This window comes from Grampus griseus, assembly GCF_964374135.1.
Source record: "Grampus griseus genome assembly, chromosome: 9".
Taxonomy (NCBI): Eukaryota; Metazoa; Chordata; class Mammalia; order Artiodactyla; family Delphinidae; genus Grampus; species Grampus griseus.
Genome location: NC_139003.1, coordinates 80,246,442 through 81,399,874, shown reverse-complemented (window position 1 = coordinate 81,399,874; position 1,153,433 = coordinate 80,246,442). Strand labels below are relative to the sequence as shown.

At 35.9% G+C, this 1,153,433-nt stretch overlaps 4 protein-coding genes and 1 long non-coding RNA gene across 13 annotated transcripts; all 5 read right to left on the bottom strand.

Annotated features, from left to right (window-relative positions):
* Positions 1 to 97,417: 97,417 nt before the first annotated feature.
* On the bottom strand, positions 97,418 to 213,514 carry LOC309827169 (cadherin-23-like; the record flags this gene model as incomplete). Its single annotated transcript, XM_082661711.1, is given in 28 exon segments — positions 97,418 to 97,529; positions 97,531 to 97,550; positions 116,468 to 116,690; positions 116,916 to 117,055; positions 144,271 to 144,321; positions 144,324 to 144,403; positions 144,719 to 144,798; positions 144,862 to 145,081; positions 145,819 to 145,955; positions 151,097 to 151,167; positions 151,402 to 151,558; positions 153,788 to 153,903; positions 153,907 to 153,923; positions 153,926 to 153,967; positions 159,342 to 159,487; positions 160,951 to 161,054; positions 167,911 to 168,024; positions 170,690 to 170,709; positions 179,639 to 179,821; positions 181,606 to 181,751; positions 183,605 to 183,708; positions 185,562 to 185,684; positions 187,451 to 187,545; positions 194,339 to 194,468; positions 194,472 to 194,493; positions 194,495 to 194,507; positions 200,207 to 200,375; positions 213,455 to 213,514. Coding segments are annotated over 28 exon segments (2,895 nt in total).
* A 92,958-nt stretch (positions 213,515 to 306,472) lies between these two features.
* HGF (hepatocyte growth factor) lies at positions 306,473 to 386,075 on the bottom strand (the record flags this gene model as incomplete). 2 transcript variants are annotated; one of them, XM_082662258.1, is made up of 18 exons in its annotated part: positions 385,954 to 386,075; positions 378,046 to 378,211; positions 366,218 to 366,330; positions 364,608 to 364,722; positions 359,099 to 359,241; positions 353,007 to 353,127; positions 351,493 to 351,611; positions 336,828 to 337,002; positions 332,983 to 333,110; positions 324,365 to 324,467; positions 320,158 to 320,291; positions 315,103 to 315,141; positions 313,788 to 313,884; positions 311,191 to 311,265; positions 310,196 to 310,342; positions 309,557 to 309,663; positions 309,290 to 309,435; positions 306,473 to 306,649 (listed from the first exon to the last, which is right to left on the bottom strand). In XM_082662258.1, exons 1-18 carry the CDS (start codon positions 386,036 to 386,038, stop codon positions 306,473 to 306,475), a joined length of 2,190 nt encoding a protein of 729 aa, XP_082518384.1. In that variant the 5' UTR covers positions 386,039 to 386,075. The 2 variants fall into 2 exon arrangements, with proteins under 2 accessions (XP_082518384.1, XP_082518385.1); XM_082662259.1 differs by having other exon boundaries at positions 359,099 to 359,226.
* Positions 386,076 to 485,665: 99,590 nt separating this feature from the next.
* On the bottom strand, positions 485,666 to 498,505 carry LOC309827221. Of its 3 annotated transcripts, none has more exons than XR_014297188.1 (4): positions 498,423 to 498,505; positions 497,710 to 497,773; positions 494,348 to 494,469; positions 485,666 to 486,445 (listed from the first exon to the last, which is right to left on the bottom strand). It is a non-coding gene; the product is annotated as an uncharacterized lncRNA (long non-coding RNA). The 3 variants fall into 3 exon arrangements; XR_014297189.1 differs by having other exon boundaries at positions 485,666 to 486,133; XR_014297190.1 differs by lacking the exon at positions 497,710 to 497,773 and having other exon boundaries at positions 498,423 to 498,468.
* A 56,202-nt stretch (positions 498,506 to 554,707) lies between these two features.
* On the bottom strand, positions 554,708 to 1,066,775 carry CACNA2D1 (calcium voltage-gated channel auxiliary subunit alpha2delta 1). 6 transcript variants are annotated; one of them, XM_082661685.1, is made up of 40 exons: positions 1,066,657 to 1,066,775; positions 1,066,273 to 1,066,422; positions 979,413 to 979,494; positions 953,821 to 953,937; positions 799,500 to 799,559; positions 758,844 to 758,885; positions 740,734 to 740,863; positions 701,331 to 701,462; positions 682,219 to 682,288; positions 679,592 to 679,642; positions 677,315 to 677,414; positions 651,174 to 651,332; positions 646,233 to 646,337; positions 634,756 to 634,834; positions 633,817 to 633,866; positions 632,575 to 632,664; positions 628,620 to 628,697; positions 626,649 to 626,723; positions 626,302 to 626,376; positions 623,031 to 623,087; positions 619,181 to 619,252; positions 617,863 to 617,934; positions 615,247 to 615,308; positions 608,374 to 608,450; positions 606,357 to 606,417; positions 598,536 to 598,633; positions 588,659 to 588,746; positions 587,502 to 587,564; positions 586,733 to 586,836; positions 585,736 to 585,822; positions 582,845 to 582,912; positions 582,424 to 582,462; positions 580,591 to 580,662; positions 579,581 to 579,733; positions 579,442 to 579,494; positions 577,762 to 577,817; positions 577,229 to 577,358; positions 574,894 to 575,003; positions 573,681 to 573,763; positions 554,708 to 558,762 (listed from the first exon to the last, which is right to left on the bottom strand). In XM_082661685.1, the coding sequence occupies exons 2-40, from the start codon at positions 1,066,365 to 1,066,367 to the stop codon at positions 558,646 to 558,648; spliced, it is 3,312 nt and encodes a 1,103-aa protein (XP_082517811.1). In that variant the 5' UTR covers positions 1,066,368 to 1,066,422; positions 1,066,657 to 1,066,775; the 3' UTR covers positions 554,708 to 558,645. The 6 variants fall into 6 exon arrangements, with proteins under 6 accessions (XP_082517811.1, XP_082517813.1, XP_082517816.1 ...); XM_082661687.1 differs by having other exon boundaries at positions 619,181 to 619,237; XM_082661690.1 differs by lacking the exons at positions 1,066,273 to 1,066,422; positions 1,066,657 to 1,066,775 and adding exons at positions 998,876 to 998,946; positions 1,038,056 to 1,038,172.
* A 71,615-nt stretch (positions 1,066,776 to 1,138,390) lies between these two features.
* Positions 1,138,391 to 1,139,942, bottom strand: LOC309827328 (ras GTPase-activating protein-binding protein 2-like). The gene is given in 2 exon segments (XM_082661930.1): positions 1,138,391 to 1,139,100; positions 1,139,104 to 1,139,942. Coding segments are annotated over 2 exon segments (1,347 nt in total). The 5' UTR covers positions 1,139,899 to 1,139,942; the 3' UTR covers positions 1,138,391 to 1,138,548.
* Between the last annotated feature and the right edge of the window lie 13,491 nt (positions 1,139,943 to 1,153,433).

Below are 1,153,433 nucleotides of genomic sequence, written 5' to 3'. Positions count from 1 at the left end.
AGGGAGAGAAAATAATAAATGCTCTGGGCCTCAGGAGTAAACAGACTTTTTTCCCAGGCAAACTGCTTTGCATGGCCATCCTAATTATGTAAATTCAACGAAGGTCAAAAGCATAGAACATATTTGAAACATTTAAGTTGGAAAAAGGAAACACATACAAAAGGTGAAAAAAATTGTAGAGTAGTGTCTTTTATTGAGGACTAAATAAGTGTTACAGTCTATATGTGTTCTCACAGGTAATAGATATAAGCATTTGTGTTTTCAAATTTTCAATGTGAAAAACGAACTGTAGTATAGAGTACTACAGTTTTTTGTAGTACTCTTTTTAGGTATTTATTATGAAAAACTTGGCTACTTTCTCCTTAAATCTCACATTATACCATGGTTAGGTGTGGTTCTAAGAAATCATTTACTCTGTAGCCAGTTTTTTAATTTTTATAATAAAATCCCATGTGAACCATTATTCTTGAGATGAGAGAAAAGCCATATGGTTATAATATATGCTGTCAGATTCCTTTAGTGAAGTAAGAGGATGCTGATAAAACTTAACCCAGCATTTAAAACAACCTAAGACATGTGTTTCGATGAATACATTTTTCATAATCTACAGCAAAATTATAGGGATCACTATTATACATAGATAACTGTTAAGCTTCACTTTCCTAGTGGTTTGTCAATAAAATTTAGGACAAATTTATGGGATATTTATAAGAAATATGTCTTCTTCTCTAGTTGTATTTTGTAATGTTTAAATAAAATTATTAGAAATGCATGAAAAAACTGAAGCATTGTGTGTCGATTCCATTTTGAACTGAACTCTATCCAAACAGTTGATCCATGCTTCTTTGCAGCACATGGATACCTTACATACTTCTGTTTTTGCACTGATATATCTAAATTTCAATTCTCCTCTGTATTTAACTGCATACTCTTTGAGGACGAACAATGACAGTATACACTTTTCTTTATCTCAGCATTGTGCCTACTACATAGAAACATTCGATAAATGTTTGTTGACCTAAATTTAAATCTTTGTTTAATCATGGAAAATTGTTTGTACTGACAGCAAAATATGTCTTCCTTTTATTTTTTGCAGTAGTGGGTTTTGTTTTTTTTTCCCGCAGAAAGAAATTCACATCAGTAGTCTAGAGTGAGTGTCTATAACTGGGCATATTATTAGAGTCTTGAAAAATCAGTAAAAGATCCAGAGTAGAATCAAGTCAATAGCACAGCACAGCACAGCAAAAATGTGTAAACTGAAAACAAATCATGAGCATGGAAGATGGTCCTGGCTGGTGATGGATAATATTCAGAAATATGTGGGAGGTAAATTAACATGAAGTATAGTTTTTAATTGACAATTAATACTAATTTTTTTCCTGAGCTCTAGATTTCTAATTTTGTGCCAGGTATCTCCACCTAAAATATGTTGTAGTTTCTTCAACCTTTCTTGTTTGAGAAACACCACAACCACCTAGGATCTCCATTCTCCCCCAGAACTCTGGGAGTCGTCTTTAGCCAACTCGGCTCACTCGACCTACTTAATATCTCTTTAAGCTATCTCTCTGTTTTGCATATTTCTTTAATTTCCCTTAATTCATATCTTTATAATTTCTTGCTTAGCTTGCCACAAAATCCTTCTAAATTGTCCTCTTGCTTCAGGTATGGTAACTCCCTAATCCATTCTTATAGTCAAAGTAACAGTAATATTTCTGAAGTTTAAAGGTAAATCTCTACTTAAAACTTCCCTACCACAATCAGTAAAATCTCAAATTCTATAAAAATATATTCATTCCATCACGTTCACTAAAATCTCAAATTCAGTAAAATTCCCAATTTTGCACACAAAAACCTTTCATTACATGACCTTTCAGCCATCTCTACCCTTATGCTATTTTCAAACAGGTACTCTATACTACAGTTTCTCTTCACATACTACATACAGAATATGGCTTTTCTCTCATCTCAAGAATAATGGTTCACATGGGATTTTATTATAAAAATTAAAAAATTGGCTACAGAGTAAATGATTTCTTAGAACCACACCTAACCATGGTATAATATGAGATTTAAGGAGAAAGTAGCCAAGTTTTTCATAATAAATACCTAAAAAGAAAAAGAAACTTTTCATTCCAAAGAAGAATTCTATTTCATTTTTTACATATAAACATTCTCTCCTATTAGAAACTAAAGTAACTTAGAAAGTTGGCATAATTCTTAGTATTTGATTAAAAAATAGTTTTTTGTGGAAACATATGTAAATGGATTAAAAATACTCTTATTGGTTCTGTAAAATCCAATAAGCTACCCTGTGTCTCAGGTCTATAAGAGAACCATCAAATACTGAGATTGGAGACACTGTACCTCAAATTTAATTCTCAGTACAATCATTTATTATAGTTATAAGAAGTATTTTTGTACTATGAATTTTATATAAGGTAAAACCAAAACACAATGCTACTTTTTATGATATACACCAGAGGTGTCATAGTTCAAGTATGATTCTAAATATAGTTCTCTTGAAAAAGTCAATTATAAAAATTATTTATTACATTTACATTTATTTAAACTATTTGATTTTATATTTGTACTTAAAATAATGTTTAATAAAGATTTTGTTTTAATGCTTCTTACAAAGCCCTATCTTTCCTTAAAATCCCCAATCTCATGCATTTATTCTACTTATATTTAGAAAAAATTTAAATATAATGGTACACACTCAGAATCAATTTCTAAAAAATATAATGAATGCTGTGATTGATGGGTCATTTTGCTGGAAACAAGCAAAGAAGTTATTTTTGCCTTCAAATTGGTAGTAGAATTGTTATAACTTTCATACCACTAAATTGGCTCCAATAATTCTATTCAGGATTACAATTGGAGACAGATGGTTCTGTGTCTCTGGCAATTGATCATATGATTTTGTAAACAGATAAGATAATATCAACCTGGCAGAAATGATAGACACAACCTTTCATTAGCCTTTCAGAAACTTAGCCCCTAATCCAGTTTAGGTGGATTTAATTTAATGTGGGAAAGGACCCTTTCACCTTGCAAAAGAACACAGGCAAGAGGAAAGAGCTGCTGCTAGAACAGATTTGCATGTGAATGCTTATATGAATTGTATCTTGCCTGTTTTTTTCATGTCATGAAGTCCCTGTTAGACAGGGATATTTTTATTTATTTATTTATTTTTGGCTGTGTTGGGTCTTCCTTGCTGCGTGCGGGCTTTCTTTAGTTGCAGCGAGCAGGGGCTACTCTTCGTTGTGGTGTGCGGACTTACTGTGGTGGTTTCTTTTGTTGCGGAGCACAGCCTCTAGGCGTGCGGACTTCAGTAGTTGTGTCATGTGGGCTCAGTAGTTGTGGCTCCTGAGCTCTAGAGCACAGGCTAAGTCTTTGTGGCCCACCGGCTTAGTTGCTCCGCGGTATGTGGGATCAGGGATTGAACCCATGTCCCCTTCATTGGCAGGCGGATTCTTAACCACTGTGCCACCAGGAAAGTCCAAAACAGGGATATTAATAGCACCTATTTCACAGGGTTGCTGTGAACAGTGCCTGTTTTATAGGTAACTGCTATGTAAGTATTAATTAATGACCCTATTTCTCCATTTTTTTTTCTCTGATAGTTCCTAGGAGCTCCAAATTCTTCTCACTCTATTATGCTAAGCAGTTAAACTCCCCAGACTCTTACATCCAGGTTTTGTACATCTCTTAAATGCTCCTGAAATATTCTGAATATCTTCTGATATAATACTTACACTCTGATGAAACTGCCTAACTAATTACTACACTGTAAGACCCACTAAGACATGAACTGTGACTGTCTTGCTTATAGTTGTATGTCAAGTAGCTAACATTGATCTACTACTTAGTAAATATTTAAGTAGAGAAGAGAGTGAGGAAGGCAGGCCAGCAGACTACTCCAGCTATTAATTCATCTGTTAAGTGGAACTACCCAAGCCCTCATTTACTTAATTTTGATCTTCTATAATCTATTTCACTATAGGTCCAAAAACCTTTAGACCCTTTCTCTTCACCCTTGGTGACAGATGTGTTTCAAAATTTAAAAATATTTTAGAGAGTTATATATGCTATGTATTATGGAATACCCCTTTATGAGAGTGTAAGCAGAGCTATAATCAAAATATTAAAATAATGACATAAGAATATTTACACTAAGCTGTATAACAAGTAAAATATTGTAAATAGCCTCATATCAGTCCAAATCAGATCCACTTTCTTTTTTTTGTCTTCCTTCCTTCCATCTTTGCCCTCCCTCTCTGTCTGTGTCTCTCTCGCTCTCAACAAGTGAGAGGTTTCCTCAGTCTTTGCTACTGATGGCATACATTAAAAGTAGGTTTCAGAACTTTCTGGATTTGGGAATTGCAAGTAAAGTATTGTAAACTTGTCATGTAAGAGGAGTTAAGAAATCACGAACTGAAAATTTCACTTGGATTGGAGGACAAATATAAGTTATCAAAGGAAAGTTTTGATAAAGATTAGATTTTTTTAAAGTTCTCCTTGAGTAAAAAAGCTCTTTATATGCTTAATTATAAATATAGCTACTCAAGCATGTAAGCCTAATTTATTCGTCATGTGGAATGAAACACAGACTGAACACTTCGTTTAGTATAACCCAAAAAGTCAATTGTTAACTGAAAAACCTCCATGCCTTCCCTGCTTGGGGATAACAATGATGTTACCTTATCAGTTATATGCAAAAGCCTCTGATTTAATAGCTTATGCCAGATCTCCTAATCTTCTCTTAGGGATTACCTTAGCATTATTTCATATCTTCTCTTATACCAGTCTGAATCACTACTGGAATTCCTCTCACTTTTCTTCAAGTTTTCAGCCTTATCTCCTAAATAGCCCCAATACAGCAAGCCACTGAAAGTATTTTCTCCCCTAGATCTTGTCATGGACAGTCCATCAGACAGGATTTCTTCTTTTACCATGGAGATTTTCCAAAGGGATTTCATTATTGATCCATATCCCTCACCCCACCATGGCTCTATCTTAAATTTTGCTTTTCAGTGCCTCCTACCCCTAGATATTGTGGACACACTTGTACCTGCCTGAAACCATCCATATAAATTACTGTATTTGGTTCAACTTCTCAGATATATCACAGCCCCAATTTTGATATGATAGAGGCCCTCACTGTTAACACAATCATACTCAATAGAGGAAGGGAAGGGGAAGAGTGAATAGGTGGAGAGCTTAGAATTAGTTGGATAGTTGTTTTAATTTCATGCTTTGCTCAGGAGAGCTGGCTACAGTTCCACATAAGACAACTTGTCTCTCTTCTATCCTGTGAAGAATCATTGTCTTGAAGAGTAATGGCTATTGATGGAAGTATGGTTTACCGGTGCTGCTTTTTTTTTTTTTTTTTGCCGTACGCGGGCCTCTCACTTTTGTGGCCTCTCCCGCTGCGGAGCACAGGCTCCGGACGCGCAGGCTCAGCGGCCATGGCTCACGGGCCCAGCCGCTCCGCGGCATGTGGGATCCTCCCGGACCAGGGCACGAACCCGCACCCCGCGCATCGGCAGGTGGACCCCCAACCACTGCGCCACCAGGGAAGTCCTATCGGTGCTTTGAAAAGACTGAAAATCACTTAATCAGCTGTTGAGTGATAACTATAAACTGTTTTACTTTGTCTAAAATTATGAGCTCTTAGCTAGCTACTTAAATAATCCACTTTTTTTTTTTACCTATTATCTGTATTGTTCTACCAAAATATACTGTGCATTTGTAACCTTCATTTTGACATGAAGAATCAATACTCACAGCTACAAAAAATATATATTTTGAGAGTCTAGCTAGGGTCAAATTCTAGACATAAGTAAACTATTTTTTCTTGTGTCATAAAATGTGTTTTTGATTTTGCCTATTATTAAAGGAAACATATCAAAATCACTGTTTCTTAAGCTAGTAAAACAAATGTATGACGAAGTGTGTTTGTTTACATTATATTAATCCTATACTCATTAATTACCTCTGAAGTTTAATGTAGAATTTTTAAAAATTATATAACTGGTATAATTAATTGCATAGAAGTATATTTCTGTACAAAAAGCAGATATTTATATATGGCTAGTACAACATAATTCTTCAGATGAATAGGTTAATAATACGTATATTTATCTCCAGTTTACAAAGAGTATTGTATTTCAGAGATTAATAGGATTATGGCTCTTGGGCAACACCTGCCCTTATTTACTTATAATTATTAAGTTTAAGATACTAAAACATTTGTATTTCTTAAAGACGAATATTTCATTTTAAATCTAAAGAAAAAATTATCTAGAATAATTGTCCATAATGCTTTGAGCCTCAACCAAATGACCCTTAAGAACAAATAAAACCAGATTCGGGTGTTCCCAAAATCATAAGCAATACCTAAATACAAAATTTGAATTGACCTTTTCTCATACACAATGGGTATTAAGATATTTAAGATAGCGGATTAAATTCAAATTGCTTCATTTCAAGAAATCTGACTGTAAATACGTCATTTGGTGCTACACTTTTGGAGAAGCGAAACCTGCTTTTTAAGGCACAATATAAACTTTAATGTTTTAAAAATCAAAGTGAATTTATTTGAAAGGTTAAAATTCAGAATGAGACTCAGCAAAGCAATGAGTAAAATTAACGAATAAGAAACAGTCAAGAGAACAGCTGGTACCCAAGTGTATACTGAGAGACCAGAGCTCAATAAAGAGTAACAGATAAAATCCAAGTAAATTGTTAAGATTCAGAATTTTTTAAATGCAATGACCAATCTTCTTTCATTAACGTTTCCTGCTGTCATTAATGTCCAAGCTTCGCCACTGAGTACACTCTGATTCCCATATGTTTTATTCCAGTCCTAGACGTTAAATAACATTACTTCTAGCCAAGGGTTTTAAGGAGTCATCAGCCCAATGGTGTGACAACATGTCAGATTCCTCTGCTTCTCTAATAACTCAAAGCTAAGTTTGAGTACACACTTTCTCACTGTTTTTCTTGACAACACAAGACATTTTGAGACTTGCTTCAAGAAACTTGACCTCAGTCTTAAACTTTTGATGAGTACCTCAGTTTTTACAGAATTGCAGCCCTTTTTTACAGAATTGCAGCCCTGCTTTGTTTTCTTTAGAGGTGGGAAGATTGCATCTGTACCTGGTCCTTATGACTTCTGGTTACTGTTATCAGTTGCAAGGTAGAGTTGCCAGATAGCACACAGTACACCCAGTTAAATTTGGATTCGGATAAACTATGGAATTTATTTTTTTAGTATAAGTATGTCCCAAATGTTGTTTATACTAAAAATTATTTGTCGTTTATCTGAAAGTCAAATCTAACTGGGTATTTTTTACTTGATGAACCTACTATCAGGCCTTCCTGGCACTAACAACCAGTTTAATCCTCAGTTTATTACCAGAACTCAATCACTGGGCCAGGAGCCAGCTGATATCCTCTGAATATTGTGATCAGTGTTGTACTGTATCTCTAGAAGCTTCTCCTGGCACCTTCTCTGTTTACCTATCGTACTATAGTCCTGGCCTGACAGAACTTTATGTCAAAAGTACTTTAGATTGCTGAAGTAAATAACTGTGATGGTCCTTCCAACATGGGCAATTGATAAAGCTCTCAAATTAATAATAAAATTGTTTGAAGAATTTCTTAACGATAGATTATGATCAAGGTAGGGTTATATGAGTCATAATAAGCTATTATATGGAGACATGACTTTGGTCTAATTTTGCCTCTGTGCCTTGCCCTTCCCAGCTTAAAGCTCAGGGGCAAGAGGCAGTTTAATAAAAATAATAATATTATTATTATATATATATATAATATAGATATATAATTATATATACATAATATATATAATATATATATATTATAATATATATTATATATTATTATAGTATACAGTTTAATAAAGTTGTATACTGTAACCAAAACAGGAATACTGCATTAATTGTATTATATAATATATTAATATATATAATATATATATAATTTATATATTATTATTATTATAATATTACAGTTTAATAAAGTTGTATTCTGTAACCAAGACAGGAATACTGCATTAATTTGTGGTTTCAGTAACTCAGAAAACATGATAAAAGTAACAGAAATTTTAGAGAAAGGAAACCAAAACCTTACTTCCCTGTTTAGGACATCTGAGAACAGATTTAAATACATACACACAGATTTAAATACATACATACAGATTTAAATACACACACATGTGTATGTATGAAAACTAGGTCATATGTGGAAAGATAGTTATCACACATTTAATTTCAGCATATAATATCCATGCTAGCTAGTTCAAGCAGGAAATTTATTAGAGATAATTAAATAATAAATTATAGAATCATTGGGAAGACTGAACAAGTATACTCTGTTTACCTTCTAGGAATGAGTACCAAAGACACACCATTCAATTCTGCCACCAAAGTGGCCAGTGCCACTTCTACTATTAGGAAGCGACCACATACAGAATCACACCCTCACTGCCAGAATCAGGAACCTGACATAGTCAAGCATGTTCCATAATCAGGAAGCCCTAGCTGCTACTGCTGCCATTTACATAACTACACCTCACTTATTATAAACCACACTTGTAAAATGGGTGTCCCAAACCTTGCCTCTCAACACTCCCAAAACTTAAGACTGGATACTGAAACCACTGTTTATTTGCTTCAGAAAACTAAATACTTTCATCTCTGCACTTGCCCCCAGAAATAGTGGTTGCATCAAAAGGTTGGTCTCTGCTCACATCCATTTTCCAATATCATGCAAGGCCAATCTCATTGCCTGAATTTAAATCCCATTTGGAACCGCAGTTCTAAAGAGGTCTAGGAAGTGCAGTCTATAATTTTCCATCTAAATGCAAGAGGTACTAGAAGGAGAGTAGAATAGTTACTGAATGCCAGTCTACCCTATCCATACAGGATGCCATAATATTTTTTTAAAAACCTGAAAGCATATGTTTATATCATATCCAGCAGCCACCAGACTACAAAACAATGACATTAAATAAAATAATTTTAATTAATAGTATATTAAATTTGTTAATTGGTTGTGACAAATGCTGAAAATAAATGCAGATTGGGAATCTAAAGCTTCAAGAACTGCTTAGGTGCATTCATGGATAAGTGATAGGTTTATTACTAGAAACTGTGGATGTTTTAGGTTTCGTGTTTACAATCTTTTGAGATTAATATCCGGGACAGCATCTCTCAATTCTGGCTCCTAGTATAATCACTTAAAGAACTTTAAACAAAATGCCGGTGTCCAGACTACTTCTTTGATTTATGCAATCAGAATCTCTGGGTGCTTACAGATTCGTGGGTGAATCTGATATGCATCCAGCTTGATCATCATTTGCTTAGCATGAATATCAGTCCTTCTGGAAACACATCTCTGTTAAAAACTTAAAGGCTGTTGAACCCGTGGGTCTCATCTAGAATTGTATTTATTATGATTATTAAAAAGGGAGTGTATATAGAGACTTAGGTTTTATTTTTAGGTACATTATCACTAGATTATAAATGGGAGACTGTATAGAGTATTGTATGATCACAAATTAGACTTGGTTTGGAATTAATTTCAGAGACGGAAATTCTTATTTTGCATGGACTAATGTATGCACTTCTTTAGAGAAAATGCATTACATTTTGGGAAAAAAAACTTTCCTTAAAATAATTTCTGTGACTTAAGAAAAAGTTATCTTACATCATTAATAAAATATGATCTATAAAAATAGGCTGTGTATTTTTATTAAAGCTGTATAGTCTCCCAGTTGTTTTTTGATTATTGCATATTAAATATAAATACATATTTTAGAATTAATTATGATCCAACACTTAAGGAAATTGTTAACATTTTATGAAAATTAATTATGAATTCTAAAATTCAACATCTAGCATGGTGTATGGCATACTATAAATATCTAATAAATTGGGTTTTTAGTAGATTCATATTGGAATTATGCAACAAGGGAAAAGAAAATCACTTCCAAGAGAGAAAAAGCACATTACTCATCTTCTTGAAATTCTCTTTACATAAACCAAAGTGTATTTCTACACAGTATTAAGCAGTTTTCTAGGGTGGAGTTGCATTCCTTGTATTTTTCTGCATTCCTTCATCATTTATCAAATGCCCCAACTTGGATTTTGTAGATATTGATCATACATTTTGCTTAATAAACCTTTCAAACTTTGATTAAAAAGTCAAAAAGGGAAAGATTATAAACTGTAAAATTAAGGGAGTGGTACAATGATGAAAGATAAAGGAAATATTAATTAATGGATCTTAATAATCTCTTCAATGATTTATAATTTTAAAGAAAACAATCCAAACTTTTCATGTTTTTCTTTAAGATTTAGCTTATTCTTGTTTTCAGACATTTTTTTAATGTATTAACCTGAAATTTTTATTAGCCTAATTTAAAAAATACTTCTACCTAGCTTCATCTAGTCAACAGGATTCCTCACTCCAAAAACAATTTTTAAACTTTAATATTCACAAGTAAGTCTATTTGAGCTTTGATGATTAATCATTTTTTGTTGCTATGTTCTTATTCCCACTGAAAAATATTTACAATATTTAGGTATTTGGATCATTTTGATTACATTCTCCCCGCCTTACACTATCTATGTAAGCAGAATAGCTGACATGGACCTAAATTTCTCCAGAAGATAGTGTGGGTTGGATTGCTCAATATCCACTCAACTCCCTTCTAGCATGCCATTCTAAATATGGGCAATGTTTGAAAAACAAAAAAGTAAACTTAAGAGACTCCATTGCAACCACTGTTTTAAAATCTTCCAGGCAGAAACTCTAGTAGAGAATTAGGAGGAGAGAAGGAACAACTTGAGCTACAGGAGGAGCTAGGTATGTTGTGTAAATACATAAGAGGAGGCATTTTGTTCTGTGGCTGTTCAAGTAGAGATTCTAGCATCTGGTTCCTGTTGTCATAGGTGCCAACTGGCATGAGACAGTGTCCATACGGTTTCCACCAGAACGGTCTTGCAGTTGAGTATTTATCTTGGCTGCCTTTGTTCTAGGCTGTGTCTAGCCACCCTGCCACCTCTAACTCCGTTAAGGATTCTATCAGCCACTCAATATGCTCTAATAAATCTCTTTGTGCTTAAAATAGTTATACTGGGTTTTGTTGTCTTCATCTCAAAATGCTAACCACAGAGTCCACTAAAGATGTTTGGGTAACCAGTCCTACTTAAATACTTTTGGAAATTGGGAAGATGCCTCAGCAAAAAAAGCCAGTAAGATTGCTCTGAAACATAGTCTAGAAGGAGTTGCACTGTGACTGGAGATATCTCAACAGAAACTTCTCCCCTCAACTCCAGAGTCTTACAGGATTTTCTGTCTTTGAGTGACCTCACCCACAAAAGCTTCCTTGGCTGTGTGTACAGCCTTAGCTAAATATAGGCATGTGGGTTTTTTCAGCAGTGTTTTACTTGACAACAGACAAGATTTGAAGTCACCCTCTCTCAAGTCTGTTCAGTCAGTGGGTGGAATCACCCACAGAATTATTCATTTATTAATTTTAGTGCCAATAACAGACCAAGCTTCTGATTATAATTTGGTTTAACTCCATTTGTCAGCCTAGGTGCCAAGAGAAATCCCATTGCTTTAGGATCTGGTTTCTCTAAGAGAGTGCGTTCTCATAATGATATTATTTTCTCTCTGGGCCACTGAGGCTCTTTACTACAAAAGTTGAATCCCATATATCTTTTTTTTTTTTTTTTTTTTTTTTTTTTTTTTTTTTTTTTGCGGTACGCGGGTCTCTCACTGCTGTGGCCTCTCCCGTTGCGGGCCACAGGCTCCGGACGCGCAGGCTCAGCGGCCATGGCTCACAGGCCCAGCTGCTCCGCGGCATCCGGGATCTTCCCGGACCGGGGCACAAACCCGTGTCCCCTGCATCGGCAGGCGGACTCTCAACCACTGCGCCACCAGGGAAGCCCAATCCTTTATATCTTATGTTATAAACAGGATGAGATACAACATTTTTATAGAGCAAAAATTTTTAAATAGAAATAACTGTTACTTCAATTGAAACTATGTGTTTAGCTGTTAATTGCCAACGTAGTCTAAAAAATTTGGCAAATTATTTGCGTACAAGTATGATTTCCATGAACGCCTGGCAACTCTTGATGAGAGGCATGATCATACTCACTTAGCCCTATATAATCAGTGATGCTCTCTATTTCTCTCCCTAGGCCAGATTTCCACAAATAGAAACAATCCTGGTATTTAGTGGACAATTAATCTATCAAATCAACCTGATCCTATTATGGCTATGATAAGGTTATACTTGCTAGTAGCAGTTAATACAAAATAAGACAAGATAGTTTATCACTGTAAAATTACAGAGAGGAAGGGCTAAAACTATCCTAAAAGTAATACAGTGTACATCGATACGGAGTTTAAAAGATATAGAAACCAGTGGGACCCCACAATTTCCCTCTGCCAGCCTTGCCTCACCACCATCCCAGTACATACAATCTTCTCCACACCTTTAGCTAATATACATTAGTAAGGCAGTTCCCCTTTTCAAAGTTTTAGCTTTATTATTCTAGCTGTAGCAAACAAACTGAAGAGGACAGAATATTGAAATATTACATGGTGACTCTGTTGACTCCTTAGCATGTAGTATCCCAAATTTGGTGTCTTATAACACTGAAGATATATGTCTTCTAATAGTATTGGGGTTGGAAAACCACCCCTGGAATAATAAGGTTAAGTATGATCAGCACGATGGTGACATTCTGGCCCAGCTTCACTGAAGGTCTTATATGACACAGACTCTGCAACCTCAGTTAAAATTGAAAGCCATGGCTTAATGAATTTGTATCTTAATACTTAAAAGAATATGATCCACAGAGTAGTATTATCTTTACACTCACAAGGAAATCATTAAAGTTACTTTTTGATGTGAAGTTTAGAACAATTAGGAATGTTATTATTTTGGAAGAATGTACTCCTAATCTAATTACAAGACATGTTGCTAAAATCATGGCTGGGTGCCAGGTTATTTCCACATGTCATTATCTATTCTGATAACTGCTAGACAACAGAGTGAATCAAAGAGACCAGCAGATATTTTCACTTCACTACCAAATCTTGTGAGAACACATCTAATTTTAATCTATGTCTCCAGAATCCTAACGTTAAGAGATTATAAGAGGTGAAATTTTCAGTTTGGCAGTATCTGGAACTGGCAGGCACTCTCAAGGAGGATAGAACTGAGATTGATCAAATTAATACGCAGTTTTCACACAAGTAGTATTTAATATCTATTGACCAAGACTACCTGCTAAACTACAATGTGCATGATGAGTTATACATAATGGTCATTGTTATCATCAGTGGAGATTCAGAAGTTGGAAACTAAACAGTTTGCATTCCAAAAGCACCCACCTAGTGCCAGGTCCACACCAAGGAACACCCAAGCAATGATGATATAGCTCAGGAATTCACTACTTTTTGTAGAAGAAAAATATGGGATGTCTGAAATGTTGCATTAGAATTAAGTATACCTGTGAGACCAGGTGAATAGCAATAGTATTAAGTTAGAGGCCTGAAAATGTAATTTTCAGTGTTCTAATTTAACATTTCCCTTCTTTTGTATCAAAGAGTATTTTATGCAACAATGTTAGAAAAACTTAAGAGTTCATACTCTGTTGAGTCTATAATCAGAGCCTATAATTCAAGACTCTCAAATTTAATTTATTTAACAGTTGAACAGAAGCCTCTTAGCATATGAATGTTGAAAAGTAATCAGACTTCAAACTCTTCAATATGCTTCTAAGTATTTATATTAATCAGAGAGCCTATTTATGTTTCAGAGTAAAATATATTTCAGTAGCTTACCAGAAGTAATTTACAGTGAAGTATACAGAATTCTTTCATATTCTTTAACAGGAATACACTCTCAGTATCAAGTACTTATTGGCTAGCAGCAATAAATTGGCAAGTAATAAGCAGGCCATCAACACGATTATATTTTATAGCTGTAAATTCACTCAGGGATGTTCTCACCATGAAAGAAAGAAAGAAAAAAAAAATCAGTAGAATACCATGAGCAACTGAATCCAAACAAGATATAGAACAAATAGAAATACTAACATTGAACCACAGTGCCCCTGGCACATAGAACAGACTGTAAATGGATTTTAACAATAAAAATCTAAAATATTCTTGATTTAAAGAAAAGAGTTACTTCAGTGATTGAAGGGATATTTCAGGGATAACTGGATAAAGGTACACCTCTCTGTTACTAGGACACTCAAATGTGTTAAGACTGGCTATTTTAAATATGCCTATTTTGCCTGTTTGGGTATTAAGGTGAAATATCAAGGTAGTATATATAAAGGTTATCACAGAAAAGTGCTAAATAAAAATAACATACTAGTATTCTACATCTGTAGTGCAGTGGGTCAAATAAATTCATTTTTTCTGTTAATATTTTATCATATACATACATGTTTTAAAATATTAAATTAGACATTAATCTGATGATATTTAATCACAAGGTAAATGCTGTTCATCTCAACATGGTTTGATAGTATTCAGATATAAAAAAAAAAAGCACACATATTTGCATCTCCAAGACTCTTTTGAAGTAAAGTATAACATGAAACACTCAAAATGAGGAAGGCTTGACAGAAGAAATATGCTGATAAGCCAGATGACTTTGCTGAGGGGTCACAAAACTCATGGGATAGAGGAAACTCCAGTGAGTGGATTCTTCTGCAGGATACTTAAAGGAGATATAATTAGTGGTATGAAAAGCCAGGATACAATTTACCAAGAGCATGGCTCTGAGAAAATAGGACTTTTATAATGAGGCAGGAAGCTACTAATAATTACTATGACCAATATGTATGCCATGAGTTATAAATACCTGCCCCTGTTGAAATTTTATCCTATAGGTGGCATCAACCTTACCAATTCATAAAGGATCCCTTTCAGCAAGAATGGGAAAAAACTTTGAGACCCTATACCCTGGTCCTCAGTTGCTTCAGTTCACATGGTGATTGTTTTAACAAATTAAATAATTGTCTTGGATAATCTAACATCTCTTATTTACAGATCAGGGACACCTAGAAATATTATAATACTCGCTTAAATACAGTTAGGGTTAAGTGTTAAGGTTAGATACTAGTCCTTCTGCCTCCTAATTTAGAGATCGTTTTATTACACCATGCTTGAGAGCAGACCTGCAGAGCTTAGAAAATTTATATTAAAAAAAAAAAGTTCTCTGCTTACAGTCCATTTACAATATATGTTGATATACCTACCTGAAACAATTGACTATCAATTCACTAATGTAAATTCATTTGGGTTACAATGAATTCTATATCTTGCTTCTCATTTTTGTTTAGCTAACTATTGAATAGAATCAAATGAATCTTCATAAAATATGTGAAAAGTATAAATCATTATTACTTAATAAAAAGCTGTAGGTTCACCATCTATTTTAAGAAAACCCCTAAAATAAAACCATTACCTGGGAATTTTTATATTTCTGTTCTTTGGATTTTCTTTAATATTATGCTACAGAAATAAATATTACAAAATAAGATCTTATTGGTACTGCACCCTTGGGGCATAATTTAGCAGTTTATTATAAATGTTCAAATTGCTTAATCTAAAATTGAAATTGTTCCAAAAGCTGGCAAAAGTATTGTTTAGAGAGGCATTTTAATATTTCTATATAACTTATCTATGAAATTAAGTTGGGTCCTAGGTGAAATGAAGCTTGGGAAGAACAGAAAAAACACAGATAGTGTAGTATTTCAATCACTGAGCGAAGGTAAGCCCATGAGTGAAGCCACATCATTCCCCTTGCCCTCCCCAGGGACTCACTTTCCAGAGTACAACATCAGGAGAGGGTAGCCAAACAGTGCACAGTGTTCTTGCTGAGCTGGGGAGACAGATCACCGCTACTGAGCTGGCTAGAATTTGCTTGGCAAGGTAACAAAGAGAAGGGAGCTGTGCATAAATGCTCCAAAATTTCACATAAAGGTCCCCTTGAGTACATTGCTGAATAGTAGACTGTATATGTACAGGGAGAAACTTCACAGGTTTAGGCAAAGAACAACTACTAGGGAAAAATGTATCAACCCCCCCCCCAAAAAAAAACCCCACAAAAAACAACACTATATGGATCTGTAAGCTGAACAAACATCTGAGCTCACATAAAGCTTGGATATATTTAATACTGAACTACCAGAGTGGAGAGACCTCACCAAAAACTCTGATCACTAAGTAGTGATCTCAGACAGTCCACGCCTAAGAGTAGGGCTAATCTCTTTTCAAGTAAAAGATATTAAGACCCACAATACTCAAACTTAAAAACAAACATCAAAGGGTTCAACTGATTCACAAGTAAAGTAACTGCTTTCCAGAAAAAAACTCAGCATTCTATGAAGGAAGATAATAAAATCCAAATACGTAATGGTGTAGCATACATAGCTATAACCAACCGTATATAATCAAAGTAGTAGTAGTAAAGAAGTAGTAAAATGTGATATAACCCGGAGGAAAATCTCAATTAATGATAATAGGACTAAAAATAACAGATATGATGGACTATCTAATGGAAAAATAGAGATTTCACAGATATAAATAAATGTTTATGGGTAAATGTATAAGCTATTATAAATATATTCAAGAACTTGAAGCAAAGCAAGAACATAACAAGCAAACAAATAGGGAAATATCAGGAGAGTAATGGAAACTGTATATTTACAAAAATTAAAATTCCAGAACTAAAATACATCACATCTGAATGAAGCATTCACTGAATGAGCTGAACAACAGATTAGACACTTCAATAGAAACAATCAGTGATCTTGAAGAAGACAAATAGGAATCATATAAACTAAAGTATAGAGGAAAAACACCTGAAGGAAAAAAAAAAAAGGAAGAGATTGGTAGGAAAACACGAAGAGAATGAGTACATGTATAATTGAAATGCCAGAAGAGGTCGGGAAAGAAAACAATTTCGGAGGACTATCAATTGAATGCTTTCTAAATATGATAAAAATATATAACCCAAAGACTAAAGAAGATTAGCAAATTAAAGGAAAAATAAACAAAAATAAAACCACAGCAATGCATATTATAATGAAATTGAGAAAGCCAAAATCCAAAGAGAAAGTAAAAATCTTAAAGCAGCTGGAGAAAAAAAAAAAGATGTATTATATCAAAAATAAGCATCCTCTGATTTCTCCAGAGACATAATACAAGCCAGAAGAAAATGCAATCACATCATTAAAGCATTGGGAAGTAATAATATATATCTTTCAACTTATAAGATAAATAAAGACATTTTTAGACAAATAAATATATTGTCCAAAGACCTACACTATAAGAAATGATAAAGTTTTTGAGAGTAAAGGAGAATGATATCGGATACAAAACTCAGATCTACACAAGCAAATGAAGAGTATCAGAGTAGTAAACATATGAATAAGTGTAAATACTTTATCTTTTCTCATATCTTAATTTAAAAAATTCTTGTTTTCTTGTTTCTTAAATCTTCCAAATGATTTTTTTAAGAAATTGATAATAATGTATTTTAGAGTTATATGTATAATTAAAACCTGTGACATGAAGGACAAGAATGAGAGAAATGTAAACAAACTAAATAGTTAAAGATCATCCAGAGTACAGTCCAAGTTCCAAAATCAGAAAAAGTCATTACAAGAAACCTATGAAAAACACTGTATTCCCCACTAAGACACAAAAATTCCTAAAATACTACAAAACCAATTCCAGCAATTAAAAAAGGGGGGGGGGAGGATGTGACATTACCAAATAGGGTTTATCTCAAGAATGAAAGTTTGGTTTAACATTCAAAACTTAATAAATGCAATTCAATACCTTAAAACAATCAAAGATAAATTATATGGTCATCTTAATAATTACAGATAAGGTGTTTAAAAATTCACACCCACTCATGTTAAAAACTCCCCAAGCTGGGAATAGAAGGAAATTTCCTCAACACGATAAAGAACATCTAAAGCAAATCTACACATAACATCATATGTGAAAGTGAAAGACTAAAAGAATTCCCGAAAAGGTTGAAACAGAAAAATATCGTATTTTTGTTTAGCAATTTACTGGAGGTTCCAGCTAGTGCAAAAATTCAAGAAATATAACAGTACAAAATCCTAAGGAATCTGTCAGAAAACTACAACTAATAATTAAATTTAGAATGGTTACAGGATACAAGGTTAATATACAATATTTTATTTTTATATCCTAACAATGAACAACTGAAAAACGAATTAAAATATATATTATTTTTGATAGCAAGACTTCCATCCCCCTGCCCTGGTCCATAGAAAACTTGTCCTCCACGAAACTGTTCCCTGGTGCCAAAAAGTTTGGGGACTGCTGACTTGAACACACGCACTATGATACCTACCTATACTGTCAGTCTGATAAATGAGAAGGCTACTAAGTGACTAACGGGTGGGATAAGCTGGACAAAGGGATGATTCATTTCCCAGGCAGGACAGAGCTAGACAGCGTGGGATTTCGTCACGTCCCTTAGAATCCTCACAATTTAAAACTTATGAATTGTTTATTTCTGGAATTTTCCATTTAGTATTTTCAAACCACAGTTGACCATGATGGGTACCTGAAACTACAAAAAGTGAAACCGTTGATAAGGGGGAGATGGCTGTACTTTCTTACTGCTGTGGTAACAAACTACTACAAACTTAGTGGCTTAAAAAATCTACCATGGACAGTCCAATGTATTTCTTCAGCAAAAACAGACTGATAATTAGCATGGTCATTGGCAGACTATCAAAGAGGTCCACACAGAGTTTTGGTTAAAAGCATCCAGATACAATTCATAATTCTGAAATCTGTGCTTTATATGAAACAATTTTGGTAAAATATATGTTATTATTAGTGTATGCTCTCCCTCCGAAATGTTTTTCTGTGATGTTAGCCCCAGTGATGAATTTTACCAGGCCTTTTAATACATCACCTATACTTTATTTTTCTTAAGAAATGAGCTTCATAACCTCCTAATAATAGTTTAAATGGCAAAATGTGATTTTGTATATATTAAATTTAAAGTTAAAAAGCCAAAATATTTATAATAGTGATAGTCCATCTTTATGGGAACAGAGTTGAGAGAATTACATTTTAGGGGAACTAAATAGAAAGCAATTGGCACATGATTCTTTGTATTATTAATATCTTCTTCGTAAAAATCAATTTGTTTTTGAATACAGTAAAACTTGAAAAGGAATCACAGCATAGTTATGGATATATTATCTACTTTTTAATTAAAGTTAGTAAGACTTGAAAAGATATTAAGAGTATTTATGGCATGTTATTACTATTAGTGATCAAATTTTTTAAAAGACATTGGACATGGTACAATATATACTAAAAGCATGATAAACTAAACATTTAATGTTTTCAAAAACTTTATGTATTCAGATCATAGAATTTTCAACCTAATGAAAACAAGATTAAACAAGAAGATAATACTTTTGTATCTTGTTTGATTTGGAAAAAATAAGTTGATTTGAATGGTAAATTACCGGATTTCCATTTTTCACCTTTACTTTCACTATGGTAGTAACTTTGTCTATGACATTTGAAAGGAAGACTTTTGAGGTGGGTTATTAATTTAAACACTGAATTCTCTTTTGTCTCTTTCCTCTCCTCCTTTTTCTCCACTTCCCCCCTTTTTCTCCTTTTTCCTTCTTTCTTTTCTTCCCCATTTCTTTCCTTCCTTTCTTTCACTAATCTTTTATATATTTCTGTGTCATGTGCTTACTATAAGTAAATCACTATGTTCTGACTTCAGTGTGCTCTATCTGAGAGAAATTACGTGTAAACATAATAATCTATATCTATAACATAATTATCTGCTATAATCTGAGTGTGAACAAAGTATACTTGTGGTCATTCTAGGAAGGAGGTTGAGGGTGGTGATAGAGACTTCACAGAGAAGGAAATCCTGCTTCATATGGTTTAAAAGAAGAAATAACAATTCAACAAGCAAAGAACAAGAGGTAGATACCAGTAAATTTCTAGTAAATACCACATGTGAGAAGTGCTTAGTTGCATAGGTAAGAATGAACTTTGCTAAGACAACATTTTGTAAGAGGGATTTTCACTTCCTTGTTCGTGACTCAGAGTACTAGAAAAATGCATGGAAAAATATCTGGAGTAGACTTAGAGTGAATTCTTTAGCTAAGAATTTTTAAAGACTAACAATAAAGAAAAACTAATGGGAAAACAATATCCCTAGTCTCAAGAATAAAAAATATAATTATAAGACAGTTTACTAACATAATATACTGTGTTAGTAATGTATACATATACATTCAACAACTTATAGCTGTTGTATAGTATAGAATGGTCTTCAAATTTTTTCTCTAATAAGGAATAATGAAAATGGATTGCAAAGTCCAACTACAGGAATTTCCCTTTTCTCATCTTCTCATTTCTCATTCTGCATCATTTCCATATTGCCATCCTATTTCCCTGATATCCACTCCTCTCTCAGTCCATTCTTTTCTCTCTGGAATAGTCAATCTGTCTTATCAGAACCGTTATTCCTAATTTTAGAAAACTCTTGTTCTTTTTGTGGAACATTATTAAATATTTGGATTTTAGATATGGAAACATTACCTAATGAATTTAAAATACGCTGTTTTCTTCAAATACATTCCATTAAATGCTTTCAGTCGTTATTCATTTCCTGGAAATTGTTTGTCTTTTTACATGGACCTGTAGCTTTAAGTTTCCTTTGAACAGTGTCTGTTAACTGATTCCCTTTTTTGTGTGCTTTATGCTTTGCTAAAGGTGGGGGAGGGCTGTTATTACTGGCTTTTTGAGATAAAACAGTAAGTTCTAGATACTGAGCTGAAAACAGATCTCTGACTGTAAAGAAATATGGATGCCACTGTGTTGCCTATTAATAGTCTCTCTTTCTGCAGAAGCTTGAAATTTTGTTGTTCAACCTTCTGCATCCACTGAGTGGGCTAACTTCACCACAGATTTGAAAACATAAAACAGCATGATCCATTCAGGAAATAGAGGGGACATTTTTACGGCTAGACCATCTGAGTGGCGAAACAGTAGGAGACAAAGCTAGAAAGGAAAATACGGGCTTTGTGATGGTCTACTCTGACATATCTGCTAAGCATTTCTGCTTTGTCCACAGTAGACAGTGCAGACCTACTGAAAGATTTTCAACAGAAGAGCAGCGTTTTCAATTTTTACTTTTAGCTGTATTACTCTGGTAGAGGAGTAATTAGTTTAAAAAAGGTGAAATTTGCAGAAATAGAGGTAAGTTAGAAACTACTCTGAGTACCTGCTTGAGAATATATATGTGAGATATTGGTGAGGCCTTCTTGACACAGTATATTTAATGCTGGGGCTTTTGGATTCAGCCGATGATTGATTGAATAATGGATTGATTGATCTTTCTACATATATATAGATATACACACATATACATATATGGATGGCTAGATAGATAGAAAGCCTTAACTTACACTCCTCATTTCTTGTTCTATCTCATTGTTTAGGAATGGTTTTTATGACCACATCTGACAACCCTCAAACTCACCGCCTTCATTTAATATCTATGTTTCTATATTAAAATATAAGAAAACAAAACCTGTTTTTTACAACCAGATAACTTGCATGTTTTAGGTCTTAATCAAAATAATTATGAGCAACTGAAACACATTTAAGTACATTTGGCTCAAACAAATGATTGAGATCCTAAGATCACAGCCAGAGCCCTTTATTTCCATCTTATATTTAGGAGATTATGAAAGAACAGTTATTTACATTGACAAAAAAATAAATAAACCATGATTTAGTTATTCATTGATAAAAATCAAATTCTGAATTCTGACTATTGGGATACTTGAAAATTTAATGATTGGGCTCTATGAGTTTATTCTGGAAGATAAGGAAAATGTGAACCTATAAACAAATGGAACAGCCACCTCAGAAGTTTTCAAATATGTGAGAAAAAAATCTTGGTTTAAAAGAGAATGATGGATTTTCACAGATATGGTTAGTGCTGATTTAGTTTTATACAATTTGCTTTTTCTTTAATGAGTGATTAGAGAAAGGCACCAAGGAAGGGGAGAGGGGAGTAGGGAAAGCTTAGGCTTGTAGAAGAGGTAGGGTCAGGGAGATCTTTTGTACAGCCTATTTGATGATTTTAAAACAACAACAAACCAATACCCTCATATTTTAATATCGCTATGTTGACTGCAGCAAATTAGTAGAAAAAATTGTGTTGCTTCAGATGGAGATTTAGAATCAAGGTAGTGAAAGTAAGGATAGAGAGGAACTCAAAGATAGGGAGGCATTGTTCAGCTGAGAAAATAAAAGGTGATATATTTGATATGGAAAGTGAGGAAGGAGAAGTCGAGAAGTCCAAATAACTCTCAAGTGTCTGATTTTGGAATTAAAAGGATTGGTGCCTTTTATTTTACTGAGCATCTACTGTGTGCCAAGACTGTTCCAGATGTTGGTGATAGTGCAGTAGACAAGCCAAGTCTCTATCTTCTTAGAAATTTTATTCTAGTGATGGAGACCAATTATAATCAAATAAGCAAAACACTGGTTTTATAAACAAAGATAAAGTTTGATGAGACAGAAGTGAATGAAAGGGATATAAGAAAGAGTTATTTTCAGAAGAGAAGGAAGATAGCTCACTGAAAACATGACATCTGAGCCAAGACTTGAGAGAAGTGAGGATATGAATGAATCGTATTTCTGTTACTTTTGGCCTAATTGTATTCATATCCTGGACTTTGGGACTGATTCCAATTTGCATGACAGTCTTAATGTTCCTTTTTTTTCTTCTTTTTTAAAATGCAACTGGGGAGCTACTTTTCATCACTCGTTAAGCCAAGTTTTGAAACCTGTGCAGCTGGCAGGCTGCTTTATGCTTTCTGTTAACAGTATTACTGGTAACTTCCTTTTCCAAACTTTGCATGCTGTTCTAGACACATTTTACCTAAATCATGATCTCCAGAGATGGGTAATCATTTTTTGTATTCCAAGAATGTTGAATCTCTAAAATAAGGAATCAGGGTATTAGTCATTTCTCATCTCTCCCAATCACCACCATACAGGTATGAGCTTAACTTAGTCTTACATTAAGACCACAGGCACGCTGCTAGTTTCTTCCTCTAGAGGTTTGTTCAGATTTTCAAAAATATCTTGTCCAAGCTCTGAAATTTGCAAATGGATTTGGCTATGAATGAAAAAAACAAACCTTTGTTGTAATATTTTTGTCCCTGCTACACATTTGGTGATTTAAGGAGAGTAAAGAACAATTACAGCTAAATTTAAGTTTGTGTTCATGTTGTTATTGATGGGGTTAGTAAACATGTATAGTAAACATACGTGTGTATATATAAACATGCATATGTATATATGCTATATTATCTATATATTTATATATATATTTATAGATGGAATCAGATGGATAGATGAATTCAAATTTTTCATATTCACCAAGTAAATTTCATGAAAATTCCTTTATTTCCTGTTTGTTGAAGTTTATCAGTGAGTTACTTAAAGTGTTAGAAGTTATGCTTATTTGGATCTGAATTCCTACTAAAACTAAAGACATAAAATTATCTAATATGACTGGTCTCTGATGGTGACAAAGCAAAATTAAAAATCATATTGATAGTACATGCATAATATTACTTTTCCTCTATTATTCTGTTATTTCTTCTGTCCCTTTCTCTTTTCTGTGATCTGACATTCATCAGGTCTGAGGTTAATATCAATAATACTCTCAAGACAAGTATTTAGTATATACTAGAAAAGAAATATTTGCATTCCAGGGAGGAAAGCCAGTTTACAAATAATTTAATTAATATGATGCACTGCTGTGCGAGGAACAAGTCTATTGCCGGGCTCTGTATAGCTCATTTATCTGCGTTTTATGAATTTCAAATAATAAATGTTTATTTTGCTAAACAACTTTATTTCAGTTAGTGTGCAAAACAGAAGAAAAAATTTACCAAGGAAAGCTTTTAACCATTTTTTTATATTATTACACACCATGAACACCATATCTTCTGCAAAGCCTAAAGTTTATACTATCTGGCCATTTACAGAAAAAGGTTTGCTGACTCCTATCTTAAAATGATGATCATTTATAATTTCTCATGGTTTCTGTTAGTAAGGATTCAAAGCAGCCAATTCAGTGGTTCAGCCTTAGGGTTTCTCATGAGGCTTATAGTCAGATGTTGGGTGAGGATGCAGTTATCAAAAGGTTTGACTGGAGCTAGACTACATCCCCAGACAACCTCTGACCATGAAGCTGACTACCACGGTCCACCCTCTTTCCTTCAAATATTCATGTGCCTTTCTAGAAAAAGATAGACCCACCCCCATCCAAAGGCCTTGAAGTCTCCACCCTACAAATCATCAACTCAAATTCAAGGATCTTATCTTCTAAAAGAGTGACAGATGTCCCCTTGGTCCTTGGATCCATTTCCTCCTGATCTGAAGGCCTGTGAACAAAAATGGCCTAGTTATCTGGTCCCCATATACTCAACATAGAATGGTGGGGCAGGCATAGCAAAACAATACAAGACAGTCCTGATCAAAAAGAAGGAGGGAGGCATGTCAGGAGTCAGTTGGTCAATAGCACTTCTGAAATCCAGCTGGCACAGTTGCTACAACCACGCAGGTCTCATTACATAGCCAACTAGGACCTGGGCAGCCAGTTTTTATAGTAAGGGAGGGGGGATACCTGTAGTCTCCAAGAGCATCGAGTGTGCAAGCTAGTTTGAGAAATTCCAGGAAACTGAACTTCTTCAGGAGCCTGGAGGGATTTGAGGAGTCTGAGATTTTGCAGATTTGGCCAATGGAGGCTTAGAGATATTTTGTCTTCTTAGGGATGGTATGCCTTGTTGTGCTACTCAACTTGAAATACAAATTCAGATGTTGCAAAAATCAGACTTTCCACTAAATAGAATGTTGCATTTTTTATCTTACGGAGGAAAAGATTAGTAGTAAATAATTGTTTTAACACCCCTCGTGTGTAGCCTAAACATTTCCAAGAGCTCTCTGACCTTCACAGTCCTCTAGATTTCTCCAATATCTTTAGATTTTCTAGACTTAGGAATGATAAATTAATGGTGAACTTACTGAATAAAGTTGAGAAAGGTTAAATTGAACAAAGGTAAGAAGATATCTAGGTCATTACTCACATTTAAAAAAAAAACTATCTCAGAACCATAAGAGAGAAATGAGATACCATACTTTCATAAACCACCTAGTAAACAGACCCACAAATAACCCAAAGATCTGATATTTTTTCAAATTGAACATAGATTTTTACCTTCAAGTAATGTATTTTAAATCAAAACATAAATACATAAAATGTTATTTTAAACCATTTGAAATAGTTATTTTAAAAAATAAACAATATAAAGGTATATAATATAAAAAGTGAAGCTCTTCCCTCATGCTTCCTAATGCAGAAGTAGCCACTTCTCACTCCCTTGTGTGGTTCAGTGTGACTGGATTTTGTGCCACATAAGACCTCATCCTTAAATAGATGGTATTCCTAAATATATATTGTTCTGCAACTTGCATTTCTCATTTTGAAAGCATCGAGATCCTATAGGTTACATGCATGCATATACTTTTGTCCATATTCCTTAATGACTCAAATCTTTTAAAAGTTCAGTCTGCTTTATCCACACCACATCCACCACACCAAATGATGTGAAGGGATTTTAACATTTCTCTGATATCCTATACATTATGGTCTAGATAATAATTATTTTAGAATTATTTTCATATTTATCCCCCTTGTAACTTTCTTTATGACTTCTCATAATTTGTTGGACATATGGAAAGTACTCCATAAATATTTATTGTTTTATGCTGTGTGTCGTTTAAGCTGAGTTAGAGCCAATTCACTGTAAAATTTAGAGCACTGGCTTTGGTCAGAATCATCTAAGTTCAGACCCTGGTTCCGCCGTTTTCTAGCTATATGATCTTGGGCAAGTTACTTAACTTTTTATGGATGCCACTGTGTCCTCATCCTCATAAAATGGTACCTATTCTGATTAGAACAGTTTTCCTCATCTCTATTTTGATTTGTCCCTTACTGTTTGAGAATCATCTCATCTCTTAACACTGCTGACTGTCTCTTCTTCCCCTGGGTAACCACAGGAACTACAGAACAGCCTCCCTTATTCGAGTTGTATTTGAATAGCTTACCCAACACTAAGAGTTATCCATGACAGAGCAGTGGAAAAGGTTCCAGCTTCTCCCACCACTTTCAGACTCAGATTAAGAGCTTCAATATGAGCCTCATATTGAAGAGCTGGAGCTTAATACCCTATGGAGAGAAATTTGACCAGTGACAGATAAGACGCAGGAGGAGTCCACAGATCAATTTGTTTCCATTACTCAGAGTTAATGTGAGAACCTAGTACCTAGAAAAATGTCTGTACTTAAAAAAATTATTGCCTTATAAAAGAAGGCAAATTATATTTTTAATATAAATAAGTGGTAAACATATGGTATGGGATAGTAAATATACTTTATTTAGGTATAAGATTTCATTGGAAATCCATATATAATAATTTACAAATTATTCTTAGTCTATTCATAAAGAGAATATATTCATATCCAGTGTATTTATTTTTAGGTCCAATAATTCAACATCTTTTAGTTGCTGTCATAATTGATCCTTCCTATTTTAATGAATCTTTACTTTTATCTCTAAGTATTTTTTAATTTCCCCCCAAATTTCTATTATAATATATCAAGATGTAGACATAATATGAAAAGACCAGGATTTTACATTCCCCAATACTTACTGTTATAACCCCCAGGGAAACGTCATTGTCTAGTTGAAAAAAATAACTAAACTAGAAGCCAAAATTCTGAACTCAACTCACCATCCCAGCACTCATTACCTGTTAGATGTGTGCTGCGGCCAGGTACGTTCCTCCTTGAGTCTCAGATCCATGACATGAACTCTACAAGATGGCTTCAAAAAGGTCTTCCAGCCCTAATACATTATGAGGGTTTTTTTTTTTTTTTAATGATTGTATTCATACCTCCACCCACACGCACATTCCAACACATAGCCCAATATATTTATCTTGACCTCCACTTTAGCTCATTCAACTTGATGTTTATCCTATCACAGATTTTTTTTCTTTCACTAGGAAATTCATTTACTATTCATCAAATAAATATCAAGTAACTACAATTGTACCCTTCATTAAGAGTTGTTGGGAATACAATGGCAAGTAAAACATGGTCCCTGCCTTCCCAGCTAGGCCTCCTTACATTGTTCCTTGGGCCAGTAATCTTCAGTTTGCTTATGGCTTCTTGCTGGTAATACTCAGGTGCGTCCCTCACAGCAAATCTCTGGGACTGCTGACCTGTGAGCAATCCCTCTTCTTAGACTGGGATGCATCTAGTCTCTCCTCGTTACAGGTGCTAAAATAGAGACGTGATGTCCTTGGCTGGGATCCAAACAGTTGAGGCAGCTCAGAGAAATGTGGTTTGTAATCACTGTTGTTGTTCCTTGCTGTCCAGAGTGTCCAACTCATCACCTCCAGGTAGCGCTTATTTTCCAAGTCTTGGTGGCTTGTTACAATATGACTGAGGTGATTTTTTAAACGTAACTTTCATTAAGCTTTATCATACAGCAGAAAATTTCCTTTATCCCCAAAATTATAGTTTCAGTAATCTACCTTTCAATATTCACAAAACCATTTTTCCCAAGGTGTGTCAGGGACAGACAGGTGGCTTGATCAGGAGAATTGTCTCTAATTAGCACTTGCTGACTCCTGACACAGTTTGTTCTTCTGACAAGTAGAGTGTGATAATTTGTATAATCAGAGATGCCCAGAGAATTGGTATCTAAATCAGACAGAAGGGCAAGAAAAAGCTTAGCACTTTAAGAAACCTGAAAATAATTCAATAGAGCTGAACATCTGGAATCAACTTGAACTGAACTTTACTATTCTAGACTTCAAGCAAATGGCATGCAGGGCATTGTTCAGAAAATTCCTAAATGTAACTAAAATATTACTTTTTCTCATGGGAGTCATTTGTTTAAGTTTCCAATTTCAGTTATTTTACAACACAGAAGCAGTGATATTCTAAGATGATAGTAGTACTAATATATTATTTCACAAGTGTCAGCATATATTTATGTGTATATATGTATACAAAAGCACATTGTAGTATTTAGTGCTCTGTTGTAAACCTCTATTTCAGTGCTTATCAACATACTTTGAAATTGTTGTTTACTTTTCTGTTTCCTCCGTGGATTCTAGACAAGAATATACGGGAACTGTACTTGTTCAAAATTTTGTTTGGTAAAATTGTTTGACAGAAGCTACTAAAGCTAAATATACATATGCTCTGACTCAGAAATTTTATTTCCAGATATATACCCAGCAGAATTGCATACATATATGCATCAGTAGATTTGCACATGAATGTTCCAAACTAGAGAATGTTTAATAAATACTTTTTGTGTGACCTAATGAACTGATGTGTTTTATGTTTGACAATGTACTAACAAAAATGTTGAAGTATAGAATTTGAATACTGTTTCAAAATCTTATATCTCACCAAAATATTCTTGTCTGTTTCTAAAGATCATCATAGTTAAGTTTCTTTTTTCAGTTCATTTAATATAAAAAAAAAGATGAATTAGGCTTTTATTTAAAATGCTTAGTTTTAATCTGACAATTACGTATGATTGATTATTTCAGAGAAGATATCCAGTCTGAATTCACTTTTCAAAACAAAAATATGGAAATTATTTGTCATTTATCCTTTACTTACTGAAAACGTGTTTGTTAGATTTTTAAAAGAAGACTAGAAAAGCACTGAATGCTTATGAAAGCATTCTTTGTGTCTTGGTTATCAATATGATATAAAACTTCTGACAACATTCAAACAATATAAAATGAGACCAAAAAAACCGCCAAACAAAAAACTCTTACGTTCAGTAAGAGCCAACTAATTTCTTTTTTTTAATTGATTTTTATTGGAGTATAGTTGATTTACAATGTTATGTTAGTTTCTGCTGTACAGCAAAGTGAGTCAGTTATACATATACATATATCCACTCTTTTTTAGAGTCTTTTCCCATGTAGGTCATTCTGGAGTACTGAGTAGAGTTCCCTGTGCTATACAGTAGGTCACCATTAATTATCTGTTTTATATGTAGTAGTGTGTATGTGCCAATCCCAATCTCCCAATTTATCCCTCACCCCGCCTCTCCCCCCTGGTAACCATAAGTTTGTTTTCTACATCTGTGACTCTATTTCTGTTTTGTAAATAAGTTCATTTGTATCATTTTTTAGATTCCACATATAAGCAATATCATACGATATTTGTCTTTCTCTGTGGACTTACTTCACTCGGTATGACAATATCTAGGTCCATCCATGTCACTGCAAATGGCGTTATTTCATTCTTTTTATGGCTGAGTAATATTCCATTGTATATGTGTACCACATCTTTATCCATTCATCTGTCGATGGACATTTAGGTTGCTTCCATGTCCTGGCTATTGTAAATAGTGCTGCAGTGAAGGTTGGAGTGCATGTGTCTTTTCAAATTATGGTTTTCTCCAGATATATGCCCAGGAGTGGGATTGCTGGATCATATGGTAGCTCTATTTTTAGTTTTTTAAGGAATCTCCATACTGTTCTCCATAGTGGCTGTATCAATTTACATTCCCACCAACAGTGCAAGAGGGTTCCCTTTTCTCCACACCCTCTCAAGCATTTATTGTTTGTAGATTTTTTGACGATGGATATTCTGACTAGTGTGAGGTGATACCTCATTGTAGTTTTGATTTGCATTTCTCTAATAATTAGTGATGTTGAGAAGCTTTTCATGTGCTTTCTGGCTATCTATATGTCTTCTTTGGAGAAATGTCTATTTAGATCTTCAGCACAATTTTTATTGGGTGGTTTGGGGTTTTTTTTGATATTGAGCTGCATGAGCTCTCTGTATAATTTGGAGATTAATCCTTTGTCAGTTGCTTCATTTGCACATATTTTCTCCCATTCTGTGCGTTGTCTTTTCATTTTGTTTATGGTTTCCTTTGCTGTGCAAAAGCTTTTAAGTTTAATTAGGTCCCATTTGTTTATTTTTGGTTTTGTTTTCGGAGGTGGATCAAAAAGATTTTGCTGCGATTTATGTCAGAGAGTGTTCTGCCTATGTTTTCCTCTAAGAATTTTATAGTATCCAGTCTTACATTTAGGTCTTTAATCCACTTTGAGTTTATTTTTGTGTATGGTATTAGAGAATGTTCTAAACTCATTCTTTTACATGGAGCTGCCCAGTTTTGCCAGCACCACTTATTGAAGAGACTGTCTTTTCTCCGTTGTATAGTCTTGCCTCCTTTGTCATAGATTAGGTGTCCCTAGGTGTGTGGGTTTATCTCTGGACTGTCTATCCTGTTCCATTATTCTGTGTGTCCATTCTTGTGCCAGTACCATACTGTTTTGATGACTGTAGCTTTGTAGTATAGCTGAAGTCAGGGAGCCTGATTCCTCCAGCTCCACTTTTCTTTCTCAATATTGCTTTGGTCTTTTAGGGGCTTTTGTATTTCCATACAAATTGTAAATTTTTTTTGTTCTACTTCTGAAAAATGCTATTGGTAATTTGATAGGGAGTTCATTGAATCTGTAGATTACTTTTAGTAGTATAGTCATTTTAACAGTATTGCTTCTTCCCATCCTAGATCATAGTATATCTCTCCATCTGTTTGTGTCATCTTTGATTTCTAAGAGCCAACTAATTTCTTAAAAACAAATTTCTTGATATTTCTAGTTTATTTTCCTAACTTTATTTGTATTCCTACCTGCACACCATAATAGAGTTAACCATTGAGTTTCTTGATCACATTGCATAGTGGGTTTCAAATCAGTATTTTCAATGCAAGACAACTTGTGACAGCAAATACTAAGTAAAGCATTTCACTGAGTTATGAACACCAGATCTAAACACTTTCTGTGTATAAGGATATTGTTGACTACCATTTCTTACCCTTCCTATTTTTTCTTAGCTTTCATTTAGTATAGAATCTGGCACATAAGAAACATTTAGAAAAGTTGCTAGTTGCTATTATCATTGCTCTTGTTATTGTTGAATAAGATATTTTGTGTTTATTATTTTAAATTAAACTTTTCATTGAATATAGTACACACATTAAAGTTAGCAGGTCATAAGTGATAAACTTTCAAAAGCAAAATAAATTAAAACCCTTGTAACTTTCACCCAAATAGAGAAATAGAACATAACAGTAGCCCAAGAATCTTAGTCATACTCCTATTTAGTAAACAACCCCACAGTTAATGATTATCCTGATTTTTAATCACTATAGACTATATTTCTTGTTTTGAACTTGAGATAAGTGGACTTATGCAGTATACTCTCCTTTGTGTCTGGTTTATAGTGTTCAACATTCTGAGATTCATTCATGTTACCTTGTGTATCAGTGATTCACGTGTTTTAATTTCTTTATAACATTCAGACACTTCATCAAAGGAGAAATATGAATGGCAAATAAGCACATTAAAGATGTGAAAATCCTTAGTCATTAGGCAAATGGAAGTTAAAAGCATAAGATACAACTACACATCTATTAGAAAGTTAAAATTTTAAAGACTTACCATACCAAGTGTTGGCATAGATGTGAAACAATTAGGATTCTCATATATTGCTAGAATTTAAAGTAGTACAAATACCTTGGAAAACATTTTGACATTTTCTTAAAAAATTAAACACTGACTTACCATATGATTCAACCATTCAAATCTTAGAAATTTACCCAAGAACAATGAAAGCACATACCCTTAAAAAGGCATATCACAAGAGTAGTGATAGATTTATTCTTGAGAGTCCCAAACTGGAAACAACTCAAATGTCCATCAACAAGTGAACAGATTTAAAAATTGTGGTATGCCCCTACTATGGAATTTTATATTCCATTCAGAATTCAAAAGGAATAAGCTCTTGTTATGTAAACTAACAAAAAGTATTTCAACATAATTCTACTGAATGAAAGAAGTCAGATCAAAGAAGAGTGCATACTGTTTTATTTCATTTTTGTTATATTCTGAAAAATGCAAACTAATATATGGTGAGAGAAAATAAAGCAGTGGTTGCCTGGGAGACTGGGAGCAAGTAGTTAAAGGAGGGAGAGATTACATAAAGGCTTGAGGAAACTTGAGGGTGATAGATTTATTCAATATCTTGATGTAGTGATAGTTCTACAAATGCATAATATGTCAAAGCTTATCAAATGAATAGTTTGTGTGCATTTTGTTGTATAGCAATTATACTTCAACAATGTTGTTAAAATATTTTCGTCAATAGTTTAAAAAATAATTTGATGCTTATTAGTAATTATGATCATTGAAAGAATAAATGAACTGAAATATTCATCTCTACTGTTCTAAAATTTTGGTTAGCTTCCAATATACTTGGAAATAAATAACATTTTATAAGCTGAGTGAGGAATCGGTATGGGTCTGAGAAGTCCGAATGATGATAAGTAAACATAGATTTATCCATTTGTTCCACAGATACTTCTTTTTTATTTAATATCTGCTATGAGTTAGGAGTTCCACATGCACAAATGAACAAGTAACTCCTCTCCTCAAGTTGAATTCTACTGAGGAACAACTAAGCCTGAATTTCTGCTCTGGTTTGTGTAAAGTTATGGTGTAAATACTGTGTTACAAGTGTGCTTTTTGAGGGAGAGGTCCTGCCCAGAGGTGAGCAAACATTGAATTTCTCTAGGTAATTGAGAAGGAGAGAAATTCTTCTGGACCAAGAGAAAGTAGTGGGAGAAGTGGATTTAAGGAAGAACCCCAGTTAAAAATTATTATAGTGCTTGAAGAAGATACAGAGAGACCTTGGAGCTTATGAGATCTCCAGTTTATGCTGGAAGTTGGGATCAGGAACTTTAGAACCTGTAGGTAGTAGAGAGAACCAAGTGTGTGGACAACGTGGTCTAGGAAAAGTGTGTAGAGGAAAAAAGCAAGGTAAGAAAGGTTAAGGCCAGCTCTTCATTATAGGCACAAGAAAGAGAGCAAGCAAAGGGTCTAAGGAAGATCAGTCAAAGAAATGAGTAATCAATAGGCAGAAAGAAAATGGAGAGGAGAAATACACATCACAATAAGAACATAGTGAAATTCACTAAATCCCCGCTATTTGAAGTTTGGCTATGCAAAGCATACTCTAATGGTTCTACTAAAGGGAAAATGGCATGCAAAGACCTTTTTTGTGATCAAAACTTGAGCCAATCTATATATTCCAATTTTAAAAAAAAAAGTTTTTTCCGTGGAGCCCAAAAATTAGCACTTAAAGCTAAATTGAATAGTAATGCAATATAAAAACTTGATTTTTCTATGCATTCATCAGATTTTCTTTCTCATCATCTGACTCAAATATTAGCAACTCTTTGTTTATGAGCAAATATCTAAAACCTGTAGCATTAGAAACATTTTCCTACTAATTTTATTTTTGTGCCTAAACATTTCCAAGTGCTAATGAGTGACTGAGATAAATGTGACTAAAAAAGTTTCCAGGATTTTACTAGTTCCTTATCAAGTGGAAAAGCCAGCTGACACTTATAAAAGAATTAGAGGGAGGGGCTTACCTGGTGGCGCAGTGGTTGAGAGTCCTCCTGCCGATGCAGGGGATGCAGGTTCGTGCCCCGGCCCGGGAAGATCCCACATGCCGCGGAGCGGCTGGGCCCGTGAGCCGTGGCCGCTGAGCCTGCGCGTCCGGAGCCTGTGCTCTGCAACGGGAGAGGCCACAACAGTGAGAGGCCCGCGTACCGCAAAAAAAAAAAAAAAGAATTAGAGGGCAATGGAAAAGTCAAATGCCAAAACAGTTTGAGTGAATCTAAAAAGCATTTTCTAAGAAAGTTGCACAAAGGAAAGTGACAATATTAAAACAAGAGCTAATTGTTTTAGTAGTTTCAAAATCTTGAGCTTAGAAAAGGATAGAGAACTTAGACTTTAAATCAAAATAATTAAAGTTGAGATAATTTGTATCTTTATTATTGAAGTACAGAATATTTATTATCCCCTTCCCCCCCAAAAATAACAAAGGAAACTTTGAAGTTTCAAATTCATTTATATCTTCTGAATGGGATTTCTGAACTTCTTCAAAATACTCAATATATTTTTATTTTATAAATATAGGGAAAAATGGGGGAAAATTACAAAATTTGTTTTTCACAGCAGAGAAAGAAGTAACTTTGGTATGTTTGCTATTGCTGAATAATATATATATTTTTTACTACATTAATAGTTACTAGGTGATATTTATATGTTCTTGTTTACATATGCCATGACTTTCACAAGATATGTTGAATAGAATGTCTAGGATAAACATTTTAACTATATGTTTCAGAAATATTTGCTTGGTTTCAGAAAACCAAATGTCAGGAATTCTTGCAAAAATTTGTTTAAAGAAATCATTTTGCCATTCACAAAAACAAATCAGTATTATGAAAATGAAATGTTTGACATTTTAGACATAAAAATTTTGCTATAAAGTGATATTTGGATTAGACTGGGATAAACAATTCTGTATGGCATGGATAAAACTCTCTTTGCCACAAATATGGCTTTAAAATCAAGGTTCAGTTATTCGAAAAAAATAAAAAGAGAATTTCAGGTTCTGTCAAGCAGATTTGCTGCTTAGCTTTTCCATATCTCAGAGCCTTATAAATACCTGTCTGTGTCTCCAACTGGAAACAAGCCAGGCAAGAGGTGAAATACTGTTGATGACTGTAGTCCCAATTGTTTCAGGAAGCACAAAACACTGGTCTCCTGATGAGGGAGTTTCACATTACTTGCAATAATTTGAAAGCATTTGTAAATGAAAATAACCATTCAAACTATTGTCCTTATGAAATCCATCTCTCTCTCTCTCTCTCATGACTTCTGAGACTGCAAAAGATGCTATCTTTTCCATTTACCTCAGACATTTCAGTATTATGTTTGATGTTCAATGTGTCTGAGTCTTTGGGACTATAAATTCTATCCATCCATTCAACATCAGGGGCAGCCTCAAGTTTAAACCTGTTTTTACCTGACTTTTAATATTGCACTTTTTAATGTGAAGCCAACAAAATTGAAAAGCAGATCTATGTCTACTTCCAAGGAACAATAGCACATATGTAAATATTTCAGAATGAACATTGGGAAGGCTTACTTAATTCACTGTGATACTCACAATGTGGATTTATAGGCCTTTGGAAATGCTGCCTATTGTAATCTTTCAGTACCCTTTGAAATAAGTTCTATCATGGCAGTTCCAATGCAGCACGAAGAAGGATGAGACATTGTTTTATAATACAATCCTGGCATCACACTTTTCAGTTTTCTTCCATGGGAAATATGGAGGGTGGTGCAAGGCAGAGAGTGAGGCATGGGGAAAGGGATAGGAGCAAGAGCTTCTCTAAAGGGAGTCATCTGTTTTCCTAGATAGTTTGAAACGTCTCATTTTGTTGGTCTAAACAGTCAGTTATGTTTTCAGGACATGTTGGATCAGTGTGTGTTTGTATTACATGGTTTATATGTGTGTGTGTGTGTGTATATATATATATATATATGCATATACATGACATAGATATATGCATATATGCTATATATACTTCATAGTATATATAAGGTACAAAGGAAAAGCTCTATACTACTTCTCCCAGGGGGACACACAAATGTTGAGTTTACGTTTTCTCTATTTGGTCAAGTTTAAACTTATTTTTAGCCTGTTTTATATTGTTATTCACAGTGGTCCATGCAATTACCCTCATATCTCTGTTCCTATAATGTGTATCTATCTTTTCCATGAAGCTTACTCTGTTTCTAGCAAATACAGATATCTCTTTCACTGAACTCTGATGTCCCATGAAATCAGTGCCACAAAATTTGATATTAGGTTTTTGTTTTTAATTTCTATTAGTTTTGTTTTTCTTTTTCTTGGCCATAGTTCATGAGACCAATAGAGTAATGGGGATATGTTGGGTACTTACTAAACATGTGTTTATTAACCAGTTGAGCCCTTTTAATGATAATAAAAGATGTAAGGATAGGAAAAAAGTAACATCATGGTTATTATTTTAGACAAAAAATACAAGCAAAGGAACACTTGCACTCTAAAGGCACAGAGTTATCACAATCTCAACCTGAAATGTAAGAAACTAGAACTTTGATGTCAAAATATTAAGCATATGATGGAGCTTATATTGAGTAATAAGATTTTGGGCCTTTAAAATATACAGTATTTTATATTTTATCATGTGAGAAAAATAAGATTTATTGGCCTTAGTAGAAACTGTATAACTTACTGGAAATGGAGGTATTTGCTCCTTTTGTTCAATTATTAAATTCCAATAATGTGGTTATTCATTTCCGCTCAGGATCCACTCCCTTTTCTTTCTTTTCTTTGCCCATATGTTGAACTGTTTTTTGCTTCATACCTCCCATATCATGAGCATGTTTGGGCAACAGCTGTCTCTTACTGTGATCCACTTGTTCTTACTGTGTCCAGGTTCTCTATCTGAGTCTATGGAACATATCAGAAGTGATTTAGTCTATGAACTTAGTCATTTTAGGTTAATTGGAAAGGGCATAATAAGTCACACTTTATCCTTCCATGTTACGTCATGATTATGTTAATTTGTTTTAGCTCTGTATCCAGTACTAGTTGTGATATGGCCCTTTATTAGAAAAATGAGATATTATTAATATTATACCTCATCTAACTTCTCCCTCAGTAGAAACCATGGAGAAGAGAAAAGCTTACAGTTAGGATTTCCAAAATTCCATTCGCTTCATTTAATACTATATACAGAATTACTTTCATTTCCATGATTGTTTTGCACTCTTTTAGTATAGGTCTAGATTTTTGTTCAAATTGTTCTCTCTTCCTACAATTTACTTTTCACTGCAAATATCACAGAGAGTTCAGGTCCCAGCTTAGTCAGCATTTCTTTCAGGATAATGTTCCTGTCCTTTTCCTTCCTCATTTATTATATTTTAGTTTATTTCCCTAGTATCATGAATTTCTGCTCTCATGGCCTTTTTCGTATTATATTTTAAATGATTGCCCATCTTTTCCACTGGTCTCAGAGTTTAAAGTCTGGTGGGAAAGAGAGACAATATTTTTCTGCTCCATTGTGCCCAGTTTTTGGCTTGATATAGAGGATCAATAACTATTTGTTGAATAGTGAATGTATGCAGTAATATATAAAAACTTACCAAAATTCATATTCTATACTTTGATTTCATAAATGAAGCACATATGTATGCTTTAATTCCAGACTTTTACCAGCAGGGCTTCATTTCAATAGTTGGAATTTTATTTTGTAAAACAACAGGAAAATATGTGTTCTTGTAAATTTATCAATATGATAACTGAATCATTTTAATGAATATTTTTGGTTTATAAAATGTAAAACTTCAATTTAATTATTTAACAAGGTATTTAAATTTAATACTTTTCATGTTCTAAAAAATAACTTTTAGAAAGGAAGAATTCATTTGGGTAAATTGTGAGAAAATATATCCCAAATAGATTTCAAAATTGTTTTTCCAAGTTTAAATTTTACATAATGCAGTAAACATTTTGTTTTCAATGAATCTTCATTTGGTATAATTCAGCTTTATTGTTACATGGTAATAAATCTTATTTTCAAAAGACATGTGAGTATGCATTATTTATGTAGAAAACCTACTTCGGTGAATAATAAAATTTAGTTTTTATTAAAATCTTTAGAAATAGATGATTGAAAGTCTAACACACATATTAGTCTACAAAATCCACAGAGAATTATGTTTGTTTTTCCTCATATTATCACCAAATGATTAAAAATATTTTTTAGAAAAGTGGCTTTTCAAATTTTTAATAATTTAATAAGGAATTTCTTGATTTTAGTCTTTAAGTAATGTCTAACATTTATTGCTGTATACTCCACAAATTATTTAATCTCTATAAATTTCAAATTTTACATATTGAAAATAGAGATAATTTGTGATACCAGAATACCTCAGAGAGTTCTAAGTAACAAATAAATTATATAAATAAAGCCCTTAATGCAATGCCTGTATCATGATATGATCAAAATATTATTATTATAAAATTTTACTATAATTATTTTGATATTGAAAGTCAGTTTGCTGTCATTAAAAACAATTTATATAGTTTTCAGAAAATATCATGGTTTAACAATTATACTAAACCTTCATCCCATTATTTTTAAATTTTAGCTAGAAACATTAATGAAGAATCACATTCAATTCATATGAGACCTACAAAATTATATAATCAAATCAGGACATGTTAATAATGATAGACTTCAGGGAACAGCATTAAGCAGTAGGTTATATGAGACTAGTTGGCATAGTGTATGGCTTGTTATCTAAACGATAAAAAAATTTTCAAATTTCTTATATTTTAGCCTAAAAGACATAATTCTAAAGCTAGCTACTTCAAATCATAAACTCCCAATTACTTATGAATATTTTCCATTTTTAACCAAAATGTAAAGGACAAAAAAGTGTGAATTGATTCATTGCCAAGTTATTTATGTTTTCAACTTGCATAGCCTATTTGTGGTGTGTTAATAAGATAACCTTCAATATAATGCTACTGTGTAACTGTTAATATTTAGGAGATATTTTTTATTCCATTAGGGAGATATATTATCATTAGGTTAATACAAAGAAGATGAAAATCCTACAAATTTATTTTTCTAAATGAGGTTTGATTAGATGTATTATTTCAGATGATTAAAATAATGTAAACCTTCATACAGTAGACACAAAATAAATTTTGCATATCCCCTGTGTTTTCTTTGGGGAGTTTAATAGTTTCAGCTCTTATGTTTAAGTCTTTAATTCATTTTAAGTTGATTTTTGTTTATAGTGTTAGGAGATAATTTCCAACAAAATATTGGAAGCACTGGTTACGTCTAGGGGTTAGTATTTTGTTCTTTTGAATTTTCTTCATAGTGTTCTGTATGCCTAAGATTTTCTGCATGATTTCCTACTATAATAAGAAAACTTAATAATTTGTAAAGTCAAAAAAAGATATTCAGGGCTTCCCTGGTGGCGCAGTGGTTGAGAGTCCACCTGTGATGCAGGGTACATGGGTTCGTGCCCTGGTCCGGGTAGATCCCACATGCCGCGGAGCGGCTAGGCCCGTGAGCCATGGCCACTTGAGCCTGCGCGTCCGGAGCCTGTGCTCCGCAATGGGAGAGGCCACAACAGTGAGAAGCCTGCATACCGCAAAAAAAAAAACGAAAGATAGTCTCCATAATTTATAGGACTGAAGACTTTCATATCGTGTGTGTGTGCGTGCATGCATGTGCATATAAAATCTTTGTAAAATTTTAATGGAGGAAATTCTGTCAAACAGATAGTCTTATTTCTTTTAAATATGAAAGACAGGAAGGGAACAATCAAGAATATGATTAAGTTTCCTATTATGAAAGGACATGATCATTATTTGCCTGAATATACCCTCTCAAAGACAGTTATAAAAAGTTTCAACAGTGAAAACTATTCGATTGTTTCCTTAATTATAGGTATTTATCTCATAAATATTTTTTTAAATAAAAAATTTTACTTGTCTAATCTTAGCTATGAAAATCCTACTTCCAATGACCAAAATATCCAAAAGAAAATCAAAGACCTTCAAAAAATTAAGGACAAAGTAGTATTTTAAAAATTAGTTTGTCCAATATTTTAATCTGAATTAGTCATTCAAACAAGATACCATAGTGGATATTTTTTTTTTTTAATTAAGCCATTATATCTCAGAAGTGTGAGTTTCTGGTAGAAAACTTTAACGCTATTTTTTATTACATTTCCTAGCAAACAAATTTAAGTTGCTGACATTTTACAGTAACTTTTATGTTTAGACAGTTCTCTAAACATAGGATGAAAAGAGAATGCAGCTTCCAAACCAACCTTCAGGCAGATTGATAAATCCATGCTTACCAACCTCAGCTGGGTCTTTAACATGCCCAGCGATCCTATCATGCTTATATAATTAGCTCTCTTGTTCCCATTCTCCTCAACTACTATTTAAGAATTTTTCCATTCTCCTCAAGTCTAACAGCCTTCCAATAATTTCATCTTTCTTAGCTATTGATATCACCTCCTCCCTTAGAGAGAAATGAGTGTTCAGTGCACCACAAAATCTAAAAATCTACTGGTATCACTAGTGTTATAGTGATAACAAGGTTATAACCTGTTATAACAAGGTTTCTCCTAACAAGGGTCCCTGTCTTCCTTTCTTCTCAGAAACCTTTTTCTACAAAGATGATCTTTCTTTCGTAGATCTTTACTTCTACATGGTACTGTCTTATTAACAGTATTTAATTCTGTTTTTTTCTTTCGTATTAAAATTTACTGACCTACTCCCCTCATCTCAGATCTTCTAGCCTACCATCCTATTACTCCTCTCCACAGTAAGTCAGGCAAACTTCTTGACAGACAACTCTATTCATTTTCTCCATGTCCTTACCTAATTTTCATTTTTCAACCTAAGACTAACTACCTCCATGTCCACCGTTCCACTGAGAACTGTACTTGACAAAATAACCTGTGGCTTCCTTGTACTTAAGTGCCAAGGTCCCTTTCGGTATTTACATAACCTGGCCACTCAGCAGCTTGGGGACTGATTATCCCTGCTTTTCTCTTGAATTGTTTTTACCCTTGCTTCTCTGCCACCACAGTTCTTTGCTTTTCTTCCCAATTAGTGGGATCCTCTTTCTTAATCTCCTCTGCACACTCTGTTTCCTCTATATGCTATATTTAATATTGAATTTCCTCAGTCTTCTATTTTAGGCCCTCTTCTTTCCTCACTTTAAAATTTGTCTCATACTTTCAAATGTCATTTATAGACCCAACTCTTTATATATTTCAAAATACCCTGGACAATTTCCTAAACAACCCCTTTGATCTCTAGACTAGGAATACAGATTATTTACAATACTCTTAGAAGGCAGCCTGTCTAGCACTGAACTCATCTTTCCAACCAAAAAAAATGTGCCTGCCAAATAAATAGAACCAACATTTTAAGTATTTGTCCAGGTTGAATATCTCTACATAAATCTTCTTTCTTTCATTTCCTTCACCACCAAACCAATTCAATAATTTGTGGGTTGTACAATAACAGCAACAACAACAAAAACAACAACAACAAAAGCCCTCCAAAAATCTCTCAGATTCAATCATCAATTTCTCTATATTAGTAATGCCTACCCTATTATCTCTTAGACTCTTTCATGAAACTTCTTAGTAACCTCTTTGCTTCAGTCTTTTTCGTTGCTGTTGTTTGGTGTTTAAACACTTCTAGTCTTGTTTTCCTCCAATCCATTTCCAAAAGTGCAAACAGGTTTAACTTTATGACATACAAATCTGAAGCGTATATGACTTCATGTAAAACTCTTCAAGGTTTCTCATTAGCCTAAGATGAAGAACAAAGTTCATATTAGGATTTATAAGTTAATAATTTCCTAAATCATACTGTAACTCTCTAAAGTTAGTTCTCAATTCTTCAGCCATGTTTTAATTTCTCAATTACACCAATCTCGTTTTAGTTCAGGTTATCACATGTTCCCATTAATTCCTTCTGCCTAGAATTATCTCAACAATCCCCAAGTTGCTCTTCATTTAATTAATTCTCACTTATTATTTAAGTTTTAGCTTCAAAATCATTTTCTCCAGGAAAACTACCCTAATTATCCATGCAAATTGCATTCATCAACTTGATGCTCTTTTTTCACACTGCATTTGGACTTCAAAACAGTCCTCTGAACTCCAGTGTCGTCTCTTCTACTTCCTGTTTGATATGTTCCCTTGGACAATGCATAGGCATCTAATAATTAACAACCCCAAACCTAAACTCTTCCCAGAACCTGCTTCTCACAGTTTACCCCACAAAGTAATTGATAATTTTATGTGCTAAATATCTTAGGATCATTCTTGAATCCTCTTTCCCTTATACTGCGCATCAGTGGTAGTTGTGTCTTTATATTTCCAGGTCTCAGCAGTGTCTCACTGCTTCCACCACTGCTCTCCTAGTCCAAGCCATTGTTGTTCTTACATAGATGATGATAGCTGCTAGACCTGTTGCCCTGCTTCTGCCCTTGCTCCTTTCAGTCTTTTTCCCATACAAGGAGAGGACATGGATAAGGTTTGAGGTTTAGAGGCAGAAACTTGTAGAATTTTCTCTGTGAAGTAAGAGGAGAGGCCAAATGATTGTTCGGTGTAAGATTTAAGGAAAATGGGCAATAGTTGCAACAGTAATTGTGATCAGTGTTAAATGGCCAAGTTGTGAATGATATTGGGAAAATAATAATGAAAATGCTAATACCAGGCCTCCAAGCAGGGTAAGAAGAATTATAAAAACAGAAGTAGTTATATTTGAAATAAGGAGTTTAAGCATTAATAGATGTCCTGCTAAAGTCAGACAACATGCATTTAGTAATGACTGATAGAATAAGACGCGAAGTCTGAGAAGTGTATGAATTTGTCAGACGCGAAGTCTGAGAGGTGTATGATTTCACATGTGGAACAATATCTGTTGATGCTGCCTGGCCATTAGGGAAGGCTATGAAGGGAAAAGACTGATCTTTTTGGAGCCAAGCAGTATTTTAATAAATGGCCACTCAACAATATTTATTTAATCCCTACCATGCTAGGCACTGGGAAATAAATTAAAAAAAAGATACGGTCTTCTCTATAAAATAATTTTATATTTAATAAGTAATAGGGGTAAATACACATAATAAAAATAGAATAAAACACAACCTATAAAAGAGGTAAAGAAGACATTGCTCAGGATATAACCAGTTCCGCAAAAGCTGGGAAAAGGATAGACAGTCTCAGAAACTTCTGATATAGCAAGTCTTCTCAAAGCATATTAACCAACAGCAAAGAATTTTAATAGAATTAATAGGAAGTTAACTTAAAATTAAAAAAATAGAGAGTATTCAATACCTGATAAAGTTACTTAATTATAAACAATAAGAGATATCTTATTTCTTTACTATTCATAATGCAACACATAAATTCTGTGAAATAGATAGGAAGACCATATAGTATTAGTTAAAATCCTCCTCTGAAAGCATTACTCCGAGGTATCTGGATTTTCAACTTAACAAATAGATTTTTGCATGTATATCTGAATAACTAAAATTAGCTAAATTTAATCTAAATATGAATATATTTGAAAATTGAAATCTGTCAGCATTAAGATGTATGTTGCATGGCTGATAGTAATTTTTTTTATTTTAATTGATTTATTTTTTCCAGAAGTTTCAACAGCATGCCTAAAATTGTTTGGTAGTACTTCCTATAAGTATATGTGGTTAGATGGGAGACTGGGTCAAATGGAAGGACCATTTATTCAAATGAGGATATATAAATATTTATAGAAACTTTGCTTTTTTATTTCAAAAATATAGACATTCAAAATACTGTAATAAAGACAGTTGCTAACAAGACGGCTCTAGTAACAATTTTTTCAAGACAAAAAAGTTTACAATGGCAACTAGCAAAGTCTTTTTTTATTCTCTGCGATGTACTCTGCCAGCTTTCTTCTGTACCAGCTGCTATACAACATTGTCAGCCACATGCTCTTAGAGTCTCAATATGTCTTTAGGCCACAGAGTAGTAGAGCTGATACAATATCTGCAAAACTTTAAATTTAGTATATCTGATTTCTTGGCCTGACAGGAAAATAATAAACTTTAAACCCATCAGTGAAAACAAAATTACTGATCAAATTTTTTTATTATATAATGTCTTACTGTGGTAAGACATTAAAAGGGAGGCATGAGGTGAGTCTTCTTTCATTTGTTTTGTCATGAGTTGTTACACATGTGAAGTAAATGTACAGTCTCCTCTCATCCGTGGTGGTGAAAAGGGCAATACAGATAGTGCGCAGATAAGTCAATTGGTTCAACATCATATAAGCTTTAAAAAACAAAACAAAACAAACCTGCTGTTCAGAAGCAGCAAGACTAAAGGAACTAAGCTTCAGATATATGGAATATTGCCTTTTATGAATCTAGGCCTTTTTAAAAAATGCTTTTACCAGCATTTTTAATTCTCCATTCTGTGTTGGTCAAGCAACTATGAGAGTATTCTGTATGATGAGATAAACTTTAAAGAGATTTAGAAAGACAAAAATGTTGAATTATATTCGAGTTAAATCTTTAAAGAACTCAGTATCTAATGTTTATGTAGTTTGGTGTCAACTGAAATTTAAATGCAAAACCTAACATGGACCTCAATGAGTTTTCTTTGACATTATAAACTAGGAAACTACTCTAATGGAGAGTCCAGGTCGCATTTATGGTTATTATTTTCATGTAAATAATGATAATCTTGGGCTAACGTTTGACCCTGGAAAAAAGTATGTATACTTTTACAATGAAACCCGTCATGGAGGAGAAGGAAAGAAAATAATGGCAGTGGGGCTGTTTTAAACTTCTATGCTTTTAATCTCTTTTTCCTATATAAGGGAAAGAAATAATTTGTTTATGTTCCATATCGGCAAGGCTCAAACGAACTGAATGAGGCAACAAAGTAAACTCATTCAGATCTGATCCAGTAAAAATAAGACTGAGTAAAGTATTTCGTGTTAAGTTTGGAAAATATTACCACCAAACTGGATAGGTTCCTGAAACCCCAGGCCATTTTCTCATCTGGCACTGTGCTCAGAAATCTGTTCCAAGTGTAGCACTCAATCCCACCAGCCCACCAACTTTTCAAAAACCACACTTTCTAAATGGTTCTCGTGAATGAGAGAAGAACTAGACATTATGTCAATACGTTTGCCATCAGGACAGCTTCATGTTCTTATTGTATCTTCAACAACAATCTTCAGTGTTGTGTTAAACTTACTTCTGTCTGCCTGCATGTTCTCTCTTTTGCTTTTTCTCTGCAAAATTATTTAAATACTTCATATACAGGAAGCTCAGTTCTAATCTGAATACAAATTAACAATGCATTTTTAAAAATGTGGCCAGACATTGCAATTTAGCTGACTTAGTATATATACACTTCTTTTTAAGAATCTCTTGGCTATTGCATTGGCATTTATTTATAACTATTGTGTTGCTATATATACAACTATCCCTTTTATTTATTCTTTCAATAAAAGAGCACTTAGAATAGATTAATTGAATAAAATGTTAAAAAAAATGTCAGCCACTAAATTTTCACTGGTAGTAGGAAGTCAGTTAGCTATGGAATGGACCTTTATAGTGAAGTGTATTAACTTTGATTTACACAGTGTTTGAAATCAGAAACTTGAGAGCTGGACTGCTGAACTCCATTTTCCTTTGTTCTAAACACTTAAACAGTCCAACATTTCGGGAAGAGATGAGGGCCAATGGTGAAAACATTTTAGAGCTGACAGTTGTGTGCCATATGCCAGGATTCTTTTACAAATGGAACAGTATTTAAATTCAAAATCGGTTTAAACACAATGTTGTTTTTTAAACATAGCCATTTAAATATTAACCTGTGTGTATTGGGGGGGAAAAGAAACTAACAGAATATGTTTGTCTTCTGCAGAATTCAATCAAAACTACTTTTTCTACCACATTTTCTGTCTTACTGGAATATTCTTAGCAATTAAAGACAAAATACCAAAAATCACTTAGACGACTCCTATTATACCTTACCCCAGTATCCAATAGTTCTCCATTTTATTTCTATTTCATCTCCTAACATCTCACAATGCATCCTTAGTATCAGTTTAGGGCCTCAGTGTCTGTCCTCATAAATATTGCCTGCAGGATGCAGCAGTGCCACTGGAGTCTAATGGTGCCCCTAGAGCTGTATAGTGCATGACCTAGGTGGGCATATGGGATGATCATAATTACAACAGTAATTACTGGCACCTCTACCCTATGCAACTGTCCTCTAATCCTCCATTAGAGTTTATTTTTTAAGTGAAAATTGGATTTATAGCCTCCCTAGTATCTGTCTCTTAGTGACTTCTTATACAGGATAATTCTTGTCACCACTTACGGATTAACCAGTTTCATCCATGAATGCATTTTTTGCTGTGGTGTTACCAAACTACTCTGAGTCTTCTTAACATGTTTCTTGCCTCTATTAGGCCATGTAACTTTGTCTGAAATGCCAGTTGCACTCTTGTTCAGCCAAAAAATACAATTCATTCTTCAAAACTTTACTCAGTTTCCATCCTCATTAAAGCTTTGCTTTCCTGATTCCACAATAAATATAATCAATCACTTTTTCCTCTATGCTTAATCTACTGCTTGAGCATACTTTTACTAATAATTCCACTACACTGTATTGAAATCTCTTAAAACTTACCAAGGAGTGAGTTTCTTGAAGGCAAGGTAAATGCATTTCATCTTTGGATGAGTTATTTGAAACTAAAATGACTTCACCTATAGAACATACTCACCAATTTTGATAGAAACAAATCATACATATAATAAAATCTTAATATAGACAGTGGAAATATAGAATCCTCTTCCTTGTTATCTCCAAAGAAGTACAGTACTTTCATATAATTTGACAGCCAACTCAAATTCTTTTGAAAAAAGATGAAACATATACATTTCAATACATTCAAAACACATATCAAAAAAATAAATTCTTGGGCTTCCCTGGTGGCGCAGTGGTTGAGAGTCCGCCCGCCGATGCAGGGGATACGGGTTTGTGCCCCGGTCCGGGAAGATCCCACATGCCGCGGAGCGGCTGGGCCCATGAGCCATGGCCGCTGGGCCTGTGCGTCTGGAGCCTGTGCTCCACGACGGGAGAGGCCACAACAGTGAGAGGCCCGCATACCGCAAAAAAAAAAATTAAAAAATAAAAATAAATTCTTGTCCCTCAAAGTATATCTCTTTTGTTCTGTATTTATTTTGGTATGCTACTTGATGAAAAGAGAGCTTGAGGATTAATGCGGAAAGCCATGTATGTTATCAGCATTCATTTAATCCACCCAGTTTATTAATAAGGATTAATCAAGCAGTCGTTACATGTATAACACTGTGAGGCCACATGGGAAATAAGAGAAGTAGAGGACATGATTCCTGACCTGAAGATCTTAGTGTACACTTGGAGAGACACAACTACTATGTTTAGAATATAAGTGAGGTAGACTCTAATCTACATTTGCAAAATGTGTTTAGTGCCACAATAGAACAATATTAGAATGTTACATTGAAGCTACACTCTTTTATCTTAAATTCTGCATTTTTTCTAAGTTTCAAAGTATAACATAAAAAGCCAAGCCATACTAGAGACTGAGGAAAAGGAGAAAAATCTGTAATACCCTGTTTTTATTTAATTTTTTAGATTTTATTATGGAATTTTGGCATTGTTATTTTAAAAGTATCACACTAGATATTATTTATCTTGATTACTGAAGGTTTTGGCATTCTCTTAAATTTTGCACCCAAGGTGAATACCTTACTACCTTCACCCTAGTCCCAGCCCTGCGTACTTATGTTAAATGCTCTTTTCCCTTGTATTCCTTGCATATCATCAAGGATTCCCTAATTAAAAAAAAAAAAAAAAATTGCATACGTAAACATGGAGTTTGTATTTTTTAAAAATGTTCCTTGCCTTTTATGAACTGCTAAACTCCACCAACCCACAGAGCAAATTAGACTTTTACTGACAAAGTGGACAGTTTAGATTAATGCTAACATCTCAGCTTTCGCTTGATTTTTGTGTTGTCTATTTATTCATGTGAAAGCCTTGAGCAAAGCAACTAAGGCATTTTAATATTTTTGTCAGTTTTGATTGTGAAATGTTTATAAAATGTGTTTTGAAAGCATGACTGGGGTATCTTGGGGGAAAAGGTGGCTTATGAGAAGAAAGTGCATTTGCTTATTGTTAAGTTTTTAGACTGTAAACCTACAACATACAGCCTTTCAATCAGGAAACTTTTTTATTTGATACATGTATGAGAATACATGCAGTAGAAAAATATATTATTAACTTAGATTTCATATATTTCAGGTATGAGTCTGAATTGTTGACTTACCAGCATTCAGTAATATTCAGAGGAGATTTTTTGCTTTGGCTGGAAGTCATCTCGGGCGGAAAAAAAGCTCAAGTGATCATACGCCCCTGTCTGAGAGGATATTCATCCTTACCAAATTGCTGTGTGCTGTTTTCTCTCCTTGACATTCCTGCCAAAGACTGCCCTGGCATTAAAAGCCAATTATTTCTCATTCTTAGAATCCTATAAGATTTCCAGAGCCACCTCACAAAGAGGCATACAAACCCCCTACCATCACTGTGCTATGGGATTATTTCACAGTATAGATTGGACTAGTATTATAGCCTGCAGGACTCCTAGCTTCTTGGTGTGAGGAGATTTTTCTAGTATTTTGCAGAGCAATTAGTGCAAGTAAAAAAAAACCTTATCTCTACTCTTTAAGATCCTTTAAAAAAATTCTCTAAAAATATTGTTGTCTTAAAATGTTTTTTAAAAATACTTGTTGCTGAATTTGTTTTTGTGGAGCTTTAAAGTGAAGTAACTGCATTGATAAAATATTTTACCGACCATTGCATGGTACAGGCTACATTTTTGAATCATATAATCAGAACCATATAAATGAAGAATTTCTTAGAAGTCATCCAGCTAAATATCCTTATTTTTAGAAGAGGAAACTAAAGCATCAAAAAACTAAATGACTTATTCAGTGGCTCATATGTACTTAGTGACAGAACCTGTATTGGAACTGAGATCTTCTGTCTATAACTGCAAAGTGCAGTGATTGCATTTCCTGGAAAATTGAGTGGTAATTTCAATATAACTTCATCAATGGTATAAATGCTTAAGAAAAAGATGTCCTGGGTAAAAAAGTTTCTTTTTTTTTTTCCTGACTATTGTGGAGTCATTAAAAATGGTAGATGCTATGGACTGAATGTTTGTGTCATCCCAAATTTCATATGCTAAACCCCAATGTGTTGGTATTTGGAGGTAGGGCCTTTGAGAGATGATTAGGATTCGTTTAGGTCCTGAGGGTAGAGCCCCCATGAGGGGATTAGTGTCCTTACAAGAAGATGAAGAGGCCAGAACTTTTTCTCTCTGCCATTTAGGATACAGGGAGAAGGTAGTTGCCTGTGAATCAGAAGGTGGGCCCTCACCAAGAACATGACCATGCTGACACCCTGATATCAGACTTCCAGGCTTCAAAACTGTGAGAAATAAATGTTTCTTATCTAAACCACTCAGTCTATCTAAACCAAGAGGAAGTATTTATTGGTAAAATCACAAGGATGTGGGACCTCTTAAGCAAAGAACTTTAGCTCTACTCCATGTAGAATAAAGAGACATGAGGAGTTTCAGTCTAGAAGAGGGATATGGCTCTTTCGTTCAAGGTCATACCAACTACATGGGGTGAAGATGTTTCTCCACCTCTTTCCTGCTGTCTTTACATCTCTGCTTCCTGTCTCCTCTAGGTAACTCTTAACTACAATACACACACTCACAGGCACTTACATGTGCATTCACCCCAACCGCACATGCATACAAACACACATACACAGCCACCCACCCCTCACTTCTTCCATAAATAATACTCTTCAGAGATAATACCATGAACATATATATTTAGAATAATATTTAGAATATTATTTATTTCCATAAATAAAGGTTTATGGAAGATCCCATAAACTCAAAACAATAAATATTTCTTTCACTCTGCAAGGAAGCAGTTCTGCTAAACAAGCACCCCAATGTTCGACTGTAACCACTATTTCAGTAAGTTTTAAGTCATAGTCACTACTTAAGTATGAGATCAATCAAAAATTCACAGTTTTTTCCAAGAACAATAGATGAGAAATTGATTTATATTTATAAATATAAGAATAATTCTAGAGATTTTTCCAAAACAAATTGATTTCTTCCAAAGTTTAATTGCTGTATCCAAAAAATGCTAGAAATTTTTAAATTACACTTTGAAGCTTCAAAAAAATTTATTTAGATTCCAAGTTACCTGGATATGTAATATTCTTAAAGCAAGACTTGATGGTTAATTGGTATAGTGTGGTAGGGGTTTAATGTTTTTGGCTTGGACAACTAAATGGAATGTGATGCCTATAAGACAACCCAGAACTTGTTTCCATGAAATCACTGGGTATATGTGACTCTGGAACTTAGATGAAGGAAATGGGATAGAGAAAATACTATTGGATTCCTCAACATACAGATGGTAACTAAAGCCAAAGGAGTGGACAAGATAATGAGGGGAGAGTGGACAGAGTTAGAAGAGATGGATGCAAAGGACTATGCCCTGAACATCACAAACCTTTAAGGCACGGACGTAAAAAGAGACAAAGGGGCCAATAACATAGGATAGAATGCAGGGAATTGTGATTTCACAAGAGTGAAAAGAAAGCCCTTCACAAAAGAAAATCAGGTCAATAGTATCAAATCTTACTAAGATATCAAATAAGATATCTAAAAATCTTCTACAGAATTAGGAGAAAGGCAATAATGTGACACTTTGTGGAGAGTAGTTTCATTGGAGTTATTAGAGGGCAACATAGATGGCACAGGGCTGTTGGTGAGTGAAATGTGTCCACCTTGGACAGTTAGTGTTTAGACTTTATTTTTATTTTTTATTTTTTGCGGTACGCGGGCCTCTCACTGTTGTGGCCTCTCCCGTTGCGGAGCACAGGCTCCGACGCACAGGCCCAGCGGCCATGGCTCATGGGCCCAGCCGCTCCGCGGTATGTGGGATCCTCCCGGACCGGGGCACGAACCCATGTCCCCTGCATCGGCAGGCGGACTCTCAACCACTGTGCCACCAGGGAAACCCTAGACTTTAAATAAAAGAATCCAACAGACCTGTAGCTGAAAGGGGAGGAGTTTCATGAGGGGGTGGTAGATCAAGATTAGATATTTGGATTGGTTTTATGCTTCTCATCTTAACATGGAAAAAGTTTGTTTCAGTTGAAATACAAATGGGAGGTAGCCCAAGGAAAGGGAGAGATTGAAAATCCCAGAAAAAAAAGAAAATCTATGGAGTAGAGTCTCTGGGGAAATAGAACCCAGCACCTAGGCCTTAGATAAGGTGGGAAGGCTTCTCCAAACAAGGAGAAAAGGAGAGTTACACTTGCATATCAGTTTGTAAGATTGGTTCCAAGCTGTTAAGAAGCTTCCTTTTGTTGATTTTTTAAGTCTGTAAATAAAGAGGTATGGTTATTTTCTAAGAATGAGGTGAGGGATTATTGAGATGAGAAGTTTGAGCTATATATATCTCCTCAGATGTCTTTCCATCATGTAAAATTAAGTTTTTCAGAATTATCCTTTGCTTCAAATAGTCTCTCTTTTTTTTCTTTACTCTTTCTGTAATGTTCAATTCTCCAGATTTTCTAGCTTTTTTAGACTCCTTTCTCTCACTTTGAGTCTACTCCCTGTGTACTTTCAACTCACCTAGGAAGTCAGCAGTCTCATTGTTTCTTTCTTCCCAATGTCTTGCATTGCATTGTTCATTTCTCTTTAACTATATTGATATTACATCTATAATTGATAAATTCCTGTGTCATTGTTATAGCTTTCCTGGTCTTAGCAGCTCCCCTTCTTTCCACATCATCTCCCGCATTGTTGGCAGATTACTTAACACTGCATCAACTTGTCATTCCCTTGCTAAAACTTTCACTGTTTCCCCTGTGCTGACAGGATAAAATCCAATCTGTTTTCATGAAATACAAAGCTCTTTATTATGGGCCTAAACTACCTGTAACAATTTATGTTCAAGTAATGCCAACCAGATTGGCAACTTCGACAACAAGAATATGTTCTTTTGATCCATATCTCATTTCAGAATTCATAACACTGCTTTTGTCATCCTTTTCCTCAGTTTGGAATGCAGTCTAAATATGACCAGTTCTATAAAAAGCTGACCTTTCAAGTACTTTGTATTCTGAGAAATCTACCTAGACTCTCTTCCACCAATCTCCTTCCTCTAACTTAAATAACATTATATATGAAGACGTACAGATGACCAAGAGGCACATGAAAAGATGCTCAGCGTTGCTAATTATTAGAGAAATGTAAATCAAAACTACAATAAGATATCACCTAACGCCAATCAGAATATCCATCATCAAAAAGTCTACAAACAGTAATTGCTGAAGAGGGTGTGGAGAAAAGGGAACCCTCCTACACTGTTGGTGGGAATGTGAGTTGGTGCAGCCCACTCACAATGCCTCTCCCCTGTGGCATCGCACATACTTCTAGCAGCAAGCACACTCCACATCCTACTCCCACCCCATGTAACATCATGTTCACAACAGGAAGAAATAAAAGTGCCTTTGGGGAGTTTTCAAAACATGGTCCAGACAGGGAACAGCTGAGATCACTTGACTGTGCCAATGAGTCTATGTGTCCATGCTTTCCTGAGTGTGCCTGGCCACATGTACAGCATACGATTATATAGTGCAGGGTTCTCCCTCACTGAGTCAGTTGTGAGGACTAGTACTATTCCTGCTTACTCTTAAGCTCTCACACAGGTAGAACATGTTTAGGCTGTGAACATGTCTGATAAAATGACATCCATGGAGTTATGAGGCCCTTATGCAGGGCACAACCCAGACAGACACAGGAAGAGCTTTTATGTTATCCTTCCATTTCTCCCTATCCTACTTCAGGATAAAATCTAAACAATTTGTGGCATTTAAATTACTTGACGGTTTTGTCCCTGCATCCCCTGCTCCTATACACAAAGAAAATTTGAATCCTAAAGAACTGTTTTCAGATCACCAAGAAATGTTATAATATAGTATAGTGAGATGCTAGTATAATGATAAAATCCCCGTTTCATCACATACTAGTTGTGTGATCTTAAACATGTAACATGTTTCATCTTAGTTTAATTTCATAGAATTTCATTTTTATCTTATGTTTAAGTTTATAAGATTTCTTCTGGTTAAAATACACATTGCTTCCTTTTGTTTGTTGAAACTTCCTACATATAATTAAAGTAGGCATTTTGATTGAACATTGATAATACAATCTGAAAAATAATAAGGAGCCATAAAACAATTTTACTTAAAATAGGGTGGTAGGTCAAAGGCATGAGGGTAATCAGAGAGGGCTTCAAGAAGGAGGTGTCACATAGGATGGGCCTGGAAGGACGATAAACACTAAAGAGAAAGGTCACAAGAAAGGAGCATTCTATTTAGACAAAAATATACTGAAATACAAAATATTGAGATTTGTAAAAGGAAAGAGATAACTACTTTTCACAAAATCCTGAGATATGAGAAAAAGAGTAGAGGAAATAAAATAGAAAGATTGTTTAATCCAAAACTGTGGGTTCTAGTTTAATAAGGTTGACCTTTGTCCTATGGGTGATAAAGGGCCGTACATTTTTCTTGAGGAGAAGGTAGACATAACCAGAGTTGTACTTGAGGAAAATTTATCTGGTAGTGGGAAGATGAGTAGAATTGCCCCAAAAGGGGGTATATAACTTTCTCTCTTGCTTGTGCTTGCTCTCACTCTCTTTCTCCTTTTTTTTTTTTTACTTTCAACATATTGCTACTCCAAAATTTCCTTCATGGGTATGCTGTTAATCAGTCAACACCACCACCTCCATCTTCTACTACATACATCCATAAACACAGACCAAATTTGTTACCAATTCTTGGCACTGCTTCTTACGAACAAACTGCCTTAGGTAGTACCTTGCTTATATTATGTATGTTAGGGTTAACCACAACCACTGTGATCTGAGCCATAACCATCTTTCTCCAGGATTACTGTAACATGCTCCTAACTGGTTTCCCTGTTTCCATTACTGACCCTCCTGAGTCGGTCCCCATTAAGGGACCTTCTGCCCTGTGTCTTTCAAGCCAATAAAACAAAACCCAGTTCAGTTCAGAAGCGAAGGAAAGCTTTATTCTTTGATCAAAGAATGGAGAGTTGCGAACCCGTGCTCTAGAGTACATGCAGTCCAGAGAGGCTGGGGGCAGGGCTGCTTTAAAGGGATCTCATCAGCGGGGCAGGGCCGGAGTTCTCTCAAGGCTGGGGCAGGCACAGCTCTGCTATCTGTTCAGGCTCCAGATGGCAGTGCCGGGCACAGTATCTCTGCACACAGCCTGCTGTCACCATCTTGAATTGAGTGTCGTGCACAGCACTTCTTTACCCGGCCTGAAGAGCTGAAGTGTCGTTGGCACAGACATTTCGTACCAGGAACTCTGGTCTGAAGTGCCAGGTTCAAGGTCTCTACATGGGGCACTCTGGGAGCAAGTGAAACTAGACTAAGCACAAAGGAAGAAAGGTTAGACTTTATTACCCAGATTCTATTTTTTTTTCACATCTTTATTGGAGTATAATTGCTTTACAATGGTGTGTTTCTGCTTTACAACAAAATGAATCAGTTATATATATATATATACATATGTTCCCATATCTCTTCCCTCTTGTGTCTCCCTCCCTCCCACCCTCCCTATCCCACCCCTCCAGGCGATCACAAAGCACCGAGCTGATCTCCCTGTGCTATGCAGCTGCTTCCCACTAGCTATCTACCTTACATTTGGTAGTGTATATATGTCCATGCCTCTCTCTCGCTTTGTCACAGATTACCCTTGCCCCTCCCCATATCCTCAAGTCCATTCTCTAGTAGGTCTGTGTCTTTATTCGTCTTACCCCTAGGTTCTTCATGACATTTTTTTTTCTTAAATTCCATATATATGTGTTAGCATACGGTATTTGTCTCTCTCTTTCTGACTTACTTCGCTCTGTATGACAGACTCTGTGTCTATCCACCTCATTATAAATAGCTCAATTTTGTATCTTTTTATGGCTGAGTAATATTCCATTGTATATATGTGCCACATCTTCTTTATCCATTCATCCGATGATGGACACTTAGGTTGTTTCCATCTCCAGGCTCTTGTAAATAGAGCTGCAATGAACATTTTGGTACATGACTCTTTTTGAATTACGGTTTTCTCAGGGTATATGCCCAGTAGTAGGATTGCTGGGTCATATGGTAGTTCTATTTGTAGTTTTTTAAGGAACCTCCATACTGTTCTTCACAGTGGCTGTATCAATTTACATTCCTACCAGCAGTGCAAGAGTGTTCCCTTTTCTCCACACCCTCTCCAGCATTTATTGTTTCTAGATTTTTTGATGATGGCCATTCTGACTGGTGTGAGATGATATCTCATTGTAGTTTTGATTTGCATTTCTCTAATGATTAGTGATGTTGAGCATTCTTTCATGTGTTTGTTGGCACTCTGTATATCTTCTTAGGAGAAATGTCTATCTAGGTCTTCTGCCCATTTTTGGATTGGGTTGTTTGTTTTTTTGTTATTGAGCTGCATGAGCTGCTTATAAATTTTGGAGATTAATCCTGTGTCAGTTGCTTCATTTGCAAATATTTTCTCCCATTCTGAGGGTAGTCTTTTTGTCTTGTTTATGGTTTCCTTTGCTGTGCAAGAGCTTTGAAGTTTCATTAGGTCCCATTTGTTTATTTTTGTTTTTATTTCCATTACTCTAGGAGGTGGGTCAAAAAGGATCTTGCTGTGATTTATGTCATAGAGTGTCCTGCCTATGTTTTCCTCTAAGAGTTTGATAGTTTCTGGCCTTACATTTAGGTCTTTAATCCATTTTGAGCTTATTATTGTGTATGGTGTTAGGGAGTGATCTAATTTCATACTTTTACATGTACCTGTCCAGTTTTCCCAGCACCACTTATTGAAGAGGCTGTCCTTTCTTCACTGTACATTCCTGCCTCCTTTATCAAAGATCAGGAAGAAATAGAAAATATGAACAGACCAATCACAAGCACTGAAACTGAAACTGTGATTAAAAACCTTCCAACAAACAAAAGCCCAGGACCAGATGGCTTCACAGGCGAATTCTATCAAACATTTAGAGAAGAGCTAACACCTATCCTTCTCAAACTCTTCCAAAATATAGCAGAGGGATGAACACTCCCAAACTCATTCTACGAGGCCACCATCACCGTGATACCAAAACCAGACAAGGATGTCACAAAGAAAGAAAACTACAGGCCAATATCACTGATGAACATAGATGCAAAAATCCTCAACAAAATACTAGCAAACAGAAGCCAACAGCACATTAAACGGATCATACACCATGAGCAAGTGGGGTTTATCTCAGGAATGCAAGGATTCTTCAATATACGCAAATCAATCAATGTGATACACCATATTAACGAACTGAAGGAGAAAAACCATATGATCATCTCAATAGATGCGGAGCAAGCTTTCGACAAAATTCAGCACCCATTTATGATAAAAACCCTGCAGAACGTAGGCATAGAGGGAACTTTCCTCAACATAATAAAGGCCATATGTGACAAACCCACAGCCAACATCATCCTCAATGGTGAAAAACTGAAAGCATTTCCACTAAGATCAGGAACAAGACAAGGTTGCCCACTCTCACCTTTCTTATTCAACATAGTTTTGGAAGTTTTAGCCACAGCAATCAGAGAAGAAAAGGAAATAAAAGGAATCCAAATCGGAAAAGAAGAAGTAAAGCTGTCACTGTTTGCAGATGACATGATACTATACATAGAGAATCCTAAAGATGCTACCAGAAAACTGCTAGAGCTAATCAATGAATTTGGTAAAGTAGCAGGATACAAAATGCACAGAAATCTCTGGCATTCCTATACACTAATGATGAAAAATCTGAAAGTGAAATCAAGAAAACACTCCCATTTACCATTGCAACAAAAGAATAAAATATCTAGGAATAAACCTACCTAAGGAGACAAAAGACCTGTATGCAGAAAATTATAAGAAACTGATGAAAGAAATTAAAGATGATACAAATAGATGGAGAGATGTACCATGTTCTTGGATTGGAAGAATCAACATTGTGAAAATGACTCTAGTACCCAAAGCAATCTACAGATTCAATGCAATTCCTATCAAACTACCACTGGCATTTTTCACAGAACTAGAACAAAAAATTTCATAATTTGTATGGAAACACAAAAGACCCCAAATAGCCAAAGCAATCTTGAGAACGAAAAATGGAGCTGGAGGAATCAGGCTCCCTGACTTCAGACTATACTACAAAGCTACAGTAATCAAGACAGTATGGTACGGGCACAAAAAGAGAAAGATAGATCAATGGAACAGGATAGAAAGCCCAGAGATAAACCCACGCACATATGGTCACCAGATTCTATTTTTGTTTCCCAGGAATTGTTAATGGGCTTTGGCGGTGACAAATCCCTCCTGTGCCTTTTGTCCTGCTTTTCATTCTTGAGGGGTGCAGAGGGACACAGTTTTGTCTTCTGTAACTACTTCTTGCCGAGTGTGGACGTCATCATAACCCCAGGTAGAGGAGCAGAATTTTTTCCAGCCGCCTTTAGATGTGTTTGATGGTTACCAGGTGTCAGCCCTACCTGTTTGTATCTCTGAGCGACCATCATTTGTCTAACCTTTTGGAGACAAAATGTCCAAGTATTAGCAAGAATATTAGAATATTAGAATAATGGTCACATGTCAAATTTTTTTCTGAAAATGAAGGTATCTAGGTTTTTTGCCTGTGCCCTGATGTTGAGGTCACTGCCATGGCCTGAATATCCCTGGTTACACTTTGGTTGCTTTTTGCACGAGAAGCTTCAAGTCAGAGAGAGGTTCACATGAGTAGTCAAGGGGGTCCATTGGCCCAAGGTGTCTCTCTGGAGGTTGGGGCTCAGGACCCTCTTCATTACAGTGTGAACTCCCCTACAACTTCAGAGGAGAATGGGTGGTTAGGATCACTAAGTAGGATCTGTTCCACTTAGGAGTGAGCTGACTTTGTGGACTGCCTGTTTTCCAGGTTTTTAGGTGCACCCCATCTCCTGGAAGGGGTGGAGGGCCAGATTGACGGGCGTGGGCAGCATCCGGTCACCATATTCTGTGGGAACTTTCATGGTCACTCCTACCTGGAGGGCACACTTGAGTTGTTCCATTTCAAGGGGTTTAAGGTGTCCCTTCTCTCAGACTTGGGGAATGGTTCTATTGTAACAGGAGTTTAAATGCACTTAACTTTAACTTATCCTTTGGGACTAACTGCATGCGGAGCAGGGCAATCAGAAACAACTTAATCCAGTTTTCTTGAGTGTCCTAACATAGCTTGACTAAGGCCCGTTTCAAGTCTGATTGGATTGCTCTACTTTCCCCAATGATTGGCATCTCCAGCCTGAATGCAAGGTCCATTTTCTGCCCAGGGCACTTGTTATCCCCTTCTTCACTTGAGAAACAAATGCTGGACCATTATCGCTTTGTAGAGATCCTGGGAGTCCAAACCTGGGGATTATTTCTTTTAGTAGTGCCTTAGCCACTTCAGCTGCAGTTTCAGTTCTAGCAGGGAATGCTTCTGTCCACCCAGAAAATGTGTCTACTAGCACCAAGAGATACCTGAAATTGCCCAGTACCCTTTTCATGACAGTGAAATCCATCTGCCAGTCTTCTCCAAAATATGTCCCTCTGGTCTGATAGATCTTATCTGGGGGTTCGTGCTGGGGTTGTTCATTGTGCAGATGGGGCATGTGTCAACTATCTGATTGATTATACTTTTCATGACAGGAGTTATCATGACCTCAATTAACCAATTATATAGCACTTCCCTCCTGCAGTGAGTTCCCTGATGAGCTCCCTGATGGCTTGTGCAGTTGAGGAAAGAAGTATTGCCCATGTTCATTAACTAGCCACCCATGGCCTCCTAGAACTCTATTGAAGCCCCATTTTGGGGCTTTATCTAATTCTCCCTTTGTGCAGATTGGAGAATAATTGGATGGATCTGCCCTTTGCGGTGTGAGGAGGGGTAGTTGCCAAGTTACTGGCTCTAGGGCCACCCTTTAGCAGTTGTGTCTGCCTTGTTGTTTCCCCTTGTCACCTCTGCATCTCCTTTTTGGTGAGCCCTACAGTGAATCACTGCCACTTTTTTGGAAGTGGTACTGCTTCTAAGAGCTTCAATATGCTTTAAGCCATGTTTCACACATTAATTTTCCACAGTAAGCATACCTCTTTCCTTCCAAATAAACCCATGTGCGTGTAGGATGTCATATGCATACCGGGAATCTGTGTAAGCATTTAAGATCTTCCGTGTCCCAAGCTCTAAGTCTCAGGTGATGGCTATCCACTCCACCTTTTGTGCAGAAGTCCCTGAGAATCAGATTCTTGCTTCTATGACTTATGTCTTCTATGACTGTGTATCCCGCCAGGCTTTTTACCTCTCTCATAAAACTGCTCCCATCTGTGAACCATTCCTCTTCAGCGTTTGGGAAAGGCTCACTTCCTAGGTCAGGTCAGGACATCTAGAATAGATCGTGTCTATGGTTTCTATACAATCATGCTTCAGGGCCCCTTTTTCTCTGGGTAGTAGGGTGGCAGGATTTAGTGTGTGACAGGTTTTTATGGTAGCCACTGGGGTGTCTAAAAGCATAGCCTGAACTTGAATAGGCCTTCTGGGGGATAGCAATTCATTTAGAACTTACTAAACCTGAACCTGTTTTGGAGTCCATATAGTGACTGGCTGACCAAACATTAACTTTTCATCTTCCTTTAGCGGGGCTGTTGTAGCTGCTACTGCCTATAGGCAAGGAGGCCATCCCTTAGCAGTTTGATCTAATTGTTTAGAGAAAGAAGGAACCACTGAGTAAGGGGTCCCTGTTTTTGAGCTAATAGTGCTGATTTCCTTTCTCTCATGAATGTAAAGGTCAAAGGGTTTAGCTAAATCTGGGAGGACCAGGGCAGGGACCTGAAGAAATTGCTTTTCTAGTGCTTGAAAGGCCCCTTTGCATTCTGAATTTCATTCAAAAGCGTCATCATCCTTTCCTTTCAACTTTTTTATAGAGGCCTAGCTATTAGATCATACTTAAGATATGCAGATGCGGCAAAAGCCAGCCATCCCCAGGAAACCCCTAAGCTGTCTTCTAATTTTAGGAAGGCAAGGCTGCAAGTGGCTTCTTTCCTTTCCTGGGGTAGGCTTCTCTGACTTGTGTGAGTGTGAGAATGAAGCCTAGACAGGTCACCCTAGCCTTTTTCTTGGACACCTTATATCCTTTATCAGCTAGGTGGCTAAGGGTAGTTACAGTATTTTACAGAGGCCTCCTTAGTAGGGCTGGTGATCAGAATGTTGTCTACATACTGGAGGAAGGTTAGGTCTTTAGCTAAAGTTTCTCCAAATATGGGGGGGAGTGGGATTTTTAAACCCTTGGGACAGGACTGTCCAGCAGTATTGTTTTTGTTGCATGTTTCAGTATTCCCCACTGGGTTTCTTTACAGGGAAAATGAGGTTATTATAGGCTGATTGACATGGTCTAATAAGGCCCTGGTCGGTTAGGCCTAATGGTTCTGTGAATGCCTGTTCTTGGGCCTTCCCTGATACCCCCATAGTTTTACAACTCTTGTGAACAAATTTGCCTGATCTGATGTTCAGAACTGAGTAAGTGGCTTTGGTCTCTACCAGAGATTCAGCAGGCTTTTCCCCTATGTCCAGTGTCATCCGGGACTTCTCAAGGGTCAGTTGGAGTGCCAGCTGAGGGCCAAATGGAGCTGACTAGTCCCATTGGTTTTTCATCTGTTTGGACCATCTGCCTTTGAGCATAGTGGCCAGGATCTACCATTTCCATCCCCCTTCGGGTGTGGCTAGGGCATTCTCTCTTCCAGTGTCCCTCTTGTTTACGTATGGTACACTGATTGGATCTAGTTTCCTTGGCTTGCTGTCCCTTGGTGGTGGCCAGGGGTCACTCACCACAGTCCAGAGCCTCTGTGGGTGTCCAGTCCAGATTCCCATGCTGACTGGTTGACATTGGAGGGCAATAGCCACATACCAACCTTGGGATGCTTTTGCACTCAGGCATCCCCGGTGCCTTTCCCTGAACTTGGATCAAGTGCCCTCATTCCATTTTGTCAGGCAATCCTTATTACCTGGGCCTTTTCCCAGTCTCGCCACTTGTCTTACGTGGCTGGCCACTTTCCTTTACCAAACCAAAAGTGACTATGGAAAATGCTATGTTGACCTCTGGATGTTGTTGAGGAGGGCAGAAAGCCCTGATGCAGCCACTATTGCATTGTACAGGGGTCAAGAGGACAGCACTACTGGTGAGACAGCGGGCAAGACTGCTGTGGCTCCCTCTTGTCCACAGATCCCCATGTCCCCGGGGCATCCAGTATCATGGGAAGGCCAGCCAGAGGCAGTAAGCAGACATGTGATGCCACAGTATGATCCCCTCAAGGGGGCTTAGTTCAGATTACTCTGGGGGCTACACTGTATGCATACCACACCTGGGTTCAAGTTGCTCTAGAGTTTACACTCTCCCTGAGAGGTTGTGAGTGGGGCTGCTTTATAGGGTCCTGGTCAGCAGGGAGGGGAACAGAGTTCTCACAGGTCGGTCGCAGCTGTGCTGCTCGTGGTGCTCCAGGTCACAGTACCAGGTGCAGCATTTCTGCACACGGTACACTGTCGCCACCTTGAATTGTGGTGGCATGTGCACCTCTGCGCGTGGTCCATCAAGCTGAAGTGTCAGGTGCGGTTGTTTCTCAATAGGAACTCTGGTCTGCAGTGCCAGCCCGATGCAAGGCCTCTGCACTTGGGACCCTATGAGCAAGTGAAACTATACTGAGCACAAAGGGAAAAAAAAGGTTGGACTTTATTACCCAGATTGTATTTTTATTTCCTGGGAATTGTTAATGAGATTTGCCAAGGACATTTCAACCTTGATCGCCACAGTACATTCTTAACACAACAGCCAGATCTTTTAAAATCATAAATAACATTGCTACTTTGCATAGTGCAAAGGCATCACATTTTACTCACAGTAAAATCTATAGTTCTTACAATAGCCAACATCTTTTATTACCTAATCTCTCTCTCTCTCTCTCTCTCTCTCTCACCCACACACATACACACACACACACACACACACACACACACCCCTTGCCTCCTACTCATCTCTTCACCTCACTGATACAGCTCTAGTCATACTAACCTTCTTGTTGTTCCTCCACAGGTCCAGGCCTTTTCCCTAGTTTAAGACCTTCATGATGGCGATTCTGTCTGCCTGGAATAACTCCCACATCTCTCTACATATCTCTCTCACCTTTATAAGGCCTGCTTTGAATATCCTCTTTAAAATTTCAACCTGCCCTGACCCTGTAACTATTTATCACAGTCATCTGGTTCTACGTATCACCTTTCTCTTTTCTTTTTTTTTTCTTTCTTGTTTTTCTTTCTCTGACATTTATAAATTTATTATTTTTAATTTATTTATCTCTTCCTTCTAAAATGTCAGGTCCATGAGAAGAAGAAAATTTTATTGCTGTTATCCTGTTCAATGATATATCCCAATCCCTAGAGCTTCCTAGGCATGTAATAGGTGTTAGATAAATATTTGTTGAATTAATAAATTAATTTAGTTTTACTCTGTCAAATAACTTTACAATAATATTGAGAAGACATTCATTAGAAGGCATTGGGTTCCCATAGTAGGAAATTCAACCTAAGCAGTTTGTTCAAATTAGATACTTACTTACTGGTGATGCTAACACTGAAAAGATAAATGCACTCCAGGAAAATAAGTCTTTCCATTTGTAAAATGCCCAATCCTCTCTGCCCAGTCAAGGAGAGTTGATGTTGTTAAGATGCCATAAGCATTAATGGAATTAAATAATTATTAAAATATTTATTCGATAACTTATGTGACATTTGGTCTTCTGGAATTGCGCTACAGAAAGGGAACAAGACAAAAAGATCCCACTGACATAAAGGTTAAATCTAGGGAAAATACAGGCAAAAGACAATTAAATGAGCATGAAAATTTTAGGGAGATGTGTTGCTATTAAAACAGTAAAACAGAGTAAGATGATAGAGAGCAAATCAATATTAATGAAGCTAATTAGAGAATGTAGTCAGGAAATGAAATTTGAGCTAAATCCTGAATGGTGAGTAGATGTCACCAGTGCAGATACCTGAGGAAAGAAAGTCACAGGAGAAAGGGACAGAAGTGCCCAAAGGTCCTGAGAGTAGCTGGCTTATTTGAAGTGCAGAGAGAATGCCTGTGGTTGAGAGTGGAGCACGGTGTGGGGTCAAGGGGTGAGCACAGCTGGGGTTCTGGAGATCACTGTAGACATCTTATTACTTTTGGGTAATCTTTTTTTTGCATTTCTGATAAAGAAAGGCTTAAAGCACTTTATTTGGACTACTATATATGTTTAATAATACACTTGGAGTCATTATGAAACAGGCATAATTAATGTTTTCTTGTTAGACTTTTATTTTTGACATGTTTTTCTTAACTTCTGAAATTAAATAGACTCTCCACTTTATTTTTTCTTAAGCTAAATTTACTTTTCTGTGGCTAAAATGTTCCCTTTGTTTGATATTTTCTTCCCAAATGTAGTAAGAAAGCCAGTCCATTACTGTATATAACTGTTTTTCTGAGGTTTCAAAAGAAGACATTATGCTCTAATACCATGAAGATTTATTTGTAAAACTTCTACAAGGAAAGAAGGGAAACCACAGAAAATTTTGAAGCAGGAGATGAAAAGTAAACACAGTAGCTTGTTGAAATATGGTTAGCAAATGATGAGGTGAACTGTAGAATAAGAACTAAGAATTCTCTTCAGGCCTAGAAAGTTGTTAGAGTTAAGAACCCATGAACTGATAAGTCAGGGAGGGAATGTTTCAGTTAAAGTAAAATAAATAGATTCCAAGAGAAAAGGAAAATTGTGGATCTCTTCAGTCTTTGACTATCAAAAACATACAATTCTTTTCACCTCTTATTCTTTTAAAACATTACTCAAAGTAAATGTTTTTAAACCTAACTTTAAAAATCAGCTTTAGTCCTCAATATTACTAAATTATAGAAGGTGGTTACAGTATTTAAATATATATATGTATTTTGCCGATGGCCCTTGGTTTCCTAAAAACATTATTTTGGGTTATAAAACATGTTGTTATTTTAAGAGGTAGGAGGAATGAGACTATCTTTTAAAAATAATATGTTAATGTCTAGCTATTTCAGATATGTAAATTAGTTATTTAAAAAATAAAGTTGACCCCAGTTAGTTTTTGTTAAGAAAAATCTATTTATGAAAGTTTTCTGATCTTATTTTCTCATTAAGAATTCTTTTAGAACATACCTAGAAAAAATAGAATAAGCAAACTACGTATGTCCAGACAATATATCTAGAAAACTCACAGATTTTCTAGGATATATCTGTGTAAACTAGAATACAACTAGACAAAGTAGATATATCTACACAATATACCTGGATGTCTTATATATTGTTCTTTAATTGAGATAATTAAATGTGGAAAATGCGGAAAATTTATTTTCTGCATTGAAAGAAATTCTTAAGATCTTAGTATCTTTTTCTCATTTGTTCTTGAACTGCCCTGCCACTCTAAAAATATCTTTTCTTATGTTTGGCTCATATATAATACAAATGATAAGAGTAGTTAACTTTAGCGCTGTGGAACTAAGGACAAGGGACAGATGGAGGGTGGAAAGAATCTCATATTTTACCCTTTATACTTAAAGATTGGGGCTTTCCTGGTGGCGCAGTGGTTGAGAGTCCGCCTGCCGATGCAGGGGACACGGGTTCATGCCCCGGTCCGGGAAGATCCCACATGCCGCGGAGCGGCTAGTCCCGTGAGCCATGGCCGCTGAGCCTGCGCGTCCAGAGCCTGTGCTCCACAACGGGAGAGGCCGCCACAACAGTGAGAGGCCCGCGTATGGCAAAAAAAAAAAAAGATTGATTGAATTTATTATAAACATTTATTAATTTGCTGTCTTCTTAAGGATGAGTACAAATATTTCTGTTAAAAAAAGAAAACAGAATCTGCACACAGATGTTTATAGCAACTTTATTCATTAATTGGCAAAACTTGGAAGTAACCTACATATCCTAAATTAGGTGAATGGATAAATAAACTGTGAATGGACTATTATTCAGTGCTAAATAAAAATGAGCTATCAAACCATGGAAAGACATGGAGGAAATTTAAATGCATATTAATAAGTGAAAGAAGCCAATCTGGAAAGGCTACATGCTGTAGGATTCCAACTATATGACATTCTGGAAAAGGCAAAACTATGGAGACAGTAAAAAGATCAGTAGTTGCCAGGCATGGGGGTTGATAGGGGAAAGGGATGAACAGGCAGAGCACAGAGGATTTTTAGGTCAGTGAAACTATTCTGTATGATATTATAATGGTGGATACATGTTACTATACGTTTGTTCAAACTCATAGAATGTTCATCATCAAAAGTTAAGGTAAGCTACGGACTTTGAGTGATTATGATGTATTCATGGAGATTCATCAGTTGTAACAAGTGTACCATTCTTGTGGGGCATATTGATAATGGGGGACTTATGCATGCATGAGGGAAAGGAGTATGTGGGAAATCACTGTATTTTTTTTCTTCATTTTACTGTGAATCTAAAACCACTCTTAAAAGATAAACAAAAATAACTTTAAAAAGAGATTTATGAGATATAAAGAACATATTTAATCTTTGCCTGAGTATAAAATAACTTTTTTAAGATGTTAATTTAAAGACTGAGAAAAGCAATCTAACTTGGGAGGGGGGTAATCATAATTTAGAGTCTCATAGAATGACATGTACAAGGACATGCATTTTTCTCAACTACACAATGATTAAATCCCCAAAGAAAAGAAAGCTCTTTACTGGGGCTAATTCTTGTTGGAATGTGTGGAAGTACATTATGAGGACTTCATGGTGATTTTGTGACAATAATGATGGGAGAATCAAATGAAACTAAAGATTGTTCCAATAAAACAATAAGTCTGACCTCTGTACGGAAAATAAATGTCTCTAACATCTACAACTAGAAAGCTTTTTTTTTAAAACATAGAATTGGGAGCACAACCATAATTGATAAGATAAACCGTACACACAATGGTTTTGCAAATATGGAAAATAATTTTGTATCTCTGAAATCAATATCTTAATTGGAATGCCTCATATATGTTTACATGTTGAATTAAAGGAGATTCTATATTTTTAAATATTCTGTGCTTATATTCTGCTGTAATTCTAACCCTGAAAGACCTTATAAATGTCTTAGCAATTGAAAACTTTCTACTTTATATTATATTTTACTTTTCTCCAGTACAGAATGAAAGACTGAAAATTATTTAAATTGTAATTAGTGTTATGTTCGCACATAATATTTTACATTCTTTAAGTAAATGTGGCTTAGTACGTATGTTCCAAGCCTTGCCCTGTTCCATCCCTGCAGTCATTAGCTTTACTATGTGCTGGTAACGTACCCTAATCCTATTTACTCATGCTTCACCATCCCATAAAACTCCAGAGACAAGAGTTGTCTGAGTATGAATATTGGCCATTCCTCAGAGACTCCCCAATGTGGGATTTTCAATCCTTTCTATTTCTGCTCAGTTTCTGCTCTTTTCATCACTCTCTCTTTAGCCAGTATTAGATCTCCTCAACCTTCTCTGAATCACTGGAGGTATCCTAAGGGACTTCGCATTGATTAGAAAGCCTTAGGTCGATATGTATGCAAATGTTCAAACTCATGGTTTCTGTTTCCCTGAAAGCAGGGTAGGCCTAATGTTAAAAATTTCCCCAGGTAAGGGACATATTTCTTCTAAATTTGTGTGTGCCTCTTTGTGTGTGTGTTTGTGTGTATGTGTACATGGGGGTGGGGGAGGGTGTGTTAAACATTGTTCTAATGAAGAGAATAAAGGAAAAATAAAATAGTTGAATTATGTTGAAAAAGCATATTCTCTGTAAGTGCTACCTAGAACATGAACAACTAAAAATTTATAAATATTCTTAAAAGAGTAGTTTTCTTGGACCAAGTGGGGAGGGGGATAATTTACCAAGCTATTATGATGATATGAAGATATGAAAATATGGAAGCATGTAAGTGTGATAGGAGTAATAAGAGCATGTGGTCACTAGTTTTTAACCAATTAAAGTTAACAGACAGATGTGGTTACTCACCTTGGACAGGGTCTTTGTATTTTATATTTGTGAAGATTTAGTCATTCATTTAACAAAATTTGTCGAATGTCCCTAGCACTGAGAATAAGTAAACAAGACAGTAGTGGTCTTTATGCATAAAGAGTTCAGAGTTTAGGACTGCCATAAAGCTACTGTACAGCTAATTTAATAATATCATTTTGAGCAAGTAACTGCTTACATTTACGTGTTTCATTTCCATGACCCTGTGGTAACCTCTGTTCATTAGTAAAGGAACATTTCTTAGGGAGAAAAATAAATCTTATTTTTAAAATAGGAGAAGCTGTTGTAAAATCCTGAGTGGAAGTCTTCTCTCACCTTCCCTTGGGTTCACTTCCATGGGGGTACTCTGATACTGTCAAAAGGGCAGGAAACCTGACTTACTGAACACCTTTCATAAGACACTTTCTTCAGTTATAAATTGAAAGAGGTAGAAGGAATCTGAGACACTGGCAAGTCTCTCACTCTGTGATTCACTAATAATACGGTGGACTATTTTTATTTAAATAATATATTATCAGATAAGTTAGGGTAGAACTTTTTATATTCTTTAGTGTTCCAAATTATATTAAATTTCTATTCAGAAGTTCACTCCTGAATCACTGTCTGGTGAGTCACAGTATTTGCTCCAAATTCTTGGCTTGGTGGAGGAGATTCAAGAAATGAGCAACTTGTTGCTGATTTTCTGGAAATGTCTTTGGTTCTATTATTTCATGATTTTCTTTTCAAATTGCTAGTGAACAGAAATTTGGGACCTGTGAATGGTCTCTTCATATAGCTTTCCATTAGTCTCTCTGATTCTACTTTCCACTCATAATCTTTTTCCTTGGACTGTATCTTTATAATATCAACTAAATAAGATTGGAAACAAGTAATCAAACTCAACAAGAACTCTAAATTAAATAGACAAGAGTCAACTTTCTCTTACCCATGATGTTTGCCCAACTCAAAGTTGAAGCAGATAAGCAGGGCAAATGTCCAACAACTAACTTTTCAATAGTTATTTGTATTTCAGACCTTTAATCTGATCCTTTCATAAGCAGCTTTCACATTAGCATAGCTGACATTCTTATCTAAAATCCAGAAAGCTCCTGGGAGGGTGAAGGTTAAGGGAAGTAATTTTAAGGAAACCACATCTTTCTCTTGAAAGTAATCAAATCTCTAAAGGCTTTTATACAAGTAACTTAGTCAAAAGATCACTTATTTGAGGATTGTGTTTGTTTGTTTGTTTTAATCCCCAAACCCAAAGGTGAGATTAACTTAATTTGTTTATTTGTTTTTATTTACTAGTTTACCTTAGTATTCTAAGTGTCCCAAATGCCTTCAGCTTTCAAGGCTTTCTGCTTTCTGGACATACGGATGTACAGAGACATAGAATATTAAATACATTTGCACCTAAAAGTAATTGGTTCTTGATTAGCACTTTGCAAATACGCAGCTGGCAGCCACCCCCTACCCCTGCCAAAAGGGAAAGATAAATGTAAACTGTGTCGTGCTCTATATTTCAATGTGTCTTCTAATTAGATGTAATTAGTCAAAAGGCAAAAAAAAAAAAAAAAAAATTCAGACTTGTCTCTTAACTGAATGAATTTTTAGTACATTTATTAATGAATGTGTTGAAGCAAAAGCAGATAGCTGGAACTTATTTTAAAGCTTCCAGTTAGTTATATTTAAAGTGAACTTCAAAATGATAATAGAGTCATTATTCAACACCTTACTTAGTAGATTCTTTAACTCTTTACTTTGAGTTTTTAAAAAAGGTTATAGACAATATAAGCCAAAGGAGATAAGATAAAAGAAGTTAACACCACATGTTTATGCTGAATAACATACCTGGCCCAGAGAAACAAGGAAAGATCTGTTTGAAGTTTTTTTTTTTTTTTTTTTTTTTTGGCTGCGTTGGGTCTTCGTTGCTGTGCGCGGGCTTTCTCTAGTTGCAGGGAGCAGGGGCTACTCTTCGTTGAGGCGCGGGCTTCTCATTGTGGTGGCTTCTCTTGTTGCCGAGCACAGGCTCCAGGCACGTAGGCTCAGTAGTTGTGGCACACAGGCCTAGTTGCTCCGTGGCATGTGGGATCTTCCCGGACCAGGGCTGAAACCCGTGTCCCCTGCATTGACAGGCAGATTCTTAACCACTGCGCCACCAGAGAAGCCCTGTTTGAAGTTCTTTAAGCAGATCAACAGGGCTCATACTTCAGGAGGGTTATGTTTACACTTGTGGTCCTTTACCTTTCTTGAGATACAGAGCTTCCTGAGATTTACAAGGACTATTGTTCCCCCTACTTAAGAAAATAGGACATATGTATATACACATAAAATGCTGACAGACCTCATGAAACTCAGATTATCTGATTTTGAAAAAAAGAAGAAATCAAAATCAGATGCACATAATGCTTTCTGATGCACATGCATAGTTTTTACATCTAAAGAGGATGTGAATTCCAGTGGCTCTCTCAACCATGTTATTTTCTGAATGAGTTATTTACTGTTTTAGTATTGATAAAGAAACTTAACATTTAAAAATAACTTTAAAGGTTATAAACTGGACTATTTTGGAAAGCAGTTTGGAAGTAAAGATCACTGACTTTTGAATGAGCAAATTTACTTCCAGAAATAATCTGAAATGCAGATTCGTGTACAAAAATTATAACAATATTACATTATAATACAAGCTAGCGTGTATCTAATACTTTCTAAAAAAAAAAAAGCTCAGGCTTTTCTATGGGTTTTAAGTCACTTAGTCCTAACAGCAATTGCCATTAGATACTATTTATTATCCGTCATTTTAAGAATGAAAAAGAAAAATACCTGAGGGTTAAAAGTATTAATAACTAACACCACATTTCAAGTAGTAAATGGCATAGTTGAGACATGATCCAAGTCTGCCTGCACTTATGCTTTTACTAGTGCACTTTTCAGGTTATGCATTATATTAATGGAAAATCAGAGGCAGTCTAAATGTCCAATAATAAAGGAAAGTTTAAGCACCACATAATTATAAGATGGAATATAAGAAAGATAAAAATTGAATTTAATCAAATATGGAAATGCTTAGAAAAGGAAATTAAGTGTATGAAAGGAACATAAAAAATACTCATATTGGAAAAATATATGTGCAATATGAAAATAATTTTGTATGCCACTTAACAGAATTTGCCAAGTATTAACAAAAATTGCTTTTGGATTTTGTCTCTTTATCATCTCTACTACATTTTTGTCTATAAAAAGCATGTATTCCTCTTATAGTAAAACAAATGAACCTTTTAGCTATTTTTGTACTTGCTACTGATTTCAAAATTCATCACCTGTTACCAGGGCTGCTTAAACTTGAAAATGAGAGAATTTAGTACAATCTTTCTGATAAGAAAGCAAAACATGCCCCCTAATGGTCACCATGTTTCATAAATTCTTTGTTGCCTTTTTCCTGTGAGGGATTCTAGTTTAGTTTCACCTGCTATTTAATGGCGGTGGGAAAGAAGTGGGCATCAGAATACCAGGATGAATGTCAATGGTGAATTAGGATTTGAGTTGTTTGGAACACTTTACTTGTACCCCACTTTGGAGAAATTTTTAAATCAGATCAATCAATTTAAAAATGGATATTTAGCAATTTAAAAAACTTGTACTCGCTTCTGTCTTTGTCTGCTACCATTTTAAACATATCTTTATTTTTAGGATTTTCTAGAGTGAAACATAGCTTTATTTTTACACAGGCTAACTTCACTGCCATTTAAGTACTTTATTTCTGAAACCAATTTATTCAACGTTTAGGTATGTTTTTATATGTCAAAAAACAGACACACATACACCCACCCACACACACACACACACACACACACACACACACAATGGAATATTACTCAGCCATAAAAAGTAATGAAATCTTGTCATTTGCAACAACATGGATGGACCTAGAATGTATTATGCTAAGTGAAATAAGCCAGACAGAGAAAGATAAACACTGTATGATTTCACTTAAAAGTGGAATTCAAAAAACAAAACAAATGAACAAATAAAACAGAAACAGAGTTATAGATACAAAGAGTAAACAGGTGGTTGCCAGAAAGAAGAGGGGATCAGGGGGAAGAAAGAAAGAGATGAGGAGATTAAGAGGTATAAACTTCCAGTTGAAATATAAATGAGTCTGGGATATGAAGTGTACAGTGTGCGGAATATAGTCAATAACTATATAATATCTTTGTATCGTAACATAACTAGACTTAATTTTGAAATGTATAGAAATATTGAACTACTACTGTGTTATGTAACAGGAGCTAAATTGTATGTCAATTATACCTCAAAATGGGAAGAAAAAAACAATTTACATCAAGAAAAGGATTAAACAATCCATAAAACAGTGTAATATATATTTATATATTTAAGGAGTTACTCATTTACAGAAGAGAATTTGAAAGAATATAAATCTAGTTGTTAATTGTTTTTTGTTTCTGTGGAATAAAATCAGGTAGGAGGAGGGATTTTCTTGACATATCTTTGGATGTTCAAGGAGCATATGTTAATTTTGTAATGAACTAGCATATGCATGTGAAATAAATGGAATAAAGAGAGAAACTGACAATTTCAAAGAGAAAACTTTGCATTCTTTTTTAACATATGGCTTAAAACAAATTTGGGAGTAGGTCAAGACGGAACAAGAAGATAGAAAAAATTGCCATGGCTCAGGCAAACAACTGCATTCAAATATTGTATTATTGTATCTATAAATGTATATTTCTATGTGTGTATGTGTATCACAGTTATTAATTCCTATCCAGTGTGCTTCCCGGTTGTTCCTGGAATCCATCACTGTCTTTCCATCATTGCTACTATTGCCCTAGCTGAGTCAAGGAAAGACAAACTGTCTTTGGGACAGATCAAGTACACAGGCAAAATTTGTTCAAACCAGATATTGTACTTAAAATTTGAAATAAGTTAACAAATCATAAAATTACGTGATTTATTTTTTTGCCTTCTCCTATAGGATTAAAAGATCTCAAATATTTAATCCACATTTCCACATAGCAATTCACTTCTGGAACTGAGTAGATGATATCTCCCTTAGATACAGTTTGTGCTTTCAGTTTTCCATAGTCATGACCAGCTCTGTTTCGTTAATTTAAGTTACCTGCTTGACCTTTGATATTGACTGTCATAAACAGGTCTCTTCAAAGTATTACTGTAGCCTTAAAACAGGTCTGGAGTTGCTCCAAGCTGCCAATCCTATTCTGTTTACCAAAGATAATCATGTCACTCTTGGATTAAGATGAGGCACTGGCAAATCTGCCACCATTCCTTCTCCATCACTTATTTTCCTTGTACATCCCTTGCTTTGTCCAGAATTCCTGTTTTTCTCACTGTTTTCCTCTGTGCTCCAAATGCACATCTCGTATCATTCAGTGACGTAAATATTTGAGTACAAACCACATGCCAGGCTCTGTGCTAGATGTTGTGGATATAACAAGTTCATAGCCTAGCAGGGGGACATGAAGTATGTTATTAATTACAATTAAATTGCTGTAGTTGATGATAATAATAGAGCTCTTAGGAAAATGAGCTAATTTCGCATAAGTCAAAGAAGGCTTAATGAGGATGAGATGAAATTATTCAAGAATTAATTGTTGGAGATAGGTTGGAATATATAAACTGAGAATATGATAGTCATAATATATGGATTGACTTTGTCTTGAGTGATACCTACAAGGTAACTATTAGGTTGTAGCTTAAAAAGGAACATTTAAAGGTAAAACAATCATTACCTGTATTTTCAATGCATATCATTTAAAAAATGTACAGCCATAGTACATTAACATCATAAAAGCATAAATGTTGAAATATAATTACTAACAATCTCTATTACTATATCATTATTTTTAAAAATATTGGATAAATATAACCTATCCATTAATTTTGGAAATTCCAGAATCCAGTAATGAGTACATAATATATTTATAAACATAGAAATCTCAGGGAATAAGAAAAATAAGTGTGTCTACAATCCTCAATTACTTTAGGTTCAGCAATAAAAATGATGAGAGAAGGAAGAGTAGTAAGTACTAGTACATTCTAGAGCTCCATCTGCTGCTTCATCTTATTACTGCACGTTGCTTTTTATAAATTCTATAAATTTAATAAAATTTCAGTCTTTGAAGGAAAATGTCAGAATGTTAGTAAATGCACCCTCATAAGTTTAATAGCATTGTAGTGTTGTGTAATTAAATGAATATTCTCAGTAACATATATAAGCTTAAATCTAGATATTTTAAAAGATTTTTTTAATCCAAAAAATTAAAGGTAAATCAAGAAAGTTGGCACTCTGTTTATCAGAGAATCCTCAAATATAAAATATATTTTAAAAGATATATCAAGATTACATATTTATTATATAAGTTTTACAGATACATGCACACTTTTCTTTCCTAAGTCATTATATATTTTGCTTGTTTTTCATTACATTTTAAGTCATGCTTTCCAAATAAAAGAATAGCTCAAAGAAAGAGTGCGGAGGGATTCTAGTATTAAATGCTCTAAACCTTTTTAGAGAACCAACAATAGCCTCAGAGGCAAAAAATAGGAGAAAATATGCCATGAAAAAAAAAAGAATTGCTTAAGCAAGATATGGACAGATGTTTATACATAATATGATTTCAGCAAGAAATTCAGAACAGCTGAAGCATGGTGTTGGTGTTAGAAAGTAGGGAGAAAAAAAGTAGAAAAGAAGTGACAATGTATATCTGAAGAATCCTATGTATCTAACCAAGGAGTTAGTTCACTTTTATATGAAAAGAAGTACCATCAACGTTTTCAAGGGGGAAAATTGATTATATGTATGTGTAATATTATTGGGAATAGTATTTCTGGAGGCAGAAGAATTAATAGACTTTCACTCTCAGTGTGGTTGTGGGGAAAAATGAAATAATGCATCTTATATACTGTTTATTACATACATGCGAAGCATTACGTCTTCCATGATGGCAGGTGACATGCTGTGGCTGAAGAAGCAAGTTCATTGGAGCTAAGCAGACCTGAATTTGAATCCTAGGTATAACTTGGGTATGTTCCCTGACTTTTCTGAGTCTTAAGTAACTGTTTCTCAGATTTCCTCACATACCTAAACTCCCCATTGATCTTGTCCACAGAAGATTTAACTCTCCGCCATCTCCCTACACCTCCTCCTCTGGTTTAGGGCTTCTAGACCTCCCTGTTGTCACCAACCCCCGTGTCAGAATGGGCTCTGAATTTCCAGTTGAAGGCTAACTCATTCCTCAGAAATGCCCTGCTATACATTCTCTCCCTTCACCTGTGCCACTCATTCCTTCTCTCTTTTGTACTCTTCTTTCTTATACTATCTCTTACATATTTTGTTTCTTACCTAAATATTTCCAAGCTTATGGCAAGGCCAGCACACCATGTTTCCAAAAATATGTATATCTGATTTTTATCATAGCTGACCCAATCATTATCTAATAAGAATTTCAACAGCCATATAAAAATTTGAACTATCAATATTTATTTTTCTCTTTTCCAGTGAGCCTGTTGACCTGAAAGCAGGACTCCCTGCAAACACTTTACTTTGAAAATAAACTTTTCTTATTGTACAGTTTTGATCCAGAGCTTTCCTTTAAATTCTGCGTATTGATGAGTCTTTTCCAAAGTGGTGTATAGACATGTTTAAGTCCCTCCTGTCTTAGTTTTTAGAAATAAATAAATAATCCAAAATCAAACCTAGAATAACTCTTATATGAACCCATTCATGCCTCAAATGCCACTCATATATTTTTTTCTCCCATTTTGAACCCATCTCTATGAAGCAGCTATCTGCTCTCAATTTTTTCACTTCTTTACTTTTTACTTCCACTTCCACTTCTGCTTCTGTCATCAGACTCTACATGAACTTCTTTGGTGTGTCACCAACCATTTCCTTATCCTAATCCAGTACATGGTGTTCGGTCTTTACCGCTCTGGATCTCTGTTCCTTTTGGAGTGGCTGATCCTTCACTCCTTCGAACTCTCAGATTTTTCGATTAGCCTTTCTCATTTCTGTTAATCATCTTACATTTCAAATCTAGATTTATATCTTGCTTCTTTACTCACTTTGCAGTTTTAGGCAAGTAAGCTACTTGATCTTTCTAAAATTCAGAATTTTTCCGTGTGAAAAATGAAGATAATGATACCTATTTCTCATAGCTATTGAGAAAATTAAGTGGCAATGTACATGAAGTATCCAGTGGCATCTAAAAAAGACTCTTCTCATTATTTGTTTTTCTTCTGCTCACATCTGATTTAGAGAATAATTCAGTAAAGTATTCCAAACCAAATATGAATTAGAAAAATGGACTAAGCTTAATTTGAATTTCTTACAAATTACAACCTAGGATAAGAAATGCAACAGATTTTTTTATCTTAGAATATTTATTTGGTTATTATTATTGCCCAAATAGCTTTGAACTCTTTTGAGAACATCTTTATTTAATCAATTATGACATTTTAAGAATTTTGGAATAATGTACAAAAGAAACTAAATATGACTAAGATCTCAAGCATTCGTTTTTTAAAAAATGATCTTACTACAAATGCTTTGTAAGAGAAATCTGCATGTTTCACTTCTATTGGAATCTTTCTGTTGGAGTCCTTTCTTTTGTCAAAATGAGGATGCCCAACTGTGTACACTAGTGAAGTTATAAAATGTAAGCTATTTTTCATTAGCTTCATAGCTTTGAACAAACTTCCTTACATGATCTTATCTTAAACAATCTTCTGCTCTAAAACAGAAAGAAGGCTGTTAATACTGATGATATGACTTTTTAACACAGCACAGCCACATCTGGCCATCATATGTTCTTTCCTCTTTCTACCCTTACCTGTCAAGACCACATGCCTATCTTGTCTCTATCTTTATATTTTTCTAGAAAAGACAATTTCTTTCTACGGCTGTAGCTGTCCTATTAAACACCTTCAATAAAACATTACATAAAGAAAAGGAAGAAAATTAAAATTTAAGTCTGATTAAAATGCTCTGGCATTTTCAAACTATCATGTTATTACATTCTAATAAAATTATGCAGTAGTTTAATGAGATTGAAGGACTGTTCAACTGAACATATTATTTTGTATTGAATTAATCTCAGAAAGGGATGTTCAACTCTCCCTTTTTCTTGCTGTCCTCTCCTTTCTGATTTTCTTTCCTCTGAATTCTAGCCACGTTGACCTTCCCGAATTCTCAACTCTGTCTCATTCCTTTAACTCAGGCAGATCACCAGGCTTTGTTTGGGTTCCACCTCTTGGCACTGTGGACTGAAATTCCAGACAATGAACTGTGACAATCGATTGAAGAGCTGACCTTGTTTGTTTCCCTTCCCTCAGGCATCACTGTTCTGTGCTGCCTATTGCCCAGGCAACAATTGCATCATATTTTGTCTCGTTCTTTTAGTTTTTTTTTTTAAGTCAGGTGGCTAAAACCAGGCCTGCCTACTATATCTTGAACAGAAGTGAGTTGAGAAATGACATATTTTAACTATAGTAATTAGCCTAACACAACTGAGGGTTCCAAAATAGAACAAACTGTAAATATTATAAGCCCTGATTACGTCGAAATGACATAAATAAGAAAAGAAGGAAGGGGAAATAGAAGTATTATAAGAAAGCTGTTTCCCTTATGTTTTATTGCAAGGGGTAAATGCCAATTATATAATATATCAAATAATAGAGGTTATAAAGGTAACCACCAAACAATCAACACAATTAACTAAAACGGGAAGGTACAGATATGGGGAAAGAGAAGGGAAAGTAGAATGTATTAATTTCATCATTGCTTATAGTGGGGAGTTAATCAATAATGTATAAATAAATAGAAATTTAAGTACATTATACCTTATAGCTGTAAATATAACTACTAAAATAAATATACAAACCATTCAGTTGTTAAAATATACGCATAAGGATTATACGAAAAACGAGGGGGAGTAAAAGGAAAAAGCATTATGTAAAATATGACCAACGCTAAATATGTTTACCATATCAGTAAATGTTGATTGGCTAAAATCATAAATTGAAGAAAAAAATAGTCTCTCACTGAATTATAAAGTAAAAAGCTATGCAGTTGAAGGAAAGTTCAGAAAGGTCTTGGGGTAGCCATGAGCCAAGTTGCTGGTCCCTTTTCTATGAGGAGTGGGTTTGTCAGGATCCCTGCTGCCTTCAGTCCTTGGCTGGGAGCACTCCTTGGGAAGTGTGCCCTGGGCACACACGTACTCATTGACAGATTGCAGAGTTACAGACACTGAGCCCTCGGTCAGTTATGCTCCCACAGATGGAGGTCTGTGAGGCCCATTCTCGTGGGCACTATAAAGAAGCATTTTTTTATAGATTGAAATACAAACAAAAGCAAAAACAAAATACTATTCAAGATTATGCAACTGACTCAGATTAACTTCCTGAAACCATAGATCATTTCATGAGGATGTGATGGATCCTCCTCAGAAGCTCAGTAGTGATTTGTAGTTCCCTTTTGGCATGTTTCACACTTATTTTAATGCTTATAATGTGTGTAAATTAATAAACTTACTTGATATTTGTCATTGGTTTATTAAATTATCACAGATAAATAGCCAAAGTAGTCAGACGTACAAAATGGCAGGTTTTGATTTTATTCGGGGGGTGGGGGGGTCAAAATTAATGATTATTCCCTTTTTTTTTGTCATATTACTTGATCCTTCACCAATGTTACATGAAGAAAAATAGAAGTTAAACGAATTAAAAAAAAGAAAAGTTAAAAAAATGGAAAAGTATTAGAAATTGAATACAACAAAAATAATGCTTGTAAAAAATTTTTAGAAAATTGTATGCATTATTGTCTTTCAAACCAGCAAAATATACTACCACATACAATGGAACACTGAACCATTTTTTTTCCTGTAAGGGAGACAAATGCAAATTACATTCCAAATATGTGTATAGATAAATGTTTCTGTAACAGTGTTTCTACTAAGGTATTACAGAATGGGCTAGCAATACACTACAGATTCTGGGAATGAAATGCACTATGATTTTTTTTTTATTTCTATAGCAGATACTTTAACCAAAATAAGTTTTTAAAAAAAACACAGAAATTCAAAACAAAGGATAAAGTCAAATGAGACTTTTCATCCCAGCAACATTAGAAATCAAATTTCAACACCGTCCACCTGGCTTCTAAAACAGCTTAAGTTTAGCTCCCAAACTCTCGATTGCTTGACACAGTCTCCCATGAATGAATACTCAAGAGAGTTCTTCATGGGGCTGATAAATCATCACTGTCTTTGGGAGAAGTAAACCTCTTCTTACACATGCTCCCTGTATGTGTAATGGCACCTCTGTCCTCACATTCAGTCTTTCATAGTGTTTGCTACCTTATCCCCTGTGGTACTAACATTAACAAGTTCTCTATACTTGAACTCTGTAGTCATCAAATGATGCTTCAGATGATGGCTACAGTATCTAGTCTAAGAAGATCACATCACTTTTGTCTCTGCTTTGAATTCAATGTAATTAACTATCCTTTTCATTTGTTTTTTTCATCTTACTATACTGACCAATATCATCCTTAAATAATGAACGTTCACAGGCAGGTATCTAAGTACTAAATAAATGGATATGGCTGTTCAGAACCTTCAAGTCTTTAGCACTACCAAACTTAGAGATCTGCTGCAGGATTGCTTGCCAAGTTATGCCTTTAGTGTATTTAATACATCACTGTTGCATTATAGTGTCCTGGATTAGCAACCTCCTGATTTTCTGTTTTCTCATCTTAGGGCTTAGTAGTAGGAGTGGTTTATGGTGCCACATCTGCAACTTAGATAAACCTGGTCACACCCAGACTTTGATTTTTAATTAAGCTGCTTCTCACTGTTCAGAAAGCTCTTGGGTGGGTAGAAACAATGATTTATGTACTATTTTTTAGAGATGGTTAATGATTCTCCAGAGGCTTTGTGTAAATCAGCTAGGTATACATAAATCAATAGAAAATTGGTCTTGCATTTACATAGGTGACAGAGTAATTTGTAAATAAAATGATCTCATTTGTACCATTGTAATTATATACCACGTGCATGCATAATTTTTTCAAAATTAAATAATCCATTTCAAAATTTTATAAATGTTGAAACATACCTCAGAAGCATTTTTTTAAAAGAACTTTTATTTTATATGGTTTTATATTTATAAAAAAGTTATAAAGATAGATCAGGAATCCAGATACACTCTACTCAATTTTCCCTGTTTTTGACATCTTATATTGTATAGTGTATTTGTCACAACTAATAAACTGACACTGATATATTATTATTAATGCAAGTCCCTACTTCATTCAGATTTTCTTCGTTTCTACCTAATGTTCCCAAAGGCTAGAGTGAATTCTTCCATTCACTGATGTGGAGAGGCAACCCCTATCTCCTCTTGAGTGTGATCTAGCAAAACAATATAGAATCCAGGAGGAAACGGGAAATCATGGGTTTAGTGATAATTTAGATGACAATGGTTACACATGGAGAGGCAAATTCATAGCACAAGGGTACCACCTGCCTGCAGCAAATAAATTCCTGGTGGGGAGTTTTGTCTTGCTCAAGCTGAGTACCTAAAACTTGGCAGTATTGAGTCTCCCGGCCTGACTTGCATCCCCATTTTAGGATAGTCAATATCAGACTCCATGATAAATAAAGAAAGGGCCTAGCAAGCCTTGCTAATCAAATGGAAATGGTAAAGCCAGCCTGGCCATGGTGTCATCTTAGTTTTACAAGAAGTGGTAGCAGCTACTTTTTTAGGCCAAAGTAGTCTTGGATGACATCATATGTGGCAATTAAACACTGGAACTACTCAGTGATTCTGCCTGTGTGACTTAATCACAGCGATTTAATATGATCCAAGTAATGTTTAACATCAAATCCTGAACGGGAATAACCTGAGCCCCTTCAGGTAGTGTTTGTACATGGGGAGGATTAGCAATGGAATGACAATTCCTTTTAGTCCCATCTGTTGCCTGCTGTAATTATTAACAATAACAGTAAAGAATAATAAAGTCCTTCTGGTGAGCCTTCTCAGAGTTTTTAATCAACCATATGTTGATAAGGGGAGAAAAGAGTAGGGAGCTGTGGGCTACAGGGACAGGATAACACTAAAAGCCTAAGTCCCAAGAATTCTTAGGATGCTGAGCTTTGAGCAAGCAGTGGAAATGTGAACTTAGTATACAATCTGTGCAGCATAAAAAAATTAAATTCAGTACAAAAAATGACTTTGAGAAAACTGGTTTACAATATGATGAAAAATAAAATTGTTTCCTTACCTTGTACCTTAAAATTAATTCCTGATTGTTTAAAATCTAAATAAGAGAAATACACTATAATGTAAAATGAATAAAATAAAAGTGTTTCTTGACATATCAGAAACCACAAACCATAAAATGAAAAATTTAGTGGATTTGACTACATCAAAACAAAATTTTCTTTTAAAGATAAATTTTACAGATGTGCAAAGGACTGTGAAAAGATATATTTATATATACTTCATTGAAGAGAAAATAAAAATTGCCAATAAGTATGGTCAATTTACATTCTTTAGAGATATACAACTTCATTAGTAATAAGAGAAATAAAAGAATAATGAAAGATTACTTAATACCCATTTTAGAGGCAACGAATACAATTCTGGGTAATCCAATGTTTCTGAGGGTGTGAAATGAAAGTAGAAACTTGGAAAGCTATTCTAGAGTGTAATCTTGAACTATGAAGTGAAATTAAAGTTGTCTATATCTCAAGCTCCTTTAATATGTCTACTGAAATATATGTCACCTAGAGACACTCTTGCACAGATGCATTAAAGGATAGGTATAAAGACATTTTTTTCAGTTCTTTATGTGGTAATTTCAAGAAATGTAGCTGTCTGTCCCTAAGCAAATAGGTAAATACAATTAGCGACTGCATAAGAAAGAATATTATATAGGTACAATATCAAAAGATCAGTGTGGATATATGTATACATAAAGCAGTAGTCGTGTTTCTTAAGAGAATAATTGAGTTTAAAATAGCAACAGAGGGCTTCCCTGGTGGCGCAGTGGTTGAGAGTCCGCCTGCCGATGCAGGGGATACGGGTTCGTGCCCCGGTCTGGGAGGGTCCCACATGCCGCGGAGTGGCTGGGCCCGTGAGCCATGGCCGCTGAGTCTGCGCGTCCGGAGCCTGTGCTCCGCAACGGGAGAGGCCACAGCAGTGAGAGGCCCGCGTACCGCAAAAAAAAAAAAAAAAAAAAAAAAGCAACAGAATGAGATTCATAGCATAATTTCATTTAGGGAACTTAAAATATACATACAAAATATCATTGTGTATTTTTCAATTTAAATACCTATATTAAACACATTACAGTTGGCCACTATTACAGGAAGTTGAATGAGAGAAGGCATGGGTGATAGGGAGAAATTCAGTGATATAAAATAAGAAAAAGACCTGGTATAGACCAATGACTATAATTTTTCATGAAGCAAAGGGTGTAAACTCACTTCCTCGCTCTAGCAAGACCCAAACATGGGTGGAGGTAGAGCCAATCAGAAACCTCCCCAAAGCCCTAAATTTCCAAGGAGCATACTAACAGAGGCTTTCAGTGTCTTAATTCAAATGATTGACTAATCTGTGGACTTTGAAATAATAAAATAAGTTGAAGGAGGAAGTTTTTAATGTTCCCGAGCATATACCTCTCTTAAAGCTGACAAACGCAATGACCATGAAGTGGCAAGTTCTATTTACACTGAGCTCTAGGGTTTTTTGAAGATGCCTTAAAGACTAAGAAGAGGAAGCTTTGGTACTCTCTTTAAACAAGATAATTTCTTATATATTTCTCTTCTTAATATTTATTCTGACACAAGAACCCATCATAAGAAAAATCATCACAATTTTATTTCATTTAAAACAACCTTGAAACATAATTCATTATGTTCCTTCTTTGAATTATTTATAATGGTTTTGCTGTATATGAAAGCTGCCTTTACGAAACCTTCATATTTTATTTGGTAAGGAAAATAATCGTAGATATAAGCAGTTATTTTTTGAGTGGTGCTGAAAACAATACAATTTAGTATCATCTATTCTTTCAAATAACGTAAATTTAAGTGAGGAAGATTATATTCTAATGTCATAATAATAGTTTTGTTTATTTTTTCGTTTCATATAAAAATATGAACCATCTAATCCAATTAGAAACACAGTTAAAGTAATCAGATTCATGGGTCTTTTTTGAAATTTATTTGTCTACGTAAAACAGCAACTAAGCATATGAAAACATGTTCAACATCATTTGTCATTAGGGAATTGCAAATTAAAATAACAATGAGATACCGCTGCACACCTATTAGAATGGTGTGACAACCATTCTGACAACACCAAAACACTGACAACAGCAAATGCTGGCAAGGATGTGGAGCACTGGGAACTCTCATTCATTGCTGGTGTGAATGCAAGACAGTTCGGCGAAGTTGTACAAAACTAAGCATGTGAATGTTAGCATGTGAATCAGCAATCACGCTCTTTGGTTTTCATCCAAAGAACTTGAAAACTTATATTCACACAAAAGCCTGCGCACAGATGTTTTCAGTAGCTTCATTCATGATTGCAAAAACTTGGAAGCAACCAATATGTCATGATTTTTAATGAAGATAAACTTTGAAAAAATAATCTCGTGTTTACTGAAATCTTAGGACATTTATTTTTTAGCTATGATTTTTAAATATCCAAATCATAAAATAGGGTATTTTCTTCCATTTCTTATGTTCTACGTTTTCAAATTATATTAGCTTTAATATAATACTAATTCATATCATACAAATCAAGGTGTGTTTTTGTTGTTTTGTTATTGTTGTTGTTAACTCTTTTGCACAAGCTCGTTTGAGTTTAGGGTAAAATTCTGTTCTGGTTTTCCCAAAATGCTTTGTTCTCGGACAATGTCATTTACATCTGATTATAGTTAGCAATCATTGTTTGAATATCTGCTACTTCCAAATCACTTTTTCTTATTGTCGTTCCATGTGATATATGCAGGGTAGGAAAAACAACAGAACTCCATTTCCAATTCCAATGTAAAGTGACTACCACAAAATAAGCATACCTATCTTTATCAAATAAAATGTAATTCCCCATTTCTTTAGTACCAGTCTTTAGAAATGTCTGTGGAGATCTTAAAATTTATTTAGAAATAACTTTCCCTCCAGTTTTATTTTGGAGATATAACGTTGTCTTCTACCTTTATTATTTCTCTGCAGAGGTGATTTTCTTGTTACAGAGCTAGTCATTTTCTTAGGTCACCTGGTCACAAGGCAAGAACTAGAATCATCATGTTCTCTGGTGTTAGGTCCTTGTTTCAGAGCACAGGATCAAGTTTCCAAAGGCTTCTATTCTGTCACAAAATTTTCCTATGTCAAATGTGATGCATGAAGAGTGGGGATGATCAATGCTTTAATTCAGAGGTTGATATATGTTAGACAAGACAGCTGGACAGGTTGTAAAGAAAGGCATGGCAAGAAATTCCATGAAAATTAAACTTGAAAGCTTTTAAATTTTGTATTTTTTTAAAAAAAAGATCTATAAATAGTGTGGAAACTGAACTAGTCTAGATTTTTTTCTAACCTTACATTTTCACAATTTATTATTGTATCACCCTAAAAGCATATTCTTATTAGTGTGTCATAGGAGGAAAAGGCTTCTGGTTTGATAATCTTGTAGTTCAATTTCTTGGGTGAAAATTCAGGCTTAAATAGATTACATATGATTTGATGGCATGATAATCAACTTTCTTATAACGTTTTATCCGTCAAACAATGCTTTGTAAGAGCTTTAGGGGAAAAATTCTGTTTTGTTTTTCTTACAGAGTGACATATATAAAGATTCACAAAGATAAACTGAGAAGTGTAGAACACTGAGAAATGGAGACTGTGTGATCAATAATTTATAAGTGAAACTTATTTTAGTGCCACTAGATGGCATATGTTAGCTGTGAATCTGACTTGAATTGATCAAAGATTAGGAGATTCTTGTTTCCCCAGGATGTCCAATACCCTTTCCCAACTGTCTTCTCTTTCATCCTTACTAATTTTGTGACGTTGTTTTAAATTAACAAACTTTTGCACAATTTTTCAAAAATGCTAGAATCTGGTGCAATTATTTAATAATTAATATCACATGATTATTTCTATATCAAGTTAAAATAGAGGTTTTATATAGATATTTTTAATGTATGAATTATGTAGGGAAAAAAGGGTGTTTTTTCTTGATCCTTCCTTGGAAAAAATCCTCAAACATTTTCAATATGAAGCTTTAGACAAGTAGGCTAATTTGGATGAAGTCTTGAAAAATAAATCATAAATCTGAAACGAAGGGAAGGCTTTTCTTTTTTGAAATAATCATATTAAAAGATTGTCATTTGGGTAATAATTAGCAGGAAGTCTTTCTGATGATTTTTTACTTTGAATGAAGTCATTGTCTGTATTTAGGAAATAGCCATAAAAACACAAAATCCTAGAGGGGCTTTCCTTAATAATCAGTATTAACATAAGCAAGCATCAATTGAGATAATTCTCACCTATCGTGAGAGAAGAAAAAAGAAAACAAAAAGAAGGAAATATTACACTCAGAGCTTGGTACTATGTTGAAGGATAGATGGGCACCGTTTGAGGCTTTCATTTGTCATCTTCAGCAACCAGAGGTCAGATAAAGTCAGGCTCACTCCCATGGTATATATATCAAGGTAGTGGAGCTCCAGTGAAAACTTAATTCTCAACCCATGCACGTCTGGTCCACCAAGGTCAGGACCTTGATTGGGAAAAAAAGGAAAACTTGGACTCAAGACATCTGGGATGATACACTTGATGAACTTGAAACAAGGTCTCCTTTGAACCTCTGGGCCTATAGAAGTGGCCCGTTTCTCCCTGTTGAAGATGAGCATTCCCCATTGACTTGAAGACAAGACAACATCTTGCGGTTTAACTTGCAGGTCGTTTAGGATTAGTCTCCACCGCCTCACCTGGCTACCAGACCAATTATTAGGGTCAAGTCAAAATATACTCAACTGGGGAAATGCTGATTCTGTCAGGGAAGGAAAATGGTTATCTACTAGAGAATCTGCAGAACTTAGTATCTTAGTACATTCTGAATTCTATAACAAAATGCCATGTGAATTTTGAGGAAACACAAACATTCAGACTATAGCGCCTAGCTAGCATGTGCTAGCAGAAGCTGCAAGAGTGTATATGACACTAAATCCTGAGAGTGCAGAGGCTGATGGATCTAGAGCTCTAGAACATAAAATTACTAAGGGATAATTTATTGATATGACAGTGGTGATTAATACCCTGGCAAGGACCACAGGAAACAGTGTTAACATGCTCCTGGAAGCTTAGAAAAATAAAAAGCCACACTAAATGAAGTAAAAATTACAGAATTTTCTTGCTTCAGGAAGGGACCAAGTGGCATTCTAGAGGAGATGTACTGTATAAGGGCAGAAAATCCACCTCCCAGCTATAATCCACAGGAGACCCCAGAGAGATCTGCATTTATTAAATCAATAAGGTGTCTGTTGGTGAGATGGCATCCCACTGAGAACCTCAATGGTGCCTGTTTTTTGTAGGCTGGGCTGATAGTAGGAGTTTTTGTTACAGAATTGAGCACTTCTATTGCAGTGGGGGTAGGGTAATGGGATACCAAAGTGAGAAAACCTGTGCACTTAAGAGTCAGAAATAAGAAACATTGTAATGAGCACCATGGTCAGAGTAGCAGCTGGAAATACCTGGCCCACAGAGGGTTACAGAGATGGTTACTAGGACACGTTACTCCATGTGCAAGATAGATGGACAGTCAATTTGGGTATTTCGCAATGTACAACTGAAAGAATTCAAGGACCCATGATCTGGAGATTTAGGACAGCCATCTCAATAAACAGCTATGAGTCCATGCCCAGTACTCAGAGCTGAGGTATTTTGAAGATCCAGAACCCATTAACTGAAGAAGCGGCTGCGTCCTCATGAGGAAGAAAAAAGCCCATTAATACTACAGCATGTATATGTGGCAATAATTCCCCTAGTAGCTCTTTCTCCAAAGAAAACATAGGTCATTTCCTTCTCTACGTGATCAGTGTAAAAAGGGGAACCAGACATTTTGATAACTGCTGAATACAGAATTCAAGTTAAAATTAATTCTTAGGGTCTGAAACATCACCATGGCCCCAGATTTAGGGCTTACAGTTGCCAGGTAAAATAAAGGAAGTCCCCAGCCCAAGTTCCCCTCACTTTTGGTCTACTCAGCTCACTCCCACTTTGTGAGCATTTCCATGGTGCCCAGATCTACTTTCACAATGGATATACTTGGTGGCTGGAAAAACTATAACATTAGTTCCTTGGCCTGCAAAGGCCAAATGTTAGTCTCTGAAACTGCCCTTTCCCTGGCAAAGATAGTAATTAAAAGACAATAGCATAATCTAGGAGAGATAGGACATGACAGGGATTAGCGCTGCCCTTAAAATATATGAAGGATGGTGGTGGTCCCCATACAAGCCCCACTTAATTCGCAAGTCTTTCCTTTATAAAAATTACATGGCTTCTTGTGGATTAGAGGAAACTCTCTAACTCAGACAAGAAGTAGCCTCAGTTTTAGCTGCTGGGCTGGATCTACTTTACTAGCGCAGATCAATATAGTCTCAGTTAAATGATATAAGGACATTTATTTGGTGAATACATTATTTTTATCCATATGAGAAATGAGTTTGCATTCATGGAATAGACAATAATATATATTTATTGTCCTGTTCAGGTTTAGGTTATTCTCTCACTTTCTGTCATAATATCCTCCAAAGGGTCCAAGATTGTCTGGACATAAGATCACACCATCCTCTTGTATCTGTGCCATCATATTAATTATACAGATGAGCAAAAAGTGGGAAGAAAGTTGGAGGCCTTGGTAAGATATATGCACATCAGAAGATGGGAAATGAATCTTACAAAGAATCAGGGGCAGGCTACCGTAGTAATTTTTTTTAGACTTCTCATGGTTTGGGGTAGCTGAGACATTCCCCTAAAGTAAAGGGAAATTGTTTCAGTTTGTACTTCCCACACCAGTCTATTTACTAGGTGACAGTAAGAGCTAACAAATATGAGTGGGGCTCAGAGCAAGAAAGGGCTGTGCAGCAGGTCTTGGCTGTAGGGTAAACAGTCCTGCCTCTTGGGTTATGTGACCTAGCAGGAATCTGTAATACCAAAGGAATCTGTGGTGAGAAAAGCATCATGTAGAATTTGTGGAAAACCCCAATAAAAGAAGGACAATGTAAACCTATAGCATTTAATGGCAAGTCCATGCCATCTGTGGGAGAAAACCCCACACCATTCAGAAAAACTGCTCCTGGTGTGCTAGAAATAATCTCAGCTATCTGGTCATGGAATACTAAGTGACCATGGGGCTACAGCTGCCCATCATGAGCTAAGTTCTATCAGACCAATCAAGTCAAAAGCTGAGCGGAACCAACAATTCAGGGTAAAACTTAAGAACATGTATGATCAGGCATGCACAGAGCCAGAGGGCACAAGTTAGCTGCATGATCGATTTATTGAGTTAGCGGCCCAGACCTCCATGTCTTTCACTACAGTTGCACTGACACTGCTCTCTCAACTTACATCTAAAGCAGAATGGGTTGGAGGAGCAAAAAAACTGAGTTTGCTTCACTGGTGAGCTAGCTCAGTATATGGTTGTAAGCAGAAAAGGGACTTATGCTGCTGCAGTTAGTCTGAAAGCCGCAACTGTTATTTCGTAACTCCCTTCCTTACTACCTATTTTAGATTCCTTTCACTCTAGCCTGGAACCTCTGATGAGTCCTCTGTTGAAGTGTATCACAGTTCTACTTCTTCTCTCACTGCCTTAGGTGTTGTTCCCCAAAGCACTCCTGCAGTAAACCTCCTGCAAACAAATTTCTACTTGAGAATTGTTTTTCAGGGAACCTGACCTAAGAACTCTCTGACTTAGGAAAAACCTAAGCAAGTGTAATCTGGTTCTTTTTTTTTTTTCTTTCAGTATTGCTACTCTCATAAAATAACCCTAGTTTTGTGGTAGAACTCTAAAGCTTTTGAAGTATGTTAGGATACTGGGACTAAGTAAGCACATGGGTTAGTCTGAAAACTTATCAGACAAGTTCATCATCAGAAATGTATGAAATTGCTTGCCACTTAGATATTTGATCTTGTCCTTTGAAAAAGAGAATCAAATCCACTTTCTGAGTAGTCTAATAAATAATTCAGTCTAATTTCATGATATTTTCTTTAATTTATAAATTATTTCATATGAATGATTTCTGTTTTTAAATGCCTTAATTTAATGTTCATTATTGAAATACAGTCGCAATCTGAACACAATTGGAATCCTCAGTTTATTTTCTATTGGTGATTAGTCTATTATTATAAAGTTTTTAGCTAAAATAATCATATATCTATAGCATATAAACTTTAGAAAAATTGCAGCAGTAAATATCAGATCTATGAAAATATGACAGTTATGTTGAAAAATAGGTAATGTTTTACTGTTAAAGCTGTATTTTCAGAAGACCTTTTCAGGTATAGCAGGTGACATGACGATATGGTGACCTTTATTGCTGGTGAAAGTCAAATGTCTTCCACTGGAATCACTTTCTTTTTTAATTGTTCAACATCTTGACTTCACCTGTCTGTCTGTTGAATAGATATTGCATTCCTGCCACTGAAAAGAAGGAAAAAGTACTTTGTTAAAATATTTATAAAACGTTGAGTGACTGCTAAAAATTGGAAATGTAAATTTGACCAGTAAAAGGTAATAGATATATAGATATTTTATAAAGCTAATATTTTGAGGATATAACTTTTGTAGTTAATCATTGTTCCAGCAGCTGTGTATACTTGACACCTGGTTCACCAATAATTAACAATATCACAAGCTCTTTATAACTTATGAATAAGGAGAAGAGGTAGGGATTTGGATTAATATATATACTGAAAACTGCTTATCACTCCACTCGACTAATGAATTTCCCTGACTCTCTTCTAATAAACCTGACAGAGTCACTCTATATTCTTGAATGCTTAGCTTATCTTTTTGAGGAATTCTCTCAACTGCCAGTAACATCTGTTGACTCCATCTCCCAAGACTCTGAAGAAATTTCTCATCGAAAGAAGTGAAATCTTTAAGATGGTGCAAACACATAGTAGGTGTACACATATGCACACCCAAACAATATTGTGAATCATCTAAAGTATTCTAACCCCCATTCACTCATTCATTGAATATCATCTTGGAGAGATTGGGATTGTAGGCTCTGGAACTGACCACTGGGATTTTAATCCTGTTGCCACCATTTACCATGCATATGACGTTATACAAGTTACTTGACCTTATTCTGCCTCATTTCTTTATATGCAGAATGGGACTAGTAAATAAAGCACCTCCCTCCTAGGTTGGAAGTGAACATTAAATGAGTTTAGGAATATCCTGGTACATAAATCAGTAATCTAGAATTTTTTTCAATTGATGGTAGAAGGGAAATTCTCTACTCTTGTGTACGTATTGTCATATGTAGCTACTCACCTGCACAACTTGAAAGGTTTAGCTCACATATACCCTTAATGAAGAAATGAATTAAGCAGCAGAATGGGCAGGGAGGGAAATAAAGAAATAATGAGACTAAGATTGAGAAAGCAGTGAATTTAACATTTAATATTGGAGATGCTGTCCAAGAATTGTGGCATTCATTGAATGAACATTTTATGGGGTTGGGGTGGCTCAGTTTCTTTGTAGAATGTACCCTGGCATTTAACATTGGGAATCACTCTTTTCCCTTCCTCTTGAAATGGTTATAAAATGATACATTTTAATAGCAAACGTGGTATACTTAACATACCCTTTCACGTTCATTAATTTTTTTCCTACATAAAAGTCACAACTGTTCACAAAGACATGGAACAATGAAAGAGAGGCCATGGTGAACAAATCCAAAGATGAATGAACTGTTGTCTAAAGAAAGCACTGTGTGGTGAATCGGGCCCCACTGGATGAGAGCAATCACTCTACCATACTGGCTAGGAAAAAACTATGCAGAAACTGTACTAAAACATTCACAGTACTAAACCATACACACACACACACACACACACACACACACACACACACACACACGTGAAATAACCATTGGTCTTTATTAAGACAGCATTATTCCAGGTCTAATTTACAGTGAAGGAAAGTATCATGATGGAAACAAGAATATTGTAACAATTGTTCCAGATTACACAGGGGGATATTTGGAGAGCTCTGAAAAGGAAATCTGGGAGGAAAAAAGTTGTATTGGGGTTGGATTATATATAACAGGCACAGCTAGAAATAAAATTAATTTGAGCAATTAGTAAAGTATGTTATATTTTTGGTCAGTAAGAAAATAAAAGTCAAGTAGAATCCCTGGAAACCCCAAAAGCTATTTCGTTAAGTCATGTTTCAAATATGAAGCACGCTAAAGCACGCCTTAATTACAGAAATGGATAGAAAGTAGGAAAAAGAATGATTTGACTTTGATGATAACAATGGCCTCCTTCATGTAACACAAGGTCTGTAGAGCAATGGCCTCCAAGACTGGGGACACACATGACAGGGGGTGCACAAGACAATCCAATGACTGCATAAAGTATATTGGGAGTTTCTTTTCTTATTTTAAAAATTATATTTTTCTATGCTTTTGTTGCACATAATAGTACAGTACTTAACACACAGACATCCAGTATAACATATAAAAAACAAAAACATTTATTGAGGTTGTTGCTCAAGATTTATTTTCTTATAGGATTGCATAATGAAAACAGTTTGGAGAATAATAATGTAACAAATAAAATGACACCATTGTATATTATTTGGCTTTTCACTGAGGGTACTGATATAGTCACAATATAGCATGGCTTATAATTTATTAAGTTTTAGAATTGTTATTAGAATCAAATTACGGTTACCACTGGAGACTGATTGGTGGAGGGGGTGCCATGGGATTAGGTAGAAGACGGTTTCTTTTCATTATAAGTTCTTAGGTACTATATTAGTTTTATCATGGTCATAGATTACTTAGGAACTTCGAAGAAAACCGTGTTGTTTACTTTCTTAAACTGAGTTTAAAGTTAGCTTTTGTGCTCTTATGGGGACATCATGTGTTATATTAGTTATTATGTAATTAATGTGGTACATTCATCAAGAAATTAGGCAATAATTCTGATTGGTATTTCCCAACTATTCCATTCATTACAATAATTCAAGATAATTGTTAGAAATATACACTTCCGGGCTTCCCTGGTGGCGCAGTGATTGAGAGTCTGCCTGCCGATGCAGGGGACACGGGTTCGTGCCCCAGTCCGGGAAGATCCCACATGCTGCGGAGTGGCTGGGCCCGTGAGCCATGGCCACTGAGCCTGCACTTCTGGAGCCTGTGCTCTGCAACGGGAGAGGCCACAACAGTGAGAGGCCTGTGTACCGCAAAAAAAAAAAAAAAAGAAGAACAAAAGAAATATACACTTCCAAGTCTCCTCTCCTGAAGATTAGGGTGGGGCCCACAATTCTACTTGTTGATAAGTATTGTAGATAATTCTTACGATTAGGAAAACTTGGAAAAATTGCTCCTGAATACACTTAATGAATTTTTTTTTCTACAATTCTAGAATAAAATATTTTGTAACTAGAATAAAATATTCTAGAATAAATAATATTTTATAAAATAAATAAATAAATAATAAATAAATAAATAATATTTTATAAATAAATAAATTTATATTTATAAATAAATAAATAATATTTTATAAAATAAATAAATAAATAAATATTCTAGAATAAATATTCTAGAATAAAAATATTTTGTAACTATCGCTTGAAGTTATTTATGTTGCTCTACTCTCCCATATCTTTCTTCACTTCTGTTAGAAAATCTCTGGAAGGAACAGTTTACACCTGGTTACTCATTTCCATTAAGTCATTACATGATATTTACCTTCTGAAAGGTTACCAGCACTAAATCTCCTGTTTAGCAAACATGATTTGAGTGCCTAGTATTTGATTGGCACTGGAGATAAACACTGAATTAATATTTCCAGCTGTCTTCCAAGAAGTTTACAGTAAGAAAGACATAGAGAGAGATCAATTGTATTATATATGGTGATAGGCGTTTTAGGAGTAAATGGAGGCAAACCCATTCAAGAAAGGTTATCCAGGGAATGTTATGTCTGATGTATCTTGCGTTGCAACTAGGAGTTAGTTGTTGAAGAAGGGTGAAGGGGGTCAGAAAAGGCATAAAACAGAAAGGTAGTATAAACAGAACATATGCAATCAAGTCCTATGCAAAAGAATAAGGGATGACAGACTTAGTGAGCTACAAGCGGTGTTATAGTCCCAGAATTAATGGTATATATCTGGGATTGTACATCTTTAGGGATAGTGAAGAACATGATTGTTTTCATTAGCTAAGAATTTGGAATTCTGGCAACATGAAATTGGCCCCAAATCTCTGTTCCCTTATAGGTTAACCTTATAGGTTTCCTTATAGGATAATATTGCACACCTGGCCTGACACTTAGTACATGCTCACACAATGTTATCCATAAATATTTTTTGTCATTATATAGTAGCAATGGAGTCAGTATTTGAAGATTTGAAGGAAATGTAAGAGAGAAACAGTGAAGCCAGTTAGGAGACTACTGCCGTGCAAGCAAAACATGATTAATTAAAGCTATTCAGGTAGTAATGAAGATTAATGGGGGATAACAGAAGGCATTTAAATCTACTTTGTATGGGATTTGTGAATTTTTAGAATGCAAGTTTCAAGAAAAAGTATCTCCAGAATTCATGAATCATTGTAATTAAGAAAAATTAATGAACATTTGAATAGTAGAACAATTTATTACTATAATGTACTTGGACTTTTAAGCAAAAATAAGCATTTATAATTCCCTTAATTTAAGCATAGTTTGCATAATTAAAACTTGACAGTACAATAGTTAATCACTCCATAATCCTTCTCCTCAGTATTGTGAAATCTTTTCCATGCGTTAGAACACTTTTTAAACATAGGAACATTGATACTGTATTCTGCTTCCTACCAGGATCAATTGCACATCCATCATAAACTATCGATGGCTGGAAGAAAATAATTTACAATTATTATTCGGTGCTAAATTTGTATTCCTATATATAGATGTTGACATTACCAGTGACCTTACAATTCCTCATAAAATTACTACTTTGTAATTCACAAACTCACTATACTGGGGTCATTTATTCAACAAGAAATCTGATAACTGATTAAAATGATTGTCTTGTTTACTCCTGTTATTCATGTATTAAGTAAATACTTATGCTGAATACTTCCTCATAGTTGCATAGCAATTTGCTTGTTGATATTAAAGCTTTACTCAGGTGTATCCAAGACACTGGCCACTATTACACTGTCTCCAGGGCAGCTAGAAAGAGCCTAGCCTGTCTCCTTCTATTGACTCCTTAACATTAGACTTAGAGAAATCACAGGAGACATTGTAGGAGGTGTTTCAAGTGAATGTTAGAGAACAACTCCCCTTTAGGGTGAGTTGTATTATTTTTAACATGAACATACTGCTGCTTAGGTACAGTTATAGAGCAGATAAAAATTGGATTTAATCAGGGTTGAAGTTTTTTTCCCTAAGTGAGTTTGAAGGAGGCCAGCAAACATTAAGTGTTTACAAATAGAACAATAATACTGGACAATGGATCCAAGCCAGATAAGAAGCAAAGTAACACCTGAGAGTAGTAATAGATAAAGAGAAAGTAGTAGGGCCATCAGCATGAAGGATTTTGGATAAATAGAGAAATACCTAAATATTTTGGATTAAGTTGGGTAAGAATCAGAGTGGGATATTTGTCAGCTAGATTTTCTAAAGTGTTACAGTTATTGATGATGACAAAGTCCTAAAGGTAACCATGAGAGTGGGTATCTGGAATGGAAGGACAAAGAGTAGGGGCAGAGAAGTTAAAAGAACCGAATCAGCCATGACACTGGTGGATCATTTTTGTGGAGGTTTAATATGCCATGAAATATGCCAGGAAAAGTGCTGGAAATAAACCCAATAAAGTCATTGATGAATTTGAGGATAACAATAACAACAGTTAATGCCTGTTAAAATATGGTGATATACACCTCAAAGAGCAGAAATATATGAAGGAGAAAAGAGACATATGCTGGAAAAGAAACAAATGAGGGGGCAAGTCACTTCATCTCTGGGTTCTGAAATATTAGGGTGTGTTTGCAAAAATAACATCCAAGGTGTTCTTCAAGGTAAAAAAAAAAAAAAATCAATTCGTTCAAGAAGGTGAAAGGAATACCATGGTGGAAGAGACTAGCACGCATATATTTTAATACAGTGTCATAAATGCTATGATGAAGTATAAGTAAGTTTCTACAGATGCGTCTTTTACTACATAGTGTGATGAAGAGGCTGGCAGTGAGGATATCTGAGTCTAGTTCCAAAGTATCAGAAAGGCAAAGAAGGGAAAGCTGGTTCAGTTCGAAAGAAAGCTTGTGAAAAGACTTGGAGTTTGTAACACCATACTTAACGTCAAGACTGTGCAACCTCCTCCCCACTGTTCTCCATCTATGAAATGATACCGGTATTAACCCATGTGAATCCCAGGGTTAATTCTTCTACAAAGTTTCCTCTGACTGGTCTAGCTCACAAAGATCTCACTATTCTCTGAATACCTATGAAGCTTATTGTATGCACTGTGCATGTTGGCAGGAATTAATAAACTGCCATACATTATTCCCTACAATATTTTACTTATATTTTTTCCCAGATGGAATAGGTTCTTGGTTAGTGAAGACCATGTTTTATACTTCTTTAAATTCTTCCAAGTAATCTGCAGGTGAACTCCACAGTTAAGCGTTGCATAAAGGCCTGTTGAATAAATCTCATTTATTAAATTAATTTAAGTGGAAATTGCTTTGGTATTAACTGGAAAATATCTTAATTATCCAAAGTCATTGAGCCAAATATAGTGTCACATAAAAATTAGTTCTGTAATTCGGGAAAACCTTTGTTCTTTACTTTCAGTGTTTTACCTCCAATTTGGAATAAAATATATGCTAAATGAATATTGTAATGGAAGAACCACTATAAAACAGTTTGTCCTATGGTATATATTTGTTCGAACACCTGAGTGGCATAAGGTATCATTTGCCATACCTCCCCTAGATTATCTGTGTAACCTGATTTAACCTTTTGGCAGGGAAAGACATCAAAAAAGAAATAAAGAAAGGGCAATAGAAATTTGAATGCCACCTTACCAATACACACAATCAATTTATACTTCCACAGATATATCAACCTTAGAATATTATTTTCCTTATCACTGATATCAAGAATGTCAATTACTTTAAATTGAATGGTAGCTCTTTTCTCCTTCAATTTCCATTTCCATAAATTCTTTCATTTCTCTTTATGGTTTACCATTCACTGTAATTTATTTGCAAGTACTTTTTGTTGTCTGGGCGTTATGAAAAACTGAAAGGGTAACTATTGTAATACCTATGACATGGTGTTTCTCTTTGCCCTTACCTGATGATTTCCAGGCAGCAAGTTTGGCTTTGGGTCATTATTCTATAAGTTTCCATGCCTATAAAAAACATTAAAGATATAATGGAAATATTTGTTTTTATCTTTAATACAAAAATACATATTTTAGCGCTTATATGTATAAGTATAAATGATCCATAGTTTACTTTAATAAATAAGTAGATAATCAACACTAAATAATGTTGTATTTAAATGACTTCAATTGGCCCTTCATAGCCTCCCATGTGTAATAAATCATAATCGCTTATGTTCTTAAATGCAGATTAATAAAAGTTTTATTTTTAATAATAGTTTCAGATAGCATCTCTTATTCTAGAGAGAGATAATGGATCTTGATGCTGTTCTAGGACAAAAATTTATATATTTCATCTTACATTCTTGAAAAAGGTGTATTTGTTCTTATTCCTGTGGCATTTATGCCTCCCCATCATTAAATAAACAAGTTCACTTGAAAATTGTTATAATGTTATACAATTGGCAATAGAATACCGGTAGTAGATCCTAGCGTTCATCTGTAAATCTGATTTTCCTTTCTGCTGTGTCCTCATGCCTGCAATAGTATTAGGTAGTCAACAAATACCATTGAATGAATATACAGCTACTTTAAAAAAAACTTGATAAAGAATGTATAGGTGAAATTAAACCTTTTTAAATGCCAGTCAACAATTTATGGCCTAAACTTGAAATTTAATGGAGCATAGACGACACAAATCTTAAAGCCTAAAATTTCTTTCTTTAAAGCATCAAGTTGGCTTTTACCTTGATACCTGCCTGGGCTCGTTGGTAGTGAGCCTTGATTGGATCTGCTGATGTTTGTGACAGGAAAGAATCTTGAGCAGGCAGAAGTACTATACATAAAGGAACAAAAAACAGAGCGAAATTTTGAAAAGAAACTGAGTGCCTATTTTTTAATCAAAATTATCAGGTTACCAAAATCAATTATCTGCTTTGATATTAATCAAACAGCATTGAGCTTCTCAGTTAACACTGCATGCATGCACACACACACAATGTAATCTAAACAAAATTACAGTATTTCTCTTGTATATGAAAGTGAAAATGATGTCCTTAAACCATTTTAATAAACTTTCCATAAGAAAATATAAGCTCCTTAGATGCTAAAGATATTTCAGATTGCTCTGCCATTTCTGCAGTGAGGAAAAAAAAACTATGAATATAGTAGATGGCATTGGAATACTTGGGAAGATGTTTCTATTTTAAAAAGATGCTATGTTGTAGCAATATAATTTGGTCATGCTCCTCTTGGTGGTAGCACATCTACACGTCCCTTTATATGATACAGGAATTCAGATCAGAAATCTGTTATATAGAGGAAAATGGAAGCAGAACACTTTTAAACCCACTTATTACCTTTCTTAGTTACGGTTTTTAGCTTGAATCATTTGATTGATGGCTTAAGGAAAAGAGCATTATTTTTGGAACCAGAAGATCTTGGTTAGTATGTTGTATCCAAATCTAAAACAGTGATGCTATTATATATCTCTCAGCTTTGTTGTGATTATCAGCAAGGATAACATGTAATGCATAAAAGTAATAGGTGCTCAATATATTTTTCCCAATCTCTTCCTTCCATGACTTTCACCATGACCTCTTTAAGGCATTCTTGATAGACTTTATGAGCAATGAACAGATTCAAATAGAAGCAGTGATCCAAATCTTACTCTTTGAAGAGGCACCATGCAATAGCATAGAGACACGTCACAAAGAGAACTACCGTTAGAGTTGACACTGCGGGTATCCAGTTATCAGGGCTCCAGTAATACGAAATATTTATTGACAGAAGTAGTAATCTGAGAAATATAATAAATATTAAGTATTACTAGCAGTGTAGTACACAAAAATGAAGAACAATATACACTAAATAGAGCATTTTGCACATTTTACTGTTTTTGTATTATTAAAATATGCTGATACTTGAAAAATGAAAAACACAAACACAGCAAATTGCAAGGCATAATAAACTAACATCTATTTCTACCACCAAAAAGCCAAATGTCTTTCTTTAAAACACATGTCTTTGTTCATAATATTGCCACTGGCTAGAATCCTCTTTCCTGTCCTGGAGAACTCCTGGTGAATCCTCCATCATTGCTTTTACAAGGCTGACTTCTGGGTAGTAATTACTCCACCTTGTTCATTTATCTACTGTAATATCTAGAATAATTTACTACATTTATTTCCTTTAATCATGACTCTTCTACTGGGAAATAAATTCCTGTTACACGAGGACCATTACTTGCTATATCTATATCAGTATGGTTTCTACAGAATTCCTGGCACAGAGAAGATATTAATGAATTTTGGCTAAATGACAGATTGAGTGAATCAGCAAGTTATTTACAGGGTAAAGTATTATGTACCTAACAAACTTAAAAAGTAGGTTGTTGCCTTTTCCTGTTCCCTATCATAAAAGCACAAAAAATATTTTTTGTCAGATAAATTCCCATGAAATGTTTCCATTTAACAAGTTAGTAATATAAAGTTTGATATCAATTTAAATTTAATTTCCCTGACTAAGCTCATGATATTCCCAGCAGGTGGCAGCATAGGATAGGATAAATTTTATGAACATAGGCATTAGGCGTGCCATTTTGTAAGGCAACACAAGTCAGGGGGCTGATTTCACAGAAATGAAAAAGGGAGAAAACAAGGATCCATCAACAGATATGGTAACAGAGATAGCACTACTTATATATGTCAGGGAGAGGAATCCTGTTTACTTTGTTGAATGTTGGTAGTTGTTGAGATTAGGTATTATATGACTAAACATTCTATTTTATACTACAACAATCTGGGCATGTCTGGACAAAGAAGTATCAAGAAACTACTTGGTTTTAGTAGTGTCAGTTGAAATACTGTGGCCAGTTTTCCCAATAAATAATATACTGTATTTCCAAGTGATAAACAGACCAAAAAGATAAGTTGGCTATGTCTTAATTACCTACCTCTATTTTCAGCTCATTAAGATAATATATTCCTACCAAACACATTTGGGAAGAATACCACTAATATAAAAAAGAGATCTGAAGCGTAAACCTATTAAGTTAGCTAGTTTGCTTTCTTATTCTTTCTTTCTCCATCCTTCCCACCCTCCCTCTCTCTCTCTTTCCCTTTCTTGCTTGCTTGCTTGCTTGCTTTCTCTTTCTCTCTTTCTTTCTCCCTTTCTCCCTTCCTTCCTTCCTCCCCTCCCTCCTTCCTTCCTTCCATCCTTCCTTCTTTCCTTCCTTCCTTCCTTCCTTCCTTTCTTTCTTTCTCTCTCTCGCTCAAAAATATTTATTGAGCACTTACTATAGCCCAATTAGTGTGCATCAGAATTGCCATACAAAGGAAATAGAAAACCTTAAACCTGAAAAGGGTAGGACTAGCATTTATTTAATAGCCACTCTATGCCATGATTGATGGCCTTTTAGCTATATTATTTCAGTTTCCCCTAATGCCAATCCTGAAGGAAAGGTGTTAGCAGTTTCCAATTTACAAACAAAAATTGAGGCCCTTGAAGGTTTTGTATGGTACCTAAAGTTCCACAGTAACTAAGTGGCAGAACTGGTGTTCTTGTCTAGATTTGCATGTCTCTAAAGACCATGTTCTTTCTAGTAGACAGTGCTACCTCCCAAGAAAATGAAAACATTGTGAGAGTTTTGAGAAAAAATTCAATTCCTGTATCATATAAAAGTAATTACAGGTTTTTTCTCCCCCAGGAAAATTCAGCAGGATAGATCCAATTAAAGATATTTGAAAATTCTTAGAGGTTAGATGGAAGAATCATCTTTACTTCTTGTACTTAGTTTGCATGACTAACAAGGGTGGATTTCCCAATTTCTTTATTCTGTTTTTTTTCCCCTCCCTCTCTCATGCATACACATCAAAGATGAAGCTTTTATAAAAAAATAAAGTGGCATTTAAAAAAATTTAAAGTATAAGATAAGCTGGGTTATTACTCTTTTTCAGGGATTATGTAAAAGTGACAAAATCTTTTTATAGGGATTAAATATAATATTAATTGATTGTATTTATATAACATGTTTACTATGAGATCTTTCATGTCTCTTGTTTCTTTTGATCCTTGCCACATCCTTTATACAATACATATAGCTATTCTAATCCCTTTAGTAATCCTTTTACACACAGTAAATATTTAAATATGTATTATGTGAAGACTTGGCTCTCTCAATTATATATTCTGTTAATTGGTGATTATGTTATATATATTCTGTTATTGGTGATTCAAAACAAACAAACAAACAAAAGGAGTTTGGGGCTTAGCTAGGCTTCCATAGCTTACTACATTATCATGTTCTGTTTTAATTGTTTTTTAACTTTTTGGAGTCTCCAGCACTAATAATCATGAGGACAAGGACATTCACTCCTGCTTTACTTTTTTTGTTTTTTGGGTTTTTTTTTGCGGTACGTGGACCTCTCACTGCTGTGGCTTCTCCCGTTGCGGAGCACAGGCTCCGACGCGCAGACTCAGTGGCCATGGCTCACAGGCCCAGCCACTCCGCGACACGTGGGGTCTTCCCTAACTGGGGCACGAACCCGTGTCCCCTGCATCGGCAGGCGGACTCTCAACCGCTGCGCCACCGGGGAAGCCCCAGCTTTACTTTTGCGATAGCAACTTAACTGGTCTTGCTGTCCCTATCTTCTCCTCTTTCCCATTCTGTCCTTTACTCTACTGGTATAGTTTTAAACCTGAAACTATTCACTTGCACTTCTTAGAAATCTAAATTGGCTTTGTGTTGTCTATAAAACAAAGTCCAAAATCCATAGCATTGTCTCTAGACCTATATCAATCTACTTAACATCTACCTTTCTGAGCTTACTTCTGGCCAACCCTCCTCACATATTCTAGACATACTTGGTACTTCTCCTTTCAGGAGCAGGCTCTATACTCTCACAACCTGTATTCCTCAATTTCTACCAATTCTAAATATCTTTGCTTTTCGTTCTGCCCATAAAGGCCTATATAAATTTCAGATATTTCTCCTTGGAACTCTGCATATTTTCCAAGCCAGAATTTGTGGCATTGTGTGTACTACCATACATTTGTTTACTGTTCCTTTTAAGCACTTGTCATAATGACTTGTTATTTGATTAACTGGAAATAAATCTAAATGCTTACTGTGACTTATAAGTCTTTCCATGATATGACCTCTGCCAGTCTCTTCACTGCATTTCATGCTTTTCTCTAACTCATCACACTGGTCAGAAGATTGCTCAAATCTCAACCATTTCTCTATTTTTCTGCCAGTCTTCCACTTACTAGGTCTTGGATTTTGGGGAAAGTTATTTAAACTCCAGAAATCTCAGTTTTCTCCTTTGTAATATGGACAGAAGTAGCTGAAACTTTGAATTTGATTAAATCATATAATGTTTTTTATTTAACCATGTGAAAATATTACATGTAGATAGACATACATTTCTATAAATTTATAAAAATAAATTTAATGACTAGGTAGGAAGTTTTCTTAATATATTAATGGTACTATTTTCTCATAAGCAAAATTATTAAAATTTGATTTAATTGGGGTATCCTAAAATTTCTGGAAATCATTTTAGATCATGTATAGAGTATTGTACAAAGTATTCTCTTTTTATATTTACATTTTAAATATAGGTTGAAACTTTTTTTATTGCATATGGGCTTCCTTAAGCAGAAACTATGAAGATAGTCTTATAGTTGAACAGTTACTCCTCTCTGTCACAAACATGAGGAGTCAAGAAAAACATAATTAAGGATTGACAGGACACTGGACTATGTATGTCATCAGACATTTATCTCACCATTAGGTATATCACCAGTGAAAACAAAAGAATTTCCCATCTGTTATTTGGTCATATACTAAGCTTCTTACAGCTGTGTGCAGTTAATTTGGTTTGATTCATAACCTTAATAACTTAACTTGTTACATATTACAGAAAAGACAATAACAATATTCTTCCCTGTCATGAAGTCTTTCATCAGTGGGTATTAGAGTCACAGCAGATGTGCAAGGCTGTAACCTAGTAAAGTACAATTTATATATTTCTGCTGACTTTAAAATTATTTCACTTAACTCTCATGGAAGAAGAGTTTTTAAAATTTTGCCATTAAGAAATTCTGATTCAAGTTTATACAATAGTCGCTTCTCATGCTGTGCCTCAATACTTCAAGTCAAATATAGACCAGAATTCAAAAGAAAGTAAGTAATTTTTAGTGGTAAAACACTGATAATTTAAGGAGAAATGCTGTTTTTTCCCATTTACCAAAAAATTACAATAAAAATTAATAAATACTATCAAATATTTTTTTGAAATATTAGTATTATAAAGAAAAACATGAAATTTTTTCTTTTTCCTTAGTGGGAACTGCAAATGAGAAGTACAGAGGAGGAAAACTGATTTTCCCTCTACCCTTCTAGGTTCTTAGCTGAGACACCCCTGTAATGATAGATAGGTTAACAGAAAAACAAACAGAAGTTTAATAACATGTATACCTCCTGTATACATGAGAGATACCCAGGAAGACTGAGTAACTCTCTGAAATGGCCCAAGCCACCACCTTAAATATTATCTTCAGCTAAAGACAAAAGAAGATGTTGGGGGTGGGAAAGCCAGTTATGGGAAGCTCTCCAGAAAGGCACAGTAAACAAGGGTAAGGTTGTTATGCAGAGTTAGGTCCTTGCCTTCTCCATTGACAAGTTTCTAGATATATGGTCATCCTCCTCTTCTCGGTACAGAGAGGGAGACAAATGGAGATTTCTCTTATAGATGTGAAAGTCTCTTACAAAAGCATTCTGTTCTGTTTTCAGAGCTTTCCCTGTGTCTGCTATTTCTTAAAAATAATCAGACTAAAATAATTCTTATGCTAAAGAGGCTTATTTTGGGGTGGCATATTCTAATCCCCTTCAAGAGATTTGATAGCCATATCTCCCATCACTTAGGACTAATGTTTTCAAACATCTTTTAATGTGTTTTCAGCCAATTAATAAATATTTATAAAATAACTAATACAATGCTACTACTTATTAATCAATCAGTGACAATTATCAACCACTACTACTGTGTCATTATTCCTTCATATTAGAAAAAGACAAAGAACAACAAGAGAAATTTAGTTCAGGGATGGGAGACATTGGGTGATTATAAAAATACCACAATGAGCTCCACTTCCTAGACATATAAGGCAGAGTGGCTGTTAAAACACAGCTCACAGCAAGTACCATATTTCCCTAATTTCTGCTGTAATTTTGATATATATGAAAGGCAAAGACTAGACTAAGGTCAGCAGAAAGTACCAGTGGCTTCCATGGATACTCTGACCTATTAAAATATATAGCTATAATGCTATATTATTCTTTAAAATGAGAGGTGAGAAAATAAATGCTTTTTCATTTTTTGGTGGCTAAATTTTTGCTTATGATACATATGTATTTCCTAATCCTTCTAAAATCTTTTCCTACCCACTTTATATTTCTTCTACCTTCCTAAATCGCTAAGGAATAAGATGAACAGATCCAGTATTATACTGGTAAACTAACTCTTATAAAGAAAATAGGAAGGAAGGAAGGGGAGGAAGGAAAGGAAGGAAGGGAGGGAGGGAGAGATAGAGAGACAGAGAGAAAGAAAGAGAGGAAGGAAGGAAGGAAGTTAGAAAGAAAGAAAGAAAGAGGGAAAGAAAGAAGGAGGGAAAGAAAGAGAGAAAGAAAGACAGGAAGAGAGAAACAGAAAGAGAGAAAGGAAGAAAAGATAGATCCTGGAATATAACATTTACCACTTTTCAATGTTAATATTCCCACTCTGACTTATTTCAAGCTGGCTTAAAACCAGAATACAGAATTTCTAAATATTTAACAGTAGGCTGTCATTAGCTTAAATGAGCCAGCTCCAGCACATCACTGTTTCAAATTATCTCTGAAAACAAAGTTTCAGACATATTTGCTAGTCAATTATCTTATGAGGTATATGCTAGTAAAGGATTGGTCTTTGATGAGTCAAAATCAGCCTTGGGAAAGTAATATGCCTTTGCAGTGAGCACAACCATGTAGAAACATGTAAGGTTATAAAGATGTAACCTCATCTCTAAGCATATGTCTCTAAGCAGCCATAATATCCTTAGGTTTAATGTTTAAAATTCAGATTAAGTGAAAGAAACTGAATAATTCTAACTTTCTCACTCCATGCATCTAATGCCTTTTTTCAATTCTTCTTTGGTGGGTTAAAAATCTTTTAATTATACTGATACACATCATGAAACATGGATGGGTTACCAGGATGAATTGATTGATGGAAAGATTGGAGAAGCAAGAAGAACTACAATCCTGCAGCCTGTGGAACGAAAACCAGATTCTCAGAAAGACAGACAAAATGAAAAGGCAGAGGACTATGTACCAGATAAAGGAACAAGATAAAACCCCAGAAAAACAATGAAAAGAAGTGGAGATAGGCAATCCTCCAGAAAAAGAATTCAGAATGATAGTGAAGATGATCCAGGACCTCAGAAAAAGAATGGAGGCAAAGATCGAGAAGATGCAAGAAATGCTTAACAAAGACCTAGAAGAATTAAAGAACAAACACCTAGAAGAGTTAAAGAACAAACAAACAAAGATGAATAATACAATAACTGAAATGAAAACTACTCTAGAAGGAACCAATAGCAGAATAACTAAGGCAGAAGAAAACATAAGTGACCTGGAAGACAGAATGGTGGAATTCACTGCTTTGAACAGAATAAAGTAAAAAGAATGAAAAGAAATGAAGACAGCCTAAGAGACCTATGAGACAACATTAAATGCACCAACATTCAAATTATAGGGGTCCCAGAAGGAGAAGAGAGACAGAAAGGACCCAAGAAAATATTTGAAAAGATTATAGTTGAAAACTTCCCTAACATGAGAAACGACATAGCTGCTTAAGTCCAGGAAGAACAGAGAGTCCTAAGCAGGATAAACCCAAAGAGAAACACACCGAGACACATAGTAATCAAACTAACAAAAATTAAAGACAAAGAAAAATTATTAAAACCAACAAGGGAAAAACAACACATAACATACAAGGGAACTCCCATAAGATTAACAGCTGATTTCTGAGCAGAAACTCTACAAGCCAGAAGGGAGTGGCATGATATATTTAAAGTGATGAAAGGGAAGAACCTACAACCAAGATTAGTCTACCTGGCAAGGATCTCATTAAGATTCGACAGAGAAATCAAAAGCTTTACAGGCAAGCAAAAGCTAAGAGAATTCAGCACCACCAAACCAGCTGTACAACAAATGCTAAAGAAACTTCTGTAAGTGGGAAACACAAGAGAAGAAAAAGACCTACAAAAACAAACCCAAAACAATTAAGAAAATGGTAATAGGGACATACATATCGATAATTACCTTAAATGTGAATGGATTAAATGCACCAACCAAAAGACACAGGCTCGCTGAATGGATACAAAATCAAGACCCATATATATGCTGTCTACAAGAGACCCACTTCAACCTAAGGACACACACAGATGCAAGTGAAAAAGATATTCCATGCAAATGGAAATCAAAAGAAAGCTGGAGTAGCAATATTCATATCAGACAAAATAGACTTTAAAGAATGTTACAAGAGACAAGGAACGACACTACGTAATGATCAAGGAATCAATCCAAGAAGAAGATATAACAATTATAAATGTATATGGACCCAATATAGGAGAACCTCAATACGTAAGGAAAATGCTAACAGCTATACAGAGGAAAATGACAGTAACACAATAATAGTGGGGGACTTTAACCCCTCACTTACACGAATGGACAGATAAACCAGAGAGAAAATTAATAAGGAAACACAGCTTTAAATGACACAATAGACCTGATAGATTTAATTGATATTTATAGGACATTCCATTTGAAAACAGCAGATTACACTTTCTTCTCAAGTGCACTTGGAACATTCTCCAGGATAGATCACATCTTGGGTCACAAAAAAGCCTCGGTAAATTTAAGAAAATTGAAATCATATCAAGCATCTCTTCCGACCACAACACTATGAGATTAGAAATCAATTACATGGAAAAAACCGTAAAAAACACAAACACATGGAGGCTAAACAATATGTTACTAAATAACCAAGAAATCACTGAAGAAATCAAAGAGGAAATCAAAAAATACCTAGAGATAAATGACAATGAAAACATGACAATCCAAAACCTATGGGATGCAGCAAAAGCAGTTGTAAGAGGGAAGTTTATAGCTATACAAGCCTAACTCAAAAAACAAGAAAAATCTCAAATAAACAATTTAACGTTACACCTAAAGGAACTAGAGAAAGAAGAACAAGCAAAACCCAAAGTTAGCAGAAGGAAAGAAATCATAAAGATCAGAGCAGGAATAAATGAAATAGAAACAAAGAAAACAATAGCAAAGATCAATAAAACTAAAAGCTGATTCTTTGAGAAGATAAACAAAATTGATAAACTATTAGCCAGACTCATCAAGAAAAAGAGGGAGAGGACTCAATTCAATAAAATTAGAAATGAAAAAGCAGAAGTTACAACAGACACTGCAGAAATACAAAGCATCCTAAGAGATTACTACAAGCAACTCTATGCCAATAAAATGGACAACCTGGAAGAAATGGACAAATTCTTAGAAAGGTATAACCTTCCAAGACTGAACCAGGAAGAAATAGAAAATATGAACAGACCAATCACAAGGAATGAAATTGAAACTGTGCTTAAAAATCTTCCAACAAACAAACGCTTCCCTGGTGGCACAGTGGTTGAGACTCCGCCTGCCAACGCAGGGCACACGGGTTTGTGCCCCAGTCCAGGAAGATCCCACATGCCGTGGAGCGGCTGGGCCCGTGAGCCATGGCCGCTGAGCCTGCATGTCCAGAGCCTGTGCTCTGCAACAGGAGAGGCCACAACAGTGAGAGGCCCCGCGTACTGCAAAAAAAAAAAAAAAAAAACTTCCAACAAACAAAAGTCCAGGACCAGATGTCTTGACAGGTGAATTCTGTCAAACATTTAGAGGAGAGCTAACACCCATCCTTCTCAGACTCTTCCAAAAAATTGCACAGGAAGGAAAACTCCCAAACTCGTTCTATGGGGCCACCATCACCCAGATACCAAAACCAGACAAAGATACTACAAAAAAAGAAAATTACAGACCAATATGAATGAATATTGATGAATATACTGATGAATATAAATGCAGAAGTCGTCAAAAAAATACTAGCAAACAGAATCAACAGCACATTAAAAGGATCATACACCATGATCAAGTGGGATTTATCCCAGGGATGCAAGGATTCTTCAATATATGCAAATCAATCAATGTGATACACCATATTTACAAATTGAAAAATAAAAACCATATGATCATCTCAGTAGATGCAGACAAAGCTTTTGACAAAATTCAACACCTATTTTTGATAAAACCTCTCCAAAAAGTGGATACAGAGGGAACCTGCCTAAACATAATAAAGACCATATACGGCAAACTCACAGCAAACATCATTCTCAATGGTGAAAAACTGAAAGCATTTCCCCTAAGATCAGGAAAAAGATAAGGATGTCCAGACTTGCCACTATTATTCAACATAATTTTGGAAGTCCCAGCCATGGCAAGCAGAGAGGAAAAAGAAATAAAAGGAATACAAATTGGAAAAGAAGAAGTAAAACTGTCACTGTTTGCAGATGACATGATACTATACATAGAGAATCCTAAAGATGTCACCAGAAAACTACTAGAGCTAATCAATGAATTTGGTAAAGTAGCAGGATACAAAATTAATGCACAGAAATCTCTTGCATTCCTATACACTAACAACAAAAGATCAGAAAGAGAAATTAAGGAAACAGTCCCATTCACCATTGCAACAAAAAGAATAAAATACTTAGGAATAAACCTACCTAAGGAGGTAAAAGACCTGTACTCAGAAAGCTATAAGACACTGATGAAAGAATTCAAAGATGACACAAACAGATGGAGAGATATACCATGTTCTTGGATTGGAAAGAATCAATATTGTGAAAATGACTATACTACCCAAAGCAATCTACAGATTCAATGCAATCCCTATCAAATTACCAATGGCATTTTTTGTAGAACTAGAACAAAAAAATCTTAAAATTTGTATGGAGACACAAAACACCCCAAATCACCAAAGCAATCTTGAGGGGGGAAAAAAAAAAAAAAAAACAGAGCTGGGGGAATCAGACTCCTGGACTTCAGAATATACTACAAAGCTACAGTAATCAAGACAATATGGTACTGGCAGAAAAACAGAAATACAGATCAATGGAACAGGATAGAAAGCCCAGAGATAAACCCACATAGCTATGGTCACCTTATCTTTGATAAAGGAGGCAGGAATGTACAATGGAGAAAAGACAGCCTCTTCAATAAGTGGTGCTGGGAAAACTGGACAGCTACATGTAAAAGAATGAAACTAGAACACTTCTTAACAACATACACAAAAATAAACTCAAAATGGATTAGAGACCTAAATGTAAGACGAGACACTATAAAACTCTTAGAGGAAAACATAAGCAGAACACTCTATGACATCAATCACAGCAAGATCCTTTTTGACCCACCTCCTAGAGAAATGGAAATAAAAACAAAAATAAAGAAATGGGACCTAATGAAACTTAAAAGCAAGACCAAAAGACAACCCTCAGAATGGGAGAAAATATTCACAAACGAATCAATGGACAAAGGATTAATCTCCAAAATATATAAGCAGCTCATGCAGCTCAATATTAAAAAAACAAGCAGCCCAATCCAAAAATGGGCAAAAGACCTAAATAGACATTTCTTCAAAGAAGACATACAGATGGCCAAGAGGTACATGAAAAGCTGCCCAACATCATTAATTATTGAAGAAATGCAAATCAAAACTACAATGAGGTATCATCTCACACCAGTTAGAATGGGGATCATCAGAAAATCTACAAACAACAAAGGCTGGAGAGGGTGTGCAGAAAAGGGAAGCTTCTTGCACTGTTGGTGGGAATGTAAATTGGTACAGCCACTATGGAGAACAGTGTGGAGGTTCCTTAAAAACCTAAAAATAGAATTACCATATGACCCAGCAATCCTGCTGCTGGGCATATACCCAGAGACAACCATAATTCAAAAGGACACATGCACCCCAATGTTCATTGCAGCACCATTTACAATAGTCAGGTCATGGAAGCAACCTAAATGCCCATTGACAGATGAATGAATAAGGAGGATGTGGTACATATATATAATGGAATATTATTCAGCCATAAAAAGGAACAAAATTGGGTCATTTGTATAGATGTGGATGGACCTAGAGCCTGTCATACAGAGTCTGACATAATAATGCCTGTATGTGGAATCTAGAAAAATGGTAGAGATTAACCAGTTTGCATGGCAGAAATAGAGATCCAGATGTAGAGAATAAATGTATGGACACCAAAGGGGGACAGCGGGGGCCGGGGGGTGGTTGTGGCGGGGATGAATTGGAAAATAAAAAACAAAAAAATTTTTTAAAAAGACTGGATAGTTACTTATCGAGACTTCCTCCTTTCTACTCTTTTACTGTGTTCTGTTTATGTTGAAATCAGAGTTAAAAAGCATAGTTATAAATTAGTATGATTTAAGGTTTTTACTATCTTCTGTATTTTGAAAATTGATATTAATTCTGTGCTTTTTATTATGGAGTCAGTTTGCTGCATGCAGATAGTTTCAGGAATTTTGATTTATAATTCTTTGGGGATTATATTTGCAGGAAATGGTGTCTAGCCAGTTACATCATTGTCTCTTTAGCCAATCTAGACTTAAATTGGACAAGTTTAATTCATTTCATGAAGCATGACTTAGTTTCTTTCTTCTCCTCTACCTGCCCTAAGAGGGACCTCTGAACAGGCAGGTATGAGTTCAAAGACGAAGATTAATCAGGGGACATTTTATAGCAGTTCTGTTTATTTTACTTCGTTTAAGGTTAAGCTTTATTTATTATTAGCTTCTTTGACTTCTTTCTACATTTAAGATAAAAAGGTTTCTTCCTATTTTTCCTTCTAAGCTTCAAGATATTATTTTACTTATTTTAATGTCTAAAGGGGTATGCCAAGTATTAACATACTTAAAGAATGTCTTATGTAAAATTTTCTCTATAGTTATTTTAGTGACTTGTGTTTTCTTTGTTTATAATAATGGAAATATATTTTGCTCATGAAACTTTTTTTTTTTTTGTACAAATTGAGAAGAAGTAATAAGCCCTTGTTTTCAGTCAGAATTTCTTAACTGGGTTCCATGGACGAGTTTTACAAGCCTCTAAAGTTGAATATAAAAGTATATGCATGTATAAATGTGTACCTTGTTCTAGAGAGAGAGACCATAACTTTCATCAGACTTGCAACAGGTCATGAGTCACCTCTCCCCCAATTAAGAACTTTCACGTACTTTTTGTATAATGTGTGGCATTGATTCTTTTACTTACCAAGTACCATACTTGGCATCATAAAGATGCAAAGGTCTTTATTGAATGCCTTCACTAGATTACAATGTGTGAGATGCCCTATATTTTTTTCAACAGCCTCAAAGAGTTGTTATTGTTGTTGTTAAAAAATAGTCTGCATTTACAGTGAATTTCATGCTGAAGATACTTCCTGCAATATTTATTGTATGGTTGAATTCATTTTTAATTACTTTGAGCTTTTTATTTTTAGACCTTAATTTTGTTATAACTCAGGCACACATTGTTAGCAGTTTGGCTTTAAGAATGTTCTATTTTTGTAATGAGATTTTGTTGTTTTTATCTCAGAAACAGATAAAATTCTGGCAGTATATTCTATTTAGAAATGTTTTTTAAGTTTTCATATCTCATTCAACATTCTAAATTGAAAGATCTGCCTTATGATTAAAAAAAACTACAATCTAATAATAGTGGCTAAATCCTAAGAGAAATTCTATTTCCCATGATATATTGTAACACAAAAATTTCAACTACAGTAATGGTGAATTCTATTGTTTGTGTATATTTCAGATGTAGCACTTTATCTTCACACATAGTACCACTGCCTTATTTTAGGGCTAAACTCTCTTATCTGGATGAAAGTAGGATCCTAATTGGCTTCATGGTCACTGCTTTCTCCATTCACCAATCTCACCTTTGTGTTTTCTCCACACATATTCTAAAATCACTCACACTTATCAGACATATTGGATCCTATCACCCTTCTCTTGTAATTCCTCTTTAGATCCTCCTTGATTGGAAGATGAAGTTCATATTCCTTAGGATGGTACACATAGATCTTCATACTTTTTCCCTAATAGCCCACTGTTTTTCTGACCCTGAGTCTATATTATTTAAGCCATTTCAAGTTGGATATTCTATTATTTATAGCTAGAAAGTTTTTCTCTGGCTTATTCAACTTTGTTTTCCAACAACTAGCACAAGACTTGGCCATGAAGTTGATAAATAGATATCTGGAGACATAGGTGATCTTTTCTGGGTAATTTTTTAACACACTCAAATATAAGTAATAGCTAGTCAGTAATACATTAAATAAACTTTTAGGAATATTATAAGACCTATCTTAAAATATGCATGCAGGTGCTTTTGTGTGTCTGCTCACTTTCAAGAAAATGGACGTTATAACCTGTGCAGGTATCATTCCTGCACAGTGAATAAATTGAACTATAGAATTTCTGAGGTTACTTCTGGTTTGGAAATACTTTTTTGCAAAGAGAGGCACGTATATCTCCCTGTAGAGATGTGTGTATTATATAAGTACACATATAAACATAAAAGCTGATATGGCTTATGGATAATAGCAAAGACTATTTGCCACAGTCTTTGGGAGTAGATTCATAAGTCACAAGCTGGTAATCATTTCCAGTCAGCATTAATTGTTTTGCCTCTTTTAGCAAGCCTAATATAGTTTACCAAGAGAATTATAAAGGTTACAATACTACTCAACTACAAATCTAAAAAGTCACATCTTGCTGGAGAATGTGTTTATTCTGTCTATTATATTTTATTATAAGCATTCTCCTTTGCTGGATTTTGCATTTTTTTTCTCTCAGTTTTATCGAGGTATGATTGACATACAGCACTGTATAAGGTGTACGACATAATGATTTGACTTACATACATCATGAAGTGATTATCATGGTAAGTTTAGTGAATATTTATCATCTCATGTAGATACAAAATTAAACAAATAGAAAAAATATTTTTCTTGTGACGAGAACTGAGAATTTTCTAACTTCCATATATAACATACAGCAGTGTTAACTGTATTTATCACGTTGTGCATTACATCCCTAGTACTTATTTTTCTTATAAATGGAAGTTTGTACCTTTTGACTACCTTCATCCAACTACCTCCCTCCCCCCACCTCTGTTAACCACAAATCTGATCTTTTTCTGAGTCTGTTTCTTTGTTTTTAAAGTATAATTGACCTATTATAACACTGTTTTAGTTCCTGGTACACAATGTAATGATTCAATATTTCCATACATTTCAAAATGATCACCATGTTAAGTCTAGTTATGATCTGTCACCATACAAAGATATTATATAATTATTGACTATATTCCCCACACTGTACATTTCATACCTGTGACAATTTATTTTGCAACTGGAAGTTTGTACCCCTTAGTCTACCTCATATATTTCTTTCCGTACCCTATCTCCCTCCCCTCTAGCTATGACTTGTTTGTTCTCCATATCTATAACTCTGTTTCTGTTTTGTTGTTCATTTGTTTTGTTTTGTAGGTTTCACATGCAAGTGAAATCATACAGTATTTGTCTTTCTCTGACATTTCACTTAGCATAATACCCTCTAGGCCCATGCATATTGCTGCAAATGGTAAGATGTCATTCTTTTTTATGGCTGAGTAATATTCCATTGTATGTATATATCACATCATCTTTATCCATTCATCTATTGATGGGTCACTTAGGTTGCTTTCATATCTTGGCCATTGCAAATAATGTTGCAGTGAACATAGGCTTGCATATATGTTTTCAAATTAGTGTTTTCATTTTCTTCGTATGAGTATATTTTCTTTATTAATCAAGAATTTGGATGGCAAAAATCCATGTGTTAATATGTTAGATTTTTTTTTTCACCATGGTACAAACTAAAATGATCTCTCTCAAAGGTGCAAGATTTAGCAGAGAAGACTGACTCAGAATAGGTAGGTGAGGTTCATGTTGAGCCAAAAATGAAGAACAATACATTTTAACTGTTTAAAATGCTGATATAACACCTTAAAATTACTGATGTTACAGCTTAGTCTTATGCAATATTTTTCTGATTTATAAAATTATTTGAACATATATTTGTGGAATGTGAAAGATAGTTCTATGGTCACATATCCTGGGGTGGGGGGAGGGGCTAAGAACTAATTTACTGAGTGACCAGGAGCATATTTGTGCTTAAAATAATAAACTATAGGGTTTGACTATAAAATACTTGATTAAAAGCTCCAAAGCAGACAGTTTTAATGAAGCTCCAATATAAGTGAGAATATTTTATTTGTGAGGGTTATTTGTGGAAAAATTTACAGTATTAAATACTAATCACTTGACAAAGTAACATAGGCTTCTCAGATTACTTCCCTTTAAATTTTACAACTACTTTTTGTGATACCTAACATATATACAAATGTATAAAATAATAGTCCCATAACCCCCGGATACCTGTAACACAATCTCAATAATTATCAACTAATGCCCACTTTTGTTTCAACTTACGTACACTTAATCTTCTCCATTAAATTATTCTGAAGCAAAAATCACATAGTCAAATATCCTATCTTTCACTCATAATGTGAAGTTCTTAAGTTAATGTATCCGATTCTCCAAAATTTTTTCTCATGGCTATTTTTTGTCTTATTTGAGGAATATTGCCCTACCCCCAAGATTGTCTCATTTTTCTTCTAAAATTTAGTTATTTTATTTATTTTGCCATTTAATTGGCATACCAGTTGCCCTATATAATTTATTGAAACTATTATCCTTTTACCATGCTCTGTATTGCTACTTTGACATAAGTAATAGATCCATATGTTGTGGATATTAACTTGACTCTTTATTTTGTTCTCTTGTCTATTTGTCTTTCATGCCCCTATACTACACTGTTTTAATTATTGTATTTTATATTAAGTCTTTATTTGGGGAAAAGCAAGTCCTCACACCTTGATTTGCCTTCATCAAATCTATTGACAAGGTTGTTCCTAATACTCCCTTAGGATTCTTTATTTTTGAAGGGTTGCAGGACCTAGTGATGTTCCTTTTTCATTCGTGACATTGGTAAAATGTGCCTTAACTCTTTATCAGCTTACTCAGAGTAATATAGGTTTTATTATTATTTTCAAATAACCAACTTTGGGCCTTACTTTCATATGTTTTCTTTCCATTTCATTAATTTCAGTTTTTATCTTATTTCATTTTTAAAAATCTCTTTTGAGTTTGTTTTGCTGTTTGTTTTCTGTCTTCAGATGAAATGCAGTTTTAAATAACATGCAGGGAAAAGAAGTTTTGAGGAAATAGGTAATATTTTTAAATGAATGGTGACAAAAATACTACATATTGAATTTTGCGAGGTGCAATTAAAATAGTACTTAGGGGAGAATATATAGGCTTCAATTTCATTTTAACTGCATCTCACAGTTGCATTGTTCAAAAATATCCTCTATTCCCTTAACTTCTAAAGATATAGAGAATGCTCCAGATAACTGATTGTTTTGATCTCTAGCATAATTATTGATATTTAAGATCACAGATAATACTCAGCATGATTTCAACCCACTGAAATCTGTTGAGGCTTGTTTTATAGCCCCTAATATACGATCAGATTTTATGAATCTTCATGTGTGCTGGAAAAAAAGGTATATTCATTAATCACTGAGTGTAGTGTTTACGTATTTTGTACATCAATCTGGTCAAGTTTTAGTTTCAGTTATTGTGTTTTTAATTTCTAGATATATTTCATATATTTGCAAATATTCTCTGTTAGTTTTATAGTATCCAGTACTCTAACCAAATTTCAAACTTGGTTTATATCTCTTGAACTTAATAGGCATAATTATTTTACAATTTATAATTCAAAATTTCTGTAGTTACTTTGTTTTTGTTTCCGCTTTTTGTGGTTTTGCTACTTCTTGGTTATGATATATTTTCTCATGTGCTTGGTTATATTTAATCACGTAGTGTTTACTGGATTGAAAAATTGCTAGAAATAATGGGAGATCTAGGATACTATTACCTTCCCAGAGAGAGAATTTTAATTTCCTTCTGCTAGGCACTTGGGAGCATTACCAGTACTACACCACTTTAATCCAATTTGGGTTATTTTTTTTGGATTAAGAATATTCAAATTGTCTTATGATGATTTTATATAGGTAATGTAAAACTTCTTGGCTGTGAAGTTAAGCAATGGGTGGAACTTTCTATAACTTTTTAACAAATGGCTATTTTAATTCAAATATCTTTCATTGTGTTAGCTCAGTTATACAAAGAGCTATCTATAAAGCATCACAATGTTACTGAGGGCGTGGATATCAATACCTACTTGGCTGTTTAAACTCCACTTGTTTGAAATCAAACAGCATAGTCCATACAAATCAATTCTATCACATCATTGATTTTCTCTTTCTTTTTATATTAGCAAAGTTTATGAGGTATTGTAAGTCTGTCTTTCCTGCTTGGAAAATGTTATAACTTCTGTCTTCAGTAATCATACACATTTTTCATCTTCACATTCAAGATATGTCCTATGCTCAAATGTGTTACATGTCTGCCATGAGCTTCATTTTTCCCGACACTAAATCTAGCCTTCAGCTTCACTGCCTTCTCAACATTCCCCAGAATATATTATATTCTTTCCAGGGTAATTTTATACCTTTTCCCTGAAAAGCTTTTCTTATTCTATTTACATTTTTTTAAAAATCTGTTCTTGGGCTTCCCTGGTGGTGCAGTGGTTGAGAGTCTGCCTGCCAATGCAGGGGACACGGGTTCATGCCCCGGTCCGGGAAGATCCCACATGCCGTGGAGCGGCTGGGCCCGTGAGCCATGGCCGCTGAGCCTGCGCGTCCGGAGCCTGTGCTCCGCAATGGGAGAGGCCACAACAGTGAGAGGCCCGCGTACCGCAAAAAAAAAAAAAAAAAAAAAAAAAAAAATCTGTTCTTAAAGAACTACATTATTATTTTCCTCCTCTATTTATAGAGAATTTACTGCCTATCTCAGCCCAAATAAATTTACCTTATTTTCAACCTCAAAGTTAAATAACAGTTACACTATTGTTTGACACTGTGTAGTATTTATTTAAATTGTTCTAAGTGTATACCTTCTCTTCCAGTGAGACTGTATACTTTTAAGGAAACAAGTATGTCAAATATTTTTTAAAACCTTATATGGTGCTATGTACATAAGAAAACCTTCATGAATATTCAGTTAAATAGAGAAAGGTATACTATGATGAGAATCAACAGAATTACTAAGAATCCAAACTAAAAAATAGCAAAAGGGCCTAAAAAATTATTAACATTGATATATTTACCTTGCTTCAAAAGTAATGACTAACAGCTATAATAATTTCTCCTTATTTTGATGATGGAAATTCCAGTGTATTAAGTAACTGTTTTATTGATGCCTTTCATTGGCAAAATATAAGGATAACTCCTGTGAGAGTTCCCAAATACTTCTATGTTTATGACTAGTTCAGACTACCTTAGAATTATATTTCATCTCTTAAGCACTTACTGTAGTTATAGTTGTTTTTGTGGAAGAAGTTGGCTGCATTGTGGTCCAAGGAAACACATGAATTATGACTGTTGTAGTGGCTGACAGCTGACTAGTTTTATTCCCACCTAATTCATCAGTAAGTTCAATAAGTAGCTGGAAAGTTATAGGGTCCTGAATCTCTTGAAAAACATCATACTGGAAATTCTGAGTGATGGCCAGATAAGGAGGATCAACGCCTAGTCTCCAAAGTGTGAATTGATTATTTATGTTTCCTGAAAATGATGAGGTAATAAAACAGAAATAAGACTATATCACATATTATGTTATTTCTATTGTCTTGTTGAAATTCTTATTTAAAAATATGTTCCATGATAATATGTTTTCAACAGTTACAAAATATCTCATATAGGGTATCTTTTAAAATAGCATAAAAGTGAATTATTTGAAATTATGTCTTACCTCCTACAATTGGAATAGCTCAGCTAGCTGTTCCTGTGAAGAATCTTTGTCTGAACAGTTGAGCAGAATAAAAGGAATCTTAATAGTGGAATAAATCCAAGTTTCCAAATGTGGTGGATTACATACAGGAGGCTCATTATTCATATTCTATTATACAAGAATATTATCTATTTTAGATTATGTCTTAAAAATCTTGCCATATCTAATCAATTGCTTGTTGAATTTTTATTATTCTTTATCTTCACAATATTGCTCAAGTATACTTTTACAATTTTTCTTAATTATTTTATATTTGAAGACAATATTTAAGTGTTTCATCATGGAAACTTTGTTATTTGGAGTTACCTATCAATATAGTCCATGTTCTTTTTTTAATTTATGAACAAGGAATCACTTTTTAATAAATGTCCATAACCTACACAGTATTGCTAGGACAAATACTCATGACAGTCATGAGATTATTGAGTTTTACAATCATATTGAAAACTAACTATTATCTACTCTAGTCCCTTCCCTTTAATCCAGAAGATATATGTCATCAAGTCTCCTATTGAGCAATACCTCAAAAGGGGTACTCACTATATAAAAGGAAGCATACTTCACCATTGAAAAGCAATACTTGTTAGAAATATTCATTTTTATTGATCTCAGGGGTTTTTTCTTTTGTCTGCAAATTCAACATGTTATTTCTAGTTTTTGTTCTGAAGAAACTCAAAATCTAGTAGAGCATGTGGCTTAAATTTCAAATATGTGGGAGATTCCAGCAATTAGATTGAAAGAGGAACTATATTATCTCTGGGAATGTTTGAATTCTAAGGTTCTTTGACTAAGTAATCTAGGATAGAAAGTATCTGATAAACTTCTTGCCATTATCACCCCCTCCTTCTTGCTGCTAACAGACATTACCATTTTATCCAGTCTCCTGGAGAATATAAACATAGTCTCAAGAGATGTTATCAAAGTATCCCTCAATGAAGACACTACCAATTTATCAGAATAGAATGTGAAACGAAACCAATTTATGTCCTTGATTTAGGAAAATGAAGTGCCTAATTTCACTTAGGCTCTCCTTCCTTTCCTTAGTAATATTTCTTGAATATCCTTGGGCTCCTTAACTTTGAACAGTCTCTTAGAAGCCACCTGAGAGTGCAGAGCAAATCCACTGTCTTTTTTTTTTTTTTCTCTCCAGTGCAATGCAGTTTGGTTTGTTGGATTGCCCACTGGAGGCCATAAAGGGGTACTTGCTAATATTTAAGCCCTATTTTGCTAATTAAATACTGATTTCTTTAAGATTAAAGCTGCTATAACCATATTTCCCTGAAAATGAATTATCCTTAGTCTCCCTCTCTCCCTCCAAATATAGTCCAAGAAAGGGAAAGATATTATCTGTTCTTTCACAATTTCTCTATAGCTGCTTTTGTAATAATAATAACCACAACTAATATATATTGAATGCATAATACATGCTAGATTCTAATTTACCTACATTAGTATATATTCAACAACCCCATGAAAAATGCAGAAGTATTATTCTAAAACAGAAACTGAAAAGAGATAAAATACCTCAGACAGCTATAAAGTGTGTAGGTACCAGAATTCAAAAACAAGATTTTAACCTGTGTGCTATAGTGTCTATTTAAGACTGCTTTCTACTTAATCATAATCAGTTTACACTATTATGACACTAGCCTACTCTGTTATGTGTTCTTATAAAACATTTCTTCTACTATTTAAAAGATATTTGGAATGATTTTAATGCATTTAAATGGGATATTTCTTTATCTTTTAAATGATGGTTCAGTTTATATGCACTCTTAAAGCATTTCTAGTTCTAAGAAACAGTGGATTGTATGTTTTATAACTTCTTCATATATGAGCTGAAATTTTCATAAAATCCCAAATAGGTTTTCTTTGCTATTCAAATATTATTTTTAATTAGGCAAACACATTTAAACTGAAACATTATTTATAAAACACATTTGAAATACAAATATAAGTGTCTACATATCTTTATGAAAAGAAAAATCATTGCCTAGTACTCTACCTAACTTTTCATTTTTTTGTATTAGTTTATTTTTTCCATTTTTGTGGAAAGGAAAAATAATACGTATACAGATATATTTGGAAAAAATGCCTGTAAAAGACCAGATATAGAAAAGATATTGGAGGCACAAACAGAAAACACTGCAGAAATGGATAATCAATACATATAGTAAGATGTAGGTGGAAATTGTTACATCACAATAAAATTTTTCCTTATTATTTTCTGTTTTATTGTATGTTCTTATATTCTGATTATTCCCTGGAGTATAATAAATGATTTCAGAAAAACTGCTTTCCTTTTGGTAATAGAGGTATCATATTACTACTCAGGTACACTGAACTCCACTCAGTATTAGACTGTCTGTGTGCCTGTTATTCCAATTTCATATTATCCTTAAAATCCATACTACGAAGGTGATATTCCTTCCATGTAATGAGTGCTTACTAACCTAACTTCGGGTAAGTGAAGAGAGTCCTTCAGGGAACGATATTATCTGGACCAAGTGGTCTATGCAGCTCTTTTCCTTTTGAGAGTGAGACTGCTCAGTTATTCTATAGATAACTCTGATGCAAATTACAGAGTTGCATACATATATATATACACACACACATATATAGCAATATATAGTGTATATATGTAGCAATATATAGCTAAACATACACACTCATCCATATCTATATCTAGTGGCTCAGATCCTATGATTGAAGAATAGCTAAGATGGTTTTACTGCTCAAAACTGGCCAAGTTCCTCACCTCTACAACTTTGCGCAATATGTTCTCTTCACAGATAATTCCTGTTAGTTTCCTATTAGACTCATTCATTCATTTACCTTTTTCTTCTGTTCTCACATTACTCATTTGTGTAAACTGTTTTATATTTGTGAAAACAGATATACTTGACTACGAATAATATTGACTTGAATATGCAGTAGCTCTTTCATAAATATTATATAGGAAAATGTATTACTTAACTTTAAAATGTCTTGCTCTAAAGCATAACACTTAGAACCCCCAATGGCTTTATTCTGAATGTTCTAGCATAGTACCGTCACTGCAGGGACAGTGTGAAATTATGTAGAGACAACCAGAACTTAAAAAGAAAAAGCAATCTATGGTTACGAGGGCAAAATCAAATGAAAAGGGCATGAGTTAATTAAATGAGTTAAAATTATTCATTAATTTTACTGTAAAGTTTGTTACCCTTAAAAGTCAATCCATCTCATAACTTTAGTGAGAAATTAACAAACCTGAATAGAGTAAAAGCATTATTGAGAAGGATAGAGGATAAGGACCCACAAACAGTCCTCAGTTAGAAGCTGTTTAAAAGCTTTCAGAAAAATCTGTCGTTTGTGGCTTTGATTTATTGGTGGCTTCCAGGTTCATCACTTGACCTTATTTTCTAGACCTGTAATTTTCAGCAGTCTTGTTGGTATCTCCATTGATGAACATGTTGGAAAGAAGAATTCTTTTTTCTCCAACATTATTATGACAAGCCTTTAAGCTAGTTCTTAACATTGAGCACAGGAGATTCTGACAAGCTTGAATCATCAGCTCCTATTTCTGTGGCGCTGTTTCTGTGGCCTGACGTTTAATCTATAATGCCAGTGTTACTTATCAGAATAATTCTGACCAAAGACCATTATTATCCTGACTAACTGAACCTCCAATTACTGGATAATGTAACACATTTACTGCTCTAAATGTTCTCAATTAAAATATTAGAAATATCACTATCATATTGTGAAAATTTACTCAATATGTAGTCTACAAGAGAGAGGGAAACTAAGTTTTAGCTGTTTGTACATTTCAAAAATTTAGAATTATTAAACTTCTGGAATGGTGATGGATGAACAAGAAATTCTTTTCACTAAGAAGAAAAAGGATAGGTAATGCTTTACCTTTCTTGTCACTTGCAATACAAAAATGTAAATAATAAGGAAAGCTAACATAATTCATAACACTATTACTCATACTATAGAATTTTATTATATAAATTTATTAACCAAATTTCAGTAACTAAAAACAAACATAGTCAGTTTATCTGGGAAGTTCCTTCAAACCTGTTCCCAGTTAAAGACAAATAAATTAAGATTATCTTTAAGTAATGAGTAAAAGTCATTTTCAATTTCTCTCTTGTTAATGAAGAAACCAAAGCTATCTATATTTCTTTATTTGTTAATTAAGAAACTATTATTGTCAATATAGAAATTATAATTCTTGAAAATACTATTATTTTTATTTTACCTTCTAGAGATATACTATTTTTTTTAAGTATAGAAAATGTATCAGTTGTTAAAATACAAATAAACTCATGGATCATTTGGACAGTTATGAGCCCTTTTCTTTTTTTTTTTTTTTTTTTTTTTTGCGGTACGCGGGCCTCACTGTTGTGGCCTCTCCTGTTGTGGAGCACAGGCTCCAGACGCGCAGGCTCAGTGGCCATGGCTCACGGGCCTAGCCGCTCCGCAGCATGTGGAATCTTCCCAGACCGGGGCACGAACCCATGTCCCCTGCATCGGCAGGCGGACTCTCAACCACTGCGCCACCAGGGAAACCCATGAACCCTTTTCTTAATATAAATTGAAGTTAAATTAAAAAATGTCAAGTGGAAACTTAAGCTAAGCAAATTTTCTAATAGTAACATGCTATGCTAATATGGGTACTATACACTGATTCTTATTATACAAAACAGGGTACTACATATAAAATAATAAAACTAATAACTCTGCAAGAGGTAATTATAATCTCCAGTATCTTTAGACAGGACAGTCTCTCACAGAAATGTTTAGAAAAGGTGTGAGGCTTTAATATCTAATTTAAAATTATAGGCAACTATTTGTATGAATGTTCACGGGATCCATGGAGACAAATGAGGTTATATATTATACAAAATGTTTTTAAAATCTTGCTTCTCACAGATTGACAAGATAAATAATGATAATATTCAACGGCAAAGTCCTTTTGGTAATTCCACAAATTATAATTCTACAAATATAACACATGCAAGTGTGCAACAAGTTCTTCAAGTTTTCATTTTGGTCTCTAAACATTTATACCCTCCCCGCCAAAAATAAAAAGTGGAATTCTGAATTTATCAAATGGGGCAAAGCTATTTGCAAGTTTTCCAGTTCACAAAATGATCAATTCTAGTGATGAATCACACTGTTTCATGTTATTTTAATTACATTTTACATAAAACCTGTCAAGAACAAATCCATCTTCAAAAGTGAAGGATAATTATACCTTATAAATATTACAAACACATCATTCTTACATTTATACATTACTTATTTGAGAAGAATGATTCTTTAAATTTTTGGTTGACATAAACTAGTCTGTTTTCATTCTCGTTAAAATTATTCCTTAAACTAGTCAGCTTCTGTTATCTACAGTGATTTAATGTTTTAGTTTTAAATACAACTTTAATAATCAAAATTAGTGCATGAAATAACGCCTAAACTCAAGGAGCTTGATTCTATTTGATAAGATAAACCTGGGACACATGAAGAGAAAAACTGTGCTAAACTATGTGTTATTGTTAAAGTTTAGAAGACATAGTGGTAATAGTTGGAAACACCTTATAGAAGCAGTAGGGAGACAATACAGTTCAGAAATGTAAGCCACAAACTCATAGAAATATTTGTGGCTTGTTGGCATTTTGAATAATCAGGAAAGAAAACCTCTGCAAAATTTGGATTTGATTATACATTATATTAAAATAAATGTATACATTATATTAAAATAAATGCAGTTATTAGTTAATGCAAACCCAAATTATCTCATTGACTTTGAAAGTTAGAAGAAACTTAGAGATTATCTATGTCAGAAGTCATTAACTGGTCTACAAAGAAAAGTCTGAGTTGGACTTCTAGAACGTAGCTACTCAAATCCTTTCTAACCACTCATGTCTTCTCCCTGACTAAATTTGTACTTATAGTACAAAAGCGTTATTATTTCAAAAAATAATTCAAATTAATATGTTAAAAACCCAAAGGGATATATATATGGCTAATAAGTTCTAATTTTAAAAATACTTCCAAAACTCTAATTTTATATTTTAAAGACATGGGATAGCTGAGTAGAGGAGATGTTTCTGTATAAAGGCAGGATAGGGATCTTCTCTTGTTTCTCAAAACAGTAAGAAGACAATGTTACATTTACTATACCTGTAGCGGGGGAAGCTATAATCTCTGGAAAAGAACATAAACCAAGATTTGGAAAGGAAGGAGACCCCAGAAGTCATCTGGGGTATAGTTGTGTACAGTAGCTCAAACTACCTGATTCCCAAGCCCCTAAACTGGACAATAACAGTGTGATTTTTTTGTTTAACGTACCATGCTCTCCATTAAATTAAAAATTTAAATTAACATATAATTGTTATATTGTTTGCATGTAATTATATATATAAAATCAATCATAACATTATCAACTAAAAAATTCACATTTATATACTTTTAAAATATAGTTCTAGTAATTGTGTGAAAACATAATAATATATGGCATTAGTGCCTAATCCCAGGAATCTAGCTATGAGATAAAATGTTTTTATATTAAACCTACAGGAAACAGGTATGCTAAATTCTGAGGGACTGTTACAGACTTTCAGAAGACAGGGAGATGGTAGTTAGAAAAGAATTCTTACAGGAGGTAGGGGAGGAATATAGTTCAGAAATTTATAATAGGCCAGGAAAAAATACAGGCATATTGTTTTATTGTGCTTCACTTTATTGCGCTTCACAGATACCGCGTTTTTTACAAATTGAAGGGTGTGGCAACCTTGCATCTAGCAAGTCTATTGGCACCATTTTTTCAAAAAAACATTTGTTCACTTCTAGTCTCTGTGTCAGTTTTGGTAATTCCCACAATATGTCCAACTGTTTTATTACTATTATATTTGTTACAGAGATTTGTGATCAGTGATTTAGATGTTACTATTGCAAAAAGATTATGACTTGCTGAAAGCTCAGGGGTTGGTTAGCATTTTTTAGCATTAAGTATTTTTTTAATTAAGGATGTACATTGTTTGTTTTTAAACAGTGCTATTGCATGCTTAATAGACTACAGTATAGTGTAAATATAACTTATATACACCGTGCATGAGACCACCGATTCAATGAATTGTTAAATAGATTCTAGAAAATATGGTTGAGGATTTGATGAAAACTTCTGAGTAAATAGAGTTCTAGATTCAAAATATAGTTACAGATTACTAAGATTTTTCACTTTCTCAATTAGATTTTAGGTTTAAGACTTTGTTTATTGTTTACATGCACTTTGTATTTGTCTTTTGTAAAGTGACAAAATTTTCAGTATAAACTATATTTTGTGAATGCTTTATGGCTTTATTTTTTCTAGTGCTATTATAATGGATGACACCTGTTGTACGGATGCAGGTCAAGACTGAATGTGACACATTAAACTAAATCAAGAAGAGCTATATTAGCAGCACTATTATTAATATGAGACCTTTCATTTAGGGTAAATAAAGTTTCCGCAGACTGAATGATTTGTTGTTCCCACAACTTTATGCACTTGAATTTGGCTTCTAATTCTTACTAAATTTAATTCAGAATAAAATATTTCTTTAATCTACCTGGTAAAATAGTTAGGTAGCTATTTAAAATAATCATCTGGAACATGCATTGAAATATCTCTTCAAGCTGAATATCAATATTAAATGAGCTTTAAAAATCTCAAATGGAGGGACTTCCCTGGCAGTCCAGTGGTTAAGACCCCAAGCTCCCAATGCAGGGGGCATGGGTTCGATCCCTGGTCGGGGAACTAAGATCCCGCATGCCACATGGCACGGCCAGAAATAAATAAATAAATAAATAATTTTATTTAAAAAAATTCTCAAATGCAAACCCAGGGGAAAAAAATGATGATCCTCATCCAGCTAAAATTAAGGACAGCTGTGGATAGCTCTTAAAAATTTTTAATCAAAATGCAAAAATTTTACCCTGAAATATTCTTCAGTGCCTTGATTTTGTACACCAGTAATTCTTAGCCTGCAAGTGGTTACAGAATCACCAGCATATATTTATTGAGTTTAAGTAAACAAAATGTTTAGTTGAGAATTTGCTCTGTGTGATAATCAGACCAGTTGCTCTGAAGGTCTGTGCTGCTACAAATAAATAGATACTAGGTAAAATATGATGATTAATGCATTCATGGTCTCTAAAGAATTAATATTTTATGATAAAGTGAGAGAGAGAAAGAGAAACTGGAATTCAACTTTGTAAGTAAATGCTAAATCTGACAGTGACCATTTTGGTACTGAGATCCTGAGACTTGAATTTGAAGCCAAGAGAGCTGAAACAAAGGTATTTGTGTTAAGAAAAGCTGCACGAAGGAGATAATAGTAATTTTTAGTAGGTAGTGAGCCCTTTCTCAAAGCAGGAGCAAAAGGTATATTAACTTTGGGAGAAAGCATCCTCAGTTTCATTTCAGGGTTCCTTCGTGGTGAGATCATTCACATATGAGTCAAAACCAAACATCACATAGAGGAGAAAGGCCTAATGAATGAACATTTGCTGATACAACCAATAAGAGGACATTTCCAAAGGTCACTTACTGTTGTCGGAGATCCTGATCCATTTTCAGTGCTGTTGCACTTCCCTGATATTGTCAGAGTCGTGTTCTACCCTGGGGCAGAGTAAGCCTACCTGAGCTGCCTTCTGTTGTTAGGTTGAATGTCAGGAAATGAGGGATCTTCTGTTGGGTGGTCACTGTGTAGTTCCTAAAATCCTGGGGTTCCAAACAAGTTCATCTTCTTCTTACAACCTTTGAGAACTCTCCTTTGATTGTGCCTCATGTTATTTCCAGGGTTTATAGTTGTGCTTAGGAGAGAGGAGTAGGGAGAAAGGGGACTATACCACCTTGACTGGAAGTTAACCTGCTATTTCTGAAAAAGTACCTAATAATTAGTCTATTCTTCAAAACTCCCAGGCCAGGGAGAAGTCAGAGAGAATATTATGAAAGTTAGAGTAGCTTAATTTGCAGTCAGTTCCAGGGCACTCTTTGTCCGCTTAGCAATCATAAATTTCCTGGACATTCACCTAACATTTGATTATTTTTTTCTCTCTCCAGAAAAAAAAGGTGGGAATAACAATTTTTTCTGTTATTTGTCTTTTCTCTATAAAATCGCATTTTCTTCACCTTTCTCAAAAAGTTTAATTTCACATTATTGCCACAAATGCTGTGCTTACCAAATTTCTATTAGACATCTTTGTTCAAAAATGTCAGTTTACTTTTCTTTAGAACCCTGAAATGTTTGCCCAACCCAGTGAATCTGCTTCAAATGAAGTAATGGAGCTATGAATTGATATCATCATTGCCAGTTATTTCTGTCATAATGAGGCTGTAAAAAGGACCTGAATACCTCCCTACTTTGAAGTAGGCACTTTTGTTTGCAATCCCACAAATGGTAAACATTCTTGAACTGCTTGAGAATACAAATAAATACTGTCACGGTCAGAGGGCGGAACACAGTGTGGTAATATCTGAATTTTATATAATATTATTTTGAGTTGAAAAAAAATCTACATCTAACCATGCAGTGTTCCCTACTCCCACCATCCTATTCTTACTCCTGCTTCAAGATACCATCACCGAAGGCAATCTTCATCCTGAAGTTAGTACTTGATAATATCTTGCTTTGTTTTGTTTTCATAACTTTTGAAAGTGAGCATAATGGTGTTGTAAACTTTTGGAACTTATTAACACTTAATAGCTTATTGTTTAGATACATGCATATGGCTGGGTGTTAGTGTGAATCATTCATTTTTAATCGCTCTGCTGTTGTTTGCCCACTGTTCTAACTTATCATCAAGATCCGGAGTATTATTTAGTGATAATCTTGAAGGTACTAATTATATTATTTTAAATGACAAGTAAAAGCAGGCCGTGGAAGAACAATGATAAGAGTTATGAACCAAGGATTACAAAAAAAGTGTCCAAGTTTGTGTCCCTGATGTCAACTTTATAAAATAAATGAAATGGTCCTTTCAGACTTCCAGGAAAATGACAGGAACATCTTCTACTACAAATTGCCTAAAATGCTGAATTTGAGCTTACTGAATTGAATTTAGAAATAAAGGGAAGTCCATAAATACCACTAATGGAAAGGAAACTGAAAGGCAGGGCAAATAATGGTGCAAACTCATTTTGCCCAAACCCTGGAGGATCATCAGATTTACACAAGACATAAACAGTAAGAAGTTTGAAGTTAATTCCCTGGAATAAATAAAAACCACAACCCTGTGTTTGTTCTGGTATGGAGTTCAAATTTACCCTATTGCATACTGTGGGAAATCTTTGGTAAGATTAATATAAAATTTGATCCAGAACACGTGATATTCAGAGAGTGCAGAGCAGAAATAAAGGCAAATCTGTTCTAGAGGGATAATTTTACAAGGCAGTCAGTGGACTTTTCATTAAAAAAAAAATCCCTGAAAAAGATAAGTGCATGATGAAAAATAGCAAAACACAAATAGAACTAATCCTCCAGGAAATGATAATTAATAATCTGAAAGGAACCATAAAAGTATTCCTAAATTGACTGAAGTAAAATTTTAAACATTATAAACCACAAGCAAAGCATAAGGCCTTATGAAAAATATAAGATTTGATAAAATACCACTATTCTTGCATCATTTCATGTTTCATTTGGAATTCATAGTAAAAATCATGTCAAAAATATTTTATATACAGATGGAGTTTATGCTAGTTATAGTTTATAATCTCACCACTGAACTCTACTCTGACTTACTAATTATAAGCAAATAAAGTAAATAAATAAATGCCCAAATACAGAGACTATGACTTCTATTCTCCCCATGTACTGGGAGACTGCTTACAACTTAAGATAAATTTCTACCATTCTACAGCTTTCCCTGAAAGGAAACATAAACACTAACCCCAAATACCTCACAATGCAGGAAACCAATGAAAGTAATCATATCTCTCCCTCTCAAAAACTGGTTTATTTTTGCAAATAACAAGACCATATATCAGTCTGTACCAGGTTTACTAAGAGAAAAAGAAATGGTAACTGAATTACTAGTCAAATATCCCCTTTAACTCAATCATATATATATTTTTTAATTAGGATAAGAGGCAAGACTATATCCCTTAACTGGCAGAGTGGGATTTAAAAGTCATTCCTTTATTTTGTTTTTCTTCTTAGTCTATGGGACCAATTTTCCGTATGGTATTTGTAGTTCTTACAGACAAGTTTGTATTTTGGCTTTCTCTCTTGTAAAACACATGCTCTTGAGTTCTTGGAATCTGATTGAACATCCTCTGTCTCGGAGGATGCCCGGAAGGCGATTTTTATGTTATCTCTGAGGTTTATACACACACAGCCTCCAGCCAGAGACTGGACTTTAATTACTTTAAAAACTTGGGAGGGTTTCCAGTTGTGGCTGGGCATAGATATAATTTTCCCTTTGCCTTTTTTTTTTTCCACACAGATTCTTTGAGCCAAAATAACAAAAAAACGTAATAGTAATGTTTCCCACTCATACTTTCGTTATGCTGTTAAGATTTGCTGCATTGTAAAAAGAAAAGTAGTTTGAACTAAACAACAATAGCATTGAAAATAGAAGCAAACTCATATTCAGGTTCAAACAAATAACAAAAATAAACCCCCAAACCCCTCAGGCTTTATTTCTGCATTTTCTTATTTCAGCCAAAGAAACAAAAGCAAACTCAGAAAGAAAAACTCTGTGTGGGTATATGTATCCAACATTGTTGTCATCCTAATGTTCAAAATCTCATGAGAAATCTCGGTTTCCATAGTGAGTGCAATTGTATGTCTGACACACTAATAGAAGATGGTATGAATGTTGACAGACTAAATAGAAAGCAAAATGGCACTGAAGCCAACATAAGAGTATCTGCTAAATCATAATCTGGAATTTCCTTTGTTATGGTCTGGCAAATTTCCCATTATCAAACTAGAGTAAAATAGTAGAACTACTGGGGATTATCCAGTATTAACTTGTCCAAATCTTTTTTATGCCCCTTAAGCCTCCAATACTATGTCTCTCCCTTTTTAGTATATGACCCTGTCTACATTAATGAAGTAATCAAGGGCATTCAAGATTAGGTCGCTTAAGTTTTATCCTCTAAACATTCTCATGTCCTTTTTTTATTAAAGATATGCTACATATCTGTCATAATTTGCCTTTCATAAAGTACAATTTCTCAAGTAAACTTCAAAATAGCCCTAGAATTTAGATGGGAAAAAAAACATTGCGCCTGTTTTTGCTGAATAAGGAAACAGAGGACAGAGTAGTAAAAGACTTGGGTAAGTTACCAAACAGGTCTCTAGTTATAGGTTTCTGCCTACCAGCCTACACAATCTGGACTCAGAATTTTGGGTTAAATCCTGTATCCATGGCAGGTTCCTGGGTAAGGAACCTTTCAGTTCCTTGTAAAATAGAATAAAAACTGCTTATCTTTTAGGTTTTTGTGAGAATTAAAAGATATATTACATACAAAGCATTTAGAAAAGCACCTGTATTATCCTTAACAAATGTTAACTATTATTATTTCCTGAAAATGATAATGAAATATTGAATATTTCATAAATGAAATATTATTTCCTGATAACGATTTTTTAAAAATTCTTTTGCAGTACTAATACCCCTACTTGTATTACTTTTCCCATTCCAGTCTATAAATAGCTTCCCCATTTAAGTAAGCAGTCTATCCACCGTCTACCTTGGATCTTTTCCTTTCTGTCTACCAGCGTGGTTAGACCGCTTTCTTATATGTAAGGAAACAATCATTGTTACTCTCTCAGGTATCACCTTTTTTCTCTCTCTCTTTTAATTTTTTCAAAGAGCCACAAATCATTTAACTTTCCAGCTGGAAATGACCTTCTAGTTCATCACTCTTGTTTCACAGATTAGGCACATATAGCCGAGAGAAGCTGGCACTTTGTGCAAGGAGCAAGGCACCTACCTGTAGAAGCAGACCAAAGTCTGAAGGGAACAGGTTCCCCGAAGCGAAGAGTGCTCTTTCCTGCCTCTATTTCTGCACCCCAGTTTACTAATCCATTCCCTACCTTTTGGATTTTTGCCCCAGAACTCTTCTAAAAATGAAGACTTTGGCTCACTCTCTTCAACATGTAAAACTTTTGATTTCCTTTTATATCTCTGCCTTCCAATACAATGAATATATTGTTTCCTATTTTGATTCTCATTTTAAAATGCATTCTTTTTTGTCTTACTATCTGAGAGAGAGATATCTTACCAAATTCATTTCAACCTCATTTCTCACTAAACTTCCACCTTTGGTGACTAAATTCTCTCAGTTGGCTTCAATCATAACATCATTGCAAATCATTTTCAAAATAGCTTCATCGATTCAACCTGTATTTTTTGAACCCCAATAATGAGGCAGGGCCTGTGCCACATACTGGGAATGGAATGACAAGAAAGAAGGTCTGGTCAATCTGAGGCCTCAGAGAATTATTGATGTCCTGCAGTTTAACAACCAACTCTACTTTCCTCCCCAAAGGACAAAAACTGATTCATAGAATTTGCCAAATTCCATGGTGTGAATACTTTGAAAATACTCCCACCGTAACTGGTATTACTGCAAGACGTTACCGAAGGCAAAGTAGGGAAGAGCCACTAACAATGGGCTCTTGTGAGTAAGTATGATCTGTCTCTCTAACATGTCAGTGAGCTTATGAATGTTAAACAAAAAAAGCACAAATAAATAAGTTCTTACAAACTACATAAATGCTGTGTCCAACTTTGACTTCTTTCATAAGGATTTACAAAGAGCCTAGGTTAATTTTTCCATTATAGACCATGAATCCTCACAACAGTCATCATGTTTGTTTTTTCCCCTTATTTCAGGAAAAAACCCAATAATTTTAAAAGATAAAACAATTGTTACTAAAACTATTATTTGGAAGTTAGTCACTCTTTGATCTGTGAGCACCTTTTTTGTTTTAAATTAATAAACTTTATGGTTTAGAGAAGTTTAGGTTTATGGCAAAATAGAGCACGAAGTACAGAGAGTTCCTTTATAATCCCTTTACCCACACATGCAAAACTCCCTCACTATCGACATCGTGCATCACAGTTGTACATTTGTCACAGTCCAGGCACATATAAGGACACATCATTATCCCCTAAGTCCATAGTTTACATTAGGGTTCACTCTTAGTGCTGTACATCTTATGGGTATGGACAAAAGTATAATAAGTATTCCTCATTGTAATATCATACAGAATACTTTTCCTGCCCTAAAAATCCTCTGTACTCTGTCTGTTCATCTATCCTTCCCCCATAAACCTTAGCAACCACTGATAATTTTCCTGTATCTATAGTTTTGCCTTTTCCAGAATGTCATGTAGTTGGAATTATATGGTATGTAGCCTTTTCAGATTGGTTTCTATCACTCAGTAATATGCATTTAAGTTTTTTCCTGTCTTTTGGCTTGATAGCTCATTTCTTTTTAGTGCTGAATAATATTCCATCATTTGGATATACCACAGCTTTTTTATCCATTCACCTGTTGAGGCATATCTTGGTTGCTTCAGGTTTTGACAATTATGAATAAAACTGCTATAAACATCCATTTGCAGGTTTTTGTGTGGAGATACATGTTTTCAGCTCCTTTATGTAAACACCAAGGAGTATGATTGTTAAATTGTATTGTAACAGTATGTTTAAGCTTTGTAAGAATCCACCAAACTGTGTTCCAAAGTGGTTGTACATTTTCCATTCCTACCAGCAGAGAATGAGAGTTCCCATTGCTCCACATGCTTGCCAGTATTTGCTGTGGTCAGAGTTTTGGATTTTGGCCATTCTAGTAGGCGTGTAGCAGTAGCTCGTTGTTTTATCTTGCAATTTCCTAATGACGTATGATGTTGAACATGTTTTCATATGCTTACTTGCAATCTGTATATCTTCTTTGGTGAGGTGTTTGCTCCAGTCTTTGGTCCATTTTTTAATCAGGTTATTTTCTTATTGTTGAGTTTTAAGAGTTCTTTGGACATATTGATAACAGTTCTTTATCAGATATGTCTTTTGCAAAGATTCTCTCCCAGTATGTAACTTGTCTTTTCATTCTCTTACCTTCATCTTTTGCAGAGCAGAAATTTCTTTTTTTTTAAATTAATTAAGTAATTTATTTATTAATTTATTTTTGGCTGTGTTGGGTCTTCGTTTCTGTGCGTGGGCTTTCTCTAGTTGCGGCGAGCGGGGGCCACTCTTCATCGCGGTGCGTGGGCCTCTCTGTTGCGGCCTCTCTTGTTGCGGAGCACAAGCTCCAGACGTGCAGGCTCAGTGGTGTGGCACACGGGCCTCGTTGCTCCGTGGGATGTGGGATCTTCCCAGACCAGGGCTCGAACCCGTGTCCCCTGCATTGGCAGGCAGATTCTCAACCACTGCGCCACCAGGGAAGCTCAAAAATTTCTAATTTTAATTAAGTCCAGCTTATCTATATATCATGTCTCTTGTGATGTATCTAAAAAGTCATTACCATACCCAAGGTCACCTAGCTTTTCTCCTTTATTATATACTGGGAGTTTTAGAGTTTAAGGTTTTATATTTAGATCCATTTTAAGTTACTTTTCATGAAAGGTGTAAGGTCTGTATCTAGATGCATTTCTTTGTGTGTAGATGTCCAGTTGCTTCAGTACCGTTTGTTGAAAGACTATCTTTGCTCCATTGTATTGCCTTCCATCCTTTATCAAAGATCAATTCATCTGTTTATGTAGGTCTATTCCCGAGCTCTCTGTTTTCTTCTATGATCTATTTGTCTGTTCTTTCACCACTATCACCACTGTCTTGTTTACTATAACTTTATTAGAAGGCTTGAAGTCCAGTGGTGTCAGTCCTCAAACATTGTTCTTCTCCTTCAGCATTAGTGTTGGCTATTCTAAGTCTTTTACCTCTGCATATAAACTTTAGGATCACTTTGTTGATATTCATAAAATAACTTGCTGGGATTTTTATTGGGATTGCATTGAATCTATAGATAAAGTTGGGAAGAACTGACATCTTGACAATATTGAATCTTCCAACCAAAGCATTTTGTTCGTAGGTTTTAGTGCAAATAATTTCAGCAGCAAAATTCCTAAAACTAATCTCTAATGCCATACTGAATGCTGTAATAGATAAATTTTTAAAGTATCAGCATTAAAAGTTAATGTCTAAGAGATTAGATTATTCACTAATATCTGTATTACTTAAGCCACAATTATTGTACTTAAATTTCTTCCTTTTATTTTAATCTCAATTATCTATTATCTGTGTACATTATTTCCCAATGCATGCTCTAAGGAACATAGATATGCCATAAAAATTTGGTCTATGGAAAATGAGTTTGGGAACTACTATATAATACAACTTCCAACCCCCTCAGAGATTCAAAATGCATATTAACCTATTAACTACCCCAAGAATCTGAGCAAAGGATAAAAATTTTTTTAATGTGATTGGTTCTGTATTTTCTTATATGTACCTCGATCTATCTATCCATCCATTTTACATTTTGCTTAGTTCTAAATTGATCAGTGTTATTGCATTTTGTCCAAATTTTCCAAATAGCCTTCACCAAAACATATGTTTATTATAGTAACTTGGTAAATGAACATTAAATTACATAAGTTAGAGAGAATTTCAGTCCCTATATGGGACCATTCCATGGAAGTTGTTTAAAACTCAGGTAGTTGTAGTAATAGCAAAACAGAGATAGACACTGAAATTTACTTTGCATTTACTATGTCCCAGGTGCTTTTCTGGATATAATCATTCCCAAAACCTTTTAAGTGAGTACTATTGTTAGCACATGTTCCTTGTGAAGAAAGTGAGACCCACAGAGTTTCTTAAGGTATACAGTCTATAAAGGCAAAATGGTGATTACTACCAGGTGTATCTAATGCCATGTTCTATCTACTATTTTAAACTTCCTTTCCAAAATAGAATTGACCTAGATGATATATGAGACTGTTATGGATTGAATTGTGCAGCTCCCAAAAGATAAGATCAAATCCATTCCCCTGATATCTGTGAATCTGATGTATTTATGGAAATAGACTTTTTCAGATATAATCAAGTTAAGATGAAGTCTCATTGGAGTAGAGTGGGCACATAATACAGTGTGGTATCATTATAAGAAGGGGAGAAGAGACACATAGTATACTAGGATGAAGGTATAGATTGTAGAAATGTACTTACAAGCTAAGAAAGGACAAGGATTGTTAATGACAACAGAAGCTAAGAGAAAGGCATGGAACAGTTTCTCCCCTAGAGCATTCAGGAGAACATGGCTCTGGGGATACCATGATTTCAAACTTCTAGGCTCCAAACTGTGAGAGAATATACTTCTGTTGCTTTAAACCACCTAGTCTGTGGTACTTGGTTGTGGCAGTCCTAGAAAACTAATAGCAGTATTTAAATCTAATAGGATACACTTATTGAATATTTCTTATATTTTCAGAAATGTTTACAGATTATTAGGAAATGGTTGATATAGAATATAAATCTCATCCCCAAGATTGCAATGTAATTTAAAATAATTAAAGCCATTTTCAAGTTAATGTATCTAAAATAATAATAATAATATAAAAATTCTTAAGGCAATAAATATACATGTTTTCATTTAAAAATGTGTCATATATGCTTACTTGTTATCAATTTTGCTAAAATTTAAATTAAATTAAAAACTGCATTTCTCATAAACAATATATTATAAGAAATAAGTCCTGTGATTTATTTCTCCCCCACTTGCCCATGTAATACTTAGAGAAGAATTTTAAGTTGGCAAGACGGGAAATGTCATTTTATGTTCATCTTTATGTCTTTTGTTTAAAGTAATTGTCAAATTCTCTCTCTCTCAAAAAACTGTGTTTTCCCAGATACCATAGTTTCTTGTTATATGTAAAATCTTGCATAACATTGAGTCATTACCCCCAGGACAATTGTATTCCAGTAAAAATATATAAAGGATGAGGAAAAATTAGAGACAGTGTTTATCTCAAGAAGTTGATCACATAAATCACTTAATATTGGAATAAAAATACCAACATAATAATTGCACAAATATTTCACCTCAATTTTTATTATCAAAGCATATTTTTTAATATTGTTGAAGCTGAAATAATTATTGCTGAAATAAATAATTATTAAATTTTATCCAGAAACTTCTGAGTTTCTTTCTATTTTATCATTCACTAACACTGGAAAAATTAGGAAACAATTAGTTAAGCATATAGTTTTACAGAAAATTAACTGGTAAAATTTTATATTGATAATTTTTTCAAGAAAAAGTTCCTTATGTAAATGTTTATGTACTCTTATAACCTAAATAAAACCATAAGCACATCCAAGAAAGCTTGTCTTGATGTTATAAAAAGGTTGTTGGTTACTCTCAAAGTCATAGGGACATAGAGATGGAAAGAAATTTGTGAGAATTCCAACTATTTGGGAAAATCCAGCTGTCATCCAGAAAAATTCTGCATAAGGCACAATAGGCTAGACTATGTTGCAGTAACAGTTAAACCATGAAATCTGATTGACTTAACAATGAACAAGGTTAATTATTGCCTATGTTACAATCGAACATGTTAGGTGGGTCTTCTTGGAGGCTCTTTTTCAAGCAGTGACTTCCATCTTGTAATGTTTTCATCTTAAGAGATGGCCTTTGAAAATCACCTAGCAAAGGGAAAGTGGACAACTGTGCTGGAGTTTCCACGGCCAGACTTGGGAAAGGGCTTCAGCCCACATTCTGGTTACATGGCTGTAGTCTCACTGAAAAGTAGCCAGAAAATGTAGTCTTCCTCTGTCCCCAGAAAATAAAACAGGATCTGGTGAACACAAAGCATCATGTCTGCCATTACCAACTTCAAATCTACACATTTAGGGAACCACTGATAATCACATTGCTTTTCAACTTCAATAAGGCAAGTCTCTTTTGTATAAAATGAGAGAAGAAGAGATATCAGGGTTTTCTTAGGTTTTCTCCAGCCCCCAAATTCTCAAACTCAATGACAGTAAATACTAAGGCTCTAATTTTTTTTCCTATTCAGAATTCCAATTGAATTTATAGTCATATATCTATTCAGCAAGTAATTAAGGAAATCCTATGCTTAATGCATAGAAATAAAAGCTGCATAAGAACGAATTCAGAATCCAAGGACTTAACAACTTAATAGAATTTAAAAAATGATCTTTATAATATAAGCCAGAAAGATTTTATTGACCAAATATAGATATAGAAGACTTTGGAACACTGAGAAAAGAGCAATTAATTTTCAATTCAGAGATCTACTAGAACTGTGTGTGTGAGATGGTTAATTTAAGTGTCAACTTGACTAGGTCATGGGGTGCCCAGATATTTGGTTAAACATTATTTCTGGGTGTGTCTGAGAGCGTGTTCCTGGATGAGATTATCATTTAAACTGGGGGACTGAGTAAAGCAGATTGCCTTGCCCAATGTGGGTGAGCATCATCCACTGCATACAGCTCCTGAGTAGAACAGGAAGGTAGAGGAAGAAGAAACTGCTGTCTTTGCCTGACTGATGAGCTGGGACATTTTTCTTCTCCTTCCCTCACACTGGGACTTACACCATTGGTGCCCCAGGTTCTCAGACCTTCAGACTCAGGCTGGAGCTACACCACCAGCTTTCCTCAGTCTCCAGCTTGCAGGCAACAGCCATGGGACTTGCAGCCTCCATAATCATGTGAGCCAATTCCTTATAATAAATCTCTTTATTTAGGAAATGGGTGGATAGCTAGCTAGCTGGCTAGGTAGGTAGATATAGAGATATATATTTCTCTGGAGAACTCTAATACAGTGCTTTTTTTCTTTTGTTTCCTTCAGCTTGCATTATTTAAAATTTTTTTCTCAAAGTGTGATCTCATCCATGTTATAAATAAAATCTGTATTAAGTTAGTTCTTTATGCTATATTTTAAAGTTCTTTAAACTGTGCCATATTTAGTACATGAAAGAAATTGATTTACAGTTTCAGTTTCATAATAACATAAACAATGCAAGAAGCATTATGCTTTTTAAAAATATGCAAGCTTAGTGAATTTCATGCTGTAGCATTATTCTATAATCTGCAAAAAAATAAAAACATTTGAAGTGCCTAGCCATCATATTTAAATAGTTTCTGGCCTTTGTTTTAATGATTAAATGACGAAAATCCAATCTTAATCAAGTATGTAGACTCAATAGAACAATAATTTCCATCCATTTTTTCCCCCAGTTGTGGAAATGCTTCTAGTTTATTCATTTACCAAACACTCATATGGTACTTACTATGAGCCAGTCAGTGCTTTACAAATACTCACTTTTTAAAATCTCATCTCTGCCTTCTGGGGTAGGAAATATTTATTGTCATTTTGATGAGGAAACGAGGTTTTAGTAACCTGCCCAAGAGATTCAATAACATGCCCAAGGTCACAAACACAGCTTAAACAGCATGCAACGGCATGAAAGATATTTGGCAATGCTGTCATCTCTAAATCCGTATGGATATAGTTGCTGGCTCTTGTGGTTAATAGGCATTTAGGTTAAAAAAATATATAGATCCAATATCTGTTTCTTTGGCATCAAAAACTCTCCAAGAGAAAAATAGCCATGGAGAGGCAATCAACGCTTGGTAATGCTCTGTCATTTCAAATGGTTATTTCTGTGCTTTCTAACACCTTTCTGTTAGAAAGCAAAGTTAGTAAAATTTGCCTACCCAATAGACAGTTTATTATAAAACCAGATAAATTAAGTGTGGCCATTACCATGCTCTTGCATTATAGTTCCTTTGTTTTATTTATTTTTTGGCTGTGCCGCACGGCTTGTGGGATCTTAATTCCCTGACCAGGGATGGAACCAGGACCCTGGCAGTGAAAGCACCGAGAGTCCTAACCTCTGGACCTCCAGGGATTTCCCTCTAGTTCCTTTATAACCGGAATGAGTTCTAAGAGTTTGGCTACTCTTACAACCATGTTCAGGAAGAACAAAGATTAATCTACAAATGATTGACTATTAATATTTTAGACATAAAGAAAATGGCTTATATGTTTACATGTTCTAGAAATGAAGTAAGCATCTGGCCATGGGAGAGCCACCGTACTCTGGTTTGGAAATAAAGGGAATGTGTTTGGTAATAATTTCTTCAAAAGAATCACAAAGAAGAGACAGTGATGATTTAGCATCTATCCTCTGAGGAAATTTATCATGCTCTTTGCAGGAGACAAAACAGCCTTCAGTATTTGTATGCAAATTCTTGTCAGTGAGTACACGATAGTGTAATAGACAATGTATGATCATGCTAGGAAATTGTTTTCACTGCTTTTTTTACATCAGTAAAGAAATTCCTGGTTTGTTGCTCTTCAGGTCCAAGCAGGAGTGTTATTTGTGAATACTGATTTACTTACCTTGAGTGTTACTGGTGCAAAAATTTTGATTCTGACTAGATAAAAGCACATTTCCTTTTAGTTATATTCCTTGTTACTGGACAGGCTTCCTTCTATGCTCACTTTCTAATTGACATAAAGCACAGCACTAACAGCAGACTGAAGCCACTCAGGCAGGTCATATCCACCTTCAAGGACAAGTTTCTCTATCTTTTCAAAAACTTGTTTCAGATACGACGTTCTGGCTCATAAATTGCCATTTGATAAGAAAACCTGTTGAAACTTCTTTGGTGCATCTAGTCTCAGCACCATTCTTCAGTGTTCTAATATTAGTCTACTAATATGTTTTTCTAGCTTTTTAGGTACTACATGAGGCTCCTTGTCACATAAAACTGCAACTTGGTTGGATGCTTGTAATAACTTCTCAATCAGCACATTACTAAATGACCTCCAGCTTCTTTCATTGTAATAAAATAGTGCCCTTCTAAACATCAGGACCACACCTAATTTTCACTACTGTCTACTTTGTTAAAATGTTCACAATGCCTTGGTGATTTGAGACCAGGTGCCATGTAAACATTGTAGTTACTAAATTCTATTTTCATTGTATAAATGATCTATTAATAATATAGTAAAAACAAAACAAAACAAAAAACCAATATAGTTATTTTCCACGTATGTTCCTTCCACAAAAGACATCCCCAAATATGCTAATATTACCTAGACTTGTTATGCAGATTTAGTATGAAGTAAACATTGTACAGTATGTTAATAATTAGTAGCTGGCATAACAGTTAGCAACTAACCAATATAAAACAAAACCATAGCATTGTCATATCATCATCTGTACCTGAGTCAGAAATAGACTCCACAACACAAGGAAGCAAACCATTCCTGGTCCTGGAGTCACCTCACAAGGTGCACTAGCTGTACCTCTCACCCAGGCCCCAGTCATTCCAGTTTACAGCTAGTGAATGGGGCATGAAATACTGTGCACTAGTGAAATTAGTACTCTGCATGTTGTGATCTTTTTTCTAAGAGTTTTAGATTTTAGATTCTGAGCTCATATTCAGCCAGGTTTTAGCTATAAGAATTTGTTGCAGTTCTGGTGGAGGTTAGGCCTCTCCTGAGAAGTTTTGATTCCATTTCTGCCAGGAACTCCTTGAAACAAAACATCCAGGACCACTTTTTTCTAACGTTCTAGTCTTGAGTTTTTCAATATCTTGCAGTGTGTATAATTCAAACCCAGTAAATTTGCTTTGAGTTTCAGGAGACATGTTTTTCCCCTTAGTTCAGAGCCCAGGCCTAGATGGGCAAGCCTTCTTGTTCACTTCATGGGGCAGTATGTTAAAGTGTCCTTTCATTTTTTTATCATTATAAAGGCCCCATTGTTATAAGGGATTCCAACTCCCTGACTTTCTTGTCCCCAAATTTTATTTCCTGTCCAAGTAGCTATGAAAATGCAAGCCTTTTCTTTATAGAGAATAAAAGATGTTCCCAAGACAATTGGCAGCTTTGATTAGCCTCTTTTTTTTTTGCCCCCAGAAATTTCCCTTAATTACTTTGGAGGTCAGTCTTCTACTTTAAAGACTTATTTGTTAAATTTTATCACACATTTCAAGGCGTTTTGTGCCAGGAGATTCTCTGGGGTATTCACTTTAAATTATAGGTGAAAATGGAAATAAATGGTAAATTGTGTAAATTGGAATCCTGCTGATTTGGGAACTCCTGGACTGAGCAGCAGCGGGAAGCAGCATCAATTTGTTATTTTATGGATTAATTTGTATTTTCTGTAATTTACATTCTGAACAAGTCTGTAGATCTCACAAGCCTGGAAGGAACATCTTTCATGCTGGTACCTTAGTGAGCCGTATTCACCCTGTATAAGAATAACTGCTCCAGGCTGCAAGCTTTTACAGAGCAGAGAAATTAGTTCAAGTATGAGTATAGGCCCTGTCATATCGTTTCGCACAATACTTACATTTTATTTAAAAAGTAAGTCTTCATAGAGAAATAATATATTGGAATTTGAAGGACATGTAGAATAGTAATAGATGCAGAAGATAGTAAGGGACACATTAAATTAAGAACAAAATACAGAAGCCTGGGAGCACATTATAGTGCATGGACATCAGTAGATGAATAGATGCCATTAGGTAATGACTGTAGCCATTAGGTAATGACTGTAGCCGAGAGAGACTTTCTAATTTCCTTGGGAGGCATGGTGCTTAGGACTTATCTTTTTGTAAAACAGATAATAATTCTCCAAAGGGTTAAAATGGTTTGAAAGTTTGGTGCCCGATTTTGTCAAAGTGAAAGCATGTCTCTTCAACTTTTTCTGCTATGGAATATGGCATTTTCCAACAAACCAGTTTATCATCATAATGCGGTTTATTATCATAACTTAAGAGTTCTCTTAGAAACATATAACCCAAGAAGATGATTATTCCAGAAAAAAGAACTGCAGATCAACTAGTCAATTGACAATAACAAATTTGAATTTGGCAATAGCTGATAACATCTATAAAATTCATCTCACTAAAACATTTTGACATATATTTTGAAACTAGTTTATCTTAGAGGATATAGCAGGAGATTGTATACAAGATTTTTGAGTGTTGCACTGGGAGTGTTTTTGATTGTCCTTTTGTTACTGCTTTAAAAACAAAGATAGGCTCTCTGTACTATGATTATTTCTATTGAAATTTACAAATGGCATAGATATGATGGCAAGAAGAATATTTAATTACATGGAAATATATCCATGGCATATTTTCAAATAAAAATACAGTTTAGAAAATGACATATTTGCTATGATTTGAGATAATTTTCCATCACAGGAATTGGGGATATAAATAGTCTTTGTATTGATGCTTTTGAAAAAAATACTGGAAGAGTTTCGTGATTAAAGAATTAAGGACTGACTGCTTTTGATAACCATGCTAGGCTGGTTAATTAACCTCTGTGAATATCAACCTCTTCACACATAAAATGTGAATTTATATGCATTGCCAAAATACCCTTCAGAAAACTTGTGCCGGTTTAACTTAAATTCCCAGAGAAATGAGTTGTCCATTCCTTATATCATTTCCAACACAAACTATCATCTGCTTTTTCTTTTTCTGAGCTAATTTAATACACAAAAATAAATTAGGGTTTTTTTTTCATTTTCATTCCTCTGTTTACTAGTAAAGTTGCTAATTTTTTCTTATATAAACTTGTAATTCCTATTGAGATAGTATTTTTCTTATAATGATCTTATTGACTAAAGATATTAATATTTGAAATTCTGTTATAAATGCTGTGAATATATTTTTGTCAACTTTTTGTTTGCCTTCCAGTTTGCTTTATGCTATTTTTGAAATGCAGACAGTTTAAATGTCTTTGTAGCTAGATCTCGCAATCTTGTCCTATATGATGCCTCCTTGTTATGATGCTTAGTAGAAGTCCTTCTTCAAGTTCAAGATTTTGTAAATATTTACTTATGTTTCTTCATATATATACTTAAAGTTTATTATTTTACATTTATTTCTTGAATCTTCCTAAAGTAGGAAACAACATTCATTTTTTGCTAAAATTGTTTATTAGTTATTCTAACACCATTCATTTAAGAATTTATCATTAACCTACTATCTGATATCTTGGATCCTAGATTTCCTAGAATGTTCCATTGATCTAGCTATTATTTCTAGGAATAGCAAATATTATTTACTAGGAATATATCTTTTTATATTATAGTTTATAACATTTTTATGTTTGTTGAAACAAATTATGTTTGTCTTCGTCTGCTTGGGCTGTCATAACAAAATACTATAGACTGGGTTGCTTATAAAGAGTAGAAATTTATTTTCTCAAAGTTCTAGAGGCTAGAAAGTCTAAGATCAAAGACAAGCAGGTTTGAGTTTCTGGTGAGAACTCTTCCTGGCTTGCAGATGGTCACCTCCTTACCATGTCCTTACATGGCAGAGGGAGAAAATAAGCTTTCTGGTATTTCTTCTAATAAGGAAACTAATCTCATCAGGCCAGGGCCTCATCCTCATGACCTCATCTAATCTTATTTACCTCCAAAAGGCCTCATTTCCAAATACCATCACACTGGGGATTAGGGCTATAACATAGGAATTTTGGTAGAACACAAACATTCAGTACATAATAATATTCATCCTTCATTTTATAAAGGATGCAAATTTTTCTTGTTTGCTTTTACAGATGAAATTTAGATTTATTCATCTAATTTTAACTTCAGCATTGTTATATTGTATTTATTTTTTATATGAGCTTCAATCTTTCTTGGAACAAACTGTAGTATAAAAAATAATTATACCGTACAGGGAATTTGGGCCTCAGTTTAGTTTTCTGAATAAAACATTTTTTATACCTTCCACCCAAAGTTTGGTTGGAAGTATCTTTAGAGGAAGGGTATTTGAATTCAGTGTCAACGTCTTAGGCAAAAGTTTACCACACTGTCTGATGGTGGGAAATGTATAGCTTTTTTCCTAGTCCCAAGAAATCAGGTATTCATTCCTAAATAAATCCTTCTAGCTCCATAAGAGAAAGAAATGTGAATGATTTTAAAGCTGAAGAACAAAGATCTTTTGTTCTATACCTCTCTGAATATAGGAGCTCACAAACAAAATGAAAAATGGAAACAATCAGTTATAGAAGTGCAAATGCAAAAGATACCTACTGAATCTTACAATGTAACTTAAAGTGCAGTTGTATTATTGAAAGCTTGCAGAAAGACAGCAGGTTCATTAGCTTATGACATTTCTGAGTCGTGGCTGAAACCACTCAGTCACTTCATTAAATTTTTCTCCACAAAGATTTTTGGCCTGGATTATTGTGCTTTCCAGACATAATGATCCTATAATGGGGATTGTAACACTGAGTCATGGGCTCCACTAAGGCTTTTAGCTCACCAAGAACACATATGAAAGTGTCCAGTATGTAGGGGTATGCATAGGCTCTGAACAGTGTTTGTGGTTTTAAATCATTTTATTAGAAGTCATTGCCTGCTTCATAGAGTCCCCTGCTGGAATTTTTACTGCTCTCAAGCATCAAGAAAGGGCACAAATAAATTCATAAGATAAAGAAAATTTGGCAGTATCTATAAAGGAGAATTTCTCCTTTTGTATAGTTCTGCCAATAAAAGTAGTGTACAGAATTGTATTGATGTAAGTCTTAAGCAAACCAAGTCAAATATGTTTTTGCTTTGAATATTTAGAAAGTATTTATAAGTTAGAAGTTCTTGCCTCTGTGCTTCATGTTTGTGAACCTCTATGCCTGATCTCTCAGAATCTTCACTAGGGAAAATATTAAAATATTTCTTAAGTGAAAACCAGAGGGGGATTAGAACAACTAGATGAGCAGAGAAGCAGTTTTGTGTGGGGAGGGGTGGTTTGTGGTACGCGGGCCTTTCACTGTTGTGGCCTCTCCCATTGCGGAGCACAGGCTCCGGACGCGCAGGCTCAGCGACCATGGCTCACGGGCCTAGCCGCTCCGCAGCATGTGGGATCTTCCCAGACAGGGGCACGAACCCGTGTCCCCTGCATCGGCAGGCAGACTCTCAACCACTGTGCCACCAGGGAAGCCCGAGAAGCAGTTTTTTTTGAAGTATCAAACAGAGTGACCTCCTAAAACTCTAGAACAGATGTTTGTTTGTTTATGGAAGTATGTGTAACAACAGAATGATTCTTGCAAAACTTCTTACATACAACTTTAGGTATCAGGCACTCTACATTGAAGTACAGATGTGTGAGACAATCAAATTCAGAATTCACACAGATTAGTTTGTATACAATGACAATTTTCTCATCATGTGTTACAGTTTTTGAACCCACATGTTACTCTCTGAATTAGGTCCATGTTGAGGGGACTGAATATGTCTCCTAAGGGGATAACAGTATTACAAGCAATGATTTATTCTTACCAGAACATTGACAGTCACCTGAGCGGTACTACTTCTCTGTCTGAGGACTGTCAGGGACAGTCTGTTATTCTCACAGCTATCTTGTACCATGATTCAGATTCCTTGTCCAGTGAACCCAATAGCTTTATCATTCCTGACACAAAAATGAAAAGAGAACTCTTATCCCAGGATCACTAAATGTCTTCAATTTCTGCTAAATTATAAACGATATGAATGAACTAATCACTATAATAACAAATGGAAATGGACTAATACAAACCAATTTTGTTTATATGTTCATACTCCCAACATGTATTCCATCAGCAAAGTCATCGTAGACATTAATTCACACACCATTTATATGGAAGAAATACATGTGCATAGGCTTTCTGAAGATCTATACAGCAAAGATTAAAACTTCAGTGCTTTTCCTGCAGTAACTAAAAATTTATGGATACAGCTAACAAACCAAGGTGAACATTGCATAGTTTAAGAGAAAGCTGTTTTTTAACATTTTCCAATATGCACTGTTTCTCAATAAAATAAATTCTAAATGAGTATATATGAGCTCTTTATTTTTGTTACTAATTGATATCAGCATTTTTACAGTACATGTCTGGCTCAATGTAAAATTTGGGGGGTGATCCTATATTGCCTCCAACAATATCGTATTTTATATTATTAAATGGCCAGTCTCCATCTGTAAACGAACTTTTTCCAACTAGGATATCAACTGGACTGTTTTCAAGTAAGCTGAAGGTAAATGCCAATGTAATTCCACTTGGATTTAATTCATTTATACGACTCACCCTTATCATGACTGTAATAGGTGCTACAGAGAAAAAAGTACATAAAAATGTAATTAAGGTGATCATGTATCTTCTATAATTCTCACTTTTTCTTTTTAATTAACATCTAATATGTTTATATTTTAAGTGTGTAAATTTTACAGATACATCTATATTGTTAAGTTTTGTTATTAAATTATTACCTTTTCGATTATAGAGCATTTGAAAATAAGTTTAGCATTAAAACACCCTATTAACTGATTTTGAATACTTGTCAAAACAATCATATTTTATAATGTGTTTATGCATAATGGCCTATTCTGAATTAAAAATCATAGTTTCCAAAAGCAGACATTGTTTTCTAGTTGAAATACTTCATCATGACAATATAATAAAGAAATATGAAGGAAATGCAATTTACTATGAATATGAACATTAGTATTTTCTCTAATGCAAAATTAATTCCCTGAGAAATTTTTTAAACAACAACTATTTCAGAAAAGTTCAACTTTGACATTGCCTTTAAATAGCTGCAGCATGCTGTAATAGCATTTGGACATCATTCTCTCCAAATGTTCCAATTTTCATTTGGACTTTCTTTTTTTAAATAGCAGTACATATGCACTAAATAAGTTAAAATAAGTAATAATTTTATACTTTATTATAGCAGATCATCAGAATATTTACAAATGTAATAAACTTCTAATAACTAATTTCTTAAATTACTTGTTATTTTATATAACTCAGAACACTTTAATATTTCAAATTAGTAAATTCTTACTTGAGAGTACAGGACTTCCTTCATCAGACACTCTCACAAGTAATGTATATTTGAAGTGCATTCCTGCAAAAATATCATTATCATAATCTAGATGTGTAGGTCCAATTTGCAGATAAAAAATATTACATTGATGGTTACTTTTAATAATTAAGCATTCACTTTATCAGTTACATGACTCTAAAACTAAGATTTGTGAAACCTTTGGTAAAAAAAAATAAGTGAAAATAATATCCTATAGCAATGCTATTGCTATTCAATAGGGATATATTCGGTAGGAATGTGAACCACATATGTAATTTTAAGTTTTCTAGAAGCCACATTACCATCACATCAAGAGGCTAAAAAGGAAAAACCACCTGATCAGACAAAATGCAACACCCATTCAAGATAAAAGCTCTCAGTATACCAGGATTAGAGGAGAACTTCCTCAACTTGATAAAGAATATATACAAAGAACTACACCTAACATCATACCTAGTGGCCAGAAACTCAAAGCTTTCCCACTAAGATCAGGAACAAAGCAAGGATGTCCCGTCCCATCATTCCTTTTCGACATTGTTCTGAAAGTTCTAGTAGCCCACATTTTTAAAAAGTTAGAAGAAACAGGCAAAATTATTTTTAACAAAGTATTTTATTTAATCAAATATGTCCAAAATACTATCATTTCAACTTGTAATCAACACCAAAAAAATATTGATGGGATGTTTACATTCATTTGTTTGTGCTACTTCTCTGAAATCTGTTGCTTATTTCATTCTTGGAGCATATCTCAGTTCTGACAAGCCACATTTCAAGTGCTCAAAAGCACAAGTAGCTGATGGCTTCCATACTGGAGAGCAAAGTTTTATAATATAAAAACTATACATTTATTACAAAAGCTAAGATAATATTACTGTATATTCTGGCACTTTGTAATTATTACCTCATATTGTAAAATTATGCTAATAGCAAAACTAGGGTTCCATGTTTGATATGCATTTGTTCACACTGATTCATTTGCCATAGACTGTATTCTTCCTGTTTCATAATTCTCTTCATAAATAACTGCTCTGATGTATAATTAAGATTTGTAAAAAGTAGTCATAAATTTATTTTCACTTTTAAAAAGTGAGTTAGGTATGAGTTAGTATTAGCAAGAATAATCTCTCAGAAACAAGTTTTAAATCGCAAGCTTTGAAATCATGCAAAAACAGAATTTGAGATCCACTCTGTGTGTGAGGGGTCAAAGCGTCTCATGTTTTTGTTCTTTCACTTTACTCTCCTGAGAGGGATGTGCATGGCAGGCATGATGCATTCAGGATCTTTCATGTTAAATAAAAGGGGTAATGGTAGGAGTCTCCCCTTTCTCAGCTCATGCATAATCACACAGTCCTCAGGGTGGCCATTGCTAGGGTAGGTCTAAGGCCAACCAAGAGGGGTGGAAGGAATGTGATTGTGTGCTGTGTCTTCAGTTCTTCTAAGGTTCTTTTTGTGCCTTAGCCACACTCACATTAACTATTTTCATCAACAAACAACCAGCACCTATTAGGGAGAAAAGTTATGTGGAGCAACTAGGTGATAATTTGGTGCAGAAAAGCATAGGTGAATAGCATTGTTTTCTTAGGATTCTACAACGTTTTAAGAATTATAGAAATCAAGGGCTGTAAATGAATTGTCAAATGGGAAAAAATGTTTCTGCATGAATAAACTATAATATTAGGTGGTCTCTAAACTACTTTTCAATGATAAAATTCTGTAGTCTATATTCTAAGTAGATAAAGGGAGGTGACATGAAGAACACTGATGGCACTGAACCAGATTATCAGTCAAGAAGTTAACAATCCACAGTGGTAGTGCTCCTGTTAATTTACTGTATGCTTTTTCTCATCCTAATTGCATTAAAATAATATGGAAAAATAGAAATAAATTGAGCATTGAAAAGAAATACAACAAAAATAAGAAAATATCCAGATATACAAACATATACAAAAATTCTGTCTGTCAGAGATGGCAGTGTAGTTCGCTGTAGAAACATCACTGCGAGTTGGTATTACAAGTGGTGAAAAAAATCAATGGAATCCCTACTTCACTCCAAACCACAAATTAGTTCCCCTGTGTCTAGAAAACTTAAATATGAAAGACCACTTGTTAAAATATTTATGGGAAAATGAGATATTTTCCAGAATATATCACACGAATCAATAAGGAAAACAAAACAAGAATGGATAAATATATATTTTATGCTTCACACAAAGGAAACCCCAATATTTCATGTTTTTTTCACACAGTTGATGAATATATGAAGAGAAGTACAACCTCATTACTAATCAGGCTAAAGCATGTTAAACTATGTGAGTGTACCAGTTATTATGAGAAGGATATCGATCAAGAAAAATCCTTATACATTGCTGGTGAGAGTATAATGTGATGCAACCACTTTGGAAAACAACTTGGCACCACCTTATGTAACTGACTATTTACATACACTATGGCAATGCAGTTCTGTGCTTAAGTAGACACCCTTCCGAATGTGTTGCATGTAGGCACTGTGCAAAACTTACAGGAATGTTTATTACAACCTTAAGTGAAATCCAGAAGGAAATCCAAATCCCAGTGAGAGAATGGTTATAGTCACACAATGGAATGTTAAAGCATGTAATGGAACATTACAGCAACTAGGTAGGTAGGTAGGTAAAAGATAGCCAGCTAGATAGATGCCATGCATAGATGACTCTTAGAGACATAACATAAATGAAAAAATTAAGTCACAGGAGGCTGAATAGAATATGACACCACTTTTTTAAAGCTGAAGAGCTAAGCAAACCAACAATATTGTCCAGGAATATGTACATAGATGATAAAACTACAAAATCCCCCAAACAATAACAAATACAAAACTATGTTATTGGTTGCCTCTGAAGGCCAAGTAGAGGGATGAGAAAGGGTAGTAGCACATCTGTTAGTAATGCTCTAGTTCTGAAGAAGGGTGATGGGTTCAAGGGTTCATCTTAATGCTATGTGTCATACCTTGCAGATATGTTATCTTGTAAATATCAAATATTACATCATAAAATAGTAATCAAAAATGAATTGACTAATAAAATGTATTGGGGTGATTTTTCATGTCAATACTCATTAAAGAAAAATGACCTAATCAAATATGTGATTAGCAATACTAATATAAACATTCATTTTTTATTTTATTAATAAATTAAATATATTACATATGAAATAGTTCGGATTCATTATATAGTAATTCATTGTTCAACATTAAAATCACATAGCTATCACCAGTACCCCAGTGAATGTCACTCTTCAATGAATTAAGATAAATTTAGAGTTAATGGTATCTACTAGTCTATTAGAGCTTTATTCATTATTTTAACATAAAACTCTTGACGCTTATTATAAATCCCAGTTTTGAGTGAATGCTAAGACTCTTTTCTTTCCTCCCATTAGTATAATACACTGCAAATGTATGGCCATCTTAGAACAAATCAATTTTATCTTTTAAAAGTATCTTAATTACTCCCCTTTGTGAGTTTAAAATTCAGACATTGTTGGAAAGCCAAATTCGAGTTCTGTGTTCTCTTAATAAAGGTTTTACTCACTAAGCATTAAAATTATGTCAGTTTCTTTTCTTCTGCAAACTGGCTTCTCTTGGCTTTGCTGCTCTAGCGAGATAAGAATGTTGCCATTTTAATAACCCTTTCTGAGCTTAATTACCTTTTGAAAAAAATCCTATTGTTCTCATCCCAATAATCTAATAATGTTTTAAAAAAGAAAAAGGAGGTAAACTATATACCAGTGAGTATAACATTCAATAATTTACAGGAAAATGTCGGAAAAGCCATCATGGGTACTCTGATTCAATGATTTTGCTTCTAGGAAATTTATGTGGCAGGTTTTATGGGTTTTGTCAACATTAGAGCAGGTCCAATGCAACAATCTGTTGTTTATTCATATATTTGGTGAGCTTATTTTATTTATTATTTATTCAAGGAAATGTTATACCATGCTATTATCTTAATATTCCTAATTAAGAATATTTTTGATATTGCATTATTTTTCATCATTATCAGGTACATATTAGTATATATAGTTTCTAAGAATCTGTTTTGACATTCTGGTTATATTAACAATAACTTCTAGTTGCAAAGAATTGTGAAAATGTGATACTGATGTATTTGGGAGTAATTTATTACTAAATCCTATCAGTGCCTTACAAACCTATTTCACAGTTTAATTTTATTCATTTATAACTCATTAATTCAGTCATTAATTAACATATATCTACAAAGTACTGAATATATGCCAGGCACTAGTTTCATAACAGATTTTTTTCTTTCTCTGTTTATTTGGGGAGACAGAGATGTGATAAGGGCTTTTGTGGGAGAGATACAAAATGCTGAGAACCCAAAGAGAATCACGTGATCCAGACAAGAGGGAGAAGAAATATTAGGGATGGTTTCTTAAAAGAAATGTCTAGGGCTTCCCTGGTGGCGCAGTGGTTGAGAGTCCGCCTGCCAATGCAGGGGACACGGGTTCATGCCCCGGTCCGGGAAGATCCCACATGCCGCAGAGCGGCTGGGCCCATGAGCCATGGCCGCTGAGCCTGCGCGTCCGGAGCCTGTGCTCTGCAACGGGAGAGGCCACAACAGTGAGAGGCCCGCATCCTGGAAAAAAAAAAAAAGAAATGTCTAAGCAAAGTTATGAAGGCTGTGCAAAAGTTTGTGGGTAATTGGGTAACAAAATGCGGGGGAACATTTTCTAGTGGTATGAACAGTGTGAACAGAAGGACTAAAAGACAGAGCTGACAGACAGTGCAGTGTTTTAAGGTCATGAAAGTGTTTCTGTGTACCTCTATTATACAGTGTGAGGCAGCAAATGGTAAGGGCATTAGAGTTAGTATGAAATGCAGTTTGGGGCTTGGGTAGGAGTCCAACTGCAAGGGCTTGTGTCAAATCCAAGGCCAAAAAACTGCTTATTACTTATGTATGTCTTACTCAGACTGTGTCCGATGTCTTAGCCAATTGGTCAGATGAGCAGTTGCTTATCATAATGATATCCACACATTACCCACAAATCCTGGTTGAACACAATGCCTAACCAAGCCTGTCAATTCTATTTAAAAATATGTGAATATAGCAACTTATAGACTAACTTTGGTTTCAAAAATTTTTAAAAATAAAGTTTAGATTTACTGAATTGGTAAAATATTTAAGCTATTGTATATTCCAAGATGCAGTAATAAAGTATGCATATTCTATTTTATAGAATAGTTATTTAGTGTACTTACTTAATGGCAATTATGGTTACTTTAAAACAGTCCAAAGGAATAGCCAGTACTTTATCACAGAACCATTTGTTCTAGGAAATTTATAACCTTCTTAGTTCAGTTCCCAAGATCAAAATTGCATTCCAGCATTCATTCTAAGCTAAATATTTTGTTGTCAGTTTAAGGTTCAGTTGAAAATACAGGAACAAATTCTGCCATCAGCTATTTGAACTACTGTAGTTCATTAAAGATTTTATAATAATAAAAATAAAATGTTTTTCTAAGGTCAATCACAGCGCCACAGTCAGAGAGAATCTTTAAAATACTTTCTGTTCATTGTTTATGAGGGTAAAGTTTTCATTTGAAAAAGTATCCATAATCAAATGGTAAGTTATATTGCTATCGGGAACAGTTCTGTCTTTATCTGTACCAGTTAGAGAGACTAAAAGAGTTTCAACTGGGATGTTTTCAGGAAGTTCAATTCTATAATAAGAAGATATGAGAAAAATGTGTTGTAGCATGTTAACTTAGATTTATGCAGATGATAATATTTAATTTAAAATATGTTTTAAAATATACTCATATTTTAAATAACTACTTCTGCCAATAATAAAGTTATAATGTTGGTGAAAATTTGTGAAAGATAAGAAAATATTTGGCATTCTTGCTATAAGGCCTAGGAAAAATGAGCTGCTATTATGTTGGATTAATAAGCAGCAAATTTAGTAACACACACGCATATATTATCACTGGAAATATGGCAGTAGTACCTCAACTTCACACATTGTCCCCATTTTAAAAACGAGAGAACTGAGGACTAGAGAAGTTAGATGACAATTAAAAAAACACAGACTGGAAAAAAGAATAAACCTTTGACTTCTTGCCTTATGCGCAGTATAATTTTCTTTGTATTCTTGGTATTTCAAACTGTCTTGTTTTTAGGAGGTTCCTTAAATTATTGAATAGTACTAGACTGGAACTAATGCTTTGATCTGCTGTATGCACAGCTCAAGCTGCAGTAGTCCTGTTACTGTCTATTAAATTTGCTTAAAAGTTAGCAGGGACTGTTAATTTTTACCAATATTCTTATGTTGCTCTCTGTATCCCAGTTTTTCTACAACTTCTACAGTTGGCTGTGGGGCTCGGGAGGAGGGGAGGATGTGCTGGCAAATGAAATATAAGTGAAAAGGCTGTGTATAAGTCTAGGCAAGGTAATTAAATATGTGGTTGGAAGTAAAAGGCAACAGTATGACCAGGACAGAAGATCTAATAAGCCAGGACCCCTGAGTCTCAGCATAGAGAGGGGAGTGCCACTCACTGGAGGCAACCAAGCTTCATTACTCTTTGCCTGAGGGGCAAAGAAATGCTTATTGAGTTTAGTCATTGATTTAAAAAAAATTTTGTTGGTGTTACAGCAACTAGTGTTAAATATCCTGACCAATAAAAACAGTTATATTTGTATTTTTGTTTGTTTTAAAAGAATATTCCTAATTTTAATTACTTAAAATACATTAGGTTTGAGAAAAATAGTGGAATAAAAGGTGAGTTGTCAAATTTGTTAACGGAAAGAATGTTCTAGAAACCAAAAATTCTAATACTGTTCCAGTAAGAATCTGTAAACTACTAGCTAGAATAGGAAGTGAAAGCAAACTACAGTTGGAGTGTCTACAGAATTATTGTTTATTCTTGCCATCTCTTGTTTTTTAGTAAAATATATTTCTGGCAAAAAGTTTACAAACTAAAAGTTGATTTTCGAAGTTCAGTAGTGCAATGGCACTATTTCCATATGTGAATTTTGGACTATGTTTTGTTTCTACAAAGTTATCAAATATATGCCAGCAATAGTATTTCTAAAATATTGTTTTAAGTGGTTTCAATACATTATTTAAGAGTGACCACTAAAGCACTTTTATAGCATTGTATAAAACATTGTTTCTACTATGTAAGTGAAAATTCTGATTAAGCAGGAGATTCTGTTGTTCATCTTGCAGGACTGTCAAAGTTCTACTCCATGTAGTTGATTTTAGTTCTATCTAGATTGTCTTCTGTTACTTGATGATATAAAGCCCACATATCTATGGTTTTCCTCAAGGGTGGATTATTGCATACACTGCTGGAATGAGATATGTAATGAGAATACCAAAAAAGAGTATGTTACCAGAATACTGCCAGACTAGGTTAAGAATTTTCTGAGCAATCAGGTATTCTGAAGGGAAAAATGTACTAGGGATCAGGAAATCTGTGTTTCAGTGAATGAAATCTTATAGATTTTGTACTCTTTTTATATAATGCAAATAAGTTATCATGCCTTCATTTTAAAATCTCTGTGTAATTAAAAAGCTGAAAGTTTGCATGTGGCTTTAGCACTATCTTTAAATTAATTCCAGTAACATTTAAAAAATGAATTATAATTTACTATCCATACATATATATAATTTTTAGTGTGATAGTTGTTTTACCTCCCTGGAAGCACGGGGCTAGACAAATGTCATCTTTTGGGGTCCTTTCTAGCTTTAATTTTTATAATTTTCTGAGACAAAATAAAGCAGGTCCAATTGTACCAGAGAAGCTGCAAATTGGTTAAAAATACAGTAAAGATGGAAGGAAGGGCTTCGTCTTCATTCCAGGAATAGTATGTTGTTTACCCATTTATTTTTCTCTCTTTTCTCTCTATGCCAAAATCTGAAGACCAGATTTGCTATAATAACTTACATGTAAATATCCTGAGTGCATTGAGGTGGATTGTCCTTAACATCTTGTAGAATCACTGTGAATGTTCCAGTTGTGGAATGCAGTCGTTCATTGTCATAAACGCTAAAATGTAATACTCAAGAATGTGGGTGGGTGCGTCCTCATAATCCAAAGGACAGGCGATTGTGACCTCTCCTGAATCTAAAAGGCAGATAATGAAAATTTGTTCAATATTCACAAGGTGAAAACACTATAAATTAAAATAGTGATATGGAGAAAATTGTTCTGGGGATAAATTAAAGGACAAATCACAGTTGCTGACCTGATGAAGCTTATACACCACTCACCGTTGAGGATCTGTGGGGAATCCTTAGTGACCTGGAAGGGAAACCCTCCTGAACTGCATAGGTCAGAAAATATTTCATAGGAGGGTCATGGTGGGTGCGGTGAGGGGTACACAGTGAAGCTTATGCTGAGTGTTGAGAAACGAGCACAGGAAATCCAGGTAAAGAAGACTGGGGTGGAGTGGAGGTTGCGAGGAGGGAGTTATGGCAAAGGGAAGCCAAAGGAGAAGAAGAAGTAGGACAGACACTCCAGATAAATGGAATAGCACATGGAAGGGCAGAAATATGTACAAGAACAGAGTATTTTGAGAAAAGTAAATTGTACTGCTGAGGATTGGGTGAGAGATGTTGAATTACAATAGTGATGGAAAGGAAGGATTTTAATTCATATTTAGCAGATAGAATTGATAAACATATATTCTAGCTGATTAGGCATTTTTGTCTTAGAAGGAGCAACAGAAGTGGAGTGAAGACAGTAAGAGAAATTCTTAATATCTTTACTATATCCCATCCACTTTTCAAATTGTGTTGTTTTAAAAATATAGTTTATTGCAATTGAAAATATAAGGTATTTACTTTTATTATGATGAGGGCATATATTTTCCTGAATAAAAAGTTTTTATTTAAAAATTCACATATGTTAAATCCAAGAGAATTATACAATAAACTCTTACGTACACATCAGTAGCATCAACAATTACAATATATGGCCAATTTTGTTTCATCTATAGCATTGCCTATTTTATCTTCTACTTGGATTATTTTGAAGAAAATCCCAAAGAACATGTTATTTCATTTGTAAATATTTTATTATCTAGTCTTAAAGGCAAAGGACTCTTCTTTTAAAATATAACTGTGATATAATTAGCATACCTTAAAAATCACATTAATTCCTTAGCATCATCATATATTCAGTAATGATAAAAATGTTTGGATTGTCTTATGAAGTTTTGTTGCTTTTCAAATCATCGTCTAAGTAAAGTCCACACTTTTTAATTGGTTGGTATGTCTCTTAACTCTCTTTAATCTATAAAATTCTCCAGGATTTAAAAAATTTGTTATATAATTTTGTGTTCTTTCCATGATAAATTTAACAGTAACACATTATGCACACCATTTTTCACCTTCCCCCCCCAATATAGTATCTCAGAGATCATTACGTAAATAATATAGAGAGAGGCTCCTTATTTCTTTTTCTATGGACATATTATTCCATTGTCTAGATGTATCACAGTTTATATAATCACTACCCTATGGATATTTTTAATCTTGCTGTTAAATAATGATGCAACGAATGGTGTGTGCCTACATCTTTTTATATTTTTGTCAGTGTATTTGAGGTATTTTCTAGAGGTGAGATTGCAGCATCAAAATGTAAATGCATATGCAGTTTTCCTAGATTCTACCATATTCTCTCAGTAAAGGTTGTAGTATTTTTCATCCTCACCAAGAGTTATATGAGGTCTGTTTCACGCAGCCTCACCAACGGAAGATATTTTCAAATATAACTTTTTGGTAATCCTATAGGTTACAAATAGTAATGTATTATTTTAATTTTCAATTTTATTATGAATAAAACAGAGCATATTTTCATACGCTTGAGAGTCATTTGCAACTCCTCTAAACTGTTGATTCTTGTCTTAGTCCATTTTCTTATCTTATTGTTACTTTTATTCTTCTAATATGCAAATATTTTCCCAATTTCTCATTTGTATTTTTACTTTTCTTATGGTGATTTTATTTGTTTGCCATAAAAATGTTGTTGTTGGAGTTGTTGTGATGATGGTGATGAAGTTGATGGTGATCATATGATGATTTATGTCACATTCATCAATTTATTCCCATGTGGTTTCTGGATTTTGAGTTACGGTTGTAAGTTTTTCCTACTCACAGGTTATAAAGAAATTCATGCATATTTTCTTCTATTATGTGTATGATTGCATTTTTGAGAAAATCTAATCAATTTGATAAAATCTGATACACAATACAAAAATGTTTTATTTTCCTCATGCTACGAGTTATTACTTCATTTTAAAAAACGTCAACCTTTTCTGCACTTTTACATTTTCATGATCATTTGGGACTCTTATCAAAATTTTATATTCCGTTCCATACATCTATCTATATAATCATTTGTCACTATCACACTGTTTGCAATTCAGAGGCATTATAACATGTTTTAATATCTACTAGAGTAGTTTCCCCTCATTGTGCCTGTGTTCCAATTTTTTTCCCTACTATAAATGCTTTTAGTTCTTCTGGCCCAGGCAGAGTAGAGTTAGGGTAGGGAGCTGTGTGCAGCGAGAAAAACAAAAACAAAAATCAACAAAAATAAAAACATAATATTTTAATTAGCAGTTGCATTTAATTAATTTATATTTGCAGCTAATGTAGCCTTTATGTGTAGTACAGTCTCTAAACACATTATTTATTTTTAATTTTATAAATAAATATGTATTTATCTCTCACCATCATTTCTTATGCTGATAATTCTTCAGTTATTTTGGTTGTCTGGAGTTCATTCCCTAGCAAATTCCTCGGGAAGAACTCATATGAACAATATTTCCTGATTGCTTCCATGGTCCTGAAATTTTATCTGCTTTCTTTATCTGTGAGGTCATTTTCCTTTGTATAAATTTTTAAAGTCACAATTTGTGTCCTCAGGTTTCCTAAATACGTTACTCTATTAACTGTGGAAATTCTTGTAAAAAAAGTCTATTTACAATTTGATTATCACTCTCTTATACCTGACTTAACCTTTTTGCCTAGGGGCTCAAATATTTTTTCTTTTACATTAATATCTAATGGTTTACTAGAAAATGTCTCATATTCAGCCACTCCGTATTGGTCTTCCAAAAACCTACTTTGCCTTTTGTAACATGTAGCCTCAAATCATCTTTTATTTTAGAAACATTTTCTTGAGTGATAGATACTTTTCAGTATTCTGCTCTATTGCTTTTATGTGCTTCTTCAGGAATTTTTAGAATATGATTTAAAGTATTGCCTCTTTTCTGCCTATCTTCAATATCATCTTTTTTCTTTCTTGATTTCTATTTTTTAGTCTTTATAATTATTAAATGTTTTAAATAATCATGAACATGTGGGAAAAATTTTTTTTCCTGAACCATTTGAGAATAAGTTGCTGATCTTGATGTCTTATCATCTCCATATACTTTAAGGTATATTTCCTAAGAGCATCCTCCAACATTACCACAATAAAAACAACAAAATCCAGATGTTGACATCGATACATCTAATACTGAGTCCTCCTTTCAAGTTTTACCAATTGTCTCAATATTTTTATAGCAAAATATCCAGTTGTCATGTCCTTTTAGTCTCTGTCGATCTGGAAAGTTCTTCAGTCTTCTCTTAATTTTTAACATCATTTTGAAGATTAAAGGCTGGTAATTTTCGAGAATTTTCCTCAAATTGGATTTGCCTGATGTCTGCCCATGATAAGATTTGTGTTATGTAGTTTGGGATTAAATATCACAGAAGTTACAGTATCTTCTTATGGCATGCTATCAGTTTGACTCACTACTGATGATGTTCACTTTAATTTCTTGACAAAGTTGGTGTCTACCAGTTTTCTCCATTCCAAAGTTGCTATTTTATCCTTTGCAATTAATGAATATTTTATGGTGAGGTATTTTGAAAATATGTAAACATTCTCTTCCCCATGAAATTGTCAATTTATTTATGTATTTATATCTCTATGGACTCATGGAGTCCCATTTTTTATAATGGGTTGTAATTTGCAACTGTTATTTTCATTTATGAACTATTATGTTCAAAGCGCCCTTAAATTGGCTAGAGGGAGCCAATTCAAGCTAATTTCTGGGTTTTTTTTGTTTTCTTTTTTAACATACCCTCACCATTCCTTGATCATGTTCTTGCTTATTGTCACAATGCATTATTTCAAGCTCATCTTGCATTTTAACTCCTGTCACTTTCAAAATGAGTCATTGCTTTAGGGAGCTCTTATAGGATAAAATGGTATGTAGAAGTCAGTATCTGGGTACTAGATGTGCTCATTGCTATTGTTGTATCATCCTCCTAAGTTCTTTCACTCTTTTAATAGACGTAACTATAGATATGCATCTGTGTGTGTGTGTGTGTGTATGTGTATGCGCGCCCACATACAGTTACATCAATATCTATTTATATAACTACACACACACACACACACACACACACACACACACACATACACATCTTCCTGTACCTACCCATGTAATGAAAAACATGTTTACTCTAACACTGTTAATTTTAATTTATCCTCATATTGTTCATTATAGTTTTCTCATTTTCTACTTTTGTAACTCACATGTCTGACAGGAGAAACCAGACTTCATGTATGTTTAACACAGTTATTGTATCAATCCTCCTTTATGTAATGAATCTCGTATTTCTGCTGCCATTCCCTTCTTACCACTTCTGACCTGAACATCCTCGCTTTGCTTAAGTTCTGGCATGCCACAGGTCTTCCCTTCCACAGGTCTCCTTACTCACCTCTCAGATTCTACTCCCTATGTGGGACTCTTCACCGATATGACAGGCGGTGTGTGATTAATCCTGCTCTTTTATGCATGCCAAATGTACAATACCTCTTAAGAAATGGAAAAACCTTTCTTTCTCCCGTCCGCTTGCTTTATGCCTAAGTTGTTAGAGGCATGCATGAACTCCTAACTTGTAGTCAAATAGAATGTACTTAGAGCTATAGGTCTCTTTTTCAAGCAGTCTGAATTCAAGTGCAGGTCATGACATGCAAATTAGCTGCATGAGCTTGAGTAAATGAAGATTTCTCTCCAGGCGTCGTATGTTAGATGGGGATTAGGATAGTAAACAAAGAAGTTATTGTATATTCAAAGTGCTTATGAGAATGTATGATATAAAATAAATATTCAATTTATGTGACTAATATTATGGTTTTCATGGGAAAAGCTACTTCTCACAGAAAAATCATACAATAAAATCCCAGGGAACCATGCTGTGGGTCTGAATTGTTTGGGAGTCCCCTGGAGCATACAGATTGTGCAGACTGTTTCCATACTTCTGAGAAGGAAAGAATGATCACTTTTTACCTCATATAAAATATGCTAAATATGCTGCTGAATATTTTAAATATTCTTTTACCCTTATAGAATGGTAATCAAGCTTATTTTTAACTAGTGAAAAGTACATTTTATAATATACCTTATAAAATGATTAGCAACAAAAAATTATTATACTTTGATTTATTGAAAATTCTTTTTGTGTATCTATAAATTCATAATGTACCGAGTCCCCTATGTCTCTATCAGTTGCTGTCAGCTTCACTAGCTTTGTTCCAACAGCCAGATTTTCATAAATATTTATAGGTGCATCTGGTATATATCTGTGGGACAAAAGGGATTTTTTTATCACTTAGTGTAAACAAATGTCTCTTTTCATCTGTCACACAACAAATATTTTAAATTTTATGTGATACATATCTTGTAAGAATTTCAAGCCCCTGGCCTCAAAAAATCTTTTTCTTTATAAATTACCATGTCTATTAGAGAATCTTTAAGTATTATAAAGTGAAGTTAAAAGTTTTCTCCTACCTATACCCTTGCTCTAGTCCTTCTACTAAATGGTTATATACTTTATTATATAAAGTATATATTTTATAAAATCTGGTTATTATATAATCTGGTTATTATACTTTATTCCAGATAACAAAATACTACAAACACTTTTGAAATCACTGTTTCATTTCATATTCAGGCAAACCTCATTTTATTGCACTTCACTTTAATGCACTTTGCAGATACTGCATTTTTTACAAATTGAAGATTTCTGGCAACCCTGCATTGAGCAAGTCTGCTGATGCCACTTTTCCAAAAACATATGCTCACTTGGTGTTTCTATATCACATTTTGGTAATCCTCACAATATTTCAAAATTTTTCATTATTATTATATTTGTTATGGTGATCTATGATCAGTGAGCTTTGATATTACTACTGTAATTGTTTTGGAGCATCACAAACTATGCCAATATGAGACTGTGAACTTAATGGATAATGTTGTATGTGTTCTGACTGCTCCACCAACTGGCCATTCCTCTATCTCTCTTCTCCTCGGCCGTCCTATTCCCTGAGACACAACAATATTGAAATCAGACCCATTAGTAACCCTACAGTGGCCTCTAAATGTGCATGTGAAAGAGATGCATGTCTCTCAGTTTAAATCAAAAGCTAGAATTGATTAAGCTTGGTGAGGAAGACATGTAGAAAGCCAAAATAGGCTAAAAGCTAGGCCTCTTGTGCCAAACAGTTATCCAAGTTCTGAATGCAAAGGAAAACTTTTTGAAGGAAATTAAAAGTGCTACTCCAGTGAATCACAAATGATAAGAAAGTGAAACAGCCTTATTGCTGATATGGAGAAACTTGTAGTGGTCTGGATGGAAGATCAAACCAGCCACAACATTCCTGTAAGCCAAAGCCTAATCCAGAGCAAAACCCTAATTCTCTTCAATATGAATGTATCAATGTGCATTTTCTACAATATTTTACTTATTAAGGAGTATTTACAATATATAACTTAATAGGAAAATAGAAAGCTTTGAATTCTTATTCCATAAAAAAAATTGACTTCTGTGGTTTCAAACATAAAATATGATTGAGGTTGACTTTCACTGTGTGTAAAAAGAGCAATAGTATGGAGCTAATAGAGGTTTGCTTCTAGGTCACTTTGAATGTTTGTAAAAAAAATTGACCATGGACATAACAGCAAAACTCTGATATTTACCCCATTATAAAAGAAGTTTCAGTGGTTAAATCTTAGCATTTAAATATTTAGGTTACTCTTTGCTTACATAAGAACAGGACTCTCATCATTAACATTCCTGCTGTTTAAAGTCATGGTGCCAATGCATAACTCCAGAGACAGGTTCTCTCTATTTCTCGCAGCAACCACTATCTGGAAATGATAAAATAAATAAGAGATGACAGAATATGTTTTTTGAGTGCTTAAAATATGCAAGTTCCCTTTACAAAAATTTTTTTTAAAAATAAAATTGAAAAGCACTTTAAAAATTGCAGCCTAAGAATGTAGATCTATTCCTAAAAAAATCTTAAGGTCATTTGTCAAAAGGAGTATCTTTTGTACCCTCATGTAGATTTCTGTGTTTAATGCTACCTACCAATTGTTATGGAACTTTGACAATGTTTTTAAATATTGGTATTGGTATGCTACATTTAAGGCAATAAAATCAATTTGAATTTGTTGAAATAGCAAACTAAAAGGATAACTTAAGTTTCACTGTTTAGGAAAAAATATGTGAAGGTAAACAGCTATCTTATTTTTGGAAAAAAATTGAAAAATCATGAATATTTTAGCAACGTCACAAGAATTTGTAAAATTTTCATATAAAAAGTTGATATTCCAATGTCATAATAGTCAAAAATGTTGTCTAATAGAGTAATAACTAAAAGCTTGATGAAGTCAAAGAATTATTTTAATTTTTGTTTTATTAAATTTAACTATATAATTAATAAGTAGATTATGTACAAAAACAAAAAGCAAATCAAAGTGCTTTTAATTATATATATTATATTGATACTTTATTGAGCCTTCTATTTCAGAAATGTTTCAAATAAATGAGAAAAAAACTGAAGATTACAAGGAATATTTAACAAAAATGTAGCTTGACCAAAAATATATTACCACTAAAGTAAATTATTATTCAAAAAAATGTATAAACTGCTTAAAAGACAAAGAAAAAGGGTGAATTAAAATGAAAAGTTTATTTTCAAATATGTCAATTTTCCTTTCTTTGACACTGGCTTAAACAAATGGGGTTCCCTACGACAGCACAGCTGTTCTGAATTAACTATTCACTCATTTGTTCATGCATCCTCAGTAGTACATCATTTAAGTACCAAACACAGATATTTAAAATAAGCAGCACACAGTTTCTGCATGTACAGAGATTACAGCAGAGCATGAAAGTATGAGGGAGGATAGTAACAGCTTTTTAGAAGAGATGACAAGCCAACAATGGCAAGGTAGCATAGTGGTGAAATACCCATACAAAGTTAGGCTGCTTGAGGGAGGAACACTCCCAAACTCATTCTATGAGGCCACCATCACCCTGATACCAAAACCAGACAAAGATGTCACAAAAACAGAAAACTACAGGCCAATATCACTGATGAACATAGATGCAAAAGTCCTCAACAAAATACTAGCAAACAGAATCCAACAGCACATTAAAAGGATCATAAACTATGATCAAGTGGGGTTTTTCCCAGGAATGCAAGGATTCTTCAATATATGCAAATCAATCAATGTGATAAACCATATTAACAAACTGAAGGATAAAAACCATATGATCATCTCAATAGATGCAGAAAAAGCTTTCGACAAAATTCAACACTCATTTATGATAAAAAACCCTCCAGAAACTAGGCCTAGAGGGAACTTACCTCAACATAATAAAGGTCATATATGACAAGCCCACAGCCAACATTGTTCTCAATGGTGAAAAACTGAAAGCATTTTCACTAAGATCAGGAACAAGACAAGGTTGCCCACTCTCACCACTATTATTCAACATAGTTTTGGAAGTTTTAGCCACAGCAGTCAGAGAAGAAGAAGAAATTAAAGGAATCCAAATCGGAAAAGAAGAAGTAAAACTATCACTGTTTGCAGATTACATGGTACTATACATAGAGAATCCTAAAGATGCTACCAGAAAACTAGAACTAATCAATGAATATGGTAAAGTAGCAGAATAAAAAAATAATGCACAGAAATCTCTTGCCTTCCTATACACTAATGATGAAAAATCTGAAAGAGAAATTAAAGAAACACTCCCATTTACCTTTGTGACAAAAAGAATAAAATACCTAGGAATAAACCTACCTAGGGAGACAAAAGACCTGTATGCAGAAAACTATAAGACACTGATGAAAGAAATTAAAGATGATACAAACAGATAGATATACCATGTTCTTGGATTGGAAGAATCAACATTGTGAAAATGACTATACTACCCAAAGCAATCTACAGATTCAGTGCAATCCTTATCAAACTACCAATGCATTTTTCACAGAAGTAAAACAAAAAAATTCACAATTTGTATGGAAACAAAAAAAACCCCAAATAGCCAAAACAATCTTGAGAAAGAAAAACGGAGCTGGAAGAATCAGGCTCCCTGACTTCAGACTATACTACAAAGCTACAGTAAGCAAGACAGTATGGTACTGGCACAAAAACAGAAATATAGATCAATGGAACAGGGTAGAAAGCCCAGAGATAAACCCCATGGACCTGTGGTCACCGTATCTTTCATAAAGGAGGCAAAAGTATACAATGGAGAAAAGATAGCCTCTTCAATAAGTGGAGCTGGAAAAACTGGACAGGTACATGTAAAAGAATGAAATTAGAACACTCCCTAACACCGTACACAAAAATAAACTCAAAATGGATTAAAGATCTAAATGTAAGGCCAGACACTATAAAACCCTTAGAGGAAAACATAGGCAGAACACTCTGTGACATACATCACAGCAAGATCCTTTTTGACCCATCTCCTAGAGAAATGGAAATAAAACCAAAAATAAACAAATGGGACCTAATGAAACTTCAAAGCTTCTGCACAGCAAAGGAAACCATAAACAAGACAAAAAGACAACCTTTAGAATGAGAGAAAATATTTGCAAATGAAGCAACTGACAAAGGATTAATCTCCAAAATATACAAGCAGCTCATGCAGCTCAATATCAAAAAAGCAAATAACCCGATTTAAAAGTGGGCAGAAGACCTAAATAGACATTTCTCCAAAGAAGATACACAGATTGCCAACAAACACATGAAAGGATGCTCAATATAACTAATCATTAGAGAAATGCAAATCAAAACCACAATGAGGTATCACCTCACACCAGTCATAATGGCCATCATCAAAAAATCAACAAACAATAAATGCTGGAGAGGGTGTGGAGAAATGGGAACCCTCTTGCACTGTTGGTGGGAATGTAAATTGATACAGCCACTATGGAGAACAGTTTGGAGGTTCCTTAAAAAACTAAAAATAGAACTACAGTATGACCCAGCAGTCCCACTACAGGGCATATACCCTGAGAAAACCATAATTCAAAAAGAGTCATGTACCACAATGTTCATTGCAGCTCTATTTACAATATCCAGGACATGGAAGCAACCTTATTGTCCATCGACAGATGAATGGATAAAGAAGATGTGGCACATATATACAATGGAATATTGCTCAGCCATAAAAAAGAAACAAAACTGAGTTATTTGCAGTGAGGTGGATGGACCTAGAGTCTGTCATACAGAGTGAAGTAAGTCAGACAAAAACAAATACCATATACTAACACATATATGTGGAATCTAAAAAAAAAAAATGGCTCTGAAGAACCTAGGGGCAGGACAGGAATAAAGACGCAGACATAGAGAATGGACTTGAGGACACTGGGAGGGGGAAGGGTAAGCTGGGACAAAGTGAGAGAGTGGCATGGACATATATACACTACCAAATGGAAAATAGATAGTTACTGGGAAGCAGCTGCATAGCACAGGGAGATCAGCTCGGTGTTTTGCGTCCACCTAGAGATGTGGAATAGGGAGGGTGGGAGGGAGATGCAAGAGGGAAGAGATATGGGGATATATGTATATGTATAGCTGATTCAGTTTGTAATAGAGCAGAAACTAACACACCACAGTAAAGCAATTATACTCCAGTGAAGATGTTCAAAAAAATTTTTTTTAAACAATAACGTTAGGCTGCTTGTGTTGGAATCATGATTCATCCATTTACCAGCTGGATGATCTTGGGTAGGCCACTTATTTATTTGGACTTAGTGTCTTCATCTATAAAATGGAGGTTAAAATGGTATCTACCTCACAGGGCTTCCATAAGCATTAAGTAAGCTATTATGTGTAAAACACCTTACTGGTGCCTAACACGTACTCAACATAATGTAACTGGTTTGATGCTTTAGGAAAAAAAAATAAATGTGTGGTTTCTTGAAAATCTGGGTAAGAGTGCCAACACAGTACTTGGCAATTTGAAAATGATATCAAACTAATGAATCTATTGTTTCTCATTGTTTTAAGTCTTAACAAATACATGGACCCTTGAAATTAGTAGAGAGAATTCATGCTTTCCTTCAAGAAATATTCTTGAGCACTGACTATACGATGCACTGTGCAGTACACCAGAGACAAGAAGCCAATTAGAAATAACCTTACCATGGAGGAAATCAATGGAGAAGATTAATATGTAAACCAAAAGAGGATGAAAGTTTATCAAATGAAGTTTTGCTTTTAGATCAGGTTGGTGGACAGAGTAAAATCATTTGCCATAATCCTTCCAGAATACCACTGCCATTAAATTATAGGAGAAAAAGAAAGAGGGAGAGAGAGAGAGAGAGAGAAACTCATAAAAGTTAGGTTGTACTACACATTTGGTCCAAGAATAGCTGGGCCATGAAATTAACATATAAACTTTCCTGAAACCAGTGATGCCTTAGGAATGCCAAGAGGTATACCCCTTTGGAGGGACAATTGCTCAACACTGTTTAAATGTGTAAACATGCAGAAGCTCTTCTAATGATGAGCTCACATGTGGGAAGAAAAAATGAGTGAACAAACCACCTTGAGCTTTAGTCAACAAAGACAAGGGAACATTTAGGATTACAATCCCCAAATTAAAATAGCAGCAAATTGAATATAGTAATCTATATTGAAAACTACCTTATATGGGGTAGGTTATATGCCAGAAAGACAAAGATGTTATAATAACATAAAATGTATTAAAATAACTCATACATTTAATAAATTCACAAAAAGAAACCATATAATTTTCTAAGTAAATGGAGAAAAATATTATAAAATTCAACATCAAATATCCCTTAACAAATTAGGAATAAAAAAAAACTTTTCTGGGCTTCCCTGGTGGCGCAGTGGTTAAAAATCCGCCTGCCAATGCAGGGAACATGGGTTAGATCCCTGGTCCGGGAAGATCCCACATGCCTTGGAGCAGCTAAGCCCGTGTTCCACAACTACTGAGCCTCCTCTCTAGAGCCCATGTGCCACAGCTACTGAAGCCTGCATGCCTAGAGCCCGTGCTCTGCAACAAGAGAAGCCACCGCAATGAGAAGCCTATGCACCGCACCACTAGCTACAACTAGAGAAAGCTCACATGCAGCAACGAAGACCCAACACAGCCAAAAATAAAATAAACAAATTTATTAAAAAAAAAGAAAACTTTTCTTACTTAAAAAAGATGTCTACCATAGCCCTATAAGAAATACCATTGTCATTTGAAACATTAAACAATAACTTTTAAAATCAGGACAAAACAAGGATGCACCCTATAACCACTTCTAGTAAACATTGTTCTGGAAGTCCTCATCAAAGAAATAAGGCATACAATATGAATAAAAAGTTTTAAGAATTGAGAAAAAAACAACTGTCACTCTTGACAGTTATTTTAACTGTGAATGTTAACACAGTTAACATAAAAATGAAAGCTCATCTAGAAATTATTCAAATTAATATAAGGAGTTAGCAAAGTTGCCATTTTAAATATCAAGGTATAAGAATCAACTTTAACCTTGAACAATTAGAAAATGAATATACAGCAGCAAAAGTCAAGTTGTCTAGGAATATCATACATATAATGTGTAAAATTACAAACTTCTGTGGAGAAAAATATGAAATATGGAAAATTAATAAAGTTCTGAATAATTTAATAAATCATCCTGCTTTATGGATGATAATGATGCTAATTCTCTTCAGTCTAATTTATAAATTCAGTGTAATTAAAATCAAAACGTGAATGGGGCTTCTTTCATAAAGTTAATTTTGAACATTATATGAAAGAGTGAAGAAGCAAATAGAACTGAAGTACTTCGTTTAGGAGTGAATGGAAAACAGCAAAGTTGATAATATGAGAGATGATCGTACAATACCAAAGTGAAAATATTATAAACCATTAGCCAGTTGTCCTAGAGCACCAGTTGTTGCTTTTAATTTTTCCTCTAACTCTCACACAGTGAGAAAATCCTGGTCAAAATATTTGTAACTTATAAAGGCTTGTTTTAGGTAAGGCGCTGTTTTTAAAAAAACAATGTTTCTTGATAAGTCTACTACTGTAGGCATTGAAAAATGTTTAAGGACACTGGGAAACATTTGAAATTTAAGTGGTCCCATTTCCCAGAATGACTTTGTAGGAAAAGAGATTTGTTATGTTTTTCCATACGCTTATACCTCTCTGTTCTTTCCAAATATTTGCAAATCTGAAATTTAACCAGGACATTGGGGGAAAAAAAGATTTAGGCCATATCTCTACAGTCAAGTAAAGCCAAGGAGAGAGGCAACACTCCAGATAATTTGTGACTGTAATAAAGGGCAATTTTATTTAATTACCCAGAACGTTGCCTCAGTTTTATGCTTTTGAATATGGAGGCAATCCTTTCTCCAACATTTTTATGCTTTTGAGTATGGAGGTAATCCCTTCTCTAACTTTTATATGCACTTAAAGAAGCAAACACAAAAATTGAAATAATATTTTTTAAAAGTCTAATGGAAAGAGTAAAATGAATCAAATAAAATTCTAAATTTATTTTCTTAAAGTGAATTTTTGCTTGATCTATGTGAATATGAAAATGCAATTACATAAATTTGGTATTTTTATTTCAATTTAGGTAAGTTTTTAAAAGTTATTGAAAATATTGAAAATTACTCTTTTTGAAGGGTATTTAAAGGTATTTATTATTTAATGTTGTTTCATCTTTATTCTTACCTTAGGATTTGTTTCATAATCCAAAAGAGGTCTTGTGGTTTTAGAAATCACGGCATTATGTGAATCCAAAGCAAAGTAGGCAGTGGTATTAACTGAAGAGTTTAATATTAAAACCTTTTAAGAAAGCACACAAAAAAATGGTTAATACGTTATTGAAAAAGCATGGATTCTGAACTTACAGTTTTGATGCAGTTATTAGGCAAGACCTAAGTAAACCAAAATTAATTTTGTGAAGACAGTACCCATAAAAATAAAAGCTAAACTTTCTTTTCCAGACTTCAAGAGTAATCTGAAAATTCATTTACATTTTTAGTTGTATTTTTTCCAAAGGTTTTTATATTTAAGTATTAGAGCATTTTTGGTAAATAACTATTATTGGTTTTATAATTAGTTTATTTTCTAGTGTTGCATTTACAGATTTTTCTAATATATAAAAAAGTCATACCCTCTTGTATACTCAGGAGGCACATACACTGAATTATTTGGACAGTGCCATTAGATCTCATCTCTAAATTGATTTTCTGTATGGCACAATAAAATATTGCTTTAGACAAAGATATTTTTTAGGGACATCAGCATGTTCCTCTCCATTGTTATCACTGTGCTTATAACTGGGCTCAGTTTCAAGATGAATATTAAAGATTTTTAAAGGGATTTAGTAAAGACATCATATTTTGAAAAAATTTACATCCAGTTTCTGGTCCAAAGAGAAACAATAAAACCTGGGAGACATATCCAATGCCATTTCCAAAAAGGCATCCCAGCCATTTTGATGGGCATACTAACTGATTTTTATTTGTCTATGAGTGAACAACCAAAGTTGGCTTATATTCGGCTAAAATCCATTAAATGTTCTTTTGGAAAAATCTCATTTTCTTTGTTTCTCCCCTTATTATTATTGCTTTTTGTTAAAAAAAATTATCATTTTCCAAGTCTTTGTTTTGTTTCTCTTTCCCAGTGACTTCTACAATATAAATCAGATATTATAATATTTAGTTATGAAATGTGTAATATTTAGTTATGTGTAAACACATGAAGTTGTAGTCGGTATTTACATAGTCACCCCATCCTCCTCCCACATACATGTATCCTGGCATAAACCCACATATATATCTACACACCCTAAATGCACATAATCCCCATATCCTGACCCTGTCCTCCCACACACATTTACACACCCACATAAATGGAGCTTCTGAACCTAGTAAACAAGAAACTACACTTTTCCTGTGTCATCTTCTGTCCTCAGTCTAAAATTCACATGAGCAAAAAAATGAAATTGGGAGTACTGATCAGTGCCTCATTGTAATCAGGTCACCAGAAAAATTATATGCAGGCTAAATTTACCAACAATGCCCCCCTAAGCTTTCATTTCAACCTTATTCCCCAAATGATGTTTATAAGCCAGCTACCAGAGTAAGTATGAACAAATGGAAAAAGTTTAGTTTGCTCTAAAGAGAATTAGAGCAGAATATTCCATTGCACTAATATGACTTATAATACATTCTATAATCAAAAACTCAATTTTTTCTTACAAGTACAATTAGAATATAGTTCATATGTACACCATAAAAATTCCTGAGAAAATCTCGAGTGATTAATTATTTTGTATTTCTTCTTCTTTATTCCCTCTTAATCTGTAACTATTTTGTCATGTATTATTTATTAAATCACTATTAATTAATTATTGCTGAAACTAGAACTTATATGAAGATACAACATATCCTTTATTCAAATTATGTGTATAATAAAGAAAATATGCCTGATCTGGGATGAATAAAAGGTAACAAACATTAAAGGATATTCTCTCAGCTGTATAAATGTCATCAGACAAATGGAAAAAAATATAAGCTCTAGTTTTTCTAAATGCCTTTTAGAGCATTTTAGAAGGTCTGTTGCCTTCACTTCCAAGTCATATAATTTTTAGTCTGTTACTATATTCAAAGGTTTAAAGTCCTCCTCTCACTTCAGTGACTACCATAAGATTTAAAGACAACATTAATTCAAAGCCTGATGAAATAATTTTTTGCTCATTGAAAATTTGAGCACTTCTTACAAAATAAAAGTTGGAAAAAATTAATAGATAATAATACAATACTTAACCTCAACTTCTTGTCCTGGATCTGGATCTCTTGCAAGAATCTATATATAAAAGCAAATGCAGGAACCTTTTTAGGAATAGACACTAAAACACCTATACAATTATATAAACCATGAGCAATAATTTAAATTCAAACATTCTTTCACTACTTTTTGCTTCATATTGGCTCCATAAGTTGTTATACTGTAAGAATTTCTCCCTATAACAGTTTTCTTAATGATATTTATTTCAGAGAAATAAAGACCACAAGTAATTTTTCCCACTAACATTCATTTTAAGAAAGCCAACATAAAAATATCAGTTTCATATTTCTACATTTAAATTTTGGGCTAGTGTGTGGAATAGGATATAATTGCTCAGTGTCTGGCACAAAGTCAATGACCATTAAGATATGCTTTCAACTTTGATTCCTTTGTTAGATAATTGAAGTCTTTTATCTCTTTTCACAATAATGTACAAAAAATAGAGCAAAAGCTGTGGAGTCAGGAATTGACTCCATTTGAATTTCTAGTCCATCAATATTCTCATCTGTACAATAGGATAAGATATATTCTCAACCTTAGAGTAGTTCTGAGGATTAAATAAAATATTATACGTAATGCATCTCACAAGTGCTCAATAAATGTTATTTACTTTCCTTTCTTCAACCACTGCTTCTTATCTTTCTTTCAGTGTTACCAACTGTGATTCTTTCTCACCTAAAAACCGAATAACACAAATGCACACACATTAAACCGTAAGTATTTTCTTCACCTGTTGTACAATTCTACAAATGATACTCTTTTAAAATTATTCCTGCTTTCCGTGCACTTGAATATTGAATATCAAGTCTATAACTTAGACTAGGTAGTCCTGTAAAAGCCTCATACAGTTTGACTATTTCAAAGAATGTAATGGAACAATTGTTGTGTGAACAGGTCTTGCTTATTTTGAACCTTTGTTTCAAACTGAATATGTGTAAACAGATTGCCTAATTTAGTGGTCGCTCTAGTTAATTAAGGCCATTGGATAATTTAACATAGTAAGTGAATTTAATATGTATGTATCACATCAGCCACCTGAAAGTTGTGTCAATACCCTGTCTTGGGGCTTCCCTGGTGGCGCAGTGGTTGAGAATCTGCCTGCTAATGCAGGGGACACGGGTTCGAGCCCTGGTCTGGGAGGATCCCACATGCCGCGGAGGAACTAGGCCCGTAAGCCACAACTACTGAGCCTGCACTTCTGGAGCCTGTGCTCCACAACAAGAGAGGCCGCGATAAGTGAGAGGCCCGCGCACAGCGATGAAGAGTGGCCCGCGCTTGCCACAACTAGAGAAAGCCCTCGCACAGAAACAAAGACCCAACACAGCAAAAATAAATAAATTAATTAATACCCTGTCTTGAAAAACCTCACAGAGACCCACAGAGATACCCTATTTTAGATAGAAGGCAGTATTTTTTTTTTTTTCTTCTTTTGCGGTGCGCGTTCCTCTCACTGCTGTGGCCTCTCCCATTGCGGAGCACAGGCTCCGGACGCGCAGGCTCAGCGGCCATGGCTCACGGGCCCAGCCACTCCGCGGCATGTGGGATCTTCCCGGACCGGGGCACGAACCCGTGTCCCCTGCATCGGCAGGCGGACTCTCAACCACTGTGCCACCAGGGAAGACCTAGAAGGCAGTATTTTCTTTTCTGCTACTTCTCTGTCACAAAGACCATAAACCCACATCATGGAAGAGAATAAAATCTTGATCTTGATCCTGCCTAAGCAGCTTATGCTGGTTCAGCCAAGTCTGCAGTAGAAGTCAGGTTAGAATGACCTCCTTGGGATCCACGTGTATCTTTGTAAAGCTTTCTATGATTTGGGGGAGACCAAAAAATAAATTACGAAGAACATCAGTTCAGTTGTCTCAAAGTGATCCAAAAGATAAAGTTTTCATAAGCATCAGGCCTGTAAGGTGATTCATTGCCAAGCCTACTAGGAGGCTTTTCTTTCTTAAGTTTAGCATTTATGACCAAGTCCCTTTAACACAAATTCTTATTTCAGATAGATTTAACACATACTAGAATGTATGTTTTGGGTCAAAGTACGAAATCTCTTTGTGTGTATGCATGTGCACATGCATGTGTGTTTTGGAAATTTTCAGTTTCCAAAAGAGTGATATTTCTAAAAATGGGAGAAGTGATAATACTGGCTGTGCGAAATGAATAGAAAGCAACAATGGACAGGAATCCAAAACAAAAACAAGCTATTTTAATAAAATTTGTGGTGTTCCATTTGCCCTCAACTTTATTATCCTCTCATTGTCTCCCAGTTAACTGGGTAGTTTCTCCTAATAGAAACAGCTAGAGAAAGAAAAGGAGTCAAAACAGAGAAGGCAGAAAGAATAAAGAGGGTTTTACTATGACAGATAAGTAAGCTAGTAAGATTAGAGATAAAGAGTCCTTGCGGGATTTTCTTTTTTATTCAAACAGAAAGTCACAAAAATTATAATCATCCTCATCAGTTCACTCAGTCCCATGAAATTAATTTTTTTTCATCTTGATCTTTTGTTAGCACTTTTATGAATTCATCAGTTTTCCATTAGAGTTCTGAAAATGCTTATTCATTCAGTTCAGCAGTATAGTCAGTTACCAGAAACCTGTACTTGTCAGTCTTTTCCATGAATTCCTTGAAGATGAAACCCTTTTATAGGAACATTTTTGCGAAAGCATCAGAGTACACCCAGAACTGTCTGTAAATGACAAAAGACTTAAAAATAAAGATGGTTAAAGATTTGATGAAAGTTCATAATAATGCAATTGACAAGGAAATTTAGTTATTTCTGAGATATACATTTTAAAGTAATAACTAGAATTATGACTTATAACATTATACCAGAACATATAAGATTTTTAGAAATTTCATGTAATGTCTGAAACATTTATATTAACATATTTCCGTACAAATAACCCAAAGAAAGTTTAGTATTAGTTGTTTTTAGTTTGTTTTTTTATACTGAAGGTTCTTATTAGTCATCAGTTTTATACACATCAGTGTATATATGTCAATCCCAATCGCCCAATTCATCACACCACCAACCCCACCCCACTGACGTTTTCCCCCCTTGGGGGAATACGTTAGTTCTCTACATATGTATCTCAACTTCTGCCCTGCAAACCAGTTCATCTGTACCATTTTTCTAGGTTCCACATACATGCGTTAATATACGATATTTGTTTTTCTCTTTCTGACTTACTTCACTCTGTATGACAGTCTCTGGATCCATCCACGTCTCAACAAATGACTCAATTTCATTCCTTTTTATGGCTGAGTAATATTCCATTGTATATATGTACCACATCTTCTTTATCCATTCATCTGTCAATGGGCGTTTAGGTTGCTTCCATGACCTGCCTATTGTAAATAGTGCTGCAGTGAACATTGGGGTGCATGTGTCTTTTTGAATTACGGTTTTCTCTGGGTATATGCCCAGTAGTGGGATTGCTGTATCATATGGTAATTCTATTTTTACTTTTTAAGAAAACTCCATACTGTTCTCCATAGTGGCTGTATCAATTTACATTCCCACCAACAGGGCAAGAGGGTTCCCTTTTCTGCACACCCTCTCCAGCATTTGTTGTTTGTAGATTTTCTGATGATGCCCATTCTAACTGGTGTGAGGAGGTGATACCTCATTGTAGTTTTGATTTGCATTTGTCTAATAGTGATGTTGAGCAGCTTTTCATGTGATTCTTGGCCATCTGTATGTCTTCTTTGGAGAAATGTCTATTTCGGTCTTCTGCCCATTTTTGGATTGGGTTGTTTGTTTCTTTAATATTGAGCTGCACGAGCTGTTTATATATTTTGGAGATTAATCCTTTGTCCGTTGATTCGTTTGTGAATATTTTCTCACATTCTGAGGGTTGTCTTTTTGTCTTGGTTATGCTTTCCTTTGCTGTGCAAAAGCTTTGAAGTTTCATTAGGTCCCATTTGTTTATTTTTGTTTTTATTTCCATTACTCTAGGAGTTGGATCAAAACAGATCTTGCTGTGATTTATGTCAAAGAGCATTCTTCCTATGTTTTCCTCTAAGAGTTTTATAGTGTCCGGTCTTACATTTAGGTCTCGAATCCATTTTGAGTTTATTTTTGTGTATGGTGTTAGGGAGTGTTCTAATTTCATTCTTTTACATGTAGCTGTCCAGCTTTCCCAGTACCACTTATTGAAGAGACTGTATTTTCTCCCTTGTATATCTTTGCCTCCTTTGTCATAGATTTGTTGACCATAGGTGCATGGGTTTATCTCTGGGCTTTCTATCTTGTTCCATTGATCTATGTTTCTGTTTTTGTGCCAGTACCATATTGTCTTGATTACTCTAGCTTTGTAGTATAGTCTGAGGTCACGGAGTCTGATTCCTCCAGCTCTGTTTTTTGCCTCAAGACTGCTTTGGCTATTCGGGGTCTTTTGTGTCTCCATACAAATTTTGAGATGATTTGTTCTAGTTCTGTAAAAAATGCCATTGGTAATTTGACAGGGATTGCATTGAATCTGTAGATTGCTTTGGGTAGTATAATCATTTTCACAATATTGATTCTTCCAATCCAAGAACATGGTATATCTCTCCATCTGTTGGTATCACCTTTAATTTCCTTCATCAGTGTCTTATAGTTTTCTGCATACAGGTCTTTTTTCTCCCTAGGTAGGTTTATTCCTAGGTATTTTATTCTTTTTGTTGCAGTGGTAAATGGGAGTGTTTCCATAATTTCTCTTTCAGATTTTTCATCATTAGTGTGTAGAAATACAAGAGATTTCTGTGCGTTAATTTTGTATCCTGCAAGTTTACCAAATTCATTGATTAGCTCTAGTAGTTTTCTGGTGGCATCTTTAGGATTCTCTATGTATAGTATCATGTCATCTGCAAACAATGACAGTTTTACTTCTTCTTTTCCAATTTGTATTCCTTTTATTACTTTTTCTTCTCTGATTGCCATGGCTAGGACTTCCAAAACTATGTTGAATAACAGTGGTGAGAGTGAACATCCTTGTCTCATTCCTGATCTCAGAGGAAATACTTTCAGTTTTTCACCATTGAGAATGATGTTTGCTGTGGGTTTGTCATATATGGCCTTTATTATGTTGAGGTAGTTTCCATCTATGTCCACTTTCTGGAGAGTTTTAATCATAAATGGGTGTTGAATTTTGTCATAATATTTTTCTGCATCTATTGAGATGATCATATGGTTTTTATTCTTCAATTTGTTAATATGGTGTATTACATTGATTGATTTGCATATACTGAGGAATCCTTGCATCCCTAGGATAAATCCCACTTGATCATGGTGTATGATCCTTTTAATTTGTTGGATTCTGTTTGCTGGTATTTTGTTGAGGATTTTTGCATCTGTATTCATCAGTGATATTAGTCTGTATTTTTATTTTTTTGTAGTATCTTTGTCTAGTTTTGGTATCAGGGTGATGGTGGCCTCATAGAATGAGTTTAGGAGTGTTCCTTCCTCTACAGTTTTTTGGAAGAGTTTGAGAAAGATGGGTGTTAGCTCTTCTCTAAATGTTTGATAGAATTCAATGTGAAGCCATCTGGTCCTGGACTTTTGTTTCTTGGAAGATTTTTAATCACAGTTTCAATTTCATTACTTGTGATTGGTCTGTTCATATTTTCTGTTTCTTCCTGGTTCAGTCTTGGAAGGTTATACCTTTCTAAGAATTTGTCTATTTCTTCCAGGTTGTCCATTTTATTGGCACAGAGTTGCTTATAGTAGTCTCTTAGGATGCTTTGTATTTCTGTGATGTCTGTTGTAACTTCTCCTTTTTCATTTCTGATTTTATTGATTTGAGTCCTCTCCTTTTCTTGATGAGTCTGGCTAATGGTTTATCAAGTTTGTTTATCTTCTCAAAGAACCAGCTTTTAGTTTTATTTATCTTTGCTATTGTTTTCATTGTTTCTGTTCCATTTATTTCTGTTCTGATCTTTATGATTTCTTTCCTTCTGCTAACTTTGGGTTGTGTTTGTTCTTCTTTGTCTAGTTCCTTTAGGTGTAAGGTTAGATTGTTTAATTGAGATTTTTCTTGTTTCTTGAGGTCGGCTTGTATAGCTATAAACTTCCCTCTTAGAACTGCTTTTGCTCCATCCCATAGGTTTTGGATCATCGTGTTTTCATTGTCATTTGTCTCTAGGTATTTTTTGATTTCCTGTTTGATTTCTTCAGTGATTTCTTCGTTATTTAATAACATATTGTTTACCCTCCATGTGTTTGTCTTTGTGTTTTTTACGTTTTTTTCCCTGTATTTGATTTCTAATCTCATAGCGTTGTGGTCAGAAAAGATGCTTGATATGATTTAAGTTTTCTTAAATTTACCAAGACTTGATTTGTGACTGAGGATGTGATCTATCCTGGAGAATGTTCCATGCTCACTTGAGAAGAAAGTGTAATCTGCTGTTTTTGGATGGAATGTCCTATAAATATCAATGAAATCTATGTGGTCTATTGTGTCATTTAAAACTTCTGTTTCCTTATTTATTTTCATTTTGGATGATCTGTCCCTTGGTGTAAGTGAGGTGTTCAAGTCCCCCACTATTATTGTGTTACTGTCGATTTTCTCTTTTATAGCTGTTAGCAGTTGCCTTATGTATTGAGGTGCTCCTATGTTGGGTGCATATATATTTATAGTTGTTATATCTTCTTCTTGGATTGATCCCCTGATCATTATATAGTGTCCTTCCTTGTCTCTTGTAACATTCTTTATTTTAAAGTCTATTTTATCTGATATGAGTATAGCTACCTCAGCTTTCTTTTGATTTCCATTTGCATGGAATATCTGTTTCCATCCCCTCACTTTCAGTCTGTATGTGTCCTTAGGTCTGAAGTTGGGTCTCTTGTAGACAGCATATATATGGATCTTGTTTTTGTATCCATTCAGCAAGCCTGTGTCTTTTTGTTGAAGCATTTAATCCATTCACATTTAAGGTAATTATCGATATGTATGTTCCTATGGCCATTTTCTTAATTGTTTTGTGTTTGTTTTTGTAGATCCTTTTCTTCTCTTGTGTTTCCCACTTAGAAAATTTCCCTTAGTGTTCTAAAGTTCTTTTCCTTGAACCAGTTCCTTTAGAGCTGGTTTGGTGGTGCTGAATTCTCTTAGCCTTTGCTTGTCTATAAAGCTTTTGACTTCTCCATAGAATCTGAATGAGATCCTTGCTGGGTAGAGTAATCTTGGTTGTAGGTTCTTCCCTTTTATCACTTTATCATGCCACTCCCTTCTGGCTTGTAGAGTTTCTACTGAGAAATCAACTGTTAACCTTATGGGAGTTCCCTTTTATGTTATTTGTCGTTTTTCCCTTGCTGCTTTCAATAATTTTTCTTTGTCTTTAATTTTTGCCAATTTGATTACTATGTGTCTCGGCATGTTTCTCCTTGGGTTTATCCTGTATGGGACTCTGTGCGCTTCCTGGACTTGGGTGGCTATTTCCTTTTCCATGTTAGGGAATTTTTCGACTATAATCTCTTCAAATATTTTCTCTGGTCCTTTGTCTCTCTCTTCTCCTTCTGGGACCCCTATATTGCGAATGTTGGTGTGTTAAATGTTGTCCCAGAGGTCTCTTAGGCTGTCTTCATTTCTTTTCATTCTTTTTTCTTTATTCTGTTCTGCAGCAGTGAATTCCACCATTCTGTCTTCCAGGTCACTTATCCATTCTTCTCACTCAGTTATTCTGCTATTGATTCCTTCTAGTGTATTTTTCATTTCAGTTATTGAATTGTTCATCTCTGTTTGTTCTTTAATTTTTCTAGGTCTTTGTTAAACATTTCTTGCATCTTCTCCATCTTTGCCTCCATTGTTTTTCTGAGGTTCTGGATCATCTTCACTATCATTCTGAATTTTTTTTCTGGAACGTTGCCTATCTCCACTTCATTTAGTTTTTCTGGGGTTTTATCTTGTTCCTTCATATGGTACATAGCCCTCTGTCTTTTCATCTTATCTATATTTCTGTGAATATGGTTTTTGTTCCACAGGCTGCAGGATTTTAGTTCTTCTTGCTTCTGCTGTCTGCCCTCTGGTGGATGAGACTATCTAAGAGGCTTGATGGGAGGGACTGGTGGTGAGTAGAGCTGGCTGTTGCTCTGGTGGGCAGAGCTCTGTAAACTTTAGTCCACTTGACTGTTGATGGGTGGGGCTGCGTTCCCTCCCTGTTGGTTGTTTGGCCTTAGGCAACCCAACACTGGAGCCTACCTGGGCTCTTTGATGGGGATAATGACAGACTCTGGGAGGGCTCACACCAAGGAGTACTTCCCAGAACTTCTGCTGTCAGTGTCCTTGTCCCCACAGTGAGCCACAGCCACCCCCCGCCTCTGCAGGAGACCCTCCAGCACTATCAGGCAGGTCTGGTTCAGTCTTCCCTGGGGTCACTGCCCCTTACCCTGCATCCCAATGTGCACACTACTTTGTGTGTGCCCTCCAAGAGTGGAGTCTCTGTTTCCCCCAAGTCGTGTTGAAGTCCTACTATCAATTCCCACTAGGCTTCAGAGTCTGTTTCTTCCTCCCATTGCCAGACCCCCAGGTTGGGAAGCCTGATGTGGGGCTCAGAACCTTCACTACAGTGGGTGGACTTCTGTGGTATAAGTGTTCTCCAGTCTGTGAGTCACCCACCCAGCAGTTATTGGATTTGATTTTACTGTGATTGCGCCCCTTTTACCGTCTCATTGTGGCTTCTCCTTTGTCTTTGGATGTGGGGTATCTTTTTTGGTGAGTTCCAGTGTCTTCCTGTCGATGATTGTCCAGCAGCTAGTTGTGATTCTGGTGTTCTCGCAAGAGGGAGTGAGAGCATATCCTTCTACTCCGCCATCTTGGTTCCTCTCTGATTCACAATTTTTAAAGGTTATACTCCTTTTATTGTTATTATAAAATATTTTCTATATTCTCCATGTTGTATAATATATCCTTGTAGCTTCTTTTATACCTACTAGTTTGTGCTTCTAAGTCCCTTACCCCTACATTTCCTCCCTTCCGCCTTCCCTCTCCCCACTGCTAACCACTAGTTTGTTCTTTAGATCTGTGAGTCTGCTTCTTTTTTGTTATATTCACTAGTTTGTTGTATTTTTCAGTTCCCCATATAAGTGATATTATACAGTATTTGTCTTTTTCTATATCACTTATTTCACCTAGCATAATGCCCTCCAAGTCCATCTATATTGCTGCAAATGGCAAAATTCTATTCTTTTTTATGGCTGAGTAGTATTCCATTGTAAGTGTTAATTTCTTTATACCTTAGCCAGCACTGACTTTTTTCCTGTTATTTTTAAGTCTTGGTCAATCTAGAAGATAAAAGTTGTATTTTATTGTTTAGATTTTCACACATATGACAACTTGTTAAGCAACCTGTTAATTGATATGTTAGAGATAAACAAAATAATTTTGTAACTATTCCTATACCCAATCTTCCACACAAAGAAATAATTATTTGAAAGTTATTTTAAATCATACCAACTCTGTATTTTTTCTTTGTAAGAGTATATCTCTCACTTTATTGAGTTCTTTTACTTCTCTTTTATTAAAACTAAAAAATAAAACTTTAGTTATTATTAAAAATTTTATTTTAAAATTTTCTTACTCTTTCATTTCATGAATGTTATCAGTAAAATAGAAGGTTGTAATTTACCTGCTCCTATTGAAAAACTCGAGTCACAGACAATAGGATTGTCTGCATCCTCCACAAACACTGTAAACTTATAGGTACTGGTATTATTCCCATTATCTATGGCCTCAATTTCCAAAGAATAGGTTTTAGAATTATTTGGGTTGTCAAGATTCAAAGGCTGAAGAAGAGTGATTATGCCTGTAACTAATGGAAATAAATAAAGAAAAATTACCAAACTCAAATAATTAAGCATATATTAATTTATTCATATTGATGGTAATTTAATTCATTTAATAGTGTACACTTTTAGTGAATAAGGAAAGTGATGTTTAGCAGCTCTACAATCATTGAAAATATTTGTTTAAAAATGCCCACTTGCTTTATACTTATCTTTAAAATATAATTTAATATTATAAATGGTTTCATCATATTTTCCTCCAAATCTCTACATTGTAATTTATGGATTTACCAAGCATAGGTAGCATCTTGACTTTAAAAGTACCAGACCACAGTATTTGATTTTAATTATAATAATAGAGTTATTAGTGTTTTTGAGCCTGAAAAAACTAGCCAAACTATGTTAAAATCCTAATCATGTATTGTTTCTGCCATCCAACTTAACTAATTCTTCTTTTAACTAATTTTTATTGTAGTATAGTTGATTTACAATGTTGTATTAGTTTCAGGTGTACAACAAAGTGAATCTGTTATACATATACATATATCCACTCTTTTTTAGATTATTTTCCCATATAGGCCATTATAGAGTATTGAGTAGTGTTCCCTGTACTTATTAGTTATGTTTTATATATAGTAGTGTGTATATGTCAATCCCAGTCCCAATTTATCCCTCCCACCCTTACCCCCTGGTAATAATAAGTTTGTTTCTACATTTGTAACTCTATTTCTGTTTTGTAGATAAGTTCATTTGTACCCTTTTTTTAGATTCCACATATAAGAGATATATTTTATAGAAAGATGAAAAATGAGCTCAAGGGTCAAACTTAGGAAAATTTGTGAAGACAGAAATGACTGTTCATCCCTGGTGCTTCCAAGGGAGAATCTCGGTTGACTGGGAGAGTTGAAAGTTAGCAGCAGACATTTCATTTCTTACATATGTTTTTGCTGGTCTGCTATCTCATCATTGGTGTAAAGTAGCAGCTGGCTCTGCAGCTGCTCTATCCACCTCTGGATCCTCTTTCAACTTCTCTGGCTCCTAGAACAGGTGTATGTGTTCAGCCTTATAATGAAAGGCCCCAGCTTCTGCAGGATACCCTCACTATCAAGGTCAGCAGCAACAAGACAGACATGGGTTTTAGTGCATTCTCATAGGGTCCACAGCCTGCTTGTGTGTCTGGTCTGCCCTTAATCTCTCCCACTTTATATTCATCTTCCCTCCTGACCTCTGGGCTTGTGGACCTCAAGCTCTGGCATTAGACACAGAGACAACAGCCTTACAGAGTCTGCTTAAGAAGCTCTCATAGTTGTGTTGCTGGTGTTTTTTTTTTTTTTCTCTCTGGTTGAATGCTGGACAGTTAACTCAAGTACTGTGACAAGCCATAGGAAAATAATATTTCAGAATAGTAATTCTGTACCCATAGGCAGGAATATATCCATAATCAAGTGTCCAAAATATAATTATTAAGGAAATGTTCCGATTTTCACAAATGAAATTAAGGAGTTAGATATGACTTATCTGTCCTATAGTTTACAAGGATTTCACAGAAGCATTGTACTGATTGCCTCTGAAAGCCAATAGCCAGTTATAAAAATAAGTTACTGTGACAGACGTTATTTCACAAGAAGTTCATTTTTACAAGTAGGAAAATAGCAACTGTCCAAATGCCACACATTTTTGGTGTTTCCTTCTCCATATTTAATCTAATTTTGAAAGGGTAGCTTTACTCGCCCAAAGTCTAAAGGAAATGCCGAGATTAGATAGTGAATGCTTAAATGAAGACAGCTAGAGCTATGTATTTAAAACTTACAGGGGTCCAAAGCAAACTTTTCCTGCTGTGATCTAAAGGTATAAGTGATGCCGCCATCTTCATCTCGATCTGTTGGTATTACTCTTGCTATAATTTCTCCAACAGGTTTTTCTTCAGTTACATTAATAGAATTCAGACAAAAAGGTCTAAAGAAAAAGAAAATGTTGATGAAAAAATGTTGCAAATGCAGATTTGTATGCACATATCTGCTCAGTTCTGATAACGTGCAAAGAATCTTTTGGATTTGTGATAATATTACCTTCATCTTGTCAAGAATTTAAGAGTTCCAAAAGTATTCAAATGTTGAGAAAATCCATTTCTGGCACAAAGTTATGTAACTTTTTTGCATAAGCATTAATTTTTAATCATTAGTCTCTGGCATCATGCGAGACATGAAAGATAGCATAACATCAAAGAGATGAAAACTGGAAAACATTGAAATAGTGCACCTCTATTATTCTAAATACCAAATGTATGGAATAGTTGGCAATTGAACATAAGGGATTAAATATATTCATTTTCATCTTATCTGGTATGATGAAATGCTGTCCAAAGTCATAACTTTGGACAAGTTTGGACAACCAAGTTATCAGGACATTTATTTTAAATTTATTGTTCATCTCTTTAAAGTATATTTCAAGTCCCTGATCAATTTCCAGAACATTTCTGAAACTTAAATTTCTTTCTTATTCAACCTTCCATTCAAGCATCAGACATTTATCCGTAACCTACAATATGTTATTCCAGTTTATATGCATAAGAATAAGCTGGCTTCTGCTCTTTAGATCTCACTGCTAGAAGTGAACACAGATATAAATAACTGTAGTGCTGTGTGATAGATACCATAACTTTGCTACACATTTTAAAGGGAAGGACAGGCTAAATCTGGGCTTGGGAGAGAGGTTCAAGGAAGTTAAAGGAAAAGGAAGGTGAGTGGGTGAGGCCATTCCTCTGAGCAACCTTCTTGGCCACCACAGTCTAATGTGGTTTCTCCTTTACAGTGTGGTTTCTCCTTTATACCATAATACAATATAACTCACAGTATTTACATTCTGGACCACTTTGAATCATTTCCTTTTCTGTTTCATTAATTGTAATTTAACACACTGTGTCTCTTAAGAAGTGAAAACAATATTTGGGGGCCATACCAATATTTTAGTTATTTTGGTATTGCTTATATTATCTAGCATTGAATTCTACTAAATAAGTAAAGGCAATAAGTTTATGCTTATAGTAGGCATGCAGGTGACAAAAAATTATTTTAAGAAGTTGGCAGCACCTCTGCCACAAATGTAGTAGGACAGGTAGAGTAACTATCCCCAGAAATAGGAGAAAAACTAAGCTCCGTATTTGCTTCTCTTGTTCAGATAATATAAAAATGAATTTGGGGATTCAAACAATGTTACTCTCCTTAGTTATCTGTCAAGATATAACTTAGGGGTGGAAGGAAAATAATTTGAATACTACAATCTTTCTTTTTCTCTTCATCAATCTAAGTAGTATTTAATTTTTCTTAGATTGTAGTAATGTATTTGATTACTACATTTTGAAGTATAGAAAAACATCTAACAGACATTCGTAATCTGAAAATGTTTTTGAATGCTACAATTATATCTCAGAGTATGGAAGTAAAGTAATTTAAATTAAACACCTTAAACTACATTTTAAGGTCTACTTTTCCCATTGTTTAAAATTAATATATTTATTTAAAAGCAACACAACTTTACAAAACCTTTGGGGAAGAAAACAAAAAGACACACAAAAATCTTTTCACCATATCATATTATGATATTGGTCACTTCTATATTTGTTTACCAATATTTTCTGACATATATTTTACTTTCTATCAGCATATGTATCACTTATGTATATAGTAATATATTTTAATATAACAATAAAATATTTTTATGTAGCTATATAATCTTTATTATTATTATTTACAGTATGTGTGAAAAGTTTAGTTAGCCATTCTCTATGGTTACACTTTAAATATGCTTACTCAGATTGAGGCTTCTCATCATTTATGTTTCTAATCATGATAATTAGTGTCCCTTGACAGAATAGACCTGTTGTATCTGTTGCTCTCAGTGTAAGCTGGAAAACCTGGAAAAGAGTTTTTTTAAAAAACTTTACAATATACTATTTAGTAATACATGTGTATCTTTATATGTCTCCTGTTAGGTTTTTTTGTTGTTGTAGTGTTCTCCAATTAAATATAGTGTTTTAATTGTCTTCTAGGCAACTGAAGAAATATAAGTGCTTTCTTAGTTAACTAGATTAGTTGTATATTTCAAAATAGCTTCATGTCATTTGCCATTAAGTCTCAAAGGTCTGTGTAGCTTGGCTGCATGCCTAAATATAGACTAAATTGAACAAAAAAATGAATGAATTACAGATTCAATTATTAACTGAAAGTACAATGCACTGAAACCATTCACAAAGCAGACTGTTTAATGCTAACCCCTGGAAACAGGACCATGATCACTCTTTGCGATCAGAACAGGAGGTAATTTCTGAAAAGAGTTTAGAATGTCATCTGATCTCAAATATTTTCCCCATCATCCTGTCACACATCTCACCCTTTAAATATTATTTATTCAGACATATCAGTAAGTGTCCTTCTGAAAAGAAAAAAACACCCTGAGACAGTAAGGTATCCACTAAAACGTTTTTAAGCAGACGTTTTAAGCAGACGTTAAGAAAGCCCTTACAATGTACAAGAACCTGTGCTGAGTGAGGGGCTGACAATGAGCGTATTTAAATTTCTTTTATAAAATGTCATAAAATTTATAGGTTAGCTATGTAGTAGAAAGATGAAGTAAGTAAGTCTTAAAGGACTTACCAAGTTTGGTTGAATGTGTGAGTCAAGGTAAGCAAGGGAAGTGAGGCAGGGAATGGGCACAAGTATGGAGCTGAACTGCTTAAATACGTAGGTAGCTGATAGGCACAATCTCCATTTTTCCCACCTAATTTTAATTTTAAGCTCATATTGACCTCACATTGTAGTCCTAACACTCAAATTGCTTAAAAGATATGTATCATTGGCTTCTTCCCCATTCTGTGACATTTAACATTTCCAGATTGAAATTGAAATAGAAGTCATTGGCTTTCTTCTACCCTTTAAGTTCTTTTAGGCTAGAAGGCTGAGATCATCTTTAGTTATAAATACTCTTTCTCCTAAATATCTATTCAGCAGCACATCCTCTATTTTTTCTATAAATTCTTGCATTTGCTCTCTAATGACTATTTTCTCAACCACCTTATTGAAATAATACATGTGGAGGATTTCTGAAAGTGGAAATGTTTTACCAATGCCAGTAATAATAATAATTTATCCCTTTATTTCTTAAATTTCACACTCCATTTCTGTGTGTACAGGTTATCTCAATAGCCCTCTAGTTGTTTTCTTTCCAGTCATTGTTCCTACTAACATGTCATTCTCTACTGAGAAAAATCTTCCCAACAATGCTTTCCTTCTTTCTTTCATGGAAATATCAGAAATTGTTCTTTTTCCCTGCCTCATTAGTTTCAAATTCATCTGAAAGGCTTATACCCCATCTTACCTTGGCTACCTATGTGTTTTGTCATTCTAAGTAGGGCAGAGTATAAATTGTTTCAATACCACAACTTGACTGTTTTAAATTTCTTCCCATGTGATGTTCAGAAATTTTTTAAATTTAATGATTTAGTTTTCCCTAATTAGAAAGCTACTTAAAAGTCTTTTTTTTTTCTGAAACTTCTTTAGATAGATCTAAAAAGTTAAGACATGATCTCTATGTTTTGATATCCACCAAGACTGGTTCTAGATATTTGGTTAACTGCACTAATCCTCATTAATGAATCACAAAATATTACTCTTCCTTTAAAATAATAATCTGTTTAATCTTTCAGGCAGAGTTCAGTTATGAAAGATTCTTGTCATTCTTTGCAGAATAATAAATAAATATATTAACTACATGATATCCAGCCTCAAAGCCCAAGGGATCATTGCCTCTCACACTAACAATGCCACTTACAGAATCCACTCCAAAAGAACTGGCTCCTTTCTTTGGTCCAGATAACTGTGTCTCAATGGAGTACTAGAAAAATAAAGCATACATTAATCGCACTAAAATAAATGAAAATGTATTTGGAAGATCATTCAGATACAATAATGGAGCAAATATATAGAAAGTTCTTTATTTTTACATTGATTAATTTCTCTCTTTCTTTATTATCTAAGCCTGTATTAAAACCATTGAAATATACTGATGTAGAATACAGGAAAAGTAAGAGTTGTTTAGCTTATTAACACAACCAAAAGATTTGCTATATTTTTACAGAGCTGCATAACACTATATACATTCCTTTAAGAGAACTTTTTTTAAAAATTAGATTTGGTTCTGCAAATTAATACATCTCTGAAAGAATGTACAAAATAAACTCACTGTTTGAGTTTTTAGAAACAAAATAAGAATTATAATGATATAAACTAATTGCAAATATTAATACAGTTGAATACAGTTTATAATTTATCTTACTTCTTGATTGCACTTTCTATTTATTTTCCACCATGTTTGAGAAGAGGTGAGAGTAGATGAATCATTCTCAAAAGTATCTGAAAAAAATGTAGTTTGAAATGAGGTAAAATTTGATTAAAGTTCAATTATAACTGCATATTTTTTTAATTTGATAAGGATCAAGCTTTAGCAATGTAACTATTTCCCAAAACACTAAATTTTAAAACACACCTGCTGCGCTTTTTTCCTGCAAATGACAGAACTGGTAATAACTATTTTCAGCTGGACCATAGGTTTTTTTTTTTTTTAACATAGGTTATTTTTTAACCTATTGGAAGGACATCGTCTATTAGGAAAAGTCTCATATTTATTAACAATTTCATACAAATTGCATACTGGCTGGTCTACAACAAAGTATTTTCGAGCAGGGATTTTTGAGTACCTTGACTGACAACAGCCCATATATCACTGGAGGTTAACTGGAAATCAAGGGCGAGAGGGATTAAATGACTTCCCCAGGATTACTCCGCTAGTTAGTGTTAATTCCTAACTTGACCCAAGTTACCTGAAGCGCCATTATTTCACCCCCATACAGTGCTCCTTACTTCATACTGTGAATTACCAAATTAGAAGTAAACTCTTTCAATACATGTTTAAAAAGAACAGCTGCAGAGAAAGCATGCTGACTTTTGTAGTCCAATGTACTGCTAAATTCTCCATTTAGAGCTTTATGGGTTCTTTTTATTTTGCCAAATCTCTAAGAGACTTTACAATCATGAATCAATTATGAGAAAAGCAAGTCTCTTATAGTTAGATATCTAGTAATTAGGATACTGAAACATCAAAAAAATATAATCACATTCACATGTGACATTGAAATAGCTAGCCAAGTGGAACAGTTCTGAATAGAATCCAAAAGACAAAGCCCCAGTTTCAGCTCAGCATTGATGTCTTTCTTGCAGTTGCCCACCTCCATTAGAAGTTGTATAATTTTCTTATACTCATTAAGAAAATTTCTTATAAAAATGCTATTTCCAACATTAACACGAATATCGCATTAGAGTGGTTGTCAGCTTCATTATGCTTTCTTTAATTATCAAATTAAATATATTAACCACTCTTGAAAAATATCTCCAAAGCATAGCAATGTACTCAGAAAAATCTTCCCAACAATGCTTTCCTTATTTTTCTCATGGAAATATCAGAAATTGTTCTTCTTTCCTAGCGGATTAGTTTCAAATTCATCTGTAAGACTTATATCCCATGTTACCTTGGCTACGTATGTGTTTGCCATTCTAGTGCATGCCAAAGCGATATATGTGTCTCACACAATGATCACCACCTACCATCAGTACATTACCATTTAAAGAGCCCTCATCTGTGGCTGTCACTCTATAAATTGACTGATATAATGGATAGTCCTCATCAATTTCTAAGGTAGCTGTGAAGTAAAAATCAACATGTATCAAAAATTAACATATATGATGCTTTCATTAGTTCTTTATATAATAAAAACAAAACAAAACTAATTGTAGATTGGATGATAGGCCTGGGATAATATTTTAAGATAGTGATCTATTTTTGTATTTTTCCCTTTGGCTTCCTGCCATTTTTCCTGCTCCTACAGAGTGCTTTTCCTTACTTCCTAGCACTGTCTATGGCAACTATAGCCTAAACAAAAAGAGCATGACATATATGCTGACAGATTGCCCCAGGAGAAGCCAGCCAAGTAACCTCAAAATAGATTCCTGTACTCCAGTTTCTAGGCCTGATGGGGCTATGCGTGGAGGAACTCTTTCTTACAGACACACATTTGTGGACATCTGTGATTGACCTCCATCTTTCACACACCTTCTAAAATCTCCCCATACCCTTGACCATGGGTAAAAAAAACTCAAACTACAATGCAACATGGATGGAGTGACCTAAGGAAAGACTCAGGTTAATTGTTTTATTTGTTCTCTGATGTTTTCTGTGCCTTGTGTGTGTGTGTGTGTGTGTGTGTTTTATTACAATCCATAGGTATGAGTTTGAAATAGAGTAACACAAGCTGTGTAATCAGGCACTTTAAAATCTTCTATTTCTTACACACATACATTTATGGACCAAATTTATACATCTTAATAAATTTAAATTTTAACAGATTACCCAACTAAATTTAATTGATCTTTGTTTTTCTAATGTAATTACATTTAAAGTGAGTGACCAGGAAATGTCAGTGTAGGTGAAGATAGTGAGATAATAAAATAATGGTGGCTGCCTTAAAGCATATCTCCCAATATTTTCTCCAAAAGCAATACAGAAAGCAGGCAGAAATAAAATTACACAAAATCCTGCCCTCAGCATAACTTGAAGATAGAACATGACCAAACTTCATAATAACTTTAAGTAAATTTTTTAAAAACCAAAAGAAACAAATTTAACAAATCCTGGCAAATAATATCTCAAGTTTTCATCCCACCATGAGGCTTCGTGTCTAGCAAAGGATGAAGCAGAAAAGTTTTTGGTAAGAGTAAAAGATAAAGCAAACTACAGGCCTAAGGCTGATGTAAAATAGCTGTCAGAAAGAGTAAGTCAAAATGTAAAAGAAAAACCCTAAAAATTCTCTTATGTTGAAAGTACCATGCTTAGTACTGTAGGGAAATACATAATGAAAAAAAGCAAGTTGCAAATCCCCAATTTTTTTTTTCTTAAGGGCAAGTAAATAATAAAAACAAAACTGATTTTAAGATATAATAAATACTTTTAAACTGAACAATGAATGAAGTAAAATGTGTGCTAGAGATATACTGGCGTCTATATACTTGTCTTTGACTCAAATACTGGCATCTATATACTTGTCTTTGACTCAATCAGAAAACTGAACTTAAAAGGTTTTTTAAATTCTTCAACATTTAGACAAAAGTCAGATTCTGTGATACTTCATATGTATAAACCTGAACTATTTAATTGCAAAGAAAATTAATAGAGGAAAAAGTGTATTTGTCCCTCAATGCTGTTAAGCAAGTCCTGTTCTATTTATTCTTCACCTTTCTACAAAAATTATTTCAAACTTCGGCTTTTTGCCCCAAACCTATTACTCCTTCCCATCTGTCTTACTTCCCATAGAAGATCTCTCTTCTTATAACACAGAGTAAGGAGAAACCACTAGATTAGTAATAGCTCACTTTTTCTTTTAAGATCTATAGTTCCGCTTACATCTGCACCATTTTCCCTCCCTTTATAGTCAAAGGAGCAAACTGCTTGTTATTAATGATAATCCATGTCCACTGGGAGGTGTTTCCCCTTCTACTTTCTCCGGAACTTAACTCTATCTCCCACTTTCAAATACTCCCTCACTACTGTCTACTTTGTATTACCATTTGAACATGCTCAAATCTCATCCATTAAAACAATCTCCCTAACCCTAAGCTCACTTTAGCTATGGCCCTGTCTCTCTACTAGAGTTTTGTATATTTCTTCACCTCCCACTCAGTCTTTAGTCTACTCTACTAGAGGTTCTTCCCCACTACAAACACTAAATTTTTTTCCAAAAAGTCATCAAAAGCCTCCATGCTGACAGACCCAATTAATACTCACTGTCGATCTTATTTGATTTCTCTTTGATGTTTACACAGTTGAGGCTTGCTTTTTCTCTTGCAGAAAAATATCATTGCAAATCAATAGGCCCTGCTCTAAAATTTTCAGTACCTTTGGAAAAACTGCCTGGGAAACTCAAACTTGGCATGGTTCCTGAAGAGCCATTAAGTTCTCATATCAGACAAAATACTTGTTACAGCTTTTCAAATATTAACCAACAACTCCTAAATAACCTGCAGTCTCCTTTAGCTACCACCCTAGTCTGTAATCCTTGAGTGCACACCTTTCACCACCTCACATCCTGGACAGAGCCAGCACTGGGAATGGAAAACAGAAAGGACTCAAGGGCCCTCAGTGTGACACAGAAGAGGGCTGAGAGCGCAGGAGAGCTTGGGAGAGATTATCTAGAGTCTTACCCATTGATCAAGAGAGAAAGGAAGAAAAAAACTATGAAGGGATTCAGGTTACTTATTCACAGCCATAGCCAATATCATTATTGAACATGTGTATTTTTTATTAATTAATTTTTATTGGAGTATAGTTAATTTACAATGTTATGTTAGTTTCTGCTGTACAGCAAAGTGAATCAGTTATACATATACATATATCCACTCTTTTTTAGATTCTTTTCCCATATAAGTCATTACAGAGTATTGAGTAGAGTGCTATACAGTAGGTTCTTATTAGTTATCTATTTTATATATAGTAGTGTGTATATGTCAATCCCAGTTTCCCAACTTATCCCTCCTCCACCCTTTCCCCCTTGGCAACTGTAAGTTTGTTTTCTACATCTGTGACTCTGTTTTGTAAATAGTTTCATTTATACCATTTCTTTTACTATTCCACATATAAGTGATATCATATGATTTTTGTCTTTCTCTGTCTAGCTTACTTCACTCAGTATGACAATCTCTAGGTCCATCCGTGTCACTGCAAATGGCATTATTTCGTTCTTTTTTTTTTTTTTTTTTTGCGGTACGTGGGCCTCCCACTGTTGTGGCCTCTCCCGTTGTGGAGCACAGGCTCCGGACACGCAGGCTCAGCGGCCATGGCTCACAGGCTCAGCTGCTCTGCGGCATGTGGGATCATCCCGGACTGGGGCACAAACCCGTGTCCCCTGCATCAGCAGGCGGACTGTCAACCACTGCGCCACCAGGGAAGCCCTATTTCATTCTTTTCTATGGCTGAGTAATATTCCATTGTATGTGTGTACCACAATTTCTTTATCCATTCCTCTGTTGATGGACACATCCTGGAGAATGTCCCATGTGCATGTGAAAAGAATGTGTATTCTGCTGCTTTTGGATAGAATGTTCTGTATGTATCTATTAAATTTATCTTCACAAATGTGTCATTTAAGGCCAGTGTTTCCTTATTGATTTCCTGTCTGGTAGATCTGTCCATTGATATAAGTGGGGTGTTAAATCAAGGGATGACAGTGTGTTTTCAAAATACTATATTTTAATTGGAATTATAAAGAAAATTTCTGTCAGGTACACAATCAAATAAACTGGGACCTTCAATTCACTACTTGTTTTTCAGAGATTAGAGCTACTAGTCTGAAAGAAAAGTCAAAGCTTCAAGGCATTTTGAATTTGTTAAGTATGAAAATAAATTGAAAATGTAAATATAGACATATAAATTTTTGAGATGAGCAGATTAGATGGATTAATTCTGCCTGGGCTTTGATCCCATCTCTCTTTTACTTTCTCTTTCATGTATCTTCAATCACCAAGTTAATGAATTATCCCCACTTTTTTGTAAAATTACTCAGGTGTCTCCCTTTAAAACCAAATGCACCAGACAAAGCTTTCAATCCAAAATAGTTCTCCCATTGCCTTCTCTCCAGTTTCATATGCAGATTTCTAAAACATGCTTTTTATTTTCACAATCTCCTAATTCTGCTCTGTTCTGGCTTCCTCCCCTTATAATACCAATAAAACAGTTCTCAGTAGGTTCATTAGGTTTCATTATCCCCATATCACTAACTAAATGCAATGGACATTTTAACATCATCTTACTTGATTGTGGAATTCAAGTCTACTAACCACTAGCACTCTCTTTCAACACTCTCTCCCTTTGCCATTCAGGGTACAACTTTCTCTTTTTTCTACCACCACTTGAGCTGCTCCTTGCTGTCCTTGGCAGGCTGAGCTTCTTCCCTACATAATTAAGTGTAGGAGTTCCTCAGGGTTTGGCCCTATGCTCTCCTTTCTTCTAATTCTCTATTCTCTAGCTGAGTAATCTCATCCAAGTTCGCGTTTTCAATTACAAAACATGTATAGACCTAGGCAAGACCTGTGAGTTCCACTGCTTATTTAAATCTCTCCTTTGATATAACAAAAGCATATGAAGCATGAAATGTTCAAAAGTGAACTCATAATTTTTCCCTGCAAATTTGGTCTATTTCTAGATTTTCCTATCCTAACTGAGAATCTCCAAACCAGTTATGCAAATCATAAACCTCAGAGTTCTCCTCTTCCTTTATAGTTAATTCAATACCAGATTCATTTACCATTTAAATATCTCAAGAATGTCTTTTTATTTTTACCTCTGTCACCTTCCTTGGCCAAACTATACCATTTCTAGTCTGAAATATCTTGATAACTGGCCTTCCTCTCTCTACTCCATGGGTCTTCAAACTACTGCCCACGAGTCAAATCTACACTGCTGCCTGTTTTTATATGGTCTTCCGATCAAAGAATGGTTTTTGCACGTTTAAATGGTTTTTAAAAATCAAAAGAAAGAGTAATATTTTGTGACACATGAAATTTAAATTTCAGTGTTTATCAAGTATTAACAGAACACTTACACACCCACTTGTTTCTGCATCGTCTATTGCTGCATTCTTGCTATGCTGGCAGATTTGATAACAGAGATAGAGACCATAGATGATGCTCTCATCACTTCACGTAGTATAAATTGCAGTAATCCAGTCACAATAGCATTCCAAGCACCATGTTATTTTTTGTTACCATGCCTACCCATCATGGCCAAGTAAGAAAAGAAAAGAAATGTGGACTTTGAATGCCACACTTTTAAGGTATGATGGAGTGTGGATTTTTTTAAGGCACGACAGATGTTGCAAAGCATCATGCTTATTATACAGAAGCATTATAGCTGATAAAGGAATATGCTGTATAAAAGAAGACTAAGCATTCATCACTATATTCCGTTTTGACCGGAAAACAATGGTCAGAAAAAATGGTAAATGTATAACAAAATACCCCATGATGACAGATTTTATTCACAAAAATAAATCAGAATGAAGCTGCAACCAAAATAAGATTCTGAGTGGCTCATTTGTTATCCAAGCAAGGAAAACCACTCACTGATGTTGAGTTATTTAGCCCCTCCAACCATTAAAAGGAAATTCTATCCTCCCAAAAAGGAATGTCCATTCTTCTCACTAGTATACTTGTATTAAAAATTATAACCAATTTTTAGTATTATTATATTTTAAAAATTTATATCTCAATAAAATATAGAAATTTGCTTCCTCCATTGTTATATGAGTACTACATAAGTAATATTTTTGATCTTGCCTTTTGGACTTCAAAACCCAACATATTTACTCTGACCCTTCACAGCATCTGTTGACACCTCTTCTACCTTTGTCCCCTTCAAATATTTCTCTCCACTCAACCAGATGTATCTATTTAAAACACCTACTTGCTTATAATATTTCAAAGGATTCCCACTGCCCTTAGGGCAAAGATCAGCACTCTTAAAATACCTGTATTACTTTTCAATATTCATTTTGTGTCATATTGCTTAGTGATCTCTCCATTTCAGTCACTAGATTTTCAATTCTTCTTACCTTGTTCTATATTGTCTCAAGGCATTTGTACATACAATTCCTTTGACATGAAGATACTCTTCCCTCTCTTGTTTATTTACTTATATCAGAGTTTGGATCTAAAGTAAATGGTCAGTTCTTTAGAGAAAGCTTCCCTATGTCTGACTTGGTCAGCCCTTATACACAAACACACACACACATTATTTGCTTTTGTAATATGAAAATACCCTTTGAACCTTAAGGGTTTTAAAAATAAATTATTCTTTGAGGCATTTTCACAAATAAGGGTTTAAATTTAAGTATTACGTTGTCAAGCCCTTTTATTTATTTATTTTTTTCTCTCCTGCCTCATTTTTCTTGTAGTAAATCTTTTTAAGAATCTCTGTTGCTGTTTTTTGGGGTTTTTTTTTTTTGCGGTATGCGGGCCTCTCACTGTTGTGGCCTCTCCCGTTGCGGAGCACAGGCTCCGGACGCGCAGGCTCAGCGGCCATGGCTCACGGGCCTAGCCGCTCCGCAGCATGTGGGATCTTCCCAGACTGGGGCATGAACCCGTGTCCCCTGCATCAGCAGGCAGACTGTCAACCACTGCGCCACCAGGGAAGCCCCTCTGTTGCTGTTTTTAATGTATTTGCTTTCTAACCTCTTAACTGAGAAGTGAGAATTTCTACATGGTAAACATTTTTTCCAGACTATTCCATAGAGAGGTTATATGTTTTCTTATATACATGTATATCTGCACATGTTTTTGTATATTTACATAATAAAAAAATCACTGAACATATCCGACTGGAGAAACATGCCTGGCATCTTTCATTATATATAGCTGTTGAAAGTAAACCATAAGAAATGATCATACCTGTACCTGAAGAAAACTGTGGATCAGCAGCACAGCACAGAGGTTCCGGAACATCAATGATATTAACGGTCAAAACATGTCTTGAGAGACCTTCAGTATCAATTATTAGTAGAAACCTTCTGGGATCAGTTTAATAATTTAAAATTTTGGTAGATGATTACACCAGAACCTAGTTAAGAGATAATCCATAAATTATAATTACCATAAGCATATAGAAACATATCTTTTGAATGATTTTAGAATTTCATATTTTAACTCTTCTATTTTATAAAGAACCTAAGTGGGAAATGATGTCATCTACCCAAAGTCACACAATTAGCAAGCATGGCATGAATCTTTAATTGAAGGAAACGAAAAAAGCAGGAGTGTAAGTGTCCCAATTTTTATTTTTTCACTACCTCACAAAGAAAAGAGTTAAAACATGAAACGAAATAGCAAACACTAGTAGTTGACTTATTTTCTTTTCAAAGTGTTTCACAATTCAGACTTCTATTTTTATTGAACTGCATTTTGCTTTCAAACATTTTCATTGAAAATTATTCCCAAAGATTACAGGGAACATCAGTCCCGGAGATTGTATTGTGATTATAATACGTGTCTATTTTTTGTTAACAGAAAAAAAACTTTTTTGTTTTTTTTATATCCAACCTCATTAGTTATTATGAGTTTACCAAAAATCATAAAATAGGCTTGGTGTAATTTTGATCTGGCACCAAGGTAAACTTTATCAAGAAGATGTTCTTGTTGTCAAAGAAGGCATACTGCCTCTGAAAAGGTATTTTTATATGCTACTAAGTTCAACAGCAACTAATTCCCTTCTGGGCTAGCCTAAGACCTGGGTGTAAAATAATTAGCTGTATTAAGTGAAGACAAGAAAATAAAGTATGGATGAAGGGAAGGAAAACACAGACACTAATAAAAACTATATTTAAAAATATTTTGTTATAGTGGGCAAGATTAGTTCCATTAAATCTGGGCATTTTTAAGAAATTGTCATCATTTTTAACAAAGAATGTCTTTTAAAGTGAATGAAATATTGGGGATATTCTTAGAAAGCCCTGAGTCACTAAGGCTGTTGAATTAGAGGGAGAAATATTATTCTTAATTTGGGGAAAGTCGCTATTATTGATAGGCAACTCTTTTTAAAAGTATGTACTAACAAATATTAGCTAATGGATTTAATACGGGCAAAAGAATCAGTCCATAACAAATTAATTTCCTTCAAGTTTTTGTATTTTCGTTTTCAATTTTATGGAATAATGAGTCAAGCAAAATTAGATCATAAGAAGAAACAAGAATAACCCAATGCAGAACTTCTTTCAAATTGAAGTAGAGGTTACATATCCCTTCCAAATAGGACAATAAGTCTCAAAGTGTGGTGGTGGATCAAACCTAGAGGGAATATTAATAGGTTTAACCATTGAGTGGTTGTTTATTATAATGTCTCCTAAGAAGTCTCTTACAGCCATACTAATGGAACTAAAACTAAAATAATAATTCTGTTATTCTCCGCAATCCCCCTAGCCCAAGAAAGATTTTTTTACCCCTTATTTTGGCATGAAGGATACAAAGGAGAAAGAGTTCCAGTATCAGTACTGATGTGTCAAACAATTTGTGGTTCAATTTAATCAGTTGGATTCATCTAGGGACTGGTTGTTAGACTAGGTTTCAGAGGTTAACATGTTTTTTATTTTGGAATAGACATGAACACACCTTTGGAATTCAGTCATATGAGTGAACCCAGGCAAAATAGCAGATGAGTCATTCAGCCAACCCACAGAATTATGAGAAACAAAACTCAGTGTTGTTTGAAGCAACTGTATTTTTGAGTGATTTATTATGCAGCACCAGAAAATTGGAATAAGAGGCATACAGGCTTAAAGAGTTGGGTGAATAATTAGAAATACAACCAAGAGTCTATTGGTGTAGGAACATTCATAGAGATAAAATCAAGAGGGAAAAAAACGGAATCAGGAATAGGCCTTGTGTTAAGAGATTCAACCAGGGAAATAAAATTGCTGAAGAGTGATGTAAAAATACATAAGAAGGGCATTTTACCAAACGTTGGGATCAGGATGGATACTCAAATTTCTTCTTGGAGGGAATTATTTCTTAACTAATGCCTGAAAGATGGGAAGGGGTTGGTCACATGAAGGGGAATAAAGAAGGAAAAAGACGTGATATGTGCAAAGGCCCACAGGCAGAAGATAGTTTTGCCTTAGGAGATGTATATTTTGACTAAAATACATAGCATGTAATGGAGGGTGTTTCCTTTTGAATCTGGAGAAATAAACAGGAACCACATCTTAAAGAGATTTGTATGTCAGTTTAAAGAGTTTGGATTTTACTGTGAGGGAATTGGAAGCTGTCAGTTGTAAGTCGGATGACATTGATAGATGATAAATGATAGATAGATAGATATCAAATAATTATAGTGTTCTATTTGTACTTTAATAACATTACCAAGTCAGTGAAGGGAAAATTGTGGAAGAGGTCTGGAGACAAGAAGACAAATGAGGAGGTAGATGCACAAGTCTAGAGGAAAGGTAATGGGGAAGTAACTTGAGATAGCGATAATAGGAATGGGATGAATATACCAGAGATTTAAAATCTGTAGATTTTGGTGATTGGTCAGAGGTGGACGTTGTGGCAAAATGAGTCAATAAGTCATGCCTATCACACAGTTTTTTGAAAGATAGTTGGCAACAAATTTATCACACATGAGGGTGTTTTTGATGTCCTGCAAAATACTCGATGGTAATTAGGGGATTGAGGATTCTATACAGCAGTGCTTGGCTCCTTCTGCCCCCTAGGTTACTTTAACACAAAAGTTTAAGTAAAAGTAGATTTGGGGAAAAAATAACCAGTCCAGATTTGAATAACTAAATTTAATATTAATTGTGTTTCTCTTTCTGACTTACTTCACTCTGTATGACAGACTCTAGGTCCATCCACCTCACTACAAATAACTCAATTTCGTTTCTTTTTATGGCTGAGTAATATTCCATTGTATATATGTGCCACATCTTCTTGTGAATATTTCAGTAAAGTAGATGTATTGGTCTGGTGTTTAGTCACAGTGTTTGAGTTTGTGTATATATTTGGCAATCATCAGAACATGTTTTGTAATTGTAGCCAAGAGATAGATAAGATTGCTCGGGTAGAATATGAACAGTATGAAGGAACGGAAACCTAAATAGCCCTGAAAAACACACACATGGACAGAATAAATAGAGGAAGAAGGTATGTCAGAAAAGAAGAACATGAAGGAAGAGGGGGGAGTTGGAGAGGCAGGACGATGACAAGGAGAATCACAGAGATGGGGAAAACCAGTAGAATATAGTGTCATAGGAATCAAAGGATGAGAGTGTTTAAAAAGTATGGAAGGTTACTAAATGTTCTAAATGCTAAAGGGAGATTATATGAGATGAGGGCCAAAATATGGTATTGTATTTAACAATAAATAAGATTCCTATGTATGGTGACATATCTTGGTGCTGTGATTTGTCAGTACTTATACTGAACTTTGTTCAAGAATAAATGGAGTTCAGGAGTGGAAAAAGTGGTGTAAAGAATTCTTTAAAGATGTTTGGCCAGTTAGAGGAGAAGTGAGACATTCTATAAAAGGTCAGAAGGAAGACAAAGGAAAGAGACATCAGTCAGGAGTGAATTTTATTAACATAGGCAAGGCTTAAGAGACTACTGAAAACTTAATAGTTAATGAAAGCAGCAAAAAAAGAAGAAAAAATGTAAGAAAAAAGGTATAAACAGCATAGCAAGATGTCTGAAGAGGGTAAAAAATAGAATTCAGAATAAAGTTGAAGGGAATGGAAGTAGATGAAATAAAGCATACATCTTCCTTTATGACAAGAGAGCAGAAAGAAGGAATAGGTTGCAAAGAACCAACTGTCTACATATAACAACAGAAGGAAATTCCCTCTTCATGGCCTATATTTTTCCTCAAATACATAAGTTGAATTCATCTGATAAGAGGTAGGAGATTTGAGATGAGACTGGAGAAAATTTTAAATAGCCAAGTTGGCAATGAAAGAAACATTTAAGTAGAGAAATTTTGAAGGATTACCAGAAAGTATAATGAGATAAGTAAAATTTAGGGTTAATATGCCAGCTCATGTGATTTTCTCTAACAATACTCATTAGCCCAGATGTAGCAGGAAATATCAACTATTGTATTTATCTCATATTGAGTTTTCCTGAGTAAAAGTTATAGAAGAACAACAAGGCAAGTTATCTGAGGATATTATCACGGAGGGGTTGAAAGGTGCGTCATAATGCTAGATAGGGAAGTAAAGAGAAGAGGTGAATAATTGAGAGAAAATCAACCAGTGGATGTGTAACCCTGGTGATGTTGACAAAACAGTATAGTAGTAGGGATAACTGAGTAAAAGAGGTGAAAAGAATGTAGGAGCTAGATGTCTGGGATTAAGAGTGCAGAAGTGGAATTGTTCTAGATGCTAATGAAGTCCTGGCTGTGGCCACAGGAGTGTGTGGATGGAAGTAAATGTTAAAGTCACAAGAATTTAGGTACCAGGATTTACACTAGATAATGTAGAGGGACTGAGCTCGTGGGGTGCTGGATGGGCCATAATGTGAATATTGAATTAACCTAAGAGATGGTGGCAGGACTTGATATAGGGAGAAACACTGAGTGATATATTCAAGTCCCCAGGGCTTGAGGAAGAGTGATTAGTATATTTGGTAATGAGCCAAATATCCTGAGCTCCAAATGAGCAAGGGAAGTTTCTAAAGAGAACTGGAGTAATGGTCAGGGATTGGCTTGGGGAGTGAGAAGAATGCTGACTTCCCTCTTCCTGACCCAGGGATATGAGATGTGTGGGTGAATGAGTAACATCAGCTTGAGGCATGCTGTGGTTGTCCCACAGGACAATACATTTCAGTTAAAGCAAGAGGTAGAGAAATGTCACAAAAGAAATTTTAAAAGAGATTTATTTGTTTGTTTGTTTGCCACATAATGGGGATTTCACAATCCATAACTGAAAGGTGTGAGGATGCAAGAAGAGTGTGAGGTTAGATTAGGGGAGAGGAAACCTGGAGCAGTATGGAGATGAGAATAGAAAAGGAAAAGAGGATAAACACATATTTGCAGGAGCTTTCATCTTAGGCAATTACCAAGGATAACAGGGATATGAGAAATAGGGAATTTAAGTGGAATTTGTGCTTAACTATAGAAATCATAACCTGAGTCAAGAGCATCCTGGTAAGAAAATAAATGGACCCTATTTCAGAGGAATTCAGAAATATCATTTGTATCTGTGATTGACCCTGGTTCAGTTATGATTTTGAAAACAAAGTTTTTTTTGAATTTGGGTTTTAACTGAGAGACACTGCTCCACTTTTTCTTTGAACTTACTGAGGACCTACTGTGCAAGCCACCTGCTGAGGCACAGGGTGCTATGGGGAACACAGCACAGCACATATTCCCTGCCTTAAGTGAATAATTTATTAATTCTTTTTTTCAGAAACTTTTCTATTCATTTAGCCAGAATTTTTAAAATTATTTTTATTGAAATTAATACAAAAACATGTATTCTGGATCATCTTTCTTATTACTCAAAGAACACTTTTTTCTCTGAAAAGAATGGGGTGACTCTCATGCCAAATTAATAAACAAAAATTTTAATTTTTCAGGAAACATTTGTGGCAACACTGGGATTGTGAGGCAGGGTAGTAATGAGAAGCTTCTCTAGAAATTAAGTGTTTATATAACTATCTGCAGCAGGTTTTAACCAAGAAATCTAATATAACACTTAGGTTTAATTACTTTTCTTTAAACTCTGAGTCTTAAAAGTAATGTCTAAAATAAATAAATAATATAAATTAATTTACTTGTGTCGATGATAAAATCCTTTGTTTTACGCAGAAAGCGACAGACATCTGCTTTTCCAGCTACATCACTGTCATAAGCTCTACTCAGTTGTGTCCTAGGAAGCGTGTTTTCAGGCAAATTCACTGGGTTAATAAAGATCTGAATCTTTTGCTGCGATGTGTGAAAACACTGAAGAGAAAACAGACTTTTAACTAAAACTAAATTAAACTATTAAAACGAACAAATTTATCAATAATTATTTCGTGTGTTTGTCCCTATAAATTACATTCACAAGTAAATTGTAATTTTGAAAAAAAGTTTAAAACTAAGTCCATTTTTTTTCTTTTAACTCATATTTCAGTATTGTTCTGTGTAGTGCTGTGCAGAACAAACTTAAAGAACAAGTTGAGATCCCAGTTTACTACAACTTATTTCAGTTCGTTCATTAACAGCTATAATGTAGAATGGTTATTTCAGTTAAAAGCCAGTTTCATTAATTCTCTTCTTTAGCTTACTGATCATTTCCATCAAATCATTTTGCACATTTGAATAAGCTATATTTTTCATGTAAAAGTTTGCTGTATTGTATTTTTAAATGCTAGTTGAAAAAATCAGTGAAATATCCTTTCTGCATTAATTTATTTAATTATTTTCATTGCTTTACTTTTTATTAGAAAAAAAAGAGGCTCTGTTTTTGGTTAAGTTGTGACTCATTGTAAATTGTGTTATGCTGCACCTCCAGAGCAAAACGCAGAAATAGGCGTATCCTGTAGCTCACTCCCAGAGTATGTAGTGTGACTGAAAGTCAATATAAATAATATTTAAAATAGCCCAATATTAAAACAATAGTCTTAAATTAAGTATTTTATATAACATTTTGTTGTATAATAGAGATTTTTATAAAACAAATTAATAAAAGAGGGCCCTTAAGGTAAAAAATAATACCAAAGTAGAGCCTTGTTTGAAATAATCCAACATTGTCCTGAGTTTTTCTTCTTTATTTAAATACGTGCACACAAGAAGGGACAGAGTGAGAACCAGAGAATAAGAGAAAATAATAGTCAATGATTTAAAAGAATCTCAGCAGGGATTCAAATTCCTTATAACACTTAACCTTAAATATCTTAAAAGCTAAGGAAACATCAAAAGTTAAACAAACCTGTGCATATTAATAAAATCTTGAAGATGTTCATATCTAGACCAGTTTCCCTAAAGCCCATAACAATGCCTACTAATAAATGCATGGCTTTGAGTATTTATACAAATTCAATCTTTACTCGAATTTAAGCCAACAGGTCAATAAATTGTTACTCAATGTTGAAACCAATCATTTTCTTCTGTTTAACTGAGTGATTATGCACATAGGTCATATTTCAGCTTCTGTGTCTGTTTCCTGTGTATATCTGGTGAGAAGATTATCAGCAAAGCCAGGATCCTTGTGTAACATCAATTTAAATTATAAGTATTTGGAGTTGAGGTGGGGTATCCTATGGAGACTTTTTGGCAAGCAATCCAGGTGATTTGCAATTTATTTATTTATTTATTTATTTTTTTACATCTTTATTGGAGTATAATTGCTTTACAATGGTGTATTAGTTTCTGCTTTATAGCAAAGTGAATCAGTTATACATATACATATGTTCCCATATCTCTTCCCTCTTGCGTCCCCCTCCCTCCCACCCTCCCTATCCCGCCCCTCAAGGTGGTCAAAAAGCACGGAGCTGATCTCCCTGTGCTATGCGGCTGCTTCCCACTAGCTATCTGTTTTACGTTTGGTAATGTATATATGCCCATGCCACTCTCTCGCTTTGTCACAACTTACCCTTCCCCCTCCCCATATTCTCAAGTCCATTCTATAGTAAGTCTGTGTCTTTATTCCTGTCTTACCCCTAGGTTCTTCATGACATTTTTTTTCTTACATTCCATATATATGTGTTAGCATACGGTATTTGTCTTTCTCTTTCTGACTTACTTCACGCTGTATGACAGACTCTAGGTCCATCCACCTCACTACAAATAGCTCAATTTCGTTTCTTTTTATGGCTGAGTAATATTCCATCGTATATACGTGCCACATCTACTTTATCCATTCATGCAATGATGGACACTTAGGTTGTTTCCATCTCCTGGCTATGGTAAATAGAGCTGCAGTGAACATTTTGGTACATAACTCTTTTTTCTTTTTTTTTAAAGAAGATGTTGGGGGTAGGAGATTATTAATTAATTTATTTTTGCTGTGTTGGATCTTCATTTCTGTGCGAGGGCTATCTCTAGTTGTGGCAAGCGGGGGCCACTCTTCATTGTGGTGCGCGGGCCTCTCACTGTCACGGCCTCTCTTGTTTCGGACCACAGGCTCCAGACGCGCAGGCTCAGTAGTTGTGGCTCATGGGCCTAGTAGCTCCGCGGCGTGTGGGATCCTCCCAGACCAGGGCTCGAACCTGTGTCACCTGCATTGGCAGGCAGATTCTCAACCACTGCACCACCAGGGAAGCCCATGACTCTTTTTGAATTATGATTTTCTCAGGGTATATGCCCAGTAGTGGGATTGCTGGGTCATATGGTAGTTCTATTTGTAGTTTTTTAAGAAACCTCCATACTGTTCTCGATAGTGGCTGTACCAATTTACATTCCTACCAGCAGTGCAAGAGGGTTCCCTTTTCTCCACACCCTCTCCAGCATTTATTGTTTCTAGATTTTTTGATGATGGCCATTCTGACCAGTGTGAGATGATATCTCATTGTAGTTTTGATTTGCATTTCTCTAATGATCAATGATGTTGCGCATTCTTTCATGTGTTTGTTGGCAGTCTGTATATCTTTGGAGAAATGTCTATTTAGGTCTTCTGCCCATTTTTGGATTGGGTTGTTTTTTTGTTATTGAGCGGCATGAGCTGCTTGTAAATTTTGGAGATTAATCCTTTGTCTGTTGCTTCATTTGCAAATGTTTTCTCCCATTCTGAGGGTTGTCTTTTGGTCTTGTTTATGGTTTCCTTTGCTGTGCAAAAGCTTTGAAGTTTCATTAGGTCCCATTTGTTTATTTTTGTTTTTATTTCCATTTCTCTAGGAGGTGGGTCAAAAAGGATCTTGCTGTGATTTATGTCATAGAGTGTTCTGCCTATGTTTTCCTCTAAGAGTTTGATAGTTTCTGGCCTTACATTTAGGTCTTTAATACATTTTGAGCTTATTTTTGTGTATGGTGTTAGGCAGTGATCTAATCTCATACTTTTACATGTACCTGTCCAGTTTTCCCAGCACCACTTATTGAGGAGGTTCTTCTTTCTCCACTGTACATTCCTGCCTCCTTTATCAAAGAAAAGGTGACCATATGTGTGTGGGTTTATCTCTGGGTTTTCTATCCTGTTCCATTGATCTATATTTCTGTTTTTGTGCCAGTACCATACTGTCTTGATTACTGTAGCTTTGTAGTATAGTCTGAAGTCAGGGAGCCTGATTCCTCCAGCTCCATTTTTTGTTCTCAAGATTGCTTTGGCTATTCGGGGTCCTTTTTGTTTCCATACAAATTGTGAAATTTTTTGTTCTAGTTCTGTGAAAAATGCCAGTGGTAGTTTGACAGGGATTGCATTGAATCTGTAGATTGCTTTGGGTACTAGAGTCATTTTCACAATGTTGATTCTTCCAATCCAAGAACATGGTATATCTCTCCATCTATTTGTATCATCTTTAATTTCTTTCATCAGTGTTTTATAATTTTCTGCATACAGGTCTTTTCTCTCCTTAGATAGGTTTATTCCTAGATATTTTATTCTTTTTGTTGCAATGGTAAATGGGAGTGTTTTCTTGATTTCACTTTCGGATTTTTCATCATTAGTGTATAGGAATGCCAGAGATTTCTGTGCATTAATTTTGTATCCTGCTACTTTAACAAATTCATTGATTAGCTCTAGTAGTTTTCTTGTAGCATCTTTAGGATTCTCTATGTATAGTATCATGTCATCTGCAAACAGTGACAGCTTTACTTTTTCTTTTCTGATTTGGATTCCTTTTATTTCCTTTTCTTCTCTGATTGCTGAGGCTAAAACTTCCAAAACTATGTTGAATAAGAGTGGTGAGGGGCTTCCCTGGTGGCGCAGTGGTTAAGAGTCCGCCTGCCGATGCAGGGGACGTGGGTTCGTGCCCCAGTCCGGGAGGATCCCACATGCTGCAGAGCAGCTGGGCCCATGAGCCATGGCTGCTGGGCCTGTGCGTCCGGAGCCTGTGCTCTGCAACGGGAGAGGCCACAGCAGTGTGAGGCCCGCATACTGCAAAAAATAAAATAAAAGAGTGGTGAGAGTGGGCAACCTTGTCTTGTTCCTGATCTTAGTGGAAATGCTTTCAGTTTTTCACCATTGAGGACGATGTCGCTGTGGGTTTGTCATATATGGCCTTTATTATGTTGAGGAAAGTTCCCTCTATGCCTACTTTCTGCAGGGTTTTTATCATAAATGGGTGCTGAATTTTGTCGAAAGCTTTCTCTGCATCTATTGAGATGATCATATGGTTTTTCTCCTTCAGTTTGTCAATATGGTATATCACGTTGATTGATTTGCGTATATTGAAGAATCTTTGCATTCCTGGGATAAACCCCACTTGATCATGGTGTATGATCCTTTTAATGTGCTGTTGGATTCTCTTTGCCAGTATTTTGTTGAGGATTTTTGCATCTATGTTCATCAGTGATATTGGCCTGTAGTTTCTTTGTCATCCTTGTCTGGTTTTGGTATCAGGGTGATGGTGGCCTCGTAGAATGAGTTTGGAAGTGTTCCTCCCTCTGCTATATTTTGGAAGAGTTTGAGAAGGATAGCTGTTAGCTCTTCTCTAAATGTTTGATAGAATTCACCTGTGAAGCCATCTGGTCCTGGGCTTTTGTTTGTTGGAAGATTTTTAATCACAGTTTCTATTTCAGTGCTTGTGATTGGTCTGTTCATATTTTCTATTTGTTCCTGATTCAGTCTCGGCACGTTGTGCATTTCTAAGAATTTGTCCATTTCTTCCAGGTTGTCCATTTTATTGGCATAGAGTTGCTTGTAGTAATCTCTCATGATCTTTTGTATTTCTGCAGTGTCAGTTGTTACTTCTTCTTTTTCATTTCTATTTCTATTGATTTGAGTCTTCTCCCTTTTTTTCTTGATGAGTCTGGCTAATGGTTTATCAATTTTGTTTATCTTCTCAAAGCACCAGCTTTTAGTTTTATTGATCTTTGCTATCGTTTCCTTCATTTCTTTTTCATTTATTTCTGATCTGATTTTTATGATTTCTTTCCTCTGCTAACTTTGGGGTTTTTTTGTTCTTCTTTCTCTAATTGCTTTAGGTGCAAGGTTATGTTGTTTATTCGAGAAGTTTCATGTTTCTTAAGGTAGGATTGTATTGCTATAAACTTCCCTCTTAGAACTGCTTTTGCTGCATCCCATAGGTTTTGGTTCGTCGTGTCTCCATTGTCATTTGATTCTAGGTATTTTTTGATTTCCTCTTTGATTTCTTCAGTGATCACCTCGTTATTAAGTAGTGTATTGTTTAGCCTCCATGTGTTTGTATTTTTTACAGATCTTTTACTGTAATTGATATCTAGTCTCATAGCACTGTGGTCGGAAAAGATACTTGATACAATTTCAATTTTATTAATTTTACCACGGCTTGATTTGTGACCCAAGATATGATCTATCCTGGAGAATGTTCCATGAGCACTTGAGAAAAATGTGTATTCTGTTGTTTTTGGATGAAATGTCCTATAAATATCAATTAAGCCCCTCTTGTTTAATGTATCATTTAAAGCTTGTGTTTCCTTATTTATGTTCATTTTGGATGATCTGTCCATTGGTGAAAATGGGGTGTTAAAGTCTCCTAGTATGAATGTGTTACTGTCGATTTCCCCCTTTATGGCTGTTAGTATTTGCCTTATGTATTGAGGTGCTCCTATGTTGGGTGCATAAATATTTACAATTGTTATATCTTCTTCTTGGATCGATCCCTTGATCATTATGTAGTGTCCTTCTTTGTCTCTTCTAATAGTCTTCATTTTAAAGTCTATTTTGTCTGATATGAGAATTGCTACTCCAGCTTTCTTTTGGCTTCCATTTGCATGGAATATCTTTTTCTATCCCGTCACTTTCAGTCTGTATGTGTCTCTAGGTCTGATGTGGGTCTCTTGTAGACAGCATATATATGGCTCTTGTTTTTGTATCCATTCAGTCCGTCTGTATCTTTTGGTGGGAGCATTTAGTCCATTTACATTTAAGGAAATAATCGATATGTATGTTCATATTAGCATTTTTTAATTGTTTTGGGTTCGTTATTGTAGGTCTTTTCCTTCTCTTGTGTTTCTTGCCTCGAGAAGTTTCTTTAGAATTTGTTGTAAAGCTGGTTTGGTGGTGCTGAACTCTCTCAGCTTTTGCTTGTCTGTAAAGGTTTTAATTTCTCCATCAAATCTGAATGAGATCCTTGCTGGGTAGAGTAATCTTGGTTGCAGGTTTTTCTCCTTCATCACTTTCAATATGTCCTGCCAGTCCCTTCTGGCTTACAGAGTTTCTGCTGAGAGATCAGCTGTTAACCTTATGGGGATTCCCTTGTGTGTTATTTGTTGTTTTTCCCTTGCTGCTTTTAATATGTTTTCTTTGTATTTAATTTTTGACAGTTTGATTAATATGTGTCTTGGCGTATTTCTCCTTGGATTTATCCTGTATGGGACTCTCTGTGCTTCCTGGACTTGATTAACTATTTCCTTTCCCATATTAGGGAAGTTTTCAACTATAATCTCTTCAAATATTTTCTCAGTCCCTTACTTTTTCTCTTCTACTTCTGGAACCCCTATAGTTCGAATGTTGGTGTGTTTAATGTTGTCCCAGAGGTGAGACTGTCCTTAGTTCTTTTCATTCTTTTTTCTTTATTCTGCTCTGCAATAGTTATCTCCACTATTTTTTCTATCAGGTCACTTATCCGTTCTGCCTCAGTTATTCTGCTATTGATCCCATCTAGAGTACTTTTCATTTCACTTATTGTGTTGTTCGTCATTGCATGTTTCATCTTTAGTTCTTCTACGTCCTTGTTAAATGTTTCTTGCATTTTGTCTCTTCTGTTTCCAAGATTTTGGATCATCTTTACTATCATTATTCTGAATTCTTTTCCAGGTAGACTGCCTATTTCCTCTTCATTTGTTAGGTCTTGTGGGTTTTTATCTTGCTCCTTCATCTGCTGTGTGTTTTTCTGTCTTCTCATTTTGCTTATCTTACTGTGTTTGGGGTCTTTTTGCAGGCTGCAGGTGTGTAGTTCCCGTTGTTTTTGGTGTCTGTCCCCAGTGGCTAAAGTTGGTTCAGTGGGTTGTGTAGGCTTCCTGGTGGAGGGGACTAGTGCCTGTGTTCTGGTGGATGAGGCTGGATCTTGTCTTTCTGGTGGGCAGGTCCATGTCTGTTGGTGTGTTTTGGGGTGTCTGTGGACTTATTATGATTTTAGGCAGCCTCTCTGCTAATGGGTGGGGTTATATTCCTGTCTTTCTAGTTGTTTGGCATAGGGTGTCCAGCACTGTAGCTTTCTGGTCGTTGGGAGGTCGCTGGGAGCTGGGAGGTCTCTTGTGGACCAGTGTCCTGAAGTTGGCTCTCCCACCTCAGAGGAACAGCACTGACTCCTGGCTGCAGCACCAAGAGCCTTTCATCCACATGGCTCAGAATTTTTTTAAGAAAAATAAAACAAAAAAACGGACGGATAGAACCCTAGGACAAATGGTGGAAGCAAAGCTATACAGACAAAATCTCACACAGAAGCATACACATACACACTCACAAAAAGAGGAAAAGGGGAAATAAACATAAATCTTGCTCTCAAAATCCACCTCCTCAATTTGGGATGATTCGTTGTCTATTCACGTATTCCCCAGATGCAGGGTACATCAAGTTGATTGTGGAGCTTCAATCCACTGCTTCTGGGAGAGCAGTGAGGCTGAGGCTGCTGGGAGAGATTTCCCCTTCTCTTCCTTGTTTGCACAGCTCCTGGGGCTCAGCTTTGGATTTGGCCCCGCGTCTGCATGTAGGTCGCCGGAGAGCGTCTGTTCTTCGCTCAGACAGGACGAGGTTAAAGGAGCCGCTGATTCGGGGGCTCTGGCTCACTCAGGCTGGGGGGAGGGAGGGGTACAGAGTGTGGGGCGCGCCTGCGACGGCAGAGGCCGGCGGGACGTTGCACCAACCTGTGGCGTGCCGTGTGTTCTCCCGGGGAAGTTGTCCCTAGATCCTGGCAGTGGCGGACTGTACAGGCTCCCAGGAGGGGAGGTGTGGATAGTGACCTGTGCTCGCACACAGGCTTCTTGGTGGCGGCAGCAGCAGCCTTAGCGTCTCATGCCCGTCTCTGGGGTCCGTGCTTTTAGCCGCGGCTCGTGCCCGTCTCTGGAGCTCCTTTAAGCAGCGCTCTTAATCCCCTCTCCTCGCGCACCAGGAAACAAAGAGGGAAGAAAAAGTCTCTTGCCTCTTCAGCAGGTCCAGACTTTTCCCCGGACTCCCTCCCGGCTATCCATGGTGCACTAACCCCCTGCACGCTGTGTTCACGCCGCCAACCCCAGTCCTCTCCCTGCACTCCGACAGAAACCTGAGCCTCAGCTCCCAGCCCCGCCCACCCCGGCAGGTGAGCAGACAGGCCTCTCGGGCTGGTGAGTGCCGGTCGGCACCGATCCTCTATGTGGGAATCTTTCCACTTTGCCCTCCACACCCCTGTTGCTGTTCTCTCCTCTGCGGCTCCGAAGCTTTCCCCCTCCGCCACCCGTAGCCTCCGCCCACGAAGGGGCTTCCTAGTGTATGGAAACCTTTCCTCCTTCATGCCCTCCCACTGGTGCAGGTTCCGTCCCTATCCTTTTGTCTCTGTTTATTCTTTTTTCTTTTGCCTTACCCAGGTACATGGGGAGTTTCTTGCCTTTGGGGAGGTCTGAGGTCTTCTGCCAGCGTTCAGTAGGTGTTCTGTAGGAGTTTTTCCACGTGTAGATGTATTTCTGGTGTATCTGTGGGTAGGAAGGTATCTCCGCGTCTTACTGTTCCGCCATCTTCCCGATCCCCACTGATTTGCAGTTTAATACTTGTTTACATAATAGAAAGTGCTCTATAATAGGATAAAGAGTTATTTTTAACATTACTCTGTATGTATTTGTATACCCTAAGACAATTCAGTCAACATGTATTTCTGAGTGCCACCACCAATGCACTCAGTACTCACTTGATGTCTGAGGAGCTCCAGAGGTGATCAAGAACCATTCTTAGGTTGTTTGTAACCTAGCAAAGATAATGGAGGGATAAAAATAACTAAAGCATAGCAGAGTGGGTGATAGGTTTCAGTAAAATAGTGTCAAAGTTCAGGAGAGAGAAGAGACACTTCCAAAAAGGGGAAAAGAAAGCTTCAAGGAAGATGTGACTTCTGTAAAATGAAGCTTTTTGGGCTTCCCTGGTGGCGCAGTGGTGGGGAGTCCGCCTGCCGATGCAGGGGACGCGGGTCTGGGAGAATACCGCGTGCCACAGAGCGGCTGGGCCTGTGGGCCGTGGTCACTGGGCCTGCACTTCCGGAGCCGCGGCAGGAGAGGCCACAGCAGTGAGGGGCCCACGTACCGCAAAAAAAAAAAAAAAGAAGCTTTTAAGTACCAAAGTTTTTTGATCTTATCAGTAAAATGGTTTTAGTGGGTGTCTATCAATATATGTACATTTATATATTTATAAACTATTTATATCAAATATGGCATAATATATTCTATAAAATATAAAGAAAAATTAGAGTAAATTTAAAAGAATGATACATGAAAAAGACTGTATCACATTGTTATGCATATTGTATTATATTTATCATAAATATTCTTGAATGCAAAATGACATGAATATACTACAATAAAATGTTTTTCTCTCTTTAAAGTATAAATAACATGGTACATAGTGCTTTCTATCATTAATACTATTTCATAATGAGATGAAGAATCTGCTAGAGATAAATCAAATAATGTTTCTTTAAAAACTTATTAATCATGCAAGAAGCATTTGACATATTAAACTCAATTATATTTTATATAATTAGGTATATAATTTTATATAATTTAAGTATATAAATATAATGTTGATTATATTATTTAATAATACTTATAGTGAAAGCAAATGAATGTGCTTCATTATTATTGATGGTCCAATTTTTGCATTGTGTAATATAATATATTCATAGCCAGGGTCAAATGTCAGTTTGTATTTAACTCGGTGGTTGTTAAAGATGGAAAAGATGCCATAGATCCCTCACAAATATGTGTAGAACTAAATGGAAGAAGTACATCATTTTGTAGTTAATAAATCATGAACTCATCTTTTAGTTTTATCTGCCAGTGCTCAAAAGTATTGAATATTGACAGCCATAAAATGTTCTTAACCTTTGATGTAAATCTAATTTCATTTCAAACTAATAGGAAAGTATTGCATTTTACATTTTTAATCAGTTAGTTTAAAATCTGCTGAGTCTTTTCATGTGGAAGATTTTTAAACTGATTAGAAAATTCTGTTTTCCAGTACAAGTGGGCTGACATCAGAGTTTTTGTAGGTGGCACACTTTCAGTGATTTGAATCATAGAATGGTGGAAACATTTCCAAATGCATCTCTCCATAGCATGAGTTTTTTTCCGAAAGCAGTTGCTTTCTTATTCATCATTAAATGCCACATTGATCTCTAGGGGACTGATAGAGTACTTTCTATTATTATTATCCTCCACAAAGCACTTGAATATTACAGAAATGGTAAACACATTTGGAAGACTTTTCTTTTTGGAAGGAAAGTTACATAACTCATCCTTAAACTTGACAATTCTTTGAACACTGTGACATTTAATAACAAGTAAACATGTATAGGAAGATGTATTCTCATTATTTTCCTCACCTCTTTATAAAACATTATGATTTTTAAAGATCTGTTTCCTCACCTCAATCTCCAAAGTAGCCACTTTGATGATTACTTTTTTCCCTTTCTGTCTTAAACTTCTCCATCTCTGCTGCAGTAACTTGCTGTGAATAATGAAAGTGAACGTATTGATATGTCACGTATGATGCTATTTCTATAAGCTAATTCTTGATTCCTTTGTTTATTTTTAATACAAAGTAGCCATTTTATCAGAGATTATCATTAGATTCCCCCCCTTAATTTTATCTTCTTTAGAGTGGTCATTTGTGTGTGTGTGTGAGAGCCCTTTTTCTTTAGTGAATTTTTCCTTTAGTGGTTCAAAAAAAGTAATTCTTCAAATTTTTTGTTACCAAAATAGAATCTAATAAATACCATAAGCTAAGCATGTTTAAAGCCTGCACTTGTATCCAACTATAGTGCAACAACCTCATACTAAATTGTTAGTTCTAGTAATAGTTTATTTAAAACTTTAACATTTCTCTACATCTACCAAAAAATTAATATCTACCAAAAAATTAATAACAAAGCAATGCATTTTGCCTTGTCTATTATTACACATGAGCTCTTTTAGCCATATTTCTACTGTATAAATATCAATTATTACCTTAATCAAATGTAGACTTTTGACTTTTGCTATTATACATTTATTGCCAAATTGGTAAAATTTTGTCAGGCTCCAAATATACTCCTAATTTGCAACATTGCTAGAAATATCGCATAATATTGACATTTTGCTAACTCTGATGTCTTCAAGCCACCATGAGCTAACATCTCCAAGAAAAATAAGCACTTCAGCTGAAATTCTTTATTAATAATAATACATTCAAATCCACGTTGCAACAACTTTTTCTGAATAATATTGAAGGTTTTTGGCTGCCTTATTGGTAGATCAATTTTTAACTCCTAATACCAGCATCAAGCATGCATGTCCAGTGTCATTTATTGCTCCCCCTATGTTTTTCTTCACTCGTTTCATTGAATTTAAATTTATTTTTTAATTAGCAAAGAGAGATTTAGTTTAAACAAGATGATATAATACATAAATTCACTTCAGTCATATTTACATGATGTGCAAATGATGCAACATGCCCGATGTAAGCAAATATCCCTTGTCTGTACAGTGGGATTCCTACTCTGACCTCCATGTGGCTTGTGAGTGTTTGACGTGAGGAGCCATAATAATGCCACTGCCTAAATGAATATTAAAACTTAGCTTCTCTTTTATATTTCAGATTTTTTAAGTGTAAATAGAAATTCTAATGTTTCCTTCCAATAGTACAGTAGATTATTTTCCACATTTTCTTGTGTGTTAGAATACACTTTGGAGAATGTTACCTTAATTTACTTCATTTATATGAAATATTTCACCACTAATATTTGCTAATTTATTTATTAATTTATGCATTCATGTAATAAAGGGAAGAAGAAAAGGGGAGAATGAGAAACTGGTGGTGAAGGTAGTATGAGCAAAATTAGGATGTTGAAAAAAAAAAAATATATATATATATATATATTTTTTTTTTTTTTTTCTGGGCCTCTCACTATTGTGGCCTCTCCCGTTGCGGAGCACAGGCTCCGGACACGCAGGCTCAGCGGCCATGGCTCACGGGCCCAGCCGCTCCACAGCATGTGGGATCTTCCCGGACCGGGGCACGAACCCTTGTCCCCTGCATCAGCAGGCGGACTCTCAACCACTGCGCCACCAGGGAAGCCCTGGAAAAATATTTTTGTAAAATGAAATACACAGCAGTTTCTCATTATTCACTTTTGAGTTAAGCTATGACATGACTACAAATGCATTTTAGAAAGATTCATATGAAGGGCCACTAAGGGTTGACTAGCAAGGTGAGAAAGTGGAGGGTACAGTGGTAAAAAGACTTTTATAGCTTTCTATGTGAGGAGTACCCAAAATAAGTTGTTGTCAGGAATATGGAAAGATACTTATACTTTATACTTATAGAATAATCTCTGGTATGTGGAATATATATATTATAAACAATCATATATGTACACACATATATGGGTAGGTAATTTAAAAGTAATAAAAGGATATTTATTTGATTCACTGTAATTCAAATGAAAATCAAAATGTTTCATTTTTTTGTAAAAAAAAAAACTTATCCAGATTAGTTTGAACAGTGCTTGCTTTCTTCTCATCATATAATTTGAGATATAGAACAAGGATCATTTCTGTGCCATGGCAAGTTGTCCTATTTCTTTCTAGGCTGGATGAGCTTCCCATATTTTATCATTTACACTTTCAACGTAGTTACATGTCTTTGAGATTTCCTTTAATGAGAAGTTTTTGACGATGTCACTGCCTCTGGGACAGCTTCATCCTTTTTATCACAGCCATTTTCTTCATTTTCATTGATAAGTCACCTTCACTGTGTTCCTCCGGCTGCATATCTGGAGTTTCTCAAATGGTGGCAGCGTCAACATTCCCACAATCCTCTGTTTCTTATATTAACTCCATTTGTGTTTGATTGGAATCCTGCAAAGTTATTTGCACAATGTGGTAAATATTTCTACCATACTGAATGCATATTATTTGCTATTCCTTCTTTCCTGATGCTCTCATGATTTTATGTGCATGCTTTATGTTATATTTCATCCAAAAATCAGCTAAGGAAATTGTGTGATCTTCAGTTTTTGTGTCAATAGCCCGCCTGAAAAATAATCTAAGTTTATAGGCTTTACAAATTGAAATGTTTTCTTGATTTATTGATTGGAACAATAAGTTGTGTTTGGTGGTAAAAAGAAAATTTTCACATTTTCGTTCATGACCCTAAGAGAATCAGGATGATGTGGAGCATTATCTAGATTAGAAATGCTTTAAAATTTAAATTATTTTGCCAGTAGTGTCTCTCTACCACTGAGAAAAACAAGGGTATATAGGATTCAACCAGTCACAGTGCTAGAAAACTCCTTTGAAGCACATCACCCTTTAATGGTGGCATCAAAATCTACCAAGGATTGAGAGTTTTCTATATTGGATTAAAAATGAATTCCACACAGCCTTATTAATCATGAAATGAAATCAACAAGCTTCTATCTAGCTGTGGCAGTGGATTGAACTTGGCTTAGATGACCCAATTAAGTTCTAGGAAATGTTTGCCTCTCAAGGGTGCCATGGGACTCCAGGTATGTAAGTTAGAAATGGTGGTAGGTTAGATTTACTCACATATACTCTAGGCACAGTTTCCTTTTGAGTGAGATGCTAGGAGACAATTCCCCATAGATTTCTTGCATTTCTATTGGTCTTGTGAACACAGAAACTGACCACCTTTGTTCTAGACTATCTTTAAGGATTTCTGTGTAGGGAACAGTCTTGAAAGATAGAAATAATGTAACTAGAATAAGGGATTAGTTTATTTAGTTTCCAATATAATAAAGTCTCCCTCCAATGCAAAATTCAGGCAGACATAATAACACTTATAAAAGATTTGAGTTCCCTAAACTCAAAGATCCTCTCTTATAACTCAACCCACTGCATACGCAGGCATCACATGGCCTCTTTGAATCACTCTTTGAAATTCAGGACTTAAGAACCAGTGTGAATGCTGACACTCTGGCTTCTGCAGTTCCCTTGAGTAATAATGTACTTTGTCTCTGACCCAAGAGACTTATATCTTGCACCATGAGCAACCATGGTTCTCATAGCAGCAACCATGAAGCTATGGGAAGCAAACCTCTCTGCTTACAAATAAAGCAAAATTTCATACCCTTCTCAAGTTCTTGCCATGATAAACCTCAATATATCTTTCTAATCACTCAAACAGATCTCAAAGCATAACTAGAGCAAGTTCAAAACTGTAGAAAGAAAATAATTCCTAGGTGTGCTATGCCTCAATGGCAAACTACTAGAGATTCTTATATAGAGAGGCCAGATTTTCAGGGAAGTAGTATAGCAAAGTATTTGTAATCAAAGGTACCTGATTTCAGTAAAGTTGTTACTTCTATGGATGTTATTTAACCTTCCTACACATCATTTCCCTCATTTATAATAGGTGGGAAGTTACAGTAACTACCTCAGAGCTGTTATGAAGAGTATTTGAGGTAATTCATGAAAGGAACAAGCACAGTACAGGATATATGAGAAACACTCAACAAATATTTTATATTGCTTTAGAGTTACTTAGAATACCTCATTAAATAGTTCAAAATCTAGAACAGAATCTTGTGGATCCTCACATCGTACACCCCGTGGGATTGTGATTTGAATATTTTTGGGAGTAATCTATCCTATTCTGAGTTCTGTTCAACATCAACACTTGCAGTAAGATTCCTCTGTTATGTTATGAACCTCTCCCTAAAGAATTAAAGCATCTTTATACATGTATCTACAGGGATCTCTTATGAACAGATGGTAAATGTAGAAGGTTGCCTGGATGGTACAATTCATCCTCCAACCCACCATCAAATAGGTCTAATTTACAAACCTGATTATGTCAGTTTTCTGCTAAAACATTCTCCTTACAAAAGAGAGGCCAAACAACTTAGCATGCAGTACCTCACATTTTGCTCATTTCTCCTTTCCCCTTCTCATGTACCACACATCCAGTAAAATCAAGGGTTCTTCATAGTCTCTTTAATGCCTCCATTTTTACAGATATGATTCTGTGTCCAAAAAAGCCTCTTTCTGATTTATTCCTTGTAAAATCTTACTCATTCTTCAGGAATGAAATCAAACATCATTTCCTCAGTGAAGACATTCATGATTTCCCCAGGATAGTTAGTCACCCAGCCTACTATCATCTACAAGAGTTCTGTACACACTCTATTATGGCACTTATAACATAGAATGTAAAGCTTTGCTTACATGAGTGTTTCCTTATTGTCTAACTCATGTTTGTGTTTCCATTGCTCAGGACAATGAAAGGCTTGTTATTTATCTTTTTGGTCTTTGAATGAATGAATGAACAAAAGACTCTGTGTCTACCATGATATTATGGCTTAAATTCTACTGTGAGAATTTAATTCCTTTGAATCTTAAGGATGTATATTCTTACAGAATCTTATATTAAAGTCCAAAACTGTCTGGCATGCACATCCTGCCAAACACAGTGCTGCCTCGGTCCCTTTGAAATGACCATTCTTTCTGCCTGGAACATTCTTCCCCTGGATGTTCACATGTCTTGATCCGTCATCTCCTTCAAGTTTTTGCTCAATTGTCACTTTCTTTTTGAAGTTGGTAAACTTTTGATTTAAATAGAAACTCTTCCTTCTTTCCCTGTCTTATTTTCATCTATAGTAATCATCCTTTAAAATACTATGCAGTTGTTTATAATATCTATTGTCAGATTCCACTCACTGCAATGTAAACTATATGAGGTCAGGGATTATTTTTTCTTTTCTTCAAGGAGCCATCTCAATAACTGGAAGAACACTAGGCTTAAGGATTATTTGAAATAATTACTATAAGGGGCAAACTATGGACAAGAGTTTGTCATTGAGTTCTTTCTGGATTCAACATCTTATAAAACTGATTCAGAGAAAAGTTCAAGGATTTGATTTATGATATTGAAATGAACTTTAGAATGCCTCCAGTACAGATTTCATAGTTCCTCCCGGGACCTGGATAGACAGATAGATAGATACATTTATTATTACATTTATATGCTTATATAATGTTTTTTTCCTCTCAATGATTATGTTAGTCAACTCCTTCTAAAATATAGTTTAATGTGTGAAAAAGCTATAGTTTTTTTTAAAGCATCTTTGAAAGTCAAGAACTAAAATAAGCAACAGAAGGGCATGCTGAAAACAATCAATTGATTTGTGTGTTTTGGCTAAGCAGGGAAGAACAGAGGGTAGTGGGGGAGAAAAGAAGAGGGCTGGTCTGTTTGTTACTCATCCTGTTGAGTCACTGGTTGCGTGTCTGAAAAATACAGATCTTTTGTGAGTAACTCAAGGTCTTTTGAACCAAAGGCTTAAGTAACCCTTGGAGGAAATGAGAGTTTATAATTGGTTTCTCATATATTATTTAATCTTATAACTGGAAAAATCCCATTGATACATGAATTCCCTCATATAGGATTTCAAACTAACAGATAAAGATTTTACACAGTAGTAGTATTTTTCTGGTTGATCTGTTTATTTAGTATTATACAATTTATTTCAGTAAGACTAAAAATCATTCAGGTATTTGTCCATTATTTGGTTGGTTGGTGGGTTTTTAATTACCTTCTTTTCTGAAATCTCCCAAAAAACTTCAAAGAGCCTAAATTTTTAAAAATAAATTGCTAATTTACCCCTGATAGAAAAGGTACACAGTTAAAAGGCACTCTGTCTTTTTTGTTTGTTTAAATTTATTTATTTTATTTTTGGCTGCATTGGATCTTCGTTGCTGCTCTCGGGCTTTCTCTAGTGTGGCGAGGGGGATGCTACTCTTCCTTGCAGTGCACGGGCTTCAGTAGTTGTGGCTCGTGGGCTCAGTAGTTATGGCTCATGGGTTCTAGAGCGCAGGCTCAGTAGCTGTGGTGTACGGGCTTAGTTACTCCCTGGCATGTGGGATCTTCCCGGACCAGGGCTCAAACCCCTTTACCCCTTCATTGGTAGGCGATTCTTAACCACTGCAAAAGGCACTCTGTTTTTGGCTTTGTTTTTCCTGAATAGAATGTTTATGATGACAAACGGAGAACGAAGAGAAAAAAATCAAGGACAAATAAATTTCTTTTTCTCTTTTGCTTCCATAAAATATTCCTTTGCAAGTTTCATTGTTCATGTAGTTTGGAGAAGTAGTCAGGCCTTGAAGTCTTAAAATTATCAACCAGTATATGGGTCATGCCTAGTCAATCTGTCACAAAATGAAAGCTGGAAAATATTTTGCTGAGATTTAAATAGTCTTAAAGAGTCAAAGTTAATTACACTAATCCCTCTACTTCCTGAAGTTGTGATAACGAAAGAATTTATTCATACACTTAAATATATGAACTGAACATATGAAAGCAATCTAAATAGTGATGAATCTAATAGAATAACATGAGGCAATCTTTTCTGGAACTAGAGAGAACATAATATTCACTTCCAGTATTCCCTTTTGCACATAAGGGAACCAAGATCACGAATGGATATGTTGACATTTCACTCCATTCTTGGAGAACTCTATTTGTACACATGGTTTGATGGGGAAGAGAGCTGGAAGTCTGCTTACCACTTAATAACTCTCTTATTTATAATTTGTCCAAACCCCTCACTTTTCTTCTCTTTAAAATGAAGACAACGTTTTCCTCACAGGCTTTAAAAATTATTATTATATATATGGCATATGTATGACATCTATGACATTTCTTGGCTCGTAGAGGTATTCATATCCATAACCTTTCTCTTTATCGTCCACTCATCACCCCAAATTTGTTCTCTGGAGCTAAACAAGCTTCATTGCAATTCTTATTGTTTCATGAATTTGAAAAGGAATATTGGTATTTTCCTCAATTATTCAATGGTCCTATTATCTACTTTATACATCACTAGTCCTGTCATTGTATTTTAGGTGATATAATCTCAAGTGTTCTCCAAAATGTAGTTATTTTTTCCAAAGGCATGTCTGTAAATTTATGAAATGCAGTGTTCTGAACTCTATTCAAATACCCGCAAAGGAAGGTTGATTGGTTCCAAGGTGTATGTTATACTTACATAATAATGGTAAGAAGTGATATTTTATTCTCTACTAACTTTTATTTGTATTCTTTTATATTTGAGAACAAAATGAGTGTTAATAATTATATCAAAGATAGTTTGGTTGGAACCCTAACCGCATAGCCACAAAGCCTACAATATATCCCATAATATCTATTACATTATTTTGGGAAATGCTGAGTTTGTTTAAGTCTCCTGGGTCTTTTTCATAAAATAAGTATACTAATACCCAGATTGTATTGATTATGGTGTCTGGCACATGGAACACATATTAATTAATAGTGATATTAGCAGAGAATTATTGTGCCATAATTTTAGTTTTTCATCAACATTATAGAGTGTTTTAATAAGCCACATGTCTTTTAGCTAATTTACCTTTTTCCTGCTTGAAAGGAACTAATCTTGAAATTATAGTTTGGAAATACTCCCTCTCTTCTTTAGCCACAAGAATTTTAAGCTGTAAAGTCTTTTCCTTGAGGTTGAGGAAGCCCATATGTCTAATGTATGGGAAATATCTTTGCTCACACTCAGTGTTTTCTGCCTTGGCCATCACACACACATTTAAATGACATGGTCACTTTTCCCCAGATAGCATTAATGTTACTTAATCCTTGTTCTTTCAGATTTAAATCTAAAATAGCAGCTCTACTAGTCAATCCCTTTACCTTCTTGAGAGAGGAAAAAACCTCTAAGACAGAAAAAAAATATAATAAGTGCTCATCTTTTAGTAAAATAAAATTTATATTTGCTATATGAATTATCAAATTCTCATATCACAAATAGTTCTTTTCTGTGACTCAGTTTTGTAATCAAATAATATGCTAATGAATATAGTTGTGATGATAACGATCAATGTTCGTATTTAGCAATCTTATAAGTGCTGTATCAGGTATTGTTTATTCTCACAAATCTATATTTTTTGGTTTCCAGCACTCCCAATAGCATCTTCTGCTCAAGCCATGTAGAACTTCTGCAGGTTTTCCCAACTGTACTCTGCTGTTTTAAACCACCTAGGCTTTCTATACTGTTTTTTCCATGCCTTTTCTCCCTGGCAAACTCCCAGTTATCATTAAATATCATCCTCAGATAGAGTTAATCACTCCTTCTATCATTAATGCACTTATAAAGAGGCATTTTAGTTGCTTGTTAGTATGTCTCTAACAAGACATACTTGTTATGAGCACCTCGAAGGCAGAGATAATTTATTTTCATCTTAGTATTGTGTGCATTGCACATAGTACAAAATTTGTTGAATAATGGAATACTGAATGAATGTACAAACTGAATGAATGAATGAGTGAACCTCTAAATATGGAATGGTTATTAAATCTGGAATACAACCAACTATGGAGAATGCAGTCTCTTAATTTCCCATCCATAAAAATAACTGAGGGTACAAATGGACCTCATTCAGGCATTGCACATTAGAAACCCATTTTTTTTTAAAGTGAGTAAAATGCCAGTAATTAAAAATCTGGAGATTGCACATTAAAAAATCCAAATTTCTAACTTCCTTGGAAAATCATAAGATTTGGCAACACACTGTATGCATTCCTTTATGACAACTGTTGGCTCAAGTTAGATGGTAGCTGCCCCCTCTAGTCTGGCACATATAGTCCCTGTCTCTATATTCTTATATACAGATTCTCTCATTCACCACTAGTGCATGAATCTGACCCTGAAATTCGGTGAGTTTTATTAGAGTTTTTAAAAACTGGGGATTGTTCTAAATTGAACACCACTGTTCTCAGTAAAAAGGGATAGACATTTTAGAGAGGGGAGAAAGAAGGGAGAAATATATAAAGATGAAGCACATATAATAGATAAAACTCTCATGTGAAAGATTTCCTCCCTATACCAGGAGGAAAGAAAACTTATGACCAGAGATGGGAAGCCAAGAGAAAGCTGTACAAATAGATAATGTTAAAATTACTTTTATCTTCCTTTAGTCTTCCCATATATTTTAGTTATTTTTCCACAATCGCTTTTCTTTTTTCAACCTAGTATATAATATATAAGCACTTGGGTCTATTGGCTTTTTGAGTATTTTCCTTTGGAAGCTTCCATATACGTGTAGAAATGTATATGCTTTTCTCCTGTTGATCTGTTTTATGTCCATTTAATTCCCAGGCCCAGGTGGAGACTCTAAGAAGGTAGAGTAAAATTTTGTCTCCCCTACATATGGGTACACCTCTAACAGCCTTTTCTTCATTTTGCAACAGAACACTGTATAAATTTGACATTGCAAAGGTCTGTCCTGTCTCGTCTTTAAATGTGCAGAGTAGTTTAGATACAGCAGAATCTAGCAGATGATCCACCAGGAGATGGTGGCAGATGTAGCAATAAGTGGTACATGGTGAGTGAAAATAGTGGAACCCAGAAGCTGCTAAGCAGATAAAAGATGGTGTGGCAGTAGTGGGTATATTCATGAGTGCCTGTGACACATATTCAGAAGCATACTTGAGGGTTAATTTATAGGTAGTTGATATCCTTTGTGAAAACGAGAGACAAAGTCCAGTTATGCTTATTTTGAAATAGTTTATATGACCCTGTTCTGACACTTGCGTGATATATAATGAAATATAAAATATTGTGTTTTAATATTTGAAGAACTTCCTAACTCTACTCCTGAGAGCAGCAGAGATAACTTTGCATTTACCAAAACCCATGATCTATATTTCCTGCTACACAGGAAATTTTTGAGCCTTCCTTTCACTAGGTATGGCCAATAAGATGTGGAAAGAAGTGTAGTACACAATACCAGGCCTGGCATGTAAAAATATCCGGCATAATCCTTTAAACTCTGTCCTATGATTAGATAAGAAAAACCTTCAGTAGTCTTTGAGCCTTACGGATTGGGAGAGCCACATGACTAAAAGAACCTGGATCCCTGAAAGACAATATGGAAAGCTGCCCACCAACCAGAAACATCTGCATTAGGCTTGAGTGAAAAAGAAACTTCTACTGTGTTAAGCCATTGTTATCTGGGGGTTACCTATACTAACAAATAAACCTAGTCAACCAAATAGTCTGAAGTTCTCTTTACATCTTTTCAGTTGATTACCTCTCTGAGTCAATGTAAAAAAGAAAAAAAAAAAAACAAATTAACTGAAACCAGAAACCACAAACAGTCTTTGTGCACAAATAAGTAGCTATTTGATCTGTTCCACAACCATCGTTATTTCAGTCTTTGCATTGTCTACCTGAGAACTATCAAAAACACTGTCTGTCATATTCTCTTCCTTGTCTGGAAGAAACTAGACACGTTCAAACTTCCATGGCCATTACAGTAGTACTGTTAAAAAAATCACTGCACACTCACAAATCTGTACTTCCCTTCCTAATATAGGGTGTTGACCTCAAACGAAAACAGTTTTAAGCTACATCTACATGGGTGACCATGTGTGGCATAAAATAGATTTTCCAGCATGTGTTTATTTGGCAATGACTTAAAAGTACAACCAGATGTTTTTATGGAGAACAGCTCTTTTAGCCACAAATGTTTCCAATTTAAATATGTTTGTTTTGACTCTATTTTGCTGCAGATGGAAAACATCCATTTTTTTTTTCTTTCTAGTGGGGATAGACAGTGAACGTTAGCAAATCTCATAGAGAATGATTACCAGTATAGACAAAACTTCAGTGAAAGCTTTCGTTTTCCATAAGGAGAATTTTTAAAAGACAATTTTGCATTTTAAATAGGAAGGCTCTTTTAAGACCATTTTCCCCCTCTAATTTGTACCATAAGTCTTAAACATCTGTATGTGTTTGATCCAAAGGGAACTACGTTACTTCTAAGTGATAAGTCAGATGGATCTATTCAGAATGACAGCATAGCTTCTGGGTGTGCCATCAGTAGCTACTGCATATAGATATTTCAGAATGTCTTATCAAAATGTGTGTTATGCAGAAACTTTTTATCAAATTTATTTGCAATTGGCAGGTTGAAAAGGAATTTTAAATATCATATAAGAATAACAAAAGTTTTTCTTATTTTTGCAAGAACAGACTACTGTGTACGTGACAGAGTATAAAATTATCTTGGCAAGATTATAGTTTTCTGTTTTAAGAACCTCATTTTATTTTAAGTCATAAAATATAATATTTTCTTTAACCAAATTATTCTTAACATTTGCTCTTATAGTTTAACCTATGATATGTGAGGAGCTTGCTGAAAGACAAGAAGATGTTTTAAAATTGTATTCCCTGTCTTAGGTATTTAAATGAGTAAAAAAAAGTCCAAATATTGTTTTAAGTAGCAAAATTATAATTATTATATATCCATTGAAAGAGTGCAATCTCTATCATCCAGAATATACTTCCATAGACGAGCACTGTGATATGCAAATGTTATTTTTAAAAATAAAGCCTTTTAAAAGGAGATTAAAATACTAAAATGAATATTGACTTTTATATTAGTCATTAGATCGATACAAAAACCATTGTTTCTTCCCCCACATCTTTCCACTTTCAAGTGTTTTCATTTAAGGTATCATTCTTTGTGGAAAGTATTCATATCTATGTTATATAGATTTTTCTTCCAGATAGCATTAATCTCTATTTGTTAGATATCTTTTGATTATTCTCTTCTGTCACTGACTCTCCAATGAAATTTCAGTTATTCAAATAAAGGTCATGTTCCTAAAAAAAATACTCTTCATCCTATGTTAATTACTTAAGTTTTTGCCACATGATCAGTTGGCATAATTGTAAAATATTGGTCTCAAGAATGGCTACACGTTGGGGAAAATCTGGGGTTCTTCTAGAATTCAGTTAAGGAAAAGAACGTTGAGATCTTGGCCCTGTTCCAAAACCTCTCCAGTGGCCCTACCAGTTTGATATCACTGGGGAAAAAATTCATTTTTCCAGATCACAAGGCTAGGCAAGGCCCAGAGAGTGTGGAGTAGTCATAGATTGTTTAAATGACCCATTGGAATTGGCTGTTGGTTGGGAAAAGTATGAATAAAAGGCAATTTTTAGCAGCAGAGTAAAATGTATGTTCAAAAATATTTTTGTGTTATCTGGAAAAGGAAAAGCAACACCCGTCCATTTATATTTTTCCTTAATAGCAGTATTCTGTTTTATTTGCAAATTAAGTGATAAATAGAAAATATGACCACTTTACTATTACCTCAATCTGACATAATATATATAATGGGAGTTTTAATGGGAGAATAAAAGAGAATATCTCTTTGTTTCACTCGAACTAAATAGATGATTTTATACTACATTTAATTAAGACATGCTACCTCTGTATTTTTCTGGGAAATTTACTATTTTAATGTTATAAAAACACTCTTGGTTAGGAACATTGTGTATTATTATTCCTTCTTTTTTTTTTTTTTAATACATTTATTTATTTATTTTTGGCTGCTTTGAGTCTTTGTTGCTGCGCGCGGGCCTTCTCTAGTTGCAGTGAGCGGGAGCTACTCTTCATTTCGGTGCACGGGCTTCTCACTGCGGTGGCTTCTCTTGTGGAGCATGGGCTCTAGGTGCACGGGCTTCAGTAGTTGTGGCTCACAGGCTCTAGAGCGCAGGATGAGTAGTTGTGGCGCACGGGCTTAGTTGCTCCACAGCATGTTGGGATCATCCCAGACCAGGGCTCGAACCCACGTCCCGTGCATTGGCAGGCAGATTCTTAACCACTGTACCACCAGGGAGCCCCTTATTCCTTCTTTTTAATCTTTTGATACTGCTGGAATATCTATCTTGGGTTCAAGCATAGTTTGTGTTTGTTTTATGTTAAGATGATTTAATACCTTTGTCTATTTTAAAATATTGTTCAGAATATTCTTTGTCTAAAATTTCATATACATTAGCATATAAATTTTTATAATATCCTGGCTTATCTTTTTTCCAGTTTTATTGACATAACATTGTGTAAGGTATACAATGTGTTGATTTGATACACTGATATATTACAAGATGATTACCACTGGAGTAAGCTAAGACCTCCATCAGCTCACGTAATACTATTTCTTTCGTGTGGTGAGAAACTTAAGATTTACTGTCTTAGCAACTTTCAAGTATATAATACAGTTTAGTTATCTATAATCCACATGGTGTACATTAAATCCCCAGAACTTATTCATTTTATAACTGGAAGTTTGTACTCTTTGACCAAGACCTCCCATTTCCCCCAATCTTCAGCCCCTGGTAACCACCATTCTACTTTCTGTTTCTACACTTTCAACTTGTACAAGTTATAAGTGAGGTCATATCTCTTCTTTCTCTGTCTGACTTATTTCATTTAGCATAATACCCTCCAGGTTCATACGTGTTGTCCAAAATGATACAATTTCCTTTTTTTTTGTGGCTGAATATTCCAGTATATATATATGTATCTTCTTTATCCATTCATTCATTAATGGACACTTAGATTCTTTCCATATGTTGGCTATTGTGAATAATGTGCAATGAACATGGGAGTGCATATATCTTTTCGTGATCTTGATTTCCTTTCTTTGGATATATATCCAGAAGCGGGATAGCTGAACTATATGGTAGTTTTATTTTTGCTTTTTGAGAAACCTCCATGGGGCTTTCTATAGAAGCTGCACTGATTTACGTTCCCAGTAACAGTCCACAGTGTTCCCTTTTCTCCACATTCTTGCCAACACTTAGGCCTTTTCTTTTTGGTGATAGGCATTCTAATGGGTGTGAGGTGATATCTCATTGTGGCTTTAATTTGCATTTTCCTGATGATTATTGGTATTGACCATGTTTTCATCTACTTGTTAACTATTTGGTTGTCTTCTTTAGAAAAACATCTATTCAGTTCTTCTTCCCATTTTTAAATCACATTATTTTATTTTAGTTTTTGAGATTCAGTTGTATGAATTCTTTGGATATTTTGATATAACCCCTTATCAAATACAGGATTTGAAATATTTTTCCCATTCAGTAGGATGCCTTTTCATTTTATTTATTATTTCTTTTGCTGTCAGAGCTTTATAATTTGATGTAGTTCCACCTAATTGATTTTTGCGTGTTGCTTATGCATCGTATCCAAAAAATTATTGCCAAGACTAATGTTAAGGAGCTTTTTCCCTAAGTTTTCTTCAAGGAGTTTATGGTTTAAGTTTTTAGTTTTCAGTCTTTAATTCATTTGGAGTTAATTTTTGTGAGTAGTGTAAGATAGAGGTCTAATTTCATTGTCTTTAACATGGTTATCAATTTTAATTTATTGAAGAGACTATCTTTTCATCATTGAATATTCTTGGTTCCCTTGTCAAATATTAGTTGATCATATATGCATGGATTTATTTCTGGGCTCTCAATTCTGTTCCACTGGTTTATGTCTCTGTTTTTAATTCCAGTATCCTGTTGTTTTGATTACTGTAATTTTGTAATATTGTTTAAAATAAGGAAGTGTGATGCCTCCAGTTTTATTCTTTATATTTCTGTGAAATGTGCCATTAGAATTTGATAGGAATTGCATTGAACCTACAGATGACTTTGGATAGCATGGACCTTTTAACAATATCAGTTCTTCTAATACATGAACACAGGATATGTTACCATTTGTGTCTTCCTCAGTTTCTTTCATCAAAGTATTGTAGTTTTAGGTGTACAGATAATTCACCTACTTGGTTAAATCATCCTAAGTATTTTTTTAAACTACTGTGAATGAGATTTTTTTCATTTTTTTTCAAATAGTTCATCATTAGTGTATAGAAATGCAGATGGTTTCTGTATGTCAATTATTCATCCTATAACTACTGAATTTATTGATTAGTTCTAACAGGGTTTTTTTGTGGCATGTTTAGGATATTCTGTATAAAAGATCAAAAGATTTTTCTAGTTCCTTTAGGTGCAAAGTTAGCTTGTTTATTTGAGATCTTTACTTTGTATTAATGTATATATTTGTTGCTATAAACTTCTAGGGGAACTGCTTTTTCAGCATTCCACAGCTTTTAGCATTTCCATTTTCATTTGTTTAAAGATTTTTTAAATTTCCGTTTGAGTTCTTCTTTGACCCATTGGTTGATCAGGAGTGTGTTGTTTAATGTCTACATATTTGTGAATTTTTCAGCTTTCCTTCTGTTATTGATTTCTAGTTTCATACCACTGTGGTTGGATAAGATACTTGGTGTGATTTCAATCTTCTTAAATGTGCTAAGACTTGTTTTATGACTTCTCATATGATCTATCCTAGAGAATGTTCCATGTGGACTTGAGAAGAATGTGTAGTCTGTTGCTGCTGGATGGACTGTTCTGTTTATATCTGTTAGGTCCATTTGGTCTAAAGTATCATTCAAGTCCAAAGTCTCTTTGTTGATTGATCATCTGTCTGGTTGATCCACCCATTGTTGAAAGTGGAGTACTGAAGTCCCCTATTATTATTGTATTGTCAATATCTCCCTTCAGATCTGTTAGTATTTTCTTAATAAATTTAGGTGCTCTGATGTTGGGTGCATATATACTTATGATTATTATATCTTCTTGATAAATTGATCATTATATAATAACCGTTGTCTCTTGTTACTATTTTTGGTTTAGAGTCTATTTTGTCTAATGTAAGTATAGCTCCCCCTGCACTGTTTTTGTTTCCATTGCATGGAATATCTTTTTCTATTGCCTCACTTTGAGGCTATGTGTGTCTTTAGGCTGAAGTAAGTCTCCTGTAGGTAGAATATAGTTGGGTCTTTTTTTTTTTTTTTAATTCATCCAGGCACTCTATACCTTTGATTGGAGAATTCAATCCATTTACATTTAGAGTAATTATTTATATTTAAAGATTTTCTAATTCTATCTTATTGTTTTCCGATTGTTTTATACTTTTTTCTTTCTTCCTCTTGTGTGCCTTCCTTTGTGAATTGATAATTTTCTGTAATGATATGATTTGATTCCCTTCTCTTTATCTTTTGTGAATTTCCTATAGATTTTAGTTTGGTGATTATCATGAGGCTTACAAAAAGCATTTTATAGATACAACAGTCTATTTTACATGAATAAAAACTTAACTTCGGTCACACAAAAGCTCTACCCCTTTACACCCATCCCCTTTTATGTTTTTTTTGCGGTACGCGGGCCTCTCACTGTTGTGACCTCTCCCGTTGTGGAGCACAGGCTCCGGACGCGCAGGCTCAGCAGCCGTGGCTCACGGGCCCAGCCACTCCGCGGCATGTGGGATCCTCCCGGCCTGGGGCACGAACCTGTGTCCCCTGCATTGGCAGGCAGACTTTCAACCACTGCGCCACCAAGGAAGCCCCCATTTTACGTTTGATGTCACAATTTACCTCTTTTTATATTGTGTATTTATTAACAAATTATTTTAGCTATAATTATTTTAATAGTCTTGGGACTTATAGTCTCCTGTGAATTAAATTTTTCTTAGAATGTTCGCTTTACTGTATTTCATGTGCACTTAAGAATAAATTGGGATAGATTATAGGGTTTCTGAATCTATTTATATAACTCTCACTTACTCTGAAAACTGTATTTGTGCCCTTCTAAATCAGAAATTCAAGAAGATCTAGTTGATACTTTATACTTTAAAATGTAGTCAGAGTGTAGGTAAATGGTACTTTAATGATTATCTGCATTACAATAATCTCCAAAGAACACAGATGTTGAAAGTCAATCTTCCATGCTCCATGAAAATGAAAATAACTTCATTTTAGGAATTTCCAGTAAGAGTAAATTCATGACATCATTTTCCTTTATACTAAGTTTAGAAAGCTGTGTTGAAATATATGGTACCAAAAGATTCCAATGATGAATTTGTAAACAATAGTTTCCTTTCATAAATGACCTCATGTACCTATGGGAAACTGCTAGGTTCTACATCTGGTATATGGTGAGTAAGACTGAGCAAACAATTTAGAAGATCTTGATTCAATAAAATTGAGTAACCTTAAGGAAGTTAAAACTTCCTATAGTAACTCAATGTTAGTCCACAAATAGCATGGTCCTGTAAAGTCAAAGCACTTGTTTTTAAAATTCATTTAATAAATTTTTAACACAGTACATTGAAATCTATGGAAAATGAAAGTCCCTATTACTTTCAGCACAAAGAATTACTTAAAATTCAATGTATCAGGAGCCATGAACCAAAACATATAAAGTGGTTCCTAAAATAAATGAAGTCCAAACAAAAACTCAAAAGGATAATTGAGTAGATAAACAATAGACTCTTACTTTATGACTTATCTATACCTAAATCTGGGCAAATTAAACTTTGGACAAAATAAGGATAAATTAGTAAGACAATCAGCCATTTAGTAGTAATCTTGGCATATTCATCATATATTCTCTTGTATCCTCTACCTCTAAATGGAAACCACAGGAGCTTATATCCTTGAAATTCATATTTGGTCTAGGCTCTTTTTTGCCTTTATCTAACGATTTTCCTTTCTTATCTACCAACACTTTAGCCTCTTACCTACTTCCAGAAACAAGAATAATAGCCATTTAAAAATATATTCTCAAGTTAATGTACATGACATCCTATTTTTGTTTTGTTTTTACATTGGTAAGAATTAGCCAGCCATAAACCTGTATCAACTGATAGGGAATATGATAATTACTAGAATTTTAAGGCAAATAGATAGCTAGATGATAATATATAATTGTATATTGATTTAATATGAAAATCATAAAATCTTGACATTAGGCCTGGAGGTTAATTAGAAGTTAATGCAGGTAGTATTCTCTCTATATGCAAATAATCCAGGTGACTCAGGACTCCAAGAGTGAGTTATCTAGGAAACAAGGTGCCTGATCTTTTATAACAGCCTCAAAAGTCAATAGTATTACTTCTGTCATACTCTGTTGGCTAAAGCAGTCATAGCCCATTCAAGATTCAATTTCTTTATGGAAGAAATGTCAAAGAATTTGCTCTCATCTTTTAAACTTATGCCAGTGTGCCTCTTACCATAAATTATTTATATACCTCCCATAAGCAAATGCACTAATTTCCTTCCAAGATCTTCCAAAAATTTTATCCAATGGCCATATAAGATCAAGACCATGGTCATGAATGCCATCATTTAAATCAGATCCAAATACAGATGAAGTTCCTAAGTTGTAATTCTTTAGTTACAGTTCATCTTGATCAGCCCCTGCCTCCTATCATTACTACCACATCCAATATTCTTTGGTGAGACAGCATAGGTGTATTAGCCAGGGTTCTCCAGAGAAACAGAACCAACAGGAGATCTATGTATATCGACTTTGTAATTGGCTCATACAGTTATGGAAGCTGAGGAGTCCCACAGTCTGCCACCTGTAAACTAGAGAACCAGAAAAGCCAGTGGTGGACAGGCATACCTCTTTTTATTGCACTTCGCTTTACTGTGCTTTGCAAGTATTACGTTTTTTATAAATTAAAGGTTGTGGCAACCCTTCATCAAGCAAGTCTATTGGTGCCATTTTTTCCAACAGCATTATTTTTAAATTAAGGTGTATTCATGATTTTTTAGACATAATGCTTTTGCACACTTAATAGAATACAGTATGGTGGAAAGTAACTTTTATATGTACTGAGAAACCAGAAAATCTCTGTGACTTGCTTTGTTGCCACATTCGCTTTATTGCAGTGGTCTGGAATCAAACCTGCAATATTTCTGAGGTATGCCTGTAATCCAGTACAAGTCTGAATGTCAGAGAATTGTGGCACCAATGGTGGAGAGTCCTGGTCTGAGTCCAAAAGCCCAAGAACCAGGAGTATGGATGTCCAAAGCTAGTGGTAGATGGATATCTCAGCTAAAATCCTTCCTCCATCTTTTTGTGCTATGCAGACCCTCAACAGATTAGATCATCCCCAAGGGCTTTGGTGAAGGCACTTTCTTTACTCAGTCTGCTAATTTGGATGGTAATGTCTTCCAGAGACACCCTCACTGACACACTCAAAAATAATGTTTTACTAGCTATGTGGGCATCCCTAAGCTGACACATAAAATTAACCATAATAAAATCACCTCAACAGACATTATTTTCAAAACTAAATCTTAAAGTAGATCTTAAAAGTTATCATCACAAGAAAAAAAAATGTAACTATGTTTGATGATAAATGTTAACTAGACTTATTGTGTTGATCATTTTGTAATATATACATATCAAATCATTATTTTTTACATTTGAAACTAATATAATGTTATACATAAATTATATCTCAAAAAATAGAGGAAAAGAGAAGGTACACAACAGTTATTTGTCCATAGCAGTTTTATAAACCAGGCACACCCACAAGCCAGTTACTTAATTAGGGCTTAGTCTTCTTTCCTGAAAATAATTTTCTGCAGCATGTGGCTCTACTTTGTTCATGTTCACATTTGAGGTTATTGCTCACAGTAGTGTAAGCATATAAAGAACACTTTTTCTTCTGTATCATATTTATCCCCTTCAGTGCAGACTGGTATAATTCCTTTAAAAACATTATCTCTATAATGCATAATTTGTAATTCAATTCCTTAGACAAGTCATCACTACAAATATCTTCCACTTAAGCCTTTCACTACTTTAGGTTCCACAACTTTGAGACTGCTGTATGAAAAGCCCTAAAGAGTCTTACAACTCTTACTATCTAACAGTATCTGCAAGGCCTCAGCATAAGATCCTTGGAAAGCCTTATGTCTTTCTGAAACATCTATGAGAAAGCACTTTAAATCCCTCTGAGACGTCAACAAAGAATTTTTCTCTCAAACTTTGCCTTCATTTACACCCTGAGGCCATGTTTTTTTGGCAGCATTCTAGATTTGCTCTTTTTCTTGAGGTCTTTCTTACTTTGAGATCCTTTTGCAGGCTAGAAAGACTGTCAAAGAGAAAAATTCATTCTTCTAGAGCTTCCAGTAACATTTTCCTCAGTTTCTTTCAATCGTTCATAGAGAAGCTCTTCAAGGACTGGCAGGCTTTCATATATTTGGTCCCCAAACCAGAATGTCATAGATTTTTTTATGAAACTCCCCAGATTTTTGGTTCCACTCCCAAATTATGTTCTGGTTTTCTACTTTTTAAAATAACAAGTCACCAAATCTTAATAGCAAAACACAATCATTTTATTTTGCTTATGGTATTATGGGTCAAGATTTAAAACAGAGCAGGGTGAGGATAGCTTGCCTCTGAATCACAATATTTCAAATCTCAGCTGAAAAGGCCAGAACAACTGGGAGTAACTCAAATGATGAGATTGGAATGATCTGGAGGCTTCTTCACTCGTATGTCTGGCACCTGGGCTGAAAGGACTCAATGAATAGGCTGAGCTGAAATTATGGAACAAAACAGCTATACAGCCTTCTTCATTTGGTTTGGTTCACTCATTTCATGGAATTTTTAGTGTAGTTAGACTTCTTATATGATGACATGTTTCTAAGAGTGGGTGTTCCAGCAAAAGGTGAAAACCATTTAGTCTTTTATTACCTAACTTGGAAAGTCACATAGAGTTAACTTCTGTTATATTCTTGTGGATGAAGTAGTCACAAGCATAGACAGACACACAAGGAAAAGTTAGAATCTACCTCTCCGTGGGGGAAATATCAAAAAATGTGGGACCATGTTCTAACACTACCATAATAATATATAAATAATAAGCAAATAATAATGACTTTTATGTTTGTGATATGGAATAAATATTTTAAAGGATCTATATATTTATTCTGTATTTATTTGCTTCATATATTTATTTTTTAAAAACTCCAATATAGATTTCTTGTATAAATATCCATTTTAAGATGGGTATTTATTTAGTATATATTTGGTTTGAATGGGTTATGAGATACATTTTCTAGTACTAAATTGATCAAAATGTGAATATCTAGAGTAAAGCAACTGAAATATAATTATATAGGTTATAAGTTGTATAGACTGGCAAATTTATCAGAAAGCAAATTAACTTAAAAATTCAAACGATTGCAAAACATATAGCCTTTTATTTTTATTAATTTTTCTAATTAATTGAAGTATATTTTCTTTCCTCACACTCTCTAACTTATTCAACCATTTCAGTTCTTTTATATTATATTGACAATTGAAAAAATCAGAAATTTAAAATATAAATTTTGGACGAAAGTACCTGGGTGTTTCACACCTATCTTATAATTGAAATATCTTATTGAGTCATTGGAGAACTAGAATTCCAAGGCCAAATACCAAAGAAGAGAAAGTAAGAATAAGTTAAGAATTTTTCCCCTCTCCTTAAGGCAAATTTTTATTCTGAAAGGTAAAAGTGAGAAGCTGAGTAGCTAAGCAGTTCTTTCAGTAGAATTAGGAACATCTAAAGAAGAGGATACTAATAAATCCAACAGGTTTTCAGATAGGACTCTTGAACCACATCACAGGAGTCAGATTTCACAAGGAGTAAAGCCCAGATTTGAACAATTTTGCTAAATAGAAGATATCATCACAAAACAGGAAACATAAAAAATGAACTCACTTTGCAAAATTAAAAATTGAAAAAATGAAATAACTGAATCTAAGAAATTAATAGATGAGATTATATAAGGTGGAAGAGAGACTTAGCAAACTGGAAGATAAAATAGAAGAATATATCCATCCTACAGTTATAATCAGATGTGAGCATGGAAATTACATGCAAAAAACAACATATGGAAGGGAGTTTTTTAAAAGAATAATATATGTGTAATTGGTTTTACAAAGGAGGAGAAAGGATAGAATTGGGAAGAAACAGCATTTGAAGAGATAAATGGCCAAGAATTTTCCAAAGAAGAAAAAAGATAACAAGCCACAGATTGAAACTGTACTACATCAACCCAAGTAAGATAAATAATAAAGAAAAATCACATCTGCTTTCATTACATACAATTCATATGCATTAGCTTAAAATGAAATACATAAATTTGAGGCAATCAGAAAAAAATACATATTAGCATCAAAGAAGGAACAAAAAGTCTAATCAGTAACTTCTCAATAAGAATAATGGACACTACAGTAAAATGGAATTATTGTATTTTCAAAATACACTTCTAAACTAAAAATATATATCCATGAAACTTCTGAAAGGAAATACAGGAGAATAACTTCATGAACTTTTAGGCAGGCAATTTTCTTTTACAGATTAAAAAAATTCAACAATGAAAAAATTTAAATGAACTTCATCAAAATTACAAATTTCTGTTCATCAAAAGATACCATTAAGAAATGAATGGACAAGCTATAGGTCATTAGAAAATGTTCATTATACACACATCTTTCAAAGGACTTTTAAGGATAATACATCAAAAATGCTTCTAATAGTAATAAAAAAAGAAAGACAAGCAACACAACTAGAAATGGATAGAAGTCTTGAACAGACAGTTTGCAAAAGATTTTTGATTGGCCAAAAATTCATAATAGTATGCTAACAAAATTTGGCATCAGGTAAATGCAAATTAAAACCACAGTGAGGGCTTCCTTGGTGGCGCAGTGGTTGAGAGTCCGCCTGCCAATGCAGGGGACGCGGGTTCGTGCCCCGGTCCGGGAGGATCCCACATGCCGCGGAGCGGCTGGGCCCATGAGCCATGGCCGCTGAGCCTGCGCGTCCGGAGCCTGTGCTCCGCAACAGTGAGAGGCCCGCATACCACCCCCCCCAAAAAAAAAAAAAAAAACACACAATGAGATTTCATTTAACACATTTGAAAGCCAAACAAAACAATACAAAACCTGGCATTACCAAATGTTGGAAGATGTAAAGCAGCTGGAGTATGCATACATTGTGTGGGAGTAAAATATGATACAACACCTTTGAAAACCTGATTTGGAGTGTCCTATAAAGTTAAACACACATTTATCAATGACCCAACAATCCTTTCCTAGGTATTTACCCAAAACAATATGTCCACACAAAGACCTTCACAAAAATATACATAATGGTCTTATTCAAAAATAATGGTCTTATTCAAAAATATACATAATGGTCTTTTTCAAAAATATACATAATGGTCTTATTCTGTCCATAAACTGGACAGAATCCAAATGTCCATTAGCAGATAATGGATAAATTGTGATATACTCATATAGTGGAATAAGATTATATGAGAAAAAGGAATAAACTACTCATATATGCAATAACATGGATGCATTTCAATAACATTACATTGAAAGAAAGAAGGCAAATGCAAAAGAATATATTCTATATTATTCCACTTATATGAAGTCCAAGAACAGGTGAAATTAATCTAAGGAGACAGAAATAAGAAATTTGTTGTATCCAGGGGTGGAAGTGGGAGAGTTATAAGGAGTTACTAGGAAAGGACACAAAGGAATATAAAGTTGGGTATATAATGTTATTAAAACTCAAGGAACTTAACACTGAAGATATAGACATTTTGTTATGTATATATTTACCTTAATGAATAAACAAAAAAGATAATAAAGATGTTGAATAAGAAATTAATCCACCCCCCTACCTCCAACAAAATAATTCTAATTTACACACTCTCACACAAAAAATAAAACTAACACTTAATAACTTGGTTTAAGACTACAGTGTGTTGATACCAAAACCAGAGAAAGTAAGAAAGGCAAGTTCCAAGCCAAACTCTCCCACAAATACAGATTTTAAAATTCTAAATGAAACCTTGGCAATTCAAATTCATGGTGTGTGAGTGCATGCATGTGCGCATGTATGCATGTAAAATCACAACCAAGTTGGATTTATCCTAGGAATGCAAATTTCTTTTAAAAGCTTATTAATACAATTTACTATATTACAAGGATACAAAAATAAAACTAGTATTTTAGGTGCAGGAAAGGAATTTGATAATATTCACATTCATTACATAATAATCTTTGTAAAACAGGGAAATAAAGGAACTTTCTTACAAAACTCTACAGCAAACATACACTTAATGATAAAATTAAGTTAATTAATCAATTCCTTGATAATTTATTAACAATGAAACATTTCTCTTTGAGTTTGGGAATGCGGCAGTACTATATAATATCATTACTTCTATTTAACATTTTTCTTGAGGTTATTTCTAGCCAATGCAATACAACAAGTGAAAGAAATAATGGAAAAGAAGAAATTTAATTGTCATTATTTCAGATGACATGAATTTGCATGACATAAACAATCTGTACTTAATTATTAAAATAAATAAGTAAATTTAACAAGTTCACATGATAGAAATATTAATTGTATTTCCATAAACCAGCACAGAGGCTGAAAATTTTTTCAAGTCCTATTAACTATAACATCAAAGAACATAAGATACCTAGGAATGAATCTAACCAATGTTTTGTAAGAGTCCATAGAGAAAACAACAAATCACAGGGATATTTTAGATTCTAAACTTAATGTTGAATTGCAAAAAGCCAAAAATAAAGAAGAAAATATTGAAGGAAAAAATTGGAAGATTTAGTCTACACCATATCTAATATTATTATAAAGCCATAATAAGTAAGATTCTGTTATCTTGTTATAGTATTAGATAGCTAAGGCAACACAGTATTATATTGACTAGAACCCAGAAATAGATGCAAATAAAACAAAAGTAGACAAAAGAACAGTAGGGGAATGGATAATCTTTTCAATAAACAACCTAAATATTTACTAATTAATAGAAAAGATTTAAAAATTATATGTATTCACATAATGAAATATTATACATCATAGTTGTTCTCAAAGGGTGGTTGGGGAAACCCTAATGGTCCCTGAGCCCCTTGCAGGTGGTCTACAAAGGCAAAACTGTTTTCATAATAATGCTAAGATGTTATTTGCCATTTTCACTCCTCTTCTCTCACAAGCATTCAGAGTCTGATTCCACTTATATGAAGTCTCAAAACAGGTAAAATTAATATAAAGTAGCATAAATATTTGTTGTATCTAGGGGTGGAAGTTGGAGAGGTATGAGGGGTGATGGATTAGTACAGTTTCAATTCCACATTCTAACTTACCTTTAAGAAATTACCACTTGTAGAGATTTTCTGTACTGTCAAAGTTAAATATATGCACAATTAACTGAAAAAAGATATTTAAACAGCCTTTCTTTTCCAACTACATATTTGCATGAAATTACATGTCCTTCAAAATATTCAACTGAACAACATGTAGCGAAAAATGCAGAGACTGATATAAAAATCCAACTTTCTTCTGTTAATACACATATTAAAGAGATTTGAAAAATGTAAATAATGACACTTCTTACATCTTGTTTGGGAAAATATAGTTATTTTACATAAAATTCAATATTTATGTTACATTTAATTATTTTATTATTGCTATATTAAATTAATAAATATTTTATATTTTTTACTTTTAACACATTGATGGATATATGTGTTTATTTTGTTATAATCTGCTCTGTACACTTATGACATGTACACTTTTATGTATGTATATTGTATTTTAATAAAGTTTATTGAAGTATAAAAATATTTAATTGGCAGTGATGATTTTATGTGCTAGGGGAGGATTTTCTAGGTCTTTTTCCAGTAAAATATCATCCATTTTAAAATTATCTATTTTTAAATTCTTAATTACCAGTCTCAGGAAATGAAGAGAATCTTTACTTTTTTTTTTTTTTTTTGCGGTACGCGGGCCTGTCACTGTTGTGGCCTCTGCCGTTGCGGATCACAGGCTCCAGACGCGCAGGCTCAGCAGCTCCGCAACATGTGGGATCCTCCCGGACCGGGACACGAACCCGTGTCCCCTGCATCGGCAGGTGGACTCTCAACCACTGCGCCACCAGGGAAGCCCGAGAGTCTTTACTTTTAAGTTTAGAAACATCAACTTTATTTTCTCTTCATTACTCCTCTTTTCCATATTTAATCAGAGGTGGAGATTTAAAAAGTACTACTAAAGTTCTCATGATTTTTAATGAGGTAATTATTTGGCTGTCCTTTAACTATTCTGTTACCTGAGTTAATAAAATAAGGCAAGCAAAAGGTTTTGTTTTGTTTTTTGAAATTCAGTTTCAGACTGGTTGGACAAAACTCACTCAAGATGATTACCAGCAGTGAAGATATTTCAACACAAAGATTACCAAAGGAACAGAAAAATATCTTCCTTGTTTTTCAGGTCCTAGTCCAAAGATGTCAAGGAGAAGGAGCTGAGGTTTTGGAGAAAAAAGAAAGATGAAGGGTTACAGGGAATGGAGAACAAATATTTGTTATCTCCTACTATGTACAGGAACTGTTGATTTTTACACTAATGCTGTCAATAACACTGTGAAATAGGTGATTTTTTTTCCTGTTAGAATTTAACATCAAAGAGGCTTTCATGGGGCTTCCCTGGTGGCGCAGTGGTTGAAAGTCCGCCTGCCAATGCAGGGGACACAGGTTCGTGCCCTGGTCTGGGAAGATCCCACATGCCGCGGAGCGGCTGGGCCCGTGAGCCATGGCCGCTGAGCCTGCCGTCCGGAGCCTGTGCTCCGCAACGGGAGAGGCCACAACAGTGAGAGGCCCGCGTACCGCAAAAAAACAAAGAGGCTTTCATATAACAATCAATGATATAATCAGAGGGCAAATACAAGTCTGTCTGTTGCCAAGGTTGGTGGCCTTCTAATTCATCATAAATGCATCACAGTCACCGGAAGTGATTTAAAGATGGTAAATCTCTAATCATAGCAGAGTTGTTATTCGTAGTCACTAGAATTACAGACTTAGAGAAGTAGAAACCAGCTTGACTCTGCTTAAAGAAAACAATATTCAATAAGTCAGCCCATTCTGGGGATCTTTGGTGTCCCTAAAATGATCCATAGACTAAAACACGTGAAAACTCATATTCAAGAAGACATTTCCTTAGCCAAAATCCTGTCTAATTCCATATAATCACGTTTCAGCAAATTTATCCTTTGGATGAACTAATTCTCTCTGGATGTAAATGACTCTTCACTTGAATCTCCTGATTTAGACACACTTATAAAGGTCATATAACATATTTCATTTTTAATTTGTAGGAACTTAAACAGTCAGATTAAAGAACTAGAGGTAGAAAATAAAAATAGGAAAGCAAGCTTTTCTTTTTTCTTTCTTTTTTTTTCAAACTTTCAACTTTTTCTCTCAGGATCCAGTATTAACTTTCACTTAACAACAATCTCAAAAGTATGCCTCTTAGTTCCCTAGAGAAAATGGTAAACCAGTAAAAACAGAGACAGTACAGTCATTTTTGGCATGAGAGCATAACTTATTTGAACAAATCAGGAAGTGTCAATAAAATGTAGTGACACAATATAAATGGAAATATGATATACTGTAGGGTTATAGATTAAAGAGTGTCTCTTCTCCTAATATACATGTCAATCTAGCAAGATGATGGTCTAGCTCTCTGGTGTCTATCAGGCCATGGGGTCATCATGGGAAGATATAGTCCAGATTATGCAGAGATCCACAAATGGAACACTGCAAAAAGATAGAGGGATTTATGTCTTTATGCATTTCAAGAGATAATGTTTCAACTGGATAATTATAGTGTTTAACTTTGTGGAATGTCACAGAGTCCAGATTTTAAAAACACCGTAGTTGAAGCAGCCATTTATTAAAAATAGTTAATTCATTGATTTAGAAAAATATAAAAATGGAAATCAAAAAGAAAGAAAACACCAGATATTGTACTCCATTTCACAGAATTTCAAGTAAGAGGAGAATAATAAAGTCATCTGAGATAATATCTATGTGGTAGGTAAACCCTCAAACCAATTAATTTCTATCAAAATGATTATTAATAGTTTACATTATGTTAAATTTGCTCCCCATGTCAAATTTTTAAATGTGAAAACATTTATTAATTTTATCTTTAGAAAGTAGTGTATTTAAATATATAGGTTGATAAATTATGTTTAGCAGACTCCAATTTCACTTTATTTTTAATATTACAGTATCACCACCTGTGAGACAAATAATATACTATTATTAAAATATCTGTAATCAGGGCTTCCCTGGTGGCACAGTGGTTGAGAGTCCGCCTGCCGATGCAGGGGACACAGGTTCATGCCCCGGTCCCGGAAGATCCCACATGCCGCGGAGCGGCTAGGTCCGTGAGCCATGGCCGCTGAGCCTGCGCGTCCGGAGCCTGTGCTCTGCAACAGGAGAGGCCACAACAGTGAGAGGCCCGTGTACCGCAAAAAAAAAAAAAAAATCCGTAATCAAAGAAAGAAAAACTAATAAGTATAAAGATTATTCCATTTATCATACGATGTTTTTTAAATCTAAGCCTTAAAACACTTCAATTATGTATTTTTACCAAGGTGATGCATAGTACATATATTTGTTCAATTCAAAATGCCCACCCCTGTTAAGGGCCCACCACCTACCTCACTACTGAACCAAGAACTTAAGGAAAGTAAGATGAATATGATACCATCCCTACCCAAAGGAAATTACAGTTTCATGGGGAAATGAAGAGACAAAAATAATTTAAATCTACTATAGTAATTTAGGTGAGGAAGATGTATTTAATTAAGTCTAAATAAAAATCAGAAAACTCCTCCCTGAGGAAGTAATACACGTCTAAATGCATTATATGTTCTAACCAAACTAGAAATGAAAGGAAGTCCCTTCCAGGGAGAGGAAACAGTATGAACAAAGGAGCAGAAGTATGAAATGATATAGTACCTTCTCTCCTCTATCTCCTCCCTCTGTGTGTGTGTATGTATGTATGTGTGTGTGTGTGTTTATGTGTATAAAAAAGAGAAAATCAGTTCAAACAATGAGTGAAGTGTGAAGGAGTTCATGACAGATGATGAGCCTTGAATAGCAGATCACGATGACCTTGTTAAGTGATGATTTTTTTAAAGGGATGATATAATCAGATTTGTGTTTTAGACTCATTGATTTGAATGTGTTGCAAAGTTTGGGGGGGGTAAAATCCATGCATGAATCACATGGGACTCTGTTGCAGTTACTCAGGTGATAAGTGGTAAGGATCCAAGCTAAATCAATATAAATACAAATGGAACAAAAGGGGACCACTTTTTTTTTTATATCTTTATTGGAGTATAATTGCTTTACAATGGTGTGTTAGTTTCTGCTTTATAACAAAGTGAATCACTTATACATATACATATATCTCCATATCTCCTCCCTCTTGCGTGTCCCTCCCACACTCCCTATCCCACCCCTCTAGGTGGTCACAAAGCACGGAGCTGATCTCCCTGTGCCATGCAGCTGCTTCCCACTAGCTACCTATTTTACATTTGGTAGTGTATATATGTCCATGCCACTCTCTCACTTTGTCCCAGCTTACCCTTCCCCCTCCCCATAACCTCAAGTCCATTCTCTAGTAGGTCTGTCTTTATTCCTGTCTTACCCCTAGGTTCTTCATGACATTTTTTTTCTTAAATTCCATATATATGTGTTAGCATATGGTATTTGTCTTACTCTTTCTGACTTCACTCTGTATGACAGACTCTAGGTCCATCCACCACATTACAAATAGCTCAATTTCGTTTCTTTTTATGGCTGAGTAATATTCCATTGTATATATGTGCCACATCTTTATGCATTCATCTGATGATGGACACTTAGGTTGTTTCCATCTCCTAGCTATTGTAAATAGAGCTGCAATGAACATTTTGGTACATGACTCTTTTTGAATTATGGTTTTCTCAGGGTATATGCCCAGTAGTGGGATTGCTGGGTTGTATTGTTGTTCTATTTGTAGTTTTTTAAGGAACCTCCATACTGTTTTCCATAGTGGCTGTATCAATTTACATTCTCACCAGCAGTGCAAGCGGGTTCCCTTTTCTCCACACCCTCTCCAGCATTTATTGTTTCTAGATTTTTTGATGATGGCCATTCTGACTGGTGTGAGATGATATCTCATTGTAGTTTTGATTTGCATTTCTCTAATGATTAATGATGTTGAGCATTCTTTCATGTGTTTGTTGGCAGTCTGTATATCTTCTTTGGAGAAATGTCTATTTAGGTCTTCTGCCTGTTTTTGGATTGGGTTGTTTGTTTTTTTGTTATTGAGCTGCATGAGCTGCTTGTATATTTTGGAGATTAATCCTTTGTCAGTTGCTTCATTTGCAAATATTTTCTCCCATTCTGAGGGTTGTCTTTTGGTCTTGTTTATGGTTTCCTTTGCTGTGCAAAAGCTTTGAAGTTTCATTAGGTCCCATTTGTTTATTTTTGTTTTTATTTCCATTTCTCTAGGAGGTAGGTCAAAAAGGATCTTGCTGTGATTTATGTCATAGAGTGTTCTGCCTATGTTTTCCTCTAAGAGTTTGATAGTTTCTGGCCTACATTTAGGTCTTTAATACATTTTGAGCTTATTTTTGTGTATGGTGTTAGGGAGTGTTCTAATTTCATTCTTTTACATGTACCTGTCCAGTTTTCCCAGCACCACTTATTGAAGAGGCTGTCCTTTCTCCACTGTACATTCCTGCCTCCTTTTTAAATCATATGTAAGTGATGAAAAGGTAGATATGGCTAGTAGGATTAAGGTGTAGCCTGACTGGCTCCCCAAGTCCCTATCTTGGGTGTTATATCGATGGAGGTGTCATTAAGTAATATGGGAAATGCAGGAAGAATACTGGGACATTGGCTGAGAGGAAGGAGAGAGTGAATGATTATTTGAGTTTGGGTTACACATGAGACATCCAAGTGCTTATTCACTAGGTTTTTATATATATATATATATATATATATATATATATATATATATATATATATATATACATTTATTTATTTATTTATTTATTTATTTATTTATTTATTTATTTTTTCCTAAAGGTTAGAATAGAGATCAAGTCAAGAAGCAAATATCTGCCAGAGAAAATAGCATAAGGTTGTTAGTATCTTAGGTATAAATAAGGTAGGTCAAAGAAGAAAAGAACTTTTTTAAAAAGCCACTATTTAAGAAGAAGTCCTAGTAAGACCACACCACAATGGAGAATGGGAAAATATGATTAAAAAATATATAAGACAAAATCAGTAGAAAGATTGTCAAAATGATGAATGGGAATGATGACTTCTAGATTTCACTCAAAAGAATTCCTCTAAAAAGGGAGAGGGGATGAGAGAAGGGAAGAGAGAGAGAGAGGGAGAGAATGAATGAACAAACAGTACTTAGAACTGAAGAGTAGAGAGAAAGTTATTTAGAACAGGAGGAACTTGAACAATGGATCTGATAGAGAAGAGAGCAGATCAGCATTGGTGTGTGCTTCTTTACAAGAAAGGAGGTGGAACCAAGAGCTCAGAAGCAGGAATTGGCCTCCATGGGGAAGGCCCCTCAAGTACTGAGGATAGAGAGAAAATATTACAATAGGGTAATGTAGATAAATTGGCCTGTAGGATGGGAGTGAAGTTGAGTTGTCTGTGATTGTGCATATCAATTTCTTAAAGAAAAACAGGAGGGGAGCTTGTAGAGATTGAGGAGAATAGGTTTGAGTAGAAGGATTAAAGAAAGCAATGAAAAGTATGACAAGGAAGCTAGCAAAAAATAAGAAAGGTAAAGAAACACAGAGGTCTATTATACATTGTTAGTTAGGACTTGACTGCAATGTTAAATTCAGCATACAAATTCAGCATATTCCATCTATCCAAAGGTTAACTGTATAAGACCAAAATACATATATGAAATGGACTATAATATAATGGTTTTAGAAAACATAAAAGGGAACCCTAAGCAATCTGGAAATCATGAGAAAATGCTTGAAGATGTAAAACAAATGGAATTGAATTACAGGAGAAATGGAAGAAATAGTATTGCAGCTCAAAACCTAAACTAAGAGCAACAGGGCCCTTAAGAAGGGAGTCAAATTGGGAGTCAATAAACTCAAAATTTTGAGTAGGCCTTAGGCTAATCATCAGAGTTTAGAAAGGGAACTTCATTCTGAAGAGCTGAATCAGATGAGCCCAGTGGGTTTTGCCCTCAGTCTGCAAACCAAGAATTTCTCTGGAAGCAAAATGAGTCATCTGCCAAGGGAGTTATACAAATATGGGGGGTTGCAAAGCAACAAATCTGCAAAGTAGACCTTAAAGTAGCTCTGGAGTCTAGACTACCACACATAAGGCTGGATAAAAGCAAAGACAGACTTATCTGAGAGTGAAATACACTGAAGTCCCCAAATGCCAAGTGCAGATCTCTTCCTGTTCTGTTAAGGGTGGAGACTCTGGCTCGCTGCAGACTCACACCCCATTGAATCCTGATTGACAGTAAGTAAGGATGAGAGCCCTCAGCTGTGCTCCATTTAAAAACAGGTTCTTAGGAGAAATTTACCTAAATCAAGGTAGAAGAAAAGCACACCAGCTACTTAGGTAATTAACCTAACCCTTCATTTTCAAACATGAACAAGCTACCACGGATCATCAGATAAAGAGAAGAAAAAGCCTGAATGAAAGGGACCAAGGTAAAGAAATCAACCTGGAAAACAAAAATAATTCAAGGAAGAGAAAACACACTTGTTTCAAGTTTTTGATTAGTATAACCACAGACAAATAATTAAAATAATAGTTAATATTAATTGAGGGCTTACTATGTGCTGGCCACAGTGTTAAGTGATTTGTAAGTATGAATATATGTAACCCTCGTAGATCATAAAGATCTAAAAATCATAGATCTGGGAACTATTTTTATCCTATTTTTCACAAGGTCCGACACATACATTTTTGAGTTTGGAGTTGAACACAGATTATTTGGTAAATTGGGCTCTTAATATTCATGTGACATCCCTTAAACAAAAAAAGGCAACTGAAAAATAGTGCTTCAAATAAACAGAAATATTACTGGAAATTAAAAGTATGAATGAAATTAAAATAAGAAGAAATAATAGCGAATTATATAATAAAATGAATCAAGTTGTGATATACAAGATAAAATCAAGTAATCCTCACAAACTTAAAGACATGCAGTATATCTGAGAAAATTTGGGAGAGGGAAATAGAGGATAAATCAAGAAATTTCACAATTCCAGAAACAATGTAGGGGAGGAAATAGTGAAAGAAGCACACCTGAGTGAAATTGACTAAAAGGATCCACTCAGTTCTCAGTAAAATGAAGGAAAATAACCCATACTAGACAATTAGAAAAGTATCTCTCCCAACCCATACCTCTGACCCCTTACTATTATATAATTCCCCAGAATTATTTATTTTTGTGCTCCCTTCCAAATATACAGATGAAACTATCATTTTAAGTGTGAATAAACATTTTGTCAAAGATATTTAATTTAGCCATTAAAATTAATAAAAGTAAAGTAAATTAAACATATAGGAAAAAAACAAGGAAGCAATTATTTCCTTACCCACAACTTACTCCCAAAATAACAAGTTTACTTTCAAAATCAGGGAACAACCAGTAATGAAAGAGCAGCATGAGTGACCATTTCATTATGCAATATTTTATTTGGAAAGGCTAAATCTCAAAAGATAAAGATTGCATGATTCATAAGATGTTCTCAATAAAAAAGCTTATTTTATACAGGAATCCTTTTGTAGATACAAAGTTGTAAATTTTCCTGTAAGTTCAAAGTGAATTTTTTGATTCAGATTGTATTTAAGTACAGTTAAAACTAAAATAATACCTGATTTGAAAAGGATTAGATGTAGGTAGAGAGAGATAGTTTCTTCTAAAAGAAAACATGGACTTTTATCAGTTTTTAAAAATCATACAGATAGATCAATTTAAATATATCAGAAACACTTATTACAAAAAAATTTTAGATGTGAGCAACATATAATGAGATTAGAAAAATTTAGTTTTACTGCATTATAGATTTGTTGTTCACTTAAAATTTGAATGAAGTTAATGGATAGAAAAGAAAAACTTTCTCATCTTATAATGACCACTGCTTTTAAATAGCATTTTTAGATCTATGGTAGTTAATGAAGCTTACTTCAAGTGGTGGAATATAAAATGGGCAGTGATATTAAAATAGCACATCTTCTTAGATGTCTTCTTTTTGTGTAATGCATAGGTGGCAGCTCTATGTATTTTGGCAATGCTGTGCATTTCCTGTTACATCTCATCAGGAAGCACATAATATCAGGTTGTTCCACTTTTAATGATGTTAAGATTGATCAGAGGAGTTGTGATACTATTTGAGACCCAGGTGCAAGCCATACCAATTAAATCTGAATATCCAGGGCTGAGAGCAAGGCCTCAGTAGTTTTTAAAATTCCCCAGATGATGCTAATATGTGACAAAGTTTGGGAACCAGTGGATTAAAGTGACGCTAACCTAATTCATCTATTTACTTAATTCCGTTTTAGTGTAACGATCATTGCTTAGATCTATTATTTCTTTACAGTATACTAATGATGGCTTTTAAAAATTCTATCATTATTCTTGATCTCATTAGTCTCATTAGCTGGACTTCTATAAAGAAATTTTCCTCATCAGTTATTTGATTACTGTAAAGTACAGTTTCTACAAGAAATCTGGACTAAATTTGTCATATTTACCTTGACTTATATTAGAAGCGGTGTTGGCTAATTATAGCCTATGTACTGTATATGGCCCATGCCTCTTTTTGTATGGCCCATAAGCTAAGATTGTCTTTTACATTTTTCACTGGGTATTAATAAAAATGAAGAAGAATATGCAACAGACACATTTTGTAGACTTGTTGAAGAAGGAGGAGGAAGAGGAGGAGGAGAAGGGGAAGAAGAAACAGAGACTGGGTATGGACCCCATATTCTAAAATATTTATTATGTGGTCTTTTACAGGAAGTTTGCCAACCCCTGGTTTAGAATGAAGAGTTTGTGTCCTAGCAATCACCAAAGGTAAAGATAACAAGTAAGGTTTTTTTCTTTTTAAATATACTCATGGACTTTAAAATAACGTGTGGTTTCAATCATTGCAGTTACTATTTTCTTTGATACTATAGCTCTCCTACATGTTAGGCCAGTGGGAACACTTTCAGTGGTTCCCTAGTTTTGTTTAGTTAGTTTTGTTTGGAATTTTACTGGATTCCAGTGATACTGGATAACTTCCTTTGTTTCTGGCACAAGATGCTCCTGGACCATCTTGTACTTTTCTTGCTCCAGACCTGTAACCAACCATTTCTTCAAGAGTCATGGTTCCTTTTAGTGGGACATCATACATAAAGACCCAAATCTGGATGTTAGTGGTGCTAATTACTGCTGAATTTCATCATTTGTAGACTAGGTTGTTATTTTTCTATGCTTTTTCAATGAATGGAGCTTGAGAATACTTATTTGTTTTAGAAATATAAAAATAAACTATTAAATCTTTCTGATATTCCAAAATCACTTATAAGACTATAGATATTTTTCATAACTCATGTGATTTTATAACTATATCTTTTCTTTTGTGCTGAAATCTTAATTTATAACATTAACATAACTTCTATGTTTAAAAATAACAGTACTATTAACGGATACAAGGTAAAATTATGTAGCCTTGTTTACGTGTATTTTTGTTTAAAGACACATTATTTAATATGTACTGTTGATTCATTAGCACTGAACTCAAAGCCAACAGAGCTATGACTTGTTTTTTGAATGAAACTTGCTCTTGACTTCTGAATTACAGACACATTTTCTCTGTAAGGCACATAATAGCCTACTTGCACTTAGGAATACTAGATAGCACTATGCTTGGGGTCCATTTTAAACAACAAATCACCACCAAATAAAGCACAAAAATGCAGGAAACGTAGCACTAAAGAGATGGTGAAGAGAACACATTTTTACAGTAATAGAGCTGAAACAAGGCAGAACATCACCTTTTTGACCTTCACAGGGAACTTGTACACTGGGGAACTCAGATATACATGAATGACTGTGAAAGATCCGTGAGTATTGATTTTGGGGTTACAAATAAATTATAGCAAGTAGACAGATTCTCAAATATGGAACCTGTGAATATTGAAGATTAGCTGTATGTGAAAGATTCATAGGTAACATATAAACAGGGAAGAGATATGATATGGGAAGAGTGGGAAAGGGTTATATCAGGTTGACTCCAAACTTAGAAATTTGGAAGAATTTGTGCATGAGACAAGAGCATTACAGATTTTAAGCTGAGGAGTGATAAGACTGTATTTTGGTTTTATAATGATCACTTTATTTATGTGGTGGGGGAGAAGGGTATGGTGAGAAAGAAGTTAAAGACTGATCAGAAGCTATAGTACTAATCCTGGTAGGAAATTTTAAGGCCTATCTACAGCAAGGAAGTGGCAGTGGCACAGTGTGAAAGGGCTGGACATGACGACAGATTCAGGGTGAAGGATAAATAAAAAGGGAGGAATCAAAGTTGACTTTATGGGTGATAGAGGTGCCATGTACCAAGATAAGAATTAAAGGATAAAAAGCCAGTTTCAAGAGGGAAAAATGGAGAATTAAGTTTAGTCAGTGTAGGGGAGGAAAGTCTTTTTCTTTACTCTCTTAGTACTTAAGATTAAACTGACATAAGACAGATTAACAGGAGAAAACCATACAAGTATTTTTTTAATTAATTAATTAATTTATTTTATTTTTGGCTGCCTTGGGTCTTTACTGCTGCATGTGGGCTTTCTCTAGTTGTGGCAAGCGGGGGCTGCTCTTCGTTGCGGTATGTGGACTTCTCATTGCAGTGGCTTCTCTTGTTGTGGAGCATGGGCTCTAGGCATGCAGGCTTCAGTAGTTGTGGTTCACAGGCTCTAGAGCTCAGGCTCAGTAGTTGTGGCACACAGGCTTAGTTGCTCTGTGGCATGTGGGATCTTCCTGGACCAGGGCTTGAAACCATGTCCCCTGCATTGGCAGGTGGATTCTTAACCACTGAGCCACCAGGGAAGTCCCCAAACCATACAAGTTTTAATTTTTTTTTTTTATATATACATGGGGACCTTCACCAGAAATATGAAGATCCAAAGAAGCAGAGTTGAATGCTTACATTGAGTTGGACAAAGAGTAGTAATTTGTGAAAACATGACAAAGCAAAGGGTCTTGGCCTGGGGTAGTTAATCAATGGAGAAGGGACTAGGAGGATAAAACTTATTTTAATAAGGTTTGTTTGTACAGATATTTCTTGATCTTGACTTCCCATCCTTGGTGATGAAAATGTTTCTTTCCTTCTGGTATAGGGAAGACATCTTTTACCTGGGAATTTAATCTATTTGTAAGGAAAAGAAGGAAGTTCAGAGTGTCTTTCTTACATCTGCTGCTTTTCAAGTATATTCAACGCAAAATAGTCATTATGCCAAATCAACATATTTTGAGGTAGTGCAATCCAAACTCCTTCACCATGTTGAGTTTTAATTGCCTGTAGGATATCCAAGCATAGGTTTCCAGAAAATACTTAGGCATATGTATTAGCTTTTCAGTGAAATTTAAGTAATGATGATTGGGCTGAAGGCTGAATTAAAAAAACAGAACAAAGCAAAAACAAAATAAAGGTAAGAGGTTAAGTGATATGGAAGAATCTGTGAAAGAAACAATTCTTTAAAAAGTGGCCAGTCATCTGTTGATGGACACTTAGGTTACTTCTATGTCCTGGCTATTGTAAATAGAGCTGCAATGAACATCGTGGTACATGACTCTTTTTGAATTATGGTTTTCTCAGGGTATATGCCCAGTAGTGGGATTGCTGGGTCATATGGTGGTTCTATTTTTAGTTTTTTAAGGAACGTCTATACTGTTCTCCATAGTGGCTGTATCAATTTACATTCCACCAACAGTGTATGAGGGTTCCCTTTTCTCCACACCCGCTCCAGCATGTATTGTTTGTAGATTTTTTGATGATGGCCATTCTGACTGGTGTGAGATGATATCTCATTGTAGTTTTGATTTGCATTACTCTAATGACTAATGATGTTGAGCATAGTTGAGTTATTTGTAGTGAGGTGGATGGACCTAGAGTCTGTCATACAGAGTAAGTCAGAAAGAGAAATACAAATACCGTATGCTAACACATATATATGGAATCTAAAAAAACAAAAAAAAAGTCATGAAGAACCTAAGGGCAAGACGGGAATAGAGATGCAGACCTACTTGAGAATGGACTTGAGGACACGGGGAGGGGGAAGGGTAAGCTGGGACAAAGTGAGAGAGTGGCATGGACATATATACACTACCAAATGTAATATAGATAGCTAGTGGGAAGCAGCCGCATAGCACAGGGAGATCAGCTCAGTGCTTTGTGACCACCTAGAGGGGTAGGATAGGGAGGGTAGGAGGGAGAGAGATGCAAGAGGGAAGAGATATGGGGATATATTTATATGTATAACTGATTCACTTTGTTATAAAGCAGAAACTAACACATCATTGTAAAGCAATTATACTCCAATAAAGATGTTTAAAAAATAAATAAATAAATAAAACAAAACAAAACAAAAGTGGCCAGAATGGTAAGAAGGAAATGGAGAGTGTTTTCATGGAAGCTTAACAAGAGAGAGTTTCAACAAAGAAGAAGTAGATAATGATGTTAATTATGGCAAAGAAGTGAAACAAGTTAAACTCAGAAAGACATCCAAGAGATCTGGCAATTAGGAGGGACTTGGTGACCCTAGCGAAGAGAGTTTCACCGTAATGAAAGCCAGATTGGTTTAGATTGAGAGGGAAACAGATGGTTAAAAATTCTAGGCAGCCTATTTATGATCAAGCACAAGAATTCAGGTTTGTCAAGGTTCAAATCCCAATTCTGCCACTTGAAAACTGTGTAGATGTTGAAAACTGATTTAGCGTCTCATGCTGTTGTTTTGTCATCTGTATAATAGATTTGGTAATAGTACTTAAATCATAGAGCATTATCTGAAAATAAATGAGTTAATGAAATTGTGCTTAGAATACTGGCATAGAGTATGCACTTAATAAACTTATAATTAAAATGCATTCTGACCCTAAATTTTTATACTAGACACTGTTTGAAAACACTACAATCAAAAAGAGCATCTATATAACTTTAAATCTATTTATTGGAAACAAAAAGGAGATATACAACCTCTACAAATATCTTTAAAAATTTGAAAGTCCTTGTTTATTATTAAGCAAAAACTGTAGAAAATTTAATTGCTTTATACTTGAATTTCACATAACCAATGTTTATTTTTAACTTTGAAATCAGGTTCTCTTTAAAGAGTCTTTATAATATTTCTTGTACATACTTAACTTTAGCATTTATATTTAAAAATGCATTTTGTACCATACATTATAATGTTTTACATCTTAGTTTTACATAGGCTTAAAAATGTTTTAAATTTCTGAAATAAAAAAATTAGTAAGAAGAAAAAAAAATTACCTTTATTTTATTTGATTTCCAGTTTAATCAAAATGTTATGTTTTATTTATCCTTTCACATCATGAAGTGTTGAAAATTTTTTTAATGTTGTGGTTTTCTTGGACGTTGCATTACCATGAAACTGCAATGTTTTAAGTGTGAAAGCATTAGAGTTTCAAGTTTGATTTGGCAGCAATACTTTTCTTTGGCAAACCTTCAGCTTCAAATACCTACATGCCTATTTGTGGTTTCTTATGGTTTTAGACCTCTTAGGGGAGAAAGAGATTGGCTTAATATGGTTAAAAATATCTTTGTGGGGTGCTGGCAGGTAAAAGGGAAACAGACAAGAAAAGACTGACTACATAAAAGATTCTCAAAAGATGTCCCAAGAGGAAAAGAAAATTATTCTGTTAACTATGTTAAACAGAATACCCATATTAGGTACAGTTCATACTTGACAAAATTGTGCTTGATATTTATTTTAGCTGGATTTGCCTTGGTATTAATCCCAGCTATTCAGTTTTCTATTTCTGGAACTTACTGTTAAGAGTGGTCTTTACATTAAAAAATGTCTCTTCTCTCCTGATCAATTCACAGTTGTCTCACCAGATCCTCAGGCTCAATTTCCCCAAATACATAATTATCAACTCTCTCCTATCATTCCATTTCTTCCTATACAAATGGATTTTTATGATTTTGGAAGGTTCAGGATCCCTTTTATTGTTTTCCCATAATTCAACAAAAAGTTTTGGGTAGCTAATATGTGCTGTACACTATTTACATGTGCTAGTGACAGAGAAATGAGGAAAAAATGTTCAAAGATCCCAGTATGAGACATTCAACTTAGAGAGCAGTCAAGTCTACAGTACTTATTTAAAATCATTGTAATCAAATCTTTCTAATGAGGCACAATGAGAACAATTCATAAGAAGGCCTAACCTTGTTTGAAATCAGACAATAAAGCCAAACTCTGGAAGTGAAAGCAGAAAACAGCAGGTGTGAAGCCTTCAGGGAATAATGATCTCCAGGTATTCACAGAGCTGTAAAAAGACAAGTAAGGCTGGAGTTAAAGCTTGGTTGGTAGGCAAGGGTTTGTAATAGTATGTGAGCTGAATATGAAGATGAAGTCAGGGGTTATGTCATGTAAAACTTAAAACATGTTAAGATATTTATCGAATGCTTTCTAGGTACTTTTTAAAATCTACTATTATTTAAATTCATTCAATTTTTTTTTTTTTTTTTTTTTTTTTTTTTTTTTTTTGCGGTACGCGGGCCTCCCACTGCTGTGGCCTCTCCCGTCGCAGAGCACAGGCTCTGGACGCGCAGGCCCAGCGGCCATGACCCACGGGCCCAGCCGCTCCGCGGCATGTGGGATCCTCCCGGACCGGGGCACGAACCCGCGTCCCCTGCACCGGCAGGCGGACTCCCAACCACTGCGCCAGCAGGGAAGCCCCATTCAATTTTTACAATACATTTTATCCCCACTGTATAGTACTCAGTCACATTTTAACGATACATGCTGGTAGGGCCTACTAGACACAAATGAGTACATTTTTGGCCTTATCCTTCCAGCTGTGATGGAGCTGCTTTCAAGAGACAAACTCTCCTGCTGAGAATAAGTATAAAAGGTATAAAAAATTTTTTTAAATGGCTGTTAGGAGGCATTAGAATAGTACCTAAGGCAGACAGGACTTGAGGGACTAGGTTGTTAAGACAGAAAAACACATTAAGATAAGTCCTAAATTCTTCACTGATTTTCAACCCAAGGTGTTAGCATATGTGTAACTTATGCAGACTGATCAGTAGCTTAGTGCTTTTGGAAGACAAGAGAGTAGGTAGACAAAAAAATGGATTTGAGGACTACAAATTAGTTCTACAAGTTACAACTGAAGGGCTGAGGTCACAAAGAAAACAAAACTATAAGGAAATGAGCATGTAATTGTGCGCTGCTTTTTCTGGAGGTGTTTCCTAATCCCTCTCTTGCATATGGTAAGTGGCCAAGAAGCCAAGCCTAAAGCAGCAGAATCTAAAAAGCTAAGCAAAGTTTTAACAGTAACATAGTGCTAGAGAGACAAAAACTGGAGCTCAGGACCTAATAAGAAGGAAGGTACCTGGAACATAACCCAGGCCTTCAGCTGAGATTTCTGAAGGGCTCACCATAAGAGGAGAGACAAACAGGATCATTCTTCACAAGTGCTGAAATATAACCCAAGTCTGCATATTAATCTGTACCTATTCTAATAAAATGCCAGATAAACTAAATCTCCCCTGAAATAAGATAAACTAAGAGAATAAGTAATTTTTATGTATAATAGTTATTCAAATCAGCAATTGTAGATATATGAGGAGGATCAATCAATCAAAAAACAAGAAAAAGACCTGAAAATAAGGTTATTGGATTGGTGATCCATATACTCTAATTTTTAGGCATGAATTTTAGAAAAACGGTGTTCAAGAAAACAGATTTTTAAAAAGCCAAAACTTTTCACCAGGGAACTTTAGACTATTAAAAACAATCAAATGGAAATTCCAGAGTTGAAAAATATAACAACTTTAAATAAGAATTCAATAAATGGGGCCAAATAGACACTGCAGAAAGACAGTTGATGAACTACAAGATTGATCAGTTGGAATTGTTCAAACTGAAGAAAGGTGAAGAAAAATAATTGAAAAAACAAAAGAGTTTAAGAGGTATTTGGATCACAGTAAAAATTCTGACGTATAGGTAACTGGGATCCTAGAAAAAGAGGAAAGAAATAGAGGGGCAAAGCCAGTATTTGAGAAGATACTGGCCAAAAATATTTCAAAAGGTAAATTAGACCATCAAACCACAGAGAGAAAAAGCTCTACAAATATACAACAGGATAAATGCAAGGAAAACATACCTAGCCACTAAAATAAAAAAACTAAGAGAAAATTTCAAGAGTAACGATTATTTTTAGTAAGACTGACTGCTGACATTTCAGTAGAAACACTAGAAGACAAAAGAAAATTGACATTTCAAAATGATAAAAGAATAACTGGCAACCTAGGATTTTATCTAGATTGGGTCTCACAGAATGTGAAAAAGAGCTGTGGATAGCTGGAGGCTCTTGGCACCAGCACTGAGGTTCTTCCCATGTGAAGCAAGTAGCAGCAGAGGTTGGACCTGGTAGGAAGAGGCTGCCTTAGCCCTCATAATCTGCGTAGACCCTTACTCCTCCACCTACCCAAATGCACTGGCTACAGAGTTACTCTTAGCACTCCACATCCAGCAGCATATCTCAGCTTCTTAAAGAATTAGATGGAAATTTCCATAATGCTGCTGTACGTGATACGGATATCATTAGCATGTTACTGGGAGGAAGTGTTCCAAACACAATATTTTCAATGAGACATTCTCTTTAGATATTTGTCCTTAAATGCTTCGGATACTTTTGCAATCAACATGGAATGATCAGCGCTAGTGAGTTGTTCTTAGTTTAGACATCAATTAGCACTTAATAAAAAGTTCTCTTCAGAGACTGAAGCTCCATGTTTCTTAAGGAACATAACAGAGGGATAATAACACTTTGAGAATTTCAGAAACATGGTACTTTTGTGTTCCTGTGCTGTGTTACAACCAAGCCAGTCGCCACCAGAAAGCAAGAGCTCCTTCAACACTTTCCCAGGAACCTCAAAGGAATAGAAGCTCTTACAAAGATTGGTTTCTCAGAAGCAATCAAGCAACTGAAGCTGAAGAGAATTCCTAAGGTAATGGTCAGCTTTAGACCATTTTGTAGACCAACTACAAAATGAAGCTACAGATGTCTCTATTATGAAGATGGAAATTCTGTGCCATCCACTATGGTTTGAATACAAGGCCCTACCTAAGATCTGATTTACAAAGAAAAATATACATTAAATCCATTGCTATTTCTATCAGTTACTGAAAAGAGTTTAAAGTCTTTTGTTGACTTTCTCTAGAAACTACAGACTCAGGAGCATTTTGAATGTTTGATTGCTGGTGTAATAAGTGATTTTGTATAAGATCCAGGAGAAAAGATTAGAGTGAGTTGTTTCTCTGTTCTAGTTTTGTTTTGAGGTAAGACCTGATATGTGTGAAATGCCATTTGATCGGATTTTCCTTGGTAGAAGTATTCAGTCTCACACACTTGTTAATAGACTGTGTTAGAAAGAATTTAGGTCAGGAGTCAATTGTGTAACTGAGTCAGAAACCTTTACCTTCAAATCTGAGTTGGATGTTTTGTTTGTGAACACAGATTATAAAGGCTAAGCATACTTAAGAAGAAATGTGTCATACGTGAAGCAAGCTGAAGTTTTCATTTGGGCCTTTTTGAGTAAGCATCATAGTATTATGTAAAAACTAAATTTTTTTTCAGAATCTTTGATCTTGTTCACAACGAAAATATGCATTACTGTACCTAAAGAATATGATACAATGTCGTGTTTTGTTGTTCATCCCTAAATATAAATTTTCTCTTTTGATTTCAGTGGAGGAATGGAATGATACTGTTTTCTTCCAAAGAGGGAATAGTAAATACTTTAGCAATAGGATTTATCTATTCTTTTCAGCACTTAAGTATTTAGGGTTACATGGAAATGTTCTAGGAAAGTATAGTGCTTTGAAAAACAGGTAGATCTACTTTAAAATAAGGTACGGTAGCTTTTTTTAAATTTTTAAAGTTTTTATACAGTTTTAAAGGTTACTTTCTATTTACAGTTACTACAAAACATTGGCTATATTCTCCATGTTGTACAATAAATCCTTGAGTCTATCTTATACTCAGTAGTTTGTACCTCCCACTCGCCCACCCCTATATTGTACCCCCTACACTGATAACCAGTAGTTCGTTCTCTGTATCTGTGAGTCTGCTTCTTTTTTGTTATATTCACTCATTTGTGTGTCTGTATGTTTTAGATTCCACACATAAGTGATATCATACAGTATTTGTCCTTCCCTGTCTGAATTATTTCACTTAGCATAATGCCCTGCAATTCCATCTATGATGCTGCAAATGGCAAAATTTTGTTCTTTTTTATGGCTGAGTAGTACTCCATTTTATATGTAAACCACATCTTCTTCATCCATTTATGCATCGATGGACACTTAGGTTACTTCCATATCTTGGTAATTATAAAAAATGCTGCTATGAACATTGGAGTGCATGTATCTTTTTGAATTAGAAGTAAAACTGTCACTGTTTGCAGATGACATGATACTATACATAAAAAATCCTAAAGACACCACCAGTAAATTATTTGAGCTCATCAATGAATTTGGTAAAATTTCAGGATAAAAAATTAATATACAGAGCTCTGCTGCATTTCTATACACAAATAATAAAGTATCAGAAAGAGAAATTACAGAAAGAATCCCATTTACCATTTCATCAAAAAGAATAAAATGCCTAGGAATAAACCTACCTAAGGAGGCAAAAGACCTATACTCCACTATAAGACACTGATGAAAGAAATTGAAGATAGCACAAACAGATGGAAAGATATACCATGTTCTTGGACTAGAATAATTAATATTGTTAAAATACTACCCAAGGTTGGGCTTCCCTGGTGGCGCAATGGTTGAGAGTCCACCTGCCGATGCAGGGGACATGGGTTCGTGCCCCAGTCTGGGAAGATCCCACATGCCATGGAGCGGCTAGGCCCGTGAGCCATAGCCACTGAGCCTGTGTGTCTGGAGCCTAGCTCCGCAAACGGAAGAGGCCACAACAGTGAGAGGCCTGTGTACCGCAAAAAAAAAAAAAAAAAAAAAAAAAAAAAAACTACCCAAGGCAATCTACAGATTCAATGCTATCCCTATCAAAATACTACTGGCATTTTTCACTGAACTAGAACAAATAATTTTAAAATTTGTATGGAAACAGAATAGACCCTAAATAGCCAAAACAATCTTGAGAAAGAAAAACAGTGCTGGAGGAATCACTCTGCCTGACTTCAGACTATACTACAAAGCTGCTGTAATCAAAACAGCATGATACTGGCACAAAAACAGACACATAGATCAATGGAGCAGAATAGAGAGTCCAGAAATAAATTCACACACTTATGGTCAATTAATCTGTAAGAAAGAGGCAAGAGTATAAAATTGAGAAAAGACAGTTTTTTCAATAAGTGGTGCTGGGAAAACTGGACAGCTACATGTAAAAGAATGAAATCAGAACAATCTCTAACACCATATACACAAATAAACTCAAAATGGATTAAAGACCCAAATATAAGACAGGATATTTTAAAACTCCTAGAGGAAAACATAGGCAGAACACTCCTTGACATAAATCAAGCAATATTTTTTGGATTCATCTCCTCAAGTAAAGGAAATAAAAGCAAAAATAAACAAATGGGGCCTAATTAAACTTAGAAGCTTTTGCACAGTGAAGGAAACCATCAACAAAATGAAAAGACGGGCTACTGAATGAGAGAAAATATGTGCAAATGGTGTCACTGATAGGGATTAATATCCAACATATATAAACAGCTCATACAACTCAACATCAAAAAAACAACCGAATTAAAAAATAAGCAGAAGAACTGAATAGACATATTTTTTTTCTAAAGAGGAAATGCAGTTGGCCAATAGACATATGAAAATATGTTCAACATTGCTGATTATCAGGGAAATGCAAATCAAAACCACAGTGAGATATCACCTCACACCTGTCAGAATGGCTATCATCAAAAAGAACACAAGTAACAAATGTTGGTAAGGATGTGAAGAAAAGGGAACCCTTGTACACTGTTGGTGGGAATGTACATTAGGCAGCTGCTGTGGAAAACAGTATGGAGCGTTCTCAAAAAACTAAAAATAGAGCTATCATATGACCTAGCAATTCTGTTCCTGGGTATATATCCAAAAAAACCAAAAACACTAATTAAAATAAGATTCTGTAACTTAAAGAAAATAACGTGTAAAACTTTATTGCAGATATTTTTCTGTTTGAAATAGTTATCTGTGTCACACCTTGTTTTATTAAAAGAAAATTTACCCCTGTGATTAAAAAAAAAAATTGAAAGCAAAATAAAGATGTTTTCAGGGAAAAAAAACCCTAAACAATTTGGTTTAAGCAGATGTGTTCTAAAGGAGCTCTTCAAGCAGAGGGAAAATTACCTATAATGGAAGCATAAAAATTCACGAAGGAATAAGAAACACCAGAAAGGGTAAATAAATAAGCAAATACAAATTAATGCTGACTGTATAAAACATTATTAATATGAGTCAATATATTAAGAAAAAAAGCACGATAGACTAGAGAGAAGTAAAAGGAGATCTAAGATCTCTGCATTGTCTTAGAAATGATGAAAATACTAATGTACATCACACTGTAGAAAGTCAAGGATGTACATTGCTATCCCCAAGGTAACCATAAAAAAAAAAAAACTTGAGAGAGTATCAGGATAATTAAAAGGAAATCGATGAAGAAAGAAAGGAGGTAAAGGAGATATAGTAAAACGGTAGCTGTAAAACTAATTGCATTACAAGTAAATAGATTAAAAAGTCCTACCAAAAGCAAGATTGCCAGATTGCATTAACAAATCAACAATTGCATTCTGCTTACAAGAGATACATGTTAAATCTAATGACAGAAACATTTTAAAAAATTTTTAAATATTTAAAAATTTGTTGTGTAAACACTACCCACAACTAATGAAATCTTGAATAGCCATACAATATCAGATAAAGATTCTGTGGCAAGAAACATTACTAGAGATGCAGTGGATATTTAACAGTGATAAAAGGGTCAATCCATTGAGCAGATATGAAATTCTAAATGTGTTTGCAGCTAATAACATAGTCACAAACTATATAAAGCAAAAATCAATGTAATTGTAGAAACAAATAGAAAACTCAAAAAGTATTATGGTAATTTTTAATAGACTTTTCAAACAGCTGATACAAAATGTAGAAAAAACAAACCAGTGAAGATATAGATTTGAATAACAACATTAACAAACTAGCTCTAATTGACATGTATAGGGTACCATGTTCAATAATTGTAGCAAAATCATTATTTTCAAGTGCAGATGGAACATTTACCAAAATGCTGAAAGGAAGTCTTAATACATTTCTAAGGATGTAAATAATATAGAGTATATTTGTAGACCAGTTGAATTAAACAAGAAAGCAATAGGAACAAGATGATAAAAATATTACATAAACTCTTTCAAAGAATGTAAAAAAGAAGGAAAAACCATTATGCTTTATGAGACGAGCATAAGCATGATATGAAAACCTGATAAGTACATCACAAGAAAGGGGAATTATGAGTCAGTCTTTCTTATAAGCATCATAACAAAAATTCAAAACAAATATTTACTAATTGAATCCATATATATATATATATATATATATATATGTATATACACATACATATACATGGAATTTCTGAATATACAGAATGGCTTTTCCCCCTAACAGGAACATGCACAATGCCAAATTGGCCACTTGAAAGGGGTCTCCCAATAAAGTCTAACATCTCAAGTTGTACACTCTGGAGAACTAGCACAGAAAAACTGGCATCAGTTGAGGCAAAGACAAATTTTCTCCGTATACTCTCCTTATGTGAAACACCACTACATCTCCATTTTATATTTTGGAGTCATTCTGGAGTCCTATATTTGCCTGAAATAATTGCTTTACTGGCTAGGGCTTGACATTTTTATTGTTGTTGTTGTTTTTTAAATTTGGTGGCTGAGTGTCCAATGCATGATCATCTTATTCATTCTGCTAGTTCAGTACTTAAGTGCAAGAAGTTATTCTAGACACTGAGGATATGGTCATGAAAACACAGAGCAAGTTCTGGAGACTACATTCTAGTGAGAAAGATGTATAGTAATCAGGCAAACATAATAAGTAAGATAATTTTTGATAGTTAATACATTTTAGCCTCAATTTTCTTTTTTTATGAATTAAGAAAAATGCTGCCTACTTCATGGTTATTGCTGAGATTAAATAAGATAATATGTGGAAAGCATTTAGTACAGTAAAAATTACAGCTCTACTACTACTGCTACTATAGGAGTACATGTTTAACTTTTGTTTGAATCTCTCTCCCTGTATATAGTTTTTTTTCCTGCCTATAAAGCAACACATGCATACTTTAACAAGATTTAAACAATATAACTGATTTCTTAAATATTACACAATAAGAATTTCAGTTTAACTTTGAAAATCTAGGCCCTCAGTATGCCCAGGGTTTGCAATACTCTATTGTGTGTTCAAAATCTTTGCCTTCATTAGTAGCTTTAAGGAATTTAAGATAAATATTTGCATAAGAAAGAGTTTTTATTGAAATGATCCCAAATCAACATACGCTTTGTCATTTGCAATATTCCCCCTAGGAAGTAGGGTGAATAATAAATGGACAGCCAGATGTAGAACTTATTTAAGTACTTAACAAAAAGTTTATATTTGAGTCATTTAGCCGTAACCATACTTCAGCTGTGTTTTTGTCTTGAGACACATATTTTTTCCTAACTCTATGCATGTAGAGAGCTTCAGACATCTACCATCTACTTTGACTCTTTCTCTCTCCCTTTTTCTTTTTCTTTTTTTTTTTTTTTGGCTCTAACAAAATGGGGTGGCAAGAATAGTTAAATGTGGTAAAGACAACAATTTTGCCTTCATCTGATAAGTCACGTTGCTCACAGGGAACCACCTATAGGTCAGTGGTTGATTATTTATGAATATGAAAACATTGTAAAATATTCCTAGAGCACTTTGGCCTGGTTAGAATCATATAAAATATTATAAGTTTATACACTATAAATAAGCAGATAATTTTACTGTTCATTTTTAAAAACAAATATACTGAAGGTTTTAATTTAACAGCATTTAGTGGGACTTACTGTGTGCCAGACAATGTTTTAAGCAATTTAAAGATATTAACTAATATTAATACCTGGTAAGAACTAATGAAGAAGTGTCTAATACAGCCTCTATTTTGCAGTTAAGAAAACTGGAGCAAGAGAAGTAAGGTAAATTTCCCAAGGTTGCACAGCTAGTAAGTGACCAAGCCAGATTCAGCACCAGTAGCTGGGTTTCTGAATCAGGGTTCTTAACCATAGGCCTCTGCTGCCTTACTTAAAAAGCATCTAGAAAAGGTCACTTATGGGTAGTGAAAGAAAAGTCAAAGCTAGTTTTGTTTAATATTATAAATCCCTGAACTTTTGCTATCTCTTTTTAAAAATATTGTTTTTTCCAATATTAAGTAATAGTATTCTAAGATAATTCTTATATTTCTCAATAGTTATCACTTGCTCTACATGGTTACTGAACTTGGCATGATTCTGCAAAGGGGAATGGATTGTTATTTTCTAGGGAACAAAAGATATTACCACACTAATAGAATGTTCAGATATGTTTTATCAGACTTTTTTACATTCTTGGTAAAAAGAAGGATGAGAGAGTTTTTAATATGTAACACCAAATACATAATGAATTTTGTGAGAGTTGGCAAATAATATTTCCTGAGAGAATCATATAGTGTGCAGACAACAGTAATTATAAGATAGTTTATTTCACTAATACTATATACAAAAGAAGATTGTATATACTTGGATATTGACCTTTCAAGTCTTTTTTTTTTTTTCTTAATTTGGGGCCTATGCTAGTTTCCTAGCAGACTTTAGCTATGATATGTAACTATTAGCAATAATATAATGAAACCAAATGCTTATACTATTAGACACCCAAGGGTTTGTAGCCCTGGTCCACCCACCAATTAGTTGAAAACTCTGGAAAAGAAGAAAAGAAAAAAATGTCATAGAAAAGAAAGGACATATTTCAGCTAATTAATAGAGAAAGGAAAAACCAAGGATTACTGAATAAATTACATTACACACTAAATCTGGATAATTTTATCATTCTAAATAGGAATGAAATTGTTATTAGCTATTAATACCTTGAAATTTTTAGCATAGTAATGTAGGTAAACCATTAGTCATATGCAACTATTTTCCCACTTCGGGCTATCACGTTCTGCTGTATCATAATTACATAACGTGTGTTTGGCTCTTAATCCAGGTCAACTGCTTACTAAAGCACAAAATCTCCAGACTAGACTGACAACAGTAAATAGCTCTACAAAAATACTTGGAAGTTTAATCTTGAGTTTCTTTCACTTAATCTTTATCAAAGGTTCATCATTATTGAACAGTAGCTGATGAATTTGCATCCCAATCCCTCTTCTAAGTCAGTCCCTGGATTAATCTAGAATCTGGATGACCAGAGAACAGTCTACCTGGATCTTATTGGGTGCATTTTCCTCTTAGAAAAGATTTCTCTGAAATGTTTTATTGGGAAGGAAAAAACTTTCCTCTACCCTTTTAGGTTCTTCTGGCTGGTCTAAGAATTAAATTGACATGAGACAGATTAACAGGAGAAAATCAAATTCAGTTTCAGATGAAAGAGAATTCCACATACATGAGAGGTTCAGAGACAGAAAGTAAATGAGGTATATATACCATCCTGAGGTATATATACCTGAGGTATATATACCATCCTGAGCTAAGGTATATATACCATCCTGAGGTATATATACCATCCTGAGCTAAGGGACCTGGGGCTTCCAAAGACAGGAGGGTCATTCACAGGAATATAAGAAGAAAAGCAGATGTTTGGTAATTAGACGTTTGCCCTGCCATATAGATGGAACCATTTAGATAAAATTTATCTCCAGGAATAACTCTTTGTATGGGAAAAGTCCCTTAGTCTGTTAGTCCTGAGAACAGGTCAGTTCAGTTAAATAGTTGTATCTCATTTCAGTAGGTGGTGATGCAGGTACACTTCCAAAGCTAGGCCTATGGTGCAAGTAATCAGGTATTTAATAAGAGGTATTTCTATGAAAACAGAAGAGAAACAATGGTTAGTGATTAGACTATAATCCCAGTTTCTGAGTTCTGAAAGTAGCCAGTCAATAAGAATTCTAGATATCAGTCTCAAAGCAGTTTTTGCAAATGTTTGAAGGCAAATAGAAAGGGATGTGAGGGGCTTCCCTGGTGGCGCAGTGGTTGAGAGTCCGCCTGCAGATGCAGGGGACACGGGTTCGTGCCCCGGTCCGGGAGGATCCCACATGCCGCGAAGCGGCTGGACCCGTGAGCCATGGCCGCTGAGCCTGCGCGTCCGGAGCCTGTGCTCCGCAATGGGAGAGGCCACAACAGCGAGAGGCCCGCATACTGCAAAAAAAAAAAAGAAAGGGATGTGAGTGGACTTTTATTTTTGTTCTAATGTCTATCCTTCCATCTTACTAAAGGAATTCCAACACCTAGCCATTATACCAATATGAGAGGTCTCAAAAAATTTTTTTTTAATTTAGCCAATTCAAAGAATCCATTATGTGGCCATTGATGAGTAGAATCTGTTAATCTTAATAGCAACTCAAACCAATAAGCCTTTTTATGACTTAACCATGTAGGTAAGAGCTGTCCCATAAGACAGTGTAAATGATTCAGCCCTCACAAGATCCAGGAGGTTCACTCTCAGAGTTAGCCTAAGAAAGTAAAGTCAGTCACTATGAGGGGCTCTGTTTTTAAGCAGCTGTTCCAAAACACAGGGAATCACGTTTTCCCCTCACTGAGTAGAATAGGGCAGCTCACCAACCCACAAGTCACCCATTTCTTTAGTTCCCTAAGCTTAGATCCGCAGCCTACTCAGCTGCTCACCAGGTGCATTTGTATCCCCTGGCTGGCAGAGATCAGAGAGGAAACAATGACCGTCTCTGGGAGGAATGGGATCAACAGAAAACCAGGGTATACTCATCCCAGATATTTTCTAGAGTCCCTTTTGCCCAAAGAACCAGCTCCACATATACTTTCTTTCGGTAATCTGAATTTGGAAAAGAGAGAAATGGGGGGGAAAGACTCTTACCACTCTTACTTCCAATGGACCCTACAGCAGGCAGAGATCTGGGAGACTGACATGGCAAGAAATCTAACCTTCTGCCTGCTGTTGTCAGATGTCCCAGAATGTCTTCATCTGCAGTAGTCTTTGGGAGAAAGCACTTTTTTCCAGCCAGTGAGTGCCCTACATTGGGTACCAAAACTGTCAGAAAGGAAAAAAAAACTTTTCTCTACCCTTCTAGGTTCTTCTGGCTGGTCTAAGAATTAAATTGACATGAGTCAGATTAACAAGAGAGAATTAAACTTAATTTTGTACATATGGGAATCCCACACACATGAGAGGTTCAGAGACAGAAAGATAAAATGAGATATATATGCCATCATTTAAGGAATTGGATAGGAGCCCGGGGCTTCCAAGGACAAGAGGGTCGTTCACAGGATGATAAGATGAGCAGATGTTTGATAATTAGATTTTTACCCTGCCATATAGATGGGACCACTTAGATAAAATTTATTTCTGGTAATAACTCTTTTTCCGGGAAAAATCCCCCATTTAATTTCTTCTAGGTAGTTAAGGGATGGACAGTAGTTTCTCTTGAACCTGCAGGGTCTAGACTGTCTTTAGCTCAAAATGATCCTCTTGCAAAAGCGACACACTTTGGGGAAGGCTTGTTCTGAACCCCTACAGTTTCTTGTTCAATAGTATTTGTTTAGATTTTTAAGTATTATGAAGAATGAAATTCATCACTGAAAGGATTTTGAGGACAATATTCATTACTTTAAACTATGTTTTTTTTGTTAGAACACTTAGAACAAATTCATTTCTGGTTTTGTCATTAGGAAAGCTCTGCCTCTTCTGAGTAAATTTTGTCACTGTATATGGCTACCTATATGTTCCTCTTAGATTTGTTGGTAAGGAAGTTTTAAAAACGAGTTGCCTCCATTTATCATTTATTATAATTTTGTGGCAGTTTTGTATATGTTTTAGCTGGGTCTCAGCTATCAGCTAGTATTTCCTGGGGTACCACATGGGACTGTACTACTTGTGGCAAGTTGCGATAGACATTCTCCAGAGGGAGCCAATGTTGGGACTGGACCAACCCTTCTGATTCTTATTGTGATTACAGGATGTACCTCAGCAACAACTATCAGGGAATTTTGAAAAGCAAGTTTTATTACTCACAGGTCCTGGAGGGTACACAGGACACCTAGGGCCACTCAGCTAAGTCACAGAGAAAGACAGAGACATAGCAATGACCTAGGGTTCTGCCTTTATTGGGGTTGAGGGTGGGGTGCCCAGGATTTTGTGAGTTCACTCTTTATCAGTGAATTTAAAACATAAGAATAGGAATTAAAGCATGGGAAGGGAAAAGAGGGATCACTCAAGGGGTCAGTTATCTAGGTCACTCAGGGCTTTCTAAAAGTAACTTTATGGGTCGGGTGGCCTGAATCTTTATTTAGTTGTATAGCTGGCAATATGTTTATTTGAGATGAATGTCTTTGAAATGAATGCCTCAGCAATCAAAAGCTTGATGTTGGGCACTTACATTACAATAAAAAAAGCTAATTGTCAGGCACTTACACTAAATTACACTACCCTCATCTTTACTCAGTGTTATGTGGATCCGGTTCCTTCCTGTCAGACAGACCTGCAGTGTGTCTAGTTCCTATGAGGAGACTGTAGTACTTACATCCCGTGACGCAGCCTTATTGCCCTGCACTACCAGCTGAGGATGGTAGCTGCTTCCTGCTGTTGCTAATCTCTCTGTCCCCTGTTTGGACTCTCCTCCAGTTTATCCCCTGTGTAAACAATTTTTTCTATTAAACTCACTTTATTAAAACATGATTAGAGCAGTTTCTGTTTTCCTGTTTACACCCTGACAGTTATCTTGCTGAATTTCATATATTTCCATATAAGGTATCTTATCAATAAATCTTTTTGGAACACAGCAGAGTCTGGATAAAGAGGGAGAAAGGAGAGAGAAAGACAGAGAGAGAGAAAAAGAGAGACAGACATAGATTCAGGAACAGAGACTGTATAAATATTCTAAGTTTGTAATGGTTGTAAACAGATTTCTAAGGCACAATTGCTTTCAAAGTTGCATTTCATTATGTAATTCATTCAGGTTTTTAAATTCATTTTTACTTTATGTTCTTTATAAGATTGTCGTAAAAGGATGTTAAGGAATCTAATTTATGAAAAGAAACAATTAACTGTTTTTTGCATGACTGAGAGTAGCTGCAATTTTTTAATACTTTCCATTTCTCATTTGGATTTATTTAAAGCATTCTTCAGTCTTGGCTAAAATAACACATCTTACTTACTCTTACACTTTGAGTCAATTCAAAATTAATGTGCAAAATCTGATTTTTTCAGAGAAAGACACATTTGTTTTCTTTTTAATGTCATGAATAATAATCACTTCTAAAAATTCCTGATATTAATATATGGGGATTATAATGAAGATATTATAAATCTGTTTCACCTTAAAAAAGCAACCTAATTGCTCTCTTATTCCATATGTGCTCCAGATATTTTTCCAGAATCCTTTAATGAGACCTAGTTGTATTATTATGTACCCCTGATTTTAATGTGCTTCATAGGAGTTTATATTTTTTTAATTTTTCATCTTTTTAAGCATTCCTTTCTGACATGCCGTTTGTCAAGAAAAGACACATGATGTGTGAGTCACAGCTCTTCAGTAGCAGATGTATGTTCGTGAGAGACTTCAAGTTTCTTTTTGATAAATATTTATGTGACTTTAACACCACAAACTAAACTCTCAGCAGGCCACACTGATTTTTTTTCCTCCACAAAAATCATTTTTTTTTTTTTTTTTTTGCGGTACACAGGCCTCTCGCTGTTGTGGCCTCTCCCGTTGCAGAGCACAGGCTCCGGACGCGCAGGCTCAGCGGCCATGGCTCACGGGCCTAGCCGCTTCGTGGCATGTGGGATCCTCCCGGACCAGGGCACGAACCCGTGTCCCCTGCATCAGCAGGCGGACTCTCAACCACTGCACCACCAGGGAAGCCCCACAAAAATCTTTATATAATAAATACATTGACAAAGACAGCTACTCTCTTTTTTGACAATTATTATCAACAAAAAATCAGCAATTATTACTAATTATAATTTTTAACTTTTGAGACAAAGACCCTCTTCTCTCTTAAAAGAGAAGCTAACATTTTTCATGTTGATAATTATGATTTCCATTAGTAATTATTGTATATATTACATTGCAGGATTTATTTCTTTTTTCATGGTGTTTTTTTTTTTTTTTTTTTGCCTGTTTAACTTATTCAATGAAAGCCTTTTTTTAATTGAAGTATGGTTGATTTAAAATGTCCTGTTAGTTTCAGGTATACAGCACAGTGATTCAGTTTTATATATATGTGTGTATATATATATATATATATATATATATATATATTCTTTTTCAGATTATTTTCCCTTATAGGTTATTACAAAGGTTGTAATAAAATACTGAGTGTAGTCCCTGATGCTGTACATTAGGTCCTTGTTGGTTGGAAGGTTAATCCCAACCTCCTATTTATCTCTCCCCAACCCTTTCCCCTTTGGTAATCATAAGTTTGTTTTCTGTCTGTGAGTCTTTCTGTTTTGTAAATAAGTTCATTTGTATCTTTTTTTTTTTTCAGATTCTGCATATAAGTGATATCAAATGATATTTGTCTTTCTCTGTCTGGCTTACTTCACTTAGTATGATAATCTCTAGGTACATCCGTGTTACTGCAAATGGCAATATTTCCTTTTTTTAAGGCTGAGTAGTATTCCAGTGTGTGTGTGTGTGTGTGTGTGTGTGTGTGTGTGTGTGTATATCACATCTTCTTTATCCATTCATCTGTCAATGGACATTTAGGTTGCTCCCATGTCTTGGCTATTGTAAATAGTCCTGCTATGAACATTGGGGTGCATGTATCTTTTTTTTTTTTTGCGGTACGCGGGCCTCTCACTGTTGTGGCCTCTCCCGTTGTGCAGCACAGGCTCCGGATGCGCAGGCTCAGTGGCCATGGCTCACGGGCCCAGCCGCTCTGCGGCATGTGAGATCTTCCCGGACCGGGGCACGAACCCGTGTCCCCTGCATCAGCAGGCGGACTCTCAACCACTGCACCACCAGGGAAGCCCTGCATGTATCTTTTTGAATTATAATTTTCTCTGGATATATCCCCAGGAGTGGGATTGCAGGATCATATGGTAACTGTGTTTTTATTTTTTTAAGGAACATCCATATTGTTTTCCAGGAGGGCTGTACCAGTTTGCATTCCCACCAACAGTGTAGGAGGGTTCCTTTCTTCCACATCCTCTCTAGCATTTAATATTTGTAGACTTTCTGATTATGGCCATTCTGACTGGAGTGAGGTAACACCTCATTGTAGTTTTGATTTGCATTTCTCTGATAATTAGCGATGTTGAACATCTTATTGTGGGCCTGTTGGCCATCTGTATGTCTTCTATGGAGAAATGTCAATTTAGACCTTTTGCCCATTTTTTGATTGGGTTTTTGGGGTTTTTAAATTAATTTTTATTGAAATATAGTTGCTTTACAATGTTGTGCTAGTTTCTGCTGTACAGCAAAGTGAATCAGCTATATGTATACATATATCCCCTCTTTTTTGGATTTCCTTCCCAGTTAGGTCACCACAGGGCACTGAGTAGAGTTCCCTGTGCTATACAGTGGGTTCTCATTAGTTATCTATTTTATACATAGTAGTGTATATATGTCAATCTCAATCTCCTAATTCATCCCACCCTCCCTTCCCGCCTTGGTATCCATACGTTTCTTCTCTACATCTGTCTCTCTATTTCTGCTTTGCAAATAAGTTCATCTGTACCATTTTTTCTAGATTCCACATATAAGCGATATTATACGATATTGATTTTTCTCTTTCTGACTTACTTCTGTATGTCAGTCTGTAGATCCATCCATGTCTCTGCAAATGGCATTATTTTGTTCCTTTTCATGGCTGAGTAATATTCCATTGTATATATGTACCACATATTCTTTATCCATTCCTCTGTTATGGACATTTAGGTTGCTTCAATGTCCTGAATATTGTAAATAGTTCTCATAGATAACTAATGAGAACCTACTGTATAGCACAGGGAACTCTACTCAATGCTCTGTGGTGACCTAAATGAACATTGGGGTGCATGTATCTTTTTGAATCATGGTTTTCTCTGGGATATGCCCAGGAGTAGGATTTCTGGGTCATATGGTAGCTCTATTTTTAGTTTTTTAAGTAACCTCCATACTGTTCTCCATAGTGACTGCACCAATTTGCATTCCCACCAACAGTGTAGGGGGGGGCCCTTTCCACCACACCCTCACCATCATTTATTGTTTGTAGATTTCTTTTTTTTTTTTTTTTTTTTTTTTGTGGTACGCGGGCCTCTCACTGTTGTGGCCTCTCCCATTGCGGAGCACAGGCTCCAGACGCGCAGGCCCAGCGGCCATGGCTCACGGGCCTAGCCGCTCCGCGGCATGTGGGATCCTCCCGGACCGGGGCATGAACCCGTGTCCTTTGCATCGGCAGGCGGACTTTCAACCACTGTGCCACCAGGGAAGCCCTGTAGATTTCTTGATGCTGGCCATTCTGACTGGTGTGAGTTGATGTGTCATTGTAGTTTTGATTTGCATTCCTCTAATAATTAGTGATGTTGAGCATCTTTTCATTGGCCATCTCTATATCTTCTCTGGAGAAATGTCTATTTAGGTCTTCAGCCCATTTTTGGGTTAGGTTGTTTGTTTTTTTGATATTAAGCTTCATGAGCTGTTTGTATATTTTGGAGATTAATCCCTTGTCAGTTGCTTCATTTGAAAATATTTTCTCCCATTCTGAGGGTTGTCTTTTTGTCTTTTTTATGGTTTCCTTTGCTGTGCAAAAGCTTTTAAGTTTCATTAGGGCCCATTTGTTTATTTTTGTTTTTATTTTCATTACTCTAGGAGGTGAGTCAAAAAAGGTCTTGCTATGATTTATGTCAGAAAGAGTCTGCCTATGTTTTCCTCTAAAAGTATTATAGTGTCCGGCCTTACATTTAGGTCTTTAATGCATTATGAGTTTATTTTTGTGTATGGTTTTAGGGAGTGTTCTAATTTTATTCTTTTACATGTATCTGTCCAGTTTTGCCAGCACTGCTTATTGAAGAGACCGTCTTTTCTCCATTGTATATTCTTGTCTCCTTTCTCATAGATTAGTTGACCATAGGTGTGTGGGTTTATCTCTGGGCTTTCTATCCTGTTCCATTGATCTATAATTCTGTTTTTGTGGCAGTACCATACTGTCCTGATTACTGTAGCTTTGTAGTATACTCTGAAGTCAGGGAGCCTGATTCCTCCAGCTCCATTTTTCTTTCTCAAGATTGCTTTGGCTTTATGGGGTCTTTTGTGTTTCCATACAAATTGTAAAAATTTTTGGTTCTAATTCTGTGAAAAATGCTATTGGTAATTTGATAGGGATTGCATTGAATCTGTAGATTGCTTTGGGTAGTATAGTCATTTTCACAATATTGATTCTTCCAATCCAAGAACATGGTATATCTCTCCATCTGTTTTTGTTATGTTTGATTTCTTTTATCAGTATCTTATAGTTTTCTGCGTACACTTCTTTTGCCTCCTTGGGTAGGTTTATTCCTAGGTATTTTATTCTTTTTGTTGCAGTGGTTAATGGGATTGTTTCCTTAATTTGTCTTTCTGATCTTTCATTGTTAGTTTGTAGAAATGCAAGCAATTTCTGTATTAATTTTGTATCCTGCAACTTTACCAAATTCATTGTTTAGCTCTATTAGTTTTCTCATGGCATCTTTAGGATTTTCTATGTTTAGTATCATGTCATCTGCAAACAGTTGCAGTTTTGCTTCTTCTTTTCTGATTTGGATTCCTTTTATTTATTTTTATTCTTTAATTGTCGTGGCTAGGACTTCCAAAACTATGTTGAGTAAAAGTGACAAGAGTGGACATCCTTGTCTTGTTCCTCATCTTAGAGGAAAAGCTTTCAGTTTTTCACCATTTAGAATGATGATTGCTATGGGTTTGTAGTATATGGCCTTTTTTATGTTGGCATAGGTTCCCTCTATACCCACTTTCTGGAGAGTTTTTATCATAAATGGGTGTTGAATTTTGTCAAAAGCTTTTTCTACATCTACTGAGATGATCATATAATTTCATTTTTCAGTTTGTTAATATGATGTATCACATTGATTGATTTGCATACATTGAAGAATCCTTGAATCCCTGGGATAAATCCCACTTGATCATGGTGTATCATCTTTTTAATGTTTTTTTGGATTCTGTTCGCTAGTATTCAATATATTGTTGCAGATTTTTACATCTATGTTCATCAGTGATATTGGCCTGTTATTTTCTTTTTTTGTGATATCTTTGTCAGGTTTTGGTATCAGGGTGATTGTGGCCTCACAGAATGAGTTGAGAGTATTCGTCCCTCTGCAATTTTTTGGAAGAGTTTGAGAGGGATAGGTGTTAGCTTTTCTTTGAATGTTTGATAGAATTCGCCTGTGAAGCCATCTGGTACTGGAGTTTTGTTTGTTGGAAGATTTTAATCACCGTTTTAATTTCATTGCTTGTGATTCATCTGTTTGTGTTTTCTATTTCTTCCTGGTTCAGTCATAGAAGGTTGTACATTTCTAAGAATTTGTGCATTTCTTCCAGATTGTCCAATTTATTGGCATAGAGTTGCTTTTAGTAGACTCTTATGATCCTTTGTATTTCTGCGGTGTCAGCTGTAACTTCTTTTTCATTTCTAATTTTATTGATTTGAGTCCTGTCCCTTTCATCCTGGTGAGTCTGGCTAAAGGTTTGCAAATTTTGCTTATCTTCGCAAAGAACCAGCTTTTAGTTTCATTGATCTTTGCTGTTATTTTCTTTGTCTCTCTTTCATTTATTTCTGCTCTGATCTTTATGATTTCTTTCCTTCTACTAACTTTAGGTTTTGTTTGTTCTTCTTTTTCTAGTTACCTTCGGTGTAAAGTTAGATTGTTTATTTGAGATTTTTCTTCTTTCTTGAGGTAGGATTGTATTGCTATAAACTTCCCTCTTAGAATTGCTTTTGCTGCATCCCATAGGTTTTGGGTCATCATGTTTTCATTGTCATTTGTTTCTAGGTATTTTTTTATTTCCTCTTCTATATCTTCAGTGATCCATTGGTTATTTAGTAGCATATTATTTAGCCTCCATGTGTTTGTGGGGTTTTTTTACAGTTTTGTTTTTTTGTAATTGATTTCTATTCTCATAGTGTTGTGGTTGGAAAAGATGCTCGATATGATTTCAATTTTCTTAAATTTATTAAAGCTTGATTTGTGACCCAAGATGTGATCTATCTTGGAGAATGTTCCATGTGCGCTTGAGAAGAAAATGTATTCTGCTGCTTTAGGATGTAATGTCCTATAAATATTAATTAATCTATCTGGTCTAATGTGTCATTTAAGACTTGTGTTTTCTTATTAATTTTCTGTCTGGATGATCTGTTCATTGGTGTAAGTGGGGTGTTAAAGTCCCCCACTATTATTGTGTTACTGTCAGTTTCCCCTTTTATGGCTGTTAGCCCTTGCCTTATATATTGAGGTGCTCCTATGTTGTTCTTGGATTGATCCCTTGATCATTATGTAGTGTCCTTCTTTGTCTCTTGTAACAGTCTTTATTTTAAAGTCTATTTTGTCTGATATGAGTATTGCTGCTCCAACTTTCTTTTCCATTTGCATGGAATATCTTTTTCCATCCCCTCACTTTCAGTCTATATGTGTCCCTGGGTCTGAAGTGGGTCTCTCGTAGACAGCATATACACAGGTCTTGTTTTTGTACCCGCTCAGCCAGTCTGTGTCTTTTGGTTGGAGCATTTAATCCATTTACATTTAAGGTAATTATCAATATGTATGTTCCTATTGCCATTTTCTTAGTTGTTTTGGGAGTTTTTTGTAGGTTTTTTTCTTCTCTTGTGTTTCTATATGGGCTTTTTTTCTTTCTATATTCACAATGTATTTATTTCTCTCATCTCAGTTTACTCATCATGCATACTCCACTCTCTTCCAATAAGATTTTGGGAAGAATAAAATTAAATATACAGGAAAAAGGGAAAAACATTATGAAATTTAAAAATAAATTTAAGCCACAGATACAGGAATCATCAAGCCCTAGATTAAAAAATTACCAATATTGTTATAAATGATTATACATTTTTGAAAATCAAGGCCAAAAAAGGCAAACAGATATTGTACTACTCACAAATTATAGTAATTCACATGTAAATATACATCTTTTCCTCAGAAATCAACTGGGAATTTTACTCCATGACATTTAACAATAGAGTAGAAAATATCTTTAACTATCACAAAGGTGTCTTAATTAATTTTAATTATTCTAGTAATAACTTTTTATAAAATTTTCCAGAAGATGCACAATCACTGTTTTAATGGCTAGGACTTAAAGAATTCTTCTATGACTTACAGGGTATTATATTAAATCAATATAGAAGACTGAAACAGAAGGTCCAGACACTTTTTTTTATGTACTCTTAATACTGGGATAGAACTTGGAAAATATTTTCTGATGGATATTAAAAATGTCTTGTAGGCTGTCCTCAAATGTTAGTGTCTTAAAAGAGTCTTTGGCAGGTATTGAATGGCAGTAGACATGAATGAATCCCCTGATAAGTATATTTCCTTCACATATGTTGCTAAAGTGAAATTCAGTTGCTTTATATAGCAGAAGCAAGGGAGGGAAAGTCATCATACTTTGAATTTTTAAGAATTGGATGTTTAATCTTAAAGAAAATTCAGAATTGTTGCAGGCATTATGCATCATCAGTTAGATGCAAATCTGTACTCAGAAGAGAGCTTTGGCTCTTAAGTGCTATGAGAAAATGTTGGATGTATGAACTTTAAACCACAGGAGATATTACAAAGTGAAAACAAAAATTACGAAAGTGTTAGTAGCTCTGTATAACTCATAGAATGTCTAAATTGTATAAAGGATTAGGACATAATAAACCATGAAGCCAAAGGAAAGTTTTGATGCTATCATTTAAGTCTACTGGTTTAAATGTTGGAGAACACACATGGAACACAAACCATTTTCGATTAAGTGGAAAAGATACTGAGATGCCTTTCCAGTCATGAATCAGTCATGAAGCGTAATCTCAACACAAACCCACTACCAAAATGCAAGAAGTATGAGGGTGTTGCTTTGTCCTTTTTGTATTTTCATAGAGGAAAGGCATTTATTAAATTCACTAAAAGATCTAGTAAGTGATTATAGATTAAATAGTAAAAATATATGAGGAAACAGCCATTTGACAATTTAAGGTTGGGATTAACGTCTGGGTATAAGTGATATGGTAATGTAAGCATAAAAGTAACTAGTAAAAATTAAAAGAATAAATTAACATTTGTACAGAAAAATTAGAATCAATGTTTAAAGAATCATCCTGATAAACTGTCCTCTGTTTACTAACTCTGGGAACTAGTTCAAGAGATCTCTGGGTATTATAAATAGGCAGAAGATAACAAATAGCTTGTAATGTTTCCAAGAGTAATTTTGGTTTAAACACAAGGCTTTACATGGTAACTGCCCCAAAGTACCTTGTTCTACAAATCTTAACTTCTAACTGGTTTGAAAGACTGAAAGAAGGTAGACCAATCCATTAGGTTGGATAAAACTCTTTCTGAAACTATATTTACTTACAATTATAACTCACTAGCGATTTTCCTCTTTGAAGATCTCTTATTTTCTAATGAAGTAGTTGGAATTGGTATATATTTAACACCTACTAAGAGTGTGATTATTCAATGTATGGAAGCAGAGTGTTAAGAAAATTCAAGTCCTTTTGAGGGGAGGGAGAATGCCACAATTTAAAGAGGAAAATTACTTTAACAGCTCAGTTTTGATGACAGTAAGTCTTAAAGACTTCTCTTTAAGGAATTATTCTGGCTTTCTTTTTCCTGAATAAATGTAATTGTCTTATAGTCAGCTCTCAATTACCTCCACCCAATCTGAGTGGAACAGAAATGTCCTACCCCTTCACGGCTATCTGTTGTCACTAATAATCTGAGTTAGAAAATCATAACTATGAAATGCATGTTTGTGCCAAGAAAAAGATTTCATAATTTTAAAGTAGTAGTATTACTTGAATTCATCTATTATGTATTTCTATGCTATGAAAACTGGGACCACAACTAAAATATGATACCAGACACAAACTCTTATTCAAAGATTGTAGCTCTCCCAAAGGATAAAGATAAAGCAAATTGATACCTTTAATCTCAGCATCAGCTATGGAGATTGTTAGTAAGACAGCTGAATTTACCCAAGAAAACCCCTAAAGTAGAAGTTATTTGTTCATATGCACAGTGCAGAATTCTCACATTTCAAATTTCTAACAAAATTTAACACTAATTCTAAAGTGTACTTTAAAGTTAATTAAAGGTAAAATGTCTGTCTTTAAGCCAAAGCTGAAAGAGTTAGAAAGTACTACAGTAACTTGGAAGTCAAACTTGGTGACTTCCATTCTGTGAAAGGGCAGAAAAATGATTCCTTGGCACTTAGATTCACACAAGTGTATATTATAGTTTAAGGCAAGTTAGCTTAATTAACCACTTGATCTTAATGTAAGTTAGTTAAAATATAGATACATATATTTTATAATAATTTATTTATAGGTAAGAATAATTTTTGCTGAACTGTGGTAATGTTCTCTTTTGCTCTGACAAAGAAAAAAGAAAAGAAGGAAGAAAGGGAGGGAAGGAGGGTGGGAGGAAGGAAAGAAATTTGAAAGTTATGTTAATAAGCCAACTTGAAAATACACTATATTTTATTATGTATCAGCCTAGTATTTGTGCAAGAGAAAACGTTGTTACCTAAATATCCCAAAGGATAAGCATTAAAAAAGAAAAAAAGAGCCAATTTGTGTCAGCAGTTCAGTCAGGGAAGTCAGAACAGTGAGCTAATTGGAGCAAGGGAAGGTAACAGATTGGGATGACAATTTTCAAGTTTAAAATGTATTCGTCTATCCCTCATAATGCAGAGATATTTGTTTACTTGGTGCCTTCTTCACTGTTAGGATTTATCTTTTTCTCTTCTTCCGTGAATTTCTTTTTTCCTTCTGTAGTCCCTTCCGAAAGGGAACAGGAACGCTGCTCTTCAATTTCCTTCCTCCATTAAGAGCCAAAGTCTACTCTGAGAACCTTCTGGGGAACTCCCAGTTGCTGAGACATGAGTTAAAATCTAGCAAATGGATTTATTGATTGTTACAAAAATAAAATATAGATGTTTATAAGCTTAATAGCCTTACTACAACATTAACACTACTTCCTTGATCATATTAATGGCACAGACTGGACATTATTTCAATAGCCACCTTAGTTCTAAAGCCAAAAGAACTTAATTTATAAAATGGCCTTTATTTATAACAGATAAATGTGCAGTACAGTTGCATTTGCACTTGATTGAAAGCTACATTGAATTATATGCCATTCTTTGGAGAGAATTCTACTTTAGATTTTTTTTTTTTTGGAAACAAACAGCTGCTTTTAGTTTAAATAGTTTATTCTTGCTAAAAGCGATGGCAGTCCAGAAACATTTTTCTATCAAGGTTTATCTCCACTTGTTAAAGTTTAGATAAGAGACTGCCAGATTTTCTGCTTCAAAAGAGATAAGAACAACTGTAACCACAGACACTGCTCATTTATCACTAGCATGTATGGTTCTGCAGAACAAAGTAAAAATGCATCTATCTCTGCTTAGAAAGAGGATACATTTGTATTAGACCAAGGAAGAAATATCAGATATTTAATTTCAAAAGATAGTGACACAGTTTTTGTGCAAGAGAAGAGAATAGTTCATAACTAATACAATAAAGAAATTTTAAAGATAAAGTTGATAAGTTAGTTTTGAACTTCACTAGATTCAGGTGTTTTTAAGGGTTTTTGGAGAAGAGTGAATGTGTAAAATTGTCACTTATTTTTATGCTAATGATCAGGATTGAAACATAGTGGTTTGTCTATTCACGAAGATTTGCAAATATTTTTAATGACTACATAGTATCCTTTTTCAATTCAGCCTCCAGTATTTATGTGTACTTAAATAAATAAATTATTGAGGATTACTAATTATTACAAACAAAATAATTATTAGCAATTACTGTTTAGGTAGTACAGTCTAGGCATGATGCTAACAGAGAATTAAAAGACAACAAATAAAGAATTCTAGAGGGAGAAGCTCTAAGAAAAATACAAATAATCAGAATATAGTATGAGAGGGATTATGGGAGAGCAATGAATAATTAATTTATGGATAAAGCAAAATTCATGGAAAGGAGGATATTGGACCTGGGACTTGAAGAATAATCAGGATTATACCAAATAGAGAATAAGAAAGGGTAAGGCATACTATTTAAGGGGCATAAGCAAAGGCACTGAATCATAAAATATTAGGAGTTTAGGGACAGAAATACAGTATGACTTGATCATACATTACCAGGTGCTGAAATGGTCTGGCAGGAAACACGTAGGAAATATAGATTTAATGAAGAAAATATAATTGAAGCTCTGGCAGAATTGCATGGTACATTTTTGTCATGGCAAATACATCACTATGGCTAAAATATTTTTGGGTAACCAAGGAAAAAAGAAGCAGATAAAAGCCTGGAGAGATATGTTTGTAGCAAATTGACAAGCACATCACATCATGTTGTTTGTATTTAACTTGAGGCAGTGAAGGATCACTGAATTTAAGCTGAGAAATAACGCCATGAGATGTTAATAGAGAAAACTACTCGTAATGCTGTGTAGTATAAGAATGTGAAGGAAGTGAATTGCATAAGACCAGGGTCATGTCGATTTTGCCTTCCCATCACTCTTCTTCCCCCTTTTAGTAAATGCGCCTTTTCTTTTTTTCTGAATCTGGAAAGAAGGCGCATCCTACCTTACCCTGGCTGGGTTAATTTATCGTTTATCCATGGCTACAGCTAAAGGACCAGAGAAGAGTATGTATGCCAGCTGCCTGACAGTTACAGATTAGAGGTGAAGAGAAGAGAGAAAGAGACTAATTCCTGACAGAATTCTATCCCCATATCTAATCTCTGAAAACAGCTCCATCCCATTTCCAAATTTTGTTTATGTGAGTATAGTATATTGAGTGTGAAAATGGCACCAACTCTTCCTCTCTCTCTTTACCTGTGCCCTTTGCAATGTGAGTTTTCATCTCCTTCCATCAAAAATAGCATCTATTTCCCTACACTTTAAATCTAGGATAGGCTGTGACTTGCTTTGACCAACAGAATGAGGAAGAAGTGACTGTGTTCCAGTTGTGAGCCTTGGCCTCAGAAGGCCTACGTTCCCTTGAAACCCTGCCATTGCCATAAGAACAAACCCAGGGCAACCTGCTGAAGGTTGAGAAACCATATGGAGAAAAGTTGAGTCAGCCTAACTACTAGGCAGCCAACCTGCCAGTCTACCTCAGACACATAAACTAGCCCAGCCAAGGTTATTCAGACCCAGTCCATGTGAACAGAATTGCTCACCCAACTCACAGACTTACAGAGCAAAATAAATTTTAGTGTTATATTCCACTAACATTTTATGTTTTTTTCTGATGCAAAATTATTGTGGCAGTACATAGTTGATACAATAAGCCAACAAATTTCCCCTTTTTTGAGTAAGTTACCTGGATTTGAGGTTCTGACACAACAGGTTAAGAAGGCATTTCGATATCTAGGTGAGAGTTCAAGCCAGAAATACTGTGGAACGCACAAGTCATTAACATTAAAAACCAATCTAATGAGTAATGCACAAAACATTTATGCAATTGTATATGGTTTGGGACAAAGTGGGAATTATTATGAATGATGCTAAAATTTATATCTAGAAAAATTGGATGATTTATAATTAAAATGGAGAATAAAGAAGCAGACCAGGGCTTTCCTGGTGGCGCAGTGGTTGAGAATCCGCCTGCCGATGCAGGGGACACGGGTTCGTGCCCCGGTCCGGGAAGATCCCACATGCTGCGGAGCGGCTGCGCCCGTGAGCCATGGCCGCTGAGCCTGCGCGTCCGGAGCCTGTGGCCCGCAACGGGAGAGGCCGCAGCAGTGAGAGGCCCGCGTACCGCAAACAAAAAAAAAAAAAAAAAAAAAAGAAGCAGACCAGCTAAATGTGCCCTAGGAAAACAGTAGTGTAATAAAGGTATTTTGCATCTGATGTTCTAAGGGAAGTGAGGAGAAGAGTGGAGTTAACATTTAATGTTTCAAATGTTTATGGAGTTCAGATGGAGTCTGAAATGAAGGCATTGTGTTTGATAATTAGCAACGCATGAAAGGTGGAACTTTTCGAGAGGAATTTCAGTGAAAAAAATACAGTTAAAATGTAGTAGAAAGTACAGTCTGTGTAAATCATTAACAGTGATTGTTATATTCTCTATATCTACACATATATATTTTTGAAAGGTAGGAATACATATGTATTTACTCATTAATTTAGCCATTCAACATTTATTTATTGCCTGCTCTGTGCCATGTTTATTGCTAGGGATGGAGATAGAGCCTCTGACCATAGTCTAATGGATGAGATAATTTGTGCATATACACCTGAAAAACACTAAAAATAAGATGATAGAGGAAAATATTATATAATATAAAATGTCAGATTATCATAGAGGTAAAAATAACCAGCTCTACCTTTCATAAGACTTCCTAAAAGATAACAAATTAATTAAGTTTTAAAGTGTGCATGTAAATTCTCCATTTGTGTTTTTGTTTGTTCGTTTGTTTTGTTTTGGGGGATTGTTTTGTTTGTTTTTAAGCTTTTTTATTAAAGTATAATGCATACAGAAAATGCGTATATCATAAGCATATAGCTCAATGAATTCTCACAACCTGAACTTACTCAGTTCAAGAAACAGAACATAACCAGAACCCCAGAAGCACTCCCTGTGCTTGCTTCTAGGCCTTACTGTCCACCTCTCCTACCCCCCAGGTAAACACTACCTTGACGTCTAACAACATGGATTAGTTTTGCCTGCTTGGTATTTTATATAAATTGAGTCAAAGTTATATTTCATATTTTAGTAATATACTTTAGTGTCTGTCTTCTTTCATTCACCTTATAAATGTGAGATTCATCCATATTAAATGTAGTTGTAGATAAATAATTCTCATTGTTACGTTATATTCCATTGTATGAATATTCTACAGTGTATTTACCCATTCGGAATAGTGCTGCTATAAATACTTCAGTACCTATCTAGTGGTGAACATGTTTATGAATTTCTGTTAGGTATATATCTAGGAGTTGAACTGCCAGGTTATAGGGTATCAGGATGCTCAGCTTTATTTTATAAAACTAGTTTTCCAAAGTGGCCACACCAATATACACTCCCCCCAGCACAGATACAAGTTCTAGTTACTCTATATCCTTTGCAGCACTTGATATTTACCATCTTTTTTACTATAACCATTGTGGTGGGTATATAGTGATACCTCAGTACAATTTTAATTTTTATTACCTTGTCCTCCATTCCCACCATAGTGTCTTCCCAAGACAGTTGACTGATATCTGAGACCTGAGACCCAGGTCACCCTTCACATGACTGCACCATTTTACATCCCACTAGCAATAGTAAGCAATTAGTAAATTTAAATCTTCCCACACAAAAAAAAGCCTAAAGTCTGATGGATTAATTGGTTAATTGCATTAAGCATTTACAGGAGATATAACATCAACACTCCACAAAATTTTTCAGAAAATAGAGGAAGAAGGAACACTTTTCCACTCTATGAGGCCAGTACTACCCTGATACTTAAGCCATAAAAATATACCACAAGGAAAGAAAGCTATAGACTAATATGCTTTATAAATATAGATGTAAAAATTTTCAACAAAATATTAGCAAATAGAATCCAGCGACATATAAAAGGTTTATACATCATGACCAAATGGGGTTTATTCTGGTGATGCAAGACTACTTCAACATTCAAAAATCAGTCAATGTAATCTACCATATTAATAGACTAAAGAAGAAAAATCACATGATCTACAGATTCGGTACAACTTTATCAAATTTCCAGCAGGCTTTCTTTCCCAGAAATTGATGAACTAATCCTAAAATTTATATAGAAATAGAAAGGACCAAGAATAGCAAAAAGGAATTTGCCAAAAAGCAAAGTGGGAAAAGAGTCACCTCCCAATTTCAAAATGATTATAAAACTACAGTAATCAAATTACTATGGAGATAGAAAGAAGTAAAGATGAGGCTGGGGTAAAAAAACAGTCCAGATAACATGTTTTTCAACCATCAGTTATTTCCATAAAAATCATCAAGATTTTTTGCATATCAATGTATTACCTATATATGTCTTTACTTATTGCTTTCTTTTGTATCAACTTGCTTTAAAATTCAAACCTATTCATTCAGAGAGAATACTTATATTATCTTAAAATAAAATAAATAACTATTTTTTTATTTATTCTTATATGCAATCTAAAATAATCTTCTATACTACTAGTGGCGTGTGTACAACTTAGAAAACAATACATTATCATTCATTGGTAACAAAAAGGAGAGGATAGAGTTGACAGACAGCAAGAGAAAGATTCACCAAGGCCTGGTAACTGATTGAATGATGGTGGGAATATTAGCTAATTTTATATTAGACACTTAATATGTGCTGAACACAACTGTAAGCACTTCACTGTGAGAATACCATTATTACCTCCATTTTATGGAGGTATCCACATTTTATAGATGAAAAATCAGGCATGGAGTCTAGTAGGATACTTTTCAAATTTCTCATCCTGTTGATTTTCTCTAAAGATTCAGATGGGTAAAATAAAGAAAAATTCAACATTATTGTGAATAAGCAAACATTTATTGGGCACTTGTTTATTATTATTATTAGATATTATAATCAGATTTTGATGGTATATGTTGATAATTACATCCAGACACAAAGAAATAACCATATTCCCCCCTGCTTATGAAAACTAACCACTTGTCTTCTACTACCATGTTAATTTCCCTGTAGAATTATTCTTAAAGAATGGCAGCAAGTTAAAGATTAAAGTCCCCATTGAGACAGTGTCTATAATGCCAAGGGAGAACTCTGGTGAACTTGAATTGAAATGTACAACTTGGGCATACAACCTTCCGCTGATCTTTTTTAATCCCCCGTTCATGTGGTAAATGAATACTGGGTACCTGGTACACTGTGTCAAGTACTAGGATTATAAGATTAAACCTACATCTCTCTACCTTCCTGGAGTTTATGTTCCATTGAGAGAAGAGAGACGATTAACAAGCAAATTACATTTTCAGTATATTGGATGATCATAGCTGGCATGGGGGAATAAATAAAGCAGCGAAAAGCAATAGGGAGAGCCAGAGGGATAGGAATGCAGTTTGTAGTGAGGGTGGATGAGGAAAGGTCTCACTGAGAGCTGTGCTCTTTGACAAAGACCTGAGGAAAGTAAGTCATGATATAACCAAAGTAAAAGTATTCTAGGCAGAGATAGAGAGTGAGGGCTGGAAGGCTTAGCTAGGGTCTTATCCGTTCAACCACCTACAAAGAGGAAGTGGAAGAGAAAGAACCGAACAATGGCAACCACCCTTTAAGTTATTGTTACCCCATTTGCTGGTTATTGCGGTTGATGACATCTTGTACTTGAGCTCTGATCAGAGACCAGCAACTAGCTCTTCCCTGAAGAAAAACTGAGAATGGGTTTAACAGAGGCAAGCATGACATGAGAAAAGGGTAAATGTATTCTTCCCAATGCCAATCTCAGATTATTGATAGATGAATAGAGTGTCTTTGAATAACTTCAGTGTGTGCCAGATTGTGTTCAAAGGATTGCTTTTCCAAATTAACTTCCCTGTGTTATCATCATGTATGCATCTACTTGACTTAATTCATCGCCGAAATAAAGCCAATCCTATGCTTAAATACAATAGCTGTTTTCTAGTATATTATGGAATAATTGAAGGTAAGAAGTTTAAACACTATAATAATGCAATTAATCACTATTTTGGTAGAGTTCTCTCACTTAAATGTAATCTTATTTTTAATAAAGTATTGACTTTCAGTTGATAAAAATCAATACCTCATTGGAAAAGAATTTTATGATAGTATAAATATGTGTTCAACCAGTAAAGTTGCTCATAAGAGGAAAACAACCTTCAAATATAGGATATTATTGAAATGAGTTTCTTATATCTGCACTGGAAAGTCCCTGTTTCTAAAATTGTAAGAAGAGGGTGATTGTAAATATGAATCAAAAGCTGCTGAAATGTCAGCAAATTTCAATAAAAGAGACGCTAGTCTGGTTTTCCAATATGGCTTTACCAGAACTGGAAAATTATAAATGAAGAAGGTATAGCTATCATGAAACGGTTTGGTGCCTTTAAAAGGAGGCCAAAGGGAGTCTTCCCTCAGGTCTTCTTCTTGTGGCCAGCAAAACAATATACATGTTTTGGACCTAATACCATAGTAAACTCTGGCAATATCTATTGGCTTCTTTGAATTGTCCTATAGTGGAAAGACATGTCTGTCCAGCATTCTGACCTTTTTCATATCAGCTCTGGAGTAGAATAAGCCACAAAAGTGATAAGTTTTAGACCATGATCAGTATCATCCACAAGGTACAAAAATACACTCCCCCAAAAGATGCAGATTTACACTAAATCAGTATTCTTTTTGTAGATTTAGTAATTTCTTATTCTGTTGTCAGAGTTGGTATATAACCTTAAAATAAGTATTTCATGAGATTTATTTAGCTCTCATTTCTTAAGCACTGACTATTCTAGCCATTAGGCTAGACTGTTGGGAAGACAAACAGAAGCCTCAAACACAGATCTTACTTTCCAAAAGTCTGTGTTCCAGTGGAAATAAAAACATAATTGTGCTCTATTATGATATGTACTATGGTAAAGGCATGCAAAAATTTTTTTAGTAGCTCCTAGTAGGAAGTGATTTTTTTCTCTGAAGAAGTCTAGGAAGACTTCCCAGAGGTGGTGACAATTCAATGGTATATGAAATATGAATATATGTTCACCATTTGTAGAAGTGAAATGAGATAGCATGTGAGAAAGCATATGCAAAGTTGTAAAACAATATGTCATGTTTGGTGAATGAAAATTAGTTCAGTATGATGATGGTATTGGGAAGCAGGGGACAAATGTTTGAATGGCTTTTAAACATTGTTGATAATTTAAGACTAAATCCTTTAGAGAATTTGAAGACATTGAAGGTTTTTAAGTAGGATTATTACATTTTATTTTAGGAAGATAAAATGTGGAGCAATGTAAAACAAATATTATTTATTACTAACACTTAAATAAGTGACATTAAATGGTTTAATGGAAAGATTAAAGCCTATGTATTTATACAGACATGTTCATATACTATCACAGCCATATTATCACCTTTACTTTTTAACCTTTAGAGCCAGTTTTCCCTCCCTTTTGTAAAATGGTGATTATATATCAACTTGCATGATAGCTGGAAAAAATTCACACAGTATCAGGTACATGGCAGGTGTTCAGTAAATATTTTATCACCAATGGCTTTTATTCACAGGGTTGTTATGGAGATAAAAAATAATTTATACACTTCAAGTTCCTAGTATAAACCCTGGCACATATAAAGCACAATGTTTCATTTCCCTTTCTCTTTCTTTTTAAACTGAAATAAGAAATTTTTGATGGTTATGTTCACAAGACAAAACAAAAAATAATAACTCATTTTGAAGGTGCCATAAGGAAATCTTGGGGATTGAGCAGTGTGATTAAAAAAAGTGACATAATAAAGTTATGTGATATCCATTCAAACAAAAAAACGAATAGTTTTCAAGTGAAATGCTGACATCTATGTATAAAACTAAAATATAGAATGATTTCAGATATAAGAGAGATAATTTATCCATAAATGTGATCATGGAAACATGCACATGATATCGTGTTGAGCATACAAAAGTATATAGTATTATATGCATAAGATACAATTTGAAAGATACATGCCAAACTGTTAATATAATTTCTGTGATGATTGGTCACTTTCAATTATACCTTATATTGTTATATTGTTCTACATCTTTTGCATTTTTTATAGTTGTAGGCATGTTTTACATTTTTATTATAAATACGAAACTCGGTAATACAAACACACACAATTTATTTTACACTAAGATAAGACACAAAATATGGCATTAAAAATCAAAACGCCAATTCCTTTTACAAAGGGATCCAGCTCACAAAAATGTAAAGGGGAAGTAGTGGCTTTACCTCAGTGATAAGGTTGACAGTGAGAAAGTCCAGGGGAGGGTAATTGAAGACACATACGGAGCCATGTTTCCACTCGTTTATGGTTGGTTACTGACTACCAACACTGCTGCCGTGTAAGGACCGCAGAGGCAATCTGTGTGGCTTACAATTAAGTAAGTAAAGATAAATCTCCTCCTTTATTCAACACAGAATTAGAAGCAAAAGGGGTCAGGGACTGAGGTGATAAACAGCATGAAATTAAACTTCAGTATATGGCACCTACAGTGACACAAGAAATATCTTCAGAGACTCCAGCTAGAGTTAATAAAGTTTTCATCATTTTCAAATGATAAATTGATGGTGGAAGATTATGAAATGGGTTAATATGGAGTTACAGAGAGTCTCGTTATGAGTTGCATAAAAGAATGTTGGCAATGTTAAAGGGGAAAATGCTATTTTTCATGTAGATGAGCACTATGATTTTCTCTTTTAAACACTTTATGAACATCTTGCATTTGTAATAGTATGTTTTTCTGATTAGAAAGCCCAAGGCTGAGAGGGAACATCTGGAAAAATACAAACTAAAATTACCTGCTAATCCAGTACATCATGTTTAATTTCTTTTCACCCTCAATTGAATCTTGTCTTTCTAAGATCAACTATAACACTCTACCTGCCAAATCCTATAGCCCCTATTTCTTCCTTTTTCAAATGTGTGTGTTTGCATACACTATAGAGTAATAAAAATTAGTAAAAAGTAGCAAGAATAATTTGAAATCACTCCTTTGTTCATCATCTTATGACTATAGTTGTCACCATTTTGGTTTTTTGCCATCCCACAGTTTTCTTTTTCACTTTTATTTTTACTGTGCTATATATATAGACTTCATAAGCAGAAGCATTTTACATGTAACCTCAGCACATATATTTTAATAGCAGCAAAATATATCTATGAGTTTGTACTATATATTACATCATTCTCAAGCTGGCTATTTAGGGTTTTTTCAGTGTTGAAATATTACAAAATAGTTAAATATGATAAATATATTTGCATGCTTTTTTTCTCTATATATGTAATTGTTTCCTTAGGCTAGATGAGTTAGCCTTCTCGGCCATGCTATCAAGAATCAATAATAATACTTGTAAATAACTCCCTGACACCACTCACCCTGGCCCAAACCAGAGCTGCCTATGAGAGGTAGGTAAGCTCTAAGTCAACACCTCTTTATTTGGAGTATCTGCCTAGCTGAAATTTAATTTTGACTTCATACATGAAACCACCATTTGTTTTCTCATTCCATAGAATCTTTTTTCTTTTTTCAGCTTTATGGAGGTATAATTGACAAAATTGTCATAGAATCTTAATGCTTATTGTGTGCTGTTGCTGACTGACCTTTCAAGTAGGGGTCTTAGTGTATCTTAGTTGCAATCCTCTGACGCGTAATTCTGTCAGTCAAGATAGACTAGGTTATGTCATAGTAATAAACAAAATGAATATCCTAGTGGTTTTCAAAACAAAGCTTTGTTTCTTTTCACCCCACATATCCATTGCTAGTGGAAAGAGCATGGAAAGGGACATCTTCGGAGTGAGAGAGACTTGGTGGGGGTTGGGGGGCATTGAAACTCTAGCTCCTCTTGGAAATCAAAGTTGGAAAAAGTGTTCCTATTGTGCTATATGAAGAAACCAAAACACATGAAGCCAGAAAACAAACTACTCATGATGCTCCAGTGACACTTAAGTTTTCATATGTTATTGATGGACGTTTAAATTCATCCAACCCAGTGTGAAGGCAACTTGATTATATGTGTGAAGAGCTTCAAAAATAATTATCTCAATAATCCAGTGATTCTTTTTCTAGAGCTTTAAATAGAAATGTTGACCTGTTTGTCTGGCAGATATGTCTGTTACTGAAAGAGCTGGAACTTTGGTGGGGATTTTTGCAAAATTGAGAAAATTTATTTAAAATCATGTGATTTAAATTCTGTTATATGTATATTTGAAATTTGTTTGGGTGGCACAGAGGACCCTCAAAGTAACAGCTATTATGGTACATTATGTTATTATTCATAAATGTTCCCTCCCACTCCCTGGGGAAGGACGCTCTCATCAATGAACTGAACAGAGAAGTGAAATGTGTTACCTGTGGGCAGCAGCTTTAAGTCCTTTCTGCAGTGATATCTGGCAGGGGTCCAGACTGAGGCTTTTCCATCAAGCTGACTAGGCAGAGCTTCCTATTACGTTTAGAATAAACCCATACTCCTAACCATGGCCTACAAAGCTATACATGATCTGGCTCCTGTCTACCTCCAAACCTCATTTCACTACTCTCCAAACTCTCCTCCAGACACTCAGGCTTCCTTGCTGCTCTCATTCTCCAAGTACTTGACATTTCATGTCCTTTATTCTGTCTTCCCTCCCCATGGAGCACATCTTTTTCCTCCCTATATTTTCTATCTCTACTCAAATATGATCCTCATGAAGAGAGAGTTCTTCCCTGATTATAGGTCTAATACTACAGGCTTTTCTTCTTGTTTATCTTCCTACTCTTTTATTTCTCAGTTCTAAAACCATTGTTTTTATATTTTTAAAAATCTGTTTACTGGTTTACTGCCTGGATAGCTCACTGCTGGGTTCCCAGTGCTTAGAAAAGTACCTGACACATAACATCTGTTCAATAAATACGTGCAGGTTAAATTAATTAACAAATGTAACTTAGAGCAGGACCAAGGTTCACATTCTTGAATAAATTGTTTGTTGTCTTGCTGCAAGAAATTATCATGAATATCAACAAGCAGAAAATAACTTAACTCCTTGAAACATATACTTAAAACCCAGGAAGACAGACCATATAAATACAGCAACAACACTAGTATATCTGTCAAAATAGATGTTTTAGCTATTTCATCCTGATATTATAAAAGACTGAGAATAAAGCTCATGTCATGGTAGAGCAAGATGAAAAAATCTGTGGTAAAAAGCGCAAATTGGTTGTGAACACTTAATAGCTATCAACCATGCCTACTTTCTAATGTTCCATTAACTTGCAGGTAAAATGAAGATATACAGATTATTTTAAAGATTAAATTAGAAAACTGTATTATTTCTTACTCTAGTGTCTGTCATATAGGAAGCACTCAATAAATATTAGCTGTTTTATATTATCTTTAATAAATATGCTTTAAATTTTTGGGTATATAACACATCACTATTTTGAAGTAGATTACCTAATCATATTTTCCAAATCAAATGTCTATTTAATAATGAAAAAGTAGGCATTACATTAGATATACACTTTAACTTAAGAATTTGACCATTGTAGAATAAAACTTTCTTCCTCATAAGTACATAGACTCCATAAAAGAAATTCCTACAGTGTCAGGCTTTGGTGATATTTTTTTATCTACTACATGTTTTATCACAAGAATATAAATATGTTTGATTTAAATTGCAACAGCTGGGCTTCCCTGGTGGCGCAGTGGTTGAGAGTCCGCCTGCCGAAGCAGGGGACACGGGTTCGTGCCCCGGTCCAGGAAGATCCCACATGTTGCGGAGAGGCTGGGCCCGTGAGCCACGGGCGCTGAGCCTGCGCGTCCGGAGCCTGTGCTCCGCAATGGGAGAGGCCGCAGCAGTGAGAGGCCCGCGTACTGCAAAAATAAATAAATGAATAAATAAAATAAAAATAAAATAAAGGTCATATATGATAAACCCACAGCTAACATCATATTCAATGGTGAAAAGCTGAAAGCATTTCCTCTAATATTAGGAACAAGATAAGGATGCCCACTCTCACCACTTTCATTCAACATAGTTTTGGGGGTGCTAGAGACAGCAATCAGAGAAGAAAAATAATTATAGGAATCCAAATTGGAAAAGAAGAAGTAAAACTGTCACTGTTTGCAGATGACATGATACTACACACAGAAAATCCTAAAGTCGCCACCAGAAAACTACTAGAGCTCATCAAAGAATTTGATAAAGTTGAAGGATACAAAATTAATATACAGAAATCTGTTGCATTTCAGTATACTGGCAATGAAGTATCAGAAAGAGAAATTAAGGAAAGCTTCCCATTTACCATCACATCAAAGAGAATAAACTACCTAGGAATAAACCTACCTAAGGAGGCAAACGACCTGTACTTTGAAAATTATAAGATGCTGAAGAAAGAAATTGAAGACAGCACAAACAGATGGAAAGGTATAATGTGTTCATGGATTGGAAGAATCAATATTGTTAAAATGACCATACTACCCAAGGCAATCTGCAGATTCAATGTAACCCCTATGAAAATACCAGTGACTCTACACTGACTGTACAATACATTTTTCCCCAGAAAGTACACATAATAAGAAGTAAACTGTATTAAAAAGTGAAATTTTAAGACTACGATCAGATGAAAACAATAAAAAAAAAAGAATATAAAAGGAGAATGTGGGGGGCTACGAATTTTCTTTAGCATATATTCCCATTCTCAGTCTGAATAACATGGAATACTTATTTGAACTCCTTACGAATACCTGATTGTCCCTTTCAGAGCCTGATCCTGTCATTTAAAGAAAATGCTATTATTAGTGAGTTAGATAATTATGTCAGTATTCCTCTAAGTGTTAGAATAATGCTAATTTGTTATCTTTCCACCCTTCCCCTCTAAGCCCTACTACACAAGGAAGAGAGAGCTATATGTTAAGCATTCTCCTCAAAAAATTTAATTTTTTCCTTAAAAAAGTAAATCCTCCCTATCACAGAGTTTGCTAGCATTCCCCAAATCTGTTCTCCACTTCTCCCTTAGTAATAGCGTCTGCAGTATTTAGCTTGGCACATGGAGTCTGACCACATTATCCTAGTCACAGTTTCAGCTCAAGTTTGGCCATGTGACGACGTTATGGCCAGGGGACTCCTGGGAAGTGCTCTTACACGCAGGGTGCCTTTCCATCCTTCCTTTCTCTCTTCTGCTGTCTGGGACACAGACTTGATGATAGAACTTTGAGCAGCTATTTTGGACCTGAAACAGAGCTGAGTACTGAGAATAATGCAGCAATAAAATAGAATCCCTAATGATTTCCTTAATTTACCATGCCAACACTGGACTCCTACCTCCAGATTGCTTTTATATGAAACAGAAATAAAGTTATTATTTTGAATTTTTGTCAGTTGTAGCCAAACCTAATTTTAACTGAAAAACCCACACCCATGGGGTTTTCTTTTGTATTAATAAACAAAAATATTACTATCAGAATACTTGCAAACTATAACAACAAAAGTATCAAAAGTATAGACAGTTAATTACTTAACTGAAGAATTAGGGTGATCCAAACTACTACTGATTAACTAAAAATCTAAAACTAAAACAAACCCAAGGTCATAATTATTTTAGAAAGCATTTATGTGTATTGTTTTCTAAATTCCATTTCATGGAAGGGAAAGCAAAAATATCAGAATCTATGGTTCATTGATAAACACCTGTTTCCCCCTGCAGTTGTGAGCATATTAGGTGACATGATGTGGAAACAGAAGCTCCAAGGAAGAGGGATCAACTGTGAGAATAATGTCACAGGAGTTTTACATTTGACTGTTGTTCAAGCTCCAAGGGGCTAGGCCCAGCTAACAACTACAGAAATGAGATTCTGTTGCTTCAGGGAAAATAGGTTCTTTAAGGATATCCATCTGAAAACAGATGGAATTGATCTAGAGCAGTGTTTTGCTCCCAGACAACGGGGCTGGCAGAAACTGAACAACAAAGTTGGACCCAGCCAGTCAGCTGGTTGGGATAAAGGACAAGAGGAGGCTACACCTAGGGTCAACCTCAAAACTTAAGAAGTTAGCAAACCACAGAGATGGTAGGCAGAACTATTTCAAGAAGACAGACCATGACAAAGTTATTGAGGAAAGAAACAAAGGAACAAATAAAAACAAACAAACAGTAAAACAAAACAAATCGCTTCTTTAAAGCAGCTACCATGCTATCTGTTTGCCTGAAGCAGAGTTAACTAGGAGGGAAGAGGGATGGAGTGAGCTCTGAGGTCACTCAGAAGCTTGGGGTCTGCATCCTGGCAGATGGAGAGTCATATGTATGTTCTGCCTTTGTCATATGTGCCTTTTAAATGGATCACTCTATCAGGATGGAAGAGGATGGCTTAAGGGAGAACCAGTTTGGATTTAGCCTTTTAGGATACGGAGGCAGTGGAGGGAAATAATGAGGGCTTCAACCAGGGAAGAAGAGGTGAAAAGGAAGAGGAATGATCCTTTTCAAGGCATAATTAGGTGTTAAAATCAGCACACCTGGAGATCTGAGCGGTGGGGAAGGGGGAGAAGAATGGTATGAACCAGGGCTCTCACTATAAGAAGCCAGGGCTCTAGTTTGGTGGGTTTGCAGATGGTACTGCCACAACTGGAATAGAAAATAGAAAATATTGGAGGAAAATCAGGTTTAGGGGGAAAGAACCTGTTCTAGGTTTGGAAGATACTGTTTGAAGTACCTATTGGACATCCAGGTGGAAAGAGGCACAGGAGTTTTGTCTTTCTGAGTAAACCTCAAGAGAGCATTTTGCACTCTTGATACACTAAACTCAATGTAATGGCCAGTTACCCAGGTTTGGCTGGGGCCTGTGACAATGGCAAAATGATAAGACTACCCTTTCTTGGTCATAGCTATGGCAAGGGTCAGAGCAACGATACAGTGTGAGAGAACAACAGCTATATGCAGTCTATAATGCATTACAACGGATGGGAGACATTATAAAAGGCCTATGTGAGTCATCAAGCAATGCAGAAACCCACTATGCAGGGTCTAGAAGAGCTGTGCACGACATACAGGACCCCCATCGACATTGATAGTGACCAAGGAACCCACCACAAAGTTCAGGAATGGGCCTCTAAAAATGACATATGCTGGCATTTCCACCTGCCCTACAACCCCACTGCTGCTGGGCTAATTGAAAGGATGAAAGGACTACTTAAGCAACAATTGAGACAGGAAATCTATAACCGAACATTCCAGCCGCAATCATCCCAAGGCCTATGCCACGTTAACCCAGAGACAACTAGTGAACACCATCCGAGTTCAACTGTTGACCACCAAAGGACCACTGCCAATTATAGGTCAGGACAATAACTCACTTTTGCCCTTACCACAGAATCTTCCCCCCGAGGAACATATTATAAAATGGCCCTGGGACTGGCAGTATTCGACATCAGCTGTGGGGACTGAGTGTGGACAGGTGGTGTGGTACTGCAGGCCCGGACAAAAACCACAGACCACTATGGATACTGAAATGATTTGAGACGAAAGCACCTGCCAAGACGGTGTGACTCAGAAACATAAAAAGAAACGTGATGACCAAGGAGCCTTCATAGCAGCTTTGTATGAAGACCTTCAGCTCTCTTTCACATAAGAGAGAAACAAAATTTGTAAGTCATTTTATTGATAGTTTCTTTTATTTGCAGAAAAAAAATGTAATGCTATGCATTACAGTGCATAGCACTGTAAGAAAAATCCAAAAAAATTCAGTTGACTAAAATGTGTGGCACATTATTGTGAGGTTAATAAAAACATTTTTCAGTTTGTCATTACTATTGCCAAAAAAACTCCACAAAACTCAAGCTTAACCAACTCGACATCATTGACCATATGCTGAAGTGATAAAACTTGAAATGATCCAGAGGCCACATTTGCCAACCCTACCTCTTCCCCCAACAGGACTATTACATGATGCAGAGACTGCACGTTTCCGAGGCAAGATCACTACACTAAAGTAGGCCTTTGTTATGTTTTTAGACGTGAATGTCCTGAGAATGCTCATGAGGTACATAGAGGCAGAGTTTGAAAATTCAAACTGATGAATTAAGGTAGCTGAGGAATATATAAATCATGTGTATAATATTGGGAATTATAAGTACTATTTTAATAAGCCTTTAATCCCAATGTATAACTTTGTATTTGGGAAGTTTAGAGCTAGAGTTTCAAACTCATCTCCTTAACAGGTTGCACAACCACAGAACAGCCCTGACCCTAGAGGAGGAACTGAAAGCAATTCTAATCTGCAAATAAAGCCAATCTTTTAAAAACTGCTTTAAAAAGTAAAATCTCTGGGTGAGGAACTCTTATCAATTTCTGAATTGGTTAGCCCAGTAGGTTTATTTCCCCAGGGGTTGGAAAGGACAGTCCTGTGCACATCATTTCATTTTATGCTACTGCTTGTTAGCATGTGTTTTTGCTTCTTCTGCATTTCAGTTCCATTTTTGCCAAAAAAATAATCCCCCAGCTTATCCTTAGAAGGCTTCTTCCCAGTCAGAGAACGGGTCAGATCACAAACTGAGCTAGGGAAGGAAGCCAGATGACATCCACCTTGGCTTACTCCTTGTGGTGGAGTTTTCTAGATCTCTACCTGGGATGGCCCTCTCTGCCAGGAATTAGGCCAGATCCCTTTAGGCTGTAAAGTAAATTGGACGTCACTTTTACTTGGGCAGTATTTTAAGTTTTTGTTAACCTTTCTTTTAAAATTCTTTTTAAGTACTGTAATTCTTTTGAGGTATTGACTAAATTTCAGTATTACGTATTTTATGACCTCAGTTCAAAATACGTAAATAATAAAACCAAGGTTTTGAATTTTAAAAACGAGTAGATTTTGTTTCCGGGATAGGCTCTACCTCTAGATGTGTGACCCTAGATAAGTAATTACACTTTTCTCTTTTGTTTCTCTGTAAATTGACAGCCTTTGCAGCTATCAAAGTCTATGGTTTCATGGAGTATAATGCAAAAAATATATATTAAATCAAGTTTTTCCCAGGACCGCAGTGGCCCTTTGTAAAAGATTATAATTTCCTTTGACGGTTTTTCCCTCTTTCATATAACACCCTCTGGTATCTGCAGTAAAGGACAAGCACCATTACTACTTTTCTTTGTTTCAAAATAAATTCTGAGTTCTTTTTCCCCATTGGGGCCCCTTTGAATTCTTACCACTACCTGTTTCTCTATGGTTCCTTCTATTTATATCTCACAAGGCTGTTGTACTTTTTTTGTCAATAGCTATATCCACCTCCCCCATCAAAGATAAAGAAACCTCCCCTGCTGAACTAGCTCCTTACCCCACTGACCTTCAGCTCCATCGTAATTAGCATTACAAGCAACTCATATTTTAGCCATTCATATTTGAAGGTGAGGAGGCCATGCTCCTTTAGCTGATGCCTCACAGAGATTTGGGCAAGGCCTGCTTGAAAAGCAATTTGACCCCTGAATAGCTTTTTGCTCATATAGTTCCCAGATGATGGCAGCGTTTTCTTGTTTAAATAAGAGTTTCCCCCTTTGCCCTCCTTTGCTGGAAAATAATTAAATTAAATACACATTAGACAGGCTAGAGTGAAAGAGTCAAGCAGAATTAATATTGAAAATCTGCCCATAAGTATCTTCTTATTACAGGTTACTTGAACACTTCCTTTTCTCTAAAATGAATATAAAACCTGCCTATATAACTTTGTAATGATGATTAAATGAGATAAAACAGAGTCTGGCAAATAGAAAGCACAGAATAAACATTATTTATTTTTATTAGATCATCTTCAAATATAATTAAACACTTATCATGATAAAACATTTATCAATCTTGCACTAGCAAAAGAAACCTTTATAATTTCATCTCTTAATATTGTTAGTGTTCTCTCCCTTTGAGAACTTACTTTATTTCCTTGATAATAAATGCATAAACCTCTCTGAGTCTACCAAAAGTGTCATAAGAGTAAGGAATGTAAGGAAAAGGGGGCAGAATTTAAAAGATTAGGAACCTGGAAAACTGAATAAAAAGGGGAAAGATGAAAGAAAAGGAACTGTAAATTTAGTTAAATAATTAGTAATGCAAGAGAAGCCACTGCAATGAGAAGCCCACATACAACAACAAAGAGTAGCCCCCGCTCACTGCAACTAGAGAAAGCCCATGCGTAGCAACGAAGACCCAACGCAGCCCCCCCAAAAAAAGTTAGAATAAAATTTGCAATATCACCCCTATGCTCAATGAGTACAATTATAAATCCAATAAAATTCTTCTGAAGTTTTGCATCAAAAAAATAATAATTAGTAATGCAATGATGGAAATGTTCATAAAATAGAAAAAGCTAATATTCAAATTAGCAGGATTTAAAGCTACAACAGTATAGAGGAAGATGAGCAAAAAGCTTACCATATGCCCCAGAAGTTATTCACACTTCTCAGTTAACACTTTCAGGTTCTTGTTTTATGCTTATCTCCCAGACGTGCCTGTATTTAGAATCAAGGTAGAGACCAAGTTTTATTTATTCACTATTGTATTCCCAGCACCTAGCCCTATCGTAGTAGGTGATCAATAAATATGTGCTGACATGAAACAGAAGTGTATGACAGAGGCCAGTAGAAACAACCTCCCCAACACTACAACTGAAGCAATTTGGAGCTGTTACTATTTTAACAGCAAACAAAATTTAGAAATTATAAAGAGATTGTATTTTGGAGTTGAATGAAAAATAAAATATCCTGCAAGCAGATAATTACTGATACATTGACTTAAAAAATGTTTATTATGTAGTACTTAGCTGGTACTGAAGGTAAACGTGTGAAGAATTTAAATCTAGCCCATGTTCTCATGGAGCTTACAATCTAGTAGGAGAGACTATGCAAATAACAATTTAATTAACTGAGATAAGTGTTCTGAAATAGAAGTGCATCATACTTTAAGATGTGTAACTTGGTCAGGAGTGGGGGGGGGGGATAATTTGTGACATTTAAGCTGAAGGATGAAGCTGGCATTAGTCAGGCAAAAACTGGTGGGTGGGGGGTAATCCCAGGCAGAAAGAATAGCAGATGCATAGGCTTTGAGGAAGTAACGAGTTTAGCCTACTCTCATAATGGAAAGAGTCTGATATAGCTGAAATACAGTGGACAAAAGGAAAAGAGGTAATGGATGAGTTAAACAGTCAAGGACAGTTCATATAGACATTTGTAGACCAATAGGTAAAAAGTGTCTTTCTGGACTGTAGTTTGTGCAAACCAGACTGATGTGCCTTTTATTGAAAAGAAGATTGAGGGGAAAAGAGGGAGTAGTGTTTAGTTTTGGATGCATTCAGTTCAGATGGTGAGAGCACATCCAAGTAGTGATGTCAAGGGGACAGTTGAACTTTTGCCTTTGTGCCTCCATTTGATACCTCAGTTCTTTCCTGTTGTGCAGTTTTGCTGAAGGTCCAGCCAAGTTCACTTGTATGTTATGGCAGAGGAGAAGATGCTAAAGCCCTTGAAGGTGAGAAGGGGGTTGTAATATTTTACAGAGTAACATTAATATATTGAGAATTTTGTTTTTCCCTGTTGGGTCACAGGTAAGATACAATCGAGGGAGGCAGCAAGTGAAAAAGGAATAGAGAAGATGAGAGAATAAAAATGGGACATTGACTGTGAATGTAGACAATCTATACTCATACTCTGTGTTTGTTAAGTTTAGGTTGACTCATTATATTTAGTTTTTACAAGTGGATTTAGGAAATACAAATGATTGTGACTAAGAAGGAAAGGGGATAGTAAAGAATAATGCTTTAGATGAAAAACAAATACCGTATGCTAACACATATATGGAATCTAAAAAAAAAAAAAAGGTTCTGAAGAACCTAGGGGCAGGACAGGAATAAAGACGCAGACATAGAGAATGGACTTGAGGACACGGGGAGGGGGAAGGGTAAGCTGGGACAAAGTGAGAGAGTGGCATGGACATATATATACTACCAAATGTAAAATAGATAGCTAGTGGGAAGCGGCCACATAGCACAGGGAGATCAGCTCAGTGCTTTGTGTCCACCTAGAGGGGTGGGATAGGGAAGGTGGTAGGGAGACGCAAGAGGGAGGGGATATGGGGATATATGTATATGTATAGCTGACTCACTTTGTGATACAGCAGAAACTAACATGCCATTGTAAAGCAATTATACTCTACTAAAGATGTTAAAAAAAAAAAAAAACGCATCCCAGCATCTCTAAAACTTGTTCAAGCCCCAAACACTTTGTTCTCAGCACAGCTTTTAGTGTCCTGCAGAGTGGTGGTCCATGACAGACCAGTTTGGGTAAAGTTTACCCAAGTCAATGATGAAATATTCCCTATTTTAAGAAACGTCCATAGTTAAGAGGTTCTCAGTTTTCTTATTCATTTTTGTATTCTATAGTCTTCAGAACTAGGGAGTTCTACCTGATACTTAAACTGTCTGACAGAAATATCAATCTGATTTTTCCCAAATTCTTACTTTCTTAATCAGAAAAATCTAAGCATTTATTTCCTCTCAGAATGACTCTGAACAGCCAAAGAAAGCTGTTAAATCCTATGTGCACCTTCTCTTCTCTACTTTAAAGAGACCTAATTAACTTTTATCCATGGTGTCAAATTTCTACTTTTTAGATATTTTATTATTATTCTTTTATAGAAAATAAAGTTTTAGGGTATAGTCTTATATTCCATACTGTCATTGTATTTGGATTTTAGTCACCTAAAAAACAAGATATCTGAAAAGTAGACAATATCTTATAAAGTGCTAAAAATATACGGAAAAGAAACACAAAAATACTTATCTGCTTTTTCTCCATTTCATTTTATTGTAACATATTACCTGAGTAGATTTGTCTCAATTAAGAAAGCTCATCAAATGAAAATCCTTTGCTAATTAAGTAACAATATTGTGAAACTTCTCAATGCACAGCAGATGGCATATTTGCACGTAAGTATTGAGTGGACTGTTGTTGAATCAGAATTTTTTTGCAGTAATTGACATAATCCTTTTCCCCTAAAAGTTATGACATCAAGGCTTCATAAACGAAAATCAGACAGTAAAATATTCACCAACATAATCAACATTATATTAGGTTGTATGAAGTAAATACCTGTATCCGTTGGCAAACTAAAATCTAGTTTTCCATTTTTATTTTAATAACTACATTTACAAATATAAATGTAAAAACTCTTAAAGTTAATAATTCCTCTCTTTTCCAGCTGTATGTTCTAGTGTGTGAAGTACAATAAACTATTTTTAAATAGTCCCACTTACTAATTCAAATCTAAATAATGCAGTTAAATATAAAACCCCAATTTCTTAACCTTCAGTGAGAGTTGCACAATTTTTACAAACACTACAAAATCTCTGGATAATACTGATAAGCCCTCAAAAAGAGGATGGATTATAGAATATTAATAATTATAAAATATATATTGGGTATTATGTGTAAGCACTGTGCAAAATAACGAATATACAAATATTAATAACAAGACATTGCTGATACCTAAGTGTACATCGACAGATGAATGGATAAAGAAGATGTGGCACATATATACAATGCAATATTACTCAGACATAAAAAGAAATGAAACTGAGTTATTTGTAGTGAGGTTGGTGGACCTACAGTCTGTCATATAGAGTGAAGTAAGTCAGAAAGAGAAAAACACATACTGTATGCTAACACATATATATGGAATCTAAAAACAAACAAAAAAAATTGTTCTGAAGAACCTAGGGGCAGGACAGGAATAAAGACACAGATGTAGAGAATGGACTTGAGGACACAGTGAGAGGGAAGGGTAAGCTGGGACAAAGTGAGAGAGTGACATGGACTTATATATACTACCAAACGTAAAATAGATTGCTAGTGGGAAGCAGCCGCACAGCACAGGGAGATCAGCTCAGTGCTTTGTGACCACCTAGAGGGGTGGGATAGGGAGGGTGGGAGGGAGACGCAAGAGAGAGAAGATGTGGGGATATATGTGTATGTATAGCTGATTCACTTTGTTATAAAGCAGAAACTAACACACCATTGCAAAGCAATTATACTCCAATATAGATGTTTAAAAAAAAAAAAAAAGACATTGCTGATGTCTCCAAGGAGCTTAAACTGAGTGGAGGTGACTGCACATTAAAAGCAAAGCAGAATACGTCAGCTGACTTTATGCAGAAATTTTTCAAGCCAGAAGAGAGCGACAATATACATATAAAATGATGAAAGGAAAAACCTAAAACCAAGAATACTGTACCTGCAAAGCTATCATTCAGATTTGAAGGAGAAATAAAGAGGATTACAGACAATAAAATGCTAAAAGAATTCAGCAGCACTGACTTTACCACAATGTTAAAGGAATTTCCCTAAGGGAAAAAGAAAAGACCAAAACTAGAAAGATGAAAATAATGAATATAGTTTAGCGTCCACAAAAACATGTGGACGCTAAACAATATGCTACTACATAACCAATGGGTCACTAAAGAAATCAAAGAAGAAATTAAAAAATACCTGGAGAAAATGAAAACAAAAATACAACAATCCAAAACCTGTGAGACACAGCAAAAGTAACTCTAAGGGGGAAGTTTATAGTGATACAAGCCTACCTCAGAAAACAAGAAAAATCTCAAATAAGCAACCTAACCTTACACCTAAAGCAACTAGAAAAAGAACAAACAAAACCCAAAGTTAGTAGAAGGAAAGAAATCCTGAAGAATAGAGCAGAAATAAATGAAATAGAGACTTTAAACACAATAGAAAAGATCAATGAAGCTAAGAGCTGGTTCTTTGAAAAGTTAAATAAAACTGATAAACTTTTAGCCACATTCATCAAGAAAAACAGAGAGAGGACACAAAACAATGAAGTCAGAAATGAAAAAAGGAAAGTTACCATCAACATCACAGAAATGCAAAAGATCATAAGAGATTACTACAAACAATTATATGCCAATAAAATGGACAACCTCGAAAAGATGGATAAATTCCTAGAAACAGACAATCTCCTAAAAGTGAATCAGAAGAAATAGAAAATATGAACAGACCAATTACCAGTAATGGCTTTGAATCAGTAATAAGAAACAAATCCCCAACAAAAAAAGTCCAGGACCAGATGGCTTCACAGGTGAAGTCTACCAAACAGTTAAACAATTAATACTTATCCTCCTTAAACTATTCCCAAAAATTGAAGAGGAAGGAACACTTCTGAAATCATTCTATGACCAGCACCACTCTGATACCAAAACCAAAGACACCATGAAGAAAAAAAAAAATACAGGCCAATATCACTGATCAACATAGATGCAAAAATCCTCAACAAAATATTAGCAAATTGAGTTCAACACTATATTAAAAGGATTATATACCATGATCAAGTGAGATTTATCACAGAGATAGAAGGATGATTCAATATCCACAAATTGGTCAACGTGACATACCACATTAACAAACTAAAGAATAAAAATCATATGATCATCTCAATAGATGAAGAAAAAGCTTTGCCAAAATTCAACATTTATTTATGATAAAAACTCTTAACGAAATGGGTAGAGGGAAATACCTCAACATGATAAAGGCCATATATGACAAACCTACAGCCAACATCACACTCAATGGTGAAAAACTGAAAACATTTTTTCTAAGATTAGGAACAAAACAAGGGTGCCCACTTCTGCCACTTTTATTCAACATAGTATTGGAAGTCCTAGCCACAGCAATCAGAGAAGAAAAGAAGTAAAAGGAAACCAAACTGGACAGAAAGAAGTAAAACTGTCACTATTTGCCGATGACATGATACTAGATATCGAAAACCCTTAGACACCAATAAAAAGCTATCTGAACTAATAAATGAATTTAGTACAGTTGCAGGATATAAAATTAACAAATAATTCTAAAATTGTATGGAAATACAAAAGACCCCAAATAGCCAAAACAATCTTGAGAAAGTAAAACAAAGCTGGGGGTACAGTCCTGCATGATTTCAAACTATACTACAAAGTAATGGTAATCAAAAGAGTATGGTACTGGCACAAAAAAAGACACATAGACCAATGGTTCAGAACAGAGACCCCAGAAATGAACCCACGCTTATATGGTCAATTAATCAATGACAAAGGAAGCAAGAACAGCCCCTTCAATAAATGGTGTTGGGTAAACTGGACAGCTATATGCCAAAGAATCAAACTGGACTACTTTCTCACATCATGTACAAAAATAAACTGAAAATGGATTAAAGACTTAAACATAGGCCTGAAACCATAAAACTTCTAGAAGAAAACATAGGCAGTGTGTCTTTCACATGGATCTTAGCAATATTTTTTGATATGTCCTCAAGGGAAACAGAAGCAAAAATAAACAAACGGTACTCCATCAAACTAAAAGGCTTTGGCACAGTGAAGTAAACGATCAACAAAATGAAAAGGCCAACTGAATAGGAGAAGATATTTGGAAATGATGTATCTGATAAGGGGTTAAAATCCAAACTATATAGAGAACTCATTCAACTCAACATCAGAAAAACAAACAACCTGATTAAAAAATGGCAGAGGACCTGAATAGACATTTTTCCAAAGAAGACGTCCAACAGGCACATGAAAAGATGCTCAATATCACTAATCATCAGGAAAATGCAAATCAAAACTACATTGAGATAGCACCTCACACCTGTCAAAATGATTACATATAACAAGACTTGCCAAGAATGTCAATAAAAGGGAACACCCATGCACCGTTGGTGGGAATGTAAGTTTTTACAGCCATCATGGAAAACAGTGTGGAGGTTCCTCAAAATATTAAAAACAGAATTAACATACGATCTAGCAATTCCACTCCTGGGTATATATCCAAATAAAATGAAAACATTAATTCAAAAAAATATGCACCCCTATGTTCATTATAGCATTATTCACAATAGACAAGATATGGAAGCCACCTAAGTGCCCATGGATAGATGAATGGATAAAGAAGAAATCGTAAATATATATATACCATGGAATATTACTCAGCTGTAAAAAAAAGGAATGAAATCTTTCCTTTTGCAACAACATGGATAGACCCTGAGGGTATCCAGGGTATCTATCTGATAGAGAAAGTCAGATAGAGAAAGTCAGATAGAGAAAGACAAATGCTGTATGATTTCACTTATACGTTGACTCTAAAAAAAAAGATAAATGAGCAATCATAATAAAACAGAAACAGTCATAAATACAGAGAAAAATTAATGTTGTTGCTGGGTTAGTGGGGGTGGGTAAGGGATCATGGGGGAAATAGCACAGTATAGGTTTAGGATAGAATGGAGTTTTAGAGAAGAGTGTAAAAAAATCAAAATTTAGAAAAATCGAACAGGATATACATTTGAAATATTCTTACTGACACCAAAAAAGATTGAGTACATATATTCTGCTTGGACCATAATCATCAAGAAGATTAAGTATTTTATAATGGGCTCTAGAATTAGATACATTAATCATCACTTGAGATAAGTATCTATGCCAGAAAAATTAGTAGAGCAACGTTTTGTTTTTTTTTTCTTTTGCGGTATGCGGGCCTCTCACTGTTGTGGCCTCTCCCGTTGCGGGAGCACAGGCTCCGGACGCACAGCCTCACTGGCCATGGCACACGGGCCTAGCCGCTCTGCGGCCTGTGGGATCTTCCCGGACTGGGGCACGAACCCTGTCCCCTGTATCGGCAGGCAGACTTTCAACCACTGCGCCACCAGGGAAGCCCAAGCAACCTTTTGGAGGGAGAGGCAGTATAATATAACTTGAAATAGGCAATGGTGTTACAGAATTCTTTTTGTTTAGATCAGTTTATAATTAGTTCTTCCAATTTTGCTTCCAATTTGAATGAAATGAGTGAATTTGATTCATATTTATTCTGAATTTAATGCATATTTTGAAGATATATTCCAAATTGATTAATTGAATTATAATTCCCTTTGTAATATATAGTGATATGGTAAAGAAATTCAGATGATCATTCATGATGACACTATATATATATATATATATTTATAAGCAAATTATATCATAGCACCACTCTAGCAAATATGAAGAATGAATAATTATATTTTGCAATGGGAGAAACTGAAGTGCATAGAGATTAATAGTTTACTGAAGACCACTGATATTACCATAGATACAAGTTGGAATAGAATAATATTTTTTTGTCTTAGTTCTATAGACAGGTTACATGACATTTCTTGCAACAAAGTATATGTTATTTCTGTCAATGAGATCATTGTTGTTTTCTGCGTTAGGCTCTAGAGCAGATTCAAATATATCCATGTATATAACTAAAATAAGAAAAAGAGCATTTTGATAAAATATTTTATTATTATTAATAATAAAATAATCATGGTTATAAAAATAACAACTTTATTAACTACAGAAAATGTATATACACGTCATAACCACAGTGTTCCCCTTTTGGGTAAGCGTCCAGCTATACCACTCAATAGGCAGATTATCTATTTCCTATTTACACACAAGACAGTCATAACATCCACAGTATTCCATTTTCAGTTTCCTAAAGACAGAAACTTTCTGTGCAAATGGAAATGAACCTACTTAAAATTACACTGTCAAGATTTACAGGGTCCAGAGAATTTTAACATCTTTTTTTGTATTAGTAAATTCTTAGCTGAAAATTCAGTTGAACGTTGAAAGATAAATTCTTATTGGATTTTATTGTGAGAAGTAATTTATTCACATAAAGACTATATCTCATTTAAAATAACTTTATTTCTCAAATGAGTTTGTCTATAAATATGGGATATAATTGATTGAAAGTAGTTCTTTTTTGGACCAAGTCAATTTAAAAGTTTTTTAGTACGAGAGTTTACTAAAATTCTCTACCTCATGATCCCTATATTGCAAAACCATTATTTCTTTTTAAAAAATGTTTAGAAACAACAAGAAAATTCCTGACAGCAATTTCTTATTTCTTGACAGTGTTTTTTTCAAGAGAATATTGTGGCTATAACATTCACTTTGTACAGTACCATTGGTACCAACAAGAAATATTCACAGGAATAAGTGAAATACAATTTTGCTATCACATGTCATTATTGTTATTTTTCTTGCCTTCCAGTGTCTCACATTTCCCATAGTTTGAAACACTTAGATAGCAAGCAAGAGCCTGTTAATACTAGAGATTGACTCAATATAAACCATTGTACTGAGGACCTGCCCACAGCAGATAGGTAAAAGTCATTACACATTTTACAATAAAATTAAAGAAGTATACAAAAGGATTATCATCCCTTCTGCACGGCAGAGGCATTATGACAAATATTTTAATTTTACATTACTATTCCTGGTAGACATAAGAAAATGTCCACAATTATAACAGCATATAACCATTATTCAAACAGCCAAAATAAAAATAACGTTGAAAACTTCTAATTTAAAAGATCTTTTTTCCGTGACTCGAAATGGATTTTTAGATAAATTGGATTATTTATTTTTTTTTTGTAGTTTATTAAGAAAAGAATGCCCAGGAAATAGTATCTTTCACCAGAGAAAAATGACATGATTATTCCCTGTTGTACCACCTAAAATAACATGGGTCTTGTTCATCTTGCTTTTATTATCAATTCCATCAATCTCCTCCTATTAAAAGGAAACTCTCAAAGAAAGAACTGCATTTTACACGTCTGATGGTTTATTGGTGGTCTTGTTTTTACCCTTTAATAAAATGGAAAACACTGAGTTCAAAATGTCTATAAAGTTAGCTTCATTTTGTATCTAGGTCATCCCTATCTCTCTGTGGAAATTTAGAGGAAAAGACATAAAAGAAATATTTTAAAATGTGAGTATTTAAAAGAATTACAATTCAGTAAATGTTTTACAAATATCATTAATATGTGACAATAAAATTTTGCCATTTAGCAAGAAGAAACTGAAAAATACTTTAATATTTAGACAATATGCCTTTGAAATTTCTGTATGTTGATTATAATGGTATAGTACACAAGGGAGAGAGAAATACAATCAGGTAAGCTGGTATGGACTAGCAACTTGTTGGATCTCTCTTTGCTTTCACTGTTTCTTGATACCAGCACGTATCTTATGACAGAGAATAAATAAATAAAATGGCACAATTTGGAAAAACATTTCTGGATTTGCTGCCCTATACTCTGTGGACTAAGCTCTTGAGTAAAGTTAAAACCGTTTTACTCAAGATTGAACATTGTCTTAGGGAGAATTTAGAGCATCATTTGAATCCCTGGCCTTAATTGAGACCATCCAAAAGAAACAAATTAGAGAAATGGAAATACTAGATTCAAAATATTCAAATAATTATTTTTAGAGAACTTTTATACAGGAATATTTTGTGAAAATTCAGACCTATCACTCTTTGTTATTTCATTTCTTGGCAAATACATGATCTTTAGCTAATCATGACTAATACAACAATAAGTATGATTTGGTTGTTATCATACAGAATACAAAATCTGAATATTTCCCATGCATTAGGAAAGATCTATGTAAAATAAAGATAAAATGAAGATATTTTTGATAAAATATCTCATTCAGCAGATTTAACTGTACTTTAAAAAATAACTGAATACAGAGTTTAGACAAGCTAGTTCCTTTCCTTTCCTTTTACATTTTTTTTCCTTTACTTGACTAAAGTTTTATTAGGCTAAAAGACTTCCAGGTAGAGAAAAGTGTTCTGACTTCTTTCTTCAATATATATTTTAATGCATAATTTGATGAAAAGCTGTTTACAAATTTTGGAGACATGGAAATTTTCCTCTTAAATATTGTTTTTAATTTAAAGAAGGTTAGATAGAAGCCAATCACAGCAGCAAGTCTTAGAGTTAAGATATTTACATACATTTTAAAGACCAAAACACTTTTAAACTTCAATTAGTCATCTCAGAATTTTTTAAATACTTTAGGAAAAAAGATCTAAAAACATCTTGCATAAATAATTGTCCCTAAATTTGAAGGAAAGAAATAATACTACTACACATATTAGCCTCTTCTCTTTAAGAATTAGAAACTACATAAAATATCTTGGATAATAAATATATGTAAGAACCTAGGTTAGGTGTTATTTAATTTCGTAGGTCATGACCACACCTCACGTGCCAACCAGTAGAGGTCATCTGCAGATTATGGATGGAGGATGATCTAGTCACTTCTATCTTGCACCTTTCTTTAATATTTCTACTGGTCTTTAGAATTTTTTATATTTTTATTAAGGAAAAACTATAAGTACACAATTTCAGAACATTTAGGGGCTATATTAGATACACTACAATTTGAACTGTAGTGCATGCACATGTGTACCCAGGCATTTGTGTATAGGTATATGCGTTTATAAAGGAGTATATGTACCAGTATTACAGGATACATGGTGAGGAGAAATGAATGAAATATAATGTATGGCATATTAAAGGTAATATAATTTAATATAGAGTTACAATTTAAGGACACAAGATATAAATTGTTTTTGTGAGGTTGAAATAATGTTTAACTTATGGCTTATTTATTATTGAGAAACTAACCTTGGAAAGCAGCCGAGAGAGATTAGTTGATCTTTTCCATTATATCTTTAGCATCCAGCAGTTATACCTTTGCATTTTTTAATCCATTCAAGTATCTTCAGGAGATATGTTACTACACTTGCATGTACCTTAATTCACTTCAACATTTACAAAATAACACTGACAAACGAAACAACAGAAAACACCCATAAATATTAGTGAGTATCTTAACAAACATGACACTCAAGTAGTTGTCTTGGGATTTTTTAAGTTACATTTTAATTCCATGTTCTCTGAAATCTTCATGTAAAGGAGAGTTGTATTATTGGAAGCTTCAGACACAGTTACATCAGCTACGACTGTGGTACCTTATACGTTAATATAATTTTGTGTATCCATTTTGCATAATATGCCACTCGGACAAAAATACCAGGACGATTTGGAATGGCACATCCACGACCAGGAACGATGACACCAAGAACCATTCTCATTTTATGTTGTTCACAAACCAGTGGGCCACCATAATCTCCCTAGGAAGAAGACATGCAACAATAACAACAACAAAGTATTATTTTAGAAATAAAAATTGACAATTCATTAACATTTCCTGTATCGATTTATATCTCAAATATACATATATGCAAAACAAGAGAATAACTTCCATTGAAATATGAAGACATAAAATTGATGTACTAGGCCATTGGTTGTCTTTCTGTTGGACTGAGATAAGTACAAAAGTTCAAAGTGTTCTATCATGTGTAGTTATCATTTAAGTATGACTCACGTTTTAAAGTGTTTTTTGCCTTTGTTGAATGCAGACTAATTAACACGTGACCATTGATAGCTCTTTAAGAAGGTAGATTTCATATTTATTTTGACTTACTTCTGATGGTCAAAGTATGTTCAATATAGAAAATTTGGAAAATGTAGAAAAATACACGTATCAAAAACTCACCTGTAATCATACAGTTTTAAGGATTAACCCACATTGTTTTCTCTTATTTCTAATTTTTTTCCTTTCCCTCAATCCTGCCCCCAGAATGATTTTAACAGTTAAATAAAAACTTGTAGGTGGTAAAATAATTCTGTTTACTATGTGGAAATTGCTTTCCCAGGCAGAAAGAAGGAATGTTTCTCCACTTAGTCTTAGTAGTTAATATAGTTATATTTATATTTTTTTCCCCTTTGTGGAAGGTAGTCTGTGACTTCATGGCATTTCTTGTATGGTAATCCTGTTGTATCATCATATATAGATAGGTGATAGATGAAAGATGAATAGATTGATAAAATGATTCGTGTGTATATTTTTCTATACATATATGTTTATACATATTGTTATATATAATCATTAAAAAATGCTGCATCACTTTTTTGGGCCATGTAGCCTTCCTAGGATTGCAGTGACTAATTTTTGGCATCTTTGTATTCAGAAGAGTGCTTCCGACTATCTTAATTTTCCCCCAGTACTGATGTGATGAGATAAAACTAAACTACTGCAAAATTTAGTTCTGTAATACAGGTGGAAAGAAGAGAGCTATTAACATTCTGTGACAGAGAAAATCAAGGTGGGGGTGAAATAGAAGTTAAAACACTAAGGAAAATAGTTTATTCAAAGAGACTTCATATAAACTCTGCCACAGGTGTTAATCTGGTTTTTTTTTTTTTTTTTTGCGGTACGCGGGCCTCTCACTGTTGTGGCCTCTCCTGTTGCAGAGCACAGGCTCCGGACGCGCAGACTCAGTGGCCATGGCTCACGGGCCCAGCTGCTCCGCAGCATGTGGGATCTTCCCGGACTGGGGCACGAACCCGTGTCCCCTGTATCGGCAGGCGGACTCTCAACCACTGCGCCACCAGGGAAGCCCTGTTAATCTGGTTTTTAAATTAATGCACCAGTGATTACTGATATGAACTCTTCAAATCAATTCATTTTGAGAATTGATTTTGAGGGACTTTCACTAAATGTGATGCTATTGCTATTATACAAATGTTTAGGAGATTTTTTTAGGTGTCTAGATTTCCCTGGTTTGATTATTATATTACCCTGTTTCAAATATCAGTGATGCAAAAAAAAAAAAAATCCTGGAGGATGAGTGCATTTTTGAGAAGTGGCTGAATCAATTTGATTGATTATATAGATAAAAATAACTGTGATAAATTTTTCAGTGCTAAAGTTAGGAATCTAAGAATGTATAGATGACAAACCAGATTATAGGCTATTCCTGAAGAGCAGATGTCAAAGTAGTAATGGCAGTAGGGCTGGGATAAGTGCAAGCTTTCTAAATATCTCAAAGATCTGGTCTAGCTCAAAACTTGGTGTTTACAGAACTCAGTAATAAGTAAACAAACAGATAAATAAATAATTCTTTCTCCTAGTAGATTTTCATTTGTGATGAAAACCTTAGTGATGCTGATTTACTGGAAAAAACACCAGATTTGAAAGTGGTTATAAACACATAATCAGTTTTTAATCGTATTATTTTAATGCAATTTTAAAATTCTTTAACTGAAAAACATCAAAAATAACAGTTTAACAGCTTGTCTATGTGAAACAGCGATAGGAACACTGCCAAGTGGAAAGAACAGTTGCTTAACAAATGAAAATGTCCAAGCTCTTAAAATCATAAACTTTGACCTTTTGGTTTTTTAAATAGAATTTGTTCAAACACACACACACACACACACACACACACACACACACACACACACACACACACACACACACACACACACACACACACACACTGGCTTAACCAAAAACATATTTAAAAGTTTAAAAGCAGGCATGTATCTCTTATTAAAATTAATAGAGTTAAGTTAGAATTTGGGAAGATCAGATACATTTAGAAAAACATTAGAAAAATGCAAGCTATTGTATCAAACTGCATATTGGATACTTCTAATTTGAACAGCTTTCTCTTAGAGTTTTGGCTGTATTCTTTTCTTGTTTCTTGAGAGACAAATGTCATCTTAGTTTGCTGCTAATGAAACATGGATTGCTTCACTATTTAGCTAAAAAATTGTACAAGGATAATAAGGGTTATCTTTTTCAATTCCTCTCTCTTAGAACAGGTTGGTTTATAATGATTCTCATTTGAGAAAAATAGAAAATATAAACACAAGAAACTATGCTATCCATCACATACTCCTTACATAAAAATATCTGTTTTTACCTCGCATGGTCCTGATACAATATTTTCAGCCCCAGCACATATTTCAGACTCATTCAGAGTCACCTTCCCTTGATGATATTGGCTGCATTTCTCATTCCCCATAATATAGAGATGTGCTACTCGTAATAGACCGTCCGAGTTGATCACTAGAATGGCGCAAAATATGTACAGTTAATGAGCGCAGGGTAAGGTGAGAAAAATAAAGAAATACAAAATATTTTTACAAAATACATATGATATTGCCTTATCTTTCTAAAAATAGCTTACATCCAGTGTAGCCCCAGCCATAAACACTGCAAGTGGTTTTTTCAGGAATTGTGCACCCATAATTAGGTAAATCAATTGTACTAACAAAATCATCCAGAACAGCAGGCCTGAAAAGAGAAAATATAATGGTAAGTAACCTTGATTGGATTCAACACAAAATTAACATATTAAAATGTAGTGTGAATGTTTAATATGATTCATTTAGAGAGAATAAACAATTGTGCTTCGGAGTAGGTAGTAGAGAAATGAATATTTACTTACAAATATTTAAGAACAAATGGTCACTGCTATTTTTTTAATCATTATTTTACCTGTTAAAGTTATCATATAATTGCTCACTAACCTTTGGTTTTAGAGCAGGCTGATCATACTGTTGGTCCAATTTCATTTATTCACTTTTGAAAAATTTGAAAATGCCCCTCTCTCTGCCTCTGAACACACACACACACACACACACACACACACACACACACATACACACACACACACACACACACATACACACACACACACACCCCATGTGACATATGCTTTTATAATACATCTACATGAGAGAGAAAGAATAAGAACATAGTTGAAGAAAAAGCTTCAACAATTCCAGTCTATATTAAAAATATGAAACTATCTAAAGGAACTCACCTAGCAAGCTTCAGTAATACCAGATCTGATCCTTCCGGCCCATATACCAGTTGGGTAACATTTAGAACCTGTTTGCGTTTCTCATCTCCTCTTCCATGGACATCATGAATTCCAAGCCAAGCTTCATAATCTTTCAAGTCTTTGTTTCTAAGTAAAAAATTAAAATATAAAAAATAACTTTAAAATATGTAATATTAATCACATATATTGTTATATTAGCTTATAAGGGCAGATAAATAACCTAAATTTAAACTTTAAAATATAATAAAGAGCAACACATTTGTTATGGGAGATTCTAAATACTACAAGAACATATAAGCAGGAAGAACCTTTAAATTGCTGAAATTCTAAATGGCTTTTTTTTTTGAAAACTTGCTTGTTTTTGCTAGAGAGTAGGTCATTTATGAAACATTCTCAGGTAAAGCACATTAAATGAGTTATAATTTATTGCAAATTTTCCTTTTTATCTCAAATGTGTGTGTTTGGTTTGTTAATAGGGATTGAATATTTATACTAACAAAATCAATGTGACCTTAATGGGAATCAAGGAGTAAGCTTACAAATGCTACCTTCTTATTTTTTCCTTAGGCTAATTTCCATTGAAAATTATTCTCAGTATTATTCTGAGGCTTGTTCTACATAAGAAAGAAGTGAGGATTGAGAGAAGTTTGTTGATAATTCAGAAAAAGAATATCTAGAAATATACAGTGCAAGAAGGAGGTTGGGATAAAAATTATTAACATAATTCTAGCAAAATTTTTCCTCAAATGAGAGTAGTGCCAATCGTGGAAAGAGGTGAACAGAAGTAGTACCCATAAGTAAGTATCAATTAAGGTAAATTTTATAAGCTAAATCTAAAAAGAGAAATTAATTTGTTCACCCTATGCTGGTGAATCTCTGTTAAATGAATACACATTCTTAAGCCTAAAAGCTAAATGGAAGCCATACATATTTTTAAATGCTCAAAACAAATATTGGTTTCAGAAATACTTTACCGAGAAGGGAAACACTGTCTTGCAGTAAGAATCCAACTTTCCTTTATCAATGATCCTCCACAGATATGTTTATTTCTAAGAGAAAGAGGAAAGAGAAACAAGTAACCTCTGTGCAGAAAGGGTGCCTGCCAATTAATGCAAAACCTTTGGCTCCATTTGTTAAACACATTGAGAGAAAAATGTAGACATTAACCCAACTAGAATAAAACGAGTAATCCTTTTATCAGAAGGATGATATTTGATGATTATAGCATTAGAACTTTTTTCATAATGTGATTACAATTTTATGAAAGCAACTTTATTTTTGTATGAGGAACCCTGTCACTACACATGAAGATCCATTCCCAACACATATGTTCACGTGTGTGTGTGTCTATTCTTGTGTGAGAAAGTATGTGCTACAAATATAGGATAATTAGACCTATTTTAAATTCAGTGTTTGATTATGAAAACTGCAAATTTGAGTTTTTATTTAAAACCGAAAAACCATCTGGTGGTAACCATATATAATATTTATGTGCTATTCCCTTCTTTCATTACCATTATGTAGTTCTGATATATTAACTTAGAGTATAACTGAGTTTGAGTAATTTGTTTGTTCAGCTTAAGACCAACAATATAACATTTATTTATAAAATCAAAACAATTTTGCAAGAGAGATCTAGGAAATTATAAAATATTTGTAGAGAATAATAAATACTAGAACATTTATTTGATGTATCCAAAATCTGTAAATCCATTATTTTTTGGCAGACACATGGAAAAAAGTACAACTATTCACAATTTACATTTCCAAAGAGTACAGATGTTCAGTGCTTCAGAGGGTAATAGAATAAGATTCCCAGACTAAGACCACAGTTATTTATGGCCTGTACCACACAGGAGGTTAAGAATATATATCGAGTTTGAATTTCTATTCCTCTCTGTGAGTTTTGGAAGAATAGCTAAACAGCTGTTGTTACTAAGAACTTGCATTTAAAAAGAAAAGTACTTTTTAAAAAAAGTTTATACTACTCTGATCTGATGAAAAACAGTTTCACCTGCTTCTCCAAGGATGGTGACTTCCAAAGGAAGTCTCCTTTGAATAAGAATAAATTGAAAAGTATTTGCCTTTTTTTTTTTCTCGAGTAATGAGATTTGCAAAGATCCTCTAATTAGTTCAAAGATGTAGATTCTTGGAACATTTTCTATAATAAAGAAAATAACCCCCCTCCCCCCAGTTTTACAGCCTTCATTAAGTCTTCATATTGCACAGCAGCTTTAATATTCTGGTGAGTTTCATAAATCTATTTCGGTACTACACACCCAGGACAGCTACCCTACAATTATCAACATAAATATTTATAAAAATTGATGAGTTACTCCTTGGAAGAAAGATACACTAAAAGAGAACTTTAGGCCATCTTCTACCTGGTATCTAAAGTCATATATATATCAAAGTATTTAAACTTCATGCTTGTTAAGAATTGACTTATTTAAAAAACACTTCAGTTTCAAGTTGTCTCTATTCTAATTTAATGCCACTGTGATTTGGTTATGGTTAAAAAAAATGGATATTCTTCCTCTATTCTAGGAGGCTAGAGGTAAAGGAACAGGGAGAGTTTCCAAAAAGAGGAGATATTACAGTTGGTATTTAAAGAATAAAAGATTTTCCAGGCATAAAATACAGAGGAAGAAAGCTACAACATACAGTGGGAAACACAGCACAAAGCCTCAGAGAGAGAAACATGGGGTGTCTTGAAAACAAGGGAAAATGTGGCTAAAATTCAGGTGCACCTTGGTGTATGTTGCATGATGAGGCTCCAATACAGATAGATATAGACAAAGATATTTTAACATTCTGATTACCATACAGTACAATATGTGTAGTACATAGAAAGTTGTATGATCAGGTTTTAAGCTAACTCCTGTTTTCAATATTTAATTCTTACAACATAATTACTAATCTTAATTTTGTATAATAGTATATTTTGAAAAATTTTACATAGAACATGGCATTGATCCTTACAACATTGAGAAATAGACATGTCAAGAATTTTTTTATCCACACTGAATATTATAATTTCAAGACTGTTCAACTATCAGTATAATTTGTTAATCTTTTCCTTAATGATGAAATGTCCTAGAATTTTAAATTATTGCTATTTTTCATTAGAATGACAATTAAAAAGTCAGAAATTAAAAACAAATATAAAATTTTTGATATGATTGTACATAGACAAGTTAAAAAATAATCTCATAATATACTAGATTGGGAAATTAACAACATAAGTATAACTATATGGTGATATCAAGGTATAGGTAGGTTCTCTGTGTAGTTGTCGTTTGCTTTACGAGAATTGAAGTGCCATATCAGGGACAATGCAAACACGTATGGGACCTTTGTAAGCATTTAAAATGGCACCATCTCTGGAGGCACAAATTGCAAAATCCATGGCTTTTGGCAAGCAGAATGTGATTAGTCCCCTCTTGTGCCCCCCCTCATACAGGTGCCTTGTGGAGGGCACAACCTGCACGACTACACGTGGCCATACTGCTGGGAATATAACTTTTGCAAATAATCCAGATATGTATGATTTGTGTCTATTAATAATTACCTGTATTTCAAACTAACCATCCATCCTACATTTGTTCGTGTTGGAATCCCATTTACAACTCGCAATTGTTTTGTTTTGGCGCAAGATATTACAGGATCTAAAAAGAGGACCAAACATAACATTTTGATAAAACATTTTGAAATAATCCGTGCCTCTCAGCTTTCTTTAGTGCAATGGTAACTACACAAATGTAACTACTGTAATTGTGTCAGAAGAACATTTTGGACAAAAGAAGGTAAATAGCGTAACTACAGTGCCAAATCAGGCCCAAAATGTTTGCTATCCTCATCTAAGAAGATGGGTAGCACAGAAAAACTAATCAACTCAAGGTCAACAGCATTACCATGATAGTGACAGTGGCTTTGCTCACTAGGTACAAGTTCTTCAGGTCTAACATTAATTGTATTTCCCTTAACAACCTCAACATAAAATGGAACAATGTTATTTACAGTGCTTATTTCTAAATGTCAATGAAAAGCAATAGCCTAAGTGAAAATAAAAAAACTATATTTGGTTTATTACTCATGAATTTGTATAGTAAGAATGTAGAACCATTTTGCAACATGTTACCAAAGTTATATTAATTGAAATTTTAATCCAAATGACATAATTATGTCTAAATCATTATATCCAAAAGATATAATTTAGAATTCTTTGAAGTAAACTTCTTCCTGACCCTCCTTGGTGTTCCTTGCCTTATCCTTTCCACTCTTGTCCATGGCCTAAAATAGATTTCCATTTGCTCTTCAGCCTGGGACACAGCAGGTGGTCTCTTAAATCAAAACATTTGAGTAACTTCCTTCAGCCCAAGAAATGTGTGAAAATCGGATACAAGCAGCTCCCAACAGATTTCCTTAAGCTGAGGATTAACTGAACCTCTCAGATTGTGTCATCTTTTGCCTCGTAGAGCATGCAAAGAGCTTTAAAGATAGAGCAGGATAAAGACACTGCATAACTTTCCAACCTTCTGGTTTCATTCTTTCTGACTGTAGCATCCTGATTTAATTTAAAGGATGGTGAAAGTCCAATGGATACCTTCTGCCCCCAATTAGGTAAAAGCAATATACATGCTTTTTTCAAAGTTAAATATAACATATTTTGTGACAGAGCATTGAATTTTGATATTCAGTATGCAGTTGCCTTTGTAACACCTTTACACATGCACACAGAAAAAAAATGTTCAAATAAAATAAAATAGATTATTTTATTTTTATGATGGAAGTTTATATAATGATAAGTTATTTTTCTATGAAGAAAATAATGACATCACTTCTGACACATAGAGACTCATATATTATTTTGAAAGATTACTTACGGTCTAAATTGACTATTGTAGGTGTGGTATCACCTTCACCTGTAAAAACAAATATATAGGTATATACATAATTTTTACATACATATTTCTGTTATATAGAACCAGAATTGTGTATTGAAATCCAAATATCCATAAATGGATAATTTACTACAATTCTTTACATTTTATTCAAAAATAAAATGCAATAATACTCTTTTGAGTAATTATGTATCACTTTTAGACAAAGTTGAAAGCATGCACCTACTGGTAGTGGGTCATGTGAGGAAAGCCCTGTTTTATGACTGTGAAGGTTATCAGGTATGTGGTTTGATGGATGTTGGCAGTTTGAATTACACTGCTAGCACCAAGGAGCTGCCTCATTCTCCCAAGATGCCAAACATCGTACACAATGAACATTCCACCGAACAGCACTAATGCTTATTATTGTTTATTTGGGCCATTCATATAGATAAACTATGTAGCTTTAATTTGACCCATTTATATTTTTTCTGAAAATTACTTTTTTTACTTATGGTTAAGGATAATTAAAACTTCCTATGTTTCAGAAAACTTTTTTAAGAATTCGAGAAGATAGAAATCAAGGTCACTTATGGAAAAAGAGGGATAGCCAAATATAATTATGCTTTGTTAGTATATTTCAAAGACTGGTTTTTCTAGGTAGTAAGGGGAAAAGTATTTAAAAAAAAGAACACCAGAAACTGCCAATAAATTATAACTAAAATTTCATACTTACTACTTTTTTACAACCTCCCTACTGAGTGGGGTTTAATTGCTGCCAAGAGAAAGGCTTGGAGGATGCTAGGATTTGAAAATACTTAAGTAGCAATGAATGAAGTACATTTCCTGGAATTTAGTGTGTGACTGTCCAAAACTGATGACATAGAGTTTAGTCAGGCATTGTTTAGACCCAGCTGGTTGTTAGTCTCTGGAAGTGCCCTGAGCTCAAATAAACCGGCAACAAAACAAAAATGGCCTATGGATTCCTTTGTAATAGACGCAAATCTGATTTTTATTTATGGGAAATCTTGAGAAAATTAATACATGCTAAAGCGTTTTTATTTATGTCCATTTTCCAGATCTAGATATTTTAAGTGAATAAGCGTAAACATACAAATTTCATCATTTCCCTTTCCCTTTAGTTTATTCTTGGGGATGGTTTTGTCTTAGTCACCTGAGGTCATTGTTTTAGTTCACAGTACAAATTAGGATGGAGGCCGACTGTGGTCATTAAAACATCAAGGATATTGCTTTTTCCACTCAAGTTATTTACATAAAAATTCTAAAATAAAAAACTAGATATCTATTCTTTGTATCGTTTGTGGTGAGAAAGACTACACTATTCATTGTATTCTTAACTGCCTATCAAGTTTCCGATTTCTATGCATCAAGTTAATACGTCAACAAAGTATTTCGTTCATTATTGTACCTTACTAAAATATTTAAATTTTTTAAAATTTGTAGATCTTATCATTTAGGGGCTTTAATAATTAAGAGTATATATATATAGATTTTCCTCTAAGCCAACATTTCTCACAATTTAGAAGAAGCTGCATTACCACTTAAAATCAGATTTCTAGAGATTCTGGGTTGCTGGTTAGATTATGAATTTTTTGAAAGCATTCTAGTTTCTTCTGCTTTCTAGGCCTTTTCCATTTTACCTTAAAATACTATTTTCACTTCTCCTCTTTTACTTTTCCCTTACGTCTCCACCATAGTACTCAAATCTGAACAACTATATATGATACAAATCTTACTTTATATTGATTCACCTTAAATTTGAAGAAGGAAAACATGTCAATGATAAAAGTTTTTCCTATGGAAGTGTAGGAGTGTGTGTGTGTGTGTGTGTTTATATGGCCTCAGAACCAAACATGTGCTCTTACTGAAAACATAAATAAAACTTTCTTTTAATAGATCCTTAAAGTTTCAACTCAAATTTGAAACTTTATGAACAGCACACCTTTTTCCACGCTGACATTTGTATTCCCATTCTTATTATATATTTTAATATTAATATGTATGTATTTAAATGACTTTATTTGCGATTATGTATGTAAAATGTCTCCTCTGTACACTGAAAACGATTTGAGTGTAGGAAACATTGTTTATATTTTCTATACCTAGAATGATATATAGGGCTTTGCACACAATAGGAGCACAATTTAAAATTACTAACAAATTGAATAAATAAATACAAACTGAGGTGGAGGTAATTTACCCAAGGCACTTAAAGTGATAGAACTGAAATCCTTACCCAGGAAATCAGAGTTGAAACTCTAAACCACTATGCTCTCTTAATACTTAAGAATTTTCTAAGATATACTGTGTATATGTGTATAGACAAATATAGACATTTCTACAGTTTTATTTTTGCATCTTGAGAACCTTAAAAATATGTTAAATATTATTTTGTAAGCATTTTTTAAAAAGGAATACAAACCTTTACATGTTTGTAATACAAATGGGCAGTATGAAAATGATATATAGTCTCTGAAGTTAAATAAATAAGAACTCAAATCTTCTAAAGATAAATTTTATTAGCCTTTCACCAGCAAGAAAACTGTAAATAAATCCTGGCTATAAATATTAGTTAGAAAAATGACAGTGTAGAAATATTTGTTGAAATTAATTAATGTTCAGAATACATTGAAATAAATGAGTTATCTGCAGTAGCATTTAATCAAATACTAGCAACACCCTGAAGTCTTTCAATAGCACATTACTTTTAGTTTAAAAATGTTAGTTGAAAATATGCTTTAAAAACTTTAAAGTTATTAGAGTCTTGTCTCAAATTTATAAGCCAAATCACAGTTCTCTATGGGAACATTTTACTCTTAACTATATCTACGTACTAAAATTAGGCTACTGTGATTTTTAGAAATCTGGAATTCTATAGGGAAAGCAATAGAACTTGTTTTAGAAGCCGGGTCATTGACTTTTATCCTTCTTCCTAGGTCATTGAAGAGTCTATTAGCCTCCATTATTCTTAATCATAGAAACTTCACAAAGAGGTACCATGAAATAAAACTAATACTTAGAAAAAATAACAACTTTCACCATTAAAAAATTTTTTTTGTACACCAGAGAGGTTGGAAAGGTTGGTCTGTTTGCTTGTTTATTTTAATGTTAAAACCAGAAAGACATCTTCTATAAAAGAACATTTTCAGGACCTATGCAAACCCTAATCTGGGATAAGTTAGGAACATTAGGAGAACACTAATTAATTTGAAAGGCTATGATTAAAGCTGATGAAATGAAATATAACAATATGAAATACTATTTCTTTGTGAACATATAAGATATTTACTTACTATTATAGAAAATTTCTTAATTAAAAATAGATTGCGAAGTTCCAAGTTTTAACTATAGATATAATTGATTAACATCATATTTTAAAAGTTTGCTTTTATGCTAAAATTTCATGAAACGTGACTAGTGTTACAATTTATGGTGAGAAATTATCTCTTTAATTTAATGTATATTATGGAAAATATAGACTTGTGTTTGTGTTTTATGTTTTAAAGCAAGTATCATTTCTTAATCTAATCTCTTTTAAAGTGAGTATTTTTGCTGCTATTTTCAAGGTACTTGCTACTGCCTTGTCTCACGTGAAAAATATTCTTAAAACAGGACTCTTATTGAACATATAAAACGAGTCTTTTTTAAACAAGAAGGCAGTTTAACATAGTGTTTAAAGATATCTGCTATAGGGCTTCCCTGGTGGCGCAGCAGTTGAGAGTCCGCCTACCGATGCAGGGGACATGGGTTCGTGCCTCGGTCCGGAAAGATCCCACATGCCGCAGAGCGGCTAGGCCCGTGAGCCATGGCCGCTGAGCCTGCGCGTCCAGAGCCTGTGCTCCGCAACGGGAGAGGCCACAACAGTGAGAAGCCCTCGTACCGCAAAAAAAAAAAAAATAGATACCTGCTATAAACAGAGCTGTGAGACATGTACTACAGTAAAATGGTCTCTTGCTACTAAGAGAGCTTTATAAGTCTTTTTCACTCAATCAATAACATATTGAGGATATATTTTCATCACAATATACATTACTCTCCATTAGCAGTTCTCAGTGGAGGTGATACTATTGACATCTAGTGGGTAGAGGCCAGGGACACTACCAAACATCTTATAATGCATAGGACAGCCTCCCATAACAAAGGTTTATCCAGCACAAAATGTCAGTCGTGCAGAGGTTGAAAATCCTGATACGTTTCCCCAAACTGACTTCAATACAGGCTTCCCAGTACACAGAGCAGCACAGTATTGAGAGAGTCTGATTACCCAGGTTCTCACTAATATTAGGCATTAGCAATCACCTTCTTATTTGCCAACCTGATAGGTGGAAATGATTTCTTATGCTTTTATCTTTTCATTATAATTATTATATTTTCTTACTATTAAGTTTTAACATCTTTTCATTTATTAAGTTTATTCTTGAAGATTCATCTTCAGTTTTCTCGAATCATCTCATCTTTTACTTATTGCTATATAGGTGCTCTTTTACATGAAGTGTATCAGACATATATTATACATTTTACGTATATCTTTTACTTTATGTGCTAATACTTTTTAAACAAAATCATCTTGGGCTCAGAGAAGTAGATGGAATGTTTTAGGCTTCTTAGTCTTGGCCTAAACAGCTGAGAAGAAAATGGAAGCACAACTATCTCTGATGTGTTTATGGGCCTGTTAGTGGGCTGGGGACTTTGCTAAGAGCTCTGCTACTTTCAGAGGCTGAACAGTTAGTATTTATTGGTGGGGTGGGGGGCGGAGAGGTCTTTCTAGCCCAGTCAGAACAATGGCCATGTATTACTTCTGAATTCCAAATAGAAATCTTCTGAGGGAGGAAAATCTCTTTTAAAAGGTCAGCAGATTGTCCCCTTGTCTAGAGGAGAGATGAAGTTGTATGTGTGCTGCTGTCTGGAATGCATCCTTATTTTGGGATCAACTCTAGCCCTCCTATACTATTTCCACCTCTGGTTAAGGTATCATTTTAGAGGGCATGCAGTATATTTAAAATGGTTCACCTGAAAAAGATCACAAAATATACTTACAACGAGAAATAGGGCAGTAATCCCAAGGAATGAGAGGATTCCCCGTGTAACACCAGGGACCATGGGCATCATCATCAGGATTGCGGCAGTAATTCTTATTCAGCTTACTAGCATCTGGTTCCCAGAAGATATGCCTGCATAAACAACAAACTCTGAACATCACAAAATGCACATCTTGTCCAAGAGAAACAAAATGTCACGAAGAAGATATAATCCTAGTGCATAACTTTCATTACAGATACAACACAAGCTACCTGCTGTGAATTTGGGGTTTGTTTTTTTTTTGAGACTTATTTTGTTGTTGTTCTTGCAGTTTGGAAGGATGTTCTTTAACTCAGGAATAAGGCTGAATAATCAATATAGATAAAGTGATAAAAGATTTTATGACTTTGCTTCTATTTAATAACTATACTGGCAAGGTAACAATACCCCTGTGACAAAGATCTAAGTTAGAAAATGCGTAGAAAATGCAAGCTATTGCAAAAGTATTTTTTTCATGTTTCAGAAACATGTAAAGAAGCATCACTAGCAACATTACTATGACAACGTACTGGAAGCTACACTGAAAACAATAATAATGTGCTAATAAAATTATTAAATTCTAAAATTTCATTGGTCATATAGTTACAAAATATGATTTTTTGACAGATAATTGAGTAACACTTCAGCCTTTCTCATTTTACATCTTAACTAAATTTATTACAGAAGTAAAGCAAAAATACTGTATGTTATAAGACCATGCCCACTCATATAACATCAATATTTACATTTACCTCAGTAACATTAAAGAAGTCAAATTCCACATGGCCATCCTGACCATGTCATGAAAACTATACATCCTAACTTAATTTGTTTTGGATTACTAATTACTACCATGCTTGAACATAATTAATGTGTCATTTTAAAAAACTGGGAAGAGCTTCAACATAGAAACTTGAGCTATCTTACTAAACTTGGATTTACTTTTTGGACCAATACGACAGTAAAGACATACAATACTTACTGTGTGACATATTCTATTACAGATGACTTACATATATGCCCTTAGACCAACCTGATGAGACAGGCTCGAAGATTATGCAATTTTGTATTTGACAAAATTGAAATCCACAGAGGACAATTAATTTTTCTAGGGTCACATGGTTTTTAAGCTGTAGAACAAGTGTTTGAACACACAGCTCTTTCCAGAGTCAGTGTTCAAAACCACCACACAGTGTTACCTCTTTACTCAGTCATAGTTTGTACTTAAACCAAAATGGTACCATGCAACTTAATCATTCATCAGTATCCTACAAGTTGGTTCCAAATGACTTTTAACTATTTCCAAAGGCAAACCTAAACTCAATGAATTGAGTTATAACCATTGCATCCCTGAATAAATATGCAACGTGTTTCCAGTGGTATGCTGGTAAATGTTTAACAACTAGCACTCTGAAGTGTGTATGGGGGCAGAGGGTCTTTATTTGTTGTTCTTGCATATTTCTGTAGTGTAACTGTAACTACTTCCACCATAAAACTGTCAGACTTCTAATATGGAATCACTGAAGGCAGAGTTGGTTACAGTTGTCTTTCACAAGTCCGTGAAGAGCTAGATCCACCCCACCATATTTCTAAAAATGCTTTTAAAAATATCAGTGTTGAAATCAGCATTAATTTTAATCATGCCAATTCTTGCTTAAAATTCTTGAATGAATTCCTTTAATGCTTAGGATAAAACTCAAATTTCTTTTTTTTTTTTAACATCTTTATTGGAGTATAATTGCTTTACAATGGTGTGTTAGTTTCTGCTTTATAACAAAGTGAATCAGTTATACATATACATATGTTCCCATATCTCTTCCCTCTTGCACCTCCCTCCCTCCCACCCTCCCTATCCCACCCCTCTAGGTGGTCACAAAGCACCGAGCTGATCTCCCTGTGCTATGCGGCTGCTTCCCACTAGCTATATATTTTATGTTTCGTATTGTATATATGTCCATGCCACTTTCTCACTTTGTCACAGCTTACCCTTCCCCCTCCCCATATCCTCAAGTCCATGCTCTAGTAGGTCTGTGTCTTTATTCCCGTCTTACCCCTAGGTTCTTCATGACCTTTTTTTTTTTTCCCCTTAGATTCCATATGTGTGTGTTAGCATATGGTATTTGTTTTTCTCTTTCTGACTTACTTCACGCTGTATGACAGACTCTAGGTCCATCCACCTCAATACAAATAACTCAATTTCGTTTCTTTTTTCTTCAAATTTCTTAACACAGTTTACAGGGTCCTGTATGGTTTTGCCACTGGAGAATTTCTTCTCTGGACATTAACCAAATTATACTGTTTCAAACTTATTAAAGTTATTTCTGATTTTTATACACTTCCATTTGGGGGCTTTTGAACAAGTTATTTCTTCTGCCTGATGGACTTTTCCTCCTACACTTCCTTTGACTAACTCCTTCTTATTACGTATGTCCCAACTAACATCCCTTCCTGTAGGAAAACTTCCTGACCATTTAAGTGTGGGTGTCACTTGTTTGCAGCCCCATAACATAAAATATGCTTTTTTCGTGGATTTTCTAATATGACATTGGCATTTGCTGTTTTCTGCCATTCCATACTAGAGTGAGATCCATGATGGCAGAATTCTGCTTAACTTTGAAGTCCTAGAGCTACAGTGTCCAATACAGTAGCTACTAGCCAGAGTAACCACAGAAAAGCTAGTGTGTGGCTCGTCCAAATTGAAAGGTGCTATAATTATAAATATACAACAAATTTTGTAGCTTTAATATAAAAATGTAAAATAGCTCATTAATAGTTTTTATGTTAAATACATATTGAAATGAGAAGCTTTAGAAATATTGGATTAATAAAAACATTATTTTAAAAATTGCCTGTTTAATTTTACTTCTGTAAGTATGGCTACTGGAAAACTTAAAAAGTACAAGTGCGATTACATATGTCAGTTGCATATTTATGTTAGAGAACACTGCTTTATAACTAGCACTATTTGTTTGTGAAGTAAATTAGTCGAAAAAACATCATCCACTAGTGAGTAAATTTTGAAAGAGAATAAGAACTTTAAAGCTAAAGTGGAACCAGGAGCAAAATGACTCAACTTCTCTGGATCCTTAAATTCTTATTCACACATACAGAAATATCTTCCATATAGGATTATGATGGTCAAATGAGATAACAACTCACAGAAAGCAACCATGTTGTAGATACTTTATTAAATGACACTACCGGGCTTCCCTGGTGGCGCAGTGGTTGAGAGTCCGCCTGCTGATGCAGGGGACACGGGTTCGTGCCCCGGTCCACGAAGATCCCACATGCCGCAGAGCGGCTGGGCCCGTGAGCCATGGCCGCTGAGCCTGCGCGTCCGGAGCCTGTGCTCCGCAACGGGAGAGGCCACAACAGTGAGAGGCCCGCGTACCGCAAAAAAAAAAAAAAAAAAAAATGACACTACCATTTTTCTTTTAATCCTGCTGTATATATTCCAGGATATTTAATAAAACTCTGTTCTATGTTGCAACTATGTCTCATACGTCTTTTGTAATTTCAAACACACTAGCACTACTGCTGGGGTCAAGTGGAAGATAACTGCTTTTGTTGTGAATATGTCCAATTCTCTGAAATATATAGATTTTTTTCAATTACATATCCATTTCTTTAATTATAGAAAAATCATGTGTATCAGAATAAAGCTATACAAGGAAACATGTCTCAATAAGTTTTTAGTAGTTAAGTGGAATTTTAAGGTATGTATATACATGAAGATGGTCACTTATCAATTTTATAAACTAATATTAATAATTAAATAATTATGAGAATATAATCCTATAATATACTATTTGAAACACTAGATTTGGCATTTCATTATACAATGTCTTATCCATTTGTGTAATTGTTTTCTCCGTATGACTATATCATGCTTAAAGGTGGAGCCCAAATGTATGTTAATGTTCTTTTTGTTAATGTTCCCGAGGCACCTGTTACACAGCAGAACACATAGTAAATCCTCAATAAATATGTACTGCTTTGAATTGTTTATTTAAGTTTGCCACGTAGAGAGAAAATGTTAAATTGAGTTGCACAGAACGATCAATCTAATGTTTTTATTAGCTTACTATAATATATAAATGAATAGAAAGAAATACCAATGTACCTCAATATACCTATTTGCTGTTATCACTACATACTATATATTGAAAGAAAGAACTTTACATACCGATGTAAATCTTCCATGTTCTTGTCCCACATCGAACATGTTAGTCCAGATCGTGTTTTGGATAAATTGCCCATATAGTTTTTGCCATTCCCACGATAACAATCTAAACATAAAATATATGGAAAGAAGACTAATGAATACTAGGGAGTATAGGACAAAGACTTCTTTTACAAGCATATGAATTCATGAAAATCAACATAAAAATTAAAACAAAGCAGTGAAATCTGTACAAAGCAAAGACACTTAACTATCTCTCATAAAATATCTTTATTTTTAGTCAGATTTCTTCTTCATTAAAATGAAAGTTTATGTATCAAATTACAAATTCAAAAAAATCAAAGAAAAAATTAAGTGAGTGGCTCTTAGGGACACCAAAGAAATGAGAATTTTGTGAGTGACATATTTTCCAATAGTTTCTACTGAAAAATTTTACTCCACAGGAAAGTCACAAGAATGATATAATGAGCACTCGTATGCCAGTCACATTTGTTGTGTTTTGATTTTTGTCTTTCGTGAGATTGACATTCTGAGTCATCCAAGCCAGCTGTTTCACAAATGCTCTTTAATTTCATTTTGCCTGATTAGTTTCTCATGAATGAAATCAAATTAAATACAGAAATATTGCTTAGGTGATATTTTGTCCTTTTTTCAGGATTATTTCATGTGACACATGATGTCAGTTTGTTCAATTATTGTTGATGAGTTTGATAACTTGCTTAAGTGGTATAAAGGAAAAACTTCTCTTCATATATAAGATAAACAAACAAAAAAATTTTGAGGCCTTTGAGGCTGACTACATCCTATTCCCAAACAAATTTTCACAAAATGGCTTAGGCATACTTTGATTAATTTTGCATGAATCAGTTATTACTCTGCTGCTTTTAAAATGATTTTTTTATTTCCTACTTTTCTTTCTTTCTTGTTATTCTTCTGTAAATGAAAGTTTTTCCTTCTCCTCTACTCCTTCCATTTAAGTAGTAGTACTACTACTAGTAGTAGTAGCAGTGCTAGTAGTAGTCTTCTAGTAGAAGTAGTAATGTAAATATGGACTCATGGATTCTCTTTTTATTCAGCATGATATATTATCTATTCCTGTTGTTCATTTTGATGCTCAAATTGTTCCATCTTTAGCCAATGGAAGCCATGTTAAAATGGCTCCTGTGTCTTTTATCATTTCCCATGTGGTTTTATTTTTTACTTTTTCTCAACTGAGCAGTTTGCGTTCTATTAAACATTTATAGAAGTGTCCGTATTTGGAATTTTAAAAAAATAATAAAAAGAAGTTAAGTTCTTTCAAATATGTACGTTGCAGTTCTACATTTGAAAAGAAACACTATTCCATATTTTGAAATAATCCTGCATATTTTAATAGTAACTATTTAAGAATTCTGATTTTTATATGAATAAAAACTGTAGTTTTAACTATAAAATATATCTACAAACGTACGTTAACATTAAGATTATTCTCTGGTTTAAAGTTGGTAAGCCATAGTATATTATCATTGGTTTTAAATATGCTATGTGATTAGAATAAATAATATGTACAAATTCTAATAAAATTTTTAAATGAATAATAATTTGTCCAGGAGTTAGTTAATTTAGTAAAAAGGAAATATAATAATATATTCAATAGTCATGTTTTGATATCCATAAATTTGAACTTAGAAAAACTCAAATAGGATAGGATTTGATACAGGTAATATATCAGTCATTACCATATACAATAAAATTGTTTTCAGAAAGCATAAATTTGTAAAATCCAATTTTTGTACATATGCAGAATATATCAGTTAAAATATTTTCCTCTGACAGTGCTATTTTTTTCTACATTAGGAAAGATTAAACTTTTGGCTGTTAGGTAGTAAATTCTTCAGATAATTTCTTACTGAAGAAAGCAATTGTGCAATGTGATATATTGGTACTGCTCTTTGATACATTTTTGATTTTACACCTGTGTTTTCTGTATTAGAGAAAGGGATCCTCCTTACCACTACCACCGTTTTATTTGAATATGAGCTAGGTGTTTTTTTTCTTAGCAAACTTTTTTTTAGAATAGTTTTTAATTTACAGAAAAGTTGTAAGTTGGTACAGAAAATTCTAATATACCACAGTTTCCCCTACTTTTACTATCTTATATTAGTATGATAGATTTCTCACAACTATTTACCATACTGATGCATTATTACTAACAGAAACCTATATTTTGTTTAAATTGTTAGTTTTTTCCTAGTGTACTTTTTTGGGTCCTAGGATCCCACATGATACCACCTTACATTTAACTGTCATGATTTTTAAGGCTCTTCTAGATGTAACAGTTTTCTCAGACTTTGTTTTTTGATGATCCTGACAGTGTTAAGGAGAACTAGTATTTTGTAAAATGTCCATCAGTTGGGTTTGTCTGATGTTTTCCTCATGATTAGATCTGGGTTATGGGTTTTTGAGAGGAAGACATTAATTTTGAGTACTTATTAACTTGCTGGCATAAGATATTCCAGCTTTACTTTATGTTTTTCTTGCCCCAGGCCTGGAATCTTCAATTTCACCAAGGAGCCATTGTTTATGTTAGTGATGAAAGGTAAGGAGAAGACGTGGGTGCTATGTGTGCTCATTGCTATTTGGTACCATTGTTTCTAGTCCCTTTCATTTGATAGAGCTGGGAAGTGTGTGCATGTGTGTGTGTGTGTGTGTGTGTGTGTCTTCATGAGTAACTGATCCCTCTGACTCCAGTCTAGCACCAGAGTTCTTCCTTGTCTCCTCTTCATTTGTGTATTTCTTCTCCCATAGTGAGAACCATGATTCTAGGTAACATCAGTATTTTTCCTCATTTTCTGAATTCTCCAATGCACACAAAATAATGTTAAAGCTGCTACATCCTAATACAGCAAAATTACACTTTAAAGTTCAAAAGGTATTTAAAGTTATCTAACTTTAAATGTATTCCAGTGAGGCTATATATAGTCAGAAAACTGTGTTTAAAAATTATTTGGAATTTTTTTCTAAATTCTGTAGTAATGGTATCTATTTGATATACAGATAGGCACATTTCTGTGTTTTTTTCCATCTTTCTTGAGATTACTTTTTGAACATTTAAAACATTATTAAAACATTAATATTGGTTGATAATCAAAACTATATGAAAGTGTGTATTCAGAGTGTTCTCATTTTCCCTCTTGCTTCTGTGTCATATTTCTACCCACTACTACCCACCGTTACAAGTAACCAATTTCATTAGTTTCTTGTTTATGGCTCTTGTATTTCTTTTTTTTTTTTTTTTTTTACTTTTTTGGCAAAGATGTATACACACACACACACATATACATATGTAATATAAATATATAATTATATGTATATATATTCTATATATGTATTATTATATCCCATTCTTTATTACTAGTAGTAAATCCCTTTATTTATTACTAATAGAATACCAAATATATATTTTAGTGCTTTGTTTTTTTTTAAATAATATATCTGAAAATCACTTCATATTAGTTCATGAAAAGTTTTATCATTCTTTCTGCAGATTTGCAGTATTCCATTGTGTGATTTCGCCAGAGTAGATTTGGGTTGTTTTGCTAGTACAGAAAATGCTGCAATAAAAAACTCATGCATATGTTTTTGCATATTATTGGAGCTGTATATTCAAATAGTGCATTATTGGTCCAAAAGGTGAATGTATATGTAATCTAATTATTGTAATATTCTGTTCCATAAGGATTTTTATCATTTTGCACTCCCAAAAGCAAAGCATGAGAGTTAATTTCCCCATACAGCTTTGCCAAGATAGTGTTGTCAAGCTTTTGAATTTTTGTGAATTTATATGTGAGAAATAAAAGTCTCATATTATGAAAAATCTCAACACTTATATTTTAGTTTTTTCTTGTTACATGTGAATTTAAGCATAATTTTCATGTATTTAAGGGAATTTTTATATTTTTCTCTAAAGAAATCTTTCTGTTCATGTATTTTGTCCATTATTTAATTTTTTGGTCCTATACTTTTCACTTTCACAGTTTTTATATATTAAAAATATTTATCTTCATCTGTGATATACATTTTAAGACTTATTTCCAAATTTGTCTTTTGAATTTAAATATGATGGGTTTGTTTATGTTTTTTGCCATGGCAAGTTTTTGATGTAGCTTATTATTTTTTTCTTTTATTGCCTTTAGATTTTTAGTGTTAATTAAAAGCATATCACCACATCTAAGTTATAAAGGCATTTTTTCCAAGTTTACTTCTAGTATATGTATGGTATCCCTTTTTACACTACATCTCTTATCCATTTGGAGTTTATTTTGGGGTATGGTGTAAGGCATGGATTTAATTTTATTGTTTTTCCAAACGGTACTTTATTGATCCATTATTATATTTTAAAAGTTTATTTTTACCCAGTGACATATAGTGCCACATTTTAAATATAATCTCAGTAAGGAGTCTATTTTTGGATTCTGTGTTCTGTCAATTTATTCATGTGCTAGAACTACATTCCTCTAATTATAAACTCTTTATAAAATATTTTAACATCTGATAGGGTTATTTACCTCTCATCACTCTTCTTTCTCAAGGTTTTTCTTAGTATAGTTACATGTTTATTCTCCTAGGAAAAATTTAGAATGAAGTTTTTGATATCAGAAAATATCACATTAAATTTATAAATTAGCTTAGATGGAATTGATGTATTTATGATGTTGAGTTCTCATATCAAGAACAGGGATGTTTTTCTACATGTTAAAGTACAATTTGGGGCTTTCAGTAGTAATTTAAAATTTAATTACATAGATTTCAACAAGTTTCCTAAGTTTATTCCTAAGTTTTTCTCAGTTTTGTTTCCTATTATAGATGTAGTTTTCTCTTTAATTAGATTTTCAAAACCATATATGAATGCTATTAATATTTGTATATTAATTGTGTATCCTACCTTAGTGATTTTTTTATTATTTGAATTCAGATTTCCAAATATATTACTATTATATCATTTTCACAAAAATCTTTTGCCTTTTTACCCAATCAATAAATATGCCTTCTTATCTTATTGTAAAAAATAATATCAATAATGCAATGTTAAAGAGAAATATAATGTTAAATTATATTTACAATATTAAATAGTAAAGGAGATGCTAGACATTCTTGTTTTCTTTTTGACCTTAATAAGAATACCTCTAATGTTTTCGCATCAAGTAAGTGGTGGTTTTATGACTGAGATTACATCTACATCTATATATCTATATGTATATACTATATATATATATATGAGTAGATATATGGGTGTGTGTAAGTATGTGTGTATTCCACAGATTCTTGAGTACTTTTATGAAAAATGCATGAATTTTGTCACAGTAATTTCAAAATCTATTAAGATTTGTTATATGGTTGTTTTTCTTACATCTAAGATGAATTATATTAATGGGTTTCTAAAACTGAACCATTTTTGTTCTCAGCCTAAACTCCACTCAATCATTATGTATTATTTACTTAATTTCTTTATTGAACTGTTCACTCAAATTTCATTTAAGATTTTTCTATTAATATTTACAAATGAGATAAGTCTATAGTTTTTTTCTGTGATACCTTTATCATGTTTAGGTTTCAATATTATAATTCCATCATAAAAATAATTTGGAAATTTTACTGCATTGGTTAAGCTACAGGGCAATTTACGTAGCATTGAGATCACCTGGTCTATGAATTCATCTAGGCATGATGTGTTTGTGGTGGAATACTTTATTAGTAAATTTCCATGTCTCTTCTGTAGGAATGAGTCTAAGTTTTCTTTCTCTATCAGAGTCAATTCAAATAACTTGAATTATCCTAGTATATTACCCATTTAACTTTCATTTTCAGTTTTTACATGAGGTTGTATAAAATAATCTCATGTTTTCCTGTTTCACTGGTTATCTCTGCCTTCATAATTATTATTTCATATATTTTTCCTCTCTTGAGTCAGTTATCTGGTGGTTGTCTATTTTGTTAATTTTTTCAAAGAATCATCATTTGGCTTTAATTCATTAGTTCTACTGTTTTCTTTTCTTTACCTTATTAATGTCTGCTTTTATCTTAGTTGTTTTCTTTCGTGTGTTGCTTTTGTTTTACTTTTTCCTCCACCTCTTTGAGTGGGAAATTTCATTTCCCTGTCTTCATTATGTATATTATTGATATAAATATTTAAAGCTGTGAATTGTGTTTTGTTTCCTGCCTTAAATGTACCTTATATAGTATAATACACTGTGTTTTATCAGTATTTTTAAAGAAATTCTGCAATTTCAGTTTTCTTTTTTTTAACAGAGTTATTTAATATCCAACTGGAAGAGCTTTTATATATATGTTAAATCAGATGTTGCAAGATTTGAGCAAAAGTTTTTAACTCATCAACCTATATGTGGAATTTATATTTCCTTCTATATAGAGAAGGATAAGAGCAACATCCTTTTGTGTGTGTGTGTGTGTGTGTGTGTGTGTGTGTCTGCATGCATACATATCAAACATGTAACAATCCATACTACTATCTTGGCAGTATTATACAATGACATAACTCTCTGTTAAAATTTCACAGCTGTATGTTGAATTGGCTAACAGTGTCTCTTAAGTAGGACTTATTCATTTTCAAATTGCCCCACAGAGCCTAGCACATTGTTGCATAAATCAGGTATAATATATTGTTAAAGAAAAGGAATATAATATATTGTTAAAGTATTAATGAAAAGGAAAAAGCATGGAGTAATGGAAAGGTCATTTTAAGGAGAATTTGAGTGACTCACAGTTGTGCTAATTTGAGAGTTCAGGCAAGTTATTTAAATTCCCTACAGCTAATTTCTTCATCTATTAATGTGCAGCTCTATTATATAAGCAATAACATCAGCTTAACTTTCAAAACCCCAAATCCTCATATTCTATTACCTGATCTTTGATAAGTGATATTTATGTACATAAAAGCATCTTAATACACATCAGAAGCTTATAAAACAATTGTTCTCACTTGCCTCTATCACTCAGAAATTATCAGTAATTGTTTAAATGACTAAGGCAGGGACAAAGAAGATCCAGCTGGTACCAAACCTTCCTTAATCATTGGTTTCAACTTTATTTCCAACTGACCTTTAAAGTCTGCCCAAGAAGAGTGAAATTGATTGAAAAGGGACTCATCTCTTCTTCCCTCTACAACTGTTTTCCGAGTTGTTCACAAAAAATGGCACTGAGGAAAGTCAGGGGATGGAAGAAGTATGTACAGGGCAATAAATCCATGAAATAGAGTTTTAAATTTGGCTTGGACTTTTTAGAATGATTTAGGACTGACCATGGCCATGACCATCATAATTAAATTTATGTGAAAGAATGTGATTATTTAAAAATCATAACTCCTAATTCATTATATACCAATAAATGCCCAGAGCCCATTATTATTAATTTTTGACAAATGATTTTTTAAACCTATTTCAACGTGACTTTTCTCAACCACTGCTCCCTGAAACAATTATTTTCAATGGTGTCTATGTTTCCAAGCACAATGGTGATTTATCCCAAATCCCACTATTACATAGCATCTCTACTACTAACACCCCAGTCCACATCACTCTCGTCTCTTGCCTAAATTACTGAAGCAATCATTCAGTTGATTCCCCTGTTTTGGCCCTTTGTCAGGAGTTCTGGCTATTTTTCATAATGCAGCCAGAGTCATCCAGTTAAAATTTAAGTCAGACAGATCGTGTAGTTCCCATCTTAGAATCCTACAACAGAGTCTCTCCCCTTTCAGAATAGAAGTGTAAATCCTTCCGTTTCTACTAGGCCTATGGAATTTTAGCCCAGTTGCTCTCTAACCTTGCTCATTCTGTACCAGCCACAATGATGCGCTGTTTCTTTCTTTTAACTTTTCAAGCACTCTCCCATCTCATGCCATTTTCATTTGCAGTTTCCTCTACCTAGAATGCTCTTTACAAGTATGTGCACGTGGCACATGCTGCTCCCTGACTTATTTCAGGTTCTCCTTAAACATTACCTTAATATGTAAGATCTTCTCAGACCATTAAAAGATAAAATAGCAACATCCTCCTCCCTCTAACTCTGGGACATTTATCTCTCTAGCACTTACACAAACTAACTTACTATCCCCACCTACTTTTTTTTTTTTGCATTACACGGGCCTCTCACTGTTGTGGCCTCTCCTCTTGCAGAGCACAGGCTCCGGATGCACAGGCTCAGCGGCCATGGCTCACAGGCCTAGCTGCTCCGCGGCATGTGGGATCTTCCCGGCCCGGGGCACGAACCTGTGTCCCCTGCATCGGCAAGCGGACTCTCAACCACTGCGCCATCAGGGAAGCCCCCCACCTATGTTTTAATTTTGCTTGTTTTTGTTCCTGGACATTAGTTCAATGGGGTTAGAGAATTTTGTTTTGTTTACTGGTATATCCACAGTGCCTAAAACTGTCCCTGGCACTAGTATACATTCAAATAAATAAAGGGATATTGAACAAATTAATATATAAAAGAAATCCAACTTCAGGCTTGGTGACTTTGTTTGCTAACAGTGCAACAAGAAATAAGTCTTCTGCTGTAATGTGTACTCCATTTAGGCATTTCCACTGAATTTAATCATGCCCACACTGCAAAATGTCAGCTATTACCTTGTCCACTTGACACATCACATTTTGGAATTTGGGAGCAGTAGCCAACTCGGATGTTTGGATCAGTGGTAAAACACCACGGTGACTCAGCCCCATCTGGATTTCGGCAATAGTTTTCTCTTAGGTCCCTATTGAGAATAAACATGTTAATGTAAATTGCCAGGGTTTCTTACATTGGTGAAGTCAGTGTTATTACATTTCTAGAATCCTAGAATGTATGCATTCTATAAATAGAGCCCTACGTTTTAGATTTAGGATAGTTATAACAGTTTAGAATTCAGTATACACAACTGACACTGCCCACATTACTGAAATAAAATGCTGTCAGATGTCAGAATTCTTTTTCTTCCACAGACCTGGAGTTTCACACAAACACTACTGCTTCGTGAAAGAGAGAAATAGTACCACTTCATTCTTCTCACTCATTTTCAAGACGTGGACTCTCAACTGTTACAATTTTTAAAAACTGGTCTGTTATTACTTTTTCATGGACTGTATATAATGTAGAAACACATTCTCTTTACAGAAGAAAGGCTATTATAATTAGTAGTCTTTAATTTCTCTTGTTTAAAAATGAAGTTCCACCTATTCAAACATTTGCCACAAAACACATGACAGATATTTCTTCTTTAAATTCTGTATTTCTTTGATTTATTTAATTCACTACATAGATTTCTTTTAATTCCAACATAGTTCTTTCTTGATTTAGAGATTACAACATGCAATTTTATATTTCTGTAAAATTAAATCCTAGTTACAATATAGATAACCTAACTATAGAAAAAGTTGTCAATGTAATACATGTACTTCCTTTATTTTACCAATGATATAGTTAGACATTTAGAGTTCACAATAAGGAAAAAGTCTAAACTAATATCTGTATATAAAAGGATTTTACCTTAATGCAAGGTTCATGTTAAATAAAATGTGAAATTTATGATTTGCTCTCCTGATAATGCTCTCTAATTTGAAGAAAGCATGTACTTTCTTTTCGTAAATCCCTGCTAATAATTTAACAAAATTAATATCCAGTCTGTTGGAAGGTACATTATTTATTTCATTTAGGCCCAATTAAAAATACTACACTTTTATTACTATCCAAATTGACCATTAGAAACTGAAAAGTTTTTAAAGAAGAAGCTTGAGTTTGGTTATAAAATCAACAGGTAATAGTTTATCTAGCCAAAATAGGTCCTGACACAACTGTTATTTAAGGTTGTAAGAACAGTGAATGCCAATAGCTAAGGCCATTGTATAGCAAATATTCTTATTTATAACCTATATTCAAGCCTTTACCCTTCTTATAAAATTATTAACTGGAATGATGAAGAAAATCTTTTCTTTCTTCTGACCAATTTATACTCATGTTTAAAAAAACAGTACAAAATACATGCATTGAATTTTACATAAAGTGTACGCAAATTTGCAATTTTTTTTTTTTTTTTTTTTTTTTTTTTTTTTGCGGTACGAGGGCCTTTCACTGCTGCGGCCTCTCCCGTTGCGGAGCACAGGCTCCGGACGCGCAGGTTCAGCGGCCATGGCTCACGGACCCAGCCGCTCCGCGGCATGTGGGATCTTCCCGGACCGGGGCACGAACCCGTGTCCCCTGCATCGGCAGGCAGACTCTCAACCACTGCGCCACCAGGGAAGCCCGCAAATTTGCAAATTTAGATGAATAATTAGTTAAATTATTTCAAGTTGTTAATTTAAGGCAAGATAATTAAACAGAGATCTGAGGCTATCAAAAATCTTAGTTTAGGCCTGCTTTTATAATCTATATCTAGAAGCACCTCATTAATCTAGATTAAGCAAGAATGAGAGTCAAGGTTTGCTCAGATATTTTTTCTAAGTTCTTTCCCTTCACTTGAAGAGAGAAGTGTTTATAATTATTAAAGCGAATTAATGATTATATGATTCATGTACATTCACCACAGGCAGTATTGTTCAGTTATAGTGTTTTTGTTTTGTTTTGATTGGAGTAAAATTGCTTTACAATGTTGTGTTAGTTTCTGCTGTATAATGAAGTGAATTATCTATATGTATACCTGTATCCCCTCCCCCTTGCACCTCCCTCCCTCCCTCCCCGCCCCCCACATCACGTTCATCACAGAGCACCGAGCTGAGCTCCCTGTACTATACAGCAGATTCCCACTAGCTATCTATTTGACACATGATAGTGTATTTATGTCAAACCTAATCTCCCAATTTGTCCCACCCTCCCCTTCCCACCCCGTGTCCACATGTCCGTTCTCTACGTCTACGTCTACGTCTCTATTCCTGCCCTACAAATAGTGTTTTAAAGATCGTCATTTGTAAAGAGTCTCAGTTTTGGGGCATATTGTGTTTAGTACAACCAGAGATACCCGACCAGTATTCCATTCTCTGCTAGCCCACAAACAGTAAAGGCATCAATACTCTGAGTAAAATGTTGAGTCAGATTTTATCAGTTTTATAACACAGCTCACTTTTTGTTTGTTTGACATTTATGTTTGGTTACCTTGACCAAATAACCAATTAAGAAAGAATGGCTTAAATTCCAATAACATGTAAGCTAAACTTTTGATCATTTTTAATTGTGAAATGTGTGGATTCAGTTTCTATAATTATTATCTTTTTTCTTACAGATGAGGTTCATTTGGGTACTTACACATACACAATCTCTAACTTGAGTATTACCAGTCATTAGAAGTTGACAAAAAGTGTGCATGGCACTGACACTGTCTCCTTTGTCTCCCTTAACTATTTGTTTCTCATTTTCTTTTCTCTCTCTACTTTTATGTTTATTTCTGAGGTATGAAACACATGGGTCAAAAATAGAGAGTGAATTGCTGTGAAGAAAATGAAGGAAATAAACCCCAGAGTGGCAACTCTAAATTTGTTATTATAAAATAATTTAAAAAACATAACAGATGAATATTTACTGTCTAAGCAAAGAACTCTGAATTGGCTTTTAAAATCTAAAAATAAAATAAAAAACCATAGACTATATCCCCTCTCCAGTGGATGGGCCAACTAATGTTCATAGTTCTCCATCTTGAAATGTTAAGCTCTCTTATTAAAAGCCAGTTACATAAAGGCAATATATGTTATTTATAGGTGCTATTTCAGCAAAGCCACTATGAATGACACGTGTGTTATAAATTTTAAAAGCAATCATTTTATGTTCCTAATAACAAGGTGGGCAATTTAAAAACACATGGCATTGTGGCTGTCTGTCTAACAAAAGTCAAGTGGTGAAGAAAAGCAGCCGTGGAGAAGAACATAACAGCTATGTAATTGATATTCAAGGGCAGTTTCTTCCGCTTGGTTCATCTAAACAGCTGTTGTATTTCCCCACTTTTTAAAGAAAATTTAGAAACAATAAAAATCACTCATTCAAAATTTTAAAAATAATTTTTTTCAAGGCTGAAAACTCATCAGTTTACAATGTTGGTTGAAATCAAGGTGTGCCTTGTAATCTCCCCTAAAGTTAATGTGAAAATTTAAGAAGGCACTAGTTTGAAACTTGCCTGGTTATCATTACCACTAATAGGTTTATTAAATAGACCTGCAAGAGCAAAGCTGTGATCAGAAACCTAGGGATGTGTTTCCCAAAGCATGGATGGTACATCAACCATCTGATTCAGAATCACCAAGAGTGCTTGTTAAAATGTATTATTTCAAGTTCAAATTTCAGACCTGAGCAATCAAAGTCTCTGGGGGGATGTATCTGCCTTTTCATTGCTGAATTTTCCCTAGGCACACTAAAGTTTAAGGATCACTCACACAGAAATTAGTAAAAAGCAACCACTCTGCCTCATTTCCCCCAGGGCCTACTGAAATTTATATTTCTCTAATTTACTCACTTGCACTTGAAATTTTCAGGAGTTATGTCATGCTGGTGAGGATACTGGGAATCCCAACGCTGACAGGGAATTCCATTCCAAATGGTATTGATGATGCCCCGGTAACCTTCTCCTTGACCTTGAATGCATTCAGTTGTTTCCATAGGGACATCTGTGTCATTCATAGTACTGTGAGCTATTGGTAAAAAGAAATATAAATTTAAATAAAATATTTCAATCTGTCATCTACCTCTTAGAGTTCACTTGCATTTTATTAGCAGGGTTTTCTGTCACATAATTTTTATAATAATTGAATGGAATAAAAAATTCAATTTATCACTACTGTCTCACTCAAACGAAAGGAGGAATTAACATGGTGGACTCAACCATGGAATTTCTCTGCTTATAAAAAGAACATTCTGGCTTGACTTTATCTAGACCTGTTTTAAAAAGCATCATTTAATAATATTTAAATTTCCTGGATCTATCTACTCATTATTAACAATAGGTGTAAAATCTCTCTATTTATTAATCCTTAAGTATTGCGTATATGTTTTTTAAAAATCACTTTTCTTACTTTTGAAATTGGAAAACATCTACAAATAATATAATGACCAAGTGGGGAAATTTTAGCACTGTGCCGTAAGTTTGGCCATTAAAAAAAGTACGAAAAAGAAAATTAATGCTAGTCTAGAGAACAGAGTTATTTTTTAAAAATCAGTTTGTCACTATTACTATCTCCATTCCAATTCTTTTCATTCAAACACTAAATTAGTTTATTCTTGAAAAATTCTTTAAAGGCATTTTACTTCCGTATGTCACTGTAACTTATACATGCCAAATATACAGTATTTCTGAAATGACTATACAGTTACTCCTAAAATTAGTTTATTTAAATAGTTAAAAAGTTGGTAATGGTATTAACCGTGGTTTTCTTCTAAAATAATAAATATATTCTAAGCTGATATGTTACATTTTTTCTTCTTAATCAACTTGTTGGCATTTAAGAAATATTACTTGCTTCTAGGCAGATTTATTTGTTGCCTTTTTCCTAGTCCAACTGCAGTGCTTTACCATACTTCATGAAGATCCTGAAAATCTCAGTAAGAAATTTTTTAAAGTACAAAATTAAATTTACCACAACTTGAACTCTTGTCTTTTGTCTTAAGGTTTACTCACTTGCATGAAATATAACTCAAAACATTCTGGAGCAACTAAAATTCATATACCTTCTCAAAACATTCATGAAAATGTTTGTTTCCATGTAAACTCCCCAATTACCTTTATAATCTAAATGGTTATTCAAGGTGCCTCTGCATAAAACTGAAGTTGACAGCCTCTAGGATAGTTTAAGAAGTGAATAAATAAATGTCTTTGATTCACCCATTCTGGAATTCGGTGCATCATTTCTCCAAAGGAGAGGTTAGAATTAGACATGCCTTCAGAGGCTAGGGATGTCTATAACAGTGTTCCATATTTAATGGTGTAAATTCTTTTAAAGTGGCTCTTTAACTTTATTTTAAATTTCTTTCTTTCTTACAAATAATTACTACCTTATGTGTCTGAATGCTTTATTTCATTGAGTTCCATGCAAACTAAGTAGAGCCTAAGTTTGGAGTTATTCTGTGAAGTTTTGTGGAAAAAAAAGGAGGATTAATTAATGACCATCCCAATCACTAGAATGTTTTGTGTACAGATTTCCAAAAATTGCCCTTTTAATAACTCTTCTTTTTAAAAACAAATCTCTTCTTCAGCTCATCTTAAAATGTGTTTTTATTTCTTATGTATCTACTTTAGGGAATAGAAATGCAGCTCAGAAATATCCTAAATTAAAAGGAAATTCAAATGGACATGAGGAAATGTCCAGAGATTGACCTATAGAATGGTCATTGAGAGTTGATGGCTTAGAAAATTTATATGTATTGATATTTGTAATATATATTGATTTAGGAAGAACAAAAATTTTGGACTGAGAGAAATGACTTCTATAGAAGAAGTTGGTGCTGTTTAACCAAGTTCATTACGACTGTAATATTACCTGAAGCTCTTTGATGAAATAGAAAATAAGATGGATTTCATAGGTTCTGAGGGTTAGAACTATATTTCATTAAAACAAATGCTACTAAGCTATTTTTCTGATGATTTGAGTTGATTGTTACATGATTTGAGGAAAATGAGTATGTGTGGGAAGTCTTTAAAGGGTGACAACTCTAAAACAGGAAAAAGTTCAAGCTTGTACTGACATATATCATTCTAATTGTAAAACTATGATGTGAAAGAAGACAAAACGAATGTCCCCAGGAATCTCTCAATTCATTAGCTTAACATTTTAAGAAGAAAAGTTTTGATTCCCCCACTTCTTGGGTACAAGCTCCTGGGCAGCAAATTTGTGACCTCAGTTAGGACTCAGAATACTGACAATGGGAGGAAGGTCAGAGTTAGGGCAGCCAGAGCAAAGCACTTCCACTAATCACAGATTTCATTGCCTGACTTGGGTACTACAGCTCTCTTACTTTCTTAGTTATTTGCGTGTGTTTTGTTTTATTCGTGTATTACTGATCCATTCTTCTCAGTACTGTTTTAGCACTGTGAACTTGTAACCAAAGGATCCAGTCTTGATGAGTCAACCAGGGCCACCTTTGGCTAGATATGGGCCTATCACATTTCACTAAATATCTAGTTCAAGGCTAAGCCCATCAGAGATTAACACACTGAGCTCCTTGGACTCTAGTATGATTTTCCAGACATCAACCTAAACAATGAAAAAAGAGGAATGATACAATTTAAAAGCTAGTAGAAGATTAAAATTTTTCTAATTTAAGGGTAAAGTTTTCAAATTTTAGGAGTCCCTGTGAAAAGAAATATCTATATTACAAAAACCTTAGGTCAGAGAAAAGAGTACCTATATAAGAATACTGAGGAAAATATTTCACTGCTGATTGATACACTAAAATTTCAGTGTCAAGTTCAGAGATCTGAATTGTTGTACTAACTTTGCACCTCAACTGCAGAGGTTCCCAGCAAGATTTAATTAAAGAATCTTTCACTTTAAAAGTAGCTATCATAAAATCCTCATTTGAACAATTATGTCAAAGATTTTTTTCTAAACTTTCATTATTATATTTTAAAACTTATGATATAAACTTATTTTAAGGGGGTCACTAAATATTCACTAAAAGACAATATAAGTTAAAATGGTTAGATTGAAAACCAAAATTTTGGATTTGGATTAAATAATTTGGATTATTTAACAGATTCTAATTTGGAGGTGGAAACTAGAACCTTTTGAAATTACAAAAATTACAGAATGCAAAGAATTACTGCACATTAATAAAATACAATATTGTACAGAATAAATACAAATTTTCATTAGGCCTTGCTATAAACTGAATGTTTGTGTCTTCCTCAAATTCATATGTTGAAATCCTAATCCCCATGTTATGGTATTAGGAGTTGGACCCTTTGGTAAATGTTTAGGTTGTAAGGGCAAAGCCTTCATAAATGGGATTAGTACTCTTATAAAAGAGACCCTGCAGAGCTTCCTTGCTCCTTCTACCATATGAGGACACAGGGCAAAGTGTGAACCATCTGTGAACCAGGAATCAGGCTCTCTCCAGACACCAAACCTGCTGTCACCTTGATCTTGGACTTCTTAGCCTCCAGATCTGTGTGAAATACATTTCTGTTGTTTAGAATCCACCCTGTCTATGGTATCCTGTTACAGTAGCCTGAGCTGACTAAGTCAGGCCCTATCAAGATGTAAAGAATCTAAATAATATTATTATTTTTGTCTCATTTTAATAAGCATCTGTAACTTTGAAATATATAACTAAAACAACTTGACAATGTTACTTATTGTTGTGTTTTAATTCAGTGGAAATATTTATTTTGATTTTAACTACAAACTAGCAGTATTCACATAGTATTTTTCTTTATTTAAAAAGTACCCTCTGAAGTTAGTGCATCTGTATTTATCCCATTTCACATTCAGCTGCTAAAAGTAACCCCATAAACAAAAGCTACATAATTCTGGTGGTAATGTATAGAATGAATAATATAGGCAAAAAAAGATATATTAGTACAACAAGGTAACTACAGTTTTCATCAATTAGTAAGAGTTATTTTGCGACTTCATGCAGCTGTTTAATAAATATTATCTGATGGGGACCATGATGAATGATTTGTCCATAGACCATTTAACTGTGATATAAATGTCTGATCTTTGTTGCCTGCTTGAATACTTATGATTCGAACAAAAGGAATTATTCCTGAACCGCAATAAAACAGACTCCTTCAGCTGTCCCACTATATAAACATCAAAATTTGGTGCCAAAACAAAACAAATGTTTCATGCCAATTGATTGGGAAAGGGCTATTAAATGTTGGGAAAGCTATTCCTTTGGACTTAATACTTAAACATGAGACCTGAAAAAGGGAAGGCTCTGAAGAGTCTCCAGTGGCCTAGTGAAGAGTTAAAGAAACACAGAAACATCCCCAATATCAGCTGAAGATTATCAAGTTTAGCCAAAGCAACATGTTTTTAAAATACTGCATCCCCGCATCCACAAATGTTTTTGCAAGTATGTCTACCAAGCTCACACTGAAAATACCAGGAACTCTTCTGAGAGTTCCTCACAAAACATTTTGCCAGGGGTGTCAGTGGTGGTCACCCTTTGGAAGCAGATGCAAAGATATTTATATGATCCTCAGTGGCCTGTGAGTGAAGGAATGTTTTTCTTTCATGACTGACATGAAGTTTTCTATTTGGAAATGCTTCAAAGAAAACAACATTTGCTCTTGAAATTTTTCAGTGTCCTGTTAGAACATGATCAAATATAATGGTTGCCTCTTGGAACACTAATTTCACTTTGCTGGTGTGGACCTGCTATGATCTGATTGCTCTACTATTTGGTAGAGAACTTTAAGGTTTGAATACATTTGTTGAGAGAATGAACATTAACTGTTATGTAATTGTTGGGAAGACCCTCTTGCCCCCCAACAGAAAGAGATCAACACAACAAGACAACATAGAATAAATCGAACCTTTTTCTCTGTGAAAGACTAGCCAAATCCTTGTGGAGAGGCCACAAGGCCCTGACAGAGGTCCGTGAATGGCAACTGGAGAATGTGAGTGCAAATGTATATTACAGAAAACCACACCTAGGGATCCATAAGCTTTACATGGACAATAAGTAAATCCTTATGTTTACTGTCCCCTTAACCCTCCAAAAAACCTGGATTTCTTAGTGGTGACAAGCTATTGCTATTCTTTTGCCTGTAGTTAAGAACAAGTTGCTTCTTAGGCCATTGGACAAATACCTGATTATTCTTGGAATAATTCAACCCAACCCACTTCTTATTCCCAGCTACTGAAGAGCAACTGAAATATAGGATTTACTTTATGATGGTCCCTGGATATTTAGAACAGTGTGTAAAGCTACTCTCCCATCAACAGACTTGTGCTCTTTGGGCCACAGAGGGCAGGATCAGGCTCAATGTAAATTTAAAGAGCTTCTTGTTTTAAAATTGACGTGGGAAAATAGTATAAAGACCTCCAAAGCACAAACCTCAAATTGCTTGCACGTTTTCTTTCCATGTGGACCTGGGATTCCTGTCTGAAACTTTTCTCTGGACTTTATCCAAGACGTTTCTGGTATAAAATACTCAAAAGACAAGACTTTCATGAAAGGTCTTCAATCCTATACTCTTACTCCTTAGAAGATGACTTGGAAAAGACCTCCAATACAAGATCTTTCCCTTGAGAAAGGATATTGATAGCATTGTTTTTTCCTGACACAGAATACAATAAGAGGATTATATTTCTATGAATCTCTGTTCTGGCCTTGGATGAATTAATAAAATTTAGAGAAATAATCAGCTTTCTTTAAGAAAGAAAATAATTTGCTAAAATTATTTTCCCAACACACAAAGACACTGAAGTTTAAAACGTTACATATTCCTTTAAAATGATGCCAGCATACACTAGTTACTAGGAGGAAGGATTATTTTTATGTAGTATCAATGGCAACATATCTTCTTAAGCTACTGTAACAAAATAAGACTCGGTGACTTAAACAACAGTAATATATTTTCTCATAATTCTGGGAGCTGTAAAGTCCAAGATTAAGGTGGCAGCCAATGGTTCCTGGTGAGAGTGCTCTTCCTGGCTTGTAGATGTAGGTATAGACATACCTTTTTGCTATGTCCTCATATGGTATGGAGAGAGAGATCACTCTCATCCTCTACTTATAAGACCACAAATCCCATTGGATTAGGATCCCGCCATTATACTTCATTATCCTTTATTATCTACTAAAAGCCCTAGCTCCAAATGCATTCAGGGCTTAGAATTCAATATATGAATTGTGGGTGCTGGGGAGCACAATTCAGTCCACAATGATAATTTTGATAGAAATCTTAACTATCAAAGATCTGCCTCAGCCACACTTCTGCAGTGGAGAGTTGTTCAACAGGTAATAAAGTTTCAGTTATGCAAGATGAATAAGTGTTAGAGATCTACTATGTATAGTAGATCTACTATACTATGTTGTACATAGTACCTATAGTTAGCAATACTGTGTTGTATACTAAACAGTTGTTAAGAGAGTTGTATTCTTACCACACACACACACAAAGGCAAGAGGGGGCAGGAGGAAATATTTGCAGGTGATGGATATGGTTATCATCTTTGATTGTGGAGATGGATTCATGGGTGTATGCATATGTTCAAACCTATCAAACTGTGTACATTAGATATGTGATGTTTTGACATATCAATTATACCTCAGTAAAGCTCTTAAAAATATAAAATGGCTGTGGACACTTACATATCTAGAAGTTTAAAAAATAAGAAGGAAAAGAAAGAGGAAGTGAAAAATAAGGTAAAATATGACAAGATTTGTTTATTTTGTTGAATGAAAAGCCATCAAGACATCAAGCAATGAAGGAACAAAACTAGCTCATGGAAGCATGAAAACTGACAATGAGTTGAGGTGATGGGAAGAAGGTATGAAGCAAATCTTCCTGGTTGGCAATGTTTGGGAAAAGCCAAGTTTTCATATGAAAATCAAGAAGCATAGAAGAAATTCCAGGAGACACTAAAAGAAAATGAAAACTACCACTGAGCAGGAAGGTAACCGTGGTTCATTCAACAAAGACTTATTGAACTCCTGTCACATGCAAGGCAATATGGTAATTCTGTGGAATACAAAAACAACCTGGTCCTTACTCTTTTGGAGCTTACATATTTTGATAGAGACAGCTATTAACCAAATAACTTCAGAAATAAATGTAAAAACCAAATTCTGAGAAGTACATGGAAGGAGAGGTTTATGTTGCTATAAATATACAATAAGGAATTTGACCGAGTCAGGGGAAGTCAAATGAAAAAATGATAACTGACTTGAAATTTGAACAATGGGTAGCTGTCAACTAGGTGAGGAAGGAAGAGAAAATTTTTCAGGGGAGAGGAGATGGCAGGGGTGAAGGAACTATAATGAGAATATGGAAAATATGAGGTATAGGGAGAAAACTATTCTGGCTGGAACAGAGAGCATGGAGAGAAATGTATATGAGGCTAAAGATAGGGGTGGAGGAGTAAAGGATGGTTTTGTTTTGTCTGTGTCCTAAGATCAAAGAAAATGATTAAAGAGTTTTAAACTGTTGTGTATGTGTGTGGTATGCTAGGCATAGGGAATGATATATTCAGATTTTTTTTTAACTGTCATCCTGTTTGCAGTGTGGAGAAGGGATTGGAGGGGAAAGCTGGTGAACGTGGATATAGCTCCACTCAGAAGGCCACCCAAATATTCAAGATGAAAATATTGCTGTCTTGGATAAAGGAGACTGTGATGAAGTGAAATGGAGATTTGATAGATACATAGAAAATAAAATTGACAGGACTTAATGATGGATCAAATGTGAGGAGTGAAGGAAAGAGCATGTTTAGGATTGTTCTAGGCTTTTGGGTTTTAAACTGTGTAAATGGTGGTACCAATCATGCAAAAGAGAGCTTAAAAAAAGCAGATTAGACCATCCTATAGGATAAATGAAGAAAATCAGAGAAAAAGATAATAAACGATAAAAGTCTCCAACCAGGCAAGTTGCTGGTGGTAAAAGGTGGGGAACAATTGGAACAGCCAACAGGTATATCCTAGCAGGTGTACTTTAATGGGACATCAGCCTTACACGTATGACATGTAGCAAGAAAGTTGTTCTCAGAGGGATACCTGGGGTTCCAGAGATCTTTTCAGGGATCTAGGAGGTCAAAACTGTTTTCATAACAATGCTAAGATGTCACTTGTCCTTTTTACAGTGGAATTTCCAGTTGCACTTGATGTATGATGTCCCAAAAGACTGAATGCGGAAGCAAATATGAGACACTCAGCTATCGACTTCTAATTAAGGTAAAGAAATTTACAAAAAATCTAAAGCAACGTCATTGTCCTCCCTATTTTTCTGAAAAAAAAGTTATTTTTCTTTTAAAATGTTATATTTATTAACATCCAATGAGCTTATTATTTTTAATGAATTAAATGTTTTTAATTTATGTTTTAATTTCCAATACAGTAGATATTGATGCATGTAACCCACGCAGACAATTTGGGGTTCTCAATAATGTGTAAAGATATCTTCAGTCCAACTGATTTAAATACTCAATGGGATATCTAAGGGACATCAACCACAAGATAAGGGACATTAACCACAAGTTAGCTTTTCAGTTGCCAAAGAGCTACTAAAGTTCACTTCAGAAAAGCACGATTAGTCCCAACAAATATTATTTCTCTCTGAAAAGCAGTGAACTAATGTATAGAACAAACTCTTATTCAGAATATGAAATTATTATTATAGGGGAAAACCATAAAAATATCAGTACTTCATTTAAGCACTGCATGGGACTTCCAATCTTGCTATATGTTTGCAGTGTCTTAAAATTTCATATTCTTGGACGTCTGTTAAAAGTTACACAGCCAGAATATGTGTGGGCTGCTGCCATTTAGGTAGACATCACCTTCTGAAGAACATGGTGTGAAGGAGGACTGAGAAGGCCTGTCCCAGAATACCCTGCTACACACTTGTCAGGGGATGAGCAATGTTCATCCTTCACTTTCAGTGTTATACTAATTGTAAGATTGAAAGTTGGAAGCAAAGTGACAAGAATAAATTTGTAGTTCATTCAGCTTTTTAACAAATAAAAGGAATTGAGAGCAGTATTCAATTCTGGATCTGGTGTAAACAGCCCAGTGTCAAGGCAGTGTCAGCTTTTACTTTACTAGTTCATGCTAAAATTCTGAAATTTTAATTTTATCATAGATCTTGGTCTGTTTTGTTCACTTCTAGGAAAGTTCCCAGCAACTAGAAAAGCATGTGATGTATAAGAGCTATTCAACAAATATTTATTTAATGAATTCTATAGAAAAGGGGCAAAAACTCATTATGCTCTCTCTATGCTTCCTGGGATTGCTACTATGTCCAAGGCTTCTGCTATCACATTCACTTATGACTCTGCATGACCTTCAGAGAAGACTGAACTTAGATGTACTTTGAGCACAAACATGAAGCACCTGCATCTCAATATAAGCAGAACCAAACTTATTATCTTTCTCCTCAAATTTATACCTCTCTTAAATATGTATCATCTACCCAATAACTTAGGAAGAATATTAGACTTTACCTTTTCCCTCTCATTTCCCACATTATCCAATTCATCATTATATATGGGACATTCTAACTCTTTAATATTGCTCACATCCTCCTCCACATTGTTTTGTCCCTGCTTACTGCCTTAGTTCACATTCTCTTTCTTACTTGCCTGTTAAAATGAACTCTTATCAGATGCACCGGCCTCCATGCTAATTACCCAGAATACATAGTAATTCTTCTGGACCAGTAGTCTTCAAATGTTGTTGGTTTCTTTAATTTGTTTTTGTTTTTGCTCCTGTTACTGAAATAATTTTGAAGAAATATTTATATTCCCTCTCTTGTTTTTAAAGTTGACATCTACATTTTTTGTGCTAAGTTTAAATAGCTGCAAAAGATGTGGTTTCTAGCATGTTTTAACTATCGATAGTTTTAAATTGAAAATTTTTATATCACTCTTCTAAATGGATTTAATGGACTCTAAATACCACAGTGATTTGATACCTATACCTTTTTCTGGATAAAATGTACATTATCAAGTTCTTTTTCTCCTTGAATCATTTTTCCATTCCACTTTACCCACAGAATGTTATTTTAGTGTAATGTATTTTATTTTATGTTGGAGAATCTTTTATTCCTCACCTATCATACTTTCCTGAAAGATTTTTATATACTTAAATTTTTAAAAAATTTCTTGTGACCACAAAATTCTAAGAGATAAATGTACACTATACTAAACACACACACAGCCACAAACACACAATTATATATATATATGTATACATGTTATGGATAGAGTTATACAATTATTAGCAGAACGTAAATGATAAACAGCATTAATATATAGTATTTTCAAAGGTCTCTTTGTTTAGTGTCCCCAGGACAGTGCACCACATTAATATTCAGGAAGGATTAGCAGTTTGGCTTTTTTCAATAAAGTAGCAAAGGGCAGTTGTCAATGGGCAGGGAAGAAGTTGAACTTGACTGACTCCTTGGGAACACATGCATCTCAAGCAGAAGACTTTGGAAAAGAATTCATATAGAAAACTAGGAGCTGGAATTTCAGCCCTTTAACCTATCCATGCCCATAAACCCCTAGGACAGTCTTTGTGTTCCCCGGGGTTTCATCGATACCGATTTGGAAGCTACTGTTCTAGATGACAAATCAGATAAGACCACTCTCCCTGCTTAATTTTTCGGTGTTTCTCATGGCAACTGGATGGGCTACTCTTGGATCTTACTTCATCTGCCTCACGTCAATCTTATTTTTCTTATCTTCTTCCATTTCTCTGTCTTTACCCCATCCCTACCCATATCAACCTAATTACCATGTCTTGAATATTGCCGTTCTGCTTCACCCATCATGTCTTTGCACACCTTTCTCACTGGCCTACCTAATCACATTTTGTACAATTGAAATAAGGATTATTGACAGTAGATGGAAAGCACCTTTCTGTAGATGTTAAATAAATGGTAGCAATTATAACCTTCTTATACAGTTATTATATAATTTTAAAAAAGAGTTTTAAAATTCCCCTTCAGCTTTAGAGGAGACAAGTGACACAATCATAAACTCTATTCTTTTCTTCAAACATATTGAAAACTCAGAATGAATTCAAGCAATTGGGACTGAGAGAAAACCAGAAGGCTCACCGAAGAATCAAATGATACAAATAAAAAGTGGCAATCAATATTCTCTTACAACTAGTGCATGTAAATATGTGTGTGGTATACAGAATTCTAATACACCCCTAAGATTCCTATCCACTGATGTAAACTCTGTAATCCCCTCCCCTTGTGTGCGGGTAGAACTTGTGAATATAATGGGAGAGCCACTCCTGTAATTAGTTTATGTTGTACCACAAAAGTGAAGAGACTTTGTAGACGTAGTTAAAGTTCCCAGTCAGTTGACCTGAAATTAATTAAAGGAAGACTTCCTTGGGTGGGCCTGACCTAATCAGGTGAGCTCTTTAAAAGCAGGTGCAGAGCCTTCTGCATTGAATCACAGTGTGGAGGCAAAAACTGACCAGTTATTTTTCAATCATTTTCCCAAATAAAGATATACTATTTTCCCAGGAAAACAAAACACTGTTATTTTTACCTTTCACAACTCTGTGTTAAGGGGAAAGAAATTATATGGAAGTTCTAAAGGATATGATTTCTGAACAAGTCCTTTTGACCTTCATTCCCAGTGCAGAATCTTGGGTAAAGTTGGCTTATAAAATTTTAATACCTTTGAAAAATATTCTTAATAAATAAATGGAAGAGGGTGCAGAGGTCAGAGGTTGAAAGTAACAGAAAGCTATCCTGTTGGCCTTGAAGAATTAAACTGCCATATTGTGGATAGGGTCATGTGGTAGGAAACATCAGGCAGTATCCAGGAGTTGAGGATCTCAGCACTACAACCACAAGAAACTGAATTAGAATATTGGAATGGGACACCAAGTCTTAGATGAGACAATAGGTCTGGTGGGCACCAGGACTGTGGCCTTGTAAGATCCTAAGCAGAGGACACACCTGACTCATGCCTTGACTCCTGACCCACAGAAACCATGAGATAAGAAATATGTGTTATTTTAAGCTACCAAGTTTTTGATAATTTGTTATGCAGCAATCGAAAATTAATACACAATTGAAACCATCACCAAATTCCTTAGTTTTGCACTGTAGCCTTTACTATATGTATAAGCCAAAATATCTGGAAGACATTCTCTCTTATGCTTTCCAAAATTCCTGAATGTCACTTTATTTCATTAATTTTAATAAAAATATAGTCTCTCTATATAAATTAGAAACTAAAATCTGTCCTGTAATAAAACATTTTTAAAATATTCCCAAAGCTGAAAATATTTTTATCTTAACTACAATTGACCCTTTAACAGCATGGGTTTGAACTGCATGGGCCCACTTATACGCTGTTTTTTTTCTATAGTAAATGCTATAGTACTACATGATCCCAAGGTTGGATGAACTCACGGATACAGAGGAACCCAGGAGGTTCAGCACCCCCTAATCATCATGTTGTATATACTATATACTGTATATAGGTTGTATATATTAATACTATATAGGTTGTATGTACTATATAGGTTGTATATACTATATACTGTATATTGGTTTGGGTCACAAATTCTGCCACCATTTTCTCAGAATTAGCATCCTATAAACATCACCCTCTGTTTAAAAAAGCCATCAGAATTGTTGCACGTTAGTTGTATAAATAGCTAAATGTGGACAGAAAAGAAAAAGAAATTTATCTAATAGTTAGAAGTGTCATATTCATTCTATTTTTTTCCTCTCCCAATGTCTTTTAAAAATAGCCAGTCTTATGCATGCCAGTTGAAAGGTGAACGTGCCAGTGAATATGCATGTGAGTGTGTGTATGTGTGCGTGTGTGTGTGTCTGTTTATACTGGTCTTATTCCAGAGATGATTTTTGAGTGCCTAAAACACACACAAAAAGAAAAATGGAGGGGAAACTATTGGTTTATTGTACCTAGCTGGTCTAGAATTATGGACACATTAACAAGATTTAAAAACTCATTGAGTTGAACTAACCAATCTATACAGAGAAACACTGTCACAAGAGTCATCCCTTATTTTAAAGAACCAAACAGATGGTTCAATTTCCTTGGAACACTGTGTTCACATTGAGAGCCTTCCAGATTCTGCAGTTATTTCACATATGCCAGACACATCTCCTTTCTGTGGGCTTTATTTGAGTCGTCCAAAACATTTCCTTTTATTAGCAGGTCTAAGTGGAGAGATATTTACCTTGGCAGTATCATAGTGTAGATAATACTGAATAAGTCTGTTCAAAGAAAGAGCCTCATCATGCCAATCTAGGGAAATATGCAAATCCCTATCCATAGCCTCATAGTTGTACATTTATCATTCTGGGTGCTGGTACCTGATTGTATGTCTTTACATTTTTCTCTCTAGATATACATATCTTTATATTAGCCAGCCAATTTATAACATGATTCCACCTTACTAAATTTATGCAATTCTGATTTGAAAGCATTTTAGGATCCAGTTGAAAACATAAGACTGTACACATAGAAATAAAAGCATGTTTATGTCTAATTATTATCCAGGATTATTTCAGAGAAGAATAAAAGTGTGTGAGTTAACTGTGGAGGAGAGGACCAAGATTTAAAGGGATATCACAAAGCAAGTAAGAAAAGAAGCTTTTATCATAAACTCAGGAAAGTTGGGTAAAGGCCAGTATGTAGAAGGATAGTAGGACTGCTAAAAAACAGGTTGAGGGCTTCCCTGGTGGTGCAGTGGTTGAGAGTCCACCTGCCGATGCAGGGGACACAGGTTCGTGCCCCGGTCCGGGGAGATCCCACATGCCGCGGAGCGGCTGGGCCCGTGAGCCATGGCCGCTGAGCCTGCGCGTCCGGAGCCTGTGCTCCGCAATGGGAGAGGCCACAGCAGTGAGAGGCCCGCGTACCTCAACAAAAAAAAAAACAGGTTGAAAGAGAATGCAGGCTGTTATAAGGACAGCCAGAGAGGTGAGGATCAGCTACTAGAGATTAAAGATGTCTGTGAGAAGCTTCTGTTAGACTTAGTTTTCTACATTGCAGCCTCTGTCATTCACCAGAAGATGTGCATAGTCAGTTGACAGCTCATGTTATGTCTGGGAGGATAGGTAGGGAAAGGATACAGGATTGGAAGGTAAGAATCCGAGGTCCTAGCTCTTATGGCCCTAATGACATTATGATACTGCACATAATCCCTGATCATTTTCCTCCCTCTGTAGATTTTTTTTCCCTTTTTCTTGGTAACATGAGAATGTTTGTCTTTACCATAAGTATAAATGTTTTGTGTGTACGTGTGCACTTGTGTGTGTATCTCTTTCAAAATAATGGCTCTCTGAAAATGGAAAAGATTGGGTAGGATTATGTAACACATTCTAAAAATGTTAAAACCTATACACGTTAAAGTATCAAGTAAAATAGTTGTTAACCTGTCTCACTAATAATCGCCTGCTTAGATCCAGTCTGTGAGAGGAAAAGGAAGCAATAAATTTGACCCTAACTTACCGCACATTTTAATTGCACAGTACTCCCAGGGGGTGTCAAGGTCAAGAGTATAGCACCATGGCCTCGGCTTGCCATCAGGATTGCGGCAATAATTATCATCAAAGCCCTTGTCAGGATATCTGCAAACCACACCAAGAAAAGTGTCATGTAAATCTGCCTGGAACACCACCCAGCTCTCAGCTCACAAAATAACTTTTGACTTAGCTCGGATACTGTTAGCTGAGGAAAGAAGAGATTTTCTATGTTTTGCCTTACAAGGACTGCTAATCATTAACTGCTGAATCTATTACTGTGCATATTCTACTAAGGCTAGAGTACCATCCCCTTTGCTAATAAGTTAGGTCCACTTGGTACCGGTCCACTGGTTGAGGTCCCAAACTGAATCCCCTTCTTACAAAGCCCAATTAAGGACAGATTACATAAACATGACCTCGTGTAGAATGCTCATTAAGAAAACAGGTCCTCTTCTAGGGCAGACTTAAAGTTCAAACTGAAAGTTAGGTTTCAATAGCTATGTTACTAATGATAGCTCAATTTTAGAGCTAGAGTCTTCCTAGGTCATGCCCTCACCTCCAGCAGAGCTAGAGACACACTCCATCACACCACTTTCTCTATACCCACCTCCCTTTAAATTAACAGGGTCCTAAATTGGTGAGTTGTTTTTAATTGCTACCATATTCCTTCTGCTCTCACTTAAAAGACAAGAGATGCACTAAAAAACAAAGCAGTTTTAATTTCATCTAGAAGAGCAAGACAAAAAGAGAAAGAAGAAAGAAAAAACACCTTTCAGCAATTTCAGAAGAAAGGTGGGGATAGACCTTCTTCTGTAGTTATTTGTATTTTTATTCTTTATAATAAAAAGAAGGAAAAATTTTTTTCAACTAAAATGTTTCCTGTGAAATGAATGGGCGAAAATACACATAATTTTTAAACCATTTAAACTCAAAACCTACTCCTGAGGAGAAAAGTAGACTTGGTTGCCTGACTTTTCCAGATGGGCAACTTCAAAATCCACCACAAGAAAGCAGCCAAAGAATTGTTTGCTCCACCTTTCATTCCCTCTCTATGGGCATGACCTGCATCACGGTGTCACACATTGACCCCACTTTACCTAAGTCACGGAAGGTGTGGCATTAGAAGGAGATTCACATTCACTTTTATTTAACAGTAATGCCGCCCTCCCCAGCTTGGGCCTGTCAAAGTGCTTATTATTGAATGAGCTTTTCTCTTTTTGCTGCTGTGGAAGGGAAAGAGGAAGCTTCTATTACTGTTTTCCTTCTCCAGCCACTGATGCTTCTGTGTTCAGGACCATCCTGATTTCAGGGACTCTTAACCTAGTCAGCCAAGCCCAGTTGGAGGTGAAGCCAGCACTCTCATATACCTCATCATAAATCCCTGTGCCCCAAGACTATCAGGAAAACATTATATCAAGAGAATTTCCATGGTAACTTGCCATGGGGCAAATAACAGTTTGTAAATAGAATCACTGGACGCAGGATTTGGTGGTATTTTACCTTTCTGGCAAGAATTTATGCCGATGTGGCGTCTGATGATCCCAGCGCTGACAAATCTTGCCTGATTCTGTATGATCCATGGGACCTCGATAACTTTCCCCATTGCAGGTCATGCATTCAACTAATAAAATTAAAGCATGGCATGTTAATTGCTTCTGACAGCAAAATCAAGAACACCACTGTTCCATTTAAAGAACAGTAAATCACCTATTTAGCAAGGATATTTTTAGAAAAACTTATATACCCTTTTAACTTTAAATTAGGGCTTAATATCCATTAATAGTGGTATAAAATACTCCCTACTGAACTTTTCATACAGTTTAAATGGGAATTTTGTAGTTAGTGTCATCAGATTTACCATAGGGCCAAGATGCTGCCTTTCTAATTTTTTCATAACTGTCCAAAAGGTACCTAGAAACTGAAAATTCTTGGGGATTTTCCCTTTGTTGTTCTAAAATGCCAGGGCTCTCAATATCTATACTGTCAACACGATAGTGCTCTTCTCTCAACTTACCCTGCAACACATACACAGAAAATACACAATTTAAAATGAGTACACATCATACTTCTACAGTTAATGCCAAGATCAGGACCAGACAGATCTGAGAATGTGAATATTTTACAGGACGAAATCGCGGTTCCTTTCTATCAGTGAGTATCCACATCGAATAACTGAGCAGACTTGCATACTTATCTAGCTTAGGATAGAACATGACCTGCTATTGAACTTCTTGTACTCACTGTTTTTAAAATGTGTAAGTTGATCTAATTATGCTGGATATTGCTGATGACTCTGTGAAGTTAATTAATAGTTCTCTTCTGGCTGGCCTCTTATACCACACTGAAAACTCTGAATCACATCAACTAGCTGAAAATAAGGCTTCTCAAATGGACAGGTTGATTTGTAGCACGGCAGGCATCCTGTGGAATAAATCATTGCTTGGCTTTCCTACAGATCCGGCAAACTTCCCCAAACACATCATTTGTATCTTGTGATTACTGATTGTCTAACATTAGCTGAAGTGGGAAAAGATATCAGTGTTTAGTTTTATCCACCGGGATCTAGCCTAATGAGTATTTGTAGAAGTTCGGGATATATTATTAGAATCGTCACTTTTGAACTTTGATTTTTATAACCTAATAGGCCGTTAATAACTAAATCCCTAAAACATGAAACCATTTGGCCTGATCCATCTGCTTCTTTTCGTGCAGGTTGATCTATGAACTAAGACAAGGGACCAATTCAGCTTCCTCTCATTTGATACTGAGATCCCCCAGACAACAGTCAGTAAGCTCCTGAAATATAAATGACAGGGATCCAAGAGCATACCGATAAAGGTGCTCCGGTTGGCCAAGGTCAATCCCACATAGGTTAAGTAGTATCACGTTTCAGCTTTCCATCTGAATGGGGGTACAAACTTAGTTCCCATTTTAAAAAGAATGCAAGGTTTGATATGTTCACAGAAAATGATACAACATTGATCATTGTTGTTTGCTCCTTTGTATTGAATGAAAGAGTAGAATAGAATCCTGTGATCACAAATAAGGGGATAAAATATCCACGCGTACAATTTCTAATCTTGTATAGTACTCAGGAATCAAAATACACCTATTTTGTCTCAGTCAGAAAATGCAGTTTATAAGAGTATATCCTTTTCTAATTAGAGTGAATAAAAGTATTTTCCGGGAAACTGTGTTGGGGCATTATTTAAAAACACTTCTCCTGAAACTTTAGAATTTTTAATTTTCTTAAGGAAACATAGCTACACAAATGAAACAGGTGATTCTATAAGGTGACTGCTTTCCAGCATGAGCGGTAGATCAGTGCGTCTCCAAACTTTAATGTGCATAAAAGTTACTTTGAGATCTTGTTAAATAAAGGGCAAGTTCTGATTCAGTGAGTCAGGACTGGGGCATTAATAACAAGCTCCCAGAGGATGATGATGATGCTGGTCCTTGGACCTCACATTGAGTAGCAAGTTTGTAGATAATTTATTCAATTCTGAAAGTTCTTAGTGTTTGGCTTTTAGGAGAGAATGGATTTTACTTAGACCTTGAAGGATGGATAAGATGTGGATAAACTACAAAGGGGCAAAATAACATAAACGGTACAGAAACATAAATTAGTATGCTGTTTATAGTGAAGTGAAGAGAGAGTTATGAATGCAGGTGCAGAACTAATGAGATTGAAAAATAATAAAAGTTAACCCAAAGAATGTTAGGTTTTCGAAGGCAATGAAAGTTGCTGTTGTGGTGGGAATTAAGTGAATCCTGTGATAGGACTGAGATGCTAAGTATATTATAGTTACATATTCTTTGATTATTCAGTAATTTTAACATATAAGAAATCATTTGACCCTTGCAATGAGGAAAACAAGGCTCACAAAAGTTTTAAGGGACTTACCTAAAACAGAAAATGCCAGATCTGTGCCTGGAACATAGGTCCTCTGACCCCCAGTCCAGCGCTCTTTCCATTCTCCCTAATTGCCTCTTTGTTCTACATATTTTAACTTGTTTCCTACACATTCTTACTGGTCATACTTTAAGATAGGCTGAAAGCAAAACTTTTAGAAAGTCAGTCTCCCTGCCTTTGCTCAGTATTGTCCTCATTACCCTCTTCGCTCCTGTTTATAGCAGTAGGTTGCCCGCCTGTTGGATTCTCACCTGTTGGGGGCTAGCAGAAACGAGACTGGCCATCTTATTCAAGGATGAAAAATTTGTGGTTTCTCCATTGCATCAAACCATCAGGTTAGTCATAAAAATTACTTCGAGAAAGGCAAATTTTGAACTCATATTTACTTCTCAAACTTCAAGAATTCTAAGACTCTTTTAAGTTTTCCCAGCTCAAAGTCAAGCCGTATAGGTGGAAACCAAGTCCACCTACCTACCAAGGACTCAGGTGAAAGCATTATCTATATAGGAGTGCAAGAGGGTGAGGACTGCACCTCCTGCTGTATTTCCTTTTGACTCTCTCTATTGTTGCCAGTGTATTATTTAACCATTCCATCAAGTTCTTCCCTTAAAAAAAAACAAACAAAAGCAAAATACTGTCCCAGTTCACAAAAACTCAAACTAAATAAATGTTTATATTCATAAGTAAATGAATGAATTAGTATATTTTTCTAATTATAGTTCTGCTCTAATTGTTAATAGAAAACCCCCAAAACTACACATTAATTGTAATATAACTAGGATTAATTTAACACCTTTCTCATATACTAACTAAACTCAAAAATTACTGTGTTCCATTTTTATCAATCATAAAACCACAAGTGATCTGGGTTTACAGACTAAAACAGCTATTTTGAAAATATCTCTCAGACAAATCCACTCTAGTGATTACTTCAGCAAAACTGAATGTTTAAAATATGAATAGTCTCACAAATCCACATTTATAAATAATAGTTTTATTTAAATCTTTGTTTTTAAAAGTCTTTTGCCACACAGAGTATGGAATTACACATTTAAAGTTATGGCAGTATTATTTGGTATTTTAAGTGTAAGGTATTTAAAAATAATGATTATGGCTTAATAAAATGCATTTACTTGAATATTTATCATTTAAAAAATCTGTTTCAGTGATTAGTGATTGCTTTCTTTTAAATCCCAAGCAAATGTTAAAGCAAGAAGTCAAATTTTATATACCTCTGTTTTCCATAATCTTTGAATTAAACATTAATGGTAATATTTTCTTACATAATTATGTAAGGTTCTAAATGTGATAAACGAGTATTCATTTTGGAATGCTTTATATATTTCAAAGGTTTAAATTAAAAGAAAATAATTTTAATCTTTAAATACCAGATATATTTTTATGAACCAAAATTGCAGACAAATTTCAGGTGATTATTTAGCAAATATTTTAATATAGTTAAAAAATTTTCAAAAAATATATACTGTTCTACTTGTCCTTTTCCAAAGAACAGTCCAAAGTTGACCACATACTTTTCTTATTTAATTTTAAAATATACAAAATGATGTGATCATTAATATTTCATCCATAATAATATAACCTTTGGAACTTGACATTTACAATATCCATAGATTAAAATGTCTCACCCATCACACTATTTAAGCATTGTGGATTTTGAGGCTTTTTCCTCATATATGTATTTTAATAGAAATTTACATCATATCAACATTATTTTGTATATTTTGTATTACCCATTTTATAAATAGCTATTTTTCTTCATTAATGTATTGACAATGCTTCTTCTTATTTTAGATCCTCTTCATTAAAATCCTGCTAAAACATTGTTTATGTTAGCATGAATTTAAATATGACAGCTCAATTCACAGTCCCTGAAATATGTTTAGCCTATAGGACAGGTGTTGGTTTACTTCTCTCACAGGAGGGTTATTCTACTCTTTCAGACTTCTAGTTGTTTCCAGAAAAAGCATAGCTGCGACCTTTAATGCCACCGTGACCAATAGCATCATGTGCCATTCATACTAATGATCAATGCCCTTTTCTAAGGGAGGTGCGATGACCTCAAATCATTAAAAAATATTAGGGACGTATACTCTAATGAGCTAAGGAATACCAGAAATTTTTCCAAGCATTTATTTTTTATCACATTTATTCTACATTGCCTGTCATTTTAGATATATGCCAATATAGTTTGATGAAGGTTCTTCTTTTAAATCAGGGGTTGAAAAATCACATTCCCACAGACTAGGCAGGCAAGGTAAATGCTAAACTGTTTAAAGTTTGACCAGTTTACCTTCCCTTGTAAACACTGTCCCAGATCAAACAAAACCAATAAAGAAAACTCCTTGCCAATAACTTTCAACCTCAGAAAACTGTGATAGCGGAGAGTTCCCTAAAAGTAGGGTTTTCTTCCATGTGTAAATTTAAGACAAACATTACAGACTTATTCATACAAAACAGACATTCATAACGTTATCACAGATCAGTTTATTATTTTTAAAAGAAAAGAAAAACAATGAAGAAGTTATAGTGAACAGAATATGATATGGAATGGAAAGTAAGAATTTACAAACAGATGGAACTGGCTCTAGCACATGAATTCAAGAATGTTAAATTAACTAACAACAGAAAACAAATTCACCTTCTCTGTGACAGTTAGCTAACAATGGCCTTTTTATGTGATAAATATCAACCTAATACTTAATGAATATTATGGAAGAAATAGTTCAAAAAATATCTGGTTAATAACAAACAGGTAAAATACCTTACTATAAAAATTGGACAGCATTCCAGCCGTAATCCCCACCCCAGGTACTTCAAAATGCTACTAAATTTTGATCAGAATTCAATCCATGTTTCATTTTGATTTTCAGTATTTTAGTTTCTGACAGAACTAAAAAGCCAGCTATTCAGTAGCCAGATAACCAAGAAAAATGAAACCATATACAATGCTGAAATGGTTACTCTTCCTTCTTGCCCGTCATTCAGTTTCCACTGTAAAAGTAAGGACAGTGCCCTTTCATGCTGTGAGAGGAGGTGAAGACACAGACATGGGTTTAGAGTGCCTGCCTTCCATACAGCCTGTGATCTACTGTTTTGATCTCTTCAGATACCATTCTGAATGGTATTCAGTTCCAGACTATGTATCAAATTTGGTTCACCAAAACACACACAGGGCACTCGGACTTTCAGTGACCCCCTTCCTTTATTCTCTTCTGGGTCCGTATACCCTTGCCACACCACTTCAAAATAGCTTTGACAAAACTTCTGCAGAAGTGGGTTCTGGATGAGTAGAATTAGCGTTACTCATAAAGGGCTAAGTGTCATTCTGCTCCTTTCAGGTGATGTATGGGAGCAGATTTTGAGCTATTATGAGCTCAAAACAGCAGATGAGGAAGCCCAAACTTTTACTCTCCCCGAAGAGATACCTCAGGCTCTTTTGAAATTCAAACTGATAACTTGCTCCATTATTTTGCATTAATCTGATGATAATCAGTTTTTAAAACATCCTATAAAAATGCTCGAATTATGATCTATAGTTGCAATTGAATGAACATCATATTCATTGTGATTTGATTCAATTCTGTTAACCTTTAATGTGAGTTGCAGTTTTACACAAAGGGAGAGCAGAGTGCCCCACATGGCATTCAGGTTCATTTACCTTCTGAACACTGAGGAATGTCACAGACTTCGTAGCGTACCTCTGGATTGCTTGTGAAACACCAAGGTCCCCCTTCTTCCCCTCGAGGATTTCGACAGTAGTTTTCCTGTAGGTCTTTACCCCGATAGCTCGAAGGCAAAAAGCTAGTTTTAAAATGATAATCATTACAGTATAAGAGCATGCAACTTTTGGGGGGGGCTATTAATTTTACTAACTAGTGGGTATGTTTTCCCAAAAGTGGAGAAATCCTTTATTCTATCTCAGACCTCCATAGATATTAACTTGAATTCTGTCATTTCCATCTATGCTTAAGATACTTAAATTTTATAGACATTTACCTAACTGAATTCTCGTATTCAGCAGCCTTAAGAATGATTCATCTCTGGATTCACTAAGAGCCAATCATTCTAGAGCCTAATTGACATTGGTTGAGCCACAATTTCAAAGTTCCACTCAAAGGCAGCAAATGATTGAGGAAAGCCACTTAGGAGAGGACTGCAGAAACACTGCCCTAGACCTTGAAATCTCACTATTACACTGCTTATCTGAGATAATTATTTGTTTGTTTATTGCTTTTCTTATGAATGATAGCCCCCCATTTTTCTGCACAATTGAGAAATAGATTGATAAAGTAACAGGAACAAAGGGTCTAGAAACAAATTGAATCTGGACTCAAATTTCAGCTCTGTCTTACTAACTGGAAACCCCAGCGGGCAATTTAGCCTCTTTCAGCCTACTAGCTTACCTATACACTGAGTATAACCATAACTTATAACATCTTACACCTATGTGGTTGTTTTGAGAAGTTCAAAGAGATGAGAGAGTAATTGACACTTAATAAACTCCATCTGTTATTAAGCACACTCCACTTAGTAGTCTTTAGACTGTCATAGTAAAAAACAGAAATGCTTATTCTCGTTAAAAATTTTAAAAGTTTTCCCTGTGACTGGGGCTTGGTGCTTTCAGGTTTAGTTCATAATAGTTGGCCATTGCATGCAGACTGCAATATATTACCTTCATTTAAAATGTCTAATGCCCTGGTTATAATTTTGTTACCAGCACACAGTACTTCAACATAAGAGCAGAAGAGTTCAAAGCCCTTTTTATTCTTTTGTACTGCTTGTACCTTGGCCTCAATGATGCTGCAAGTGTCTGCTAGACTGCACACAAAAAAAGCATAAGTAAACAATATATATCTATAGGTAACATTAGTAAGCACTTCTTTTTGAAAATCCAGTTACATTTTCAATATTCAGTTCAATTTTTGCTATAAAGCTTAATTTCTACTTTTACTGACCTCTGAGATCTAAATGGTACTTAAATTACAGTGAAGTCCAAAGATCTTAGTCTCTCAGTAAATACCATTCAAATATGTTTCCTACCCACTGAAACCTCTAGTTAAGAAATAATCATTTTTGTTATGCTGTGGCATAAAATAAATATGGACATGCCTTGGGTACCAAGCAACATTTTGCAATGAAATTATTTAATTTGGACAGGAAATACACCAGAGTTAAGTGCTCAGAAAATGTAAATTATTGGTCAAAAATAAAGAGTCCAAGAGACTTACTACTAACCAAACATTTTCAAGATATCTATTAAGTATTATAAACATGAAATGCCAAAATGTCTTTACATAAAGAGTTTATATCCCTACTTCACTAGCATTTTAAATATTGGGGAACAAAAATTAGACATTACGTCTTATGACTGACAAAACTTATAATATAATGAAAACTTATCATGACTTTACAGTTCCTAACAGTAATTTTCAAAGGAAAAATAAGTCATCTTTTGTCTTAATTTTAGCCCCAGAATAATTTAAGATAATCTTTGTGCCATTGTGTGAAAATTATTTCCTTTCACTTTGCCAGTTCTTCAATTTTTCATACTAAATTTATAATGAAATACACATTTTTCTGATGGAATGAAAACTGACTTTTACTTTATATTTTTTTCATAAAGTACCACATTAATCAAATTTACCTAAGAAAATCCCCCTATAACTCTATTTTCTGAAAAAGCTTGGTATAGTATAGTACTGAAAATAAGTTATTGTTGATCACAAAAATCTACATTGTTGCCCCATATGTATCACTCGACTAGTATATGACACTAGCCCTTAGATAATTTACTTACTCTTTGGGTTTTCAACTTCACTTACGAGATGAATGGAATGAATTAGATTATTATAAGCTCCTTCATTTTATATCATTTTATGTATTAAGTTTAAAAAACTAAATAATGATTTAACACATGTTAAATGCACACATATAAAATATCTACAGTTTTAGAGATTTTGTTACACACACATACACACACACACACACACACACATATACATATACACATATATACCTTTCCAGGGGATTTGTAAAGCAAAGAAGAAGCTGTGAAGAAGTAGCGAATGGGACTTCCCTGGTGGTGCAGTGGTTAAGGATCCACCTACCAATGCAGGGTACATAGGTTCGAGCCCCAGTCCAGGAAGATCCCCACATGCTGTGGAGCAACTAAACCCGTGAGCCACAACTACTGAGCCTGCACACCTAAAGCCCGTGCTCCGCAACAAGAGAAGACACTACTATGAGAAGCCCGTGCACCGCAATGAAGAGTAGCCCCCGGTCGTCACAACTAGTGAAAGCCCACGCACAGCAACAAAGACCCAACACAGACAATAATTAATTAATTTAAAAAAAATGAAGTAGTGAATGAATAAGTCAACAGTTTAGTAGGAAAAATGCAAGTAGGAAGGGAAAGAGATAAAGTAGAAATCAAAACTAGCTATGGTTAAAAGATGAATAAAGTTTTCCCACTGGAGTTAATAAAAATGAAAAATGAAGAGAAAAATGTGTGCTGCTTCCCACAATTCTATATCAATGCATATCACATTCCTCTTTAGGACATGCAGGGTAAAGAGCAGTCTGGGTCATCTCTTCTCTTCAGTCTTTGGTGTATATGACTTTTTACCCCGATTAACTGGTTTTCTTTTGTATTCTGAAGTTTTCAGCCTGCTTTTCTTTAGTATCCCATACTTGACCAAGCGATGAAGCCTAGCCCTGATCTTTGCACTCTATGTGTTCATTCAACACATGTTTATGAGAACCTATTACACACACACACACACCCTGTGCCAGTCAATAGGCTCTGTAACAAACTTTTACTCACATATATACTATTTTTGGTTCTCTGTCCTTGTGAGCAAGGCTTTATTTTTAGAGAGATAAGTGAAGGAATATTTAAAATTGAGTTATATCCAAATATACTTTGAAACATAAATTAGATCTTCTGGGTGCTGGCCACCTTTTCTTTTCTTTTAATATGAACTGTGTTCATAGGAAACTTGATCCATTCCATCATCTGCTTCTTTAATGAATGCTGGGTGGCCAGTGAAGGATATAGATGTAGATATCAGGTCACCTGATTTTCTAGTTAAGCTTCTGTACTAATTTCATCATCTATCATCATCTTCCCATTAAGCCATTTGTAAAATATTTCAATTTAGGGAGTTGACAATAAATCACTCCTCTAGACAGATGTATATAGATATATATTTCTCTTTCAATTTTCCATAGAGTTAATCTTTAGTTAACACTTAAAAGTATTAACCTAGCATGTAGATATTCCAATAAGTTGCTAATTGATGAAAATGTGTTTCTCCCATTGAATAAAAAAAATTGATTAATGTACAAGGTCCTCTCAGCCCTAAAGCTTTATATCACAAGGAAATGTTTGTTGGTAAAATAGCTGATTGGACTGGGAAGCCAGTTCCCAGGGAGATCTATTTCACATGTACTCCTGTAGCAGAGAATGACAATCATAGAGAATTTGGGTTGAAATAAGACCTCTAGTAGGTCATCCAGTGCACTCTCCTCAACTAGGGTAGGATTGATTTCAAACGCCATTCCTTTGTTCATGAAAAACTTAGATCCATCTATTTAAGCAAAATGTTTTCCTCACTATGCAGGGAGTGACACCATGCAAATCCTTATGAGAGGACAAAACCAATTACATTGTTTTGTAATGTAAAGATAAAACTACGTTTTGGAGGTACTCATGTAATTCATAAGTAATGAATTTGGAAAAATTAGTTGTCTTCTGTTATTGAAACACTGTAAAGCTGATCTGCTTGGACACTTACTAGCTGTTGTTAACAAGGCCAAAATCACAGGTTTGATCCCAGTGTAGAGCAACCAACTCTTTTTGTTTTTATGTGGGCCAGTGAACTCCGTTTCTGTTTACTGAAGTAAAATCATCTTGCATAGTTTTGCCCCCCACCAAATGAATGAAATGGAATAAAAAGTGAATTCATCAAGCAAGTTACTACCTCTATTGCAAAAACAGGTCACAGCATGTATCCTACTGATTTGCTGGGTGTTTAAGGCCCTGGGGTTGTTAAAACATAGGATACAGCGTGACACTGGCTGGCCTCAGATTCTGGCCATACCACTTGCTAGTTGTGCATGACCTTGAAAAGTTACTAAGGATCTTTGCTCTTCAGTTTCACCATGTAAAAAACAGAACTAATAAAATCACCTACTTTGTGGTTCTTGAGAGGATTAAATGAGATAAACCAGGTATACTGCTCAACAAGGTACTTGGCACATGGTAAACTAAGTCTTCCAATTCATCTAATAACCAGGGAGAGCTGTTTTAAACTACTTTAGTTCCTGTTAAAATTCTTTGTGAAATAAATCTTGAAAAACTCTGGCTATATATGGCTCTCTAGTGAGTAGATATCTATACTTCTCCTCCATGATGATTAAAATTCTCAGACTAATGAGCCTAATGAGCCTAAATAGCATTCATCTGTTATAATGAACACAATTCTTCTCTTCACTGTAGACATTTAATTTCCAAGGAATAAGAAGTTTTCTCTAGTCATTAGGCACTAGGTGAAATGGGAAAGTTGGTCAATCTGAGGCATGAATTTTTAGCAGAGGTTCTCAATTTTGACTGTGATTTAGAATCACCTGGGGAACTTTTAAAAAAATACTGGTGCCAAGTGATTCTGACTTAATTGGTCTGTGTTGACGACCAGGTGGTAGGATTTGTTAAGGGCTTGTAGCAGGTGATTTTAATGTGCAGTCAAGTTTGAGAACCACCATGGTTAAAGAACATTTGGGCCCTGGTTATGTAAGATCAGAATCTGTTCCATCTCCAACTTATCACAGGCAACCTCTCCACTCCAGCTGCAGAGTGCTGTGCCTCTTCGCAGGCAAAGAGAGGGAAAAAATTTTTTAAATTATTTTTTTATTATTTCTTCCCAAACATCAAGATCTATAAATTGAGGTTTTGAGGTGAAAAAATGTTAGGCTACATCTTAATGATAATTTTTTTATTCTTTGGCTAAATAGCAGTTACAAAGTCAGATAAGCTTTGGCCTAATACACTTCTGCAGAGTTGGCTAAATTATTATAGAAGTGTAGGATTATTCTGAAGCACTAACCTGGGATTGGTAACAAACCTATAAAAGAGAGGCTCTATCCTCTTTTCTTCATGCTATTCTTACCTGTGTTCGTGTGGTATCATGGAATTCCAGGGCTGGCATTTGATGCCACTTTTAGTGATAGATACCGTTCCCTTATAGCTACCTCCTTTACCGATGATGCAGTTTCTAATGTAGTCTATCAGAAGAAAGCAGAGAAAAATGCTATCACTATGTGTAACATATCTGCTGTGTATATTAAAAATAAAAATGATAAAATTCCATGCAAATCTTTAAGTAATGCTTATAAACCATCACAAATCATATTGAAATTTCTTGCCTAAAAGTTCTACTAATATTTTCAAAATAATACATTTCAGAGTAATCCAAAACAAAAAAGACCATTGAGGAGTTTTAATTTTGTGAGTATATACCTGGATAACTGTAGAGATTAGTCTACCTACTTAATGTAGATTATTCTATATACTCAACTGGACAGGCAAATTTAATTTAGCATAATGAATTGCTCAAATTCACAGACCATTTTAAGAACATATTAAAAACAAAAATTTGTAAACCTATATTGACTTCAAAAAGTTACTTTAAGATAATGGAAATAACTGATTTGTCTTTATATCAGTAAAATTGTGTGGGTTTTTGTGTATGTGTGTGTATGTGATAATTACATTATGCTGATTATTATTTTCATATTTTTGCTAACAGATCAGCTGCTAAATTATAGGACAATCAAATTGAAACAAGCTGTATATTTCTATCCAATAATAGTATATACAGTTGTTAGCAACCTAGAAGATTAAAGATGGTTTTATACTAGATTATGAATTATGTTTAGGATTTACAGAATTATTGGGGTGTATAGAGATCATCTTATTTTCTAACATGAATTAATTTTAATTTCATTTAAACATTTTCCCTATTAACAAAGAAATGTCTGTGTATATTACTAAATACCTAAGTTTAATAAAAAACACAGTATGATTTAAGAAAACATTAAAATTGAAATAAATAGTATTATCATAAACATAATTCATGATTATTATTTTGTGTAATGAGAGATTTATTCTGTAAAATACACATTTAGTAAACATTCTTCAATTATTTTATTATTATAAATCCACTGTTGAACAAAATAAACACCTTGTGAATATAATATCAAACTACCGAAGTAGACAAATTAATAATATGGTCTCAATTCTTTCAAAGATTTTTTAAAAGTATGTAACTAGGAATAGATCCAACTAATTTTTCAAAACCTCCACGTTTTGTTGTTATCAGCAATCATCACTATGACTTAGATTAATTATCCAAAGTTATTAAAATTTAGAATACTTTAGTAAACTCAAAATTTGCTGTTATATAAAATGTCTTAAACTAATAACTTAAGGTGGCACTTTCTAAAACGACTGTGGAGAATATCAGTTCCGGGAGATGTTACTAGAAATAAACAAAGAGGAGAGGGATAATCTAACTATGGAAAATTTGGGAAAAGCTCTCTTTAAAGTACCATACTGAAAATAGTCAAGGCAGTAGTGTCATCTGTCTTAATAGATGAATTGACTGCATAATAGATCCATGATATAATGAAAAAATCAGTTAGAAAGTGCACTGTGGCAGGCAATTACATATATTTTATACTGGTTTCATTACGAAATATTTAGGGAGAAGGAAGTTACCTTTGTTTTCATAGAGGTCAAATTCATGGCCAAACTCCTTTTTCACTCCACTTGACATGCTATTGAAAGGGAACCAGAGGCATCGCTTTCTTGCTTTGTCAAAAACAAAGGCCCTGAAAAAAATATCTGAATGAAAAGAAGGAATACTACTATTTATACAGTTTTTAAAGAATAGGCACCTGGTTTAAACAAGGAAGGCAATATAAAAACAGACGCATTATTACATATACAGAAACATGAGGGATATTTGAACCTACCATTTTGCTAGCCAAATAAGACAGAACAAAATTAAATTTTTATAGGTGTAGATTTAAATATCAGATAGAATAAAATTTGAAATGTTCTCATGTTATTCTCAATGACACATAGAAGAATGAGGTCTTCAACAAGCAAAATCAATATATAGCACAACTACTTGGAATATTTCTGAAGACTTTATTTTTTTTTGTAAGTACACAGCAAGTTGGAAGATATTTTTGCAGTTATATACAAATTATTATATTTGAAATATCATGATTAACTTCTAAAGGTTGTAATTGTATAAAGCACATTCTAAAGTGACATGTCCTAAAATGCATTAGACAAATCACCACCCCAGGAGATTCTCCAGCAAAGAAGGATCTAAAATCAAATGTTTGGGAAATTTTGCATATAATATCCCTTCTTGGTGAGTTATAAAGCATTTAAGCTTATTAAAGGTGATGAAAATCCTGCTCTTAGGTAACTTTGCATAAGTCAGTGTTTCCTAAATGGACTTGCTTGCATAAGCATTTTTAATTTAAATAAAAACTAATATCAGAGAGAATACAGTTTTGATATATCATCTTGACAAAAATTGCTGAAATGTGTTAACTCCTAAAATTATCATTCCTATAGCTAAGTATTACATTGGTATTTTCTTGCTCACTAAAAAAAGTATTTCTAAAGAAAAATGATAAATACAAAAATCCCTTAACTGAGAATATAAAGTACTTAAAATTTTCAACACATTAAGTGTTACCATTTCTAAAAATACAGGAAATAAAGTTCGAATTCTGAACTATTTTCTTTCCATTAAGAAATAGTATTAAAACTCCTTCTTAACCATGTTCATGCTAATTATAATGTCACCATGTATAAGCATCTACTTAAGAAAAACACATAGATTTTCTAAGAATAAAGATTTTTTGCTTCCAGACTATATATATATATATATATATATTATATATATATAATATATATATACTATTTTAACATCTTTATTGGAGTATAATTGCTTTACAATGGTGTGTTAGTTTCTGCTATATAACAAAGTGAATCAGCTACATGTACACATATATCCCCATATCCCCTCCCTCTTGCGACTCCCTCCCATCCTTCCTATCCCACCCCCCCCAGGTGGTCACAAAGCACAAGCTGATCTCCCTATGCTGTGCGGCTGCTTCCCACTAGCTATCTATTTGACATTTGGTAGCATGTATATGTGCATGCCACTCTCTTACTTCGTCCCAGCTTCCCCTTCTCCCATGTCCTCAAGTCCATTCTCTATGACTAAGCCTTTATTCCTGTCCTACCTCTAGGTCCTTCATAATTTTTTTTTTTAAGATTCCATATATATGTGTTAGCATACAGTATCTGTTTTTCTCTTTCTGACTTACTTCACTCTGTATGATAGACCCTAGGTCCATCCACCTCACTACAAATAACTCAATCTCGTTTCTTTTTATGGCTGAGTAATATTGCATTGTATATATGTGCCACATCTTCTTTATCCATTCATCTGTTGATGGACACTTAGGTTGCTTCCATGTCCTGGCTTTTGTAAATAGAGCTGCAAAGAACATTGTGGAACATGACTCTTTTTGAATTATGGTTTTCTCAAGGTATACGCCCAGTAGTGGGAATGCTGGGTCGTATGGTAGTTCTAGTTTTAGTTTCTTAAGGAACCTCAATACTGTTCTCCATAGTGGCTGTATCAATTTACATTACCACAAACAGTGCAAGAGTGTTCCCTTTCTCCACACCCTCTCTAGCATGTATTGTTTGCAGACTTTTTGATGATGGCCATTCTGACTGGTGTGAGGTGATACTTCATTATAGTTTTGATTTGCATTACTCTAATGGTTAGTGATGTTGAGCATCCTCTCATGTGTTTGTTGGCAATCTGTATATCTTCTTTGGAGAAATGTCTGTTTAGGTCTTCTGCCCATTTTTGGATTGGGTTGTTTGTCTTTTTGATATTGAGCTGCTTGTATATTTTGGAGATTAATCCTTTGTCCATTGCTTCATTTGCAAATATTTTCTCCCAATCTGAGGGTTGTCTTTCCGTCTTGTTTATGGTTTCCTTTGCTGTGCAAAAGCTTTTAAGTTTCATTAGGTCTGAGTTGTTTATTTTTATTTCCCTTTCTCTAGGAGGTGGGTCAAAAAGGATCTTGCTATGATTTATGTCATAGAGTGTTCTGCCTATGTTTTCCTCTAAGAGTTTTGTAGTGTCTAGCCTTTCATTTAGGTCTTTAATCCATTTTGAGTTTATTTTTGTGTATGGTGTTAGGGAGTATTCTAATTTCATTCTTTTCCATGTAGCTGTCCAGTTTTCCCAGCACCACTTATTGAAGAGGCTGTCTTTTCTCCATTGTATATTCTTGCCTCCTTTATCAAAGATTAGGTGACCATATGTGCATGGGTTTATCTCTAGGCTTTCTATCCTGTTCCATTGATCTATATTTCTGTTTTTGTGCCAGTACCATACTGTCTTGATTACTGTACCTTTGTTGTATAGTCTGAAGTCAGGGAGCCTGATTCCTCCAGCTCCGTTTTTCGTTCTCAAGATTGCTTTGGCTATTCGGGGTCTTTTGTGTTTCCATACAAATTGTGAAATTTTTTGTTCTAGTTCTGTGAAAAATGCCAGTGGTAATTTGATAGGGATTGCATTGAATCTGTAGATTGGGTAGTAGAGTCATTTTCACAATGTTGATTCTTCCAATCCAAGAACATGGTATATCTCTCCATCTGTTTGTACATCTTTAATTTCTCTCATCAGTGTCTTATAGTTTTCTGCATACAGGTTTTTGTCACTGTAGGTAGGTTTATTCCTAGGTATTTTATTCTTTTTTGTTGCAATGGTAAGTGGGAGTATTTCCTTAATTTCTCTTTCAGATTTTTCATCATTAGTGTATAGGAATGCAAGAGATTTCTGTGCATTAATTTTGTATCCTGCTACTTAACCAAATTCATTGATTAGCTCTAGTAGTTTTCTGGTAGCATCTTTAGGATTCTGTATGTATAGTATCATGTCATCTGCAAACAGGGACAGATTTACTTCTTCTTTCTGATTTAGATTCCTTTTATTTCCTTTTCTTCTCTGATTGCTGTGGCTAAAACTTCCAAAACTATGCTGAATAAGAGTGGTGAGATTGGGCAACCTTGTCTTTTTCCTGATCTTAGTGGAAATGCTTTCAGTTTTTCACCATTGAGAACAATGTTGGCTGTGGGTTTGTCATATATGGCCTTTATTATGTTGAGCTAAGTTCCCTCTATGCCTACTTTCTGGAGGGTTTTTATCATAAATGGGTGTTGAATTTTGTCAAAAGCTTTCTCTGCATCTATTGAGACGATCATATGGTTTTTCTCCTTCAGTTTGTTAATATGATGTATCACATTGATTGATTTGCGTATATTGAAGAATCCTTGCATTCCTGGGATAAACCCCATTTGACCATGGTGTAGGATTGTGCTGTTGGATTCTGTTTGCTAGTATTTTGTTGAGGATTTTTGCATCTATGTTCATCTGTGTTACTGGCCTGTAGTTTTCTTTTTTTGTGACATCTTTGTCTGGTTTTGGTATCAGGGTGATGGTGGCCTCATAGAATGAGTTTGGGAGTGTTCCTCCCTCTGCTATATTTTGGAAGCATTTGAGAAGGATAGGTGTTAGCTCTTCTCTAAATGTTTGATAGAATTCACCTGTGAAGCCATCTGGTCCTAGGCTATTGTTTGCTGGAAGATTGTAATCACAGTTTCAATTTCAATGCTTGTGACTGGTCTGTTTATGTTTTCTATTTCTTCCTGGTTCAGTCTCGGAGGGTTGTGATTTTCTAAGAATTTTTCCATTTATTCCAGGTTGTCCATTGTATTGGCATACAGTTGCTTGTAGTAATCCCTCATGATCCTTGTATTTCTGCAGTGTCAGTTGTTACTTCTCCTTTTTCATTTCTATTGGTTTGAGTCTTTTCCCTTTTTTTCTTGATAAGTCTGGCTAATGGTTTATCAATTTTGTTTATCTTCTTAAAGAACCAGCTTTTAGTTTTATTGATCTTTGCAATCATTTCCTTCATTTATTTTTCCTTCATTTCTGATCTGATGTTTATGATTTATTTGCTTATACTAACTTTGGGTTGTTTTTGTTCTTCTTTCTCTAATTGCTTTAGGTGTAAGCGCAGGTTATTTATTTGAGATTTTTCTTGTTCCCTCAGGTAGGATTGTATTGCTATAAACTTCCCTCTTAGAACTGCTTTTGCTTCATCCCATAGGTTTTGGGTCATAGTGTTTTCATTGTCATTTGTTTCTAGGTATTTTTTGATTTCCTCTTTGATTTCTTCTGTGATCTCTTGGTTATTTAGTAGTGTATTGTTTAGCCTCCATGTGATTGTATTTTTTAGAGTTTTTTTTTCTGTAATTGATATCTAGTCTCATAGCAGTATGGTCGGAAGAGATACTGGATACGATTTCAATCTTCTTAAATTTACCAAGGCTTGATTTGTGATCTGAGGTGTGATCTATCGATAGAATGTTCCATGAGTACTTGACAAGAAAGTGTATTCTGTTGTTTTTGGATGGAATGTCCTATAAATATCAATTAAGTTCATCATGTTTAATGTGTCATTTAAAGCTTGTGATTCCTTATTTATTTTCATTATGGATGATCTGTCCATTGGTGAAAGTGGGGTGTTAAAGTCCCCTACTATGATTGTATTACTGTCGATTTCCCCTTTTGTGGCTGTTAGCATTTGCTTTATGTATTGAGGTACTCCTATGTTGGGTGCATAAATATTTACAATTGTTATATCTTCCTCTTGGAGTGATCCCTTGATCATGATGTAGTGTCCTTCTTTGTCTCTTGTAATAGTCTTTATTTAAAGTCTATTTTGTCTGATATGAGAATTGCTACTCCGGCTTTATTTTGATTTCCATTTGCATGGAATATCTTTTTCCATCCCCTTACTTTCAGTCTGTATGTGTCCCTAGGACTGAAGTGGGTCTCTTGTAGACAGCATATATACAGGTCTTGTTTTTGTATCCATTCGGCCAGTCTATGTCTTTTGGTTGGAGCATTTAATCCATTTATATTTAAGGTAATTATCGATATGTATGTTCCTATTACAATTTTCTTCATTGTTTTGGGTTTGTTATTGTAGGTCTTCTCCTTCTCTTGTGTTTCCTGCCTAGAGAAGTTCCTTTAGCACGTGTTGTAAAGCCGGTTTGGTGGTGCTGAATTCTCTTAGCTTTTGCTTGTCTGTAAAGGTTTTAATTTCTCCATCAACTATGAACGAGGTCCTTGCTGGGTAGAGTAATCTTGGTTGTAGGTTTTTCCCTTTCATCACTTCAAATATGTCCTGCCACTCCCTGCTGGCCTGCAGAGTTTCTGCTGAAAGATCAGCTGTTAACCTTATGGGGATGCCCTTGTATGTTATTTGTTGCTTTTCCCTTGCTGCTTTTAATATTTTTTCTTTGTATTTAATTTTTGATAGTTTGAATAATATGTGTCTTGGCATGTGTCTCCTTGGATTTATCCTGTATGGATCTCTGCCCTTCCTGGACTTGATTGACTATTTCCTTTCCCATATTAGGGAAGTTTTCAACTATAATCTCTTCAAATATTTTCTCAGACCCTTTCTTTTTTCTCTTCTTTTTCTGGGACCCCTGTAATTCGAATGTTGGTGTATTTAATGTTGTCCCAGAGGTCTCTGCGACTGTCCTCAATTCTTTTCATTCTTCTTTCTTTATTCTGCTCTGTGGTAGTTATTTCCACTATTTCATCTTTCAGGTCCCTTATCTGTTCTTCTGCCTCAGTTATTCTGCTATTGATTCCTTCTAGAGAATTTTTAATTTCATTTATCGTGTTGTTCATCATTGTTTGTTTGCTCTTTAGTTTTTCTAGGTCCTTGTTAAATGTTTCTTGTATCTTCTAAATTCTATTTCCAAGATTTTGGATCATCTTTACTGTCATTACTCTGAATTCTTTTTCAGGTAGACTGCCTACTTCCTCTTCGTTTGTTTGGTCTGGTGGGTTTTTACCTTGCTCCTTCATCTGCTGTGTATTTCTCTGTCTTCTCATTTTGCTTAACTTACTGTGTTTGGGGTTTCCTTTTCACTGGCTTCAGGTTAGTAGTTCCAATTGTTTTTGGTATCTGCCCCCAGTGGGTAAGGTTGGTTCAGTGGGTTGTGTAGGCTTACTGGTGGAGGGGACTGGTGCCTGTGTTCTGATGGATAAGGCTGGATCTTGTCTTTCTGGTGGGCAGGACTGCATCCGGGGGTGTGTTTTGGGGTGTCTGTGGACTTATTATGATTTTAGGCAGTCTCTCTGATAATGGTTGGGGTGGTGTTCCTGTCTTGCTAGTCGTTTGGCATGGGGCGTCCAGCACTGTAGCTTGCTGGTCGTTGAGTGGAGCTGGGTCTGAACATTGAGACAGAGATATCTGGGAGAGCTCTCACCAAATGATATTACAAGTGGCCTGGAGGTCTCTGATGGACCAATGTCCTGAACTTGGCTCTCCCACCTCTAAGGCTCAGCCCTGACACCCGGCTGGAGCACCAAGACCCTGTCAGCCAAACGGCTCAGAAGAAAAGGGAGAAAAAAAAGAAGAAAGAAAGAAAGTAAATAAAATAAGTGAAGTTATTAAAATAAAAAATTAAAAATATTATTAAAATTAAAAAGTAATTTAAAAAAAAGAAGAGAGCAACCAAACCAATAAACAAATCCACCAATGATAACAAGCACTAAAAACTATACTAAAAAAAATGGATAGACAGAACCCTAGGACAAATGGTAAAAGCAAACCTATACAAACAAAATCACACAAAGAAGCATACACATACACACTCACAAAAAGAAGAAAAGGGAAAAAAAAAGAAAAAAAAAATATATATAAAGGAAAAGAGCAACCAAATCAATAAACAAATCTACCAGTGATAATAAACTCTAAATACTAAACTAAGATAAACATAAAACTAGAAACAAATTAGATGCAGAAGACAAACCCCAAGTCTACAGTTGCTCCCAAAGTCCACCGCCTCAGTTTTGGGGTGATTCGTTGTCTATTCAGGTATTCCACAGATGCAGGTACATCAGCTTGACTGTGGAGATTTAGTCCTCTGCTCCTGAGGCTGCACAGAGAAGTTTCCCTTTCTCTTCTTTGTTCACACAGCTCCTGGGGTTCAGCTTTGGATTTGGCCCTGCTGCTGCATGTAGGATGCCCTCTGGCGTCTGTTTGTCGCCCAGAGAGGAGGGGCTTAAAGGAGCAGCTTTAAGATTAGGGGGCTCTGGCTCACTCAGGCTGGGGGGCATGGAGGGGTATGGAATTAGGGGCAAGTCTGCGGTGGCAGAGGCCAGTGTGAAGTTGCAACAGCCTGAAGCGCACTGTGTGTTCTCCCAGGGGGAGTTGTCCCTGGATCTCAGGCCCCTGGCAGTGGCGGGCTGCACAGGCTCCTGGGAGGGGAGGTGTGGATAGTGACCTGTGCTCACACACAGGCTTCTTGGTGGCGGCAGCAGAAGCCTTAGCGTTTCATGCCCATCTCTGGTGTCCATGCTGATAGCCACGGCTCGCGCCCGTCTCTGGAGCTCATTTAGGCGGTGCTCTGAATCCGCTCTCCTTGCACCATGAAACAATGGTCTCTTGCCTCTTCAGCAGGTCCAGACCTTTCCCCGGACTCCCTCCCGGCTAGCTGTGGCGCACTAGCCCCCTTTAGGCTGTGTTCCCGCAGCCAACCCCAGTCCTCTCCCTGTGATCTGACCTCCGAAGCCCAAGCCTCAGCTCCCAGCCCCCACCCATCCTGGCGGGTTAGTAGACAAACCTTTCTGGGCTGGTGAGTGCCGGTCAGCCCTGATCCTCTGTGCAGGAATCTCTCCACTTTGCCCTCCGCACCCCTGTTTCTGTGCTCTCCTCCACGGCTCCGAAGCTTTCCCCCTCCGTCACCCACAGTCTCTGCCCGTGAAGGGGCTTCTAGTGTGTGGAAACCTTTCCTCCTTCACGGCTCCCTCCCCGAGGTGCAGGTCCCGTCCCTATTCTTTTGTCTCTCGTTTTTCTTTTTTCTTTTGCCCTACCCAGGTACGTGGGGAGTGTCCTGCCTTTTGGGAGGTCTGAGATCTTCTGCCAGCATTCAGTAGGTGTTCTGTAGGAGTTGTTCCACATGTAGATGTATTTTTGATGTATCTATGGGGAGGAAGGTGATCTCCGTGTCTTACTCCTCTGCCATCTTGAAGGTCCTCCTCCAGATCATATATATATATATATATATATATATATATATTTTTTTTTTTTTTTTTTTTTTTTTTTTTTTTTTGCGGTACGCGGGCCTCTCACTGTTGTGGCCTCTCCTGCTGCGGAGTACAGGCTCTGGACGCGCAGGCTCAGTGGCCATGGATCACAGGCCCAGCCGCTCCGCGGCATGTGGGATCCTCCCAGACCGGGGCACGAACCCATGTCCCCTGCATTGTCAGGCGGACTCTCAACCACTGTGCCACCAGGGAAGCCCCAGATCATATATTTTTGAACGCACATAATTTTCTTATAATTTTATGTAGTTCAAATTAGTCATTTATTTCTTAACATTGTAACAACTTTTAAGTAATTTTAAATAAGGGGAAATAACTTTTATAAAACAAATATTAAAAAGATGTTATAAAATTAAAGTATTTTAACTCTTATTTTATATTTTTACATAGTGCATTTTATTCTATATCTAACTAACTTCAAAAATTATATGTATAAACTTTGTGCTTTGATTTACACGTAGACATTTTGAAATGTCCACCTACAAGAACATTTTACAGTTGAAATAGTATTAAAGAACAAACATAAAAGTCTGTTTTTTGCAACTGTGGCAGAATAACTTGAAAAGAGAAAAACTGGCTGATAATATATTTGAATTTTGATCTGGTAGATAGTAAACTTATGCAATACATGTAAAATTTCCTATATCCCTATTGTAGGGTGTTGGGGGGAGAGTTAAATCACCTTGAAAGCACGGTAATTAGATAAAGAATACATATGAAGATAACTAAACGAACATCTAAAAAGAAATTTTAAAATTACAGACTCAAATACCTACTAGTTAACATTAAAATAAAAATGTACCACACATATATAAACTACTACTTTTTTTTTCAGTAATATGGCTTTGACATGAGATTGCCTTGCAAGTGACTCATAAGCCCCATCAGGAACATGTGAGATTTGCTTCTGTGAATACAAAGGTGATTCCATCTGGAAAGTGGGTGACAGGGTTTCCAGTTTGCTGATTTCATTCACCCTTTTCTCTCATTCCATTACAATTCCATATACCCTCAGAAAATTGTATTTGCTTGTATCATTTTATACCTCCATATGGACTGGATCCAAGCTGACAAATTCCATGAGTTGCATATCTTCTTTGAAGTTTGACTTTAGGAGTCTTTCTCTTATCCTTATTTTAACTATCATCTTCCTTTCAATAATTTATTTTGTTGAGTTGTTTATGGCAGAAGGGCAATTCCAGTACCAGTTACTCAGTCATGGTTAGAAATTTTCATCTCTTTAGTCAGTTCATGTACAGTAATTTTTTGAAACGCTTAGAATCAGGCATTCTGGTCATCTTTCTCATCCAGCAAAAAACAACTTCAGTCTCTATAAAGTCAATATTGTTGATACCTTCTCAAGAGGAAACAAAATTTGCGACCTCCACCTCATGCCCACTGAATCACAGATGCTTTCACACAGCATTGTTCATATTTTCCAAACATTTTAGTGTGTTTGCCATTGTTTTTCAATGATTCTAGTTCATGTAACAAGTCCTCAAAAAGATCTTTAATTCATTAAGAACCTACTTTCAGCATATCAGAAGTATGTCCATTCAATTCTGAATAAGAAATGTATTTAGTGATTCCAAATAAGTATGTATATATATTTAGGATACACAAGTGTGAAGCATGACACCATTTCTGAGCAGAGAACTTTAGCTGTACATTGGTATTACTACATGTGGTTTTCTGCACAGGTTGCCATAAATTTGGAGACTAAATATAACTCAACCAGAATATGGTTGAAAAGCATGAAACCTCATATATATGGGATATGTAAAGTTTTATTAATCTGGTCACATATGTTCTCCAATGCAGCAAAATCATTTTAGTTTCTCCTAAATAAAACAAAGGGAAAGCTGTTTTGTTTGGGTTTTTTTCTAGGCATAAGGCTGACTAATGTGAAAATCGAGGCTTAGCAATACTTTCCTTACTTGTGGATCCAGAAGAGTGTATTTTCAAACTCAAAGTTAAAAATCAACAATGAGATGTGGTTCTTCCATTCCCTTTGCCCTGCCCTTCTAACCCTGAAAGGGGAAAATACAATAAATCCAACCTCCTCAATTGCCAGAAGAACATCTCCATAAATCTACACAGCTGAGTTGTTGATTGAGAGTAGTTTTCTCTAATTTATTTTTTTTTAATCTCAAGGCTTTTCTAGGAAAGTCAGGGAAAGAAGGAATTATCATAAGAATTACTTGGAAAGTTAATTCCCCACTCCCAGTGCCAGGAAATATCTCCCTGAAAGTGGCAGTTTGGCTATAAAAATACTTCCAGAGGAGATCTAAATGAATAGAAAAGAGATAGTCTTTCCTCCTGCTAAATCTATTGAAGAGCTCCTCTAACCATGTCCCTTCTCCTCGGGCCCATAACACTTACTTCTCTGAGAAAGGCAAGATGAATTTAGGACCCTTGCCATGACATTACTAAAATCTGTGTTCACATTATGTGTTAACTACCTAAATGTAATAGAGTAGAATTCAAAAGTGACAGGATACCATGTGCACTCCTGTTAAAGTGGGATGAAATGGGGAATAAAAAGGTGGAAAGTAAGTGTGGGGAGGGAATATTTATGAAGAACTAGGAAATGCATTTTCTTCTGGCAATTTGGAAAACTATTCAGATGAAATTGTCACCTTCATGGCCCAAAACTCCAAGTTTTATCCTTTGGCATACTGGCAAAGTTGTAAGGAATTTTTCCCTGGGAGGTCACAGAGAAACTTTCAAAAGATAAGAAAACTCTCCATTTGAGTCCCCTCATGCCTCTTTGAATTGCCCCAACACTTTTCACCTAAAACTTCATCATCACTACCCGCTAACTTCTTTTAAACAGTCCCTCTAGTTTTTTTAAACTAATTATCTCAATGTTTTTTATTTACATCCCTAAAGGCAATGATACAAGTTGCAGTAAGTTTTGGTTGTTGGCCAACTTCTATTCTGAAAATTCCTCCACTCCTCTTGTAAGAAAAATAAAAGTTTACTCTGAATATTGTAAAATATTAGAGAGATAAAAAGTTAATCTAATTGAATTTTAGTTCTTAAAGTTCAACTGTTCATAAGATGAGAAAATATAAATTCCATAACTAAAGCCACTGTGGATTCTAAAAGATCTCAGTTTATGTGTTCTCCCTTACTCATATTTCCATCAAATAGAGCTAAGTCTGCTGTTGCAATGAGTTAAAACTAAAATCAAGCTTACAATTTTAAGAGTACATTGCACTGAATACAAAAAAGATGATGATAATGAGTCCATGCTATATTTGGAAAATTATTCTAAGAACGAAATGAAGCAACTTACTTGCAAGTGAATGGAAGTCCTTTATTCCTAATACATCTATTGGCACATTGGTCTGCAGTGTTCATTTTTTTTGTTTTTATCTTCAGTAATGGGTCTTCTTTAATTAGAGTAGTCTTTGCTGACTTTTTGAATTCATGAAGTGTGTTTCTTCTTTTCTTCTGTCCTTCTATTAATAATAATATTTTTTTAAAAACATAGGGGAAAAGCTTTTAAGGCTCATATAGAAAAAAATATCCCTAAGAATCATCTACGAGGTAATGATTTTATCTGACAACATACCAGACCTCCAGGGGTTGGGGGGTGGAGTAATGTGGGTAATGATACTCTCAGATACTTAAGAGCAAGAGAGGAATAGTTAATCAGCGAAGAAAAAATAACTTCACATACAGAGTCATTCATCTACATTCTTTCAAATGAAGGATGCTTTTAAAAATTAGGACAGAGTTCACTCTTAAGAAATAAATAACATGGTGTTCTCCAAACAGTATGAAAGGAAGTGCCAGGACATATCATATCATGCTCTATAATTAAATCTGTCATTTCCTTCTACAATTGGTCCTTATGTAAATTATAGTACTAATTAGATAAGCCAAGTCAATGACAGGTGAGAAACTTCTCACTAAAAATGGTGCACTGGGTAAATTCTTCTGACTTGGTCTTTAAAGTATTTCATACTATTCATATTCTAGCCCTTTCATTTCCTACATAAGTGTTTTCTGTGCTTTTGGGCACTATTTCTCAGTATCACTGAAGTGTTTGTTTTGAAATCAAGCCAAATGTTGTAAATCAAATGTATGTAAAACTTCATCCTTTAATGTAGCAATATCATTTTTCTTCATCAAAGTATTGTACCAGGCCCCTAGATAGCATGAAGCCTCCTATTAAAAAGCTGAAGAGCAAAGCTAAAACATCCCAAGAGACTTAATCTTATGGATAACTTCAGAATATGAAGAACTTGCTTCTTCATTCTTAATTTGCCCAAAGTTACCTGGTTTCTAATGATAATCATCTCTTCACAATGAGGATCAAATTGTCTAAGAGACTGCAGCTGTTGTAGAACAAGGATGGATATAATTGTGCCCCTCCCCTGCCTGTCAATTCATTTGAATACCCTTATAACAAAGGCAGTAATAATACGTACATTTTTAAGATATGAAACCAAGACACGGGAAAGTTGATGACTTAGAAGATCTGATTGAAAATCCAGCTGCCTGGCTTCAGAGCCCCCACTCTTAAACACGTATGATGCCATCTCTCTCTAAGACTTGCTAAGAAAGCATGTGGAAATAACGGCTTGTAAACAGTTTCTGAAGATTTGCTTAAAGCTATCAGTAGAGAAGTGACTTGGATGGCAGAACAGGAAATCAATTCTTGTCTTTAAACGTGGTGAAACGTGCCAAGAAAAGAGGGTGAAAATTTTTCTGCAGAAAATTTGGAAATATGGCTTAACAGAGTGAGGTACCAAGAATGCCATCATACTCTTAGGTCTGCCAGCAACCACTGGCTCCAGTTGTTTTATTAAACATGGAGATGCTACCCATTAATATCTATCCTAACCTGAAGTCCACAGTAAATAAGAGAAAACATGAATTCCTCTAAATTTTGGTTCTCTATAAAACTCCAGAACACAATCCCCAAAAGACTGGTACTAATTTCTGTAATAATGCTTTCATTTTCTTTTCTTTTCTTTTCTTCAACTTTTCTTTGCCCTATAAGATGGAATGGCTATGGTAGAACAGGTATAATTTAAAAGACATCTTAACATAGAAATTCAGTCAACCAAATAATCCTTCAACATGTTATTTATTGAGTGTGGACCAAACGCCTTGCATAACGTTGGCAGACTGATGATAATTCTGGCATTCTTATTGACTTGCCAAGTGGCTTTGTTTAATTACCTTAAATGCTAATATCCCATTACTCAATTTACAAAATGAAAGTTATATGTGAACTAAAAGGAGCTATTTAAACTACAATCATTTGGAAATCAATTTGGGTTAAAAATGTTATGAATATGCAAAGTTTTAGTTTTGTTTTTGAAATTTCATCCTTTAATTTCTGGCATAAGAGAAGAAACCGTTATTCTCCCAAGCAAAGAAGTGGTATTAGTCTTTTCAAATTTTGGTTTCTGCCACAGGACCATGTTAATGGGAGATACGTTTCTCCACTAAGAGTTTCCACTTCTTTTGACATTAGTGCACTCTTTCTTAGGTGCTGTGAAATGTTTCACAGCATAAAAATCATTTGAGTTCCTGTATAAATTGGAATACTTCTCAGAAACAAATAGTGGTTAATGGACGCAGAAAATCTATTCAAAAAACTATCTGCCAAAGTGGAAAAATTGTGGTATATATATATATATATATATATATATATATATATATATATGTATGTATGTATGTATATATATAATATGTATATATATGTGTGTATATATATACATATATATGTGTGTATATATATACATATATATATGTGTGTATATATGCACATATATATAAAATAAATTCAATTAACTAAAAGTATAGGATTAAAATTGGCCTAATGTATTATGTATTTATTACCTATGTTTAAGTGTGAGAGAAGAACATAAAACTAAATTTTAAAAGTCTAAGACAAACATTGAGTCCAGACATGTATTTTACCAATTACCAAATAAAATAGAATACCTGGTCAATGCTCTGGTTTCTTTTCTCAGAACCATACAACATGAAGGAAGGCACTGAGGATGACTAGAGAAAAGTGGTTTCTGTGGGATCGTTGATTATATTTAATTCTGCAGATCCTCAGCTGTCCTATTGAAATGTGTTAATGCCTGGCTGTACGTCATAAAAATAGTCTACTCTTGCTTGCTGATAAACTTTCGATCACTACCTTTCATCTAAAGATCAAAAAGTATCCTGAAAAGCAAATAAATCTATGATTTCCCTTTACTAGATAATAAATAGGAGAGAAAAGCTTGTCTGGGGCTACAAATCTAATCAGGGGCAATCAGAACCAGATACTAAGATTCCCTTCTCACTCTTTATTTCTCATGACTTAGAAGCTTTCCCTTATAATTCAGTCATATCATTAGGTCAGTAACTAATTATTCAAAAATGCGAAGTTCAAGCTAGTTGTACGTCATGTAATCCACACATCAATAAAATTAATTCCTTCTTCAATAAAAGAAAAATTCAAAACAGAAGTCATTCAAAAAACAGCATCTGAAAATAAAATTCCTTTGCTGAAAATACTTTTAACTTTCTCTTCCATATGTATTAACAACTGATGCTTGTTTTAACAACAGTTAAAAAACAAGCTTAATTTGGGAAGAAACTCAAAAATATCTTTGGATCAGATTTTTCCCTACTATTTTTTGTGCATGACTGCTAGTTGAAGTTTATAAACAAAACATTGAAATGAAATCAAAGGGTAAGAGATCACTGCAACTTTGTCATGCTTTCTTATATTTTAAATTGCAACTCCTTTTCCCTCTTCCCTCAGTATGGGAAAACATTCTGTAGCTATATTTCCTGAAGAAACCAAAGTCCCTATTTTAAAGCTGAAATCATTAGGCTCTTAGTGAAAAGCTACATAACAGAAAGTAGGGTCAAATGTATCAAGGTGCTTGAAGAAAGACACATTTCTCCCTCTGGTCCCTGGGCCTCACACTCATTTCTCTCAGTACCTCATATATTTTCTTCTCTGTATGGACTAACCATTGACTTCAAAGAAAAATCATGCAAAGGAAAGGATTTGCAGGGTGTGGAAAGAAGCAGGAATCTGGCTCCACATATTCTGAGAAATCTACCCACATGATTAGTGATTAACAGCTTGAAGTGGCAAGATGTTAAGATGAAAGTACACAAATAATTAATGGAAGGGAATGGTGGTGACTGGAGATTTACTTCCCAAAGGCAAAAATCATAAATACAAGTCCAAATCTTCATTTCTTTTATCTAGGACTTGGGTTTCACAAGTGGACAATTTTCATCCCTTCTTTAGAGAAGGGAACAATATCATAAATAAAGATGTCAGGAAGGGATCAAGTCAGATTTAAATCAAATGTTGGTATTTGAGAAGCAGCATAGGTATCTCTTCCAAAAAGATTTACAAATGAAATGATGTTCAGTGTGAGAATAGGGACCTCCCTAGATATTTCCCTCCTCCTACTTCCATGCCACTTCCTCATTCATCCTCCTCCTGGTCTCTTCCTTCACTGTCTGTTTCTGCCTGCAGCTCTCCTCCACACACCAACTAAAACAACCACACTTCAGTCAGGTATCTTGTCAACTCAGAACCTTCCAGCTGTGACCCATAATGTTTAAAATAGTGTAATTTAGCATGATATTCAAGCGTACGTGCTAGTCTCTCTTACTTTTCCAAACCCAGGCCATACTCCTCCTCAGGTACTCAGTACACCAGCCCTACGTGATTGCCTGTCCTCGCTTCGGTACCTTCAGCCACTTTGTGTTCCCCTGACTTAAGTAATGACCGTACTACTACCTGTATTTTCACACTCAACTTGAGTATTGCATACTCCCTAAACCTGGTTCGATCTTCCGAGCTAGAAATGAACTCTCAACCGTAACATAATAATACTTCTAACACAGAATTGTTCTTACTTAGCAAAATGGATTTTTTAGAGCGAGTTTCAGTTGATTTCATCGCTGCTGTATTCAATATAAATAAAAGGGAAAAATGCACATTGCATATTTCATTCACATAGATTTGGGTAGGAATCTCAGCTCTATCCCAATATGTAAGATAATAAGAAAAAAATTAAGATCTTTAACTTCAGTTTCCTCATGTAAGATGAGTCAATCCAGTAATGCCAATCTTATTAGAATAAATAAGCTTTGTTTTAGAACTTGGTCCATAACAGTCGCTCAACAAATGTAGGTTTCATCATCAAAAAATCTACAAACAATAAATGCTGGAGAGGGTGTGGTGAACAGGGAACCCTTTTGCACTGTTGGTGGGAATGTTAATTGATGCAGCTACTATGGAGAACAGTATGCAGGTTCCTCAAAAAACTAAAAATAGAGCTATCATATGACCCAGAAATCCCACTCCTGGGCATATACCCTGAGAAGACCATAATTCAAAAAGAGTCATGTACCAAAATGATCATTGCAGCACTATTTACCATAGCCAGGACATGGAAGCAAGCTAAGTGTCCATCGACAGATGAATGGATAAAGAAGATGTGGCACATATATACAATGGAATATTACTCAGCCATAAAAAGAAATGAAATTGAGTTATTTGTAGTGAGGTAGATGGACCTAGAGTCTGCCGTACAGAGTGAAGTAAGTCAGAAAGAGAAAAACAAATACCGTATGCTAACACATATATATGGAATCTAAAAAAAAAAAAATGGTCCTGAAGAACCTAGGGGCAGGACAGGAATAAAGACGCAGATGTAGAGAATGGACTTGAGGACACGGGGAGGGGGAAGGGTAAGCTGGGATAAAGTGAGAGAGTGGCATGGACATATGTACACTACCAAATGTAAAATATATAGCTAGTGGGAAGCAGCCGCATAGCACAGGGAGATCAGCTCCATGCTTTGTGTCCACCTAGAAGGGTGGGATAGGGAGGGTAGGAGGGAGACGCAAGAGGGAGGAGATATGGAGATATATGTATATGTATAGCTGATTCACTTTGTTATAAAGCAGAAACTAACACACCATTGTAAAGCAATTATACGCCTACGCCAATAAAATGTTAAAAGAAAAATGAAGGTATTGGGGTGCAGAGTCAGTAAAAGAAACAAAACAAAACAAAAAAACAAATGTAGGTTTCTTTCTCGCTTGTTCATCTGTACATCTCCCACAGCCTCCTTGATAGTAGGTGCTCATTTAATGTTTTGTTGTTGTTGTTAGAGGGGATTGGATATTTGTATCCAGTGTAGGTGGGAGTGGACAGAGGATAATCCTATGTAAACCAATTCCTATAAAGATGGCTTGGGTCTATTATATTGAACATTTCTTTAAGTTTTTTGAAACTTCTCTAAAAATATCTCCATAATATATTCTGCTCATAACTGGTTGTCACCTCATTATAGTATCCACTTCTTTTCAAATATTGTCTTATTTCACAATAGGTAAAAAAGCAGACTCATAAGCTAAATCAAAAAGTATAACCTAAGCAAGTAACAACAAAATTCTAAATGTTCAATGTTAGATGATATAAAAAAGAACAGACTTTCTTTATATGTTCTAAGAGGACTATCCATGTTTTCCACTTTGAGGAATGTAATTTTTTTAAAAAACTATCAAAATAAAGTTGCCACCCAGACAAAGGCAGACCCTATTTTGTTAACAATTTTAGCATTATCCACTTTAGGAATTATTCTATTACTTGTAATTCCCAACTGGCCTCTCCTTGCCTGCGGCATACTCTTGGGCTGCATTCCCCCTATCCTCAGGAAACGCAGTCATTTCAACATTAGCCAAAATGAAATATAATTACAAATGTATATCTCCTGCCAAAACTTCGCAATGCATGCCAAAAACAAATAGACATTGTCTATGGTTGATCTACTGTTTGGGTTTTCCACACTGTGTTCCCCATGCATAAGCACAGATGATTCCAGGTAACCATATTCTACTTCAGCCCATCAACATTTTGATCTTTGAAAATGAAACTCCTCAAAATATTAGCTGTCATTTCAATTTATACTCAGAATCCCACAAAGCAGCAATGTCATATAAGAATCAATTTTAACATGACCCATCTCAAAGGTGATAACCTGCTAGATTGAACTTTTTTTTTTTCCACCTCTTCAGAAATCTAACATAAATGTTCTCGAACTGACACTTCCCACACAGCATTGTTTTCCAAAAGGGACATCACAAAATCGAAGAAAGCCAGGTGGGACTGATTTTCCTCATCATTTTGCAAATTCTTGGTGTTTTCAACCTTTGTATTACATTGGAAACTAGATTGGAGGTCTGATAAATGTCATATTTAACTTATCTCAAAAGATATAACTGAGATATTCCTCTGTCTTATTTAAAAAAACTATGTCTACTGTCTGGGCATTTATTCCATTCTTTTATTCCCCTGTGCCCACCTATGATGCTCACTACCTTCTCCCGTTGGCATCCCAGCCACGACAATGATAACACAACCAAATACAGATGTTTCCTCTTGCCCTGATAACAACAGAAAACTTCCCAAAGCAGCAAATGAAACCTCTAAACTTCCAGGCAATATGAACTCCCAAGCAACTCCTTCCCAACCTGTAAATTCTGGGGAGAAAATGGGAGACTGAAAGGAGCATTTCTACAGCTATAATCAGAGTCACACAATTTTTGCCTCCTTGGCCCTGCAGTTTCAAAAGGGCAGGCATCCATACCCAGAAAGAATGAGACCTTAGGAGAGAGGCTTTCTCTTTCATTTTTATAACATGCATATACTCAGACTTTAATCTGCCTTCTCCAAATGAAAATTATTAAGTCATGATTTGGCCCTGAATGTTGACTGAGTGATGTGGGGTAGTGGATTGTCATGGAAAATTCTCCTCTGGGAAAAAAAAAAAAAACATGTCCCTGCTGTACTGACCATCACTTTCCCCCCCTCTCTTCAGCTTTAAATTTATCCAAACCAGCAAAGCTCAGCCAGTGTTAGCATCTCGCTCCCATCCCACCATCCCTATCAGGCTAAGTGAGAGGGGGCTGGATCAATGGGGAGGGGGATGGAAACAACAGAGGGGATGCTAAGTATCTTTTTAAATGCTTTTCAAACAGAAAGAGAATGTCAAAAGAAAGCTGAATGAGAGATTTTAAAAACCCATACCACATACAGAGTTAAGGAAGGATGCTGGGAATCGGGTAAAGAGAGAGCATTAGGAAAAGGAGATGTTAGCAAGAGAGAGTTATAGAAGAAGAAGAAGAAGGAAGAAAAGAGAAAACTAACCTGCATAGGGGATGGCAATGGGAAACAGGAGGTGGAGGAGGACGTGCTGCAGCAGTAAGACTGGCAGAAGTTTGGTCACCCACATGGTGCTGCTGGATGTGCTGGCGGATCCCACTGGCGATGCCTGCGTGAAAGAATCCTGTTCCGACTCAGTGCCTAGAAGAGCCCGTCGGCTCTGAGCTGCTTTTTATTGCGATGAGCTAAGTTTGTTGTGTGATTAACTGGAAAGATCTAGGTCTGAACTCCCTCTTACGGTAAGAAACTGTTTAACAACAGCCCTTTACTCTCTTCCACCCCCCTCCTTTCCTCACCACCCCCCACCCCCCAACAGCACCAAACAGATCCCAGCTCCCCACGACCCCACCCCCACTCTGCTGAGGAAAGAAACTTACAAAGAGAAGGTCACCTGGCCTGAGGCCAGCTTCAATTTGGAAGTTGGAGCTCCAGATCCCAGTGGCTCCTATCCGAGCAGGGAAAGGAGCTGCAAGGCTCAGCCCAGTAGCTAAATCAAGGCACAGGCAGAGGACCAATTCGCTAAATTTAAAACAGGAAAATACACGTGTTTACATCTCTATTTGGGAAAAGAGGAAGGGGAAGCAGCATAAGAAGAAAGCAAAGCACTGCCTTTCTGTCAAATGTGCGTCAGCTCCTAATCTCTCTCGTTTCACTACTGGAGCAATCCAGGGATTCCAAACACGGACACAGGCTCCCCAGGTGGTCAGAGCCCGGGAAGGAGCGGGGAGGCAGGCTGGCAGGCAGAGCGCAGACAGGTCCAGCCCAGGTAGCAAGAGGTCCGGTGAGAAAAGGGTATGTTATTGTGGGGTAAAAATAAATAAACAAGCAAAACAAAAGCACCCACATTGTCAGGCAGGAAAATTGCCCCTGCCCAATGGGCTCAAAGCAGGTAGCTTTTTTCAGAAGCTGAGCTAAGCTCCCCAGTCACCACAAAGGTACCAAAAGCACATAGAAGAAATGTGTCTGATTTGGGGTCTGTGATAAAATCTGGTCATGTACTCCTCTTAAAACGTCTAAGACATTGGGATCACCCACTGCCTCTCCCTGACAGATAAATGTGGCATGGATTAGATGTCCTTGTGCACACACACACATACACACTCACACATGTGGGTAACTTCTAAGACTGACTTTCACTGGAAATCTCTTAAGGGGGCTGAATTCATAAATAATTCATACCCCTCTCTTCTCTAGCTCCGTCCCACCTGCATGCGCTCAGCAGCCTCCCTAAATCTAAGCGGAGAGAGGAGGCGCTTGCACTGGGGTGGCGGTGGAGATAAGGGACAGACACTTGTTATCTAGAGATTTGTCTTTGCACCTTGAGGTGATACTTTGATTACTTTAGGTAAGAGCTTGCTTTATTTTTAATGGATTTGGGAGGATAGTTGCCCCTGTGTATCTCTGAAATGGGTACAGGTAGGAACAGTGTCTCTGTCCACAGAAGAAAGGAAAGTGGGCATAATGTGGAATGTCTCTGGAGCAGTGTGCAGCTGTACAGAGATGGTAGTGGGCGAAATTAAAACCATCCACAGACAGCCTTCCCTGCACAGTGCTCACTCATCCTCCAGTTCAGTCCACCCCCACCTCCAGAAAGAACCTAAGGTTGGGGAAGAGCTAGAGAAGCTAGTGATTAAGAACTAGTTTTGAGGAATCCACTTCATCTTACCTTTTCCTATTGTTAATCCTTCTCTTTGATCATTTTCTCCTTATAGAAACAAAACCAAGCAAACTTAAAAATCATTTGTCAGCCTATTTTACTTTCCTTTTCACTTTCTATTACAATGCTCAATTTCAGTATATTGCGTGACCATGATTCTGAATTGCCCCATGGTATCTCCTGTGCTTTACTAGGGATTCAGACACCTTTTAAAGAAGCTAGATTTTTCTGTAAGTAAATTCTTATAGGTAAAGAATGAAGACCAGTCTTTCTATTTGTTTTCTCTTTCTCAGAGAAAACAGAATCAGGGCCATAAGCATAATTGCGATTATCATTATAGCTTGGGGCAAAATCTATCCTGGATAAGAGATTCAGGGCACTGAAAAGACATTGAATAAACTTATTTAACAGGTCACATATTTTCACAATTTTTTATTGGCACATTAAATATAATAAATACTTAACCTTATTTAGAATTATTTACTTATATTTCTATTTTGACAGGTTATTTGGTTTATCTATATTGAAATGACAGCTAATATGCATTGAGTTTTTAGTGTATGCTAAGCATTGTACCAAGTACTCTTAAAAAGATTCTTATTTAATCCTTACAATAAACCTACATTAAAAAGAATTATTATAATTCCCACTTTATAGTTGAGGAAACTTAAGTAAATTATTATTATTATTAAATAACTTGTTCAAGATCCCAAAGGAATAAAGACTCAGGTGGGAGAGTTGAACATTGTTGGTCACAACCCATAGGATGGGGTTAACTTCTGTAAACCTCATAAGAAGAACCACATGTCTTTTGTACAAGATTATAATCACTAAAATTAGCCTAAGACCAAACATAGGAGATGCTTAATAATAATTTACAAAACAAACCAAAATATAAACAATTTAAAATTTCCCAAAACTATGATAAATTACACAAATAAAATAATGAATTGTGCTGTTATTTTACTTTGTCTTGATAATACTTTTTCTTTCTAAATTATAATAATGATGTTTTCCCCATGCCCTGCTCTTACCTTTATACTCCTTAGGTGTTAAACTGTGTAAATCCCCAAAACTGTTTCTGAAAAATTTTTGATGAAACAAAATATAAGGAGAATACTTTAAATGCTATAATTTGTGTAATTACTTAAATACAGGATGGATATTCATTGCCCATATAATATCATTTTAAATCTTTCATAAGTTTAAGGTCTCTAGTATTCCATGTAAACTGGATTGATTGAATGGAAAAATGTACGCCCCTGTAGTTTTTTTTAAAGCCTGCACTTGGTTCCCCCCCAAAAAGAAAAGAAAGGTCCTTGTCGTCAAAAGCCTCCTGTTTCTCAAGCACCAGTGATGTTTGCATTTACATCAGAGTGAAACTGATAGGACTTTGTGCTCTGCAGACCACTAATGAGTTCTGCACTCTTGGACTAGTCGTTTCATTTATTAAGTGATTGGTACATACGTGATACCATTCTGTTTGCTACTGCTACTCCTGTAGACTCAGTTTAGTCGTATGCCTGGTTTCAAATCCCAGTTACAATTGAGAAAGTTAATTAATCTCCCTAAAACTCAGTTTCCCTACCACTAAAGTGGGATACTCTGTAGCAGGTATTGATACTTGGCTCAGCATTTCAAATGTGTTATCTCACTTACCCACCCACCCCTGAACAGAAGCTATATAAGTATAAGAGGTAAGTATTATTATTGTCTCTGATTTACAGATTTAAAAAACTGAGATTTAGAGATCATAAGTAACTCGCTTTAGGTTAAATTGCCAATAGCATGCGATTCTAAGCCACAGCTATCCAGGTGTCAAGTCACTGCTATCAAATACTATGCCACACGGACAGATCCAGACTGAACGATTTCCAACCTTCTTCCTAGCTTTAAAATTTCATTATTCTACTTATATGAATTCTTTAGTGGTCACTATACTTTTATGCAATTCTTGCCTTCAATGTAAGAAAAAAAGTACCTGTGTCATCTTTGAGATGGCTTATCTTTCCCATGCAACCATATCTTCTCATTCTTTCCCTACTTATTTGTTCCACCCTCTAAATGGTAATTTTTCATCTGTAGGCCTCACCACTAAACAATTGTGTTGATTACCTTTAATGTAGGAAATATTGCAAAATTCATTATGATTTGTATTGATTTCCTTTAGATAATACAGCTCATTTCAGAGCATGTACATAAAGTGTTAGTCGACACATTAATTTGCCTTGACTTATATCCAAGGTGCTACCGTCTGAATGTTTGTGTCCCCCCAAAAATTCAAATATTGAAATCTTAACTCCCAAAGATGATAGTATTAGGTAGTATTAGGTAGAGTCTTTGGGAGGTGCTTTGGGAAAGGGATTAGTGCCTTTATAAAAGAGACTCCAGAGAGATTCCTTGCCTCTTCCACCATGTGAGGACACAGCAAGAAGGCACCATCTATGAACCAGAAAGTAGGCCTTCACTAGACACCAAATCTGCTGGTGCTGTGATCTTGAAATTCCAGCCTCCAGAACTGTGGGAAATAAATTTCTGCTCTTTATCACCCACCCACTCTGTGGTGTTTTGTTGTAGCTGCTCAAAAAGACTAAGACACAGGTACCTTTAACAGTAGCTCCTAGTGAAGGAGTATATGTTCTAGGGATAGAAAATGTTTATTGGGTAATTGCTGTTCAGAAAACAAAATTTAAAAGTGTCTAATGTCTAACACTGAGTACTAGTTCAACTAAAACTTTGGAGCAGATAGAAAACATTTATAAATAAGTGAAGCAGAATCAGAAAACAATATGATAAAAGTAGGCATGATAGCATGTTTATTTGAAAATTTCTTCAAGACAGGGTACAATGGCCATGTAAAAACCTCACCCTGTGCTGTCAGCATGTTAGCCACAAGCCATATGTGGCTATGTAAAAACTTAAGTAAAATTAAAACTAAACTTTCAAAGTTGCACTATCAATGTTTCAAATACTTAACCGTCAAATGTATGTCGCTCCCATCATGAACAATGCAGATACGGAATATTTCCATCATTGCAGAAAGTTCTATTAGATAATGTTTATCTAGTCTAAGATGTCATTTAAATGTCCTTTTAATGTGATTGTAGGCTCAAGCAGAGGGGTAGAGCAAAACAATGGCTGTTAAAGATGAAAGAAAAAGAATACTAAAAATTAATCTGTACGTTGGTGACATTTACTTTGAAATCCCCCAACTTTCTTTCTATTAGTATTTTACATAGTTTGAACAAGTATAACAGGACTCCAAATTACTTTGTCTTTTGAACAGAAGACAGGTCATTGTTCGGAGGATATGTCAGGCGCACAGGACAGACCAAGCACAGAAAAATTTGTCGTGAGAAAAAGTTTTTAAAATAGGTATTTTTAACAAAACACCTGTCTACTAAGGAATGTGATACAACCCATACATTCAAGTATAGGGTCTCTGGGAAAGTGGTAGGTCTTTGTCTATCACATTTTTTAAAAAAATGACCTAATTGAAAACGGCTGGCAGGACTTTAGGATGCATTATAGATGTAACGTAAGGTTTTTAAAGTTAATTCAACATTGATTTACCACTAAAAAGGTTAATGTTTACTCAATCAAATCATAGGCTCAACCCTTACCCCTGACTTTTGCCACACTCCCAGGAAATCTGCTGCAGAATTTGTGGTAAGACCACAAGGCAACATCCAGGAAAATGACAGTAACATCATCACAAGGTAGGAATGGTCCAGTGTGTGAAAAAGCAGGGTTATTTTTTCTGTAGAAATGTATCATACATACTTAAGCAGAAATCTTCATTTTTCTTCATGCAGTTCCTTAATGTCTATAAAGCAATTGCAGGGTATGTTAGAAAAAATTCCTCTGAAACCAAAAGGACAGTCATGATTAGAGCTATCCCTTGCCTTTGGGGAGTAAAGAGAAGATAGGCATTGAGAACACCAGGAAATCTGAGCTAAAACTAAACTATGATGCTGCATTTTCAGTATTCTTTTTTGAGCCACGAGGGGCCATTCTTTGAATCCAGGGGGCCTAGTTAACCAACACTTATCACCTTGTGTTTAGAGGCCAGCTTTTATGTAGTTCCAGGTGTTGGCTGCTTTGTTAAATGTGGAGTGCCCCCAAACTTATAAAGCCTAAGTATTCCACACCTGGTACATTGGACACTGACGTATTAGTAAAATGTATGAATTTAGGGAATCATGTCTTTTTTCTGAGTTTAGAATCCCACAGTGATAAAATCATTAGTATAAGAAAACAAATATTCACAGTAAGGAATTTTTCAAAGCGACTGTTTGATCCATTTATTTTTTACATCTAAAAAGCCACACAATAAAATTGAGGTTTCCTTTTTATTATATATACATGTTGCATGTTTATTGTGGTCTTGGGGATATCTGAGGGCAACTCCGTTTACCAGATGGCACTCAATACCAGGAATTATATTTCAAACTTGAGAGAAAAAGGCTTCACCTGGTTGAGTACTGCTTTCACATGAATGTGGACGTATGTGTGTTGGGGGGTGCGGGGGGGGGGAGTGTTTTTTCCTTATAATATTCTATACTGTACATAGCTCATCTGGTCTATTGGCCCTACTTATGTGTTACTTAAAGAGCTATTTAACTAATGCTATGATAGCATGGTCCCATATAACATAATAACCTTGGTAATTTTTTTAAATGACTGAATTTCTATCTAGTTTGTTTGTAAGGCAATGGGGTTTAGGTTGTTAAGCAAGCTTACCCTTAAATTCCTAATCTATGAGCCTGGGACTCCTTACTCTAAACGGTAGGGTCCTTGGCTGACTTCTTACCCCTTTCAAGTTTGGGACTATTTGTACTCACTGGACCCCTGGAGACTTTATAGAGCCAAATCCATCAGAAACATCACTTTTTACTGGCAATGCGGCATTGAATATGAGGAGGCAAATTCATGGTTCCTGAAACTTTTTTTTTTTAATTGCTAAATTTATATGCTGTTTCAATTCACAATATTAGGGGAAAATAACAAACTTATGTAAAATGCCAGCCTTAAAGGACAGATGAAGTATGTTGCTGGATGCTTTAATCTAATCCTGAATGACGGGAGAAAAATAACTCTAGAATGAACCAAGTGTTCTCACCCTGAAACTCTAAAACAGAATTCCACCTCATTTATTGAATAGGTGATGACATTTAGCAGGACACCCACAATGGAGAACACTCGATTATAGCTATCTTAAACTTTTATTTTTTATTTTTATGAATAAGAGAGGTTATAACCTCCTTTTAAAAGTAAATAAAATAATTTCTTTAGCTATTCTATCCAACCCCAAAACAATATATTTATCATAACATTTCTTGTGTTTAAAGGTATACTAATATTTTTTCCAGGTTTTAGGTTTTGTTTTGCTTTTTTTCTCCCTAACTTTTTGCTCAGAAACAACTTCCTAACTCTCCAAAGTGCTATTTCATGTTATGGTTATTCTGCATCATCTGACAAGTTAATTATCAGAAAAAAAACAGTGTCTTGCTTAATTTTTAATTCAGGATTTCTATACAATATATAACCTTAAGGCCCTACAATTTAACATTCCTTATTATGGATTTATTTAATTCTTTCTTAATGTATGCAAAGAGTGCAAAGTCAAGACTAGCTAGTTCAAGTCCTAATTATTTCACTTACTGAGCAAACTGGAAAAATTAATTCACTCTATTCATTGGCAAACTGATTAAAATTAGGGTTGTAATAATTTTTTTAAGTGAAAGCAAGTTTATTCAGGGAGATACACACTTCATAGATAGTGGGTGGGCCATCTCAGAAGGCAAGAGTCCCCGAAATATGGGGTGGTTAGTTTTTACAGGCTGGGTAATTTCATAGGCTAATGAGAGAGAGGATTATTCCAGCCATTTTGGGGAAGGGGAGGAAATTTCCAGGAATTGGGTCATTGCTCAGTTTTACAAGACCCTGAGGTGCTTCATAGGCCTTTAACCCATGTTCCTCTCCACCTCCTTTTTTTTTTTTTTTTTTAATTTTTAAAATATTTATTTATGTATTTAGGCTGTGCCAGGTCTCACTTGCAGCATGTGGGATTTTTAGTTGCGACATGTATGTGGGATCTAGTTCCCTGACCGGGGAGGAACCCGGGCCCTCTGCATTGGCAACGAGGAGTCTTACCCACTGGACCACCAGGGAAGTCCCCTCAATTTTTGGCCTTTTATGGTCGGCCTCAGAACTGTCCTGGTGCCTGTTGGTGTGTCATTTAACATGCTAATATATTACAATGAGCATATAATGATGTTCAAGGTCTACTGGAAGTCATATCTTCTGCCATCTTGGGCCTAGTTTGTTCTAACCAGTTTTTGTCTTATCCTCAATGGCTAATAGTTGTGCCCTGCCCCCTTCCCTCCTGTCTCATTCCCAGCTCAGAGATTTTACTCCCATAATCTTATGGGAAGCAGAGGGGCAATGGTCTGTCTTCTGTAGCTGTTTCAGGGCTGAGTAGGAACATGGACTCTGCCTGTCAGAGAGTAAAAATCTCGCGATGCCTGATCTGTGGGTCCAGGGAGAGGACAACTTCTTGTAACAATTATTTATAATTATATTTATTTTATAATTATTAATTATAGTAATTGTTGCTGAATTGGTTGACTGGCCCCCACGCCGGGGCCCTAGCCACAGCCTAGACCTCCTTGTCTCAGCCAGGGAGGTTCTTTTTCCAATTGGATTTGCATAGCCAATAATGAAACTGATGCTGAGACTAAAACAGCACAAGCTTTATTCGATGCCCAAAGAATTGAAAAGCAAGAACTTAGTTCACAAATCAACTTCTCAACCCAATTTGGGCAGAGACACCAAATTTATAGGAGGGTTGAGGTAAAGGGTGGGGAAAAGGAAAAATTGGAAGGAATAGTCATGACTTATTCACATGGGTGTGGTTTGGACCCGGAACTGATGCAACCCTCCTTTTCAGTCCTTGCTTGGGCTTTTCTGGTTGTTGTCATAGCAATTGTCAACTGTCATGGCACTGGCGGATGTGTCATTTAGCATGCTAATGTGTTACAATGAGTGTATGAGGCTCAAGGACTGCTGGAAGTCAAGTCTTCCACCATCTTGGGCCTAGTTGGTTCTAACCAGTTCTTGTTGTTTTCTCTTTGCAGTTTCCTCTTGAAATTTAGGTAAGAGTGATTGGTTTCCATTCAAGGGAGAGGCAGGGGTATGATGCTAGGGCAGTAGCCTTGGTAACATAGTGATTAGCGAATAGTCATACAAAGCACGTGGGAAATATTTAGGAATGCAATACAATTTTAATTATTATTGTCCTTTTAGACGCTCTTGTCATTTAATATCTCAAACAGAAAATACCTAAATTAAAATTCAGTGGGAAGACATGTTCTTGGCATGATGATGTTAGGAAAACCCCTAGTATTTAACAGTTATTTAATCCGAAGTGTCTGTTAATATTTTGTGATAAATTTTAAGTGGCACTAAGTATGAATTTAAGTTTTCCATATGTATCCATGTATTAACTAATCTAGGGAAGTAGAAAGAGCCACAGAATTCCATAGTATAAAGTAATGTGAGTGAAAATTAAATATAAGTAAAATAATTTGGTAATTTAAAATGTAAAAAGTTTTGGGCATGCTCAGCTTTGCATTGGCATCTTGCTTGGATAAATGTCATTAAAATAAATTCCTTGAAGTTACTTAAAGGAAATACAGCATCAAGAAACTAACAGTATTTGTGTTCTGTTCCATTAAATCAGTAAAAAAGGTATTAAATGCCAGCATGTTTTATCCAAAAGATTCTTATCAACTCCCTTTCTCAATGCTAAAATGTTCACTGCTTTTTTCCTATTTCCAAGTAACTCAAGCTACCCACTCATTTTACATTCAAGTCTGCAGAGGAAATGGTTGAATAGATATTGTCCACCTTGCCAGTTAGAGCCTACAGCACTGTCTGGAATATCTTAGTGACTACCAAAAACTATTTAGATTCTGAATAAGCTTTATGAATTTTCACCTAACGTATCCAAAATTTTTGACGTTTGTCTTCAAACAGCATGACAAAATAGTAGTAAATTCACCATTTAATTTTATGCACATAGGCTTACAGATACACACATGAGTGTGTAAATAAAATCTATTGGTCAAAACTACCATAAACTCCTCTAAGGAAAGCCAGTTTACTGTTTAGTAGACCACTACATTTTTAAGTGACCCAAAGTCTGCTCTTTACAAAAAAAAAAATTTAAAGTGAAAGCAAAGTTCTACTTTTATAGAACACTCAAATATCCCCTGTTCTCTGACATACATCTTTAGACATTGATTTAAGGCAAAACCCAAGGTCTATGTCCGTTGATGCTCTATTGAGATTGATTTCAGCTCTAATAAATACTATCTTAACAGTGCATGATTTGTAATAGCAAAACTTAGGAACTATTTACATGCATCAAATTAGATTTATTTTTGATAATTTAACAACATCCAATGACATATCTATAAGCATGTACTTATAATAAATTCTAAATAGATATCTTTGAATCTTTTGACTTAAAATCTTTTCCTTCAAACAACTATATATTTCTGTAGCCATAGCCAGGTCTTGTAAATTTATGTACAAGTGATATCTGTTTCCAAAACCCAAAACACACTTTCCTTGTATCTTTAATATATTGCTTTATAAATCTTTCCATTCATTGATTCAAAACATTTATGGAGCACTCTGCTAGGTGCTAAAGATGCCACAGTGATTACACATGTTGTGGTAGGCAGAAGAATTGCTCCCAAAGATGTCTGTGTCCTAACCCATCAACCCAATGAATATACATAGCAAAAGAGAAAAAGAAACTTTGCATATGTGATTAAGGTTAAGGATCTTTTGATGGGAGATTTTGTTTGGTTATCAAAGTGGGTGCTATCTCATCACAAATGTCCTTTAAATCAGAAAAACTTTCCCAGCTATTTCAGAGAGAGAGCCATGATGACTGATAAAGAGTCAGAGAAGTGCAAATTGCTGACTTTGAAGATGAAGGAAAGGGGACACAAGCTAAGGAATTGGGGTAGCCTCTTGAAGCTGAAAAAGGCAAGGAAACAGATTCTCCCCTAGAACCCCCAGAAAGAACATCGCCCTGTTGTTATCTTGATTTTATCCTAGCGAAACCCATGTCAGACTTCTGACTTACACTAACTAAGGTAATTAATTTTATTGTTTAAGCCACCAGGTTTGTAGTAACTGGTTACAACAACAGTAAAAACTAATACATATGTGTATGTCTAACCTCCCTGAGTAGTTTGTTAAGCCTTGTGTTTCCTTGTATCTTTCCAAATTACCTTTGGAAAGGTAATTTGGAAAGATGCTTTCACTTCATATGTATTTTCACTTAGTAAGTATTCAAGAAGTCCTGATTGAATGATATAATATGGAAGTTTAAAAAAAAAAAAAAAACCATCTGTACTAACCAGTCTGTGATGGCAATCTTAACCTCATAGTGGTTTCTGCCTTGCCCTGCGCAATAATGCACTAACTACTCTCTGAGAGAGACGTTTTGCAATGTGCTGTCTATTCAAGTAATCAGGAGAAAGCCCAAAAAAATCACACTTGACAGTGCAGGAAGATTAGCAAACAATACTGCTGTTTTGAAAGACAGAGATCTGTATGTTTGAAAGGGGAAGTTGCAAAACTATCTTTTCCTTTATCTATTCAGATTCCTAAGGAAGGAGGATTTTACAACTAGTATTTTCCTTGTTGGAGACTCTTTTATATGTCTGGCACTCCTCCAGTCCAAGTTTATCTGATACCCTAAAACTTCCCAGAGCCTCCTCTGGGATGTAAATCCAAAGTTCTTGTGCAAAAGTAACTGAAAAATTGACTTAGCAGTGCAAAGAAAAAGCCAAATAATTTATTAAAAAGGAGCAGAAAAATAGTTATAGGAATTACACAAAGTCTGTCAAACACAGATGGATTTTGCTAAAAAGTCTGGCCACATACTCTAGGACCTATGGGTGTAAAGTGGGTAATTGAAAGTATTTTTATCCCCTCCAACCCATTTACAGTTTCTTGGATGACTGTTGTATTTACACATCTTACTACAAACATAAAATCATATGTCAAAACCTACTCCAATTCTTGCACCTGCTGGGAAATAACGTTAATAATCTTTGACTGCCCAATGTGCTAATAGATATGAGACCATACAAAGGAAAGGAGATATGATCCCCATCCATAGGATGAGTTTTCTTCTACCAATAAGCCTAGCAATGATAACCTTAGAGAGCCACTAGAGATATATTACATTATTTCATGTATTTTTACATTTCATTTTGTGTTTCCATTCTTTGTATTACATTTCCTGTGATTTTTAAACTGTTGAGTAAGCAAGTAGAACTGGGTTTATTCTCTTCCTTTCTTCCTCACTTATCATAGTTTTTGGTCATGATGATGGCTAGTCAGTACTATCCATCCATTTCCAGTTTCTGCAGCCTTAATATTTTCACTGTATTTTCTAATTTAAAACTAACTAGACATGCCATTTTCATTAATTTAAGAAATGTGCATGGGAAATCACCAGGTTATCTCCCTTATTAATTTTGCCGTAAGTTAAACGTATTAACTCCAGATCATAAATAATAATAAACATTTATGGGAGCACTATTCAAAACACAGCTGATTGGCTTTGTTGTACAGCAGAAACTAACACAACATTGTAAAGCAATTATACTCAAATAAAGATGTGGAAAAAATAATATGAGACAAAATAATTTAAAAAATCATCACAACAGGGGCTTCCCTGGTGGCGCAGTGGTTTAGGATCTGCCTGCCAATCCAGGGGACATGGGTTCGAGCCCTGGTCTGAGAAGATCCCACATGCCGCGGAGCAACTAAGCTGGGGCACCACAACTACTGAGCCTGTGCTCTAGAGCCCGCGAGCCACAACTACTGAAGCCCGCGTGCTTAGAGCCCGTGCTCCGCAGCAAGAGAAGCCACCACAATGAGAAGCCTGCGCACTGCAACGAAGAGTAGCCCCCGCTCGCCAAACCTAGAGAACGCCTGCCTGCAGCAACGAAGACCCAAGGCAGCCAAAGTAAATTAATTATTTTTTTTTAAAAAAAGTATAAGGCACAGAGTTATGTGAAATAGTATGTTTGAAAAATATAGAAGATATTTAAAAAAAATCACAACAGACATCTGGATAGGTACTATTATTATCTCCACTTTACAGATGAGGGTCTGAGTTTTACTACGTAAAACTAGTATATGGCAGATATAGGATTTGTACCCAAGCATTCTGCTTCTGAAGGCTACATTACTAGCCTCTATCAAAACAAAGCAAAACAAAACAAAAAGAGTAATATACTGCACGGTTGTCTAAGGACAAGGGATAAAGGGTTTCCTCTAATTTGAACTTGAATTAAATGTGGAAAATGGGGAGAAACCTGTCCATTAATATAACTGATTTCTCCATCTGGTGGATGGCAGTGGGATTAGTCATTTCTCGTAATCATTACTCAGGACTGCCCCATTCCTGTGTACATCTATATAACTTTCCATTTTTTCTGAACCCTATTAGTGGTTACAGGCTTCTTCGATATTGAAATAAAATATCGATTCCAAAATCCCAATTACCCATTGTTGCAAGCGACACCTTCAACTAGTAGTCATTCATCCCCTCTTACTTCTTCAAAGACAAGAACTCCACCATCATTTTAGGTAGCTCTGTCTGTTGTTGAGCATTTGTACCATTAGATAATTCTCTTTCATCTTGATCTGAAGTCTACCATTTATAACTTTCATGTATTTGGTCCTGATTCTGCCTCCCGGAGCCAGAAAAATAAAACTACTCCCATTCAAACACATAAAGATGTGTACTGCTTCTTTAAGCAGTGCACCTTATTCCAATCCTTTCAAACACTCACTTCAGCTTTTTCTTAAGTTCAACTGCCCTCGTAAATCACCAAGTCCAGAGGAGAAGGGAATGCCATAAACATGAACCAATCCACACAGAGTGAAACTCAGCTTAACTCTATTCATGAATTAAAAACTAAAGAGATGTCAATTGGATTCAATTCTTATAATGTAGACTCTGCCATCTATTGACAAACTATTATGTGCCCAGAACTGGGAAAGAATTTTGTATAACAACATACCATTTAACCCTCCTAACAACCCCAGGAGATGGATACTGTGGGGATCAAAGCATACCAATTCTATCCAGATGCAAATTTTCCTTCTCCACGTTTTGTTCACTGTGGTCTCTCAGTGCCCACTCAGTATCACTTCTTCAAGCAGCCTTGTGAATATTCACATACTTCATGGATATTTAGGAACAATAAAATATAAAATGTACATAAATATATTTTATAGGAGTATTAAAACGACGTAGTAAAACTATTCCCACATAATAAATCCTCATAAATGCAGTAATTTTAAACGGTTATTTTCCCATGTAATCCATGCTTTAACTCATGCTTATAAGGTTATATCAGCTCGTATATTTACATATGATTTATGTAATATTTACAGATAAATATTTGGTGTTAGAATTTTTATCTTTTGTTCAAAATTGAAATCCACCATAATTAGGGAAAATGCATATCATTAAGTAAATGCTGTTTGGAACACAAAAATTAAAACAACTATGCAAAAAGTATTCATAAATCACAAAGAAAAACCTTTGAAATATTCACCCACATCTAAAACTAAAGATCCTGTTTTTTAACTGGAATAAAATTTAATTATGATACCGTTAGGATCAGGAATAACTGTCCAATAATGTGTTTTAAATTAACAAAATGACACCTTACACTCTTTCACATCTACTCCAGGAACCCCTGATCTTCATAGTTCACAAAAATATAAACAGACTTGTCAGACCTCACTAAATTTATTAAGGTTTGGCAAAATGCCTGTGGGAGAAAAAATCATATTTCAGAATAAAGTTTAAAATGAGTAAGAAAAATAACCTCTTGAAAGTCGAGCAGCAGAGCAAAGCAGGTTGCAGCTAACTGGTGAAATAATGAGTTCCTTTAGTATTTATCTATCATGTGCTTACCATTCTTTTTTTTTTTTTTTGAAACAAAGTTCTAAAGCAGATTTACTGCAACCTGAGTTCTGTTCATTCTGGCAGATGTAATCAAAATCTTACTGAAGTAAATCTGTGTCATGAAAATGAGGGAGAAAGATGAAGATAAGCATCTTAACTAGATGATTCTGTCACCTACACTGATTCTTAAAATTTGTGTTCACCTAAAACTTGAATCTATATAGAACTTGGTGAATCACGCCTGTATTACTGGACTTTAGGCATGGAACATTAGACTGCAGCTGTTTCAAAATAAACAATAAAACAATGGATAAGAAGTCTTTCATAACATTTATAGAAATAAAATGCATTTAAATCACCATTCTTTATTAATAAATTAAGAAAATATTAATGAAAAATGAATGCACATGTATAAATATTTACTCAAAATGTGTGCAGAGAAATTACTGTGTTGCTTTTATTTACCAAGATTTTGATAACTATTCGTTAAAGATTTCTGGAAGTGTAATATTTTAAAAAGATAAGTCCATTTTAAAATTTAATGACTCAATACATTTAAGAATGAAAAATAATTGTTTTCAATAGAATAAAAATTACCCAAGGCCTTACTAATGTGGTACATTAATTGTGTTCATGATTAACCTAATTTTCTGCTACTATGGTTAAAAATGTGCATAGGATCTAGTCATGTAAAAAAAGGATATGAATTTTCTAGATGGATCTATAATTTAAAGTGATTGTTGTTAATGACAGAAAGGAAAATGACTTCTGAAAGAAATAGAATTGTTTTGTAAGTTCTTTATTTTAATTCTTGAAATAAAAACAGAGAAGTCAGTTTTTTACCTCCCATTGAATATATCATAACAACAAAGACATTCAAGATAAAATAGTCAAAACTCAAACAAATTTGGAGACTAAACTAACTATAAAGTACACAGTGGCCCCATGAGTTACAAACTGAGTATAACTTTCACTAAAATAAAATTTTAGTGGTAGTAATTAAAATGTAATTTTAATTTTCTGCCAAGAGAAATATTGTTTTCATTCTTGCTAATCTTTTCCAGCTATTGAACTACCACTAATGTTACACATATCTCCACATAGGGCCACTGATTTCAGAGGAAAATGATAATATGTAACAGGCCAAATAATGTGTTCTGCTGTAGAGAAGGATAATTCCACTTAACTGTTCAGATGTAGCATAGATTATTATATTTTTGTATTGTTATTATATATTTATTATACTACGTAAATATGATCCAAAAAGCACAGGCAAATTTGTATTTCACACATTACCATTGAAACATTTCAGGAATGTTAGGGGCCAAAAGCAAAATTACTATAAATTTTTAACGTATTACTTATTTTTGAATAAGAAAGACTGAAGATAGAGTTAATAACTTAGCATCTAACTAGACCCTACATATTTTTGTTATCTCTGAAATTAATCAGTGAATGCAATTTAATTTTTTATCCTGTATCACAAATGTTCACCACAATGCAATTTTCTCACTTAGTTTTTATATTATTCTATCATACTTTTCTTTTTCTTTTTCATTGCATCAGTTTTGTCCCACACACCATGTCTTTGGCTGCTCCCCAGAGTTTAGTCTTTCATTTTTTTCTTATACCTAAATACCTTCTCACAGAAAACTGCTTTATAGTCATGCCTTAACTCCTTAACACCAAGTAATAAGCTTCACTAAATTATGAATCCTCAGTATTTAATTCAGAGACGCACATATATTTTGGTTTAATTATTTACATTTATTCCTTCTTTCTTTCACTTATTTTTTCTATAAAAATTTATTGAGTGCCTTTCTTCCAATAATAGTTCTAGGCTCTGAAGATACACTGGTAAACAAGATAAGCAAAGGCCCCTGGTCACCTGGAGATTATATTTTAGTGGGAAAAGACAACATACAAGTAAATAAATAATGATTAAGGTTATTTCAGAAATAGTAAGTGCTATGAGAACATAAAAAGATGGTGATGGGTAGGTAGGAATGGAAAATTTAGATTGGACTAGGGAAGGCTAAGTGGAAGAGCTAACAAGAGAGTTAAGACCAGAATATCAAAAGGAAATAGCAGGTATAATTTCAAAGCTGTATGTCCAGAATAAGCCTGTCACATAACCTACCCTCTCAATTATCTTTAGTTACCTTCTGGTCATCTCAATAAAATATTTGTATATCAACTCAGAGTCAGTTTAACAAATCACCATATTAACTTCCTCTTTAAACTTACTAACCCTTCTACCTTTAAAACGTTTTTGGTGACTTTACCATTTTTCATATCAGGTTCAGAATCTTGAATTAGCTGACACCCACATCCTTTCTTTTCAGGAAGCATCAGCTACTATTCTTTTGCCATGGTCTCCTATCTCTCTTCTAACTTGCCTCGATATGTCAGCCTAGACCAGTTCCATGACTTCCTTAAAACAATTTTTCATCTGTAAAACAGAAGTAATGATTGTATACACTTCTAGAGGAAATAACAAGGGTTTTGGAAAGAGGTAAACAAATTTAAAATGTAGCTCACCACTTATTAGCTATGGCCTCAGAAATGCGATAACTTGTTTTTACTTTTTTTTTTTTTTGGCTTTTTTTTTTGTGCCAACTTATTTTACTTCTTAAAAATTTTTAATTGAAGTATAGGTTTTTTTAAATAAATTTATTTATTTATTTATTTATGGCTGAGTTGGGTCTTTGTTGCAGTGCGCCGGATTTCTCTAATTGCAGTGAGTGGGGGCTACTCTTCATTGGGTGCGCGGACTTCTCATTGCGGTGGCTTCTCTTGTTGCGAAGCATGGGCTCTAGGTGTATGGGCTTCAGTAGTTGTGGCTCAGCGGCTCTAGGGAGCAGTCTCAGTCGTTGTGGCACATGGGCTTAGTTGCTCTGTGGCATGTGGGATCTTCCTGGACCAGGGTTCGAACCTGTGTCCCCTGCATTGACAGGCGGATTCTTAACCACTGTGCCACCAGGGAAGCCCCTACTGAAGTATAGTTGATTTACAATGTTATGTTAGTTTCTGGTGTACAGCAAAGTGATTGAGATATATATAGAATATACATATATTCTTTTTCATATTCTTTTCCATTATGGATTATCATAAGATATTGAATATAGTTCCCTGTGCTATACAGTAGGACCTTGCTATTTATCCGTTCTATATATAATAGTTTGCATCTGCTAATCCCAAACTCCCAATCCATCCCTCTCCCTCCCCCCATCCCCCTTGGCAACTACAAGTCTGTTTTCCTTTTTTTTTTTTTTTTTTAATTGGGGTATAGTTGATTTACAATGTTGTGCTAGTTTCAGGTATACAGAAAAGTGAATCTGTTATACATATACACATATCCACTCTTTTTTAGATTCTTTTCACATATAGGCTATTACAGAGTACTGAGGAGATTTCCTTGTTCTATACAGTAGGTCCTTATTAGTTATATCTTATATATATAGTAGTGTGTATGTGTCAATCACAATCTTTCAATTTATCCCCCACCCCGTAACCATAAGTTTATTTTCTACATCTGTAACTCTATTTCTGTTTTGTAGATAAGTTCATCTGTAGCCTTTTTTTAAAGTTCCACATATAAGCAATATCATATTTGTCTTCTTCCATCTGACTTACTTCACTCGGTAGGACAATCTCTAGGTTCATCCATGTTGCTGCAAATGGCATTATTTTATCCTTTTTTATGGCTGAGTAATATTCCATTGTATGTGTATACCACATCTTCTTCTTTTTTTTTTTTTGCGGTACACGGGCCTCTCACTGTTGTGGCCTCTCCCATTGCGGAGCACAGGCTCAGGCTCCGGACGCGCAGGCTCAGTGGGCATGGCTCACAGGCCCAGCCGCTCTGCGGCATGTGGGATCTTCCCGGACCAGGGCACGAACCCACGTCCCCTGCATCGGCAGGTGGACTCTCAACCACTGCGCCACCAGGGAAGCCCTGTACCACATCTTCTTTATCCATTTCTCTGTTGATGGATATTTAGGTTGCTTCCATGTCCTGGCTCTTGTAAATAGTGCTGCAATGAACATTGGGGTGCGTGTATTTTTTCTAATTATGGTTTTCTCTGAATATATGCCCAGGAGTGGGATTGCTGGATCATATGGTAGCTCTATTTTTAATAGTTTTTTAAGGATCCTCCATACTGTTCTCCATAGTGGCTGTACCAGTTTACATTCCCACCAACAGTGTAGGAAGGTTCCCTTTTCTCCACACCGTCTCTATGTGACAACTTAGTTTAATCTCAGTTTCCTTATCTTATAAAAAGAGAATTCATAAAATAGAAATGGTGTACTTGCTTCACAAGAGTTTTATAAAGAATAAGGGGAAGATATTACACCAAAAAACCTGACAAACAGTTAATGAGTGTTAAGCAACCTTCCTTGTCCTTTTGATTGTGGAACTGAAGGAATTAATATAGAAACTACTTTCCTGTTGATGTAAAATATTTTGTCAGGTTTTTTTGTTTTGTTTTGTTTTGTTTTGCTCTTATCTTCTCAATGTCACCATCTGATTCAAATCCTCATTTCTTCTTACTTGAATTTTTCTCTAATTCTTGGCTGTTAAGTGAAAAATTCAGAATCCTTCTCCCTTTAGCTCTCTTACATCAAGCAAATGGAAATTGGGACACAGGAGCATACAGCCTGGAGATTTTGACTGGAATTGGTTATAGGGGACAGAAACTGTCTTTGAGAAGAGTTGTGGCAGTTCAAGTATCATTTGATTTTGCTCCACCAGAAATAATCCCTTGGGAATGAAGGCCTAAGCCCAGTGCAAGTTAGAAGGAGGATTCCAATCTCCATTAGAAGGAGAAACTTCTCCATTTAACTGTGATCTCCTGAAGGTCAAAGCCAGATCTCATTCACCTCAGTATCACCAGTGCCTAGCGTAGTTCCTAGAACATTGTAGGTGCTTAATAAATGTATTTATTTTCAAGTGATGCTGATACAGTCTTGAGTAAGTTTTCAAATAAGAGGAGGATGTATTACTGAATCTGAAAGTTCATCATACTTCTCATGATTGAGTTTCTAAGGGTGCAGAGGTTCACGTGGGGAAATCTGTGACCCCTGGCACTGTGTGGTTTGAGTGACTGGTTATTCTGAAAGGACTGTAGTCACTGAGCCAATTGGGAAGGGAGTCCTCGCCCAGTCCTGTAAACCCCATACCACCCCCTGTGATCAGGAGCCTGGCAGCTTCCTTTGCAGATTTTGCCAGCAGAGTGACTATAATATCATAGAGCAGGTCATAGCCCTCAAAGATCAAGAGAGAATCTCTTTCTGAAGCTATCATTCCCTGCACTGGGAGGTCCAGCAAAGAGGGTCTTTTGCTGTGGTCGCTTTATTTGTTTTTGGTTTTGTTTTGTTTTGGTTTTGGTTTTGTTTTGTTTTGTTTTTGCTTTTTTTAAAAAAAACCAAATTCAAGGCCAGAGAAGTGTATCGCCCATAAAGTTACCCCAGAACTTCATGCCAGGGAATTTCTGACAAAATGAATGGTTTCAAATGCAACAGCTTGCTACCAAGTTCCCAGCTTGTGATCTCCCTGGAATCTGCAGTTTCAGATTAACCCTCAGCTAAAAGCCCCTCATTCTGATGCCTCTGCCATCCCAATAGTCTGCTCCAATCCTAGGGACCCTCCAGGCTGGGTAAGCTAATTTGGACAACTAGATGTGTGATCATACTTAAAAGCCATCTTGTTGTATTCCTTCCAAATATATTTTTTAAAGAATGTAAGGAAAAGGTAGCAAAGCCTCTTTAAATACCCAAATTCAAAAAACAGCAGAAGGAACACGAGAAGTTTTACTGAGTAACTGAAGTGATTACATGCAAAGCACTTTCCCATAATCAAGGAGTTTCAAAGGAGGGTAGAGGTGATTGACAGTGTTGGCCACCCTTGAAACTACATCCGGATTGGAGGAAATAATTACAAGCAGGGAGAAAGAGACCCAGTACTCTACATTTCTTTATTTTCAGATCTAATCTGGCAGAAGAGAGACAATAGTGGAAAATAAACTTTCGAAAGTTTAAAATCTTGTTCTTGGGGAACAAGAAAGTAGGAGTCCCTGATATATCTATGACATTTCCTTTTCCTTTTTTCTTTTTTAATTCATTTACTGAACACCTACTATGCTCCAGATTGTAAGAAATATTAAAGGATATCATGTCATGAAACCCATTCATGTGAACTGTAAACCTAAAAAAAGACATAAACTGTCATTGTGGATATTAACTCTTCAAGAAAAGTGATTAGGGCAAAGAAACAAGCCATGAGGCTGGATTAAGCTTGCTGTGTGTCTGCCAGAATGTACATCTGTATCCACATATATGCAGATAGATGCAGAGCAATTTCACTTGAAGCAGTCATGGTGTCACTTGACTCCAAGAATTTTAGAGGTCAGGAGAGCCCTTGGAAGCCACTGGGCTTGAGGAGTATTCATGCATCTTTGTCTGCTGTTGGTGCTTTGGCCTTTCAGAAGGAGCCAGGCTGTTTTCTTGATGTCTTTGAAATGCTTCCTCCTTTTTACCCTCTAACTTGTTTTTACACTCCAATGCTCCTACCTTCAATTCTTGATTTTTTCTTTTCTTCTTTTTTTTTTTTTCCTAAAAAAGCAAAAACTTGACCATCTTCCCTGAAGATTCCCAGATTCACATTTATCTTTTGATTTCTCTCGGTTGTCTGTGGTAACTACTAAAAGTACAGTATTTAATTGTATACATTTTTATTACTTACTCAATGTATGAGTTTCTCATAAGTCCCAAGAAGCTCATGAGATAATTATCTACATCTTTTAAAAAACTTATCATGAGTGCCCAGTCTTTGGAGTCAGCTTGTGAAGACTAGACTCCTGGCTCTACCACGTTTTGCCAGGGCCTAGAAGTAAGCTACTTACCATCCCTACACTTCATTTTCTTCATCTATAAAATGGTGATAATACTAGCATTTACTTTTTATGGTTGTTTTAAGTGTTAAATAAAATAATAAATGTACAGTGTTTAGCACCGTCCTGGCATGGATTACATACTCAATACATTTCAGCTATTATTGTTATTGTCAGTACTATAATTATTTTCTCAGGAAAATCATACTAAATGGAATTCTGTTGAATAAAAATTAGAATAGCTCTATGTTCCACATTCTTTCCCAAAGAGAAAAATGGAAACTTTTCAGAATGTCCCCCATTCACAAGAATGCATTGCCACAGCCAAATGGGAAGGAACTAGAAAATCCTGAATGGAACTGGCTAAGCAGAAAGTATATTAGACTAAACAACGAGCCTGGTGATGTAGGGGAATAAGGCATTAATAAAAAGAGCATTGGCTTTGAAAACCCTGGTAACCCATGGTCAAGTTGGATGAACAGAAAGTGATGCAGCCCAGCTGCCTTCCTCACCACGGCTTTGTCCATGTTGCAAGCATTTTCTTATGATAGATATAATATCAACAGTATTTAATCCTACCTCTAGGTCTTCCATTCCATTTAATGATTAATCATTCTCTAAGGTTCTTAGTGGATTTTGTAAATTAATTATAGGTGGCAGAATTTAATTGGTCTAGAAACAAATGTGGAACTTGGATGTTTTTAGAGACACAGATAACCAACTACTCTTGGTATAGGAGCTGGTCCACCAGTTCTACTGTGTGCTTTTTAACTGTAAGAGAGTTGTGAACCATTAATGCTGAGCAAAACTTTAGATTCTACCAAACAGAAAACATTATGACATTTACAAAATGAAATATTCCATAAATAGCATATACAATGAAACACTTTAAAAGGATTTCTCTTTTTAATCATGTTTAAGTAAATTATTTAATCTTGTAAATAATCTTGTAATAATCTTGTAAATCTTGTAAATAATCTTAAGTAAATTATTTAATCTTTTTCAAATTTGGTTGACATTCTCTCAGCAATCTTGTTAAGTAAATATCTTGGCTATTAGTCCAACACCATCTTATGTGTAAAAAGAAGCTGTTTTAGGGCTTCCCTGGTGGCGCAGTGGTTGAGGGTCCGCCTGCCGATGCAGGGGACACGGGTTCGTGCCCCGGTCCGGGAGGATCCCACATGCCGCGGAGCGGCTAGGCCTGTGAGCCATGGCCGCTGAGCCTGCGCGTCCGGAGCCAGAGGCCACGACAGTGAGAGTCCCACGTATCGCAAAAAAAAAAAAAAAAAGCTACTTTATAAATAACTGAAATTTTAACTATTTCATCCCATATGTGACATACAAGATAAAAGCAAAATACTAAACCCCCTTTTTAAGAATATAAACTGTATAAATTGCATAATCTACTAAATACATTTGTGATCACAAAAGTAAGTAAATTTCCCCAGGCTCAATATATCATGGACATTATTGGGGGCAGAATAGAAGAGAGAAAATTTTTTATTTTTAATAATTTCAGTTATTATCCCTATTTTTAGAAGCCGAAGAATCATAGGACAGAATTCAGCCACTCATTTAACATATATTTTTTGAATTCTCTCTATGGCCTTAGCAGTTATAATCCTCTGGTATGCAAAAAATTATTTATGTTTTATTATATATATCTATATAGTAGATGTATGCATATATGATCTATAGGATATGATATTTATATATAATAAATGTATATGATATATAATAAATATATATATCAGCCAGCAACTACAGAAATCTTTTTACGTGCTGGAAATTGCTCAAAGCACTTTACCTATTTAATATTTCCAACAACTGATGAAATATGTATTATCTCCCATTTTGTAGATAAGTAAACTGAGACACAGAGATGTTAAACAAATGTCCTATACTCATACAGCTATTAGTGGTTATAAATCTAGGTCATCTCTCTCCACAGAAGATGGATGAATACAAGAATATTAACCATGAACAGAACTTTTAACCAGGAAAAGAAGAATATTTGTTTTTTCAAAGTTCTTAGCTGTTGATGGCAACAATTTCCTTTCTTCTGAATTTGAACAACAGGAGTTAATGTTCAAGAGAAACATTTTAATCATTACTGATAAAGCTGATTTCTCCCCAGTCCTTAAATCATTCTTGCATTGGTAGTACAGTAGAGAGAGGTCTTGATCATAACACTTGGCATTAATATGTAGTTTATTAAAGATTATTTAATGGTTGTAACATTCCAAAAAAGAAACTTTTGAAACAGATTCTTCAGCTCCAGTTTGAAATTTTACTTTCCTTTTTTTTTTTTAATTACACCAAATTACTTCCCAAGCAGCAAGGCAAATGTTATTTTGCCCATTTAACAGATCAGAAAACTGTAGTATAAAGAGGTCAAGGAACTAACCACTTCCCACTACGTTGGACTGAGATAGTCTAAAGGCCAAATCTCTTCATTCCTACTCCAATTTTCCAGACACTTCATGCTTCCTTCCCACATCAAAGAGTGCCTAATATTCTAAAAACAAATTATAATTAACCACTGTGTTTAGATAGTGGTGGATGCTGTTGTCCTTCCCCCCAGTGTGTGCCTTTCCCATCCACCCATCCACTGTGTGATTTCACTTTCAAAATCCAGCACCTGTACCTCTTCCTCTGAGGGTGACTGCAAGGGCTTAGGAATTTTATCTCTAAATGGTAAGCAGTCCTGAGGGTTTTCAAGCTCCCTTTTGCCTGGGGCAATAACCCTGAGGCACATCCTAAACTTCTGAGTCCCTCTACAGCATCAGACTGAAGCTACACTCTGGAGGATTTTGCCTGAGATGCTCCTTGGTTTGGCTTATTCCCCTACCTTGCCCTGCTTCTCCCCTCCTTTCCCACTTTATCTGGGGTTCCTCCTTAATAAATCACTCATAGCTGTATCCTTGTCTCAGAGGTTGCCTCTCTGGAACTTAATCTAAGACAGATGGTATTTGTTTATTAATATTAATAATATTATTGTTATAATAATTAATTTTTTGCTTTCTGTACAGTCCCATGACTACAATACTATCACATAACTTCTCTACCTCTTCCTGAGATCTAGATTTGAGTTGCTAACTACTGAGCACCATCTATGTGGATATTTTGAAAGTCCTAAAATCCAAAAGTGACTGTATCTTCTCCATACACCCTCACTGCCTTTCCTCCTTATCTCTGTTAGTGGGAATTTCATAAGGAAGAAACAGCAGTCATTTTAACTTTTTCTTCTCTTTTTACCTTTTTATATTTAATCTATCCCCAATATCTACCTGTTCATGGATTTTTTTCAAATAACCTCTATTACTCTTCTTTACTACTTAGTTTACATTCTCATCACTTCTTTCTTGTACTACTCTAATAGTGTTCTACATTTCTCCGTTGTCTCCATTATCTGTCCTCAAATTTATTCTACACCAGAATGATCTCAAAATATGATCATGTTATTTCTTTGCCTGAGGAACTGATGTGAATGTTGATATTTTAGTTTTAGCAGGTACAACTTGGTTTGGTTCAGACCACAAGTTCTGATCAGCCTTCAGTGAGTAAGCCTTCAATGTTTCTTTTTTTCAAAGACTTTACCGGTGATACTTGTATCAGCCCCATGTGTGTATCACCAGGAGCCAGTCTGCAATCTGGGTGGTGGTCTGTCTCTTAATTCAGTTCTCAAAGTCTGGGCCAGTCTGCAATCTTGGTGGTGGTCTGGCTCTTAATTCAGTTCTCAAAGTCTAATCGGCTGTTAGATCCACATGTACACAGCTTGGTGGTGAACCCAACCCAGTTCTAATCAAAATCTCCAGTTTCATCTCATGGCAAATTCCTCCACTCAAGGAAATGCTCATCAGAACTACTGGGAAACTTTATAATGTCCCATGCACTTAACTCAGAAGTGTCCATGGAGTGTCCCGTCTACCTGGAACACACTTTTCCCAGTTATCTACCTTCTGGCTCTTTCTTCATCATTCTATCTTATAATCCAACACCTTCATTGAATTATCTTCTCTGTCTTCACCAGACAAAAGTAGTTCCTCCCTCCTCATTTGTACAATGAACTGGTTACAATATTTGTCATGTGGCTGTCTCTCTCACTTTAGGCTCTTAGCTCCTTGAGGGCAAGGACTTTATTAATGTCATGTATTTTCAGTTTGAGGCACATACTAGAGGAACGAAACATGAATGTTGAAAAAACAAATGCTAAATATTTTGTGACTAAAGAAGAATATATTTTTTAAAAGTTTTCTACTAATTCTGAAGTGTAGATTGATAGAACTGCTAGGTTACTTTTTTGAATTCAGAAGTTTGTTCAACCCCCATCCCAATTCCAGGAAGCCCATTAACCAATGTCCCTAATGTGAATGGTTCATCCACAATCTGCTTGGACACAATATTTTGGGTTTCATTTCCTTGTTTGCAAATGGGGATAATTATATCTATCTCACATATAATATGTAAAACAAACAACAACAACAAAAACTCAGGGCATTAATCAACTTTTACAAATTCTGATGTTACTGTTGGCACTAAAGAGTAACAGCAAGAGACGTAATGACCAGGGACTTCCCTGGTGGCGCAGTGGTTAAGAATCCGCCTGCCAATGCAGGGGACACAGGTTTGATCCCTGGTCCGCGAAGATGCCACATGCCGCGGAGCAACAAAGCCCGTGCGCCACAACTACTGAGCCTGCGCTCTAGAGCCCAAGAGTCAGAACTACTGAAGCCCGCGTGCCTAGAGCCCGTGCTCTGCAACAAGAGAAGCCACCGCAGTGAGAATCCCGCACACCGCAACGAAGAGTAGCCCCCGCTCACCGCAACGAGAGAAAAGCCTGCACGCAGCAATGAAGACCCAACGCAGCCATAAGTTAATTAATTAAATTTTAAAAAAAGGAAGAAGTAATGACCATTGAGATTGCTGAGATTGCTCAATGAAAAAAAACATTAAAAAAAAACTAAATTTAAAAAAAGAAAAGGAAGAAGAAGCAATGACCATTGAGATTGCTGAGATTGCTCAATGACCATTGAGACCATTGGAAAGCCACTCCCAGGAGGAAAGATTTGTCAATTATCTTTGAACAACATTCTTTTTGGGGAAAGCTTTAAGTCCACATTTCAGTACACAGTGTGATCCACTTAAAATGCTAATGGAGATGCCATATGATACTCTTTCAAAGGACAAAAAGGAATACTTATACCTCCAGAATCTTTAGGGGCTAATAATTACATCAGATTAATCATTCAAGATATTCCTTTAGGTGACCAACAGGGTTATTATAGATTTGGCTGGTTCTAGATTTATAGTAAATAATTCTAGATTAAATACCTCATCTTCTAAAATAATATCTTTTCATTAAGAAACAGGTTAAACATTATAGATTATGTGTTCTGAAATGTCTAAGAGAATGATATCATTAGCTTCTAAATATTCTTTGGCTTCGTATAATTCTTTGATCCCATATAAGATAGATATACAAATTGTTCTATAAATATTGATTGCAAGTATATATATGCTTTACTAAATCAAAATGCATGAGAACATGTAAAATTTCCAGATTTAAATGCTGACATATTTAGTCACGCCTGAGAGATTCTTTCTATAACCCCTACTTCTGATTTAAAAGAACTTTAAAATATACGTATTGACAAATACATGGATACTTTAATAGAATTCCCTGATTGATCTTGATCTCTCTAAATAATACCTTAAGGAGTTGTGTTTCTTTGTTAAATAAAATGCAGATATTTTCAGAGGAACTGTATAATGCACATTGTTCAGTGAACTTCATGAGATGGTATAAATGATAAGAACTTTCATTTAAATTACTCCTGATGTAAATGTAGATGTAGGGTAGAAAATAGTCAAGGTTCAATGGGAAATATGCTTACCTTAAAACATAGTGTCTATATTTCTCTATGTTTGGGAAAAGTAAGTGGTCGTTATTTTCTTCACTGTGTTATAACCCTATGTTGAAAATGTTACTAACAGACTATAACTAATTAGATAGTGGCTAAAAATAATATTTGTATAGAATGTTAAATCCATTTAACCAGTGCTGGTTAGAAAATCTCCACCACCAGCACCAAAACATGGAATCAAAATGTAAATAAAGATCAAAGGCTTTGCACAGCTGGCAACGGTGGCCACTCAGTTCACACCAGGCCTCATTGAGCAGTTAACAAAGTCATGTTTAATAGCTATGCTGAGTGTCAGTGTCACCCTGAAAGCAGTGTATGGTTGGAGATCAGGGAAGGAAAATGGAGACGGGGTTATAAGAGAAATATCGGGAAAATTCCCAGGAAAGCCTTGCCCTGAAGAGAAGAAAAATGATTTGGGCTTTAACACTTATTTCACCTTTAATAAGCAGCTTCATTTTGTAGGCTTTTGTTTGAAACAGTTTCTTGAATTAGTAAACATTTTGATTGTCAGACAAAACCACAGGACACTATCAGGTACCCTTAAGATTTGACACACTGTACATCATCAATTCGTCTCTTTAAATCAGGCATGCAAATTCCAAGTCACTTGCTAGGGATCAGTAGTGAATTCTGTCTTGCTTATATGAGGTTGCTTTATGCACAGTCTTCATTCATGGAATCATTTCAAAGAACACGGTGACGAATATGAATTGAATTCTTCTGGAATGAGATTATTACACAGAGCAACAATGGGTGGATCCCACAATTTGAGAAATAGACCATTCCCCCTACCGCCACCCGCTTTTCTTTATAATGCCCTTTAAAGTCTGTCTATAATACATCTGGTGTTTGTTCTTCTAGACTGAAAATAACTAGTAGACCACCAGTAATTTAAATTGTACCCTGTTCCAAGGATATTTGACATGTGGTCCCTTTGGAAGAACTAATGCAAAAAACTGGCTCTAACCCTGGAAATAAGGTTACCATAGACTCACAGAAGGTTGCAATTAACTAATATCAAGAAGGTTAACCTGCAAATTTCTCTCTCAAATACATACTAATCTCATTTGTAGACCATTTTATGCAGTTACAGAGAATGAAATAATAAGGGTTATAATGTTTAATTTTAAATTTGATTTCTTTTCTCTGAAAAGAAAAATAAGAAGGAAATGTCACATTAAGTTAATAGTTGCCAGTCTACCAAAGAACACACACACAGTGAATTTATTCAATGCCTAAAATTTATAGATAGCTCTGAGAGAGAGAGATTTCTTCTGAAGACCATGACATCTGTTTTATTTGTGTTTAAACATGTTTAAAGGAAACAAATAAAACTTTATAAAGTCTTTCTTATCATTCTCCATCATTGTGATTTTCCACTGAGGTGGGGAGAAAGAATAGACTCATTAGAATACTGAAGCATAAAGAGTTAGAAATTATGTAATTTAACCACTGCACTTCAGGGATTAGGAAACTAAAGCCCAGATGACTGAAGTGACTTGCTGCAGTGCGCACAGACAGTTACTCGCAAACACGAGCCAGAGATCTGTTTTCCTGATTCAAAGTCCAGAACACTTTTTTACAGTTCCATAGTGTCTCTCATAAAATATTCTGCATGTATCTCTGTAACTGACAAAATGTGGGCATATTTAACTAGAGGTTTAAATGGAAGCATATAAAACTAGGTGACAAATTTAAATAAATTCCTGTATAAAAAGTTTCCATTTTAGGGCTTCCCTGGTGGCGCAGTGGTTGGTTGAGAGTCTGCCTGTCGATGCAGGGGACTTGGGTTCGTGCCCCGGTCTGGGAAGATCCCACATGCCGCAGAGCGGCTGGGCCCGTGAGCCATGGCCACTGAGCCTGTGCGTCCGGAGCCTGTGCTCCGCAACGGGAGAGGCCACAACAGTGAGAGGCCTGCGTACCGCAAGAAAATAATAATAATAATAAAGTAAAAGTTTCCATTTTAGAGTTTTTTTTTAATAAACTGGTTCAAGAGCATGAATTTTCTAATAAAAGGGAATAAATTATTTATTTGATCCTTTTTAAATAAAAGAATTTGATCATGAAACATTTAAGACTTACCTGTAGTTTAAAGAATTATTTTAGATTCATGCTGACTAATTGGAACAAAGTCCATAAACTGAAGTAGGGAGGAACATATTACTGTGTTTCCTGTGAATTAGGATGCTATCCATCCACATCTTACTTTGTAATAAGATCAGTAGAAATCCCTGTGTTATTTTCTTTTTTACTTCTGTTGCTTAAGAAAGCATGTTACAGAACCACACACCAAGCTAAAAAAAAAGCAAAATAAAATAAAAATTGAAATGGACACAGAATATTAATTTATATGACAAAATAGATTTATCTATAAAACTATAGAAATTATTATGTAGTCATCCTGAGAATAAGTAAGTTATTGATTATTTTAGTCATTTACATTTTCCCTGTAGCCCGGCAGTACCATCTTCCCAGTGACCACCCTCTCATGCCCTCCAGCTCTCTTTTTCCTTGGCTGGTTTATGTGTGGCAAAGTGGATCATTCATTTATTTCCTTCATGTGAATATTAAATACTGAAACATAAGTCATAACACCATTAAATCCTAAAACTTTAAATACCATTGCACTAAAATCATTCTTGTTTTTTATAATCTATTCAAAATATACAAAATTGAACAACAAAATTGACACTAAAAATGTCAACAATTTGGCTGAAGTGCAGATCTTCAACATGGGGAAGGAAATGAGCATTTGAAAGACTTGAAACAATGTCACTGATAATAAGATTAATAATACAAATAAAGTCAGCAATACCTACAGTTGATATTTTTACAGAGTGAAATAAAAAGGAAAAATAAACATTATTTTACAAAGTAAAAATGTTAGAAAATGTTACCTTCTGATCATGAAATTGTGACACACTCTTGACAAATTTTACTCCTGGAGATTTGATCTTGAAAAGTATCAGAAAGTCAGGAAAGATATCAAATATGAATAAAGACAATATTCAGCAACTCCTCTAAGTATGATCGAATTAATTTCCAGAATAGGTCTAGGCTACTTTTATTTCTGGTACAAAGTCACCATTAAGAGAATATATCAAATTTTATCTTGAGTTTCCTTTCAAAGACTGGAAAGAAAGTCTTCCAGAAGGTGAAGTGATAAAGTAGCTATGAAACTGTAGAGATTATTGGTGTGACTCGCTTTAGTTTCCTGAACCACACTTTTCTCATCTGAAAAATATGGAAATATAAATGTCTTGCAGAGTTGTGTTGAGTTTCACAAATAACACATGTAAAATGCCTGGTGCAGAAGAGGAGTTTAATAAATGATAGCCAGTGTTACTGATGTGATTGGAGGACATAGGTTCAGCAAAGCATGGGAGAAACTTCAGACAGAGGAAAGGAATAGAAAACGCCAGTTTTGCTAGGCTTGGCTCTATTAAACATCATCTTGGCAAGAGCAAATAATTTGTACAATGCAGCATTTTTTATGCAGGTGCAAATGCATGATTTATGCACTTATAAGTAAATCTGGCTTTACACATGGTTGACTGTGTAAAATGGGGCTTTTTTCCCAGGGGATTTTTTATCATGTTCGTGCATAGAAGAAAGTGGAATTACTGAGAACCCATAACAATAGGAATTATGGAAATGATGACTTTTCTTTCAGGAAAAGATTGAAATACTAGAAAATAATTCCTTTAAATGCCATTATACCAAAGCCCGTGGTCATGGTTTACTTTGTAGAAAATAATACCGAAAAGAAGTTCAAGATTAAATCATAGGCAGTGTGCTGTCCATAAAGATCTATATGAAGGGGATCACTAAGCAAGAGATAAAATTTCAGTTATTCATTTGCTATCTGTGGGACCATAGTTAAAACACTGGGCACATTGTTTTATTAACAATAAGCTAGGTCAGTGTGTCACTGGCTTTTTATAATTTTATTCTATTTATTTTAAAATTTTTTTGTTTAGTCATGAAATCCTTACTTCAAAAGATAGCTTACTCATATGCCTCCTATTTAAGACAGATAAAACTCCATCTTCTCTGACTGAAGCAGAGATGGTACCCTGGCATTCTTCCAGCTTCCAGAGTGGCCTATATACCCTCGTCCCAACCATCTTACCATCTTGGTGCACCATGCGCAGTTTGAAACAATCTTTTCAGGAGTCTTTTGACAGTTAAAAAAAAAGTTTGGTCCAATGGTTCATTAACAACAATGACTACACATTCCTTAAGAATATATCTCCCTTTTTGATTATTCAAAGAAAAATAATTATCTCTTCCATTTATTTATAAAAATATGTGACATGAGTCATCCACAGTTCTTCTGAAAAGACATATGGTATGAAATAAATAACAGTGGGTTTTGAGCAACAAAATCTGGTTTGGTCTGCTTGCCTCCATTATCAACCTGGGTAATCTTGGCCAAATCTAACTTCTCTGAACCTCCATGTTCTGAAATACCTAATGTACATGATGATCTCTACTTATCTCAAAGAACTGTTTTGAACTTCCAATAAGGTAAATATATAAAAGTGCTTGTAATATTTATAACGTTCGCATTCTGTACTATGACACTAATTTCCACAGATTCAGGTTATGAGTTTTTGTTCAGTATTCAGTTTGATTGCTGATTTATTTCTCAGTTTAACTCTTTGAAAATAACTGCTTTTCTCACAAAAATGCAAATTTATAGAGTCATCATATAAATAATACAGAATTTTACACTTGTAATAATACATACATATTTATACTTCAATTACTAATAGGATTCAACATATGAAACACCCAAGAATCTTTTACTCCAAAGGAAGTAAATATTCAGATATGAAAAATAAATCTGAATAGCGTGGTCTATTTCTTTTACTGGCATTGATAAGGCAATTAGAGTTCATGGGAACCCAGTTACTTTTCATATACAAGCTCAGAAATGCCAGAAATGACGTGGAAGCATTCACCTTTTTGACTTTCCAAAGGCCGAGGTTGAAGCCAAAGCCAATTAGCAGATTCATGCCAAATTTAAAGGCTGAAGGAAATTTAAAGGCTGGTGCGGCTTTAAATGTATTTAAACTTCATGAGTTATTTCTTGTTTTCTATTTGTTTTTTTCTTTATTTTGTCTTATTCTTGGTTTGTGGAAATGATTATCATTTCAAGTCTCTCTGAGGGTAACCCATAAAGATTTATTCAAGTTTGCTCTGTGTTCTAAACGGGGAAGGCGTGCTTCATGGGTGTGCAATCATGCAGTCTCACAAGGCCCTCTGCTTAGAAGGTCTCTCTTGGCTTCATGCTCTGCTGTAGCCGTCTTGGAATATTTAATAATTTTTGAACAAGGGACCCAACTGTTTTTCACTGGGCACCACAAATTATATGGCTGTCCCAGGTCCTAAGTGTGCTCTTTCTTCTTCTCTTTATTCTTCTCATTGTTTGCCTCATTCTGCTTCTTTTCTACAACTCTTTAGCCATCTTTGGTTGCCTATGCATTTTTTAAGGTGAGGTGATTAAAAATGCTCTTGGGATTTCTGTGTATACAGACAGGGCTTTGCCGTAAGTTGCTCAGACAAGGAGCCTTCCCCTTCCTGCAGGGACTTAAAGCTTATTCTTGGGACATTCAATTTCTTCATGGAACAAATTTCTAATTAAATGTAATACTGATACAATCACCTTTCAAGTTAGGGTCACTCCAAGGTACAAATGAAAACAGACCCCTCTTTATCCTCCCCACATGTAGCAGAATACATCTGTATAAATTATATTCCTAGAAAAATCCACCTTCTATGATGATCTCATAATCTTATCATCAAACATCTAACAAATGACTCATTTCAAGAGTTAAGCAATAGAAAATGATAAGGTTGATTTAATGGAAGAAATGCTGTTTGAGTAGCTAAAGGAGCCTCTTTATAAGAAAGTTGGTTTAGGTATAGAAGATACTGAGGGAACTTCACGGTAAGATTCTTTAATGTTTACTGTGGACATGAGAAAATGTTAAACCCTGTGTGTCCCATACACACATATGTCGTGCCTCATCCTGCATATTTTTAATTATAGAAAGAGCTGGTGCATTGAGGAGGGTTAGAAATGTTCAGAAAAGCCTGGGAATGCTGAGAAAAATTAGTAAACTCAAGTTTCATTTTAACCTGTCTTATTCTCACCCATTTCATATTCAAAGTGTTGCTAATTTTAAAATTTGAAAAATACCCCAAAAGTGAAATTTTCTAGTAGTCAATAATATTTCTCAGAATATACTCAAAATAATAGAAGTTCACTGTACCATGTCAATCTATGTGATAGAAACACAATTTAAATTTGTAGCAAAATAATATATAACTTTTATTATTTATATCATATATAACATATATAGTATATATTTATAATCTATATTATAGCATATTATATCATGTATAATATATATGGACATCATTGCATATAAAAGTCATATTTCCTGGTTTAATCTCTTAGTACACATTTCCATAAGTTGATTCTCAAATGAAAGAATACTAAATTAAAATGAGAGGTCTTACCATAAAACTATTGTCACTTGAATGACTTTATTGTGCAGTGAACCCCCTCCAAATCATTTACAGACTTGTGGGAAGTACATATGTCTGTATGGGTGTGTATATATATATACATATATAAACATGTATATATATATATATATATATATTTTTTTTTCCCTAAAAGAAGGAGATGGAGTAGATTCAGTTATCAAATTCTCCCATGGATCTTAACATTGACAAAGTTAAAAAAAATCACTCCTTTTTTTTGAAACTAAGACTACAGAGCAGTGACAGAAGTTGGGATATAGTAGAAGGTATATTTCTTCAATTTCTTACCTTGCCACTCAAATAATTTGATTATCATTTTCTTGGAGAGAAATATGAGACATATAAGATTTGGTGACATAAAATTTCAGTCAATAGCTTTCTCTATTATTTGGCTCTAATTCTGGGATAGAAATATCCCACAGCCATCAAGGAGTCTGCCTGTTTTTTGTGACCAGGGGTGTTTTAAAAAATGACACCTCACACTATTTTCATCTAGGGAATGGGACTGGCAGAGGATATGGGCATCAGTGACAAGGAATTTTCCTTTGAAGTTGGAGAATATCTGAATTTTTATAAAATTATTGGCAACATATTCCTTACTGTTTTTGTTTTTTAAAATATGCAAGTAGAAAAAGAAATTAAAAGACCTTGTCTAGAATAGAGATACGTTTTCAGAGAAAGCAATTTTAAATTCTGTACCATTAGGAAAAAAAAACTTCTTATTTTTTCTAAAATAATATTGACCTTCACCTATGGCCTCATTTATTTAGCCTTATTTTTGGTATGAACTTGATACTAGAGGGGTTTTGTTTTTTTGTTGTTTTTTTAAAAATTAATTATTTGTTTATTTTTTTTAATTTAATTTTTATTTACTTTTGGCTGTGTTGGGTCTTTGTTGCTGCGCGCGGGCTTTCTCTAGTTGCGGCAAGCTAGGGCTACTGTTCACTGCAGTGTGCGGACTTCTCATTGTGGTGGCTTCTCTTGTTGCAGAGCACGGGCTCTAGGCACGCAGGCTTCAGTAGTTGTGGCACATGGGCTCAGTAGTTGTGGCTCGCGGGCTCTAGAGCGCAGGCTCAATAGTTGTGGCGCACGGGCTTAGTTGCTCCGTGGCATGTGGGATCTTCCCGGACCAGGGTTCGAACCCGTGTCCTAGAGGGGTTTTTTAAATAATATATTTGACATACATTTTTCTGAGTATATTTGATTATACACTCAGTGCTTTCAAGGAGCTCTGATTTTGCATTTATTTTTGTTAGAAGAAGCTGTATGAAAGCAGTTTCTGCATCTATTTTAAAACAGCTATTGAAGGTGTCCGTAGGGATTAAGAACATGAGTCCAGAGGTCGGGTGTGAATCCTAGAACCATCCCTGATCATCTGAGTGTCTTTGGCAACTTATTTATTAAAATTACAGTTATAAATTAGTACCCCATCTTCATAGGGGGGTTGTGAAGATGAACAAATGTAAAGTACTTCAAACAGTGCCTGGCAGATAACAGACACTAAGTGTCGGGTGAGGTACTGTTGGTTGCTGTTCTTGCCTCTGCCACCCTAACTGGACCTTGATCCTTTTGGATTGATTGCCCAGCAATCCATTTCCCCTTTTTTAAGATAACACTGATCTCCTGTTGAGGAATTGCCACTCCCCTGCTTTGTGTGGCTTGGGGGTACTGTAAATTCAGAGCCTCCTTTACCACTAGGGAAGCCAGTGAGCTCGCTGGAGCCTCCTCACATCAGATCCTTCCTCACTCTGCTCCATACAGCAGTTGTATGGGCTTGTGTGTCACCAAGCTCAGCCAACCACTCCCTCGCGGGACTTGATCCCGAGTACCTTACCGACATGAAGCCATTTTTTAAAGTATCTGATATACCTTCTGCTTTTCTAGGTGTGGCTCTTTATCTCTCCTTCCCTGAGGGTGATAGGTTTGCTCCCTCCCCCTTCTCTTTCCTCCTGCACTCTGGCCTGAGGGTAAGGGTGCGGAGGAGCGAAGACTAAGATTCCCATTTAAAGTGTTTCATTTTCTCCTGAAAACCTCTGTCTCTGGGTGTAATGATCTGTAGTCTTATCAGATTATTAAATTTCACTCTCAATTTCAGCTCAGTATTCCCTCTCCCCTCAGAATAATTTGCTTAACCATATTTATCTTGACCTGACAAGGGCTACTAGCTACTGGCATAGTGGGAAGGGGTGGAGGTTGATAACGGTGGCAAGAAAAAGAAAGCAGTTCCCGATCTCAAGTGACTTCCACAAGTAAATACTTGTTATAGAAGCAAGAGCAGTGGAAAAATTGGACTAATTCATTAGCGTGATAGTGCCTGGGAGAAACCGTCAAATTCTTTCTACTATTGAGACACGAGTCACTTTGTTATAGTACCAGACACAGGGACAGCAGGAAAGTGGGACTTACTGAAATGCTATTGCCTGGGAGAGGCTGTCAGATTGTTCCAGCTGTTGAGACTCTTAAAAAGCTTGCTTCCTCTTGGGTCCAAGCTTGGGATTTCAACCATCCCTTTGATTCTGGGAGCTCCCTCATATCTTTTCAGTGCGTTTCCTCAAGTTACCCAGAGGTGGTTTCTGCTGTTTGAAACTGAAGACTAACTGAATCAACGCTGTGCAGTGTCACTTATGAGATAAAATCCTGAAAATTAGTGCTAGGGGAAAATTTGTTTTCCTGGCATTCTGTTATGCTTCCCAAGAGATAATTTATTCTATTCCTCTTTTTGCTTAGTTGCTAGAAAATTTAGAGCCAGAAATAGTTCATGACTACAGTAGCTATCTTTAAACTAGGATTTGGGGGGAAAATAATAATGCCTTTTTTTCCTATTAGTACTTCTTTACCTTATTTTGAAGTTTTTTACCTTATTTTAATTTTTAACAAAGATTTGCCTTGTATTCCAGGTTGCTCACTTTATGCTTAAATGGATGAATAAATAAAAAACAGAACTTAAAAAAAATAAATTAAATCAAAAATAGAGATGGTATATTTTTATTTCAGGCTATCAAACCATTGCCCCGTTTTCATCTACTCTGCTGCTCTCCTATACATAGCCCCAAAGAATCCACTGTGAAGACATAAACTTTTATTCAATGTAACAAATTAGTCTTTACATTTATTTTATCAGATTTCTTTTAAACCTGATATTTGCATACACCTATAGGTATGGAACTTCAGTGTCAGTAAGCCAGATTACCATGAAAATTTGCAAGATTCGTTTTTCCTCTGATATTTAATGTCATTGGACCCTTTTCTTTATATTTAAACTCTTCAGTGACACTCACTAGTGATTAATGACCCACTGGCTCGTGCTGCCTTATAACATGAAAGTCACCGAAATACCTTTTCCCCAGAGAGCAATTATTCTATGGAACAATATCCCCTACCTGGTGCATTGAAGTCCCAAAGGCTGGCTGTTAAACTTGCAGTTGTAATTTGTGAAAAAGTCCAGAAAGCCAAGTTTTGAACTGCTGGGGATTTTATGCACAGTTGTTTCATTTTACTAGAGCAACTTGTTTCTTTTCTGCCTTTTCTTGCAAAGATTTTGAATAAGTGGCAAGAATGGCAAAGACTTGATTTAGAGGTTTTTCTATTTAAGTCCAAGGATAGCTACCTGGGAGCTATGTATCTTCTAGTTTTTTGGTTTGTGACACTCTACTGCTGACATGAAAAAATGCAGAAATTCAGCCCATGTGTATGTGTTCAGATGCTCATCCATTTTGATATCTCAATAGGGTAAGACAATTAGAAACAGGATGCAGCTCAGACATCAGAGTTACATTTTGAAATAGTGAAGAATGTCAATATGTAATTCTGCATGTAAATCTCTGGTCCATGAAGTAAAGGATGCATCTTATTCCAATACTTCCCTTGTCATCAGAATATTCAGAATATTTGGCTCAGGATAAGTATATAAATAAAGCCAAAATTATTAGACTTGTAAAATCTAAAGAAGGTCACTAACCTCCTTGAGATATTTGATACTGATGGATACCTTGCCTGCTTTTCCTATCTGCTTATAAAAAATAATAATGCCTGTTTAGTGAATTAGTCAATTAGCAAAATATTACTTTTATGTGACTTTAACTGTTGTGGTGCTATGAAAAGTGCAATTAATATTAGTTCTACACAATAAGTATTTATATTCTCTTTGGTAAAATAAATACACTATATCTGTTAGAGCACAGTGAAGGACCAGAGCATATGATACTGATGAGAACATGTGAATTCAGAAAATGGAGACATCATTACAAACTTCCTTAATCATAGAAGATGGAGGACAATGATTTTGAGGTGGGCCTCCAAGTGTGGTTACAGTTTGAATAAAAGAAGAGAGGGAAGAAGGAAGGAAGAGAAAATTATTCAAGACAAAGTTCTGAAGCAGAAATAAGGAGACTTTGTGTAGGAGGATGGATGGAAAATGGCTTCCCTTGAGCTGAGAGTAAAGGTTAAGACTGTCCTAGAAAACTGACTTAGATTAGAAAGACTCAAAATCCCAGAAGAAGTGTTTGGACTAGCTAGTGGCTGTGAATATTGACAGGCCACTGGTCTGAGGCCAGAGTGGCAGATGATGGAGTATAGGCAAGGGAGTCATCCTGAAGCCTCTTTCAGTAATTTAAGCCTGAGGTGATGAAAGCCCGGAGTAGTGAGGTAGCTGTGGGAACCCAGCAGGGGAGGCAAAGATGAAGGGATGATAACTCTTGGGGACAGATGGTACTTAGATGATGAAGGAGCAGAATGAATAAAAGATGACTCCAAAATTTCTAGTCTCATTCAGATGACTAGAAGAATAATAGTATCTGTGAGAGATATGATGCAGTTAGGACTTGATAAATTAATTGTAGTGGCAGACAGTTCAGTGGTAATGCCCTACCAGTAGTTGTGACTCAGGATAACTGCTGAAAGATCGGATATATATCTCCTGAGATATAAATGTTTATATATCTCTTGAGATATAAGTGTTTCTATGACACTATGATACTTGGATGCATGCCATAGAAATTAGTAAACAGGAAACTGGGAAACCTAAACTAATTTCAATTTTAATATAAGTAAAAACAAACTGCCATATTAAGAAATCTCATTTATTCAAACTTAATATCAATTGACCCTGGATAAGTGCCTCAGCCACTTTGCACATCATTCTCCTAATCTGTAAGCTGGGGATAATAACCTTGGCCTTTCCCAGCTCAAAAGAAAGTATCCAAATTTTTATCCTAATTATGCTTTATATTTATTTTTTAAACTCCCCGGTTAGTCAATTAGCCAATAGGTAAAAATCTTTTTCTTTTTTTGTATTTGTATTTTGTTCTTAACTCTTAGTGATATAAAGATACGTACATAAGATATAAACTATATATGGCAGTTTCTGACTACTATGCACGTCTGTGCTGGTTACTTCCTGATAGCTACCTCAACTAGCCAGCTAAGGGGCTTACACTCGGGGTTATTGTAAAGTATACCACGTCCCTTACCCAACTGATGGGGAACATGATCCAGTTGATGTCTAACAAGTCCACTGCAACCCCCCACAGCTGCCTAACACCGATTCCTTCTGGTTCTCCCATTCTAGACGCCCATGGGGAGCAGTGGGTCATGGCTGCCCTGACAGCTGAGTGAGGAGAGCAGAGGTCTGAAAAGAGTGCCCTGTGTCCCAGACGCCATCAGGTTGTTAGCAACCAGAGTATTCCACAGTTCTCCTGCTGCAACAGAGAGGAAGTAGAAAGGAAAGAGGAGAAGGAAGAAGCAAAGAGTAAAGTTGAGAAGGAGAATAAATCACGGGAAAAGGAGAAAAAGTTAAGTCCTTTTCAATCTTCAGCAAGTGGTCTAGAGCCCCTCTTTATCACTTTAACACTTCACTGCTATTTCTCAGCCTCTAAGCCCTGATACTTGAATTCTTCTGTGTCTCCTCTACCCACTACCTGGAGTCCTTGCTTTCCAGAATCTTTAGGTCCAGAGTATTGAAAACAGTGCCGCTAGTCTAGAGTTGGGGTCAGTCTGGTTTATCATCATCTATCAACATCTAGCAGGACATAGAAGGGATGGAACACTAAGAAATGAGAGAGTTTTCTGCCTTTGCACTGTTGTGCCATCACAATAGTGATGTTCTTGACCTCGAAATTCACTATTATAAAAAGAAATTGATGTCACTGAAAAGGTAAAGATTTTATTGTCCTTTTCCTCTCCTTTCACTATACATAATACATTTTCAAAGATTTCTTAGCATTTACGCCTTGAGAATTCTAATTTCCATTGTTCTGTTCATAATGTGTTTATCATATTTTTTAATCTCTAGGTGAGATCCAGTCATTGGTATTTTCTGATTTCTTGATTTCTTTAATGAAATATTTTAGAACTTCCCTACAATTTCGTATGAAAGAAAGCACTGAACAAAATATTTTAAAAAAATTCTTATCCCAACTCTGCCTCAGGAGCCTTGGGCACATCACATTGATTTCAGTCTTTTTAAGTGTATGTCACCTCTGAAATTCAGTTCCCTCAGTGTACACTTGAGATGATAATATTTATCTCACTGGGGTCTTGTGACCTTTACATTAGGTAATGTAATTAGAGCATTTGGTAAATATTAGTATTTGGTGATAGCTTTAAGTACTATCTTTTATTAGTCTTTAATGAGAATCACAAATGTTTTGCAATATGTGATGACATCAGTAATAGTTTGCATAATGGAATTAAGAAACCAACTCGTATTGTGAATTAAACATTTTTGAATTCAGAAACTATTGATTTTATAAAGATTTAAACATCTCTTTCAAATAGAGAAAAAGGTTGCATTTTAAGGCAAAGGAGAGTTGGATAAAAATAATGTTAACAGATGTCTAGAACTTCAAGCAAGTAGATAGACACCCCTACCCCTGTGTTCTTGGAAGATAAGGCAGTCCTGGTCCACTCACAGTTTGCCACTGGCAGAATTTTCCTCTCCCAGTTGGCATCTGCTCTGTATTTAAGTAGCATTTTAGTCCCATCATCAAGGCAGTGTCAGGAAAACAGGTATGTAGAGAATCATCCAGATGCCTACTTTCACAGGTAAAACAGAAAACAAGCATTGAAGATGGTCTTAATCTATTGCAAATAAACATAAATTTATTTTTAATTTAGCTTTAGTTTTTATTGATTATTAGAATCATGAAGATTAAAATAGAAATTTTAAAATTTTAATTATAACAAAAATAATCCAGTAGTTTTAAGGATTTATAACTTGCATATTATAAACACATCTCTTTCCTTTCACTATATATTAATGCATTTAGGCACTAAGTTCATTTTATTCATAGCAAAATTATAAAATACATTTGTATTCAATTAAAATTTAAGTAAATATTTTAATAATGGGGCAATATAATATATGTATATTTTCCATTTTAAGGAATTTTGCCTCCATTTTGCTAAACCTCTGAACTTCCTACAGGCATTTCCATATTTAATCGGTGAAATGTACAATTGTATGTTTACTCATCTGAAAATTAGTGATATTTTTCTCTATTCATTCACATTCTGAGGGAAACAATCATGTCTAGTGTTGTGATTTCTATCATAAAGATACTGTACAAATCATTCACAAACATTCTGCTATCTTCTCTGGCACCAGCAGCCTTCAATGGAAAAGATTAAATTTCCTCTATTCCAGAGTTTGGCACATAGAATTCTTTTTATAAAATATTTTTTTAATTTCAGAGGCTTGGTCTTTACTACATTTAGAGATAAGATCAAAAGTATCTAAACACTGGAGTAAGGCTGAGTTAGTCAAACATCAGCTTGGCTTCCAGGGCAAGTCATTTCATTTCCCTTTGCCTTTTCTGTGAAATAGGGGCTAATCAGCCCTTTCTTTCTAGGCTGTTAGGAGCAATCAATGAAGCAACCCACTGAAGGCAATGCAAGACCTAGTAAAACTGTTAAGCACCCCCATCATGCTTGGCACTGGCCCGGGAGCAGGAGGTTAAGGGCATGAGCGTGTGTACATGCAGCGCGCACACACACACACACACACACACACCACTCTTTCCTTCTTAGGGCTGAAAGATGCAATGGCACTGTTCTGAAAAGCCTCTATTTATTGTCTTCTAATGAAACCACAGTTTATAAATACAAGCTGGGTGTGTACTAACACAAAATGCAATACAGTTTAGTTCATATTCTCTTTGGACCTCGGGTGTGCTTCTCTGTCAGTCACAACTTTAACTGCAGACGCTCAAGAGAGTGTAGCAGGGACAAGGTTTACTGTCTATCCTGGACTGCACAGCTGCAAGGAGGCATCCTCTCAGCCTTCTATCAGCTGGTTTATAACAATCTCCACTCGGGTCTCACTTAGAAGAGTGCAGATCCAAGGGAAAGTCATTCTGTTTGTGACACTTCCGAAAACATTAAACTGAACATTAGAGCAAGTTTTAAAGGGAAAAGAAATCTTAGACGCACAGCTTGAATGCATCTTTGCTATGCTGCTTTGGGATTATTGGCAGCCTGCCAGGAAACACCTTACATGCTCAGAAGAGAGGCCTTCTTAGACTTTTTAAAAATAGTTTCATCTATAACTGAAATAAGACAATACGGGACTGACACTTTGATCCCTTCAGAGATAAGCACTGAGTGGGGGAAGCTGAGCTTAGTATGTGGTCACACCAGAAATACCAAAGTTAATTTAGGGAACTTAGTGAGAGTTTATGACAAAAATTTTTTTTTATAGTGGTATAATCTTTACATTTTGATACTTTCTGGCATTTGTTTTACCATGCTGAAAAGAGTCTGGTTTTAACGAAACACCAGAGCAATGGTCCTTTACAGATGAAAAGAGAAGCAAGTGATACTGTCTTCAGAAGAAACCTTAGTCTCTCAGGGATTCAGGAATGAAGATATACTACAAGACTTGCTTACAGCGGTCAGTGCAAGGCTCTGAACTTACCCCACCAATCTGTATGGTCATGTGGTCCACCAGAGCCTGGCGCTGACAACACAGGGATTGCTTGCTGAGACAGCAGGATTATTTTTAAGTATTATTTAATGGTCTTGAGTCCGTTGTTGGAAAAAAAGCAAGCAAATGAGAGAAGATTCCTCTTTTCTTTCCTAAGTAAGGCAGTACATATGTGGAGGCTCTGACCAGATCCCCAAGACCTGATGCAGCACAGCTAAGCCTCTGGAATAAAGTTCCACTTCTCAGCTGACTGCTCTGGCACCACACAAAGGCTACTTTAGGGAGAAAGAGAAGGCAGCAAATTAAGACATCCAAGAGTCTTAATTTCTGAAAGTGCTGTACAATACTTGGTGAAGAAAATCAGTCACTGAATGAATGGGTCAGCCCAGTAGTCCCTACTATTCAGTGACCCCTAGCAACACTAACTGAAAGCACAACGTGTACGTAAACACAGGACACATGCCGTCACCGTGGCCAGCACTGTGGGTCATTGAGAAGAAGGCCGCTAGGGTGAGACTGGAGGCTGCCACCTATGTGCCTTTCTAAGAGGCTTCACCATTGCACAGCTCCCTAAGGGAGTTGTCTGATCCTCATAACTGAGAAGTGTAGAGAGCTTATTTAGTCATCACAGCAGAAGCGGTGTAAAGCAAATGTATTAATCTGGTTCACAGTAAACTCTGGACAAGCCAGAATGACGATTATCTATTTACAGCAAGAAATACAGTTGTATTGGAAATTGAAAACCTTGCCCATGTGACCATTTTCTGTATTTGGGAGACTGGCGTGGGGATCCCAACCAAAACTCGAAGTGATAAGCACAATATCAGAACAGAGAGAATTACATAGGCAGCATATCTTGGTCATAAGCTCAGAAGCTTGCTAAAAATATAGATTATCTAGCCATACTCTGGAGATTATGAGTGGGGCATGGGAATTGTACTTTAAAAGCAACTCAGACAATTCTTTGGCACCACTGTGCATGTTGAATGATGTAGAGATCATCCAGTATGCACTGGGATCAGTCTAGGACAATCAAATGAGTTGACCTCCACATCAAACATATAACAGCCTCCTGGCTAAACAGTTCATACCCTTATCTCCTGTCCCTTGGATGTAGGTAAATGAGCACTGCCCGTGTGAAGTTCCTTCTCAAAATGCCTATGGCTGGATAACTGCTTTTTTAACCAACGCCTTCTTTGTTTACATAAATTGCTACCGTCATTTGATTTTGTTATCAACTGGGATCTATTCTGTTTCCTCAAAGGCAGATTTCTCAGATAATAGTTATGTTCATGAACACTGATTTATTATTTACAAGATCTAATGCAAAGTAGTTTATAAACATTTTCTCATTTAATTTTCACAATTGCCTTGATAACTTACTCCTATTTTAGAGATAAAGAAAACTAATTTCAGCAAATTTGTTATTTGCCCAAAGTAAAACTAGTAAAAAAAAATATGGTCAAGCTGGAAATCAAATATATTTTGGGTTAACTTAAATCCCAATGCCACAACCACTAGGCATATTGCCTTGTGCATTGGTTTTTATAGTTCAACTCACAAAGGACATTGTTAATTCCAAGCACTTGTTGTCCTGTTTTCTTTCTCTTTATGTATTACCTCTCATAGACTTGACACCTGATTGTCTAACAATGTATTTGTCTGGTCCAGACAAAGGATTCTGGAATTTTATGTATTTATTTATTTTGTCCATTTCTTCATTCTATTCATAGGCTCAATGAGAAAATATTTCAGTTTTATCAACAAGTGCACATTAATTTTAATAGAATATTGGAAAATGTCTAATATCAGGGGAAAACTTTTAAATGATTGGTTTTAGAATGGAGATTAAATAATACATGATAATTTTTGTTAGGAGAATATATACACATATGATGATGGAATAGGAAATGGCTAATACATATTGAAGAAAATATGTTCTTAATTCACCATAAGGTTCTTTAAAAACATATAAATTTCTTAATTTTGAAATTCTGGAGGTCAGAATACCTCCCTCCTCGTTTTTTTTCCTTCCCTTCTTCACCCATGGTAGTAAGGTAAGATTAGGGCAGGGGATATCTTTGGTAAAAGAAACGGACAACAGCAGCGCAGGCAAAGTTTATTTGGCTTTTGCGATGCTTCAACGGGAAATATATGAAATATTTAAAATCTCTTCTAGCAATGAAAAGTAAGTCACTCCTACATCCCTTCAGGGAGCATAACCTAGAGTCTCCATTATTGGAAGGACATTTCTCCTAAGTCATGAGCTAGGGGACTTGACAGAGAATTGCAAAATGTTGAGAAAACAGTGAGGAGAAGGGAGAAGACAGTAGGAGACTATGGTCACAAGATTTCAGAACATTGGAAAAATCCTAATTGGGCTAAAAATTAACTCAATAGGAAAAGGAAATAAATGTTTGGCACCATTGGACAGCCGCTAGACTTCAGTAGCATTCTGTGTCATCTAAAATGACTGTTCTCTTTCAAGGAGAAGACTATACCTAAATGTCCTGCTGGATGATGAAGATATAATGAAGAAATTAGCTTATTCACATTTTCTTCTAACAACTTGTCCAGCAATTAAAGTCCCTAAAACTCAAATTCTGCCAAGTCCTCACCTTAACTGTTGCAAAAAGCATCAATGTAATTGGCAAATGTTCATTCATCTCCTGCCTAATTTCACACTTGATTCTTCCTCCCAATTTGATTTGAAAATTGTTCAACTTTTATTCACTCAACCAACTTCTATTGAATAACTGCTATCATCTAGACACAGTTACATAGTGATCAATCTGCCTGTGGATTAAAGCTTTACCAGTTTTTGTTATTTTTATGAGTTCCTAACAAATAAGTTCCCAGGCTGTTTAATATTTCTATACTTTCACTCAGGGTCTCTCTTCTTGCTGTCATGTCTTACTACATTGGTACAAAAATTAAACATCTTCTTTATATTTTAAAACTCAGGCCAAAGTTTTCCTAATCTCTTAAGCCTTCCTTGACCCTTCCCATCCCTCTAGAATACTGGACACCAATTACTTTGTGCTCTGATTAAGCCCTTCTCTATTTCTATAATACCTAGGTTATATATCTTTAAAATATTCATAACAGACATCATATTTTATCTTCCTAGTTATTTTTTGGAAAATTATTTCTCTTCATTTTGGTCCCTATGGTTCAGGCTGAACTGACTCCACCTTCCTGATCATAGGATAGATACACAAGCTACTCATAGGATAGATACACAAGCTAATCATAATACAAAATGCCTCTGGCCACAACAAATAACTGAGGAATAAAAAATGACCCAAGTGGTAAAAGCCAGATTCCACTTTAAAATTGATATTGACACTTGAAGAGAAAGGGTCTCTTTTCTGGGATTGCAGTTGCTAAGCATCATGTAAATTTGCAGGTCATATTTGCCCCCATTTATTGGAAGCCCACCTGAGAGTGAAGTTATCAAAAAGTAAAGAAAAATCAAGAAGTCAAGAGGAAAAGAATGAACAGTAAAATATTATTTTAGTGCCAGGATTTAGTGCTGAAGCCATTTGGATATACCCCTTGGATATTCCAGCTGTTCTTGCTAATGGACGTTACTCTCAGCTAGTTTGGGTGGAGTTTTCATCATGTGCAACCAGAAGAGTCTGCATTATTACATCATGTCTGTGTCTGTCACTACAACTGCGATATAGAAGTTGCCTATTCTATTCTATGACAGGACTTGGAACAAAGTGAATACTCTGTTTACTGATTAAAGAAGCAATGAATGGATGAATGGAAATAAATAAATAAATGAAGTATAGCCTAGGAATATGAGAAAAAAATATATATATATTTCTTGCTGTAGACCCAGGACACCAACAATTTGGTGCCCTTCTCCCAAGTCAAAAAAAAAGAATTTCCCAAGTAAAAATTAATTATTTTCAAACTATTGTACTACATGGTGCTGGGTCATAGTGGTTTGTGATTCTGAAAAATATCCTTAAGGTGGCTTACTCAGGTTGGATGGATTTAGTAAATATCTCAGGATAATTAAGCCCTTTATTTACTTCTTAACACCAAATGATATCCTCCAGGTCCTAAAGTTATTTTAAATGGCACATGAGATAGTGTCTCTGTCAGTTCCCTTCGGATTGAATTTCATGGTTTAATCAGACTCCCCATTAACAATCTTCCCCTGGACAGGAACAGAGCTAATATAGTGTGATGAGAGAGTGTTGGCCAGTGGCTCAACTAGCTCCGCAAGTCTGCACATGTGGATTCTATTTTCAAACCTATGATTGATTTACTTTCTGACCATGGCAAACCACTCCATTCTCCCATATGATGCTTATCAACAAATGGTGTCTGCTCAACTCATTTATTGAGAAAAATAACCGCATTTCAAAAATTGGAAATTATTTCCCATGAACAATTTTTGCTTTTTTACCACGCTGCTGTTCTGCATATATGATTTACTACCTGATCAAAATAAAGTTACTTTGGGACAACACCAATAACAAAATAAAGTTACTTTGGGACAGGGATTTAACATTTTAGAAATTCATTATTTTCTCTTTATAAAGATACTGACCTCTTTAGATAATTTGATATTTCTCTTATCTCAACTCATATGTCATTTGTAGTCTCTACTGTAAAAAAATCCGTTTTGAGGATGCATTGTTTTAACTGTTCTCCAGTTGGTTCCCTACAGATTGTAAACTACTTAGACAGGGAGGAAAGGGGATTGAACAAATATTCGTTGATTTGACTTACTGACTTTTGAACTCGATGCAATAATCATCAGTTTCACATATTCATATTCAGTGATGTGTGTATGTGTGTGTGTGTGTATAATCTCCAAATGCAAACCACTAGAAGGAAGGAATACTCACTTGGGATTCATTTTTCTTTTCTTGTTATACAAATTTGAGCTGGTTTGTGATGGGAGGAAATGGCATGGGCTGTGAGAAATAATTACAGCTCCTAAACTACTGCTGTACCTTAAAGTCAAGAGTTAGGACAGATGACTTTAACGGATATTTTAGGAGTGATTTTGTTGTTTGAAAAGTGATATTGGACAACAGGAGAAATTATATAACACACTGTCATATATAAATTTTCTTTAAATTTTAAAAAATCTGTTTGTATATGGATTTCTGGTCAGAGGTATGCTGATGTACTTGTCTCCATGTTATGGAACACACTAAATAAGATCAGCATTGTCTGTTCCTTCAAGGATTGAAAAAGAAAAGTTACCTGGGAAATTATCTAAGACTGACACCGGAAAGACTATTAGCTTCCACGGCGATTTGTTTCCATGGTTAATGGTTCAGTGTATTTCTCTTTTCTAGGAACACTTTGATGTTGTTGTTATTTTTAGTTTTTTGTTTTTTTAGTTACTTATGTACTTTGGTTTTTATTGTAGAAAATCCTCCATTTCTTCTAAGTTTCTGCATTTATTCACATGTACTTTTGCAAAATAGGGCACTACAAGTTATTTACCTCTGTGTCTGTGCCTTTCGGGTTTTTTATGATTGTGTAGCTAAGTTTTTTTATTTCATTTCTTTGTTCAAAATTATTTTATCTAAAAAATTTGGTTCTTTATTTTTTTCTATTTCTTAATCATTTTATTACTGCTTTTAACTGTATTTGTATCCTTCATTATTCTTCCCTTAGGTCTATTTTGTGCTCTATCTCTATCTTGTCCTATTAAATGCTTAATTTAATCTTTTACATTATTGTAGATCAAATTACGTAGCATTAATGTGTAAGCCTCTAAATTTTTCATCTCAGCCTAAATTTAGCTCTATCTTATATATTTTGTGCATGTGGAGGTTCCATTTTGGATATTTTCTATCTACTCTGAATATTGAATATATTTACAAACATTCATATATTCCCATATGTATTTTGGAATGTGTTGTCTAAAATATACTATTTTTTGGAAATACTATAAAATAACTTGAGAAGTTTTACCCTAATGCCATGATATTTATTCACACATATATTTGGATTAACCTTATTAATAACTGTATACATTTATAACTTTTTGTTTGTCTACCTGATTTTGGGGGGAATGTACGATTTCTTGACTTTCTCTCTTATTTCTATTGTTTCTATAGATTTATCTTTGAAAATCTGCCATTCTTGTTTAATATATAGTTGACCCTTGAACAATTTTGGGGTTAGGAGCACTGACCTTCTGCACAGAAAATCTGTGTATAACTTAGTAGGCCCTCTGTGTCCACGGTCCCTCATCTGAGGATTCAACCAACTGCAGATCACATAGTAGTATAGTGTTTACTACTGAAAAAAAATCTGTGAAGAAGTAGACCTGTGCAGTTGAAATCTGTGTTGTCAAGGGTCAACTGTATTTGACTATTTACTATTTACTGCATAATGAGTCATTCTCTAGTTCAGGAACATTAGGAATTTCCCCTAGAAGTTTAGTGTTAATTCTGTACCCAATCTAAACCATCTTTTCTCTAACTACTTTTCTGTGTCTTCTTTATGTCATTATTTTAGTTTTTATATATGCATATTTATTCTTTCCTAATAGTCACTTATTTATTCATTCTGTAAAGATATGGTTTTGATTCTCAATTTGTTTCCTGGTTCCACCATCTCTAATTTATGTCACTCTGTTCTTTCATTATCTCATCCTTGATTTATTTTTTGTTTCATTGATCTCATCTTTCTTAGCATTTCATCTGAATTTGAAAGTATTTTTTAAGAAAGTCTTTTTCAGTATTTGTGAAAATTCCATAAGAAGTGTTTTTAAGCCTGCAGTGCATTTTATGTTCTTAAATTTGTGGTGGCATTTTTTTCCACAGTAGTCCGAGGTTTTCTCTCCATCTTTCTCATATTTAATGTGGGTAGTTATATCTGAATATTTTTCCCCAGATATGGTTTATATGAATTCCCTGTGATTCTTTTACTCACTTATCTGAGTTCTTTTGGTGTCCACCCCAGACTATCATGAAGTTTGAGGGCTGATTATTATTGGTTTGTGTTCTGTCTGTATTTTTGTGCCCTTATTTTAGATAGGAGGCATGGATTTGTCAGTAGATTCTGTGTATTGACATGACTGGTGGATTTGGTCTCTGATCTCTTTTTTTTTTTTTTTCTTTTTGCGGTACGTGGGCCTCTCACTGTTGTGGCCTCTCCCGTTGCGGAGCACAGGCTCCGGACGCGCAGGCTCAGCAGCCATGGCTCACGGGCCCAGCCGCTCCACGGCATGTGGGATCTTCCCGGACCGGGGCACGAACCCGCGTTCCCTGCATCGGCAGGCGGACTCTCAACCACTGTGCCACCAGAGAAGCCCGCTGATCTCTTTTTATTAAACGTTTTATACCACCTATTTACAGTCTCTCCTAACCCAATAGGAGATACATTCGAATTTAATATCAAAGTCAAATCGTGAAGGCTTCATCTCTCAAGGACTCAGTCAGAGGAGTTGAGCTCTGCATTTTTGCCAACATTTCCCCAGCAGCTCTCCACCTCCTCTCTTAGCCAGAGGAGAGAAAACTAGACGAAGTTTGTAGAGCTCAAATAGAGCTTCCTGGGAGGCCCTTGCCTTGGGCACTTACACAACCTCAGAGATCCTTGTGGAACTCACTTTCTCTTTTGTGTTTCTCTCTGGACAATTCCATCTTTACTGTTGTCGCCTCCCTGCCCTTCTACCTGCAAGAAGACAAACTCATTCATCTTCAGTGAATAATTCTTATGATGATGATGACATTTGCCTTTTCTTCCCTTTAGCTATATATCTGCAGATAAAATTAATTATTCTAGAAATGAGGTTTGCTGATTATTTAACCTGAAGTAATCCATTTTTCCACACCTCAATCAAAATTCTGAGAGGTAGGCAAGACTTGTGAAACAAATGTTCTTCACATCTACAATGATCGATCCACCAGAATACTCATTTTCTTCTGAAAATATTCTTTTTACTTTTCTTAGTTCCGTAATGATGATGAGACATGCAAGTCATAAAAATTTTTATTTTTTTTTAAATTTTAAAATTTCTACAGGCTATGATTTCTACAAGGCTAAAGGAAATGCTGTTTCTTTAGCTTTGCCACACTAATTTGTTCTGGTCAAGCCAAAATATCATTTTAGTTCATGTGGTATTTAATTGTGAACAGCAATGGCCGGAGGATTTTAAGGGTCACTAGGTCCAGATGTTTGGTCATTAGTCACCACCATATAACCCACCTTCAATATAATAAATATGGATAAAATAAGGAAACACTTCACCCGTCAACAAGATTAGTGTTCAAGACTAATAGGAGCCTGATTTCTGCTTTTTAACTTTGTTAACATTTAACCCTTTGAGGGCAGAGGATTTCACTTGAAGTAAATCTCTCCTTACACACTCTGCTCTTATTTACTGAAGTTTATATACCTTCATTAATGGCACGTCTATTCTCCAAAAAAGTGCAGGCTTGCTTTTAAGTATTTTAATACTTAACATCACACTTCATATCTTTTTCTTAACAACATATTGGAATGTTTAAAAAGGTGGTTTTGTTGGACGGTCACGTAATTGTCTGATAAAGGACCTATGTCTGTGGCTATGAAGCAGCCTATTTAAAAGAATTCATTGGACATATTGGGCTGATCTGGACTCCCCCAAACAATAGAGATTCTTTCAAAACCTCTTTGTATGTTTACTTTCCTTTTTTTTTTTTTTTGTATTTGTATATAATGAAAAGCAAATATACTAAAATCTTTTCATCTCTAATGTAGTATTTCTCACCTGCTTCAATGGAAGTAAAAACGTGCAACAATATGGTGCAGGCCTTGGAATCTAGCTGCACTGGAAGCCATTTCTGTAGGTTCCCCTGAAGAAAATTGAGAATAATAGTACTAACCAGGTAGAGTTGTTGTTTGGATTTAATTTTATGTAAGTAGGCCTTCAGTTAACGTTAATTCTGTTTTCCTTATTTGCATAGACATAGTACAATATCCTGACACATGTGTTTGCAAATCAAATATCTACTTGAAAAAGTGGATGAGAATATTGGCTACAAGGTGCAAAGTATCCAGTTTGGATACTTTCACTGATATTTTGCTGGTATTTTGGCATTACGTAATGCGTATAGTGTCTATTATTTTGCATCTAGCCCTTTCATGAACATTCTTATGTTATATTGTCAGATTAGGTATCTCCTTGATTCCATATTAGGGGAACTTTTTCTTCCTGTCAAAGCAGTCCTCATTCTGTACTATTAATAAGTTGCTTAAATTCTAGCTTTATGTTAAAAAAAAATCTTTATTAAAAAAAGAAAACAAAGAAAAATATATATCTCTGGCTAGTTGATTCAGTTTATTAGGGTGTATTTTTAATAGACAAGATGGCAACTCTGACCCCCCTTGAGTACAGATTATTTTTGCCTCATTTCATTTCTCCAGAACCTTACGGCTGGCCCAGTTAAATCATAGCTTGCCTCCCCCAGGACTTTGAGTCCTTCCTTGACCTGTCACAGGAGCCAGGTGGCAATGATCCAGGTAAAAAGAATTGTTCAACTGAAGGAAAACAGTGGGGAAAAAATGGATCACCCAGTCTAACCAAGTGGGAGTCCATTGATTAAATCTCAAAACAGCCTCAGAAATTCTTCCTTTTTTTTATGAACTGTATGGTTTTCTTGTTCCCTGCTCTCCCTACTCCTGCTTCCTCTTCTCTCTCTCTTTCTATAATTTATTCATTCCTCTATTCCAAACATTAAAAAGATTAATCTCACTCCACATGGTCTATTCTCATATTCCATTTTTAGGAAAATAAAAAACAAGCAATTTATTTCCATGCCAATTTAATGATCATAAAAAGCCAACTTTTTATAACCATCTATATAATAACTAGCTGAATTATTCATTTTCTATTGAAATATTTCATTTTTTTGAAAACTCAATCAGCTTTTGGTTTTATTTAAATACTGAATTAAATATCAACTGTTTACTTACCCATAACCTTTATTTTTCAAGACCACTTCTCAATCAAAATATATTAAATGTCTACATTTAGGACGTATGTGTAGCACATACATGAATAAGTATATATTGTTCACACCAATATATACATATATGTACCTAAATATGCAAATTAATATCCATTTGTATTCATTTGGTCCTGTAAATCTAGAAATAAGCTTTCCAATGCTTATTTGCCTTATTTTTATTTCAATCTGTCTCTACTGAATCTGGGAACATTGTCACAATTTATGACATACACTGCTATAAAGCTATGCAGAAAATATTCAATTTCTTTTTCAAATGTCGACCAAACACTTTATAGATCTTTTTTCTCCATCCCCTTCTTTAACCCTTTTACTTAAATTAGCAGAGCTGTCTAAAAAATCAGATTTAAAGGCTTCAAACGTTTTCTTGGTCTTAGAACAGATGCCTCAGGAGACTTTCCACCAGGAAAGTACATTGGATTAGCACAGCCTGTTTTCCTACTACATTCTTTAAACATAACAGACAGCCCCAAAATAAGGAGGACAATTTATTTGTTAGGACGTGTATGGAATTTAAAGAGAGGGCATATTTTCACCATACCAGTGTGATGGAGACCAGAGTAGGTTGTTTAGGAAACAATTTCATGCCATTTCAATGAACAATAGGAGGTCAAATAAAATACTTAAACATGGCAGGTTTCTATCAATGAAATGGATACTTGCAAAATGAGAAGATAGGTTTGATGGTGAAGAAAATTAGTGTATCAGCTTAGTAGAGCTATCACTCCAGGCATAATTCTGTGCTAAGGATACTTGACATATAATAGCATTACTGAGTGTGCACAGTATGGTCTGGTTTTATTGGAACACACACATCGATAGAAGCCATGTTTATTGATTAGACAGAAATGAGACATTATGAGATCTGAGACAGAATCTGCTACCCCTCAAGAGAAAAATGGGTTTAGCAAAGAATGCAGCACCTGCGGCTTTTTACCAAGGGAGATTTAAGGATTTTTCTTCTTTCTTCTTTTCTTCTTTTTCTGAACTGAGAAAGTAGACTTTGGATAATACCTCAGAATTAGAAAACACAACTCCAAGATGAAAGGTTAAGGTATGTCACAAATTATAGAGAGATGACTCATGAAAAATGAATAGGAGATATAAGCAAAACATAAATAATTCTGTCACACTCTTCCAATTATGTGAGGGGGGAAATGCGTCTGAGTATAAACTTGTGTTTTGGGCTGCAATGCTCTTCCTTTTTGGCCAAGGAATTTTCCATCAAGAATTTGTAGCTTTTGTATACTGAATTCTCTAGCTTCTGACTTACTTTATGCAGGCACTGGTTATGCTAATAGTGTTATTCAAATAATGAGACACGTTTCTACACAGTGAAGACCAAGAATCCCCACACAAACAACCTGTACATACATTTTCACTTTACTATTTTAATAACAAAATACACATTTTACTACATGTGAGGCAAAAATGCATCTAATTATGACTTGTTAAGTATATCTAAATTTTATTTTTTATAAAGCTATGCCAAAGAGAAGAATTTTATTTAAAGCAACAAAACACTAGACTTTCAACAACAAAATAACTATAAGTATGGTAAAGGTAAAAAGAAAAAAGTCGTAAAATAAAGAAGAGACAAAATACTTGTTGAGTATTTAATATGGGCCAGTTGACTTCTGATTTCTGATCCAACATGTAAAGAGCTTCCAAGTCATCACTCCCATCCAGAGATGAGAAATCCTGAACAAACTGAAAATCAACAAATCTTCTTAGATACAGCTGAGAATTGAGGTCTCAGCTCTAACTGCTATCCTGAAAACTGAAAAGACAGACAGGCAGATACAGAGAATCACTGCTTACCTGAAGCAGAAGCACAGGAGCAGAACCCTGCAATGGATCTAGTATCAATAGGAAGACTTTAAGCTACGATTGATGAATTGCTGGAGGCACAGTGAGAGTTGAAGACTCAGAGGCGGCCCATTCTTGTTTGGGGAGCGCACCACTTTCATGATTCTTACTTCCAGTTGCCCTATCAGATTCTGTGAAGATTTGAGAAAAATTACCTCATGTTTCCAGCAGGGGGAGGGAAAAAAGTAATCTTTTTGATATATTTTCACATCTCTCTGTTCCTGGCCCCAGGGAAACTATTTACCAAAGTCTAACTGATTGGGGTTTTACCAGAGGCTATCCAACCTAGAGAAGGGAAATACCCAACTCAAGCCTCCTCTAGCCTTTGACAGTGGGGAAGGGAAATACCCAACTCCGACTCACTAAAATAAATGAGACCTAATCATGGTACTAGAGATCACTTTCCCTCTCCCACACCTTACCACCATATCCAGTATAAGAACAAGAATACAGCTAAAGAAGTTCAAACCTCAGACCCTATTAAGAAGTCTCTAGGAAAACCCAAAATCACAGGAGAGGCAAAAACATGGACAGTAAATGAAATGTTAGCCTCTGAAACTATAGCTACAGCAAACATACACACAGCCTAAGCCCTGGACAGAGAGATATAAAACCTCACACTAAAAGTCTATCTACCTCATTCCTTTTACCTTATAGTCATGTCTGGCTTTCAACAAGAAAATCACAAGGCATGGTAAAGACAAAAAAATATACTCTGAGAGGTAAATTAAGTATCAGAACCAAAGCCAGATATAATGGAGATTTTGAAATTATCACACTGGAAATTTTAAATAACTATGGTTAATATGCTACGGGCTCTACTGGAAAAAGTGGACAACGTACAGGACCAGATAGGTACTGTAGGCCAAGAGATAAAAATTCTAAGAAAGAATCAAAAGGAAATAGTAGTAATTGCAAGACTGTAAGAGAAATTAAGAATGCCTTTGCTGGGCTCATCGGTAGACTGTACACAGCTGTGGAAAGAATCAGTGAGCTTGAAGATATGTCAACAGCAACCTCCAAAACTGACACACAAAGAAAAAAAAGAAAAAAAGATGGAACAGACTATCTAATAACTGATGGATGATTATAAAAGGTGTAATATATGTATAATGGGAATACCAAAAGAAGAAGAAAGAGAGAAAAAGTAGAAGAAATTTTTGAAAAAATATAGTGGCTGAGAATTTTCCAAAATTAGTGACAAATACCAAATCACAGATACAGGAAGCTCCAAAAACACCAAGCAGGATAAATACCAAAAATCCTGTACCTAAGCTCATATATTCAAACTTTAATAAATCAAAGACAAAGATTAAATCTTGAAAGAAGTCAGAGGAAAAAAAAAACAAACTACATTACCTACAGAGAAACAGGGATAAAAATTACATTGGACCTCTCTTCAGAAACCATAGAAACTATGCAAGCAAGAAGAGAATGGAGTGGAATATTTAAAGTGTTAAGAGGAAAACATACCAAAAAAATGCCGACCTAAAATTCTGTGTCCAACAAAATTATCCTTCCAAGAAAAGGAGAGTACGTTGGTGATTATGATGTGTCGATGTAGGCTCACCAGTTGTAACAAGTGTCCCACTCTGGTGAGAGATATTGATAATGGGGGAGGCTATGAATGTGGGTATTTGGGAAATCTCTACATCTTCACCTCAATTTTTCTCTGAACCTAAAACTGCTAAAAAAATAAAGTCTTTGAAAAAATTGCATTTTTAGGTTAAAAAGAAAAAGAGTGAAGCAGGAATACTTTCTCAAACAAAAATTCAGAGAGTTTGCTGCCAGTAGATTTGCCTTGCAAGAAATATTAAAAGAAGTTCTTCAAAGAGAAGGCAAATTATACAGGTCAGAAACTCAGATCTACACGAGGAAAGGAAGACTATGAGAGAAGGAGTAAGTGAAGGTAAAATATCTTATTTTTCTATTCCTAATTGATCTAATAGATAGCAATTTGTTCAAAATAATAACAACAATGTATTTGGTGATTATAGCTTATGGTTAAGTGAAATGAATGATAGCCATGGCTTAAGGGAAGAGAGGGAGGAAATAGGTACTTGTTATAGGTACTTGCATTGCCCATTAAGCAATACAGCATTTGAATGTGAATTTGGATTATTTGTAAATATGTATTGCAAACTCTAGGGCAAATATGGGTCAGTCATTTCACATGGTTTAGCTCCATAATTCCTTCAATACTGTAGTAAATACTTGTATTCTATTATAGATCTGAAAACTAAGCATAGTTTACAAAAACAAACTAAATATTTTGTAAATGAGAAAACTAAGGCTCATAGAAATTAGATAAATCACATAAGGAGGACTCATGATTTTAACACGTTTCCGTCAGGCTTCAAATACTGTAATTTCCACCACACGTCCAAATGAGATCCTTCTCATTTGTGAGAAATGTTTAAAAGATCAAGGAGCAAACTCATAACTAAATGACCAAAGCAAAGCAAAAAAAAAAAAAAAATTAGTTAATATTTTTCTTAAAAAGTGATATCATTATAAGAAATATGTTTGGAAGTAGCAAATCTGTTCGCCACATCTACATTAAATAAAAGGTAATGATGGAGAATACATATCTAAAAAAGTTCAATTCCTTACATTCCTGGAACAGTACTGTTGTCAATCAACTTAAAGGTATATATATTGTCAAAGGATGGAAAACTGATGTCCTCCAGTGTCCTAGAGAGGCATCCAAATCTTACCTCCCAACCCTGTTCAAAGTTTCATTCATTCCTTCAGTAAATATTTGTCCACCAAGTACAGCATGCCCTGAAGGAGAAGACGCTCTGATATTTCTGTGCCAGAACAACTCTAATCATTAGAAAGTCCATAATTACATTGTACTAAAAGCTGCTTCATTAGTCCTAATACTGCTTTTCAAATAAAAACCAGTACATTTTCCATATGGTAGTCTTGGACATATTTGAAATATGTCTCATGACTTGTCTGGACTAAACATTCCTATGCTTGTCCTTTGTGGGGGAAAAGTCATGACTTGCATTTTTCTAGCTGCTACCCTGAGGAATAGTTCCAGATTAGGGGCCCATGTTTGCAGAATATTTTTCTTGACCCATATATAGTTTAAAAAAATCAATTGCCAAGATTAAAAATCAGAAGATATCACATAATAATAAATATATCTCACATTTTGGTAAATACTTCAAGGTCCCAAGATCAAAGGCCCCTGGAGTAGCAGCCCCTTAACCACATCATGCACTACCCAGTTCACCACACCCTTCGCCTGTTCTTATTGCCTGAGGGAGGCCAAGTGGCAGTTGCCATTTAACATCTTGCTCTTTCTTTCTCTTTCTCCCACCCCACTCCCTTTCCTCCCTCCTTCTTCCCTGCTTTTTCCCCTTCCTTCCTACTTTCCTTTCTTCCTTCTTTCCTTCTTTCAGTTCTGGGTCAACTTCATTTCTTTACATTACGTGCCTGGTATCTTAAGCAATTAAATTTGCTCCTAAACCAGACATCACTATCCCTTATAAAACTTTATGTCCAGAACTAAGCACAATACAGCACTTTTTAGACCACTCTCTTTGATCATGATGCTATCTATACTCTTATATGCAATAACAACTGCATTATATTCCTAAGTATCCAAAATATTCAATTCACAGTCAAGTAAAATTCTCCAGGCTGAAGCAGCCCTTTCTACAAAGCTGGAATTCCTTGAAAACCACCTGCAGACTCAGCACTTCCTTACAGCCTAGAGGAATACTTGGAGCTCTAGCTAACTGTGAGACTAAACGTAAGTCACCCCCAAAATGACACATAGCTATGTTCTAATAACTCAGCTTTTACCTTATTCTCACTTGAATCTTTATTCTGGTAACTGAATCACTGCTTAGTTACCTGTGCAGAAGCTCGTGCTTGGAACCTTGTCATTCCAGAACATGTGCCTGGTCCCTAAACCCTAGCACAGTAACTGATGCTGTTATTGACTTTAGATGAATGGTACATTGCTTGTATCTGAAAATGAACCTGGCTGTTGTCTGTCTCTGTTATCCCAGCATCCTCATTTGTAGTTGTTCCTGTTCTACCTGTTGGATTGATTTGCCCCCTTCTGCATAGGTTCTGGATCCCTCAGTGTCAACCCTATGAGCAGGCAAACCCAGATCCAGGTCCCACTTCTAGTGATCTATGTGATCTGCTAAGTAAACCATACCAACTTTTATCTTCTTAAATCTAAATAGTAGATAACTGAGTCTTTGTAGTGGAACAGTTTGAATTTTTTAGTCTGAATTAATAACAATATTTACCAGCAGTATAATTAATGATGTAAGTACATGACTATTTTTAAATTAGCATAGAGTTACAGTCCCAAAATATTCACAAAGGGCCTTTACAGTGTCCGTGTTTTCCAATTGCTCTTTCCTTTTGGTTACCATCAACCTCCATGTTGCTTGTTTTAGCAATAAACTATAAGGTAGAGTTTACCTTTTGAACCTCGATGTAGAACTTTATAGATGTCCCTACTACATTTACCTAGTTAGATATAGCCTTTCATTTCACCTTTAAACACCTTTTCAACCTTAAGTTATACAATATATTACATATGCATTCTAGTTTTAAAGATTCTGAAAAAAATGATAATCATGCCCTTATTATCTACAAAGTAACTAAAACAAATTTTGAACAGGCCAAGTATGGAGACTTGCAGCACTTTTCTATAGACAATTCTCTGAGTTAATATATTTCTTGATTTACTGTGCCATTAGGCCTTGAGTTTTAGCCTTTTCCTTTCTTCTTACTGTAACATTGATGTTTTTAGTAGTTGGAAAACATTCAGTAAATAAATATGGATTCTGGCATTTAAAATTCATAGTTAAAATTTCTTCTTCACCAGTAAAATACAAACAGTCCAGGTAGAAGTGGTAGGTATCTGGTATAAGTGATATAAGTAAATATTTGAGCGTAGAATCCATAGAACTTGGGCTAATTCAAAGTGAGGTTACAAAAAAGAAAGGCAGAATCTAGTCTGACTTCTAAGTCTGCAATGTGTGTGATGTGTGATGGAGTGTATGGAGTACCACAGCCAACAGAGGATGGGCCTTAGGAAGAGGTAAGACAATAAACTATATTGTAGATGTGTGGTGTGTCAGGGTCCTGTGGGATATCCAGGCATGGATAGATAAAATACAGATAGATATATTAATCTGAAACTATAGAAGGTCTATAGAGGAGAAAAAGATCTGGAATTCATTAGTAAAACAGGTACGGTGTGAAGCCATAGGAAATGATGAACTTGCTCAAGAAAAACATACAGATGAGAAAGAGGAGCATGCAGAAGAAAGAACGTTGAGGGACATAACAGCACTTGGTTAAATTGTGACATTAACTACCCCACTGGAAAAATAATATTTTAAAAAATTGGATAGGCTGCCAAAAACTCCATACCACTGCACATAAGGCACCAAGGTCAAATGGTTTCATAGGGAAGTTTCACAAACATTAGACTTTTCCAAAGCATACACCAGTGGATTTCAACCGAGGAGGATTTTTTTGTTTGCCAGGGGACATTCATCAATGTCTGGAGATATTTTTGTCCCAACTGGGAAAGGTGGTGGTGGTGATGGCGAGGGTGTTCTATTGGCCTCCAGTAGGAATAGGCCAGAATGCTGCTGAACACGCTACAATACACAGGGCAGCCCCCGCAGCAAAGAATTACTGGCCCAAAATGTCAAGAGTGCCAGAGTTGAGAAATTCGCACAGAAGAAAAACTTGTAAAATGCAAAAAGCTTATTCTTGGTTTCTATTCGAAGGCAAATGAAATTCCGAAACTAAAGACTATCAAAGATGGCTGGGATAAAATTATGAATAAAGCTTACTTACAGTTGTTGATGCAGTTATATCAATAAAATATGAGAAAGTGCAAAGTTCTTATTAAAATAATACACATGACAGAGAAGGCTTTACTTCAAGAGTGCATGGATGATTGAAAAAAAGCAAACCTGACAATATTTAATATCAAAAAGAATGGAGAAAAACTGCATTTCAACGTATCCCAAACAGTATTCAAAAAATACAGTATCCAACCCTAATTAAAATTTATAATCCTAGCCTAGTGAATGAAAGAACCTTTCTAACACGGTAAAAAGCATATATTAAAATTTTAAAACTCTTATTCAATCGTGAACTACTGGAGATATTTCCATCAGAATTAGGAAAAAGAAAAGTGTGACATTCATCACTGTGTTGGGTAATACTCTGTATTATAATAAGACAAGAAAAGGCCTAATAATATATATTTTAGAATGGAAGAGACAAAATAATCATTACCTATATATATTTTGAATGCTTAGAGAATTCAAGAAAAAAGATAGAATAATATTCAAAATATTGAAAGAATACAGAAAATTTTATTAAAGCAAAATTTAAAATTAATTCTAGAAATAATCAACTAATCATCGAGTTAAAATTGTTACTCTATTCACTTTAATAATAATGATAATAAGCTTAAAATAGAGCCTATCTTTTGTTTTTGGCTACCCACCATCTCTTCCTCCTTTTCTGTGTAGCAACCTCCTCGTTCTATGGTGGGGAATTGGGGATGTCCGTTACATGCTGCTACCTCAATCCCCAGAGCTGCTCTGGCCCTCTTTTTCTGAACCCGTTATTTTTCCTTGTTTGTAGAGATACCTTCTAAAGGTTCAATTGATTTGAAATTGTTTGTTAGAGTAGTTTTATTGCTTTCACCCAGAGAACTAAAAAACTGATATACGGAGGACAAAAAGAAAGTAAAGTTCAATCACAAAACCAAAAGAACACATGAGCAATTAGGTGTATGTTGCTCCTGAGTGGAGGGACTCAATCAGTAAAGATGTAAGTTTTCTCCCAAATTAATGATTATAATTCTCTGCAATCACAATTCCACTGTAAGGGTGTGACTCTTAACTAATTAATACTACATTTTATTTGAAAAACAAATGCAAGAAAATAGGACAACTTTACAAGTATCATGCAGTGTATCTTCCCATCAGATAATAAAAACAGAACAACTAAGCCCTGTTTGTTGTAGGAAGGAACAAGAATAAAAACACAGATGAACAAACATAAAAGAAATTTGGGCAATAAGTTCACAAGTAATAAAATTCTAATTGAAAACTAGTAAAAAATTATTCAAACAAGTTATACCCTCTCCCCCTATATTACACACACATTCACAATGCTCCAGTTTGATTAAAAGTTTAGATTTAAAGTATAGAACCATAAAAATTTAAGAAAAATTTAAGAGAATATTTTCATCACCTTGGTGCAGGGAGGGTCTAAATTTAGAAAAAAGAAACCTTGACCAAACATCGTAAAGGAAAAAACGGATATATCTGTTTACATAAAATATAAAAGTCGCTACACAACAAAAGTCACCATAAACGAAGTCTGAAAATTCATTTGACAAGTGAAAACATACTTTACCTCATTAGTAATCCAAGAACTGCAATTTTAAACAGCCAGTCAAATTGAGAATGATTGAAAGACCTATCGAGAAGGAGGCTCCAAACACTGTGGACAGAGATCAGTACATTTCTGACAGGCAATTTAGAAGAAGGACTTTACATTCTAAGTGCACAACAATTTCTACTCAGCAAATTTACTTCTAGGAATTGATTAAATGGGAATAATTTGACAAGTACAAAAAGCAGATATATGTTTGGTTCTTTGAACATAATAATACTAACTTGGAAACAGCCTGAATGACCATCACTGGTGGATTATTCATGAAAAAAGTACAGCACAACCATGCAGGAAAATATTTATTATACAGTCATTAAATATTCTGAATTATGACTAGAGGTAATAAACAGATGTCCACAACACATCAAGTAAACTAAAGCTGTTGCTATTCAGTTTGTCTCTATGCTATGGAGTATAATCCCCAATTATTAAGACAAAGTCTAGAAGAATATACATCAAATAATTCGAATGATTACTGGGGGGTAAAAAATGTTAAATTTTAGGTTTTTACTTCATATATTTTCTTACTGCTTGAATTTTTCACACGCATCAAATATTGTTTTTGTAATTGCAACACATTAATGTCAGTACACTTTTGAAAGAAAAGTTGGATCAGAAAACAAATCATACATTTGGACCCAATAATCTCACTTACTATAGTTAATCCAAAGAAAAATAATTCAAAATAAGAAAAATCTACAGAAATATTTTATTGGATCATAATTTATCATTGTAAAGTATTAAAACCAGCATATGTGTCCAACAATAAGAGAATATGTTATCTGATGTAAAATTGTACAGCCATTAAAATGCAATTACGAAGTTTTGTCGGAACTTGATACAACATATTTGACAAAAATAACAAGTGAGAAAGCAGGATATAAATTATATGTGTTTAATAAATATCCAAGTGTGTGCAAATGGATGACAGATTTTAATGGGCATTAACTAAGATGGAATTCTTCTTTGTCTGTATATATGTTTAAAGTTTAAACTCTTAGTAATATTATTTAATTTTATTTCATGAAAATACTTTTAAAAGTGAGGCATCCTTCGTTTCTTTCCATTAGGTCTCCTTGGCTGTTCAGTGAACTCCTGGGAGGCAGTCAGTTCATTTTACCATTGACTCTTCACTGCGATTTCACATTACTTATCCCAGTTTGTGATCATTTGTTTATTTGTATATTTACTGATTTTCAGTCCTTTCAAACTTAATCGTCCATTCATAAGTTCTATATTTTTTCCCATTTTACTCACTAAATTCTAAGGAACATGAGGGCAACCACCACACCTTTTTATTTATACTCTTTTCTAGTAAAGTTATTGTAATAGTTCCACATTTACATCGTTTAATACTGTTTAATAAACTGTTTAATACTGTTTAAGAAACGATATTAATCTGTCAGAAAATAAAAACTGCCCAGATAGGAGAAATATATTTATAAAAAAAAATAAAGGAGGAGAGGACAACACACAACACTTACACAGTCCTTTATTAGGTTCTAGGAACTGTTATAAGCACTTTACAAACATCAACCCCTTCAATCCTCCTAATGAGCCTATGAAGTAGGTACTACTGATAAACTATTTTACAGATGAAAAAAGCTGAATTATAAGAAGATAAGGACTAGATAAATCCTGGTATGAACCAGTCTGGACATTCTGGCTCCAGAGTCTGCGACTCTTTACCACTGGTGTTATCTAACATGGCTCTTTCATACTGTTATTAAACAAGTACATCAATTAACATTATGTGATATGCACATAGAATAACTAAAGAAAACTGTTGAAGATATGCATACATAGTGCACATAGTATTGAAATTTTAGGAGGTTTTTTTTGAAGATTTTGTGTACTTATAGGAGTTGGTCATAGGGAACCCACTAAAATCTATCTAAACTATATTTTTGGTCTAATTAATAAAAAGATCTCTCTGAAAAACTATCAGATAACATTCCTTTTCTCTAATTCCAAAGTGTCATTTAAAATTAAGAAGTGAAATTGCATATATTTAACTTACACAGAATCTAGATTATTTGGAAAGTTCATTTGTCCTCACTGGTTTTTTGAGATAGACTGAGTAAATAAGACTAGCAATTATAAAATATGGTTCATCAAATTTTCCCTGAATCATCTTAATGGATTGCTGGCAATGGAATAGGAATTTCCACTATATAGAAAGGAGTGGTCACTAATTCTACTTAAAGCCAATGGCCTGAAAGATTTTGGTCAAAAAATGTTGTAAACTCATTTGCAATGCAGCACTAAAAGTATTTGCAGGGAGACAAAATGATTATTTTTAGCAGGTAGGGTCTTCCACATGTTAAAAACGTGTTCTTCACTGGTACTTCCTAAGCTCTTGGTAAACTGAATTTTACAGATTAACCTTTTACCTACTATCAGTGCAGTACAAAGTCAGGGTATTTAAACTGTAAACGTGATTAAATTGTACGCCTTAGAATGCTTTACAAACGTAATCATAAATTCATAGTTCCTTTTTTTTCCCTGTTTCAAAATGGTCTGTTGATAGCTATAGCTAGGATGGTCCTATCTCGTCTGATGTTATTTTATTGTTTCGGTACATTTGACAGTAAGGAATGTAGTTATCTTTCCTACAGACTTAGCAATGGTACGATGAGACATTAGCAATCAACAAAAGCAAAATACTTAAAAATTTCGTACCTCTTTTAGGTCAAGCAAAAGGACAATAATGCTCTACTGTTTTGTGATGTATGGCAATGTTTGTTTTTTCTTATTTTGAAGTGTCCCATGCCTTTATAGAAAGCGGATTGTACTCTTCAACTGTGAGTATAAAACAAGGTAATATGAGTAAAAGCACTGTGGAAAGTGTAAACTAGGCAAGGTATTCTTCATCATTCTTATGTCTTAATTCTTACGTCTTTTTTATTATATTATCTCCCTCTCCCTATCCTTCAGCCTAACTATCAAGCTGCCTTCCCTTTGTTCCACATAGGGTAGATTCCCCACCAGTCATTAATCGATGAAGCCATTCTGTGGGGTATGGCCAGGAAATTTACCTCATCTTCCAAATTTTAAATTTGCTGTGTTTAAACAATGGGAAGAGATGAGTTGTCACCTCACCATAATGTCATTTTAAAAATCCAACATTTCTAGTTAAACATTTGTGATTTGATACCTCCTTTTTGGTCTTTAGATTCCTATCTCCACCTCCCTCAAATAGATCCTAGTTAGGTTCACAGTAGGAAACACCAGGTGAAATAAAACACGTGAACTTTGGAATAAGACAGAATTGGGTCCCCATTCTTAATTTGGTATTTTGTGTTTGTGGGTTTACCATTGAACTACGTAATCTCATCATTGAACTACATAATCTTTCTCAACATCAGCGTTCATAGCTGTCAAGTGAGCACAGTAATAAAACCTCTTAAGTTGTTATAAAGCTTAATATACAACCTACTACATTTAGTAAACTCTCTATGTGTGATATTTAGTGCATTTTCTTCTTTCTATAACAATTAAGGCCAACTCTTCTTTGGAGAGCTATTTTTTTAAAGTCCTAAATAATCTTCTTTAATGTTGCCTATGTAATAGGAGCTATAAACTCTTTGCCTCTCTGTCTTAACAGGAATGACCAAATTATATGTAAACCAAATGTTCTAAAAAGTTCAAAATGATATGGTATTTGTTTGAGAATTAGATGTATCTTACAGACTAATTTGGATTCTTGATGTTTAGTTTCCTCTTTCATTCTGCTCACAACCCAGATAACTAAAAAGAGATATAAGCAATGTTTACAGTTTAGTTTATCCTCTCGTGTTCTTCATTAACTTACTGTGGGTGTTGTTCTTTTAAAAGGCCAAGGTTCATGGTTCTGTTTTTTAATTGCAATTCACTCTTTCCCACTTCTTCCAGGAGCTTCAGCTTTATCATTGCTGTGAGATTTACAGTGCTTCCTTCCATCGTCGTCTTGCTAATAGGCAGTGGTTGAACTCCCCAGAGCCTAAACTAGGAAATATGAGCAGAACGTAATTGCTATGGCTGGAATCGCATTCCACTTCAGAAGCTTCTTAACAGCATTCTCAGATGTGTGACTATCCATTAGTGACCCAAGGGGATTACTCCCTGGCACCAAGTTTACCTTTATGAGGGGCCTGCATGATGAGCCCTTCCCTCCCATAAGCAGAAGGTGAGGAGAGGCAGGGGGCTCAGAGGTTGGTGAATTCAAAAGGAAGATATGTGGGAAAAGAGAGTGCTTTTAAAAGAAAGGAATTCAAAAGGGAAACTATAAAATTTGGCCTTGGGGGTATGTAAATTTAGTATTTATACTGAGTAAATAGCTAACATATTTATCAAAACATCCAAGGGCAGTAAGGCTAAGTAACATGACTTGATCTTCCTGTGTCTGTTTATGTGGATGGTAACTGAGAGTAAGCAACACTGAACTTTCACTTCCTGTTCACTGGATCTAGGACAGACAACACTGGGACGATGACTCAGTTGCTCCAGCAGCAACTGCCCTTTGAGGAGAAAGCTTCCTGATTTCACCATGTCTCTGTTTAAATATTTCTACCCTTCCTGCCCACCCCCAGCAGCCCTTCAGCTTCTCTTTTTGCAACATCTCTAACCACTGTCCCCTAGATGTTATAGCAGTCACAAAGGCTCCTTTTCACAGTTTTTAGATCAAAGCAGAAATGTTTTTGCATGGATGTGCTTATTTTACAGAAGAGGTTCACGGGTTTTCTTGCATAAACAATGTCTGCATTATCACGTATGCACAATCAGTGTGAAAGGCTACTACGTATTCAAGTACTATATACAGTGAGAAGATAAACAGAGAAAATTCTAAGGTTAAATTTATGGTTTAAACCCATGATATGAACAAAGTGAGGAAAGAGTTCATTCAAAAATATCAGAATCTGGAAAGTATCTAGCCACACTGTATAGCCTTTCACAACTCCTAGTAGAAACCTTTGCTTCTAGCAATAAAGACACTATTTAATGTTAGTGCAACAAATACAGGATTTAATAAAATACAGTTTAAAATTATAAGTTTTGAAGGCTTATATGAATAAATGAATGAATATAAGGATAATTTAATTAGAATTAGAAATTTCCTAGGCCAAAAATAACGGCTTATATGGTTCATGAACAGATGGGTATTCAGATTTCATCCATTAGAGTGTGTTTCACAACCCTGGCTATACGTTAAAATCACCTAGGGAGCTTTTAAAAAATGCTTCCTGAGCCCCACCTTCAGTAATGCTGATTGAATTGGTCTGTGGTGGGCCTAGGCATGGGTATTTATTGAAAGCTCCCCAGGTGATTCTAATATGCAGCCAGGGTTAAGAATCACTACATTACTGTCTCATAGGTAGGCTTTTAGAATTCCTTGCAGATTATAGGAATGAACATCTCTCACTGATCTATTAGGGAGAGGGAACTGTGAAAGAGATAGAGAAAGAGGAAAAGATGTGGAGGAGAAAGAGAGAAGAAAAGGAAAGAGAAGGAAAGAAAGGAAGAAGAAAGAAAAGAAAGAAGGAAAGAAAGAAAGAAAAGAAAGAAAAAGAAAGAAAGAAAAGAAAGAAAGAAGAAGGAAGGAAAAGAAAGAAAGGGAGAGATAAGAAAGGAAAGAAAGGAAGGAAGGAAGAAAGAAAGGAAGAGAGAAAGGAAGAAAGGAAAAGAGGAAAGTAAATACGTGAATTCTGGGTGTTCCCCATTAATATGGAGCTCTTACTGGATAGCTGTTAAATATTGACAGCTATAGTAGTGACTATAAACACACTATGGTGAAGCTTATAGTCTATTGAGAGGAAACAGACATTAATCAAATAAAACAGAAATGCCTATGAAATTATAAATGACAAAAGCCTTGAAGCCAAAAGTACACAGTGCTATAGGAAAAAGGTTCTTCTGTACTATTTGGGAGGCAGGGGTTTCCCAATGAAATAATTTTGAACTGAGATCCGAATTACAAGAAAAGATGAGGGAGTGAAGTGATAAAAGACAGAGGGGACTGCATGTGCAAAGGCCGTGAGCCTCCAGGGACTGTTTATTGAAAGGAAAACAGTAAGTTTCCCATATAGAGATCAATAAAGAGTTTTTTCATAGGTGATACAAATTTAGGAGTCATTTCCAAAGTGAGTTAATGAATACTATTGGATGGAATTTCCTTTGGAGAAAGTATAAAGAGAAGTTTGAAGAGAAGAGAGTCTAGGGCCTGATCTTTAAGAACATTCTCTTCAGAAGAAAACCAAGAAAATATGGTCTACATTTATTTCAAATTTTATTTCTTTTATTTTCCTGAATCTATGCATCATGATATAGAAGTTTCCATGAAGTTCGAATCAGTTTAAATGAAATATGGTCATTACTGTCTTTGCTCCCAACCAACTGACTTCTCTAAGTCCTAGATTCATAATATTTTTTATAATAAAGATAGACTTTTTTCTTTTAAACATCTTTATTAGAGTATAATTGCTTTACAATGGTGTGTCAGTTTCTGCTTTATAACAAAGTGAATCAGTTATACATATACATATGTCCCCATATCTCTTCCCTCTTGCATCTCCCTCCCTCCCACCCTCCCTATCCCACCCCACCTCACAAAGCACTGAGCTGATCTCTCTCTGTGCTATGCGGCTGCTTCCCACTATCTATTTTACGTTTGGTAGTGTATATATGTCCATGCCACTCTCTCACTTCGTCCCAGCTTACCCTTCCCCCTCCCTGTATCCTCAAGTCCATTCTCTAGTAGGTCTGCATCTTTATTCCTGTCTTGCCTTAGATAGACTGAGAAAGAGCAACCTGATGCTCAGAGAAAAACAGATGATTCAAAAGAGAGTGAGAAGTTTCAAAATTATTAGAGCATCCAAAATCTTATGGAAATTAATATAGATCTAATCAATGGTGTGCTGGTAATTATTTCACAATTGGTTCTTCAAAATGGAAAAAAGAAGCTGATTTGGAACAATTGTCCATTTTCGTAGTGTAAATACTCGCACTCTGGCTGATTTCCAGCTTCAAGGAGGTCACTGAACTCAGCGTTTAGAAGAGATTCACAAAATTGATCCTTGCAAGCCAGTTCAAGCCAGCTCAAGATGAAAACACAAAATCTCAAGAGACTACCCCAATTCCATAATTTCATAGTTCTAGCATATGGAACATCTGAAAGAGAACTCAGAACATTTCACAAGTCTAGTGGTTTTTCTACTCACCATGCTAATAATAGTGATATAGACTAGTAGTTCTCCAAATATGATCCCAGAACCAGCAACCTAAGTAGTATCTGTGAAATTCTTAGAAATGCAAACTCACAGGTCTCTTCCCAGACCTACTGAACCAGAAAATCTAGGACACAGCAATGGGAGTTTTAATAAGCCTTCCAGGTGACTCTGATGCATCTTAAATTTTGAGAACCACAGATCTAGACAATAATAATCCCTTGATGTTTAGGTAAGAGATGCTTTCCAGAGAATTATTATCCTCTCATCCATGTTTCCTATAGCCCTAATTCTAATAACAATGTAAAGCTGCTCTTTAGGAAGATCAATCTGGAAGCTTTGTTAGATTCAACAAAGAGAAATTGAAACTTTAGAAATAAGTTAAGGTCTTGATGTATTGTGCTGATTGTGAATGGAGAAGGGAACAGTCCCAAGGTAGAATCTGTAGCAACAACATCTTTTTGGAAGTGAAGGCTAACATAGAGAGAAATTTAAAATGCCTTCAAGGTTTTCAGCTTGGTTGGCTGGAGGCACAAGTGTTTCACACAGAAATGAATTTTAAAAAAATCCTGTCTGCAAACCTATCCTGGTTTCTCCCCAGTTTGTCTCTATGGTCTTTCTCCTTTTAAACACACTCAGAACTTTATAAATATATCTCATATAACACATAATCTCCTGAATAGTATTATATTTACAATCTCTGCACTGGAGGGTGCAGAGCTGTATTCATCCTTACATCCATTGCAAAGCTTGGCAGAATGTCTTCCACATAGTAGATTACCCTAATAACTGAAATAAGGAATCCAGATGTAGGAATCATTTCACAAAGGTGATTAATTTCATCAATATTTATATACTTTGACGTCTCAGGACAATGGGAAGCATGAGGTGAAAATATAAGGAACAGTTGGAGTCAAATTTCCAGGAGTGCTCACAACCACATGTAAACCTTCAAACAAGGTTCAGTCACAGTTTAGTTCAAGCCAATACATTTTTAAGTGAGTTTCCTTTGCTGCAGCCAGCACTCATTTTGTGTATGCCAAGTCCCTGATTTTAGCGTTTTCCCTGATTTTATAGGTCCTATAGTTTGGGGGTCCTAAAACTGTTAAGCCTTTCATTTTACATTAATGTAGAAGTCAATATCAATTCTGGAACCTATTTTTGAATTGAAAATGTAGAATTACATGTCAAAATATATTTTAAATATTAATTCTCTAATAGTCTTGCTGTCTGAAATATTTTAGCTAGATGGAAAAAAACATTTATCTTTACACTTATATGCCAAGGCATGCATAAACTATTTTATAGAAAATAAAACAGAAGCTTCTAGTAAATTCATTATTAAGAATATAGAATATTATTATAGAATATAAAATAGGCATTTCTGAGTTATGAGCAAAACCCAAGTACATTTACTATCAACTGGAAAGGAAAAAGGAAAGAAAAGAAAGAAAAATGTATTTGTAGGCTATAAGAAAGAAAAGTATGTTTTTGTACATATTCAAATACATGTGGAATTTTAGAAAAAAGTGATGTACATATTTGGGTGTAATTCGACTCATATTCTTCTACTCTGAAATAAACTAAATTATATGGATCTAGGTAAGAAAGAGTATAGGTAGTGGAACAAGATGCCAGGAATTGAACCTGTTCTGCCACTATGACCTTCGGAAATTCATTTCATGTAGGTTTCAATCTGAAAAAAATGAGATAATAATAATACCTACTACAAAGTGTTGTTCAGAAGACTAAATTCTGTTTCGAATAGAGAAGTTAGCATAGCACCTGAATCAATAGCAGCCCAAGCAGCTAAAACCTAGATAAGAATATTCTGCGGGGTAAGAATTTAATTATTTGAAAGGTTAATCACATGAAGGAATTATTATTATTCACTTTTACTTGTCATAATCATATTGTGGTTATGTTTTTGTTTAAAGAGTATTTGTCCTTTAGAGATTTATTGATGTACGTATAGATGAAATAATGTCTCAGATTTGCATGAAAATAATCTGGAGGGAAGCAGTAGATAAAACAATTAGACATATTGTTGAAATTAGAATATATATACACGGGTTTCATTTTACTATTCCATTCACTTTTGCATGAATTTGAAAAAATCCATAATAAAAAATAACTAATAAGATTAACTATTTGAACTACACTCTCTTGTGCTTTAATTCTTGTTGCTGCTAGTCTCTGGAAAGCTTGACTGTCAAGTAGGAAGCTGCCTTGCCTGTATGCCCATGGCGTCAGTGACTGCCAAAATATACAAAGTTCACTGAAAGAGGAGGAAAATGCTTGCTTCTGGAGATCTTTCCTAATAGCAAATACGTTCATTCTTCCTCCCTGCCCATACATACAAATAAAGGAGACTTTTATGCAAATAGAGTATGTTATATATTAATGAGGTAATATTTTGGTAAATATGAGTAAGAACAATACATTTTTTTGGCTCAAAAGCCTAGTATCCTAGTGGATTTAGAAAACTCTGTATAGTTGGATGAGGCATATCTATATATGATAAGACAGCAAGGAATAAGGCAATTTCAATATAAAGATATATCGGAGTAACGAAACTATGCTAAGTGTTGGCCACATGACAAATTTTCCATGACTGTAAAAATGAGACTACTTTTCCAAACTTTTTCAAATTCACCCTTATGGAAAACCTTTCCAAGTAACAAGATATGTTCTATGAGAATCAAAGGGAAAATGCATGGTTAACCTTGAACTTCATTTAACCTAACCAAATCCCACATAATTGATGGAAGGCAGTTTTCAAATCATCTCAAAATAAATAAATTTATCTCAAGATAAAAAAAAATACATGTATTTCTTCCACTTAAATCTAATTTTGGCAATCTTCCTTATGGGTTAGGTTTTCATTATAACTATCAGAATAAGATTGTTCTTAATCTTAGTAAATTTTTCATGTAATTCATTGTTAGGTCATTGTTGTGGTGAAGGTGAATGTTTAACTCCCAATGAATTTTTATGATAAGGAGGTATTGTACTTCAAAGTCATTTCTTAAAGTGACTTTGGTAACTGATATGTTTTAATTAGACCTACTCTTACAATCATCCAAAAGGAGCCTAAATTTTTTGGTTTCATCCTTTACAAATATATGACTTTCTGACAGACATGTACTGGTAATTAAATATAGATCCGGTGTAAACATAAGAAGCCATAAATCATAGTATCTTTTCACAACTAGCTTAGTTCATGTAGGCATTTCAGAAAACCTGGAGCACCTTAAGCTTGCTCAAAACAAAGCAAAGAAAGCCCCCTGTATTGCACTTGAGTTTTATTGTTACTGTGGTTTTTGTTTAGTGATTAAGACAAGCAATGGCGATAAACTTCTAATTCATGAAAACTGGGGAAAAAAAATCTCTGTTTAACCTCAGAAGAACTTATTCTGACTTATCATCTAATCCTGATAATCAGACTATTGAAAAGGAGTCACCTTCTGTAAAAAAGGAAAAGGTTAAACTGGACAATGTTATTTTTATAAGTAATATTACAGAGCATGCGCTTTCAGCTGAATTTATTGATACGCATGGACAGAATTCTTGGCATTTTTCTACTTAAATGATTATTTGCATACAGTTTGATTTATATGCAAAGAATACATTTAGAAACTGCATGGGTTATCACTTTTTTTAACCTTACATTCTTAGTTTAAGGCAAAGATAAAATATGTCCAGATTAAGTCTCCAGAAGATGCTTCGAGTTTTACAATTTGGGATACATTTGCTTTTTGGGGGGAACGTACAAAAGTCTCTCCTTAGCTCACATGGAATTATTATAGAATGTTACTCACCACTGGTGATAACCCTTGACTTTTGTTGTGCTGTCAAGTGGTAGGATGAAAAAACAAGCAGCCTTAGATTGTGATACAATCGCATACTCTTTTCAGCTGGATTTAGACAGTATTAGTGTTAAGTTACATTGCATTCATCATGATGACATGAATACGATGATGTGGTATAGGAACAGACACCTGACCCAAACTTCTGAACTCAGAGTTATTCTCCTTCGCGTTGGGTGCGTCTCGATCTGTACTCTGAATAACAGAACAGCCCTTCAGTTTGTCTGACCTGCTAATCAAACCTCAGCATACTATAAATACATCAGATGTCTCCATGTACACTCCAGATTTTTTGTATTTTGTATTTTGTATTTTATTTTATTTTGTATTTCATTAAGTTGCATGGTTTTTTTTTTCATTTTTTTTTCTTTGTGTACAAATCTCCTGATATGAATTGCTCTTTGGAGTAACCCCTGAAATTAAAGTATGCTCTTATAATAGAAGGAGGAATTGGCCAAAACAAAAAAATGTATCCTGTGTTTTTCATATGCATATTTTAAAGGATATGGAAAGGGAGAGGAAATGTAATGCAATAAAAAAGACACAAGAATTGACATAACATTTAGGTCCATGTGAGTCTTGAAGAAAATATGTTATCACTGATGTGAGATAAAATGTTATTACTCTTTGTTTTTTCTCTTATAATAGGTGAAGTATGTTTTCTAAATTTTATGCAACTCTCAATACAGGAAGAAAATATGTAATATATTCTTCATGTTTTAAAACTCAGATTTAGGAATAGTATTTTAAGGAAATTATGCAAAGAAATTGAACAGAAGTACATAAGGACGCCTATGATTACTAGATTACACAAGACAGAAGTTTTAAGGTGTATGTTTAGTTAACCAACTGTCATCACTCTAGCCCAAAGGGTTATTGCACAGTTTTGCAAAACAATTAGCATATTTAGTTTTGGCTGCTAAAGCAGTGTGACAGAGGAATATATTTAATAGACATTAACAACATGAGGCTACTAATGGTATGATTACTGATTAGAGGTTGGTTTTTTGTTTTTTACACTTTAACCCTATAATTCTTTCTCACTATCCCTCCAAGTTATGAATATTTTTTCAGTTTTGATATCTAGTGTGGGTGATAAAGGCAGTAGGTATTATCAAACAGTTTTTTTCATAAACTCCAGAATACTTTTCCTATCTACACATGGATATTTGGTAAGCCCTTTCCTCAGAGGATATGTTTTTTAGTCTAACCCTGGTGGAGAATGACTTTCTAGAATGATGAATTTCTTATTAGGGGTCAAAAGATCATGAATGAAATTTGAAATGAATCAAATTTAAAATAAAGCAGGGAACCACTTTCTTGCTTTAAACACTTAAAATTGTTTGGGGGGAAATTTCCATTTGTTACTTAGGTATTTTAACAACAAAGTGATATAAGGAGTCATGTAATTCTAATGAAAATATATTATTATCATTTCTATGTTGTGAATTCTAGATTACAGTTAAAGTGGGTTACATGGTGGCAGTCAAAAGGTATGTCTGTATTCTAATCCCAGAATCAGAGAGTATGATCTTATTTGAAATAAAATGTCTTTGCAGATGCTACTAAATTACGGATCTCAAAATGAGATGATCATGCATTTTCAGGATGGGTCCTAAATCCAGTGACAAGTGTTTTTAGAAGAGACACACAGAGGAAAGACATACAGAGAGAAGTAGAAAAGTCAAGTGAAGCCAGAGTCAGAAATTGGAGCTCTGCAGCCACAAACCCAGGAATGACTGCAGCATTCAGAAGCTGGAAGAGGCACGGAAAGATTGTCTCCTAGAGCCTTTGGAGGGAGCTTGGTTCTGCTGACACCTTAATTTCAGACTTCTGGCCTCCAAAACTGTGAGAATATAAATTCTGTTGTTATAAACCACCCACTTTATAGTAATTTATTTTGGCAGCCCTAGGAAACTAATATGGTATCCAGGAGTACAAATTAAAGAAAACACACCCTTCAGTTTTGTTTTTTTTTTAACATCTTTATTGGGGTATAATTGCTTTACAATGGTGTGTTAGTTTCTGCTTTATAACAAAGTGAATCAGTCATACATAAACTTATGTTCCCATATGTCTTCCCTCTTGCGTCTCCCTCCCTCCCACCCTCCCTATCCCACCCCTTCAGGCTGTCACAAAGCACCGAGCCAATATCCCTGTGCCATGCGGCTACTTCCCACTAGCTATCTACCTTACTATGTTTGTTAGTGTGTATATGTCCATGACTCTCTCTCGCCCTGTCACAGCTCACCCTTCCCCCTCCCCATAACCTCAAGTCCGTTCTCTAGGAGGTCTGCGTCTTTATTCCTGCCTTACCCCTAGGTTCTTCATGACATTTTTTTTTCTTAAATTCCATATATATGTGTTAGCATACGGTATTTGTCTTTTTCTTTCTGACTTACTTCACTCTGTATGACAGACTCTAGGTCTATCCACCTCATTACAAATAGCTCCCACACCCTTCAGTTTTAATTACAGACCATTAAATAGGCACAGGCACCACCAAATGCAGAGAGCCAGGCACCTAGTAGGTGCTCAATAAATATGTATGCTAAATGGCATCTCTCTTTTCTTTTAATACCACAATTCATGTAATGTAAAAAATGTAAAAGCCAAAAAGTAAAGCAAAGATTTCATATGGGTTTTTTTAATTTAATTATGTGATGGGGAAGCAAATTTTCAGTGTTTCTGATGTTAGTGTGGAATCAACAGGAATCAAAAAACCTGAATGAGAACCTCACTCCTGTCCTTTGTGAAAATACATTGTGCAATATGTGTTTTTTCTGAAGGGGAAGTTTCACTTGAAAATATTGGTAATTTACTATAAGTTGCTTTTGCCACAAAACCATGAATGAAACAGCACAAGAGGTTTAAACTGTTTCCATGTAATATGAGATACATACAAGAGAAACAGGTATTAAATATTTCGTATATGTTACGAAGAACAGTAAAAGAGCAACCATGAACCCTCTTCCCACCTTCACTTAAGAATTAGAACATTAGGAATAAGATAGTTTTTACCTTCGTGCTTCTTCCTTGGTTTCATGACCCTTCCTCTTCCACCCACCCCACCTGTTTTAGCTATTTTTTGCTGCAGAAAACAATTAACCAATTTAATGGCTTAAAACAACACCTACGTATTATCTCAGAATTTGAGTTCTCTGCCTCATGAAAAGATTTAAGACACATGGAGCTGTGCTTACTAAGCATGGCATCATATTAATAAAAAGCTGCTGTCTCCCTATACAATTAGACCCAAGATACTAGTTCTTAAGTCTGTTTCTCAAGGTTTCTGGCCCAGCATACCCATTGTATGCTGAACCAATTGAGAAATAGATACAAGATCAGCTGGAACTCCAAATTTTCTCTTTACTTCCAGTAGAGCTAGATTAGAAAATGAAATTCAATTACCAGAACAAACTCAGATGTCATACTATTCCTTGTGCAACTGAATTACCACCCAGCCAGAGGAGCAAATGATAAACAGTAGTTTACAACATAAATTTACCAGGGAGAATAGAAAGCATTATGAAAGCACACACCCTGTGAAAGGAAATTTATTGATTCACACAGGAGCCTAGTCTTTCAGCTTACTATCTTTCCTAAACAGTGGGCAGCTTCTTGCAAGTCCCTGGCTCCTTCCCACTGCCCATCCACACACTGGTGTCTGCACCAGCTGTTGCCCCATCTCAGCCTTCCCCTCCTCCAAACAAGTTTACTGTACTGTCACCATCCTCCAGTGCCTCATTCACCCAACAGGTCCTGTCCCTCAGTAGATCATAGGAAACTTCAGCTAGAACATTTAGACTCTGAGTATGGTTGGAAAATGAAAGTCATGTTGAGATGTGGGGAAAATATAATGGTCACAAATGAAGAAGCACTTTCAAAAGTCCTAGTAGAGGGGGAAGAAGATATTGAAATATTCATTAATTTGACATATTCCTTAATATTTGATTGCTTTTATTCCTTGACAGATTATCAGTACTTTGTTCAAATAGTCATTGTAGCAATTATAATGTTGTATTATATATATATATGTTTACATATCTATTACTCTGATTAGACTATGAATATCTCAAAATAAGACTTCATTCTTACTCTTGTTTCTCTCTATAGTACTCAGCGCTATTGCTGTCTCTATAGGTACTCAAAGAGTTTGAGAAATGAAGATGTATTATCATATATGAAACTTTATAAGTGAACTTGAAAGAAGAAGAAAATCTTAGCTAGAATGATTAAGAAAAGATGATGCCAGTTTTGTTGGAACTTTGTATCAAACCAGTTTGGAGGACTGACCTAGAGAACCTCTTTGATCAAGGAAGATGGCCAGCAGACCCAATTCTGTGATCCAAAGGGATATGATCAACATAGGTTTGATTTTGGCTGGCTTCTATATTGAAGGTTACCTGATTTGGTGGAGGCAAAACCAGCAGCTAAAAATCATCAGGGAATCATATTACATTGGGTAGGGGGCAATATTACTGATCAGGATATCAGTTCATTTTAAAATAGTATCCCAATCAGCAAATGAAAGCACAAAGAGAGTATAGGATTCATCCCTACGAGACAAGAACTTAGTCTGATTTTCAATGAAGGTGTGAGCTCTGAGTAAGCTTTCAACCTAACAAGGGAATTGCAGTCTAATTAGGAATTGGAATAAGCTTAGTTGGAGAGAATGACTAAGAGGATAAGAGAAAACTCTGGCTTAGTGAGTTTTCTAGTATCCAGAGTTCAGTGGCAGAAACTTCTCTATATGAAAGTTTCAATATTAAGTAATAGTAAGCATTTTATAAAGCTAGCCTTGGCCAGGAGGCTTTGCTTTCAGGTTAAAAGCAGGTGTATATAAATTTGAAAGATACTTTAAAAGATGAGAGCTGAATACAACACTAAAAGCTTTAGAAGAGGAAACAACATCAATAACTTGCAGCAATGTAACATTTAGCTCCCTTAAGAGATGGCTATATAGAATTACACTAGTTGTCCATTGTTTTATAAGCCTATTGATATATTACTGAAAGAGAATTATGTTTTTTCCACCATCTTAGTTTTCCTTTCAACAAGGCAGGATCCAAAATGAGATATATTTGGTGGTGGTTTATTTCTGAACATATACCATTTGTGAACTCAATTTCTTGCATTCCTCTCAGTGCACGGTTTTAAGGAACTTTACTATATTTGACTATCCCTATCTTAGGGAAACTGTGAACATAATGACATAGACGTTTTATTAGCACCTCCTGGGGATCTTTGTCACTTCACTTAGTGGGTCACAGCCTGATTACTCATATCTACTTCTCTTCCTAGGAATCCAGGAAGAAGACATTTCCAGGATCCCTTCAAGTTAAGCTTGGACCATGTGCTTCAGATGTGGCCTCTTTTTGGCCTGTGTGTTCATTCTCACTCTGGTCTATTTCAGTAGGGATCTTGGAGGTCATATGATCAAGACAGCAGGGTCACAAGGTGAAAGAGCCTGAGCCCCTGAGTTCCTGCTTGCTCAACCTATTATCTTTTTATTATATGAGCAAGAAATAAACCCTTATCATGTTAAGCCATTGAATTTGGGTGGTTATACGTTACAAACACGTGCATTAGTTTACTTGACTAATACTTCTAGCCTGAGTTAAACATCTTCCATTTCACTATAGTAACACCATATTTACATGTCTCATAACTTTTGCCTCAATAACTTTACTCTTTCTCTCTCTCTCTCTCTCTTTGTTGCTTGAGATATAAACACTAGCCAAACTAGCTAAAAGCATTAACAAGTAGTAACGAGTATGTATTTTTTTTATCATAGCTGAACTATAGAACTAAAGAAAAGGAAACTTGAAGCTTCCAGAAGGAAATTTGAAGCTTCCTTTCATTCCAGTAATGAAGAGACAATGTAAAGGCAACTGGAAAATTCACTAGTTCAGGCTTCAAGAGGAGAAATTAGGCCCCAATACAGAATTTGCATCTTAGAGAACTGTAGTTTTAATAACCAACAAGAAGAGAAAACATGGTATTGAATCTGAATTTAGTGTAGAGTTGGAAATAAGACTTCTAAATACAGGTGGGACTCTCAACGTTTGTGCGCTTAAGACAAACAAAGAAGAGGGTCTAAAACTATAGTTTTCCTTGTCCCATTGTAACAACAGGGAAATTTTGCCTTCATCAGGACTTTGGTGTTGAAAACCAGTCTCTGATAAGAAGTAAAAATTCCAAACTTTACACAGCTCTGTGCATATGACCCCCTTTAGTGGAGGGTTGCTGTTGCAAAGGGGGAATCTCACAAATAAAAATTAGAAAGCCACAGTTAGAAAACGTCTGCCATAAGGAAGAACCAGTAAATAAGGGGTCTGTCAAAATAGCCTTGTTAAACCCTCAGTGCCAAAGCAGACATGCCAGACAACAGTTACTCTGCCACAAGCATAATAAAAAAGGCTTCTCCTCACTAGTATTGAGAGACATACATCTTTAAAAGCCTATATAATTATAAACTTTCTTTTTAGGATATTGTTATTAGTTTCCTAAGGCTGCTGTAACAAATTACCACAAACTGGCTGGCTTAAAACAGCAGAAATGGGCTTCCCTGGTGGTGCAGTGGTTAAGAATCTGCCGGCCATTGCAGGAGACAGAGGTTCAAGCCCTGGTCTGGGAAGATCCCACATGCCGCGGAGCAACTAAGCCTGTGAGCCACAACTGCTGAGCCTGCGTGTCTAGAGCCCGCAAGCCACAAGAGAAGCCACGACAATGAGAAGCCCGAGCACCGCAATGAAGAGTAGCCCCCGCTCGCCGCAACTAGAGAAAGCCTGCTCACAGAAACGAAGACCCAACACAGCCAAAAATAAATAAATAAATAAATTTATTAAAAACAAAACAAATTTATTCTCTCGCAGTTCTGGAGGCTTAGTTTAGAAGTCCAAAATCAAGTTGTTGGCAGGGCCATGCTCCCTTGAATGACTGTAAGGGAAAATCCTTTCTTGCTTCTTTTAGCTTCTGGTGGCTCATAGCAATCCCTAGCCTTCCTTCATTTGTGGCAGCATAACTGCAATTTCTGCCTCTGTCTCAGAGGGCCTTATTCCCTGTCTCCTCTGTATCTCTGTATATCTCCAAAGCTCCCTCTTCTTATTAAGACATCAGTCATTGGATTTAGGGCCCGCTTTAATCCAATATGAGCTCATCTTAAATTGATTATACCTGCAAAGCCTTACTTCCAAATAAGGTCATATTCACAGGTACCCGGGATTAAAGCTTCGACATGTCTTTTTGGGAGACACAATTCAACCCATGACAGATATGTAAATGCTTGTGGTGATTCAAAGAAACAGACATTCTCATAATGTGCTGTCAAAGATTTGGCAACTTTTCTGGAGGAAATGTAACAATAATTATTGAGATGTGAAATGTTCATATTCTTTGGCACAATGATTTCACTTTGAGAAATGTATTCTCTAGAAATAGTTGGAAATATGTAAAAACTTAAGTACAAAGCTATAAAAGCTTCATTTATAAAAAAAAAGTTTTTAATACATATTATTTACATAGTAATAAGGACTTTAAATTATATATTAAGTCATTTCTAACATATAGTAAAATACTAATGAAATACATTAAAGTAAAAAAAAATTTTGTACCACAGTTTTTTGAGGTATTCATTTGTCAAAAGATATTTTTCTAGGTGCCATAGTTTTTTATTTTCCTTTTTATATATTTATATTCTTTTTCAAATTTTCTCTAATGGTCATACACATATGTTACTTTTATAAGTCAGGAAAAAAAATAGAACAATGTTATCTAAAAACCCACCTATTCTGTGGGCATTCCAGCTGTAGTGACCTCTCAGTCTCTAGTTATAATAGATTGTATCTGTTCATCCGCTTTTTTGTCTTTTGTTTTCCTGAATTGTAATCATGTCTTTCCTCAAGCTCTTTCGATCAACGCTGTTATTGTTTTTCATATCCTACTGAAATAATAATGTACTGTGTGTGATCACAGACCTGCTGAGGTAAATAGAAAATGATTTTGAAAAACAGCTACCTAAAATAATAAGAATACTACCAAAAAATCTCTCAGCCACACATTCAGCAAGTTATACAACACTCTGAAAACATGCTGAGCAGTTATGCTATTTCACAGATGTGGCAGAGAACCATCAATAAAAGAGAACCATAAAAAGAAAAGGATCAAGGAAACTTATAATAATCCACAAATTAGAAACTGAAGAATTGAGTGGCTAGGATACACCTGGAATGTTCCGATTATTTCAATATAACAGAGGATTTCCAAGCTTGTTGTGTTATCCTTGCTTCAATAAAAGGTATATCCTACCAAGCAGACTCTAGAATTAATTAATTAATTAATACTTTACTGCACAACGTGTGTGGAGCTCTACGGAGACCTAATCAGTCCGTCCACTATATTGGTCTGCAATGTAGGAATTGAAATCTCATCAGGAACAACAGCCTGACATTTAGAACACTGTGGGAAAAATGTTAGGTTAACTTTGAAAATAAGTTATCAGAATATTAAAATAACACAAAGTGATGAATTGAAAAAGAGAAGTTAGACCTGAGAGCATAAATTTTAAACTGAAAATTGAGGTCGAGAAGGGCCCAAGAAAAACTCAGGAGGTGGGGAAAGCTTGAAGGAAAGAATAAGCTATGGCCCAACAATATCTCTGTTGTAAATATGTGGCTTGATGGCCTCCAAGGAGATGAGACTTGGTTGTGGATGAACTTGACATATTAGAAATAGTCAATTACTGAAACGTCTTGGATTCCATTTGACTTTCAGTCTTCCCCTAAAATCCTCATGGACGACAAAAGTTCTCAGATGTGTATATGTAATATTTTAGTGAACTGAAGTTGTACGTGGATGTTGCAAAGACATGTGATTGCACTGAGGTGCCACTGCTTCTTAATCTGTTACTCACTTATTCTAACATTACATTTTTTTAAACACAAGCAATTATTAATAAGAAAATTATTTAAAACAACGTCATGCTATTTTCATTCTATCACATTGTAGAACTTTAACAAAAATGACTGTGCTGAATGTTGGCCAGTATAGGGAGAAATATGCATTCTCATGTGCTGTTGTAAAGTATGTAAGTTGGTATCCAATTTCTGGGGGGAAACTGCTATCTCTGTTGACCAGGCCAACCTTGATTAAGGAATTTTGCTTCTGGGACTTCACTCCAAGGTAATATAAGGATATCATATAGGAATATATGAATAAATATGTTCATTCATATTTTTTAAATTTCCAAATAAGGAGAAAAGCCCAGTGTCAAAAATAAGTGCTTATTAAATGTAAAACATTATATATAATAATAATAATTTAAAACTAAATATCTACAAGTAGAACTCTTTATAGGAATTAATAGAAAAATTATGTAGATACCGATTTACTGATATGGGAGAGTATCTCTGCTACATTATTTACCAAAGTGAAATTAAAAACTAGATTTTAATTGGTAAAGATTATCAAGAATTTGCATGGTATGGCCTTTTTTTTCTTTAACATCTTTATTGGAGTATAATTGCTTTACACTGTTGTGTTAGTTTCTGCTGTATAACAAAGTGAATCAGCTATACATATACATATATCCCCCCATATCACGTCCCTCTTGCATCTCCCTCCCACCCTCCCTAACCCACCCCTCTAGGGGTTCACAAAGCACCAAGCTGATCTCCCTGTGCTATGCGGCTGCTTCCCACTAGCTATCTATTTTACATTTGGTAGTGTATATATATGTCAATGACACTCTCTCACTTTGTCCCAGCTTACCCTTCCCCCTCCTGGTATCCTCAAGTCCATTCTCTACATCTGCATCTTTATTCCTGTCCTACCCATAGGTTCTTGAGAACCAATTTTTTATTTCCTTAGATTCCATATATATATATGGAATCCAACATATATATATATGTGTTAGCATATGGTATTTGTTTTTCTCTTTCTGACTTACTTCACACTGTATGACAGACTCTAAGTCCATCCACCTCACTACAAATAACTTAATTTCGTTTCTTTTTATGGCTGAGTAATATTCCATTGTATATATGTGCCACATCTTCTTTATCCATTCATCTGTCAATGGACGCTTAGGTTGCTTCTATGTTCTGGCTATTGTAAATAGTGCTGCAATGAACATTGTGGTACATGACTCTTTTTGAATTATGGTCTGCATTACGGTATATGCCCAGTAGTGGGAGTGCTAGGTCATACAATAGTTCTATTTTTAGTTTTTTTAGGAAGCTCCATACTATTCTCCATAATGGCTGTATCAATTTATATTCCCACCAACAGTGCAAGAGGGTTCCCTTTTCTCCACACCCTCTCCAGCATTTATTGTTTGCAGATTTTTTTGATGCTGGCCATTGTGACCAGTGTGAGGTGATACCTCATGTAGTTTTGATTTGCATTTCTCTAATGATTAGTGATGTTGAGCATCCTTTCATGTGTTTCTTGGCAATCTGTATATCTTCTTTGAAGAAATGTCTGTTTAGCTCTTCTGCCCATTTTTGGATTGGGTTGTTTATTTTTTTTGATATTGAGCTGCATGAGCTGCTTGTATATTTTGGAGATTAATCCTTTGTCAGTTGCTTCGTTTGCAAATATTTTCTCCCATTCTGAGGGTTGTCTTTTCATCTTGTTTATGGTTTCCTTTGGTGTGCAAAAGCTTTTAGGTTTCACTAGGTCCGATTTGTTTATTTTTGTTTTTATTTCCCTTTCTCTAGGAGGTGGGTCAAAAAGGATCTTGCTGTGATTTATGTCATACAGTGTTCTGCCTATGTTTTCCTCTAAGAATTTTATAGTATCTGGCCTTACATTTAGGTCTTTAATCCATTTTGAATTCATTTTTGTGTATGGTACTAGGGAGTGTTCTAATTTCATTCTTTTACCTGTAGCTGTCCAGTTTTCCGAGCACCACTTATTGAAGAGACTGCCTTTTCTCCATTGTATATTCTTGCCTCCTTTATCAAAGATAAGGTGGCCATATGTGCATGGCTTTATCTCTGGGCTCTCCATGCTGTTCCATTGATCTATATTTCTGTTTTTGTGCCAGTAACATGTTGTCTTGATTACTTTAGCTTTGTAGTATAGTCTGAAGCCAGGAAGCCTGATTCCTCCAGCTCCAGTTTTCGTTCTCAAGATTGCTTTGGCTATTTGGGGTCTTTTGTGTTTCCATACAAATTGTGAAATTTTTTGTTCTAGTTCTGTGAAAAATGCCATTGGTAGTTTGATAGGGATTGCGTTGAATCTGTAGATTGCTTTGGATAGTATAGTCATTTTCACAATGTTGATTCTTCCAATCCGAGAACATGGTATATCTCTCCATCTGTTTGTATCATCTTTAATTTATTTCATCAGTGTCTTATAGTATTCTGCATACAGGTCTTTTGTCTCCTTACGTAGGTTTATTCCCACATATTTTATTCATTTTTTGCTGTAATAGTAAATGCAAGTGTTTCCTTAATTTCTCTTTTAGATTTTTCATCATTAGTGTATAGGAATGCAAGAGATTTCTGTGCATTAATTTTGTATCCTGCTACTTTACCAAATTCATTGATCAGCTCTAGTAGTTTTCTGGTAGCATCTTTAGGATTCTCTATGTATAGTGTCATGTCATCTGCAAACAGTGACAGGTTTACTTCTTCTTTTCTGATTTGGATTCCTTTTATTTCTTTTTCTTCTCTGATTGCTGTGGCTAAAACTTCCAAAACTATGTTGATTAATAATGGTGAGAGTGGGCAACCTGGTCTTGTTCCTGATCTTAGTGGAAATGGTTTCAGTTTTTCACAACTGAGAATGATGTTGGCTATGTGTTTGTCATATATGGCCTTTATTATGTTGAGGTAAGTTCTGTCAATGCCTACTTTCTGGAGAGTTTGTATCATAAATCGGAGTTGAATTTTGTCAAAACTTTTTTCTGCATCTATTGAGATTATCACATGATATTTATCTTTATCCTTCAGTTTTTTAATATGGTGTATCACACTGATTAATATGCATATATTGAAGGATCATTGCATTCCCAGGATAAACCTCACTTGATCATGGGATATGATCCTTCTAATGTGCTGCTGGATTCTGTTTGCTAGCATTCTGTTGAGGATTTTTGCATCCATGTTCATCAGTGATATTGGCCTGTAGTTTTCTTTTTTTCTGACATCTTAGTCTGGTTTTAGTATCAGCGTGATGGTGGCCTCATAGAATGAGTTTGGGAGTGTTCCCCCCTCTGCTATATTTTGGAAGCGTTTGAGAAGGATAGGTGTTAGCTCTTATCTAAATGTTTGATTGAATTTGCCTGTGAAGCCATCTGGTCCTGGGCTATTGTTTGTTGGAAGATTTGTAATCAGAGTCTCAATTTCAGTGCTTGTGATTGGTCTGTTTATATTTTCTGTTTCTTCCTGGTTCAGTCTTTGAAGGTTGTGCTTTTCTAAGGATTTGTCCATTTCTTCCAGGTTGTCCATTGTATTGGCATATAGTTGCTTGTAGTAATCCCTCACGATCCTTTGTATTTCTGCAGTGTCAGTTGATCCTTCTCCTTTTTCATTTCTAATTCTGTTTATTTGAGTCTTCTCCCTTTTTTTCTTCATGAGTCTGGCTAATGGTTTATCAATTTTGTTTATCTTCTCAAAGAACCAGCTTTCAGTTTTATTGATCTTTGCTCTCATTTCCTTCATTTCTTATTCATATATTTCTCATTTGATCTTTATGATTTCTTTCCTTCTGCAAACTTTGGAGTTTTTTGTTCTTCTTTCTCTAGTTGCTTCAGGTGTAAGGTTAGGTTGTTTATTTGAGATTTTTCTTGTTTCTTGAGGTAAGATTGTATTGCTATAAACTTCCCTCTTAGAACTGCTTTGACTACATCCCATAGGTTTTGGGCCATCGAGTTTTCATTGTCATTTGTTTCTAGGTATATTTTGATTTCCTCAGTGATCTCTTGGTTATTTCGTAGTGTATTTTTTAGCCTCCATGTGTTTGTATATTTTACAGGTTTTTTCCTGTAATTGATATCTAGTCTCATATCATTGTGGATGGAAAAGATTCTTGATATGATTTCAATTTTCTTAAATTTACCAAGGCTTGATTTGTGACCGAAGATATGAGCTATCTTGGAGAATGTTCCATGAGCACTTGAGAAGAAAGTGTATTCTGCTGTTTTTGGATGTAATGTCCTATAATTATCAATTAAGTCCATCTTGTTTAATGTGTCATTTAAAGCTTGTGTTCCCTTATTTATTTTCAATTTGGATGATCTGTCCATTGGTGAAAGAGGGGTGTTAAAGTCCCCTACTATGATTGTGTTACCGTCGATTTCCCCTTTTATGGCTGTCAGCATTTGCCTTATGTATTGAGGTGCTCCTATGTTGGGTGCATAAATATTAACAAGTGTTATATCTTCTTGGATTGATCCCTTGATCATTATGTAGTGTCCTTCTTTGTCTCTTATAATAGTCTTTATTTTAAAGTCTATTTTGTCTGATATGAGAATTGCTACTCCAGATTTCTTTTGATTTCCATTTGCATGGAATATCTTTTTCCATTCCCTCACTTTCAGTCTGTATATGTCCCTAGATCTGAATTGGGTCTTGTGTAGACAGCATATATACGGGTCTTGTTTTTGTATCCATTCAGCCAGTCTATGTCTTTTGGTTGGAGCATTTAATCCACTTACATTTAAGGTAATTATCAATATGTATGTTCCTATTACCATTTTCTTCATTGTTTTGGGTTTGTTATTGTAGGTCTTTTCCTTCTCTTGTGTTTCCTGCCTAGAGATGTTCCTTTAGCATTTGTTGTAAAGCTGGTTTGGCGGTGCTGAATTCTCTTAGCTTTTGCTTGTCTGTAAGGATTTTAATTTCTCTCTCAATTCTGAATGAGATCCTTGCTGGGTAGAGTAATCTTGGTTGTAAGTTTTTCCCTTTCACTTTAAATATGTCCTGCCACTCCCTTCTGGCTTGCAGAGTTTCTGCTGAAAGATCAGCTGTTAACCTTATGGGGATTCCCTTAAATATTATTTGTTGCTTTTCTCTTGCTGCTTTCAATATTTTTTTTCTTTGTATTTAATTGTTTATAGTCTGATTAATATGTCTCTTGGTGTTTTGCTCCTTGGATTTGTCCTGTATAAGACTCTCTGCCCTTCCTGGACTTCATTGACTATTTTCTTTCCCATATTAGGGAAGTTTTCAACTATAATCTCTTCAAATATTTTCTCAGACCCTTTCTTTTCCTCTTCATTTTCTGGGACCCCTGTCATTCGAATGTTGGTGTGTTTAATGTTGCCCCAGAGGTCTCTGAGACTGTCCTCGATTCTTTTTTTTTTTTTTTTCCTACCAGAACATTACATAAGTTTGTCTCAGATGTCATAGCACTGTTAAAATCAACAAATTTAAATCTTAACTGCACCAAGTAAACTCAGCTACTTAAGTATTTTTAAAGTTATTCCCTCCAAAAAACTGAGGGTGCTTTCTTTTCCACCCCATTTGTCATGGTTTCCCAATAGTTCTATTTTTGGAGGACTTTCAATTTATGAGTAAACTGCTTTGGGGTTATTTCAGAACTTCTTCCCCCAGATGAAAACTAATCTGGACATATTATATATTGCATAGATTTCTCTGTGTCCTCAATTCTTTTCATTCTTTTTTTCTTTATTCTGCTCCGCAGTAGTTATTTCCACTATTTTATTTTCCAGGTCACTTATCCGTTCCTCTGCCTCAGTTATTCTGCAATTGATTCCTTCTAGAGAATTTTTTATTAAATTTATTGTGTTGTTCATCATTGTTTGTTTGCTCTTTAGTTCTTCTTGGCCTTGTTAAACACTTCTTGTATTTTCTCCATTCTTTTTCCAAGCTTTTGGATCATCTTTACTGTCATTACTCTGAATTCTTTTTCAGGTAGACTGCCTATTTCCTCTTCATTTGTTTGGTCTGGTGGGTTTTTACCTTGCTCCTTCATCTGCTGTGTATTTCTCTGTCTTCTCATTTGGCTTAACTTACTGTGTTTGGGGTGTCCTTTTTGCAGGCTGCAGGTTCATAGTTCCTGTTGCTTTTGGTGTCTGCCCCTAGTTGGTACGGTTGGGTCACTGAGTTGTGTAAGCTTACTGGTCGAGGGGACTGGTGCCTGTGTTCTGGTGGATGAGGCTGGATCTTGTCTTTCTGGTGGGCAGGACCATGTCTGGTATTGTGTTTTGGGGTGTCTGTGAACTTCTTATGATTTTAGGCAGCCTCTCTGCTAATGGGTGGGGTTTTGTTCCTGTCTTGCTAGTTGTTTGGCATGGGGTGTCCAGAACTGGAGCTTGCTCGTCGTTGAGTAGAGCTGGGTCTTAGCGTTGAGACAGAGATCTCTGGGAGAGCTCTCCCCAGTTTATATTATGTAGGGCCAGGAGGTCTCTGCTGGTCCAGTGTCCTGAACTTGGCTCTCCCACCTCAGAGGCTCAGGCCTGAGACCCAGCCGGAGCACCAAGACCCTGTCAGCCACACGGCTCAGAAGAAAAGGGAGGGAAAAAAGAAAGAAAAGAATAATAAAATAAAATAAAGTTATTAAAATAGAAAATTTTTAAAATTATTATTAAAATAAAAAAATTTAAAAAGTAATTTTTAAAAAAAGAGAGCAATCAAACCAGAAAACAAATCCACCAATGATAACAAACGCTAAAAACTAAGTTAAGATAAACATATAAATCAGAAACTATCAGTTGCATACAGCAAACCCCAAGTCTATAGTTGCTCCCAAAGTCCACTGCCTCAATTTTGGGATGAGTCATTGTCTGTTCAGGTTTTCCACAGATGCAGGGCACATCAAGTTGATTGTGGAGCTTTAATCCTCTGCTCCTGAGGCTGCTGGGAGAAATTACCCTTTCTCTTCTTTGTTCGCACAGCTCCTGGGGTTCAGCTTTGGATTTGGCCCCGCCTCTGCATGTAGGTCGCCTGAGCGTGTCAGTTCACAGCCCAGGCAGGACAGGGTTAAAGTAGCAGCTGCTTAGGGGCCTCTGGATCACTCAGGCCGGGGGGAAGGAGGGGTACGGAAAGCAGGGCGAGCCTGCAGCGGCAGAGGCCGGCATGACGTTGCCACAGCCTGAGGCGCACCGTGTGTTCTCCCGGAGCAACTGTCCCTGGATCACGGGACACTGGCAGTGGTGGGCTGCACAGGCTCCCGGGAGGGGCGGTGTGGATGGTGACCTGTGCTCGCACACAGGCTTCTTGGTGGCTGCAGCAGTAGCCTTAGCGTTTCATGCCTGTCTCTGGTATCTGTGCTGATAGCTGCGGCTCGCACCCATCTCTGGAGCTCATTTAGGCGGTGCTCTGAATTCCCTCTCCTCCTGCACCCTGAAACAATGGTCTCTTGCTCCTTAGGCAGGTCCAGACTTTTCCCTGGACTCCCTCCCGACTAGCCGTGGCGCACTAGCCCCCTTCAGGCTGTGTTCCCGCAGCCAACCCCAGTCCTCTCCTTGGGATCCACCGAAGCCACAGCCTCAGCTCCCAGCCCCCGCCCATCCCTGCGGGTGAGCAGACAAGCCTCTCGGGCTGGTGAGTGCTGGTCGGCACCGATCCTCTGTGTGGGAATCTCTCCACTTTGCCCTCCGCACCCCTGTTGCTGTTCTCTCCTCCACGGCTCCGAAGCTTTCCCCCTCCGCCACCCGTAGTCTCCGCCCGCGAAGGGGCTTTCTAGTGTGTGGAGACCTTTCCTCCTTCACGGCTCCCTCCCACTGGTGCAAGTCCCGTCCCTATTCTTTCGTCTCTGTTTTTTTTTTTCTTTTGCCCTACCCAGGTACGTGGGGAGTTTCTTGCGTTTTGGGAGGTCTGAGGTCTTCTGCCAGCATTCAGTAGGTGTTCTGTAGGAGTTGTTCCACGTGTACATGTATTTCTGATGTATCTGTGGGGAGGAAGGTGATCTCCGCGTCTTACTCCTCCGCCATCCTCCTATGGTCTTTTTATGTAGAGTGTGTGACACAATACACACCAAGTTGTGTAAACAATCAAATGTAAGGGTATTTTTTGCTTTTTGCTTCCTTACTGTGTCTAAGACTACACAATAGCCATGTGATGATGGATAATAGCAAAATAAAAGGAGGAGGCAGCATGTTCAATTCTTTACCATCTGACCTGCTAATTTGGGTTGTCCTGTATGGTCATCAGCGTTTTAAAAATCTTAAAGCACTAGCCTTTTAATAAATCTAAAACATCAGAGTCAAAAAAATGGACCTACTATTGTTGTAAATTGTTTTAATATATCGTGAGAACATTTTTCATCTAATATTAAGTTGTAAAGTGGTCATTGTATTTACAGCAGAGTATATGTGCAGGTTCTTCCTTTGGCCTTTGGACAATTTTTGAGTACTTAAACTTGAACAATTGAGGTTGTGCCTGAAATAGAGTTTCATTCAACAAATATTTATGGAATGCCTATTACGGACCAAGCACTACTCTAGGCACTGGGAATAGAGCAAAACAGGGAAATTCCTACTTCATGAAATTCTCATTCTAATAGAAGAGACAGATAATAAGCAAAATAAGTAAGCAAACTATATACTTTATTAAAGATGATATGTGCTATGGAGAAAAATTAAGCAGGGAAGCCTACAGAGGCAATGCCAGCAGAGGGAGTGTTGCAGATTTTAATAGGGAGGTCAGAGGCCAGAGAAGGGTGCTAGTTATATCCCATTTTCTTACTCAGATCTATTCTTTACACTTCACAGTATTTTCCTCTACTGTGCCCCAGGAAAACTATCTCTATGACTGCATCATCCGGGCTCTCTTGTCCTCTGGATTCTAGTTGAATTTTGGCAAAGGAGGTTACCAGTCAGAGAGTAACTTCTCACTTGAAGTGAGAGAAGTCTGATTATTTATTTCTCCCAACTACCCGCTGTGGGACATGGCTTTGGTGCACTAGCCTAGCCAGCGGGAAACTGTTGGGAAACCTGTATACTGTTGGGAAACTTGTATATTATGGAAACAGCTCTCAAGTTTCTCTTAATTTCCTACCTTTGTCTGTTAATCCTAAGTGTTTTTTTTTTTTGTTGTTTTTGTTTTTTCCAGTACGCGGGCCTCTCACTGTTGTGGCCTCTCCCGTTGCGGAGCACAGGCTCCGGACACACAGGCTCAGCGGCCATGGCTCACGGGCCCAGCCGCTCCGCGGCATGTGGGATCTTCCCGGACCGGGGCACGAACCCGTGTCCTCTGCATCGGCAGGCGGACTCTCAACCACTGCGCCACCAGGGAAGTCCAATCCTAAGTATTTTAAGGGTTTCTCATCAATGAATCTTTCTGGGTGCCATGCCATCCCCTACTGCTTCTCTTTACTCTGTTTACACCTACTTAAATTGTTCTTCCACTGAACTGTTGAAATACTGTTTTGAGTGTACTGTTTCCTGCCTGGCCAATTTCTGATACTTTAATTTTTAGCAAATTTCAGCACCCCAAAATAGATCTTCTACATTAGATTTAGAACTATTGCTCATGTATTTGAAAGAACGCAAACTAAGAAACCCTTTGTTGGAGTAAAATGGGACACAATTTGTGGCTTGCATTGGTATTAGGATTACTCAAATTATCACTGGTAGTGGCATGGGATGGAAAGCTGGTGGAGGATAAGGCATTTGCAAATCTTGCAGTAGCGAAGCATTTGGTCACTATGGTGATGGTGATGATGATGATTATAAAAACTGTGGGATGAGCTACTCGTTTCTCAATAACTGAAAAGCGTGAAAAAGAGAGATACACTGAAAGCCCTGAATTCAGAACCCAAATCATGGGTGGAAAATCAATTGGCTTTCAGGAAATATAAAAGAATTATCTTATTTAGTCACAGGAAAGACATGGCTAAGGATTCAGCCCAAGGCCCGATTGCTAGCATTATAAAATTTCAATTCCAATTAAATATGCAACACTTTCAGTCTCTTCTCCTGAGAGAAAGATATAGGCTTAGTAGGAATAGTCCCTGAGATGTGGTATAGAGACATTTGGGCAGATGCAGACAAGATAGAAAGCCTTGAACTTTCCAATTTTTCTCAACCTTCCCTGGAAGAGAAAACTCCTTCTTCCTCCGCTCTATCCCCTGAGAAACAAGCTTCCCCTTCTATAAAAACCTTTCAATAACTTTACTAATTACAAACAGTTACGGATTCTCTTTGTTGTCACTCACACCAGTTCCCTTCACTTCCAGGCCCATGGGAAGGAGATTTATATCTCAGCATAGGCAAGATATAAAAGTGAAAAATCTTCTCCAAGGATAAGGCAGCTCAAACAAAGGATCTTACTTAGTTGCATAGTCAAGAGTTTAGGCAACATAAGTGGGAATTATTTACAAGAGTAGGAGAAAAAAGAGAATAAAATATAAGATTGATTTTAGCTGAACTTAGGGAAGCTGGAATGAATTTAACATGTTAGCTCAAGCACTTGGGAGCAGAGTTCACAGTGGCTTGGTTCATTAACCAAGTGAAAACTGAACTCAGTGCTGAAATACTATCAATGAAGTTGAAATGACAGTACTTTCTGGCATGCCAAAGGAAGGCGTGTGAAGGCCTGAGGAATGTCAGAGTGGATCCACTTGTGCAAATTGCTCAGCCACATCCTATGTTCCCAGAAAGGCCAGAAGATATGCTCTTTTCCAAAGCATTAGTGAAAGCTCTGGGATGACGATCTTCTGTAGATAATGATGGGAGACGACAGATTGGAGCTGAGATCTTTGAGTTTAATTTTAATAAGAAACTCCTGGTCAAACATGCCAGAAGCAGGCCTAAACCATTAAAGACCACTCACTGTAAGTATTCGAAAAAGGCCGCTGCAGTGTGGCCACAAGTTGTACCATGAATCTTTCTCTCAGTCTTGTCCAAATGGAGGGAGAAGGTGGTAGAACTCTATACCAGAGATAAAAATACACAGAGTTTTCAGAAGGTTATTAGACCTACCCAGAGGCTCTTCACTGAGGCTAATCCCTAGAAACCCAAAATACCACTGATATCCACAGCTTAGAGTGGAGGTTAATCGAAGTACAATGATAGATGGAGTCTTGGTCTGAATCTGTCTCACAGTGAGACCAGTGAGCCATCCTGTGGTTATTTACCCAGTCCAAGCACACTCAGTAAGAATGTATATACTACTTAGCAACTGGCCAAACTCCCCACATTAATTACCTGACCATGGAGTAAGTGCTATTATGATAGAAAAATTCTAGTGGAAGCCTCTATAAATGTTACTCTCCACCCAAAATAGTACATTCAAGGCAACATTGCATCTATAGGAGAATTACAGAGATTAACACTATCATTAAGGTCTTGAAAAATGCAGGGTTTGTAATTCCTCTCACAACCCTGTTTAACTTGTCTCTTTAGCCATTGGGAAACCAAATGTGTCTTGGATAATGACTGGATTTTCTTAAGGATGATCAGCTGATTTTCTTAAGGATGATAATCCCAGCTGCTCTTCTTGATATGATCGTGGCAAATCAGTTCTTGATACCTGATATACAGCCATTGATAAGACATCACTTTCTTTTCAATTCCCATCAACAAAGAGAAGTAGAAGCAGTTAACCTGCACCTGGAAAGGTGGAAGAGTTTTGTTTGCTGGATGTGATGTACAGAAATGAGCAAGCACATTAGATACACTGTAATAGTCTGGTATGATGTCCTTATAATGGATCAGCAAGATGATTGTGGTTCCTCTGGACTATAATACAACAGAGAGAAGAGATGACATAGACCTGAGATATGGCAGTGAGCACAGATGGCTGATTTTTCCAGGTGCAAGCCAATTACTTCTACTTATCTTTGTTGATGGGAATTGACCTTTAAAATGTCAGTTTTGTGGCACGTAAAACATTATGTCTGTACAGCTATTATTTTTTTTTTAAAGTGGATTCTGGGAGTGGGGAAGGGATGCACACCTGTGATTATTTGCCATTTTACCCACGAGATCTGTTCTCTGCTTTCTTTACCCCCACTCTGTGCTCTCAGAGGCTTTCTTCTACAGAGTATATATCCCAGAATTCCTCACTCTTTGGCCTTTATTCAAACACAGCAAATGTAAGGTCCCACCATTTAATCATAGGATGAAAAGAGAGAGAAGGATCAGGGTATTTATTCCCTCGATGAAGTGCAGTTTGTTAGCACCCTTGTTTCACTATTTACAGCTACAAGCTTCTGTCAGGTAACTTTCCTCAATATTACAGCTCTTTCTACTTTCACGTAAGAGTTTCTCTCCCTGGTGCTTTCACGCTAGGGATGGTAATGGCTTCCAGCTGTTGCTAATTTTTGGAAGCGTCACCATCCTTTCGTAGTTTCCATGAGACTTCACAGTCTTTGCAAATAATCCCTAATGATCTCTTGAAATTGAGGTACCAACTCATTTCTGCCAGGACGCCGGCCGACATGGAAGGTCTGACAGAGCTGTGAGAAGGTAAGATTTGCAAAAATATCTTAAGAGGCAGCAAGCAATGTGAATATTTTGGGAAAGAGTGCTCTGTACTGAGGTAAGAGAAACACCAAGGCCTTGAGGCAAGAGTGTGACCATCATCCTTGCTTGAGAAATAGCAAAGAGGCAAATTTTGTTAAAGTGGAATATGCAAGGGGAAGAGCTGTAGGAAATGAAGTGGAAAAGAGAACGGGTTGGTTGAACTTAAAGTTTGTTGTAGCGACTTTGGGTTTTACTCTGTAAAACAGGACGCAATTGGGAGGTTCAAATGCAAAAGATAAATTATTTAACAGGATCACTCTGCTGTGCTGTGAACAGACTCTAGTGGCCAGTGTGGTAGAGATAGTTGCAATAATCATGAAGTAATTTAGGCTAGAGATGATGGTGGCTTGGATCAAAGTGATAGCTGTGGAGGTAATGAGATGTAGTCATAGTCTCAATATATTTTGAAAGTAAAACCAGCAGTATCTACTTATGGATTGGATAAAGAATGTGAGATAAATAAGAGAGTCAGGAGTGTCTATAGCTGCTTTGTCTGACCAATGGGAAGATCAGACTCACCATGAATTGAGATGATCTTTGAATTGTTTCAAAGGAAAACAGAATACTCGTTTTTATAATCAATTCACCCATTAATCCTGAAGAAACTCAATATTTTGTCTATCTGCTTTATCCTACAAGATATAAAAATATGTTACATATTGTTTTTCTTATTGAATGACAGATTCTTTAAATTCTATAGTGCTTAACAATTTTCAAAAGTTTCACACAAATGATTTCATATAACCCCATAATAACCCTTTTCTTCCCTTACCCCTCTACTGCCTCTCCCCCACTTCCCTCTCCACTGGTAACCACTAGTTTGTTTTCTATATCTGTGTGTCTATTTCTTTTTTGTTTTATTCACTAGTTTGTTGAATTTTTTATTTTTCACATATAATTGATATCATATACTATTTGTCTTTCTCTGTCTAACTTATTCACTTAGCATAATGCCCTCCAGCTCCATCCATATTGCTGCAAATAGCAAAATTTCATTTTTTTTAATGGCTGTGTAGCATTTCAGTGTGTGTGTGTGTGTGTGTGTGTATGTGTGTATCACATATTCTTTATTCATTCATCTGTTGATGGGCACTTAGGTTGCTTCCATGTCTTGGCTATTGTAAATAATGCTGCTATAAACATTGGGGTGCATGTATCTTTCCAAATTAGTGGGTTTTGGTTTTTTTGATATATTACATATTGTTTTATTGTAACATTGTTGTGTGATGATTCTCTAAATAGCAAACCAGTTGAAATTTTCACAACTTAATTTATTCATTTTAAAAGCACACAGGGTTTTCATGCTTTATTTTTATAACACAGTGTAAGAGGCTGTATAAACCTAAAAAAAACTGTTTGATAATGGCTACTCACTTGATAATCATTCATCTTTTTTCCTTGTGAATAACACACTTGTAGTACTTAAAAAATGATAGAACTGTTTCCTGGGAATGGCTAGTACTTTGAAGATCCTAAAACCTACCGTCAGGGTGCTTTATTTTTTTTTAATTCAAGAAAAAATCATGCATGTGGTTAGGTCACTGACGTCAAAGCGATGATGTGTCTCACAAGAACAGATGTAGGGTTTTTTTTTAATTTCATAAATTAAACACATTGTTTTCTTAGATGTGTTTCAGTTTACAGTAATTAGAATCTGATGTTTATCTAAAAGAATCTGGAATTATTGCTGTAACTGGTCCTACAGTTTGCGTAAGATAAAAATGAACAATATCAATGAATTGTTAAGATATTCTGGGCTCTATATTTTCTTTAAAAAGGTTTATTGAAACTTAGAAAGAGAAGTTTATTAAATTTTTATGCGGAGATAATTTAAGTAAGTTAAACACCATTAAACACTCATTATCCAAACATGGGTTCATCAAGGAAAAGTCATGAAGTAAGAGAATGTTGCCTTAGATTCCTTTCAGTGCAAGATTTGATGCATCTATTTTCCTCGGGATATTATTTCTTTAGAGAACTATTTAATGATAGGCAACTGAAAGATTAACTTTTCTTACTCTTTAAAATTTCAAATGTAAGCCTGACAAGGGCAAAGGACGTAGAAAAAAAACAATCATATCTGAATGTCTGAAGTAATAATAAGAGTGAAAATCACCATTCCAATGTTTACAACAGTGTAGTATTTTATTAGGGCTTTAGAATTTCAATCCTTTAATAATTGAAATTATATTAATTCATGTAATTCTTATCATGACCCCATGGGGGCCAATCTAACTAATTTGTACGTATGGTACACCATGACTTAGATTATGAAAATTCATGTATTTAAAAGAAATCAGTCTTTAATACTATATGTTCATATCTCTCTAGATATAAAGTCAATAGGCCAGTTTTGAATGGGTCCACTAAACAATGCTAACTCACCTAAGAACTGAATATCTAGTGGTAATTTCTTGTTGCTCATTAATCAATACCTATTTAAGAATAACATGCTAAATCTACCCAATTTGCAGTCATCAATACCCCTTAGAATAGTATCTGCACATATACTTTTATGAATGATAATAGAATGAAACATACAATGAGGCCTTACTAACCCAGAAAAACATAGAAGGCAGATGTAAATGTATAAACAATTTAAATTACCATTTCAGTGTAATTGTGTTAATCTCAATAAGCATTTAAAAGCTACATTAATGGGTTCTTTCATTAGGTTTATTATTAAAGTATATACCTGTAACAGTTTTTTGCATGTAAGTAGCACTTCTTTTTAAAATTTCTGTGCCCCATTTTGTTGGCACGATTAATTTGCATTGAGAAATATTTTTAAAAGCCTATGAGAAGTCAGTTTAAGTCTGGCTCCTAATGAAATTTTCAGAGTCTAAATTGGTAGAACCTAAATTAATGCCAGAAACTGAGTGTTGTCCTCAGTTCCTCTTGACTCTACCCCTAACCATCCAGTTCCATTCAATAATGGCTTTTAAATATCTCTTCAGTGTATATTTTACTACTGAGCCTATATCTAGTCTTTACACGCAATCTTGAATTACTCTGAGTGATTCTCAATACCGCAGTGACAAAGATAGAAGAAATGTCTCTGAAATACGAATATGATCCATTTATTTGTTTAAAGCCCCTCAGGCCTTTCCATTGCTCCAAAGATGATATCCAGAGTCATTAGTAAGACTACAAGGTACTTTTCTTTAAAATAAAAGCATTTATTCAATCATTATAAAATAAGTGTAAAAAATGGTGAACCACACTAAAGTTCATTCAAAATGCTTCTTTATAAATTAAATAATGCTACCTGTTTGTTTTATTGAATACAGTATAACTTTAAGCCTTCACTTGTGTTAACTTCGGTTGTGAATCTGTTCTTGGAAAGTTCATATGATTTTGGATGTCATTGATTTCCCCCATGATTTCTCTTTTATGTTCACCCTCCTCCTTCAGGATGGACTGAACATACTTCACTTGTAGGCACAGAGAGTGATGGTGGGTTTTTGAGGACTCAGTATTTTTTCGTCTTACTCTGTTCAGTCATTTTTCATAGTAACCTGCCTGATGGCATTGCCCAAATGTTGAAGTTGAACAGGTATCAGTAATTCTTTCTTCATGTCTCTCTCACTGACTTATGCTTATCTTTGCTCCTTACCTTCCCCAACCTCCCTAACTCTACCTCTCGACTCCAAATCCCAATGAGCAAACACACAAACCAAAATGTCTCTGCCCTTTGTCTCAGCCATGCTGACTTCCTTTCCTGAATTTAAGACACTTCCCCTACAACTTTGCCTCCAGTCTTTGTACATGTTTTTCTCTCCACCAATTTTTGACTTAAAAGTTATCTTTCAATAAGCGTTGTTAGACCCTCCCACCTTTTTAAGGCCTGGTTTAGGGGGTCCTTCTGTCTTACCATAGCGTCTTACCATAGCGTTCCAATCTATTAATCATTTTGTTTATTTGTCAGTCTTCCCTATCTAACTGGAAGTTGCTTAAGTGTGTTCTGTACTTTTATTCCCAATGCTTAGTGGTTCCCCCAACTAAATCATAGAATTAGCTTGATGCAATGAAGTTTAAATTTCTTGCAGAGAATTTATTTTATTTGAAGTCACCGAATAAAAGTTGCTAGCAAAATAGAGGCTAGGCAAAAATTAATATATTAATAATTACAATTGTTGAAGTCCCTCCACTTCCCTCTGCAGACCCACTCTCCTAACAAAATAGTCTCAACACAATAGATAGCTAACAGTCGTAGAGAAGATTTAAAACAAAAATCAGATTGTTTTACTTCCTACATAGTCTATAAAGCCTTACATGATCCAACCCCATCTCCTACCACTCTCAGGCCTCCTCAATCCTCAGTAGATATCTGGCAGTTTTCCGAGCCCTGGATCCTTTCCTTAGGGTCCTTATACACGTAATCTCCCTGCCCTGAGTTACTTGCATGTCTCTCTCCCTCATTTAGGTCTTGCTCAAACAGCACTCAAAGAGAACTAGCTGACCTGGGCACCACGCCTAAGATATCAGCTCCTTGTACGCCGTTACTCTCTTGCTTTATTCTAGTATCTGTACTTTCTTAATAACTCTTTTCAATATCTGATATTGATTTGCATATTTTTGTATTTATTGACTCCTCTAATTATAATATAAGCTCAAGGATAACAAGGATTTGTCTTATAAACAGCTCTATTTCTAGCACCTGGACCAGGGCCTCACACTTAGTATATGTTCAGTGAGTGTTTCTGGAAGGAAGGAAGGATAGATTAAAGATTTTAAACTGTTACTTTTCAAAACAAAAGTTTATTCAGTGCTTTAAACCAGTTGAGGAGCTGACTTTATCACACACTCAATAAACTGGGCATGCAGTCATCTGCCTTTTAATTAATCTTAAATAACAAACAACAGGTTGATTAAATGGTGGATGTCATGATTATGTAGAAATAATCTTGTCAGAATTACATTTTAAAATATTGTAACTGCAGAGAACACATACATCATGTTGTAAAATTACGGTCATAATTGCAGATAACAGACACAGGATTTTTTTAAGTACTTGGGCTTTTTTTCAATGTTCCTATTTTAATAAAGTTGTCTTTGGGATATTAATTTCATAAATACTTGTTGAGAATTGTCCATTACAAGGCATTGGAGACAGAGCAGAGACCCGAGCTGGGTCAAAAATGGTATTTTATTCCCCCAGCCATAGTGGTTCATGTTGGCAAGTATCCCAAATTGGCCCTTTTTTGAAAGGCAGAATCTTTTGAAAGGATTTTTTTAAACAGCAGAGGTAGTCCCCTTTCTCTAGCTTCAGAGGTGAGAGTGTTTGAGGACAGAGATGCAGATGGCTGTTTCCACCCCCATCTCGTGAAGAAGTCCATCTATGGTTAAGATAATAAAGATGACTTACAGGAAGAAATAGAAACCAGTGATAGACAGAATCTTACAGGCATTTGTTGCCTGGTTTGAACTGGTCTGACTCTGGAGCTGTCTTGTCTGAGGTTCGGTGGTTTAGCTTTTCTTTCAGTTCTCTGTGCTACCACAATATATGTCCAATCCATTACTTATTATTGGTTAAGTTGTTACAGATTGATTTCTGTCTTTGTAACTAAGAGTTCTGACCAACATTATTCATAACAGAAGACTTATTTTTTGAAAATTCGTTTGCTTGAACCCTTTGACATTTTTTGATGCTGTTAAAGAAAATGGAGATAAATTAGTACTTGGAATTTGCCTCAGTGCATTATATGAACAAATTAAAAATAGCATATATCACAAGATACCATTTGGGCTGGGGGTTGAGAGTATTGGGGGGGAGGGGAACTTTATAATTACATATTGAATTTTTTGTTCATTACAATAAATATTCATTATGCTTATATTTTTTAATACAATAAGAAATGTAGAATTATTTAAAAAGTAAAAAATAAAAGCAATGAAGAAACTGTTTACCAATTTAAGGCAATTCAGCCTAGACTGAGAATACTATGGCTGTGTCTATACTACTAAACCATGTTATGTATATTTTTTTAGGCTAAATTTTTGTCTTTAAACTGGGAGTATAATGGCAACATGATTTTGACAATTTTTTGATTGCTGCAGCCACCAGCCATGATAAGGCAACTCCATAAACATAAATCATGTTTCTAAGATCATGTCACAAACTTTATTCAAGTTGTTTTATGTATTACTATACTGTAAGCATTTAACAAATAAAAGATATATAGCCAAAAGAAAAAAATCTTTCCATAAATAGTTGAGAGAGGAAACACAGAACTAGGTTTACACAGATTATTTTGTGTGGAGACAAATTTTGGACGAATATTCTTTAACTGCATTATTATAGGCAAAGAGTGAGGCTGTTAGCCCTGTGGCTCACGTGCTCTGTGGTTTCATAACAACTGACACAGACGCAAGAATTCCTCGGCACTCTGGGTCTAGAGTCTCACAGAAATATGATGTGACTTTCCAGCTGTTGCAATGCATTAACTTCACATAGAAAATACATGATACTTCTCCTCACATCAAGCACTCATGTCACATGTGTGTTACTTAAACTAAGTTCTGATTCAACATTGCTGGGATCCTTTTCATCAAGTAAAAATAATGTATCATAGTGGAAAAGAGCAGGACTTTTGAGTCGTTCAAATCTGGGTTTGAAATCCTGATTCTATTACTTATAAGCCTTGGGATTTAAGCACATTGATTAATTGTTTTAGCATGTTTTCCTAATATGAGAAATAGGTTGCTAATGTCGAACATACAGAGTTTTTGTTAATTTTAATTGTGAAGGGTTTGACACATAGTAGTACCACAGTAACTTATAGGCATTGTTACCATTACTCTGTTCAACATCCAGCTCAGTCACACCAAAAAAACATTGTTGAATAAAAGGCTCATAATGAGTAGAGACAGAACTGAGGCAAAGTCTCTTGTAATATTTTTCTATGAGCAATTAATTTAACCTTCACCAAATAGAATTACTATTATTATTGTTGTTATTTTAAGAATACAGTTTGCTCAGACTATTAATGTGCCCTGTGTCAGTTCTAGTAGCAATATGACAGATTCATTATGACTATAATAAAAATCAGCATAAATCCTAAGCTCTCAGAGATGATGTCTATGGTGAAATTATCTGGAACTGCACACACAAAAATATTCATCCTTTCTGGAATTGATCTAAAATGAACTGCCCAAATTTTGCCTATGAGATTTTTTTGAAATTTTATTCCAACGCATAATTTCCCCTACAGCTATAGTTAACCACTGAGAATTTACACGGTTTAAGTATTTTGAGAATATAGCTTTTAAGAATAAGGTGACTTGAAAACAGCAAGACAACAAAAGAAATTGTTTTTTGGAGAACCAGAAAATCGTAACCCAGGTCTCTCTTGTGTGTTTGCTACAATGTCATCCTGATTACATGGGTTATATGATTTTTCAACAGCTGCATTTGCACAGACAACAGAGCCACCAAGTATGATTTCCTTAAAGGTCCAGATAAGGGTGTAGTGTCAGTTTTATGAGTGACAGTTGATACTAGATGACAGAACAGATAACAGGCCAATAATGGGAAAATAAAAAGTGGCAAAGAGTGTTCTGTTCTGTTCCTCCATGGGATCAGGACCAATTTCTGATTAGTCCAGTTGTATCAACTTCTGATCCTTTAAATTCAAATATTTCGGTAAGTGTCCTCTATTTTTTATCTCATAATGAGAAAATTAATGGCAATCCATAAACCATCCTGGGAGAGCTTTTGATTCATAAGTTTTACATAGCATTCAGTTCAACAACTATTTATTTACACACTTCAACAAATATTTGTTCATTCTGCACTAGGCCTCTGCATCCCTGAACAGCTCTTCCAGAAATGAACTTGCCCTTTTGCTTCCTCTAATAAACTGAGAGAACTATTTCCACAAGAGTTTTCTGGATAATGGATATCAGCAAAAATATGCATAGAGTATTCAGAATCCCAATATTTTATGGCGATGATATATTAGTATCTTACCTAAAAAGCATATTTTAAAAATGAATCATACCATGTGATAACTTAGGAAAATACAAGATTAATAGTCTCATCTTCTATAAAAATCATAACAACAGCAGCAAAATCTAGGCTTGTTCAGGATTTAGGTATAAATTATGAAAACAAGCTAAAAGGAAATAGAATTAAAGCAAATCTGCATTCTAGCAGTTGACCACACAAAAACTGAATGTATCAGAAGCCTTAGAAATGATCATCATTTAGTACCCTGCAATTCTGTTTCAAGGAATTTATTCTAAGTGAGTTATCAACGATAAGTGTATATAAAATTTTATATACAGAGTTTTTTTTATTTTTAGCTAATGTAAATCTATTTGCAATAAACAAAACCTAGAACTCTAGGTCTAATAATAGAATGACTAAATTTCATTTGTTATAGACAAAAAGTGGGTAATACATTTTCAAAGAACTTTTAGGAGATGAGATAATGCTAATAATGGTATAATGTTAAGTGAAAATTTGATACACTGTGCAGTCCATTGATGAAAAACAACAAAAGAAAATAAAATATTAATAATTATTTTGGAGTGGTGGACTTAGGATGATTATTCTCTTCCCTTTTTATATTTTTAATTTTTTTAAAGTCATATAGTAATTCCATATTTAAATTAAAATAACCGGGCTTCCCTGGTGGCGCAGTTGGTGAGACTCCGCCTGCCAATGCAGGGGACATGGGTTCATGCCCCGGTCCGGGAAGATCCCACATGCCATGGAGCAGCTAGGCCCGTGAGCCATGGCCGCTGAGCCTGCGTGTCCGGAGCCTGTGCTCCGCAATGGGAGAGGCCACAACAGTGAGAGGCCCACGTACCGCAAAAAAAAAAAAAAAAAAAAATTAAAATAACCATCATAAAACTGAATAATATAAATATATACCATATATAATATAGGAATATGACTGTATGTCTAGCTTCCTTCCATGTATGGGAGGAAGATGCTCTACATTTCTTTTTCGTCCAGTTCATATTAGCGTTTTTAATCTAATCCATCCAAAAAGAGTTTATTCATAGTAAAACAAATCCAAACAAAAACAACTAAGGTAACTTCCTATAAGTGACCATTAAATGAAAAATGAGATTAATGAGGTTTGCACATGACAGGTTTCACTGAGGAAACTCTAATATACAGCACATATTTTTCTTTCGATTCTCACATATGATTATTTTCTGAAAATAAAGAGATTGACAATGATAGTGTTTAAGGGATAGTTTTTGAATATTAAAATAAAAAAGAACCTTAGGCAGGACAATATTCCCTTTAATGGAAATAACACAAGATTTTGCATGCTGGCTTCCTCATAAACATCCACTTGCCTTCCTGGGTAAAATAATGTTTGGTCCTCCAGTTTGAAGCAAGCTATCTTGTTGACAATACAAAACTATGGGAATATAGTATAAAATCTAAATCTTTTCTAAATTTTTATTTTATATTGGAATATAGTTGATTTACAATGTGTTAGTTTCAGATGTACAGCAAAGTGATTTCAGTTATACATATACATGTAATCTATTCTTTTAAAAATTGTTTTCCCACTTAGGTTATTACAGAATATTTAGCAGAGTTCCTTATGCTATACAGTAGGTCCTTGTTGGTTATCTATTTTAAATATAGTAGTGTATATATGTCAATCCCAAAATCCCAATTGATCCCTCCCCCAACCCTTTCCCCTTTGGTAACCGTAAGTTTGTTTTCTAAGTCTGTGAGTCTGTATCTGTTTTTTAGGTAAGTTCATTTGTATCATTTTTTTTAAGATTCTGCATATAAGCAATATCATAGTCTTTCTCTGTCTGACTGACTTTGTATGATAAGCAAGGTAAGATAAGATAGGTCCATCCATGCTGCTGCAAATGGCATAATTTCATTCTTTTTAATGGTTGAGTAATATTCCCTTGTGTATATGTACCACATCTTCTTTATCCATTCCTCTGTCCATGGACATTTAGGTTGCTTCCGTGTTTTGGCTGTTGTAAACAGCGCTGCAATGAACATTGTGGTGCATGTATAATTTCGAAGTATGGTTTTCTCCAGATATTGGCCCAGGAGTGGGATTGCTGGATCATGTGGTAGCTCTAATTTTTAGTTTTTTAAGGAACCTTCATCCTGCTCTCCATAGTGGCTGTACCAATTCACATTTCCACTGACAGTGTAGGAGGGTTCCGTTTTAACCACATCCTCTCCAGCATTTATTGTTTGTAGACATTTTGATGATGGCCATTCTGACCAGTGTGAGGTGACATCTCATTGTTAGTTTGACTTGCATTTCTCTAGTAATTAGCAATGTTGAGCTTCTTTTCATATGATTTTGGAACATCTGTAAGTCTTCTTTGGAGAAATGTGTATTTAGGTCTTCTGCCTATATTTTGATTGGGTTGGGGTTTTTTTGATATTGATATGTTTTGGACATTAATCCCTTATCATTGGCATCGTTTGAAAATATTTTCTCCCATTTTGTGGACTGTCTTTTCATTTTGTAAACCCATGCACCTATGGTCAATTAATCTATGACAAAGGAGGCAAGACTCTACAATGAAGAAAAGCTGTCTCTTCAATAAGTGGTGCTAGGAAAACTGGACAGCTACATGTATAAAAATGAAATAGAACATTCTTTAACACCATACACAAAAATAAACTCAAAATGGATTAAAGAACTAAATATAAGACCTGATTCTATAAAACTCTTAGAGGAAAACATAGGAAGAACACTCTTTGACATAAATTGAAGCAGTATCTTTTTTGATCAGTCTCCTAGAGTAATGGAAGTAAAAACAAACAAATGAGACCTAATTAAAGTCAAAAGCATTTGCACAGTAAAATTTAAGTCTTTTCTGTTTAAAATATCTTCCCTTACTCTGAGAGTCTATTCTGTCCAGTTGTTTACACACTAACCAGATCTTCATTCACCGTATAATGACCGATTTATATTTATTCATTTATAAACACATTGTACTGATGGCATCTTTAAACCTTATTTATTTTTTTAATTGAGGTAAACTTGGTATATGACATTATGTAAGTTTCCGATGCTGACGTTATGATTCGACATCTGTGTTTATTACAAAGTGATCATCACCAAAAGTCTACTTACCATATATCACCATACACTGGAGTCCCCTAACTCATTTTTAAAGGGAACTTCAAGACTAATGCCATCTTTTGATAGTTTAATATATGCCATAATATATGATACAACATAAGTGATAGATATTATAGAACTTTACCAGTTAATGGTCTACATTAAAAAATAAGACAGTAGGGTATTACCAGGTGTGTGTGTGTGTGTGTGTGTGTGTGTGTGTGTGTTTGTGTGTTTGTGTGTTTCCTACTCTCATAATAAACATGAATTTCTGCCATTAGTATCTAATTTCCTTTAACCTGCTATGAGATAATAAAGACAATAATACCTATAAATGTAGCTTTTATTATGAAAATAAGTAATGGGTTATTTGGGGGGGACTGCAATAATATAGAAAAGTGGGAAAATAAGAATCGGGGATGGGAAAAAAAATGAAAGGTAAAAATGAGTCATCCATCAGGAGACTATTAAGATAATATGACTAGCTTCCAGAAATTCAAACATAGCATAGTAGAAAAAAGAGAGCAGGCTTGATTCCAGTTCATGTTCTATCCCTTCCTAACAGTTTGGATGTGGGAAAAATAATAGCTACACTTCAGTGAGGAGTTACCCTCTCAGGTGCCATAAATTTATTTTTCCTAATCATCAAAAATAGTTGAAAGAAATTATCAGTGCCTGGCATAGAGTAGGTACTTAATAAATATTTAAAACTAATAATAATAAATACTTAGGTAGGTTAGAATAGAAAGTCTCATGTGACACAAAAATATCAATTTCACCTGCCAAGTCAAACATGACAAACGTGTTTTACACAAGTGTGTTTAAAATAGTCAGTAACATTTTAATGTTCTCTTCAGCTCTAAAAATTGTCTTTCTTGTGGAATTTTCTAGGCTTGAGCAGTTCTAGTAACATTATTATGGCCTGTCAGCATTTCACTTTCTCCCCAGGTTGAGAGGATGTGATTACACCTCTCTCTCAACCATAGATTTCCTTTGCACTTGGTCATTTTATAAATTCTCCATCTTCACAACTCTCACGACAACTACTTTTTACAATATAGTTCTTATACCACAGCTTAGAAACAGGAAAACAGGATCAAGTATAAACTGACCACTGAAACAATTTTCATTATTAAAAACCCAACATTTATTGGAAATTATCTGTGTTACCGAAGATAGCCACAAAGATGATACTCATACTAGCCACAGCAGGTTGAAAGGCCTTTCTTTGGTGTTGCACATTTTCTCATATGTATGGTCCACAGAAGCAGAAAAGTCCATATTTTATCTATAAACCTATAGGTAAGATGTATTTTCAAATTTTATCTATAGCTTTAAAGGGAGAGAAGTTTCTATTTTGATGCCTCTATTTTGATGCCTCTATTTTGTTTCACATTATCAAAACTGTTGACAGGACAGCTTCCAGTGTCATGCTTGTTATTCTGGTCCTGGCTTACCTGCAGTCTTCCAACTTTTCTCACTCAGTGATACTAATTTGCTGTTCTTATGGAAGTGTTGTTTTTCCAGCACAAAATACAGCCACCCTCTGATAGGCTTGATGTGACCATTATTTCTCCAACCTGCTCTTGCAGGAAGCTCCACAGAGGTGGCTTTTATATGGCTCTTCAGATTTTTTATAAGCAGTATTTACCTTCATATACAGTGATATTCCTCATGTTTTCCTTCCATGTGACTTTTGCTCAATGCTCTTCATTTTCTTGGTATATTTGATCATACCAAATTTTTCACAGCTTCCCTCAAGTGTCTTTTTTACTATCATAGTCATAGGCTACCAAATCCAGCCTGGTGAATAGGTCAGCCAATATGAAACAAAGGATCATTGATTCTGAAACGTAAATCTAGGACTGTAGAGAAAGCTCTGGTTATATCAATAAATCTCTTCCCAATAAATAATTTATTCCTACTTGATTGATGAGGAAATCGACATACAGAAATGTTAAGAAATGAGTCTACACTTACTCGAAAAGCAGAAGCAGCACCATGAGCCATTGCCAGAACTTAACTGATTTTAAAGGCTCTACTGTTGGTAATCAGCAACTACCATCAGCAACCACATGACATTCTTGCTTTCTTACACCTGATCCTGAGTCTGGGGCAGTTGCTACTGGATCACAGCACCTTTTCCAGCTGAATCTGAACTTAACCTCTTCATCTTTCCCAGAAGAAATTTGCACACAGGCACTAGCAGTTGGCTTTAGTTAGCACTCAAACACAAAACTATTTTCTGTCGCAAAGTTAGAATACATTTAGGTCTTTGTTTACTTATCTGCAGAATGGGAACTTTGGACTAGAAAATCTCTGAAGGTTTTGCCACACTGACATTTATGTGAAGATCACCAATCTATATATTCCCAGGAAATACATAACTTAGGAATTCCTGGGTATTTTCCATTGAAAATATATTTGGAATTCAGTATGTTTACAGTAGAAAAGTAGTATTACCCATGAACTTACATTCATTTTGCAACCTTCAAATATTTTTCCTCAGGGTGGAAATTTCTCATGCTTGATCACAGCTCAAAGATAATTTAGTCCTGGAAAATACACCATATCTTTATTCATCTAGAAGTCCTACCCTGTATGTGAAGAAAAAGAAAAAAAAATGAAGAGCCCCACACAGTTGAAATATTCCATGTGTCTGGTCTTTACTGAGGCATATTCTCCTGAGAATAACCATTTGAAATATGTTTTACAAATTGAATTTTTAATGGACTATATGTAGTATGAGGTCAGGAGAAATTCTTTGGTTATTTCTTTGAAGTTTAATGTTTTAAAAATAATGCCAATACAGATTTAGGAATCTTTCAAAATTACATAACTGTGGTTTAGTCTTGCTTTTTAACCTAGAGGTATACTCTTTTTTCCCTCTTGAAAGACACCAGCAAAGCACTGCTGTGAGAAGTCTCTCCCTTTCCCACCCCCTTGCCTTTTGGCCAAAATTATGCTCACATCTGTCCAGAGTGGAGGAAGTCCCAGCCACCACGTGCCAGTCTTTGTGCTTTCAGCCTGCAGCCCAGGAAATCACTACCTGTGTGGGCAGATCCTCAGTGCTTAACTGTGAGGTCCCATTAAACTGAGGACTCAGCAAGAATAAAGAGGGGGGAGCAGAGGATGGGGGCAAGGTAGAGGGGGGAGAGAGAGAGAGAGAGAGAGAGAGAAGAGGAAAGAAGGAAATCTCTGCCTCTTCCACCAAAATACTCAACATCTTTTAGGGTTTCATAGCCAGAGTTACACACAAAGCAGAGTAGAGAGCCAGAAATGTGTGTTCCCTTATAAGTGGAAACTAAACAAAACATACAGAACACCCTTAATGACGTTTAAGAATATCTTTATAATAATAAAAATAATACATTCACCAAGTGAAAACTCTGTGCCAGAGTATACTCATTTACTCATCGCCTCAACTCTATTTACTACAGATTATTATCTCTGTTTTATAGATGAAGAAATTGAGGCACAGAGAAGCTGAATAAATTGTCCAAAGGTCTGGGACTTAAGTAGTGGTGCTGGGATTTGACTCATGAGTCTCCGACTCCCACAAACTGGAACACTGACCTGTGCTGTCCCATCACTAGATTTATGCATAAGACCTATGCGTCTTTCTTAGAACCTTCATAGCTAGCACCCCAGATAATATAGTGTTGTAATTACTTTTTTAGTTCTTAAGAGGAAGAGAATATGTGGGGGGGGGGGAATCTGTTCCTTTGGGGGACCATCATTTCCACACAGTCTTCAACCCGTAGCAAATGCTATTTTAGAAATTCCCTATGTCATTCTCTCCTCTGTGACACCCCAAGACTACCCCCTCTATAACCCAATGGGGTGCCACAAAACTCAGTCAGCCTCTTTCATTCTGTCACTCTTTTACACACCTAATCAGATGATTTACTATAGTATGTGGCAGGGCAGTGATACAGAATCTGGAAATTCTCTCCCTTAAGGGCCCTGCAATGCTCAGCATCCCAGAGTGTATTGATGGCTGTGTTCCATGGGAATGAGAGCTACACATATACAGATAACACTTAATCACTGCATGTCATTGTTAGTGCTATCCCTAGAAAACATCCCTTCCAATTTAGTGTTCCGTTAGACATAACAAAACTCTTTGAGGAATGTAAAAGCAATATTGTGTGGTAATCCAAGTTGGCATTAATATATTTAATATATGCTCAACTTAAAGAGGCAGGATGTATAAATAAGAGGTTTTCTCATTTTGCATATGCAGCACTTAATGTTTTAACTCTAGTTTAAATATCTGAACAGTCAGCAAGAAACAGTAGCCTCAGCGGTGTCTATAAGACTGAATTTGTCTATCTCAATCATCTTTGAGTTTCTCTTCCCCCCTTCCCTGCACTGGAAGTGATCACGCAGAGGATGGTGGCCTATCTTCCAGGGCAAGAGTAGAGAGAATGCCTATATTAACAGAGTTTGAATGAGATAGTTCAAGAGCCCATCCTGTTATTATCATTTATGATTCTGGGATATTGTACTGTATTGCTATATTAGGAATAAAGAAAAGCATATAAATCTTAATTATGAGTTCCAAATTATTTAGAATATCATTTAAACCTAAATCAATTTCCATATGAGGGGTGGTAAATTGAATTAGGTTTAAAAAAAATATTCTGGCTAGATTCCCTGCAGCTAATCTATATGGTTATGCCATGTGGTTGGGAACAGGAAACACCTGTCTCTCTGCTTGCTAGCACTCACTTAACGTGATCCCTGGCAAAACAGTTTTTTCAGCCCCAGTCCAATTCACCAGAGGTCATTTCAATTTGGACTATTTCAACTTGTATTACAAACCATCAGTGTTTAACAATTTTCAAGCACTTTCTGGATATGAATCATTATATAGTCACCAGAGGTCTTTAAACTATTGTCCTGAGGTCCTCTGAAAGAGATCATTTGCAAATTTCAAATTCATTGGGATTTCAATACATAAAATACCTTATTTTTACATTCTTATTGTCAGAGACTATATCTCACCTTGCAAAATGAAATGTGTACTTCTAGTTCTGTTTTTAAAAAGCGTAATAAATAAAATCTATTGGAAGAGTTTCAAATGTCAGTGCAATATATTTGCCTTCGGGCATTTAGTTTCTTTTTTACTTTTTACAGTGCTTGAGAACAGAATCCTCATATTTAATATCCCACTCAAGTTCTGGCTTTGAATTTTGCAATGCAAAGTTTGACAGTTACCACCAATACAGATGCTTCAGATATGCTAACAATTTCAGCTCTGGGAATGAATATCTAGACTTTTTTTTTTTTAACATTTCCATGGTTTCACAATTGGCAGTCTGCCTAGGTTGACCAAGAAAACAATGAGTTTGGGCAATTGCTTTACCATTCCCTCTGGCTGTGAGTATACTCATTTCCAAAAGAAGGGTATTAGAATAAATAGACTAGACTTGTTTTTTCTCCAACTTGGAAGGGTTAAGAGGCAAATACTGACTGACAGATAGCAAATGGCAGAATATATGTTATAAAAAACGATCCACAATTATTGTGCTCTTTAGTCAGTCATCCTGTAGAACTATGTGGTTGCTTAGCAGAGCTGTTTTCCCTGATGTAACTATTCTCTTCTCCTGTTCACCCGACAAAACTATCTGATAACCCAAGTAAATACTATGTAGGTCTGGCTCCGAGTTATGACACTATGTTCCTTACCCCTTAAATTATAAACTGCCCTATATCATGTTTTACAACCTGTTTGGTTACAAAGTCAGTATGACAAACAGCAACATAACAGCATGCGTCTTCAGTGAAAACAAAAATAAATTTTACACATAGATTAAAATTTGGCAGCCTACCTGTGAATGGTTTATGGTCCATCAACTTTCCTTTGTACACAGGTGAAGCACTAACTGATTAAACCTGGATCAAGTAGTCAGGCAATAAGGCAAAAACCAAGACCAATGGTTGATGAGGTAGGTAGAATTAGAAAAGGTGGCAGATTGCCACCACTTTGTAAAACCACCTAGCCCCATGCCATCCCCACCCCCCAGAACCTAAATAATTTTTTGAGCAGTCAACTGTTCCAATAACGAGGTTAGTCCATGGAAAAAGGGGAGTTGGAGGGTACCAGCCACGATGTGTCAAAAACAGTTGGCAGTCATGAGTTCTCTGGGCAAAAGTCATGCCTATACATGTAGAAATAGGCAGCCATACGTCAACAGTTTTTCAGGAATCTGTCTCTCTCAATGGAGATGTCTCTCCAGACCCAGGGAATTCTCTGCCAGCTCTAAATTTATTGCATAGTTTTAGGAAATATATTACACTTTGGGAGTCATATCATTACCACGGGAACTGTAATTCAGACCAAAGATAGCTCAGGAGAACAAGAGCAAGGCTTTTTCCTTATGTCAAGTATTTACCAGTTCCTACATGGAAATATCTCAAGATTGAAACAAATTTTAAACTACACCATGCTTCATTATTCCAATCTAGAAATAAAAAGGGGAGCTGTAGGACAATAATATAATCCCTTATTATATAAAAACCAAAATGGAGGCCAAGGACCTACCTTTTCTTCCAAGCCAATGACCCACACAGATCTTAGCAAAACTCATAAAAGTCCATTTACTGAAATACTTAAGCTGTAAGTGAAGTTTCCTTGTCAGGATGACACAGCACATTGTAGCCAATCAGCAATGACCTAAGTAAACTGCTTGTCCAAACCAATGAGAATTAAGCTCTATGAACTTCCTCTTTTATGCTCCATAAGCCTTACTGTAACCCTGAAACAAACTTCTTACCACTTTTGGTGTTGAAGCCTCCTTGTTCAAGAACAATTTGTTTCTCACCCAGTAAAATGTCCATATCAAGTAAAACCCTGAATTTTCTTTTGACACCATTTACACATAAAAATCTTAATTTGAGGAAAAGAAGGGGGAAAAGTGAGAAAGAGCGAGGAAGACAACACATTTTATAGGACAATTTGGATGAGATAAAAATAAAATCTCGACTCTGATTCGTCTCCAGTCAGCCTAAACAACTTGAGCCATCTCCCTGACCAGCTTTAGTGAGATTCTCCTGCTGTTTAACCTTCTCCAACCACAGGATAATTATGAAGACACAGAAATAGTTAGCTTATAATTGTTATCCCTCCCAAAAGATTTTAGGAAGGTATTTTTTAGGAACATAGTGGTTCTAAGTAAAATTTTCAAAAGAAGATTTGAGGACAAAGATTCAACTAAAATTTCAGTCCCCTACCACCCGAATCCTAAACTCATCTCTCAGCTTCTACCAACTCTCACTCCGAGTTCACCGAAAATGGAACCTCCTGTGAGTAAATCTCCATGTTGATTTTTAGTTGACTAAACGAATGGTCCTAAGGTTTAGAAATCAATTTAAAATAGTCTGATTTCTCTTGTGAGAAAAAATAAAGCAGAACATTTTCTCAGTGGTGATTTATTCTCGAAGCAAGTGTGGCAAGTTAAAATCCTTGTTTTATGGTATTGAAACAACTGGGGAAAATGCTTCATGTTGTAATTTGAAATCCACACTAAAGTCTACCATGGCAGGAGGTTGGGGGCCTTCGTTTAAAACAGTGGAATATTTTAATCTATTTCTTGTGATCTTTAGTAAGTTCTTAAGAAAGGAAGAGACATCAAAGAGGCATAAATGGAATTTTGTTTTTTAAAAAAATCCTTCTCATGGACAAGTTTGTAAAATGACTAATTCCAAAAAGAGTCCTACAGAACTCTAACAGGTTACTTCTCTGCCACATGCTTAAGTTCACATGGGCAAAGGCACAAAATTGAAGATTGAATTGGGTTGTGATGGGTAGAGATGGGAAACCTTTAGGCACCTCTGCATTAACTCTGCTGTGTACTGTTTGCCCAGAATAGTAACATTTTCGCCTCCCTTCCCTGCAACATAAAATAGGATTTCATGAATGCAACATGGAGCAGTGGGCATATTAGATCTGTCTCACATTTGTGCAGGGGAGGTAAAAGCTGAGACTGTAGCTTCAGTTTGGGAGCAAGGTATTTTATCAGAGAAGTTACCACTAATGCTTGCTAAATAAGTGAGTGTGAGTATTGCCAGAAAACATCAAGACTGGTAAACATAGGTACATGATTCCTTATAGAATATCCTAGAAGCAGTAAGACTCAGAATCCGTGGTTCTTCTAATTTTCTATCTATTCTATAATCTATCCCAATATACATCCCAGAAAAACGGGGTGGTGCTTTTTTCCCCCATTAAATTACTTGAGGTCAGTTTCTTTTCCCATTAAGGACTTTTACTTCTCACAAAATTCAAAGGAAATTCCATTTTCTGAACTGATATACATCAGAGTTCACTTAACACAGCTTTTTTGGTGGATATTTTTGCCTTGGCCTTGTAGGCAATATTATGGTCTCTCCTGAATTATTTAGTCTATTTATATAAGTTGCTACCCTAGAGGAGATGGGAGATCAACAGCCTGTGAACTTTCCTATGCTGGAACTATTTCTGCAGAACGAAGTCAAGAGTCTATATATCAGCTTCACTAACAGCAAGAATCTAAAGACACCTGGGAACCCTGCACCCTTCTTTTGAAGATAACTTCTGCTCAGTCAACCTCAGAATTGAAATGTGGATTTCTTACTCATTTCTTGCCTGACAAAGACAACATCAATAAGGTATACCTTGCCAAGGATTATGTCAGCCTTGAAGATGAAAGAAAAGATTTGACATGATTTCAAAGAAATGTCAGAGAATTCTGGGTTTTCTTAACATAAGCTACCCTTACCTGGAGAAGTGGCTATGAGAATTCGCTCTGTTTCTGTTTGCTGACACACACTTGTATGAGTATGGCTTTTCTGCAGCCTGCTGTTAAATAGAAAATGGTCAAAATTAATTGCTTGTCAACAATAGCATGTGCATTACCATGTGAAAGACCACTCACCAATTGAAATTATTATTCATACCCACAACATCAGTCCTCATACTGAAAGTTACTTGGAGCAGAATTAAACTGATTTGCACAAGGTGAACTTAGTTCCATTTTTAGAGGAAATGGTCATAGGATTTGTAGCAAAATTATTAATGAAAGACACTTAATTTTTGAAACATAATTAAAAATTTTTTTTTCCTTATTAGTCATCCATTTTATACACATCAGTCTATACATGTCAATCCCAATCTCCCAATTCATCCCACCACCACCACCCCCCACTGCTTTCCCCCCTTGGTGTCCATACGTTTTTCCTCTACTTCTGTGTCTCAATTTCTGCTCTGCAAACCGGTTCATCTATACCATTTTCTAGGTTCCACATATATGTGTTAATATACGATATTTTTCTCTTTCTGACTTACTTCACTCTGTATGACAGTCTCTAGTTCCATCCATGTCTCTACAAATGACCCAATTTCGTTCCTTTTTATGGCTGAGTAATATTCCATTGTATATATGTACCACATCTTCTTTATCCATTCGTCTGTCGATGGGCATTTAGGTTGCTTCCATGACCTGGCTATTGTAAATAGTGCTGCAATGAATATTGGGGTTCATGTGTCTTTTTGAATTATGGTTTCCTCTGGGTATGTGCCCAGTAGTGGGATTGTGGGGTCATATGGTGATTCTGTTTTTAGTTTTTTAAGGAAACTCCATACTGTTCCCCATAGTGGCTGTATCAATTTACATTCCCACCAACAGTGCAAGAGGGTTCCCTTTTCTCCACACCCTCTCCAGCATTTGTTGTTGGTAGATTTTCTGATGATCCCATTCTAACTGGTGTGAGGTGATACCTCATTGTAGTTTTGACTTGCATTTCTCTAATAATTAGTAATGTTGAGCAGCTTTTCATGTGCTTCTTAGCCATCTGTATGTCTTCTTTGGAGAAATGTCTATTTAGGTCTTCTGTCCATTTTTGGATTAGGTTGTTTGTTTTTTTAATATTGAGCTGCATAAGCTGTTTTTATATTTTGGAGATTAATCCTTTGTCCAATGATTAGTTTGCAAATATTTTCTCCAATTCTGAGGGTTGTCTTTTCGTCTTGTTTATGCATTCCTTTGCTGTGCAAAAACTCTTAAGTTTCATTAGGTCCCATTATTTTTGTTTTTATTTCCCTTTCTCTAAGAGGTGGGTCAAAAAGGACCTTGCTGTGATTTATGTCAAAGAGTGTTCTTCCTATGTTTTCCTCTAAGAGTTTTATAGTGCTCAGTCTTACATTTAGGTCTCTAATTCATTTTGAGTTTATTTTTGTGTATGGTGTAAGGGAGTGTTCTAATTTCACATGTAGCTGGCCAGTTTTCCCAGCACCACTTATCTAAGACACTGCCTTTTCTCCATTGTATATCCTTCCCTCCTTAGTCATAGATTAATTGACCATAGGTGCGTGGGTTTATCTCTGGGCTTTCTATCCTGTTCCATTGATCTATATTTCTGTTTTTGTGCCAGTACCATATTATCTTGATTACTGTAGCTTTATGATATAGTCTGAAGTCAGGGAGTCTGATTCCTCCAGCTCCGTTTTATTTCCTCAAGACCGCGTTGGCTATTTGGGGTCTTTTGTGTCTCCATAGAAATTTTAAGATTTTTTGTTCTCATTCTGTAAAAAAATGCCATTGGTAATTTGATAGGGATTGCATTGAATCTGTAGATTGTTTTGAGTACTATAGTCATTTTCACAATGTTGACTCTTCTAATCCAAGACCATGTTATATCTCTCCATCTGTTGGTACCATCTTTAATTTCTTTCATCAGTGTCTTATAGTTTTCTGCATACAGGTCTTTTGTCTTCCTAGGTAGATTTATTCCTAGGTATTTTATTCTTTTTGTTGCAATGGTAAATGGGAGTGTTTCCTTAATTTCTCTTTCAGATTGTTCATCATTAGTATATAGGAATACAAGAGATTTCTGTGCATTAATTTTGGATCCTGCAACTTTACCAAATTTATTGATTAACTCTGGTAGTTTTCTAGTGGCATCTTTAGGATTCTCTATGTATAGTATCATGTCATCTGCAAACAGTGACAGTTTTACTTCTTCTTTTCCAATTTGTATTCCTTTTATTTCTTTTTCTTCTCTGATTTCTTTGGCTAGGACTTCCAAAACTATGTTGAATAATAGTGGTGAGAGTGGACATCCTTGTCTTGTTCCTGATCTTAGAGGAAATGCTTTCAATTTTTCACCATTGAGAATGATGTTTGCTGTGGGTTTGTCGTATATGGTCTTTATTATGTTGAAGTAGGTTCCCTCTATGCCCACTTTCTGGAGAGTTTTTAATCATAAATGGGTGTTGAATTCTGTCAAAAGCTTTTTCTTTGTCTATTGAGATGATCATATGGTTTTCTTCAATTAGTTAATATGGTGTATCACATTGATTGATTTGCATATATTGAAGAATCCTTGCATCTCTGGGATAAATCCCACTTGATCATGGTGTATGATCCTTTTAATGTGTTGTTGGATTCTGTTTGCTAGTATTTTGTTGAGGATTTTTGCATCTATATTCATCAGTTGTTGGTCTGTAATTTTCTATTTTTGTAGTATCTTTGTCTGATTTTGGTATCAGGGTGATGGTGGCCTCATAGAACTAGTTTGGGAGTTTTTCTTCCTCTGCAGTTTTTTGGAAGAGTCTGAGAAGGATGGGTGTTAGCTCTTCTCTAAATGTTTGACAGAAGTCACCTGTGAAGCCATCTGGTCCTACACTTTTGTTTGTTGGAAGATTTTTAAGCACAGTTTCAGTTTCATTCCTCGTGATTGGTCTGTTCATATTTTCTATTTTTTCCTGGTTCAGTCTTGGAAGGTTATACCTTTCTAAGAATTTGTCCATTTCTTCCAGGTTGTCCATTTTATTGGCATAGAGTTGCTTGTAGTACTCTCTTAGGATGCTTTGTATTTCTGCAGTGTCTGTTGTAACTTCTCCTTTTTCATTTCTAATTTTATTTGAGTCCTCTCCCTCTTTTTCTTGATGAGTCTGGCTAATGGTTTATCAATTTTCTTTATCTTCTCAAAGAACCAGCTTTTAGTTTTATTGATCTTTGCTATTGTTTTCTTTGTTTCTGTTTCATTTATTTCTGCTCTGATCGTTATGATTTCTTTCCTTCTAACTTTTGGTTTTATTTGTTCTTTCTCTAGTTCCTTTATGTGTAACATTAGATTGTTTATTTGAGATTTTTCTTGTTTCTTGAGTTAGGCTTGTATAGCTATAAATTCCCTCTTAGAACTGCTTTTGCTGCATCCCATAGGGTTTGTATCATCGTGTTTACATTGTCATTTGTCTCTCGGTATTTTTTGATTTCTTCAGTGATTTAGTAATGTATTGTTTATTTATTGGTTATTTAGTAACGTATTGTTTTGCCTACATATATTTGTGTTTTTTACGTTTTTTCCCTGTATTTGATTTCTAATCTCATAGCATTGTGGTCAGAAAAGATGCTTGATATGATTTCAATTTTCTTAAATTTACCGAGGCCTGATTTGTGACCCAAGACGTGATCTATCCTGGGGAATGTTCCGTGTGCACTTGAGAAGAAAGTGTAATCTGCTGTTTTTGGATGGAATGCCCTATAAATATCAATTAAATCTATCTTGTCTATTGGTTCATTTAAAGCTTCTGTTTCCTTATTTATTTTCATTTTGGATGATCTGTCCCTTGGTGTAAGTGAGGTGTTAAAGTCCCCCACTATTACTGTTCTACTGTTGATTTCCTATTTCATACCTGTTAACAGTTGCCTTATGTATTGAGGTGCTCCTATGTTGGGTGCATATCTATTTATAATTGTCATATCTTCTTCTTGGATTGATCCCTTGATCATTACATAATGTCCTTCCTTGTCTCTTGTAACAGTCTTTATTTTAAAGTCTATTTTATCTGATATGAGTATTGCTACTCCTGCTTTCTTTTGATTTCCATTTGCATGGAATATCTTTTTCCATCCCCTCACTTCCAGTCTCTATGTGTCCCTAGGTCTGAAGTGTGTCCCTTGTAAACAGCATATATATGGGTCTTGTTTTTGTATCCATTCAGTGAGCCTGTGTCTTTTGGTTGGAGCATTTAATCCATTCACATTTAAGGTAATTATCAATATGTATGTTCCTATGACCGTTTTCTTAATTGTTTTAGGTTTGGTTTTGTAGGTCCTTTTCTTCTCTTGTGTTTCCCACTTAGAGAAGTTCCTTTAGCATTTGTTGTAGAGCTGGTTTGGTGGTGCTGAGTTCTCTTAGCTTTTGCTTGTCTTTAAAGCTTTCGATTTCTCCATGGAATCTAAATGAGATCCTTGCCAGGTCAAGTAATCTTGTTTGTAGGTTCTTCCCTTTCATCACTTTAAGTATATCATGCCACTCCCTTCTGGCTTGTAGCGTTTCTGCTGAGAAATCAGCTATTAACCTTATGGGAGTTCCCTTGTATGTTGTCATTTTTCCCTTGCTGCTTTCAGTAAGTTTTCTTTGTCTTTAATTTTTGCCAACTTGATAACTTTTGTCTCGGTGTGTTTCTCCTTGGGTTTATCTTGTATGGGACTCTCTGTACTTCCTGGACTTGGGTGGCTATTTCCTTTCCCATGTTAGGGAAGTTTTTGACTATAATCTCTTCAAATATTTTCTCTGGTCCTTTCTCTCTCTCTTCTCCTTCTGGGACTGCTATAATGCAAATAATGGTGCATTTAATGTTGTCCCAGAGGTCTCTTAGGCTGTCTTCATTTCTTTTCATTCTTTTATCTTTATTTAGTTCCACTGCAGTGAATTCCACCATTCTGTTTTCCAGGTCCTTATCTGTTCTTCTGCCTCAGTTATTCTGCTATTGATTCCTTCTAGTCCATTTTTCATTTCAGTTATTGTACTGTTCATCTCTGTTTGTTTGTTCTTTAATTCTTCTAGATCTTTGTTAAACATTTCTTGCATCTTCTCGATCTTTGCCTCCATTCTTTTTCTGAGGTCCTGGATCATCTTCACTATCATTATTGAGTTCTTTTTCTGGAAGATTGCCTATCTCCATTTCATTTAGCTGTTTTTCTGGGGTTTTATCTTCTTCTTTCATCTGGTACATAGCCCTCTGCCCTTTCGTCTTGTCTGTCTTTCTGTGAATGTGTGTTTTGTTCCACAGGGTGCAGGATTGTAGTTCTTCTTGCTCCTGCTGTCTGCCCTCTGGTGGATGAGGCTGTCTGAGAGGGTTGTGGAACTTTACTGATGGGAGGGACTGGTGGTGGGTAGAGCTGGCTGTTGCTCTGGTGGACACAGCTCAGTAAAACTTTAATCTGCTTGTCTGCTGATGGTGATGGGTGGGGCTGGGTTCCCTCCCTGTTGGTTGTTTGGCCTGAGGTGACCCAAAACTTGAGCCTACCCGGGTTCTTTGGTGGGGCTAATGGTGGACTCTGGGAGGGCTCATGCCAAGGAGTACTTCCCAGAACTTCTGCTGCCAGTGTCTTTGTCCCTTGGTGAGCCACAGCTGCCCCCTGCCTCTGCAAGAGACCCTCCAACACTAGCAGGTAGGTCTGGTTAAGTCTCCTATGGGGTTACTGCTTCTTCCCCTAGGTCCTGATATGCGCACTACTTTGTGTGTGCCCTCCAAAAGTGGAGTCTCTGTTTCCCGCAGTCCTGCAGAAGTCCTGCATTTAGATCCAGCTAGGCTTCTTAGTCTGATTCTCTAGGAATTCCTCCTCCAGTTGCCAGACCCCCAGGTTGGGAAGCCTGACGTGTGGCTCAGAAGCTTCACTCCAGTGGGTGGACTTCTGTGATCTAAGTGTTCTCCAGTCTGTGAGTCACCCACCCAGCAGTTATGGGATTTGATTTTATTGTGATAGCACCCCTCCTACCATCTCATTGTGGCTTCGCCTTTGTCTTTGCATGTGGAGTATCTTTTTTGGTGAGTTCCAGTGTCTTCCTGTCTATGCTTGTTCAGCAGTTAGTTGTGATTCTGGTGTTCTCAAAAGAGGGGGTGAGAGCATGTCCTTCTACTCCACCATCTTCAGCGAATCCTCGAAACATAATTTTTTGAATTTTAGTTGTGAAAAAGAAATTAATTTCTAATGCAATGCAATGAATTTTAAGTAAACTTTTGACTACAAGTGTTGATACATATTGGAGTAAGCAAGAGAGGAAGAGTTTTATACATTTCTTCAGTCTTAAAAAGGTACTTGGCTCTAAAAGATTGAGTCACTTTTATATGGTTTACTTCCTTTGTTGTTATATTTTTAAATAATTGGGAATCTATATATTCTATCTGCATGTATTTAAAATTTTCTTTTTAGTTTTTTTGTTGAGCAGTGACAAGTCTTTAGACTTCCATATTATGTAAAAGAAAGAGTTTAACGTTATTTTATAAACACTTAAGATTGGAGCCCAATATATTTCTCCTCTATTGAATGTATTTTTCACTTTCAGATCCTGTTAATTAAGTACTATATTTTTTAATAGCCATATGAACTTTGAAGGAGTGATTTTGTAGTTAGCCCCCCACTTTGCCATCATATTTACTGAAATTATTCAGAACACTATGTGTTTAAATGCTTCAGTATCTAACTGCTAGTTCTTTTTATTTTTCTGTGTTTAAATATTTATTTTTATATATTGAGAATGTGTATTAAATATGTTTGAGCCATTTTCATATCTGAGAGAAACTTACTATAGTTTCAAACATAAAAAAATTCCAACTGCATGTGAAATTCGTATTTTATAACATTTCACTTTAAAACTATAGTGATTATATGATTTCATGTTCTAGATCATCAACTTTATTTCTGATCTGATTTTTGTTCAGTGTTAAACAATTTTCACCCTCTAAAATTTACATTGTAGAATAGTATCAAAAAAATTTTATTATATTGCTTTAGTTTAAAATATATTTGCTAAGTTTTCACTAATTTTTCATGACATAAGGAAAGCCCGTTAGTTTTCTGCATAGCTGAGTATCATTTTTTTTAAGTCTGGAGTTTTATTACATGTTTGGTTAATGCATTCTTTATGTCATATGTATTATTTTGATACTTTGTCAAAAGCTTTCACACATTGATTCCTTTTCTCTCTGTTCTCAATGTGTATATTTTATTTTTATGACCTACTTGTCCATTTACACTTCATTATAATACTACACTGAAATAATTTCTTAGATTTGTTCTCCACTTAATTGATTTCTACGCTGTCTATTCTATTTACTGCCTAAAATATAAAATTTTGCTCTACTATCAATGTTTTAGTTTTGTTAAAATTATTTTTTAAATCTCACCAATGTATAATAAAAGTTTTACATATCCCTTTACAATATGAATCCCTTTTATTACCCTGAATTGCTTTACTGCACTGGCTAGAAACTGCAGCACAATGTTGAGTTAAAGTGCTGAGAGGGGACATCCTTGTGTTGTTACTTATCTTAGAGGAAAAGTACTTAGAATTTCACTGATAATGTATGATATTTACTTTAGGTTTTTCAGAGATGCCTCTTATTATATTGTGCAAATTTCCTTCTATTGCTAGTTTTCTGAGCATTGCTGTGTGTGTGTATCATATTTTCTCTATCTATGATGGACATTTGGCTTGTTCCCATGTCTTGGCTATTGTAAATAATGCTGCAGTGAACATGCAGGTGCAATTATCTTTTTGAGAGAGTGATTTTCAGTTCTTCAGATAAATACCCAGAAGTGGAATTGATGAATAATATGATAGTTTTTAAATTTTTGAGGATCCTCCAGACTGTTTTCCACAGTCACTATACTAATTTACATTCCCGCCAAGAGCGTACAAGAGCTCCCTTTTCTCTACATCCCCAACAACAGATATTTCTTGTCTTTTTGATAATCACAATTCAAACAGGTATGAGGTGATATCTCATTGTGGTTTTGCTTTGTGTTTCCCCGATGAGTAGTGATCTTGAGCACCTTTCATTTATCGGTTAGCCATTTGGGTGTCTTCTCTGGAAAAATGTCTCTTCAGTTCCTCTGCCCGTTTTTTATTCAGATTGTTTGTTTTTTGCTATAAAATTGTATGAGTTCTTTATATAATTTGGATATTAACCCTTTATCAGTTGTACGATTTGAAAATATTTTCTCACATTCCATAGAATAACTTCATTTTGTTAACAGTTTCTTTTGCTGCTCAAGCTTTTTAGTTTGATGTAGTCCCAGTTGTTAGTTTTTGCCAGCTTGCTTTGCTTTTGGGGTCAAATCCAAAAAATCAATGCCTAGACCAATGTCAAGGAGATCACCTCCTATGTTTTCATCTAGGAGTTTTATAGTTTCAGGTCTCACATTCAAGTTTTTAATCTGTTTTGAGTTGATTTTTGTGTATGGTGTAATCATCCAATTTCATTCTTTTGCATATGGCTGTCCATTTCTTCCAACACCATTTACTGAAGAGACTGTCCTTTCCTCATTGTATTTTCTTGCCTCCTTTCTTATAAATTAACTGACCATACATGTTTGGGTTTATTTCTGTGTTCTCTATTCTGTTCCATTGATCTATGTGTCTGTTTTTATGTCAATACTATACTGTTTTTGATTGCTTTATATTATAGCTTTATAATATAGTTTGAAGTCAGGAAGTGTGGTGCATCTAGTTTTATTCTTCCTTCTCAAGGTTGCTTTGGCTATTCTAGTCTCTTGTGTTTCAAAAACAAATTATAGGATTTTATTTCTATTTCTGTGAAAAAGACCATTGGAATTTTGTTAGGGATTACATTGAATCTTTAGATTGCTTTGAATAGTATGGAAATTTTAATATTAATTCTTCCAATCTATGACCATTGATTATTGTTATGTGTCTTTGATTTCTTCATTAGTTACTCATACTTTTCAGTCTACAAGTTTGTTACATCCTTGGTTACATTTATCCCTAAGTTTTTTTATTCTTCTTTTAAAAAATTTATTTTATTGAAGTATAGTTGATTTACAATGTGTCAACTTCTGTACAACAAAGTGATTCAGTAATACATATATATACATTCTTTTCATATTCTTTTCCATTATAATTTATCACAGGATACTGAATATAGTTCTTTGTGCTATACAGTAAGACCTTGTTTTTTACCCAGTCTATATATAATAGTTTGCATATGCTAATCCCAAACACCCAATCCATCCGTCCCTCACCTTCTTTCCCCCTTGGCAACCACAAGTCTGTTCTCTATGTCTCTGAGTCTGTCTCTGTCTCATAGATAAGTTCATTTGTGTCATATTTTAGATTCCACATATAAGTGATATTATATGGTATTCGTCTTTCTCTTTATTACTTACTTCACTTAGTATGATCATCTCTAAGTCCATTCATGTTGCTGCAAATGGCATTATTTCATTCTTCTTTATAGCTGAGTAATAGTCTATTGTATATTTGTACCACATCTTCTTTATCCATTCATCTGTTGATGAACATTTAGGTTGTTTCCATGTCTTGGCTTTTGTAAACACTGCTGCAATGAACATTGGGGTGCATGTATCTTTTTGAATTACAGTTTTATCCAGATATATGCCCAGAAGTAGGAGTGTAGGATCATACAGCAACTCTATTTTCAGTTTTTTGAGGAACCTCCATACTGTTCTCCATAGTGGCTATACCAATGTACATCCCCACCAACAGTGTAGGAGGGTTCCCTTTTCTCCATACCCTCTTCAGCATTTGTTATTTGTAGACTTTTTAATAACAGCCATTCTGATCAGTGTGAGGTGGTACCTCATTGTAGCTTTGATTTGCCTTTCTCTAATAACTACAGTGTTGAGCATCTTTTCATGTGCCTGTTGGCCATCTGTATGTCTTCTTTGGAGAAATGTCTTCTGCCCCTTTTTAAATTGGGTTATTTGGGTTTTTTTGTTACTGAACTGTAGGAGCTGTTTGTATATTTTGGAAATTAAGTCTTTGTCGTGTCATTTACAAATAGTTTCTCCCAGTTCATAGGTTAGCTTTTCGTTTTGTTTATGCTTTCCTTTGCTGTACAAAAGTTTGTAAGTTTGATTAGATCCCATTTGTTTATTTTTGCTTTTATTTCTATTGCCTTGGGAGACTAACCTAAGAAATTATTGGTATGATTTATGTCAGATACTGTTTTGCCTATACTCTCTTCTAAGAGTTCTGTGGTGTCATGTCTTATATTTAAGTCTTTAAGCCATTTTGAGTTTAGTTTTTTGTATGGCGTGAGGGTGTCATTGATTTACATGTAGCTGTCCAAGTTTCCCAGTACTGCTTATTGAAGAGACTGTCTTTTCTCCATTGTATATTCTTGACACCTTTGTCAAAGATTAATTGACCATAGTTGAGTGGGTTTATTTCTGGGCTCTCTATTCTGTTCCATTAATCCACACGTCTATTTTTGTGCCAATATTGCACTGTTCGATTACTGTAGCTTTGTAGTGTTATCTGAAGTCTGGGAAGGTTTTGCCCCCTGCTTGGTTATTTTTTCCCAGTTTTGCTTTGGCAATGCTAGGTCTTTTATTGTTCCATATAAATTTTAGGATTATTTGTTCTAGTTCTGTGAAAAATGTTATCGGTAATTTGATAGGGATCACATTAAATCTGTAGATTGCTTTGGGTAGTATAGCCATTTGAATAATATTCTTCCAATCTAAGAGCACGGGATATTTTCCATTTCTTTGAATCATTTTCAATTTTCTTTATTCATGTTTTATAATTCATAGCATAAAAGTCTTTCACCTCCTTGGTCAAGTTTATTCCTTAGTATTTTTTTATGTGTCTTTAAAAGAGATTTTTTTAAGTATTCCCTTTCTGACATTTCATTGTTAGTGTAAAGAAATGCACCCTATTTCTGTATTTTCATCTTGTATCCTGCTACCTTGCTGAATTTGTTTATCAGTTCTAGCAGTTTTTGTGTGGAGTCTTTAGGGTTTTCTATATATGACAGTGTCATGTCATCTGCATATAATGACAATTTTACCTCTTGCCTTCCAATTTGGGTACATTTTATTTTTTTCCTTGTCTGATTGCTGTGTCTAGGACTTGCAGTACCTAGAAGAGAAGTGGTGAGAGTGGGCATCCTTGTCTTCTTCCAGATTTTAGCAGGAAGGCTTTCAGCTTTTCACCATTGAGTATTAGATTGGTTGTTGGTTTGTCATAAATAGTTTTTATTATTTTGAGATATGTTCCCTCTATATACACTTTCATAAGGGTTTTTATCATGAATGGATGTTGAATTTTATCAAATGCTTTTTCTTCATCTCTTGAGATGATCATGTGGGTTTTATCCTTTCTTTTGTTGATGTGTATCACATTGACTGATTTGCCTATGTTGAACCACCCTTGTGATCCTGGGATGAATCCAACTTGGTCGTGGTGCATGACCTTTTTTTATGTTGTCAGATTCTGTTTGCTAATATTTTGTTGACAAATTTTGCATCTATATTCATAAAAGATATTGATATATAATTTTCTTTTTTGGTAATGTCTTTGTCTGGTTTTGGTATCAGGGTGATGGTAGCTTTATAGAATGTCTTTGGGAGTGATTTTTTCTCTTCAGTCCTTTGGAAGAGTTTGAGAAGGATCAGTGCAAGTTCTTCTTTGTATGTTTTTTAGAATTCACCTGTGAAGCCATCTGGTCCTGGACTTTTGTTTTTAGGGAGTTTTTTTTTTTTTAAATTACAGATTCTGTCTCACTTCTAGTGATCAGTTTGTTCAAATTATCTGTTTCCTCTTGAATCAGTTTTCGTGGGCAGTATGTTTCTAGAAATTTGTCCATTTCTTCTAGGTTGTCAAATTTGTTGGCATATAATTGTTCAAAGTATTCTCTCATGGTTTTTTGTATTTCTGCAGTGTCAGTTATTATTTCTCCTTTTTCATTTCTTATTTTGTTTATATGGGTCCCCTCTCTTTTCTTCTTGGTGAGCCTGGCCAGAGGTTTGTCAATTTTGTTTACCCTTTCAAAGAACCAGATCTTGGTTTTATTGTTTTTTTCCATCGATTTTTGAATGTCTATTTCCTCTCTGATTTTTATTATTTCCTTCCTTCTGCTGACCTTAGGTTTTGTTTGTTCTTCTTTTTCTGAGTCTTTTAGTTTGTAGCTTAGATTGTTTATTTGAGATTTTTCTTGTCTTCTGAGGAAGACCTGTATCACTATGAACTTCACTCTTATGACTGCTGTATCCGATAGATTTTGTATGGTTGTGTTTTTCTTTTTTTGTTATAATTATAAATGAGATTATTTTCTTAATTTCTCTTACTAATAGTTCATTATTAATGTATAAAACTGGAACCTATTTTTGTGTATTCATTTTGTATTTCCTGCAACTTTACTGAATTTATTAGTTCTAACAGTTTTTTGATAGAGTCCTCAGGGTTTTCAATATGTAATATCATGTCATCTGCAAAAAGTGACACTTTTACTTCTTCTATTATCATTTGGAAGTATTTTATTTCTTTTTCTTGCCTAATTGCTCTGGCTAGGAATTTCAGCGCTATCTTGAATAAAAGTGACAAGAGTGGGGATACCTGTCTTGTTCCTGATCTTAGAGGAAAAGCTTTCAATTTTTCACCATTGAATATGATGTTATCTACAGGCTTGTCATAAATATTCTCTGTTATGTTGAGGTATGTTCCCTGTTTACTCTTTTTATTACGAGTTTTTTTAATCATAAATGGATGCTGAATTGAGTCAAATCGTTTGTCTGCATATATTGAGGTGATTATATTATTTTTAGGCTTCAAATTGTTAATCTTGTATATCATGTCGATTGATCATGGAAAATAAAACATACTTTCATTCCTGGAATATATTCCTCTTAATCATGGTATATGATCCTTTTAAAGTATTATTAAATTTGGTTTGCTAATATTTTGTTAAGGATATTTACATCTATGGTTATTGAGAATATTGACCTGTAATTTGATATTTTTTAATTTAATTTTTATTTTATTTTAGAGTATAGTTGATTTACAATGTTGTGTTAGTTTCAGATGTACAGCAAAGTGATTGTTATACATATACATATATCCATTCTTTTTCAGATTCTTTTACCATACAAGTTATTACAGAATATTGAGTAGAGTTCCCTGTGCTATACAGTAGGTCTTTGTTGATCATCTATTTTGTATATAGTAATGTGTATAAATTAATCCTAAACTTCTAATTTATCCCTTCCCCCACATTTCCCCTTTGGTAACCATAAGTTTGTTTTCAATGTTTGTGAGTCTCTTTCTGTTTTGTAAATAAGCTCAATTGTATTATTTTTTTAGATTCAACATATAAGTGATATCATATGATATTTGTATTTCTCTCTCTGACTTACTTCACTTAGTATGATAATCTCTAGGTCCATCCATGTTGTTGCAAAAGGCATTATTTCATTCTTCTTTATAGCTGAGTAATATTCATTGTATGTGTGTGTATATATATGTGTGTGTGTGTGTGTGTGTGTGTGTATGTATGTATGTGTGTGTATATATATATATATATATATCACAACTTCTTTAACCATTCCTCTGTCGATAGACATTTAGGTTGCTTCCAGGTCTTGGCTATTGTAAATAGTGCTGCAGTGACTACTGGGGTACATGTATCCTTTCAAATCATGGTTTTCACTGGATATATGCCCAGGAGAGTGATGGCTGGATCATATGATAGTTCTATTTTTAGTTTTTAAGGAATCTTCATCCTGTTCTCCATAGTGGCTGTACCAATTTACATTCCCACCAACAGTGCAAGAAGGTTCGTTTTTCTCCACACCCTCTCCAGCATTTATTGTTTGTAGACTTTTTGATGATGGCCATTCTGGCCAGTGTGCAGTGATACCTCACTGTAGTTTTGATTTGCATTTCTCTAATAATTAGCAATGTTAAGCATCTTTTCATGCACCTCTTGGACATCTGTATGTATTCTTTGGAGAAGTTTGTATTTAGATCTTCCACCCATTTTTTGATTTTTTTTTTTGTTTGTTTTTTGTTACAGACCTGCATGAGCTGTTTGTAAATTTTGGAGACTAATCCCGTGTTGGTCGCATCATTTGCAAATCTTTTCTCCCATTCTGTGTATTTTTTTTTTTGTTTATGGTTTCCTTTACTGTGCAAAAGCTTTTAAGTTTAATTAGGTTCCATTTGTTTTCTTTTGTTTTTATTTTCATTACTCTAGGAGATGTATTCAAAAAGATCTTGCTGCAACTATGTCAAAGAGTTTAATTAGGTCCCATTCTTTTATTTTTGTTTTCATTTACATTAGGAGGTGGGTCAAAAAAGATCTCGCTGTGATTTATGTCAAAGAGTGTTCTGCCTATGTTTTCCTCTAAGAGTTTCCTAGTGTCTAGTCTTACATTTAGGTCTTTAATCCATTTTGAGTTTATTTTTGTGTATGGTGTTAGGGAGTGTTCTAATTTCATTCTTTTACATGTAGCTGCCCAGTTTTCCCAGCACAACTTATTGAAGAGACTGTCTTTTCTCCATTGTATAGTCTTGCCTCCTTTGTCATAGATTAATTGACCATAGGTGTGTGGGTTTATTTCTGGGTTTCTATCCTGTTCCATTGATCTATATTTCTGTTTTTGTGCCAGTACCATACTGTTTTGATTACTGTAGCTTTGTAGTACAGTCTGAAATCAGGGAGCCTGATTCCTCCAGCTCTGTTTTTCTTTCTCAATATTGCTTTGACTCTCCAGGGTCTTTTGTGTCTCCATGCAAATTGTAAAATTGTTTGTTCTTGCTCTATGAAAAATGCCATTGGTAATTTGATAGGGATTGCATTGAATCTGTAGATTGCCTTGGGTAGTATATTTATTTTGACAATATTCATTCTTCTAGTCCAAGAACATGGTATATCTTTCCATCTGTCTGTGTCATCTTTGAAAACTGTAAGACATTGATGAAAGAAATCAGAGTACAGGTCTTTTACCTCCTTAGGTAGCTTTATCCCTAGGTATTTTATTCTTTTTGATGTGAAGGTAAGTCAAATTGTTTCTTTAATTTCTCATTCTAATTCTTTCATTGTTAGTGTGTAGAAATGCAACAGATTTCTATGTATTAATTTTGTATCCTGCAGCTTTACCAAATTCATTCATGAGCTCTAGTTTTCTGGTAGCATCTTTAGGATTTTCTATGTATAGTATCATGTCATCTGTAAACAATTACTGTTTTATTTCTTCATTTCCAATTTGGATTCCTTTTATTTCTTTTTCTTCTCTGATTGCTGTGGCTAGGACTTCCAAAACTATGTTGAAAAAGAGTGGCAAGAGTGGATATCCTTGTCTTGTTACTGATCTTAGAGGAAATGCTTTCAGCTTCTCACCGTTGAGTAAGATGATAGCTGTAGGTTTGTCATACATGGTCTTTATTATGTTGAGGTAGGTTCCCTCTATGCCCACTTTCTAGAGAGTTTTAATCATAAATTGGTGTTGAATTTTGTTGAAAGCTTTTTCTGCATTTAATGAGTTGATTCTATAATTTTTATTCTTCAATTTGTTGATGTGGTGTATCACACTGGTTGATTTGAGCATATTGAAAAATCCTTGCATCCCTCGGATAAATCCAACTTGATCATGGTGTACAGTCCTTTTAATGTATTGTTGGATCCATTTTGCAAATCATATTAATATGATTTTTGTATATTAATATTTTATCCTGAAACTTTGCCACATTTATTGTAGAACTCTAGTAGTTTTAGGGAGGTGTCCCAAGGATATTCTACATATAATATTATGTCATTTGCATAAAGTAACAGTTTTACTTCTTCCTTTCCAAATTGTGTTTCTTTTATTTCTTTTTCTTGTATGATTGCTGTGGCTAGGATTTCCAATAGCACCTTGAATAAAAGTGGTGATAGTGGCCAACCTTATCATGTTCCTGATTGTAAAGGAAATGCTTTCAGCTTTTCTCTATTGTGTATGATGTTAGCTATGGGATTATCACATATGGCCTTTATTATGTTCAGGGATTTTCCATCTATACCCACTTTCTGGGGAGTTTTTATCTAAAATAGATGTTGAATTTTATCAAAATCTTTTTCTATGTCAGTTGAGATGATCATAAAATTTTTATTTTTCAACATGTTAATGTGATGTATCACATTGACTTGTGAATATTGAACAATCCTTGCATCCCTGGAGTAAATCCCACTTGATCATGGTGTATGAGTCTTTTAATGTATTGCTGGATTTGCTTTGCCAGTGTTTTGTTGAGGATTTTTGCATCTATATTCTTTAGTGATATTAGTCTGTAATTTTCATTTTTGTGATTTCTTTATCTGGTTTTGGTATCAGGGTGATAATGGCCTCAGATAATGAATTGAGAAGCATTCCAGCCTCTGTAATTTTTTAGAATAGTTTGAGAAGGATATGTGTTAACTCTTCTCTAAATGTTTGGTAGAATTCACCTGTGAAGAATCTGGTTCTGGACATTTGTTTTTTGGGAGTTTTTAAAAATTATTATTACTGATTCAATTTCATTACTGGTAATTGGTTTGTTCTAGAAGATAGAAGAAATTTTCCATTTGTTTAGTTTTGGGAGAGTGTACATTTCTAGGAATTTGTCCATTTCTTCTAAATTGTCCACTTTATTTGTGTATAGTTGCTCATAGTAGCCTCTTATGATCCTTTGTATTTCTGTGGCATCAGTTGTTAATTCCCCTTTTTCATTGCTGATTTCTTGGATTTGGGTCCTCTTTTTTTTTCTGGATGAGTCTGGCTAAACATTTATCAATTTTGTTTATCTTTTCAAAGATCCACCTCTTACTTTCATTGATCTTTCTTTTATTTTTTTTAGTATCTATTTCATTTACTTCTGCTCTGCTCTTTATGATTTCTTTCCTTCTACTAACTTTCAATTTCATTCTTTCTTTCTACAGTTCCTTTAGGTGTAAGTTTAAGTTGTTTGTTTGAAATTTTTCTTGTTTCCTGATTGAGCTTGTATTGGTATAAACTTCCCTCTTAGAAATGCTTTTGCTGCATCCCATAGATTTTTGATCTTTGTGGTTTTGTTTTCATTTTTCTCTAGATATTATTTTATTTCTTCTTTGATTTGTTCATTGATTGGTTGTTTAGTATCATATCGTTTAGCCAGCCATGTTTGTGTTTTTTGCAGTTTTTTTCTTGTAGTTGATTTCTAGAACCATAGTGTTGTGGATGCAGAAGATGCTTTATATGATTTCAGGTTTCTAAAACTTACTGAGATTTGTTCTGTGGCTTGCCACTGCAAGCTGTGAGACTGCAGTGGTCCTGAGATTGGTGTCCCCCAGCTGGTGTATGTGACCCAGGATCAGGTGTCCTGGGGCTGGTACCTGCCCACCAGTAAGTGAGGATTGTCCAGGGCTAGTGCTGGCCCTCTGATTTGGAACAGGGTCCTGGGCCTTCTGTGGGACAGGCCTGTGTCCTTTTGTGGCTGAGGCAGGGCAGCCTGCCTGCTGGTGGGTATAGCTGTGTCCCTGTCCAGCTAGTTGCTTGGCCTGAGGCTTCTCAATACTGATGCCAACAGGCTTGTTCATGGGACTGGTTCCTGGTGCTAATAAGCTAGAAGGATTCCTAATGATGCTTGATAGCACCAGTGTCCACAAGGTAGAATGAGCTTCCAAAAATGACTCTTTCCAGTTTCTGTGTCATCAGTGTGAGCTCCAGTTGCCTCCTGCCTCTCCAGTATACCCTCCAAAATCAGCAGGTGTGTCTGACCTAGGCTTCTTTCAAATTATTGCTTCTACCCTGGGACCTGGAGCATTTGATTTTGTGTGTGCACTTTAGGCCCAAAGCATTATGGGCCTTCCAAAAGTAAGCCCTGCTGGCCTTCAAAGCCAAACATTCTGGGGGTTCCTCTTTCTGATGCAGGACCCCTGGTCTGGGGAGCCCAACATGGGCCTCAGAACCATTGTTCTTTGAGGAGAACCTCTGCAGTTGTAATTATTCTCTCATTTGTGGGTTGCCCACCCAGGTGATAAGGATCTTGACTATACTGTGACTCTGCCACTCCTTATCTCATTGTGGTATGTGTGTGTGTGTGTGTGTGTGTGTGTGTGTATGTATATACACACACACACACACACACACACACACACACACACATATATATATTTGTAGAAGATATTTTCTGCTAGATTGCAGTCTTTCTTATCAATATGTGCTCTGTAAGTATTTGTAATTTTGGTGTGCCCATGATAGGAGGTGAGCTCAGGGTCTTACTACTCCACCATCTTGGCCAAGCTCTCAAAACCTATAACCTAAACTACAATTTAATTTTTTCAATAGGTTTTAACTACAATTTAATTTCTTTAACAGACATAGGACTATTTGGTTTATCTATTTCTTCTTTGGTGAGTTTTGGTAGCTTGTGTCTTTCAAGGAATTTCTCCATGTCATCTAAGTTATTGAATTTATGGGTATAGGTGATTTTTTTGTGGGGGAGGCATAGCATTTTTTATTATCCTTTTAATCAGTAGTTTTAGCTCCATTTGATTCCTGATATTGGTTAGTTTTGTCTCCTCACTTTTCTTCCTGGTTAACTGAGGTAGAATGTAGGCTTCACCTAATAAAAGAATGTGATTTATAAGAGATACAAAATTTTAATTTATATTTTTCTCTAAGAGAGCAGGAAGATAATTAAAGAAGCATGTAGGCCAAAATAACATAGTTAAGAAGGAAGAGCTAATTGATATACATCAAACTCTGTACTCTAAAAATGAAGAAATTATCTTATTTTCCAGGGTTAATGGAATAGTCACAAAAATTGACCATATATTATTTCACAAAGAAAATGTTCTAAAAGTACAAACCAGTAGTACTACTATATACAGCATTCTCTGGTTACACTGCACAAAAATTAAACCTTAATTAATGACAATTACCATAAACAACTATGGTAGTAAACCTTAGTAATTCTAGTCTGATTGAATAGTAAGCACTTTATAGAAAAAACTGGGGAAAATCAACTATACTTCAAGAAAAGAAAAGAAAAATCTAGAATTTTCTGCCTTGCAAAAGAAGGCAAAATGAGACTAAATCAAGCTAACAAAGATATGTAGCTCCCCTTTGAACAATCACTAACTCAATCAAAATGATCCTGGTGTGTGGAACTAACCATGTGAAAATTGCTATGTGCTAGTAGTGAATAACATAGTTCAGTATTTTAATTTATACTTATACTTGTTCAATTTAAATAAGAAGTTATTTGCGCAGCATCCTTGGTTTGTGTCGTGAATATATAATGCCTCCTTTAAAGTTTTTATAGAATTTTCTATCAACATATTCTGTACACATATTTCTAAGAATGCTTCTGATGTGTTATATAATTTTTATGAGGCTCTGAGGTCATCCTGGAAACACTGGAAGAAGTAATTATACATTTTATATTCCACAGCTTACCTTAAAATGTTTCTATGTTCTTATTAATATTATAATGGAAGCATTTGCAATTATACAATTATTATTACCTTTTTAATGACTTATAGGTTGTGGAGATCCATGTACTAATTTGAGGTCAAACTATTCTTTTAAGGTATAATACATGCATTTAATCCTGTACATTGGAAAATGTGAAGTTTTAAATACTATACAATTCTTTTGTAATAACACCTGCAATCAAAAAGCCGTTTTCCACACATTAAGACTTTGTGTTATATGGCATATGCTACTGAAGGAAAAGTAAATCTCTCAAGCTTGCCAGAATTGTATGTCTGAACAGAGTTGATGATGATACATTAATTTCCTGTTTGATACACTCCTAGTTAATTTCCATTTTTATCAAATACATTTTTTATTCAGTTAGTGGATTATTTTGAAAGGTTACAAAGAGCATCAAGAATAGATCTGTAGTTCTACTAAGAAAATCTGTTTGAAGCAGGGTGATTGAATAATGTGTGGTTACAACAAATAATTCAGACACTTATTGTTAATATGAGACTATTGAGATTGGATAAAAAGGTTTTCTTTTGCAAAATTTAAAAAAGGATTTATGTCAATTTCATACTACAAATTAATGATGACAATTGCCTCATTTAATTTTCCTCAGACTTCTTTGGAGGCTATTTTAATCCTACAGATTTTTTCAATTCAAATGCAAATATGTGGAGAGGGTCAAAATGCCTATTTGTTTCAAGAAAGGAAACTTGAACCCAGCCTTCCCCTATATCTCTCTACAATTATTCTCTGCAAAACACATTGACTCTCTAGCAACATAACATGCTTTTAATGCTGTTATCTCAATTCCTGCTTAATTCATCAAGGGTGGTTTCTGTCCTTAACACTTCATTGTAATCACAGTCATTAAGGTCAGTGGTTTGCTGTCTTTTACCTACTCTCTTTACCTATCTCTCTTTAACACCATTAACCTAATAGGTTACTGTTTTACTCCCTCCCTTCTGTCCTCTTCCTTTCCTTCCTTCTCTTGCTCCTTCCCTTCCTTTCTCCTCCTCCTTTTCATTGCATGAGATTCCCTCCTTTTCTTGTACATTCCTGATGCTGGACATGAAATAAATCTGCAGTGAAAAAGTTAAAAATAATAATTCCATCTTCAAGTAAACTGTGTGTACACTGTGGCAAAAATATTCTGGAGGTGTAAAAAATAAAACAAACTTTTCAGATGACCTGAATGCTATTTGTGTAATTCAGTTGAAACAGTATGCCTTTTCTAAATTATATCATAAAATGAACCTCAGTGATAGATTAACCATGTTGCTCAAAGGGTGTCAAATGAACGACTTCTTCTGAAACAAAAATGAATACATACAATACAGGTTCTTTGTTAATATAAACATTTTAAAGATCATTTTTCAAACTGTTTCAGTGACCTAGAGCCAAATTCTATGCTTCAGGTGAACAAAAATCTATCTTTTCTAAATGAACAGTATGGATGGGCAGTTTACTTAGAGGAAAGAAATGTTTAATATATTTTCTCTGCTATGGCTATCAGTAATGATAAACTATAAAATATAAAAGAACCTCTTTGTGAAGAATAAGCTTTGCTTCACCCCTGTGTTAAGATAAATGCAGTTTGTACTCACAGAAAAACAAAACTTTAAAATGTAGTACCGTGTCACATCAGTCTTCAAAAGCTTACTTATGTCTCAACCATATGGATGAACATCAGAAAAAAATAAAGTCAACTAGATATATGTTTTTAGCAAAAGGAAAAAAATGTGTTTTCATTTTCTGGCTTAAAATATTGCTGTTCTAAATGTTTTTCCCCAAAGCTCATGAATATACCATACATCTAAAGTAATACAGTGAATTATGAAACTGTAAACTAGGCAGTGTTTGAATAAATTAATAATGAATCTGAAAGTATGGAATAAATCCACAAAGCGTATAGCACACAATTAACTTCACAAGCTAATAATTTTTAAAATTCTGAAATCAGATTATTTTCCAATAAAACATGTCATAATAATTTATTTTATAATTGTGATAAGGACATTAAGATCCAATAAATAGTGATGTCATCAAGGTTTATTGAATCAGTATGTAAAGGCAAGGGACAGTGATCATATCTTTATTACAGCAAATATAAGAATGCTTAGTAGTTTCAGTTGCAGTTAAATAGAATGGATTCAAACAGTATTGTTTGTCTTGGAATCTATAGGAAGGAATTGTATTATTTGAAAACCTGATGGTGGAAGAAATGAGGCCAAGGTATGGGTAAGCTTTGGGAGGTAGAAGGAAGGCCTCAGAAGAGACACAAAAGTAGAAAGTGTGGGTGAGATCAGAAGAAGAGTAAAAGTGTTATGTTGTATTCTAAGAAAATGCAATATTGTATCTGATTTAGTAAGGGGACTGAAGCTGATGAACTACATAAATGCCCTCTATATCAAATTAACCTTGAAAGCCTAGTTTTTATGTGTGGATTTCTAAGAAAAAAGTGGAGAAGTAAAGAACCCAACTACATAGCCCAGACTCTGTCTGTGATCCATCTGTGATTGATTCTCTACTAGTTAATACCCTCATCCAGAAAATAATTCCTGCCTGGACAAAAATCCCATGTCTTTTCATAGTGTTTCCTTTTCCTTGATGTGGTCTTTTCTAGACAACCAAAATATGATTGTTAAAGTCATTTTCATTTTTTGCCTTATGAAAATTTAATATTATGGGTATCCTTTTCCTTATAAACTTTAAAATTAATGTGTTTAATTTAAAAATAAATTCTTACTACATTTGTTAATTTAAAAAATTGATTTAGTGATAACTGATGTTTTTATTACAGATTCTCTCATCATGCTCAAAACATACTTTTCCATTTATTCATTTATTTTAAGTTCCTTAGTAGTATTTATTTATTTATTTATTTTGAATGTTGGACCATAGTTTATTCCTGCAAGTCACATTGAAAAGAAAAAACAGCTAACATGGAGGTGGTAGGTGTAGCAGCATTTATTTTTAAATGTATTTTTCCACATTTCCTGTTAGCCTTTTCCCCTAGATATTTAATCTTTTTATTCCTATCTTCTAATGTATTCTGTGTTTATAGAAAGACTCCTAATATTGTACATTAATTTTGCACCTGCCACTTTACTATACAGCTTAGTGTTTGTGATATTCTCTAGAGTTTAACTAGTGCCATTTCATCAACATATAATGATAATTTTACCTTCTCCTTCCCAATTTTTTAACTCATTTACTTTTTTCTTTCTCATTGCACTATTTATATAGTATTATTCAAAATGACTTGAGCTAAAATGTCATAATTTTGTTGGGTCATTTTGCAAGTTTTTGTGAAAGAGGTACGTTTTAGAATGTTTTGAAGTACTGATGAACAGAATAAATGAGAATGTAGCTATGAGAGTGATGCCTTGTGAGAAGCTTCTGAAGTGGAACAGATGACTGATGTGGACAGAGTATTGCAAAAAATGATCTGTCAACCTCATTTTGCTGATGAAGTAATCAAAGCAGAAGTAGCATTTGCCTTTCACTTTTTCTCTCTGTTTACCTAGCATCATTTGGTTTGCTGTCTTTCTCCTAACCAGTTTCTAATACTGATAGGGGTTCTTAATCTACTCTGGCCATCACCTCCCACTATTCTCTGGTCTTTCTTTAGTACTAAGGGCTAAGTGTGGTCATCTCCTCAGATGTGCCACCAGTTAAATGTGGGGTCTACCGTCCACTTGGTTCCACTGGTCACTCATGTTAATCCTGGAGCTATAGCTCTCCCCACCCTTTGTGCCATATTCCTATTACTGAAGCTTGGCTTCCCTGAGGGACTGAGCCCCAGTCCAATGTCATGTGACCTGCCACTTCAAGGGCAAAACTTTAAAATGACCATGTAACCCACTAGTTCCCAACCTTGACAACATATTAAAATTATCTGGGGAGCATAAAAAATTTATACTTGTCTGTGTTTCAACCTCAGATGTCTGGGTTTTGACCCTAAATATCTGATTTCATTAATATGAGATGGGGATCTACAACTGTGTAGTAGTTTGAGAACCACGGATCTTATTTGACTCTAAAATACTGTCTGCCCCTCTTCTCTGTCTTTCTAGATGACATTCTACCAGTACATGGATACCTGTAGGGGACTATGGCCTTAGATTAGCCTGGCTTTACCAGTTTTCTTCGACCACTGTTCTCTGTATTATCTCCCTGGTAGATGCTCTTTTGTCACTCTAGCTCACCTGTCAGCCTATTCAAATCTGGTAAACTGTTGCCCCTCTCTTTATGTAGCCTAGGCTGTAGGGAGCAAGCATAATTTACACTTTAGTTGCTCACATGGGTATTTAGCAGTAAAGCCAGGGCCACCAGGTGTACTGACTTCTAGACATCTGTTCTTTGCATTATGCCTGAATGCCTTTAATTTAGTTCATTATTTACTTTGCCATGTTCTAGATTCTCCTTTTTTCCCCCACATTTGGGCCTAGTACACTCAATAAATATAGATTAGTGATTATTTATTTTTTTTACACATTTTATCCCTTTGTACACATATCTCATTTTAGACAATGCTGAAAAGATCATGATTCATTATTCCACATAGAAACTAACAGCTGGAGTCAATTAAAGTGAGTCTAACTCATGTACCACATGGTACAGAAGCTGGATGAAGTTTTTATTGAAGCTAGACATTGGTAACGCAATATGTAATGTGTATAGACTCTTTATCACATTTCATTCCACATGTCCTTGAACTTAGGTGCTATAAAAAGGCATAGTAAGTTGATGAGAAATTACGATGTCTTAATTTTTTTTAAAGACATAACTTTTTCATCTAGGTCCCTACAACTATACTTTATAACAAATTAAAATACAAATTATTTTTCACTCTAATACTGAAAGAATCTTGAAATAAAACAGCAAAAATGTGACTTAAAGTATTGGTTACTGGTGTTTCTTACAAGAAGTCATAACGTTCTTATCTTTTTTCTCTTTAAGTTTTAAATTTTTTGTCACTGATGTTGGTATTTAAAACCACAGCTAAAGATCATATTTCTGTAAATTAAGCTATCATACTAGACATACACATCACATTATATAGTTTACATATATATAGTGATCTTTGGATCACTAAAAACTTAAAGAGGTATCATATATCTGTCCTACAAGAAATAATAGCAAATGTTGTGGTTTTCAAAGTTATATATCAAATACAGGTGGAGCAAAATGAAAAAAGATCATAAACTATTTGTGTTTTAACCATAGGAAACCACACCCAAATGGCATTATATGTGAATCCCAGAGACATTTATAAACTTTAAAGATCAAAACAGAGCCTTAGATCCCATTCTCTAAGTATCACATCACATTAAGGACTGAGTCTTATTTTCATCCATTCATTGATTGTGACAGTTGCCTAAACAGTGAAGAGTAAAACTGTACCCACCACATATGAATTGAGCATTGAGATAGAGATCTTAGGGAAAGGTTGAGTTTAGAATAAGTTTCTTCTCAACAGAAATGCCTAAAGTGTAAGTTGGTCTAATTTCATGTTATGATTTATTTTTATAAATACAACTCATTATTTTTCTCCCATGGATTCCAGTAACTGTGTGATACTGTAATTTCTTTCATCTCTAAATCTAGTTAACGTCTTCACATCAGTCATGTGATTTATTTACACATCCTTTAGTATGTGCCCTGGATGCAAAAGCATAGTTGCCACTTAGTGTAAAAGCTAGCTACAATTCAGATATTCGTGGCTGTCACCAACATGAAGAAGATTGGGAAATTTCTGAGTGTGATGCAAATGTGATTGGCATTATGAACCAGCATGCCTGCTGAGGGTTCACAGTGGAATGGGGCAAAGGGACCCTGTTGCTGAGGCTATAGAAAGATAGTCCAAGCTGTATTGGGAGATAGCTGAGTTAAAAGAATTACTCCTTGCAACAAAGACTAGGATGGAACCCAGATTGACAGGAGGAGAATCAAAAAGATTCACTCCAGAAAAAATAGTTTACATTTCCTATGAAAGCAGAGACATAAATTTTTCCATCTGGGAACAAATTATTGCAATGGAGACAGTGGCCAGCATCCTAGGCCGGACATGGGAGGCTATCAAGGATAGACATCAGTACTTGGAGCAGACATAACACTCCTAGGTACCTCCCGTTCCCACTCATTCCTTCTATCAACAGGAGAAGCAAGATAAGAGTCCCAAGAGCCCAAGCTTTAAAACCCTAAGTATCTGAGTTAACCTTGAATTGGCCAGTTAATAATTTCTACTACCAAACACTCTTTGGGATTCATGAGCTAAAAACAAATTTCAGTTAGGAAGAAATATGGACATTATAAATGGACACTGTAATTGTGTTCATTTCGTAACTGCAACCATTTAAAGCATATTATAAATTCTGAGTGCATTGCCCTACTCTCTTCTCACATTCAGGGTTGTTCTTTGATAAGTCTGAAAATTATTGTAGTAAACACATTAACAGCTTATTAGGTCTAGGTACTGAAGTAAGCACTTCAAGGTCTTAACAAGATAGAAACTATTATTATATCCGTTTTATAGTTGAAATAACTGAAGCACAAGTTAAATAAATTGCCTGAGTCACATGGTTAATAAACTGCAGCTCCTGAATCTAGACCTCATGTGTTCAGATACTACATCACAGAGATTCTCATGACAGGCACTTTCTCACCGCTTTTTGAGTGGCTTTTAAAAAAAGTCTTTAGAAGCTTTTAATATCTTCTCCTTTCTTTATATTTCTGAAGTTTAATGAATATATGTCTAAGTGTTAGCCTTTTAGAATTTAAAGAGGGGCATTTGATGAACTCTTTCTAAAAATTCTCTCATGTCAAATGTGTTTTTCTATTCTCCATCTTTTCTCTTTATTTTGTGTGAACCTGCAAAAACTGGCATGATAAGGGCTAAAAATGTCCACAATAAAAGGCTTGTAGGGACTTCCCTGGTTGCACAGTGGTTAGGAATCTGCCTGCCAATGCAGGGGACATGGGTTCAAGCCCTGGGCCTGGAAGATCCCACATGCCGCAGAGCAACTAAGCCTGTGAGCCACAACTACTGAGCCTGAGCTCTAGAGTCCGTGAGCCACAACTACTGAGCCCACGTGCCACAACTACTGAAGCCCACACGCCTAGGGCCCGTGCTTCACAAGAGAAGCCATCACAGTGAGAAACCTGTGCACCACAACGAAGAGTAGCTCCGCTCGCTGCAACTAGAGAAAGCCCATGCACAGCAACGAAGACCCAAGGCAGCCAAAAATATAAATAAATAAATTTATTAAAATAAATAAATAATTTTAATAATAAAATGTATTGATATATGAATAAATTTATTAATAAATTTTCATTAAAAAAGGCTTGTATTTCCCACTCCCCTCCCCCCTAATTTCTGGATAAGACAATAGGCAAAATAAGAATAGATTGGATTGTGCTAAGAAAAAAACAACCAAAAAACTTAGTGCCTTTAACAACAGTAGAGACCGGCATCTTTGTTTTACATCTCTTCAATCTGGGTGTAGGCTGATAAAGCAGCCAGCATCTCGATGTTGCTGCCCTGTGATTGATCGAAACAGAATTCTGCAAGGGTACTGATTAAATGACCTTGCCCCCAAATGGACACATAGCACTTTCTCTGATGGTTCATTGGTCATAACTAGTCACATGGTCCTGTACAACCAACAGTGAATTTGCTTGGCAATGAATAGGTATTGCTTGTAATTTGTGTGTTCAAGATTAGAGAAAGGGGAATGGGTGTCTAAGGGCAGTTACTCCATAGGGGCATTTTCACTGAACTTCAGCCCTAATTTTTATTTCTGTGCTTTAGCCTCCTCCTCACTCTGAGATAAGAGCTGCTGAGAGTTTCTCTGTGAAAACTTGCTCCCTCCTTCCTCCTCCTAGCCTATTCTCAGTTGCAGCTTCTCTCCCTCTTCAACGCAAGTGTTGGTCTTTCTCATTGGTCAGTGATGCTCACGCCCCAGCTCCTGTTCTCCTCGGGGTTATACTTTTTCTTTTTTATAATTTAGTTTTTATTTTATATTAGAGTACAGTTGATTTACAGTGTTGTTAGTTTCAGGTTTACAGCAAAGTGATTCAGTTATACATATACATATATCCATTCTTTTGCAGATTCTTTCCACATGTATGTTATTACAGAATATTTTTAAAACATTTTATATTGGAGTATAGTTGATTAACAATGTTGTATTAGTTTCAGGTGTATAGCAAAGTGATTCAGTTATACATGTGTGTATTTCTCAAGTTCTTTTCCCATTTACATAATGAGCAGATACATACATGAGCATAATACATACATGTTACATAATATTGAGCAGAGTTCCCTGTGATATGCAGTAGGTCCTTGTTGGTTATCCATTTTAAATATAGCAGTGTGTACATGTCAATCCCAAACTCCCTAACTAACCCTTCCCCCACAACTCCCCCCGGTAACCATAAATTAATTCCCTAAGTCTGTGAGTCTGTTTCTATTTTGTAAATAAGTTCATTTGTATTGTTGTTTTTAGATTCTGCACGTAAGTGATAATCATACAATATTTGTCTTTCTCTGTCTGACTTACTTCACTCAGTATGATAGTCTCTAGGCCCATCCATGTTGCCACAAAGGGCATTATTCCATTCTATTTAATGGCTGAGTAATATTCCATAGTATATATGTACCACATCTTCTTTATCTATTCATCTGTCAGTGGACATTTAGGTGACTTCCATGTCTTGGCTATTGTAAACAGCGCTACAATGAACATTGCGTGCATGTATCCTTTTGGACCATGATTTTCCTCCAGATAAATGCTCAGGAGTGAGATTACAGGATCATATGGTAGCTCTATTTTTAGTTTTTTAAGGAACCTCCATACTGTTCTCCACAGTGGCAGTACCAATTTACATTCCCACTAACAGTGTGAGAGGGTTCCCTTCTCTCCACACCCTCTCCAGCATTTATTGTGGATTTTTCGATGATAGCCATTCTGACTGGTGTGAGGTGATATCTTAGTTTTGATTTTCATTTCTCTAATAATTAGTGATGTTGAACACCTTTTCATTTGCCTTTTGGCCATCTGTATGGCTTCTTTGGAGAAATGTCTATTTAGGTCTTCTGCCCAGTATTTGATTGGCTTCTTTGTTTTTATGATATTAAGCTGCATGAGCTATTTGTGAATTTTGGAGACTAATCCCTTGTTGGTAGCATCATTTGTAAACATTTTTTCCCATTCTGTGGATTGTCTTTTTGTTTTGTCTGTGCTTTCCTTTGCTGTGCAAAAGCTTTTGAGTTTACTTAGGTCCCATTTGTCTATTTTTGTTTTTATTTCCGTTATTCTGGGAGGCAGCTCGTAAAAGATATTGCTGCAATTTATGTCAAAGAGTGTTCTGCCTGTGTTTTCCTCTAAGAGTTGTATAGTGTCTGGACTCACATTTAGGTCTTGAATCCATTTTGAGTTTATTTTTGTGTATGGTGTTACAGTATGTTCTAATTACATTTTTTTTACATGTAGCTGTCTGGTTTTCCCAGCACCACTTGCTGAAGAGACTGTCTTTCCTCCATTGTATAGTCTTGCCTCTTTTGTCATAGATTAATTGACCATAGGTGTGTGGATTTATTTCTGGGCTTTGTATGCTATCTATATTTCTATTTTTGTGCCAGTACCACATTGTTTTGGTGACTATAGCTTAGTAGTATAGTCTGAAATGAGGGAGCCTAATTCCTCCAGCTCCATTTTTTCTTTCTCTAGGTCGCTTTGGCTATTCAGTGTCCTTTGTGCTCCATACAAATTTTAAGATTTTTTTGTTCTAGTTCTGTGAAGAATGCCAGTGGTAATTTGATAGGGATTGCATTGAATCTGTAGATTGCTTTTGGTAGCATAATCATTTTGGCAATATTGATTCTTCCAATCCAAGAATATGGTATATGTTTCCATCAGTTTGTGTTGTCTTAGGATATAACATTCATATATAACATAGAAGCATGTTAGTTATTTTTGTCATGTTGTCCTTTACATCCCTACTACTTATGTATCTTATAACTGGAAGTTTGTACATTTTGACTACCTTATCCAATTCCCACACCCCCATTTTTGGTAATCACAAATCTGATTTCTCTTTCTATGAGATTGTTTGTTCATTTATTTTTGGAGTATAGTTGACCTACAACACTGTGTTAGTTCCTGATACAGAAAATAGTGACTTCATATTTTTGTACATTTCAAAAAGATCATCACAATCTAGTTATATGTCACCATGCAAAAATCTTTTAGAGTCATTGATCATATTTCCATCACTGTACATTTCATGCCTGTAACTCATTTATTTTGCAACTGGAAGTTCATACCTCATAATCTTTTTACTTATTTCTTTCCTCCCAGCACCACCCTCTCTGCTGGCAGTCAGCTGTTTGTTCTCTATACCTATGACTCTGTTTCTCTTTTATTTTTACTCATTTGTTTTGTTTATTTAGATTCCACATATAAGTGAAATCATGCACTATTTGTCTTTTTTTGTCTGATTTATTTCACTTAGCATAATACCCTTTAGCTCCATCCATGTTGTCTTGAATGGCAAGATTTCATTCTCTTTCATGACTAAGTAATATTCCATCGTACGTATAAACCACATGTTCTTTATTCATTCTTTTACAGATGGACACTTAGGTTGCTTACACATCTTGATGATTGTAAATAATACTGCAATAAACATAAGGGTGCATATATCTTTTCTACTTAGTGTTTTGGTTTTCTTATGATATCTACCCAGGAGTGGAATTGCTGAGTTATATGGTAGTTCCCTTTTTAATTGTTTGAGGAACCTCCGTACTATTTTCCATATTGGCTGCACCAATTTACATACCCTCAAACATTCCAGCACAAAGGTTCCCTTTCTCCATATCCTTGTCAACATTTTTTGTTTGTTATCTTTTTGATAACAGTTATCCTGACAGGTGTGAGGTGATATCTCATTGTGGTTTTGATTTGCATTTCCCTGAATATTAGTGATTTTGAAAATCTTTTCATTTGCATGATGTCCATGCGTATGTCTTTGTAGGAAAATGTGTATTCAGTTCCTCTACCCATTTCTTAATTGGTTGTTTTTAATCATTGATGTGGAGTTTAATGAATTCTTTGCGTGTTTTGTATATTAACCCCTTATTAGTCACATCATTTACAAATATCTTCTCCCATTCAGTAGCTGGTCCTTTTGTTGATAGTTTACTTCCCTGTGCAAAAGCATTATAGTTTGATGTAATCCTATTTATTTTTTTCTTCTGTTTCACCTGTGCAAGGAGACATACCTAAAAAATACTGTGAAGACCAATGTCAAAAAGTCTATTACCAGTTTTCTTCTAGAAGTTTTATGGCTTCATTTTGAATTTATTTTTATGCATGGTGTGATAGATAAGTCCAGTTTGACTCTTTTGCACGTAGCTGTCCAGTTTTCCTACTGCCATTTGTTGAAGACTGTCTTTTCCCCATTGTATATTCCTGCCTTCTTTGTCGTAGATTAATTTTCCTTATAAGTGTGGGTCAATTTCTGGGATCTCTATCTTGTTCCACTAATCTATGTTTCTGTTTTTTGTGCCAGTACTGTTTTGATTACTGTAGCATTGTAGTATAGTTTGAAATCAGGGAGTGTGCTACCTCCAGCTTTGTATTTCCTTCTCAAGATTGTTTTGGCTATTCAGGGTCTTTTGTGTTTCCATACAAATTTTGGGATTATTTGTTGTAGCTCAGTGAAAAATGTCATTGATATTTTGATAGGAAGTGCATTGTATTTATAGATTGCCTTAGGTAGTATGGTCATTTTTATAATATTCTTCCACTCCATGAACACCGTATATTTTTGCATGTTTGTGTCATATGCAATTTCTTTCATTTGTGCCTTAGAGCTTTTCGAGTACAAGTGTTTTACCTCCTTAGTTATATATATATATATATTCATAGGAATTTTGTTCCTTTTGATGTGATGGTAGATGGGATTATTTTCTTAATTTTTCTTCCTTTTTATTTATTTTTAACTTACAATCCACATTTTACCGTAATGTGTTAGAAATCAGTTCTGGCTGTATATGTCATTCACTAAACTTGAGAATTTTATTTGTATCATATATGGGACATCATTTACAATAGTAATTTAATATAAAAATCACAAAAGTGCTAATGTGATGCCTATAAATTAGGACAGAATAACGTTTATTCTGATTAGAGTACATACATGTTAGAATTTCAATCAAGGTCAGATCTATTAGGTAGGAAGCATTTATTTTCATGATGCTTTTTTTTTTTTTTTTTTTTTTTGTGGTACGCAGGGCTCTCACTGTTGTGGCCTCTCCCGTTGTGGAGCACAGGCTCCATACACGCAGGCTCAGCGGCCATGGCTCACGGGCCCAGCCGCTCCGTGGCATGTGGGATCCTCCCGGACTGGGGCACAAACCCGTGTCCCCTGCATCAGCAGGCGTACTCTCAACCACTGCACCACCAGGGAAGCCCCCATGATGCTTTTAATTATAATTTTGAATCTGTTTACCTAAATAGCACTACTGTGGAGGTACTCTTTAAACATTTGGTAAAGGTAACAAAATGACTGAAATATATTTTAAATTACTACAAATTTGCACATTCTAGCTTTCAGTTTTCCACATCCTCTCTTAATGTTTGCATTTACGTGTATGAATTTTACATCCTAGCAATGATAGGGTATAATTGGCAGATTTTTTTAATTTAATTTTTATTTTATATTAGGGTGTAATTCATTTACAATGTGGTATTAGTTTTAGCTGTACAGCTAAGGGATTCACATATATCCATTCTTTATCAGATTCTTTTCCTGTATAGGTTACTACAGAATATTTAGTAGAGTTCCCTGTGCGGTACAGTAGATCCTTGTTGGTAATCTATTTCATATATAGTAGTGTGTATATGTTAATCCCAAACTCCTAATTTATTCTCCTGCCCACCCCCAGTGCTTCCCCTTTTGTAACCATAAGACTGTTTTCAAAGTCTATGGGTCTGTTGCTGTTTTGTAAATAAGTTCATTTGTATCTTTTTTTTTTAAGATTCCACATGTCAGTCCTATTATATTATATTTGTCTTTCTCTGTGTGACTGACTTCACTTAGTATGATAATCTCTAGGTCCCTCCATAATGCAAATGGCATTATTTCATTCTTTTTTATGGCTGAGTAATATTCCATTGTATATATGTACCACATCTTCTTTATCCATTCCTTCTTTATCCATTTCTCTGTTAGTGGATATTTAGGTTGCTTCCAGATCTTGGATATTGTCAGTAGTGTTGCAATGAATGTTGTGGTGCATGTATCTTTTCAGATCCTGGTTTTCTACAGCTATATGCACAGGAGTGGGATTGCTGGATCATATGGTAGTTCTACTTTAAGTTTTTTAAAGAACCTCTATCCTGTTCTCCATGTGGCTCTACAAATTCACATTCCTACCAACAGTGTATGAGGGTTCCCTTTTCTCCACACCCTCTCCAGCATCTATTGTTTAGACTTATTTTTTTCCTTTGGTACACGGGCCTCTCACTGCTGTGGCCTCTCCCGTTGCAGAGCACAGGCTCTGGACGCGCAGGCCCAGTGGCCATGGCTCACCGGCCTAGCCTCTCCGTGGCATGTGGGATCCTCCCGGACCGGGGCACGAACCCATGTCCCCTGCATCAGCAGGCAGACTCTGAACCACTGTGCCACCAGGGAAGCCCTATTGTTTAGACTTTTTGACGAGAGCTATTCTGACTAGCATGAGGTGATATCTCATTGTAGTTTTGACTTGCATTTCTCTAATAAGTAGTCCTGTCAAGCATCTGTTCATGTGCCTCTTGGCCTTCTGTCTGTCTCTCATTACTTTTTGATTGCCTTTTTTAAAACTGTCTTTAGGTGATTTTAATATCTTCTCCTTCCTTTATTTTTTTGAAGTTTAATGAAAATATGTCTAAGTGCGAGCCTTTAAAATTTAAAGTGAGGGGCATTTGATGAACTCATTCATTCTAAAAATTGTATCTCATATCAAATCTGTTTTCCTCCTCTCCATCCTTTCCCTTTATTTTGTGTGCACCTCCAAATACTAGAATGATAAGGGCTAAATTCTGGGGTACAAATGTCCACACTAAAAGACTTGGATTTCCCATTCCCCTTCCCCCAATTTTTGGAAAAGACGATAGGGAAAGTAAGAATAGATTATATTTTGCTAAGATAACAAGTAAGCCAAAAAACTTAGTGACTTTAACAACAGTAGAAACAGGATGTTTATTTCACATTTCTTCACTCTGGGTGTAGGCTGATAAAGCAGACAACATCTCAATGTTGCTGGCCTGTGATTGATGGAAAGACAGCTCTGGAAGGGTAATAATGAAATGATCCTGTCCCCAAAATGACACAGATCACTTCTGATTGTTCATTTGTCATAACTAGTCACATTGTCTTGTACGACCAAAAAAGAAGTGGCTTGGGAACAAATATGGTTTGCTTGGTTTATTTTATTTTATTTTTTGGGTAAATATTTATTTATTTATTTACTTATTTACTTGGCTGCGCCAGGTCTTAGTTGTGGCATGCGGGATCTTCAGTGCCACGTGCAGGATCTTTTAGTTGCAACATGTGGGATCTCTAGTTGCAGCATGCGGGATCTAGCTCCCTGATCAGGACTCGAACCCGGGCCCCCTGCATTGGGAGCATGGAGTCTTAGCCACTGGAGCACCAGGGAAGTCCCAGTTTGCTTGTGATTTGGGTGTTCAAGATTAGACAAAGGTGCATTCACGTCTAAGGACAGTTATTCCATAGGGACACTTCCACTGAACTTCAGCCCTATTTTTCATTTCTGTGCTTTAGCCTCCTCTTCACTCTGACATAAGAGCTTCTGAGAGTTTCTCTGTGAGAACTTGCTCCCTCCTTCCTCCTCCTAGCCTATTCTCGGTTGCAGCTTCTCTCCCTCTTCAACAGAAGTGTTGATCTTTCTTATTGGTCAGTGATGCTCACACCCCAACTCCTGTTCTCCTCAGGGTTATACTGTTTTCTTCTCTGTAATTCATTCCACCTATTCCAGAGGAATCTCACAGAGAAGAGGGGAAAACTATACGTATTATCTGACATCTCAATCTGAAATCAGAACACTTTTTTCCCCTTGTTCAGCCTCATGTTTTATTCATTCATTGAGATGCATGTAAATATATGAGGAATAATGCATTGAGTGCTTTGAGATCACATCATTTTACAAATCACAATTACACTATAGATCTGTTCTTCCTAGATTTATGGGACAAATATCAGAGTTTTCATCTTCTATGTCACAGTGAGATTACAAAGGTAATTGGCCATTGTTTTGAAAAACTCAGGTTTTACCAGTGAGGGAAGATACATAAACACAGATATACAGTGTTGTTTTATTTTTATTTTTTTAATTACAAAACAACTACAGAATTACAGAAAAGGAATAAATTATTTTTACCTATCAAATGCAAGAATGTCTGCATAGGAGAAGTAATATTTGAAATGAACATTCCTCCTCTTCTTTACCCACCCCCTCCTTTACTTCTCTTTACATATTCTAGTTTTTTTCTGCTCTGCCATAAGTTCATTTCAGCTAAGTATGGGACGTGTTCAGTTCCTTCACAGGAATTTGAGAAAATACCTACTCAATATTTAGGGCTTATTTCATATGTTATCTAAGACCTCAGACATTGTTTTGTTATCAAACTTACCTAAAAAGCAAGAGATTATTTGGACATACTCATGCAAGTAGACATGTTTCTTAAAAACATCTGTTATATCCTTTAAAAATCTACATTTATAAGAAATTTAAATAAATAAGATTGGCACAAATAAAGTTTAGAATCAAAAGATTCATTAGACTAAATACATGATCATTGCCAACTTTTATTTTTATTTCCCTGACCTTCCATGTCTAAACTGATGACTTCAAGTGGTATTTATAGATTGAACCCAATCTGTCTTTTTCCCTATGAATTTTCCTGCTGAAATGTGGACTTACCTCCTACAGCTACTCTATACCATGTTATCCCATGGGTACATGAAACTGAACCTTGCCAAATGAACTCCTTTCTCTTCCAATCTAGTCCCTCTCCTGAAATCTTTACTTAGTGAATGGTTCCATCTTGTATCTGGAATCGTGGTTCAGTTTAGTTCTATTTGTTTCCGTTAGGGTTCTTTTGCTTCAAGAAATGACAGCAGACTAAACTCTGAAGAATTCATTATCCTATCTACTTGGTTATTGTTTAGTTGCTGCTTTTTTACCCCACTGGTGAGAGAGGAGTTCCCCAGCTTAGAGTTATAGGGATGTCTGTACACAACATCAGTCTCTGGGCAGATGAGACTGATAGTAGTTGATTAGTCACATGTACTGACAGCCTGGGGTAGGATGACACAGTACACACTAAAATTCCACATGGGGTTTGTAGTTGAGGACAGAGTGAACAACCAGGTATGGTGGGAAGCTTTGGAGTATCAAGATAGTAAAATGCCATCTGGGTTCAATGGGAAAATATGATTGGCTTCCTTGAATAATTCTATGTGCTTATAGTGAACTGAAACTTGTTACAATGGTATAAACAGAAACTGTCCCTGGTATATCTGATAGACATCTTATCCACAGGAATAGAGAGGGGAGGGGAACGTGTCACTGAGCCATCCCAGTTTCAGATGTCAAGCTGGCCCTTAATATTCAGACTTCCTTTTAGTTAGACCTTACACAACAATTAAGAGTTGTTTTCTTTCTTTTCTTCCAGTTTTATTGAGATATAATTGACATAGAGCACTGTATGAGTTTAAGATGTACAGCTTAATGATCTAACTTACATCATGAAGTGATGATCACAGTAAGTTTAGTGAACACCCATCATCTCACAGAGATAGAAAATTAAAGTGAAAAAAATTTTTTTTGTCTGATGAGAACTTAGGATTTACTCTCTTAATAACATACATATATAACATAGAGCACTGTTATTTTTATCATGTTGTACATTACACCTCTAGTTTAATATTGTCCCAGAGGTCTCTGGCACTGTCCTCATTTGTTTTTTCATTCTTTTCCATATTCTGTTTGACAGCAGTAATTTCCACCACTCTGTGTTCCTGCTTATTTATTCATTTCTCTGCCTCAGTTATTTTGCTATTGATTCCTTCTAGTGTATTTTTCATTTCAGTTATTTTATTGTTCATCTCTGTTTGTTCTTTAAATCGTCCAGCTCCTGTTTAAACATTTCTTGTGTTTTCTCAATCTGTGCCTCTCTTCTTTTTCAGAGATCATTACTCTGAATTATTTTTCAGGTAGATTGCCTATCTCCTCTACATTTAGTTGTTCTTGTGGGTTTTTATCTTTTTCCTTCATTTGCAACATAGTTCTCTGTTTTCTCATTCTGTCTAACTTCTTGTGTTTGTGGTCTCCTTGCCACATCCTGCAGGATAATAGTTCCTCTTGCTTCTTGTGTCTGCCCCCTGGTGGGTGAGATTGGTCCATAGGTTTGTGCAGGCTTCCTGGTGGGGGGACTGGTGTCTGCCATCTGGTGGGTGGAGCTGGGTCTTTTTACTCTGACGGGCAGGGCCGCATCAAGTGTTCTGTTTTGAGGTAGCTGTGATCACACTATGACTTTAGGTAGCCTGTCTGCTGTTGGGTGGGGCTGTGTTCCTGTCTTGCTGGTTGTTTTGCCTGGGGCATTCCAGCTCTGAAGCCTATAGGCTATTGGGTGTGGCTGGATCTTGGTGCCGGAAATAGGGACCTCTGGGAAAGCTCACGCCATTCAGTATTCCCTGTGTCTTCCGCTACCAGTGTCCTTGCCTGCACAGTGAGCCACAGTCGATCTTCACCTCTCAGGAGACCCTCTAAGACCCCTATGTAGGTGCAGCCCAGGTTCCTATGGAGGTACTTCTTTGTGCTGGGTCCCAGTGCGTGTGAGACTTTGTGCATGCCCTCCAAGAGTGCAGTCTCTGTTTTCTCCAGCCCCGTGGAACTTCTGCACTCAATCCCTGCTGGCCTTCAAGGCTAAATGCTGTGGCAGTCCTTCCACCCAATGTCAGACCCTCAGACTGTCTTGGAGGACTATTTGATGTGGCAGTGTCCCTACGTCACCTGAATGGGTTTAATATTTTTTGATGTGGGTGTTGTTTTTAGTATAGATGTCTGCCACCTCTTTCCTCAGTGTATGCTGGCTGTTACCCCTTTATAGGCAGTGTGACTGATGTTGTGGTGACAAGAACTTCCACTGGGTATTGAGTAGGGCCTCCCCTTTGCTCTGTAGTTGTCACTGCCCTGTCAGAGGTGGGATCTGCTTCCTAGTTGTTGGAGTAGATTCCCCCACATCTGTTTCCTAGCTGTGTTTCTGGTCAGCAGTGTGAGTTACGTAGGATTGGAGCACTTCCACTGGGAGGGAAGCCACTAAGAATTCCTCCTCTGGAGCTGTTCACTTGTGAGTGTGCTCTGTGGTGACACCTTTCACCCGTTGTGGGAGCTCTTAGATTACACTGTTGTTGGCACTGTTCTCAGCCCCATCTTAACTGTGGGTATGTCGGTAATTGGACCTGGTGTCTCTCAGACATTTTCACCAGGCCACCAGTGTAGATCGACAGATGTCAAGTCCTAGGATTGCAGTAATCATGGATATGGACCTGCTTTGGGTGCTGTGGGGGCAACTCTAATTCTAGCCTGGCCCAACCCCCATGTGTATGTGCTCACAAAGTCTACAGCTGCTAGAACTAGGCCTGTCTTGTCTATGGAGACAGGCACTTGCTGTGTGTTCAGATGTTCCATATGTGCTGAGTTTACAAGTCCGGTCGCGGGGGTGCAGTTTGCATAGCTGTGAAGAGAGATTTCAGCTTTTCTTCTTTACTTGCACAGCCCCTGGGACTCAGCTGTGGTTTCAGCCACACCTCTGCATGTGGGCCACCCACAGGGGACTGCTCCCCAGGCTGCCCCGGAGCACATGATTCTGCCCAGGCAAAGAGGCGGCACAGAGGCAGTGCAGCGGCCAGGGTCGTGGGAGCCCTGGTGGCGAGGTGTGCGTGGGGGAGCCAGCAGCCATGGGCATGACAGAGCTGGCCTCAGCAGTGACAAGGCACACAAGGGAGCCAAGGGTCACAAGCACAAGAAAGCTGGCCCCAGCAGGGGCCCTTCCTAGTGCCAGCCACCCGAGCGAGAGAACAGGTCCCACCAGGGGCAATCCTAACACCCGGCCACCAGTCCAAGAGAGCCAGCCCCAGTGGGGGCCCTTCCTAGTGCAAGGCCATGGGCATGAGAGACCCAGCCCCAGTGGCAACGAGACGTGTTGGGGAGCTAGCAGCCGTGGGCTTGACCGAGCCAGCCCCGGAGAGGACCGTTTCTAGTGCCCGGCTGCCCGTGTGAGAGCTGGCCCTGGTGGGGGCCCTTTCTAGTGCTTGGGAGGCAGGGCCTGGCACATGGGGACGGAGGTTGCAATGGCGGCTCCGCCCATTGTGTGTCACTTAACGACGGTGCTTTACTTCTGTGGCAGCCTGGATTTCCTTCACAAGCATTCCCGGTTGTGGACTTCCTCACTCTTGTCCTCTCAGGCTCTCTCCTTGCAGCCAACAGCAGTCCTCTTCCCAGGTTTGCTCTCCAACCCCACGTTCCAGCACACAGCCCATGTGCACACTGGGGACACGTGACTCAGGCTGAGGCGTGCAGGGCTGTGGCACGGGCCATCTGTGTAGGTCTCACTCTGTCCTGCCTGTCACAGAAGGGTTGCTGCACTCTCTTCTGATACCCCTGAGTTCCCCTTCTGTCCCAACTGATCTCTCCACCGATGAGGGGGCTTCCCTGGAAGCGGGAACCTCTCCTCACCTTCAACATCCCACCCAGGGGTGTTGTTACCGCCCGCTTCCTCTCCTCTTCATTTTCCCTTCTTCTTTCTTTCATCCTACCCAGTTTCATGGGGATCTTTCTTGTCCTTTTAGGTGTCCGAGGTCCTCTGCTAGTGTTCAGCCAGTGCTCTGTGAGAATTGTTCCATTCGTAGAGGTAGTTTTGATGTATTTGTGGGGAGAGATGAACTCCATGTCCTCCTACTTCTCTGCCATCTTGACCTCCCCACTCATTTGTTTTATTTAGATTCTACATATAACTGAAATCGTGCACTATTTGTCTTACTTTGGTTTATTTCACTTAGCATGATACCCTTAAGATCCATCTATGTTGTCATGAATGGCACGATTTCATTCTTATTCATGGCTGAGTAATAGTCCATAGTACATATAAACCACATCTTCTTTACCCATTCCTTTTTTTAATTTTTATTTTATTTTATTTATTTATTTTTTTGCGGTACGCGGGCCTCTCACTATTGCGGCCTCTCCCGTTGCGGAGCACAGGCTCAGCGGCCATGGCTCACGGGCCCAGCCACTCCGTGGCATGTGGGATCTTCCCGGACCGGGACATGAACCCGTGTCCCCCACACTGGCAGGCGGACTCTCAACCACTGCGCCACCAGGGAAGCCCTACCCATTCATTTATTGACGGGCACTTAGGTTGCTTCCATATCTTGGCAATTGTAAATAATACTACAGTGAACATAGGGGTGCATATATGATTTCTAATAGGGGTTTTGGGTTTTTTTCTGATGTATACCGAGGAATAGAATTGCTGAGTTATATGGTAATTACCTTTCAGTTGTTTGAGGAAGCTCCTACTATTTTCCATATTGGCTGCACCAATTTACATACACTCCAGTCCTCCAGCATGAAGGTTCATATTCTCCATATCCTTACCAGTGCTTGTTATTTGTTGTCTTTTTGATAATAGATGTTCTGACAGGTGTGAGGTGATACCTCATTGTGGTTTTGATTTGCATTTCCCTGATGGTCAGTGATGTTGAAAATCTTTTCATTTGCCTGTTGACCATGTGTATGTCTTTGTAGAAAAAATGTCTATTCAGATCCTCTGCCATTTTTTAATTGGGCTGTTTGTTCTGTTGATGTTGAGTTGTATGAGTTCTTTGTATATTTTGGATATTAACCCTTCATAAGTCACATCATTTACAAATTTCTTCTCGCATTCAGTAGTTGGTTCTTTTGGTCATTGATAGTTTACTTCCCTGTGCAAAAGCCTTTCATTTGATGTAATCCTATTTGTTTGTTTTTGCTTTGTTTCACCTGTGTGAGGAAACATATTAAAAAATAAATACAGTGAAGACCAGTGTGAAAAAGCATATTGCTAGTTTTCTTCTAGAAGTTTAGTGGCTTCATTTTGAATTTATTTTTGTTCATGGTGTGATAGAGCAGTCCAGTTTGACTATTTTGCATGTAGCTGTCCAGTTTTCCCAGTGCCATTTGTTGAAAAGTCTGTCTTTTCCCCATGTACGTATTGCCTTCTTTGCCATAGATTAATTTTCCATATAAGTGTGAGTTCATTCTGGGATGTCTGTTTTGTTCCACTAATATATGTGTCTATTTTTTGTGTCAGTACTCTTTGAATTACTGTAGCTTTGTAGTATATTTTGAAATCAGGGAGTGTGCTACTTCCAGCTCTGTTTTTCTTTCTCAAGATTGTTTTGGCTATTTGGGGTCTTTTGTGTTTCCATACAAATCTTGGAATTATTTGTCTTAGCTCTGTGAAAAATGCCATTTGTATTGATACTTTGATAGGAATTGCATTGATTCTGCAGATTGCCTTGGGTAGTATGGTCATTTTAAGAATATTCTTCCAATCCATAAACACAGTATATTTTTCCATGTTTGTGTCATATGAAATTTCTTTCATTTGCGTCTTAGAATTTTTGGAGTACCTCCTTATTTAGATTTATTCCTAGGTATTTTGTTATTTTTGATGTAATGATAGGTGGGCTTGTTTTCTTAATTTTTCTTTCCTTTTATTTATTTTTAATTTACAATCCACATTTTGCTGTAATGTGTTAGAAATCAGTTCTGGCTGTATGTGTCATTCACTAAACTTCAGAATTTTATTTGTTTCATATATGGGACATAATGTACAACAGTAATTTAATATGTAAATCCAAGAATGCTAATTTGGGGACTATAAATTAGCATAGGATAACGTTTGTTCAGATTAGAGCACATACATGTTGTTCAGATTAGAGCACAAACATCTTTTCATGTGCTTCTTGGCCATCTAGCTGTCTCTCATTGATTTTGAGGGGCTTTTTAAGAAAATGTCTTTTAAAGCTTTTAATATCTTCTTTATTTTTCTGAAGTTTAATGAAAATATGTATGTGTGAGACTTTTAAAATGTGAAGCAATGGGCAGTTGATGAACTCTTTCATTCTAAAAATTGTATCTCATGGCAAATCTGTTTTTGTCCTTTCCTTTATTTGTGTGAAACTCCAAATACTGGAATGATAAGGGCTAAATGCTGGGGTACCAATGTCCACCGTAAAAGCCTGGGATTGCCCCTCCCCACTCCCCCAATTTTTGGATAAGACAATAGGCAAATTAAGAATAGATTAGATTTTGCTAAGATAAAAAACAAACCAACCAAAAAACTTAGTGACTTTAACAACAGTAGAGACCAGGATCTTTGTTCCACATCTCTTCACTCTGGGTGTAGGCTGATAAAGCAGCCAGCATCTCAGTGTTGCTGGCCTGTGATTGATGGAATGAGAGCTGTGGCACACTGGTGGGTGGATTTGGGGTAATTGTTGCTAAGCTGGCGTTCCCAGATCTTGTGTCAACCTGCTGGTGGGTGGGGTTCCTTCCTGACATGGCTACTGTGGGTTTTGGGGTGTCTCAAGGCTAGTGCTGACACATTAGTGAGTGGGGCTGGATCCTGGGGTGGCAGGCTTGTGGTCCCAAGATGTTCCAGAGCTGGTGTTGGCTTGCTAGTAGGCAGGGCCAAGACAAGGTGAACTCGAGGCTCATGCAGGCCTGCTGGTTGGTTGGCTGGGTCCTGACAAGCCGGGCTGTGGGGCTGCAGTGATCCTGCAGCTTGTGTCTGCCTGTAGGTGGGTGTGGTCAAGGCCCAGGGGATCATGGGTGCCAGGTGGAGCCAGGTCCTATGATCTCTGGAAGAAGGGTCCTAGGGGTCCTGGAGCTGGTGTTGTCCTGCTGGTGAGTGGGCCCAAGTCCCAAGGAGGATGGCCGAGGTGTCTCAGAGCTAGTGATGGCCTGCTGATGGGTGGGGCCAGGGCTCAGGAGGTCCCCGGGCTGGTGCCAGCCTGCTAGTGGGTGGTCTCTGTTTTGCCATGGCAGGCTGTGAGGCTGCAGTGGTCCCGGGGCTTGTATCCTCACATTGTTGTGTGAGTCTAGGGCCCAGGTTGTCCTGGGGCTGATGCCAGCCCACTGGTGTGTGATGTGGGTTGTAGGGTTAGCAGTGGCACTCTGATGAGCAGAACCAGGTCCCAGGGTTTCTGGCTGTAGGACCCTGGTGGTCCTGGAGTTGGTGTTGACCTGCTGGTGGGGGGGGCTAGGGCCCCACAGGGTCCTGGGGCTGATGCTTGCTTACTGGTGGGTGGGCCTCTGGCCCAGGAACTCCTGAATCTGGTGCCTGCCCACTGGTAGGCAGAGCCAGGTCCTGGGGTCTCTGGCTGCAGACCCTGGGGGTGGTCCCTGAGCTAGTCCTGAAGCACTGGTGTGGGACCATGGCCTGGGTCCGCTGATGGGCAAGACCATATCCTGGGGCAGCTATGGGCTCAGGGGTTCTTAAGGAAAACTGTCTGCTGGTGGGTGAGGCTGTGTCCCTACACTTTTAAGCTAGAGGGAGGATTCCAAAATGGTGCTTACTAGCACCAGTGTCCTCAAGGTAGAATAAGCTCCCAAATATGGCTGATGCTAGTGTCTCTGTCCCCAGAGTGAGTTTCAGATGCCCCCTGCCTCTAGTAGGCTCTGTAATATCAGCAGGTGTGTCTGACCCAGGCTGGGTAGCTTGACGTGGGTCTCAGAACTGTTGCTCCTTGGGGAGACCTCTTTTAACTTTTTGTTATCCTCCTATTTGTGGGTCGCCCCCCCTGAGGGTATGGGTCTTGACTATATTGGGTGTCTGTCATTTCTTATCAGCCTTGTTGTGGTTCCTTCTTTATATCTTTAGTTGTAGGTAATCTTTTCTATTAGATTCCAGGTTTTCTCATCAACAGTTGCTCAATAAATAGTTGTAAGTTTGGTGTGCCCAGGTGAACAGGGGAGCTCAGGGTCTTCCTACTCTGTCATCATGGCCACCTCCCACCTACTCTCTTCTTAAATACCCAAGAAGCACACTTTTTTTTTTAATACACCACATTTTCATAGATTGTAACAGAGATATGTTCCAAATATTATTGCAGTCTGTGGCAGGAGGTATAATCACACCAGAGAAGGCTCCAGAGAGATGGCAGCATTTGAACTGGGTTTTCAAGTGGAAGTGGAAGTTAATAGGGGAAGTTAGAAACGAGAATCGTGTGTTCAGGCACTGAAACGTGTTGTATTTGGATAACTGTAGGTAGTTTGGTAAGACCTGAGGTAAAAATTGCATTTTTTGGTGTTGGGATGGGAATGGGAGGGAATATTAAGTTGAATTTAGGTAGAGGTCAACTCCTAATTGATGTCATATGTCTTCCAAAGGAATTTGTATTTTATTTAATAGGCAATGAGGAGTCATGGAATGTTTTTAAACCAGAAAATGATGTGGTTAGGGATAAATTTTAGAAAAATAAAATAGCATGCAGGATGGATTGAAGTGGAAGGAAACTCAAAGTAGGGAATCCAGTTGGGAACCATTTAAATAGTCTGGGGCATTTGAAATTCTGAAGCAAGAAAGTAGCACTGGACATGAGAAGTGGATAATTAAAAGGTATTTAAGAGCTAAGTAGGCTTGTCAGAATTTGGTAACTTAATGGCACAAAAGACTCTAGTTTAGGTGGCTAGGCCTCTCTAACTAGGTCTTTTTTTTTTTTTCCACACACACACACACACACACACACACACACACACACACACATACTGTATTTTATTTTTACAAGAGATAAATAGACTGACACCAAGCATTGTAAATGGATGACCACAAGAAAAGCAACAATGATTGCAATTACCAAACACGAAACACACTCACACTATGTCATAATATTGACATTCAGTCCAGGAATCCTCCACTGTAACGGTTTCTTTACTTTGCAGTGAAAATTGATTTGTATATTTTTTGCCTCTGAGTCCTTGTGGGATTTTTTTTTTTTTAATTCAAACAGAAAGTCACAAAAATTATAATCATCCTCATCAGTTCACTCAGTCCCGTGTAATTAAAATTTTTTATCTTGATCTTTTGTTAGCACTTTTATGAGTTCATCAGTTTTCCATTAGAGTTATGAAAATGCTTATTCATTCAGTTCAGCAGTACAGTTACCAGAAACCTGTACTTGACATGCAGAATCAAAAAGGAGAAGAATATATTGAAATATAGATAATAATTATTTTCGTGGCATGTGTTTAAGACATCTAGGAATGGGTATCAAATGGCACGTGGAAATTTGGACCTCACAGAATATAAAAAAGCATGAATTTTTTTTTTTACTCTTCTCACTAATTTTTTTTATTTTGGAAAATATAGTTATTTTTAATAAATATAATTATTTTTTTGCTTTACCAGATTTTTTTAACATCTTTATTGGAGTATAATTGCTTTACAATGGTGTGTTAGTTTCTGCTTTATAACGAAGTGAATCAGCTATACGTATACATACATCCCCACATCTCCTCCCTTTTGCGTCTCCCTCCCCCCTTCCCTATCCCAGCCCTCTAGGTGGACACAAAGCACCGAGCTGATCTCCCTGTGCTATGTGGCTGCTTCTCACTAGCTATCTACTTTACATTTGGTAGTGTATATATGTCCATGAAAAGGCATGAATTTAATAAAATCAGAGAAGTGACTAATTTAGAGTGTGATAAGTAGAGAAGTAAGGATGAAATTCTACAAACATATTTATGAGTCAGGTGAGTTGGAAAATCTTGAGAAGGTGTAGAAAGAGAGTGAGCAGGAAGTCAGTGGAGCATTGAAACCCAGAGAAATCTTGAGTTTTAAGGCGACAGAATATGACAGGTAGAACACATTGAGATTGGAATGTCATCAAAAGCAGTTTTTGGAGAGAGGTGGAGATGAAATTTCAAGAGATTAGAAGTAATAGTAGGAAAGCACGTGGTAATTGAGCACAGAAAAATTTCAAGAAGGTTTGCAATAAACGGAGCAGAGAAAATGGATAAGGGGCTATATTTTAGTTCAGGGAAATTTAAGTATAGGCCCGTCGGTAAGAACGAGTTCCTTCTTGCACAGCCGAAGCTGTTATCTGAAGTCAAAGGTTCTCCTCAGGGCTAACATCACCATCTGCTACACTGTTATGTCTATATTTACTGTGCTCCAGGTGTCTAATTGTTTTTTTTAATTGAAATGTATTTGACATATAATATTGTATAAATTTAAGGTGCAAGACATGTTAATTTGATACATTTTATATACTGCAATATGACTGCCATTGTAATGATAATTATAATTTCTATCCTGTTACATAATTATCCTTTCTTTTTAGTCTTTGGAATAATTCTAGTCTCTCAGCAAGTTTAATGGTAACAATACAGTATTGTTGCCTGTAATCACTGTTCTGTGCATTAGATTGCTATGACTTATTTACCACTTGTTGCAAGTTTGTACCCTTAAAAAATATCTGTTCTATCTCCCCACCTCCATCCCATGGTAACCATCATTTTACTCTTTTTAGGAGTTTGGATTTTTAGATTCCACATGAAAGTGATATCATGGAGTACTTGTCTTCCTCTGCCTGACTTATCTCACTTAGTGTAATGCATTCAGAGTTCATCCATGTTGTCAAAAATGGCAGGATGTCCTTCTTTCTCATGGCTGAATAATATTCTGTAATTATTAATAATAATTTATATATGTATGTATGTACATTGTATTTTTTTAAAGGTAACAAACTTATATACTGAGGTAGATACTTTTTTTTTAATGTGACTCCTTTTGGAAATAGGGTCTTTTTAAAGAAAATTTATTTAATTTATTTATTTTGGGCTGTGTTGGGTCCTCATTGCCATGCGCGGGCCCTCTCCAGTTGCCGGGAGCGGGGGCTACTCTTCGTTTCCGTGCATGGACCTCTCATTGCAGTGGCTTCTCCTCTTGCGGAGCACGGGCTCTAGGCTCGCGGGCTTCAGTAGTTGTGGCACACGGGCTCAGTAGTTGTGGCTTGCGGGCTCTAGAGCACAGGTTCAGTCGTAGTAGTGCACGGGCTTAGTTGCTCCGTGACATGTGGGATACTCCTGGACCAGGGTTTGAACCTGTGTCCCCTGCATTGGCAGGTGGATTCTTAACCACTGTATAAATATACCCCACTTCTTGTTTATTCATTCACCCAGTGGTGAGCACTTAGGTTGTTTCCATATCCTGGCTATTATGAATAATGCTACAATAAACATGAGAGTGCATATATCACTTCGATATCCTGTTTTCATATCCTTTGAGTATATATCTAGAAGTGGAATTGCTAGATCATATGGTAGATCTACTTTTAATATTTTGAGGAACCTCCATATTGTTTCTATAGTGGTTGCACTGTTTACATTCCCACTAGTAGTGCAAAAGTGTTCCCTTTTCTCTACATCCTTGCCAACACTTGTTATTTCCTGCTTATTGATAATAGCCATTCTATCAGGTGTGAGGTGATATCTATTTGTGATTTTGATGTGCATTTTCATGATAATTTGTAATGTTGAGCATCCTTTCATGTACCTGTTGGCCATTCGGATATCTTTGGAAAAATGTCTTAGCTCCTCTGCCCATTTTAAAATCAGATTATTTGGAGGTTTTTTGTTTTTGTTTGTTGTCTTTTTTTTTTTTTTTTTTTTGCTGTTCTGTTGTATGAGTTCTTTATATATTTTGGATATAAACCTCTTATATACGATTTGCAAAATGTTTCTCCCATTCAGTATGTTGTCTTTTCATTTTGTTGTTTCTTTTGCTGTGCGGAAGCATTATAGTTTTATGTGGTCCCATTTGTTGAGTTTTGCTTTGGTTGTTTGTGCTTTTGGTATCATATCCCAAAATTTTTTGCCAAGACCAATGTAGAGGAGCTTCTTCCATACATTTTCTTCAAGCATATTTATGACATCAGGTCATATGTTTAAGTATTTAATCCACTTCAAATTTTTTGCGAGTAGTGAAAGATAGGGGTCCAATTTCATTGTTCTGCATCTGTTTATGCAGTTTGCCCAACATCATTTGTGAAGAGACTTTTCTTTACCCATTGGGGGTTCTGGGCTCCTTTGTTGAATATTTAGTTGACCATATAAGTAGGGTTTTTAATTCTGGGCTTTGTATTCTGTTCTGTTGGTTTTTGTGTATATTTTTAATGCCAGTACCATACTGTTTTTATTACTGTAGCTTTGTAGTATAGTCTGAAACCAGGAAGTGTGACATTTCTGGCTTTGTTCTTTTTCCCCACAGTTGTACTGGATATTCAGAGTCTTTTGTAATTCCATACAAATTTTAGGATTGGTTTTTCTCTTTCTGTGAAGAATGCTATTGGTATTTTGATGGGGATTGCATTGAATCTATAGAAGACTTTGGGTAGTATAGATATTTTAATGTATTAATTCTTCCTATCCATGAAGAAGGGGTGTCATTCCATTTGTTTGTGTCTTTTTTGATTTCTTTCAGTAAAGTCTCATCATTTTGATTGTTCATATCTTTCACTTCCTTGATTAATAGATACTATTTCATTGTTTTTTGATGTTATTGGGAATGGGCTAGTTAGTCTTTATTCCTTTTTCTTATGTTTCATCTTTAATGGATAGAAATGCAACTGATTTTTGTACGTTGATTTTATATCCTGCAAGTTTACTGGAATCATTGATTAGTTCCAACAGTTTTTTGGTGGAGTTTTTTTATTTATTTTTTATTGGAGTATAGTTGCTCTACAATGTTGTGTTAGTTTCTGTTGTACAGCAAAGTGAATCAGCCACACGTATACATAGATCCACTCTTCTTTGGATTTCCTTACCATTTAGGTCAGCACAGAGTGTTGAGTAGAGTTCCCTGTGCTATACAGTCTGTTCTCATTAGTTATCTCTTTTATACATAGCAGTGTATATACGTCAGTCCCAATCTCCCAATCCATCCCACTCGTCCTCCGCCCGTGGTATCCATATGTTTGTTCTCTACATCTGTGTCTCTATTTCTGCTTTGCAAATAAGTTAATCTATACCATTTTTGTGATTTTCTATGTACTAAATCATATCATCTGAAAATAGTAACAGTTTTACTTCTTCCTTTTCAATTTGGATCCCTTTTATTTCTTTGTCTAGCCTAATTGCTCTAGCTAGGACTTTTAGCACTATGTTGAATAGGAGTGTGAGAGTGGGCATCCTTGTCTCGTTCCTGATCTTAGAGAAAAATCTTTCAAATTTTCTCCCTTAACTATAATGTTAGCTGTGGGTTTGTCACATATGGCCTTTAGTATGTTGAGGTATGTGTTCCTTCTACAACCAATATGTCAAGTGTTTGTACCATTAAAGGGTGTTGTATTTCTGTCAAATGACTTCTTTCTACATCTATTGGGATGATAATGCGATTTTTAAATTTCATTCTATTAATGTGATGTATTACATTAATTGATTAACGTATGTTGAAGTATCCTTGTATACCAGAGAACATCCCTCTTGGTAATGGCATGTAATATTTTAATGTGTTCTTAAATTTGGTTTGCTAATATTTTGTTGGAATTTTTGCATGTATAGTCATCTGGGATATTGGTCTAGTTGTTTTTGATATTTGGATGAAGACACCCAGGACAGTTTGGCTCTTCCACCTCCCTTCTTCCCAGCCGTGTCGCTAAAGCCAGCTCAGTTTCCACCTGGCCCTGTTCTCCAGCTTACCATCAGTTTCTTATTACCAAGATCTTTTATTACAATGTGACTTTTTACAGTTAGTAATAATGTTTATTTACGTGAATTTTTGGATGAATTTTCTCCCCATGTTCTTCTACAGTTTTGCTGCTTGTATTTCTCATCATTGTATCCATAGCGTCCCACAGTGTAAAAACTTTGAAGTTCTGGCAATGTTCCTCACACGTTAGAAATCCTCTTGATGCCAAGTTTCTCTAGGCACTCTTGAAATCATCAGCATCAGAATGATTGAACTTCCGAGATAAGAAGCAGAGGCTGAACAACTCTTAGATTGTGACTATTATCATTTTTATATCCAAATATTGGTGGAGTCAATAGGATAAATAAGACTGACAAGGAACAGAAGGTTAGAGATGTTACATAACGTGCCCAAGTTGGGGAGCTGTGATGTGGACCCAGGTGGTCTGACTGGAGAGCCTGGCATCTGTATTATGTACTCAGTGGTCTTACCTCAGTCAGATATTTGAGGTTGTATGGATTAGATGGACAGGGAAGTCTGAAATCAATCTGAACACTAATCTTTTTAGTGGGTTTTAAAAAGTTTTGGTTAGCCTTTTATTTTATTAAGGAAAACATTACTTAATTAAATACAATATCTATCGAAACCAGATTGTCAAGTAATATTATTTCCTGTTATTCTGACTTGCCATATCATTTGCCGTAAGAATGAACCTATTGACAAAGTTCTCTGATAGTATTTATAGAAATCTGTGGTTCAACCCTGTAAGACATTTGATATCATCAATATGACTAATAGGAATAGAATTTCCTGTAGTAGAAATTGTCCTAACAGTGGTTGTGATTATCAACCACAATCAATGAAAACTATTGGTTATCAGCTGTGTACAGCTATAGAATCTGGATTTGAAGAGAAAATAAAACATTAAAAAGTATAGCCTTCAGAAAAATTGTAGTTGAGTTGGAATCATAGTGTATGTTACAATAAAACATGTTCAAAAAAGGGGTTAATTAAAAAAAATTGAACCAGTAACATGCATCTAAATTGGGTTTTGAGAAGTCTAATTCAGAAATAAACCTATACCAGAACTGTCACACCTGTCATCTAAGATGCCCCCAGGTAGTGTAATGCTTGCTGTATGCTAGAAACAGGTGAGATTCTGAATTAGAGTGGGTCCTGAGTGTCAGTATTTTAAACAAAACAAAACTAATGAAACCTCCAATAAGGGTTTCTAAATGAGTCAGTGTTGAGAATCATTATTCTGGAGTATATATTCCAGAGCATGAGAGAGTATATCATCTTTGTATCCTCAGCACCTCACAAAAATCTCATTCACAATATTTCTGAAGAGTAAGCCCTCATGTTCTCCTCCAGACTTGTCCCGCCAATCCCTGCTTCTAGTACCCTCCACTGTTGCCTAACTTGGGGGACTGCATCCCTCTGCACAATATTAAACTTCAGAAACCTGGGAGTAATTGTAAATTTTGTCCTTTCTTTTTTAGTACACAAGGAAATCATGATGTTCTCTCCTTTTTCCCTTCTAAGTGTTTCTAAAATCAGTCTGCTCTTCTTTATCTAGCTTCCTATGCCAGTCAACAAAAAGTTCTCACCTTGACAATAGCCTCTTAATTGGTCTTCTTCCCTGTAGGTGTTCTACCAGTAACCCACATTTCATCCAGAGTGTTTTTCCTGAAATGCGAATCCGATCAAACTGTTCTCTGCTTAAAAATCTTCAGCAGCTTCCAGTTGCCTAAACACCCCATGTCATCCAGAGAGGACCCCAGGCTCTGGAGCTTTTCTCTTCAGCCTCATCTTCCACGTCATCTCTACCTACTTATCACCCACCCCTCAAGCCATACTGAACTCATATTCAGCTCCCTCGTTTCTTGCATGCATCTCTCAGCTTTCACACACCCTCCTCTATTTGAAACAGTACTGCTACCCCTTTCCCTCAACTCAAAATCATGGCAGCCTTTTCTGGCCACTCAGTCTAGGTTATTCCTATTCCTAGTTCCATCAAGGAAGGAATTGCTTTTTATCTTGTATAAGGCTCTACTTCTAACACTTTACTTGTATAAAGAATTAGTAAATGTCTTAAATGACAAATGATGCAGATAATTAGGATCTTAAAAGCTCTAGGCCAAAATGAGGATTATGATGACTGGGAAGATGATTGTGATAGTAATTCATAATACTAATGGAGAGCATTGTTGAGAACGTACACAGTACTGCGCCCTATACATTAATTATATCACTGAGTCATCATTACAACCCTACTGTGCAGTTACTCTTTTATGGACGAGGAGGCTGAAGCTTGGAAACATTATGTAATTTGCACAGGGTTACAAAGCTAGTAAGTGGTAAAGTCAGAATCCAAATCTAAACAGCAGATTGCAGTTACTACTTGGCTACACTGCCTTCATGATAAGGACTAAGTCAGTAGTTATCAGATGTAGGAATTTTACAGCTTAGTATAATTTTGAAATTAAAAAAGGAGGGATTAGAATGCATATATGACATGTAACCTGTTTATTAACAATTTCGCTATTTATAATAGTTATCATCAACTATCCCATAATTTCACAAAAGATAGATCATTGTTTCTTAAACAATTCTAAACAAGAAAAGAAACTATCTGGAAAAGAGCAGTCGTTCTCAATATAGGAAATTGCCAATGCTACTCCAATCTTGGTCCGTTATGCACTGTCCTTATATCAATGAAAATGTTACAAGTAACCTTTTTTTGTTTTGTTTTGTTTTGTTTTGTTTTGTTTTTTTGCGGTACGCGGGCCTCTCACTGTTGTGGCCTCTCCCGTTGCGGAGCACAGGCTCTGGACGCACAGGCTCAGCAGCCATGGCTCACGGGCCCAGCCGCTCCGCGGCATGTGGGATCTTCCCGGACCGGGGCACGAACCCGTGTCCCCTGCATCGGCAGACGGATTCCCAACCACTGTGCCACCAGGGAAGCCCACAAGTAACCTTTAAAGGCATGTTAGGGTCCTGAGATACTCAAGAACTATTATTATTATGATAAAGCATTTTGAAAAAATAAATCCATGCACCTAAGAAACTCAAAATTTGAAAAAAACTTCATGAGTATGCATTTTGGTAAATATATTTTAATGTCCTAATAATTACACTGTATAGTCAGATGGCTGAGTCCAGATTTAAACTTTAAGACATTTGTGGCAGAAACAGGAAAACTGCCTAATTTATCATTACAACAAATGTGTTGAAGAAGTGTTAGGTTAAATCTAGCACAAGTGACCCTGGTATATGCTGATTTTTAAAAAGTTCATTATAATAGATATGAACCTGTGACATGATTACTAATTATGGCAAATTATATTGGCTTTCCAATTATGCAGTAATGTTAAATTTATTTCTTAAATACATTTATTAAAAAAAATAGAGTCCATTTAAATAAAAATTCTATTAAGCAGCATTGTCGATTATACACCAATTTATAGAAAATTCTGTTGGTGCTTTGTGAATAATAACCCGACTTAAAGATATAATGAATTTGAGAATCAAGAAGTGCCCAAGACCTTAAACTTATTAGAACTTCATACCAGTAACTAAAAATTTTCAGTGGTCACCCAAAACTAAAGGTCAGAGGCAATATGCCTTTCAGATCTAACATTCTAAGGCCTAGCTGAGTATACTGCAAAGAGAAGAGACTGTCAATATGTGTCTGTGAATGTTCAAAATTTTTTTTTAATTCTAGGTTTATTACTCTAGGAAGTAATGGGGCGAATGTGCTGCACTGGATGTTTGATTTTCCTGTCTGTTTTAAGTAGAGGTGTTCTGAATGTGTTTGCAGGCAGAGGGAAGAAAGCCTGTACAAAGGGGAGACTGAAAATGCTTGAGAAAGGAGAATTGATGAGGCAAGGTCCCAAGGGAAGAGGTGGGGATGGGATCAAGATGATTGATAGAGGAAATGAGGGTAGCTGGGGAGTAAGAGGATTGATTGAGGAGATAAATTGGTACAGAATGAAGCCAGATGTTCAAAAAGCAAATGTTATCCACCTCACCCTTTTAAGTAGGGTTTCCTGTTAAAATGCCTTGATCAGAGACTAAGGGTCAGATTTTCCAGTAATCACCATCATTGGTATCCACATACTACATTCCTCCCCTGTGTAGGTATTTTTGCTTATAGGAGTCCCCAGAATGAGAAGTAGGCTTACATTATATTAGATTCCACATAACATCAGGCGCATTACTTATTAGGTGAACATAGGGGGGCAGGTGGTAAGCTGGTCTAAAGGTAAAAGGCATACAACAGTGTAAAAAAACAAAAACAAAAACAACTCTTTATACTGTAATTCACTGCCCTAGCTTCTGTTTGCTATAAACTAGCTAGGAGAGATATTTAACTGTTAGTCAGATGTATAAAAGATATGCACGTTTCAGACATTCTAACTTGTTTCTTTCAAACTATTTTCCCAAGGTCCTTAAAGAAACATGGAAACATTATTTTTGCCTAGAAAAAAGATTTTTCTGTTTTAATAAGTTTCTAAACGCTTTGATGGCAAAAGCACGTGTGAGAAGTGTCAGAGTCTCAAGGAGTTGCAATTTCATTTGTGAGTTGAGGTTTGTAATTGTAAAGGCAACTTTCATAATCCCAAATTTTACTTCCACAATCTAGAATTCTCTGCCCTGGAAAGCCTGCTTTCTTAAACTGTATGTATGACAGAGACCTCTGTTTCTTTCAATTGGATTTTAAATAAATAATCAAAACTGGTGACTTTAAATGATAAACTTTTATTCTGAATATACTGTTTTTGCACAGGATTTAACACAACATTTTCTGGGATTATAAATATTTTTATAACAGTAATATACAAATTTTTACAAAACGTTTTTATCGGGCTAATTTCCACAAAAGTGTCGAGAGAACATAATAAAGGGGAGAAAAGATCTTTTGTTCACAAAGCCACTTGGCCTTTTGCATGGATGCACACTCAGCACTTCAATAAAAGTATCCCTAATAGTATGATCCAACAACATACAGCACAACAAAAAAGACAGCTTTGTCAGGTCACACTGTAAACCCAATTGGCATCTATTCAAGACAGTATCCCATTAGTCTCAGTGGAATTTCTTTGAGTTAACCTTGTGAACTAGAAATAAAGTAGATGAAACTTGGTAAGGGTTGTCTAAGACTTTGAAATTCTGGAATTTTTTCAAGAAATCAAGAAACTTCACACTTTTGCTTTACTGGTTTGCTCTTTACAGAAATGTACATGGAATAATAGCAATGCTAACATTCTGCTATGGGAAAGCAACACACATTCCAGATAATTGTAAAATATTTGAAACTGCGGGCAAGTGAAACCATCATTCTATGCTATGCTTAAAAAAAAAGTCACAACCTCCATTTTGTTACACTAGGTCAGACTCTGTACCTCTAGACACTTTAATGTCAACTAACATGATTAATGGAATAGTTCAGAGTTTTAATAAGACATAGAATTTAAGCTTTGGTGGAGAGAAAGATTTAAATGAGATGTAAAATACAAGAGAGCATCAAATAAGCAAGTAACACTTGGGTTGCAAAGGTCACTTAAAAGGGATACTGCCTATTTGAACCCTGTAAGGCCAGTTTTAAAGTTAATAAAAGGAATATTATAGGAAAACTTACAAATGGCAGCAACACTGTCTTGTTTTTCCCAAGTTAAGCAATGACGCCTCAAGCATTAGAAACATGAAAAAAGATCATACTAAAATCTTATAGGCCCAGGACCTAAAAGTCTCTTCAATCAAACTTGCTAACTATGTCATGTTAAAAACCTGTTACAAATATGGACCACGATTGGTGTTTGGCAGTAATGCTGGTTGTTCAAATGAAAAAATATAAACAAACCATTAATGCAAAGTTCATTCCTGTTATTCAACAGCAATGCAAGACTTCTGATTCTGTTAGTGACAAAATACATTAAGCTGCATGAGCATAGCAAAAATTAAGTAAGCAAAAGGGGTTTAAAAGCTTTTTTCTTGATCTCTTGTACTGTTTAGTCTTTGAAAATCGGTATTTATAACAGGCTGAAATTTAAGTTCTTGTCAACAATAGAACTCACAGAAAAATCCTAAATTAAAGATAACAATTGGATGGGACGAGTGTTACTGTCTTTCAAAAAATTACGCCAAATGCGTGAAGACTAGTATTAGGCACGAGAATAACGTTCTTACCCAATTTATTAACGTATGTGTGGTTGTTATATGTTTATTTTATAACAGAAAACAAAGGATCACGGCAAGACTCGTGCATGTAAATATATTTTGATGGCAAGTGAAATCAAATAGGACCCTGCCAAGAGATGCCAAGTTTAACTGTGATTAACACAACAACAATGTAGTTGATGAAAACATTATTTCAGTGACATTAGCCATGAAAATATATTTAATAGATTTTAAAGATAATTTTAAGGTAGTTTGTTGTATGCTGGAAGCAATTCAGTTGTTTAAATGTGCATCGTTTATATACACAAACTAACATAACTGTATATTTCGATATCCCCTTCCCAACACTTTCATGATTTAAAATAGTCTAGCAAAAGTTAACAATAAGTTTTAAATATTTAATTAACAAACAACATGATTTAAACATATTGTTACTAGAGTGAGAAGTTCCATATTTTTTTAAATCACTTTGGTGTTTTCTAAAACGTCAGTACCAGTTACAAATGAGACTACAAAATCACAACAATGCATTAGAAATGGTAACTGATGTCAACTCTTAGAACAATAGTTGGCAAAGTGATTCCATTTTCCCCTCCCCCCATTTTTAAATAAAAAAATATTTTAAATAAGGAAATGTACACAAATGGTACCTAGGGTATATTGGTGGTGGAGGAAATTACAAATGTATGCAAAGCTAAAAACAAAACAAATAGACCTTTTAAACTATGCTAAAGAATTGGTTATATCTTTGATATATGAAGCATATTAAAGCATGCTGGATAATGTTAATAAGATTTTTACTTAAAAATGGTATATAAGAAAATTTCCAGCATAGACACACACCAATATTTGGCATGTTTGAAAAAAGAACAAATGCATTTTACCATTAAAAATATCTGCATACTTCCAGCAGAATTATTCCCTATAGTTAGAGTTACACATTCATTGTTTTTACCCTTTCTTCAAATACTGTTTACCCCTGAAAATAATCTTTAAAAGCATAAATAAATTCTGCTACCATATTACTCTATAATGAAATATCTAATTTACTACACTAGCCATTTTCACTAATGAGGCTATATAAAAACAATTTTGATTATTCACAATCAAGTATTCGTGTGCATACATATAGATTCAAGGTTTCCTTTTTGTTCAGATTATTGTAAAACCCTCATCAAACTGCATGGAAATTTTGGTCAAGTGATCATACCATTTAAAACAGAGGGAACAAAAGCAGCAGCAGCAGCAAATCTGGGATTGTAGGTGCTGCTATTCCAGCGAATAAAGAGGAAACCTAGGGTGAATCTTCATTGAGAACATATATGTACTCTTCAAAAAATAAATGTGTCAAATCTGATTTATGTACTTAAAATATCTGTACATAGGTTTTCAGGCAAAAGCACGAATCCGTATAAAATCCATTAATTCCCATTTCACCATTTACCTAATCCAATCATTCAGCATTTACACTGCACAGTATATTCAGAGTAGTTTAACGACATTTTAAAAGATGACTTAAGTGCATTACATTGCAAGGTTCAGATTCTTACATAACAATAATGTCACTCAGTTAACTTTTCAATGGACTATACTCTACAGTAAGAGAAAAACAAACCGAAAATTAAAATAGCAGCAGCATCATGCAAAATACCCTTGGTGACCAAAGTTCATTTATCACAAGAAAAAACATTTCCCCTCCCCCCAACAAGCTTTCCTTAGAGCATTTTGAAATATCTGGCTAGCACTACAGAACTTTACTGTGAACAAAAAGAAAATTGCATCAAAGCGTTTATTAAGGGCTCACATTTATGAGGAAATATGTCGCATATTAATTCTACCCTCAAGCACCTTTAATTTCTTAATTATTTTCAAACAACCAGTTCATTACCCCACCAAAACTTGGTCATCATTTGTGTTATATTTCTGGCAGAGAAGCCATTCTTCATAAAGCATTTTATTCATGGCAATTTTTATCGTAGAAAATAAGCCATAATTTCTATTTTGACAGATTACACCAATGTTAATTATCTCTCTCCCTCTCTCTCTCTCTATGTATACGTTCAATAATAATTACTCAAAGCAGCAAATAATTTTGAACAGAAGAATAAGGAAAAAATAACTTTCTTTTCCCCTAGAGATTTTCTTGGTAAAAGAACAAGGATTGCAGCAAGTCAGAATTCCAGGTCAAAATTAAGATAATTTGTATGATTCATAAACAACTGTGTGGGGAGCCCTTTTACATGTAATCACCAACAATGCAACAACAAATTCTCAAATTTTCCAATAGAGAGCATGTATAGTATTTTGCTTTGATGTTATATATAGATGATGCAGGGTTCACGCTTAAGGATCTGACACCCTGACATGCAGCCAGCGGGTGCCTTCAGAGTCTGTGTCTTAGAGTGATGCCACGGGATGGTCTGAGCTAGTGGTCTGCTGATTCCACAGTTGACCCTCTTTTAATGCAATGGAGGGCTCATGTTTTGGCAGGGCCTGGAGTTTAATATGCAGATTTGGTTTTAGAAGGTCATAACTGGTAGTGTCTGCTGCCAGATAAAAGCCAAAGTAGTACACACTGGATTCCGATGATGGACCACAGGGAGGGACTTAACCCAGAAACACCCCCGCAGTCGGTATAATCCTCCTGTTGGAAAGAAAAGGAAAACAGAAAACTCCTGAAAAATATTTGGTAAGACATCTCCCAGAGCACGCCGTGTTTAGTCCACTTCTGAACTCACCTTATAAAGCCGCTTTAATTTGAATCCAGATAATTTACACTGTCCTAGATTTTACTGTTCAACAAGTTTAGATAAAGCCGTTTTCCTAGTACCGTTTGAAGAATGCTTTACATTTTTAGTTGTAGATTCTGATGATTATGAAAGGAAATACTGTATGCTGTTCTGAGTGATATTCCAATTTCTAAATTGAAAAACCTTACTTTCACAGTATTAAATATCCTTCTATATTTATAAGTACAAGATATAAAAATAAAATTTCATAGTCTATTTTATAATTCCCAAGAATTATGATATTTAGCAATTATGCTCAATAAGGCAAAGTCTGAGATTGGTAAAATAAATAAATTTGAGAAATGAACTTCTATTTTCCCTATCCCTTATATCCAATTTCAAACGTGAATATATCATGCTGCACATGTAGCATCTGGACCTTCATCAAGAATTAAAATGAAGAATAATGTAGTTGAACCCTAAAAGAAAGGACACTCTGAAAACCTATATCCAAAATAAAGAGCTAAGCTAGCAGGAGAGGTTTATCCTGTTTAGAGAACCATGAAATACAAGCTACATATTTGCTCATTTGGATCCCCCCCGTCTAGTGGCAGATCATTAGATTCCTTGCTAACACAAAATTATTCTTTACCTTTTATTCCTAGGTTCTGTATTCTGTAACATTTTCTGCATCCTCTGATTCCTTTAAATATACTGAATTTCATTAAAAAAACTTCCTATCTTAAGAGGTACAAACTATTAGGTATAAAATAAGCTAAAAGGATATCTTGTACAACATGGTATATAGCAACATTTTATAACTATAAATGGAATAAAACCTTTCAAAATTGTGAATCACTGTGTTTTACACCTGTAACTTAAATAATATTATAGGTCAACTATACTTCAATTAAAAAAAAACAAGAAAACCTCCCTTCTAATTATTTTCCTAAACATCTTTCAAGAATTCACTAATCCAAGGTTCATCTTCCAATAATCAAAATAATAGGTTATGTAAGAAAATAAATTTTCTAGTCTGAATAATTTTACAAAGACTCTGAGCTCCCAGAGACTAAAACATTGGCTCTTTTTGCTCATTAGGGTTTAATACAGTGCCTGCCACCAAGTAAATAACATTTTCTTCTTGAATTGTATTCTAAGGCAGCAGAAGTCTGCTAAAGAGAATTCTGAGGAAAAAAATCTATTAAGGAAAATTTTATTTTTCAAATCCCAGAAGTGGGATTGCTGGATTATATAGTAATTCTATTTTTAATTTTTTGAGGAACCTCAATATTGTTTTCCACAGTGACTGCACCAATTTACACTCCCACCAACTAAGTGTAAGGATTCCGTTTTATCCACATCCTTGACAGCATTTGTTATTTCTTGTCTTTGTGATAATAGTCATTCTAACAGGTGTGAGGTGATAACTCATTGTAGTTTTGACTTATATTTCTCTGATGTGTACTGATGAGTATTTTTTCACATACCTGTTGGCCATCTGTATATCTTCTTTGTAAAAATGCATATTGAGATCCTTTGCTTATTTTAAAATCAGATTAGTTTTTTGATCTCGAATTATATGAGTTCTTCATATATTTTGGATACTGGCTCCTTATCACATACATGATTTGCAAACATTCCCTCCCATTCTATGGGCTGTCTTTTAATTCTGTTGGTTTCCTTTGCTGTGCAGAAGCTTTTAAGTTTGATGTAGTCCCACTTTTTCATTCTTGTTTTTGTTGCCTTTGCTTTCTTATGGTGACAAGTCCAAAAAGTCATTACCAACACCAATGCCAAGGAGCTTACTCCCTATATTTTCTTCTAGGAGTTTTATGGTTTCAGGTCTTCAAGTCATTAAACCATTTTGAGTTGATTTTTGTGTATGGTGTAAGACAGTGGTCCAGTTTCATTCTTCTGCATATGGCTGTTCAGTTTTTCTAGCACTCTTTATTGATGAGACTTTCTTTTCCCCAATGTATATTCTTGGCTCCTTTTTCATAAATTAATTGACCATATATGCATGGGTTATTTCTGGGTTCTCTAGTCTGTTCCATTGGTCCGTGTCTTTTTTTATGCCAGTGCCATACTGTTTTGATTACTGTAGTTGTTTAATCTAGTTTCAAATCAGGATGTATCATGCATCCGACTTTGTTTTTCCTTCTCAAGATTGTGTTGGATATTTGGGTCTTTTGTGGTTTCATATATGTATTTTAGGATTGTTCTAATTCTGTGAAAATTGCCATTGAAATTTTGATGGGGATTGCATGCAATCTGTAGATTATTTTGGGTGGTATGGACATTTTAACAATTCTTCTACTCTATGAGCCCTGAATATTCTTCCATTTAGTTGTGTTGTCTTCAGTTTCTTTCATTAATGTCTTATAGTTTTCAGTGTATAGGTCTTTCACCTTTTTGGTTACCTTTATTCTTAGGTATTTTATTCATTTTGATGCAAATACAAGTGGAATTATTTACTTTCTTAATTTCTCTTTCCGATAGTTCATTATTATGGTATAGAAATGCAAATGATATTTGTATATTAGTTTTGTATCTTGTAAATGCTTTTCCTGCATCTATTAAGATGATCATATGATTTTTAGCCTTCATTTTGTTAATGTATGTATCACATCAATTGATTTGTGGATTTTGAACAATCCTTGCATTCCTGGAATAAATCTCACTTGATCACGGTGTATGACCCTTTTAATGTGTTGTTGAATTAACCTTGATAATATACTGTTGAGGAATTTTTCATCTATTTTCATCAAGGATATTGGCCTAAAATTTTCTTGTAGTATCCTTGTCTGGTTTTGGTACCATGGTAATAAGGCTGGCATTGTAAAAGTGAATCAGGAAGTGTTCATTCCTCTTTAATTTTTTGGAAGAGTTTGGAAGGACAGGTATTAATTGTTCTTTGAATGTTCGGTAGAATTCACCAGTGAAGCCATCTGATCGTGGACTTTGTTTCTTGGGAGGTTTTTGATAACTGATGCAATCTTCTTACTAGTAACTGGTCTGTTCAGATTTTCTATTTCTATTTTTTCATGATTCAGTCTTGATAGGTTGTATGTTTCTAGGAATTTACCCATTTCTAGGTTGTCGAATTTTTTGGCAATTTTTACATTGTCTTGCTATTTCTCCCTTTAAGTCTGTTAATTTTTACTTTATATATTTAGGTGCTCCTATGTTGGGTGCATATTTACAAATGTTTATATCCTCTTGTTGGATTGACCACTTTATCATTATGTAATGACCTTGACTGTCTCATTACAACTTTTAAGTCTATTTTGCCTATGTATACCCCCCCCAGCTTTCTTTTGGTTTCCATTTGCATGGAATATCTTTTTCCATTTCAGTCTGTGTATGTCTTTAAAGTTGAAATTAGTTGACTCTAATACACAGCATAAAATCATCTCCTGTTTTTTTAATAGATTCTGCTACTCTATGTCATTTGATTGGAGAATTTAGTCCATTTAACATTTAAAGTAATTGTTGATAGATGGTAATTATTATTACTACAATTTTGTTAAATTGTTTTTGAGCTATTTTGAAATTCCTTTGTTCTTTTTCTCTTACTGCTCTCTTCATTTGTGAGTTGATCATTTTCTATAGTGGCATGCGTAGATTCCGTTCTCTTTATCTTTTGTGTATCTACCATAGGTTTTTGCTTTGTGGTTATTATAACAACTGTTATAAATATAACATTTTATGTAAGCCTCATAATATTTAGTGTTATAAATAAGTTGATAAGCCTCATAATAAGTTGATAACAACTTAAGTTCAAATGCATTCTAAAACCCTACACTTTACTTCCTCCTCCATGCTTTTTTATTTCAAAATTTACATATCTTTAGTCTGTGTATCCATTACTTATTGTATGATAGTTATTTTTACTATATTTGTCTTTTAACATTCATACTAGATATATGTGATTAACCCACTATCATTACAATATTAGATTATTCTGAATTTAACTATATATTGGTCTTTACCAGTGAGATTTATACTTTCATATGTTTTCCTGTTACTAATTAGTGCTGTTTTGTTTCAGCTTAAAGGAACACCTTTAACATTTCTTGTAAGGCCAGTCTAGTGGTGATGAACTCCTTTAGCTTTTGCTTGTCTACAACTCTCTTCACCTTCAAAGTGGAAGGACAGTTTTGCTAGGTAGAGTATTTTTGGTTGGCAGGTTTTCTTCTTTCAGTACTTTGAATATATCATGCCACTCCCTGCAGGCCTGCATATTCTGGTGGAAAGATCCTGGTAGCCTTAGAGGTTTCCTTGTATGTTACAAGTTGTTTTCCTTGCTGCTTTTAAGATTCTCTCCTTGTCATTTACTTTAAAAAAATTTTTTTTATATTAGAATATAGTTGATATAAAATGTTGTGTTAATTTCAGGTGTACAGCGATATGATTGTTTCACATAGACATATATCTACTCTTTTTTCAGATTCTTTTCTTATATAGGTTATTACGGAGTGTTGAGTGGAGTTCCCTGTGCTTTACAGTAGGTCCTTTTTGATTATCTATTTTACATATAGATCAGTGTGTATGTGTTGATCCCAACCTCCTCATTTATACCTCCCCCAACGTTTCCCCTTTGGTAACCATAAGTTTCTTTTTGAAGTCTGTGAGTCTGTTTCTGTTTTGTAAATAAGTTCATTTGTACCATTTTTTAAAAATTCCACATATAAGTGATATCGTATGATATTTGTCATTGTCTTATTTCATTTAGTATGATAATCTCTAGGTCCATCCATGTTGCTGCACATGGCATTATTTGGTTCTTTCTTATGGCTGTATATATGTGCCACATCTTCTGTACCCACTCCTCTGTTGATGGACATTTAGGTTGCTTCCATATCCTGGTTATCGTAAATAATGCTGCTATGAGCATTGGGGTTCATGTATATTTTCAAAGTATGGTTTTCTCCAGGTATATGTCCAGGAGTGGGATTGCTGGATCATATGGTAGCTCTATTTTTAGTTTTTTAAGGAACAACCAGACTGTTCTCCATAAAGGTTGTACCAATTTACATTCCCACTAACAGTGTAGGAGGGTTTCCTTTTCTCCGCATCCTCTCCAGCATTTATTGTTTGTAGACTTTTTGATGATCGCCATTCTGACTGGTGTGAGGTGATACCTCATTGTAGTTTTGATTTGCATTTCTCTAATAATCAGTGATGTTAAGCACCTCTTCATGTACTTTTTGGCCATTTGTATGTCTTATTTATTTTTAATTAATTTTTATTGGAGTATAGTTGATTTACAATGTTGTGTTAGTTTCTGCTGTACAGCACAGTGAATCAGTTATACGTATACATATATCCACTCTTTTGTAGATTCTATTCCCATATAAGTCATTAGAGTATTGAGTAGAGTTCCCTGTGCTATACAGTAGGTTCTTGTTAGTAATCTCCAAATTTATCCCTCCTGGCCCCCCCCATATCCCACGGTAACCTTACATTTGTTTTCTATATCTGTGACTCTATTTCTATTTTGTAAACAGGTTCATTTGTACCATTTTTTTTTAGATTCCACATATCATCTGTATGTCTTCTTTGGAGAAATGTCTTTTTAGATGTTCTCATTTTTTGATTGGGTTGTTTGGTTTTTTTTTGATATCGAGCTGCATGAGCTGTTTATCTCTTTTGGAGATTAATCCCTTGTCTGTCACTTTGTTTGCAAATCTGTTCTCCCATTGTGTGGGTTGTCTTCGTTTTGTTTATGGTTTATTTTGCTGTGCAAAAGCTTTGGAGTTTAATTAGGTCCCATTTGTTTGTTTTTATTTTCATTACTCTACGAGGTGGATCCAAAATATCTTGCTGTGATTTATGTCAAAGAGTGTCCTGCCTCTGTTTCCTCTAAGAGGTTTATAGTATCCAGCCTTATATTTAGGTCTTTAATCCATTTGGAGTTTATTTTTGTGTATGGTGTTAGAGAATGTTCCAGTTTCATTCTTTTACATGTAGCTGTCCAGTGTTCCCAGCATCACTTATTCAAGAGACTGTCTTTTCTCCACTGTATATTCTTGCCTCCTTTGTCACAGATTTACTTGTGATAACTTAATTAAAATATGTCTTTTATGGGTCTCTTTTTACTTTAATTGAAATATATTTGAAATATAACTGTGTAAATTTAAGGTATACATGTTAATATGATAATTTATGTATTGTAATATGATTGCCATTAAAGTGATAATTAGCAGCTCTATCACATTACATAGTTGTCCTTTTAGTAGTTGTAATAATTCATTTTTAATCTCTTAGCATATTTGATGAATATAATCATTTTCTATATTCACTGTACTGTGCATTAGCTCTCTAGGGCTTACTTGCTGCTTGTTGTAAGACTGTGCCGTTGAACAACATCTGTCTTATCCCCTAACCCCCATTCCATGGTAACCACCATTTATTTCTGTTTTTATGAGTTTGGCTTTTTAGAGTCTACACACAGTACTTGTCTTTCTCACTTAGCATAATGTGCCCAAGGTCCATCCATGTTGTTGCAAATGGCAGGCTGTCTTCCTTTCTCATGGCTGAAAAATATTATATTGTGTAAGTATAAATCCCACTTCTTATTTTATCCATTGGTTGATGGCCATTTAGGTTGTCTCCATATCTTGGCTGGTGTGAATAACGCTGCAGTGAATGTGGGAGTACAGATATCTCTTCAAAATCCTGTTTTCATTTCCTTTGCACATATACCCAGTAGAATTGATGGATCATGTGGTAGATTTTTAATTATTTGAGAAACCTCCATAATGGTTGCAGTAATCTACATTCCCACCAACAGTGTATAAAGGTTCCCTTTTATTCACATCTCCCCAGCACCTGTTGTCTCGTCTTCTTGATGACATCCATTCTAACAGGTGTGAGGTGATAGCTCACTGTAGTTTTGTGTTTCCCTGATGATTAGTGATATTGAGAATCTTTTCATGTGCCTCTTGGCCATTTGGATGTCTTCTTTGGAAAAATGTCTAGTTTTTCTGCCCTTTTTTTAGTTGGATTATTTGTTGTTTCTTTTTCTTTGAGTTTTATGAGTTTTTAAATATATTTTGGATACTAACCCCTTATCTGATACATGGTTTGCAAAATTTTTCTTGCATTCTGTAGGATGCATTTTCATTTGGTTAATTGTTTCTTTTGCTGTGCACAAGTGTTCAAGTTTGATGTAGTTCCATTTGCTGATTTTTGCTTTTATTGTTTGTGCTTTTGGTGTTATATCCCAAAATCACTCTCAATACCACTGTTGAGGAGCCTCCTCTCTGTTTCTACTAAGTTTTATAGTTATTAGGACTTGTGTTAAATCTGTGATCCATTTTGAGTTAATTTTTTGTGAGCGGTAAGATAGGGGTCCAATTTCATTGTTCTGCATGTGTTTATCCAATTTCCCCATTACCATTTGTTGAAGAGACTATCATTTCCCCATTGGGTATCCTTGGCTCCACTATCAAATATTAGTTGACTGTGTATGCAGGGGTTTAATTCTGGGCTCTCTTCTGTTCTGTTAGTCTGTGTCTATTATGCCAGTATCCTACCCTATTTTAAAAATTACTGTAGCTTTGTAGTATAGTCTGAAAACAGGACGTTCGATACCTCTGGCTTTGTTCTTTTTCCTGAGCAATGCTTTGACTATTTTGCAGACTTTGTCACTTCATATAAATTTTAGGATTTTTTTTTTTTCTATCTCTGTGAAGAATGCCATTGGTTTTTTGATGGGGATTGTGTTGAATCTAAGGTGACTTCGAGTAGTACAGACATTTTAACTGTCAGTTCTTATGGTCCATCAGCATGGATGTCTTTCCATTTGTGTCAACTTCGATTTCTTTTAGGAAAGTCATGTAGTTTTGATTGTACAGAACTTTCACTTCCTTGGTTAAAGTAATTTCTGGGTATTTCATTGTTTTTGATGTTATTGTGAGTGTGACAGTTTTATTTTTCAGACATTTCATCCTAGTGTATAGAAATGCCAACTGATTTTTGTATGTTGATTTTATATCCTAAAATTTAGTCAAATTGTTGATTAGTGCCAACAGTTTTTTACTGGAGTTTTTTATATACAGAATCATATCATGTGCAAATAGTGACAGTTTTACTTCTTCCCTCACTATGAGTTTGGAGGTATTACCTCTTCCTCACTTGGTTTGGATGTATTTGGATAACTCTTACTTGTAACTCTCTGGGCTTCCTGGATTTGGGCATCTGTTTCTTTTCCTAGGTTAGGAAAGTTTTCACTCATTATTTCTTCAAAAAGTTTTCTGCCCTTGTCTGCTTTTCTTCTTCTGGGACACTATAACGTGAATTTCGGTCTGCTTGATGTTGTCTCATAAGTCCCTTTAGCTATCTTCACTCTGTTTTTAAATTCTTTTTTCTTTTTGCTCCTTGATGGGATGAATCACTGCCCTGTTTGTGAGTTTACTGATACTTTCTTCCACTTCATCCGGTCTGCTATTTGAACTCCTCACTACTGAGTTTTTCAATATAGTTATTGTATTGTATTCTTTGGCTCTGTGCCTTCTGTTTGGTACTTTCTTGTGTTTTCTTTGTTCAAATTCTCAGTTCACGCATTCTTGTCCTGACATGGTGACCATCTTTATGACCAAATTTTGAACTCTTTCTCATGTCAGTCACTCTTCTCTGTTTTATTAAGGCCTGTTTGTGGAGTTTTATCTTTTTCTTTTAAAACATATTTTTCTGTCTTCATTTTCCTTGACTCTCTGTGTTGGTTTTTCTGCATTAGATAAAAGAACCACCTCTCCCCGTCTTTAATTGGCTTTTTCTTCTTGGATCCCCATAGTTGAGGACGTGCTAACATCTGTCAGTGTCTCAGTGGGGAAGACTTCAGTCAGCATCAGGTACAGGCTGATTGGAGGCCGGATTCTCAGGCAGCAGCTTTCAAAGCATACCAAAAGACCTCTTTCAGGGCAAGGCTGAGAGACGGGCATGTCTCCCCACTCCCTCTGTCCTGAATTGAGGGAATAGCCAGTTGAGAACTATTTGTTTGCTATGGTCCAGGATCCTTTGGTGCTTGTGAATGCCAGCCCTGCTGGTTACCAGAGCCAAGTGATAAAGGGGTGTGTCCTTTGGGCAGCCACCTCAAAGGCCAGGATGCCAGGTGGGTTCACAAGCTTCTTTTAGGAAGGCACCACTGACCTGGAGTGGGACAGAGGGTCAGTAGGCATAGGCTACCCCTTCCCCTGTCTCCAGGGAGTCTTGCAGTAAGCCCCCAAAGCTGAGCTAAATTAGAAGCCTTACTTGCAGGCAATAACCTTTAAAGTATGCAAATAACCTCTGTGAGGAAATGACTGGGAGAAGTGCATTTCTCTCGGCTCCTGTTTCTCTGAGCTTTGGAAGGATAGCCATGGTGAGTCCTTGCGAATCTGTTAAGAATTGTTTCTTTGTTGGCTATAGTCCTGTGGGTCTCATGGACACAAGCGCCATTAGGCATTCAGAGCTAGGAGTTTTGGGGGCCCACCCCCCCATGAGAGTCTTGGGGTGACAGATGTTCAATCTAAACCCTTCACTGCTCAGGGAGAAGCTGGGTGTTGTGAGTTCCCTTCTAATTTTATGCTGCTGTGCTCAGTGTGGGGTTTATGGAGATAAAGTTCCTCAGCCTTTCCTACCCATTTGGATGTATATTACGTTTGCCTAGTGCATAGGGGTTGCTCATCTACTTTCTAGATTTATATACTTTCTAGATGTCTTTCGGAGGGAATTGCTCTGTTTATAGGTGTAGATTTGGTAGGTCTGTGGGTTCAGGTGAGCTTTAGGCAACCTATGTTGCCATCTTGGACCAGAACCTCAATAACTCACACTTTTATATCTTCAGCCCTGAAAGTTCCGCTGACCTCCACTTTCATTGATCACCTCTCCTTCTGATCCGCAGAAAGAAAGATCTCAAACTTGTCCCCAAATATTATTTTTCTGAATGACACTTCTAGGAGTAATGGATCAGGTCAAAGACAACAAGTCATCTGTGATTCCTCCTTTTTTCCCTCAAATCTAATCTATCAGCTTGTCCTCTTAACTCTAGCTCCAAAATATAGCCCCAAACTTACTACTTACCATATCATGTCCAAATTACCATTACTTCTTGCCTACACTCCTGCAAAAGCTGCCTCACCTCTCTCTCTGCTTCTACTCTTGCCCTTTAACAACTTTTTCTCCAAAAAGCAGTCTTCTTAAAACTGTAAATCAAATCCTTTCATGCTCTTCTTGAAATTTCTCATAACAAAATCCAAATTTCTTATGAAGGCCTAAAAAGCCTTAGGTGGTCTGCAGCCTACCTGCTTCTCCATTTTCATCCTAACCACTCACACTGCTCCGATAACACTAACTTTCTCTGCAACAGGTCAAGGTATTACTATCTATCTCAGGACTTCTGCACTTCCTCTTCTCTTTGTTCAAATACCTTTCCCTTTAAGTAGCTTAACCAGGTAAAAAAAACAGGGTGCTGAGTTACATATGAACTTGAGATAAAAAATTATATTTTAGTATAAATGCATCTTAAATATCTCATGCATAGAAGAATGGCCTGATACATAGTAGGTGTACTGTAAGTACTCGATAAATGAGTAGTGTGTACTCCAATGAAGCACTACATATATTGATGGGTTAGAAACAGTGTAAACGTAAAATACTAACTTAAAGGCTTAATTGTCACTTCACCAGGAGAGCTCCCCAGTTCTAGTTAAGTATTAATTTGATGGAATGGAAAATTAGCACACATACAAGACCCACTGATGTATTAACGTCAAATACATCCTTATGTTCTAGAAATGTTATGGAAAGAAAAATATTCTCTCTGGCTCTGCTTCCATTGTTTTTATTTTTATATTTCTAGTGGGTTTTTTTGTGTGTGTGTGGGTTCATTTCCTCTGTGTGATGATGAGATATGTCTGTTTCAGTCTGGGAGGTGGTAGTTCAGATAACTTATTTGGAGTCCCTGGAGTCTGCATGTAGATTCACACTGAAAAATCTGTCCCTTCAGTTTCCTGATCATGTTTTCTCATGTGTTTTGCATGGGCAACCACATCTACCAAGACTTGTAATTATTATATGGAAGTAAATTATGAGATGCATTCTAAAAACATTCTAAATCACAAATGCATAGATGTGGGAGGCATTTTTTTCTATCTTAAAGAATGAGACCAAAATCCCACTAACACCACGACCAGAAAACTCACTCTGATTTTTAAAGATTATTGTAGTAGATAATAATAACAGACTGGTAGCTGGTTTCAGCTTAAAATAGTAAAGGGATACAGTGCCAACATTATATACATACGTTTTAAAATACGAGTAATGCAAAAATTTAATTTTAAAATTAAATAATTTTAAATGAGTAATTCTAAAATATGAGTAATTTTATTTAATTTCCTTCCAGGGATCTCTTTCAAAATACTCTTAGTAAAGATATCAACTAAGAATCCCTCATTCTTTTTTTCTTTCCCATTACTAATTAAAAGAAAAAGATGTCTAAACCATAGTTATAGTCATGATTTCACCCCAAGGCTTACTTTTTAAAACCAGGTATGCTAGTGAGTAAAATCCTCTTCATTTTTCTCTTAGACAAGTATTACTAAACCCTTACTCTCCTCCCTTTCTTTCCCCAACCAGAACCTGGGGTGACTATTTGCAAACAGTAAGAGTTCAAATCACTGGTAAGAACATCCACCAAATAATAGCTAACTTTTGAATTTAGATAGGTCTATACTTACGTCACCCACAGCAGCTTCAAAGAAAATGCATATTTAAAATTATTTAGGCAGGTAGATACTACACGTAACTCTTTTAATCGGAATAAGAGCCCTAACAAATAGTTTCCTACAGAGAACCTTAACACACTTACCACATTAATTCATGAGGTAGGTTTAATGTACGTATGTGTATACATACCTATACACACATTTATTCTGCATATTCATTTTTCATGTACCCAGTAACGTGCATTTATCAGTTATGGTTGCATAAGATAATGAACTTCCTCAATAGTACATGTTATTGGCTTGCTTTACTTTCTTCTTTGATAAACTTTAGCTTTGTTTTTCTTTACCACTTAAATCTTCAAAACCATTATTTTACTATCCCAGAACAAATTTAGTTTTTTCTGACACTCCCTCTGCTTCTCCACTTTCCCCTCCTCTGATGAGCTCACTGCACTTATAGTAATGGCCACATCTCCATCTAGTGGTTTCCTAACCAATGAATACCTGGACAGCAATGAAGAAGGAATACAACAAAAGTGGTCTAGTTACAACAATCATGATTCCAGACCATAAAAAAGAAACTGCAAAACTGTAAATGGAACCCTGAATGTAAACTCAGGCCCTAAAATATCTATTCAGTCGTACTGAGTATGTAATTCAGAAATTTGTCAAAGAGTAACAAATAATGATAATCTTCACCTAGATAATGTAAGTTATACTAAAGCACTTCACTAAGAATATCAATGTCTAAAAAATCTAAAAACGCTGTTTAAACCATATCTGTTTAGAAAGGAAAAGAAAAATTAGATAATGACCTTAGAAGGTACCGAATAATGCTTAATAAAATTGAAACAGATCATTAATTTTATGTTAGCATCTTCTGAAACAAATTGATGACCAACTCTAATAACTGTCCTTAGGGTATTTCTTTTAAGTAAGAAGTAAGACATTGTGAAGCATATAAAATTTTTTTTCTCCACACTGACTTAATCTTTATACAAAAGCTTATGAGAAATTACTGATTTTTAAATAAATATAGGAAACTGATATGCTCTGTTCAGGATTAGAAACTTCTGTAACACTTGAAAGCTGCTATTCTCAAAACAACATTACTACTGGCATTTTAATAACCTGGTTTCAGGACATTTATTATAGTGGATTTAGGGATATGGATTACTTTTTAAAATTTCAAGCCAAACGCAAAAACAAAGAAAAATTAGAGAAAGTGACTGACCATCCACACCACATGAAAACTTGCAGTAAAATGAAGATAGGAGCTGACATCATGGTACAGGCACGACTCGTTGTGCATATAAGTTGATCCTATTAATAACGGGCAAAGTAGCAAGTACAGGAAAAGGAAGGAAAACACAGAAGACATACAAGATGAGATTTCATGCAATTTGCTGGCAGTTAGCAGTTTATGTGAGCCTCCATCCAGAGCAGATTCACAGTGACCATTGCAAATAAGCATTACCAAAATATTCCACTGCCAAAAAAACACAAGACATTATTAGCACATTAAGCTACTGAGCAAAAGTTGTACTTTCACACACACTCCACTGTGTAATTTATAGGAACTTGAGTATTGGAAATTTTTGTCTTTGTAAAATCTGCATTATGCCATGATCAAAAAGATAGTTACCTATGGTGAAAATACTGGGGGTAATGGTTTTTATATGATCTTTCAAGTGCATCTGAGTAAATTTAATCTCAGTCTTTGGTAACAAATAATTGATGAGGGAAGTTTCCCTAATGAGTGATACTACCCTTGGGCCCACAAACAACACTCTTTGGGGAATGACTTGACGTGGCCAAAGTTCCTGAAGGTATATAGTAGACAGAACAACAGAAGTCCTCATATCTGGATTTCATTTAAGGCTCACTGTAAAATGAAAAAAAATCAAGTAGCTGCAACTTTGAATCACTTTTCCCCTCAGAGAGGAATGATCAATAATAGTCCTTACAGAGATAACTGGGATTTATTGGCTAAAACATTTTGCTTTTTTAGCCTTATTCCCATCACTGATTTTATTTCTTCTTTGCTCCACTTTATATTATCTACTTGCATGTTATGCATCTATGGAAATGCCTTATTCTTTTTTGGAACAAATGTGGCTATGTGTATTTGAGTAAATAAGTACATATTAGGTAAATCTGTTCTAAATAAACAACCACCTCTAGAAATGCACATTAATCGATAAATGACCTGACATGTTTTTAGAATAAACAGTTCCCCAGATGATAACGCTTTATGTTTGCAAGCCACTTCATGCAAAGAGACATGACAGATTGGAGAACTGAGAAATATTATTTTTAAAATTTTAGCTTTTTATAAGTGGTGAGAAATTTTTATATGGGCTTTATGCTTGAGAGTAAAGCTTCTTAAAAATTAAAATCATTTGAAAAGCATAAAGCTGCTTCTATACACAGTAAGTCCAAATAGTGTTTATGAGAGAAAGACAGCTGACCTATAGGAAAGGTAGTAGTCATCTTAAATAACATACATTAAATATGCTTTGTAAAATTATACCAACTTAACCCTGTGTTATTAACCTGGCCAGGTTTCAAACAATATAAAAAGTAATACAATTAAGAGAAATAATACAAACCTAACAGGTGGCAGAATTAGAAACCATGTAAAGTACAATTACAAACTAAGGGGACGATAGTGATTTAACAGGTTTTTAAATACACTGAATGAAGACTAAACACAGAAAATGTTATACTAAAAATAACTGTTATATCTTCAGGATTGGAATATAAATGAAGGTGGGCAACTCATATACCATTAGTAATGTTTACTGTCAGTTACTGGTCATTAGAAAGTTTTAAAATCATCAGATCTGTGATCTTGGATTATTAGTAAATTGGTCGGCATTGTGTTTGAAAGTACAATTTCTGTGGAAAGGACAGAAGAGGCAACTGTTAAGCTTATGCTAACCATGAAAAATACTGAAATAAAAAATCTATATACCAGCAAGTATGTCATGTTAATGAGAAACACTATGGTTATGGTTAAGACATTACACTGGAGTTAAAACTACAATTTGTCTCCGTAAATTATTGTGACCATTGAGTTATATATTTTAATACAGCAAATGTTTGGTCTTACTTACCAAGGCATTGTTATCAAAGCAGACATCAGGTCCTTTTCGGTATCTGGGTTGCTTCACCATATCACAAGGATCTGGACCATCAGCTAAAGAAACTTGTTAAGGAATATGAAGTTACTTTTTTTTTTTTTTTTTTTTACACAATTAAAAAAATACAATGCAACACACTTATTTCTCAAAGCAAGCCAGAGAAACCGATGCCATTATTCTGGCCCCACACAACCAGTTCAAGTACTATGGGATTTAAAGTACTGAAGTGCCACAAATTTTCTCCTGTCTAGGGCCTGTGTGAAGAGATCAACGCTTTACACAGCATGGTCGCTGGCACAGAGGAAGTACTCAGTAAATATTTGTACAATACAAGTGGATGAAATCTGCAAATGACGTAGCATATAAGACAGGGTCATACACGTAAGACCATAAGGGAGGGCCTGGTGCCTCCTATTTAGCAAGACAGAAATAGAAACTAATTCCTAGTAATAAACGTCAGTTCCAAACATAGGTGAGGACTATTTTTTTTTTCCAGAAACAGCAAAAACTAGAGGCAGTCTACCGAACCTCTGCCTGCAATGCTTCAATGGTCATTTCACTGTCTTTTAGCATATTTACTACCCGAAGTCTTTTTAGCATTACTGCCATGGCAGTTCTAGCATACAAGAGGATTTACCTTCTTTTTTTAAGGCTGAATAATATTCCATTGTAGGTACAGACCACATTCAACTCCATTTTTGATTACTGGCTGTTGACAGCTTTCATGCCACAATAATCCCTTTTCCCTTCTGTCCCACACCTGGGCGAGCTGACAGGGAAGAGTGAGTGTCCCCTCCTTTGGCACTGCCTGGAAGTTTGGGCCAACAAGCCCCAGGCAGCACTGGCAAAAGCCCAGCATGGTCCCCAACCACCGTAAAACCCCGAGCCAGGTACTTCTCCCTGCTCTCTCTAGCCATTTTCAGGGCTACTTGGGAACCTGCACTGCTCTCTCCACAAAGACTCACGGTACCAGTAGGAAGCCTTTCACATCCTCTTGGTGCAGGTGCAGCATCATCCGTCTTGACATCCAAATGAAATTTTGTGTGGAGGGTCCATTCTGCCTCTGTGAGGTGATCTCAGCACTCTGTGATATAGTTCTTTCTGGGCACGAACAACGCGATGAGGTTAAAAACGCACAGCTTTAAGATGGTTTTCCATTCCAAACCTCTCCAATGTCAAAGGATACAAGTCTGTTCTGCTTGTATGAGCAATCGCGTGTCACAGGGACAAGTCCCTTTGCTCTCAACCATTATGAATATTAAGTTGGTGTTCATAAGTTTTTCTACGTGGAAGATTCTGTAAAATAAATACTTTTAAAAATCAGAAAAAATTATGAGAAAATAGATTTCAAAGATTTTTACACATTAAAATAAAAGAAAATAGGACCTTTGAAACAAAGCATCACCTACACGAACAGTAACACTGAATGATTTTAGAAGAGAAAGATTACCATGTTTGATTAACATGGACATGCTATCTCTCAAATGAATACTAAAAAAATTCCAACAGATGCTTTAAGTGTGACCTTTGTTTCTTAAGTGATAGTCCTCAATGCAAAATGAACACCATCTAGTCGTTTCATTTTACATATTTAGGGAATTGTGGTATCTATCACTGAAAATGTGCCCAAGTTGCCTTATTTTACAGTAAAGGAAAGTAGGAGCACAAAAATGGCTCAGCGCTTCTCCAAGTCATAGCAGACTGAAGTCTGGATCAGTGCTGTTCAACCAACTTTCTGTGAAGACAGAAACGTCTTCTGCTTTAACCAGCATGGTAAACAACTGCCGCATGAGGCTACTGAGCACCTGAAATGGTGACTAGCGTGACTGAGGCACAAAACTGTAATATTAATTAATGCCACTGATGATTAAAATTGCCACCTGTGGCTGGTCACTACTGAGTTGGGACAACACGGGCATAGACAGAATTATGGGCTTTGAATTCCATGCAGTGTTTTTTTCCACATCTTAAGCTGCTTCTACCTTCCACAATAAAAATGTAGATCTGTCATTAAAGAGTAATTTAGTTTTCAAAAAATGGGATTTATTTTTTAAACCTATTGAAGTTGGGACACAGCATAAAGTTACACAACGCAAATGTAGGCATGATTTAACTTAATATCTTATAATGATCTTTACAGTTTAACTTAGTATTTTTTTTTTTTTTTGCGATATGCGGGCCTCTCACTGTTGTGGCCTCTCCCATTGCAGAGCACAGGCTCCGGACACGCAGGCTCAGCGGCCATGGCTCACGGGCCCAGCCGCTCCGCGGCATGTGGGATCTTCCCGGACCGGGGCACGAACCCGTGTCCCCTGCATCGGCAGGCGGACTCTCAACCACTGCACCACCAGGGAAGCCCCTTAGTCTTTTTTTTTTTTTTTTTTTTTTTAGTCATTTTTTAAAGTATATGTTGCTATTACTGAACATCAATCAATGAAAGCCCAAAGACTCTAAACTCTTTCTGATGTACCCATTAAACATGCCACAGTTCTGTTTCCTGAAGGTGATGTTCTGATATACTAATCTCGAAACAAGACGGTCTGATTTTTTCTGAGTACATGCCTTACTCTGCCCCTTTCCTCTTCCTCCTCCTAGGATATACAGGTTTCATAAAGTAACTCATAAAATCATACCATGTCTATTAAAAATTTGTGCTAGTTTCAGTTAACCCCCTGTGAAAAAATATATATTTTTAACTGTTATAGACTTCTTTTCCAAATCGCCTAGCAACTACCTATTCCATCCCTGTCAGCTGCTCAGATTACCTCACCCCCTCATCTTTCCTCTTCTCTCTGTTAACATTTCTTCTAGAACAAGCTGTCCTCAGCTACTGAAAACAAAGTGTCCCAACTCTGTGCCTTTCTGCTCCGTTCTCAGGGATCCTGTGACATGGATTATCCCTTTCCTTTCAAAACTTCGAAAATCTCCCACCTTGCCTTTCTTTCTCTCATTACAACAAAATTAAACCTCTCCATCTCTTCCAAAATGTTTTCAAGATGTTTTATGGGCGGTGATGACTAACATTAAGCTTGATTTTAGGAAATGATATGTTCTCCTAGTTCTTTCAGTTTCAACTCAAAGATACATTCAATTCTAAATTTAAGTGAAGACTACAAGTAAAACTTACTAGCCAAGAACATTTTTGTTAACCTGTTTAGTAAATATAATTCTAATCTTATCAGAGAAAATAATCTCTGAAACTATCTCAACATTAGAAAAATTTTAATATGGATTCTTCTAGACAAAATATAATACAATCAAATTCCTCTATGTTCTGCCTAAAAGTGGGTATAATTTTTTTGATCATGTAATTATTACTGTTGAAGGGATTACAACTTATCAGAGTTAGAATTAATTTTAAAAACCTTCAGAGAAACTGAAGAGCTCTGATTATTTTCAAAGCAGTTATTCAGATCTCTCGCACTCCAAAGACAACCTCCGTTATTTTCTGTGACGATTTTAAAAGTGAATACAATTTCTTAGTCAAACAGGACTAGTCCAGAAATGAAGAAACAAATTACCTGGAACAGTTTCCACAGTCTAATACACCGCTGAATGATTTACTATCGTTATCGAAGAAATACTGGGTTTGTTCGGTAATGCAGCTCTGCTTTGATAGAGAGGCTGTGAAGTCGTCATCTTCCATCTCAACTGTGGGGAAAATAAAGACCATCACCATGAGAGGACACTTCAGTCGGTCTCCCAGAGCTTTCATTTCTCACAGAGCAAAACAAATGTATGAGGGCAGGCACCTCAACTGGCTTGTTTACTCCGTGTGGCGTAGTGGCAGCCCTTAAAGATGCCCAATAACTATCAATAGAATAAATGAATTTGAATACATTTGAGTTTGAATACAGCTGCAAAACAGAGGCCAGTGTGACCTAGGAATGTTTCTAAGGCAGTAGGAAAGTTCTGACAAAGAGATTTCAACCTACAAAAGTGTTAAATGGACGATCTCTCTCTCTCTCACACACACGCACTTTCTGAGTTTTGAACTCGGAGCATCCAAAAAGAAAATGTTAATTATTATGACAGTATCTGAGCATTTACATACCTGCCTCAAGAAGTCGTGGAAAGGTCAAACTCAAGAGAAACTGCTGTAGAATAGACCTGAATTTTAAATATGAAAAAGTATTGATATTTTCCTTCATAAATTAACAAAAACCAGAGTATTTTTGGCATGTACACAAACACGTTTCTTTTTCATCTTTTTGGAAAAAGTTGAGAGTTTGCGAATAGAAAGTTGAGCATTTTTATATAAGTATTTCTTAAATTATGCAAGACATTGTCAATTCCATTCTGTAAAAGAAGTCATGAAGTCATCAGATGTGTTCAGGACCCAGTGAGGGACACATATGTGTCAAGACACCTAATACAAAATCAGAGCCAGGAGAAGTGGTAACTCTAAGAGGGAGAATGTCATCATTCTGGTGCGCAGTTTTCACACTCAAGATTTTCTCCTTATTTTAGTTATTAAAGCTCTGTGGTAGGAAAAAAAAACCCTAAACAAAAATGACTTTGTACCATGGGTTTACGAACTATTTACTCTACAATATAGAACATATTTGTAAATACATCATGTGGCATTCATGAAATACAATATACATATTATATATAGGGCATATGGCATGCCCTATATATCAGTTTTACAGTAAATGACAATTGAGCCAAATATGAGTAAAAACTCATCTGGAACTGAGTTTAGTTAAAACAAAAGTTGGGGGGGAGGTTGAGGAGGGGGAAGGTTCTGGCCAGAAAATAGCATAAAGACAATCAAGTATTTCACGATGACTATGAGCTTCAGAAAACCTATGTAAATTCATATACAAATGTCATTGTCAGAACAGAAAGCACCCTTTTCCACAATTTTTTTTAGAATAAATTGGATTTTTAATCTAACATCTTTGCTATTTTAATAAAATGGCATAATCATTTAATTTTCGCTGGGAAAGCCACAACATCAAGTGAACGTTATAGATTAATATACGTGGAATAAAACTTATACAATACAGTAGGGTAATGATACAAAAGAGAGAGAGAGAGAGAGGGAGGGAGGGAGGGAGGGAGAGAATGGACCCAGACACAACAGGAGGATTAGTTACTTGACTGATCAGACCCAAACAATGACAAATTTGATCTTCCAGACTTTCCACAGTGCCTCAATAAGCAGTTTAAATGTCTTCTTTTCACAGATGGCAGGATATAGGTAAGAGGGGAAGGAGGGAGGAAGGGTAGAACCAGTGAAAAGAATTAGATCCATTTCAGGAACATGATGCTTCTAAAATGATGCCAGCCTTTGTAAGAAAAATGAAGAGGTAGAAAGATAAGTCATCATGTCATGAATTTGATGGATGAAGACATTTAACTTGCACAATGAAGGCAATAAATAGTAACTTTTTGTAGATCAATATGCCTAAAATGTAAGGATTGAGTATAATATAAACAAAAAATACAAACGAAAAGAGTTTCAACAGATCCATAGGTAAAAGAAGCCCCTGGAAAGGCTGAAGTGTGCCTGAGCAAAATACTGTTTTCATATAAAAAGCTGAATAACTGTAACGGTTTTACAGTGATCAGTAAGAAAAAATACTTATGAATATTGCCAATATGTGCTGTAGGAAATGAAAAAACTAGTTCCCATACTAATTATCTACATGTCCATCTTTCCATCACATTCTTTACTATTTCACAACACTTTTCTCTCAATATCAATAAAACTACAATTTTGACTTACCAGGCAGCAGCAGTGGCCCACCAGCCAATGTGTAATATGTCTGCTATTGATGGCTATAAAATAGAATAAAGAAGTATTACATTAGTCTACACTGAGAGTCCCTCTGAGAGAATGGAAGGGTGAGTTGCATATTACTGACCACGTATGCTGAGCGATGCCCTGCTCCTTGTTTTGGTGCAGCTCCAGGCTCACACACTGACTGATAATCATAAGATTTATTATAAGCATAAACTGATATATTAACCAGGTGTCTCATCAAACTTGGATCAATCTCTCCAAAAAATCTTCCAATCTGGTACAGAAAAAAATAATAAAGTGTCAAATGTAAGCCAAATATTAACACCTGAACCAGTACAAACAAAAGAAATGATACAAAGAAACAGAACTAAAACTATTGAGGAGCTTGAAAACAAAAGCAAGTAATAAACCAGTATATGATACTCTGAAAAAACTCCAGTGAGATTAGGTATTCTCATTTCTGAATGGCTCCCTGTGCTATTTGGAAGGAATGGACAGTTTACTAAGCCTTAAGTCACAATCCAATAAGAGAAGTGGTGAAACTAGAAAAAGAAACTTGTAGGGACTGTGCTGGAGTGAGTCCCATCTATAGGGACAACCTCTAGCTCACCAATTCCAACCCATAAATATTGTAATTTAGGAAGACTGTCCAGTATTGAGAGATCTTTTTTGTTTGTTTTTTAAAGAGAAGCCAGATATACAGATTCAGAAATGAAATTAGTTGGCAATTAATTCTACTTTGTTTAAAATCCTGTGTAAACCAAAGAGCCTAACTGTTGCCAATTTCCAAATTTCAGGTTAGAATTTTCATCTGTTTCAAACCAGCTATGTATTAGGACTGACATTATCAACTGATTAATATATGAAAATTTTCTAAATTCCTGAGATCAAAAATAAAAAGTTCATATGATGTTAAAATCCTTAGCTCTATATTTTAATGGTAACCGTACCAGAAAGTAAACTCAGCTAACAAATATAAGGAAAACTAGTTTTAGGATGCATTTCTTGATGGTTTATATTTACATTAAGAACTTCAATTATCAATTTTTATAGTGGTATGAAGGGGTTTTGTAATGTTGATCAGGGAAACACACTTTGGAAACCCTACTCCTTGCCACTTTAGGTACATACCTGGTTAGTGTAATCATCATGATTTGCCATCAAAAGAAACCCACCGTCATCTAGAATCACACAATCCATTACCTAGCAAAACAAAAATAACAGTTAATACACTTTTTTAGGAAGGTTAGGTTACATAATCATTACTCCATTATATAGATGATTATAACAAAATAGGAGAAAAACTTAGATAACTATATCTTCTCTTGAACATATATGCTCAGGAGATTCTGATGAAATAAATTAAGGGCATGTATATAGATTGCTGTCAAACCATCAAGGCTTGAAATTCCACCACGATCCGTCCAGTTAAAATAGTCAACTCAGGGACTTCCCTGGTGGTGCAGTGGTTAAGAACCGCCCGCCAATGCAGGGGAAAACGGGTTTGAGCCCTGGTCCGGGAAGATCCGACATGCCGCGGAGCAACTAAGCCACAAGTACTGAGCCCACACGCCGCAACTACTGAAGCCTGTGCACGTAGAGCCTGTGTTCCGCAACAAGAGAAGCCACTGCACCACAATGAAGAGTAGCCCCTGCTTGCTGCAACTAAAGAAAGCCCGCGTGCAGCAACGAAGACCCAACATAGACCAAACAAAAAAAAAAGTCAACTCAGTCTGAACGAAAACATAAGAACAAATTAGAAATAATCTTTTCACCACCCCACTGTCATCTAAATGAACCAGGAAATTAGATAAACGAAAACATTGAATAATGTACAATTATTATTTTAAACACATACTTAAGATTTTGACAAGAAGGACATTAAGAAAAATCCATTTGGGGCAATATTCATCACAGGCTTAAAAATAAAAAGCAGCAGCATGAGGTTGTTTATAACTATTTTATACTAAAAATATTTGATTGGATAATTTGAGATGTAAAAGCAGGAAACAAGACCAAAAAAATGCCTCTGACAGAGGAAAAATAATCATATATCCTAAAGTATTCCCATCCAGTTTAAATTATGTTTAAATGCATGAATCAATTTAATAATTTTTATTGTATAAAATCACAAAAACATTGTTTTCAGATTTGGGGACGTAATGCACTCTATTTTTCTAGTATGAAAGGAGCTTGCTAAAACCTTTGCTCTAAAAACAGCTGATACATAGTCTATGTAAAATGGATGTTACAAAAATAATTAAAATTACTGGCTTATGATTTCACAAGACTAGGAGTGAATAAAATGACACGAAACCCCTGCTTCCTTTGGAAATATATAGACATACCTAAGAGGACTGAAAGAAAATAGTGGAATTTGTCATTTTATTCATTATATGAATAATTTATCTAGTACCATTCTTACAGCATCTTCGGCTTGGAACAAAGCAAGTTGACATTTGCTTTTTCAATTTCTCAAACAGAAATGGAAGTAATAGAAGACAATGTAAAATCCAATCCAGGCAAGTAAAACTATGTAATACCAAGGTTTAGTTAAAAAACCTTTCTCACCACTATAAACACAGTGTGAAAAATTCAGATAAAGTGCAAAAGATGAGGGAAGATTGCACTGATAATCAATAAATATGCTTCAGTTTAGAAACTCTGGTCAGAAACGAATTTGTATTTATATGTACAAAAGAATCTAACACAATTGAGACTGAAGCGAATACAGTCTATATTGATATGGCTTTTTAATGAATATCTTAAAATGCTTCTAATGTTTAAGGTTAGGAATTAAAAGCATATAATTCAAATTCTTATCTATGAATTAGTTCACAATTCCATACAATATTTTTTTAGCATTTGACTAAACCTTCCTGCATCTTTCTTTATCATTAGAGTCTTAGGAAGAGTAACACAAAAAATTGTACTTAAAAATTCCATTTTAAAGAGTTCTCTTACATCACTGTTTCTTTTACAGTCACAAACTGGACCAGCACACTGAAAGACAGAAATACAGTTATCACCTCATATTGTCTTTCTAGTTGGATTTTAATTATATCATTTTAATTATTACCATATTGTAATTAGAACTTTTATAATAATTAGTATAAAAGATTAAACGATAGTCTAGTCAATAGCTTTATCTTTACAAATTAGAAAAGATCAGCCAATAAATATTTAAACTAGCATTTTAAATTATAATACTGAAATATTTTCCTATTATTTATTAGTTGACTAAACAAAAAATTCTTTGAAAAAATGGTAATTCATAATTCTGCTTCAATGTAGTTGCATCGAAAATTTATTTTGTCACTGTATAAGACGTTGCTTTCTAAGATCAGTAAATGTAGCATAAGAATTTTTTAAAAAGTTATCTTACCGGATCCCTGATTGATGTTTTGGTGAAATTCTCTATCCAGGAGTTTACATCAATTTTAATTCCAACAACTGAAACAATCATGTAAAGAAAAATTGACACATGCATTTAAAAAATGTAGCTATAATTCTCATTTATCTTTCCTCTCACATTTAAAAATTCCTGAGCAGGCAAATGTAAGTTTCTTAAGATTAAAAAAAAAAAAAAAATCTGTTTAATTGCAGATATACATTGAAAAGCTGATTCAAATTCATTTAAAAGGTGGCAAATTTAATTAGCTTACAATATAATTTCTAGGGTATGATAATTTAAATAATTTATATTCAATTTAATGCTATTTTATAATGTTTATTACAGACATATATTTCTTGGGGTTTTCATTAAAAAGTAATGCTAATAGCTCTTAAACTGTTATAAACTTCGTTTATACACACATTTATTTACTATAACCTGGTATATTAACTAATAAAGGAGGCTTAAAAAAAGGAGTGTCAGGAATAGCTTTATAAATATGAGGTCATTCAAGGTGGTGGGTTTTAAGAGGCTTCCCTAACCTGACCAGTGCATGCAGGAGGTGCTTAAGAAATGTTTGCTGAGAATATACAATGGAGAAAAGACAGCCTCTTCAATAAGTAGTGCTGGGAAAACTGGACAGCTACATGTAAAAGAATGAAATTAGAACACTCCCTAACAAACACCATACACAAAAATAAACTCAAAATGGATTAAAGACCTAAATGTAAGGCCAGACACTATCAAACTCTTAGAGGAAAACATAGGCAGAACACTCCATGACATAAATCACAGCAAGATCCTTTTTGACCCACCTCCTAGAGAAAGGGAAATAAAAACAAAAATAAACAAATGGGACCCAATGAAACTTAAAAGCTTTTGCACAGCAAAGGAAACCATAAACAAGATGAAAAGACAACCCTCAGAATGGGAGAAAATATTTGCAAACGAAGCAACTGACAAAGGATTAATCTCCAAAATATACAAGCAGCACATGCAGCTCAATATCAAAAAAACAAACAAACAATCCCAAAATGGGCAGAAGACCTAAATAGACATTTCTCCAAAGAAGATATACAGATTGCCAACAGACACATGAAAGGGTGCTCAACATCACTAATCATTAGAGAAATGCAAATCAAAACTACATGAGGTATCATCTCACACTAGTCAGAATGGCCATCATCAAAAAATCTAGAAACAATAAATGCTGGAGAGGGTGTGGAGAAAAGGGAACCCTCTTGCACTGTTGGTGGGAATGTAAATTGATACAGCCACTATGGAGAACAGTATGGAGGTTCCTTAAAAAACTAAAAATAGAACTACCACACGACCCAGCAATCCCACTACTGGGCATATACCCTGAGAAAACCATAATTCAAAATGAGTCATGTACCACAATGTTCACTGCAGCTCTATTTACAATAGCCAGGACATGGAAGCAACCTAAGTGTCCATAGACAGATGAATGGATAAAGATGTGGCACATATATACAATGGAATATTACTCAGCCATAAAAAGGAACGAAATTGAGTTATTTGGAGTGAGGTGGATGGACCTAGAGACTGTCATACAGAGTGAAGTAAGTCAGAAAGAGAAAAACAAATACCATATGCTAACACATATATATGGAATCTTAAAAAAAAAAGGTTCTGAAGAACCTAGGGGCAGGACAGGAATAAAGATGCAGATGTAGAGATTGGACTTGAGGATATGGGGAGGGGAAAGGGTAAGCCGGGACGAAGTGAGAGAGTGGCATGGACGTATATATACTACCAAATGTAAAATAGCTAGTGGGAAGCCGCCGCATAGCACAGGGAGATCAGCTTGGTGCTTTGTGACCACCTAGAGGGGTGGGAAAAGGAGGGTGGGAGGGAGATGCAAAAGGGAGGAGATATGGGGATATATGTACATGTATAGCTGATTCACTTTGTTATACAGCAGAAACTAACACATCATTGTAAAGCATTATACTCCGATAAAGATGTTAAAAAAAATTTAAAAAAGAAAAAAAAGGAAATGCTCGCTGAAGTGTGGATAAATGAGTGGATGAGTAGGTAGGTGAATAGGTGGCACGTGAATGAGTGATTGACAGAATAAGATTGAATGAGTAAATGAGCAATTGAGAGAATGAAGGAAGGAGTGAATGAGTTGCTGAGTGAATGATGGAGTGAATGTATGCAGTTCAACCACTGGGGGGAGTTTATCACAGGAGTTTACCTTCTCAATCTGGCCTATTTTTTCTAAAATTCAAACAATACTGAATTATACTTTTTTTTTAAACTTTTACTGCATCTGTTCATTCCAGCCCACTTCTAATTCCCACTGATGCTTAGTTTTATGAACTTTTTCATTTGCTTGATTTCTTTCACCAAAAGACTCATTATTCTATATATTTTATTGTAAGGTTTTTTTTAATAGATCCCTACCTAATTCTTTTTAACAGCTACATAGTATAGATATGCCACAATTTATCTTTTCCCCCAATGATGGAAACTTAACTTTTCATGTTTAAATTATTACAAATATTCACATCCTTGCCCATATCTACTTTTGTATATTTGAAATACTTTATAGGATAGACTTCTGAGTGGAATTGCTGGATCAATCCAGCAATTAGAATTTTGATATACAACACGAAACTGACTCCCTAAATTTATGTCAAGAGTGTATAAACATACACACTTCTTTGAAAACTCAACTCTTATTTTATCCCCAATCTCATACGTAACTAATTGTGTTTCATTTTATTTTTCAAATTTGACTTTATTTTCGTTGAAGCTTTCTGATAGCCTTCCTGAAAAGCAGTGCCAGTGGATAATATAAACAGTAGGTCACATTTAGTTTCGGTCATGTGTATGTGTACAATATATGTGCTTACCTGCAGGTTTTAGAAGTTTTCCCTGGATGTATATTTCTACAGCTTTGCTTACCATAATGCCCGATTCATAAGCACCAGGTCCGCTTTCTAAAAAAAAAAAAAAAAAAAAAAAAAAGGAAAAATAGACCTATCTAGATAAAGCAAATAATATTACATTTCTTTTAATAGGTACAGGTGGATACTGTTTTACTTAAATGTTCTAGCATAAATATGTTATCAAGAAGTGGTCTCCTCTTCCCTTTTCTTCCATTTTATAGCAGGCTAATTAGAGTGTCCAGGAATTGGTTTGCATGAATTGACTTTGGAATGAGAATTACTCAGCTTGGCTGCATCCCTCTCACAATAAAGGATGCACACCAAATCCCTGCTTTGACACTTACTACAATATTGGGGAGGCTGCTGAAGTAAAGCAGAAAGATTGATCTTAGATTCACAAAACTGCTGTAAAACTGTAAAAGATACATATTCCTGGAAAAACTGAAATTCTCTGAACTTCAGTTTCCCCGTTTGCGAAAATGGTGATGGTAGAACCAACCCCCAGAAAGGATGAAGGATTAAATTAGAAAGTTTTAGGGAGAGAACCCAATAAAGTATTTTAAAATATAGGCTATTATTAATTTTTATAAATGTTATGCAACTAATACCGATTAAAGAGCAAACTGATTAATTACATTTTTAAAATTCATTAAACATTCTTACATATATTTGCAGTTTGTGAAATGAGGGATGATCTATATGTGTTTCAATGTATTATGCATGCCTATAGATATGCTGTCTTTACATTACTGGGTGGCTGATTTCTTGTAGATGCATTTTACTTCCTCAACTAAATGGATGCTTCTGTCCTTCCAATGTCGTGCACATGGTATATGCTTAATGATGACTATTCTGAGCAAATACCATAAAATATGTTGTTTGTGTGGGGGGAAGCAGGTAGTAGCAATAATTTATTTTTAAAAAAGGAATTGAGATGGCTGAATTCTAAAGCAATACTTACTGTTAAAGTACGGAGCAGTGAAAACATAGTTATCGTTATCAAGACTTCTTTTATAAAAGCTGTCCTCATATGTTTCTGGGTTTTCTTGCCAATTTTCTCCAGCCCTAAGGAGGAAATGGGTCATCATTCTTATTCTTTAATCTACTCGATAACTTACTTTTCCCTTTGTGGACACCACTGAACTTTACAGATATGTCTGTATCTCAGGTATGTCTAAGGAAGATAGTGGTAATTGATGGTGTAAATGACATTCACTACTAAGCAACAGATCTGCTTAGAATTAAACTAAGGAGCAGAAAAAGCTGACGTCTAGTTTTACTCTGCCATTTACTAGCCAGGTAATTATAGACAAGTCAGTTAATAAGCCAACACAGCCCACTTTATGGACTCTTCTGAAGATAAACACAGATAAAATCCATAGAACAGTGAAAACAATGAAGTGCTATGCAAACATTGCCAATTGACATATTTGTAATAACCATTATGTTCATTTAACCAGGTTAGCTTATGTCTATGAAGAGAGAAATCTCTTTGATAACCTCTTCAGTGTTGTAATATATATGACAAGCGAAAACATCATTGAAGAATTATAATAGCATTTTTGAAAGAAATGGAGTATTTTAATAAGTAAGTACTTCAGGTAAATTCCAATTTAACTACTAATAATGATCAGTTTCTCTGAAGAATGGCTTCCTTATACAGTAAGGTACAGATCCTTGGAGTAGTCCTTTGTAATCTAGTAATTTTTACAGATGCTATTTGAACTTACTCTTTGGGATAAACTCTGGTAATCCCACCATCAGTCACAACAAACCGTGCTTTCACTCCCTTGCTGGAACAGAAGACAAAAGAAGGAAATTTCATTCAACTTATTCTTTGTAAGGTGTTAGTTTAGGTGTTGGTGGTACAAAGAGAAACAGAATGAGTTCCTGACATAAAGGAGGCCGAAGTAAATGTATCAATAGATGTAAACTATGTTTTAATAAAACACAGTTTTTAGATATTTCTTAAAATATCTAAGAAATAGTTAAAGGGAGGATGCTTAAGGAAGACATTTCATAAGAAATAATGAGATAGCTGCATGCTGAAGATGGAATGGGAGTTAACACAGATGGCAGGAAGACATCACATGTAAAGAAAAGAGTACATGTAAGGGAAAGCTAGTGAAGAGTGGTAGTATTTGGTGTAATAAAAGCATAAGGCATGAGGTGAGAAACAACAGGAGGTACAGTTGCAAGTATAAGCTTCTGAAGAATGGTCAGCTCATGAGTGATCATGAAATCCACGCTGGAGAGGCTGCTTCACCTTCACCCTGAAGTTAGGGCTCCGTTTTAAAAGTGAGACTCTGGAAAGTATGAGTTACATGGAGAACAGCCTGGGGCCCGTGGGCAGAGGAATTGGAAGCCCTAAAGGCGGAGACATCACTGCTGTGATTTCTTAGATATGGAAAACAATTAGAACCCTGAGTATGAAGCAGAGAGGAAAACATTTTTAGAAACAATATTTAGCACTTGGTGATTGATTGGAAATGGGGCGGAGAAGAGACTGGAAACGAGAACCATTGTCAGATTTCTCCCTGTCTTGACTGGCTGTAGGGCAGGGCTATTAGAAAGCTAACTGAACATTCACTAGAAGCCCTAGTTTACCACCAACACTGAGACACACGCAAGCACACCTATTTAACTTGATCATTCACACTGTAGCATATACATGCGTAAAGCTGAGTAATGGTAGATGTTAGTCCTGACACACACCCACAACTGAAAATTCAAGTTGTCAACAACTGCAAAATGGTTTTCTTGGGAAACGGTTATTAAAGATAAATAATAAACTTTAAATTTGAGATTTATTTTCCAAAAATTTCCCAGAGAGAAGCTAAACTGAAATACAGAATATATATCTTTTATTAATAAGACAAACACTTACATGTTTTTCTGCTTACTCCAGTAATTCTGGACAAGTTCATTTGTAAAGCCGGCATCCAGCAAGACTCTATTAATCAAGTCCGTATTGCCTAACAGAGAAGGAAAGCCTCAATTACACCCACATAGTTTAATTAGGATAGTAATGAAACAAACATTTTCTATTTCCAGAAGCAATTTAGAGTGGATAATATTTCTATGAATTTAAAAATGTAACCTTATTAATTTTCTACATTTTTTATATTGTTCCTCTTCCATTTTTCAGGATATGGACAAAATTAGAAGTGGAAAAACCAATTCTAAATGAGGCAAATTATTTTATAAATGCTATCAAAAAGATAAGGATTCCAAAGTATCATAATTTCACAGACGATTTTATGCCTAAATATAAAACTACATAATACATATAGGGTTTTGTTTGTTTTTTTGTTTTCTGTTTTGGGGCCAAGGAACAGAATAACTTATCACAGACCAGCACTGCTCCAAGACCGGCTTTTGGAATCTGCTGGTATTGATGAAAGAGCACAGGCTTCAGGCTGTCACTTGTGGAGTAACTGAAGAGAGTATTAGCCCAGGTTTGAAGGTAATGGAGGGAAGAGATGACGAGGACCAAGGGTCAATGAATACACTCTCTTAAACAAAAAATATTGCCTTCTTCCCTTTCTCTTGGCTTCTCTGCTCTAAGCCCATAAAGCTCTGAAATAACCTACAAGTACCGACTGAAACTTCACACTTCTTATTTCATTTTATTCAGATATGGAATATATGGTCTTAGTTAATACTGTATTACCACAAGAGTTGGGGGTGGCATAGAAAATATTTTAGTTCCTTTTAATTATTTTACCTCAATGTATCTTTCACTCAAGATTAAAGGATCAATTTAATCCATATTTTAGACTTCATTTCAATTCATTCTAGGAACTTTTATTACATTGTTTTAGAAACAATCACTGTAAAAAAATAATCCTTTTGGAAAGTGAGTGATATATTTTAATTCTTAAATCCTTTTAATTCTTAAATCCTTTTAGGTAAAACAAAAGAGACCATTGTTTTAATCTGTAATATAAATCAATGTTGCAAGTAATTTCATAGTTTGATTCATATTTTCATTATGCTCTAAGCCTAAAATCAATCTTGAAATCTGTCTCCTGCAGCTGGTTACACACAATAAATAGATTATTAGTATTAAGCTTTACTGTTTTATACATTTACACTTTTCATTTTTACTTTAATTCAAAAATAAAGAACAATATGAAGAAGACAACCACTCTACAGCATTCACATTTAGGTAGTTTAATAAATTAACTTAAACAATAGATGAGAATTGTAATTTTACTGATGGATTAAGTACTTTTATAAAGCAAAGTTAAACTTGTACCTCTTTAAAAAAAACCCATTTAGGACAGTTACATTTCAATCACTGATATCTACTTTTAGAGTTGGTTTTACAGATTATTGATAACATGAGGTAAAGTATGATTGAGAAAAATCTACAACACTGTCACAGGAAAATAGAAATTATTTCATAGCTATTAACTCTTATAATAAAACATCTAGTAAGTTTTCAATTTTTTATATAATCATCTCAAACATTTCCCACAGAATTATAGGGGAGGCAGAAAAAAGTTAATTGAAATGAAGGAAGAGACTGAAGAACATAAATAACACTATGGATATTAGCGCTATTTTACTAAAAGTATTTTCTTTAAACACTTGTACTTCTCTGAGACGAGACATCCAATTAAAGGAGTATTCAATAATCTTATTATTTCAGTTCTCTCTTGGAAATAAATAATAACATTGTAAAGGTTCTGCTCAGAACGAGCTCACACTGAGCAGAAAGTTTTGAAATCACACGTGTTCAGGCATGATCAATGCAGACTTCACCCACCCATGACAGGTTTCCAGAGTGGCTCTTTTGAGCAACCGGCTAACTCGTCTTAGAGGTGCTCAGTAGTAATTTCTTATGAGATAAATATAAGTTTGAGAGACAGCTTTAAGAAGGGATTTTCTTTTTTTATAACTGAGGAAATGCTTTAGTTAACTCTTCCTGATAGCAGGAGAAATAACTTTTAAGAAGAAAAGAAAAAGAGAGAAGAAGGACGAGGGAGAGCAGAAGGGAGAAGATGGAAGAAGGAGAAAGAGAACAAACAAGTCATTTATGTGTACTTTTATCTTCAAGTTATATTTACTAAGGTAATTTTTGCCAGGCAGTTGGTTTTTCTCTCTTATTTCCTAAGTATACTGCCTTTTCTCCTGATTGTACTTTTTAATAAATAGGGTAATTTTAGGAAGAAAAAACAGTTAAGATTTTTAAATGTTTTAAGAGGCCAGAATCCACAAATCTCTATGAGGTTTCAGAGTATAAATGATGCAAATTTCTCTGAAAGACAAATAAAATTGTTAAAAACTAACTACTAAAATTGAGCCATTCTAACTTGATTTACTTCATAAAATGGTAAATTATAGATGTATAATTTTTAAGATTAACGTTAACTGTGATCAAGATAAAACCCCAGGACGAGGGGAAGATGGCGTAAGAGTAAGTCGAGAAGATCACCTTCCTCCCCCCAGATACACCAGAAATACATCTACACGTGGAACAACTCCTACAGAACACCTACTGAACGTTGGCAGGAGACCTCAGACCTCCCAAAAGGCAAGAAACTCCCCACGTAGGGCAAAAGAAAAAAGAATAAACAGAGACAAAAGGATAGCGACGGGACCTGCACCAGTGGGAGGGAGCCATGAAGGAGGAAAGGTTTCCACACACTAGGAGCCCCTTCACGGGTGGAGACTGCGGGTGGTGGAGGGGGGAGCTTCGGAGCCGAGGAGGAGAGCGCAGCAACAGGGGTGCGGAGGGCAAAGCGGAGAGATTCACGCACAGAGGTGGCGACCAGCACTCACCAGCCCTAGAGGCTTGTCTGCTCACCCGCCGGGGCGGGCGGGGCTGGGAGCTGAGGCTCGGGCTTCTGTCGGAGCGCAGGGATAGGACTGGCAGCGTGAACACAGCCTGAAGGGGGATAGTGCACCACAGCTAGCCGGGAGGGAATACGGGGAAAAGTCTGGACCTGCCGAAGAGGCAAGAGACTTTTTCTTCCCTCTTTGTTTCCTGGTGCGCGAGGAGAGGGGATTAAGAACGCTGCTTAAAGGAGCTCCGGAGACAGGAGCGAGCCGCGGCTAAAAGTGCGGATCCCAGAGACGTGCATGAGACGCTAAGGCTGCTGCTGCCGCCACCAAGAAGCCTGCGTGCGAGCACAGGTCACTACCCACACCCCCCTTCCGGGGAGCCTGTGCAGCCCGCCACTGCCAGGGTCCCGGGATCCAGGGACAATTTCCCTGGGAGAACGCACGGCGCGCCTCAGGATGGTGCAACTTCACGCGAGCCTCTGCCGCCGCAGGCCTGCCCCGCCCTCCGTGCCCCTCCCTCCCCATGGCCTGAGTGAGCCAGAGCCCCCGAATCAGTGGCTCTTTTAACCCCGTCCTGTCTGAGCAAAGAACAGAAGCCCTCCGGCGACCTACAAGCAGAGGCAGGGCCAAATCCAAAGCTGAGCCCCTGGGAGCTGTGAGAACAAAGAAGAGAAAGGGAAATCTCTCCCAGCAGCCTCAGAAGCAGCAGATTAAATCTCCACAATCAACTTGATGTACCCTGCATCTGTGGAATACATGAATAGACAACGAACCATCCCAAATTGAAGAGCCGTGTGGATGAAAGGCTCTTGGTGCTGCAGCCAGGAGTCAGTGCTGTGCCTCTGAGGTGGGAGAGCCAACTTCAGGACACTGGTCCACAAGAGACCTCCCAGCTGCACATAATATCAAACGGCAAAAATCTCCCAGAGATCTCCATCTCAACACCAGCACCCAGCTTCACTCAACGACCAGCAAGCTACAGAGCTGGACACCCTATGCCAAACAACTAGCAAGACAGGAACACAGCCCCACCCATTAGCAGAGAGGCTGCCTAAAATCGTAATAAGGCCACAGACCAGACGTGGACCTGCCCACCAGAAAGACAAGATCCAGCCTCATCCACCAGAACACAGGCACTAGTCCCCTCCACCAGGAAGTCTACACTACCCACTGAACCAACCTTAGCCACTGGAGACAGACATCAAAAACAACGGGAACTACGAACCTGCAGCCTGCGAAAAGGAGACCCCAAACACAGTAAGATAAGCAAAATGAGAAGACAGAAAAACACACAGCAGATGAAGGAGCAAGATAAAAACCCACCAGACCTAACAAATGAAGAGGAAACAGGCAGTCTACCTGTAAAAGAATTCAGAATAATGATAGTAAAGATGATCCAAAATCTTGGAAATAGAAGAGACAAAATGCAAGAAACATTAAACAAGAACCTTGAAGAACTAAAGATGAAACAAACAATGATGAACAACACAATAAATGAAATGAAAAATACTCTAGATGGGATCAATAGCAGAATAACTGAGGCAGAAGAACGGATAAGTGACCTGGAAGATAAAATAGTGGAAATAACTCCTGCAGAGCAGAATAAAGAAAAAAGAATGAAAAGAACTGAGGACAGTCTCAGAGACCTCTGGGACAACACGAAAACACCAACATTCGAATTATAGGGGTTCCAGAAGAAGAAGAGAAAAAGAAAGGGACTGAGAAAATATTTGAAGAGATTATAGTTGAAAACTTCCCTAATATGGGAAAGGAAATAGTTAATCAAGTCCAGGAAGCACAGAGAGTCCCATACAGGATAAATACAAGGAGAAATACACCAAGACACATATTAATCAAACTGTCAAAAATTAAATACAAAGAAAACATATTAAAAGCAGCAAGGGAAAAACAACAAATAACACACAAGGGAATCCCCATAAGGTTAACAGCTGATCTTTCAGCAGAAACTCTGCAAGCCAGAAGGGACTGGGCAGGACATATTTAAAGTGATGAAGGAGAAAAACCTGCAACCAAGATTACCCCACCCAGCAAGGATCTCACTCAGATTTGATGGAGAAATTAAAACCTTTACAGACAAGCAAAAGCTGAGAGAGCTCAGCACCACCAAACGAGCTTTACAACAAATGCTAAAGGAACTTCTCTAGGCAGGAAACAAAAGAGAATGAAAAGACCTACAATAACGAACCCAAAACAGTTAAGAAAATGGGAATAGGAAAATACATATCGATTATTACCTTAAATGTAAATGGACTAAATGCTCCAGCCAAAAGATATAGACTGGCTGAATGGATACAAAAACAAGAGCCATATATATGCTGTCTACAAGAGACCCACTTCAAACCTAGAGACACATACAGACTGAAAGTAAGGGGATGGAAAAAGATATTCCATGCAAATGGAAACCAAAAGAAAGCTGGAGTAGCAATTCTCATATCAGACAAAATAGACTTTAAAATGAAGACTATTAGAAGAGACAAAGAAGGACACTACATAATGATCAAGGGATCGATCCAAGAAGAAGATATAAGAATTATAAATATTTATGCACCCAACATAGGAGCACCTCAATACATAAGGCAAATACTAACAGCCATAAAAGGGGAAATCAACAGTAACACATTCATAGTAGGGGACTTTTAACACCCTACTTTCACCAATGGACAGATCATCCAAAATGAAAATAAATACGGAAACACAAGCTTTAAATGATACATTAAACAAGATGGACTTAATTGATATTTATAGGACAGTCCATCCAAAAACAACAGAATACACATTTTTCTCAAGTGCTCATGGAACATTCTCCAGGATAGATCATATCTTGGGTCACAAATCGAGCCTTGGTAAATTTAAGAAAATTGAGGGCTTCCCTGGTGACGCAGTGGTTGAGAGTCCGCCTGCCGATACAGGGGACACGGGTTTGTGCCCCGGTCCGGGAAGATCCCACATGCCGCGGAGCGGCTGGGCCCATGAGACATGGCAGCTGAGCCTGTGTGTCCGGAGCCTGTGCTCCGCAATGGGAGAGGCCACAACAGTGAAAGGCCCGTGTACCGCAAAAAAAAAAAAAAAGAAAGAAAATTGAAATTGTATCAGGTATCGTTTCCGACCACAATGCTATGAGACTAGATATCAATCACAGAAAAAGATCTGTAAAAAATACAAACACATGGAGGCTAAACAATACACTACTTAATAACGAAGTGATCACTGAAGAAATCAAAGAGGAAATCAAAAAATACCTAGAAACAAATGACAATGGAGACACAACAACCCAAAACCTATGGGATGCAGCAAAAGCAGTTCTAAGAGGGAAGTTTATAGCAATACAATCCTACCTTAAGAAACAGGAAACATCTCGAATAAACAACCTAACCTTGCACCTAAAGCAATTAAAGAAAGAAGAACAAAAAAACTCCAAAGTTAGCAAGAGGAAAGAAATCATAAAAATCAGATCAGAAATAAAAAAGAAATGAAGGAAATGATAGCAAAGATCAATAAAACTAAAAGCTGGTTCTTTGAGAAGATAAAAATAATTGATAAACCATTAGCCAGACTCAATCAAGAAAATGAGGGAGAAGACTCAAATCAATAGAATTAGAAATGAAAAAGGAGAAGTAACAACTGACACTGCAGAGATACAAAAGATCATGAGAGATTACTAAAAGCAACTCTATGCCAATAAAATGGAAGAAATGGACAAATTCTTAGAAATGCACAACCTGCCAAGACTGAATCAGGATGAAATAGAAAATATGAACAGACCAATCACAAGCACTGAAATTGAGACTGTGATTGAAAATCTTCCAACAAACAAAAGCCCAGGATCAGATGGCTTCACAGGCGAATTCTATCAAACATTTAGAGAAGAGCTATCACCTATCCTTCTCAAACTCTTCCAAAATATAGCACAGGGAGGAACACTCCCAAACTCATTCTATGAGGCCACCATCACCTTGATACCAAAACCAGACAAGGATGTCACAAAGAAGGAAAACTACAGGCCAGTATCACTGATGAACATAGTTGCAAAAATCCTCAACAAAATACTAGCAAACAGAATCCAACAGCATATTAAAAGGATCATACACCATGATCAAGTGGGATTTATCCCAGGAATGCAAGGATTCTTCAATATACACATATCAATCAATGTGATAAACCATATTAACAAATTGAAGGAGAAAAACCATATGATCATTTCAATAGATGCAGAAAAAGCTTTCAACAAAATTCAACACTCATTTATGTTAAAAACCCTGCAGAAAGTAGGCATAGAGGGAACTTAGCTCAACATAATAAGGCCACATATGACAAACCCACAGCCAACATCATCCTCAATGGTGAAAAACTGAAAGCATTTCCACTAAGATCAGGAACAAGACAAGGTTGCCCACGCTCACCACTCTTATTCAACATCGTTTTGGAAGTTTTAGCCACAGCAATCAGAGAAGAAAAGGAAATAAAAGGAATCCAAATCGGAAAAGAAGAAGTAAAGCTGCCACTGTTTGCAGATGACATGATACTATACATAGAGAATCCTAAAGATGCTACCAGAAAACTACTAGAGCTAATCAATGAATTTGGTAAAGTAGCAGGATACAAAATTAATGCACAGAAATCTCTGGCATTCCTTTACACTAATGATGAAAAACGTGAAAGTGAAATCAAGAAAACACTCCCATTTACCACTGCAACAAAAAGAATAAAATATCTAGGAATAAACCTACCTAAGGAGACAAAAGACCCGTATGCAGGAAATTATAAGACACTGATGAAAGAAATTAAAGATGATACAAATAGATGGAGAGATATACCATGTTCTTGGATTGGAAGAATCAACATTGTGAAAATGACTCTACTACCCAAAGCAATCTATAGATTCAATGCAATCCCTATCAAGCTACCACTGGCATTTTTCACAGAACTAGAACAAAAAATTTCACAATTTGTATGGAAACACAAAAGACCCCGAATAGCCAAAGCAATCTTGAGAACGAAAAATGGAGCTGGAGGAATCAGGCTCCCTGACTATACTACAAAGCTACAGTAATCAAGACAGTATGGTACTGGCACAAAAACAGAAAAATAGATCAATGGAACAGAATAGAAAGCCCAGAGATAAACCCACGCACGTATGGTCACCTTATCTTTGATAAAGGAGACAGGAATGTATAGTGGAGAAAGGACAGCCTCTTCAATAAGTGGTGCTGGGAAAACTGGACAGGTACATGTAAAAGTATGAGATTAGATCACTCCCTAACACCATACACAAAAATAAGCTCAAAATGGATTAAAGACCTAAATGTAAGGCCAGAAACTATCAAACTCTTAGAGGAAAACATAGGCAGAACACTCTATGACATAAATCACAGCAAGATGCTTTTTGGCCCACCTCCCAGAGAAATGGAAATAAAAACAAAAATAAACAAATGGGACCTAATGAAACTTCAAAGCTTTTGCACAGCAAAGGAAACCGTAAACAAGACCAAAAGACAACCCTCAGAATGGGAGAAAATATTTGCAAATGAAGCAACTGACAGAGGATTAATCTCCAAAATTTATAAGCAGCTCATGCAGCTCAATAACAAAAAGCAGACAACCCAATCCAAAAATGGGCAGAAGACCTAAATAGACATTTCTCCAAAGAAAATATACAGTCTGCCAACAAACACATGAAAGAATGCTCAACATCATTAATCATTAGAGAAATGCAAATCAAAACTACAATGAGATATCATCTCACACCAGTCAGAATGGCCATCATCAAAAAATCTAGAAACAATAAATGCTGGAGAGGGTGTGGAGAAAAGGGAACACTCTTGCACTGCTCGTGGGAATGTAAGTTGGTACAGCCACTATGGAAAACAGTATGGAGGTTCCTTAAAAAACTACAAATAAAACTACCATATGACCCAGCAATCCCACTACTGGGCATATACCCTGAGAAGACCATAATTCAAAAAGAGTCATGTACCAAAATGTTCATTGCAGCTCTATTTAAAATAGCCCGGAGATGGAAACAACCTAAGTGTCCATCATCGGATGGATGGATAAAGAAGATGTGGCACATATATACAATGGAATATTACTCAGCCATAAAAAGAAACGAAACTGAGCTATTTGTAATGAGGTGGATAGACCTAGAGTCTGTCATACAGAGTGAAGTAAGTCAGAAAGAGAAAGATAAATACCGTATGCTAACACATATATATGGAATTTAAGAAAAAAAAATGTCATGAAGAACCTAGGAGTAAGACAGGAATAAAGACACAGACCTACTAGAGAATGGACTTGAGAATATGGGGAGGGGGAAGGGTAAGCTGTGACAAAGCGCGAGAGAGGCATGGACATATATACACTACGAAATGTAACGTAGATAGCTAGTGGGAAGCAGCCGCGTAGCACAGGGAGATGAACTCGGTGCTTTGTGACCGCCTGGAGGGGTGGGATAGGGAGGGTGGGAGGGAGGGAGACGCAAGAGGGAAGAGATATTGGAACATATGTATATGTATAAGTGATTCACTTTGTTATAAAGCAGAAACTAACACACCATTGTAAAGCAATTATACTCTAATAGAGACGTAAAGAATAAATAAACTAAAATAAAATGTGTTTTCCTCTGCATAGAGGAAAGAACAATGCAATAAAGAACCTTCAAAAGATCATTCCAAATTCAGTTTCCCAAATTTGACAGGAACAAGGTAAGCATATACTATTTACATCTAACCTTTTGCAAGTATTGAATACCTGGATTTGAACACTGGATTTTACTTAATAACAGAATAAAATTTCTGTAATATATAAAAAAATTAAGGGTCAAATTATTACCATTAAAACTTCAAAAAGTAAATAAATAAACCAGCATACCATGAAACTAAATTGAACCACGATTTGACTACTTTGGATAATAACCACAGTGAAGCAATTATTGCAAATTAACGCATACTTACATGATGGGTTGTTCGGAGTTTTTCTATCAATAAGCTCATTAAAATTTAAAAGAAATTCGGTGTTATTATCTGATATTTTAAGATCATTGCAGTAATCTCTGAAAAAAATAGTTTAGGATATTAGGTGTTAAAATCACAACCTTACAAAAATGTACACAGTAAGCATAGGTAGTGAAAACACTTAATTTTTAAACTTTTTACTAGCTGCATGACTTCGCAAGCTGTTGAATTCTGGTTATCTCCATTTCCTCATCCTTATAATGGAATAATACTTTAACATCAAGTGGTCAGGATTATATATTATATATTAAATATATTAACCATTTGAACTCTGGACAGAAGGTGCCCAATAAGTGTTGGCTTCTGTTACTCCTACTGTACTATTGTCATTTTATGCAGTAGGTTAGCAATTTACATATAGAAATTAAGACTGAGAAATTTAAAGATATATATTTATCAAATATCTACAATAAACCCATTGTGTTAACGTTTTTTTGAGAAATTACTATTTTAAAAAATGGAGTAAAATAAAGTGGCATTGATTTAGTTATTTGCACATATCTGTAATTACTGACTTAAGAAAAGACACTAATGTCTCTGTATTCAGCTGACTGCAAGATTGTTTTGGCACATGAAAAAAGTAAGTGCTCACACAGATCATCAGTTGGAAAGGAGAATTATTTTAATAATCTTTTCAGATAATTGTGGGTGTTCTTTTCTCTTTAGTAACAATTTGTAACAATCAAGTAACAATCTTGATTATTTGCAATTTCTTGATTCATAATTTGTGATATGGAATCTGAAACCATACCAATGAACATTTTGTACTCTGTTATATTAAAATTCAATGCACCATCTTACATTTTGAATCAATCTTTTACCCATCATGATTTTTATCACATCATAAATTGGTTATTTGGAAGATATGAATAATGCAGATGTTCTAAACGGTAACATATTTTATTACACAATAATGAAAATTTTCATTAATAACATCACTGATCTCACCAGATAAGTCTATATAACTATGGGGAAGCTGTCATGCTTACAGTAATGAATATGTAACTTTCCTAAAATTCTAATTTTTGTTTGAAGTTCAGGTTTTGTCATTGGGAACAAATACTCCAGTTGTTTTCTTCAAAGTAAAAGGCTCACTTAACTAATTTTTGAGAAAATATCTGCCAAATACCCAAGTCTGAATAACCACAGTTCCTCTGTCATTCATTCTTTCTAGTAAAATGATATCTCATGGAAAAAAAGCAAGAATCTCCTATTTTAGCTCTCAATTCACACAATTTTTGGAGATAGGCAAGTTACTCCGGTATGCAGTAAAACTTCCTTTTTTTTTTTTACACAGAGTATTAAAAGACATATACTCATGGGTAAACCTCAGTAAAATTAATAATTCTTACTGCTTTAGTCAAGGATATTTTAAAGTGACACTGGCTTTTTCCCCAATGTGGGTGCCTGGCAATGAAGATTACAGTGGCTACCAGTAGTCTTTAGTACCACTGTCTTGATTCCTGATAAGGTATCAGCTCACCATTGCTTTTGTACTGTCACTGCAAATGTCAATATGATGAAAAACACATATGCCATTTAACGTTGTTAGGAAAACAGCTTTGTCCTTGCAGATTCTCTGAAAGAGACTTTGGAACCCACAGGGTTCTATACTTTGAGAACTGCTGTCCTAAGTGTTTTGGAAATTAAGAATAAATGTAAGGCAACATAAATATTATAAGAAGATTGCAATTATAACAACTAGGTTAATACAACTAACAGACTGGTTAATCAAATATTCAAGACAAAAATGCAATCAAAAAGTAAACATTTTCAGATGCAAAAAGTAAACATTATCTAAATACAAAGCTGCAGAGAGGAAAAGAATGTCAGAACTTCAAAAACGAGACTTCTCGGTTCATGGAAAATTTTCGTTTAAAGACAAGGTTTAAAAAGTTTTCATAATACCCATTAAATTATTGACAGAGCTAAAGTTGACTTCTTCCCACAATGCTATGCTTTTTTGGAAATAACACTAGCCTGGAAGTCAAAAGGCCAATACATTGAACTAGGATCGCACAGAATTAGAAGCTGATGGGAAGGTTTTAGAAGGATTAAATAGAATGTTTTAGAAGGACTAAATGAAATAATTATTAATAAAATCATTAATAAAACATGGAATTTTAAAATTCGATGTTATTGTCTAGAAGGCATTTCTAAAATTTTCTTTTAATCATTTAATCCTAAAAATAACTTTATCAGAAGGTAATTTAATATTTTAATAGTGAGGAAACTGAGATTCAAAGATATAAAAAGATTTACCCAAAGGCACCTAACTAGCAAGTTGTCAAGCCCTGAGGGGAAAGGGAAGCCAAGTCTTCAGATCCCTAATTAGTGTTTTAACATAACCTACACTGTGCTTTGAACTTTGTGAGCTTTTATAGTTACAAAGCTTCAGGCCAAAAGCAGCTTTGACCTCTACCAATAGAAGGCTGTCAGTGTTGTGAGCAGTTAGTTTAGACAACGTCATCATGTTATGTTTTGTTTCTGTTTTGATCCTTGCTGGCTCGGTTGTGCCCAACTTTGAAGGAATCTAAAGATATTATTGACTTTTGATGTATCCTAATGGCAAAAGCAGTGAAAGTGCTGAACTACCATTAAGGAAAGTTGTTGAATTAGGACGTGAGTAGAAGTGAAAGAATTTAAACAACTGCGACGTGAGAAAACACAACGCTGAACGTTGTGTCAGGGGAATGAGTTCTCCAGTAGTAAGAATGAGCCGGGACAACAGAAAGTTACACACCAGGCAGAGCAGGGTGCCTGTGCACTACGTAGTAAGTAGCAAGAGCCTGACTGAAATATTTGGGATGTGAATGTACGTCTAGACAGACAGCATCAACATCGGTTGCCTGTTAGCCTAATGATTGTTCAGCATAGGCCTGGGAGTTGACAACTGGAGATACTCAGCATTTCTTAAGATCTCTCCCAAAGGAACCACCCCAGGAAAGTGCATGACAGGCAATAACTGTGGTTACAACTGCTGAGTTCCCTCAGGACGTGTGGGATAGACTTTGCTGATAAACTTTCTATGAGGCACTGTGTTTCTAAAAGAGATCAATCTTATGCATATTGATCATTACTCTTCTGAGGAATTTTTTTTTTCCCCTAAAAAAGATTAAAGTAGCAAGGTGGAGAAACCTCTGGATGGCTTTAAAGGAACAAATTCAATTTCGATTTGCTGAAAATACCTTCAGGGCCTCAAAGCTATATAATCTTTTTTGGTCACTTTGTGTTTCTGACCGAAATGGGATTTGTAACTTAAATGGCTGCAAACTAAAAGATCTTTGGTATTAGAAATTTGGCAAATTATTTATTTCTAGAAAGTCAGTTTGTTCTCATTCTATTCCACGAACTTACATAGGTCATACATCTCAAATTAGCATTGAATTACTGGTGATCACATACTTTTCTTTCTTATTCTAACTTATCTTTGAAGTGCTTTCTCATTTCTGATTATCCAAGAAAGATAGAAAAATTAATCCATGTTGTAGACTTTCATCCCTATGACTGTAATTCTCTTAAAGATAGGAAAAATGCTCCACACATCTGTATTCTCCATGCTTTCCTTTCCAGTTTTCAAAATTTAAGGAAATTGCAAAAACCGAGTACTAACTAGGATCAAAGAGTTTAATTATTTAAGAATTAACAAAAATGGTTCTACCTTTAAATTTCACGAGCTTTCTTCTTTAAATTATTTTAAAATAACTGCTTTTTAACATCCTTTATTATTATTATTGGCCACACCACATGCCTTGCGGGATCTTATTTCCCCAATCAGGGATTGAACCCGGGCCCATGGCAGTGTGCCAAGTCCTAACCACTGGACCACCAGGAAATTCCCATAACATCTTTTATTAAATAACTATCCCTCCTGCTCTGACCTCTTAATATAACCATCAGTAATAATAAATAAGGGCTTCCCTGGTGGCGCAGTGGTTGAGAGTCCGCCTGCCGATGCAGGGAACGTGGGTTCATGCCCCGGTCCGGGAAGATCCCGCATGCCGCAGAGTGGCTGGGCCCGTGAGCCATGGCCGCTGAGCCATGGCCTGCATGTCCGGAGCCTGTGCTCCGCAACGGGAGAGGCCACAGCAGTGAGAGGTCCGCGTACCGCAAAAAAACAATAATAAATAATATTTATTTAAGATCATGTCATACCAAGAGGTATGCTAAATATTCTGCATGCAATATTATCTCACTTAAAGCTTATAAAAACTGTATGAGGTAGGTATTATTGTTAGCACCATTTTACAAGTAAAGGAACTAAGATGCAGAGAATCTGAGTAACACAGCTATGACCATGAAAATCTGGGAAACAGATCCTGAAAGTCTTTCTCTAGAGTTTGCTTCACTGTTTCCCATTAATAACAGTGACAAAAACATATGCTGGATATTCTATGCTACATAAATGTCTCCCTTTTCTCACCAATTTTTTCTTTATCCCAATTTTCTATCAGTTTACTTTCCACAAATCTTTGAATACACATCCAATGCTCATGTTTCCAGGAAATGTTCCCTACAAAACTATTTTACTCAGCTGTACTGGACATTCTTTTGAGATTCCCTAAGTATTTGCATATTCAGTGTAGATATTTATACCTTAGAGTAGCAAGGAAACAGATTCAAATCCCGTATTATTTAACATCTCTAAAACTGTTTCCGGATCTGTGAAATAGGATAATATATAACACTAATTTATTAGAGAGCTCTTTTGAGGGGTAAATATAATCAAATCATACATGTGAATCATACATGTAAAAGGCTTAACACATGTTAACTGGGGTGAACACTCATTGTTTCTCCCACAAGCTACGACATTTCTTCCCTCCTCTGCTATTTGCTCCTTCCCCGAACACACAGGTGAATTCTAGTCTTCCAGCCAGTCATATTGATATTGAACGTGACAGGCCACAGAAATGATCCATATGCTAATCGTTGCTGAACTATAACAAAATCCACTGTCTATGAATTGGGAATTGAGATTGAGAGAGATATTTATCTTCTCTGGGAATTCCTGGACGTTTACCATGCTCGGAGGGAGAGTCTCAACACAGGGCACCCCGTATCTCAACCTCTTCTCACCCCTGTGCTACATTAATATTCCGCTTTCCAGCTAAAACTAGCTTTAGCAGTGGCCCAAAGTTACTTGTATCAAAAAATTGCTAGTAAGATTGCAGGTAGTATAATTAATAATATGATTTTTAAAATACTTTTCATACATTTATAGATTCTCCAGTCGTCAACTATTTATGAGGCCCCCACTGTGTGCCAATCAGTAGATTTGATATTGAGTATTGAATGGTAAGTCAGACAGATGCCATCATGTCTGTGTTGGGGAAAATAAAATGAAAGGTGGCCAGTACTCTAGTACGGGAAATACAGGATTCTATGAAGCAGTCAGCAAGGATGTCTAATCCAGTGATGATGGGAAAGAAATTCCCAGATCAAGGAGCTTTCAAGTTGGAGTTTGGGAAGGACCGGAGGTGTGTGTGTTCAATCCAAAATAGAAAAGAAAATGAGTGGATGAAAAGCAGTAAGGAGGAAAAAACAATGCATTTTAGGAAATAAGAAAAGTTTAGTGTGGCTAGACTTTAAAGCAGAGGTTGACAGACTGTTTCTTAAAGGGCAAGAGAGTAAATGATTCAGGCTCTATGGGCTAAAAGGTCTAGGCCACAACCCCTCGGCTCTGCCTTTGTAGTGAAAGCAGCCACGGGCAATACATCAACAAATGCCTGCGGCTGTGTTCTAATAAAACTTTACGTATAAAGTTTTATACGTAAAACTGCAGGCTGTAGCTTGTCAGCCCCTGATTTAGAGTACAGGGGACCACACTGGTAAACTGGGACCTAGTGACAGAAGATTTGAAAGCCTTCCTATACAGTATCGATTATCATGGGGATAATACGAAGCCACTGGTTAGTATTTAACAGCCGAGAAACATAATGTTATTGAAAGTTTAGAGACTCCCTCTGCTTACAGAAAGGAGACAGAAATTGGAAGTAAGGGAGAAATACTGGAGGCAGGGAGATCAATTAAGAGGCAGCCTTAGTAGTTTAAGTGAGGAAGGCACTAGCCTGAACTAGAACAAAGGCAGCAGAGTTTGACAGACATACTTGATACTCATAAGATAAATTCTATGTGGCAAGACTTGTTGATCGACCAGAAGTTCCATATAAAGGAAAGGGAGCAAAGACATCTATCAGGTTTCAAGACTGGGTATTTGGGGAGAACAGTATTTTTGTCACTGAGGCAACACAGAAAGAAGAGTTTTCCAAAGAGGACAAATGTTCAGGAGATCATGAGTTTGGAGCACCTTGAAGAGAGATTCCTATTAGGCTCCATAAACATGAAGTCTCATATTAAAATATGTAGGGTAGACATAAAGTCTGGAAATATATTGTTTGATCTTATATTATAATGTAAGGTCAATAAACCACACAGTATGCCTATTTTGTTTCTAGATGTTACCAACATCCTGTAGATTTGGGAGCCATCACCCCAAACTGTAGACACAGAATAGTGGGCGTCTGTGGTATGTCTGTAGACTCAAAATAGGAAGATAAAAGAGCCCAGGCCAGCAGCTTCATATGAGTGATGTGCACAAGAAGGGAAGCTCATGAAAGAGACTGAATATGCAGCCAGGGAGGGAGGAAGAAAACCAGAAAAGTATGTCATTAAGCAAGAGGAGGCAGAATGTCAAAGCGTGGGATCAGCAGTGTCCAAGCCTGAAGGCAGTTCAAGCAGGAACACTGCTTGAGGGCAGAGTCACTCACAAAGCCAGAAATATGCTTAGTTAACAGAGATTTCTCAAAAAGTTATGTATATTCCCTACTTTCAATAAGAACCAAAAATTCAGATAGTCTTATGCAGAAATAGAAAGAATAACTGAGACCAGTTTTTAGGAGCCTTCTTAGAGCAATTTCTTTAAGAAGGAAAAATTGTGAGAATTGGATACTACAAGCTTCTGAATCTATTTTATTCAGTAGCCTAGGGTAATAGGAATTCTGTTGATTTGTCTTATTACATGTGTCTGATGGAGAGTGGGAGTCAAAAACGAAGGAAAGAAATAGAAATAAAGAATAATCTTGGATCCTTGAATGGAGTTTCAAATAATTATAAGAAAATAGAGGTAGAGATGAAGATGTACATTAGAGCTACGGAAGGGGGATTATAAGCGAGAGAAGTAAAATTGGTTAGGAGGAAAGAATGCTAATCTTAAAAATTATGTGAGAAAATCTCACTGTATTAAAATATATTTCCCAAAAACTTGTGTTAAAAAAATCAGTGATGTTGTCATTCTATGAGGCATACACATCCTTGTGTATATATACACATATATGTATATATCTGTACATATCTATGCATATCTATCTCAGTGTGTGTGTGTGTGTGTGTGTGTGTGTGTGTGTGTGTGTGTAGAGACAGAAAGTGAGAGTTTGTATGTGTATACATAGTCACAAATGCAAATTCACAACTCTTCGTTTTTCTTGGATATACTGTTGGTTCCAACAAAAGCAAAACCTCCATCTGTCCTATTCACCGCTGTATCCCCAAGTCAGCGTATTCTTTAGCACACAGCAGCTAAGTACCCGAATGAGTAAATGAATGAAAGAACAGCATTCTCTTTCAGTTTTAAAGTTATTGTTTCCTTTGGTTCCATAATTTGGCATGGCATAATCCACAGCAGTCTTGACCCCAGCTCAGACCTGTTCTTGAAGCCCTACATATCCACAATGAGCTATAAAAAAAGAAAACAAAACCTACCTTGGTGCTATGAATGTATAGCCAGATTCTTCAAAATTATCCGGCTTCAATGTTTCTGAATCTGCAAAGATAATGTTACAGGGTTAGACAAACCGGAATATGCATCCTGAGATTTGATGTCAATAGGAAGGCATTAGAAAAATAACCTTACACGGAAAAATAAAAACAGACTATTTCCATCCTAAACTGAAACATATGAATGAATATAAAGATCCCCAATACTTTACAGTAATAAAATCAATTTTAATTTCATAACATGGATTACAACATTATATCAAAGACAATGTTAGGTCTATAATTTTCCCATTTACTAACTAACCCTACTATAACCAAGATAGCCTTTAAAAAGTGACTTTTGTCAGTGTTACACCAGAGGTATTTATTTAAAATGTCAAATATTTTACCAATATCATGATAAAGAAAATGATTTTAATAAACCCATTAATGCCTTTAGTGAATTAATAGCATTCTTCATATTAGTATGAATTAGAAAGTGCAAGGATAAAAACACACAAGTATTTAAGAAAAAAACAGAAAGTGAAATAGGTTACGTATATAAACACAGGCATATTCTTTCCCCCTTTTTTGCCGCTAAGGTCTGAGTGATCATGGAGGAAAATCTAGCAAATGAGAAGCACAGAGGATAGTATCCAATAGGAATGGAAATATCAGTGGAAATGTCAAGTGTACTAAATAAAAAGAAATTGAGCAACAAGAAAATACTTGCCCTTCATTCTGCCCTTTTTTGCTGTGAAAATCCATCAGAAAGAGAAAGCAGGGAAACAAAAAAAAAAGAGGGTAAAAGCAAAGGGGGGTCACAAACAATATTTTATTCAATGACTTTCTTGAATAAAAATATTGTGCATAGATCAAAGGTTTATTTATGTACAGCTGTAGTCTGCAAGAAAAGACACATATTTTTGAAGACTGGAAAATATGTCCTGTCAATTACTACTAGAGCACCCTCTCTGTACTGTGGTTATTTCAAGGGTCTGTTTTGCAAAGTGGCTAACGCAAGTGCAATACCAATGATGCTAGCCTATAAACAGAAGCATTTACCAATCATCAAAGACCCAGTAGGCACCCCCTCATTTATCAAGTGAAGAACTAGCTCATGCAAAGTTGGTGGCTGTTAAAAGACCATCATATCTATCTATCAAGTGAAAGCGGAAATATAAAGGTCTAAATTACCACAATGTGCAATGAGAATCAGGACTGCAGAGACCAAAAAAGAACTGACAGAGAAAGGAAAGAAACTGTAGTTCATGTACAGTCAGAGGTAAAAGGTATATACATATATATTTTTTACTTTATTGTAACAGACAAAATTTCGGTGGTTAGAAATAATTGAGTGATATGCAAAGGATATGATGGTCATTTTACTTTACTGAAGCTAGTCACCCAAAACAAAGATTAATCATGACTTGAAATATGCACTAGTGTTAATAATTACTCCACATTCCAAATGACGCTTAAAAAAAACCCCAAACTGATCCATTTGAGTTACTGAAAACATTAATTTGGATAATTAGAAGAAAGTTAATTGCCAAACCAAAGCCAAAGACCAGTAAAATTTAATTTATTCCAACAAAGTCGACGATGTGGAGCATAATATCATTCTTGCCAAATGCAAAAAAAAAAAAAGAAAAGAAAAACTTTACTACTACCAGCAGAGTGCCATGAGTAGAGACTGTGTGAAACATTTTGTGCCAGCTAGCAGACCCTTAAAACAATAGCAACAGAGGACACAGCACTGCAATGATTCTATGAGCACAAAGCAAGGCAGGGGAGGGTGGTAGGGACTGCCAGTGAGACTGGAGTACCTGCTCATATTCTATCCATGTAGAATACTTCTTGTTCCTTGCATGTTTGGAATGGGTTAGAATCATTGCTGTTGATTTGGTAATAACACCCACTAAAATGTATAAGCCTTGGGTATTCCAAAGTCTGGACGTATTTAAACCTCTGGCACTAGGAGATAACAAACAGACCCTGAAGTCGCTTTCACAGTACTTACATCTGGCCTGAGTTATTGTCTCTTCTATTTTGGCTTTTATATAGTAAAAACTGTAGGTTGGTAATACCAAGGCCAAACTGCAATAGAAACAAGAGAAGCATAAACACAAACAAACAAAAATGAAACATAACTTAAAGAAAAAAGACACATCAAGTTCATGGAAAATCCAAAGATCTTCCTCATGGGAAGGAAAAGACATATTACTTTGACAGGAAAATGCTTTCACCAAATAGGGTACTTAATTTGGTCTTGCCATCCAGTTCTCTACATTGTAGAGAATCAGAAGAGACACATGGAAAGTAAGCTACAAAATGTGCCCATAAATCAGCTGAAGAAGAAATGTCATGGATACTGTATTTTCAGAAAACTATATTAAAATACTTTGTGGACAAAAATAGAAGAATACTAGGGCTACGTTTAAGCAAAGTAATTATATCATGCCAATTGGCTATCCCCTCTCTAACGAATTATACATAATGTTACAGTGCTTGCTAGCAAATGTACACTACTAAAAATTACAAATGAAAGATTATTATCATGACTAATTACACAATGCATGTAGTCTCTTTTGAGGGGTTAAATACCTAATATTGTACAACTCTTTTCTAGGCCATTTCCCCCATGTCTTTTGGAAGGGAAATTCAGGTTCCTTTATAGCACTTGCTCATCCCATTGGTTCTTACCCAACAGTGTAACTGTATTTATTTCAAGTTCATTAACTGTGGATATCCCATATCATTTGGCAGATTGCTGTTAGGCACAGTAGGAAAAACATCTTGACTTTAATAGTTTACAAGAGCCATGGGCTACTCTAGTCCCACGGTACATGTACACACTGGAGGAAAGCTCCAGTGCAAATCTTAAGCCAAATTCTGAACATTTTAGACACAAGGACTGTCATACAATCCTGTCATCCAACCTGTCTTAATGTGACTGTACAAACCGAAAAGATGACAGGCAGGTAACCCATCCAACCCTGTCTTAACATGACTGTACAAACTGAAAAGATGACAGGCAGGTAACCGCACTCATTTTGAAGCTGACAATGAATAAAACACACAAAATACTGGAATTGTTAAAAGGTATCAGAATAGGATGCACTTTCCCGTAACAACTGCATATGTGTAATTCTTCTACTCTCACGATGGCGGATACACATGTGCAGAACATAACTAATTATTCCACATCCATACTCACAGTTGCAAATGGTCTCTGCTATCCTTTGAATACAGAAGGAAACTAACAAACTAATGCCAAAAATGAGGTTATCTCTAAGATTTCCAATGCAACTATTATTAAAAAACGACGCTTAATTAATGTGAGCAATTGAGTTATTCAGCATTCATTTTTACAATTTAACCCCAAATTTAGCAATGCACAGAAAAATGTGTGCATTTCTAGGCTTCTGAGTATTTCTAGGCATTTGCAGAAGATCTTCTTTTAAATCACTCAAGCCTCATGTTTCCCAGGCTTTGAGGATGGATGTCCAAAGTGTAATGCTGTTATACATTTTTTATGAGCAATATAGAACAGGACAAAATATAAAATTCCAGGTTTTTCTTATGAATATATGCTAAAAATTCACTCTATGACGAGGAAAAATGCAAGGGCTTATTTGCTACAATTTAATTATGCAGTCAAGATAGCAAAGTAAGTGGATGCTTGTTACCTCCAATTCCCAAATCTTTCTCCATCATTAAGTAATTCATAAACTTTCCTTACGGGAAAAGGTCAGAGAAATAAAATGTTATGTAGATTTAATGAAAATCTCCACATTCATTTTAAAGGTAACTTCCTTTAAGGGGAGGCAGAGATTAAAATTAAAATAAGCAGTGCAATTAGTCTGAAAGCAAGATGACCTTTCATGATTCACTTGCCATTTATAAAATGTAGAGCAGAATTAGTGAGCATTTGAAGACTGTCTCCCACAAATGCCTCTCAAGGGAAATTAGGACATTTTTATTGCCCTATCAGCATTTATTGCTAAGAGAAACTTCAAATTAAGACCGATAACATTACATCATGTGGCTGCTACAGTGTCACACTGTAAGCTTGGGTTACATCTCATGTACCATAAAAAATAGTGTGGAAACCCATGAGGAACACAATAGACGTTTTAAAACTGACATATCGAATATACATTTTATTGGCCTGCAAGTCTCAGGTCGCTATTAATAGCTATACTTTATTTTATAGAAAAATATGGTTACACATAATTTAATGATTTTTTTCTTCAGGCAACAGTTATTTCTTCAACCTATAGCAGATAAGCTCTTCAATCAACATTCTGAGTCAAGGATGCTGCCATATGCAGCGTTTGCTGTCTCTCTCCTTATAAAACCAACAAATCAAGTCTGCTTTACTTTCTCCCAGGGATAAAAGTCTAATAAAGCCAGTGGCCACCAGATGGATGGTACAGCCCATGCAATATTTTTGTGACTCCCATAAACATGGTTAACTTAGTTAAATGGAATATAACACACTTTTCAACTCATTTATATCACCATAAAAATCAAACTCTTCATTAAAAAAAGAGAACATTCTGTTAAAATAACTACTATATTTCAAAATATGTTATATCAAGTTATATCAAGGCTTAAGGAGACAGAAATCACTAAGTGAAATTTGATACCTAATTCATTAAATAAAAACACTGCCATTTTTTCCCTTCTATTTAGATGTAATATGTTGTTCTAGCTTCTTATTTGTGGATTTATTTGTACAGAGATTCAGAGGAGTACTTACAATGGAAACAGATTTAATCTGGCTCTGAGTTGTAGATTTGTGAAGAGAATGTGTGAAGAAAACATGCAAAGGTGTGAAGTTAGGGCTTGTTCAGAGAACAGTGGTTTGTATGGGTAGTGCAGTGCAGTGGGCGAAACGACAGGGCAGACAGGTTAGGCTAGAAATGTGTGATGTGAATTTCAGACTTGGAATCCAAACTTGGATAAAAATGGAAGGAGACTAAAGTTTTGTGAACAAGGAGAGACGTACTCAGAACTGGAGAAAAGAACATCAATCTGGCCACCTGTATTACAACTTGGTGTGTGAGGGAAAGGGGATGAATGCAGGAGACATTTGTGAGACTATTAAAAACATATTCAAGTAAGGTACAGTAAGAATTTAAAATTCCCCCAGAGTATAATTATGACTGCAGTAGGACCAACCATCAGACTGACTCACTGTCAGGGTCAAAAAGAAATGGTTTTTCTAACTTAGAATTTGTTTGTCTAAGAAACAAAGGCAGAGAGCACTTTCCCACATGTGCATCCAACATTTCCTTTTATCATGAAATCATCACTAACGAGACAGGGCTCCCAGATTTCCTGTTGGCTGTCAAACCTTCTGACAAGTTTATCCAAAAAAATGAAAGGTGGTAATAACCATGGAAACGGAAAGAAAAATAATTACTTGTGTATGTACATAAAGATTGTATATGTGTAAAGAGATGCCTAATAGAAATGAGAGAGGGAAATCAAGAGACGCAAGTAAAATAAACATTCATTCTGGTGTTATTCAGTAGGTTCAAAATTATGTCAAAAACTGGAAAACTGGAGAAAGACTGGCAGGTAGTGTCTCATGACATTGGTAACCGTGTGCCCCTCTTCTAGACCTAGTCTGCGTGCCATGCTAGCAACCCACTACTAAGGGAATCTCCAGCACTCTAGGCTCCCCTGAAAAGTTATGTGTATGTTCTGGGGCAGAGGGGGGAGGAGTGTTGTTTCGTTTTATTAGGAAAAGAACAGTTGAGTCCACCACAGCCTATTAAGTAGGCTACATATTAACTGTATATTAATATGTAGTTAAAGAGGCCCTCATATTTGAGTATTGCAATGGAAGTTTGGAAACTATTATTTGGATTTGACAGAATGAGACAAATTGAAAATCTAAATATTTAACTGTGTAAATATTTACAGAATGTCTACTGTGTGCCACTGACTTATGAGCTGAGGATTCAAAAATAAATGAAGCAGGCAACAATCTTAGAATCTCAGAGTCTAACAATCTCAGAACTTTGCCCTCTTAGAACTTATAGTGAAGGAAGACAAACAACAAACAGTAGAAATAAATTTCTTTATATATGCTTCATATATACGTGTGTGTATGTGCATATACACATATATAATATCAAATGATAATGAGGCACTTTACATTTTAGGTAGGATTATTGGGGAAGGCCTTATTGAGCCGACAATAAAGTAAGTGAAGGTGTGAAGATGGAGTAAGCATGTGAATACCTGGGGAAAATTCATCCTAGGCAGAAATAACTTCGGGTGCAAAGGTCCTGAGGCAGAATGGTCCCGGGTTTATGAGGACTAGCAAGGAGGATAGTGTAGCTCTGACATGAAGGTGGTTCAGTGGAGAACGTGAGAAGGTAACTTCAGATAACTGATGATAAATTAGGTCAGATGCTGTAAGTCCTCTAATGGTCATGACAAACTTCGGAATTTATAGAGATTAAGATAGCAAATTATTGGAGAATTTTGACTAGAGAAATGAAACAATATAACTCAAGTATTAATAATATCACTCTTGTTATTGTGTTGTGAATGGAAGTAGAGATAGGAGATGGAGATATAGATGCAAGTCGTTATGCGGTAGAAGGTCTCTTCTGATTGCTTCCTATTTCACTGAGAAAAACAGAAGTAAAGACATCACCTGAGAGAAAAATGGATGGGAAAGAGACGGGTTTGAGGAGTGAAGAGAGGCTATCAAAAGTCATCTAGAAGCATCCTAAATTTACTGGACTATTGAGATCAGCAGGCACTACTGAAGTACACTTAAGGTTAAGGTCCTGAATTTTGGATGTCACCAGTCAAGGAATATTTTATTTCTCCCATTTGTAGCTGTGTGGGTGCAGTGTGGTGTTGGTAATAATTTAACCAGGATTGGGATTGGTCAAACTACTGTTCGCCAAACCTAAGTATGATGCAGGGAGTTGATGGTATGTGTAAGAGAGTGAACGTAGTAAGACCCAAAGAATTTATGTTGAATAAAGAGGGGTACAAGGACGTGAGGAAGGCAAGGACAGTGAAAGGTCGAAGGGGTTGATGGATTTCAGGTCTCAATTGAGTCAAAGGATTGTTGCAGTTGGACTATTAGAAGGAGGGGTTGGAAAGCTAAAATGTATTACTCTGAGAGTTGGATAAAAAAAATCTCAAACTAAGATTATGTAGGACTTGCAGTCCTAATGTTAGAGTTGTAAAACATGACCTTGTAGTAGGTAGCTAAGATAGCGGAATGACAAGATCATCAGAGGGGAGGAGATTAAAAAAAAAAAGAGAGAGTGCAGGCACCAGAAAAATCATCTACGTCACTGGTATTTAAAGTGTGTCAAGAGACCTGGCCCACTTGCAAACTATCTATTACCAGCTCATGATTAATTAAGCATAGAAACTGAGAGTAAGCATTTAGGAATTTTTATAGCAATTTGACACATGAATTTCATGTCTATGAAATGTAATAAACATTTTTTTTCCACTTGAGTTTTCATCTCTTTTAAAGTTTATTTTAGTAAACAATTTTCGTTTTATTTTATATAAGTGTGGGTATGTCTCAAATATTTTGAGAAACACTGATCCATGTGAATGGAGGAGAGGGTGGCAACCACACAGAAACTGATATCTTACAGGAACCAGAGGGAGATGACTGTTCAAAGGGAAGAATGGTGCGCGGTGTGGTCTGGTGACATGAGATCCAAAGATGGAAGGTGTTAGGGAGAGGAGGAAGAGAGAATAAGTAACAAGAAGGACATTTTCGTAACAGCCTCAGTATTATGAGGCTGTAGGAAGCAGGACCACAGGGAAAGCCGTGACCTTAGAGCAAACAAAACAAAAAATGCTCAGCAAGGGCTTCCCTGGTGGCGCAGTGGTTGAGAGTCCGCCTGCCGATGCAGGGGACGCGGGTTCGTGCCCTAGTCCGGGAAGATCCCACGTGCCGCGGAGTGGCTGGGCCCGTGAGTCATGGCTGCTGAGCCTGCGTGTCCGGAGCCTGTGCTCCGCAGCGGCAGAGGCCACAGCAGTGAGAGGCCCGCGTACCGCAAAAAAAAAAAAAAAAAAAATGCTCAGCAAGTGCTGAAGAATGGAGAATTTCCAAGAAATTTTAGGGTATTAGTCTGTCCAATTTTCCAAGGTCCAGTCAATTGATGGGATCAGGATATTACAGAATTTCTACTCATGGGATTAAATTATATCAATTGAGCATTTTATATCAGATTATACTATGATGTAATACGTTTCATTTTTAAGTTAATTTGCAACCTAAATGTAAGTAATGTAAACTAAATGACAATTTAAATGAGGAGGTCAGTGGAGGTGATGACCACAAAGTAATAAATGTCAACATTTATTATTACTAACATAAATATATAAAACACCAAATACGTGTATATCATACAAGCTTTCATTTCTAAATTTTATATTTCTAGCTTTTTCCTATCTTTCTCATTTTGAAAATCAGAATGTATAACTTTAATGCATTTTAATGTTGGAAAGGATAACATTTCTATTTTAATTATATTGAAAATAGCTTACGAGTATGTAAAGACAACATTCATCCACTGAAAAAAATGACTACTTAAAAATAGGTGAGGGCTTCCCTGGTGGCGCAGTGGTTGAGAGTCCGCCTGCCGATGCAGGGGACATGGGTTCGTGCCCCAGTCCGGGAAGATCTCACATGCCGCGGAGTGGCTGGGCCTGTGAGCGGCCTCTGAGCCTGCGCGTCCGGAGCCTGTGCTCCGCAACGGGAGAGGCCACAACAGTGAGAGGCCCGCGTACCGCAAAAATAAATAAATAAATAATAAAAATAAAAATAGGTGAAAGGCACTGAACATTCTTTTATACAGCACACATAGAAATAAATAAGGTTAATTACCTGTAATCTGTGCCATTGACAGGGGTCCATGTATACGTCCTGTTTCCTTTGTCTATATACCTCTGAAAAAAAAAGAGTTGGACATGGTCATCATCACTTTTCATTTAAGTGAATTTATATGAAGAGCAGAATGCTAGGCTCTATTTATAAATTCAGTCATCATTCAATACCTTCTTCGCAAATATCTGATCTATACTATTCTACAATTATTTATTCTGTTATGAGGTGTGTGTGTGTGTAAAGCAACATTTTAGGGAAAAAAATACCCACATAATAGATTTTAAGGACGTTTAAGTGCAAAATCTTAGTAATTTATGCCAAATTATTAACCTCAAAACTTTAAAAACATTTCCTGAAAAATACATTTTAATATTGAAACAGGACTGAAATATTAGATAATGCTCAGATATTTCCATAGTAGGGTATGTTGAAGAGAAATTGATAATATCAGGAAATTAACGCACTGTGTCTAGACCCAAATGTATGGTTAGCACATTACTGTTCTTATTAAGCCATTATTATAGTACTTATCTATTATAAGAGACTAATTACTTAGTATCACTGAAGGTTAGAAAGACAACTATATCCACTAGGGTAAGGAAGTAAGAGCTAAATAACCTCATGGATATTGAATCTTTCTTATGGAGCTACTGAACAGTAGTAAAGAAATGATCATTACTTCTTCCATTAGGTATGGTGATGACACATATGTATCTTTTAGTATTTTTAGTTATCACCAGCTTCATCATCCTCATCAGAACAATAATATTCACTGAATATAACTTGGTGTTAGGCAATATCTAGGCATTTTACAGTCATTGTATCATTTAATCAACTCCCTGGAGTAAATGAAATACTATTCTTTTCCACAATTTACTGATGAAGAAATGAGGACTTTAGTCGGCAGGATGAAGGAGAATGTACGATGTCAAGTTCATTTTATAACAACTACACAGTGTTGCTTCTATACATCAAATATCCCCATGGCTTTACTGAGGTGTGTGGAGGATGAGGGGAGGGAGGGCAGGAAGTGCTCAGGAAGTTTTTGGACTCCTAAAATTCATAAAAAAATTAAAAGAAATAATGTTTACATATTTATTAATACTCATAAAAAACCATGGCAAACTAGTATTGTTCAGCAAGTTATAAAAAACAGAATATCAAAAACTGTGTTGGATTAGAGAAATAAGCATACAAAACACTACTTTCTTCGATATTATTAATAGGAAAAGTCTATGGGTGGATATTGGTCAAAAAGAAGAATTTACAGTAAATTGAAGGAGAGAAACATCAAAGTGACTGAATAAAGACAAAATTGATTTGTAAGTTGAAAAAAGAATGTGCAGGTCCCAGAGTTCTTGCTGGCAGAACAAAACAGAGAAGCTGGCAGAACTGCTGAATGGTTTACATCTTTCCTCTGAAAAGTGAAGTGGTAAACAGCACGCGTAAAGTCTAAGTAAACAGAGTTGACGTTTCAACAAAGACTGAAACTGGTATATACCTCCCTTTGGGTTCTGGTAATAGGGACTCCTGATGATATTAAAATTAGAAAAGGCAAGTGTTAATGAAGTACTGTATTTAGATACTAGCTCCATCTTAGGGAAAGCTCTGCTGAGAAATTCAGGAGAAATGTTACACTTAAAAGGGATGAGCTTGTGAGGAAACGGACATAAATTATACATAAAAGCTTAAATTAAATTTCCAGGCTCAAAAGCTTGGGAGTTCTATACATTTTTCAAATCCTCAAACATACAAATGTGTATTTATTCCACATGTGACTGATAATAAATAGATACACTTCTCATATACACAGAGTTTTTCCACGTCAATATAAAACAATACAAGTGTTACATAGCTGTACCAGTGATTTTATGGCAGTAGCTGTGTTATCTTTGGATTTAATTTCAGGTTTAAATTCAGGGAAATAGTGCTTAAATAGTAAAAGAAGATAAATGAAGCCAGAAACAAGTTAAGAAACAAACAAAAAATATATGGAACTCAACAATTAGAACATCTGCATGCACAAACCATACAAAACATACAGCTATTAAATATTAACTTCAAATTTGTATGACTGAAATGGCCTAAAAGAACATGGCAAACATCATATTGTGTATTCTATTTCTTATACTGGTAAAAAAAAAAAAATGGAGACATAAATATAATTTTCAATAACCAACAAGGACCTACTGTATAGCACAGGGAATTATATTCAATATTATGTAATAAACTTTGGGGAAAAGAATCTGAAAAAGAATATATATATATATGTGTGTATATATATGTATGTATAACTGAATCGTTGTGCTGTATACCTTAAACTTACATGATATTGTAAATCAACTATACATCAATTAAAAAAATTAAAAAATATAATTTTCAAGAACATATTGTAAATGATAGAAGAATACATCAAGAAATCTAAAGCAACATTTTATAGAAATTTCAGAGTTAAAAATCTTATTAAAAATATCCCTCCAGCAAAGAGTGCTTTAAACAATTTTTCTTTTCTAGAAATGTCCCTTTTTATGAATAAATATTGCTTTACCACTAATATCAATTATCATTATTAATATACACATTTTAATTTAAGAATAAACCTGACTTAATTCTTACCTCATCTTGAGATTTAACCAGGGTTCTGAATGTTTTTTCTCCGCTTTCTCCATCTATCATTTTATTTCGAATCTAAGGGAAATTGGAACAATTACTTTATAGCAGATACTAAATTGACCTACTGAAGTGTGGAAATATTCTTTTAAAAGTTACCACATCATTATTTTACATTATCTTAAAATGATAAAAACATTCTTAATGAAATATTTTCAACCAGTCATTAATTTCTGAAATGTAATTAATAAAAGTGTTCAATTACTTTATGGGATTGATGGAGGGGAAACTGAGACTTGAGAGGTTAAATACAATTACAGTTACTCAGCGGTATGAGAGTCCAGGAACCAAGCTCTTCAACATTACATGATCCTACTTTATGCTGTCAAAATACTTTACAACAAATATTCATTATTTACCTAAAACATCCCAGCACTATGCCTCAGTCTAAGGTAACTATGATAAATAGATTCTCTTGTTCTACACTGAGGGAGTAAGGTTGTAAAGTGTGTAAAGCAAGTACAAATTAAAACACACTGTGACAAACTGTAAAAGAAATATGGTGGCCTTTGAATAGAGAAGAGGAGTTAGTTCATCTGAAAGAATCTTAAAAATCTCTGCTCTGGCGTGCAAGAGCCAGGTTCAAATCCTGGTTCTGCTACTTACTAGTTGAGTAACTGGAGATAAGCTATTTAACCTCCTGTACCTCAAACAGATCATCAGTACAACAGATATAATAACAATAACAATGCACCTATTCAAAGGCTCTTGAGAATCCATGACTGACACATATCATGTACTCAATAAATGTTATTATTAATGATTATCCCTATTATTATGGAAGCCCCTCTCGGAGGAAGTGGCATGCAATTTTGGTTTTGAAATAAAATAGAAACTTTCTGAGTATAGAGTACTAAGACAAACATGGCAGCTTCTTTCCTCATGTTGCTTATTGGGTGGTTGGATGATTAAATTCCCTGCAACTTTTCTTTCAACTCTATGGCAACGTCCCCCTCTCTCTGTTTTTTATTGAAATTTACAAGTTACATTTGTATCGAAATACTGAAAATAACTCTACCTGTGGAAGGAGAAAGAAAAACACTAAGGTCACACCCAATTTAAAATATTTATTCCTTTTCATATGATCTTTCAGATGAGAGAGCCCAGGATCTAGAAATTTTTAAAGATAAAAAACATTCATCTTTGTGTGCATAGTACCTAAGACAGAACCAACACAATGAAGCTGCTCAACAGATCCCTGTGGACTGGAAGGACACCAGCATCTGACCTGAGGGTGCTGTTCAAGCTGACTGATTGCACTCACCTCCACTTTAATATCATTCTCTAATTCTGCATCAAGGAAATCCAAAGTTACTGGCTCCTGAGATTTGGGGTTCTACGCAGAAAATAGTAATTAAGCATATATGACATTGTAAAATGATGCTGTATATAGAGTAACTCAATAGATATTTAAATATGAAATTAATTCCATAAAAGTTACTTACCTAAGGTATCTTAAAAAGTTGACAAAATAATTATATAAAGGTATATTCTTTCATATATATTTAAAAATAATAATAAGGAGGCTAGGGATTTGAGCTTTAAGTATAGCAGACAAATTTTAATTAATAACCAACTGAAGAGTTTTGAGTCCTGTGTTAGATAGGACATTTATAATCACAAATTCTGTGGCAATATGACTTTTGAAGATCCACTTACAGATTTTATCTTTAATTGGGATGTGAAAGGAGCAAAATACAGCCATGTGGATAACATATTTGGCAATAAAACAAAGGCGGTGTGTAAGTAATATACATTATTTGTATTCCATAAACAATAAAATTATATGAGGGAAAATGTTTTAAAAATGTTTGAATTTGCTAAGGAGAACAAACTCTTCTAAATTTATTTTTCCTTCTTCAAATGCATAAAGAAAAGATGCAAGTTTGCTTCATGTATTTGAAACTCAGAAATTTTACAATATATTTTAATGAGTCAAATTAAGTCAATTTTGTAAGATAAAATTTATGGTAAAGTCATAAGGATTTTAATAAAGATTAGCTATTGTGATTGAAGTCAAACTTGAATAATAACCCCTAGGTTCACTAAATACTGTTTTCCTGCTTTACACGTCCTACTGCTGCTTCTTGCTGGTGTGTAATAAGAAATCAAATTCACTATGGAACAGGCAGATTATTTATTTACATAAACATATCAAATGAAACTGTTAACCTGGTAAATTTACCTCACATGACATTTAAAAAATTTCTCAATCATAAAATGAGGATATCAAAATATCTGATAAACAAAAATATACTATCCTCTTATAACACTAAGTAATGTAACACGCCCTAGGAGAATTTCAAAGTTCACTAGAACATAAAATCATAATAGGTGTCTATTATTTTACAACTGTAAAAATTTAGAAACTGGATTTTTAATATTTACTAAAATAAATACCATCAATATATGATAACTAATTAGACAGAAGTAAAAAATAAATAGAAATTATGCTGTATTAGTGCAAGGTCACTGGAATTTTAAAAATTTCAGCCTCACAGGCTCTTCCAAAATACATTCAGATCATTATTTTAAACAATGTTTTAGTAGGGCTGACTACCCAAGACAATGCCAATAATTAAAAATGTATTAAAATTAAACATCTTTATTTCAAATGCTGAATGACACAGTATACATGGCATGTATTTATTTTATAATAAAGACAAAAATGCCTTCAAAGAGTAGCTCCATTTAAATAATGAAAATATATGATTCCCATTGGTTTTGATGAATGGGGATTCTTAAAGGCAAATTAAAACAAAAAACCCAACTGTGTCTGGCATTTTTATTAAGAAAATATTCACTGCTTATGAACTTCATATCTAGATTCACAAGGTTCTAGAATATTGAAAGTAAGTATTGGATTGTTCAATAGGTGAAAATACTGGTCATTGTTTAGGCAGCATCTTATTGGCTCAGAAGCAAATACTCTTTGGAAAAGTAATATTTTATAAGAAGAAAATAAAAATCAGCATTGAAAATAATTCTAGTCCTCTGTTTAAAAAACAAAACTGAGAAAGCTTCTATCAAAAGGATACTCTAAAGCTGACAAATTATTCTGAATTGCTTAAAGTCCCATGAAATAAATTATCTTTACACAAACACCCTCACATCAGTATTAAAATTTTAACTCACCACAAAACAAAGTCAAAATAAAATGATAAAATATAAACGTAAATAAGAATATTATCTTACATGCAATGGATAACGCATAGCATGACCAGACCCAAACAGCATGCATGGAGGAGGCATTATCAGGAAGAATTGGCAATATGAAGATCACGTCCCAATCCAACATACAAAGACACAGACAGGAAAAGGAAATCATAAAAGAAAAATGTCAATGCATCACTTGTACTTTTTAAATGGCAATCTGGCTGACCATTTTTTAAAAGACTCATTACAGGTACAGTGATTGACAAATTCAAAAGCAGAACTCTTCTCATCAGAAAGCACCAAGAGAGGCTTGAGAACTGGAATCCAGTCCCTGCACTCCCAGTACTTTTGTTTGATGTTTTAAATATCTAACAATTCTCATTTGTAAAATTTGAATATCAACTGATATAAAGACCATACCATTTGTGGAACTAAAATAAAAGGCACAAGGCAATGTTGTTACATTTTAAATTGAAATAATTAGTAGTTGGTATTATTAAAAATACTACATAGCTCAAAAAATATTTTCCAAGTTCAGACGTCTTGTGTGGTTGCTAGTTTGCCATTTGAGTTTCCTTGGAAGGAAAACAAAAATAAGACAACCATTTTTCAGGTTGTTTATTTTTAAATTATATCACAATATTTACATGCAATATTTGAAAGTACGGCAAAACTAAAAATTCACTAAAATGTACATGACTGCAATGAGCATAATCCAAGGTAATCCACAAAAAGAAACATGCAAGAGGAGTAACATAAAACAATTTAATAAATCAAGAAAAGACATAAACATAATTTTAACCTCTACAGGAATCACAAAAGAAATGGAGACTGATGCAACAACACAAAATTCAGATTGTCATAGAATTCTAGAGCTAGAAGGAAACTGAAGCTTCTATTAATCCATTGGCTCTGTACTTTAGAATTACCTGGGAACTTTAAAACTATTTCAGAAGCCCGACTCCCATCCCTGGTCAAATTAAATCAGAATTTTCAGGAGATGGAGCTGGGGATCGATATATGTATTCAATTTCCTAGGAATATACTGTGTAGGATAGGAAACAATTATTAGTTTAATCTTCCTGCTTTTCAGATGAAGAAACTGAAGTACTATGGGGTTTAGTGAACTACTCAAGGATATAGTGTTGGCTATAAGTAGAACAAACTGGAACTCAGTTCTACTAATTCATAGCTTAATGATCTCTTAATATCACACTACCTCTCCATTATAACGTCACCAACTTTTTAAAAGAAATGATAGGATTACACAGAAAACCTTAAGTCACATTGAACTTTCTCTGAAATTTTGAAATGCTCTTGCTAAATTCTACTAAACTACAGGAAGTATCCGTTTATGCTGATTATTTTTAGTGCACTTATAGAAATAAGCATACATAGAATAATGTTTAAATATGTTGCCATCAGAGAAAAGATTTTGTAGTAAGTTTGCCAGATAATATTTATTTGCAATTTTGGACATTTTTAATTAGGTGAAGGGAACTTCCTCTAACTGCTAATCTGAAAATACACTTAGAAATCCAAAGAAATTTTGGGTTACATTGTGTGGATTATAGAAATTATATATTAGAATTGTATTTTTATTTCCACTAAGAAGTTAATTTTACAAGCAAATTGTTAGGATTACATGGATTTGACACTAACTTCACAATATATAATAACAAATCTATTTTTTAGAAGCCATTTAATTGCGATTACTCTGATTATCATTGTTATTACATCATTTGCTAGCAATCTTTAGTCAGCAAATGCATACCCTCTGCCATTATTAATAACATTTTTGCTCTAGCTTATTGAGAAATGATGCTCATCTCCATCTCATGCTCTGGAAGCTTGCTGTCAGGAAAGGCAGCATTAATCATATGCTTTTAGGAAGAGAAGCTTAATTGCAACTCTGATTTAGCAAATTTGAAGGCACTGCTAACTTCATTCACAGTTACCTGAACATTTGGTCTCCTTTTTCTTAAACTAATTGTTGGTATACCTACACCAATAGGCTGAAGCAACAGAAAGATGGTAATTCATCATACTACATATCAACATGGGTAAGCGTTCTATCCTGTCATCAATTTTGGTCAGATATTTCCTTGATCAGAAACAGGTATCATCAAGCTCATGATGAGTCAATAAATGAAAGTTCAAAAATATTTTTAGTGAATAAAATATGTAATGCTAGTAAAAATGCTCAAACTTTTTTTTAGCAAAATGACTAATGTTTTCCTTTTATTCCTAGGGGAAAAAAAAGTGAGAATGTAGGAAATGAGAAAGATGGTTTGTCTCAGACAACTTCTTTGCTGATTTTATTTTATTTTTGGCCGCACCCCATAGCTTGAGGGATCTTAGTTCCCTGACCAGGGATCGAACCCAGTCCCACCGCAGTGAAAGCGGCGAGTTCTAACCACTGGACTGTCGGAGAATTCCCTATGGTGATTTAAAAAACGGAAAAAACAGGAATTCTTTAGAATGTATATGATTCAAATGTGTTAAAATATAAATACGATAGGATATTAAAAAGTCAGTCTTAAACGTTAAAATTTGTGCCTTTGTTAGTGACAACAAATGTTACATCCATGGAACAAATGAAGAATTCAGTCATAACACTGTAGGTTTATTTTAAATATGGACTTCTAAAATGTAAATTATGCACAATTTCCTTCTACAATAAATATTTCTTTAGACTGATAAAAATGAGGTTTTAATAAGTATACCTAATCTGGTTATTTCATTGAAACACAACAGAGGAATTCTCAAATGCATTTTGGAATAAAGGAGGATGCATAATTCAGCATTTGTCAAAATGTGGTCATGGTGGAGACTTTGAAAAGTCTCTCTGAGAAGATAAGTAACGATTCCTCAGAAAATTAGATATGCAAAAGATTCACAGCTACTTTATTTTCTGATATTCTTGGCTTTAGGACACTTGTTCTGCCTTCTATAAACTTCAAAATTGTATTGAAACAATGTGAATTAAGATTACAGTTTCAAGAAGAAAACAAAAGGCATTCAGCAAAGGATACCTGCGTAAGATCAGACTTTGATCTTGTTAAATAATAATGGATACTATGGAATGTAGCATTATTTTCCTTTATTTCTATTGGTGAATTTTGGATGCAAAGATTAAGATTAATTTTGTTAGTATACTCTCTAACCATATTGGTCCTCTGTATTTGTCAATTTCTAAAACAACTATCTTATACTATATCATCCGTTATCAGGTTCTTGTAACTGTCTGTATAGCAAGCACTGTCACCCACAAAAAGAAATTATAATATTTAACCTGTTAATGATGAGAATTGATAAGCATATTAATTCACAAGCATGAATTTCTGAAAAAAATAATACATTGATTGTCCAAACATTTTATTTTTAATGGTTTTCTAAAACAATATTTTTTCTAAAAGTTTTTTCTGTTGCACACTTGCTTATAATAATCTCCTATGTTAAAAATATGAAAAGCTAACATAATCCTGAAGAAAAATCACCTGGGCTTTAATAAGAATTTCTAAAGAATTTATATTTTCTTTGTAACTTTACGAATTTTAGTAAATTGATTATTCCAAATATGAGTCAAATATATGTTAACAGCATTCAAATAGTAATAAAATACTTTCTACATAAATACTGATTATTAGTAGAAGAATGTAGAAAAGGGGAAAACCCTTTTCAAATAATTACCTCTAAATGATGGTTTTATATATATACATCATACGTGATTATTCTAATTATTCTTTTTTATTTTGTCTATGACATATTTTAGTTCTTTCTGGGGAAGGAGTTAAGACTTACAATCATAAAATGTCCAACTACGTAAAAGTTGGGATCCTTCACACCCTTCAGCACATTACATTATTACTGCATTTAAATCACTTTACTTACAGGAATATAATTTAAAATACACTGGATATACAAACATAATACAAAATAATACTGTACATTTTAAAAACTCTTAAAAAGACTTAAAAATTTTCAATTATGGAAAAATCAGAGAATGATTAGCCAATCATGAACAACTCTAAGAGGAACTTAACATGATATGTTTTCAAAGAGCTGTGATAGACTAATAATGTGAAAATATGCTTGTACCACATTTACAATAAAATAACAACTTTAAAAATAATGCAGGGTGATCAGCAGCTACATACGATTAGCAAATATTTAGATCATGATGGATTTTATATGGAAATAAGTTCCAAAGTGAGAAATAAAATATAGACATTAATTAAAACCACTCAATATATTTTTACATTCAATATTAATGGTTCTTAATTATTACTTTTTGAAGTTTTTAATGACCCCACTTTGTGTGTGTGTGTGTGTGTGTGTGTGTGTGTGTATGCACATACATACTTGTATGTGTCCTAAAACATCACTAACATTAAATCTCCATGCCTGGGGAGAAGGAAATAATATGCATAAGTCTGTATATATTTCCATCCAGCATGGTTTAAAGTATCCTTAATATTATCTTCAAAGTTAAACAATAACTTGAAGATGCTCATAAATTAAAAATATATAAGGTTTTGCCAATTTTACTTCTGGATAAATAAAGTTTTTTACCTGTGAAGCATTAATGAAAAGTGAAATGAGTTGGATGAGACATTTAGGAAAGTATTTTATATCTTGGGAACATAGGCATAAAGATTAGGATAAAATGGTTCATGTATGGAATTTTATCACTTCCATATAACTCACTGATTAATAAACCCTTCCCATTTCTGAAGCCCATCCCATTTGACTTTTTCTTTTTGAATTTCATACATATCTTTATAAGCCTGGCAGATGGAAAGGGGAGATAACTACCAGGAAAAAAAGGGCAATGCAAATGGCCTACGCATAGAGGAACATGAATAATGATCTCAAGTTCACACGTATCCAGGCCATCTCCTTCACCACCTACAGCCTAATCAAAATACCAAGTGGGATGTGTGAAGCTCAGGCCCAGGAGGTGATAATGGCTGCCTCTGAGATAGGAATATTGGTTAGCTGGATGGTGGATAGAAACATTTCAGAACTAAACAGGTAAAGAGAAAACAAAAACTGTTTTCACACCTTCATATATATAAACTGTGGTCTAGTCATTTATAACGTTACAGGTATAATGTTCCTTTATACTTAGTGCTGTATAGTGAATTTAAAACTGACGAACCTTTTAAGAACATTAATCATTAATTGTACAGAACGCTAATCATTGTAAATAAATTATATACATACCTTTGGCTGAAGATTTGGATGTAATAAAACATAACCATTAGGATCAATTGCAAAATAATAGCCATTGGGGCACAGCTGAAAAATAATAAGAAACAACCTTAAAGATTCCTGAGTCGCAATCAGAAATCCACATTCTTTAAAAAAAATTTCTTAAATACATATTTTAAAGCATAAAGAAAGATAACGTGATATCTTTACACTCTTTTAAGAATCCTTTTAAATATTAATTCCTTTGCTAAGATAACGGCACAAAATTTTTGAGAATTCCTTTTAAGTGCTTTAAAAACAAGCTAAATTAGTACAGAGTTTTAAACCAGAAGTTACCAACAGAGTAAACTGCATCTTACTGTAAAACGTGGTGTCAGTCTTTTAATATCTTCCAAAGACACATCAACTCCCATCACACCAAGAATCAGCTGGTTCTATAATAAGACAGTAAAAGGCAGTGTATTTTCTACCAAAAATTTACATATTTCTACACAATTATTATATACGTTCATCCTTCTGCTTGACAATGGTTGTATTCCATACTAGCTTAAACATATATATATATGTAAGGGTGAGGCACTTTTCCTATCAACTTGCAATGATTCTCAGCTTTGATTATATTCCCACAACTGTATCATTATTTAGCTTAAAAAGTGAAATCTTGATGATTAAAGCTAAAGTATAAAAGACATAATGAAATTTTAAATTTGATACTTCTTGTACTAATACTTAATTGCTGTACAGTCAGCAGCTGTAGGGGTGTGTGTGTGTGTGTGTGTGTGTGTGTGAGTGTAAACTAACTTTTTGGTATGCTATGATTAAGAAATCACAAAAATGTCCAGTTTAAAGTTAATTAGGCAATATGGAATGAGAAAACCATGGATTTTTGCTGCTGATAATACCTGTGTATACGTGAAAAGTACAATATGTGACCTTATTTGTAATAAAACAGCAGAAATTCTTACAACACTATTTCTGGTTGCTGCTAACTTCTAAATACCAAACAATGGGCATCACAGTTTTAGTTGCAAATCGAAAAGGCCACGTGGTAAACTTATCATAATCTTCTATGGGACATAGGATGTGAATGGTGTTAAAATTTAGAATCAGGAATTTTCATCTTAAATGTAATTATATAAATTATAAATCAAAATGTTACAAAGAAAATCATAAAATCCAGTTAATAGTTATCACAAGAACATTTTAAATTTTGTGTAGGTGCACACAGAACGAGAAAGTCATGTCAACAACTGTGCTCTTTTCCCATGAATCAACCCTAGTCTGAGCAAGTACCCCAAATTCAAGCAATCCCTTAGATAATCTACATGAGAAGTTAGAGAATTACTCCCTCCTGAGTTATGATGACTAGAACCAGCAGATAGTTAAGAATGGTAATGGGCCCCCAAAGAGGAATGACCAATGTTTTCTATGGCCACGTTATTAAAATAAGGAGTTCCACTGACATTTATAGTAAGTGAACAAACAATACTTTAGTGCAACCGACTTCATTTCATTATAAACTGGAAATAAATTTCTCTCAAATCAGGAATGTCAACCGAACTATAAAATGAGTATTTAGCATTAAAAAATCTTAACTTCTCCCACATTCTTAAATTCCTTCTTATGTAAGCTAAGAAACAGAAATGTAAACCTACTTTTAAATGAAAAGTATTTTTAAAAAATGAGACAATTTAACAAGTACAAGAGACATATTTTTCAAAACCTGTAGAACTTCAAGTTGGTAGCATTATATTACATTGACAATATTACCAGCACTATAGAAATCAAGATTTTTAATGAAACTCATTAAGTATTCTTCCTGAATCGTAAAAAAAGAGAAAAAAATAATGAGAACTATCATTTAAATCAGATCCTTATGTTACATGACAATTAAAAAAACTATCCTTTGAATGTAAGTTGGAGGAGCAGTGATTCTAAAAAGATACCTATACACGTGATACAAACATCACCATGGTTTTTTTCTTTGGATTTTTTTCTGAACTCCAAGGATATCTTAGATGCATTTAAAAATGTGCATACGAAAGTACTGTCCATTTATCATGTAATTACTCCCGGAGTCTGAACTTGTGTTCTCATCAAGTCATAGTTAAATAGAGTTAAGTTGAATGTTGGCTCTGGGGAACTGAGAACTTGACCTGCATTTCCTTTTTCCCAGGTGGTTATCACACAGGCAGCTGCTGCCTTTTACTTCCCGCCTCACGAGACAGTTACATTGTATGTATTTCCTTATAGAAATATCTTATCCACACTGAGCTTCAACGTCATAGCTTATCATTTATTATTATTAATTTTATCAATTAACTTTTAACCTTTAAGTTTGTCTTATTTTCATTTTGGCCGGTTATGTTGAAGACCGGAAGAGTTCCAGTAATGACAAGTCCCAGTTCCTTAAAATAGATTCAGAGAGAAAAGTCAAATTAAAATTACAATTTAAACTTTATCATTCTGCATTAGTTTTTGATATCTGACAGTGCATTTTAGTTACTTTATAAACAGCCACAAAAAAATTAGTAATTGATTTTGAAAGCTTACTTTTTAAAAAGGCAATGAAATGCCTTAGAAATAAGCAGGATCTAGTAGGCAGTTCTTTAAGCATGCAACATCTAAAATAACACTCTTAAGACAGCATTACAAATAACTATAAAAATCAAATTACACTAAGCATTTCAGTAACCCTGCCCCTCCACTCTTTTTTTCATAGTGAGTGATAGTTCACCTAATACCTGGGACCACCATGAGCAGAGTGATATTAAAATATTGTTTCAGGGACTTCCCTGGTGGCGCAGTGGTTAAGAATCCGCCTGCCAATGCGGGGTACGTGGGTTTGAGCCCTGGCCCGGGAAGATCCCACATGCCGCGGAGCAACTAAGCCCGTGCGCCACAACTGCTGAGCAACCCCCGCTCGCCACAACTAGAGAAAGCCAGAACACAGCAACGAAGACCCAATGCAGCCAAAAATAAATAAATTTATTAAAAGAAATATATATATATATATATTGTTTCAAATGATTTATTTAACCTTCCTTTCTTTTTGCTTCATTCTTAACTTTTTTCATGCCCTAAGCCAAAGGCTGCATGCTAAACCACAGATGTGTAGCAGAATAACATTATAAACAGAAAAAACATGCTACTGATACTGCATCCCTGGGATATTCTAGGTAAGTATACTATGATGTTCAAAAGAAGCAATATTGCTTCTAAATACTCTCCAAAATAAATAGTGATTTTTGACAAAGTGAAATGATGCAGACAAGACAACTGCAAGCATCAAATATGAAAGTCCAGTCATGAAGCCTTTTAGTATAATAAAAATAATTAAAATTAAGGAAATGACTACACGTAGTTGGCTGTATGATATATACATGTTGGCTTTCTACTTAATCCTAAGGAAGAACATGTGACCATGAAAAATCCTTAACTGAATATGCAAATTAATATTTGCAATGAAAACTGTCCACCTCAAAGAAAGGCAGATTACAGATAATTCAGAAACGTAGTATCCAAAAGACACCAAAATCCATGGATGTTCAAGTCCCTTATATAAAATGGGTAGTATTTGCATATAACCCATGCACAACTTCCCACAGACTTCAAATTATCTCTAGATAACTTATAATACCTAATACAATGTAAATAGTTGTAAATACAATGTAAATGTTATGTAAACAGTTGCCAGTGCCTGGCAAATTCAAGTTTTGCTTTTAAGAACTTTCTGAGATTCTTTTGTCCTGAATGTTTTCAATCTGCAGTTGGTTGTGCCTACAGACATGGAACACACGGGTATGGAGGACCAACTGTATATGTATACGCACAGTTTTAAAAATGGTAGCATGGTATAAGATAGGGTATATATGGGTGCACTCTTTTTCTTTGCATAACTTTTATATTTACAGAGAATACCATAATTTGCTTCTCAATATGGTAACATGTGCTCCCCAAATGAGATACTAGTCTTCTAACATATTAGACAAATCTATGAACTTATTTGTGCCTGACTTCCATTTTCTCCCTCCTTCATTAAGCAGACCAAAAAAAATGTACTCTATTCCAAGGCACTGTGCAAGTCTCTAAAAAAGAGAAATAGAATAAGATTTCTGCCTCCTGGAATTTATTTGATGTTTAGTTTTTAGGGTGCAAATCTTTTCATCTCTCTAACATAAAGAACCTTACTTTGTCTCCCAAATAAAATGAACCCTCCACAATTTTGTCCCAGTCTTGGTTCTGTTCTCATCTCCCATTATCTCCAAAAGTGACTGAGGTATCATTCTTTCAATATACCCAGCACTTCTCCAATTTTCATACTGCACCTCCCTTCTCTGATTTCACTACTCATCACCAATTTTAGAAATCTTACCTAGACTCATATATTTAGCTAACATGACACCAGCTTTTTAACCTCACTCTACTCTATCCCCAAATATATGGCCTTCTTTCTTCTGATTTCCAGAGCTCTCTTCGTTTTTCTCATTATATTCATTACATTTTGTGTTGGATTATTTTTACCTTTTTCTTCTTAAAATAACTGTTAATTTGATCAGCATATATTTTGAATCTGCTATGTGCAGAGATTATAAACAAATACTTAGAAATGAAAGACGGGTCACTTTTTATTCTCAAGTCAGTAAAATGAATGCTCTGTATATCCACTGACTAGACAATTCATTTGCTTCATTTGTTTCCCTTTTTTTTTTTTACACTTAGTTTCAGCTGGTAGAACAGCATATTTAGAACCCAAATCTCTTCCTAAAGTCATTTGTGCTATCAGTAAGAACCTCACCAACAAGGCAGACATGCTGGTTAATGAACTTCTGGTCATAGGAAATACAACAGGGCATAGTTATTGTCTCCTCCTATCATACTTTGTCCTGTGATGGATTTGGATACGTGAAACATTTTGACCATAGATTTAGTTGACCATGTGACCTTAAATAAATATGTGATGTCAAGGAGGAACACTGGACAGTAATTTTAGCGAGGGCTTGAGGTAAGCAAGCTTCACTTTATCTTTCTCAGCACGCAAGGCTGCTGCTAATAGTGCCTATTTTTCTTCTAACTTCCTGTGTATGTTTATTTTACAAGAACCAAATGATAAGTAATTCTAAATGGATTGCATTCTGCCCTTTGGGTTCATCATTGCATTCAGAAAAGTAGTATCAGCATATAATTGAACTCCAAGTAGGAAAAGGGGTTACTGAATTAGCATTTACTTTTCAGGGCTTAATATTTTAAGTCTCTCCAATATATTACATTAGTAAAATTGTTAATAAAGTCTTCTCTAATGAAGTTAAGCATATGAGTAAATCTTAAATATGATAATTACTATTGATAACTTTCATACCAGGAAAGTAAAAATTACATTAAAACATGATTTCCCAACTTTGGCCCTATTCATATTTTGAGCTGGATAATTCTTTGTTGTGTGTGTGTATGTGTGTGTGTTGGGGGTGTGTGTGACTGTTCTGTACATTGTGTGGGATGTCTAACAGCATCCCTGGCATCTATTCATTGGATGCTGGTAGCAACCCCTCCCTATTCAGTCATGACAATCAATAATACCTATGGATATTTCCAAATGACCTGAGGGGCAAAATTACCACCAGTTGAGAACCACTGCTTTGAAATTTGGCATACCTGTACTAAAATTTCTATTGTGTAGTGGACAGATTAACATGCTTTTATTTGTTATTTCACACCAGATTTGATCACTTCAATGGCTATTTCCATAAATATTTGGGGTTGAATCTAAAGCAAGAAATTATATATGAAGAGGTGGTTAGGTTTGTGATTGTTCCAGGATAGATTAAGATACTTTCTATTTAACTGCATGTACTTTTCTGAGTTTTGTTGTCTGGTTTGAGATATGGAGGATATACATGCTTCTGCTAGCTGAAGTGTATTTTAAAAATACCTTCTTCACAATTCCTGTTCAAAATCTGCAGTAATAGGTACTAATTTATGTGACTTTAGTATTATTTTACATAAAAATTCAAAAAGTTATCAAAATGGTCTTAAATTCAAGATTAGAGGTTTGAAATTCCACATCCTCAATGGCAACTGAAATATAACACTTTACATCTGTGGTCCTCCACTACACATAAGTCTACATTTTTATGTAAATTATCTAAATTCTAGCGAAGAATGTTGTGATAGAAGGAATTTTGAAAGGGTTTCATGAATAGGAAAAGAGAAATGGAAGCTAGAAAGAAATAGAAGTCAGTTGTGTGCTTTTGTTATGACAATTTTTGGTTGAACAGCCTAGCTTACCAGTGCATCCAGGTATACATTTGTCCACTGGACTTGCTTAGCTTTGTCTCCTGCTAAAACCATTGGTCTTCCCAGAACATCCAAATATTCCTATATACACATATACATAAAAAAGAGTTGCGTGGTTGAAAACTAGAAATGCAGTGCTAAAAAAAACCCAAAAAAACTCCACAGAGAAAAAATTATCTAGAGTTAAAAATGAAGATGGGATCAAAATTATTAAGAAAGTTAAGCATATAATCATTCAATTCCTACTTTGGGTACTCCATAAATGGTATGTCTGCGTACTTAGAATCAACAATATTTGACTTACATTATTTATACAATGTATCTACCCCAGTTTTTTTTCTAGTAACAAAATATTCTCTTTCTGAGGTCCAGCCAACAATAAGTGAAATAGGTTCCTTGTGAATTGTTTTATGTTAATCTAAACTATTTAAGGCTCTGTGATTTACTGGATGGAACTACATAAATTTGAAATAATAAAGCAGCCACGTACTTGTTTTCATATCACAGTTTATTTGGCTGAAATTCAAAACTACATTTAAACATATCAAAGAATACATGAAATACTGTGCCAAATCTAGACATCAAGCTTAAATGCAGCTGCTGTTTCATTTCAAAATTCAATGTATTCAGTATTCGTTTCCACAAATGCCACGTTATCTGTGCTAAATTTTGACTTAGTTTATTTTGTAGACCCTCAGTTATGTTTAGAATTAATGAGTTTAAATAGCAATTTAGGAATATTTAAAAATAATACATATTTAAATTAACTTAATTGCTTCAATCTCCCTGGTTACTTAACAAGCATGTTTTCAACTGAATGGTTGTAGAAAAATCATCTCCTTGTTGTAAGTTGTAATAATTATTGTCTAATTTTCTATGTTGTACCTACAACTTGGAGAAACTCATTTAAATAATTTGCAATAGAACCAAGTTGAAATTATATGATGAGATTGTTAGTAAACTGAGTTTATTTACTTTCTATTATGTTTTTAACATCTGAGAAGAAAAAATACTCATATATTTTTGGCTGGGTTTTGGATGTTTAAAAACACTTGGAACCTTAATGAAATGAAAACCAATACATTACCATGATACTCATCATTTTATTAAAAATGGAATAGTATGAAGCATTTATTCATTTTCACCCATTTTCTCCATACTGAGCATATTTAAAGCAGCAAAGAAATATCCTAGTTTGAAAAAATACTTTAAACAAGTTTTAAAAAACCATACCTGAGTATTGATTCTTATTGCTCCAATGGAAGGAATTTCATAATAATAACCTGAAATATATATATACAGATTTATACATATAAACATTACAATATAATAAAGGACCACAAAATTATTTTATGGCTTTGTAGGAGACACTGACCACTTCTAACTGAGCAAACACTAAAATATCAACACCACTGATAAATCTGTAAAATGTCTGATGAATGTATTCTCATAGCAAATACACAGGCTTTATGAGAAATTTCAGTACATTTCATAGATTGTATAAAACAAATGTTATTTTCCTACAAAGCAGTAGGGAACCTGGTATCATTAAAATTTTTTTCATTGAAGAAATTATTAAAAATACACAATGACGAGTATCTAACAATTATTATATTCATATAAAATACCTGCCTAAAAATAGCTTTCAGAATAAATCTACGTTCTTTTTATTGTCATGTGGCATTCTTCAAATAACGTGTTTTTTTTGGTCTGAGTATAAAAGAAATATAGGTTCACTACACAAAGTTTGAATTATCTAGGAATGTATAAGAAGACATTTAAAAAAACAATAATTTAACCACTCAGAGAAAAAAATGTGCATATCGTGTCACACTTCCTGATATCTAACTTGTACATAATTCAGATATTCTTAATTCTTCATGTCAAGCTATATTTGATAAGCATCATTAGTATCATGCAATAAAATATATTCCTTTATAAATGTACAATATGATCAGATGTCTGCATTTTTATGTAATATAACACTAATATCAAAGTTGCTTATGTGTGTGTTTTTTTAATACAAAACACCTTCAGCATCTTATTCTTGCCTTGATTCCTATAAAAAATTAGCTATAACTTTAGAGTATTTTAAATGATAAGATGTAGAACTAACAACTACCAAATTCTTCTTCTTATAATAAAATGTGGTCAAGTAAACAGACTTGTTACCTTTATTTTCACAGGCCATCCACTGAATAGGTCCTCTGTCATAATTATGTTGACCAACTGAAAATGTGAATACACGTACCTGGTGAATTGAAAAATGGGTATCTGTTAGGCTGCATAAAATTTAATTGAAAGGCAAAACAAAAGAACTAAAAAAACATGTAAAAGCATGGTTTTCAGTTAATTAATGTGACAAGAAAAATTGAGGCCATTAAATCACTCAGGAAGGCACCAGAGAGAAACCACATAATCTACTGTAAATATAGACTTCAGTTACTAAATTTAAGTTAGTACTTGGGTGCTCTGCACCATATGTCAATCCTGTGGCAGGATCATGACTAAGGTTTCATTAGTAGAAATGGCATCTTTCAGGTTCAACCCAACTTCACCTGTCTCACTTGGTTAAGATATATTATTCACATATTTAGTCGCTGCAAAAAAAAAAAAGTCCTATTTCATAGGTATGAGATTATAAAAATGTATATAGAAAGGCGGTCATGATACTTTTAGTTGCTTAGGGCATTACACTTAATGATGGTTTCACTACTTTCACGTCATAGAAATATTTAGGATGCACGTGTATGATTATGATGTTAGTCGTATTACTTACTTTCTATAAAAGATGACTGGCATATATGATAAATGTTTTAAGCTCCTAGTATTTTTAAAAAGAATCAAAATACTGACTGTTTCTAATATATAATATGCAAATGTTTAAAAATTTAATTGAGATAGTATTTAATTATAGTAATTTATATATTCATTGGAAGCCACTGAATTTAAATAGTATAAAAGCATAGAAGGTAAATTCAATGATGTCAATAAGTATTTAATAAAATAGCTATTTGACTTATCGATTTTTACCAATTTAGTAATCTAAGTAAACAGGTACTCTAAGTTGATCATTTTAGCTTTTTCTGAAGATAAACATGCAGAAAATCACTTTTCCATGAATTTATGGTCTGGTTTGAACTATGTTAAGAGCTTTTCCCTAATTCATGTTGACTGACTGTTTGAATTGACATTTTCTAACTGTTTCATCTGTTTCATCTTTTGCACAACTGCAGAGCACATATCTCAAAAGAGATTTCACATCTGTTCTCTGTTCTTTTGCTGGTCTTGACTGCACTGAGATCACATCATGACAATCCTTGCCCTAAAATGTACATCAGGGATATTGTTTCACTTGTAAAGTTTTACGTGAGCCACCCTTAGGTCATCCGGGTTTGCCTCGGCTAGTTATGTAAGAAGCCATACGTCAGAGTTTTAATCACCTCAAACTGTAAGGACAAATGACTGGCTCTAGTTTAACAGAAGCTGGTGACACCTACCTCTCTCTCTCTCAATCCCCCAAAATGCAAAATGCAGTCTCATTTCCTTAAAATCTTCAACTGGTTCATTTTGGGGGCTATGTATTTCAAAGTAGCGTCACTACTTACATCATAAAATTTACTCCTAAATGGAAGTATTTTTATAAACAGGTTGGCAACCCTACTAACAATTCAATTTAACTGCCATACCTTAAAAAACTGTCACGTGAATTCAGGGCAGGGAAACAATCAAGATGCTCCAGAAAGCACTTGGGGATGGCTTTCATAATTAACATTTGAAAGCATGTCTCACACTTTCAGTTTAAAGCACTGCTTTGTCTGGTCGCTCCTCTTACCACGACAGCGTTCCAGTAAAATGTTTTCCATAGAATACTTTTCAGTACAAAGAAATAAATAATAAGACTAAATGAATTATTATATCTACATCCCTAGAAATCAAGCATTTCTAATAATATAGAGGCTACACTTAGACACACACCATGTGATTATTTTGACTGATGTTATTCATCAAATAGTCCAAATAGACACAACTCAGCCAAAAAACATACTAGTAAAACACCACCACCACCAACAAAACTTGTTGTTTTATTTGTTTTACTACAAAAGTTTTGCCTGACCCCCATTGTTGGCCTCCATGGAGACCTCCATGGAGGTCTCATTCACAATGAATTGGTGAAATTTGATTGTTTTTATATCCTAACTTTCCACTTGGAGTTTTAGATAGTTTCACTCCTCCTATTCCACACTATATTACTGCCACCCCGTGGAAGAGTTAATGAACTAACTAAAATTCCAGATGCCAAATCCACAGAGATGATTGCTATCCCCTCATTCTTCTGGTGTTTTTCACTTCTTTAAGTGTACCATTCTTCCTTAGCTATAATTCTGGGGAAAGGAAAAAATAAAGTGATTCCTTGAAATAGGCATGATTTAGAAATTAAGGTAAATTACATTCTCAAAGATGTGTATTTTTAGAGTTCTTTTCTTATTAGTGTATTTACATGGTCTTACATAAAAACAAATAAAATGACATATAAAATAACTTGAAACACAATGTGCAGTCATACAAGAGAAATATTTCATCTGAAGTCTCCATTAAGCAAATTATTACTTTAAATCAGGGCTTCATTTAAGCAAAGTTAACTTTACATTGATAATTACAATATGAGATCCATGTAACAAGTACATACTGGAGACTTCTAAGTGAAATGTTCCTAGAAAATTTGCTAAATGATCCTGAACTGGTTGATTTTAGGCCATGTTTCAGAATGTTCAGCTCTGTGAGGGTCATATATGAAACATACACAGTTATAGATGGCTTTGAAAAATATTCTTCATAATGCTGGAGTCTAGGTCTCTAACAGAAATAATGTGCGAAGGTAGTATTGAATAAATGCTGGCTAGGGTTAAAACAGTTCCAAGATTGCACTACTGTATCTATTATAGTGCCTTATATAGAAACAGAAATAAATATTAAATGAAAAGAAATTAAACAGCTAAATGAGTGGTCTAAACGTTTTCCCAGAGGGACATAAGACAAACTTTGATATCATCTGACATATAAATCAGTTCATTATTATGATAGAGTAGAGCCAAAACCGGACTGATATACATCTAGCATTTTATAATTTGGGTTGTTTCATACACTTATATCACGGTAAATTCATAATCTTTTTCTTTTATGTTACGCTGACTTGCTCAATGGAGATGAGCAAACTTTTTCAGGTAAATTAAAGTTTGTATAATACATTTAAACCATTTATGTGCTGTATTATTCCTAGAGAATGAAAATAACTCATAATTATTGACTCATGCTTAGTTATATAAGAATATTCACAAAATAAATTGTAATTTGAGAGTGTATTTAATGAAATTAAACTTAAAACAATTAAAAATCTGTCTCTATTATTAGTTGCAAATTTATATAATTCGGCCTTCAGTTGGTTCAAAAATCATTTTTTCTCTGAACAGAACATTATAATTCCAAGATGTAAATTTGACATGTCAAGCCTGACCTACTTGATCAGAGAAAACTTTTAATTAACAGCAAATTGGGTTATTGATTGGTTTCTTACAATACACCACTGATTTATTCTTCAGTTCTAGACTTCCGCAACTCTGGTTTTTATTTTGTCTTGTTTGTTGAAGACTAACATACTTGTCTTCAATTAAGATTTTTCCAAAACCACAGGGTCAACCTATTTTTAAAAGCCATAGGAATTTCTTGTTTCCCAGCAGAACCCAGTTACTGGAAACTGTCACCTCAACAATTATCAGTTACCCAGAGTTCAAGTTTAATTTACAATAGGCAAATCTCCAAGGAATAATGGAAATGAGACTATGAAGAAAGAAAGCCAATAAAACTGAAATAAAAACTTCAGCTATCGACTCATGTTAGAAAAATGATGTCAGAAATGGGTTTTATTAATTTACTGTGCGTACTAAAATTTTTGGCACGAAGCCTATAAAAATACTAAATTGGACTGAATATTTTAGGAGAAAATTCTACAGTGGTTTCCATAATTCACAAGTGTACCAGAATCCAGAGCATTTAAAATAACCTACATCTCTAGTTTTATAACATTATGAAATAAATAAAAGTGTCCAAATGCACATTTCACACTTTATTTTATAAAGCCCAGTGATCTGAAAGGTTCTTACAAGCCTGCAAATATCTGATGGCTTAGTTTAATCCATCTTAGCCTCTTAAGGCTGTGAGAAATATGTCCCTTAGCAGTAAAGCCTTGCTATTCGACCAGAAGGAAAGATCCTGGGTGGGCAAATGATGACTGGCATGGCCACAAGGCTGCCCTGGAGAGAGACACACACACAACCAGACAGTGCATTCCATATGAGGTTATGAAATTTGGACTGTAGATCGTTTAAATGACTGACTTTGCCACTTAGTAGCTGTTTAACTTTCAACAAGTTCCTTAACGTCTCAAATTTTGGTTTTATTTCCAAAATGCGGATGATGTTGATGGTAAGAAACATCTTTTGTCATATGGTTATTACAATTGTGAATGAAGTAATATATGAAAATCTTTTGTATTATATGGAAAATAATAAGCACAATAAATATTATCTATGGTAATAAAGATGACCATGATGATGATGATGACTACAATGTCTCCTACCGTCAAGCTATCAGAATTCAATGAGGAAACATTTTCCATTAGTGGGATACTAGGCTTTCGTGCCTTAAAAAGAACATAAAATAACTTGAAGTAACACCTTCCCAAAGGAACAAATTTGGCTTGCTTTATTGCATTTAGCAATAAACTCCAAAGAAAATGAGCCAATACTGTCTAAATGCCATTGTGTCCATATAAGATATATCATGGAATTGCCCAGGGTCTGACAAACGCAAGAATTTCACAAGTGACCTTTGAATTAGTCTGAGTAAAACACACAAAGCAACTTTAAAAAAGGAAAACAAAATGCAGTAGGTTTTGCCTACGTGATCTTACAGCACCAAGCAGATATTTCTCTCACATTTCTTGCATGTGCGTACGTAACACAGATACATGCCTCAGGATTATGTTGGTCTTTAAAATTTTTAACAATTATAATGAATCACCCTTGCATTATCAGATTATAAGGAAGTAATTTTGGGTTTCCCTTCCCTCTGCATACATTTATAGTACTTGACACAGGAGCAATAAGCTATGGACGCATTTCATTTCCAAGCAGTTATAGCTCTGCAAACACTATTGTCAGCAGAGGTCAGGAAATAAGCAACATACTGATTTATTTCAGGTGTTCTTCTTGGGTAATGCTAAATACTTCACTGACACTAATTATGAGAATACTCATGAAAAACTATGTGTTGGACTGGTGAGGGTGAATGGAGAGGTGCCGTCAATACAATTGTTTTTTATATAAACTTAAGCCCTCCCTACTTACTTATAAAATGACATATCCAAGGTGGAACATACATTTTACTCTACATTCCACTTATAAGGAAAAAATTGTTTTAAATTATTTGCTTTTAAAAGAGCAAAGCTATTGAGTTTTTTAACATTTACGAATGTTTTATAATTTATCTTCGAGCTTATTTATTGCATATTTATATTTATTTATGCTGGGCATCCTCAGTAAATATACTTAGCAACCGCTGTGCGTCAAGCCCTTGCTAGCCTCTAAGGAGTCAATGGTAGGTTTACAAACTAACACAACCCCTAGTTCATGGAGCTTTTAATAGAGGAGAGTTCAAGATAACAGGTGAATAAATACATAATTAAAATAATAAAAAATGGTAATCTGGGAGAAAGAAAACAAAGAGGAAAGATGGTGCTGAAATAGAGAACGGTAAAGAAGGTGTGTGGGGAAAGGACACCACACTAGAAAGACTGAGCAGGGAAGACCTCTGCGCAGAGATACGTGGCAAGCAGAATTCTCAATCTGAGAAGAAGGCAGCCACAGAAAAAGCAGAACAGAGTGCCTCTCCTGGTAGAATGATTTCACACAAACCAAAGGCAATCCCAATTTTAGGTGGCACAATTCTACCTAGAAATTATTTCGAGAGCATTTTTTGCACTCTATGGCTTACGTCTTGCAATGTATTTTGTGCTTAATATAATACTTATTCTCATTTTTCATTAGATTTGTTTTAGCTACTAAATTAAGGACTCTGTAAAATGTATTACTCAGACCTGAAGAGAATGTACCTGATAATATTTTCCTTAGTTTAGACAATGAATTATCAACATTAATTTTATTCTAAGAAAGCAAATGTAAATAAATCTGTCAGAGAGAAGGACACATACACACATGCACATGCACGTACACACACGCATTTTAAATTGATCATCTCTCTACTGGGCCAGTGTTACTTGTAATTATTGTTTACAGCTATACCGTAAGTCCAGCATAAATAATATATTTGGTTTTTAGAACACAGGTACAGTTCCTAATCTAAAGCTGAAAAATCTTTGGGAAACTGTTGAAAGTGCCAAAATACACGAAATGAAACTTTTCAGAAGCAGTGTATTTGTTAAACAGTATTAAATATTCTACAAGTCTGAATGCCCTTCATTATCACATGTTTGGACATTCTTTCCAAAGGCTTCATTCTTTCCTGATGGAGAAGCCAGGCAGCGACAATTGAGAAGGCAATGAATTATTTGCCATGAATTATTTTCCCTACCATCTGTTGAAAAAGTAATTGACAGTTTTCACTCTTATTGTATAAAACACATATGCAGATTCAGCCATTTGTGATTTGATTTAGATTTTTGTAGCCTATAAATTATTTCTATTTTGGATCTGACAACAAAATAGAAAAGACTGCCAATCATTTTTTAAAGAATTAAAAAAAATAATGAATCTATTGTCAGGCAATTATAACTTTAGCTATGCATTCTTTATTTTAAAAATTATTCCACATCTATCATGTTTTTTTCCAATTTGTTCTTCTCTTTCGATTTACTAGTTATTTTGAAATTTTCATTTTATAGATTTTGAATGCCTTTTTATTTTTGATTAATTCTGAGAATTAACCTAAGGGTCCGAGAACTATTTTCTAGCTGGCTAGACAATCTTAAGTGTGTACTGCTAACCAAAATCCCTTTGCTATTATACAGAAAATCAAATATTTTTAATTTTCCTAGGTCTGGGAATTATCTTTCAACTCTGTGTCTGGTTTTACTTTCCTTTATTCATTTGTTTGCACTCTATGATAGAGTTCATTTTGGTTTTGGCACCATTTTTAAGGAAGTCTCGTACACACGGGTGAGCCCTAAGGAATGGCATAGTTGCAGGTAAAGATTAGAAAGTGAATGCATTTTAATGTGGAACAGCTGTGTGAGGAGATTACCATGGACTCAGTTTTAAACTGTACCTATCTATAATCAGGTAGATTAATTCCCAAGAGTAATACATTTCAAAAGAACCCAAACATTTTGTTCTAATTCTTAAACCTTTTGGCCTCATTAAATTGTGCTGTATATCTGCAGCCTCATTCATCAGCTCTATGGATGTACCTCATCACACCTACCTGGGTTGCTCTGAATGATTTCTAATGTCATCTGGATGAAAAATGACTTTAAATGAATCATTCAGCAGCCACATTAATGTCAAGCAAGAGGCTTGGGGAGGAAGTAGGATTCAAAGAGTAGTTTTCAGATTCTTTTTCTTTAAAAGCGCTCCAAACTTTGTGACTTTGCAATTTTGATATTTTTAAGCTACAAGTGAACTTCTATCTTGAAAAGCATGCTTTAAAATAAAGTTATAATCGAATATAGAATTTTTAAATGTATTGAAAGTTTTTATTTTACTAACTCTATCAAATTCAGTTTTATACATCAGCCATTTGAAAGATAATGTGGCTAGTGAAGTTCTGAGTTGATAAACTTATTATGTAATATATGAATTTTGCAGGTAAAGAATTGGTCTGTCATACCCATACCCATCCTTAGATGACAAAGATAGACAATGATCTTCCATATCAGTGTCTGTGGCAGCAAATCTCTCAGACTGGGTGGATGAATGGAAGATATAGAGAAGTCTGAGTAAGGAGGGAAAGTTAGAATGGGTTTGACAATTCACCCAAAACCGTTTGAAGCCATGTTTGAAGATGGTGGAAAAAACCTCTCCTATACATATACACACTGTTTTTAGTAGGTACCTTTACACACTATTTGCACACATACACCCTTGGCATAAACAATTAACTATGTAAATGTTGTCTTGACAAAGTACAAATGCACTCAAAAATATAAGTGAATTAAAAGTGGTTGTCTGCCATCATCTATTTTCACTGTTAGTGGACACAGAACATACAAATACCAAGAGACAAATTTTGTGTTTAATGTGGTTTTCCCACATTAGGAAATTCAAAAAGCCACTGAACTTGAAGTAAAGTGCATATGAAATGTGGTACAATATTTCCAGAAATATAATTCCTACTTGTCCAATTCAGATATCTGTGCTCTGTATCTCTCTCAATCCCTCCTCTTTCAAGGTTCTCCTCTGTTTTATAACTATAAGATTTCTTGTCTGGGTATCCCTTTACTAACCTTAACATATAATAATGACTTGGCTCTTCCATCTTTAAAAAAACAAAATGTATGCATGCACATATGTGTGTGTGCACAGCTTCACCCAGAATTGACTGTCTTATTTTTTTCCTAGTATTTCTTAGCAAATTTGCAAAGATTTTAGAAAAACTAGTTTATGTTCAGATTTCTACGTCCTCATGCCTTAAGCACTTCTCAACTACCTGTCGGAATTTACTCACTGAACTTTACATAAGAGAGCTAAGCCAAAGTGACACACATGGTCCCTTGTTCCTGGAAATACGATGGACAGAAGGAATGTCCATTTAAAACAGATATAAATATGTGTGCATATATCTGTGTATGTAAGTACGTATACATGTATGAGTGTGTATCACAGAACTTTGCTACACCACTGAAATTAGACTCACATAAAAAATGTAGTACCTAATTCCAAGGACATCTTAACTTTTCTTAGCTAATCATACAGAAACTAAGGACTGACTACTTAATTTTCAAAGTTGCTTTGGAATTCACAAAAATTATATGTCCTTAGGATAACTGTGTGTCCTTAAAGCACAGCAACATTCATAGGCAAACAGCAGGATTGCTGAGTAAGATTAGATTCATCAGTTTTACAAAAATGAATTCAATATGAGTAATTTCTTATGTGGGTTAGCATGTTGCAAAATGTCTTTGTTTAAAACGTGGAGTTCCTATAAAAGGTGAAGGGGATGAGAAGTAGCGTTTCAAGATAACAATACTTAGATTGGACATTTTTAGGATATATACATAGAAAAATGATTTTCAACTAGTTAATTCTTCATATATTCAATCAACTGAACAATTTGTGAAAACAGAGGGTAGAATACAATTGTTTTCCTTATGGCATAAAACCTCTTACATTTTAAAAAAAGGAAAAACATAAACTTATGATATGCCTCCAAGACATATTATTGTGTTAATTCTATATACAAACAGAGTTTGGGGAGAGAAAGAAAAAAAGTTTAGATGAAAATTTCTTCTCTTTTTATACATTTAAATTCTTTTATTTAAACCTGTTGAAGTTTTCTTTTTACTCTTTGAAATCAGAATATATCTTAAGCACAAATTATGATATAGATTGTAACATTCATTGCCATATTTGTTTAAGAAACTCTTCCTTTTTGAAGACAAATATCCAGAGGGGAATGATATTCCTGCTGGTTGGTTCAGATGATATCAAAATTAAAGAAAAGTTTTATCTAAACTTATATTCATTAAAAAATGAAAAGTAGTGGGGCTTGCACTTATATACCTCTATCACAAAATAATAAAATATATTTGAAATTATGACTACAAGATGCTAAGAAGTCTCTTCCAAATTATCAGTGTATGATTAATTAGAATATTGAGATAAATGTATTATATTAATAGAGTTCAATTTGGGCTAAATTTATTTTATTACCTTTGAGTTCTCCAAAACATGGTAATGTTACATTATTGAGAATATTTAAATAAGTGAAATAGTCCTTACTCCAGGTTATGTTTTTTAATTATAAATTTGTTCTGTAACAGAAATCATGCTTCCAACTTTTGTTAGACATACTCAAGTTACTTATTGCCATGCATTGAGAACTATCTCTGAATCTGTGCTCTCTGCAGGATGATGAGAGTTCAAAGTTAAACAATACAAAGGCCCAGTCTTATAGGACCTTGTCATCTAGAGAGCGAACAGAGAAGAGATTTTGTGGGTAGAATACAGTGTGAGGGACGCGTAGGGCTGAATACACTGTGCTATATGGGATCAGAGCACGAGCCTGAAGTGGGAGAAAAGTGTCAGGAACATCCTTCAGGGGGTGATGATTGCCCAGGATTCTGAACAATGAGTAGCAGTTACTAAATAAAGTAAGTAATGCACACTACATCTTCGATTAACACATCTGTATCTTCCCATTACTTTTCATTCTACTGATGTTTTTGAAACAAATATTCACAAAATCAAGTTACCATTTGAAAATATTCAGTCTATTAACAGTTCAGTCCATTTATCAACTTTTTCAAAAGAACGGCTCTTCTGTATAATCAAAGTCACCAGGTGTTTTAAAAAAACTTAACCCTTGCATTAAACTTATTTCATATGACATTATACTTTAATAGCATATGCAATATCAAAGAGTTGAGTATTAAAAAATTTTGTGAATAATTTGAAGGTATGTGTATTGGGTTGGCCAAAAAGGTCACTCGGTTAATGAATATGTTGTTCAATAAAGTTCCTAGTGAAAATGAAAAATGTGTCTTTTATTTTTACTTAAAACTGAACAAACTTTTTGGCCAACCCAATATGTCTATGTTTTCAACTCCAATCATTTTTAAAGTACCTAAGGGTGTTTCAAAGTGTCCCAGATTTTTTCATCAATACTCTACCCCATTATTCACAATATTTTGCCTGCCAAAATATATAACATATATATTTACCTAAATGTATTAATATACATTTTTTTCTCTTTTTAATTCCTCACACACATATAAAACAATTCATTAGAGTTAATGACGAGTCACACCTCTCAAAATGGTAAAACTTTCAATTAAAAGCCAAGTAAACTGGCATTTTACCCTTAAGAGTCCCCTTGTGAAACATACAATTTCTGTTGAAATTTTGGAAACACAAGATATAGGTTATAATTTTTCATTACTTATTTATGGATCCTTAGCATTTTAAGAAACCAAGTTGAGAATCATTGTTCTTTTATAAAATATGGAGAGTCAGTCAGAAAATTGAAATAAGCTGATAGTAGCGGTGCTAGAAAAAATAGTTACATTTGATATTTTCCACACTATCAGTAGGTTCAGCCACATGGGTGAACTTTCAAAACAGGTCTTTCTACAATACTTTCCTCTGCAGTAGAACAAAGAAACAAATATATTCCTATATAGGCTTCTATAAGTTCAAATTATTTTATTAATGAATTAGTCATAAGGTACTTATGAATCTCACAGACGATATCTAACATTTAATTCAGTGATTAGCTTATAATCCATCTGTATGACTTTATAATCAGCACACTAATGTTTTAACCAAAAATGTCTTCCCTCACCACCCCCGCCTCTCTCTCTTTAAAAACCACCTAAATTACTATTAAATTTAAAACATTGGAAAAATTACACTCACTTTTTTGTCTTTGTTGTATTTGGTAAATATCTCCTGAGCTCTCTCTTCTCCTCCATCCGTGAACAACATGATAATCTTATTGCAGTTGGCTCTAGACACATTATACTGTTAAAAAAAAATGTATATCATTCATAATAAAAGGTAGGGAGTATAAAAGCAATATGGAAAGAGCATGCACAGGTTGCAAGTAATGACTGAAGTATCTGCTCAATAAGTCAATTCTAAGAACCAGTTCCTGGATCAAGCCAGGCCTACGCATCCCTACACAGGGGCTCTGCCTCATTCCCAACACCCACCACCCACGGGTCTCCCTTCCTTCAGGCTTCTGATCAAAGGTCACCTTACCAGTGAGGACTTTCCTGACAACTTTCCCCTCCCAGGCTGTATTTTTCTCCATAGCATTTCACATTTGTTTACATGTAGTATATATTTTATTTGTCTTTTTATTATTGGCTTCTCCCAATAGAATGTTAAATGCCAAAAGGGCATAAACTTGTGTCATTTTTGTTCAGTGTTGTTTCCTTGCCTAGATGAATGCCTAGCACATAATAACCTCTCAGTGGTTAATTAATAAATGGGTTTTAAATTAATTAATGGCCATGATGTCAATTGTATACCCCTATGATTTACACGAGAAACAAAGAAATAATATTAATAAAATGTGCATAGCTTTTCACATATATTTTCAATCTATTCACATTTGTTCCTCTCTTTCCTCCTTCATCTCACTTTATTCACTTTACATTTCTGAAATTGCAGTGTTGATCCCTAATGCCCAGTGCTCTTTCATATCTTTGTAAGTGTCGACAGCTACTTCCAGAATATTCTCCTATCTGCTCGCAAGCAGCCACATATATTCTAATCCTGAAAGACTCAATTCCAGTGGTAAATCCTTTCTTACACTTTCTTTAAGGTCCCCAAAGAGTTGGATTTAGGTAAACAATGGATTAGCATCAAAGGGCCATGAAAATACACAATTAATTTAGAAAGCTGTATTTCTTTGAGGTCTGAAATTATCATCTCAGCCTTTCTACTGTTGTGAAATGTGTTTGTGAAAGTGTTGAGAACAAAAGATTCACACTAATTTATGAATGCTCAGCTTCTTCGAAAATGTCAACCCTCTAGTTCAGCAATATTCAAAGGAGATACAATGTGAGCCTAATTTGTAATTTTAACCCTCTAATGGCCACATTAAAGAAAGTAAAAAGAAATATCTGAAATTCTAACATATTTAACTCAGTCGTTCAAAAATGTTATCAATTCCACATCAAATAATATAAAAGTTACTGAGATAATATACTCTTTTTCCTTTCATAATAAGTACTAAAATTTCAGTGTGTACTTGTAACACATTTCAGTTCAGACCAGGCACATTTCAAGTGCACAACACCCACTTGTGATCATGGTTATCACACTGGACAGCACAGTTTTGGTGTTTAAGTGACTAATACATTTTTTAAAAAATCACTAATTCTCCTATAGTATTTAAGCTTATTGAAGGTCCCTATTCCTATTTGTCAAAAAAGGAAATCCCATTTCCTGTGGAAAAGTTAATGAAGACAACATTTTGCTTTACTGATGAAAAGATCCTGTTTCATATATTCTTACCCCGTTGACTAGGCCATTAGACCATGCGGAGTTAAGGCTTTTAACCAAGCATTGTGAAAACTCAAGTATTAACTAATACAATTTATCACATTCAAGCACCATTCTTATTTTTGAAGATAATTATCTGAAAATTTGACCATACAAAAATTTACATATTTTATCATCAAAATAATTTTGTGAAAGGTGTTGAAGTCCCTCAAACTAAAATTAGTTTCTCTAATGACTTGTGTTTTCTATTTGCGTATGTAAAATGGGCAAAATAATATTTACCTAAAGGGCTGTCTCAGAAAAGTGATAAAATAACTAAAGTTTTTAGAACAGAACTTGGTTTCATTTTTTGAAGTAGTGGAGGTATTCTTATTATTATCACTAAATACAAGTATCAAAGTTACTTTTAGCACATCGAGTCTTGCTGATCATTCGTAAGACACCCACAAAAAGAGGAACGCAGAAATGTGTTTTCAACATCATTTTTCCTCAGGACTTGTGGGAAAGCAGAGTCTATCTCAGCAATTTTTCATTGGGTTTGCAGCTATCTAAAGAATCACACAGTCACAAGAAGTATACATAACTGGCTTGGAAGGAACTAAGCCAAGGAAAGAAATTGATTATGTCAATAAAAATACAACAGCTAGGGTTGGTAATTTATGTTAATATGGTATTTCATGACACACTGTCGTATCTCTGTGTGGCCAGTATATAGCACAGCATCTATCATATGCACTCAATAAAATTTTTTTGGAAAAATGCATCTCAATATATTTGTCAGTAGTTTATGAAATGCTAACTGAAGACTAATTCAAATCTTAACGTCTAATTCTGTTTGACACTTGATTCAGTGTATCTTAAGGGTAAACCTTGCCGGGACAAACAAAAGAGAAGGAATGGCATTGCATGATGAGAAAAAGACTAGAAGTGTCTGCAAGAGGTAACAGAACATGCTTCAGCTCAATAAGGCAAGCCATGGCATTTGGGAAAATTATTTTAAAATGAAGAATTGCAATATCTAAGCGACATGTGGAAAGCAAAACACACGAGATTTACTATTGAGGACATATTAAAAATCATTTACAAGTTTGGTAAAGGCAGTGGGAGAGGCCAATAGGAGTTAGATCATATTTTATCAGCAACTAATAATGAACGTGCGAGTTAACGTGGCCCCTCTACATGACTGCCTCTGAAATATTACATTAGGCTTGAGACTTATCATCATTTCACAACGGAAACCTGAATAGGAGGGAATGAGTGAGGCCAGTTAACAACACTAAGAGGAATAATTAAAATGCCAAGATCTAGAAAACTTGATTATTGACTCAAGAGAAAAAAGTTAACATAAAAACCTTTCACATTCCTTTACTACAGAAAGAATATATTCCACTCTAATGATCAATTATGCTTGAATTTCAAAGTTTTGAGTTTTCATTTTTTTATTAATAAACATACATTATTTAATAATCATATGCATTTTACCAAAGATAATTTCCCCTGAAAACTGCAGTGTGGAACTTCTTTGCTTTTCTAACTCCTTACTTGCTTATCTAATGGTATCTAAAAAAAATATCACTACCTCAAACTCTAAATAATAGAAAATTCTACTCTCACATTCCCTCTTTGTAGACTCCTGTGCCACCATCCCCCTAGTTTTCCAGTTCAGAGAACTTGGAATCACCCCCTCCCCCTCCCGGCAACCCCTCCTACCCACCCCATCAGGTCACTCGCCTTAACATCTCTGCACGTCTAGTCCAACACCAGGATTTCTACAATAGCTTCTTAACGTAGAACACTCGTCAGATGATGTCTTTCTCCTACCACAAACTTTTCATTTGCTCCTACACACTTCATTTAAAGACAGCTCATGGTCTTTCCATTTCCATCACCTCTCCCCTACTGCTTATGGCCCAGCCATACCAATCCACCTGCAATTCTTTCAATGAGCATGACACCCCATGCTTCTGTGCCTTTGTTGATGCTGTTCATTTTCTCTCCCTCACCACCTACCTAGATTCTGCTCATTCTTCAAAATCCTGTTTTCAAGAAAGTGCAACAATTTTCTGACCTCCTTTGGGTAAGTTGAGCCCCCTTCCCCAAGCTGCTCCGAGCAAACACACCGTGAACACCCTGTAACAGCACTAACATGTTATATGAGAAATGATTATTTAGCATGTTATGCTCGACCTTCTTGAGAGCAAATGGTTTTGTTTATGTCTGGAATTTCAGCAATAGCACTGTGACAGGATAAATTGTGAGGCACTCAATAAATATTGGCTGAATGAACAAATCAATGAGTCATCACCCAATCAGAGATCTTAAAAACTGTTTAGAAGATTTACTTCGGGAACAACGAAATCAAGTTTGCAGAAAAGTCCAAATATAAGGGCTTATTTAGTGACTCAGCAAATATGATAGGAATTATGTGCTGATTCTGTCCCAGCCACATGCTAGTTATTAATTAATTATAACACCAACTCAACAGCCTACAGTCTCATGTGCTTTTCTATGTGGTTTGCTATGTCCACCGATTCTGTGGACATTCTTTACACAACCCCAGTTAGGAAACCAAGGCAGAGAGATGTTAGGTCCATACTCTGAACCACTGCAATAATATTGCTTCAGAAGAGATACAAACCTGAATGATAGCTCCTGCTTTCAAATAGTTCAAATGAAACAGACAACATGGCCATTTGAAAATACTAGTCCGCAGTGTGAGATTCGTGTTATAATATTGTTATGATATGGGACGGGTAGTAGGTGTGCCAGAATTTAAAAGCCTAACTATAGACATCGATGATTCACTCAAGGGAATTTTCTCTTTGGAAGGAATTTCTGCTCTTCCTGTCTACCTTGATGTTAACCATTTGGACCTTTTTGTACATTTAGGAACAACCTGAAGATTCAAACTAGATGTTTAAAACTGAAATATTTCCAGAAACCATTTGATGACTGATAGCACAAGTTTCCAAATAAATACAGTACTAACTGAGATAAGACAAAAGAGATGATATTCTAAATGTGCCAACTAAGTTTCCAGTGCTTCTTCAAAATTAAATTAAGTAATTACCTTACAAATGTGTTTTTTTAAACAAAGTTTGAAAAAAGAGGGTAGAAGAAAAGATCTAAAAGAGAAAGAAAATCTACATTTTGTATACTTTCTGAATTTTGGATTTAAAAATAAAAAAAGTTCAAACATTTCTACTGCCGAGACACATCTGCTTTCTAAATGAATGACAAACAGAACTGTTATCTAACCCTACAGAGCTGTAACTACAAGGATATTGAAATTCAGATCCTACAATTCAATAATAAAAGACAAAAGGGGGTAGTATTAATACTTACATTAAGCAGCTGTTCAAAAGCAAAACTAAAGCCCTTTTTATAATCTGTGATTCCTTTCGCTGTGATATTATTCACTGCATCTTTCAGCACTTTCTTATTTCTTACATTTGCTTGGACAAGGTGCTGAAAACAGCTTACATCCTGGGCATTGCTGTTAAACTGCAAAAGATAAAAAGGTAAATGTATAAACCAACATTAAAATCAATCATGTAATTTTTACTGAATTTGTGTTATACTTCTCAATCCTTCTGCATTGCTTTCTCTTTCAAAAAGAAAAGTGAGTAGATTGGTAACAGAAGCGCACTAAAGATCAAACAGTAATTTTCATCCATGCCCCAACCCCTACTGTATTAGCCTGTCGCTTATTGACACTTTCCTGAACCTAGCTTGGTTTCCCTGATGATAAATTTGGGATTTGAGTTATGTGAGGTCCCTCCCAGCTCTCAAATTTTGAGCATTTAGATTACAAACAACAACAACAACAACAACACAAAACTCTCAACAAACAATGAAATATATTCAGAATGCAGAAATGATATGATGATGCCTGCACAGAATACAGGGAGAAACTGAGCATTTTACTCGCCTCGCATGAGGAAACGCTAAATGGAAAAGTGGTACACAGAAGGACAGGAACAGACGGTTAGTAAATTTGAAATTTGATGGTAGTCTTTCCATGGGGGTTGAAACAGGAAAGTAATCTGAAAGACTCAAGAACAACGAGTGGCCTTTCAAAACTATCACCCTAGAGGTTATATAGGGAAAGCAGTAGAATCACAGAGGCAAGAGAAAGGGCAAGCAGGTCATGGCAGACTTACTGCTGTGAGTGGTAAGGGCCTGAACAACAGAGTCTGTAGGAGGAGAAAACAAACTCCAATAATATCTGCCCCAGTTGAAAATTTAAGAATGATCACCAAAGTAATTTCAGCAACCGTATAAAAAGTATTCACACAGTTCACTGTATATTTCCAAAAAGATAAGAATAGGACTCCAGCAAGAAGATCAGGGCGCTAAAATGAATGGGATCATCCTATCATTTATTACCTCTGCTATGGGTACAAGCCCCTTAGGCTCCTGGGGCCTAGACTGTCACATCTGCAAAAGCAAAATGAGAATGATAATAAAAACATACTTGCTAAAAGGAAAGGGGCTGGCCAGATCAAATGTTGAAGATATTCTCAGATCAAAAGCACATAATGATTTTAACAGGTGGATCACAAGCCAAAATATATTTTTACATAAGTGATTATCTATTCTCATAAATATAATGCATCATTCTTTTTTCTCTGAAGATCCCTGAAACCTAGTGATAAGGTACACTGTACAATTCATCAATTCATTAAGCAAATATTCATTGGCGGCCTGCTATATGTCCGGAGTTGTGGTAGGTGAGAGCTCTGTGCCTTCAGACATGAGGTAAGTTATGCACACACACTTATATATGTATGTAAGCACTTATACGTGTTTACTTTGTGCTGCATTGACTATTTGCTCTACAAATATTAATCATTTCCTCTTTGAAAATGCGCTGCAAGTAAGTAGTATTATTATCCATGAGAAACCTTAAGCACAGTTAAATGACTTGTCCATAGTCACGTAACAAATAAGTAATAGAGAGTCAGGATTCAGACTAGCACTGTAGCAAGAGTCTGGGATTTTAACTACTCTGTCAGTGCCTCTCAATATACAATAAATCATGATGAGTTATGTAAAGCAATATAATCCTAATCTCTAAGAGATAATATCTGGAGAATGGGTTCTGATTCGGACTGTAAGCAGTTGGGGGGAAAATTCCCTAAGAAATGGCATTTCCTGTGATTCCACAGAAATGTTTCCTTGAAGACTATGGAGGAAGAACATTCCAGGCAGATAGAACAACATGTAAAAAGGCCCTGATGTGACAAAAAGAAAAGAAGCCTCTTAGGGAAACATAAAGATGGAGAGTTTAGCTCAGTTTCATATGAGGACTAATGACATGAAATGAGCTCAGGGACGGAGGCAGGGTCTAATGGAAATGCTAGACAATTAGGCATGTATTCTCTGTCGAACGGCCAGTCACAAAAGGTTTTAAGCCAAATGCAAAATAATTTAATCTAGAACTTTAACAGCTCGCCCTAGCTGCTGTTTAGGAATTGGATGTAAGGTGAGCAAAATTCAAAGGATGGAAAATAATTAGGAGGCTATTGCGGTAACCCAGCTGAACAGACAAAGTGGCTTTGTTATTCATGGAGATGGTCGAAAAGAGGGGTTCAAAACCTATTTTGGAGAAATAATCACTAGCTTGTGATGGTGCACTGGGTCTGCGTTGAGTAAGAAGAGAATTCTGACATGGGCATCTGTGTGGCCGGAGGAGGGACGGGTTCAGGGACACTTGAGGATTAGGGGAGAGAAGCACACAGTTCAAGCGCGGGTGAGATTTCAGTATGTGAGATACGTAAATGAAGATGTCAAGAAATAACGTTGAAAGCAAGAGGCTCAGAAGAAGTCTTGATTAATATAAAAAACACGGAAAGCTTCAGCAGAGAAATTTGGTTTAAAGCCATGTGATTAAAAGTGAAGCAGAGGAGGGGTCTCTGAGAAAACTGAGCAGGAGTAAGATTCCTTGGAGGCAGGAAAGAAGTCAGGAGACTGGACTGCCTTAGATGATGAGAGGAAAACAGTCTCAAGAAGAACACACTGCGGGACAGAGACAGGAAAGATGAGGACTTAAAAGCACCCACTGCACTCATCCCCGTTACACAGGCAGTGTCTGGAGGTCGGGGGTGCGGGTGGAACACAATGGAGCGCGCTGAACAACAATGGGAGGGATTAGCCCGTGCAGAGGCAAGTCTTCAGAGCACCTTGGCTGGGAGGCAGAGAATGAACAGGGTGGTCCCTGAAGGGGTGGACGGGGGTCAAGGAGAGGTTTCTTTTTTTTTTTTTAATTTTATTTATTTATTTATTTTTGGCTGTGTTGGGTCCTCATTGCTGCACGTGGTCTTTCTTTAGTTGCGATGAGTGGGGGCTACTCTTTGTTGCAGTGTGCAGGCTTCTCATTGCGGTGGCTTCTCTCGTTGCGGAGCACAGGCTCTAGGCGGGTGCACTTCAGTAGTTGGGGCACGCGCGCTCTAGAATGCAGGCTCAGCAGACGTGGCACACGGGCTTAGTTGCTCCGTGGCATGTGGGATCTTCCCAGAAGAGGGCTCGAACCCGTGTCCCCTGCATTGGCAGGCGGATTCTTAACCACTGAGCCACCAGGAAAGTGAAGGGTCACTAGAGCAAGAGAGGGTTTACCTTGAAGAGAGAAGGAAGAAAACGTTGCAGGCAACAGAACAGAGGTGAAAAACGAAGCTCTTGTGAAGATGGGGAAGGATGGGACACAAGATGCTCCTAGAGGAACAAGCCTGTAAGAAACCATGTATCCACTTCATTGTACTGGGAAAGAAGAGCGAGGGCTGAGTCCCGCCGCTGGGTGTACAGAGATTTGGTGTGGGGAAATGATATTATTGCCTGTGGCTTTTGTCTCCAGTGGACCATGAAGCAAGGTCATCGGGATAAAGTAAAACAGGAGGTGGAAGGTTTGGAGAGAGTATAGATAAAACAGGAAGTAAAATGTCTTGCAAAGATAAATACTGAATTCTCTCTCACTTTTACTTGGAACACTACTTTTGGGTACATCATATATATGAGAACAAAGCTCCAATATACTTGTTTTCAATAAAGTCAAACACTGAAAAGTCAGTATCTTCAGATCCAAATCCCACTGCCTCCCCCCCCCCATTATTTGATAATATGACACAATCTTATGCTACACATCCCGTTTTGAAAGCAAAAGAATATGAGAATTCCCGTGTTAGAAAGTAAAAAAATAAAGTAAAAATAAAAAATAGATTGCCAATATATTAACGGTAAAACATCTGACCTTAAAGAATCATTAGAAATGATTACAGGAAATGTTATTATGTGATTTAGTTAAATCATGAAACTTGATAAAATTACAAGTTATGCAGAAAATGAACACTGGATAATGTATTGCCCGGAGTCTTCTGGTTGGCCTTAACCTGCTTTTAACACAGAAGAGTGAAGCATCTCATTAAGTCACTTTAACACAAACTGATTAAATGTAAATTCAATTCATTAAATACAAATTCAGCGGTGTATAACAGAAATACTCCAATTATACTCATAACAAAACTCATAAATAATGCAGAGAAAGGAATAACTTACAAAGTGTAAGTCCCTATGGCAAACCTTATTCTCCAAGAAAGGAATGAGAAATGTGAAAAGTTCTGACTTAGGTAAGTATATATTTCACAGACATCTTAGACTCACTTGCTTTTAGAATAGAAAAAAAAAAAAAAAAGAACAGATTTACTTTCACGAACTGAAATTACTGTCTTTGGTGACATGTGTCCAGACTGTAATTTATAAACCACATATTTAATACATTAACCACCACTTAGGGCAAGAGTCTAATAATATAGCATTATAAAGCTTTGAAATACTACATGGTGACTGAAAATAGATTTAAGGGGTCCTGCTTTTGTAATCTCTTAAGAAAATACTTCTTTTAAATATGTATACTTAACTAATCCTACAGAGCCCCAAATCCAAACTACCGTCCTGCTCATTCCTTCCCAATTCTAGAAAATTCAACCAAGTGGGTCCCTTATCAGAAAGGCTGAGAAAAATCTCTGCTAGCACGCTGAGACGGGAAGGTGTGTGGGTTAATGTGAGCATCTGGGGTAGCAATGAGGAGGGATTTCTATCTCTGCCCCAGCATTTGCACATTCTTTTGTTTTCCTCTTCCACATACCCTGCTCCTTCCGCCTACAACACTTGTCCCACTTACCTCAACATTCTTTCCTTATAAAAGGCTTTCATGATCTTCCCTGACTAGGTCAAATCACCCCATTAAAAGTTTCATAGGCCTAGATATATCTTTTTTATGGAATACATCACAGTCATAATTCTATATTTCTCTGTATGATATCTTTATAGACTCTTTGACTGGATTAAAAGCCATGGCCAAAAAAGAAAATAGCCATCCCACCACTGTACTTGACATATTAATAGGTCTCCATATAATTGGTGTACAATAAACATACAAAATAAATATTTACTGAATGAATGTATGGAGTTTAAGATAATTAGAAGATAGTGCACAAATATTGATCAATAATTTAGCTAAAGGCTTCTAAGTATAGAACCTGTATTTTAGTTCTGCAATACCTTGTTAAATTTGTACGTTTATAAATATAAATACTCTGTCCAAAAAGACACTATTAAAATATCCAAATGAAGATGCATGCAGAACACCTAGCATGGAGCCCGGCACATAGTAAATGTTAAATCAACTGCAACTCTATTGTTTTAAAAATTACTTTAGTAAAAACATTAGTATACTTCATAAGAAATAAGAATAGATTCCTAGATTCATGAGAAAGATTCATATAAACAATATCAGCTTTAGTGACCCTTAAATAAGGCTCACTACTGGGATGGTACAAGTAGCCCTCAAACATTAGTTTAGTTCTTGAAACAGTCTCTGGGAATAACCATGAACAGTAAATTTCAATGCTTCCAATGAACCTTCCTATTAAATATCACAATCAAGTACACATATCAAATTAAAAGATAATTTAAGATCCAAACAAATTGTTAATTTCTCAAATGAAATAACTTAAACTCTTGGTTCTGTAAAGGCAAGGTCTATTTTTTGTTCTGATGTCCTGTGCTGAATAAGAAATCATCCACAAAATATTTCTGAGAGAGGACACTCTGCTGCTCATTGGATTAACCTGGGATACAAACGATGAAATGCTGACATTGGCTTGATATACGCAAGTCAAAGAGGCATCAAGTTCCTGAAAAGCAACCTTGTCTAGAAATGGCACCTATAATACACCTTCATAGAGTACCAAGGCTCCCACTGAAGAGGTTGGTGGGCTTAAGTAGTTTTCCCCTAGACTGTTGAAGAATTAAAGGCAAAATAAATCCAAAGGTGATATTCTTCCACTTGGAACTGCAGAGAGAAAGTGGCCCATTTAATCTTTGTCTGACCATTCAGTATGTCCTTAATTTCCACCCCCTCACCTCATCCATGTATTTCAAACTCTTTTTTTTTGCCATGAAAAAGAAATACAGTGTGAAATTATGGGCTCCCGCTGTGTAGATGATCAGCAAAAACAACTCAAATTCAGACTGACCTGCTTTGGAACATGGGATTTTTTAAAATTATAAAATATAAGTAAACTACTTTACATAATTAACTACTGTAAATAATTTATATAACAAATTTATATTATATAAAGTAATTTACATGGATAAACTAAGTTAAATAAACTGCAAACAATTCTGCATATCAGGCAGTAGTTACAAATTGTGGTATCAGAAGCGATCTACATTTTGGACACCAGATGGCAATGAAGGAAAGTAAAAGGCAAGTGGACAGAGGCTGTGATCTTAAAAATCTTGGTTGTTTTATTCCTACTAAAATACTTGTTATTTATTTTTATTTTCCCATTTTTCATAGGAAACCAGGAAATATTATAAAGAAACAAAATGGTTATTCTAAAATCCAGAGAAAGTAGCTTATAGCATTTACCCACATGCATTTGTACATATTCCTAGTTAAGAATGATTTTAAGGTTTTATCTATTGCCAAATTACTTTCCAGATATATTGCACCAATTTAAATATGTGTGAGAGTCTCACTGCACTCTCAGACACACTACATTTTTATTTGCTAAACTGTAATTTAAAATAATATTTCAATATTCAATAATTACTTGAATTCCTCAGTGGTTAATGAAGTGAAAGTTTTTCTCACATATTGTCATATAAACCTGTGAATTTTAAGTCCTATTTTTTTCCAGTTTGTTGCTTACCTTCTAATTTTAACTTTTGATCCTGTTATTTATGATTTCTAAAAATATTTTTATGCTTAGAAAACCATCCATTATTCAGGTAAATAAACATCTACAGTTTCTACAAATATTTGATGGTTTTGTTTGCTTATTTTACATTTTGGTGTTTAGTCATGGTGGAAATTATTTTCCCCAATAGTATGAGGGGACAATTAGATTAAGCAATTTTTTTTTCAAATAGCCAATTTTCCCTTTTATTGAGTAATTATTGGTTCCTGATCCACTGTGTATAATAAGATTATGGATACATTTCTTTTACTATTTGGATACACATTCCGTTTCTGTTCCCATTATTTCACCAGCTTCTTACTTTTTAATGTTAATAATAAAAATATTAGCTAACGTGTACGGAAAATCACAGCTATGCCTATCTAAGAACATCACATGTATTAATTCACTTAACCTTGACCAAGCTTAAAGTCTTAGCTGTAATATGGTTTCCATTATACAGTTGAGGAAATGAGGCTTAGAGTGTCAAGGAAAGTGTTCAGAGTCACTCAACAACCAAGGTCAGGACTCTACTTCAAACCCAAACCCCTGAAACTCTTCTCCATGGTGTCTAATCACTTTTAATTCATGCCAGAAGAATAAGCTGCCATACTCTGTCACGCTACTTTTTCCACCACTATTTTCCTACTTAACTTCAGAACTATCTTTTGTCAAATTAAAACCACATTTACCAATAATTTTGGGACAAACTGGTATCTTCACATGAGTCAGCTTTTCATTCCAGGAAGAATTATTCATCAATTCCACATCTGTTCCTCCATTTCATCTCTTATACATATATCTCATATACTCTTTTCTCTTTCTTAAACTTCAAGTCCTAATGAGATCAATCAAGATGGCAAAGTAAGAGGATGTGAAGCTTACCTCCCCCCACAAACACATCAAAAATACATCGACATGTAGAACAATTCTCACTGAAAACTAACTGGAAACTGTCATCAGGACTCCTGTACAACCAAGGCTGTAAGAAAGATACATATGTAATTGGGTAGGAAGGGAAGAAAAGTGATTGGGTCAGGACCTGTGCCCCTGGGAGGGGACTCAAAGGAAAAGGGAGATGACACAGATGGAGACCGTCCCTGGGGAGCGTGCGGTGTGAGCCACAGATGGGGTAGGCCAGTGCTGGTGTCCTGCACCCTTTGGCTGGTGGGAGGACCTCTGCAAAGAACAGGAGGGCTGCGGGAAGCCTGGATGTCACTTGTGAGGGGTGCATGCATGCGCTGGCTTGCTCCCAAATCAGGGTGAAGAACTCTAGCGGTTGCTGGTGGCCCATGACCACCTTGCTGCCTGGCTCAGCCCGACCTGAGAGAACGCTCTGGTCCCACTCATTCCATGTCACAGTGCGGCACTGGTTCTGGGGTGGCCACAACTGGGAAGAAGATTCAACACGGGGACACGGAGGCGACCCCATCCCAGGGCGGAGCCTGGGGGGATTGGCAGTGGCCATTGTTGGCACTTACTCAAGCAGCGCAGATTTCTGACGGCAGCTGCTCCATCACAGCTCATGCCCCAATATATGCTGAGAGTCCATGTGGGCCCTGCCTGCCCTGTGGTGTGGCTCTACCACAGAGTGGGGGCAGCAGAGTCTTAGGGCTGTGATCAGCTGTGAGGGACAACAGGCACTGGCACCCAAGGCTGTGTCTGAGCAGAGCAAGGGAAACAACTGCGGGCACCTGAAAGAGCATCTCATCTGAGACAGCTCAGACTCCTGTCTGTGGACAACATGAGCCAAGAGCTCACATGGGGCCCCCTGGCTTCAGCACGCCCCCCACTCTGGGGCAAGGATCCTATTTTGGGGGAGAGAGGAAAACACAAACTTAAAGAGAATAGAACCAACTCAGGCCTGACCATCAAGGCTTTTGCTCCAGCAGCTTGGGATCAGACCCCGCCCACAACAGGGCAGTGATGCCCAGTGAGCAGAGGGGAAGTCTTGCCTCACACCCAGCTTCAGCTTTACCCCTCTGTGTGCAGTCCCACCCCGTACCAGGGTGACAGATGCCAGCACGTTCTGAAGAAAGATGTTACATCCACGTCAAATCCAGCTCTCCCACCAAAGGCACTGGGCACATGCAGTCTGTACAGGGACACTCTCACATACGCACACACATTTAAAACTGCAGGGCTTCCCTGGTGGCGCAGTGGTTGAGAGTCCACCTGCGGATGCAGGGGACACGGGTTCGTGCCCTGGTCCGGGAAGATCCCACATGCTGCGGAGCAGCTGGGCCCATGAGCCATGGCCGCTGAGCCTGCGCGTCTGGAGCCTGTGCTCCGCAATGGGAAAGGCCACAACAGTGAGAGGCCCGCGTACAGCAAAAAAAAAAAAAACAAAAACCTGCGATAGGTAACTGCTTCACCTAAATTCATAGAGGCAGAGAAATTTAAGCAAAATTAAAAGGCAGAAGAACTGCTCTCAATTAGAAGAGCAAAAGAAAATCCCTGAATAAAAGAGCTAATGAAACAGGAATAATTTACCAGATAAAGAATTCAAAGCACTGGTAATAAAAATGTTAACTGGAAAGCATAGATGAACACAGTGAAAACTTTAACAGAGAACTAGAAAATACTACAAAGACCCAATCAAAAATAAAGAATTCAGTACCTGGAGAAAACAAACAAAAAAAACCCCAACACACTATAAGGAATGAGTAGCAGACCAAGTGATACAGCAGAATGCATAAGTCATCTGGAAGACAGAATAATGGAAACCACCCAAACAGAACAGCAAAAAGAAACACAAATTTAAAAACATGAAAACATTTTAAGAGATCACTGGAACAACAAGTATACCAACATTTGCATCATAGGGGTCCCAGAAGGAGAAGAGAGAGAAAAGGGTATTTAAAATGTATTTGAGGAAACTACAGCTGACAACTACCCAAACCTGAAGAAAGAAACAGATATCCAGAAGCACAGAGAGTCCCAAACAAGATGAACCCAAACAGACACACACCAAGACACATCATAATAAAAATGGCAAAAGTTAAAATTCTAAAGGCAATGAGAGAAAAACAAAGAGTCATACAAGGGAATCCACATAAGGCTATCACCTGATTTCTCTGCAGAAACTCTGCAGGTCGAAAGAGAGTGACATGATATATTCAAAGTCCTTAAAGGGAAAAACCTGCAACCTAGGATACTTTACACAACAAGATTATAATTTAGAATAGAAGAAGAAATAAAGAACTTCGCAGACAAGCAAAAACTAAGAGTCCATCAATACTAAACATACCCTAAAAGAAATGTTACAAGGTCTTCTCTAAGTGAAAAAGAAGTAAGAATCTGTATGAAAGGGGAAATCCCACCATGAAATGCAAATATATTGCACATACTGAGGATCAACCACTTAAATACGCCAGTATGAAGATTAAAAGACAAAACACTGTAAAAGAACCATAACTACAGTAAACAAGGGATAAACATGAGGATGCAAAATATGACATCAAAAACACAGTATGTGGGCGAGGAGAGTAAAAGGTAGATCTTTTAGAATGTGTTTGAACTTAAATGACTATCAATTTAAAACAACTAGATACAGTTATAGGTCAACATGTATGAACCCCATAATAACCATAAATCAAAAACCAACAATAGACGTAGAAAAAAATTAAAAAAAGGAACACAAGCATACTACTAAAGAAAATCATCAAACCACAAGGGAAGAAGCAAAAAGAAATGAACAGAGAAGAACTATAAAAAATACCAGACAACAAGTAATAAAACAGCAATAAGTACATACCTACCAATAATTACTTCAAATGTACATTTAATCCAACAATGCATAAAAAAGATCATACACCATGATCAAGTTGGATTTATTCCATGGTACAAGGATGGCTCAACATATGGAAATCAATCAATTTGACAGACCACATTAACAAAAGGAAAGACAAAAACCACATGATTATCTCAACAGATGCAGAAAAAGCAGTTGACAAAATTCATCATCCATTCATGATATAAACTCTCATCAAAGTGGGTGCAGAGGGAAAATATCTCAACATAATAAAGGCCATTTATGACAAATGCACAGTTAGTATAATATTCAATGGTGGGCATGTAAATTTGTGTAGCCACTATGGAAAACAGTATGGAGGTTCCTAAAACACTAAAAATAGAACTACTATATGATTCAGTAATTCCACTCCTGGGTATATATCCAGAAAAAACAAAAACACTAATTCTAACTGATACATGCGCCTCAATGTTCACAGTAGCACTGTTTTTCATAGCCAAGAGACAGAAGCAACCCAAGTGTCAATAAACAGACAAATATATAAAGAAGATGTGGTATATATTTACAATGGAATATTAGCCATAAAACAATGAAAATATGCCCTTTGCAGCAATGTGGATGAACCTAGAGAATATTATGCATAGTGATGTAAGTCAGAGAAAGACATATACCATACGATATCACTTATATGTAGAATCTAAGAAAGAAAACAAATGAATGTAAAGAGTAAAACAGAAATAGACTCACAGATATAGAAAACAAACTAGTGCTTACCAGTAGGAAGAGGGAAGAAGAAGGGACAAGATAGGGGTATGGGATTAAGAGGTACATACTACTGTGTATAAAATAGATAAGCAAGGGCTTCCCTGGTGGCGCAGTGGTTGGGAGTCCGCCTGCCGATGCAGGGGACACGGGTTCATGCCCCGGTCCGGGAGGATCCCACATGCCGCGGAGTGGCTGGGCCCGTGAGCCATGGCCACTGAGCCTGCGCGTCCGGAGCCTGTGCTCCGTAACAGGAGAGGCCACAACAGTGAGAAGCCCGTGTATCACACACACAAAAAAAAGCAAGAGGGATATATTGTACAGCACAGGGAATTATAGCCATTATCTTGCAATAACTTCTAATGGAGTATAATCTGTAAAAATACTGAATCACTATGCTGTATACCCAAAACTGGTAAAATATTTTAAATCAAAGATACTTCAATAAAAATAAATAAATAAAATAAAATAAAACGCAGGTCCTAAATATATTAGTAAAAGTACTGCTAGGTAATTCATGGCTCTTGCTAATATTGTGAATGTGATTTTAATTTCTATTATTAATCCTTGTTCAGCGAAAACCAGCCATGTGGTCACCCTCCCATGGTTAGAGGTGCCACAAGTATCTTTGCTAATAGCACTCTGGGACTTGACCACTCCTGTCCTCAAATTGATGTTGCTGTCCCCTAACATTGGCTGCTGGCTTACAGTTTCCTTGGCCTATAGAAAAAAATTTTTAATAAAGAATTGACCATTTTTTAATTTAGTTTAGGAAAACCAGGTCTAGTCCAGGCCCTGCCTGTAATAAGCACCCACAGCCATGGCTGATTCAATCATCTCCTCTGAGCTTCAGGTTTTTCTTTCTGAAATAAAAGCCTTTGCTAGATCACTTGGAAAGCCCCTCAAATTCTAAAATCATATTTATATCTGATAATTTTAACTATGATGGAAAAATTACATAAATGCATAGGAATAATAAATTCTGTATATACCAAAAGAAAATGGCATCAATAAAAAGTGAAAATATTGAGAACATTATTAAGACACAATTTATGTTTGCCTCTAATTATAAATCATGGCCCATCAAAACTTCTGATAAATGTTGTCATTTTTAAACAAATATTCCCATTAACTTGAATCATGACATGCCCAAAATTCAGTCTGTTGACTTTCGTCAAAAACTTGAAAGAATTTCTGAGTAAGTCCCAAGTATCTTTTCTAATATATTCTATTTACATGTTGGTACAGAAAACTTTTAAACCTCTCTAATTATAGGCATTTATAAGAATTTCAAGCAATTGGGAGTGTGCTACTCTTTTGCTTCAGAATTAATTTATATTTAGCTTCCTTGCTCATATCAACTTGATATTTATATTTTCTCAACCATCTTTTAATCAACCAGTGTGCAATTCTGATTCCAGAGCACTCATTCAACTAGAAATACGGGCAGCTTTCTCTCTATCATTCTCGAGATATAATAATTCTATCAGTATTATTCCTAATATAAGTATTTTTCTCATAGCCCTGTGGAAATTTGCGCGCCAGCTCCCAAAGATGAAGCTTTACTGAAATTACCAAATGATCACATACTCTGTGATCACTTCCTCTTCACCCACACTGTGATGCAGAGCTGACCAATACGTCTAATATTTTCACGGTACATGAAGCTGAGTACTTGGAACATCTTCCCTAATTGAAAAAAAAAAATTGTGATGACGGCTGGCTTTGCCTAAAGAACACAATGAGCAAGATACACAACACCTAATATGTTTGCAGAGTAGAGATACTGTCATACTGACAATATGAGTGAGAATGACTCTGGTCACTTAAAACACAAAGATATTTTATCACTGACTGAAATTTGTTATAAAACGACATCTATATAGCACTCTCCCCGCTGCCCCAGCTAACTTTACTGTTGTCTTATTTTAAGAAATGGCCACGGCCACCCCAACCTTCAGCAATCACCACCCTGATCAGTCAATGGTCAGCATCAAGGCAAGATCCTCCATCAGCAAAAAGATTAAGACTCAGTGAAGGGGGCTTCCCTGGTGGCGCAGGGGTTGAGAATCTGCCTGCCAATGCAGGGGACCAGGGTTCGAGCCCTGGTCCGGGAAGATCCCACATGCCGCAGAGCAACTAAGCCCGAGCACCACAACTACTGAGCCTGCGCTCAAGAGCCCGCAAGCCACAACTACTGAGCCCATGCACCACAACTACTAAGCCTGTGCTCTAGAGCCCGTGAGCCACAACTACTGAGCCCACGTGCTGCAACTACGGAAGCCCACGCACCTAGAGCCCTTGCTCCACAACGAGAAGCGACCGCAATGAGAAGCCCGTGCACCGCAAAGAAGAGTAGCCCCTGCTCTCCACCACTAGAGAAAGCCTGCACGCAGCAACGAAGAGCCAACCCAGCCAAAAATAAATAAAATAAATACATTTATAAAAAAAAAAACTCAGTGAAGGCCCAGATGATGATTAGCATTTTTAGCAATAAAGTATTTTTTAATTAAGGTATGTACATCATTTTTTAAAGACAATGCTATTGCACTCTTAACAGACCACAATTTAGTGTAGACATAACTTTTATATGCACTGGGAAGCTAAAAAGTTTGTGAAACTTGCTCTATTCTGGTGTCTGGAACTGAACCGGTAATATCTCTGAGGTATCCCTGAATTTTGAAAAATTTTACCTGTTAGGTGCAGTTATTCATATGTGTTTACTGGACGTGAAGTCTTTTCATAGTCCTTATAGACCCAGCAAATAAATCAATAACTGTTGTACTTTTAAAAACTATAGTTCAATTCAAAATGCAAGTATTCCCTCTGCCTCACCTTAAGAATTACTTTGCTATTTCAAAAACTGCAAATACAGTTAATTTCTAATTATAAAAAACTATCTTGAGTGCATCATGTAATTAATGGAAAAATATTTATCATACTTGTCAACACCTTCCTATAAACTTTCCTTATACTTGCAAAGCAATTAAGTTATCCTCTGGCAATCTCTCTTTTGAAAAATTAAATAACCTTGATTACTTGCCCTGCAAGTAATATAATTACTAAATTTGTCCATTATTTCAGACTCTTTTCTTCACAGTCTGTAATTTTTTATGTCTTTTAAATGAAGATAATTCTAAGCAGCACTGATTTTTTTTTGCCTTAACAAACAGTACTTTAAAAAAATTGAAATATAGCTGACTTACAATATTGTGTTAACTTCAAGTGTACAAATAGTGATTTAGTTTTTTTTTCTTAAAGAAACAAGTATATAAGAGAGAGAAAACTCTGGTTCTCTTAATGAACTTAATTCTACTCCTTCCTTCTGCTCTTTTTTAATACCTCCCTCCAAAAAGCAAATGGCTACAAAATAAAATATTCAGAAACGTCCATAAAACTAGCAATTCTATGAATTAAAAGGTCTTAAAATCTAAGTCAATGATATGCATGATCAGTTATAACAAGCCCCAGACAGATGCCTGCTGGACTTTGCTAAAAGTACCTCCCTAAGGTACCCTGATTTCCTCATTGCTTAATAATCACCTGGGAGACTTGCTAAATGCAGATTCTGGCTCTGCAGGTCTGGGGTAGAGCTTGGGATTCTGCATTTCTAACCAGCTGCCAGGCGCTGCTCAGGCTGCTTGGCCACAGACCTCACCTCAAGAAGGAAGGGCATAAACTACAATATTCTTGTTCGTTGACATAAATGAGATATGAATCAACATAAAGTTTTCCTGAAATCTAGATGGATGACTATTTGATAAGACACGAAATGAAATTACTCTCCTAGAATTCATATGTCACAAAACTGTACTGGTGTGCCAAATATCTTTTATTTTACTTGAATTCTTGCAAAAGGGCCTGTTTTGCAAGGTGATTTGCAAAGTGATTTGCAAGGCCCTTTTTAAAAGTGATTTTGAGAAATCACTTTTAAATTTAAATTGTGCCACAACTTACAAATGTGCTCATTATCATATGCAGAGTAGGAAAGTCCCTAAGCTAAGAAAACCATGCCTTTGTCTAGGAACACATGAAGGATATTTTAGAAAGGAAACTGAAATTTAAAGCACATAGGAAAAGGAACAATCCAAATCATGTCTTTCTTGCATATACAGTGCAATTCGATACATAAACGAAGTCCCACTCTGACATTAGTAGGTGTTAAACTGTCAAGCCAAGAACTGGGAAGTGTCTGAGATTTATCCTTCTTGCAAGCTAATGAGTAATCCACCTATAGTTTCATAGACACTGGCAGAAAAATACAAGCCCTTTGGGTCAGAGAGAAAAGGCCGCTTACTACTCATAGCAATACCAATAGCAGTACCAAGAGCCAGACTGCCACCTTTGCTCACACTCACAACTCAATTCCCACAGGAGGATGGGAAGAGGGCCGGGGGTCACCTGCATAGGCAGTAGGTGTGTGTCAGGCAAGGAATCCCAAGATGAGGAAGGCCTTGATCTCATACAGGGGCTGCTGGCAGCTGGCCCATCCTCCTCTCCAGATAGACAATATCTTAATTACTCTGCATTGTATGTAAATCTCTTCTGGGGAAGGAGACATCTCAATCTTTACTTATCCTGGAGTGTACATAAATCTGGGCAAACTGACTGTAAATGCTCAGACTTGAAGCAATGTGACACATTCACGAAGAACTGTCTCCTAACAGTTGGTAGAAAAGTGTTGGAAGATGACAACAACAGCAACAATAATAATATCCAGAAAAATGATTACAATAAATAAGCACTTTTCATGTGTTATTCCATTTGGTGCTCAATAACTTAAAGGCAAGTTAAATATGGTTCTATTTCAAAGAGGAGAAAACAGATCTGTAAGCCTTAAGTAACTTGTATAAGCTCACATAACTAGTAGTTTTGAGGCAGGAGGCAGATGGGCACCCCGCCCCCCATGGCCAGCAATTGGAGATTCCTTCCCTGTAGACCGATACTCCAAGACGAGAATAGCAGGACAATTGAGAGAGAAGGCTGGGTGCTGCCCAAAAAGAAGATAACAGACCACGTATTTCCATTCTCGAAGTCAAGGAGACCCTCCCAACTAGAAAGCTTCTTGGAGGTCAAAAAGGGAGGGGGCGCCACCCCATAGTAAGTGATGTCAACTACCCATAAGCCTTTTCACTAGAATCCATCTTGGCTCAGAGATGCACAGGCACACGTGGCAGGATCCTGAGATACACCAAATACGGACTCAGAACTAGGCAAATCAAATGAGTGGCCAAAGGAAACTTGGAAAAAATGCCCCAAAGAGTGATTCAAACTACCGCGAGGGTGCAACTCTCTCTCTGAGTCCGCCCATGTGTCTAACCACATGTACTGTACTCCTTTCCCTCCTAATAAATACTTCACTTGTTTCACTACCTTCTATCTTTGTGGGAATTCTTTTCTGCAAAGCCGAAGGGCCAGGGCCTCGTCACTGGCCACTGGTCTAGTGGCTAGGATTTGGTGTTCTCACTGCTGCGACCCGACCTCAATCTCTGCCTGGGAGCTGAAACCCTGCTTCAAGGCGCTGCAGGCCAAGGCCACCTGAGATCAGTTTCAAAGGTTGTGCATTACTCCTATGCAATTCTATGAGTACATATAAGAGGCAGGATTGTGAGAAGAGTGGGAAGTAGGGCACTTAACCAGAACTTAGCCTGACTAATGTCACCGAATCCTTTCATCATGATCATCCCTTCCCAGCCTCCTATGTGGCTACGGATCCTCACTCCTCATTTTGCACTGGCATTTAGAGATTGTCACCTCTAGAATTGTTGTTTAGTGACTACAGTTGGGGCAAGGGGTAGAGTTGATTTTTTTCTTAAAGTTATCTCCTACAACTAATAGCAAAGATATTATAAGGAGTATTTTGATTATTTCTTTCTGATGAATAACCAAAGATAGCACTTTAAAATGACCACAAGTTAGGAAAGCTTCCTGCAAGAAAACTGACTCAAAGATCAGTAACGAAATCCTAACATTTGCATCTAATTCTTAAATAAAAATATGTGATTTTACTGAAACACAAGACCATCTTCTTCAGTTGTTAATTTTTCATATATTGTCCATAACCAGCATACATTTTCCTTTCATCCTCCACTGGCTTGCAGTATTTTTCTCCTAATACGTCAAACTTCCTCACTTTCATAAACAAATACCACTCTTTGTGTCAACATTTGAAATTTTGCCTGCAAATCAGAACATGCTGTGATTGAATTGCTGCTCTTATCATCTACCACTTAGTTCTATCAAAGTATATAACTGGATTAGTGGGAAAACAGCTACATTATGCCTGCATTTAAGCTTTGCCTAACAGCAGGCTTCCTGTCTGCAACAAAGAACAGCTCTGGAGATTACAGAAACACTAGGAAATGATCAACATTTGTTCTGACATTTTATGTGTGATTGAAGCATAAAAATTACCGTTCTCAAAAAAATAAAGAAACTTAGATACATAAGCCTAAAAGTGAGAAGCTGCTTAATTTTTCTGTCTGATGGTTCTAGGCAACATTGGGAAAGCGTTCATACAGACTGCATCATAACTCGGGATGACAGACGTGATCTTAGGTTATGAGGATGAAGAGAAATGCATGAGGGCTTTGTGGGAAGATTACTGTCAGAATTAACTATAGAATCACTACCAGATTTCCTCAGTGCCTTATTATTATGCCTCCCTGAAGTTACAAAAGCTAAAAGTTATATTGCTTCTTTCCTAGACTTTCAAGCAGTTTCAGAGAGAAAAATATACAAGCACATCTGCGTGCATACACACACATAAAGCCCAGGAGATTATAACTATATTAGAAGGGTTTTTTTTTTCCATAGACTCTCTACATCATTAAGTTATTACATTTCTATTTAATGAGAAAGGGCTATCTTTTAAAGACAAAAATATGATTTTACTTTTCTTTGACCAAAATGTTACATAAGAATTAATTCTTTTAAGTTTTTTACAATTAATTTTTATTGGAGTATAGTTATTTTACAATATTGTGTTAGTTTTAAGTCTCTTTAAATGTATCACTTTCAGGTATTTTTTTCACCCAACTAAGAAAAATGAAGAATTTCTTTTAAATTATGAAGTTGATGTGGTTGACATTAAATATTATATAAATGTAAATAACAATCTATGTAGTTTGATAGAAGCAAAAGGACACATGATAAAGGAAGTAAATAAATTTATAAAAGGAGACACATTACCTAAGCAAAAACGTATAATCCAGATATAATGTTTAAGTGTTTATCTGTAATTATAAGAATAATCCAATTCATATATGCTTTTTCAAGCCAAAATACGGCAGATTTCTTAAAACAAGTCCTCCACTGAAACATAAATAACCTTCTTCTTCAAAAATTAATAATAAATTTAGATTTAAAAGAAGCATTTCTCCTTGCTATTATAACCTAATCATATTTTATCTCAGAATTTCTAAGAATTCGAATAGCTTGGAATTTTATTTAAATATATCAGATTATGCACTAAAATTAGTAAACTTACTTTATATTTTCCTTCAGGATCCAACCACATAACTTTGTGGATAAATCTAGACTAATAAATGAAAACAGCTGTGCTCCAATCCTGGCTTCTCACTTAGAAAAGTTACTACACCTTATGTTTCTTTATCTATAAAATCTAGGTCAGGAATATTATCTCCCTCACAAGGTTGTTGTGAAGAATCAATGAGTTACTCTGAAAAACATGGAACAGTTCCTGTCTCATGAGCAGTGTTAAAAAAATTAACTCTAGTAATTCACTATAATGGGATTAAATTGAAGATTAATACACAAATTAGATAAATAATGAACACATACCTACTTTAGATCTTGTTCGTATTGATTTTCTGAAGGGTAAATCTATGTCTGGAATAATATGATCAGCCAATATCATTTAGTGACTTTTCAACCATGAAAATGTACTAATGTTTTTTTCTCAAATAACAGAATTAAACAAAAATATATAGTCAATAAAAAAAATCAGAGTATAGTTGACAAAAATATCTCCTTATGGTAAATAAGGACCATAAACCACAAAGTAAATTAATGAACCTCAACTAAATAAGCCAATATACTAGGAACTGAGACCAGTAAAAAATTTCTCTGGGAGTTGAGTGGGATATCACTACGACTTTATCATAGTGTATGATGAAGCATCTTCTGCAATATTCACCTTAGAATTTACATCTTTTAATATCACTTTCTCCCTATTTTTGAATACATAACTGAGATATTTTCATAATTTTTAACTCGACACATTGAGATACATTACTTCCATATCAAATGCATTCCCAGTTCTTTCTACAAGCAACATATTCACTTTGCCTATGTGCTTTCAGTTCACATATTCAAGTTACATCAAGTGAGGACGCCCCAGCAAGGATTTACAAAGAGCTGTCAAGGCATCAGTAAAGTTTATATTAACCTGATTCACAGAAATCACAAGGAAAGACCTTGCTATTTTGTTTCTTAAGAAGTTAGCTAACAATTTTCTTTAACGAAATACACATTTGGGCTTCCCTGGTGGCGCAGTGGTTGAGGGTCCGCCTGCCGATGCAGGGGACACGGGTTCGTGCCTTGGTCCAGGAAGATCCCACATGCCGCGGAGCGGCTGGGCCCGTGAGCCATGGCCGCTGAGCCTGCGCGGCTGGAGCCTGTGCTCCGCAACGGGAGAGGACACAACAGTGAGAGGCCCACGTATCGCCAAAAAAAAAAAAAGAAATACACATTTAGCAACCATAATATTTTTAGGAGAAGCAAAGGTCCTTAAAACTTGTCAGGCATTAAGAATCTCAAAGGCGAACAAACGTATGGACACCAAGAGGGGAAAACCGCCGTGGGGTGGGGATGGTGGTGTGCTGAATTGGGCAATTGGGATTGACATGTATATGACTGATGTGTATAAAATTGATGACTAATAAGAACCTGCAGTATGAAAAAACAAACAAAAAGAACTAATACTAAACTTTCTTTGGGTTATTTGTATGGAAATATGTTAATATAAATGTTTCAGACATTACATGAAATTTCTAAAAATCTTATGTGTTCTGGTATAATGTTATAAGTCATAATTCTAGTTATTACTTTAAAATGTATATCTCAGAAATAACTAAATTTCCTTGTCAATTCCCATTATTATGAACTTTCATCAAATCTTTAACCGTGGTCATTTTTAAGTCTTTTGTCATTTCCAGAGTTCTGGGTGTCTGATGCTTTTGCAAAAATGTTCCTATAAAAGGCTTTCATCTTCACGGAATTCACAGAAAAGACTCTGACAAGTACAGGTGTCTGGTAACTGACTACACTGCTGAACTGAATGAAGCATTTTCAGAACTTCAGAACTCTAATGGAAAACTGATGAATTCATAAAAGTGCTAACAAAAGATCAAGATGAAAAAAAATTAATTACATGGGACTGAGTGAACTGATGAGGATGATTATAATTTTTGTGACTTTCTGTTTGAATAAAAAAGAAAATCCAAGGACTCAGAGGCAAAAAATATACAAATCAATTTTCACTGCAAAGTAAAGGAGCTGTTACAGTGGAGGATTCCTGGACTGAATGTCAATATTATGACATACTGTGAATGTGTTTTGTGATTGGTAATTGCAATCATTGTTGCTTTTGTTGTGGTCATCCATTTACAATGCTTGGTGTCAGTTGATTTATGTCTTGTAAAAATAAAATACAGTGTGTGTGTGTGTGTGTGTGTGTGTGTGTGTGTGTGTGTGTGTGTGTGTGTGTGTGTGTGTGTGTGTCTATGTGGGAAAAAAAAACGAATCTCAAAGGCAATCCCATCTAAGGTTTTTATTTTAATTAGGAAAGAATCATTGATTGCTGTCTAAAAGTTGAAAGCATAAAATTCATTCAAAGCCATTTCTACTGTTCAGTCAGAAAATCTTTTGAAGCATATTTTTTAATAGCACTGTTAAGTTTCTAACTGAGGCAGATGCTACTGGTGCCCCATCCATATTTCCTCACATATCAGCCCAAATTTAACTGTCCAAGATTTCTGGGAGCCTTTTGCTTGTGCACATAGTGGCCTGGGAACACTGGGGAATTAACGTCCCTTGGGAGCAGTCATTAACTTCCAATACCACAGCACACTGTCCCCTCGGAAAGAATAATTTCAATTCATGCAATCTACCTTGGTTCACAGAATTGCCCAGAGGATTAAGCTCTACTCACTCACCGTGGTAACTTGTTTGATAACCCACTGTTTATCAGTTCTCTTCTTTTTTTGGCTTTACTTCTCACATTTCTCTCAATCTTTCTTAGAATTACTTTCCAAATAAGCCATTTGTACTTGAATCCTTACCTCATGAACTATTTCAGAGGAAAGACAATATAAGTTGATACTAGCAGAGGTCTTAGGAAACATGGTCAGGATGGGATTCCAGAATTAAATCATTCACCAGCCATGTGGCAATAAAGATTCCTTTGGTAATTGGCTATATATCAGTGATAACTGGAGTAAAGAAAACCCCTCAGAGGCTACAGCATCAAAACTGCTAAGATTTTTACCTGTAGTGACTGGAACACAATACAGAATAAAGGGGAGGCATCTAGCAGTTGAGAAATATGGTGACAACGGTAATTAAAGGGGCTTGGAGTTGGCTGGTTGTTAAATTCAATGAAAAAAGTGACAACCTCAGATCAGCCAACTACCAACTAAGGGCAAAGTGTGAAAGCCAGAAGATATACAGGAGTCAAGAAAGAGATTCTAATTTTTTGATGTGAGAAGGACTACGTGTGCTAGAAACAGACACAGAATTCGCTTTTGAAAGGCACATAACGAGGCCGCATCCACACGCATGGCAGGTTTCTATGCAAAAGTCACCGTACTGATAGGCAAAGAATGGGATCTTAAGAGTAGAATGGGGACATGGGTAGATGCTATTGAGAACAATGAACTTCCAGATTCCCCTATACCCTCTGGGTACGGAGAAGTAATCTCTTCCTCGTAGTAGCTTCTCCCATTCCTAGAGACCATAAAAGATGATGCTCTCCCTTAAGATCTGATCTCATCTCCCCTCATGGCTCTAGGCAACAAAGAGACCAGGTCTCAACATGGCCTACCTGGAAAAATAGTCTCTGTTCCAGGAAAACAGAAAAAGAGAATATTCAACAAAAGAGATGCAAGATCTGTCTAATATGAACAGCAGATACTGGGAGAACATGCCAGGGGATGGATGTTGGTGGATCTTGAGGCAAAAAACACCTGGTTATCAATCTGGTGTGAGGGAGCAACTAGCCTGAGATAAGACAACACCACTCCTACATAGGGGCAAATGGCTTAGCTGGTTGGCCAATGCCCTTGAAGAAGCAAGAATGGAAGACCTTCCCCAGACAAAGAGTTCTGGAGAGAAAGAGTGAGGATGGACCTATGGGAGTAGGCATGAAATGTGCAGATCTCTGTCTCACATCAATCCCCACTAGAGAACATTCATACAGAGGAGGTACTGAACAACTGAGTGGAGAGGAGGATTTGTCCGTTGTATGCAGCAACTGTCCGTAAATGCAGCAGCCAGGTAGCAGAGAAAGAGGGGATATATGTGGGCCTAAAAACATGGGCTCTTTCTCGTTAAGTGGGATATAGCTATCGCGATTAGTGAATGGCTAACCCATTGGAAACTGTCCGATGCTGAGTCTTTACTACAGTATCACTCTTCAAAAAGACATTCAACAACTTCATTTCAAACAGATTGTATTCGATTTTATCCCTCTGGAATGGGGTGGCATCAATTTTGCTTTTCTTGCTATTGATACATGTTTCAGGTAAGAGTTCACCTTTCCTGTCTGCAATGCCTCATGCAGGATCATTAATCCTCTGGATTCACACACTGTCTGATTTATCATCATGGGATACCATCATGGAATCCTACATAATATCTCCTCAAATCAAGCAATCTATTTTATGGTGAAGGAGGTCCAACAACAAACAAATGACCACAGGATCCACTGGGTCTACCATATACTGCATCACTTAGAAACAGCCAGCCTGATAAAACACTGGAATAGTCTCTTAAGTGTGCAACTAAAGCTCCAGCTTGCAGATGACAGTCTTTGAGTAGGAATGTTGTCCTTCAAGGGGCAGTATGTTCTTTGAACCATGGTGCTAAGTCCACTGATGTGCTGGCATCAGACTGTATCCACTCATAAAAAGCAATGTTACATTTTCAGGAATTTTTAAATGATAAAGGGATCAATCCAACAAGAGAATATAATACTTGCAAATATCTATGCATGCAGTATAAAGCACCTAAACACATAAAGCAAATATTAACAGACATAAAAGGAGACACTGACGGTAGTGCAATAATAGTAGGGGACTTTAATGCCCCACTTTTATTAATGGATAGATCATCCAGACAGAAAATCAATAAGGAAACACTGGCTTTAAATGTTAGACGCCATCTTTAAGGATCATTAACTGGATACAGTGGACATACTGGACAGGTTTCTAACTACCATCACCTGCAATTTTTTGTTACGTTTCTCTCTCTTATGGTCAGAGTCTATTCTGCCCACACATATGGAAGGCTGGTACTTAAAACCACAGCTCACTTGGCCTTGAGGCAGAATAACTTTGAAGTTCATATTCTATACAGCTTCTAGGATACCTCAATAGGATTAAAATCCCTTTAAATTAAATTCTTTTAATTGGCATTCTTCCTTCCTTCCCTTGCCTAATTTCCTTTCATTGGTTGTGTTTCCTGGGATCCTGTCCCAAAAAAACCATTTACACTTGAATCCATGAGTAAGAATCAGGAGGAAGCGAGATTAAGACATTAACCATATTTAATGTCTGCTGGTTTTATCTAAATTTCATTAGATATGCCAAATCTGTACTGAATTTAATGTTTTTCAACTTTCTCTTTTGCTTTGCAAAAGATAATATTTTGTTAGCAACCTTTCCAATGCCTTTGTAATAAACAATATTTTTATGTACAAATTAAACTAAATGGTTATCTTTTTGATCATTTTATTTGGGAGACCAAGCATTACATTTTACTTGTTCTCATTTTGTTGAATAAGTCGTGAGCTAACACCCAGGGTCAGATTATAAAATCAGACTGACATTAGTCAGAGCTCTTAAGCAGTATCAAATTTTACTAATAGTATCAAGGATGCAGACAAGCTAAAGGACTGCTAAACGTTCAGATAAAGCATAGAAAGATCTGGGTATGGAGGGCAGTTCCCCAGATGTTATGAGCTGAACTGTGTCCCCCTCAAATTCCTATGGTGAAGTCCCAACCCCTGGTACCTCCAAATGTAACAGTAATCATAGATAAGTTCTTGAAAGAGGTGATTAAGTTAAAAATGAGGCCATTAGGGTGAGGGTATAATCCACTATGACTTGCGTCCTTATAAGAAGAGGAAGAGACACTAGTTTGCACAGAGGGATGACCATATGAAGTGGTAGCAGGAGGGCAGCCATCTGCAAGCCAACGAAAGAGGCCTCAGTAGAAACTGACCCTGCCGGCACCTTGATCTTGGACTTCCAGCCTCCAGAACTGTGACAGAAAAATTTCTGTAGTTTAAGCTACCCAGTCTGTGTTATTCTGTTATAGCAGCCTCAGAAAACTAATAGACCAGGTCCTACGTTACTGTATTGGAGACATTCCTCTGGGCCCAGATGAAAGCGGTCTCAAAAAGAGCTTTGCAGGGTGAGTATTTAAACTATGAAATAGCTCCAGTTTATTACCCAGAGAGTTATATTACCTACTAGATAGTTTTAAAGGAATCCTGCTTCATTGATCTTGGGTTCTATTTATGACAGTTACCCTTAGCTAGGGAATATCCTGCTAAAAGCATTTTTGGAGTGATTCCTCTTCCTCTTAGTAAATATGATTTATCTAGTTACTTGAGGCTCTGGTTGACAAGAGACTATATTCAGTTCCTCTGTCTACTTTTTTCCAGGGGGTACCCTTCCAGTGAAGGGAGTAAATTGACTGTAGGCCAGCTGCTTTAACTTCCTCCCATGTGGTTTTAGAGGTAGGTCCATTCTCCTATGTTCAGTACAAAATGACCTTACCACCAATACCTCTTCCCTCACGTGCATCTCTATGAATATAACCACTTCAAATGTGAAATTATATCAACCAGTACATGGCCATGAAATTTTCTGCCAAAATTCTATGAATTAAAGTGAGATCCAGTAACATTCATTTTGTCCTGTTTTATTTGCTTCAGAGTTCAATGCTCTCTAGCTATGAGGAGGAAAGTCTAAAATGGTTCCTGGAAACAAGAATTTTAAGAAAGCACATTCAAGTATCTATTGGTTCTCATGTTAATAATAAAAAAAACCTTTAAAAACATAATACATTATGGATATGTGTCCAGTATGAAAAAGGAGCATCACAATGAACAGAAAATTGCCATACGCTTACACTGCCGAGTCACTATTTATTGGGAGTTACAATGATATCAATGAGTACAGGGGTTCACGTCAACTGTTTAAGCACCTCTGAGTCAAAGAGAATATATATAATGTTTTTCCTTCATGTTCATTGCTTCAATCACTCCATTCATGGGTAAATCCTCAAACATTCAGAAAGGACCTTTGTGTGGAATTATGGGAGAATGAGTAACAAGAGAGGATAGCTCCGTAAGACAGTCTTGTAATAGGACCAGAAATATCTCAGCCTATCTATGACAAAACACTATAAAGTATTTAAAACCAGAGGGAGATAAAAATTGTAGATTTTACTCAGCAAAAATGCAGTCATCATACACTTACTGAAGCTACGTTCACAAAATCATCATCTGAGAGGGTTTCCAACATTTCAGAGACAGATGTTCGGATCAGTTTAAGTGTCAATCCACTAACACTCCCACTCCTATAAAAAAATGAGTCCACACATGTTAATGACCATGTAGTTAATTAACATCATACACTCTAAGGAAACGCAACTTATGCACTGACTCTAGATAATAATATTCAAATAATTTTGTCTTCAAAAAACCAGTAGTAGAAAAAGTCCTATTTTTGATAGCAAGTAGAAATAAATTACAAAAAATCTTGTCTTTCTTTCCAACAAGCATCAGAATGTATATTTTTCTAACTACAATGATGAAAATTACACATCAAGTGACAATTTTAAGAAACTGTGGATACTCATGGCATATTCACTTATTGAGGAAATATACACTGAATACCAGCTCTGTTAGCCAAGTTAGTAGTGAGAGCTACAGAGGTTAATAGATACAGTCATTGCCCTAGGGAGCTCATTGTTTGACTTGATTAAACCAATAATTATGAAGCAGCATAATAATTTGATAATAGATTTGTAAATGCAATGCTTTGTTTTATACCCTAAAGTAGATATTCTTTGGGGTTTAGTCTTCATTTTTCTTGTCTCTACATATTTTATGATCCTGTAGGACCACATCTATTTGCAGGGCTCATCTCTAGGCAATTAACTTCCACTTTTATGTCTCTAGTTCCCAACTTCTTCCCAGTTTTACTTTTCTAGCTGTTATCAGATGTCTCATCTATGCCACTTTGCTTCTGTCATCCTTCCACCTGAAATTCCACTCTTTCCTCTCCCTTCCCATGCCTGCCTTGTTAAATCTTAGCTATAAGGATTCAATTCCAATTTTATCTCCTTAATGAAGTCTTTCCTGACACTTTAAAATGAAATGTGCTCTCTCATCTATGTATTCCTTCAGTGCTGTGTCATACTTTATATCTCTCACTTCCTACAATTGTTTTAATTTACTGATGTGAATATGGTTTAATTTCACTAATACATCTGAATCATCTTTGAGATCAGGGACCATGTCTTAATCATCTTTGTATCATCACATTGTATATAGGATACCCTCAACACATTTCCGTTGAAATAATTTTTAAAAATGGCATTACAACTTCATCTTCATTTTTATCCCACTTGGTATCCGACATGGGTTCCAAAGATTTTAATAAAAGAAATTATTTCAGGAAATTAGCATATATCCAATAGGATTATAACATATTGCATTACCATTCAGATTTATATTTCAGAAGAATATCAAGGATTAGCATATGTACAAACTATAATAACTTAATTAAAACAAGATGAAGTTTAAATGCATTGTAACAAATGAAATGAGATTTAATATTTGTTACATTTGTCAAATTCAGTTATCTTCTCTTTCTCAGGCAAGGTTATAAGATTTTAAACTTATTCAATTCACATTATAATGGAGAAATTTTCAAACGCTGACACTATCCTGTGAAATGAATTTAGTTGCCTATAAAACATTGGATTCTGTTTCTTCCAGTGGCAAAGAACAGATGAGGGTATACTTCTGTTCTCTCAGGGAAAATAATATAAGCATTTTATACCTCACGTTTTTAGTTCCTTGGTATTGCTCTTAAAAACTAAATCTCCAAAGCAGGATATATTCTTCACTATGTTCTACCGTTTCACCTTCTATCTTATTGGAAGAGTACACACAAATGCGCATGCGCACACACACACACACCCTAACTTGAAGCAATGTGACAAAAAAATAAAATGACCAATATAAAAACTCATGAAATTCTTCCTTGTATTTCAGCATTGCCCTTGAGAAAGGCCTAGTATTGACATTCAATATATGTAATATTTATCTATTGATATTTTGTGGCCAATCCCTAAAAGATACCTGAATCATTAATAACTAAGTGCCAACTAATTATTCTACTTTTTATGGAAGCAGAAACAGCTTGGATTTAGCAACCATGTACTTTCATATTGTTTAAAATATAAAGCAAAAAACTGGAAGCAAATCAATAATTTTTCAAAAAGTTCAGATTTAGAACCAAGCCATAATTTTCAATTTTGACATAGATTCCTCTCATTTTCAATAAGAGAATTTTTGTTTGTTTTGTTACTGCCTTAATTTGATTTCTTTGTCTGGATATAAAAGCCATCATAATTATTCCTTGTCTTTTTTTCAACCTATTTTCTAGTCCCAACCTACTACTGTTATCTAAAACTCCTCCCACTATTCTCAGTATATGAAAATTACATAATATTTAACTACTCACACGTCAACCAGAATAAGCATGTCTTTAGGAGATGCGGCTCCCTGGATGTACCTGTAACAAATATCATACGAATAAGTTTTTCTCTTGTAAAATATCAAGCATTGATATTTGTTGAACTGCTACTTACTAATCTCTGAGATATTTTCCAAGCAAGGCCCTACTTCCATTCTATCTAGGTAGACGATGCTCTTTTATTCACAATTCTGTAACATCAACTTTAGAAAAGCTACATTTAACATAAAAGAAATGTCAGAGGCATAATACATAAGGTATGTTTTACAGATATTTATAACAAAGGAATAAGAGATGTGCTTTGATACTAGGAGCAAAAGAAATTAACATCTGGAAGAACATTTCCCTAAAAAAAAAAAAAAAAGTTATCCTAAATTCCATTTTGCTGACCACAGGTTCTAAAACTCACTCTAAAGAATAATAATAGGGCTTCCCTGCTGGCGCAGTGGTTAAGAATCTGCCTGCCGATGCAGGGGACATGGGTTTGAACCCTGGTCCGGGAAGATCCCACATGCCACGGAGCAACTAAGCCCGTGCACCACAACTACTGAGCCTGCGCTCTAGAGCCCACGAGCCACAACTGCTGAGCCCACTTGCCACAACTACTGAAGCCCTCACACCTAGAGCCTGTGCTCTGCAATAAGAGAAGCCACCACAATGAGAGGCCCGCGCACCGCAACGAACAGTAGCCCCCGCTCACCACAACTAGAGAAAGCCCGTGAGCAGCAACAAAGACCCAATGCAGCCAAAACTAACTAACTAACTAAATACATAAATAAAGAATAATAATAATAAAAACAAATAATAAGATTGTATCATATATTTAAACACACACAAAAAAACCCGGCAAAAATAGATGAGTGGTCTAATCTGACAAAGGGACAATAAAGACTGACAAAGGGACAATAAAGTAATTAAAAACAATATATAATGTTACTTCCAAGAGTTTCAAGTAGTGGTTCTCAGACTTTATAGTATCTTAAAAATCACCTGGAGTGCCAGTTCAAAATGCTGATTTCCACACTCAACCCCAGCCCTACAGATTCAGAATCTCTGCACGTGAAGAGACTCAAGGAGAATAGTTCAGCCACTGTAGAGATAAACTTAACTACAGGTGAATGATCCCGAAAACTCATTTTGCCTGGCCACAGGCTGATGGGAAGTGGGGACCTGCCTTCCCCAACAAAAAGAGCTGCATCTGAACTCAGTGTTCTACTTATTGTCCAAGATTCTAAATCTAACTTCTCAGAAGCCTGCCAGATAACCTGCCAATAAGTTTTCAGGCAACATTCAGCACAATTAGTAACTATTCAGCACTATATGTTCATGAAACAGAGTTTACAGCTTGCACTCAAGTTTGTTTTTCTATTAGAAGGTAAAATGGCAGGGTTGCTGGGATATTCCAGTGGATATTCCAGTGGAAGGCAAATCTAGTTCATGTCTAGCATCTTGACAAATGGTCCTGACATGCCTCTCCATGAGGAAGACGGAGGACAGGATATCGGCTGCCTCTTCTAGTTGGGACCTAGTTTCTAAGTTTCCGCCGAAACAACTGGTTCCTGAACCCAAATCATGTGATGTCATAGGCTTTGCCTCCACTCAACAACCCATGGCTCCAAAGCCACTAACTTTGAGAGAGAAATATTATCAAGAATAATATGTGGATTAATAATACCTGGTACTATTATACATGGTTGGTGTTTATGTAAATTGCTACTGGGACGTTTAATAGGGCATTTTAAAAGCCTTAAATACGTTTCTTTGAATCAACTATTATGTCTCTTACAATTTGTCTGAACCCTAGTAAAAAGTCAGAAATAACCTAAATGTCCAATAATAGGGGATTTTTAAAATAAGTTACCATCTGGTCATTCTTTTAAAATGATGGTACTGTGTCTCTTATGAAAAGATATTGATATGAAAGAGTAGGTTACAAAGCACTATATTATATAACATGTGAACTCATTAAAAAATATAGAACCACACGATTAAACACATTCAAAAAATGAATTAAAATGCACGAGTTTAATAATTGTTTCCCAGTGAGTGTAATTATAATGTATTTGGTATTTTTTGATTCATATGTTAGGAAAATGAGTTTATTTAGTAGTAAGGAACAAATAAACTTTTTTTTTTGAAAAATGAAACATAAGCTATATGACTATAACTAGGGGCAGCTCTTACCTTGGGGCTAGTTCTCATTAGTTCACCACCAGAGGCAAACTATATTCTACTCTATCTAGATGTTGATTATTAGAGCCCTACTCCAAGCAAACTGGGAGACTTTCAATAGAAATCCCCACCAGCTAAAAGAGATTTAGAAATGACATTGACTATAAAACTTAAAGTAGTCCATTTGAAATGCATTTGATGATTCATTTCAACAACTTCATTATCACTGCCCATTGAACTCATCATCTTCATTTAGCTTTAACTGTTTTAAAGTATAAATGTATAAAAAATTCAAATGTATAAAAGGGAAAAAAGAGGTTTTGAAATAATCAGACAATATTCATCCTAATAATGGAAAGATCCCTTGCAACTTTTTAACAAACAAAAAAAAGAAACCTTATTTTGTCTTTTTCATCTTTTCATGGCTACCCCAAAATTCTTACCATGGTCTCCTGCGTACATCATAAAGGTCAATCTTGTTTGGAGTTCTACTGTTATCAACCCATGGAGAAGCTTAAAAAAAGAGAGAGAGAGAGAAAGTGATTGAGAGACAGCAAGAGAGTGAGAGCGAGAGAGAGAATTTAAACTTCAAATAGAGAAGTTAAATCAAACTATTGGGTTGGCCAAAAAGTGCCTTCGGTTTTTAGGTAAAAATAAAAGACAGATTTTTCATTTTCACCAAGAACTTTGTTGAAAAACGTATTCACCTTTTTGTTCTACTACTTTCTGCTATTTTTCAGGCAACTTCATAATTTCATTTCCCCAAAATTTTTTATCTTTTTGAGCAAAGAACTGTTCCAGGTGCCTTTTACAGTCTTCCAGGGAATCGAAATTTTTTCCATTAAGAGAATTTTTTAAAGACCGAAATAAATGGAAATCCGAAGGTATGAAGTCTGGTGAATACGGCGGATGAATCAGAACTTCCCAGCCAAGCTGTAACAGTTTTTGCCTGGTCATCAGAGAAACATGTGGTCTTGCATTATCCTGATGGAAGATTATGTATTTTCTGTTGACTGATTCTGGACGCTTTTTGTCGAGTGCTGCTTTCAGTTGGTCTAATTGGGAGCGGTACTTGTTGGAATTAATCGTTTGGTTTTCTGGAAGGAGCTCATAATAGAGGACTCCTTTCCAGTCCTACCATATACACAACATCACCTTCTTTCGATGAAGACTGGCCTTTGGTGTGGTTGGTGGTGGTTCATTTCATTTATCCCATGATCTGTTCCCATTCCACATTATTGTACAGTATCCACTTTTCATTGCCCGTCACAATTTGTTTTCATTACGTTTAAGCAGAGAATCGCATGCGGAAATATGGTCAAGAAGGTTTCTTTGCTTAACTTACGAGGAACCCAGACATCAAAGCAATGAACATAACCAAGCTGGTGCAAATGATTTTCAATGCTTATTTGGATATTTTGAGTATGTCGGCTATCTCCCACGTGTTATAATGTTGATTGTTCTCAATTAATGTCTCGATTTTATTGCTATCAACAACTGGTCTACCTGACCTTGGAGCATCCTCCAGCAAGAAATCTCCAGCACAAAACTTCGCAAACCACTTTCGACACGTTCGATCAGTCACAGCACCTTCTCCATACACTGCACAATTTTTTCTGCATTTCTGTTGCGTTTTTACCTTTCTTGAAATAATGAAGAATATGCCAAAAATGTTGCTTTTTTTTCTTCCATCATCAGTATTAAAATGGCTACACAAAAGTTCACCAATTTTGATAAGTCTTTTTAAAATGCACGCCGATATGACAGCTGTCACATACAGTCTAACAAAATTGTTTCAAATGAAGTTAAAGACAACTAAGTGCTACTAGAGCCATCTTACAGAAAAAAACTGAACAGACCTTTTGGCTGACCCAATATTAGATTTTATCTAGGAAAGTAATAATTTTAAAAGTCACAAAGCACCAAGGACACATTCTGCTTATCCACAGTAATGTTAAAATGGGAGATACCATTTTTATGCCCTTAACCTTTTTCTTTTTTAAAATTTAAAACAACACAGCAATACAAAAGAAAGTTGTATAAGTCAATTTCTTTTTCATATTATTTCAGAAATAACTTGTTCACAATTGGGATTTTCTGGGTGACAATGAATATGTTTTACCAGGTGTCCAGAGGTTATACATTTTCTTTCTTCTCTACTAACAGAAAAATTTACCTTAAAAGAAAATTTATTTGCCACTAATGAAAACTATACTTACAATTATTTGATCCTTATATTTTCATTCAATGCTACATTATCTTGGTCTACAAAAAGATTGTTTTTCTTGGATTGTTATCACATAATAGCATAATTTTTTAACCTTATTATTCCCATATTTGATAATGGCCAGCCCATTTGAAATTATCATTTAAAAGTTACATTATAATTAACATAACTGCACAAAAACTTTTCCTGATATTTATTTGAATGATCTGAAGTAATTCAAGTACAGATTCAAGAACCTTCTGTTAGGAGACTTCCCTGGTGGCACAGTGGTTAAGAATCTGCCTTCCAATGCAGGGGATGTGGGTTCGATCCCTGGTCAGGGAACTAGATCCCACTTGCATGCCCCAATTAAGAGTTTGCATGCCACAACTAAGGAGCCCACTAGCCACAACTAAGAAGCACACGTGCCGCAACTAAGAAGCCCGCCGGCCACAACTAAGGGGCAGACATGCCACAACTAAGGAGCACAGCCCACAAGCCGCGACTAAGGAGCCCAGCAGCTGCAATAAGGAGCACATGTGCCACAACTACAGTAGCCCATGAGCCACAACTAAGGAGCCTGCTTGCCGCAACTAAGACCTGGCACAACCAAAATAAATTTTAAAAAATAATAATAAACTTAAAAACAAAAGAATCTTCTGTTCGTTTCAGAGCCTTTATCATTTTGCAGTAAACAGAAAAATAGTACATCTAACTGTATTGCTTTTTAAATGCAATTAATTTACACTATTCTAATTAAATCTACAATACTTTTGTAAAATACTTTACAAAGCTTTACACACACACACACACACACACACACACATACACACACACACACGCACACCTTAGACCCAACAGAGAACAATAAATGCTGATGAATTGGATGATAATTTTATGCTGAAGTCCTCCTCTCCTTGAACACTTTTAAACATATGACTCTTTGGAAAATTCCTAATAATAATTCATATGACTTATGCCCTTCAATCTATTTTGCCATTTTATTTATTGAGAAATGATGAAAATTACATAGAACTTTTCTGAGAATCACGTTTATTAGCCAACTAAGATAATTCGGCCATTTAGGATATGTCAAAAACATATACTGCTGAGCTTCTCCTTGACTGTGAATTTTCTTTCTTATTAGCAGCTATATTATAAAACAATTTATTCATTTTAAATGACTAATCACATTTATAAGGAACAGTTAAGTTTAATTATAGCACTCCCCCAACAACCATTTACTGATACAGTCAATGCAACTGAAATGGTAAATTTACTTTAATTCTTTCCATTTGCATTTGCAGAAACTTAGAGCCAGTGAGATAAAATGACTTTTTTTTTTTGTGGTAGCACTAGAATTAAGCTACAAGCATGCAGGCAGACATATCAGTTCACTTTCAACTATTATCTAGCTCCTCAAGATAGGGTCTTTGTAATAACTACATATTTAAATAACTTTTATTCTTCTTTTAGTATACTGTTATGCTGATTGTACATTTATTGCCTCAGCTCCGAATTCACCCATTTATCTTGTTCTATGAAAATATCTCTGGGTCCTTCAAATATTTTTCTTTTACCCACAAGCACAATCTTAAGCTTTGTCCGCAGATGAAGAAAGAAATATGCTGAATGAGAAAGAGGTTTTTGATTCCTGGTCTGGTTTGTTTGCTCAAACGCTCTGGCAGCAAATGTAGCTTTCCTGGTGTTTGGCTCCTGCAGTGCTTGAGTATTCTCCAGAGCTCGTGGGTAGCTTCTCCAGACCAAGGCTTCTGGAGAGCTCTCTGGTTCTCCAGCAGTACCCCTGGGTATTTTTGTAGTGGAGAGCCTCTGATGAGACACCAGGAACCTTTTAGAGGGTGAACTTCCAGCAAGTCCTACCAGTGTGACACTGTAGTACCTTCTCTGACATTTGGCGGATCACGACCATGTCCTCTGTAAAAAGATCTGCATCTCAATCCAGGGGCACTGGGGGAACAAAGTCTCTTCCTTGGGCTATTTCTGCCCTATGGGTGGTAGTTATTATATTAAATTATATAATATTTCACCTGCTAGTCCAATATTATTTAGAGTTCTCTATACTTCTAGCCAATCCCTCCTTAATCCCTGCTGTAGTTAATAATTCTTTATTAAAAAATTAACTTTTAGGACTTCCCTGGTGGCGTAGTGGTTAAGAATCCACCTGCCAATGCAGGGGACATGGGTTCGATCCCTGGTCCGGTAAGATTCCACATGCCATGGAGCAACTAAGCCCGTGAGCCATAACTACTGAGCCCGTGAGCCATAACTAGTGAAGCCCACATGCCTAGAGCCCGTGCTCCGCAACAAGAGAAGCCACCGCAGTGAGAAGCCTGCGCATCACAACGAAGAGTAGCTCCCGCTTGCCGCAATGAGAGAAAGCCTGCGCACAGAAACGAAGACCCAACACAGCCAAAAATAAATAATTTAATTAAAAAAAAATAAAATTATCCTTAAAAAAAAATTAACTTTTCCTGTTCAAGACATTGTGTTATCTCTCTCCTGACTGGACTCAGTTGAGTTTTGATGAGTTGAGAAGTGAGATTAATCACCACCGCCAATATAATAGTTGCCATCATGAGTTGAAAGTGGTCAAAAAATTGGAATTTGAAAGTCACGCTTAAATTAGATTTCTGAATTTTTTGCAGAGCACATTCACCTAGGATCTGTTTTCAGTATAACTGCTAATTGAAATGAACTGTGATATATATTACTATGTTCTATAAAATTTATTTCTTTAAAGACAGAAAAAAGGGCTATAATTTACAGTAGGAGCCAGACCATTACATTTTAACATGTTTTATAATCTTAGATGGTTTCTATTTAAAAATATTAATAATGTTCCCTTAGAAGTCTGCTGAGACATTTACTATTAGGAAATATCCCTCGGTTACATTAAATTATTTATATTATTTTAAAATTAAATAATGTAGTTTCTTCTGTGATATTACTAATTAGTTTGTTGTAAAATCCCACTGTGGTACTTACATGGTACATTATATATATAGGCTCAGAAATATGGAAGGTCAAATAGTAAAAACAGATAATAACCATACACTGCAATTCCCTGAAATAATCAGTTTCATAATGAGGTACAATAAAGGCTCCATGGAAGGAAATCGGCGCTTCTACAAGTCCCTGTAAAAAGTGAAATGTCACTCATTTTAAATGTCCCTTTTGCTTTCCAGTAAGATTTTGGAATGACAGGAGAAAGGAGTGGAAATGACAGCCTACAATGTGGGCATCTCATTTCTGAATGCCATCATTAATGGTGATAATGATCATTTATGCTTTTTTTTCCTGACAAAAAATGAACTGTGGGTGTATCTGACTAAATCTATCTGATGACATTTCTACTTCACATGACATTTAGGGTGTGCTATGTCAGTATCAAACCACGGAGTTAAAAAAGGTGTTTACCTGTACGTTAACTTAGGATACTGAAATATTCTTGAGAAAGTATGCAGATTGTAGAGGCATTTTCTAGTTAATACGGTCTAAAAAGAATAGAGTATCAATTTTTTAAATTTCTGCTAGGAGACAATAAAGTACAAAATGATGAATTGAGGGCTGATTCCCTTGGTAGAAACACTATTTCAAATGACATCTAATTGCATTTCCAATTAACTTAAAATGCATTTTCTAATTCTAAAAGACTTCAATTTTTAGTCTCATGGAAAGACAAAAAAAGTAAATTTCACATACTCAAAAATGCCTATAAAAACCAACCCTGTTTCTACTGCCTGGATCTAATTTATGTTATGTGAATCATTTGTTTTAGGCTTGTCTCAATCATCTCCTATGAAGTATTAGTCATGGTTCTGAATTGCTAGCCAAGATAATGAATTTGGACTGTTCTTCTAAGGAAAAATTAATTCAATAAATGTGTACTGCACAGCTCACAAAATTTCCTGGAATCTGAATGTTGCTGAGCAACTACTACCATCTCAGTATGGATTCTACACAGTCCTTAATTTATTTGCATCATGGCTCCCCCATCAAGGGTCAGGTACATAACAGAGTGAGGGTTATGTACACATGTCAAGGTGTCAGTGCCTCTTGGAAAGCAAATAGCTGTCCTCTTCAGATTTTGAGGCAGCAGATAGGCTCTGCTCCCCAATAAAACTTTTAACCTAGGAAACCCTAAACATAGAAAGAGAATTCTGTATTAGCTATGGTAACACAAAGTGACTTGAGCAATCTCAAATCTTCTGTTTCTGCACAGTAAAGATTATTTCTGTCTCATCGAGCAGATTAAGTTAGATACTACTAGTCACAAGGCATAGATTCTGCTCCAAACAGGTATTCAGAGACCTGTAGCTGGTGCAGCTTTTGCATTCCTCAATGCTTGGTTTCCAAGGTCACCTAGGACAGTGACATGCAGCTGACAGAGGGAGGCAGGAAGTTCCAAGGAGAAGGAACAACCAAGTCCTAACAACCTCAGATTTGAAGTGACACATATTTCACTTTCACTCATATTCTGCTGGTAAGAACTAGTCACATGGTCCTACACAGATGCAAGAGTGGTCCTGGCTAGGCAGTCATGCCCAAAAGCAAAACATTAGGCTAGAACGGGAGGACAGAACTTTCGTAGACAGCCAGCAGCCTCTGCCACAGGTACAGATAGACAACGTAAAGATGAATAATGTCCACTACTATGTTCTGTTCTCAGCAATGTTGTCAAGTAAGCCACCTTTAAGATGAGAGAGATAAGAAAGGGCTAAATACAGAACCCAGTAAATGTATAGCACGTTGAGCTTAAGAATGACTTCTAGACTAAATCCTAGGGCTGGGGTTGCTTGCACAAGAAACTCGCTAGAAGAAAAAAATTGGAAGCCAACCACGTGTTGTCACTGATATTTGTGTTACCAAAGAAAGCACAAACCTAGTCTGCAGAAATCCTGCAACTGTTGTGAACCCTAAAGCAGTTTTTGAGCTCTAAACCTGCACCAGAAACCCCAAGCACGCCCCTTCACATGTGCTTGAAAGGGTTACAGACAAGAGAGTTGCAACCACAGAACACTACCGGGAACCGTCAGATGGGCTAACCAAGAAACTTTATGCAGGAGTAGGAGGTTTTTATATTTCCTTGCCTGGAGGATTATGATACATATCATGGACCAGTGATTGCTCTCTTTTTCCCTCTCACTTTCTCCATATGGAAGTTTTTATTGTCATCCAGAAGACAGCACCATTGCCTATTAGATATCTGGTCAGTGATGGGAATAGGGCAGAGTAAGTAACGGGTATTCTGCTGCGTTGTTAGGTAGCCAAATTAGGAAAAGTCATATCCGCATGATGGAGAGAATTGCATGTGACCTGGAGATCCTGAATTTTGAGCTGAAGGTACCAACTTGTTGGGACTTTGGAACATCTCCTGTGGAAAGGAAGTGAGTATGTTCTATGTATGGGAAAGTGTGCACAGATACTTACACTCCCAGAGGAACAGACTGTGACAGGCCTTCAAAATACACTTTTGTTTTTCCTTCTGGTAAAAGTAACCCTAAAGTTTTAGTTGGCTGCCCACAAGAAACTGTACTTCTCAGTCTCTTTTGCCAAGGTGGGGTCATGTTATAAAATTTTAGTCAATAGCATGTGAGCAGAAGTGACACATGTACAATTTGGGGGTCATGCTGCTTGCCTTCCAGTTTTTTCCCCTTTACTTTTGGCCTCAACTGTGGATGTAGTAGTATTGATCCAGTTTTGATCCTACAGATGAGGGCAACAACCTAAGGAATGGCAGATAGATGGAACCCTCAGTCTCTGGAAACCTCATGGACCAGACTTACCCCAACCAACTGATTTACCTACTAAGTAGGAGTTCCACCTGAGAGAAATATTTATAGTCTCTGTTGTGCTAGCTATTGTGTATGGAACTGAATTAATAGCCTGATACAGGTCAGAACTGTACCCAGTGACATAGACCCGAGTCAAGTTTTAAAGCTCGGAGAAAGTGCACGAGGCAAAAGCTTCATGGAATATTTGAAGTCTATTTCACTATTTTTTCTTATATTGTCTTCTTAGGAGAGGATTATTTTGGCCCTAGGAAACTGCTTATTGCTATATAATATTTGTATTGCTAGAATGTAGGCAGTTGTGATGACTGTCTTATCTTTCATGGATCAATGATGAATTTCAGGGTACACATATGTTTCTGAACAGTAACTGGTCCCCAAACAATAACCATTCCCAGATCAAGTTTTCAAATCCTGAACAACTGAAGCTTTACAGCGTAGAACCACCAGTGGGATCCACAGGCTGAAGGCAGTCATTCCAGCTGGGTAAATGCTAGTAAGAAGAGCCTATTCCCTTCTCCCTTCAAAATTTTCTTCTCTGACTGGAAATAGCCTAGTGTCGCACTTAAGAGAGAAGTTTTAGAGCTAGTCTACCTAGATTTTCATTGGATAAGTTACTTAACCTTTTCCAGTAAAACGGGGGTAACAGTTTCCACCTCCAAGGGTTACAGCTAAGATTCAATTATTTATACACGTAAACATTCAGAACTAGTGGTGGCACAATACTAAGTACTCCATATGTGGATATTTGAAAACAGCATCACTGAGTCACTGGAACTACTTTAAAATAATAGATTACTATAAAATGTGCTTAGATTTTAACTACGTAAATGCATAGTCTTATGACTAGGGCTTGGAACCTCATACCATTTTCCCATCCTACCCCCTCCCCATGATGCAGGCTGGTGTCACACAGTCAAAAAACTTCCTAGGAATCTAAAAACTGACTTCAAGAGGTTACCCCAGAAACCCCCGGAGAATACTGGCAGAAGGAAGAGGGCAGGATGGGAAAGGTGTATAGGCAGGGACACAGATAATGGTAACTCTGTTTCCTATCTGCATTTTTCCCCTTGTTTCATTTTATTTAGAAACTGATTCTCTGAAGTTCTACTGTGATAACTTGTTTTCAGCTCTGATATGATCCTGACTTGTTTATCTAGCTTAATTCAGCAAATCCCTATTCTTCACTATATGCAAGGCTCTGCCTTAGGTGCTACGGGGCACGCGCACACACACATTAGATATAGATATAGATACAGGTATAGATATAGATTTATATACCTCTTTACCTGCGCTTACTTATATTGCTATGTTTTTTAAAAAAGAGCATATGAAAATAAATTCTGAAGGAAGAAAAAATTTGATAGCTGTTGTCATCTAGATAAAAACCAAGTTCTCTGAGAGAACAAAATAAAGAAAGATTGCTTTTAGGAAAGCCTTCACATGTCTGTATTCTATTTTGAATGATGGATAAGATGCATATGACCAGAAATGGGGGTCTGGGATCAAAGCATATAGAGATAGGAAAAAGGGGGGGGCAGGTTGTAGAAAATAAAATGAAATTAAAGAGTTTAAAAAGGGGAAAAAAAAGGCAATTTGGGGTACATGGTGAAGGTTTAACTGTACAGTAAGAGACAAAACTCAAAATGTAGGCTGGTTTAGAGTTTTTGGATGGCCTCAAGGCCACAGCAAGTGAGTCAAATGGAATTAAGTGAACAGTTCCAGACTGTTTAATTTTACTGGAGAAGTGATAATCTAAGTTAACTCCAGATAACTTTTTAATAAATTTATTAGATGTCTCTTTGCATTGTGTGTTTATGTCTTTATATTTTTTCTGTCTCATCTACCTGTGAGCTCCTCCAGAGCAAAATTCTCTCCTACTGGTATCTGAATCCTTAGGATACCTCAATTTCTTCAGAAACAGCAGTTTTGCTTGTTCTTATCAGTTTTCTTCCTTCCAACTCACACTTGACTATATTGACATAATCAGATTCTTTTTAGATTTTAATACTGTTTCTGAACAATGAGACTTGAAGTTCAATGATAGTGTTATATTGCCTTGAGAGCACCTTTGGTATCTCCACTGTAATATGTCCAGAACACTTCTCTAATTTATAGAAAAATAAGTATTGGAAACTCACATACAGATACACAGTATTAAAGCCAAGGATAAATGATCATAGTTTTAAAAATTAAAGTACTTATTACAAAGTGATTTTCTGGTAATTCTGTAGATGTCAGATAGACCAGGTAAAACATTTCCATTTAACAAGGGATATTTGTTTGTCAACAGAAGTAACAGATAACAAGGTCAAGTTGTGTGGTTAAGTGAAATATTCCATAAAGTAAATGGTACACAAAGACTTAATCATTTAGATGGTCCATATGTAGTTATTAGCTGTGGCTCAAAAATAAACTTGAACACATTACGTTCTATGAAGTAAAAGATGAGAAGGATTTACTGGAAAATAATTGCAGATGTGTGCTACATAGAGAAAAATGTGAACTCCAACAGAGAAAAAGCTTTCTGTTTTTGCAAGCAAGTAAATCCAGTTAGGTGATGATAATGACATATTTATAAAAACAAACAATGATTCGACAGGAACAAATTTCCTATTTTTATGTCAGTAAATCTTCTTAGATAATGGGGTAAGGATATATTTCTTAGAAATTTTATATTTGGTATATCTGAGAGAAGTACTTAAAAAGTCTGAATTTTTGACAAAAATGTTTTTAATTTTTCTTAATAAAATATACTGAACATAAAATGAATTACATATCAAAGATGGTTCTATGCATCTAAAAATGGACAGCATAAGGTATACAAATTTAGCACTATATCAAAGAAAAAGGAACAGAATGAGATATTTTAGAAGTTACAAAGAGCTAAACCTTTTAAACTAAACTTATTCACATATTTTATATACAGTGTTATCCCCCATCAAATTAAGAGCACCTTCCATTTTCATATTAGCATCCTACTTAACTGCTCTCACCTGTGAAATCATTTCATCAGTTTAAGTGTGACTGGATCCATAGTTGATTGCAAAGTTAGCAACTCTGCAACCCTTACATGAGAAAAATAAGACAGACTCAGGTAAGAGATGAGGTTATGTAAAAGGAAACAAAAATAAGGCTACAGAAATACGTCTGTAAATCAGCATCATGTGAGAATTTCAAAATAATACATTAATTTGTATATATATAAGATGTGTCCCTCAGACAACACAACTTACTGATGGTATATAGAAAAGCAAATCATGTAATTCAGAGCACAAACCTTGTGCTTGGATGTAAAGAGAATTATTGTGGACTCTCCTGTCAATACATCAAATTTTACTATTCTAAGTCAAACTCATCATTTTAGTCCCCAAATAAAAATATTTCTGATATTTTATTTCAGTAAGCATTCTCATATCCAAATTAAAAATTAGTCATCTTAGGGCTTCCCTGGTAGCACAGTGGTTGGGGGTCCGCCTGCCGAGGCAGGGGACACGGGTTCGTGCCCTGGTCTGGGAGGATCCCACATGCCGCAGAGCGGCTGGGCCCGTGAGCCATGGCCGTTGAGTCTGCGTGTCCGGAGCCTGTGCTCCGCAACGGGAGAGGCCACAACAGTGAGAGGCCCACGTACCGCAAAGAAAAAAAAAAAAAAAAAAATTAGTCATCTTAACTTATATCCTATGTCTGTCACTAAATTCATGTATTCATTTTTATGTTTTTCTCATTTTATCCTTTTTTATTGAGCTATAATTCAGATATAACATTGTGTAAGTTTAAGGTGTACAATGTGTTGCTTTGATACACTTTTATGAGGGCTAAGTCAGACAGAAAGACAAATACTGTATGACATCACTTATTGGTAGAATCTAAAAAAGCCAAAACTCACAGAAAGAGTAGAGGAACCATGACAGAGATTTTTTGTCTCCCAATATCTCTTCTCCCCTTCCTCCTTGGTATAGCTTGTGCTTTTTAGCTGTGTACATGGCGCCTTGAAGCTAACTGTGACCATGAGACCACTAAACTCTGGCCAATGTCACGTGAAAGGTTTTGTATGACTTCCAGAAAGTGCCTTAAAAAGGGAGGGAATACCACTCTTAGTCCCTTAAGAAAAAACACAAGCAACAGTGGTGGACACTGCAGCAGACAATTTACTCAGAGGATGACAGAGAAATGACAGGAGTTGTCAACCCCTTATATGTGAAGCTTCCTTATCAGTCCTGGTCTCTGTAACTGATATTCTTTGACTTGAGTGTGAAACAAACCTCCATAGTGTAGAAATCACCATTGTTCTGGCTTTTCTTTAACTGGTAGCTAATACTAGTCCTAACTGATACACTGGACTTTAATCATTATTAGCATAAACAAACCAATAAAGTAATCATTTCAACATAAAGTATATTTATACAGCAATCAACAAATGTAGTTAAACATATTTATAGTTAAACTTTGTATCCATTCACAAATATCAAAGTAAAAAACAAAAATACAGGTATTTTTTTAAGATAATTGATCAATGAAAGCAGTTCTTTTATAAATGCCCCAAAATGTTGAAGATCCACTGTTATCTTGTTTTCTTCAAATCAACCAGAAATCTATCAAATGCTCCCTTCTTAAATAACCAAAAAAGGATTCTTTGGACTACTTTGTCATCTGCTATTTGCTGTTTAAAACATTTTTAAAGTATTTTCAAAAAGAGGGGCTTCCCTGGTGGCGCAGTGGTTGAGAGTCCGCCTGCCGATGCAGGCGACACGGGTTCATGTCCCGGTCCGGGAAGTTCCCACATGCCGCGGAGCGGCTGGGCCTGTGAGCCATGGCCGTTGAGCCTGCGCGTCCGGAGCCTGTGCTCCGCAACGGGAGAGGCCACAACAGTGAGAGGCCCGCGTACCGCAAAAAAAAAAAAAAAAAAAGAGTTAAGCAGCTCAAGAACAACTGGCTATCCGCATGGCAAAAATATGTCCTTCTATATACTTTGCACACAGGTCCTTTTGCATTTTCTTCTACCAAAATCCTAGCAGATATAAGAACAAGGAAGTGTCTCCCTAAGGAATATTTAAAACTAATTCAACATATGTTAGGTTCCTGTACTGTAAACCCACGTTTTTGAAATGAACAAATGAAGGAGGATGAAGAAAGAACAAATGATTAATAAGATATTTTTAAAATGTAATATGAAATTTAGGAAATTTTTAGTTTTTTTCTTTTTTTTTAAGTGCAACTAATTATCTAAAAAGAGTAAGCTGCCTACATTGGCATTTTGACAAGCCACTAAGTCCTGATTACAATCCCAATTACTACAGTAATTGGTACAATTTCAAGAGACACTAATAGATGAAATGCCTAGTTTGTATGTACCGTTTCTATGATGCATAAAAATTCACAAAGTTGATAGCTCTTGAAAGCAGTTTTACTAGCATTAAGGTAAATTTATATAAATCAATTAAGGGCTTCTAAAGGAAAGCACTCATAAATGAAACTGATTGTCCAGTCATCACATATTCAATGAAGATGTCACCAGACATGGGTTCCAGCTTTACTCTGCCATGAAACAAGCTGTATAGCTAAGGCAAGCCCCTCTAGTTATCATCCTACAGAACAAAGACTGTGAACTTAGCAAATGCTAAAGGTCTAAATGCGTAAGTAAATAAAGATAGTGTCTGCCCTGGAAATCACATTCTTCGATCATCCCAAATTACTGCTGAAGAAATAGGTTCACAGATAGAACATGACTTAGCGGAAGTACACACCTATGCTGATGGCAGCTTTAATACGAATCAAGAACTTCTCTTCCCTCAGTATAATGTTCCTTCTATTATCACACAGCCAGCCTACCTACCTTCTAATTTGGAGAGGAGAAAGAGGGGAAAAAAGAAAAAAGACATACAAGTCATTTTTATAGCTTATTTCCATACATTATCAACCAAATTAGAAAACAGACAATTTATTGATATTCAGTCTAAGGACAGATGTTAGAGTACAAATTCCCACTAATTACCAAACTGCTATTCAGAATCACTCTGCAGAGGTGCCTTTATATTATGTCAGCTCTAGAGCCCTCCTTATATGGAAGCAGTAGTTGTCTCCATGCAGTTTAAACAACCTAACAAATGGAAATCATGAGGGTGGCTAACCATCACTGACTTTCTCCTACACATTTTAGAAAATAAGAAACATATTTCATTCCTTTTTCCTCTTAACAATTCTACAATTTAACCATTTTATCCTCGTTTCACAGCTCAAGTCTGTGACTGTTTTCCAAAGCTTACCACCACTTCAATTGATGGCAGCGGGATTTATACCCAGGCTATTGGGTATATACCTGCTTAAGCCACTCACATCACGTAGCCCTGTTCTAAGTAGCATCTTAACACTGACAAAGACTATTTTTTTAGACTCTATTGTGAGTCAGAGAATTCTAATTTCTACAAAACACTTTATTTACAATAATGTGGCAACATCTTTTAAAGGTAGTTTACAGAATTAAAAAAATGACAATTACAAAATTCTACATTTGTATTGGGTTGGCCAAAAAGCGTGCTCGGGTTTTTCTGTAAGTTGATATGGAAAAACCTGAATGAACTTTTTGGCCAACCCAACATTAATATATGAAACAGATTGTTTGATCCTCACAATTCTGTGAGGTAGTGGGGAAGTTGATTTCTCATATTTTCTCACAAACTCAGAGCCTGAGAGATAAAGTTAACCAATTTAGGAAAAAGAAATACAGGACATCCCGTTAAAGTTGAATTTTGATTAAAAAACCACACATTTGAATGTAAATATTTCCCAAGTATCGCATACTTACACTAAAAAATTCTTCTCTATATGAAACTGAATTTTAATTGAGCATCCTTTATTTTTTTATTATTATTATTATTTTTTGCGGTATGTGGGCCTCTCACTGTTGTGGCCTCTCCCGCTGCGGAGCACAGGCCCCGGACGCGCAGGCCCAGCGGCCATGGCTCACGGGCCCAGCCGCTCCGCGGCACGTGGGATCCTCCCGGACCGGGGCACGAACCCGCGTCCCCCGCATCAGCAGGCAGACTCTCAGCCACTGCGCCACCAGGGAAGCCCGGGCATCCGTTATTTTATCTAGCCACCCTACAGAGAGGTGACTTAACCAAGGTCATCATCTAAAACCTACATCTTCTGACCAACTCCACTGTGTCGAGGTACTGCTAGGTATTATTGCTTAGTCATCTGTCTAGTTTTTTTTTTTTTTTTTTTTTTTTTTTTGGCGGTATGCGGGCCTCTCACTGTTGTGGCCTCTCCCGTTGCGGAGCACAGGCTCTCGACGCGCAGGCTCAGCGGCCATGGCTCATGGGCCTAGCGGCTCCGCGGCATGTGGGATCTTCCCGGACCGGGGCACGAACCCGTGTCCCCTGCATCGGCAGGCGGACTCTCAACCACTGCACCACCAGGGAAGCCCTCAATTACGTTTTTTAATTTCTCACATGAAGAGAAATCTGGATTTAGGCAAAATTATTCTAGTTGATACTCACTCTTGTAAAAATGTCTACTGTTTTGCATTTTCCAAAGTACTTTTCCTTCTATTATCTCATTGATCACAACCCTCAGAGGATAAACTGAAGCCTTGGTGTTCCTATTTTTCAGATTTGATGACTAAAGCTCAGAAAGTTTAGGAGACTCACCCAGTTCCTCACAGCTAGTAGGGAGCTTCTAGCCTGAGCCCCAAATCTTGTTATTTGAAAATCCAATTAAGTAACATTTATTCTATTTCCACTCACAATTAAGATAATTAACAATATTTAAAGGCTATTTTCATATTTGCTTTAACAGACAGTAATCAGGGATGAGCTGTTCTACGTTAATTTGGCTGGTATCAAAATGGCAAGGTTAAAATCAGAGAGGAAAGTATGGCTTACCGAGAAATTTTTTAAAAATCACTTCACTGTAAAAAGTCTTTAAACCTGAAAGAAGTGTGAAATGTGCTGAAAACACGTCTTAGCATAAAAAGAAATATAGTGGTCTACCTTTAATTATAATATTGTCTTAGTGTCTTTGCTAAAGAGATTTGGTTCTATTACAGCATTATTACCATAAAGAGCACTCATTCAGCTTTAAAAAAGAGGAAATCCTGCCACATGTGACAACATGAATGAGCCTGGAGAATATTACGCTAAATAAAATAAGCAGACACAGAAGGACAAGTACTACATGATATCACTTTTATGAGGGATCTAAAATAGTCGAACTTATAGAAGCAGAGTAGAATGGTGGTTGCCAGGGGCTGGGGAAAGCGGGAAATAAGGAGGTATCGGTCAAAGGGTACAAAGCTTCGGTTATAAAAAATGAATAAGCCCTAGAGATCTTCTGTATAGCATAGAGCCTGTAAGTAACAATACTGTATTGTGCACTTAAAATTTTGCTAAAAGGGTATGTAGGGCTGCAACCCACAGGCCTGCAAGCCCTGTACTCTCTCAGCTGCAAGAAGAAAGAGCCTAGAGTCAGTGACAGAGACGTCAATGGTTTAATGGATGGGGGAGCTTATGGGTCTGAAACAAGGTCCTGGAGTGACACCCCATCGTGTACAGCTGCTGGCGGGCAGAACATGGCAGCAGGCTTTGACAGGAGTGGAGGTGGGGAGGGGACGTGGGGAGGGGAGGTTCCCAGTTACAAGGAGAACTGACACTGACGTCTAGTTGGCTCATCGGTTACCAGGGAAACCAGCAGAGAAGCATGCCCCTCACTGCCCCTTTGGTAATCTATCAGGTGGCGATGTTCTGATCTAAAGCTTAGAACAGTCATAAGTTGGGGCTGGTGGCAAGTAAGTAGGCATTTACTGATTAGGCTGTGTTATTAAGAGGGAAGGTCAGTCAGGTGAGTAGGGTGTAGGTGAAGCAGGGACTAGTTGAGCAGGGGATGGACCGAGGGCAAGAGAACAGCCATCCTGGCTGCTCATCTCCCTGCACAGGGTAGGTCTTATGTTAAGTGTTCTTATCACAAAACATATAATAATAAATAAGAGGGTGGGAGGAAACTTATACAGATGGAAGATAGGCTTTATGGCATTGATTGTGGTGGTGGTATCACCAATGTATACTTATCTCCAAACTCATCAAGTTATATACATTAACTATGTACAGCTTTTTGTATGTCAAAAAATAATTTAAAAATAAAATAAAAAGAGCAACTCAGCAACAGACTCACTAAAACTGAAATTTCATTGAGGGTTGTGTTTCATAGCAGTCAAGAGAGCCATTACAGGGGCTCGGAGATCATTTGGTGAGTCAGCTTGTCTGTCAAACACTTGCTGAAAAACAAGACATCACAGAAGAGCCCAGCGTTGCTTCCACAGCTAATGTCCTGGGGGGACCACATGAATTCAGCTAAATTAAACCTTTAAAGATCTTTCCCAAGGTAAAAATGGACAAATGTCAACGTATTAGGAAATATATGATTAGGGTCTAAAAAAAATTAAAGCCATAATCCCTCAATTAGCATTTAAAAGAAAAAACATAAAAGATGATTTATTGGTATGTTTACAAATTGCTATTTCTAAAAAGAGCCATCTTTGAAATGTGCAAAATATGATCTATCTTTCCTTCTGCCTCTTGACCCCAATGTTCTCTCTCCCCTTTCTTATACAATCTTCCCTCCCACTCCCATTCCTATTTCTCTCTCATAATCCTTATGTGTCTTTCTTTTATTCATGGCATCATCAATTTCCCTCTAGTACTGGGCTCTTCGTTTCTCCTCATTATCCTAATTTTCTCTTATTTTTTCTCCTTCCTTCAACTGCATATATATGGAATTTTGTATTGAGGTAATATATTTTAAAAGACTTAAAAGCTACATAATGCAATAAGTTATTGATAAATATAATTATATTCATGTATTATTGTTATTACTTGTGTATTTTTTTTTATTGTACTTATAAATGTCTTATAAGACCTTCTATAGGGACTTCCCTGGTGGTGCAGTGGTTAAGAATCTGCCTGCCAGTGCAGGGAACAGAGGTTTGAGCCTTGGTCCAGGAAGAGCCCACATGCCGTGGAGCAACTAAGCCCGTGCGCCACAAATACTGAGCCTGTGCTCTAGAGCCCGCAAGCCACAACTACTGAGCCCGTGTGCTGCAACAACTAAAGCCAAGTGCGTAGAGCCCGTGCTCCACAACAAGAGAAGCTACTACAATGAGAAGCCTGCTCGCCGCAACTAGAGAAAGCCCGCACACAGCAACAAAGACCCAACACAGCCAAAAATAAAAAAATTTAAAAAATAAAATAAAATTTTAAAAGACCTGCTATAACTTTAAAGTTTATTATATTAGGTTTACTATGTACATGAGTAATAATACTTTTTTTCTTTATATTACATACAAAAATTTTCAAATTCCTGCTATATGGTATTTAGCATATTAATAACAAGAGTATTTTAGAAGTGTTGTATTGTACTGAATATTTCTGTAAGTAGAAAATTCCACTATTATGATAACCTACGTGGTAATATTTTCTCGACATCAGATATTAACATTAATATTTTTCTAACTCATGATTTTTTCCACATTGAAATACAGAGTAGGCCTTTCGTATTCCATTGGATTTCTGCAGAAAAATAACTGTCAATGATCTTACCATCTGGCACTTGTTGCAAGAAGTTATATATCATTACCTAATTTGAGTGCTGTTTAGTCTGATAATGCCCACATACTTTTATTCACTGCTATTGCCATACAAAGATAGACATTATCTAATTTCTATTTCACCCCCTTTTCACTGTTGTGACCTTTATTGTTAATAACTATTTTTTAAATGTTTAGAAAACTCAAGTCTGAAAAAAAAATTCTCATATATATTGTAGCTGTTTAAAGCCAAATTACCTAGCATGTATCCCATAACTCAGGTCACACTTTGAGAAAGTTAATGCATTTTTGCTTGTCATCCTGTTCTGAAAGGTGGAGAAGTTAAAAATACCAACAGACATTTCATTTAAAATGTTTTTAATAGGTTCTTGGGATCTAGTGATTAATATTTCATTTTCATTATAAACTTACTTCTCCTTATCCTTTTTTTATAAGAATAAAGGATATTACAAAAGAGTTTATTCATGTTAATTTGTAAAATATATTCATTTCATTTAACAAATCCACATTCAGTGATTAAGGAAAAGCATCAGTACCTTTCACATAAAAGCAAAGACTTGAAATCTGGAAAGAAATATTTTAATTAGTTTCTAAAAATTCTATGCAGTTCTCTACTGTGACTCACGGTCCATGCTATGCAGCTGGACCCTTAGAATTGTTTTAGGATTCATGATAACCTCCTGTTCCCGGTCCATAGATACCTGTCCACGGTCTCACTGCAGCCCACCTGATTCCATGGGCCAGCTGCTTCTCAGGTGTTTTGGTTTAAAATAATTTTGGTAGATACAGAGCCAAGGAAGGAGGAATACTCTTTCCTTTTAATAGTAGTGTGATAACCATCTTTTACCAAGTAAGAGAAAGTAACAGAGTGTTCAAGAAGAATGAAGTCCGGTACTTACAGTTTTATTTGGTACCTCCTGATCACTAAGCACTTACCTGGATAATATCGTGCCAGGCCTGTGGCACTGCCAAACACCTGCCACAACAGTGAAGGATCTTCCTCCCGATTTTTCTTGAAAACTTCATCTAAGGCGCTCGTCCAGTTGAGTTCATTTAACACAATCGTTGCTACCCCCCAAAAATAAGAAAAATCAATTAATTCAAATTTGGAATTAATAATTGAACCTGTCTTCCTTTACTTGCAAAATACTGTTATACATTTTCATTGCTTTACCTATAAAAGCGCTCTAATCTGGTGGTAATCAAAAGTTTAGACATGGAATCATTTCTTCAAACATGTTTATATGATGGTGCGGGACCTGTCTGTGCTTTGTAGATGTTTAGAAGCACCTCTGCCCTCTACCCACTAGAGGCCAGTAACATCCCCCCAGGTGTGACAAGCAAAACTGTCTCTAGACATCGTCACATAACCCTGGGGGGGGGGGCCAAATTACTTTCTGTTGAGAACCACTGTGATGCATAAAACAGGCAGTATCAGAACTCTGCTGCTGGGAGGTATCTCTTGCACTGAGGCAGTTCTGAAGATGCTTACAAGGCACCTCATGACACAGTGTGACCACGACTGCCCTCAGTATTTTCTTTTTGGCGAGGGGGGGGGGGGGGAGAAGAAAGGATTTATTACTTGCAGCAAGTAAGGAGAATACCAGGGATTTTCCCCAGAGCATTGTCTCCCCAAACAGCAAAACTGGGGAATTTTTAAGCTAAGGGTACATGCATATTCACGAAGGGGCTTGGGTGGTATATGCATATTCATGAAGGGGCTTGAGCAGAGGAGAATTCAGCATAGCTCAATATTGAGGATTCTCTGTGATACACTAACATAGTCTGGTCTGTTACCTGAATTAAAAAAAAACAACAACCCCAAAACAAACAGATATTTGTTACTGAGCATACTTTATTAACTGTGCTTATGTAACTACCAAAAATGCATACATGTTGATAAAGAAAAACTCATTCAGAGGCTTGACAATATCAGTGTTAGAACTAAGAAGTGGCTGATACCTTATCGCTACCTTTATGAACAATAATTTTCTTTCTTCTGGTTAGTTCAACTAATAACTAGAGCACGGTGCTAATAAGGGACAGGTCATTGATTTTGATACCTACTTATAGTGACTCACTGATCTGGGATAGGTATCACAACCATATGCCAGTCATTATAATGAAAGAGAAACAATGATAATGTGGGATATAACAAGGGCTAAAATAATATATAATTTATAATTATGGGCCTCCATGATCATAGCATCCTATGTCTAACGTATTAAAATTCTAATTGGCTTAGGATATTATTTTCCCTTTATGCATAAAAGATGACATAAGATAATCTCATCTTTTTTAGAGGGGTCTTTATATGTAAAATATGCACCATGCCCACAAGCAGATTAGCAGATTGGGACACTCTGCATTTGAGGATCTATGGCTAAGCCTAAATAGTGGACGTGAGCTTGGGATAAGGACTGGAGATACCGCTTAACTCCTTCCATTCTTTTCTGTGACCACAGTAGGTAAAAGAAACAAATGTGATCATGGTTAGATCACACACAAGATGTTTTAAAGGGAAAAGGAAAAAGAGCTTCTATCAAGAAAGAGGCACAGCATATGTATTTATATTTTAAAGTTTATCATTTACCAAAAAATGAAAAGCAAGTATACTGTGAAATTGTTCTGGGACCAACATCTTCATGCATTTCTCATTACTGAAAACTAACGAGATTTCCATCTTTATGGATGTGATTACCTTCAAAAAGATCAGTTGTGTGTGTGAATATTCATGAGCTGGGTCAGATCCACAGTGCATCTGAGATACTAGTGAATTCATATTCCAAAGCATGATCCAATGAACACTGAGTGGCCAGTTATGTGAAAATTTATATTCACATAGATAACCTGAACTGATACTCACTACTCATGAATATTTATGGTACTATACAAAACATCACAGAAAAAGAGGGGCATTCTATCTTCTTTTAAACATTCATGAATTTTAGAGTAATATTCTACTCAGCAAAATAATGTTTATTTATGTTCCAGATAGTTAGAATAGATTGGGGATTAATGAAGTCTATCTCTTCAATTTCCTTGGCTTTTTAATTCACATTAAGCAACGACTGATATCTAATTATTTTTAATAAAGTTTTGTTTACAGGGCTAATTTTTTTCTCGTTTTATTTGATAACAATTACTAAGTATTAGGCTCTGATACAGTGATTGTGAATTGTACTTTTATGTACTCAGGGGAAAAAGTCAAGCTCTGGAATGTTCTTACCATCATGGTGATACGTTTTAAAATTGTAGTTTATATATTTGAAAATTCTTTTTCAGATGAGACATTGCAGAATGTTTTTCTCAAAATCTGTTCATATGCAAATGAGCAAGGTGCATAAATATTTTCAGAATAGACACTTGAATGATTTACTCAGAATGAAAGAAATGGTATTGTATATATATATATCATATGAGCAAGGTTTATAAACTTGATGACAGTGTGAAGAAAGGAGTGAGGGTACAGATACTTCCATTTGTCATTGTGTATTTATAGAGACGCTTGAGTGCAATCATTATTCTAATAGCCACAATTTTTACTGGAATGTCCAGAGCAAGAAATCAAAATTCAAAGGATCTGCCATGCGAGTACAAAATTAGTGCCATCTCTTTAGAGGAGAGTTTGGCTGTAGTTGTCTATCAAAATTCTCCGTCTTTAGTCCAACAATTCTACTTCAAGGGATTTATACTATGTATAAAAACATAGTAAAACACCAAAGCTGGAAGGTAAAATAAATTGCTGCAGTAGGAAATTCTTTTTCTTAAATTATATTGAAAGCAGCTAAAAATGTAAAAGAAAACATGTAAAACATCAAAGCAAATAAACAAGTATGAATACCATTTTAGATCGTTCTTGGTGATTTGGCTATACTTTTCGGGTCCACATTATGAACTACATTTGACTAATAAATATATATTACTTACGTATCCTATAATAAGCAGATTTTTATCTTCTTAACCTTCTAAAAATTAAATACCTAATCCAGGATTACTAAGGTGCCCAACATTTCCCCATTTCTACTTTATTAGCATAACTCAGGAAAAACAATAATGAAATAACTGGATCATTTGCAGATCGTGGCATAATAAAACTAATGCAGAATACTGCCCATGCTAAAACTTTTAAAATGCAATTATTTTTCTGTAAGGCACAGTCTTTATATAAATGTCTAGAGCAAGAAATAAAAATTCAAAGGATTTTATTTAATTGCAGAAACACTGGTATAAACTAGTAGCCAAATAATATTTCTTAAAATAATTCCAGAGTAAGTGATCTTTTTAAAAGGACTTGAAATAGTTCTTGGCCACAAATAAAACTTTACCTTTTATTTGGACAGATATACTCAAGAATATGGGTAATAGTTCTGACTGGTTTTCCATAAATCGTTAGGCAGTATTTAAAATTACATCATATTTAAGTTTCTCAATTATATACTGGATACGTATTGCATTATTTAATATATACTATATACTGTATACTATATACTGTATATACAGTATACTGTATACTATATACTGTATACTATACTCATCCACGTCCTCCTTCTCTACCTCCTAAAATAGTAATGTTCTACATTCACACATTCAAACTTCTAATGTCTTGCTTGAATGGAGTACATGAGTGTACACAGAAATTCATGAGTGGCTTCTACTTTTTTCGCTGTGTAAGACAAACTGGTCAATCGTGATCTAGCCTTGAACCTACTGCCAATTACTAGTGAACTTAGCTAAGTGTCTTATGGCTTCTTTCAGAGTAAAATTAGTCCTCATCTTCTGTCAACTTTTAAGAAATGAAGATTTTTATCTTTGTTTGAAAATTAGAGTTTGTGAAAATAAGTCTTTCATAGATATCCAAGGCTAAGCTTATTAAAAGCAGTGAATGCTGGGAAAGCAAACCTTGACTTTGGGGCCTCTATTCTGAATGGTATAACAGCATTTCACTGATAATTGATTCAGAACACCAAGCATACGTCTCTATTCTTCTACTTAGTTTTCAGAAACAGGGCCTTGATGTTCAGCCGTTCTCTGTTTTGGAGGATTCTTTTGTTCAATCTGGCTTCTCAAGGGAAGAAAGAAAAATCTAATTTGTAACAGCACAAAAGAAGCACCTTACATTTGCTGCTAATTCTTCTAAAATACGTGATATATCTGTATCTCATTTATGACATGAATACAGAATTGCTGACAAGTTAGGAATCCAATTTTCTCCTGTAAATTTCAGCCATGAAGGGTTGCACTATTGCTCCCTTTTAAGTTTGAGTACATTTTGTTGACTTATTCAGGGTTCTGGGCGTCACCAGGCATTGAAGGCACTATATAACTATTTGAAAAACCTTAAGGTTATTTATAATGTCAGCTACGGCTTTGAAATGAAGTGGAAATATGCTAGGAAAAAGAAGAGAAAGTATTTTTTATGATTCACTTAAAATATAAAATAACTTTGACAAGTCTGCATCAAAAAATACATCTTACACAACATAAAGTAGCTTTGACAGGTCTTTGATAAGCTCTGTAAATCTTAAAGCTATGTAAAGGGACTGGATACTAAAAATTATTTTTAATAGTAAATATGATACAATTAAATAATTAAAACAAGAGAATTGTCCAAAATGTTTACTACGCTATTTCCATTTAATAATACCATTCCATTATCATAGCCTTTCATTAAGATAAAACTAAACTATTGCCACTGATAACAAATGAAGTCAGGAATTTTTTAAGAACTTACTGTGTGCCAGCAGGTGTGTTAACCATTTTGTATGCATTATCTCACTTAACTAAATATGACACTTTGAGTGAGATACTCATATTATCTTTTTTTTAGATGACAAAAACAAAACCTATTTTTAGATGATAAAAATAAAAGGGCATGTAATTTGTCAAAAATCATACAGTAAGAGCTGTAGAGAGAGCACCCAAATAAGTCAGATTCCAAGATTCTTACTGTTTTATGAGCTATTTATTATTTCTAAGCTTTCATTATATGTGTAGCTCTGATTTAGAATTTTAAATCTGAAAAAAGTAAAAATCACCTATGCCTTTGTAACAGTGTTTCTCAACTGAGAGAGATATTCCTTCCCAGGAGACATTCAGCAATGTCTAGAGACATTTTTGATTATCAAGACTGGTGGGAGCCTACTGGCATGTGGCAGGCAGAGGCCCGAGATGCTCTAAATATCCTACAATGAACAGGACAATCTCCACAACAAAGAATCACCCAGTTCAAAATGTCAATAGTGCCCAGGTTTACAAACTTTGCTCAAGTACAACTATGAACACAAGACAATTAATCTGCTTTGTAAAAAGCAATATTCCCAACGAATACTGTCAACAAAAAGCCACAACGCAACTTCAAACCGAAAGTTGATACATTTAAAAAATATTATTGTTTCATATTAAATTATGTCAATATTTCAGGCTACATTTTGACACCCTTTGGGTGGAGCAAATTTTCATTTTAGTCCCCAAAATTCTAACACGTTATTCTCATACCTGAGCAAGTAAGTAGGATTTCAAAGCTACTTTTTAGTGCCATTAAATGTCATCCCTCCCCACCTCCTGGCTTTTGGACATTCATAGAATATTAGAGTTTTGCTTTTTTTTTTTAAAGATTCAACACTGTGCGATTCTAAACTAAATTTTATCTTTAGAGCAAATGTTCATTTTATCCCATAGTATATAAGGTAGTCATTAAAGGAGCTGCATTTAGCCGGTGAGCTGAGCCAGATGCCACTAACTTTATTCATCAACCTTAATCTCGAAAAAGAAAAATGTTAATAAGAACAAACCCACTGATCCAATTAAGCGCACAGACAAAAAGAAGCCACTTTAAGGACTAGACAGTGTGCATAAATATTAAAATGAACGAATCTTTTCAGCGGATTTGGCTAAAGGAATCTCACCTAATCCCAGTGTAAATGAAAGATTAATAAAGTACAGGGAGATGGGAAGACCAAATCTAATCTCTCTAATCATGACTTTGGCACCAGCATCCACCTCCCATTGAGGACGGGAGAACAGAAGGCTCCAGGGCACATGTGGGCCGTGATGAGGAGATAAGCCTTATTCCTACCATTAATTGGGTACAAATATTAAAAGGCCGTTGTCCTTGTCAATTCTCTAAGGCCCGTATTACTGAGATATTTGGTCTCACTCCCTATGTCTTTAGTTTCCCAGCACATAAAAGGAGCTCAGGAGAAACCACTTTATTACTACAGAAAATAAGAATAATGCAAGGGGAATAGGAGACACTAGGACCCAATGTCATATTTATTAATTGAAGGATGCCTTACATAGAAAAACAGTTTCTTTTTACATCTTGGCATATTATTTACTCAATTTTCTTTTACATGAACAATAACACATTTCTTTTATATACAGCAACTAGAGTATAACACTGTATAATTTGTAAATATAAGGCTGAACTTTACAGTGATTACCTGAGGAAGACAATATAATTTTTTCCACTGATACGACTTCACAATGTCATTTTCATCATAAGTGTGACTATTTGTAATTAAATTGTTAAAAGAAAAATTGTTAAAAATCTGTTTCTATATATTAGAGCAATACTTCAGTAAACACAGAGCCTACTAAATTCTGAACAAATGAAAAATAGCCAAAAATGCTCTAAACATTTTTTAAATTTAAACTTTAAAAAGGGAAATAAAATGCATGAGTTTAAAAAAGAAATCAGAAACTATGAGAACACAGAAATGAAGTTGGAAGCCATATAAGAATAAATATGTAATTAAACCCAAATATAAAGGACTCCAAACTGAGGTTTGTTTGTTTTTTAAAATGCCTGATTATCATGCTGGTGATTCTTTTTCCTTTAAATAATTGGCATTTAAGAATTCAGTATATGCATATATGTAGTATAAGCAAAGACTATTCTTACTTACTGCCCTCCCACTGAAAGGCCGTGTGTCTTTGTGCCAGAAGTATCCATTTCACCTTGGGAAAGCATTTTATTTTCTCTAAACCTCATTTTCCTCACCTGCACAATGGGGATAATAATAGTGTCTGCCTCACAGATCTGTGCTGAGGATTACAGGTACTTAGAACATCTTCCGTCACTTAGTAACTGCACAATAAATGCTACCTGCCCTTATCATTACCATTATTTTCTTATTTACCTCTTAATACTCAGCATTTACTATATATATATATATATATATATATATATATATATATATATATTTTTTTTTTTTTTTTTTTTTTTTTTTTTTTTTTTTTTTGCGGTACGTGGGCCTCTCACTGTTGTGGCCTCTCCTGTCGCGGAGCACAGGCTCCGACGCGCAGGCTCAGCGGCCATAGCTCACGGGCCTAGCCGCTCCACGGCATGTGGGATCTTCCCAGACCGGGGCACGAACCCGTGTCCCCTGCATTGGCAGGTGGACTCTCAACCACTGCGCCACCAGGGAAGCCTTAAAATATATTTTTTTAAACATCTTAATGGAGCCGTTCTGATTGCGCTGCCAAAATGCTAGGATGAGTGATGTAAATCTAGCAGCCTCTCTTTCCTCAAGGGACCTTTCCTCTGACCTCGGTCCTTAGTTAATGTCCAACAACACTACTTAATTTTCTTATTATATATCGCATGATAAAATAGCATGTTAACCTTTCCAAACCATTTATTGATACACTGTTTCAAGAGAAGGCAAAAATGAAAAAACAAATTTCTCTAATGATAGCATTTAATGTACTATATAATTTCAGTAGAGATAATTTTTACTACAGAATATTCTCAGCACTCCTGAAATCAAACCATGCTGGTGATTGTGGCCCTGAAAACAGCATAGACACACTAAAATTCTGGCAGAAGATATTAAATTATATAAGACCTAATATACATACCAGACACAACACAGGCACATGTACGCACACACACAGAATGGTGTACACACAGTTCTGTTAAAGCAGAGAGGAAACTCTGGCCGAGAATTACAGACCAAATTAGATATGGGAAATCTCTTGCCTTTGCTCTGAGACTGCCTAACCGCATAGGGAATTTAGTGTCTACATACAAATCTGGACTGCTGAATTCATAAAGAAGGATCAAAAAGTATTGGAGCTGACTAATGAGATACGGCTGCAGGATAACAAGGCTCCTGGGGGCAAGGGTGATACTGGCAGTGAGGCACATACTGCTTAGTACTTAAGGGTTTGTGTCAATTAGTTTTAGAACAAAGAGTTGCCTGGTGATTTTAAGATGGAAAGATCAGATGCACTGAAACACAGTACATAGCAGATAGCTATAATCAAGAAGAACAATCGCTTGGTTTAAACACCATGCACTGCTTCAGAGTGAAACTAAACACAAAATAAATCTAAGAAATTGAACTACAGGTTGTTACTTACAGAGTCATGTTCCATAAAGGTGTGGATGAAATCTAACACCATATCTAAGACAACATGAGGTTAGTATCCTTACATCTCTACTTGCACATGAATAAAGAATTGTCATATGCCTATAAGCACACATGCATGCAGAGCACTCATAACATTATTTTTACAGATAGACACCTACATATAAAAAGAAAAAACAAATACATCAACTATTTCAGTTTTCAGGATGCTTACAACATAGTGACCATGATTTGTTCAGGTTTTAATGTATTTATTACAGTTATTGACATGTTAAATTTATATTTAACAGTCCTAGCTACTGCCCAGTTCAACAAATACCTTAATAAAGAAATAATTCTTTTTCTATTCTAATAAATCATGTATTTTAAATTTTCATTCATAGCTTAATATCCCATAAAAGTTTAAATGTATCTCTCAAATTGTTTGAAGAAGCTCAAGTTATTCTGACATAGCTTTAAAATATTATAAAGGATTCAATACCTGGTCAAAACAAATACTCTGCACACAAGCTTTTAAAAATGGCTTAAAGGTTTTTGATCTGATGAAATATCATAAGAGATGGTAAGTGACCAGGTCATGTTGGTTCTAGCTCTGTGTCTATCTTCTCTCACTCCAAGGCCAAACTCACTTAGGTCTCTCACAACAACCTTTAAATAGTCTCCCTCCAATTTCAGCTCACTTTCAGCCATTCTTCCCACTACTGCCACAGAATTCTACTTGGCAAATGTCCTCCCTAATGAAAAGTCTTCAGTTAGTCTCCATAAAAGTTGGTCTTTTATGATTGCTTCTACTCCATCTTCCAACCTCCTCTCCCACTGCTCTCCTTATCAACAGAATGGCTGTAGGATCTAGTGTGATATTTCAAGGACAGAATCTCACACAGTTTTCCTGCCACACCAAAATATCCAAACAGAAACATATGGCATAAAAGGAATACTGTGACATTAAAAGTGGTTTGGGTCTTTTTACTGTAATAGATGGAATTTTAGAGAGGGGAAGATCTATTTCCAGCACTGTATTCTATCATTCAAAGCACATTAATAACCCTTGACTAGGCTCTTGGAGTTAAACTCATATAAATTGTGATAAAAAAATTGTGATCATTCTTCTCAAATTGCTCTAAATCTAATAGAGAAAGAGAGATAAATCAAAGCATCTTACATCCAATTTTGCTTTTGTATCATAGGCCCTATTAACATTACTGCCTATCAGAAGCTAAGTAAATGTTCTGAGGGTCAGGGGAAGGAGTGGTGGTCAAAAAAGACTTCCTGGAGGAGGTGGTACAGACAGGTTTGTTTTTTTTTTTTTTTTTTTTTTTTTTTTGCGGTACGCGGGCCTCTCACTGTTATGGCCTCTCCCATTGCGGAGCACAGGCTCCAGACGCGCAGGCTCAGTGGCCATGGCTCACAGGCCCAGCCGCTCCGCGGCATATGGGATCCTCCCGGACCGGGGCACGAACCCGTGTCCCCTGCATCGGCAGGCGGACTCTCAACCACTGTGCCACCAGGGAAGCCCCAGACAGCTTTAAAGAAGAGTGGAGAAGTGGTAGGAGAGCTGGATGACTAATTCAGTGAATGCCCTGTGCAGAACAAAGAGGCAAAGAAAAAAAAAAAGGCACAAGGCATTTCAGGAGCTCGATGTTCTTCAAAATGGTTGAATGAAAGAGGAATACGGAATAAGGCAGCCAAGATAAGGTTAGAGACACACTATTATGATGACCCAGCAGTACTAAACACAAAATAATTTCATTCTGAGAATTACAGAAAGCCATATAAGCTAAAGTATGAAATAATCATATTTGCTCTTGAGTCTTCACTCAGAAGCCAGCATGGAAAAATACTGAAAGTAGATTGGAAACAAGCCAGATGTGAATGGGGAAGACAAGACAGAAAACTAGTACGGTCAGGCTGGCGAGGAATGACAATGGTCTGAACTAAAAAAGCAGTGCTGGACGTGGAGAGTGGAAAGAGATTAAAAAGATGTTGGGGAGAAATAATCTACAGATCACAGTGACAGATGGTGGGAAGGGGAAAAGAGGAGCCCTCGTTTTCTGGCTTGGGCCTGGATGATACTATTAACAAAGATATGAACATTGGAGGAGGGACATATTTGAAGATATCAGTGTCATAATGAGTGGTGCCTGTGCCATTTAATCCATTGAAAAGGGTTATCCAAAAGGTAATTAGAAAAATGAATCTGCAGCTTAGCCATGAATCCATATGGACGAATCGGATTTGGAAGTCATTGTTTCAGTGACAGTCGAAACTGTTTGAAGGATGTTCATGGTATTGACATTAATAAGGTCCACAGATCCTTAAGTACTGAAGCGGCTTTACTTCTCTGAGAAACACTGCCAAAAGGAAATAATGTGGACCTAACTCTCATAAACAAGAACACCTTTTCCCATGAGAAGTAATCAGCATAGCATGCTTTAATATGTACCTACTGTTTTCATTTAACAAAAACAGCAAAATGTGCCTTTCGAATATAATTTTCACAACTGCATTAAAATAAATGCACTGAATACAAATTCACTTTATCTATGCCTGACTCACAGTCCATCAAGAAGAGATAATATGAGAAGATACTGGAACCAATAAAAACCCATTATCTTCTAATGCATTGTTTTGAATTTTGCCTTTTTAAAAGAGTTACTGACTTAAATCAAGTACCCAGGGATACAATGCCTGAAACTTTTGCATGTAGAGCACTTTAACTAATGCTTGCTGTGTACTTGGAGAATAAGCAATTTCCCTTCTGCTCGGTTAGAATGATGAGGTAATCTATTGTGCCTTTACACTTACACAGAGCCCCACAAGACTGAAGCTCAACGATTACATGGTCTTGTAAGACCATAAAGTTCTACCACAGGAGTCGTATATGTATTTAAAAAAACACTTCAAATTGCCGACTATGCACTTCTTTCCATCATTGTGTGGCTCTCTTCTGCAATTCACTTGCACCTTTGACTTTCAGAAATGATTTAAACCTGCATCAGTAGCTCTAAAAGCACGAATGCCAACCACCCTCATTCATCAGAAGTAGAAGAGTGACAAGATTTAATTACTTAGAAACATCTTAGGTATTTATTCCTAAAAATGAAACTTCAATTGGCCTTTCGATAAAATTTAATATCAGAAGGTAACATACAGATAAAGACTTTAAGTCTTCTATTTCATAAAACATCAATGTTAAGAGGTAATAAACTCAATATAATTTTAAACACATAGTTACCATTCTCTAATATAAACATGGATGGTTTATTGAAATGAATTTTACCATTCTTTGCAACAAGTGTTTTCTTTGACATTAATCTTTTTCACGATTTTGAAACAAGCCTTTACTTTCTTGTCACTTTGCATTCCGCATCAAACACATAGAAGCCAGAATCTTTTACATTATTTGTGCTTCTCTGGCCTTCCAAATAAATTTGAAGTAAAGCCTTTTCTTTTTTTTCTTAGTGAAATTCTTTTATATTTATTCTACTAAAGTATCAATCTCCCCATTTCTTGCCCTTTCATCTCCTATTCCTAAATGTGACATCTGCAACATTTTTTGTTTAAAACCAAAAGCCTGTGCATTTTATTAACTATTTTTGTACTTTTTTTTCCCATTTTTAAAATTGCCTACCCTTAAACAAGGTAGCAATACCTTCTTAGACAAGAATGTAGAGACGTGTTTGTATGTGTGTGTGTGAATCACTGTGGGCACCATATCATATTATTCAATTCTCTATTTAAAATGATACATGTTATGGGGATATATGTATATGTATAGCTGATTCACTTTGTTATAAAGCAGAAACTAACACACCATTGTAAAGCAATTATACTCCAATAAAGATGTTTAAAAAAAAAGATACATGTTTATGCTACACTTAACCAATAACATCCAATTAATTCTTTTAAAAGCATTTAGTTATAATAGCTCTTCTAGACACTGCAAAAACTTCACATAACTATTTTTTAGTGAGGACAAATAACTTTTTATGCTTTTCGAACGTGCAAATATAATGAGATTAAGACTGAATTTTATGTTTCTTTGTAATATTCTGAGATTTCCCCTAGGTGCACATTTATTCCTTTGCTTCCAAAGGTATGCCTAGTGATCTTTTCTACTATTGGAACCTATCTTACTAATCATTTCCTAGAAAATTTTCTTTTTAAAAAACCATTAAAAAAATCTCATCTTACTGTCTAGAATTTAGCATCTTTTATTAAAATTAATAAATCTTTCATGGGTATTATCAGTTTTTTGGAGCATAAAGATGTGTTCATTAAAATGAAAACTTCTCTGAAACCCATGAACATTGTTTATGCCCATTTCTAAACAACTCTCTTTTTTTCCTTAGGTCAGAATAAGTTGAAATTTATGCTATCAACATCAAAATACAGACTATGGAAGCATATTTTTATCTGAAATTTGATTCAATAAACAGCTTACTGGAAAGAGTTCTATATTTGATTGATAGACATATATGAAATGTACGTATTTGTACATTTATGCAAAGTAAAATAGGGATTAAGTGGGGATTTGAAATGGTATTCTAAATATTTGAATTTTCAGAATACTTCACACAAAGGTGTTTTTTCTCAAATTACTGTTTTTATTTTGGATCAAAACTCATGCCCTTAACCTTTTTACACTTTTTCTCGGAAATGCTTTATTGTCAATTTCTAAGAAGAGCTCAAGATTTTAATTTTTGACATGTAGACAACTTGTAATTATGATTTTTGATATGTATAAATCACAGTCAAGACCATGGGTTTGTGGATAAGTTTTTGAAGTAAAGCAGAATTAAACTATTTGGCACTATTTTACCTTGAAATATAGACCTCACTATTCATACCAAACACACAAATGTAGATGCAGACACAATAAATGTGTAAATGTAATATTCCTTTATAGACTCCAAACATGGGGCATTCTTAAGTATATAACATTACATAAATAAAGTTGTAGTAACTATATGCTAACATAACTTTTGAAAATCAAAAAGGAGAAAACAACTATGCATGTGTACCACTGTATGTTACCCAAAGAATCTGAAGTTGGAAATTAAGAATGTCTTGGTCAGAACAGAATTCTTAACTTTCACTGTTAAGATCTCCCATGCCCTTACTACTAGAGAAGGTCTGAACTAAGTATGGCCAAACTCTAAGGGAGGCAGATCAGATGATGGGCCACACACAACTTCTAAATTATTTACCCAGAAATTCAACAAATGAGCACCAGTAAAATGCCAAATGAGAGACTGAACTCCTAAGACAAATGAAAATCTATAAGTTCCAAAATAAAACTTCTAAATAAGGTACCTTATTGTTAAATTGAAAATCAGCAAGGTGTATAATATTCCTATTTGACTGCAAGCCTGTAGTTTTTTCAATTTTCATTAGAATTTTATGGTTCATCGTAAGAATTAATGGAAAATATTTAAATTAAGGTGAGTATAGCAATGCCATAATTATAGTAATGGTATTATAATATACTGTCCCCTGTAATGTAAAAATGTTGTATTTTATTGACCATATACAGTATATACATATATGTATATACTTTATAGCCTACTAACCCAGGTTAAATTCAAATCTCCTCATTTGAGTATGTACTCTAACCTAGTCAATTTTATTTTCTCATAAATTATAAGCAGTACAGTTGTATCAGTGGGAGGGTAGTTACCATTAAATATTGTGGATAATGGTTTACTTTTGAGTTTTATAAAACAAACTGATAAAGTGGAGACAATATCATTTCAACATGTAAGATTTATGCATTTTTATAATACTTTGCTGACTTGGAAATGAGCAAAAATGTAGATTTTAAAGTGTCAGAGTCTAAAATCAATCTAACATCCAACCTCCTAGGCGAGTAAGCAGTGAGTTTTTGTTTTCCCTAAACTGTCATATTTTTAAAATCTGGATTAAAGAGAAAAAGAATGAAAGATTGAGAATAAGCGAATGGAAGTGATATTTATTTTGTAGCTCTAGATAAATCTGTTTGATAAAGGCTTTATGACTTGCCAAATATTAAGTCTTTACTTTCATTTTGGAGACAAAACTTTTTGATTGATATTTTCAGTTTTAAATATTTTGGGAAAAAATCCTGAGAAAGAGAGAAAGCCATATTAAGTCATTTTATAAATAGAACGATGATGTAAAGATAAGTAGATGAATAGCGGTATTTTAGGAAGAATTGTTAGGTAGAACTATTAGAATATTATTTGTTCTGTGAGTAAGGGGGTGTGTGTGTGTGTGTGTGTGTGTGTGTGTATTTATATGCATATTATATATATGCACATGCATATGATTTCAGTGGGTTAAACATCAAAGTAGTTTGTTTGCCTGTATCTTTCTTTCACTCATCCTACAAACCCACAGCTTATCAATGATGGAATCCAAGTGTGGAAGAGGGGGTAGTGTCTGTAGTATTTGCTCATTTAACCCAGGGATGTAGACTGATGTAGGTTCCTTCTATGTGGTTCTGCCCATCTGATCTTAGGGCAGGAAGAGAGTTCCAGAGAGTCTAATTCTGGCAATTTTAAATCTACCAGCTTGAAAGTCACAAATATCACTTCCACCATAAGATAGCACTAGCCATGTCACCCTACCCTGTTGCAGGTGGGAAAAGATGTGTAATTCTCCTACGTGTCTAAAAGAGAGATTCAGATACAGTTGAGCAATGCAGTCTGTACTAATCCTTGTCATATAGCACACCACACTGAGGAAGGTGTATTGGTAGAATGATGGTTTTTAATTTCATTAAAAAAGAAAAACATTAAACTAGACAGTAATGGCTTCTCTTTTAATAATAATTTATGTAGAATAACACAAGAGGAACAACCTAATAAAAGACAGTCAGGAATGCTTTGGAATGATCTGTAGAACAAGGTTCCATGGAGAAGACTGTTCTGAATGGAGCAGAAGGCTGGTTTTGATCAAGAGCAGAGAAAAGGTTGGCCACATATTGAAATTCTTGAAAGGTAGAACGAATATTATGATTATGCTACTATGTGACATAGAGCCCTAATAACTAGTCTTTGTACCTAAGTCTCAATGTTTACTATATATAATTTATACTACATATAGTCTGCTACAATACTATAATAGACTAAAATACACAAGTTCCAATTACTCAACAGCCTTGTCTTTATTTTTATATTCTGATTTTCTTATATTTGCTGTATAAATTAATGCTAGTTACACAACTGGATCATCATAATTTAGGCCTTTGTATACATATTTTCAGACATTTTGGAACACATAAAAATAGAGATCACTTCTAACCTCAGCCATCCTTTTTGAGTGAGATAGGAACAATATACTTAATGCCCTATGAGTAAAACGTACTTAATCCCAGATATGTATAGTAAATTCTACTCATTCATAAGAACTGGCTTTATGGTAGCAAAAGAATGTTTTGTGTTTAGTATTGTATGTGTAGTAAACTTAACTAAACTTGAAACCTTATGAACTCTAAAATATATTAATTTATTACACAAAAGGAGACTGTAAATTAGTAACTTGATCTCTAAAGTAAATATGCTTTCATATTCAAATTTTCAGATTCACAATCCATTCATTAAAATATTAAAATGTATCTCAAAACTAGCAACAAAAATTCATGTTCCCAAGCTACTTACTATGATACCATAATGACCCTGACCAAAGAGCTATGAAAAGAAACTAATCAATATCAAATATTTCTAACTTACTTAATTTGGATTAAAATAAATTTAATTCTATAATTCATTAATATTTATTGAAACAATTATTTTTCTTAACTCAATGAATGAAAAGAAGATGTATATATGTATGCAATTCCATATTAAGAACTTCAGTAGATGACAATATTTTCATTAGACTTAGAGAAAAATAATTTATACAAAAATAATACATTTTCTTAGGAAAATAAAAACTGCTGATATACAAAATAGATTTTAGTTTAACATTAATCTAGGAGTAGTCTATTTTACATGTTTTTAAAATTTTCATAATAGTCCTTTGAGGCAAGTATGATATGTATTAGATTAGTCTTACAAATGGCAACTTTGTCATATTTTGCTAAAGGTCTGTTTATCTAAATATTCACTGACAGGGCTTCCCTAGTGGCGCAGTGGTTAAGAATCCGCCTGCCAATGCAGGGAACACAGTTTCGAGCCCTGGTCCGGGAAGATCTCACATGTTGCAGAGCGACTAAGACCATGTGTCACAACTACTGAGCCTGTGCTCTAGGACCACGAGCCAAAACTACTGAGCTCGCGCACCACAACTACTGAAGCCCGTGCGCCTACAGCCCGTGCTCTGTAACAAGAGAAGCCACCGCAATGAGAAGCCTGCGTTCTGCGACGAAGAATAGCCCCCGCTCGCCACAACTAGAGAAAGCCCGCGTGCAGCAATGAAGACCCAACTCAGCCAAAAATACTAAAAAAAAAAACAAAATTCACTTATATATCACCAACTTTCCTTTTATAATTTTAAATTTTAATTCTTATCCCTCAATTTTTAATTTTTGGTACCGTTCTCAAAGGCTATCCGATGTACTCCATATACTGTATGACTTCTTCCTTGACTTTTTCTGCTTTGGAAAGTCTTTCAATAATGTACAAAAACAACCCACAGGATCCTTTTGAAAATAACAAATATTAGACAATAAATTGAATAAATCTGGACACCTATGACAAGATTTTAACAACAGGACTTGGGTTAAAAAGTGAAATACAAATAAACAAATACGATCACTGACTTTACTGAAACCAAAATAAATAAAAAGCATTCTGCATCAAAATGATTATACATGTAACACTTGTATGATCTTTTAAATTATAGACGGTTACCATTCAGTTACACCAATTACACTTGTGGGAAGCTCCTTTCCCTGAAACATTTTTAGAAATCCTTATCTTGAATTATATTTTAAATTGATGACAAATATTTTGGTCCTTTCATGAGTTATTTTATTTTTCAAATAGCTGTAACTCCTTTAGAATTAAGTGTGATGAAAAAGTCTAGCTGTTTTATTATTTATTTGTTCTATTTAAAAATACGGTAATTATTTAATTTTTTTCCTAGAACTGGAACACTGGTATTGAATGTAATAGGAACTGGAAGTGGTAATAGGAAGGTAATAGGAGTTGGAGTTGTAATGTCAAAATACCAAAAATAACTAAAATGTATATGCAAAATTTTTGAATAAAACTTGTTCACATTTAGAAGAAAAAGAAAAAACATTTTTATATTAAAAAGACATTTTTTAAAAAATTTGAGACTATAGAAACTTCAAATAATAACTGACAAATAAAATACAGGGGATAATTGATTTTTTTCCATTAATTCTACTAGAAATGGGAAAATGTCAGGTATATTTATTGAAAAATGACTGAAACCAGTTTTTCTTGTTATTTATTTGTGGGGTTTTTTTGTTGTTGTTTGTTTTTGTTTTCCAGCTTTGGGGTAGAGCTGATAACTGAAGAGGGTCAAGGAATTAAATTATTCTGGAATGAGGATGTTTTTCTATGGGTCAAAGAAGCCCTGTGATTTACTAAAGATGAAGATTAAATAGAGAAACCATTTTCAGTATGAAAGAGACCATCCCCATATAATCATTTCTTTCAAAAATACAGTCTTCCACTACTTGTGTAATTCTCCCGGGGACTTAAGCTCTGTACGTAATAATTATTGCTGATGTATTTTTTATATGATGGGTAGTGACTACCAAGAAAGTACAAGAACAACAACTGGTCTTCACAGACGTGGAAGGATACTAATGGGCCAATTCCTCAGACATGCTCCAGTCTGGATTAATGTAAGGTACTAAAGGGCCCCACGTTCATGGGCGCCCACCATGAACTTCCTCATAGCTTCCAGTTGCTATCATTTGCAAGACACAAGTAAAAACAAAACGATTTTTATGTAAGACTGAAACAATTAGCAAGGCCTGCAGTATTTTTTAAGTATCATGTATTATTCATTAGGTTAAAACTGTATATGACTTGATTTGCTCTTATGACAAAAATATTGACTAAATTCCATCTCAATTACAAGCATAACTCATAGCCCCATTCTTTAGAAGTCCGATCTTTGTATCTGAGACAAAATAGTTTTGAAATCTCTAGCCCATTTAAAATCGTTCTCTTTTAATAACTGGATTTTAGAAATATCTTTTAAATGCCTCTTTATCTCTAGGGAGAAATCTGAGTAAGATCTTATCCACGAAGCAAAATGCCAGATGATTAAAACATTCTCATCTCAAATGCCAGACCTCTATTTTCTCTCCAATTGTCAATCCCTTTTTAATTTTCTGCGAAGAGTACTGTCGGTCTGTTTTGGAAGCTATTCTAATTTAATATTTCATTATCTCTCTTCTTCAGCCTTTGAATGGCCTGTCACTTGTTATAGCCATCATAAAAAGCTAGCCAAGTACACTTCTGATCTCCAGCTATCAATTTATAGAGGCACTGAATTGTGCACACATTCTTTTTGATGTCTTCCCTCTATGTTCCCTTTTTAATTTCTTTTTAAAAACAAAGAAATGATGAATTTTTATTTGTATTCCCTCTCTAAACAATTTTTTTTAAGTATAGCAATAACTGGACCTTTATCAAACCCCTGAATATTCTTGTTCAGTAACAAACTTAAAAAACTGACAGAATATTTTTTCTACAACTCCTAATAAAATATGAAAAATGAATAGAAATTAAAGAAGTTTAATAAACATGTTATACAATATCTGAGGGCCCCCCTCCTTATAAAGAACACTGAGAAATATATTTCATCTCTGAGAAGTTATGGAAAGATCCGTGATTTTCCTTAGTGAGTTATATATACACTGGACAGAGGGCTGGGACCTAGGTGACCTACATATGGGCATTAATCTTAGGTAAGAAACACCAATGCAATATCAAGAGTAACCATATATGTTGACAGATATTCTTAAAAAACTTTTCTAAGTCCTCTGGACTCACCGAATATTCTTCATGAGGCTCCTAAGAAGAGAAGACTTTCCAGGGGCTCTTTCTTATATATTTGGCCAAATATGCAACAATATGGGATAAACTTTGCAATGAAATATAGTACAAGACATACTACAAAACATTAAGAATGATGCAACATTTTATGCCCAAATTTTGTCTGATTTGGTAGCATCTGCTAAGGCTGGCATGCAGCATGAAGGATGCACTATTCTCCTATAGTACCTTAGGTAGTTCTGAGGAGACAAATCCAAAATGTCACCCAAGGCCAAGGAAACAAGTAGCAAAAAGTCTTCACATAGTATAGAGATGTGTGTCTGCTGGGTCAAAGGAACTACAGAAGAGGATAGCCCAGTAAGAAATTTCTCAATACCTCATAAAATCTCTCCCCAAGAGAAAAAGTTAGTTTAAATTATTTACAAGATAATTATATCTACCTAGCCCTGCCAAAGTCACCCAGCCGGATACCAACCATTCTCTGCCCTCCCTTGCCCTTAGCACTTCTACCTGGTGGGGGCAAGATACACACAGCTAGGAAGTACCCCATCCCTTTTGCCTCTTTTCCACTGTAGGCCTCCATTAGCCCTAATCTAGGGTGGGTGGGGGGGACAGGGGTTAATACTAACTCAAATTTGGAATTGAGACTTTTTTTATATAGACTGTTTTTATGTCTAAAAGGGACCAAGGCCATTTTATTATGTCATCAAGAAAGTCATCTTTATCCAGTCATTCATTGAAAAAATTTGAGTCTAACAAAATAAAGTTAGATCCTTACAACAAACCGCGTGTCACACTTGGACAAGGTGATTCACAGAGACAACAAAATGAGTGGTAAATTTTATCAGAAGTATTGTGCCCACTTGTCAATAATATAAAAATTTCTGGATAAAGTTATTATGTGAATTAAATGAAATACACGTTTGTAGTATGTTAATGTTACACAGAGAAATATGAACAATTATCAGTAAAACAATTTAAATTATATTTATCCCTAGCATAATTTCTCTGAGCTTTTAAAGATTAACTAATGTATCTATGAATCTCCAAAAACAGAGCTATAAAATACATTTCCCAAGTTTATTTGGCCAGCAAACCATTACCCCACTTAAGAATCCTGACATAATTTTATTGCCTATACCAGAATTGAGAAAACATGGCATGCTTGAATGAACAGTTGTCAATAACATGGTAGGTGATACAGAAGACAGATACAACCACCATGATAGATGTCTATATATAAGAGCTGAGTCGATCTTGCAGTAGAAGCTATCTCAAGAGCTAATTTACAACTTTATTTTCAATGAGATCTAGAGGTTTTTATAATCTTAAATATAACTGTGGTCTAAAATATCTCTCACATTTCAAATAAGGGACTGGGATGCTTCACAGATTCAACCAGGGAAGAGTATTCGAAAGTATAATCACTTTGTAATGTACACAGGACAATGTTATCTGCACAGACTAGTAACAAAAAACTTGTCAGTGTGACTCTGGCACCATCTTGGACACAGGACACCACGATCAAATGACTGGGCAATAAGTCAGGTTGTTATAATATTCTTCTGTCCTCTTAAAAAATAACAAACAAAACCATGCTTCAGTAACTATAAATTTCAGGCTCTACATCTGCAGAGCTTATGGACCCACGAATTTAGGGAACTATAACTTAGGGAATGCTCCAAGAAAACAATCAATCTAATTATTATTGCTATATATGCCTAAAATTGCAAATTAAATATCTCTCCAATTCAACTCTATTTATCTATTGAGTTGGTGAGCATTAACTGATTTCCACAGCACAATCACTGTAAAGGGAAGTACAGAAATTAAGATTCTAAATTAAAATGCAAGAAAGGGTCTTGCAAATCCAAATTTAAACAGCCAAATATTTCTAAACCATACATTTCAGTATAAAGCATAAAATATCCAACTTAACTTTTTCATAGCTCATTTTATATTTATTCTTTTAAACCTGAGTTTAAGCCTATAGCAAGTTTTCTCTGGAAACAAATTTGTTTCTTAGCCAGCTCAGGTTGCCATAACAAAATACCACAGACCAGGTATTTTCTCATAGTTCTAGAGGCCGAGAAATCCAAGATCAAGGTGAACAACAATTTGGTTGCTGGTGAGAGCACTCTTTCCGGTTTGCAGACAGCTGCCTTCCTGCTGTCTCCTCATGTGGCCTTTCCTCTGTGTGTATGTGTACCTCTTCTTATAAAACCACCAATCCTACCAGAGCAGGGCCCTAACCTAATGACCTCATTTAACCTTAATTGCCTCCTAAAGGCCCTATCCAAATATAATCAAGTCACACTGAGGGTTAAGGCTCCAACATGAGAATCCAGGTGGGACACAATTCAGTCCATAGCAATTTACAAAACCCATAAAACTGTTGCTATTAATTGGTCTGTTATTCTATCATTCTGAATGAATTAAAGGACTAGTACCTGTAAGATCAGAAGAATACTGTATCTTTGGCATTTGGGTTTACTTGTGGTCAACATTTTCCTATCAGAAAATAAATACTATATTGCGATCTATGACATGAATGTATTAGAGAAACACCATCAGACAAGAGCAGCGAAAGGAGGTGTAAACTTTCCCTCAGAAGTGGAACTGCTTCTCTTTGTCTCATACTTATTAAACATGATCAAATTACCCTATCCTAAAAATTTATAATTTGTACCTCAGGACTGTCCTCGATGTCTTTTCATGATGTTCGTACTATCTCATTGCTCTGCTCCTAATGAGGAGTGATGCTAATTAGTTAAGCTAATCCTTTAAACACACACACACACACACACACACACACACACACACACACACACACACACACACAGGATGATCATTTTGTTACAGAATTCATTTCATTTCTCAAAAGTGTCCTTTTTTTTAGCACTTATCAGATTTCTGATTCCATGATTTAGAATCAAGGCTTTATCATTTAAATAGCATCTTAAAAGAAGAAAGAAAAGCTACTCTGCTAATATAACCATGATAACATTTTAAAGTCATTCACTTTTTAGTTATTAAACACACAACTCTATAGCATGGAATGATGCACCATCCATAATTGCAAAAACTTTTTGGTAGATTATCTGGTTAAAAAAAATTAACACAAAACTTCAGAATGCACTAATGCTGTAAACATTTTATATTATTGTATCTTAAGCCAAATTCATATTTGTAATAAATAACAGCAAAGACAACAACTACTCTGAAAAAAATAACAAGTTAGAAGCAGTGGGATTTCTCAGCATCCTTAATCATCAGAGCAGTTTTTATTGTTGGTAGCAGTATTTTGATAAGATTTTAATTTAAAAAATGAGTGTAAAATTATTTTCTTCTATTTCTTTAATACTAAATCTATATGAGATGATGGATGTTCACTAAATCTATTGTGGCAATCATTTCATGATGTATGTAAAAGTCAAATTATTATATTGTACACCTTAAAATTATACAGTGCTGTATGTCAATTATATCTCAATAAAACTGGGAAAAAATAGGTGAATGCTTAATTTGCACCAATTAATATAGAATATAAAAGCATTATTAGACATCTAAACTACTCAACTATTAAGTCAGTTATTTTGTTATCAGGCATTATTCTTTCATTGATGCTTCACTTGGCAAATGTTTTTTTTATTTTTTCTTTGGTACGCGGGCCTCTCACTGTTGTGGCCTCTCCCGTTGCGGAGCACAGGCTCCGGACGCGCAGGCTCAGCGGCCGTGGCTCACGGGCCCAGCCGCTGCGTGGCATGTGGGATCTTCCCCGACCGGGGCACGAACCCGTGTCCCCTGCATCAGCAGGCGGACTCTCAGCCACTGCGCCACCAGGGAAGCCCCAAATGTTTTCTTTTTAATTTTTCAACATTATCCGTAAAGTGAAATTGGCCTATAGTTTTCTTTTTTTCCCTTTTTTGTTATATCTTTCTTAAAAAAGAAGTAATATGAGTTAACTTTTCACATTTTTTATGTGTTCTTGTAAAATTTTTAAAACTTGAAAGTATTTATTTGAAAATTTTATAGAAACGCCTCAGCATGAGGTACTTTCTTTGGCCAGAAATATAAATATGTTTCCAATTTATTCTATGATTACTGACCTAACATTAAGTTGATTTGAATATTTATATTTTATAATAAACCATCCACTCTTCTTACACATTATAATACTTTATTGTAAAACTGTACAAAATGCCCTTTTATGATTTTAATCTTCATTTTATCTGGAGTTATACTTCTTACTTTTAATATTTGTCTCTCATTTTCAACAGCCATGACAATTTTTTAAAGCTTGTGATTTTATTGCTAAAGTATACTTTGACACATTGGCTATTTTGAAATTTTAAATTTGCTTATTTATTAAAGTTCAATTAAACATAATTATTAAATTCAGGCTATTGAGGTAAACGTGAAAACTCTACAATATACGTTGTGAAATATCTGGCATGCAGGAAAATCAGGGTAATTTCTAAAGGAGTTTGCTATCATCCCTTAGAAAAACTGATGCTACTTTTCATAGTGCCCTAGTATTTTATTTCACACAGCATCGGAACCCAGTGCAGAAAAAAGAAACGTATGATATTAAAGCTGCAAAAAAAATTAGCAGTAAACTATTCCAACATATTATCAATAATCTACACAATCGATAAAACATTATAATATTGGTGCTGACAAAGGTGGAGTTAGAAAGGCAATAATTCATTGAAGGTATGATCTAAATTGGTACTAACCTACAAGATCAAGGAAATTTATCAATAGCTTCGACCTTTTAATACCAGTTTCTGTATTTTATATCTTAAGGTGATAATGAGAAATGCAGAGATTTATTTATTTACCATGATAAAATGGTAACAATGTAAATTAGTTTGGAACATATAATATTAAAATATTATTCTCAAAAAGTGTTATTAAATATATGATAAAGCTTCCTGGTAAGTTAAAAGGTCAGGTATAAACTTTGTAGTGTTTCAGTATTTGTATATTTGTTTAGTTTGGTATATACTTGCTATTAATATATTGAATGAACATACACACATGTATAGTATCAAGATTTTTTTCCTTCACACTAGTTTGTATTTCATAAAATCATCATGTGTTTCCTTTACAGTGAGAAAAAAGCATTTTAATGTTGCATTTATGTGAAAAGCAATCTTAAAAATCGTAAGATGTTCAGCAGGAAAACATGTTATTTCAACCAAGATTCTGGTAAGTGGAACAACCCAATTAATATTTTTACTTCAAAGAAATAGAGCATGGCATTAACTCAAGATTATTTGTTTCGTATAAAAAACAACAGCTAAAACACTACAATGTACATACTGAGATGTAAATCCCAAACCAGAAGTCTATCACAGGAAATATGCCAGGCACGCCCAAAAAAGGAGCTCAACAATTTGCACCAATGTGTAAGGACTTATGTAAACAGGAAAAATTAAGAAATTTCTCTGCATATTTTCCCTCTGTTTTCCTCTAGGTTTACTACCCCCTGTTCCTTGTATCACTGAATGATCAGAAGGAAACTAACTTGCATGAAATTCCTTTAATTTGAAAAGAAAATTTAAAAGTTGTAGAGAAAGACAGAGACCCTTTTGGTATTCTACTGAACTGCAGTATGAATTGATTCACTACTTTTTAAAGATCTCAGTAATTTTATCTTAGCTCATTAGCTGTCAATTAAAAGTGCTTTTATAAAGTTTGAGGTTTAAATTTTATGTCACAGTACTTTCAGATAATTAAGTCAACTGAACAGAATGTCTTCATCATATAAAATTAAAGGAAGAATCTAGACCTCAAAAATATACTAGATTTACACATTTTAATAGGAATACTTCCCTGGCCTACAACCTTGATCCAAGGCCCCATTCCTGCGTTCTTACCGTTTTGTCTGTTCTCAACAATGTATCCAGTATCTAATTTTTAATGAAAGTAAGGCCGATTATGTAATTCCCCTTCAAAAAAACAAAGTCTCCTTCCATCTCTGTTATGGACTTAATGTTTGAGTTTTCACAAAATTCCTATTTTGAACCCCTAACCCCCAATGTGATGGTATTAGGAAATGGGGACTTTGGAAGGTAATTAGGCACAGATGAGGTCATGAGGGTAGCACCTCAGTACTGGAATTAGTGTCCTGCCTTCATAATCGGATTGCTATCCATATAAAAAGAGGGGAAAATATCAGATTTCACTCTCTCCGCATGTGTACAAAGAAGAGGTCATGTGAGTACATAGCAAGATGGCAGCCATCTGCAAAACAGGAAGAGAGACCTCACCAGGAGTCAAATCTTTCCAAAACCTTAATCTTGGACTTCCCAGGGTCCACAACTGTAAAATTAAATATCTGTTGTTTAAGCCACCCTGTCTACGGTATTTTTTACAGCAGCCCAAATTGACTTAGACAATCTCAGAATAAAAATCAACTGTAATTATCCACAAGGCTGTACAAAAGGAGGCCTCTGCTGCTACCCTCAGCTGCTCCCTCAGCTCTGCCCACACGGTCTTCCTGTTCTTTATGCACCCACTATGCTCCAGGCTCAGGATCTTGGTACTTTCGGTTACCTCTGCCTGCAACCTTCTTGCTCAATGATTTCATGACTCCCATGCTCACCAACTACAGACTTTTGCCATAATGCTGCCTTATCCACAAAGCCTTCCTTATCCACATATTTTGAATATCAACTCCCCAACTCCTAACCCAGAAACTACCCACAACACTTCCCTATTTTATTTTATTTATTTATTTATTTGCAGTACTCAGGCCTCTCACTGTTGTGGCCTCTCCTGTTGCGAAGCACAGGCTCCGGACGCACAGGCTCAGCGGCCATGGCTCACGGGCCTAGCTGCTCCGCGGGATGTGGGATCTTCCCGGACTGGGGCACGAATCCGTGTCCCCTGCATCAGCAGGTGGACCCTCAACCACTGCGCCACCAGGGAAGCCCCCTATTTTATTTTTATCTCAAACATTTTTTATGCTACAATATATCCCATTATTTTAACTGTTTATTTTTTTATTTTATGCCCTATTTCCATCAGAATGTAAGCTCCATGAGTACAGGGGTTTTTATCTATTTGTTCAGTGCTATATTCCTATTATAAACTGTTTTTTAAAACAGTAAACGTAAACTATTAGCACTCTCTAATACAATATTGGCCGTGTCTTGAAACAGATTAATTGCTTATGAAAGATTATAACATAATCAATCAGTAAAGGCCAAGAAGCTTTTTCCTCTATAATTTCTATACTAACATCATTTGAGGTACAGTAGCTATATTTTCTGTAATAAAACAAACGAACATTGAGAGAGGAAAGACAGGGGTAGGGGATTAAGGGATAGAAACTACTATTTATAAAATAAATAAGCTACAAGGGTATATTATACAGCACAGGGAATATAGGCAATATTTTATAATAACTATAAATGGAGTATAACCTTTAAAAATTGTGAATCACTATACTGTACACCATACTGTATATAATATTGTACATTAACTATACCTCAATTTAAAAAATGATAAATTATAACACAGTATTATAGACAGTTCAATTTATAAAAACCAAGTATTTTTGTTAAGGCATATGAGACCTCCAAGGATATTAATACAACTCCTGAAAATTCTCCTGTTTTCTTTCAGTAAAATCAATGTACCTTTGTGATAGAAGTATGTTCATTTTAAAATTTCTAAAATAGAAATTATAAATTGCCTTGCTTACATTACAAGGTAAGTGTAAGGACAAAAGTATCTAGTACCTGAAAGTTATGCAAGTTGAGGTTCCTTATTATTTTCTCTTAGCATATTCTTATATAACTATAATAATTCTACAAATAAATATCAACATAAATTACTAATGACAAATGACAAGAAAATTCTATGAAGACATTCCATGAAGACATAACAAATTAATAAAGTTCTGTGATTAAAACAAATTAAGTCGGAATATTCAGCCATTTTTACTGAGTTCATTGCTCGTCTTTTTATACTCTTAAACAGATAAATTAGATCTGAACATTAAGTGTGGTTTGGGTGCCCTCTGAAATAAAAGTACCGACCAGTGAAATCCTCAAAAGTAGAAACTTTCAGATAGGATTTTAATTAAATATACTATTTGAAAATTTTAAATACATCATGGAGAAAAAATAATCACATTTGAATTCAAGACTCTTTCGGAAGTAGTCACCTTTGTAAAATTAGAACACAAAGTATCTTATGAGAATTCAGAGACACAAACTGAGTAAAAGAAGAGGCTGTTTCCTTCAGTTATGCCTTCAATTAGAGTATGCTTTCACATTTATTAAATTCAGAAACCTAGCATGATCCTGGATATCTGATATGTTCTGATGAGCTGCATGAAAAAAGCCAGTAATTATTAACTTTTCAAGATCTTGTTGACATTTCTGATTTTACTCCTGTGTCATTTACCCACACAGCCCGTAACACTGGATATGAATTTTAAAGTAGCACAGGCCAGGCAAGGTCAGAGGTTTATGGATGAGATCTCAGCAAGGAAGGAGAAGCGAATATTAACATAAATGGGACTAAATAAATAATCCAAAGACAGAGTTTCTTTTCCTTTGTTTTTTTAAATTATGCCACATACCAAAGTGTCTTACAACTTGAGAAAACATCTATATCAATATTTTATCTTATTGACTTTCAAAGTAATCAAAGTAATACTATTTATTCTCTGAGACTATTGAAATCATCCTTTGTAAATATTCACAGTTTATTCTAAATTAGAAAGAAAAACATTTACACCAAGTCAAGACTCTTCTGTAGGATACTAAAAAAAAGATGTGTATACTATGTGATACCAATCTGAAAAAAACATGTTCGGATTTACTTTATGTGCCATATTTTATGTCTGTTCCAGCATAAAACAGATGAAGACTTTCATGAACATGATTTCAATGAGAAAAAACAAAAGAGCAAAAGAAATAAGAAACTGAAGATTCTCATACAAAGTACGTATCTTACTAACTCCTGTGCACAATCCTGGCTCCCAAGGAATATACCTGAGTCAAAATTAACTCAAAAGTAAAATATCAGAAATTTTAACTGAGGAGGAGCTTGAAGATGGCAGAGGAGTAAGATGTGGAGATCACCTTCGTCTCCACAAATACATCAAAAATACACCTACATGTGGAACAACTCCTACAGAACACCTACTGAAAACGCTGGCAGAAGACCTCAGACCTCCCAAAAGGCAAGAAACTCCCCACGTACCTGGGTAGGGCAAAAGAAAAAAGAATAAACAGAGACAAAAGAATAGGGACGGGATCTGCACCAGCGGGAGGGAGCTGTGAAGGAGGAAAGGTGTCCACACACTAAGAAGCCCCTTCGCGGGCGGAGACTGCGGGTGGCGGAGGGGGAAGCTTCGGAGCCGCAGAGGAGAGAACAGCAACAGGGGTGCGGAGGGCAAAGCGGAGAGATTCCCGCAGAGAGGATCGGTGCCGACCGGCACTCACCAGCCCGACAGGCTTGTCTGCTCACCTGCCGGGGCGGGCGGGGCTGGGAGCTGAGGCTTGGCCTTCAGTCGGATCGCAGGGAGAGGACTGGGGTTGGCGGCTCAAACACAGCCTGAAGGGCGTTAGTGCGCCAAGGCTAGCCGGGAGGGAGTCCGGGGAAAAGTCTGGACCTGACGAAGAGGCAAGAGACTTTTTCTTCCCTCTTTGTTTCCGGGTGCGAGAGGAGAGGGGATTAAGAGCGCTGCTTAAAGGAGCTCCAGAGACGGGCGCGAGCCGCGGCTAAAAGCGCAGACCCCAGAGACGGGCATGAGACGCTAAGGCTGCTGCTGCCGCCACCAAGAAGCCTGTGTGCGAGCACAGGTCACTATCCACACCTCCCCTCCCAGGAGCCTGTGCAGCCCGCCACTGCCAGTGTCCACTGATTCAGGGACAACTTCCCCAGGAGAACACACAGCGCGCCTCAGGCTGGTGCAACGTCACATCGGCCTCTACTGACGCGGGCTCGCCCCGCACTCCGTACCCCTTCCTCCCCCGGCCTGAATGAGCCAGAGCCCCCGAATCAGCTGCTCCTTTAACCCCTCCTGTCCCAGTGAAGAACAGATGCCCTCAGGCGACCAACACACAGAGGCGGGGCCAAATCCAAAGCTGAGCCCCTGGGAGCTGTGCGAACAAAGAGAAAGGGAAATCCCTCCCAACAGCCTCAGGAGCAGCAGATTAAATATCCACAATCAACTTGATGAACCCTGCATCTGTGGAATACCTGAATAGACAACAAATCATCCCAAATTGAGGAGGTGGACTTTTGGAGCAACGAAATATATATATTTTTTCCTTTTTCTCTTTTTGTGAGTGTGTATGTACATGCATCTGTGTGTGATTTTGTCTCTATAGCTTTGCTTTTACCGTTTGTCCTAGGGTTCTGTCTGTCCGTTTTTTGTTGTTGTTTAGTATACTTTTTAGCACTTGTTATCATTGGTGGATTTGTTTTTTGGTTTGGTTACTCTCTTCTTTCTTTTAAAAAAAATTTTAATAATTTTTTATTTTAATAACTATTTTATTTTATTTTACTTTATTTTATTACCTTCTTTCTTTCTTTTTTTTCTCCCTTTTATTCTGAGCCATGTGGATGACAGGCTCTTGGTGCTCCAGCCAGGCATAACGGCTGTGCCTCTGAGGTGGGAGAGCCAAGTTCAGGACACTGGTCCACAAGAGACCTCCCAGCTCTACGTAATATCAAACAGCGAAAATTTCCCAGAGATCTCCATCTCAATGCAAAGATCCAGCTCCACTCAACGACCAGCAAGCTACAGTGCTGGACACCCTATGCTTAACAACTAGCAAGACAGGAACACAACTCCATCCATTAGCACAGAGGCTGCCTAAAATCATAATAAGGCCACAGACACCCCAAAACACACCACCAGACGTGGACCTGCCCACCAGAAAGATAAGATCCAGCCTCCTCCACCAGAATACAGGCACTAGTCCCCTCCACCAGGAAGCCTACACAACCCACTGAACCAACCTTAGCCATTGGGGACAGACACCAAAAACAATGGGAACTACACACCTGCAGCCTGCAAAGAGGAGACCCCAAACACAGTAAGTTAAGCAAAATGAGAAGACAGAGAAACAAACAGCAGATGAAGGAGCAAGGCAAAAACCCACCAGACCTAACAAATGAAGAGGAAATAGGCAGTCTACCTGAAAAAGAATTCAGAATAACGATAGTAAAGATGATCCAAAATCTTGGAAATAGAATGGAGAAAATACAAGAAAAGTTTAACAAAGACATATAAGAACTAAAGAGCAAACAAACAGTGATGAACACACAATAAATGAAATTTAAAATTCTCTAGAAGGGATCAACAGAAGAATAACTAAGGCAGAAGAACAGATAAGTGACCTGGAAGATAAAATAGTGGAAATAACTAATGCAGAGCAGAATAAAGAAAAAAGAATGAAAAGAATTGAGAACAGTCTCAGAGACCTCTGGGACAACATTAAATGCATAAACATTCAAATTACAGGGGTCCCACAAGAAGAAGAGAAAAAGAAAGGGACTGAGAAATATTTGAAGACATTATAGTTGAAAACTTCCCTAATATGGGAAAGGAAATAGTTAATCAAGTCCAGGAAATACAGAGAGTCCCATACAGGATAAATCCAAGGAGAAATACACCAAGACACATAGTAATCAAACTATCAAAAATTAAATACAAAGAAAACATATTAAAAGCAGCAAGGGAAAAACAAATAACACACAAGGGAATCCCCATACAGTTAACAGCTGATCTTTCAGCAGAAACTCTGCAAGCCAGAAGGGAGTGGCAACACAAATTTAAAGTGATGAAGGAGAAAAGCCTGCAACCAAGATTACTCTACCCAGCAAGGATCTCTTTCAGATTTGACAGAGAAATTAAAACCTTTACAGACAAGCAAAAGCTAAGAGAATTCAGTATGACCAAACCAGCTTTACAACAAATGCTAAAAGAACTTCTCTAGGCAGGAAACACAAGAGAAGGAAAAGACCTACAATAACAAACTCAAAACAATTAAGAAAATGGGAATAGGAACATACATATCGATAATTACCTTAAATGTAAATGGATTAAATGCTCCAACCGAAATACATAGACTGGCTGAATGGATACAAAACCAAGACCCATATATATGCTGAATACAAGAGACCCACTTCAGACCTAGGGACACATACAGACTGCAAGTTAGGGGATGGAAAAAGATATTCCATGCAAATGGAAATCAAAAGAAAGCTGGAGTAGCAATTCTCATATCAGACAAAAAAGACTATAAAACAAAGACTATTACAAGAGACAAAGAAGGACACTACATAATGATCAAAGGATCAATCCAAGAAGATATAACAATGGAAATATTTCTGCACCCAACACAGGAGCACCTCAATACACAAGTCAAATAGTAACAGCCATAAAAGGGGAAATCGACAGTAACACAATCATAGTAGGGGACGTTAACACCCCACTTTCACTAATGGACATTTCATCCAAAATGAAAATAAATAAGGAAACACAAGCTTTAAATAACACATTAAACAAGATAGAGTTAATTGATATTTATAGGACATTCTATCCAAAAACAACAGAATACACATTTTTCTCAAGTGCTCATGGAACATTCTCTAGGATAGCTAATATCTTGGCTCACAAATCAAGCCTGGGTAAATTTAATAAAATTGAAATTGTATCACGTATCTTTTCCGACCACAATGTTATGAGACTAGATATCAATTATAGGAAAAAATATGTAAAAAATACAACCACATGAAGGCTAAACAATACTTAATAACCAAGAGATCACTGAAGAAATCAAAGACAAATCAAAACATACCTAGAAACAAATGACAATGAAAATACGACAACCCAAAACCTATGGGATGTAGCAAAAGCAGTTCTAAGAGGGAAGTTTATAGCAATACAATCCTACCTTAAGAAACAGGAAACACCTCGAATAAACAACCTAACCTTGCACCTAAAGCAATTAAAGAAAAATTTAAAAAAACCCAAAGTTAGCAGAAGGAAAGAAATCATAAAAATCAGATCAGAAATAAATGAAAAAGAAATGAAGGAAACGATAGCAAAGATCAATAAAACTAAAAGCTGGTTCTCTGACAAGATAAAAATAATTGATAAACCATTAGCCAGACTCATCAAGAAAATGAGGGAGAAGACTCAAATCAACAGAATTAGAAACGAAAAAGGAGAAGTAACAACTGACACTGCAGAAACACAAAGGATCATGACAGATTACTACAAGCAACTGTATGCCAATAAAATGGACAACCTGGAAGAAATGGACAAATTCTTAGAAATACACAACCTTCCAAGACTGAACCAGGAACAAATAGAAAATATGAACAGACCAGTCACAAGCTCTGAACTTGAAACTGTGATTAAAAATCTTCCAACAAACAAAAGCCCAGGACCAGATGGCTTCACAGGCGAATTCTATCAAACATTTAGAGAAGAGCTAACACCTATCCTTCTCAAACTCTTCCAAAATATAGCAGAGGGAGGAACACTCCCAAACTCATTCTATGAGGCCGCCATCACCTTGATACCAAAACCAGACAAGGATGTCACAAAGAAAGAAAACTACAGGCCAATTTCACTGATGAACATAGATGCAAAAATCCTCAACAAAGTACTAGCAAACGGAATCCAACAGCACATTAAAAGGATCATACACCATGATCAACTGGGGTTTATCTCAGGAATTCAAGGATTCTTCAATATACGCAAATCAATCAATGTGATCCACCATATTAAAAACTTGAATGAGAAAAACCATATGATCATCTCAATAGATGCAGAGAAAGCTTTCGACAAAATTCAACACCCATTTATGATAAAAACCCTCCAGAAAGTAGGCATAGAGGGAACTTTTCTCTACATAATAAAGGCCGTATATGACAAACCCACAGCCAACATCATCCTCAGGGTGAAAAACTGAAAGCATTTCTACGAAGATCAGGAACAAGACAAGGTTGCCCACTCTCACAACTATTATTCAACATAGTTTTGGAAGTTTTATCCACAGCAATCAGAGGAGAAAAGGAAATAAAAGGAATCCAAATTGGAAAAGAAGAAGTAAAGCTGTCACTGTTTGCAGATGACATGATCCTATACATGGAGAATCCTAAAGATGCTACCAGAAAACTACTAGAGCTAATCAATGAATTTGGTAAAGTAGCAGGATACAAAATTAATGCACAGAAATCTCTGGCATTCCTACACAGTAATGATGAAAAATCTGAATGAGAAATTAAGAAAACCCTCCCATTTACCACTGCAACAAAAAGAATAAAGTATCTAGGAGTAAACCTACCTAGGGAGACAAAAGACCTGTATGCAGAAAATTATAAGACACTGATGAAAGAAATTAAAGATGATACAAACAGATGGAGAGATATACCATGTTCTTGGATTGGAAGAATCAACATTGTGAAAATGACTATACTACCCAAAGCAATCTACAGCTTCAATGCAATCCCTATCCAACTACACTGGCATTTGTCACAGAACTAGAACAAAAAATTTCACAATTTGTATGGAAACACAAAAGACCCCAAATAGCCAAAGCAATCTTGAGAACGAAAAACGGAGCTGGAGGAATCAGGCTCCCTGACTTCAGATTATACTACAAAGCTACAGTAATCAAGACAGAATGGTACTGGCACAAAAACAGAAATATAGATCAGTGAAACAGGATAGAAAGCCCAGAGATAAATCCACGCACATATGGTCACCTTATCTTTGATAAAGGAGGCAAGAATATACAGTGGAGAAAAGACAGCCTCTTCAATAAGTGGTGCTGGGAAAACTGGACAGCTACATATAAAAGAATGAAATTAGAACACTCCCTAAAACCATACACAAAAATAAACTCAAAATGGATTAAAGACCTAAATGTAAGGCCAGACACTATCAAACTCTTAGAGGAAAACATAGGCAGAACACTGTATGACATAAATCACAGCAAGATCCTTTTTGACCCACCTCCTAGAGAAATGGAAATAAAAACAAAAATAAACAAATGGGACCTAATGAAACTTCAAAGCTTTTGCACAGCAAAGGAAACGATAAACAGGAGCAAAAGACAATCCTCAGAATGGGAGAAAATATTTGCAAATGAAGCAACTGACAAAGGATTAATCGCCAAAATTTATAAGCAGCTCATGCAGCTCAATAACAAAAAGCAGACAACCCAATCCAAAAATGGGCAGAAGACCTAAATAGACATTTCTCCAAAGAAGATATACAGATTGTCAACAAACACATGAAAGAATGCTCAACATCATTAATCATTAGAGAAATGCAAATCAAAACGAGAATGAGATATCATCTCACACTGATCAGAATGGCCATCATCAAAAAATCGAGAAACAATAAATGCTCTTGCACTGTTGGTGGGAATGTAAATCGATACAGCCACTATGGAGAACAGTATGGAGGTTCCTCAAAAAACTCAAAATAGTACTACCTTATGACCCAGCAATCCCAATACTGGGCATATACCCTAAGAAAACCATAATTCAAAAAGAGTCATGTACCACAATGTTCACTGCAGCTCTATTTACAGTAGCCAGGACATGGAAGCAACCTAAGTGTCCATCAACAGATGAATGGAGAAAGAAGGTGTGGCACATATATACAATGGAATATTACTCAGCCATAAAAAGAAACGAAACTGAGTTATCTGTAGTGAGGTGGATGGACCTAGAGACTGTCATACAGAGTGAAGTATGTCAGAAAGAGAAAAACAAATACCATACGCTAAACCATATATATGGAATCTAAAAAAAAAAAAAAGAAAAAAATGGTCATGAAGAACCTAGGGCAAGATGGGAATAAAGACACAGACCTACTAGAGAATGCACTTGAGGACACGGGGAGGGGGAAGGGTAAGCTGTGACAAAGTGAGAGAGTGGCATGGACATATATACACTACCAAACGTAAAATAGATAGCTAGTGGGAAGCAGCCGCATAGTACAGGGAGATCAGCTCGGTGCTTTGCGACCACCTAGAGGGGTGGGATAGGGAGGGTGGGAGGGAAACTCAAGAGGGAAGAGATATGGGGACATATGTATATGTATAACTGATTCACTTTGTTATAAAGCAGAAACTAACACACCATTGTAAAGCAATTATACTCCAATAAAGATGTTAAGAAAAAAGAAATTTTATCTATTGTAGTACTTACAAGTATAAAGTTTAGCATTAGAATTTATATGAAATTTGACCCCATTTCTTACCAATGATGTGGCCTTTCATTAAAGACTCAGCTTCAATTTCTCCTTCTTCAAAATTATTGAGCAAAGTTATTTAAATAAATGAGATATTATAATTTACTAGACTGGTGAATTATGTTCTTATTATTTTAGGTTCTAATAATCTAGGGAAAAAGTGCATTTTTCACTGATTTCTTAAACATCAGCCCATTGAAAAATTCAGCAAAGTTATTTTGTTTTGATATTCCTGGGTAACCTACTCCTGAAGAGATACCTTCCTCCTCTCTATTTTCAGCTTTTTAATAGTTCAACAACGACAGAACAGAAAGTCTCTAGTATAAGTGAGGTGGGTGGGGGAAGGAGGAAGCAAGTCGAAAAGCAATATGAAAAATCCCATTTAGGTTATTTCATTAGTAAGTGTTCACATTTGAATATATATTTTATAGGACTGTACCCCAAACTGTTAGTCATGATTAGGTGTTACAGTTGGAGACTTTCATCTTCTATCTTAAATAAGCATGCACTATTAAAATTTCTGCTACTGTGGTACATGGCTTTTAGAAAGAGAAAGAAATCTGTTTTTAAGTGTGTGAGGTTGTTAGGGCCCAGGGCAATCCACCCCAAAATGCACCTCAATGGCATATTGATTATTTTGAATAAAGTTATGTGAGAAACAACCAATGGAAAATAAATGATAAAAAAGAAAAGCTCTGATGCCCCTTTTTCCCCCTAAAAGTGGGAAATAAATCTCCCATGTGATACCAGGAGGATAGAAAGCATCCCTATCACCAAAGTTAGGGAATTCAAGGCTAAGCAAGCTGTATAGACAAAGTTTGTTACTTCATTAGTCTGCTACCCCAAACACAAGCCCCCTTGTTTTGTTACATCTCTTCAAATAGTTGTTTCTTTGTCTAAATATGATATATTATTGGCCTGCTCTGGACACTTCGGGGGGGGGGTCCCATTTTTATGACTTACATGCATTAATTAATTAATTTTTTAAATTAATATTTTCATCTGTCTTGTGTCAATTATTAGACCAGCCAAAAGAACTCAAGAAGAGCTGGGGCGGGGGGTGGGGGTAGGGATGTGGAATCTCCCCCTCCCTGGACAAAGTTCTGATATCCTTCCTTGGGAATTTAATGGAAAGTTTGAGGATTTCTGGATAATCACTACTGGCAACAAAACAGAAACACAATCATGAAAGCTTGCTAACAAATTAAAAACACTCAAGCTGGCCTCAAGTTTGTTCAACATAGTACTACAGATCAGATAACAGAGGACTGACATAAAAATGTTTTGACTCAAAACTTCTATATCCAGCCAGTTTGTTCTTCTAAAGTAAGTTCAAAAGAAAGATATAATTGTAGAGTAATAAGATTATCATCCTGTTGACATACCTGAAAACAGGTGATAACAATTTCGAAAGGAAATAAAATGGATGAAATAATTTTTAAAAAACTGAGAAACACAACCATACAGCTCAGTATTATCTGATTAATTGTTGTTATAATAGTTGCAAAATTTAATTGCAAACATCAAAAATAATTCTTGAAAAAAGAATGCAACAGACAAAGTAAAAAACGAAAAATAAGAAAAACAAAACTGAACCTACATCCCAGTAATTCCTAAAAGGACTTGGAATTAATAGGGTGAGTTGTAAAGAAGTAAGATTACATTTAATTCTCATGTAACATCAGAAACTACTTACATGCACCATTGTTTCTATTATAGAGAAAAATCATATGTTTAATATCTTTAAAGACTTGATATGATGAAAACAACATGTACTTTTAAAAATATTTAAAAGGGGCTTCCCTGGTGGCGCAGTGGTTGAGAGTCTGCCTGCTGATGCAGGGGACACGGGTTTGTGCCCCGGTCCGGGAAGATCCTACATGCCACAGAGTGACTGGGCCCGTGAGCCATGGCCACTGAGCCTGCGCGTCCGGAGCCTGTGCTCCGCAACGGGAGAGGCCACAACAGTGAGAGGCCCACGTACCACACACACACACACACAAATATATATATATATATATTAAAATATATATTAAAATATTAATTATATTAATATATTTTAATTATTAATATATATTAATTATATTAATAAATATATATTAATATATAATATATATTATATATATTAAAAAGGTGTAACAAAAATGAATAAAACAATTTGACAGAAGATGAAATTTATATTATGGAAAAACTAAGACATGTACTTAAAAATGCCCTTTTAAACAACAATCTTGGAATGAATCCAAAAAATTAAGGCTAATTTTTTATATTAGTCCTTGAATTTAATCCTTTTTTTGTAAATAAACTTTAACTGTAATTAATAATACCAGCAAACAGTTACATAATGCTTACTATGAGCCTGGCACTCTTATGCAAACTCAAACATACTAACTTACTTTTACCCTCAAATGAACTTTTCGGTTTAGTAAACTTATCCCCATTTTACGGGTGAGCAATGCTAGCCCATAAAGTTAATAAATTTGCCAAAGGAAATACTGCTAAAATTTATATTTGAAATTTAATTTAACCCAGGTTGTCTGCATCCAGAATCCAGGCAGTTCTAGATACACTCTGGATACCCAGTACACTTTACAGCCTTTTTAATTAAGGGAACTATTAGAAATATACTTTTTAGGGCTTCCCTGGTGGCGGAGTGGTTGAGAGTCCGCCTGCCGATGCAGGGACACGGGTTCATGCCCCAGTCCAGGAAGATCCCACATGCCGCGGAGCGGCTGGGCCCGTAAGCCATGGCCGCTGAGCCTGCGCTCCGCAACAGGAGAGGCTACAACAGTGAGAGGCCTGCGTACCGCAAAAAAAAAAAAAAGAAAAGAAATATACTTTTTAAATTCTCAAGTGGTTCTTTCTCCTTACCACTTACTTATGTGAAAGGCAGGGTACAAGGGGGAAAAGTGGGAACGAGTTAGAAAATGGATAACATCTAAGACCAGAGCTGTGAATGGGCAAAGACCCTGCTTTCTGGGTCACAGCTGGTCCTCATAGATGATTAGGCTGCACTTAAAAGAATCCTACTTAGAATTGTCAGGTTCTGCCCTTATTAGTATATAGGGTGTCTCTAAGAAATACCACTGGCACAAGCTTCCTCCCCTGTATCTTCCTAAATAACTTATTCCCCTCCCTTCCTCACAGCGAAGCCTTCTCAATCAAGTCTTCCAGTTGATGTTTTTCTATTTCTTTAGGTCTATCATTCATTCCTTTAACCAACACTTTTTATCTTGAGTCCACAATATACTAAGACAGTGGTATCTTTTTCTTATATCCTAGAGTAAGGCAGAGATACACAGAGAGAGACAAAGAGAGACAGTAAAACACAGTAAGATGTGATAAGAACTAGAGAGTCTACAATGTACATCTCGCTTCCTTTAGCAGTTTGTGGGTCTGTACTACTGCTACATAGTTTTGACTTTTAAAAAAATACATCTATTATTTTTTAAGTTATTGATATCAATTGGAAAGGCAGAATTATTTGTTAAACAACAGAGTAGAAGGACACCTCCATGGATACAGGCTCTCCTGCAAATATTCACAGAGTGAGAGCCTATGAACAATATATTGCTCATGAAAATCAAGTTTCTTCTTTTGTATAAATCAAAGTTTACCACAGACTCTTAAATGACATGTGAACAAAACACTATCACAGTTGCTCCTTTTTTTTTTCAAATATTAGATATTTAAGATAGATGAGAACATGGTATTCCAAGAGTTGTTCACATTCTTTTACTTACAGCCCTCATAGATGTCAGTGGGAATATGGACTGCTGCGTGCTGATAGGATATTTGTCGCCCAAAATTAGCATCATCGATAAAAACAGGTTTTATCCTCTGGCTGCCTGGCTCACTATCGTTCTTTTCTGGCTATAAAGAAAAAATAGACAATAAACAGAATATTACAACTTATGCTAACACAGGTATTCTCACATTCACTTCTTCATTTGCCAAATGTATAGTCTTTAAAAAACAGATCTACAAGAATATTTTAAAATATAGTCCCATGATGACATCAGACACACAAATTTCCATTCAGGTATTAGCTTTCACATTATAACCTAACTTCTCTCCTAATTTCCTCAACGTTGGAGTCACTCGGGATCATCCTGAGAGGACCAGAGCTTTCCCACATCCAGTACTTATTAGAAAGTACATTTAAAGAATAGCCTAAGTACCTTTATATACAACCAAATTAAAAGTTTCCCCTTGAAATAAATTTCACCACTTATGTTACCAAATTTCTATTATTTTTAGTTTGATAACCAAAGCTACACATGACCTTTGTGTAAAAATAATAATAATAGCAATGAAGGATTATTTTATGTCATATTCCCTTGATTTCTACATGTATTCCAGGTGTATCAATTTTTGTTTTAAAAAAGTAAGTATAAATACTAAGAAAGAAGAGATCTATTGTAACTCTTAGTACAATCAAATCCTAACTTCAACCAATTTGTCTCCCAACGTAGGAGAAAAGATCCAATCAATGACGATTCAAGAAAACCCCACAAGAGTTTCAGGTTAAAGATTAATTTTGAGCTATTTGAACTATGGTTGTGACACTGAATTACCCTGGCAAGATTATCCAGTTTCTCGTCTGGCAAGATACTAAGAACCTCACTCATTTATCCAAAATGCATCTCTCTAACAATTGTTTTTGCCTACTTATGTTAAACATTTTATTCCCCCAGTGCAAATATAGTTAACTCCTTCCTAAGTAAACATTTTTTTATTAAGTTCAGACCTGTATTATCAACTCCATTTTAGGGACTAATGTATCCCATATTCCCAAGGTAATTTCCTCAAAACAAAACTGAAAAAAGAATCACAACGTTTGACTATTTTCACAGCACACTGCAGTAATGCAACTGATAAGCAAGAGAAAAGACTTAAATGGACAATCAGAAAATTTCATAAGAAGTCTGGTAGAATGTGGCAACACGAAGTCTACAAAGAAGTGATAGTGTCCAACTTTTTAGATGGCTCTGAAAATTTCTATAACCAGATAACCCATCAGTATCCCAAGATATTTTAAAACACACACGCGCGCGAGTGTGTGTTTCCCTAAGGAAGTTGCAACACTGGAAAGATTATTTAGACACAAATATTAGCAAAAGGGCTTTTTTTTTTTTTTTTGCTTGCGGTGCGCGGGCCTCTCACTGTTGTGGCCTCTCCCGTTGCGGAGCACAGGCTCCGGACGCGCAGGCTCAGCGGCCATGGCTCACGGGCCCAGCCGCTCTGCGGCATGTGGGATCTTCCCAGACTGGGGTGCAAACCCGTGTCCCCTGCGTCGGCAGGCGGACTCTCAACCACTTCGCCACTAGGGAAGCCCAGGGCTTTTTTTTTTTAATCAATGACTTCTAAAGCTGCAAGTCCAACTCATTATGTAATGAAATCAATTTAATTGGTCATAACCAAATTATTTTTCAAATGAAACAATGTTGAAAGAAAATATGAAAATACTCTCTATAATAAGGGGAAGGACTATATTTGTAAACTGTGGTTTAGGTATTCTGTTTTGGGGGGTTTTATGTTTTATTATACTTTGTTGAAAAGGAAAAATTACATTTTTAGAATGTTTTTATGAGTCAATTTAATGTGCTGAATATAAAAATTTAAAAAAAAAAGGGGGGCTTCCCTGGTGGCACAGTGGTTGAGAGTCCGCCTGCCGATATGCAGGGGACGCGGGTTTGTGCCCCGGTCCGGGAGGATCCCACGTGCCGCGGAGCGGCTGGGCCCGTGAGCCATGGCCGCTGAGCCTGAGCGTCCGGAGCCTGTGCTCCGCAACGGGAGAAGCCACAGCGGTGAGAGGCCCGCGTACCGCAAAAAAAAAAAAAAAAAGTTGAAGACAGATCACTGTTTTTTATCCATGTGAAAGCCACAAAGATATAATTGCTCCCCCATTAACTAAATACACAAAATAATGAAACAGTAGTGTTGAAAGTCTAAATTTTGGCAAAATACCTACACGCAGGAATCACGAATTCATACTCTTTTCTAAAACAGACGTTAGGTGTGTACAGCATGAAGGATAAGAAAAGAAAGGAGAAAGATGTTAAGAAAAAGAGGCACCATAGCGCCAAAGAACACGTAACCTAACACATCTACCAGCATTCCAACTGCTAATAAAGGAAAGAATAAAAGTAATAACTGGGGTTTGGTCTTGGATTCAACCGTGAATTTTAACATATTTTAAAATTCATCCTCTATTCTATGGCTCTCTGTTCCTGGGCACAATTGACTTGAATAAGAGAAGGGATCATTAAAACAAACTACTTTCATTAATAACAAGAATGTAAAGAGGGTCTCACCTAATAAATGATGTCATTCTTCTTCTCAACTGCAAACATCCTGAATTAGTGAAAAGCCTCAATATTTATTTTAAAGCAGAGGTTTCTCAAAGTGTGGTCCTTGAAGAAGCAGCATCAGCAACCACTGAAACTTTTTAGAGTTCAGGCTCTCAGGCCCCACCCCAAACTAGTCAATTAGAAACGTCAGGGGGCGGGATCCAGCAAGTAGTAGTTCAACAAACCCTCCAGGTGATTGTAATACACACTAAAACTGCAAGTCCACTGCTTTACAATCAATAGTTTAAATTGCACACACATTTTTGTTTAGAGCTACTCATGAAAAAGTTAGGATTAATAATAAGCATATTAATGGATGTCTGAATTTTTCTACCCTCCATAGGGTAGAAACACTTTTATTATTACTGAATAATAGATGTGTGCACATGGTAATATGGCCAGTAATATCTGTCAAAGGGTATTTCAAAAGACAGCAGTTTCTCAAGATACTCTAAGGGTTAACTCCAACCTGAAATAACTTGGGGAAATATTCTTCTACTCTTCTGTCAAGAGAATAACAAAGCACATTGGAACATCAAAAGCTCTGAAATAAGCGTCACTAAAGAAAACCATGTTTAACCCAGTGTTCTCAACCTTATGTGACCCTGGAATTTTTTTTTTTTTCATACAAAACCTATTACAAAGAACATACTTACAAAAAGCTGTGGAAAGTAAAGACATCAGAAGATTTGCTTCTACTCAGTCGTATTAATAACACCTCAGACTAGGGCCAGTCACTGTTCCTTGGGCTTCAGCTTTCTGACTTACAACTAACGCTGGGCCGCAGGTGTGGTCCTTATTCCCTGGGGCATATCAGAATCACCTGGGGAGCCCTCTCCCCCACCAATAAAGCGGTGAATCACAACAGGGAGGACATCTTTGGAAAGAATCTCTCAGTTGGTTCTAATATCCTCTCCTACTTAAATTAAGAAGACTCAAACTAAAGAATCTATGTTATTTTCAGTTATGAAAAAATTATAGTCCTATTTCTATAATTTTAGAAAATATTACATTAGTTTCTGTAAGCATATCTTTTCCAGAAATCCTAGTTATATCTATCTCTGGCAAAATTTAGATATATGAAAAGTAGAAAGATTTGATGATAAATAAGAGACAGAGTGAACTATACCTATGAATTAGGGTTAGGAATATGTGCATAAGTGCAATCATTTCATTCATTCACTCACTCAAGAAATAATGTATTGGTAGAGTGGAGGATTTAATGATAACATTTATAGAAATGTCATTTAATATCTAAATCTTCAAACAAATGTGCAACAATAGTAAAATAGTCACAATAAGTATGACAAATACAATTTTATATTGTTATTAAGGAATATAAAAGAGCAATTACATTGGGAATGTACATATATGCTGTATTTGTTTTTAAATGGTTTTAAGCTTAAATGTAGGTGTTAAGCACAAAGAAAGGAGAAAATCAGCCTATATTTTTAGAGGAAAGAGAGAGAAATGTAGGGATGAGTACATAGCAAACACTAGTAGCACTATCACTGGTTTTTATAGTTTTGACGGTATTCATCTTTGTGCTTTCTTGTTGTTTCCAATGTAATACAATAAACATGTATTATATTTGCAATTTAAAATATTAATTTTTGTTTTAAGTCCTTTCTAGAGTGCTATTATGCACTATACGATTATCTTACTAAGGTGGAAGTTGCTTCTATTTCCTCTGAGCCCTCTCACACTTAAAAATTATGTTTTAAATGTATTTTAATAGAGATTCTTTCACTTTTCAATTGCCATAGAGGGAATTCCCAGGCGGTCCAGTGGTTAGGACTCAGTGCTTCCACTACTGAGGCCGGTTCAACCCCTGGTCAGGGAAATAAGATCCTGCAAGCTGCATGGTGCAGCCAGTAAATAAATAAATAGCCATATAAAGGGCTTTTAGGAATAATTTAAAATAATGTACTTCTCAACTTGTATAATCATGTATCACATCTAGTTTTAATGTACAGATGCTAAATATATTAAGAAAAAATAATATGGTTGTTGCCCATGGTCCCCCCCCGCCCTTTATTACACTCTCCATAAATTGAAGTCATTTCATGAAAAGATTAAAATTTCTAAATGTAACTCATTTCATCATAATCCATCTTTACTTTTCTTGATATACTATGGGATTATATAGTATAATTAACATAGAGCAAATACTAGACACAAAGAAACTGACTGAGAAAAGGAAAGTGGAGAAAAGCTACTTAACACATATTGTTTAGTGTGTTAAAAATTTCAAATAAATTGTCCCCCTGGAATTAAGATCTCATTGTTTGCCAGACCACAAGAAAAATTAAGTCAGCATGTCTCTTGCCAATTTTTTTCCCCAAAACATCTCTTCTGAATTCTCCTGACTACCCTATATAAATGTGTACAGAGACGCTGAGGAGGTAAATTCCAAAATGTATTCAAATGTATCTGGTAAAACACATAAGTGAAACATGAGAAGCATGTTCCTCTGACTATTCATCTCAACATAATTTCATTTATTAAATAATAGATTAGATCACTCAGAGACAGAGGTACCAGCTAATCCTGGATGGGTCATTCGATTTTGCAAGCAGTACCTATTCGCAAATTTCATTTGGAAAGTCACCATGATGTCTATGACAGGCACAAAAGACTTTCGCATATTTAATATATTTATCTCAAATGAAACACTCTTAGAATTGATTTTTATAATAAAACATTTGTTTTTAATATTTTTAATCTTTTTCATGCTATAACTATTTCTACCAACAGTAAAATGTTCAGAAATTAAAAGTTCATATATTTCACTTAAATTACAATAAAAATTAGCTTAATTATTGTGCACAATTCAGGCTGAACATGCTCACTGAGAAACTTTGCTCACAATCACATTATGGTTAGGTTTACCTCCCCCTGCTCTCTAATTTTTGTGTATCTCACAAAACTGTGAGAAAATTAGTTGATACTAAATAAGAGCTGGGACCCTCTACAGGGGCATCACAATTGGCATTTCTATCCCACTAGTGAAGGGTGTCAATGAACGTGTTCTTGTGTAATGAACTAAACTCTTCAATAACCAGAGACTACAGACTTGTATACAATTCTCCACAGTGTATAAGAGTATATTTTAAAACTTCCACCTCCAAATACATCCTTTTCTTTTTTACAACTATTTCACAGATGTTGTTTACAAGAGGGCCGTACAACTTTCACAACATACACGTTATTGATTCTTGAAATTTTTAGTCTCAATTGTATTCCCAATATCAAACAAAACTTTGGGTACACAATATGCTTTTAGGCATGATATTATCATCCAATGTAAATAACTATCATGGATGTATTATATTTACAATAGACTTTCATACAGCCAGCAAGGTGGAAAAGGCTGCTATACTGACATGTTGGTATCTGCTCTATGAATTAAAAAATAAAGTTGCTCCCGTAGCCACTAGTTCACCACTGGAATGTAAGCTGGTTACCAGTTCTTACCCACACATAGGAAAGCCGCCTTTTTAGTAAATCACATGCATCAATTAGAAGTGGAGATTCATCAAAGCAGCTGCAGCTGTCCATGCCCAATTAAAGAATAATAAATAGAGAAAAAGGTGCTGAGCCTTCAGCCAATTATAATTGTTCTGGTCAGGGTGTGAGGCCAGGCTGAAAAGTAAATAGTGAGTCCAGTTACAGTGGCAATAAGAGTACTGTTGAGTCTCCTGAGTTAATTGGTTTAAGCTGCTATTTTTCTCCCTGAGGATGCTGTGACTCAGAGACATAGTGGATGAATAGAACTGAAAAGGAAATATGAGTTGGATGACACTGAATACATGACACTAAGGGCTTAAATATAATATTTGTCCATTTGCTTTACTGAATCATAACAATAGGAAAATAAAAATTTTAAATTATAATTTAATGAATAGACATATTGTCCTTTGAAAAAACATGAGTTCAGCTAATCATAATATATTTGATGAGGAAATAAAGAGTTTTTTTTATGAATTGAGAAGATTTCTCCAGTTCTTCAAGTAGTTAAAATGTTTTAGCTGCTTAGATTTACCCTATGGAAAAACTATAGCATTAATTCCTCAGAGGCAATTTACTCAATATATTAAGAATGTTTTACAGTTAACATGAAAAATAAACATAACATTAGTGGTCAGAAGAAACTTGAAGAAATAATTCTATTCCTTAAAATTAGACCTACTGTTAAATTTCTGCATATTCTTCTACTATTAATTATGATATATAAAAGAGAAGGAAGAAACAGTCTGAAATAAGCAGACTTTGGAGGTAGGGGGAACAGTAAGCAACTGAAACTGTGCAATACACAGAGAAAGACAGCAAGTTAAAAAAATACATAGGTGATATTAAAGCAAAAAAATATACATTTTCTAATATGACGAAGCGAATCAAAGACAACTATGAATTTGAAACACATAAAACAACTAAATTAAGTCAAAAACGGATACTGATCACTGCAAGAACTTGTTCATTAAAATTTAAAAGCGGCATTCCTTAAATAAAATGTATTGAGGTTGCTGATAAGGATTACAATAACGATTTAATAAGGTGGAATACAAAATCTGAGGACATCCTCAAAATAAAACTGATGAATTTTTAGTTTGCATGATGGAGGAATGCGTGTGAATCACCTATCCCAGGATCTACCCTCAATGAGCATGAGAGCCATCACAGTATCACAATACAGCTAAGTGTGATGACAAGGACTGAGGGCTGGTTTAAACTCTACGAGTAGTATGAAAATTTCAAATTATCAGCATTAGAAAGGGATGTAATACTCTGAACATATATATACATATCTTTTTTATACATAAATATGTAACCTAAATTTTGGGGAGTGGCTGATAGGGTATTTTCTCTACTAAGGGACTGTGAAATGGTGTCTTGCCTATGAAAAGAACTATGTGATTTCAGATAGTCTGAAAGTTCAATACAAGCACTCTCCCCACCCCTCCGGAAACCATATAGTGGTATATATTATATTAGGAAAGGAAAACATTTCAATGGGGCCAATCTGTTTGTTAAAAAATTAAAAGCAAATTTTCATATTATGAAGATTATGACAGACAAATATACTTTAAAAAATATTGTCAGGACAAAACAGGTTAAACAAAAAAACTTTGTAAGGTAGAAAGATCAATTATTTTCCCTTGATACCTAAGGCAAAGATTGACTAACACCTTACAACTAATATACAGTAAAAAAAAGCCTGGAGGGGCTTCCCTGGTGGCGCAGTGGTTGAGAGTCCGCCTGCCGATGCAGGGGACACGGGTTCGTTCCCCAGTCCGGGAAGATCCCACATGCTGTGGAGCGGCTAGGCCCGTGAGCCATGGCCACGTCCGGAGCCCGTGCTCCGCAACGGGAGAGGCCACAACAGGGAGAGGCCCGTGTACCAGGAAAAAAAAAAAAAGCCTGGAGTCCAGGACGCCAAGATCCCACCATACTTACAAAGAAATGAAAATCTCTCTATGGCCCATAAGACTCTGAATGATCTATTTCCAGCCTGACTCCTCATCCAGATCTCCTGCCCTGCCTTCCCTTGCTCATTGCCACATTGAACTGTTTTCTGGTCCTCACACACATTATGCTCTTCCTGGTTTAACGTCCCTGGGTCTGCTGTTCCTTTTGTCTGGTAGGTTGTTCCCTGGTCTTTTTTCATAGTGTCAGTTCACTCTTCAGATCGCAGTTGAAAAATACTCTCTTGGAGATTCTCCCATCTAAATTATCCCCCATAGAATACTGAAAACATTACACTTCATTTATTACATTCAGAGCAATGTAGACATTACTGATTTTATAGAATTTCACATTAAGGTTTGTCAAACATTTACTGTACTGCTTAACATGCAAAATTTAAGTCATATCCTAAGATATATCCCTAGGATATATCTTAACATTGCTAAAATTTATGGATCTAGATGGCAGGACCTCCCTTTCAAGATAAAGACTATAAAATAATAATTTTGTATAAAATGTCAAAGGAAGGGATAAAGATTGGTTACGTAACTGCGTTGGTGCGGTTGACTTTTGTTTCAATTCTGTCTTGCACAGATTGTGCCAATGTAACTTTGGAAGCAATAATTTTACTACATTTTTTTTTAGGTATCTTTTAAAAATCGGTAATGCAACAATGCTCATTAAATGATCAGAATACTCTTTATTAAAATCAGAAATTTGGCATCAACATTTTGATATTCTAAATGGTGTTTAAGGATATATGGATGCGTAAAAACGCTATCAAATTTTTTATTTGCCCCATGTTTGCTATCTCACTACACTAAAATATAATCACCACGAGGGCAAGAGGCCTCATTGACATCGTTCGGTTGTGGCCCTAGCACCTAGCAAATCGCTTAGAACTGTATCTGCCTGCCCTATTTATAACATTTGTTGAGTGAATAAATAAACTTGAATCACTGTTTCCTAGTCCCCAGACTCATGCTTTTTCTACTTCAGCAGGAAGCAAGGACAAACACCAGAAGCAGTCCGGTGAATGGACAGACAGCGCCTCAGTCAGGAACCCAGCTTCTCAATCTCATTTCAACTCTGTGTACAACTCTGTGTGTCCTTGCTATGGCTTCTCAGATTTTTTTTTTTTTTTTTTTTTAAGGAACAGAGGGTAACAAGATCTGTAAACCTCCTTCTAGCTCTGAAAATTCTCATTCTGAAATCTATGAACTAAAAGCAAATTGTTTCCAAGGCTTTTTTTTTTTTAATGCCAAGTAACTGCAAGAACATGTAAATGATGAAAAGCAGGTATAAAGACTCCTTTTGGTAAATATTAGTAAACTTTAATATTTTTCTTATTTCATTTGCTAGAAATGGGTATAACTGTAAGTTCTAATGTTCTCTTCCACCAGTGAATTCCTTTGGAGACCACTGACCAAAAGACTCCTTTGGTATCCAAACCCCTTGACCCTGAGAATTTACATTTTAACTTAGGGCAATGCATTCAAAGCACAGAGCTATAGCTATCAATCAAACAGACAATGTGTAGGTGAACACGGGTTAGAACATTAGCTGGGCTTTTCACCTCCACTTCACGAGTTGAATTATTTCGATTACTTCACTCAAGTGACAGTCAAGGCCATCTTTTTGAGAAGAACTTAAATAAAAATGAACACACCATGCGTCAGTGGTCTCCAAAGGAATTCACTGGAAGGGTGGAAGAAAACATTAGAACTTACAGTTATACCCATTTCTAGCAAATGAAATAAGAAAAAAATTAAAGTTTACTAATATTTACCCAAAAGAGTGACATTAGTATTCCCTTTCCCCTGGCCTTACTGTGTGTGTGGGTTGGTCTCAAGTCATCTGTCATCCTCCAGGTACCAAAAGGAGAAAGTGGAAACCCCACATACTGAAAATAAGCCACCTTCTCCCTTACACAGTCCCTTTCAATGTACTATTCTTCACTTTATATGTAAATTTACTTATTATTTTCTTGGGTTTAACCTACTCCATACGTGCTACCAGCTTTAAAAGTTTTCTGAAATTAACAATGATTGAAGTTGAAATTCTAGTAATGGAAGTTGCACTGAACAAGAAGAGAATGACAGAGATGATGCTTCTATTCCCAGCACTAGCTCTTCTTCAGCCTCATTACCAGATAGAAAAGTGATTCAATTAGTTCAACCGGCAAGTTGGTCAAAAAAGTTAATATTATCAAGAAGATTATCATAAATATGGATTTAGATTTACTATATCGGTAACAATGTCCTGTGTTCATATGGGCTGTTGAGATATTTCCTATGGCATTATGAAGGCATCATAATTAAAGGCATTTAATAACTAAGCATCTAGAAAAGAACTATACTTTTTTTCTGGTGATTTTTAATGTCAAATGCCACTTAAACCAATACTTCATAAAATTTCACTTATCTTAAAATTTTAGATGTCTCTTGGGAGGTTTCTCAGCATATTAGTTCAATAGTATATAGAGAGAATTTATAAGTAAATATTGTTATATTGAGAGATGCATTTTTTTAACTGACATGCATGTGCAAGCAAAAAAAGGTTGAAGATACCATTCAAAACAATCCAGTCCCCATATCTCTGTTTACCCAATGCTGTACATAGGGTGAGTTTATAATGCCCACATAATGCCACCGAACTTTCCAAACAGTGAATATTCAGTGAGTTCTAAATAAATACACCATACACTAGCCTCTGGAAAGGAAGAACTGGATGTGGAATCTAAAAGAGAATTATGCATGCCACCACCCCAAAGCAGCTGAGGACCAACGTTTTAACTATCCTTGCAAAAGCAGCACATGCCCAAGCGCACAAAGCATTACAAAACTATCAAAACAGACTCAAAAGTTTTGGAAGAAGGTCCAAAAAACATATGGCGCTATTCCTAGAAGAAATGGAATCTAATCTTATCTTCCCCTCAATGAATCCTAATATGGCTATATATTTCACACAAGGGTGCATGCGTTAATTTTAAGGTCTCCATGGTAAATATCACTAGGAATGATGGATCATCTCACTGAAGATTTATGATTTAAAGTCTAACAATCTTTTTAATCACAGAGATTTTATTTTACCTACTGCAAGTCACTGTCAACTAACAGCTGTCAATGAGGAAGCTGGTTGGATAAGTACGAGCCACATACATCAAAATTAAATACGGACAGAATGATGGATAGGTATAATAAATTAAAATTTTAAACCAAAACCATTTTCAAAACCTTTAATCTTAAGCCTTGATTTACAACAGTTCCATCACATGGCCTTCTCCTGTCCCCCATGGGGGCCCACGGAATAGGCAGTGTAGCACAGCACAGGGACACACGGCCCCTGCTGGGGATCACACGGACTGCACTGCATTCAGTTCCCTGCACTACCAAATCCCACATGTGTGACGGCGGACAAGTCACTTAAGCTCACTAAATTTTACTTGTCTTTTCTGGATATCATGAAAATAATAGTATTGCCACAAAGGATGAGTGTGAACTTTAAACGATAACATTACCTGCAAAGCATTTACTTTCTAGTATAGAACAAGTATACATATGTTAATTACTATTATAATCCAATCCAAACATATAGCATTGAAAATATTTACACCACTTATTTTAAATGCACACACACAAAAAGGTAACTCTGATTGTACCATTTACTATACAGAAGCAATTAATATTCTATCTTTATGCCATCTCCTATTTGAGGATTCAACAACAGTCATGAGCAGAGCCTGAAATAAACGCTGTATACTATTAGACAGTTTTTTTAAAAAGCTGCCAAAGAGGACTTCCCTGGTGGCGCAGTGGTTGAGGGTCTGCCTGCTGATGCAAGGGACACGGGTTCGTGTCCCAGTCTGGGAAGATCCCACATGCCATGGAGTGGCTGGGCCCGTGAGCCACGGCCCCTGAGCCTGTGCGTCCGGAGCCTGTGCTCCGCAACGGGAGAGGCCACGGCAGTGAGAGGCCCGCGTATCGCCAAAACAAAAAAAGCTGCCAAAGAAACCTAGACTTCCTTTCTTTAATAATTAGAACAGAGTCGTCGCTGTCTGATACATATCCCTATTGGTTCATTCTAGAAACAGACTGATTTATTTCTACAGAATAAAATCAAATCATGAATGATTAGGCTTTTAAGAAGACATTTAGATAGGACATTATGTTGGAATAAGTTTTAATGTAGACAAGACTGGTAAGAAAATAAATAGCAACATAAATATGCAAGGGAATTCAGCAGACTAGCCGAATGTCCCAGAAAGGTCAAATTTTTAGCATGATCAATATAATAAAACGTAGCAAATAAATCAACTCAAGTTATTGACATGGGAATTCTGGGCTGAATTTATTTCATTTGGATTTCAGTCTGAAACATAGGACTTAGAATTAGGTTAATAAGAGTTTGTAATGATCTGCTTCGTCTTTGCTTGCTTTGGGAATTAGGAAAATAGTGCTGCTTGCTGGCACAACTGAAATCTCCTGGGGAATCTGCTTCACTACATCTTTAGGGAAGTTAAGGATTTATTGGGACAGATGTCTCTAAAAACCTAAACAAGAACCTAAATAAATTTCAAAACTAAAGAGAACCTGAATGTGGAATTTCATAAATAACTGTTGCATTATTAGCGTTTTTTTTCCATTTTATCTTGACATTTAATTATCTTTGCAAACCCAGATATATAAAACCTACAAGGATTTCAAGGCAAATTTTTGCACTGAGGTCACATTTATTTCTTAACGTTTTCTGAAAATTCTGATTTTTATTTTGTCACGTATTTTCTTAAGTTTTTCACACAAATGTAAGGATATTCATAACAATAAAATGAAAGAGGTCAAACTAGCACCCTTCAATTATTGTTAACACATCCACGCATATAAACGTGTTCCATTTGGAACTCAAATCACTTCAAATCAATATTACATGTATTGTAGTAATATTAATAATTATTATTTTAAAAATTATACTCACTAACATTTCTGGATTGCCTACTGTAAGTCAGGGAATGTTCTGAATTCTTTATATGTGTTAACTAATTTAATTTTCACAGTAACAGTATAAGGTAGGTATCACATTACCTTTATTTTTCAGACCAAAAGAGTGAAGCGCAGAGACTTTAGGTGACTCTGCCGATATCACAAAGCTAGAAAATGGCAGAGATGGGCCTCAGATGCAGGCAGTGGGCCTCCAGAGTATAATGTCTTAACCATCAAGCTCTGCTTCTTCCTCCGTATAACAATGTACACAGCACTTATACATGTATGTTTTGTTATTAATTAGGGATAAAAGTTTCCTATGGAAGTATTTAGGAGTGAAATGTCACATCTCTAATTTATCTTAAAATATTTAGCAAACAATACATTCAGCAACTATGGAGACTCTGTTTACTGTTCTCTCTTCTTTACATTTAAAATATTTTTCCTGATAAAAAGTTAAAAACTAGGGCTTCCCTGGTAGCACAGTGGTTGAGAGTCCGCCTGCCGATGCTGGGGACACGGGTTTGTGCCCCGGTCTGGGAAGATCCCACGTGCCGCGGAGCGGCTGGGCCTGTAAGCCACGGCCGCTGAGCCTGTGCTCCGCAACGGGAAAGGCCACAACAGTGAGACACCCGCGTACCGCAAAAAAAAAAAAAAAAAAAACTTACATTAAAACACTGTACCCACGTTAATGCTGCGGTCTCTCTGGAAATGAAATTTGACAACTTACTTATTCTAATTACATGTATAATTAGACAAAACTTTAGTTTGATGGACTAATAAAATAAGCTTGATTTCATATTTCACAGAGATTCATAAAAACTTAGATTATCAGATCTCTCCAGACTTGGAACCCAAAATCTTGATCCTTATATTGCTTGTAGTATGGCAAACAAATATTCTAACTCTGCTACTTATTCCCAACTTGAATCAGTTTTAGACACAGGGGAAAGCACATTGTCTGTCTGACTTTACTTAGTTCTCATGACTGAACCAGGGGCTAATGAGAGGAAGGGACAGATGCGAGAAGAAGGAAAAATGTCCACTCCACTCCCATCTTCTGCAGCCTGCCCCGTTGTATGAACAAAAAGAAACGAATGTCTATATTAAAAAATTAATTCAAATACAGTCCACAGTCAAAGTCAGTCTTGCCATTCCTCTCTTAATATTGTTTCCACTCAACCTTGAAACAAAACAAACATTTTCGTTTCCACCATATTTGCAAACGGTTTCCTGTTTACTTTGCAAATATGGCACTACTTTAAAAAGCAAACAATCTCATTGTAGTTTGAGATTTTTCGCTTTTAAAGTAGTGCCGTATATACAATGGAATATTACTCAGCCATAAAAAGAAACGAAATTGAGCTATTTGTAATGAGGTGGATAGACCTAGAGTCTGTCATACAGAGTGAAGTAAGTCAGAAAGAGAAAGACAAATACCATATGCTAACACATATATATGGAATTTAATAAAAAAAAATGTCATGAAGAACCTAGGGGTAAGACAGGAATAAAGACACAGACCTACTAGAGAATGGACTTGAGGATATGGGGAGGGGGAAGGGTAAGCTGCGACAAAGCGCGAGAGTGAGGCATGGATATATATATACACTACCAAACGTAAGGTAGATAGCTAGTGGGAAGCAGCTACATAGAACAGGGAGATCAGTTCTGTGCTTTGTGACCACCTGGAGGGGTGGGATAGGGAGAGTGGGAGGGAGGGAGACGCAAGAGGGAAGAGATATGGGAACATATGTATATGTATAACTGATTCACTTTGTTATAAAGCAGAAACTAACACACCATTGTAAAGCAATTATACTCCAATAAAGATGTAAAAAAAAAAAAAACTTTGACATGAAAAAAAAGAAGCGAACAATCTTCACAAATGCTATGTAAGCAATAGGGGGACTGAAACACAAACACCTACCCAATTTAACAAGCATTATCTCAGCAATTATCCTAAATCATTAAACAGAGAAAATGACTAAGACCCTTACCTCAAGACACTAAAATTTTAATAGAGAAGATTATCCCTGTATAAAAATACCATAGTATAAGATACTACACCACTGAAACCAGAAACATGTAACAAGTTATTCTGAGCACCCAGAGGAAGGAAATACCATTTGCTACTTAGGAAAAGCAAGGCAGGCTTCAAGAGGAGGTAGTATTTGAATTAGTTTTTAAAGAGTACTTAGCATCTGATTGGAAAAATTGTAGGATATCAAAATCAGGTAATTAGAGGAGAGAATAGTTAACATTAACTAGCACAGGGACAGGAATCATTGTCTTAAATTTCCAGCATGGCTATGTACCTTATACCTTCCATATGAATTGTGGCTCACCAAATAATTTCGCCAAGTTATACGTGCATTTTTTAATTCCAAAGCAAAAATTTGTGTAAATGACTAGAGTCATAATTTTTAAATCACATTACACAATCCTAAGGGACACTGACTTTACCCCTTATTTCAGTCACTGCTTTAGCTAAATCTGCCTGTCACTAGGTATTTATTTTTATACCCAGAAGGTGAATATAAACAGCATCGATCTGAGCAGCACAGATATTATAAAATGCCCCTGAGGGACTGTCTGGTATCAAAGTCCTTGAAAGCCTTACAACCTGACATCTCCCCACAAACTAGCTAATTCAGATGTAGCTCATAGAAAGTTACACTCCGAAGAGATAGCTGTTGAGCTTCATTGAGAGGCAACTGATGAGATTAAAAAGCACTTTAAATGCTTGTTTTACCTTTAAGTGAGGCCATGTATCACCATTATAATGAACAAAATCAATTGATTACACTTGACTATGTCATTCTTTATATGCAAATCTTAACTTGGTGATGGACCAGCATATTTAACATGGGAGAATAATAGGAACCAGGAGATTCTAAATTTAATCCTGAATCCAACATAAACTAAAGTTATGGACTTTTCATATGATTTACTTCTATTATGAAAGCTACTTTTGCTTCATTTCCATCTACTCATATCCTACACACCTTACCCCTGCCCTCACCTTCCTTAAATGTTGGTGTGATGAAGATTCTACCCTATACTATCTTAAGGCATTTTTCTTTTCTTTTCTTTACATGTGTGGATGTGTGATGTAGGCAGAGTAAGGCAACAGGAGCAGTTGAACTGCAGCAAGCTGGAGAATGCATCACATCCAAAGGCAATCAAACTCACTTTGTTTCTGTGTCAGCACACCAAAACACATCTGTAGTTAAATCTGGCCTTCCTATTTCTATAGCTTGACACTTGCTGGGAAGATTTCAGCCACTTGTTTTCAAAGTTCACTCATAGGCTAAATATAGAACTATTCTAGAAAATAGAAAATTTATTTATATCTCAGATATTTATATCCCCATTCAAACATATGAGGATAAATTTATTAATTGATAATATTGTTTCAATATTTAGTATTCCAATTAGTTCCTGTGTTCATTAGATATTAGATATTAATGTATGAGATTATAAACTCACATTATATAATCTCTGTTCACCAATTTTTCATAATGAATACGGCTTTGTGGAATTTGAGCAATAAAAATTTACAACTAAATTGGAATATAGAAAAGTACAACAAACAGTGACGGTAAGCCAATTCAAATCAAAACAAGATGGTATTATGATTATACAAATATTTGATAAATAAAACATCAAGCACTACGTGTATAAAGTTGGAGTATAGCAACCAATTAAATCTGATTATATACAGCAAAACTTTTGGTAAGGATGAATAAATCTCATCATCCATTAAGTCCAACTTCATCTGATAAGCAACAATCTTCAAAAAAAGCTATAACCACTAAAAATCCTAAGGTGAATATCAAAGTTCAACATTTATTTACATTTCTTAACTTTCTTTCATTCTAAGATAGTGAATATTTCCATTGCAGAAAACAATTTGATTGTAATGATCAAAACACATGCTTTAAGAAGGACTAAATAATACTCAACACAGCACATAATTTTATAATCATTTTCCTGTAAAAGAGAATTTTTTCCTCAGTTCCAAGTTGAAGAATTTGACTATATTTAATTGATAGAAGTCACTCAGACGAGCGGGGAGAGTCTGGGCATTAACTTTAATATTCCAAGAAGAGCAAAATTAAGTGCACGAACTGCTAATTAACTCCCAACTAGTATTCTCCCTATTCTCTCTTCAGTAATGGAGTCCTATATTTTATTTGGGTACATGCTTATCGAAGGGGAAAGAAAATTATGTTCCGTATCTTCTTGCATCTAGGCAAGACTAGTCACTAAGTTGTGGACAACGGGTGCAGATAGAAACGCTGTGTGCCATTTCCAGAACATGCCCTTAAAGGCAAAGGGTGTGTCCTTCAGTGCCATCTGCCTCCTTCCTGATGCATAGAATGCAAAAATCATTGTGGATATTGGAGCATCCATTTTTGGACCAAAATATGGAAAAGTTACACTGAGGAGAGCAAAAAACATGAGAGAAGGACTGTAGGGCCTGGACGATGGAGAGTTGTTATATTAGGCCTTGCACACAGAATGTGACATGAGAGAGGAATAATCTTTTGTCTTGTCTTAGCACTTTTACTTTAAGACTCTCTGTAATAGCCAAACCAATATACTAATCATAAAACATGATTCATTTTTATTCACTATCTAAGGGTTTACAAGAGCAATAGTATTAACATATCTAAAGGACTATGAACTTCCCCAACAAAAAGTTTTAGTGAAGTATAAAATGTATTGTCTTACATTTCTTTATAAATTCTCAAAAATTTTATGTGAAATAGTCCAACTCCAGCAAACTTGACAAAGTTAGCAGGATGTCAAGAATATGCAGAACTAAAATGAAATTTATGGATCACCGAGTCAACTGTAGCATGTCTTAGATGAGAGAAAAACAGTTTGAATTTAAATATGTTTTAATGCCCTTAGGCAACTACAGTTTTAAGGCTGGACTGGTACATGAATCCAACTAAACCTGCTAGGTCAGCTTGTTTGTAAAGCCAATCACCCTAGTATACCTACGTTTACCCTGGAATTTAATGTAAAACTTTTAATACTCACATCGAGATCATCCTTTGCATTGTAGTAGACAACTTCATTGCTCTATAAAAAAAGAAAAAAAAAGAATGCTTTAGTGATTTGATTAAAAACATAATAATATACTGGATCAAACACTGAATACATTTTATTCATATTTTAAATAATAAACCTCTCATAGTATTCCTTCTACAATATATTCCACAAAGATCGAAAAGATTAGCCAATATTTTCTAAGAACATAGTCAAACACTATAGCAGTGATATTAGAAAAGCACATCTTGTACTGCGGGAAAACTTCTCAGCATAGGTCTGAGAACAATTTGTGAAGAAAAAAATGTTTTAATTCCTAATGCAAATAAGTTATATATATACACACACACATACATACAAACACACACACCTAAATAATGAAATGATAAATAGGATAATTCAAGAAAAGTGAATACTGTAAGTAGCTGCTTAAGAGTTTGCTGAAACCATGACTTTTGAAAAATATACATTGAATGTTGAAATTATTCTTGAAGAAAGGTATATCTGCACTATACTGGCAGGAATTCCTTCAGGAGATTCAGATAAGGGATTAAGAGTATCTGTGAATTTAGATAGCAAAGAATATTAGATAATCCAACATACTAATGTTCTCATATTCTACCAAAGTATCGAGTGAGTGTTGGCTTTTCAAGAATGAAAGTGTGTGGACATTTCTGCTAGCCATCAACATCGCTGAATACGCCATAAATATAAAGTATGGACATAAATTGTGTTACAGAGGAAAAATGGAAAGGAAAAAATGGATAAAACAATTATCAATGAATTTTAAATTCCTATTCTGTCTACAAGGCTAGTTCTGTGCAATATAAAAATAATCTGCATATACTGATACCTTTTTTCTTTCTTCTCCTCCTGAACTGTTTGAAGATACGTATTACCCATCTTCTGTACATCTTTAGTAGTAACTTGGGTAAAAGTGTATTTTTCTGTGTCTCTTAAACATTTACAGACATGGACAATATAAAATTTTGTTAAAAGAAAACACAATTCACAAAAATGTTTAAAAATCGCTTGGGAAAAATAGACTAAATTAGTGCTTCTCAAAGTATGTTCCAAAGAAAATCACTAGTTCTTGAAGCTATAGTAGACCTTATATAGGCAAAAGTATTCTGTGGTCATGATTTTACAATAAACAATAAAGTTAAAATTGTGTCTTTTCAGCAGGAATTCATACAGCCTTATTGTATGAATGCACATTATAAATCTCCAAGAGGAAAAGAGATCTTGTTTCGTTTCCCAATTTTTGCCACAGATTCTGCCCCCGTTTTTTTATTTGAGAACCGTACCATGATAATGAAGATCTGTAAAATATAGGTATCTCTGAAGACCAAATAACCAAACCAAAAACTACATAGATAAATATAAGAACATATGATTTGTAAGACTGAATGAAATCCATGAGTTTCAATTTATTTCATTTAGAATCATTAAAACTTTTAAAATTATCATTTAATTGTTTTTTTAAAAAGAACTAAGTAGCTAGAGAATTTTCACATACATAAAAGTTCTACTTCCTGGAAGACAGTTCTGTAACAAAGTTAAAATACAATGTCAGAACTCATCACATACAGGAAGAAAGAGAATCTTCTGAATTCCCCTGAGATCCAAATCCAATTACCAGTTTATTGATCCCTCAAGGAACCCTGTAATTTATACTCAGGAGACAACTTTCAATTTAGAATGTGGATTCCATCAAAAGTTAAAACACTGAATGAGTTTACTTCATTTTAGATATTATGTCTGCCAACTGATTGCTTACATTTACAGAACTGAAACATCTGGAAAACAAGGTGAAACTGCATTAAATTTCAAGCGGTTCAGCAGCATCATTTTCAACATTCATTCAATACTATTTGTATATATTTCTGTGCCAAAAAAGACACAAAATAAATTAAACACATCTACCCTTATTTTTAGGTAAAATAACATGTTCAGATGACTATATAAAACAATTTATTTGTCTAGGATTACAATTGGCCCATGGTGCCAGAGCTAATGGACTGAACTGATTAGTCAAATTTTCTTCTTATGTGTGACACATGGTCACATTAACAAAGAGAATTTACTTATTAAACCTAAGATGAAGAGTATCACATACAGTGTCAGAAGAGGGTAAAGTATCATAAATGCTAGTTTTCACTCAAACTAAGTATTTTGACTCTACTAAGATAAACTGTGATTGAAGGTAAAATGAAAATGGAGAAACCCTAAGTTTATTTGAGAATTTCCGAATGTTTTTTTTCTTTGTTACTGTATTATATTTTACATAAAGCCACACTACTTGCCTCTTCTTTTAGAAGGTCTACATTGCTTCTAAAACTGTCACTGAAAATGTGTATTGCTAAGTTTATTTAACTTTTATGCATTTGCACAAAATTTTCTGGACTTTGGAAGACGTATAATTCCAAAACCTGGCTTTTTTAAGCAAAATGGAAACAAAATACATTAGTCATAAAATAATACTGCAGGCCAAACACTGGTACTCCTTGTGACTAGGTATTTTATATTTCTACTTTTAAGAAGCTCTTTGCTTATACAACATCCATTTCTTACATGGTCAAAATATAAATGCAAAGGAAAACAAAGTGTGTCTTTTTTATAGAAAAACAACATACCTAGGAAGCACTTAATCAAACATGTGTGCTTAGACAGGTGGTCATGTTTCAATAAGAGAACACAGGCCTTAGCGGAATGTACAACTGATTACATCCACTGTCTTAAAACAAAATTTCTTCCCTCCAATAAATGACATTGCTTTTGACTCAGAAGCTTTTTTTTTTTTTTTTTTTTTTGCGGTACGCGGGCCTCTCACTGTTGTGGCCTCTCCCGTTGCGGAGCACAGGCTCTGGACGCGCAGGCCCAGCGGCCACGGCTCACGGGCCCAGCCGCTCCGCGTCATGTGGGATCTTCCCAGACCGGGGCACGAACCTGTGTCCCCTGCATCGGCAGGCGGAGTCTCAACCACTGCGCCACCAGGGAAGCCCTCAGAAGCTTTTTTTTAACCTCATTTTTTATAAATACACTTTCCTTTCTCAATCCTCAGACTGCATTGATAGCACGCACATTTCATTATTCCCTTACTCTATCTAGCAGAAAGGCTTGACTGATCAATTTTCGTAAAGATAAATCTCTACAGGGCATCAGGATTTGGGGAAACTGTAATTCTGCATTTAATCTGTCAACCTAGTCCACCTACATGGCAGCATGACGCTAAAATAAATGGCAAACATTCACAGGGCCTTTAATTTGTATAATTATATAAAAACATTTTTTGTCTCAGTTCGTAGTGGCTTTTGTTTATATAGTTTCAGAATTATTTGGTTCAGAAATAATTTTGAAAGTAGGCTTGAGAAAAATCATAATTTGGTGGTCATAATTCTCTTTCCTATCACATTCATTTAGAGCCATTTCTTCTGCTTTATGGAAATACAAATTACCTCTATTATAAAATATATACATATATATATTCAGATGTGTGCAGCTACAATTAAACTATATCAGTCTGAAATCAAATCATGTAAATCACTGAATCACCAAAATATATCCAGAAACAATCTTAAGAGAATTGGGTTAAAGGACAGTTCTCAGGAATGAAAGACAACTCACACTGAATCAGCCCTACTTCTACATCCTGATGTTTTTACAGGGATGACTTTTGGCTAAAATTAACTGTGTTAAAAGAAAATTAGGAGAGGATATTGTAGAAAAACAGTTAAATGATCCGAGTGGGGAAAGTTAGAGGAGAGGAGGAAGAGTATCAGCTGAATTCCTTCTCCCTTTATCCTGTCCCTGCCCCCATCTCACCTAGACTTTGTACAGGGAGGGGCTGGGGGGTCTCACCACCAACAGAGGGAGCCACGCCCCCTTCACTCAACAGTACTCTGGCGCCCTCACTCTGTGCTAAGTGTTGGAGAAACGGAGATGAAGACTATGGACACACTGACCTAAGAGGCAAGTTCTTGCCCTCCTGATTCACACATGACAAGATGAGCAGGCAGCTGGGCCAGTTGCCCCAAATCTGCTGTAACTGAAGAAGATCTCTTACTACTTGGATGGTAGGACCACATAAGCCAAAACCTTCCCAGGTTTCAAAATAGGCAAGAGTTAAGAATTTCAGATATTTGAGATGTTCCTCCTCTATTGATCAATTCAAGGATGTGTGTTTGAAAATGTGTGTGTGTGTTTCTTTCTGAATCATTTACCTACCCTATCACTCAAAGGTCCCTCTGTCCCTTTTCCAGAGTGTACATAGTTATATCATTATCATTTAAGACTTTAAAACCATAGCATATAAACTAATTATCGCAGGCACAGATCGGAATTGAGTAATCTTCTTTCCCTACTATCCTTCTAGGTAAACATTTTCATGCAAACTATTAAACAACATCATCTTAGAAGATATTTTACCTCCAAACCCAGAGGTTTGCAGTGGATTTCAGTGCATTGTGTGCAGTATGATAGGCTAAAGCTAGCAACAGCCTCAAACGAGATTCATAGATTAGTCAAACCTTTAGAGAGCAATTTTTCATAATTTAAGCACCACTAGATGACAAGTACAAACTGTTTCATTTCTGACTTTTAACCAAGTAGTTTATTTATTATCTCCTTGAAACAAATTTACCCAAATGGTTCACGCTAATACAATGCTGCTGTTTACTGAAATTTAAAACATCCCCGAGCAAGTTGAGAGATGAATGACTTTAGTTTCCCAGTGTCTACTGGGAGTCAAAAATTAAATCTGGACAAAATAGACCATTCCATCTTAAAAATGTATATTGTGAGTGACAGTCCCTTGCATGCCACTTTCCTGTAAAACGTGGCCTCTGATGAATAGTTTATGTTAAAAATCTGAAGCATAAGTACAAAGCTTCAACCTGGGAGTAAGATGTTGCCAAGGATAAGATTTAAATAATGGAACTGAAAATTAGGATTTTATAGGTAACATCTGAAATATATGACACATTCAAAACTCAAATAGACATTAACTTCCTGTCCAATTTACTAATTCTCTTTTCTTTGTTATACACTTGACTCGGCATACGATCCACAGCGTTGACAAATTTTGGGCAACTCTATTGCCTGTTAAATCACCTTAAAAGAAAAACTCATTCTTACTGTCATTTTATCCTTCTTTAGTTCCAAATATGCTGTCAATAGGATGAACATTAAGGATACTCTTTGTTATAAATGAGTTGTGCTAATGATTCCTGCCAACCAAGATCCACACTGTTTAGCTCAAATCATTTAAAATTCAAATTTTTTGATTATTATATCTTTGTAACAATTTGTCCTGGTACCCAGACACAGCACCACTATTGACTGTGCTCAAGTCAACCATGCTACATGACATGGGTTAACCAGCAGTACTGATTATAGCACTGTGTGAATAAAACAACTTAGCAAGGTTTTGGGGAAGGGTGTGTGTGTATACATCCATTTGTGTGTCGGAGAGGGGGTGAGAATGTAAGTGAACTTTCCAAAGATAGCTAAAAGTAGCTGAAGCAGTAAAGACAGTGGTTCTTGAAAAAAGATATTTTTTATGCCATTCTATGTTTGGGGTTTGGAATGCATGAAATATTATTTATGAAGATAAAAAGGGAAAATAAAGATGGGCACAGGTCCATCTAGAGATCAATGTTACCAGATTACTGAACTGAAGGCATGTGATAAACCTACATACATTCATATTATGGGATAAGAGATAATAAAGAAGAGAGATAATAAAGAAGATAATTGACGTAAAGTGTTGAGCACAGGGCCTGTTATTTTATATACTGAAAAAGAAATATCCACAGAATTTATCTATTAGCTTTATCTAGCACTTACATAGGAATTAAAATAAAATGCATACAATTTTATTTTCTTAGATCAGTTACTATGCTATGAGTCTATTTAATCATTTAAAGTCCTTTCTTCAAAGATTCCATACAGCACAGTGGAGAAGAAATGGTATTATAGCTGCTATTGCTATTTTTATTCTGATAAATTAAATGAGGTAATTTATAAGAAAGTCTAGTAAAACGGTAATTAAGTGTTGGTTCTATACGCAACCTGTCCATTAAATATGTTGCTATGCTCCAAACTCCTCTGTGATTCTAAGCACACTCTTTCCAAACCCACATCTCCTTTAAACATCCATCCTCATCCACTCCTGCCTAGAAAAACTCCAACGCTGTATTAAACGCAAAATTTGTTTGTCCATCCTAACACCCGAACTGTGGAATCTTGCTGGAGAAAATTACACATGCAGGCCTCACATAGAGTAAGTCAGTGGTTCTCTGTTTTAAAAACTGTAGTAAACTTTGCTTCGTAATTTCTTTTTAAATTCAGAAACCCTCCTATCTTTGGCAAACTGTTTCTTCCAATCACATGATTCTGATGTCTGGCAAATCAAACCACCTTATTTCTCTGACCACAGAAATTAACAGGCGCCTAAATCTATCCAAAAATAGCATCTCATCTCCCTATTCCTTTTTCAACAAAATATCATTTTCCAGGAGCGGTTATGGCTGCAAACGCTGTACTGCTTAAAACCTGAATCTTGAGATTTAGGGGGAAGATGGCGGAAGAGTAAGACGTGGAGATCACCTTCCTCCCCACAGATACACCAGAACTACATCTACACGTGGAACAACTCCTACAGAACACCTACTGAACGCAGGCAGAAGACCTCAGACCTCCCAAAAGGCAAGAAACTCCCCACGTACCTGGGTAGGGCAAAAGAAAACAGAATAAACAGAGACAAAAGGATAGGGACGGGACCTGCACCAGTGAGAGGGAGCTGTGAAGGAGGAAAGGTTTCCACACACTAGGAAGCCCCTTCGCAGGCGGAGACTGCGGGTGGTGGAGGGGGAAAGCTTCGGAGCCGCGGAGGAGAGCGCAGCCACAGGGGTGCGGAGGTAAAAATGGAGAGATTCCGCAGAGAGGATCAGTGCCGACCGCCACTCACCAGCCCGAGAGGCTTGTCTGCTCACCTGCCGGAAGGGGCGGGGCTGGGAGCTGAGGCTCGGGCTTCGGTCAGAGCGCAGGGTGAGGACTGGGGTTGGCGGCGTGAACACAGCCTGAAGAGGCTAGTGCACCACGGCTAGCCAGGAGGGAGTCCGGGAAAAGGTCTGGAGCTGCCGAAGAGGCAAGAGACTTTTTCTTCCCTTTTTGTTTCCTGGTGCGCCAGGAGAGAGGATTAAGAGCGCTGCTTAAAGGCGCTCCAGAGACCGGCACAAGCCGCGGCTAAAAGCGCGGATGCCAGAGACAGGCATGAGACGCTAAGGCTGCTGCTGCCGCCACCAAGCAGCCTGTGTTCAAGCACAGGTCACTATCCACACCCCCCTTCCGGGGAGCCTGTGCAGCCCGCCCCTGCCAGAGTCCCGGGATCCAGGGAACTTCTCCAGGAGAACGCACGGCACGCCTCAGGCTAGTGCAACGTCACGGTGGCATCTGCCGCCGCAGGCCCGCCCCGCACTCTGCGCCCCTCCCTCCCCCCCATCCTGAGTGAGCCAGATTCTCCGAATCAGCGGCTCCTTTAACCCCGTCCTGTCTGAGCGAAGAACAGACGCCCTCCAGCGACTTACACGCAGAGGCAGGGCCAAATCCAAAGCTCAGCACCGGGAGCTGTGAGAACAAAGAAGAGAAAGGGAAATCTCTCCCAGCAGCCTCAGAAGCAGCGGATTAAAGCTCCACTATCAACCTGATGTACCCTGCATCTGGGGAATACCTGAAGAGACAACGAATCATCCCAAATTGAGATGGACTTTGAGAGCAAGATTTATGATTTTTTCCCCTTTTCCTCTTTTTGTGAGTGTGCATGTGTATGCTTCGGTGTGAGATTTTGTCTGTATAGCTTTGCTTCCACCATTTGTCCTAGGGTTCTATCCGTCCGTTTCTTAAAAAAATTTTTTTCTTAATAATTATTTTTTATTTTCATAATTTTATTATATTTTATCTTACTTTACTTTATTTTACTTTATCTTCTTTCTTAATTTCTTCCTTCCCTCCTTCCTTCCTTCCTCCCTCCCTCCCTTTCTTTCCTTTTCCTTCCTTCCTTCCTTCCTTTCTTTCTTTCTACTAACTCTTTCTTTCTACCTTTTCTCCTTTTTATTCTGAGCCGTGTGGATGACAGGCTCTTTGTGATGCAGCCAGAAGTCAGTGCTGTGTCTCTGAGGTGGGAGAGCCAACTTCAGGACACTGGTCCACAAGAGACCTCCCAGCTCCACATAATATCAAACGGTGAAAATCTCCCAGAGATCTCCATCTCAACACCAGCACCCAGATTCACTCAACGACCAGCAAGCTACAGTGCTGGACACCCTATGCCAAACAACTAGCAAGACAGGAACACAACCTGACCCATTAGCAGAGAGGCTGCCTAAAATCATAATAAGTCCACAGACACCCCAAAACACACCATCAGACGTGGACCTGCCCACCAGAAAGATAAGATCCAGCCTCATCCACCAGAACACAGGCACTAGTCCCCTCCACCAGGAAGCCTACACAACCCACTGAACCAACCTTAGCCACTGGAGACAGACACCAAAAACAATGGGAACTACGAACCTGCAGCCTGCAAAGAGGAGACCCCAAACACAGTAGATAAGCAAAATGAGAAGACAGAAAAACACACAGCAGATGAAGGAGCAAGATAAAAATGCACCAGACATAACAAATGAAGAGGAAACAGGCAGTCTACCTGAAAAAGAATTCAGAATAATGATAGTAAAGATGATCCAAAATCTTGGAAATAGAATGGAGAAAATACAAGAAAAGTTTAACAAGGACATATAAGAACTGAAGATGAAACAAGCAACGATGAACAACACAATAAATAAAATTAACAATACTCTAGAGGGATTAATAGCAGAATAACTGAGGCAGAAGAACGGATAAGTGACCTGGAAGATAAAATAATGGAAATAACTACAGCAGAGCAGATTAAAGAAAGAAGAATGAAAAGAACAGAGGACAGTCTCAGAGACCTCTGGGACAACATTAAATGCACCAACATTCGAATTATAGGGGCTCCAGAAGAAGAAGAGAAAAAGAAAGGGACTGAGAATATATTTGAAGAGATTATAGTTGAAAACATCCCTAATATGGGAAAGGAAATAGTTAATCAAGTCCAGGAAGCACAGAGAGTCCCATACAGGATAAATACAAGGAGAAATACGCCAAGACACATATTAATCACTGTCAAAAATTAAATACAAAGAAAACATATTAAAAGCAGCAAGGGAAAAACAACAAATAACACACAAGGGAATCCCCATAAGGTTAACAGCTGATCTTTCAGCAGAAACTCTGCAAGCCAGAAGGGAGTGCCAACACATATTTAAAGTGATGAAGGAGAAAAACCTGCAACCAAGATTACTCTACCCAGCAAGGATCTCATTCAGATTTGATAGAGAAATTAAAACTTTTACAGAGAAACAAAAGCTGAGAGAGTTCAGCACCACCAAACGAGCTTTACAACAAATGCTAAAGGAACTTCTCTAGGCAAGAAACATAAGAGAAGGAAAAGACCTACAATAATGAACCCAAAACAATTAAGAAAATGGGAATAGGAACATACGTATCGATAATTACCTTAAATGCAAATGGACTAAATGCTCCAACCAAAAGACACAGATTGGCTGAATGGAAACAAAAACAAGAGCCATATATAGGCTGTCTACAAGAGACCCACTTCAGACCTTGAGACACATACAGACTGAAAGTAAGGGGATGGAAAAAGATATTCCACGCAAATGGAAACCAAAAGAAAGCTGGAGTAGCAATATTCATCTCAGACAAAATAGACAAAATAGACTTTAAAATAAGACTATTAGAAGAGACAAAGAAGGACACTACATAATGATCAAGGAATCGATCCAAGAAGAAGATATAACAGTTGTAAATATTTATGCACCCAACATAGGAGCGCCTCAATACATAAGGCAAATACTAACAGCCATAAAAGGGGAAATCAACAGTAACACATTCATAGTAGGGGACTTTAACACCCCACTTTCACCAATGGACAGATCATCCAAAATGAAAATAAGGAAACACAAGCTTTAAATGATACATTAAACAAGATGGACTAAATTGATATTTATAGGACATTCCATCCAAAAACAACAGAATACACATTTTTCCCAAGTGCTCATGGAACATTCTCCAGATCAGCTCATATCTTGGCTCACAAATCAAGCCTCGGTAAATTTAAGGAAATCGGAATTGCATCAAGTATCTTTTCTGACACAACACTATGAGACTAGATATCAATCACAGGAAAAGATCTGCAAAAAATACAAACACATGTAGGCTAAACAATACACTACTTAATAACGAAGTGATCACTGAAGAAATCAAAGAGGAAATAAAAAAATACCTAGAAATAAATAACAATGGAGACATGACGGCCCAAAACCTATGGGATTGCAGCAAAAGCAGTTCTAAGAGGGAAGTTTATAGCAATACAATCCTACCTTAAGAAACAGGAAACAGCTCGAATAAACAACCTAACCTTGCACCTAAAGCAATTAGAGAAAGAAGAACAAAAAACCCCCAAATTTAGCAGAAGGAAAGAAATCATAAAAATCAGATCAAAAATAAATGAAAAAGAATGAAGGAAGTGATAGCAAAGATCAATAAAACTAAACGCTCGTTCTTTGAGAAGATAAAAATAATTGATAAACCATTAGCCAGACTCATCAAGAAAAAAAGGGAAAAGACTCAAATCAATAGAATTAGAAATGAAAAAGGAGAAGTAACAACTGACACTGCAGAAACACAAAGGATCATGACAGATTACTACAAGCAACTGTATGCCAATAAAATGGACAACCTGGAAGAAATGGACAAATTCTTAGAAATGCACAACCTGCCAAGACTGAATGAGGAAGAAATAGAAAATATGAACAGACCAATCACAAGCACTGAAATTGAAACTGTGATTAAAAATCTTCCAACAAACAAAAGCCCAGGACCAGATGGCTTCACAGGCGAATTCTATCAAACATTTAGAGAAGAGCTAACACCTATCCTTCTCAAACTCTCCCAAAATATAGCAGAGGGAGGAACACTCCCAAACTCATTCTACAAGGTCACCATCACCTTGATACCAAAACCAGACAAGGATGTCACAAAGAAAGAAATCTACAGGCCAATATCACTGATGAACATAGATGCAAAAATTCTCAACAAAATACTAGCAAACAGAATCCAACAGCACATTAAAAGGATCATACACCATGATCAAGTGGGATTTATTCCAGGAATGCAAGGATTCTTCAATATACGCAAATCAATCAATGTGATAAACCATATTAACAAATTGAAGGAGAAAAACCATATGATCATCTCAATAGATGCAGAGAAAGCTTTTGACAAAATTCAACACCCATTTATGATAAAAACACTGCAGAAAGTAGGCATAGAGGGAACTTTCCTCAACACAATAAAGGCTGTATATGACAAACCCACAGCCAAAATCGTCCTCAATGGTGAAAAACTGAAAGCATTTCCACTAAGATCAGGAAAAAGACAAGGTTGCCCACTCTCACCACTATTATTCAACATAGTTTTGGAAGTTGTAGCCACAGCAATCAGAGAAGAAAAGGAAATAAAAGGAATCCAAATCAGGAAAGAAGTAAAGCTGTCACTGTTTGCAGATGACATGATACTATACATAGAGAATCCTAAAGATGCTACCAGAAAACTACTAGAGCTAATCAGTGAATTTGGTAAAGTTGCAGGATACAAGATTAATGCACAGAAATCTCTGGCATTCCTATACACTAATGATGAAAAATCTGAAAGTGAAATCAAGAAAACACTCCCATTTACCATTGCAACAAAAAGAATAAAATATCTAGGAATAAACCTAAGGAGAGAAAAGACCTGTATGCAGAAAATTATGAGACACTGATGAAAGAAATTAAAGATGATACAAATAGATGGAGAGATATACCATGTTCTTGTATTGGAAGAATTAACATTGTGAAAATGACTCTATTACCCAAAGCAATCTACAGCTTCAATGCAATCCCTATCCAACTACCACTGGCATTTTTCACAGAACTAGAACAAAAAATTTCACAATTTGTATGGAAACACAAAAGACCCCGAATAGCCAAAGCAATGTTGAGAACGAAAAACGGAGCTGGAGGAATCAGGCTCCCTGACTTCAGACTATACTACAAAGCTACAGTAATCAAGACAGTATGGTACTGGCACAAAAACAGAAATATAGATCAGTGGAATGGGATAGAAAGCCCAGAGATAAACCCACGCACATATGGTCACCTTATCTTTGATAAAGGAGGCAGGAATGTACAGTGGAGAAAGGACAGCCTCTTCAATAAGTGGTGCTGGGAAAACTGGACAGCTACATGTAAAAGTATGAGATTAGATCACTCCCTAACACCATACACAAAAATAAGCTCAAAATGGATTAAAAACCTAAATGTAAGGCCAGAAACTATCAAACTCTTAGAGGAAAACACAGGCAGAACACTCTATGACATAAATCACAGCAAGATCTTTTTTGACCCACCTCCTAGAGAAATGGAAATAAAAATAAACAAATGGGACCTAATGAAACTTCAAAGCTTTTGCACAGCAAAGGAAACTATAAACAAGACCAAAAGACAACCCTCAGAATGGAAGAAAATATTTGCAAATGAAGCAACTGACAAAGGATTAATCTCCAAAATTTATAAGCAGCTCATAGAGCTCAATATCAATAAAAGAAACAACCCAATCCAAGAATGGGCAGAAGACCTAAATAGACATTTCTCCAAAGAAGATATACAGACTGCCAACAAACCTATGAAAGAATGCTCAACATCATTGATCATTAGAGAAATGCAAGTCAAAACTACAATGAGATATCATCTCACACCGGTCAGAATGGCCATCATCAAAAAATCTAGAAACAATAAATGCTGGAGAGGGTGTGAAGAAAAGGGGACACTCTTGCACTGCTGGTGGGAATGTGAATTGGTACAGCCACTATGGAGAACAGTACGGAGGTTCCTTAAAAAAGTACAAATAGTACTACCATATGATCCAGCAATCCCACTACTGGGCATATACCCTGAGAAAACCATAATTCGAAAAGAATCATGTACCAAAATATTCGTTGCAGCTCTATTTACAATAGCCAGGACATGGAAACAACCTAAGTGTCCATCATCGGATGAATGGATAAAGAAGATGTGGCACAAATATACAATGGAATATTACTCAGCCATGAAAAGAAACGAAATTGAGCTATTTGTAATGAGGTGGATAGACCTAGAGTCTGTCATACAGAGTGAAGTAAGTCAGAAAGAGAAAGACAAATACCATATGCTAACACATATATATGGAATTTAAGGAAAAAAATGTCATGAAGAACCTAGGGGTAAGACAGGAATAAAGACACAGACCTACTAGAGAATGGACTTGAGGATATGGGGAGGGGGAAGGGTAAGCTGTGACAAAGCGAGAGAGAGGCATGAACATAGATACACTACCAAATGTAAGGTAGATAGCTAGTGGGAAGCAGCCGCAGAGCACAGGGAGATCGGCTTGGTGCTTTGTGACCACCTAGAGGGGTGGGATAGGGAGGGTGGGAGGGAGACGCAAGAGGGAGGGGATATGGGGATATATGTATATGTATAACTGATTCACTTTGTTATAAAGCAGAAACTAACACACCATTGTAAAGCAATTATACTCTAATAAAGATGTTAAAAAAAAAAAAAAAACCTGAATCTTGTGTCAGAGGCTACCTGTATCTGTTGGCTTCTTCATGACAGAACCAATAATTTTTTTTTCTTAAGCTTGTTACAAGGTGCTAACTCCTACAACTGATAGTACTAATGCAAATACCACACTACCTACAATGTGTTTTTCTATTCTAATTTCCTGTTACTAACAGTCAATAGTATTTGCTTGAATTTTAATTTCTGTTGGTGGCATTATTAGACTATAACTGTTCTAGACTGAACTCCCCTCTCTGTGTCTTGGATGTCAGCCCCTCCTGCATCCTGAGAGATCCCATTCCTTCATCCCTTGTCTTTCCTGTGTGTCCATCTTCTCTTTAATCACGTTCAGTGGTTTGCAAAGAAGAAGATTTGTAGGATAAAAATCCAGGTGTGCTGTGGCATCTTTTTTTGTCTAAAATTTAAAATTCTAGTAGAAGATTAAAACAAAAAATCAAAGAAGGCACGAGATGAAAATTTTCTTAGCTCATATATAAAGAGAAACCATTAATATTTTTCTAACACTTCTCTAATGAACTAAAGGTAAAAAATCTCTTAGTGTCAAGTTAATATTTTGTGAGTAGTAAATCAGCAAGTAATTACCATTAAAAAATAATTTCTATCAATTTCTTTACCTCAACTCACTAGCCTTTAGAAATTAGTTGCACTATACAGCATGGAATGACTACATAAATTTTCATTATATGCTTGAGTATCACAGTTTCTAGCAAAGAAGATGAAAGTAGAATGCTATTGCTAAGAGGCTGCTCAATGATCAATGATTATAATGAAAAAATACACGTATCTATTCCTTCTCTGAACTCTCAGTGTTCATTCAGAAGAATAAATATATATTGAGCTTTGTATATATGCCAAGCTCTGTGCTAGAAACCTAAATACATGTGCTTTTTTGAGAACCTGACTGTTAAAATTAAATCAGTGAGTAAGATATTATCAATCTCAATTTTGTATATTTGAAAGCCAAGACTAACAGTAGTCAATCCGAGACTAACAGAGGTCTTCTTATCCCTAATCGAGTACTTACTCCTCCCATATCCTGCTGCTATGAATGCGGAATGATCTACTTCTTAGAGACAGTGAGTTCCTTATATACTCAGTGTCCACCTAATAATAAAGAGAATGGCTAATAATCTTTGAGGCACATTCAGTCGTCTTAGCTGTTCTTTTAACATCACCTTACCATTTGTTTTAAAATGTGAATTGAATTTAATACTAATTTCTTTAGCTTACTGGAAGAAAAAACTAGAAACTAATTTTGGCTTTCCTTTAAAAAAACTTGCTTCTGTTACTTTAAGCAAACACCATCTTATAGTATTTATCAGTTAATTGCCAGTATATATTTGCAACATAGTTTTTTTTTTTTAAGTTGCCATTATGGTGCTCGTAAATTGAAGTACTACTTAATACCTGGCCCACCACAGTAACCAATCAACAAGCAAGGCCCTCTAAGAGCCACCAAAGCAAGAGAGAATAAACTCAGGTGTCTTACTATGTTTAATGACCTAATTACAAACATGCTCACGTACTCAAGCCCCAAGCTATACTTATTATGAGGCTCATGACACAATTGGAACTATCATCCTAGATGAAAAAAACACATAATATTCACCAAATTCGTTTCTTCTACATAAAATGTTTATTACTTCTACATAAAATAAGACTTTTTTTTTAAAACGGAGAGAAAAATTGTTTTAAGTAGAGACATGTTCTATTATGTGTATATTCGATGCTATTGTCTGAACTGTATGAACTACCACTAAATGGACAAATAAATGGATAAATGACCATCATGAGCTTATAAGGAACTATTTTAGAAATTCTAGAGTAAAAATAACAACCAAACGCACACACATATACATGCACGCACGCACACACACACACACACACACACACAAAGCATCAGAGTAGAGAAAAAGTATATAGCCTTTAAAAAGCTTCAAATAAGTTAAAACATAGACCACTTTCACTCTTATAAGAAACCAAGGAGGAATTCCAAGTGGACTGAGATCTCAGAGTTCCGTGTTCTTGAACTTCAGAGGAGATCAATTCCTATTAAACATTAAGAGCTATAGCAATTTATTTCTGCATCTGATAAACTTTAATAAGAATCTGCCTGTAAGCTTTTTTAGTGTCCCAAAGGATATCGATAAATATATTATTTAAACTATAGGATAAAAGCCAAAGTAGAATATAAGAAGATAAATATGTTATTTTCATCCACCAAATCTCCCAGGAAACTCAGTCGAGAATTGAACAAACATATCTCTAATACTGAGGACCTTGCTTTAATCTCCTTTAATCTGTGTTTCTAATGAAGCTTGGGGTATAATCAACTAAAACATTAAAATTTAATCCACCAAAATATTCCATTTTCTATGCTTCTTCTTATTGATTTAGACAACTCACAGATTTTCCTGACTCATGATCAAAGTTAACAGCACTTGATCATAACAATATATGATGTCCTGGTAATAGAGTTGTATTAATTTTTCCAAACGTAATATTAGCACTCACTTTCCAAATTAATCATTATCAACTTCAGAATATTATCATGCTAAAGCAAAATATACAGACTTACACTATGGTCATTGAATTACTGAATATAAAATAATTCGGCTAAAATCAGACCTTCAAAGAACAGTAAATTGGTAATCACTACATCAATTTAACTCATCTTTCACTGGATTTGAAGGGCTATGTAGGATGGGAAAGAAGGAGGAGAAGAAGAGATATTTGTCATGTGTCCATTATGAGACAGGCATTTACATATATCATTTAAACTTTACAAAATTCCTTGGATATACAATAGCTGTGATCTTCTTGAAAATAATAAACTGGTAAAAATTTAATTAACCTTGTATCTCAGTATCATATTTCTTGTTGGATTTCCCACCCCTCTTTCCCCTCCATCCCAACTCCTCACTATTTTCAGACAGTGAAAATTTTGGCTAATACAAACACATCATTGTATAGCCTGGATATTGTATTCGGATTAAGTCTCTATGAGGCAATATTCTTAAAAGCCAGGTGGCTTGTTAAAGTATAAAGGAGATTTACAAACTTCAAAAATGGATAACTTTATATAGAAAGATGAAACTAGGAAGTCTAAACACTGAAAAATGCTAAAGGGGAGATCTAAGAGTGAAATGAAATGTATATGACCTGGCTCCCCTTACAGGTAGAAAACACAGTGGGAAAGGGAAGATGTGTCTGGGAGAAATTCTAGAGCAGACCAGAACATGCTGTCCTTCCTATCTGGGACTCTGGAATAAATTCTTTCCATACCTAAATTACATCCAGGAAGCTTTCCTTGTTGTGGAAAACTTCCCCAGCTTTCCCACTTCAAGTCAAAATTAGGTATCCCTGTTAATGCTTTTCACAGCACCTTCTGATATTTTTCTCCTCTATAAATCAGGAAGAACAACAGTAGCTACCTTACTGGTTTGTTACATGGAAGTAAGGAGTGAACGTTTGATCCAAAGATCAGCCAGAACCCCTTCTGCAGTCCTTACACTTACCACACTATATTCTGTCCACATGTCTGAGCCCTATGAGGGGACAGACAGTTCCCCTTATCTTTGGGTTCAACATGTGGCTACAGGCCCATCACAGTTAGGTGCCAGGGACTATTGGACAAGCCTGCCCTCCTCTGCTTAATGATCTTTATCCTCCACAGATGAGTTCCTTATGGACAGGTTTCTACCACTGCCTTAGGTTTGGTTCTCCAGAAGCAGACACTAAAACTAGGTTTTATTGGGGAGATGATCCCAGCAAATACCACTAGCAAAGTGGAGAAGTGAGACATGGAGTTGAAGAAATTCAAAACATGGTGTTCTAAAAAGCAGATGGGCAACAAAGTTCCTCCACGAACTGCTGAGAGGTTTACAACATGGCTCAACATTGTTATATCCAAAGAGTGAGAAGATTGGTAGTTTTCACCCACACCAGTCATCACTGGTTGGAAGTGTTCTGCAAATTCCTGCCACCACAGAAAGCCCTCAAGCAAATATCTGCAGGTGCTTAGAGTAGGAAGCTATACAACTGTGTGTGTGCGCTGAGTAGTTGTGGGCAGGGAACCAACCTCTACCAGAGTCACATAGTAAGTGTTTTAGAAATGTGGCTCAATGTGAGTGTTTTACAAAGCATGTGGCTAAATCAACAAATGATTTTAAGCACTGACTAGTTGGCAGTATGACTTCCTGAGGCTTCGGTTCTTCATCTGTAAAATGCTGAGTCATTTGACAACTTTGGTCTCTAGAATTCTTCCATCTATATATTTTGATGTTTCCACTAAGTAACTGTTTTTCTTTAGGTCACATAAGACCTAGGAGCTGTGTGCTCATCTATTTTTCTCAGTGAATCTTTGATAGATTTGCTTCTCTTCTCATGTGAACATCCAACAGAACTCAGAGAGACATCTTTCAATTCTAAAAAACAAAGGCAAAGCTGCTTCTCCCCACTCCCCACCCCGCCCCGCCATTGGAAATGTCTCTGACATATTTCTGTAGAAACATGTAAAAGAAGAATTGCAACATCATTATTTTTCTTTATGTCTTGAAATGTCAACTCAAAGTATATTCATTCATCTCTGAAAAATAGTAACTCTGCTTCTGAGGAGGGATGTGTTGAGAAAGAAGCATCCTCAAACTAGCTTAAATCAACCCCTTCCCTCCTACCACACAAGGTCTGGCAATCTCTCCATTATGGCAGAAATGAACTGCTCCAGATCAGCCGCTGCTACCTTTCATTAATATAATGGAACGCCATTCATTTGCATTTAACTGGAGTAGAAATGAAAGTGTTTTTTCTAGGGGACAGATTACAGTTTAAATAATTTGAACTACCTTTGTGTGAAAATAATTTTGCTCACAGTACAAAGAAAGAAAGGTTATTGCATAAGAAATAAATGGAATAATTTCTGACATTTTAGAAGCACTCCTTTCCATTTGAATAATACATAATTGCTTTGGAAAGAAACAAAAAAATTCCTAGTAGCCTATACTTCATTAGCCTAGTTTCAGTAATTGTATTTAAGTCATATTTCAAAGAGCTTTTTAAATTCAAACTGTTCACTGATTCAGATATAACTTGTCTCTAATTAAAACATGTTAAAGTGTTAATTTATGAAAGCCACAATCCAAAAGATTCTCAAGTAATCCAAAAGACTCCCAACATAGTCCTAGTTAAGTTGTATACTGCATTTCATCTGTTGTCCAAAAGTTTTAAAAGGAGGGACAGGGAAAGGGAATTCTGTGGATCATGCTCCGTTCCTCAGACATACTTTCAGAATTCTATTCCTTGGTCCAATTCTTACCCTGTGGCAGCAAACAAATAAGTTAGTATGGCCAAAGTTGTTTTGTCTTCTCATTTTCAGCTAGGCAAAGAACTCCAACTTCAAAGGGTTGCAGTGATAATTTTTTTTTTTTTTTTTTTTGCTGTATGCGAGCCTCTCACTGTTGTGGCCTCTCCCGTTGCGCAACACAGGCTCCGGACACGCAGGCTCAGCGGCCATGGCTCACGGGCCCAGCCGCTCCGCGGCATGTGGGATCCTCCTGGACCGGGGCACGAACCCGTGTCCCCTGCATCGGCAGGTGGACTCTCAACCACTGCGCCACCAGGGAAGCCCTTGCAGTGATAATTTAATGTTATGATTTATCTGAAAGAACTTTGAAATTTTAAGGATGTATTAGAGAATATATAAATAATATATAATATTACTTTGTAGTATTCAAATTATTCTAAGACTATTTTATACAACTATAATCAAGGCCATTACTTAAGTACCCAAAGTATATTTGTTTCAGTGATGTAATTACATAAATAGAATAGTATAAGAGAAGGTTGAAATAGCAAATAAAAATGTCCTAAAAATAAAAAAAGGCATTCATCTTGGTTAAGTGTAAATAATAAAATTTAGATAGTTTTTAAACAAAAAATTGAGAAAAAAGATAGACTGACCAGCTAAAGGACTTGGCTAAATGAAGTTACTTCAATCATAAGATGCTGGTGTCACTTCAATGGAGAGCAGAAAAGCCAAGCCAATTATAGAGTTGTCTACATTTTAAACTATGCTTCCAGATGTGTTACCGAACAAAGGAACACATCGACATACTCATCTTTTGATCAAAATGACTTCTCTCCCAGTACATAAGAAACTCAGTATGAAAAATATTTTACATTTAAAGAATAAAGATATTTCAAAGTCACTACCCAGGTGAGAAGTAGGAATGGAATATATTAGCAGCCAATTAACCTTTACAGACACAATTTCCTCCCTAAAAAATTAGAAGGCTGTGTTTTTTCCTCCAATCTGTTGTATATTTTGGCCACTTTCATGGATTATTTGTTTGGTAAAAATAGCAGCTCTAGAAACACCGAAGAGGAACAAGTAAACTGAAAGCCGATCAAGTGAAATTATCCTCTATATTTTACATTTTAAAGGTAAATTTGTCAAGTTATACATCAACAGAGTGCAAGATAAACCTAAAAATGACTAATCAAACTGATAAATATTAATATACATAATGTCCATTCGCTATCAAATAAATGATACAAAAGTTACTGTTATATGATTGAACTAGTATTGTTTAGAAATTGCTTGGAGATTATGCAAAAAAAGAAATAGTAAACATAGGAAGTTGAGGAAAGGTTGAGCTAAGAATTTTCATTTAAGAACTTAATGTTAGTATTTAAAATATAGTTTTCCAGATAAAATAGAGATCAATTAAATTTGAATTTCTGATGATGGATTTTTTTTAGTTAAAACAATGTTCAAACTTATACAACAGAGATATATATTTTGTTTATCTGAAATTCAAATGTAACTGGGCATGCTGTCTTTTTATGTGCTAAATCTGGCAACCCTAATTTGTAAGATACTATAATATCATTTAAGTATATTTTATATTATTACCAACAATTTAAAAAGTAAATGTGTTGCAGGAATTTTTTTGGAGGGGAGAAGGATGCTGTATCACTGAACACTAGCTTGGAAATGAAATTTCGAACAATGATCTCAAAGGAGTGACATCAAAATTACAAACTGCTCCAGACTTTAGAAAACTTAACTACCCAGGAAGGCCAAGGAATGTTTCTTTTGCAAAGTGCAATAAATCCTTAATCAAATGCATTGTATGCTTCAATGATATTCTCAACTTTACATATATATTTATCTGGCATTGCTCATTTAATTCTCATTTTGAAATACATTAAGACGTCATCAAAACAGCTGCATTCGTAACAGCAGTAGTATGTTAATTTTTGATGGTTAGAGAAAGATGGCTGTCATATCTACAATCCCACAGATCACCTAAATTGATATCCATGACCTGACAAGTCAGGTATTTACACACATTCAAACTATAGTTTATTTGACCTTCTAAACTCCCACACTAGGTCAAATGGTATAACTTTCCCAGACCGAGGACATTCCTGTTGTCAAAAGTACACAAAAGGCTGACAACTTGTTAGAACCTGTAAACTAAGTGTTTTAAGCCACCCCTAAGCAATGCTCATCCTGTTGCCATTGGTCATTTTGTTAAGATCATTAGGAAGCTAGCTAGTCTATGAAAAGGACTCAGGACCATCTGCCATAAAAATTCTGGACACAATTTCCAAACTAAAGGCAAACTAGTCATGTATAAAAAAACAAAGCAAGTTGGAAAGAACTAAGTAATAAATTACACATAATTAATAAAATAAATATAAATCTATTTTTAAGATTTTGTAAATTTCTGTATTTCTGTAAGGATAAGATAGTTGCTCAATAACACAACTGAACTTCGCTCATTTTACCATTTTTCCTCACTCTTCGTTTAAATGACTCGAACATACAGCAGTTTCTAAAAATGACAGATTGGACTTCCCTGGTGGCGCAGTGGTTAAGAATCCACCTGCCAGTGCAGGGAACATGGGTTTGATCCCTGGTCCAGGAAGATCCCAGATGCTGCGGAACAACTAAGCCCGTGCGCCATAACTACTGAGGCTGCACTCGAGAGCCCGTGAGCCACAACTACTGAGCCCGAGTATTGCAACTACTGAAGCCTGTGCGCCTAGAACCCGTGCTCCACAACAAGAGAAGCCACCGCAATGAGAAGCCCGCGCACCGCATCAAAGAGTAGCCCCCGCTCCCCGCAACTAGAGAAAGCCCACGCACAGCAACGAAGATCCAATGCAGGCAAAAATTTTTAAAAATTAAAAATAAATAAAAATTTAAAAAATAAAAATGACAGATTATGTAAAAGAGTATAATAGACCATTGGGTCTCTACCTGTATAATATAAACTTATTTGTGGCAAAACATCACTTTCACAAATTCCAGTGCCTTAAAACTTTCAACCACAGCTTTCATCTATGTTTGTATGACCACTTATAGATTTTTAATTAACCAGCCATTGATTTATAACTGGATTTTGTGTAGGGATATCAAGAAAGTTGTATTTGAAATGCTTTGATGGAGATTCTTCTGAATTCCTCTCTCCATCCACCAACCCCCATTAAGCATCATTGTTCTAAGACATATAATTCCATTCTTAGAGCAAATTGCAAAACACCTATTCAACAGGCCAGTTAAAATAAATACTTCAACAATAATAATTTTTAAAAACTTAGAAGGAGAAAAAGGATAACTGTTATAGAACCCCATAATCCTGTAATTAAGCATGAAATTTAGCCATGAATTTCTTGACAGACTGGGAGAAAGGAAGTCGCATCATTCTCCTTGTCTGATGAAAGGGATAAATGAAATTTTGCCCTGAGTCATAAGGTTCTTCCTGTCACCAAAGCCTGATGAACATTGAAAATTATAGTGGGCAGAGGTCTTCAAAGGTGTTTTCTGAGCAAACACAGAAAGATTCTTCAAATAGTCACTGTCTCCCTCTCTCTCTGTTTCCATAACCTTCACACATAGTATTATATATTTGTATATATAGACAATAGACAATGATCTAATATCATTCTTTCAAGATTTTTTTTGTACATTTGCCAGCACAAAAGTTTAAGTGAAATATTTTCTTAAGAAATGTGTGAGTTTTATACGTGTACAGAGGAGAACAGAGAACCTAAGATTATTAGCACTGATTTCTCATCCCAGTAGAGGAAAGAACGATACAACACATAAAGCACATATGCGTGCTCACCTAATATTGAAAAGACTTGTACTGAATTTAAGGATGTATAAAACATGATTCAACAAATAAATGCCAGTTAATCTTCGTAGAGCTATCTTTTGTAAAACATGATATAAACAATAATAACGATAATAATGTTATGTCCATTTACTGACAATCTAGTATGGAAACCTACACTATCTCATGAAATGTTCATATCCAATATTAAAGATATGTAGGGCTTCCCTGGTGGCGCAGTGGTTAAGAATCCACTTGCCAATGCAGGGGACATTGTATTCATGTATTACTAATATTTTATTTACTCCCTCATCTAATTGTTAGGACATTTTAATTTACTTTAAAAAAAAAGCAGGTTTAGAAACAAATGAATTTTATATCATTAAAGACTTGGTGCTAATATGTAAGATTTAAAATATTAAATCATACCAAGATGTCATTACAAAATACCTACTGGCAAGATTATAAAAAATAATTTTACACAAGACATGTGGGCACACTATGCAGTCAACTGCCCACACTGTTGCTTTAATTCAATAAACCATGCTTTTAAATTTAGTGACAATCAACACCAGTAATGCCTATTTAATTACCTGTTCTGCTGCCCTTTTGGTTTTACTTTTGGTATCAGGTATCCCAGCAGGAAACCGTTTGTAACCAAACTGCGTGGTACAAATAAAGCTGCAGGGAAGCTTGAAAGCAGCTAAACTCCTGCCATGTATCAGTTTTTAACGAGGGAGAAGCCTAGAAATCAATCTGCAAGCTACTTAGACATCAGTTCTCCCAGATTTTCTGGGTAATCAACTTGTACTCTATCATCCCAAATAATATATTGCTACCCTACTTTTTCTTAATTAAAAATATATATATATCCATTTACATTCATTGTACCTCTTAAAAAGCATAATTAAGAACTACAATTCTTAGTATAATAGTAAATAAATCCATCTTTCTCCCAAAAAACGAGACTCATGTATACAATCTAAAGCCACAGGTAATAACCAAGCTATCCATCACTACTAATCACAATTTTTTTTCTTTCTTCTTTTGTAGTGGGATGGAGAAGGGAATTGAAATGGAAAGCTAATTAAGTTTCACTTTTTCATGAAAATATGCTTGAACTTTTTCTCTGTAAACATAATGTTGTGAAAGTTCCTTAAATTTTACAGTTTCTGTGTTACCAAATTGACTAGCACTAACATGATTCAACACTTTCTCTCAAACCACACAATAGATGTTTATACCCTTTGAAGTCAAAGTATTTGATGAATTTAATTTGCTCAACAGTAACCTTGAATTTTACATGTCCTGAAGAACTTGAAAGCTGTTGAAAGATATGACTCCTTGGCACTCAAGCAGAGCTATGAATTATAGTACAATTGCCCATCTTCATTCTAAATTCACAAAGCTTTCAACATGGCCAAGCGGTACTTTTGTAGAGAGACCTTGGCTTTTCTTGTCATTGCTGTATTTTTCTGTGAGTCACATGGCATGACTCAAGACAATTCATAATCATCACTGAAATATCCTTGACATTTGCGAGTACTGAGAAAGGAAACAACAGCAAGTAAGCCATACAAAGCTTCCAGTGCCAGAGAATCCAATGTTCTAAAGTTCCACAACTCTTGGTGCTTATTCTGTGTTCATTCAGATGAGAAAATAGGGTTTGATGAAAATGGCGTACAATGTGAATACTCATTTATGCATTAAAATTATTCATGTTTTCCCCCATTTCCCCTTGCCACCACAAACTGGTAACTAATTATGAATCAGAATTTAGAACTAAAAGTCTGTAAGATAGAAGAAACCTGAGATTAAAATCTAGGTTATCATATGAATAACTTTATGAATCAGAATTTCAGAGAAAACTCTGTAAAAACTAGAGACTTCTGGGAAGCCTTAAGATTAACATCTATGATATTAAAATAACAGAAACATTGACATTCTCTGACAGGTAGTTTCATTACCCTTCTAGTCAAAGAAACAGGTTTAAGTCAGCTGGAGTACATGATTTGGTTATTTTCACTCAGCACAAAGATGATGAAAAAAGAATTTAGCAACCATGAAACATATATTTCAGATTGATTACAACTTAAATTCTGTCATCTCTCCTGAGTTTAATGAATGCTCTTTATTCCACAATCAAAAACCCTCAGAACAAAGAAACATGAAAAACAGTTAAGATTTTGAAATAAAAGGGCAGAAATGTAAAATTTATTAGATTTTACAGAGTGTAAGCTGTAAGATAATGGGATTCCAATATTCATACATTTTAAGAGCTTAAAATAGCTGTGCTAAAAAAATGTATATTTTGCTCAAAGCAAGAATATAATTTATCAAAATGGATATTTTGATTCTGTACTGCCCTCCTTATTTAACATTTCATAGTGGGCTTTTTTTTTTTATCTTTACAAACATGTTTCAAAAGAGAAACAACACATTTGCAAGAATAACTGATCTCAATGAAATGTACTGATTATGTGTATGTTAAAGGTGTCTGATGATGGCAGGATGTGTGTCTAATGATGGCACCTGAAACCAAGCAGGAAGAATATAAGCCAAGTTTTTAAAGAAAACTAAATTTGATTGCCAAGATAATTTCAGTTATCTTAAATGCTTGAATCTACTTGTCAAAGACCTGCGTGAAGGCATCCATGCATAATTTTCATTAAGTATCAGAATAACTCTGTGCTATTAGTACCAATATTATCCCCTCTTTATTGTTGAAGAAACTGTGGCTTAGACCTTATATAGCTAAAAATCGCACAATAGGAAACAACCAAACCAAACTCTTTCTGGCACCTTGGTTGGCAATTCTATTTATTAGAGTATGCCACTTCTAAACATCACGGCTTTGACTTGCTTCGTGGCTCAAAAAATAATTTTAGATTGAATACTAGACAACAAAATATCCTATTGGAGTCAGAAGCACATTATAAGCTGAGAATCAATAATTCTCATGAGCAAATGGTAACTAGGGTTTCTATTTAGAGTATTTTCTGCTTTATCTTCGCACTGGTTTACACTGTATTTTCTTTTCTTCATCATATTTTGTAATAATTTGTTTAAAAGTAGCATTTATAATATCCAGCTGGTGTCAAGTGGATAATTAGATATATAATTTTTTAGGAACACTTACATTGGGCATTCCCTATTTTGGCTTTGAAAATGCAATTAATACTACTATTACCTGCAGTTTTCTATTTTTTTACTAAATAAATTCTAGCTGAAAAACATAAAAGAAAATAAATCCCAGTAAGAAAGAGAAATGGCAATCATCATCTTGCTTCAAGAAAAGCCAGGACTTAATTGTTTTTTTTACCATAAATCTTACAGGCTTCTTGAATGTTAAAAACTGACTGGAAGTGTGCAAAGGAAAGAGCATATTTTGGAATACAGCTGAGACTATTTCCTCAGTGGAACCGTTTTATTAGTGGAAGCCCTAAAGTATCTTTGAGTTCTCTTTAACTTTACTTCATCATCTTCCATCAAAACATTACTTTACTCAAGAAGATTCAGGAACCTGTGCCTAGCCATTTTTGGAAAAGGGAAGGAAGAAAGGAAACTAATTTAATATATGAAATCCTAAAATAAAAGAAAGAATTATAAAAGAAAGAATTAAGATCCATGGTTCTTCAGAGTCCCAGAGAAATTGTAGACCTATTCTTTAAGATAGGAGGTGGAGGGAGATAGCCAGGGGAAAAAATGAAAGAAAATAAAAGATAAAGGAGTTCAAAAGATTAGATTATAAACCAATATAAGTTGGCAAAGAAGCTGCCAGAACATAGAGAAAACTGGGAGATACAAAAAAGATAATTTAGCGAAGAAAACAACAAAACATGGATGCAGGTGAAAAGACCGTCATTCCAGACAGGCTTCAGAAAATCATGCCAAATAAAATGTAACTGAATAAAGATGTATTTTTTAAAAACTGTAATAGAGAAGATACCAGTTATGGAAAACAGAAAAGGAGGCCCAACTTACACTAAGTAATATTCTTGAAAAAGAGATCATGAAAAAACTTTATGCAGAAATATTCAAAACTATGCTGGAAGTAAACATCTACATCTCTGAAATGAAATTACAACTTTAGTAAGAAGACATCAAACAATCAACAATCAGATGCATCATTCCTAGCTCAACTTCAAGAACAAAGAATATATCATTAGAGAATCAGTGAAAAAAATCAAGTCAATTCAGGATGGAAACCAGGGGCTAAAACTGGAACAGCTTTAGAGTTCTTGACAGCCACTAAAAATGACAGACTGTGCAGATGACTGTGAAGCAATACCCCAAAATTTTGAGTGGGAAAAATGCCTACTTAGCCAAGGTTTTCTTCAAGTCCAAAATGAAATACTCAGATATTCTCTAACACATAAGAACTCAGAAATTAAAGCATCTCACAGCTCTTCTTGATCAAACTACTTCACAACAAAATCCACTCAATCAAATTATGAATTTAAAGAGAAAACAAAAACAAAAAAATAAGGTGAGTAATGGAGGATCCAGAACCAGGATTAACAATGTGAAAACTACGGTTACACAACATAAGACAAATCTTTATGTAAAAGTAATAATTTAATAAGATTTGGGGATGTATGAAGAAAATGAGAGAACACAGAAACATGTTAACTTATTCAAAATAGAACACACTCTCTGGTGATAAGTTTGTACATTCTATTATATGACTGTATCTATGAATTTTGTATGTATATCATGAAAAAAATACATGGAAAAAAGGTATAAACAGATAAATTGAACATCATGAGACTCACTAAATATAAACAAGGAATAAACGTAGTTGTGGAGATTAGGGGAGATTTTAATTTTTCTTTTGTAGCTATCTATATCATTTTAATTTTTAATTAATGATATTAAAATATTTTTACAAAAACAAGGTATTATAATTTTAGAAGAAAAGTGATTGAGTAAGCCTGTTTATTACTGTTATTGCTATTTTGGTATTAACTAAACCCAACTAGATTTTTTTGAGACTCTGGCTGCTTATTATAATTTTCTTTTCTACATCAAATCTATTTACACTCAATCTCTTTTTTTCCCAAGCTTTAGAACTGCATTTAGACTCATCACTTTTATTTTCATAATTAATAAGCCCTCCAGTTAGTGTTGGTCAAGCTTTCTTCAGTTTTAACACCCATGAGAGAGAGATCATATTCCACTCAGTCACACTGGCTCACTACAGAAGGATTCTCAATGTCTTGACTTCACCCCCATAGGACATCACTGAGAACCTTGAGGGGAGAATATAATAGAGAACTTTGAAAAACAGGATTCTAGGTGATTCTTATAAGATCCGCAGGAGAACTGTCCACATGGTGGTGAAACATTATAACAAAGTAAAGCAGTTTTTGCAATGTGGTAATTTTATAATTTTTGGAATCTAATAATTTAGTTAACGTATAATATATGCCATGGCACACAATGCTACAATTCCACGATAGCTGATTTTCTACAACATTCAGCAATTACAAGCTCTCTTGATTACCTTTTCTCTCAGATCATAATATGCCTTCTAACAAAGCAGAAGCAGGCACTTTGAAATTGCTATGTTACACCCGAATTCATACAAAACCTCACATTTTGTATCACTAATTTTGACTAAAAGTAATGTTTTGCTCTTTTTTTAATCTAGTTGTTACTTGCTCTGCCTGGATTTTTATTGTTGCTGCTACATAGACACATTTTTTCATGGGCGGTTTGAGAAAAGCTGCACATTACTTTCTAAATTCAGGTATGTGTTACTTAAACTACTCAGTTTTTATATTTGCCTGACTTACTGGTTTAAAATTCTTACAACTCGTCCATCTTATTTGGTCTCCAAAACGTTTGTGTCAGAAGGATATACAAAGCTACATTTCCCACTATCTTATAAAATTGTGTATTGATTTTTTAAAAAGTCTCACCATTCTCTTCTATCGAATTGACAGTCGAAAATCCTACTTAACTATTATGTATGTGTTGGACCACTACAATTCTGTAAAACAAATTTGTGAATTCCCTAGGACAGTAGAATGGACTCTGTGATTCATAATTTGGTTAATATTTTCAAGATTATTCTGCCTGTGGGATGTCAGTGGTTTGAACAAAGACAGTGGTTATGAAGCTGAAGAGAAATGAATGGTTGCATGATACATACGGAGCTGGAACTGACAGAATTTACATGTGGATTATATGAGGGGTTATGGCACAGGGAGAAATTAAGGATTACTCCTTAATGTTGGCTAGATGAACTGGGAGAAGGTGATCTCATCCGTGATGGGGAAATTAACAGATCATCAGGATACTGGGGGAGGGAGGAATGGAAACACTTGCTCATCTGGCCATGTTAGCACCATGCAGGTGAGACAGCTAAATGGAAACAGCAAGTGGTCAGTTACTTAAACGAACCTAGAGCTCAGAAAAGACATTTGGGTGGAATCCTATTTAATTTCAAAGCAATGGATGAGGTGTCCTGGGAGAAAGTATGGGCATTAACGACAAGAGGGCTAAGACTGTGCCCTAAATTTAGGTAATATTAGAGCTACAGTACAGAAAAAAGTACTAAAAAGGAGATTGAGAAGGACTAAATGGTGAGAAAATAGGAAAATGGGGTTTCCTGAAAACTAACAGAAGAAACTTGTGTTTGAAGAAAGGGGAAATAGGAAATGGTACATTAAAAACATAGGAAAAGACCAGGTACAAAGATAAACAAAAAATGTCCATAAGACTTGATGACCTGGAGGTAAATGCAACTACTAAGAACAATTTCACCACGGATGAATTTTGCAGTCAGCTTGGAGTGGGCTGGCCACTGGGTGAAGGTGAAGATGAAGAGATGGTGTAGGTCTACATCTCTTTTGAGGTTTGCAGAATAAGACAGCAAGGAAATGTGGCAACACTAAAAGAGATAGCAAACATTTTTTTTTAATGATAGAAGATATGGGAGCCAGTTTGTATGTTGATGACAAAGTAAAAGGAAAACAAAAAGGTTGACTAACTAGAGAGAGAGGATAGCATGGGAAAAACTCCACTGACAGACTGGCTTGGAAGGTTAGAAGATGACCAAAGGCATGAACTTCAAAGAACTAGCGATTTTGCATAAAAGGAGGAATTGGCTATTCCCCTCAATTCCCATAGCATTTTTATCATATGTAATTAGGTCCAGCACTCAAGTCTAGTTACATACTTTTTTAAATTTGTAGATGAATATTCTCTAGGTTTTCTTGTCTTTTTTTTTCTTTAACGTATAAGTTTAAATCGGAGACCTCTTAAAAATGTCTTCCATCTACTTAGAGAATTTTTTTTTTTTTTTTTTTTGCGGTACGCGGGCCTCTCACTGTTGTGGCCTCTCCCGTTGCGGAGCACAGGCTCCAGACGCGCAGGTTCAGCGGCCATGGCTCACAGGCCCAGCCGCTCCACGGCACGTGTGATCTTCCCGGACCGGGGCACGAACCCGTGTCCTCTGCATTGGCAGGCGGACTCTCAACCACTGCGCCACCAGGGAAGCCCAAGACTTCTTTTTTCTGACTAAGCTTTTGATTGCAATATCCACACTCTCAACATTATCTAGACCGTTGTTTCAACAACTTTTCTATATTCTGGACATATAATATCCCTCTACTGAAATTAGTGTACTAAGCCCTCAGTTCTCATGGTCAATTCTCCTAGGTATCTCCCAAAATCAAAATGTATCCTACTAGTGACTAAACCCCATGACCTACATTAATTGCCTGCATCTTACACTTCGTTGCTTTATTTTAAAGCTCCAAGTTTCATCACTATGGTGTCAATCCTTTAGGAAAAAAGCTCTCCAGGCCAGTTCTTCAATTGCTAAAACATTCTCTTTCCCATAGCAATAGGAACAAAGCCATTAACATATCTATAATTCCATCAAGTTGAAATTATTCCAACATCTAATGTTATTCTGAAGATAAAAATTATCTCTGAGAATAGAGTTATTGCCCCAGGGCTCGGTCCTAAAGGATCTACAGTAAATAGAAATACGTATTAGTGTCTGTACTCCCTGAAGATCTCTTTAGATACAGCTGTTTTGTTTTGATTTGTTTCTGCAAAGATCTTCCAAGGCTGTTTTAGGCACCGAGTAAACCAGAACTTCATACAGACATAAACACAAATATCGATAAGAACAAAAAATTTTGTTAGTCTCATGCTGAGTACTTGTCACTTCCAAATGTAGTCATTCTTCATCAATGCAGTCTTAATACATAAATGGAATGTAAGTAAAATGGGTTTAAGTCAATTCAAAAAGCATTCATCCAATGCCTATTATGTGCAATGTATATTTTCCTCCTTAAGAAGGTATAACCAGCTACACTTAATCATTAAAAAGCAATATGTCAAATTCTAAAAAGAAATAAATGTAGGAGATAGCATCTCCTCTATTAAAATTATCATTTTTTAAGACCTTTCAAAGTGCTAAGTATATTCCCATAAACTATCTCACTTAATTTCAAAAAACTTTTTGGAAATACAAATGTATGAGGTCTTCCAATAGAAGCCTTCCAGGCTGAACATGAGCTATGACAATGCAGGATTAAAGCTGAAAAATTATCAGAAATCTATTTTCATGCATTCATTTGCTGGAAGCTGACTGACTGTTTCCTAAAAAAGGGAAAAAAGCATAAACAAGTGTTCACAGGGACACTAGTGAAATGAGGATAAGGTAAAAAATAAGTCTCCTCACAGACTCCTAAGGAAAGGTGCTTCTGCCTTCTTTGGGAGAAGAATTAAATAAATGAGAATATGAGAACTAGCTTCAGAGTCTGGTGATTAAAACTGTCTAGGGTTGTAATTTTTGTTAATGGGTTGTATGGGTTCCTTATACATTTTGGAGATTAACCCCTTATCAGATACATGGTTTCCTTGCACTCTGTTGATTGTTCCCTCTGCTGTGCAGAAGCTTTTTAGTTTTATATAGTGCCACTTGTTTCTTTTTGGTTTTGTTGCCTATGCTTTGGTATCATATCCATAAAATCATTGCCAAGAACAATGTCATGAAACTTTTCCTCTATGTTTTGGTCTAGAAGTCTTAGAGTTTCAGGTTTTACCTTTAAGTCTTTAATCCATCACACAACCAACAAGCATTGGCAAGGATGTAGAGAAACTGGAACTCTTGCACACTGTTGGTGAGAAACCAAAATGGTGTAGCCGCTACACAAAACAGTATGGCTTCTCGAGAAAGTTAAGACTAGAACTGCTGTATAATCCAGCAATCCCACTTCTGGATATATATCCAAAAGACTTAAAATCAGGATCTGGAAGAAATATTATTAACACTCCCATTTTCATTGTACCCTTATTCACAGTAGCTAAGATGTGCAGACAAGCTAAATGTCCATCTACAGATGAATGGATATTAAAAAATGTGGTATATACATATAATACGCTATGGTTCAGCCTCTAAAAAGTAGATGCTTCTACAATACAATATGCATGGACTTCAAGGACATTAAGCTAAGTGAAATAAGGCAGACACAGAAGGACAAATACTGCATGATTCCACTTACATGAGTTACCTAAAATAGTCAATAAAATCAAAGACTGGATGGTGGTTACCAGGGGCTGGGGAGGAGGGAGAAATGAGAGTTAGTAATCAACAGGCATAAAATTTCAACTAAGCAACACAAGATAAATAGCTGTGGAGATCTACTGTACAACATTGTACTTGTAGTCAATAATAATGTATTGTACACTTTGTTAAGAGGGTAGGTCTCATGTTGTGTTCTTATCACAATGAAATGTTTTTAAAGAAAAATAAATTTAATATTTTGTTCACTGTGGATTTTCTTACGAACTTTGACTTTTTAAAATAGTACATTAAAATATGATTTATCTAGTTTGAAAAAAAATCTATGGCTGGAAATAGGGTCATTCACCCTTCTTTCTGCACAGACTACACTATGACTCAAGTTCAAGTGCTTTGCAGTTTGGGATGCACCCGTTGACAGCAGCCTGAGCAGAGTGGTATTCTTTCACTGGAGCAACGACAGCAAATCGAGCACCACAGTCACGGGATTCTCATGGCAGATACTTGCTGGACTACGCAAACAGCCATCTAGGGACTTGTGTCAACCTGTGTGTGAACACCTGGGACATACCACAAGGTTTCTAGAAAATATCTTCCTTCGTAGGGAAATAGGGCAAGCACAGAGCATCTTACAAAAATAATTATGCTGGTGGAGACTACAGAACTAAGAGTTTTTACATAAACTGATATTCAAAAGACTGTTATTTTTCTAAAATTGTATTGCAAGTTAGTGGCAAAGCCAACATTTGAAGTATAGATTTGCATAACTCCAAGCCCAGTGTTCTGTAACTATGTCACAGCTATGGGCAAATATATTCAGACTTTTAAAAAGTACAGTTTAAACCAAGTTTTTTTTTTATTATTTCTCCAGTGAAATTGACAATAAATGTTTAAAATAAAAATAGATACCTCAGCACTACAAGTAACTATTTTTAGTTTAAAAATTACTTATAGGCTACTGCATTGTACTATTATGTCTATTATGCATTGTACTAGACTACAGTTTTTTTAGTAATGCTTTAGCCAAAGTTCTTATCCCCAGGAAGTTTACATTTTAGTGCTGAAAAAATGTGGAAAAAGGAAAATTATACAGGGAGTACGTACTTGAATATGAATATATACTGGACATTAGAGGGCCATATAAAACAGACAACAAATCCAAGATTGGTGGATCAAAGCCAAAAGGAAATTGGGGAGAGATGAGAGAGATTTCTAGGCAGAGATTATCAAAAGGTCTGAGGATGAAGGAAAGAATATTGTCTTAGGAACCATCAAATAATTTACTCTGTTTGGGACTCAGAATTTCAGCAGAACGGTAATAGCTGCTGGGGAAATATTCCAGTAGAAATGTATGAAAAATAAGATGGGGCCAGATCATGAAGGGCCTGTATATCATTTATGCTAAATGGAAAGTAACTGAAGATTTTTAAATAAGGAAATGAAGTGGACAGAAGTTTATAGAGCAAATCTTTGTAAACTATGCAGTAATTTTTAATGCTTATACATTTTTCTTCATCTTTTTAGTTCTTTTGTGGTTGAGACATTTTTAATATAGTAAACCCCACCTTAATGCAAATAAGTGGTGTCCAAAAATTTTAATTAAATGTAGCTCAAGTTATAGAGAGGTTAATGAAATACCTAAGTTCAAAAGCTCTCTTGTGACAACTACAATTTGATACCTGCAGATGGCAATAAATAACTCTAGCTTAAATATCAATGAGGTATTGATATTTGTGTGTTCTTCATGGCTACAATTTTTAGAATATTGGCAGCAATTCCTGGAATCTCCCACTAATTTAACAATGTTTTCATCAGCTCAATACCAGGACACTGAGGCAGCAGATTAGACTTGAAAAACATAAAGACCCCATCCACCTCCCCATTTCCCAAGTTAGAGATGCCTGCCCTTTCTAACTCCTCTCGACCTTCCTGAGAGCGGGACAAAAAAGAAAGAAAGAAATTTACCCAGATCCAATTAGATCTAAGTTTGCATTATCCCAGGACATGCTGTCATGATGTCTTACTTAGGGAGTTCTAATGTATCATCATGTGCTATCATGTGACCTTCGTTTTAAAAGAAATAATACTGAGAACAGGAAGATCATTAGAACATATTAAACATTATTAAAAATAAAACCAAGATTATTGGCTAGGTAATTACTGGATAAATATTTTGCTTCTTCTTTTATTCAACATAAGAAACAAAAGAGAGGGGTTATCATCCAGGATAATTAATAATTTAAAACCCACGGTTACTATTTTCTACTCTGCTATCTTATAATGCTCTTACCATGGGCATTTATATGTATGTGTAAGCAAAAAGAATATGGTACCATGAATTTGCCTGGCTCTTTTCTACTAAAATGGTTTCCCACAATTTGAGGGTAAATCAGTTTTGCATTGTGGTTCCTTTTCATCTATCTTGATGATGAGGAGAAACTGACAAAACTCTTTAAAAAAAGTAGTAGTAAAAAATTGATTGTTTCTCTACATAAGAACTGTTGCATAATATGTAAGCTCTTGATTCCAAAAGGACAATTCAACCAAATGTAGAAACTAAGAAAGACTAAATCCAGCTAGAGACTAAAATCATTTTGATAATCTATTAAATTCATTCATTCATTAAGACAATGTTGCTCCCCCTTACTTTTTTTTTTTAATTTTAAGAGTTTATTTGAGCAAAAATCAATTTGAATCAGGCAGCATCCAATCTATCAGATAGAAAGGAGCTCTGAGGAACTGTACAAAATGAAAGACTTTTACAGCAGAAGAGAGTGGGGAAAAGGAAATTGTACTAGGCAAAAAAGGCAGGTTGGTTATTGCAAGGTTACTGTCCTTTAGAGGATGGCAGGGGTCTATCAGGCAGATTCCTAACTAGGGCTCATCAGGTAATTCCTGACCAATTGGTTTAAGATTCCATTTCTAGGAGAGTTGAAACTGTAAGTTAAGTCATGGTTTGGTGATGTGGGGCTTAGCATATGAGTCTCCATTTGGGGTTGATTGTCTTTTTTTTTTTTTCCTTAGCAATAGTTCTGCCTTTTCCAGACTGTCACATAGTTAGAATCATATCGTATGTAGTCTTTTCAGATTGGCTTCTTTAATTTAGTAATATGCATTTTAGGTTCCTCCACGTGTTTTCATGGCTTGATAGATCATTTCTTTTTAGTGCCGAATAATATTCCATTGTCTGTAAGTACTCCCCACTTGTTATTCCTAAAAAGCCAGCACTTCTGTATCCTGAACCTGCACAATTATAATTTAGAATAGTGTTTCTCTTTATATATTGTAACCAAAATAAAGACAGTATGATTTCATAGTTCCCATAGTCACAACTGTTTGTGCTGCAATCAACAGAGGTGATGTTATTTCATGAAATGATTAGGATAGGTGAAATAATAAAATATAGAATGCCAGTGCCTATTAATTTAACTCATATAAATACAAAATTCTACATAGTACAACTTTTAAAGCAACATTTCAAAATATGATTTGAGTAAGGTAATTTTTTAAAAATATATGTATATAATTAAAACTCAATTAGGAGAATTAAATTAGCCTGATTAACACTCAATAACATTCAACTTCACTAGAAAAATTCCCACCATCTAATTTAGTTTCTCTGTGAAGCTGGAGCTAAAAAAGGCTCCCTAAATGTTTTATTTACTGCCCAATTTCTAGACTGTCTGTACTCAGCATTCACAATAACAAGCTGATGCTAATAAGCCATACATAAAGATCCTAGTTATTAAAATACAAATTAGGCACCCCTTATGTTTATACATGTGTACGTACAATTAATATTGCAGGCTTAGTTGGAAACAAAATTGCTTTAGTTAACCAACCATTGCAATGCAATCAAGAGATTTCAAAAGCAACTGGAAAAGATCTGTTCAGTAGAAATAATAGCAATTATTTTATGCAGAACAATGAATTTTCCAAGCTCCTTTTTCCTTCTCCCACCTGCCCTTAATAAAATAATTTGTCCATCATAAGTGACATGGGAGGTGCCCTTTAATGCCAGTAAGTTGCATGCAGACCTGAAAGGCAGCTGGTAGACGCAGCTTATTTACAAATATTGGTTTGAACTTGTAAATGCATGACCGCATAAATCTTGATCCATTTAAAGTGTATGCCCTTTGTTCCCTCAATTGTACATCCAATTGGGAATTGAGTGGAGCTGAGGGAGAGTGTGAATTACAGGAGCCCTTTCTTGTTGCCAGCATTTTAGTATTTTGCCTTTTGTTCTTGTTGTTCTTGAGATTTCTCTACACTACAGAGTACAGAATGTTAGTCAACATTTTGCCTAAGTAATGTTAATGAAACTTCCCTACTTATACTAGAGGGAAGAATCGGCATATTATATTTCATTTTGAAATGCTAATGTACCTTTTAGGAAATTATTTCTGCCTTCTAAATCATCCTAGTGTTAAATTATTAAAGGATGGCATTAAAGAAGTATTGCACTGATGCATAGTTAAATGCCTTAGAAGATAAAAGGCTTATAAAGTTTAAAACAAGGACCTTTTGGAGTATGGCAGCATTTAACTTCAAATTAAACATTTTTAAATGTTTGGTTAAGATATTGACAAAATTTCTGATTGTTTTGTATGTAATCACAAAATAAAGAGACATTTAATGTTGATGATTTCTAATTTCCAACCATGCATGAATTTGATTTTTATTATGGTCTTGAAGGATGTGTTTAACCTTATTGTATGTATATGAACTGAATCATCATCTAGTTTATCAGAAAAGAAACGAGGAAAAAGGGAAAAAGGGTTGCTTATTTTTGCACTATTTACTTATTTGAATTTGAAGGCAATCTTCTTTCAGGTTCTATTCTTCAAATATAAAATCACTACTATCTCAACTGTCTATCACCTATGGTATTTCAAAGGGAAGTGCTATTGTAAAGGCTTTAGGGAAAATATCAATTGTCAACATGCAAACTGTGACAGATATGTGTCCTGTGAACATCATTTACAGTCCATCAAGAAGGGTACTGGGGAAATGAGTTGACAGGGCTCTAAAGTTCTCTAATTTGTTTTCCCTTTAACAGTCTCTTCTAATGTCAATCAGTACATTCACAAGTCCTAAATAAATTGTGAGGTGACCTAAGGGGAAATATAAAACAGAATTTGTTCAAGAATTCTCCCACATGGTGACGACTATTTGCTAAGAACTCCTAACATTTACTGGGTAAACAATGTATTTTCTATTTAACCATAGAAGATCTAGTAATGGTATCTGTGTCATTGTGGAACTGATTTGTCCTCTTGCATGACTTTTCCTAGCAATACTTCTGTTTGGATATAGGCACTGAGAGAACAGATAAAAGGAGTTACGTTTCAAGGTAAATTTTTACACATTTTGACATCCGACAAATATGAACACTGCTTAAAATTGTTGGTGCATCACAATTTAATTAGCTTCTTTTTTTCTTTCTTACCCTTACAATTGATGATGGTTTGGATTCAGTAAAATAGAGTAATGGCTAGCACACACTGAGAGTTGCTGTGTCATCTACAGTGGTCACCCATTACTTTTGTAAGGAAAAATAAATCACTGCCAAAATGTTAACTTCGTGTTAATGAGCCAATATATCTGGGAAAGGAAACTTTATATACTACATTCCTATTTGTAAAGTTACTTTTAACACATCATTTCTCCCTAGAAAGCTGGAAAAGACATACAACCAATAAATGACTACATGAAATATTACCAAATTCCCTTAATGCAAGAAAAGCTTTTTGAAACAGCAATAGAATCTATATACTATGCAATCTGATTTGATGAACTTAATGATTTTTTGGATTCTCAGAAGCACTCAGGATTTAAACTAAAACAGCACCAATGTATATACCAAGACTAGGCAAAATACAACATCTAACTTCACAACTATTATGCCTTTACACTGCTTTTACTATGCCACCTCTAAGATGGAGAAGAAAAGTAAATGTCACTAATTATTAGTTCTCGAATGGATATTTATTGGGATAAATTACTTTGGCTGTTTTTGGTCTATTCAAGACACACAAAAAAATGCAGGTTTACTTTCCTTACATCTAACAGCAACAAACTGCACTGTAAAATCTTCACTGGATGAGCTTAAAATTTGTCCTCTATACTCAGAAAGGTTGTGTTTTTAACTTCATCACTGATTTTTTCTTTATATATTATGGATGACATATTGATCTTTCTTAATGTACCTATAACAAACAATTGTGGATTAAGCCAGCACCTACATGATACCAACAAAGCAAGCAATATGATCAATTCAGGTGAAAGAATCAAACTGACAGTCAAATAGAGTCTCAACTGAGTAGACTAAGAGTTTACTTAAGAAATATAAATTTGTGGAAAAGACAGTAAAAATAAATAATATCAGAATCATCAAGCATGAAATACTATTTAACTGTTATCCTATATTATTAGTGAATGAAGTATCATTTTCTATATTTTCCTTTGATAGACAATAAAATCACATAAACACGAAGTAAAAGTGTCAACTCCTAAACCTCAGTTTAGTTTCTATTGAGCCACAACTTTCTTACCTTCAAATCTGAGATGTCTTGCAAAACATTCAAAGACAATTGAACAGTATTATCAAGCTGTCACTCAAACGCTAATCGTATTTTAAATGGGGCGAGGGGGGTTAACAACCCCCAAATGAGCTGTCTGGAATTTTTCTTTGATCAGAAACTAAAGAACTGTTGGTGGGAATGTAAATTGATACAGCCACTATGGAGAACAGTATGGAGGTTCCTCAAAAAACTAAAAATAGAACTACCATACGACCCAGCAATCCCACTACTGGGCATATACCCTGAGAAAACCATAATTCAAAAAGAGTCATGTACCACAACGTTCACTACAGCTCTATTTACAATAGCCAGGACATGGAAGCAACCTAAGTGTCCATCAACAGATGAATGGATAAAGAAGATGTGGCACGTATATACAATGGAATACTATTGAGCCATAAAAAGAAACAAAATTGAGTTATTTGTATTGAGGTGGATGGACCTAGAGTCTGTCATACAGAGTGAAGTAAGTCAGAAAGAGAAAAACAAATATTGTATGCTGACATATATATATATATATATATAGAGAGAGAGAGAGAGAGAGAGAGAGAATCTAAAAAAAAAAGGTTCTAAAGAACCTAGGGACAGGACAGGAAGAAAGACGCAGACATACAGAATGGACTTGAGGACACAGGGCGGGGGAAGGGTAAGCTGGGACGAAGTGAGAGAGTGGCATGGACATATATACACTACCAAACGTAAAATAGATAGCTAGTGGGAAGCATCTGCGTACCACAGGGAGATCAGCTCGGTGCTTTGTGACCACCTAGAGGGATGGGATAGGGAGGGTGGGAGGGAGACACAGGAGGGAGGAGATATGGGGATATATGCATACATACAGCTGATTCACTTTGTTATACAGCAGAAACACAACATTGTAAAGCAATTATACTCCAATAAAGATGTTAAAAAAAAAAAGAAACTAAAGAGATTTTCACTATAAATGATACAATTCAAATATGTAACAGAAGTATTTTAACTATTAAGATCAGGCTTCTTCATTGTGTACCATGGATGCAAGAAGATATAACAGATAGCTAGAGATGAGATGGAGGGAGGGAGGAAGGAAGGAAGGAGGGAAGGAACTCATCACAAGAAGAATTTCTGCAATTTGTATAATTAGCCCAGTGACTCTTGGAGCACAAAAGCAGTTTATCAAAAAAATAGGTGCAGAAGTTAATATCAGCTGACGTTTCTAAAAGCAGGCCAGAGCAGACGAAGGATAACTTCTAACTAATGTGGAGCAAGTTAAATTTTAAGAGGTTTTAATGCATCTGTTCTAACTTTAATTGCATTGCCCACTGTCAAAGTGACTACAATATGCATGTCACTTCTTAAAAACTGTCACTTGTTTTTCAACTAGTATATTCATAATACCTATAAAGATTATTCAAATGATATAATTTAATGTTATTTTTCTGTTATTAATTTTATAAATACCTTTGAGTATGAGAATATTTCAAGGTATTTTTTTTAAAGCAACAAAGTACAGCTAGCTGTTTTTGGTCCCATAATACCTTAAGAGTCCATCACTAAAAAAAATATTTTAAATGAAATCATAATTATCCAAACACAAAACATCGATGTACTTATTAAATCAAGTGGTTAAAAAGGGTCCTTACTGCAAAATCCTCCCTCCACTGGTGGGCTGCTTGAACTTTCTCGGCTTCCAAAGCCAGGCGCTGAAAAGAAAACAAGAAATCTTAGAATTCAAATGACCACATGAATACATAATTGTTATATAGTGCTTGGGTTTTCAAATCAATTATTAAGACACATAAAAAAGAAGAGATTCCTTATTTGTGATTCATAAATTCTAAATCATTTAATACTTTAATTTACTGAAGTTGATACATATATATTTACTCTTCAGTAATATAAATAGCATAGTATTCTTGAATACCATTAAGTTTACTGCCTCTGCCATCACTGGCAGTAGTGTCCACTTCCAGTGCTTTCTATCAATGACTAACATTTCATTTGTTTTTTTTAAAAAAAAGCTTTGATCACTATATTAATCCTAGTAGAATATTGCTTTTCATAAATACCCTTATAGCATATATTTCTATATAACTGGAAATGAAATAACAATGAGAATCAATAAATATGTGCTAAGTGCTGTATAGCCACCTTCTTAATAGCATTTTTAGTTTTTTACCAAAAGCCACAAAAATGTAATAATTTTCTCCTTGCTGAAGTACATTCTTAAGAGTTTATTCAAATACCCATGAGTAACAAACAATCATAATCCACACATCTGAAAAGGCTTTATTTCCCCTTCACTCTTATATGCCAAAGTCGTTGGAGAATTCTAGCCTGACCTATTTTCCTTTAGCACTTTTAAAATGTTATTCCGTTAGGTTCAGCTGGAGATGAAATGCCTATTGTCAGCCTGCTAATGACTTTTTGTGGATAAATTCTTTTTTTTCCCCCTTGTCTAATAGTTTTTAGAGTTTTCTCTTTGTATTTTCCAGTGTTATTATCATATTCTCCGTGTGCTAAACTTTCACAAGACACAGTAACATTTAGTGATTAAGAACAGATTTGACACCTGACTGCCTGGGTTTAAATACCAACCCTGCTGCATACCAGCTGTGCAAACTTCGGAAAAGTTAAGTCTCTGCTCCCCTTTTCTAATAGGAATAATGTCAAAATCTGCCTCATGGGTTGTTGAAAGGATTAAATGAGATACTATATATAAAGTGCTTAGAACAGTGCCTGGCAGACAGTAAGCAAATATACATGTCAGCTATCTAACTATGAAGGACAATTAAGATTCCATTTGTACACTGTGTCCCTTGAGTACTGAGTTCACCTGTAGCCTGCCCCCCACACAGCTAGGAGACAGGCAAAATGGGACAAGTATATCAGTAAATATAATAAATGTATTAAACTCATTTATTAGGAGATAGAAATGATCAGGTTAGGTTTTAGAAAAGTATAATCTCATAGTGGTTTGTTGATTCACGTTTTTGATCTTTCACTATGAACTATACTTCAGTGTGTGCTCTTGATGTGGAAGTCTTGCCCACACTGGGAATGGAAACATCCCTTTCAACTAGTTTTATATTAGTGTATTGGTTTTTATTCCCTCTTCTTTAATATTATAATCATTTTTCTAAACTCTTACATAGGTATTACCAATGACTAAAAAATACTGCCTAGTGGGAAATCTCAAGTTAAGAACCCCTAAACTAAATCAATTTAAAGGAAAAATTCTCCAGTGTGCTTAAATGACAATGGTTTCAGTTTATCAACTACTAGACAGCAAGGGAACATAAAAGAAGCTAGTAAATGTAAGATATTGTAGCAGGGAGAGCAACCCAGAAAAGGTTCTCTATCCCTACAAGGTCAAAAACCTAAACAGAGAAAAACCAAGGGAAAAATGTATACATCTCAGTAATATTTATCACAATATTTTTGGAAACTTAAATTCTGTGTGAAAATGTTGCAAAAAAGTGAATAAAATGGCAAAACAAATGGAAATGGAAGCCATTTCTTTATAGGAAAACTTTAGTAGGGAAGATAGAAAAAGAAAAGACAGATGAGAAAATAACACAAAGGCATATTCTTGACAAAATTCAGAACATAAGTCTTCCCTCATTTTTAACAGGCCACATAAGAACAACTAAATTGTTCATATGTATGGGGCCAATAATAAAATTAAACATTTTGTGAATTTAAACAAAATGCTGGGTAAAATATAAATAAGTTAAATATTTTTTTAGATTAAGAAATATTAGAACTCTAAAATGTGTTGAAGAGGGATATTAACATGTTTTCCTCACGAGACACACAGAAGGAGGCTGCCACCCAACAAACAAAACACATTGGGGGGCATTCACCCACAACGCCATACGTGGTTTGCAAGACACCAGCTCTAACTCAACCATGCTGTTCTCTACTCTGGAGAGCAGGAGAAGGTATAACTTAATGATCTAACTCAGAATCACATGGCTTATAATATGAACTTAATCCATGTTTAATAAGCCAGAGTGACAGTAATCATCACAGTTAATTATTTCTAGAAAAAAGAAGTTAAAGAGGGATGAACAATGGTCACAAACTATCAGACAATTCTCCTAGGGGGAGGAGAGTCCAAATCATCTTTATTTCTAATATATATAAACACTAATTTTATCAAGTAAATGATATTTATTGCAAGATTCTGAGATAGTTTTAGAAACCTAAAGACCTGTAGTTATGTATAAGAAAAAAAAAGTGTATTTTAAAAGGTTAGTTTAGAGCTGGAAAGTTGCTAAATATTATATATCCCCAGCTTGGAAGTCTAGGGATACATAATCATGAAAATGCACTACTATTATCTTCTTTTTTCATGAAGAAATTAGTAATTTTTTTTTTTTTTACCTAGCAGATTTCACGACAAACCAAAATACAGAACTTTAGAGACTCAGCCTACCTCGGGGAGTGATACAAATAGTTGCTGATGGTGCTTTTTCTTGTGGCAAAAGACCAGCTAGTCATGACTCATAGAAAACTGACATGTCTTCTGGACACTGCAAGTCCCTAATTAACTTCTATTCTAGTCAAGTGATATTTTATTTTTAAAGCCAATGACCTACCGTTAAATGCCACAGGCAAATTGTGTTAAGACTGATAAAATTCCTACCTAATAAAATGTGAATATTTGCTCAGTAGGACATTCCTGTTTCCATAGTTAGCTATAGATATATAAAAATAGACCCACAGCAATAAGCAACTTCAGAAAAAGAAAATGTATCTTTTCTCATTTAATTCATAGTACAGTTTAATATAGTATCAAACATTAAAACCAGGCGGAGAATCAGATAGAAACAAAAAACCCAGTTCAGCATAAATACCTACAAGAGAAAATTGAAAATTCTGCTCATATTAAGGTAAGTGAGAAAGTTTCATTAAACGGCTTTATTATAAATGAAACAGCACACGTATATATGAAAATCCTTTGGGTATGGAATGATAAGTATATATACAATGTCATAAAGGTAATAATAATATGTACATCCCTACCTACCTACTGGTTTGAGCTTTTAAAATAAAAACTCATTTTAAAGACTTTTAAGGACTCACAAGTTTAACGAAATGGACTTGAACATAATAAGCCTTCCAACTCCAAAGCTTATTCTTATTCCACAAGACCAATCTTTAGTTCCCACTAAACCCATCAAAGTGTTAACATCACTTGGCATTCATAGAATACATGAAGACATAGTAGTATCAAAATAAAAAACACTGGTAGAAAACTATTTCAGATTAATGGAAAATTTCCCAGTAATTTTTAGAATTTTCTAAAGGCAAATTCTAAAAACAGCACAACATGTCATAGGTCAATTTGGAAACTATCTTTATATAAGTCTTGCCCTCAAATCCTGAGAGAATGCTGCTATTCAGAGAAAAAGCTCTTGATATGCAGTGATCTGCAAGGAAAAAAAGAAAAACAAAAAAGAAAGAAATAGATAATGGGAGAGGTTTTATCAGATCAGAGAAAGATCAGCTCCCTTGAAGGCCTATTCATTCTCAACCTTCACCTTTTTGTCATCTTTATCTCTTCCACTAGCGTTGCATCTGGCAAGTGATATGAAAGTTTAATAAAAGCAGTATAACTGTACAGTATAAAAAGAAATAATTCTATCATTCTCCTTAACAATACTTAAATGTATTTTTTTCTTGGAAATAAGAGTATTTTCCAAACCTGTAAATAACTTGCTTCCTAGACTGTATGTTTATTGCAGATGAAAGATAAAGTTCTCTGAAACATTTAATTACAAAGAATTTTCTTTTGATAGTTTTGAAAGTAAACCTTCAGAGATCATATGACAGTTCCATTAAACTCCAACAATGTTGGTACTTATATTAATAATATCAAGAATTGAAATACCATTCAAAGAAACATCTGTAATTCAAAACAATTTCTTTGGCTAGTGTATGTCAAGATTTTTCAGACTTACCAGTAAAATATGTGTGTGTTATATGATTAATGTTCAAATAGTTAACACCCAATAAGGATGAACAAATTATTGTATTATGCCTCTGTTGACAAGTCTTCCCTAACCTCATCAAATGCTCTTAACATATCAAAATAATCAGGATAATCATGTGAATGGTCTAACAATATCTATTGAAAATAGCAAACTTACGTCAAAGAACAGACTTCTATGTTCTGAAGAAAAGTGTACAGGTGCCATGAATAACTTTGGAGTATAGCTAAAATATGCATGCGCTTTTGAATCAGACACATCTCGTTTACAATTTTGGTGCTGCTATTCACTAACTATAGGATGTAGGCAATGGACTTAACATTTTTCAGCATTTAACAATAATATTTATTTGATATATTTTCTATTGGTATGCTCAAAACCATATATCAAAGTTTTACTTCCATGTGAATCTTACAAACACAAATACCTAGAACAGAATATGTTAAAACTGTACTCACTGATGACCACTTCAATAGGTACATAAGTGAGTGAAATGAATGAAAACATCTTAATGGCCCCTAAATTTTCACTGTATTTTGCTCTGCAAGAAAGCTCTTATCTATGGAACTATAGGGTGGGCCAAAAGCAAATGCAATTTAGGGAATATAGCAGTTTAATACAGTAGTCAATAAAATGAGTTCCTCAGTTTATTTCATTTTATTTTTACTACAAATAAAATGAGAAAGGAGAGGAGATCATTATGTTCTGCTTTCTCACCTTATTTCCTGAAATACTAAAAAAAAAAAAAAAAAGATTGAGGTGTCGCATTTCTTTTGCATTTCTTAAGGTGATAGAAAGCTTGAAGACCTCAATAGAAAAGATAACATCATAACCCCATGAATATTTAGTATAATGTTCCATCTAAAAGGTAAAAATACTCTTTTCTTTCTAATAACTTTCACCAAATAATGGGAAACAATGCAAAATGTTCACTTAAATTCACATAAAACAACGTATAAACAATGTTTCTTTAAATTCATATAAATATATATACCCAGCAGAATTCTACCAAAGCCTTCTAACAACCTGTTATATCCTAGTGAACAAGGAGTTTAGTATAAAAATCTTCACGTGTAGAGAAATTGCTTTATACTTTTTTAAAAATCACACCTGCTATACTTATGTATTGTTTAAAACGTTTTTATAAAGGAACATTATTGGTACTTTGAAAAAGATCTATTGGCTAAAGAAGCCAGGCCGGAAGCTGGGATTTGAGAAAAGTTATAAAAATTGAATAGGCTAAGTAGGATGAGTTTTACCTTTGCCATGTTTTGACACCTGATGACTGTGATCGCTGTAGGTAAATATACATCCTGACTGGGAGGAGAAGAAGTACAGTGTGCATTTGCTCTTATTCAACAGACATTTACTTAGCACTTGCTACGTAGAAGTGTTTAGGAAAAACTACAGGACTCAGTTCCTGCTTCTAAAGGGAACTGCCACACATTCATATATCCTATATAACACACACTCTCACACACACTTAACATCATAGGATCAGTGTTCGACAGATGCTTTCTTAACAGTTACAATATACATTTGTTCGTTTTAGTTTAGTTACAGTGGAATCAGTGACATGGTGAATAAATTTTTTAAAATATTGCTTTTATCAAAAATAAAGAACAGGAAGGATTCTAAAAAGAATGAGTACTGCTAGCCGATGACAAGTTTTAGCCTTAGGTCTTTTTATTTGTTTGGTTTGGGAGGAGATTAAAAGCACTGAAAAGTAGAGAAACAAACAATCTGGAATTCATCACCCAGAATTCACTTTTATCTTTAATTAAAATTGTCTTTAAAACTTTTAATGTGAAAAATAAAATGGTACAAATAACCTTGAAGTTCACCTTATTCATCCCTTGACCAATTTCCCTACCCACAGCAATCACTATAAATGAATTTGTCTGTATCCTCCGGCATTGTGCGGCACGCATTTTTTTAAATTATGTGAACGTTTTCTGATACTGATGTTGTTGATTCTTCTTTCTAACAGGCTGCATGCAGGTTGAATACTGAAAGAGAAACTCCACCGGCTTCATGGGGGGAATGATTTGTCTAAAGTGAAACCTATCAGACTTGCAAGTGATGGTTTAGATTGGACAAGAGATTTGGTTAATGTCAATGAGTTTCGAGAAATGGTTTGCTGGTGGTTTTGGAAAGTAAAGATAATGCACGGAGGAGGGAAGAACCCTCAGGGAAACAAAGCTGGAACCATCTCTAAGCCCCCTTTTCAGCACCAAAAGCCTATGCATTTATTGCATCCTTATCGTCAGAACACAGAACAGGCTTTATTTGTAAACATAGTCCTACCTGTTCCATCTCTCCATCAAGAGACCATCATTCTGTTCTCATAGGCGCTTCTTATGCAGTTTGAAAGATGCTAAATCAACACTTAAGCAAGGCAACTTATCCAAAGACATGACAATCCCCTTTCAATATGGTTCTATGGTTTAGCAAGCCCACTCTTACACAGATGACTAAATTCTGTTTTTATGTTTTACTTATGCTTGCCTAAAGCATACTTTTGCAGACTTTCTGCTTTTAATGACATGAAACATGAGCACATAATTATAATCTTTCTTTTCTTCAAATCATTTTCACTTTTCTAGCAGGGTAGTCCCAAATTGATTCCAAGACAAAGAAAACGTGTTTTTTAAAAAATAAAATCCAATTTTACTTTAGAAAAATATATTCCAATGACTTGAGGAATTCTACCAAACTCGGAAAAATAACTTAGCATCAGTTCATCTACTTGAGTTTATGGAGGGGTTAAAAAAAAGGACTTTGCCTTTTTGAGCATTGCTTCTCAAGTGAAACAGAAAAGACTACATAACATATAACTTTTAATACATATTTTGATTAAAATTATTTGTAGACTGACCAAGTAGAAATAAAGTATGTAATCTTGCTATTTATGTCTACTCAAATATTTTAACACTGCTGTATGTACTGGAACCGTAACATAAGTAGAGGATTATCAAGATTAATAGCAAAACATCAATTTTTGACTATATTAAGCAAATCATATAGAAATCTTATACTGTACTCATATGGTACAATGTAAGGTTACAGATTATTTCTTTTAGATGGCCTATCATTTTCCTACAATTGATTTCATTCCAGGTTATATGAAATAAAAATTTTATAATACAAATACTATTCTTCTTTCTAGTTTAAGATTTAAGGGCGTATAATATATGCAAAACATACAAATAAAAGTTGCTGAAATCAAGCCAGTCATCATTTATTCTCCTATTTGTGGCCCAGTGAAAATTAAATCTTTTGGAACATGGCTTCTGGATCTTGTTGTACAGATTTCAGCCTGGATCTGCCATATTCAGGAAATGCTTTTGAAATTAACCACAAAGCTTCAAGTCTAATATTCAGAGATGTAATTAGCTCCAAATAAATTGGCAGACTCTTGGAATACATAAGCCAGGTAAAGGAGATGTCATCTGGTAAGAACAGCAAAACCCCTCTTATCAGTAGTGAAAGTAAATTAATACACAACTCGCAATTATCACTACCTTTTTCTTGGCTCTACAGGACCAACACTAAACTAAAAGACTGTTGAACTGAATATAATTTCTACATCAGCTCTACACTTTGACACCTGAGAAGAATCACCAGATAAGCCTGTTCAAATCACCTGGACCACATACAAACCCACTCAACCCCATGACCATCCAAAGATTCTGATTCTATACTTGGTATCATTCCTAGAAATCTACATGCTTAATATAATACACCTTTTCCATGAACTAAACTTTGAAAACACTCCTCTAGAGGGTAATATTTTTAGCTATATTAGACATATGGATTTAATTACTCTTTGAAAAACACCGTTCAAAATAGAAGCACAATTTGATAGACAGAAACAAAAATAACCCACTAGTGCCCTATCCTTACACTAGCCTGACTCCCATCATGCAATTTATCTCTCTCCATCTTCTTCTGTTTTTTTCTCTTCCTTCCTGCTCCCTCATTGCCTTTTCCCTCTCCCCTCTCTCTCTCACACACACTTTCAATAAACTACTAAATGCGGGTTCATTAGGCACAGGACACAGTTCTTTCATGTCTGTACACATCCAGTATTTCACACAATGTGTGGCAGAGAGCTGACGCTCAATTGCTGTGTGTAGCAATGTATAAGTAATCATTTTCAAACCCTGTCAAGGTTTTATCTCAGTTCTATCAAGATTTATAACTAGGTTCACTTACATTATCACCATTCATTATCATGATACTTTGAGAGGCCACAAAACTTGTTCCCACATGACAAGCGTATTCCTGAATCAATACATCACTACCTAATTCTTAAAAATGGCTGGATTAATTCATCACCACCTGATCCTTAAAATTTAGTAGAATTTAGCTGTGAATGTGATAGGGATCCAGACTAATCCACGTAATTCCACTCTGGGATTCTAGAACTAATCTATCGATATAATCAGTTGCCTTATTCTTTAAATGTCGAATACCAATGCAGGTTCAGAAATCCAAGAACCACATCCACAATGGCCACCCGGGTCCATTTTGGCTGCCTGAACCAGAGTTCCTCCATTCTGATTCTTAAATGATTTTAATTTTGTCATCACTCTTCCCTCTGAATTAATCCTACAACCAGTCACCATTTGGGAGACAATTCCCCATGGGTCTCTCATGTTTCTGCACCACATGTGAACAGAGGCAGGGACAGCCTCTGCTCTGGATTATTTCCTCAAGAATGTTTGTGTGTCTCCCTGCAGGGCAGACGACAGATTTATTTGTTGCTCAGGAAAATAAAAATAATCCTGTGGCGTAAAATTTAGGCAGGCTTGCTGGTAGGCGCCCTTTACAAGAGTGGGGTTTCCCAAGTTCAGGGTTCAGTGTTCCTCAGCTGTGACACAAGCTCATGTCATAGGCATTGTCCGCCTGGGCTACTCAGTATGGCCCCCTAGACTTGATGGTCAGGAGTTACCCATGGGAACACAAAGCCCATGCTGCCTCCTGTGTGGGGACATATAAGTCCATTGTGTGCAACTCACGGAGGCTCCTGAACCAGTGATGGTGGTTGGCTAGCTTGTTAGCTTGCACGAAGGGTAAAATCTCAGATCCTTCCCACGACTTGATATACCATATCTGGTTGAGCCTGCTTCCATAAGAATGTTCACTGGTCCATCTCCATATCTTCAAACTTTCACCATCAAATAACTGATGTAATCTTTATTTTGTCTTCAGTTCTTTCCTGAGCCTGCATTTTGCACCCTTCTCAAAGTGTGTCTAGACCAGCAGGGGCAGCATCACCTGGGAAAAGGTTAGACACCCATATTCTTAGATCCCATCCCAGACCTACTGAATAGAAGCTCTGGGGGTGGGTCCTATCAATCTATGTTTTAACAAGACCTTCCTGTGATTCTAATATGAACTAAAGTTTGAGAAGCACTGTTCTAAAATAAAAATGCATAGCATTGTTCAAGTAGAACAATGCTATTACCTTAACAGCAAGCTCTTGAAGCTGTGGGAAATAAAATGAGAACAAACTATTTGTCCTAAAGCCCTCTTTTTGAAAAAACAAACCTTGTAAATCAGACATACTGGAGATGATTCAGAAGTCTAAATATTCCCTTGTATATATGTGCCACATCTTCTTTATGCACAATGTATCTGTATCTTTAGCCATGGTCTAAAATTACCTTCTCTTATAATTTTTTTCTTTGAAATATATTATTGAAACACACTGCCTTAATCTGCCTTAATTTATGGTCTTTACGGTTCTCTCCTTCCTTCCTCCCCTTCTTCCTTCCCTTCTTTCTTGTATACAGGTTACTAAGTGGGTTAAACTTGCTTAGTTCTTATAAGCCCACTACTCACAATTTGCAGGCACCTTTATAGGCTTCAGGCTTCATTTTGTTTTTCATATGTTGGTTGGCAAATACAGCATAAAGCACAAAAGTTTATGCAAGTTAGAAAGGGAGAAATTGCTTTACTTATAAGAAAGTGATCAAATTTTGTAGGAAGCAGGTAATATAAAAAAAACTGCTGAAGTATGCAACCACTTTTAAAAAGAAGGAAAAAGATGTGTTAAGACCATTCTTCACTGTCAGATGCTCTGCGTGAGGCTCTGCCTTCCTGTAAATCTAGGAATGCAGCAAAGTTCACATGAGTTTTACTAGTCTATGAAAAGAGTAAAAATACTATTTAATTGAATGATGCAAATTGACATAATTAATAAAAAAAGATGTAGTATAATAGATGAGAAGTACCTTTGAAATTATTTTTTTGCTAATCTTTTGTTTTTAAGAAAAAACAGAAGGTGAGACCAAAAGCTTCAACTCTCTTAAAAGACCATAACTAGACACAGGAATAGAAATAAATACATCTGTTCACAGAACGTATATTTGTAATTTATCTTTAGTTTCATATATGCTTTTACATATGTAGTAATAAACTGAGAACAAGTGAAAAAAAATATTATCAGGAAGGGCAGATTAAAAAAATCTACCAAATTTATTTTGATATCCTAAAGTGAAAACTAACTTAAGAGGTTTATCCTGTCAGTAAAGGATCATTTTTTTATATATCTTATCCTTTAGCACATAATAATCACTAAAGTGTTTATCACCATATTTCCCTTGTCATAATTCAAGAGTTTTAAAACAGCCTGAATTATTAACCCTCCAAATCAACTCACAGACAGACAGACATCCATTACCTTCCACTGCCCTGAATACTCTTTGAGCAGATAATTTAAGAGGGTAGTTACAACACATAAATTTAAAGTACTGGTAAGGGCTTCCCTGGTGGTGCACTGGTTGTGAATCTGCCTGCCAGTTCAGGGGACATGGGTTCAAGCCCTGGTCTGGGAAGATCCCACATGCCGCGGAGCAACTAGGCCTGTGAGCCACAACTACGGAGCCTGCGCGTCTGGAGCCTGTGCTCCGCAACAAGAGAGGCCGCGATAAGTGAGAGGCCTGCACACCGTGATGAAGAGTGGCCCCCGCTTGCCGCAACTAGAGAAAGCCCTCACACAGAAACAAAGACCCAACACAGCAAAAATAAATAAATAAATTTAAAGTACTGGTAAATGCATTAACTTCCTAGTATTACATAGTAACTAAAGTTATTACATAAAGTATTCAGCTATTCTGAATTTAATTTTGAAGTTAGCTCTTATTTTTAGGTAAAATTTTGTGCAGGGCTTGTTCAACAATTCTGGAAACCATAAAAGATGTACTGACTTTGAAAACAGGGGAGAATTTATTTAATTTCTCTACGCTTCTGTTTCTTCATCTGTAAAACAGAGATAATAATACCTTTTCACAGAATTGTTTAGGGATTAAATGAGATTTTTGCTAAATAAACACAGCAGTGACATCTTCGTCAACATTAGCTTTTAGGAATTAAGAAGGGGAAAAAGGAGTTCTTTCACTTTATTGAAGGTATAATCAAACAGCTATCAATATATGTCACTATGGTCTAAGTAAATTGCAGTGTGTCCAAGGTCCTGTCAGATTACAGCTGCTTGAGCCACCCTCCATCCTTTTAATTTTACAATAACCATTTTGCATCTCCAGCTCCCCTCCAACCACCCTCCCTTTGATTCTTATTCTATCAAAGGAGATTTGTTTCCTTTACCTCGGGCTACCCTCTGACTGGCTGTAAACTATTTATCATTCCTGCCATGTTATCTTCATTTCTTTTTAGTTTAAAATAATTTACCTCTGAGTTTCGTTAACTCTTCACAGGCTGTCAACCTGGTGAGTGGGTTGTTGGCTCAGAAAAAAAAAAAATCTAATTTTACACCGTAGGCAAATTTTCTATTTTGCTAATGTTGCTATGGAAATACTCCTTTTATTTTCTGTTTTTGCTAATACATTGGGGGTGAATGTATCACATTCTGTGGTAGACAGAAGTGTGTACTGTGTGCTCCTCCCCCACTTGTATAATTTCTCCTCCAAGGATTTGGAAAATCACTATGATGTGTAAATCAGTCGAATTGGCAAAATATGCAATTTACTAGGTTTTTTCAAATATCAGAAATGTCATCCACTACTAGTCTGCAGAAGACATGCCATTCCTGTTCCTCCCTTTGACAGAGAAGGTGGTTTTTATTTTTTTATCCATTTTCTTTATTTTATCTTTTACTTTTTGGCTGTGCCACACAGCTTGTGGGATCTCAGTTCCCCAATCAGGGATTGAACCCAGGCCACGACAGTGAAAGCACTGATCTTCAGTATTTTTTGGTTTTTACTTTTAACTTGAGTAATATTATTATTTCTCCTTACCCTCAAGTAAGTTTTAATAATTTGAGTAAAAAGCTTCCAGTAAATAATATCAAATTTCTCTTAATAATGCTCACACTATTATCCTATAACTTTCTGCTCATATTTCTTAGATACAAACTTCTAAGAAGTGATAAAATTTTAAACCCTTGGCTCTCAGGTGGAAAGTTCAAGAAGGCTTTTTTTTTTCCTTTTTAAGAAGATTAAAATTGTGCCATCTGTCTTTCTTACAAACTTTGTAGATACACCTTTTACAGAGGAGTAGACACACTTCGAAGAGCCAGTAATGTAGGGCAACTTAAACAGCTCTGAGGTCTGCTTGCCCATCTACACATGGAATTAATGATAGTATCTACTATGCTTGTCGGATGGGATAATTCCTATAAAGTGCTTAGCAAAGAGACAATGGTGGAGGAGCTGGAATTTGAATAAGGCTACCTATTCCAGAGCCCTGCCCCTAGCCTACCTTTTAAAAGAAGTTATACAACTTGCCCTCAATATCACATAAGTAGAAGACAAACTGTGAACAAGAAGTAATTTCTTCTCATTCCATATTCAGTAGAGAGGAGCTCAGGTATGCATGTATCAAACAACCAATGAAGCACTTTAAAAAACTCACCCTCAGCATTTGATGTCTTGCTCATTTTCTAATTAGCAGAATTCTTTCACATCTGATTATTTTTCTGTCCCCACCCCACTGCACTCCACTGCTTTGCCACCAGCATTTCTAGGCTAACACAATAGGTGAAATGAGATAAAGTTGCAGAGCTAAAAATTAGATAAGAGTTATCCACCCTGATAACTCAAAAGTGGCAATGTCACTATCAATAAGAATGAATATCAAGAATGGAAGAAACGATCAGTTCAAACACAAACAAACAAAAAATGCATTGTGGAGGTAAGTTTCCCTCCTCACAAACTCCATTAACTCAGTCCTTCAAGAGAGATCTATGATACCTAATGATTAAAAAGGCAAGTGAAGGGGAAGAATGGTGCCTAGTTCGGACACACAGACTGTACCTACTCTGTCCAAGTTTGAAACAGCAGATGAAATGTTCCTGCAGAGATTTATTTACCCAAGGTATCTAGGAGCTTTCAATATACCTCCAGTTTTGCTTATCCCAGCCCCCAAGGACTCGTGAAAAAAATGCTAAAAATTATTTTACCAAAATCTCTGTAAGGGATTAATGGCCCAAAGTGCAACTTTGATGTGTGTTACAGAGCGAAGTGAAGTGAAGGGTGCAGGGTGTTACTGTCATTCATGTTACTGTGGTGTGACCAAGCCAGCAGGCTCCAAAATGCCTCAGCCTGACAGAGATGGAGGGTTATTGCCATATGCAGAGACAGTCTCAAAGAAATATGATTGGGCAACTATGCATTTAAAAGCTTATCACACTCCTTTTTTATCTCTAGGTTGTGTACCATGTTGGGGAACATGTTAAAGCAAAGGGAAGAGAATGGAAGACTCCTTGAAAAGTGATCTAATAGCGATCATAATAGCTAACGAGTATATATCCATATATGATAATACGATGCATCCAAGAAAGATGCATGATGGCTTTAGACACAGATCTGAATTCTAACTGTGGCTCTCCCACTTATTATGTATAATCTTTAAACCCCAGTTTCTTCTCGTATAAAAAGAAGATGATGATCTCAAATATGCTCACAAGTTTATGGTGAAAATTTAATGTCACAATAGACATAAACCATCTAAGACTTAATCATATCTCTAAAGTTGTCTTTTCCTTCCATCACCCTTGATCCACTTTCAAGGTCACAAATGATAATAAATGATTTTATAAAATCCAAGAATCTATACGTCACACATATCTACTTTTAAATAAACATCAGTAATATAAAATGTGGCATAGTGAAAAAATGATTTGGTGAATACTGAAAAATACGAGCCTATTTTCAACTGAATGCACATGAAATCTACGTTTCTACTTTCAATCAATCTCACAGGTTGAAGGGAAGCACCATAATAATCCATAAAACGAGTACATTCCGAAAGGATTAGTCATCTGAAAGTAAAAACTGTATAGAAAATTATTAAATTGGAACCCTTTCAAGTATCATAGAATCTTGAAATGATCTAGCCTACAGAATATTAACAATGGAAATAAGGACAATGTACAATAGTATTTATTAAGCCAGCAATATCTGTAGATGAGAATCATTTCAATTAAAACATCAGAAAAGGTCAAAAGATCATCTACACATAAATAGGTAAACATAACAAGAAATAAAGATAGTAATAGTCAAGATTTCTGAGGAAATTGCTAATAGCCACGAACAAATTAAAAATGATTTAATTAATCAAATCAATCAATGTGTATTTGTAATCACTTCCTTTCTATCTAAAGAGCTTGATTTTAGGAGCTACGAAGAATGCTGTGATAAGCTGAGAGCTAAACTTCATGCTCAGATCATAGCACATCATAATATACCTGGGGAAAAGATCACAAAGAGAAAGAAACATAAAATAGACCAAAAGTATACTAAGAAAATATTAGTTTCGATTAGGTGGATTTGTGAAAAAGGTAGGAAGCAGAACAAGAATTTAGCAGACAGGGAGAAAATGATATCTGGTGGGTAAGACAGCAAAAGCCAAAACAATACAGTGCTCATAGTTAAGGAATAGTTTACTTGTTTGGCTTGTTGTACGTCAAATAAAGTAATGGAGCATAAATTTGTCTAGGAAAATAAGGTAATATGTTGTTGAAAGCATCACTGTAGGAAATTGGTACGATGTGTACCTTCTAAATAACCAGTAAAGAAAATTAGGTTTTTAAGAATCCACCAACTTGAACACTATGAAAGGAGTATTTGGGCTACAGTGTTCTGGTCTTATGTAATGCATAAGAACAGTATTAATGGGATTATTTAATGGGTAAGCACAGTAATACAGACTGCTGACTGGGAATCCAGAAAGATGTAGAAGGCTGCATGTGTCCCTGAATTTTTCCCTGCTTGGCCAATAGTGCTCTAAAGTTTCTCCATACAAGATTTACTCATTTGGCCTAAACCTGTATTACTTATTCCAAAAGTGCTCCTACACTGAAATATCCATAGGAATAGTCATCATGAGTTTTCTTAGCATGGAATTACTGTGACTTCATTTATTATATTGTTTTTAGAGATGGGAGACAAACAGGATACCAGAAAATGTGAAATTTCACAAGAATTTACAAGCAAAGACGAATAAAAGCATTACTTTAGACTAAGAGGTACCACCTGATTATGGCATGTCCAGGGAAAGGTTCAGAGCAGTAGATCCTGGAGAGAAATGAAAGAGCAGAGAAGAACTTGATTTTTACAAAATGGGATACAGGAGGGACAAGAACACACACAGAAAAGGTTTCATTCACAGAGTTGTTATTCAGTGAGTTGCTGGAAATACATAGATGAGAAAAAGAGTCATAGCTGCATTAGGGCTACTCAAAGGGATAGATGTGATTTTGCTTTAGAAAGAATTTAAATTATCTTTTGAAAATCATGAATGAATTAAAAGTTTACAGTAAATAAATGGAAATGATGGGAGCCGCAAACTTTATTTCAAAGATAAGCAATTTGAAATGAGTGTATTGTTTGAAATTATTAGCTAAACCTGCCTTGCCTTGAAAAAAATTCCCTGTTATAGAATTTGTAATCAAACAGTGGAGGGTCCAATTACTGGAAACTGCCATTTTTGGACTCCTGACTGAATGATTTTTAAGTCATAGAAGCAAAATTTTATAACTAAAAGGAACAATCCTAGAAGCAAAAATAATATTGCTATTCACATCCACAGAAAGAATTGTCTCCACAGTTAAGACTGTATTGCTCTTGTTCTATGCATGGAGAATTCAGTTTATCAATTAGTTTTTCTTTATCCTGAATGCAAGCCAATGTTTAATTGCTTCATATCCATAACTGTATTAACCTTGAATAAATTGTTTTAAATAAAAAAACTTGTTCTATGACACAAAGGAGATTAATTACTAAAAGACAACAGCAATCCTTTCCTATCAATCAAACAGGCAGAAAAGCATGGCCACCTAGTGAGGGTTCAGCTTCATTAACTTTCCTCAAATCTCATTTGTAATATAAAAGACCACAATATATTCAATTCCCAGAAAGATAAATTTAATCAACCCAATAGTGTGTGGATTTGTTTATACCACCATTACTCATTATCTAACTGCAATCTCATGCCCTCTTCAAATTGTAATATCATCTTATTAAATATTCTCTGCTAGTACTTTGGACTGTTTTCAACTGAAAAAAGGATTCCTCCAATATCCTTAAACGCATCACTGAGTCCTCTTGGCATTATGATAAAAAATCAAGTCATAAAACCTTATGTTGTGAGTCCCTCCCATCAGGAAACTTCCAAAAGCCTATTAGACAGCCTCCTCCACCAGAGGGCAGACAGCAGAAGCAAGAAGAATGACAATCCTGCAGCCTGTGGAACAAAAACCACATTCACAGAAAGATAGACAAGATGAAAATGCACAGGGCTTTATACCAGATAAAGGAACAAGATAAAACCCCAGAAAAACAACTAAATGAAACAGACATAGGCAATCTTCCAGAAAAAGAATTCAGAATAATGATAGTGAAGATGATCCAGGACCTTGGAAAAACAATGGAGGCAAAGATCGAGAAGATGCAAGAAATGTTTAACAAAGATCTAGAAGAATTAAAGAACAAACAGAGATGAACAGTACAATAACTGAAATGAAAAATGGACTAGAAGGAATCAATAGCAGAAGAACTGTGGCAGAAGAATGGATAAGTGACCTGGAAGACAGAAAGGTGGAATTCACTGCTGCAGAACAGAATAAAGAAAAAAGAATGAAAAGAAATGAAGACAGCCTAACATTAAATGCAACAACATTTGGATTATAGGGGTCCCAGAAGGAGAAGAGAGAGAGAACGGACCCGAGAAAATATTTGAAGAGATCAGAGTTGAAAATTTCCCTAACATGGGAAAGGAAATAGCCACCCAAGTCCAGGAGGCGCAGAGAGTCCCATACAGGATAAACTCAAGGAGAAACATGCCGAGACACACAGTAATCAAATTGACAAAAATTAAAGACAAAGAAAAATTATTGAAAGCAGCAAGGGAAAAACAACAAATAAAATACAAGGGAACTCCCATAAGGTTAACAGCTGATTACTCAGCAGAAACTCTACAAGCCAGAATGGGGTGGCATGATATACTTAAAGTGGTGAAAGGGAAGAACCTACAACCAAGACTACTCTGCCTGGCAAGCATCTCATTCAGATTCCACGGAGAAATCAAAAGCTTTACAGACAAGCAAAAGTGAAAAGAATTCAGCACAACCAAACCAGCTCTACAACAAATGCTAAAGGAATTTCTCTAAGTGGGAAACACAAGAGAAGAAAAGGACCTACAAAAACAAGCCCAAAACAATTAAGAACATGGTCATAGGAACATACATATCCATAATTACCTGAAACGTGAATGGATTAAATGCTCCAACCAAAAGACACAGGCTTGCTGAATGGATAAAAAAACAACACCCATATATATACTGTCTACAAGAGACCCACTACAGACTTAGGGACACATATATACCGAAAATGAGGGGATGGAAAAAGATATTCCATGCAAATGGAAATCAAAAGAAAGCTGGAGTAGCAGTACTCATGTCAGATAAAATAGACTTTAAAATGAAGAATGTTACAAGAGACAAGCAAGGACACTACATAATCATCAAGGGATCAATCCAAAAAGAAGATATAACAATTATAAATATATATGCACCCAACATAGGAGCACCTCAATACGTAACGCAACTGCTAAACAGCTCTAAAAGAGGAAATCAACAGTAACACAATAATAGTGGGGGACTTTAACACTTCACTTACACCAATGGACAGATCAGCCAAACAGAAAATTAATAAGGAAACACAAGCTTTAATGACACAATAGACCAGATAGATTTAATTGATATTTATAGGACATTCCATCAAAAAACAGCAGATTATACTTTCTTCTCAAGTGCGCACGGAACATTCTCCAGATATGATAGATCATATCTTGGGTCACAAATCAAGCCTCAGTAAATTTAAGAAAATTGAAATCATATCAAGCATCTTTTCTGACCACAGCGCTATGAGATTAGAAATCAATTACAGGGGAAAAAATGTAAAAAACACAAACACATGGAGGCTATACAATACCTTGCTAAATAACCAAGAGATCATGGAATAAATCAAAGAGGAAATCAAAAAATACCTAGAGACAAATGACAATGAAAACACGACAATCCAAAGCCTATGGGATGCAGCAAAAGCAGTTCTAAGAGGGAAGTTTATAGCTATACAAGCCTACTTCAAGAAACAAGAAAAATCTCAAATAAACAATCTAACCTTACAACTAAAGGACTAGAGAAAGAAGAACAAACAAAACCCAAAGTTAGCAAAAGGAAAGAAATCATCAAGATCAGAGCAGAGATAAATGAAATAGAAAAAAAAAAAAACCAATAGCAAAGATCAATACAACTAAAAGCTGGTTCTTTGAGAAGAAAAACAAAATTGATAAACCATTAGCCAGACTCATTAAGAAAAAGAGGGAGAGGACTCACATCCATAAAATTAGAAATGAAACAGGAGAAGTTACGACACTGCAGAAATACAAAGCATCCTAAGAGAGTACTACAAGCAACTCTATGCCAATAAAATGGACAACCTGGAATAAATGGACAAATTCTTAGAAAGGTATAACCTTCCAAGGCTGAACCAGGAAGAAATAGAAAATATGAACAGACCAATCACAAGTAATGAAATTGAAACTGGGATTTAAAATCTTCCAACAAAGAAAAGTCCACGACCAGATGACTTCACAGGTGAATTCTATCAAACATTTAGAAAAGAGCTAACACCCATCCTTCTCAAACTCTTCCAAAAAATTGCAGAGGAAGGAACACTCCCAAACTCATTCTACGAGGCCACCATCACCCTGCTACCAAAACCAGACAAAGATACTACAAAAAAAGAAAATTACAGACCAATATCACTGATGAATATAGATGCAAAAATCTTCAACAAAATACTAGCAAACAGAATCCAACAACACATTAAAAGGATCATACACCATGATCAAGTGGGATTTATCCCAGAGATGCAAGGATTCTTCAATATACACAAATCAATGTGATACACCATATTAACAAATTGAAGAATAAAAACCATATGATCATCTCAATAGATGCAGAAAAAACTTTTGACAAAATTCAACACCCATTTATGATAAAAACTCTCTAGAAAGTGGGCACAGAGGGAACTACCTCAACATAATAAAGGCCACAATATATGACAAACCCAGAGCAAACATCATTCTCAATGGTGAAAAACTGAAAGCATTACCTCTAAGATCAGGAACGAGACAAGGATGTCCACTCTCACCACTGTTACTCAACACAGTTTTGGAAGTCCTAGCCATGGCCATCAGAGAAGAAAAAGAAATAAAAGGAATACAAATTGGAAAAGAAGAAGTAAAACTGTCACTGTCTGCAGATGACATGATACTATACATAGAGAATCCTAAAGATGCCACCAGAAAACTACTAGAGCTAATCAACGAATTTGGTAAGGTTGTGGGATACAAAATTAATGCACAGAAATCTCTTACATTCCTATACACTAATGATGAACAATCTGAAAGAGAAATTAAGTCAACACTCCCATTTACCACTGCAACAAAAAGAATAAAATACCTAGGGATAAACCTACCTAGGGAAACAAAAGACCTGCATGCAGAAAACTATAAGACACTGATGAAAGAAATTAAAGATACCAAGAGATGGAGAGATATACCATGTTCTTGGATTAGAAGAATAAACATTGTGAAAATGACTATACTACGCAAAGCAATCTACAGATTCAATGCAATCCCTATTAAATTACCAATGGCATTTTTTACAGAACTAGAACAAAAAAATCTTAAAATTTGTATGGAGACACAAAAGTCCCCAAATAGCCAAAGCAGGCTTGAGGGAAAAAAACGGAGCTGTAGGAATAAGACTTGCTGACTTCAGACTATACTACAAAGCTACAGTAATCAGAACAATATGGTAGTGGCACAAAAACAGATATATAGATCAATGGAACACGACAGATACCCCAGAGATAAACCCACGCACCTATGGTCAACTAATCTATGGCAAAGGAGGCAAGGATATGCAACGGAGAAAAGACAGTCTCTTCAATAAGTGGTGCTGGGAAAACTGGACAGCTACATGTAAAAGAATGAAATTAGAACACTCCCTAACACCATACACAAAAATAAACTCAAAATGGATTAGAGACCTAATGTACGACTGGGCACTATAAATCTCTCAAGAGGAAAACATAGGAAGAACACTCTGACATAAATTACAGCAAGATATTTTTTGATCCATCTCCTACAGTAACGGAAATAAAAAAAAAATAAACAAATGGGACCTAATGAAACTTAAAAGCTTTTGCACAGCAAAGGAAAACATAAACAAGATGAAAAGACAACCCTCACAATGGGAGAGAATATTTGCAAACGAATCAACAGACAAAGGATTAATCGTCAAAATATATAAACAGCTCATGCAGCTCAATAAAATAAACAACCCAATCCAAAAATGGGCAGAAGACCTAAATAGACATTCCTCCAAAGACGACATACAGATGGCCAAGAGGAACATGAAAAGCTGCTCAACATCACTAACTGTTATAGAAATGCAAATCAAAACTACAATGACGTATCACCTCACACCAGTTAGAATAGGCAACATCAGAAAATCTACAAACAACGAATGCTAGAGAGGGTGTGGAGAAAAGGGAACCCTCTTGCACTGTTGCTGGGAATGTAAATTGATACAGCCACTATGGAGAACAGTACGGAGTTTCCTTAAAAAACTAAAAATAGAATTACCATATGACCCAGCAATCCCACTACTAGGCATATACCCAGAGAAAACCATAATTCAAAAAGACATATGCACCCCAGTGTTCATTGCAGCACTATTTACAGTAGCCAGGTCATGGAAGCAACCTAAATGCCCACCGACAGACGAATGAATAAAGAAGATGTGGTACATATATATAATGGAATACTACTCAGTCATAAAAAGGAACGAAATTGGGTCATTTCTAGAGACATGGATGGATGTAGAGACTGTCATACAGAGTGAAGTAAGTCAGAAAGAGAAAAACAAATATCGTATGTTAACGCATATATGTGGAACCTAGAAAATGGTACAGATGAACCAGTTTGCAGAGCAGAAATTGAGACACATAAGTAGAGAAAAAATGTATGGACACCAAGGGGGAAAGTGGTGGTGGGGGGGTGGTGTGATGAGTTGGGAGATTGGGATTGACATGTATACACTAATGTGTATAAAATGCATGACTAATAAGAACCTTCTGTATAAAAATAAATTAAATTAAATTAAAAGAAAAAAAATCTTATGCTGTGAAAGATTGGAAGGGATCTCAGAGGCCATTGGGTCCATGCTTCTCACAGAGGGAAGACAAAACAGATGAAATAAAGACCTGTCAGTATGGGCATTGAACAAGGCAACCCAAAAGTATTTTTGTTAGAAAGAAAGGTGTGCTATTGAATGATACCACAAAATTACAAAATCTGGTCCATTGTATTTACAGGTAAACAATTCACATTTAATAAGAATACTGCTAATGAGGGCAATAATAAACAATATGCTCCTAAAGAAGATGAAGGTTTTATGTACAACTTGAATAAACCTATTATCTACAAAGATTTGCTTTTTTTTCTTCATCCTGATCTCCATACGATCCCCTTCATAAACAATTACTAAGGATTTGTAAAGAGAAATCTAAGAGGCAAGGGGTCAAAAAGTTATTAAATTAATTTGCCTTAATTATTACTAGAAAATATGTACTTATACATTTACTGACCGTATATTTCATACTTTTTAAGATATATTTTTGCACCTATTCGATGTAAGGATTCTAGCAAGTGTATTTATTTAAATATCTTTATAATTTATTTCCAGTCTGGGGAATAATTTTTCAAAAGCTATTAGTTTAAAGGACTTTTGCAATATTAGCTTACTGATAAAAGCTTTGAGAGCTTCCCAAAGCAATCTGAATTTATTGAGCTGCTTTTCAGCAAAAAGGTGTTTAATTAGGTTGTCTCACACTTCTCTAAATCTGAAAACCTAATCACCACCTTCAAACTCAAAGTATGCATATAAGTTGCTTTGAATATTATCCTGTACAAAACTCTTGGTTTTTCCTTCCACTCATTTCCACCTTCCATCCAGGAAAACTTGGTTTTTAAAGTATTCTGTATTTTCTTAAATCAAAGAAAATTAAAAAAAAAAATCAAAGCATGAATAAACCCAACTAATTTCTTTCTTCTCTTGTTAAGAGAGCATCCATGTGTGGGAGTGTGTGTTTGTGTGTGCCTGTGTAATAATCTTCAAGAATAAATTGGCATTTGAAAGCAACTAATCAAAAGACAGGAACAAAGAAGAGTAAAGAAAATGAAAAAGCTGAATCATAGTGTTAATGGATATATTTCAAACGAACAGGCTGCTATAAGCAGGCTTGGTCAGATACAATTTTCTCTCAATTAAGATTCACAATCATCTTAGAAACTCAAAGAAAACTTATCACTACTTACTGAAAGTTTAATCCCCACACCCCTCCAAAAAAATCTCACCACATACTACAGAGAACTACTTAAAGTCATATTTTCAGAAATCCATGCAGGTAAAAAAGTGTTTGATTCTTCTCTACCCAGCTCCACTTTGCTCTGTGAGATATATATACATGAGCACCAAGATACAGTTCTTGCACTCAAGATTTTTACAGTTTAATGCAGAGAAACAGAAAAGGAAAAAAAAAAATTAAATAGGATGACTAATGGAGTATCCTAAAGTCACTTAATAAAATATGGAATTCCAAAGAAGAAATAAGGGGAACATGACATTTAATCACTTAGTGCTAAGGGCCAAGCATGGTGCTAGGTAACTGCACAATAACCCTATCAAAAGGTATTATCATCACTGTATTCATTGTGTAGAAACAGGCCCAACGTCACCTAGCTAATTAAAACAGGAAATGCATATCATTTTGTTTGATAGCAAATGAAATCAATCTCTAAATTTGGAGAAAAAATTTAAAAACGACGGTCCAGGTGGTGTGTGCCTCACAGAAAAGGGAGACTGACAGAGTTGATTTCAATTTCTGAATCAAAATGGAATATGGGGACTGCATAGGGAAGAAGCACAGTAAGGGTAGCTGGCACCACGGAAAATTATTCCTAGAAACAATGAATTTTTCCTAAGGACACTAAATCCTATGAAATAGAAGTACATTTTGTTCTGCTGTGCATCTAACTGGGTTTACATATACAAGTTTGGGAATCAAGCTAAGAAAAGCAGAATTACTCTGCACAAGGTAAAATGAAATTACAATTCTGAGGCAATTCTGAAGGGTATGAGGAAGGGAAGAAAAGAAGACACTTCAAGGTCATACATATACATAGAACAGATAGAATGAGAGACCAGGGACAATTTCTCATTTTTGGATAGTCAAAAAAACTTTAAATAATTGGGAAGCTTAATTTTCAATTTAGCCTGACTTTTGTCACAGAGTTAATCCCCTATTCTAACTTTCCCCTGAAATCTGCAGTACGACACACACGATCACTTTGGGAAACTGAAGAAATGTATTTAGCTTCTTTGGGGCCGATTAGGCTACAACTGTGGACACAGAAGTTCAACACAAAAAGTACACTTATTTTTAAAGGTATAAAATTTTGAGGAAGGACTTTTTGAGGGAAATATTAACCGCTCAGTTTGGGATTTTGAGGTATATGTGGAATCTGGAAATCTGAGTAGAGATTTCAGTGTTTGGGGATGGGGAACAAGAGTTTAAAAATGCAGAAGTATTGACGATCGAGTCATCTTCTCGTATGTGGAAATTTTAAATGTGATCACAGAGGAGAACATAAAGAGAATGGCAAAGAGAATCAAGGATCAATCATTGAGAAATATGTATTTGTTAGGAAGAAGGATCAACAGAACCAGGAAAGAAAACAGAATGTAAGCATCAGGGATGCTTCAGAGAGGATTCCAAAACGTATAGGTCACAAGCTGAGAGAATGGTGGTGTAAATATTAAATCAACTCCTTTTGGCAGAGGCCAACTGCCTGGTAGATTTCCCTATTTCTTTTATTCACTACTCTCCACTGTCTCTGTATTTTCTACATAGACTTTCAAATGCTAATAACATAAGCGGCCATTGCTTTTTTTTTTTTTTTACTGTAACATCTAAATTAAATACTGCACCCACCCTACACATTCTGTCTCTGTACTTTGAGATTAGCTCCAGAAAGTATTCTTCTTTTGTACAATGGCACCTAAAATCCTGACCTACGTAAAAAATATTAGTGGATCAATGATATTTTAGTCATAATTTCCTTGATACAAAAAAAGATCAGCTTTGAATCATTAGTTAAATTGGAACTAGATTCCCTCTGTTCTAGTTCCTAATACCCTTTGTCTGATGTTTTTTCTACCACACTGTATTGGTGAGTGATATGCTGATCTCAGGGGTGCACAAAGATTTATCCTGAAGTCTTAGAGTTACATTTGGATAGGGAACTGCATTTAACCTGGGTTCTAACCCCTCACAATCCAAAATATTAAACAAGGCCAAACAGGTGAGAGAAATGTTTGAATACTGTTAATGGTAGACACAGCTGGAAATTTTTCTGAAGTAACTTCAAACAATACATATTTACACATTATCTACTTTTTTTTGAGGACTAATGGCCATATGACAATAGAAAATTAATCTCTCCTACCATGTGTCCAGAATAGACCCGGGCAAACTGACAAATATCTGGGATATTTTAGCAGTCTTTGGAATTAACAATTGCTTTCATTACAGTTTGCCAAGTTTTTTGAGATGTGTGAGTTTGTAGTGGTATTTTTAAGTCTAAAAAGATTTAGCATGGACAAAATGAAAAGTCGGATTTCTATAGCACATTAAAACAATGAATCTACGCAAAACATGTATTACACCTGAGCATATCATAATATATGGAAATGCATACTACATTGAAATGAGTATTAAAAAGTTAATGCACTGAATTTCCTAGCGTTTCCTAAATCATTTTGGCAATGTTTTGGAAATCTTGTGGAATGCTTGAAGGTTTATCTTCTCCTCCACTCCACCTAAAATTCAACATCTGAAGGATACATCTTAATTTTTTTTTAAGATTTTTTTTGATGTGGACAATTTTTAAAGTCTTTATTGAATTTGTTACAATACTGCTTCTGTTTTATGTTTTGGTTTTTTGGCCACGAGGCATGTGGGATCTTAGCTCCCTGACCAGGGATCGAACCCTCACTCCCTGCATTGGAAGGCAAAGTCTTAACCAGTGGACTGCCAGGGAAGTCCCTGAACAGTACATATTATTAAAAACAAATGTACTGGACTTCCCTGGTGGTGCAGTGGTTGAGAGTCCGCCTGCCGATGCAGGGGACACGGGTTCGTGCCCCGGTCTGGGAAGATCCCACATGCCGCGGAGCGGCTGGGCCCGTGAGCCATGGCTGCTGAGCCTGCGCGTCCGGAGCCTGTGCTCCGCAACGGGAGACGCCACAACAGTGAGAGGCCCGCGTACCGAAAAAATAAACAAACAAAAAAAACCAAATGTATTTAGCATGCTAGCTAGTTATGATACTTGGTATGTTTAACTTTATCTTTGCTTAGCTGCTTTATAACACGAAAATTCATTTGTTGTTCCTAAATCAAATCCAAGAACATATATATTTATAAATGCTTTCAAAATATTCCTTTTATTTGTTTATCATCTTTATTTTATAATTTGTTTTTAAAAAGAGACACGTCTACTTTCAGAATGGACTCTTACTTTAATAATTTTGGCATCAAAATTAATGTAAGACTACATTGTTGTTCTGGTAGCAAATCCCCCTAAATAAGAGATTTTGTGTTGCATTAAATTTCTAAAACTAACCAACCTTATTAGAGTAGGATTTAAAGCAGCTGCTGAAAGCCCTATGCACCTCCATACAAGTTAGGACCAGTCACTGGCAGAGTCTACAGTGTTATTCCATGAGCTGCTCAGAGGACCTGGGCACTGGTTACCATAACCAACCTCCAGCTGGGGCAGCCTCTCTGAAGTGCTCTGGGACTCATGTCAGGGCACAGGGGCTCCTGTGATTGCCTCAACTGTGTCCTTCAAGATGACAAGTTCAATTATGCTTTGTGCCAAGATAACAAATAACAAGTAAATAAACTTTCTCAAGTTCACATAGTGTTAGGAAAATATGTCTCTACTTCCTAGGCTGGAACAGCTAAAAAATGAACATTTTCTTTCCGTAATGATGTGCATGCATGGGTGTGTATGCACATGGAAATACCATGCAAGGACTGAGGTGTTTCCATGGTGGATCTCACACCCATTTCTCCTTAAATCTTTTTTTTGTTTGTTTCAATGAATTGTAGCTAGTAAGGTAAAGCCTAACCACAAACATTAGAAATCTTAATGAGAAGAGAGGGCAAACAAAACTACATAGTATTTTTATTTAATATATATTATGGTACATTTTAATAAAAAAATTAATTCTGAAAACATGTTCAGATCAGATTTTGAGAAAGGGCATAATGTTTGGCAAAGGTCATATCAAGGTGAAGAAAGAGAGTAAAGAAAATAATACTATCTGTAAGAAAGGACTGAAAAAAAAAGAAAGGACTGAAAAACCTATAATGAAAAAGAACTCTCAAGTATATTCTATGAGATAAGAGACTGTGAAAGTGCTTGATAGATGGAGGGTGAGTAGTATTGTATTTTTACATCTGCTCAGCACACGGAGAAAGTGAGAGAGAATGAGGGTGAGGGGCAGGGAAAAGCATGCATAAAGTGCTTCCAAGTAGTCACATGAAGGTAACATTTTGAATTTTACTCTTATCTTTTACAGAAAATGTTTTTTAATGCAATTTTTAAATGTTTCAATTAGCGAGCTATACTCAAAGTATTTCTTGGATTTACATCATATCTCAATTCAAAAATGCCACTAACAATTAATTTTCATTAACCAAAAAAAAAAAAAAAGACACTGCAATTGGTGTCAGGGATGCAGACCGAAAAGAGAGTCCTTGCATTAAAGAATTGCAGTCTCACAAAGGAGACTGACAAAACCACCACTATACAGGTTGATGAGTGACTGGATGGAAGTGAGTGGGGTGCCATAAAAAACATAAAAAGGAACAATGTAACGTAAAATAGGGTGTGGTGTGACATGAGGGGAAGCTCCATTGAGAAGGTGATTCCTGGACTGTGCCTTAAGATCAAAGAGGAATTAATCAAGTAAGGAAGATGAGGAAGGGTGCTCAAAGTGTTTTGATAAGGCACAGCATTCGGGATTGAAGGACTGGTGGCAAAAGATGAGGCTACATAAATAGGCAACAAATAGTAAAGATTTTGCCTTTAATCTGCTATCAGAACTGGAATTTTTTAAGGTCTGTAAGACACTAAGTGCAAGTAACTCGCTTTCTTCCTTGCAATGTCAAATCTCCTTTCCCTAACCCAGGATGTTACCTCTTCCTGATGCTGTAATTTCAGATCTTAAAAACAAAACAAAACAAAAAAAAGCTGGCCTAAATGAAATCTCTATCAAATTGAACATTGTCCCCTCTTGTCCTGATTCAGGCTGGGAAATCTACAGAATAACTTGCAATATTTACATACCAGGCTCTGCGACTACCCTCCCACCCTTGCTGCAACCCTTAAGAGTTGGCTCAGGGGAGGAAGGAGAAATGATGGCAGAGAGTGTCCCCCTTGGCTGCGGAGAGTTACAATTTGCTGTGGGAGAGTTTGAAGGAACTCCAGCGTTAAATCCGTTTCCTAGGAAACCTTAACCATTCGACAGAAAGTCTCTCACCGGAGATACCTCAATGTAATCACCTAGAAGTGGTGATTCCTTCCCCAACTAGACTGTAACCCTCTCCATGCAATGTAGATGCTGATAATTCAAGCCAGGCTCTTCTGGTTGGGGACATCTTGACTCCCACCAGGTATACTCTTCACTTTTTATTACCTAGCCCCAAGGTAGGAGATCAGCTAAAGCTAGAACTAGATTTGGGAACCACTGTTTTCAAATCCTACATACATGGTCTAATAACTCTCTTTAGAATTGAGATATTTGGCACTCATAACCCTTAGCTTTGGGGCCTAGCCGAAATTTCCAGACAAGAAGAGTCTCATGTTAACTACCAGCTTAATATGCTACGAGGTTCAGAATTTATCATAAAGACAATGCCACTAAAGAATTCTATGACGGATGCTTGGAAAGATAGACAGGAGAGACATACCTGAGGCAGGAATTTCTGTTGGATACTTACCGTACTAACATAATAGGAAGAAAATGATGGGATCCCACATTAAACCAGGGGCATGAGGAAGGGTGATGTGGAGAAGATTCTACAAATAATAAGGAGGTAGAAATGAGAGGACTGGAGTCTAGAGGGCCTAGAGATACTGTTGCCATTAGGCTTTTTGTTTTTGTTTTTTATGGTTCATTAGTTGGTCTGTTTGTAAATTTGTTTGCTTTAAAGAAAGAACAGGAGAAAACAGGAACAGTTGACGATCCAATAACAAGAGAAGATTGTTAGACTTGAGCAAAGGAGGGTCCAATTTCCCTGAGTCAGAAATAAAAGAAATGGATGAAGACGGCTACAGATGAGAAGAGGTGGGCAAAGAAATTGAGGAAATTCCCACCTGACACCCTCTATTTCATCTCTGAATGAACAGAGGTCAGGTGCTTGAAAATGAAGGTGGGTACGGTAGAGTGGAAGGAAAGGAGTACAGGTCTGAAATAATACTTTTCTCTTTTTTTTTTGGTGAACTGAGTGAGGGCATTATATAAGGATAAGTAGATTGTATAATCCTCAATAATTTTTTTAAGGAAAGATACCCTTGTCTTAATAAATTGAAAACACTCAGAACGACACAAAAACAGTCAATGAAAAATTGTGGCTAATTAAGCATTTAACTACCACATAAATGACTTTATTATAACACAAAAAAGGAAACAGATATCTTAATTAGAGATTAAAAATTATATGGAGATAAATCTTTATTAAATATTATTTAATTTAAAAGACTGTTATTGTGGCAAGATACAATAATTGGGAAGGCTAAAAGAGAACATCTAAAATTTAAGGGTAATTTATCAGGTGAATAGAAATAGGATATTTTTCATTTCACCCTATCCATGGTTCTCTGAATAATATATCTGATCTTTTAGGTGTTTCAGAATACATTGTAAAAATAAACTGAGTTTTATAATTCAAGAATATTAGAAAAATTGAGAAGCATGTACGCGTTACAACTTTGTGAAGCATAAATCACAATATAAATGTAAGGCATTCTACTGCAAAGATGAGAACTGACAGGCATATAACTTCTAATATATGAGGCAGAAAGATGAACTACAAATAGTCCTTTTATTGTGTGATGAAAGATACTGCACTGTGATACGTTGCAAGCACTTAAGAAACCTAAAGGCTTTGTTAAACCTGGTCATTCTTCACAAAATCTGTTGCTATCTAGATGTGCCACAAACATGACACAAACAAGTTAGAAACCATTTTTCAGAAGAATTAAAACTTTTAACTACAATTTCTTTTAACACATTATGCATGAAAATAAGATTTCCAAGAAGATTAAGCTACATCTTTCATCCTTCTGATAGCTCTTTAACAATCATGTATCTAATCTGCTGCCCTGTGATTCCAAGTTAGCTTGTTACCCTAATGTCAGTGATATCAATTAAAAATTTTAATATATATATTATATATTATTACATACACAATATACATATTAAAGGGAAATGATACACAGCACTTTTTTTCTGCATTGAAAGAAAAAACTTTTATTAAATGTCAGGGTCTATACTGAATGCCGGGTATGGAGAGAGGAATCCCAATTTCTGTCCCCAGTGAGGTCACTGTCCTCTGGGCATCCCATTCATTTCTATACCCCTAGTACAAAACAGCAACAACAACAATAAATGGATAACATCTGCTGAAAACTAAGCACTGTGCTAATAAGCACTTTCTAGTCATAATCTCATGTGATCAGTGCAGCCACCCTACCAGTAGATACCATTAAGGCCCCCATTTTACAAATGAGGAAACCAAGGCACAGAGAGGTCAGTTACCTAGTGAAATAATAGGATGGGAGGGGTATGTCAGTGGGGTGCAAGAATAGTATAGCCAATCCTGGCTCAGCCACAAACATTCTTTGTGAACCTAGGCAAGTCCTTCCCCCTCTCCGGGCCTCAGCATTCCCACCTGCAAAACAGGTAGATGGAGCCCTGTGAGCTACAAGGCAATAAGATGCTGGTTCCCAAATGTTGCTGCATGTTAGAAATACTGAGGAGCTTCCATATATCTTGATACCACTGCTGGACCCAGACCAGTTAAAACAGAACATCTGGGGATGGGAGCCAGACATCCAGGTTTATGCAGAACTCCTAATGGGCCTGGGTTACTTCCTAGTTTGGTATGAGAACAGAACGGGAAAACAAGCTGGTCCCTTCTGTTTATGTTCAAACCAATCAAAGAGATATATTTGAAAGTGAACATTTTTAAAAAGTGCATACCCTTGCCCTCTGGATTGCCACCAAGGAAAGAAAATGGACTATGGAGAAGAAACCTAATAAAACTCCAATCCTCTACTCCTTTAAAATAATGCTTCTCTAGTGAAAGTTGGAATTTTTACCTTTTATTTAAAACTGAGTCACAATTTTTGTAGGTTCAAATTACCAATAGGTATATATACCCAATCTATTATAAAAACTTGGTTTTGTGAGGAGTTTCACTTATATACCCCAAATTGGGGTTATGATCACTTCTCATTTCTTCACATTTACAAGGAAGGGTTGGATTTCCCTTGCCTCTGACTTAATAGAAGAGTCAATAGGCAGACATCCTCCCTCCTGGACATTCATGATTTTAGTCTATAGTTTGACAGTCACAGCCATTGTGTCCCATGATATCAACTTGTTCAAAGAGTGAGGTATTATTTACATATGTTTTATAATTTTCACTGATTTAGTCTGCTTTTACTTATTAATTATTTACATGGCCTGTATTTACTTATTAATTATTTACATGGATGGGTCAATTACATAAATATTGATGATCATATGTGTGTTTTGTCTGTGAGTATAGCCCTGATATACAGTGTGTTCCAACAACCCAGAGCAAGAGCAAGAAGCAGACATATTCTAGAAAAATTTATGAAAACAAGATGACCTGTTAGGTTATATTATCGTAACTAATGTTAACTTCAAAGTAAATTTGTTTTATCATGAAATAGTATGAATCTGTGGGCTCTGGAACATGTAAAAATGCCTGAATATAATTCACCCTAAAAGCTTTTATTCAGTAATGAATTATGCTGACTTTGTGAGAGAAGGCTTTGTATGAGATACCTTCATATACAAGGGCAAAAATTCTAATTGCTTCTGAACACTCTATTTTTAACCCTATTTACCTTATGAGAGAGAACTTAGAACCGATTGACACTTTTTTCAGCCAAGAAAAACCTTACTTTTGAGGTTTCCTCTTTGCTAGTTTCTTATAAAATTTCACATATTATTATGATCCATCAATTCCACTCCTATTATATGACTCTCCCCAACACACACGCAAAATAAAAACATAAACATATTTATATAAACATATATTTATAAAAAGACTTACAGAAAAAGTTTCACAGCAGTTTTACTAATAATAGCAAGAAAAAATCCGAAAAAACATGACTGTAAATCAACAGGAGAAAAGACAAACAAATAGTGGTATATTCATAAGACATTACTACTACACAAATCAACCCATAAATGACTCTATAAAATACTATGCTCTGTGAAAGGAGACAGATGCAAAAAGAATGCAAACTGCATGATTTCATTTTATGAAACACAAAAATGAGCAAAATTACTACAAGACAGAAATCAGAATGTGTTTGCCTGGGGTTGGGGCAAACTACAAGTATAATTATTCTTAAATAGGGAAAAAATATCTAAAACATATATGTGTGTATACATACATATACATAGATATTATAAAGACAATGCAGCAAAATAGCGTACAGCAATTATTAATGCCTATTTAACTTTCTTTCCTTACAGACCCAAATAGAAGGTATATTATATATTACTTAGCAAAAAGAAAGATGTAAATATTTATCCATCTACCACATATATAAATATAAAATATTCATATAAATATTTACAAAATATTCATGCATAATATTAATGAGGATATACCTTTGGGTATTAAAATATTTACATCTTTTTATTTTTTTCCTGAAATCTTCCATACTGCCTTATTTGCCTTTTTAATAGTAAGCATATATTTTTATAAAAAAGAATATTTCTGTCTTGAAAAAGAATAAACGTAACAGTTGAGGTTACCTTTATTTCCATGTCCTTCCTGACGAATAAGGAACATGATGTATACATTATTGGCATGGTTCTGAATCTGTACCATGGCACTCTGTATAACTTTTAAAATTTTGCTCTTCATATATTTCTTCATAAATTTTTTTACTCCTTTATCTTGATCCTTCAATATCTTATTTTTTCTGTCATAAAATGTTGGCTGTCTGTGAACATACCCTAATTAAAGGCTATTCCATACTTTTGAACATAGTGCATCCTGAAAAAGAGGATGAACACTGAAAATACAAATGAACATTGTAGGAGGAATGACGTGTAAAACCATCAAGTGATTCAGGACTGTGAAGATGTTGGCTTATCTATCTGAAGCCAATTACACAAGAAGAAATACAATAAGATGTAGCTTTTGAAATTAGAAAACCTGCTACTGAACAACAGTAGCGCCTATGCGTGCACTCATGCACGTAAGTGCTGCATAACAGAGATGTGCACTTTATAAAGTGTTCTTAATAAAACAGTGTAAAAAGAATCACAGAGTGTATACATTTATTAATTATTCAATTATCCCTAACACTTGGTGGCTCCATTCACATCCAGTGTCCCTTGTTCATTCACTCAGCAAATACGTGTGAGGGACCATGAGACACCAGGCATTGAGAGAGATACGTGTGACCCAGTAGTAACACTAACTGGGCTTTCCTCCCCTGCTTAAGAGTAATCAACCATGGAAACCTGTGTGCTAAGAACCACAGAGGAGAAGGTGAGGGTGTTAGAAAAGGCTAAATGATCTGAAGAAAGAGAAGTGTCCATTACTGACACTGAAACCTCAGAGAGAATTTCGGTCAACGTGTTTTGTATGTTTTCTGCATTTTGTGTCTCACAGTTCTAATCACATTTGTTTTAAACACTAGAGAATGTGTATCACTCACAAAAATACTTCAAACACTACATTATGGGTCTGAATAATCTGACCAGTATCATAGACTCACAGAATTTACTTAGCAAATACTACCAGATTCTCAAATGTGACATCAATTGATTGGACAATGTTGATGCCTGCCCACTTCTCTTTCCGTGGAACTTTCCGTTGCCGGGCACACCCACCCCCTAGCTGCAGTGAGCTGTAGCTGCGAACAGTTTATAGCTGCCCCTTCTCTGGAGAACTACCCTCAAGTGCCCACATTTTCCCAAGATGTTTTGCTCCCCTTCCCTGCCCCCTTGCTTCCTTCATGCAACCTTCAACCAACAACTGTTTCACGTGGGAAGACAAAAGGCCAACGCCATCCCTGATGTGAGACCAGTTTTGTGGTGTGGTTCATGCTAAAGTGTTCCTCATGGGATCCGGCTTAAAGTGAGTCTTCGAGCTGAAAGCATGTCTTGCCCATCCCAGTATTACCTGAAAGCATCTGCTGAACAAACAAGAATTCCCATCTCAAACTCTGCTTTTAGGAGGCTTGAGACCTAAGACAATTTTATATATATATAAAATTATTAAACTATATTTATGCTTATTTGCAATGAGGATATATATAAATAAGTATGTGTAATGAATGCATATTGACAAAGCTTGGTGGAACTGTTAGCTTCTCAAGACTGCTTCTGTTAGACTCACAGACATAGAAAACAAACTTATGGTTACCAAAGGGGATACGGGGGATGGGGGAGAGATAAATTAGGAGTTTGGGATTAACATATACACATACACACTACTATATAAAAAATAGGTAAACAACAAGGACCTACTGCATAGCACAGGGAACTATACTCAATATCTTCTAATAACCTATAATGGAAAAGAATCTGAACCACTTTGCTGTATGCTGGAAACTAACACAACATTGTAAATTAATTACACTTCAGTTAAAAGAAAAAAAGAAAGACTACTAGAGTAGAGAAGAATACCTATGAAATTTTTTACTTCCAGCTAAGTATTGTTCTCAACTAAGTGATCTCTCTTGCCCTGTATGTGGGAAAATACTATTGCAATGAAAATCTTAAAAATTTATGTTAACAAGCAGCCACCAACAGTTTATCAAAATGAACTTATACAAACTAACAAATTTATTACACAGTATTCAGTTTTCTAACCTCTTGGTATTGCACACTGTTTATTTTTTTCACTCATACATTATTCAGTTTAATACACTGACCTCTGCTATTTTAAGTCCCCCCAAAAGTAATCTATTCTTAAGGCTGCTCACTATAATACCCCTGAGTGAAATTCTGCTATTAATTTCTGGGCAGGTTGTTCTCTATATACAATTGCAATAATAACTAGGAAAGCATGGCTATGTCTTTCCACTGTTGGAAGAGGACAGAAATGAAATAAGGGAATAAAGTCATATATATACCTTTTTAGAAATGCCAACTAATTTTTAGGTCAGAAATGAAGAAAACCCAAATATTCTGTTACTAGAAGAATGTAGATAGTCCCAATTATTTTTATATTGTATGTCATTTCAAATAACAGATTTCCCCACAGAAAGTTTAAAATCAGATCTATGCAAATATAAATTCAACTCATAGAATGTGTAATTGCTGATGCTTTGAAGTATTAAAAAGCTTAAGCACAAAAACCACAGAGCTATGGTGCACTGTGACACAGTCCCCATAAAAAAGACGAAATCAAGCTCAACTGACTCACTCCAGTAATTTCAATCTTATTGTACATGTCTTTTCTACTCTTTTTCATTTTGATAGATATACAGCTTTAAACATTCTTTACTTAAAAAATCAGCTAATTAAAAGTAAGGAAAATATAAGCACCAAGAATGTGCTTCAAAATGCAAGTTTCCCATTAATAGCTAAAGAAAATTTTGTTTCTGAGGTATATTGGACTTCTATTAGTCATGACCTTAATATATGTATTTAATGAAATATGACATGAATGTGAATTTTATGGCTTCTTTTTAACTTTATTAACTAAATCCTAATCTATTATTTCTCAAAGCATAATTACAAACTCATTGTGAGTCAATTAACTCCATATAAGCCATACCTCTTGTTATTTATAGGCAGATGAATGTATTACATATACACATTTTTTTTAATTCAAAAACTATGCTATGAGCTTCCCTGGTGGCGCAGCGGTTGAGAGTCTGCCTGCCGATGCAGGGGACACGGGTTCGTGCCCCGGTCCGGGAAGATCCGACATGCCGCGGAGCAGCTAGGCCCGTGAGCCATGGCCACTGAGCCTGCGCGTCCGGAGCCTGTGCTCCGCAACAGGAGAGGCCACAACAGTGAGAGGCCCGCGTACCGAAAAAAAAAAACCTATGCTATTATATGCTAAAACTGTCAAAAATTTACCAATTTTCTTATTCCCTTTGATGAATGAGGAAGGTAGAGGAGGTAAGTCTACAATGACCATGAAATTAAACATTTATTTTACTTGTGTTAACTCTTAACAAGTAACAACCCTGTATATTTTACTTCCTAATTTGTCAAATGGTAACAATACTACCACTATTAACATTCCATAAACCAAATTAGATATTTAGGAAATAAGATAATTAGCACGCTTCAAATCAAATGTTAAATATATGCAAAAAAGGTGCAAATTTAATTGCAAAAAGAACAGTTTCTGCTGTTTCTTCAGGCAAAGCCTGAGGCTTATTACCTTTCCCCTCAGTTTCAGAATAGCAGGAGCTAACCAGATCATTTGGTAAAACAGTTTAACAGGACACCAAATTTAAAGGAGGGTAAAAATTACTGTTCCAATAACGATATTTCTAACTTGGAAGAATAATAAATGGAGTATATTAAAATATATAGAAAGATATAGATATGTTTTATGTGTAATAGCTGAAGGCCATAAAAGGAATGAGGAATTATAATTGTTCATTTGTTATTTTACTCGTTCTATTTATAATATTCTTTAGAGAGTAACATTTTATTAACCATACATTCTTAGACTTATTTATAAAACAAATGAAAATAGGAATAAATGTACTGAGTGGAATTTAAACATACATATAAAATTATGAGAACCACTTTCCTAGTATGCTTCGCAATTGTAAACGTTTCTCAACAGAGGCATCACAGGATTTTTAGGGAGAAAAAGTGCTGGTTGTGTGGAACTATCCTTGGCCCCATCCACTACATGCCAGCAGCTGTTATATTATGACAACCCAAACACCCTCACACAAAAACTCTCTTGGTGGGAAAGGGGAGAGAGACGGTGATAGGAGGGTTATTACATCAGCCCCTGGTTGAAAACATGATCGAAGGGCTCAGAATGGAGCAGACAGAATTCAGCAAACCTGATCCTAGTAGGTCTGTGATCTTAGGAAAATTTCCGCTCTCTCTGTGCCTCAGTTTATTCTTCTGTGATGTGGGTTCAACAAGAGCTGCCCTCAAGCCTCAGAAAAATCACTGTATGAACCAAAGGAGACACTGACAATGAAAAAGCTCTGCATAATGTCAGTGCCACCCAAAATTAAAACATCTGGTTTCATTTACCAATTATCCTATGACATACTTTTCATGGTTAATTAATAAAGATTTGAAGGGGAAAAAAAAAAGCATGTATTACTGTCTAATATGAACACAAGTGCACTAATTTGAAGGCTCTGATTTTTTCAGTTATCCAAGCCAGAAGCAATTCTACACCTGACCTTGTGTTACAGACTTAATGAGGCTCCAGTCACCTGCTGGTAGCTCTGTTAGCAAAGGAAAAGCAGCTGGTACTTAGTAGGAATTTAATAACCTCTTCGGGGTTTGTTCTGGAAAATCCAGCTTTTTGGGGTTTTTTTTAACTAACAACAGTATGCTCATTTTAACTTACTTCTATGGATTTAGTAAATTACAGGCTTTTTCAGTCCATGTTTTTCCCCCCAATGTTTTTACAAATGTATACCAAAAAACCAAATGTATACCAAAACCACTTTGGTATACACATGTATACCCAAAACACACACACAACTCTCTCTTTTCTTCATTATTGAAGAAAATTCTTGGCCTCATAAGAAGACTATAAAGCTGTCTAAATTTTAATGGCAAATAGCAACATGTCACATTCTAACTTGCTGTGAACTTGTGCCATATACCTTAAGGGCGAGAAAAGGTGGCTGTCACTTTATAGTAAAAATGGTACTTCTGCAATAGACTGACAAAATTCACAGTCTAAGTGTGATAATGCAAGAATTACTAAAAAATGACTCATTTTCAGATTTGTTCCCTAAAATTGCTTCTCATTTTTAAAAGTTCAATAAATAAAATGTATTATATGTATGTATATAATATACATGAAGCCCAGTACTTAGATTCCATTCTATAACATAAGTTCATTCCATAGCATTACTGACTCGATATCCTTAATAATTTATCATAAAGCAATAGAATTTACAATTTACATTAAAAATATTACAGGCTAATTGTCCAATCTACCAAACATTTCTTTTTTGCTATTTCTGTATCATATGGGATATATGCAAATAGCTCAGATGCAAATATAAAATTGTAATCATATGAACAAAACCACAGGTAACTTCTCATTTGTTTTTTAGGAAGAAACACTTTTTTTGGAGAAGATTTAATCACTTAAAATGAGTGACCTATTCTTATCATTCAGATTCTGAATCTATTAGTTATATAACTCCTCTCAAACTGGTTTCCTCAAGTTATTTTTTTAAAGCTACTAATTTCAAAAATGATTTTGAAATCATTTTCAATCATTTAATCAGAATTTTTACCACTCATTATTATCTAATTTTACCACCTTATATTTATCCAAGAAAAGCCCAACTTATAAAAATGATTTCCAGTGATTGCTTTATAAAGTGTGCATTTTTTTATCATTTAAGCGACTGCGCATTCAGACACACACAGGCACGTGCGCGCACGTGCGTGTGTGCGCGCGCGCACACACACACACACACACACACACACACACACAGCTTTAAAGAAAATCCTGCAGGACACATTTCAAACAAATATATCTGGGGAAAATTAAGCTGGGAAATAGAGACCATTCATGGATTCTGAGTACACTAGCATATACTCCCTGCTGCTACTTTTCATTTGTGAAAGCTGTCATAAATCTACGTCCACTGATCCACTTGCATTTGGCAGACGGTTGGTAGATTATTTATCGAAGGGATTTCTGTCAGGCTGGGATTAAGATGTCCTAAAAATTCCCAAGTGGGCAATTCATCACTACACAATTTAGAGAGCCACAACAGACCTTGGTAGCAAAGTGGGAAGTGAGTGATAGGTGAACCAAAACCCCCAGCTTGATCTAAAGAAAGCAGACAACATATACCAATGGTGTCAATCAAACTGCCTCTGAGCAGCCTCATGAATATGAAATAGGGAACAAACAGACTGGTTTTTCTTTTCTTGTTCCCAACAGTTATAAGAAGATTTTCCAACGATAATGAGCTCATTTCTGTATATACGCCAGGAAAGTTCTATCTCTAATTCTTTCTTATAGTCAAAGAAACAAAACAGGCTTATTTCTGAAATAATGATTGTTGTGAAATGGCTTACTGTTGCCAAATTGCTCCCTATATAGCCAGTGCCACATTTTTGCACAGTGTGAACCAAATAAATCTTGCCTCTTTGTTTCTAAAAATTAACAATTTAAGTTATATTTTTGGTACCTTCAGACCAACATTTACAACACAGTCTAAAAACATCCTCAATGTAAGTGTGAGTCTTAAATCATCATGTTAACCTTGAACTTAAAAAAATAGAAAAGAGGGCTTCTCTGGTGGCACAGTGGTTGAGTCCGCCTGCCGATGCAAGGGACACGGGTTCGTGCTCCGGTCCGGGAAGATCCCACATGCCGCAGAGCAGCTGGGCCCGAGAGCCATGGCCGCTGAGCCTGCGCATCCGGAGCCTGTGCTCCGCAACGGAAGAGGCCGCAGCGGTGAGAGGCCCGCGTACCGCAAAAGCAAAAACAAAAAACAAAAAACAAAAAAAAAAAAAAAGAAAAGAACTGCCAACTATAAAGGAAACAGCCTTATGTACCAGAATTCTTTGAAATCAGCAGTCATTAAGTTAGTCAAAATTTCTCAACTTAAACATGAAATCAATTTTTTCACAGATGCTAATGTAAATAAAATGATGATCACCAAGAACCATGCCTATTGAATGGCATGAACTATACAAGTTTCGCTGTATAAATGCATTGAGGAGGTAATTAATAATGGGTTCATTGTTTTGTTTATTAAGATAAGTTCGCAACAGGTCTCTAAGATTATGCTGAATTCGCAATACATTTGAAGTTGTAATTCTAATTTAAGTATTTCGCATCTATTACCTCAGAGAGATACATTTTTGCCCATTTTAACTAACATCTATAAAATCTGGATTGGTTTCACAATGAATGATGACTCACAGTTTGTAGTTTTTTTTTAAATGCAGTATTATCCTGTGTCCTACAATGGGTGGCACCCTACATTTAAAGAATATTTTTGAAATTAATATTTCTCTGACATTACTCCGATCATCAACCATGTTAACTGACTCTAACATCCATTGTCGTACTGACAGTTTACTTCCTTGTATTATGTCTTTACCTGTATGTTTTGTCTCTCGATGGGACTGTGAGGTTCTTAGAGCAGAGACTATTCTGTAACAGTGTGAGACACATACAACTGCCCTACATATAATTATTAACTTGAAAACCAAATAATTAGTTAACATTCAATATGGAAACTTCTTTTGCCTTTCTGTCCTAACTTGCCTGAAATTTCTCAGTCCTGGACCAGTACAATCTCCTTTTCTGCAGCTACACCACTTTACAAATTGGTATATGTTATGGTACGTGTTCACGTTCCTCCAAAATTCATGTTGAAATCCGAACCTCCGATGTAAGGTATTGGAGTTGGAGTCTTTGGGGGGGTAATTAGGTCATGAGGGTGGAGCCCTCATGAGTGGCATTACTGCTCTTATAAAAGGGACCCCTAGAGAGTGCATACTGTCTCTCTCTCATTTTCTGCTATGTGAGGAAAAAAGAAGTCGGCCCTTGGCAACCCAGAAGAGAGATCTCACCAGAACCTTAACAGGCTGGTACCCTGATCTCACACTTCCAGCCTCCAGAACTATGAAAAAGAAATTTCTGTTGTTTCTTAGCCACCCAGTCTATGGTATTTTGTTACAGTTGCCAAAACCAAAGACAGTACATAATCATAGTCAACCAAACTCGCATTAATGTTTACCTTTTAATTAATTAATATTTGCTACAACTCTCTCCTCCTCCTTTCACCTCAGAGGAAAATATTCCTTAATTCTGAAGACTAATCTCTGCTCACCTGTGCTCAGCAGCCTCTCTTTCTTTCTTTTCTTTTTTTTTTTTTTTTTTTTTCGGTACGCGGGCCTCTCACTGTTGCGGCCTCTCCCGTTGCGGAGCACTGGCTCCGGACACGCAGGCTCAGCGGCCATGGCTCACGGGCCCAGCCGCTCCGCGGTATGTGGGATCTTCCCGGACCGGGTCACGAGCCCGTGTCCCCTGCATCAGCAGGCGGACTCTCAACCACTGAGCCACCAGGGAAGCCCACAGTAGCCTCTCTTTGATTGTTTTCTCTGTCTACCTATCTATAGGCCTTTTCTCCTGAGCATATGAATATTCTCAAGGCTTCCCTAACTAAAACAAAATTCCGCGTGTTTTCCCATCTGATTATGGGAGTACCAACGGCTATATCACAGCCCTGTGAGAGTTAAATTAGCTAATATTTGTCACAGCCTAAGCGCTGAATAAACGGACGTTATCACTGTTAGGTCCTAGTAAAGTTAATAGGATAATGTGAGGCACTTGGTCAAACAATGCATAACTATTCTTTCACAGAATTATAATTAAAGAAACGAAATACAGTCAAAGTAAAGACAATGCTCCACGTAGGTTTCCTCTTCTACATAAACACAGAGTTACATTACCACAATATTGGATAAGCAAAGCATAAATATCAGAGTATGATGGAGTTCACTTTCTAAATTACATGCCTCTTGCAAGCAATTCTTTCCGAACACCGGAAGGAAAACTGACATATTGATATCTTTTTATATGTTGCCTGGTATGTTTATGAAAATGTTCTCTAAGTTATGATGTATGTGTCAGCTAGTTTTATCATGATTATTCTTACTATCAATTTAAAAAGCTGATCATACATTTTCATTATTCTTTGGTATGCAGAAAACAAGTTCAGCATTATGAACTTAATTTTCCTTGTGCCTCTTTGAGCTATGTTTTATATGATTTCACAGTATTTGGGGGGATAAATTAGTGTTGAACTAGCAACCATCTGACGTGTTATACAAGCCAATGAATTTCTTATCCTCAAAGAGTTCAGTGAGCCTCTCCGTGACATAGTCAGTGGTGTGGAGGCAAACGATACACAGTCAGTCAAATGAAAGGTATGATGAAACTCCATGAGTGTTGAGGGTGTGTTTGGATATGAGGAAAAACACTCCTAAAATCCAGGCCCATAAGAGCAAAGACGTGCAACAGCATCAGTCTCAGACTCAAAAAGAGACAGTATTTTACATTAATGGAAAGTAGTGATTGATTGTTGACTTTCAAAGAAGTTGAGTGATTACCACTTGTATAAATATTTAAGTACAGATTGGGGAAAAGGTGATATTTGGTGGGATTGGGAAGTTTTGTTGGTTAAAAGAATATTAGGTTAAGACAGTGACTGTTGTTGTCTAAACTTTAGATATTTACCAATTTACTTCTAAGAGATAAATTTCAATTCCCTTTTAGAGAGATGTGTAGAGCAATTCAGGAGAACCTTTTGGCTGGCTTCCTATGTGTACCCAAATTAGCACACAGTTAAAGTATGAATGAAACCCCCTATTGTGGTCCCAGTCAGATCCTTGTTATGGGGACTTTTTCGCTGAACTTTTATCTTTAACAGACAAAACTAAACATCAACACAACTAAACTTCCTTGAAGTTCCTATAAAAATTAATTGCAATCCTAGTCAATTTCTCTTCAGTATTCTGAATAAAAGGAACAACTAGAAAGAACTGAAAGTGAGAAGAATAATTCTGGGAACCTCTGTCATTATGCAAAGCCAATCAATTTGATCAACTGGGATGGCTAGAGATTATTCTTCCACCTCAAAACTCCACCTCATTTGAGCAACCTCAGGAATCTGGTTTTTCTCTAGTATTATTAGGTTTATTCTGATAAGGCTTTCCTAAGTAAATCTCCTTATGTACTGTTCATTTTATCTGTTGTGTGGATTGCCTAGGAGGACTGACTGACCTCAGAAGGTTAAAGATATACTGGAAGAAGTCACCAGAGAAGGAATAAGTAGCTCTGGAAAAAGAGTAGTAACCATAAATTTCTAAGTCTCCTGAACTGTCTCTGAGATGGGACTTTTCTTGTATTGGGGTGGAAGTTGAGAATGTCTCTCTCAGGCCTGGGAATTATAGGAACAATACTTTTTAACCCTGACTTGTAACTTTAGCAGTAAGGGTTCGTATGAGCTGGGAACTGGATTGAGAGTTTAGATTATTGGATGGGTCTGTGCAAAGGTTATTGGAAATAGGGCTGAATCTGTGGGTAAAGGGAGACAACTGGTCTCTGCGGTTTGGAACACAGATTCCTACAGAACTGTAACTGGCAGTTCAACAGAAGAAACTGGAGATTCAAAACATTCATTCCCTCTGAGCTAGTAACTTCTCTCTCTTCCTAGGAAAAATTTCATTTTGGGAGGGGGAAAAGTCTAATGAACAAAGATGTTCAACACAATTACTTCACCTTTCTACTATTACGTCCTTTATTCCAATTAAGATTAAAACATGAAAACTGTGGAGTAATACTGAAGTGCTCAATACATATTTGCTTAATGAATGGAGTCAATACTTAGGTATTAGAATTAGTAGAACAGTAATAGTATGTACAATGGAAAGCATTTACTGAGATTTTCTATGTGCCAGGCACTGTGCTAACAGGTTTAAAAGGATTATCTCCTATGATGGACTGTCCTCGGGAGTTCTATCAGAAACCATTTTTATAAAACATTTTCATGTGTGTACATGTTTTTGTTTTCTATATGCACAGCATCTCTTCTTTAACAATAGCATCTCAATTTTTGTATGAAGTTACTTTCCCCCTGTCTCAATCCATTTGCTTTGAGGTGGAGGATTTAACTAATAAGGCATATAACCAAGCCGAATCAACACTCTCTCACACTAACCAGAGTTACGGGTTCACAAACTGACAGGTTTCTAAGAAGGGTTATCATATCTAGCAAATAAAAATATAGGATACCCAGTTGCATTTGAATTTCAGATATACAAAGAAATCGTTTCTTAGTGTAAGTACATTCCATGCAATGTTTAGACCACAACCTTAAAAAATGAGTCACTGTTTATTTGAAATTCAAATACATTTGAATTGTATCTGGAAATCCTACAAGTAGAGATGGTAAGAGTCAGTCCAGGACTTATACTGAACCACTGGACAAGAAGTACTTCATATTTTTCCTGCAATAGCTAAATTTGGAGAACATAGGCCTACCATTGGCTGGGTGCCATCTCTGGTTCAACATGGAGAAAGTCGGCCTAGGAATGAAACCCTCACAGAGTAGCATAGACCCAAGGTTCTGACGACATCACATGAGCCCCTGGATCCAATACGGTCTCTGCAATTTGTCTTAGTGGGTACAATTTGAAGTTATTATGCCAATACATTTTTTTCATTGAAACATGAATTCGGTTTATGTCACATGGCAATGAAATATTCTGACCTAATATGTCATTATCATACCCATAAATGAAGAAACAGATATTTAAGATCTCAGAGCAAGTATGTGGTAGATTTGGGATTTAAAACAAAGTCTGGGTATAATATTCTAGTTCTTAAACAATATTCTAAACTGTCTTTCTAACAAATAAATATATAACACAATAAACTGTAAAGAGTTCTTTTAAAAAAATATTTACACACACACACTCAAAGAGAGCCATTCTCTTTAGGAGGCCGGTCCTTTCAGGCTGGCAGGTTGAAGAATCCACCCCTGGGTATATACAAATGGCTCATATAACTTGGGGCAGATTTATAATTCCTAACTATACTAACGAAACTCAGCTCTCCCTCCTACTCTGGTTGTACTTCCATAACATTCTACTCTCTCCCACTGCAAACCAACTAGTAGATTTAAAAGCCAGGGTCACTAAAAACCAAAATCTAAAACAAAACCTGTTTATAATTAAACTTATAAAAGAATACACATCTAAAATACAAATTTGATCATGGCAGTCCCCTACTTACCTGCAAAGTATACTTTCCCTTTGTTGACATGCAAAAACTGTCATTATCTGTCCGTTGTCAACTTTCACGTCCCAGTCTTTTAACATTCTCTACTTGTACCTGCTGACCTGTCATGATAAACTTCTGGGAGTTCTGTATCCCACCCACGCTTCTTGTTTAACCTCCAGACAGCTTGTGTTGTTCTGTGTACCTGGAAGGCACTGCTATAATTAGTTGAAAAGTAACTGAATGTGGCTCCGCTGAGAAAGCCTTCCTTGATCTGTTACCACCCCTCGCTGGTCAGATAATGCTCTTCTACTTATGACAGAATTCAGTGGGCAGGATGCCTCTTTCGTGCTATACTTAACCTCTGATTAACCAGTCATTCAATGTAGGTCTCCTCCGAGGAGGGGGCACACCTTGTGTGCTTTCCTTTGGCTGACAACCGTCAATCACCAAAGCTCTCGATAGCTGAGAAAATAAGGATCTCAGTCCTCGGTGGGGGGCGGTGGGGGGGAACCTAAGTGGGATTCTAAGTGGGGCAACACAGCACACAGTGCCCAACCTAGAAGTTAGGGGAGTTTGGAATGAGATTATATTATCAGAGAGAAAACAAAACAGTCTATAATTTACAATAATGAGCATAGTTGACACGGTCCATTTAAAATGAAAAACAGTATAAGTGACTGTAGCAAAGCTCCTGTATATATAGTAGCTTCTGTTTATAATATATCAAAACTCCTTCTTGTAGCAATTTAAGTATCAAGAGAATCAATTAACTCTTTACTGTTCTAATAATACCCCGGTACCCTAAAAAGCATTTATAAATTTCCAAAGGGTTTAACTGTTAAGTAACTTAAAAATAATAGACTATATCATTCCAGCTTTATCAAGTCTCTTTCTTTTAGGAAACATCAGAAAGAAATATCCCTGAAGTCAACATTCCAAAGAACAATTAATTCAAAAGAAGCTTTTATAGAAAGCAGTTAGCCATATAGTAGAACCATAGTAGCAAGTAAGAGATCTTACAATTTTGCTCCAAATACATGCAGAATCTGAGCCTCAACACTTCTATTTCACATTCCATAAAAAGAAATACTAGTTTCTCAGAATGATTTACAAATAAATGATATTATATAATACATAATATAAAGTCTAATGTAATTCATGTATGATCTCTTTTACAACTATTTTTAAAATTTCTCCTGTTAAACCTTTTCATTTATTTAGCATGTTCTGATATATTTGGCAGTTAAAATAATTTTAGCTGATTAATACTCCTTTAAAATCCAATGCCTTGGTCTTTTAGTTATATTTCTTCTTCACCATGAGTTCTTCTTTTATACCAAAACCTCTTTGACAGTAATCATTTCCTTAAATCACTAAAATTCAGTATTTGCTTCACCTAAAAATACTGTTTTTCTGATTAGTCCTACTAATATCTTTGCATCTTTTTCTTGTAATCAGATTTACTCTGATAGGTCATGAAAACTTCTGTGCAAAATAAACACTTCATATAACCCAATTTAATCACACATAAAAAAACATATATACAATAAATCTCGATTGTGCCTTTGATTAAAATTAACTAGTCAAAAGCCATTTTACCTCAAATTGAGTTTTGTTTCCAGCTTAACACATTACTTTTTCACTTTATCACAGATTCCCTGGCCATACTATCTAATTATAAAACTATGCCTCTTCATTCTCTAGTATGTGCTGTCCTCAACATTAAGAGGTATTACATTGTGGCCTTCAGGTAAGTAGACCTCTTATCCTATAGAGTTATGTAGCCTCAAATACACTTAATCACACCACATATAGACACTTGAAAACAGGCAAAAACCTTTTTTAAAGCATCTCAAATGAATGCTGTGGGTGAAATAACTTTTCACAAACAATAGTTCAGTCTAGGACCAATCTGTTCCCAAGCCTGGAATAATCCATTAGAAAGGTCATAAGGAAACCAGAAGTGAAGGCCCACCAGAACAGAGATCAGCAAACTATTTTCTGGTCTTGAACACAGGCCCATCCTTGCAAAGCACTGCTGTACTGAGTTTGTTCTAGCATATTTTTAAAGTAAGGGGTAGCTTCTCTTTCTTCCTTTCATTCTCCTGACATTCATACCACTTTTTGTTTCCAAATATTCCTTATATTGTTTCAATTTCTCACCACACAAAGCAAAATTTTCTAGACAGAGTAATAACAGTAGAATATGAAGGAGTTTATCAAAATCAATTTGGTTTGCTACATATTCATGAGATATTTCATTGTAAATATTCTGAACTTTCCTTTTCCAAAAACTAAACTACTGATATATTCTTACTTTTATTCTGGAACTTAAAGTATCATCATAATAAGACAGTTTACTCCCAAGAATGGTTTTATTTTATCAAGTATTTCAGTTACCCAAAGACCAGATTTGTAGCAAAATCAAGTAACTAGAGCACAAAGAATCCAAAAGTAAAGTACAAAAGGAAACGATGTCCCAAATATCAAAGAAACCACCATAAATAAACAACTGAAAAACTAGTAAATATATCTGATGAACAACCAAAAAAATAGCTATAAATTTAAAACTTCTTGATCTTCAAATTGGCTATAAACCTAAATGAATATCATTAAAAATCTGATGGCTGAAATACTTGAAAAAGACAGATATAAAAACAGGAAAGACAGAAGGAAGGGAGGGAAGAAAAAGAAATCCAAGGAATACACTTTTTTTCTAAAAAGATGAGGTGGAAGACATTTAAAATTACATTATATGATATTCTTTTTATGCCAAACCAGTGGAGAATTATCTTTTAGCCACCTACTTTAAAAGTGCTATTTTCTTTCTCTTCATAATGTCTTTGACCATCGCCATTAAGGACAGAAGCCCACTCTTTTATTCCTATCACCTGTCCGACTGGCCTAGCTGGTGAGTGATTTCTGTGCGTTAATTTGCTCCTCTCAAACCTTTTTTTCTGAACTCTTTAAACAATATACTTTGAATTAATTGCAAGTCACACACACAAGGTGACAGTATCCTGAAGCTATAAGATTTAAAGGAGGAAGCTAATCAGAACAACTAGAAATCAAGATTTGTACTTCATGTTACACTGATGTCTGTTACATCCTGTTTTTTGGGATTTTGTTTTAATACCAGGAAAAGAAATATGACTTTGACATAAAGAAATTTCAGAGCCAGGTTCAAATAAATTACATACATTTCCAAAGTCAACTAAAATTTTTTTAAAATTAAAGAGACAGGCAATTTCATTTCAGGTATAGATAGAATTGCAATAGTTTTACGGCAGCTGTCATATTACTGCCACAAGCAAGATCTACTGTCATTCATGGTGAAGTTTCACACACACACAAAATAATATTTTTATCATGGAAACAACCATATGTCCAATTTATTAATTTCAAATAAAAGAAAAGGAAAAATAAATTTAACGTTATTAAAATGCAGAATAGTTTCAGGGGCAAAAATATCACTAATGTTTCATTTTGAAATATTTTCCAGTTCTTTCTTCATCATTCTTGACATCATCATCAACATCAATGGAGATAATACACATTAAGATTTTCTTTTTAATGTGGGAGATATTAAGCTACATCTTCACCAACACTATTATTCAATTCTCAGATAAACCCTTACAGATAGGTACTATTTTTATTCCCACTTGATAATAAAACTGATGCTTAAGGAGGCTCACTGACTTTCTGAAGTTCAGACAACTAGTAAATACTGATCCTAAAATAGAGAAACTTTTCCTCTAGACCTAGAATTATTAAGCCTGCAATATGCTGCTTCTCCAGGAAACAGCAAAGTTATCTGCAAGTCTTTATTCCAAATTGTTTTCTACTTGATAATATTTCCAGTGACACCCTACTGTAAAATAAGAGTGTAGGTTTTTTCTGCATCATAAATTCATAGATTTTTTCTTAGCTATGAATTTATTAATCACCAGGAAAAAAGAACAGATCAGAGAAGAGTGGTCCAATTTCTGATATTGATGCAAAGTTTCATTTTCTCTATAGCAGCTGAGAAATAGACACAACACATGTCTGCCTTTTGCTAGAATGTGATACATTTTTCTCAAGAAATCTCAAGCAGTCCAAGTGGTTTATGTTATGACATGAGCCAATTAAAATTTTGAACAGTTAGACATTTTGGATTGCTTTTTTTTTTAACATTTTAAAATTATCAGAATAAAGAAACTAGCCTATAATTGTGAGAAAGGAGCCAGGGTAGCCAAATTTTGCCTAAATGGTCTTAATGAGATCCTCCACTTCAGGACTGCTTCATTTCCCTTCTGTGATGTTAAAATTAATTGTAAATTGAAAATATTTATCAAAAAGATGTTTTTAAAATTTATTCACTTGTAAAATGACAATGGTATGACCTAAGGAACTTACAACTGTGTGAATTATTTATCTAATAAATACAAAGTGCTTTGGGATAACAGAGTCTTATGAGAGAGAGACCTATACAGCCTATGATCATATGGATAAAATAGTATAGGTGAAAAATCTGTGATTTAGTAAAAATTTGATAGTTATATTATTGACAGTCATAATACTGCATATTTCATAAAAATTACTTTATATCGCTTTTTTTAAAACTTGGAAAATGACATAATTGATTTTACATATAATTATTTTTTTCAATTTCTGTGTCACTTAAATAAAGGCATGATTCTTTCCACCGCTACAATTTTGTTTCCAATAGTAACAGAAAATCATAAGGTTTGAGCTATTCACTATTTTTGCTGTTTATATGTGACATTTACTGTATAACAATTAAAAGACTACTTATCTGTTGTATCTATTTTTAAACAAAGAATTATAGCCAAAAGTCTAGGTGACCTTATATTTTAATATAGTAGGAATATCTTCAAAGGACAGTCATTTTTTTTGAATAAAAAAAAAATCTATTGTCATAGTTCCCCTACTGTAAATTTTTATAAACAAGAAAACTGTTAGAAAAGGTCACAAAGTAACTTTAAATCTAGTCATGCTTAAATAAAAAGTACAAACTTGATCCTAAAATTCCAGCTACATTTTAGTTACAAAAATACATGAGCAACGTTCTCATCTATGCCTTGTAATTAATTTTATCTTATTCTGATGAGGACATTGAAATATCAATATAAAAGGTACCTACCAAGCGCTTCCCTGGTGGCGCAGTGGTTGAGAGTCCGCCTGCCAATGTAGGGGACACGGGTTTGTGCCCTGGTCCGGGAAGATCCCACATGCCGCGGAACGGCTGGGCCCGTGAGCCATGGCCGCTGGGCCTGCACGTCCGGAGCCTGTGCTCCGCAACGGGAGAGGCCACAGCAGTGAGGCCCGCGTACCGCAAAAAATATATATATATATAATTTATAAAAGGTACCTATCAAGAGTAGAATATCCATAGAAAATATTTTAGACAGAAAAAAAGTCTACAATGTCACCAATGGATTTTCATAGGTAGAATCTTTATGAAATGATGACAATTTCCCCTTTTAATGATGTAAAGATTACTGTAGATTTGTTCATTGGTTTGTTCTTTAAAAATAGTAAGCATGGCTTCTGAGAATGGCAGAAGTCACTGCCATTAATAAAAAGCTCGTATAAGCGTCTCATTTTGGGTTGCTATAACAAATTACCGTGCACTGGGCGGCTTAAACAACACACTATTAAGTCTGGAAAGCTGGAAGTCGCAATCAATATTCAGTCTCATGATGTGTTTATACTCTTAAAAATTATTGAGGACTCCAAAAAGGTTTTGTGTGGGGTGGTTACATCTATTAGCATTTACTGTATTAGCAACTAAAGTGAGAATCTTTAAATTATTATTATTTTAGTAAAAGTAATAACCCTCCCATTACATGATTAAATGACATATTTTAATGAAAAATAAATTTTTTTAAAACAATGAGAAGGGTGGCAAAGATACGTAGTATGAAACAAAGGAATATTTTAGTGTCCTTTATAGAGAACTGTCGATAAACTTTTGTGATACTACATCACAACTCAACAAGTAGACATTTCTTGAAGTTTCTTAAAGGTTAGTGCAATATAAAATCAGAAACCCTATCAATGAACATTTCCTTCTGTGTTACATTAAAACTTAATTATTGGTATGTCTTGCACGTGAAGTATATTTTTTACCCATGCATAATTTGTAACTTGCAGACCCTCTCAAAGGGTTCTAGAGATTCCCAGCTGAGCCTAGACCACACCTTGAGAACCAATGATTTTGAGCATTTTAATATAGATAACTTCTAAAACACTTTTGCATTATACACATACCAAATAAATATTACACTTCCGGTTTGCACATTACATGTAAGACTCACTCATAACACTTTTTCTACAACAGATTCTTGAAATTCCTATCAGAGCTATGACATGGCCTTAGAATTCCAACTAATTGTGAAATCAGCTCACTGTTAGAAGAATATTAGAGTACTTACAAATGCACATCAAAATGGCTCCCAGACAAGTTATAGGATACGTTCTATAATGGTGCTTTTAAAGTAAATACCATGATTTTGATACAAAGAAAAACTCTTGCACTCGAAAAAGCTGAGCAGTTTTGGGTAATGAAAGGCCTGCCAGCTATAATAAAAATAAGAGTTTCCCTTTAGGGACTTCCCTGGCGGTGCAGTGGTTAAGAATCCGCCTGCCAATGCAGCAGACACAGGGTCGATCCCTGGTCCGGGAAGGTCCCACATGCCGTGGAGCAACTAAGCCCATGCGCCACAAGTACTGAGCCTGCGCTCTAGACCCACGAGCCACAAGTACCGGGCCTGCGTGCCACAACTACTGAAGCCCGTGTGCTCTAACACCCGCGTGCTGCAACTACTGAAGCCTGCACACCTAGAACCCGTGCTCCGCAACGATAAGCCACTGCAATGAGAAGCCTGTGCACCACAACAAAGAGTAGCCCCCATTCGCCGCAACGAGAAAGCCCGCGTACAGCCACGAAGACCCAATGCAGCCAAAAGTAAAAAAAAAAATTTTAAATAAGTTTCCTTTTAATCTGTCTATAATACCAAAGGTTTTTACCAGTATATGAGGAATGCCAGCCCCTCCTCAAAATCAGAACCCATTTCTTTAGATGCTAGTAGAATATCATTATAATATGAGCAAAATTAATAAAGGAAGATAGAAAAAATAGTTTTGGTCCCAGAATGGAAAGAAGTAGCCCAAAGATTCAATTCAAGTTGAAAACAACAACTTCTGAGAGTCATTACCAGAAGCTTATCTTTCATGGTCAGTTGAGATCTGGGTGGCCAGAGAAAGCTATTCTAGACTACAGATATGCTACATATATACCGTAACTGCAGTCATAGGTACCTGTGGCTACAGTTATATGGTTTTCTATACTGAAGAATGAAGATTTTTATTCCATGAATCAAGTGAACTTTTCCATTGTGTCCAGTGGTAACAGAAGAGACGATCTATCACAAATACTTTCTCCCCTCTGAAGACTTCCCTGCCATCCTCAAGACACACATCTACTTACTGCTTTCTACTTTCTACCAGAACACTTTATCTTTTCCTTTAATACAAGCTATTACCATTTATTATACAGCTAAGCTTTTGAGGACAGATATCATGTTTTACTCATTTTTTTTTAAGCCCAAGTTTCTAATACAGTACCTGCCACAGACTAGGCACTAAACAATTGCAATGATTAACTGAATACATAAATATCCCATTAAAAGTTAAATGTTTTTTCAGGATTTTTTATTGTTCCTAGTGTTTATTTTTGTATTCTGCTTCTAGTGTTTTATCCTAAAATGCTAAACTGCCGTTCAGCTTGTTCCAAAAATAAGTTTTTTACTTTTAATGTACTAGATCTCTAAACATTAAAAACTCCAAAACCTGAAGCTATACAACTTCTTCCATTCTCTTCAATCTGCCAACCTTACAACCTTTTCCTACCAGGTGTCCACTAGGATTGAAACTATCCATAGTCTATGTGAAAAGTAAACTAAACACAGTATATGTGAAAAGAAAAGTTTACTTAGCTGGGCAACGTGATCAATGTGCAGTACTTGTCATTTTTCTTTTCTCTTTTACGTCTGGATGTAGAAATAAGGGAACACTGTGAGCATCACGCCACACTTGCACTTCAGTTGTATGACCTTGTGGGCAAATCATACCCTCTGAATAGTAATGAGATTTCCCTTTTTTTTTTTTTTTAGCGGTACGCGGGCCTCTCACTGTTGTGGCCCCTCCCGCTGCGGAGCACAGGCTCCGGACGCGCAGGCTCATTGGCCATGGCTCACGGGCCCAGCCGCTCCACAGCATGTGGGATCTTCCCGGACCGCGGCACAAACCTGTGTCCCCCACATCGGCAGGCGGACTCTCAACCACTGCGCCACCAGGGAAACCCGAGATTTCCCTTTTAGGGCTGTTGTGTGGATTAGACAATATATATAGAAAGCATCTCGTGCATGGTAGGTATTTAACTTATGATTATCAGGTCTTTTTTTTTTTAAACCTTAACCACTACCAGGCTGGTCCCAAACACCATCATTTCTGCCTTAAACCACTTCAATTGCTCCTAAGTGATCTTCCTGATTCCATGAAGATCCCCCATTGTCCACACATAGCTGCAGTGATCCTTCTTACAATATAAATCAGATATGTCACTCTCTTGCTCAAAATCATCCAGTGGCTTCCCTTTCTTCTGCCTGTTATGGAAGGTCTGACGTGACGTGCCCTCTGCTTCCACCATCACCTTCCACCTCATCTCCCGTGGTGACATTCCTACCACTACCTCTCTGGCCTCCTTCCGGTTCCTGGAACAGGCCAGGCACACTCTGGCCTTGGAGCCTTACTGCATCCAATGATCCATTGCCTGGAATGCTCTTCCCTTCACTTCCCTTACTTTACTTCAATGGTCTACTCGAATATTCCATATCATCATCCCACCCTAGCAACCTCCCTCAGCCCCACTCCTGTCACTGTTTCATCCACTGCTATTTGCCTAGGATCTAGAGCAGTGTCTGCTACGTGGGGGCCACTCAAACATCTGCGCTGAATGAATAAATAATTATTGCTAATAATTTTTTTAATCCTAAGTGCATGCAGATTTATAAAATTATGGAGGAACATTTTTCATGACCTTAAATTTAAAAATAAGAATAGCTAGTATTCATTGAAAGCTTATTTACTATACATCAGGCATTAACTAATTCAGTCCTCACACAAAACTGATACTGTGGGGATAATCATTGCCCCTGTTTGACAGATGAAAAAAACTGGGGTTTAGCAAGTTATATAACTAGCCCAAGGCCACACAGCGAATGACCGCATCTGGTTTTTAACTCAGATATTCCCGTTTCAGAGTCTATCTGAATCAACACACTAATTTCCAAGAAGACCTTCACAACAGAAATATTCTGGTGTCCTCACAACATTCATTTCCTTGTAGGGTTCATAAAATCATTTTGATCTACTGTTACCTACGGGTCAAATGATTTGTTTCGATTCAAGGAGCATTTTTTCCTGTCATGTTGGGAAGGATAGGAAATAAGACAGGACCTACTTCTCAGTCAGCCCACAGCTGATAGTTCATAGAGGTCTGAGGAGACGTAGCTCCCTGTCTCAACAGAAATTGTGTGAACTGCTCCTGTTCATCAATCATGTAGTGGCTGTTTACTCATCCCCAGGCCACATTTCTCTCCACATGGCACCTGGATCTTCTCCTCAGCAAAGCTAAAATGTGTAATGACAGATGAAATCTCTGCTCCCATTTGGATGTAAAATTCAAAACTAAGCTGGAATGTCTCACTGCTGGAAAACAAACTTAGATCACTAATGAGACAAAATTCATGCTTGATAAGACTGTCTAATGTAAAAATACATTCACTGGTTGATATTCATGACAAGAAGTTAGTACGTAGAATTATACAAAAATTGTTCTCTCTTAACTTTTTCTGTTTTCACATTTATACATTAAATTTTGTCTGTGACCTTGTTATTTTGCTGAGAAAAGTGGCCAAATGTGGAAAATAAATTGACAGAAATAATGCAAGGAGCAGTAAGAATTATGATCAGAAGTAGTTATGCAATGTAGAACACATTCTACAGGCTCTGCTGATTATAGAGTTAAATCACTATGGATACAGCCAGGAAATAAGGGAAGAAATTGCTAATATAAGAATTAAGAACTAGGCTTTTTTATTCCCCCTAAAAAAGGTAGTTGAGTGGCTTATCTACTCTGTACTTCTACAAATTCACTAGAAAATTAATTTAATCGCTTGGATTTTCCTCCCAACTCAAAGTTCACTGAAGAATGGTGCTGACTTTGAGATTCATGAACCGCTTACCAGAACTGGACTCATCAATCTCTAGAAACTGTCCGCAAAATTTTGTGTAGGCACTTATATAACAATTTTTCTGGGAAAAGCTCCATATCTTATACCAATTTTCCAAGGGAATCCAGGACCTAACAGAGTTTAAGAAAAAAGCCTACTCACTATGATCATGAAAAAATAGGTGCTATTTGATATTTGTATACTTTATATGTGCACACACACTTACATATACAAATACACTGAAAAGAAGTATTATAAGACATGCAACCAAGCTTTTCCTTTGGAGATACAACCGACCTACATAAAGGAATGTCGACCCATCCTCTACCAGAGGACAGTTTTTAAACTGCTGGTTTATTAATGTGTTGAGTAGACAGAGGTGTTCCTTCTGATTCTTATTTTCTTTCAACATAAGGATATTTCTAAAATGGCTAGCAATGACCCATTTAATCGAGCACCCATGCATATTTATCATGGCTCTCGATGCAAATGTAGACTTGGAGTAGGACTAACGTCTGTAGAGAAACTAAATGCGATAAAGATAATAGCTTATTCATCATTCAAAATAAAACCAACTCCCAAATGTAAAGTACACGTTAGAAAACCCAACATTATTCTACTTTAATGTCGTTTTAATACCAAATAAAATTATACCAAATAAAATTATATTTTAAAAATTGTGTCCTAGGTAGTTGTTTAGTTGGCTTACTAGGTAGTCAGTTCTTCTTAGACATCTTTTGCAAAACACACGTGAATAACAGTTCATTTATGGTCCATTTATGACTTTCTTACACTAAAGACTCATTGATTCTCGTTGATTGAAGAAGTACGAATAGCTCAAAATGCTGTCACCAACATGACCACAGCCACCTCCGCTGCTCTACAGCCACCATTCATTGGGGCTGACTCACACTCTGCTGGGCATTTCATACATATTTTCTCATTTGCCCTCACAGGAGATTGAAAGGAAAGAGCCTGAAGTGCATTTTAGATGAGGTAAGGGATTAGTATATATTACCTAGACCTCCTTTCTGGGACTGAGGCTTCTCCTATTACCCATTCTTTTTGGAGAAATGGAAGAAGTGATTTAACTTCTCAGACAGGTGTGCAGGTTCTGAGACTTTTTGTCATTCTGCTAGCATATCAGCTCTTCAGAGTGATCGATTAAAAAGCAATTGAGCTACAGGACCAATGGAGCAGGCTTCCTGAGTACAGACGAGGAAGGGGCCCATTCAATCATCCATCATATTAGAAATCAGAACAGATCCCGAGAAACAAAGCAATTAATATCTTAAAGGAAGAAGGAATATGGGATTCAGAGGCTTAATCCAATAATATTAGACCTAGAAAGTCTCTTAGCCGGCTGTTATTTTGCACCTCTCAATTAAACCTCAAATTGTATGTTTTTATCTACTTTATTATGTACTGGATATTTTCAACAGTCCTTCTAATTAAAGAATCAGTTGAACCAGACAGAGTGCTCAGTTTAACTTGTAATATAAAAACTGTCTTATGAGGTCCTCCCCTTGCATTATATAAAATACATAAAAGATTACAATTCTTATTTGCACAAGGACAGTGAACAAATTTACACTACCTTGTTATTTTTTGCTCTCGGAATTTCATGTTAATAATTAAAAATACCTTTCTAAAAAATCTTGGCTATAGGTTAATAAAATTAATAAAAAAGGTGTTGCCATAGAGGTAAATATAGTCTCTAGGATATAAAGAGTTGAAAAAATAATAAAACATTATCCATTCCTCCACTTTGTGAGAGCAAAGTTAGTTATTCTAAATAAGCTCAGGACCTTCAGCCTGAAAGTCTGGGAGAAGTTAAAAATTAGTCAGCCAAAACTACTATCATGGTCTTAAGTGGCTCACAGAGAACAGGAAAAGGGCTTTAAAAGCCGAGATACACAAGTGCAACTGATCTTACGAAAGGAAAAGAAAATAAATTGTATGAACGACAAAGCTGAGTGTTTGGTATTGATTCCGGGAAAGGCTCTAGCATAGGTTTTGAGTCCTGAGAAGACAGAATAGCATCAAGTATCTGATTGGTGATTGGTTTAACAAGCTATTAAGATCTCTTCTAAACCAGAAATTATAGGCCTATCAATCATAGTGACTGGTTTGGGTTCTCTGGATAAACATGTTCCTAGAATGAAGAAGAAAATTTATTAGATTAACATAGCTTAATAAAAACATCACATGATAGCAGTATAGCCTAGTGGTTAAGAGGGATTCCTCTAGATTTGATTAGACCTGCTTCTGTTCTTATTACTCCTTCATAATCCTTTATCTAAAAATTTGAGGCCAGAGTTTGGAATTTACTCCTTTTTTAAACTTTAGAAAGGAACGTTATAGATGAGTATATACAGATGAATATTCTATATATTATATTAATATTCCCAGAACCCAGTATTAAACACAGTGAAATGTCTGAATATTCATACTGTGTGGGAAAATATTTAAGTCAGATTTTAAAGGCATTATTTAATTTAAGTCAGATTTTGTCTCTGTAAATAAGGACTCATGTACCTATAGTTGTGTGACTTTAGATAAATTACTTAATTGCTATAGACAACCTATTTAATTACTATGAGCTTTAGATTCCTCATCTTTAAAAAGCAGATAACAACAACTACCTCAAAGGATGCTGGTGATAATTTAATTAAAGAGTGTAGGTAAAATACTGGATAGAATATCGGGAATCAGCATGCCATCAAACTTTTTATTTGTTATTATTATTATTGTATTGTTATTAATTTTACAACCTTTGCTCTAAACCAGTGGATCTCAATACTAGCCACACACTAAAAACACAAGGGGATCTTAAAAAAACAAACAAACGAAAAAAAAAACAACGCCTGGGTCCCACACCCTATCAATTGCACTGGCATCTCTACGTTTGCTGGTACGACCAGGACCATGGCAGTTCTAAAAGCTCCCTAGGTGATTCTAATGTTCAGACAGATTGAAAACCACTACTCCAAATATATGGTCACAGAGAATCCTGGCTGCTGCTGCTTTTTTTTTTTTTTTTTTTTTTGCAGCATTTAATGGCTATTTCTGAACAAACTCATCAAAAAAGAGAATGTCCAATTGTTGAATAAGATATGCCTACTGCTTTACATATGTAAATGATCTTTCCATTATAAATCTCTTAGATTAGTTCAGTGTGTATGGACTTAGTAGGTACTTTCTCACAGTCCAATTACTTTGAGGGAAACTGATAAATTACAGGTCTAGCCCCCCAAATACAAGAGACCAAGCCTTAGATCCAAACTGCACCAAATGTGAGGCTCCAGCAGAACACATCACTTTCCTTGTACCCTGTCTAATGATTCAACTTCTACATGACTCCTTCTATGATGAGACTGAATATTCAAACAGACCCCTCGGACCACAAGTGACAACACAACTGTGACCCACAACTTCTGGAGCAACCAACTTGGGAAACCATACCACAACTCTGCAGCAACTTGCCCAGTACTATCATAACTTGGTTAAAGACCACCAGTCTCTATATTCTTGCCCTGGCTTCCAACTCAGGATCAAACAGAGAAAGCCATCTATGCTCCCCAAACCAATCACATAAGATGCCCCACTTCTCACCAGCCCACCTCAGCTTCCTCTGCCAACATCCTCCAATCACAGCATACCGGAAGCTTTCCTTTTCTCTTTTTTTTACCGTAATGCTGTCCCACTCCCCTCCTTACCCGAGTCTCCGCCAAATGCAAGTGATGGTGGCTGCTACAGAAAGCTCTGAATAGACAGCCTCTGTCTTTTCTAATAGGTGGGGTCTTCATTTACTTCCGGAGTTCAGTGGATGAGGAACATGAATGTTTGGAGCACAGCGCCATTTCCTGTTACATTTTCCCATATATTCACTTACTTTAACTGTTAATTTTGAAACTTTGCGTGGAAGTATAACATATACGCAGAAAAGGTCATATCTCATAAGTATAAAACTCAGTGAATTTTCAAAAACTAAACACATCTGTGTACTCAGCACCCAGGTGAAAAAACTCCATGTAACGAGCAGCTCCCAAAGACCCTCTCTGTGCTCCCTTCCAGGCACTACCATCTCCCCCAAAAGGGTGACCTCAATGCTAACTGCTAATCCCACAGTGTAGTTTGGCCTCTTTTATATTTTATTGATACGGAATCAGAGAGTAGTATCCACCTGTGGTGTCTAGCTTCCTTCACTCAATGCTATGTTACAGTTTTGTCCTTATGGTTGCCTGTTTTCACTACCATGTGATAGTCCCATGTGATAAATGTACCACAATTTATGTTTCCATTTTACTACTGATGGACATTTGGGTTGCTTCTAGTTTAGTGCTATTAAAAATAGTGCTTCCACTATTTACAATAGCCAAGACATGGAAACAACCTAAATGTCCCCCAACAGTTGAATGGATAAAGAAGATGTGGTGCAAATATACAATGGAATACTACTCAGCCATTAAAAAGAATGAAATAATGCCATTTGCAGCAACATGGATGGACCTAGAGATTATCATACTTGGTGAAGTAAGTCAGAAAGAGAAAGACAAATACCATATGGTATCACTTATAGGTGGAATCTAAAATAGGACACAAATTAACCTACTACAAAAGAAAAACAGATTCACAGATACACAGAACAGACTTGTGGTTACCAAGGGGGAGGGGAGTGGGGAGGGGAAGGGAAGGATTGGGAGTTTGGGATTAGCAAATACAAACTATTATACATAGGATGGATGAACAACGAGGTCCTACTGTAGAGCACAGGGAATTCAATATCCTGTGATAAACCATAATGGAAAAGAATATGAATAAGAATATATATATATGTATAACTGAGTCGGTTTGCTAGACAGCAGAAATTAAACACAGCATTGTAAATCAACTATACTTCAATAAAATTTATAAAAAATAGTGCTGCTATGAACATTCTAGTGCATGTCTTTTGGCAGCTTAGATATTTCTACTAGGAATGTATCTAAGAGTGGAACTGCAGGATCATAGTGTATACATATGTTTCACTTTGACAGATACAAAAATTTGTCTTTAAAAAAGAAATCATAGAAACCATGTACTGGCTCTCAATTAAAACTAAAGGAAGAAAAAAAAAAAAAAAAAAAAACTAAAGGAAGAAATTTAGTGTCCAAATAGTTACAACCCCAATCTTGTATTCTCTATCATGCTAATGTTACTTGAAAAGATTGCTTTCAAATTTTCTTACAAGAAAAGGAAAGAAGGAAGGAAGGAAGGAAGGAAAGGAAGGAAAGGAAGGAAGGAAGGAAGAGAGACATTATGCCAGTTTTACTTCTAGAAATATACAGACTAGCTTTTGTGAAATGTAATTTACATCTACTGGAAATATATATCCGAGAATACCAGTATATTAAAAAGCATCCTTGGCTTTCTTTCTATGTAGTATAAAAAGAGAAGAAGCTATTTGCATTTTGGGGAGGCTTAAAATTAAGCAGGACAAACTTTTTCCTTATATAAGCTACTTGAGGTAGGGACCAGGTCAAATTCATCTTTATATTCCTACATCTGTACCTCCGGTACATAGAAGGCTCTGGCTAAACGCTTGTGGAATAAATGAATCCTCAAAAAGCCACATCAGCAAATGTTCCCCTTGAAATGTTCTTTTAATGAGGTGGTAGGGCACTTGATAAAATTAATTAAATCTGCCTCCCCAGCCGGCCTTTTGTTGTTTGTGCTTCAGGCCCTAGAGCACAGTGCCAAGACCCTGCAGACAGGTCATGCCCCTCTGTGGGAGGCTGGAAAGGACTTGAACCAGAAGAGGAAAAAAAGTAAATGTTTACATTTTACCCACTCTGCTTACACAGACTGCTCACCTATGCATTCGTGTAAGAACCCTCCAACCCTAAGCCTGGATGGAGACAGATTCCACTCAATGTCAATGTAGCTAGAATTGGGCACAAGAAGGGGAAATCAGAAATGCAAGTAAGCCACCAAACCTAGAAGGTTTGATTCGTATTTGTTGCCACGTTAACTGTGCTTAGTAAATAACTGACATTTACCTTTTACATTTTCTAAGAGATGGTTAGGTCAAATTTCAGTGATATGTTTTGGGGAGAACCAAGCAGACAGAACCCTGTAGCAAAGCACCTCAATTTTGTAAAACTGTAATACAATGTCACCAAAAAAAAAAAAAAATCACATTGTAAGGTAAACAGGTATCAGTATGCCAGGGAAAATGTCATTGGTCTAATTAAAAAGAAACTGCTCTGAAGTTTATTATGTACTCTCGCCCTCCACCTCACCCTGTCCAAGTGGAAAGAACAAAAATAACAACATTAAAGGAACATTATCTCCCCAAATTCCACCACTTTAATTCAACAGATGTTTGCATTTTTTCCTAATTCTTGTACTCTTTGTTCAATTGTACAATAATAAATAATGGTATTCTAATAAATAATGGTAATCATGGTATGTATACACTTTCAAAATTTTACTTGACCCCATGACACACTGTCTATATTGAAACAAATGCTTCATAATATTTGTTTTTAAATTATAAAATACTCTACCCACTGGATAAATTAAAATTCTAAATATTCTATTATTATGTATAGACAATTGTTTACTATTCTATGTTTGTGGCTTTGTAGCTTTCCTACTCTATAAATTATTTTCTGAGGATATATACCCAGCAACGGGAGTATGAGGCCAAAGAGAATGCATGCACTTATTGTTTCGAAAATAATTTTGCCAGTATTACAAATTTAAATAGTCACAATATTAAAATTTAAAACTAACTAGCACCTCAAATTAGAATACCACCCTCATTTGGCCCATAATCATATCACATTGATAAGTGTCATCCATAACATAAAGATTTTTCATCTGGCTAATGCTTTCATAAAATGCTGCATATTTCAAAGTAACAAATGTTCCCTTCTTTGTGTTGCCAGCAAGTCAGAAAATCCATCCATTTCCAACTGTAGACTGAGGTAAGATCTCCATGGGAGAAAAAGAATATACAAACTTTTATTGAAAACACATCATGTACCAAACCTTATGCTATAGACTTTCTCATGTGTTATCTAAGACTGCAAAGCCTATAGTAATTGCTCTCATTTTCACAAAATTCAGGGAAAAGTATAGTCCATGTTGTTTCTACTATAACATCTGAAATATATAAGAAAAAAAAACTAATAAACTAATATAGATGCTTCAGGATTGCTTTCAGGCAGAAATGTTGAAACATTTAAAACTGGGTAGATAATTTCTTACATGGAAGCAATTAACTGGTCATTGAGAAGACAACTTTTTCTTTCCTGACTTTGAGCTAATTATAGAAAAGAAACACTTCATAAAATTTATTTTAGATGAAAGAATTAATTCTAAAGCATCTTAAAACATTTCTATAATTTTCTTCAGGTGTTCACAAATATTTTTTTCACTTTTTAAGTTAGTTTATTGTTGAAAACTAGTATCCATACAGAAAAGTGTATAAAGCATAATGATTTCAACAAGAAGGAAGTACTCGTATAATGCATTCACATCAAAACAGAATTACCAGCATTTAAGAAATCTCCCTCGTGTTCTAACTTCTAAAACCAGAGATTACTTTTACCTTCACAGATACTTTTTTTTTTTCACAGATACTTTTTAATCTAGCAAAGCTCTGATAAATTCTTTGTGACCTTTACTGAAGTACTCATTTAATTTCTGCTAGCTCTTCCATTTTTTCACTGAAAATGGAAGTTTATCCCATGAGATCAAGTAAAGCAGACCTGATGAAAACAGTAATATCAAATTGGCACGCATCGGGACAGCCTTTGAACGTCTGTCATTGGCACATACGATACATTGCAGGTTCTATTTTTCCTTTCCACTCTTACAACCACATCAAAACCGAAAAGATTATGTTTCACTAAAACAACTCACAGATAGTAGTAATATTTGCATAACATGATTTATTCCTGCTTAGTTCACTACCATCTGTTTTCATATTTTAAGTAGAAAGATTTATATATAAAACAAGCTTACATAACTTTTCACATTCTATTTTAGAGAGCAATTGGCCCAAATCTAGATTATTTTTTCTATGTATATATAGTCATTTCCAAAAGGTAAGACACAAACCTCCAGGTCAATATTTTTGTCAGTATAAATAATTTAAAGTCTTACTACACTGTGAAAAGAAAAACTGCTTGTTCCATTTATAATAAATTATTAATTGAAATATGCATTAAGATATATAATGCATATATTAAGATGGTATATTAAGATATATGATGGATATATTAAGATATATGATGAATATATTAAGATGTCTCCTGATATCAACCTCTTGAACCCTTATGCAAAACATAAAACTGAACATAGGAGAAAAAACTTCAAAAATTTACTTTCCTTAATGTTTATTTTCTCTGAAATGGTGCAAGATGCCTCTCCTAATCAAAACTAAGTAGGATTATATGAGAAACTAGATAATTCTTTTAATTAAAATGTTAAGATTTAATTACCAAAAGCATATACATAGGCTGTTTCACATCCTACTATCTTACTAGGTTTGAAGTGTTAAATAATATATAGTTAACAGATTCATCATCATATGAGACATACTTTTTTAAACTACCTTATTAATATATCTGAACTAAAATATCACAGAAGGTAGGGTAAGTAATATAATTCTTCAAATATTTTATTCACATAAGCATGAACATTTATCTCTTCATGTAAAACATTAGGTATTTGGCCACAGGTTAATTAAATATATGTTCAGTGAACTTATGTCTTTATTATTCATCAAACTATTTTATGAGTTTTGAAGCTATAGTTTTTGAATTTTCAAGAATTAATTTTTTTAGAAAAAAATAGTTATTCTTCAATCTTGAGAATTTACATTATTTCACCACAAGGGGGCCATAATTATCTTCTTTGAATTTTTTAGACAAGCCAGTTAGCAGGGAAAACTGAAAATGGAGTCAAACAATAAATAAAAATTAAGTAGTTAACATAAGGAAACGTTTACTAACGTAAAGGTCTGATTTTTGAAAGTAAAAATGAATATGAATTACCTTGGTTTGTCCCATACATGCTATATATTTGAAGAGAGAAACTTTTTCCTACTTTTCTCTCCAAAACGGGCATATCCTTGTGCCTCTGGGCTCATAATAGACTTTCACACAGAATCAGTGTTAAATATGATGGCTTATGAGAATTACTAATAAAGCTGTTACTATTCAAGTGCTGCAACATATCACGTGACAAATATTAACCTCTGTCCAATGTCTAACCCAGTGACCAGAGGTGAAACTTGAGAATGAGTAAAATTACCAAAACACGTTCACCAGGCTAAACTATCAAACTAAAAGATGAAAGTGACGTCTAACAACAGTACACTTTAATTCTGTTCCTCTTCCTTTTAATTACAATTACTTACAAAACAGGTGGACTGGTAAGCTATATAAAGCAACTAAACATTTTGCTCAAATATTCTCTGTGGTGTAATTAGCAAAAATCAACTCCTCTCTGCAGATAAAAACGTTATAATGCTTGTCTCCTGAAAGAAACAGTCCAACCAGTCCTAACGTAAAGTGGAACTAAACCAGTTATCCTTTAATCCTTTAGTTGGTGCCTGAGGACATGTTATCCAGCACACCCACCAAAGGCAAAGGCACTTTCATTTGAGAGAAGGGGAAGCTTCCTTCAGTGCACCGGCAGCATTATGAATTCACTATATCCAATTATCCTTTTAATTGCCAGTAACTCATTCCATTCTCACACATCACTTTAAATTCTGTTAAACCAGAGAAATGAAGTGATGGTGATGATGATGTTGATGATGGTGATGACACTAACAGCTGGAATAACCAAAGATTAATCATAAGAATACTGATAAAAGATCTGATGACTCTTCTACTTTCATCTTTTATATTCATTCTCATGATTTCATCATGTCTGGATTTTCCATATTTTTTACTAGATTTTGCCTAAGATGCCAAGGAACACTACCTAATTACCCTGATGGCTGGACTTTTAGCTTTGGAGCTATGGGGTCATGACAAGCCAATGGGCCACAGTTAAGGAGACAAGGATGGCCTGGATGTTTCCTAAAATGTCACTGTACATGAGGCCCAATGATGTCTCTGTACTAACGAGCTGATATTTCCACGACTCATTTCCCTCATCTCTCTAATCGAGATAATACTCACCACCTGCCCTACTGATGACTGACCATGTCCTAGGAACTGTATCAGAACTTTCCACGAATGAACCCTCCTAACCCTCCCAATAACCCATGTGAAAGGCCAAGAAGGGAACAGAAATGAGCAGGCTAACAACGTATGACAACATTCTCAGTTGTGTAGCACCATCCTAACAAAAAGACACCTGTTTCTTAAGGAAAATCAAGATTTGAGAAGAAAAATGCAGCACAGAGAGAAAAGGCCTCTCTAGAAACTCCACTGTTACTAGGTAAAACGCAAACATGGAAAGTGAAAACCAACTTCCTAGGCAAGAATGTTATTTCTAAGCAAATTTTCAGGGGCTTTGGATCCATTCCGAAGCACAGACTCATTCCTCTCAAATGGAAAATAGAGCCAAGTGTCATTCCAAGAGCCAACCTGCATTATAAACAGTGCAGATCAATAGTGTACTTGGCATCTGTATGCCAAACTGGTAGGTGCTCCAGGCATGCATAACTAACGTACAGTCTTGTTTTTCAAAAGACCTTCAACAAGTTGCACTTGACATTCACAAAAGAGCACATTCTCTGTGATAATGCTATTTCTCTCTTTAGTTTTAAATTAAATGTGACATTCATAATGTAATCTCTACACTAACCAATTGTATATCAGAAAAACTGACTCTGAGTAAGCCATTTTCTTCACTGATTTAAGTTAGAAAAAGGAATTCAAATAAAGCTATTAGAAGCCTTTGTCTGTTTATATTTAGTAGTGTTTCTTATACTGGGCTTTTTCGAAAAGTATCCAACTTGACGATATAACAAAATTAGAAGAAAAATGTTACTATTTTTAAGTTCTATTTGACTCATATGTTCTTAACAATATTTCCTCATTTATGGCAGAGTTCCACGCCATAAAACTAATTTACCATCTACTGCAGGTGATTTTTATTCTAAATTCTAAAATTTTTTATTGAAGAGGGAAATAAAATAATGAATAATCCAATTAGCTAGACCTTGTGAAAGGAAATCTGTTTCCTCAGCAATGGTGGAATCTACTTACATTTCTAACTGGATATTTTAATACAATTATAAATAAAAATTTTCTTTATTTTAATGGGTCCACCTAAATCATATACTAGCACCTGTAAAAATAAAAATTATCACACTAATTCTATAACACTGTGCTTATTATGAACATATTTTAAAGTGTCTTTTTCTAATAGCTGAGTACTATTATCCAACACTTTTACAAATTATGTAAAAACTTAGAACCAGAGTGGTCTAAATCCTAAAAACAAGATTTTCAAGTATCTTCCTACTAATAAAACTCAAAATATTGATACTAAAAATAATTCCTCCCCTTTGTATTTTTTTAAAATGTGGGGTATTGTCAGGAACTAAACAGAAAATCTAATAACTAGAACTTCTAAAGCTAGCTCAGGGAGTAAATACTCAATGCCAGATATCAGAGTTATATGTGTTTTTGGCAAAACATCATACATATACACACAAACATATCCTTCTGTCTTGTTTTTTAGATTTTTTTTTTTTCTATCTTCTGCTATTTTTTTCTACTGGGACTATCAGGTATGAATAGGTTGTGTTAAACCCTACTTATTTAAGTACTTTTAATTTTACAACCAAATCGTGAACAATTATTAACCTCACTTTAACATTCTGATCTCCTAATGGAAGTACTTTCCGTAACCAAAGTAACTGGTCCAATTGGTGGCTTACTTAGAAACTGGAGATGTCAATTTAAAAAATAAGGAAGCATGCTTAGAATGATGTAAGCATTACACATTATTACTTTTACTCACAGGTATTTACTAATATTTTTTCACACACTATCTTCTACATAATCTGACTGCATCCTCTCAACCATCCTACATTTTAAAGTAGGTACTATCTTCTTTTGTAGATAAGGAAATTGAAATCATACAACAAATTCATACTGGAGACAAGAGCAGGATTCAGTGTTGTCCGTTTTCAAGTCCAGCATTCAACCACTATCTAACATGTGTTTTACAGAACCTATATTTGCTTTTCTTTTAATTTATTTATTTTTGGCTGCTCTGGGTCTTCGTTGCTGTGCACAGGCTTTCTCTCGTTGTGGTGAGTGGGGGCTACTCTTCCTTGTAGTGCACAGGCTTCTCAAATGCGGTGGCTTCTCTTGTTGCGGAGCACGGGCTCTAGGCGCACGGGCTTCAGTAGTTGTGGCTCGCAGGCTCTAGAGAGCAGGCTCAAGTTGCGGCACACGGGCTTAGTTGGTCCGTGGCATGTGGGATCTTCCCAGACCAGGGATTGAACTCTTGTCCCCTGCATTGGCAGATGGACTCTTTTTTTTTTTCTTTTTAAACAAAGAAGGGTTTTACTTATTTATTTATTTATTTATTTATTCATTCATTCATTCATTCATTCATTCTTGGCTGTTTTGGGTCTTCGTTTCTGTGCGAGGGCTCTCTCCAGTTGCGGCAAACGGGGGCCACTCTTCATCGCCGTGCACGGGCCTCTCACTGTCGCGGCCTCTCCCGTTGCGGAGCACAGGCTCCAGAGGCGCAGGCTCAGTAGCCGTGGCTCACGGGCCCAGTTGCTCCGCAGCATGTGGGATGCTCCCAGACCAGGGCTCGAACCCGCGTCCCCTGCATCGGCAGGCAGACTCCCAACCACCGCGCCACCAGGGAAGTCCCTCTCTCTTTTTTTTTTTAATTTACTTTATTTTATTTTTGGCTGCATTGGGTCTTCATTGCTGCGTGCGGGCTTTCTCTAGTTGCAGCAAGCCGGGGCTACTCTTCGTTGCAGTGTGAGGGCTTCTCGTTGCGGTGGCTTCTCTTGCTGCAGAGCACGCACTCTAGGCATGTGGGCTTCAGTAGTTGCAGCACGCAGGCTCAGTAGTTGTGGCGCACGGGCTTAGCTGCTCCGCAGCATGTGGGATCTTCCTGGACCAGGGCTCGAACCCATATCCCCTGCATTGGCAGGCAGATTCTTAACCACTGCGCCATCAGGGAAATCCCGGAACCTATATTTTCTTGTGTTCCTCACTGGCAAGCAGACTTATGCTAACCTTTTGAATAAGTTCTTATTTTGACACCACAATTTACTTAAATCCAATCTAAAAGGAGAGCAGAAAAATTACATCACACCAGTAGTCATTCCCACACATATGCTGAAGTTATTAATCAGTCACATCAGCAATGGTTGGAAGCAGATCACGCCTTTTTTTTCTTCCAGTTTTACTGAGATATAATTGACATACAGCACTGTGTAAGTTTAAAAGGTACAACATGACTTGACTTAAATACATCGTGAAATGATTACCACACTAAGTTTAGTGACCATCCATCATTTCATACAGATTCGAAATTAAAGAAATAGAAAAGGTACATTTTCCTTGTGATGAGAACCCTTAGGATTTACTCTTTAACAGCAGTGTTACTTATATTTATCATGTTGTACATTATATCCCTAGTACTTATTTACCTTATAACTGGGAGTGTTTACCTTTTGCCAGTCTCCATCCAATTCCCTCTCCTTCCTCCATCTGCCTCTGGTAACCACAAATCTGATCTCTTTTTCTATGAGTTTGTTTGTTTGTTTTGAAGTACAACTGACCTACAACACTATGTTAGTTCTTGTTATACAACATAGTAATTTGATATTTCTGTACATTTCAAAATGATTGCCACATTAAGTCTAGTTATATCATCATACAAAGACATTACATAGTTATTGACTATATTCCCCACACTGTACATATCATAGCCATGACTCATGTATTTTGCAACTGGAAGTCTGTACCTCTTAATCTCCCTTATCTAGTTATTTCCTCCCCTCCACCTCCTCCCCTCTAGCAACTACCTGTTTGTTCTTTGTATCTATTACTCTGTTTCTATTGCTTGATCATTTGTTTTGTTTTTTAGATTCCACATATAAATGAAATTATACAGTATTTCACTTATCAGTCTGACTTATTTCACTTAGCATAATGCCCTCTAGGTTCATTTATGCTGTTGCAAATGGAAAGATTTTGTTCTTTTGTTATGGCTGAGAAAGATTCCACTGCATATATATACCAAACCTTCTTTTTCCATTTGTCTATTGATGGGCACTTAGGTTGCTTCCATATCTTGGCTATTGTGAATAATGCTGAAATGAACATAGGGGTGCATATATCTTTTCTAATTTGCGTTTTTGTTTTCATCAAATAAATACCCAGGAGCACAATTACTGAATCATATGGTAGTTCTGTTTTTAACTTTTTGAGGAACCTTCATACCATTTCCCACAGTGGCTGCACCAATTTACCTTCCCACCAACAGTGCATGAGGTTTCCTTTTCTCCACATCCTCTCCAGCACTTGTTATTTTTTGTCTTTTTAATAACAGACATTCTGACAGGTGTGAGGTGGTATCTCACTGTGGTTTTAATTTTCATTTCCCTGATGATTAGTGATGTTGAGTAAGCAGATCAGGTCCTAACAGAAACCTGCAAAGACCAAGGTCACTGGACTTGAAAATACCCAAGTATGCTAAGCCTTCGAAACTAACATGGGCTACAGGCCAGCACCGAGCTAAAACCATCAGGAGTTTATGAACATATAACTAGAGGCCAGGTGTGAACACATCAGTGCTGACTCTAAGGGTGATATCCAAAATCTTTGCAAACTTTTCTTACTATCAAAGTATAGTGGAGTCTGTCCCATAACAGAGCTCTCAGTATTTGTGGATTAGGAAAATAAATAACAGCAAAACCTGCTAGAAAATCAGTAATTCCACTGAAATGATTTCCTTTATTATTTATCTATAGTGAACATGAGGTACCTCTGAGGGTCCAAAGTTCATAGGCACACGACACTTTCACACATATTTCACTTTTTCTATAGCGTGTCTTTTATAAACTGCTGGTCTCTAGGAATATGATGTATAATTTTAAAACACCCATTAGGTATAAACCAATGAAACTCTCTATTAAGCTTAATTTAATTGAAAAAATATGTGGAAGGCAAATTGAGGAAAGGTCTTCAATAAGTCCAACACAGCTAAAGATCAACTCTAACAACCTCAGGGAGGGGGACTATGAATCATTTTTACACTTGTCTGCCAGAAAATGCCTATGGGGAAGGCCCATGTCACAGCCGCTTCATAGTCTCAGATCCCAACACAGAGCCCAGAAAATTATAGGAACTTGAATTCAGTTGATCAAATAAACTGCCAACTTTCAACACAGAGCCAGCGGCCACGGTCCGTAACAGTGAAATTTCTTGTTAATGAGAAGTCTTCTGGCCTCTGGCCTTAACCCTTTCTAGGAGGTCTCCTGCACTCCTGGAGTAAGTATTTTTAAAAACTAACATGATCCACTTAAAGTCCCTGTATAGCCGCATGTCATTTTCAAGAAAAATTCCAAATTCTTTAATATAACATTCTGTGTGGCTACCAAAAGGACAGAAGACAAATTAAGTTCTCTCTACTGTGCAGTTTCTCTAGTCCAATCAACTTACTTTTTTGTTGTTATTGCCAAGCATGTTTCTCATTCAGCATTGCCCAAGTCAGGTAGTAGCAGTCCCTTTGTTACTCCTAGCCCCCCACAGGTAAACATCCCTTCCTCTGTGCTTCCCAGAACCATGAATCTAATTCTAACAGCCATGGTCAAGACAAATGCTTACACCTCCATTTGTCAAAGAGTCTCTGAGTTCCTTAAGAGGCACAACCTAGACTTAGGTATGTTTGTAACTTCACTGCTATCACTGTGCCTGCCACACGACACACACTCATTAAATGTTTGCTGAACAGAAAACTGTCACTGCTTAATACCACACGTGTAGTTGACTCTGATGGATCTGTCTTTGCGGATAGACTAGATGTTGCTTGAGAACAAACATGGCAACTGAATTTATTCATCTTATTATTCTCAAAACTCATTACAATATCTGACACAAACTACATGTGGAAGAACCCTTTCTTGAATGAAAAAAAAAATTAATGAGTAGGCGAACGATGTACTAGGATAAGGACATTTTGAGGTAAGTAAAATACTACTAAGTAATATAGTCTTAGGAGGCCCCTTATAATATGAGGAGCCAATACATTAAACCGATAAAAAGGTAATAGCAACCCGACAGAAGCTCTAGTAACCTATGCTTATTTTTACAACAGTATTTTAGTCAAATCCATCTCTTTTCTCCTTTTTCTCTCATTTCTTTAAAAGCAACAGAATATTAATTTAGAAATACTATTGTGTCAGGAAAATAAAAGACATTAAAGAGCATGCTGCCAGTAGAGACCTAAATCTTATTCCCTCTAAATACCAGTAACTTAGCCAAATGAAGCTATATATGTGGGCCAAATGTGATAAATTTTAGAGTATGCTGTAAAAAAAACATCAGGCCTATATAGAGACACCATAAGGGAACTAAAATTTTAGCTCCACTCAGTCATGATTCAATGGACTAATCATTTTAAAATATTCAGTAAGCACCACCCCTTCCACAAAATAAATCAAACAGAAAAAACCCCACTGCTATAGGGATACTTCCCTTGTTTCCTCCAAGTTTCTCCTCATTAGTAATTATAGGAGTAGCAGCTAAAAATAATTGTGTTATCTGATAGATTTCTTCTAGCAAATTAATTTTTCTCTTTAAGGCACATTTATGTAGCTACAAAGCCTTTCACTACACAAAAAAGACAAAAATTAATTTCCCAATATCCATTATAAAGATATCAAAGCCTACATTTTTTTTAAATTGCTTTACAATGGTGTGTTAGTTTCTGCTTTATAACAAAGTGAATCAGCTATACATATACATATACATATATCCCCATATCCCCTCCCTCTTGCGTCTCCCTCCCACCCTCCCTATCCCACCCCTCTAGGTGGTCACATAGCACTGAGCTGATCTCCCTGTGCTATGCAGCTGCTTCCCACTAGCTATCTATTTTACATTTTAAACCTATATTGTTAAAGCCAGTGCCAGACTTTTTCCATAGGGTAGAAGTAAGTCTAAATTATTTGCCTCTTTTAAAAATTATGTTAGAAGCCGACTGCATTTTCCTGCCTAGTAAATGACTTTGTCGAAGGCAAGGAAGACCTACTGTAAGTATTTAGCCTATCCACAAGGTCGACTTGAACTTGTCTATGTGCTTATGATGCGTAAACTCTTTTTTTTTTTTTTTTTTTTTTTTACAGTACACAGGCCTCTCACTCTTGCGGCCTCTCCCGTTGCGGAGCACAGGCTCCGGACGCGCAGGCTCAGCGGCCATGGCTCACGGGCCCAGCCGCTCCGCGGCATGTGGGATCTTCCCGGACCGGGGCACGAACCCGTGTCCCCTGCATCAGCAGGCGGACTCTCAACCACTGCGCCACCAGGGAAGCCCCTAAACTCTTGTATCACTCAGACAAATTAATTAATGTCGATGAGGCTGTTTCCTCTCTATAAAACTATAATAACATCACTGACATCATAAGTTTACTGTGGTTATTAAATTAAATGGAATGTCTAAAACAGCAGGTTCTCAATATATGTTATATTCCTTCACCTTCTCCATCTCCTAATTTACTATAAACTTCAAGAGAATTCAAATTTCATTCCTGAGCTAATAATCCCATTTTACATTTTGGATTTAAATCTATAACTGAGTTTAGAAAAATATTAGCCTTTTATGAGAAAATGTAACATAAAATGGGCTTTAAAATCTCAAAGTTGAGCGGCAAGTCTAACTGTACTACTGACCTGGCAGTGTCAATGCGTCAAAGAATTCTTACAAACCATGTATCTTTCATTTCCTATTGCTTTATATGTTAATTAATTCATCAATTAATGTAATAATTTGTTCTATAAATACATAAAGTACTTTTCCTTAAATTTTACCTAAAAGGCACCTTTAAAGTGTCGTTATAGAATTATTTAAAGATTAGAGCTGAACTAAGAGTATGCAAACCTAAGGATCTAAAGCACTCCTTAAAACATCTTTAATTTGGTTGCAGGCTCTCAGTATTCCAATTCTACCAGTTGTATAGTAGGACTGATGTAACTCGAATGTAAACTGAAAATAATTTTTCAGATTTTTTCAGTAGTTATTAACCCAATTATGAATCAGACACCTCGATAAGCTTTATTAATGGTTTAGATTAATAGATGTTTACTTATTAAAGATAAAACTATGTTTCTGTAGTTCAACATTTAACCTAAATACTTTTTTTTCTATATTTTGCTCTCAACACTATGAAGTAGCTTCAGAGAGAATCATGCTAATCTAGACTATATTTTGCATTAATTCAGGGATATCTGGAGTTGCAGTGAATTGCTGGAACCTACTTAAGGTCAGACAGCTGAAGACAAGCCAATACCCCACAATGCAATTTCAACCATCCGGGAATACTCACTTCATCTCTGTGGGATCAATTTGGAGACTCATGACAGAAGTGGTCCCAAGAGGTCTACTTATACCGTCACCATGTCACCTTTCAGATGTTAATCTCCTAATCATTCTGGAATGTTTGGGGGTGGGGAGGGGGTAATGTGTGTGTGTGTGTGTGTGTGTGTGTGTGTGTGTGTGTGTGTGTGTGTGTGTGTATGAATGGAAGCAGAGGTGGGAGGAGACTAGGTCAGAAGGGATAATGCTGGGCCCAGGCACACATATGTGGAAATAATTTCTATGTTTAGTGTTAATATGGTTATATCAACAGTATGAACTTATATACAGTGGCAAGCTTCCAGAGGGAAAGAAATAAAATAAATAAACATAGCGTCAAGCTAATAGCAGAAATATATGCTACTATCTTTAATTCCTCTAGGAGTAAAATTGCCTCACTATTCATAGTATTGGTCTACTGAAAACCTTAGTACAGGAAAAAATATAATGTCCTGGGCTGTAAGAGCAGGATTATGATGGTACCTCCTCAAGTGCATTTAATCTTTCAGATGTAAGCTTCGAAAATCATTCTCCAAAACTCTTCAATTACTTCACCTTCATAAAGAAGATAAAATCTATCATCAAAAGTTTGCTATGAGGTTTGAATAAGAAAAAAAAAGGTGATAATGTCTCTTATAATGCATGAGCTAGGGATTAATTACGGATTAATTAACATTATGTGAATCTAAATATCCTTGAAGTAACAGTAAATGAATTTTATTGCCAAGAATAAGAAATAATATCAGAGAGTAGCATGCAATACACTAGACTAAAATAATGAGTGATACCAAATGTTTTACTCAATTATCTAACCTACCTGAGACATTATTATCTTTAAACACAGCTAACAGCAGACATAGCTACCAGAAGCAATTCTCATGATGTGAGAGTGAACATGTTATTTGTATCACATTCAAATTCACTACAAATATTTCACTTTTCTGTTAGACAAAGAATTTTATTTTGGGATTTAAACTAATTTATACTCATTCCTCCTAGTAAGAATTTTTTAGGTTGAATCTTTTTAAATAAAGTCCACTTTTTCACACTCATACGCTAACTGGCATTATGTTTTTTATAGTAGTAATCACTGAAAGAACATGGTTCTGTCAAATGCAAAAGATCTTATTCAGCAAGTCAAATAACACGGAAGAGATTTTCATTATATAAACTATAAAATTTTCCTTCGCCAAATGAACTCACTGCATTATTTTATTTTATTTTTTTGCTTCATTTGTTTGTTTTGTATTATACACATCCACACATTCCAAATCAATTTTTTGAGTCAGGCTCATACTGAATTTATTGAAGAAAAAAAGTATTTTGCAAAAGCAGGGAAAACGTATTTTGCTCACATTTTATTAAAATTAAGAGTGTGCCTTAAAATCATATTTAGTGTCACAGTTAAGAAATAGTTCAGGGGCTTCCCTGGTGGCGCAGTGGTTGGGAGTCCGCCTGCCGATGCAGGGGACATGGGTTCGTGCCCCGGTCCGGGAAGATCCCACATGCCGCGGAGCGACTGGGCCCGTGAGCCATGGCCGCTGAGCCTGCGCGTCCGGAGCCTGTGCTCCGGGGCAGGGAGAGGCCGCGATGGTGAGAGGCCCATGTACCGCAAAAAAAAAAAAAAAAGATATAGTTCATCATACCATGAGAGTCAATCTTCTTTTAAAATCACAAATCAAATGTTCAAGAAAATTTTTCAAGCACTGAAAAGTTGTATATTTAACTCTCGATAGTTAGGATACCAAAACATTTTGTTACATGCTAAATAGATATTTGTGCTCCCAATATCTATTTAAGTTCTGTAGCAAGACATTTTAAACTGTGCTGCTCTGATATTTTGCTTTATAATGAAAGCAAACCTTTAAATATGGTGTACAGAACTAAACTGTTTACCTCTTTTTTACTTCAAGTCTTCCCCATCTTTCACCTCCCTCCACCAGAACACCTTCCACAAGCACCATTAAAGGACAAGTTTTATGTATAATACATTTTTCCAAAGAGAAGAATCCTGGCTGATTTTAGTTATAGATCATTTAAAACTTCAATTCTACAGTGGATTCCATGCCTTGCAAGCATTTTTTTAAAGATAGCTTGACATATAATTGGTTCATCTTTTCCTGAAATGGGGAAACAAAATTCCCAATTAGAACAGATAAGATATCCGAATATTTATTTGTTATTGTCAGTTATTATTATCAAAGTATTATTAAAATAGGCAACTGTTACTGAGTAGGGGTTACCTGCCAAGCAATATGGCGTATTACATACATTATCTCTTCCAACCCCCACAACAAATCCAGGAGCAAGGTGTCGTGATCCCCCTTTGGAGGTGAGAAGGCTGAGGTAGCAAGAGGCCATGTCTCTAACCCACTCTTACCCTGTACACTGCATGGGTGCAGCCAGAAGGAAACCCACATAGTAGGACTCTAGATCCCCACACCTTAATCTTTATTCTATATAGCCTCCAATAGTGAAATCACAGAATTATTTATGTTTTCGCTCTAGCTTTTGAGTTTTTAAAAGTATGACTTAAGGTTCTTGCATTTAAATGTCAAAATTCCCATTTTCAAAGGTGACCAGAAACCTCATGCTGGCTTCATAAAGGGAATAAAGACAAAAGACTTTTAAGAATTTTCTGGGCTGAGCTCACCGTTCTTCAACAGACTAATTTAGAGGTATAAAGCCTTTCATATTTCACCTTGATTTGTATCTTGAAATGAGAGGGAAAAGAGTTTTCATTCATTAATTAATGTGCACAATAATGAGATAATTTGTGTGTTTTATAATTTTTTCAAAGGCATTGAGCTCCTCAAGGGAGAACATTTCATAGAAACAAAGTGCACTCTTGTTATTAAAATTACCATTTTTATCTCAATGGATAAATACTTATGTGTATTCATTTATTAGGATTTTAATCAGCTCTAAGTTCAAATCCTTCATGCCACTAAGGGATGAGGTATCCAAAGCTGCATACAAATCCTTTTATTTATCAAAGAGGTTTCTATAATCCCATAAGACAAAAAAGAAAGTGAGCTTGAGGAAGAAAGCAATCTAAGATAACTATTAATCATAACTGCATTTAAAAATGGCCTTTACATTTTCTTAGGGGCAAATTGGATGTTTAGGTTTACTTTTATAAAGTTTTCTACAGTAGACCACCAGCCCTAACCTATGTTAAACTGAATCAAGTAATAACTACTAAGAGATGAGCTTAAAGCCCGTGTGTAAATAACACAACATGGCCAAATGCCTGCACATCAGTTGAAATAAAAAGAAAGTGAAATTAAACAAGAAAAAAAAAAGGAATAAAACACAGAATGATTATAATTAGAGGAAATTAATAGCCAGAAAACAAGGTCACACAAAGGAAAATTATTCTCAATAGGAAGAAAGTTCTTCATTACTTAAGAATTCTTGATGCAGCGTCCTCTTTCAAAGTTTCTCTATGGATAGTAACTTTAATTTTGTTTTTAAGTATCACCACATCTTTTATCATATTTGATCTTTACAAGTTTATTGTGAGCAGCTTTCCTATGTTTCCCTGTATCATAAATGAGTAACTTACTTTTATAAAATCTCACGTGGGCAAATGGATGGTAGAAGCACAACTGGTAATTATTCACCTTATTAATTTAATGTTTTTGTAGTACACTTAGTTTAAAAATGTGTTTGTGTGTGTGTTAAAACTGAGGTTTGATTATTGTCATTATGTACCTATTCCTTTATGTAAGATTTTCGGTGGGGTCTTTCTCTTCAAACCTTAGGAATGGATCTGCAAAATTTGATAAATCTGGGGGCAAAATTATGCAGCTAAATTTACATGACAGAGAAACGTAAAGGGCAATCAGAAACAAATAAATAAAGGTAATGAAAATGCAATGCTAGGCATTAGAAAATATTAATGTACACACACAATTTGTACATGGGTATGGATAACATGTATTTCTTAAATTAAGTGACTTGCTAAGCCACAGGAGGCAAAGCAGTATTCCAAAAGTAGCTTGAAAGGTGTCAAGGGTAGGACTGCCTAGGTCACAAATACAGGTCATGAATGTTTTACAAATTTCATCTTCAGTAAGGTGCATATATTGACAGCTTGATAAAGTATACCCTAGAGGTCTGTTTTAAAGAGTAGCTAAAAGATGAAAACACTAAGGCCTTTCAAAAATCAAAATATTTTCCTAACAGTCCTAACTTTCTGACTTTAACACATACGAACACAATTACTAGTATTATTTTAAATGTATAATTTTAACTATATTCCACCACTACAGACAATGGCGATGTGCTTTCCATCAGCATCATATGAATTATACATGAGAAAAAAATCTTTGATCATAAATGTCTCTCATACTTCGGAAAAGTGTAATAAAATTGAAAATGTAGCAATGGCTCAGTGCTGATTTTCCAACAAAGCTTAAAGCATCCTCCAGCATGTCTACTTAAACCCAGGAAGCAGCACTGATACCAACAAGAACTATAATATGTCCCCTGGGCAGCAAGTCCATGGCCAATCTTAGGCCAGCCATGGAACATTAATATTTCATAGTATTAACGATAACTGTCTAACTCCAAGCACCTTCGTCACAGGTGAGACAAAATTCTCCAAATCCTCGAGTTTACAGCCTGCTCAGCTCTGCACTGATGCAAAATTTGGTTTTGTCTTGAATAAACCCCTGGATAATTATCTATTCATGCAAAAGTCTCCACGACACAACTGAACTCTTCGTTTTGGTGTTTCCCAAGATGGAAGAAAACTCTAGTAATAGAATAACTAAACACTATATACAGTAAGATTGGTGAGGATATTTGTTTTATAAATAAAATGGAACACCAAATTTTGCAAGAAAGCCAAGCATTCTTAAACATTCAGTAATTCAAAATGTTGCAACTTCTTTGTCCAGCTACACACACACACACACACACACTCTCTCTCTCTCTCTCTCTCTCTCACTTTAGACAACCCTTTAGTTAGTTTTGTAAAGTTCACTTTAAATAAAATGCTGTCAAGTCTTCATTTTCAAGGAGGAGAAACTGAGAACACTACAGAGTAAAACACATGTTGGTGGTTAGTTATAAAAGCCCTGATACTTCACTTTCTTGCATAGCATAAGCTAGAGGTTTATACTTAAACATCCCTTCTACGATAGTTTACAGTTTATAAGCATGTTACTTACTACTATATGTGTTCTATAAATATGCGTGTATATAAATTTGTGGCCTCAGCTCATTAAAGCTCAGGTGTTATCTTGTTTGTGTGTATTGGATCCTCTGCATTCAGGGTAAACTTACTTCAGGCTATCACAGGAGTCACATCCCTTCAAAGTCCTAAGCTTCTGCATCCAAGAACCCTGATCAATCATTACATTTTTCAAAAACAACAAAAAATACTTATTTTCTAAGTGCTTCATGCTCATTGTAGGAAAAAAAACTAGAAAATACTGATAAGCAAAAAAAGCAAATACTCTACAGCCCACTCAGTTAATATCGTAAAGTATATCTGACACCTATATATACTTTCATATTTTATGCATATGTAGAGATATTAATATACACATTTTATATATATTTATCACATTAAAAATATACCTGTGTAACCTGTTCTTGCTCACATGATAGTAGAATACGAATATATTTTCAGATCAATAAACAACTATCTGGTACTATAAACATGTATCATTTTTAATTTAGCAATCTACTATTATTTGATAACAAAACATGCAAGAAACATTACAGAACTTTCTCAGCATTCCAAGAGAAGCATTTTATTTTAAAAAGTACTTTGTTAGTATTGTTGAGACAAAGTCTCTGCTTTAAGCCCTGTCTGATCTGTGTGTGTGCGTGCGTGTGTGTGTGTGTGTGTGTGTGTGTGCGCGCGCGCGTTAATAGGATGTGGAGAATGCTGGTGGGGGGAGGAGTGCTGAGAGAAGGGACTTTATCCTTTGATCAGCTGACAAAATGATTGAGATATCTGTGCAAGCTCCTCCAATCACCAGTTGCTTCGTAAAAGTGTTTTAAACATATTTTGGGGAATATTCAGACACTTTTGATCTTTATGAAAAGGGCAAACCATCTTTGCCTGGTTATACAGACCCACAGCGCTGGGGCAGAGGGAGGTGAGATTCTGGGGCCCTTTTGGCTGAATTCTGTTGTTCTATTTATCAATATACTCCACACTCCCACCCCCTCCCCACTGCCACCCGACAAATACGCACACACACACAGACACATTCCCACCGAGAGCACACGAGGCACAGAAGACTCCCACTCCTAGGGTCTTGTTCCTGATCCCTTGGACCATCGCTTATCAACCAAAGCAACCCGCTTTGAAAAGAAGGGAAGCTGGATGGAGCACGAGTATAAGTTTTAGGACTGCTATCCCTATTAGTTGCTTTCTCCTCTCTTATGTCTCTTTGGAACTTTAAAATAAGGATCTGGCATGAAGAAATAACATTTCAGTAACTGATATGGAATTAAACCATACCAATCCTTTTCAAGCCAATTCGAATGCGTAATGCAAAGTGAAAGGACCAAACTCTTCTCACAGGGCCATTTAGCTCTGCCCTAAAACACATCCAATCATGTATTGTTGGGCTTGCTGGTACTTTGTCATGGAAACAAAGGCTTTGCTTGATTTGATGGTACCATGTTGACAAAACCGTTTTTTTTTTTAATATTAACTATAAGGAGATAGCCCCCATGATCATTTTCATCTAGTCTGTAAGATTTCCTTCGGATAAATTAAGTTTTAGCATTATAAATTCATTATTCAGTAATCCTAAAATTTGGAGAGAGAGATATATTCTACAAATAACAATCTGAACTCTATGCAATAGGGGCGGGGAGAGAGAGAGAGAGAAAGAGAGAGAGAGAGAGAAGCCCTAAGCTCTTCAAACATAGACTTCAATATCTGATAAGAAGAATCCCAGCTATTCCTGTTTCAGAGAAATGAAACTAGGAAGTAAAACACAAATGTGTGAAAAGGCCCATGTATAAGGAACAGGCACTCCACACCTTATAATGCAACCAAGTTAACAACTTTAACACGCTGAGCAGGCCAAACAAAGGATATTTGGAGATATTCGCAGGCCTGTTTTAGATTCCAAGCTGCCATAGGTCATGACTATGTGTATTAATAATAACAATAACCATAATAAAATGACAATGATAAAGTATTTCATGCATAAAGTTAACAATGCTCTCTCAGCAGTCAGGCATTTACTTTGACTGTTTTTTCCAAAATTGTTGGCAGATTTCCATGGACTATACATGCCTCCACGAGAGTTCTCTTATGTCCCTCCTTTTAAAAGGCATAATTGGGGACAGGGCAATTCTGGTGACTTGATAAGAGAAGGAAGCTCTCTCGCCCACACAGGAACGAAACACAGGTGTGACCATATTTGAGTTGTGCTGTTTATTTTCCCAAGCACTTTGCTCTCACAATCATTTAAAAGAGGATTTTGATAATTATGAAAATGTAAAAGATAAAATTAGAATCCATGTTTTCTTATTCACAGGCTAATACTTCAAATAACCAAGTGATTTGTTTTCCAAGAGTTGAAAGTGAAAGTTCACACTGTGAACCCAAGTTAGTAATATCATTTTTGCACCTGATGTCATTTGAAAGATAATTACTTTTAACAGTTTCATATAGAGGGCAGAATATCATCAGAATGCAGCTACATCTCAATTATAAAAAACAATTGACATAGTCTATCAAAACTCTGCTATAGTTCTATCAGGATGAAGGGACAGTTCTTTGGACACAGTAATGAAAAAAAATATCAATCCTAAAGATGTTCTAGTAAGAAAGAGGCCAAATTATCCCATTAAAATTCAACTTAGAGTCTTTCCACTTTCCAAGGTGTCCTAGGAAAACAGAGGAGGAATACCATAATCAGTAGATGCAACAGGGGTAAGTAAAAGATACTGAGAAATACTTCAAAGAGACAGTGCCTTAGTCCATTCTGGCTGCTGTAAGAAAAATACCATCAACTGGTGGCTTACAAACAACAAACCTTTATTTATCACACTTCTGGAAGACGAGAAGTCTAAGATCATGGCTCCTGGCAGATCTGGTGTCTGGTGAGGGCCCTCAAGGGTCGTCTGTTCATTGTAACTTCACATGGCAGGAGGGGCAGGAGAGCTCTCTTGAGCCTTTTGTATAAGGGCACTAATCCCATCCATGAGGGTTCCACCTCATAGGGAGGTTCACCTCCCCACTCTCCCTGCCTATACCATCACATTAGGCATCAGGTTTCAACATATGAATCTGGGGGGCACACAAGCATTCAGACCATAGCAGACAGTTTTCCTAGAGTTGAGTCCTGAAGAATAAATGGTAGTCAGGCACTGAAGAAGCACGATTATATGAAGGATTTTAGGTAAAGGGACTTAAAGGAAAAAAAGAATTTCATAGAATTAAGATTATGGGACAATCTGGAAATTCTTCACAGGATCATGTGGCTGGGTTAAAGAGTATAGCAGGGAAGAGCCTGGAGATGAGGCTGAAAAAGGTGTGAAACAACCAAATCATGAAAGACTTATCTTGCCACATTAAAAAAGAAAAGACACGACCTGGTCTCTGACCTCCTCCCTGTGTTGGTGTTATCTTCAGCACATCATCTTCAGCTATGCCAACCTCATGGTTGCAAAATGGCTGGGAATTGCTGAAATCATCCTTATTTTTATCCAGTGGAAGAACGTGGGTCATATTCTCAAAACTATCAAACAATATTCCTAATCCTAACTATTAGAACACTCCATAATCAAGGGCAGATCTTGTGCTGATTGGCACAGGCAGATTTTATCTCCAATCCTGAACAGAGATGGTTTACACCAATCAAAATCCACTCCTAAGTGATGGGTTCTGGGCCTGGAATCAGTCCTACCTAAATCTTATGACTGATACCATAGGAGAACTTTGAGAAGGGAGAAAATAGGAAATGAACTGTGAGTAGACAACTAGCAAAACAGTCTCTATACCTCCCCTGCAATTGCTCTGCATTTTAAAGAAGCTTGATATAATTATCAGGGGAAAAAAAATCAAAACCACAATGAGTTATCACCTCACATCTGTCAGAATGGCTATCACCAAAAAGAACACAAATAACAAATGTTGGCAAGGTTGTGGAGAAAAGGGAACCCTTGTACACTGTTGGTGGGAATATAAATTGGTGCAGTCACTGTAGAAAACAGTATGGAGGTTTCTAAAAAAACTAAAAATATAACTACCGTATGACCTAGCAACTCCTCCTGGGTATATATTTGAAAAAAATAAAAACATTAATTCAAAAGATATATGAACCCCAATGTTCATAGCAGCATTATTTACAATTGTCAAGATATGGAAGCAACCTAAGTGTCCGTCGACAGATGAATGGATAAAGAAGATGGATACTATGTGAACAGTATTTCACATAATGAAATACTATTCAGTCATAAAAAAAGAACCAAATTTTGCCATTTGCAGCAACATGGATGGACTTGGAAGCATTATGCTAAGTGAAATAAGTCAGAGAGAGAAAGACAAATACTGTATGACATCACTTATATGTGGAATCTAAAAAATACAACAAACTAGTGAATATAACAAAAAAGAAGCAGCCTCACAGATACAGAGAACAAACTAGTGGCTACCAGTGGGGATGGGGGAGGGGCACTACAGGGGTGGAAGGCACAAACTACTAGGTGTACTGTACAACATGGGGAATGTAGCCAATATTTTGTAATAACTGTAAATGGAATCTTTAAAAACTGTATAAACTTTTTAAAAATTATTAATAAAGAAGCTTGATAATATTATGTAGAGGACAGAGTTGGCCCTATATAAATGAGTTTTAGAATGGGAAAGAGTTTTGTTTCTTAAACACCATATAAATAAGAACTTATCACTTCCTAATGATATGTACTGAAGATTATTCTCCTTTTTACTTCATCACATAACTTAGGATATACAAGGCAATTCTTAAGGACCCACAGTTAGTAGCATCACTTATCTTCCCTCTGAGGGTGATCACTATTACAGGAGGAGTCTAAGCGTCCATTGTTCTTGATTAAGCAACTAATTTATGTGGAAACGATCTCAAATTTTAATGAATATCAATTTCTTACCACTTTAATTTAATGTATATTTAGCCTTCTGCTTTCAGTATACAGCATTCTCCTAAGAAATTAAATATTGGCTCTTTTGTGTGTTCTTTTTCCTCTTAAAAAAGATTTATGGTTTACTAGTAATTTCAAATACCTGCCATTTGAAATTTTGTTTTCCATCACTATCAGTTTTTCCAAAGGCTATCAGCAACCAAAAATCACTTAAACATTTTACCACAGGAACACCTCAGGACTTGATTTGTATAATTTTTAGTAATCTTTTTCCAGATATTTTCAAATGTTAAGAGAGTCAGTTTTACATATTTATCTATGTTTTTAAATAAATGAAGCCAGGAACAATAAGTCATAAGAAAAATAACAAGTCAGTCTATCTCTATCTGAATTCAAAACTCTTCATTAAAGCAGACGTAATAAAGAATGTTGATCTCTAATAACTCCCCCGCATCGCCCATCTCTCAACGCCAAGATGTGACAAGAAGTTACTAAACAGTATTAAAATACCACTTGCCTCTGCCACCCGCATAATTTCTTTATTTTTAAAGGGCTCATGTAATGGTCAGTATACTAGCACCTAAAACAGGCCGCTATTGTGATATTGGAAAACAAAGAGATATTAAATCTTGCGCTAAGAACAATACTTTTGGGGTACTGGAAATTGTCCATATCTTGATAGGAGTCAGGGTTACATTGCAGTAAGCGTCAGTCAACTCATAGTCTTTCTCTTTCTGACTTATTTCATTCACTCTGTATGACAGACTCTAGGTCTATCCAACTCATTACAAATAGCTCAGTTTTGTTTCTTTTTATGGCTGAGTAATATTCCATTGTATATATGTGCCATATGCTAACACATATATATGGAATTTAAGAAAAAAAAATGTCATGAAGAACCTAGGGGTAAGACAGGAATAAAGACACAGACCTACTAGAGAACGGACTTGAGAATATGGGGAGGGGGAAGGGAAAGCTGTGACAAAGCAAGAGAGTGGCATGGACATATATACACTACCAAACGTAAGGTAGATAGCTAGTGGGAAGCAGCCGCATAGCACAGGGAGATCAGTTCGGTGCTTTGTGACTGCCTAGAGGGGTGGGATAGGGAGGGTGGGAGGGAGGGAGACGCAAGAGGGAAGAGATATGGGAACATATGTATATGTATAACTGATTCACTTTGGTATAAAGCAGAAACTAACACACCATTGTAAAGTAATTATACTCTAATAGAGATGTAAAAAAAAAAAAAACTCATAGTTTCACATAAGACTTGAGCATTTCACTGTATATAAACTGTACCTCAAATTAAATATATAAATACACACATATATGAAATAATCCCCAAAAGTACAATATATTATCATTGTGATGATGCAATTGGATCCTTATAAAGCAATCACTCACTCCATTAGCTACCCGCATGAAGAGGTATGGGTGTGAAAGGACTGAGCTCTAATGTACGTTTCCATTTCCTTTCGGGTATGTAAGTGATTTAACGCAGATATGCTCCTTGTTCTTTTTATGTTCAGAAACATATATTAAAAATATTTTTCCAGACTTTTGTATGCCATACATTAGATTGATTACAATAACTCCCAGGAATTCCCTGGTGGTCCAGTGGTTAGGACTCTGTGCTTTCACTGCCAGGGGCACAGGTTCGATCCCTGGTTGGGGAACTAAGATCCTGCAGGCCGTGCATCACGGCCAAAAAAGTAAAATAACTCCCCAGATAATTAGGAAATGTCAAGTAGTCCATCAGTGGTCAGCTTGGAGGGAACAGGAGATGGGATGCAAACCTGGATCTGCCTGATGCCAATGCCTAGTTTCCTAAGGACTTTTAACATTTTTTGTCAGTGTTTTGTCAACATTTTTTATCAGTTGTAGAAATACAAAGGATGTGAGTGATAAAGTCTACCAAATCATTACTTAATTTCTATGATTTATTTACTTTTCATTACCTGAAGTTATGTCCTTTAAAATATAAGTGCATCAAATTTTTTATCTGTTATCTACTAGAGTTCACTTGTTAGACTTTACACTAATGACTATTTTCTAAATATGTTCTACCCTATTCTTATTTGTACTCTAAAATGAGGATGTGAGTAAGCTTTGGGATAGGCAAAATAGACTGTATACTATAATTTTGATAAACTTCCCTCCTTTGCAATAATAATAATAGTTAGCATTTGTTTGAGCATTGATGATACGCCAAGCATTTTGCTAATTGCTTTCTGTAGTCCTTGCAGTTATACTCCGAGCTAGTTATTTCTGTAGCATTCATTTTCCAATCAGGAAAGTTAAGCACAGAGAGTTTACGCAAGTTGCTTATTAGTAATAGCTGGTAAGTAGTAGAGCCAGGATTTGAAAACTGGCAGGGCTGCCTGGCCTTACCACAACTACATTAGCCCTACTCCCTGTCTTAATTAAACATGCCTTTGCTCACTCATTAAATATACATTTACTGAATGTCCTCTGTATTCATCAATGGAGATACTGAGTTCCTGGGCTCAAGGAGTTACAAAATAGGAAGCGTCAGAGCACTACAAAATGTCACTGCAGTGTGTTAAGAGGTAAGTTGCTTAAGAAAAAACACTCAACCAAGAGACAAACTACGGAAAGTAGAGAGAATGAGTTGCGGGACATATCAGGGAGACTATAATCTAGAAAGGTTTTGTGAAGAAACTCACATTTAAGGATAAGAAGTTCACCTGTTGAATAAAATGAAGGGTGTTCAAAGGTCAGGACACAGCGTGTCAGCATTCAGGGAAACAAAGTGTGAGTGGCCCTAGAGAAGGGAGAGAGGAACGGCTGGGGAAACAGGGGCTGTGCTGGAACACAGGCTCAGTCTGAATTTGAAAATAATGTGAATTATATCCTGAACGGGATGAGAAATGAGTATGGGATTTGGGGTAGGGAAATAAAATTTTTGAATCTGAAAAAAGATGACTGGCAGTAATGTGGAAAATGAACTGAATCAAAGGGCAGTGGGGATCTAAAGCAAGAGGACAGTTAGAAACACAGGTCAGAAACGATAAAGGTGTGAACTGAGGTAGGGATGATCATCAGGGCAAGACTTCTTTTTTTTTTTTTTTTGCGGTACGCGGGCCTCTCACCGTTGGGGCCTCTCCCGTTCGCTCACGGGCCTAGCCACCCCACGGCACATGGGATCTTCCCGGACCGGGGCACGAACCCGTGTCCCCTGCATCGGCAGGCGGACTCTCAACCACTGCGCCACCAGGGAAGCCCAGGGCAAGACTTCTTAAACGTGCTTGAAAAGGGGGATCCTCAAAGAGAGAGAGGAACTTTGTAAATACGGTACTGTATATTTCACGTATAATGTCCAAGAATATTAGTCAAGGACATAATGACAAAAATTATTGGCTCTGGAAGATGATTTCGCTTTATAAAAAAATCTGACAGGTATCAATAAATATTTTAATACACAAAATGAAGACAACCAGAAACCATCTGGTAAAACATACAATATTGGCATACAAAAGTAATGTGCATTAATGCTGTTAATGATATTTCATATTAAATCCTTTTCTGGTATTTTTCATTTAATGAATTCCACGGTCCCACATAATGTATTTTTATCATATGATTTTTATACCAGAAATAAAATATACTTACTGTTTATTCTCCAGACACTTACAAGGTTTTACAGCAGATTCCCTGAAGCTATTGAACCTTGAATTTAGTATGTTCTCATATGGCTAAGAAACATGAGGTCAAAATATTTTTTTAAGTGGCAGGTTTTTTGCAAAGTAACGCTCTTCTTCCCTGACAATTCAATTTGATGAGTAGCTTCACCCTTCCCCTGATCTGTGCTTGGGGAGTGTTTTTATTCTGACTTAAAAATAAAATGACATCAAAAATTGATGCCACCAACAGATTATTCATCTAATCTTTATTTTAATTTACCAATAAGGAAATTCAAATTACATTTTTGCTTTGCTACATACTAAATGGGGGCTATAAAAAAGTGAATTATATACCAGTAAGGACTTAAAAAGATCACATCCTCCTTCCTCTCACCTTTTTCCAACTCTAGAATTCAGTTTGGTTAGTTCTTATTCTGTCCTTCCAAAAATGAATATAAAACAAACAAAACAAATTAGCATTCAGCATAAATCCCTTGGATATCCTGTGTTTTCCTGAAATATGCTTAATAGGAGGAAAAGTGTAGTACAATTTGAAGGTAATTATAAGAAAAAGGAGCCATAAATGGTTACTTATTTTCATATATATATATATTTTTTACTGGTTTACTTTTCTTTAATTTTTCATTTGTTCTCCTATGATTCTTGTTTATAATTCTTTGTGTGCCTTTTTGGTAGAGACTCCTAGTGGTGGAAGGAAGGATATGTTTAAGACCTAGCTATAAAGCAGCATTTATGTCTCTTTAGGTTGTATGGTCTCTTTTTGCCCAAATAAGCGTATCACTCTCTGAGTTAGCATTGTAAGGTCAGTCCTACGTTTTGAAACAATAATGATCAGAAGCATGACATTTTATGAGGCATTGTTGATATATATAATGTTACGCTTCTCATTCATTTCGTTGCTAGCATATACAGGAAGAGTCTACAGGCTCAGGCTGTGAGAAAAACTGACCTCAAAAGACCTCATAGGATAAAGTTCATGACCTTGTTTAAATTTACCACATTCCAGAATCAGGCTTTCAGCTTTAGAGATTTAGAATCCCGTTTTCATCAGTACCCTTGAAGTAGATCCATCTCTCAGGTAAAGATGTACAATTTCTCTATTTATTGCATTTAGAAAAAATCCAAACTCACTGATCTACAAGGTTGTATTTAGGCTTATCTATCCCTACCTCTATTAGCCTTCTTTATATACTAAAAGTCTGGTCTGCTCAGAACATATGGTTTTCTCTGCTCGGAAAACTGTTCTCTCACTTGCTAAATAAGTGCTCTGAGCCTTTAGTTCCTTTCAAAAGTCACCTACAGACTCCACCCCCCAAACTACTTCTTTCCTCCCCCCCTAGTTATTCTGTATTATATCATCATGTTAGTTTCCTTTACTGTATTTTTCTCAGTGTGAATGTATCTTGTCTATCTCACCAGTCCAGAATATAGGGTTTCAGAGAATAAGCAGCTTACCTATTTATTCACTGATTTATCCTGATTACAAAATACAGCTGACTCCATTAGAAGACTCCTGATAAACATTTCATGAAGGAAAGAATTAACTTGGTTCATAAGACTGTGGTATAATACAAAATTGTCAATTACTTATAAGAAATATCATTTTCTGGATTACTATAGTTGACATAACCTATACATTAATCTCCCTGCTGGCAAAACTTCTTGAAAAGCCAAATGATACATAGCTTTTGATAATGTGATAAGAATGAGGGGCCTTAGATGAATAAAATAGTTAATGGGAATGATTAGAATAGACTGATGCATCTAGGGATAATCTCACCAATGGTACCTAAATGTCAATGACCAATGGCTAAATGTCTCCCTCTAGAGGTAACATTTGGTCACTGAAAAGGTTTTCTCTATGATCTTCCTTCTTTCTTTACTTGAACTACTACTGACCAACTAACTGCCTAACTTATTTAGTAAGTTAGTTAACTAACTAAGTACTCTTATTTTTTAAATAAGTGAATACATTCAGTCAAGTTATGAAAACATTCTGGATTCTGAATTCCTAAGACTCATGTTTCAGCCCTCCAATATGTGTCTGTGTATAGCAATTAAAATTTGACTATCAAATTCTGATCTTCTTTCTAAGTTGTGGGATGTCTCAACTCTAGCTTCCAAGTACTGACAAGAATATATAAAAGTATAAATTTATTCTTATCTTCTATAATTCACTGTGTGTATTTTCTAATATATTTTGCTAAAAATCGCATTAAGTTTAGCCATAGAGTAACTGATTTCATAGAGCGTGTAATCATTGTATGCATTTATAGAAACAGGAAAATACAGACATATGGTAATATTTTATACATCTTAAAGAGAATAAAGATTAGTGGTATAGAATTATGAGAACTGCTTTTAAAGTACATTTGAATCTTTCAATATGAGTTTATTGTCCTATTTAGAAAACCTTAATTAGTTAGAACCTAGGATGAAGACCATTAATCAAGCCATCCATTAAAAGATACTATGATATGGACTTACATACACTACCAAATGTAAAATAGATAGCTAGTGGGAAGCAGGCGCATAGTATGGGGAGATTAGCTCGGTGCTTTGTGACCACCTAGAGGGGTGGAATAGGGAGGGTGGGAGGCAGACGCAAGAGGGAGGAGATATGGAGATATATGTATATGTATAGCTGATTCACTTTGTTATACAGCAGAAACTAACACACCAATGTAAAGCAATTATACTCCAAAAAAGAAGTTAAAAAATAAAAACTAAAAAAAAAAAGATACTATGATAATATTATTGTGACAAAAGCACAAAGAACAGAAATAACCTGAATCTCTAAGTCACTTAAAATTTGAAGCAAAAAATTTAAATAAGACATATTTCATAAAAGAATTACTTAGTACATGCTCTGATAACACTACCATCATTGGAAATAATACACATATCACAAGTTTCAAAAATTTAAAAACCTTACCCACAATAAGTGCTGAGAATTCATTAGGGATGATATCAACAATGAAGGTGGTAGCAACAAATCTAACTTTGGAAGTATTTTGTTAGTATTTCCCAATACTAACCAGATTATAGTATACTGTCTTTGTTATTTGTATTTCTGTTAAGTTTTAATACTTTTCGTTACAAAGAAAAATAAAATTTCAGTGAGTTTCAGTCAAAAAAATAGTTTATCTTCCCTCCTTTAATGACACTCAGTATGGTGTCTTACATATGACATTTTAGTTGAGCAAATCAGGTCTCATCGGCTCTGCTCATCGAAGGGACTGGCACAGAATAGGAGACAGGATTCTGGCCCTAAGCCCACAGCAGTCTATATTTTACCACCAGTCATATATATTACCCCTATCTTGACACCGAAAACACACACTCAGTGCCAGTCATCTATATTCAGGGAAAAGACATATGCATCTCGGGATAATTTCCATTTACAACTGGCAACGCAATCCACTGAATTAAATCGCATTCCCTGTTTTGATTCAAAGCCAATGTAGTGATGCCTAAAATCTAAATACAGGCACTGAACTGCAACAATGAGATCACAATAAAGAAATGAAGGAAGGAATTAATGAGTAAAAATTCTACACTCCAGAACTACGTAAACGCTAAAACAGATAGTCAGAATAGAATAACATAAACATGTCCTTCCTCCTTTTATGTGTTATAAGATCCTCTCTTTTATGAAATTCAGTTGGTGAGATATGATAGTTGTTAGTAATCTAGACTAATTCTCACATTTAAAAGAATATACTGGTCTGTGAAATCTAAAAATCTGGAAAGCTCTGGTAAAATGTGGCTATAAAGTAAAGGAGAGAAGAAACATTTTAATTAAAGAGAACACAGAGTTTAAGAATATTTGTTTTGTTTGTAGATTTATCTTATAAAGATGGGAGAGATTAGAGCACGCATAAATTTACAAGCTTTGAGCCAGGAGCTAGCAAAATGGAAGAGATTGAAAATAAAATAGGAACATGGACTGTTGGTGGAGGGAGACCCCCATGTTGGGAGAGATGGGGGCAAATATTTTTAAAAACAGGCCATACCGAGGAGGAGTTGAAGGAAGGCAGTCAAAAGGTACAAACTCCCAGTTATAAGATAAATAAGTACTAGGGATGCAATGTACAATGTGATAAATATAATGAACACCTCTGTATGTTATTTATGAGAGTTAAGAGAGTAAATCCTAAGAGTTCTCATCACAAGGAAAATAATTTTTTTCTATTTTAAAAATTTTGTATCTATATGAGAAGATGGATGTTCACTAAACTTATTGTGATAATCATTTGATGATGTGTATAAGTCAAATCATTATGCTGTACACCTTAAACTTATACAGCGATGTATGTCAACTATATTTCAATAAAACTGGAAGAAAAAAATAAACAGAAAAAAATCATAAAAAAAAAAACAGGCCATACCATTAACTTCTAGTACAGGAAAGGACATGTTTCTGGGACTGGATGGAAAGAGGTACAAGTGGAGATAAAGTTTGAAGATATTAGAGCTGAAAGAAGGAAGCCTACCCACCACTCTCACAACTAAAGTAAATCAAATGTTCTCCATTCTAAAGAGTATATACTCACAATGACTTTTTCCCCCTCCCATATCCTTCAGAGATTACAGTTTTGCAGTCAGATTCACTTAGTTCCTCCACTTCTCCACAGGGAGAAGAAGAAAAAATAATGCCTTTGTGAGTTTCATCCAAGGAAATAGTTTCCTGGTCAATCTGAAAGCATGTAAGACCGTCCAGTACAATGGGCAACAAAGGCTGTCAAAGGACAAAAATTCCTTAAGGAATTTCTCCTCTTGAGCATTCCTGGCAGACACGCTATTTGAGCCCTCCAGCTTTATGCAAACTTTACTGAGTCAGCAGGGTTTATAGAACTAAGGTTCCCAATTCATAACCACTACTGCTCTGACAAACAATGAATTTCTAGTTTAAAACCTGGAGTATCACTCGAAACAATTTCAGATGACAAGATAACATATAACACCAAGAAAGCTCCCATGGAGGTATTTAAATATTAATCACACCCCTATCTTCCAAACACGGTGTTCTCTTTTCGCTCAACATCGAATCATTCATCTGAACTAACAGGAACACACAAGCCAATACCTTTGAAAGTGTGTTTCCTGCTTATAATAATTACTTAAGAAAATAAAATCCTATATCTTATCCCTGAATAAACACTGGGTAGACAGGCAGATGACGACGCAGATCTACGTATAGATGAGCCAGATATAGAAGAGTAGAAGGATGGATGGATGGATAGACAGATGTGCACATACACATGCTTGGAGTATTGTAGGCTCTTTGCGGATCCTGGCATCTTCTATCCAAGAAAGGACCGTTATGTCTGGCCTCAACCCAAACAATTTAGGTGATGATAAGGTTAAAATACAAAATGCAGTTTTAAAATTTTACTTTAAATTATAGATATCTCAGTATCCTTTCATATGCACATATACAACATTCATATCACATTTGTTGTTTGGATTATATGTAAGTAATCTAAATCCTTAATGTGAACCTCTTTGTAATATTTCTATGATACACTATTGAGTTATTTATGTCATAAGCCTAAATTTGAATGTGAATTATTCAGTCACTGAGCTTAACTGAAGGCCTCTTCTGCTACTTACTACCATAGTCTCCCAATCTTGTGAGGTGGGTATCAATGTCCCTCCATTAGAAACGAAAACAAGCAGGGACTGAAATAGCAGAACACTCTACAAATTTTGAGATTCCAAGGATCCTCTGGATATATTTACATTTTGATTGTCAAACATCTAATGAATATCATTTGAATAACTATTCAGAGATTTTTAGGAACTTTTTACAACATAAAAATAAAACTCATCCTTTCCCATAAAGGTCTATTGGAGGATAACATAGTTGTTAGCAGAACATGTCTGAGAACCATTCAGCTGATAATGTTAGTTCCAAGGGAGAATAACTTCTAGAGGCGTGTTGTTTGGTTTGATTGGTCGTTAAGGGTTAAAAGATAACGAGAACTCTTTGATTAAGTACTTATTAAGTACATACTAATTTCAGTCCTAAATGCTAAAGGGGTTATAAAGTAAGTAGAAAGCCATAAGCATAACTATCCAGGAACACTGATAATGGAAGGCTAAATAACTGAAAAATAGGCTTGCCATGGGTCACATGCTCATGCAGGTGGGAAGCGAGGACCAGGGCTCTTCACGAGGCCCTTTCTCTCCATATACTGTGGTGGTTAAGAGCCTAGACTCTGGAGCCCTATTGCTTGGTTTGACTACTAACTCAACCACTTATTAGCTTTGCTACCTTGAGCTACTTTCTTATTCTCTGTCTACTTTGTTTTTTGGTCCATAAAAAAATATATATATAGATACAGACATATACACATATGCAATATTCAAATTTTTTCACAATGATATATTACACACATACATATGATATCATTTGAATATATATGAAACACTGGACTACACAAACGTAAATCGGTTTCCTAAATGTAGGACGTCACCCATGTCTTTTATATATCCAAGGGTCTAATGAGTCTAAGAGGAAAGATATATAAAGTACGTCCAAAGTTTACTGGATCATGGCCCTCTTTTTATAGACTGCCTCTCTGAACCTGAGTGCTACGGAACACGTTTGGGCAAACCCTGCACTGCATCATTATCCTTCCTCTCCTTAGCAGTACGTATGGCTCTAAAATTTTCACTATGTGTAGACTTCTCAGACTACTCTTTTCCTTTTTTCTCACATGACCGAGTGTGACTGAGGCCAACGGAAAGTGTATCCCTTTGCATTGGTATTTCCATTCTAATAAGCCTTCCTTAGGCTGATGAAGTCTCCTTTCAGGTAAGAATCAATGAGGGGATAAGAATTGGTGAAAGGAGCGTTGTCTTCTAAGCACTCCTGATATCACATCATAAAGGTAGTCACTCCATCTACATGTAAGGATGGTATTCTACTTAATCATTTCTAACCAAATACAAGCTATCTTATCACGGAGAATATAAGCACTTGTATAAGGAGAAGACGTTAGAAATAGATACAACATTTTCATCATAAGTGAAAAAAATGAGGTAAATGATTTTTTGGTGTTGGTGAAGCCCGGTATGTCACTGGTACTCTTCTTTCAATGACCTTGGCATTAAAAGTGTTAAAGTAGATTAAACCCCCTTTGTTAATGACTTATTTGGAGGTAATGTCAATTTCAAATGCTAGTGAGGAAGTTGACCAACCTGCCCTTTCTTCTGAAAATGACAATGTATGTGATGTTTCCGTGCTGACAAATAACAAAGAGTAGTAAGTTTTTCATTATTATTGTTGTTATGCTATTGCTATTATTATTTTATCATGTAATCCACTGACCTACAAGAAAAAATCTGCTGAAGGCGATTCAAAATCTCACATAAAAGAGAGAACACAAGAAGAGGGAGAGATGTGTTACTCTTTTACATATATACATCAACATGCTGGGGAAATCATCATGCTTTGGTCATTTAGCTCCAGACAAATAGGGAGAACTTTAGCCTAAACTTAAATGATTAAACCTGAATGGTGTTATCTTTAAAACACTGATACTGACTCAAAAACAGACATACAAACAAACAAAAAAACGGTCTGGTATTTTTCCTTAAAAAAAAAAAATCAGAAGATTGACCCTAACCACAGAATTAACTCTGCAATTAGAAATGAGTATGACATAAGAAATATTAGATAAAAGTGATTACTTCAATAGAGCATTAATACATTCTGCTTAGAGATGTCTTAAAAAGAGACATTAAAGATGAAAATAAACATATGAGTATATTTAATATTTTTCAGTTTTAGTGCTATTAAAACTATTATCAATCGTTGTGGGCCATTTCTCATGAAAAGGAAGAAAAAAACCAGGAAAGCAAAGGTACGTTTGATTTTCCTCTAAATGGTGTGAATAAATCTACATGGGTATGGTAAACAAAAAAGAGAGGCTTGCTTCAATCTCTGTGCAGAATGAAACATATCACAATATGCTGTTTTTCCCCCAAGACCAGGATAAAGCTATAAAGAAACACATCATATGGGAATTTTTTTCTCTCTGTTAATTTGGAGAATATTCTAGTTTAACATTATTATGTAGGCTCTCTGTTTTGAAAAATTGCATTAGGCCCATAAACTCATTCTAATTGGCAGATTTTTAAAAAATGATGTTTATGTTTACAGATCCTAATGCTTTTGAGAAAACACCCATTTCCATTCCTTTGCTTCTCAACATGTCGTGCTGGTGACAGATGTTTCTGAACTGTTTCAATGTCCCTGTCCAAATATAAAATACACACTTAATGATACCCATGTGTGTGTATTTATAGTTCCAGTCATATCTTTATATATCTACAAAAAATTGTTCCCCTTGGTAATTATATTTCTATTCAATATTAATGAACAGTTGGCCAAGAAACATCTTGTATGTATATATGCACACACAAAAGATGTTTTTGCACATTATAATGATTAGAGATACACACTTAGGTTTGCTTCAGTGTAAACGGCCACAATCTTTTATTTTTTTTCTTTCTTTTAAAAGCTTCAACTTCATATGCTTATTTTCAGGGCATACAATATCATTTACTGTGAGTAAAAGAAATGCAGCTTAGTGTCAGCTCTGCTGTCTCTGACTAATCTGCAAGCCACCCACTTTAATGGCTCTTCATAAATAATTCAAATTTTAATTATGCTACCAGCCTCTGACCTGAAGAGAAATGAAGAAAGAAAAGGAAAAGAATGGACAAGGGAAAGCATATCAGTTGAATCAAATTTTGCCTCCAGTAAATGACTTGATATCTCAAAGCTCAATTTTCTTACTCACCATGCACCTGCTTCCTCATCTAAGATTTTGAAAATAAAATTAGAGTCATCCAAGATACACCAATGATGACAGAGCCACTCACTCTAAAAAGAGGCATTCTTGCGCTTACTTTAAAGACCTTTCTCTCTATATATCTATCACATATGTGTATACACACACACACACACACACACACACACATATATATATATACCTAGAGATCAAAATATATACCTATATTACAGCAGCCTCTCCCAGTTAGGTATCTCCTCCATTTCCAATTTCAGTCTCTCTCTTCTCTCCTGAAAATCCAGCAGGGTTCATCCTATTGCCAGGCATGTCCCTATCACAGCAGTGACACATCTGATCTCTGTTATATTTAAAAAGGGACACATAAGTCTTCTTCCAAACCCAGGTCTTGTAAGTTATTGTTGGAGGGATCGCTGCCAAATTAATGGCTGGCTGAATAGACTTAGGAAGATCTAACTGCATCTGTCGCCTGGAAAGCTGGCCAAGGTAGATCTCACAGGCGATAGATACATGGCTCAATGATCTCCTCCCATCTAAAAACATCTTTTAATTGCATCAGGTCTCGCAATACACAGTTGAGCATCTGCTCATTAGAAGCAAAGTGCTATTTCTCAAATTGAAATGCTAAATTTCACTGTACAATTTTTTTCTAAATACTGCCTTACATTTTTCCTAAAGCGAGGCAAACCGAGCCATATTTAATCTAAGATCTCTGGGGCCAAACCTAACCCATGCATATTAATAATTTATTTTTTCATTTTTTGATGTCTGTACAGTTTTTGTCCCTTTATTTAACAGTGAACACAGTTGGATTTCATTCAAGAAAATCTCCCAGTCTCATTTGCAACAGGTCCTCTTGGCTTATTTTGGCGATGCAGAGATATACATCCAGAAATTTATTTAATCTGCTCTGGGTTCTTTTTCTTCTCTGAATATCTGCCTTTTACTGCAAGCCCTAATGAAAGATTTGGAAAAATCTATTGGGCTCTATGTAAGACTATAATGTAGCTGTCTCAAGATAAATTTACCTTAAAACTGTATCTTATTCTTCAACAACCTGCCATTACTTGCAGCCCATTTTCCATTTTCTTATAAACTTCTGATTTTTCAATCATTTTCCTCTTTATTTTCCTTCTCCCTTATCCAGGATTTGATTCTGAGAAGTGAGAGGCGATACAGAATCTTATAACTGTATTTTTGGTTAGCTATTTTTAATGGTTCTAGTTCTGTCTATATGATGATAAAACAGTTAGATGAAAATATATTCTACCTCATTAAATCATCTATTTGACCTACATGGTAGCATAGTTATTTGTGTGTGTGCATCTAATGCACTGTTTTTTATAAAATTATACACAGTCTTATAGGAGCCATTCAGTTACCTTGAAAAAAGCCACAAAAGCATTTTTATTCAATAAACCAATTTGGAAAATGAAAGAGAAATTGCCTGGCCTTTAGATAATAATGAGGTACATCTCCTTTGTCTATGTGAAATCCAGGTTTTGATTTAAGATTTATAAGTGCAGGGTGCTACTAATTATCAGCAGACAGATTCCTCCATAGGTTACTGCCGTCAAAATACATTTGTGCTTCCACTGATTCAAAAAGGATAGCTTCGGGCTTCCCTGGTGGCGCAGTGGTTGAGAGTCCGCCTGCCGATGCAGAGGACACGGGTTCATGCTCCGGTCCGGGAAGATCCCACATACCGCGGAGCGGCTGGGCCCGTGAGCCATGGCCGCTGAGCCTGCGCGTCCGGAGCCTGTGCTCCGCAACGGGAGAGGCCACAACAGTGAGAGGCCCACGTACCGCAAAAAAAAAAAAAAAAAGGATAGCTTCTCCAAATACTCTTAAGTTAGTTTAGAAGACCATATTGTGAGAATGGTTGAGTTTACTCTCATTTCCATGTAAAATAAATCATAATAGCTGTAGAAATCAACTCATAAGTAGTATCTTACGAAACCCTAAATACACCAGGTCAGGGCTTGAAAGCTTTCCATGACTGTCTACTGGAAGAAAAGGTCTTTGACTAATTATTAACAAAAATGTGTTCAACCTTTTTCCTTGCCCAGATAAACTGTAAGAAGAACTAAATTACACTAAAGAAGACTGAATCCAGGAAATATTTGATTTGTTCTATATCTACATTTCAAACACAGGACAAACTACTTCTGAAATACATTTTCATCTACCAAATTCATCAGCTAGAAGCTTCCAACAAATGTATACAGAATCTAGCTCCCTTAAAATTAACAAATTAAGGGCTTCCCTGGTGGCGCAGTGGTTAAGAATCAGCCTGCCAATGCAGGGGACATGGGTTCAAGCCCTGGTCTGGGAAGGTCCCACAAGCCGCAGAGCAACTGGGCCCATGCACCACAACTACTGAGCCTGCTCTCTGGAGCCCGCAAGCCACAACTACTAAGCCCACGTGCCACAACTACTGAAGCCCGTGCACCCTAGAGCCCATGCTCCACAACAAGAGAAGCCACCGCAATGAGAAGCCTGTGCACCAAAACAAAGAGTAGACCCTGCTCACCGCAACTAGAGAAAGCCTGCATGCAGCAATGAAGACCCAACGCAGTCAAAAATAAATAAAATTAATCTTTTAAAAAATTAACAAATTAATTTAGATTCAAATAGATTTGAGGCAAATATCAAAACCTAAAAGATCCCTTATTAAAAGATACTATTTATTTTTCAGTGAAAAATATATTTGGGGAAAAATGATATACCAATGTTTTGATTTGCATTTGTCTTGGAAGAGAATAAGCACTTCATGTTATTGGTATTGGGGTGTGTGTGTGTGTGTGTGTGTGTGTGTGTGTGTAATGATTTTTCTTATACATTGCTTCTTTTTCTTTGGATTATTAATTTTTTGCTTATTGATGTGTAGAAAGTCTGACTTTCTGATATAGATACTCGATACAGTCTATAAGCATCACAATTATTTATGGCCCAGCACCAATTGATATTATATGCAAATCAAGAAAACAGCTCAGAATAATTTGTTTGCTAACAATTCATCATAAGACATTCAATTACAGCACCTAAACATATAATATGGTATTACTGTAATACTACTGGCACTTGTCTGTTTCTCCCACTAGCCCATAAGTTCCTTGACTACAGGTACTAAATAGTGTCCTTGATATAACCATCACCTCACACTTTTCCTCATATACAACAGAAACACATGATTTTCCTACTGAATTGAAGAAACTAAAGCTTTTAAAGCCAACATCTTTAAACCTATAGACTCTACAAGCTACCTATTTGGAAAACAAAAATCAATAAATTAATAAGTAAAAATTACTACTTTTGGTGAATTAAGTCATTTAAATATTTTATATAGGCAGAGGGAAAACCTATTTTTGGTGTAAAATTTTGTTTTTAATGTATTTTTTTTTTTGCGGTACGCGGACCTCTCCCTGTTGTGGCTTCTCCCATTGCGGAGCACAGGCTCCGGACACGTAGGCTCAGCGGCCATGGCTCACGGGCCCAGCCACTCTGCGGCATGTGGGATCTTCCCAGACCGGGGCACGAACCCGTGTCCCCTGCATCGGCAGGCGGACTCTCAACCACTGCACCACCAGCGAAGCCCCTAATGTTCTTTTTTTAATTTTAGTAAAATATAAACAGAGTATGGCAAGACTGAAATTGATCAAAAGAAATACGGTACTATAATCACACCAAAGTTAAAATTTGTCTTTTAAAAAATAAATTCCATACTAGATGGCTAAAATTTAATGCTTCAGATATTATCTCTATGAGTACTCAATAAGTACTTTAACTGAACGTTTGTACTTTAACTAAAAAAAAACTCATAAAATATCACAGCTATAAAATTAACTTCTAATGGTTATTTCACAGAAATGGATGAAACAGCCAATGGACCTAATATAGAGAGAACCCAAGGCATACTGTGGGGGGTTTATTTAATCACAACAACGTATGGGCATCACCCAATTATTTACTCTCCCTCCAGTCACACATGGTCCACTCTGACTTCTCTCCCCTCTCCACCCTATTTTTCAAACAAAACTAGAAATACCCAGAAGAAGAGTTACTTGCTAGAATCATGTGGACCATGTTTCGACAAAAAGTTGAGAAACCAGTTTGGCCAGATGGAGCAAGGTGTCCTGCATAGTGATTAAAAGGATGAAAAGCTAAGATGAGCTTTAGAGAAAATGGGAATGGAAAGAGGACAGGAGAGACCCCTGAGACAAAAAACAAGAGGATAAAATTAAGGAGAAAAAAAAAAAAATTAAGGAGAGTGAACAGAACACTATGACAAAGAACCTTTCCAAGACAGTAAATCAGAAGAGTCGGCTAAATAGCTTGATACAGGAAAAAGACAAGAAGAGGGTGTCAGGAAGCTTCAATCCAGAGTTCCCGATCTGTAAGAGAAGGCAAAGGGAAGAAATTGAAAAGACGGCGGTTCCCGGGTCCAGAATCAGAGCACAAGATGAAATGGCAAGGAAAAATGCCAGGAAGTGTAAGCAGTCTGTGACAGAAAGTGGACGCCCCTCTCGCACACTTGCTTAGTGGGAAAGGCCAGCATCCACCTGATTATCAGAAACCTAAATATCTTCTTTTCTCTCAAAGGTCATGTTCAGTGACTCAGCATGACATATATTCTCCTCTTTTATCTCCCACCTCTCCTCCATTTGCACGAGAACTGTTTCCTTCCAAGCTGCCTTCACTTTCCAGGATTTCTGCAGCAGCCTTCTCACCGGTCTTCCGAAATCTGATTTTGAAATCCTCCTAAAGCTGTCAATGTGAATTTACAATGATACCAATTCCTATTCTCCTTCTTTAGTATCTTTAATATCTAAAACAACAGCAAGTGTGGCTTTAAGCCTGTAATTCTCACAACACTGCAAAATGGACACCATTTTCTCCATTTTACAGGCAAGTCCAGATGTGTCCACTCTCAAGTGTGGAGGCTTCCAAGGGCATAGGCCATATGAGCCCCTTTATTATCTGGCCTCTACTTACTTCTCTAGTCTCACATCTCACCATTTCCTTAACGCACCATAACCTCATTGTGCACCTTCTGAAAGTTTCTTAGGCTTTCTCTTCACCTCAGGAACTTGAGAAATGTTCTACCTGCTTCTATAGCATTTGTACATCTATTAAAATTGTTGGTCCAATGGATAAATAAGGTCCTACTGCATAGTGTAGGGAACCATATTCAGTAACCTGTGATAAACCATAATGGAAAAGAATATAAAAAAGGATATGTATATAACTGAATCACTTCACTGTACAACAGAAATTAACACAACATTGTAAATCAACTATACTTCAAAAAAATTTTTTTTGTCTATTTGACAGTCTTCCCCCACTGGACTATAAATTCTTTAAGACGAAGACATCACCTCTCAACTGTACATCCTTAGTACCCAGCTCAATGTCTAGAACATAGGAGTTACTTAAGTAAAAAGTTTCTGAGCAAATGATTGAGATAACAGATACCAGGAAGAAAGTGGCAGGAAAGAATTAACCTCTTCATTTATATTCTCCCCTGTACCCAACTCACAGCATTAAACTGGGACTTCTAAGACATCAACAGTAGACAAGAGAGACTCTATTGCCTTATGTTGTCATGAAGTTCTACACTGTTGTTCTGCCTCTCTGGTTTCCATATCTTGAATTAAAGATCCATCACTTGGCTTCAGCTAATTAAGTCCTTAAGCTGTTCTCTCTTCAGCTGTTTCTAACTTTCCCCATTACTTTTTACTTTTTTAGACTTTATTTACATATCTTTATGCTCATTTGAGTCAAGAGCTATCCTCCCCTGCCCACATGCCTGAGGTAACCTCCATTCTGACTTCTGTTTTCACAGATTAGTTTTGCCTCTTCTTGAACTTCACTTATATTGAATCATACAGTATGTAGTCTTTTCTGCCTGGCTTCTTGGGCTCTTAACTGTACCTATGAGATCTGCAACTGCTGTTGTGTGTAGCAGTCCTTTATTCTTTTTATTGCTGTGCAACACTCCAACGTATGAATTTACTAAAGGTTATCCAATATTTTGTTGGACATTTGAGTTGTTTTCAGGTAAGAGCTATTGTGAATAATTCTACATGACTTTTGGAAGATATATGTACTCATTTCTCTTGGGTGTGCTCTAAGAATCGGTGGGTCATAGGGTTAGATACTGCCAAAGAGTCTTCCACAGAAATTGCTATAAAAATGGGCATCCCCACATTCAATGAATTTACATTCCAGTTGTTCCACATACTAGCCAACAATTGGAACTGTGAGTCGTTTAAAAATTTTGGCCATTCTGCTTTAAAAATCTGAAAACACAGACTTTCTTAATGTCTCCATTACTCAACTCCGTCTAACTACTCCTTTATGTCTCACTCACTGTTTAACTTATTTCATTATGGCTTCTGCCTAATTACGCTAATATCCACGATTTGAAGCTCAACATAATTTTTTACATAATCACCTTTCTTGAACTGTATTCCTTAACTACAAATTCCTCCCCTTGCTACACTGAATGACATGTTAATTTCATAATTCCTATGAGACTCTGGCTCTATTCCCCACTTCCACCCTATAAATATCGTGTTTTAACCACAGATTCAACCCTCTGCTCTTGTTTTTTCATGTCAACTGTCACCTAAATGAAACTACACATCCACTACCATCCTTTCTCTCAGAAGTGTCAATCCTCTAACTTCACTGGCTGTTAACCAGCTACAGCAAGAAAGTTAACCATCACGTTAAATTCATCATGTAGAAAAGTAAAGTCACTGCTTTCTCTAGAACCTAGCTTCCCATCTAGAGTTTCCTTTTACTACTCAAAATACCATTATTCACCCAGTCATTCAATCTCAAAATCTTGAGTCATTTATTTTTACTCATTTCTCCCCTATATGCAGTAAAAGAATGAATGATCTTGATTCTTTCTCAAATTTTATTCCCATTTTTTCCCATAAAATATACTTATTCCATTAAAATGGAAATTTTCATTATAATTTTATGTATCTTCTACCATCCATAAATTAACCCATTCCAATTGGCCAAATTTCACACATACTTGCTGCTGTTCAATTTGCTGATTTTGGTCCTCAGACTATCACCACTATCCCACCACTAACAAAGCAATAACTAACTAATATCACAACTCCTCTGTGGATGAAGTTCATTTATTATCCCTACTTGGAAGCTGAGAGAAATTGAGCTTTAGAAAGACAGCTATTAATTAGAGCCAAGGAGATAAAAAGGCTTCGAGTGTAAGGCAAATGGCTAGAGCCAGGAAAGCAGTTCACTACAGTGTAAAACTCGAATAATCATTTTCTTCTTTCCTGAATCTACCTTAACCTACTTGAAATAAAGTTTTATAATCCTAGACAGTAGATGATGGACTAACAATCCAAACACTACATACACACAAGAATTATAAATTTACAGAAGTCAAAACTCATTTAAGCAGAAATCCAAAATGATTAATCTATGAATCAAAATGTATGACAATATTTTTCCCTCAATACAATCTGTAAAAGTCAGGTATTCTATACAATATGAATATAACCTAACTTGTAGAATTCCAAATTTTTAAACAGAACAATTCTGACAGCACAGGAATTGGAATATATGATAAACATGTAAAATAGCCCTTACTGAGTAACATCTGTACTATAGACAAGGAGGTGGTGTCATTAGTTGTCCAATAGTAACAATAATTGTAGCAATACAGTCAATGCCCTATCAATATGCCAGGGAGAAAATGGTAAAACCTAGTGAGTGGCTTTAAAATATGTCGACAAATTCTTTGATATTCCCTTCTTCAAGTGGTGAGGCCTGACTCAGTGACTACATCTAATAAATAGCATAAAGTAGAAATGACAGGGCATAACTTAAGAGACTAGGTCATAAAAAGGTACTGTGAATTCCTCCTCATGCCCTCTTGGATTATTCGCTGTACAAGAAGTTACCTACCATCGTCAAGCAGTATGGAGAGAAGCCTATACAGTAAGGAACTGAGATCTCCTGCCAATAGCCGTATGAGCAAGGCATCTTGAAAGCAGATCTTCTAGCACCAGTCAAGGCTGCAGATGACTGTAACCCCACAAGAGATGCTGAGAATTACCCAGATAAGCCACCCCTGTGTTCCTGACCCATGGAAACTAGGAGACAGCAAACGTTTGCTGTTTTAAGCCACTATAGTTTTGGGTAATTCATTACACAGCAATGGATAACTAACACAACTATATAATAAACAAACTTGACTTCATGTCCTAAATAAAACCACAAAAGGAATAGGTAAAGTGAGATACCATTTTTTATCTATCAACTTACATATTTAAGGAATGATACTATCCAGTGTTCCAGGGAGAGTAAATATGAAGACACTCTCATATACTGCTTACAGTTTCAGATGGAGAACTTGGCAAACCCTATCCATATTTTTTACAAAAATAATAACGTATCTTTTGATATGGTTCCACCTTAGAAATTTATGCTAAGTAAATAAGAATTTTGTACATATATTTTTATCCAAAAATGTTCATGGGATTGATATATGTGGTGCTAAAAAAAACTGGGGTTCCACTAAATTAGCCACAGATATTGGTATATCCTTATGATGTTGCCATTAAAATATATTTTTTAAATTTTATATATTATTTACTGTTTTATAAATAATTGTATATTTTACATATTATGTAACATAGCCTTATTTTTATTATTACATCTGATGACAGAGACAAACATTCTCAATACATTAAGTGCAAATAACTGATTTTAAACATGTAAAGAGTATAATTCCAATTTAATAAAAAGTTGCACATGTGTGCATGCTTATTTGCACATGTGTTTGTGCCTGTATGCATGTGCATGTGGGTATATAAGGATAGAAAGAGGAACAGAAATAAAAGTACCACAATGTTAATAATACTTATTCCTGAGTATAGAATTAAAAGGATATTTTATTTTCCTCTTCTACTTATCAGTATCTTAATACTAAGAAAGTAATTTTTCCAGTGAAGAAAATAATAACAGTCATTGTCACACACTGTGAATGCTCTTCTAGAAACCATATGTCACCTGACTCCTGATTGCCCCTCTGAACTCTTCTTAGACACTCTCACACTTGTTCATTAAGTTCCAGTCATTCTGGTCCTTCTGACCCTGGGACCACACAAAGCTCCGTGGGCCACAGGGTCTCTGCACTAACCAACCACTCCCTGCCCTCTTCCTGGAACGGCGCCTTCACACCTACACTTGGCTGCTTCCTCCATTGCATTTTTCTCTCACGTCAGCTCAGAGGACCTTTACTGAACATCACATTCAAAGCAGCCTGCCCAGGCAACAAATTAAGAATTATGTCCCTCTGGTTACCAATCTTCAGAGTACTTCATACTATACAAAAATCTCTTTCTTTTTTTTGGGGGGGGGGGGTACGTGGGCCTCTCACTGCTGTGGCCTCTCCCGTTGCGGAGCACAGGCTCCGGACGCGCAGGCTCCGTGGCATGGGGGATCTTCCCGGACCGGGGCACGAACCCGTGTCCCCTGCATCGGCAGGCGGACTCTCAACCACTGCGCCACCAGGGAAGCCCCAAAAATCTCTTTTTTATTTTCTTGCTTGTTTATAGTATATCTCCTTTAATTTATAAATATAAAATTACAGCAGGAAACTTGTCCATCTTGATAACTGCTATATCCCTTGTCCCTAGAAAAATGCCTACTCAATAGCAGCAATTCAAGCAATGTTTTCTGAATGAATGAGGGCTAGAATGAGGGCCTTGGCTTATAGGTACTGCACTCTCTAATTTTTCCTTCTTCGTTTCTACTGTTTCCTCATTCACTGAAGTCTGTCACTTGGTTATCCTTACTAAAGCACAACAAAGCGTCAAGCAAAGTGGAGACCACCAGACCTATATAATCAACAATGTGTGGGCACTCCTCTGAATGCAATACGCTCCCACACTCAAAGAGAACTAGAATACAGGCTCCATGAGGGAGGCCAGTGGTTTTTGTTTGTTTCTAGCCCCTAAATCAATGCCTGATATAAATTAGGCACTCAATGAATAAATAAAAATTGTTGAATACACGTATTTACGAATGATTGAATGAGGAATCGCCAATATATTTTATGCATCCATAAAAATGACATTAACATAAGGGAATGGAAAAAACAAGCCAAATGTAATTCTATACAGGGACACACACGCTGTGACCTCAAGTGTGTAGCAATAAAAGTATGTATACTGAATGAAAATCACTTGTTCGTGAACCAATCTCACACGCAAGCATTAAGTTTGATATGCAATATATACACAGCTGCACAGTGCAAGCTTCTTCCATCAAGCAGCCAGCTCTCTGGTGCCTCCAATTAAGTCACAGTGCAAATTTATTACTTCAATTAAACATCAAAATTTACTCAGGACCTATAGCAAGATCCTTGGGTCTGTCATGTAGTTCCCTGAAAAGACCTGGAAACAATACCACATTTGAACTGTTTTCCCAAGCAATCAAAATTTCAATAGCATCCCCTCTTCTCCCCAAATTAAATTCCAGTCCATCTCAGAGCACGTACCCAGCAGTGTGTGCTCATTATTTAACACTTTCTTTTTAACTTCCCTGATCTTCTTGAATAGATAGCACAGCTATCCCCCCAAGGTGAAGGCAGCACCCCCCATCAGGTTGCTCTCTGATTCTATGCGTTCCCAAAGCAGCTCTATCGTCATCTCTGGAAGGGGTCTTTCTGCACAGAGCCCATAGTTTCTGTACGCTTTTCATACACTCTCCAGCGTGACAAACATCATCTAGCTGGCTTTACACTGTCATTTCCATTGAAAGCCTGTAATTACTTTCCACAAGCCACACTTCATCCTGCCAGGCTGATTAAAGGCAATATACACTGGAAGGCAAAGAGCAACAGTGCTCAGGCGATGTATCTTGTGGGTATATATCTTGTAAGCAACAGTGCACTGGCATGCACACAGTAAACACTAAATAATTGTTTGAGGAGATATTAATTTTGACCTTTGACACAGTATAATTACTGATTTTCTGCTGAAACGTAACAGATTTTTAAAGAGCAAATTGAGCAGACCATAATGGGCTTTTGAACTGTCACTTATTAAATATATCCCACCATAAAGGATATGCTCTTCTAGGGTCTCCACTCACATTATCTCATTTACATCTGCACCAATTAAGTAACTGTTTAACTGTTCTCATTTCCTGACAGGCAAACCAATCAAACAAGCAGTTTTACTTTATCACGTTCCTGAAAAGAGTCGAGTCTATTTTACCCTGGCTGATTAGAGCAATCAGGGAAACGTGAAATGTCAAATTATTTCTACAGAGGTGTGTTTAGAGGTACTTAACTGCAGTTGGCTAAACTTTATAGACATCTGTCTGAGTTTTTACTTCTCTGTTTTTGAGTCTCTATGTTTAGAGAATTTCTAAAGATATAAATTATGCTGGGAGGCAGTGCCCACATCAAGTACAGAAATCAAAAGCTTGCTTTACCTGTTTGTTTGCCGCTGAGACTTGGCCAACCACTTTGATTCCACCAATCAGACGGAACTGCCCTGAACTTTGAATGAAAAGCTAGTGACCCAGAGAAGCAGGGACAGTGACAGACCCACCCCAGCTGTGGCAGCAATATCCAGTTTTAGGGGCAGCAACAACAGCTCCAGTTGACCAGTGCTGATGGCAGTAGCATAAGCCAGGATGATGCCCATGTTTAGGGGTGGTGACAAATGTGTCCTGAGCTGGCTCTGTATGCAATTTTCTTCTGTGAATTACCCGATATACTCCTTCAATTAAATATGTCTGCTGTTTAAGTCACCTTGCCATTCTCTGTTATTTGAAACTTTGAACTACCACTAGGACAACTTTCGAGTAATGGACAGTTTGATAGGTTATACACTGACACTTTTTTTTTTTTTTTAATCAACTCATGTTGACCATTTAGAGCTGGTTCAAAGTGCTACTACCTAAGAGTATGGCTTTACTGGACAGCATTTTCACATTTATCTGTATAGCACTATCAGTAGGATCCTGTAGTTGAACTTTTAATTGCATTTTGCCTCTTTATTTTATAAAATGATTGCAGACTGAAAGCAAAATAGCTTATATGGGGGACAGAAGCATTAATATGATTACTTAATAGAGTCAGGACAATGATAGAAATTTGACGTAACAAAACTGACCAACCCCTAACCTCAGCTGGAGATACAGGCATATATGGAATTCTTAGTGTGTGTATATAAACATGAAAACATATATATTCAAAACCTTCAGAATATATCATTGAAGCTTATATCATAAAAAAGAAAGCATAACAGAAATTTCTATTAATTTTTAGCTCTTTGATAGCAGGGCTTTTCTCTCCTTCAATGTATGCTAACTTTCATACATACAACTTTTAGTAATGTATCACATACAAAAACAGGAGATTACCGTCAACCTCCTATTATGTTAATACAATTTATACCACAGATGGAAGGCAATTTATTAATTTTTTTGAAACATCACTGATAGACTTAATATATTGATATCAAAGAACAACATTTACATCTTCCTGACATAAAGAAATTCCCATCTTTGGATGAAACCAAGTAAGCTCCAAAAATGGAACTTTGGTAAAATTTATCATAAAATTCATGAATCCTCTTCTCTCATTTCTTTGAAGTAAATAATGTAACAATTCAAATAAACATTAACTGTAAACTATAAGATTGTAATTTAATCCCCACGTTTAAAGTTTTCTTAGTTTCACTTGAATAGCCATCCAAAATTTAAGTTAACAGTGCAGGGAATACAGGGCAAGACTTGAAAGGCAAGCATATGTAAGACACTCCTGTGTAAGTGTCAACAGAACACGACTTGGTAATTTTCAAAAGTTTCTGGAAATCTAGGCAAAAACCACCTGACTTCCTTTTCAGCTCTTGACACACTTTAAGCCTCTGACCTACCCTTAGCCACCAGTCACAGCATTTCTATTTAGAGAAGCTCTGCAGAAAGATCAGTTCCAAAGTTTTCCTCCCTTTTCACGAAAACGTCATTGTATCTTGTGGGCTAATTACATTATCTTGGTATTTGAAGGAAAAAAGAATAGAATCTTGTTATTAAACTAATTTCCTTATGACAGATAGATTTACCTGTCCCAGGGAGTATCTGTAATAAAAGAAGCAATAAACTGAATTGAGTATGTTCTGGAAAAATATATGAGTACTGGGCCCCTTCTGCTCCTCTTTTCTATTCCAGGCTGCAATCTGCCCATTTCCAGCAGTAACAGAGATTGACAGTGAATAGCCACTTTTGAAAAGTGGCCAAAACACAACCTATATATTTTGTAGATTAACAGTTCATATACAGCAGGGGTCCGCAACCCCCAGGGCCACAGACCAGTAGCAGTCCGTGGCCTATTAGGAACCGGATCGCACAGCAGAAGGTGAGCGGCAGGCTAGGGAGCAAAGCTTCACCTGTATTTACAGCCGCTCCCCATCGCTCATGTTACTGCCTGAGCTCCGCCTCCTGTCAAATCAGTGACGGCATTAGGTCCTCATAGGAGCGTGAACCCTACTGTGAACTGCACATGGTAGGGATCTAGGCTGCGCACTCCTTATGAGAATCTAATGCCTGATGATCTGAGGTGCAGCTGAGGCGTGATGCTAGCGCTGGGGAGTGGCTGCAAACACAGATTATCATTAGCAGAGAGGTCTGACTGCCTAGAGACCATAATAAATCAATTGCTTGCAGACTCATATCAAAACTCTATCAGTGAGTGGAGAGTGACAATTAAGCTGCATCTTACGGAGTAGACTGGACATAAGCAACACACTTCAGGTGTCACTGTCTCCCATCTCTCCAGGACGGGACCATCTAGTTGCAGGAAAACAAGCTCAGGGCTCCCACTGATTCTGCATTATAGTGAGTTGTAAAATTATCTCATTATATATTACAATGTAGTAATAATAGAAATAAAGTGCACAGTAAATGGAATGCACTTGAATTATCCCAAAACGATCCCTACCCCACCCAACCCCCGCCAGTTCGTGGAAAAATTGTCTTCCACAAAACTGGTCCCTGGTGCCAAAAAGGTTGGGGACCACTGATATACAGGACCTGATTATCAACCAAAGAGTCATTTATTTCTTAGAAACCAAAATACCTGGCCAATAATGTTCACTCTAAGATGTTTCCTCAGAAACTACACAGAGATGAAGACCTCTTCTCCAAGTTTATTTTTATCTGAACGTAGATAAATGTGCATGAGGTCGAACCTCTAAACAAATTGCTTAAATAATACCCAAACTCCTCTTCTCAGAGTTGTTATCATCTTAGGCTGCAGGGTTTCCGTAACCTACTGTTGTTCCTTTAATAGCTGTCTTTTAAAAACTGATCTGTTGTTAGGACCTGGAAAAAATTAGTTTTCCCTGAACAAATAATTATTATATAAAATGCTTATTATCTGTACCTTGAACCTTTGTATTCATTAATAAAAGAAAACAAAAACTAAAATGTTATTAGGTTGTATTTTATGACAGGAATAAATTTGGTCCAGATAATTTTCATGGGATCCAGTCTCTGTTCACAGCTTCAATAATCAAAAGTAAACTGTACTGGATATCTGTAAAAATACAAAAATCTTGTAATAGCCACACCTTTTTTCATATCTGCACTTTTAAGCAATATGAAAAAATTCACAGGGATTACAAAAGTAAAACATAACAGCTGGCATCCACTTATTAAAATGAAAGTAAATCCTTGAATTAGAAAAAGGCAGGAATTAAAGATATATTGATTTTAAAATATAAATAATATAATTTATCTTGAATCACAAGTGAAAATAAATGCTACCTGTAATGGTATTTTTGACTGTTAGGTTTTGGCTAGTTTCTATTTTAAGGCATTATTCAATATTCAATATGTAAAATAAAGATTGGGGGTTCAGGGTTAATAGATGCAAACTATTATATATAGAATGGATAAACAACAAGGTCCTTATGTATAGCACAGTGAACTATATTCAGTGTCCTGTAATAAACCATAATGGAAAAGAATATATATATATATATATATATATATATTTTTTTTTTTTTTTTTTTTTTTTTTTTTTTTGCGGTATGCAGGCCTCTCACTGTTGTGGCCTCTCCCGCTGCGGAGCACAGGCTCCGGACGCGCAGGCTCAGCGGCCATGGCTCACGGGCACAGCCACTCTGCGGCATGTGGGATCTTCCCGGACCGGGGCACGAACCCGTGTCCCCTGCATCGGCAGGCGGACTCTCAACCACTGTGCCACCAGGGAAGCCCAGAAAAGAATATTTTTTAAAAAAATACACACACACACACACACACACACACACACACACATACATACACATATATATGTATGTATAACTGAATCACTTTTCTATACAGCAGAAATTAATACAACAGTGTAAATCAACTATACGTCAATAAAAAATAAAGAGCATGTAAAAATTGTGTTTGTGTGTATGTGCATACACCTGCACACATGTACACACCTTCATATATATGGGAAAGAAACGTTCGAGTGACAAAAGTACTGAGAAACATAATTTTCAGAATCCCAGAGACAAAAGATTCCAGACAAATAAAACTTAAAGCTCATGTAATCCATAAGGGAATTCTGTGATATTTTTTGCTCATGTTAATATCTTCCCAGATCAACTTTGATCTATACCATCTTAATATATCCCGAAGAGCGCACAGGCCTGCCATCCTACTCTCAAGGTCTGTAGTTTTCTCACAAAAGCTTAGAGGACTAGACTAGCTCTGAAAGAAGCTAATGAACTTCTCATTAACCAAAATTCAGACTGCTTTTTTTCCCCACTTTTCAATTCAGAAACCAATCTAGGATCAGAGGATTTTAGAATTTTAGAGCTAGAAAGAGACTTTTATGTAATCTCATCATACCTTTTTTACATAAAAATAACTTATTTGAATCAGGTCAAACCACAAGTAAATGGAAGAGCTAAGACAAGAATTTAGGCTTCTGATTTGGAATCCAGTTCAGGGCTAATTCCAAGACAACAAGCATATCAACCCAAAAAAGTGGGTTTCTTTCATCTGCAAAGAACTGAAAACCCAATTCAAATTGGCCTCATCAGTAAGGGATTTATTGGACTGGGGCACAGAGAAGTCCAGATGTATGGGGGGGACTCAATGTTCATCAAGGATTCAAGTGTCTCATCATCCAAAGACTCCGCACGTGTTCTTAGGAGAGCCAGCTTCCAGATCAGTGGGAAGGAGAGAGGTTTCTCTTCCTCACACAACTACGGAAGGAGGGATTTGAGCTTTGCACTGATGAGATCATCCCTACACCAATCATTCTAAACAGTGGAGGGCCATGTGTTAATTAAGGGAGTCCTGGGTTGTTACAAGAACCCTGTCACTGTTTCAAGAGACACAGTGCCATGTGAGCAACTGGTCAGTGTCATCCAAACCAAATGGATGTTACACCAAGGAGAGGGGTGGACTGGTTGTTAAAGAAACAGTCTCAATGTCTACTACACAAGACAACTGGGAACTTAACTTTTCACACCAACAGTTACTACTAAGGAAAAACAAAAAAACGGTCATGAAGAACCTAGGGCTAAGACGGGAATAAAGACACAGACCTACTAGAGAATGGACTTGAGGACACGGGGAGGGGGAAGGGTAAGCTGGGACGAAGTGAGAGAGTGGCATGGACATATATACACTACCAAACGTAAAATAGATAGCTAGTGGGAAGCAGCCGCATAGCACAGGGAGATCAGCTCTGTGGTTTGTGACGACCTAGAGGGGTGGGATGGGGGGGTGGGAGGGAGACGCAAGAGGGAGGAGATTTGGGGATATATGTATATGTATAGCTGATTCACTTTGTTATAAAGCAGAAATGAACACACCATTGTAAAGCAATTATACTCCAATAAAGATGTTAAAAAAAAAAACAGTTACTACTAATTGTTATACCATAGACAGTGAACATTCTCAATTATATTGAGTTGTTTTACTTAGATTACTAAGTAACATTATCCCCAAAAGCTTTCCACCCTTTAAAATATGTACTGTAGGGCTTCCCTGGTGGCGCAGGGGTTGGGGGTCCGCCTGCTAATGCAGGGGACACGGGTTCGTGCCCCGGTCCGGGAAGATCCCACATGCCATGGAGCAGCTAGGCCCGAGAGCCATGGCCGCTGAGCCTGTGCGTCCGGAGCCTATGCTCCGCAACGGGAGAGGCCACAACAGTGAGAGGCCCGCGTACCGCAAAAAAAAAAAAAAACAAAAACAAAAGTACTGTATATAAAATTCAAAGAGTTATGCTTGCCTTTCATTTTATTTACACAAATACTGCTACAAAGAAAGAAGGGATAATTAAAAGACTAAGAATATAGTGGGTATTTTATAAAGAGATATGCTATTTTTATATAGATTTATATCAATATGACTAAAAATATCAAATGCACATATATATCATTGTGAAATTTAACTGAATGGCTAAAATAATTTATAAATTCAAAATGCTTATTTAAAACTCCTTAATTCCATTTAAAAATGGCATTTCCCCCATGAATGTAAAGTTACACCTCTTGAAATAACTTAATGGAGATTTTCTTTTTATGATAGCAGTCTCTAGTATCTTTCATAATATTGTAAATATCAAGAAAACCAGGCAAGTAAACTCCATATACCAAAGCTACATCTAATCTGTTGTCGCAATTATGCTTTACATCCACTGGGTGACCTGGGGAAGTTGGCGAACATCTAAACCAAAAAAGAACAGCAGGTTCCCACAAGTGCCAGATAGCAGATCTGTCTAGAGTTGAAATCAATGCATCCTGACCCAAGAGTAACCCCTATGAAACCGGTAAGTATTTAGGGGTCGAGAGGGTAGTGGGATTTATGAGGAAAACTCTTAGCAGAAGGCAGGCATGTCTGATTCTCTCAGAATTAATTAGCGCAAGTGATTACCCCACTCTCTTACATTTATAACTAATTCCCATACTGCCAATAAAATTTTTAAAATTCATTATTTCATTTCATTAAAGAAAATGCAATACAGATAAAATTGTAAAATTGGAGAAAAGTCACAGAGGGTTATCTATAAGGATATTCAAATCAATGAAATGGATTCCAAAGTGAGAACACATCTCTTAGGTTATTTCTTATTTTTTTTTTCCTTTAGTTCAAATCTATTACGTGTGTGTATGGTGGGCCGGGGGAAGGGGGAGCAACTCAAGTACAACATGCACCCTCCTGCCATACATTATAAATTGAAACTTTGCAATTGAATCAATAAGAATCAAACTGAGTAAAATTGTCAATGCTATGACAATGGTGACTGTACTTTCAGAATTTTTCAAGTGTCTATAATTTTTATAGCTAACCTTAATTTAAGCAACTGAATCAAAAGATAGATTTTTGTCTCCCATACTTCTTACAAAGCACTGAAGAAAACTTGCTCCTACAACTGTGTTTTAGACCATATTAGACCTTCCCTGAAGAGTACACCAACCTACCTGCTGCCATAAAACAAACTGAAGTTAAAACAATTTCACTGCAGAGAATAGATGAAGAGTGTTTCAGTCTTTTCCAGCCTGTACTCCAGAATTCAACCTAGCCTTCCTCAAGCTATTTAATGTTTTATGATATGTTTTCAAAGCTACCTGTCCCAAAGGTTCCTTCTAACAGTAGGAGAACACTCAGTGTTTACTATATACAAGGTGAGGGCAAGGTAAATAAAAACGTTAGGAACGATCCAGCAACTAAAGAGCTTAGGATTTTGCAAAAGTTTAAAATTTATAAAGGGAGAAGAGATATTTATTCAAGCACTATAATACGCAATAAAATGACTGAGATCCTCGTAGACTTGCTAACAAGCAATTGGATCTGGGGATTAAGATATTAAGAAAGAGTTTCAGGAGAACATTATCTGTGAATATGGGAAGCAAGATTATAGAAATTAGGAATTTAAATGGTATGTTTTTGAGGAAATAAGATAATGAAAAATTTCTTTAAAAAACTGCATTAACAATCACAACGAAGAATATCCATTTTTAAATAAAATAAGGCTATACCTGGACTTTCAGATATTAAACTGCACAATAAAGAAAAAAGTAACATTAATGCATGTTACTAGTACAGTAACATACGCACAGATTAATGGAATAGAACTGAAAGCCTAGACACAGAGGTGTCATTTCAAATTAGCAGGTTTACGATAATTCTTTAATAAATGGGCATGATCCTGGAATCATCAGTTAATTATTTTAAAAGGAAAAGAAAAGGTAAGGTGCCCACTTCACTGCATGTGCCATAACCATTCACATGGATTAAGAGGTTAAATAGGAGGCGAAAAAAGTGTTAAAAAACAATAAAAGAGTAAATTAATTAAAAGAAAAAAAAGTAGTTCAAGTTAGAGAAGTTCTTTCTAAGCAAAACAGTGAAGACAGAAACTATTAAAAAAAAAAAAAAGAAAGAAAGACAAGGCAAGCTGGAATAAATGTGAGCATCGTGACTCTCCAAGCACGGGGCCCATTCAGGCTAAGGCAGGCACTGTACCCTCTGTGCTTATCAAAACCAACACTCAGCTAACGAATTTTAAAGAAGTGATAAAGGGTGAAAGCATAATATATAAAAGTTCATACACATCAGTAACAAATAAACTCATGAAATAAAATTTTGCAAAAGATCTAAATAGGAAATTTACTGAAAAAATGAAAAGCAAGTAACAAAAAAATACAAGTACTTAAAATTATTCAACCATATGGTGACCAAAAAAATGCATGGTAGGATGTCTTTTTTTAATCGAAAATCAGAGAAAACATTTTAAAGGAATATAGGTACACTATGAGTTAAGGTTTGGGAAGGTAAGAACTTGGTAGTGAATCTAAGCAAGTGTGTTGGAGGCCAGTTTAGCAGTGCACACCACAGCCTTGGAAGAGTAACTTCATTTACAGAATGTTCTAGAAGAATTTACAACATTTAAAATAATTTAGAAGAATGCTAAACTTTCACAATATAACTATTATAACCTTAAGGAAACATATAAAGCTTTACCTTCAAACATATTTACTGGTGTTTTTACTGAAATAAATTATGAAAAGAATGTCAAGATGTAATAAATAAATCATGACATCAATTTGGCATTATAGTGATCTTAAATATTCCCGAAAAATATTAAATTCTTACAATATAACTACAGATGACCCTTGAACACGAATTTGAACTGTGCGGCTCCACGTATACACAGATTTTTTTTCAATAAACACCACAGTACTGCACAATCCATGGCTGGTGGAATCCACAGATGTGGAACGGGGACACGGAGGACCAACTATGGGACATGATCATCCTCAGGTTTTGGTATCTGTGGCAGGTCCTAGAACTGATCCCTTGCAGATACCGAGGGATGACTGCAGAAGTGCAAGAAGCAAACTGCAAAATAGTATATACGGTATGACACAAAATTCAAGCCCATATATATGTAATCGCTCCCTTTACTTCTCCTCTCCTCTCCTCTTCTCTCTCTCTCTCTCTCTCTCTCTCTCACATTCCTTCCCTACTCCCCTACACCTCATACCTACCTATAGCTCTGACTCATCTTAATCTCCATCTCTCTCACCCTTTAACTCTCCCACATGTATATTCTTTCTCTCTTCCCCCTCTTCCAGCAATATGCATGACTAGAAGAAATATACCAAAACATTAACAGCAGCTATCTTTAGGTGGAGAAATTAGAGGTTATATTTTTTTCTTTATACTGGAATTTTCCCAATTGTTTACAGGAAAAAATAAAGATTCTTTTTTAAAGTGAGTTAAGTAAAGATGATTATACCTGGAAGTCAAAGAAAAGAGAAAAGTGAGCCAGTAGTTTGCATGACTCAAGAGTTGAAGCGAAGTGCCTATATTTGAGTATATTAGAAGATTATAGAAAGAAGTTAATGCAAGAAGAAGAAGAGACACATGTAAGAAAGTTTGCAGGAAGGGCCAGATTACTGAAGATTATTTCACAAATGTAAAACATTAAATGTATGCAAAGGGCTATTATTACTAAAGTTACCAATGGTCTAGTAGCCTGGACCATCTCTAAGCACCCAGAGACTATAAGATCTCTATTCCTCTATTACAGAAAAGACTCAAGGTATTTAACTAAAGTAAACACTTGGGCAAACTCTAAATAAACCTAAATTTATCAAATAAAACCAAAGTTTTCCTGTTTGTTTGTTATATCAGGAGTTGTACCAGGAAAAAGTACAAGACTGATGCCCATGATGGCAATGAGTCTGAGATGGAGCAGTGGTGTCATCAGTGCTACATATTTGAAAAAAAAAATGTTTTAGAGGCTTAACTGATCCATAAGAAGCCACTGGAGTTTGTCCAGCTATTTGCTATTTTCTCTCACATTATGGGGGTTAATATACATCTAAGTTGTTTGGACTGTCTCTGTAACAATCCTTTGACCCAGAACGGTCCAGCCCTTTCATTCAATTGACTCTGGGAAGCTGCACGGATCAGCCTGTTATATAAATGAGCCCAAGATGACCCCTGTATATTGGCCCCTAGGTTGTTTATATCTTCTCAGCAGACTGAGTTCTGTGAGCTCAAAAGCTCACTAGCACCAAACTCAAAATTTACACAACCAATTGTTTTTAAAATAACCCAAACAGACGTTGAGCCATTCAGCACCTGCCTCCTTTGCATACCCGCTCAAACTCCTACCCCACATCTGCTAGCAACAAATAAACCCTGGGCCATAAAGAGCCTAAGACACCAACACTGCTGCCATTCAGAGCTCTCTGAGCCAGAGACTCCCTGCAGTACTGCCAAGAGACTGCCAAGAGACACCACCTAGACATGCATCTCTGATGCCCCTCACCTCCACGAGTTCCCTTGCTCCCACCACTTCTGGAGCGTGGCCTCTGTCCCATAAGCTTTTGGACCGTCACATGCTATGAGGGACTTCCCCTCTCATGCAACCATGGCCAAGTGCCACCCAATAAAGCTTGCTGTATGTTACTGCCTACCATGGTCATGTCTTTTCCCTTGATCAGGTCCCAAATCCTTCAAAACCCCTACACAGCCCAGCCCTGGATAGTCTTGCAGTCCTAGCCAGGGTACCGTTTACAGATTGCAAAGTGTCACAGTATGTAGTAGCTACTCTTGAAATAGTTATTTCCTTATTTACTTTTAACATATAAAGGACTTGGCATATATGTTAACTCTTCAGTTCTTTAAAGAGCCAGATAACTGTTATAAGAAATCTCAGCTCCAGGTAGGGAGTGACAAGAAGGTCTCAGAGGCAGGCCTGTACACATATTATGACAGCTTTCACTTGGAGTTCATTTAAGTGGACCATATAACATTTTATTAAAATGGAACCCTTTCAAAAAGAGTAAAATTGAGTGGTATGTATAAATACGCCGGATGACAGATAGAATCTGGACTTCCACAGGCAACCTGGACCACAAGGGTATCCTCATTAATTTGGCAATAACATACTGATGAATTTGGGACTGGAGCCCACAAGACCCTCTATGGAGAATATGGGTCATGAAGAATCTCTCCCACTTTGTCATGCACTGAGTTAAATAGGTTAAATACACACAGTTGATAAAATGCAGTTAGGAGCAGGTATTTGAATGAATAATTAGTTCTATTACTTGTAGAGCAAAGATGAAAAAGCCACAGAGTCCACTAAATTACTCCTTAGAAGATGAGAGCAGTTTCAAAGGTAATCCAGTAGCAGTATTTGTTGTTCTCCTTTTGTGTTGTCTTTTCATCCCTCTTTCTTCTCTGCTCTCCATGCCCCTTATATCACACCATCGCTTCCTACTTTTTCTCCTGTTTTTCCTTCTCTCCTATACCTACCATTTTTGTGTCTGTCATTAGTGTCCCATGGATAGTACTTGCCATGCTGTAGGCCTAGTCATCCAGACAGGAACAGAAAGGTCTCTGGGGGAAATGTATCCTGACGACTGAGAAACACCACTTTGTGGTGCAGGTTGAATGGCCTCTCCCAGAAGTCTCTACTCTTCCTACCTCATCTTTGCTCCCGTCTCTCTTTCCTGACTCTGCCACTCCCCACACTTCTTATCTTCTTCTTACACTTGGATTTATAACCACTCACAGGAAATTTTGATCAAGTACTTACTTACACTCTTACACACACACACACACAGTCCATTCAAAAGAAAAAAGAAAAAAAACCTCACTGAAATGGACACACGTTCAACCTAATTTAATAATTTAAAAAAAGATATGCAAGTATCCTATAGCTTTTTGTAGTCTAAGATAACAAAATACAATGTTACAGAAACATACCAAATTGATTTTCTCAAAGTCTTAAAGTTTCCAGTTTTGCTCTTTCCCCTAAGCTTCCCTACTTTCATATTCTGACAGCTGACTCTGATTATTGATGTTAGCACAGCCTGGTCAGAGGAGGGCAGATTAGAACATGTCTCAGTACCTCATTTGGCCTTAAGAAGCTTTAGTTTGTTCTGATAAGAAAGGAAGAAGGAAGCAAAAAGAAAAATGTTTTACTAAAAAAAAATTTTCCCAATAGGTTTTTAATTTCCTTAGCCAAGTTACTTTGTCTTGCCGCCTACTTACGTGTGTGTTTTTCCATTTATAAAGATAAAATGGACTCCATGGGCTGCTGGGAACATACTTGATTTGTCTAGAGGCATCAAAAGCACAGCAGGTCCAGGGCACGGAAAAGGCAGGCAGGCACTCTCTGTCTCCTGCACCATTTAACAAGCATATACGGATTAAAAGAGTAATTTCCTCTTGTTTCACTCATCAGCTGGTCTAATTTACAGTTCATTTACAATTTATTATCACTGTCTTTTGAACATTCATTTTTTAATAACATATGTCTTCAACCCAGGGCAGTGACCATTAGCACCAATGTAATTTCTTTTCTTTCTTTTTGGACTTCCAGAAAGTAGCTTCAAGACCAACTGTCTGGTTACTAACATACAAATCAATTAACACATGGGAAGTCTAGCCAGGACTTTTTACTTCTCTTTTTGCACACTAGAGGGTCTCTCGTTTATTTCTAAAAACAAATTTCTTACTAATTTAAATTATATTTAGGCAGGCAAGTAAGGCTGTAAGGTCAGGGGCCCCAAGAATGGATGCTATATCTGGTTGGATGCTATATCTGCAGAAATGGATGCTATATCTGCAGAATGGATGCTATATCTGCAGAAATAACCATATTGAATTCTATTACATCTCTTCCCAATCACATTCCATTGCACAGTTGTGTTTGTTTTCAGTTTTCTTTCTCATACACATCTGTTCTATATGCTTCACTGCACTGTCTTTTCAGTGAAAAAAAAAATTGCAGCTGAGAAAGAAAATGAATATCAAATTCAGAACTCCCAGGAGTACTGACCCAAATTCTCAAATGATAGCATTAAAATGCACTTTCTACTTTCAGATCTGGGATATCATAATATGATTCCTTAATGATTCAAATGTCATGTATTTTGGCAAGCTATCTTTGACAAGCCTCTTAAAAATGATGCAGACAATTAAAATAATGAGGAAACAAACTACAAACTATCTAATGACATTACTATAAAGGGGTAAAGCTCTGAGAGACACAAGGACTAAGAATAGAACTTGTTTATATTCTTACTTTTACCCTGGTTACAGACTTTCACACTGTGATGCTTTTCTCAGCTTTTCTCAGCTCGTATGTGGAGCAGAGCACTGGATGCTAGATGCTTGCTAATTGTATCTTTCTGCTGTATGAATTGTTATGAATGCTTGAGGTACAATCTTCCCAAGTATTTTATATATAGGTCGCTAAGTGCCACAGAGTAAACCTTCCTGCAGCTGTCTTCTAGACATCCATTCCAGTATTAGAATTTGTTTTTGTTATTCAATATTTCTTTTAAAAAATGTTTTTTCCTGGCTCCCTTTGGTCCCATTCCTATCCCCCAAAAGTTATTCTATGAATTATTTTAAGGAAATTGAGGGGAGGGAGGATTGCTTTGGGGGTTAAGATAGAAGAAGTAGCACTCATATCAAAAGCTTGGCCTCCCTATGTAATAAATACACACACACACACACACACACACACACACACACACACACACACACACACACACACACACACACACACACACACACACACACACACACACACACACACACACCCTACCTGAATGCTTAGCTTCTTTACTGAGCCACTGAATTGATATACTTTGTTGAGTAGTCTAGGCAGATAAAAAATTATTCCTACTTAAATATTTGTATCTCACAAATACACACGTCTCTTCCAGACACCAGTTTAATATTCCATATCTATAAGGAATCTGACACTAATTGAGCAGGCTTTTTCTGGTATTAATTTTAATTATTTAGAGCAGCACGAAGCTCTTCGTAATTTCCCACCTGACAACTGGGACCCAAAACAGCTGCCTATGGTTTTATGCTCCTATGAACACACTGGCTATCAAGAGAGGCAATAAGCTCAGGCATGCGTTCTCTGTGTGTTCCACTGAGATTACGAAAATGAACCCTTTTGGAGGAATTCAGAGGGATCTGCAACTGAGAACAATATCCATGCCACTGTGCAAATACGATGACAGTCAGAGATCTCAAAGGAGCTGCCGGAAGAGAGGCTCCCTGCTGAAATGAACACAGCCCATGGTTAAATAATAAATCACAGCCATGTAGCCAGCATGCAACAGCCACTACCATCAGAAGGGCACCACGACCACATAGTGCAAATATTTAATTCCACGCGGTTGTATATCTTGATGGGATCCAACTGAAGTAGTTATCTATTTGTTCTTTCTAAAGGAAAAGATGAATGCTATTTGTTTATAATAATGTGAGAGCTGAAATGGTATTATTTAAATTTATCCAATGCAAAAAGTACAATGAAACCTAGTTATATATCCCCACATTTAAATATACCCCTTAGCAGGACTGTAAGAATCAAATGCTCTACATGTAAATAATTTAACACAAACATCTTTTGACTCCTCACATTTTTCTACTCTTTTGCCAAAGAACAAAAGGTTTCCTGTATGAACACACAGGATTATATTTGCTCTTGGATATGCCGATTCAGGATACAACGAACCAGATGAATTATTCATTTTGAAGTTGCAATTGTCTGTGGATGGAAGTGGGCAGAGGCCCAGAATAAAAAGGTAGGTAAAAATGAGAATAGAAATGGACCCAGAGAAAAGGGGCACACCATTCTAAAGAATGTAACCAACTACATACTTAACTTTGAATTATGATAATTGAAAGGGCTTCGATTAAAAAATTAAATATTATTCTCAGTGAGTAAAGACACAAGAGGCGAAAAGAACCACCATTTAACCTACCATAGCTGAAATACACTTCAATGATCCCGTATCTCTCTTAGCAAGTACTTAGCCAACTATTGGCTCTGATACCCCACCCAGTCATTTCTGTGAAAATGCTAATATTCACTGCCTTTCTACCAATGTAGTTTAAAAGACAGCGGACTATCTATCTAATCTTTATAACCCTAGTAGCTAGTAGAGTGTCTGGCATGTATCAACAATCAGTAAATATTGTTGCGTGAATAGCCTATCACTGGCACCAGGAATAGTGATGTAATATGCCTACCCAAAGATAATTATTTTCTACTGAAAATGTTTTGCCTCATCTACCCCTTAACTCTCTTTTGTTTACTGAAAGAACTTGCATCACTGTCCTGACTTCTGAAATTTAACCTGTAAGCACTGTAGAACAAATTGAAGCAGAAAGGAACTAGGCAGGTAGGCTATCATTCCAGAAGTTGTTGCTATATTCCAGGTGAGAAGTAGTAAACTTCTGTAAAAGGAAGAGGCCAGCATAACACAGAAAGAATCAAAAGGATGTCTCAAACATTTGCATGCTGAGGCATAGAAGAAGGAGTGACAAATTGTTGCTATTTCAATCTTATTAAATGCAAAAATACAGATTTCAGGAAGAAAACAGATATATCATTCAGCAGTATTATGGTGGCTAAAACTAGGCATAAATGTAGCAAAGATTCACGAGTTCAAGCTAAATTTGGGGGGCGATACATAAATATACTGCATTTGTATTGCTTCTATAAAATTATTTCCAATTAGAAGCTGCATACAATATATTATTGTTAATTAAATTTTATTTTCCCCAAATAATACAGATGCTTCGTTTAAAAGTCAATCAGTATTATGTCTTAAAGGGAAAGAGCAAGATTTTTTTAAATCCTGTTACACCCTTCCCCACTCCCAGTTGATTCCCTGAGCCAAGCATTTTCAATCATATTATCTTCCTTCTGTTATATACCTCCATTTTAAAATATGACATGCTACATACATAAAATTCCTCCTATGAAAAGTAATGTCATAAGTGACTTATGTCTCTTCCCTTTCCCCACCATACACACACACACATTTTTTCCCTCCCTCAATTTTACCAGTATAGGTAGTCAGATTTTTTAAGGAACTCAGTTCTCAGTGTTGATATAATTATGATAATATAAATATTACTCATAGTTAAGCCATGTAGTGTACTGGGATAACATTTCCTTTCTTTTACAACCTTTTGCTTTCCCTGGAGTTATATATTGCCAGGCTATCTAAAGGAAAACTCAGTCCTTCTAATAGGGTTAACACACTGAGCAATCTATCTGCTCATGTTTTCTGTGGAGACCTCACTCTGGACCCCTCCATCGCCCGGACATGTTTGGACTGATTAACTCCTGGCCTGCCACTCTGCTGACATGCAGGTGATTACCTTCCCTTTTCCATTTTCAATTCCCTGTTTTTTAAAAAATCCATGCATTCCTCCTGTTACTTGCTTCCTCGTTATGTTAGAGTATTTCCATCAGTAGCTTCCTGAGAAAGAGTGCATGGGAGAATAATATTTTAAGAATTTACTTACCCTATCTCACACTTGATTGATGGCTTGACTGGATATATAGTCTTGTTTAGAAATTATCATCCCTCAGAATTTTGAAAGCATTTCCCACTGTCTTTAGCTTTCAGTGTTGTTCTGCAAATGTCTATTGCCTTTTGACTATTATGCCAATGTAGTATCCCTTATTTTTCTCTCTGGGCCTGTAATATCATCTCTAACATTCTTAAACCTCTTGCCAATGTCTTTTCTTTCTTATACTTCATACTTACTGATTCCCATCAATCTAGGTTTCAAGGAATTACTCATATGTACACATAATTGAAATATATAAATAATTATAATGAATACATGAATATGCATTCATGATGTATATAAAAATATATAAGAAAAATCATACAGATATACACACATTTACATATTATTTCTTCCTATTCATTTTCTTTTCTCTCTTTTTTGAACTCTTATTTTACTTGGGATTCCCTAGACCAATTTTCTAAGACTTTGTCTCTTATTTCTTTGTCTTTTTTTCTAGGAAAGTGTCACTCAACTTTACCTTCCTTACCTTCTACGTAACGTTTTTTGTTTCCGTGATAAATTTTTATATGCTCTCTGAACATAGCACTCTGGTCTTAATTCAGAAATGAAAGATCTCTTATCTAAGGATATTTATTATCGTTTTTTGAAGTTTTCTTCTGTTTCCTGCACTGTCTCTGTTGCCTCTGTTTTGCTTTTGTCTTTTTCTCCTTTTTCTCCTGTTTGTCATTTTGACGTTCTCATTATGTTCAAGCCTTGCTCAAATATACATACTCTGTCTACCTATAGAAGAGTAAGGCTTTGAAAAGCATATTGACAGTTCTCTGTGCTTGGACAATCTTGCTGATACATGGGCTTTACTACAGGGTGATCACTTATGACTTGGCCATTTTGTTGGTGAATCCCAAAATATCAGACTTCATAGATCTCATGTCCTGGGCCAATATCTCCAGATATTAACTCCCAAACTTCTCTCTAATTTTGGGATTCAAGAGGGAAGGAAATCAGGAATCTCATAGCTCAAAGTACAGACTTCATTTAACTCTGAAAAGAGTTTACTCTTTCAGTCTGACGATACTTCTTTTAGAATGATGACACTTCTCTTATCTCCTGGTATCTTTGAGTGCAGAGCTTTTAGGGTTCAACCCAAGGCTGAGTTCAGGGAGAAAGGGATTTGGGAATTGAACTTCTTTAAAACATTGAGCCAACTGTATTGTTTGTTCTGTCTTCAGCCCTATCTTGTATCCAAACTTTCAAAGTCACCTTGTGGCTGCAATTTCTGGTCTCTTCCAGAGTTGTGAGATACAAATGGGATTTTTTTTTCCCTCAAAGTAGTACATATATCTTATATATTACCCCAATACATGCACTTATCTTCTTGTTCTTTCTGCCCATCTAAGTCAATGATCAGTCTTCCAGCCCTAAACTTTTTTTCTTTGTTTATTTTTTTAACATCTTTATTGGAGTATAATTGCTTCACAATGGTGTGTTAGATTCTGCTGTATAACAAAGTGAATCATCTATACATATACATATATCTCCTCCCTCTTGAATCTCCCTCCCAACCTCCCTATCCCACCCCTCTAGGTGGTAACAAAGCACCAAGCTGATCTCCCTGTGCTATGCGGCTGCTTCCCACTAGCTATCTATTTTACAACTGGTAGCGTATATATATCCATGCCACTTTCTCACTTTGTCCCAGCTTACCCTTCCCCCTCCCTGTGTCCTCAAGTCCATTCTCTACATCTGCATCTTTATTCCTGTCCTGCCCCTAGGTTCTTTAGAACCTTTTTTTTCTTTTTTAGATTCCATATATATGTGTTAGCATAAGGTATTTGTTTTTCTCTTTCTGACTTACTTTACTCTGTATGACAGACTCTAGGTCCATCCACCTCACTACAAATAACTCAATTTCGTTTTCTTTTTTATGGCTGAGTAATATTCCATTGTATATATGTGCCACATATTCTTTATCCATTCATCTGTCAATGGACACTTAGGTTGCTTCCAGGTCCTGGCTATTGTAAACAGAGCTGCAATGAACATTGTGGTAGGTGACTCTTTTTTTTTTTTTTTTTTTTTTGCGGTATGCGGGCCTCTCACTGCTGTGGCCTCTCCTGTTGCGGAGCACAGGCTCTGGACGCACAGGCTCAGTGGCCATGGCTACGGGCCTAGCTGCTCCGCGGCATGTGGGATCTTCCCGGACCGGGGCACAAACCCACGTCCCCTGCATCGGCAGGCAGACTCTCAACCACTGCGCCACCAGGGAAGCCCCATGTGACTCTTTTTGAATTATGGTTTTCTCAGGGTATATGCCCAGTAGTGGGACCGCTGGGTCGTATGGTAGTTCTATTTTTAGCTTTTTGAGGAACCTCCATACTGTTCTCCATAGTGGCTGTATCAATTTACATTCCCACCAACAGTGCAAGAGGGTACCCTTTTCACCTCACCCTCTCCAGCATTTATTGTTTGCAGATTTTTTGATGATGGCCATTCTGATCAATATTAGGTGATACCTCATTGTAGTTTTCATTTGCATTTCTCTAATAATTAGTGACACTGAGCACCCTTTCATGTGTTTGTTGGCAATATGTATATCATCTTTGGAGAAATGTCTATTTAGGTTTTCTGCCCATTTTTGGATTGGGTTATTTGTTTTTTTGATATGGAGCTGCATGAGATACTTGTAAATTTCAGAGATTAATCTTTTGTCAGTTGCTTCATTGCAAAATATTTTCTCCATTCTGAGGGTTGTCTTTTGGTCTTATTTATGTTTTCCTTTGCTGTGCAAAAGCTCTTAAGTTTCATCAGGTCCCATTTATTTGTTTCTATTTCCATTTCTCTAGGAGGTGGGTCAAAAAGCATCTTGCTGTGATTTATGTCATACAGTGTTCTGCCTATGTTCTCCTCTAGAGTTTTATAGTGTCTGGCCTTACATTTAGAGCTTTAATCCATTTTGAGGTTTTTTTTGTGTATGGTGTTAGGGAGTGTTCTAATTTCATTCTTTTACATGTAGCTGACCAGTTTTCCCAGCACCACTTATTGAAGAGGCTGTCTTTTCTCCATTGTATATTCTTGCCTCCTTTATCAAAAATAAGGTGACCATATGTGTATGGGTTGATCTCTGGGCTTTCTATTCTGTTCCACTGATCTATATTTCTGTTTTTGTGCCATTACCATTCTGTCTTGATTACTGTAGCTTTGTAGTATAGTCTGAAGTCAGGGAGTCTGATTCCTCCAGCTCCGTTTTTCTTTCTCAAGATTGCTTTGGCTCTTTGGGGTCCTTTGTGTTTCCATACAAGTTATGAAATTTTTTATTCTAGTTTTGTGAAAAATGCCATTGGTAGTTTGATAGGGATTGCACTGAATCTGTAGATTGCTTTGGGTAGTATAGTCATTTTCACAATATTGATTCTTCCAATCCAAGAACATGGTATATCTCTCCACCTGTTTGTATCATCTTTAATTTCCTTCATCAGTGTCTTATAGTTTTCTGCATACAGGTCTTTTCTCTCCTTAAGTAGGTTTATCCCTAGGTATTTTATTCTTTTTGTTGCAATGGTAAATGAGAGAGTTTCCATAATTTCTCTTTCATAGTTTTCATCATTAGTGTATAGGAATGCAAGAGATTCCTGTGCATTAATTTTGTATGCTGCTACTTTACCAAATTCATTGACTAGCTTTAGTAGTTTTCTGGTAGCATCTTTAGGATTCTCTATGTATAGTATCATGTCACCTGCAAACAGTGACAGCATTACTTCTTCTTTTCCGATTTGGATTCCTTTTATTTCTTTTTCTTCTCTGATTGCTGTTGCTAAAACCTGCAAAACTATGTTGAATAACAGTAATGACAGTGGACAACCTTGTCTTGTTCCTGATCTCAGAGGAAATTTTTTCCATTTTTCACCAGGGAGAACAATGTTGGTTGTGGGTTTGTCATATATGGCCTTTATTAGGTTGACGTAAGTTCCTTCTATGTCTACATTCTAGATGGTTTTTATCATAAATGGGCGTTGAATTTTTTACTGTAACTGAATATTCTCCGGCCACAAAAATATGATTTTTTGTACTTTGAGATAAGCTGTTTTATTCTTAGGAAATATGTCTAAATATGAAAAGACTGATCAAATGATAATAGTAAGTTGTATCATTAATATTATGATATAATACTATCTCTTAATATTAAAAACCTATTTCAAAGGTCATGGAATCCATAATGCATAAAATAATTACAGAGAAATCCCTTGTAACGAAATAGATGGTTACCCAGGTTTAGATCATTTGTATCCCTGAATCCCAACCATATACAACAAAATTTAAACAGTCTAAAAAGCACCAATACTATCGTTCTGAAGTTTCATAAGGGGATTACACTAATAAGTTTAAGAGCTGATTTAATTTATATTTTTCTACCTACATTTTATATTGTTACAATCGTTTTTGTTTTTATAAGTTTATATATTCACTTTATAAAAAATCTAAATATTAACAAAAAAACAAAGAAAAAGTTAACCAGTCTAAAACATATCAACTGAAGATAACAAGTATAAAGAGACCTACAGTTATCAAGATCTTTACATGCTAAATTAAACAGGAAACAGAGGAAAGACCTGCCATCTAATTATTAGCTGCGTAAAATCTTTGAGGAAAGGAAATGAAATATGAGATATCAGTTTGAGGGGAAGAAAGCAGGTATTTCTAATAATCCATTTTGCCTATTCCCTCAAATATCCTATAAAGGGAAAAAAACCTCTCAAAAGTGTAAGTTACTGTAAAATATTTCTTGTTATAGTAAAATAAATAATAGAGCAGGAAAGATTTATTCATCTCAATCTGAGTAACAAGAGCACCTGCGCCACTTCCTCCTAAGCATGTCCAGAGAAAAACCAATTCTCTCTCAAGTGCTTGCTGACTCAGACATTGTACTTGAAGGGATAGTTTCAGAATTTAGTAGGACAAATGGTTCAGTGATTTACGTATGCACATAAACGAGTCACTATTGCTATAACACAGGACAACTCTGTGACAGCATAAAGGACTAAAGGGTAGGGGAAAAAATGTGAGGATACTAAGTTTAACATGTATTAAACTTAGATATTGAATAGGAAAAGCTGTTTCCAGAAGTGACCCATTTAAAACGGGTTAACATCTCAGAGCATTTGTGACTTCTGAAGCAGTCTGCTCAATGTTTTAAGTTCAAGTACTGCAGCCTTAAGAGCCATAGCTGTTATAGTTGAAGCTTTGAGCTACCACAATAAATTAGCAAAAGACACATAATTAGAAACCTTCTTGGAGTATGAGGGAAGATTTTGATGCATTTAGAGAAATTTCGACCTAACAGACCTAATTGAACATTTAACTTTTGAAGTATGTACTGATTTACAAGGTAGCTACGGCATTCCCTGACCCCATCCCACCCCCAACAAGGTAGAGTTAATCATTCTCTCCTATGTACTACCACTGTACCATGTATGTTCTTTATGGTTTTACGTGTAAAATATCCTAATTAATTGTACATGAATATGAAGTCTTGCATCGCCAACATCTATATTCCTGGATAATAATAATACATTCAGTAAATAAGATTCTGACACCAGATGTTAAAAGGATTTGTGCATGTAATTGGAGACTGACTATATATCTGCAAAGATTCTTTTATATTTCAGGGTCTAGGATATTATGTTTCTTCACTTAAAAAAAAAAATCACATTAAATGCATTACCCCATTCAATAGTATAGAACAATCTTGGGACTTCCCTGGTGGCACAGTCGTTAAGAATCCGCCTGCCAATGCAGGGGGACACAGGTTCGATCCCTGGTCCGGGAAGATCCCACATGCCGCAGAGCAACTAAGCCCGTGCACCACAACTACTGAGCCTGCGCTCTAGAGCCCATGAGTGACCACTACTGAGCCCACAAGCCACAACTACTGAAGCCCGCGCACTCTAGGGCCCCTGTGCCTCAACTACTGAGCCCGCATGCTGCAACTACTAAAGCCCACGCGCCTAGAGCCCATGCTCTGCAACAAGTGAAGCCACCACAATGAGAAGCTGGTGCACCGCAACGAACAGTAGCCCCCGCTCACCACAACTAGGGAAAGCCTGCCTGCAGCAACAAAGACCCAATGCAGCCAAAAGTAAATAAATAAATAAAAATAGAAAAAAATTTAAAATAAACAGTATAAGAACAATCTTGATAATAGATATGTGACATAAATGTCTCCTGACAGCCAATATTCAAAAAAGACACTTACCTTTTTTGGAGAGGGAAAGGTTGAAAGACAATCCACCACTGGTTTTCCATATGTAACTGTATCTAATTAGAAGTGTATTTCTTCTAATCTTATCATAAAAGCAGTAACAGAGCGAATGTACAAAATTTGGTAGAGTAGCAAACCTCAAGCAAAGTCAACTTTCATTTTCAAAGGAAATTAAAATGAAAAGAAGTTTCATTATGATTACAGAATAAGCAGCATCCTTGTTAAAAATAATAACGGATTTCTAGGAGGTAGGGGCTACATTTATTTCTGAGATTACCTTCAACCTTTTAATCTAGCTGTGGTCTTCATCAATATCTGTGTCTTGTGGCACTGTTCAGCTCATTCTATATAACACAAATTCTCAGGAATGTGTTATATTTAAGGTGCTGGAGGCCAGTAATAAAGAATTTTACTATATAACAGAAGGAGTAATAAGCAATCTTAAAAATAATTATGTATTCATTCACCTTCATATACAACCTTATTACCAAATGAGACCCAACCATAATTTTCACAATTACTCTTGTAGGACGAACATCTGAGAAGCAGAATTTATTGCCAAGGGGTAATTTTAATTAAAATCAAATAGGGTACAATTGAAGTTTTAACAATAAAAAGAAGACTTTCCTCATTAAATACATTAAAGAAAAATTATCATAAAATGCAGGACTAATTAGAAAATGTTATTCAAAGTTTTCAATTCAATACAAAGAAATGTGTGCAGTTATTGCAGAACCATAAATATCAATTAGAATTACTAAATAATATTTACTGTGAACTTTTAAATTTTTAAAGTACTCTGGTACTGAGTAATGGCTGTAAAGATCTGTATCATATAAATATTTTCCATAAACAGGGAATCCAAGAGAGATGTAGACATTCCCATAGACTACCCATCTTTTTATTTCTGAATTTACTAATAAATAATATTAGAGAAAAGGACCATAATTGTAATTGCCACTAAAAGACATATTATATTACAGAGTCACATTATGACGTGTTCGGAGATTCCATTATCTTCCTTTCTCATCTGCTTATATATTTCAGGAGTTGTCATAATCCAGGTTTTCCATTCTTTTCTATAATACTATTGACATCTGAATGACAGTATCTTCTATCTTTATCTAAAACTGGAGAGTACACCTCATGAATTAGTTTTCTTTCTTCATTTTAAACTTCACACTTATAGCTCAATCACCATATGGAATTTACTTAAACTGAATGGTCCTACAAATGTCTTTCACAGTGATGCAAGTTAAAGTAGGCACAGATAAATTAATAAGGAGAAATGATGGTAAATGCCCAATTATATTTTTCTGACCTGGTGAACTGGAAAAAAAAATCTCTACTTGTCATATAGACATATTGCTAACATTAAAGAGATGTTACACATAAAATGAAACTTGATCTTACACCAAACTATTCTCTGTAGTTTTTGTTTGTTTGCTTTTGATGTTTTTAGGGGAAAGGTTAAAGTAGAAACTTTTATTTTTTCATTACTGGTCTTTTTTGTTTTCGGGGTTTTTTTCCAATCATCGTGTTCTCAGAAACAAGAGCAAAGATCATTTAATGTAAAAAGTGAGAACATGCTTGTTTAACATCAAAGTCTCCTCAGTATTACTTCATTCAAACTTTCAGTTTTATTATTATTTGAGTAGCAATCAAATAAACATGATTCAAAATCATTTCTACAGCTCTAAAAGATTAGGACTATAGCAAACCAGAAAGTATTAGAGAGATCATGAAGGAAACAAAACTATATTTTAATCATTAAGGAACTTATTCAGAAAATATTGACTGAATATTCACCATACGATATTCACCAATATTCACCAATATTGACTGAATATTCACCATACCATATTCACCATATTCATCAGGTACTACTAGAAGCAGTGCAGATACAAAGATGAATAAAAACTGAAATGGACGCTAATGGACATTACTGCTTAGAGAGACAATTAAAAAAACAAACAAACAAAAACTTAAATAATTACCAATTTGGATCACTGCTCTGAAGGTAATACAGGAGTCTCTAATTCAGAATGACAACTGTGGGTGGGCTGTCTGATTTAAACAATACAGTCAAGCATGGCTATTCTGGCAACTGACCTTACAATGAGATCTAAGGAATGAACAGAAAGCACTGAGCTGAGGAAGGAAACAATACAGAAATACGCGTAGGTGGGAATAAAGATAAAGACCCGTGAACTGAAGCAGTGTGAGAGGTCAAGAGGAATGAAGGAGGTCAGAGAGGAAGAAACTAACCAGATGTATAAGAGCTCACAGGCCTTGATAGGAATACAGATTTTATTCTAAATGAATAATATTTTGTAATATTTTATATGCAAGTGGATGGGCATTTGAAAACTCTTGTATGGTTTAACATACAGATCATGTTGACCTCATTAAGCAAAACTGAAAACACTGAATCATTCATAAAATTAGAGTTTCATATAGAATATGGATAAAAAGCCCCAGTGTTTTGCTGTATTTTGCTATCATAAGTATGCAGGAAATACCATTTTTTAGCAGTAATTATTTCTATCTCCTTAAGTATGAATACTATCAACCATGTTTTTCAACTGAGGGCCATTATTAAGTAAAAGTCAACCAAAAGAAGGTTTCTTAAATTAGAACATTTAGCATACTGAGACTACAGCATTCAGAATACTGATAATTTACATCTAATCCATGTATCTGTCGTCTTAATGGAATAAAAACAAAATATAAAATGAACTAAAATATTATAAATATTATAGTATAAGTATTGTATAATATAGTTCCTAAAATTAAAATATTTTATTCCCATAAGCTCATCCTTCAAAAGAGAGTTTAAATAATTCAATATAGTGATAAGGAAGTAGGATCTGGATGACTGGTATTAGTGATTATAAAGAGTCAATGGCAACATCCAAATATAAATTTTATAAAAGAAAAATGATTTGATAAATAACATCCAAATTTAATCACCGCAATTTAATTTACGTAATACAATTTCATTATAATTGCATAAAAGTTGCAATGGTAGGAAGGTGAATGGCTAAAGGAAGTTTTGTTAACCTAATAGACTGACCTTATGTGATTATGTGGCAGAAACTTTCAGAGCTCAACTTAAGGAAGTGTAATAAAAAGCCCTGAAATGTGTACGGCCTCAGCTCTATGATATCTAGTTCTTACAATTTACTTAAGGGAATAATTCAGAATTTGGGAAATGTCTACCTACAAGGACATGCATGCCAACATTATTTATGTATAGACAAAATATAAGTCAAACCTAATTGTCCACCAAAGGGGGATTAAGTAAATGGCATTATGTTCAAGATCGTTTAGAGAGTGATAAAAGCCATGTTATAAAGACATAGTCAATAATAAGAGAAAATGTAGGAGGTGTGATACGTTAGGGAAAAGATACAATATAACTTTTAACAAATCCGTTGTTATCAGTTTCAAATGATCTTGACTCTACTACTAATTAATCTTGTGATTTTGGAAAATATATTTATCTGAGTTTCAGATAACTCCTCTCTAAAATTATAATTGTGAAAATTAACTGAGATAATGCATTTGAAATATTTTGCAAGAGGCTGGTGCATGCATGTATAAGCATACAAAATATGTCAGCATCATTTTTTAAGTAAATATTTTTAAAGTACATATTTGTATTTTACTTTCAACTTTTAAAGTAAATATGTGTATAGAAATAATCAAAAAATATACACCAAAAATGTAAATCATAGTTGTATCTGGATAATAGGATCTAATATATTTCTCATTCTCATATATCTTATGTTGAACATGTATATTTTGTGACAAAAAATGTTACTTTAATAAGTACCAAATAAAAAATAAAACTATATTACATATTATGTCAATGATTTCTACCAATAGTTTAAATATATTTTTAAGGCAAAACAGTAAACATTCTTTTTGACTATTTTTATTTATATCCAATGCTGCTTTGAAAAAACACACACTTTCTAAAAGAATCAGATGAATAAATAATGCTTAAGTCATTACATTTTCGATCTTAATGTTTGGTTTCTTTTATATCTGAATCCCTAAGGATCAAAGGATGCCAAGGCAGACAGGTAAATATTTTGGTTTACTTGATTTTTTTTTTCTATTTGTTATAGTTTCCATCTTAGCTTAGCTAGAAATTGAAGAAAAAAAGTTATATTTGTCTTCATTAATTTTTTACAGATACTAAAGGAACTGTACTTGTGTTCAAAATGCTAAAAGCATTTGTTCTTCCAGTCAGCTACATGTGCTGGTAATTAAAGAATGTGAGAAAGTCAGAGAATATTGTTTTTGTCCAATTCTTCCAAACACCAGGATAATGAGACTTCTGGCAAAAACTGTATTCTAAGTTATTCCTATAGTCAGCATACCAAATAAATGTAGTGAATATCAACAACAGGTAGGAAGAATTACAAGAAAATGTAACATTGGCAGTCTTAAAGCTCTTGAGAGAAATACGTTGCTTGAACCTTTGCACGCCACCTTTTCCTTTAAAAAATATTAAAACCTTAGTTAATTTACATGGTTCATATTTGGTTAAGCAATAAATATTCACCTATTTTAATTAGTGATTTTAAACAGCAGGCATTCTTTCCCAATTCGAAAAATGTCCAATCACCCTAGCAGCAGTAATAATAACATTTTATATGGCACAGAAATGCATGAGATAAGGTTATCTATCATTATTCCCATGATAACGTGATGATTCAGAGCAAATGCGACTAATGTTAACAATGGCTTCAGCACCCTCTGTTTCATCATTCCACTTCATATTCCACTGTGGGAAGAAAGGACAAATAGCTTTGTTTCTCCTGCTCTAGATTTTTAAGCATGCTACCGTCTTATATAATATAGTCAGTGCTGGAAAAATCAATGAGAAAGGAAACAGAGCTAAAGGAAGTCCACAAACTAATATGAATAAAAAATTTTATCTTCCCACAGGAAATTTTGTCACAGATATTGGAAGTAACAGAAACTGTCAGATTTGGATTTTCCCCATATTTACCTAAACGTAACTTTAAAAGCAATGCTTTCTTACTGTTAATGACATGGTAAGAGTCTTGTGTAATTTACAACTAGATAACATATCCTAAAATATATATTTCTAATTGAAAAGCAAGACAGATTTATGGTTTGCTAACAAGAATCCAAATGTTTACTTTCTGAACATTTTTCACATGATTGGAGTAAGACTAATAAACGTGTACCATTTTGCCATTTAATGAATAGAATTTCACTTGGTGGGGGAGATTCTGATAGCATAATGACCTGAATATAGCTACCTTTTCCTCTGCTGCCATCTCCTTGCTTCTCCCGAATCAATCAATCAAGCCATTTGCCTCTGCTGAGTCAATCACCTACTAGAACCTCTGGGCAACTCATCTATTAAGATCTGCATTTAAAGTGCTAGGGCTGCCATAACAAAGCCACAGACTGGGTGGCTTAAAAAACAGATTTGCTCACAATTCTGGATGCTAGAAGTTCAAGTTCATGTTGTCAGGAGGGCTGGTTTCTTCTGAGGCCTTTCTCCTTGGCTTGTAGATGGCCATCTTTTCCCTGTGTCTTCACGTGGTCTTCCCTCTGTACTTGTCTATGTCCTAACCTCTTCTTATAAAGACACCACTCACATTAGATAAGGGCTCACCCTAATGACCTCATTTTAACTTAATTACCTTTTTAAAGAACCTATCTCCAAGTATAGTCACATTCTGAGGAAGAGGGCAGGGTTAAGTCTCCAACATATGAATTTGGAGGCGGGGGGACGGGGGAGACACAATTCAGCCCATAGCAAGATCCAAGAGGAAAAAATTTTCCAGGTCTTCCTTCCCCAATGGGACAAAACATTTACTGGAATCTGTATGGAAACCCAGTATGAGAACTCAAAAGTGGAAAATCCAGGAAGAGTTAGCATCTAGTATCTATGGTGCCCATTCCCAACCCCAAGGTGAAGGCAGTCCCCTGTAAGGCTCTTTGACCTCAAAAAAGGCAAGACGGATGATTTCAGCAACCTGTTCTCTGTGTGCATTGGGGAAGTGGGAAAGGGCTAATGATGGGGCACTTTGGGGAAATAGGGGTGAATACGATATGACTGGGTTTTTTTAACTCATCTAGCAACTTTTCTGTATGTTTGAAATTATTTTTAAATTATTTTTTAATTAAACCAATCTAAACAAAATTCCAGAAGGAACTATATAAGTAGGATGAGTTTCCCTTGCTCTACAGGCTCAGAATGTGCAGGAAGACCCCAGGTCAGAGGACCCAAACATGGACCCAAAGAATTCTTTGCCTTTCAACCCTTGTGGGATTCCTGCATTAAGTGTAGTTCAATAACCAGACTATAGCCCCATGACAGACAGAAAAAATTTAAGTCCAGAGAAAAGACTAAGGAGAGTGATCAGAAGATCCTTTTTTCAAAAAGAACATATAAAGGAGACAGATAAACTCATGAACAACAACAACAACAGAAAAAGAAATGAATCCGGGGGGGAAATAAAATAAAATCATGAGTTTCTATGAACAAAAACTTAAGGAGATGAATTAAAGGAGAGGGTTTTCATTGTGGATGTCTGAATTATCAGCCTGAAAGTTCAAATATATATTTTACTTGACAAATAATAATACTGCTTATGTTTTAAAATCCAGTTTATAAGTTTTAAAAAGAACCATTAAGAATTACTAAAGGAAGCAGATAATGAATAGGGTAGTTTTGATTATTTTATATAGTAACAACTTCATTTAACCATTTAAAGTAACTACTGTAAGCATATTTAACACACTGTTCTCATCACTGATAGGGCAAAACTGTTCTTCAGGTATACATATACAATGGAATATTACTCAGCCATTAAAAAGAATGAAATAACGCCATTTGCAGCAACATGGATGGACCTAGAGATTATCATACTTGGTGAAGTAAGTCAGAAAGAGAAAGACAAATACCATATGATATCACTTATAGGTGGAATCTAAAATAGGACACAAATTAACCTACTACAAAACAAAAACAGATTCACAGATACAGAGAACAGACTTGTGGTTACCAAGGGGGAGGGGAGTGGAGAAGGGAAGGATTGGGAGTTTGGGATTAGCAAATACAAACTATTATACATAGGATGGATGAACAATGAGGTCCTACTGTAGAGCACAGGGAATTCAATATCCTGTGATAAACCATAATGGAAAAGAATATGAAAAAGAAAATATATATGTTTGAGTCACTTTGCTGTAGCAGAAATTAACACAACATTGTAAATCAACTATACTTCACTAAAATTTTTTTAAAAAAACTGTCCTTCAACCTGTGTCTCTCAGTGAGTACTGCTCTTTGTATTTACGTATATATTCTTGATAACTCAATTATTTCCTTTCACTTCTAATTGCCTTTATAAACATTAATCTTTCTTCTCTGATTAAAACTGAAAAAAAATACTAGCAAAACTCCTCAGCCTTGCTGGTTCTAACTCCAATGCTTCTTTTTTTTCCCCCACTCCCAACTTATCATAAAGAGAAAAAAGACAGTTCCTTACAAGAAAACATGCCCATAAGTTATGCTGGATAACTTACTGAGAACCTCTTTGATAATGAGAACTAAATATAATGGAATGATTTCCTATGACCAGAAAAGAAAACTAAAGCAATTGAGTCAGGATCTAATACACAAAATCAAAATATCTAATTCAGCAATACTTGAACAGGTAATACCACAAAGGGAATCAGAAGAGGACATACCAATGTCATCAAGGGCACATTAGGCAGACCCTGGTCTTTCATTGGTCAATGTCAGTTGAATATTATCCAATTTTTAAACATTAGCTGTACCATACATACGATTCATATGATTGGCGTTTATATAAGCTCCCAAGAGCCTTTTAGAGTGCACGCTTTCTCAAAATGCATACATTATTTTCCTTTGTAAACACTGTCAGTAAATGGAGAGATGGGAAATTACTATTGTCACACAAACACAACAAAAATGTATTCTGCCAGCCCGACTACTTACGTGGCTATAAAACACTGGCAGATCGCAGGGCTAATTCCTCCCGTGTGTGCGGCTGAGAGGAAAAGTATGGCCTGCCTTGACAGAAACTGCCTTTATGTCTTTAAACTGTCCTCCTTCCAGTATTTATTCAGTGTGCCTTCCACGCAGCTGAGAAATGCTGTTTCAAATCAACGAGCACCTCTGAATCCCTTCAGGGAGAGCAGCTGAGGACCTTCGAGGTGACTCAGACGTGGTGACTTTTCTCAAGACGGGCATTAGGTGCCACTTGCTGCTTCTCAACATGCTGATTTAGCTTCCAACAGCAATGGGGCAATTGGTGTGAAATGTGAGCTAAGGACCAGACACTACCATTTAGTGAAGGGAAATTTGATGACGGAATGGCAGCAACAGTAAGCAGCCCTGATTTTCCTGGCCAGATGACTGGCAGACATTTGGCATCACTGAAATTAAAGAAAGAGCTACCCTCCTCCAAATTCCCGAAAGATAACATCACTTTCAAATTATAAAGCTCCAGTAAACAATTATGTGGGGGTAAAGGAATGACAGTGAATACACTGAATACCTATAAATTTGAGGAAGAATGAAAAGTCTAGGAGTTTACATAGGTTCTTTGTATTTTGCTACATGAACTCAGCTGGCCTCCATGTTTTACCTTCCCTATTCCCAGGATGCCTCTTCTCCCTCCTCTAATGGAGTGTTTTTGTCCTTTAACTATATACCATGCCCTGAATTTCTTACAACATAAGAAAGACAGACTGCGACATGCAGCACCTCATTTGGATGTGTCTGGAGTCCTGGAGTCCTGTTCTCCTACAAATAACCCTTGAGAGCACATTTGGAGGATCTAGCAGGAGAGTGCAGCTACTCCTGAAACCTTGACTGAAGAAAGGTCCGCCTCTTTCAGGGAAGGTCATCCTCTTCTACCCAGTGCACAGCTTCAGGGGTGACACACTTGGAGCCATGAGGGAGACGGGGACACCACCCAGCCCACGAGATCAGCGGAACCAACCCTGGTGATCACTGGGGTGACAGCTGTCCACAGCCAGATGAACCTCACATCCAGTTTCTCACTATTTATAATTGAAAGTTGGTTAATTTAAGAATACCTTAGGTTCAGAAATGCAAATAATCTACTTAGCTCAGCATCTTTGCCTTTAACCTATGTTTAGGAGCTAGTAAAATTTACTCCTTGAAATACCAAGAGAGGAGCACAGCATCAAAGAAAAGTTGTTGATTTCATCGGTTACAATAAGACAGTGAATATCTACATGGTATTTAAGCGCACGTTTAGAAATAAGAACCTTTCTAATTAATTTTGATCTTTAGGCTACGACTGTACATGTTGTACTATCTAGACCAGCATTTCCCTAAAACGCTCCCAAACTGCATTCACTTATTGGTGTAAAAGCCCCAGAACACTGTGTGGCTTGTCGATACTCTAAAATTGTTGGTTTTCAGATATAATCCCAAGTCATTACACTGAGCTTAATAACACTTTTGGATCTTATGATCTCTGTCTTCATCAGCAGACAACCACACATTGCTATGTAAATACTTAAGGCATGAAGAATAACAGTAAGTCTAGAGAATAGTAAGGCTAGATCCTCTCTCCTTTGTTCCTTCCATTCCTCCCTTCTTTTTCAGCCCTTCTCTCCTTTCACATACACTGTAATTAAATGAAAATAAGCTATCATTACCACTTCTTTTGTACAGCACATCTTATATAAAATAAAACACAATAACATATAACACTATTTTGGAAACAAAAATATCAACCTAGAACTACATGACCTTGGATAATACATTAAAACTTTCTAATTCTATACTTCCCCACCTTATCACCTTATATGATAATAACAAGAAGATATGGGTCAAAGGAGGAAGAGGAGGAAAAGTAGGAGAAAGAGAGAAGTTATTAAATGGAATTATACATGTAAAATACTCAGCAGAGTGCCGGCCACATACATAATAAGTGCAGAAACACTATTATAAAACTTGGAAATGGGCTTCCCTGGTGGCGCAGTGTGAGAGTCCGCCTGCCCATGCAGGGGACACGGGTTCGTGCCCCGGTCCAGGAAGATCCCACATGCCGCGAAGCAGCTGGGCCCATGAGCCATGGCCGCTGGGCCTTCATGTCCGGAGCCTGTGCTCCGCAACGGGAGAGGCCACAGTGGTGAGAGGCCCGCGTACTACAAAAAAAAAAAAAAAAAAAAAAAAAATGCATCTGGGTTCAAGTCCTTGGGGAAAATATCTCTACAAAATAGTAATAATATCAGTGGAAGTATATTGTGAGAATTAAATAAATAAATGCAAATAAAGTCCTTAGCACAGTGCCTAGTATAGCGTAAGCACTTAATAAATTGTTACTACTATTATCCTTCTATATTAAGGTGGCATATAATGCTATTTTCAAAAGCAATTTAACATTTAAACCAGAGATGTCATCACTCTCTACTGAGGAAACGTGAGAATCAATTTCATTTCAAAAGATATAATTAGTAAGTCAAAATATACTTATTAATAAAGGCATCATAAATTATACACTTGATTAATCTATTTTGATCTCTCAAGTTTAAAAATGCCTATTTAAGAGGGGAGAGTTGATGTATACAAAGTTATTTAATGAAAATGAACATTTCTGCAAGAGTCACACTCATTACTATGAACTAACTGCAAGCAGAAATGACTACTGAACATCCACATTTTAAAAAAAAATCCCAAGCACATAAATATTATAGTGGATGATTTATTTAATTATTTTCCTTTTTAAGAGGTCATATTATGTTGTTATGCTGGGGGAAAAAAATGGCACAGTGATATATAGGGCAATAAATTCTCTGTAAACCGTCTTGGAGAAAATGAGTCATTATTATTTACTATTGGACTTTTAAGTCGGCCAACCTAGAATTCCTCATAAAAGACAGTGTAAATAATCAGAGGTGATTGGTTTCTCAGGCAACAATAGACCAACATTTCTAGGAGTAGCTGTAATTGAGAACTAATGAGTCCTGGGACTAAATGAATAAATTAACCAGAGACAGTCTCTTGTAACTAATGCCTTGGCTGTCAAGACATAACTTGGTTTTTACTCTTAACTGGGCCTTGACGGTGTCAGTTGCCGCAGAATACAAGGTCTGTAGGCAGCAGGATCACGCATCCACGGTGTAGCATGTTGGCATGCCGCCTGTGCCTGAGATAATGCATGCAAGATAGAGCATATGAGCTGGTATGTGTAATCAGCAACTGCAACTCCTAGGCTGAATTTTTTTTAAATGAATCTGGAAGACAGATGTTTGCCCCAGCCAGCCTGTTAATTTTGAACTGATTATGTTGCCAACAACAAAGGCACTAATCTGTAGAGAACAGTATGAGTTTTTGACATTATTATAATAATTAAAAATATATCTATCATTTAAAATTAAATGGCATGGTTCTGTCCTGCGGACCCATATTTAACTTACTATACTGGGCCAAATGCAAGCTGGTCACTCCTACCTAAGTCTATCAGAAGCCCTGCTATTTAAAAACAAATAAAGAAAAAGGCGAGAAGAAATTAGTGGAAAGATTAAAGATTTCTATTTCCTTAAAAGAAAAATATAAATAATGCCCCATATGCCTTTTGACCATTCCATTTTACATGACTTCATTCTAATAAATAATCAAAAGTTTTCCCATAAATAAAAGTGTGCTATAAATAATATTAATACTGTCTGTATTAAAAAATATAGAAATAAACTAAATATCTGTCAATAGGAGACTGGTTAAATAAACAATATATTCATATATACAAAGCCATTAGAAAGAATTATATATTCATATCCAGTGACATAAAAATCTCCTTGAAATATTGATAAGTAACACACACACACACACACACACACACACACACACACACACACGAGTCCTAAAGGGTAGTCACCACACTTTAAAAGGTAGTTTTTTTCTGGATGGTGAACTTTTAGGGAATTTCTTTTCATTTTATAATACATTTTATATTGTTTAAACTATTTACAACAAGGATATACTTGTATATCTAGCAACATAAGTATAAAATATATCAGAATCATCTAACATACAACCCACAGAGAATAAAGCAGTTCTCGCTGCAGTTGGATCACATGCCAATAAAAATGGCTGACTTGCAGTTATACTGTGCTTTATCAGAGCACTCCTTTATAAAAGTACCACCTTTGATTCCAGCCTCTATGTCTTAAGAAAGTTGAAGAATAAATATTGGATAATTTCCAGAATACAGAAATGAAAAAGGAACAGAAAATATTTCTATGTAGGAAAGTTAAAGAAATTTAGTGTTCATTAGGTTACGGAGCTACAGCATACTGTCAGAAAGCACAGGCTTTAGAAGAGTCAGGGATACCTGGGTTGAAAATCTCTTCTACCTGATACTCTGAGATGGCTCAACCTTATTGGGTAACACCTCTGATTTTTAGAAACAACCTACAACACACCTAGCTCATAAAACTGTCCTGAAGATTAAATGTGAGAATGTGTGTAAAGCATTTAACACAATGTCTGGCAATAATGATTGCTTAGCAACTGAGAGTCATCATTATGTATCTGCCAAGAACACTCAGCTATGATGAGTTGCTGATGGCTCCTACCACCCCCAACTCCACCCCCTCCAAAACACACATATGCAATGAGATATTCTTGTAAGGATAATGCCAATTAAATTTCAACATATATAGGGAACAGAAAATAAAATAAGTTTAACTAGACAAGGACATGGATGTTAGACATAATTTCTTGAATACTAAGCTAAGCAACAATAATGGGGTATTACAATTGTGGAAGCTTCATCACCAAAATATTTGAGAAAAGAACAGCTAACTCCTTAACCTGGTGGTTTAGACATTCACCTGCCTGAGAAAAGAGGATCAGAAAAATGAATTCCCAAATTCCTTCAAGATTCATGATTCTATGATACTTTAATTAAATTAACAGGGTATTCCATCATTCTCCTGGTAAACTGTGTCAGGGGATTTTAAGCAAAGCACAGACAGCTCATCTTTGCAAATGTAGTTCTTGATTTTATAAGGTCTAAAAAAATTTTCTTTTTTTTTAATTATGGAGAATAGACCCAAAAGAACTCCTGTATATACCAAAAAAAAAAAACAAAGCTGGATGGCACTGGGTATCTCACAAAGGACTTCTGCCTGCATGTTCTCCATTAAAGTTAGAAAATGAATTCAGAGGAAGGTTGAGAGTTTATATATTTCTGAGGACAATAAGGAGTTAGTGAGGAAAGGGGAAAACTAAACATCAAAAGGTTAAAAGAAATAAAGTTAATAACATTTAAGAATCAGACCACCATTTGAAGTTGAACTCTCTCAACAGCTAAAACAGTGTTTACCTTTATCAAACACTACTTGATTAGACTGTCTCCAAATATACGGCATGTTATGAAGGGTTTATCTAAAGACTCCTTATGTGAATCAAAGATGGTGGCATTGGATTAACACTGTTTCTCTATATTTATTTTTTTTTTATTTATTTTTTTTTTGCAGTACGCGGGCCTCTCACTGTGTAGCCTCTCCCGTTGCAGAGCACAGGCTCCGAACGCACAGGCTCAGCGGCCATGGCTCACGGGCCCAGCCGCTCCGCGGCATGGGGGATCTTCCCGGACCAGGGCACGAACCCGTGTCCCCTGCATCGGCAGGCGGACTCTCAACCACTGCGCCACCAGGGAAGCCCTCTATATTTATTTTTATGTAAACATCATTCACTACACATTCAGATCAGAGCATGTCTATTGCTCTGCTGGGCCAAGTCTGCAATTTTATAAAACAGAAGTGAAATGAAATACGAACTTTTTTTTTTGGCCTCATTTTGGGATTAACAGTCATCACAGGTTTCGTAGATTCCCAAGTCCCCAGGTAGAGTTCAATGACTATCACTGTACAAACAGCACTGTACACGTGGTTAAGAATCCCAAGTCCAGTTCCAGTTCTGCCACTAATCACCTGGGTGTGACCGCTGGCCAGCTTCATGGGTGTGGGGCCCCTGCAGTCACACAGGACCCTTCACCCAGAGGGATGTCACAACTGGTCTAAAGCTCTGCTGCTGCCATCTTGAAATTCTGAATAACTTTTTAAGAAGTGCCCCACATTTTCATTTGGTGCAAGGCACCACAGACTATGTAGTCATTACTGCCTATGTGAGCTTTGCAATTCACTTCACCTAACTCTCATTCTCCTCCATGCAATCAGCAACCCAACACTCCCATTCCCGCAATTTTTGCAAATGTTGTGCTATCGGAGCATACATTGTCTTTCTCAAATTGTCAACACAGTAATGCTGTTGTGGATACTTTCAATATTACTTTCAGATCCTAAAGAATTAAGCCAACTCCAGTCTATGAGAATCTGATTTCCAAAAGAGATTTCTTTTAGTAGAGATTATCAATGCTGCCCAGAACCTTTCCCTGTCTCAACACCTTCCATTAGAAAATGAGGCGCACTTTACCATTAATTGTATTCTCTATCTTCAAGGTATATTTGGCAGCTCCTTTTTTTTCAAAAGTGTCTTTGTTCAGTCATTTACTGCAAACACTACTTCATGGAATGGGGGAGAGAGAAAGTACTGTGTAACACAGAGGGATTTACAACAGGAGGTGTTGTTTAAAAACACTTCACTGCTAACCTTTAAATAACATATTAATCAGAACAGAATGTTACAAAAATTAAAGTGCTGAGTGTGGTAGCCCAGTAGCAGCACTGTTACAGGTATATGGATCTTTTTCCTTCTTAGGGTAATTTAAGAGGTCCTAAACACAGCACTCAGTGTTCTCCCCACCCCTTCTCTTTGGCCCCAAATTTTATAATTACTTTAGATTTAAAGCCCATAAAGATGCTACTAAAGTGCGTAACTTGAGAGAGGAAATGTGCTGGTGTATCTGGAGATTTCCACTTAACACATGAGCAAATGGTATCAAAAAATATAGGCATCTCCCATTTAAATGTGTCATCTACTTCAGAAAAATCATATGTTCTGAGTGAAAACTATGATATCGTTTATTATGGTATTTATTTTGTTAAATGGAAAAAATACATCATGTTTGTATCCATCCACACCCCCACATATATATATGGGTTTGAATTCTTTACTATGGAAATTTCTTGAGCTTTCAGTTTTTCATCTGTAAAATGAGAACACATACCTATTCTGCAGAATAAACATTGTGTTAGAAATATATAGAAAGAACCTAGCAAACTGCTTGGACATTCAGTAAATGCTAACTATTCCTTTGTTCCTTACTATTAACAATCCAAAGACTTTCATTCTTCTCCATCTAAATAACCCACTCATTCATTCATACCTCAACCTTGTTATCACCTAGAACTCTTGATTTAATTTCTATCATTTATCATAATTTCTTGCTTCTCCATTGTTCCATATAAATGTATACTATATACACATAAAAATGTTTGCTCCTGAACTCGTAATTCTTGACCATTATCAGACGCTACTTATCATGGTTCATGATTTCAAATATTTCAACCACTGCTGACTAATTCTTAAGTATCCCTGATGTTTATAAAATTTACTCTGATAAGTATTAATCCAAGATGGATTCAACAGTCCTTTCATTTTACTACTGTTCACACCATGCCAAGCCTTGATAGAAAAAGCTGATTTGAATATGCATGCAATCATTACATTGAAGGAATGGGACTCTATATAAAAAGCCAAAGAGGGACTTCCCTAATGATCCTGTGGTTAAGACTTCGCCTTCCAATGCAGGGGGTGTCAGTTCAATCCCTGGCTGGGGAGCTAAGATCCCACATACCTCATGGCCACAAAACCGAAACATTAAACAGAAGCAATATTGTAACAAATTCAATGAAGACTTTAAAAATGGTCCAAATCAAAAAAAAAAATCTTTAAAAATAAAAAAACAAAGTAAGCAACATTTTCCTTTCTCTCCTCTGCTGCTTCAAAATGAATTTTCTCTAGACTTCCTTCCTTAAAACTCCCATTAAACCTTGAAAAGATATTGACACAGACACCGGCTGGCTGGATCCACATTTTAATTAAGAGTACTACAATTCAGTACAGAGAGGTGATGGCCCAGCTACAAACTCCATCTCTTATACCCCCTTGCAGCCAAGGGTTACCCAGTGAGATAAACATAGAAATAACAGAACGGGATTTCTGGAAATCTCCTGAGCTACCTACAGCCAGGTTTCTTGTTTTCAGAGAAAATAAACCGGCAATCTGTTTTAATCACTCTTTACTTGGCTGGTATTAATCATATTTGAACACAACTTCAAGACTACAGGTCCCATAACTTTTCCATTCACCTTTGTATATACAATTTTTATACCTAAAAACAGTCTCAGTTAATCAAATATTGAATTTCTTCAACATGGATAAGTTTATATCCTCAGAGAGCTTTTGGGCTAATGATACACACACACACGCACACACACAATTTTCAGATAGCTTGTTCAACCTCACTTCTAGAACAGGAGGGTATTTTATATCTTCTGTTTTTTCTCAATGTTAAGAAGGCTCTTGATTTATTTATCAGTCATTTCAGTTATCCAAAGTACACTCTTCACTTTTTCTTACTTTGCTCTCCAAATCACTCCCATGGCGCCTTCACTCTTTGCATAAATATCAACTTGTACTTTACCAAGAGAAAATTGGTCACCTAGTGCAACTCTCAAACTTTCTCTATCTGCAAACTGAATTGTCTCTATTCATATTTAATATCCCTTTTGTCTCAAGTGAAAGATACCACCATCTTTTCAAAGATAAACTGCATGACTCTGATCTTCTCTGTGTCTGTTTTTTTGAGAATCAAACTTCAACATTCAGATTTTTCTTATTTTCAAATTTCACAGATTCCTTCCCTTCTGTCTGTAAGCATACACAAATACAAGACAGTTTTAATTCTTTGCATCTCTGAAGAATTTCACATTTTTTTTCCTGGATCTCTTCATCACTTCTTTAGACCTAATTTTCAGATTTCTAGAGGTGAAGGCCAGGAGTCTACATTTTTAGCAAATTCTGTAGGCACCTTTGACACACATAAAAGATACAGAACTACTGGAAATAAGGGCTGAAGTAACACGAGAAAACAATTGGATTAAACAATAATCTAGTTTTAGGAAAACAAACCCTACTTTAATAGTTATTTAAAAACATTTGTCATCTCCGTTTCATTAACTAATCCTAAACTAAATATCAAGGTTGAATTAAGAGATGAAGTATATTACAATATTTAAAGCTTCATAATAGATGGGAGCAGTTTTAATTAAAGTTACCAGGACAACCAGAGGGAGACAGGATATACCATAATTGAAAAAGTATCACTAGAAAAAGCTGTTTATGATAACCTTGATCCTGTTTCCTTTGAGCAAAATGTCTAGAGACCTCCATTTATTCAGCAGGTCCCCTTGGCTGGGCTGGTTGGTGAATAATGAGACCATTGGTTTCATTCACCTCCATCGTTCTGGAGGCACCACTGGAGGCTGCACTGTTTTATTGAAAAGCTTTCTCCTATAAACTGTTCATTAACTCTTTTTCAGCCTAGTTCAGGCTACAATAAATGTTAACAACAATGTTAAATCATTTTTTCTTCTTTGCTTCCAAACATTGCTTTGAGATCATTTAAAAATAATTCAACAATATTAGCAGGATAATCATCATACTGAGCCAGTTTCTAACACACAGAAGAAGCAAGTGTCAGAAAAATAGTCATTTACAGATCTAGCTTTGAAATAAAGAGCTGAAATTACCAGTGTTGGCTTAGAGGGAAAAAAAGAAAATAGATTTGGAAACAGAAGTCCTAAAATTGAATTCCACCACTACCTCAGATATTATCTATAGTCTTCAGCAAGAACCTTGGTCCCCTCTGAATTTTCCTAAGTTACAAAACAGGAGTAAATACATTTTTTTAACGTGCCTACGTCATAGATTTCTGGAAGAGCCTAATGTATATGAATCATCAGAATCATAACGTTTTTGTACAGTCACAAAAACAAAACAAAGCCAAATAAACAACTATTTGAGTGCAAACTCTGTTCTGCTAGCAAAGGCATGGTTTTAGTGCAAAGGCAAGTGATTTTTTTTTTTTAATCAATTTCTCTTTCAGCTCTTCCGAAGGCTGGTTTGATGGAGCAGATCAAAGACCATGGCACAAAATGAATGTGAATAAAAAGTCAAAATAAATGCTGAAACTGAAAAAGAAAATATTGGTCAAAGTAGTCTAAACATATAACTAACACAAGGTAAGCATAAAGCAATGAAATAAGTGGTATTTTAGTTTTTAATCAACAGGCTATAAAAGACAGAATTAAAATTTTAATGTCCAAATACATAAAAACTGTGTACATGCATGCACAAAAAAATTATTGCAGATACTGAAGAGTAATCATTCTACTAAAAAAAAAAATCTCTAGTTCATCTTCTTTTTAAAAAAGCTGAATTATTAAACATAAACTGTTAGGTAATTTATTTAGTACATATGTAAGAAAAAACAGTTCTATTTACTTCTCTTTCATAGATTTTATATCTATAATATATTTTCAAAGGTATCTTAGTTTGAGAACCTTGATGCTAAAGAACAGTAACAGTTTTAAGTCTTCACATTCAAATAAAAATGAAATTTTTTTCAATACCGTATATTTTATTTCACTGAATCATTTTTTGAAAGTGCTTCATTGATATAGGATTCACTGACAAATTCATAGCCTTCCAGAATATTCTATCAGCTGCCACATCCAATTCTTAATCAGTCTGAATGAACAGTAGTTTACAGCATACTACTTAGCCTTTGTTTCTTCTTAGTTATGATTATACACTTCTTTAGACCGAAGGATATATTTGTGTAATAGGTAAGAATGAGAACTTAAAGTTGGACATACCTGAATTTGAATCCTCTTACATTCTTACTACTCAAAATATAGTCTTTGTATCAGGACCATCACCTGGGAGCTTATTAGAAATGCAGTATTTCGACCAGATCTACTGAATAGAAATCTGCATTCTAACAAGAACCACGGGTGAACCAAATGCACATTAAAGTTTGAGAAACACTGGCCTACCTTGCTTGTTAAATACATTTCCTTGGGCAAGTTAAAGGAATCCCCAAAGACCCAGCTTCCTCATTGAAAAATGAGACTAATAATGGTGTCTAGAGCACAGCATTATTGTGAGAAATAATCAGATAATGCTACTTGGTAAACACTCAGTAAGATCTAACTGGCATTAAATTTTATCATCTACCTCAAATTTGTATATTCAAGATATTTTCCAATATATTTATTTATGTAATTACATTGGTACCCCACCCAGATAAATTAAAGCTCCTTTAATCCAGAAGTCTGTCTGAGTATAAGCCTCCAACAAAGTAGAAGTAAATTAATAGTGCCATCTTGCATTCATTTACAATACAATGCAGCACCTGTTTTTCAATTAGACTCAAAATATTCCTCTTCCAAATAATGTATTTTATTTTCATAGAATCAAAAAAGTTAAATAAAGAATCTAGTTTGAAAACAAACATGAATCCTTCTCCCTCACATAAAATCTAACTAATTCTACATTTAATTAGTCATTGTGTATTCTGCCATCATGTGCTTAAGATAGTCACTGATCGCACAGGACTCAAATAACGCACCAGATGTCTAGACCTTCAATTCCAAATGATAAAAAGGAAAGTCTCATTAGGCTCCCATTTTAATCCATTTAAGGCAAGATACATCCTACTTCATTCTATGACCTTTTTCAAAGGACTGTGATGTCCAGATTACCTGCTTCCTACATCTGGAGAAAAAATGTAAGCTGATAAAAATCAATACAAATGGAATCATTTTCAGTTGTCATTAGTGAATATTAATCACGTAAGTAGAAAGCACCTAATTTCTATTAGATAAACTTTTAATGAAAACATATTTACATCCATAAATGATGCTTTAAAAGGGTATTCACATATCCATAATTGAAGATAATAATGCTTTGAATCTTCCAGTCATGAAAGTTTACCTTACCATTTATACATTTCTTAAAAATTGTTTCATAGAAGGCCTTAATAGACTTTTCTCCAAAGAAGACGTACAGATGGCCAGCAGGCACATGAAAAAATGCTCAGTATCACTAATTATTAGAGAAATGCAAATCAAAACTACAATGAGGAACCATCTCACACCAATCAAAATGGCCACCATTAAAAAGTCTGCAAGTAACAAATGCTGGAGAGGGTGTGGAGAAAAGGGAACCCTCCTACACTGTTGGTGGGAGTATAAGTTGGTGTAGCCACTATGGAAAACAGTATGGAGGTTCATCAGAAAACTCAAAACAGAGTTACCATATGATCCAGCAATCCCACTCCTGGGCATATACCCAGACAAAACTATAATTCAAAAAGATACAGGCACCCCTCTGTTCATAGCAGCACTATTCACAATAGCCAAGACATGGAAACAACCTAAAAGTCCACTGACAGATGAAGAAGACGTGGTACACATATACAATGGAATACTACTCAGCCATAAAAAGGAACAAAATAATGCCAAATGCAGCGACAAAGATGCAACTAAAGATTATCATACTAAGTGAAGTAAAGTCAGAAAGAGAAATACAAATACCATATGATATCACTTACATGTGGAATCTAAAATATGGCATAAATGAACCTATCTACAAAACAGAAACAGACTCACAGACATAGACAACAGACCTATGGTTGCCAAGGGGCAGGAGGGAAGGGAGTTAGTAGAGGCAAACTATTACATTTAGAATGGATAAACAACAAGGACCTACTGTAGAGCACAGGGAACTATACCCAGTTGGCTGGGATAAACCGTAATGGAAAAGAATACTCAAAAAAGGGTATATATGTGTATAACTGAGCCACTCTGCTGTACAGCAGAAATTAGCACAACACTGTAAATCAACTATACATCAATTAAAAAGAAATTAAGTGTTTCAACTTCTGGCAATATGGCATACCAAATATTCCAAAGGCCCCTCCTATTTCAACAAGATCCTGGATACTTTAAGAAACATAAAAATGTATAAGGGCCAAAAAAACACAAGGACAATTTCTGAGTGCCAAGATATATATATATAATACATTAATCTAAAAATCTGAGCTGTAAGTGATAAGTAAACAGGGAATTCAGAGTTATCCTGGAACAAACACCTGTAACAGTGCTGAGATCTGTAGAATAAGAGGCGCTAAACTTCAGCTCCAGCATTACCTCTAACAAAAGATGCATACGAACTTTATGAAGAAATTTTTAAACTTTATTAAATGGTATTAAAGTAGCTAAGTGGAAAGAATATCATGTTTATCAATAGAAAGACAAACTATCATAATGATATCAATTCTTCCAAATTTGGTCTGAGTCAACGCAATACCATTCAAAATCCCAGTAAAGATTTTTTTGCATAATAGCATGCTGAATCTAAAATTTAGGTACAGTATGAAGGTTCAAGAACACTCAAGATCCTTTTGAAGAGGAACATGGTGAGAAGGTGTGTCTACCAGCTTGATAAATGGGCTTCACTGGGGGAAGGTAAACTATTTAATAAATGGCCCCAGGAAGACTGATTAGAAAAAAATTTAATTTGTATTGCAACTTATAACTATATACTAAGGTTTCCCTGGTGGCTCAGTGGTTAAGAATCTGCCTGCCAATGCAGGGGACATGGGTTCGAGGCCTGGTCCAGGAAGATCTCACATGCCCTGGAGCAACTAAACCCATGCACCACAACTACTGAGCCTGCGCTCTAGAGCCTGTGAGCCACAACTACTGAGCCCGTGTGCCACAACTACTGAAGCCCACGCACCCTAGAACCCATGCTCCACAACAAGAGAAGCCACCACAATGAGAAGCCCACGCACCACAACAGAGTAGCCCCCACTTGCCGTAACTAGAGAAAGCCGCGCATAGCAAGGAAGAACCAAAGCCGCCAAAAATAAATAAATAAATTTATAAAATTATTTTTAAAAACTATGTACTAATATTAGCTACAGGTGGGTTAAATAAATCTGAAAGAAATGGAACCTTTTAGAATACTTAAAAAATATTTATAACCTCAGGGTAGGGAAGCCTTTCTTAAACAAAACACACCCCAAAATACTAATAATTTTTTTAAAGTTGACTTTGCATCAAAATTGAGAACTTACTTTATCAAAATATACCATAAAGACAATGAAAAGCCAAGTCACAAACTGGAAAAAGATATTTGCATCACATGTAACTTAAATAAATTACCATCAAGAATAGATAACTTACAAATCAATTTAAACAATTAAAATGTGCAAAAGGTATGAAAAGATATGTCACTGATAAGGAAACAAGAATGGTCAGTGAATATAAAACAAGATGTCCACCTCATTAGTAATAAGCAGAGGTACCATTTGGTACCCATTTGGTTACCTATAATTAAGAAGTCTGATATTGCCACTTATCGGCCAGAATATGGACCAGTGCGGACTCAAATACTGCTAGTGGAGGTCTAAATTGATGCAACTATTTGGGAAAATCATTGTCATACTTGTATAAAGGTGATTTTGTGAATACCGTACAGTCAGGTAATTCTACTGTCACGTACTGACCCTACAGAAATTCTTGCACATGTGCACCAGGAGACTTGTTCCAAGAAAATGTAGCCACCCTGTTCATGGTAGCACCTATTTGGAAACAATCCAAATAATAATTTACCAGCAGAGAATAAATGAATAAATTAAGATAGATCCTCAGAAAATAGTATTTTACCATGAATAAAAATGAATAAAACTAAGCACAAACATCTAGATAAATCATGCAAACATAATGTTGACAGAAGAATGCAAGTGGCTGATGACTACATATAGCATAATGTGACTTTAATAAAGCTGATAAACAAGCAAGCTAACACATGTTTAGCCAAACATTTACGTGAGGTACAGCTACTTTTAGAGAGCCAAGAAATGAGTAATGAAATGTCTAGCGTATTGGCTACCCCTGGCAGGGAGGCAGGGTGAGGAGACAGTAAAGTACTACAAAGGCAGCTTTAAGGATGCTGGCCATATTCATGGGTTTTACATTGTATGATCTATTTAAACATGACTATTATGCATCATAACCTACATATGTATAAAAAGATGTATGTACCAATTAAATTACGGTTTCTCTGTATTTAAATCACCTTATATAAGAAAATAAACTAATAATTAGATATAAGCTAACTCATTATTTGGTGTTCACAGTTCATCTTTTATGAACATATCACTGAACACAGTTTCTCAGGAAAGGAAAGCATACTAAAGAAAACCTCCAAATAAAACATGAAAGATAAATAATAAATGAGTAATGGAAAATAATAAAATGAGCAGATACAATTTAAACTCACCACCAGGGCTTTGGATCTGTTGCTCAGAAGTTTCTCAATATCCCTGGCTGCAATTTCCACCAGCTGGCGTGCGTTATTTGGTTCCACGGTATACAAATCTTGGTATTTCTCATAAATCTGTATGAAGGGAAAATAAAATTAATAAGAACAATAATTGCTTATTTGGCTCCTAAATGCTCATTAGAATATATTTAAAACCATAAACAACTGATTTGAAAGGCAACCCCTTTCCTTTCTTCATCTTGATCTTTTCTGAGTTTAGGTGTGTCCGAAATATATATATAAATATCAATTTGCTGTAAGACCACAACCTCACCAAAATAGTGTGTCATGTTAACAGGTTGTAAAACATCTTGTACCACAGTGGTTTGTGTATGCAATTTTGTGACCTGAAGTTGTACCCCCAACCTCAAAACCTGGTATTAACTGCCTTCAGCACTTTAAAGAAAGAGGGAGGCCATTCTAGAAAACAGAAGAATTAAGCACAGGAGGTCAAACCTGGAGGATGTGTGCAGTGAACAAAGGTTGGGGGAAGGGGAATGCGACTGTGATGAGGGAGACTTGCACTTTTTCCCTCGCTGCAATCACTGAGGCTAAAAACTATGCTGCTAAGCTTTATGACCAGAAAGAGAGACATGGAGAATGAAACCCCTCCCCTGCTCAGGTTCATCCTGGTGACCCAGGGAGCTTCATTTCACAGAGAAGAGGAAGGTCACTGAGCTCTACATTAAAGTTTCGTTAAAGCTGTAATAGTATAAACATTTTTATTATGAAATTGAAATTTTTTTTAATTCACCAAATAAAACTATACTGAAAGTAAGCTAGACAGCAATAGGAAAACAACTACTTTTCTGGCTCACATCAGTGTTTATGGAAGGAATTCCCCAGAGTGGCAATAAGATGCACCTGGTTTACCGAGCTTGTACTCTCCTAGCAAGAGAGGAAGTATTAAAGAAAGGAGAGAGAAAAAAAAAAAACAGTGACTGTGTTTGTGACTGGAGGGCTGAGCTGAGAAGGAAATCCCTTATGCATCCAACAGATGGGCTGCACATGCATGACTAAACCATCTTTGAAAGCCAGGGACTGGCAGGTTTCTACAGTCTCATGAGAAGTGAAACCAGGCACAAGTAGGAACCAGTTCAACCCTGCTTTTTACTGGCATAACGCCAGCATTCTGTGTTACTACCAACAGGTTCTACAGCCTGTTCCCAGCTGAGCATGGATGCTGCTGGTGAACACTGGCTTCAAAAGTTCACAAAGGGCTTCCGTGGTGGCGCAGTGGTTGAGAGTCCGCCTGTCGATGCAGGGGACACGGGTTCGTGCCCCGGTCCGGGAAGATCCCACATGCCGCGGACCGTCTGGGCCCGTGAGCCATAGCCGCTGAGCCTGCGCGTCCGGAGCCTGTGCTCCGCAATGGGAGAGGCCACAACAATGAGAGACCAGCGTACCGCAAAAAAAAAAAAAAAAAAAAAAAAAGTTCACAAATACATATGCTAATATTTATTTTTTTAAGTATTCTGGTTTTACATGAAGTTATACATTTTTATTTAAGTGATTAAAACATACCAATATTTTAATTAATAAATTAAAAACAATTAACTATAATTAAATTAATAAACTAATCAATAGTTTAAGATTTCAAACTCTTACTGCTAAAATTATCCTTTTCAAACCGTGAGGCTTTTCTCACATTTGTTTGAATTTTGACCTTGTAGGTTTTCATTCCAATTATTCAAGGCACGATAACTTAGCCATATAAAATACCTATATTTAGTTTCATTCACCATTCCTGCATATTACTGGATTGCCTCTGCTTTCTTCTACTGATGAGTAGATTATTGAGTCCTATTTTTAAAGACCCAGGTTATCCATGAAGTACTCCCTCCAACCCAAGGCTGCCTCTTTCATTTCAGCCTAAAATGCCATCCAGGAACATGTACTCCTGAATAGATTAATTGATTTTGGAGTACAAACAGATAAACCTCAACATCACTTTAACTGATCCAGGATATTTAGCTCTTTGCAGCAAAACAGATATAGCTAATTGGTGTGAAAGGCAGTTGTGCTTTGTACCATTAATATCTTGTCCATTTCTGTCTGAAGTCTAACCTCCTTCCTGTGGTATAGGAACTCAAATAGAATTGAGAGTTGGTAAAGATTAGTTCAGGACACACAATCTCTACTTCGCATTATATACTACAGTTAATGGCATGTATTAGTCATTATCTATGTATGCCAGACACATTACAGGTGCTATAAAGACTGAATGAATTATAAATCAGAAGAAACAATTTTAGTTCACGTATATGTATTTTTCTCAAATAGATACAGAATATTCTCACAAGTTCTGTTTATACTGTAATTTTTAAATGCATAGAAAATAAAAAATAAGGTCTAGGTTGCAAATAAACTATAATAAATAAAGGAAAGGAAGCTTAAGCCTAGATCCCCAATGTAAATATCCTACCGTTTACTTTTTTATGTATAAAACCACATTTGAAATGTTTCCTTTGTAATAAAAATGAATTAGAACCATATAACTGCCCCCACCAAAAGAACTGGACCTTGCTTCTGGTTTCAAAGAATGCAGTATTCTTTATTGTTGCATGAGATACTGTGAAGGCTCTCAAAAAGTCTCCTGGTGTATGTTCAGTAAACAATTTTCAGAGTAGAAGGTTTCACGTGGATGTTTAAGATGATATATTTCCATAATTTACAGATATTTATAATTCTTTCCACCACTAAAATAAACCACATTTCTCCAATATTTAACATGTTAACATATGAATATTTTAAAGAGCCTAAAGTATCTTTTCTTTTCCTCTTCCTAGCTTTTTTTCCTTTTTTAAAAATTAATTATCTGCTTTACCATTTTACCCTATGTTTTTCCTGCAAGAAAAAGAGCATGGTGGAAATAATATGAGTTTCTGGCACCAGATAGAGCTCAATTCAAATCACATGTCAACTACACGCTATGTGACACTGGCTTCCATTTCTTCTACTAGAAAGAACGCAGCACATAAAGAGAATTCAAGACAGGATCTTTTTCCTCCTGACTGTATATTAATATGCTTTAATTTTTTGTATAGTTCAAACATTCTCACTGCCACCCTTGACACTAGTTTTGACAAAAAGAATACCTGTTGCTTGTACATTCCTTCTTTCCTACAATCTTAGTTAACTGGCTTTAATGTTCTTTCACTACTAAATTCACAGGCCAAGTTGTGCTGTGATGAAAACAGAGACTATGGTTTCCCTACCCTTTTCACTGAAAACTTCTTTCTAAGTCTCTTTGCTCTAAATAAGTCCATGGTTTTTTCAGAATAATACATTTAAAAATTACTTCATATGTAATATCTAAAAAGTGACAGCACTCATTGATATAATCGCTTAGTAAACATACCTAAAGAAATGTTTCAGAAGTCTTAATACTTAGTATTACACCATGGAATTATGCCATGAAATAATACCAATACCCCAGAGGTGTTTACTAAAAGCTAGATAGGCTTCCAAGTTTTGGATGACCTAGACGATTATATTAGCAATCACATTCAGGCAGCTACTCTGAGGTGTTTCACATACATCATTTAGTCACTTTAAGAAATCTAAAAAATATCTTTAATTAACCAATTGTATTAGTGAGAACAGTAGGTTTCAGGCTTTGGAATACCAGAGTGGAGGGAGTTTAAATCCCATTTCACATCATTCAGGAGCAAACCACTGCCTAGAGCAGCAGGCCACATGATCATGTGTCATGTTTAGGTAAAGGGAGTCTGCAGTGCCACTGTAGGCCCAGGACCTTCCTTGGCTTCAGCAGGATGTAAAGAAATAGGAAAGCCCTTTAGGATGAACAAGAAAGGTAGCTGAGAATTAAGGATCAGTATGTCTGCTAGGAGACCGTCTCAGTGCAGGTTCAGGGGGATCCTAATGCAGAGACAGAGATGGACAGTGGGAAGCAGAGGTCCAGCTGAAGGACGATGGTGACAATCAATCATCCAGAGCTGAAGCACCCTACACAGGCTGGAGAGACTGGCCGAGCTCTTAGCAGCAATTACATTAATAACCATATCGAGAGAACAGAAGAGAGCAAATACACCAGATATCTTACCACATAAGTTTCCCCTTACACCCAGATGCCCAGGAGAAAAGTTAAGAAAATCAGAGAATACTGAAAGAGAGTTGAAACTTAGAATTTACTGAATACATAATTGGCCACAAGAGGCTGTTTTAAACTGAAAGAGACTAACCTTGAAATGCTGAGACTAATTTTTTTCCCCTCCTGGGAGAGAGAATGGCAGCCCATGGTAAGTTAAGTTCCCTAAAGAGAAACAAAGTCAAATTTCTGCATATTAAACTTTAAATATGAAAATTTTGACAGCCCCTTCCCTCAGTGCTTTTACATTTACTTTCCTCCAATGGAACTTGTCCTGGACAAGCCAGCAAGACCTCTGCCATCTTTCTGAAGGGCATTTCTCCTTGGACAGTCCCTGATGAAACAGGAGTTTCCTTACAAATGGGTAGCAATATTCTAATGTAAGACCTTGCCCTTGGCCCCTACCTAATTGCATCAGGGCACATCAGACCTTGAAGCAGCTAATTTCTGAATTAATGGCCTGTGAGGAGTCAGGTACAAAGGATCCATATAAACAAGGATAATATACTGAACCAATCAGATTCTCTCACCATAGGATGACAAGTTGGATGGATCAAGGGCAGAAGCAGCAACAAAAGTGAAAAGAGGAAAGGAGGAAAACAGTCTTCAGATACTATTGAGTGACATAAGTGATGGCTGTGGTAGGTAGAATAGTGACCTTCCAAAGATACTCACATCCTAATCTCTAGAACCTGTGACTATGTTGTTACATGGCAAAGGGGAATTAAGTTTGCAGAAGTTTTGCTAATCAGCTGCACTTAAAGAGATTATCCTGTATTGTCCTGGTGAGTACAATGTAATCACAAAAGTCCTAAAAATGGAAGAGGAAAATGTAACCATGCAAGAGAAAACCAGAGAGATGGCAACGTGAGAAGAAATCAGCCTGTGTTGCTGGCTTTCAAGAGGGAGGGAAGGGGCCATGAGTCAAGGAAAGGACTTCTGATCTATAGCATTGTAACATAATAAATCTGTGTTATGCCAATAAATATATAGTAATTTGTCACACTAACAAGAGAAAACTAACACAGTGAGTTAGCTGTGAAGAGCCCCCAGCTGAGAGGCAAACAATACTCAGCCTTTGGGGCTGCCTTAGCTCTAGACTTCCCTCCCACTGGCCAAACTATCTTCTAAATGCCTTTAATTCTTGCTGAAACCCAGGCTCTCCCGAGTTCCCTTAAATGTACTACCTTTATTTTTCTTTTACGGGTAGTTCTATGATACACTCTCCAAGTGATTCACTCTGCCAAAAACTAAAAATGCTAAGAAGCATTTTTGTAAGTTGTGATTAACATTATTTATTACTACTTTGCATGTCCATTTCATTAGTCACCAGATTCACTTCACTGAAATGAAAAATGAGCTCTATCGTGAGAAATGCACAATTTCCGTTAGACTTTATGATATAATGAAATTATCTCAGGACTCCCATTATAACCTTCATAATTGTATAGGATTCTGAAAAGAAACTTTAGACAGAAGAGCTAAAAATATAAAGCATAGATGGCACACTGTACAAAAATATATATGAATTGGGTGAATAAATATGATTCCACCTCATAGTAATGAAAGGTGGGATTAAGAGAAAATGTTACAATATAACCCTCATCATCATTCTAACTTCACTATCTTTATTGGCTAAATTCATATAACTTCAATACTAATGCAGGCAGGAAAAGAGATTCACTGTCTCCTCAACTGCTTTAGATATTCACAAAATCAGTTTTACTTTTAGTTGAACTTTGCAATGTGAGATGATTTGGTGTTTTTTTTTTTCTTTATTAAGTGTTCCATGGGCTTTTGAAATACATGTTCCCTAGCAACTTAGAAAGTCTTGTTTCTAAAAGATGCATTAACACAAAAGTATGATATAATTTTCTTTCTTGGTCACTTTCAAGGATGAAAGTTCCCTTAAGAAATTTTACGATTCAAAAGTAAAGTCTTTCTTTTAATTTATCATAAATCTCATCATCATCTAAGCTGGCCAACACAGAGAGATGTTGAGATATGGGAAGACTCCTTTATCTAAGGTAAAGAGTAACTAGTGACACTAAATCTGAATTGATATTGGAATATATTTTACCAAAAAAAAAAAAAAAAAAAACCTACCTTCCTCCTTTGAAAATTAGCTGAATTTTAAAAAGTGAACTTTGCCATAAAAAATATGCAGTATTTCCTAGTTAACCCCTAAGCTCTTCAAACTCTCTCTTCTTCCCCTTTGATTAAAAAAGTGAATAACGCACTCTCTTAAACAAAAGTCAAGTTTTAAAATGCATTAGTTCTATTATACTGTCAGTTACGTCAGCTAACACAGTGGGTAAAAAAGGAATGCCAACACCAACTGCTGAAATATATTAATCCAATACAGTTTGCGTAAATTTATGAAGATATAAGCACTCATCTCATAAGATGAAAAGCATTATATTAATATCATTAAAAGAATCAAATTTGGGCTTCCCTGGTGCTGCAGTGGTTGAGAGTCCGCCTGCCGATGCAGGGGACACGGGTTCGTGCCCTGGTCCGGGAAGATCCCCCATGCCGCGGAGCGGCTGGGCCCATGAGCCACGGCCGCTGAGCCTGCGCATCCGGAGCCTGTGCTCCGCAACGGGGGAGGCCACAACAGTGAGAGGCCCGCGTACCGCAAAAAAAAAAAAAAAAAAGAATCAAATTTGATAGTCTACAGCTTCATTTTAGGTAAATTACAGCCCCCCTCCTTTTTTTTCTTTTCCCAATAACCTAGGTTTTTTTTTGGTTTTTTTTTTAAATTGGGGTATACTTGCTTTACAACGTTGTGTTAGTTTCTGCTGTACAATGAAGTGAATCAGCTACACATACACATACATCCCCTCCCTCTTGGACCTCCCTCCCCCACCATACTACCTTTGAAATTTTTATGGCTTCAGATTTCTATTTTGCTACCTTTAAGCATATGCAAAGATCATCTAACATATAAGTATCATGTTTATTATGTATTTCCTACTTCTCTTAACCACAATGTTAGTGTCAAGAGGACAGAGGCTTTTGCCCATTTCGTTCACTGGTACAGTCCAGCACAGAGTATAGTGCCTGGCATACAGTGAGCACTCAGTAAATACTGATGGCATGAACGACTGAATGGACAGTGACACTGGTACTATGTCAGGCTTTTCTAGGAATGTGAATGCTTACTTTAACGAGGGCTTCCTTGTATTTTAAAATCAGTATCTATTCTGAACCAAAAACAAACGAGGCTATGTAAGGACCTATGCAGTTACATAGTGAAATAAAAACACAACACCTAAATGACAATTAGATTCTAATAATAAATACACAAAATAAGGTAATGATCAATATGAGGAAGAGTATTAGAGGTATAGAAAATTGTGCTGTCAGAATTCAGAGGAAATTAAATCACATGGGTTATGATAGTCCAAAACATGGTGAAAGATGGTATTACAGCCACGCTTCAAATGAAATGTGCATTAATAAGGAGAGAAAGAAATCTGAATGTGTGCGATACAAGGAATTATTGGACAATATTGAAAAGCAGGGCTTCCCTGGTGGCGCAGTGGTTGAGGGTCTGCCTGCTAATGCAGGGGACACGGGTTCGAGCCCTGGTCTGGGAGGATCCCACATGCCGCGGAGCAACTGGGCCCGTGTGCCGCGGCTACTGAGCCTGCGCGCCCGGAGCTTGTGCTCCGCAACGGGGGAGGCCGTGATAGTGGGAGGCCCGTGCACCGCGATGAAGAGTGGCCCCCACTTGCCACAACTAGAGAAAGCCCTCGCACAGAAACGAAGACCGAACACAGCAAAAATAAATAAATAAATTACTAAACTCCTACCCCCAACATCTTCTTTAAAATATATATATATATATATATATAGAAAAGCAAACTGAGATACTATTATGAAGAGCTATAAAATTCAGGGTATTGGTTTGTATTTTACTATAGAGTCAACGCCAAGCTGTTTTAGACTGACTCTTACCTCAGAACTTCCAGTGCCTACTACAGCAATTAGTACATAGGAAGAATTCAAACTATAACATAGGCTTGTTTACTACAAACATGATCTGAATACACACACACACACACACACATATACATATATATGTACACATGTACACACGTAATTATGTACATATATGCAAATACGCATAAATGCACACATGCATATACAATATGTCTTGTTCTCAGATTTACAGTGCATGCTTTTCCTGTGATAGCTACATTAAACAGGCATTCTAACATCAAACGCAAGAGTTTGATAACACCTTCCCTACTTCTATTCATTCTGTTTGATATGATATAGCTTCTTAGCTGGGACAGCATCATGTTTCAAATGGGACATTATCTTGAGGATTATTTAGGAAGAATTAAGTCAGAATTGACGACCCTTCCACAGCATATACTGCTACTTGCCCTAGTTCCTAGTAACAAGAATTTGACGGTGACACTTTTGAGCAACATATTAAAAATGTAAGAAGGAACAGAACAAGTGACAACCATAAACATGCCTCTTCACTTTCTCCATATTACACATAGGAACACGTGATTATTTTTAACCAAAACTACAAGTGAAATACTAGGGGTCATTGCTGGAATAGGGAAAATAACTCTAACAAAGACTAAGGTGAGCATGAAAAAGATTCACATCAAGAATTCTTCAGGTTTTAGGTTGGAGACATCTCACACATATGGTAAGTTTTAAGAGTCTCTTAGAATACTCAGAATTAAAACAAAAAATATAAAGAAAATTAAGATATGTATAAAAGCTACCTATTTGGTTTTTTGTTTGTCTTTAATTCCACAAGTAACTTATTAAACTATCTTGTTTCCCTTTGAATATCTGGAGCTGTATATGAATTATATATGTATTTTGACCAGAAAATTCATATGCAATTAAAAGTAAAAGAGATCATACCAGATTTTATTAAAATTAAATTTAAAAATAATTAACCATAAGCTGAGTGAGTGGCTTGTTTAATGTCCTTAACCCCAAACGACCTAAATTCATTTCACTGCCAACAAAAGAATTTTAAAAAGCAGCAGTTCAATTTGCCCTTAACCATCATACCTTATTAACAAATGGCTTTTCTAAAGTAACATTGCTAGCTATCAACGCTGAGATCCAATTTTTTACAACTTTGTATTCATTTAAAGAATTTCAGACATTTATTCTTACCTCAAATTCTTCCGTTTTTCTAGAGCAGTTTTGCAACCTCAGCACTATGGACATTTTCACCAGATAATTCTTTGTTCTGGGGTGACATCCTGTGCACTATGAGATGTTTAGCAGCATCCTCAGCATCTAGACACTAGATGCCAGGAGCACTCACCCCCTCTCCCTCCAGTTGTGACAATCACAAATGTTCCCAAGTATTGACAAATGTCTCCTCAGACTGCCCTCAGCTGAGAATCACTGCTCTAGACATAAAGACATTAATGATGTCTTCAGGAAAAAAAAAGCAGCAGCTCTATGTTGCATATTGAGAGTGCGCAGTAGCAAATAATGAATGGTCTTTTATGCCATTCATCTTCATTCTAGAGAAGAAGCCAACACTTGGCTACATCACTTATGAGTTTTTAGCTTCCCTTTCCTCTGTGCAGCTAACAGACAAGAAAAGAGCATAGCCACTACCCATCACTCTCTCTGTAATTAGTATTACCAAACCATCTGATTTCTATTTGGGGAAACAATAACCAATAATTTATCCTTCAAGTGCAAGCATAACTTAAAGTGTTAATTCTTGATTGCTAATGCAACAGATTTGTAAGGTAAAAAAAATTTTTAATAGTCTTTCAGCATTCATGTTTGGGAAACAACAGTACTTCACTTAAAAATCAGTTAATAAAATACTGAAAGTCACCCTAAGATCAGAAATCCCCTTAGAGTTTATTCCGTATCTTTGAAAATGAATGTAATTAACCACTGTCTTAAAACAATAGCTTCTTATTTAAAATCTCCAGTAGGTGGGTAAAGGGGGTCCACAGTCTCTACCGACAGTACATTCTGTAGTCAAGTAGATTTCCTTCTAAGAAAAAAAAAAAGAGTTTTTCCCCCCCAAAATAATAACAATCTCAGGTTGCTGACATAACTGTGGTAACTGATTTAGTTACAACATTTCATCATGGAGGGAATAAGGCAACTCTAAATAAAACCAGAAAATATGAAATAAAAATAAATAGCTTTATTTGAAAAGTAATTATATTACCTTTATAAAATAGTAATATTACTTTTATAAAGTAATATTACTTTTAAAAAGTAATATAAATATAAAGCTACATTTTTTTAAGTACTAAGCATTTAACTTCTGCATAGCATCTATTATTGCTCTCACATTTCTTGTTACATTCCCTTTTACCCCTGTTACATTTCTATAATGAAGGGAGAGTGTTACCATTTGCCTCAGCTGACTAGCAGGTAAAGAGAAATCTAATATCATCCAGCTACTTAACAGAACTCCCTAGAGTAGAAAAGAAGATTCCCCAACCCTGTTGTTGCCTCTGCATCTTGCTGATTCCCTAATCACAATCTCCAAGATTAATTATATTCTGCTTTACAGTATCTTCTTTTGTAAACAGATTAATAGATTAAACTATCTACCACCTAGAAAATGAATATTCTATTTACATAAAGATGGCATGACCACAATGTCAAAGTCAAAGCATCAGTCTGTTAATCCCATGAGTTACTAATGAAAAGCAATTCTTCACTTAAAACAGAAACCATTAATTACGTTATAGAAACCATTAATTATGTAAATACTAACTTAATTAAGAGCTCTGAATGCTCAATATTTAGACACATTTTATATTTACATCTTTGAGAGTATATTAAAATATGAAGGTATTGATTTCAACATAACTTTAACTTATGAAATCATAATAGTGAATCAAAATCCAGGAAATTCTATGAAAATACCTTTGAAGAATGATTCTACTTCAAAAATAAACTTCCAGGAAATATTAATCAATAAATTTCTTAAATATTTTTGCACATTCTAGCCTAACATTTTAGAAATCCAGACAATTTACTTTTAAGATGAAAGTCTTGGGAGGAGGAACCAAGATGGCGGAGTACAAGGACATGCTCTCACTCCCTCCTGTGAGAACACCAGAATCACAACTAGCTGCTGGACAATCATCGACAGGCAGACACGAGAACTCACCAGAAAAGATACCCCACATCCAAAGACAAAGGAGAAGCCACAATGAGACGGAAAGAGGGGCGCAATCACAGTCAAAATCAAATCCCATAACTGCTGGGTGGGTGACTCACAGACTGGAGAATACTTAGACCACATTAGTCCACCCACTGGAGTGAAGGTTCTGAGCCCCACGTCAGGCTTCCCGACCTGGGGGTCCGGCAACAGGAGGAGGAATTCCTAGAGAATCAGATATTGAAGCCTAGTGGGATTTGAATGAAGGACTTCGACAGGACTGGGGAAAACAGAGACTCCACTCTTGGAGGGCACACACAAAGTAGTGAGTGCATCAGGACCCAGGGGAAGGAGCAGTGACCCCAAGGGAGACTGAACCAGACCTACGTGCTAATGTTGGAGGGTCTCCTGCAGAGGTGGGGGATGGCTGTGGCTCACCGTGAGGGCAAGGACACTGGCAGCAGAGGTTCTGGAAAGTACTCCTTGGCGTGAGCCCTCCCAGAGTCTGTCATTAGCCCCAACAAAGAGCCCAGGTAGGCTCCAGTGTTGCGTTGCCTCAGGCCAAACAACTAACAGAGAAAGAACACAGCCCCACCAATTAGCAGTCAAGTGGATTGAAGTTTTACTTAGCTCTGCCCACCAGAGCAACAGTCAGCTCTACACACTACGAGTTCCTCCCATCAGGAAACTTACACAAGCCTCTTAGATAGCCTCATCCACCAGAGAGCAGACAGCGGAAGCAAGAAGAACTACAATCCTGCAGCCTGTGGAACAAACACCACATTCACAGAAAGATAGACAAGATGAAAACGCAGAGGGCTATGTACCAGATGAAGGAACAAGATAAACCCCCCAAAAAACAACTAAATGAAGTGGAGGTAGGCAACCTTCCAGAAAAAAAATTCAGAATAATGGTAGTGAAGATGATCCAGGACCTTGGAAAAACAATAGAGGCAAAGATCGAGAAGATGCAAGAAATGTTTAACAAAGACCTAGAAGAATTAAAGAACAAACAAACAGAGATGAACAATACAACAACTGAAAAGAAAACTACACTAGAAGGAATCAATAGCAGAATAACTGAGGCAGAAGAACGGATAAGTGACCTGGAAGACAGAAAGGTGGAATTCACTGCTATGGAACAGAATAAAGAAAAAAGAATGAAAAGAAATGAAGACAGCCTAAGAGACCTCTGGGACAACATTAAACACAACAACATTTGGATTATAGGGGTCCCAGAAGGAGAAGAGACAGAGAAAGGACCCGAGAAAATATTTGAAGACATTATAGTTGAAAACTTCCCTAACATGGGAAAGGAAATAGCCACCCAAGTCCAGGAAGCGCAGCGACTCCCATACAGGATAAACACAAGGAAAAACATGCCGAGACACATAGTAATCAACTTGGCAAAAATTAAAGACAAAGGAAAATTATTGAAAGCAGGAAGGGAAAAATGACAAATAACATACAAGGGAACTCCCATAAGGTTAACAGCTGATTTTTCAGCAGAAACTCTACAAGCCAGAAGGGAGTGGCATGATATACTTAAAGTGATGAAAGGGAAGAACTTACAACCAAGATTACTCTACCTGGCAAGGATCTTATTCAGATTCCATGGAGAAATCAAAAGCTTTACAGACAAGCAAAAGCTAAGAGAATTCAGAACCACCAAACCAGCTCTACAACACATTCTAAAGGAACTTCTCTAAGTGCGAAACACAAGAGAAGAAAGGGACCTACAAGAACAAACCCATAACAATAAAGAAAATGGTCCTAGGAACATACATATCAATAATAACCTTAAACGTGAAAGTATTAAATGCTGCAACCAAAAGACACCGGCTTGCTGAATGGATATAAAAACAAGACCCATATATATGCATTCTACAAGAGACCCACTTCAGACCTAGGGACACATACAGACTGAAAGTGAGGGGATGGAAAAAGATATTCCATGCAAATGAAAATCAAAAGAAAGCTGGAGTAGCAATCCTCATATCAGATAAAATAGACTTTAAAATAAAGAATGTTACAAGAGACAAGGAAGGACACTACATAATGATCATGGGATCAATCCAAGAAGAAATATAACAATTATAAATATATATGCACCATAATGATCATGGGATCAATCCAAGAAGAAATATAACAATTATAAATATATATGCACCCAACATAGGAGCACCTCAATACATAAGGTGACTGCTAACATCTCTAAAAGAGGAAATCGACAGTAACACAATAATAGTGGACAACTTCAACACCTCACTTGCACCAATGGACAGATCATCCAAAATGAAAATAAATAAGGAAACAGAAGCTTTAAATGTCACAATAGACCAGATAGATTTAATTGATATTAATAGGACATTCCATCAAAAAACAGCAGATTACACTTTCTTCTCAAGTGCGCACAAAACATTCTCCAGGACAGATCACATCCTGGGTTACAAATCAAGCCTCAGTAAATTTAAGCAAATTGAAATTATATGAATCTTTTCTGACCACAGCGCTATGAGATTAGAAATCAGTTACAGGGGGAAAAAACGTAAAAAACACAAACACATGGAAGCTAAACAATACGTTACTAAATAACAAAGAGATCCCTGAAGAAATCAAAGGGGAAATCAAAAAATACCTAGAGACAAATGACAATGAAAACACGACAATCCAAAACCTAAGGGATGCAACAAAAGCCGTTCTAAGAGGGAAGTTTATAGCTATACAAGCCTACCTCAAGAAACAAGAAAAATCTCAAATGAACAATCCAATCTTACACCTGAAAGAACTAGAGAAAGAAGAGCAAACAAAACCCAAAGTTATCAGAAGGAAAGAAATCATAAAGATCAGAGCAGAAATAAATGAAATAGAAACAAAGAAAACAATAGCAAAGATCAATAAAACTAAAAGCTGGTTCTTTGAGAAGATAAACAAAATTGATAAACCATTAGCCAGACTCATCATGAAAAAGAGGGAGAGGACTCAAATCCATAAAATTAGAAATGAAAAAGGAGAAGTTACAACAGACACCACAGAAATACAAAGCATCCTAAGAGACTACTACAGGAAACTCTATGCCAACAAAATGGACAACCTGGAAGAAATGGACAAATTCTTAGAAAAGCACTACCTTTCGAGACTGAACCAGGAAGAAATAGAAAATATGAACAAACCAATCACAAGTAATGAAATTGAAACTGTGATTTAAAATCTTCCAACAAACAAAAGTCCAGGACCAGACGGCTTCACAGGTGAATTCTATCAAACATTTAGAGAAAAGCTAAAAACCATCCTTCTCAAACTCTTTCAAAAAACTGCAGAGAAAGGAACACTCCCCAAACTCATTCTATGAGGCCACCATCACCCTGATAGCAAAACAGGACAAAGATACTACAAAAAAAGAAAATTACAAACCAATATCATTGATGAACATAGATGCAAAAATCCTCACAAAATACTAGCAAACAGAATCCAACAACACATTAAAAGGATCATACAGCATGATCAAGTGGGATTTATCCCAGGGATGCAAGAATTCTTCAATATACGCAAATCAATCAATGTGATACACCATATTAACAAATTGAAGAATAAAAACCATATGATCATCTCAATAGATGCAGAAAAAGCTTTTGACAAAAGTCACCACCCATTTATGATAAAAACTCTCCAGAAAGCAGGCATAGAGGGAACCTACCTGAACATAATAAAGGCCATATAAGACAAACCCAGAGCAAACATCATTCTCAATGGTGAAAAACTGAAAGCATTTCCTCTAAGATCAGGAACAAGACAAGGATGTCCACTCTCACCACTATTATTCAACATAGTTTTGAAATTCCTAGCCATGGCAATCAGAGAATAAAAAGAAATAAAAGGAAAACAGATTGGAAAGAAGAAGTAAAACTGTCACTGTTTGCAGAGGACATGATACTATACATAGAGAATCCTAAAAATGCCAACAGAAAACTACTAGAGCTAATCAATGAATTTCGTAAAGTTTCGGGATACAAAATTAATGCACAGAAATCTCTTGCATTCCTATACACTAATGATGAACAATCTGAAAGAGAAATTATGGAAACACTCCCATTTACCATTGCAACAAAAAGAATAAAATACCTAGGAATAAACCTACCTAGGGAGACAAAAGACCTGTATGCAGAAAACTATAAGACACTGATGAAAGAAATTAAAGACGATACCAACAGATGGAGAGATATACCATGTTCTTGAATTAGAAGAATCACCATTGTGAAAATGACCATATTACCCAAAGCAATTTACAGATTCAATGCAATCCCTATCAAATTACCAATGGCATTTTTTACGGAACTAGAACAAATCATCTTAAAATTTGTATGGAGACACAAAAGAGCCCGAATAGCCAAAGCAGTCTTGAGGGAAAAAAACGGAGCTGGAGGAATCAGACTCCCTGACTTCAGACTATACTGCAAAGCTACAGTAATCAAAACACTATGGTACTGGCACAAAAACAGAAACATGGATCAATGGAACAAGATAGAAAGCCCAGAGATAAACCCACGCACCTATGGTAAACTAATCTATGACAAAGGAGGCAAAGATATAAAATGGAGAAAAGACAGTCTCTTCAATAAGTGGTGCTGGGAAAACTGGACAGCTACATGTAAAAGAATGAAATTAGAACACTCCCTAACACCATACACAAAAATATACTCAGAATGGATTTGAGACCTAAATGTAAGACCAGACACTATAAAACTGTTAGAGGAAAACATAGGAAGAACACTCTTTGACATAAATCACAGCAAGATCTTTTTTGATCCACCTCCTAGAGTAATGTAAATAAAAAAATAATAAACAAATGGGACCTAATGAAACGTAAAAGCTTTTGCACAGCAAAGGAAACCATAAACAGAACGAAAAGACAACCCTCAGAATGGGAGAAAAATATTTGCCAACGAATCAACGGACAAAGAATTAATCTCCAAAATATATAAACAGCTCATGCAGCTCAATATTAAAGAAACAAACAACCCAATCCAAAAATGGGCAGAAGACCTAAATAGTCATTTCTCCAAAGAAGACATACAGATGGCCAAGAGGCACATGAAAAGCTGCTCAACATCACTAATTATTAGAGAAATGCAAATCAAAACTACAATGAGGGCTTCCCTGGTGGCGCAGTGATTGAGAGTCCACCTGCCGATGCAGGGGACGCAGGTTCGTGCCCCGGTCCGGGAGGATCCCACATGCTGCGGAGCAGCTGGGCCTGTGGGCCGTGGCCGCTGGGCCTGCGCGTCCAGAGCCTGTGCTCCTTGACGGGAGAGGCCACAGTGGTGAAAGGCCCGCGTACCACAAAAAAAAAAAAAACTACAATATGGTATAACCTCACACCAGTTAGAAAGGGCATCATCAGAAAATCTACAAACAACAAATGCTGGAGAGGGTGTGGAGAAAAGGGAACCCTCTTGCACTGTTTTTGGGAATGTAAATTGATACAGCCACTATGGAGAACAGTATGGAGGTTCCTTAAGAAACTAAAAATAGAATTACCATATGACCCAGCAATCCCACTACTGGGCATATACCCAGAGAAAACCATAATTCAAAAAGATGCATGCACCCCTATGTTCATTGCAGCACTATTTACAGTAGCCAGGTCATGGAAGCAACCTAAATGCCCATCGACAGATGAATGGATAAAGAAGTTGTGGTACATATATACAGTGGAATATTACCCAGCCATAAAAAGGAACGAAATTGAGTCATTTGTTGAGACGTGGATGGATCTAGAGACTGTCATACAAAGCAAAGTAAGTCAGAAAGAGAAAAACAAATATCGTATATTAACGCATGTATGTGGAACCTAGAAAAATGGTACAGATGAACCAGTTTGCAGGGCAGAAGTTGAGACACAGATGTAGAGAACAAACGTATGGACACCAAGGGGGGAAAGCCGCGGGGGGGGGGGGGGTGATGAATTGGGCGATTGGGACTGACATGTGTACACTGACGTGTATAAAATTGATGACTAATAAGAACCTGCTGTATAAAAAAATAAATAAAATAAAATTAAAAAATTAAAAAAACAACTAAAATAAAAAAGATGAAAGTCTTATAATAACAAGGTGACAAGCATCATTTCAACTCTCTTAGGTAACAAGAGGGATACAATAGTCTCTGTTAACAAAAAGTTTGGATTTCCCTAACATCCTTCATTATAAGAAGACACAGCACATTAAAATTGAAATAGAAGGGGAAGTATGGACCAATGTCAGATAACGTGGGTGAGATTTCAAAATCCATATATTGTTAACACTGGAAGAACAGCCATTGTACCTTACAGGGACATAAGAGGAATCTGGGAGACTTACAAAACATCAAACAAGGCTGTAAGAAACACCTGACATTATACATTGGGGGGAAAGTCACAGGAAAGAAAATGTAGCCTGTAATTTGTGTGATGTCCAAAGGCTGCAAATGTCTCTGCATTCAGCCATGGGGAGCAGAAGATACAGAGCAAGTTAGGCCTTTCCTGTCCCTGGGCCTCAGGGCTACGACGAGGGTAAGGCAAGTGAGGTAGCGAGAGCACAAAATTTTAGGAGCCCCTAACTCACTCTAAGGATCGTGCAAGTTTATGACCCTCAGAACAAGTGCACCTCCTTAAATTCTTCACCTTCAGTGTATCATGTGCCTCACCTCAGTCCAGGTTCTGCTAGTCCCCTGTCCCCACCTGTCCCCTGCCAGGAATAAGAGACCTATTTGGAATGAGGAGAAACTCTACCTCTTCCCAAAATACGGTCTTCACATCTGCTTCCTAATACCAAATATGTTCTGCTCCAGGGCTCAAAGAGTAACCAAAGACTTAAATAACCAAGTGGAAATGATAACTATCAATCCCTTCCTTTTGTAATAAAAAGGAGTCTACAAGAAAGTCTTGGATTCCTGAAGGGAAAGGCGGAAGTGTGAATAAAATAGCACACAAAGGAGACAACTAACCTCCCGGACGATTGTAATTTGCTTCCACAGTTGTGGTTTGCTTTCCCCAGGGCAGAGTCAATCAAGTGCAGCAACTGAGGATTTCTGACATATTTGCAAAGTTCTATTTCCTTTTAATATAACTTTTTGCAGATTCAGCAAGGCATTTTATAGAAAAAATAAAGAGCAGTTTCTATTCATCAATTTATTTTTAGAAACCTTCTGCATAAAGCAAATTCTTATTGTTATAGAAATCATTAATTTAGAATACCTGGTCATTTAGATACTGGTTGAAATTTTGGTATAACTTTATCATGAAATAATTTATTAATGTATTAAAGGAAAAAATGGTTGCTAGTGAATGTTTTATGAACTTAACCTTGTTTCCAAGAATATTAAGACCACTTTAATTTCTAAAATGTCATCTATTTAGTAACATGATTATCATCCTCTCCACTTGCCAGCACAATAGCTAAAAAAGTTTGTGCTTGTGTGTGTGTGTGTCTCAAAATAATAAAATGCCTTCACTTTACTGAAAGAAATTGGAGAAGACATAAACAAATGGAAAAACATCCTGTGTTCATGGAACGGGAGAATTAATATTGTTAAAATGGCCATACTAACCAAAGCCATCTTTAGATTCAAGACAATTGCCATCAAAATACCAAACGCATTCTTTACAGAAGTAGAAGAAATAATCCTAAAATGTGTTTGGAACCACAAAAGACCCCAAATAGCCAAATCAATCCTGAGAACAAAGAACAAAACTGGAAGTATCACACTTGCTGCTTTCAAACTATACTACAAAGCCATGGTAATGAAAAACAGTATGGTACTGGCACAAAAATAAACACATAGACTACTGTAACAGAATAGACAGCCCAGAATTAAATCCCAGTACATACGATCAACTAATATTCAACAAGAGAGCCAACAACACCCAAGGGGGAAAGGTTAGTCTCTTCAATCAATGATGCTGGGAAAACTGAAAAAAACACATGCAGGACAGTGAAACTGGACCTCTATCTCACACCATTCACAAAAATTAACTCAAAATGGAACAAACACTTAAACTAAGACCTGATACCATAAAAATCCTAGAAAACATAGGCAAAAGGCTCACTGATATTGGTCTTGGCAATGATTCTTTGGGCACAGCGCCAAAAGCAGAAACAACAAAAGCAAAAATCATCAAATGGGCCCACATCAAATTCAAAAGCTTCTGCACAGCAACCACAAAAAAAACAATTAAAATGAAAAGGTAGCCTACAGAATGGGAGAAAAATTGGCAAACTAAATATCAGAAAGGGGTTAGTTTTTAAATATATTTTGCATATTAACACAACAATAACAAGAATAACAAAAATAATCCAATGGAAGAAAAGGGCAGAATAGAAATTTTTTCCAAAGAGGTCATCAGAATGAGCAACAGGCACATGATAAGATGCTCAACCTTACTAATCATCAGGAAAATGCAAATAAAAATCACAACAAGCTATCACCTCACACCTGTTAGAATGGCTATCATCAAGTAGACAAGAGACAACAAGTGCTGGCACATACTGGTGAAAAAGTAATCCTTACACAGTATTGCTGGGAAGTAAATTAGTCCAAAAACTATGGAAAATAATATGGAGGTTCCTCAAAAACTTAAAATTAGACCTACCATATGATCCAGCAATTCTGCTTCTGGGGATATACCCAAAGGAAAGAAAATAGGAGTCTGATGAGACATATGTACCTTCATGTTTATTTGCAGCACTATTCACAATAGCCAAGAAATGAAAACAACCCAAATGCCCATCAGTGGATGAATGAATAAAAAGATGTAGTATAGGGCTTCCCTGGTGGCGCAGTGCTTGAGAGTCCGCCTGCCGATGCAGGGGACACGGGTTCGTGTCCCAGTCCGGGAAGATCCCACATGCCGCGGAGTGGCTAGGCCCGTGAGCCATGGCCACTGAGCCTGAGCGTCTGGAGCCTGTGCTCCGCAACGGGAGAGGCCACAACAGTGAGAGGCCCGCGTACCGCAAAAAAAAAAAAAAAAAAAATGTAGTATATATATACAATAAAATATTATTCAACCATGAGAAAGAAGAATATTCTGCCATTTTCAACAACATGGATGGACCTTGAGCATATTACATTAAGTGAGATAAGCCAGACAGAGAAAGAAAAGTACTGTACGATATCACTTATGTGTGGAATCTAAAAAAATCAAACGTGTAAAAAAACAACAGCAACAACAACAGAGTAAAGCAGAGGTTACCAGGGGAGAGGGGACAGTGGGATAAAACTAACAGCGTTTAAGGGTACAAACTTGTAACAAATACTAAAATAGTGATACGGATTTAATGTATGGTTTACTGAACACAGACGATAATACTGAACTGTAAGTATGTAATGTGATAAATATCGTTACAATGGCCACCATATTAAAAAATATAAATGCATCAAAGTAACATGATGTGCAACTTAAATTTACATGATGTCAAATTTTATTCAATAAAATATAAACAAAAGTAATACAATGTTTCCAAAAATTTCTATAATTCAAATTGTTTAAAAATACATATATGTTTCATAATCTGGGGGTCTTTTTTTCTTGATCTATGATTTCATTCTTGATTATGTTTAAATATACATATATACCTTGCATTTTCTATTAACGTGTCTTTAATACATTTTTAGATATAGCTCTTCAAAAAATAGTACCTATCAGTGGAAGACTAGTTGTCCTCCACTCTTTGTTCTGCCCTCTTCCACGTTGAGAGAGTAGGCGTATCATTACCCAGCTAAAGACTCCATTTCTCTGACTCCTTTCCAGTTAAGATGTGGCCATGAGAATAAGTTCTGACCACTAGAATGGGCGCAAGATGTCTTACCCTTATAGGGACTGTGTACCTGCTCTTCTAGTCTCTCTCCCTTTGCATGATGGCTGGGAAATAAGGGCAACTGAAAGGATCACCTTGGACCCAGGAAGGAAGCCATATGCTGAGGATGGCAGAGCCACTCTGCTGACCCTAGACTGCACACCTCTAGATTGTCATATGAGAGAAAAATACACGGTTATCTTACGTCTTTGTTACATTGGTTCCGCCTGTACCTCCAACTAATATACTATACCCTCAATTAATATAACAAATGAATGACATTTGTTGAGTTCTGATTATAGGTCAATAAATATTTTACATGGATTATGTCAACTATGTCAGCAACACCATGAGGTTAATAAATAAACATCTTGGCTAGATCACAAAGCTATCAACTGTAAGAACTACAGGTATAATAGTCTTTAAGATTTTTTAAAAGGATATGCTGTAACATTCTATAAAAAATAATAAGTGTATTTTCTTCAGTTAGAAGACCATGAAGACAAAAATCAGGAAAAACTTCCTGTACAATTCGCAGCAATTCTTTCAACTGATATACACACAAAACCATTTCTGTGCACATGAACAATAATGGAAGTTTTTAAATTCTGCATGTAAATTTACATCTTAGAATTTCCTTCTACATTTTTCTTTTTTAAAGAAACTCAAATGGAAATGTTCGTGAGTAAATACTTGGTGGCAGAGCTTTCACTTCTTCTTTATATCTTTTATAAAAAGAGCAGTAGCATAACCAGATATATTACCCTTGTACCGAACTGAAGATCTGCTCACCTTCTCAAAATACAAGTGGTAATATAAAAAGGTAAAATATTAACATATATTCTAAAGCATAACAAGACTCTTTCCATTGTTGGAGTTATATCCCATTTAGTAGTTGTACACCCTAGAACAAAAATTTAACCTTGCAAATAATTTCTTCCTGCATGTTAAAGATGATGATATTCACTTCACAAGGTTATCCTGAGGATTAATAAGATAATGGATGTAAAGGGCTTAGGACAGTGCTTGAACACTTGAACTAATTTAGAAAAAAAAAAAAGTAGTCCTCAGTTGTATTTAAAAGGTTCTAATATATTAAGTACTATACTAAGAAAAAGTATAATGCATTATCTCTTTCTCCTAATTTTATTTTTTCTTTCAATTCTTTAAATAAATTTATTTATTTGTTTGTTTATTTATTTTTGGCCTCCTTGGGTCTTCGTTGTTGCAAGCGGGCTTTCTTTAGTTGGGGTGAGTGGGAGCTACTCTTCGTTACGGTGCACAGGTTTCTCATTGCGGTGGCCTCTCGTTGCAGAGCCTGGGCTCTAGGCGTGGGGGCTTCAGTAGTTGTGGCATGCAGACTCAGTAGTTGTGGCTCGTGGGCTCTAGAGCTCAGGCTCAGTTGTTGTGGTGCACGGGCTTAGCTGCCCCACGGCATGTGGGATCTTCCTGGACCAGGGCTCGAACCCGTGTCCCCTGCATTGGCAGGCGGATTCTTAACCCTTGTGCCACCAGGGAAGCCCCTCTTTCCTCAATTATTTAATCTACTTTGTGGATGATCATATGCAATTGAAGGACGTGTATTCTCCCAATACGTGATTAGAAATGGAAAAATCCAATAAAAGATCTTAAAACTTGAATGTATCAGGGCTAACAGTACTATATAAGCCTATTCATTCCTGATCTTTAACAGAAGTTAATCAGGTACCTGGGCAAAATCTCTAATTTTTAAATTTAAGGTACTGCTTTTATTCAATACTATTTATCAGACTTCCCTGGGCTAATATTTTATGATGCCCAAAGTAATTTTCATAAAATTGCAAAGATGTCCAATTTTAGCTATGTTCCCTCACTGCAGCTGAGCCCTCAGGTAAAAAGCAAGATGTGCCCTGTGATGCCAGTAAAACCTACATTCAATAATTTGGGAATCATCATTTTTTAAATATTGAATTTCAACCCCAAACCTGCTAAATTCCTCTATTTTTTGAACTTTTGATCCTCACCATGCATCTAACACCCTTAGTCTCAACACAAATTTCACTCTCAACTCTGGCGTCCTTCAGCTAGTCTGCGCTTTAAGTTCCTGTGGCCAAAAAGAAATGCACCACTGGGACTTCCCTGGTGGTGCAGTGGTTAAGAATCCTCCTGCCAATGCAGGGGACATGGGTTTGTTCCCGGCTCCAGGAAGATCCCGCATGCCGTGGAGGAACTAGGCCCGTGCACCACAACTACTAAGCCCGTGCACCACAACTACTGAGTCTGCGCTCCACAACTACTGGACCCACATGCTGCAACTACTGAAACCCGTGCGCTCTATGGCCCGTGTGCCACAACTACTGAGCCCGTGTGCTGCAACTACTGAAGTCCGCGTGCCTAGAGCCCATGCTTTGCAACAAGAGAAGCCACCGCAATGAGAAGCCCACGCACCACAACGAAGAGTAGCCCCCGCTCACCACAACTAGAGAAAGCCTGCACAGCAATGAAGACCCAATGCAGCCAAAAAAAAATTTTTTAATTAAAAAAAAAAGAAATGCACCTCTTTTGCCCCCATCATGGACCACCTTCTCTCTGGGCAAAAGGAAAGAGGCATATGGACACATTTATCTATCTTCTTGTCCCCTAATACTTAAATTCTTCTTCCAACAGTAAATTCCTCTTTCCCTCCCTTGTTACATACATATAATTCTTTTATTTGTATTTTTTCTATCACTGTAATGAGGTACAATGCCTCATAAAAGCAGCATTGTGGGGATTTTCTTCCATCCTGTCCATTCTATTTTGTTATCCTAATTTACACAAGGCCATTTACTCATGCATCAATATTTACGCTCTTCTTAGTCATCTACAACTCATAAAGCATAATGGACATCAGGTGAGACTTTTTTCTTAAGGATTCATTGAAAAAAGTAGATTTGGCAAGAGAGGGTTCACATATTAACACCAAAAGTAAAAAAAGAGGTCAGCCAAGAAAGTGGTTTTTGAGGCTGATAAAACACTGAGGAGTAAAGAAGAGCTCCCAAAAGCAGTTTACTTTTAATTTCAATCTGTCAATAAAAAGAGTTACATAACTTTTAACCAGAATCTGTCAATTCTCTTTTCTTTTTTTCTCATTCCACAAATGCCATCACTTTCATAGAGGCTTACTTTTTACCCTACACACTTTCATATTCTAATTTATTTTCCCACAGTGAATCACTGCAGATCCCAAACATCAGCTAACAGTAGCCTTCAGGCATCTTTGCACCTTCAAAAATGGAGATTTTGATTACTAGCATGTCAGTTCTCTGAGGAGAGGAACTGTGTCTCTGTCAACCCCTGGTAGCCTGCACAGTGCCTGGGACATGCTGTGTGCTCAATAACTGTTCATTAGAATTAATTCGATCATTGTTATTCACAAAGAACACTTTTCATTTCAAAATATATTCCTTATGTCATCTCATAAATATTGAAATTTACTCAACATATACTCGGTTTGAAACCTATAACTGTGTTATGAAGAGATTCTGGAATAATATTTTGAAGTATATGCTTAGTAAGGTTTCTTTATGAATTCCTATTAATACACAGGGTAACCATTCATTCTAGTTTCTCCCAGAGAGGAATATTCATATATAAATATTCATATAATAAATATTCACAGATCATACATGAAACCACTTTTATACCATTTCACCTCATTGATCCACCACATTTTTGGAAAACAAAACACCTCACTGCATCACTAACAACACAAGATGAAGGTACTTTCAAATTGTTAGATTACTTACACTGAAATGAAAGCAGTGAGACTCTAAAGAAATGATGCTTAAAATTTAATAAATCTTACGGAAGCTATACATGTACATGCTCTTACCCAAGGAAAACGATCTATTTAAGATGTTACACAAATATTTACATGTTGCTATTATTATCAAAAATCATTTTAGAGTGACATTCATAGTCATTTCATAAATCATAAGAAAAACAATCTTTTATAGTGTCTCCTTTCCTTGCACAAAAGTCTGTACGACCCATCTCAGTGATTCACTCGAGCCTCTAGGCATGGCTATAAACATTGTAAACCGCTTTTGAAAATAAAATCTACCCTCAAAGAATGAAGATATGTTCCCACTGAGGATATTCAAAAGACTCCCTCACAGGGTTTAAAGTCACCACTATACAAAAGATCCTAATATCCTCTGAAGATGGGAGGAAACAGGACACCCCAATTTGAATTTTAGGGATGACTATACATCATATGAACTCATGTAAGGGAAGGCTGTATATAAACTGTAAAGTGCAGTGAGAACACCTCACTAATTATTAGGGATGGCAGTAACTGGCAGCACCAAAAGTCCCTCTCAGAATTTCACTATCAGATTCACATGAAAAATTGTCCTATTTATAATATAGAAAGACAGTTTCTTAGAGGAAAGAACTGCATGCAAATTAAAGAAATGATTAGTAAGTTTTGGGAGACTTTACTCACATCAACAAGCTGATTGACTCCACTTGCAGTTTTTGCCAGGGTGACAAGGTCTTCCTGCATCTTATCCACCCATGACTTGATGCTGCAGAAATCAGAGAAGAGAATGTTCTATCAGATCTCTCACAAAATAAGGCCACAGACTGACATTCTATATGCAAAGATTATCCGCAGATAATTCATTAAATTACCTTTAAGTCTTTCTCCTCCTTCCTAGCTCCTACTGTACCTACCCACCCCCCCAGCCCACTTTTAAGTGACAAAACCAATGAACCTTTAGGGGTCAACCTCTTAGGATGCTAAAATATCCCCAACTCAAAAAGAGAAAAATGACAAATGAGGGTAAACGTTTGCTTAATTTTTACGAAAATTCCATTAAAAACAGGTTACTGAATGGAATATTCTAAACTAAACTTTATCCGTTAGCTTACAAGCCTTCGTAATATAATACTAAGGGTGTGCTAAATGTAGACTATTTGAAAACTGCCAGAAAATGACAAATATTTTTAAATTTCTTATAATTCCAATACCCAAGGATAATCACTTAACATTTTGATGTATTCCCTTCAAGTCTTTTAAAATTCTTTCACAAGGTCAAGCACATATTATGTAAAATTCACATATCTTTTTTTCCATCAGTCACATGATAAATACCCTTCCATGTCATTACAGATATTTCATAAACGCTGTACTTTAATGGCCACTTAATATTCCCTTATCTCTAAATCCCATAATATACTTGACCATCGTCCTTTTTCAAAAGATAACTAGAATGTCATCAGCTTTGACTGCTAAAAATTTCACTGCAACAAATATCTCAGTACACATTAAGCTTAAAAGTATTTCATTTCCTTAGCTAGACTCTTAGATTTGGAATTACTGGATCAAGGCTTAAGTTTTAAAGAAATGGTTTTGAGCATTAAAATTATGAGTGAAGGTTCCAGTTCAAATCCTTTTCATGTAAAGGTGAGCCTTGAACAATGTGGGGGGTTAGGAGTGCAAAGCCCCAGGCAGCTGAAAATCCGCAAGTAACTTTACAGTCAGCCCTCCACATCCGCGGTTTGGCATCCACAGATTAAACCAATGATGGATCATGTAGTACTGTACATTAACTGGAAAACAATCTACTATAAATAGACTCACGAAGTTTAAACCCATGTTGTTCAAGGGACAACTGTATATACTTTAATGTAATGGAGATCTTAAAATACAAACTATGGATGTCAGAACATTTTAGAAAATTCTAAACTGATGGTCTATCTTATTTTTCCTGTCATTAGAGATTACCAAATACCACACAATTTTCCCCATTCTAATAAATTAAATTTAATTTGCAATCCCTTCATATATTTCATTTATTCATCCTCATGTTTCAAAAAGACCTAAAGTGTGTGTTCTTTTCTGTCCATGCAAATATAAGAAAACACTAATAAGAACGATAGGAAATGATTTGTATTTGAATTTGAACTTCTCTCTACATATATATGGTATGTGTATCTATCATTGCTTATTTATTCTGTTCTTTGGATTTTATAAATACTAAATGTTTTCCCTTTTTTCTTTATTGACATTGTGATTTATTTAGTTTCAGTATACTGCAGTAGCATACAAATAATTTATACATTTAAAAGGTAACTCTTAGATATGTTCATTTGACAGTGAACATAAACTCTCAAATGAACATATCTACAATATAGAAACAGACTCAAAGGCATAGAGAACAGACTTGTGGCTGCCAAGGGGGAGTGGAGGTGGGGGGAGAGAAGGATTGGAAGTTCGGGATTAGCAGGTGCAAACTATTATACTATACAGGATGGATAGACAGCGAGGTCCTACTGTATAGCACAGGGAACTGTATTCAGTGTCCTGTGATAAACCATAATGTAAAAGAATATGAAAAAGGATATATATAACTGAGTCACCTCACTGTACGGCAGAAATTAACACAACATTGTAAATCAACTACACTTCAATAAAAAAATTTTTTAAACAGGTAACTCTTCTGTCATAAGAGAGCAAGCTGTAATTCAAGGACTGAAGCCGGTTTCCCCACCGCGGCGCTGGCTCTATCCAGTGAGCATTCACCCTGAACTGAGCCCCCTGGCTCCCGACTGTCAGCCTTTTCTTTTTTTTTTTTTTTTTTTGCGGTACGCGGGCCTCTCACTGTTGTGGCCTCTCCCGTTGCGGAGCACAGGCTCCGGACGCGCAGGCCCAGCGGCCATGGCTCATGGGCCCAGCCACTCCGCGGCATGTGGGATCTTCCCGGACCGGGACACAAACCCGTGTCCCCTGCATCGGCAGGCGGACTCTCAACCACTGCGCCACCAGGGAAGCCCCCTATACTATGTTCTTAACAGCTTGTCAGTGGGACAAAGACTGGTCTCAGTGATAGGCCCACATATCACAAAAAAAAAAAAAAAAAAAACACATAGTATAGGAACAAAGATTATTTTTTATAGACATGAGGTATTACCTGGTTTTCTTAAAATACATAAGCACTCTGCCTTTCAAACCTGGAATTAGAAGATTATAATGGCTAGGAAATAAGCGAAGATCTCACTGATCATGAAAGTGAAAAATTACATAAGGGAAAATATTCATATGGGCAAATTCTCTATCAGTCTTTCTCTTTCTAGGTAAATTGTCAACCACATATGCATAATCACTAAGCACTATTTTATTAAATGTCTCCAGAAGGCACTATAATATTTTGGAGAAAGTTACAGAGGATATATAGTCTTTTCAGATAATAAGAAATGAACATAGCACTCCATGAGGAAGAATTTGTTGTTTCTTCTTTGTCAGCCCACTCGACAAGAACTAGTATCTGCTGGAGAAGATACTAAAAGCTGGCAAGGCAGAAACGAAAGATATATGCGTTACAGTTTGGTTACGCTTAAAACTGGGTCTGACAGGAAAGAGGCAGAAGAGAACAAGAATAAGGTGGTGTAGGGGAGGAAAAGTATCTTTTCTTCTACCTTTCTAAATTCTTGACTGAGAACCTGTAACAAAAGACAGACTAATAAGTGAAATGCATACAAATTGATTCAAGTTTTATATGACACGGAAGGCTTCATAAGGAAATGAAGACCTTCCCCCCCCCAAAAAATGGTTAAACCTGAGTGTCTTTATGCTAGGTTTGATGAAGAACAGAAAGATGTGATGGGACAAAGAATATGAGCTAAGTATAGCAAACTGGGGGAAACTTAACAGAGACCATTCATTCACATTTCTCTTTCTGCCCCATGTCTTCAGAGATAAGGATGCTCCTTTCTCCCAGGTATAGGGAAGCAACGCTCACATGAGGGGAAGGTCACAAAGTCCTGCCTGCAGATGCCAATTCCCCAACGCCTTCAGCTTAAAATATTCAATAGGCTATGTAACCATATTTAGCCCATCCTGAATCCCATCTCTAGGACATGCTTCAGGAATCAGAAGAGTCACTTAAAGTTTATTAGATAGTTGTGTGGGGAGGTGGATAGAGGAGGCTTTCGACTAGTAGCTACTTAAAGTGAGATTTGAAGGACAAGTGGAATTTAAGAAAATCGAGAAGGGAAGGAAGAAACAACGAAGGCAGGGGGAATTTAAAACGTGGCATTGTCAGCAACCACAAGTAGTCTGTATGGCCAGAGTCCAAGGTTGTTCATCAAATGTATGGAATGGGGGCAGGAATGGTCAGGAAGAAATTCTGGCAAATAGTTGGCCAGACCCAGGGTCTTAAATAACATTCTGAAGCATTTATATTGTATCCTCAAAATAATGGAGAAATAATGGAAAATGTGAAGTTAGCGAGTAACAAGATTAAGGGTATATGAACATGATAAAATAATTTCTCTGATAGCCAAGTGGATGGTGGCTTAGAGGGAGAACAAAGAGTGAGGAGGGAGGGGCTAGATAAGATGGAAGAAATGAGGGTTCAAACTAGCTCAGTAGTAGCTAGTAGAGTAGAGAGGGAAACAAAAGGGAGACCAAGTAGAAGAAACCAGCTCAACAAAACTCTGAAGGATGGATGACAGGATTTCACGTACTACTAGATTTAAATAGTGAATGGGAGAAAGGATTTGCAGATGACTCATGGAGTTCTTCAGTTAGACAATGACAGGACATTCTGTTAGAGAAAGTATAAGAGGAAGAACGACTTAGAGGGGTATTGATGAGTTCGTTTTTATTGGTTCAGGTAGAGATGTTTTTGAAAGATTCACGTATAGAAACCCACTAGGCAACTGAATATACATAGATTTGAAGCTCTCAGAAGTTTCCATAGCATTTAAAGATCAGGTAGTTTCCAAGGACAAAGGTAAATCAGTGTATGACTCCCAAAGGAGAGTTTATAAAGGGAGAAAGAAAATACACAGCAGCTAGAACTCTGGAAAATAACACTGAAAAAAGAGACGGGAATCTGAGTAGTGGCAAGAAAGAAGGGAATCCAAGAACAATGGTATCACAAAAGCCAGGGAAGGTAAGAATATCCAGAGAGAGTCATCAAACAAGGTGAGAGAAATTTATCTATCTTATGTGAGGACAGTGAGAGAAGTGTGGAACCTAGGAAAAAAGGGACAACAAGGAGTGAGTGCTCCTTTTTGCTTTTTAATCGGAGAGATATAGGCATGGTTCCATGCAAAAGGAGAAAGGCACGGAGAGGAGACATCACAGAGAAATCTCAGGAGAGAACATGCAACTTACTGACAGGGCAAGGGCCTTCAAAAGACTCTAGATTCCTTCAGCTTTTTCTTGCTCACCCTCTATATTCCAAACATGATCGAGTGAAGGATGAGTGAAGAAATAAGCAGAATACAGGAGAATCCTAATCCATGGCTGGAAAGTAGGTTACTTCTTCCAGGGAGATCGAAGGGAAAACGTAAACGGTTTTAAGTAAATGAAAATAGCTACAACAACTCGATCAAAAACTGGAGACAGTTCTACTTATTCGTCTCTATTTTTTTTCTTTTTTGTAATAAAGTAGACAGAGTCATCGGTTCAGAGATAGGCAGGAGGTATTAAGGTAGGGTAGTTGAAAAGAAAAGTTGGACATTTCAAAAGAACAATGACTGGAGAGTATTTAAGGACAAGCCCTATACTGGGGGTCACCAGTTTTCATCAGTACTAATCAGCATGACTGTGTGAATTTCTCCACCAGTACTAGGCTAAAGAGGGTGAGATGGGAGAAAAAAGGCATTCAGATGAATATGGGGCAGATACCAGCAGGTGGGAAAGATGGACAAGGAAAAGTGAACTGAAGGGCCTGAAAACTTTAAGATCTCTACTAATTCTAAATAACAAAGACTACCAAAAATATTCATTAAAATGTTACAGTATTATATTTATACACAACACTTATTTTCTAAACATTTTTCTTATGGAACCAAAAATGCTATTACAATATTTCTAGGAAAATGTGAAAACACTGTATTGCCAAATTTCAAATTTCTCATCATTTTGGGGGTTTGTAGGCTAATAATCTCATAAAAGAATATTCTGGAAGACTAAATGAAGAAAGTGGCCTGAACATATATCCCACATTTAAATCACTTGAATAAAAATATAATTTCTAAAAGAAAAAATTCTAAAAATCACTGAAATAAAATGGATTGCTCTCAGAAAGAAATAAATAAATATTACAAAATCTGAGCAGCTCAAAAAAAGTTGAATCAATGTATATCGGGTTATATAGATACAACAGAACTGGACTAACAGGTACACTGTTTCCATGAGAATATGCTCTGGATTTTCCAACTTGTGATGTCAGGAACATACTTACTCTGCTTGTTAGAAATGTAACTCCCTGACTTGAGCATGATATAGTCAGGAGAGTACGAATGCATGGTATTCATAGAGAAGAATGATGAGAAGCTCCAGAGACTGGGTATGCAGTCAACGCATGCAACAAAGCTACTTCCTATCTCTCTGCTCTCTCCCGTCTCCCAATTTTCCACTGCCTTTTGAAACCCTGTGTTTCTCTAAGCTCCTACAATCCCAAAACGTCAATATCTCATGACTGCAATTGTCACCTGTACATACATAATTCCTACATTTGAGCTCCATTTCTGCCTTAACTACAGTTTTCTAGATCACTCCCTTTTGATTTTCCAGCCTTCTTTTTCAAAATATCTATAAAAATCTTCCCTGCCCATAGCACTAACCCTCTGTGTTCCTTCTTCTTGTTGGCAAACCATCTCCTCAGTCATCCATGATGGTCCATGCCATCAATTTCTTCATCATATCCCTCCTTCAATCCTTTGTAAAATAATAGTATCTCAGTGTTTTTCCCAGTACATACCTGAGAGCTGAATGCACTGAGACCTTATTTCATGCCAAACTTTTTGCCAAAGGTATTTAACATTCACTCTCCCATTCAGTCATCAGAAAAACTAGTGCTCACTTTTCATAGATGAGAAAACTTCAAGTTGAGAGAAGTTTAACAGCCCAGCCTTGTAGCTTCCAATTTTCTAAGCCATTTTACTTCCACCAACCTCACACATTTCCATGTGTGTCGACTGTCCTTTTCCACATTCTGCTTTGGCTCTATAACCCCTCTCCCTGAAATTAATCCTCCACCTCCATTGTGAATAAATTTCTCAACTACTCTAATGTCACCTTCACAGGCTCCCAAACTAAAAATGTCCTCTTCTATCCACTAAATTCCAAAGCGCTTTAATTGTGGTTTGTGTTTATTTTTCTGTAGCCTTTCATGATTAGATGGATATACTTTTACTCTCATTCATCACTGAATCCTCAATATTACAGTGCCTTGCATATAGTAGGCACACAGATATTTACTGAAGAAATAGAAAAATGTATTGAAATAAAATGTAATTGCAGTATTGTTTTTTAAAACGCCCAATTATCTTTACTTAATGCATGCAGTGTAAATAATTTACTTACTAAATTTCCTCTTCCCTCCAAAATCCACATCAGAAAAAAATGAACTGCTGGACCCATGCATCTATAAACAGCACCCACTTTTCAACAAGTAGAAGAACTCTTAAATGCGACTTAATACTTTAAAGAAATTTTTTAAAATCTGTATAACGCACACCTTGTAATTCTAAATCTCTCAAGTGGACATTGAATTTCATAGGAAAAAAATGAAGTCTTGTAATCCTTCTCTACCTCTACAATAACTCAGTACAGAGTCAAATAGCAGTATATGTTCCCAACTGTTTGATGATGTCTGCCGGCTCAGTGTACTTTGGAGAATTCTATATGAGATCTCTAAAAATTGAGGCAAATGCAAATATTTTATTGAGTAGTTGAGATAATCTTTTATATCTTTTACTTCACTTTACTGTACAGAAATAGCCCAAATTCTAAAGGCAAATAATATAAAATACTCAAGTTTTCACTAAATTTGAGAGAAGAATACTCGCCATGCAATTACTATTGTTCCTTTTTTTTTTTTTTTTTCTGCGGTACGCGGGCCTCTCATTGTTGTGGCCTCTCCCGTTACGGAGCACAGGCTCCGGACGCGCAGGCTCAGCGGCCATGGCTCACGGGCTCAGCCGCTCCGCGGCATGTGGAATCTTCCCGGACCGGGGCACGAACCCGTGTCCCCTGCATCGGCAGGCAGACTCTCAACCACTGCGCCACCAGGGAAGCCCAATATTGTTCCTTTTGAGGTTAGATTTGCCTGTAAGATGGCTTTCAAAAGAGTATTGCATAGTTTAGGAAACTATTTTAAAAAGAAGAAGAAGAAAGAAAGAGAGATGGTAATCCATTTCATTTTGCATGCATTTGAGGAACATCAAATTGAGAACACCACAAATTACACCGTCTCATCTATTGTAAAGTGCAGCAGTTGAGTACAAAGTGTCAAGTCTGCATAGTTATCTATTTAATTGTTTTAAATGCTACAGAGAGAATTTGCCTTTTTACTGGTTATCATAATGGAGCCAAAGTGATAGCTAAGAAATATTACAATAGGTCCTACAAAGACTGTCCTTCCTTCCTATATCTCATGTAGTAAGTCCTCTGTCAAAAAAGAATGTGTGGGGCTTCCCTGGTGGCGCAGTGGTTGAGAGTCCGCCTGCCGATGCAGGGGACGCGGGTTCGTGCCCCGGTCCGGGAAGATCCCACATGCGGCGGAGCGGCTGGGCCTGGTAGCCATGGCCGCTGAGCCTGCGCGTCCGGAGTCTGTGCTCCGCAACGGGAGAGGCCGCAACAGTGAGAGGCCCGCGTACCGCAAAAAAAAAAAAAAAAAAATAGAATGTGTGAACTTCCTGCTATTAGTAAGAAGAGAGTATTAAAACAGACATGTTCCTTCCACATCCATCTTGAATTATCCCACTAGCAATTATCATAGAGACTAGAGCAAAAAAGGAATATAGTAGTGTGTATATGTCAATGCCAATCTCCCAATTTATCCATTCCACTCCCCCTTTCCCCCTTGGTAACCATAAGTTTGTTTTCTACATAAGAACCTACTGTATAGCACAAGGAACTCTACTCAATACCCTGTAATGACCTATATGGGAAGAGAATCTAAAAGAGAGTGGATATACGTATATGTATAACTGATTCACTTTGCTGTACAGCAGTAAATAACATTGTAAATCATCTATACTCCAATAAAAATTAATTAAAAACAATTTTTTTTAATAATAGGAGATACACAGAAAAGAAATGGGAATGGAAAAGAGCTGGAATAGTATGGGAATGAGAGGAGGAGAGGGAGAGGGAGAAGCCTGTACCCTTTGGGGCCCTTGTCCTAAAGCAATTCTCTGCCTATGCCACTATTTTTAAGAAATAATTTTATTTTTAACCCAAGGAAATCAGAGACATAGTTCTGCCCTGTGGACCTGGGAAAAAATAAAAATATCACAAGACCTAACAAACTGACCATTTCAATTGTGTTGATATATAAATAGTTATTAATAAATTTGAAGTAATAAGACCATGTATTTCAAAACCGTTCCACTTGCTATAAATATCCCATCAATGCCAAACTGCTCCCTTTTTTGTTATATAATAAACCACCCACAGTGTTCTTATAGTTGGGTAAAAAATAACATAAGTAAGCCAAAGATTTAGATAACCTAGACACACTATTTTGCTAAATATGCATTTCTTATAACATGGGTAACTCTATCATGAAAAATACTGTGTGTGTGTGCGTGTGTGCGTGTGTGTGTGAGTGAAAGGAACACTTGGTATCTACAGTAAATCTAAAACTGCTTGTGAGATGGCTGTCATGCCAGTTACGTTAGCTCCTGAAATTATTCTCGATTTAAACCATTTTCAATAACACTGCTGCTGTTTTTAGAAAGCTGTTTAGACTTGTGAAATGCTTTAGTATTCCATTTGTGTCTAGAGTCAGTCCTGAAAGAAATGCAGAAAGGGATGTGATCATGCTAATCAGGGTGGAAAGGTAAAGTACTCGAGAGAAGAAGAAAAAAGGTTTTATCACTAAAAATCGGATTCTTATGCTGTTCGTGTTCCTCTGCCTTCATTTTCTGTTTGCTTTTCACTGTCGCGTGTGTGTGTGTGTGTGTGTGTGTGTGTGTGTGTGTGTGTGTGTCTGATCTGCTTTACAAATATACATAGTCATAATTCTCAAAGACCAAAGATTCTTCATGAGATCTGCCTTTCCCACCATCTCGGATTGATTTTTGTTTTATCCCAGCATTTTCGTTGTTTCTTTATTTAGTTAATTTTTTTTGTCTCAGCTGCAGCAATTTGCTGCCAGCTTCCAAGACAACAAATGAGCAATATACACTTTAGGGCTGATGTTAATGTAGTTCCCTGGATTAGCTAGACTGGGGGAGGGTTCTCATACAAGGGATCTGCTCCCTGGAGGCCTGGAGAGCTTTGTTTTTTAGGTCCACATCACCGTTAGTTACAACCTGCAGCATTGTCCCTCCAGCCTGGTGCCAAGGGAGGTGTCCCAAATGGCCACACAATCTGCTGCTGGTGTTTCTATGAACCAAATGGTTTGAATTTCTAATTGCACATTACATAACTTCCATTCATTTTCTTGAGGATCTTCTCTTTCATTGTTTACCTTATTTTTTCTCTGCCATTGCTGATAGTTCACAAAACATATTTTTGTCTAATTCAAGCATGTAAATATTACTTAATGTCATGATCAAATTTTCCTCATTCCTTTCTTCTCTGAATTATTAATTGTACATCCATAATATTTCCAATACTGCAAAATCCTCAATGCTTATTATGTTTGGATTCTGACTTAAATGCCCCATCTACTTCCCTACATAGATTGGTATCTGCAGTCAGGCCAGTTTAAGTGTTTCACAAACATGTCAGTTTTGTCATGTTATTTAATCACGTTTTCCACTAGCCTGAAATGACCTCTCTTAAGTCTCTTCAGGGCTTGAAAATCATTTTTCAAGTCTGTACTTCAGTTCCTTCTTCTGGGCAAGTCCTCAAGTGCTCAGAAATTTTTTTTCTAAGCTCCTAAAATAGATATAGCCTGTCCTACAAAACATCACACACGTTGATATACTGTCTTACGTTAGTATTATTTTTTCCTAACAATACTTGCTTTCCTTGAGTGGATGGGTCACGGCTTCCAGTTCAGTATTCTGAGAATATCTAGCACATTTCTGGACATATATTAGATGCTCAATAAACAAGAGATAGCATCTATCTCACATCTATGTGCCAACAACTGTTCCAAACATGTTATGTGAAAAAACTCTAATTCTCACAAAAATTCTATGAGGCAGATACTATTATGAATCTCACTTTACAGACTGAGGAAACTGAGGCATAGAGAGGTTAAATTACTTGCCGAAGGTCACAGAATTAGTAAGTGGCAGAGCTGAGCATTTGCCCTTAGAAGCCAATAGAGTCTACCATCTTAATAAATGCTAATCAATATGATCTGAAACATGGCTTGCTCTCATCATTAAACCACCAGATTACCCCCAACACTCCTCTCATCCTAACTTACAAATGTCTTGTGTTTTCTATTTTATACACTTTCATAGGCCTGGGTTATAAGTCTGTTTCACTGATGTAAATAGAGAAAATGACAATTACCGAAGTCTTATTTTTACACAGCAAGAGGAAAGTTATAGTTAGAAAATAAGGATTTAAATACTGCAACTGAGAAAATCCAGGTGTTTTCTTCCTTAAAAGAAATATGCACATGATTATTTAATGCTACAATTTTTCCTCAAATTAAGTTTTCATCCAGATTATCAAATAAACAAGCACTAGTTGCTGTATTTACAAAACCATGAATTTGCTGCTTTCATTAACATAACATCATGGCATCCCCAGCATTAGGTACACAGCCACTGACTTTCATACTATACACAACACGGCACACAGATTTGACACAGAGTAGCAGGTCAGATGTAGAGTCAGCCCTGATGTGTTTTTAAATATAAAATATTCTGGAAGCAACATTTAATCCTTCAACTATGAATGGAAAATATGACTCTTTCGGTTGGCCTTGTGTTCATAACGCAGGTTCAAATACACAAACAAATGCAAGAATATAAAAGTCTGGGCCCAGACCGACTTGTATGGTGCTCATTTTAAAGATAGCTCATAGTATAGTTTGTCTGATAGCTATTCCAGGACAGAGCTTATTTATCGATCAAAAAGCCATCCATGCGAACGTGTTAACTCGCAAATTAGAAAAACAGTAACTCTCTCTGAAGACCGTCAGAAAGGAACATCTTAAAAGTACCCATTCTGTAACATTTTTATTCCTTTTAGTATTAACCACAGGATTCTAGAAAAATAGGAAAGGTCTTTTCAAATATAAAATACATTACAATTTAATTGCTTTCAACCTTTTTGTCCGCACAGACATGTGGTTCTCTTTGACGCTCTGCCTGAGCAGCATGTTCACTGCCCTTGTGCTCCCCTCCAATGGTCTGAGCGCACTAAGTAATCCAAGCAAAAGATTGCTTCTTGGATAGGAATTAGAGCCAGCTCCCCTTCCTGATCTGCTCAACAGAAACACAAAGCTAAACCACTGTTTTTAATCAAATAGTTTTTTCTCCATTAACATAGTGAACTTAACAATAACTGTGTTTTAAAATGAGTTTATGCTTACCAAATGGTGGAAATATTACAATTTTTAGCACTGTCAAATAACTCCTTGCAAAGACTGTCAGCCATTGGTGAGAAGTTTATATAAATGTTGAAGTACTACAGGAAAAGAAATCATTTTCAATTTTTTGGTCACAATTTCAAACTTTTATTTGAATTAATTTTCTAAATTATGTCATAATTGCTAATGTTTAAATAACAACATTATAAAATCATGACCTTTGATGTATTATATGTGGAAAAATAGACCGAAATCTAGGCAATTAAAAAGAAAAAAATATCAGGGAGAAAAAGTTTGCACTTTAGCTAAATCCAATTGAAGCTTCTATGTCATGCATTTAGTAAATTTAAAAAACACTGTAGGGAGTTCCCTGGTGGTCTAGTGGTTAGGATTCAGCGCTGTCACTGCCGTGGCCCAGGTTCGATCCCTGGTCAGGGAACTGAGATCCCGCTAGCTGCGTGGCTTGGCCAAAATTTAAAAAAAAAAAAAAATTTTTTAATAAAAATACACTGTAAAGCATGATTCATGTATATATAGTTACTTAGAAGTCCATTTTAAATACAAACTAAAAACATTATTCTAGTTAAAATAAATCTTTAATATCAGATAATTCACAATTCATAACAAAAAAAATAAAAATCAAAAGTCTTAGGTTATTTTCCTTTACCATGAAACAAATGACAAGATGATTACTGGAATGTAAACTATTTCTATAAATATGAAATAAGCATTTTAAAATACAATGGTCGATCTCTTCACAGAAAGACTCATTTGTGCTGTTATTTGTATCTTCCACATTTGAAATAATTCTTCTGCAGTCAGAAGGAAAGGCTTAGAAACTGATCTCATTCGGTCATTTTAGAAACAGGTATGAAGCATTTCACAAGCCCTGATGAAAAGAAGACAGGACTTCGGCTCGAGGGGCCAACTGTAAGACGGCAAGCCCACAGAACTCATCGTCTTTACGGAACAGGAAGGAATCACAAAGCAGCCAGCAACATGAATTAAACATCAACATTCCGAATGAACTGTTGCAGGCTTCTAATTTTTTTTTCATTAATAGTCATTCGGTCACATTCCTCATGCTCCATTTAGAGCACACCCCAATGTGGATTTCAACAAGCAGTTTTAAAACAGACCACCCCGTTTAGTAATGTGAAAATCGAAAGATTTCTGAAGCCAGATCTGTGAATCATATGTGACTCAGCAGCCTCCCACAGGCCTGACATCCTGTATATTTTCCCTCAAAATGTTCCTTCTGTAAAAGAGAGGCTGAATGGACTCCCTTATGGCTACTCAGAAAATACAAAGGAATTTGAGGGCAAGCACTCCATTAGAATTCACGCTATCAGTTCTAGGTCACTGTAGTATAGGAAAAGAAAAAGCCCAATGCTGCATCTCTTGCTATCTGGAGAACTGTCTTTTCAACTATCCATGGTGTATTGCCTCCAAGTTCCACATCATGTTCTCCTATCTCTTGATCACAGCAGGGAAAAAGTAGCTTCACAGGCATTTACATCACCTTTGAACATCCTGCAAATGAATCTTTTTTTTTTTTTTTTTTTCTGTGGTACGCGGGCCTCTCACTGTTGTGCCCTCTCCCGTTGCGGAGCATAGGCTCCAGACGCACAGGCTCAGCGGCCACGGCTCACGGGCCCAGCCGCTCCGCAGCTCTTCGCGGACCGGGGTACGAACCCGTGTCCCCTGCATCGGCAGACGGACTCTCAACCACTGCGCCACCAGGGAAGCCCCTTGCAAATGAATCTTTAACTGAAGTTATTTATCCAATTAATGCATGTAATAAACATTATTTTAGTCCTAGAATCTGCATATACCTCAGGCTTGCAGTCCACTTTCCTACTTAATGGAAGCTTTCCATATACATTACCCATAAAAAATTATCATGCCAATTCTCCGAATACTTCCTGGGGTAGCTGTTCATTATCTTACTAACAATCTTTTTGTATGGAGGCAAAACTGTTAGAAAGTTCTTCTGGTGCAAAAGAAATTGTGGTATATTTATCTTATAAATTATTAGGCAACTATCTAAAATAAGATCTACCTTTTATAACATTTCTATATTGCTTTTTAATGATCATTAACACTGTGGAATTTACAAGTAAAATTATAAAACTTTCAGAAAAAATTAGAAGCGTCTCGGACATCCAATTCCTAATGCCTAGCAGAAAACAATGGATGCAGCTGACTTAGTTGTGGCCATCTGACTGCCCTATTTTTGTCTGTGCTTACACTAAGATTTAAACAAAATGAAAAGAGTGAATAAAAATATATGCATGTAAAGGGCAAAGTGAGAATTTATGTCTTCTCCCTGCTATTAAAAAAAAAAAAAAGAGGTACAATCAGCAACTAAGGGCAAAACAGGTGATAATGATTAATAAATATCCCATGTAAGTTTAGTATTTTTTCTGGCCAAATGGTAAGTTCTAGAACTTGGTTTGGGGTTTAGAAGCGGACTGGGTCTGGTTTCACCCAGGTTCTTTGGACTATGGATATAAAGACGCTCCAACACAAGTGTCCAAAAGGAAAGCTGGAACCAAGAACCAAAGAAGTTGCCCACAGAAATAACAGTTCAAAGAGGCTAGATAAGAAGAGTAGAGAGCTCTAGGAAGAGAAGAGCAACTAGAGACAAGGATAGAGCAAAAGCCAAAAACAGCACATAATTTTGGATCAAAGGAGTAGCCCAACAATTTCAAAACGTGGTTAAGGACCTATCTATAGAACTCCTGTGTTCTTGTCTACCTGTGGATACAAAGGGAGCTGCTAAAAGCCCCAACTAGGCCATGAGAGAGACGGCCATGAAGGTTTGTTTAAAGAACTCTACTCTGTATATAATTTTTTACTCTGAGATCACAAAGTGCATCATGCAAAATGCCACTACAATGGGAAGTTAATTTGGTTTTCCTATTTCTTTTAAACAACTAAAGTTTAAGAAGTAAATATACTTATCTTTATATTAATGCCAAGGCACAAATTAGAACCTTATTCTTGACTCTCTATCAGATTCTTCCTGCTGGATTTCTCAGACAGGCCATGGAAATATCTTTGGATAAATTCAAGAACAGTGTATATATTTTCCATCTAAAGCAAACACCTCTCTCAGGATTATGGTAAAGGTGTTCTCATTTCCAGCCAAGCTGGTCTTGTTCTCTATGTTCACTCTTCTGATTTGACAGAAGGGGAAGTTTACGGGACGAATGGGCAGGCAACAGAATTAATGGAAGAGACTCCATTATGCCCATCACAATATCTCTCCTCTTCATCAGAAAAATCCAGAGGAGTGCACAGAGCTGGGAAGCCCAGGGGAAATAACATGTTCCTGATTAACCAACTCTCCCTGAATTTATAACACAGCTGCCTGGTAGTATATAAGATTAAATGAAGAAAAATGAAGCAGAAGGAATTGAAAGAGATTCAATGGCCCCAAAGGAAAAGAACTCAAGGAAAGGAGCGAGGAAGAGGGACACATGGAAGTTGGGAGGAGTGAGGAGGAGAGTATAGAAAAAGAAAGGAGACTAAAAATAAATGCATATTTCTAAAAAATAATGTGGAGTTTCTCCTAAAAAGATGAAAATTTACTTTTGCACATCTGAAAATTTTTGACTCATTACCAAAAACTTTAAACAATGCACTATTTACTATCGTTCAAATAATCATTGAAACTTTTAAGATATACAATTAACAGTCCTATAAACTAAAATGATACAGCCTTTTTAATCCAGTTATAATGGAACATATGATTGCTTTGCTCTATTTCACATGGAATTGTGAAACCAAATCTCTTTTAAGACTATGTTTATTTGTATGAAATTTTTTGTTTATGTTCAATTTATTGTTAGGAAAAATAATGTTCACTTATCTTTACAGTTCAAGTACACATCTTTTCAGTGTGGACAATGGATTTGAATAACACTGATTTTTACTGTGTAGATCAATGACACATCAATAAATGGTGATCTGTTTACAGCAGTCATTAGGTTGGCTCCCTGCAGAGAAATGTAGCTCATATTTGTGCATCTCCACATTTTACCTATACTTATATTTGAACATTTCCATGAAACACAACTTTATTGCACTAAATACTGAAGAGCTGTAGCATCTGCTACTTCTACACCTTAGGCCGCCATCTTTCACATTCTCTTCAGGAGTTCTAAGTGGCTAATAAGGAAAGGTTTAAAGAAGGGCTGAAATCATATTTTTTGAGTTGTATGACCATACATGTTATTTTCTACTGCACATAGTGGGTGACGCAAGATTTGGGTAGTCAAGCTACTATGGGGAGGTGGTCTTGGTTGATCTCTATAACCCTGGCTGGGGGTTTTGCTCCCTAACATTTCAGCTAATGAATTGGAGAATCTTTAGCACATAGACCCTCAAAAGGGAAAATGAACCCAAATGGCAAATAACTCCTGAGCCAACCCTTCTCCTAGACCACTCCTTGCTACAGCAGAGATGTAAGAGATGTAGATCTTGAACTTGCCACTCCAGAATTTGACACCACCACTGAATAGCATGTTCTTGCCTACTCTTTCTTCTGCCTACCGTATTTCCCTTCCACGTCTTCTCATTCCTTTAAACCCCAGGGCAAAGGTCAACACCTCACAGACACATGCCTGCCCACACTAGCTAAATCCATCTCTTTGCCCTGCCTCCTGTCCTTCACATCAGGCCCTTATTGTTTCTTCAGGACACTCACGACTCTGCAATTATGATATTCGTCTACTTACTTGTTTTCAGCCTCTTTCCTCTAGTAAAATGTAAACAACACAAGAGAAGGTCGTTCTCATCTGAAATCCAAAGCGCTTAGCTTTGCACTGGGATAAAATAGTTGCCCAAGAAAGTATTAATAAAATATTAAATTAAAAAATGAACCACTCTTTGGGGGAAAGCAAGGAGAATGGCCAAAATGGGATATCCACATTTATGCACAAGGCATGGTAAACAGGCTCAACTGGGAAAGCATGGTCTTAAATCCAGTAACTTCTCTTTTTTTCTTAATTAATGGAATGGAGAATAGATAAACATAATCTGGGCTGACACAGAGACCATACACTTTCTATTAAAGTCATGTGGGGAAAAATTTACATTTCAAATGTCTGAATTTTCATACAAAATGTCTATAAAATTATGTCAGGTCATTTTGGAATGAGAAAAATAAAGGGAACATTGTTTCCCTAGAGCAAAAATTAGACAATCCAACAGGGATGAAGCCACTGCATCAGCAATGGCAATGCAATCAGAGCTAACAATTTTGGGGCACTGTCCACCTCCACCAGCTTTGATCCAGCACTTCATACCACTGCCAATTTGCCCAGCTACATAGACTTCGAATGCTTTGATGATGGGAAGATTCCGCATCATCTGCAGAAACTTCAACCCAAGGGATTATTAAAGGTCTTTCCCTATGAAGTTGAAGTACTGGCATACTGGAGTAAATGTTTACATTCTTCAGAGAAAAGCAGCTACACAAATTGTGTAGAAATACACTGAGGTTACTATTTAACATTGTCTGGCTTTGCTGATGGCTAAAATTACTTTTAAAGGCTTATTAAGTTCTATGAAGTGGGAAAGTAATGACACCATAGCTGATATCTCATTCACAGCCAAAAGCAGAATCTGAAATTAAAGTGGAAACAGAATATCTCTATTTCTGCATTTTTAGACTTTAAACAAATCAACAAACCACTTTATTTTCTTTTAAACTGTTAGAGACTATTAATTCCAAGGAATGTGTTATTTTACATATTCTACAAATTCTTTAATCCAGCCTCATTTCCCTAGGTAGCTGCTTAAGGATTGGCATTCTATTATTCAACAATAACAACAACAAATTAAAGCCCTATGAATTTGTTACTCAGAATAACTAGAACGTATCATTTCACTCCCTGTTCACAAATTTCCAAGTACGTCCCAGTAAGTTACATTTTAATGTTTTATGAGAAGCTTCCATAAACTGGCACCTCCTATATTTCCAATCCTAACTTCTAACAATATTTTCTCTTCTTTTGCTGCACGTAACAATGATCCTTGGGCTTCCCTGGTGGCGCAGTGGTTGAGAGTCTGCCTGTCAATGCAGGGGACATGGGTTCGTGCCCCGGTCCGGGAAGATCCCACATGCTGTGGAGCGGCTGGGCCCGTGAGCCACAACTACTGAGCCTGCGCATCTGGAGCTTGTGCTCCGCAACAAGAGAGGCCACGGCAGTGAGAGGCCCGCGCACCGCGATGAAGAGTGGCCCCCGCTCGCCGCAACTAGAGAAAGCCCACGCACAGAAAAGAAGACCCAGCACAGCCAAAAATAAATAAATAAATGAAATTTAAAAAAAAAAAAAAATGATCTTTATATCATTCTCACTCCAGAATAACATGAGTTCATCTTAACATCATTTTGTATAAAAATTCACAAATCTGAAATAATTTCAGTGTGGCATGTTACTGACAACAACACGTACTCTTCTTTATCCTAATGTACAAACTCTTCACATTCTACTTTCTCTGCTGGAATCATCTATTCCTTGAAATCCTTCTCCTAGAAAATTTCCAATCATCCTTTAAAGACCAAACGCAAATACTTACCTCTCAGCAGATCTCTCCGGATATCATTCAATTTACTTACAATATCACAATGGTATTGAATTTCATAGTAATTATTTGTTTGCCAAGCTCACTCTTATCCTCATGGCAACAATCAAAATGACCATAGTAGGAACTTGACACACAGTAGGAACTCATTAAATGTTTAGTGAATTAATGTTAATTCTATTACATGAGTAACTCTTTGCCATCCCTTCCTCCTTTCCATTCTCACTGTCACTGCTTTTAGGGACTTTTCCCTCTAGTGTATGGACTGTTGCAGTAGCCCGCTAACTGGTCAATCTGACTCTAACTTCCTCTGCATCCAGTACTTGTAACTCTAAGTTACAACATTGAAATAACTGTGCCCTTTACACAGAGCCCCACTAGAAAATCACTTGTTCTAGAGAAGATTAAAAAATAACTTTCATTATAATGAAATTCTATGAGATGCTTAATGTGCAATTTCATTACAAGAGTACAGGCCTAGAATGTTATACAACTGTTTGTCATTTTCATGCTTTTATTAAAATCCCCCTCAGTATTTTTTCTATGTCTAAGAAACATTCTATTATTAGAAAAAGAAAATGAAATTAACTGATCTTCAGTTTTATTTGCTGAACAAATTAGTAAGAAGCTTAAAAACTGCAGCTATTTGATTTATATATTATCATTATACATATTTTTGCATCAATATAATACAGAAAGTATGCTCAGTTACAGCATTAACTTACATATAACTTCTACTCCAATACTGTCAAAAATAAAAATTTTAGCAAATAAATATTAACACAAAAATAAACTATAAAGATTAAGATATTATGTAATCTCATTATAGCATTTCCAAACTTACTGTGTAATTGTAGCACAGTCATTCCTCAAAATATTTGTCCAGTTCTCTGGAAATTAGTGTGAGATTCCTCACTGCATTTAAGATATGCATGGATTAGTTCTCTAAGCAATAACTTACAGAACTGATACAAAGAAAACAGAAATAAATTCAGTAAGGTAAAATTTCATTCTGTATAAAACTATGGCAATATATAATGGAAAGTAGATTTTTATTTTCTAATCTTACCTAAAACATAAAAGAAAATAATCTTATCCAAATTTAGAATGTAGTTTACAAAGAAGAATCCTGAGCACTATTTACAAAACATTAAATATTGATAAAATGTGTGAAAGGGAGGACTTGCAAAGAACCTACAACAATGGATGATTAAATATTATCCACTGTGTCTAGAATCTAGAGATGGCTTACAGTTTCCTTTACATATTCTTATATTTTACTATCTTAAGGTATAGTTAGAAAAAAGGATTACTAATATGAACAATATTAAACAGAGAACTGAAGAGACTTGAAAATTGCCAGATTGTTACTAGACTGCCTTAACCCACATAACTTTTTCTTTTGACAAGAGGCTTCTAACTGAAGTTACTACAATCAACAACGCTTTATTCATTTTTTGAATATCATATTAACATCCTTCTCCTTTGTTATGGAAAGCCACAAGAAACACTCCAAATGCTGATAGACTAGGTGATTAAACAAGATCAGTCTTCTACTCAAGCAAGCCTCAACTATTCCTTTTTAAGAACTTGATTTTCTGTGCTGTCAATTCCCCCTTTTTAATTGTTACAGGATCTCATACATAATACATACTTTTATTAGAACACATCATATTGCCTTGTGACACAGCATGAGTTATCAGTAAAGAGTAATAATCTTTGACCTCAACTGACCCACGGACATCAATAAAAAATGAAAATTACACCTACAAGCCGGCTAAAAGGCTTCCATACTGTGGCACTCATAACTCCCCAATAATGTAGTTAGCTCCTTAGTCACTCTCCATTCTCCTACAAATCTTTTCCCATTCTGTTTTCAAGAGTTATATTTATAAATACTCGCTGTTATTCACTGAATAAGCCTACGCATTAGTCTATCTGTATTCTAGAAACAGATTCAGTGTGATCATATCATTTAAAAAAAATATGCAATTGGTCTTTCATTTGCTTATATCTAAATACATCTAGATAAAAAGCAAGTTATACTTTTAAACAATATAGCCTCAATTTTATTTGGAACAATATTTTCTAAAGAAAACCCTCCCAGAGAAAAGAAAGCTATTTAACCGAAAAATGTATTATCGATGGGAAGCTCTCCTTCTGTTGCCAGCTGAAGGTTGACACGGGTCACTCCACAAGAAACTGGACATGAGTGACATTCAAGGCAAACCAGTTGCAATACATACAGCTCACTTCCTAGGGAACATTACACTTCTCCAAGACAGTATAAATGTTTTAAGGTCAGAAGAACACAATGCCTGTCAAAGTGTTCTGTGTACGTTAAAAAGACAGGTAATTTAGGAAGCCTTTCTGACATTTAAAAGGGAATCATGCTTTCACATTCTCCCTCTCTTCCAACTTGACACCTAATTAAGCATCAATACAAAACAATATAATTGAACAGATGTACTAGTCATTAACAGGAATTACCCATTCTCCTATCAAATCAGAATGTACAGAGAGGGCTCTATTTGCAATAGGTTGACTTAATTGCTTGAGAATTCCCCAGAGAAATAAACAAATGGATCAAGACATCTCACATGCATACACACACACACACACACACACACACACACCACAGACAAACACAGACACCCCTTCTAAGCTTTGATCCATGCTTTAGTCATTGTTACATCCATCTCTGCAAATGAGAATTTATGGTGGCTGCAGTCAGGACTAGAAGATCAAATAAACAGATGGAAAAATAAATAAAGCTAAATGAAAGGTAACAGAATTCAGATTCAGCAACACCTTACTACAAATTTCTTACACAGCAATGTTTTTCATAAGATAGTTGTTTAAAAAAATTAGTAAAAAACAGAGCACAATAAACAAAACATCCAAAAAACAAAACAAATCAAGAAAAACATACACACAGAATACAGAAGAATTGAATCTTCTGGCAATTTACTGTGAAACATTTGTTTCATCACAAGGACCTGATACACAATTACTACAGTTGCAGGGTTTGTTGATTAGATCAGCCGACAGACATCATCAGGGGGAGCTCAGAAGTCCTGAAATATGCCAAGCAATTCTCACATCATTATGCAAGGCAGAGAATCCAGAAAGTTAACACAATTATGTTTTCCTGTCCTTTTGATTAACAGCCGTCTCAGAGATGTATTGTATATAGTATCTGCTGACCAAGGTAGCTTCACTTTACCCCTACGAAAACCTCTCTTAACCAAAAGCATCTAAAAAGGAGAAAATAAGGCATTTTCATAACGGGTTAAACATGTAGCTGGATTTTAGAATTTAGAAAACAGATTCCAGTTTTCTTATACTAAAGAAGCTAAGGGCATTAAATTCATGGAATATAACAGATTTATTCCCATGAGTATCACACTGGATCTGAATTTCTGGGGATAACTCAAATGAAAGATTGGGGTCAGAAATACAGAAAATAAAAACGAGGAGCAGAAAAGATGTAGAAACACAACTTTCAAACTGAATGCTCCTAACACACACACACACACACACACACACACACTCAGAACAGTTAGGTCTGCCACTATTCTATCTGCCCTACCCCATCACCCATAAAGGAGTCTGTAGAAAACAAAAAAGCGTCGTCTAGTTGCCCATCACCCTAAGTCATATTTCAAGCCACCAGAGAATATAAAGGACTTATTTCAAAGACTGCTTGCATTTCAGATTCTAGAGATGACATTGTCAGGATTGTTCCTAGGCATTTTCAGTGACGGAGAGATTCCCTGGCCACATCATAAAATCTCTCCTATTGGAGCTGTAAGTGCCCAAATAAATTCCCAGGAGTGTGGAGGCGTGGGCTCTGCTCAAGCCTCTTCCCCTACAGATCATTCCCAATTGCCCCAGCCTCATGGCGCCTCCCTCCTCTCTTCCCGAAGCCTGTGTTATCTACACCACTTCCTTATTCATTCACTTATCAGTTACTGCTTTCAACACTTCTTACAATTTTGTATTTGTTATTTTTTATTATAGAGTTAACAAGCTGTCTGTGTGTACTTTCTCCTCCACAAAGATGCAGATTTTTGTGGGCAGGAAACACGCATGTGTGTATGTGGCACGGTGCTTCGTACATATTCTCAATGCCCCCCAGATATGACTGATTTCATTGTAGACTGTCTTAATTGCCTACAGCCCACACAGCATGTCTGCAAAGTCTTGGGTGAAAATCAGTTACGGGTGATTGCCTCGGGCTCTCTCGGCTCCAGGAGCAAGCTTAATGACTGAAAACACACTGGCTGCCCCTCAGTGGAACAAGGCCACGTGTCACCGCATTTCTGTGTCAACTAGAGCTGGGGGTACAGAAAACAGGTGTCACAAAGGAGATCTGCAGGGCACTGGGCACCCTACCCTCTTATGAAATATAGGAAATCTGTGTTTCTTTTCTCAAAACAAAAAAACCTATGACTGGTTTTGTCCAATTCACCAGCTTGGGAAGTTGGTAAGAAATGTAGTTGGATCCCCAAAACTACCAAATTTAGTTTTGAATTCTTTAAAATATATTTCTAGACCTCCCTGGTGGTCCAGCGGTTGAGACTTTGCCTTCCAAGGCAGGGGGTGTGGGTTTGATCCCTGCTTGGGGAGCTAAGATCCCACGTGCCATGTGGCCAGAAAACCTAAACATAAAATCAACAGAAGCAATATTGTAACACATTCAATAGAGACTGTGAAAATGGTCCACATCAAAAAAAAAAAAAAAATCTTAAAAAAAAAAAAAGATAAAATATATTTCTAAATGACTAGGAGCTTTTAATGGATATTTTTCCATCTTGCTATATGTCTGGAACAGCTCAATAAATACCTGTCATCACACACTAGAAATGAAACAAGCTTTAATGCACATAGCACCACTCTTACAGTTCGCCCTGTTGTTATTATAAACATAAAACAGCTGGGAACGTGGCAATGCCAACAAAGCACTCAGGATTTCCAGTAGATGTTGTCCTTGCTTGACTTCCTTATTACAAGGCTAATGTTCTCTTCAAAGGGAAAGAACTAAGAGGCAAAATATAATCTTTGACTGTGGACCGTATATTCTTGTCACAGTTAGTAAACAATAGATATTCTAAAACAGCAGGTACCTTAATTCAGTAGTGTTAGCAATGGTTAAACTCTTCTCACCTGAAATGAACAGTTTCACACCTCTTTTCCAAATATATCCTCTGCATCTAATTTAGAAGAATTCATGTGGGTTACACTCTTAAATCTATATATTCACGGAATTTCCATATAGTATCTAGCCTGATTAAATTTTTCCTAGTGACTAGCCTCCTCAGACACTGATAAGTAAAGTATTTGGCTTTCAAACAGCATTGAGCTCACTGTTGATGAAAGAAAGCTGTATTGAGCAATGTCAGGCTTATACGTTTAAGAAAATCTCAGGCAATGAAGGAAAACAGAAACAAAACCAACACAACTTGGAGGAAAATGCTGAACAATGAAATGGGGTGTTATTAATTCTCTGCCACTTGAAGATTGTTTTCCACCCTTTGGCATGCTGAGATAATTATACACATGACACAGTATTATACGCGCTGCTTGCCTACTTAAAAACTGTTCGCCAAAGCAAGTATTATTGATTGAAGCTTCTTGTGCATCACATTTCACACAAAAAAATTGCCTAATTCCCACTGGAGCTAATCCATTACTCAAATTTTGTCAAGGTAAGTCTAGATTATTGTGCAAAACTGCCAGGCTCCATTCCTAATAAAAACTGATTCTTTTTTATTGGGGTCATATAGTCAGCTTTAAAATTCTAACATCTGTTCTTTTGCCAAAACCGACATTCCAGTTATTGATTAAAGCTTCAGAGTTGCTTTGGAAGGTATTAGATTCTCCTTTCCATTTAGATCAGGACTGTTATACTAGATCAATGCACTTGTGGCCATCTGTCAGATTCAGCTCTTCACGTTCGCTTGTCTTCGTCCATATTTTATCTACAGAGTTCGTATAACTAGTATGGTTCTTAGGAAGTTTGGGGAAATTGTCAAGAATGTAAGCAGAAAAATCCAACAGAAGGCATGTTTTTGCTTTCTCTCCATTGCTTGAAACATTTGTCTCCATCTTCCTAGATGGGATCTCACCGTCTCAGCTTGCCCAATCCAAAAGAAGGATTTCATAATCGTATTGCTTCACACTTGAAACACTGATTATCCAGTGAACACTAACGATCAGGGATTACTAGGGCTTAAAGGGCAAGGATTCTTTAAGAGAAAAGATCTCTCTCTGTTGCACCTTTTGGTCTCTGCCACATGATTATCTGACCTCAGACTATATCATTCGTGTTCTCGTTCTCTTCCTGGTCCTAAGAATTTGGATGGAAAAAAAAGCACAAGTGCCCTTTGTGGACCTAACTTTCTCTTTCTGTCTTGCTTTAGCTCTCACTGTTTCCACAAGCACTCAAGCATACTGGGCTTGAATATTAGATTCACAAGAGATTATTTACAGCTAAGCCATTAGCTCCAAACACAGGATGAGGCTATCAATCACTTGGTGAGCACCTACGATAGTACTTTTTTCCCAGAATTACGTGCCTGTATAAACAATTTCTCTGAAAACTCCAAAAAAGGAGAGCAGTGTTTGGCAGGAATTCATGCATTTCTAGACCCTTCTTTGTATTGTCATACCATCGAGTAAGACCAAAACACTTTCTTCTAACCCCCAAGATGATAAAATCCAAACTCCACTTGTTGGGAAACAGGATTGACCTTCCTACCCTCTACTGTTAAATACAACAACTGTAACTACTAAGAGGTCATGTCAATCTGGATCTATGTAAGATTAAAGAAAACCATTAAGACATGTGGTTGACATTCAAAAAAGAAAACAAAACCCCTAATGTTATCTAACTCAGACCCTCTTCCAAACATACGTAATCTGAATATGTTAAACTTCGACTTTATCTTCTTCTTTGGGAGTTCAATGTTCACAAGAGCTGAGATTTGATTCTCTGTTGTGTGCAGCCTGTGAGGTCCTAGGCAGGACACGCAGTCTTCTTGAATGTTTATTTTCTCACCTGTAAGACAGAGCTATTTACCAGTATCTTTCTCTTAGGGATGTTGTGAGGATTAAATAGAATGACAGATTAAAAGGGTTTAAGAATATTTCGTATACAAGTGCTCAATAAATAGCAATTATTATAATTATATTAAACATTATGATTTATGACAAGCTCAGCTTCTTGAGAGTTTGTTTTAAACTTTGTAATTTATAAAAGGAACTTTTTTTTTGTTATTTTTTTTTTAACATCTTTATTGGGGTATAATTGCTTTACAATGGTGTGTTAGTTTCTGCTTTATAACAAAGTGAATCAGTTATACATATACATATGTTCCCATATCTCTTCCCTCTTGCATCTCCCTCCCTCCCACCCTCCCTATCCCACCCCTCCAGGCTGTCACAAAGCACCGAGCCAATATCCCTGTGCTGCTTCCCACTAGCTATCTACCTTACTACGTTTGTTTGTGTGTATATGTCCATGACTCTCTCTCGCCCTGTCACAGCTCACCCTTCCCCCTCCCCATAACCTCAAGTCCGTTCTCTAGGAGGTCTGCGTCTTTATTCCTGCTTTACCCCTAGGTTGTTCATGACATTTTAAAAGGAACTTCTTGAAGTTGAACCATTCTCTGCCTCCCTATGATTTTCACTCACTAGCCTAAATTTCTGATGCTTTCCCTACATGTCTACTTCTGTCATGAACTCTCTGGGCTTGCTAAAAAAATACCAAATTATTAATTGGTATTCTTCCTAGAATATGATTCCTTGCTACTTTAACATCCTAGTCTCTTTGAAAATAATCTAATTTGTCAATAAACTTATTAAATAAAATTTTGATTCTGAGACCTGAAGCCAACATTCAAGTTGTCATCTGACCAGGGTACAGTTCTGTGTCTCAGTAGGGATGGTATGTTTTGCTTATAGTCAACTGGCTACTGCCGCTGCTGGTGTGTGTGTGTGTGTGTGTGTGTTAAACTCAGGAGCTGTACCCAAGCCAGTTCTTCTCCACTCCATACTCTAGATTGTAAACCTAAACTAAGAATTTGTATTTTCCTTGTGAAACTGTATTTTTTTAAATGGGAGTGAGGGAAGAGACTGGGAAAGTGGAACTATTTTTTAGTGACCTGTACCAGTTACTTTTTATTCAGAGTTTCTCAAATCTGTTTCTCCAACTACTTGCATTATAATAAATTAGATGCTTTTAAAAATTACACATTTGTTACATATATACAATGGAATATTACTCAGCCATTAAAAAATTAAATAATACCATTTGCAACAACATGGATGGACCTGGAGATGATCATACTAAATGAAGTAAGTCAGACAGAGAAAGACAAATACCATATGGGAAGGTGGGGGAGGGCTAGTTAGGGAGTTTGGGATTGACATGTACACACTGCTATATTTAAAATAGATAATCAACAAGGACATACTGTACAGCACAGCAAACTCTGCTCAGTACTCTGTATTAACCTAAATGAGAAAATAATTTGAAACAGAATAGATACATGTATATGTATAACTTAATCACTTTGCTGTACACCTGAAACTAACACAACATTGTTAATCAACTACACTCCAATATAAAATAAAAGTTTTTTTAAAAAATTACACATTTGCTGGTCCAGCCCCATGTCTGCTGAATAATGAATTTCAGAGCATGGGTCAAAAGAATCCATGGAAACATAACTCATAAACCATTTTTTCTCATAAAGTTATTAAATATTTACTTCTCCCTAGAAAAACACTTCAAAGATAACCTTGATAAATAACAGAAGCACATAACATTTTTTACCATTTAAAATTAGCAAAGCACTTTAACAAACATACTCTTTCCTATTTACCTTTATAACAATTGTATGAACTGATTTTACAAAAATAATCATGATTATGTAATTTATTTACATTTATCTGAATTTCTCTGAAAATCGCATTTAGGAAAATGTGTGTGTTAAGTATCTGTATTGCCCTCAGACATGTTAAAATATTATTGACTACTCAGAAAATGGCCAAAAATTTCAGATCTAATATCTCCACTGAATCACTCATTACCTCTTTAAAAATATAAAAGTAATACATGGTATGGAAAGTTATAAAGTGAAAAGTAAACGTTTCTTTTCATTCCATACCCAGTTTTATTCCATGGAAGTACAATTATATTTTTCAGTTTCTCTTTATATTCCTTGTTTTGGCCATGTTCAGAACTTGAAATAATCTGTTTTCACCTCCATTTCTTGATTCTTCAGCTGTAAGGAGTCTTACTCACTCTTTCTATGAAATATATGGAACTTAACTCTCCTGTATGACTTTCCTCTCTTCCCCCATATATCCATCTGTCTTTTTCTCTCCCTTCTTCCAACTTTTGCTACTTATAATTTTACTTTTAACTTTTCCATTATTTTCATTTTAACAAATAATACCTTAATTGGTATTTTATTATTGGTATTGGAGGGATGGAATGGGATTTAGGGATTAGCAGATGCATAGATAGACAGATAGACAGATAGATATGGATAAACAACAAGGTCCTATTGTACAGCCCAGGGGACTATATTCAATATCCTGTGATAAACCATAATAGAAAAGAATATGAAAAAGAATGTATATTTATGTATAACTGAGTCACTTTGCTGTACAGCAGAAATTAACATAACATTGTAAATCAACTATACCTCAATAAAATACATTTTTTTAAAAATAGAATCTATTGGACTATCCATAGGCTTTAGGCAATATTACTCACTCCCTAAGTATGAAAAGTGAAAAAACTAGTACCTAGCCATATCCCTCTCCACCGCCTCCCCCAACTCAAAACCCAGATTCCCTCCACTATAGCATTACTTTTAAATTGTCAGCATTTATTACATTTACATTCTGTTCTCTAACTATAATTGTCTCCCATTACATTACCCAAGAAGCAGAAAGTTTCTATTTGTCATTAAAGCATGGTTCGTCTCAAATCTCAAATTTTCTCACCTCTAGAGAAGGTGATAAAATTTAAATAGAAAAATTAGTTTTATGACTGATTACAAAGGTATAAGTTACCCCACACCCCGGAGATGCTCTCACCTTCCGAGAGGGACCACATTCTGCCTGTGGAATGTGTGTTTCTCTAAATAAACTCACTTTCACTTAAAAAAAAAGAAAAGAAAGGTATAAGTCAAATAAGTCTGCAACAACTCCAGCTTGTGCTTTCAGATAATTCATAATATCAACTTTCTGTCAACACTTTCTATGTATCAGAGCTCATACATAGAGAAAAATACACCATGGTTATGGTTGTTTCAAGAATAAGTTTGCAGAATTGACCATTCAATTTTGCATGTGTTGGGGCGATACAGAACTATTATATAAAGAAAAGCCCACTCTAACTATAGACAGTCTCTTAGAACACATTTTCAAAAACATGACTGGCAGGTAAGAGGGAAGGGTATCCATTTAATAAACACTTTGATATGGTAAATTCAATTTTCACAATACTTCATGATCTACCAACCACTCTTTAACTATTAATGTACATAAATATGTTCTTTATAAAAAACAACAACGATCTAGACTCCAGGGTCCTGTGGAAAATATTGAGGATATATTCTCAATTTATTTGTGATTGCCTTTACCATTACCCCGATGAAAAGACATAATATTTATGGACAACAATTTAAAAGACATTACTCTGGAGTCTAGATTTTATTTGTGAATCAGAGCTATGTTCTTGGGCCACATTATCTTAAAACCCTGTAAATTTACTTTTACTAAGTTGGGCATTGCAATTATACCCTCAGCTGTAACGGAACACAGTTTATAAAATCCAGTATTTCAGTTATTAATCCTTCAGCAACTCATGCATTGAAAATTCATGGGAAGACTTTCTTTCAGACCAATAAAATACTTGAGTTCCCCTACAAAACTAATACAGTATACCCATATATAAATTATTAAATAGATTTATTTCCCTTCTTGCTTTGGCCTCTAGGAAATTTAGGAGAGAAACTTGCTGGTCAATTTTTAAAAACTAAATAATATCCTGTGGTTTACATATTTGCATTCAAACTATCCTAGCCTCATATTCATATTCACCCTTTTCCTATCTTTAACTTTGTATTATTTTCATATTCTACCATATTTTTTATATTCTTGTATTTGTGTCTGTAAACACAAAAATGTTAATAGACACAGTTCTTTCCTAATGGACTAATTTTGCCCATATCACATAAGAGACTACTAAAAAAAACACATACATTGGGGAGAGACATCAACTGACTTGAAGAATGCATCCTTAATAAAGATATTTTGAACCCCACAGTAACAGCAATGAAGTTTGAATTGAATCTGGGTTGTAGAAGTACAGAGTTCTAGTGAGAAGGAAGACATACATGATGAGTAATCTCATATAGGAATTCATTTAAATTTAAGGTAATTTTCAGATGGTCAGAGTTTTGTCTTTCACCTCTGAAATGCACTAGAATTATAGTGAAAGGAAAACAGGAGCAACTAGTCCTTACCGGCCTTCTCATTCTGAAGCCCTCGTCTGTCAAGTGGGTGATTTAGAACCTAAAGTGTTCTTTTGTTTTCTTTGTCCGAAGTCATTCCCAGATTAGTTTGAGACTTGCTTGCACGTGTTTCCCAGCAGTGATCCTGGGCTGTCCTGTTCACTTCTGACCTGCACCTGTTCTTTTCAAGTTTGCACCAAGAGTGCCTGAGGCCTAAACAGAGGCATGCTGGCCCATTCACTGAGACTATTCAGAGAACTGTTAGGGGAGGGGCAGTGGGCGGGATGGTGGCCCTCCAGAGAAGAAAGGAAAGTGACCTCTTAAATCAGAAAATGACCTTCTATTTGTCATTGGTTGTCTAAGTGGTGTAAGGGGACCACCTCCTCTATAATACGCTTTGTTATATCGTAAATGTTACATGGCCTAAAATGGGGCTTCCGAAAAGATTAGATGAATTATTGGTTTTTAAGACTAATCAAGTGACATGTTTAGATACACAGAAAGAGTACAAAATCTATCACATGACTGGTATTCATAAATATTTACTATGTTTGTTCTAAAAACAAAAGGGTAAGTATATGTGAGACATTTCTGCATGAAAACATACAATGGTAACAAGGGATTTGCAGATGACTTAGGTCTCTCTATCTAAGGTTTGGGATTTGATCATTTAACTGCTTCCATCGAAGTGATACTGTGATTTCTTCTAAATCATCAGTTGCAGAGTCATAGAAGAAAGACTCACACTGATATTTTCTCTAGTAACCTAAAAGTCAGTAGAGGTTGTAAAATGAACCACTAGGGATATTTACACACTTGTCACTTAGAATACAGTCTTGATCAGAAAATAGATCATAATTCGTATTGGGTATTTTTCTCCACTAGACGAGTTTACAGAACTTGTGCTTCAGCCTCTTTTACTGAGATTTTTGGGCACTGATCTATTCCAAAAGAGAAGAATTGGACCTGAGGCTGAACTATTCCATCCCAAGGAGGCTTGTAGGCAAGACAGCCAGCTGTACCATTGCCACTCTGAACTAAAAACTACCTGCCATTCAATTATTCATATTCAGCCCTTGTTTGGAAGAGACAGCACTAAGGAGAAATAGAGCAGCAAATATGTGGACTGAGAAGGAAGGAAAAGGATTTTTAATACTTATGAGGGAAAGGAGCATCACAGGAGGAAGATGATATTTGAAACAAGGAATATGGAGAATGTCCTCAGCAATTCTAATAAAAACAGCATCCTCGGTCTTCACACACGCAAATTAAATTGGTAGCAAATATGTATGAAATGTTCAAAGAAATGCTGAATGAGCCGAGGCTTTCAGAATAGGAACAAACACAGTATTTACACTGCCTTCTGTTTTTCACCTGAACTCTACTCTCCCTGCATGCATCATTTTTACATATTTGAAAAGCCAAATTATTTATTTAAAACGAAACAAGCCAAAAGCAGCTTCTGGAAAAATTTGCAAGTCTATATGAAGGGAATATCCACCATGCATAGCCAAGTAAGTGCTGAAAATATGACATGGTAAAATATACAGAAAAACTAGCTCCTTTTCAGTTAGAGTATACACTTAAATCTCTCATTTCCCAAGTTTCATTTGACAAAAACCCTAGAGGATTAAAGCAGCAATTGAAGAAAATCCAGGGTTGTTGTTGTTTTCAATTTCAATGGTATGGACTAAATGGTGTGCCCCCCAAAACTAATATGTTGAAGCCCTAATCCTTAACGTGACTAACTGTATCTGGAAATGGGACCTTTGGGAAATAACTGATGTTAGATGAGGTCATGGGGGTAGGGCGTTTATATGGGATTAGAGGCTTTACAAGGAGAGGGAGAGAGAGATGCTCCCTCTCTGCCACATGAGGACATAGCAAAAAGGTGGCAGTATGCAAACCGGGAAGAGGGGTCTCACCAAGAACCAAATCTGCCAACACCTTGATCTTGAACTTCTCAGCCTCTAGAACTGCGAGAAAAAAGTCTATCGTTTAAGTCATCCAGTCTATGGTATTTTGTTATAGAAGCCCAAGCAGACTAATATAACTAGTTGTAAAATATTTTGAAAAAAGAAAAAAATAGATCACTGTCAAATGAGAAAACAGAAAAAATGAAATAAAAAACACTTTTGCCCTAGAAAAAATTCTATTTTATGATATGAAATAAATACTGCATTAAAATGCTCAAGATAAAAGAAACGTAAAGTTATTTGTTTTGCCTGGTATATAAATGACAAAAATACCTGGCTGGTTGAGGAAGAGATATTTTTCATATAATTTGAAATCAGTAGAAGTTGGGGCAGAAATCAACAAAGTATATTTCACTGCTGAAAATAGCAAAGATGGAGTTGTTTTTAACTGAATGTTGATGCAAGACACAAGGGAAAACGGGGTATGATGTAAGAATCAATTAATGCATGTAGATGAACCACAAATCACAATGTATGGAAATGCTCTTGCGCCCTTATCCCCTACTGAAACACTGGGCCTTGCAAATCCTTTTCTGTCTGCATTAATAGCTTCCTCCTCGTTTCAACATCTCCTACAAAACTTCACTATTTCACCAGACAGTGAAACTAAGAATTGTCCGCCTTCCCTCTGGCTCACAAGCCCCTAAAGAGCAGGATCACATTTGGCTCAGCTTGAGCTGTGCTGTGCTTCCCTTTCCACCCCTGCTACTGCTGCCCAAAGAGCTAGAGAGTGAGTCTTCACTCCCACTGCTGGAAGAAAGAAGATACTTCAGAATGTCAAACTGCAATGGACCATAACTTAACATGGAAGGAATTTATTAAATCTTTAGAGAAAGGTAGACAAAGATACCACAAAAAAAGAAAATTACAGGCCAGTATCACTGATGAACCTAGATGCAAAAATCCTCAACAAAATACTAGAAAACTGAATCCAACAATACATGAGAAGGATCATACACCATGATCAAGTGGAATTTATCCCAGGGATGAAAAGATTTTTCAATATCCTCAAAGTCAACATTGTGATACACCACATCAACAAATTGAAGAGTAAAAACCATATGATCATCTCGATAGATGCAGAAAAAGCTTTTCAGATAAAATTCAACACCCATTTATGATAAAAAAAAAAACTCTCCAGAAAGTGGGCACAGAGGGAACATACCTCAACATAATAAAGGCCATGTATGACAAACCCACAGCAAACATCACACTCAACGGTGAAAAGCTGAAAGCATTTCCTCTAAGATCAGGAATAACACAATGATGTTCACTCTCACCACTTTTATTCAACATAGCCTGGAAATCCTAGCCACGGTAATCAGAGAAATCTCTAGAGAAAGGGACTTTTCTATACATATTTCTTCTGCCCCTCACACCTCCATCCTTCACCCAAAGTGCCTACATATGTCTCCCACTGATGTTCATGGTGAGTAAATGAGCAAGAAACCCTGGTGGTGAAATAGCTCTATTTAAATTTTCTGTTTGGGACATGTATGGGCTTTACCAACTGAGCTGGGAACCTACTGTTTTGGTAATAAAATATATTGTTCATTTTCCAACGAATGTACTTAAAAATACACTTCTGGAACACTACTGCAAGATACCACCTATACTGGATATACTTTCTGACATTTCATTTGTTTTTTACTATATAACATTAACTATATCCTGGCATTAATATTTAGAGTTGTCAACACATTTAGAAATAACTGACATAGGATTTTTTTCAGGTAATTTCAAAATATTTTGGTTCATGGAATGAACGTGCATTCTTGGAATCTTCTGCAAAGTCCCCTAGAGACTACCTGCTACCATTAAGTAAGCAGCAGATTCTGCTCACTTAAATGGCAATAACCACTGCAATAAGCACATTCAGCAAGGGGGGAAAAACTGCTATAGTATTGAATACCCCTCTGTTTTAATCAACCAGATTCCCAAGTCTTATTTTGTGCTTTATTCTCCTGTGGCAACTTTTATATCAAATCCAACTGTACATCATTAGAAAGTGAAAAATAATAAGACTACACTAGAGATACATTTGCACATGAGATTGCGGGAAGAAATCAGCTCTTGTTTCAAACAACATTTTTTTTAATGGGGTCTTTTTAAAATTAATTTATTTACTTGTGGCTGCATTGGGTCTTTGTCGCTGCATGCGGGCTTTCTCTAGTTGCGGCGACGGGGGGGGGGGGGGGGGGGCTACTCTTCGTTGCAGTGTGCCGGCTTCTCACTGTGGTGCTTTCTCTTGCTGAGGAGCACAGGCTCTAGGCGCGTGCGCTTCAGTAGTTGCAGCTCGCGGGCTCTAGAGCGCAGGCTCAGTAGTTGTGGTGCATGGGCTTAGTTGCTCCGCGGCTTGTGGGATGTTCCCAGACCAGGGCTCGAACCCGTGTCCCCTGCACTGGCAGGCGGATTCTTAACCATTGGCCACCAGGGAAGCCCCAAACTACATTTCAACATAATAATCATAACCTTCTAAAGCCAAGGGAGCGTCCATTAAGAACCAGCAGGTATGAAGAATGAAATAAAATACACTCCCATACCTATTCAGAGACTTTACATGCAAAAGTAACAAGTCCATTGTTGTTTCACTGTAAAAAATATACTATGAAAATTTAGCTTTTAACAATGAAATTAGAATTATTATAAGGCAATTCGATTAGCACCCTCTACACACACACACACACACACACACACACACACACACACACTTAATGTATATAGTATAAGGTAGTGGCAATTTAAAGAATTATTTATCATGTGGTTAAAGAACAGTGTGGCAGTTTAATTAACTACTTGCACTTGAGATATTTCTTTGAAAAAAATATATCATTTACAATGGCCATATGTCCTTTATAAATCATTAAATGCCCTTACTATGATGGCTAGTAAAGGAATCCACAGTTAGCCCTTCCTCAGGCTCTTTTTTTTTTTTTAATAAACAACCATAAGAAATAATATTAGCAAAGAGAAATATTTGTTAAATAACTCTTGGAAATAAGTGAAGCGATCTTATCCTTCAAAATTTAAAGCATTCATTGCTCCAATCCCTCCCCACCTTAAACGGCATTTTCTTGAATATTATTCTCTATGTAAAACTGAAGATCAACGCTGGATCAAGGAAGATCAGACCTGAGTCAAAAATACACATTTTTAGCAATATTGTTAGCTTGTTTTGCACTGCCAAATTTAATAATGTTTCTTCACATTCACAAATGTTTTCTCATGCTTGTAAGTGCCAAGGATGGCAAATTTTATTTACGAAGTTATAATATATTGCTATGATGATCCAACAAAGAAAATATCAGTTTTCACATTGTAAATGACCCTTAATTCTCTGAGGTACTCAGACGATCAAGAGGAAAAACTTTAATCAAAACCTGACTTTCCTATAGTATTTCAGACATTTTCCATTTCAAAATACCTGAGAACACAGTATGAATAGTTTATTTTCTTAGCTAGATGCAAATAAGAAGTAGCAAAGGAAATTAAAATATATTAGAATAGCATAAAGTGTTCAGGTTCACAGTGAAGTTTCCTCAGTTCAAATTCAAATCAGAGCTAATCTCTCCATCTCTAGATCTGACTTTCCATTGGCAGGGCTGTCTTCTTTTTATAGGAAAACAGAGAATTACTGACTTTCTACTTATAAATTCACTTTCAGTCTATGAATTAGCAAATATTCTAGAAATTTCATTATACTTGGCAATCAAAGAAAGAGATGGGTCATGGTTTGATTTTGTGTTGGCTTACTTTACTAGTGGCTAAGTGGAGGTGTGACTAGCTAACAACAGATTAGAAAATAAATTCCAGATGTTCTAACCACCTGTACTCTGTCCTGAGAGCAAAATTCACAAAACTATGAAAATGAATTCAGGTGGGTTGTTTATCTTGCAGAGCATTTTCCATTTCATGTATGATCAGCGAGGTGAGAGGCTCTCTGCCCTGAGCAGCTCTAGGCGGCTACATGAGGAAATAAGCAGCAGTATACAGTCAAACAAACAATATTCAGGGGCATCAAAGTTCACCAAACTTGAGGCTCACTGGCTTCTGTCAAGTGGCATTTTCTTCACAAAAAAAGCGCAAAAGACATGCTTGAAATTAGTGTGAGGTCCTGTATAATGTTCACCTTTTGCAGACAAGGGGAGACCATATGAATTTACTTCAAAGATAGGATATTCAGGAACTCACCTCAATATTTAATACTCTATATTTTGTTTTCTAGAAAAAAAAGAAAAGAAACTGTGCAATTGAAAATAATTTAAGATAAATCAGACAACAAGGATAGGAGATTTTTTTTTAATCCCTAGACTATGTTCTTTCACAGAAAGTTATCATTTTGGCTGTCATTTCTACCCCAAACATTTTAACGCACACTAGAGGTTAATAAGGTTTGAATGCTCACATTGGTGGTATTTCACAAACAACTGAATTCCAAACTTCATTTATATATAACATATGCTCTGATTTTTTAAAGATTTCCTGGGTTCTTTGCTTCATCTCCATTCTTTTTTTTTTTTGCGGTATGCGGGCCTCTCACTGTTGTGGCCTCTCCCGTTGCGGAGCACAGGCTCCGGAGCGCAGGCTCAGCGGCCATGGCTCACGGGCCCAGCCGCTCCGTGGCATGCAGGATCTTCCCGGACTGGGGCACGAACCCGCGTCCCCTGCCTCGGCAGGCGGACTCTCAACCACTGCGCCACCAGGGAAGCTCCATCTCCATTCTTAAATATGCAATCTATTAGTAAAGCCACATGTAGGTGCACATTAGTATGGAAGTGTTACCTCTGCTATGATGATCTTAGTCTCCCTGCCCCAGCAGCCTTCTAATAATGAAGCTGGCCCACTTAGCTAATACCTGAATTTGATGCCTCATTCTTACTTCATGTGTGACCATAGAAACTGTCAGCCTGGGACTTCCTTGGTGGCACAGTGGTTAAGAATCCACCTGCCAATGCAGGGGACACGGGTTCGAGCCCTGTTCCAGGAAGATCCCACATGCCACAGAGCAACTAAGCCCACGTGCCACAACTACTGAAGCCTGAGCACCTAGAGCCCATGCTCCTCAACAAGAGAAGTCACTGCAATAAGAAGCCCGTGCACCGTGATGAAGAACAGCCCCCACTCGCCGCAACTAGAGAAAGCCCACACGCAGCAACGAAGACCCAACACAGCCGAGACATAAAAAAAAATTTTTTTTTAATTTCTAAAAGAAACTGTCAGCCTCAGTTTCCTCATCTTTAAAATGCAGGTAACAATACCTAATTTACTGGGTTGTTGGGAGAATTATATTAACTAGCATATGTAGAAATAAGTAAACAGATAAGTTAAATATATCTCACGTGCTATTTTGTGTTAGGTTTAAAAATATGGACATGCAACAGGGGAGAAGACAATTAGAGCTGTCAGGATTTTCCCTGGGATCTTCAGGGGTTAATATATAATTAGCAAAATGAGGATGAAATAGCATTCCAGAATCAGCAAAGGTTTACAGAAAGGGCAATGAGTGTGTGGCTCATCTGAATGACAATCAGTAGAACACTTTAATTTACTCAGAGTCAGTAATATTATCAGAAGAAAGAAGACTGGAGAGAGCAATTCCTCTCTTTGGGTCTTCACCTGCCTCTAACAGAAAGCGGGGTCACTAACCCTTATCTGTGTGCTAACCTTCCTATTTTTTTGGAGTATAAGAAGAGCCTGCTGGGAAAACTGAGTATTCTCCCCGGTCTCAGGTAAATGTGCAAACCTGGAGGTGAAATAGAGTTGAAGCTTGATAGACTCTTTAGGGATTCCTGAAAGCAGGTCTTAAGGACCACATCATCAACAAGAAATAGCCAATTAACAATGAAATAACAGAAGAGATGCAAAACACCAATTCTAGAAAAGGGATTTATTAACTGTGAGTGTGTACAGTTCCCGAGAACTGAGGAAGCCTGGTCCACATCTTTTTTCCCTTGAGCTGTTTACAATCGGTCACGGGAAAGCACCTACCACACACATTGGTACATAACACATACAAAACTATGTCTCTAATGTAGAAAATGTTACTGAAGGGATTAACAGAGTTGCAAAAGTGAAATCAATCTTTTAATGTTCATCATAGAAATTATTTTTAAAGTAGTATTTTTTTTCAATTTTAAACAGCTTCACTGAGATTGACATATCATACGATTTCCCACTTAAAATGTAAAGTTTAATGTGTTTTTAGCCAAGTCATAGGATGGTACAACCATTACTACTATGTAATTTTAGAACATTTTTGTACTCCATGAAAGAACCTATGCACCCATTAGTAGTCAATTCCCATTTCTTCCACCTGTCCCCCAACTAAGCCGGGAACAGCTGCTAATCTATTGGGTTGGCCATAAAGTTCGTTCCGCAAGCTGTTACAGAAAAAACCTGAACGAACTTTTTGGCCAGCCTAATACTTTCTGTCTCTATTAACTTGCCTATTCAGATAACTATACAGGTGGAATCATACGATACGTAGTCTTTTGTGTCTAGCTCCTTTCACTTAACATAATGTTTACAAGGTTCATCCTCTCTCTCATTTTGCATTTTTAAACATTTTTCACAAACCTAAAGGTAGGATTTTACATTCATCCTCATTTAATTTCATCTTTTTAGCTATGGCTAATGTTTCTACCTGTCAAAAATAATTTTAACTTTCCACATTTCCTTCAAATAGTTATTCTTTTACGAATGGCCTGTCCTGCGGCAGCATGGTCACTGGTGAGGAGAAAAAAAAGGGATAGTAATTACCACCTATAGAGCACTCACTTCAGGCTAATTCGGGATTAATTTATGTATGAATATCACTACTTATACAATACTAAAAGGTAATAGTATCTCCATCTTTTTTGTTTGTTTTGTTTTGTTTTGTTTTGTTTTTGTGGTACGCCGGGCCTCTCACTGTTGTGGCCTCTCCCGTTGCGGAGCACAGGCTCCGGATGCGCAGGCTCAGCGGCCATGGCTCACGGGCCCAACCGCTCCGCGGCATGTGGGATCTTCCCAGACCGGGGCACGAACCCGCGTGCCCTGCACCGGCAGGCGGACTCTCAACCACTGCGCCACCAGGGAAGCCCCAGTATCTCCATCTAATAAATAAACAAACTAATGCTAAACCAGGTAGGTAACTTGTCTATGTTCAAACAGCCAGGAATTTGCAGGACTGGGGTTCAAATCCAGATCTTTCTGGGTCTGAAGCCCATACTTGAAGCTAGTAGACTCCATGATCTCCCATGACATTCCTTATATAATATCCAATAATAATATCCAGGAGCATTACTATGTACCATTCCCTATACATATATTACTTTGTGTTAGTATATGGAAAACACAATAAAGTAGATATTGTGATCTTCAATGTAGAGTAAAAGAACCTTAAGTTCAAAAGGGTTAGGTAATCTGTCCCAGCTTACCAACTTGTGTATGACAGAGCTGGTGTTTACTTCCAAGTATACCTAGAAAAAAAGTGTTCTTTTTCATGATGTAGTGACTCCATTTACTAAGGGTGTTTTCATCTAAGGTCGATGCTATCCTGATAGTCAACTTTTTTTTCCCATGAAGAAAAAACAAAAGAACCTTTGGATTCTTTCTTCCTTCTCAGGTACATAGAGTAGAAAAGCAGAGGGGGGAAAAAGCCAGAAACTCTGCCAAAAAGCTGTACTTCCAAGCAAGACAACTGGCCCATTAACAGATGCCTCTATCAATATCTTACCATCTGCTGTTTGCACTGTACTTGTCAATATTGAGCATCACTCACAGTTCATACGACCATACAAAATCTCAGAAAGCACAGGGTACCAAGGTGAAAAAAAGGCTAATTCAAAGATGGTTTTAGAATCTGACAACACATTCACCACGCAAGTATGTAATTAGATGAAAACAAGTTATGTCCTCTGCATGCTTTGTGTGTCCGGGAAAAATTCCTCATAATTTCTAGCAGTAGATTGAACAGGACTGGCAAATTATACAGGGTAATCTCCACTTCTCCTGCTGACTCACCTGACATTTTGCCCCCTCATCTAACGCTGAAGCCTCAGATTATCCAAAGTAATCTGCTTAAATTCAAAGTACAGTGAAATTTAATTATCCATGTCATAAAGGGGTACTAATATTATGGCAGACTAAGGTAGACTACAGCACAAAAATATATTTGGCCTTTAAATACCTTAAATATTTTCACACAATAGATTTTTTTCCTTAAGTTTTGTTTTGTTCCCTTGCACAGATTCAAACCAAACGGAAGGCAGGAATTATTTGCAGAAGTAAAGTTGGTGGTCCCATATGGTGGGATTTAAGTGGAGCTGGGAAGATTAACGTCCTTCCCATCTGTAATTAGTCATTCTTTGTTTTATATAAACTTTTCTCCCTTCCCTGAAGTGTTCTTTTATTTTAAAATACCCCTGTGAGGGTTGACATATTAAAGCACTATCAGCTAAGAATTAATGAATTTATTATGATTTAGAAAATAGATAAAGCAATATATATGAACACTAAGTACCTCAGAGAAAAAAAGAAGAAAATCCCCGGGTTCTGTTCCATGTCAATGCAAAAATCCTAATTATAAATGTTTCCCCCTAGATTTAAAGGTTCAAGTGCCTCTGTAAGTCATTAGGAAACAGCAAAGCTAAGAAATAAATTTATTATCGTTCACTTTGAAACATAATGTTCCCTTTTTCCAGGTAATATTCTAGGAGTGATATCAATTTGATTGTATTATCAACAATTTCCATGAATTTTGTAAATATGAAGTTGTAAGTAAACAGTCTTCCAGCTCAATGCTGAAAGATTCAAATATAATAAAATGACAGACTACAAAAAAAAGAAGGAGGGCTTCCCTGGTGGTGCAGTCGTTAAGAATCCACCTGCCAGTGCAGGGGACCAGGGTTCGAGCCCTGGTCTGGGAAGATCCCACATGCCACGGAGCAACTAAGCCCGTGCACCGTAACTACTGAGCCTGCGCTCTAGGGCCTGCGAGCCACAACTACTGAACCCGTGTGTCACAACTACTGAAGCCTGCGAGCCTAGAGCCCGTGCTCTGCAACAAGAGAAGCCACGTCAATGAGAATCCCGCGCACCACAACAAAGAATAGCCCCCGCTCGCCGCAACCAGAGAAAAGCCCACACGCAGCAACGAAGACCCAACACAGCCAAAAATAAAAAAATAAAAAATACTTTAAAAAAAAAAAGAAGGAAAAGAGCAATAACCTTGAATTACCTTGAAACGGCAATTGCATGTAAAATTTTTACCTATATACCGACATATGGGATGTGGTCCAGTTATGCAATGGCTCAAATAATAGTACTGTATCTATGTGAACAAAAATGCAAATGAAAAGAGGAGCTAATAAGATATACATTTAAATTAGAAATGGAATTTAAAATAAAATTTAATCGTTTGAGTATTTTATTTCAATGTAATAAGCAAACAAAAAAGATGTACTTGCTGTCCATTCTTAAATTATTTTAACATAATAAAAACAAAAACTTGAAAAAACTTTCCAACACATAAAATCCATTTATAAGAATATCTGCTAGTAGCTAATCTCTCTTGAGCATAGTTACCAAATGCTGCATTGTATTTATACTAAAGCTTTCACTTGTGTCTGATATAAAGAAGACTAAGAAAAATAATTGTAAAGAAATATTTATTCTGATATTCTAAAATGTAAAATTATCAAATAAATATAAAATAGACATTTGACTTATTGATATAGGTACATATATAATTTATATACACTATCTTATTTATAGATGGCTATCTTACACACCACTAATGCAATACCAATGAGAAAATGGCAGAAACGACAGTTTATTGAGATAAGCATTGAAAAGAAACAGGAACTTAGAGTGAAAAGAAGTGAAAAAAAATATTTGCTAAAGGTTAAGGGTAAAATATCAACATTTACTCAGCCTTTGGTATACAATGCAAGGAACAGCAATAAAAGAGACTCAATTCTTACTCTCAGATAATACAGAAAAAAAATTAAATAAATTAAGTATACTAAGTACATCAATAAAGGCAAGCACACGTGCAACATGACCCAGAGGACGGTGTGATTAACTCTGCGGTGAAATGGAAGTTGAGAGGAATCAAAGTGGGCTCTAGAGAACACATTTCTGGATACATCTACCTGAATTTAAGTCAGAATTTAGTGATTTTATCATTAATACCTTCAGTCCTTTTTATAAATCTTAAATAGCTTACAAGAAAAAAGACAAACGGAAGGAAGGAAGGAAGGAGGGGAAGGGAGGATAAAGAAAATTAGAAGAAAGGAAGAGAGGAAGGAAGAGAAGAAAGGAAGGAAAAAATAAAACTAAATTTTCCATACTGAAATCTATCATGATAGATAAGAGAGAGCATTAGTGTCAAGTTATCGATAATTAATATCACTTGCCAGCTAGTTTGCCCCACAGACCCTTTCTGAAAGCAGTGTATCCTGTATAGAAAACAAAGAATAAGAGACAGCTCCCAAAAAAGCCACATGCATAAGGTATATTTGGGGGAGCTTTTAGGGGCTTCTTTGCTTCTGTTTGTTGGCTATTTGGTTTGTTTTGTGTTTGTCTTCCTAGAATCCTTTCTATTTAACAAAAAAGATTTCTCAAAAAATGACAAGCATTTCAGGCTACTATTAACATTTAGTATATTACAAAATCCCTAAACCCTTAAAATACTGTACTAGACCTGTGACTTTCCAAATTAGTTCTACATTTGGAAGAGAAAAATTACACACTAGTCATTACATTTAATTAGCTAGAGCTATTGCATATGAAAGCATAAATAGAAAGAGAAGTGACAGGGAAGAGAAAAACTAAGCCACAACACCAATGGCTTAAGTTACAGCCTCAAATACACAATAAACCTAACCATCAGAAGTAAAAGAATCAAAGGCTGATTATGTGTGAAAGGGAGAAGGAGAACAGGAGAAGAAGCCAAAAGATTCAAGGCCACTTCAGATCTTTATTCGTCAGGACTTCCGTAAAGCCATTGTGCTCCTCTCTCTGTGTTTGACTAAAATGAAACAAATTACCAGGTACTAACATACTTTACCAGAATGGAGAGCCCTTCTCCAAAACACCAGCTTTCTTACTTGGAACAGTCCACAGTTCCTTGTCTTTTAAACCTCTTCACCCTCAGCCACAATATGAGACACTAATAATGATAATGATAGCAGCAAGAGGAGATGGCCTCTCCTATAGCCAAAAATTACGGTAAATGGGCGACTTTCAAAGCAACCTATGGGTAGATAATATAATCAGCCCTTTGCAGATGTATTTAAAAAATACTTATTGAATGTCTATTACATGTAGACATTTGAAATACAATATTGAACAAAAAAGACAAAAAACCACAACTCCGATGGATTGCACAATCTGGCTAAGTAAACTGAGCTACAGAGAACTTAAAAGATATTTGCCGGGCACTGAACACCAGGTTAAGTGACAAGTGCAATGTCAAGCAATTTGATTCCAGGACCAATTCGCTCATACCATGTGCTTTGCTGCTATGGATGTAAGAGCACACTTGCCAGGGCTCGGGCATGGCATTCTACTTTCCAGATTTTAGATTTTTCCACTAAATATTATATTAGTAGTAATTCAATGTAATACAGTTATATTTTTTAAAAAAGTAAATCTCTAAGCACAAAACTCAAAATATGCAAAGTAAAAATGCTGATTCTAAAAGTGTTTGAGGAACTAAGCTGAATATTACAATGTTCGTTGATAGAAACAGTTGATTACAATTAATAGTTTATTTGAGTCCAATTAATAGCCTAAAGGAAGTTAGAATAGCATGCATGTCTATCTGTACTTACAATAAAACACTTGACATTTTAATCAATGTTTAGTAGTAAGTACATATTTTCTCAGCCTAAAGAAATATTCTGTAACAGAAAGAACACTGTAATTAGAGCCAAGCAGATGCCTCTAACTACTCTGAGTCTCCACTCATGTATGTAAAAAATAAAATCGGCATAAGACACATTCCTGACATTTGTTTGATAGGCTTAAGTGAGATAAATGTAAAAATGCTATGCAAACTAAAGAATGCACTGTTCTTTATCATTCTCTCTTCACAAAATTACAGAATTATTTGGACTTTCTAGTATATTTTATTACTTTGGTAACTATTAGTTGAATTTTGCCTATGTACAATTCAAAATAAATGTACCCTTCCCTTAACTCTTTAACCCAAACTCAAGTTTTAGTAACCATTATTTCCGAGTTGATACTACCTCTGAACTGCCATATTGGTCCTTTACTCTCCAAGTTTCTCCTTCCCCGCTTTCAAGTTTTGTGTAATTTTTAAGCAATGCAGAGTTCTAGGTATAACTGGGTAAGTCCCATAATCTAGTTCTTTAAACATGGAGATGAATATTTGGATAATCTCAAGTCAGCTAACATTTCTCTAATATTAGCATTTCTCATGTTTGATTCACCACTTAGTGGCTATACAACATATTTCTGCCCTAGGGATTCCTTGTACTTGCTACTTCTTTTTTCGTTTTTTTTTTTTTTGGCGGTATGCGGGCCTCTCACTGTTGTGGCCTCTCCTGTTGCAGAGCACAGGCTCCGGACGCACAGGCTCAGCGGCCATGGCTCACAGGCTCAGCCACTCCGCGGCATGTGGGATCTTCCCGGACCAGGGCACGAACCCGTGTCCCCTGCATCGGCAGGCGGACTCCCAACCACTGCGCCACCAGGGAAGTCCCTACTTACTACTTCTTTACTTCCGAATAACTATTCCTCAATTTAGAATATCGCCCTTCATTTCTGTTCACTATGTACAACCGTTCTATGTAAAACTCACTATTATTCTGAAGCTTGGTTTTCCTGGCAGCAATCCTACTTTCTGTATCCAAATAATGAAGGAAATAGATCTACGCTGAAACCAAGATCTAAACCACCACTCAGCTCATGCAGCTCAATATCAAAATAACAAAAAATCCAATCAAAAAATGGGCAGAAGATCTAAGCAGACATTTCTCCAAAGATATACAGATGGCCAAGAAGCACATGAAAAGGTGCTCAACATCACTAATATTAGAGAAATGCAATTCAAAACTACATTGAGGTATCACCTCACTCCAGTCAGAATGGCCATCATCAAAAAGCCTACAAATAATAAATGATGGAGAGAGTGTGGAGAAAAGGGAAACCTGTTGGTGGGAAGGTAAACTGGTGCAGCCACTATGGAAAATACTATGGAGGTTCCTTAAAAAACTAAAAATAGAGCTACCATATGATCCTGCAATCCCACTCCTGGACATATATCTAGAGAAAACCGTAATTCGAAAAGATACATGCACCCCAATGTTCACTGCAGCACTATTTACAATAGCCAAGACATGGAAGCAACCTAAATGTCCATCGACAGAGGAATGGATAAAGAAGATGTATATATTTATAATGGAATATTACTCAGCCATAAAAAAGAATGAAATAATGTCATTTGCAGCAACATGGATGGACCTAGAGATTATCATGCTAAGTGAAGTAAGCCAGGCAGAGAAAGACAAATATTGTATGATATCACTTATATGTGGGATCGAAAAAATGATACAAATGAACTTATTTTCAAAACAGAAATAGGCACACAGCCACAGAAAACAAACTTATGGTTACCAAAGGGGAAAGGCAGGGGGGAGGGACAAAATAGGAGTTTGGGATTAACATATACACACTACTATATATAAAGTAGATAACTCACAAGGACCTACTGTATAGCACAGGGAACGGTACTCAATATTTCTTCCTTTTCTTAATATATTTATAGGCTTTATATATTTGTGCTTATGATGATATTCTTAGATTGTGATTATTCTTAACAACAATATTCATTTTGCCTAGAATTGAGCATTTGAAAATGTAGACATCTATGTTGATGGAGCCCACAAACTAGTGGAGAAACACAAAGGCAAAGCAGTGATAACAATATAATGCAATAAGGGTTTTAATGAGGTACTTGAACAAAGAGCAATATTAGTACAGAAGGTAACAACTAAGTTCTTCTGCCGGCCAAATTTACTGAATGTATATTGCCATATTATAGAATGTGCTAAGCCTATATGAGGTCATTTAATCATCATTGCCATGTTCTGTGATAGGCGCTTACATACCATAGATGAGTAGAGAGGTTAAATAACTTACCAAAGTAACACAGTAGTGGGTCAAGATGCATAGCACTTACTAGAAAAGACTTTAAACTGCGTCTTGAAAGATGAAATGTTTCTCAATAGGTGATAAAAGCGGAAAAGAGCAAGCCGGTGGTGGGAATAAAATGACTAACAGCCAATAGTCATGACTATGTGAACAGGCTGGTGAGAGGCACCAGTGGGACAGGATTGGACAGACGGAGAGAGTGGCCGAGGACAAAGCCTCATAAAGAGGCTGCTTCCAACTGCTTTTTTACCTAAATATCTATAGGTGAAGTCATTCCTTAAACATTACATCTATAGGAAACTCAGGTTAAACCACAACTATCAACATACAAGAAAGGACTCAGTAGCCTTACAGCTCCGGTCCTAATAAACAGTTAGGACAGAGAGACTTACAGAGGGTGAAGAAGAAAGAACACTGAGCTGAGAGAGAAGGATCATGACCTCTTCATGATTTTTAATCGCAGAGAATCAGCTTATTTACCCCTCCTATCGTTTAACTGTCTTTGCCCCAGTACAAACATTATTCCATTTACAGAAGCTTATTTTAACAATATAGTTTTCAAGTCAGAGTTTGTGTGCATGTTTTAATTCTTTATTATTAATTATGTGTTGAACCATTTATTATTACATAAATATATGCATGTGTACATATGCGTGTGTATGTATCTCTTCACACTACTATACCCAGAGACGTAATATGCTGCTAATAGACACAATGAATAAAATAAGTAACATTTTAGAATTGCTCTGCTCATTTCTGAGTGAGGTTTTACTAGAAAATCACTGTAGTTTCCCTCTTTCCTTCTTTTCTCCTATCCTCCCTTCCTTCCATCTGTCCTTTTTTCTTTTCTTCCTTCTTTTGTTCATCCTTTTGCTCTTTCATTCTTTCTTTGAATTATAAGTTGGGAGATATTTTGATATTGGAACAGAAAACCTTCTACAATTAACTCACCAATTCAAATCTAAACAACACAGTCAGTCACCAAAATCTTGCTGGACTATTATTGTGAAATGGAGTAAAGTTTTCAGTCACATAAAAGTCACAATCAACATGAAAAGGCACTCTTGCTTCTACTCAATTCTATTTGTCTATGTTGTGATTTAACAAAGCTTTGTGTTTTAAATAGCTATGTAGGAATTGAACTGTTCTCACAAGATAGTAAAAGAATTTAGAAAAAAATACTGTTAACAACAAAACAACTTTAGGTTTACATTTCCCTTTTATAAACTGATTGGTGAAACTTTTATATTACAGTTTTAATTCACTATTTGTAAATGGGTGAAAACTAAGAAGCTGCATCTCCCATCTCACCTTTTCTTTCCATTTTATACCCTCCATCTCAAAAAGACAAAAAAGCCCAAAATGAGGCACTTGAGAGTTATCATTACAATTCGTACCCAGAGTCTCTAAAATTAAATGTACCTAAACCATCACAGAGACCCTCTACATTTAAGTCACCAACCCACATTCTTCCAATTTTCCAGGTTTATAGCATCACTCATTCATTTATTCAGCCAACTTTTTTTGATACCTAAGATATGCCAGCTAATGTGTTAGGCATTAGAAATAAAAGGTAAATAAACCATTCATTCAATATGTTGACCACAAAATCCAGAAGAGAAATATTTTCTTCCCTACTTACTGAAAAATAGCCTTAGACATCATTCTAACCAACTTGGGTGTCATTCCCACCACCGTCATGAGGGATGGGATTGCACTGACTAGCATGGAATCAGGGCTCACCTAAGCTATGTGGAGACCACATAGTGGGGGAAAACTGGAATGAATGCTGGGGAAGCAATCCCAGTGTCCTGCTCAATTGCCTTCCAAGACTGACGTGGTTATTATTATTCCATTTCCCTGAAGGAAATTATTTTTTAAAAACCATAGCAAAGAAAAAAATATTTATCTGTGATTTATGGACTTTTTAAGACTGATTAAGCTTCCAACATCACCCAAATCCAACCACACTCTCTTGCCAGATGTAGTGACAATGGAAATATTCAAGCTCTATGAGAATATATATTAATACTGTAAATATGGAATAGTTTTTGTAGGTGTGAAGGGATAAAATCTAGTGCAGTAAACTGAGAATTCAGTTCCTTCCCCCTTTCTCAGCCCTCCACCCCCAATACTTAACACTGAGTCAGTAGTCAAAGGAGGACACCAAAGTACACAGATGCAAGAGTCAAATTCTTGGATGAGAGTTCTAAATAAGTTCTTGAAACCCTGGCCAAGAGAGACATGTAAGTGGCTGACAGAGGCCAGTGACCTGAAGGAACCTCAGGGCTGCAGTGAGGGGCACAGAGAGCGACATGTGCAGGAACATGCATATCTAAGGATCTGCAGTAGGGACAGAGGCCAAAACAGACTCGCTTCATTTCAAAGGATACTAGAAGAAATCTTCCTTTCCAAAGCCTAGAAACGACTTAGGCCTGCCTTAGATCTCAAACTGCCACCCCTAGTTCAAATGGGTTAGTGAACAATCCTCTCAAATTGATGGAAGTTAGTTGTAAGTAACCAGCTTAAGTTCTCTACTATCATGCTTAAGGCTCAAATTTAAAATAAAGTTCAATTATAGGTGAATAAATTTCGTTTTATCTCCCGCATGCTTGCTTTTTTATGCATCACAGAACATTCACTTAAAGCCAAACTAATTCTACAGTTGGCACCATGAGATAACTTAAAACTAACTCGTTATTTCTCAGTCAGTACTACTAATTTTACACTCGGAAAAGAAACCCATGAACCTATCTGCCCTATGTCTCACGTAGTTTCTCTCTCTGGTGTCAACAGAAAAGGTATTTGCTAGACCAGTGAAGTCCAGAGAGAACAGTGATTTGCCAGATATGGTCCATCGCATCACTGAGAATTTAGGGTTAGGTTTCAGCATTTGTTGCTGTCACTCAAATACTAAATCTATATTTACATGGGGCAGTAAGTGGAGATTTAAAGAGAAGAATCCAAAGCATCCAAGATACTTTCCTGTTCTGACTTAGCTGCTTTTGAGAATTACTCTCATGGAGCTAGAGTTTTTCAAAACTAGTTAAATAAAACCGTATTGGTGTTATAATAAATTCTGTTGAGGTAAAAGGGGAGGGTTGGCAAAAAACATTGATTTTAATCTTTACCACCTTTTTAATTATCTGACTAGTCACTTCATGTCACTGTTCGTGAGGATTCTGAACATTAAGTATGATCAGTGTTGAAATACACCAAGTGCTCTCGATATACAAGTGCAGATGTATGTCTAATACAGGGAAAAGTAACATGAAAATAATAGACCGTTAATACGCGTTACATTTAAATGTATTAAAATTTAAATATAAAATTTAAATATGAAATTGTATATTAAAATTAGGCAGAATGGTCTAAAAAAGACAGAATTAAGGTTTAAAATCAATATATAAATTGAGGTATACAGATAAGTTAAATTTATGTGAACAGAATCATATTTCTAAAATTGGGGAAATTATTTACAACTAAAGAAAATACAACATCCCTGCCCCCCCCCCCAAAAAAAACACCCAAAACGAAAAACAAAACCTGGATAGAGCTATAGGAGTCAGTCAGTAGGAAAATAAAGGACAAAGTCTAGGAATTCACAGTATGGTTCAGCGTCCGGTAGCAATGTTGTCTGTGGAATTCATAAGGGGATTCCAAAGAACATGGCTTAGCATGTATTATACACCACAAATTATCAAGTCTGTACAATGGGAACCATTTCTCAAGTGTGGGGATTAGAATCTGAATGGTGTTTGTCAGAAGACATTCCCCAACCTACCATCAAAGAGTGTAACATCCTCAACTCCTCCCACCTTTGGGGGATTCTCGTGCTACACGTAAAAGGTATAGGATGTTGATAATGAGGGAGGCTATGCACATGTGGGGGCAGAAGGGACATGGGAATATTCTGTATTATCTTTCTCTCAATTTTGCTGTGAACATAAAACTATTCTAAAATATAAAGTCTTTTAAAAAAAATTCTAATTTTGGAGAAAACCTGGCTGAGAAATCATACCTTTGATGTTTATCACACTGCTTTTTTTCTGTAAATCCTTATATATTTTAATCATGGAAGCTTTTTTTTTTTATCTCACTACTTTAGTTTCTTTTTTAAATTTTATTTTATTTTTTTATATATCAGGTTCTTATTCGTTATCTATTTTATACACATTAGTGTATACGTGTCCATCTCAATCTCCCAATTTATCCCACCACCCCCAGCCCGGCGCTTACCCCCTTAGTGTCCGTACATTTGTTCTCTCCATCTATGTCTCTATTTCTGGCATGCAAACCAGTTCATCTGTACCATTTATCTAGATTCCACATATATGTGTTTATATACAATATTTGTTTTTCTTTCTGACTTAGTTCACTCTGTATGACAGTCTCTAGATCCATCCACATCTCTACAAATGACCCAATTTCATTCCTTTTTATGGCTGAGTAATATTCCATTGTATATATATATATACCACAACTTCTTTATCCATTCATCTGTCGATGGGCATTTAGGTTCCTTCCATGACCCGGCTACTATAAAGAGTGCTTCAATGAACATTGGGGTGCATGTGTCTTTTTGAATTATGGTTTTCTCTGGGTACATGCCCAGTAGTGGGATTGCTGCGTCATATGGTGATTCTATTTTTAGTATTTTAAGGAACCTCCATACTGTTCTCCATAGTGGCTGTATCAATTTACATTCCCACCAACAGTGCAAGAGGGTTGCTTTTTTTCTCCACACCCTCTAAAGCATTTGCTGTTTGTACATTTTCTGATGATGCCCATTCTAACCGGAGTGCGGTAATATCTCACTGTGGGCTTGATTTGCATTTCTCTAATAGATGTTGAGAAGCTTTTGATGTGCCTCTTGGCCATCTGTATGTCTTCTTTGGAGAAATGTCTATTTAGGTCTTCTGCCCATTTTTGGATTGGGTTGTTTGTTTTTTTTTTAACATTGAGCTGTATCAGCTATTTATATATTTAGAAGATTAATCCTTTGTCCGTTAATTCATTTGCAAATATTTTCTCCCATTCTGAGGGTTGTCTTTTCGTCTTTATAGTTTCCTTTGCTATGCAAAAGCTTTTAAGTTTCAATAGATCCCATTTGTTTATTTTTGGTTTTATTTCCATTACTCTGGGAGGTGGGTCAAAAAACATCTTGCTGTGATTTATGTCAAAGAGTGTTCTTCCTATGCTTTCTTCTAAGAGTTTTATAGTGTCCAGTCTTACATTTAGGTCTTTAATCCATTTTGAGTTTATTTTTGTGTATGGTGTTAGGGAGTGTTCTAATATCATTCTATTATATGTAACTGTCCAGTTCTCCCAGCACCACTTATTGAAGAGACTGTCTTTTCTCCATTGTATATCCTTGCCTCGTTTGTCATAGATTAGTTGACCATAGGTGAGTGGGGTTATCTCTGGGCTTTCCATCCTATTCCACTGATCTATATTTCTGTTTTTCTTCCAGTACCACATTGTCTTGATTACTGTAGCTTTGTAATACAGTCTGAAGTCAGGGAATTTGATTCCTCCAGCTCCGTTTTTTTCCCTCAAAATTGCTTCGGCTCTTTGTGGTCTTTTGTGTCTCCATACAAATAGTGAAATTTTTTGTTCTAGTACTGTAAAAAATGCCATTGGTAATTTGATAGGGATTGCATTGAACCTGTAGATTGCTTTGGGTAGTATACTCATTTTCACAATATTAATTCTTCCAATCCAAGAACATGGTATATCTCTCCATCTGTTTGTGTCATCTTTGATTTCTTTCATCAGTGTACTATACTTTTCTGAGTACAGATTTTTACCTTCTTAGGTAGGTTTATTCCTAGGTATTTTATTCTTTTTGTTGCAATGGTGAATGGGATTGTTTTCTTAATTTCTCTTTCTGCTCTTTTGTTGTTAGTGTATAGGAATGCAAGAGATTTCTGTGCATTAATTTTGTATCATGCAATTTTACCAAATTCATTGATTAACTCTAGTAGTTTTCTGGTGGCATCCTTAGGATTCTCTGTGTAGAGTATCATGTTATGAGCAAAGAGTGACAGTTTTAATTATTCTTTTCCAATTTGTATTCCTTTACTTTCTTTTTCTTCTCTGATTGCTGTGGCTAGGGCTTCCAAAACTATCTTGAGTAACAGTGGCAAGAGTGGATATCCTTGTCTTGTTTCTGATCTTAGGGTAAATGCTTTCAGTTTTTCACCACTGAGAATGATGTCTGCTGTGGGTTTGTCATACATGGTCTTTATTATGTTGAGGTAGGTTCCCTCTATGCCCACTTTCTAGAGAGTTTTTATCATGAATGGGTGTTGAATTTTGTCAAAAGCATTTTCTGCATCTAATGAGATGATCATATGGTTATTATTCTTCAATTTGTTAATATGGTGTATCATACTGATTGATTTGCATATATTGAAGAATCCTTGCACCCCTGGGATAAATCCACTTGATCATGGTGTATGAACCTTTTAATATGTTATTGGATTCCATTTGCTAGTATTTTGTTGAGGATCTTTGCATCTATATGCATCAGTGATAATGGTCTATAATTTTCTTTTTCTGTAGTATCTTTGTCAGGTTTTGGTATCAGGGTGATGGTGGCCTCATAGAATGAGTTTGGGAGTGTTCCTTCCCCTGCAATTTTTTGGAAGAGTTTGAGAAGGATGGGTATTAGTTTTTCTCTAAATGTTTGACAGAATTCACCTGTGATGCCATCTGGTCCTGGACATTTGTTTGTTGGAAGATTTTTAATCACAGCTTCAATGTCATTACTTGTGATTGGTCTGTTCATATTTTCTATTTCTTCCTGGCTCAGTACTAGAATGCTACACCTTTCTAAGCATTTGTCCATTTCTTCCAGGTTGTCCATTTTATTGGCATAGAGTTGCTTGTTGTAACTGTTGTGACTTCTCCTTTTTCATTTCTCTGTTGTAACTTCTCCTTTTTCATTTCTAATTTCCTTAATTTGAGTCCTTTCTCTCTATTTCTTGATGAGTTTGGCTAAAGGTTTACCAATTTTGTTTATCTTCTCAAAGAACCAGCTTTGTTTTATTGATCTTTGCTATTGTTTTCTTTGTTTCTATTTCATTTATTTCTGCTCTGACCTTTATTGATTTCTTTCCTTCTGCTAACTTTGGGCTTTGTTTTTCTTTCTCTAGTTCCTCTAGGTGTAACATTAGATTGTTTATTTGAGATTTTTCTTGTTTCTTGAGGTAGGCTTGTATAGCTATAAACTTCCCTCTTAGAACTGCTTTTGCTGCATCCCATACATGATGGATCATTGTGTTTTCACTGTCATTTGTCTCTAGGTATTTTTTGATTTCCTCTTTGATTTCTTCAGTGATCTCTTGGTTATTTACTAACGTATTGTTTAGCCTCCATGTGTTTTTTATGTTTTTTCCCCCAGTAATTTATATCTAATCTCATAGTGTTGTGGTCAGAAAAAAAGCGTGATATAATTTCAATTTTCTTAAATTTACCAAGGCTTGATTTGTGACCCAAGATGTGATCTATCCTGGAGAATGTTCCATGCGCACTTGAGAAGAAAGTGTAATCTGCTGTTTTGGGATGGAATCTCCTATAAATATCAATTAAACCTATCTGGTTTATTGTGTCATTTAAAGCTTCTGTTTCCTTATTTATTTTCTGTCTGGATGATCTGTCCATTGGTGTAAATGAGGTGTTAAATTCCGCCACTAATACTGTGTTACTGCCGATTTCCTCTTTTAGAGCTGTTAGCATTTGCCTTACATATTGAAGTGCGCCTATGTTGGGTGCATATATGTTTATAATTGTTTTATCTTCTTCTTGGATTGATCCCTTGATCATCATGTAGTGTCCTTCCATGTCTCTTGTAACATTATTTTAAAGTCTATTTTATCTGATATTAGGATTGCTACTAGAGCTTTCTTTGGATTTCCATTTGCATGGAATACCTTTTCCATCCCCTCACTTTCAGTCTGTATGTGTCCCTAGGTCTAAAGTGGGTCTCTTGTAGACAGCATATACATGGGTCTTGTTTTTATATACATTCAGTGAGCCTGTGTCTTTTGGTTGGAGCATTTAATCCATTCACATTTAAGGTAATTATCGATATGTATGTTCCAATTACCATTTTCTTAATTATTTTGGGTTTGTTTTTGTAGGTCCTTTTCTTCTCTTCTGCTTCCCACTTAGAGAAGTTCTTTTAGCATTTGTTGTAGAGCTGGTTTGGTCGTGCTAAATTCTCTTAGCTTTTGCTTGTCTGTAAAGCTTTTGATATCTCTGTCGAATCTGAATGAGATCCTTGCTGAGTAGAGTAATCTTGGTTGTACGTTCTTCCCTTTCATCCCTTTAAGTATATCATGCCACTCCATTCCTGCTTGTAGAGTTTCTGCTGAGAAATCAGCTGTCAACCTTATGGGAGTTCCCTTGGATGTTATTTTCGTTTTCCCTTCTTGCTTTTAATAATTTTTCTTTGTCTTTAATTTTTGTCAATTTGATTACTATGTGTCTCAGCGTGTTTCTACTTGGGTTTATCCTATCTGGGACTCTCTGTGCTTCCTGGACTTGGGTGGCTATTTCCTTTCCCATGTTAGGGAAGTTTTCAACTATAATCTCTTCAAATATTTTCTCAAGTCCTTTCTCTCTCTCTTCTCCTCCTGGGACGCCTATAATGAGAATGTTGGTGCATTTAATGTTGTCCCAGAGGTCACTCAGAGTGTCTTCGTTTCTTTTCATTCCTTATTCTTTATTCTGTTCCACAGCAGTGAATTCCACCATTCTGTCTTCCAGGTCACTTATCCGTTCTTCTGCCTCAGTTATTCTGCTATTGATTCCTTCTAGTGTAGTTTTCATTTCAGTTATTATATTGCTCATCTCTGTTTGTTTGGTCCTTAATTCTTCTAGGTCTTTGTTAATCATTTCGTGCATCTTTTCGATCTTTACCTCCATGCTTTTTCCAAGGTCCTGGATCAGCTTCACTATCATTATTCTGAATTCTTTTTCTGGAAGGTTGCCTATCTCCACTTCATTTAGTTGTTTTTCTGGGGTTTTATCTTCTTCCTTCATCTGGTACATAGTCCTCTGCCTTTTCATTTTGTCTATGTCTGTGAATGTGGTTTTCGACCCATAGGCTGCAGGACTGTAGTTCCTCTTGCTCCTGCTGTCTGCCCTCTGGTGGATGAGGCTATCTAAGAGGCTTGTGCATGCTTCCTGATGGGAGGGACTGGAGGTGGGTAGGGCTGGGTGCTCCTCTTGTGGGCAGAGCTCAGTAAAACATTAATTCAATTGTCTGCTGATGGGTGGGGCTGGGTTCCCTCCCTGTTGGTTGTTTGGCCTGAGGCGACCCAACACTGGAGACTACCTGGGCTCTTTGGTGAGGCTAATGACAGACTCTGGGAGGGCTCACGCACCAATGAGTACTTCCCAGATCTTCTGCTGCCAGTGTCCTTTTCCCCACGGTGAGCCACAGCCACCCCCCGCCTCTGCAGGAGACCCTCCAACACTACCAGGTAGGTCTGGTTCAGTCTCCCCTGAGGTCACTGCTCCTTGCCCTGGGTCTCGATGCACACACTACTTTGTGTGTGCACTCCAAGAGTGGAGTCTCTGTTTCTCCCAGTCCTGTTGAAGTCCTGCAATCAAATCCCGCTAGCCTCAAAGTCTGATTCTCTCGAAATTCCTCCTCCCATTGCCAGACTCCCAAGTTGGGAAGCCTGACGTGGGGCTCAGAACCTTCACTCCAGTGGGTGGACTTCTGTGGTATAAGTGTTCTCCAGTGTGTGAGTCACCCACCCAGTGGTTATGGGACTTGACTTTATTGTGATTGCGCCCCGCCTACCATCTCTTTGTGGCTTCTCCTTTGTCTTTGGATGTGGGGTATCTATTTTGGTGAGTTCCAGTGTCTTTCTATTGATGACTGTTCAGCAGTTAGTTGTGATTCCAGTGCTCTCTCAAGAGGGAGTGAGCACACGTCCTGCTACTCTGCCATCTTGAACCAATCTCTGTCTCACTACTTTGTTACTTTTAGACTTTCCACACTTTCTTATCAACCTTACCAGTTAATCAGTTTTAAAATTTTTTTCAGTAATTATAATAAATTAACAGTTATGTTTAAGCAATTTCACATCTTTGCTGAGTGAATAGATGGGAAATTTTAAAATGTCACCCAGACCAATACTTCTGATTCTGTCCTGACTATTCCTACTTTTCTCATATTTATCATGTAACTAAATTCTGCCCACTCTTCCTTTATATTATTTCTTCTTTCCATCCTTCCATTTTTTTGACCCCTTGAGTTGAAATCACCTGGACCACTACAAAAGCCTTGGTGATCCCTGTATTGACTTCTTCCCCTGGAACCCATCATTGTTGCAACTGGGCACACAAAAACACCAATACGGACCCAATTATACAATAGGCTGGTTCAACAATAAGATATGTAAAGGGCAGATGCTGTGTCTTATTTCTCTTTATCTCCAAGGTGTAGCACAGTGTATTACACAAAGAGAGTTCTAGATTAAAAGCACTCATTAATGCAACTCCACTCCCAGGGACTAAATACTGTGCAGAACACAATATGTATTCAATAAATAGTTTCTGAATGAATAAGCATTTTTACTGAACTAATATAACCTACATATCTTTGCTAGATTAGCCTTCTAAATACGTAAAATATGTTCCCCCTTCAAAAATCTTCAATGGCTGCCCACTTCCATCAGGCTGAAATCCATTCAAGGCATTCCACCTCCCAGCCTCTCCCTTGCACCTTCCTTTTGTCTCTTCTCATTATTCCTTTATAGAAGGCAATACGGCAGAGTTGAAAGGCCACTGCTTTTGATATCAGAATAGCTACTGAATTATGTATGAATCTTGACTTGATGACTTACTAATGTATGATATTACAAACTCTTTGAACCTCACATTTTACTAAATAAAAGTAATTAATACCTGGCAGAAGTTGTAAACATAATAATCAAAATGCACCTAGCAGACAGGGCACACAAAGGAAAAATTGTATGAACTCTGCTCCCATTACAATAACAGTCCTTTTTCGATCAGACTGTATACTCTTAACCTTAGTTTAGTATATTCCTCGTGCTAATCTGAAACAGGGAAATTCAACCTACTATACTTGCACCTAAATCCCGTTCATTCTGTAAGGCCAACTCAAAAGCTACTCTATCTTAGATAAACATCATATTCAAGTACCAAGCAGTTGTAAACACAAGGGGTAATCAGCTAAGTAAGTGTGGTCCCAACATAATGTTTTTCAATGAGAAGAAATTATCTACAGGGGAAGACCAGATAGGTCTAAATTAGCGATCTGAAGGCACCAACAATTGTTCACTATCAGTTTCTAACTGAGGCTTTAAAAGAAAATCTGTGATGGGGAGGACTGCAAACCAACAACTTGGTAAACTTTACAAGTGTCATACTTTCTATGAACTCTCCATGACCACATGAGCTCAGAGTTGTTACTCTTTCTGCCTTCACTATAGCACTATTGTACACTGCTGTGAGGCACACATAGCTTTGGAATGTTAATTACTTCTTAAGTTGTATCTATTAGTTCCCCAGCTCCCAAATTCCTTCAGAACAAACAAAATGCCAGATCCTTTAGTCTTTCCATCAGTGTCTTCTACATAGTAGGTATTCAACAAATATCTGAAATGACTATCATGTGTAGATTATCAAGCAATGAAAGACTTGTGGAGTTTTTTTTTAAATTAATGCTAGTGCATTTTAAAATGTTATTTCCTACAAATCATGCAAGCCAAATATAACTGGTTGTATATAATTCTGAAAGCACCTTACACAGGTCTCCAGTTTTTAAAATACGTTATTTCTTCTAACAGTTCTTAATACAGGACACTGACATACAAAGTGAAGTATGGTACCCAAAATGATGTAGATATTGGCAAAAGCAGAACTAACTGCTGTTGCATTCTCTAAGTCAGTGGTTCTCAACACTGGGTACACAATAAAATCATCTGGAGAGATTTTTTTTTTTTTAGATACCAATGCCAAGCCAATTACTATCGTCTCTAGGGTAGGACTTAAGCACTGGTAATTTCTGAAAACTTCCCAGGTGATTCAAATATGCATCTGTGCTTAAAACCACTGTATCTCTCTTAATTCCAATGAACAACACGAATTGCTGACAGTTCCTGAGAAAGTCATTGTCCAAGATCTCTTCTGCCCACTATTGCTTCCTGGGCTTTAAATATTTAAGTATTTGAAACAGATATTCTTTATTAAGTATTGTCCTACCACTCCTGCACCACTATCTACCCAACACCCTTTCATTCTGATTACCTCAGCCTTAAGAAGAAAGTAATGCATGTTAACAGTCAGAAAAATTACCTCTCTTATGAGCTCAGTGGGTGAAGAAGCAAACTACATCAGGGTGGCTGATGACAGGTGACTGGCTGCGACACTGAGGAAGTCCCTCACACCTGTCAAGGGAAGCAAACACTGCAAGAGAGAGGGCGAGTCAGACAGAGCAGGCTCATAAGAGCAAACAGTGCTCCAACTGCTGTTGGCAGAGCTCTAAAAATAAAACTACAAAAGCACTGGGAAGGCAGAATGAATTCTTAACACTTGCTCTCTTCTATTTTAGTCCCTTACGAAGCAGGTGACTTCGGAACCAAGCGAGTCTTTTAACTTTCTATATCCCTCACTTTCAGAAATGATCCTCAGTTATGTTGTCATGACTGAATTCATTCCAACTATTTCAAGTTCATAATCATAAAGAGAATCTTTTTTAATCTTTCAAGACTGTTCTCTCTCAGGATTACACTCTAAAATAAGCTTCTTTGATATTCATTTGCCTATTTTACTTTGAAGATTTCTTTCACATGTATTATTCTGAGGAAAAAATGTTTATCCATTAATATTTTATGTATTCTTTTTGGGACTCATGTTTAAGAAGCAAGAGTTAAAAGAGTCATTAATGTATCCAGAGAAATAGCAGTTTAAATGTCCTCCATTAAAAAAATCACTGGGCTAGAGAAAGCAAAACTATAGACTTTCTAATAACATATTCAGTGACCCAAATAAGGTCATCCTTATTTTCAATGCTATTTTAAATGCTTGGTCTAGGGCAGTTCTGTATGAGAAGGTAACACAATGCTGAGGCCGAGAGCAAGTTTGGAATCAGATCAGAGTTTTATCCCCTGTCCCACTGTTACTACCTATGTGTTCTGGAACAGGTTATTCACCTGCTCAAAACCTCAGCTGCTTCTTCACTTATAAAAGAGGAAAATAATGTCTATCCCTGTTTTATAGGGTTGAGGTCAGAATTAAATAAGACAATATAAGTAGAACACTAGCTTACTGCCTGGCCCCTAGCACTCAATAAATACTACCAATAATGGTTACTGCTAACAATAAATTACTATTCCATAAGCAGCTGACGATCCAACCATCAAGAAGCAATGTTATTTAAAATGTTGTTGATATTTTTAAATAGGCAAATACTATCAATATTTTTATCTAACAATCCAAAATCTCAAAGCCTTTTTTCTAGACAGGCTTGCCTCTTCCCGTTTTCCTGGCACATACAGCATAATGTAATAGGGGTAGATAATACCTCGGGGAATTTTTTTTCCTGAGTAGTAAACTTTGCTGGAGGAAATTCTGCATTTTGGTACATTTGTCACAACAGGCATGTACTACAGATGTCTACATTTGAAGAAAAGTTGAAATTATTTCATAGAAATTGAGAGTGCCTCAAAATGCTCAACTCCTAACCTCAAGCCCAAACTAAAACTACACACACACACACACACACACACACACACAATTATCTATATTTGCAGATCCCAGAAAAATCCTGATGCATGGTAAGTCATTATCACTTTACCTAAATCTCAAACAATGTCATTGAGTTGCCGCCCACCAAGGTGTCACTGAACCCATGAGAAGTCATTTTAAAAAGTAAACTTTGATCAGAAGTCTGGCCTCATCTCACAGGCATCACCCCTGGACTCTTGATCAGTCTTCCCAGAGACTATTCAGGGCTTCAATTACACATTTGTATTTGTGTTTGAAGCTATCTGTGCCCTGTTTAAACCATTTCCACTGGTCTGGTTCTCAAAGAAGATAGAAACCAGTTGTTAATATTGTGAGTACTCATTTTATTTTTGAAATATATACTGTTCCTTCTTACCTTACTCTTTAGACCAGAAATCATCGATTCTTGCTATAAATGAAGAAAATTATGCAGAAACCTATGTTAAAAAGAATACTTGAAATTTAGAAGGTCCATTTAGAGTAAACATCATATACCTCCCTTGAGATTAAGAAAACATTATGTTAAACTCAGAATTAATTTAAGTATCTCCCAAGTTGTTTCAGATATAAAATGATGAGGAAAAAAGCTCTGAATTGCTTATGAACTAGTGTAATAAGTATTAACAGTCTGATGAAAGTAAGGTATTTAGCTTGCTAAATTATTTTAACTATAATCATTGTGTCTATTTGAACTAGTTCGCATATCTATTTGTATTTGTTATATAAACTAAACAGATTTATAGACTACATTAGTATTTCTTGGATAACTTCTCTGAGCAGTTCTTAACTGGATATTTCTCAATCACTTTTTTTTTCTTTTTGACTGAGGAACCACTTTTATGTCTGTTCAAAAGAAGCATTGTATTGATTTATTAATTTTTCCCTCTATAATAACTAACGTTTGCCCAAAGAAAAATGGGTCATCAGCAAGTTTATTTCTATTCGTGTCCTGATTTCTCAGCCAAAGAAGCGATGTGTCTGCATTTTCAGACCTGGGCTGAGACTGTTTCTTCAGAAGTCTTCCCATCTCTGCCTGGCTGCACGTGTCTCATTCTTATGACCAACAACTCCCTGAGGACAATGGCTGACACTGGGTTTGGCTCTACAGCCCCACTGTTCCTTAGAAAAATAAATGGAGTTTATTCTACTGGATGCATATGGAAAAGTTGAGTTTTTTTTAAATTCTTCATTACAATCAAAACACTTGTTAACCCAAAATAATCTAGAAAAAGTAAAATTAAAATAAAGCTTTAAAATAGTAGATGTTAATGTTTAGTAAGTATTAAATATTGTTATAACTATCCTATGAATTACCTAAGGTATGAACTTGTTCAATGCCTTTGTTTCTTCACGGACTAACATACTGCCTAGCCCATGATTGGCAATGCTTAATTAAATTATTCTACTAATCTAATTAGTATATATATTATATATACAAATATATATACATATATGCCTATATTATATAGATGCATATACATATGAGATACATGATGTGCATGTGCATCTATAGATACAATGTATATTTACAGATACATATACACTGAATAGTTTACTAATGAGGATATATTATCATGGATAACATTTATAACTTAATCTATATGCCAGAATTTTAACCAATGAAATACGAGAATAATAAACCAAGATATAACTGTAACACAGTCAGAATTTTAAAATTATAGCATACAAATGCTGGTGTCTAAACAACATGGTGTCTATACTGCATTTCAAACATAAGATGGGCGCAGAAAAAGCAAGGTTCTGAAACGGAGTCCCACTACCAACCTTAATGGTGCATTTAATGTTATACAAATCCACCACACTGGTTTAAATGAGGGAAATGAACAGTCTAAGATCACATGTCAATATTGTGCTCTAGGGCTTCCCTGGTGGCTCAGTGGTTAAGAATCCACCTGCCAATGCAAGGGACACAGGTTCTAGCCCTGGTCCGGGAAAATCCCACATGCCACGGAGCAGCTAAGCCTGTGTGCCACAACTACTGAGCCGCGCTCTAGAGACTGCGAGCCCCAACTATTGAGCCCCAGTGCCATAGCTACTGAAGCCTGCATGCCTAGAGCCTGTGCTCCGCAACAAGAGAAGCCACTGGAATGAGAAGCCCATGCACTGCAACGAAGTCCCAACGCAGCCAAAAATAAATAAGTTTTAAAAAAAAATTGTGCTCTAGAGTTTGTTCAAATTATTCCAAAATACTGCCACATTTTAATGTCACGATAACACAATGAACTCAGTAAGACAGAGCATTTGAATGCATTTTACTGATGAGGAAACGGAAACTGAGGTATCAAGCACTGTACCCATGGGCCCACAGCTAGCACGAAAGCCAAAGTCACAACTGACACCTACACACATATTATACAGCTGGTTATTGGAAGCATCAAACAAGCCAGGAAAAATTACTAGCGGAAAGAACTACTAAACATAACTACAATAATGAAATACTGAGTATTAATTTGTGGGAAGCAAGAGTAGCAATGAGTGTCAGAAGCACATATCAAGCATCTATCCAGGGAGGCCAGGGTGCAAATAACATCAAGTCCTGAAAGAGGATACACACAGTATTGATTCAGCGTACGAGGGATTTTGATCCATTCTAGGGAGGTGCATGTGTCCAGAATGTTTATTGTAAAAATGTTTTTTTCAAGAAGGTGAACATAGTACCAGCACTGATAGCTCACAGTGAGCATGACCTCTGATTCTATGAGACTGTACACCCTGGGAGCATACACCTCTGTGACACTGTGTGTTTAACGTTCCGGCTCTAGCCATCCATTTATGTTTATAATCACATCATCAACATTCTACAAATGTACACAGTAACAAATTCATACTTTTCTAACTTAAAATGTCCCGAAGTAGAAGGTACTATTATTACATTATCTTATTTTATAAGAAGAAATAAAAGCTTTCCAATTTGGCCTCTTTTTTTTTTTTTTTAATTAAACTAATCTTTAAAAGCCTCTTTATTTCTTGGGAAGTCTGCCTGGCAAGAATCATCCTATTCATCCATCACATATTTTTCCAAACCTGGAGCAGGCCAATTGGTGCTGTGCCAGAGAGGAGTACAGGACATAATAATATCAGATAAAAGTCTCTCTTTGTAAGAGAAATGCCCTGGACGTGAAGACTAGGAGGTGCGTCAAACTCCCTACAATTTTTGCCCCTAAGACCTCAAAGATAAGCTACGTTGCATAAATCTTGATTCTAGTCAGGTAGGTTATGCACGAGTCTTATCCACTGCACAGGCTGTGTAGGAATATGCAACAGCAGTCTTTGAATATTTTTCTTTAGCTTAAATGTACTGCACCTCATCTTTGGAAAAATCAGGTTCATTAGTTCAATCTAAATTCTTTACAAGTGAAAAAAATATCCAGAAGACAAGCAAGATAGCAGGGTCAGTGTGTGTGCAGGGTTAGTACGTGCAAAAGACCATTGGGAATATAAATATACGAAGTATTCATAGCTAAATGTTCTAAATGAATTATTTTTAATGATGTCTCATTTAAAATGCAACCACATTAATAATTATGGTATCTTATGACAATCTGACCCACCAGGTCTTAAATGACTGAATGTGATGTCCTGAGCATACCAGCAGAGCAGCTCAGACATGGGGTCCGTTCCAGCATGCTGGGGCTGCCCTAACAAAGCCCACAAACTGGGTGGCACAGAACAGAAATATATCGTCTCACGGTTCTGAGGGCTCAAAGTCCTAGATCAAGGTGTCAGCAGAGCCATGCTTCCTCTGGAGGCACTAGGGAAGATCTGCCCTATGCCTCTCTCCTAGTTTCTGATAGGTCCTTGGCTTGCGGAAGCGTAACTCCAATCGTCACATAGTGCCGTCCCTGTGTGTGTGTGTGTGTGTGTGTGTGTTAGGGTCCAAATTTTCCCTATCTATATGGATATTTGTCATATTGGATTACGGCCCACCCTACTCCAGTATGACCTAATTCAAATTAATTACATCTGCAAAGACCCCATTTTCAAATAAGGTCATATTCTGAGGCAAGGGTGGTTAGAATTTCAACATATGAATTTTGGGAGAACACAAGTCAACCTAAAATCGTGTCCTGTGCTGGGACTCAAAAGCAGTCTCACAAGTAATGCATAAATTAGGACTGTTCTTCACATTAATAGTTTGCATAACTTGGTAATTCACAACTGTTTAAAAAGTCTAAACTAATACTGTGTAATATATAATAAATACTCCATTTCTTAATGTTTAAAGGAAAGAGTATACCCAAGATATTGAAGAAGCTAGAACGAGTATGTCTCAATCATTGCATTTTTTTAGAGTTAAGATATCCACAATCCAGACGTATGTATGGAAGTGTATAAATACTCAAATATTTCTACTGTTACATATACATATTAATAATATATCATCTAAATTTCATAACAGTGACACCATAAACTGGAATACACAGTATGGCATACTGGTGATATACCCTGAGCTCAGGGTGATCATATAATTTGGTGTCTGAACCTGGACATTTGTGAGAGTGAAGGGGCATTATTAACAGCTACGCTGCATAACAGGCAGAAACCAAAAGCATCCTGGTCAAACCCAACACGAGGATAAGCAAAAGAGCTGGGCTGAAATAAAACGCTGGAAGGCATAGGATACCTTTTCCTCCATTTGTGTGTAGCTGAGAAAGGGAAAGGCAGTGATTATTCTGCTCCAGCATGAATACCTAAAAGAAGGGAGAAAGTATGTGGAAATGCACTAGATTTTGTATAGTTTGAGAGTGTAATATATTTATGTTTTGTTAATAAAATGATATGCATGAGAAAAGTATGAAAGTGGACAATATAAAAAGGAGATACTAATCGCATAAAAGGGGATCTTTCTAGCCTCCCCTAAATTGATCAGAGTAGAATGGATCTGAAGTACTTCAAGAGCCCCATTTAAGTCCAATCAACTAAAGAGGTCAACTATTCATATTATTTTTTTTTTTAACAGACAGAAGAAAAAGAAGCAGAGAAATTACTTTTGACTGAACAACAGAAAAACAGAGTATCTTGGACCAGAGATTCTGGGTTTCCATTTTCCCTCGAGAAATAGCATTCCCTTGTAACCAATGTAGACAGTGATCCCTAGGATAACTGTTTCTATACTACACCACTTTGTGTTGCCATTCTTGTAAGTGCACTGTCCTAAAAGAGAACAAACAGCATGTAGCTGTTCTCCATTTACAGAAAAAGTAGATGAGCAGAAACACGTGGTATTCTTTTCCTTACTCATCAAGATATTTTTGGTGTGTGATCAGTTCACACCAGCCCTATAAAATTTCAAAGTTCCATATAAGACAGAGCACTATATAATACACTTACAAATAAAGCTCAGTAGTACGGTGACTTTGTTGCAAAAGTGCTGGTATTCTTTCGGAGTCTCTGTTAATTGTTCTCCCCTGAAAAAAATGGAGCACTTTCAACCAAGAAAAATCTTCATTAGTTTACTATGCAGCTTTCCCAGGTGAAACAAATACCCCTATCAAGAGTGTGTGTCCTTGTTAATTAGTTTCCCCACAGGCCACCCTGGCAGCTATCCAGCATTTCTGTTATCTACAAAGCATTTTATCCAGTGTGCACAAGGACAGGAGAGATTGTCTCATTTCCGCTCCAGACCCAGCAGGAAAGAGCAGACACCAGTATGCTTCTGTTAAAGACATGTTTCACTACAAAATTTTCCTTCAGGAAATTCAGAGATCTCCAGGAACAGGAGAATTTTACCCCTGCACATTTGACTATATGTTAAATAATTATACTTCCTGCTTCACCAAGCACTAAATTTAACAGCTTAATTTAGAAAATATTTTGAACTAGCTAACTTACCCTTTTTAATAGCACACTTATTATCAGGGATTAATGAATACAACTCACTGATGCGACAAAACGTTAGCAAAATGCAAACACCACGTAAGCATTGTGGGAGAGAACCGGAAATACACATCACTGGCAAAAGGAACACATATCAGGGGCCAATTTATTGTGTTGATTCCATCTAGGTCAGTGGTTCTCAACCAGGAGCGATTTTGTACCCCAGCAGACACATAACGATGTCTGGAGATATTTTTTATCATCATGACTTGGGAAGGAGTTGCTACTCGCCTCTAACAGGGTAAAGACCAAACTGCAGGACAGACCCTCATCACAAATAACTGTCTGGTCCAAAATGCCAATACTGCCAGCTTGAGAAACCCAGCCTTAGATTGTGTGGGAAAATTAGTGGTTTTATTTTATAAATTCCATGTGGTAATATTATCTTTCCTAGGTGCATTTTAATAGACTTTAACAGTTATTTTCAGTGAAGTTTCTCTGATTTGATTTTTCTAACTTGTCAAAATTATAATTCTGAATTGCTCCCAAATACTATAAAATTATTATGAAATGCTAAAAAAATACTATAAAATTAAAATTAAGCAGTCTAGCCTTTATCATGCTGTGTCTGAATTTAGGAGAAACCACGATTGGTAAGAAATATAAATGAATTAAAACTGAACTGCATGTAATATTGATTGAGGATTCCAAAACCTCTTAATTTCCAGTTTTCACCCCATAACCAACTCGTGATTTTGTTTTCTTTATAAAACACTGCTTTTAACCCACCACATCATGAAGGCCAGAAACAGAACCATGCTCACTGAAAGATAAAAGCATGAGAAACGGTTCCAGAAGTGTACCTAAATGAATGTAAAGAGGAAATCTAGTGCTCTCTCTTAAAAAATGCCAGAATATCTTCTCTCTGATATACTTTACAGAATAAATGCTTTAAGTGTTTTGAGGTTCTTGTTTCCAAATTTTAAACAACAACAACAATTTTGCAGAGTACTTGTCTTTGATAAATTTGTATTATGTTTTACGTGGAGCAGATTTTCAACCTTCAATTCAGAATGACATAAAACAGAAAAATCAGAACAGGAAAAAAAAAAACCACATCAGGCCACAATTTAACATTGGTTGTATCACTTAGTTCTTGAAGTATGGTAATTCAATTATCCTTTATACTTCTTCAAGTGCATGTCCTTCAAAACATCTTTGTCTTTTTTATCCAACCATCTTCCCCTCTTAATCTACCACACTGGTGTCCCACTATCCATAATTTTATAAAATAGCACTCTTGCTTTATTATCATAAAATACCACATATATCCAGAATAGTTCTATACTGGCTAAGTCCTGCTTCTTATCACCACTTTATTATGTGCCACTGATAACTATCTTCAATGATGACTTCAGAATAGTATCAGGCGTTCTAAGGGGTAGTATCTGAAGTTAGATAGAAAACCCCAAGAAATCATGCTTTCACAACTTTTTCCAGGACTATGGCAAGACACTGGCGAGCACACTTTCAGTAGAAGAAAGCCCAAATGTTCTTCTTCTGACACACTGTTTGGCAGCTGCAATCACAAAGTCTAAACAGAACTACAGAAAAATCCTCTCGAAAACTATGGTTTGCATTTATATGGTCTACGTATTCAGGATTTATCAGTGCTAATAAACTCTCTTTAAAATGACATTTCTAGGAAGATTCTGTTTATCTAAGGGTTTGGGAAATAAGAGGTCCTTTGAATTTTTTTTTAAGTGGGCAGGGGTCTCAAATCATGGATGGAGCATAAAACCAAGGAAGAGCTTGTGTATACCTGTTCCATCAGGAAGGGAGTAAATACAGTGGTAGAGGGATAGGGAAAGAGAGGGAGATGCACACAAAGCCACAGTTGGTGACTGCCTCTAATACCACTAAATATGATGCCATGTCAATTCTAGGATGCTCACCTGGAGATAGGGCTGGCTCAGATTTAATCAGATCGTGTATGCATGGGTGTGCCTTAATTCGCAATCTAATTAAAAACTGGGGATGCTCAGGGAAGAGGAAGAACCATGCAGAGACTTGCATTTCCAGACCACCTAAGGTCAATAGAATAACCTCACAGATTAAAAAAAAAAAAATTCCACGAAGCAGCAAGGTTTTGGTTGCCTTTTTCATATAGTCTTTTTTTTCCTCTCTGAGATCTTTTTAATTAATTTTTATTGGAGTATAGTTGCTTTACAATGCTGTGTTAGTTTCTGCTGTGTAAAGTGAATCCGTTATACGTATACATATATCCACTCTTTTCTAGATTTCCTTCCCATTTAGGTCACCACAGATCACTGAGCAGGGTTCCCTGTGCTCAACAGTAGGCTCTCATTAGTTATCTATTTTACTTCATACAGTCTTTAACCTTCTATTTTACTTCATACAGTCTTTAACCTTATTTTCCCTTCCTGTTTTTCCTTGTAGCTCTAAGAAACAGGCCTAACTAACCCCTAACCAAAGTTGTTCACAAAAAAGATAATACTTTATTTTCAGATGTGACATTTATAAGACAATGACATCTGGCTCTAAATTCTCACCCTAATTTTGGCCAAATTGCAAATATATTAAATTACATTAAAATATTCATGTATGAGGGTCATCTTGCCAAGATATTTTAAATGATATGCACATAAAATGTAATAATATTTTATTGCAATAATTAACTATAATGGGTACCAGGGTGTTGGATAATTTCCATTAGTAAGATTTCAGCTGATTTCTTAGAATCATGGCCTTTGTAATGTGCTAAACTGAACATTCTCTTTCTTAAAGAAATCTTTCTTCAAACAACATAGAAACAGCTATAATTTTTACTATGTACAATCCATGAAGTTAGAAGAAAATTTGTCAACAAGGTATTTTTTTGTGCGCTTATCCTGAAAGTCACTTAAAAGGGATAGCTGTTCTGAGAAGTTTAGCAAGAGTGTGTCTAGCACTGTTAATATGGGTATTGTTCTTGACCTGACATCCTATTAGCTGGAAGATGCAGCATCTTTATAAAAAGATCTAATTTAATTTGGTTTGTTTTAAGTGACCCGCTAAAGAACAGAGTTAGAACCCTTCAAGAGATTCTTAAAACATATAATTCTGATTTTTTAGGAAACTAGTTTATCTCAACAGTCTGGAAAAACTCTATAAAAATCCATGAGACAATCGTTCAGGAATAAGTGTATATACACAGATATTACTCAGAAGTACTGCATGGGAAAAGCATAAAATAAAGAGCAGATAATCTTGTTGTACCAGTCTATTGATATAATTTAATATGCCTCAGTTTCGTTAGGTAAAATCCTACATGCAACTTAAGAACATCTTTGGCAACAGACGGTCAGAAAAATCTCTCCTCGAACCAACAGGAAATAAAAATATTCTTCGTCCAAAAAAGTCAAGTTTTTTTTAATACATTTCAACTTCAAAGTGCACAGATGCTGAAGGAGAAAGTGGACTCTACAAAATGAAAAAGTTCTGCAATTCACACTACTTACTAAGTGAACATTTGAACCGAAGGTAAATGGCACATTCCGTTCTTTGAAAAAATCTTTTAATTGCCTTTTGCAAGAATCGTTATGTTTGATTCTGGATGTGTTTCAATTCAGTGAGAGAGTTTATACTTCTATACTTTGGCAGACACTCTGAGATCTGAGATATGGGTGGAGATTTTTACAAAGCCTCAGCCTCGTAGACCAAGTACGTCTTATACAGATAATTTTTTAAAAAACGAAGTGGGGGAAAAAAACAAAAACAAAAACCTCAACCTGCCCCAGGAATGTTTTATGGTGTTTTCATCTTGATACTGGGACATAAAATTTTTGTGGAGTAAAAATTTTGTATCCATCTGTTTCTTGAATACATCCAAGGAATCCCATAATCCATCAAAAGGGAATAATAGCTACCTTCACAGGAGTCCTGATTTATTGAACTGGTCCTAAAAAGGGTATGCAGCCCTTAACTTTATTACAGTACCAAAATATTTCCTTTGCTGACAGCAAATGCTTGGACCCATTGCAAATAGTAAATGTTCTAAAGAGAGTACATTAAAAGTCAAATAAATCTGCTTGTGAAGAACATAAAATTCCAGTAAGGAACTACAGCATTTAATGATGTGAAATCGGCAGCTCCTTTCGAGCCAAATTATTATGATTACTTTGATGAAAAAAGTCATAGCTATCTAATAGCCAAAATAAAAGGCAAGCATTAAAGTGGGACACATCATTTAAAAAAATCATTCAATGTGAAAATCTTCAATTTTAGGTTTTTTTACATGCCACTTTAAACTGAAAACAGTCATTTAGTTACCTTAAACAGCCAAATCAATTAAACTAGAGATACTCAGATTATGCTCTGCAAATCTAGCTCAAGGAAAGCACAGAAATGGAGGGTGTTTAGACACATTCTAACAGTTTGAAGAAGTAAGGTTATGACTATTGAATCTAATTATTTAAAAACAAAGGTTCACATCTTTTTTAATTTCATTTTTCTACTAACTGATTTTCATTGTAGTATTCTACAAAAATATACATTTGCAATGAATGTGAAATTTACAAAAAGTAAACTCTGTTCCTTTAGGACAGTTAGTGTGAAAAGCACTGAATTAGATAGACAATTACTCTGGCCAGAATTCCCTGGTGTTAGCAAATTAATTAGTGCTAGAGGTATAAGGAGATAAATCCTGAACAAATCAGACAATCAGCTGTACTTCCAAAATGAAATGACTAGGTATGCATAGTGCAGAGCAAGGGAGCACCTGTATGCAAGAAAAGAGGGGCCTTTTTTAGGTAAACTTACTGAGTACCCAGTACTTAGGTATTGTGAAGAAGCATCTTTCAAAGCATCTGCTTTGAAAAGCAGAAGTCATATCATAACTATTCACCAAAATCCAGTCAGTGAAGAGGAGAAATCACATATGGATGCTTTCAGTTACATATGAACATTCCTGCATTAATACTTTATAACTGGGGCATTAGCTAGAGAACATGACCAGTCCAGAAAGATACATATAAGCAAAAACAGATGCTGGTTAGATTTTACAGAATCACTAGTTTATACAGGCAGGGAAATGTACACAATTTAAGGAGAGACCCAAGATTTCACAAAGTATACACCTTAATTTAGAGTTAACTTAATCCTTTACATTTCAAAAGAACTGTCTGACAATTTTTCTATATATTTATTAACAACAATTGTGTAAACTGGCTTAAACCATACCACAGAGAATTCTTTCTTTGTAGAGGGGGGAACGTTCAGCTCACTAATTATGACAACACTAGTAATAAGTAGTTAATGAACTTTTGGGATTTACTTTCCTGACTCCTGATGGGATGGATTGGCACCAATGTGGCAAATCACACTTTGCCTGAGGCAAAAAGGAAGATAGTCATCTGACTGCTTCCAAGAATCTCCAAAGTTTGTGAACATCTAAAGTCAAAAGGAGTGAGCATTCCCATTTTCTAGTTTTTGGTGTCTTTAGGATGGTTGTCTAATAATAAAACCCAAGGGAGGAAGAATTCTAAGATGGCTCCCATGCATCATCTACTCTACTGGAGGGGGGGTGGGACCTGGGGTCAGGAAGAGTTGTCACTCCCATAACTGTTCTGTTATACGACTAAGGTGAAGGGATTCTGTAGATGTAAGTAAGATCCCAAATCACTTGATTCTGAGTTAATCAAAAGAAAGATTATCACAGATGGTCTAACTTAACTAATGAAGGTCCTTAAAAGAGGAACTGGTCCCCCTTTCTGAAAAGAGAGATATTCCCTCTGGCCTTGAAAGAGTAAACTGCCATGTTGTGAGAAGACCTTTGAGAGGGCCATGTGGGAAGGGAGTGAGGGGCCTTTAGGAGCTGAGAACAAACAGGAAAGGGGAGGTAGTCCTACAACCACAAGTAAGTGTCCACAACCACCAAAGCTTGAAAGAGGAGCAGAAAAGTAGCCCTGGAGAGGAACACAGGCCAGTCAACACCTCACTGCAACCTTATGAGACTTTGAGGAAAGGAACCAGTGAAGCCCTGGCTGGACTCTGTGGAAACAGCTAAATCCTTAAGATTTATGCAAAAAAGATGTGGATCAGACTGTGGAAACTGTGAGAAAAGAAATGTCCATTGTTTGTAACAACTGAGTTTGTGGCAATACATTACACAGTGTAGAAAACACCAAACTAAAATAAATAAGTGAGTCTAGATTACTGAATTCTAAATTCATTTTCTCTCTCAGTCTTCATAAAAGATGCACTTATGAAGATTCTGTCTGATTTGTTTCGTTCACTGTACTTTAAACCAGTGATCACGGTCAGTCTTCAATCTCTTTCGTTTAGTCTGATCCACATCTTTTTTACATAAATCTTAAGGATTTAGCTGTTTCTCTAACTTCTCTCATTTAGGAATTACCCTACTAGGAGGAAAGCTAATTAACTGGGCAGAAGGAAAGGCCATACTTAATGTGATTCTGCACACACACCTCTTCCAAACTTTAAGATGCATAATGAGGGCTTCCCTGGTGGCGCAGTGGTTAAGAATCTGCCTGCCAATGCAGGGGTCACGGGTTCAAGCCCTGGTCCAGGAAGATCCCACATGCTGTGGAGCAACTAAGCCCGTGCACCACAGCTACTGAGCCTGTGCTCTAGAGCCCATGAGCCACAACTACTGAGCCTGTGTGCCACAACTACTGAAGCCCGCGCACCTAGAGCCTGAGCTCCGCAACAATAGAAGCCACCGCAACAAGAAGCCAGAGGACCACAATGAAGAGTAGCCCCCGCCTGCCGCAACTAGAGAAAGCCCACACACAGCAAAAAAGACCCAATGCAGCCAACAATAAATAAATAAAATAAATTTTATAAAAAGATGCATAATGAGCCCTAATATTAATTCTCCTTGAAAAAGTATTTTAAACGGTACAATATAATTGATTTATACTCTTCTAAAAACACTTCATAATATTCATTTATTCCTTGGGTAAGACAGGATTATGTGTTTTTTGCTCATCTTAAAAGAAAAAGAAAGCACCACTCTATGTTACACAAGTATCACTATTATTGCTGATATTTAAAAGTTACCATTTTCAGACAGTTTGCAACAAGTACTAGAAACATACTGTCAGATGAGAACATCTAGGGCCTATTTCACAGAATCAAGATCTCACATGACAACAGGCCACTAACATTATTTCTCTGCACACAAGAATGCAAGGTCACTGACTTCCTTATATATTTCTTAACGGGCCCTTCAAACAGACAAAGAAAGGAGTCTGGTACCATACCATGCTTGAGTACAATTGGGGAGAGCACAGAGTATTAAAAAGGTAGGAAAACATCAAACTTTAGCACTTTTGCTTTCAGAAAGATTGTGAGAGAGAAGACTAAAATGTGAGGGCTGGGAGTGGGACCTTTTCAGAGGCATCCTCAAAGGCAGTGGAGTACTCGGGTACCAAGAAACATCTCGTTTATGCTCAACAGACACGTGACAACTAAGAGCTAGTTGTTAGGAAACAGTTGGGCGGTGAGCAATTATAGAAGGTGCTAAAGCCAGGAACTGTTCCTCACAAGATGTTACCTAGGTAGGTCCCACACCTAGTTAGTGGTGGAGGCAAACCGGAACTCAAGTCACCTGACTCCACCAAATTCTCCTGCTTCTAATCAAATTATATTTATCCAGTACTTGCTATGTGCCGTGCTTCATATGAATTAACATTCTTAATTCTCACAACAACCTGATGAAGTTTTAGCAATGAAAGAGTTAACTTGTTCAAGTTACCCAGCTAATAAATGGTAGAACTGAGCTTTGAACCCACATTATTAACCAACCAGGCAAATTCCAAGAGGGAATTAAGCCCTAATGTTCAAAACCATCCATTATTAAGTTCACCTCTATGCCTCTAGAATGGTACTAGCCATGAACCGTTTTTCAGAGAACTGAAAAAATCGTCACTCAAACCATTACCTGTGTTCTGTGGTTCAGATGACACAACTTGGAAAGGCTGCAACCACACCATAAATAGTCACTTTTTAGAATTTAGAAGTACTCGATAGTCACCTACAGGAACGCAGCTTCACTGACACTCAGCATGGAACCAACATCTAATATTCATACATTACGTGTCTGTGTATATGTGTATATATATACATACACACACATATATTTAGTTATAGTTATACAGTTATATATATATATATATAAATAATGTGTTTGCTTGTAATTAAGGCAGGGGTACAGAAACACAAAAATAAAATTGAAAAACAAATACTGAGCAGCCTATTAAACTCAGGTTTTAGATCCCTGTGTATATTATAAAAGCAGACTCTCAGGGGCAAATCTACTTCACTTACGGAAAACAACAGAAGGAGTAGGACCAAATCCAAAGCTTGCAACCCTCAAACTGCCCCTCTGTCACGGTCATTTACACCCAGGGACTCAGCTGGCTTTTAGACACCACACAGACAGGTTGTGTCATCTCTGATAATTTAAGGAGATGAATGACCTCATCTAATTATCAGGCATGGTTTGCACTGTGATGAGTTGCCATTCCCCTATGTTTATTTATCACCATCGAGTATTAATATAAATTTTAAACAATTACTCACCAGCCGACCTTAATACCATGTATCAAACCCCCTGGGAACTGAGCTACACATGCACAATAAAATTTCACCTCATGAAAATTAATTCGGTTTTCTACATTTATATCGACAGGAAAATCAGGTGTTTTGAGACAACCAAGCATTCTACATGTTTAATTTAGAGCAATCTGCACACACCCCATTGTGCCCATCCTCCTGAGGCTTCACATGGCCCATTTGTTTGTCTCTCCTAACATTTTCACAGATGCAAGTTTAAGTCAATTCTAATGAAATGTTATGGCAAAGAAGGGTTGGTATTTTTAAAGTGACAGACGTCATAAGAATTTTACATTCCTTTCTGTGACAAATGTCAAAATGACTGCCATAAAAAGGCAGGTTCCTGGCACTTGAAAACTTGCTGCTTCAATGGTTATCATCAAGTTGTACTCATTAATCATTGGTATTAATGTAAAGTTTCATCTAAAACATCTCTTCCCTCCATGAATCAATTAAAAATGTGCAGCAGAAATTTCATTTAACCGTTTTATTTCTACCAATAAGAGAACAGTGTTTGTGAAAGGCTAAACTCCATTTATATTATAAAGTGAAGGAGTGGGGTTCAATGAGTGTAACTAATCATCAATTGGATGAGTCAAACGAAAATTGGCCTTTTTCAGTATGCTCTTGGCAGTTTTTCTTCTGACTTCTGTGTTCGTTACTAAAAATGCAACTGGTCTCAATTTTACTATTCTGTGCTCGCTCAATTTGCAGGGTTGTCTGAAATCATTTCTATAAACATCGTGGATAGCTTGCTTTATTCACTTTCAAATATTCTGTCTTGAAGCTGAAAACTTCCATCTTTGACAATGAGAGGTTATCAGTGGCAAAGTTGTGACTTTTAAAAACAGACTCAATCTCCTGTGGCACAGACCTCATACGACAGGTGCTGGCTGAAATGTCAAGACGAAGCACATCAAAACCGTGGTCCCTTTTAAGATATAGGTTGCGTCCTGAGCCTAGAGACAGAACACTTCACTCACGCTAGTCCACTGCATCTCTTTTCATTTCCTCTTTATGATTAAAGGCTACACAACTTTTTAAGAAGAAACATTTTTAAGGCCTGCTAATAAGCATCCCTTTTCCCATTCATTTCAGCTTTTTCTGAAAGAAAACAACAGACCAAATGATATGTTAGCACAGTAATCTAGCTCACTAACCCTTAGTCATCAATTCATGATCCCTTGAAGACAGAAAAATCACACGTGGTACAAATAATAAAGCCTGGCCATTAAACAGTCCTTCAAGATTCCCCATGCATCCGCTCACTTGATCCCCATGATATAATACTGTGATTCAGGATTAGGTCAATATTACCCTTGTTCTGCAGATGGAGAAGTTGGACTTAGTGTTAAGTCTGCTCTACTTTACACTGACTCCTTTACCCTCTTGGCCGCGTTGCTAGAATATGCAGCCAGCCACAACTGGAGCAGGTAAGATAATGGGTGCAAAGAAATCCAGGCTCCTGCCATGTAAGGGCAGCAAAGTACAGCAGCTAAGTGTAGGAGTCTAGAATCAAGCTGCTTGGGGTCAAATTTTTTCCTAAAAAAAACTCAGAAAAGTCCTTCATATCAAAACTTTACCTTCCTCATCTATAAAACAGGGATAATACTTATCTTAAGGGACTGACTTAAAGGTTGGATGGATTAAAAAACATGCAGAGTAATTCACAGTGCCTCACATTCAGGAGCTCAAATATGTTAGAAAGCAATGTAACAATAATTGAAAGATAGCTGTAATTATTAGCGTCCAGACTTTCTGTGGGTAGAGACATCAAAATTAGCTCAAGCAAACTGTGAATAGCTATGGAAGAGAAAAAAGAGCAGTCACAAAATGGAAATAAATATCCACCCTAACTCTCCTCAACTCTTGTTACAGACCACAAGGGTGGTTTTTCCACACTGTACTGGGACCAATGAGATCAAGACTGATTCTTAGATCCGCTGGCATTTGCAATCCTAACTGTTCATTCAGTCATCTTGGAAACTCAGGGAACTGCTGTGATGGCAGCTGCCAGTGATTTTCAGACCTTCAGGAGACCTGAGATGCCTCTGTAAGGGTTGACCAGGGACATGCTTTGCAGGAATATTTGTCAGTGGTTTGTTGTCTTATCAAATTCATTATACTGTTTGGGTTTTTTTACAAGGATCTGTTTCAATTCAAATTTCTGCCCTCTGCTAAAGAACGGACATGGGGTTTGGGCAGGTGGGGGGCGGCGGGGAGAAGCACGGACAAAGTAGGGCCACAAGTCACCCCTATCTGCCAAAAAATTAATAAGTGATTCAGGCTAAATTGCCAAAATCAAGAACTATTTGTTCTTTTTTTGTTTTCTTTTGCTTGATACTCCTGTAACATCTTTCTATCATCAGCACATACACTTATTAAATCTAATGACATTTTGCAAAACTACATGGGTCTTCAAGATGACAATCTCTATTTAAAAAAAGGAAAGAAAAGAGAAATAAAGACAAAAGAGAACCAAACGTTGCTGTGTCCAAAGGTAATACAGTGATGTACTAGAGCCTTGTTACTTCCTACCAAATAAAGAAAAACTCTGGTCTGTACCTCTCAAAATGTGAACATTACTAATGTGCATTTATTACATTTCTGAATCATGCCATTCCTTCTTGAGCATGGAATATATAACTTGGAACATTCCTCCAAAAACATCTCCCAGTAAATTAAAAGTGTATCTATCCTATATTCCAACCATCTGCTTTAATGCTCAAGGCTGTTTCATATTTCAAAAGTTACTTTGTAAGACACTGTTTTTCGTCTTGATCCCTTCCTCAGCTGCCTCGGTTCACCCATCAATCATGGCCTCTTTCATCCCTTTCATCTCTCTGCCATTTGGGCTTCTCTCTCTGATATGCTCAAATCTCCCCTCTGTTAACAGTTATTTAGTTGCCTCTACAACCTCCCCTGCCCCCCAGGAACCTTTTTCTAAGAATTGCTTCTTCCTCTATCCATGGTACTAGCAACTGGCCTGTTGCAGTGCAATACCTCTTAATGAGATTGGACCAGGCTATGAGAAGTGACCCAAGCTTAGGCAACCAAAATCCTTTTTCCAAATCCCAACTCCCGGTCTCAAATGAATGAGCTACAGATGATCATCTGGTCCATATTCAAATTACCAACATATCTTTCTTTAGGAGGCTGTGTTTTAGACTAGGATTCTGGTCTCAAACTGTTTGAAAGCTTCAACAGGGAAAATGTAAACCCTCACAGGCATTCAACAACATGAGGGTCAGGAAGCAGATAAAGTCCGTTTGCGAGGACAGAGAAGAATAAGGAGTCAAACAAAGAAAACCAGAGGCTAGAGCAAGAGACGATCCTAATAAAAGCTCCACCCCTTTCTGTAAGTGTTGGCACATCCTTCACCTTGACTCCCATGACCGACCATCCAGCTCCAACTATCACTGAAAAATATTTCACTTTTTGGTTCAAGACAGTCCTATGGTTTTCTACTACCTGCGATCCCAAATGGCCTATTATAACTCCTATTCTCTAAGCAAAACAAAAGAACGCCAAATCCCTTACACTATCTTCCTCTGAACTTGCTACTCTCTCCCTTTCCTCACATTGTCAAGTTCCTTTAAAGAACAATCTGCACTTGCTGCCTTCATATTCTCACCTGCTACCAACTCTTCAAGGCAAGGAAACCATGCTTGCATCCAAAACATTCTACTGAAACTGCTGTCACATCAGCAACGACCTGGTGATGTCCTTAAAGGGCTCATCTTATCCAATCTTTCTGCAATATGAAGGATCCAGACTCTTCTTTTGAAACTCACAGTGCCTATCATAATAGATACCAAATAGATATTCGCTAAATGAATGAATGGACCCATTTTCTGGCTTCAAAGTTACTCAATTCGCCTCCAAATCTGCTTCAGATACATATTTCCAATGGCCCAATAGTCATCTATAGAGACACCACAAACTCAAAATGTCCAACACCGAGCACGTTACTTTCACCCCACCACCAACTTGCTATTACTCCTCTGTGTCTAGTCTAGGAAGTTCAGTATAACATGATCTACCTGTTAAAGAGCCTGGAGCCATCTCCAACACTTCTCTCTTCCTGATTCCCCCAATCCCATAACCAATAGCACCTGAATATTTACCTCTACAATATGTTTCATCCCTGCTTTGCTTTCCCACTGCCACTATTCTCTTTAGACAATGGGCATCTCTCACTCTGGGATGCTGCAAGAGTCTACTAACTGCTCCCATTGTCCCTGCTTAGAATATTTTCTCTTTAATCCATTTTCTACATACTATGATTCAAAACCTATTAATTTTATTTTTAATTAAATAAAAGTCTTAGGATGAAAGCCAAATTTGAGTACCCAGAGCTGGGCTACCACAAATGTCCATGTGTTGTGAACAATGCCCGACTCCCCTTTGGGTCACGTAGGAAGAGAATTCTGATGCAAAAATTGTATCACCTAGACTCAGACTCACGATTCAGTCCCATCAACATCTCTTCCCACCCAGGAGTCCTATGCCTGACATGAAACAGCCCGGGCGTATTTCTTCACCACGTTATGTGCTTTTTCTTGATCACGCTTTGTCAGATTCCACTGCTTCACAATCAGCCTGGAGTTGGGAATGTCTTCCTTGGGGACTCTCTTCCTCAATTGGATTCTCAGCATGTAGTTCAGTGCACTACATAATTTGCTCTGAATAATAATAATTGCATTAATCACTGAATTAAATTACATTTGATGCTAAAAATCTTTGAAACAGGAGACATTAAAAGAGCATAAATCGAAACTATTTTTAAAAAGTAAGAGGTACTATGTACTTAGAGGTCTAAATAGTCTTCAGTGTACTACCTAGAAGCCTAGAACCTGCAAGCTATTTCATTTCTTATAATCTAAGGGATGGAATTTACTAATGGAATTTCTTTCTTTATTATTAGCATTTAAGGTTTTAATAAAGTGTTATACTAATATTTCTTATCTAATGAACCATTTTACCAGGTACTAATATTTCTTATCCAATGAACCATTTTCCCAGAGTTATATAAAAAATAAGAACACTTAATTGTTTCTATTTTTTGAGCTCTAGACCATTTTACTGTCTTTGGTTTCTAAGGTGAATTTCCACATATGAATATTTAGGTCTCTAAAAACAATGTGCAGTAAACAGTATTTCCAGGATAATCGAGCTCACATGGAAAATGGGAAAAAAGAAGAAAATAAAGTAAAGCAAAACAAAATAAAATAACTAACTGCCAACCTTTAGCATCTTTAATGTAACTTTGCACCTCGCTAATCTGAGGGCTCCTCTGCTCCACTTACACACGCATCATTCCTCACAGCATCTCCACCATAACGCCTCTTTTTTTTTTTTAATAAATTTATTTATTTGTTTATTTTTGGCTACGTTGGGTCTTTGTTGCGGTGTGCAGGCTCGTCATTGTGGTGGCTTCTCTTGTTGCAGAGCACGAGCTCTAGGCATGCGGGCTTCAGTAGCTGTGGCACTTGGGCTCTAGAGCGCAGGCTCAGTAGCTGTGGTGCACGGGCTTAGTTGCTCCGCAGCATGTGGGATCTTCCCCGACCAGGGCTCGAACCCGTGTCCCCTGAACTGCCAGGTGGATTCTTAACCACTGCGCCACCAGGGAAGTCCCACCACCACACCACCTCTTGATTATTTTTTTAAAACAGATTTTCCCAGTGTGCATAAGCTCATTTATTTTACTGAGCCATTCCTCCTCTGATTCTCAAAATGAAACATCATTAATGTCTAACCATCCCTTTACATAGCCTGACAGAGGACAACCTCAACAGCTCGCTTCACTCTTTCCCCAATTATCCCCACAGTATGTGGGCAAATGTCAAAGGAACAACAGTCTAGGCCGTTTAACAATTTTGGTGAAAGTGTTGATAATGTATTACAGATTTATCTATGCATCAAAATCCCTCAACAATTTCCCTATAGAGAGAAAAATCTAGTAGTAAGAGATCCCCGACACAGTGAGTGAAGATTCAAGTGCACAGGACCCAAAATTGAGGTCTGGTCACAGGTAACCTGATGGAAAACAAACCAAAACTTTTTCTCCATTTGACTTGATGTTATGTACAAATAATAATAAACTATGACGAATAGTAATTGTGTCTGTGTCTGTGTGTGTGTGTCTGTGTGTGTGTGTGTGTGTGTGTGTGTGTAAGAAAGAGAAAGAGAAGAATTAGTAATTAATTATTTGAATAAAAGAATTCAGGAATTATTTTTCAAAATTTGCCAGGAGACTACTGTAATAAATTTTTAATTACTCAAGAACTTCAGATAAACAGTAGGATTATCCCCAAATCTGAATCATTTTAAATGGGCAACAACATTATTTTCCACTGCCATCATTTCTAGTTTAAGTTGTTCTTCCATTTATGATATAGAATTTAAAATGTATCTGAATTTTTTTAATCCAGCAGAAGCATATGGTTAAAAAAAAAGAAAAAACCAGCAGAAGCAAATGTTAAAATAACATTTAGCCAGAAATATCCCACATTCATATTCAAAGAGAACTTTAAATATTGCTTCATATATAACAGCCTGATTCTGTATTATTGAAATTAACTATAAAAGTGTGCCAGTTTGTTGAGGCCACAATGTCAATCTTTTCCTTGTTTATAATCTTGTTAGAATCTATATAAATGGCAAATTTTAAAGGAGCAGTGGAATTGAACTACCACAAATAAGATAAAGCCTATAAGAAAAACCTAAAAGTTCAGGTTTTACAAACAAAATTTTAAAACCTGTGCAAGTTCTATCCCTGAATCCTAAAACACGGTGCGTCAAATGTTTAATTCTTAAAAATTTCAAAGTATCCCATAATTAAATGGCAGAAATAAAACTGCTTAGTATGCAAAGACCTTTTAATAAGAGCCCAACACTTCAAGTACAATAGTCCCTTCCTCATATTTGTTTTGCTTAACAGACTGCAAGCCTATCTTTAGAACCACGTTTCTGTTGTTACTCATCAATTATGTTAATAACTTGTCCAACAGGACCTGAACAGTTTCAATAGCTCATCTGATTCTCTTAAAAAAATTATTCTTAAATGCTGGTGTTATAAAAATATTCTGAATGAGATTTACTCCCCATAAACAGTTGTGGATTGGCAGAGAGCTTTCAGCATGCACCTTTGTTAACAACCTTACCTTACTCAGGCTCTTCTACCCTAGCAAAACACCTGAAGAAGTTTAAAAATAAATACGTGTGTGTACACATATATATACATAGAGAAAGACATAGACACATAAAATATTATTTATTAAATAGAATACTACAGTAAGATAAACTAGACAAATTATATAATGATGCAATGTTAACATATTTTGGACCCTCAAGGAAAAGGTGGTAAGTACAATATTTTTCACAAAGTGCTACCAATTTCATCTCAATTAACACTGAAGTCAATCACTATTTTTCCTTAAACTCTGTAAACAATATGACACAATAATTTCCAGGTTTTGTGCACACAGAAGAAAACATGAACCATGTGTAAGCTACATGGTTGACTATCTCGGTGCAGTTCCAAGTTTATTGGAAAGCAACCATATGAAAGCTTAGGGAACAGTTGTGGTACTATGCATAAATAGTCCAGGAAAAGAAAGACTCGCTCACACAGTGTGACACAGTGCCTGATACATACCATATGCCTTAGGTAAGTGTGTAATAAATGTAACAGAACAGAGGTCATTCCCCATGGTAAGCAGCTTACATGCTTTTTGAAGTACTTGGATAGACATCTCTTTTATTACAAATGATGGAAGGCTGTCACTTTAATAACAATAAAATGTTACTCTTCAGAAATACTGAAACAAATTCTGATTTTTTTTTCCAAACTTCTATCTAAGTATGCTCATATCAGAGTTGATTATGTCCACACATGGAAGACACTGAAAGAAATCAACAAACTGGACAATATGCCTAAAATATTTCACTTTAACCATTTAAATCCCTACTTTCTAGGTTATAAGTAGTCTGACGACACATATTAGGTACAAGATGTGAATTCAGAAGAACAGATTACTTTCTTGAATATTTGCATCTGTATTGAAAAATAAGAAGAACAGAAATTTCTGTGCATGTGTTGAATATAGAAATACTCCAGAGAACACATTAATTTAAATAATACAGTTTGTGATGGGCATGTGTTTTGGTATTATTTTTTAAATTCCTAAATGCATTGTCATTTCTTATGACTATATACTTCTAAATGTAATCAGTCAATTTGAATACATAATTTCCACGTGTTATTTATGTTTCTGCAAAACATCACCATGTGTAAACCCTAGAAGGAAGAGGATTTTATGTTATTTTTATCAATGTTGGAGAAGTATTGGAAAGGCGTCTACAAAGCAAGGTCTCTTTGAAGAAAGAGAGTGGTAAAGTTTTTACCTATTTTCAAAATGAACAACTTGCGATAGAATCTGATTTTATATGTATTTATTAAATTAAAATTAAATTGGTGAAAGCCATAGGAAAATAAAAAAGGCACATTTTATTTCCTTTTATAAACCATAATAAGCTTAGATTCTTGTACCTTCCCAAAAATGTTTTTTTAGACTGTATCCATTTCAGTCTGCCTAATGCTCATTCAAATGCCTATCCAAACAGCTACCCATATAACCATGTATAAACATTACTAAATTTAATATCATGTTATTACTTGTCTGGAAGAATATATCTACTGTTGCATATTTTAAATGTACACCTGTGGAACAATAAATGTTGTCATCTGGTTAAGCTGATGAAAACTAATCAAAGATCTGAGAAAAGGATTTATTAATGTTCATTGTTTTTAGGTATTATTTCACATTTAATACTGTATCTCATATTTTATCATAAGGCACATTTCCTTCTCTATGTTGTATGTGAATGAGAATAATTATATCACTTCTAACATATGAAAAAGATATCCATTCCAAAGTTATGACACAGAATTTATTTTCTGTAGACTTTACATGTAAATTTGTCTAATAATAGAAAAATATTTATATCCTAAGCAGTCAAACCCCAAAGTACTATTCTTTTATGAGATTTTATGCTTATTTCCTACAGATACCAGTAATTCTTACTAATATATTTATCCCATTATATAGTTTAAACATATTAAAATTCCCATATACCAAAGGGCTCACAGCCAATTATTCTGGACTGATTGGCATTTTGATATGACTGAGATAAAAGTTTAACATGAATAGTAGTTATAACTATGTGCTTTTTTTAAAAACTGGATTTGTAAATAGATTCTAAAATTAGGAGCGACCGATTTAAATTAACATTACAATACTGGCTACCATACTTATTATCCTGAGATTTAAAATAGAAGTGTTTTCACATATGTGCCAAAAAATTATTTCTAAAGCAAGGGAGAATTCCCTTTAGAAAACTACATTTTAAACTATCAATATAACATGTGCATACTATAACATGAAAATGATGTACTTTCCACTCATATACAAACCAATATGCACTAGGTGGCTGCTACCAGATGGCATATTTACGTTTCACACCTTATTGAAACAATCACTGCCAAAAGAAAAACCTAACCTAGCAAAAGAATTGTATCAAAATTCCTTCCTTCGAAAAAAAAAACCCAGTTTTTTTAGTGTTATCTCTTAGAACAGTTTAACTACTATTTTAATTCAGAATATGCTACATGAGAATGTATGTTAAACCAGAGAAAATTAAAGAAAATATTTAGAATGGTATTTATGTTTTATTACAATAATACTTAACCCCTTAATATTATTGTAAACATTCTAAAAAACAAAAACCTTCGTATTACTAATTCTAATTCAGGTCCCACTCCCATGAGTGCATAATGAATTTTATACTGTGTTGATGGCATATTCTTCCTCTTCTGATGATAAAAACTTCTTATATTACTTTTTCTGGAAAAAATAAAATGATCAAAAAACCAAAAGAATTTACTAATGATTTCCAGAGAAATGTATATATAGAAGCACAATAATTTGCCTTTAGTGACACTATAATCTTTGTACTGAGTTTTTAATGAATTTGGAATTTTTCCCAAAGATTTGAGATTTATCCTGATAAATTCTCTGCATCAACTCTTTTCTTGCAAGAAAAGTAAACAGCACATCTTAATAAAATTAGTGCTGTATTTTTTTTAATTTCATAAAGTTTACTCAGAAATACAACATGAAGTACAAATGTCAACTCTCATTTCTCCTTTCCTCAGGTTACTAACTTTTCAAAAAAATAAAGATGCATAAGCCTTACAAAAACATTGCCAATATTTCCTAAAAGAGACTGACTTAGCTCTACAAAATCTTTTATTAAGCTCTTTTTTACAAAATAATTAGTGTTTCATATTATTTGAAAATATCTTAAATTTTCATTGTTAAAAAATAAATTTCAAATCTTTTCAAAGAAAAGAAACTGTGGCTTCCTAAGTCCTATTTTTGCCCACTATTTATTTTCTTTCTTGTCTTTAGTGAATTTCTGACCATGAAAATTGAGCTATTTTAATTTTAGGAAAACATTTATTGCAGATGTCCTTCTTACAACAAGGATTCTTTTATTAATATTTTAGCATGGTCTGTTCAGGAATAAAAGGTTGTATTTTGTAGTACCTTAAAAAGTCATAGTTTTCCCCAATGGTGTGATGAAGCATTCCCTCCAAATGAGAGAAATATTGGTAAATTGTCAGTTAAAAATAACACTTTAAAAATGTGTAAACTGAACACACTGACTGCTTTAAAGCGCCACTTCTTTGACACAAAATGCAAGCGACTCACTTGAGTTCTAGCTTTACAGGCCAAGCTACAAAGAGACTAAAGAAATAAATATATAGAAGTGTAATTTCTTAATAAGAGTGAATAATTTTGAAGCATCTTCGGTGTAATTCTTACTCTTTTCATGTTTCAAAATATCCGCTTGGAACATCCTGCCAATTACAGGAAGATCTACAGATGGCATTTAGCCTCGTGCTTCATAACAAAAAGGATCTGCACTCATTTTTATGGAAGATTATCTAAAATGTACATGACTCTAAATCAATGACAAAAATATTAGACATTCCCCTTAGCCGGGTTAGAACGTGCATCCTTCAGATTCTTGCACTGACACCTAATGTAATAAATACTTTAAGCTGAACCTTAAATAATAGCTGCAGGATTTCAACTGGTAAAGATTCACGGTTAGTATCCACCACAAACTCCAGTATTCAGCACTTGGCCAACAAAGGACAGCAAATAATTCCCAATAGCAAAAATACCGGGAAGGCTACCTTGGGCTTTGTTTTTGTTATGTAAAATTCATTAAAGTGACTCATCCACTTCCGATTACCTACTCTTAGAGGCTTTAAAGTAGCTTCAAGAACCAAAAAAAAAAATTCTTTCCCAGAATGCCTGATAGGCTATTCCGCGCATTTAAAAATATGTGTATATTTATATGTGCCACTGACTTTGTCTTTTTTCCAGCCTAAAAGAGAATTATTATTTTTCATTCCCTTCCTGCCCTGTAACTATACAGCTACCTTCAAACACTCTATTTCCAGAACAGCAGCGAGGTTTTTTTAAGCTATTTTAGAAATGGTATAAATAAGAGAAAATTGCAGGAGACTGGAAACACTCAGTCCCTCCCCCAAAGAATAGGTTCTATTCATTCTAAGAACAGGAACCGCTTGTCCTACGGCACTTAAATGTTTCAAATAGAGGGTGAGGGAGGTTGGGTGGCACGGTCCCGGTACCTGCGAGTCCCTGGGGTGGACAGCACCTCTACCGCGTGAAGCGAGCACTCCTCTCATCAGGAAGGCTGTCGAGCGCGCCCAGTAATTTGGGATCCAAACGAGTTTGGATACCACAGCAATTAGTGAGCATCCCAGAGGCCAAGTGCGGGGAAAGTGCGGGAAAAGTCCACGCTACCCTGGCCAGCCTGCAATTACCTATGTGCAAAATACCCAACCCAAACACAACTTTTTATAGGACTGGGTTTGATGAGAGCGGGTATCTGGCTGGAAACTTTTCCCACAGTACACCTAAACTCTTTTAAGTCCAAGGAATCCTTTTAGAGATGGGCTGAGGCGCCGCGAGTCGTTGGCGGACGTTCCCCAGGACAGCCCGGCCCCGCCGAGGCTCCCAAGACGCGGGCTCGGTGCGCATTCCGGCGGCGAGCAGCGCGCACCTCCCGCTCGGCCTCTCCAGAACCAAGTCCGGCTCACTGCCCACCCCCACGGGCAGAGAAGCCCCTCAACTCGGGAATGGAGCCCACGCCGGGCTTCCGCTGCACCCCTCGGCCCGCACTCCCCGCCCTGCCCGGGCACTTACGTGACGGCCGAAGGAAACGGCTCCTCAGATGAGGGGCCGATCAGCAAAGATTGGAAAAGTGTCAGAGTCAAGGCCAGCAGGCAGCCAGCAGCCATCTTCGCTATCGAAGATCAATCTCGCCTCCCTTCCCAGCCTGGAGAAGGACCGGTGCTGGAAACCACGGGAGGAGAAGGAGCACGGTCAGCCCAAACCGCGGGCGTCTGAGGGCCGGCGCGCCCAGGGCCGGGACCCGGACGCGGGGTCGCGCCGGGGGCTGCAGGGGCGAAGCCCGGCGCGGGGGAAGGGGCGGCGGCGGGCGGACCCACTAGCGCGCGTCGGCTGCTCTGCGCCGCGGCTGCCTCGCCGCCGCCGCCGCCGCCATCAAGGGCGACTTTGGAAACAGACCTGGGCAAGCCCGCCGGCGCTCGCGCTCTCGCTCCCGCTCCCTCTCGATTTCCTCCTTGATTTATTCCCGCGATTGCCGTGGAGAAGGCGGGGGCGGAGGCGGGGGCGGAGAAGGGGTGACGGCACTGGGGAGGGGTGGGGTGGCTGCAGGAATGGGGGAATGGCAGGCGGAGAGACTTGTGGCAGAGAGAGAGAGAGAAAGGCTCCGTCTGGCTTCTCTGGGCAAGTCGGAGGGAGGCGGCTGGGGGTGGGCAGCGGGAGGGCTGGGCGTCAGAGCAGTCGGGCGGAGACGGGCCGGAGCAGCCCTCCATACAAGGGAGACAGGAACTCCCAAAGTCGGCGCCGGCTTGCCCCAGCCGCCCGGCGCGCGGAGGCGGAGCGGAGCCGGCCCAGCGGGGCTCCCCAGGGACCGCCAGCCGCCCGCAGGGTATCCACAGGCTGCAGGGGCTCCGGCCGAGCACTTGGCTCGTGGCTTTGGGGGTTATTTTTGCCCAGGCAGGCAGCGTTCCCCCGGCCCTTCTCCCAGACGCAGAATCCACCGCCTGCCTAGGAATCATGGAGAAGTGATTTGACAACAAATGTAGGAGGGGTTTGTATTTGCATTTTAAAGCACCACTTTTGACTCCCTACCAGGTGGCACTGTTTATTTGCCCGGGAGTGCCAAAGGCTAGAGCCTCCGGCGTGGCTGAGTGCCAGTTGTGGCGGCGGCCCCACGCCCAGGTACCGCTCACCTGGCAAGACAGAGCCTCGGGATCCGGGCTGAGGACAGTCAGAGAAGGACCTGATGCTGTAAAATCCTCCTAGCCCTGCCGTGTGGTAGGACAGGGGTGAAGGGACGAATTCTACACCCAGGGAGCATAGTGCCGTGACAAAGGCTTTGTAACTACCTCCAAAAAGTCCCGAATGCCCTGGTCTGGCCGGTGGGCTGCCCTGCCTTGACAATGTTGCTACAGGATGAGTTCACTTTGTCCCGGTGAGGGCATTAAAAGGGTAAGCAACAGGAACAGGTGGCAATTTGCAAAATGCCCCTGAAATATGGAGGAGGAATTAAGAGAGGGAGAGAGAGCTAGAGAGTAGAAGTCTGCGGACCAGTTTCACCTCCATCCCCAGGAGAAGCAGTGGCAGGCGTGCCCGGGCCTTCTCGTAGGAAAAAACAGAAGGGTCTTGGGTTAGGCCTCTTTTCCCGACCACACAGGCCTCCTTCAGGAAGGCGCTGATGTACCAGGTGGAAAGGTTTCCTTGAACATCTTAAATTCTTAAGCTCCTTGTAGTAGTATATTAGAGCACTTTTGACACCATTCCTGATGAAAAAAAAAAAAGACCATCTTGCATATGCGTAAAAGGTGTCATTATGGGGAGGCCGTCAGATTTTTAATTAGTCTTTCTTTAGTTTCAGTAGAGCTTATGAAAACAGAAGGACATTTATTAATTCGTAATTGATTTTCCATCTCTCTAAAGGCAACCTCCCCAAATAGGGAAGACTGATCGTACTTACTAGCAACGTTTTAAAAGGTGATGCGATTTTATGATTCTTGACCCAGTGATTTTTCCTTCCCCCTTACCTCTCTTTTGTGTGTGTGTGTGCCTTATTTGTTTTCTTTAAATTCTCTACATCTCTATCTTGCTCTGTTTCTTCTTACTGTGAGTGGCCTCATAAAAGGCACCCCCCTGTGACTTGAGTAGCATATGAGAGATGAAGTGGGATGGAATGAGATTGAGAACTTGAGCTCAGATGGATATTTTAAATAACTGAAGGTAGCTTTCCACTCCAAAATTAGAGAACTAAATAGTCAAGTCCAGCTTTTTTTTTTTTTTAAATGATTCAAAAGCAGATTTTCTTCCCCAGCATGGGGATTAGGAATGGCAGAATTAGATGCCCATTACTGTCTACATGATATGTTGGTATCATAATAGCCACACTGCAGAAAACTATTATATTCTGTCAATTATTTCAATAATGACTTCAGACTTCCTACTAAGGTACACCATTTCCAATTTTATATGTTTAAGAGAAAGAGCTTAAGGAATAAGAGAATGTAATAAAGTTCTAGAGAAGGTAAGACAGGCTTCATTATTAACTTTGTTGGCCTTTGAGCCAAATCGCAATTTCTTTGGATCACTCTGATGAAGCACTGTGTTCTCTAATATCTGAAGCTGTTGAAGAGAGATATTGCTCCTGCAGTTCTTTCTGAAAGGGTTGGTTGTCAACTATAAGCCTAAATCATTGCTTAATGCTCTGTTTTGAAGTTTGCCTTTAATTGCTTTTTATCAACCTAAAGCTTTTTTTAATGAGGATATTCAAAATGTGGCTTTGTTTCTAGTGTATGAAAGGTAAACCAAGACCATTTTCACAACATAGCATTATGTGTCTACCGGATTAACCATAGCCTTCCATAATGCACTGTTTCTGTTCAGTTATTTTGGAAAATTCCATGAAAATCAGATCCTATCCCATTAATTTTAATGAAATTTTATTAAGTCACCAAAATTTGCCATTCAAGATAAAATGTTTATAAATCATAAAGATTGATGACAAAGCTGGAATTATGGGCTGTGAGCAAGAAGTGAAAAATCCGTATCTACTATTCATTTAAGAGGAAATATTCTGATAAAGATTAGTTAAGAGTTACAGATGTTTGTATTTAATCATTTCTTTAATAAAGTTTAAAGATCTCATGCAGAGCACTGACTTTTATTTATGACATATTCATGATGTGTAACTTTTGTCTGACTATCAATTTCTATTATATGTAAATATTTAATTTGTTCATATACATTTCATTTTTATTAATTAAAAATGAACTCAGAAAAATATGAACATAATAGCCACAAAATGTTCCCTATTACTCCCTTTTTGTTTTAGGTTATACTATGTATATTGGTAGCATAAAATTCTATTGATATTTCTGTTGTATTTTTCTGTAAGTATGCATGTATAAGAATACATACATTTTTGTATGTATGTATGCATAAGCATGCTTTTTATTATTTATTTTGCAGTACATCAAATTAATTTCTTCAATATTTTGGATTAAAGAATAGGACAAAGAAACTCTAAAAATGGCCTCTCTTTGTTTTTCCTTTTTTTTTTTTTTTCCCCTCTCATGTACAAACACAGACACAGACACTAGAATGGAAAATAATTCTCCTTGGCTAGAAAAGTTTTAAAGGAAATGATGAATTTTCTAGCTTTTTAGCATATCTTAAGAAAAGTAAGGGAACAACTGTGACAACAAACCTTATTTTTTTATATGCAAATAGAGTAAATGACCTGTCTCTGAGATAAATGTATACTGAAGAGCCACAATCAGAAATACTTGTGATTTGAGGCCCTATCATGCTTCTGCACACACACAGATGTGTGCCGAAGAAGGTCAAAGTTAAAGACAAATGGACAGAAAGCTTCAGTTATCTGTGTCCTTGGGGAATATTTTCAGGACATGGGAATACGAAAGAAAGCAACTCAGAAGCTTCAATTCCCAGGAGAATTGTTAAGAAAGTGTGTAGTGGTTTTTAAGTCAGCATTCACATTCAGTACTTTTATACTAAATCAGCACGTTGAGGCCATGATAGAAAACAACACAGAAAAGACACTATCTTAGATAACAAATATGGTCAAATATTTCCTAAAAACAAGACAAATATTTAGAAGACATTTTTGCTTGGCCTGAATAATACAGCTATTGACAGATACCGCATTAAGCTTTTGAGGAAAGAAATGCCTTTTCTAAATGGACACAAAGTAACACGAAAAAGTATTTATTGGAAGTTTATCATTTGCCCTTCAGAGTCTCGTATTGGCAAACTTATGCTAACTTAAGTATGTAGAGAAATTAGCTCTTATGTTTAAAATACCATATCTGCAACAAGCAGTAGTTTTTATGCTATTCTATTTTTCAATCTCTGCTAATCATAGTATGTTTCATTCATTTTTCTTTTATTTTTGCTCTTCCTCTCCTCCCTCAGCCATTAAACTCAAGCATATCTCAGAAAAAAATCAGCACCTACAGTATGACTTTCCATTAAAAACAAACAAAAAAACTCTATTAGACTCTAAAATCTAGATTTCATAGTAAGATCCTTCTCCATAAATAGATGTGGAGTTTTGTTGTTGCTGTTTGAATTGTAAGTTATAGAACAAAGTATATGGAATTCATTTCCTTAGGCCTACACTGACACAGGGAAGTGGAGAATTCAGTTATTTAAGTATTCACTAGCAACAAAAATGCAATGGGAAGTAGTTAATAAGAGACAGACAGCAACATTTGAAATAACAAAAACTAATAACTGTTGGCACTCTTTTCAGTTGTTTTTTGTTTTTTTTTTTTTTTAATTTCATGGGTGCAGATATCTATGAGAGAGAAAGGAAAAGATCATTTTTTGATATGATTCTCCTGAGACTAGGTTTTTAATATGCTTTACACACAATAAAACACCATTAAAACCTAGCATATTTCTATAAGCATTTGGATATGTTAGGAATTAAATTCACCTTCGGTACAGATACATATAATTAATTAATTAGATGAGTGTCCACTGAAGCACCACAAAAGGGTGTTCCTAGGAATTTCTCCTTCTGCAGTAATGAGCATGGGAGAGAAAATGAAAGAGCAATCATTTGATTTTGAAGCCACATATTTTAGACTTAGGTGATTAAAATGCCTACTGTTATTACAAAGAAGACGTAACGATCTGGTCAGTAAACTTAGAGTTAAAATCCCATATTCCACTAATAGATGACAATGATACAATCTCTTTTTTACTCATCTATAACAAATGGGAGATAAAAACTTGTAATTTTTGTATCTGGAAACACTGGAAAATCAATAGAGCAAACATTTTTATATAATAACAGTATTTTCTTCAAGATATATAAGGTGGTGGGATATAATTTCTAAGGGTTCCTGATAATTTGGGGAAGAAATACTGTAATGCCTAATTGGCTGAAGGATATTGTCATATGCTATCAAATATTCTATTGTTTTTTTCATAATTGAATCAGTAATATTTCAACATTTTATACCTTTAAAACTAAGAACAGAGATTTGAACAATACTAAAGATAGCTTGCATTGTGTACAATTTCAATTTATATAAATTGATTTTTCTCTTTCTTATTCAAATTCCTTAAACTTTACTATAAGGTAACTTGTTCTTTACGAATATGATGCTCTTAATGTCCAAGCTACCTAGAAGAAAAGAATTGATTTCATAAATTTGCCAACCTAGGTGACGATAGTCCAAAGTAAAACGGTGAACTGAATCCTGAGTTTCAAGCTGAGCCTATTTATTACCTGGATGTTACTGCCAGTCTTTCTGCTACATAGAGATCAATCTGTCTTTTGCCAAGATGTCATTCATCTTGTGGATAGAATTTATACTTGTCAGGATACTTGCAGATTAATTTGCCTAAGTTTAAACCAAATGCATAACTTTAAAATATCAAATGAATAACTTCAAAATGAAGATCTTTGTCTTTATAATATTCTAGTAACATTTCATAATCTAGTTGCCATTGATAATGATATAATTTATTTAATTACATCACTCAAGTGGTTAGTAGTCATTGTTTGTAATAAGAAGCAGCATGTTTTTTGTTGGGAGGACTGTGTATATTCACACATGTCTGTCTCTTTCTCTGTTAGTACCTGAAAATTCTTTCTATGCAAGACCTGATGTTTCTCAGAATATTATGAGAGTACTTTTGGATTTCCTATATATTGGACTGACTATACATTTCCTTTAAACTTCTTTTTGCCTCAAAGTGTGTAACACTTTTCCCTTTCAACAACAACAAAACACTTATCAAAGATGAACTGTCATCATAAACTTAGTTACAACTCGGTGACAAAACTTCAATTCAAGTCTTAACACATGTCCATGATTCATCAGTGTCCAGGAACAGAGCCCAGTTCTGTTCTTTCCTCTTTTCTTCCCCAAGTCAACCAACCAGCCCCACTCCACCCCTTCTCCACCCCTTCTTTTTATCTTTTTCTTCCCTCACATACAATAGTTGACTGTCTTTAAAACAATACCACAAGAGGGACTCTTTTTTTTCTTTCTTTCTTTAAAGTAATAAGGAGAAAAGGAAGTGAAAAAATCAGGGAATGCAAAGAGAAATTATCCATAAAAAAGAAAATGGAAACATGAAGGAAGAACAATGCGAAGCAAAGAATGAGTTTGTTCCTGTAACACAGATGAACACAATACAAATGAGAAAGAGGTAGAACAGAGCCAGAAACATGAAGGCCAAAACTGGGAATGAAACTAGTAGCATATGTGAGGCAAAAGAGTCGGGCAGATCACTGATTTCAGTATTTAATCACCTAAAATTTTATTGCTAAACAAATATGATACATAATCTTCAATACCCTCCTATTTACAGAAAACATGAATCATTTTTCAAGATTCTTTCTCTAGCCAGGTTATGTGATGCTAATGTTTAACCACTTTTTTAAATAAAAAATGTAAATGATATTAAAGCATTATACAAGGTACAGCTACTGTATATGTTTACAAATTCCCTATGCATTTGATAGGGACAGAAAATATCATCACTTGACATGTAGGATTTTTATATGAACTCTGTTCCATTTCACATGGAACATTGATTTGTACGTAACAAATACTTTTATAGTAAATCACTTTGGAACGTTAATGAGCCTACATTCTTTCCATATTCAACTTCCAGAACCACTTCTTTCTCCCAATACCCTTTTTTTCCCCCCAGAAAAATTCATGAACAATAAGAATGTGTAAATGAGATTAGGAGGAAAGGTCAACAGTGACTTAACTGCTTCAATGCCTTTGTTCTCACCCTAAAAACTGTTCACATTTAGATAATATTCAGGAAGCCTAAGTGTCGAATGTCCAAGGTTTCATCCCAGGTCTTACACTAATTTGTTCTTAATTAGTGAGAAAACTTCAACTCATCAACCTCTATGACCTCCATCAAATACTCAAATTCTTGACCCCAGATGTTTGGCTGACTCTTAAAATCATTAGAAACTCCTCCGTAACTACACAAAAGTATGATCACATGCAGTGGTGTACTAGAAATGGCACAGACCTACCTAACTATAAAACCAAATATCGTAGTTCAGAGATGTAGGCCAAATATCTTTGCTTTTCTGAGCCTCGCTTTTCAATTTTTAAGTATTGGAGTAATCCTGTGAGGATTAAAGGATACAGCATAGTTCCTTCATGCATCCTTAGTCACACCCAAAGTCAGGGATGCTACAAGACAACAGGTAAAACACTTAGCCATGCAAGGTGGAAAAACTTCTCCATCTCTATGGACTTAAGAGTTGAAAAAAACTCTATAGTTATAACAAGTCATTTTAAAGAAAACTAAACAATTACATGTAAGAACAAGTGACTGGCAGGTAGTATACACTTAATGACTTGTACGGTACACACATGCTCTAAGGAAGTACTGTTATTTTTCTCATTCTGCAATTTGTATGTGTGCATGCCTTAAAATGTACATTATATATTAGTATACTAATGATCAATAAAGATAGAGACTATTGAATTAGAAAAAAAAGCATGTAATAAAGAAAAAAATTGTCTCAGAACAAAACCATTTTCAAGGCTCAATTTAGGTAGGCAAATTTGACTGGGAAAAAATAGATGTTGGAAATATATGACAGGGTTTTTTTTCCCCCAATTTGTTATTTTTAACAGCTTTATTGATATACAATTCACAAATCATATAATTCACCCATTTAAACGGTATGTTCCAATGCCTTTTGGTATTATAGAAAGATTTTCACTACTGTTTCTATTTTAAAAAATCAATCATTACATATTGAAACTAGGAGAGTACTTGATGAGACCTGCAAGTATTAGCTATGCAGACGTAACAAATATTAATTCAACTTAACATTAATGTTAAACAAATTTTAATGACCCTGATACTTAAATTATACAAATTACTGATGACTAGGGTATTTCCAAACATAAAACCTTAGCCTATATTCTCCACATAATCCACCTCAAGCAACTAATCACTATAAATTTTTATATTTAAAGTTATATGAAAAAAATAATCATTTGGAGCTCACTCTGATAGATTCATATAAAAACATATAAAAATTATAATTCAGGGGCTTCCCTGGTGGCACAGTGGTTGAGAGTCCGCCTGCCGATGCAGGGGACATGGGTTCGTGCCCCGGTCCGGGAAGATCCCACATGCCGCGGAGCTGCTGGGCCTGTGAGCCATGGCCACTGGGCCTGCGTGTCCGGAGCCTGTGCTCCGCAACGGGAGAGGCCACAACAGCGAGAGGCCCGCGTACCGCATAAAAAAAAAAAAATTATAATTCAGATTGTCATATGCACCTACTTCTTCATTTGTATCATTTAAGTGTATGCTCTGGAGTTTATTTTGTGTTGCCATCTTTACAACGAGAATAGTATTTATGATACTGAAGGATATGAGGCTAAAAATGGCATTTGCATTCATGAGATGCATCAACTCTGCTTCAACATTTAAACACTGGCTAGAGCTGTTTATTGCTTCATGTACTGTTCTTCCATATACAGCAATGTCTCAGTAGGACACCTTCATAGTTCTGATTTTTGAGCCTTTCAATGGAGATGAGAAAGACAGAAACATTTTATAGAGATGAAATAGTCTCACCTTGATCAAGTATATAAGAAGCTTTAAAAACTGAATATGAAAGTACCAGAAAAATTAGATCAATAAAATCCATAACTAAATGCATTTTATTTTGATAACCTCTGTTAGATCCTCAAATGTAGCATATGTGGAGTATTTGTCATTTTATTTCTCAGTGAAATATTAAGACAACAAACTGAATTGAGCACATTGTCTTAGAAGTGTTTTTAAAAACTTAAGTAAAAACACTTTCTGAACACCATAATAGTAATAGTAATCCAAAAATACAGTTAATCCCCAAATTATAAACATATGTTCCAAACAATTGTTTTTATATCAGCCTATGTTTATAAGGCTGCATTTTCTCATAGAGAGAACATGTAGATTTTAGTTGGCAACCTGAGTATGCATTCAGGTTTCTACTTAGCTTCAAATGCTGTGTATAGAATTACCATTTCTAGTCATAAAGTCTAACAGACTTCAAATAACATTTAAATAAATAACCTTGGAAGTACCAATTGATGAATGTGGATTTATGGTCATCACTTAATCTCATTAATAGCATTAAGAGTAATTTATTATACTCCATTAAGAAAAAAAGACACATCTTCTCTTTCACACATGTTGCATATATGCAGGAGTACATAACAGAACTCTAAAAACTCACCAAATTGTTTGATGCAAACTAGAAATTTAGCCGAGTCTTTATTAATTTGTTCACGGATTTATTCTTTCAGCCAGTAATCTATTCACTTGTCATTAGAACTTGCTAAGAGCTAAATATTCTGATAGGAATCATGATAAGTCATGTATTTATCATATATAAATCATAAATTTATATATGTTTCTACTCACCACCCAGAAGTTGGTTGAAATGTGTGTGTTTGTATGTTATATGTAAATGTTTAGATGAGACACCCACTTATTTTCTAGTCTTAGGATGCATGATATCCTTTGTTACTAAAAAAAAAAGTTTCAGAACTTGAAATTTATATCCAGAATACCAGGTCAAACACCCTTGTAAATTACACCACAGGTGGGAATGTAAATAAGGCAGCTGCTTTGGAAAAGGTGAAGCAGAGTTACCATATGACCCAGCAATTCTACTCCCAGGTATTTACCCAACAGAGATGAAAACTTAGGTGTACACAAAAACATGTACATGAAATGTTCATAGCAGCAATATTTATAATAGCCAAAAAGTAGAAACAAGCCAACTGTCTATCAACTAATAGATAAATAAAATATGGTATATCCATTCGATGAAATATTATTTGGCAATAAAAATTACTGAAGTACTGATCATACTAAACATGGATGAACCTTGAAAATATGTTAAGTGAAAGAAGCCAGTCACAAAAGACTACATATTATGTAATTCTATGTATATGACATGTCCAAAATAGGCAAATCCACAGGGACAGAAAGTACATTAGTGTTTCTTAGGACTATGGTGGGCTGTTGGGGGAAATGGGGAGTGACTGCTAATTGGCATCAGGTTTCTTTTTGGGGTGAGGAAATATTCTAAGATTGATTGTGGTGATGATGGTTGCTGACTTTGTAAATACATTAAAAACCATTGAATCGTATATTTTACATGGGTGAATGGCATATCAACTCTACCTCGATTATAGTTCAGATGTATACCATAGATATATATGGTACAATTTACTACGTTGCAAATTTTGTAGACAATACTGCCTTTAGTCAAGTATCTGGGCTGTGGAAGGCACTCTCCAACTATATCATGAAAGAAACAAGACAGAAGGTAAACAAGCCAAAAGCATTACTTGCAAGAAAAATTAAGCAAAATTTGGTATTCTGTCTGTTTAAAGTAAATCCAGCATAGCTGAAATTTGTTTTAATTATCCTCCTAAGAGCCAAGATCAATTCCTGGGAGGGGTGAATTTGTAGAGATGAGGATTTATCCCTCCTAAGCAGTTTCAAAGGACATATTCAGCACCAGGAAACTGAGATAGAGGCTGGACAGAGGTGTTGAGGGTAGAAAATCCTAATGACAGGAGAAAGCTATAGCTGTAACTCTGAAGCTACCTTACCATTCATTCATACATATCAGTGGTTCTCAAATTTGACCAGGTAACATAAACACCTGGAAGACCTGTTAAAACACAGATTACTGGTCCCAAGCCCTGAATTTCTGATTCCATAGGCCTGGATGGAGCCTGAGAATTTGCATGTCTAGAAAATTCACAAGTGATATTGATCCTGCTGGTCAGGGGAATTCTGCTGCTTATTCATAAATTAAATGTTTGTAAGTGGGAGATGATGTGAGGTGAGCTAGGGAAAAGTAGAGTAAATGACACACTGAATACAAATTTTGTAAGTCGCTAAACTAATTTAGAGCAAAGCTGCCAGCACTGGTAGATTATCTTGGTACCGGGTGAGAGAGGTGATTCAGTGAGTGAGCTTTACTGTCAGGTGATACCCTTAATACCAATTCCTGAGTTAAACTGCTTGTCAGATCTCCTGCCACCTTTCATGTTTCAAATTCACTGATACCGGCATGCCCCTAAAATAGTTCTAGCAACATGTGAGGCCAAGTTGGAAGTCCACTCTTCATTATAAGAGTTCGAATGTATCAAAGACCTTATTCTTCCTGAAACATGTACCTCTCAAGGCCATATCCCTCTCCTACTTAGCTGCAAACTCCACTATCAAATTTATTACATTAGGTTAGTTAAGAAATACATTCAAATGCATGAGCCATTAGGGTGGAAACACCTCTCCCACTGAGACATAAATATCCATTTGTCGTTATCAAAAATTAGTTTATCAGATGAACTAGCTATCACCTTGAAAGGAGATTTCCAGGCTCTATTAGAAGTTACTTTGGTTTTGGTAAGAAAAGTCAGTACGGACTGGATTCATTCCAAGTATTTCATTCTGAAATAAAATGATTAAGATATTTTACTTAATTTACCGTGAAAATAAATTAGCAAGAACCATAATCTACAAGAAAGCATCATTAACGAAGAGTACTTTAAACATAGTCTTAGCTGTTTCTCAAAACTACTTTGGGTGACATTGAAGGACAATTTCATTTACTTTCACTCTTTTTAATAAGACTTAGAGCCTCATATAGGTCACAGAATCCTTTCAGAGAACAAAAGCAAAAAATAAACAAAATTCCTTATTGGATAGGAACTGGCCTTAAGTGCCTTGGGCAGAAAAGTTATCTAGATGCTACAAAGAAAATAGGGTTATGAAAACCAAAAGAATTCAGTAGAGAAAGTACAGAAATGTAAAATGTAATCCAGTCTTACTTTTTCTTCAGTTCCCCAGGTTTACCAAAGAAATGTGTATCATCTGGAGATAGATGCTTGTTCTTTATTTGTATTTTGTCAAATGAATAAACAGATAGGCACACTAGTATAGAGATTGACACTGGTAAATACATGGACTTGGTTACCGTAAGATTTGGAAGTTTAATTTAGAATTTTGTGAGCACAGTGACTTTTGACAACCATTTGCAAAGCCAAAAAATACATATGTAATGTTTTAATTGATAAATACTGCATTGTAATTGTAACTATTTGGTAATTCACTATTACATTTAGTGTATGTTATGTGACTCAGCAAGCTAATTCTTGGGTTTAAAGCATAAGTGACATCATTAAATACCTTGATACCATAAAAAAAAAAAAATTAAACTCCTGAAATGTTAGGGCAACTTTAGCAATAACATATAAAACTAAATAGGTTCGGGCTTCCCTGGTGGTGCAGTGGTTAAGAATCTGCCTGCCAATGCAGGACACACGGGTTCGAGCCCTGGTCCGGGAAGATCCCACGTGCCGCGGAGCAACTAGGCCTGTGCGCCGCAACTACTGAGCCTGCGCTCTAGAGCCCGTGAGCCACGACTACTGAACCCATGTGCCACAACTACTGAAGCCCGCTCGCCTGTGCTCCACAGCAAGAGAAGCCACCGCAATAAGAAGCCTGCGCACTGCAACGAAGAGTAGCCCCGCTCGTGGCAGCTAGAGAGAGCCTGCGTGCAGCAACAAAGACCCAACACAGCCGAAAATAAATTAATTAATTAAAAATAAATAAATAAAATCTTGGGTTTAAAAAAAAAAAACTAGGGCTTTCCTGGTGGCACAGTGGTTGAGAGTTCGCCTGCCAATGCAGGAGACGCAGGTTCGTGCCCTGGTCCGGGAGGGTACCACGTGCCGCGGAGCTACTGGGCCCGTGAGCCATGGCCACTGGGCCTGCGCATCTGGAGCCTGTGCTCCGCAACGGTAGACACCACAACAGTGAGAGGCCCGCGTACCGCCAAAAAAAAAAAAAAAAACACTAAATAGGCTAATTATTATTATGATATACTCATTTCCAAGTGTTACCACCTATAAAATTTGGTTCTATTTATACTTCTTTTATATACAATAATAATACTGTTGTTAATAGTCATATATATATATATACATATGTTTCTCTTTAATACAAAATTTTTTCTAACCTTGGAGTCGATGGGACAAGATTATATTCACACATACCTTAAAATAACCAAGACCCTTAAAAATAAAAATTGAGCATCATGCTAGATTATACCAATGTGTTTCACCTTATTCTTACTTTTAAAGGAATATTCAACAGAATACGCATTTCTGTACCTAAAGAATTATAAATTTAATAGTGACTAAAATAGTCGCAGAACTAATTATCTGCACAATCATGCTGCGGTTTTCATAAATTTTGGTGTTTCAATGGTGGAAAAATGAACCAACTCTAAAATTAATTTTTTGTCTTATAAGATTAAGCTGTTTTTGTTTGTTTTATTTTTACTGGTTATATTGGTAGTTTCGATATTAGGTTAACATTGATTTATGTGAGAAATAAAACTTTGCATTTAAGGACTTAACATAGAAGGTTTTTTGTTTTGGTTTTGTTTTTGCTCATTTGGTAATCCAATGCAGGCTCGCTTGTCACCAGGCAGGTTGCTCCAAGTGGTAATTAAAAGAAACAGGTTCTTTCCTTCTCATAGCTCCTCTGTTTCCTAGGGCCCTGGAGTCCTTTGCATCCGAACAAGAGAAGAAAGGGAGACAGGGCAAGGAATCTCCACTTCTTAATAGCTTCTTCTCTCATTCCCTTGTGGTAACTAGTCAAATGGTCCTGCCTGGATGCAAGTGGAAGTTGACAGATGAGGTCCCTTTCAGAGCAGTAACTTCCCATAAATACCATGGAAGCTGGAGCACAAATTTTGGTGAACTGTTAGCTGTCTCTGCCACAGGCAGGAGAGCCAATGTCAGAATAATGCTGAGTGAGAAAGATTTCACCATCTATTGCTGGCTTTTAAAATGGAAGAAGAACTTCAGCTAAGGAATGCAATGGTCTCTAAATGCTGGAAAAGGCAAAAAGCAGATTGTCTCCTAGAAGAAGTAGTGCAGGCCTGCCAACATTTTGATTTTAGTTAGTCTAGTGAGACTCATTTTGGATTTCTGGCCTGCAGAACTGTAACATGATAAATTTGTGTTGTTTTAAGCCACTATATTTGTGGTAATTTATAATAGCAGCAATAGATATTAGATCACAATTCCTGTTATTATAAATTAGGGGGGAACAGAGGCTTTAGAAAAAAAAATTTTTTTTTTAGGCCAGGCTCATGTTTTGTTTTGTTATTAACAATAAAATTATCTAAAAATATAGAGGCTTCTGATCTAATTCCATCAGTACCAAGTTACAATTACCATACTCAAAAGTTCTTTCTTAGACATCCTACTCGTCAGCTTTAGTTCTTTTCTTTTCCTCCTTCCCTCTATCTATCTCTATATTTCTCACTCTCTCCCCTTAATATCGTTGCATTAGGACGATGTGAGATTATAAACTTCTTTGGATTGAAATACTCTTAATCTTTGCCATAGGGCTGAACTTTTCATTCTGTTCTTTCATGAGCCCTTCTTGTAAAATTCCTTTAAGTCACACAAGAAACATCCATTAGCTTCATTATGGGTTTTTTTTTTTCTATCTCCTTTTTAGAAAGAACTATAGGTCTGGTAGTTATGTAATTTCCTTACTAAGTTCTGCTGGTGACACTGATGAAATCAGCGTAACATGGGTCTCTTTTACTAGCCTGTTAGATCAGTTTCTTTGCTGACCACCTCCTGACCATTGAACCAATGCTGCATATTTTAGGTTTTTGTTCTGGTATCACCCCAGTTCAAGGAATCAACCACTGCATTAGTTTGAGAATGTTAACTGTTTTACCAATAACCCCATATGTTTCAGTGGCCCACCAAAATGGGCATTTTTTTCGTCACTCTGTTTACAGCACAACGTGGGGATTCACCTAGATGTTATCAGGTTGTGTCCCCAACCTCCCTGAAACTCACAGTCACCTGCAGGAGATAGAGAGGAGAAGGCAGCCTTTCTTTTTAAAACATTTGATATAAGAATAACTCACAGAATTTCTGCTCACATTTCAATGGAAAGAACTAATTACACGGTCCTGTCTAGGTGCAAAGATGCTGGGAATATATAGTCTTTTTTCATAGCATGGGCTATGGTATAGTTTTATACTATGGAAGGAGGGCTACACATTTTGTTAGACAGTGAGCTGTTTTTGCTACTAATACATATTCATCATACTCGAAACAGAGTATTTTTAAATTTTTCTTATATATAAAGGTTTTGCTAACTAGGACGATGTCCCTAGCCAGGATGGAAAACCACTGCTTTAGAGATATTATGCTACATCCTGGGAGGAGGAGTAGCAAGCATAAGAATGTTGATTCTTTGGAGAATGAATATTTGAATAGGTACCGAGATAAAGGTCAGGAAAACACAGGGACTGTAATAGGCTCTGGGGAAAAAAACTCATTAAAAAAAAAAAAAGAAGAAGAAGAAGTACAATGATCCCTGCCCTTTTGGACCTTACAATTTTGTCAAGGAAAAGCATTAAATAAATCACACATATAATTACAAAAGCTGAGAAGTGCTATAGATGAAAAGTCTAAAGTACTATAAGAGAGTTCAACAGTAAGACTTAACACCAGTTGATGAATTAGTAAGTCATTTCTCAGAGAAAGAAAGATAGAAGAGGAATGATGGTTAGGAAGGTAAAGAGTGGGGCTGAGACACCCCAGGGAGAGGAAAACTGTGTGAAGACATGGAGGCATGTTTCCATTCTGATAGAATGAGGTAGCTGGTAGCAAACCAAAGTCTCTTTCAAGAACAACTAGAAAAGTCACATAAAACATTTAGAAAGCACCGAAGATCTTCAAAATCAACCATGGTAAAGATGCCAGAAGTCTGGAGAAGTGGGAACTGTGGAGAGGGAAGCTAATATTCCTCAGCAAATGCCTGAGAATATGGGCTTTTCTTGGGCAGAAGATCACTCACTGCTGGAGGACAGGGAAATGACGAGAGATCTCAGCAGTCTTGTAAGGCTGAAAGAAAAAAAAAGATCTGCAGGGCCAAGATCCAAGTTCTTGATGAGAAGGGAGGTTTGGAGAATTATGTCTGATGCATGGCCAGTTTAACTAGCTAAGAAGAAAGCTTCTGAAAAGCATAAGAGTTTTCAATAGTTTCATTGTGCCTAGGGGACAAGAATTAGAGTTCTAGACTTCCAGGAAAAGAGCTCATTCATTTTAAAGCCCTAGAGGAGTATGCCCTAGGAGCAGGAGAAATGCAGAAGCAGACAAAATATCATCAAAATCACAACCCAGAAGTTGGTGATTATATTAAGGAGATCAGTCTCTATATTTTCTTAGAAGAAGAAAGGAGAGGATAATATAATTTGGAATCTCTATTTTTTTAAATGCTTAATGTCCAGCATTTAGTCAGACATTCTAGAGATGCTAAAAGATCAAACCACGTGATTAAACATTTAGAAAACTTAAGAAAATAGATTTACAGTGATCTAAATAGTGGAGATAGCAGACAAGGACATTCAAATAATTATGATTAACGTATTCAAGAAAACAGAGAAACACATGCAGAAATAAATAAAATTCTGAAAATTTCTGCTAGAAAATCAAAAACTAAAAAAAAAAAAAAAAGAATCAAATGGAAATTTTAGAACTGAAAAATAGCTGCATTTAACAGCATGTTGGACATGCAAAAGACAAAACTAGGGAACTGGAACACAGATTTATGGAAACTATCCAGATAAAAAAGAAAAGAAAGGAAAAGAAAAGTATGTACAGACCTGCAAGACAGAGTGAAAAGGGCCTAACATACATGTAATTGGAGTCTCACAAGGAAAGGAGAGAGAATGGAGCAGAAGCAGAGAGAATGGTTGAGAATTTTTTTAACTGAGGAAAGATATCAGCTCAGAGATTTTGGAAGGACTGTGAAACTCAATCAGTATACATAAAAAGGAAATCACATTTAGGCACATAACAAACTGCTGAAAATCAAAAACAATGAGAAATTTTTGAAAGCAGTTTAATGAAACAGAGGCAGGAAGAGTTTGCCACATTTGAGGAAAAAAATTTAAAAGTCAAACTTGAACTTCAGTTAAAAAAATAAATAAATAAAGGAGGAGTGATTCAATATGAGGCTGCAAAAGGAAGAAACAGGTAAAGTTACAGAGAATCTTGAAGGATTTTAGATTTTATCTTAGGGTAATAAAAAGTCATTGAAGGACTGAATTTGGGAACTGCATGATCAAATATGCACAATTAAAAGTTTACCTTTGCAGTTTTGAAGAGAATGGATTGGGCAGGAAGCATAAATAGTGGAGATAGGAATCTGGTTACCAGAATTAGGAGCAAAAAATATTAAAGATGGAGGCACATTTGGAATGACTATGCACAAGTTAAGAGAACAACTACCATCAAGGTCTCCATGTGGTGAGTGAGATCTTGTAAAGATGCCTCTAACCAGTGGCTGTTGGGATACTGTCAAGACTGAAATGACTGGACAGTGTCCAATGATCAGTGATCAAGTCTGTGGGGAATTAAAGGCTGCCAAGGTGAGGATCTAGCAATGGGATACTGCTCATAGATCCTGAAAAGATACTCTGTCCATTATTTTGTTTTTATCTATATAATTTTAAAGATGTTGAGGCTACATATAGTCACAATGCAGATAAAAAATCTAATTGGATTAATGGAAGTTAAGGAAAATAACAAGTGTTAAGCATTTATTCATGTCAGACACTGTTATATGTTTTATATATATATCATCTCACTGAATTTTCACAACCACCATGTGAAGGAGGTCTTATATCCCTTATACAGGTGAGAAAATTGAGGCTAAATTTAAATGATTTGTTGAGGGAAACAGGGATTATCAAACTCGTTTAGGAAGGCACACTGCCAAATAGCAGCACTGGAAATAAACAGAGGTCATGGACTTTAAAGCCTGTGTAGTATTTTTACTCTATCCTGCCCTTTAGAACTTCACAACCTTGTTCAGAGTTTTCAGGAAAGACTGAAGTGAAGGAGGAATTTGGGTTCTACAGAAAGTTAGGCTGGTAAAGGTACCATCATTGCTGTCTCAGGTTGCAGGACCACAGGGTAGGGTAATAAAGAGAAGGTGACTCAGTTTCACTGATTATTATGATCGTTTTTTGCCCAACTTGGTGAGTCACATATAATTTTGTTTTATGATGATGTCTGCTAACAAGAATGGTAAAATATTAATAAGCATACATAATTCCACAGAATAAGGTCATCACAATGATAGAAGAAATAAAACAAGAGACAACTACAACATACAGTGACATTTTAGAAAAAATATATAGAATCTAATCATTTTCCTTTGTTTCTAACAGTTTGTGACTGTTTGTGTATAAACCTCTAAACGTGGCACCACCCTTAGTCAGTTTTCAGTTAAGACTGAGCTGAAATTATGGGAAACAGTATTATCCAATTTTAATCTTTAATGAAAGATTATGTGACGCATGGAAAATCCTATACATCGCATAAGACATTGTTTGGGAAGAGGGACTTGAAGTAGAGAGAGATACAGTGATGCATAAGAATGCCTTTAATAAAAGTGACCTAATACCTTTGCTACGGATTCCAAACTCAGTATCTTAAGAAAGATGACTAGTCTTGAGAAGAGTCAGGAAACTGTTGAATTTCTTAAAAGGTGAACGTAGAGGCTCGGACAGACTTTTAATCTTAGAGCCCCTGACACAGTCTGCCTAATTTCCATGAGATGAAACAAAATCCCCATAAATGACCTAGTTATAGTCTAGGCCAGACTGAGGGAGGTTCATGGAAGCTTTGCCAGATTGACTAAGAAAAATCAATCACTCATCTGGGGACCATGATTCTAGGAGACTTTATGGTGTTAAGAAATGTATAACTGTGTATATGGTGGATGGATGTTAACTAGACTTATTGTGATGACCATTGGATCATTATGTTGTATACCTGAAACTGATATGTTAAATGTCAATTATATCTCAATTAAAATAACAAAAACAGAAGGAACGAACCCATCTGGAATGAGATTAATATCCCCATTCTGCCACTTACCAGTGTGAAACCTTTTCAAGTTTACTGAGATTTTATTTGCTTAGTTTACTAATGTGAAAAATAGAAATAGTAGTAGGACCTATATCCCATGGAGTTATTGAAGTGGTTAAATGAGTTAATGTATATAAACTGACAACACTGTCTGGAAAATACTCCATAAATATTAAATACTACATCATCATCATCATCATCATTTTAATGTTATTGTTAACATGTCACATGACCAGTATTTCTCTGTTCTTTCCAACTTTCCCTTTGGGATTTCTATTTTCTCAGACTGCTTAACTATTTTACTCCTCTTTCTTAGTCATTATTTTCCATCTTTATTTTTCCATGCTTTTTCCTTTCTCTCTCCCTCATTCCCTTTCTTCCTCACTTCCTTCCCTTCCTTTATAACTCCATGTTTTAAATTATTTTAAATTTAATATTTGACATGCACAAAATAATAAAATATTTCTTACAGATTGTAAACTGAAATGAATAATCATAAACTGAACACTTCCATACCTACCACTCAGGTTAGGAAATAGAGCATTACCAGGACACCTTGAAAGCCCCTGCTTGCCCCGCCCTGGTTCCATCAACCCTTCTCATTTACCATGAATTCACTAATATCGAACTTTTTCTTTCCCATAACTTTATCCCTAAGTATTTTTTTGCTTTTTTTTTTTTTTTTTTTTAATTTGGCTACACTGTGGCTTGTGGGATCTTAGTTCCCCAACCAGGATCAAACCCAGGCCTCGGTAGTGAAAGCGCCTAGACCTATCCACTGGACCACCAGGGAATTCCTAATCTCTAAGTATTTTTATCTCCTATGTCTGTATTTCCAATCAATCAGTGTACTGTTTTATGGTACATGTTTTAAAATTTTATATAAATGGGATTTTACTGTATATACTCTTCCATATCTTATTTCCCTGCTTAATCTCATGACTCCAAGGTAGATTCATGCTGAGTTTAGCTAAAGACCATTCATTGTTGTTGCTGGTTAACATTCCATTGTATAAATTTACCACAATTCTTTGAACCATTTTATTGCTGAGAGATCCTTACGTAGTTCCTAATTCTTTATTCTCACCAACAGTGTTTCTGTGAACATTTTTGCACCTGTTTCTTGGCTCACATATTTGAGAATTTCTTTAGCATACAATCCTAAGAATGAATTGTTGAGTAGTTGGCCATGCACAGCTTTACTAGATAATGCCAATTTATTTTTCACAATAGCTATCATGCTTCACATCCTAACTAACAATATATAAGAATATGGGCTATTCCAGAGCCTCACTTACACTTGATAGTATTTTTTTTTCCTGCTACAGCAAGAACTTAAAATGAAATTTACCTGGAATTCAGAGCCTAAGAATCTACAGTATTTTGCTAGGCCTAAAGACATGTATTGTCTTATCATAGTTAGCAGTTTCATCTTTGAAACTTCTAATATTCTTACAACTTTGGTAGATGAGAATATTGGAAATAATAGTTTGTAAAAATTTTTCAGTAACATAATTGGCCCTCCTGTGATCAAGCACATAAAAGAAAAAAAAAGGATGTAACACAGAGGGTTATATGGTTAGACAGCTGGAAACATAACATTGCTATATGAGGATGTTGACAAGCTGAAGGGCATTCTCTATAGAAAGGTTAGGGATCAAGGATACAGAGATGAAATTCCTCTGCCATGACTTTTTGGAAATAGTATTGAGTCATGCCAGCTAAGCTTGGTGTGAAGGCCGACTTGTCTCAAACCATTTGCATTCTATGGCTCTTTTAAGTCCCATGACAATGGCTAAAAAAATCAGATGAAATAATTTGCACTTTCTGTTGAAACTGTCTGCATATGTTTCCAATAATTAATGCTTAAAAAAATCTATTTCTCTATATTTAATATTCTTTATAATAGAAATTACTGTGGTGTCCAATGTTAGAGAAGTATAAAGTTTGGTATCATTAGCAAAATATATATATATATGTATATGCTGGGGGGTGGGGTTGGGCGAAGACTGCTTGGGAAGCAAGAGTCTTACAAAAATTATCAGGCCCACAAAAATTCCATTTGGGCTGCCAAATTTGCATTAGTCCCGCCCACAGTTTGAAATGTCACCCCACCCTCTCTTTGCCATCTGCACCACCACCTACTGATTCCTATGTCTCTAGTCTTGGAGAACAGAAGCATCTGCCTATGACAGGCACATTCAGAATTGCCCCCCAAACACAGATTCAAATGAAAAATTTAAAAAATATATTAAAGAAAAGTCACGATGTATATTTCTTTTAAAGTCAGAACTTTACCATCATAAGGCTTTCAAGCTGGTTTCTTTTTCCCTGATTCCTTCCATTTCATAAGCATACCAAAAAAGAGAGTGTTACCATGATGGATCTAAAATCATTTTGCAGGATGAGTAACATAAAACCTGTGCAAATTTCTTTACTTGTTGGTAATTAAATAATGCAGGTATTTTCCACTGATAACTTGCCATTTATTAATTGATTCCTTCAATACATAGGTTGGGCCATATGATGATATGTAGATCAATAAAACGTTTTCTCTACTCCTGAAGACCATGATCTAGGCTAGTGCGATCTAATAGAGATATAATGTGTGGCATATATGAACATTGTAAATTTTCTAGTAGCCAGGTTAAAGGGAGTAACACAAAAAAGTGAAATTAATTCTAATAATATACTTTATCTCAATATATTTGAGATGTTACAATTTCAACATGTAATCAAAATAAAAAATTTTATTGTGATACTCTGTACTCTCTTTCTGGTACTATTTTCAAAATGCAGTGCATATGTTACATTTACAGCATAATTCAGCTTGGACTACCCATATTTCAAGCATTCGTTAGTCACATGTGGTTAGTGGCTACTGAACTGGACAGTATAGTTAGCAGATAGATGCTATTCATTCATTATTCCAGGGTGAGGAAAATAGCAAATAAATAAATATAGTGCAATCAAGGTGTGATGCAAATGATGAGGGGTATTTACAAAGAAACCAGTTAATCTTAAGAGGCTGGGAAGGTTTTCTAAAACTATTTTAAGCCAAGGACTGGCTGATGAACAGGAGTTTTACCAGCAAAACAGAGAAGCATGGTGGGGGGGAGGGGAGTGGAGAGAGAGAGAGATCTCCAGACCAAGAGAATAACATGTGACACACTGAGGCTCTGAAATAAGTCCAGTAAAGAGAAGGACATGCACTAGATACGGCAATTGATTACGTATAGTGGATGAATGTTCAAGATGCAATGTAGCATGGAGTGATTCTGGGGTTAGGAATGAGGGCAAAATTTTAGCCAGAACTTGAAGAATGTGTTGCTGTTTTAAAAATGGATGAGGTTTAGGAAGGAGAGGCAGTTTCCCAGGCAGAGTATAAAGCTTAAAGCTGTAAAAACAGCATGGCAACATGGGAAACTTGAGGTATTTCCTTCAGGCTGATAATTAGGGTGTTGTTGGAAATGGCAGGAAATGAATCAAAAGAGCAACACTGGCGCCAGATCACAAAGGGCTCTGTTTGCCAGGATCAGTGTGAATTTAGTGCCATAGATGAGCTGCTATCGAAGAGCAAGCCAAGGTCCTGATCGGGTTGGCACAGTAGAACCATCCTTCTGCATTGTACAGGTCCTATCAGAGGGCAGGAAGATTACAGGGAAATGTCATTTAGGAGGCCCTCAATCTCTCAGAACTGCCTTATTTCTGTTAGCTGAAGAATTTTTTATGCAGTAATATTAGAATTCTTATTTGACTGTTGTCTGGTCATTTTGGCATGTGGATAATCATGAAATTGAAGACTTCTGATTGTTTCCACGTGTTAGTCAGGTTGGGCTGCCATAACAAAATACCATAGATTGGGTGGCTTCAACAACAGGAATTTACTTTCTCACAGTTCTGGAGGCTGGAAGTCCAAGATCAGGGTGCCAGCAGGGTTGGTTCTGGTAAAAACTCTCCTCCTGGCTTGCAGATGGCTACCTTCTTGCTATGACCTCACGTGGAGGGGAGAGAGATCTGTTGTCTCTTCCTCTTCATATCAGGATACAAGTCCTACTGGATTAGGGCTCTACCCTTATGAGCTCTTTTTTTTTTTTAATTTATTTCTTTATTTTTGGCTGCATTGGGTCTTCGCTGCTGCGCACGGGCTTTCTCTAGTTGCAATGAGCAGGGACTACTCTTTGGGCTTCTCGTTGCAGTGGCTTGTCTTGTTGCCGAGCACAGGCTCTAGGTGTGTGGACTTCAGCAGTTGTGGCATGTGGGTTCAGTAGTTGTGGCTTGCGGGCTCTAGAGTGCAGGCTCAGTTGTTGTGGCGCACGGGCTCAGCTGCTCCGCAGCATGTGGGATCTTCTCGGACCAGGGCTCGAACCCCTGTGCCCTGCATGGGCAGGCGGACTCCCAACCACTGTGCCACCAGGGAAGCCCCTTATGAGCTCATGTGACCTTAGTCACTTCCTTACAGACTCTATCTCCAATACAGTCACACAGGGAGTTAAGGCTTCAACATACGAATTTCGGGAAGACAGAATTCAGTCTATAGCATAGCCCGAGCAGACCAAAACACTTAGCCTTGATCTTTAGGTACAGACCACTTTGGGTCCTAGATACCACCCTGTTTTCTGGCAGGGGTAACAGGAAAAGTCCAAAATCTGAGCATGTCAACCTCAAACCAGCCTCAAATATCTATTATTTTCCTGAATAAACCTATGAAGTGGATTATTACATTTTCTTATATACCAATTAATCATATTTTAGGTACCAGAGTCTTGCAAAACAAAGAAAATTCTTGCTTCTTGATCCCTATATTGTTGCCTTGCAACCTGGTACTTTACGACTTTAGCCTTTGTCACTTTGCCTTTTCTCATCTTGCAATTCCAATGAAAACCATTCTTTTGATCATAGAATCCAGTATCCTAGAAGCTGGACACACATGGTACCTTCTAAGCATGTTTGCAAGTCATTGCTTGGATCTGATTGGTTTTCAGGTTCTGATGGGGTCCTTTTTTTAAAAAAAAAAATGTTTATTTATTTAGTTAGTTAGTTGCACCGGGTCTTAGTTGCAGCAAGTGAGCTCCTTAGTTGCAGCTCCAGGGCTCCTTAGTTGCGGCTCACCAGCTCCTTAGTTGTGGCATGCAAACTCTTAGTTGCAGCATGCAGGTGGGCTCTAGTTCCCTGACAAGGGATTGAACCCGGCCCCCTGCACTGGGAGCGTGCAGTCTCATCCATTGCAGTCCAGGGAACTGCCTCTGACTGGGTCTTGATAAACCATATGCATTCTTCAAGGTCTATCTTATATGCCACCTACTAAATAAAGATTTTTCTCATTTCATTCATTGGAAATGGCTTCTCTTTCATTTGAGCATAGTCTATATGATTTATTGGTATATTTTAAATAATAAGCTTTCATCTTCTAAGTTTTGTCTTATATTTTTTGTAACAGGATTGCAGCTTGCGTTTGACACACTACAGTCTGGTTGACAGTGAAAAGAATTGTAAAGAAAAAGTTTTGGCATTAGGATAGTAAAGGTATATGTTTGCCCCCCTTTGATAGTGGTCATAAAGGAGTTTGCTGACAAAGGGACACTTGATCAAAGACCTGAATGAAGTGAAGGAGCAACCTATGGGACCACTGAAGGACAAAGGGGTCCAAGGAGTGGGTTCTTAGACCCTAATGCAGGTGCTCCTTGCCTCGGCAAAGGAATAATCATGAGGCCAGTGAGCCTGTAGCAGAGTGAGCAGTAGTTGGTGAGTGCATCAGAAAGGTACCTAAGGACCAGATGAAGAGGAGCCTCCTAGACCACAGTGAGAGATAGGGATATTATTGTGAGTACACTGTGAAACCACTGCAGGGCTTAAGCACAGAGAGACATAATATGACTTATCTTAAAAACATCATATTGACAGGTGTGTGTGTGCAGAATAGATTTAGAGTGGGCAAAACTAGTAACAGGGAAACCAGTTAAGAGATTATCAGGCAAAAGATGATAGTGGCTTAGATTCAGTGGTGGTAGAGGAAATGGGTGGAAAGCAACCAGATATTGAGTGTACTTTGAATTTACAGATGGTCAAACCTGCTGATGGATTTGAAATTAAGTATTAGTTTAAGAGTGGAGTCAAGACTGATGTTGAAGATTTCCAGCTGAACAAGTGGGTAAGGTGAACATTTATGGAGAGAGAAAAGGCAGGAGGAGGAATAGCCTTGGGGTAAGCAATGTGATTTCCATTTTAGGTATGCCAGTTTTGAGGGGGCATGTTTGTTTTAAGACTTCAGTTTGTCATGCAAGTGGAAATGTTGAGTAGGCCATTGGGTATGTTTGTTAGAGCTCAAAAGTGAGGCTTGGACGGTAGATAGACATTTGCGAGGTTTAGACTACACATAGACACTTGTGGCAAAGAGGTAGCATATATTCAGATTTATACACTGTCCTGGGGAACCTTACTGGCTTCCGCTGTGGGACGGTTGGTCTCACCATGTTTCTAGTGAGGTGGGCTCTGACCCTTTGTTGCACCCTATTGACACTCTCTAAAGCTCTTCATTCCAGGCATTTGTACTTGCTTTGTGGAAAACCTCTAAGGCTTTACCTTTTACACCAACCTTCCCATTCCCCCAGGGCACCTCCATCTAGACACCTCCTTCCTTCCTTGGGATGGATCACAAAGACGAATTCTCCAACAATCTTGCAGCCTCTTCCATGATCTGCCCAGGAAAATGAGGTACTAACTCCAAATATTTTTAGTTTCCTCTGATACTTGTCTTGATATTTCTGCAGTGTTTTTCAAACTCACAAATCTCATGGAAAAAGGGAAAATATTTTTCCTTTTTCTCTCCTGTAATTTCTCCTTGCTCCCAACCTTAGAAACCTCTTTAAGACATTTTCTTCCTCAGGTGGCAAGACTCACTTTCTTAATGTTTCTCTCTCACAAGAGATCTAACACTCCAGCTCAGAAGGCTGAAATCTTAGTATGCTACAGATGTCTAAAGAATTTAGAAAATTCTTTTCTTTGTCAAAATCACCTGGAGTTTAGACAGTTGTCTTGCAAGACACACCCCCCCCAAAAAAAAACTACTTTTGTTCTTAAAAACTGAACAGTTACTTCTTTCTCTTTCTTTAACAGCCCCATTCTTCCCCTCCCACCACCAACACCCCCCACACACAAACACACACAAAGATAGCTGATTAGGAGAAGATTACATAGCACAGAAAGATGAGAGAAAAGAACCTTAACATATCTTAAAGGATTATTACATCTACCACATGGATGAGTATGTATGAAAAATTTTAAATTCCTTTTAATATATTATAAGCCTCATTGGACACTGATTTTGTTTCCCTTTTTTCCTTTAATTTAAAAACATTTACTGAGTACCTACTGTGGTCCAAGCACTACCCTGGGTGCTATATAAATAGGGATGAATGAGATAGAAAAGGTCCCTAGCCTCACTGAGAAAAGTGCTAGGAAAAAAAACATAGGACAATGGGATTAACTAATATAGCACTCAGGATGCTTCGTGTTTCAAGTTACTGGAAAAAAAAATATTTTTTGTCAGTAAGGACATTTATTACCTCACGTAATATGAAGTCAAGGGCTAGAAAAGTTCCAGGATGATTAATTCAAGAGCTCGGTCTTCTCATCAGTTATAGAAATTCTTTCCTCTTTGCCATTTTCAGCATGTTGGCCCATCATTTTTGCCTAGATATCTCAGGATTCCAAAAGAGCTGAGAGAGTCTCAGATGTCAGATATCCTGGGGTAGTAAAGTGGGCATTCTTTTTAAGAGATACAGTTTTCCAGAAGTGCAATGCCTTGTCCCCACCCAGAGCTTCCTGTGAATTGTTTGATATGCTTATGCCTAAACTGATTGGCAATAGTCTGAGATCGTCCTGATGGCCTTACATTAACCGAGCCATGCCTTGGGGCTGGGAAGAGTCCAGTCTCCCTTGAAGACTCTGTTCTTATAGTGGATGTCAAGATTCTGTTACCAAAGAAGAATAACTGTATAATAAGCAAATAAGAGTGTCTGCTGCAGTGAAAGGCTGGTTTGGAAGGAGTGGGAGCTCCAAGAAATCTCTCTGAGATAAAACTGAACTAAGATGTGATCGATGAGAAAGACACAGCCACGTAGAAGTCTGGGGGAATAGTACTGCAGGTAAAGTGAAGAGCAAGAGAAATGGACCCAAGATGGGGAAAAGTTTGATGTGCTTGAGGAACATACGAAAGACAGTGTGACGGTCAGAGAATATCGGGGAGAATGCATGAGAAGAGGACCAAGAAATAAGCACTAACTAAAGCTCCAATATCTTGTAGGCCACTGGAAGAGTTGGATTTATTTCTACTGGTAACTGGGAGCCATTGTAAGATTTTTAAGCCTGGGAAAGTTTTAAGCCATTTTAAAATGGTCAATCTGGTTGCTGTATAGGGACGAACTACACTGAGCCAAGAGTAAAAGCATTTAAGAAGCTAATGTAGTAGAACAAGCAAGAAATGATAATAGCTAGGATGACAGTAGTGTGTTAAAGATGGTGAGCAGGAGTCAGATGCCAGGTGTATGTTGGGATGATGCTGACATGACCTACTAAGGGATCATCTGTCAAGGATATCTGTCAAGGGATCATCTGTCAAGGATATCTGTCAAGGGATCATCTGTCAAGGAAAAGAGAGAAACCGAACATAACCTCTGAGTTTGATGCTTCAGCAAATGAGTTGATATTTGTGGGGAATTCTTGAGGAGAAACTGATCTTGTTGACCTGGGGCTAATCAAAAGTTCTTTTTTGGACATTTTGAGTTTGACATGCTGATTACACCCTAGTAGATATATGAATAGAGAGTTGGATATGTGAGCCTAGAGATCGGGACAGAGTTCTCAGATGGGGATTTTAATTTGGGGGACTGGGTAAGATCACCTAGAAAAAAGTTAGATGGAGAAGAGGGTTAACAACTATATCCAAAGTCATGTAAATGAAAAATATTGCCTGCTATATCAGTAAACAAAGGATGTTGCAGCCACGGAGTCATCGCATTACCGCTGTCCTGATGGTGAGCCCTGATGGAACTCAGGATGAGAAAACACTGAATATTGGCCCCAGATAACTGAGGTGCATATCAAAGGAATGATTTCAGTGAGCCCAGACTCTTGTATCTTCCCATACACAGAAGAGTGCTAAATTCCTTAACTTCAGTTATCTGGGTTTCTTTAATTAACGGTAATCTTTTGATGTTCCAGCTACCTTGTCTTTTTTGCAAAAGCTCCTATATATCCTGGCTCCCCGACCTTGACTCTTTGGAGCAGTCCCTCAGAGTGATCTGAGAGTCCTGTCTCCCGGGCTTGAGGTCCTCAGAATGTCTGCCAAATAAAACATAACTCTCAACTTTTAGGTTGTGCATTGTTTTTTCAGTCGACAGGCATACTAAAATGTAGAGTTTTATCAGATGAGTAAAGTTAAGCAAAGTAACCCAAAGAGGAGCTACCAATAAGGTGAGATGAAAATCAAGATATTGTGGCATCTTGGAAATCATAGAAGAAGTGCTTCAGGGCTGAGAGGTAGTCAACTTTGTCAGTGCTGCAGAGTGGTGGAGTGAGAGAAGGACTTCGGATTGACCAATGGCTTCAGCAAAATGGGGGTTGTTGATGACCAATACATATTTTTACTGTATGTGGCCTTAATGATTAGCCACTCTTATACAGCTTGATTTAACATATTGTTGGGAGTAAGTCTCCACAGATCTCTTGGATTTCTGTACATCCTGCTAGCAGTGGAACTGATAGCCTTTGTTCTGGACTGTCTTCCCAAGGATGTTTGTAGTACATATAGGGAATAATCTTTGAAATTGAAGATAGTGTCTCCCTCTGGAGCAAAAAGCTGGTTTGCTTACTGTTGTGTGTAAATGTGTCTCCTACTGCGGCAAAGGTCAGTCAGACTTAATATCCATTTTAAAGGACTTGTTCCCTAAGCTCAGGACTCCTCTCCAGTAATGTAACCCACTGTGTGTATGGGTAACATTTGTCCCTCTTCAAATCTCCCTGTAGGAAGTGGGGCACAGACATAAATGCTGATACTCTAATATCAACTCATACCACAAGGAATAAAGTCCTCTGTCTTTGATTCAGAAGTCTCATGTCTTTTGTCAGCAACTGTGAAACTGTGGCAGGCCAACTCATTAGCTTGCAAGTATGATAAAATTTCCAACGTACTTGATACATATTATGTACCTCAGTGATGTAAGCTTAAGATCATGAAAACAATGATTTCTTTCTAGCTTTTAATATTTAGCCCCCAATAATTCTCCCATTACATAAAGTTTTTGCTCTCTGAAAACGTATAGAAACTGTGCACTTTCGAGCCTTAAGTAAATGATTTTGACTGCTATTTCCACTAGAAAAAGAGCTGTTAGTTGCAAACATTTGGTAAAATGAGGTATCTTGAACAGACATAGGGTGTATATTATAAGAGGATTTCTAAAACTCTCCACAGATTCTACCAACACTTGAAGTTTATATTCTACCTTTTTCTTGAACTAGGAATGAAATTATGATGTTTTGAAATGGACACATTTGCTTCTGTGAAGAAAATACTGCCATTCTGTTGTCACAAATATTGCTTCAATAATATATGATGATTTATTTTATCCATTCTCACATACTCAGAATAATACATTATAGAGCTAGAAGAACCTCAGAGAACATAATTTCTAACTCCTACTTTTGCATATGAAGAAACAAAAACTCACACATGCTAAGGAACTTGCTTTTGTTCGTTATAATACAGGAATGAATTCAGACTTCTGATTGTCAGGTAATTTCCCCTTCCACAGTGCTTTATACACTTGTTTCCTCTGTTCTCTCTTCCCTGTTAATCCCTTAGTGCCAAGAAGGAGGGATGTTTTGAAAAACAATGTATTTGAAGAGGGAAATAACACAGAAGGGAGGTAAAAGCAAAGGGTAAAGTTTACAGCTGAGGCTCCCCAGTCTCCTGTGGTCTGCTACTGCCAGCAAATTCTATTTAAAAAACAACGCATCCAATCTGGAATTTCATAATTCTGCTTACTGTCAAAAACAAAAGTCCTATTGGCTAGGAATTCAGAGAAATTATGAGCAAATCATCAACACAGAAGGGATGTTGGGCATGTTACCAGCATCGCAACATCCATTTATTCCTTTAATTAGTTCCCTGGACTGGTCAGTTGAGAGAATAAAGCAAATCCATGATTATTTGGGATAAAAATTTAGGTGCTTGACACACACACACAAATTTTCCTTAACAACATGTTTTTAGGCATACATAGACATAGAATAAGAATCCTTTTGCAACTAGAAACACCACAAGACATTTTAACAGACTAAACCAATTTAGGTTGGGTCTAATTTGTCTATATTTTTTGTGCAGAAGATACAAATTTAAAATTTGTATTTTTCTCTTAAGTGCAATAACAATATTTTATTTCATGTTCCAAAGTTGATTATGATTCCTCTTTTGAATCCACCAAGAAGCTTCCATATATCATTTTTTCCTTTTATGTGTAATCTTATTTACGACTCTGTGGAGCAGTTTGACGTTAAGAATGATTGATTTCTATCTCTAACCAACCTTGAGAATTTTATTTTAAATCAACTCCAATGAGCTTCTAATTTTACTCTTACCTCAGAGCTGTAAAGCTACCCTGTCTAATCAGCAACAGAAATAATATTATCTAGCAAGTTCTTGATATTTGGCTGGTAACTAGGAAGTGTATCCACTGCCAGCTAAACAGTGAGAACTATTTTTACAGACATCAGTCATTTCTATGTTTAAATGAGAAGCAACAGTGTGAAGAGTCTGAGCACAGCTGTTAACAGCTGTTACGACAGAGACAGTTTTTCCTTAAATTAGCAGTAGCATTAGATCCTATTGTTACTTAAGACCACTTCTTGTGTTTCCTAGGTTCATAAGACTTTTAAACGTACTTGAATTTGTATAGTTAGGAAACCATGAGTGAACAAAGATTTCCTTACCTAAACCAACATATACTTGAACTCATTGTGATTTGTTCAATCAGCTGAGCTTCTAAAAAGAAATATGCAGAATAAACTCTCGCATTGCACCTAACAGAGGTTGAGTTACCATAGAACATGCTTATTCCTTAAATTGCCAACAGATGCCACTTATTATTTAATAAGTGAGATTCAGTTTCACAGCACAGCTAAACTTAGATGAGATTTCATTATTCATGGGGAGACAAACCAAAATGGATTTCTCATGAAGTGTTAGCCAGTTAAAGTGAGTCTCTGTAAGATAATCATACATTATCCTCACATCTTAAAAGCTGTGACAAAATGCACAGTGTTCCGTCTTGTGGTCATTTTATACTTAATTCAAAGGCTTGCTCATTCTCTCTTTTAAAGTCTCCTGCTTTCTTGATTGTAGTTTGGTGCCTCACTCCAAGATAATCTTGCCAGCCTGTCATTTCTTCATTGCCAAACACAAGTGAAAATACCTTAATATTGTTTTTCTAGCTTTCTCTAGGGAAATCTTGACCCAGTACTTCTGTTTTTATACTCACTCCCTTCTTAGCTGCTGTGATTCACTCATGTTGGTTTTATGCCATTATACTACCAATAAACAAAACCATCCACAGCATTACCACTAAGTGATTGTACGTGTGTGTATTCATATTTTAATCTTTTTTGATAATATGGGCCATTGTTATATTGAAGTCAATATGGATTAATCTCTATTATATTGTTAAATTATGGTTAGCCAAATTTCTAAAATATTGATAAATGGATAAGTATATAGCACTTAATCAAAATATTGTTACTCACAGAAATATATATGTGCTCTTTCGAAATTAAATGATCAAAGGAATTCACTAAAATGGGGATTAGGAAGTTATCTTAGCAAACCTATTTACAATTAGTAGGATCTTATTATCAATAAATAATTTAACTGCTCTAGACAATTTGTTTTTAAACGGAGCCTAAATTATTTGCAATAAACTAGAATATAGGCAGTTCAAAGTTACTGATTTTATTTAAACTTACCTACCATCATTAATTTATTTTCAAGTTTGAAGCAAATTATTAAAAGTTAAACTGTCATTGCAAAACATGCAAGCATTCTATATCTGTTACCTACCCTTTTATAATTGGCTTTTTTCTTCTCAACTGTTAGCTAACAGTCTGTCCTAAACACTGCGGTAAAACTAATTTTCTTAAATTACAGGTATTGTATCATTATTCCATTGGAAAACATTGAGTACAATTTTTTCTTAGATGGAGGGCAAATGACTTAGACATTCAAAACCCTCCATAATCTGAATCTAACCTTTTTTTCGTTTTGTTTTGGCTGCTTTGTGTCTTCGTTGCTGCGCACGGGCTTTCTCTAGTTGTGGCAACTGGGGGCTACTCTTCGTTGCGGTGCGCGGGCTTCTCATCGCGGTGGCTTCTCTTGTTGCGGAGCACAGGCTCTAGGCGCGTGGGCTTCAGTAGTTGCGGCATGTGGGCTCAGTAGTTGTGGCTCACAGTCTCTGGAGTGCAGGCTCAGTAGCTGTGGCGCACGGGTTTAGTTGCTCCGCGGCATGTGGGATCTTCCTGGACCAGGGATCGACCCCCTGAATTGGCAGGCGGCTTCTTAACCACTGTGCCACCAAGAAATTCCCCAACCTTTTTCAAAACTTATTCCCTTCTACACTCTTTCATGGATTGTAATAGCTTGCAGAACTAAACCATAAACTATTTATTTAGGTGGGTTTTTTTTTCTGGTCAAAAATAAATTGAAGCATTTTAATTAGAATTTATCTTATTTAAATAGTAACTTTTAAGTTCTTTGATTATTCTATGCACTTATTATAAGCTGTCACATGCTCCTTTGTCATCTTTTGATACATATTTTTTGATCACTGACTTTGAGGTAACACTACCCAAAGCAATGATAATGAACACACCATTGCATTTTTTCCAGTTTGCAAAAATGTCATCTAATACATAGTCTTGTTTTATTTTTGGAAAACTCTGTGATGGGACTACCACAGTTGGAATTATCTTCAGCTTTCTTGTCAAGAAACTGAAGCTCAAAAAGTTGTCATTTGCTTGGTATCACTTAAGCAGCAGAGTCAGAAACAGAATCTATATCTTTGATACTTAATCCAATGTTTGTTTTTTTCACACTAAGAAACCGCATCAGTATCATGTTATCATATGAACCCTTTTTAGCGTCATCAACATTAGTATTACATAAAAAAGACAGGCAAATAATATTATTAAGTAATACTTACATAATTAAATATATACTAATATAGCTTTAACAGAATAGCAAGAACACATGTGAAAAGAGATTAAAAATAAGTCAGTTCTTTTGACACCTGGAGCAATATTATGTACACTATTCAGACGTGGCGTGAAATTGAAAATCTATATGGTTTGATAATTCAGAAAACAGGATTTTTAGATATGTCATATCATTGGGAAATTTTAAGACATAGAAAGGAATAATAAATAACAAAAAATGTGAATAAACTTCAAGACTGTATGGTAAGAGATGAGAACTTGGTAACTTTTAACAATATGTTGTTTCCACATAGCAGAACTTAATTGCTTCTAAGTAACTGAAGCCAAAAATCTATCAATGTATAAGATGATAAACTCCCTGGGTTGAAATCTTGACCTTACCACATACTGGTGTGAGATTTTGAGCGAGTTACTAAACCTCTCTGTTTCTTAGTTTCTTTGTCTATAGAACCAAGACAATGATAGTACCTACCTCATAGGTTTGTTTTGAGGATTTGATGAGTTAATTCATGTTACATGCTCAAGATAGTTTCTGGCACATTTAACAAGGTTGTTATGGACTCTGAACAGTGCCTGGTTCAGTAATGCCAACCATCAACGTTGTCATCAGGTTCATCATCAAAAACAGTAATAAGAAGTCTATGGAATTAATACTTGTAAAATTTGAAAAGGAAGCATATACCCAGAAGATTACACATTTTCCAACAGCAGTTTCAGGTTAAAAATAAAAGAACTAAATGATATCTAGCTACAAAGGCTTAATCAAGTCGATTTAAATACCTCTAATTTATGGGTAAAATGGAGACACTCTGAAGAAGTTTGTGAGCCTTTTTGATACTTAAAAAGTAAATTTAGGATTTATCATGAATTCTAACCAATCTAAACATTTTTCATAAGTGTATTGCCAGATTTCTCTTCTACCACTGAGTGTGTGGTTATCTTTGAATAACAGGCTTTATCATTTAAAGTAATTATTGGTTTATCTTATTAAATTGAGTCTATTGGACTTATCTAAGTAATAAATAATCATAATAACAGAAAATAGCTTTTGGTTTGTTTTCAAATAAATCCCTTTAAAAATAAGGAGCAAAATGTTTGTCACAGTAAAAGCAAAGGAAAGCTATTTGTCTAGTCAAGTGGCTCAAATCATCTGTGTTTATAAATTATCTCAAAGTATAAGCTGGATATTTTCCTATAATAAAATTCTATGAAGGTAAATAATACTTTAAAATGTAATAAATGGTCATATATTGATTAAATAAAGTGTTGTTTTGCAAAAATGTTTTCATATGGAATGGTGGCTGTGTTTTTCATTTCACCCTCTAGTGGCTTTATTCTAAAACTGCATTATCCCTTTTGATCAATTCATAGTAGTCTCTACTCTCTTTGGTTAACCATTGTTTTATAGTTCAGTGTTAAATGATGTAATCACATCTCTAAATTCATGCATAACAGTTTTTTAGTCTATACTAAAATTCTACTCTTATAGCCATAGAAAGAAAATGGATTTATTTTGTTTTAATGATGTTTATAGACTAAGGACTCAAGTCTTGAGTTGTGCCATCTACCCATGCTTTTCTAATTAAATATTTTGTTGAGTATGTCGTACCTCCAAAACATGCTCTAAAGATCCTCATGGAGGGAAAAAGTAATTGATATTCTTCCGAATGTTCCTCATCTTTATTTTTATTTACTTTTTTAATAAATTCATTTTACTTATTTTTTTAAATTTTTGGCTGTGTTGGGTCTTCGTTGCTGCGCGCAGGCTTTCTCTAGTTGCAGTGAGCAGGGGATACTCTTCGTTGCAGCGCGCGGGCTTCTCATTGCGGTGGCTTCACTTGTTGCGGAGCACAGGCTCTAAGCACACGGGCTTCAGTAGTTGTGGCACAAGGGCTCGGTAGTTGTGGCTCATGGGCTCTAGAGCACAGACTCAGTGGTTGTGGCACATGGGCTTAGTTGCTCTGTGGCATGTGGGATCTTCCCGGACCAGGGCTCGAAACTGTGTCCCCTGCATTGGCAGGCGATTCTTAACCACTGCACCACCAGGAAAGCCCCCCGAATGTTCCTCATCTTTAAATCAATTTTAAAATCATAACAAGGTGGTAAAAGATCATTAACTTGACAAAGGAAGGATCAATGCACACCTTTTACTAGTCTAATTTGGAAGTATGAAATATATTCCAGTTTCTACATAATGGCTAACAGATGAAAAACTATGCTATTTTGGTTTCTGTCTAAGTTTAACCATTTATGTTGTTATGATACTATGTTTTTTTTGTTTGCTTTTGACCAAAATGTGAAGTAAGCAAGCGTGAAAAAGTCTTATTAGAATCACATGGATTCCCTCAATGACATTGACTATATGTAAAAAATGATTGTTTGTAAACAACCATGCAAGAAACTTTTCATTAAGACCCATTAAGGAGAAAATCACAGTCCGTGAGTGATTTCTAAATTCTGTAAATAGCACTCTTCTTTTTTTTTCTCCCAATAATTTTATGGGAGGATTCAGAATTCAAGCATTTTTTTATTTGATAGCAGCACTGATAACATTCTCAGGTCACATTATATTCTTCATGTTTTTAATTATTCCAATAACACTAAAGTTTGCCCTACCTTTAATTATTACATAATAAGGAATAGGTTTGAATTTTTATGATTTTTCCATCATCTGTTTGCTGTTCTGACTGAAAGGAAATTAAATATTGCCTACAAAATTTATGGTTACCCCACTGATGATAATACTTGGTAACTACATATATATTTTTTGAAGCAAATTTAATCATACAGAAGACTGTGCATTATTTCCTCTTTGCTTATGTGATCCTGGCACTGAATCAAGATATGACCAAGAGAAAAATAAGCAGTTTTGGAAATTAGCTGGATTTTCATTAATTTGGATGAACATCTAATAAGAGTCAAAACAGATAAGACCTTTGGCTTCAGGTATCTTCTATTCTTCTAAGAAGGTATAAAACAATAATATAAATAAATAAATGATTACAAATTCTGCAATGAAGTAAAATTAAGAATATAATGGGGCTTCCCTGGTGGCGCAGTGGTTGAGAGTCCGCCTGCCGATGCAGGGGACACGGGTTCGTGACCCGATCCGGGAAGATCCCACATGCCGCGGAGCAGCTGGGCCCGTGAGCCATGGCCGCTGAGCCTGCGTGTCCGGAGCCTGTGCTCCGCAACGGGAGAGGCCACAACAGTGAGAGGCCCGCGTACCGCAAAAAAAAAAAAAAAAAAAAAAGAATATAATGAAGATCAGAAGTATGTGATTTAGATTTGGGCAGGTAGGTAAGACTTTGCTGGGGAAATAATATTTAAGCTGAAACCTGAAAGATAAGTAAGAATCAGCCAGAAAAAAAGTGAGGAACAAGTTTTCCAGGCAGCAGAACTGTATGCTTAAAAGCCCTAAGGTAGGGAACCCTCCTACACTGTTGGTGGAAATGTCAGTTGGTACAACCACTATGGAAAACAGTAAGGAGGTTCCTCAGAAAACTAAAAATAGAATCACCATATGATCCTGCAATCCAGCTCCTGGGCATATATCCAGACAAACTATAATCTGAAAAGAAACATGCACCCATGTGTTCATAGCAGCACTATTAACAGTAGCCAAGGCCTGGAAACAACCTAAATGTCCATCGACAGATGAATGGATAAGGAAGACCTGGTACGTATATACGATGGAATATGACTCAGCCATAAAATAGAGCAAGATAATGCCATTTGCAGCAACATGGATGCACCTAGACATCATACTAAGTGAAGTAAGTCAGAAAGAGAAAGACAAACACCATATGATATAACTTATATGTGGAATCTAAAATATGACATAATTGAACCTATCTACGAAACAGAAACAGACTCACTGACATAGAGAACAGACTTGTGGTTGGCAAGGAGGAGGGGGTTGGGAGAGGGATGGAGTGGGAATTTGGGGTTAGCACATGTAAGCTTTTATATAAGGAATGGATAACAACAAGGTCCTACTCTATAGCACAGAGAACTATATTCAGTATCCTATGATAAACCGTAATGGGAAAGAATATAAAAAAAAGAAATGTATGTGTATATATAACTGAACCACTTTGATGTACAGCAGAAATTAACACAACATTATAAATCAACTATAGTTCATTAAAAAAAAAATCTTCCCTAGGTTAAAAAAAAAGCTCTAAAGTGGAAAATAGCTAAAAAGTGAACTACCAAGTTACATTTATGTTTACACTACAAAACTATACTTATATTCTCTTCATTTTCTCTTTGGTATTTTTTTGGTATATGGACATTCCTACATTATCACATAATTCATTCACAATACCTGTGTTGTGTATCTCAGTACGTGAAAATTATGATCAGTATTTATCTATGTATATGTACATATACATGTATGTATGTGTGTGTGTATATAGATAGATATATACATATAGTAGGCATGGCTTAGTTACTAGTAAAAGGATTTTTTCAAATTTTCTATTCCTTAAAAAAACAAAGAACACTACTGGCCTGTTTGGAACGCAACATCTTCAGAAGAATCTGAGAAGTAGGCTACTTCATACAGGTGACATTTTTTGGAGAGCATTAACTGGACTTTTTGTCTTTGTGGCTGGTTTTGTTTGTTGTTCCTCTATTACTTCCGCTACAGTAACAAGCTCAGCAATAATTTTTTAAACCATAAGACTTGACTATAAGGTCAGATAAATTCCCAAGATAGCAAACCACTATCCCGGCATCTTAGGGGGGGCATACTCAAAATTTCATAGAAAGAGATGATTGTTCAATGACGAGCCCACTCCTTCTTACTTCTTAAAACAAAGGAGCCAAAATGCAAACCATTACTATTAACAAAGGAGCTTATTATCTGAAGTTTTTTACACAAGATACACTAAAAGTAAGAGCAAGACCTATGTCCTGGTTTTGTTTTACATCTGTGGTTACAGCTTAATTTTGCGTGATGCCCGCACTTCGATTCCCAAAAGTGTCCCAGGTTAAGATCATAAATTATAGTTAGTTTACCTATAAGACATTAATGGGTCCATCAACAATAGCATGTCACACTGAAACCCCCTAACTATTATGAGAAGTTGCCTGCTACCAGTCAGTATTATGAGTTGCAAGCCATAGAAACTCTGTGGGAAAACTGAAGCAAACGATGAATTTCTTGGAAGCATATAAAGAGAAAACTGAAGAGCCAGGGTCCCAGTGCCCAGGAAGCAGAACAGCTCCTGGAGGCTAGGTCACAGAAACTAACTAACAGTTTTGTTAGGGTGCTGCTACAAACTGGGATATTTTGCCTCGGAGTTTCAGATTTGGTGGCACTCTGCCAAGGTTTCAGTGCCAAGGACACAGGGAATCTGATTCATATGGGTCGTGTATCCCTCTCAAGGTTAGGGAAGGTCAGGGCACTTTCACTGGCAAATCTTCCACAATAGAGAAAGCAGAACTTTCAGTGAAGTTTTGCTTTCTCTACTGTAGAAGCAAAGTCAAAGGAAAGGGTGCCGGGCAGGAAAACCACAAAAGCCCACCATGTACTGTTGGATAGCACTGAGGAATCATCTCAGGGGATGTTTCAGCAGTGAGAAATCCTCAGAGACCTGAATTCGTTCTTAAGATTAATAAAGATATTCATAGCATTGTTTCAGCCAAATGTTTAAAATTTTTACATCAGTTTCCTTTTGCAAAATCTCCTCTCAGGTCAAAGAAAAGAGGCATGGAATGAACAACTGCTGTTTTCAGCTAAACAAGTTCATCACTTTTTAACTGATCCAGACCTTAAGCTTATGTTTTGATTTATGGATGTAGTGACTCAGGACCCAGATGAAAGTATTAGTACAGTGTTTGAGATCCATACTTCTCAATCTGGAATTTAATATCCTCCACAAACAAACCCAATCTTACTTTTGCTGCTCTCTCACATATATTCAAATATCCTGGGAAATATATCAACTTGCCAATTCTAAACACACAGAGCATTTGCTTCATCCTTTGCCTCTGTCAAAACCACCCTTCTCCTTATTATATTCAGCTGTGACATATCCTTATATGTAAACATATACTTACTGTGAACAACTTTATCTTGCTGTCTTAGGCCAGAGATATTTATCTTATGCCCTAACTGCCTGGTAATTGCGTTATCTTGTATAAATTCTATTTCATGTGAACATACCTTATACCTTCCACAGTATCATAAATTTCTTTAAGGCAGAAATTATTTCTCATATATATATATTTTTATCCACAGCACTGGGCCTTGACACTTGTTGATTAAATACTAGTCTAGGTTTCAAGTAGCAATAATCAATGTCTACAAATAAAGCTAAATAATTGCTTTGCTCCCTGCTATTTAAATACACATGTTCAAAATAAATTTCCTACCATCTTTAATAAGTTTATTTGAGACAGTCTCCATGCCTTTAAAATAACACTGGTATCTAAGCCAGTTAGGCCAATTAGCTCATATCTGCTTACAGATTCAGAGTGAGTACAAACCACCTGCATGAGTCTAGTTGATGTAATTCAATATCCTTTTATGACCTAAAAACAGAGTGATGATAATTTAAAAAATGACTAGCCCTGTGAATCCAGGCATTTGAATCATTCAGTTAATTTCACTGTTTCTATTAAACATAATGCAAAAGAACACATTCCTTCAGTTCCTTTATATCAGAGGAGCTCTGTATACTGCTGCTAAATTTCCAACAATATAGAGCTGCTGACAAATCATCAAAGTTTTGGCTGTTTTTTTTTGTTTTTTTGTGTGTTTTTTTGCGGTACACGGATCTCTCACTGTTGTGGCCTCTCCCGTTGCGGAGCACAGGCTCCGGACGCGCAGGCCCAGTGGCCATGGCTCACGGGCCTAGCCGCCCCGCGGCATGTGGGATCTTCCCAGACCGGGGCACGAACCCGTGTCCCCTGCATCGGCAGGCGGACTCTCAAGCACTGCGCCACCAGGGAAGCCCTATAATTTTTTTATCACCAATTCTTAGTGTTTCTTTATCCAATGCTATTCCCATGCCTTCAAGAATTTTTCAGTTAAAGTTTTGAAGCCTAAATGAAGTCTAAGTTTCTGTCTAAATTGAGATCTACAGATCCTTTGAAGCTGTATGCACTTACTTGAACATCCCATCTAGCTAGTCACTTCATATTAGTCTTTGTGATTTGACATATACACATGAAACTGTTTAAAGCTGTGGCATTGTCAGGTCAGGGGTGTCCCCAATTCTCTAAATGTAAGCGACAATGTAGTTATTGGCAAGTATAGTATTCGTTTAATCTTCTATCAAAGCAAACACATGCTTTAAAAGTCCAAGGTACCATACTGTGCAGAAATGTGGCCAGGATCACACTGTAACTACCCCAGTATTTACTAAGTGCAAATATTGATGTACCATATTGTAGAAAATTCCTCTAGCTACAAAAGTATTGTAAGCGCTATGTTTATTTTATTTTCATGACCAACAACTTGTCAAATACAATGTCTTACTTCTAAGGGAAAAAGTATCATAGTATCAAAAATAGATATGACTCTCCAAACATGACAGCTTCATACTAACCCACCCAAAGGGTGCCCAAGTGACACTTACTCTCTTTTCATAAAATCTCTCTGCACACATCTCTATATTTGAGCATTGGTGTCCAGTTTTGTTTATTGGGGTTTCATTATAGGCACAACTGATTGAATCACTGGGCACATGATTGAACTGATTCTCCAGAGCCTTCTCTTCCCTAGGGGTCAGGCTGATGGTATGTGGCTCAAAGCCTCAATCCTCCAATCACATGGTTGGTCTCTCTGGTCTGAATTACCACCATGCTGAGTCATCTTGCCAGCTTGAAATATGCTGGGACCTAATACAAGTCACTTGGTTAGCTTCAATTATCAGGGCCCAACATGAAAACAAAGACATTCCTATCACTCAGGAAATACCAAGGACTGAGAGGCTACCTCACAGAAACCAGAGACCAAAGCTAGTCAAAATTTTATTATACACCACCCCCCCACCAAGCCCAAATTACCATTATCTCTTGCCTGGACTATTGCAATGGCTCCCAAAATGTTATTCCTCTTATTCTTCTACTTTCTTTCAGCCCATTCTCCCCACATCAGCTGAAGTATTTCTTCAAAGCCTCCAATGGCTGCTTAGTTCCCCAAAGCCTCCAATGGCTGCTTAGTTCACTCATTATACAAGCTAAGGTTTTACATGGTAAATGAGGTCCTACATAAACTGGTCCATGGCCATGTATCTGAACTCATCTTCGATCAATCTCCACCTCCTTCACTCTTTATACCCATGACAGTTTCCTAACTACTTCTCAAATTTTCAATACAGTCTTAGAAAAAACTTTTGCACTTATTCCCGTGGATTTTTTCCTTATTTCACCTTCACCTGTGGCTCACTTGTGGTGCAGTGGCACTCATCTTCATGATGCTCAGAAAAACTCCCCTGGGTAATGCAGAGTCTAAATACTACAGTGCTTCCACTGAGACTAAAAAGTATAAGCAATTCAATAAGTTTAAAATTTTAGATTCAACATGTTTTAATAAATGGGCTTATAAAAACTTGGGCTTTCCAACTGAGACATCTATTATTTTCTTTAATTGACAATACTGAAAGTGCCACATTAACAAAAATTAATCTAAAAATATTTTGCACCAATAAATGAATATTTAAATGGCTAAGGACTCCTTTACTAACTAAAATAGTGAATTATTGAGGATAATTAGCAATTCATCTTTGAGACAAAAATGAAGTTGTTTGAGACAATTCCTCATTCCAACTTCTGTGTTGGATTAACACACTAGTGTTATGAGAAGGTAAAGTGAAACATTTAAAGTAGGGGTTGGCACACTTTTCTCTAAAGGTACACATAGTAAATATTTTCAGTGTTGTGCGCAATAATGTTTCTGTCACAACTAGTCAACTCTGCCACTGTACTGCAAAAGTAGCCATATACAACATGTTAATAAATCAGTGTGACTATGATCCAACATGACTTTGCTTACCAAAGCAGGCAGTGGGTGAGATGTGGTCTATGAGTCATAGGAGAAATAAAAAGGGATATTGTGGTGACTACTTATTTGTGTCAAGCAGTATTTTCTCATTATAAGGCTAAAAAAACTACCAAAATAAATCAATTGCTGAAGGTCATCTGAGACTTCCATCAAATAGTCTCACTGTCCTCACTAATAAAATTTATAATAAATAAAAGTTATAAATTTAGATATATAAAATAAATTTATTTTGGGATTTCCACTTCCGGGAAGGTGGAGTAGATTTTTTTTTTTTCACATACCTCCCACTAATTACAACTGAAAACCTGGACATTATATATAAAACACAAATAGCAATTCTCAAAGGTGAAGAGAAGAGGCAGACCAGCTAGAGATCTTGGGACCAGAAAAAAAGCGTGATATTAAAGCATGGATTTAAAAAAAAAAAGCATGGATTTTCTTTCAGCCTCATATATCCCAGACTGTGTGCTGGAAAAGTGGCAACCTGGAAATACAAATAGGGACAGACAAAAATAACTCCAACAAAAGCCTGTTCTCTCCAGCCCCAAGACCAGGAAATGTGCAGCTTAGTCAGAGAGAAACATTTTAAACAATAAATAACTGCTCTACTCCAGCCAAACATCAGAGAAAAAAACTAGGGCTCCAAATGTGCCTCCCACATCAGCCAAGGTTGAGGAAATGTTTTAACAATATTCCATAACCACCTTCCCAGGTGGTGCAAGAGAAGGCCAAGTTGGGAACTTAAGACTTTCATCCCCATTGAGCAGTAAAGAGAGCACTCTTCCCACAGTAGCCATGAGCCCATGTGGGGAGCACAGTCTTCTGCTACCACCTGCAGTGACTGGGCATCCCTTCCCTTCCCCACCAAGGTGAGGGCAGATGAGGATGAGTGAAGAATCAGGAGTTTCCCCAAAACCCAGTGATAATGAGATCACTCCTTATGCCCCGATGTCACTGGAGGCCAGAACTCCTATCCCCACTCAGTAGAAAGGAAGCACTCCTAACTCTCCCAGGCAGGGTGGCATCAGCAGAGACCTAGAGGGGAACTGGAATTCCACCCCTGTCTAGCAGAAAAAGACCCTCCCCAGTCTCACTGGAGGCTGAATAGGAAACTGGACGCAGTGGTTGAGAGTCCGCCTGCCGATGCAGGGGACACGGGTTCGTGCCCCGGTCTGGGAAGATCCCACGTGCCGTGGAGCGGCTAGGCCCGAGAGCCATGGCCACTGAGCCTGCGCGTCCGGAGCCTGTGCTCCGCAACGGGAGAGGCCACGACAGTGAGAGGCCCGCGTACCACAAAAAAAAAAAAAAAAAAAAAAAAGACAATAAACACTGAGATGACATGTTAGAAATATCTGACAGAGATTTTAAAGCAGAAATTTTGAAAATGCTTTAACAAGCACTATAAACATGCTGGAAATAAATGAAAAAAATGGAAAGTTTCCAAAAACAAAGTCTCAGCAAAGAAATAGAAGAAAAAAGAATTTTAGAGCTAAAGTATGCAATAGCTGCCATAAAAAACCCCTCAGTGGTTAGATTCAACAGCAGAATAGAGAGGACTGAGGAAAGAATCAGTGAATTGTAAGACAGAACGACCTATATTACCCATTGGAACAACAGAGAGAAAATAGATGGGGGGAGGGGGGAGCATCAACATAACCTCAGGGCCTTGTAGGACAATAACAAAAGATCTAACATTTCTATCATTCCAAGAGTCCTGGAAGGAAAGTAGAGAGAGGGCAGGACCGAAAAAGTACTGAGACGTTATGACTGAAAAGTAGTATCTAGAATAATAAGGAACGCTCAAAACTCAATAGTAGCAAACTAAATAACAATTAGAAAATGAACAGAAGACATGAGAGCTAAATTAAGGTAAATCTCAGTTTAATATCCCAATCCAGCTGGATGTTCGAGTGACTGTAAAACAAAAAGAGGAACTGCTTCATTCATTTTGGGTAACTTGGAGTTTTTTAAGCTCATAGAAACTGTACTCACTCAAACGGACCTCTGTAGAGCAACTAGCAAGGGAGTGTGGGCAGGACTTAAAGGGCTCTCTTTCTGCATGTCAATTACCTTTGTTAATAACACCTTTAAAGCGGGTGCTTTCCCCTGGGCATTGTTTCCTTTCAGAGGATTGTAGTTATTGAATATAAAAGGCTGATGACAATAGCAAAAAGAACAATGGTTCCTAGCATCACATTTTGCTGTGACTTAATGGGAAAAAATTACTAAGAAATACTTATTTTATACGTGAATATCCAAGACTGCATGACACAACTCTGGTTTTATATCATCCATCTATCATATCAGTGTGAATGCACAGCATTGCTAGAGACTGCGTGGCTGGGCAATCCTTATGGGTAGCAGCTATTTGTCATATACTATTTAACACTGAATTCTTTGGTTAAGTTCAGTCATGTATTTATTTCTACTGACAACTCAGTGTACAGCAGCCTTGATAAAAGTCTATGGGAGATAAGTATTTGAATTTCACAAATATGTTCACAAACATATCAAGCTAAATAATTCCAAAAGGATTCCCTGACAATATTCTTAAAGTTATCACATATGATTATTTAGAATTCAGCTTTAAACCAAGATTTAGTTAATAAATATGCAGATAGTTTTTCCTTATTTATAATAAATGGTCTAAGTTAGAAACATCTATCATAAATATGACCAAAGTGTACGTTTTTTTGTTGTTTTGTTTTTTGCGGTACTTGGGCCTCTCATTGTTGTGGCCTCTCCCGTTGCGGAGCACAGGCTCCGGACGCGCAAGCTCAGCGGCCATGGCTCACGGGCCCAGCCGCTCCGCGGCATGTAGGATCTTCCCGCACCGGGGCACGAACCTGCGTCCCCTGCACCGACAGGCGGACTTTCAACCATTGCGCCACCAGGGAAGCCCAAGTGTACAGTTTTTAAAGACAATTATTGTCTCTTATGAATCTATAGATTCCCCTCTGGGCTACTGAGAGTACTCTCCACCTACTTGATATTTAATATATTTGTCAAATGAATGCACGTGTGTGAATAATATTCATTTTCCTTGAAATATTTATCCTAGGTTTAGTTACCCTTTTTAAGGATTGTATTCTGCAAATTTGCCATTGGAATTAAAATTAACTCACTCATTGCCATGTTTTGAGCTTTGATATTAAAAAAAAAATGAGGAAGAAAAAAGCAGTCCTACCCAGCTTAAAACTGGTCTGACGTTGACAGCTAGGACTTAGTATTGTCAGAAACTGGCCTGGCGCTCACAGCTAGACCATGCTATCCTGCTGAATATTAAACATTCTTATAGAACATCAACATCAGACAAGATCACTTTGAGACAAAACAAGGTCACTTGGTGATTTTATTTAAACATACCAAACAAGGTCACTGTGTCACCTACAAACTACTGCACACCTCCCTTTCCCAAGAAATATGAGTGACTTTTTTTTAACCAGTTACTGTTTTATTCTAGCTGGCTCTCTCTATAGATATTTATTGAGATACCTCATTTTAAAATTGTCCCCACTTTTGTTTTCTTTTTTTTTTTTTTTTTTTGTCTGCTCTACACAGCCTGTGGGACCTTAGTTCCTGACTAGGGATCAAACTGCACCCTTGACAGTGAAAGCACAGTGTCCTAACCGCTGGCCCGCCGGGGAATTACCCCCACTTTCCTTTTTCTAAAATCACTTCTAATTTACTTCCTGGATTGTCAGGGGAATGAAGGTGTTCAACAGAACCTCTCTTTTATCTTTTGAAAAATTTTAAGCCTACCGAAGGGTTGAAAGAACAGAAGAAAAATAACCATAAACCCTCCATCTAGATTCAACTGTTGTTAACATTTTGCTGTTTGGTTATCTGTGTGTGTTTGTGGTTGTGTGTATGTGTGTGTATATATAATATGTATTTTATACATATATATAATATTTAAGCTGCTGATTTATTCCTAGTTAACTATGCTTCCTAAGAATAAAAATAATTTCCTAAATAACCACAATACCGTTGAGTTAGGCAGAATAATGTTCCCCTCCCACCGCATCTCCCCCAAATTCCACTCTCAGAACCTACGAATAGTTAACTTACAGGGCAAAAGGGACTTCGCGGATGTGATTAAATTAAGGACCTTGAGATGGGGAAGTTATTCTGGATAATCTGAGTGGGCCCAGTCTAATTACATGGATCCTTGAAAGTAGAAAACCTTTTCCTGTTGTGGTCTGAGGCAGGTGTGACTATGAAAGAATGGTTAGAGTGATGCAACATTGCTAACTTACAAGATGGAAGAAGACAGCCCCCTAACCAATGAATGTTGGTGGCCTCTAAAATCCCAGAGCCTCCAGAAAGGAAGGCCGCTCTGTCAATACTTTGATTTTAGCTCAGTTAGACCAATGCGGGACTTCTAACCAACAAATCCTTAAAATAATAAGTACTTGTTGTTTTTAACCAAGTTTTGGGCAAATTGGTACAGTAGCAATAAAAAAAACACAACCATTTTCATCTGTAAGAAAATTAACAATTCCATATAATCAATATACAGTTCACATGAAAAAATTCTCTAATTGTCTCCAAAATGTCTCTCAGAGCTTTTTTTTTTTCTTTCAGATCCAGGATTCAATGAAAGTTTACATATTACAGTATTGTTTTGTCTCTCTGGTCTCTGTTAATCTAGAACAAGAGCCTTGCCTTTGTTTCTCGTAACACGAACTATTTTACTGAAGATTCCAGGTCAGTTGTCATGTAGAATATCCCTCATTCTGGATTTGTCTGGGTGCTTTTCACATGATAAGATTCAAGTTAGATAATTTTTGGCAAGGATTCTTCTTAGGCAATGATGCATACTTTTTAATTTAAAAACTTTTTTTTTTTTTGCCCATGCCACACGGCATGTGGGATCTGTTCCATGACCAGGGATTGAACCCATGGCCTCTACAGTGGAAGCACAGAGTCTTAGCCACTGGACAGCCAGAGAAGTCCCACTGATGTGTATTTATTTTATTTTATTTTATTTTTTTATGATGTGTATTTTTTATTGCTTCAAGTCCTACAGGGATTAATTCATTTAATCCTCATAACTGCCCCATGAGATAAAGACCACTATTACCCCTATTTTAAAGAAAAGGAAACTGAAGCACCGTTGATTAGTAAAGGCAACTTCTCAAGGCCACAGAGAATTAACAGAAGTCTTAGGACTCAAACCCAGGCTTTCTGAATATAGAGCTCATATTTTTAACCATCACTCTCCTACAACCCATATACTCTAAGATAGCTGGGGTGATGCAACAGTTCCTCCAGAAGATGGAAAAGGCAAGGAAACATTCTCCCAAGAGCCTGTAGAAAGAAATACAGCCCTGTCCACACCGTGGGCTTTAGCCAGTGATAGCCACTAGACTTCTAAACTACAGAACTGTAGATAATAAATTTGTGTGTGTGTGTGTGTTGTAAAATTTATTTATTTTATTTATTTATTTTATTTATTTATTTTTGGCTGTGTTGGGTCTTCGTTGCTGTGTGCGGGCTTTCTCTAGTTGCGGCGAGCAGGGGCTGCTCTCCGTTGCAGTGCGCGGGATTCTCATTGCCGTGGCTTCTCTTGTTGCAGAGCATGGGCTGTAGGTGCACAGGTTCAGTAGTTGTGGTGCACGGGCTTAGTTGTTCCGCAGCATGTGGGATCTTCCTGGACCAGGGCTCGAACCCGTGTCCCCTGACTTGGCAGGTGGATTCTTAACCACTGTGCCACCAGGGAAGTCCTGTGTTGTTTTTAAGGCAGGAAATTTGTGGCAATTTTTTACACCAGTAATAAAAACTCATACTGAGATTAAGTGAGATGATGTGTGGAAGGCACTGATCATAGTGCTTATCTGAAGCGCAGACCTATTTCCTAATTATTAGATAGTATTATTGCTTTTATTATTTATCATTAATGATGTCATTCTGAATGTCTGAGAAAGCTTCAAAGAGCAGTTGTAGCCTGAATTGGTCTTGAAATATTGATAAGCTATAAACAAAAGGAAATGATACGTAGAAGGAAAAATGTTGGCAAAAATATGACAATGGAATAACACAAGGTTTACTAAGTGCTAGGTTTTGGAGGCCCTTCAATAACAAACTTCATCCTGTTAGAAACTTTCACATTTGTTGGTATGTTGGGAAGTTTGTTTTTAAGAGTTTAATCTGTTACGTAATTAATTGACAGCAGAGGAAGTTCAAGAAAAGGAGACTGACTCTAGTATGGAGATAGGAGCATGAACCAAGGGAGCAAGTGGAAGGAGAAAGACTGGGATGGAGAGTATGAGCTCCCTGAGGGCTGGCACTGTGTCTTTCTTTCCTGTGCACATCTAAGAGAGGGTACAACCATATCGATCACTGAATATGTACTAGTTTAACAAGGGAAAAAACATTTAGAAAAAAGGCTCACTAAAACATGACATGTCTCCAACTTAATTGTAAATCCTCCAAGTTCTGGTTTAACATCTAACATCTTTCTTTTATTCTCAGGGTTGAGGTAGGTGTTTCCACCAAAGCTCAAAAAAGATCTATTTTTGAAGAGGTGATAACCAAATCCTTAAGTGTGGGTTAACAAAACCTTAGGATATAGTCTGTATGCTGAAAAGCTGTGAATTGATCCAGTGATTTCTATGGCTGCCCAGAATCTAAATCTTGACCTTCTCACTTCTTGACCAGTGTCTTTATGCTATACTACAGTTGTCTGATTAGAGATATTAAGCAACTAATAATTATTAATACTTCTTTTTTACCAGAAAATGTATATACTTCCAACCTTATTGTGATTATTAATTAGCACATGTTTCTTATAATGCAAATATTAGAAGGCAGATACTGAAGAAGTGAAAGTATTTAAAATAATTTACAAAAAACTAAGATACTATTTCTATATTAGCAAGGACTCATATGCTTTTATTTATTCCTAACAAAACAATCATGATCTCTTCCCACCCATTAAATCATTTGATTGCATACTTGGTCTTTTAAGAGTTTCCAAATGTCACGCAGCTTTAATATGATATTTGTTTGCATGTGCGTATTTTGGGTGAGGTGTGTTTGCTAATAAATTTGAGACAGCATGGCTGCATTTTATGTGGCACATAACCTCAATACTGTGAAATATTGTCATGGTTACCTGAAAAGCAGCAGGATGCATGCGGGTGAAAGACAAGGTTCAAACAGTGTAAGAATAGGCTCATTAACAGAAAGCAAAGATTATGGCCAAAGAGAGGAAGGTGGAGAAAGGAAAAAGGAAGTGTGACAGACCAGTATTCAGCTGACTTAAAATAAGGTATTGGCTAAATAATTCTTTTCTCTAGTCATGATCTAATAATTATTCATTTCAAATGGCTGTATCTCAGAAATCGCTTTCTTTAGGGAAGTGGCCACGCACACACACACACACACACACACACACACACACACTCAAACACACAGTTAAAGTAGGTGAGAGTGAAAATATAAGCTTTTAAAGTTACAGAATTTTTTTAAGAAAATGATGAATGTTTTCATTAGGACAAGACATGGTCCTCTTACTTCAGGCATTTTTAAATTACTGAAACAGTAATCCAGCTTACAAACAATACATTCACACCTAGAATATTTAGCGCTTTTTGTGTTTAAAGCACTTTGAATGATAATTTGTTGTTTCTGAATCTTCTCCTGAAAAATAAAATTTCTCTCAATACAGTTGACCCCCCCCTAAAAAAAATACAGTTGACCCTTGAACAACACAGGGGTTAATATGCCTATAATTTATAGTTGATCCCCATATCCACAGTTCCTCTGCATCCATGGATTCAAACAATATTGGATGGTGTGGTACTGTAGTATTTACTATTGAAATATATCCATGTATAAACGGACCCTAACAATTCAAACCCGTATTGTTCAAGGGTCAACTTGTAGTTATTAAGTCTTAGTTATTTGATTAGATTCCTCAAAAATCTAGTCTGACTTGTTATTTGTAACAATTTACTTGGTTCATTTTGTTTCTTACTTTTCAGCAGCTTGGTCAAAGTACAATATTCTCTTATTACATTTACAGTCCTCTATGAATTTAGAGGAAAGAGAAAAAGATTAAAAAGAACTAGTTTGTTTTTTTTTTAAATCTAGATAACTCAATAATAAATTCAACAAATATCTATCTAGCCCTTGCAAGTACCAATTTAAGTACTGGAACAACACAACTAATAAAATATGATCTCTGACATCGGGAATCTCACAAGACTGAGAAAAATGCCACATGCAGAAAAAAAGACAAGCAGATAAACATAACGAGGCCCATGCTAGGTTGAGGAACAAAGGGATTTGGGACTAGAGTAAAAAGAGCAATTAAAAAGAGACTAAGTTTGGCTTCCCTGGTGGCGCAGTGGTTGAGAGTCTGCCTGCCGATGCAGGGGCCACAGGTTCGTGCCCCGGTCTGGGAAGATCTCATGCCGCGGAGCAGCTGGGCCCGTGAGCCATGGCCGCTGAGCCTGCGCGTCCGGAGCCTGTGCTCCGCAACGGGAGAGGCCACAGCAGTGAGAGGCCCGCGTAAAGCAAAAAAAAAAAAAAAAAAAAAAAAAAAAAGAGGCTAAGTTTGTCAACACAGAGTATTCAAAACAAATCTAGGACACAAGCTTTTTTATTATTCCTGTAATGAATGTGAGAATTGATATTTAAAATTTTCTAAATATCCTACTTTAGTAATAACAGAAAACTAGAAACATTCCGTCACCCAAAGAAAGCAACAAATCCTTTATGAAAGATTTTAATCCTGTGGTTCTACTTTAACTTGCCTAGTTCTGCAAATAATCTTAATTTATATAATTTTTGCGGCACGCGGGCCTCTCACTATTGTGGCCTCTCCCGTTGCGGAGCACAGGCTCCGGACGCGCAGGCCCAGCGGCCATGGCTCACGGACCCAGCCGCTCCGCGGCACGCGGGATCTTCCCGGACTGGGGCACGAACCAGTGTTCCCTGCATCGGCAGGCGGACTCTCAACCACTGCGCCACCAGGGAAGCCCTATATAATTTTTATAATTGGAAATTATTTTGTTTCTCTTCCCATAGGCTTACAATTGCTTTTAAAATATACATAATACAAACATAGGTTAAATCACTCAATACAATGAAAACAAGTTTGCTGAAAAAAGCACAGCTTAGGACATAGGATCAGATTTATGAAGCTGTTATTTCCATGAAGTTTACTTAACTTCTTTTTTCTAATAAATATTTTAGTACCATTATCTCTGCAGTTTAAATTGATGCTAAAGATGTATAAGAATAAAACTGGTAAGAAAGGAGCCATGGTTTTCCTATTCCCAGAAGAAAAACCTCAAGCTGAAAGCACAGGTTTTTTCTGAGACCTAGTTAAAACACAGCCAATTATGTTTTGTGATGCATTCATGCCTCCTTCCAATTCTTCTCTATGCCCATCAAGTAAAACTTTCCACTTGTATGTGTTGGAATTTACTAACATGGATTCCATATATTGCTTCACCAATGAACAGCACTTTAGCTCCAAGGGGGAAATGAGAGCTAATATGTATTTCACTAGCTTTTCAAATAATATCACATTTATGACATGTTAAAAAGCAGGCACTAACTCAGATTAAGTGAGGGGCCTCAAAGCAAGAACCAATGAAAGGAAACAGTCTCAAATGATGGTACAATTTAGTTCTTAAAAAAAAATTACAACTGTCTTTCTCTGTCCATCTCCCTAGAACTAAAAAACTAAATCTTTTAAGAATATGAATCTAAAATCTCATTTGCAGCCTACTGACCCAAAATCTGTAACATTGTTGTGAACATGCTGTAAACAAAAGCAAATCTATCACTGCACATGAGATGCTCTCTGGTTTTCATAATTGGAAAGATTCAGAGAGCAATATGAACATTTGCAAAGGAGAGAATCTCTTCTTATGAGCTGTTGGTGTGGCTTCACTTTAAAGTGAATTGGGCTGTCTTTCTTTTTTTCTATAAATAAAACTTTACTGTTTTAATGCCAGCTGGTTTCCCCCCTCAGAATACAATTTATAATAGAAAAAAGATTCTTTTCTTGAAGAATGAGACTTTTTTCCTTGTTTAATGACACTAAGTCTTCTAATCTTGCTTTGTCTTTCCAGAATATACAGTCAGAAAGCATTCTATGATAACCAGAAGAATATTTTTAAATTAATTAATAAATATTTTACAGAGCACTTGGAATTATAATTTAGAGATGAAAGAAATTTAGAAATCTCTCTATCTAGCTGCTCAATTTTACAAGTATTGAGTCTGAGGTCCACAGAAGTTCACTGGCCAAGATCTCCTGTGAGGGTCAGAAATGACACTAGGACTGAGATCTTTGGTTGAACTTTTATTTCTTATTAGAGGGGCGGAAAAACTCTTGAATAAAATATTTCGTTACATTTTAAAAAAGCAGCAACAATATCTAAATGATTCTGGGTCAACAGGGTAGACTGAAAACTTACACTTACCTCCTCTCTCTCCCCAAATTACATTTCATTGATAACAACAGAATTTCTAAAACTGTATTCTACTACATGAAAGTATAGCAGACAAAAGGTTTAATCAAATATCTGGAAGACAGTAAGTGGATTGAAGCATGCCAACAGACAGAGCAGGCAGTGGAAATCCACTGTACAATTCTGACAGAGGAAGTGAAGAGGAGGGAGTCCAGATTTGAACATGGAAATGTCATGAATTAATGAGCATTAGGCACTTGACACCCCCTTCCCAGACTTCTGCATGGAGAACAGCCTGCTGCTAGCAAGTATGCAATAAAATCTCCAACAGAGTATAGTGCTCTAAATAACTTAACAGAATTCTACTGAGAAGTAAAAGAGCAAGTATGTTTATTGGCATCCCGCACAAATCTCTTCTAATCCTGGAATTTAAGGCACACATAGCATAAAAGCCAGGTCCCTGACTCTACACTTAAAAGAATCAGTCAACATAGTCTATGCATATATAAAATGCACCCCTTCCTCTTTCCTCTTAATTATGAATTAATAACCAAGATCTTAGTCATATTATCATTATGAACTGATAATCAGGTATTTGAAAGTACAAGACCAAAATAAAAAGACTACAATAAAGGAAACTAAGGTAATTTCCACAACTTAAGAGAACATTAAAAAATTGTTTGCTGTCCTTAAAGACATTCACTAAAATATCGCATCCATGAAAAATAATCATATGTTGTGTGAAAGCAACAACTAAAAAATAGAAAAACTACTGGAAATAAAATGTACAACTGATGAACATAAATCCAATATTAAATTTGGAAAACAAAGTAAATAAAATCTCCCTGAATGTAGATCAAAAGAGTGTAGAGTAAAAAAGTTATAAAAGAAAAATCTAAGATATAAATGATTAATCTAAATGTCCCAACATCTGACTAAATGTAGTTCAGATTGAGTCTAAATTAGAGAAAACAAATGTGGTGGGAATAGAGGAAATTATCAAAGAAAAAACATACACCAGGGACAAATGTTCAGATCGAATATTCCCATGGAGAGCTGATGCAGATGAATCAAAAAAGATCTAAGAATAATGGAAAGATATTAGAGGCCTGTGTGTGTGTGTGTGTGTGTTTGTGTGGAGAGAGAGCAAGAATGAGAGAGAGAGCAATTTGAGGATATACTTTGGCAAAATAATGGTTTCATGAAGAATGTTAAGAAACTGGTTCTAGAAAAGTGTTACTAGAAATAAAGGCAAGTCCTAAGGCGATAGCCATACAGCATGTCTAGAGAGTGTAAAAAATTAATAAACAGAAACCTTAACTAAATAGAGTAGGGAGACCAGAAGTGTGAGCTCTCACACCTGGCTACAATAGCAGAGCCCAATAGGAAGAAGAAAGACTCCTTTCCTGGCAACAACTCAGCCAATGAAAAGCCCTCGACTCTTTGTTTATGGACAGCCCTCCCAACTTCCTTTCCCCCTCTATAAAAGAGTTCTCCATTTTTTCTGGGGACTTGCATGTGATTCACCACGTTTGCACATCACAAATTACAATTCTCTGCTAAACCCATTTTGCTGGAGAAATAATTGGCAGCCTATTTGTTTTCGGTCAAAAAGAGCAATCTGTCCAAATTGGAACAGGAAGAAGGAAGGCTCTTGGAGGATATTTCCAGGGGAAAAAAAAAAAAAATGAAAACAAAGACAATGTGACTACAAATTTAAAATAATACAAATTTAAAATAAATTTAAAATAAATACAAATATAAATTTAAATACAAATTTAAAATAAATTAAGGATATGAAAAGGCAATGGCAGGGACTTCCCTCGTGGCACAGTGGTTAAGAATCCTCCTGCCAATGCACGGGACACGGGTTGGAGCCTTGGTTTGGGAAGATCCCACATGCCACGGAGCAACTAAGCCCGTGTGCCACAACTACTGAGCCTGTGCTCTTAGAGCCCATGCTCCGCAACAAGAGAAGCCACTGCAATGAGAAACCCATGCACCGCGACGAAGAGTAGTTCCCACTCACTGCAACTAGAGAAAGCCCGCGCTCAGCAACAAAGACCCAACAAATGCAGCCAAAAATAAATAAATAAATTTATATATTAAAAAAAAGAGGGCAATGGCAATATTCCACGTGAGAAATAAGCATGGTAGTAGAGGAAATGAGAAAATATTACATTTTGGCTATATTTTAAAGGTAGAGTTGATAGGATTTGGTGGAAGACACGTGTTCTATGTGAAAGAAAGAAGAGGGTCAAGTGTAAGTCCAAAAATCCTTTACTTTAAGAGCCTGAGGGAATAAAAGTGGCCCTTTGAAACTTAACAGTCAATTAAATCTGTACAAAAATGTGTGGTCTAAATTTGTGGACATAAATGCAACTTACAGCCAAAAATCTGTAACTTCAAGAAGAATAAAATGAGGAAATAAATGGAGTGATTGAGATTAAAGATACTAGGGATTAAGTGAGATAAGCAAATGCTTCTTCCTCTTCCTCTTCCAATAAGTCAGAAGCTCCAAGAAAAAAGAAACTAACAACAAAATGGTATACTATATTCATGACCCAAACATAAAACTAAACACAATGTGGCATTAGTTTGAATAATTCATTCATTTATCCATTCCTTAACAATGAGTTGTTAATATGTATCAGGCACTGTTAGATACCTGGAAGAAAACAACAGTAAACAAAACTGATATGTCTCTTCTAAGCTTTTATTAAATGGAGGAGGTAGACAATAAACTGATAAGACACAGATAATATGTTATTTAAAGGTCCCTTGCAGAAATCTAATGCATGATTGGAACAGAGAGAGTGATAAAGAATATAATTTTTAAAATGATGGTCAAGAAAGGCTTCCTTGAGGAAGTAACATTTAAGCAGAAACATGAGTTAAGTAGGGAGACAGTAGCCTAGATCTGTAGGGAAAAAGTCGTTTCAGAAAGTGCAAAGGTCCTGATGCAGGACCATGTACTACTATGAAGGCAACAAAGATGGTTGGAATCTAGTGAATGAGAGGAAGTGTGAAAAGACAAAAGACTGGAGGAAAACTATTTTCTAAATTAGGTGAGAAGTTCATGGAGAGTTCCAGACAGGGGAGTGCTATGATCTCACGTACGTTTAAAAAAATTTGTCCGGTTGTGATGGGGAGAAGATTATGAGATGGTGGCATGAGCAGATGGAGGAGACAAATTAGGAAGTAATGGCAGTAATCCAGATGAGAGATGGGTATGGTAGTAGAGGTGTTGCAAAGAGATTAGACTGGGGTTATATTTTGAAGACAGAGCTGATAATATTTACTTGAAAATTGGATGTGCAATGTGATAGGAAGAGCAGGGTCAAGAATAGCTCCAAAATTTTCACTTTAACCATTTAGTAAATGGTGCCGGCATTTATTGAGATGAGGAAGAATAAGGTAGGTCTTGCAGTTGCACACCTTTGCTGTCAACATCATTTGCCCTGCTATTGATTTCCAGTGTACACCTGGAAAAGCATAAAAATGATTTTGACTCATAAGTCTAAGCTGTATCCATCTTGTTCCTCATGATCATGCATATAGAAGGTTAGTCCTGCTGCTTCACTGTTGAGGGGAGAAATGGAAATAAGCATACTTGGGGAAAGAAACCCCTATTACTATTTCAAAATATGATCATAAAACCTGTATGTATAAATATAGGTATATGTGTATAACTGTAGATCTTACATACACATTCTTGTTAAAGTATCTATGAAGCACTTATAAAAATTGACTATAAAAAAATTGACTATAAAATTGTATCATAGTTTGAAATCTCCAGAAGCAGAACATGAGACAGAAATTTGGATGTGATTTATCGAGGCAAGGCAGAGCTTTTCAAGGAGGAAAAACCCCTACACTCACCGCTTCTAACTAATATTGGACAGAAGGTTCCTCAAGGCAGACAGAGGACCAAGCTCTGCCTCGGTTGCCCATCCCTGCCCTGCACCCTGGTAACCCTCTCCAGGCAGTAAACTGAGGCTATTGTAGAGCTCACCTTGTTTGTTTTCCCTGTTGCCAATCCTCCATGGCATTTCTACATGTTTTGTGACAGTTTTTGTCCTGGACTATCTTTTCAAAGATGTTTGTATAACATCAAGAGATAGTTTTCCCTCTGGGGCAGAGGAGAGAGATTTGACCAAGATAATAAATACAATGTCTTCCTCTAGGGCATGGGTTGGCCAGGCTTGCTAGCTCAAGGTACTTTTCCTGTAATGCACCCCCAGTGGGTATACAGGTAACACTTGTGGGAATTGAACTTTGGAAAATCAGCTCTAAGTTGTTACCATTGCTGCAAGAATCAAACTGTCCAGATCCATTTTGGGCTCACTGTCTTCCTTTCTGGGGTAAATCCACCTAGCAGCTACCGCCATGCCACTGCTTAGGAACTGCTTGACTATGTGACATCTCCTCTCTCAGGTGTCACCTTCCTATACTGTCTGATGTCAAAAGTCTGAAAATCATTGTTTAATATATTTTGCACTGATTTTCAATTCTTTCAGGTGTGAAAGTAAATCCAGTTCCTGTTATTTCACAGTAGTCAGAAGCAGAAGTTCCCTATGATGATTTTTTCAAACAAAAACTAATAATAATAAAGAGATACTTGGCAAATATATTCAAGATAAGTCAGAGAAAACACAAATCCACAAAATTAGAAATGAGAAAGCTTTGTAACATGTTCAAAGAAGACTAAGTATTATAGGATAATAAAAGAAGATTAAGTATTATAGGATAATACTTACGGCAGATATCATTTCTTGGCTGACCTAAGATATATTCTCAAACTTTTGCTCTTAGACCCTAGGGCCATGGAAGGCTAGGGCTAGGGCTCCCAGGAAAAATTTTTTCTGGCAAAACTGATGGTCCCATCCATTGTTTTTTCTCTTCTCTCATTTTCCTGCCTGGTAAATGGATAACGCCTCTACCATGAGAATAAACCATGCTTGACAAAAATGGAAGAGCAGGAAAACAGAAAGAATCCAGATCCTTGATGACATTCTTTAGCAACTGCATCATTACTGCACGCCTCACCTCAAGATTTTTATTTATCTATTTGTATATTTTATAAAACCAAATCTTTAAGCCAGTGGTATTTAGATTTTCTGTTATTTGCAGCCAAATGCATTTCTTGTAATAACTATGAAGTATCTGATATGTTGCCATTTTTGCAAGCTCACAAGTTATGCTGACACAGTTTCCTAGAAGCTGGCAGGAGACACAAGACACCTGAGTTAAAGACAAAGGATAGTTGTTACTCACAGCAACATCAGAAGCTGGAGTATCATCATTTTCTTATGTTTATCTCCCAAGCTGCAACTCCCACAAGTGTTAGGATAACGGTCTCACCATACAGGGCGTTGTGTTACAAGAGAGAAAACCTCAGTCTTCTATAACAGGCTGCAAGCAAACCTGCTCAACTTTTGCCCAGAGATATCTTTATTATACTGGGAAGAAAAAAAAAAAAATCTGTCCTCTGCTCTAAAATGACCTCTATCTTCCAAAGCTGTTTGCTAAGTCTAAGAAAAAGAAAATCTCACAACACATGTAGAAACATTGTTAAGAATTGGCAGTTAATGCCTCTTCTCACAAGATGTGCCCAAACGTGACATCAACAGAGAATTATTTTTCAAAATTTGTAACTGGTGTGATTTAGAATTTTGTCCTCTTTATTCTGCGCTTTGAAATTTTTGAAATGACTAAATCTATCTGAAAAAAGTATATACATTTAAATAAGTTCAAACCTGAAATTATTGGAAAAAAAGACTAATAGAGGAAATTGAAAACAGTTATTGAAAAATTATCCACGCCTTTCTTTTCCACTCCCTTCCCTACCCTTCCCAGATAACTGGATCCCAAGTCTATGAGATGTGGCGGAGAAAAGTAGGTGTCTATAGTGTACTGGGAGGGGAATGAGCCTGAAGTGGGGTATCAACACAAGCAGTTGTAGGCGTCACTCAAGTCAGAACCCAAGCAGGGGGAGAAGGATAATACTTCATGGGACTGTGGCCTGAAGTGTCAGATCTTGAGCAAAATAAGGACAGCAACTGCATAGGAGGGTGGCCTAATAGAAAGTACGGTGTCACAACCCAAGCTAGGTATGGAGGACAGTGACACACTGGGCTCCAACAGGTTGTGCTGGCATTCACTCTGGGGAAATGGGGAGGCCACTGTGAAGAGTTAGATCAAAAAAGGAAGATGGACGCTTCTGTGTGAAAGAGGGGTGACGGAAAGTTTGAGATAGGTCACAAACAGGGGGTTCATCAAATAAGTAAATATGTCAAGCAGCGTGAGAGCCGGATTCCTCAATATCATAGAAGGGAGTTGGGGTATGGACAGGGAGAAAACAAAAATGAAGCTTGTGGTGTTGAATTGAAACTGCACGTGCTAGTGTGAACTAAGAGTTTCCAATGTAGAGATATAGACATAAAGCAATAAATACAGAGCACATCGTGTGTGTATGTATGCATGCATCTATACACACATACATGCATATACTCCCTAGCTCTGTTCTCTGTCTGTAATCAGTGATATTTCAGTAACATAAGCAAACATAGAGCTCAGACACTGGCTTCCCAAAACCATCTCCACTAAAAGTAACCAGGTCTCCTGAAAGAAATGGTAATATCATGCCTGGAGCAAGGAAATTACATGATGAAACTGGAATATCTTATGCCAGAGACTGGGCATTGCTCAAAGAATAATGGGGACATGTGAAGAGGACACAAGAGCTGGCTTGAAATGGCTCCCACTCGTCTCATCAGAAAGAACACGAACAACTCAATAGTGATAGTAATGGATTATAACCCATTGAATAAAATGAGAAACAATGAATCCATATAAAAAATTAAATTAATAAATACATAGAAAACATATTAACATAGCCTTAAATTACCTCCACACAAAATACCTACTGATTTCAAAAAGAGAAGAATAACCTGACGGTGGACAATCCCAGTAGATATCAGCTTATCAAGGGGTCAAAGTGAACCACCAAAAGTGATGGGAATAATTGAAATCATGTGTCACCTGAAAGGATGCAAAGAGGATGATGCAGCCACTTCTGTCACAGTCCTGCCAAAGATCCATACATGAATTCAATCATGAGGAACCATCAGACAAATCTGGATTGAGAGGCATTCCACAAAATAACTGCAAACTATAGCAATGCCAAGGTCACCAAAGTCAAGTAGAGATTGAGTAATTCTTCCAGACTGAAGAAGACGAAAGAGATATGAAAGCTAAGTGCAGCCAGTAGTTATAAACTGAATCATTTTGCAAGAAAGACATTTTTGAAACAAGTAGTGAGACTTGAACGGTATCTGAGAATTAGATGGAAAAACGTATCAGTGTTAATTTGTATAGGGGGAAGTCTCTATTTATGGGAATTACACAATATGGCATCTGACGGTGATACGCTATCAGTTTGGCAAACTAAACCATTCATTTAAAAAATCTTACTCTTCTAGTCAGAGAGAGAAAGACAAATATCTTATGATATCACTTATATGTGGAATTTAAAATATGATACAGGGCTTCCCTGGTGGCGCAGTGGTTGGGGGTCCACCTGCCGATGGAGGGGACGCAGGTTCGTGCCCTGGTTCAGGAGGATCCCGCATGCCGCGGGGTGGCTGGGCCTATGGGCCATGGCCGCTGGCTGGGCCTGCACGTCCGGAGCCTGCGCTCTGCAGAGGGAGAGGCCACAGCAGTAGGAGGCCCGCGTATGGCAAAAAAATAAAAAATAAAAAAAATACAAATGCACTTATTTATGAAACAGACTCACAGACATAGAATACAAATTTATGGTTACTAAAGGAGTGGGGGGGATAAATTAGGAGTTTGGGATTAACAGATACACACTACTATATAAAAAATAAATAACAAGGACCAATTATATAGCACAGGGAACTATATTCAATATTCTGTAATAACCTGTAATGGAAAGGAATATGAAAAAGAATATATATATAAAAAACTGAATCACTTTGTTGTACACCAGAAACTAACACATTGTAAATCAACTATACTTAACAGAAAAATCTACTGTTCTGTAAATTTTGTGATTATCTCACAACAAAGATATTAAAAACAGAAAAAATACATCGACTCAAAAAATTATTGAAATGATTCTGAAACCACGGAGTTTGATTCCAAACTTTCAAAATATATTATTTTGTTATTTCATATTTTATTGGAATATATAATATAATCTTTACACTATTAACTGGTGCAGAATCTAGGAAAAGAGGAAGAACAGTTCAATTCGGTTTATGAAGTTAACATCATTCTGACACTCAAATGCCAAAATATAGTATATATGACTAGACAGCAGTCTCTACATAATACAAAATCCTAGGTAAAATATCACCATTCCAAATTCCAGACTAAATCATGAGCAATTAGGGTGAAGACTAGGAATAGAAGGTCTGTATAATATGTAATGATGAAAAATACAGGCACTGAGGTAAAATAACATGGCCTGAATCCTTGGGCTGCCGCTTACTACCTGGGTGAACTTGGATAGGTTCCCAAACTTCTCTAAGCCTCAGTTTCTTCCTTAATAACCTAGTTCATACTGTGGTGGGAAATAATTGAAATATGCATATATATATATATATATATATACACACACACACACACACACACACACTAGCTAATTATTATTAAAAGTAGAAGATACATCAGTAACTACCTAATCAGATAAAATTAAGGGACTTCCTTGGTGGTCCAGTGGTAAAGAATCCACCTTACAATGCCGGGGATGCGGGTTTGATCCCTGGTCAGGTAACTAAGATCCCACATGCCGCGGGGCAACTAAGCCTGTGTGCCACAACTACTGAGCTCACGTGCCTCACCTAGAGAGACCGCATGCCACAGCTACAGAGCCCACACGCCCTGTAGCCTGTGTACCACAACTAGAGAAGAGAAAAACCCTCACGCCACAACTAGAGAGAAGCCCACGCACCACAAGGAAAAGCCTGTGTGCCACAACAAAAGATCTTGCATGCCTCAACAAAGATCCCGTGTGCTGCAAGTAAGACCCGATGCAGCCAAAAATAAATTAAATAAATAAATAATAAATAAATCTTAAAAAAAAAGAAAAAATTAAGAGTAGCTTCCTTTGCTTCTAAGAAAACATTTAATAAAGTATAATACCTAATATAACTACTCCAGGACAGAATACACACATACACACACACACACACACACACACACACACACACAGATACCCTCTAGCAATAAAATGATTTTTCTTTAATAAAATAAAGAATATAAATCTATATTAGCCACCTATTGCTACATAGTAAATTACCTCAAAGTTTAACGGCTTAAGACAACAATAAACTTTTATATATCTCTCAATTTCTGTGGATTCAGAATTCAGAAGAGACAAGAGTGGGCAGTTCGGCCTCAGAGTCTCTTATGATATGGTAGTCAAGATACTGGTTGAGGTTGTAGTCATCTGAAAGCTTAAGTGGGGTTCAAATTTCTGTCTCCCGTGTTGCCAAAACGTCATGGCTAGCCAGATGAGACTAGCTGCTGGAGAAAGCCATAGTTTTGTCTATGTGAGCCTCTCTTTAGGGCTGTTTGAGAGACCTCATGACATGGTACCTGGCTTTCCTTTGAGTGAGCAATCCAAGAGAGCAAAGCTAAAGCTACAATGTCTTTTATTAACTAGCCTTAGATGTCATTCCATCATATTCACAGTATTCACATAGAACAGACAACAGACCATTCATGGTGGGAAAGGATTACACAAGGATGTGAATACCAAGAATGAAGGACTGGAAGCCATCTTGGAGCCTGGCTATCACACTATCTTAAACCAATAATCAATACCTCATCTATGATGAAAGCTAGAGTGGACTACTTTTGGTTGACTATACGGTCCTCCCGTGAACCTCTTTTTTCAGTGACATCCATGATCCCCAAATGGAATGGTGCACCAGATACCTCCTGCTTACCAGCAATGACTCAAGGCCATGACCACATTTATTTGGTCACATGACTCAGACTAGGCCAGGCAGTATCTGCTTCCTGTAAATTTGCCTTGGGACAAGAAGTTCCCAATGGAAACCTGGCTATCTTCTTGAAAAGAGGTATTCTAAACTCAGATATAGTAGCCAGCAGTCATTTTGCAGCATAACAGAAAAATGAAGCTCTGTACCAAGAGAAACCGATGAGAACTGGAGAGAGAATACATCCTGTGGTGGTTATTGATTGGTTGCCCATGGAAAATCTATTTTCTCTTTTTAAATTATCAGCACATCTACGTCTCCTGTAGGTGGTATGAAAGATGCTCCTATCACTCCTGTCTTGTGGAGCAAACCACAAAACCCAGGCAGGGCTGATCATCACATTCCATCTTCTAGACATGACGATGGCCTGGAAACTTGTGAGCAGAGTGAGCATTTGGTCTTAAGGAATCTCAGATATTTAAAGACACTTGCTCTTTCCTGAAGGAATGAGAAGGCAGGTAGCCTTGGGATGCATTGGCTGCCATATTGGAATCAGGCTCAGGATCAAGCTGGCACTGAGAAAGGCAGAGGGAAGAGACAGGGAGAAACTTGACCCTTGTTAATATATTTGAAAAATTATGGTCAGCTTTATATGAAGCCTCACCTACCTCTAGACTTCTCAGTTATATGAGCTAATAAAGTGTATTTTATTTTTTGAATGCTAGAGACATTTTTATTTTGCAATTATCAGAATGTAAGAATACTTTTTTTTTTCCTCAAAGATTTGCTGGGAGGCAACAATAATAATTCCCAGATCTCTGGAAGAAGCCTAATGTGAGAGTATTTTTAAATCTGGCAGTATTTTCACATTTCCTTTATTTACAGAGCTTCTTTCACTCTAATAGTTTAACAGAGAAGTTAGGCCTCTAATTATGCAGGCTTCACTCACAATGGGGATACTTTTCATATGATCATCAACCTAACAAAAAATTTAGTCCTTTCTTCTGGCTTTCATAATACAATTTGAATTTGTGTCCATGTTGCACATAAGATGGTTTTTTGGTATTCTATGTGCTTTTTTTCTCCTCAAACTTTTAATTAAAAAGATTTTCAAGTCCTCAGAAATGTCAAAAGGATATTACAGAGAACATCCCTAAATACTTTACCTAGATGATTGATCAGTTGGCATTATTTTGCCGTTTTCTCTTTCTCTTCTCCCCTTGTGTATGTTTGTGTATGTTTGTATGTGTGTGTGTACATGTGCTTGTGTACAGATACACGTATATCCATAGGCACACACAGATTTTGTTTTGGTTATCAAATGCTGGGATTGTACACCCCAAAACTTAGAGCTGACTATTACGTTTCATGGTTCTGTGGGTTGACTCGGCTCAGCTGGGTGATTTTTGTTTGGGGTCTTTCATGTGGCTGCCGTCAGTTGACGGTTTCAGTTAACTGAACCCTCAAGACCGTCCATTCACATGACTACCATGCATTGACTAAAGCGGTCTCCTGTATTAACTATATTTTCTTTTTCTCTGTATTCCTTTCCCTCCCACAGTATTGTTAATTTATCAAGAGAAAGTGTTCCTTAGCCCAGATACTCACAGTTCATAGCTTCAAGGTTCAGGAACACAGGTCAGTGACAAACTTCCATGGAACACAACCCAAAGAAATTCTTTACATTCAGAATCGCTTTGTACTCTGAAAGATACCTGCCTTCCTCATCTCCTCAGAATCTTTATGGAATCATAATTTCTGGAGAAATCCGCATATGCCTTCTTTCTTGGTTCAGCCACAGCAAACTTATAGAAAGCTGCAACCCCCAGGGTTACAACGAATGCTCCAACAATATGAAATCTCAGATGCGTGGCCAGAAGGCCACGCATCTGAGGTTTCATCAAAGAATTGGAAGCCGTGGTACTTACTCTCCCAACAACGATGTCCTTCCAGACTGATGGAAAAATAGACCATTTTCTGTATTCTTGATATGCTGGCCTCTGAGGCCTTGTTGCCTAGAGAGAGACTGCCACTCCCAGAGCTGGCTATTTCTCAGAGATAGCAAATGACATGCAAGGGAGCATGCCCTTTGCATGCAACTAACCGATCAAAAGCCCATATTCTTCACTACCTCCTCTATCTGGCTCCTACACTCTAGGGGGCAATCTTCCCTCTGGTCTAGTTATCCCAGCACCAGGTACCAGACCAGCAAAGACAGCCCCTACATCCCAGAGCCTGCTGAAATTATTCCCACTAGCCAATCCTAAAACTTCTTACCTTGTTGGCCTTGCCTTTCCTCGGGACATCACAATGAAGATCCTACTCCATACTTTGCCCACTCCTTCTGCCTCCTGACCCACCCTAGTGGATCCCTGCAGGGCCCTGTGTCGTACCATGTGTCCTTTCCTCTTGACAATTGTGAGCAACAAACAATCCTTTCAAGAGTAGTTGTCTCTTCAACTGTTGGTCTCACCATAGCTGAAAATTAACCAAACCTACATTTAAAAACATCTCTTAGGTTTCCCATGGCATGGTGAGTGTCCATAGGATGTAAACTCCACTAGTCTCTTAATGCTAGGGCCCAGAAACTGGCACTGTACCACTCCTGCCATATTCTATTGGCCAGAACAGTGACAGAGTCTGCCTACACTCAAGGAGAGGGTACCTGAACCTGACCCCTTACTGGAATGAACATCAAAGAGTTTGTGGCCATCATCAGTCTGCCATAGTCCATCTTGTGTCTATAAATTATTTACATCTCTTTCATATGTAAAATGTACTTAGCACCTTCACCATCCCAAGAACCCAAAATGTAACAACAATTACAGCATTAGCCTAGAATCCTGTCTTCTAATTCAGCTCCAGGTACAGGTGAAGCTACATGGATGATATTTATTGAGCATGATGGCTTTCAATATGAAGACCTGTAAACTAAAGGGATTTACCCGCTGTCCACAGACCCAACCTAAAATGGTGAAGCTGAGATACAATAATCACAATTGACATTACCACTGAAAGGGAAGGGAGAGCAGGAAACAGAGTCATAGTAGTTACTCATCCACAGCAATCCTGAAAGCCAGCTGAGCACCTGTCTCAATTGATTACGATCTAGTCCTATTCCCTGGGAATGATTCTATGAAACCCCTGGATCCATCATCTAGACTCCTGGTTCTACTGGCTGAGTCATCTTGCCATTTTGATAAGAAATAGCCTGTACTTGCAACTGAATAGATTTCTGGGTTTTCTACTTGCCTTTGGAAGGTTCAGCAACCAAAGGCCTCTTTTCACTTCGTGCTGCCTTTGTCTCATACTTTCCTATGAATCATAATGGGATTCACTCTATTATCTAAAAGTCACACCCACAGATCTCTTCAGGAAAGCCTCTCTCTATTTCATACCCAAAGTGAAGCTTCAGTGTGACAGTGCCTTTAAGGTTCCCGAAGTCTATCGTTTAACTGAGAAAGACTGCAAGGAAACTTTTTCAGAACCTTAGAAAGTTTTTTGCTTAACTGAAAGTTAATTAGCTCTTTCTGTGTTACAGAAACAGAAGGTCCTCCAGGGGTACCCTGGATTGATCTTTGCCCTGAAGTCATGTCTTATGTTGTGAATTCTTTCTGGGAAAGCCTGAGGATATGAAACAGCTTTATTTTTTAAATCCAGGAAGTCCTAGCTCCTTTATATTATTTTATAAATCCCCAAAACCAAACAGACTCTTTGTTAGTTCATCTCTTTCTTCTTTTATTTTACCATAGACAGTATATTAGTTTCCTTGAACTGCATAACAAATTGCCACCAACCAGGTGGCTTAAAATAACAGGAATTTATTCTTTCACAGTTCTGGAGGCTGCGAGTACAAAATCAAGTGTTGGTAGGGGGCCATGCTCACTCAGAAGACTCTAGAGGAAAACCTGTTGCATTCCTTTCTCTTTGCTACTGCTGTTGCCAGCAATCCATGGTGTTCCTTAGCCTATAAACACATCAACCCAATACTGGCCTCTATTTTAACATGGGATTTTATCTGTGTGTCCATGTGTTTATGTCTCTTCTCTTCTTATAAGGATACCAGTCACATTGGACTAGGGCCCACCCTAATTACCTCACTTAACTTGATTACACTTGCAAATATCTTATTTCCAGATAAGGTCAAATTCACTAACTTGGGGTTAGCACTTTAAATATCTTTTGGGGGTGGGATGCTCTTCAACCTATAGCAGGCAGCTAGAAACAGCCAGTTGCCACTTTCTCAATTCCTCCTGGAAACCTTCGCAGCCATATTGACAAACTCAGTTAGGTACACTTTCTATTTTTTTTTTTAATTGCAGGTGCCAGTGTTATCAAACTTTCCTTTACTCTACAACAAGGATTCCTTTCTCTCCATCTCACACTAATATTTTCAAACCCTTACTAACAGTCTCCTCTAGGCTCTCCCAACTTTGACCACTCATTCCCAAAGTCAATGCCACATGGTTAGGGCTTTTTGATACAGCAGTCAGTCTCTTTCTCTCTCCCCTCCCCCATACACTCACAAGTGCACATGCACACATGTACACACACATTTATACAGTAAGACTAATTTTCAGACATCGTGGCACTACACATCATCTCTCAGTACTTTGGCAAATGTCTCCTAAGAATTGGGCTGTTCTCTCTTATTACCACAATACAATTATTTAATTCAAGAAATTTAACTTTGATACAATCTGTTTACTTAATATATGCTTTTGTAAACTAAAATTATGAAGGAAAGAAGAGTATATCAGTATGCAAATGAGAGCAGTCCTATCTAGCAATGCTCTGAATGAACTGATTCGGCTTCTGGGGCTTTATAATCCTTCTAACTCTAAGTGTCTAAGTGATTACCTATTGTTGATTATATCACTTCATTAAAAATGCTAAATAAAATGCCATTTATTAACTTCAGTTTTTAAATATTTATTCAGCATGTCAAAACTCCAATTTTCCATGTAATAACTTTGAAATGAGACTATTAATCTATACGCTGGTTTAGTCACTGCAGATTTCTCCTGTAGGGAGATTAGCAAAGATTATATCTAGTTTTGTTTGTTTCACATTATTTTCTTGCAATGAGTGGATGATGAAAAAACTAAATTTTATATGCACATTCAATTTAAGAAACATGACATACAGCATTTTATAAAACTTTTGCCACATAATTTTAAAAAATTAGTTGTATCCCATATCAAGAAAACCTTCTCAAAGAAAACAAAGTGTGTCCAGATGACGAAGGTACCTCAAGGGTTAATATTTATCCTTTATTTCTTCATAATTAATTGAATCCACATAAAGAAACAGTCAATAAGTTAATGAAAGTCACTGTAAAATTGAAAGACTCAAATAGCACGAATATTTTTATAAAAACTTTAAATCATAAAGAGCCATGATAAAGCACTACCTTTTTGATGCAGATAAAGTATTTTTAAATTCATTTTTTCCTTAAAATGACTTTTTATATCAAGTCAAAATGGAGCAAGCATTACAGGTAGAAACAAATAAATATATATATTCCTACATGAATTTGGCCCCAAATTTTGGGAGCATTTCGGGCACACTGAATTCATTAGTAACACGCTTCCGCACAGCAAAATCATTTTAGGTTATAGTTTCAAAGCTTACTTTCTTTCAAGTCTAGGGCCTGAGGTTTTATATTAATTTTCAGAATGGACAAAAGCAAATCGGGGGGAATATATGACACATAGAAAGCAGAGAATTAACATGGAATTTGCAATATCCATATAGAAGGGTATCACTGCACGATATCTAATCATTAGTCTACTCTGTCTTAAACGAAGCAGGGATAATACTGAAGGTTATTAATCATTCAATTTTCACAGCAGTGCACCAGCATGAATTTATTTAGCACAGCCACTTACACTGTTTTGACACATTAGGAAAAAAAGTGTTTTGTCTAATTGGCCTTCAAACTCCCACTTCCACCAGGATGTTGTGTTAATCTATTATTATTTCACATGATATGTGCTACGTGGCACAGAGTGAACATAGTCTGGTTTCAGATATGCTAACGAAGTTCCATTGTGTCATTTGTGTATTCCCTTTAATCACTCTCCTCTCCTTCTACAGAGATTTTAAAAGGATACGTCTTCAAAGAAGGTAAAGAAAGACACTGCATCCACAGTAGCATTTCCTACATAAAGCCACGTGGAACCTCATTGTCTGAACAGCTGATACAGTTTTGAAAGCTAATGAGAGGCACAAGCGCCTGGTGGCATGAGTGTCACAAATACCTTTCTTTCTTCATTTGCTTGATTATCTGCAAGTAAGTAGCCTTATCAGAGTCTATGACTGAGAATTGTTCACTACCCAGATTCTCTCAAAAGTCAAGTAAAGTGATTTCATAGGAAAATAATCTAAGAAGCATGGTACTCATTCCCTTTATAACCACATCACGGCCTTCATTAATATATAAACAGACGCTTTTATCGAGACTCGTTAGAAGAAAGATCCCACTGAAAAGCACTTTCTGGGTTTCCAGTACTATTTCATATTTCTCTTTTCTTTTCAGACGGCTTCCTCACTGCTTCCTTAATCTTACTATCTCGCCTTAGACTTGTGAAATAAGAAGCAGTCACTGAGGAGCTCTGAATTCCTCCCACAAGTAAGAACCTACCTACATCTGTACACAGACATACAATCTTCTCTGTTGCTGTGGATGAAGGCTCCCTCCCTTTATCAAAGATGAACTTTTAACTTCTCTGCTTGAGCTCTGGATGCCATCGCTTTTCACCTCAGCAACTTCGTGCCCATTATTACTCTTCTCCTTATATAATTGGTTTCTTCCTATCTACTGGATATTTCTACCAGCATGCAAACATGCTTGAGTACAACTTAAAATAAATAATCCCCTTTGTCCCACATCCTTTCCAGCTACCTTACAGTTTCTCTCTTCACAACAAAACATCTTGAAAGAGACGGTCGGGATTTCTGTCTCCACATTATTTATCAACATTTATTATTGGCATTTTTACCCTTCTTGCTTCTTCTATTTCTGCTTTTTTTTTTGCTGACAAATTTCAAAACAAATCTCAGACATCATATCTTTTTGCTCATAAATACTTTCCCATACCTCTGAGATAAAATCATTTCTAAATAAATATACTATTAATGCTACACCTAACAAAATAATAGAAATCCTAAATGATCTAGTACCCCATTAATGCTCAATTTTTCCTAGTTGTATTCAAAAAGTGTTCCTTTACCCTTCAAAACTGCTGTTTTTTGTTGAAGCAATTGGATCACATATAACATGGACTTGGCTAATTACATTTTCTTGATATCACTAACCATATCCTTGTATCCCTCATAGTTCCTGTGAGATAACATAGAGATTTAATTAGATTAAGGTTTGATTTTTGTTGTTGTTGTTGTTGAAGTGTTAATATTGGCTGTGCTGGTAACAATGCCCACCTCAAAAAATAAAGTCAGTTTTTTTCCTCCAGTTCTCCACTTTTATAACATTTATTTTTTGAGCTTTTAATGGTGCCACTTCCCTCATCTCCTACATCATGTTCAACAGGTAACCTCTCTGCTATTTCAGATTGAAAGCTGTTAGAAGGAAAAGCCCTCAACCTTCTGCCAGTGGATTAGTAAACATGCCCATATAAACACTTGGGCATTTGTTTCTGTTAAAGTTGGAAGTGATGTCATTTTTCCTACCCGAGAGTCTTCTGCTCCTTCTCAGGGAAATTGCTACATTGACCTCTCTCTTCTAGTTCAACTTCTTTTTTCTGCTTGTATTCCATTAGCATTTAAAAATACTTCCATTTAAAAAATAAAGAAAGAACTCTCTTTTAGTCCCCTAACCCTCTCTGGCTATCTTTTTCGTCCTGATTCATAACAAAACACTTTGAAGGAGTTTTCTACACTCATAATGAATTCTTTCTTATCTCCCACCCACTTCTCAACCCGTTGCAATCTGGTTTTTTCTCATCAACAATTTCATTGAAATTGCAGTTGCCAAGGAAATCAGCAATTTCCACATCACTAAATCAGATGACCATTTCTTAGTTCTTATGTTGATTTAGTGTCTAGAAATATTTGACTGCCTTGATCATTTTCTTTAAGTGAATTTTTTTTTTTTTTTTTTTTTACTGATTTTAAAGATACTGCAATTTTTATACACTTCAATGATTTTTCAACATTTTGTAGCTGCTTGGCTTTGCAGCACAGCAATTCATACACTATACTGTACAAAATTACCAGCAAGACTGGAATGATGTATTAATAGAAGGCACCATCATGCTTATTACATTACCAGAGAACAAAATACAGTAAAGACAATTTTCACTGTACACAGCTTAAAGAAAGGAAACGGGGGAGGAGGAGTGTGTTGAGCAGCCAGCCATCCCTGTACTGAAGAGGGGCAGGTAGAAAAATCTTAGATATGGAGCTACTAAATCTGGTCTAATATTCAAGACCATAGCATTTGAAGTTCGGATTTTTGTTATTTAGTTCATAACTAAATGATTTCCTTCTGGAATATACTTGTAGTCTTGTTAAGGTTTATGTATACACACGCTGGTCACAGCAAGCAGGTAAAAATGCCCTCATCATTTCACAACTATGCGCTACTGGAAAAAAAGATGAAAGATTTTTTCCCCTGTTGCCTCCTTTGCAGATGTCAATGTTAATGAGTTCAGAGTACCCATTAGTGCATAACAAGTTTCTGTTGGTTTGTATTTTTGGGGGGAGCCAAGGAAAAAGGCAAGATTCTCCAATTGCACAAATTGCACTATTTGTGTTTCCAACATTAATAGGCAGAAACAGTAACACTTAAACAAAATGTGCAGCAGAGGATTTTTTTTGACTCAAAGGACCTGAATTCAGTTGGGCATGTCCTTTTAAGTTCATTTTGTTGCAGATAGTTTAAGATATGGTCATTTCTCAGTCCTTAATTCTCCAAGTCTAGATTTATAAATTAACAATGCAAATCCTGTTGTAAAACTGGGGAAATAATGTCCACCTCAATTTAACTGATAACCAAAAGATGCTTTTCACATCAAAGAAATGATCAAAAAGGCTGTGTCACATTCCAAAGCCAAAAAAAATTAACAAGAATGCAAACACGATGAATAATGTACCACTGCCAAAACTTTGCCAACAGTGGAGCCTCAGCGACGCTGTCCTGTGAAGCGGCCTTCCATCTGCCCGGTTCCTCTCCCAGAGCCAAGTTTCTGTGCCATGCCACCTCTTGGAGGGGGTCCTCTTCCATCCCGGTCCCGCATCATTCCACCGCCCACTATTCCACGGGGACCACCAGGACCTCGATCATTGCGCCTAATATCCCTGCGATCATCACCACCACCTCGAGTGTCTCGCTCTCTGGCAGCTCTTGTCTTTTTCTCTTCCACGTTTAAACGTACTTCCCCTCGAAACATAATTGGTTTTGCAATTAAGATTCTCTGAACTGGTTCAGAGTCATGAAAAACCACAAAACCAAAATTTGGAAGCTTTCCCCCAACACCCTTGGTATTGATGCGAAGTTCCACAACGTTTCCAAAACTCATGAAGAACTCTTTCAGTTCATTTTCATCAATATCGTGTGGCAAGTTACCAACAAAGAGTTGATGACTATCTGGATAGCGAATTATTCTACGGTTATCAGCTTCATTCTGTTCAATATCTCCTCTGCCTGGTCTTGGTCCTCTAGGAGGGAAACCGGGTCATTCTCTAGGTTGCTGTTCACGCACACGAGGTGGCTGAGACTGAACTTCTGATTTAGCTTCCACTCTCGGCTTTGGTGGTTCCTGTGGCAGAGACACAGGCTCAGCGGGAGGAGGAGAAGCGGACTTCTCCTCTAAGTCCTCCAAGTTCTTCTCCTCCGCTTGCGGTTTCTGCTCTTCAGTCTTTGTTTCAGATTCTGGCTCAGGTTCAGGTTCATGAGACGATTCTTCCAATGGCTCCTTTATGCCATTAGTCACAGGGTGAGCTTCATAGTAACCACTGCTAGCATTTTCTTGCACAGGTTCTGGAGATGTTTGCCTTTCTTCTTGTTCCTCTTCTACTTCATCTTCTGATTCTTCATCAAGTTCTGGTTCAGAATCACCAAATACTTCATCTTCATAACGAAACATATCATTGTGAACATAAAACTTATTTGGAACAGATCCTTCAGGAGCCAGAACAAAGGTTTGCATAAACTTCCTCTCTGGCTGTCCACTATTAGACAGCAAACCCATGACCTGGACCACTACTCCATCACTCAAGGTTGCATGAGCATCCACATGACGAATTTTAGTATGACATTCGCTGAAGTTCAGAGATAATACTTTGTGGTGTATATCATTTTGGCCATAAACTGCCTCCTGGGGCTTTCCACTAGCATCTACTCCACCATGAACATAAGAAGAATTCCTGCCATAAAACCTGTGTAAATATTCTGGAGCTTTATTCAGCAAAGTATAATATTGCCTCACAAACTCCCGCCCTACAAGCAGCGGACTGGGCTTCTCCATAACCATTTCTTTGCTGCACAATGTCAAATGCTCCAACCAACAGCGGCGGCGGGTACGTCGCGCGGAGGTCGGCGGGAAAGTCGCCGAGGACCGGCTGCAGCAGATTCTTGTCGCTCGCCGCCCTCTCCCTCCTCCGACAAACCTCAGACTAAGTGAATTTTTTAAAATTTATTTATTTTATTTATTTTACTTTTGGCTGCATTGGATCTTTGTTGCTGTGCGCAGGCTTTCTCTAGTTGGGCAAGCGGGGGCTGCTCTTCATTGTGGTGCGTGGGCTTCTCCCTGTGGTGGCTTCTCTTCTTGCAGAGCACGGGCTCTAGGTGTGTGGGCTTCAGTAGTTGTGGCTTGCGGGCTCTAGAGCGCAGGCTCAGTAGTTGTGGTGCACAGGCTTAGTTGCGCAGCATGTGGGATCTTCCCAGACTAGGGCTCAAACCCATGTCCCCTGCATTGGCAGAAGGATTCCTAACCACTGTGCCACCAGGGAAGCCCATGACTCTTTTCTTGAAAACTGTCTCCATTTTGTTAAAAGCTACGGTGATTTTGACATACCTAGAAAGGCAGCAAATAAAATCCAGCACTCTCAGCTACTTAGGAGCCACCCTAAAATGGATGATTTTACTAACTGCCATTTCTCTTGGTGGGACACAGGTACCACAGGGGATCTATTTAATAAATTGATACTTCTGGAATATGGTGTGATCATATGTCCAAGACTTGTTCTGCCTCTATCTTTTATAATTTCAACCACTGCTATAAAGAGCCCTCACTAATTCCTAATGCCCATTTACTTCATAGAGTTTTAATCAGATATTTAACTAACTAGGAGGAGAGTCAGTTTTAAAAGAATTATACTCTTTTTATTTTATTTTATTCAGGGCATACAAGACTTCACATTTTCCTTCTGTAAAAGCAAGCTAATTAGAATGGTGAATGGAGTTTGGAAATAGAATTCCTGACCACCATATTTAAGGAATGTTTTTGCAGTTGATAAAACGGTATAAAAAAAACTTGAGCCCCAAGGAATTAATTAAAAGTGGATTATAATAATGAATACCAGGGCTAGAAAGGTCTTGTTAGACAAATCATTTTTAAATTATAATAATAATTAGTTAAATTCCAATAATTCTACTATATATATTACGGCATCCTTATTCTCATTTGTAAGGAGAATATTTTCTAGTCAAATTCATTAATTTATTTAAAAAATTACTGAACAAAACTTTTCAATAATGATTTCTTTTTTAAATAAACGTACTCTAAAGAAATAGTACTAATATCAAGAACTAACACAATTTCAATTGGATTTTTGACAATGATTTATCATCCTTGTTAAGTCTGTTGGATGATCACTTTGGTTTCAGCTCCATAGCAGTACAGAAAATTTACCTCTATAGTCAAAGTAGATGTTACTGTCTAGATTTTACGTCATGCATAACATGACATCACACATGATAATACATTGATACTAGAGAAAAGTCTAATTATTTAATATTACCTGGTAGTTATCATAGAAAATTTGGTTAAAAGTCAAGATAAGTATTATTTATGACATATGGTAACATCAATTCTGCTGAATTTGTGCATAAATTAACAAAATACCTGATTGTTATCTGGCAGCACTTTCTACTGAATTTTTATTAAATGGGTTCAAAATTAAGATAAATTTTTGGATCAGTTACTTCACAATTGGGCAAATTATTATTATTCCACAGTATATGATATAGTTGAATATGCTATTAAATTCTATTCCTTGAAATAAATACAGATATATCTACACCATTATGTAAAGCTGAAAAAGATATAGTGATTACATAAGGTGTACATAATATATAACCTGTAAATTCAGACCAAGGACTCTGGAAGTCCAAGGATCTGAGGGCTTTAAAATGTAAAGCTGCTCTATGTAAAATGCAAAATGTAAACCTTACTGTATCAATGTAGAATAATTATACTTTGATTATTTTTAATAGGAAAAAAATCAACCACATACAAAGCTAGTAGGAAGGTTAAAAGACAAAAGTAATAAAACCATCTATATCCATAATAAGTAGTTAAGGGACAAACAAAACAAAAAGATGTAAAATATGTCAAAAACAGTAAACATGGTGAGTGGGTAAAAATGCAGGGTTGTTAAAATGTGTTTAAACTTAAGAGAGCAGCAACTTAAAATAATCACACACACATATATGAATCACACAGTAACCACAAATAAAAAATCTGTAATGGATATGCACACAAAAAAGAGAAAAAAATTCAAACATAACACCAAAGATAGTCATCAAAATGCAAGGGAAGAGAGCAAAATAGGAAGAAAGGAACCACAAAAACAACCCCCAAACAATGAAGAAAATGGCAATAAGTACATATCTATCAATAATTACTTTAAATGTAAATGGACTAAACACTCCAGTCAAAAGACATAGAGTGCCTGAGTGGATGCAAAAACAAGACCCATATATATGCTGCCTACAAGAGACTCACTTCAGATTTAAAGAGAAACCTAGACCGAAAGTGACGGATAGAAAAACATATTCCATGCAAATGGAAATGAAAAGAAAGCCAAGGCAGCAATACCTATATGAGACAAAACAGACTCTAAACAAAGACTGTAGTAAGAGATAAAGAAGGACAGTACAAAATGATCAAGGGATCAACCCAAGGAGATATAACAACTGTAAATATTTATGTACCCACCATAGGAGCCCCTAAATACATAAAGCAAATATTAACAGCACAAAGGGAGAAACTGACAGTAACACAATAGCAGTAGGGGACTTTAACACCCCACTTACATCAATGCGCATATCATCTGGACAGAAAATCAATAAAGAAACACTGACCTTAAATGAAACATTAGACTAAATTGACTTAATACATATATATAGAACACTCCATTCAAAAGGAGCAGAACATACACTCATTTCAAGGGCACATTCTTCAGGATTGGTCACATGCTAGGCCACAAAACAAATCTCAGAAAATTTAAGAAGATGGAAATCATACCAAGCATCTGTTCTGACCACAATGCTATGAGACAAGAAATCAACTACAAGAAAAAAACTGCAAAACCCACAAACATATGTAGGCTCAACAATATGCTACTAAACAACCAATGGATAACTGAAGAAATCAAAGAAGAAATTTAAAAATACCTAGTGACAAATGGAAATGGAAACACAATAATGCAAAATCTATGGGATGCAGCAAAATCAGTTCTAAGAGGGAAGTTTAAAACAATATACGCCTAACTCAGGAAACAAGAAAAATCTCAAACAACTGAACCTTACAGCTAAAGGTACTAGAAAGAGAAGAACAAACAAAACCCAAAGTGACTAGAAGGAAGGAAATCATAAAGAGTAGACCAGAACTAAATGAAATAGAAGCTTTAAAAAAAAAGAGAGAGGGCTTCCCTGGTAGTGCAGTGGTTGGGAGTCTGCCTGCCGATGCAGAGGACATGGGTTCGTGCCCCGGTCCGGGAAGATCCCACATGCCACGGAACGGCTGGGCCCGTGAGCCATGGCCATTGAGCCTGCATGTCCGGAGCCTGTGCTCCGCAACAGGAGAGACCAGAACAGTGAGAGGCCTGCGTACCACAAAAAAAAAAAAAAAAGAGAGCAAGAAAATGTCAGGTAAACTAAGAGCTGGTTCTTTCAAAATATATATTTTTTAAATTGATAAACCTTTAGCCAAACTCATCAAGAAAAAAAAAGAGGCCTCAAATCAACTCAGAAGTAAAAAAGAAGTTACAACTGACACCAAAGAAATACAAAGGATCAAACAGATTACTATGAACAACTATATGCCATATGGTCATATGTGTGTGGCCAACAGAAAGATGAAAATATGCTCAACATCGCTAATCACCAGAGAAATGCACAGTCATAATTAGACATTTCCTAACACCTGTCAGAATGACTATTATCAAAAGATAACAAATAACAAGTGTTGGGAAGAAAAGGGAACCCTCATGCACCGTTGGTGGGAATGTGAATTGGTGCAGCCATTGTGGAAAACAGTATGGAGAGTCTTCAAAAAATTAAAAATAAAACTATCATATAATCCAGCAATGCCACTCCTTGGAATTTATCTGATGAAAATGAAAACACTAATTGGAAAAGATATATGCAGCCCTATGTTCATTGCAGCAGTATTTACAATAGCCAAGATATGGAAGCATATCTACTGTATCGCACGTACTGTTCTAAGCAATGGCATTTTATACTAAATTGACCTCAACATTAAACTCTTTGCGTATATCTGAAAATGTAAAATAAACAAAATATATGAATAAATTATATTTACCATCTATAGTTCATTTATCTTGCATAATTGAGGAGCTTTTTGACGTAAGATTGACTTGTCTGTGGTTCTGTGAAATAAATGCCTAAATGCTTTCTTTTCATGGTACTTTACTCAAAAAGACACGGGTGGTGGCCTTTGGCAGCTTCTGCTCCCCGTTATTCAATGTCCCTCTGCTATGAACAAGATATGGTGTTTTTTCTGTGTTTCAATAAAAGTCCTGGGATTTATTGTGGTTTGACTATGTAGGCCAGATACCCAACCTAATTAATCTCAAGGACAAGTGGAATATGATGGTGTTTAGGACAGAGAAGTAGAGTTCACTCCTTCGAGAAACATTTGAACTATTTCAAAGTGTTTCCCAGAGAAAAATCAGGATACAGTTACTAAAGATAGGAGACGTATAACGAGTAGCTGAAAAACTATTAATGTTCATTCCGAGTGACTCTAAATCACTTGACCTCTTTGCTTCTTTTCAAAAGAAGGATTTAGAAACCTCCTAATAAGCGAGAACTTGTTTTGCCTTTCAGTGTCACTCAGAGTAATTAAATGTATCCCCCAAGGAAATTACTGTCCTGTGTTTTGTTTATTCCATTACTTCTATAGTAAGTAACCTTGACTTAATTATTACCTTTACTTTATTACTGATACCCCTTTTAAAGAATACTGATACTTTCATTAGTTTTTCAGTGCTGTTAAGTCATACCCATTTTGTTGGTTTTTCAATGGTATTTTTATGTTTCACTAGAACACACTTGACTTATAAATAAAATTATGGCAGTCAAAAATCCTTAGTTCTGAGATAGATTTTAGAGTACAACTATTTAAGTGACCTCTTTTCTAGGTATAGTAACTCAAACCCATATAGGCTAAATAGTTGCTTAATTTCATTTAATGGGCAAAATAGGAGTAAAACACATTTTCTTTTCCTATTGTAGTACACTTCCATAATCTCTGAACCGGTGACAATTCTCATACAGATTTCTGGTTAAATTTTTTTCTTTTGCTAAATTTATATATGTTAATTCATAATATTCATGCATCTTGAGGTGGAGGATGGCAATAGATTAAATACACATAAAACAAAGCAGCAGGAAGTGAAAGGAAAGGGAAGCCCTTGCATGAGTCTAACAAAAGGTCCAGTGTTTGAAATTTTAACGTGAACTACATGTCACAAGAGCGAGAGGGTCACGTCCTCAAACGACAGAGGCTCATGTATTTCCTGTCCTCATGGTAATACAAATGACATTTAAGTAAGTGAAACTGTGGGTCATGTGTTGCTCTGAATTTTAAGAACAGCATCGGGCATGTGTGTGCTTCTAAGTGAAGGTGGGATCACAGCCTCGTCCTTCACTCCCCGTCGTGCTGCGGCCACCTGAAAGCTCCTCGCCCTGGGAGGCGAGGGTCCTGCTGACTACTTCACAGCTACACACGGGGAAACTCTGTTCTCTCATCTGTGGACAGCATTGACTAGATGTTGATACAAAATTCTTCAGCCAGGAAACCACTGCATAGTCACTCTGTCATGAAAAGGCTGGAAAGAAACCTACCTGAAGCCGAGGTTGGAAGGCCTGATGCCACAGCATGTTTTGGAAATATTTGGTTGATCACCCATTAAAAACCGTGTGGATGAAAGGCTCTTGGTGCTGCAGCCAGGGGTCAGGGCTGTGCCTCTGACGTGGGAGAGCCAACTTCAGGACACTGGTCCACAAGAGACCACCCAGCTCCACATAAAATCAAATGGCGAAAATCTCCCAGAGATCTCCATCTCAACACCAACACCCAGCTTCACTCAATGACCAGCAAGCTACAGTGCTGGACACCCTATGCCAAACAACTAGCAAGACAGGAACACAGCCCCACCCATTAGCAGAGAGGCTGCCTAAAATCATAATAAGGCCACAGACACCCCAAAACACACCACCAGATGTGGACCTGCCCACCAGAAAGACAAGATCCAGCCTCATCCACCAGAACACAGGCACTAGTTCCCTCCACCAGGAAGCCTACACAACCCACTGAACCAAGCTTAGACATTGGGGACAGACACCAAAAACAACAGGAACCACGAACCTGCAGCCGGCAAAAAAGAGACCCCAAACACAGTAAGATAAGCAAAATGAGAAGACAGAAAAACACACAGCAGATGAAGGAGCAAGATAAAAACCCACCAGACCTAACAAATGAAGAGGAAATAGGCAGTCTACCTGAAAAAGAATTCAGAATAATGATAGTAAAGATGATCCAAAATCTTGGAAATAGAATAGAGAAAATGCAAGAAACATTTAATAAGGACCTAGAAGAACTAAAGAGAAAACAAGCAATGATGAACAACACAATAAATGAAATGAAAAATACTCTAGAAGGGATCAATAGCAGAATAACTGAGGCAGAAGAACAGATAAGTGACCTGATAGATAAAATAGTGGAAATAACTACTGCAGAGCAGAATAAAGAATGAAAAGAACAGAGGACAGTCTCAGAGACCTCTGAGACAACACTAAATGCAACAACATTCGAATTATAGGGGTTCCAGAAGAAGAAGAGAAAAAGAAAGGGACTGAGAAAATATTTGAAGAGATTATAGTTGAAAACTTCCCTAATATGGGAAAGGAAATAGTTAATCAAGTCCAGGAAGCACAGAGAGTTCCATACAGGATAAATCCAAGGAGAAATACACCAAGACACATATTAATCAAACTGTCAAAAATTAAATACAAAGAAAACATATTAAAAGCAGCAAGGGAAAAACAACAAATAACACACAAGGGAATCCCCATAAGGTTAACAGCTGATCTTTCAGCAGAAACTCTGCAAGCCAGAAGGGACTGGCAGGACATATTTAAAGTGATGAAGGAGAAAAACCTGCAACCAAGATTACTCTACCCAGCAAGGATCTCATTCAGATTTGATGGAGAAATTAAAACCTTTACAGACAAGGAAAAGCTGAGAGGGTTCAGCACCACCAAACTAGCTTTACAACAAATGCTAAAGGAACTTCTCTAGGCAAGAAACACAAGAGAAGGAAAAGACCTACCATAACAAACCCAAAGCAATTAAGAAAATGGGAATAGGAACATACATATCGATAATTACCTTAAATGTAAATGGATTAAATGGTCCCACCAAAAGACACAGACTGGCTGAATGAACAAAAAAACAAGACCCATATACATGCTGTCTACAAGAGACCCACTTCAGACCTAAGGACACATACAGACTGAAAGTGAGGGGATGGAAGACATTCCATGCAAATGGAAATCAAAAGAAAGCTGGAGGGCTTCCCTGGTAGCACAGTGGTTGAGAGTCCGCCTGCCAATGCAGGAGAGGCGGGTTCGTGCCCCGGTCTGGGAGGATCCCACATGCCGTGGAGCAGCTGGGCCCATGAGCCCTGGCCGCTGAGACTGTGCATCCAGAGCCTGTGCTCCGCAACGGGAGAGGCCACAACAGTGAGAGGCTCGCGTAACGCAAAAAAAAAAAAAAGCTGGAGTAGCAATTCTTATATCAGACAAAATAGACTTTAAAATAAAGACTATTATAAGAGACAAAGAAGGACATTACATAATAATCAAGGGATCGATCCAAGAAGATATAACAATTGTAAATATTTATGCACCTAACATAGGAGCACCTCAACACATAAGGCAAATACTAACAGCCATAAAAGAGGAAATTGACAGTAACACATTCATAGTAGGGGACTTTAACACCCCACTTTCACCAATGGACAGATCATCCAAAATGAAAATAAATAAGGAAACACAAGCTTTAAATGATACATTTAACAAGATGGACTTAATTGATATTTATAGGACATTCCATCCAAAAACAACAGAATACACATTCTTCTCAAGTGCTCATGGAACATTCTCCAAGATAGATCATATCTTGGGTCACAAATCAAGCCTTGGTAAATTTAAGAAAATTGAAATTGTAACAAGTATCTTTTCCGACCACAACGCTATGAGACTAGATATCAATTACAGGAAAAGATCTCTAAAAAATACAAATACATGGAGGCTAAACAATATACTACTTAATAATGAAGTTAAAACTGAAGAAATCAAAGAGGAAATCAAAAAATACCTAGAAACAAATGACAATGGAGACACAACGACCCAAAACCTATGGGATGCAGCAAAAGCAGTTCTAAGAGGGAAGTTTATAGCAATACAATCATACCTTAAGAAACAGGAAACATCTTGAATAAACAACCTAACCTTGCACCGAAAGCAATTAGAGAAAGAAGAACAAAAAAAACCCCAAAGTTAGCAGAAGGAAAGAAATCATAAAGATCAGATCAGAAATAAATGAAAAAGAAATGAAGGAAACTATAGCAAAGATAAAGAAAACTAAAAGCTGGTTCTTTAAGAAGATAAACAAAATTGACAAACCATTAGCCAAAGTCATCAAGAAAAAAAGGGAGGGCTTCCCTGGTGATACAGTGGTGACAGTCCGCCTGCTGATGGAGGGTACATGGGTTCATGTCCCACTCCGGGAAGATCCCACATGCTGCGGAGCGGCTAGGCCCATGAGCCATGGCAACTGAGCCTGCGCGTCTGGAGCCTGTGCTCCGCAGCGGGAGAGGCCACAACAGTGAGAGGCTCGCATACTGCCAAAAAAAAAAAAAAAAAGGGAGAAGACTCAAATCAATAGAATTAGAAATGAAAAAGGAGAAGTAACAACTGACACTGCAGAAATACAAAAGATCATGAGAGATTACTACAAGCAACTCTATGCCAATAAAATGGACAACCTGGAAGAAATGGACAAATTCTTAGAAATGCACAACCTGCCAAGACTGAATCAGGAAGAAATAGAAAATATGAGCAGACCAATCAAAAGTAATGAAATTGAAACTGTGATTAAAAATCTTTCAACAAACAAAAGCTCAGGACCAGATGGCTTCACAGGCGAATTCTACCAAACATTTAGAGAAGAGCTAATACCTATCCTTCTCAAACTCTTCCAAAAGATAGCAGAGGGAGGAACACTCCCAAACTCATTCTATGAGGCCACCATCACCCTGATACCAAAACCAGACAAAGATGTCACAAAGAAAGAAAACTACAGGCCAATATCATTGATGAACACAGAGGCAGAAATCCTCAACAAAATACTAGCAAACAGAATCCAACAGCACATTAAAAGGATCATACACCATGGTCAAGTGGGGTTTATTTCAGAAATGCAAGGATTCTTCAATACACGCAAATCAATCAACGTGATACACCATATTAACAAACTGAAGGAGAAAAACCATACGATCATCTCAATAGATGCAGAGAAAGCTTTCGACAAAATTCAACACCCATTTATGATAAAAACCCTGCAGAAAGTAGGCATAGAGGGAAATTTCCTCAACATAATAAAGGCCATATATGACAAACCCACAGCCAACATCGTCCTCAATGGTGAAAAACTGAAACCATTTCCACCAAGATCGGGAACAAGACAAGGTTGCCCACTCTTACCACTCTTATTCAACATAGTTTTGCAAGTTTTAGCCACAGCAATCAGAGAAGAAAAGGAAATAAAAGGAATGCAAATCAGAAATGAAGAAGTAAAGCTGTCACTGTTTGCAGATGACATGATACTATACATAGAGAATCCTAAAGATGCTACCAGAAAACTACTAGAGCTAATCAATGAATTTGGTAAAGTAGCAGGATACAAAATTAATGCACAGAAATCTCTGGCATTCCTATACACTAATGATGAAAAATCTGAAAGTGAAATTAAGAAAACACTCCCATTTACCACTGCAACAAAAAGAATAAAATATCTAGGAATAAACCTACCTAAGGAGACAAAAGACGTGTATGCAGAAAATTATAAGACACTGATGAAAGAAATTAAAGATGATACAGATAGATGGAGAGATATACCATGTTTTTGGATTGGAAGAATCAACATTGTGAAAATGACTCTACTACCCAAAGCAATCTACAGATTCACTGCAATCCCTATCAAACTACCACTGGCATTTTTCACAGAACTAGAACAAAAAATTTCACAATTTGTATGGAAACACAAAAGACCCCGAATAGCCGAAGCAACCTTGAGAACGAAAAACGGAGCTGGAGGAATCAGGCTCCCTGACTATACTACAAAGCTACAGTAATCAAGACAGTATGGTACTGACACAAAAACAGAAATATAGATCAATGGAACAGGATAGAAAGCCCAGAGATAAACCCACGCACTTATTGTCACCTTATCTTTGATAAAGGAGGCAGGAATGTACAGTGGAGAAAGGACAGCCTCCTCAATAAGTGGTGCTGGGAAAACTGGACAGGTACATGTAAAAGTATGAGATTAGAACACTCCCTAACACCGTACACAAAAAGAAGGTCAAAATGGATTAAAGACCTAAATGTAAGGCCAGAAACTATCAAACTCTTAGAGGAAAACATAAGCAGAACACTGTATGACATAAATCACAGCAAGATCCTTTTTGACCCATCTCCTAGAGAAATGTAAATAAAAACAAAAACAAAAACAAAAAAAGGGACCTAATGAAGATTAAAAGCTTTTGCACAGGGCTTCCCTGGTGGCGCAGTGGTTGAGAGTCTGTCTGCTGATGCAGGAGACACGGGTTCGTGCCCCGGTCCGGGAAGATCCCACATGCTGCGGAGCAGCTGCGGAGCAGCAGCCCATGATCCATGGCCGCTGAGCCTTCGCATCCGGAGCCTGTGCTCCACAACGGGAGAGGCCACAACAGTGAGAGGCCCGCGTACCACAAAAAAAAAAAATAAAGCCTTTGCACAGCAAAGGAAACCATAAACAAGATCAAAAGACAACCCTCAGAATGGGAGAAAATATTTGCAAATAAAGCAACTGACAAAGAATTAATCTCCAAAATTTACAAGCAGCTCATGCAGCTCAATAACAAAAAAACAAACAACCCAATCCAAAAATGGGCAGAAGACCTAAATAGACATTTCTCCAAAGAAGATATACTGATTGCCAACAAACACATGAAAGAATGCTCAACATCATTAATCATTAGAGAAATGCAAATCAAAACCACAATGAGATATCATCTCACACCAGTCAGAATGGCCATCATCAAAAAATCTAGAAACAATAAATGCTGGAGAGGGTGTGGAGAAAGGGGAACACTCTTGCCTTGCTGGTGGGAATGTAAATTGATACCGCCACTATGGAGAACAGTATGGAGGTTCCTTAAAAAACTACAAATACAACTACCATATGACCCAGCAATCCCACCACTGGGCATATACCCTGAGAAAACCATAATTCAAAAAGAGTCATGTACCAAAATGTTCATTGCAGCTCTATTTACAATAGCCAGGAGACGGAAGCAACCTAAGTGTCCATCATCAGATGAATGGATAAAGAAGATGTGGCATATATATACAATGTAATATTACTCAGCCATAAAAAGAAACAAAATTGAGTTATTTGTAGTGAGGTGGAATGACCTAGAGTCTGTCATACAGAGTGAAGTAAGTCAGAAAGACAAACACCGTATGCTAACACATATATATGGAATCTAAGGGAAAAAAAAATGTCATGACGCACCTAGGGGTAAGACGGGAATAAAGACACAGACCTACTAGAGAATGGACTTGAGGATATGGGGAGGGGGAAGGGTAAGCTGTGACAAAGCTAGAGAGTGGCATGGACATCTATACACTACCAAATGTAAAATAGACAGCTAGTCGGAAGCAGCCACATAGCACAGGGAGATCAGCTCGGTGCTTTGTGACCACCTAGAGGGGTGGGATAGGGAGGGTGGGAGGGAGGAAGACGCAAGAGGGAAGAGATATGGGGACATATGTATATGTATAAGTGATTCACTTTGTTATAAAGCAGAAACTAACACACCATTGTAAAGCAATTATACTCCAATAAAGATGTTAAAAAAAAAAAAGAACAGCATCAATAGTAAATCACATGAAGCCTATATAATTGCATGTGTTCTTTGTTTATTGATTTTTATGTTAGGCATACAATGACATATGGTGAAAGGGGGGTTATATTACCATTTTCTTGTTTACTAATAATGTATGTTATAAGAGGGAGGTTATATTACCATTTTCTTGTTTACTTACCCTGAGGTCTATTACCAGTACAGATCTTCTTTATAGATACATTTCTCTGAGCTGTTTGTATAAATATACTTCACAACACTGTAAAAAACGCATCCATTTCGGGTTTTTCTTTGAGGCTTCTTTTCTTTGAGGTATTTGCTGGTTGTAAATATCAGGGGAAATACTCAAAATCAATTATATTCCATTGCAAGACATAAAAGGACAAAAGATATTTTAGTATGATTTGAGGATGCAGTGATTTTCTTTAGTATGGTGTAAGGCCACTTTTGATCTAGTCATGTATAAATTCAGACTCAAATTCCATCACTCATTTCTATGTACTCCTTGGTCCAACCATACTGAACTACTATTAAGATATTATTTGTCATACTTCGCTAAGCACTGCTAGGGACTGTGTTAAGCACCTTACATACATAATAGGAAACTTAACAACTCTATGACAGATGTATTGTTAAATAACCCTCATCTCACTGGAGAAGAAATGGAAACTTAGACAAAGTCAGGCAAGGCTGTAGTATCATTGTCAGTAGCAAATGAGAGGATTCCTATCGCCACATGATCCCAAGCCTATGCTCTTCTACTCGGTGCTATATATACAGCCTGCTACTCACTTCTCATAAACCACCACGCTATTTAATACCCTCATGTCTTTATGTCCTCAACGTCCATTGCTGGAAATGTCCTTATTCTTTTCCATCAGAAAAATTCCTGTACATCCTTCTACTGAAGTCACAGATCAAGCCTCCAGTCTCCACCATGATACTTAACATAGGGAACTGTAATTGCTTGTTTTCTAATAGGATTTTCCTCGGCCTGTGAGTTCCTTGAGAATAGAGATCATATATATCTTTGATCCTGCAGTCTATCACAGAGCTTACTTAGCTCTAGAAAAGGAACACAGAATAAACACTCACAAGAACACTGCATCATTATGTATCTCTCTGACACTAAACTCTACTGTGTAAAAAATGTCTGCTGTACTCGGTAAGCAAAATAGCTTCTTGTTAGCTCACTGAGCACATAATAGATCTTGCAAATGTTAAATGCGTTCTTTTTGTTTCTTCTTTTCTTTTCCTTTTCTGTTTTGAAAATTTTAGGTGCAAACAATGTAATTCAACCCTTACTGAATCTACAGTGTGGTAGAGATTTGAGAGCAGTTTT

Excerpts from the sequence above, each read along its gene's own strand:
- CACNA2D1 (XM_082661685.1), bottom strand. The coding sequence starts at position 1,066,367 with ATGGCTGCTGGCTGCCTGCTGGCCTTGACTCTGACACTTTTCCAATCT. Across the intron at positions 582,913-585,735 it reads AAAACTTCTAAAACCTGCAG|TTGTTGGAATTAAAATTGAT; the intron begins GTAAGCACATAT and ends TGATTGTTTCAG. Across the intron at positions 558,763-573,680 it reads GCTTTGATAACAATGCCTTG|GAGGATTATACCGACTGCGG; the intron begins GTAAGTAAGACC and ends TCTTTCCAACAG.